At 39.3% G+C, this 1,030,048-nt stretch overlaps 2 protein-coding genes and 3 long non-coding RNA genes across 21 annotated transcripts; 3 read left to right on the forward strand and 2 right to left on the reverse strand.

Moving 5' to 3' along the window:
• Positions 1-606: 606 nt before the first annotated feature.
• FHIT (fragile histidine triad diadenosine triphosphatase) lies at positions 607-561,806 on the reverse strand. 13 transcript variants are annotated; one of them, XM_083796282.1, is made up of 10 exons: positions 491,848-492,333; positions 491,623-491,747; positions 490,339-490,401; positions 468,109-468,189; positions 399,179-399,300; positions 139,383-139,528; positions 138,413-138,442; positions 87,239-87,307; positions 77,433-77,612; positions 57,024-57,634 (listed from the first exon to the last, which is right to left on the reverse strand). In XM_083796282.1, coding segments are annotated over exons 2-10 (756 nt in total). In that variant the 5' UTR covers positions 491,625-491,747; positions 491,848-492,333; the 3' UTR covers positions 57,024-57,571. The 13 variants fall into 13 exon arrangements, 12 of the variants coding, with proteins under 12 accessions (XP_083652411.1, XP_083652415.1, XP_083652412.1 ...); XM_083796285.1 differs by lacking the exons at positions 57,024-57,634; positions 77,433-77,612; positions 491,623-491,747; positions 491,848-492,333 and adding exons at positions 607-1,178; positions 8,771-8,874; positions 524,233-524,387; XM_083796286.1 differs by lacking the exons at positions 57,024-57,634; positions 77,433-77,612; positions 491,623-491,747; positions 491,848-492,333 and adding exons at positions 2,689-3,398; positions 8,771-8,874; positions 524,233-524,477.
• Positions 561,807-563,199: 1,393 nt separating this feature from the next.
• LOC310880460 lies at positions 563,200-573,426 on the forward strand. 2 transcript variants are annotated; one of them, XR_014571706.1, is made up of 4 exons: positions 563,200-563,335; positions 564,520-564,567; positions 567,227-567,284; positions 572,309-573,426. It is a non-coding gene; the product is annotated as an uncharacterized lncRNA (long non-coding RNA). The 2 variants fall into 2 exon arrangements; XR_014571705.1 differs by having other exon boundaries at positions 563,200-564,567.
• A 28,037-nt stretch (positions 573,427-601,463) lies between these two features.
• LOC310880192 lies at positions 601,464-604,691 on the reverse strand. Its single transcript, XR_014571524.1, has 3 exons — positions 602,410-604,691; positions 602,074-602,182; positions 601,464-601,873 (listed from the first exon to the last, which is right to left on the reverse strand). It is a non-coding gene; the product is annotated as an uncharacterized lncRNA (long non-coding RNA).
• A 14,896-nt stretch (positions 604,692-619,587) lies between these two features.
• Positions 619,588-1,026,634, forward strand: PTPRG (protein tyrosine phosphatase receptor type G). 4 transcript variants are annotated; one of them, XM_083795084.1, is made up of 29 exons: positions 619,588-620,172; positions 708,409-708,513; positions 836,457-836,636; positions 841,628-841,776; positions 883,612-883,707; positions 908,837-908,903; positions 920,827-920,984; positions 925,747-925,939; positions 941,647-941,831; positions 943,837-943,945; positions 945,724-945,773; positions 947,774-948,569; positions 956,734-956,866; positions 983,021-983,112; positions 995,295-995,386; positions 1,005,446-1,005,542; positions 1,007,217-1,007,299; positions 1,007,527-1,007,661; positions 1,007,890-1,008,024; positions 1,008,425-1,008,597; positions 1,009,626-1,009,761; positions 1,010,096-1,010,242; positions 1,012,053-1,012,146; positions 1,013,420-1,013,496; positions 1,013,922-1,014,050; positions 1,016,028-1,016,174; positions 1,016,960-1,017,102; positions 1,019,990-1,020,125; positions 1,021,363-1,026,634. In XM_083795084.1, the coding sequence occupies exons 1-29, from the start codon at positions 620,088-620,090 to the stop codon at positions 1,021,507-1,021,509; spliced, it is 4,269 nt and encodes a 1,422-aa protein (XP_083651210.1). In that variant the 5' UTR covers positions 619,588-620,087; the 3' UTR covers positions 1,021,510-1,026,634. The 4 variants fall into 4 exon arrangements, with proteins under 4 accessions (XP_083651210.1, XP_083651211.1, XP_083651212.1 ...); XM_083795085.1 differs by lacking the exon at positions 619,588-620,172 and adding an exon at positions 703,482-703,767; XM_083795086.1 differs by lacking the exons at positions 619,588-620,172; positions 708,409-708,513 and adding an exon at positions 776,716-778,682.
• Positions 778,690-806,827, forward strand: LOC310879984. Its single transcript, XR_014571300.1, has 3 exons — positions 778,690-780,204; positions 781,397-781,465; positions 781,582-806,827. It is a non-coding gene; the product is annotated as an uncharacterized lncRNA (long non-coding RNA).
• Positions 1,026,635-1,030,048: the final 3,414 nt, after the last annotated feature.

Here is a 1,030,048-nt window from a genome sequence, read left to right on the forward strand (position 1 = left end):
TTGTCATAATTCTCAAGTCAGGGTATGACCCTGCAGGACAGACTGTTTTGAAACATTTTTATATGTTCTGTACAGTGAGCACGTGGCACTGCCAGGCATGCAAAGCACTGCCTGAATCTGGGTTGGACCTGACCCCAAAGTCCTCCAGTGCTCAGGTAAGCCCTGCAGCCCATGCCCCCCCCTCTGCACAGCTCTTATTGAAGGACTTTGCGCACGTGATTTTCCATCCCGGTTCAGGGGATATAGAAAACCTCATCTGTAGCTTTCCCATAATTCAAGAGCAAGATTATTGGTGCTCTTTTCATGCATATCTTGCAGACTCATTTCTTCTCCCTTCCATCTGTTGTTTGACGTCTTTTTTTATTATATGTTAGCAATCAACAGCTAACCCATGGTGGGTTCCTTCTTTTGCGGGGCTCTGAGCACAGCATTCCTTGCTGAGGGAGCATTCCACATGGGTGGCTCCCACTCACATTGTCTATTGCTGCAAGCAGGACTTTCATACCGGTCTAACCCTAATGCGACGACTATGGCATGAGCAGCTTTACATATTCGTTGATCTGCAGAAGTGTTTTCTATTACCTTAAGGTCCAGAAACTTTCTGACAATGCCTTAGAAGCAATGGAGAAAGGAGAGATCTTAAGAAGCTGTACATATTTCTTGTTTTACTATCTTATCTGGCAAAAGGGTAGATCTCCAAGTTTATCTTGTCTAGTCTATAACAAAGACTTTTTTTTTTATGAAATGTCACGTTGCTAAAAGATCTAATTTTTCTTTGATATGATAGCCCACACGCAATAACTGAATCTCAAAAAGCACAACATAGAGTAAACGGTTTGTAATGTATCTAAATGCAGCAGCTACCCAGTTTTGCTAGCACTTTATTTCAATTTAGACCAAGGGACAATTTTAAATGATTTGTTCCCAAGTATACAATTCAGAAAAATATGAGTTACTACTCAGAGCAGTATTTTGAATCAGTGCTGTTAGTTGTCTTAGCTGAAAATTCAACCTTGACGATATCCAAAGGTCCAATAAAATTTTTCATAGAAGAATCCCCTATTTGTAGAACATAATAAAATTGTTCAGCTGCAGCTCCAGGGCCAGTGAGAACAAGAGAACGAGGTCTTTCCGGGGAGTTTCTTATGTCACAGGATGTTTTTCAAACACTTTGTTACCTGAGAAATATCAAACATAACAGTTAAACATAATAGTATCTTTGATCTGTATTAGTAAGACAAAATGTAAGGCTGTTTATTGCTAACAAGTTATGTGCTCATTAGTGTGTTCCATCAGGAAACACTGACAGTGATAGGCAAAAGGAAACATTCAGTGTTAAATCCACACACAGCACATTTCATCTTCTATTATAGCCTGTGGTATAGGAAAAGGAAAAAAATGTTGCACACAACTACTTTAAAAACACATACCAGAGCAAGAAAGGGAAGCATTTGTTTGATTTATTATATACTTTTTTTTTTTCAATAAAGTTCACTTCCAAATAATACTAATGTCTTTCATATTGTGCTTTTCATTCCTAACTCACAAAGCACCCACCAAAGGAGGTCAGGATCATTTTACAAAAAACAAACATGAAGTGAAGCCACCTCTCTGTTGTCACCGAGTAAGACAGCACAGTCCCCAGCTCTGTTGACCGCTAGTCATAGGAACAAAGGATTAGAAAGGGCATTTTGTGTCATCAAATACAGCTTCTTACTCTTCAAATGAATTTTGCTATAATAATGTCATGCAAGAGTCTTTGGGGTGCCTGATCTCTCATATAAACTCCAACAAATGTTCTTTCAAAGTCATCATCTCTTGTATGTCTTCACCCATCCTGACCCTATTGTGGGACTCTACCCAAGGCCAAGGCATTACACGTCAGGAATTTGGGACCATTGCTCTGAAAAGATGACCTATCTCAGACACTGGAGAATGAGTTGGGAATCTCTTCCCACGTCTGTCTGCACCAATTTCATACATTTCTTGGTGTTCCTTCCTAGTAAAGGAGCTTTACTAGGTGCCATGACAGACCTGGAGAGCATTCTTGAGGCAGAGTAATAGATATATTGAGAGCCTGACAACTGCAGCTGACTACAGCTGTAAAAGCCACATCCTAATTCCCTGCACAAACTCACGGCACAGTTGTTACTGCGGCATTAACTGGAGGCTTCCAGCAGCCCCAGAAGCTAACACAAATCAGGCATTTGGGTTTACCCATCCGCACGCCTGTCCTTTCATGTACAGGCTGATATCCTGGCTAATAACGGAGCCTCAAATACACTCAGTCCAACGTATTTCAAATGTCCATCACACCTCTCCTTTTTCAAATAACTACTTAACAGAGGAGTTATTAATGCCTTTCCACCTACACAGCCTAGATGCTGAAACTCACACAAAGGGAGCTCTTAAGCTTCAAGGTCACGTTCGAGTTGCTGGTATGAGTGTCTCTCTGGGCAGTTCTATTATGCAGCAGCTACAGTAATAGGATAACACGATACAAACCTCCGCTAATAATTCAACATGTAGTGGGCTTTTTGCTTGGTACCTTCAGCTTTGTACCTTCACTTCAGACCACGCTTAGAGCTGGCTTCACTACTCAGCAAATTATTTCAGCTTATTAAACACAAAGCTGTTACCCAACTGTTAGACGGGGGCGCAGCCCTCGAACTTGTTTACCGGGGCTGCGTGCAAGGCTTGGATCCTTGCTGCTGTTGTGGCTGCAACTCCCCAGCCGCCCACTTCTTTGTTTGATTGTCTTTTCTCACTGAAACATATGTTTCCCCGTTCGATGGCATTTTGAGCAACAGTTTCCATTGTATGCCCCTCTTGACAGACAGCTTGATGGCAGCCTGTAAATTACTTGGCACGTGTTTTATGAATCTGTTTGAAGGAGGGTCTGGCTGCTTAGTGAATGCATCTTTTCACAGCTTTGGGGGCAAGGGATTAGCACCATTTGAGCACAGGTTTAGACATGAAAGTCCTTGACCACAGTTCATATCCTTATTTGAAGCTCAGCACTATCCTGTACCTTGAGTCTTTTATTTGAGGTCCTGCAATACAGTGCCCATCAGTAGTGCTTGGCGTTCCCCATTTTCCTCACAGACAATGTGATGCATACAAAGTTTACGACGAATCAAGACAGGATCGTACTGAAAATACTTGGTATTTGACAGACAGCTCAAGTAAGCATTCAGGCTTCTGGATGTGCAAGTTAAGAGAACATCCGTCCCTGTTTCAGCTTCCATTGCTAACAGTAACACATTTGCTGCTTTGCTTTTATGCGGCACAATCTTGTCTGTCTCTGGCCGTGACATTTCTACTGTAGCTATAATTACAGGATCCAAGCAGTGCAGTATGGAATTCATGTACCCTTTACAGCTGAATTAAATGGCCACCTATGGGGAAATGGAAGTCCGGAGAATGAGATACATAACTTTTAGCACAGTAGCACTTAAAACCTCAAAATAGAGCCCTGAAACAGCTGTGAGAGTGACATTATGTTTATGCCGGCCTCCTGCAAGAGGAAGACATTTCACTGATAGCCACAGCTAATTGTATTGCATCTTTGTTTTCATAAGAATAATGCTACACTTCAACCAGAAGAATAATCAGCCTCGATGCTGAGGATGCTGTGCATTAACACACCACATTTACCTGGGGAAATCCTTTTGCTCTAAGCCATCTAGGGTGGGCATTACTGTGAAGACACAGTCACTGTGCTTCTCCTGGCTGGTTACATCTTCCCTTGAAGAGATAATTTAACTGCTGTGCATAAACCTCCCTACTGCAGAGGTGGTGGCTCTGGACGTTTTACACTTCAAAAATACCAGCAAGGGCCAGATTATGTTTGTCTGTGGAATTTCTGTTGATATTAACTTTCCTTCCATTCCATTGAAATGACAAAAAGATTACTTTATATGTACTCACTGCAGGGAAAAAAAAAAAAAGAATTTTGGGTGAAAAAGCATAGACCCTATGATCCAATTCATCTTCTCTTTGCTGTTTCCAACTACTTAAAGCATAATGTCACACTGAAACACACATTTGGAGTTCAGCATTCTCTTCTGACAGATTGTTATGATGTTTGCCAAGGTGACCTTCATAAAACATGTTTCTTTTGAAGCTTATATTTCACTCTCAGGTCATAATAGTTTCACACAGACAAGCAAACCATCAGCTCCTGCTCTCTAATTAATGGTTCTTGGAGGCTGCTGAGTAGGGGATATAATTAATAGCACTTAAGTCTGGAGTGCAGAGAAATCTATGGCTGATTACTAGGGTATGTATTTACTTCAGGATTATATGCAAACAGCTCCTAAATGCAGGCATGAGCAGCTCTCAACGATGCTCTTGGGGAAGTCCCCAGGAGCAGGCACCCCCTCAAGCCTTACTCCAGCGTAAGCATTCAGAAACCTGCCCTGTGTGTGAAGCAAGGCTCACACGGCTGGTGGGTCCCTGCCGGTGGTACCTATCTCCACTGCTTCCATTCCCTACAGCAGAGCTCACAGTACGTTGTATTTCCTACAGTTGCACGGTGAATGTTCTTGCCAAGGGCTGCCTACAGTGGAGAAATATCTTGTAGAAAATAGCTCTGGCCATGCCTGTGTTCTTGCTGTAGCAACCACCCAGGAGATGACCTGTACCTTGTCCCACACAGCCCAGGTACAGCATCTTCTGAGGGTAGGCTGGCTGTGTACACACAGCACATGTCCCACATCCACTCTGTGGATCCATTCCAAGGCATAATCATCATTTTGTGTTTTTATTCAGCTCAAAGTGCTAGAAATAATGGGAGGGCTTTCCTTAGAGTAGAGCAACCAAGGAAAGGTGTTGAGAATCATCTTGTCACACTTGCCTAAATTTAAGGAAAGCGATGTGATAGCTCTTGTGCTCGCCCTCACACGTGCAGCGTGAAAGATCAGAGGTGCTGGAGCAAGACCAGATGCATACCAAATTGCTAGTTTAAATTCCCTTGGGTCATCTGCTGTTAACAGTGGTAATTCCCCTGCTGAAGTCAACAGAAAAGCATCTTTTCACACACGCTGATACCTCAATACAGAAAAGGCAGACGTGAGGTAGGAAGAGTGCTCTCAAAGAATGAGATCATCTCCTTCACAGTGGGGTGAAAAAATGAATAAAATTCATATTCTCTGACAAAGTTTAAAAGACTAACTTTTCCAGAAACGTTGCCAGACTAGGGATGAAGTAGAGAACTGACATTAGAAATCCTGCACCACTGTGCGGCCCAAATTATTTTCAGAGATTTTAAAATGAATTTTGCATGTTGAATGACACAAAATATTCAGATGATTAAGCAATTAAAAGCTTTGGGATATTTGCAGCTCAAAAAGCACTAGGCAACAGAGTATCACTGCCAATCTCCTTTATGCAAAGGGACATTTTGACATCATACTTCAGACTGACTACTTCTCTAATGGCATAAAAGTATTACTTTAGCTGTGTGTAAAATAGGAAAACTTCTACTGAAACTTGTGCAGCCTCGTTCTTTTCGCAGAAAACACAAACTGAAGTTGCCTTTGAAGAGAAACATTCTTCAAATCTTATCTGAAGGTTAGTAACTCTTTTAATCTTTAGCCTTTTTGATGGCATGTGTACCATAATTTAAAATGCACAAAACAGACTATCAAAACACCCAGCTATAGTTAGTTAGAAAAATTTAAAAGGCACATCTGAAAACAGACAGAAATTAAGATACTGCATCCAATCTTGCTGAGTAAGGACTCTTTCCCCGTGGTTCTGCCTCAAAGAGCAACCAGTTAGCAAACACAACTAGCCATATGACAGCAAATGCGTGACTGGGAATGGCTCCTGAAGATATCAAATCTTGGTATTATTAAGCAAGAGCAATGACATTTTAAATATCCTTTCCACAGAATGTTTTTCTTTCCTTTTCTTGTCCTTCTTCAGATTAACATGAAGTTCTACTGAACTTCGCTGAACTTAAGCTCTGTAAAGGCACTGCTGTGAGCAGCCCTGCAGAGCCCACCCATGCTGGGGGTGTTCAGGAAGCAACAAGTCTTTCTAAGGAGATGGGATGCAGTGGGGTTGGGAGATAAAGGGAAAGACCAGGAACACATGGAAAACCCAAATTAATTCCCTGATCTCAGTTTTGTCTGCTCCAGACAATTGTACACCCAAGTTAATTATTTTAAGACAAGTATTTTCTTAAAGCTTTAAGCTTAGCAAGGCTAAATGGGGTTTGTTTCTTTAATCAGGTGGTTGGATATCTCCAGCCATTGGGGGACTGGTGTAGAAGCACTCAGCAATAGCTACCCAACCCACCAAGAGTGATCAGCACCAATGTATGTAGTAGAAAGAGAATTGATATCTTCTTGCCTTATTTAAGTGTTTCCTTCAAGTGTTTCTTAGCAAAAAGAAAGTCATCTAAAATTGATCAGAATCTATAAATACAGAAAAAGGTGCTCCTGTACCTAACAAGTCACACAGAAGTTGTGACAGTTGAAGGACTTGTGATTAATGCAAGGGTAGCTAGGAAAGCTGAGACACTGCTCAGTCTCCAGGCTAATCTAGCTGAGCAGGGCTTCTTTGAACAAAACAGTTAAGTAGAAAAATAATGCATGAGGCCTTAAAAGTGCCATATATTGGCTGCAGAACACCCACATTCAGCTCTTTCTGACTTTCACTGTGCTGCATGAAAAAACTCAAGTCAAATAGTGTCCAGGTAAACTTATAAATGACAAAATAAATCCTTTGTAGGTGAAAAAAAGGAAGAAATAGCTTTCAAGGAGAATGCATATAACCTTGTTAATTTGCCAAGAGTTTTCAATCTTCATCGTTTTAGAAGCAAGGTTAAGTGAGTAGGTAAAGGCTGAGAAATTCAGAAGATGCTCAGATATACCTTCGTCAGAGGTTCAGAGCCTTAAGCCTCAGAAACAAAACAATGTCAGGGAGAAGAGATTGGCAGTGATGCCTTGCATTGGAAACCAAGGGTTGGAAGGACTGCTTGTACCAGACAAAAATACTCTCATGATAATGATGATGCTGAGATTTAATTTACCAGCCTGTTCTAGGAGAGGTAATGACCTTAATATCATGGAGAACTTATCAAGAGGTCATCCATATAGAGACACACTGATTTATTTTCGTAATAAATGGAAATAAAAGTCAAGCCACATGTATAAATTCATTTCTGCAAGCCAATTTCATCTATCCAGCTTTGTGTTTAGTATCAGAAGAGCCTAAGAACACCTTATTGATATGTGGGAACCCAATTCCAACTCCTTTACAAATCTCTCTGCAAATGTACTTCAGATTCTTTTCTAATCAGACAAAAAATAATCCCAGACCTAGCAAATATATAATGGGGAACATCACTACATTAGAGTAGGGATAGTGCATTTTATTCTAAATACTATTCATTCGCTGCTGTGGCATAGATGGAGCACTACATAATGCCTCTGTTAGTAGAGAAGAGAGCTCACATGTGTCTTACCTAAAGATATGGTATTTCTGGCTGAGTTACCCAGTTTTTCCATATCTCAGAAACGTGCATCTACAAGCAAATCCAGCAGCCACTGTGGAAACTTGACTGTGTAGCCCAAACGTTCATGCTTCTCCTTTATGTCCGTAGGTCCCCAATGGGATCAGTCCCAGAAGCCAAAGACAATCTTCCTCCACCCACATGAATGACATGCATTTCACAGCTTTCTCTGTGCCAGTCTGCAGAGGCATTGGCACAGCTAATTTGTCTGGAGAAGCTGGTGTTTTTGCTGCAAAGTATGTTCATCACGCAGGAAAAAAAATGGAAAGAAGAGTCCAATAAACCAGCCCAAATGTTGAGGACAGAATGGCACAGGAGACAGGGCTGTAATGCATTCATGCCACATGTGTGTCATGTAGTTTAGCTCAAGATTTGTCAAGCTGGGCTGTGAGCAATGAGTCACAGGCAGATAGGAGGGATATTTATGGGATTTGGGTTCTTCAGAGGAAAAAAATGTGAAAAAAATTACAGAAATGAGACTGCTAGATGATGGCAAACAACATATGGGGAACAGGGGAGAGGGAGCTTTTGGCATCATCACTGCAGCATACATCCCAGTGTAACTCACATCAGTCTCTGGGGGCCAGTTCATTTCTATTGGAAGAACCTGGCTTCTGGGACTTCAGGTACAAAATGAAAACCTCTCAGTTTCTAGTGCACCAATGTTAAAACTTGCCAAGTGTTTCCTCTTTTCTGTTCTTCCTACATATTTTTTGCTTCTTTTAGGGCCAGGGGAAAATCTAGCGGAACAGGCTGTTTTCCAGTAGGCTTAATTTTGAAGTTGAATTGACCAGATTATTTAAGATTTGCAGGAAGAAGTTAGCATTTGCTTATCCCACTCTAGAGTCTGCATTCTGCTGGGATTTTGTACATGTAGGTACATGTGTATGTTTGGCTGTACACAGCAGTTTTTAACTCGTGCCATGGCTATTTTCTGTTCTAAAAACACAAGGAGGATATGTTAGGGCAGGCATTCCTCTGAAGTAACTTCAGATGATTCTGATTTCCAGGTGTGTTATTTTTCACTCTCTGGGAACTAAAAGCTTTAAGATGGTGCTTATTTGTTCAAGGAAGATGTTATTTCAGCCACTGTTAGAGTGCTGTGTCCTTTTAGGAAACGACACAAACCTAAAAAGCTCTATTTTTTTTTGTTCATTCTACATATTCTCATGTGTCCTTAAGCCGCCTATGGAACACCAAAGAATTCTGGGTGTTGGAAGAATAACTTAATGTGCAAACCATTACCTCTAATTTTCTTGAAAATACTTCTTCAGAATTGCTGCTTCAGCTGCCATTTCTTCCTCTGTTCTCCACTTGTCAGGGGAATCCTCTTTGTCATGTCGTTGCAACTTTTTTGAGGAAGGAAGAAGAAAAAGGTTGTTATTTTTTTGGTTTTTCTTTCCCCAATTTTATTGTCAAAATCAAGACCTGCCTCTCCAACTAATCAAGATATTCCATGTATTTATGGGATGGAGGGACCTGGTGGTAGAAAGATGAAGGGTAAAGTTTACTGGTTTAGGGTGGAGACAACAGTAGGATTAGTTAACTGGCTCTGATGGATTCACAAAGAAAATGCAAGGTGCAAGGGTGAATGCTAGGCAGTGACAAAGTTCACCTTTGTGAGCTGATGGTCAGATACCTTGGGAGTCTTTGATGCAAAGCTGGTAGGTAACAGGATGACAAATGCTCTGGTAGTTTGAAGTGCCCATTACATCAGTGGAGTGGTCTAGGCAGAAGCCGCCTGGACACCAGTAATTCATGTAAAATGTTCTTTTTTCCTCTTCCCATGGTGCCAGCTTTCTCATCAAAGACCTATTGTGATAACAAGACCCTACTGCAGCTGTTTCCCATCAGCAGTTTATACCAGCAGTTTTCAGAAGAGATGCATTCCCTCCCTGCATGCAAGTTATTAGTTCTTCCTTGCCCTTGTTGAAAGTGAGATACGTCCCTACTCTCAAAAGAAAACTTCTTTTAAGCGCACTGTTTCACCAGTGATTTAGTGGGGAAAAAAGATCAGAAGTATGTGAAACACTTAATTTTTGAATCTAGCTTGCATAATATGCCAACAAAAATAAGATCTATCCCATATGAAGTATTAAGTGATATTATCCAAGACCTGAAATACTTCAAACACATCCTTTGCTTCTCTAGAAGGGAGAGTCCTGTTTTATAGCAAATATAAAGTTGTAGCACTTGAGTGTCTATTTGTACACATGTATATTGAAAGAATCCCTGCAACTCATCAAGGGAAGACTACATTAACAACAGGCAGCAGAAACATTTACATTAATTGCTGAAGTATTGAGAATTCCAGTGTGTCTCTAGGTACAGAGACAAGTACAGATTGAATTAACAGCGTCAGTGCTTCTGAAGAACATTATAACATCAACTCTTTGTTAATGTCACAAAAAAAGTTGGAAGCTAAATGAATTTACACCTTTTATTCCCCGACAAGTTTTAGTACAGAAGATGAAGCAGTTAAAAACAGATGAAACAACATCGTACCTGCCAAGCAAACTTCATTACTGTATATGGCATGTTTAGCAATAAACTAGGATTGTTAGCATATATCCAACTCACAAATACTTTTATTTGTGCTGTTTCTCCTACTCTAAATTTTGCTGCCAGCTATAGCTCTGTGCAGTTTTACTCTCTGCAACAGATTTCTTTCTGCTCAGCAGATGAAGCTGCATTAGAAAGCTATTTCCTTTCATGCCAATATGATACAATAGCTGTAGGCAAATTAAAGTGCGCTACTGTTTGACTAGTATAGAACTAATCTTCATCGTTACATTAGCTCTAGGTATGTCATAAATCCATCTTGTAATAACGCTATAGAATTATGGAGAAAGATTTACAAACCAGGAGCAGGTACACTGGATACATGGCCAACATCCACCCTTTGTGCCACTGTACACACCTCCGTGGCATATAGGTACTGCAGCTAAGCAGGCAATGAGAGAGTTATGGGAAGCAGCACACATCACCTTATACTTCTCATGGACTATAAGTGCTCACACTTCACAAGACGATGCACTAGGATGAGCCAAGTGGTGGTAAATCAATCATCTGTCAGAGGGGTGAGCTGATTTTCTAAAAAAGCAATATCTTGCTCATTCAACCTGGCATCAGCAGGAGATACAAAAAGTGCTAGAAGGCAAGGGAGGGCAGCCCCTGTTCCTCAAGACCTCCCTGCTTAACCTGCAAGAAATACTTTTTAGGGATGTGCTTTTGCTGCTGTTCTCCCTCACCATCCCATTTCTGTGCAATCCAGATGAGAGCCAACTAATTTAAATAATTTATTTAAATAATTTATGTAAACTAAAAAACCAACAAACCAATTTCCCTCTTTTTCGTCTCCGGTCAGACAGAAAAGCTGGAGAACTTGAGCTGACATCCCTACTCAGAGATATTCAAACAGACTAGCTTGAAGTCTGTAATAGTTTCTGTAGGACCATTCTACTTTTGCAAACTCTGAAAAAAGATAAAAAACAACCAACCAAAAAAGCAATAAAACCTTACCCAGAGTCCCACATCTTCTGCCTGACATGATTTTCTGTGAGTCATTTTGCCCAGATTTCCCTGGAAAGCTGGAGTAGAGGTGGAGATGGACTGAACCACATCCTCTCAAAACCACTCCCAATACCTTCAGTAGGGCTCCCAGTGCTCTTTGGTGGGTAACGGAAGACTTAACGGCCCTGAAGCCCAGCCCCCTTAAGATGTGGAGCAGAAGAGTGGGGTAGCACAGCATGTCCTCAGCAGTATTATGGTAACGTTGGCCAAAGTTGGCCAATTAAAGACTAAAATATATAAACTCTATACGAAGTGCAAGACAGAAAAATTTGGATGAAGGAAGTGACAAAGAAAAATAGCTTTGGGTGAGCCTGGCAGGACAGAGACAATGCGTACTAAATTGCAAGGAATTACTCTCCATGGTATTTTACACCAAAATGAGCTTCATCATCTAGTTATAATCAAATCCTTCCCGTCCATGCTGTACCCCAGGAAGGAATCAGCATTTTTTGGTACCTGTGCAGCAATTCCTGCAAGACATGGCAGAGGCACTGGGAGTGGAGTTTGCCTACAGGCAGCCTTACATCCATGCGGGTTGGGGAGCACACCAAGGTGTGTTCCACAGGGCAGTTGCAATCTACTAGTCATTTTCTGTAGAGATCCAAGCTAGTTACCATTTGAAAAACTACTGGTACATAACGGAACAGAAAAACATAAGAGAAAGGTAATGCAAAAGAACCACAACAGACAGACAAGATGCTCTGCTGCAAAACTCTGGAAGCCCCAAATTCTCTGAAACCAAATGCAAACCTATTGTGGCATTACAGGAGCACCTCAAAAATGCAACTAACAACAACATAAGCAACAAGATTAGCGCAGCTCAAATAACTCTGAAAGTACAGGCTAAGGTATGAATGTTTCTTTTAGACAGTTTTTATTATGCTATTAACTTTTTCTTGTAATATTCTGGGCAAACACTGAGATGCCCATTAGTCAATTCCCTAATTGCCATTACCCAAATCACATGCTGTATCTGGTTCAACATTCTTCAAGCACTAAGACTCTTGGTTATAACTTAGCACATCTTCTTGCCTCGCAGTACAAATACATGCACTATTTTTAAGAGAAGCCCTTCTTCAAGCAGATCATTACTGATGTCTGACTTCTTGGGCTTCCTGATAAATTATCCTCTTCTTTCACCTCAAGCAGAAAATGCTCTTCCACCAATAATCTATGACTGTCAGTCTTGATTACTTGTAAACAGTGAAGCTCTTTGAATATTTCTGCTTGTGAAAAGCGTTCATTTTCTCACTCATGTCTCCCAGTGTGAGATGCTGGCAGACCTGACAGCTGTGCTTTATGTTATTTTATTAAAGTTGTTAGTGCTGCAGAATGGTCTACATTTTTATCACTGCAATTCTTAAGGGAAACACAATATTGTTTTATAACACATTCGCACTGGGGAACCTTTGATTCTTGCCCTTTGTGGAGGAGCCCAGAATTCACAATGCAACAAGCTATTGTGAACCCAGGTCCAGGACTGACTGTTGCTTGAAATGACATCTATATTATGGTTTATTATACTTATGCCATAACATAGGTGGCTTTTCTGCTGGTGTTAACATAGAGCACTAGCTAGAAGTATTGTAAAAAAAGCTCTTATGCTAATTAACATTGTCAGTCTCAATGAATATTTACTGTTGATACTTAAGAGTTTACTATCCTCTGATACATATAACTAAAAGAAAAATCATAGTGGTGGAGAGTAATTACACCAAACTACTGCAATACAACAAAACTCAACTGCTTCATCAATTACACAATATAACATTGTCAAAACCAGCAGGAAAAACAAAACAAAACACACCAATCTTTGCTAGTCGTTTGGATCAGATGTTAGGCATTACCTAGCTGGTATTGTTTGTTATTACAAATATACCTCAGGTTACTTAGTTATTTTTCCCCACTAACCTCCCCCACTTCAGTGAAATCTGCAGAGTAATATTTCGGCACTGGATTAACACGTGAACCGTGATGAGGATAGAAGTTTCATCTCTTTTGTGGCAACCCATTTCCAGAGACTTGTGAAAAAACTGGTGACAAAAACTGCTGTACACACCTTGTCCTCCAGCTCCCTTGTGGACTCAGAGCTGTGTGATGAAAACACCACCACAGCACATCCCTGTCCCTTTTCTCATGCTGCAGCAAGCAGCTGCAGTGGGGCTTGATCCTGGGCATCTTACCAGAGGAAAAAACCTGTAGGACTGAGCAGGCTATACCTCCTCAGCTATTTGGTGATACTAAGGACCTCCTAGTCCTGGTACTGACTTCCTCACGTGCTACCTCTACATTAATTTCTCATTTGCCTTCTTGTCCTGGTTCCAGTTAGGACAGAGTTAAGTAGCTCATAGTAGCTGGTAGGGTGCTATGTTTTGGATTAGGATGAGAAGAGCGCTGATAACATGCTGATGTTTTAATTGTTGCAGAGCAGTGTTTACACCAGGCCAAGGACTTTTCGGCTTCTTGCTCTGTCCTGCCAGCGAGCAGGCTGGGGGTGCAGCAGGAGCTGGGAGGGGACAGACCCAGGACAGCTGACCCAAACTGGCCAAAGGGGTATTCCATACCATCTGACGTCATGCTAAACAATATATAGGGGTGGCTGGCCGGGGTGGGGGGCCGGCTGCTCGGGAATAGGCTGGGCATCGGTCAGCGGGTGGTGAGCAATTGCATTGTGCATCGCTTGTTTTCTTACACATTATTATTGTTAATACTATTACCATTATCACTATTATTATTATTATTGTTATTATTATTTTCCTGTCTTAATAAACTGTCTTTATCTCAACTCACAGGCTTCACTTTCCCGTTTCTCTCCCCCATCCCAGAGAGGGAGGGGGGAGGGTGAGCGAACGGCTGTGTGGTGTTTAGCTGCCAGCCGGGTTAAACCACAACACTTCTTCACCCTTTTCTCCTTGGACTTGTCCTTCTTCTCCCCTCATTTTTTTTTCTTATTTAGCTTACATCCTCCTAGTAAGGCTTCATTTTCACCCCTCCCCATAATGTAATTAACTGTGACATTTACTGCTATCATCTGTACCTCCTGCTACACTCTACCCTTTTCCTCAGCCTCTGCTGTCTGCCTAAAGGAAGTGTAAGCTTTTTCATGGGCAGCCTCCTTTGTGCCTCTTGTCATGCTTTGAGTCTTGTCTGAACTAACAACGTAAAACAAAAGAATGACAGGCAGTGGTTTCACAAAGCAGCTTCTCAGGTACGCTGTGATTGCTTTGTGTCATTTCTTGAACACAACTGGCCCTAAATCCTATTTTACCTACCTGTGGGTAAGTCACAGGAGCTCCCAGCCCTGGGCATGCTCCACCTGGGTATCTCCCCATGCACCTGCTCCAGGCAGGGTCTCAGAAAGGGCAAAAACAGGCAGAGAACAAACATAACACATTCACCCTCGAACATGAGATGACCCACAAAATATTGTGTTAATGCTACGTGAGAGCCCTGGCTGCCCCTCAGCACCCACTACCAAATCAGGCCCTGTTTCTAAGCTGCCCTTGCCACAGTTCCCATTCCCCGACTGAGCAGCCCAGGCACTTCAGAGCTTTCTGCATCTCTGGGCCTGCCTCCATACTTAATTACCGCTACAAGACTGCTGTAATTTAATTGCTTTAATTTACAGTAAACACAGCAGAAAAAAACACATCCTATTACTTCCTCATTTGCTGACTTTGCTTGGGATTCTATTTTATATCAATATCTCCATGAAACAAATACCTGATTGTGGTATTTTTTACTTGCTGCATTAAATCCTCATTATTTAATGAGATAGAGAGGAAATCCAAATTACCTGTAATGTAGATGACAATTTTTAAAACTAGCTACTGGAAAAAAAAATAATCCTTTGCCAATTTTTTCACCACTTTTGTTCAATATATTGCTACCACAACTACTGGTATTATCCCTACAAAGCACACATTTCATTGGAAAACTCAGTCTATCAAAGCTGTATGTTAAAGAGGGTGTTTAATTTTTTCTTCCCATTGAGTCTTTCATAATATTTTTTCAAATTGCAAATATTTTTTCAGTTTTATTGTCACGCTTTGGGGAAAGACTTGAACCTCATACTTCAGCATGGACACAAGTAACTGCACCCTTTTTAGCAAAGCACTTAAATGTAAAATTTTGTGGAAACACACAAAGGTTAAGTAAAAACTCCTAAGCATATTGTTTAAGTGCTTTGCTAAAATAAAAACTGCAAAAACTAGTTTCTAACAACTCTGCATATAAAAATAAAAAAATAAATACAAGAGGTATCCTAAGCAATTTGCTTTTGAAAGAATACAAGACAAGACCATAAACAGAATGATGGTTATATAGAAAACACATCCACCGATCAGTGAAATATGTAGATTGCACTCGGAAGAGCTCAAACCTTGACAGACTTCCAGTTTGGCTCCAACGGAGATAAAATTCTTGGAAAGTGAGCATGTTACAAAGGAGATGCTTGAAGGAATATCTACTAGCATATGAAGTTCTGCCAAAAACTTGGAAAACTGCTATTTACGGTCTGATAGAAATCCAAGCAAGAATCTATAAACATGTTTGGATACATTTTCCACCATGCTTTAAAGTAGACAAAGTTGCCCATTATCCTTTCAGTTAACAGATAATGTTACAAGCACCTCTGCAGGTTCCCTCACCTGGGAAGACTAAATGGAGGGATGCGGGGAACTTGCTAAAGGCATTTCCTAGTGAGAACTGCCTACATGAGGGAGGTGTGTTGCATAGTCCTGAGTAAGAAATGGCAATGTCATCAACGTGATAATGCTGGAGGAAGCGTTATACTGTGTGCACAGCCTGCCACGCAACATCACTCATTTGGAAAAAGGCTATTTTTAATCAAGAAAAAGCACTTTAATCAAGTATGGAGCCAGTGATTCAAAAACTTCATGCAGGTGCATGTATTACTTGACTGAAAGCATTTTCCCCAAAGGTCAGAGCCACAGAGCAATGTGTCGGTCCCACCCTGGTAGCAGAGATAACCTCGGGATGCCCGTATCAGGCTGATGGATTCTGGCTCTCAGCACAGGGAGTCTCAAAGTCAGAACTTCCCCCGCTAATCTTCTTAACTTCAGACAAATATTTACCCTACCCTAGGCACACTCAAGATTCATGACATGCCAAGGAAGACACATTTGTATTAGGGTGGTTGATTCAGTTTGTTTGCTATGTATTCTTTTTCACCAGCACAAAGAAAATCAGCTGCAGGTCTCACGGTATCAGCACAGAGCTGGTTCAGCATGCTGGGGGGACACAAGCGTGCCCAAACTCCTGGGGAGATCTTCCCTCCTCACCACACCTCTGGGAAGAGCCTGCAATGACCAGAGCAAAGAGCAGCTTTCTTCTCTTTTGGGGAATAAGCATACGCCAACTAAACAGCTCCTATTAAACAAACTCCCCCTGCCTCCCTACCCCCTGAACGCTTCTGAAATTAAGAAAACATTCACTTAATGTGTCTTGGAGTAACTTATATTCTGAGTCACTCTCTCTGCCAACGATAGGAATATTTTAAGATTTCAAATGTCAGAAATGACACATGCTGCATGCTGGAAGAAAACCCCATGCGGTTTCAAAGCCTGCTCTTCTCTGTGCTTCCAGGACCACTATCTCAGGGGACCTCTCGCCCCCAACAGACTTCTCCAGGACTGTCCTGTCTGCTTTCCCTGATGGGATCACATCACTGTGATGGGATCACAGCTACATCCTCAGGATGATCCATTCTTCCAACCATCCCCCAGGTACTTCTTTAGCTTCCAGCCTTCCACATGCAAAGCTACCTTGCCTCTGAGATGGCCTCCCCAGGATTTACGTGGCCAATACCATCCAGTAAGCAGGTACTAAAATAGGTTGAGGAATAAATTGCTCTCATTTAACATTCACTCAGAAAAATATGGCTGCATTTATTATGCCGCATATTGTTTTATATACTGTTTTGTTATAATAAGTCATGTTTAAAATGTCATGACATTTAAATCAACAGCAATAAGAGGGAAATAGCAAAAAAAAGAACAAGATGATCAAAAAGGATCTGAAAAAAATCCTTGCGAAGTATTATGGGGGCAAACACCATAGATATAGTGAAAATAAAATCACAAAGGAGCATAAAACTTACATATGAGAAAGCCACCCCGACCCTCCTGTGAGCCCTACAAGCTCTGTCAGGTCTGTGACCCTGTGGTTGTCCCCAGGTCCCGTGGCAGATGGAGGGATGCCACCACCAGCTGGGTGGTTGGGGCTGGCTGTGATCAAGGCACTCGGGCACCTGAGACAAAACCATCACGGTGCTCTGCATCACCTTGTAGGTGTAGCCTTTCTTAGTGCTGTCCTTTGCCACCAAGCCACCACAATACCCTGGAAAATTCAGCTGAATGTGTCCCTGGAATTTGATAATGCCATTTGTCTCAGTGAGGAGCTTATTTCAATGCCTGGGCTAAGTTATATGAGTGAACTTTGCATAAAATATAAAAGCTTACTTTAATGCAGCTTCATAGCCTTTGAGGAAACACAGAGGCTGTCTACCACTGATGATCTACATGCATAATAGCAGATTTTCACCACAAAGACTTTTGATGTTAAAAAGAAAATAACTGATCAGAGGATCTAGGCTGTTACTGCAGATTCAGTGCTCATCTTTTATACCAGGTCTGGACCCGCATGCCAGCATCCCTCACCGCAGCCTCCGTGCTTCCTCACCCCCCGCCAAGGGAAAAAAGCAACATCAACTGCAAGAACAAAACAGATGGCAAGGCAACGAAACATTAAACCCAATCCCAATACCTGAGCTGTACCATGAATATTTCACTGAGGCATGGGGTAGAAAAGACAACAAAATGACCTTTTCTGGCATCTTAAGGGATATCTAACCTTGTAATTGCTACAGACAGAGGACACACAAGATGGAGACCAAGACTATTTAACAGCTGTGTATATTTTTTTTCAAAATTAGTATCTCAATGTTCCCATTATAACCTGCCAATAGGAATGACATTTACTCTTGCTCTGAGAAATGAAAGAAACTCTAAAAGACAGACTGCATTAAGAATCTATTGATATTCCACTGACCTAGTGACATACGAACCAGACAAGCTTTGTCAAGGGCAAATGCCCTAGAGTCTGAAAATTCATCTCTTAAAGTAGCAGCGAAGAAAAATATGCTTCTTCAACATCTAGAATACTTGTGGAGGTTTATGCTTTCTTGATGTTATAATGGTAGTATACAGCACTAGACCCAGACACAGGAGCGGAATTGGAGATTTCAGACAGTCATTAGCCTCTTCCAGTTTTGCTAATCAGTTTTTGCCATTGAATTTAAATAGGATGTTCTCTTCAGAGACATCATATAGGCTTTTGCCCAGTTTATTTTTTCTTATTGTAAAATCATCAGAAAGGTAAGCTATCCATAACAGAATATGATCTAAGACTCCCTTTTGCGAGAGATGGATGCAGAGGCTGTGAGCTGTGCGAGAGGTCCCCATGCTGCCTTGTACTGGTGGGAAGACCCTGACAAGGGAAGGGGAAGGAGAACTAGGAACAACTTGATATTGTTCAAGCATGCTCCTTCATTCCTCAAGATGAACCTCAACTTCCACACAAAATCAAATGAGAACAAAGTCACAGACAAGGGCCCAAAACAGGGGCGACACAGAGCCCTTATTTTTTTTGGTGAAGCTCAGACTGGGAGAGCAGTGGCTTCTTCAGGGGGTGGAGTGGCACAGGCTGCCTTCACTTTTGAGAAGGAGGAATATATTTGCTCCTCTTCTAAGCTGCAATGTTGGCCTTCTGTTCAAATTCTTTTTCTGGGGAGTAAAACCACAGTCGTACCCACACTGAAAAGCAGGGATAGTATCATAGCCTAGGAATATAATCTTCTGCAATAGATTTCAGCGAAGGGACTGTGAATTTGGGTATAATTAATTTTAGCTGGATGCATGGTGCAGTTAAGGCTGATAGCTTCCACTAGCAGGAAGGTCTATATGATGAAAATACTCTGAAAATCAACTAGAAAAAGTCAGTTGCCATAGCCCATGCTACATCTTCCCAGACACCCCCATGTTTCTATATAGAATTCCTGTCCCGATATAATTTACGTATTAAATATTAATTGTTGTGCAGATTTCAGTATCATTGCTTTTGGACAGAGTTCATATTCAAACCTTTGAGCGCACACATTTTAGAAATATTCATCTGGAAAACTCACTGGAACTTTGCAGCATTTTGTGCCAGTTCTGCTCCTGTAACGTTACGCTGGCAGCCAGTCCCAGGCCTTCTCACCGTAACTTGGAGGACATGCTTCAGGGGTATAGAAAATCCCACACCTCACGGATGGGGAGATCACAAACATAGCAGGGGTGGAGGGTAGAAAGGGTATGAAGATAGGAAAAGCAACCGAAACCTTCCCAGTTTCCAGAGAAAGCAATTTTATTTGCTTTCATTTCAGTTTGTTCATGCCTTAGGAAACGAGATCAACAGAAATGAAAGCAATTTCCAGCTGATATGAATAAAGCACATGGCTCCATTGAGAAGAGGTTGTACATTATTCCAGAAGCTCAGCTCAAGTACTTGGGAATTAAATGCTGTGAGAACAGATCTAGTCTGCGTTTGCATCATCTCAGTTTGCCGAATTGGGAATTTGCAGGTTTCCTACCTACTCTTGAGGAGGAGGTTGACTGGGAACTATGTTGTATTGTCATACTGTTGTGGACTGGCAAAATCATTTTATTCATTTAAATAAAGTCAACTTAAAGTCAGAGTAGGGTACCTTGATAGCAAAATTTCTCTACAAGGTCTCCTGATACATTTTTTCCTCTCGTCTTTTATTTCTTTTAACTAGCCTTAAACAAGATTCACAAAAAGATCGTGTTCTCAGTTTGTTTCCAGGGCTCACTCTGTGCATGTACTGAGGTGCAGAAAGGTGCACGAGCTCTCCTCATTCAGACCTGTAAGCATTATTACATTATATTTAATTGCAGAAGACACTGTCTCCACGGCTTTATTTCTTATATGACATCTTGTGAATTGCTTTTAAGAAAAGCCATTTACACGACCTCTATATATATGTAAACTAGTACTCTAATGTCACTTTCTTGTTTGCACATAACCTTGTAGTCATGTCAGCTAATCCTAATGCAAAAAGTAAGTGGCCCCTTCGCATATTTCAGTTAGGAAACAGGAGCATGGGTTTTCCTAAAACAAAGTATTTGACTGATACTGTGTAAAATCTGTTCCACTGGAAAACCAGCATCTTGCCCATCATCTTCTACAAAGTTCAGTATCTTTGTCAGTGCTCATCTACTTGACTTCTTAATTGTCTATGTTCACTGGCTGTATCAAATGGAGTTTTCCTTTGCCTTTGCTCACTGTGTATTACATCTTTTAATCGGTATATATAATTACTTACCACAATCTGCCATGCCAGATTTTCTAAGCATTAGTCTAATTAACTTAAGCTTGATAATTATGTTTCAGATATCATAACTGTACACACAGAACTTGCAGATTATGCTGTTGGCTTAGCTGTTTCTGATAACATTTTTCTCCTATTCTTACTTTTCACTTCTCTTTATCTTTTTGTACAGGGCGGGAGCACAAGAGGAGTTGCTATTCTGTTTAAATGACTGGAGGTTTCCGTAAAAGCAAGAACAGGTTGTTTATAATAACAAGTTCTCAAATAAGGCAACACAAATGAGAACAGATCCAAAATGGAAGGATTTCCATCTACTTATAAAAGATAAATGTCAGTGGAAGAAGAAACTTGAGCTTCCAACAGCAGAAATTGCAGAGGATTCAAGCACAACCTACAGCATTTACTGGCCAATTACAAAAGTACTCAGACTTTCCACAGGTCTCCAGCCTCAGCTATTCTAATTATACGCCTGTTGGCGACAGCATGCCACCAGGGAGGCAATAAATAAGTGATAACGTGGATGGGACCTGGCATGCATACCTTTCCAGCACAGAAAGATCATCCCTCACAAAGTGATGCAGGCCATCTGGGCATATGAAATATGCAAGCCTGAGACCCTGAGTAAGAGTAAATAGATGCAGAGAACACTTATGTCACAGTAATAAATAAAGGAAAGCAAAAGAAATCTGTAACAGGCTATGGATTTTTATTTGGCTTTCTGACATAAAACATTTCTTCTCACTTCTGTCCAATTCACTTTGGTATTCTGCCTTTACAATGGGGAACTTACGCTGAGTTGTTTCCTTTGTTGGTTTTCCTTTGTCCTGGATAAGGGCAGGAACATCACATCCCACCAAACCCAACTGCAAAACCACAGGAGTGTGGATCCATCTTATGGACTGGAGCCCAACAAGCCACGTTTGCATCCCAAAGGTGCTTAGACCACAATTTGGGTATTTAGGCTGCAAACCCACTGATATTCCATCTGTGGTAAAAGCCCATTTGCTTGAACATCAAATGCAGTGGTACATAAATGTTGTCAAGCCCACTCAAAGAACCATGCTGATGTTGCATTTACTCCCAAGTAATTGGCAGGTATTTAATCAGCTATGAAACACTGAGACACTACTCAATCACTCCTATTTTTAACACAGACTTAATAGATATGGAGACAAGGACAGGAACAGGCAGTTCCTCTTGCTGAAATTCCTCTCATTCAAGGCCTTATTTTCAGGTGACTGAAGGGCTGTTACCCTTGACAGAAAAGATTACCAGCAGTCAAGGAAGTAATCAGAGCAGCCAGTACGTAAATAAGCATAGCATAAATCTGAATATTAGTAATTAGCATTTGATTCAATCAGACTGAAAGTGTCAGACCACTGTAGCAGCAATTCCTTATAGGAAACTATTTAACATTCCAATTATCTTTAATGAATTAACCTTAAAGTATGGCTGAGGTGCAACATCCTAAGAATCCCTTTGCTCATCTACAGTCCACTTGCAACTAATTTCACTTCACAAGCCTACCTCAATTAACATTTTTCTGTATTTCACACATGAGTAACTGCAGTACTGAAATATGCAATCCTTTCCCAAATTCAATAGCTGAGATACCTTTTTTTTTTTTGATTCTACAAATGAAGGAAAATCATTTCCTGCTATCTCAAACCAATTACAATTATTTTTGCACTAGCTTTGCATCTTCGATATATGTATGAACTAAGAAAGTCCAACATTTTTCACATAATAATTGCTTGGAAATGATCTGTTATGCAGTACCCCAAAACCAAAAGGAACTCACAACCAACACATTTCAAAATTGTTTTACATTTTCCATCACTAGAACTTTTAAAGAATGTTTTAATGTTTTGTATTAAGAAAACTAAATATTTCTAAACTATATGAACTTAAAAGTCTTGGAAAATGTGATAGTTAATTGATAATCCTGGAAGAAAATGAGAATACACACATACTGGCCAACATACAATTACAGCAATGCAATTAATCACTGTAAAATAAAGAACAGCTTCATATAATTCCGGGTGCATTATGCAGCAGGGGTAGAATAAGATATCTAACTGCATGAACTCAGAGTTATCAAAATTCTCTAAGACAGAGAAACCAGTGGCCAGCCTCAAAACGTCTGCAGAGCAGGGCAACAGCTGGACCTCATGACTCTCTCCTTCTGCTTTCCCTAGTTTTGTCTGTGGTTTGTATAAAGAGACACAATGTCATTTAATATTCTTGCTTTAACAGGAACACATGGTGAGGAAGCTCTTCCTTTGTGCCACGGTTGTGGTAAAAGGAGCAGCATTTTCAAACAGATTATAGATCTGACGTTATTTTCCTTTTCACTGTATGTTTGCAGCATTATTTTAGCATTAAGAAAAATGAACACACATGTAGATAACAGCATCCACGCAGCAATATGGCATAGCTGTTTTTCTTACAAGCATCCAATTTAATTTTATCATCAAATACCACACAGTACAAATTCTTACGTTCTATTCCTTACTGATTTTAACCTCAGTTTAGAAGTAGGCATTGTGTGCCATGCATATCATCTAGTGCTCACTGTGGAGGAGAGCGTTAACAGTAAAAAGACACAGCGATACGGTACATGGGTCCTTTTCACTTCGGGACTGTTGCATTTTCTTCCCCATCTGAAACACCCACATGATGCCATAGAACTTCACTGTCACTTCTGAGCTACTAAGTAATGTTATGATGAAGTTATATAGATAGGGATGCAGACATAATATTACTTGTCCATATAGCTACATAAACAGTTTATTTTGTATATTAATTTTTATAACAAATAGGAATATGCATGGCCTATTTGGTTACATGAACAAATCCGTGCCCTGAAAGATGATGTTCTCATTAAATGAAACTGCATGCCCAAATCTTCTAAGTGCTGTTTACTTTGCTGGCAGCACAGCCAGCATGCTACAGAGCATAAATCTTTCACTATTGCCACTCAAACTGAGGGCACCCCATAGTGAATTCTGAAAGCTTAAAAAAATTAAATAAGCCACTAAGAAAAGAATATTTATTAATAATCAATAACTGCTTAATTTAGCTAACATTGTAAACTAACATTGCTAGACAGAATGAGTTTTTCCTCTTCACGCCATTTCTTTCTAATACTTCACCTGCTCACAGAGAATACTACATATTGTAATGTTTTACACTTGGGGGTTTTGTTTTAGTTTATTTTTTTTAACTAGCATTTGGTTTTTATAGCACTTTTTTTTTTCCTTATTCCAAAAGCCTGTTTCAGGTCCAATTCCACCTATGCTGTTTGTAATATATTCATTTCTTATCATGGCTTCAGTCCACTCACCAGGCTAGAGAAAAATTCTTTACATCTAGCGGGCACTTTTTTTCCCTTGGGAACTGGCCAGGGCCAGACCTTTGCCTGGTGCTCACCCCAGGCTGGTGCACCCTACAGACCTCTCTGCACCTTAATCGCAACACCAGGGCCCAGGCAGGACAGACCTGCTTCCAGGAAAGCACTTTAAGGCTACCAGATGTCTTATACATCAACTGAACCCACAGGGCACCAAATTGCTACCTCCTATCACACTTTACTGGCACTGCTATCTTTATTTAAAAAAAACAAACAGTTGGGCTCTAGATGACAGAGCCAAGCACCTGGGGACATTTCAGGAGATAGCCCTGAGAAGACTAGGAAAGCTATAAATATTGTGTTATAGATCATCTGACATGGAACAAGTCAAGGGCTTCCATCATTCCACCTCAGCTGAGATTTTGGGGCACCAGTAAAAATTTGGATAATTTTATTGCAAAAAAATATTTATCCAAGTTCATGGCTGAAAATTGTGAAATATCCTGAACTGATTTTTTTATAAAGAGACAGAAATGCTGAAAATTAGCTAAGTAATACAAAATAGTTTTTACCAGCATGCTACACTAAGCCTTTGCTTATCACATGAACACAGATTTTGTGTTGATTTTAGTACCAGTAGGAAAAGACCATTATCCTCAATTCCTCTAATGAGATCCTAGGAAAAAAAAGCACATTTTGTAGATAGCAACAATTTTGTCACTAAATCTGAAACTGCCATGTCCAAATTCAGAAAGACATTTAAGCTCTCCCTCAACACTGACTGTACATGCAAGATCTATTTGAACTCACTTAAGCTGATCACTCATTTAAATGCTAAAATGGGATTGCACTTAATACCAGTGGACACACAACTTAAAAAAGACTGAGCATGACGAGAATAGCTAGCTGTGTTACTCATTGTCCATGTTTGAGGGTAAGAACTCTTGCTTTAATTAAAGAAAGTGAAGATGTCTGGATGCTCACATATTATGGCAGAGAGCACAGTACAGGAAGAGAGATTAAGTCATAGCATGAGTCAGAAAACTATGCAGAGCCAGATTAAAACCAGGGAAATAATTATGACAAATCAGTTGAAATTCTAGATGAAAATGTTATCTTCTGGCTCAAAACTGAACATTTGACAAATTTTAGGAAGATGTTTTTCCTTCATTCTTGGCATCTCCTGGTGCATCTTCAGAAATTTACTGTTGTAATTTTCCACTGCCATTTTTCAATTATGTCTACTGAACTTTTGGTATTATTTTCAGTACTCTTGTGCCTCAACCCAGAAAACATGCATGGCACTTAAAGGGTGAAAAGCAACCTAGCTAGGGAGGACCACATCTTGTAGTGTTTGCTCCTAAGTATCATTCTTATCCACTAGCACTGTCCCCTGCCTCACTGTGATAATTGGGGTCTGCAGGTCTTCTGTAATTGTAACTCAGCATGAAAAATGTGAGGTTTCACACAATAGCCTGAAAACCTGTAATGATGTTTGTTGATAAAAACAGTGCAGAAAGGGAGGAGCCTGCATTCATCCAAACAAGGTCGCTTTGTAAACTCAGAATCACAATTAACACAATAAAGTAAGAATAGATGATAACTAGCACATCAGCCATTACATTGAATTGGTGAAAATAATAATAAAAGGAGTAATAGATATTCTAATACTTCTGTCTTACTTTGGAGCTTCAAAAGTGAGACACACCAGGAACAAAAAGGGTGGAATAGGCTCCAGTGAAAGTGTGGAAAGGGCTCCATTTTGTTCCAGGTACTCAGTTTCAGTCACAGCCATACTGAGCCCAAGATACTTGGCAGAACTGTTGTTTGCTGCTACTGAAGGAGTTACCACCATCCTGTCCATCCTTCCCCTCCTTTGTGCTTTTCCATCCTCCATTACGTTCTCTCTTTTTCACTTAGTCTGTTGCCCAACCAAGTGCCTCACAGCACCTAACACAACCGAAGGCGATACCTAATCCAGGAATGGTCTGAGCCCTAACCTAGCTCATGCTCAAAACCTGGAGAAGGCCCCAGAGTGCTTTTACTCATGACCTGCCAAGGTAGAGCAAAGGCTGTGGGTGTGCTTTCTCTCCACATAACATTAACCAAATGAATATAATCCTTAGCTTCTGCCATGCCAGCTCTACAACTGTTTTGTCAAAAACTCAGCAATATATTGTTACCATCAACACCACCTCAGCAACACTATGTTGGCAACAACCTTGTCTTTCCAAAAAAGAGGAATGATTTGCTGCAATACAAGATTTTACCTTCCTATCCTCTCTAGGACTTGTTTTCCCAGATATTTTGATTAAGCTTGTTTTGTGCAACTCTTCAATTTGTTTGCTATATGTTGATTTTCAGCTTCTTTTCTCAAATATCCTAATGAATATATTTCCACAGCTTGCTGGCACCATAGCTGACTAATCTGTAAGGACAAACCATGGCCAGAGAGCATGGAAGGACAGCACGGACACCGTTACAGTGACTGTAATAGAAAGTGTTTTGTAGTAAACTTTACCATATCCTGCCATGAAATCAGAAAAGAAAAACAGAATGGCAGGCAAGGAAGAATGATGGGAGGACAACTGTAAGAAGGGTCTGGAAAGTCCAATGAAGGAAATGAATTGAGTAGAACCAACTCAATCAATTCATAGTGTCTGCAGCACCGTTTCTTCTAACAGACTGTTTCAAAAGCATATTCAAATTGAAACTCTACACGCCACTTAACATTGATGTCAGAAGTGACACGTGGAGCTAATTAGATGCATTTATCTGCAAAAGATATGTTGTTTCCATTTCTGCCTACCGCACAAAATAAGATGAAGATTCCTGTTGTTTCTGCCTGTCAACAAAGGCAGTATCCTCTTGCAATATCCATAGGCCTTTTCTTTAAGGACTTATTTGTAATACAGCTTGAATTAAAAAAAATAAATGTATTTGCATACATCCCCCAGCAACCACTTCTGCATTAGAGCAGCCCCTGGCTGTCTCAGCAAAGAATGAAATCATGATGGGGCTCAGCGCAGAGCTGTGGATAAAGCAAACAGCCCCATGCTGCCAGGCAGCCACCACTGCATGCATTTGAGCCACTGGTAACAGGAGACGGGGGCACATCTTGCTGTTGGCTGCTCTGCATTATCCGGGATAACCCCTGGAGCCGGTGCGGTAACTCCGGATTTGCAGAGCTGGAACGAGGCTTTGATCTAATGTCACAACAGGGAAAGGCAGTGAGTCAGACCCTATCAGCAGCAGAATTCGACCCAGCCGGGGTCTGCTGCATTCAGTGGAAAAACACTCATTGGCTTCAGTGGAAGCAAGTTCAGCATCTCAGAGCCAGCAGGGGAAAAAAAAAAAAGCTCGAAAGGTCACACAGAGAAAACAAAGGGGAAATTGTTCCAAGGCACAAGGAGCTGCTTCATTTTTTGTTGTTGTTCAGGATAGCCTATTGGTTTGTATTTCAGCACAGCAATGCATCCTGCCACACAGCTTCCCCTAACTAACTAGGCAGGAGCATGAATGGTTTTAAAGAAAATCATCGGTTTGTCTGCAGACAACTCAATATTTCATTGCATCAGGCCCTATTCTCTCATACTATTTTTTATTGATCAGAATACCTCGGGCTATTAAATTTATTAATTAAACGATAATTTTTTTTTCCTGGTGAGTATACAAGGAGATAAATGTCTTACAAATAAACTCAGAGCTTCCAGGCTGAGTCATGTGGTGATTTAGAAGTCATTTATCTTTTTCTCTACCCCTCAGCAAAAAGTAATCATTGCCACAATGCTCTGTGAGTCTAATGTGACTGAAATGTGCAACATAAAGAGATATTTTTCATTTCCTGCACAATTATACCAAGCTTTTATGTTATACTAATTTGTAATTGCAGTGCTAACAAGAGGATATGGATAGCTGCTAATCCATTTAAGCACAAGCTGTCACCCTTCTGAAGCAGGGAGTGGTCTGACCCATCAGCTGAAGACAACCTTTACTGAAGCTAAACTCACACTCAAATGGCTGTATTCTTCAAAGATGCACAAGTTTGCATATGCCTGAATTTTTCAGTGCTTCATTTCTGTTCTGAGCCAGGCACGGGGTTGATAGGTGATGCTCTAAAGCTGAGAGACAGACGCTCTTTGAAGAACTTTCCCTCGGTGCTGTTTTTCCCATGCTGAGCTGCTGGAGAGCACTTCAGTGGGGGGACAAGTGCCTTCGACTCCATCGCCTACCCCAGAGGAAGCAAAGGAGATGGTCAGGTGTCCTGCCATGCACGTAGGGAAAATATCACATTTCTTTGATCAGAGAGACAAGCAAACTGTGGGTGCCAGCTGACACCAGGTAGAAGGGCTCAGTAAATAGATGAAACTTGAAAAGCAAGCGTTCCAGATGGTCAGAAATATAAAGGGAACAGGTCCTCCCTAGAAAAGTGTGTGTTCCTGGCAGCCCTCCTCAATGACATGCTCAGATACAGCTGTATGTCAGCACCCGCGTGTGTGCTACAGACAACAGGCCAGTTGCAGTCTAACAAAGCCTCTAGACCGCAAAGGCTGTGTGCAGTTTCCACTTGCAAGTACTTTTAATACGTGGGAGCATAGCTATTGCTTTCAGTGTTTGTAACACCGAATGCACAGTGAAGCAGAATGCATTTCAGAATCCTGTATTTTCTTCTTGCTTCATCAAAAGTACTTTGACTTAAAAAAAGCTATCATCAGCACAAGCACATGGTACAGGGTAACAGCCAAAAGATCAGGAGGACACTGGAATACAGGGAGATGTTTGAATGGAGAACAGCCTAAATAATTCAAAATTCATCTGAAACAGGACTTCTGCATCCTACCATGAGACAAACCAGCAGCAGTTGACATCTGTATGCAACTTGGCATTAACTTCACCAGCACACAAAGCATCCAGAGCACAGGACAGCAGGAGAGCTGGGCCCACAAAGGTGCTCTTCACTATTCCCAGTGACAGACGGTAAGAATGCAAATAATAGACCTTTATTTTTGTCCTAAAAATTGCAGTATTGTTTCTTCAATAAGAATATGCTACCATATTCTTAGAGAGTGAGGTGTATTGTACAGCACAAAAAGACAGCAGCATATGGGACCAGAATAGTAGCCTCCCACGTAAAATTCTGACCCCACACTGCATTCTTATCCAGGTCTTCTCCTCAAATACAGTTTTGCTCAGACAGACTAAAAAGCTTTCAAAATCTGGCCTGTACGCATCATATCCTTAGGTCATCAGCACTTTGAATACAAAATACCACAAACTAGTTACTTTAGCATTTACTAGTTTCTTAAAACACTCCAGAAAACTGGCAGCGTTACTTCCCATGGATGTTACCCACAGTTTTGGGCAGACTGAACTAGTTTAGTTTAAGACAGGCCAATGTGCAATGTCTCAGTTAAAACTAACAAAGAACAGCAGCGCAAAAGTCACATTCTCCTATGCTTGCACAGTGATGCTCTACTGGTCTGACACCAGAAGAGGGGCTTAGCAGTAGGAATCAGAGGCACAAACAGCAAAGGCAGTGTTTGCAGAAACGCTTTAGGAAAAATAATGGCACGTAACTATAGGCTAAGGCCTCTAATTTTTCATCCCCTTTTCTGGAAGCAAACAGCTGCCACAGCATCAGCCTACAGGTGGTTAAGGGACATCTGCACTTCCTTGGAGTGACCTTGGATGTTGCTCCAGTAACATAGCTGACAGTAAGCTCAAGAGACCTCGCTGACATCGTCACTAGAAAGTAGGGCATGCCATTAGCAGCATGCACATGTACGCTACACAAGTCCTTTAGCCTTGAGCACAGAGACCCCATTCTCCACAAACCCACAACCATTGTGCCTCTGCTGGCAGCACACAGGATGTCAGAAAGCTCCATGCACTTTAAACCAGGCTCTTTCCATCAAAGCAGCTCAGGGCTATTTCTACAATACCCCATCCTGCTCTCCAGAGCTGTTTACTTACTGCTCAAAATCAACATCTGATACAGAATCAAAAAACTATAAAGTGTTTAAGGAAATCAAGACCAAGAATATCCTGTGACAGCTACACTAAGAAGCAGTGATACTGCACTGAGTGATAGTTCATCAACCTTCACTACTTAAGCAATTCACAGACAATTTAATTAAAAATATATCTGAGAGCTGCTAAAATGCTTGCAATGACTATCAGTCATTTGGTAATGATATGAAAGAGCCATTAGAGGTAAAATGAAAGCAAACTTTTTAAAGATTGAAAAACAGGGGCATTACAGTTCCATTAATGCCATTGTTCTTAAAAAAAAGAAAAGAAAAAAGGCTGTCCATCTCAACCTAAAAACTAAGCATTTTTATCTCACTCATTTACAGTCAAAATATGCTTAGAAAATGTACGGTAAATTTCATTGTTATGAACTGCACACTTGGCATTCTGAACACTAAAACAGTCTCTGCTGGCTCACTCTGTCATTTAGTTGATTTAATAAAAAAACTTTTTTCCTCCTCTTTTTTCTGCATGTTGCTAAGATGAATACTCTCTATTCATTAGTAATCAAATACAATAGCGTTTGTAATACTGTTGCACAGCTGAACTCTTCATTATCAACACCCTCATGTCTAAATTATTTCCTTTAAATAGTTGTCTCTTGTTACTCTAGTTCAGCTCATGAAGGAAGTTCTGACAGTGACAGCTTGGGTGAAGGATGCCAAATTAAATAAGTGATCAAACCCAGAATCAACAGATATTGGTTTCAACATTGAATAGAATTGCATTTAGCCACATCCACAGGACTTTGGGATTGCCATCAGGGAACGCTGAAGGGAAAAATTCCTGCTGCAGTCCTCAGCACAAACCATGCTCAAGTGCTTGTGACAGCTGAACACTTAAATATCAATTATCTCAACTTTGGGTAATGGATTGATCCCAGAAAGTCCATACAGCCCTCCAGGTCTTCCTGCTAGCAGAAGGTACCCACTAGATCAGTGTTAAGCATTCGCAATATATCATGGTAACCGTGCAATTCTGCAGGTGTTGGAAGACCTCTGAGCTTTCAGCGAGGTTTGGAAAAGTGAAAACTTTCAGTCCCCAAAACATACAACTTGGAGGCCAGAAGAGTACTGACAGGGCTATTCGATCAGAATTCCGCAGAATACATTTTGAATTTAATTTGTACTTGAACAACCCAAGCCACACACATTGAGATCAATTTCTCAAATCTACCTTCTAACTTGAGGACTTCAGATGGCCTGCGAGGAAGGAGAGAGCCAAGTAACTTTGCTTCAGAGTGGCTCAGGTGGTGTGCCCGCACCAAGCTGCCAGCACAGAAGCGCAGATGTGAAGAGGAAACCTGCATACCCACGGGCTGGGAAAAACGGGCTGCAGCAAAGCTCCCCTGTTGAGATCTCAAACTTAAAAATTTCTCTAAAACATCAAAAAAAAAGAAAAAAGTAGAGGCTTCCTTTGATCATGTAACTCCAACAACAGATTTGTAACAATACTGTATTATATGCTAGTGTACATACACATGTACCCCCAGACACACAAAAACATATTTATATGAAAACAAGAGTTAATAAGCCTTGTGTTGGTGATTAACCCCCACACATAAAGTTCCTAAGCTGTTTTGGAATTAATTTAATACATTTTATCACATAGAATATTTTTCCTATTTAATAAAAAAGTAATTTGGGCTAGTTCTAAAGTGTTGCAAAATTAGAATATTTTTATATATAGCAGCAGATGCTGCTCTGCATCTCTGTACAATAGAATACAACTTTATATCATATACTGCCTTTCATACCAACTGCATTCCCAGAATTAAGTACAAGGAAACAGTGGATGCAGGCAGTACACAATATAAATTATAGAAACCAGTGGTGTAAAGACACTGTATGATGAATAAATTAAGGCACTGAGCCATAAGACCAATAAAAAAGTGAGAAAAAATTAAGAAGCATATGCAGATGAGAAAATCTACTTTAAAAAAAAGACAAAAGTTGAAGAGATGGAGAGTTGATGAGGCAGAAAGATACACGGAGGCTGCTCCAGATGGTGGAAACAACAGCAAAGGTTCTTATACCAAGAGTGGCAAGTCTATGTGCAAAGCAGCACAGGGCGTTTGCAGAGTCTGCAAAAAAAGAGAGCAAGCGAAAAAGGAGATGTCTGCATTGCTGAGATTAGTCACTGATTATGGAAACAGGGAGGGACCCTGAAAAGACCAAGGAACTTGTTTGAGCATAGCCATAATGCTTAAAATACACACAAAGGCACCCAAGCCTATGGCTGTGAAAGGATCCTTCAGCAATAGCACTTGAGGAGACTTTCGCCCTGCTGGGGTGATTTGGAGATGTGAAGGTCAGAAGGGAACATATTACCACCTAGTCTGATAAATGCTGATTCACAGCTGGGATACAGACATCTATATGAACCCATGCAATGAATGCCCATGCATATAAGAAATTACTTACCTACATCACAAATATGGAGACAAAAACATTTGCCCAAATATATGGTTGACTTGACATCCCCATCACAGATCATACACAAGATCCTCCTTTCTGGCTCCACATATTTTATGTACAGGGTATAGAAACTGATCCCTAAAACACCCTGGTACCTGAATAGTTGTGAGCACGGACTGAAATGAAGCACTAACAGCACCATATTGTTTAATATTTTTGAAAAGTCAAACATGACTGTGCTATGCTAAACTGTTTTTAAAATATTAATAAACAAACATTAAACAAACTCATATTTAGCTCTTGGGCCTGAAGCTATGATACACAAGTGGCAAATCAGCGTATATGTGTTGGCCAGACTTTATTCAGCTCTGAACTAAGAGGCAAAAGTTATGCTAGTGCTACTTGAAGTCACCAAGCATATACATTTGTGGATCCCTTTCACTCTGAAGTTGTCAGTGTGAGAACAGTGCTGAAAATAAACATCCCTCTGTCGACCTCCACCAACAAGCCAGCACAACCTTTAGGCTTTCAGACTAGCAAGGTCTAGTGCTCACACAGAGCTTCTGCATTGGCATTTTCAAAAGCAGAGAATGACAGCAGTGACACATTTAAAGCTTGTTCATCTTTCCATATCCAGCTTTACTTCCTTACCCGTCATCTGCAGTCTCTGCCAGTCTAGTCCCAAGACAAGCCCAGTATATCAAACCAGAATATAGTCCCGATGCTTGTACGTGTGGTCTTACACACCTTGGAAGACCAAAATATATAAATGCGGTGCTTAGCATCTGTCAGACAGATCCAATATAGCTGTAAATGAAAAGGAATTAAAGAGACAGTGTCTAGGAATAAAGCTAAATAAAGTAGCAACTGTTTATAAGATCAAGACCTGAACCACTAACTCCTACTACTTAGAATCAGTCACTCTGGCACATCTAGGCACTCAGCGTGCAGAAATGAGCTCAATTCTTATGCAGAAGCCTGGTAAATAACCTACTGGTAATTTAAAAGCCCTCAAGAGGGCACCTAGGAAAAGCCTGAGCTACTTATTGAATTAGTAGTGGGACTCTGTATGGTGGGTAAACATCCATCTCTCTGGTATCAGCTATACAAGGCAGCAAACATAAGCAGCGCTCCCAAGCAAAACAGCACAGAAAGAATTGGTAGCAGATTACATTCACTTTTCCAACTACCTCTTTTAGCTTTCAGACTCAGGCATTTCATTTTAACAAATGATGCTTTAGAAAGCTTGGTATTATCGCCTATTTGTAGCCAACTCAGATAAGTAAATAAATTTTATGTCAACTATTTTATGCTCAGCTTTGAGGATGTGCCATTACAAAGTCCTTGCACTACAAAAGTGCTACATGATGTGCTGCTTGGTCCTATTCATACCAACCTGACAGTCTAGAACACAAAATGCAATATGAGCAGATGCATTAAGAAAAACAACACATCAGACATAAACAAACAGTCTTCAGGTTGAATACAGAACAGTGCTGGTTTATATGAAATAGCTGTTGGAAAAAAAAAGTTACATTAATCATCTATAACCTAACTTGACATTTAAATAAATTTCAGTTAAATATTAACACACTCAGATATCCTTAATTTGTTTTACTTTAACTTTTCAAACAAAATTCTTGTACATGGACCATTGGATTGACTATTTAATGGACTAATGGCTATTCTAGTGCTTTAAAGAGCATGCAAATGTCATGCACGTCCAACAACTCTGCAACACAAATACAAAATAATCCCATGACCTGAAGAATTGTATGTTTTCACAATTAATTTAGGACGCTGTCAGTCACAATCCTTTGCTTGGAATATCATGCTGAGATGCTGTCTGAGAACCCCAAACTGAACAGGAGCTTTGCCTGTCAGAGCAGTCCAGATTTGAACTCTCTGAAAAGGATTTGGTCTTCCTCTGAGTCAGGTGCAGAAGCACAGTGCAGTTCCTTATGAAACTCTGTAGCCTCTGTGCAAAACTACAGGAAAACTATAGTATTTGTCGAATTGAGAAACAAGATACAAATGGTCAGGTCTGGGTGCATTCATGATTTGGAAAAAGATCATCATCCACAAATAATGCACTTCGGGTAACCTAGTTGCATTTATTCAATCTGATTGAGCAGAAAAAGCGTTATTAAAAGAATTAACACATCTCATCCTGAGATTTATTTGTATGGAACCAGCTGGTGGGTGAGATCATGTAAGAATTGATTTTTATGTCTTACAGAAAAAAATAAGGTTAGGTAGAGACTAAAAATCATTATCTGAGGTGCCCAGAAAGTTTTAAGCAAAACTAAATTATACCTACTATTCTCTCAGTGCACACATACACCTGATCAATGTATGGTAAAAGTTAGGTTGTTGTAATGAAGAAACTACCAAATATACTTTAAAAAATAATTGTACCACATTCTGAAGATGTTGGGGCTAGCATTAATTCATTTACAAACTAGGTCAATAAAAATGGCTGTAGCCAAGAGCTCTATTAAAAGTCCATAATGTTACCTTAATGGAGGAAAAGTAATAGAGTTCTTCTGGAAGTTGTCCATAAAATTAATATTGTAGAATTTTAGTGGATGGCTTAGTTTAAATAGACATTTTTATTAACAGACCTAATAATAGAATTAAAACAAATTAAAATCATTACTTTCTGTAAGAGGAAGTATTTACATTGAGAATCTTAATGGAGCTTATTCTTCAGAGAATTTAGGAACAATGCTCATTATTCAACATTGTGAAGCGGGAATTGGCTAGCTGGCATCCATGCACAGAAGACCTGCCAATTTGCAGCTACTGTAGCACTCACTCGGAGCCTCTCTGTCTAACCCACTTTGCATGGCAGCCATCCAGGACCTCAACCTGCAATACAATCCACCTCCTTGACAAGAGCTGTCCTTGTTGGAAGGCATTAAGCTCACCCAGCAACCAAGTAGCAATAAATAAATAAAAATCCGAGTAATCCAGAAAGCAGACGACTAGGAACAGTCTTATATCTAATACCTGCTGATAGCACATTTCAGAGAGCGTTTCACCACTTGCAGTGGCATACCTGGCTTGTTCCAAGGTTATGCTGTGTTCCTTATTTCTGTGACTAACTGCTTACTGACAGTCTATGTGCATTTGCAGCCGAATGAAACCTTTATATTTCGACTAAACCGATTACTTGCTTTTAGGGTTACAATATCCACCAGGCAACACAGATGAGCTCAGTGGGAGCCTTAGAAGATTGTCATGGTTTAGAGCAGACAGCATTCGAGGTGTTGCAGCAGGTGCATCCTGTAAAATGAGGCATAGCACTGGAGGCGAGCTTTTGGCAAAATCTTTTGGCTCACAGGGCAGTAAGGGATGGTGCTGTGCACTTTGCACAGCTGGAGGAAACCCAGACTCAGAGGCACACTTGTTCTAGTTACAATATTCAGGTCTTTTCACTGAAAGCAGATTACGATACAGCTACCATGGCTAAGGCAGCCACAGAACATGACTGGAATCGAAACCCACAAATTCACAGACAAAAGTTCTGATCTGAGCTCACACACGGGCATTTCTCAGGGGGGTTATGGAGTAAAGGGAAGTTGCAACCAGACAGAAGGGTACTGAAATAAGTTTACTTTCCTGTTGAACTTGGTAGGCTTCAGATTCAGCCTGTAAATGTATGAGCTGATGAATTTCTGATGAAACCACTGTATATTTAATATCCAATTACTGTACCTGGACAATTGAAATTAATGCTTTTGGAGTTTTATTGCCCTGTGACATTATCACTGGTCTTTGCATAGAAGAGCGATTTTTCCTGCCATGTCAGACTTGATAAGAGGCATTATACCAGCACCAATTTTGTACACCGGGGTAATGCATGCACAAGCCTTCCAAAGCAATTAGAAATTCACATTACACCCACACCTTTGCTACTGCATCAAGGCGAGGGGAAGGTTTCTCCAAGAGCGCTTTCAGTGTAAACACAACCGGCCACGACGCCCAGCACAGCTCCCAAACTGGGCACCACTGCTTGAGGGTTTTACTGAGGACACGGCTTCTTTGGGCAAGTCATGATCATAGAGCACTGACTTACTGCAAATAAAACACATTACCCAAAAGTTATTTATTATTCAGTAATCAATATCAATAACCAGATTTTACCTCTTGTTATCAACATTAGGTTGGAATAGACATTGGCAGGTGTATGATATCTCATAATAATTGCTGCCAACGCTGGAAGGTTTTCTTCCCCCCTGAAATGGCTTGCCAGGGAGTTAAAGCCCTTCCAAAGAAACTGGCAGCAATACAGCATTCAGAGAGCAGACTAAAGCATCAGAAACTATTTCAACCATCACATTACTGGACACATTAAAGGACCAGATCCAAAGGCCATAAAAGCTCCAGGAAACTTATCATAGTCTATAATGAGGTTTGTATCAGGCTCCAGGTCCCAAATGGACATCTAGTTTTAGTATTCATGTTTGCTAAAATTACAAAATGTCCTTTCATTCCAGAGAATCTTATCAGAAAATTGATCTCTTAATATATAAAGTCTTCAGCCAAGGTAAAGTCCTTTCAGGAGTTTTATGGTTTCCTATCATTCTTTTCAAAACCCTCTGGAAACTGGAAAATATGCTGATACTGTTTCTTTGTTAGAAAAAACACTTAAATAAAAGAAAAATATAGTTCTCCAGTGTTTGTGAATATCCAGCCTTTTCTAGTTTCTTTAGCGAAGGTAGCAAAGGTTAATAACAAACAGGTAAAAAAAATCATCCAGGATTACAGGATTGTTTACAGAAGAACCTATCTGAAAATTATCTCACTCAGTTTCTTATAAAACCAACAAATTATCTCACTCAATTTCTTATTTGTAAGACCTACAACTCTTTTCTGTCTGTGTATTTAAATTGAATTATCTAACGGTGATGTTATATATAAATAGCTCAGCAAGACACTGTATTGAAACAACCCACCATATTCCACGTAAAAGCAGATTGCTAGTTCTGGGCCTGTAAATGTGTCAGACAATAATTTTACTGCTTTGCAGGTAGCAGAACACCCAAGGTTCTTGTTCCCAAATGGTGATTGAGTGATAGCATTTAATATTGCCTAATGATCACAAACATGTGGAGTCTTGTATTAACATCTGGTTTATGGGTAAAGTCGCACACAAACTACTCACAAAACAAATAACCCCCTGCCCCCCAAAAGCTAGAATTAATAGAACAAGCACATGCTCTTTTATTACTGAAGAAAAAGTAGCAGGGGATGCTGTAAATATTTCTAGGTACATTTTATGTAGTGTGACTAACTGAACAGATCACTTTGTTCAAAAAGTTGTTAGGAGTCATGAGCTGTAAAGAGGGAAAAACAGTTTGTCAGAAACATTGGAGGAAACCACTAAAAAAAATAAATCCTTCATTGCAGACAAGAGCTTTGCTTGAGGACAGCCTTGGCTTGCCATGCAATGTCTAGGTAAGCTCAAGAACTTCTAGAGGTAAAAATGCTGTGTTGGTCATTCCATCCTTACGGTTCATTTTTGAACAACGGGCACCACCAGGTAACAAATTAACCCCCATGGATTAACAAGAACTCTCCTTACTTGCCAGAGCTACACTTTATTTATAAAGCTCCTTCTACGAAACTGTATTAAACAAGTTCCACTGTGAGCTTTTCAGCCTTTTCACATTTATTCCAGTATCCTAGAAACTGCACTAACATACATTTTTCTTTAAAACTTTCTTCTATCCCTACTACTTCTGCAGGGCTGGAATATTTTCTAGATGTCCAGATCTCTGCAGAGGTGTGCTTAGTCCAGAGGCCGGTTACTGGTATGACTTCCACAGAAGTTATTGCCTTTTCAACTGTCAGCTGGGGTCATGAAAGGGAACTTTGCTGCCCTTACATACATGACCTAAAACGCATCATCTAGGCAGACAATTTCCCATTCCCTCTGATACTTAAGCGTCTGCAGTTGGCTTTTGTCAGTCTCCTGGAGCTGGTCTGTGCATGGGAAGGCACAGGAACACTTTGTAGGGTACAGCAGCAGCTCTGCTCAGATCTGAGTGCATGAAAACAAGACCCTGCATCCCCAGTATATCCTGTCATATACCTCAGGCCAACTTGCCCCTCTTGCCAGGCCATTCTAGGAGTAACAGGAAATACCTAAGCTCCTCAGAAAGTGCTGTGCTGCACAGCAGAGGATGGAGAGGAATTTATTGCAGTTGTTTAATAGAGCATCAAGAGTGTTACAGATATTTTGCAGGCATTTAGAGGGGAATCATTTCACGTCCAAGCAGCTTGTGAAATCCAGATGATTGATGAGACTGCAAATCTACTAACTTACTACCTATAACACAGATACAGGAAAGGAAGTTCTTTAGGCAGATGATGTACAGAAGGCCTGTTCATTGCCCAGACCCCATACTCACTAAAGATATCAAGTCATCAACATTCTTGCACCTGTGGCAAAAAGACATATTATACTATAATATGATACATTGTAATATATTATAAAGACCCACTAAAGCAAGCAAATTTAAGCGCATCAGTATGACTTGGTTAAGAGCTCTGTGAGCCATCCCCAGTCCTCAAAAACATACCTGTCAGGCAGATGAAGAGAAACAAAGTGCAAGTAATGACATGAATAATATGGAGACCAAACTTTAGCATCATTAAAAGTACCACAAGTCTACCTCTACCTGAAATAGCTGGGCACACACAGCCTATGCTTCAGCAGCAAGAAGCTCTTACTATTTATTGCTTTTCTGCAGAGAGCACATTTCTCAAAATCCCCAAACGCAATAGCTGAGATATGGATGAGATTCAGCATCTCTGTCCCCTAGACCCTAACATATGCATATATTCCCTTTCACTCTCTTATCCCTGCAATTAATTGAAGAGACATATTTTAACAAACAGGCTAATTGAACAGAGCTAAGTTGCAAAATTTAAGAAATTTGCCACATTTATATACATAGTAACGAGATCAATTACTTTCAGCTCATGAAGACGTATTGAGAACTAATGAGGTACTTAAAACATGCACGGAGAAGGTCTACTTTCTATTTCCATGCTGAAACTTAGAGCTTGTTAGGGATTTAGCTCTTTATCAGTTTGAGCTATAGCACTTACATTGATAGAAGGCCTGTTAGCTGTGGCTCCCGACTGCATTAAAAAGTCTTTTAATGCAGTTTTGTAGTGGCATACATCTCATTATAGTGCAAAAATGGGCAAACACTGAAGACCACGTTGTCGGAAAATACTTTGTCTGAGAACACAGCAAGCAGAAAGCTTGTCCTTTGAAGGATAACATCCACCTCACTCATAATTTAGATAAGTAATCCAGAGACCCTTATAATAAGAAAACCTTTATCATTTTTAAAGCTATTAAAAAAGACCTGCAAAGGCAAAGTGCCGAATTCTAGAACTGTTATCTTTATGGGTCACTTTAGACAACAAAACACTCTTTCTCCCGATACAAAACACAGTGGTAATTTATTTCTTCAAAGAAATTGCACTGAGAGAACATCTACAACACGCTACACTTCATACACCAAGCCAATTTTACCTGGGAAGCCAATTTTCAGGCAGTCATTTCAACATCTGAGCACAGCCCTGGATACAGCTCCAGGCACATCCAAAGTTTCTCATTAAGTTAGACATGCAATGAAAATGTTGAAAGTTGTTCAAGGGTGAGGAGGAAGGGATACAGATACTGTAAAGGTACAAGAAAGAACACAAAGGTGTGAAGAGAGCTTTGGCTCTGGCTTGGAGATCTGCAAGTGAGGCGAGTCCAAGTCAGTCTCATTTTATAGCACATCTCTATGCACACTTTCAACAAAAGCATGCTGGCCAATTCACAAAGCTTTAAATCTTGCTATTTAGCAGATAAAAACAACTTTTTTTTTTTCTTTTTAAACTATAGTTCTGACCATTCTTTCTGCCTATTGTGCTCACTAGATACTTCCTTTCCCTAGTCCAGATGTTAAATGACACCCCATGAATGCAATAGCACTCAGTCACCAGGATGTTTTCTAGGTCAGCACAACAACCTTCACTGATCAGGGCTCCTTTTCCAAGAGGAAATGCTGCTGCTTATATACCCCAGCTTGGCTTCCAGGGGCCATGCAAATTATCGAGGACATCTCCTCAGCATGACCTGGAGATTTTAGCATCCAAGATGCAAAAACCATCTTTTTACAGCCCTATAAATCTAATGCCTACCTTTTCCTGCTTCATTTAAGATTGCTCAACAACTTAATTTTAGTTATGCATTTGCTGTTCTCTTTGGAAACGTCCATTTACAATGGAACACCATCTATCAGTACAGCACCTTTTGGAATACCAAAACAAGCCTGAACATGAGGCTGGAGCCATAGGGACCACCTCTACTTACAGAAGAGACTTTCAGATCTAATCTTCAGCTACTATGAGATGGGAAGAATGACTTACCAGCCATAGGCTGAGTGAAACAGACTCCATCCACTGTGAAATCAATAGAAAAAGTCAAGCTGCCTAAAGGAGGATTTAAATAGGTGGCTCCAGCTGTGATCCTGCTGGGTTCACCTGCCTCCTGTACAGCCTTGATTACCCAGCCTGGGTGAAGACATGACCCTATGGAAGCACAGCAAAGCAGCTTTTTCCCCCCGATTCACTCCAGCCATGGGTACTATCCCAGGGCCGATACTCACCACCTGTGCCAGAGTTGCATTTATGTTTCATCAGTCACTTAAAAGAGGAACAGACTCTGCCCCTAACTATCAGGCCAAATCTTTTCTGTGGGACTAGAACAGACGTCAGAGCTCACAAAAAATAATAATATATATATATACACACATATATATACATACATAAAATGAGAACTGGGAGCAGATACGCATGTCTCCTAGCCCTTCTTCCCTGCACTAGAAGACAACCTGCAGAATGGGGAAGAAGGAGACATCTATGGCTCTGATTTCTTTATGCTCAGTATGCATATGCTCATATGCAGTATATTCAGCCTGAATATATTGCTTTCTGTAGCTCTGATCATACATTTGCTTGTCATTACAGTGCCCATAAGTAAATACTGAGAAATAAATAAGAATACTTAGCACTTTAAGCCCATTAAAGAATTGGCAAAGTTTCACATGAGATGGTCTTTAAAACTTGATGTACAGCAATAAAATTAGTTCAGAAAGAGACAGCTGCATAAAAACAATGTATGTCTTTGCATAAAACTGCGAAAAATATTTTGAGTGGCACAGATTTTAAGGTAGGCTTATTTATTGGAGCTATGCTTCAGTAACTTACAAAATAAAGAATCTGATAAACTGGAGCATCAGGCACTCACAAAGGGGAAGATCAAGGTGCACTGATTTCGACTGACAAGTTTGAAATCACATTAGGTTCATATCAACATTTATACCCAATTTTGAGAATGATCACACTTTACAGAAACTGACAACTAGTGAAGTAAAATTAAAAATAAGTGGAGTAGTGGTCAGAAAAGATTAAAAATATAATATAAAAGGAATATCTAATACCTAAAGATTAATTCTTCCTAAAAGTCTAGAAGCATCATACTTGAGTTAAAACTAATATATATATATGTTAATCGTGCTTTTGGACCACCTGTATCAGAAAAAAACAAGCAAACAAAAAAAAACCCTCATCCAGTCTTAGTCTTTGATTCAGTTAGCAGTAATAGAAAAAAATTTCCTGGACATTAATGCAAAAGAAAAACAGATTCACAAGAGCCTCCACTCTTTATTTATACCTTTATGCAATTTTTATCTCATATCCTTCTTCCTGTCCTTTAATTTGAAAGCAAAATTTATACCTAAGAGCAACAGGGCAATGGGAGATGATGCCTGTAGATTGGATCTGAGTCTCTAAAGTGAAATGCATCACATGAATGATGCAGTATTCCAGTTTTGGTGTGCTCCTTGCTTTGTGGTTAATAATATTGTGAGACAAAGGCTCAGGACCAGCAGCAAGAGGCTTAGCTAGCTCTTACCCTGTTTCTAAAGTGATGACTGTAGCAGACTTAATTCATGGAGGCCATAGAATAGTTTCCTCTCCCTGGAAATTGTAAAATGAGACAGAAATTTGGTATTTTTAAACAAATATTTAAGGGTTAGGGTATGTGCTTTAAAAGCATTGATGAGACTTTGGGCTTATGAAAGTATATTGGTTTACTTTTATCAGATAAAAAGATTCAAATAGTTGACAATTCATATGACAATTCATACACATTCTCCATTTACAGCTGGACTACCACTGAGCCTGTCTTGTGTGAGGCAAGTCCTATTCATGCATTCTCTTAGTTGTCTGTATAATGAATTCTCATTACAAATTGAAGTCTGAGCTGTTATATTAAAGTCCATTTAGGTTCTGGTATGTACATACATGTTAATCAGATTATATTCCTCTAATTGTTCAAATTAATTGCTCTCAGATGAATTTTACACCTCTTTTATAAGGGTTTCTCCTGAAAGTACACTGAAAAGGTCAACAACACTACAAATGCTACACTCTTCAACATACTTTGAAGAAGAAAATTATGGGTAATTAGAAGTTTTTTGCAATTAGCGCATATTGTAAGTTTCCCATTCTAGGAATTAATAAGATCCTTTTGTATTTATTTACCCTGCCAAACATTTCTGCGTATACCACCCAATTGCTATTGTTAATAGAATATTTCAGCTCAGCGAGGACAAATGGATGTCACCGTTATTTGCTATTTTCCTCAGGCAAAGCTCTTCTGCCTGAAAGATTCCACCCAGAGTGTGTGGCCCGACCACGACTCTTGGGTTGGAAAAAGAATACCAATGAGCTGATACTTAATGTCACATATATTGGTAGTGCTCCATGCTGTTGTGAAATTTTGCCATGCAAAAATGCTGATGTGAGGAGAAACTACTGAGGTACTGGGCAATCTGGTGGCTGCTGTACGTAGCCACTAAGCAAAGGAGAAATTTGAAACCAACGTGTTTCTGAGTCTGCCACAAGGCACAATTTTCCCATTCAGAAGTGTACAGATAACGGATTAGTATTCCAGGTATTGGCTGATTTTCATCTCTTCTCTGAAAGCTACACAGGCACTTGTACCCCAGAGAGCAATATAAGAGCAAGACTGTCAAGCTTCATCTTTGCTTTAGACTAATTACAAAACCTAGGAGTCTAGTTTGCAAAACTAGGCTTCCTTTGCCACCTATCCACTTATTTTATGCATTGAAACAACATGGGGGATATTTTATTATGATAACAGATAAACTCAGTTTCTGTGTCACTTTGAAACAGCAAAATGGGACTGTGACTGTATTTGCACACCATCAGTAGGAAAAGCTGGCAATGTACTAAGTTTACCTCAAATTAATTGCCTGCTGAAATTGCATCAACAATTAGTTTGTTGATTTGATTTTACCTTGGATACAAACATGTAAAAATAAGAATAGAAGAAACAGAAAAGCAGTAATGGTGAAACTGAGGTCTGGTTGTCATCTCCTGGGATAGGATCTAACTCTAGCATTCCAACACAAACGTACATGGCTTTGATTGAACGCCTGTTGCTCTCAGGAAGACCTGATTACTTTCCAAACACAAGAAGGAAGCATCATTCCTCAAAAAACTGTCTTCCAGAGTATACCTGGAGCTTTCACATCACCATTCATTTAGGGTAGCAACTTACAACATTGCTGGTCCCACAGCAACATCATATCAAACTTCATTTAGAAAATGGCTCATCTGTAAGTCTGTCTGCTGCCTGAGCACACTGAAAACTGCCAGGAGAACTAATGATGTGGTGTTTTAACACCCGATGGGCAGCTAAGCACCACCATGCCTACTGGGTATTAAACCACCGCAAATGACTAGTTTAATGATCAGATTTTAATGTTATTGGGCTGCCACCACATCGACCCTTTCACTAGATTGGCTTTGTGCATAGCCTACAGAGCCATTTGTGTATCTACTTGTATATCCTCAGGCTTGTTTTGTGCTGATTTGCTCACTGTCTCAGATGCTTTATCTCTTTGGAACACAAAGAGCTAATTATAAATATAAATAACAATAAAAAGCTTTTTATCCTTCAAGGCAAATTCTCTCTGAACCTACGTATACTTAGCATATACGTGGCTTCCATATATCATTCTGAAGAAGTACAAATACATTATTCAGCATTAGCCAAATTCTTCAGATTTGTTAATATTCCCTATATTCACATGCAACTGAACCAAATCTCCTGTTGTAGGATCTGTCTTTGTCCATCAGTGATGTAAATATGAGAATGCATTGCCATCAAGTGAAACATGAGTCAGGTATCTCATTAGAATAGTTCCATTAAATACTTCTTAAATGCTCCATAAAACTCAAGAAAAAGTGAAGTTTCATTCATTGCTCAGGTACAACCAACTGTGACACAACTTCTGATTGACCTTGACATTTGAGAACTTCACAAGACAGCAAATTAGTAAGAGGACCTATAAGTCAGCCAGGTTAGGAGAAGTCAAATAGTGAATATCAAGAAGGACAACACAGCCAACACTATGTAAATTAGGAATTGTATTTAAGCCAACATATTGCATTATGCATGAAAAGGTGAATAATAGCAAATAGTTTAAGAAATCTGTCTACAATTAATGAATCCTAAATAGCTTTATTAATGTAGGTCAAATTCCATCTTCTTGTGGGAATCTGACATTTACTAATATGCCCATGTATGAATTATTCAAGGAAGATATATTTAATATATATACAAAATTGTTTTGAGTGTGCTCTTCACAAAGGCTGCATTAAAATTGTATTACAAAATCTACAGGGCCTACTTAATTTCTAATCCAATAATCATTAATTAAATAATATTTAAATCATACTGTAATATATCTAAATCCAAATGTTATGCAGCAGTCTGCCAAATATTGTTTTATTTGTAGCCTGTAGCACAATGCCATCACCCATCACAGAGCAGGTATTCAAATTGTGCCTTTTGTTCTTGTAAAATATAAACCTGATATCAATTCCCACTGTGAAGAAAAACTATGATTAGTAATTAAATTATAGTGCATTAAACTTACTTAACTTAAGTTCACCAGCTGGGAAAATTCTATGCCTCTGGGCTTAACAATAACTCTTAATCTTACTGTAGCCTGTACCTATTTTTTTATGTTGTATTATAATTTACTGGAATTTCATTAAAAATGGTAATATCATTACTCCTGTTAATACTTAAAACCAACACCATAATCCTGAATTTTAATTAGTAGTTATAATTAATCATTATTTCATTAATGAAATGTTTAGTTGGTAATTGTCTTTGAGCACCCCAGTCCCTAGGCTTATAAGCATTTCACAACATTTAGTTTCTCACAGTTTCTGATTAAGTGGAACCATCAACCTTATTCACTTTAACACTTTCATGTGGTGCAGTACTTCGGGCCTTTTATTTACTATTTACACCTGTTCAAATGGATAGCTTCAAGTCGTGATTTTTTTTTTGTTTGTTTTTCATTAATGGAGAAGCAAATCTCTTAGGTAAGCACCAGACAACACAAAGATATCTGGGAGGTAATAAAACTTCCAAGGCTCTTTCCACTCACTTTGCTGTAACTGTACCTGCATATCTTGATTTTCCACTCTCTTAACATCATCCAGATCTGGGATCTTCCACTTGACATTTGGCAACACAACAATTGGACAAAATTTTTCCTCTTGCTCCCTACAGAGGAAGAGTGGGCACTGGAGCATCCCTCTCATCCTCATCTCCACAGGCATGGGCAACTCCCCTCTCCTCCACAGGCATGGGCAACTGCACCCCAACTACAACAGTCAGGGTGCTTAAAATCAGGTGGGATGATCCTGGGCCAAGCTGATTAGGTGCAAAGACAAGTAGGGGGGGTAAAGATGTAATGTTCTTTTAGAAAGCATGGCTCAACCCTTGAAGGACTGTAAGGAGAAATATGCCAGTGCAACAGCTGGGATCTGTATGCCATAAATTTTGGAAGATGGAATACAATGCACAAAATTTTGCAGTATGTAACTTACTGAACTATTATAAAAAATTTCTTGAACAAGGCTCCTTGTGTTAGTTACAATAGTCTAAAAGTGATTAATAGTTATTATACGTATACTACAGACATGAGTATTATGCATTAGGCATGGTTCTAAACACAACAAAAGAAAGCTTTAGAGATGATTGCAAGTCACGGTGATAATTGTTTTTTGAAGCTGTGGGGCTGTATAACAATTGGTTCACTGATTGAGCAAATATATCACTGGTAACACTAACATATTAACCTTTAATTTGTAAATGGAACTCAGTGTGGAGTGTAGCCAATTTGATCTGCAAAAGGGGCTGTGAATCTTGCAATAAATGACTGATAATTCTGCATCACCATTTCCTGAGTTAAGGTTCACAGGTTACTGACAGCCTGCCTAACACTTGCTGGAATCCTTATCTGGTCCACAGAGACATAACGTCCTTTGAGTATTTTTAATTTAATGCTTCTAGATAAGGCTGCATGCTGTCCCTAAGAAATTAGGACTCACAAGAGGATGCAGGACGAAAGGCTGGAAAGCCAGAGTTCTGGTTTTATGCTGGCATCACTGGTAAGCTGAGCCAGCATTCAGAGCTGAAATCTTGGAATTCCAAAATAAGAATTAACCTGGAGTTTTGCTGAAAATCCCATATTTTTACTTCTGCATGTATCTTCTTATTTCAGGGGAAGTAGAACAACAGCAAATCCTACCATTTTTAAAACCACATATCTTTTGGTACAACAATAAAATAGCATTCATACAGTTACACAATTTAAGCATCTGTTTACCCTGTGAAAGTTACACACACACACACACGCCATTCTTTGGGGGGAGGAGGAGGGGCAGTGGGGGGGAGTGTGTTTCTGCAAATGATTTGTGCTTATTTTAGACTGACTATTCTTTGATATGCCTAATTATATCCACTCTGTTACAAAGAGGTATAAAAGACTTATTTTCTTCTCCTTTTCAGAAAACAAATCTAATGGATACCCAAGAATGGATCAGTGAAAATTGTCTAGAAATATGGTAGAATTTGCTCATAAAGAAGGTGTCAAGGTCCTGGGTCCCATTGCATCAAGAAGATCTGAAGGGGTTTTGAAGGAATGCATGCTGTGCTCAGGGAGGCAGTGCCTTCAGTCCGTGCTCAAGTCCATTGGCACAAGCTGAAGTATTTGTCTTGAACTGAAAGCTCAGAGTATAGATCTCAGCCCCATTGAACTCAGGGACAAGAACTGCATAAACTACACTAACAGAAAACAGATTTCCTCATGGTTGACCATCTGGATATTATCTAATTATTAATTAGGAGACAGAAGATACAAAGGATACCCCTCTGCAAGGTATGGTCTACCCCCAGGAATATCTGAGCATGCACGCATCCAAACCCATGATATCTGCAGACAAGGCCATTTAATTGAGATTTATATCATGTTTTCTTGGCTACACAGGAAATAAACATGCATAAAGCCAAAAGCATTTTTCTGTTATGGTGGCTGAAGGATGATAGCAGTACGTTTCTACTTACTGCATCTCTAAGAGCAACTGGGATGCTGTGCTCCATATAATGTTATGTTACTAATGTAGTACTTGATTCAGTGAGAGAAATTCTTAAAAGATCATTTTGAAGCAGATGGGGGATCAATAGTTTCCTGTACAGTCTGTACTCTCTATAGACCAAATAGTATTCATACATCTGAAGTTTAGCAGATGGTGTTTTTGCATTAATTTTCTAAACTACCAACTGTAGGATACTCTGTTTTCAGAAAACCAGTTGCCTTAAGGCTTGAATTTTTAAAAGCATTTCAGATGTTTTCATGTGTTGTAAGCACACCTCATTCTCAGGTTTTCTCTCCCAAAGGTGCCGTTCTGATTTTGGATCTCAAAAAAACAAATTGGCAACAGACTCAGATGTGCAGGTTCATACTATGTTTATAACAGAAGGGTGGAATGTGGCAGCAGTATTTTTCTGGAGGGCATTTGTTCCTCTCTGTCTGGCCACAAAGCCACCCCCTCTGCCATCACAACACTTTGCTGCTTAGAAGGAAACTAAATTGGTGGATAGAAAGTACAATAAAATCATTCAACGTACTCGCAAGATGCTGAAGACCATTTGCTTCTGTTTCAGATCAGTCTCCAAAGCCCACTCCACACTTGGAGCACCTGGTTTCATCTATCTGTACTTCTTGTCTTATTTAAATTATTAATTTAAACAAAAGAAAAGAGTATATATAAGAAGACAATGTGCCTTCAAATATTTGAAAGATATGGATTCTTCTTCTTTGGCCAGTATCATAAGCAATATTTGAAAATTTGACTATAGGTATATTTATTCCAGGGCAGAAATATTTGTATGAAGGTCACTGTCTTACAAATTCTATGAGTTCCTAAAGGACCCCCCAAAACTGAGAAGTCTTTGATCCACACCAAAGGGGGAGAAAAAGAAAACTTCAAAGAATAATAAAAGTCCTCCTACTTTGCACCTGACTTAACTGCAGTCAGTGTGTATTATTTATCATCCTCACCTCACTTCTGCATTGCTCTAAGCATGCCGAAGTCATTCAATTTAGCTTTTCAGTTTGGTCAACTTGCCAGGAAGGAGTAATTTCGCCTTCACCTTCTCTAGCCCTCTTCTGAACGTAAATATAGTGTGACTGCTAATTTGTTGATTTATACAAGGTTTAATCCACTAGAGTCATAAAATATTAAAGGAATCTTTCTTCAGTAAATTTACAGCTAAATAAAATCTTACCTCTCAAGATTTGCTGGAAACCAGAGTGACATTTTATTTGCTTGAAATGCATTTTCTGATTCAGTGAGGTGGACTGACATGGGCAGTTTGCTTATTTAAACCAGAGTGTATGCAGTGTGCTTGGATGGTATCTTCTTGAGAGAGAAAATTTGTTTCTGTATTTCACAGAATAGTACAGCTAATACCTTCATCTCATCCTTTATTGTTACTACTAAATAATTGTAATGAGAAAGCACATAGTTCCCACTATAATTAATGCATTTACAAAGTGGAGATACAGAGAAACTGCTGTCATTTATAATGTCACTTGCCACATTGGGATCCTCGGAAAGAGAAAACCCTGAATTACTGCAAGATGGAAGTCTTGCTGAGTTTGGTTGAAAATACATCCTCAGGTGTCCTGATAAAGCTTGAAATAAGATCTCTACTTCCTTCTCCTACTTAACGGGTAATGAAGCTGGTATCCATGTGTACTGCAAAGTGAAGACTATGGTGTAAATTCCCAAAAGACTAGTTTTAGTTCCCTACAACATCTCTCTAAATGCTGTTCACTGTGTACACTTTTGCAACCACTAGCAGGCTAAGTAGCATATAAAAAATAAAAAAATAAAATAAATTTGAATTCCAGACTGAAGGGAGGTCAGGGCATAGGGAAAATAATTTGATTTTAAATTCATTAATTTCATTCCAGGTGTGATCCTGTTCATTTTCATATCCATGCTTAATTTTATTTCTTCTCAGGAGTCAGGCTATTCCAGTTTGTGTTCTTGAGTAAGTATTGCAAGTGTTAAATTGTTAAAGTGGTGGGTTTTAGCTGTGTAAATCTAGCAATGAATTTCCATCACACAGGTTTATACACAGACACAGTTAAAAAAAAAAAAAAGGGAAATAAGCAGGGAGCTACTTTTTTTTTTTTTTTTTTGAGCAAGAGAGTCTGAGGGAACTGGCCTATAGATCTTAACTTCTCACTAACAAGAATGGACCCTAGAATGTTGTTTGTGAGCTCCAAAAATTCCTCTACATAGATGCTCTGCATGGTTTTGAAAATTCCATGACTGTACCTCCAGACAGATTCGTTTAGATGCTTGGTGTGGTTTCTATAAGGCAATGAAAGTGCTTTATAATCAGTACTTTTGAAGATTCAGCCTCTTATATTAGTGCCTTAAAAACAAGATTAAAGAATGAGTTCAGTACCTGTATTAGTTTTGTTGTGACAGATTATTCAAGTGCATCGGAAAAATATTAGGGAGCATAAGGTCAATGAATGTCGCAATATTTAGACTATCAGCGGGAAACCTAACAGCTTCCATCTTCAAAATCTTCACTGTGTACTTTTAAAAATAGTTATTTTCAATAAAATATGTTATTTCTATTGGAATAGAGCCTTTTAATAGCAAATATATGTTAGCCTGAAACCAGTGTTATTTCTTAGCATGGTTTGGATGCCCTTCTTGACAAAGCTAAAAACAATTAAAGATTTTAAATATCCACGTGTAGTTTTGTAGATGGAATAATAACATGGCTTTGCTGACTTTTAGCTAAAAAGACAGAACATCCAGTCCTTGAAGAAGCCCAATTAACAATCAAGCCTACAAATCTTATGTTTTCTACTTAGTTTTCAGAATCTGGTTGTTTCTGAATCCCCAAACTTTACAGCATTTCCAAGAATCCATTCAAAGTACATCTGCGTTGCAAGGGATAATCTCTTTGATGTAATAAAACCAAACCACAAAACAAAAATAAATGTCTGTTCTCTCTGATGTTTTTTAAAAAGGGGATTAAAAAATTACCTTCTTTAGCTGCTCTCCTACTAGCAAGCCTGCATCAGAAGGAATGCATGTGTATGCACACACAGAGCATGTTCTCTATAAATCGGTCCCATACTTAAGGCCATCTCAGGTGCTGACCTCCTAGTGAAATTTATATGAAATTGATGACAGTGATGGACAATCTGATGGGAGTATTGTGTAACAACACTGTGTGAGGATGCAAACTTGGGTATGTCAGACACTGTAGCTAACTACAGGGGTCTGGCACACGGTGATGAAATTGCCAACGTATATTTTACAGTCCAGTTCTCAGCTAATGAGGATCCTGAAATTCATCAAAATTTTCAGGAATTCAGTTGCAAAGCACTGAAAATGATAGCTTCTGCTATCATCGGTTTCATTGTACTTTCCTCAACCAGTGAAATAATTTATTTTTCTTTTTCTATTTTTTTTTTCTTTTTCTCTCTAAGCCTACTTTTCCTACTACTAGAGTTGTAGCTTGATCTGACACCATTTCCATCACACTTCCCACCACCTATTTACATACAATATTGCAGCAAAGCTGGTTAGAACATCCAGCATTTGGGGATTCTTTGAATGAGATTTATCCACTGAGACAAACATGATTTATATGTTGCAGGCTTTACACCTTCTGCTCTGTTTTGGCATACACCTTCCACATTGAATATTAATTCCTTTCACTCTTATATTTGCAGTTGTTGAGTTTATAAATCCTAATCTGTCTCTCTGGGATGGTGATATTGTATTGCGCCTTGTGTGATTCTCTGGCTCTCCTGAGATTCATATTGTTTATTAACCTTTTGCAAAAACATGAGATTGGAAAAAAAGTTTAATGCAGGACCACCGATTAATCATAGTTTTCAAAGCTCCTTTTTAAAATGTGTATGCAACAAAGCATACAGACACAGTGAAGGTAAAATTTAAATTGCAGCAGACATTACTTTTTCCATATGTATATAAACTATGCATTTCAACAGAAATGTTAATAATTTAAGTTATTAAGCTGCTCAGCTAACATCAGACCTTAATTAGTCTTTAGTAATATCTGTAAAGTGTAAATAAGTTGATTAGAACTTGTAAATTTATTGTATGTCTTTTCAGCTCTTGGCACAACATGAAAGTTTGTTTTTTGTTTGGGGAGTTTCTATGTCCCAACCACCATGCATACTTGAGATTTTGTTGTTATTTTTCTTGTAAGCAACGAACAGGAAAGAACACAGAGAGAGATTTCAACAAATTCAGGTGCTAGCAGCAAGGGAATATTCTGGGGCAAAACAGTGTATCACAGTGGAATCAGAAGCAAGACCCTAGGTTGAATGACATCGAGGAAATAATGACAATGAGAAAAAGTGACTGAGCTAAACACTGAAAAGTGTTATGTATGTTACTTCCTTTGCCTTCACAAATATCATTAACCCAATAGTCATATGTTCCGTCTTTGCTTCTTGACCAACAAGAAATGCCATCCATTTGGCTGCTTGCAATGGAGCTCCTTTATTTGCATCTCACATATTTCTAATTGGTCCTTATTCAGGTTTGAGTTTTCTTTGGGGACAGAGAGGGCTTTAATTTACATAATAGTGCACAAATATTACATTTTGGAAAAACAAACAAACAAACAAAAAAGGAGAGGTTACTAAGAAAAGTTGAGAATGGGCCTGATCTTACGGCTAGAAACTCGAGCAAGGGTGTAGTGTACAGGTGTGTAGGCACACGTGTAACTCAGCATCGCACTGCCCCATCCTCAGCACCTCCAGCCACACACACTGCAGACCAGCTACTGCAACTCAAAGGGACCAGCAGGGCCCTGGAGACGCCTGGAAAGGATGAAGCCCTGCAATGGTGTTTTGAATGAGCACAGCTGATGCTGCCATGCTCTGTCACACTGCCAGCTACTGGGAATGAAACCCCTAAGCTGTGATAATGGTGATGTTAAGCAGTCTCTAATGTTAATGGCTCAGCTGGCTGATGTACCTGGGTCTCATCTTGTGTCCCAGCAGCCAGGCCAGAGTCCTGGATCCCATTCTGCAGTTTTGTGTTTTGTCATCTGGCCCAGGTCCTTCTCCAGGCAGGACTGTAGTTCTGAGAGACTCAGGCCAGTTTTCTGGGTTTTGTCTTTGCAGTCAGTCAGGAGGGTTTGCCACCTTTGGAAGTAGCTTCTCTCACAAAAATGTTTTTTGTTTTTGTGTGTGTTTGTTTCTGTTTTTTTTGTTTTGTTTTTGTTTTCCCCCCTCCCCCTTTCTACATCTAAGACATTTCCTTGGACTTATGAGTTATACTTTCAGTACAAAGTCCTTCTCTGTGAACTGTAAGAGCTTTTCTCTCTCAGACCCGCTTCACCTGGTGCTGGTACTGCTGCAATTTCAGAGATTCATTTTTCATCTTCTGCCTTCAGTACATTTTTTTTTCCAGCAATTTTGAAGAGACATGACTATGGAAGGTTTCTAGATACTGCTCTCCCAGTTTAAAAGTACATTTCATCTCTTTAGAGCTTGATTTTCTATCGAAGATGTGAGAATTATACAAAAAAACAAGCAAACAAACAAAAAACAAAAAAAACACCCTAATAAAAAACACTCTGTGTTCCTCTCCTGAGGAATATGTACGTGTACACCCAGAAGTACATCCGTAAATGAAGAGATGAACTGCACTGATAGTGTGTGAGGATGGAGATTTCTAAACTAAATTCTCTTTGACAGGAGAAGTCCAGCTTCAGGGAAAAAAAAAAGTAACAGTAACCGCTAACTCAAAGCAATCAGAATTTCCATGCAAATTATGAGGAGAAAGAGCGATTTACACTATCCAAGCTAGAGAAAACCGCCAGCCTTCATTATATATAAAAACATGTTTTAATTTGCAAGTTTTGCTAGGAAATTTGCAAACATATATGTCCCTTTATCAATATCTACCTTCATTCATGGTGTGCAGCTTCATATGTAAACCTTCTGAAGCCCTGAGCTACCAAATACCCAGTGAGCAGGCCTGTCTCCTTGCTGCGCTACAGTGTTAGAGTAAATTCAGATGCAGTCCAACGCTAGAGAACCTCAGCCCTCATGTAAAAACAATGTACATGTCTCTTCCTAAATTACAAGGAAGATGTGATCTGTCTCTCATCAAACAATACGGAGCTCCTACAAGCTGAGCTATTACAGTTAATGAGGCAGTCCCAGACCCGGTACCCTAACCTAAGAGGTCAGAAACGGAAAATGTGCCCATAATTTGCAAACTTTTCAATTTAATATTTCAATTAAAAACCTACCCTCACAGGTCTCTTGCACTTTGAACCAATCAGGGAAGGGTATCTGTTGTGCCTCTGTCATTCATTAGAGCCTCCTGTAGCAGCTGTACTGATCAAAAGGCCCAGCTATGCCAACGCCGCCCAGGCCAGCAGTGTTAGGGCGTACAGCAGTGCGGGAACTGGCTTCTGGTTAAAACTCAGCTAGGGACATTTCTTGAAGAAAGAGTGAGTCCATCCTTGCCAGTGTTGACAAATGTCTGACTCAAAAGGTTCCTCTCTGGGAGATTGCTTTGCTTCCTCTCCCAGACTTAATGGAGGTTATTAAGGAAAAGTGCTTCTGTTGCTTTTTTTTTCTCCCCAAATTTAACCCCATGCTTGCTAGACAGCACTCATTATCCAAGGTCAGGGATTTTGCACTCAAGCTCACTCACCAAGTCTCTGCTATAAAAGAATCCTAAAGCAGCACACATTAACTTGAGCCTCAGTCTGTAATTCAGTGGGACACATCTTCCCATCCCCCAGACCTGACAGATGGTGCAACCCCAGAACGAATGCCCTTGGGCTCTGCCAAAGTCACTCAGTGCTGTTTCTCCATGGGACAAGAAACGTGAGACCTCACCTACACCAGTCACAGCCTTCCACCACCTCTGTTTCCAAATGGCAGGAGACCCAGCATGGCTACAAGGCTGCTTCCAACCTCCACAGTTTAATTATGCATCCTCTATTTCTGTTGTTTGTCTCAAAGTTATTGCTTCAAAACTGCACTACGTGTCCCCTCCAGTTCTTTCTGGAGCAGCAAATAACTATCTACTAGTAACCCTCTCCACATTATCATATGATCTCAGAGATCTCTGTCTTTCATCCCTTTTTTGAGATCCTAGTCTTTTCCAGCTGGAGACTCTCAATCTGTTTAGTCTGCCTTCCCAGGGAAGTCATGTGGATTTTGCTGAAGCGGTTTGCTTGAATAGGTTTCACTGAAATTTCCCTACATCCAAAAAAAAAATTAAAAAAAAAAATCAATTCTGTACTGAACTCAAACATAATAAACGCAATATGCCCGAGATGAGGTTTTGTTTATAGAAAGCAGTGAATTGCTAGGAAGAAAAGGGAAGGCAGATTTTAATGGATGCTGCATTTCAACATTAATTACATCAAAAATATTTCTGGTTTCTTCTGCAATTCCATATCTTTGTTGTGTGTCCTAATAACAACAGAGTAATTTTCATTTATTCTGTAGTTAAAATTTACATCTCTCTCCACAGTCTTTTTTTTTAATTAGCAACAATATTTTTTGAAAAGCTGTTATATCTCATGAAGTTACAGTGAGCTTGACACTTGTGCAACTGCTGTCTCAGCAAATAAATAATCAGATCAGAAACTGTTCTTTAGCTAAAGAATCTCACTTGCAATCCTGGTTTGGGACAGAATAGTTATATTTTAAACTATTTTAGATTAATTCTTGGTAACCTTAGATGGTGAGAAAATCATACATTTTTTAAAATGAATTTGAAGGGATGGAAACAGCTTGAAGATTCAAATTAAGGGTTACACAACAGACACACCTGTATGACTGATTCTAATTTACACCTCCAAATTGTTTTAATAAATATGTAATGCTGACAGAGGGATACCATCAACACAAGCAATGAATATTAACTTTTGCTGGGCATTTATTTTTTTATATTGAATAAGTTATTTAAATTATTTATTTAAACTTCTGGCAATTGAGCCATACCTTGCTCACGTACTTCACGCTTTCAAGACCCAACCTTTCACAAGGGAAATTGTGTCTAAGCATCCTGGTCACTTCCATGTAAAAATCAGAGCCAGGCCAGTATGGAGGTGTGAGGACAGTGAGTGAGACATCAGATTTCAGGCATCTAATTCTAGTGACATGGCCAAGCATTCCTCTCCCTGCAATCAGTGCAAGCCAGGTCCTTGCTGTCAAGCAAGGCACTTACTCACCTTGAACAGATTTGTGGTATAAGACATCACCCAGCCCAATGAAACACTTTGAGAGGAATAAATGAGAAGTAAGTATTGGGAGAAAACTGAGTCCCTTGCTTATTTGCCCTTCATTTTGTTAATTAATCTTTATCTTTGCAGTCACGCTGGCTGCTCCTTCCCAAAAGAAGCATGAGAGCTTGGCATGGCAGCGAGCGCATCCCAAGCCATACTCCAGCAACCGCAGAGAGAGCAGACCTCGCAGCAAGGTCCTGCGGGCAGGTCGCCTTCACCGCTGCCGTGGGACTTACTGCAACTTCAAAATGATTTCAGAAGTGCATTAACGGAGCTCATTTTACCTCAGAGCACTATTAGGAGGTTACTGTGCCATTGACTTCGTTCGCTGGGGTAGTGGATTAATTGCCTTTGTTAAGTTATCATTACTGAAGAAAAAAATTACTTTCACTGGGAGTATCTCCTCCCGGCACTACCAAGTTATCTTGCAATCTCCTAATTTGTTCATTTACTGCTAGAAACTTCATCATTTTCTCTTAATTTATATACACTTATATATATTATATACATTCCAGACCAGTGACAGATATCTTGTCCAATATCTTGCAGCCCATCAGGTTTAGTAACAGGAGCTTTAAGCCATGGAAAACTACAAATCTCATTTTCCCAGTGGAATATGGCTTTATTTCTAGCCTTGAAAGGCCATGAAATGATAGGCTATAAATTGCAAGTTTTAATATCTATTTATAGGCACTTCTATGGTGCACATCTATGTATAAAAAAACTTTCTGATCTCTAAAGTTCTAAAATATATTACTGCCCTCAACTTCCAAGGTCTTTTTGGTGGAAGTCACAGATCTGAAGGAGCTAGGGTTGCAAGTGGTAGGGATCCGTGAGATAAATTCACGCCAAAGTACCAAACCGCTGCCTCCCTGGGTACTATGCTCCAGTAGTGACATTGTCTATGAAAAGGAAACACAAAGCAGGTAACCAGGAAAGTCGATGCAATGAGGGTAGAAGTTGATTCCTTCTCGCCTCCATCTCCTGTGACCCACACAACTCCTTTGTCTCTTCTGCCGCTCGTGGCTGATGCAGTAACAAACAGTGAGGTGTTTCCTGCCACCTTTCTTCCACAGAGGGGCACAAATGCGTAACGTGTGTAAAGGAGTTATGCTGAAAACTATTTGCAGGAAACAATCATGGGCTTCTGCACAGCTGTGCTCTGCCCCTCCATGGCTCTGTTTCTTTTCCTGCCAATACTTAGGCTAAGCCCCAGGAGTTTCTTTTGGACTGGGTGCCACGCAAGACAAAGCAAAATTAAAATAAAGGCAGAATTTGTGTAGGTACAGTCAGAGCTGTTAGGAGCAGGCCACTCTTTCTGGCAGGACCAGCCTCCAAGCACTTCCTCAACTGGCCTGCAGTCCTGCCGCCCATGAAGATGGCTTTTCTTGGGGTTTTAGGCTGACATGTTACGCGTGAGCAATGGGGATGCTGCTCAACCGTGCAGGAGCCTGGCGCATCACCTCACTGGGATGCTGCTCCACGCTGCAGGCTTCCACCTCCATTTCTCTTGTGCAGCAACCTCAGGGAAAGGGAAAAGCAACTTTATAGCAGAAACCAATGCATTACGCAGATGCAGGGGTTTCAGCGGGCCACTTCAGCCTCTGTAGGAAATCCAAAAGGCATCAGAAACAAAACCTGACTCTAATACCACCTAATAAATGCTCCGGACTGCACTTATCCCCCTCTGCCTCAAGGAAACCAAGGGACTTGTTCCAGGTTTGTATCCGTGCCCTGAAGTGAGGGGCCAGCCAGCAGCTTGCTTTGCTGGACCGCTGCAGCAGTGCACAGAAGACAACGACAGCTGCAGACTTGATTTGCGAACTTGAAATGACTTTTTTTCCCCCTTTTTTTTATGTCAACTACAGGCCTGACCAGAATGCTTAATGCCGGCACAAAGCTACCACAGCATAAGATTTATGATTATTTTCATAACATAGGCCTTGTCAGGGATTTTTGATTTGATTTTGGTTGGATTATCTATTGCAATGCCAATAACATGTTTCTTTTTTTTTTTTCTTTTTTCTTTCTTTATTTTTTATAAGATGTAATGCAGTCAAGGCTGGTGGAAAGCAGGGACAGACCCACTTAAACGTGATTTGTTGGTGTCCTCAATTCTAGGAGCTGCTCCCTAGGGGCTGCAAAGTTTGCGATGCTCTACAAAGGAATTTCTTAATATCTTTTTTTTTTTTTTTTCCTAGACAACTATTTTCATTAATTATTTGAATAAGATTTAACTGAGATGAAAGGTTCTGGTCTGCCTTTGATGTGAACGCATAACTATCATTAACATTTTAGTATTAACAGGAGTTGTGCACATACAGAGAGAAGAATAGATCCCTTCTTATTTAAGCTAAAGCTTTGTCTCTCTTTTTTTCATTTTTTTCAATTTTTTTTTTTTTTTAGGCATGAATTTGGTGGTTATTTTTTGAGTTCCAGAACAATAAAAAGGGCATTAAACCCCACACTTTTCCCCCGGAGACCTATTTGTTAAAGTTAAGTGCAAGCTGTCATCTGAACCTTAGAAAACATTTATCCCATGCAAAGACCTTGCCTACGTAAGAAGACTGGACTACAACCAGGATACTGACTTTCTCTGCATGAGAAGACTGCTTCAGAAAAAATACTGAGACTAGAAGTTGCTACAGCGTAATGGTATAACTATAGCAATGTGAATATTTTAGAGAATGCTGCTGACCTATCTACAAGTGTGGACAGGCTTTGGATCTGAGACATTCATAAGGTTTTAGGAAAAATCTTAAGGGTATAAGCTCTGAAAAAAATTGTACTATGGCAGAAGTATAGTTAACACCTCTTAGGAGTTTAGTCAAGCCTTAAGCAAGACCCAGCTTCCTGCTAACAAAAAGGCGTATTCTGCCTGCATATCTATTCTCTGGGTTTAGATGAGAAGATTGTTGCTTCTTTCACAGAAATACAATGTGAGCAAATTAATGAAGCTAAGAGAAACTTAACTTTTTCATTTCCAGACTATATCATTTTAACTGTTCTAGTTTTATGGTGCATTAATGTTGCTGTTGGCATTTATATGGCATATTAATTACATTGCACTCAGTTATTTCCTCTGCTAAACTTAAAAGGTCATATCCTTTGTGTATACTTTTCTGTATGGAAATTTGATTTCTCTAGCATACCAAATAGAAACTAAATCAACAAAATAATGCATTTCCTATGAAATGAGTAAACACTATTCAGTGAAAAGACAGTTAATCTTCAGGCTTGTTGCGAATTTCTAAGAAATAGAATTAATGTTTTCTTCCATTTCCTGCAGAAGAGGAACAGTGCTGCTCCCGTAGGGCACTACATACATCCTGCCAGTGCCAAAAATGCTTACACCTGAGAGAAAAAATGAGGGAGTGTATATAGTTTTCTATGTGCATAGGTTTATACATTGTATAGAAATTCTTTTCCCAAGAAGATGGCAGCATAGAAGACATCTGATATACTACAAGCTATTAAGTTGTCACTAAGCCTACACTATATATCTTCCCTCGAGTGTAATTCCGGGATGTTTACCTTTTTAAAAAAAAAGTGGTTATATTTTACCCCCAAAAAATTCCCTGCAAAAATGAAGATCAATCGGGTGAGTGGAGAAGTGTAAATATTGTCTAGTGGAAAAAGCAGTCAATGCATAAAAGTTATTGACAACAGCTGGGGCAATACAAAGATTTTTCCACAGAGATGAGACCATTTCATCATGAAAAGTTCGTATAACAGGAAAATATTCATTCTGCTAGGGATCTGCCACACAATATTTTTCTCAGATTTCCTTTGTACCACAAGCTGACACACAGGACACTAGTATGGATTGCAATGATAATGTCCTTCTTGATTCTCAAATTTCAGAAGTACACACGATTGACAGCTCTCTGCTCCTGTGCTTGGGCTTACATAGGAAGCTCTCAAGAACACAGAGGCTCTGTGGTCTGGGCACTTGGTCCTTGGAGAAACAACCCCCTGAAATCCCCACAGATTTAACCTGGGGAAAGCAGCAGGACGCAACTTGCTGGCAGCTCCTATGAGATGCCACACCTGTGGGCTCAGAAGCTCAGTCTGGAGTCACAGGTTGTCCCCACACCCTTAGCTACAGAAATGACACAGAAGGACATCGTGTCTGATCCTTCAAATGGGAAAGAGCATGAGAGAAATGCACGGGGCAGCAGCTGTGCTGACAGGGGACAGGACACAGCCAGTGTCTCCCTGAGCCAGGCTGCCTCCGCTGCCGGCCTTTTGGTATGGCCACCAACATCCTCGTCCGCTCCAGGGCCTGGGGGAGCTGCCCTACTGCAAACAAGCAACAGTGTAATATCTAATAATTACATTACACTGTAATAACACTATTGATGCTCTGCTGGAAACCAGGCTAAACAGCTAAATAAAGGTACCGAGAGACCTGATCAACCAACCGCAACGAGTCTTTGGACCATTTAGGTGTCTGACTTCAGACAACATTGTCTGAAAACCACTTTGGCCTCTCAGTGCCTGAATTTCTATCACTTATGAAATATCACACTGTTGTCTGGCGCTTTGTAAAAGGCATTATGCAGCTGCAGAACACGACTGCCATTACGGTACAGCCTGACGCGGCTGCAGGGTCTCATCAGGACGTGCTCAGTATGAGAGTGCCGAAGGGAGGAGCTCAAGTGTCCTTTGTGCACCCCTGAGCCAGGGCTGTCCATCCGACAGCCACAGCCCACCAGATATTCCGGTATATTCCAAGCAGCTCCTGCTAAGAGCCCCCAGCATCACCACGTCACACGGGCAGGCACGCCCGTTGGCACCATAGCTCTTAACTACATGAGTTTCTTTAAGCAAAGGAATGACGTCTAAGCGTTCTTGGGCTCACCGAACAAAGCCCTGGTGAATTAAAGTATTCACTTTTGGGCATTTTAATTTCTTTTTTGAGGGATGAAAAATTCCTTCCTGTCAAAATATCCCCATCCTGCAAGGCAGCAAACTGCTCCTTTTCACCCCAGAAAATGCAGGAAAGAATAGATGGATGTAATGACCACATACTTTCCTTGGGCCATATCTGTTTTCCTTGTTATAACCAGAGTGATTTTTTTTATATTTCTGCTAAAATACAGAAATAGTAAAAGCTGTAATTAATAAAATAAATATGAGTTAGAAAAGCAGACAGAAATTAACAACATATACACAAAAACTCAGACAAGCACGCTGAGCTACAGCATTTCTTCAGCTGCTTGGGCTTTTTAAACACATTTCCTTTAGAGAGGGAGGTTCCCTCCTATCACAACAAATATCTTGAAGGGCAGGAAACTGCCAGCAGAGGCAACAGCAATATACGAAATTGCTTCTTGATTCTTCATATCTCCAGTATGCCAGCAACTGTAAGTCTAGCAATGTAAAAGCAGCCTGAACCCGCTGGGCTCCAGTTGTGCTTATTGCAGTGCAGAATGGAAAGAAACTAAAAATAAATATATAACCTACTGACCACGCTTGTGCCAGGCTCCCCTGCTCTGAGTAACTGCTGCCCCCCAAAAGAAAAAACAAACAAACAAACAAAAAACAACAACAACAAAAACTTACAAAAATATCATGGCGCATACCAAAGCTGCTCGTTTTCATTCATTTTGCACCAGGCCTTTGCTTTGTTGCAAGCCTGCCTGTTCCTCCATGGCTACATGGAGTGGGAGGAGAGGTGTAAAGCCTCCTGATGCTGAGGACGAGGGTGCGTGATGGGATTTTGGAGGAGCCAGCACTCCCCCTACATGTTATTGCTGTGCAGGTTTAAAATCGGGCAGGGATGTTTAGGGGGGGAGCAAGACGGGAAGGAGGCTGCAGTGGCACAGCCTGTGCCTCGGGGGGCTGTGAGCTTCCTTGGGGCTTAATACCATCTAGCAAGCAATGCCAGGCTGTAAACACACTGGGACCAAGTGAGCAAGGCTCATGCTCATGCTCACACGTATTTAGGAACATACCGAAGCAGTGAGACAAGCACAGGGCTAAAAGCTTTGCCGCATCAGGAAAGAAAGGCAGGCTTAGGGCAGGGGTCTCTCCCATGCACCCACTCTGCTCCCAGGCAGCTCTGTCCAGAGCCATCAAGCACCATTGCCAGAATCTCAACTTTTTTAAAAAAAGTGAAGAAGAGACCCTGAAATTAGAATGGACATCTCCCTTTATACATCTAGTGGGTTATCAACATTAGAAACACAAGATAAATTAACGATACCAGATTAGTACTACAATGGAAAATTAATTAAATCTTTATTTTAAATAAAACTCCATTTATTCTGTTGATGTCACTGTGATGTTAACAGTGCTGAAGCATAACTCCTTCCCTCTGTGAAGCCAGCATAATTGCGCACTGCGTGCTAGCTATTCTATTCACATCGGAAATGCATCCTTAAAACATTTCAGCTTAAGCCTTGTCAGTACTAATCCTAATGCCTGATGCTGAGATGTGTATTTTATTACTGTGTATAAATGAAAACGGAAAACCTTTGTGGAGGATTACAGGGTGTAGTAATGACCTCCACAGCGTTACGGCATGAAGATGTTCCCAGGCGCCAAATGGGATTCTGGGATAAAAGTGACATGTGTCTACATAACCTTGGCACCCTCTCCCGGTACACATGTACCTACCAGCTGTGGGATTGTAAACATATGTCCCTTCTAGTGAACTGAGTTTTCATTTATGAGGAGGCTAAAAACAGGGAGCAAGCAGGGGAGACGGGTTTTGTCTGAGGCAGCTAATGGGCTCCTACTTGCTGGGAAAACGACTGCAGTTGTTTCGTGCTGTCATGAGAGCATGGGCTGAGGGATGGCAGGGAAAACAAGAAGAAATGGCCGGAGAAAGAACAAAGCTGGAGTGGAGGGGAGAGAGAAGGGAAGAAGCCGGAGGAGGAGAGGAGGAAGCAAAGGGCTGGGGCTAGGGGACGTGTCCCCCTGCTTTCATGTCCCTCCCATCCCTGAGCACGGCCTTTCCTGTGCAGTTTTTGGGATGCTTCAGAGCGGAGCTGAGGGGTTGATCCACTCTGTGTTGGCTTGCTCCAGCCATGCTTGAGATTTCTCCAAAAGAAGAGGGAAGAAACTCTTAGGAAGGGGAGATGGGGGAAGGAGGCAAGGTTTCTATCATCCATGCTCCCTAAAACTAGCCCTCACTGTCTTTTTCAATAGCAGAGAAATAAAAGTGAGACACTTTGAAGCCTCATTTTATTTGGCCCAGTTTTACTCTAATCTACCCCGGGCCCAGAAACACAGCTTTTCAATCTGTCAGAAAGTTGTTCTGCTGACCCTGAAATGTCAAACTGCTAGAGAGGGCTGAATCCAAAATTGATTACTTCAGAGGTCAGACAATAGCCAGTTTTATACTGATTTTTTTAAAGTCTTTCCTATGAACTAAAAAAAAAAGAAAAAAAAAAAACCACCACCTTTGAAATAAGAGCAAGTAGCCACAAGCACAGAGCTTTCCGAGATGCTGGCGGCTCTCTGGGGGATGAGATGCAGAACGATGCTGGACATGCTGCCCCTGGCTCCAAGCCTCCTGTGCTGTGCTGGGGTGAGAGTGATACTCGGGGAACCAGCATGCAAGGCTGGTTTTTAGCCCCGTACCGGTAAAAACAGATTTGGGGCTGGCTGGCTGCCTTAACTGGCTCCCAGTTCACCTCGACCACGAGCGCACCCCTTGCAGGTTTGCACAGACCCGTTGGCCTTTCCCCTTTGAACCCCAGCAGTGTCAGGGTTTGTCCTGCAGGACCTGAAGCTACAGCTGCCGTCATGGAGTCGCTCCACTCACTGCGAGGGGAGAGACAGCCCCCTCCTACCTACATCCGAAATTCCCTCTGCCAAAGCCCCTTGTTCCAGTTCCCCTCGAGCAATGAGAAATGCCCATAGGAAGTGTTGGGATTACTGTCCCTGGCTATTAGCCCATCACCAATACTATAAGCTATATGTTTATTCTCTGTAGTAAATATGTGGTCTTGCTAAATTTCTGCAATTATAAGTGCTTCATCCTTTTCTTTAGCCAGCCAGCAATATAAATACATTTAATTAGTTAACACCCCCTGCCAATTACAACATCTGAGGAAAGTATTGCTGAGATTGTTGGTCCTAATTATTTTAATATTCAGGAGAACCACTTTAACATAACAAGATAATTACTCACGGGTAAGGGTTTATGAGAGCTGCAATCCTTTTCTTTATTTTCGACAGTGCAAGCTTGGGCCTAGTTAAATTTCTGGACACATTTTCAATTTAAGATTAAAAATTGTAATTTGTGAGAAATCATCAAAGCACCACATGTTGGAAGAAAAATAACTATATGCAATCTCTGTTAACACTATAGCAAAATAAATTCACTGTGTACTACATGCAATTAAGTGAAGAGTGGAATCTAAGGGAATCAGTTTATCTCTTCTTAAAAAGATCATTTTACATGTACTGAATTGATCAGCTATGAAAAACACCCTGACTGTTCCTCATTTTAGCCAGAATGTGAATTGCCCTTTATTAATCAAGCCTGTATCCTTCTGTAACAACGTAAATCCTATTTCCCTACTAACAGTCAATGGAAAATACAAGCTACCTTTTCTACTGCATATCTGAGAAACTCTTAACTCAGATTTCTGTTGTTTGCAGCAGGACCATCAACGGAAAAGCTATTCAGATGAGAAAAGGTTGGTCTCAGTATCTGTTGTATGTTAACGTGATATCATGCCCACACAGTTATCCCACAAGGGCTTTTCACATGCTGAATCCCAGAAATATATCCATGTATTCATTTTAAAAGAGTTTGGCCAGAGCTGTTGAACAATAAATTGTGTGCTGTTCCCTTCATGTGCATTCAGAAGGATGCTTCTGTTACCACGTCCCTAAAGACAACCTTAATATATATCCAGTGAAATATTTCAATGTTTCTGTTTCTCTTGCTGCATTTGTACTTATGGAAGTACAGCCTGTTTACAGCGGAAGCCCTTTCTTGCAGTAAATTTTCCTTTAAGCAAGTCATTTGCCCATAACTCCTGTATTACGAACGTGCTTGGTCTCTGTACAAAGCACCGGTGGGAAAACACAAAGATGAAAGATCAGCGCCACCGTTAAATGTCTACATCTGCTCTGTGGGTACAGAAGGCATCTGATGACGCAGCCCTTGCTCAGGAGGACAGACTGCATGGGCTTTTGGGTCATCCCTACCCGACCATTTGACTTCAGACTCAGGAGATGGATAGGCCAGACACCTACTAGAAATACGAGCTAATCCCCGCTTCCAGTACTTTTACTACTGCCACAGACAAATTTTAAAGCTAACCTTTGGTGAAAGAGGTTGGATGCTAATTAGGTGCTTAAATGCAGAGGAATAATTTAGAATTAAAAAAAAAAAAGCCAGCATTATCCATTACTTTTACTTTATAATTAAAATAATTTGAATTTATTTACCAGAATATTTGCCATTTTTTAAAGCAGACTAACAGAGTGCACTGGAAAAATCCTATGTAAATATCTAGTAACAGAGAAGGAAAAGAAAGCTGCTTGATTTAGTGAAGCAAACTTTGCCTTTAGCCCAACCAGTGTGCTTTAATTCAGTTGCAAGTGTTATAAAGACAATGCATATCTAAACAGTGGTGATAAATTAGTGAAATTAATCCAAATAATAGGCAAATGTTAAGAGCAACATATGCAGAATGATTGCAAAGTTAGATTAATCTAAAATAAAACCCTGGAGTTATGTAACCAATTATGAAAATTGCATTTAGCAGTAAAAGAGCAATTAAAAACAAAAAAAGCCCTAACCCCAGCCATTATGTGCTGGGGACAGGGACAGGGCTCAGAGAGAACTTGGAGATGAGCTGGAAAAGCAATTGAACAGCAAGTTTGTCTGGTTTTACTATGTTATGGAATCAAAGTGCTCAGATATGGCCTCATAATACACAGATGAAAGGATCGTTTCTCCCCAGATGGGGCTCAGTAATCAGATATAGAAACAGCTATTTTTAATGAAGACCTGCAAAATCATCAAGGCTTAGATGTTGCTGGCTGGGATAAAGCAACGGGAGGCAGACGAAACAATTTGCTAATCTGCCTGGTGGCACAAAGTCAAGCCTGATCAACACATTTTTCATAGCAAATCACATTCCTTTGGTAGGGCTGGCCCAGGAAGGCAGCCACCCCAAGCAAGGGGGGAGCCTAGTGCCAAGTGGCACTCGTGCCCCTCAGCTGGGAGAGTCCAGGCTGCATCACACAACCGTATATGTTGAAAGACAGCAAGTACCTGCTGTATTTTTCAGTCCATCATCCTGACAAAATGCTCCCATCAATTTGTTTTCTTTCCATGTCTCCAGTCCAGTCTATTTGCAATCTTTCCAACTGGGGGTATTCATTTGGTGTGCAGGCACACATCCCAGTAATGACAGCAAGAACGAACAACTCTCCCTTAACCCCTTATCTTCCATTACACACGCTACCTACCTTTTAAAGTCAACATGCTCTGCTATGCAAAGCCAGCACCAGTTTCTAAAATGAAGTGCTATATTTTGAAAAGTGAATATTTTGAAGATTGGTGGCAAAGAAGATGTACTTATCTTTGGAATATGCCAGAATGCTAACCCTAAAGAGGAAAGACACCAAAGAAATGAACACCAAATCCCTAATAAAATTCTTAGTGGAACAAACACCGTCTCAAGCAAGTCAAATCATTCAGTTTCTGATGGGACTAATTCATGTGTTTCCACACCAACCAAACACATGGCTGAATTGCTATCCAAACCAAGCCAAAGTTTTATATGAAAAGGTGTGTGGCATGCAGGTTCTCTGCAGTACATCCAGACGCAATCTGTGCTCTGGGCACCTGAGATTCACCATCATTTCCCACCTCTTGTAAAAAAAAAAAAATAAAAACCCATAGATAACGACTTCTCAAGAAAGAAATGCTGTCAGATTTCTGGCAGAAGAGACATACATTATTCTTGGCAAAACAGAGTTAGGTTGGTCCTGCCAGAACAGAAGAGGAAGCACGAGATCCTGGCAAAGCAAAGATAGTAGTAGAACTCCTTTTCTGAAAACAAAAATTAATAAAACAAACCAAAAAGAACTTTACATAATTCTTGGCAATGAAAGTGTATTGTGTGGGTTTGATTTCCTGACAAGACAATCTGGCATTTGCAGACAAATAATACCACACAGATACGGGCAACCATTCAGCTCGCTCTACACAGAACTGCCATCCTGCCACAAAAGCAAAAAAGCACTCATAAAACCCACAGTATTTCCGCAAAGGCATTTTTGTTTCTTTGTGAATCCTGGCCAAGCTATATATCTCATGCCCACAATAAAGTAAGTCCACCTTTCCCATGAGAAGGTTTTCTTAGGAATGGAAAATGTTTGGACAAAAAATGCATTACATCCTAATTTCAGCAGTGTTGTGGCTGTAATTTTTCTATAAAAAAGAAATGAAGAAACACAGCAAAGTTTCATAGAAATGTTAAGCACTACTAGCAAGAAGTCAATGTATGGACTTCTCAGCCACAGTAACCTCAAATCCATTAAAAAATAAAGTCATGGCTATTACAGATACAGGACATTACCAAATATCCATTAGTAAAGGCCAGTGAACTGCTGTAAGTGGGTTGTCAAGGTTGCAATGAAGAAAACTCAATATTTATCTATAACCTTGTTTGAGTTCAGTGTTCTTCTCACTCACCTGTGCAACAGCCTGGTTTTCAAACACCCTGCTCAGGCTTTTTCTGCTTCAGATTAAAATCTCCCTGCTGATGTTGGATGCCAGAGAAAAAGCAAAAGCGCACATAAACAATTTTTGATGATGGTTTACCTTACTGTTGGCAAGATGCACTGCTTTCACACATGATATTACTTCCTTGTCAGGTATCTAAGAATAAGGTTGAGGATGTGTGATGGACAAGAAATTACAGAAATCTAGCAGCTTACAGTTTTGTACTGAAATAATGCTTATTTTTCAATTCTTTGTACAACAAATAAATTAAAAGGGAGGTAATAGCATTTCTAGCATACTCACAATTAGGTAAAACCAGCCTTTACTATGAAATAGATACCGAATAGCCTGAGCAGAGAAGAAGCCCTGCCAGCCAGGGACCTCAGCAAACTGTGCCTGAGAGCTAAAGTTGAGGAACTGCATCTTGGCTCTTTTGACCTGTGCTGCCTTGATAGAGCCACCGTGGGTACTTGCCAAGTGCCCCCAGCTCACTCCTGTGTTTTGTACACAACTCCAAGGTGGGAGGGTGAGGAGAAATACCAGCACTACAGACACAAGTCTGACCCAAGAAACTGAGAGGCATTCAGCCAGATTTTTAGAACCGTCTTCAACCTAAGGAAAACTCTCTGTAGATGCACAGATGTTAGCAAGGAGCGTCCTTACTGGTTCTTGAGGTCTCTGAGATTTCAATCTCTGCTGCCCTGAGATGGATTGCAGAGATGGAGGACCTGCTCCAAACAGTCTCAAGACCAGCCCTGTGAGGACAAAACGCTTTTGATGTCAATCTGGGTTTAAATCTGCTTAGCTTTATAAATATCAAAACTGCTAGTCAATATAACTGCTACTTCTGATCATCACAGGATCAAGCCCTCTCTGCAGTTTGTTGCCAGGTTATCCAGCCCAATAGAAACAAGTTACCCACAGACATCAGAAGCCACAGACATTCACTAAATGACACTTTCTTTCAAGATGTGTGCAGTTGTTTTTTTTTTCCTGTTTGTTTTGTTTCATTTTATGGCAGCTAAATGAATTGCAACAGCAATGAAATTTTGTCATCTAAGCCTTTAATTACCTGAAAGCCTTCCTTCATGGAAATTTTTGGACAAATATGTTTATTCATTCCTTAAACACTCAAACAAATTGATCTGTGTTAAAAGTTAGATTCTTTTGAAGCAATATGTAAAATGTAAATGACTGAACAAAACTCCTAGAAGAGAGAGGGGTTGCAATTTGCCAGCACGCAGCACACAGTCTGATAACACACTCCTGCCAAGAATTAGCAAAACCCTGTCTGATAAAACAGGGTGCACAAGAGAGTCGAGTCAGTCCCAGAAAATTCCTCCATATCAATGACAGCAAAAGAGTTATCAACAGCCCAAGAGGAACAGTGGCATCACTCAGATGAAGAGGGAAGAGAGGTTTCACCTATGTCACGAGTACTTGCTGCAGAATTTTTAATTCAAGAGCCCAGTTTAATGCTAATCAAGCTTAATATATCTTCACACTGGTTTAAATAGGAATGGGACTGGACTCTACAGAGCCTACATGAGGACAGATGTCTTCAGCTCCCACTGCACCGAACAGAAGCTGGTGGTCTGCATTCCCACAATCAGGCACTAACCACCCCCATCTGCTATCTCAGTGAAAAGTGTTAACCACCTTCAGAGTTTAACATTAACTCCTGATACAGCCATAAATGAGATCCCAGCAATAATCTGCTTTGCCTTTCTTTCTTTTTTCTTTTTTTTTCTTTTTTTTTCATCTTGCTCTAATTATTAAGGAGCAAAGCGCTGATGAACAACACTGATTGCATATTCTAAAAAAATGTACCACCCTCCAGCTGCTCTGCTGGTGAATCCCCTGCTTGCTGCTTGTTGGGATTTACTCTCAGCCCATTGCATCTGAAACTAATTACTACAACACCATCCTCAACATTAATTCCCTTCTCCTCTCTGGAATCAGAAGCAATATGGTACATTCAGAAGATAATTTTTCATCTCTCTTCCTAAAGGAAAGATCTCAGCTGTTTGATGAAGATAATGGTAATGAGTCACCAATTTCAGAAGGTGAAGCTTTCCGATGTCCCTTTATCAGAAACCACTGTCCAAAATTTCAGCTGGTGATTTAGGGAACTTTTTTTATATGAATGTCACCAAGACCTAGAGAAATCTGTCAGCTCTCTGTGTGATCTCAAAGATAAATTGCAGCAATATCTTGTCAACCAGCTCTCTTAAACTTACTTCACTGTCTATTCTCATTGCACCTGTTTCACTATTACTTTTTTCTCCTGCAAAATATTTTCCCCAACTTCCTTCCTTTGCTCTTTCCTGCAAATGAACTATTTTTCTCTGTTTTAACTGTCCCTTTGTTTTTGGTCAGAAGAAGCATTTTTTAAGTGACCAGAATTATCATGCAGTTTTATTTATGGTGTGACTATTAAAAGGAAAGATTGTGCAGTCAGGCCCCAATACATCAGTGAGATGTCGTACTGCAATTGGTTTCAGGAATGAGGGCCACCTCTTGTCACCTGCTGGAGTTCACTCCTGTCACCTCATCAGCCTGATTCCTACGTCTGTCTGGTCTCTGTGTTCTGGTGCAGATGCACCTCTGATGCACCTAAAACGTCCCCCCAGGTTAGAGGTCCTCAGCTCACACTTCAATGAGCAGCAAATGTGCTGCTGTCCACCAGCACAAGGGATACTCCCTTGGACCAGGCATCTCAAGTGGCTTTTTGAAAGGCAGAGCCTTTAGCCCCAGAGATATTATAGCAAACACGTACTCATATATTTTTGGCTATTGAACAGGATGCTAAAAATAAAAGGAAATGAAAATCAGTAATTCATTCAATTCAGCAAGCAGATGTAACTTGTGCCCTTCCATATAGACTTCCCTATGCTAAATATTAATCATAACAATTAGACCTTATAGTAGATGACATTGTGCTTTCTCAAATTGCTGCAGAGCATTAAGACACCGCTCGAGTTCTCTGGCGCCTGAACTATTGCATTGCTATGCATAACATTAGGAGAATTAACAATTCAAAGCTGTACTGTTATGACCAAAGTGACACAACTGAAGCAGTATTCAGTTTCTGTGTGCGTTCTATGAATACAATCTGAGCCTTTCCAATAATATGTTCAAAACATTTATATTCTGACAGTGCATTACAAAGAACGTTAGAAAAACAGCAAGAAGATAAAACCCAGCTGAGGATCAGATTTTCCTGGTCATTTAGGAGACAACGAGAATGAAAAGCTCTATCATTTCAATAAAACTCTAGTCCAAGCACTCTCAAGATCTACTCCTCTGCCATATATAGCCAGTATTTTTTTTTAATCTATCAGATTAAAATGAAGAACTGGGTGCTGCCTGGTTTGTTTGGCCCTGTTTTCTCCTTTCTTTTGATTGAAAGATTACATTTGGTATTTGTCATCTGTGCATACTAATATGTGAAATGGTGCAGGCAAGACATTTTCTTGAGAAAAGAAGAAAAGAGAAAAACTGAATGAAAGTAGCTTCTAGCTACTGAATTCATGTAGGTCCTAGAAGAAGGGCTTTTTCTCTTATTTTTACCCTGTTTTGGTGCTGACCCTAAGCTTGGACACGCATCCTCTGTCCAGGCTGATGTTGTGTCATAGAGACAGCTCTATTACTTTAGGAGCTACAACTGCCCCCTGTGTTGTCCACTCTTGCTTTGAGCACAGTTTTCATGGCCAAGCTTTGGAACGGGTGAGCTGCAAAGTCGACAGCTGAGCTGCGAGTGAGCTTCAGCTGAGGATTACAAGAAATTTGCAACATCATGTTTGCAGTATTTTGTACTCTGTTTTTTCCCAGAGATAATGCCTTCACTTTTACTTGCTAGATCTTTTGTGTTCCCCACTACAGTCAAGGAGAGAAAATCTGCCTGTAAACCTTTTTGTTCTATATTATCATTTCATGTTGGTTTGGTGTGTTAATCAAAGTGTCAGTAATGGCTGCAGAGAGAACTCATTCAATCCTTCAAATGAAGAGAAATCTAAGCTTTCTAACACTGGCACATTTTCCAGCGGATAAGCTTTTTCACAAAGTAATTATTTCATTTTCTAGAAAGATTACTGATTACATCACACTGGGAAAAACTAAGAGAGGACCCTTTATCTTCCCCATGTTTCTGCAATTCTTGTACAAACTTATACTTGTTACCATGAAAAATGACAAATTTGCCATCTGATCAAAATGTTAACAAGGTAAGTGTCAGTGAGATGGATCACTGACTGTCACTGCAAGCCAGAACATGAGGATACATTGATATTTCTCAATATATTCACTGCTTCCCCAATGTTCGCTAACAACATTTCTACTGTGAGTGTAATAAATCACGCAGAAATAACAAGCTGCATAGGATCTCCAGGATATGATAGATTTGTCGTAATAGCGATATCTGCAAGGTAGAAAACAATTGGTAATGATCTATAGAAAGACCTAATCAACTGTCATTTGCTATAATGTGGCAGATGAAGCAAAGATATGAAATCTATAACACTTCCTTAGCCACTACCCTCCCCCTACACATACACATGCATCAAGTGGGAAATAGTAAAAAGAATGAATGAGGTTTGGGGTCGCAGAAGTAGAAAAGAAAGTTAATAGCATGCCCTGGATGCAATCATTAAATTATACACTGCTGAACAAGGCAAGGGATAATCACAGAAGCTGCACAGTCCTGTAACAATGATAAAGGCTTCTGCCAAGCCCGTTCCTCCCCCTTTGCTTTATTTCTTTTTCATCGATTTCAGTGTTTTAAAAACTACTTACACTGAAGTGCAACCAAATGCTAATGAGGCTGGATAACCAATGGAAATGCTCACCCTCATTTTGCAGGGGATCTCAGAGGACTGAAGACAAGATGTTCCAAGGCTCTTTAGGTATTTTGTGCAGCTTCACAAATCAAAACCAAATGTTTTGAATTGGGCTGTGCCAGATCCCCAACTTGCTGCTGGGACTTTCATATTCCTTTGCCTTTGCCTTCTCCTACATGGGAGTCAAATACTCCAACTTCCAGCAGACTTCCAGAAAGACAAGAAGTTTTAGTTTGCTGAAGTACAAAAGTTTAACTTTCCATGGAGATAATGCACTGCCTAGGGTTAAAGCCTCAAGTCCTCCATTTTTAAATACTCATATACCTCTACTAATCATATTCTCCATTGCCACCTGCCTGCAACAACATCCCGGTCAAGAACTAACACTCATCTACTAAATCATAAGCTTCCCAGGTTGCAGAGACTGTTCAGTACAGATTATTCTTCCCTACCCACTTTAGGGATGCCTTTCTGGACAAGGAGGCAGTGCAGTGCATGCAATGAGAACCTTGGTCTTAAAATTTCAAAAAAACAAAAACAAAACAAAAAAGCCCCTAATTTTTATAAAGTATAAATAAATTATTATTATTATTATTATTATATATTTTTTTTCCCAGAAGGATGGTGGAAGAGTAATGGCTGCTTTGCATTACTTTGTTTGCAAATCACATCTCGCTTAAGTGAATGCATTTTTGGGAACACAGGAATTGCCATGCTGCCTCAGCACAGCAGTGCTCTGCTCCAGCATCCTGTCTGGCAGCTGCTGCAGGGGAATGTGCAGAAAACCTCCTAGTGGGCAGTTACAGGAAAAAACTGTTCAGATCCAACATTTTCTCCCAGCCCCTCCATCAGTCAGTAAAAATTGGCTTGTCTTGAAACATGGAGGTTTACCTCTTCTCAAACATTTTTTCAAGCCCTTCCGGAGTTTGTAGCTTAGTGTTTTCCACATCAGAGAGTTTACGAAGAGCCGTATTTTCAAAAGCCCTCATCTTCTGGCATGGCACTAAAAAAAGCTGGACAGATTTTGGAAAGGGCTCAGCTCCTTGGTGAAAGGGAACTGCTGAGTTCTTTTGCATATCTATCCTTAAAGGGTCACAACAGGAACTGCTCTGTGCTCAGCAGTTTTGAAAATCTGTCCTCAGTGGGAGGTGCTAAATCTTTGGAAAGCTGGTGCTCAACACTTTTGATAATCTGGCCCAAAGTTAAGTATCAGGGGCCAAATTACGTGATTTAGAGACAGAAATTCCCTACTGACAGCAGTGCAGATTTCTGCTCTACATGAATAGCTCAATAGGATTCTGGAATAATAGAGCCATGAAAAGTGGATAATGCAACAAATAAACATCAAAGGGTAGGACTTTCCTTTTCAATCATGTTCCCTTGTGCTCTACATGAAAGGACTGAAATATCCTGAGATGAAAGAGGGAGAAGTAATGGTTAACTATACAGTCCTGCATTTCCTTCTACGATGAAAATACAAAGCATTTTTCAGGAACAGAGTATTCATGCAACATACAATTGGTAGTTTGCCTGATATACAAGACATCGGTGGTACTAGGACTAGCCTCCTCTTCATATGCACGTGTGTGCACCAAAGAGTGAAGAGCCTTATATTTCTTCAATTCTTTTCCACACTGGGAGCAAAGTTATCTCAGTCAAGCTCATCTTTATTTTTTCTTATGAACAAATGACGTCCATTTCTCTCCCTTGGATATTTTCAAGATTCAGCCACTTCTATCCACAATTCTGATCTAAATTTAGGTTTACATGCAATTATTTTATGATTGCTTGTGGCATATTAGAGAATTTCAGGGAAACTTACTGGTACTCAGATGATGGGCTCCATGGATTTTGACCCTCATGTAATTTCCCCAGATTCCCATGACAGCTTTGGCCCGCATGCTGCCATTATTAACACTTCTGTCCTTCACTTCTGCTGGAATATCCTTACCTGTGTATTTATAGAGGGTTAGACTTCAGCACAGAACTAAGGAGAGTACGGATGTGGTCAGCTGAATGGGAGTACATCAAGGTTTCTTGAGGTCTTTAGGTGTCTTCCAAAGCCCTTGACAAAAGATTGTTATTTACAGGTCCCTGTAACCCAGGCCTGATGCAGGGACGCACAAGTTTCCTGGGCCCATAGGAACAGGCTTCTCGTGCAAGCTGAAGATAGTGTATTAAGAGGACAGTGGGAAGAGATCAGCATTGTACCCTGGGGAGAAGAGTTGGCACTAGCATCGTTCATGGGACAAGATTATTTACCATGTGTTCATGCCAGCTTTCTGCTCCAGAAGTCATTTTTCTTGGTGAAACCGTGGACTAAGATGGGAGAGCCTGAGACATGGAAAATACCACACACTCCTTCCCCCAGAGGAGGGGAACAATGCAGAGGATGAACATTTTCATTTCACCAGAGGAAAACTGGTTATCAAGATGCAATTTGCTAATAAATGCTGTTCTATGTAATTAAAAGAAACCAACAACAAACAAAATGACTGTGGACCAGCAGGAAACAAGAAACTCTCCATGGAGAGTGTTAATTTAGAGAACACCCACCATGCAGCCCACCTTCCCTATTCTCCCTCTAGAAAGAGATCCATTTTATACATGGTGATTAGGGCACTGACGAAAAAAGTATTAACATGATTCACACGTAGAAAACAAGGTTATTAGGAGTAGGGATCATTTCAGCACATTGTTCTCCTTAATAAGCAGAGCAACGAGTAATTGAGTTTCAGGCAATCTCCAAGGTGGCGCTTTGTAGAGAAAGCAGAACTTGGCATGATGTCTACTTTTCCTTTAATTACATTGCCCTAATGAGCAACTTTCTTTACTCTCAGCAAATTTATTTCTTGAGAAGAAGCAACAGTAATAAATGAGTAAAAGGGATCAGCAGGTAGTACCAGAGAAGAAATATCAGGAGCTTAAAATGACAAGAGGTTGCTAAAAGTGTTGGAAAAACACCAGATTGTTCTCAGCTTCATTGTTTACTGCACTTAACTGCAGAGTAAAGGATGCTAATCAATGGAGCATGCTACCTAACCTGGGAACTGCCCTTGTTCTACTGCTATTTCCCTTCTACACATGTTCATGAAAGCGACCCAGAAACACAAAGTGCTGATGCATCAATCCGAAGCTCCCCTGCTCGCATGCAGCAGAGGGCAATTCTGCTTCATGCCCTTGTGCAAACCATACGAAGAGACTACCACATGCCAATAACAGCATACCGACTGTCAATACTGCTCAATGCAGTCTAATACGCAAGGATAAAGGGCTGGCTTTTCAGAAGTCTCTAAAGCATTTAGACTCTGACTCTTGTTGAAAGTCAATGACAGAGAGGGCCCTAGCTATCTTACAGCAAAGAATTTCCTGGATGCACCTTTCTGGAGTAAAAAGAAAAATAAAAAAAAAAAGCTCCACACTTGTGCTCCTTCTAGTTTTTCCCTAAGTGTTTGCTAGGAGACAACACACCAGTGGAGGGAGACCCCCTAGACCTAGTAAAACCACTGTTATCTGCAGGTGAGTGAACATATCACCTGTTATTAAAATACTTGAGGTGTTCACCTTTGGAGAATTGCAATTGCTATTGCTTACAGACTTTGGTAGAATTAAGCCAGGGTATTTCCAAGTGATAATCTGACTTTTTTAATACCAACAATATTATTCTCCAGAAAAACACTGAAGCAAAGTTCCTGAGAAACATCTAAGGTTTCAATGTTGCTCAAAGCTGGGGAGCATATCCCAGTATATTTATTGACTTCTTTGGGTCACAGCTCCTACAAGGAAGCATGATCCTCGTACCCTGGAGTATTCCATGTAGCTGTAGAGATGTGATCAATCCACCTCTCTCCTTTTGGTTGTTCAGAGAGTTATGAATGTGTCTGCAGTCAATAGCAGATCTCACTCACTCACTCTAACTTCACAATCTCCCCTTACCTCTCTGCATCACACCTTTAAGTGCTACTACTTAATGCACTCACAGAGCTGGTAGGAAATTTAATTAACGTGTAAAAATACTCTGAGGTCTCCAAAAACAGGTACTTCAGATGTAAAAGTGTGAAATGAAATTATCTACAAATGGAAAATTTGAAAGTGCCTGTGGAAGCAGACACCTAAGACCTTAAGTGTTTATGCAGCTTTATGTATTGTTATTTCTTCGGTAAGACTGCCACAGAAATGGCAGGGGTATGGGAAGAAAGTATGTTAGCACTTAGACTCTACTCATAAGTGCATTAAGTGCAACTATTTTTCTGAGGAAAAAAAACACAGAAGGAGAGCAAAGTCCCTTCTCCTGGGAAGCTAATCTCAATTACTGTTCACAATCACACTTCAGCTGAAGAAAACCCTGCATAACTCCCATGCTGTATGTGATCTGGCAGTTGTGTGCATTTGCCACTTCAAAGACACTAATGTAATGACCAAGAATAGATTTTCTTCTTACAAAAAGAAAGCAAAAAGTGATCCTTAAAGAAAAAAGTATCTAAAAATAGGCCTTCCATTAAGGACTATTTATGGCTATACATTCCCTCTTCCACAGAGATTGCAATCCCTAGAAGCAGGTTACCAACAGACAGAAGTAATTTACATTGGTAAAAATGGGGATACAAATGTTTGGTAGGATTTGCTTTTATGTTTACTACAAACATATGACCAACTGCTGCAATTAAATGTAGGAAGCAGTTCTTAGCCAGCCCAGTTGCACGATGCTGCAACCCTCCAGGGAATGTGAGACAAAGACTGCCTTATTTCCCTGCTTTCCCTCGTTGTTGGAATACCTGTGCTTGGATGGCTGTAATTAGGTTGCAACTCAGCCAAGTGGGAGCATTTTCTTGCAGCAATAAATGCAGTTTCTTGATGTGGGCACCAATAAACACTTCCTCCATTTTGCAGAGTGCAAAAGCTGAAATTTGGGAACAATGCTGCACTGCGCTCCTGGAAACACATTGAATGGCTCCCTGCAACATGGAGAGGCATTTTCATACAAACAAAGTCATTAGCACACAAGGCAGTAGTCAGAAAGGTGAAAGTTTTCAATACAAGGCAAATAGCAACAAATCTGTTTTTGAAAACAAATCATATACTTCCTGTAATTAATTAAATTTTGGAGATATTTCCTTTTTGACCCCAAGTTAACACTGCTAGTTCTTCTCTTCTTTTGAACATCCTGTATGTTTTAAAATGCACGCTTCATTCCAGACAGAATTAGCAGTTCTGAAGATTTTGCAGTAATATGGCTACTCGAAAGCTCCCGGCAATGAGCCATCACCCCAGTGGGGGAGTTGAAGCTCTTGACTCCCACCCTGCAGGGTGTCTTGGGGTTCAGAGCAGGGAAGTGTGGTCGCTGGTGTGAGAAGGACCCACCAACTTTGCTCTTGGCACCGAAGAAGGCCACCTGCCCCTGCAGTGCCATGTAACCTGGGTGCAGGGTTATAAACACCGTTTAATAAATTTGAGGGCCGGAGAACAGTAGGAGAGAGGGGAGCAGATTCTCACATCATCAGGAGGGAAATAGACTTTTAAAAAGCCAGTTGTGTCTGTGCACAACAATGAAGCTTTATGTCTATACAAACTGACAAGTCAAATTGTACTCCTGGGCCCAATTCTCAACAGCAGTGCCATTTGATGGTGATAGCTCACCTCCTGCCTCTGCAGCCTTAATGGCTCTGTCTGCCAGGAAGGGCAGGCAGGATGATTAAAATAAGCATTAACAGAATGGTTTGGTGATTAGCTTCTCTCTCTCTCTCTCTCTCTCTCTCTCTCTCTTTCACTTTTTTATTTTTATTTTTTGATCTGCCAAAGATTGGTAAAGCCTTTTGTTCATTAGCAGTGTACTTAACTAGTGCACATTTAAAGTATTCATTTTCTTAAGAACAAGGATTAAAGCAATTAAGGAAAGCCACTGCAAAACCTAGCACTCAAGTCAATCCATAACATGTAAAAGAAACAATAGTGCTTAATATATTTAAACAAAACCAAATTATATATAATTATCCTGACACTCTGTCAAACTACGTTTTCACTCTAGTGCAATGATTAGTTAAAATCTCCTTTCTGAAACTGAAATGAACATTTTCTTTCTCAGTATGGAAAAAGCTCTGCAATCTCTCTAGACTTCCCTCATGGCAAAAGCATCACAACAAAACCTAACATCCACTCTCACTGTGTACTCCTTTTGCCATCCGCCTTCTTCCTCCTATTTCAATGGCATAATTCATCGCTGGGTCTACCCAAAGGAGACCTGAGCCCTTGCCATCCCAGCAACTGCCCCACATACTTGCATTATCAGGGCCTAAAAGCGCAGAAAATAATTTTGAGCAAATGCTTCTAGAAAAGCAAGCCATATTCCTGCAATATTTTGCCCAAGATAATTTTGTACCTCTGCCTTTTAGGCATTTTAAGCCTTTCCTGACATATGGCAATAATGGTATAGAACACGGCCTGAGCTATCTTTGGCAATGAATTTTTTAACTAGTGTTTTAAATGCATGAAACTGAGATTTGCCTACGATAAACTCTGTAGCATTTTTGCCAGACCACAAGCTGTAATGTAAAGTGTTGTCTTCTACAAAAAGAGGTGAGGTGTTAACTGTGAAACCGCAGTGAGCTGGTAACAGAAAGGTGTTAACTTTGGAGCCTGAAGGATGGCAGTTTATATTTCAATGCTGTTAACTGTTTCACTGATGATTATTGTAGCAGAAATACCGCGCAAAGGCACGACACAATCAGATCTTGCTTAGGCAATTTAGCTATTGAAATCCCATACATTTTGGTGCAAAAGAGAAGGCCCAGGAGTGTTAGAAGGGACCAAAACAAATACTGCATGTGTTTCTGAGCCCTTCACTCTTTCCACATCTACAAACACAAGTCCGCGTGTGTGTGTATATATATATACACATATATATAAATACACAAACATATAAGCACGTGTATTAATACCTGTTTATTAAAAAAAGTATTTTTCTTCAGACTTTATAGTTTTCACTTTCATTTTAATAAACCTTTTTTTTTTTTTTTTAAATAATCTAAAAGTGCCTAAATAAGAAGTTTGGGGAATTTTGTTTCAACTCACACTGTCAGCATGTCATTTTGGTTTTGGAAACAAAAAACATTCAATTCTCTGTTTATTATTTTAGGACTGTTGGCAGTATTTCCTAGCTCCCTTTCAGTTCAGCTTCCTTCTACACCTTTATTCCCCCAGAAGAAAAAAAAAAAAAATGGAAAACAGTGGGCAAATACATAAAGGAAAAAGAAAGCATGCTTTTTTTTTTTTTTCCTTCTTCTTTTTCCCCACAAAACAAATGAAAACAGAACACAGGCACATATCTGGAAAGCTTATTTCTCATATCTATGCATTTTTCACTTTTTTGACTCATAAGATAAATTAACTTGACCTTGCAGATATTGGTAAACTCATCCCATCAGACTTTTATTTACTTCCCAACCAAGGAAGAACACTTGGCTCCATTAATATACCTCCACCTTCATTTAGAAAAATCACATTTAGAAAGTGAGGGATAGCATCACATACATATCACTGAATCTACTGATTCAATGCTGGGCAAGCCAATGACACTGCCGGCAACAACCAGCTCAGATGGCATCTCCTATGGGTTGGTCACTTCCCAGGTACTTGGTGCTTGAACCTCCACTAGACAAAGCCGATCCCTCAAAACAGTGATCTGCATTTGCAAGGGAGCAGATAAAGAAACTGCCCCCAGCTACAGGGTCCAAACAGATCGTTTCTGTGGAGGGTCACATCCTAAAACCGTAGCAGCTTTACGTACCTGCATGGGGGTCAGAAGGTTGGATCACTGTGAGCTACTGGCCATAACAGAGCCAATCCTACCACTGGAAGGTGTTCTGATGATCTTTAAGGTCCTGTCCAACCCAAACCATTCTATGATTCTGTGATTCTATGGCTGGGAAGGGACTCTCCAAATTTTACTCTTGGCAGAACAAACTGCAAAGGTAATCTGATGTACAGTGCCCTGCATTTCTTTGTGATTAGGTTTGGGGATTACCAACTGGCTGCTCTCATACCTCAACCCTTAAACAGAATGTAAGGGAGTATTTTATTCTAAGTTTATGGCAACTTTTCAGTCCAGAGAAGAAAAATCTCTTTTTGGAAACCACCAACTCCCTGATAGTTCTGTTTACTTTCCATCTCATCAATTCCAAAAAGACGAGTATCTAGGATACTAATGGGGCATGTTCTCCCCACCAGCAAGAATTCAGCTTACATTGTGCATCAGAGGATAAGCAGAGGTCTAGAGACAGTTTTACCTCAGGGACTGGGAATACACAAGAAGCACCTGAGCAGCTAAGCAAGTCCAAGCGCTGACATAGCAAATGGGCCTGAGACACCATGTTCACTTTAATTCCCTTATCAACAACTTGTCTTTGGTTGGAGCCTCTTTGTCACTAAGTCACTTGCCAACGAAGGACACAAAAGAGCAAATGTTTCATGAGCTAAACACAGTAAATATCCTACAGTAGGAGCCAAAAGCCCTTTTGTAATTGTCGCAATAATTTGTCTGTGCTATATTTTAGACTAAATGCTGGTGATTTCTGGAAGCTGGTATTTTTTACCTGTGAGGAAAATGCTTGTAGGAACCTTGAGGCAGGAAAGGGTAAGAACCAGCAAGAGCAGTGATGGAATGCAGAGAGACAGCTAGGCTATAGGGCAATGAGACTACACAACGATATGTGTAATGCCAAATGTACATTACCTTCCAGACAAAGTCTAGGTGTAAAGGGCATTGATATGATCATGAGGAATGGCTGCCCTTAACGGGAACTCTTCAAACCACTTCTGATTTGTTCCTATAGCTGGGCTGATCCCATTTCTCTAGATCCAAAGGAAGATATTAGAGAACGAAATGGTTCTTAATCAGATCTGATTATGATATCTTCCTATCTTAAGATGAGTGCAGCAATGTACACAGTCTACAGGAAGATCTCAGAGATTTCAGATATCAAATTAAGAAATGCTTTGCAGGGTTAGAAGAGGTAGAAAATACCACAAACAATGGGGTTTCCATCTAGGGAGATATACATGATGGTAGGATGTCTCCCAGTATTCTTGTTACATCCTGCTGGTAGATTTGTCATTTTTGCCTTACGTAGCTTGGGTGCATGCAGGGAGTACCAGCAGTTTCCAGGGGATTTCAAATTTTAATCATATAAAATATCATGGTCCACAAAACAAATCATCTTGTTTGACTCAAAAAGAAATTCATTTGTTGGAAAAAAAAAATGTTTCAGGTCAACTCAAGATGACTTTTTGTCAGTTTATTTGCCAAAAGTCCAAAACATAATTATTTGTACAGTTCTAGCTTCTACTGCAATACTCGCAGCAGGAAATATTCATGTACAGTTAGTCTGACTTGCCCGGCTGGAGTCACTATAATATCACAAGACACACGAAACAACTGGGAAATGCTTATGCTCCTTGGCTACTAGAAACCTCCTCTGATGCTTCATCAGTCAGAAAAAACAACATTGGCAAGACCAGGATAAAATCCACAGCCTACTAAGATGAATTTATTTGCTGCTGCATCAGAAGAAGATAGGGAAATAGACTTGTACCTGGGGAAAACATTTTTTGTTGTTTTATTTTTCTTCTATAAATCCAATTTAGATTCTGTGTTGCTTCCTTCCCTTTCCATGGGTTTACCCATGCAGGGTTCAAAGGAAGCAGAGTCTGGCCCCAAGGGAGTTCAGATGCAGCAGACTGATCTACCAGCAGGCTACAATATGTTCCCAGAAGGTGCAATATAATTCTGAGGCCAAGGAACAGCCTATTAGCTCTGCATGCTATTAATTTTCATGAACAGTTCAATCCAATGCTCACAGAAGCTGTTGGGCATCTTTCCATTTTGTCTAGCAGGACGTGGATTAAGGCTTATTTATCTTTTCATTATATACCTTATCTTTAAGGAGGAAGCAGCCCAAGCAGTTTAGTGCAGCTGTGCACGTTTCAAGCCCTCTACCAGGCTCTGTGCCCGGCAGTATGCAAGACGCTGTCTGCAGGTCAGGGTGAAGGCATGTCACAGTCAAAGCCACTCACGGAGAATTAAACTTCAGGCTTGTTTGACTAAACTTCTAAATTCACCACTGTTCCCCAGTTTTGTCAGTGTGAAAAAGCAGCCCAGCAGGCTCTTGAGTCACGTGCCAAAATGCCTCCTCCATCCTCCCTGGAATTGGAAACGATTACTAATAGGTATTCTTGCTGAAATGATTTAACATAATGTGCTGAATGAGATCACTAAGTCAAAATATCTTTCCCTAAGTGATTCTCTTACTGTGTGCCTGAATGCTAGAGGGGAAGGAGGACAGCATGAACTGAGGTCTTTTGCTGGCTTCTGCACTTTACAAAATCTCTAAGTTACTGAAGAATTCACATTAGGAAGTTTCACCCAGACTCATTACCAGAGGTCCACGAGGCAGGTCTGGCAGGTAGTGAGGGGATGGAGACATGAGAATTTGGGTCAGCCTCTCTTATTCACACTTTCCCTCTCTAGAGTATTTTTAATGCTCTCCAGCCTAGGTTGGGAACTGAAAATGGGTGAGGAGCTCAGGTGGGCATGAAAGCAAAGCCGGTGTGAAGATGGCACTCTTTGCCCTGGACAAAACGTACGTCACTGCTGTAACTGCATGCATTACAACAGGCTGCAACCACCAACTGAAACACAGGATTTGGGGAGAAATGAGGCTTGGCACCACAAAACGCAGTACTGCAAGCCAGGGGTGCTCCTGTTTTTATTGACTAGTCGGGCTGCCCTCACCCCTCCAAGTATGTCAGCCTCCAAATTCACTTACTGGGGTCAGTACTCATAACAGCCGCATTACAGACTTTTGATTCAGCCTTCCTTTCTAAGAAATCCCCGCACTCTCTGGCCCAGTACGGCTATTACCTACCAACCTAAAGGATGATAAATGTTATTTATATTGCGGTAATGGCTAACCACTCAGTGGAGACCTGGGACAGGCTGTGCTATGGACTTTTTCAAACACACACTGAATGAGGACTGCCCACAGATGGCTGAGTGTATGAAACTGCTGAGACATTTCAGGATAATGTTCTTGGATGCCTTGGACACGATGACCTCCAACAACTCTGCAGCGCTTGTGCTGACTGCAACAACACAGGTGCTGTCCTACAGTAAAGACATTCATTAACACCACACTTACCAGTTACTGTGACGTGCCCTTACAATAGCAAAAAAAATCATTTACTTCAACGCATGAAACTGCTTGATAGGAAGGCCTTTAAATTCCTTGATTAATAACTCAAAAAAAAAAAATCTATTCCAGACCAAACAGAAAGAGAGAAATAAGAGGTACATTTCCTAATATTTAGCTGCTATAGTTTTGTTGTCCAAGAAATAAAGTGAATCAATAAATAAGATATAGAAGAAAAAAGTGATCCAGCAAGACTAAAATATGAAGAACCTGATCCTATAAAAAACCTGCAAGACCAATTTAACTCTGACTTGTGCATACTTGCAGGATTAGGCTTCAAATAATTGCAGAAAAATGTAAGAACTGAAAAACTATGCCTTTAGCTTTTCACTGTGCTGAGCCCCGAGGGTGGATAGCTAACACTCCATGGGAAACAACCTCTCAAGAAATACCCCTGCAAAGATGCAAATGAAATATATCTTCATATCACTATTAATCACTCTTTCTATATCTTAGAAAAATCATTCAGTGACTTTTTTCATATGCACCGAGGTAAAGAAAGCTAAAAGATTAAGTGACATATTCCAAGAATTGTCTCAGAGAAGGTGCTGTGGAATAGGTGTCAGCCCCTCTTTCATTTCTTTTACAATTAATGTTCCAGTATTGAAGTTCTAAAAATATACCCAGAAACTAGCTGGCATTAGTGTCCATCAGCAACCTTATTAAAAACCAAGTGCTAAAGGTATACTTTACCTTTAAGAATACCCTTTTCACTTAAAAGTGGCTCTAGATGAGGCTATCTCAGAGCTTCATAGCCAAAAGCCTGAAGACACCAGAGCCTAGTGAACAGACTTTACTAAGCATGGATCAACCTGCTAGTTTTTTTCTGTCTTTTCAATCAGAAGGGTGGTCAGTCCCAAACCAAACAGGAGAAATAAAGCACACAGGAAGAGGCTGTGAATGCTTTCCAGCTGTCTCATCTCTAGAAGTCTCCTAAGAGGACTGATGTCTCAACATCTGGGCGTTCTCCTTCCTGTCAAACACTCACTGAGCAATGGGATTTGTCAACAATCTACTGAGCATATACGGATGACAACTGTGGAGTTTGGAGAGCTCAACGGCATTTACAGATAGGTAGGATTTTGAGATATATGTGTTGAATCAGGGATGAGACCCAGAATCTGCAAAAATTATACACAGTAGCTGTACAGTTTTTACCTGCAGTTATTAAATCAGGCACCACAATATGCAAAAAGTAGCCCGGGTGTACTTTACAATTACAAAAATTGTTTAAGGGAGGCTGATCAGCCTGTTTCACACACTACAAGGAAAAGGCTATTAGGATGATACTGGAAGGAGGCCTGCTGACTAAAGTACAACTCTGCCTATCACTCAACTATATGGAAATAAAGCTACACTTATAAACAGGTTATGGATTGCCCTAAGCACAAATTTCATGGACAATGGATTTGTAGCTCTCTCCAGCACCTACACCTCACCTAATAGTACTCTATCCCCTGTAGATTTTCAGACTGTTGCTTCACCATGATCAACAGATCTTCCTAAGTCTTTTAAAAAATCTTTTTGACAAAGGGATAAGTCTAGTTGGTACAACACAAAGATGCATGATATCAAAAGATTTTTGCTTTACTGAAATAAGCTCCAAATAATTTCTCAAATCAGCTGTATTTTCAACAGTTTGCCCCCCCCCCCCCTTTTTTTAAAAGTATATATTTATCCACTTTCCTCCTGATAGCATACTGCTTAAGCCCCTCTGCCCCACAGTCCAGAAAGTGCTAGAACGTGGCACCAAACTTTTTATAACATCAGATGTTGTAGGCTTTTTCCCTGGCAATTTAATTGTACAATGAAATCTTTGGTAAGCTACAGTCTGTATAAAGACTTATGTTTGCTCTTTGGTATTCAAGAGTGACTGTTTAGACTCTGAGGCTGTACGTTCTTCCACTAAAAGACATATTATCACATCAGTGTCTAAATATTTTTGTTTCCTATGTCTGCTATAAGCAACACCTACAATTGCTATAACTGAAAATGACAAGATAAAAATAATTTTCACCAATTTGTTGTGCCTTTTACATTTAACACTAAAAGTAAAGTCTATTTCATTAACAGAGTTTTGCTTTTTTGTATTTACATATAACAAGAGAGAAATAAGCGTGCTAAAAAAAAGTAAATGGCATTGTAAATATGACAAAAATGGAAACAGAGTTTGTGGGTTGGTACAGCACTGAAAACCACTTAACACATTTGAAGAGAAAAAATGTTAACTTCCAAGTTGCCTCACTTTACTGCTTTTAAGTACAGCAGTATATAAGATGGCCGTCATGTATTGTCATTTGATGTCCGTGCTCAATGGTCTCATTATAAGGTTATATCTTTGTGAGACGAGTTCTCAGTCTTTACTTCTCATGTTCACAACTTCTGAATTAAGTCATTAGAAAACTTTAAAATATGCTATCATTTTTTGAGAGTGGGGAGTTGTCATCATGTATATATCACAAAGGAAAAAATACAAAAGCATAAAACGTCATGAATTTTTCTTCAAGCAGATAGTACTGCAGTAGCGCTGAACAAGTTTGTATTAATTACTTTCAGAAAGAAAAGGAGATGTCATATTTGAGATAGAGGATCCTACCAAACCCACTAAGAACAATCCGTAAATCTAACAATAGTGAGAATTTTTTTGTTAACTCATTGTGACAGCTGTCAAGCTGGGGAAAACTTTTTGTTAATGCCAATACAATTGTTCATTTAAACCAGAGCCAGTAATTCAGTCACATTGGAACAGCTTATGTCCCCAGCTCTGCAGTATAATCTGCACACATGCATATATTACATCTATATAGTTGCTCTTTAATTTTTATCTTTGGGGCTACAAAGTCATTTGCCCAGAGCCTGAGCAGAGTTATGCAGAAAGCAAGCCAGAAGGCAATTTGTGATGAAGTTGTACTGAGCCTCCTGTGTTTTCCGTGCTGGGAGGGAGAGGTTTGTCACCCCAGCCTGGCAGCTCTCTGCCTTGCAGGCTAACTGTATGGTTTGGTGAGTGGGTATCCCTCACTCACCCTTTTCCACAGCACCCACAAAATAAGAGAGCACAGCTCTTGGTAGAGATACCACCTCACGCTGTGCGTGGTAACAAACAGAAGTACCAAAAATGTTGACTGCATCCTCCACTGAGACCCTGTGCAACCACAACTTGACCCACAGCTTACAAGGAAATCTCAGTACAGGTCTTGGTGCTTATCACAGGCTTTTTGCAACCAATAAAAATGCAGAGAACTCACTAAATAATTCCACTCAAGGCAGGTCCTATATCATCAAGGTGATTTTCTAACTGTGAAAACAACTCTGAACAAGAAATGGAGTGCAGCCCCTACCTCCTCATAGACATCGTCATTCCTGCTGAAGTCTCCTACCCTCCTTGGAAGGACATGGACGTGGACATGCTGGAAATATGAAAGCAAATAACAGTGATTATCAAGATCATGCCATTCTTTTCTGGATTGTCAGCATTATTCTCCACACATACAAGTAACCAATGCATGGGCTTGGAAAGTGAGGGGCAATGTATTTTGTCACAAATGCTGATGAGATATGGGGAAAAGGAACAAAAATAAGAAGAAAGTCATTATGACATGTCACTTTGATGCTCTATTATTACTATTTTTTCTGTTAAGAGATTATGACAGTCTCTTCATGCCATATAGGAAGGACAATTCAAGATTCTTATGCCTCAAAATCTACTAAGAATTTTTAAAAGAATGCCTGAGAAATCAATCAAACACTCATCTATCTGCTTTTTTGCAGTGAGCTCAGCTACAAAACTGCAAACATTCTTTGATCACACGTATATACACAAAATACACAGGATTTAGATAGCTTGCACCTGATTCAATTTGATGAGATGGAAATCAGTTGAAATTCAGGCACCTTGCTAAAACATGCTTAAAACATGGCTCGAGTCTATAATGAAAATTAAAAATAAAAAAAAGATTTTCTTACGCTAATTGTAAGAAAATTCAAATACACCTACATCATGTTAGCTTTGATCCATAAAAGCATTTGCTCAGTGAATAAAATGAAATCACAAGGATGTTTCAGTTAGTGAAATATTCTGAATTCCACAGTTGTGGGTTTTTTATTTTTTCTTAATTTACCCTAGAGAAACCAATTTTGCTTACTCGTATCGTTATCCACAGCTTTCAGTGTTTTCAGCCTAGATATGAGGATGTTTCTTGAGGGTTAAAAACCATGGTTTTGAGTAATACATCAGTGATAGTGTTCTGATAGTGTATTATACTAATATATCATGGGAGCGATAGTGTTCTTGTGAGGTATTAGTGCAATGTATCATCTGAACATCACTGCTCTCATGATGTATTGCTCAAAATCACAAAGCAAGTTTAAAGATGGTCTTCAGTAGTCCTAGGCCTGAAACATTGCTTTTGGACAAAGACAGACTTCCAAGAAAAATATGAGTGAACATGAAAGTTTGTACCAATACTGCAAAATTTCAATAGTGTCCCACCTGTGATTCTCCTTAGAATTAAAGTTTATTCATAAAACTATAGAATAATCTGTCAGTTTCTTTCTCTTCTGGTACAAGGAGTGATACCTTCGCTACAAATACCAATTTTCAGGAATTTCTCTTGATGATATATATATAAAATATAGCCTAATATATAATATATATGAAGCCTAATGACAGCTGTCAACAACCATATCTCCCCCAGATTCCACTCATTTTAAGAGCAATTTTTACCTTTGTGGAAAAATGTTCCAGGATGCACACAGGAAAAGATCTGTATGCCCAGGACAATTTGGAATATCAGTGAGCACACAAGATGTAGTCCAAAGCTCAGTGCAGAGATGCTGCACTGCAGATGCACAGACCAGCATAGCAGGTAATGAATGAGCCTAATGTGAGCTTCTGGCCAAAATGGGTTCACATGTTCAGCATTGAAAAAGAAGTATTTATGACAGCATATGGGCCACTTGGCATCAGTAGAGACATTCTCAGGGGTTAGTCACCTTTACTATGTGCATTACGTTCTTATACCAGGCCATGTAGCAAAATCTGTCACCTGTATCAGAAATCAAATGGGTACTTCCATGTCTGAGGTAACTAGAATCAATTAGAGAGAGAACTTTATTATTTTTTTCCAAGACATTCCAATTATTATTATTTTTAATTCTGTGCGTGGAACATACATAGATATCTGAACTCTTCCCACTGCTTGTGAAATAGAAAGAAAAAGGATCAGAAATTATGGCTCAAGTAGATTCCTTCTCTTCAGTTTTACCAAGAAAGTAGAGGGAAAAAACAAACACAGAGCGGTGGTTACCATGTGGGAGAGAAACCAAAGAAGGGGATTTCACATTTTATGGTCTTCCCAACTTGGGGTGCTGGTATTTTGATTCATTGAGAGTTCTTTAATTGATCATTTTTGCTCTTTAGTGTTATTTGTTATTGCTAAAGCCTCAATCCACCAAGGCACTAAAACACCAGCTTAATTTCCAAGCTGTGAAATGGTTCAGTTTGAGTATTTGCATCACAGGTATAATGTATATATCTCTGTGTTTTGCATCCATTGCTGGATGCAGGAAGATCTCCCCACCTGGGGGTGGAGGAAATTACTTCAAGTTACCAATACATTAAAGTTGTTTCCTTTCATTTTTTTTTCCAGACAAAACAAAAACCTGTATGTCCAAAAAGCCATTTGCAGTTGACTGAAATGTGTCAGTAAATACAAACAAAACATTTGGCTGCATTTTTTTTTTAAACCAAACAAACAGATTTAGGCAAATCTTCTCTCAAAACATTGTTTGGAAAGGAGAAATCCAAACATTGTGTATACAACATGTCAAAATAAAGCGTTTCAACTCTTCCCAGTTATTGTGGGTACCCTCATGTCTGGGCGAGTAGCAGACAGCACTGTTGAATTCCAGGCAGGCTGTATTCAATCACTGCTGATTGCGTTTCATTTTTCTCCTAAAAATTACTTTCCCCTCGTTTTGCATTATTTTGATTAATAAGCAAGAAAAGCAACATACAACAACCGAGACATTTACATTAATGGACCAATCAATATTATCCGCATCAGGGTATAAAAAATGCATACACACGCTTGCATTGCCTAGTGTGTTAGCTACCATTCCTTCTTCTTGTCAGACACTGATGGAGAAAGCTGCATGTGATCACAGGCATGCTGGGTCCAACACCATAGGGACATGGCAATATGTACCCAGCCTGGGGGACATCCTGTGGTCAAAAATGCTTGAGCATCACCAGTTGCTTCTGATATCTGGAAGGAGGATGTAGGATCTGTGACGAAAAACGTTTACCTAGCCACAAAGAACCAGGACTGGATATTATAGGGCCTTCAAAATTGAAATTTTTAGACTGACAGTTTTCTAGGGTCAGGACTTATACCTTCCTCTGTTTTCAGAGCAGCTACCATGTTACAAATGAAATCTCAGTTTGAGAAGATTCTAAAGGTGAGATTTACCAACTGACACAAAAGCACCCCTAAGAGAAGTATTTTCAAGATCTTTAAACCCAGAGTGGACAGAGAATTAGAAAAGTACTGCGAGGAGCAAAATCTGCACTGCCAAGAGGGGTTTGTGAGCCAGAGCCAGCAGGAGCCACCTCTGACCTCCCCCTGCAGTGAGGGGACCCCCTGCTCGAGCCCCACGACATTCCCAGCATGACTGTGGGAGCCTGGGGCCCACTCATCCCATCACTGCTGAAATCTGGCAGCAGCACAAGCATTCATGGGATTGTGCATCTAAAAACATTTTCCTATGAGCCAGGATTGCAAAATGCTCACAAAAATCTCAGCCAAAAAACCTGCAGCCTGTTTTGTTGGGGGAAAAAAAACACACATTCAGGTCAGGTGAGTTTTGCTTCAGCACTCAAGGCCATGCAGAAAGCAATGTTCCTAGTTATGGCTGTTTTTATATACTGAATTATAGTCGAATAGCTGATGTGTCACCACCACACTGGATGTAAAGTGAAAATACCAGGCAAAAACAGACACTGAAAGAGATTTCCTGGGTAGACCAGAACAGTGAAGATCAGATGACCCTGCCACACAGCACTGGGGAGGACACGGACATTGCCTGTAATAATTCATGAACATTATGTTGTGTTCACTCAGCTGCTGGGCTGGTTAGCAGAGCAACAAAACTCTGCTTCCAACAGAAATGGAGATAATAGCCTGTACAAGAGCTCCTCGGCACTCACCCGGGGTTTATTAGCAATACACATTGCAATAGGATGAATACATAAAAACTGGCAATGGGTCACGTGCCCCTGAGGGCTGCCAAAAGGGTGGTAGAGGAAGGGCTGATCCCCCCACACCTGCAAGGGCAGTACGTGCCTGAGCTGTGCCTTCACACAGCAAAACCAGATGCCTTTCATCAGCCTAATCCTTCCCTTGTTATGTTCCTTGTTAATACAGAGACAAAGCTTTCACATGTGGGTTCCCGCAGTCTCGTGGTGCAGCAGGATCAGGTAAGGGAGCAATGTGGGGAACAGAGGGAGATCAGGGTGAGGAAGAACAAGCCCCGATGCCCCTGCCACTGCTGCTCTCAGGCAGGAGGAAGGACAGGAAGGACAGTGGGGGCTGCAAATTGCAAGATGTGCTGGCCAGGAGACCCCCATCAGCTAGTTCACTGGGAAAAAGGATGGAGGTTTGCAGATAACACCTTGCCAGCTGCAGAAAGTCTCATGTCCATTACAGAGACATGGGCTTCATACAGTAGCCTGTGATAATGCTTCTTCTAAAGTACCAGATTAACTGTAGAAATTCCAGACTAATAACCATTCTCCAAGTAAGACTGTCAGCGGGTGATAAAGAAAATCAACCATAATACTGAGATAGCCACATGAAAAATAGGGCAATTTTGTCCTCTCTGTAAACTGGGCTTCCATGGAGCCCTTGTTTGCTATTCTTGATTAACTGCTCAATTATCCCTGTTACAAAATTATTCCGCAGAAAGCCCTGCCTGTATATCCATAGCTCATTAACAGAAAGCACTCCCTCTGCTGTCCCAGAAAATATATCGCATTACCCAGATGCTTGCAAAGTTGGTACAATTGTTCTTTCTAGGCATTGCAAGCTAATTTCTAGGGCCCTTGACTTGCAGGCTCTCGCAGATATTCTCGTGGGAAAGAAATTTCTGTTCAGTGAGTATTTATGAGTTCTTGACATTTTTCCTAGTCTTGAATTAGGTTGGGATGGAGAAACACATTAAAAAAAAAAGTCCTATCCGACATTAAAAAAAAGTAGTTAGGGTCAATCAAAATATTCATTTTTCCCAGCCTTCAAAATTATTGCCAGTATTATTTTTCTCTACTTATCCAGCCATTATAAATTACACAAAGTAAGACCACTTTGAAAGACCTCAGTTTTATAAAAATTAAAACAAGACAGGAAACTACTTGAAACGCTTCCTTTCCTAGAAGAATGCCCATTTTCTAGGAATGAGCATTTTCCTTTCCAGCATCACTAAAACCTCACGGCCTCAGCTGCACACAAGATGCAGACACTTGGTGTCTTTTCCCCAGATGGCAGCTAAAGCATTTTGGTGGTAAGGATTACTCCAAAACCAAGAAGACTACACTGACTCGTGCGCTCTCATGACACTTCTTCTAGTTTATTAAAGCAGAGAAACAAATCCTGCTTGACTACCAGCACGAGAAATATATGAATATGATACAGTTGGAAAGGGGTGATACAGACAGGTGGACATGAGAGCAGCACATGCAGGGGGACAGAGAGATGCTTTGTAAGGGAAGGACAGGGAAAATGGCCGAGATGCAGGCGGGAATGGACTAGAGGAGACATCAAAGACCAGGAAGGGTGTGAGTTACCAGTGGAATGGAGATGGTGGCTTTTGTTTTGTGAATCAAAAACATCATGCGGAGAGTGCAGAGAGAAAACAGAAGAAAGAGGGGAACAGTCCTGGGAGAGGAGGCCATGCAGGCTGACCTGATGCTACCAAGTGAGTAGCCTTTCAGGAGCCACATGTGTACCCCTGCATGGCACTGCACTGTACACATACCCTGGCAGGGAATAAAGGAAGTTTGCAATGGTCCTTGACAATGACTATGCCATGGATTTGCCTCTGGAAGAATGTCAAGATACTTGCTCAGCACAGAGAACACATACTTGGGAAAGCAACAAAATGGAGAGAATTTGTGAATACATCAGAAACCTAACCGAGTGGGTGACTTGCAACAGAGTACATCTTCAAACACGTAGACTGAGAAATGTGCAGATTCAGCATCCTTAATAAATAATGTATCTGTCAACTACTATAAAGTTTTGAAGGAATGAGCTTGTAGAGAGACCTAGACCTAATGGAAACATGCAGAATGATTTTTAAAGCCACTTGAGATCTGAGGTTATAACTTCCCCTGCTGAAGGCAACTTTAGCATTTACATGAGAACTGTCAGCCTCTCCCTCCAGCCCCTAGCCCCAAAAAAATGGCAAAATAATGAGGATAATTAGCCTTTTCATCAGAAGTGGTGATCCAAATGATTTAGTTGACATCTTCTATAAGATCTCCTGAAAGGCAGTAAATAATGAAACGGAAATAAGTATGGTATGATGCTTCTGGACTGATATTTCCTGGCAGCCCCTGAAGAAAATATCACTTCCATTTTCCGGATGGGAAGGCTGAGGCACATACCAGCGAAGGTGCCACAGGCTTAGGGACAGCTGATGAGCACCTGCCTCACAATCCTGCTCCTTCATCTTCCTTCAGGGTCACTTTGCCCAGGTGTTTTTCTGCAAATTTGGTGTTGTTGAGATGCAAATGAAACAGGAATTGCATTTCCCCTCACCTCTGATATTTAGTTAAGTCTTGATAAATGCATATTGTTTTAACACTTGTGATACATATAATTACGGTTTTTTATGTTTCAATAAAATGGCCTATAATAAACATTTACTGCTCTGTGAATAAACATTTAAATGAAGCTCCTAATGGGGGTTACATGTTTTGAAGCAGTTCATGGCTTTGCCGAAGTCTCTTCCTATACTTAATGAGAGTCATTTCCATAATCTGTGCATTATTGCTTAAGCCTCCCTTTAGGAATATTTTACAAAGTAAAATTCTGTGAAATATTATCATCCAAAAGAGAAAATGTTAAGAGGATTATCAAATTGTCCCGTTAAAGGGACAGCAAAGCTTTCATTTTCCCCCTGAGATGCTAACATTGTAATCACATAGAACGTACTTACTAATTATCACACCGGTCCACTGCATTATTACCGTGTTTTTCCCTTGGACACCCAGTCTAAATGAAAAGGTTGGGAGACCCCTGAAAGGTCCGATATGAAGGGTAATATAACGCTAATTTTTCTCAAATTAATAATAGCGAGGCTCAGAACACCCCAGCCAGATCTTGTAGATGTCAAGAAAGGTCCAGCCCCTCGGAGGGGGGGCAGAGTAGTGCACACAACTGTGCATGCAGCTCTGTACAGTTTGCCCAAAAATGTCAGTCCTACAGCCGCATGATTAACACCCAGGGTCTCTTCCCAGTTTTGCAGAAACTTCCACCCATTTTCTCACTGACTCCAGTAACTGCAGGACTCGGTGCCCCGGGTGAGATATAAACTACGCCGAGGTCTAGGGAAATATTATTGTTGGAATACAGAGGGTTTTCAATTCTCCAGAGTATCTGCAATGATACAAACACCTGTAAGATATTTCTTCCACGCGCCTGAGTACATTTGAGGAGACCATAAAACTGAAATATATCTTCTCTCCACTAGCAGGGAATAAGAGCATTACAGCAGTAATGGCCTGCTCCCCCCTGAACGCAGGGGGTAGGGGAGATGGAGGAAAATGAGAGCAGATAAATCAGGAATGGATGTGGCAGGGGGAAGCAGGCGAAGGCAAACCTTACATATCAGTTACTCTTATTCTGAGTGGGAATTCATTATCTCTAATTTGTGTGGTTATTGCCTTTTTAGATAACTGTTGCAACCAACTCCTGGGACAAGGTTCCCGCAGAATTAACATACTGTCCCTGTCTCCTCTTCCATTAGTTAAAGATGGAAGAGAGGTGCTACTGCAAGGAGAAAGAGGAGGTTTCCAACGACAGTAACAAGACTGAGCCCCATAACATTCTCCGGAGGACGAAATGCATTCAGGCCATGGTGCTTTCCATCGCAGTATCTATCAGTGCTCGGGGACATTTCCAAAGCTCTGTGTCAGTACTGAAGCATTTTATATCCTTAAGGATACATTTCCCAAGAGTTAGTATATATCTCCGTGCCTGCATATAGCACTCACTAGACTGTATTTAGTTATTTATAATATTAAAATTATACATAGCAGCTATGTGTTCCAAAACATGGGCTGTTTTCCTATTTTATTGCCGAATGTGCACATTCATCTCTAAGGTTTAGCTGCTTCAGTTAAACCTTTTAAATGTAAATTATTTTATGTTATAAAAAGCTGATTGTGGGAGTTTTAGTATTTCAAAGATGGTAATTTATGTGACTGGAACAAAATAAAACATTCAACAGAAACAGAATTTTTCTTGATCAGAAACACTTTTATGTTTCAGTATAGCTTTCTTTTCATATTCTCCTCCTGCAGCAGTGGCCTCTGTCTTTCAATTAGCTTAAAACAGAAGATCTTAGATAAGCCCATAATTTAACGCTATTTGCATATGTGTCATCCCACAACTTCGTCACCCCACATTTGACGTATTTTTAAGTTGTTGTGAACCAAAGCCTGAAATCCCTAATGCAGATTCTCAGCTGCTCACCCCTCAACAGTCCACCCACCAAAGTCTCTGGGATGACAGGGGAAGCAGGACCAGTCTCCAAATGACCCACAAAGCAAGTCTCACCTCTTGTAACCTCAAAAACTGTTGACAGCATATACAATAAGGGAGCAGAATATTCAAGAAAGCAGATTTTTGGGATGGCCTAAATGACCCCTGGACAATTCCTTTTTTTTTTTTTTTTTCATTTTTTTTTCTGTTGATCTACTTCCTCTTAGCACTGTTGAATTTGGGATACAAGATAGTTTTGTGGAAGTAAATGGCCTCCTTGAATAATCAGACTTCATAGGTCACCTACTCCATCACCCAAAGGAGACTGAAATCCCTGTAATGACTCCTCGGTCTCAGAAGCTATTGGATCAACCCTTGTAGAGTAACACAGTATCAGCATCAACGCAAGTCACCTTTAAATATTTTGACAACAACCTATGCAAACTAATATACAGTGCAAAAGTACTTTCATTCTTGATTTCCCAGGCAACTAGGTCATTTCTTGCCACCTTTTAAAATATGCAGCCCTGCTCCATTTCTCTTTCTTTCTGCTCAAGCCAGTGACGACACTGCTACTTAGCTTAAGGCTAAGTCCTTCATCATTTGAAGAAATCTGGCAAACAGACACGCTAGAAATGACAAAGGACATACAATGCTATGTTACCAAGCCTCAAAATGAAATAAAGTACATTCCACTGTGCGTATTATTTTGAAATTAGATTAGAAAAGGTGTCAAGGTGTTAGTGCCCATCTCAAACTTTTTTTTCCCTTTTAAAATACTTCTTCTGTAAGCCCTTGCATGGCATGCAGCATCTGCACATCTCCCTCCTTACTCTAGTGAATGGCAACAAGGGCAACACTGATAAACACACAGAAATGCATCTTCCATTGACTGTTTGCTAAAACAAGAACTGAAGCATTTTAACTTAGCAATTTAATTACAGAAATGTATATTGATTCAATCTTTCTTCACGTTCAGGAGCTGGCTAGAGAGAATGGTGAGCTGTTCTGCTTAATACACTTTCACCTTGATAAGCATGAATAACCCTCTTTGGAAAAGGAGTTCTTTCAAAACTGTTTAAATCCACAAATTCCTTTCAAGCAGGGAACTTTGGTAGATTTATAATACATACTGGCAGTTGCCAGGAACCCAGCTGAAACCACCAGACTTGCTGTCCTGGAGACCTTTCAACAGACAGTTTGTCCAAATGGACTTTGACTGTGTCTATCAGGGCCATATGGGCAGAAGGGTAGCAGAGGTGAACAGTTTGTGATTACGTCCCTAAGTCATTTAACCTTCAGAATTACAATTCTGCACACTGTACCACGCAACAGGAGGTTGTACAAGCAGGTGAAAAGATAGATGTCTATTCTTAATGACTGTTTAGGAGACTGCTGAGCTCTGGTCTGTGCCCATGTTGGTTCAGTTCATTAATGTAATTAAACAACAATCAATCTTTTTAAATTAGTTACACAAAAACAGTTACTGCCAGATCAACTGACATGAAAGTTAGGTCATGCTCCATTTCTGCACGATTTAACATCCACACTGGAACAGAATACAGGGAATGGAAGCATCAGAAACTGGAGCCAAATTCATTTGAAGCCCTACAACTTAATTAAAGTGTGCAAAATCTGTGCAGCTGGCTTGGTCTTATTTGCATGGCCTTTCGTGTTTGCAGCTGAACACCTTGGCAATCGAAAAAGTGCTCAGAAAACAAAAGAAAGAAAAAAAAGGTGTGCTTGCAGGATACAGTAGTGAAGGAATGTAAATAATTTTAAACAGTGTAACTTTATGTGGGGCTTGAAATTGGACCTTAACAGCAGCTTTCACAGTTCACCGGTGGCTCTAGTCACACACAAAAAATTAGATGGCATATGAAAGCAGGAGGAGCCAAAGCTGCTGTTGGTGCCTGTTCCCTTTCTCTGGGCTAAGAAAAGACCAGCACGGCAATCTCATTTTTCACCAGCCACAGAGGTTATCTGCAAAGGGTTACAGCAGCTTCATCATCAGCCTCCACAGGCTGACCTGCTGTCCCGGGATCAGAGCTGAAAGCGGCTCTTAACAGGCTCACAGCTGCCTCCCTCCTTCCCCTTCCTCTGGGGACTGGGAAAGAGATTTGGTCAGCCTAAACCTGCTGCAATGTGTCCTCCAGAAGTGCTGGCTGAGGGCTTGCTAAGGTGACCAAATCCTGCCCCTGCTGCTTTCCAGCCCAGTGCCAGAGGGATGGGGTACAAACAGCATCCCCGCCGCCTGGTTTGGGCCACCCAGACCTCACATTGCCATGTCCCTTGTGAGCTGGTCTGAGAGCTGGCCCCAGGGGAAGAGTTTTGGTGACCTCAGGGTTGTTGCTTGAGCCTCTCTTTGAGCCTGAGCATGGCTGCGAGTAGAAGCCTGTGTCCCTGCGCCGCCAGGGGGGCAACGCGTGGCTCTGCCTGGAGGGTGCGGAGCATCTGTGAGCTCGGTGTGGATGCACTGTCAGCCTGGTTTGAGACTAATAGACAATTTCCTTCTCAACCCTCTGAGCCGAACCTGAATTAAACTGCTTTCAATTTTCCCAAAAGGACAGGTTTGCAACTTTGCCTTGTGCTTGTCCATTAAGGCAGCATCTGGCTTCTTTTAATCCCTTGCACTGACTGAGCTCTCCAATTGCTTCCACTGGGCCTAATGCAGGCAGTGTTGCTGAATGACTGCCATGAAAGTAGGTTCATTCTCCTCAAACCACCACAAAAGGGATGGGCAAGGGCCTTCCTGTGATGTGGTGGTGCAGGGGAGTAGGGCAATGGCCAGGCTGTGAGTCTGCAGGTGGCTGAGCACACCCCTTCAAGTGCTGAGCCCCTTCCCTCCCGGTCACCAGAACGGGTGTTTCATGGTGCAGGATCAGGCCCTCAAGTCAGAGCTACAAATTCCCCTTAGGGAAGGGTAATTGAAACGCTTACCTAGGTGTTCACTTTTGTGAAGCCAGGCAATCAGGCTGCATTTCGACAGGGTGCAACAGAAAGGAGGAGTGGGAAATGAGGCAGATGGGGAAGGAGACGGAAGATGCCTGCTTAAGCTTCTTTTTGTAAACTGCGTGACTGGAGGGGAAAAAAAAAAAGCATTTTCCAGGAGACTGAGGAGGAATGTGCACCCTGTCTCTTAACGCTCCCCACCCTCTGCAGCACTGCTGCCAGAAAACCACCAGAGCAGGTGCCTCTGGAAACGAGACTGAAGCAGACGTAAGTGAATTTAAAACTAATAATAGCAAGGAACTTTAATGAAACTCTCCCTGACTAGTTAAAGCAGCCTTTCTCATATAGGATTTTTTGAGCTTTCATAACTCTGCACTCAAAAAGCATCCTAAAAAGTTACAGGCAGCAGATTATCACTCTGTGCCTCTCTCTGAACACACGTGTCTCTCCTGCAGCATACGTGTAACAGTAAAATGCAAGGAGCCCACCTTGGGAAATTGCTTATTCATTACCACCGTGATCTGCCTATTTTCTTGCTATCTGCAATTCTGTGTCACTGCTGTACGATATACATGCTGCTAATTGCCAATGGGCTGCTTCGTTAGCTGGAGGACTGAGTTATGGGAGCTGGAAGAGCAGAGCCCAGGGGAAGCTCTCAGGCTGGTTTGGATCTACCTCACTCCACGAGCTAAGCAGGGAGCGTGAGCCGTTCATGGGTTTAGTATCCAACACTGCTGCCAGAGTCAAGAGCATGCTGCAATGCATAAGGAATACAAAACAGAGACCTAGAGGGCAGGCAAAACTTTCATAAATTCAGCTCATCTACCAACATTGAAAGAATTACTAATCAGAGAAAGAAAGCTACGGAAGTGTTAACATTAATTCTACTTTGCTACAAGCCACGTGGCTAACACCCTGACACCTTGCCATTTACAGAGGGAGAGCTATTTATTTATGTAACCTATAGCTCACATTTAAATAATTAGTCTGCCTGATAAATTTCAGAACTTGCAGTCTGTGTGCCATGTTTGTGTAAGCACAGCATATTTAATGCAGGTAGAATTGCTTAACATCTCCAGCATCGTATTAAAGAGTTTCAAGTAATTAGCAGAGTTAGCCACTCAAACTTTAGGCCAGTTACACATTTAAAAAAAAATATGTGTTAGTTGTACATAATGAAATGTGTGCTCCAGAAACGTTGCCTGCACTCCTAACAAGGGATATTCAGAGAGAGACATGTGCTGTATGGGAATGAGCAAATCAAGTCAGATAAAAGAGGACTTGGTCCAAACTTTCCCTTTTCCATGATCTCCAAGAATCTGAGCCCTCCTCAGATCAATCTATCATCTTTGGTTTGCTTTCAGCCCACCAGGCATAAAGGACTGAATTTAAGAAGGGGTTAACTACTCGTGACTCTCTTTAGAGTTAGAAACTCAGTGCTTCCTTGTAGCCAGATGCCAGAATAACACCTGCAAGACTGTGGATCAGAGCTGAGCAGCTTTTACACCACAATGTTTGTGCTTTAGGCCATGTTTCTAGAAAGTAGAGTAACACTCCTGGGATGCTATTCTGGATGCAGAAGTTTTGACTCGTCTGTAAGCAGGAGCTGCATAGGGATACAACAAATGAGCTCCTCAGAAGAGTGGTCCTCACTTCCAGGAGAAGCATCAGGGATGTGCTTGATCTTTTTTGCTATTATTTTGACATAGTCAAGTGAGCTGAAAGCCACTTCTGTGAATCAGATCGTGGCAGTCTCCTGGCATCTCAGCTGAATCAAAATGCAATAAATACAACACCTTGTAGTTCAGGCTGTAAACATAAAAGAAACCTGAATTTTAGCTTAAAATTTGAATCAGTGGAGGAACCTGAGGCGAAAGCCATGATCATAGAAAGTAGAGGCTGCTGGCATTCCTACTACATAAGAATTTGCAAAGTGACGTGAACCAAACTAGCTTGTATCTTAGATCCTTTGGGTGTGCACAGTGACAATTAGAAAGCAAGAAGATTTTCTGAAAATCCAAGTACAAATTAAAATATTAGAAATGCTTACTTAAGAGCTTTACTTTAGCCACTTTGTCTGAAAAAAAAAAATCAAAATAAGTTTTAGCACCTTATCTGAAAAGAAGTTCAAAATAAGATTGTTTACTTACTTCTTTGGTAACTGTTGCTCTCAGGCCAGATCTATAAATACCTAGATTTAAAGCCAAATTTCTGAAGTCATTCTGCAACCAGCACCAACTGTGACATTGACACTTCTTGTCAGATTTTCAAAGCACTTCAACATTCAGTACACTTCAGAAAATTTAGCCACCTACATTACTGCCAACCAGTTTTGAAAATTATGTTTCATCTGTGTTAAGCTCTCATGAAAACTTCTACCAACATGTCTTTTCTAAATAATGCTTAGGCACTTCAGAAGCTATTCTAAGTTTAATTATTTTGTAGACATGTCAAGGTCCTTTGCACAGAGAATGATTTTCTTCAATCCATACAAAACTCAGATCAATCCTACCATGCCTGTTTATCACAAAATCTTGTATCATCACATGGCATTCATCCTAGAAAAGCAAAACAAAGCCAAACTTAAGCTTAAAAATAGCACTATGCAGACTTCTACTTTGGTAACTTAGCTGCTAGGCGTGTTTACCTCCATTTTTTACCAAACTCAGTCAAGCAAATAAACACCCTCTTGTTACTGCAAGAGAGAAGAAGAAGAGACCAATATATATCAAAAGAATCTTGATATCTCTTGTCAAATAAGTTCTTACCAGGTGAGGTTTTAAGGATAGAAATGTATTCTCCAAGGAGAACTGCCATAGCAACCATGTCTATTGGCAGGAGGTGTCGGGGGGGAGCACCGCATGATACTGTAAGGGACATAAAAGACTTATACTGGCACAAGAAGAACATATGTAGAAGAAGAAAGGGATGAAATACTCCATATTCTCATGCACGAGAAAGGAAGCAGCTCATATTCAGAAGTCCATGGAAAGAAGCTGCCTGTTCTTTGTGTGAAACAGCACACAAACCTGGAATAAAGAGCCACTCTTGCTCCACAAAGAAAACACACTGCAGCAAACTGAGTCACACCCAAATCCTCAGCTGAACAGGCATTTTACGAGGAGAGTTTTACACAAATTTTCTCAACAACTTGAAAATATTTTAAAGAAATTTTCTCGCTTCTGCCGTTTCTGTGAAGAAGCAAACTCTCTCCATTTCCTACTTCTCCAAGCACAAAACCTGACCCCTGCCCTCTCCACGAAAGAGAAGAGGTGGAGAGGTACACCAGGGAGACAAATCTCCACTTTGCTTCTTTAGAGAGGTGGTTCACCCAAACAGACAAAGAAGCACTCTCCTGCCGAGGAAGGAAGACATTGGGATTGGGTTGATGTTGGTACTGCAGCAGGGTGATCTTAGGCTGAAACCATCCAACCACTGGCAGTGCAACTATGTGATGTCTATCCATATGGTGCATTTCAATGTCATGAATGATTCCTCATGTTGAATCAAAGCCAGAATGAATATAACGGAGTAGATTGGGAAATCATCCTTTGTAATCTGCAGCTCACAAAAACCAGGCACCCAAAGGGATATTCCAAAGCAGCTTCTGAGGCTGTGCTTGACAAAACCTGTGCATTTCTGAAATGCTAATCAGGTCCAAATTAGCTGATCAGGGAAATGGCAAGTTAGATTAGGACAGGAGACCGGCAGCAGATTACAGTATGAACAGGTTTAAAAAGATTTATTAAGATCTGCTTAGGGTGCAGCTATAACGAAGCGATCTCCTTGCGCTGTTTGGGGGTTTGAGATTTTTGTTTGCGTTTTTGTATTTGATAATTTTCTGCCTTCCCAGTTCTGACAATGAATTTTCTGTAAGGACCTTGGGGAAATAGAGCAGACTTTCAGCATTCACAATGAGAAGTAGAAGATCATGGCAATGGAAAGGCTGTTTAGCCCCTGAGTTGTACATTATTTCAGAATCTTTTCATTTATGAATACAAATCTCTATAAATTCCCTTTGCTCTTGGATTTACTTATTTGGGCAGTCGTTTCAGTAAACAACTAAGTCTGCACAAGCCACTGTTGCTTATTTGTCTATGCTCATTCTGCAACCTCACTTTGTCAGAAAACCAGTCAAAGAAACCAATTCATTCCATGTGTTCGGGCAGTTAAAAGCAGCTGCCCAAATTACATAATCCACGCATGATTCCACATCTCCTTCAAAAGTACGGATTCTCAAAATTGACGAGTAGAGTAATAGCTTTCATACAGTGTCCAACAATATATCAAGTTTTCTTAGATTCCTATCCTACTCCTGTTGCTTTAAAAACAAACAAACCAACAACACTTTAATTTGTAAGAGTGACTCTTCAAAGCCATTCAAAAGTGATATTTCTTACCAGGTGCTTTATATTACTTTGACTTTTTTTTTTTTTTTCAGTGCCAGTTGCTTCATAAAACTTCTTCTGCAGAAAAAGATGTAATGCCTGGATGAAGCAAATCTGACCTTAGGAGGCTACACAAGCCAGGGGGACTGCTTTCATACCCATGTCCCTTTGGGTCCCTTTCAGAGTGGAACTGCAAAGATTTCAAAGCAGATTTATTTATTTTTTATTACCATCCTGACCAGAGAACATGCTTTGGCCAAGGTCAGAAAACATACCTTGGAGTGACAGTGACTAAAACCAGCAAAATAGGCCACAGGCTCACCCAGACAATGGAAGACTAGCATTTGGCTATTTTAAGTTAATGTTAACCTTTCAAAGCAATTTTTTCAGTGCCTACTTTCACTTTAGAGTGCTAAACCTAACAGGTGCTTTCAGCACAAGGGTTGGGAAGGATTCATTTGTCACGGAACAGCTCGTTGGGGTCAAGAGGACATTGTAACATGGAGATCTAAACACAAACTTCAACCCTACCCTGGTAGGAAAACAAAACAGAAGAACCAAACCATCCAGAGTAAAGCTACAGGACTTGGTGATTAAACTGGGCTTGCACAAACAAGGTACCTGCATCTAAATTTAGCTACCTAAATGATTGATTTGATCTTCAGTGGTGATGAATTCCTGCAGCTCCTGTTGACCTCAGGTGCCCAAATTTGAAACATTTGGTCTTTAGTCTCCAAACTCAGGCTAATTGAAGGATTTCACATCTCAAAGCTAAGTGGTTATCCAATCCAAAGTGCCATAAAACCACAGTTCCTAGGGATGAGAGATATGACACACGAGTAACTCAAAAGGCAAAGCAGGAGAAGAAAGATGATTATTCCCCAAAGTGCATACACTTGAAAGACAGGCTAATGAGTTCTTAAATGACATAATTCAATCCCAAGATTTCTCTAATACAATGCTGAAGTTTTCCCTTCCTCAGTCATTACAGAGTGCACTAGGAAATTTTAACTGTATTCCTGCTGGCCTTTGAAATACAGAAAAAAAATGCATACCTCGATAGATTAAATTAACCAACAACAGTCTATAATCACAGCTAAGCAGGGAAATAAACCAGAGGAATCTTGCCCTCCCAAAGAGCACAACATTTTTATAGGTACACAAGGTCCATCAACCTCTTGAAAAGAGCTTGCAAAAGAGCCAGTGGGTGCAAGAGGCTCAGAGACACCTTGCAGAGAGCCCTTTGGAGAAGGGATACTGGTGCTGATGGTCCTACAGAGTATTAAGTCCTCAAGGTGCTTATGCAAGTGATGAACAACTTTTCAAGAAAGCCCTGTAGGCCATTTAGCACCCAGTTCAACAGCTTTAGCACAGGCTGTGGGGGTTTTGTAACAGGGCTATTCCTAGGAGCCTCTGCCTACCAGAAGCCCCACATGCTTTTGCACCAGCTTTACCTTGGAGGATGAAAGTTTCATTGGTCTATTTGATGATAAGAAATACAGTATGGGCACTTAATTACAGATTAAAATATATAGTCAAAAGCAAGAATAGTGAAAAAAAATCTTTTAAGAAAAGTGGTAATACACAAAACTCAAGAGAGAATTCTAGGAGTAGACTGAGGTTAAGTGAGGCTTCCTGATATATGGTCCCTGCTCTGTCTCATTGAGACTTTGAGAATGCAGAGTAAATTATGTATAAGACTGTTAGACAAAAAATGATTAAGGATAAACCCATGGATAAGGTAATCAAACACCACCTTACCGAACTTAGCCTACCCTTTTTTCTGCCACAGTTCCGTACTGTTAGGAAAGTCACCTCAGCCAGAACATCTCACAGCTGGTCATTTTCTGGGCATCCATACGAAACATGCTGGCCTGGTCTGCAGAAATCTTGAGCAATGACAAGTGTAACTGTACTCCCTAAGAGCCATGAGCTGAAGCTGTCATTTAAGTTGTTAAGTACACACACACACAAAATAATAAATCAAGTTCTAAAGCTAGAGTCATCACCCAAGAGAATGAGCATTGCTTAAAATATGCGTATTAATGCTTCGGAGACTTTCAGATACTCTGTAGAGAGGAAAGCTTAGAGGACATTAATAACCTTGTATTCAGGGCAGGGTTTGGATGGCATCTAAGCACTGAAATTGCACACTGAATGATGCAGATAAAAATAAACACTTGATCTGTCCACCCTGTGCACAGAATAAAGTAGCAGCTTGTGTTCAAGTCTTTAAGATTGTATCACATCTACATCAAAGCTATATAGGCAGTCTTAATTCTGCCTTTTCCTAATCCTTCAGAGTTTAATTTTATATCCTAAACTTTCCTTAAACAGAACTTTTTGCGCATCAGTAATAGTTTATCCATCTCTGACAAGAATGATAGCACAGTAAACTATAACAAAATGTTCCCATGAATTATAACACAGCATTCAATTTAATTGCTATATTCATTAAATAAGAACATTGGAAAATTTTGTAAAATTAGAAATTTTAAGGTGCTATCAAGTAAGATTAAACTAATGAGATAAGATTTAACTGAATACGTAACTTGTACAAATAAGATTTTATGCTGTGCTAGATTCTAGCTCAATTTTAATTTGATTTAGGACATCAACATCAAACTGAGCTTTCAGATTTGTTTCAGTTAATTTCATGCTAGCTTTAAGAAGCTAAGTCTACTAATGATTGCATTGATAGCAATAGCATTGATTTCTTATTACAGGTGAAGTTCTGAGCAACACGACTGTCATTACAATATCACAGAGAAAAAAAAAGAGGTGGGCAGGATTTGTTTAGGGGCGGTGGAGTTGTTTGTTCATACAGATGGCACTGGAGAGGAAGATGTAGAGAGTGTAAGATTAACTTTGTTCAACACTGGAGATGTTTTTGAGGCATGTAATTGCAATTCTTACCTAAGCACAAAGCTGCTATAGAATGGAGGGCCCTACAGCAACAGCAAGAGTCTGGAATGCAGACGAGGTTGTTCCTGGTGCATATTTGCACAAAACAATCTCTGTGCTTCTCACTTCTGTTAAATAGTGCTAAGAAATGTTCACGAGGAGAACTCCTTCAACAAGCATTCAGGAAGCGCAAGAGACCTTCACAGTATTCAGAAAGCTGAAGAGGAAACCATCATCAAATTCTCAGAGACAGGGCTACATGCCACCACTGAGTTATCCCAGAAGCCCACCAGGCAGGCTGCAGGATTAAATGTCTTGAAAACCTTCACCTGGGCATTGGGGGATGGAAAGGCTTTTTTCTTGGGAGCAGAGTTTGTTTTGGTGACTGGCTGACAAAATTGTAAAGTAGAAAAATCTGGGCATCTGGTGAAGAGACAGCTCTCCTTCCTGCTCAGCCCTGCTTCCCATAACACAAAAAAAGCAACCTGGAAGCTTAATATCAGTGCCAACTACCAAGTTTTCATGTGTTCCTCTGAAAAATGCAAATGTACCTTTGGCCACCACATACTTAACAACTATTATAAATTATTACTTTATACGGTGATTCACAGAAACACTGCAGCTTCCACCCACATCTGTACTACAGATGTCCACTGGGGAAAAAAAAATAATAAAGGGGATGCAGGGACCAGTAACAAACTGTCACACAAATAGAACAAATATACGAAAATGCCCAGAAGTGAGAATGCAAAAGTAGGGTGTTTCCATTATCTATTGGGTATTAAAAATCAGCTGCAGACTGTTGAAATTAGATTGAAGTTATATGGACAGAGTAATGGGATAACATCTGATCGTGTGAGCAGCAGGAAAATCAGCAGTGTAAGCTGAGCAACCCATGTGTGCAGGCTTCAGAAAAAACAGGGGGGCTTTTGAGAAGGGAATTGCAATAGCCCAAGTGTGAAGCAATCTTCGACAGAATTAACTACAGAGTTGCAGGCAGAGACACTTGACAGAGGACTTCAGAAGCATTAAGCAAATGTTACCTCTGAGTGTGAAGAATGAAGAAGGCACCAAACACTAGCAAAAAGTCACCACTGAAAATGCTTTTAAGATCTTCACCAACATGACAGGAACCAAACAGCCTCATAAAGAGAAAGAACCAGACATTTTGGTAGCTGAAAAAATAACTGCATAGTTTCATGTCGACTTAGATTTTGCAATGCATGTCAGAAAAAGGATGTGGCTTGTAGTAATGCTAAGCAATCAAAAGCAAGATCAAGGACACATTCCTACGAAACCTCACTTTTTTTACACACTCCTTGCAGGCATAGCCTGAAAAACAGCATACATGGTTGGGTCTACTGACTTCATAATTCATTGAATTTTTGAAAAGGTGAGCTTCTTGATTTCGGCAATTCTTGGGCTATTCCACACTGCTTGAGTTGCATAGTCAGGCCCAGACTTTTTTAAGTTCAGTAGATACACCTGCACTTCTACTTCTCTGTGTTCTCTCCACAATGCCCAACTATGCCATTATGCATTCTTAAAAAATAAAAAGAAACAAGAAAAAACACTACACTACACTAAAACAAAACAAAAAAACAAAACACCACCACCACCAAAAAAAAAAGAAGCCCCCACAAAGAAAACCCACCACTAATCATTTTCAATTTTCACGTCTTTCTTTATATATCATCAAGATATAAACGTAAAATCTGAACAAATCCAAGAGTGCTAGTTCTGTTTCTTCAATGTTAGGATCCTTGTATTCCTGCCATATTACTGACTGACAGGTGGAGAGTATCAAAGGCATATCCGAGTGCTTTTTATGGTTGTCTCTCTTACTCCTAAAACATATAGCAACACAGCTCCACACTAACACTCACTCTTATTACCATGCTCCATAGCCTACAGACCCACCTACAGAAAAAGAGCTCTTTGAAAATGGCCCCATTTCAAAGGGGAGGAAATACATCCCCTCCAACCACGAAAGTGACAAAGCAGAGCACACCATTAGATATTGTTGTATTGGAGCTTTGGATCAGACATGGTAACATTAATGTCTTTTGGTTTGGCAAGTAAAAATCACACCCATATTAATATTCTGGAAAGAGTAAACACAAAGGGCCTGTAAAAACATGATCCACCTAAAATCTATCAAGCTATAGTATTTGCAAATATGTTTTCCAAGGTCTTTTTTCCATTAACCCTGCATATTTTGTTGGAAGAAATAATTCCTAATAAAATGGGAACTTTTCGCATTTGCGCATAACTCATCCTTCTACGTGAAGCTCCTCCAGAGAATAATAGTATGTGCAGAATACAGACAATAAAATTGTTTGGCAATCTGACATACAGGGGTATCTTATCATAGAAGAGATGTACGTGCTTTTGATAAGTGTATACAGTAGGTCATATTGATATTGAAGGGTTGATAACTCCCACAGTACAGAGCTGTCACTTAGGCACTCCACACAACAGTGACTTGTTTATGTCGGCTACACAGTGATTTACTTCTGTGAGACAATTCAACAGAACTAACGGCCAGAGGTTTCTTTTACCATTGGTTACACCAGTTTTACTGCTTGAGAAGAAGCTATTAGCTAATGACAAACATTTCCTTTGTAGTCTTCCCTTCATCTTTGGAAAGAAAATAATAATCGGGTTTTGAGCATTTCAGCATTGCTCAGTTCATTATTTCTGGTTGATTCTACATTTTGCCTAGGTTTCTAAGAAAGCCCAGAATGCACGTTTTAGTTGGCTAAGGAATAAACCATTAAACAACAACAACAACAAAATGTTTATCTTAACTCTTGTATGGAGTTAACATTTATCCTCATCTGAATTCTGAATTCTGGATAAGAACGTTATCTTGTTTGCTCGCTACTGCCACGGTTATGTCTGTGCAGGTCATGAAGGGCTGTACTTGCATAATCTCCTTTGAAGTAGCAGGAATTCTTCATCTGTTTTGTGTAATATGAGAATATTGCCAACTCCATTTACAGCACTTCTGTTCATTTTTTTATATTTCTAACCTCATTGGGGGCATTTTGTTCTTTCATGAATATCTTTATGGAGGTGGTGTTCTGTCTCATTGACATTCAGTTTAGCCTGCTCTTTCAGTTTATGCATAGGATTAAATTGAACAGAATTGTTTATTTAAAGGAGACCAGCCTGCTGTTCATCCAGGCCACTCTAAAACCAAATAGTACCTCACTCTACAATAGGACAATTCGTAGAATAAAGAAGCACTCAGTGTTACTTAGGTAGAGTAGAATCCAGACCTTTACACTGCAGGTTTGTAATGCAGCTATTTATGATCAATCCAAGCAAAATGAAAAGGTAAGTGCTTCATTTTTTACAAAGTAAAAACAGCTTCAACACAACCATGGCTCAAGTAATTTGCTACTTGGTACATTCCATTCAGGTGTAGGTAGAAAGAACAAAATCACTCAGTCAAAGGTGGCAGAATTCAGAACACAAAAAATTCTGTAAAAGTAAAGGAGGAAGATAATTACAATCTTTCCAGTGCAGAACCATTTTAGTGTGTGCAGAACAGCTTTACCTAGTCTCAATCCACATTTATTTTCATTTAAATACAGTCCTTTGCTAATTCTACCACTCTCTAGTTTACTGCAGGGAGCATGAAAAAGATGGTCTTTATGAACAGATGGTCTTTTCAAGGAAATGTAGTTACATTTAAATACAGACAAATGTACTGCAAACTAATGGTCCTGTTAGAATGCAAGGTCTGAAAAGTGAAAATATGGGACCACATAATATGCTAGCCCTTAATTATGGGGGGTTTTTTCCCCTCCTGAAGACAAACTAATCACTAATGATACTTAATTAGCAGTAAACAGGTACCCGTGCACCGTCATTCATGTACAAACAGATGTCTATTGATTGTATTTGACTGAATATGAATGTGAGTAACTGTTGTTCAGGTATTATTAGTAATAGGATGGGAAACTGCAACACAACTGCTACTGACTCTATGACAAGTGAACAAATTCACTCTGTCATTTACAGCTGCACTCTTCCTTTTAAAGGTTTGGCTTACGGCTGAGCACTTGGTAGCAACTTAGCTGCTTCTTTCCAGCATGATATCCAGTGAACCTAGGTATATTTGAGTGAAGGTGGAGAGATTTTACCAATCTACAGTCCAAATGAGCAAGATTATATTTTTTGTTTTCCACATTTGTGCAGAGATACTGCATTCTTGTGCACACTGCCTGGTCCAGATATAATGTGGAGTGAACAAAGGGCCAACTGCGACATAAGAGTCTGTGTTTTTTCCTTTTTCGTTCTCTCTCTCTCTTTTTTTTTTTTTTTTTCAAAAGGAGCCTCTCTCTCTTGTGTTCATCAGGGTTCATTTATCAAGTCTATCAGACCTAATTCTGTGAAAGGCCACTTCAACATGAGAAGGACAGATGACTTTCAGAGGAGTAGAATATTTGGGGAGTAAACACTATCAGCTGGGGAGCACAATCACACTAGGGCAAAGATACAAAGAAACCTAGAAATTGAGAAGAAATCCTAACCTTTAAACTATATTGCTTTTTTTTGTGTGTGTGTTTGTTTTCTTTGAAAGGCTCCAAGAGCTCACTATGTGAAGTTTAGGGCAATGCCTTTCAATCCTCAGCAGCCAGAATCCACTTTCAAGTCTACAAATACAATAAAATTAAATTATGGAAGATAAAGGCCCTCTGAATTCATATTTCTACTGGCAGTTTCATGTTGGGTATAATGTTTTTTTGAAAAACATTTGAACCAAAGTAGACGAAGTTACAGTCTTTCTTTTTTACCCTCTAATGAGAATGGTGAACCTTTCACCTTCCTGAGATAAGCCCCTCGGCCTTCCCTATGGGTCTGTGGAAAAGAACAAATGCTGTCAGTGCTAACTACAGCCAAGACTATCTCCCTACTGTGTTTGCAATAGGAGCACAGCACAAACAATATATTGCACTCGGCAGTGCTGCCCACTGCAGGGCTCCAATTTCTAGAGATAAAAATCAGCACAGCTTGGAGCTGCAGTACCTCCCCAAGAGTCTCCGCTTGCAGTCTACAGCAGCACAGATGCACCAGGGTCTAACTAAGGGCAACAACAGCCCTGATGTGATGAGGTGGGATAGGTATCAAGAGCTATTCCTACTCCTATGGTTACACAGTTGGGAGGCTCTCAAAGTCAACAAAAGACACGAAGAGAAGGCAGTACTACAGAAGTCCACACAACGGATCTTACCAACTTATTATGGTCTTTTCTAATTGGTTTTCAAAGTGAAAGAGGCAGTGCATCTGGAAAGGATGACAAGACTTGCAGCGTATAGCACTGGACAAGGACTTCGGGATATCAAGTTGTTTCAAGTTTTGCCTGAGGCTCCATCTTTAAACTTCAGCATGTCACTTCTCTCCCAGTGTCCCTCCATAAGGCAAGTTATCAATGCCTGTTTTGTCTGCTTGTGCTCAATTCTAACACTTAGTATAGCTATATTTCATCAAAGTTCTTCCCAATATAGGAGTGGAGCACTCAAATAATTGAGGTTGTGCCTGTACAGCACATGCAGCGATTTCAACTGCCACTGCAATATTAATATAAAAATATTAATACTTTATTTAATAATAAAGTAGGTTGTATTTGAAGATGCTAACAAAAATATTAATAATGATCAGGTTTCCACTTATTACTTTTTCTAGTAATATAAGAGTAAAACATTCATTTTAAAGTCACTTAATGGTGAAGATTGAAAGAAAAAAAATCCGTGACGAATATATACTGTTAATTTCTTTAGAAAATAAGACAGTGCCACATAATGTCACAGCTGAGAGAAATTATCTCCCAGAGACAACTATTCTGTCATGGTATCTTGTTTCTCTCCTTCTTTGGAATAAAGAAACTCAGATAACAAACAGAAATGCTACATTCTTTATGGCCTTTAATTCTGTGGAGACAGGACTGAACTCTATGGCATCTTTTAAGGAAATAATCAGTAATGAACTAATTTAGCTTGTGCAGTTATTGCTGAAAATTTGATTGTAGAAGACAGCTTAATGGACAAAAGATGATGATAAACACTTGAAAAAATTCTTATTTTATTTAAAAAATGCAACAATATCAATGCTTCGACAGCAGTCCTGTGATGAACTTTAATTTTCTCTCTTAATTTGAAAGTAATCGAGTAGAAAGTTGACAATGTCTTCTGAGTTTTTTTATTTCTAGCTTAAGAAACAGTACAGAACAAATAGGTTAGGGAATATTTAAGAGCCTCTAGTAATGTTCCACACGTTTCCCCTCAGACTTGACTTTGATTCACAAAAACCATCATTTGCACTGTTTCTGAAATGTGACATGTTGGAGTCCTGCACAATTTTAGGTTTAGAGATTCAAGACACATTTGTAACTGAATCTGTAGCATAGCCACAGATCAAAGTGATGATTAAAATCTAAGTTCTGGTGGGAGTTCAATCACTTCAAAGGCTGTACATAGCAACATTAACATCCAGCCATGCATTAAAGACTCTGTGGCTGGTATCAGAAGTCCCAGAGGGAAACACGGCAGTCTTTCTGTGCAAGTAGATAGCACTCACAATACTCAAAAGTTTAAATCTCAACTGCTGCCAAACCCTCTTGGACAGCGAGAAGTTTTCTTGTGTTTATCTCAAGAAGAGTAGCTTTTTTTTTTCCTTGCTAAAATAGTAACAACAGAATTTCCATATATGAGATTAGACGCACTGCTGTTACCACACAAATGCAGTGTGAAGAGCAATCTCTACATCAATTGCACACAGACATCTGCTCCATAAATCAAAAAAAAAGTTATATTAAAATCATCATTTTCTACTGCAACACTCAGGAACACTTGTGCTGTATTCCTTTGTTGTCTTATTCAATAATACCTCTGCACATAAATGGTACAAACACAATCAGTTTACCTCTGCTATTATTTATTATTCATGTTGTGGGAGCACATAGAAACCCCAGCCATGGGGCCTTGATCTTATTTGTACTTGCTGAACAAATACATCCTAAAAGACAAGTCACTGTCCTGAAGAAACATTTTATTTACTACCTAAACAGAAAAGACAGACAAAGGGTGGGAGAGGAAATAACAAGGTGAAATGTCCTGCCCACAGTCACACAGCTAACCACTGACATATTGAGGACACGCAGCAAGCCACTGTTAAGTCCAATAATAGAAATCTGGTCAATGGGATCACTTCAAAGAGCTGAACTCCCCAGCTTGGCCTCTGGAGTACAGAGTGTTTTGACTACAACCACCTTTTCATAGAAACTGCCCCAAATGATCTTATAAAGTGGTTGTACATCTCAGATGTAATGAGACCTCACAAAGAAGCTAACGGATTTGAGGGGTTGTATGGGATATACGCCACTGTTGGGGATCAGCAGCACAAGTTCCCTCTGTGAGATGCCCAGTACGTCAAGATTTCTTACATGCCACACCATGCAGGACATGTTTCTTGTGGTCTCTCACAGGGCTACTATATTGCAAGTTTGCCTGGGCAGGGCTAAAAATACATTTATTTACTCATGCCTGTCTCAGTAGCATAAGGAGCAATTACTGCTTATGGGGATTGAACGTGGAAGTCTGCAGTGATTAAAGAACTGAGCATGGAAAACAGCTCGATCACCTTCACCACTCCTGAAAGACTCAGGCTTATTAGGTTCATCTATGCATGCAGAACAATGTTAATTCACCCAAAAAAGGATGGCGGGAGAGGTGAAAGTTTGCTACACATCCCCAGAGCTTACATATGGCACTGATGAGCTACAAGGGATTAAAAAAAAAAAAAAAAAGGAAGTGGTCCTTCGATTGCAGCGTGACTGGAGGAGGTGAAACGTGTCATGTCTGGCTTTCTACAGAAACAGAAAGACTCATTTATTATCCAGCTCTCCACCCAGAGATTTATATGCACAGACACATCTAAAAGGTGAACAATGTAAAACTTCATAGTTGCATCTAAAAAGGTAGAGAAACTTAGGAAACACTAAGACTGACTTGCTGACTCCTGGTCATCTCAGATGAGATCCCAGGACACGTTTCTGTGTAAACAGACAGGTCAGCACCAATGTTCAGCGCAAAGCACAACGGAAGTAACAATATCCCACCTAAATTAATTCCCCTCCTGCCTTTAATAAGACATCAGATTTTTCTTACCACATTTTCACGTGCTGTCTTAAATAATGACACTGACTTTTTCTGAAGATGTGGCTGCATTTTCTGACAGATGGAATAATTTTATGTATTGTTTTACCTACCTCACTGGGGAGCTTTGCAGCATAATTAAAAAACAGGACAGATGAAAAGGCTTACAGCACAACTACATCACTGCAATATAAGAATCACTTGAGCGTCACTTATTGCTTCCTGGTTCCCAAGGATGAAGCAGACATTGTAATGCTTGCTGTATGCCAGGCTGTTTGACTCCTCCTGGTAAGTGACTGGAGGGCAAAACAAATGCAGAAATCCTGCCCCATAATTGCTTGCCACCAGCACAGCATCTAGACCTCTCTTGACATCCGTATCCTAAAATATTACCTATATCAGAAAAATCTACTCTATCAGAGGAAAGATCAAATGAGTAACAGGACCTCACAAGGTTAAGCATGAAACAGGGAAGAAAGAAATTCAAACACTCCACAAGCAGTGTATGAACATGAGCTACTCTAGCTGATCACTCTCTGGCCACAATCCAAGCATGCAGCGAAAAAATCAACACAGGAAAGACAGACATTGTCTTTTTTTTTTTTTTCCTGAACAAAGGAAAGAGTGGAAATGTTTAGTTTTGTGTTTGTTTGTTTAAAAAGTTTTTGACTGCCTTGGAATGGAAACTAGTTATAAGGCCTCCCATGAAGTCAGAAAATCACCAGGAACTGGGTACTTGCATAAAGCTTGTGTGAGATGTGTGGTTAAATGGATGCAAATAGATGACATTAACTTCCATAACATAAAAATCCATAAAGCAAGAAAACAGTAGATCACAGCTGAACCACAAAGGCCTTGTACACAGATGTTGTTACTAAGGTCAAAAACACTTTATCCTGGCATGCAGTAATATCCCACAAGGTTTGTAGGTATCTGTTCTGTAGTGTGAAGTATTTGCAAGATCAGCAAAACAAAAAAAAGTTATTGATTACTCTACCATTAAAAATCAGTTGACACAAAGTCCTCTGTGAATTGGCAGCGCTTAGTACCAGAGATATACTCATTGCAGATCTTTCTAGTGACAAGATGAAACAACAAATTGACTATGCAGGCACACTTCTTTTCTCACATTTGCCTTGGAAATATTGGTGTGAAGGAAAAAAAAAAAGACAACCAGGAATATTCGTTGTTAGACAACCTACAGCATATTATTTATTTCACTTGAATTTTGCATTTCTACATTAGTAATCTAAAAAGAAAATATTGGTAGAGAAAAGTTCAAAAGTTCTACATGCTACTGTAAAAAGGGGCAATGTATAAAGGAAAACCAACATCAGGCAAAGAGCTCTTTGCAGTGCAACAGCTAGAGGAAGCAGACTGAAAGAGTTTGGACTATTTATATTTGCTAACAAATTAAGCTAGCTGTGTTGTCAAATATATATATATTTGCTACAATGTTATTTTTAAATAATTTGTGTTTTTTGTTTGTTTTTGCTCCTTCTTTTACTAACAGGCTTATGTTTCCTGATCAGGTTCAGCAAAAACAAGAAACATATTTTCTTATGTAAAGCTAAAAACATTCCGATACGGTTGGTTTTCTGACATGCATCATGACACTTCCTCTACAGAAAGCGTTTAAGATACCAAGGGAGAAATGCAACACTCAGGGATATGTTCCTGTTTAGCTATCTGCAAAAATCAGATCTTGGCAAACCTACAAGGCAACAGGATATCTAACAAGCCCTTCTGGCCATAAACACAGTTTATTGTTATATAAATACGATAATGTGAAAACTTCTTGGACAAGAAATTGTAAGCCTTGTATTTCTAGCCATCTTTTACTAATAAAATCTCTGTCCCAGTCTGTATCTCCTTGAAATCCTGTCCTTACATTGGTACTCCAAGTCAGCCTTGTCTTTGTTTGCTTTCCACTCTCTGATCTCTCAGCAATTCTTCAGAAAACTTTCATTTTCCCTGTCATTTCTCTTCTTGGTGGCTGTCAGTACAATGGCTCCTTTCCTTTCCCCGGCAAGAACACATGCACACTGGCTCAGCTCCGCGCTCTCGCAGACAGCACACCAGGATGCACCCTGCCGCAACAGACCGTGACTGCTGCCTGTCTTGTTGGCTCAGGGCTATCGTCTGACATTGTGACAAATCTCATCTCTTCCGCTTACACCTATCCCCGAAGTTCTGAAAAAATTCTTAGCCTGTTATTTTGGTGATCCTCCCTCCCTCTTTGCATCCCTGCACTAACTCACTCCATCTTCTTTATTCCACGTGAAACTGGTCTTCCTTTCAAGGCCCACTACAACCTCACCTCTCAAGATCAATATCAAGATATAGACCTCCATCACCAGCTGGACTTCCCTGTCTGATTCTGTTCTGCTGTAAAATATTTTATTTTAAGATAAGATGACATTTGTTTAATTGCAAGCATGATCGTAAGACTTCTGCTACAACAGGCAATGCCTGGTAATAGTTTTGTTTCGCTTTTTAAATAAAGCAAACTGATGTACTTATGCTTTTTAGTCAAAAATCAATTCCTGCCAACATTTTCAAAAAGGCAAAATTACATGAGCTAGGCATATAGAAATCTCAAATAGGCAGAAGATGAAATATTGTCAATCTTCATCCACTGAATTTGTATTATGGAATACATTTTGTGCATAGAGGATAACTGTGCATTACTTCTTTTTACATATGGCAGATGTTTATTCCTCATTCTTGTTATACAGTATAACTTAGTGGGAATTACCACACATTTCCTTAAAGAGCAGAATTTAACCCCGGATTTTGCCTTGTAAAATTACAGTGTGGCTTTTATCCTAATTTATTCTAAAAATACACTAATCCACTGTTCTCTATCAGTTTAGGAGTGTGGTTACAAGCAATCTGTTGCAGTTGGTTCTCTGTTTGCTGGGTGGCTACACAGACATCACCTGCGAGCAGCCACAACGTAAGCGAAACTACTCATCAGTTTCCACTCATCTGTCATGTAGACAAAACCAGCTAGTGCAGAACTGGTACAGCCTGATGCCAGACTTATCAGATATTATTTTAACATTTATCACTAAATTGGGTAAGTCCAGGTACTGTCTTGCCACCAATCTCTCTGTCCTACCTTGTGCAGGGAACAATGTTAAACCCAAACCAGTGCTGTGTAATCCTGCCCATGTGCCCGACCCAACCAAATCTCAGCAGATGTAACGGTATGTGATTGCATGGAAAAAATTGGATGCCTTAAATGAAAAGCTGCTAAGTGATTTTCAAGAGATGTAAAACAAACAGAACAAGTGCTGTGTTATGGCAAGAATTCTCCTTTTGATCATACACCTTCCTCTTTTTTATCTGAGATGCAGCTCTGACTTCTATCACTTTGAACACCTGGGCCCATAGGAAAAAGATGAGGAGCACCACTTAAGCATTGCAGCCCGCACCATGCCTCACCTAAATCATTTATACAGAGATGAACACATGCAAATCCTACAGAGATTTTGCCTTGTAGTAAGTGTTGGGCTATGGACTGCAGACAGGAATCTAATTGAATTTCTCTGTGAGCATGTGGAAGCACTTTCAGTGTCTCTCTTGCTTGGGGTGCTAAGCGCAAGCATCATTAAATTGACATAACTGCAATAGACTTCAACTAGGCAAGCTCAAGCATTAGACTAAGACTTTTGTCCTAGCTCTATCTTGTCCAGGCCCCTTCCCCTCCAGGACTGCTCCTCGTGTTACGCTCTGAAGTGCTGTTTCACCTAGTCCTGTTTTTTTTTTTTTTAAATTCTTGTATGCCATCAGTGTGATTACCACCTTATTAACATTCAAGCAAAACTATATTCAAGGCCAATATTTAGTGCATTAACAGCACCCTGTCCCAAGATGCAAACCTGTTTGGAGACATTTGTAAACCTAAGCCTTTGTATTCAGTTTTTAATTAATGAAGAAAGCTTAATATGCAATTTTGTTTTTCCATCCATCTGGCACTAGAATTGCTGAGTTGCTTCCACTGCGTTTTCAGGAAGAGTTTGGGGCTATTAGAAGAAAATTACAGTACTCTTTTCTTTCTATGGTCTACTTACCTATTTCAAAGCCAAAAGGTGTTTGGAATCGAGAAGAAAGTATTAGAGAAGATATTTATATTTTTATGCATTCTTTTTACCGGTAGTCACAGGACGTTTTAAATACAAGCAGAAATACAGGACCTTTTCTCTTTATTTGCCTTTTTGTATGTTTTTGCTTTTCTGTGTCAGGTCTCTGCATTTTTTTTCCAATTCAATCTTAACACATACACACACAAAACTGCAATTAACACACTGTCCATAGTTTGAAAAAGGCTCAACCTTACTGTTTCAACTCAAAGACACTGCTGTAGTATGATTATTAAAAGTGGAATATTTTTACATTGCAATCTAGCACTTGTTCTATCGAGCAATTACTTATCCTCTTGGGATAATCTTCAGGGCAGTATAGTAAGTTTTTAAATGAAAATCTCTGAGTCTTTTCCTTCTGATACGTACACACTTTTTACTGAAGGAAATGTTTGTGAGCTCTGCAGAGTGTTCTGTAGTATTCCTCTATAGACATTCCTCATTGCCTGTTACAACTTTACCAATTACCATATTATAAAGAAACACAGAGAAACTAGAAACAACTCCCCCCGTCCCCCCCAGCTAAAATCAGAGAAGGGAGAACATACAAGGAGCTGCTCTTTTTCTGACAAAGTTTCATTAGATATCCTGGTGGAAACGTAACACGGAACATATGTTCATAAAGTGAACATCTGATTAATTCTATGTTTTTAATTGATCCATTTCTCAATACATAATGTATGAATTATCATATCTAGGTTGCACTGGAAAGCTCACTTGAAACCCTAGAATATGCAGTAGAATAGGCTTTTGGGGATTTTTAGCAGAAGATAAGCTTTAACTCAGGTCATTTTTCCTTGACGTTTCTGAAAGGCATCCAGCACACCCTGCTTCACAATGGCTCCCTGAGAGGCATTGCCTGTGACACCCTCAACACCAGAAGTACCACTGCCCGCCCAAGCTGGCCAAGTAATCCATCAGGGCCAATCTCTTGCTGTGGGATTGGCAACAACCAGATGCCACACCAGAAGTTGAATGTCTCTTAACAGTATATCTAATTATCTATATTATCCAGGGGAGGAAAAGAGATTTCTTTATATCTCCATGTCGCAATCAATAAGTGCAGAACTTGGATTTATAATCTGATTTAACTATAATTCGTAACTTGTCTAAGGCAACCACATATGTTATTCTTCAAACAGCAGCTACCAAACACTAGATACAAACTCCTGAGCTCATTACTGCAAACATCAACAAAACCATCAATATTTTCCTTCTGTGGAAAACAAGGGCGTGTCTACACGCCTATCATAGCCATCTATCAAAAGCTTCATGTTAATTATCTTCCCTACACAAACATTTACCACAAGACCATATATAGCTTCTTCTATAAGAAGAATCAGAGAAAGATGAAAAATACAGAGTTTTAACTCAAGGAATTTTTCTAGATACATTTTGTTTCATCAGATTCCAGTGCAAAGGAAAAACACTTCAAAGCTATGGGCCCCAAGGGTGTCAAGAAAACTCCAGGATTTTTAGGATGTCCTTGGATAAGAGGGAAATTTTCATGGAGACTGATTTCTCTAACAAGAATCTGCATGCCTATGTTGACTCCCAATATACTGTGCTTATTTATATAACCCTCAACTTTCACCATTTACAAAAGAAATCAGTAAGTTTTGAAATGATAGGAAAGCGAGGATCTTTGTCTTCTAGCCTAAGATGCTAAAAGCCAAGAAGCTACATATCTAGGCCTACTCCAGTTTGCTATATCCAGTATGAAAAAGGACACAAACTGGCACAGTTTATTCCCCTTGAAACAGGAATTTGAATTTACATTCATTTCTTCTAAACACATCAAAAGGAACATGTTAAAGCAGAATGATACTCCATGGTTCACATGGCGATTACTGCGTGGTCATGTTGTCCATTTCTGTGGCTCTTCTCCTGCACTGTATGTTTTCATTGCTTAGTAATTACAGGAATGCAGAATCAATTAAGAGAAAATAATGAAAGAGAATATATAATTTCCATAAATAAAAAGAGCCACTTTCTTTAGAAATATTATATAAGCAAATGAAGGAAATCAGCTTTAATTTAACAGATGGCAATCCATTTGAAGACACTGCTCACCACTAAGCCATACTTCCTAATTAGAGAATTTGGTCTCTGTGAACCTTTACTTATTACTGAATCATGATCTTTCCTGCCTAAGCTGCTATGAAAGGCTAATTAATAATAATCCGCACTAGCCAATGTGGATAGACTAAAGTGAAAAGAAATTAGATATACATTATCTGGAAATAATGCTCACTCTCTGAAAAATAACTAAAGGACTTTATTGACTTAACTTGTTTAACAAATGACACTTAAGTAATTCATTGACAAGCCAGAACAATGGCGGGACTGAAAGCCTATTAAGCCATTTTTTAGCGGACAGCACACAGCATTGGGTGTAAATTTCTGGTGAATTAATTAAGACTTAAATATTTCAGTGATTAATTTTTATGAAAAAATCATAAAATATAATGATGATCAGGGTAAGAGATTGAGGTTACTCGTATTTATTGACTGGGCTATACCAAAAAATCCATTTAGAAAAAAAATGTTTCCCAGTTCAACCTCAGAATGCCCAAAGCATTCATTGCAAACACTGTGAAAACAAAGTGCTGATACTGCTCTTACTTTTGGTGCATTTTCATCTGTCATGTGATGACTGCTTTTAGCAGACTTTGTTTAGGGAAGAATATTCAACTCAACTTAGAGATACGCAGCATTTCCAAGTCCTATCACCCCAGGCCTGTTTACCTAAGGATATTGCTTAAAACGTTACTGTACCTTGCCCAAAGACCACAGCTTTATCTCCTCTCTTCCCTGCTGAGATTGTGCCATATCCAACCCAACTTGCAGACATGCAAGCCAGCCTTTCCCACCTACCCCAGCTCTGCACCCCTCTTCAGGCTGTCTAACATACTCCACCAGAATCTTACTTCATACAGTGCCTGCCTGCTGCAAGAGGAAGAGGTCCTCATTTATTATTTTATTTTTTGGCTTTACCACTTTAGAGCAAACCACTCAGCTCAGCCTGCCCTGCTAGGACCAAAAACGATTTGCATCTATCCTTCTTCCACATCCAAGTCCCAGTCTCACACAGGACCCATACACCTACACAAAGAAGCAGCGAAGCCATGGATGTGCACAGTGCATACCCAGAAAAAATCTCTCTCCAATCCACAGGAGACACTCAGTTTTTAAAACGTGTGGGGGACACTAGATCACCCACACTGACCTCCATTTTATGGCACATTAGACTTCTCCAAATTACCATTCCAGTGAGATCTGGTTTAGGGCAACCAGCTGACTTTGCAAGATCAGGGCTAACCTCTTCTATCCCATAGGAAGTAATAACAAGGAAAAGAAACTCAGGAGAAAATCAAAAGAAAATAATTTCCTGGCATTCTAGCCTTAGCTGTTATCAATGCATATTGCATTTCACTTCATCTTCTATACAACTCCTAGCATATTCAGCACCTCTGATGGAAATCAGTGTGGTAAGATGACAACAAACATACCCAAGGCTCTTCAGCCCTCTTGGCTGTATCACTTCTATTTATCTGTTGTCTGCATAAGTCCCTTTATTATAAACTCTTTCTGGAGGCTAAACATTAATGAGAAATATTGAAAGCGCAAAGCTCAGATTTCTGCAAGCTCAATAGAATTTATAATCATTGCAAATGCTTTTCATATAAAAAGCTAATATTTTTAATCTTTTTTTCTTTTTTGAATTAAAAGCCTCTTTCATATTTGATGTATTAACTGTATTAGCATTTGTTCTCTACGGATATCAAATCTTGATTATAATTATTTGCATGTTAATGCTTATTAGTACATCCAACTGGATGTGAACAATAAATAGAAAAAAGTGTAAAGTGCACAACACTTCATGTTATATATTTCTGGAAAAGGATGGGAAACTGCCAGTGATTGCAGCCAAGCCTATAATAATTGGAGTGAAATCTAAGGTGAAACTAATATGAAAACTGTAATTTGGTTTAACATAAGTTAGAGGGCTAGATTAGTTTATTAAATTTGGCTAGAAAATAAAATAAATTGTGTTTCTTCACATTTCCTCAGGTATGGCATTCTGAGTAATGCAAGCAGCTAAATAATGTTGTCCCCATAGTCCTCCTTAATTCACTCAATAAAGTTCACCTGATCTGCAAAGCACAGAGAAATGCCAACACCCCAGGAGCTGGAGAGCCATGTGGTGAACACGGCTCCAACGAGAGCCGAGAGCTGTGCTGGTGGGCATGATGTGTGACTGCACAAGCTGGGTCCCACTGGTCATACTTCAGCTCCTCATCTCTTTGGTATATCAGCACCTGTTTACCCTCAACTGCTTTTAAGCCAGTATCATTGTGGTGACGTTGAGGTTTTGATCTGGTTTTATTTAAAGAAAAAATTGTTTGGGGTCAAATTAAAGGTTTGGCAAGTACAGGAGAATCCTGCTCAGCTTGTTCTTTGGGGTCATTGCCTACCCGTCCCTTTCTCTCAGTTTTTCTCCTCAAGACAGGACAATTATCTCCCCACTCTCACAGGATTCCCTTTTCCTCCTTCAAGCCCAGGACCTTACCACCCTTCTGCACACTGTGCTGAGGGACCACTGTCACGAGGAGGATGGAGAGATGCCCAGAACGACTCCCTGTGGCAGTTTTTGAGAAGAACAGAGGTGGGCTCTGTTACCACTCTCCCAATTTGCTGTGAAATTATCAGTTCTTTGGGACAAAACCTCAGATGAGAGGTCGGCTCTGGATCCCATGGCATTCCGGAGAGCTGCCAGTGTCAGGGAACAGACCACCCCATGTCTGCTGCATGGTGAAGCACCACCAGCTGCTTGTGTTTGCTCTGTGTGGGAAGGGGTAATCTCTGCTTAGGTTATCCCTTGCCAATTTTTTGAACAAGAACTGCTACAAGACATTGAACAATCACTTGGATCGCTACCAATGTGATCTGGACTCTGATTCTTGAGGGCACTTGAAAGTCTCTAAGCACATTCCTAGTCAAATACTGCACTTCAGTCTGATGTAGGACTTGACCCTAATACAATCTTGGCCTGAAGGCAGAAGTACCAGCTAAGCAAGGCACACTAACACCTACGTTGTGACAAGATAACCTCTTCTTTTTTTGTAAAAACTGAGTTTAATTGCAGTTTCATTCATGATAATGACCTACATAATTTCCAATAATTGGATACAATTTATCTTTTCTTAATGAAAAAAGGAAATTAGCAGAGAGAGGATACTGAAAATGCTTCATTTGAAACCTCTTCATTAATTATCAGGATGTCTAAACACCATTTTGAGAACTGTACTTACAGTCTAGCTAATAATTTTTTTTTGATTCTTCTGTAGACCTTACCATAACATTATACTTGAAAAATAGCACCTACTTGTAGGAGGTACCCATTTTACTTGGATACCATTAGCTCCACTTCTGAAGTGAGTGATAACTCCACATACACTTACATACATGCACACTTGGTTATTCCCACAGTTTTCAGTGGGCTTTGTATCAATTGCAGCCTTTTAAAATAGTTATTTTAAAACTAATTAATTATTATAGTTGACCACATGTTCCTCATCACTAGCTCTGATGTCAGCATTCAAAAGATGAAACAAAACAAGCTGGACTTTGAATAGGCTGGTATATCTGCTATGTTCTTGCAGATGACAATGACTAATAAAACTCTGTATAACACACTATATTTACCAAGTCTCATTTTACATTTGTTGACTTACTAAATTACTTTGACATATCTCCAGTTTATGTTCTATTACTGAAGAATAACTACACAACAGATGGCAGTGTGTTTGCATAACAATTTTTTTCAGCAGGTCAAACTACAAGGTGGTTATAGGGATTGATATACATTAGTAAGCATGGGGACTTTTTTGGTAATATCAATCAGCATCAGCAAAGTAACTTCTACACTGGGAAGGAGATATATATCATGCCAGACAATGCTTTAAACAGCAAAGCTGTAGTACCAAGGACTAAGATTAGAGTACAGCCTATATACAGAAACAGAGACTGCTAGATAGAATCTTTTTTTTTTTTTTTTACAAAGAGGAACTTGAGACCTTTAAATCTTCCAAAAATATTAACAGAGAATTGCTATTAAATCACATTGGAATTAATTTGGTATATAGTTAAGTATCTATATCTGTACCTACTGCACTTTTCTGCAACAAGCAATAGATAATTATGGACTACGTCATGTCATCTTAAAATAATATCTTTCAAATTTTGCAAATAATGAAAATTATTGCAAAGGAAAGCTATGCTCCTCTGAGAATCATGCTAGCTCTTTATTAAAAAAAAAAAGGCAAAAACAAAAAAGCAAATTAAAACAAAACCCAGAATCTTTGCTTCATAGAATGGAGCCAAAGATATCTGAATGAAAAGTTACACTTCCCCCTGCACTGCAGACTGAATCAAACTTATTAAACTAATGGGAATACCTTACCTCAGCCACCACTCTGCAATGCTACACAACTTGGCAGTACAAAACAGTCTGATCCTGCGTTCAGACCAAATAACTAGAGAGAGGAGGTAGAAAAAGGCAAACTGCATCTCAGGATGCCTGACTTCAGCTCCTACTGCCACCCCTGTGTGTTGCCTTACCGTGGACAAGTCATTTCAACTATTTGCATTTTAGTAATGAGGACAACAATTCTGAAACCTATAAACATGAGACATTATATCAAAATGAAGTACAGTTATTACTTATAGTTGATATGTGTTATAATAAGAGGTCCTTTCTATTTTGTCGGGTTGGTAAGAACAGATATGTGACATTCCAATTCGTTTGCAAAGAGACAGCTAATATTAAACACTCTCTGTCAATGTCAGGAAAAGAAATAATAAAGAAAGAGTTAACAAGCCACTAATATTGTGTGTTCTTCCTAGAAAAAATATAAAGACAAAGTTCTGATTAAATGGTGCATTTTTTAAAAAAAGAACATCTCTTTTGGCATCCTTTTCCAATGTATGACTGCCATTGGGGAGGGCAGGGAACAGCTGTTTTCAATGAGAAATTCTAGCTTGTCTCTGTGGGTGAGTATTTCTATTTGTGATGTATCCTGCTTAGTGCCAGACCACTAATTTTTAGTAATGCAGACTCTGTCTTTGAGGCACAAAAAGGGTGAAGTGGTGTAATAATTTGGAGGTTGAAAATTCACTGCTTGATGCCTCCCACAGTAAATTTGGCCCAGGAATATTAAGGGGAGTTAAATAAATTGGACAAAGAGGTGTATGGGGAGTAAAAGTGCCAGACACGCTGCCATGAATGAGCAATTAGATGTTCACGAACCAGCTTATCACAAATTACATGCCTACAATATCTATTACTGTAATGACCTTGAGAGTTGACTCATATTCTCCCTTAACCTAATGAGCATGCTGAGTATAATCAATTACGTCTGCAATTAAAATTATAATTTGTCTAACAAACTCTTCTTCGCTTTCAGACATTTCTTAACAAAGCCTGTTACATACTGGTAAAATATAAATATTAATTTTCTGTTGTGTTCTCATTTCTTTTCACTTACTCTATGGCTAATATATTAAATCACATTACCTCTCTCCATTATTTTTTTTCTAAGTTTTCAGCAAAATTTAGCCTAGTTTCAGTCCTGAATGTCACGGGATAATTATAACATTTAACAGCAATTTATCATTTCCCAATAGGATTTGCAACCTGTCTTTGCTTGCCTATTGAAATTTGTTTGCATGTTCCGCTCAACAGTTACTGCAAATATTCTGCCTTTCACTTCTATAAACACACACTTGTCCTGTTTTACTGGAGTGACCAGAAGGTGTTCTGCTAAACAGAGCTGACATCTGTTTGCCAGCCTGGACCTGCTGAGGTCAACTCAACCCAACATAAGCTAAACACAGCCCTAAACGTTAAGAAACAGGATGTCATTCATTGCAATCTGCTGCTAATTATAGAGTCAACCAGGCACACAACGACAGAACAACTTTTCTGCTTATATATCCACGTGATTAAAAAATGCTTGGAAACATTAATAAGGAAATTCAATGTAACCATCAGAAAATGGAAAGAACTCGGAGAGGTGTTTTAAAAGTTGCTCCACACATTTTGTGGAAGGAACAAGTGAAGGACACCTTTCCAGCTCTCAAGAAAAGACAACAACAAATTTAATATATGACTGTTTCAAAACCCCCAAAGTGCCAAAACCCCGCAGTAAGTTCAAAGAACTTGAAGTGAAGCCATGTTTCTCTTAAGTGGGCTTTGCTTAGGTGCTCCTCTCTGTCAGTGACATTAATGCACATGCTGCCAGTGATCAGCACCCATCGGCACGCAGTCACCGCAGCCAGGGGAGCCCTACAACAGCAGCTTGGCTTCAGTCAAGCAAAGGCCAGGATTCACAACAGCAAGCAAAACTCTTCAGGGTATGACACACAGATGCTCCAGGAAGTAGAGCCACCCTAGAACAGTGCTCTGCCCAAGGCAAAACTGTACTAAATCCCTTCTCTAGCCTAGCTGCAACAAGCTAGCTCAGCAATAACGTGCTGCCCACAACTAGATGCATGCCCGGGTCCGTACAGATATGCAGTCTCCCATGTAGGTAGACTCAGTGCTTTCTTACAACAGAAAGCCAGCAATCTGCCTCCCAGCTTCAATCTGCTGCCGGGCAAGCCCAGCAGATACAAGCAAAACACAGCCCTAACTGCTAGCTCGTCTTGCAATCTGCTGTTAATTATACAGCCAACCAGGTCGGCAACACCTGAGGCACAGATGCCATCGGGGAGCTGCTGTGGCACAGCACTGTGCTGAGGAATTGCACCCAAGGAGTTTCCTCGCCTGGGACAGCAGTGTTTTGGCACCTGGCATTTTTCATGCAGAAGGGAATTAGCTGAAAGACTCATTTCATGCTCCTACGGTCTGCTCTTAAAACTCCCAATTACGTGGAAGTGTGTCAAACAGAAGAGCTTTATTTGCATGCTTTCCTTCTGCAACGTGCCTACTTCCCAAGACCATCACATGTTTATTAGTCTTAATGCTTTCTATGAAATATTGATGTCTACCTCAGAAATGAGGAATGATGAAGCTGTGTTATTTATAAGAAGAAAAAAAATCTCACAGAAATGAGTTTTGTTTCCTCCAGATTTTGGATCTTTGTCATTCACTGGACTGGGGCCTGGAGAATGACTGACAGCTGTGGAGCACAGCAGAAAGTGCAGGAAATGGGGAAAAAAAAAGGCTACTTCAGGTACAGAAATAGCCTTTCTGAGGGAGTCACTCTTCTCAACATGGTACAGATACTTAATAAACTATCCCATATTTTGTATTTATTTTTGTCAACAAAAGCTAATCAAAGGTTGCTTATAGTTTGTTTTTTTTTTTTTGAAACTCAATTGTTACACTAAACTGGATTACACAGAAAATTAAATCATAAATCCATGTGACTAGGCCCTGCCTCTGTTGCTCCTAATCACAACTTTGCTCTCTTGAGCACCTCATTTAAGTCAAAGTCAGAGCTTCAAAACTAGTTATGGATTCAATCATTTAATAACATGAAACAGGTAATTGTGTGGGAAAAAAAATTATTATTTAATTAGGCCCTACTGTTAATCAATAGTAATCTATTAATTCATTAATTTGCATATCCCTTTTTTATGTGTGCCCACAAATTCTATTAGATTTTTTTTAATTTATTAACTTTCTACTTTCACCATGCAAAAGGAAGTGCTCAAACTATATATATTAAATAGAGCAAATAACTGAGCAGCAGGAATGCATGTATGCCCTATAGAACTGACTGCAGGATAAGATTTAATACTGAAAACAAGGAAAAGAAATAAAAGAGAAATAACAGAGCCTGGTCTCCCCAGGATACATGCATAATTCTCATTAACGTTAATGAAAGATACTAAGTGTATGTGCACTGAGGGGGAGTTTATTAGAACCTAATAAATTCTGGGAGTTTTCCTTTTTTTTTTAAAAAAAAAAAAAACTTGATAGTTACTGTAACAGTGAACTTCTTTAGGTGAAGTAGAAGATATCTAAAGAAGAAATAAAAACACTACATTAAAACTTGCTTCATAGGTTACTCTCTTACAATGCAACTTAACATACAAAATTATTAGATTTACACGACTAACAATTGTAGGTTCAAATTATAAACTGTATGAATTCGAAGAATTACTTGCACAAGTAGGGTCAAAAGTGTTTGTATGGAAACGGCAGAAGCTCCACTGATTTAGCTCATATATTTTCACAAGTGAACTAAATAATTTATATCAGAGAATAATCTGTCCTTCGACATCAAGGTTATTCTATTTATATGGGACTCAGAGAATTGAACACAGGTTACAGATACATTTCTGCTATGCCACAATCCTGAATCTATCCCATTGTGACTTCACCAAAAGGTCCCAGTTGAAATAATGGCTTCGGTTCTGTTCAAAGATGACTTATTTGTAGAAAAAAAGCATCCATTAAATATGGTCTCAACCGATCCATTCTTTAGTCTGGACAGAAATGCCACCCTGTAATGAAAACTCCTCTCCAAAAGAGTTGAGGCATGCTAGAAGGCTGCATAAGAAAATATCACGGTCTAAATGGCCTCATTGCCTCTTCTACACCTTCTCAACAGAAAACTAATAAAGCTCATTCACGGATCAGTTTCTTTTGTTTAAAAAAAGGAAAAAAAAAAAACAGAAAGAAAAAGACAGAAAGAGTGCTACCTCTGGGCATTATCTCTATTTCAAATACTAAGAACTAGACTCAGCATTCAAGAAATCAAGTAAAGAAATTCACCGTTTCAGATTTTTGACATCTTTAGCAGCAAGATCAAGACAATCATTCACATGAGCACTTTCCATCTGGTCTGGTTTATTTTCTTCCAGCCTCTCACAGAGAGAATTTGGATCAGTGATGTCAGGCAAGAAACTTCATTTTATGTTCTCTAAGGTAGCAGTGGAGGAGGTAAGTCACAGAAAGTATAAAGAAAGAGAAAAGAAAATGGTTTGATTTTTCAGAGGTAATAACCTAGGAGATTGCCAAAAGAGAAACCATTTTTCTCCTTCAAAAGACCTGAGCAATCTGGCAAATACAGGATGGCTTTCCAATCTTCTGCCTTTGCTACAGGGTATAGATATCCTTGCCCCTGGCTGCACAGTCTTGCTCTGAAGCGCTACTGGGCAGGATTTGTTTAGAGGAGACGTGTACATGCACACACCTCACTTAGCACTGGTACAGCACACAGGTACAGGCAGAAACAAATTTGTTTGGACTTTGTGTTAGTCCCAGTCCAGAAACAGGAGCAGCCTATTAGCCCGGACCTGAGCCCATGCTAACAAGTACAGCAGAGAGAAACCATTTGGTTGTTTGCATCTGACCATTTAGACATAACCCGAATATGTTTCATCCATGATGAAAACCAAACTAGTTTCTCAGGGTCCTCCACTTGGTCATGCTGTCCTTTTTCCCTGGAACTGCCATAGCAAAGGATTCCCTCTTTACAGAGTGAGCACTGACCCTATCTCTGAGATGTTGCCAGAGTGCATTGAAGCAGCTTTCAGGAGGGAAAAGGGAAATGAGCCTTGAGAGAGGGGTTTTGCTTTGTTTCGTTGGACATTCTTGGCTTTTCCAGTCTGGCTTGCAATGAGCATGATAAAAAACCCATTGAAGTGTCCAGAACTCCTGACATTATTTTTATTTCAGCTGCAAAAATATTACATACTCTTCACCCTGTCATCCTGTCTGGAGCTTACTGAGCAAGTTTTATTCTATTATTTTAACCCTGGTTTTCCATTTCTAAATTATTTCAAGGAGAGGCTTTTCTTTCTCACAAATAAATCCTACATGGGCTAATAGGGTGCTGCCAGAACAGATGAAAATGTGTGGACTAGATCAAATGTACTTATATCTCACATGTGCTTAGATTTTCAGTAGGTTACAGGACAGTGTAACCACCTACTCTTTCATGTGATAAAACCTTTCTAGGGGCATTGAGCTGGCAAAGACCTCCATTCCCCTGCTACTAGGTGCAAAAACATTACATACACTCTCCATATTTGCTAAGTTTTGGTAACAAACTTTCAATCTGTGCAGACTCTCTGGGGAACTGCAGGGACCGTTTTAGGTAGAGAGCTCTTTATTTTTTTGAAGGGGAGGTGACTTTAAGGGACAAATGGTCCAGCTTAATATTTTTATTATTGGATTAATAAGACAGCCAGGGCTCTAATAAATGGATTCCCTTTGTCTGGCTGAAAATGGGTCATTAGCACGAGCAAAGCACTGACTCTGTCCTTCCTAGGAGACTCAGATGTTACAGCATCCAGTCTCACAGCTAAGGCACCGAAGTTTAACACAGATCAGTCAGCTGAAAATGCCTTTGGGCAAGAACACCCAATAACCTCAACCACAAAGCAGTTTAAAAGTGGGTAAGTGCCTGCTTATAGAAGTGCTGCATCAGTATGAAGAAAAGCATTCCATTTCACTCCTGACCCCTTGGCGTGGTGGATCTTTGGAGAAGTAAAAGCAGTTCCTGGTAGGTAAGAATGCAAAGACAAAGAGAAGTTGCTGCCCAGAGTTGTTGTAGATGCACCATCCCTGGAAGTGTTCAAGGCCAGGCTGGATGGGGCTTTGGACAACCTCTACTAGTGGGAGGTGTCCCCGCCCATGCTCGGGGTTGGAACTGGGTCATCTTTCAGTTTCTTTCCAACCCAAACCATTCTGTGAATCTACAAAAAGTGCAAACCACATGAGGCCAGAACACTGGGACACAGTATTCTGCTATAAAGCACTGTATTAATTTTTAGAAAGAGTTATTCAGAAACCTATTAAACTGAAATATAGCTTTGCAACACTTGCTTAATAAACAATTTTCACCTAATACAAAACACAACAGCATCAAGTTACATGTCTGAATTAAATAGGAATACTTTCATAGATTTTGCACATTTCTTGGAGAGTTACATTCTAGTTGAAAGCAATCTTTTGTAACCAAAAATATGAAAAAGAAACAAAAAAGAAAGCAAGCATGCCCCCTGTAAAATGAAGAGGTTTATAAGATATGAGCTTGACAAAGAGAAGTATTATAGATGAGATGGAGCATGGAAAGAAATTCATACACTAACCACACAAAAATTAATCAGACATTCTTGACTATGCTATTAATGATTTTAGACCTCATGCATTGTCTGGGATTTCAAGAGGTTTTGCATTTGCAGTACAATAGGGTATTTGTAGGACCTGTACTCAAGAGTGGCATTTGATTGATTGTACATACTCTAGGACAGAGAATGATTTAAATGCAAAACATATTGCTGTAACATGGGAACAAAGAAGTGAAAGACACTTTCTAATTAAAACATAGGATTTTTGATCCTAATCTCAGTTATTGTGGGGCAAATGAAGAGCAGCAATTCATGAATTTCTCAACATCCCTCCCCATCTTCTGTTTGTATTTTTTTTGTCAGAAAATACCAATTCAGTGAAACAGAGAGTTTGCAAAAGAGGTTTTGTTTCCATGAAGAAAAAGTTTTGTTTTCAAAATACCCTGTTATAACATTTGCAGAGGAAAATTTTTCCACCTTTCAGCTAGAAATACTTTCTCTTTTTGAAATGAAACTGTTCATAGACAAAAAAAAAAAAGAAAAAGAAAAAAGAAGAGCCTTCAACCTCCCAAATAAACCTTTCCGAATGACTGATTTGTTCAAGATTCTTCTGTCATGAAAATTGTAAATATCTGAAGACGCTCCAGAAAAAATAATTAAAATAAAAAAGAAAGAAGGAAAAAAAGAAAGGAAGTATATTTAAAGCATTTTTTTCAAGCCAGGCATGGGCTGTCCTGGAGCTGCAAGGAGAAGGGTAGAGCATGGGGAGCCCTGAGCAGAGTTTAACCCTTCCCTGCAGTAATCAGCCAGGTCGCTGTGGGCAGCATGATGCAGTGTCCCAGCACAAGCAGGGCTCTGCAGAGCAAGTGCTTGCTTTCCACGTGGACAGGCTGCAGGCACAGCCACCCGCAGCCCCAGCCTCTCTCCAGGCACATGGGGCTCTGCTGATGCCTGATGTGGCTCTGCTGAGGACTGGGAGAGGCACTTCTGTGCTCCCACAGCCATTCCTGAATGGCACACATACTTCATGTTATGCACATGCAAGTACTCTTGCAGGTCTGCATGCATTCCCTGTGATTTAGCTCTCACCCATTATCTCTTGGGGAAAAAAAAAAAAAAAAAAAAAAGCCAGCAAACTGCACCCTGCAGGTCTCCTGCAGAAGGTGAAGGTGGTCATGCCGAGCAAGTGATGAGCTAGATGCTGGATGTAGCCAAGAGAGCTGCATGACTTTTAATATCTGAGTGTACACTAAGGCAAATTAAACAAGCATTTGAGCCCACTTACTTGCTTATTATAGTTTAATTTAGACAGTGTCAATAACTCTGAATAGCTCAGGGGGTATTTTTGGAATTAAACTACATAAAGAGAATATTCATCTAAGAAATCCATATGGTAAGAAAGGAGAGGAGAATTGCTAGCACAGAATAGTAAAATCTTCCTTCTCATTACCATTCTTCAATATAAATCTTCTGAAATTTCTCTTTTACCTTCCTCATTTCTAGTTGCACTTTTTAAATCTTATGGGTTTGGTTTTCTTTTTTTTTGTTTTCTTTACAGACTAGTCCACACAGATATTCTGTGATTGCTGGTCAGGGGTACAGCATGACATTGGCTGCTGGAAATTAAAAATCATCCAGATTCAGAAGTATCTGGATGTTTGGTTGAATGGTGAACTTAGCAGTAATTCACTGCCAAAGAGAATTTTTTGAAAACTTGTCTCCATCCCTTCGGGTAACCTCACAGCCTGATATTTCTAGCTCAGACTTCATTATCCAGGTCTTCATTTCCATTTATCAGTGCCTTGGAGCCTTTGGTATTCTCAGTTAAGATGGTGTCATGTCCATCAATCACTGGGCTATTTCCAAATTCCCAATTTTCTTTGATCTCTTTCAGCCTTCAAAAAACCTCTGCAGCTTTACATGGGTGTATACTAGACACAGACGCCTCTTTTGTCAGCCACTACAATTTTTTAAGAACAGGAATGGACCAGTACAAATTAAGTGGATCTTAAGAAATGTTTTTATTCTAGGTCCTGCATATTATTATATGTATTAAGGAAGGGTCTAAAGACCCATCTGGGACCAGTGCTTTTTGGGGGCCTATGAGCATGGAAAACAAAAAGCAATACAATGTATGCAGTGAACAGGAGTAAGGTCCTGACAATAAACAAACAAACAAACAAATAAATAAATAAATGAGATTTTGTGGCTATATCCATTAATTTTGCTATAGAAAACATAGGTCTGGCTATTAGACCAACACAAGGCCAATTTTGGAAAGGGCCTTGAAGGAAAGGGCAAGAATTATTTAGAGTGAGCAGAAAACTAAAAGCCAGCAAAAGACCTTACATGGTGGTTGGCATAAGGCAAACAATTTGGATGCCCCAGCTGCTTCCCTGTGGCTGTAAGGGCCAGTATAGTCCTAGCTTTGAAAATATACACCATTAACATCCCACAAAAATCTCTCCAGTCTATGTATAGTACCATAATAGAAAGAAAATTATGAGCTGAAAACAGACATACCAGCCCTAAAACTGCTGAATTTGCTGCATTGATTACCCATCTGCAATATTACATATACTCCAACAAAATATTTTTAGTGTGGTTCTCAACACACTTTGAAGAGACTCCTGTACTTAATCAAGTCATTTCTGGACATCCCACAAGCTTTCAAGAGAATCATGGCTCCGAAGAGTAAAGCAAACAAGACCATTTATTCATGTTTCAGTACAATCTGGTTTTCAAAATCTTGCTTTTTCCGTGTTTTTTTTTTTTTTTCTACTTGAAACTTTTAAATCATTTAGAGGTAAAAAGTTTTTACATTTCTCAAATGCCAGCTTATTATTATTATTACTATAATTATTATTAATTATTGTTTTAAGAGAGCAAAAGATGACCTCTAATACTCCATTGAGCAAAGACTCATATCTGCCAGTCTGCAAGGAAAGCAGGCTGAGGCATCAGAAGTGTTGCAGTTAGTGAATTTAATCCTTCTTATGCAATCAGGCTGCAATGTGATCTGATTAAATTTAAAGACTCAGACCTGAAGTCCAGTACTCTAGGTCCAGGGACAGGTAGACAAATAGTGTGAAAGAGCAGTCTCCTGTGGGCTTACATAAACCCTAGAATCTACAGTTCAGGTTAAGATTTCTAAGGAATGCAAGCCAGGTGGATTCATTTAACATAGCATTAAAAACACATCTGGAAAAGAAAAACATGTACATCAGAAATAACGGTAAGGCAATCTTCTCAGTGTAAAATAATTAGTGCAATATGTGACATACAAAATAAATTTCTGCACATATACCTACACTGCCACCATCAGCCTCAATTTCTCCTTTATTTAGGTGAACCTGTAACTGGCAAGCAGGCACTTTGTCATGGATAACAGTGGAGGTGCTGAGCTGCCGGAGACTTCAACACTGCTGCAAAATAGAGTGTGTGTTCATATGTGTTTGCACAATGGACACTTGCTGTGCAATATTATCTTGTCTCTACAGATAAATTAGTTGCATCCTGCTCCTGCCAGCTTGATTTGTTTAGCCTTTACAGAGTACAGAGTGCATGGAGTTTCTTGTGATTGAATCTCACATAAAAGGTAAACCTGAGAGTTTATTCTACACTATGCCATACATCCACCAAGGCAGCTAGAGCATTTGCTGACTTGATGTTGGAAAGAAAGCTATAAAATATACTGGGGAAAATCTTGAAACGTCACTCACTTGACATGGCAATAAGAGCTCTGCATTAAGATGCAGAGCTGATTTCCCTGATCCATGAAATTGCCTGGATATTTAAGGCATTCTCAAATAGAACCAGTGTGAAACTCACTCTCCATTCCTGACACAAGGACGCTGTAGGTTTTGTTTCAGTAAGAAAAACAGAGCTCAAAATTGCGGATATAAATATTCTTTAAGAGAGAACCTAAATACAATTTCCTCCCCCCCAGGTAGTATGAAATAAGAATTCAAAATATGTTTAATGCTGGAAGATGGTTATGCTTGCTCACACATTGCTTAGAGAAGCTCAGGTTCTCTGTTGTGAGTTGGTGCAAGAAGCTCTTACAGTAAAACACAAAGTGTGCGAGTCTGTGACCACCTTTGGAGAGGGATATTTCTCCCTGTCATGAATAGGTGACAGGGCTGGAATGTATGCAATCTATGGGCAGCTGTGGAAAAGATTATGAAGGAATACTTTGTACTACTTTAAGGTCTGAGACCTGGGATGTGATTCAGAATTCCTCAGCAAATGTATTCTTTCCTGCTGCTAAAGGCTGAGAAAAGAGCCATCTATACTTCAAAACTACTGGTGAACTGAGGATCAGATATGTTTCTTCCAAAGACAAACATACAGACCTCATTAATGGGAGAATTTGAAAGGACCAGGAGCTTCCCTAAAATGCCATCCTGCAGGCTCCAATAGTTTAGATTCACAGGAGGACAGTATAAACAAGGAAAGGAGTACAGTAATATTGGAGCTATGTGTTAGATTCTATAAACAGCTTCCAATTAGATAACTAGTATGGTTTCAGTACAGGCACCACTGAAGTATCCTGACATTGCAGTACTGAAACATGCACGCACCAGCAGGTTTCATGCCAACACAACGAACATGTAACATTAGCAAACAATATCTTACCGTGGATTTCTATCCAAAATTGCTCTAAGAGAGCGATCTCCTTTAAACCTGGTGCACGCACTGCACATATCTCAGGCATCTCCATAGCAAAGAAAGACCTGAGACATAATCAAACTCAAGTCCAAGATTTTTCTTGGACATGGATTACTATTTCTCCTTGTTGAAAAATAGAGAATTTCCTAATCTTTTTTCAGATAAAATTTCTCAGTTTTTATTTTCCACCAAGCTGATTGCTTTTCCCATTTTGTAGTGAGGTTTTGCACTCATCAGTTTAACAGCCAGTATGCGTCCCCTGTTTCCTGTAATTCTTTTCCCGTGTAGTGCATGTAGTAGCTTATATCTATACAGGTATTCAGAATTATACAAAATACAAATAGAAAAGACTCTTGAAGCCATCTGGTGTGTGCCCCCATTCAGAGCTAGATCAGCTACACCTAATTAGCTCCTGACATATGCTTGCCTACCCTATTGAAACAGAGACTCCACAAACTCCCTTGGATATTTATTGTGATGCTTTGCTATTCTTACTATTAGAATGTTTTCCTAATGTTAAATCTGTTCCAGAAATTTTAATTACAAGTTCCCTTAGAGGAAAACTGTGTTATTGTGCATTTTTATACATTTAAAAAACACATACAGAAACACATGACATTGAATGCAAAGTTCATAAATTATTTGTAGATCACGTGGTTTTACAAACTTTCTGATTCAAAGGAATTTAAGTGGAACCAGCTATTTATGTACCCTCCCTATTGTTCACTTTAAAGAAGATCTTGATCATAGTAATTTCTTCCCCAATTCCAGTTTTGAAAGCTCTAAGTTCTCTGAAGAAAATAGTTGTTGGCATTTTCAGATGATAAACATCCTAAAGTGATGATGATAAATTACAGTGCAGCCCAATGAAGCAGAAAAGTAGAGAAATGCAAACTGCTAACCTCCAATTTATGAATACACACTCTTTATTATGGAGTCTAGGGGTTCACAGCTGTAAGAGTGGGTCATTTTCATCTCATTGCTCATTAAAAGTATAAGATGGAAGCACTAAGGGTGGCTACCATTTGCAATGTACCGGATAGATTAATGCTTAATGTTCTTTGTCTCCGGTATGAATACAAAACGATACAGATTTTTTTCCCCCTTTAAGGCCTACGTAAGCATCTGTTATTGTTCATAATCACACAAGATGGGGATTTTTACATCTGGTTTTGCTCATTCATACTAGAAAATTTTCTCACATTTTAATTTAATCGTCCCTATAAAGCCCTTTTTTATGCAGGAAAAAAATACTTGTTCAAGATAGTAAAAGAAATCCTGTGATCCACTTGCTAAGACATGTCCATGTTTAATGATGAAATTTATTCAGGAATGTATTTAAACTGTAAGACTTTCACCCAACTATAGGCATTCCCAGTGAAACCCACCCAATGAACTATAAGTCATGACCTGAGGAATCAGTTTTATTGCAGTATGGCAGTAAATTGTATTACATTCCTTCATCACTGCTCAGCTTCCCAAAGCTTGGGGATTTTCTAATTTCTTCTTCTCTCTCCCTTTCACCTCCCTGCTAAATATTCAAAGCAGGCAACAAAAAGGCACAGGAAAAATAAGGTCAATACAAGCAAATTGGAAAGAAGTAAAATGTTTCTATATGCTATCATTTGGTTGTTAGAGTTATCTTAATCAACCCAAACAGCTTCTTTGAGCCACCTAATCTGATTTTACAAAGTGCTAACCCATAGCCATATTTGACTTTCCTTTGATTCCAAATGTAAAAAATAGCCTTTATCTAATGTTCAGGCATATAATCTAACTACACATGCATTTGCATTTGCATTACGAGGCAGTGAAACATGGCTGGAGAGCCATCTTGGATGTTATCTATGTTATTACTCAAGTGGAGAGTATAATCATAAATCCTTTTCCCTTCCACCCCCCGCCTTTTTTTTCAGAAGTACACTTAAAATCTGTTTTTAAGCTTCACTGGCTCCATTACATGTGAACTTCAGTAACAAGAATGTGATATGAATATGTAGAGAGCAAGCAGAGACAAAAGGTATATTTTCATAATGTGGTTCAGTTTAACTGTTCCTATAATTATCTACAACTCATTAGGCAATAAAAAGACAAACAAAGAGATTAAGAATGGAAGGGCAATATTTTCTCCATAAAACAAACACAAAAACCTTAAACAGATGCCTCTTTTCTATGGCTTCCCTTGCATAAATATACCCAGCAGCTTGGAAAAGATATTTTCATGATTGAAAACTTTAGTCTAGAAAAAAAACTGTAAACATTATCCAGTACAATTTCAATAAAAAGTATTTACAGCTATTGTACACTTGGGATTTTTTGATCTCAAGGATAACATAACGATACAGCAATGGTCTGCAGATGACTAGCTTTGATCTTTTATTAGTTCTTATAATTGTCTCTTAATTTGAATTCTGCATAATAAGCACTCACCTTCACAGTTTGTCCAGCTTCAGGGCCATCCTGTAAGCAAAGGGAGAAGTCTCAGGTTAGAGGAACTAACAAGGATCACACACAGGGATTCAGAAATATCACTCATTAATCATTTACATCCAATTTCATTGTATGCTAATTTAGCATATTCTCCTGGGGTCCCTTCAACACAGTTTTTAGACTAGGTGCCTTTCCACATCAGGCCATGGCAGAGTGAGAAGCGATATCTTAGACCACAAAACCCACAGTTGTTAATTTTCATGCTTTCAGATTGTATTTTTGAATAGCTAGCAATAGGTTTCTGATCCTTGTGAATATAAAATCAGACAAGTGAGAATTTTATCAAAGCATGATTTCTTAAAGTCTTATTCTAAGGAAATAGGCTTAGTCTCCTGATTTGCTTTAAAAAAAAACTCTTTTTTTGGCACAGAACCCCAGCACAAATAACTGAAAACAACTGATAACATATTTACATGGCCACATCTCTCTGCCTGCATATAGATGTGCGTGAGTAGGAGAGCAGGAATTACTCCTTTCCATTCCAAGCTGTGGGTTACCTGTTGAAGACAGAGATGAGGCTGCCTCCTCTAGAAGTTCAATCCTGCAAACACCTCCTTGGGAAAGGAGTACTTGCTGAAACACTCATGAGTAAGTATTGCATTTAAGAGTGTTCCCAGGCTTAGCCCAAAGTATGGCAGTTAGTAATTATCCAAACTTTTCTCTTTTTCCTCTTAGCAATGAGAATTTCTCTTTCAATGGCAAATCTGGCATATTGCCATCCACTGTGCAAAATATTAATATGCTTTTAAATTTTTTCCTTAATTGTTACTTTGCATTTATCGCCCCTTAAAATTTGAATGCCCTTTTGTCATTGGCCTAGGAAAGATGGCAGGAAGCTTGCTAAAATAAATCATGAAACCTTTTAATTAATTAATTTATTTATTTATTTTTATTTGACTGATTTACAAACCTGAATTGAAATGGTGAGTGAAGTGGCACCAAAGTGTTTCTCCACCACGTTGCCAACCCTTTGCGCCATACGAAACAGATCAGCCACCTCCTCGGGACACAGGTCGCGGAAACGCTCCACCGGACGCAGCGGGCAAACAAGGACATCTGAAGGTTGGATTGTCAAGGCACAAATGCAAATCTGATTGCCCAGAAAGACCAGTGTCTCACCCCCTGCGTGTAACCTGTTTCTGATCACCCTGATTTGCCTAAACTCCTCCTGCTCTGAGGGTTACTAAAACATGAGGCTAAACATAGTCAATCATTTGATGCTTTGTTCAGAAGTTTCCTGAAGCCCTTCAGATACCAACCAAATGATTAAAATACAGTTCATATGCTACTATGAAGACATCTAAAGGAAAAGAAAGTTTTCACAAACTCAAAGTTACCATTTTGAACTACACAGCTGCTGGTATTTAGCATCTTCGGAAGTTAGAGACATTTACGTTTGTGATTAAAAAAAATGGGTGAAAACCAACAGATTTGAAGGTGGATTTGGGTGTGTGATCCAAGACAACAGTTTTACAGTGCTTTTCCACATACATAGTACGTATTTTTTAAAATCTTGATCTTACACCTCTAATTTTAGGTACCTAAATGTGAAAACCTGACACTATGCTGTTAAAAGCAGCTCACTTACTTATACATCACACTAATTACCATTCACAAGGAATGCTCACCTGTTATAAACATTATATATTTTTAGAAATATGGTAAGATACTTCAGAGTTTTCGCTTTTAAGCGCTGTGTTCACAACACTGCAAATACACTGATTTTATTCTACCTTGGTAACAGCGCTTCATGAGTCGGTGAAATGAAGCTATAAAGTAAACAATGGAAGTACACAAACACTATGCACAGTCACCTGATCTGCTGTGTTCACAGAAATTAATAATTTCTATGACTCCTCACTTGAAAGTCAATTTTGTAACATTATTAATAGTGTCCAGAATTCTTAGCAGAGTTTCAGTTGTGTAAATCCAACAAGAAAGCACTTGGGACTTGCTTCTCATTTCAGTTCCCTGCAGACGGGATTTTTTTTTCTGACTTACAGTATTGTGTTTGCAGAATAAAGACCTTAAAATCACCTTTAACACCGCCTGAGTTTCCCTGACCAAAGGCTGTGAAAATTAACAACTTCAGTATTTTTTCCGTATTAAAATGAGTGCTATCTTCAAAGGACTATTTGAAGAAAATTAAGCTCCATGCCATTGCGTTCCAGTAATATTTATTTTTACTGCATCTTGAAGCCTGCAGGTGTTCAGGAATATTCTCTATATTCCAGGAAATGTAACTGGGAGATGTTCTGTAGTTAACAGGTTCACACCAAGGTTACGCTGACATGATTTAAGAAGCTTCAGGAACCTCATGAAACATTTGAAATAAAAAATGATTAACACATGCGAAAGATGTTTTATTTCCATAAACAGAGAGACATGCTTACATTCATCAAGCTTCTCATAGGAATGACATTTATAATTCTGATAAGAGGAAAAAACAGATAATTTCTGGTAATAAAGAAGTAGGAGCAGATTCTGACAATTTTTCTGAGTCCAGATGAGGACAGACAATATTGTAATGGATATTTGCTTAACTCGGAGCAGATTTTTCCAGCAAGCTCCACAGCTTTGCTCCCAACAGAACAGGAGAAGCCTGACCCCAGCTGCGGGCATTAATCTGCTTTGAAAATCTGGCCCTTCTTTGTTTGGTACAACAACAGCTATGCCACCACTATTTTCTCTTTTTCCCTTGTTGTAGCTCACAATATTAAAAATATTTTAAGGAAGGAGAAATATCTATTTAGCAAATGGGTACTTGGAAATAAACCATTCCTGAACGGGGAAAAAAAATCTGGTTTTGTGGGTTTTTAGCTCTAAAAGGCTGTGCCTCTTGGCAAGCTACTGGGCATAATAAAGCTCCTGTAATTTATTTGTGCCTTCCCAGCACACTGTACAAAGCACCTCCATAAAGGATGCTATTGGCTGAACTCAGGGCCCAAGGGATGAGCTGGAAACTTGCTTGGCAGACCTGATTTCCATACCAGGAATAAAGGAATAGAAAAACTAATTAATTTTACTCATAAAGAGGAAATCCACGTCAAGAGTAAAACAGGAAAAAGGACATTTGTTTAATCTGAGTTCATTTTTCAAAAGGAGAGAAGGGAAGCTTTTACCCTTAGGGCATCTGATACTTAAGTAGATAATTATCCTTCTTCTGCAGCACTGCTTTATTATCATGGGTCAACGAACCATTTATAAACGAAGAATTTCCCCTCACTTACCTCTAGCAAAACTGCTGCTTACATTAAGACAATTTCCTTTCCTCCTCTAGAATTTTTTTCCTAAGGTTTCATTCCCTCTCAGCCTTGCATACGTCTCACCAGCAACTGTTTGTTCTCTACCTAGCTCAGGGCCACAGCCACAAGTATGAAGTTTTGCATTAATCATAGTTTCTACAACCTTATATTAGCACTGTACTACTTGTCACTGTGATGAATTGCGAAAAACAAGGGCTAAATACTGCTTGTGAGAGCTCTCCTTTCCACAGCACACAGGAGAGGGAGAGAGGGTGGTGTGAGTGCTGCTGCTGACCAAGGCAGGACATCTGTTTCCCCTGCTTAATTCTGTCACTAATCTGTTCTGTCATTCGTGCAAGTTGTCTCTGTTCCTCTCTCTCTCTCCTCTTCAACTCCTTATCTGCCTTATCTGCTCAGATAGCCCTTGCCAGTTGGTGCGATGGAGGTTTTCTTATTAAGCCATGAGGCTCTCTGCTCATGTGGGACCACGAGGTGCTCCTCCGCTATCAGACAATGTGCCCATAAACCACGTCCTTCTGCAAAAAGAATGTTCACTTCCTCCTCATGATACCAAGACTCATTTACAACTCAAACTAGATTTTAGCCATATTTCTGTCTTTGAATGTGATAAATAATTCAAAGGCACAATCACACACTGGAGCATCTTTACTGAACTTTGCATCATTTCAAAATAATTCTACAAAGAATAATGATAGAAATTCTGAATCAGAGCTAAATTAACATGAGAATGTAATTAGGACAACATTCAAGTTATATTTAACTATGAATATATAAAAAGGCAAATGTTAGAATGAATTCATGGATTTGAGGTCATTAAGAAAACAACCAGCCACTGCAACTTTAAATCATAGTTTTTAACTACACTTTTTAACACTTGGATAGCTTTTAACATTATGTCCTGGTTAGATTTTAATCTGGATAAATGTTCTATTCATCTCAAAAGTCCTCCTAAGTCTCAAATCAGATAAACTGTTCATTGCTTTCTGCAATTACCCACTGCAAACACTGCTGTGAACTACTGATGTGCTTCAGGTGACTGCGTATTAATGATGCGAGTGAAAGTGAGTCTGTACTTCTGTGTATGTGCGATCGCTCCTTAGGCAGCAGCGCTACTGCCATCTGAGATGCCTCGGGGCACCCAGCTGCCACTCCAGAAGGGCAGGAGTCTGCCATATGCCCTGTGTCATATCTGCTAGCCAGGTGGGATGTCTGAGTCACCTTAGGGTATCTGAAACAGCAGCAGGTGCCTATGCTTGGGCAACAGCTCCCACCTTTACACAAGGGCTCGGCAGGACAAGGGGCTGATTTTTGGCAGGCATGCTGCAAGGCTGAAGGCAGCATTCTGCCTTTGGAGAGTTTGAACTTTATGTTTCCTTTCTCTAACCACCATAATTAATAATTTCATGATTTCTTCATTCATTCTAAACCGCTACTGACTGATGAAGCATCTATTTTTAAGCTTTGATGTGCACAGCTGTGATTTCCTTCAAACTCTGAGTCAGACCACATCATTACAGTACGTGCCATTTAATATGTCAACTTCTCCATTCTAACGAGTGGAAAACCTTTACACCTAATTATAATTTGTGATTGGATATTCCTCTCTCCAGATCTTGCAGGAGTCTCAACAGCCTTACTTTCTTTTCCTAATACCTAAATATGCATACACAAATCAATATGCACACCCTCACACACACTAAAAGCTCCATTAATGATTTATTAAACAATTAGGAATGTCAGTATTTTTCCAAAGACTACCAGTAGACAGTAGGCTAAAACTCCAGCTATATTAGTGGCAGTGCGGAACCATAAAGTAGCAGTAAAACAACACTGGGTCAGACCCACTACCCTCAAACCACTAATCTCAAATGGAGCTGAAACCTACGGATGACCTATGATTTCAACAAAATTACTTGTCCTTACATACTGGGCACAGCAGCCCACTCCCTGCATAACCTTGGGGAGGTTGTTTAATGCACCAAAGTCTGTAAACCTCCTCCATAACTCAAATTAACAGACTGCCTTTCTCCCAGTGTTGGTGTAATTACGACTGTAACCTGTAAGGAAAAGCTCAGACTTGTGGCCAAGCAAGCACCGTTCAAGAAGTTTCTACACAGAGCCAGAGCCAGGATGCTGAAAGACGTTAGCTCTCAGCACGAAAAGTCAAGGCTGCACACATTTCTGTAAAACTCTTTCACGCCTTCATTGACATTTTAGACCATAGTAACTGGAGCCCTTTGAGACTGGCATTCAGAGGGACACACTGCAACGGGTACCCGGGCACTGCCAAAGCTACGCTCAGCTTTGCCAAGCACAAGTACAAACTCGCCGTGTGCATCTATGCATCTAAGGATACGCTCACATAAAAGATGATGGGTCACTAATGAAAAGTGATCATTTGTTAAGTGCATAATGACTTTAAGTTGATCACACAGGAGGCTTCAGCTTCTACAAGAGATGCAAAACATATGGCCAACATCTGCATGCTGACCACTTCAAATGCAATTTTCCTTTTGCTAATACACAGGCTGGAGACCAAAATTCAAAGGCACAGTAGTCATTTCCAGTGGCTTGGTCTGAATTCTAGCTTTGAAGCCCAAATTATTGCAATTCTGTATCTAAGGTCTAGTTCTGACTCCGTGTTCCCTTTAGTGGGGTTCTGATCAGCCCCATAAGGCACCTATGATAAATTTCCATATACAACTATTTGGGTACACACATTCTCTAATTCTGATATCTTGGAAAAATGGTTTTTGGCCATGGGGGTCAAAAAAAAGAAAGAAAAGAAAGAAAGAAACAAACAAAACAACAACAGCAACAACAGCTAAAATTCCTTTTATATGACACGCTTTAAAACTAAACACAGCTTTTTCCTTGTTAAGTCCACTAGTTTGCTATATAAAAACACACTTTCCATTTTAACTTTTATTTCTGAATTTGAACTTCATACAGAACAATTCAAACAATTCAAAGCTTTATAAAGGAAAAAATATAAAGGTTCTGCAGGTACTGACATTCTAACGATAGGAATAAAGTTCTTTTTTTTCCTTTTTTTTAATAAGAACCAGTTAAAACATTAAAATTGACAGGTTTTCTTAATACGTTAAGGCTTTAAAAGAACAAAATACATGGGGAAAAAGGCAGAATATCTAAAAGTGAAAGGGTAATTGCGTCTTTATGAAGCACTGGGTTTGACCAATATTGTTTGTTTTCTAAACCATTTGTTACAAAAGGTTTTAACTTAGTAAAATGGCGTATTTTCAGCATAGTCAGGAATCCATCACTGGCATTGGGATGGAAATACTATTCCTGTTCCAGAAACTTTAAAAAAGATTAAAAACAAAACAAAAGAAAACAAACACAAAAAATCTTCCCTTTACACAAGACTCAAAGATCTCAAATATGTATATATATTTTAAAGGTGAAAGTAGGAAAAATATTCAAGTTAACTTGAATATTTTGAAAATTAAGAACATTTCAAAAAGTTTCAAACTCTTGAAATATCTATTCTAGCATTCAAAAAAATGTTGACATAAAAGACAGTTCACAGTTAATAAGAAAACAATTTGTCATTAATACTTTAAGTTTGGGAAACTCATCAGAACTTATCCTGTCATTGTTATTTTGGTTTTGACTAAACTGTTTGCACTAAAAAAATAAAAATAGGAGAGAGAGAGAGAGAAGAAAAGAAAGACAGAAAGAAAAAATAAAGGTCGCAAACTATGGTACCTACGGAGACTTATTACTGCTTCATGTACTTCGTAAGCTTGTGTGAACGCTGTGAAAGCACAGCAGCCTCTCCCTCCCAGCCGAATTCACCCCCCTCATTTATGGAGCAACTCTCAGCAAAAGCTCCTGCCTTGGAGACAGGGGCTTTGGCCATTTCAGGATTAATGCAGACAGTACCACCGTGGATATTGTTACCATCTCTTCCTAACAGGAGGAAGCATTTGGGAGTGGTGTAGAAATGGTGTCCTTTGAGCAAGAGGCTGCTCAATAGCCAGTCCAGCCCTCAGCAGGATGGGAAAATGAGGCCTTGGCGTGGCTGCTGGGAGCTCCGAAGCCAGAAGAACCAGCTGGAGATGATTGCAACAAATGATTATTTATAACCATCTCATGCATCTGTATGAAATACCCCTTCTGCGCATCCATCAGTTAGCTGATGGGAATGTAGTAATAATGCGCTGTGGGGAGCTGGGTGAGGGATTATTCTTTTCTTATGCTCTGTTTTACATGAATTTGCATCAAGTGCCCCAAGCACAGAGAATCAGTCAGACAAAGCTTCAGGTATTAAAACTCACCACAATGTTGTCCCCAGACAGGCAGGGGTATTGAATTCATCACTGCATCTAAGCACAAGTTTTCTTTGTTCAAAAACTTTAATTGCTAACAGAAAGAAGTCCCATAGCTCAGAAAAAAATAATAAAAAATATATCAGGAGAATGCATGACTAATAAAATTAATATAGTTGAAAAACAACCGCTAGTCACTTATCTTTCTTCTGCCCTGCCCTTGAACAATTCTCCACATTTAGAAGGCTACAGGAGCAAGTTCTCTCTGTGAAGGAAACAGTACTGGTTCCACAGACCACGATAGGAGGAGGAGTGATGAAGAAAGTGAAGACAACTGGAACAGCACATGCATGTACACCTACACTTACACACGTGCACAAGCTGTATCATATAGGCATCCAGAAAGCCCTTAAAATGAACCAAACACACATAATCCTGCATTAGAACAACAATAGGTCAAGGCATCACTTCAGTCCCCACTTCACCCACCGAATTAGGATGTATGCAAGACCACAGCAGTGCAAGAACCGACGCCCTTCCCCAGGAGTAAATCTTGCTCAGCAGAACAAGCGTGACTCACTTTTGGAAGGAAATCTGTAGAGGCTATTTGGATTAAAATTGAACATTTCATAGTAGGAAAAGGTGAAGGAACACTTTAGCATGTTTTATATGTAGAACTGGATTTAAATATATTTAAGAAAGCTGTTCTGGTTATGGTACATCATAGAACTTGCTAGTTTGGGAGAAAACATAGCTGTGAACAATAAAGATGATTAAGAACAAATAAAAATGCAATAAAATTACAATAAAAACTCAAAAATTGTTTCATTCTATTAAAACCACACACAATGCATTTTTTCTGATCTTGATATGCCACTTCGTAGCATTAATAAGAAAACGTCATTAAGATAAGACAAATTATCTAAACATAGCTGATCTTGATAAGGCAGCTCAGTACACATTTACATTAATACAGAAGACCAGATTTAAGCAGTAAAACAGAGAATTAGTGGTTCCAGTGGAACCAAAAGCAATCAGTGTAAATCTTTGACACGGATCTCTGTGCACTATGATAAGAGCACTGTTTTAAGACCACACTGCAGCTTTTACAGATATATATATTTTTTCAACTTGGCCTCATCTTCTCACCCCAATGAAGCTATTTGAAATAATTCATGTCAATGAAAGGTGCACTAGTTCCAAGAAATTAACAATAAATATTATTTTATTTTTTCTGTAGAAAGAAGTCAGTATATCTCATTTCAATACAGATGGCTTATAGACCAAGTCATGCCAGATAGCACACCAAAGTACAAAGGACTGCTACTCAAAGTACAGTGACTCCACGAGACAGAGGGCCGCAGCAGGGAAATGTGAGATTCAGAACTGTTAACTTTTCATTTTAAACAAGCCTTTCGTTTATTTGATATTCCCTTTAAATGCCTTTAGGGTATGTCAAGTAGGTCACTAAGAGCTCAGTTCTTCATAGCGAGTGGTATCTTACTGTAGGATTCCTCCTTTTCTGCTAATGACTGACCTCAAGGGCAGCCTCGGGCAATAGCAGGTGCCTAAGTGGAACCACAGTGAGAATAGCCGTAGGAGAGTTTGTGGCTCAGAAACATGCTTCTGATCCAAGTTTCACTTGGTGGAAATTTACTGCAGACCCAAACTTAGATTTGTACTGGGAATGACAACCACATTCTAGAATAACATGAAACTTTTGATCTTTGAAGTCCCCAAAGCAACAACCAATGGCCAAATTGGAAAAGTAGAAGCCAATACGAAGCCACTTCATGTTCAACTGCTATAATGCTCTGAGAAGATCCTGTAATGATACGCTCTTGTACAACCCATTTCAGCTAATGACTACATGTATGTTGCTCTTGGCTGATATACCCTATTTCTAAATAAATAACAAAAGTATTCATAGTTACACAAAGCTATCCATGCATGTTTATCAGGTATAAATGTACAAGACCACTGGAAAAATACCCATATCTGAAGCTGACAGAAGAAACCAAACAACACGCCGAGTACAATGCTCTAAGAGTGTGTTTTTAGCATGAACATCGGAGCAGTGACATTTGCCAGTGAAACTGATATGTTCCCGCAAAGCAGCTCAGCATCGACAAGTCTTGTCCAAATGACCTGCATCACCAGAAAACTGCACTGAATTCAGTTTATCAAACTTCACCCTGCTGGAATGGCAACATGTAATTGCAAAGCCTCATTTAAAATGGGGGAAGTCAGCTCATCATTCAACCTCTCCACCTGAGAGTAAGAAACAACTTGTGAAAAATGTTTCAGAATTGAGTCTTAATTAAAGTTGTGGCACCATCATCTTAAAAAAAAAATAATGTGATCATTGTGAAGTTACATTCTAGAACTCATGATTCAGGAATTGTAATAATAATAATAATTAACTACTAAATATTAGTTACGACAAAGTTATTTACTTGGAAGTTGGATGCTGTATTCCAAACATAAAGTTTTAATAGATACAAGCTTTGACTTGGTAGAAATACACCACAGATATGTTGGGAATTAAGGTTCTGTAAAAACTGTAAGCATTATTGACACTGTTGTCTGCGGGACATGAAAATACGTTCTCTCTTTCCGATCTGGGCTTCTGTGGTTCAAGACAGCAATAAAATAAATGGTGAATATTTGGTGAATCTGTCTGGGATTTATCTTGCCTAATTTTGAAGATAAATTGGTATAACCTATAAAGCAAAACACTGTATTTGGACCTGTGTAAAGACAGTGCTTTGTGGTAGATTTATACTCCAGAATTAAGTTACCTTAAGCAAGGCTGTTTTGGATCTGCTGCTGGAGAAGCTGGTTACGGAGCCACTTTGTTTGATTACCTATCGATGGCAGATGATCAAGAGCTTTACACATACTCTTTACAGCTCTGCACTAAGTCTGTGCTGAACAGCACATAGAAAGACGTGCTTCTGATAGCACACGCCAGACAATGGTACCTTCATTTCACAACCAGTGAAGCATCAGCTGGAGGAATGCGGTACAAGACCAATTACCAGAGTACCACAGGGGACGAAGAATGGGCTTGGATAATCAAGGTTTCAAATAATGAAGGTAATTTTGAATGTAATTGGTAGATAATGAGGAACATGAATAACAGGGAGTTTTGGAAAACTGAATTTGGATAATTCTGACTGTCTTACAGTAAACATATTCCTCAAAGAATATCGTAATATATGCTGGGATTTTCAAAGTTTCAAATGGAGTAAGACAACTGATTCCCATTAATTTCTCAGAAGTGGTTTTCTACCTAGTTCTGTTATGGCATTCAGAAAGCTGCTCCAATTAAGTCAATGGAGAGTTATGCTTGTCTTCTTAGACTGGAAGCTCTCAAAGCATATTTTATGTGCTCACTTACTGATATCGTTACTAGAACAACAGGATGGGCTATTCTGTTCCAGGTAATTACATGAGATTAGAATGATCCTAAATTATAAAGGAGAGAAACAAACTCTCCTAGAACAAACAAACAAACAAAGAAGCTCTCTACACCCCTTGCAGGAATGTCTTAGCCCTCCTTAAGAACATCAGCACCTGCAGAAGCAGTCTGAAAAACAAGAACTTTCTATCTGCCTTATGAAAGAGCTGTTTAGCACACTTGCAAGTCAGAAAGGCAAACCACGGTACCTTTGTCCTCCAAGATCATTGTTCACTGTTGCTGCTGCACCTAAAAATAACTCTGCCACTGCATTTCCATCAGTTCCTTTGAATGTTAAAAATTACATAGGTCTTGATAAAGAACATAGACGAGTACCTCTATTGCATAGGTTAACATGCAGCTGAAGTGGGAATGTAGCAAAGAAATGACTTTGCAAGTGAAATAGTCTATTATTGTTTTGCAAATGTTAATTCTTTGCAGCTTAGTAGGATCTACTGAAAAGTATTTTTGTCATCCCAAGGATTTTCACATTATACCCCACTGAAGCACAGGAGCATGTACGCACTCCTCTCTGCTGTCAGGAGACAGAAGCTCACCCTTGGAAATGTTAATAGGTGGGGAACATTGAAATGGTAAGCAAGGGAAGTGTAACTAGGGGCTGATGGAGATATTTCAAAACTAAGAAGAATATAACAATAGCCCCTTCTGAAGTTTATATAGCTAGGTTACAGATATACCTGATTACAACTAGCAAAGCAGAGCAGGGACTCAGCCTTCACTCTGCTGCAGGAGAGGAAAAGGTGAGGCGAAAATACCAAAGACCCCGTGTAGCGTTTAAGCAGAGACTCAGAGGCAGTCCAACATGAAAAGAAATTATTTTAAGCCACAAATCCTTAGCTACTTAATTTTGACAATTTATTTCATATCTACTTGATATGAACTCAAAAAGCTTGATATCTACAAAAATGTTCATAGAAAGTGCATTTGTCAGGGCAAAACACTCCCAAAGATAAATTTTCCCTCACCTGCCAGGGGAGTCAGTTTTGGATAAGTCATACATTAAAGCTGAGAAAATGTAAAACAGATGTAGAGCGTGTCTTCAACACAGAGCTACCCACACAAAGCATTCCTTTTAAATACAAAATAAAACTTGAGCAGAGATGGTAAAACACCTGCTGACGAAAGCTATAAAGGGAGAGGGAATCAGAACGTACATTTCCCCCTTGGTTTTCACTTGCATAATAAGCCCTCTTGGATAAGGACAACATGGCCCTGCTTCATGATTGCCTCAGTAGATGTTTTTCTAATACTATTATTGTCATTAATGCTCATTGTTCTCAGCTCTGCGCATCATAGCTAGGCATTTCAGCATGCACAATACATAAATTTATGCTCTCATCCAGGACTCCTGCAATATTCAAGCACATGAGAACGAAGAAGACAAACTAGCAGTTTAACTCTGAATAACCTTATTTTGTGTGAGTGTCATCTGAAACCATTACTTTAATGTGATTATCTGTTTTTATTATTTCCTTTCTGTGGACTTGGAATAAAGACACAACTGAGACTCTCTCAGACACGGTCATTGGCATCATTATGGTCTTTCCACTGTCATCAGCAGAGATCTGATCTGTAAATCAAGTTAGACTGTAAGGGCTACCGAAGAGCAAGCTCTCTTTATCTTGTCATTACATACCAAAGCTACCAATTCCTCTGGCTCACTCAGAAAAACAGACTGTTTTAGTTCCTTTACATAACCAGAGGAGCTCTTAATGCACAGATTATTGACTTAGTGGGGTTTTATCATTTCCCAGAGTACCAGGGGATTCCTTAATCCAGGACTTCTTTACGTGATCTATTTTCATGGCTCTTTTTATTGTCACGGTCTGTCATTGTAATGATTTGCAAATCCAGAACCAGAATATGCTCAGCTCAAGGAAGACGGGGAGAAGGCATGCCCTTCTTGTCTGCCCTCTCACACTCCACAAGCATCGAACACCATCAGACACAGCGTGACAAAATCCCTGCAGGACTCAGTGCAGCAGGGAATTGCACGGCACAAGGTTGGTTTTCTGTCCATGGGAGCATTTCCACATCAGCCCGTGAGCTCCACAAAAGCATCAGGACAGAGTTCTTCCTCTGCTGCTCTCCGCAGAGCTCAGCTGGGTGAAAGGTGCAGAATGTGCTCACCTTCTCAAGGGGCACTGCCATGACACCAGTGCACTGCAAAAAACAGGAGGCTCCATGAGCAAATACAAGTTTCAAAATGATCAGATGCTTTGTTGACACAACTGAAAGTACTTGAAGATGTTCATCCCTAAGAGAGGGTCAATGCCAGCACCTGTCTTTGTTGCCCTTACACCTTTACATCTCGCCTCATCCTCATTAACAGATATTTCCCCTGCCAGTGTTGGAACCACTGCAGGAATCTGCAAGACCGCTGTGAACTTCAGACTAATCACAGGCCTAAAAGTATCACTGGAGCAAGGCCTGTTAACACTTCACAGCATGCCTTCATACCCCTCCAAGACTTGGGCTACGATCTCTGGTTTGGACCTCTCAATGTTACCATAATACAAGCTGATCACAACAGTATGTCACTAGCATATGTTGCTAGCAGACTGTTCCTTGGAGTGAAGAAAAAATATCTTAAATCTGACATGGTATCAATGTTTAAAAATAAAAATAAAAAAAGGAAGGAAATGATGTAAAACAAACAAACACAAAATAGCAAAGAAAGGTGACTGCTCCAGACTCATCCTGGGTGTGAGGGGGAAAACTGGTGCTGAACTGCAAACTTTGTTTCAGCAAATAAATTTCCAAATCTCTGTGTTTCGTCCCTAAATTAGAAGCACACAGCACTTATGGGGGGTTATGATCACCATCAAAGTGGTCTTGCTGAGAAAAGTGGATGTCTTTCTTTCTCTTTCCAAAGGTCACAAAGTAGATATTCCATGTCTAGGGGCTTAAAGAGCAGGAACATTTGGTACTCCTCCACACGAAAGCATCTCCACTGTCATTTGTTCAGCTTCCTCTTGTTAAGCTGCTGGATGTGAATCACCCAGTGACCTCCCCACGTCAGTGATGGCTGTGTATACTGGTACAAAACTGTCTTACAAAAGCGATGCACATGCTGGTTGTTCTGGAAATTAAACACATGATCCCTACAGAGCTCACTTGAATTTGCCTATGATTCACATGCAACCCTGTGCTGATACTTACCACTGGTGTGAAAAACACTTGCAAATCATTTTTTTCCTGGGCTTTGCATGACTCTCTTAGGCTTCTCATCAGGCCAGGCAGACATTGGTAACACAGTCATTCCTGGATGTCACTGACACAGAGCAGAAGCCACAAGAGATGCCTAAGCAGAAGCAAGCAAACTAACGGCACTCTTGCTAAGAAAGGCAGGAAACACTGCTTTTTGGTTGTTTATAGAAACTTCAAAGTTCTCCTCAGTTATAAATGATTCTGAGCTGCCAGTCGGCCTAAGGATGGCTGTGCTTTTGAAGGTGAAAGCTTGAAGATCAGACCATGGGTGATAAAAAGAACGTTGGTTCCACTACAGACAAAGTCGATTGCAGAGGAGATAAAATGGTGTCCAAGAATACGACAGATCAGGCTGAGATTTTTTTTTGCCATGCAACTAGTCACCAAGAGATAAAAGTGCTTGCATAGGATAGATTTACAGTAAGAGAGAATTAAGCTCTTTTAAGCCAGATTTTCCATACAAAGGAGAAAGATAGAATAAAATTTCCATTTTACTAAAACTTTCTTAAGACATTTGGTTAGAATAGAAAGTTACTAACAAAAAAAAACCAACCTTTTAAACGAAATTAAAAAAAAAATCTTAAACCAACAGTGAACAATTAAAAAAAAAGTCTTGCAGTCATGATGCCAGACGCAATTATATCTATACTACTTACTCATAAGTGCAGGATAAGCAAAATTATCAAAGGAGAAAAGAAGCCAAAAAAATATAACAGGGAAGTGGAATTGTTCTGTAGCAAAACACACTCAGGATGTTCTCAAAAGAGGAACCAAAAGGCAATTTAATGTTGTTTCAATCTCTTCTCTTCCAGAAGAAGCTCATCAGACTGAGTATGAAAACAAAGAACTGGCTCATAAAACTTTCAGACAAACTATATTTAGAAAGCATTAAAAAAAATAAAATAAAATAAGAATCAGACTTTTCCTGGAAGAATGTGATTTGTATGCAAATATATCCCAACATTTGTCACCAAATCTAAAGGATTTTGAAGTGAGAGAAGTTTTTTGAATATAAAGTTTATCACTGCTTTGATGAAATGAGATGCCAGCTGTGAGGCTGCTGCTGTCTCCTTTAATACCAATTAAAAGGATGGAAGATGGAGCTGCAGCCTATGCTCATAGGAAGAGAGCTGACACCACACATGTAGCACAACTTTCACACCTAAACTTCCAGTGGCAGCAGCTAAGACATCCAGAGGCCTAAATTTAAAAGTAAAACACTAGACTTACCAGCAACCTTTATGACCCAACATATTACAAAATGCATGGAACACTCACGTATTACTTAGAATAATTTAATGGTTTCTAATGAGAGGAATGGATTGTTTTACATGTTTTGGCCTTCTTTCAGTTTTTTCAAGAGTATGTTTGTCCTTGGGCATCTTGGGCGGTTTCACCTGAACCTTCTAGCCAGCAAGGACCAGGCAGAAAAGTATCACCAGAAATTTCACGCAGCAGCCATACCCCCCTCCCCAAGCCTCAGGCAAGGGATGAGTCTTCCAGCACACTTTAAAGGTCAACAGGAGAGGACAGAGCCCAAAGGCATGGGGCCCACTTAGAGGATGCCTTGTCAGCAGCTCTGCTTTTCACGGATCTTAGATTTGGAAACATTCAATAAACCCTCTGCTCCTTTTAATTACATACTCTGCATTTTTATCTGCATGTACAGAAATCCTGAAATAATGAAATCCTGTAAGCAGGATCCTCCTCCCCTCCCAGTGATTTTGACCTCAACAAGTACTGGAAAATGCAAAAGATTTCCTCAGACTTTGAAAACTATCTACACTTCTAGATGCTATCACCATTGCTCTGCAATAGTCAATTGCTAATTGATTTTTTTAAAACTTGTGTAAGCTATAGATATATAGATGTGTACGTGCATTGAAACTCAATGTGTACTTCTTTGTTCAGAACTCAGATATCAAAACATCTACAATCTCCCAAATGTGCTCTAGGACAACATACAGGACAAAAGTAAATCAGCTTTAACAAAGCAGGAGAGATTACTGGAGAAGAGAACATCTCTTCAAAATACCATTTTAAAAATTATTTTCCTGCCTTAATTCCTGTGGCCACACAATCGTGCTCTTGGGAAGACATTTCCAAGACTGACACTGACCTATCAAAAAACTTACCAATAACAGGAGAACCCTGACTTGGAGGTTTAACTCGCAAGTCTGTACATATACACCTGCTTCCCCAGTTTGCATGCTTTAAATATTTTCCAGAAACATGAGTCCCAATAGGTGAAGGCTAAATTCATTAAATGCTGTTTTGAATACATCAGAGAACAAAATGTTTCCACAATGGCAAGCATAATGCAGAAGAATAAATCTGCACATAATGGCAAGTAAAACCTTGTGGGAGCAGATGTCAGGAAAAGAGTTTTACCTCGATTCATTTTCTTCAAGGAGAAGACTCTCCAAGTGTTTTTCCAAAACACAGCTTAACATGAACGGGCAAGATGCTGGGCTGGGCAGCTGGGGCATTTGCAGCCCCCTTCTCCCATAGCACATCTGGATCGCTCGCCCTGCCTTGGGCACACGCAGGGAAAACACCAAGCAAGGCTGGCGTGCTGCTGGTGCACGGAGGCCATACCCAGCGAGGAGAGGTGCAGGTGGCCTGTGATGCCCACCAGCTCTGTGACAGGCAGGACGAAGCAGCGACGAGGGGATGCTGCCCTCTCCTTGTGGGTTATGCCACACCAGTGCCCAAATGCATCCTCCCAGTGCTCAGGAAGCATCCTACAGTACAAGCCTTGATGTGGGGAAAACTCAACTAAAAATCTAATATAATACATTACATATCTTTAATGAAAGAAGTAGATACTTGCATGGATCAAGCCCTTCCATAGCTGTCAAACAGGATTTGAAATTCAGTTTCTTTGCCATAGGGCACACAAATCTTCAGCAACACCTGAGAGACCCTGACTAATGGCAGGAGAAGCATACTATTGTTCGCTTTGCAAACGAACCCATGCAAAGCAGAAATGGTGTTGGTACCTCACCTTTATAAAATAGTTTTATAATTCAGAAACACTAACCCTTGAGATAAAAAAAGAAAAAAAAAGAAAAAAAAGTTCCCAAAAAAGTAAGATGCCAAAAGTAAGATGCAAACTTTTTCTTTAGCTAAAAGGATGCCTAAAAGAAAACAACAAAAAGTAGAGAACAAAGGACCCTGGATTCCATCCATCCCTGCTCCATATAATCCCCAGACTGTATGCAATACGGAATAGATTATTATTTCATATTTTTGCCTTACATAATTCAGTACAGCACTGGATGTTGCAAAACCTTTTAACCCCTGCATTTTCTCACTCTTAATTCCCCCACCCCCCCCAAAAATATGGTGACTTTTCTCTAAGGAAGTAGAGTATACAACGTCTACAAGATAATAAACTGAGTAGCATTTCATCCTCACATAATAAAAATTCATATTTTTTTTTTTTTTTAAAAGAAACCAGGAGAAATCCCGAGCAGAAGAAAATCATTAGTGCTACACTTTCGACAGAGGGCAACAGAGATAGCCTCCTTGGAGCACAGTCCCTCACTCAAAAGGAAAATGAAGGGTATCTATTGCATCTTTTACAAGAGCAGTTTGGAAGGCACAGAAAAGCAGTTGTAACACCATGTCAGGCAATGTAAATATGCAGGTAGGTGTCCAATTACTTCAGCTTTAAAGACTGGTGCAGCCTGTGCACATAGGTTTTGATACGTATTCTTGATGTATTTACCTTTGAAATCTGGCACTGTTGGTGACTGTTGTTGTTCAACCAAAGTGTACATATGCAAAAGCTAGATCATTTTCATCATGCTGTGCAGGGTATAGCTGCGCCTTTCAGACTAAATATCTATACTGCTGAAGAAAATGCCCTTTTTCTTTTGAAGTAGAAGAGTACAAACCTCAAAGCTTCATTTCTTTGCAATGACTAAGGCTCTAATGAGCATAAGCTAACCAACACACTATTACAGCAACACCAGCTCCAGAGTTAAATGCAAATATATCTAAGGCAGAGCTTTGTCAATACACCTCACAGCACAAATCCACACTGCAGAGAATAAAGTTGGCATAAACTATGTTTTCATATATTACTTTGTATTGAAAGAAATATTGGTGACCTTATCCAGCATGACTGTTATAATAGTAATAAAACTGAATCTTGGAAGATTACACTTCTGGTCAAAGTAGTAAAATGTGACCTTATTCTATTCATCACTGGCATTTATTATATTAATTCAGACACAAAAACTGCATTAAAATGATGTTAAGTGTCTGGCTTTCAAGCACAACAGATAAGAAATTTGATCTGCAAGTAAGACTTCTTCACCATTGTGCATTTCATCATTGCAACATATATGACACAATATTCTTAGAGTTGCCTGGAGCATCTCAAATCTGGTAGTTTGGGATCCTTAAATAAAAAATCTGTTTGTACTGCAGCCACAGGGATCATGGCAGGGGAGGCACAATGTATCACATCTTCATTTTTCATACTTGGTGGTCCTCAATATAAAAACAAAAGAGCAAGAAAAACCCCATGAGAATCAGGAGTTCATCACTTGTCAAGAGGCAATAAAGAGGGCCAAATGCAAAACGCCGACCACCAGACTGCAACACAAGAATACTTTTTTTTTTTTCTCCATAGAAATTTTAATATTGCAGCAGCATGTCCATTTCAAACAGAAAAAATATCCAAGTCTCAGATCAGCAAGGAAGATCAAGGATTCTGCACAGTCCCACATACTCTGAACTCCCACTGATTTCACTAAAAATACAGGACATACAGAGAGAGCAGCATATCAGAGCAGAGATGTGCACTGCAGATCTCAGAACAGAATGAGGTCTGGAGCTATTTTGGGATATAGCAAAAGTTGAAAAGTAGAGCTATCTGGCATTCTTTTTTATTTTCCTTCTGTAGTTAGTGTTCATTCACAGGCAAATATTGCTTTACTCCCCCCAGAAAATAATAATAATAAAAATCAGGGCTATAATACAATTCCTGGTTTAAAATAAATACATAAATACGTTTTAAAACGACTTTAGAGTTTAAATGCTGATCTTAGACCAGGCAGCAATATGGGGATTAGAGCATTCATTTGGAGTGTGCTAATTCTGCACAGAGACCTCTCTCCTGTTATAAGTATCCTGACGGTTCTGTTCTTGAAAACATACTCACAGTGATTTTTAATGAGAAATTCAACACCCGTTTCAGTAACAACAAATGGCAGGACATCAACTTTTTTTTCTTTTTTTTTTTTTTTTTTTCCCAGAACAGAACTCTTATTTTATGGCCAGCCTAAATTTGTAAATATGTCTAATTATAGCAATTCCGAGAATTAAACGAGACCACCAATGCCTCCCATTATGTTGGAAAGTTGCAAACTTCTGGTCTAAATTTCAACCAGAAAGAAATAAATGTTGGATTTTTATAATCAAGTTGCATAATCTGTCAAGAACAATGATTTGCATCTGGCAAATGCTGATACACGTTTTTAGCAGAGCTAAGCAACATCAGCTCAGGGAAGAGAGCAGAAAAATTCCTGCATGTGGGCCAGACATGACAAAATGAAGCTTTAAAAGAAAAAAAAAAAACAACACAGGGGTTTGTCATCAGGGTGGCAGACAACCTCATCTATTTCATTTCAGTAACCTAGAATACCGACTTTGTTTTTTCGGGCTATGACTGACGGAGCTGTAGCTCTCCTGTGGCAAGGGTGACATCTCATTTCAACAGCAGCTTCACTCCAAGACAGTTTTTGGGTACGCGCACCAAGCACATTCTCTTCCCAGCCCCTCCAGCTTTGCTGGAGCAGCTCTACAGTGCATTTGTGCAGGAGCAGATCTGCTCTTCTCCTGCCTCAGCAGGAGCTATTGCCCAAGGGATGGGCTGCCAGTGCAGCGCTCAGTGGCCACGCAGATCCCTCGATTCGGTTCCCATCCCCTCTCAGGGGTACAATTGTGTCAGGCTTTTTTGAAATCTCCTTTTTGCCATTTTTCAGCCTTTTGTCTCCTAATCCACCTACGTCGATGCCTCATCTCCATATAACGTGCTCTTCTAACAATGAGTAATGCACAGCAGGCCCCAACACCTGGATGTAAAAGCCTTCTTTCTTTGCTCTTTACCTCTTCTGCTACATTATTTGCATCCCACTATGATCCATCTCTTCTGATTTAAGCAGACAGAAACGTGACTAGTAAGGCATGTTATGAACTACAGTATTTCAGAAAAAAATTCTGCCAAGCCCTCCATGGCCAAACTAATTATAACTGTACACTCTCTGGCTTGATGAAGCTAAATTGGAGACATACAAACTGTCTTTGAAAAATAGAAAAACATGCAAGTGAAAAACGTTCCTATGGAGAAATATGCATAGAGCATCGAGGCTTCAGGAGAAGCAGTTTATAGACCCAGTTACTACTACATGCATTTTAAATTTGAATGCCTCCTCAGTATTCATGAAGTGTACCACAGTTCAATAGTTGTTTTCATGAGTTGTGCCTTCATTAGGTGAACAACATTAAACACCTGGGATACTGTTCAAACTAGTCCTAAGGGGCAAATTTTCATGACAAATGAGCTGAGATAAATTTTACAACTGAAAAAAAAATCTCAATTTTGCAATGGTAAATTTACTACTTGTTTCAAAGAAATAAAGAAACAAAGACACAAAGTTAATATTAATATTACTTCTACAACAACACCACAGCAAGCTTTCGGTTGGCTGTGCAAATAAGAGCATATTCAAATATAAGAAGGAGAGTAAATATTTATTGACATGTGCTCCCCCCGCCCCAGGTTAATGGGGTTAATTCCCCAGCATTTTTGGAAATTTCTGAATGTTCATTATCAGGGTGACTTCGCATGCCTTTATGTCTCTTATGGACTCTATTCAAATCTGATTTTTTTTCTAAGGCTTGCTGCATGCCCATTTTTATTCTTATTTGGGTAGGTAACATCTCCAAAGGAGCGTTAATGCACATTTTCATCTGCCCACTCCCTTACTGGGAGCCTTCCTGGTTCAGCGCTGAGCATGCAGTGCCTCAGCACATGCCCAGCCCTCTGGCTCAGAGTCAGCCACAGGTGATTTCCTACCCAAAAGCTGTGGGAAGGAACAGAGACGGCTAATTGTGGGGAAGTCCTTTTTCCTTGCACGCTTGCCACAACTTCCCATAGCTCTGGCATCCCTGCTGGATATGTGGAAAAGGGTGGAGAGGAAGATGGGACAGGAAGGACATGCCCGCTATTCCTAATGCTGCCAGAAGCATATGCAAGAAAATTCAGTTTGCAATCCTTGCACCTGGCATCTTTTCCTCAGCAGCACTGTTGCAAATTTGGAAAAGCAGCTGTATTTTGAGATAATTCTAGTAATGGTTACTATTTCAATAAGCTTTTCTTCTAGACTTCTAAAGTGACTGTTGCCACCTCCTCCAACGACACCATCCCAGTAAGATAATACCGTCTAGCTGAGTAATATATTTATATGCCTAAATGCTCAGTGTGATAGAAACTCTCAAGACATTTTATTCTGTCTCTCTCTTTTTTTTTTTTTCCTGGCTTCTTATACCCTAAACAACCCTTCCTTCAGGAGGCCCTCAAGCTCTCTTCCAAGCAGCCACTGAGCCTTTCATACTTAATAAAACAAAAATTAAAGCAATGAATATTAGAAATATCCATATTACTCGATTGGCTACTCTATAGTGGACTGTAGCCCTTTGAATGTGGTTGGCTAATCCCATTAGCTTGTCAAGCAATTTTCTCTACTGCTTTTAAGAGGACAGAGCTCACTAGAAAATACATGTAGGACCATGCTCACCCTTTAGATTACATTAAGCTGCCTATACAACTCCAAAGTATTTCCCCTAAGGTTTAAGACCTATACAGTAATCCCTGTATTTTCACAATTCAGTGGGTATGCCCCGCTCCTAAAATTTATTATAGGCTTGGTTTCACTCAGAGGTTTGATCCTCCAAAGTATTGATTATCACGGAATTACGGGATGAGGTAACAAGGACTTTCTTTAAAGATTACTAAAATGATCTTTTTCCTTATAGTAAATAAGAATTTCATAGAATCATAGAATGGCTCGGGTTGGAAGGTACCTTAAAGATCATCTAGTTCCAACACCCCTGCCATGCTCAGGGATGCCACCACTAGATCCGGTTGCTCAGGGCCTCATCTAACCTGGTCTTGAACACCTCCAGGGATGGGGCATCCACAACCTCTCTGGGCAACCTGTTCCAGCACTTCACCACCCAAAAATTCCCAAAATTTTGTTAGCAAGTTGGAGGAAGGCCTGGACTTGAGCATGCTGGCTCCTCTGGAATGCATTTCAATGGCCTTTGCTGTGCTGCACACTCTGACTCAAGTCTCCCTTGTGCTGGTCCTCATTCCTGAGGACTCCAGAGTTTACTGGTGTAAGCCCAAGCTCCAAGCCCTCCTTAGGAGAACAGAGGAAATGACAGAGGACAGTCAGAGTCTGACTCCTGCACCCAAAAGTTTCCATCCAATTACCAGGGAACCTCTGACAACCCGTTCCCATGCCTTCTCACTGCTTGAAACCACTTCTCTATCAGTGTTGGCTAACAGTGTCAAAGCAAGGGCAGGCTCCAGGGGATGCTTGGATCTGAATTCAGTTTTGCTCTCAGCTCAAAGGTGGACAAAATGGTTCATCAGCAACATCAATTATTTTTCACCTGCACTAGAAAATACCGATCTCTTCAGGCTGCACAAGCAAACCTAGAGGCAAGGTGCTCCAACCTGCACAGACAAAATAAGAAACAGTCCCTGCTCCTGTGGCAGACAGGGGACAGGAATAGGGAAAGAGGCAAAATAAAACACATGTTCAAAACAGAGTTATACAGAAAAGCGTATAAATACCATTTCCTAAGGAAACTCTGCTAAAAATCTGTCATAATCTAATTCAGCAAAACAGGTTGCAGACAACTGAAAAAGACTAGTGGTGCTTGCAATGTAAATCCTATCCATGTGGACTCATTTTAAAAGTGCAAGAAAGAAAATCAGTACCAAAATTTGGCTATTTACATTGGATAATAGTGCCAGAAACATGTTATGTCTTTCTGTATTCTATGCTTAAACAAAGGCTGCTAGAAAAGCAGAGGGAAGATATTTGAAATCAGTAACTAGAAAGGCAAATCATATTAATTTTAAAACACTTGCATCTTGAAATGTGTTTTCATGAAAGGTTCATAAATTGTCCTGTATTAAAGATGAGTTTAGCTCAGAATATTCTTCATAGGTGAACTATGCAAACAACATGGGGCTACTGAGAAAATATTCTCTGAGCCGAACCCTAATTATAACAGCGTAAAACATACCGTTTTACTAATAGAACATGGCTTTCAGTGATAGATGTTTCAGAAAATACTACTTTTTATAATATGTGTGAATTCTTTACATTTTCCAAGAAGCAGCAGAGTAACAGTAAATATTTGGTTGGCACAGCTTCAGCACACAGATCACATACTATGAGATTTAAGGGCTCAGAACCAAGAAAATGCTTCAGTGAATGCTTAAGTTTGAATATTTACACATTCTTTCCCCACAGTTGCTCCCCGCAAGGCCCCTGTGTGACAGCACAACCCAGCAGATTAGACAGCCTCTGCTCCAGCTAAATCAAAAGCAGGCGGTGCTGTGAATCCGGGAATATCTGCAGAACAATGTCTGCCCTAAACCGGGGATGTAAGGACCTTATTTTCATAAATGAAACATTTTTGTGATACATGAGTGAGGACTTGAGCAGAAAAAGGGCAGACAGCAGAAAATACGCCACATCACAGGTATACAGAAAAATCAACTGTAACATTTGCCCAAGAAAGGAGATAAACAGGTCTTTGATAGGTAGGTTTTTAAATAATCCCCATGGAGAACTTTAATAGCAAATACATTTAGAAACACATTTGTCTGCTTTGAATAACAAGGCCCACATCTTCACAAAGCGAGGCACGCTGAGCAAAGCGCACACAACAAGGAGGAAAGCACACAGACATGGATCACAGGCGCTCGCTCAGGCCTGGCGCGAGCCTGACGGGGAACAAGCAAAGCCCAGCATGGCTCCTCGAGAGCTCTGAGCCCTGTGTGGCTGCGGGAGGCTCAGGCACAGGAGCAGAGAGGGGGCCTTGCCCCAGAGGCCTACCCAGACCGAGCCACGCCATGTCACGCCGATGGGGCTGCGCGCTCCCGAGGCCAGGTCACAGCAGGGAGGGCAGCAGCACCGCGCGGCCAGTGGGAGCTGGCGCCTGATGCTGCTGCAGTGAATTCCTGCGTGGCTGAGGTCTGCTCCCATCACCTCTGCCTGGGGCCCCAGGAGCTTCACACAGCTCCCGAGAAATGCCAAATCCCAGCTTGCACGTGTACATCATATACACCAAAACTTAGATTCTGTACAGTTCAAACACAAGCATAAAGAATAGGGTCTCACGGCACTTCATACATACTTACCATGCTATGCGTAATGTCTTAATATTGTGTCTCATAACCCAATCTTTCACTGTATGGGTTTTTCAAGACCAAGTTACTCTTAAGGGACCGGAGTCTGACTTGCCAAATCTGCCTGGGCCACTTGGTGTCAGAGCTGCAGCTCTAACCCCACCCCCCCCCCCACCCCGGGCAGTGGCACGGGAAGCTTGGAGCATTATGGAAGCAGCAGAGGTCTGTCTCTAAAGGCTGCCCTTGGGTACGTGCCTTGCGGTGCTGTTGCTTAGCCATCACTAAGTACAGACAGGTTCACTGAAGATGTGTAATCTGGAGGAGTCTGGGGAGCCAAAGCACCACCACAGCCTGGAGACAAGCAGAAGAGGAATAAGTCATGTTCAAACTTGTACCTGGGTCACCTCTGGCCTTCAAAGAGCCAAGCAGAGCTCTGGCACCACCGAGGTGTGAATCGCGAGGGATCACTTGGTATTGGAAACGCTGGACACTGAAAGAACTGAGTCCATAAACGGGGTGCTATGAGTAGATCCATCTCTTTGCAGGCACCCCTTTTATCTACTTAGCAGCATTTGACATGTTAAGGGAGCCAACATGCGTGGAAGAGAGAATGCATTTCAGTCGGTGACATTTTCACTACAATACTCAGAGTTAAAAATGCATTAGCAGTAACTTTCCATCTATCAAAAGCATGAGGCAGGAAGAAACACTTGCCTGGCAAAGTCTAAGAATGCTATTAAATGCGCCAGAGGCCAGACTCTGTCCTTTTTTATGATCCATTTGCATAAGTAGGACATTTTCACATAAGTCTACATGGCTCTAGGGCAGCATAACTTGCTACCTCTCTACTTGACTGCTACTTGGATTGCCCAACTACCAAGAATCAAGGACTGACAAAATACAGATTTTTAAAAGCATTTATACCTCGCCCCACATAATATTTGCTCATCATTCAAGTGCCTCTAACACACAAATAGCAAGTAATTAAAATCTCATATGGCTGGAATGACTGCTGGGGGTAAGAATTTAACACACACCAGCTGATTTGCAGTACCTGTACACACACTATCCACACTCAGTGAATACAAGGGACTTAGCTTGGCTCAGTAAAAAAAAAAATATATATATATATATATATATAAAAATAAATCACTGTTTAGCAACAAGGCCTGGAAACCCCACACGTGCTGTGAAGTCCTCGGTCCTCCTTGCTCTTTTCTTGTTACAAAGAAGCAGAGGTCCCTTGCTGTCCCGCAACAGCAGTTCATACTTGCAGCTCCCCGCTAATCCAAGAAACGCAGCTCACGTTAGACCTGCAGAAAGCTGAGGACTAGCAGACAGAGGAATGAAACCATCACTCCCCTGCACCTCCTTGTAGTGAAGTGCCCCATTCAGACAGGCTGCAGGGCTTGTTATAAAAAGGTAGCAGCCAAAAGTTGCCCAAAGCCTGCCGTGTTAGAGGCTGTGCATCCATCCAGCATGGCCCAACAGTGCCTGCAAGAGCGGGCCAGTGCTTTCCTGACTTAGCTGTCAGTGCTCCACCTGCATTAGCTGCTACTTCCCAGGGGCTTCTGTGTTTATAAAATAAACACTTACCAGAGTCCAGTGTCACACAGTGCACTCAGTTAACTTTTATCTGCATATTTAGCTCTCTACAGAAGACTCATGTAAGAGACTTTCAAAGGATCTTCTTTGAAGTGGTGTAAGGTAGGAACCAGCCACAGGCATGCTTGCTCCTGCTCTCCATGGGAGGAAAGCAGGAGGGCAGGCAAATACCCTCGGTGTCACCACTCCTCCTGCTATTCTAATGAGTGCTCCTCACAGCTGCCTTTCTGACAGAAAGCCTGCAGTTTCTTTACATAATGACTTCAGAATAAATTGCATGGGGATCAGAACAGAGAGAAAATTATAACTCACAAGTACAGTTTCTCACCAAAAGCTTCTTAGCTACTACTTTATTTGTATCACACTCACTACGTTTGATGATAAAAACAAATTAGATGTGCAGGGCCTTTACCAAGGCAAGCCATCACTCTGGAGTAAAGCTGTGTGTGCGGGCAGGCATTTGAAGTAGCCAGGCACCTCACCATGATTAGAATAAAAAAAGGTTTCCCTGACTTATCTTCAGGGTCCCAATAGTTAATCCTAAAGCCTGTTACCTGCCAGTGAATTTTAGACACTACTTGAAAGCAACCCACAACTTGAGGAGCGGGCAAACTATTTTTTATGTCTTCTTTAGACGTCCCTGTTGAGTAATATTCTTTAGGAATTGCTATGGGCATCTAAGGATTTGGGCAATGTAGATTCCTCTCAGATAATGTTGTTCTCACAGTCAGTGAGACAGTCAAGAGCTATTGCTACTAGGCTACGTCTTGCCTGCTAGCACATGGAATGGAAAACCTACTTCTATTAGTGAGGGAAGAAACAGAGAGCAGTTGTTTCAAAATGTAGTAACCAGCCCAGGCGGCTTCCTGCAGACAAAAGTTCTCAAGATGCTGAAAAGAAAATTTTCTTCTGTTTGTGAAATCACAGAGACGCTGTAGGGTGAGTCAAGGGAAAACTCCCTAGGTTTTAAATGTGAGAGCAGGAGAGTCATAAACTCCCACACACATTTCTTGCTATTCCATAGGTTCACTTCACCTAACTTTAGCCAACTAAATATTAGGGTAGCTTAAATGTGTTTAAATCTAGTTTAAATCTGTCCCCAGGGGAAAGATAGAGACTTCTTCAGAATGCAATTTTCCTGTCCTATGGCAGCTGTCTCAGGTAACCAGGATAAATTGCCTCCTGAAATTATGCATTTCTTCTCAGCCTAGATGACTGCCAGAGACCAGGGGTGACCCACGTGAAATGAAGGGATGGGTAACTACAGGGGTGAGGGCACGATATAGTTAGGTTTCCAGCAAAGCACAGAACAAAGATTTTGGCTTACCTCAGGAAACACATGGTTATGAGGGTACCCTGCATGGTTCTGGGCGTTATTGCTAGGGCTGCTTTCTGATCAAGGAAGGAAAGGCAGCCTCTGGCTTTTAAAGACCCACAGATCCAGAGCTGACAGACTCCAGGTAAATGCAAAGCCATCAATCCCTGTCTTCTGCAAACTGCAGTGGGGCAACAGAGGAAAGCAGAAAGCAAAAAAGTGCCAAGGAACTCGTGCTGAATTACAATCTAGAGTAACAGGACAGCAGCCAGGCAGGCAGCGCAAGCTACGGAAGCAGTGCCAATTCCAGGAGTCAGTCCTAATTTCTAACACTTGGATTAGGCATTGTGTCCAGGGTGCTCAGTTTTAGCAAGCTGTCCTCTCTGTCTCCTTCCAGCATCGTCTGCAAAGCTGATTAGTAACAGTCCAGAGCTTTCATCCTGACCACTGATAACAATACTAAAAGTGACGTGATACCAAGGTGAAGGATACACAGAAATCTTACACCAGTATTATCAGCTTTACCAGCTTTTCAAATTAAAGTCCAGCCAGCCAGTCTCATAAGAACCATTTTTGCAAACTTACAGTGATAGGCATTACTTTTAATTCCATAAGTAATATAAATTAGGTCTTATATCAGTTGCTCTTGTTATTTTATCAGATAAGTTAAAGTGACAGTTTTTAACTAATGACATTAGTTTTGCCCTAGTCTTCTAGAAATTGCTCAGTCTTTTGACCATTAATGTTGATTATTAATATAACTTAGTTCTTAAAAACCCAAGAATATAATAGTCAAAAACAAACAAAAAAGTCTGCTTTTCCTCATGTACAAAATTATTTTGCAATATTTTAATTTTCTAAACTATAATTCCTTTCCAACCATTTTCATGCAGATTTTCACTAATAACGCTACAAAGCTTCCTTTTTGTCCCTGTCCTTCCCACTGCACATTTCTGCAAGTCACAGCTTCTGATTTACACCAAGATACTGAGCATTTGGGACATCATTTAAAGTTTCATGAAATTTTAAAACAGGTTGTGAATTTGGTTGCAACTTTCGTCCCCAATTATTTTGTAATAGACTATAATTTTGTCTAATTAAATTTTAGAACTTAATTACATTCAAAAAATCCAAAATGTTAAGGTTACAAAGATCACCATAGATTCCTATCTACATTTTGGATTACTAGGATACATAGTTTAGCAGCTAGAGAGAGCATGAGAGCAAAGAGAATGACAGACGTATTTGTAGGAACCACAAATAGGTCTAGATTGATAAATATATCTGTCGGCATAGGCATTTATCTAACAAAAAGAAACAGAGATAAAATGTGCAAAGAGAAACAGTAATTGTAAATAACAGTCTCTGTTTCTCTCCTTTCTTCTACAATTAGACAATTTGATTGCTGAGGTCTTGATCTACATTTTCTATAGCAGACTATTCATTGCAAACATAAGAAGTCAAAGCATCTACAGAACTTCAGACTATTATTAACCTTGGGACTGGCAGCTTATTAAAAGTCATAGGCTGAGTATTCCAATTATCATCTAAGGAGATGGATAGAAACAGATTAAACAGTGGCAGACAACGAGGGTCTTGTGGCCCACTGCATTCAGTAAAATCTTGTTTTGTCTACGGCCTATTATTTGGGAATGGAGTTCTCAGAGGGATGGAGATTGGGGATATTGTGCTCTTATTCAGACATTCTCGTACGTTTGTCTCAGTTATGTAAATCCCTACACTCATGAGGGATGAGCGCTATTAATAGAGATCACAAGGACTCAGAAAAAAAAGCAGATTTCTTACTTCTCTTCCTGTACTACTTTGGACTTTTATCCCTTTGATCACTTAGGTACATTAAATAATAATAATAATAATAATAATAATAATAATAAAGTAATCACCTGAAGTACTTAAATGTGAAGTGTCCATGCCAATATGTATGCTGTATTTACCTCCTGACTTGTTACCTGCTCATGAAGTTACTTCTTCATTTTAAACATCGTACTTTTGTACTATACCATGGAAATTCCTGCACACAAAATCTTCCAGTTACACAGGCAGCGTCATTTGCAAGCTTAAAACCCATGTGTAAGAATGTACCCCCTTCTGGTAGCCTGATAAACTCTTGAGTATTGGCTATTTAGTGCCAAATAGAGATCACAGCTTATGTGACAAAATCTCTGGGTTTGGGACCGACCCTATGCGTGTACGAGAGAGGGCACTTGTAGGAGCTCCATGTTTTCCAGCCCCTGATCTCCTGTTTTATCTTCCTTATTTCTGTCATCTACAGAACTTTTGTACCCACAATCACACCTTTTAAATTTGCCCTGCTTTCATCCAAATAGCTCACCGGTGGGATGATACATACAGTTTTCTCTGCAGAAAAGAAGAGGAGGCATGGAGAAACCGAAGGTACTATTTCTGCCTTTGCCAGCCTTTGCTCAACGACATGCATTGCAGCCTTTGACCCTTTATGGCAAATTCATTAAGCTCTTGCAATATGGAGAGTGTTTCATTTTCTCTTCCAGTGAAGGAAATTGTGTCTAAGACTAATTACTATTCATTCACCAGCGCTGCTAACAGACTTGCAGTGTGGTCATGTTTTCTACCTGGTATCACATAGCAGGTTTGTAGAAGATAGCACTGCTACAAATGCTGATAAAGGCATTAGAGAGAAACATTAGAGGTATGTTTTTCCCCTTAAGGACTGTTCAAAGAACCTAAATCAGTCATCTCCATAGGCTGTTATGTATTTTTTGTATTGACTTGGCAGTGCACTATAGCTAAAATGTATTTCTCCAAATCTCTACTCATGTATACAGTGGGTAATCATGGTATCAGATTGAAAAGGAACAAATATCCTTAAGACAAAATGGAAAACAGGGAGCTTTCTACAGAAAAAACTGTCCTTAAAACTGTCCAAAAAAATGTCCTTAATGTTGGAAGCCACAATTGCCATCATACAATTGTACAGAGGCAGTTTCTGTGCCCCATTTGGAACCCAAGTCCTCCAAAGAGATAACAGTTAGGAAGACGCAGGAAGAATTATTTGTATACTGCATACTTTTCCAAACAAGCTGTGGAAAACATTTATATTTTCCTGAAGTATCATAATTAAAATGAAGACTGATATGACAACATAGGAAGAATCCTATAAATGTGTGGTACATTGGCGCTCTGAATGAAATATTGTATTTACTTATTTAAGATAGCTCTTACTTCTACTATTTTTGCATTGATTTGGTTATTAATTTCCTATATTCAAGCATATTGTTTAGTGGTGCAGCAAGACTTAATGTATTTTTCTGGAACAGCAAAAACCCCCAAGAAACCACAAGCTTTCTTCTCTCACCACACCCTAAAACTATGAATAAATACTAAAAAAGGGATTGCTCTGTTAAGCAAAAGGAGAAGCCCCCTAATGCAGAACAGCTGCATAGCACAACAGTAACAATAAGAGTAATAAGAACTGAATGTCATATTTTAATATGATTTTCTACAGAAACAAAATACTTTATGAATAATAGAACACTCCCATTCAGAATTAGAGTCTCATTCTTTTGTGTTTTTAACCTCTCTTTTTATGTGATAAGGAAGGTACCCTTGACTGCTTTGTATTTCTATCCTCTTGAAACTGAAATGCACTGGCATATCATCTACGAGGCACAGAAGGGACTTCATTACCAATTCCAGGTTCAGGATGCTATGAACTGACATCTCTAGTGTGCATCTCCTTGTCACTTTACCCTTCCTTAGCACAAAAAGAAGGAAAAAAAAAAAGAAAAAAAGAAAAAAAAAAGCCTGTCAAACACTCTTCTAGACGCATGAGTCTCTAGATGGAAAAGAACATTTTAAAACCAAATCCTCTAACCAGAGAAGGCGGTGAGATACCTGGTTGGTAATGCACAGTGATAATATCCCACGCTGATTATGAATCTTCAAACCCAGAGGTATTACACTGAAGGCTTCATTTCTTCCTTAGAGATAATAAAAGTGGCTGCTTAAGTATGAAGAAATCTACCCACAGAGCAACTGGGACATTTGTCAACAAGTAAAACTTGGTGAAAGTACTCAAGGATAGACCTACACATCACTGACGTCCATAACGCCCAGGAAATACATCATGATGACCATGGAATAAGCTTTTTGTTCCTTAAATCCTAGAGCAAAGCTCATGGAAAAAAAGCTGCTAGTTGTTTATTGAATCTCTCTCTCTCTGGTAAAGAGAAGGCTTATGTTACCCAATCAGTTCTTGCAGCTTTAAAATATCTTACAGCCAGCACATAAACAAGAAGCTGCTTCCAATGCCAGCTGGCTTCCTTCCACCCCGAGCAATATTGGTAGCAGCCCACCTTGGTTCTCAAAAAGCAATCCTTCATGGGCACTGTGCCTACAGGTACAGGTAACAGCTGTCAGTCAAAGGGAGAAAGGACACCTCTGCTGTCACAATTATTTAAACGTTTTTTAAAAATTGGAGAGGGTTTCAAAATATTTTCCTTGTAGGGGAAATTCTAGAGGTTTAACACTTGTTTTCACATGAATAGAAAAAAAAAGTAAAGCTCTCTCCAAAAATAAAATGCCAAAGTTTTGACAATGCTTCTTACATTTTAAAATAAAAATACAAACTTGATGGAAAACTGAAAAATGTACTCAAGCAAGATATTACATGATTGGAAACACATTTTTAAACATAAAGGATTTGCAGCGTGACATGGTAAGAAGACCTGTGCTTTTTAAATTAAAAAGAAAAGAAAACCAGGAGAAAAATCCATACACAGACCATTTTATTTTTGTGAATTAAAATGTTAAGACTAGGGATAATACCAAACATGTAACAGCATTTTTACACTTCAGGTTTATATATTGCTGCTAACAGTTTCATCTAGAAGATAGATGGCACTTTGCATTCACAAAATACCATGTGAAACATTAATCACATAATCCTCACTGTCTACTCTGTAATATATATTAGTAAACCCATTTCACAAAGAAAGAAACTGAGAAGCTGACAGGTCAACCACAGGCAAAGCTGCCATTTATGCTTAAGCCTCTCTAATGCCACTCTCGACCCAGCTTTGTGCACCCCGCTGTGCCGCCTGGACTCTCCACTAAACACAGCTGCAACTTCCCCATGCTCACAAGCCGTCTCATTTATAGGTACTTCTTGTTATTCAAGAAGGAAATGAAACCCTCGAGAACAGAAACTCAGCCGATCAGAGATATTTTGATGACGTGACAGAAAAGTGCTCTGCCCAGCCCAGAAGGAGCACTGGACATGCCTGGCCAGCCAGCTAACCACACGGATATTTCGGATATCCAGCCAAAGGTGTAACCCAGGGCTGGGGTTAAACACCTGTGGCCCAAGGAGTACGTTGGTGCAACACCTCTGGGTGACCTTGGTGTAGCATTACTGAGAAAACTGTTGTTGAGCGGTGACAGAGACCACAAGCTGAAGCCCTGCAAGATAAGAAGAGTAAAAAAAAAAAACAACAACAAAGTGTAATTGTCGAGTCGATAATCGTTAGCTGCTCAAGGACTTGAGAAAATTACTGACATGAAGAAGTATAAAAACCTAAGAAAAAGAGAACAGCGAAAAAGCAAAAAAACGACAGCAAGATTGAGGGTCAGCCTGCTCCAAGAGGCTCCAGAGCCCGATGCTGTCCTTCCCTCCTGCCCAGCCAGCAGAGAGACTCTGTGCGTCCCTGGCAGTGAGGAGCATGCTAATGCTAAAGACTAAGGCCAAGCAGCACATTTGTCCTAGCTGTCGTGTATCTGCATTATGCACTAAATAGCTGATGTGTCCTCATGCTGCATCTATCCTGCCTGCTGTCCCTTTGGGCATGGTAAAAGATGCTCAGAAAAAAAGGGACCTCCAAAAAGGGAGGGTGACGAACATAAATTGGAACTTCACTAGTAAATCCTACCTTAGGATTCAAGGAGCTCAGTCACACCGAATGGCAAGCTGGAGACGGATAGAATAACAACATGGCTATAAATATCGGTTAGCAAATTGACTGAGAAAGTCAGTCAAAGACAGCTTCAGGCATGAGATGTGCATGTCACACAGAAAGTCTGGGGGATTTACAGAATTGTCCGCTTGGACTTCCATTGCCTACATTTTTAATGTCCTGTACTACCCCCAGCAAGGAAGTGCTGTACCCAAATGCAGCATGTTGTTGGGCAGCCAAGCACCATACAGCTGCCTGCTCGCACCCCACCAGCAGGATGGGGGAGAGAATCGGAAAGGTAAAAGTGCCAGAACTCATGGGTTGAGCTAAGGGTAGTTTTCTAGGTAAAGCCGAAGCTGTGAGCACAAGCAAAGCAGACTACTAAATAATGTGCTGCTGCCCCAGGGAAGGAACAACTGCCAGTGACCCATTATGAAATACTGAGAGGACATTTGTGCTGGTGTGCTGGGGAACCATGTGGATGCAGCATCGGTGATAAGCAACCTTATCTTTTGCCCATCTCTAAAAGGTCAGTGATGAAGATAACTTCCCCATTGCTTCACCACCTGTGAATCTGGCCTCTGACTGGGAGCAGCATTCCTCCTTCCTCGGTCAGAGGTTCAGAGCTGCCACGTTTCATGTCACCATCCCAGTACCATCGTTTGTAAGGTAGAAGTGAAGTAGAAGCTCTAAAATCCAAATTAAAGTCCACAAGCAAACCCAGAAAATATTACATTTTACATGGTGAAAAAAAAAAAATAGCAGAACAAAAAAAAAAAAAAAAGCGGAACATTAGCACCTGCCAGGAACATTTGGGATTCAAACACGGTTACAGTCTGCAATGAATAGAGCAGAACAGAGAGATATCCTCCCATAACATACACACTGACAGGCAGGTGTCCCTGAACATGCCCTGTTCCCCATTCCTCTTCAAGCCAGCACAAAATTGCCTCTGGTGACTGAGAAAATACACTCTAGGCTCAATCATCTGTAACTCCATGAAGTGCTGAATTATGTTTGGCTTCAGGTGTGAAAGCAAAGTGAGATATTTTAGTAATGGATTTCAGTAGGTTCAAAGAATTTGCAAAAAAATCTACTTGGTGAGATAGTGAGACTGCCAGAGTATTAGAGGTCTGCACAACATCTAAAAAACAGAGTGTGATCTCCATCTCTTCAAATCCAGACGTGATTTGAAAGGCAATTCATTTCATTACTGTTCTCCTTGGCATGCAGTGATTTGTTTTTATGCCAAGACATCAGACCAGAGCTAAGGTAAACAGGATGCTCTTGCAGTCAGGTACAGGTGACATCACATTTTCTCCAGCAAACTCAGACATGGGTTTCTCAAGATCAGACATCAATTACCTAAACATTTTTTCTTTATTTCCTTTTCAAAAACCAATTTGGTGAAAACTCAGCTGGACCAACAGAATACGAACTGATAACACATGACGTTGATTTGAACTTACAGCCTAAGGTGCTGCATTTCTAGAAACCATTCGCAATGAAATGTAATTTCACTTCACTTTCTGTGGTGCTCTTCCAGCAACAATATTCAATAGCTTACCATACTTCCCTAGTCGGAGTATTGGGACACAAAGCTGACTTCAAAGAGCCAGGGGATTACTACACAAAAATGGGAAGTGGCCCCCAAAGTATTTTTTTTTCCCTAACATTTCATTATATTTACACAGATATGAAAATGTGTAGCTAAATATCATTCCAAGGTTTTCACTAATCAGATTAAACAAGCAATGTTCATCAGATGCTTAGTGGGCAATGGTCAGTGCAATATCATGTCTTGGACTATTCTGGCTTTCCTGACTGCCCCAGGCCATTTGATTTCTCTTACTACTCTTTCATTCCCAACAGTGGGATCCTGGCACACATAAATAAGTACAAGTCTTTGAAAAGGCTTCTTAACTGGCACTGGATTCTGATAGCCCAGACTGAGCTTGACTATGTGTTGTTTTGTTTTGCATGTTTGTTTGTTTTCAACTGTTGTTTGGTTGTTTTGTTTTGTTTTTCCCAATTTGTGTCTTTTCTACTGTGTTTAGTATTTTCTGAGAGTTCTGTAAAGTCAATGGAAAGGTTTTCAAGGAATTGCCTGAGTTTTTGGCCAGATCCTCTGGAGCTTTTTCAAAAAAAGCATAGCCCAGTTCCAGGCTCCAAGCAGCAGAGAAAGAACAGGCAGTGATAGATTCACTCCAGGCAACTGTTCCTACTGACTTTCAGGGGCAGGGGAGAGAGTGTCTTAAATGATTCTTGGAATCCTGTAACTTTACATGATCAAGCAGAAAATGCAGCACAAGATGAGAGTATAAATAATATACACATAAACAACAGCTCGGCTGCTTATAACCTCTGCCTCAAGAAAAACAGTCCAATACGAATAACAATCTTGGATATCATGTTAAATATAAATTAGACAAACTATTTTTAAAGAGTACATTTCACATTTCAAAGGTATATTCAAGTAACCTATTTCCTCACTTGTACCTAACAATTCATTAACTGCCACAGCAGCAACAACTATACCGATAAATTCTGTAAATGCAGTTTCCAGAAAATAAATAAATTATTATTAATAATAATAGTTAAATATATATATATTGTGTGCAGAAAGATGCTCATTTAAAATTAAAAATAAATTTTTAAATAAATCTTTTGCCTGTATAGTACAGTGAGCAAAGTTTAAATAGCTTTAAGTGGGAAAATGCCTGAAAGTAGGAACTTCATATTCCTTTACTGGTCCATTAGTCTTGACACACTGCTCAAAATCACTACCACAGATACCGCCCACAAAGGAAAGTCTGAGGATTTAAAACATGCTTGGCCAAGAATCTCTAGTTGGTTTTATTAAATTCCACTCAAGTGGGGAGATAAACCATATCCACTTAATGCCAAGGTTAGACTGGATCCAACGTGTACACATAATAGGGCATCAGCTGTAAGGATGAAGAATTCTTCTCATCTGCACCATGAGGTACTTACTATGACTAAGGAAATGCCTAATGAAATCTAATTATATAATATCTTAAAGACAAGTAGAGCAAAATATTTGTTTATTTTTCTTTGCCTGTTCTAATGACCTAAGTCGAGCAGGTGATTTATACACTGTACTCACCACTAACATACAGTAACGCACTGCTATGAACAAGAGATATTGGCTTCAGTGTACCTGACCATAGCAGCACAGAAAGTCACAGTGATGATCACGAGAGCTATTCTGAGAAGCACTTGTATATTTTATAGGGCCTATTTCAAGACATGTCAGAGACTTTCATTTTGTAAAGAATCTCCTGGAAGTTAGCACCCAACTTTCCTTCCTCCTGTTTCCCTGAAACCTGATCAGTTTTTGTTTTCATCTGAGCCAGTATTTTTTTCCATTGTAAAACACTTTGATTATTACACATTCTGAGATCCCATACTCCCTTTTTTTAAAAAAACATTTCATTCGTACTTAATTGCTTTTAGGCAGACTTTAGAAGGAATTCAAGAACTTTCACTGTTTTTGTGGGAACAGTTGACTGGATCTGCCTCAAACCTCATTTCAGTCAAAGCCACTAAGCATATGAAAACCTCTGCTCTGTTAAAAAACAACAACAAAAAGTAACGCAACCGTTTCATTTTGTACCCCACTGACCAATACACAGAAGCTGCATTTAAGAAATTCACCTTCTAACAAACACCCTTTTTGAACTTAGCTTCCCTTTGGCATCTCCTGAGTGATAATTAGATAATAGCTCAAGACATACTTCACAATACTGCCCTAAATAGTGTTAAATTGGTATTCTCTGCTCCACTGGGCAACCTATCTAGACGTGTAAAGAAAAATCAAGACAGTCACAATTATTTACGGTTTACAGACATTGGCAACAAGAAATTGCGACATAACTCTTGAAGCATCTATACCTTGTTTGAACCATAAAAAGATGAACCTTCTTAGCAAATTCATTATTATGATTAGAAGGAAAAAATAACCACTGCAAGCCAAACAACCACAGGTATCTAAAGTCACTTAAATTGCTTGATTTATTTGACGTACCTTTAATGCAGAAGTTATTAAAATAACAAATGAAGAGTACAGCCCAGATTTCAGAAGACTGCACTCCAGTACAGCCTGAGAAAAATCAGCTTAAACTGAATTTAGATCACAGAATCAATATTTAGAGATTAACTAAGGATCACTGAATCCTTCATTATTGATCCACCAAAATACTGTTCTTTTACTATGCAGTACACAATTGCTGGTTATTTTTACAAATTCACACAATAAGAATCAACAAACTGTGTACTGATTAAAATTCAGTGCTGAATAAATTACATGAGGAATTAAAGTTGTCTTAGAAATAAGAGCATGTTGTTACAAAATTCACAGGCTTCATGCTCTTAACTGGAAAAGAAATGCATGCTTGATTCTTTGTCATCTCATTTCAGTCTGTCTGTGGGTTTGAAGCTAACTAGTCCTCTACACCTTTTCCTAACACAGACGTATATTTTAAAATGAAAATCAGCCAAAGAAACTCTATGGAAATTTTTCACTATATCTTTCTACTTCGTAAAGACAATTCTCTTGACTGCGTTTTCTGCTAAAAACCCTGTAAACAGACTACACGGTATTTGTGCATTCCAGTGTCTTATTTTATCAGTGACTAACCACTACACACACACAAAGCAGAACAAAACAAAACCAACACTGCAACTCAACTCATGTTACTAAAGTGTATCATGCTAGAAAATATTTCTTCTCTCAATGTTGCACCGTAACTTTTAAAATATTAAAAGGGGTGAGTCTGGTAAGCAAGAAGAAGCTTTTTTGATAAGAACATTAAAATTAAACAAGCTGCGCTCTCCATAAGCTAGCTACATCTTTGCAGAGCACACAGGTTTTCATTACCAAAGCAAGGTCCAGTCTTACCTTAGGTCTGAAAGGCCCTGGGTGAAAAAGCCAGGGTACAAGTAAGTTAAATCCACCTGAGAGCTTTCAGGTAACAGAAGCTTCTTTAATTAGTTACACACCGAGAAAAAGATGATAAAAGCTATTCAGCTAAAAACCTACACGTTTGTAGAAATAGCAAGTGCTTTATAAAGATACATCGAACTGCTTTTGAACAGGACTTCAAAATCCCTCCATCACTTGTTATGTGTTATTTTCCCTGAGATAATAATTATTGTTATTTTATTCCGTATCAGAACCACAGGGGGATATTGTTAATGAGTTAGCATGTTTTAATCTTCCATTTGGCATCAGTCAGAACAGTGAAAGTCAAGACCACGCCACAGTTACGATTATTACAATAATCTCAACCAGGAATAGAGAGGACATTTTATGTGTATACCATATTTGTCCGTGTTTGTGTGCACAAACAGAAATCTGTTGATATATAACAAATTCCAGACAAAATTGCATTGAGACCCATTAGTACGAAGTCTGTGCAAACAAAAACATTTGCACCACAAGAATCTAATGTTAAAAGAAGCAGAACAACAAACAAATGTTTACCACATGAATAGTTTTGCACAGCCATACAAGTTTCACATGTCTAAGTGCATGCAGTCCCATAGCATAGAGGCAGACAAGAGAATGTGCACCAAAAAAAAAAAAAAGAAAAAAAAACATTCACAAAGAGTCGAAGAACTCAGAACAATTTTTAGATAGTAGAATTTTGAAAAATATTGTTTATTTGCTAATATAAAGAATTAGGAAGTTTCTAAGTGTCCAAAACAATGACTTCCCACAACATATAAATCATATAAAACATAAAATAAAAGTGCTTTATAGCTAATTTTTAAAAATGGTAAATTAAATTAGGCAATTCAGGGAGGCAAATACTCCCACTACCCTGCTAAATTATCCTGCCTTATATCCAGAAATCAGCCTCCAAAGCTTCTCAAATCTCACCTTGCGAGACACGGCTCCCAAAGGATGCCTATAAATACAGCCCTGCTTGACAAGCTTTCCGCTCAAATAAAAAAGCTGTTGCATTGCAAGTAAATTTAATTTCTAAAATTTAATTCCCTAGCACAATCCCTCTATCTTTTCAACTTCGAAAGTAAGACCAAGAAAAAATAAATAATTATGTGGAGGCAGTAAAACAATATGGTTTATAATTTTTCCTTTTTCTGACCTTTGAATGTGTGCAGTTCTCTCTGAACTTACATCAGTGAGCTGTTCAGTGGTTGGCATTTTTCAATTTGAAGCGGTAATGAAGGAGTGTAACTATGACTAATGTGCCATAGTTGCTTTGCTCCATTCTGTCATTTCCTTCCATCCTAAACAGTAATATCTACCATGCATTTTAAAAGTACCCAGTGAAGCTTTTCAGCACTCTCTCCATACTACAAGGCTGCGATTTCAGGCCTGTTGGAAACAACCTGCAATGATATTCACCATGGAAAAGGGCTTCTACTGTAGGCCAAGGAAAGCAACAGCCACTGACAGGAGCAAATGCAGACAGATCTAAAGGACAGACAACAAAAGCCGTTAACATTATTTCTGTTTGGTCTTATTTACTTTTATTTGCTTTTCATTTTTTCCATAATGCATCTTTAATGCATCACAAAAGGTATGATGTATTCCGTGTCGGTTTATTTGGGACACAAAGGGCTGGATCCTTTGCAAAGAGTAACTGCAAACTGAAAATAAAGTAATATTTGGTTTTTTCTTAGCACAGAAAAAAATCTCTCTTAAAACTAACAACATATCTATTCTCACAGTGGTAAAGCAATCCTAATTCAGGACTTTGTATGTTAGCTCCAACTTTCACTGAAATCAATTGAAAAAGTATCATAGAAAATAAGAATTTCTTAGATTCAAGAGGACAGTAAATGGGCTGCATTTCAAGACAGACCAAATGCATTTTTAGAATGATGTGGCCATTGAAATGTTTATTTTCTAAACAATAACCTTAAGTACTGTTAAACTGTGGTGCAATAGAATCCAAAATTCTTTTCTGTATGATTAGGGAACTGAATTCCTTTTAGATTGTTCGCAACATCAAGAAACATGAAAAAGGAGTTAATATTCTTAACATACTGCAAATACGTTTTACAGAAGAATTGACTTCCAAAGGAAAAATCCTCATACCCTCCTCATACCCGGAGCAGTGTTAGATTTACCACTTTTAGCAAATTAAAACTGGGAAAACTTTAACAGGTCTCTAGAAATGAAGCCCTGCCTACTAAAAGAGTTACTCTGAAGGAGTTTGTTTTCCTGAAAAAGCTCTGTAGAAGATCTGAGCGCTGCCTTTTAGTATTTCACACCTCACAAGAGAAACACGAATAAAAGCCTGCATCTCGTTAGAATTGGGTCCTTTTCCCTTCCCAAATTACCGGGTCCCTTTCTTTTGCTTAAGAGAAAAGCAAAACATAAATGTCTTTCCCTTAAACTGTAAGTTTTATCTGATTTTTTTTTAACATGATCTAACAGCTAAGTGCATGCTCCAGACAACCATTAGTCTCCTGGCCTCTTAAGGAGAGGAAGCGTGGACATTAAAGCTGCTCTCTGTCCCTTGCTCTGGGCAACAGCCTCTCTTCCCTTTGCCTTTCCCATCCCCAAGTGGTTTGACCTTGAGCAATGGGTTTTGATGATCCTTAGTTGGGAACAGTCCTGACAGAAAAAAATATAGATATTTCAGGGGAATTGGCAGGTGGGAGGAAAGGAAAGAGCCGGAGATAACACCACACCATGAGAAAGGCTGGGGATATTCAGCAGTTGTAGACATTGGACTTCATGACTTTCAGGCACATTTGGCATGTCAGAAGACATATGATGGGATGTGTGCACCATGTATTATTCCATTCATAAATGGATGGCTGCTCTGAGAAGCACACAGTTTAGGGGTCAGCCCGAACCAGAGGTTAGTGGAGTTGCAAATGAGTACAAAGGACCTCCTCAACCCCCCCCTCACAAGTTCTGACTATGGAAGAAGCCAACACACATCTCTAGAGAGCTGCCAGTAACCTGGAAAGCCTGAAGATGTACAGAGAAATGCCCAACACCACTGGAAAAAGGGGACATCCAAATTCTCCGGGCATACAGACGGTGTGTGAGTAGGCGATGTGCTGCAGTACTCCTTAGAAAGAGGCATACATCTTCCCCCAAGCACTGGAAGCAACAGTCACTCTCTAATTAGGAGTGTCAGAAAAATAAAGAACCGCTCTCATTCGCTCTATGATTTCCCTAGAAATGACATGACTAAAAGAAACATCTAAAACTGGAACCATTAATCATAGTTGCCAGGTAGCCTGCAGTGTGAAATAAACATCTGGCTGTTTGTTCACTGATACTTGTTTGCCTGTCTCGAAGGCTGGCGTATAAAGGTGATGATATGGTTCTTGAAAATCTATCTTTTCACCACTGGATTTCGTACAGTACTGCATCTTCTAGTTTCCTTCATACTGTCAAAAAAGAGTGCTGCACTTGAACAAGTACCTCAGAGCAGACCAGACATGCTCTGTCCTACCAGCGGTGCTGGTCAGAGGAGCTTGCGCAGTCACATCAGCTTTTCAAGACACGTCAGTCAAAAACAAGGAAGTTTACTTCAGCAGGGAGTATATTAGAGTCTCTAATACTATTACCCAAAAGAGGTTTACTAGTGGGAATCAACACATTGCTGTATTTGCAGAGGCTTTTCTCAACCCCTATCTCATTTCCCTTGAGGCTCTCATAAAATTAATATATTAACTCAGTGTAGTATCAGTGGTACTGAAAATAACCCAGGAACGTAACCTATTAATGTTACAGTGCATTTTGGGGAACCTTGCTGAGACAAATGACCATAATAGCTGCTCTTCATTTGGGATAGTTGTGGGAGATCACTGAGCTCACTTACAGACTTGGGAGGAAAAACTGTAGCAGGTTCCAGCCCTTGAACACAGCTATGCCTCAGCCCAAATTAAAAAAGTTTTCTGAATATCATTTAAGTTAAGTTTGTGGTCATGCACCTAAGAAAGGTCAGAAATGGATTAAAAGGAAAGCACAACCCAACCCAGCTTCAGTGATCCTGAAGCAAAAAGAAAAATTTGGTGTCATGTTGGCAGTAGCAGCAAAATTATTTCTAGCGGATTCATTCAGTGCAGAATGGCATATTTTTTTCTGCAAGTAATCTGTAATTGATCAAAGGATCTACAGGATCAAGCACCAGTGTTCCATTCTAAATAAAATAACCCCTGGAGATCCTAAATAGTGAGAAAAAAAAAAAATGACTCGGGAGACAAAAGAATTGCTTTACTTGCACACTCTTTCATTTATATGGCAATTCTGGGGCAATGCATTTACTGGCAGAATTATCATATCTGCATCTAGAGAAGTAACTGGCAAGAAAAGCTTTCGATTTTCCTCCAGGTGCTCTAGATTCTGTATGCAGAAGTTCAAGTCTGCAAGAGTACTTTTTGATTATCTTTTCTCAATAGAAAGTCCAGATGTTTTTTGGATTGGTTATTATCTTCCTAATATAAAAGAAATATCTTCCAAACATGTAGTAATCCAACCTTAGTAATGGAGTAGCATGGTAAGGGCAGAGGGAAGGGAGAAAGTCTCTTGGTTGAAGCGCTAAGCAGAAACAGGAGATGATCACTAAATACCCCACCACACTTCGTATTTGTCCTACAAACAGTGCCCTCAGGCTCTATGGGTAGTTAGTTTCCAGCTCCAGAGATATGTTGTGATGAGACCTTTAGTAGTATCTACGAAGCGTGAAGATGCTGCACTAATTTAGGCAACTGGTTTTCTGGCCAGTTCAGCCAGCAACATTGGTCATCCCTTAGGGTCCACACAACATCCTGCTTATCCATGATGTTATGATACACCTCCTTTGTGTTTCTCCCTAACAGGCAGAGGAATATTGTTGACTAGTCTTTTTGAGCAGTGAAGTACGCTGTTTCATACTGAAATCCTTTATTATTTTTTCCAACATTCAAAGTAGCCTGCCAGGAGATATTTAGAAGAATAATAAATCTTATTGGTGCCAGCGATGTGGTAGAAGGGCTCAGGACTAATGCAAAAACCTATTTTATGAGTGTCATCTGTTCCTTTTCTGCCAAAGAAAGAATGGCATATTGAAATTACTCTGCTGTAGGCAAAAACAGCAAGGACAGCACATTATCCCCTCTTGGCACTCAGGGATAAAAAAGAAGGGGGGAGGGGGTGTGGAAAGGAAAAACACTTTGATGCTAGTATTAAGAAATACAGCAGATGATGTGGTACAAATTAAAATATTAACTTACTCTGTTACTGAAACAGCAAGAGTACGAGGGAGTCCTATACAACAGGCTGGTATTCCTGCTTTTTGAGGTAGGAAAGATTTTCAGTGACATTATAGATACAATCATGATATCCTGTAAGCAGAAGAGAGAAGACACACACTGTTGAAAGCAAAATGAGCCTCTTAATTCACACATCTGCTAATGGAGGCAAAGGAGCCTGGCACAGTTGAAGCAACCAACACGTATCAACTGTCCACAAAAGGACATAATGAGCTCGGAAAGATTTTATTGCAAAATTAAAGACATCTTGCATGTCTTTAATCTCACTTGGCAAGGAAACTGCAATGAGGGCAGCTACTTCTTTCATGCCGTACGAAATAAGGTCTAGATGTGAATATTTAAATCATTAATGGGGGGAGAAGGTTGTAATAAATAAAGTCAAGAATAAAGGGATTTTTCTTCTCCTTTTTATCAGGTTTTGGTCAGCATGTACAACATGTAGATTGATGATGTTCATTTATGATGAGCAGCTACACATCAGTGACCACTGAACTCTTTAAAATGTCTTCTGCCTGAGGAAGGTGCTGGAGGTTTAGATAAAAATCTTAAAGGACATCACCATTAATGGGCTACAGAAACCTACAGAAGAAAATATCAGAACATAACAATTTTGAAATACATACATATCTTTTGCAAAAAGGAGACTCTTTGTTCTCCCTGTGTCTAATGGCCAGAAAACAGAACCAGTTTAAATTGTAGCAAAAAGGGGGCAGTGCAAAAAGGAGTATCTTTCTATTGTGGGATGCTAAGTAAGGCTCTGGGGTAGATGTGTCCAAAAAGCCTGTGGGACATCAGGCTGAAGACAAAGGCATGGGTGATTCTGCCCTGGGACAGGGAATGGATTAAGCAACATCTGAAAGTCTCTTTCTGAATCACATGCAGAATTTTATGTAATTCTAACACAAGAACATGTTGCAGTCATCATGATGTGGAAGCTGCAATATTTGTTAAAGTGGTAGTGAGCTGTTCCCATTCAAAATCAGGGAGTAGATGAGCTCTAGATAGCAGCTGCTGAGGAGAAGCAGAATTCAGAGGAATGGTGTTCCATTTTCCCTGAAACAATGATCATAATTTGGAGAAACTGGCTATAAAAATTGGTACCTGTGGCACTGAGGCCCAGGTAGGGTCTCGTCACTGGGCACACGGTGCACACAGAGCTGCTACAACAGGCAATATTGTTGTGCCAAGTGAAGAGGATATGCTACAGACTGGCACTCCTGAGACTTCCGCATGATTTTACCTGAGATGTTCGTCTTTTATTTCTACCCCCGCCCCCTCCCCGAGGCCCAGAAAAGCTTAAAATAGCAGGCTGTTTTCTTCCAACTGCAAAATTTAGTACACATATTGACACACTTTTCAAACTTCCAAAAGGAATAATTTTAGCCTGTAGCACAGGCTTGGTTGGTTCTTAGGGTATCCATACCAAGTGACCCATCAGCAGCAGAAACTCATTTTCAGAGGCATAGCATTCAAGCATGACTTTCATCTCCTGGGGAGAAGAAGAAAGAGCTGCCTTTAAAGATCCAAACCCCAGTGCCAATTACTTATACAGAATCAGTCAGAATCTCTTCAAACATAAGCATGGACACACAACAGGTGGCATTTCAAGTCAAAATGCCTCCTGTTTTCCTCAAGAAGCCCTGGTAATTGAAGAGGAGAGCTCCGTATGGGAATGTATCCCAGGCAGTGAAAGACCCCCGACTCACAGCCCTCCTCCCCATTGCTGGTGCTCCGCGCACAGCACCAGCTTTGCTGGGCACCACAGAGTGCTGCAAGCGCTCCTTGTACAAACTCCTCTCATGGAGCACTGCGTTGAGAAAAACCCTGCAGTATCAAGGCTTACGTGCAACAAAGTAAGAAAAGAAAACAGCAAGGCAGAGACAGGTGTCACAAAGCCACATTCTTTTAAAACAACAATGACAAAAAAAGTGTATTTTTTTCAGCATGTCAAGTAACTGATGTTTCCACTGACTGAAATGGGATCAAATCCTCAGACAATACAGCGCAGGAAAGCAGGCACCCTCACTGAACCGTTCTCATTAAAGCACTCTCCCCTGACAATGCTAACATTACTCTTTTTTAAAAAGGAAAAAAATAAAAATAAAAAAGAAAACAGCCTTCATTTTCAACTGACCTTTTAAAAAAATCCTTCCTATAAAATATTAAAAGCATTGTGGAAAAAAATAATCTCCTATTTCTTCACTGATAAAAATGCAGGTTGATTATAAACCTTTGTGTTTTTTCATGTATTAAATTAACATTGTGCAATCACTGCTGACCTGGGATGAAAGGAAACAAAACCAAAAGAAACAAACCAAAACAAGCATAAACACACAACTATCATTAGCTGTGTAGTCTCACTACACAGACGCGGGGATATTAGCTTGAATTGTGCAAGTACGAGAGAGGAAGAGACTGTGATAGATGGGGAGATAATATCACACAATGTCACCTAGCAAATGGTGATCACTGTGCTCATAGGCAGCCGAACAGCCACGCTGATATCCCGCAGCAACATAATTATATTTTGAATTAGTTTTCTGCGATGCAAAAGGGAAAATAAGAAAGACCGTCTGATGCGATCAAGCTACAGAAAAAGACCTGGGTGATATATTTGGGTTTCTGGCCCATTATTACATACAGAAAATGAGGCTGTACAATTCCAGCTCATTTCTAAAGGGTCAGGGTCATCTTATTAGGAACAACATATTTACTGTGAACGTGAAGAGCCAGTATTGATTTGAATATAAGTGTTTATGCCTGGTTCTAGGATCCCTCTTTTCCTGTGCTGTCCTAATGAGCCATGAAAATAACCTCAGCTAAATCAGAAATGCCCAACCATGGCTGAAAAAGGCCTTGTAGCTGGGCTATAATCTTGACACCAGTAACGTGGAAGGAACAAATTTCCAGCTCAGCAGTTTCCAGGAGATACAGGAATACAGCAAGAGGGATATGGGAATAACAGGATTGATTTGCTGAGGTGAAGAGCTTAACAGAGGCACAGTCCAGGCCCGTAACTACAGCACCAGCCAATTTTTGTGCACTGTCTCATCTCCTGCGTTGTCTGAAAATGTACTGTCTGAACAGGAGAAGTGTTGTCAAAACCAGAGTTTTCTACCAGCTCATACATGCATCAAGCAAAATCACAGTGTAGCAGAGCAGTAGTTGAACTAACATGGTTTTGTTTTCTAAGCTCCATGCTAGGAAGGCATAGGCAGGCTTCTGAAGGACAGAAATAACCATCAACTAACCACAGCACCATCCTGGTGGGGTTTTTCTTGGTGGTGGTTGTTTGCTTGCTTGCTTTTTATTGGATTCATTGAAAAAGCAGAGCCATTTGGAGTAGTGTTTTTAAGTAATACACTTTGAAATTAACATTTTTATATTTCTTTTTTTAATTTAATGCATTTCCTACTTATTTGGCATTTTGCTGGAAAGAAAATGCCTGCCTCTACACAACAACCCTAGGAATTGGGTCAACAAGCTGCTATTGTGGGAGAAATCTGTTTGATACAGAGAGGTTTGTCAGCTCCATTACATTCAGAATAAATGTAGGAAAAAGAATAATTGAGACAATACCTATTCATCCACCCAAACACAAACCTCAGGAAAGGTTATTTAGGAATAGGACTATTTGGACAGGAACTTTTGCCTAGATATTACAGTCATGAAGGGTGGATGTATGTAGAAAACAAAGAGAACAGAAACACCTTAAACCTTCTGAGTATTACAGACAGAAAAAAAAAAACATCCCCAAAGTTACACAATAAGAACAGAACTGGAAAAGTTGCCCTGCGAGAGTGGAAAGGAAGCCTTGGAGCAAAGCAAGCACTAACCAAGAAAGAGGCATGGCCTCACAGACAAAGAAAAGGAGTCTTGTTATCTGCTGCCTAACGTGTCTGGGGAAACAGGTCACGGGGTGCTTTCTTAGTGAATAAACTTAACGGTAACAAAGAAGTATCAGACTGCATCATCGGTTTCTCTTCCCCGAGGAAACAATCTGCTAGACTCCAAGCACTGGCTACCTCGTCCAGCCAAGAGACGCAGTGGTACTGATTTATGCCTATAGCTACACCTTTAAGCCCAGGCATTGTGTTCAGGTAACTCACTGCATAATGACAGCTGCACAAAATAAACGAAATAAAATGTATTTTTGCAAGTAATTTCCTTCTGTTTCTGTAGCAAGTTGTTATTTACACTAGGAGTGAAAAATGTCACTTTTGTGCATAAATGCAAGCTGCGAGGTGATGGTGCCTTTTAAAATGTAGTTTCTTTATCCGCCATCCAGGCAAGCACTGATCCTACTAAGCTCACTGGCAAATCTGCTGCTTCCTGTAGGACGAGGGTCTGACCCGTGCTTGTGAATCCTGTCACACAAATAAGCTCTGTAAAATCACAACACAAGGCTGGCAGCTCAGGGGCACCATGAGGCTGATGGGGGCAGAAGGCCTTATTTCATTTCATTTTTGAAGCTTCTGAAGACATCATCCTGTCTCCTTTTCTTCTGCTTCCATTCGTTTTCTTTCTTCCATATCTGACTGCCCAGCACCTTTCTGTCCATTCATTCTCCTTTACTCCATCCCTCATCTATTTCTCTGCTGTCATCTGTCAATTTTGTCTTGTCCCAGACTCCCACACTCTCACCTCACTATTGCTTTTTTTTTTGAATAATTGCTAATTCAAGGGTGAAAACACAGGCAAGGAAAAGGGAAAGACGTGGAAAAAAAAAGCCGAATATTGCTGCTGCTGCAGTTTATAACTCATTTCCATGGTTCCCCCTGAATCCTGCAGCATTTTCAAGCTATCAAGGAGTCAGTAAAATATAACCCCTGATTATGAGGGTGGGAAAAGCAAGTGCCACAGAAAACTTGATAATTCTCATCTACGGGCTGCAACTATCTACTGGCAGCAGGGCAGCAGTGACAGTCTGTGATTTAGGGTCCTTACTAGAATGTATGCTGGTGTTATACCAACTAATAAAGAGTTGCAGTAGAGATGTGCTAATTATATTTTTCTACTTCAGTGTGTTGAACATTGTAAACTATCATTTAGTGTCATTATTTTAATGATATATTATGTTGATAATACAATCTGGGTTAATTCCCAAATGTGAAATCTAGGGAGAAAATGCTACTCTGATATTTTTTAAATGCATTTTCTCATTAACCCTAAAATAGAAAATACTGTAGTCACAGCTTCAGAAAAAGCATTAATTTACCAGCAAAGGTAGCAACTATAATTATTCTGGAAACGGTTGTCCCAACCCAATTGTAATCTTTGTTATTTCAGTAGGGAGAAAAAACCAAAGAAGAGATAAAAACAGTATTTTGTATAGTAAGGGATATGATTAAGTGCTTTCTTTTAAGGCAACTCTAATCTTTTGCTGAGAGAGGGCAAACAGCAATGTATTCAGCACAGGCACAGAAGGAGAAAATAAACATACTTCTGGATGCCTGTCTCAAAGGTGTGAGGACATCAAAGTGGAACAAAGTGGAGGCAAAATACATAATTCTAATCACACACGTTCTCCATAATTTTAAGCAGTATTAGATATTTGATACTTTAAACAGCTTTTCTTCTCCCCCCCAGGATATTGGCCTGCCATCCACAAGTAATTGTTATCTCTGAAATTCCACCTGAATCAAAAGGTTTTCTTATATACTTAGGCAATGACTCCAACACAACCCAAAAACGTGACGACAGCTCACGTTAAGTATTTGTTTACTGCTTTATACTCCCTCATTGGGTATCTCTGGATCACTGCAGAAGCAAGGAGCCCTCTGTGGGCTCACTGACCACAAATTATTTAACTAATTGCTCAACGGCAAGATGGAAGTGTTCATTAGCTTGACTATCATAATTACTTTGTCTTCAGATAGGTAGTTTTACCTGCTTCAGTCTTATGTTTTCATGGTTAATATCCACATATATATCTAAAAAGTTTAAATGCATGCCACAGTTAAAACATGGTATCGTGTGTAACCAGGAAAGGAATTCACATACGGAGACATACAAGCAGGCAATATTACAAAATTTATACTTCTTTACACACTGGAGAGCTGCTGAACTTTCCTTGGAAAGACTTGATGAATTACTTCCATAACATGCATATTCAGTATAGGCTCTTGATAAACACAATATACCCCTGAATTCTCTTCTCTTCCTCCCCCATCCATTGTTGACTTCACAGGACTGTATGTAATATCTAAGATTTAAGCAAGCTCGAATGTCACTAAAAAAATAATAATCCAAAATATCTAAATGTTTGTGTGGTCCTCTAGATGTATCCACCCTGCCAAGAGTCTGACTCCCTTGTCCCTAACACTCAACAAGCCAGAAATAACCACCTTGAATAAAACAGAGGTCTGCTAATATGGAATATGCCATAGGGATAGATGGATCAAGTTTGCTGTTTAACAAACCACAGAAAAAAATGACTTGTTTTCCCCAGATACAGAGAGGCAGAAGAATTCCAAAGGACTCACAAAGCATTTACATTAGCTACTGCTAACAGCAGCTCACTTTGTTTGGGACAGAGGGGAGGAAGGGCAGCTCCCAGCAGTTACAAGCCTGAAAGCAGCACTGGGTTTTAGACGTTCAGAGAATACATCAGAAAGTCATTAAGGCTTTTCACCAGTCAAAGGCAAGGGTTTAAGCCTCACTTCTGACTGCCGTCAGTTCACTACAGCACAAAGAGAGGCTTGGTAGAGATATAAGTGATCCAAACTCCCTTCATTTTATCTGATGCTGTCCTATTTTTACCCAAAAACTACCCCAGCATAGGGGGAGATGTGAAAACTTGCAGGTTACACAACCCTGCATTTTCACAGCGTTGTTTAGCACTGCAATGGCTATAATTGTGATACACTGAGAACATTTGCAACCTTCTGCAGATCTCACACTCGCACTTCTGCCCAACTGGTGTGATGTGCTTGTGTTATAACAGTTCAATGTGTTGCAACTAAAAGCTGTCAAGAATGTTGGCTCAAATGATTTTCTCCATACATTGTCCTTTGTTTAGGCCTTTACATCTAACAGTCAGAGCAGAGGACGGGGACTCAGTGCTACTCACAACCTTTACCATTCCTTATTGTGACACTGGGAGAACCATTTAATCTCTGTGTCTCAGCATCCGTAGTTGTCAGCCTGATAAACTAACACCCCCCTCCCAAAGACAAGTGATCAGGGACTTTGGAAATGAAGGACCAGGTGGGTGGCACCTCCCTACAGATAAATGAATTATGTACATCAGATAGAGGTTTACGACAGATTAGGTATTCCAGTCTATCTAATGATCTTGGTGATCCCGGTCATATTGCGGAGCAGTCAGCTGCATTTTCCATCAGCTTACTAATGCCTTGAGGCAAGAATAAGAAGAAATGTTTCCCAGCAGCTGCACTCAGACAGAACAGCAAACGTTTTTAGTAAAAGATCCTGACTGTAGTGTTCAAACCTTGCCGAGTCTGGAAAAGGACTAACAACAAAAATTTCTCAAAGCTAGCCACCCCTTTCCCTTCTTTCATCCCAGAGCACTGCTGACATTTTTTGCGCAGGTGGTGGGATGAATTGTTTGAAGCTCTCTGGCTTGTCTGTTTTTTTGGGTTTTTTTTTTCCTCCATTAGAGTTCTTGACCCCTTGGGAAGGTTCTGCTCTGTCAGGTGCATAATCAAGCCCAAGGGAAGATCAGATGAGCTTGGTCACACAGTCATTATTGGTCTCTACAAAGCCCAAGGGGCTCCTTTTCTCATGCTTTGAGATTGTACAATAAATCAGAAGAGAGCTGTAAAATAAAGGCAATGAAGAGAGGAGAAAAGTTGGAACATATGATTGAGGAGGTCTACTGGAGGCACCCCATTTTTTTGCATCAAATCCAGTAACCTCTGCTGAGGTTTGTTTCAAGAACAGAGGCAGCAGATCTGAACATTCACTAGTCTTTTGCAAAGATTTTTCAACCTGCACCACATGTGTCACCTGAATTTTCTAGCTGGGGACAACTCAGGTGTCTTCTTTTCAACAAACAGATCGTCTGAAGAGTGTCAGGAGAACAGCCATATCCTATTAGGAAGAGCTGACAATAAATCCCCTATCTTTATAAAGATCCAAATCTTGCTCCACCCCACACTTATTGAATCTATTGATTTCAAAACAAAACTTTGTATAGATTGGCTGTACGGTGGATCTTCAGTGTCATCTAAGCGTGCAGGTACCATGACTTAAGTAATAGAAAATTGTAATGTCACAGGCTAGGAAAGCAACTTGAGAAATTTGCATTCAAACAAAATGTACACTATGTATATTATTTGCTGTATGGTGTCCTTGTATTATTTCTGTAAATTAATTTTAACCCCTCACCAGTCACACAACTAGACAACAGTGAAACATTTGTACAAAAGCATCTAGGAAAAAAAGCCTGATGAGTTGATCTGCAATTTGTTTTGGGGAAAAAAAATGTTATCCACTTCATATCATCACTGGAGAAATTGCTTTTCAATTTCTTACATCTCGGGCATACTAAGTACACTCTAATGAGTTCAAAAATATGTAATGACACTGTTAATTCCATGGCTAGCTTGGAATCAAGACTGTTTCTTTTCTTCAAAGGAAAATAGGATTATCAAGTGCACCAGGAGAATTTTCTTAACATGATTGATAGGAAGAAAGAGTAATCACCTTTGAAGTGCCACTACATATAATACCTCTCTAGTGTTCTCTTTTTCCTCCTGACATCCATGAGTAATTGAAAGTAAAGAAGCTGCTTAGTGTGATCAATGAAGCCCAGATGACAGCCCCTTCTACAACATCTACCAACACTGTTGGGTGACAACATCATCATCTTTGATATTCTAGAGTTGACGCAGGGCAATATCTTTTTGAAGTGCCCGACTTCGGTTTGGCAGGTATCACATTTTCAGGAACACTAATGACTTGTACTAGGTGCTCCCCCATCAGCACAGAGGGCCTTCAGCTTTATGGGCAGTAATGCTGGAAGCTGGGCTGGAAATCTGAAGCAGACACTTGGCTTTGGATTCGGTCTCAAATCACCAAGCTTCTGCTATGGAAAAGCCTCTGGACCCCAGTTTTGTGGCTGCTGAATGTATGGCCACTTTCCTGATCAGGTCTGAAAAGGAGGGTGCTGAGCCCTTCCTAAATACTATCTCTCATGCGTTGCACAGGCAGTTCTGCACAGTACCTTAGCCAGATCTCCAGAGACAAGGAGGTCAGGCACTACCATGCTCTCCAGTGTGCGATAAACAGACCAAGATTTATATGCTTTGTTAGCATCAAATACTATAGTTAGACACAAAAAAATAAAAGTTGCAGGGCCCAAGTAGACTACAGTGAGTCACTGCATATTTCTGAGGGATTGTGTTGTCTTAAAACAAACAAACAAGAACAAAACAGTCAAAAAAATACGTTTGGATTGCTTCATATTTATCCATGTACCTTCCCTAAAATTGTCTTGATATTAACAGCTTAGATATTTATAATGAATTAAATTACCATTACATAAGGAAGCAACAAAACAACTGTAACTCTTAGACTGAAATCTTTGCAAGATGTCAGGCTGGTCTGAACTAGCTTTTATGAGAATATTTCTCAGAAAAGATAACCTACTAATCAAGCAACTGTGAACAAATTGTGCCTCCATCCTGAGCACCAGCAAAAAACGCTCCTATGCAGAGAGACCTTTTTTTTTTTAAAAAAAAAAAAAAGCAACTTTATTGAAGCTTCAGCTGCTCAGATCTATTGTTTCACAGTCCTAGGCACTAAAATTGGAGGTGGCACACCAAGGTTAAATCACAGTATTGACAGCTTCTTGTGTCAGACACCTGTCAAAATGTAATAAGGAACCTGTGAAAAGAAATAAGATGCCAAAAGCACATCACACAGAGTTTTTCATTTTCATACATCATGATTCATAAGTCAGAGAAACTATATACCTATGAAAACAAGGTGGCAGCTACATGCCAACATGTCTTTTTGGCAGAAAATTAGACTGTAAAGTCCTGCTCGCACACGCCCTAGAAAGCTGTGAACTCCCATGGTTAGGAATAACCTAAATAGGGCAGATTTCTGCTTCACCTGATAGCTTTGGCAGAGGCAGAAGTCTGGCCAAATCAGCACCCTGGCTCAGCACCCCATACCTGCTGGTGCCTTTGCAGCTACTCCACGGGCTCCCCTTCACACCTATTTTCCAGGCCTCCTAGTAGGCACCACAAATCCTAGCTCCCTTTTGTTTAAAAAGAACCTAGTGAGTATCAGATACATTGATCCAAAACAACAAAATTGTTTAAAAAAACAAAAAGGCATCAACAGAGCCAAGTCAATATGCTTAAAACTATATTTGGTTAATGTATTTATAGGAGTCTGATCGATATAGTAACTGATCTAGGGCACTGGGGCTGGGGAAAAGGAGAAGACAGAGAGTTTCTAAACTGCAGAGAGGTCCACAAGCACAGGATGAAAATAAGTTCAGCACTGTAGTGCTGATGCCCTTTTACTAAACGGGATTATTGCACTATCTGTTCTTTGTAATTAAAGTGAAGTGACTTTCATGCAGATGGGCTTGCTGAATGTTATTCAAGTTACCAAATGATGCAGTCACAGAATAACTTAAGTACCACGCACACCTCTTGGCTTGCAAGCCTGCTTTAATGAATTCTAACTTTACGGCAATAAGTAACCTCTGGTAAACCCCCTTCTCACTCCTACAAAAGCTATATTTATATAAGAAGAATAACAAAAACAATGGCCACAAGATGTAAATGCATTCTGTAGAAGAAACTCTCGTTTCCATGTGGACAGAGACGACTTTCCTTTCAGAGCCCGGTCAGATTTTTCTGGTTTGTTTTTAAATAGCCTTATCCTGCAATATAGGACAGTGCTGTATTTGCTTGAAAGTCTGCTTCTTGAAGTTGATTTCTTTACAGCTCTGAGTGATACTGTCAGAAATACCTATGCAGTGCTTTGGCAATGACACTCCTACTGGCAGGAAGGGGCGTTTATAGCTGCAGCTTTGCTAGAAACAAATAACATTTTCCTGCGATTATTGATTGCCATCTATTTTTACGACACATCTGTGACTTTCAGTGACTTACACAATAAGTGTTCTGCATTAATAATATATCTGCCCCAGTTATTTATTTATTTACTTGATAAATTAAAATTCACACAAATAAAACAAGTCTGAGATTTTCCACAGAAAGGAAAATATGAAATGAATACTTTTAAACGAAAGGCCACAGAGCAACCTCCAACAGGAGACCAATTTGTTGTCTGTGTGTACACGTGCATACATAACACCTGTCTGCATGTGTCAGTGTATATACAGCATGTTTCTTCCTTTCCTCCCTCCCCTGTTAAGAGGTTCCTGCTCCTTCTCTCTTGCCAGAGAGGTCAGCAGTGGGGCTCAGCACCGCCGGCTCCTGCAGGGGAGCTCAGAAGATAAGATTCAGTACCTCAGGTTTGACCCATAGCACAAGCAATTTGAAAGGGACAAAGTTATCAACAGTGGTCAATTCCCAAAGGCTCATCATACCTCTACTACTGACAGGGCTTAGGAGATCAGGAGAAAAATAAGAATTGCCATTTATTTATTTATTTATTTTTCCTGGCAACTTCTAAACAGACCAAAAAAAAAAAAAAAGAAAGGGGGTGGGGTGGAGTGGCGTTCGGTCTCTTCTCCCAAGCAACAAGCAATAGGACAAGAAGAAATGGCCTCAAGTTGCACCAGGGGAGGTTTAGGTTGGATATTAGGAAAAAAATATTCACTGTAAGGGTTGTGAAGCATTGGAACAGGCTGCCCAGGGAAGAGGTTGAGTCACCATCCCTGGAGGTGACGTGGACGTGGTGCTTAGGGACACAGTTCAATGGTAGACTTGACAGTGCTAGGTTAATGGTTGGATTTGATGATCTTAGAGGGCTTTTCCAACCAAAGTGATTTAATGATTCTACACTCACGCTGTCCTCCGTGTATCTTCAACCCCTCCTGCTCCCCAGGAGTTGATGCTCCCAGCAGTGCTGCCTCTGGCCTTCTCGCACTTGCAGTGCTCCGATGCTACTAAACAGTAGCTCACTTAAGAACCGATCTTTTATCAAAAGGTTCAGAAAAAGGCACTTGGGTGTTGGCTCTTGCATTTAGAATTGCAAGAGGTCAAACCTTACATGACCTTTTATATCTACACAAGCGATCATTTCAGATGAAATGCAAAAGGATACGACACTCCAAAACTGTGTCCTGTTGCTCATCTAATGGTAGCTATAGCACACAGAAATATCCTTTAATCAGAGTTATCCTAAACCATCTTCCACTGCTCTGCCTCTTATAATTAAAACACGCTAGCCAGAAGGAAATGTGAGATTAACTAGCATTCGCAACATGCCTTTGAGCAGAGATTTACAGAGAACAACTCATTTGAAATTGAAAAGATATTCCAGGCCTTTCTTAAAGTTCTGAAGAACATGAGCAGAAGTGCAAAGAGAGTAACCAGAACTACTCATGCAGACTGCTAATGTCAAAGATGATGAAAATACAATGTTGTGCATTCCTGGTACAGGAGGAGGAAAAGCTTTGCCTGGCACTGAGCTCTGCCTCCAGCCTGTCAGCTAACCCTGGAAATCCATTTCTCCACTTGTCCACCTGTTTCTTCCAATGCAGAGAGGTTCCTCATCCCCCCACTTTGCTGACATAATTGTCCTTTAAAAACGTGCTTTCAATCCTCCCAGGTGTTTTGAGCCTGCATTTGAAGGGCTGCTCTGTGCCAGAGAAGTCCCCTGATGCAGGTCACCACCGTGCTGTGCTGCTGCAACACGACGGGTGCCATGGACAGCAGGAGACAGGGTAACATCAGTGCCAGGAACCATTAAGCAACCACTAAATGTGAAACCACAGCCCAAGGGAAATGGACTGGGCATGGTTTCAGAAAACCACAAAGCAAAGGAGTTCAAGAGCCAGGCTGCCATGGGGAAGGAGCATGAATAAAACACGCTGTAGCATTACATGTCTGGCTGGTTTTTTGTTTGTTTGTCTGTTTTAACGCGCCCATAAAACTGCACAATCCTTTCTCCCACTAACATTAGGTACCTAAGAGAGAAGCCTTTTCATATGGAAGCTCCTCAACAGTCAACAGAGAGATCATTTCACCCTGTGGAAGTGCCTCTGTTTCTCCATTGGTTAGGTGGAAAGCATTCTGGAGCGAGATGCTTTCATGCTGCGTCTGCTGCTAAGCCTGACAAACCCTAAGCCTAGAGTTAAACGCAGTTAAACATCTTTTTCTGTATTTAAATAGGCAGTCCTGGTGATGATATGGAAACTATTGCTTTTCCCTACAGAGACTGAAAACTGTATTAAACACTCTCTCAAACAAGCTAAACTTTTTTCTCTCCAGTGTTGGTACCATTATGAAAATGGATGCTGACAGGGTTTGCTCTTGACCTTAGTTCAGGCTCCCTTTGTTTCTCTATTTAGCCCAAACAGAGAGGTAAATACTAAAGGTGGCTTATGAACACCAACGTCTGGGGAAAGGGTGAGGAAAAATGCTTATACAATCACACCGGTGCTGTGTAAACAGTTAAAGCAAGGGACTAAGCTAGATGCTGCATTTAGCATGTGATAAATCTGGAGGTTCCAGTCTTAAATCTCAAGGCAAATGTTGTTCAGCTAACCTTTCTCTTTCCAGTTTTAACAGCTGCAGCTCATCCTCAGTCCTTGATAATATGCAGTGATGCAAAAGCAGAAGGTGCTACAACTCAATCATAGAACCCTTTCTCAAGAGACAGGATTTCTTTTATGCAGCACACTGCAAAAATGTATAACATTATACAGCCGAGAAAAGGAGTGGAGGTCATTACCCCTTAGGTCCCTTGGTTTAAGCTTCTGGTTTTGAAATACATCTGCCTCTCTGGTTGGACAATGATTCTCTTGCTGTTTTCTTAAATCGTACCACATGTATCTATTTGCTCTATAAAACGTATTAAGATGAGAAAATGGGTTACACCTACAACTGCAGAATAGATATTATCTACCAAAGTGTTATTTGCATGCATACTGTGCTGTCACAAATATTAAAATAAAATGAGTGTTCCACCAGCATGTAAACGAAATCACAAGAGAAGAAAAAGGAGCTAATTAAAATACAAAGGTGAAAGACAAAATAAACAGAACAAGCAATGAGCCAGATGACAGCATTCTTTAGGCCTTTACAAGGAGGCAATTTCTCCATACTTATTTGGCAGAAGCATCCATCACTGATAGGGAGATTTCTCTTGTCCCCTGTAAAGGTTTTTCTTTTATTGGCACCGATCTTGCTTTTCAAATGTACATTATGTGAGTCAAATCCATTTGGGACCACTCATATAGCACGTCTCAAGGAATATTATGGTCAGAAAGCAAACCAGAATGGTTGCAAGCTTGACCTTCCCGGAGTGCTACTTACTGCTGCAATAGCTGGACTTCCCCTTGACTGCTGGGAGCAAGGGCTTTCAGGAACATTCCTGCTTTTACCGAAAACAAAGAGCAGTTTTTAATCTTCCTGATGGATGAAAAAAGCCTGAAAATGTATCTGAATGCACCCCAAATTTTCGGAAACCAAAGGGCAAACAAAAATAAATCCAAGGTTAGTCTTTCTCTTGCCTGTTAATCTCTTATTTTATTAAGCCAGTTTTGTAATTTTAGGAGGCCAACCCATGCTTCCTGAAAACCTGAAGGCCATAATACCCACTACTAAGCCAGTTTAACAGCAGCTTAAGGGAACTCCTCTTTTGCAGAGTGATTATCCCATCCTGAGCTAAGGACTATGCTGACCAAGAAGGCGCAGTTCTCCACTTAACTAGAGGCCCAAACAATTTCATTATACTGAATGCACCCTCTCTGTTATTTCTAGGGCTCTGCTGAAGAATTACAAACTGACTGCACGTGTAGGTGCCTTGAGAGACCATTACATGGCTGTCTTCAGTGTCCCTTACACACAGGGTCACTCCAGCCATGGGAAATCTCCCCCATCCCCTCCCCAGCCCATTGGTGTGTTCACAGCGCTGAGCAGAGCCCAGTCCCCAGCTGGGGTCTGTACAGTAGCACTGCAGCTCAGACATCCAGCCAAATTCTCTTCTACGCTGAATTAAGGAAGCCCCGGATTTTTGACCACGTAGATGAGTCATGGGAAACCTTGCATTACAAACCTCAGAGACAAAACCACTGGAGTTTGTCTTCCCTCGTATTACCCATATGCCTGCAGCCAAGCAGAGAGGAGACTAAAGATACAGTTTGTCTCTTAACTCTTTAATATTTAATCAATACCTCCTACATAATATTCTAGCTCCTAGATATACTCCTGTAAATCACTGAATGCCTATAAGTAGTTCCCCTGTTCCAGATTTTGTATATTCCAGTCTGTGGCATATACACATATGATGTGAAGGCTGATTGAGTTATGCCTTTACATATTATGACAAGGTCTTCCCACAGTGCTCAGGAATATTCCAGGCAAGAAAAGGAAATGGTATTGAAATACAGAAACTTGCCAGCTCTCACCCTCACAAATAATTTGCCTCGAGTCCATCCTGAATGCTAAATACTGCAAAAAACAGATGTAGTGTGTAAGAAATAGTTCGAGTGACATAGTTGAGAAAAAAAAAAAAAAGAGTACTTCATGCCAAGTGGTAGCTTGTGTTTCTTGCAAATACACAACTGAAATTAAACATCATCTTTCCCAAAAGAAAGATACAATGATAAATTAAGTAAATTAGTAAAAAGACCTTACCCTAAGGAACCTGAACTATCCTTGCTGACTTCTACCAGGAGGACATAGCTGTGTCATTTTGTAAATGACACTTTGTTGTCACTGCATTTCACATAGAAGAATAATAAGGGATATATGAATTGTGGGCACTGTGGGAAAGTCAACAGGATTTTAAGTAACAGGTGCAATGTGCATCTAGCCACCCACAGAATGAAGGATCGATGTCCATTTTGACTTCAACCTACAGGTAGAATGTACTATTTTGATAATGCAAACCCAGGAGTGTGTCCTGAGCAGCACTCTTGCCTTAAAAACCATGAAGGGGCAGGATTATGCCTTATCAGCAGGACAAAGTACAGCTCAGTGACTGCTCAAGAATTTAAGTAATTTCCAGAAGAGTCCTTACTGGAAGATAGGTACCTACATCATTTTCTTTTTTATTATGAAACAAATAATCATTTTCCTCCATCATTTATAGGAATTAAATGCCATTATTCCTAGGTAGAACACCATCCATGGAGCATGTTTTTGCTGTTGTCGTTCGTTTGTTTTCCCCAAGCAGGAAAGGCACTAACTGCCAAATGAATATGTAACTAAGCTAAGGGTTGAAGAAAGGCTTTTAATAACTTTAGTAGTCAGTTTTTTCACCTTTATAATACCCTTTAATAGGGTTTCAGGATAAGTTTGTTTATTAATTAAGTCTGTCACCCCAGGGACAGGAGCAGTATTCAAATTATTTTGCAGAAGGACAAAATAAACCAATGTCACCTGGTGGCTGTTGAAAGAACAGAGCCTGGAAATCTCTCCTTAAACATTATCTGTCTCCATTAGACCACTTCACATCACAGAAATTTGCTTCCACACATTAAAATGTCACCAGCAACAACCACTACCCAATGTACTAGAGAGCCTGTGAATTACAGGATTGGTTCAAAGACAGGAAACAGATTAGATAATTTCAAGTATATGTTATATTTTACTTATTTCTGCTCTCCTAGAGGGGATCTACTACCTCCCAAGTCCTTAAATTAAAAAGTCAGGAAAAGGATGTGCTAAATCCCAGATGTTAATTGCCCAGACTCATTGAATTAGAACTGCAGATAATTAATTGCCAATTTTTAATACATGCTAAAATAAATGGATGATAGAACTTCCAGTGGGTGGTTCTGAGGTCCAGAAGGGGAAGATTATTTCTTAAAATATGAGAGCCCTGGAGGCCAAAGTCATCTACAGCATCTGATTTCAGGAAGTTGGAGAAGCTGGGGAGACCAGTGGAAGGGCCAAGTGGGAAGCTCTAATGCTTGGGTACACAGGGGAGCAACTTAAGGGGCCTCATATGCTGCTAAGCTCGTTTTGGTAAGAAAGCAGCAGCTTTTCAGCTTTTAGAAATAGGCTGTTATTGTTCACCATGTCTCCTGTAAGGTCAGGTATAGACAAAATGCTCCATTAGATTTTGCTTTAAAAAAATAAAAAACACAGCATTTACTGCTATGATACCATAATCACATTCTCCCAGTTCTTAGGCAATCAGTTTGTCAGTTAAAACTCAGAGTAAAATAATGTAATGACAGTAGAACTAAGATAAACACCTTTTTAAGGGAGAAATGCCTACCTTTGTGAAGACTTTTTTTTTTTTTTTTTTTAATTTCTGGAAAGTACATAAAGCTAAAACAACACGACTAACGCGTCGAAAATAGGAATTATTTTTATCACTTATACAATAGCAGATCCGGAAGGTCTCAGCCATGACAAAAGTCACACTGTACCTGGTGTTACCTGCTCATTAAAATCTGAATTGAAAAGGAAGAGCAAAAGTGAAGAGTGGCAGAGGGTTTAAGACACGTACCCTGGCCTCAAGTCCCCTCACCAGTTTCTTACCCTCGCCACTCCTTTCTAACGTCATGCACTACCAGACTACCCTTTTGCACACTGCCTACCCGCTGTTTTCACTAGTACAGGTGAAATAAAATATATATTTTTTTCCTCCAGAAATGTGCTGGGGAGACTCTCAGACCTAAATTCACAGGTGTCTGCTGTGTGCTCCTAAGGTTTTATTAGGAAGTATGACTGAAAGGCATAATTTGAAACTATTGTTATACTGATAATGCCACAGCTTATTTTCCTATTACAGGTGACCCAAGGGAAGTAATTTCCTGTTTGATGAGACACCTAAATGACGTTTAGCTGTGAGTATCAGAAAAACATGCCCTGCAATTAGATTTAAAGAATGTTGAGCTTATATTGGCTGGTGCCTGATACCTTTTGAATTGCGCTTCATCCTTTGCAGCTCCTGTTAAAGGAAGTTTTAGAGTGTCTGGTTTGAAGGTTCATGACCTTGAGGTCATCTTTGATATCAGCCTATCTTTTGATTATCAGTTTAGCTACATGATAAAAACTTCTACATCTGCAGAGGCTAGTAAGTAAGGCTACAACCAAGGCTGTCTCAGGAGGGTGCTAGGCTGTCATTCATGCTTTCATTACATCTCAGCTGGATTATCGAAACGCGTTGTTCATAGGCCTTCCAGACCAGACACTTCAGAAACTGCAACATCGCAAAAATATTGAAGCTGGAGGGATAAGTAGCTGTCAGCGAGCACAGCCCACTGCACCCATGCTGAGAGTTTAACAAGAACCTCAGGTAAGGCAGCAAACTGCACTTCTGGTCTCCCAACCCCACTTTTAATAATACCTCACCACACCTGCACCAGGGACGTGCCCAAGAAATAGATGTATCCCCTCTGTGTTATTTGGTTATTAGTGACTGGGCAGACAAAGGCTGAGGACTTGCTGAGCTCTTTGTGGTGCTCTATATATCAGGCACCCGGATGGACAACAAATTTGTTTTCCCACTGTCCCAGAGCCCAGGGATTCTCCTGCCAAATGTAACCAGTGGACCCACTCTTAACTATTATTTACTTTATGAAAAGAAATATTCCCCAGCCCATCTGGGCTTTTCCAATTCTCCTGGATGTCACACAGTTCACCTGGGTTCCCAAACTTCCTAGTCCAGGATTAGAACTTTTTATTAAAAAAAAAAAGTTACAAATTTGACATTAAACCCAACTTATTTAATGTAATGTGAGGCAATACACTAACCAAGCAAGAGCTTAAAACACTACTCAGCTGTGAAGTTATAACACAGTGCAGAATAGTTGCTTCATTAGCAGATGGCTGCAGCTATTCCTCCCGACTGAACAAAGCCGTGGAGGGGGGCTCACAGCAGAGCCTTGCTTCAGACGGGCTTGAGGCAAAGCAGCTCCAGCTGCACTCCCACCTCCTGGCACTGTGCTTACAAAGTGACTACACCGCTACTTTCAGTCTGTATAGAAATACAATGCAGCGTTACACTGAATTCTCACGGAGAGCAAAAATTAGGATGGGCCAAATAAGACACCGATACAATGAGGACTTCTCAACAGAGCCATGATAACTACAATATGCAAAGCTTATGTTTAACATAAAGGTTTTGCATTAGAGAGCTGAGCCACAACACCAAACTACAATCTTTGGCTACTTTGGAGCATAGATGAAAAACATTTGTTTAGCTGCACATAGTCTCAGTAGCATCTCAATATCCCTTTCCTTTAAATACTTTCTCAGCTCTCATTCTGTAGTTTGTTACTTCTATGATTCTCCTACATATGAAGGGCATTCAGAAATGTACTGTATGTTGTAATGTATTGGTATAATTACAAAATCTCATTAAGGAGGACTTTATTATTGATTTACTGGTTTTCTATTCATTAAATTTCACTATAAAAAGCATTATTACTTTTAAACTCAGCATGCTTAAACACAAATGGAATTATCATAAGAGAAACAACATAAAATGGAGCTATTAATATTAAAACAGTTATAGTTTGAAGATTATTCATTTAATAAATCTTTGTGATATTAGCAAGATTGATGAGCAGTAGTACAAATGAGGGGAACACAGGAGAGATGATCATTTATTATCATTACAGAGATATAAAGTATGATTCAGTGTTTCATAATGGATGTTAAATTTGATTTAACATATGGCTGACTCATTCTCTGAAAACTGTTCTTAAAGACAAACTCATTGAAAAGTCAAATCCATTGTCTTAATAATACACTTGAATTATCTTTTGATAAGAAAATAACTACCACGTCCTCAGACAAATCAGGCAGAGTGTGGCAGAGCTGCCATGCTGTATGCCAGCAGTACAGAAAATGCACGCTATACGTAGAAATAATGCCTCAAGCATGCCTGGGTGCGAACAGAAAACGAACACCTTTTGTACCAAACCCCATGTGCGCACAGGGATACCTGCTTTTCGCCCTATGAATGTATGCTGGATACTGCTTCTACTCATGCAAAACACAGAGGTCTGTATCTGATTGTGAACAGGGGTGAGACTTCCTCATTCACACACTGCACAAACCGAGACAGAAACACATAGTCCTAAGTTAGAAAATCTGCACAATTTGAATATTACAGCCTCCGTGTGAATGATGAGCAGCAGAAACTGAATTTTGTTACCCTGATGACACTACTTAATATCTTACTAATAGAAAGTCAAATGTATTTTTAAGAGTGGGTCATTAATCGCTTGATCATCTAGGAAACAGTATTGCTTTAAATAGCCTAGCAGATTAAAATTAACATTTAACAAACAAGTCATCTTTAAAGAGTGACTGGTATTACTTGGTGAGTAAGGACCTGGCAGACATTTTCTGAGCGTGCATCTGTAAGAACTGCCATCCAAATTAACAGCATGTTCACAACAATCTTGGTGTCGTGGTGGTGTTTCTGCTGAGCAGTCTTGGCTACAAAGACTTGTGAAAAATACTTTTGTAGGCCCATCATTATTTTACTGTGAAATAAGAGCAAACAAAATTTATTTTCCCCTACCCTGTCCCCAAAACCATCACCCCCATATGAACAGGACACTTATAAGAGACTGAATGGATGCCCTGTAGCATCCTTGGTACATTCAACGTACATTCATGTACATTGTCATGTGTGAAGTGTCACTGCTGTCCACAGAGGACACTTCTCCATCCTCTGTGTTTGCTGCATCTTTCCTTGGCTGTAGTTATTTGCAATAATTTTTGTTTAATTGGGAAACTAATTGAATCGATACCTCACCACTTCACTGCTCCTCTCCCCTGGGATGCAGCACTAACGGGATATTTATTTATTTATTCACCCTATTGTGAGCCTAGCCCTTGTTAAAATATTGGCAGTACAAGTCCCAGCAGTATGGTTTACTGGAAGGTTTACTGTTCTGGCCTACCAGGTTCCTGCTTAGAAATCATCCTCATAAATAGACTCCAGTAAAGGTCTGATGTTTTAATTTCCCACCTCTACAGAGTTTTACTTGTTTCTACCCTCTGTCATATGCTATAACTAATCCAGACTTGTACTTAATGGAAAAGGATTGCTGAGCTGCTTTGTTACCCCTTCTTATGGAACAATTTACATTTCTAAAGGAAAGGCTTTGTCATGTTCGAACAAATTACAGGCCTAATCCGGAGCCTGCTGCAGGATCTGGCCTTTAATAACTGACATATTTCTATACATGCATCTTCCCAAATACCTTCTCATTTAAGTGAAATGTGACAGAATTGAATGTGCAAAAGAGTAATAGAGTATTAGTCTTTATTCTTCACATATTATAATCATGTAATCACCTGCTCAAATGTCCTATTCACTTCCTCTATTCACCCATTTGTTTAGTTAGGCAGGAATTGAATCTGCACATCAACATTATGTACATCTCAGAGGCACTGTCCTTAGCTGTTTCACCTTTTCTCCATCTCTTCTGTGAGAATTTACTCTCTCTTACATAGCACTGTTCAGGCAAATTTCCCAGTTGTTAAATGCTCTAAAGGATGAGAAGAAACTTGCGACAGGATGAAGTAGTTTCAGAACATTTGGCAACGGATGGATATGCAGATAGTCTGCTGAAGCAGAGATGATTTGCAACAGGAAAATTCTAGCATCTACGTAGGTTTTAACTCCCTCTTCTTTCTGATTTTACAGACTGACAATGGATTCAAAAAATCCCAGGAGAAAGTGAGCATGGCTGAAATGTAGGAGGTCTAGTACAAAGATGAACGAGGCTTGTTAAGTGAAACCTTTGAATATATATTCCCTTTTTGATTTGCTGCAGTGAGTTTCCCTACTGCTAGTAATTCACTTCTGCTTGTTTACAATTAGAGAATAGTATTTATATTAGAATGAAAAAGTGGCTTCTGCAAATGATTAAATGTTACGGAAAGATAAGGATGCAAGCTAACTGTGAGCTGCTAATTGCACACACACCCCAACATCAGCAGCACTGTCCCTCTTACACTCTCCATCCTTGCAAACCACACAAGAAAGAGGACATGTGCAAGACATGGAGGCACGGATATGTTTTCCTAATGCTTCGCTGGACTGTCTACCGATGCTCGTTCTGTGAAGCTTCTCACAGGTGAATAAACCGTCCAAAGGTAAAGCCTTGAATATTCAGCACAGTGCTGAGGAGACAGAATTATAATTAATAAATAAATCTAATTGCTTTTACTTAGTATTTAATTAATCAAAATCATGTCTCTTCTCAGGATGACATAGTGGCTATTTGCAAAAATGTTGCATTTTAATGAAATACATATACATCTTGGGCCAAATTAATCAGTGATGAAATAACAGATCAACCAGATTCAACCAGCAATGAGATTTTCCTAAGTGTACAGAAGCAGTAAACATATCCACAAGATTTGCACTAAGTGGCAATTTGTTGTTTATATAAAAATCATAAAGACACTAATCATGCAAACTGTGGCTTCTAGCACACTTTATCCCAGCATCAGTCATTCCAGTATTGGACCCATCCAAGGTCATTATCAGTATACCTAGTGGCTCTTTGTTAAAGTAAGCATGTCCTGCAAGATTTGCGGTGTTTCAGAGCCCTCTTGCACTGTACAGACAAACTCTGTGAGGTGCAGGTCCACCTTCTGCTGCTTTTACTTCAGTTTCTTTTTACTGCTGCCTTTACGATGGTTGGGTTAGTCTCTGTTGCAGCCAACAGACACAAATCCCCTTCTTTTCACGTGACAGGGATATTTTCTTCTATAACTTCAATCTTTTATTTAATCTCCTTGAGCATTTCTAGATGGAATAGGTGTAAAGTGAATATTTGAAGCAAAGAAAGACTGTTTCATCATAGCGTTCAGATATTTAAATTATGTCGATCCATCTTTGATGCCTGTCTTTGGCCTAGTTGTCATAAACTTCCTCAATAGCATCCAGTTCCTTTACAGCCACTGCAGTTCTTTCCTACCTCCTGGTACGGCGCATATGTATAACTATGAATTTCTGAACTGCAAGATTCATCATTCACTTTAAATTATCTGATTATAGCTCCATTGTTTTTATGAGCTTTTGAGGATGAAGACATCTGAAGACAGTTAGTGGCTGAAATGCATTAAATGCCAAGGATATAAATTTATAATCTTGACAGCTGCTGTGTCTCTTCAGCAGGACTGCCTTCATCTCTACACACCCAGTCGTCACTAAGCATCTGTAGCAATAGGACCTAACATTTCCAAGGATACTCAGGGCTACCATCTTGGACAAAAAGCTGCAGAGCTGAGCATGTTTGCACCACTGGTAAATTACTACCAGCCTATAAAAATGCTCATAACCCCCAAAATGTAAAGTAGTGAGGTGTGAAAATGCTAAGCACAGATATTGTTAATTATGTCTCGTTCTTCTCATGGTCGTAGTTCCTAAAAAGTCCCTCCAAATAGGAGGTGAAGATGTAAATGGCAAAGCCTTTTTCCATGTAGCTCCCTGCTTTACCTGGATCTTTTCATCGCCTCCTAGCCAAGCTTGAATGCCACACAGATGATTTTCACAATATCTGATTTTCCTGTTCTTTTTTCTTCTTGGGCTTCCAACACTGATGCTATTGTTGAGCACTCAAAGGCTCTTTGTAGCCCTAAATAGCTGTACCAAAGACTTTGTCGTATTCAATCATTTTACCCAGAACCTGATTCTTATTCTGTGGAGTAGCAACGAGTCTTTTAAACCCTGCATGCTTTTGCAGGCGTTTAAGGTTCTAAAGTCCCTGATGCCTAGTTAATCAATACTTTAGGAAGATCTTGTGTAATGCTCATTAAAGCCTAATGCATTGTATTTCTTCAGCTCCTCTAGCTCTGTACTCAGAACACCCTGCAGCTTCTGCCCAGTGAAATGGCCTTCAAGTTCCTCACACAGCTTGCTGAGGTGTTTTCCTGCCCGTTTTTCACAGCTTAACATCTCAAATAAATGCTTTGTCTTAAATCCTCCCTCCCACATAGACAACCTGACAAGAAAATGGGGTGGAGTTGGGGACAGGTGAGGAAAACCAACTTCTCGAGTATTAATTCCTGGAGCTGCTGCTGCAATTTTTGCTCTGAAGTGAAAATCCCTGCAGGCTGTCAGAGACAGCTGAGCACACAGCAAGGACACCCTCACACCGTCCCAGTCAGCATGGATGAATGGCCAGGTGGCTTTGAATGACAGTTATTTTCTCCATCTCGTTCTTTGAACTCAACTGTGGGCAAAGCTGACAAGGACTGTATTGCCTCCTCTTCTGTCTGCTGCCTCCGACACCAGCAAAAAGACTCCAGGTGGTGCTAGTCTAAACAACACTGTCAGCCAGCCATTAAGCAGGCCTCAATGCGGTCTGAAAGAAAAAAAGCTCATACACTCCCTATTTACCATTTCTGGCCTATTCAAAATGTTTAAGTTGTTCACACATATAGCGATCTATCTACCCAGGCATACAGCTGCTGGATACTTGCTCAGGACTATATTTCACCCCAAATGAATTCCCCCAGGTCTGAACATGTAGCCTGAGCTGCCCACACCTGGCCGTCCTTAGTGGGTGCCCATTTCTCTGTATAAGAACCCTTTATATTTATTTATTTATTTATTTTTATTGCAGGATACTAGCCACCTATTAAGGACAGCCAGAGTCAGATCTCCTCTCCTACTCAAGTAAGAGGACAGTTGTGGGGGTTTTGTCCATCTTTGAATCAGCTTTTGAATACTGAAAAAAAAACCCCAACACTAAGATACACATCTGGGTAGGGTATTTGCTCTTCTTTTCTCGCTCCAGAACACCCAACCATGATTAAAATTCACGGAAAACAAAAACATTTTGCTTCCAATAGAACAGGTTACTTTGCAAAATTTTACCTCCGTAATAATGATCCTGGCAGATTAACCAGCAATAGCCATGCTGGGGAGAAGGAGCAGGCTGCTGTGAAGAAGCATTATACTACATAGCTGCCACTTGGGAAGCATTTGGCATAATACTGGCTTCTGACCAGAGGCACACACCAAACCTTTACTTTACCCAAGAGAAATATGAAATAGTACAGCACACAAAATCCCTATTTCACTACTTCTAGCTGTAAATCCAACTCATCTTCCATTCCAATATGCTGGGATGACGTTCAAATGAACGTGCTGCTTAGATTTTCTCTTAAGCTACGTTACTATAAATCAACTGAAATCATCTTACTTGAAGTAAACAACACCTGACAAGAAATGTAGAAACAAAAGCCCAAATCACTTCTGAAAATAACGTGACGGTCTCCTAATTGAGTAGAAAGGGTTATATTATGACCAAACCAACCTCTGTCTAATAGCTATTTTGAAAAGTTAATATGGGATCTTCTAAACACAGAGATAGGCTGCTCTCTCCAAGGCAGGCCAGCGTTTAACCTCAGCATCTGGTTGTTTGTCATGCATAATTTGGAACATCCCCAGTGACCTGAACTGCAAGCTACTGTCACTCTCATTTGTAGTTGTGATACTTAAAATAGCAGCTCAGGTGACAAATACACCTTTTGCCATGTTATCTAGCTAGCACTGTAAAATGACCACCGGTCGATCTCCAATCAGAGCTCCTAACAACTGAGAATCATACGTCTGTATTACCAGCATAATATTACATTTAATTGATTTTTTAAAGCAGATTTTACAGAAATCAAGCAGCAATATAATCATGAAGGTAACAGCTTCACAACATAAGCCAGGATGCTTCTTGGTGTGTAAAGACACTCAATTAAAAGACCGGATGAAAAACACAATTCAGAAGCAGATAAATCTATTTTCAGATATTGAGTTCACGCGCCTGCCCCACAAGCTTGGCAAAAATCTTAGTTTGATAAGGCAGTCATGGATTTAAGAGCATGAAATACACAAGTGCAATCTATACTCCCGCACACACATCCAAAGCATTTCCCCAAAGACTGCAGAATGATCTCCATTCCACATTATATGGATTTACATTCTTTTGTTATGAATGATGTTAATAGCCTGATGTGACAAATCATCAGACAGCAGAAACACAAACTAAAGCAAGCTTTACTGAAGATGCCTTAGTACCCAAACCTACAGTGAAACACTTGTACTCACCCCACCTTAGCCCCGCTCTGATTAAGCAAGGTCAATACTAACACTGAAAGGAAGCACCTCCACAAAAAGGTCAATTAAAATCACGGAGTAATATTGCTGGCTATGGTGCAGGGCACTGCTTCCTAATGACAGCTGCTATTGCAAGCTACCTACGAGATGCTGGCTTTAGACACTGGCCGACCTGAGCTAGTTAATGCTGTCAGAACTAGCTCTCTCACCAAATTAAATCACCGTTCTCCTCTGGAGGGTGACTGGCATTTCCAGAGCAAGTTTGCTCAGTTTTCTGCAAACTCAACCTCAGACATATGAAAGTCAAGCTGTGCTCTTTCTGGTTCATGCCACAGAGGCGGCAGCAGGAACAAGATTCTCCTGACCAAATCTTGCCCTCAATTATGCTTGTGCAATCCTGGCTCCATGAGGCTAACTGGAATACAAAGCAAGTACAAATGTGACAAAGGCAGCACACGTGGCTCAGAATATACACAAGAGTGGTTTGTTGCCAAAGAAGGTGACATTGTTAGGTAATTTTTCTGATCTACCCTAACTTTAAAGCAAGGTCTGTAAGCAAGCTATTTGTAGCAATAGGAGGAAAAAATTGCTGCAATTTGAAGAGAGTCTAAGTAGGGATTTTTAGATGAAGTCCATACCAAGCTCCACAAAACTCCTCTGGGAACATATTTGAACATGTTTACTCATGCCTGTGAACAGTGAGAAGGGACTATTTGTTTTTTCAGGATGCAGCACAGAGGAACCAACTATACCCTAAAGAGTGCACTGTGTTGATTTACTTGTTCAGTAAGTGACACAGGAACGATTTCAGTGCTTTAATTCCCCTTTAATTTTCATTTCAGAATATCTTAGTCATGGACTGCTAGTGTTCATGGAAGCAATAGATGCCAGCTGTTCAATTCCTTTTCTCCCAAATGATGCCTACACTTTCCACTGCAACCCAGGTCAAGTAGAGTGTGTATACAAATCTGCGACCTACGTAGTAAGTTCCCAACCATTCCAGAATTCAGCTTTGGAGCATCATAATGGTTTCCTAAGGCAATGCTTCGAAAGGAAATGCTTAGATTTGATTTTGTTTTCTACTAGAGAATGAAACAATAAGCCTAATAATTTTTAAGTGCTTTGGAAGTAATTTCTCTTTTACTTAGATGATGTTTCTTGCTGTCAGTCACATGGAGGTAAATCCTAAGCAACCGCTTGAAATCAGTGGAATAACCCCTCCAATTTGACCTTTTGTTTTCATAACCTTATATAGAATTACTTGGCTAACAAAAGCTACAAATTATAAATAATAATAATAAACTACAATTATCATTTGAGAGGAAAGAATTACCCTAGTATTACTTTAAAGCTTAAATCTGTTCCCAGTGTTGCCAAAAATTAATGGAACTGCACAGCAATAATTACCGTAGGAGCAGCAAAATAAGAGTAGCCTTAGTCCTGACCACAGACACAAGCCTTTTCTGAAGTCCAACTGCTGGCTTCCTACACGACTCTGCAGGATGTGCGCTGCTCTCTGAACAAAGAGCTTCCTAATACCTTATAAAGCAAAGAACAGTATTTTACCATGACAGAAGCAGTATCCTGTCACCAGCCAGGTGGAATAATCCCAGGCTCTCTGTTCAATAGGATCATACCTATAACCATTGGTTTATTATAATGCTGAGCTTTTCCCTTGCCTGTTTCCATGACCTTCACATTTCCATAAGACAAGACTAAGTACTGTCTGCCTACTCACTTTCAATTATTGCTCTGATATTTTGTTGCTCAAAGCTATCAAATTCAGTGTGATTCCAGTCGTGCAGAAAGAAGAAACGGGAATGTGATTACTGGGAGAAGTTTTGAACCATCTGCAAAAACCAGTAATAATAATGAAACACTCTTCCCAGAGATGCTGTATATCACCTTTGTTTAATATTTTGTCAGTTCCACTTAGAAAAATTAATGCCTTGGGAAAAAATAATTGAAAGCGTCTTTCTAGAGCACTGTTAGCATCCCCTTGGGGTCTTTATTATTCTAACAATTTCCCATTTTAAAATACACAGGTACTAACAACCAACAAATTATTACATTTCCTTTAAATGAACTGAAACAACAAAGATAATTAACTAAGAACATAAGCCTGCTTTCCATATGGTAATACACATCCCAAGGGCAAAGTACTTCTCTTTTAAGGAATTCCCCATGGATTTCTTATCCACCTTGTAAGGGTAATTAACAACTGCAAAACACAACTGAACTTGCCTAATGACACAATATTCTGCAATACGTTACTTTTTCATGGAAAATCAATGTGATCTGTTTAAAAACAAACAAACGAACAACACAATGTAGGACCTTGGAAGAATACGGCCATATTTTCTGTGATGGAGCATGCTGCTGTAACTAGTAGTACAATTTAATCTCTAAAAAGCTGTTTAGAACAACATTTACATTGAGGGTTATATCAAAAAGAAAGCTAAAATAGAACACATGGTTTCCTGTTGAGCTAAGTGGTAGCTTGTGAAAAAGGAACACGTTCATTTATAGGTATAAAATATGTTAAAATTCAGGTTAGGTAAGGAAAACTATGGTTTTAATATAATTTCAATAATTTTAATATAATTACTTGAAGCAGACAGTACACAGAATATTAAAGCTTTTTCGGGTACACACTGTATATTAAAATTCAAAAGCATCTTATCTACATTACCTTCTCAGTTTGTTGCCCAGTACAGCTTCAAAGTTTATTGTTACTACGACTAATATAAAGACAAATGTGGTAACAGTAATGAAATTAAAACACAAGAGCTAACAACAGGTAAAGTTCTTGCAAACATGAAGTGTACAGATGTGTTTGGTTTGGCTTTTTTTTGTTTGTTTTGTTTTATGGAGATGCAGGTAAGGAGACAAAATCTAATTCAAAGGAATCCCACAGGTGAAAGATATGCCCAAAAGTAGATCAAACAACAACAGAAGAAGTTATCACATATTCTGTGTTCCTACAGTAATGACTTGTTCAGTTTTCCAAGAGAATGTATCCATGGTTGTATAATCCCTCCACACCAATGGTGTCTTTCATTACAGGAGACCAGACTAGAAATTCACTATTACCGTTCTGGTGTGAGAGTCTGCAGACAAAATCCTGGGCAGATTAAGTCAAAGCAAACTCTGCAGTCAACTTCAGTAGCACTACTATTATTTATTTATAAGATATATACTAAGATATAAAACACAGACACACACATCCTTCAGTATTTTCCTAAGAAATATTCAAAGTAGTACCTCATCGAGAGGTATTCTTAACGCCTGCTGATAATTCCAGGAAGGCAAGCAGGCCATGCAGTGATGAGCATCCCGATGGTGGTTAATGTTCAAGTTTTCATATTTTATGCTATTTCTTTTGTGAGGGATTTGACAGCTTACCATTGGTGCAGGGTGGACCAGTTTTTTAAATACAAGAACATTTTACATGGGATAAATCACTGAGCTGGAAGAAAGTGAATGATTGGCACAGGGCAGAAGTACTTTTTGCTTCAAGGCACTGGCCTGTCATTTGCTGGAAAATCTGTTTTATTAAATGCCATTCACACTTCCCAGATAAGTCACTGAGGGATATGCCAGATTCTTTCCCAAATACTGCTTGATACTCAGTGCAGATCACTGATGCGAACACAACATCTCTTTTGATGTTCCTAAGCACTGAAGTGTATACATTTCCCAACACATCGAATGTTTATAAGGCTAAAAGAGGGAAAGATATCAACTCTTTGGACAGAAAAGAAAGCCACTATTTTTCTGCCCTTTATAAGTATCTAATAAGTTCATTTGAATAGTTCAGGAAAAATGAAAGCAGGTATCAAGACCCTGGTTAGAGCAAGTTTCACTTAAGTGTAGTTTCAGTTAAAGAAGTAAACATTTATTATTGGGAGACAGAGAGGAAGAGAGCAAGTAGTAAGGTCTGCTGTGCAACAGTGATGCACCAAGAGTCCTCACTGTGGCTTCTGATTTGCCCCTTTAAAATTTCTCTTTAATCTAACCACACAGAAATCTAACTGCAATCTAACCACAAAGAAAGGATGCAGGATCACGGCTTAAATTTGCAGATGACAGGGGGCAGTGAAGGCTGAAGGAGATGGTGGAAGTTGAGCTATACACGCATTTGACTGCAGATGCGCACAGATGCATTTAGTCTAACTAAGGCCCTTCATTTGACTTGGCTGGTTTTTGTCAGGTGTGACAGCTGAACACACTGATACCATCCACATCAATGGTTGCTTTTCACTTCTGCTGTACATGTCAAAAGAAAATAAATGTATTCCACTGACACCCAGCTATCAGGCAGATTATTAGCATGAGTATAATAGCACTATTCAGGGACTATAAAGAATGCTTTCCTGCTTAGTCCCCCTTCAATCATACAAAACACCTGAAGTCATTTTTCAAAAAACTTGTGGGCTCAGATCACCTTTAAGAGTTGCGAAGTGCTCTTACATTGGAAGCCCACTAACACCAATCACTTAGCAAACAAAACAGTAACAAATGAAGTAGGTCTGCCATCAAAGCTGTGAGTCTATCACCAGCACTCATTTCAAATGGCCTTTTTGTGCAGTTTAGGCTTGTATAAAAGTTTCTTAAATCAGGCAGTGCACAGCTTTCAGAGTGATACATAATAGACTAGCTTTACCTAGCACACTTTACAGCACTGTTTAAAAATAATAATTTGAAAATTCAACCAACTAAGCCTTGTTGAGTATTTTTGCCTATAGCATCAGCATTACTGTTTCAACCTCCCATTTTCCTTCATATCAAAACCCATGACAAACTACACACCCACAGACGCATTATTGAGAAGACTTGTAAGTAACCCTAATACATTATTCTAATTATTTTCTACAAAGGAACACATTATACATGATAATAACCAGCAGCAGATCATTATAAATTAAATTTACAAACAGCAGAGGCAGGATATAAACATTTATAATGCAAGCAAACAACACTTTACCTCAGATGTATCTCAGATTATAAAATGAAAGATCACCAGCATTTCTACCTATTCTCAGCAAATAGAGTACATCCCATGTAGCAAATATGGTCACACAGAATACTAATTATCACTTAATATCCAAGTGAAAATAACATAACACCTTTATTCAGCAGAAGGTTCTGAATCCTGGCACCTGCTATATGGGATTTTCCTTGTCTGCAAATGCAATCCACAGCACGCCCTTTCCAGGCAAGCTCCTGCTCCCATTTGAAAAGGCTTCTACAGCCAAGATGTCAGGGGAAGTACTGACAGATACACCTCACAACCTGGAATTTCCTGTGCTGCACAATTGAGTCACAAGCCCCTGGTATCAACATACGTTAAAAACAAACAAGAAACAAAAAGACACCCCACACACATCACAGAAGTCTACATAGCAGGATTTTTCCTACACCAATTTGGGCACGCACTGCCAGAGCAGCTGGGCTCCTCCCAGCACAGGAAATCAGCCCTGCCCAGGACCACAGAGGCTGTAATCCACCTGCTGGCCACAGCTTCCCAGATTCCTCTAACAGCACTGCACTTGCTTTATTAAGCATTTTGATCACTATTTAGGTCAGGTTTTGTTGCTCATAACTCTGCCTGCTGAACACAGCTATCTGTGGGAGACGGTACCGCTCGATACAAGGATGTGCCAGCATGGACCTTAGGTAGACGCAAAAACCAATAGCAAAACTGACAGAAAAATTATTGGCCTCATGTTTGAGGCCCCTTCCAAAATACTCATTGTTGGGATTGGAAATTTCTATTCTTTGTCCTATTCTCCTCAGTTTTTGTCCCTCCCATGCCCACCAGAGCTTGGAGCAGGCCTCGCTGAGGCCTTTTTCCCCTGTGGCTGCCTCAGGCCTACCAGGACTGCTCTGGGCAGCCAAAACAACTTGGTCTCAGGGCAAGATTCATTATAAGAACTGACAAATTCCAGTAGCTCTGAAGTTTTATCTGAAGCCTCAATTGTTTTTTGTTGCTCCTCCACCTTTCAGAAACAGGCCTTGTCAAACACGTTAGCTGAAGTAACAGCATGCTGCCTCAGTACATCATAAAATATGTAAGAGTATACAGGCCAGCAAAGGGATCAGCTCCGGAAGGAGTGAGGCCCTTGGTATTTCTTGACTTCGGGGTACTTTTCATTCTTAGTGCTGCATTAGTGTTATTTTGAAGTGTTTGATGCAGTATTAACTAGTGTCATGTTTTGAGGAATAGAGCAGTACAACACTGCCTGAAGGAAAGAGAAAATACCTTGAAATGAATTGTGTGATCATTTACAATGCCGAAAGCTTTTTAGCTATGGGCATTATTTCACAGCCAAGGTAAGCACTCTCTCCTATGGGTACAACTACACAGCTGCTCTTTAAAAAGCAGATAGAGTTTCTGTTTCCAGCCTGTCCTTCCTTATTAAGTTCACACTGATGAGAACTGATCTCCCAGCACTAGAGGTGACAGATCTGCCCTTAAACCAAGCCAGGAACAGTCACAATTGGGGTCTCCCTCTGGGGCAGCCCCTCCAGCCTTCTGCAGCATGTCCCCCGTACACTGAAGCAAGCACAGCGGTAGGAAAACCCACGGACGTACCTGACCTGCAGAGAGGGATACAAAACCTGGAACTGCCACGATATTGCTTGAAGGCCATAAGGTGCCATTGGCAAGTCACTGGTGCTGAGACCAGATTACACCTTCACAGTTGGGCCAAAGACCAATTAGGAAGCAGGGCCGGAGACGCATACACCCACAACACAGCTCAGGCTTGGGTTTAAACAGAGCCCTTAGAGCTACAAGGTGAGGGTGTGTGGGGTGGAGAACCCAGGTGAGGCTGGTCAGGGCAGTTAAGCACAATCAGACAATGGCTGCCCATGGATGCATGAGGCCTGGCAGGGACAGCTGTGTATCCAACTCAGCAACTGGTAGGAGGTAGTGGCTTTCATCCCCCCCACTCCCAGCGCAGCAATAAAACAAAGGCTCTCCTGCCTTTGGGCTCTCCAAATCCACCCTAGTATGTAGAAGGCACAGCATGAGTGAACACATGCAACCCCCTCTGCATAAACAGGAGCACAGAATCACACTGAAAAAATGAGTTAACGTTTGAATTAAAGTCACTAAATGCATATTGAATTCCTAGATAGACACTTTATTTAATTTCTCACCTTCCTTATCCCTGAAGAAGAAATTAAGTTTCATCTTGTGAAGACGTGAAAGCTGGACAATCTCTGAAAAAATCTGCCTTTCAAGAATGTTAGAAATTGGAAAAATATATTCTATGCAGCATAAATAAAACTCAGCCTACAAAAAGGCTACCTTCAGCTATACATATATGAATGTGCAAACATATAATTGATGCATAAATTTATTAATGCAAACTCAGAAGCTTTACACCTCGTGGTCAAGTTGACATATGATCTTTTATTTTCCAATAGAAAAAAAAAAAGTAGCGCAAAACTGATAAAACTGTTTGAGATTAAATTGGATTTTCCACTACAGAAATCTGTTTGGAGACAGGTATTCCAACAGCGAGACACAGTACAAAAAGAGTCTCTCAGAGCCTTAATGAGAGTGACAAGGGGAAAAAAGTGTTTCTGCTTTTCTAGAATGTTACTCCAAATTCTGCTTTTGTCATAAAATACTTTTGCATCTTTGCAGAAACTATTTTCTTCCTGTCATTATTTTGCAGTATTTAGCTGAAAGGTTGGAACAAGAAAGCTGCATTATGTAAAAATGTTTTATGTGCTATTCGAGCAAAATATGACACCAACTTTGGATGAAATGAGTAATAAATGTATTCAAAGATCTAAATTCAATATAACAAATACGGTACACTGGAGTTCACCTGACAGTACCTACGGATTGGCATTATTGGTAAAGTTATCATATGAAATAAGGATTGCAATGGTTCTTGGCTCCAAAGGATGAGTTCACTGCAGAAGCCAAGAGCTTCCTCCATGCTTCCATCCCTTCGTCCCTACTGACCTCCTAGCTAGTCACTTCTTCCTTCCCCACAACTTTAGGGCTGCCCGAAGGCCACAATACCTCCTCCACAGCTGGGACACAGCTTGTCTCTCATTCTCCTCTCCTTCCTAGGACGCAGGCAGCTAATCATGTCCCTAACACCCTCTTACCCCTTCTCTATTTTCAGTTGTCATCCTCCTTCCAACAACTTCCAAGTTTCACCTTCGTGTTTCTGCCACCAGAAAGGGTTTCACATTCTCTCCCCCAGTCGAAGACAGCATTCATTCCTCAACGCACATCAGCTTCCAGCCTGTCCCAGGATCTCTCAGTCCGTGACTCCACCTTATCTCTGGGTACATGTGTATTTCCTCCTCCTTCAGGAAAACTCCACTATGCTTGGCGTTTCTGGGAGGTTTCAGCTGTAATATAATGAAGTTTATCTTAGGTGACTAGTAAAATCTCATCTTAGAACTGCCATTTTCTGCACAATAATGCAAATCTTCATATACTTCGTCAAAAAAATTAAATTTGACTTTTTTTTTTTTTTTTACTTTCCAAATAGCAGTCATTACACTTTTTGCTTTACAGTCTACATGTCATACACAGACATTTGTCCTCCTCTGGACTCCTCAGTGCAGCATTAAGTGTGATGTTCTTTTTGTGTCAGCAACAGCTACAACACTGCTGTGAAAAATGCAAACCAGCATCCGGTATAGTTCATGTCACTAGAATCTAGACTTCAGTTTGCCCTGCTCATAAATTTTTCTGTTTCACCTCTATGAAGTGAAAAATATTAGGCACAGGTAATTACTCATGACAGTGGTTACTGGTAATTACCAACAGTCTGCACATACGTTATCATTTACAGAAATTATTGCATTTTTCTAGACATTTAACAGTTATTTACTCGAAGTGTCTTCAATTAACTATTTTTAAAAAAAGGAATTCTCAAAATTCAGTGAAACAACTTCTATGAATTTCAACTTCCAAGAGAAAGATACACTTCTGAAAACAAAATAAAGAGTTGGCAATCATTTATGGCAAATTTCACCTTGACTTCTTGTCAGCTTGCATTCAATAACTGCTCTGAACAGTACTAACACATTTTTCAAGGTTGTCTTGGCCCTACTAATCTTCAGTATTTCATGAGCTCTGAGTTGGTATTATTACTGAGAGATGGATGATACTAATAACTGACTACTTTGGAGAATGTATTTTAGGGATTTCATTTCTACTTTCTAATATCATTTATTCATATGTTCTAAGGAAAATATTGATATTGAAATTAAACCCCATCAGTAAGCTCAATCAGATCATTCTATAGCATACAGATAGTGATCAGGAATTGATCTGACTCAAACTGAAGTCATTGGAAGGATGGTCAAAAACCTTTAGGTCATGCTCTCTAGAGAGTGAAAGTGCTTCTTAACAAAACTACAGTAAAAAAAAATACAGTGCATTAATATCCATATCTATCTGTGTCTGCATAGGTCCATGGTGCACACTGTGCATATTGTAAGTGTGTGGAACCTTAAATTACTCCAGGAAACTTCAGAGATTACCTTGAAGCAATTCTCTGCTGTCTGCACAGACTGACTGTCTTCTACTAGGGCAAAAAGGAAGGTCAGTCTAACCTCCTTTATAGCAGGAGCTGGAAACCGTAGGAGCTACCGCATACACCACAGTATCATCTGATAAGTTTTTGGAAATCCTAATTCATAGCAAGAACAAGAAACATTTCTTGGAGATTGGATGAAAACTCAGAAATTGTCGTAATACTTAATGAAAGTAGCAGAGGAAAACAGTTGTGGGTATGGCTCCAAGAGCAAGAAGAAACCTGCTAGAAAAAACTAATTGGAAAAGCCAGCTCAGGGATCACTGAACAACTAAACCGCTCTTTTTAGTTGAATGCCATTCTGTGTTAAAACAAACAAACAAACAAACAAAACCAAAAAAAATGAAAGGAACTCTCAACTTACTACTTCCACTGAGCAGAAAAAGCAGTCAGCATTCAGGGCTGCAGATGGTTTGGAAGCAGTTCATAGTGAGTGTTCAGAACCTGAAATTTGGGCTCAGTTTGTTGTAATTGGTCATTTAACTGAAGACCATCTGACGATTTTGTTTCTTTAACTGAGATGTGTGTGTATTGTAATCCAGCACGAAGTTTGAATGGTCACAATTAAGAATATAGATTTCCCTCTCTCTGAATATTGTGCCTTAGCTAGTAAATATTTGCTTTTCCTACGGCTAGCCTGACTAGCACATGCGTTTGTTAAAATAATCACAAAGAAAGTTAACAAGCAAACAGGAAGGTAGGTGAAGCAAACTTGGCTAAAAATGGAAGAAAAAAATGGCAGAATTTGTGGAGCACAACGGAGCAAGCTGTAGTACAAGGGCAGTACTGTTGAACCTATGAGTATCACAAAAATGATAAATTAGAGAAAGGCTTTCAGCATTCAGGTGAAACTCTGATTATTTGTCTATTCTATGTCAATATCAATTTATAATAAAGTTTAACACATTTATATTACCTGTGATTGCTGCAGATTAAGTCATTTTAATAGGTAGATTTCAGAATATAAACTACATGTGTCAAGCTCATGAGGCACGTGTCTTTTTTGCTATCACCACATACACAAAAAGAACCCAGTAAATTATTTCTTGAAGTAAGCAAGGGTAAGCTGAACATATTTGATGTAATACACAGTACTTAAAAGCTGTAGAGGTAGCATTTTTAATTGTTGCCTAGTAACAGTCACAATATTGAAATTGACCTTCAGCTAAAAATAAGAAAATATTAAAAAAAGAGGAAGAGACTATTGCTATATTAAAAATATAAAATTATTTTAAATTTACCATGCTACCATTTGTAAAGGTGCATTTTAACTTCTTCTAATGTCTGGAAGGGTTAAATAATCCCCCCATTAAGCCATTCCCCATTTCACAATCCAAACTGAGATTTTATGAAGTGTTGCTAAAACATGACACAAAAGATGAGTTTGTCACCTTGACAGCAAAAGCCAAATTGAAATCTAATATGAGTGAACTTCAGATGTCTGAGTAACTTCAAAGAAACATAAAAAATGGACTGTGTGCTGGCTTTGCTAAATGCATATTACCTTTTGTTTTCACCATAAATCAAGTAGGTGTGAAATTTGCACTCACCAAAAGAAACATGCAGATTTTGGGGAAGTTCTTATTTGTTAACAAGCTCTTGTATGCAACTCTGATCGGAAATCCTCTTTTATGCAACTAGAGAAAATGCAGACATTTTTATAAGCACAAATATTTTTACGTATGTTAAAATCTGATGCATATAACATCCCAGGCTATAGCTCCACTTAGCTACTGAACTACTGAGTAAAAATATTACATTTATTTTAATAAACAGGTCACAATAATGCTAGAACATCATAGCTCTGTATACATGGTAATGGTAAGGTCTTTCTACAGCTGTTGAGTATTTATGCGTTCAAAAGGATCCTTAAAAAAATCAGAGATAACAATTCTGGGGTCCCTTGCTATCAGCCATATGTATGGAGAACATATTGCCCCCAAAAGAAATTTCATGGGTGTGAAGGTAATCTTTCTGTTAACCAGATATATATCTGAAGGGTATTCCTAAAACTGTTTTCAGGTCAGTTCCCTTGTTTAGAAGGCTCAGCTTTAATTGAAGCAGTAAGTTAGCTGATTTTACACATTTGGATGGAAGAGGAAAATGGCTTTTGTGATGAGCATCTGCTGTTTTGTTAAAAATGTGGTTAAAGACATTAACAAAAGTGACATTACCAGCTGTTCTAATGTCAAACAGCTTAGTAAAACTGTTTTTTGTCAAATGACAACATATGACACCAAAATCAATTCCAAACCAATAACACTCTCTTAGTTGCAAAACAGGATGCAATCTAGAAAAAAATGTTAATTAAAGTACAAATTATACTTTTTTCCCCTGAAAGACTAGAATGCCAGATTTACTGACAAAACTCAGCCTCTTTACTAAAACCATAAACGGCAAAATGTAATCTATGATAAGTTCTGTGATGTATAAATAACACCTTATTCCCATAATATACTCATAATAGCAATGGAACATGACAGGCTGTGCCTCTCAGGGCAATTAAAGCATGCCTCAGGTGGTTAAAGTACCTTGGCCTTTGGACTTGCAGCTCACAAACCCCCACCCTTTTGTGCTGTAATCATCAGGCAGGCTATGCTTGTTGTGTGCTGCTGTTCAACTATCCCACACTTCTGTTGCCATCATTTATAATTATCTGATTATTAGAAGGTGACACACTAGCAGCCTTGTCAGCTAGTGTTCTTCTAAGGAGAAGATTATAGTCACAGCTAAGCTGAGGCTTTGGGCCAATACCCTTAACATTCTTTACTATATATAAAATAATAAAAAAAAAAAAATCCTTGAATGAAGCAGGAAAATAAATTACTAAAATATGAATGGCATCATTTAGACCTTAAGTTCAGGCTCCAAGTCAAAAGTGGACAAATTTGCCTTCAACAGCTTAATTGACCTGGAAAGTTCGGATGCTATGAAATGGCAAATGCTTGAATATCTTATTGAAGGAGTATACCCTGCTTTTCAAAATTAGGAGAAAGATGCATGTCAGAAATGTTTGGGAAAATTCCTTCCCGAAACATACGGTGAATTACATGAGTCGAGACTCTCAAGGTAAGCCTAGTCCTCTGAGACAGTCATACTGCAAAAGAGATTGGTGGGAGAAGCAAGCAAACAGCTGTGCCTTCTTGTTAACTAAATAAAGGACAAATGCTTTAAATCATGATCGATGTATGCAAACTCACAAACCTTGAAAAACATGGAAACTGGAATAATGGCTTCCAGGTGGAATTGGCAGCAGTGCTTAGGTGACCAAGGTACAGAAGTCTGGTGGCATCCCCTGGTTTTTATGCTTGAGTATAAATCCAGCTCATACAGTACACATCACAACATTTTTCAGTTCCATATTAAACTCATTCCACTAAAATGATTATTTTTGTTAAAATATTTTTGAGTGAATGTTATTTTCTATAAAGAACTCAAACACATTTTGATGAGCATTTTTATCCAGCTTCAGCAAAGAAATAGGATATGTAACATCAGTGTTTGTTGCTGTCCCCTCACACCACAGCATATGGTAGGTGAGTTACAGACACTTGTGTTGCCGCTGCAACTCTTCAAAGCTAAATTGTTGCATTAAAATCTTAGGCATATGCTATTTTCAAGCTGTGAAATACCTGCTTACTTAAACACACAGATGCCAATAATTCCCATATGTCTTGAGAAGATTTTGAGCCACTTTTAATAATTTATTAGCTCTGCACAACAGAAATTTGAAAATGTAATAAGGGGAAGGAAAAAATCTTGCATTTGTCAAAAATAACTGAAGTACAGAATCTAGCCCCAGTCGCAGGCTGAATACACGTCCAGCACACTTGACTGGATCCTTCCAGGCTTTGCCATATACTGAGAGTAGCACCTTCCCTGCTATAGGTACCATCCGTCTTCCTAGCAGCTGGTTAAATCCTAACCTGGAAATGATGCATGTTGCAGAGTATGGGGAGGGAGGAGTTGTGGAATGCAACCATTGCACCAGTACAGGAAACCCGAAAAGCACTTGCCTAAGATCCCCCTCTGAGTGGTCCCTCCTGATCTCCTGGAAACTGCAGGAAAAGGGAGAGTTGCCTGGTAGAAACCACAATTATCTGGATGCACTGTCTCTGCAGGCCTCTTCACAAAGCCTCACTCACACATAAGCACATCATTATGTACAGTAAATGTAAGGGACTGAACTCAGACAGTGCAACCATTAATCTAATGCTCCCCTTACATCCACCTAACTAATAAGATGCTTCTCTTTCCAGCCATCTGCAGAGCTATGGATTCCCTTCCCTCAACTTCTTGTTTTAGTTTGCGCTAAAACATCAGACAAACGGAGATATCAAGGAAACCAAGTAGATATATATAACCTGCAGTAATTCATTAGGAAGTCCTAGCTGCTATTGTTATTAATTGCTATTTGTTTGCTACAAGTGCAATTTATACTCCATGGGTTAAAATCAGGCACCATCAAATCAAATAAAAAACCAAAAGGCTGGCTGTACATATCAAACAATCAAAACTAAGCACACAAAAAGACAGCAGAAGACTACGGTTAAAGCACAGAATCAGCCTGTAAATTTAACCATTTTGCATGCTCAGATCAGGACACAGTCTTATAGTACAGTAAAATAGACAACAACGGCGGGCTGTGCTCACAGGTCTGCCATTTCTCCCCAGCTGTGCAGTGGCATGTTACACTGGTGAAAATTAGAAAGCAACATAACCTCAGCTGACAGGTTTATTAAGACACAGAAGACATTACACAAGGCCCTTTGACATTATAATCACTAACTCAGTCAGGAGTAGAAAACTACTTGCTATCATTATTGGAAGTAATTGGTAAAAAAAAAAAAAAGAAGAATAGAGGAAAGAGTAAGCAAACAGTCTTGTAAATGTCACGTTAATTATTTAGGATACAGGTGCTTTCAGCCACATATATTGTATCCCATCTGTACTTCTGTAGTTTTCAGCGATCAAAAGTAAAGACCCAGAAAAAGTCTACTTCGACCTTGCTCCATTGGTTCAACTGCTTTGCCTTCCATTAATGAAACTGTTCATGCTTCTGTTCCACAGTTAAGGCTTTTCATTGCTGCTAACATAAGTCCCAATTTACAATGATATATAATTAAACTATACAAATTTGTTCCAGGCTGGAGCTGATACAGTCCCAATGCAAGTCCTTTCTATTGTTCTCTCTCTCTTTTTTTTTTTTTCTTAACCAAGTTTGATTTTAATGGATTTGTCTGATTTTATTGTATAAGTGTTAGGGAAGGAGAAGAGTTTAGTGGTCTGTATGACTTCATGTGCTCTCCTACATGAACTTCAACCTTTAAATATGTCAAAAAATAATGAATGCCAGAGTGCCAATGTTTCTGGGAAACATGTAAGTGCTTGACAGCTCTTCACCTGGTGGGACGTAATCTAGTGCAGGTCAGAAGCAAATAAAACCCGTTGCCATCCCATGTGTAAAGCCCTGCCATCCCCGTGCTGTTTGTGCTGAGGCATCAGGCACTGAACAACAGAAAAACACAATTCCTGCTTTTAGAGTCTGTGATCTACATACCAAGCCAAGATCACTGGGAAGTACAAACTACAATGGAGATGACATCATTCCTCTAGCAAGAAGAAACCTAATCATCATTTTTATTGACAGACTGCAGAAGTTGTGCAGCCCCTCTTAGAGCTTGGACTGGGATTCCTCATGCCCCTTTCTGTCTGAAGAGTGGGGTGGAAGATTGTCTAATACCTTCTCTTTCTCTACTCCATGATTTAGGTGACTCAGACTCTCTTCACCCAACTATTTCCACAGCTCTAGAAAACTCTTGAAAACAAGACTAAGAGTCATAGTTTTGAGAGTGCTCAGAGACTCTGCTTCTCACTGTGACGTCTGTATGTGAGCTTGTGGCAAAGCTACCCTTAACACACAATGCCATCTACTCCAAATAAAAGTACAAAAAAAAATTAAGGTTGTGGCTGAATGAAATGGAAACCAAACTGCTAAAAAACTAGTGCTTCAGAGAGATAACATGGAAAACCAAATATATCAGAGTAGATAGCTTCTTCACAAAACCTGCCTGTATTCTTGCCCGTTTATTTGATAAAACATGCAACAGAGCAATAACCAAATAATGGAAAAACACAAGGCTTTTTTTTTTTCCATTCTCTCTCTCTCTATATATATATATTAAACAGAGTAACGTTTCAAACCTGATGACTTCTTTAAGGAATTAAACAATTTCTGTCTCAACACGTGTTTCAGCTTCTGCTTTGGTAAGCTTTGTTCTGTTTCTCCAGTAAAGACCTCTTTTGCTCCCTGTGTCCTGAGACAGCCTTAAGCTGCAGGCATGTCCTGCACAGACCTACAGAAACTGCCTCTGGCCTGATTGTTCCCCTTTGCCTTCAGGCACAACACAAGCATCTGTCACAAGCTGCAAAGGACAGTAGTCTTCTTATAAAGGCGCAAGAAGTACAGATCTCTGTAGATCTCTATAGGACCCCAAACCACGTTCTATAGGACCACTAACCACCTTCTTCTAGTTCCACAAACCACAGAAATCAGACATTAGCAACTGCAGGTAATTGCTTGTGAGTTAATGAACCCAGAGCAACTCTATTAGCTACAAAGCCAGTCCCGTCTTCAGAAAAACACTGTGCGAGCGTGCTGCAGGTGTGTGCACAGAGAAAAGGAGATAGAAAAGTTCAGAGCAGTGTTCTCTATTTATTTTATCTTCAGAGTTTTCTGAGATAACAAATGCAAAGCCAACAAACATTTACAATGTTGGATTTCCTGATTTCTGCTAGACTGTGCCGCTAGGGTCCATTTAATACACAGGAATTGCTAAAAGACTTGAATATGCAGCCTTTTGATGCTAAGCAGCCATTACAAGTATTAAGTGTTCAATGTACCTACAAATATGCTTAAAATATGTTTACAAACACACCTGATGACATGATTCAGCTAGCTTTAGTTTAAGAAGAGACCATACAAAGGTCTTAGATACTCCTGTTTGATAGACATGATAATGTATACCAACACTTGTGCCCTGGAGGGATGTAGCTGATGATTTAGTGGGTATGGAAATGCTTATGTTAGGGGATTCCTTTATTTATTTTGCCTTTAGAGGCTTATACTGAAGAGTACTCTGTGAAGATGTCTCTGGGAAGGTCATATTGCTTGGATTTTTACACCTCGTACAGAAAGTCCTCCAGAGAGCGAACTGCAAGCCAGCAGTGAACAAACATTCTTTAGTGATGTTTGCTCCTTACTTACCTCTCCAGCTTGTGAGGCGAGAGCAGAACTCTGCTTTCCCTTGCAGGATGCGTGTCTTTCATTTTAATGCCTGTGAGCTGAGACAAGATCTGCTTTTTGTTTCCTCTCATTTCCAGCTGCCTTTTTCCTTTGTCAGAACTGACAACTTAGAGGACAATCAAAACACAGAGAAAGAAACCTTGTTTGACCTTACTGCTGAGAGTCTTAAAAAATTAATGTTAGCAGCTATTTATATGCATCAGGAAATCACTCTTTTGCCTTTGAGTTTAGCTGTTTCAAAATGTCTTTTTCAAGCTCTCTGGACATGACCTAACTTTATGAACATTTCACAATTCATGATCTTCACTAGAAAAACACACAAGGACTGATAAGAAACTGATACTCAGAAAGAGACCTACTCAACCGCTGTCCAATGGGTAGATTCTCTAACACAATTCCAAGCATAAAGCGTTTTCCAAGCACACAGTGTCCAAAAACACTTGTATTACACAAAGTAATTTCTACTAAAGATATATTCCAATGGCATTCATTAATGCAACAAAACTTTCTCCATATCCAAATGAAGGGGCATCATCTTGTTTATCTTTTTAAGAGTTCCAGCTGATCACTGTACTAATCAAATCACTTGGAGCATTTTACAGCCCCAGCTTATTTGAGTACAGTGCATTTTCCTAATAAAAGATATTCTGTTAGTAGTAATTATAACTATTGACTGTTCAGTTTTAAAAAAGCAAGAATAACATGGGAAAATAAAATAATTGCAAATGTTATTGTGTTCCCCACTGAAAGAAGTACTGTTCAACTTGTGTACATGTGTACTCTTTAGCTTTTCACTGGAATTAGACACAATGTCATTTGAAGCCTAAAGGTCAGAGGGTACTTTTTCAACAATTGATACTATTCTGTAGGAACACTCTTGAGTTTGAACAGTTTTGTTCTCTCACTCCTTAAAAAAATAAAAATAAATAATCAGTGCTGTCTTAAAACTCCCAAGGAACAGGACCGAAAGCCCTGCAGAAATCAAACTAGAAAGACCAACTTGACACATTGGGGAAAACTTCAAGCCCTCGGGTAGTGCTTGGAGCTGTGTGCCAGGATGCTTTGTAGCACCAGGTGAAAGCATGTATATAACCTAAACAGCAAAGAGTCCTAGAGGCCATATGTGAAAAACAGCTTTAACCATTGCACATGCCGATGTTAGATATTGCATTTATACAGAAAGGGGAAAGAGATAAGAAAGGGAATGTACAGACTTAATAAGGAACAGATGTCATTTTCTCTGTAGTAGGAGGCTAGCATCAGGGAGATGTTTGAAAATTTGTTAAATCAACTGTTGTGGCAGCTGAACATCCTTGAGTTTAGCCAATGTGATCTAAGCGTTCACTACGTGATTTGAAGATCCCACAAAGCAACCTGGATTGAAAATTGCAGTCAGGGTGAAAACATAGCTTCTAGGTCTTTAAGTGCCAGGTAGAGATTGTTCTTTACAATTGCTTCCTCACGGAGGAGGAGTGGGAAACATAGGGATTGTGAAAGGAAGCTCTGTCAATCAAATTTTACAATTTACTTTTTCAATGGTTTATTTTCACCCCAAAGCAATGCAATTCACCTGAGTGGGAAAAATGGTTGAAAACCTTTAGAAATGTCAAAGACCACTTCTGTACAAGAAAGCTTGGGAACATGCCTACCGTATGCCATTAGGCTGGTAGTCAAGACTGCACCAGTATGAGGTGGACGATGGCAAGGTTGTTTCTGTTTTTTCTTTTTTTTTTTTTTCCCCAGCAGAAAAGAGCCATTAATGAGAAATATAGGTGGAGTAAAAATACCCAGTATCAATTAATTTAAAAATAAAAACTGTAGTAATTTTAGAGGCATGCTTAGATTTGAGTAGAATATTACATTTCCATAACGCCTTTAATTTCAAGTGTTCTGCAGACTGTGCACAGAGGAATCACAATACGGTCAGCTAAAATGCAGCCAGCTCTAGGGTCAGAGAGAGTAACTATTAGAGCTTACAGAATCTCACTGAGGGTGGCTGCACATGTTCAGTACCAGGACCAAAGAGACACTGCATATATTCTCAGGAGGGAAGCAAAGAAAAATATGGTAATTACAGTGCGGGAGGAGGAATATAGATAAAATAGAATGTAATCCTGAAGCTTGTAATTTAGCCAGGATATCAGATTTAATTTGTAATGTTCAGCAGGCTTAGAAAAGAGCAATGCAATTTCCATGAATTAGAGGAATCCAAGAGGTCTTCATTTAGTCTCTATTAGACTGAAAACCCCGGACAAGCTTTGAGTCCTCAGCATTCTGCAACAGTCGCCACACATATGAAAAACTGCAAAGGTGCTTTCTGAGAAAACAAATGGCAAAGAAACTTAGTGATGTTTAGACCTGAAAGTGAAACCCCAGGCACATTTATCTATTCCTCTTACATCCTGCTGTCTAACAATACCCATGCATCCCCCCCATAGACTGGACTCCACTAGGCTGTTGCTGCAAAGGAGGGAGATTTACTACTTTGCTCTGAACAGCAATATCACAGGATAATTGTTGTTCCATTGGATTTGGGCTAAATATTTACCAGCACTTTCAAAGCACATCCTGAACAGGAGTCTTGGCAGAGGCACCCACTCTGCAATTCTTTTAACTGGCAAAAAGAGTGCCAGTATGTGACACAAGGCTTAAGATTTCTCTTGCTGCCCTCCCCTTAACAGACGGGAAGAAATCTTCCTGGTTGTCTCCTCAGCTTTTCTGCTGCACTCTTCCAAAGCAGCATTTACACTTGTCAGAAAGCTGTGCTATTACTACACTCTCAAATTTTATCTTGCATAGCCAAAATGCTATGTTATGCCTATCTACAAATTTCAGCACAGTGCATTGCAGCATGTTCATAAAACAAAAGTTCATACACACAAAGACAATATTAATATGCAGCAGTTGAAAATGGATAATCTCAGTACACTGAATGCCAATGTTGTAAAACTGTGAGATACACTAAACTTAGATACACTGTCATATTAAATACAAAACTAATGTTACTTTAGTGGTGAAAGGGAGCACTGGAATTACCAAAAGTGTGTTCCTACTGTCACAATGGGAATAATTACAGGGTATTGAATACGTTATAGAGGGAATTGGAAGATGTGAAGCAATGATGTAACAAGGGAAGTGTTTCCATACAGTTTCTGCTCTAAATTCCTTCGGGTATCCACGATAGAAAAAATAAAGAGGGTGAGAGACACAGAAAGAACACTAAACTATTTCTAATCACCTTAAGTGTACATTAGAGAATCTGACTGCAACATTAGTGAAATTACACAGCATAGATCAGATCAGGGGGGCTGGATTTAATATACAGAAGCCCTTTCATAGGCTGTGCTGAGGATAATATGGTAAGGAACATTGGGCTGGAAATTTGCAGGGTGAAAAAACCCACACTGTACAGTCTCATTAAAAGTTTGAGAGCAGTTGACATTCTCAGTAACAAATCTTTCAAGAAGCTGCAGCAGCAAGACACATACTAGCATAGCCTTAAGCTGCTAGCAATTGCACAACAGTTTAAATACAATACATGCCTGGCCAGCACAGTGATTACTGTATTCAGAGGCAGTCTGCACAGCCTATCCAGAAGACACAAGGACTAGTTTATGACAGAAATTATTAGAGAACCCAGAGATGATCCTTGACAAAACCAACCTAGAATGAACAAAAGTGCTAAAAATTGCCCAAAGCATAATAGCAGAACAGAAAATAATGCTGACTTACACTGAAGTCCCAAGGCTCAGACAGCCACTTGACAATCAGCAGTGTGCACATGCTTTCAGTGCTTTCAGAAAAGAAGAAACATCTGGGAAGGCAGAGGGAGCTGCCTAGGGCCATATTGGACAATGTGTGTTTGTGGGCAAGAGATGGGGAATGCAGAGTGTGGAGGACATGTATATGTGTAATACAGACTCATGCTGTAATATATGCTGTAAGCTGTAAGGTGAGGCCTTTGCTAGTCAGAAATTTAGCTATCTGGAAGAGGTGTACCATGACATAACTTGAACTATGGAAAGAAAGTGTGTGTTAAAGGAGTCGTATTTATTTAGGTTGGCACCAAGGCTACCAGACCAGGAGGTTACTATTTGACCAGCCAAAGATCAGCAGATCAAGCCCAGCAAGGAGGATCCCCAAATTTGTTGTCTCATCTCTCCATAGCTTTCGCCCCTTTTCACAATTATCATAGGAAAAGAAGCACTAAATTTTTCATTGCACAGATTAGAGATGCATAAAAGGGTACATCACAATGATAAACATGTGGAGAGGTACAGACTGATGGGCAACAGAAAGGAGCAAAACGTCAGTGGAAGGAGAGATTTGCAGGGAAATGGAGGATTCACAAAGATGTCTGTTCAAGAGCTAGATGCTGTCACAAGTAGAAAGAGAAAAACCCAAAGACCTAAGGAGGAGACATTCACCAGGAATATCAGAACAGGCACTGAGACATGTAGCAGAAACACGGAGAGAGAAGAGGGGCTGGAAGAGGAAGTGTTTGCACATTTTTTCTGGAGGGTGAAGAAAGTTTGGCAGTATACATGGAGGTCTGCAGTAAAGGACAGAAGGCTGAAACCCACTCCTTCACCCAAACCCTAGGACCACATCAACTGACTTAAGGAATGCTATATGGCTGGTCTGTACCGCTGTAGTTTTAGGTGAAGGCTGTGAAATAAGGAGGAGAGTTGATGGTTCAGATGGAATGGTATTTTATACTGTGTGGGAGGGTGTTGATCCGGTATGATGCACTGTGTAGTGTTTACATTTACAGGAACACCAATAGCATAGACAGATGCTTTATAAAAACAAACTACGCACATTTTAAAAGTCAAAGATACATGGGTATGCCAACACAAGGCAAAAGCTACCCTTGTCTTTTCTAAGAGCAATAAACAGCCCATTCACACAGATCAAATGTGGTTAAGACAAATAAAGCTAAACTAAGCCAAGATTAAGATTGACACAGTGTCTATTTAAGCACTTGCAGAAGAAATGCTGCGCTTTATTCTCAAAAGCTAGTGCTCGCAACCTGGTCACTCCTCAGGACTGGTAACCTGTATTTTATCCCTGATTGAAAGAAGGCATTTATACAATCCACCTCTGTAGCTCTCAGCTGTCTGTCTATATCTCACCCTTGTTTGGGACCACAGCCTATCCAGCATATAACCAGTGATGCTAGTAGTATCTTCTTTTTCTCTGGCAGTAAAAACAGTGGTAAGCTACACTATGCTCAGGTTCTTGCATAGCTATTGTACATCCTCAGTCCTCCAACGCAGGCTGTGGGTGACTGGGATGACCAAAGATAAAGCTGGCTAAAGGACAGTTTCTGAACACTGGTGGAAATACAGGTTTAGTAACACAAATACTTGAAAAAGTGGTAGCAAGCAACTCACATCAGAAAGGGTCAAAGATCCAGGAAAGAATCAAGAGGGAGGTGCACATCTGTCCTCTGGCCTATGCAGTCAGAGGGATCTACGCTGTGAGGATGAGGACAGCAGCCAGAGCTTTGAAGCTTTTCCTCTATGTCATAAGCTAGGGAACAGCTCATGCAAAACAAAAGAGGATTTCAAATAGGTGGCACTGCTACTTGAGAAAGGAAATTATTTCTGTGTATGATCAGCCAGAATCCTTTCCTGCATAGCTTGGAGAAGGGTCATGGGCCTGAGCAGTCACCCACTATCTCCTGCAGAACAAAAAATGACCCGAGCAACTGAGGTTGGGAAGAGCAGAGACAGGTAGGGAAGATCACAGAGCATCATCTCAAAAGGTAACAGCTAGGAAAGATAACACAGCGATTTAACCAGGTGTTGTCATATCAAATCAGAAATGCTGCTGCTACCCAGCTTTGAGTTAATGTAGGTCAAGGCACTCCACTCCTCTCTTCTATATAATCTCCCACACTTGTTATGTAGATAAATGCAAAACAAACAGCACGCTAAAAATAGGCTGAAAAGCCCAAAAGATTACTCAGATTATGTCGTGAGCATGTAAGACAGCAAGGGAGCAACTGCTCTCAGATTTGGGAGATGAGGTATATTAATGTTTAAAATTATTTGTTCTGTTTTCAGGGTACAATTTAATTGCTCTTAGCTGATGGGTTAGAAAGCAATACCACAGTGTACACTGTACCCACAATAAATATAGGTATATGACCAATGCAAAGCCTTGTAGTAGAATTTACAGAGGTGATAAAATGGGTCATACCAGAAACATGGTGACTGAATCAAATTACCAGGCTTCTCTTGATAGAGCATACACTCAGATACATATAAATTAAGCCACTCAGAAACAAACCCTTTTTAATACAAGCATGAGCAAAAAGCAGCAGGAGAAGCTTAACTGCAGCTCTGTTACATTGTTATCAGTTAAAAGGCTTAATTCAAAAAGATTAATTCTAATTTTTAATTAAAGATAGAGAACATTGCTATTCCAGTTAAGGAACAGTGCAAGGAACTGTTGCATATGGTAAAGTTTGGAGGGGAGGGGGTTGATCCTTTAAAATAAAATAAAATAAAGTCAAATAAATAACCTTCTGCCTTGTACCTGCTTTGGAATTACCACAAAATGATACCAGAGCTTTTAGTATGCCTGCGTTAAGAAGCCATTTGCTCCAATCCCCATTCTCTCTGCATCATGTGACTTGAGGAAACGTGGAAGAAAGATTTGCAAGTGCTGCAAAACAGGTTACTGATCGGGCTTGTAAGAATTTCTGCTACTCTGTAAATTGTCATTGCAAGCATTGGATTACATTGCTTCCAAGTATATTTACATAGGAACTTTTAAAATAATGATATTTCTTAAGTCACATCTTCAGCATTATCCAGATTGTTGGCAGAATCATTTTAGTGGTGGAGTAGACATGGAAAGTAATCTAAGACTATGTAAGTAAAGAAACTGTAAAATATTTTAAAGAGGAAAATAAGTAGCCTTACAGCTGTCTTCTGCAAGACATAAAATATTAGTATTAGCTTACAAAGCACTAAGTAGAATTTAAATGCTTTTGATGCATGTAGGATAAAAAGAAAAAATGAGTTCAGAAATTAGTCAGGTGGGTGGTTTTGAAGTACTCTGTAAATGCCAGGAATAACCCATAGCGATATAACTGAGGTATTACAGCAAAAAGCCATCTCCATCTTAGCATATTATTTTTCAGTTAAACCAATTACAAAAAAATCCACTTTTGATGGGTATCAGGAGCTGGCAAAAATATTCCATAAAGGGATATAAAGGCTACATTCTAAAGTAAAAACAAACAAACAAAATACACCACCCACACTACACAATTTTGTCATTTATTTTCAAGTAAACATCCCATGAATTTGAAATGCATAGCCTGGGCTGGAAGTTGACAGGTACCACCAAATTATGAGGTACTAAAATTTTTAATTCCCCATTTTTAATCAAATTTTCTACCCCAAACATCAAACAGATTTTATGTCTAAAATACCATGTAAAAATGACACTCTTCCCTAGGAGATTTATTACTTCAGAGCACAAACACAAAATCTGATCCTGCAAATGCTCCCACATGAGCAACCTCTCTGATACAGACTAGGGCTTGAATAACTTAATGACATGAGTCTATCTATTTACCATGAGTCAAAGGTGGTGAATGCTGGCACTATTGCAATTTACACCACTTGATCATTTATCTCAATTTCTGCAGAATTAGACCCATGAACATGGGTCCATAACATAGCTACTATTTATTGCTGATGCTGATGGCAGCAGCAATCTCTCACTCAGAAGGAGAGCCCTACTGAAAAGGCTTGCCCACACAGTCTCTTTAATCCCATATACAAGCATAATGGTTTTCCAGTATAATCTGTGGAAAAGGCAAGTAATTCCTCCAGTATGGTATGACTGATATGTCTAGGGAAAATTTATTAAGCTACCTTGCTGCAGGAAATATGGGGGAAGACCCAAACTTGCCTATGTTAAATACTCTACAGACTCAAATTCTTTCAGTAATCATGATTTCAAAATGGTCCCTGACTATCTCATGAAAACAAGCCATCAGAGAACTGATTAAAACTGGAAACAGCAAATAAAAATGAACAAAAACAGTCTAAAATTACACCTTTTAAATTATTTCATACAACATCTTGAGAACGGGTTGCTGCTTTGGGATATGGAGTGGGAGGCAGAAGACAAAATCAGCCCTGCCTTCACCAATAACTCCAGAGCACCCCATCCCAAAATTAAGAGTCCTGCAACGTGCACCTCCCCACACACAGTGCTGCGCTGGCCACCAACAGCCAATGCTGCAAGACACCATTTCACTTGGTCTTCACTCTCATGTACAAACCTTTCAGTATTTCAAGTTATCTCACCAATACAAGTGCCAGAGCGAAAAGAAATGAAGGCTAGTTAGTGGAAGAAAGCCTTTAAAGTGCAAAACAGCGTGGTCTGAAAGTCCTGTTCCCAGCTCTCTGTTACCTTGCTCGGGACATGGGGCTCTGCTCCTTCTCAGGTCATCACTACCCTGTTCAGCTAACCTTCGCGTGTCTGCCCATTTCCCCCCTCTTCTCATACATGTAGAAAACAATTTTATAATGACTGTATTCACAAAGACTAAAACTTGGCCATTCAGCTAGGAAAGATTTAGCTGTAAAGACTGATATCTTGGCACATCAGAGAGATCACCAACAGATCTACATGATGAGCGCCTTCAGAACAAATCTCAACAGGAAGAGATGTTGGAGCTACCATTGTCCTTGCCTCACTGACATTATTGTAAAGGAGAAGACTTTAAAGCAGCATGCCTTTTCAACATAATTCTCAGCAACAGCATTCATAAGCACAATGACAAGAAGACAGTAGCACTTCCGATGACAATCCAATTCCAATTTCAAGCCTCACAGGGTGCTATTATAAACAGCAGGGAAAATTACAGAAGATATTTTGGCACCTTTAACTTTTAATAGCCATTTTAATGCAGATGATCCTGACATAATTTTACTGTCTATTTGGTAATCTTATTTGGAAAACGGAATGAACACAAGATCATCTTGCAATATACAGTCACATTTATTTTTTTCAGTATCTGTTTTCCTGAGCATCCTTCTCAGGGATCTTATCATAAATCAGTATACCCTGACTTTCTGGAATTTATTTGACTGTGTTGGTACAGCTGGTGCTGATAAATACAAACGTGAGTCACAGAACTGTAAATCAGAATATAGCACATCAATGGATTTCTTTAGGTGGAGACTTTGTAATAGCATCAGAAGAGTGACTGCATTTATGGCTCAAGTGGTAACCTGAATTCTTTTTCAGCTTAACTTGTGAAGTCAATTGACTGGCAACGGGACTTCAGCAAATATCCTCCCTAAAATGTCTGTCTATAAAAGCCCACAAAAGAAAACCAAAAAAATAGAAAAAAAAGTTTCAGAATACTCACTGGAACCCCTTTAGGATACAAGCAGCTGAGAAAGGAATCTCTTATTTCTTACTAATCTTCTTTTGGGGGAAATGGTATATATGAAAACGCAATAACCAAACCAAACCTCTTCACCGAGCACAGATCAGTGATATGTCCACACAGGCTAAAGTCTTTATGAAGACTTAACATAAATTCATGTGTCTGTCTCCCTTAGCACTTCAAGCATAAAGATGATGAAAGTATAAATAAAACTTGTGTGTACAACTTTACCAATAAAAATACTCAGAACAAGTAATGAAGCTTTAGCTAAAGATGCAACGCAAAATCCCAAGGATGATTTGACATCCCACACATTTCTCTCTCTGCCTTCTGGAGATACTGATGGGCCAAATGGTATGTTTTATATTTACCAATGTTTTTCCCATGACAGCAGGACCTCAGAACCAGGCTCCCACAGGGTCTATGTTTACATATGCCCTAGAAGGAAAAATTTTTCTCTTAAAGCTATCGAGAGACACCTAATTAGAATGAATATCCTTTGCATGTATACTAAATTAAACTCTTACACATTAGAAATCAGAGGGAAAAACAAGCAGATAGTTGCATCACACAAAATGAAAAGACAAAAATTAGTTCCAGCTGAAAATGAATACAATAATTAAAATTTATTTACAGATCACAAACAGGAAAAGAAATGGGTTTCTCTTTGACAATTTTATGTTTCAGCCTGGAACTTAAAAAAAATAATAATAATTTAAGTAACTTTTTAAAGCAAATTGTTTGAAAAAAAATCTTATTCTGAAAAAATGTTATATTTTAGAAAAATGAAAATGTTTTAATGTTTCAAAATTCAGTGTTTTATTTTAAATGACAAAATTGAAAAATTCACTAATTGGCATTTGTGCCAAATTAAGTTCTTCTCTATTCCATTTGGTATGTGTTTCAGGTAGCCCAACTGTTTCTACATTTACAAGGATCACAATGTGCGCTAACAGTTTGCATTACCAGCAGAACTCATTTCTGTGAACACATAGAGAATTGGCTGGGATGTGAGGAAAATACATCAAAAAAAGTGATTCAGTTTTACTTTCACAATGAAAGTAAAGAAAGTAAAGATTTTCTTTGTGAAAGAAAATCATATCATTACATTTGCTGTCCTTATTTTTAATTTGTATTTTGAAACTTGAAATATAGTTTGAAAGTAGGAGAACAAAGTAAGTACTCACAAACTTGCAAGAAGTATGAGTCAAAATCTGTTATATTAGATCCCCTAAATAGAACCCAATGTATTGTGTACTTTCTCGAGGACCTAATTTTCCTCAGATGTCCTGCTCTTTTGTGATGGATTACCATGTGGAAAACTACCAATGCAGTGCTGAAGATAACTGAAGGAGTCCAATCTGCTAACCAGGGCAGACAGGGTTAAAGTCAGGCAGTGTAAATATTTGTTAGATGCCTCCACTGCTGGACTAGTTCCTATTACACCTCTGAATTAAAAAAATAAAATAAATAAAAAAAATAAAATAGAACACAATAAAATAAAATTCTGAATGCAGAAACCATTATTTTTTTTCCCCACAAGGTCACAGGTGTCTAAAAAAGCAGAAAATAAGAGTACCATTGTTCTTGCTGTTTTTCAAATCATTACTCTATCTGGAGGAAGGTTAGTGTATCCAGTGGTGCTAAAGATAGGGAAGAAATTTTGTATATATTATTATTTGGCAATATAGAGATAGTAATGACAAAAAAAATGGTACATCATATTCAGAACACAATGATTTAAGGAAAATTACATTTCATCACACATTGGTAAGATGTCTTTAACAAAAATACCAACGTAAGTAAAGGCTGTCTGAAACTACTCCAGAGGTGGTAGGTATTTAATTCATATTTTCAGCTAATTTATGAAATTCTAAGATCAAAACTTCTCTTATTCAAGCTATGTGATCATTTTGCATTTCATTGGTCTATATCTGCCCAAGAGCTCTGGCATTTTTTTCTTTTTTCTTTAATAAAAAAAATGAAAGTGATCATAATTAGAGTCTGCTGGAAGCAAGTAAATCCAAGGCAAGGTCAAAGAAATGTTTTTCTGTCCTGAGGGCACCACTGGGAACGAAGTGGTGAGAATGCTGAACTGCTTCCCTCTCCACTCTATGCCTGTTTACAAATGATAAAAAAGATTTCCCAGTCGCTCACACACATGCAGAAATCACTCTAGAGTAAATCCATCAATGATAAGGCCCTTAATACAGTCACACTGGACTCAACAAATTATACATTTAGCCCCTGTTTCCCATGCTTTGTAAAAGAAAGAAAGAAAGATGGATAAAATTACAGAGATAACGCAAAAAGAAAACCTAAAGATGCTGAAGTTCTGCTAAAAGGCTGTCCTTTGAGAACTGAAGTGTATAACTTTGTAATTAGACTTTGGATGAGAGGACTACCATGTCTTAGTCTATTGTTGTTCTTATCAGAGGTCTCTAGAGACTGTGGACAACATCCAGTAATGATTGCTGAATTTGATCATGTTTCTAAATTAATTGCACTTTGGCCTGTTGGGAGTATGCAGTCATATCCAGGGAAGAGGAAGGGAATAATACTGTATTATGCCAAATAAACCCAAATAGTCATTGTACTCAGCTGAGGCTATGATCTAAATCAACTCAATTTACATAATCAAGTTGAATGTATTAATTCAACATAACCAAGTCTAAGTACAGTAAAGGTATGCATCTGCAGCACACACATATTTCTTATTCAGAATTTGCAGTCTACTACTTGTATTCAAAATGACTTGGAGTTTTAAAACTTCCTCTGCAGTGTTAATGTAGCAAAATAGAGATTTATTGTGCTGAATAAAGGGGGTGTGGGTGGAAGATTAGAGAGAACCAAACATTCTAATTTTTTACTTTCTATTTCTTTTATATTCCTTTGTGTCCAACCGGACATTTCCTAATGAAAATGCATCTCAGTATATATGACCGCTCTGAAGTGGATTCTCACCAGGAAGTAAGCTGCTGTAAAACCCCAAACACAAACCAAATCAATATTGCAGTACTTTGAGGAAAAAATAGGGAAGGACTTTAGAGTTGTTGCATTATTGAGCAACCTCAATGTTTATACCCATCTGAGTCTTGTAGATTTCTAGCTAAAGGACAAACTTTGTTTTTCAGAAAGTGAAAAAGCCATAGATGTTTTTAGCAGAATATGTCCTTTAGAACATACCCTTGAGGATACTGTAAACTCATGTTCTCAAAAGCCACCCAAAAATCACATCAGCATTCTAACAGGCCACTATAGGTGGCTGTCCTTGGTTGAAGATGACAGCCGTGGGGCATCGAGGAGCTGCTCAGGCACAGAGTGTGCCTGGCCAAGGGCTGCTCTGCACAAGAGGATAGAAGAGCGTAGGGAAGCCCAAGTGAGCTGACAGCTGAGGTTCCTGCAAGCCACTGAGTCTCTAGCCCAAATGCTGTCTACCTCCTGTGCTTGAACTTTGTTGGCTCCCATAACACGCAACACCAGTCTCTGCATTGCACTTTCCTTCCTTACAGTTCTTGGGTTGGGGAGCTTCTACGTGTGCCTGTTGGCTCATCCTTGTTCAAAAAGGGCCAGCATCATCTCCCACAAAGTCTCAGAATTCCCTTCACCCCGCTAACTCGTTTATCTCTCCTCTTTTTAAGCTTCAAAACCACCAGGATTAGCTTTACCTAGGCTCCCTACTACAATTTCTCACCAAAACCTCCCATTGCCAAACTGATAACCTTATTTACTCCAAGTACTACTTCAGAGAAGCCCTGAAATTCTTCCTTTGGCAGCCATGCCTCCTCTTGCCAAGCACGAGCCCATGGTAGGGCAGTGTGTCCCAGCAAATTCTGTATTTCTGGGCTCCTTCTCATGGTAGCCTCAGTGTACCCCAGGAGATGGTAAAATCTGATTACACTTCTCATCATTTCTGGAAGAAACACTACCATTTAAAATGTGAGTGCTTCCATTCTGCAAGTGTTCCATTAAGGGAAAAGTAAATCAGAAGTAAAACCAAACAGAAATCTGCAGCCCTGTGAATAAAACCTGATACAGTTACAGAGTTTCTAACATTCCCATCCTGGCAGTGCCTTTGAAAGCCAGTTTGAAACAACCCCTGCCTACCAAATTGCAGAGGAATTATTCTCAATTACAGCCCTCCATCTGTTAAAAAGTATAGTCACTGATCAGTGCTGACCTTTCCTGTGACAGGTCAAACAAATGAAAAATTCTGACAGCCACTCAATTTTGAAGCTCCAGGGAGAGGGAGACAGAGAGAGAAGGAAAGAAATAAGGTTCCTTTGCTCAATTTGATTTCACTGTCTTTTGTGTTACTAGTAAAACCGCATTTGCTTTCTCTCTGCTGAATAAATTGCACACGACAACATAATTTTCTTTAAAGTCATTAGCTTAATGTTTTAATTTTGGTATAATTTGTGAAAATCTTCACACAATCAATCACTTTTGCTTTTGTTTCCTAGTTCTGGACAGTTTTGCTGAGCAGCGCAACTTTGCTTCCCTCTCTGTTCCAGTGCCTATATAACCACGCTGCACATAAATCTGATCAGATTCAGCAATGTCACACTACTGGGAGAGACCTATTGCTAGGGACACCTTGCCAAATTACTGAGTAATCACTGAAAGCACTCTTTCAAAGCAGATTCAGGTTAATTAAATTTAACTACATTGAGAGAGTTTTTCTTAAAAAAAAAAAAATCAGCTGACATTTACCTGTGACTGTTTCCTTAAAGAAAAGAATTTCTGTGAAAGAGTTTCTCTGACACTGACCTAATGAAAGGTAAACACAAAACAGTCTCACTTAAGACTGACTTAGTAAAGTCTATACACTCCTGCATCCACAAGGCAGAATTGTTAATTAGGAGTGAGAACTATTTATATAGTGAGGCTGCCACTTCTAAGGACTTCAAGAAGATCAAAAGGACCAAAGTAAGAAGTGTCCCCTCAGGAGCACTTCTAACCCATATATAGGTTAGCTTATAACTGATCCTTCAGCTACACCAGATGTGCTTTATTAGAGAATATTGTGTTCTGCTGCAAAAGAAATGCAGTTACTTAATCTCACTGGAAAGAGCACAACCCAGCTGGCACAGCCTGGGCAGGCCAAAGGAAACAGGAAGACAACATTTCAGCATTTTGCTTATAAATGACAGAGACAGTCATAGAGAAAATTTTGATATTCATATTCATCTCCTGCTCTGATGTTTTTTCCTCAATGAAAATAAACAGGAAAGGGTGGTCTAGAGCTGTCAAATAGTTGCTTTTTTAGAGCACTGGCTAAGCAGTGGGAGGAAAAAAAAAAAAAAAGAAAACCTATCACTTCACAACAAGCCAAAATGTTTTCGTTTTTCTTTTAAAGTTTTGTTTATTTAAATTTAAATCAATCAAACAAACAAAAACCCACACCAGCCAAACTGTCTGATATGACACCACATCTTTATTCCAGGTTAACCAGAACCATCCCTTGAATCTATAATAAATAATTTCCAGGTTGGGATGCTGCATAGAACTTGTTTAATTAGATCAGCCTGATTTCAGAAGAAAATGTTATTCTGGAACAAAAATCAAAATGATTTATTTTTAACTTGTCAAATAGAATATTCTCCTACAGCTGTGCACGCCAAGCACAGTAGCTTTTTTCATTGACTATTTTAAGCAGATAAGTTATTTGTGTGTAAAAAAAAAAAAAAAAAAAAGTGAAGCTGGTCCTCTGGTTTCCATTCCAGTAAATGTTTTGCCTTATTCTGTTAGTCTAAGAAGCCCATTAGCACCCACTATTTTCTCCTCATGACAGTGTTTACACCCAGTAGCCATGGTCTTTCTTAGCCTTCTTTTTGATTAAATGACCAGGCTGAACTACAGCTTCTCCACTCTTACGCATTTTTTCTATGTCTTGACTCATTGTCACTGTTCTTTTCTGCAGTCTCAATATTTTTCGTCATCCTGTGAGAACCAGAGCTGAGCATGGCACTGTAGCACTGGCCTCACTGATGAGGTGCCTGAGGAAGTGATAGGCTTCGGAAAAGATCATATCAGCAGCTCCACTGTTAGCAGAATGCTCCAAATTCATCAAAACAAAACATGCTATAATCTTGCAAACCGCTGGTATGTCCCCCAGAATTACCAGGCTGTTAATATTTTCAAACTCTTTCAATTCTAGATATCTATTTCTCAGCAATCTGAGGGGGAAAAAAATATCTTATTCCACTTTGAAATGAAATGGATATGTAGGAATGGGAGAAATCCCAAGACATGTTTCCAGCTCAGTGGTACCAGGGTTGGCAAAACACTAGTAATGTGATTCAACCCCAGTGATTCAGTAGGTGACTGTTTTTCCCTCCAATATAATACAGAGGTAGGATCTCACTGCAAAGAAAGGTTATGTTGAAGAGTCATTCTCAGGAGCAAGATTTGGAATAAAGACATGGGGCCCTGACCGGACCTTCTTGTTCTTAATTCCCATAGTAATTTATATAATATCTGGGAAGGTGATCCTGGCACACTAAGCAACTTAGAATTGCATTTTGACCAGAATTACAGAATTTTGTGTGTAAAAGCTTTTTTTTTTTTTTTTCTTCCCAATTCTTACATAGCATTGGGCACTGCTCAAAGTTTTCCACCTCTTTTTCTAGGAAGGATGAGCAAAACAACTATTAAACTTCTGGCCTGTCCCACACCCAACCTTCATCTGCTGAGAGGCTGTCCTGACAGGCAGAAAATGACCTGCGCTTCATCCAGTCCTTGAAAACAAAAGAAAAAACCCTAAAAATAACTATCTTGATTATTATTGTAATTTTAATAATCTGACAAGCAACATAGCTCTCAAAAGATACTCTGGAGAGTTTTATCAATTAAACTCACCTCCTCTGCTACTATTGCTGCTCCAACAGGGTCTACAGCACTTTTTAGGTTTGTTGACCTGGGTAGAGATAAGTATCCTTTTATGACTTTCCAGATGTTAATGTACAAAGTCTCTTTCATTATTCATGGTCCATAAACCCATACAAAGAGCTGGGCACAGATCAAGTACATAGGAAACTTAATTCCAAATATCTCACCATATTTTAGAAGTAATTTAGCAACAGCAAGCTCAGTGCCCTTATTTATGAAGGTTACCTGCTTCAGAAATATATAACAGCTCTACTTGTCCTTTGACTGAAGTTTTTCAGTACTGAAGCTTGTAATACGTCGTGATAGCATTGTCACGCATACAGTCAGCAAGGAATAATGCCTGTTATGCAACAAAGGGTATGATTTAAACTGACAATCTCTGTTCTGAAGGTAACACTTCTCAAGGAGGTTAGGGGTATAAGTTGACCTGAAGGCTTATCTACCATAACTTCATGATATCAGACACAAAAGAGTTGAAGACAAGGAATCCAAGAAGAGTCAATGCAACCACGGTTCTTTCTGAACCATTGCAGTTCCCTTTTTTTCTACAGGATTTCTGAAATGTAATTTTGCATTTTAGCAGACTGAGATCTTAATTTAAACCAGTTCTCAGCTACCTGGTTGACCACATTACATCATGGGTCTTCAAAATGGAAAACTAGGTTTTTGTTAGTCAATTAAAAATATTACCAAAAGCTCTATTTTATATTGTTGCTTGTAAAAGATTAAAATACATCACAAGATGAAACCTGCATTTACATTTTACATGTTTAGCTGCAGAGCCTAATTTATGAAGGTCTGTCCCAAACTCCAGGATCAGAACTCCCCAAACCAGTAGTGAGCAGCAAGCAGAAGGGTGCAGAGATCTTCAGATTCAGACTAGTCTCCCTCCTACTAAAAGATCAAAGGGAAAACGGTACCTGTAGTTACTCTGACACCTCCCTCATAAGCAGCACATGTGAAGGCAAAAATATGTAAGTCACGGTCAAACATGATACTGGGCATCCAAACTGCACAGTGGAATGAGTGACGCTATAAGAGAGTCAGTGACTTCTGAAGATTAGGACTAGGACTACACCAACAAGGATGACGTTTATCTGGTAGTTTTCTCACTCCACAAGATGCTACCAAGCAAATCAAGGGACACAAGGCCTTTGGCAGGCTTAGAAATCTGAGAACTCTTCCAGAAAAATATTATTTCTTTGCTCCATGAAGGCTGGGGGCAACAGTATCATGTGTTTTAAAAATTCCTCCAGTTTAATTCATAATCTGCCTTTCTCTCTATGCAGAAATAAAGAGTGCAGGGACAATTATGCCGTAAGTAGGAGAAAATGAACCAAAACCCTGTACCACATGTATTTGTATGTAGGTGGATGCTACCTTTTTTAATGTGCAGTGTTTCATTGCCAAGAGATCAGTGAGAACATATGTATCAAATCATCACTTTCACAGAACCAACTGTGAAGAAAAGAAAAAAATTGTTCTCATTCCTTTAGGGGACACAACCAGAAAAAAAAATAAAAAGAAATAAAATTTTTCAATCCTATTCCCAGACTAAGCACCCTTCCAAATCACCTCTCACCACAGTTTGAATAGTCCAACTCAAAGGAGCACGCCCCTCTCAACTTTCTGGACCCAAAACCTCAAAATGAGCAAATCCACAGCCATAGCCAGCGTGAGCTCTGTCTCTCAGTCCTCAGCTCAGTGAGAATATAGATGTGAATTCATGATTTCTGTCCTCTCTTTATTGCTGACATAGTCCCTATGCCATGCAAAGGAAATGAGATCTGGGCTCTCTGGGACACACCATAATGTTCTGCACACTCTGCAGAAGTGTAACAAGGTCACTCATCCCATAATCGGAGTGGTCTGGAGTAGAGGGCTAGATTTGCATCAACAAATGAATAATCTTAATGTTACATGAAAGCACTCTGGCTTTTAAATAAAACCAAGGTAAATGGGTTTTCATTTACCCCAGACATCCCTCTAGCTTGCTCAGATAAACACTAAACAACCAGCTATCTTCTGACCACATCGCATTAATTACAGTGCTGTAGAAATGAAAACGATAAGCCAAAGATAAGACAAACCAAAAAGTTTAGATTATTTCAAGGGTTTTAGTTATTCTGAAGACCTTCTGACTCCATTTATGACATACACAAATTTCATAATTGTTTCACTGAAATTCGGATCAGTCCAAAAGTTTAAGGAACTGTTGAGGAACCATCAGATAATTGTATGTTCATATTTCTCATGTATAAACTCAGTTCTGTTTTTATGAAGTCTTGCTTACCTTTTCTGATGGTGGACATAACAATCTACCTCAGAGGCAAAGCAAAAATCAAAGTAAAAAAAAAGGCATTAATTCATGCAAAGTGAGATCTGGGATATGGCCATTTTGTTTTGTTGTACAACTTAAAACAAAGAAAGTTTAAACAAGATAAAAATACTGTATGAAACATGGTCCTGAAACTCCTAGGGTACACTGCAATGCTTGGACAAAAATCAAATACATTTTATCCAAAGTATGGCACCAGCTTCTGTCAAAAAATTATATGTTCAGTCACAAATGGTTATTGTAAAATCTTTATTAACCTAAGTGCATATAAAAATTGTGAATTCTTAATACAAAGCAGTATTTGACTTTTAAATTTCATTTTAAGCTCGCCCTGTTCACTTGGAATGTGATTACAGAGTAAATTAAAAAGTAATCACATGTGAATTACATTTCCTCATGAATGTAATGACTTCAGGAGGCTGATTAATGTTAAGCAGTGCCTGTCCTACCTTATGCATACCTTCCCAGGTGAGATGTGCAAGATAGCTGTCGTGAGTTGATTTAATTTCCTTTCTCTGGTAGTCCAGTGAGAAATGCTGAACAGAAACCAATTCAGCACGTTCATTAGATCTGTATATGTTCACTTCTTTTGTCCATCCAAGCACCATCTGCAAAATGCTATCAGTGTCAGCTTATGATTGTGAGCAAGACCCAAGAGACTTAGCTCATCCTGTACACTGTATTCTAGCCAGGAAAACTCTTTACATTTAGATAGAACAACTCAGCTGGTGCATAGAGCAAGAGATACATATGTGTCAGCATATTAGAGGCTGATGAAAAAGAATGCCTTTGTCAATAAACTAGGAAATATGCCTGTCTAGAAATAAGCACACACAAAAATATACAAATGTACAGTATTTATTTTTTTTATTATTTTTATTTTTTTAAAAAAAGCTCTACAAAACTCAAAACATCTAAAAATTTGGGGGGAATATACTATTATTTGAATGTATGCGTTAAACTTAAACTCACAATGTTACTGGAATAGTTTACTATTTATGAGTAAAACAGATGCCACGCAATTCTGTCTAACACAACAATCACACAGTGGACCAGTTCAAACTTGGTTTCTTGAGCATTATTTTTAGTTTAAATATGAACCTGAAAGAACATCAGCCTAACCCTATTGTTTGTTCCAACCGGTTCTCCTTATACCTCCTCCTCCTTCCCAGAGGAGGACTCATATCTCTCTTTCATTCTTGACTGTAAAAATAAATAAGAATCCACTTAATTTCATGGCTCAGTTGAGTCATGAGAAATAAATCTGCATTTCCACATGGGTTTGTGTATATTATTGCTATTCAGACAAACATATTTCTGGACACTTTGTAAGCAAAACTTTCCACAAGATAGAGAATTAGAAGGGCATGTAATGTTTATGAGAATAAGAGGTGAACGCAGAATCATCTCTGATGACTGGAAAGAAGGTGTCCCAACAGGAACCAACCCTGCATGACCCATCAGTTGTCTCACTTGATGATGCTAATATTTTTCCAGTTTTAGACATCTTGATGGGCAATAGCATGAAAGAGTTTGTGAGCTGCATATGTGGAGACTAGCATTTACAAAGCAAACCTTTCACTTCATATTTACCCAAACAAAACTAAAATAAAAGTAGAAAACCAGCAATGATTTTAGACCAACCATCCAGGAAGTAAAAGGCTAAAATGTTGTTGGTTTTTTTTGCAGCATCATTCAGCCTTGTAAATACTAAACACAAAAGCATGGTGTGATTGTTCTAGAAAACAGTTAATTTCTGCTGGCAAAAAGACCATTTTGAATTTTAAGTGTGCTTTTTAGTGGCAGCATGACAATAAATTCCAGCATCTTTAATGAGGCTTTTTACAACGGTGTGTATATATATATATATATATATACACATACATGAGTATATATAGTACTTTTCATTACCTTGTATTGTCACTTTCTATTATTTCTGCATCTCTTTAAAGCTCAGCAGTAAGGCTTTGTTCCTTATCGATTTTCCTCCCATTCCAAGCCCCTTCCATTCCGTCCTGTGTTAGCATTCCTAACACAGCCCAGCCCAACATGACTCTCCTCCTTTTGCTGTCCTGGCTGTGTCCCAGGTAGAGCAATCCTGTCACAGCCCCATTTGTTGGCTGGCTCTGCAGCAGCACATCCTCTTCCAAAAGCCAGCTGTGCCAGAACAGGTCACATTTTGGACTTATTAGGTAACAACTGCCCCATTTAAAACTCCATAGCTATTTTGAATCAGCAACAATTAACTCTGCAAATGGAACTATCTTCTGATAAGAAAACAAACAAATAAACAAAAATAAACAATTAATCAACTAATAATCTATTTTTGTATGTGAAAGCTTAAAACATGTAAAATATCTGGCTAAGCAGAGATCACCTGTAACAAGGGACAGCATCATTAGCAAATATTAATACAACCATTATCTAAAAGGAAAGCCTTTTCATGCTGTGTAACATCACACTTATTTTCCAGCTCATGGGATTATTGCTTTAAACTCTTCTCCTGATATCCCACACTACAGTTTTCCTTCCTGAGAAAAGCACACAATTACAAGCCACCATTTTTCAGATAGCATGTGACAGTGTGCTCTTCCTATCTGCTTTTTTATTTCCTTGGACATTAAGAATCTCAAGAGACTATTCATAAAGACAGAGATACTGCTGCCCAACTATCATTCTGTCTCCTAAATATCAAAAATGGAAATTAATTGTCATTAATTCACTTGGTCAGAATTGTACAGGATAGGTTGCTTACAAACAGCAGCCATGGTTGACTTATTACAAATATGTACTTAATTCAGAAAAAGGATATTGTAAAATAAGAATCCAATACAATCTCAGCAGCTGTCACTATAGTCAGAGTAACATATCTGAGAAAGAATGCTGAGTATTTAGACCGCACTGGCATCACCTGTCCTGCACAAAGGAAATGTCTTTTCTATTTACCTGGCCTCTTCCATTTGTGAACATGTTTGTAATGACAAATATTCAATTCAGAGCTTGACTTAAGTTAGTGGCTTACTGGAATAAAGATCCACATTGCAAGAACAGTATTTCTCTGCCCAGAATGAGAATCCTACAGTATTACCATCACTGAGACATTTTTCTGCAAAACATGTTTCCTGAATTATAAATGAAAATGAAATGAAACATCTAGCTTGGCACAGGATACTTCAGTATGCACCTACAGCCATTTTTCAGGACAGGATATTTTCAGAAGCAATGCAGTGAAGGGACAGGATGTTAGTGTGGCTGTCAGGATGCCCAAGTCTATTTGAGCTCTGCCATTCACATGCCATAGCTTTTTTCCAAATGACATCTTATCTCTGCACCCTGTTCTCCTGCCATATTTGCTACCCTATACTTGCTTAGTTTTCGATCTCTTATAAATCACTTATGTTAAGTGTAGCTAGCAGGTCAAGGGAGGTGTTTCTGCCCCTCTATTTCACTCTTGCAAGACTCTACCTGGAACACTGCGTTCAGCTCAGGGGCCCCGAGCATAAGAAAGATATGGACCTCTTGGAGCAAGTCCAGAGGAGGACCATGAAGGTGATTAGAGGACTGATCAAACCAAAATCCAAAAACAAAAAAACAACCAAAAAAAAAAAAAACCAAAAAAAACACTTGAAGCTTAGCATTTCTCTACTATCAGCACTTTATATACAAAACACAAAACTACTAGGAGTTTAATATTAACTGATGTGGCATAGCTGTGAGATAGCAGCTAAGGGCCATTCCCATATGAATTTCTCCAGCCATATAATAGATTTTCTCTGTTATCAGTTAGGCACTGCAAAACTGGTAGTATAATCAACCACTGAACTATTCCACTTAAGAAATTATAATGCAGCCTGAGGAAAGCTTTAGGACTAGAAAGCGTAAAATTCAATCAAGTGTTCTACTGACCACTTTCCATCTTTTTGAAAGGGACCAAACAAGATGAAGGATTTTAAAACTTATATTTACAACAGACATATTGCTGGAACCATCTTCTCTCACATAAGGCAGTACCACAAAGAAAGGGAAAAACACACACAAACACAACCCAACAACCTAACTCATCACATTTCTGAGTTACCACTACCACCTGCGAAAATTTAGCTCAGAGAGATTTTCTGAGGAAGCTGAAGGAGCTAACGGGAATCGGTATCTCCTCAGCAAAGCCAGTGTATTGTTACAGAGCTCCATAAGCTCCATTATAGTGAACAAGTCTATAACATGGCAGGGCTGCAGTTATAGCCTCCTAAACAAACTAAGTTTGAAAAGCTCTCAAAGAGTGGGCAACCCCCAAATCCTCCATCTAAAGGCATTTCAGTTTGAAAGCTTATTTTACTTTTACTGAAGGACAACAAGAAACCATTACTTCTTTAATTACTTATACTCAGCATGCAGAAAAATACTTTTATTAAGCAGATGACAACCTCGGGGGAGGAAGGGGAGACCAATATACTTTTTAAAGCTAAAAACGCTCATCTGGGATGCACAAAACCCAGATTCAAATCACTGCTCTACTTCTTTCAGCAGCTTGCATCTGGTTCATGCCAAATGAACGCCCTGAGCCCTTAGTAACTTTGAAGTGCAGCAGGTTACTTGCTCATATATTTTTGTAAAACCTTTCAAAAGGCCTTCTTTTCATTCCAATGAAAATGAAACTGATTTCACAGTATCAGGTTTCTGTGCATCTTGGAACTGATGGCTTCCAGCCAGCCATTATTATTATTATTCAAAATTTCATTCAAAAATAAGAGAAATTGCCTTCAATCTTCTCAAAAACCTCAAAGGCAATTTGGGATTAATCGTCTCAAAAAGTACATATTCTAAAATATTCAAATATGGATTCATTCATTAAGGTGCTAAGTAAATATTTTTTAACAAGTGATTTTATCTTGCTATTCTACCTTTACCACCTATTGTAAGAAGTTGACCTAATACAGAAAACCAAGGATTTTCAACAAGGAAATGAAAGCCTGTGGTTATTCACTTTGGCCCAATGTCTTGTAAAGTAAATACAGCAGTTAAATCCCTAGTTGTTACAACTGAAGAAATAGATTATTTAATGTGCTGATATTTTTCTGACTTTTGCAGTTAGGCCTCTTGCTACACCAATGCTAAAGGACAGCAGTGAGAGACACAACTGTAATTGCTTCAAGTGGCACCACAACTTTAGGCATCATTAAGAATTCCAGTTAGCTTTTTGAAGGTAACAATTATACCCTTAGTCTATGTGATTTTAAGACAATTGGCTGAAATAACAATTCACATCTTGTGTTTTGTCTTCCTAATAAAATAAATAAAATATACTCCACTAGTAAGAGAATTAAGAGGTACATTTTCCTTTTGACAGAGATATAAAACTGTCATTAATGTGTTATAAGAGAAGATTATAGCCTTAAATGTAGCTATCTTTTCCACTTGTGATATGTCAAATTAATCTTTGGTTACACCATTACATGAACTAGACAAAGGATGAAAATTCATGCCTCTGTAAAAAGACATTGCAAGACCTCTGCAATACTCAATTTCCATTGTAAGTGCTAAGTGAGAACATGGACTTCACTGCAGCTATGAATCTCATGTGAGAGACTCAGATATTTCTACAACAATTGACAATATATCCTCCTAAAACTGCTAGGAAAATGGACAAAGCAGTGCAAGCACTACATGCGTTTGTTAAATTTTATCTACCAAGAACAAATTACATATTTACTACATATTATATATATGTCTAGAGTTGTTCATCCACGATCCAGATAAAGAAACCCTGTGGTTAATAACCACACAGAACCTGAACTGTCTTACAAGCCACACAACATTTTATAAACCAATTTGACTAACCTTGACGTAGACTTAATTTTCACTTCTCCATGAGAATTGTTTCAGTTAAAGTTAGACCCTCTCATTTTAACATTTAAAGTGAAATAAAGGCCAAGATTAAGAACATTCATGGAATAACACAATGTTTAAGCAAAGATTGCCAGTTTGCATCTTTTATGGAAAAGGTCCAAATGAGTTCTGTCAGCTTCCTTTTGCACAATTATTTGTTAAACCAATTAGAGGGGTGACAGTTGTGTTTTCAAAGTAGACTAAAGATACAAAAGGCTCCAAAGGAAAGTAAATAGAGAGACTGCTCGTCACAATGCCCAGAGTTTCCAGCCATGGCAATGTAGCCTTTTTCAAGAAGCAAGTAAAGGAAGATGAATTGAGAATGCTTTATCACCAAAAGTTTGAAATGACTGCATTACTCAATTAGGCCTTGCTTAACACAAGAAATTCAAACTGTTCTGACTGTGCACTGGTAACTAAGAAAAAGTGAGTGAGACTGCACCATGTCTCTATGGCAGGTGTTTAAAAATAATTGCATGTCTCCATATAAGGAGGAGAATAACAGTATCAAACAAACAAACAAACAATTTAAATTAGCATAAATGCATCCAAAGGAGGAGTGCACGAGAACGGAAAATGGTACATACTTTTTCTGTGTGTGTACGCGTGCGGGAGTCTGCCTTTACTATCGCTTTGCTTGGGATACCAAATGACATGGTAAGCATACATGAAAGCTTTAACATCACTGAAATCTGAGTGAGTTTTTATAAAATGGAATTTCCTGCTACAGTGCTGGCTAGACAGTTTGGCAGAAGCTTCTGAAACGCGTAGCCCACAAAACCTTTCAGCTACTCTTTTATGTTCACTTTGTGTTCTGCACTCTTGAATTTGCAAAACTAGTGCCGCTGAGAAATCTTCTTATGCTGATTTTGGTATGGTTGATCTGACGTTCATCCAGAGCCACAGTGGGCCATTCATGTTGAAACTGGAACCTTTAGGAAAATGGCCCTTTTCAGTATTCTTTTCTCAACATGCCTGGTTGTGAAGTAAGGACTCAAAGTAATCTCTTTATATTGAGGTATAAAAAGAAGAAAGCACCTTCTCTCCAAACCTGCTACACCCAGAAAAGGCTGTCAGAAATCTCTGCTACCAGTGCTGAAAAGCTCAAGCTAAAGATTTGGTGCGTTGGAAAACACTAATTTGGTCCCTGACTTAATATTCAATATTATCTTTGGACAGCGAAATCCCTCATTTGGATGCAGAAAAATGACATCTCTTTGGCATGCAAATGTTTTAAAGAGCGACCTGAAAGAGTCTGTTACGAGGCAGAAATTTGGGGTGTATCCAGTGCGTCCAGATACACAATCACATGGGCATTCAGACTACATGTAGAAAAGCACAGGTACATGCTATCTACAAATACCTAAATGTGTACTGACATACACATGTGCATGCTGCAGAACTATAGCTATAAAATTATACATTTGAAGAGTGTAGATTACCTCTGATGAATCATTCAAGATGTATTTACATTGAATCTGTACAATGGCTATGATGAGGACACCCAACATTTACTTACTGTGGAGATGTGGTAAGTCAAAGAAACTCAGAATGCTTTGAGCAAAAGCCTAACCTTATTAAACATTTTAATTACATTTTTATAGGAGCAGGCATATAAAGGTATGTCATTGCTGGAAACCTTTCAATTTTTTTTGATGGCTTGCCAAACGTGACGTAAGCCAAGGGTACCCTGGAACTGCCTAACTGTATCTGTAAACTCACTTTTAAAAAACAGATATTGGCTTAGAGTGAAAGTAAAAATCTGAAAGAGAAAACTTTTAAAATCTACTAAGCCCATTCAAATAATAAGTTATCTAAAGTAGTAAGAACACAGCAACTACAATCTGCTTATACGGCATCTTTCAACCTGAGCCACTATAGACCACTATTTATGCATTACAAAGGGCCTGGAAAACAGAAATAGAGTCTTAAAATTTGCAGGAGGGAGGGGGATTTCTTTAGGAGAGGCACAGCAAAAGCCAACCATAAAACCACCTCCGGGACACATGTACACTATTTTAAATTAGAAATTGGGAAAGGCCAACATGAACAACAACATGTAAAATAGCACAGGAAGCTACTTTCACCTTGTTTAACACCCCCTCATCTCCCACCCCTCTGGTTCAGTTATTCTGAGACAATATTGTCCCTAAATTTGCAGGGTCAGGATGTTAAAAAGAAGCCAGCATGCCTTCCTTTTGCCTGAACAGGCAAAGATTTTATACATGGAATCACACTAATTTCCATTCACAGCAATTTCCTGCAATAGGCAGGTTGGTAAGATATTGGAAGACCAAAAAAAAAAAAAAAGAGGTAATTAGGCCATCAGAAAATCCATTTGCACCTTGCTACCTGCAAGAAGTGAGAGGCCTCAGAACAAGAAGTGAGATAACAATAGGATGTGTGTGTGTAAGAGAGAGAGAGAGAATGTGTATATATACACACCAAGTAATGGAAATTATCAATTTCAATCCATGACATGGATTATAAATACAAAAATAATAAAGCAACAAAATGCAATCGATTTTCACTCAGCAGAGCTCAGCTCTGTTGCCCACAAAAAAAAAAAAAAAGTGATTAAGTAGCCTTTCTGCAAAGTCCTGGGGAGTTTTTTGAATGGAGGCTGACATGCAGTTCCTGAAAATCAAAAGAATTGGGTTTGCATGTTTATGTCCAAACAAGTTCTGTGTCAATTGTATGTTTTGGTATTAGGCTGTGTCTCACTGATGATGCAAAAGAACTGCCTGAGTGCTTTTAGTCTTGTCCTTTCAAAAATAAGGACTGTTTTGTGTCTAATGGGCTATAAGTCAATACCTAAAAATGTTAATTCAACATGTGCTGTTTCACTTCCCAAAAGAAAAGAGATAATCCTGTGATTAAGATATTTGGCAGGAAATTAAGTACTCTTATTTCAACTTCTTTCTCTGTCATAAACTTAGGTGTGTGACACTAAGTAAATAACTCCATTTCTCTTTGCCTTCATTAACCTTTCCTGTTACAAGAATTTCATGCTGTTTGGTGTTATACATAGCTTCGTGACCACTGTTAACACAGTTACCCTTTTGTTCATAAGAATATATATACTGTTTCTGAAATTGGGAAGGAGAAAAAAAGCCTTTAAAAACTCTGGAAGTTTAGAGATGCAGAATGCATTGTACAGAGGATAATGTTTTCCATATTCTAATAGGACTCTTTGTTCTACTGCTAACAAGAGGAGCGCTTTCTCTAGCATTTTGTAATTGTAATATGAACATTTGCCAGGTGAATACTGGCACCAACCTGTTTGTTTTGATCAAGAGGCTGGAAACCTAGATGTAATTGTTCTATTAAAATAGAAAATTAAAGTTGGATAGTCTTATTCTCTTTTTTCCCATTTTTTAATCCTGCAATAACTTCTTTCAAAGATCTTAGTACTTACATGACAAAGTCATCCTAGATACTTAATTACTACACAATGTGTTATTGTACATAAAGACCTGAAAATACATTAAAAATGAATACTGAGTTTATTGCACATTAAAACGTTTTGTGCAGAGCTTTCAGTAAATCTTCTGCAACATGGCAGAAAAACAGCCTATTGATGGATAGCAATTCATCTAGGAAAAATATGATTTCATCCACATGACTGTGTAGATTACCAGAAGACCATAGGTAATTTCATAGCATTACTTCCAAGAAAATAAGAGCAATCTTAGCATATTGCTATAGGGAGGGGTCCTGATTTTAAGGGGAAGGTAATGACCTTGAAATATAAATGGGAAAAAAGAGATGAAAGGAAAATTGTCTGTAATTTTTGTTATCAAGGACTGGTAATTCTAAAGAATCCCTAGGTGAGCTCCATGCCTTATGCTTCTGACAGAAGCAAAGTATGCTGAGTTACTTAAATACCTTACTAGTGATAGATACCTGCTTATCCCATTGCCATGATCTTTATAGGAAATTTCAACCAGTAAGTTGCTCTGTTCTGCTCACCGTCATGCAGAAAGCCTGTAAGAGCAGCAGGTAAATTTCAGTTGTTTCACTGAGAAACTTCTCTTATTTATTTTCTTTGGGCAATACAGTTACTGTTTAAACAAACAACATTTTATCAAGAGTTATCAGACTCAGTTAACTGCAATTGTTTCTTCCTTGAAATAAAAAGGAATATTTACATTGGTATTGAGAGTTAATGTTTATTTTTAAATAGTAACAGAATATTTTATCTTTCTAGCTGTGTCAGTTCATGTATTAAAACTACTTACACTGAAATGCCAAATTCTGTTTTTCATCGATCAGTGTTGAGCATCTTCCTTGTGATACTGTTACTATGCAACTTGCTGCCCTTTTTGATCAAAATGGTGCCACCTTCTCTAATGAAGTAGAAAGAACAACTTAGCTTAAATCTCTGGATTAGGCAGAACATGTAGCATTCATAGCAGAACAGAAAGCATTGTATATTCCCTGAAAAAGTCTAGGGAAGAGTAACTCCCCTAGTTTAAAGAGCAGTGTCAAAATTAAATTCCAGCAATAACTCATTGCACACACTACTATAGAAGAAACCAAGAAGTAGAGGAAGATGTAGAATCTGTTTAGGAGACGACTACAGGAGATGAGAAGGTAGACAACGCAGTCAACAACCTTGCTCCAGTTACTCTCTTATTATTAGAACTAAAATGAAGAAGTTCATTAATGAGCAAAAGCCACACTGAGAAATGGAGCCAAACAGCCTATTGTTTTGTATTTTGGCATAGGCCTTGACAGTATGGATAGGATGAGATCAATCACTTTCCTGTAGATTTTGTAGCATATACTCTTCAGGTTGCACAGTTGGTTCAGTCTAAATTCTGAGCCAATAAAATCCTCAAGAGTAATTAAGAAACAGCAGCGTATCAGACACATGCACACACACAGCAGAGTTTTCCTGAAATATACAATGATACATGGAGAAGAGGGGAGAGTGTGAGTAACATTCATGCAATGTATATAGAGTAGGCCAAAATGTACAGAGTATGTTGCATCTAATTAGCCAAATTACATATACAGTATTCTAGCCAAATTAATGATGAACTGAACTCAAGGGCACCTCATCTAAATTTGAAATGGAAATATGCATCTTCCATGTTTATTTCATTATTATTTCATGAACAGCCTATGCTTGTTTATGAATTCTTAAAGTATATTTAAGCAATCAAGCATAATAGTGGTGTAATTATCTCAAACCTATCGCAGTTCCAGGACTTTATGAGAAACATAAGTGCATTTCATGTAGCTAGCTCCTAAGGTGTCTCACCCATGAGCTTACTCCCTGTTGTGTCTCATTGAAAAAAGAGGCACTGATAATCTCTGGACAAGGAGAAAAACAAAATAAAAACAAACAAAAAAGAATGAAAAAACAAACAACAACAAAAAATAACCCTACGCATACACACAACAAAAAACAAACCAAACAAACAAACCCACACACCTCCTTTTTCCTCTGAATTGGGAAGAGGATCCAGAAGAAATGTGAGCTGACACCAGTCCTATAAACTGGGTGCACATCCTTCATTGCACCAGCCTAAAGCCTGTAGCAGAGATCTTACAAGATCGCATTTTTATTGGGTTCAAAGCTAAATCTGTAATGCATTTCTGAACCTGGCATCTGTGCCCTGCAGCCAGCTTGCAGTACAGTTTCCACCTTTAGGGGAAAAGAATACTGTTGGGTAGTTGGTATATAATGAAAATGATTGAAAAGAGGCTTTGCACTTAATAACACTGCTGCCATGGTGATCCCTTTCCCATTCTTCTGCTCGCTGGGTAGAAACCACTTGCCTGCTCCCCTTCACATGTGATATCAGCTCTTTTTTTAGAGACAGAGGTGGTAATGCTTGGCAGCTTGCATATCAGCAGGGCAGCATAAAGCATAAAAGCTCCACTGGTCCATCAGAGAAAGGACAAACAAAATAGCTAGACTTTTTTTTTTTTTTTTTAAATTGGGGGAGGGGAGGAGGAGGAGTACGTGAAGAAGAAGCCCTGCTTTGTGGATTTTCCCCAACACAGAAGCAAAAAGGTAATTTTTTGTTTGAACGAAGGATTGCTTAATGTTCATGGAAGACGTTTTTTTGTCAATAATCTCAATATATGGTCCTATCCAAAAGTTAAAAAATTGTAGGAGAAGAGACAAGATACACAATGGAAAGTGATAACAGTAGCCAGGCATCATTAGAGACTGGCAAATACCTTTTCCCCTCTTTTCAAACTGAAGCCAGTATCAGAGCTTGGAAACTAGTTTGTTCAAGGTAGGCAAAATTCTTGTCCAGGCTTGCTATCAAGGCATACACAAACACATTCTCAGCAGATATGGACCTTTTTTTTTTTTTTTCCCCTCTCTGTGAAATTAAATATAGGGATAGGTAGTTTATATCTTCAGAGTAAGATTCTGAAAATGACAACCTGGATTGGGCTCAGGCTCCAGCACAAATTATCTTTAGTCTGCCTAAAACTGATCCAGCTAACAGAATTCTTTCCAATGAGTAAAAGCACAAAGGCATCAACATCAGGAAAGATCACCTGGCGCACAAATAATTCTCAAACTAAGCTTTTTACAGACATTTTAAATCACTAATAATTAGATGAGTATGAAAACAAGAGCTCCAGGAAAACATGTTTGTAAATCCTGCCTGCAGCTCTACCTTAAATTCAACTCTAAGAATCGCCACTGCTCTAAATTCTGATGCACACCTTAGAACTTTCAGTCTTGCTGTGGTACAATCAAGACAAACGGGAGGTGACAGCTAAGTAGCAATGGTTCTTTAGTATAAAATCAGATACATTAGATGAACTTTCAAAGAGTCTATACACTGTTTCATACAGAAAGAACAGCTTTTCTAAGGCCTGGTTCAAGACACCCAAGACTATCTTGCTCCAAGACAAGTCTGGCTGCAAGTGAGTTCATCAAAAAATTCTGAACCAATACAATAACTGGGTACAGAGTCATTGACAAGGATTAGGAGGTTTCCTTTATGGTGCTACTATAAAAGAACTACTTTTGTTTTATTTTCAGTAAAGAAAAAAAACACTAAAGGGAGATTAAAAGTAGGACTACAAAAATATCACAATATTTCTTTGTAAGATACGAACTTACTGCAATTTTTAAAACACTCATCTTTATTGCTGTATTCCAATAGATAAACATTTCCCATGCAATGCTGTTTTTAAAACTCACCTTTGCTTTATTAGCTTTGTTCTTTTTATCCCTATTTCTGCTTTTCAGGTGATATTTGATTAATTTGTGATCACTGCTTCTGGGCATCATGTTCTTTAAAATACACTATTGTGCAGAGGATTATACGAGGGAAATAACACCTTTTGTATTTACCCTGTTTATTAACCTTTCTCATTGTTCACTGTCCATTTTTCCGTTTGTGCCATAGATACTGTATCTGACTTCATCCTAGCCACCAAGTTTTGGTCTCTAGTAATTGAAAAATTCTTTATCCAGTGTTACTGCATTTATTGAGGTCAAAAGCTTTGGACATCTCGCATTCTTGAAATGCATTGAATTACATGAGCAAGTAGGTATTCAGCCATTTAAAGGAATCATACTGAACTGCTTTTTTAATCAGCAAAGTCTCTTCAAAGTAATTAACAGCGTTGTACTACCAGAAACTGCTGTTTAGATGCTTGTATTAAAAGCACAAAGATTATTCAATCCGCTTTAACCTAAAATAAACTTATATTACCAGACAACAAAGCAATATGTATACACATAATATAGTCCATACACTAGCAGTACTCATAATTTCTTTTCTACTAATATTGCAGAAATAAAAATTACAATGGGTCCCACTGAGACAGGAAAATCACAGATACACTCTTGGATCTGATGTTGCTTTATGTTAAAGGACTTATTAGAATTTAAATGACTTTTGTGTATTGTTTTAATATGCCTTCACAGCATGCAACATAACAGTTATTATACTGTACGCTGGCTACATCAATTAACAGAAATGCATGTTATATATTATGGACCTATATAATACCTAATACATTTTTCCACAGTCTACTTATTCTTCCTAATGTACATTCAGAAAACATAGTATCAGTTTTCCTAAGAACAGCATGCATCTGTGCACTTATTCCAATAATACTCTGTATATATACAAATATCTGTACTAATGGTTTCTTTAAAAAAATCTTATTATTTTGTTTCCTTTTGCCATTGTACTAAGAATCCAACTGTCTTAGTTTAGAAAATGTATTTCTTAAAAGAAAGGCAGAAAACTAGTGCTTACAACTTAATTAGAGACAAACCTTCATTAATTGTCACCAAGCACTGCAGCAAAAAAAAAAACTTCATAAAGTTATTTGAACTTGCATAATATAAAAGGTGTCAAATCTAATTCAACATGGTTAGATGTAATTTGGTATGTAATATCACAATAAACAGACTAAAACATCTAAATAACATTCACTGAATTAAGACAAAATGTTGAAGCTGGCTTTCTTATAGAACACTGTTTTTAGAATCAAGGTTTTAATATTAAAGTTGTTTGTTTTTTTGGCTTTCCCTCAGAAACAAGAAATTAAAATATTTAAAGCAGTGCTGAAAATTTATATATTAAACTTTGACAGTTCCCCAAAAAATTAAATATTTCTATGAATTTTAGTTATGTAAATGAGAAGACAGTTTATACATAACATACGAAACGTACTGTTTCTTTGCTGGCCTATTGGTATTGTATTGCCAAACCGAAATCACTGTTAAGTTGCTCACTGTGACTAAACCATGTGATGGTTTAAGCTAAAAACAAAAAAAGTGTATATGTGTATACATATAGACACACACACAAAGCCACTGCATGTAAAAGCATTAAACATTTCCAGGTTTGAAGTGTACATTTATGAGGGGAACAAAAAAGAAACAGGGGAAAAAAATCACCCTCTTTTCTAAGATTTTTGCAGACAGTTAAACAGATCTGGCTGTCCACAATAAAATCAAATAGTTTTTGTTTCAAGACTGCTGATTTAAATTCAGCCTGTGTTGGAAATGACCAAAAGCTACTTAAATCTGACTTGGTCTGCATGGAACAAATTGGTGACTTTGCAGTAGTGGGTAAGGACTCTCACATCAGAAAACTTTCTCTCCAGGCTGGAAGTCAGGGCCAGCTGTCAGGGAGAGAGGCACGCGTCCTTTCTCTGGGCTATAACATGCTGCTGGCACAGTCTGGGGTGCTTGATCCTGACATATTTTTTTTTTCAGACAGTAAAGAGAGGACATATTTTTCTCCCTCTGAGTTTTGGATGTTCAAATTTGTATCATATGTGCTTCTGTAAGAACTGGATACCAATTTCAAGCCCCAATCCCATCAATTAAGAAACAGTGAGATTCAATCAGTTTTTTCTTCATCTTTTTGTCTCAGTGCCACATGGCCTCTGCTAGGAGGCCAGAGCTGGACATATTCTGTGACTTGCAGAGAAACAGAAATGAGCCTTATCATGCTTTAATGTTCCATTCTATTCCCTCATCACCTTTTTTTTCTAATTGCTGTTCAACTCTTACTTTACAAACAGAAACAGGGACCATCTTGGTTCAGTTTGTATAGCATCTGTAATGAGACCCAGAATGGCCTTGCTGGCTCTACAGGAATATTATGATAGTGGTATAAACATAGTCAGCTCCAGAAAGGATGTCAAAGTAAAAAAAAAAAAAAAAAAAAAAACAGGCTTTTTCTCCCTCTCAAATGCCCTGCCCCACAACATGTTGAGTAGTTGGTGCATCACTTGCTCTGTATTGACCAGAAGACATTCCCCAAAGCCATGCTCGTCAGCTCCAGGACTAAATAGATGTTTTAGCAAAATGCAAAATGTCTGGGCTCCAGACCCACAGCTTCTGGTCAGTCTAAAGTCTAATGGCAGCTCATAAATCCCACAACATGTGGGTGAAACCATTCAAAGGTTCAGTACCGAGGGCAGTTCTTCAGAGGTCTCCAGTAGAGACTTCAACGCAGATGACAACACAAAGTCCTCTTCTGCCCTGTCCAAAGGACATCCTAGGAGCCTGATATATGGATTTAATGTGGATTGAGGAGAGCGCAAAGAAAAAAAGGAGTGGGTTCATAGCACTTTCACAAATCCTACTTTTTTTTTATTTGTCTTGTCAACCTCCTTTAATCTCTCCTTTCATGTTTCTTTTCTTTTCTTCTTCGTGCCAGAGCAGTGGTGCTGAATGCTAACAAGGAAATTTAAGATCTGACCCAGTCAGTTAGTCACTCTGGATAATTTCTTAGGGTATGAGCCATGTGATTCATTCTTTGTGTACTCCACCCAGATACCACAAGGTTAGACCTTTCATTGAAAGTAGTGTTTCTGGTATCCAATTTTCAAAACCTGCCTACCTGATAGCAATCTTCTGATTCCATGTCTATTGTAGCTTTGGTTCTCTTTCAGAGAGGCTTTTTCATTTTCTCTTCATGAAAGTGCTTCAATCTATCTTACATTTTAATTGAATCAAATTTAATTTAAACCAAATCAAAGGTCCTTTCAATACATCTACATAAGAAAGCACTTAATCTTAATAAACTACCATTTAAGATGGAGAGGGAATCTAGTAGCAGTGAAATATATAGCAAATCAAAATTCTCTCTGTTCATATAAAGAAATGAAGCCAAAATAAGCTCACTCTACTGTTTAAACTGTGCTGCATGTAATGTGTAAGGAAGAGAAATGTGCTGCTAAAGTAATGCACTGTGACTGCGAACTATTCGCTGAAATCTGAAAAGAATCCCATTTCCCAAAGCAGCTTAGAAAATGACATTTTCTGGGACCCTGTATTAATGAGATGAAGATCCTTACCCCCTTCAGATTTTATTACATTTCAGAAGACATTTCAAAAAGTCAAATAATTTACTTTGCTTAGGTGAGGAGGAGTTAACCCTCTGGGATTCTCTGTCTCTTCAGCTCTACAGTTGTCTAGCATATGAATTTTACTAGAGCTGTAACTTTTATTTCCTGCAATGCATAGATATGAAATACTAACTGCACTTCCCTCCTCCTTTAAGCATTTGCATTGGGAAGTATGTACAATTCTTCAAAACCAAACACTGTATAGTCCTACATTAGCTGGCATATACATTCATATATTATTTACTACAGTTTACATAAGAACTAGCTCATGCTGAATAAAGATTTGTGGTCTTTCCACAGGGGTGAATAAGAAACATTAGTTTAGGGTAGACAACTCAATTATCTTTCAAAGTCCTGCAATAAGATTATTAGACTTTTCTTTAAAAACAAAACATTTCTATGGATGCTTAGTGAAGAAAGGAGCATTAGGTACAACTCCTAGGAGTCAACGCATCTTCAGAATCTGAAACCCCAAACCCAAACCTGAAACCCAAAGAACCATCTGAAGTGGGAAGTTATAGGGAACAAGGAGCACAAAAATACCTGCAAAATACATATTGGTTTCATTTCCCAAATTCCTTTTCTGGGTGCTTTCCATCCACTATGACTGCAGGAAGTGTATCTAGCCCCAGTGCAGTTCTACAAACACACAGCAACCTCCACTGTTTCTAAAATAAACTCAATCTCTGTGCAAGTAGTTTAAAAAAAAAAAAAATGAAATGCACCTTCACCCCTTTTTCCAAAATCCATCTGGCTGGATGGATATTTTCAACTGGCTTTGTTCGCTGTACCTAAGAGTACACTGGATTGCATTATACTTGCGTGGTTTGAGGCATATGACTATACTCAATAAAATAACTAAATATCTCAAATAAAGCTAAGGAGTAAATACTCATCCTACATAAGTTTTATTAAATGTATGCCTGAATACCATACCAGTGTGATACATTTTGGTAGGATAAGGTCAACCTGTTCAAGAAAATAACTTGGCAACAGCCAGCTGTCTACTGTTGAGACTCTTGCCAACATTTTCAGATGCATAGGAAGCACCAAGTTGGCTGAACGGAGGGGACACAAATACATACCTCAGGAATATATCGTTAATGAAGAGGTTGAGAAGACAGAAATCAGAACAATACGCTGAAACATGCAACAGAACTGGCAACAGACAGCGTGAGAACAAATATCACTATAACTTGAGCAAGAATAAAAGTGAGACACATACTTAACACCAGAAGTGTGACACTTTGCCTTCACTTATCAGAGGGAAGGAAAAGCAAACTGGCAGGAGAATGAGGAGAAACACAGATGAGCACTGGAGTTTTCAATACATCGTGGAAGTGGAAAACCAGTACTCAAACTTCTCCCATGTTAAACATATGCTCAAATCACTATGATACCTCCAAAGAAACAGAATGGGCACATTGAACTCCAAGAACTCACGATATTTTCTAGCTAAGCTGCTCATACCACATACATTTCTGAGAGCAAATACATATGCCCAGAGCCTTTCCTAATGTAACTTCATTCTGGCACAGAGCTACCCAGGCAATATGCAGTACATCAACCTGGCTCTTTTTCCTCTTGTTCTTTTCATTATCATTCAGTCACTGAAACAGACAATTTTATAGGTGCTTCATCTGGCAGTTCCACTCCTTTTATGAGATTCAGAATGCCCAGTATCACAACAACAGACCACTGACAGTGCTCAACTCAAAGGAGTGATTATTCTTGATAACTCCTCAGTGGCAACTAGACAAACACAGTCATATGTGCAGAATTATGCAGATCATGATGATTTAAGATAAAATATAATGGAAATTGAAAGTTTGGTTCCTAAACACAGATTCTGGTGCCTGCCTGATTTTCAGGAGCACAAAGCAGTTATTAGCACACATTTATATCCAAACAACATTTAGTTCCCTATTCCTGAAAATCTTGGGTTTGTTATATATTCCTTTTGTGATCTAACTGGTTTTTAAATCCAGCAGGTACAATACATTGCACATTACTCATATATCAACCATTCTCTTTTTCTTCCTTGCCCTTTTATTGTTGTCTTAAAGATTAGTCTTTTTCTGGGAAGCTAACACTATATTTTCTGGAGATATTTTATGTGGCAGCTAGAGATGAATTATTGTCTTGCATTCTTTGATAGGGTTACAGGTGAACAGAAAGGCATAACTTTTCCCCCTTTGTTACACGTGCTAATGGACAAATGCCTTATTTTGCTTTTGTTTAACTCTTTCTTAATCTAATTTATTTGAGGACATGTATGCCATTAGAAACAAAGACTAAATGCATCATTTTAATATTAACTGTTTCTTGACAAACATGGTGTTTCTGTTTCAAGATTATGAAAGTTCTGGCAACCTCCATTGCTCCCATGGGTTTGACTCCACTAGACACACTCTTTAATAAATTGGCATGTGAAAAAATGGAGTTACCTCATTCCCCCGAAGCTATCATTCAGCTGAGGCATTTTTTAGCTGAAGAGAGCAGGAGAACACGCATCAACAGAGTCACTATTGTTTCTGAACTTCCCATTCCTAAAGGTGCTGCTGACACTGCATTTCATTAACCTCTCAACAGCTTTGACACTTGGGCAAGCAAACAGTAAAACATTCTTTCAGGAGCAAACTCCCCACTCTTGCGTGGCTCAAACATAAAGCTAGAATATGAGTAAAAAGAAGCCTCCTGCCTAGACATCCCTGTTTCTGAACACATACTCTAGAAGGAAACACTCTACATGGCACAACATGAACTCGTCTGTCTCTGCAGGCACCTGCTTTCCCCATCAACAGGAAGGAGACTTGGCACAGCTTTGCTGAGCAGCACAGCTCTGCCACTGGCATAGCCAAGCTGCACTGGCTTTGCTGCCCCACTGTGAAAAGCCAGGCTATACTTTCAGCAGGCATTTTCTAAAAAAAGTAATTTAATCATAGTCCCAGAGGGCATAGATTAACTATATGGCAAACAGGGACAGCCAAAAGAGTTAATGGTAACAGAAAATTTCAGACTCATTTAAAATATCATGGATTGTGAAAGAAGCCTATTAGGGATTACATTAAGGCAACTCTTACTGCACCATTCTCTGAAACAATTCCGGGATGCCCAGAATCAGATGTGAGATACTGCATTGACTGGACCTGAGACAATTTATTCTGATAGTTCTGGAAAAAGGAGTTATCTAAAATGTTATGAGGTTTGGCTCAAGTAAAGCAAGAGGGAGCAAGTTCTGAAAAACTAGGAAACCATAAGGACAATATCCGATTCTGTTCCTCCTCTTTGCATTTCCAGCTGGAATTCAAGTGCAATGATAAGGCAACTCACTAATTGCTCTCACTTTCAGTTTTAAAATGTTTATGTTTGGGGCCAAACCAGAGTTTTTATACAAGGTAGTTTCTACTGCTTAAGAAAAGCATATACAATATTGCAAAGCAATATTAAGCTTATGCTTAATATTATTATTATTATTTTTAATGACTGGTCCTATTCTAACTGTAAATTACCCATATTCAAACAGTTTGTATTGATGAATAGAGGCTTAGTGTCTAGACAGATGCAAAGAGAAAGACTATTCTTCCTTCCAGTGATTCTCTACAGTCTGTATTAAAGTATCTTGCTATATCCAATATTTGTTATTGTACTTTCAACTACCTGCGTTATTCACAAGAACACAAGTTCCAATATCTCCCCTAATGATAACCAGTTCTATGCTCCTTTTGTGACTTTGGATCAAAGTACAGCACCTACATCAAAAATCTTCAGTATATGGCAGATACCTAGTAAAGAGAAATCCCTTAAAGATAAATAATATGCTATAAACTAGGTCAGTTTTTCCTATTTAAGCTGAAAGATTCCCCAGAACCTTAGAGCCATCACGGGGAAGACAAAAATAAATAAATAATAAAAGAATAAATATCTCTATTCTGCCTGACCAAAATATGGATAAAGATTAAAATAAGCTAGAGAAGATCTGAGCCAGAGAAAGAGCAGGTATATTTGAAAGCATTCATTTGCAGACAGTTATAATGACTGTGTCTGGTTTCACTCTAATCAGAAAGATGAAGAAGAATTCATAGGCTCCCTTCAGCAGTACTGAGGACATTATGTGGCAGCTGTTTGTTCATATGGTAAATGTATAACATCATGTCTTGGTTATTAAATATGTATTTGCAGGTTTACAGGAATATTCCTCTGTCAGACTTCAGCATACTTTACATTCAGGTGCAACAGCCTTGTCAAGTGCTAAGCAACCTCAGCATATTAAGTACGCTTTGATTTTCTTTCAGTTATTCCATGTTGCTCAAAAAATTGATTTTTAAGATTCTTATCAATGACCTTTAAGGATGTTTTGGGTCTGAGTCTCTGCTATCATGAGGATTCATGATGGACTTACATGCCTGGTTGTTGTCCACCACTCGTTTGTAGTATTCACTTCTTTATATGCAGTATCTTTTGAGAAATACTTAATTCTTTGTACTAGATTAGTTGCAGGTACTTTTAAGCTTGTCTTGAGATTGCTCTTGTATGCATCTTCCTGAACTACGATTTTTCCATCTGAAATGTTAAAACTAATGACCAGAAGGTAGCAGTACCTGATTACACTGCATGATAACGAAGTTCCTCCTTTAATGTAATTTTATGTTACTGTTACAATTACATGGGTATAGTGTACAGATTTCTAGTTGCACGCTTAATTTCTTTCACAAAAGTTTAAATACAAATTGCCCAAAGCCTTCTTTAGAGATGCTTTATACCATGCTCCAGACTAGAAAACAAACACAGATCAAGCAAATTCTCTTTGAAGGGGCTCCCACTGGCAGCACACTGATCTATCCATTCCCTCTGTTACACAAAAAGCCAGACTACCTTAAAGGTCCTTTCTAGTCTGAAAAACTAAGAATTGGCTATAGTAACCATCTACTCTCATCATTATAAAAGGATGCTCAGCTCAGAGGCAATAGTCCAGAATTTCTTGTCTTAGCTGGTCAAAAACATTCCAGCAAATTATTCTGACTGTGGGTTCAACAGAAAACTCTCTGGAGTAGAATCTTTTTCACAGTCCTGTACTCTGAGAAAAGAAAGAGTATTAACTCTCATTTTCCTTATAGTTAGCCTATATCTATTCCTCTAAAAATCAGATGTGTGTGCATACAAATTAAACGTGTAAGCACAACTTCCATCTACCTTTCCCACAAGAACCCTAGGTGTAACAGCATTCTCAGTATATTTGTCATCTCAGCCATGAGCGAGCTGAATCTGGCACCTGAACTCCTTTTTCACTCAAGCAAACGCCTATATAGATCAAAGGAAAATTGCTTTTGTAAAGACTGAAAATTGAGCAAGGAACATAGGGCCTGGTATACAAGTAACAGGATGCAGTATGCTATGGGGAGATTACACATTTTAGCTATCTGTTTCCACAGTGCTTGGATTTCTCTTAGCAAAAGATGCTGCAGCAGAAGCATAAAATACAACCTACACATATTGTACATTTGAAATGTAGGAGAAAGTGTCAAAAGCAACTAAGTGAAAACAGTGTCTAATACAGAGACATGTGGAAACACCATGTCTCCCATCAAGACAGTGGAGCTAAATTAAACATACAATCAGTGAGTTTGGTTAGGCATGTCCCACTGTGAACATGTGTGATTTTCACTTTTTTGCAGAGGTAGGATATATGGCCCTTATTGTTCTCTCCTTCAACAACATAAATAACTCAGCAACTATACTAAGGAAAGACCCATGCTGGAAGCTGAAAAAGTATTGTTGGGAAACCTATTTACTTGCCCTGTTTTGTTGGCCCCTTTCAGAAACAAGGCCACATGGACCTGTGAATGCTGTACTAGGTCATTTATACTCTCTTAGGCATAAAAGAGCCTAAAATGAGCTTCTGTGGGTCCTGGAAACACGAAAAAAGAGAACAACCAAAACTTAATAATAGGACATTACCTTTGAAACATCTGTACAGCTTGTACTTTACACAATTTCTAAGAAATTTGATTAAATATATTTACAGGGCCTTAATGATACCTTAAAAGTAATTGCAAATGGGCTTTCACTTCTAAGGTCTGGTAATAAAGGAGTAAGGAAAAACATAAAGATCTTTTTAGATTTATTTTTCCCGGACATTAAAAGCACCGAAATGGAAACATTTTAGAGTGACTCATTTGTAACCTCACAATCGAAAAAATTATTTAAAAATCCCCCAAACTTGACAGCCTACAATCAAATGAATCAACCAGGAACAGAACCCAGCCAGAAGCCCCTACCACTTATTGACGTCTGGAAAATGTGACTCTGGGAAGCCATCATTCTCAAAGTACAATGGCCTGAAATTATTTGGTAAACAACATGACTGCAATGTAAAGGTACAATAAACAGAGCAATATTAAAAATTCAAGAATGACTGCAGGGACTGAGGAAATTATTACTCTGGTTTTTTTTTTTTGTTATTCAAGTGCCAACAATATTTAGTCATCTTTCTTGTTTTTCTTTCTTGCATTCCGTTCAAAATATGCTTGTTGTGGTAATGCACTGTGTTAACCCTAGCGGCATTATTGAATAGCCAGCTTGAGCATAAGCTGCTGTAGTCTTTACAGTGCTGAGGAAGGCCTCAACACTTTTTTTTTTTAATACATGTCAAAAAGGCAGAAAAAAAAACAACGAAACAATTTACAGACACTGTCCATTTATTGTATTCTACAGGGACTCTTACCCCAAAACACTGACACAAACACCCCTGCTACATTTTTTGGTATTCAGCAGAAAACATTACATTTGGAGAAACTACTGTTCTACCTTCCCAAAGCCTAAACAAGCTGCTCAGCCAAAACACACACCAAAACTGTATGCAGAGCCCAAACTGAAGAATACTGCTGCCCCAAACATTTTTTTATGCCACAACAGCAGATTTCCAACTTGGATTCCAACAGTGTAACTGAGGCACATGTTCTCTGGCAAAAACTGAATAAACATAAAAAGTTCATTTAATGAAGTGCTCTCTCTGATGGAGATGTCCCCTGAAGTACAAGAGATGCAACTGGTTCACATCCATGCAGCGCTGCACACACACGCAGCTTCACTGACACCACTGAAACCAGGCTGAAGTGAAAAATCAGCTGAATTTAGTCAAAAACAAAACAAAACAACAACAAAAATCAGCTAATAAATATAAGCATGGCATGTTGATACCAAGCTGGAAAAGTTCAAGAAGTCATAGGATATAAATTCCTCCATAGGCACTCTGAATGAAGAACACACCTCAGATGTTGATGGTAATGTACATAATAAAGGTGTGTTACATTTGGGTGTAATGGTGTTAACCACATTTTTTCAATAGTATTTTCCTGTGGTTCACATGGATCAAAGAGATTCCCGCTTATGATCACTGTTATTACTACTACCTGAAAGGTAGACATTTTTGCTTTTAATGGAAGAATCTTCCTAGACATCTACAACAAGGTGTGTTTGTATTGTCATGTGTGTCTTTCTATTCCCTGTGCTGTTTGCCATTTGTGTGAATGGCAAATAACAAATGCTAAGATACATGCACCAACACAGGAATTTCTACACCAACATTTTATCTGCTGGATTACTATTCATACGATATATTTTCTTCAAGACATTCACCCACGAACATCTTTTACACCACTTAGTGTCTTAATAAATTAAAGACAGATGTACAATCTGTAGAATAAGGTTACACAATGGAAGGGAAAACAAGAGTTTTTGTATAATTGCTTTTAGAATCTTTTTAGTATATAGTGTTCACAGATACTCTGAGTTATTTAGCCATGTTATTCCAAAAAAAGGGAAAAACTGAGCAGTGGCTTAGATATAAACCTTAACCATGCATAAGAATTACTTCAGTCATACAGGTTAATTATTGTTGATAACAAAGACTGATTATATTTAATTATAAGTGATAAAGAAATAGTCTGTGCATTCACTGGAGTGATTCTTACTCAGCAAAACTTCTAAATGTACATTCTTCTTGACTCTTAAGTTAAATTCCCAGTATCATAATGTTTTGATTGGAGCTTTGATGATCATTAATATAGCACAATTACCACCTTTTTAACATTACTGCACTGTTTACACTTGGATATAATGTGACACTTGTAGTAAATTGGACTCTGCACTGAGCACTGGGGCAACAGAATACTTTTAAAAACAAAACAAAACCAACATTTTGTCAAAAACCAAAAAGTATGTTTAGATGATGTAGACATTTTCCTAGATAGGCTTGGCTTTTAATTTACTTTTTTTTTTTCATGCTCTGTTAAAATGCACTAGCCTTCTAAAAAGGATACATTATTAGTGGCTGTTGATTGATCTGACTAAAGCCTTCATCATAAAAAATGTATAGCTTCATATAATTAAAAATCCAAGTACTGCGAGTTGACTAAAATACTGTGGACTCTTAAATAATTCAAATTTGTGTTTAGTTACAGCAGCTGTTTAATTAAAAGGTAGAAACTGCAACTAATCCACTATGGTTGAATGAAATATAATCTATAACAGAATTTAATCCCCCTAAGACAGAGAACAGTGATATGGATTCTAGAAGTCAGGGTCTCTATTTAATGAATCTCACAAAGGAATCATAATACATCTGAGCCAGCACATCTTTGTTTCTCTGATTATCCAAATAATGAATCTTTTCCCAGCTTGATCCTGAAATTATAATTTTATATTTTAATATTAAGAAGGAAGGTCTTTCACATGCATTATGTAAACTCTTCTATCAGAATTTGTCCTCAAAGCTTTATGAGAATGGGAAATCAGATGCACTAAAATAGAAAAAAAAAATGCATTTTTTGACTCTTAGCTAACTACTTAATTGTTCATAATTAAAACATTTTGTAACAAAATTATTGCACGAATGGCCTGGAAGTATCTTTCCCAACTTAAAAGTCAGCTAAGGAAAGTGCTGCACACAGAAGTTCTGCAGTTGCTTGCTGTAGCTCAGCTGCAATGATTTAGGCATGATTTCAACTTCAGATCAGTTCCCAGAAGTATACTTCACAGCAGAAGCAGAACAAAACATTTTCCCCCCCCTTACTTCTGTATTTTTAATTACAAAACAGAATGAACAAAGCGAAAAATCACCACATTTGCCTTCTTAGATCCAGAAAGTGTTCATGAGTTAGGGATGTTTGTAATCATACTGAATTTTGTTTATACCAGGGCAGAGTGGCTATGAAAGCAGAAAATGGTAGTCCTTAATCAGAGAGGCCAGGTGGCATGCAGAGTCACAGCACAAATGCCTCTCCACATCCCTGCCAATGATTGAAGACTTGACCTCAGCAACCATTCTTCAGGGGTAGAAAAATAATACAGTCACCAGGTGGCCATCTCCTCAACATAGACAGCCATCTGCACCAAAATGTGCTAAATTATGTTTAGATCTTTTTAATGTGAACTGTTATCCATTAGAATCACAGCACGAAACCATGAGGTCCTGTTAATTGAAACTTCAACTGTGACTTAAACCTCTGTCCCAGACAGTAGACTGACACTTTACCTGCTGAGTCCTTCAGTCTAATATGGTTAACATTTTTTCCTAGGTGTCTGAACAGATAAAACAGTAAAGGCCTGATCTGAAAAACAGCCACAGTTTTGGGGAAGGAGTCATTCTCTGGAGGATTTTTTATAGGTTTTTCAGTGGCTGCATGTCAGCCCAAAAATCAGTTTGATTTTGCACACTGTTGTTCATTTTACTAATGGGCTGAAACACAGTTGTACTTATTCCTTGTTAACAAGTGGCTACTAAACACTTCTAAGGAATGCCCTGAGATTATAGGGCAATGCACACAGCTTGCTAGGGCCAAGATATGCACAGAAAGAGGGAAAAAAATTTTGTCAAGAGAACTCAAAACTTCTGTCCTCTCTCAGTAAGCAGGAGATAGTCACACAGTTTGCTTGCTCACCCATTCTTCGAGTATGGGGAGTCTGAAAAAATACACCAAAATGCAGAGAATTAACGTATCAGGGAAAAAAGCAAGAGAGGAGTTTACACCCTTCCCGAAGATACTCTCCTCTCCCTCCAACACCCAGCTATCCCCAAACACCACAGCACAGCTACTGCAACCAGAAGGTAACAGGAACCTCCACCTCCACCAAGACACACGTGTCCTTTATTTACATGCCTCAATGCTTGGCAAAAAGTCCCCTTCCTTATTTCCTCTAAACTTGAAAGAGATTCAGTGCTGAACCCCTATTGAGAAAGACCACTTCAAGGACCCTGATCAAAGGCGCACCAGTGAGGCAAGGAAACAACTGATGGAGCTGGAAGCTTGGGACACATCCATGCACCACATACTGCATCTGCAGGAGTGGGAATTGCATGAAATAAGTCACCTGTCATATCAGCTAAGGCAATTAATTTCCAAAGAGGCTAAATTAAAAGTTCATGTGCACCTCACTGGTTTGTAAAATACAGATGGGATCATCAGGTCATCTGCGGTTCATGCATTAGAAGCGCCATGCTAAGAGTCGCTACGCTGTACTGTCATCACCTCAGAGTGCCCAGGCAATCCTCGGCAACACAGGCTGGCAGAGAAGGACACAATCATGGATCTTCACTCAAAGAGACATTTCTATTCAAACAAATAAAATAGCAAAGATACAGAGTGTTATGACTCCAAGCTCGCACATTAGCAGAATCATGGTTCATCAATTTTTAAATCCACATTTAGAGCTTCCTCCTAAAAGCCAAAAAGTAGCTACACAATAGATAGTCTCTCAAAACACAGCATCTGTTCTCTTTCATTCCATGGTTACAGATAACCTTCATAAGCTGATTTGCTCATGACAATAAATTTATTTTCAGAAATTATACTCCTGATCTAATATGAAACAATAAATAATTCAGAAGTTTCACATTATTACAGGGAATTATATTTAGGAGATCAACTAGGGATCTCTGTAATGAGAAACATTCACCTTGCTAGAGGAATGCTACTCTGCATTTAATCTTATAATATTCCCTTCAGGGTGTACAAGACAGCTTGCTGGAAAATATAATGACTCCTTGACTGTTTTCTGATGAAAAAAAAGAGTAAAAAAAACAGTGATATGGAAATGAGATCTACATTTCATTTGAAATTCCATACGCACTATTTTAAAGCCACCTTGTTTCAATATGGAGAATATCAAAAGATTTTGATGGGCCTGATAATGTTATTTAAAAAAAGAAAGATTAAAACCACAAAGAAAGATGTGGCACACGTGATCACATTAATAATAAGTGACTTTTATTGCACAAACAGAAAAGATCTGCTTTAGCTGTTTTTACTTTATTATTTGTTACTGGAAAGAGAAAAGCTGGTTCACAAGGTTCCCACTGGCCAAAAGGTAAACGCATCTGTTGAAGTCACGAGTGACTTGTTAACCAAGCACTGCAGCAATGATGCTTACAGCAGTACAGCTCCATTCTCACCAGTAGGCTTTTAGGCAGTTAGCACCAGATACAGCTGAGAATTTGTGAAACACAGGAATACATTTCAGAGTATTGCCATGTTTGGGCACTCATCTCGGAGTAACTGCATTGTAACTAAGTATTTTTCCCTCCTCACTGTCCCCTCCAACCACTCTATTGTAATTTATGTTGGTCAAAAGAAAAACTTTTTTTTTTTTCCCAACAAAAGCTAATGTTGGGTGTCTGCTGCATGCGAGATAATGAATATTGATGTATGCAGCCATCTTCCAAATGAGGTAACTAAACAATATGTACATAGTTTCCACCAGTCTGGAGTCTTCAAGAAAAATCATTAAATTGTCAGTACGTATGATCAAACTCTGAAAAATAAATATTATTGATGATGACAGCATGCTATTGTATCTCTGCATTGTTATGCCAGAGGTGTATATTTTAAAAGCATCCCTTGAGAAGTAGGCAGACAATACCATTAATTGCCTGTGGGCTTTAGTCATGTCACTTAGATGCAACAGTCTGAAAATGTCTAAATCTTCTAAATGATTTATTGTTTTTTAAGTATGGTACATTCTTCCTCAGAGTATTTCAAATTAAATTCTTCAGTATAATTAAAAAATCTACTTACAATTAACTCAGTTTCTGTCAAAAAGAAAAAAAAATGCAATAACTAAAGCTAGGTTATCTAAAAGATCAACTTTGATACTTTAGAAAGTACAGTGACACACAATTTTGATACTTTGGGAATACAATGACACATGCTATACAACATGAAATAGTTCCAGGAACATGGATCTCAAAAATTTCCATTCTGGTTTCTAACCATGCTATTATTACACATCAGATATCTATAGGAAATCGCCATCACAAAAATTCTTAGGCTAAAAATTTCTATTGAGGCACTAATTTCAGGATTTTACTTTGGAATAGGGGTTTAAATGCTCTTACTGTGATTTTTACTCTATTAAGTCTCAAAAACCAAGGCCCTACGATATATTTCAACAATATATCAAGGCAAAAACCTACAGAGAGATGACCACAATTCAAACAAGCTTCCAGTCCTTGTATCATAAGCTTCCACAACAGTAATGCTAAGACGTTGGCCCCTACGAACCATCTTTATTTATATTTTCTTCATTTTTAACACTTTTCCGACAGCACCAGCTTTGTCAAATATAATCAAATTACTGACCTGCTGTTTTTATTCTAGCTAATTGAAGAACAGGTTTACTGCATAAAAATACTATTCTGTATGTAGATGGTCTAGCAATATATGCGGTACAATCCATGTGAAAAGAGATACCGGGAATATGTAGCATGCACATGTAATTCAATCAATAGGAAGTCACAAAAAAAAAAAAAAACTCATTCGCTGCAAATCCTATGCAAAATAAGAAAGAAAGCTCTTTACTATTATCATGACAACATCATTTCTGTTACCCTGGGAAATGCAGCTAAACTGTTTGTTTCGGGTATTGGTTAACAGAATTCACTACAAATATGTTAAAATGGCATATATTTCAATTAATTAGATTTCCAGAGGGGTAATGTGGTATTTGGACTTTGACATTAAATCAATTCAAGCTTTACAGATACTCTTGACAACACCCCTGTAAAATCAATAGTAAAACCTTGTATCGCTTGGAAAGGACAATGATATCTATGTGAAAATAGGAATTTAAATAAAATTGGAATTGTCTGTAGCAGATAGCTTTGGGATTATTCTAGCAATTGCACAGTATTTAACATGACTTCTGAGTTACTCTTAATCTTATATTCTCAAGCACAATACGGAAGTTCTTTAAAGTTGTAATAGACTATTGTGAATATTTTCCATATGATATCATGTACTTGACACTTTTTTTTCTTCCATTATCAAAGGAAAGTTAAACAGTTTTAGTATTAATTTGAGATACAATGAGTATCTTCTGCTAGCTCTTTCTCTGCCAAAGTGACTTCAAACTGCACACTGATGGCAAGATTCCAACTGACCCTTGTGGTACAAGGAAGCTGTGTAAATCATTACGGGAAGGTTGGTAGGAGGTGGATATATCCTTCGCACAGAACTAACCTTTTTCTTTTTTTTTGTGCTACACAACAAATTACTTTTTAAGATGTCATTTGTTGTTGTCACTGCTCATCTTTCAGCTTCTCATTATGTTGAGCAACAACATCAAAGAAGCGCATTTTTCCAGGAAGGTACCATAAGCACAGTCCAGGAACCAAGACCTGATAGTGACAGAAGGAACCGGTAAGAGGCATTTTCACAGACACTTAAAATATTAAGGTTTGAAATGGGAAACAAAAGGAAAGAGTCCTGAACGATGCAGCTACCACAAAACAACTCTGAATCTCCCAGAAAAGAATGGAAGAATATAAATATTCATTGTGTTCAACAGAGAAGAGCACATTGCATGCTCACTGCAAAAAGAGACACTTTCGCATATACTGAGGCCTCATAACAATGGGATTTGCCAATTAAATCTGAGGGGTGTGATCGGTTCTGTTGTGATATGGTGAATAACATGCTGAGAGACACTCAGATGAAAGGGTTTTGAATTACTGCAATATTCTGTTTTAGTGTTTTGGTTTTTTTTTCCATCCTATGTAAATATGAAAATGAAATGTGGTAGACAAGTCTGGGGAGACTTAAAGGAAGGTTATTTTGAGGTTGTTTTTCTTTACTTAAGTCAGCTAAATGCTGAACTAATACCAGCTATATTTACTTCTCTTTTAAAGCTTGTAAATTGCACCTAATTAATATAGACCCTGATGAAGTAAAATATCCGTGGTTTAGATCTAGTGATTTTTTTCTGTCAAGTCTCTTGATTAAATCTTGAGATTATACTGTGCATATCTAAAGAAAAAAAAAAGCATTTTTTTCTTGCACAAAGTAAATGCAAAAGATGGGTGATGGCCACCTTGCCACTACCGCAACGTTTAATCATTTCCTTGCAAGCAGCAAAAAACCTTCACTGTGACTCACTGAGGCTAAGGGGGAAAAAGGAGCTCCTAATGCAAACTGACAGCGTTCCCAGAGAGCAGCACTGAAGAGTTCCTGCATTCAGGAACATTCCTGCAGGACTCACTGCTAATAATCCTCACCAGGAGGTTAGCTGGTTCCCTACCCCACACTTTTCAAAAGCTAGGAGATAGGTAAGGCACTGAAGTGACAGACCCAATACCACCACCACCATCATTCACATGGGAGCCCAGGTCATGGACCACAACCCCCTGGACTACGCGCAGGAGGGGACATTTTGATTGAAAATCTTGTGATACAGTAGAAGACAAGGAACCCTAAGAGCTGGGAACAAAACAAAAAAGTGCCACCCAATGTCTACAACAGTAGCCTCTAGTCATTAACAACCCCTCCCGATAACATTAAACTGTTAAAAGCATTAAGCTTTCCATGTATGTATCACGGAAAGAGAGGTCTTTAAGGAGAGTTCTGAGGAAGAACCAACACCACTTTGGGGAAGTATATTGGGAATTCTTCTGCCTGAGGGAATAGGAGGAGATGCTGGACGCACTGCTGACAATGTGGTCCACTGCACTCTGCACTCACTGCTTTTCCTGAATTCATTTCAGGGTCACATTTCCAGCATGGTCATGGTTTCTGTTAAACTGGCAGGCATGAAGATTAAAGAAATCTAAAGGGAAAGGTCCTTCATGTATCTCTATATTTAAATACGGTATCAGATGCCTTGTATAAGCCCCATCCCTACTAGTGACTAGTGGAGTATGTCAGCCATCAGCAGATTCTGCCAGACACTCTGACATTTTAATATAGCATACTTTTATTTATGTAGAAAACGAAGCCACCAAATCCCCAAACACTACCAAAAGGCCATACTAATGATCATATGTGGCTCTGTCTGCATGATCATTTAGCAGAACTGAACCAAATATGCCTAGCTAATATATTCAATACAGAACTTTTTGCCTGTTGACATGGCACCTTGCATTAAAGTGACAATTAGCAAAGAGTTTTCACTGAGCATGAAGTATCTTATGTCAGGCTATATTCTACAGTACATGTTTTAATGCCAATCACCATTATGTCTGTAAAGATTGTATAATAATCATGCAGCAACATAAATTAGAGCTGTGTTCATTTTTCTTGCCAATCTCATCTAGCCTCCTCCAGTAGCCATCAGCTTCCAGCGTGTATGTGGCTATATGCTAAACCACTTTTTCATCTCCAAAAACCAGTTTCACAATATCCTTTGACTTCAGCAAAACCTGGATTTGGCCCGGGGAATTTATCCCATTTATTTGCAAAACTTTTGCTAAATTTGTAAATCCCTGTAGTAATGTTCATATTGCAGGAAGAGAAAATGCTTAAATGTGACAGAATTGATAAATTTCTCAGGCATAGAAAAGTTTGGAAGATGTTATTGCTATAATCTAAGTAGTCACCTGGCACACTGGGTGTCAGTGAGCTGGTTAATCCAAACGGTTTCATGAAAATTTTTTAAAACAATTTTTCCTCCATGCTTTTGAAAGGCCAGCACAACTCCTGTCAGATTCTGTATTAATATCCACTATAGGGACCAAGATGTGAGTAAGTTAAGCAGCAGTCTCCTTTTAGGCACTTACTGCTGATCCATAAGCCTTATGATGTGTAGAATAATTTTGGAGGTCATACACTCAAGAAATTTAATTTTGCTTAGTTACGATTGCTGCAAAACAATTAAAATTCACCAATCAAGACTTAGCTCTGGACTCTTCTTGTCAAGAGTAATCCAGAAAGAAAGTCAGGAGAATAAAACAAACGAAGGTAATGACAGTTTTCATAAGCAAACTAGGAACAGCTGCTCCAAGGTCAGTAACTGGAAAAACTATGTTAATGATTCTGCATTAGCTGTGTAAAGTATCACTGCTAAAACAAATCAGCCCAGATTCGAGCCATTGTGTGGCTCTACATCAGTACCAATTAAGGTGGCAGATGATATATAAAGAGCCAGGACAAAGGATATTATTATGTTATGAGCTATATTGATTTTAACAAGGATTTTTGATTGACTGACTGATACTATCAAATAATTAGCTTTAATCTTGGGTTACAATGACCAGAAGAAATCCTGAATCAGGCTGTATCTGATCTTTGATGATACTTTACTGATAGGAAAGAGCTTAAATAAGGTGGAACCCTACTTTCCTCTGTAAAGCCAGCGTTGAACAAATAGTCTGTGCAGAACTTGGCAAGGAGGTGCCAGGGCTATGTACAAATTCTGGTCACATAGATGGTGGTCAGCAAAAGAGAACAAGCCCATAAGTCATTCCACCACAGAAGTTCTTTGTAATTGGTTTAACATTTTTGCATATTCAGTATTGCAAAATAGTATGCAAATCTAGAAAAGTTTTCTTTTTAAAGGTGCACATTTCTTTTTCCTAAAAGAAAGCCACAGGGGATAAAGAGGGGGATGATGGCAAGCTCACTTGCCCACCATGGTCAGTTCTGCCACTGGGAAATCCAGGATATTGACAAGAGCATTTCGAATTTGGAAGCTCATTACCCATAAGAATACAGGGCTGATGTGTCAGGAAACTGGCATTAAAAGGGAGCCCCTCAGGTCCATCTCTGATCCCAAATCCCAAGCTGACACTTTGTTACCTAAAACGAACTTCCATGGTGGCAGAAAACCAGGTTACAAACACCTGCAATACTTCTAGGACAAATAACAGCAAAACGTCTTGGTTTTGTCTTCATCAGCCCCAGCCTCTTGTAAACTCCGCTTCAGAACAATTGCATAAGAAACATTACATATTTCAGTGTCTGAGCTCCCAAATATACCTGCTGGCTTCCACACACACAACTTCCCCTCCATTCAAAGCTCAGTCACCAAACATTTCATTTGCTCAGTGTGGTGAGCCACTCTGCTTCCTCAATATCACCTCCCTCTTTTCACATGTCCTCTCACAAGCGTGTCCTCCTGATCCCAGATAGTTCATCTCCGTACTCATGAAGGTCTCTACTTTCTCCCATTCACACCTCATCTTTTTTTCTCTATATACAGAAACTCCACATTTGTCCAGAAGCTTTCCCCCCTCATTCTGAGCAAAGCTCCTCCTATGTAAAGGTATCTAGCTAGACCTCTTCCCCACTTCAAGTAATAAACCCACCAAATTGCTGGGTCTAAGAAACCACTACTGAATTTACATGCTCTGGTTTCTTCATCTCCCTTCAGTGTATCAGCTTTCTGTGTGATAAGCTACTCATGGCTGCAGCCACATCAACATACTTGTTTGTAAAGCATCTGTCAAATCTTCAATTTCATGCAAATTATAAATAATACCATTGGAGATCATGACAGCAGATGCACCATGATTTTATAAGAGGCAGCCCAACCGAATTAAAACCTGGTATAGCGCTGAATGTACCTGTCTGCAGGAGAAACACAACGTTATTTTACTACCGTGCTAGTTACTGACTTGCAACATTTCCAGGCTCAAAGATCATTTTCTTTCAATAGGATGATTTTATATGCATAAAATTTTAACAGTTTGAAAAACAGAGGCAGCTTGGCCAAGTTACAGCTCAACTTACCTCTATAGTGCTTTAAATGTAAAACCCAGTTAACCCAGTTCTTGGTTATCATGGGAGTTCGGGGCGAGGCAGGGAGGGGGGTTGAAATACTGTCAGTTTAATGTTGACACCTCCCCCCCCTTTTTTTTTTCCTCATTGATTTGCAGATCTTTGCTCCCAGAATGAATTCTCAGTTCCTTTTCTGGTGACACACTTTGTGCATTGATATTTATTGTGTTTTTGGGCTATATATATATATGTATGCCCCAGGGCTTAAGCTCTCATCAAGAGAGAGATTGAGTTTCTCAAAGCTGCAGGTCTGGTTTTTTTTTCTGGTTCAACACATCCTCACTCTGGAAGTTTCTGGGGTTTGCTTGCCTCCTGAGAATTTACAAACTAAGTCAAAGTTCCAGAGTAAAGATAAATTTCTGTATATGCTACAGAAAATAAATAAATAAATAAATTGCAGCTACTGTGATCAAATAACACAATTCATTTCAAAAACAGACTAATTTAGATTGAAACAGCACAAGCTGATGCAGGCTGGCAGTCATTTACAACCTCCCTGATCCCCAAACCAAAGCTTCCACCCCCATGAACCAGGTGACCTTCAGAGTCAGGAACAAAATTTGGTTCAGCCTTACTGCAGTCCAGCCCATGCTCTCCTGAGAGCAAATGGGAGATTTGCTATTCACATATTTGAGTTAAAAGTGTGACAGGCACCACTGATTGCATGCATAAGTGGGCAAATGGCACATTTTCATACACAAATAGCCTCTGTGAGTGTGAATTACACGCACACAAAAAATAGTAATCAGGTTTGGGAAACTTGACTCCGTATGAAGAAATAAAATAAGCTTCTTTGAAAAGGAAATTATATAACCTGTTACTGTTTTTCTACAAACAGTCTTAGAGGGTGGGGCATATTAAAAACAAACTTTAGGAGAACGATAAAACAACCTTTTTTTTATTGTAAGCTGTAAATGCCAAAGCAGCGCTGCCTGGGAAAACACCTACAGTGATGGAGATCAGTGAATGAGGAGGACAAGACAGAAGGCATCGGATACGAAAATAAGCACATACAACTGAGATTTCTGTGTCTCTTGTGAAATCATCTGTCTGCTTTGAAACATGTCAAGCTGGTGACACAAGTAATTACTGAATTCCTTCATAAGGTAAACACGGCCTCCAGGAGAGAGTTAAAAGGACCTGAAACAGAGAAAGGCTTCCGCCCCTGGGGACAGCATACAGAAATGGCTGCTGTGTGTTCTCAGGGATTTCCCTCCCATTATCACTCAATACTGCTTTCTTGGCTAAAGTGAGATAAAGCATCTGTGTAGCTTCTTACAATAACTGCCCTTCTTTTCCTTCCGATGGGATAACAGTTAAGCTAATGGGATAACCTTAGGAAGCAGAAATTCTGCACAAACCAGACAGCAGGTACTTACCAAGCAGATTGCTCTCAAACAGAAATAATGTCACATATTTCCCAGAACATCATAAGCCTCCATCCAAAGCACTAAAAAACTATCTAAGTCCCTAGTCCCTAAAACAGGCTTTAGCCTGAAAATAGAGGTTACAAATTCTGCATGAACTCTAAGGACATGCTGCTTTGTCTTTTCTATGAAATATTTTCAAATAATACTAATATATGGCAATATTAAACCTTCAAACAAATTAGTTTAAAATAAGCCCAGAAAAGACAAGGTTAAATACATACAAAATTAACACATTACATACTCCACAGGAAAATGTCACATGTTCATGCCATTCTGAGAACAATTGCCAAATTATTCTTGGAGTAAAAACCTAGTCCCACTGAAATCACTAAGAGCATTATCAGAACTTCCCTATCATCTCAGTCTTTACAACTGCCAGTTCTTTGGCCAATGAAACAAAATTTCAAAGAAAGAATACTATCTTCAAAGAATCTTTATTCACTATAATATACTGGCATGTGTACCGAGTTGGTTTTGGGTGGTTTTTTTTTTTTTTTGGTCATATAAAAACAGCAGATGCCTTACTAGGCAAAATGGGAAATACAAAAGAATACAGGAAGGATAATGATAGCCTAACAACATTGTTTAGGATTGGAAAATGGATTCTAGTGGGCTTGGGGAGTTTTCTTTTATTTACTTTGCTGGAAAGAATTGTATCTTTGTGAAACAGCCAATATTCAATAGCTGTGGTTGTTCTTTTTTTCATTCTAAAATAACTAATAGAAACTATAGATAAATTGAAGATTTTAGATTTACTCTTAAATTCCAACTGTTGGACTGGCACTGAATTTAGAAACAATTGTGACTCAATACCACTACAAGAGCTCCCCCCATCCACAGTATAGCAGTATCCAGAGAAACTGTATTGCTCTTAGGCCAGAAAACCATGAATTTTTCCTATTTCAGTCACTATTGTCTCATTCCTTCAGTCAAGATTCAGTAACAAAGCTGTTCTTCGCAACATTTGTTTTAACAATAGATAACAAAAAAAGATCAGCAACATTTCATATTCTTAACATCTTGAAAAAGCACAAAGCCCTCTGAACACAACAGCAAACCTAAGAAGCTACCAAAAAGGCTTCCCCACATACGATATGTGTTGAAGAACATAGCTATCTGTTTCCAGCTTTATCTGGATCTGATACAGATATTTTTATCATAGAAAATCTACTAGTAATTTTCTTTTTATCGTTATTTTCTTTTTAAACAAACCTTAGCATTAAAAAGCATTTTAGTGAATTAGAGCTGAAATGCCTTTGTTTAAGCAACAAAAAACCTGCTCTCTGATGATTCAAATAGTACTACGAATCCAGTCAACATTAATAATGATGACAGTCAGCATCCATTCAAGGCAGCAATTAAAATAATGTTATCTCCTGAGTTTTAAGAGCCACTTACTTAACAGGAAGGGACTTTTATATACACTGATACACAGATGGCACTTTAGTTCTGATGAAAGAAACAGACTCATATACCTTTCAGAATATTCAGAGCCCAACTGGCAGTTTTATATCTCTATTCCCAAGAGAATTGTCTGCGTCTGAAGATCAATTATCAAAACACACAACTATCAGAACATGATTACATCTATACTACACAGTAATAAAATCAATCTACTTCTTTAACAAATTCTCCACAGGTCCAAGGAAGGTTTTGAATCACAAGACTGTGGCCTGTGGCCCTGTACCTCCAATGCAAAGAGTACAGAAAGGGACACGCTGAGGTGCTGCCACTGGCATGAAGAGGAGGGTGATGACGCTCCTACTCTCCCTCACTTTTGCTAGCCAGAAGCACAAGGTGCCTCAGCAACAGGGAAACAGGAGGTGACGGACATGAGCTGGGCTCCCCAGTCCAAGGCAGTGCGAGAGGGCACGAGGACACTGCCTCTGGACCAGCCATGGAGGGCAGGCTGGGAAACAAAGAAGTCTGTAAGAGTTACCAGCATAAGAACAGTTTAAGAGCTGATGCAGGAGGTTGGGTCACATTTAATTATATACACTAAAGTTTTAGATTGGTGGTAATTTATTGTCCTAAGCAAAATCAGCAGAGAGAGAAGATGAGATGTAAGATTACTTCAGGAACTTGAATATAAGTCCATTATATTTTAATACTAAAGCTGCAATTCCAGTTATAAAAGGCAACCTATTCTCAACATGCAATCTAAAGGAAATATTTACATTTACTGTATGCATCTGTGCATGAGCAGAAATCAAGTGCTTGTTACGTAAACGCTTCCATCCTCGTCCTTGGTTCAAATCCAGGAGTGACTGAGGGTTGTGACCACCTGAATGATCCCTGTTAAGTTTACTTCCAGTTTCACCCTGTGCTCTCATAGACAACTGTCTACAGTACAGATGCAATTGCTGGCCATTTTGACAGTTTCACAGCTAAGCAAGACTCATGGAAACTGACTCTGGAAAGAAAATGAAGGGTGCTTGGAGAGAGTCAGCAGTTGTGCTGCCTGGTTTTGTAGTTGCACAGAGAATTCCTCCTCTGAAACTGCTCATCCTCGTCTTTTAAAAGTGCTAAATCTACACTTGTACAGGTAGAACATAGATACAGTGCGAGTGGGAAGTAGCATTCTTTATGGCACAAAGAAGAAGTTACATACTTTAAGTTAAAATACCACTTAAAAAAAATAACACGCTCATTTATTGCTGGCAAATGTAGTGAGTTTCCAGACAGAACAAAATAACTTTATGAATAAATATTTATAAATACTTATTTACTCAGGGTTTCTCTGCCAGCACAGCTGCAGAACTATGATTAACTTAGAAATGTGTAACTTTGCCTCTTCTACCGCCCAGTTTCACCACAGTGTCACATCTTCCAGTTACATAGTGGACATGAAGAAAACATCAGTGAGAAAGCCAAGCAATTAGAAACACCAAGACTTCTATGAATCTGCCAGGAAGTTAGTTTAGTAATTCTCAGTTCTGGAAAAAAGTTGAGAATAAAAAGAGCTTGGGTACCCAGTGTTCACAGGACATTTTAAAAATTTCTTCACATCCCTCTGCCATTTACTGCTCTTCCTTAGCTGCAAGGTATTAGGCACGAAACGTGCAGATTTTCAACTAAATAATGGAAATGTGGTTAAGACATGGCATACTACAGGAGAGTAAAAGAGAATCTGGGATTATGCATATGCAATAAGGAATATTAAAAGTTTCTTGGGCACTGCAGTATGACAATGCACTCTGATGATTATCTTTATTAGATAGCACTGGATAAAGAGCCAATTCATTAAAAATTAATGGGACAGTACTGCCATCCATACATTATACATACCCATAAAGTGGATGTGGACAGCTAAATGTTAAATCTGTCGGAAATAACTGCAAAGTGAAGTAGAAGAGTGTGTCATAAGATAATGGAAACTATGTAATAGGAAGGACATACAACAAAGTGGGGAGGAAAAAAAAAAGCCGATCTCATTGTATGAGTCTGTAGAATCATATGAGGAGATTAAAAAACTACAATAAACCAAAACTTTTCCCTGAAATGGAAAAATTACTCCCAGAAAGTGTACAACAGCAAATAAAAGAACCTTATTAAAGAGTGACACTGGAAAGTGGTGAATACAATGACAAATGGCAGATAGAGGTTTGATTGCAAAACAGAAGATCTATTCATGAAAAGAAAACAATTTTATTGTGTCTTTTGATGAGAGCTCAACAATGTGGGGCATTAATATCACTGAGGCAGAATCAGTAATAGGTTTTAAAATACATAGATAAACCCTTTATTCAATCACAAGATGAAAATGCCATTTATACCATGATTTCTAATTAAACAAGGTTCGTTTTAGAGCAATTTAAAAATATATGTTTCATTATTCTAAAATTTCTTAAAGTTGTTTTTATTAGCAAATGAATATATGGCAAATTCCATGGTTTTGGATCTCAGACACTAACCAGAATGCTCACATATTCTAGATTGATTATTTCTGAGGTTTTCATAAAGCTTTAGTGTGGACTTCAACTATCAGAAATAAACAACAGACATACTATTTGATATTTGCAGCCCTAAAGAGATACATAAGAACATTTACCATTCCACATATTTATAAAGCGAGATATTTAGTAGCAAAACCATTTCAGAAAGTAAGTCCTCCACAGTGCTATGGGAATTAATATTGCTTCATGGTGCCAATGAAGACGAAGAAATGAAACTTCAAAGAAAAAACTGTTTCAACTCCAATACTGATGTATTTTCATAAACGCTGTCTTAAATCCTAATATTCCCAAGACTTATTCACAAGGCACAAAGTTAAGCACATTCAAACATCTCTATATTTGCAAATTAAATTTCAACACGCAAACTGTTTATAGAGAACCTATCTGCTTACCTGTGAAAGGTGATTCCTAACAGCCTGTTTTAGGACTGCAACAAATACACATCAGTGCAATTTAAGAGCATGCACAAAAATCAGAAGAAATACAATAGCTAGCATGAAGTTAATTTCAAATTTTGATCTGGCTAGGGTAAAGGAACAGCATTACTCATGTTGAGAATGACATTACAAAAATACACCTAAAACAGGTAAGGCTCCACTCATTTCTACTGGACTGAAGTGAAATTCTGAACCTGCAGCTCTAAACTACCAGCCTGGCAGTGACAGCAGAAACAACATCCCACATTATCTACCAAGGACAGACACTGGCATTTATGAGTCTGCGAGAGACTTCATGCTTTTTGTGTTTCCAGAACATATTTGGCTTTAAATTATCACATTGCACTGCAATAGCTGCTACCCTAAAACCATATGGGTGCATCTTAGTGGAGTGAGACTCCCTGGACTGCACCTGAACCACAGATCCCTCCATTTTGCTGTTTGTAGACTTCTCGATTATTAGCTGTGTATTACACATTTGGTCTTAAGATGTACTTATCCTCATGGTTAGTATGATACTTTGATATTTCATATATAGTTCCCTCAGACAACTGACTTTTTCAATTCAGCGTCTTCTAATGACAGTTCTTTAGATGAAGCTAGGCACAAAGACAGACAGAGAAATACAAAGAGAACTTGAAAAGCAAGTTTTGAGTTTGGGGTAGGAAAGACCCCTAACATTCATTTCTAGGTCTGGGAAGCATCCATTCCATGCCTCAGAGATCCTTGTGGATTATAAAAGTGGAAACTACTAACAGAAAAAGAATTATTCACCACATTATTAAACATGACAAAAAGCTTCTGAATTGAAGCTTAAAACAGGCTATTTAAGTTTCCAGCAATCCCTGGGACTTTGGCAACAAAAATGTTCAAAAGCCTTTTATAGTTGCTGTCAGATTTATGTAAAGCATTTGAGATTCCTGTGAACTTATTTATATAACAACCTAAAACTTGAAGCCAACTTGAAAGTATTTCTATTCTAATTATTCAGAATTGGAGGTGCTGTACAAAAGATAGTGTTCTTTCTTGAACATCTTCTAAAATGGTGGCTAGCAAAACGCAGACTTTAGGTGAACATTTTATGGAATGGTTGTTATGGTTGATGAGCTGCCTCATTTGATACGAAATCTATTTGGTGAGATGTTTTCCTCTTTTCTGTTCAGAGGTGACAGGGAAGATATCACCTTATGCTACATTCAACTCTAATTGACTGCTCACATTCTGCCCCACTCATCTCACACAATTATTTTTAAGAAAATGTTGCAGTGTATTAAAATAAAATGTTTCCCTATCTTTTCGGAATTATAGCACTGGAATACTCCCTGGAGTTGGGCTTAGGATGGACACCAGGATTTTATTGGGAACTGAGGCTTAGCTGACCTGGATGCAAGGCACTGTCATTTGAAACTATTTTGTTTATATCCCATATGAACACTGGCACAGTGAGCAGCGCAGCCCTCTGCCATCAGTCAGGGTCATTCCTTCAGCTCCAAAATGGAAAGCAGCATCTGCTGCAAACACATCTAGCATCTCCAGCAGCATCCACGTTGCAGTTAAGGGCCCCCATGGGAGTTGCAGCAGGACATGACCTAACTGGGTCTGTATGACGTGGTAAGTGGTGCTACACAGTAAAACAGTCCCCACCTCAAGAAGCCATTTCAGCTTTATCTTTTAAGACAATTTGAACATGATATTGCTTGCATCTTCCTCTAACCAAAAGCTCTGAATACCATTTCTTTTCTTCCCAGCTCCCAGTTTTCGTATCTCTACCATTTTGCTCTTTCATTGAAGCTGCTCAATTCTCTCCTGGTCAGCTGTTTCCCTCTTCCATTATCCTTCATGGCAGCACTTCTCAAGTGTCCAGGGTGTGCAACCTTTCAAACACAGATTTTGTAGACTTTTTAGCTCAAATCTCTTAATATAGACATATCACCAAGGTGTGTGCAGTTTCAGAAAACCACATGTCTAAGAAGAAATAAATACAAATCCCAGAAGAGTGATGTTCCCTATAGACATTGTTGTGAATTACAGACACAATGAAAGGGCATTTGCATGTATTAACTGTGACATGACTTACCTTTTCAAACTATTGGGAAACCTGGTAAAAAATGTTTTATTCTTGCATCTCTATAGCCACTTAATGCCTGAATGATGGAACTTTCATAGAAATGCAGAACCTCTTTACAAAAAAAATACCGTTTCTCATTGTTATTATTTCCTTCATTACTACACTACTCATTTAACACTACCTAAAATGTATTATTCAAAGCAGGAGAAAAATTTGTAACTCAAATCTGATCGGTATAGGAGTTCACAAATCTTTTCATTTATCTGAATTTTGCCATGTCAATCAAGAGCCAGAAACGCAGTTACATACACCTAAGAAGAAATCCACCTATACAGTACTGCAAGCAATAAGTCTGCTAACCTGTGTGTGTTTTTTTTTGTTTGTTTTTTGGTTTGGGGGGGGGGGGGGGAGAAGGGGAAGCAGGTGTATTTTTATAATGCTGACGATCATAGCTTAACACTCATGGATTGTTATAAGCCAAATGTGGCTTCTCTGTCTTCCTATGTTTCTTTCATATAGGATTATTCCATATAGATTCCAGCTACGGGATTTTTATGGATTAAGACAGAAGCCAGCAGTATTCTTTAGTCACTGCTTTTGGCATTAAAACACCACTTTGATTGCTTTCCTTTTTTTCTACTTAATCATATTTTAAACAGACAGCATCCAGATTTAACTCATCCAGGCTCTGCTTTGCCATTTCCCCTTCAGCCATTAGAGCTAGAGACAGAGGTTACAAAGACCAAGGAAAAGGTAATTTCGTATTTAGTTCAATGACGCCTGTGGAAGAATCCTGTGAACCTATGTTGAGATCTCAGTGAATCAGCAGTGACTTATGATGCAAAAACAGTGACATAAAGAAGTAAAATGTTCACGAAGTCTTTAAGAGTCCATTACCTACTAGAAATAAAACATTAATGCCTCTAATACAAGTATCCATGCAGGATAGGGATTAGGACATGCAAAGTGTATTGCAAGCCTTGGGTCAATCTCATCCACCATATGCCAATGCAGATCCTGCTGAACATGAGAAGGGTGAAAAACCTGTCCAGGCTGGAAGCATAATAGAAATGAACACCAGTAATTTCCCTTGTGTTGTTTGGATCAGTTAAGGTAAGCAAAGTGAAGCCTCAACATCCTGCGATGCATATATTCTATTGGCAGAAGAATATTAAAGCTTTGAGAAAACATCTGAAGACAAAACAAAATGGCAGGAGTACGTGCATCTTACTGTTCCTTGCAAAAGACATGTTTTTAGTTCTGGCAGAGGAAAATATCCAGCAGTACTCGCTACCCAAGACAGGCAGGCATGACCTTCCAAGGCATGCTGATCCACAGAATAAGTCTGCACTCGCTTTTACGGGTTGTTTTCATGCTTTTTTTTTTTTTTATCAGGAACGATACTTACTTTGGGTGATTGTATGACACTAAGATTGCTAATAGGATACAGAGCCTTTCACCTGTAGGTCAGTGCCTTCAATTTCACCCCAGTTTATGAAGCTTGATCTTGCAACATGCTGAGTGCTCTGCAGCAACTGCCCTTGGCTCCCGCAGACACCAGGACCTGCTCAGGCCACTCAGCAGGGGACAAGAGCTCTCAGCTCTTGGGAGAAGCCAGCTCCTGCTGACAAAAAAGCCAAGATGAGTTGTACAGAGACCTATGCGAAACAGTGTTGTTCGCAGGTTTATTCCTGTTATGTTAAAACCAGAAAACCTCAGCGCTATCCCATTTGTTGCATGAGATTATTGTGACAGGTGCAGTTTCATCAGGTATGCACAGGGCCTTAATCACTTTCGCAGCCCAGGAGAATGCGTTCACACGCAGCATGCTCCAGAGGAAGGCAGAAGATGCCGACTGACCAGCCACAAAGTAACTAAACACAGTGGTTCTCCAGTAGTAAATCCAGGGCTTTTTCAAACAATTATGTTTTCATATAAAAATAAGAATAATGTCCTCTGAATAAAATAATGGCATTCAGTAGTTAAGAAACAGTTACTTGAAATGCAGGCATTAGTCAGACTAATCTTTTCCCCTGGAAATAATGAGCTGAGTAAGACCCTAACAATTCCAGACTAAGGCACAGTGGTCAAAAGAGCCACCTCCTCATTTGGATTTAACTGTTTAACACATTTCTGAGAGTCTTCATTCCCAGTTTGGAAATATACCGCAAGACCCCCGGATATAAATTAACATTTATGTAACTTTGTTACTTATATAAAGCCATAAAGGCTGCACCGCTCAGTTGCAGATTGTGCTTCTAGCTTTAGAAATCATTAGAATCAGCTAGAAAAAAATATGACTTTTCCCTAGAAGAAGCTTTATGTGGGAAAACAAATAAGAGATTTGTCCATTGGAACTATTTAATTAATCTGTAAAGTTAATATGTTTACTTTTGACTAACTGAAGTCAAAATTGCATAGCCAGAATTGCAATTGTGACTATAAAATGTGATCTCATTTCAAATTGGAATTAAAGTACACTAAGAAATTAGTTTAAAATACTCTCCTGTATTTATTATAAAAAGAAGTATTTTGACCAAATAAGTATTTTTCATTAAATGGATTTTTTTCAACAAAATTTTATTTTTGCGTGAAAAACATCTTCCACTAGTAATTCAACCTACTCCAAAACTGGGTGTTTTCACTTTTTTTTTTTTCAGCATGAAAGAAGAGGATGCTCTTCAATCTTTATATTTTGCTGACTTCTCCTCTAACATATAAATTCACCGTTAGAGATGTCATCACTGAACCATCAAAGGGCAGTTGGCATTCACCAACCCAGCAGTTCCATTCAACAAAGATGTGTAGTCCTGAATTTGGGCAGGATTTGACTGAAAAAGAGACTCAGTGTCCGGAAATAAAAATGTAGGTGAAAACCTGATGTCATAATTGCATTTTGAAATGGAGAAGTGTACAATAAACTTATGGACCTACAAACATCGGAAAACACAAAAATAAATAAAAAATGCATACTACTTTATAAATTCTATAGGCCCAGGACTGCGATATTTAAGAGCTTTCTGCTTTCTGATATATATTCTGCTAGCTGTCACATTGCATTTCTAAATTGTTAGGGGAAAAAAAAAAACACCTTACCTAGTGGCCCCTAAGGCATTCTTTTTCCCTGGACTTTATAAAAACTAGAGCATGTTTCCGTGATATTTCTTTTACAATAGGAGGCCTGTTAAAAACAGCATCATGAATATTCTAGCTATGACAGATATGAAAGGACATAATATCCAGGAAACAGTTCTTTCTTAACATATTCATGAAGAGGTCCTTGTCAATCACAGCTAGTGAATTCTAGTGAATTGACTAAAAAAATAATACTCAGAGTCTTAGGAGGATACAACTGAGTTTTACATGCTGGAGATATAAAGACTGAAGTGAGACCGGGTTCCACTAACAAGATTCCTGGCCTGAAGTGCCTTTGTGAAATTATTCAGGAACCTGCCAATAACGACATTTCAGGCTGCTGCTATCTCCTCCATGGCTGTGCTCTGTGTGGGCCCACGCGTTATTGCCACACAGTTAATGGAGTCTCTCAGTTGGTGCTTTAAAGGAACAACATCTCCCACTGTCCATTCATCTTGAAGCTCCAAGACAATGTGTTTTACACACTAGCTTATCTGGAATATTAAAAAATTTACATCTTGAAATATTCTGGAAATAAGAAATAAACTGCCAAATGCCACGAGCAGGAGAAACACAAGACTATTTATATTTATTTCAAAGTGCACAAGCAACATTATTTACTATTTATGCTGTGTTGTCAACCTGGTCATCGCACACTGAATTAAAAAAATTTTTATATTAAAATAGTTTTCCCTGACTTAGCTACTTTTAAAGCAGATACAAAGTATAATATTAAAGAGAAACTACTCAAAAATATACAAGATATATTCAAACTTTTAAATTGATTTTTAAATTTTTTTAAAACATATATTGAAAGCTAATTCCAAGTGTTCTTAATATACACACCAGTCCGTAAAAAGCTAGTTTACTAAGATTATCAAACAAGTGCACTTCTAAAACCATGCATCATTTTCCTAAGTAAAGCCTATAGCAGTGCACTTACAGCAATAATGTTAAAGCCAGTTTAAAAGGCTGAGTCCATTTTTTCCAGGTGCCATTTTTACCTATAATCATGTATCATTGGAAGTTATTTTGCATCAAAATAGTAAACACCCCCAAAATCAAGTGAAACAGATATATATCTACTATTTAAATGAGTGAAATTAAAATAAAACTGCAATTAGAATGGGTTGATAGAATGTCACACCCTGAGTTTCATGGCTGGCCGCTGTCTCCACAGCTAGTGAACACTGTTACTATAACTCCTGCAATGTGTTTTCATGCCAGACTAAGTTTCCAGGATGCTGAAATTATCAAAAAAATTTGCGCAGGAAATGTACATGGTTTCTCCTTGCACAGCTTCCTACAGGCACTTCAGGAACTTGCTCCATGATCTATTTTATTTACTTGTCTGACTGAAGACATGGCACTTTGTTTCTCTTAAATTTAAAGCAAACCAGATGAGATGCATCCTGAATTTTAAAAAAGAATATCCCCCAATCAAATAACACCAAAGTCAAAGGGGAAACACAGGTAGAAAAGATGCATGAAGTTGCAGCAGCAGGACTACAAAGATTTTGGTATGGAGATCCATTTTATAAGCTTGCTGTGGATACAATTAACCTATAAGCCCACCAGCCTGAATCCAAAAATGAAGCAAAAACAAAACCAAGAAATGCTATGGCATTTTGAACATACAAGTCACCTAAATTTGAAACACTGAGGTAAATTTATAACAGCTCTCAAATTTAAACTGACTCTAAACTGAACATGGATTAATCCACACACGTGGCATTTCACAGCCTTGCTGCCCTCATAGCGATGGAAAATGTTGTGCACTGGTGGACGCCCCAGCCCAGAGGGCAATATACAGTGTTGGTAGCCGTCATAGATTCAGCATCCCTTTCACAGTGAAGAGCTGAGATTTGCCAACTCTTACTGCAAAGATACCTTTGAGTGTCACAAGACTGTGATTTTTTTTTTAAAAGAAACAAAAATAACATGAAATAACAACACAGAGCACATATCAATCCAAAATGCAGGTTATTGAAGTCGAGACAATGCCAAATTTTCAAGAGACTTTGCTAAATGGGAGCATCTTGGACTTTTTTCTGCACCTGCTTGTGGCAGGGTACACTGGATTGCAAACAGAAATATCCAGGTACACTTCAGACTGTTTGCAAGATACCAGTGAAATGCCAAATTAAAACAACAACAACAACAACAAAAAAAACCTCTCTGGCACACCTATGGCACCATTACCTGCTACAGTTAATGCCTGACAAAGCACCATGTTGCCTATGTGACTCATTCTATTGGAAACAAAAATGACAATTCATTTGACTAATATTAAAAACATTGCTGAATGAAGCCCAGCCCTGATTTCAGATCCTTCTCATATTTCCAGTTAAATAAACACACAGACTTTCTGTGCCACAGAGGTATGATTTAATCATGTTTTGATAGTTTAAACACTTGCAAATACAGCATCAGCATGTACTAAAGTGAAAACCGCAAGTGAGGAACCATGGCTTGAAAACAAAACAAAACAGATCTGAAATGTAAAAGGACGAATTTTCTGTGCACAGAAGCTACACATTTAATACTTTTCCACTGGGAGTCTAAGTTGCTTAACCTTTGGCAAACTTCATTCATTAGTGTATTAATTGACAGTTGTTTCCTGTTCTAAGTGATTGTTTTGTGGTTCTATTATGTACTGTCAGACAACAGCACATGATTAATTACAAATAAGCAGAGAATTAACTTTGCTAACAATGGGATGTTTCAAAGCCTTCTACCTTCACGATAGGAAGTCTGCTACTAATGCAACCGCAACGTTTTTTGGAGCTTCCTTCACACCATTTTAAGCATGTTCAGCTGCACTGCTCTCTCAAGAGATTTTGGCTGACATGAGAGGTTGAAATAAATAGGCTTTATTTATTTATTTGTGTGTGTGTGCCTTACAAACTGACCCCTTAAATGCACAAAGTCACACACCATCATTGGTCCCTACACAAACCAGCTATCAAATGAGAAATTAGATCACAGACAGAGGCCAACAAAAGGCTAACAGTTAGCCCCTCTACAGACCTTCAGATGAAGCCCAGGTCCAACAGAAAGCTATCTCAGCCGTGTAGCCTTCCAAATAACTCTCTGATCAATAGCGTGAAATTAAGATACTTGATTTTGCTGTCAATATAATTAGTATGAACTCCACTTAAGAGAACAGATTATTTACGGTCTCATTGCTCACCAGAAAGAAATGGAAACTTAACATGTTGCAATACCAAAGATAAAAAAGGGAGAAGGCTGGACAGAGACCTCTGAGAGGCTATTTATCACCTACTTCAGCACTAATGGCAGGAGTTCAGAGTGATTAAGAAGATACATTCTGTCTGAGGTTCAAATGGAGGTTGTTTAACTTTCCCTTTCAAATCTGTTTGCAATGGATTTTCCAGAGCTCTTACATGAATAGTTATGCAAACTGCAGGCCAAATAAAAGTCCCTTAATCAAAATCTGAACGTGTATTCCTTTTAAAGTGTTCATACTAGCCGGTTGCCCAGTTTCCGGGATGAACTGTAAACATTTTTTTTTCTTTTAATAAGTTAGACAGCTTCCCTCTGTCTATATTTCTTCTGGGTTTATCTGAAAATTAATTTCAGTAACTGATATTCCTGAAATTACAGCAATAACTCCAGTGTTCACTGTTGCTCTCTTTTAGAGCCTATCAAGGCACTGGAATTACCTGTATTGGAATAGCTTGCTACGTCTACTGCACAATTTTAAAATACGTTTCCAAAAGAACAGAGTTATTATTACTTAGGAAAAGTGCACCTTCATGATCAAAATATTTCTCATCAATTCCAATAACATTAAAAGAAAATAATTATTACCTCCATATAATGGAATCTTGGAAAACCGTTACTGTCTTCATATTGTGTAGCAACAGATCCAAGATAGCTACACATTGCAGAAAATGAGACCAATAAATATTTATTCTAAAATATTGGGACACAGGAATAACATTTATTCCTCTAAAAATTCAGGTGAATAGCTCTGGTATATCCATAGTTGCAGAGTTGATATTTTTGGATAGACTTAATATGGCCACTGTTAGAAACCAAGATTATTATTTTTTTCTTTTAAAAATGGTAGATTGCAGATATGAGAAGATGATTCATCTTGGCAAGTCGTATCATAAAAACAGATGCAGTTAAGTGGACCCTTCCTCTAAAGCCATTAAAATACACATCAGTCATCATTTGAGGGCAGTCAATATAAGAGCAAAGAAAAACGGTACTTTGATATTTTGCACAGATTTTTTTTTTCTTAAAAAAAAAAGGAAAGTAAATAAAGCCATCCACATGCATAATGAAAAGTCTACTGGAAAGTCGAAATGAGTCATCTGCCAAGAACTACAAATTTTCAAATAGTAAATGGCAATGATTCAGATGGCTTCTTTTACTTCCAGAAAGATCATTTCTTTATTTAAAGCAGTTTTATTCAAAAGTAAGCCCAGTTTATCGCTGCCAAAACTGCAAAAACAAAAGAACCTAAATCTTTTTAACACTCATACAAGGTTTATTTATTTCATCTATTGTTCAGATGTAAAGATGAGGCATTTTGCTGGCTGTATTTTTCATTAATGTATACCATCAAATATTTTTTACTAAACTAGTGAGAAAATAAGCTGCATTAAAAAAATAAATAAATTCCAAGTCCTGTGATCATCTCTGTAACCCTTATTCAGATTTTGGATAAAACAACATCAGACAATGCCATTGCTGAGACCAGTTTCATAACTATACAAATGGAAAAAAATAAATTAATTAAGAAATCACATGTAAAAGCTTTCCTGGTACCACAATATCCTTTTTCTGACAGGATTTTCTCAACTAAGTAATGATTTATTGCCACAAAAAAAAAAAAATGAAAAATGCTCATTAAAAAGAAAATATCTATTCACTATTGAGAAGAACATTGTCAGTTTTATCAAAAATATTAATCTAAAAATGTTATTGTCAGTATTCTGAAAAACACTCTACTTACACCCTTGCCTAATCCATTCCTGCATATGCTTTTTCTAATTCAGAGATTATCCTGCTTTTCGGATAATTCCCTGCAATCTCATCGCACTTCCATATATCATCTCACCGCTGACCTACTTAGGGTCAAATGCTAAACCCAATAAAGTTAAACAGACACCTTTCATCTATATAAGGTATATGTGAGCTTCAATAAACCTTAAAACTTGCTAACTTTTTTTTTTTTTCCCGCAGCAGTCCTGTCCCCTCCATACTGCCACATAGTCTTTCACACTTACAGACGCAGCCCTATATGAATCCACCAGCAGGAGACCATTAATCATGTAAGAAAGAAAGTTTTCCTATCTTGCTATGCAAGGAAGAACTCTCACTCATAAGGATGCTATTTATGTATGACATCATGTATATCATGTATGTCGACATTATGTATGACATGATGCTACTTAATGTGTGACATCTACATTTTAAATGGAGGAGAGGATGTATTATATTAAAAAAAAAAGTAAACAACACTCAAAAATATGCAGCTTAGTCCAAGGTTTCAGCTGCTTCTGCACCTACTTGCTGTGCATTCTTCGACAAGTCATTTGCAGCATCCCTTTGGGCTAAATGAAATGAAGATCTCAATACTGAAGAGCTTTGATGTCTATGGAGATTAAACTATACAGGAAGAATTGATAATATAAAAACTACCACCAATAAAAGCAATTCTATATTTTTCTACTAGAAGGCAGGTATCATCCTTGACAGTATTTCAGTGCCAGAAGACTGCAAGCAAGCAGGGACTACGCACTCAACTAAACGCTTCACCAAAAGAAGTCAGAGTACCCACTGGCTTCAAACCCATACCAAATTAATGTTTTCTACAGCAACACATCCTCACTGCTACACTTACAAATATTTAGGTAAAATGTACTTTAGGGAAATATCTAGTTTTCTGCTCATTCTAGAACAGAAGTGGTTTTTTTTTGTTTGTTTTTAAATACTAAATACTGGAGTAAACCAACTTGAAGTTGTTTGACAAATTTATGCTTTAGCTGCTGCACTGCACATTTTCTCTGGGTAAATGGAGGCTACAAACATGAGTAGAAAAACCTGATAATACGGTTCTCTTTATTTTAACTACTTATTTAAAAATAAATAACTAAATACATACAGATAGCTTCTGGAGATTTGACAAGACTGGTTAGACACAAGAAAAAGACTCCTCCCAACATGACCCCAAATAAATAGAAATAGATTTACCTAGAGATGCTTTGGAGCCTTCATAACCAGAGGTCTGTGAAAATAGGTTAAACAAACATCTGAGAGGCAGAGCATCAGCATAACTCAACACATGCTGATACTGCCCTGGGACAGCAGGGCACATTACACTACCTCTTGAGACACCCTCAAGCCTATTTTTCCATGATTCTAAATTGTATTTGTGTGTGTTCTTCTCCACAAAAGGCAAACCTACATAGCCCAAGAGAAAGTCAGTGTTTTGATTTCAAGATATAAAAGAAAGCATGTCTCTGGGTGGGTGGAAGTGGGAAAGGTTAAGAACTTCAAATATAACCAAGAGGATAGTCAGATCTTCCAGCACTGGTCTGAACACGTTTCACATGACTGCTGCACTAATAGAAGTTGAAGTAATTCACAAAAAAGCATTTTGCTTATGGTTTATCCCATACACAAGATCTTATATGTTACAGGACGATTTTTTTTTTATGTGAAGTTACTTCTGTCAGAAGAATGAAGCAGAACAAAAAAGCATTGGTTCTTTCAAGCAGTCACATTTCAACTAGTCAGTGCATCAGTACATCCAGTTATGAGCAAACCACATGTAAGCAAAAGATTTCACCTCATTTGGCTTCATGAGAGCCTCCATATCACGGCTGCTGATGCACAAAACACAGCTGCATGTATTGCAAGTAGCCTCTCCTCACCACCTATTAATATTCATGCACAAAAGTTTGGTAGAATAATTCTGAAAGTTTCCCCAAGCAAAGAAGGAAAGAGGTATAACAGAAATTCTCCAAAAGGTAAGGAGGTATGCATGAGATCTTTGCATCTCTGCCTTTAAGGTGTCCACCAAACACACCTGGAGACCAGAGGGGAATTTTCTCTGTGCACTGCAGTAAGTGAGGCACATGGGGCAGCAACCCCAGGCTCGACAGACAAGCCTTCACTGTGGCAGAGCAATTCCAGCATTGAAGTCTCTCAGGCTAGTAACAATTTAAGATATTATTCCTGTATGATTTCTAGAGCCAGAGACTTTTATAAATTAGACATGTCATGAAAAATCTGAATTATGTGTTGCATAGTACAGCAGAGGGTAATATACAGACCTTTATTATGTAATAAAACAATTGTGTGCTGGGAAGATATTTATGGCATAATTCTGTATGTCCTCATAGTACTCTTTAGAAACATATAATTTAATACACACTGTATATTTTGTCTGCATGTGTTTACATTTAAAGTAATGCAAACTTTATTCTCTAAAATCCCAGTAATATATCTGGATAGGTTATTGCATGGCATACTGGTAAACACTACCGGAAGACATACACTCTTGAAAAAGGCCACTTACCACTAGTGACTCATTCTGCATATTTCTTTAATCTTTTGCTTTTAAGTTAGAGCAAGCTTCCCAAATGCTTAATGAGCAGCCTCTATGGCTTTAATTTTCAGCCAATCCTAACTTTATTACAAAAGTTTATCAAGCTATAAACACACTACTTCACTACGCTGTCATGTTTTTATAAAGTAGTTTATAAAAGGTGACATCTGGCAAAGAGGCAGATCTATAAAAATCATGCTGGTGGATGTAGTGTCATTTTTTCTGCCATCCTCCCAGAAAGAGTAATATTATTTTGACACACACATTCATCCCCACTGTCAAGCTTCTATTTTTATAGTTAGCTTACTGCACATATCCTTAAGCTATACAAAACCTTTGGGCTAATGTAAAGAATGACATTTCTGCATATTTATTATAACACTTATTTTAGGGGTTGACTTTGCCTGATAGGTTTTTTCCAAGTACAATGTCATTTTCATGGCAATACACTTGATTCAGAAACAATAAATAAAGATGCACAATAAGTCATGAAAGGCCAAATATGCATGGACAAGTTTACAGTACCTCAGCTTGGCAAGCCCTACATTTGCCCTTCTTTAATATTTTATCAGATGTGTGAACCTTACATTGGAGTTTGGTACAAACTTCAGTGTACAAAACATAATGAAATCTCTCTAGGACATTATAGACTCCAGCAGAGTATAATTCTAACGCTGTGTAGTTTTTCTGCTCTGACATGTTGGGAGATATTTTCATTTGAAGAGTTCATCTTTTTCTGCATTGGTGCTGGCTAAAGCACAGCCAAAATACAAGCAAGTGGAAGACCACTGAAATCAGGAGGCCAACTAAGCACTTTCTGTGATTTAATTACAGCAAATAACTGCTGCTATATGTTAGGTTAAGGCTGAAATAGATATTATGAAACCGAACATAGCACAGAAATGCTGTTTTATCTGATTTTGCATAATAACTTGTTCTTTGCAGTCTTATTTAAATACAATGGATATTTTTTTTTTTTTTTTAAATTTGGTGTCTACCATTATTCAGCTCTGTTGAAAGCTATAACTCTAAAATGCCGATGTTTAAAGCACATTCACTACTCATGAAAGGATGTTCGAATGTTCTTTCCCAGTATCTAAATAAGGTACAGAAGTATATATTCACACCAACAACCCCTGAAATTGGGATTATTTAACAGCTTTTGAACATGACACTGATGTAGACAAAACCAAAAATAGGAGCACGAGTCTACTAATAGCAGTATTATTCTGCCATCAAAAGGGTTCAATATGAGAACATTCCTGAGCAGATAGTTAAATGATAATCTGGGTTAGAAGCGGCATTCTGATCCTTAAAACAGAACACTATCCTTTAAAAAATTTGATGCAAAACATTTTATACTGTATTTTTCATGCTGTAGTCAAACCAGAGAATCTCAAAGATATGCTAACAAACCAACATCACCCTCTGAACTAAGTACTGTAATTATGCAAAAGATCAAGACTTGTTTAACTTGATTGTTTTAGGTCAGAAATAAGGATTCAATACAGTTTTTATTATTGTTGCCATTGCCCTTTTGCAGATACTATTTCCAGATGCAATTAACCATAATATCCCACTTTCTAAGATTCCAGTTCTACAGCTGCACATGAATAGTAGAATTTTTACATCGGTATGATGCCCCTATAATCTTCAATTACAGAACCAGGGACTATTTTGCTCTCTAAATAAAATAGCTTCACTTAGAACCACAGAAGAGAAAAACTTCAAGTGCACTAAGGCTAGAGATTCATAGGACTTTTATGTCACAAGACAGGGCAAGAGACAGTAAAGCAAGAAGAATACAGCTAAGGGGGTAGAAGTAACAAAATTCTCCCATGAATCCATCCTCACATCTGCTGTTTTAATTTTTTTTTCCTCTTTACATATAGTCAGCACCTAAAAAACAGGTCTTCAGAAATATCAGAATAAATGCCTAATCGTACTGATACATACATTCACATGTTGATGTCTTTTCAGTCTTGCCAGATGACTTTCACAAAGTACAGTCAGTGTCTACAAATTCACACTTTGACCACCACATTATATTTAGTACAGAAATCATAACTCTGAAATGTTATTTACTGTCTTCACTGCATGTGTGTTTACTGGGTACTTGGAACAATCCACCACTAGAGATTATTCTGGCACGACCAAGGGAATCATCTCCTTTAAGCAAAAGCCTTGGACAGCATCTCTATCTTTCAGTATCACCAAATGCAAATCAGGATGTTATGTTTGGATGGTATGGAAAAAGAACTGCATGAACCTAAATGTGAAAAACATTACATAGCGCATTCTGAAAAGACTAGATTAAAAAATACTTTGCTGAAAAGTCATGTAAATATAATGCACTGACAATGCTCTTTATAGATCTGATCTATTTTTGATTACTTTTCTGGTATTTTGCAAGGCAATACATTGCAGTGTCATGGTAATCAAGGACTGGAAGTATTATTACCTAGAGTCAGCAATAATGAGAACAGAACCTTTAATTTCAAACTATAAGATAACACATTGATTAATAACCATGGGATGATTAGTCAATTCAAGACCTTAATGCACAATAGAGGAATTCATCTATTATCTGTTCAATGTAATTCTTCTTTCATCTTGGTGACTTTAAAAACAACCAAGGAAAATTACTGTCCCTCAGTAAAGGCTTTTGAATTTCATATGCATTTAATTAGATAACTGCCAGCCCAAGGACAGGAACCATGACAAATAGTTGTTCTTTTCAAATTAGAAGAATAGACTGTTCAATGAGCAATATTGATGTTCTCTTGTACTGAGTTATACAAGAGTTCTGCTACTACTTCCTTTAATTTATCTAGCCTTCTTTAACATTTAATGAGTTTTTTAACATGGTTTAGTCACACATGATAGTTGGTCATTTAAAAAAAAAAACACATTGCTAATACCTGCATAGACATAAACGTATACCCCACCACAATTTTCTTGTAATTGTGTGTGAAAGCACAATTTACATAGGAGAAAGAGCATTTGAAATTAAGAGGCCATCTTTATGTTAGTAGAAAAACAACAGTTAATCCTGTTTAATCTGTTTAATTGCTTCAATGCCATAATAATAAAGATTAGCTATCTGTGAAATACTAACTATAAAACAAAGGAGAATATCCCTGCCTTATGGGGTTGGATTTTTTTTTTCTCATTTCTGGTCCTGAGATGTTGTTTCTTGCTTTTGGGGAATTGGGCTGGAAAGGGAGGAAAGGGTTTTTAGAGGTTTTATTTGGTTCTACTTTTTTTTTTTTCCCTAAAACACTTACAAGTGTTTTACTTCTTTCCTGAAACATACATATGTAATCTAAAGACTGCCTAGCAGATGAGGGATACTTTATTAAGACGATCATCTAGTGGCCTCATGTCTCACCAGCCACATAGTATAGCACACGTTTGGTGGTGAAAGGAAGGAAGCTGAATCTCCCACCCAACCAGTCACCAACATCCATCTCTATTGCCCCCTTTATCAGAGGGGTTCTGAGTTACTGTATCTCTACAGAATCCTACTGCTCAAGACATTAAGACATAACCATCTTGAGTTTGGTATGACAAAAGCACATTAGAGGTAAATGGCCAATAACAAAAAAGAGCACAGAAGATAACAACTGAAAAAATTTCCCCTGCTTTTCAAAGACAAGTCACAAAGAATATATGCTGCTAGGCTTATCCTACACGGGCACAGCAGGGAGGCAGTTTAGAGACAGACAACGAAGAAAGTAATTCAGATTTAAAAAAACAAAACAAAACAAAAACTTAAAAACTCCACTATATAAACACATAAAAAGAAGTTTAAAACATTACCTGAAAAAGTCACAGAGACTTGCAACACCCATCCAGCCTGGCGTCCTAGTTCCTGGCCAGCTGCTAGTGGTTAGTTAAACGCTAACTCTTAATGTTGTTAATGCAAGAATCATTTTCACTTGTCATTTGCCTTTGCTGGTTAGTAACAACACAGTAGTTCCCAGCATAAATACTTAAGGGGTATAGCACCTGCAGTGAGGTCACTGTGGAGCTAGTATATGCCATTCTGGTTTTATTGATGACTCAAAAGAAGACTACAACAGCTATCTCAGCCTACAACACTCTTCTGAACAGGCTCTTCCAATATCTCTCACTACAGAGCCAGGATTCCAGCTCTACTCTTGCAGTGGAGTTACAAAACCATATGATTAGAAAAATTACAAAGGCCATGGCAGTACAGGCCATGGGTCCTGCCATCCCCATCAGCCTGGCTTTAGCTTACAGCTGCCCAACAGGCAACCAGCACCTTGCAACAAGCTTGGGCCCATATCTTGCTGTGGGTTGCCACGGAGGGGTGCTGACAACTCCCAGAAGTGAATTTGGCCTGAGATTTCCCAAGTGCTCTGGGCACAGGTTGTCTGCTCACAGAGAAATTAATTGCGTTCTGTAATCACCTATCAGATGAGTTTGTTTCAAAAGGAACTTTTCATACATTGAATGCCAGATCTGAATTAACTTATTCCTGAACGGGTTAAACTCACTGTACATCTTATTTGACAAGTAAAACAGTGTGCTCTTTAAACATGACATACCGACACCCAGTGATAAAATATTTCCCAATCTTTATACCATTTTGATAATTCACTGTATTACATGCAATCAAGCTGTACAGGTTTCAGAGGGATTCTGAGCACATCGCTTAGACTGACAGAGCAAGTATTCCAGACAATTGGCTCCCCGAGGGTCAAGACAGTGATGCTCAATCAGGATTCAAACGGGTCATAAACCCTTCATGGATCTCGCTCAAGTGGGTGGTGATGTCTCCCTGGGGCAGCTCATCATTTTCTGCTACAGTCAAGCACTTGTCATTACAGACAAACTCCCCGTCAGTCTTAGGCACTCATTTAATCGAGTCTTAGTGAGAACAGCAAATATTATCAGTGCCAAAAAAACCCTAAAGAGACAAATATATTAATCATAACTGCTGCGATGGTAATTTAAGACTTTCTCAAAACTCTGCAGGTGGTCCTTATACTGTGATTGCTTTGCAGTGTAGACTTAGACTTTTAAACCTGGGTGCTGAAGTCACCACTGGGGTCTAAGCTCCTCAAGACAAGTGAACTTGAAGATACGTGAGAAGAAAGGGGTGCCAGAGTACCCGGTTGCTGAGCATAGGAACTGAGAGGGTAGCAGAGTACTCCTGAACGTTGAATATCTTTCATTAAAAACCCAGGTCAGGATTCAGAGGCCTCATTTTAAGCACACAAAAAGGAAACTAGTCTTCAAACATCCAGAAGTGTTCAGAATAACTCAAAACATTTGCTTTTGCAACTGTTCAAATAACCTGGCATATAACCAAAGCAGCTATAATATACTGCAGGCTTGAAATAAAAACCTAACACAATCCTGGCAGCTTGGGACACAATGTTTTTATTGTACTGTTTTCATATCTAATTATGTTCTTATGCAAAGGAAAAAAAAAACAACAAAAAACAAACAAACAAACAAACAAACAAAAAAAGCACAAAAAACCAAACGTTGTGCATTAGAAAAGGATCTTGATAATCTAACGTTAGGCTTGACTGGTTTTATAAAACCTTCCACCCAAAGGTTAGTGGAGGCAAAGAAAGGAAGTGCTCCCTTTCCCTGCACCATCCTACAACCACACAGTTCCACACCTGTAGAGTCCCAGGATCCATTTCTCCCATTTCCCCGCTCTTGCTTAGGACCATGAGCTATCTGCTAGTTTTCTCTTGGCTTCCTGGCAGATTTCAGTGCCAACATATCCAGAGACCCAGTGGTGCAAACCAATGAATAAGCCAGGCTCTGCCTTTGGACCTAGTCTCTGTGAAGCCCAGTTAATCTACACAGCCCCGAACCTCCTGCAATTACCAGGGGTCTAGCGGCTCGATTGATCCATCTGTTGTCTACAGGTATGTTCCCCACAGAAACGCTTAAACATCATTTCTGGCTGGCCTCCCTCAGGGACAGCTGGCACTCCCATGAGCTTAAAACTGCTTACACATCAGAGAGCTGTGTTTAGCACCCAACAGTTCCTTTCACACACTGACAGTCACACACATGCATTTTAGAGGCCTCAATCTTCTCTCTGTCTGGGCAAAGGCAAGTTATTCTTATCGCTTCAATTCTAAACCAAACTTCCCTCATATTGCACATTTATCAGAAAATTCAGGAATACATAGAATACATTTATTTATTTATACATAGTAGGTGGATAAAATATATTTTATTAATGTAAAACTTTTAAGTTGAAAATCTTATGACTATATTCCATAACATTAAAGCATAAATCAAAGTAGCATTTAGCAGGATAAACCAAATCAGTAGCTGTATTTCAATAATGGGGTTTTATAAGCTACTTGAGCTCAGTTTTCACCACTAATATCAGCAGTACAATAAAGAGAAATGAGGCTCACATGGCCATTGCTGTTATTATAAAAGTCCCCTGTTCCTAAAATTCTTGACAACTTTCTTTGAAGACCTTGAATCTGATCAATACCCATAACTAAGTAGGACTGAAAATCAATCTATTTTTTTCTAATCCCACATATTTTATGAAAAAAAAAAGTATGTGAAACAAAACAGATAACCCCAAATCAATCTGAAACCTTTTTACCGTACTCAAGACAGATTACTACGAACAGATTCTGTGACCTTGTTTAATAATAGATAATAATGTGTTACATAAACAGTGACCATGACAGAAAGCTCTGAAAATAACATACAGCTAATCATATACAACTAAAAATTTAAAAATTGGAAAGAATTGCGATATTAGTTATTAAAGCCCTGTCCAGCAAATACATAAGTTTGGGGTTGACTTAACTGTTCAAAGTATTTTTTTAACCTGATTTACTGAAAAAGAACTACTAAGAATAAATTGGAGCATGCAGTTCCCTTTCAGTTTGAAAGGGAACTTCATTTCCTAAACCAGTACAGGTAGGAGGAGAAAGATTATCCTTATAATAAAAGTCTCCACCAAAATGCAGAAGAAATAAAAAATTAAAAAATACCCTCAGATTTGTAAAGACTTATAATTGTCCTTTGATAAGAAGCCTAGAAACTCTGCAGAAGTTTAAGCTGGACACATATCTATCTATAACTTCGGCTCAGCTGAGCATCCCTTTGGCAGAGGGATAAACTGGATAAATTCTCAAGGTCTCTTCCAGCGTATTAATTTTGTGAAGTGATTTGGGTTCTATAAAGACAAAAACCATCATATAAACATAAAAGGGCAAAATTCTGCTCTTTCTCTAGTGTGTGCAAGGCCCCAAACATGGTTGGAAAAACAAGCTTTCACTTCAAAAGCAGGAAAAGCTTTAGTGCAAAGCCCACTACTATGATCAAAAGGAGGCCTGAGGTCTTGGATCAGGTGGGTGAGAAGGGAGCTGCTGCTGCAAAGCGAAACCAAGGAGGGATGAAGGGACAATAGTTACTCTTGCAATATACCTTGTTATCAGTTCACGGGACGTATATTCTCTTGAATTCTTGCACATAACAAGCAAAAGCAACTTGCTACCCAGATCTATGCCAGCTGAACACATCTGTGAACAACCGGGAAGGTACAAAGCATAGGCTCATAAAACTCTGGCAAAATGCTAGAAGAGTTTTGCACGTGTAACCAAGACAGAACATACAGTGTTGGCTATTACAGTCATTTTAAAATGAGGAAATATCTTTTCTATCCAGGCTTTTTTTTGCTGACACCAATCATTTATGATATGAAACCACATTAGTGGGTCTTTATTTCCTGTGTATTTGAATTCCTGGTGTCTTTAGGGTCGTGGAAAAAAAAAAAAAAAAAAAAAAAACCACTGACTTGACATTTTAGTGAAACACTAAGAATGAACATGCACTTCATTGTGTCACCAGGGAATATTTAAGTAAACTTACAGTTGAATAGAAAAATATCAGATTAAGTTTACAAGTTCCTTTTTGTAAAAATGTTACATTTATCTTGGCCAACAAAAATATTTTAGACTGATCTATGTGTAGCAGGATGTTGCTGTGTTGCAAAAAACACACACACACAAAGATTTAAAAATGTAAACTCCAAAATAAGTACGGGAGCAAAGCAGCTATTCCAAACCATCCATTTATTTAAATGTTAAGTCCACTAGTTTTGTGTTTTTGGTGCAATGCAATGATGTTTTTTTTTAAGAAACTTGCTTTTTGCTTGGTATCAACTCCTGTAGGCTTCTTTTTGGAGTTCACAGAAATAATTCCATGACTATAGGATGGTTTAGCACAGTACAGATCATGTAAGTGGTGCTGTGAATTCGGCCCCCTTCCAATGAGTGGAGATCAAAACCGGTGACAAGCACAATGGCAGCAATATCTTGGGCCAATCTTGTTGGACTAGAGCAGCTCTTTTTGTCCGAGGGGTTGCACAGGTTCACCACGACTTGATGTCTAGCAATTAAGATTATGCTCCTGTAAAAATGTGTACGAAGGGCACTGAAAAGTGTCACGAAAAGGCACATGAATGAATAAAACCAGAACAATAGAGGTGAGTACTCCTGACCCAAGTACTGCTTAAATGGATCAGAATTCATACTGATAATTTTTCCTCCTCTTTCAAACCATTTCCAAGCAGATCCGTAGTGTCTCTGAGGATAAACTATACATGGTAAAAAATACCTAATGCAAAATTATCAATTAGCTCAATATTCAGTTTCACTTAAAAAATTTCCAGTTAGTGGAGCAAGGGTGAGGCGACAGTTATATTTGCAAACTATCCAGCTTCAAAATTAAAGCCATCATAGCAACAGAATGCCAAATGTTTTTAGTAGAGCAGAAAGCTATTCATCTTTACAAAGAAACACTTACTAAAATAAAAGAAAAATCTTTGTGAACTGCACTTCTTGAATGGGTGCATCTGTCTTCAATATTAAGGACATATTCAAGAGTTCTTCCATTTTGTATCATAAAAATACCTTTCCTTTCCTGGCTGCACTGGGGAATTAAGGATAGTTGACAGTCTTGTGACATGCCAGTTCTTCAATTTTCTGCCACTGTCCTATTTTTTTGCTGCCTGTATGAAAACTACCAGTGGATAGCTACTGCTACTTTATTGAATGAACCCAAACTACGTGTGCATGGAAAGTTTTACTAGTGTCTGGAAAGGTGATTTTTCTATAGGATTTTTACTAAAGCAGCTAACTAAACTAGAACAATAACATATGCTGGAGCACGTCCATGTAAATCCTGATTTTTTCTATTTGAATTGAGCTTACTGTACTCTTCTTTGATATGAAATATTCATGGCAAAAATGCAACCTCTTTAGTATGGGGTTAAGCTTTTAAATAGTGGGAAGAAGAAGAGCTTTAAAAATGTCATGGCAATGCGAAAGCAAGCTATATAAATATGAGTTTTCATAAGTCAAATCTTTGGATTTTCTGGTAGTAACAGATTACATTCAATATCATTTACACATTAAGGTTTTTGCTTCAGGTAAATTCTATAGGTCTTTCTGAGTTCAGAATTAGTGTACTACTCATTAGGCCTCTCTTTTCACAAAATCTTCAGAAGTTTCCAGTAGGAACAGGATGTGGAAAATGTCCAAGGAGAAGGCATCAGATCCAGTAAATGGAACTTTATTTGCCTGCTTCCTTTCATGACACAAAGATGCCCATAACAGTGGGAAGTTTCGGGTCATCATGGAGCTACTCAAATTCCAGTTCATGAGATTAAGAGAGCTCGAATTCAGAAACTAACAAACAAAAAAAATCCTCCTGGATACAACAAAATCTCTTTATTTGGAATATTAAACCTCCGCCATTTGACAAAGCAACATGAGTAGGAACTACTTATAACATTATCAGTCACTGCTCTGATCATTTTGCATTCACACTCTACTCTCTCTTCACCCATCCTCTGGTTGCTGGAATTCTACAGGGGACAGAACTGTCCATTGGTGGGTTGTCTACTAACATATCATCAAGAGAGAAGACAGAAAATAAACTACTTTTTCCCTATCAGACCTCTGCCTCTAGCACTGAGACGATGCAAAGATCAACTGTCTATTTACTGCAGACAGAAATAATGAACATCCAACAAGTATCTAGATCCTCAAATAGTGAGATTACATGTTCATTTAAAGACTTCATTGATCTTTCTCCTCGCTTGCTTAAGAGGTCTGAAGAGGTACAGAGGAGCAAAAAGAAATCCACCTTTTGTAATCAAGCTGTTTTGCACTTCAATACTTTCATATTCACTGTAGTTTAAAGATGTTCAAATCAGCACTTATTACCAACCTGACTTGGTTATGCATAATTTTAATTCTTGCAATTTGTCACTTGCTTACTTGCTTTGCAGAGAATAATGTCATGTTGTTTCCAAACACGCATCATAGTGACTTTCTCACGTTATGCGTCCTGCAAATTGCTTTGTTTTACACAGCCATACTCTGTTATATTTTAAATTAAAGTCACATTTTATAACTTTGACAATCTTAAAAGTATTATATGTTAATATATTAATTTAAGGAATGTCAGATGAAGTGTGTAGACTTTGCACAGAACATATTCTGACAGACCTGACAGAAAACATGAAAAATGTGTGCTTTCTATCATAATGATTATTTTTCAGATAACACCAGCTGTGCAACTATTAAACCAAGTGACTGCTTTTCCACATAATACCAAGTATCAGCATTCAATCATGAAAGAAATATAAATCTCCACGGGCTTTTTCCACATGCTTTAAATCAGCAGCAATCTGTCCATTTGTATCTGCACTAAAAACATGTTAAAACCTGGGAATATCTTCCAGCTGGAAACTCTTTGGCATCTTTATTGATAGAGAATCTGAATAAAGTATGTAGCGCGATGTGTATAAGGATGTAGTTCGGTTTTAATTTAAGTTCCAGGTTAAATACCACACACACACACACACAAACATTTCACTGGTAACTAAATGACATAAGAAACTCCAGGAATTATTAAATCTTTCATATCACCCTTCCCATTTTTTATTAATATTTTTTTTTTATTCCAGGAGGCTTGGATTTCTCCTCAACTCTATGTTAAAATTGTTCAAATTGAATGTACAACAAAAGGTGTCATTCTCCTTATGAAACTCAGAGCTTTGAAACGGGGCTTTAGTAATTCTTGGGTATTACAAGATTCTGTCTACAAGCTGCATGCTCAAGAATAGCCTTTCCTGACAGCTATCTAATTGGATAATGCCATCCTATAAATCCCTAACACCAGATGTTGCAAGGCAAAAACAATCTTCTGGCTTTTTTCCTTCCTACTCAGTAGAGTTCAGATGTGCTTATTAAACATATCTAATTGTCTTTTATGTTCATTTCGGGCTCAGAATTGCACACCATCACCGTATCTCGGATCCAGAAGAGATGAAAAGGAAAGTGCATTTTTCTGGAATCACAGTTTGCATATGTGGTGATCTATGAATTCTCCAGGGCAACATACTTTTCAAATGATGAAGTTTTGAACTGGTCTGTGACCTCATAATATGATAAATGGAACAGTTTAAAAATGTAATAATTATGCTAAAATATCTGCTTCAGACTATGACAGTTCTGGGCTCAAAACATGCATAAAATGTTTTCTACTTATTGAAAAAAATAGCATCTATCAGGTTTAGCTTGGTACTGCACATGCATGTAGGGTATATAACTCTGGTTTGTGAATAATATTGCTCATAAAAGGTCTGATCACATTGAGTGACAAACAGTTGCTTAGGGCCAGCATGAATTAACCAAAAAAAGGAAACTTATGTCAAGGGAAAGCAAGAGCAACCTTGTACAGTGGAATGAAAGATGAGCAAAACCCTTCCCTGGAGCTTCTGCTGGCTCTCTCCCAGACCTGCCAGATTCTGTCGCATTTCTCTCCTTTGTGACTACAGAAGAGAAAAATGTAAGATATTTTACAAAAGTTTTTAAACTTAGCTGGGTGGAGCTGGCAGCAAGCCACATATTGCTTCCTTCTGGTAACTCACATAAATATTGTGTTAGAACAAAACAGAAAAGAGGAAACAATACAGGAAAAAACCACAGTTCTCTTAAATCGTTACTTCCCAACTAACAGCTCAGGCAGCTGCAGGGAAACTATGTCCCAGAAGAGTAAATAGTCCACATATAGGTACTGGAATATAGGTCACTGGAAAATCAGAGAATTAAGTCAGTATAAAATTTGGGAGATACTAAAAAAATACTAAAGCAAATATTCTACTGGGTCATTATATTTGGACAGAAAATTTAGGTGTGTTTAAGATTACTGCATATTTTCAATGCCCCTGCCCTTTAGTAGGAGAGAAAATAATACTCATGACCTGCCTATCAGGCATTCAATACACTAAATTACAAGCCCCGATAGGTCTGTTGCTCCACCTGTATTCTGTAACTTCCAAACTCCTTTAGCACATGCATTACAGTTATGCACCTCCTCTCCAAGTGCAGCTTGTCTTGCAAGCATTTGATCTCTAACAGCTCTGCGGCTCCTTCAACATTCAACTCTACTCAGGCATCACAGCACAACAAACTCTCTTAATAGCCCACATCACATCTCCATAGTTCCTTAGATTGTCCTTTTCTATCTTTAGGTCTCACAGTAAGAAGAAACATCCTATCACCGTGAGAAAACAAACAACGAAAAAAAAACAAGCCATCAAAAAACACTATCTGTAAACAACACAGCAAAAGATGATTCAGTTTCTTAACATCTGTAAATCAAAACATGAATAAGTGAAACTAACTGCACTGCTGAACAGATGTGCCTAGAAAGGCTCCTGGATCTTTACTACCATCCACTGATAACTTCCCCAAGAAGATAAGGATGTCTCATCTTCTCATCTTTTTATTACTCATCATTGCTCGTAACTTTAATGAATTGTTCTTCCTTTTGGGATGCCTAAGAACCTTGATTTCACTATGATTAACACATATTTTTCCCATTAAGAAAAGGCAGAGCAGTGCACTGCCAATCAGCAAGTGTAGTCTAACCAGATGGGTTATGCTTCTTGGGGTGATTTTTCAAACAAATATTTCAATCCCATTTGAAGCATGATTTCACTTGTTTCAAAATCTTTTTAGCTTTGGCTTACTGGACCTAGGCATATTTATCCTAAACAATTACAGATCCACAGACACAACATGGGTCTTTACTTGTTTGTCACTGAATCTATTAAGGAGTGTATTGGTATGTAAGGCTATAAAAGGGAGTGAATACACTTGAAAATCTCAGCAGAAGAAATGCTGGCAATTCTCAGTCGTTTCTGTTTAGCCAAGAAAATAAATACAGAGAAGTACCTCATAGACTAAGTTGACTTGTTAACTGCTATCTTTCCAAGCTGTCTATCCTACCTACCAGTCAGGTCTTGTCAAAACTAGAGACAGAGAGAATTAGTTTTGCTGAGTTCACTAAACGATGTAGTTTGAATCACTGCCACACCTTTTGCACATACAGATAAAGCATCTCTAATAATATCACCTGCAGAAAGAATTTTCAAAGGTAAAAAATCACAAAACTGCTAAAGGACCAACTTGTGATTTCTTTCACTGAACAGCCCAGTAGTCTGGATATACAGCTTGGACAAGGTCATCCAGGTTCAATTCCCTCCTCAGTGGGTGAGAGCTCAAAACAATTTCCAGTCTCTTACAGGAGGTTTCCAAGTCATCACGATCTGAAGTTTTCTGACAGAGTGAAGCTCTCAGGACTGCCCATGAAGGCTGCTCACTGTGTAAGAAACTGAAATATCAGTGGATACAACCATCAGGAACCAAGCATATCCCGAGCCAAATGAGTCAAGTTCAAGCAAATGTTGCTTCTAATGCCTTTGATTTGCAAGGAAACCAAATAGATTCACTGTGTTCAAGCCTTTCAAGAAGAACTTTAATGTAACTTAAGTCACAAAGGTCATGAATCTGCTCTTTAACCTTGACCAAGTCTGTTCACCCTTCAGATCTCCCTTTTCCTCTCACAGTCTTCATGAATTTTGCCTTTCTAGATGGTAAGATTTTCAGAGCAGGAGCTAATCTCCTTTCAGGTACTTAAATGTGATGAAATTCAAACATCTGGTTTGGATCATTACACTTTGTCATTGATACAAATAATAATAGGTATTTCTGTGGGTGGCTTCTTCATTTTGTAACTGGGCTAAAGAGGGAGGCAGAGAGAATATGCCCTGCTGGTATAATACAAAATTGAAAAAATAAATGCTGAATGTTACACAGTTTTTTAATCCATAGTGTGGAATGACAAGCATCCAAATGCATGGAACATGAGTGTGCACACACGGGGTTTTCTGGTTTCATGCATTTGTATTCCCTTTTAACAGTAACGTTAGCTGTAGACCTGTTAAGACCTATTACAGAAACAGATATAGCTACAGCTTTTAGGGGCAAGTAGCACGCTGAAGTAGAGCAGTGTCTGTTCTTGCCAAGCAAACACAGGAGCCATTATGTACTCAGCAACCTGACCTACAACTGTGAAAGTCAGCATTGCTGGTTTATCAGAGTATTAAGTGATAGAGAGGCTGTTAGCCAGAACTTCTTTATCTGCTCTTGTTCTGAACCCTGTCACGTTATCTTTCAAATTTATCTAAACTACCATGACAAACAAGCAGACAGGCTCTCAGTTTTCAGCTGCACTTCAAGCAGCTTAATCCAGAGTATTGCACTGTTCATTGCCAGACATGAGATGAAGGGTATGTGTGGCTGGGTCATCTGCAAGCACACAAGGCAGGTTAGGAACAGCAAAGCACAATTATTATTATTTTTTTTTTTTATGACATGCCGTGTTACACACCCCAGATTTTAAGTACACTTCGAGCACAAGCAATCATGCTGACCAATGCTCTCCCATTGGTCTTGGTACTTTGTAAATTTATGTTTAGCTGTTCCCTCTTGCATTGTGTATTCCCGAGCAGCTGGTGGTGGTAGGAAATACCTGTAATTTTGCAGCACATAGCACAATGTATGGTCTGTAACATGCAATCCCACCTAGTACAGCAAGAACTATAATTATATCCGACTAATTTTTCATATCTAGCAGAAAATCAACATCAGGATAGGGTGTATCAAGTACTACATGCTATTTGGTCCTCTTTTGGGTATGGATTTCCCACTTCAATTCATATCCAGGTTAGCTGAGAAGCAACAATATTTTTTCACAATCAACTGTATAATATATGAGTCTTCTGTGTAAAACATCCAAAAACAGTTCTAGATATTGAACATCAATCCATTTTTCTGATGGATGCTTTAAGGAGAATGGAACAGGATACACTTTCATATTCATAGATATATATATTAACATATTTTCCCATAAATTTCTTTGTCCGGGTTCAACACACTGAATTACTTTTTCCTGTATCAGAAATGGCAGTCTCAGAAGTGCAATATTACATGTTTCTCCTACCAGCATGCCTGGCAGATTGGCCTAACAGACTGTTAATACAATACATCATTTTTTGTAATGGGTGGAATTCTCTTTTACTGTCTTCTGTCTACAAGCATGACAAAACCCTAACTTTACTTCACCTTTTTAAAAGAAATTCAATCATTTTTGCAAACCAGTAAACCAGTAAAACCACTTGCAATATTTCTGTGTTTTCAAACAGTATTATGCTTAACTTTGCTGCACAAAAAAAATAAAAAAAAAAAATGAAGTGATTCAGGGCTCTGTGCAGACCTCAGCCCTCTTTAGAAAACTTGTGCTGTTGACTGCAATAGATTTTTCAACAGAACAGTCAAACAACACAAGTGATTTGCAACATTGCAGAACCCAGTAATTCCCACTATTCATCTTTTCAGAAGAGCTATGAATCCAATAAAGATTTATAAGCAGAAAGTCACTTTCATTCTCAAATAATGTACAACTGGCAATATAATGCATGCACTTTTAGCAGGCTCTGTTTATAACATGCTGCATCACTTTGTGTTATGACGTGCCGTAAAGTCTGACCTAATTTGACACGACAGCTAAAATTTAAAGGACAACATTTCCCACTTCGCTTCCAAATGGGATAACTGCAATGTTCCAACAAAAGCTGGCCAGCAGAAGAAGGGCAGACGGCAAAGTGTCCATGGTCTGCCAATTTCTAATCACTGCTGAGTCGTTCAGCATGTCTCTAGAAAAAATCCCTTAAAAGAGTAATTAATCATCATTTAGGAAAGGTCTTCAGTGAAGCATTTATTGTCTTCAGTTCATGCGTACCACTTTATTAGCAAACACTGAGCTTCTGCATTCATGTACCTGTATTTACGTCAATTCAGAAGAATATTGTCGTTATAAAAACCAAAGCAAAATGTGCTTAGTGGCATCTTTTTATTCTCCAATTCATACTTTGTTACAGAGATGTTTGAATCTAGAGCGATTCCAGTGTCTAGTGATTCAGACACTTCTCCACTATCAGTGCAGCACCTGCGATAGTATCACTTTCAAAGTGAACATTAAAGTCTCTTTGAAACTGTATGTCCTGTATTTATTGTATTGTATTGAACCGATATACTGTATTTAGACATAAATAAAAACTCTGATCTTAATGGATTGCGAGAAAACAGCTTACTGATTCAGAACTTCAGAAGAATAAAATAAGGAAAAACATATATTATACACACACACACACACACTAACCAGTCAAAATCTTCCACAGTATGAGCATAATCTGTACCTGTGTACCACAAGCAAGATACTGAGTGATTTCTCCTTCCTACCAGGACATGCCCAGGACCCAACATCTCCTTGCTGTATGCAAGAAAACTATCAAATCTGCTTTAACTTGTTAAATCCACTTTAATTTCTTTCTCTACTGAAATATTCACACTTTGGAATAACTTATCAATCCAATTTGGATCAACTCATAGAAAATAAATGAAAATGACACCTCAAACCTCTATTTAGCTTTATTAAGACAATATACAAACCCTTGCATTGTAGAAGTTAAAGAATATTAAATAAATAAATAAATAAATAAATAACTCTGTAAACCAAAAACTTCAACCCAGCAACTGCAGCCTGCACTGTACTTCAGTCCCCAGTCAAGCAGACATCAGAGTTCAGAACACAGTCAAAGCCTAAGAAAAATGCCATTCAATCAAAGCAAATCCTAATCTTTTGTGCATTTCATGATGGTGGGACATTTAGAAAATGGGATAATTTTCCCAAATCATCTTAATGTGTGGAAGCCATATGAAAATCTCCATTTGCCATCACCTCTGTACTTCCTTACCTGAATAACTGCCTGAGGCAATCATTTTAAAATGCTAGGAAAAAAAGAAAAAAAAAAAAGAAAGAAAAAAAGCTGGGGCAGTAGAAGCCTGTTTGCTTGCAATGGTTGCCTTTGTCTGCTTCAGAATTAGTAGTGATTGTGGAAAACCTTATAAAACACTGGTAAATTCATTTTTGCTCCTTAGTGGCAGGTTTCTTCAAATTCTTGGGGGAAGCGAACTCTTGCTTGTGCTATCTAGCGTACGTCTTAATGAACAACGTAGAGCAGTGTAAAGGCACTACTTTCTCTGAGAGAGATAAAATAATAATTTTTATAGTAACTCTCATTTCTTCAGTGAATTAATAACATTTCAGAGAAGACTTCTGACCTATCCCTTCAACCTAAATTATCTACTTATAATTACCTGGTAAAATATTATGGCATTTCCATATGCGTGGCTAAACCTGGCCTTCTCATGACTAGGTTTGATTATATTCCAGAAATGTAAGTTACACATTTCTGATATCTTTGGAGAATTAATATATATTAAAAATAAATCAAGACGTGAATCAAATTAGAGAATCATCTGTAGTAGTTCAAGCAAATGTCTCATTTATAAGTTATAACCAGCTTGATTTTTTATGCCATTGGCACAACCCTAGAAGTTTTGCACAATGACATTTCCTATTGATCTCTTGTGAATTTAGAAAAAAGCTTCTCTTCATTAAAAAAAATCTCCATTTAGGATGGCAGAGGCTATGGCTCTATTCTAATTATCCATCTCTACCTTCCATCTTGATTTATTCTTATAAGCTCTCATCTTAGAAATACTAAAATAAAGCAAAGGAAAGTGAGAATCATTTGAATGATTTTGCAGCTAACTTGCTATCATTTGTTTGTTTGTTTTAAATAGAGGTACCTAAAGCTGTAATGCTAACTCTTGTGTGTCAACAGAAATGGCATTACTTATACCCATTTATAAGGTGTGGGATGAAAATGTGCCAGGTTGGCTCTGTTCCACCATCTATCTGTCCAGGATGTAATTTGTATTGATGACCCTCACCAGATGTTTCACAGGGAAGAGTAAGAACTAGTGCCACCTGCTGAAATAAGAGAGCTGACATCCTCCAGTGAAGACATCAGACATTCTCAGCAGTTCAAGATGGGGTTTAAGCACTGAAATGGGAGCCTTTTTCTTTCTTGCAGTCTCCTCCTTGAGTTATAAATAACTCTGACTACACTTGTTATTCTTCTAAATTTACAGTCTTCCTAAGTAATTTGCTTTAACAACATTTTTTGTAAAGTCCATATTCATCATGTGACAGAATTAATGAAATAATCTCCAAACACTTGTGAGACAAAAAAAGCACCACCACTATTTTCAGTTGGAAAACATGGGTGTAGGCTTGCCCAGCTGTGGCCTGTGGCAAATAAGACAAGTTTCTCATTGCACATATTGCAGCTCCCTCTCACAAGATCCTTCTTGTTCTCTCAGGGAAATGCTTCCCACATTTCAGAGCCCTCAGATTCAGCAGCTGGAATACCTCATTCAGAGATGACTTCAAACAACATAAGATTTTATATATATATATATATATAAATAAAATTCAGTTCCACTATTTCCATCAAAGACCAGGCAAAGTGAGGCCTAAACCAACCATGTTGCTTTAGAATATACTACTGAAGTTAAATATATATATTATACTGCAACCAGATTAAAAATTTTAAATTCTAGTGTATATAATTTATAGTTCATGATGTTCTTTGAAGCTCTTTGACTGAATCTAAATCTAAATGATTCCCAGTCTGCCTACAAAGTGAACTATTTTGGTCATGAAACATTACCTTCCCAGCATGTGGTATGCCTATCAGCAGAAAAGTGGTAAAAAAAGAACTGACTAACTTTATTTATTACATTTGTATTGCTTACAAAACCATTTACTTAATGGATGAGTATCATTAGCAGTCCAACCACAAAAAAAGAATACAATGATGTGTTTCATAGGTTCATTAAAATAATATTTCAAAGCAATCATTAGAACAAGAAGCTAAAGATCCAAGAGACAGTAAGTTATCTGCAAATAAATGAGGCAGAACAAACATGTTTTGAAGTTAAGAAACATGTTTACAAATATATTACACCCATAACAAAAGCAGGACATGAAGCTTAGAGAATGCCGCTCATGCAACTTATCAAAAAGAAAAAAAAGCAGCTGTAACTAGCTTTGATTCAAGGGTCCTCAGACTTGTGGTCGGCATGCTGTTCTAAAGGATATATGCCTGAGCACATGGCATACAGAACATGGTAACAAAGTAAAGATAACACTATGCTTAAGAGTGCCTAAGACTAAGTGTAGAATCCTATGGACATTTCCATCCCCTATTGTGAAAAGAAAACAGAAAAAAAAAGAAAAGAGAAAAAGAAGAAAACAAACAAAAACCAACAAATCATTGCAGGAGCAAACAGCATCCTTCTGCTCACAGACTTCCATGGTGGAATAGAAGTGTTTCCAATAGGCCAAGGAAAGGCTGCAGGAACATTTTGCTGTGACACCTGCAGAGTGGTAAGTCTCCCTTTACGGTAAAATCAATCATAGAAACATGGGTGAAGGTTCTTGAGCTTTATACTTACTTTCTGCAATGGCTGCTAACAGAAAAGTGGAGAACAGGAATAAAGGAAAAATTGATTTATCCAAGCATAAAGGTGAAAGGATGGTACTGAAATTATGTTGGACAAGGCAACCAAGATAGAGTTAAACTGGAGAAAGTTTAGAGATGGACAAATCACAAAGGTATAAAATCTTTTTCTTATGAACAATGATTAAATAAGATTAGAACTCTTCAGCTTAGAAAAAGACAACTGGGGGAGGATACATAAGGCATCTATGAACTCAAGTGGTGTGGAAAAAGTGAGTAATAATCAACTGTTCACCATATCTTCCAGCACAAGAGCTGGGGAGATGCCAGCCTAAACTATCAGGTAGCATTTTTACAAAGGAGACACATCATCGTGCAGTGCACGGTTGAGCTGTGGGTTGCCTTGTCACGCAAAATGGACAATTGTAAAAGTTATTGTGTGTTAAAGGAGTGGCTGAACGCAGGAGAGAAATTCATCATCAACTTTAACATATACAGACCTATTCAGGCTCGGAAAGCAGAAAGTCCCTACACTGCAAATTGTGGGGTGTTAGGAGAGCACTGCAAGTGAAGTACCACCAGGTTTTCCATCTGTTATAGCTTCACCCTTCCACATACATCTGTTCTGGCAGTTGTCAAAGACAGTTTCCTGGCCTGGATTGACACAAGATCTCAGCTGTTTTAGCTATCCTTATATTCAGAGATGGAAATAATGTATCAGAAATCAGACCTAAACAACGTGACCAGGAAATGAGCCGCTTCACTCCTCAGATGGGCCATTCTGAGATCTCTAAACTGTCTTTTGTGGACCAGTGGAGAACCGGAAGACTAAAAAAAAAAAGGTATGCTCTATTGTCCTGGCTGTTTGTTCTACTTTGGATGGCATCACTAGGTCTACTAGGTCTTCACCATCCTAGTATTTACAGGTGTCCTGGCCACTTCTACCTGTTTCAGATAAATCCTAGGTCTAACCATAGTGGAAACCATAGGTTTCTGTTGTGACTTCCCTTCCCCGTTGCATCCCTTGCTACCTTCCTTTTCCAAGATCTGTTTTTTTGTCCCATGTTTAAGCAGCCAAAAGAACATCTTTTGCAAGCTCTATTAACAAAACAAAAAAAAAAAAAAAAGAGAGAGAGAGAGAGAGAGAGAGAGAGGCAGCTAAAAGCAGTGCCTTAATTAGTCCAAGTTCTATACACATTCATCAGGTCTCAGAGTGGCTGATCAGACAGTGCCTCTCCATCAGTAAGACAACAAGAAATAATCAGTACATGAGCCTGTCCTTCTGGTGTCTGCTGGTCCTTTCTGCTCTCTTGTATTTGCTTGCCTTCAAAGAAGCAGAATCAGATGTGCAAAACATACTGCTAATAGCTCTGCTCCATCTTGACATATTCCTTCTCTCTCAAAGAAGGGACTGCAAATATTGCTTTGGGTGATGATTTTTAAACATAATTTAGTCTAACTAGAGAGAAAGGAATAAAGAATGCTATTAGCATAAAATCTTTCCCCATTTTATTATCTATTAAATGCTCTACCTGGGTTTTCATTGTTTTTCTAAATCTTTAATCTTTAAAAAATGTAAACAATTGTTGCTGTCATGAAACTACAAGAACTAATAACTCTAGCCTATAATCAGCTGCTTAGAATTGTCAGCACCTTTAATTTTCTGGACCATCTCCTATCCAACGAAATTAAGAAAGCTGCCTTCCAGACATCAAAACATAGAGCAGCTGACTGTCTGAGAGGAACTCTTGTGCTCTCCAAACCACCCGTGCCACAACTGTTTTGGTATGGGCCAGCAGTTGTTCACCTGTGCCTGTGTCAAATAAAGAGCACGATAGAATGATCTAATAAAGAGTATACTGAAGGAAGGAGCAAAGAACATTAGGGAGAGGAAGTAACAGCTCTGGAGTTAAAGCCACAATCAGTTCCTATTACAAAGTTCTCTTTTAGTAGTTGTATAATCAGAGCTAGAGTGGAAAAGGTGTTCAGCTCCAAAATTGTCAGGTTCACTCTGAAAGCAAAAGGGAAAATTTAAATAGCTTTCAATTTCATCCTGTTAAAATATCGCCGTGACTCAAAAATGTTTGTCATATTTCTTAGTCCCATTCTCTCTTTAAAAATATCTGATCTTTCTCCTACACCTTCACAACTTCACACAATACCTAGCATTCCTTGAGCAGATGAGTACTCATTATATAGTGTAATGAGTGTATAATGTCCAATTAAAGCCATAACAATTAATAGGAAGTCTATATATTATTGCTGTGGATAGTTTTGGTCAAATCTGATACAGCTGGGAGCCTTGCCATTTATTTTGGTAAGATTTTTTGCATGCCTGAGTATACACCAACTAGTTAAAATGGAAGAGGGAGAAAAATGGGAAAGAGAGAGAGAAATGAAAACAAACAAACAAACAAAACACCCAAACCAGAAAAACACTTCAACAAGTGATGGAGACCTTCCTGCAGAGTAAGCCTAGAAATCCATTTGGAGAGGTAGATTGAGTGTTCCCAAGACATAGCTGTGTACTGTTGTAGGGGATTAAGTGACAGGTTTTTCTGCAAGAAGCAGAACAATCTGGATTCACTTAAAAATAATAATAATAATAAATATTATATGAGTTCATAGAATTGATGTTTTCAAGTTTAAACAAGAAATTTCCAGAGTGGAAAAGTCTTGTAGCTAAATTCAAGCAACTAGAATGCTTTCCAAGCAGTGTATGGAAAGATGAAGCTTGAGTTTAAGACATGAAAATTCACCACTTTCTGAAATTTTCATGACATGTATAAAAGTTCCTTATGAACCTACATTAGCCCAGTAAATCAAACACTGATTTCAACACCAGTCAAGGAACAGACAGTTTTTTTGTGTCCAGATACAACATATTGCCTTGATTTCAAATCAAGGCACATTTGCACACCTTCAGGGCAGATGCAAGCACGCCATCAAATTGTATGACAAGCACTGCAGTGGACAATGCTGATGCACATACAAAAAAGCCAGATTTTATTCTCCACCCAGTGAATCGCAGAATGGTTGAGGTTGGAAAGGATCTCTAGAGGTCATCTTATCCATCCCTTCTCAGTTCAGGCAGGTTCATATACCACAGGTAACACAGGATCACTTTCAGGCAGTTTTTTAATATCTCCATGGATGGAGATTCCACAGCCAATCTGGGTAGCTTGCTCCAGTGCTCATTCCCCCTGAAAAGTCTTTCTTCTAAGAAATGAATATTCTAATGAATTCTCTTTCTTCTAAGAAATAAACTTTCTTCTAAGAAACAAAAGAATTCTAAGAACTCAACAAAGAAATAAAAACAAAGCAGGTTGACCCTGAAGTTACCTTCTATCATCAGCTTCTAAACTAGGGTAGAACCTTACCCAAAAAATTCCACAACTTGGAAACTTGTGTTTCCATTTTATTGCATACCAAAACATCTGCTTAATGAACTAAGCAATGTTGTCTCTCTTTTAAGAGAAGAAAGCAATGAAGGAATATGTTACAGCATTAAAATTTAGGATTTAAGTGAGTTTAAGTGACTTAACAACATTTATGCAGGGCAATATTAAATGTGGACTAGAGAAAAGCAATCCTGATTTTTTTAGATATATTGCCATATACTTATAAATATATTGCCTATTGCATTATATATAATTATATATAATATAATTATATATCAATATATATCATATATTTATATACAATAATATATATAATATATACAATTATATATAATTATATATATTGCCTTATAAATATATTGCATGTTACTTATAAACATATTCAATATGTATGTACACTTTCCAAACTCTGCTAGAAAAAAATGAAATATCACTTTAGAGAGATTTGTTTATACTTTTTTCTTTTTTTTTTTCTTGATGATAAATATGAAGAATTATGAAGGGTACAAAATATGACTATTGCCAGTTTTGCAGGATTGCCTGGAGGTGTCAGGTATATATCCCACTCTGCTATGGATTATGTAACCCTATTCTCTTCACCCCCCATCTTGTCATAAACCCAAAGAGTATGAAGTGGGTTTTTTTGTTTGTTTGTTTAGTATTAAGGTATAAGAAATAAATCCAGCCATGAATACGCCATCTTCAGAAAACAGTCATACCCAGGAAAATAGAAGAAAATGCTACCTCATGATGCAACTGCTTGGCTAGGTGAGGGCAGGATCTGCCTGGGGCGAAGAAAGTCCTGCTCAGAGCATCCAGGTTTGTGTGCAGCTGCCTGAGGCAATCCCTGTCAGGTTTTGGTCCTGATGTTCCTTGTCTTAGGACAACTTGTGGGTACAGCTGGGTCCTCAGCCTGTGCAAGAACTCCCAAGGGTCTTTGGACCCTAGAATAAACTAGGAAAGTATCAAAGAAGCAAGCAAGTGACCCATTTTGATCACACCATTTTCAGTGAGTTTGCCTCAGGCCAACTCAGATTAATCTTTTCCTCTGAATAACATCATTAAAGAAAAAGTTCTCAAGGATGTGTGGCGTGTCAGCAGCTGCATACGTGCACAAATGTCACCCTCTAGAGTGAGCAGATCCAGGGTAGGATGCAGAGTGACGTCTGGGCACATCTCTGCCACAAAAAGGATTGCACACACATTGAAAAAGTGAACCGACAGACTGCAGAGCACCATGAAAATTTGTAGAAAACAGATGAGTAGTGTTAAATTGTTTCATTAGAGCTACAGGCTCATGGCTGGAGAACAAATACATATTCTTGCATTAATTTACACATCACCAAAACAATTAATTAGAATATAATAAGCTTCATATTGCAAAAATAATACCAGCTGTGAAATAGTAAGCGATACTTTAACTTTTATTTGGGTTCATAAATGCCAGAGGATTACCTATCAGACAAGAATCAGACAGCTTTGGCTCTTGCACTTCCAAGATCTACCATACCAAAAGTACAAGCTTCTGTCAGCTTGTAAGTATCTAGGAGAAGCTAATGAAAATCACATCACACAAAATATTAGAAACTTCTGTGTATGACCTGAGATAACAGTCTGAGTACTGTCTGCTGGTGCCAGCAAATACTACCTCCATTTTTAGTACCATGAATATGGCTGGATATAACTAAGCAACACTAAAATAAATAATAATAATGTGTTGGAACCCACCAGTATTATATAAATTAATTTATGGGTCATACAGATTTTGAATTCAGACCAGATTATCAAATTGGGTCAATCAATCAAGCTTATTAATTCTATCACTGATAGGATGCAGATTTCTCAAGAAATAAAATGCATTTTTTGTTGTTGTTTGTTTTTGTTTTGTTTTAAAACACAGTTGTCATCTTGAAAAATTCATTATACACTCAAATATGCTTTAGGTAATAGGTGAATCTAGCTTACAAAACATCAAAAAAGAAATATAAAAGTCATTTCTCTCACAGCCATTGCTAAAGTTTAGGCATGAATGGAAAGAAAAAAAAAAAACACTTTTACTGAGTACCCAAATTGAAGACATGTATATAAATTAAATTTATAATTCTGTAATTCTTTTAAAAGTATATTTCAAATGATGCAAAGTCCGAAGTTCTTCATCACTAAACAAAATTAGTCAATTAATTTTATCTTGGAAAACTATTGAACAAATTTGTTGAAAGTTGACAGAGATTCCTGGAAACAATACCTAAACACTTTAGACTTCTGTCTTCAATGTAATGGCAGTTACTTTGTTTTTAGCATAAAATAACATTGTTTATCAGTTTGTTTTTTGTCATTGGAGTTTTGGAGAGAAAACACAACAGAGAAAAGGAAAATACCAATATGGTGGAAGTTACAAAAAGATTTACTCTGACTTATCCAAGTGGCATAGAATTACAAACAGGATTATACAAAATTGTTTAAATTTAAGATTGAGTAAATTAGGTATTTCTTCAAAGGACAGAATATCACAGGAACTTGCGAAACTTCTTCAACTCAGATGAAAAAAAAGTGATATGACATTCTCATATATCTCAAGCCACATATTTGTAAGTGCTATAAATGCTCTTACCCTAGGCAGAGACTGTACACAATACCATAACATAGGTAAGGGCAACCAATTTCATCACCCCTACCATGGGAAGTAACTGGAATTCAGCTGTGCTTATCTGTACAACAGAGTGTGTCTTATAACCTATTAAAAGTCTGATATATAAAAGTGAAACTACTAAAAATCACAGCATCACTGACTCTAAAAGTGTCAATAAGACAAGAGGACTGTGACACTGCAGAAAACCAATTTGAAGAAGTGAAACATTCGATTTCCAGTTTAAGGGGTTTTACTTGGTTGTGCATGGAACAGAAAACATAAAAAGCACAAAGAAAAAGTCTATTCTCCTTGAAGACTCTGCCCTCTGCCCCACCAAATGAATCAAGGTTTGCTTTCTTTATATTGTAGGGCTAGAACTATTTGATCTGAGGTATTTTTCTTTTATTAAGCTTATATCCCATAAAGAGGGGTGTTGCTTAATCAACTGAAATGGACTTCTGACCTGCATAAATTACAGCTTCGTGGTTTGGTACAACTGCAGTCTTTGAGAAATATCAAGGAACTTTATTTCAGAAGTAAAGAGTACGCTCAATATCGGGAAAGGACAGGGTGAAGTACTTTTTCACATAAAAACATACATGCACACCCATATATACACAGGCATACACATGCTTTAGGTATTCACTATTTTTTCCAAGATTCACCTCTGCTTTAAAGTTGAGAATGAAGTAAAAAAAGAACTTTTTAGTCAAGAATTATTAAACATGAACACTCTGCTTGTTCTTTAATATAAACAGTAAGCCTCTTTCACAATAGAAAGAGAACCTTCAAAGGCCCTATGCATCCTTTCCTTTCTATACACTTTGGCATCTTTAGGCTATTTTGTTTGAAAAACAGGGGTGTGCTAGAGACCAGGACAAACAAGTAGGATCTGATTAGCTGTACCACTTAGTTGTGATGCTAACTCATTCTTTCGGAAGTCAGGCAAAAGTTTTGACTACAGCCTTCCTTGTGTACACTACATGCGATTAATGAAGTCCACTGCTCCTTGGCACAGCCCTCCAGTTCCATAGCCTCAAAGCTCTTCAACAAGGAGAAAAAGCCCAGGAGGAAAAAATAATAATAATTTTTAAAAAGAGTGAGAGGAAAGAAAAAAAAAAAGAAAAAACTTTCAAGGAGCTCTTTTAGCATTGCTGACTCTCCGAGACCCGTCTCAGGGCATACAAAGAATTAATTACTCCATGAGGTACACAACTACAACATCACTTGAAACTATGTGACATTTTTGGATAGTTCCCAGGCATTTGTAGCCAACAGGTGCCTAGTAGTTGCACAGTTTTCTAATTAGTTCATGTGCTATACTTCAAAACTAATTACTAAAATGGCTGGATTATGTTGTTGCAGAGAGTCATTCATGTGCCACCTACCATTAAGGGGAGGGAAGTTTTGTGAAGGTTAATTAGCATTTTTAAGTACTTTGGAGATGAAAAGCTTAACTATATGCCTAATAAAAGAAGTAAAGGTAATAGTTTCCATTCAGTGAATTTTTATTTTTTTTTTGCATTGAAAGAGAATTGTAAGGGTTGCTTTAACTCTAAGAACATAAATTTTCATCTACAAGGAATGAAATCAACTCCCAACAGGATCAATCAAACCCAAGTGAAATGCAAATCAACCACGGTGACCTCCCCATCCTGGTGCAAGAGGGGCCGGTGGGGGCCCCCAGGCAAAGGTTCTGTGCAACTGAAAGTAGATGTTCCTTGTGCCCTTGAAGAGATCAAATAATCAAACCTTTATGTATGATACCCTTTTAATTAAAGTAGCACACAGATATTTGTCTCTTGGGTTATCTGCTGGCCATTCTCTGTTCAGACAATACCCACTGGCCTCTCTGAGAAGGGATCTTTTTGCATCTGAATCTCTACCTGAAATTGTGCCCTCAGCATTCTGGAGTCTGCTTGCCTACTGTTAAGATTTTCAGAGTAACAAGGAGCATTAAGCACATTCTCTATAAACATTAAATTATTTTCCCCAGACTTAGAGTTACATATCATTTTTTAATGAACTTTTTGTGGGCTTGGGAGATAGTATGCAAGTGAATTTTAAATACCCACACATATATATTTCTGTAAATTCTGTTTCTTCACAAAGGTAATAGAGGAAAAAAGAGTACTCACTAATTACAAAAAATACATTTTAATTATTTGGCTCATGTGATTACTATTTATGCTGTAAATCCAGAATTGTCACTGACAGAAATTTATTACTGTCATCAATAGAAAGATTATTTTAGTGCTGCAGATGGTTGTCCTTTTATAGGCCATTTTAATGACTTGTTCTTATCTAATCTGTCATGCGTTATTTTGTTGTCGTTATGAACTTTCTAAGTTTCATATCAATCAATTTCTGATGTTTACTAAACAGATGGTGTTATATAAGAAAAAAAGGGAAAGCATAATAATGACATTTAGTTCTCAAAAATACTCCAACAACTACACATTTTGTCAAATATGAAAACTATATAATTTGTTTTAAAAAAAAAAATTGCATCCAAAACAAAACTATTCATAAGTTATAAACTCAAAGAGCTTACGAAGCAGAGTATGAAATCACCACGTTTCTGAAAGGAGGTTATTGAACTTCAGGAATGTTTGTCAATTAAGATACATTAGGAACCTATTTGCTGTAGTTCTCAGCATTCCTTTTCTTTGTACAAAGCACTATCAGCAAATAGTTGCAGTAATTGCTAAGTGATGTAGATAATTATTTAATACGTAGGTGTGACTCATGTCTGTTGCTTGAAATCTGCTTGTGAGTTGTGGTAATTATTTGTGCACCTCAATTTACTGAAAATTTTGCCTCACCTTTGTAATCTTTATTATTCTTTTGTTTAATCATTGAACTATCATCAAATAGGCACAAAGACTTGGAGAGACAAGCTTTACAATAAATGAAATTACACATAAATGAATTAGAGTGTTGAAAAAATTGTAAATAACATTCTACATCAGAACAATTACACATGTTTTTCAGCTTATACTGGTAAAATAAGATTGAACTTTCCCACCATAACTTCTAAGAATATACAGAAAACTACCTCAAAGCATGAGGAAGACAAAGTGAAACACTCTTAGATGGGGAAATAACAGAGTTTAAGATCTCTTTACTGCGCAACTTCCATACATACATTGTAAGACAGGCTTCAATTACAGGATTACCTTCCCCACATAAAGAATACTTACATTCCTCCTAATTTCATACATTAACTAAAAATGTTCATGGAGTTCAACTGATTAATCTGTTTCTAGCAAATATTACAGTGGCTAAAAGGGAAACATAAATACTAGATCAAGGCTCAGAGATTTCCCAAGTATTGAATATCTACAAGGATGGAGATATCTAAGGACTATCTCTAAGCTCCAGTTCCAGTTCATAACCACTGCTACTGAGAAGGATGTCCCCCCCCCCCCCCCCCCTTCAAATCAAATTTTAGTTTACTTCAACTTCTGCCTTTTGCCCCTTGTGTCCTTTCACTCTGCTCCTCCGAGAAGAATGTGACTCCACCTTCTCTTGAGCCCCATACAGACAGGGGAGGAAAGCAACTGGATACCCATCTTAAACTGCTTCACTCCTCCAGGCTGAACAAACCCCATCTCCATCTCTCCTTCATTCAATATATTATTTCTAGAGAGTTCAGACAGTGATGTATCAGATATCTAATATGTGTATTCAGTCCCGCTCTTCCCCACCAGGGATCAATCATCTTCAGGTGACAATAATTATTTGATGGAACTAGAGCAGTAATACCACAACAGCCAGTTCCAGCTGGTGAATCTTACCTTGCTTCTAGATGGCCAAGGAAATATTTTCTTCCTGTTTCACAGAGCAGGAAATGGAGGAAGAAATTTTTTTTGTTTTGTTTAAAGATATTCTTTGTTCCAAGCATTCTCTCTTAATAAGCTAGTTACTGAGCTTTTGATAATTTTGTTTTTTTATGCTTTGTGATAACATATCATGAGTTAGATGCAACTAATTAGCCTTTGTTAGTTGTTATCTGTTTACAGTATGCTGCAGTAGAATAGGTAGCACTGTATATCTGCTTTCTTATTTACCCAACAGATGTGTCCCCAGCAGGACATTCTTAGCATGGTGATGGTTCCTGCAAAATGCAGATTTCTCCTGGTATAAGCAAAACACTTAAAAGGAGGTAAAAGGGGCATGTTCCTGATGTACTACTTTTTTTTCCAGGGAAATTAGTAAAACTTGACAATTTGTCCAATTGTTTCTAAGAGAAAAAGAACAAAGCTACAAAAATCCCATTGCTCTAACAAGAATAAACATCTGTTAGTGCAGACAGCGGCTCAATGGACATGACATGGGTGTCAGTGTCTGTATTCCTGATATACAAACTGGGCAGAATTTATCTGGTATGGCTCTATATAAGTCACTGAAATTCCAGCAATAAAGAGATGTTAGCAAGGCCAATATCCTTGCCTTTCATCAGTCTTCTACAGGGAGAAATTAAAGCTGACTTGAACTCAGGGTGGATTCAGAAAAAAAAAAAAAATATATATATATATAAGTTAAAAATAAACAACAACAACAACAACAAAAGGAACAGCAAAATAGCAGTTTCTCATTAAACTAAACTCATTCAAGTCAGTGATTGCAGTGAATAAAAATAATTTGAAAGACTTCCACCTTCATTGAATGTGTATTTTTAAAGCAGTGAAGACAATCTCAGCCATTACAGAATCACAGCTCCAAGACATCTGCAAGCACACTTGTATAGAAATGAATGGAAGACACAGTACCTGTGGCTATAGCCTTGTGTTTAGTGAATAGAATGTAGTTTCTTAAATGGACAAAATCGATTTCTTTTAACTGATCGGCTACTCCCTATTTCATCTCCAAAGTTTTGCTCCATTTGCATGTCTGGTGTGCCAACTGCTGTTCTTTAAATTAAGGCAATCATCTGTTTGCCAGGAAAAAAAAAAAAAAAGAAAGAAAAAAAAAAGAAAACACTGAACTATATTTAACAAGATGAAAGGGCTGGATAAAAGATATCTCAGAGGCAAGCTTTATCTCATGTCAATGACAAGTTTCACCTCAAATAATACTGGCTGTAAACATATTTGTTTTAAAATGTACTCACTATTCTTATATTTTATCTGGGCTGCAATGAGCGGCATGGCACAGTGCACTGTACTTTGAGCCACAGTGGGAGACTAGAACGAGACTTATATTCCCCTGTCTACAGGCTGGCAGAGGCTGAATATGTCACAGTCAAAGAAATACAAATGCTGTTTATCAGAATAGACACATCTTTAGGCTGCCACATGCAATACTTATCTCTTGAAAACTAGCCAAGCAGCAGTCAAAAATCACATCCCCAGCGTTAGACTAGATGCTTATGAGAAGCAAAGGCTTACTGTATACTAAAAACCCATTACTTTTTCACAAGTCAAGCCAGAGGCTTGAGAAATGCCTCAACCATAAAAGTAGTCACATTCCCAGCCTTTGATTCTGCTTTTTAGTTTGAGTTTTCACCTTTACACCATGCATTTCACTACAGGTGGAGCTCTCCCTAAGGCTCTGAGTCTGGCCTTCTCCACCACCCTGGATTCTCAGGACCGACTGTCCCTAAACCCCTGAAGATGATCATTAGAGACAAGCATACATTACCAGGAAGAGCAGAAGTGATGCAAACGCATGCAGAAACAGATCCCAAGCACAGATGCTTGCAAATAGTTGTTTCAAGGTGGGCCTTCTAAATCTTATGCTCTGCCTTTTGTCAAAAATAAAAAATAAAAGAAAAAGGACACAGACCCAGGAGCTCGCCAGGTCTTCCCAGAGAGCCTGCAGGTTTCCTGGCTTCAGCTTAAAAACAACTGAAGTCCAGAAAAGATGGCACCTACCTATTTCTCCCTAAAAACAGGCAGAATGGCTTTCTGCTCAGGGCTGCTCCTAATTTCAAGGTCTGCATCTCCTCTTCTCCTTCCAAGGAGATGGTACAGCTTGACTCTGACCAGGCTCCCCAGCAAGACAAAGCTAGTCACGGATAATGATTCTCCCATGAACTGGGAACTGACTTACAAAAGTTGTGCTGCACCAAAAAGGAACCATCCACTAGCTAACTGCCTTCTTTTCTCTGTTCCTCTGCAAAAAGAATGCATGCTCAGTTGCAGTACTAAGGAGATACTTTCTGTATCAGTAGGTCTCACATAATCAAAATAGGAAGAGAAAGTTTAATGCAGATTTTTATACATGTTGGTAGTTCATTTAAATAATAGTATTTCCAGCCTGCATGAAACTTCACCAATATCTTGGTGAAATAGGTAATAAAAAACAGGGTCTGAAGAGTTGTTGCTGCTGTCTGAAGCAATTCAGTATGATTTCATGGAAAAGTTAAACAAATTTTGCCGGATTTAATTCTGTACCAAAGATAATGAGACTGCCTTGCTGTCTGTAATTTTCCATTATTATTTAACAAATTCTCTGGCAGGTCTGACTATAAATATTCCTGTTTTCCATAATTCTGTGACTTTCACAGCCAAATCCATTAACCAGCTTTTATTTATTTATTTTTTTTTTAAACCTCTGTCTCTTTAATGACTGTACATAGAAGCATCACTTTGGTTCTGAAATTTAGTTCAGAAGGAGATGTTAAAAACAAACAGAAAGTGCAGAGAAATACAAAAGAGAAGAAACAAAACCAAAAACCTAGGACAGCCTGAAAACTCAAACAGCTTTCTGATCTGCTTTTTGCTACGCTAGCACTTCCATCAGTAAAAAAAAAAGCTCCTTTGGCCTACAAGACCAAAGGCACGGTGTCAAGCACAGACTGTGTTTTCAATTCCTCTTGCACATCATGGTTTCAGTGCTCTTTTTCTCCCTCTTTTTGTATCTTTAATTTCAAACAGAATGAGGGGTGCGAATGTTTGAAGTTAAGACTGGTCTGAAACACTGGTCCTTTAGGAGATGTTGATATGGCTCAGTAACAGAATTCCACCAAGCCTAGAAAAAATTTCCAAAGGAAAGGTCACTTGAACATTTTCAAAAGAAAAAAATAAATCACTAAATTTTGCAATCTAATCAACCAAAAGGCCAAAAATACAACGAAACAATTCAGCCTTCATCTTGCGTGTCTTCATCGTACCTGAAAGAATCTAGCTCTGAAGATGCTATCCTGACAATCTACGAGCAAAAGAAAACAAGATGTCTGAATGGGATGTTTTGGATATCTCAACATTGCTGCCATGTATAAAAATGGCACTTTGTAATTTTAGAACAATTCTGAATTATATTTGCAGAGCTGGGAACCCATCATGTGAAGCTGCCCACAAGTATCTGTTTAATAAACATTGAGCTCCTACTCCATGTGGATTTTGCTACCTCAAAGCAATTTTAAAATACATCAAGCAAATCTCTGTGAATCAGCAAAATCAAATGCTGCTAACTGTTACAGGCAACATCACTTGAAGTTTCATTTTCTGCAATGCCTATTTAATGGAAAATGCATATAGAGTCCTTGGAGAGGAGACTGGATCCTGGGCCTACAACTATAACCCAAATCTCCTGATTACAGTGTCAGGCTCCCCTTTTCTCTCTCTAGTTTACCTAAGCTTGCAGATATTCATAAATGTATAAACACATCCTTGCTTCTTTTTTTTTTTTTTTTGTTCCTTTGCAGAAGAGACACATTCACCTGAAAGGGTGAAGCATGCCTTCGAGGCAGAACAGGGGCTGTCCTAGTAGACAAAGAACTTTCCTGAGAGCTGGGATCAGATCAGCTTGACAAAACCTGACATCCCCAGAGAGACCCTTCCTCATCATCTATGGTGTGGAGGAGGCACCATCACCATCTCCTTCAAGTTACCTTCTAAGAAAGGAACATTTCCATTTCTGCTTTTGATGATATGGGAACCTAACTTCAAGAGGTTTGGTCTGTGACTCTCTGTCAGAAATACTGCATGCCTGAGAAAATGTATAAGCTCCCAGAGCAGGATTTAAACAGCACTTTTCTTCCGTGTTCAGTATGAATAAGCTCTGGTCATGAAGGCGGTGGCTGTTATATCCCACTCTCCCACACATTACACTGTAGAGGCCCAAACATTAGCTTAGCATCAAGTACAAAGGCCAATTAGGCACTGTGACCACTCAGCATCACAAGGTCCAGGTCATTCTGTAGATTTGGTCAACAGGGCACTATAAGAGCAGCTATTCTGCTTTCCTGCATGTTTTGAAGACCTATTATGTGAAAGAAATGAATAACGTATGTACTATGAATATGTAAATTAAATGTTAAGTGGCAGAATTATATTGTGCCTTTAAGGCACAAAATAACTATGGGCCATAAACCGCTGTTGGCTCACACACAGATCTCCCACTGCTGTCAGTGGGAATCTCAAATGCAGACTGAGATCTGTACATGCCCCCAAGTGTCTTTATTCAAATAAAAAATCTAAATGACTGGTAGGGCTAGAGAAAAAAAAAAAAAAAGTCTGAACCAAATCCTACTGCCTTTAAAACTGGTGAATGAAAATCATATTTTGTGCCAATTTTACCCCATATTTCTTTTTTGATTTCATGAAAACACAGGCTAATTGTTTCCAGCTTCCCTTTCTCTCCCCTAGAAGCCATGCTCTGGCTGTGAAAGTGATGAAGAGTCTCCCTGAAAACAGCAAAATTCTACTTTGGGCCAAGTGTCTGATTTTGCCTACAGTGGAACTTTGCTTCTTATTCAGCACTACGAACAATGTTCATTGGCAGATTTGGCTACTTTTTAAATCATATATATAAATCAAATAAATTTTAATCAAATCTTAAATTTTAAATCAAATAAAGCCCAATAAATTTTATCAATTCTTAGTATTGTCGGGAAGAATTGTTTTACTCCGCAATGAAGGAAAAAAAGAAAGGAAAAAAAAAAAAGAAGAAAAAAATCAAAACAAAACAAAAAGTACCAAAAACTGTAGCAGATATATCTCCTATTAAAGTCAGTTTTGCATGTTTCACAGTTAAGAATTTTACTCTCATCAAGGGCAGCTTTCTCTTTCATGCAATGGAAATTAAGCAATTTGCCAGCTAGTACTGCCACCTAGAAAAGTGAACGATTTCTACCAGGATAAAACCCTCTACAATGTAGACTTGGGGACTATGAGCCAATCAATTAGACCTTAGTGGGGAATTACTGAGATAGTAATAAGTATTTGCTTTCTGTAAGAAAGTCTTTAAAAGTAGATGTGATCCAGAAAATGTAAGCCAACAGCAAACTAATTACTCTGTGTGTGTATGTGTGTCTAAGTAAAATGTGGATAAACCTAAAGCTAATGGGTATTTAAGAAACTCCAACTCTGTGTTGCCAAGACAAATCCACCCTATTCTTCAATAGCAGGTCAAGGATTAATTCTGGGAATTCAAAATCTCTCTCAGCTAAATGACTTGAGTCAATAGGAGTGAATGTAGAAACAAGTTAAGTACTGACCACAGCATGCTCAGTAAGTAGTAAGAATTCGGTCTACTAAATTCTAGCTTTAATTTATACAAGGTATTAGGAAATTTGCTGTGAGCCTGATCAATGTGATCCATAATAGCAAAAACTACACATGAAAACACATCATTATATTACCTTCAAAATATTGTTCCTCTGTTTATATTAGTGTAGTGGGTTTTGTCTATCCTACATCTGTCACTTTGAGGAGGAAGGATATAATTCCATCAAAGAAATAATATTTGAGTAAGAAAAATTTTTCAAAAACACACAAAAAATACAAAAGCCTAACTTATTCTATTAACTGCTGAAATTACTTCCAGAATATTTATATATATATACACATATATGTGTTTTGTTTTTTTTTTCTTCACGTCTAAAATGCATACACAGAAAGAATGATCTAGTGTTAGAAACATCTGGTCAGCCAGCAGTCATGTCAAATACTCTGACAGTGATGGAAAAGCTTATATTGAAAGCTAGGCCCATATTATAGATTTATGAAACACGGAAATTTATAATCCATATTTTGAACCTGAAAATAAGTTCCGTTTCCAGCAGTTTCAGTTTGGACTTATTCTTACCCCCTTATTTTGTGCACGTCACTGAAGAGATAAAAAGGTAACAACATTCTTCCACCCCTATTTCTACAGTTAACTTCAGAGACCTGAAAACCTAGGGTGTTATCTTTTATCCCAGGATCAATTTTTGCCTTTCAATTTAGGAGTTAGAGACTGCTTCAGAAGGCAGAGAATTTGAAGGAAAAGCCTGTTCTTCCTTGCAACAATTGAGGAAGTACTGCATAAAACAGGCAAACAAAAGCCTGAGTGGAACAAGTCATAATTTAAAATTTATATTTATGAAAGTCGTACTATGGAGGCAATCACATCCATTTATCAACTTACAGTTAGTCCCATGTTAGAAAAAAAAAAACTTCTAAGAAACGTACTACTAGCATGCTGTCTTTAAAAGATAGCTACTAGCATGAAGCAACATGGATTGAAATAATTGTTAGAAAATATATTTGTTCCTCAAAGTGCCATATAAATGACTATTAAGGACAATAAGTACTGAGATATGAGAAGTAAAGTGTGATCTTTGGTCAAAATTGTCGAAAATAGGACAGACTTCAATTAAGATAGCACTAATTAAGATGAAAGTAAGAGGTAATAAAATGTACCTCAAATAATGTTAGTGCATTCTTCTTACTAAAAAATAATTTTAAATTTGTTAGAAGATAACTTCCCCAGACCCTGACTCCCTCTCCCCATGGCATCAGAAGCCCATAGAAAACACTCTCAAAATGTTGACACAGCACCTTGATAAGATAAAAACTGGACAAGATATTTCTAAAGCACACACAAAAAGACAGTAAGAAGGTGAACTGTATGCACACACATTTTAATGGTATTAGCCAGCAACAATGTTAGAATTTTTCTTGCCAAGCTCTACCAAGGAGCATGTTATTCTGTAATACTAAAGTAAGCAGATTGTTTCATTTTCTTTTCAGCATTTGATTTTAAGCACTGGCATAGAAACAGGATAATGGACAAGACAGATCACTAGCGTGATACTGTAAAGCAATTCCAACCTTCCCAAGATATATTGAAAGGATCTGTTAGTTCTTCACTGAAACAATAAAAGTGTAATTTGTTTATCAGACTTCATACTACTGTTTCCGATAAACAATTAACGCATACAAGAGAAATGAGACAACACTACACACAGGAAAGCTGTTTCTGATACCAGTTTCGCATCTTGGTATCTTTCATTTCTAAAAGGTAGAGAGAAATATGATAATCATTCAGAATTGAGGATATATTATTTTAGGACCAGAAACTTTTTAAAAGAAATAAAAATGCTTAAATTTAATTTATATAGGAAGAGGCTTAACTGAGAGTTTTCCCCAATAGGAATTAATGTTGTTGTCGGGATTTATCACTGAGGTGACAGGCACATTGGCACATCCATCAAACTAGGTCAGTATATTGCAACACGGCATCAACTGCATTAAATCTGCAGAGTTCCCAAAATTTTAAACACATGAACATCATGCAAGTGTTGTACCACATTGCATTGTACTTTGTGACATACATTGTCATTACATTGTACTGTATTGTATTACACACAGCATCTTTCAGCCTTGATGAAAAACACTAAAAATCATTTAGGGTTCCTTAACAAAGTTCAGTCTTTGCACATTGCCAACCTTTTACAGTGAAGTTGAGTTGAACACCAGCAGAAAATTATTACCCTGGATGGCAGGTGGGAGAAAGAGAAAAGAATGGAAAATGAAGTGGCCATCTAACTTTTCTATGCCTATACGCATCTACTATTAATGGAAAAATAAAATAAAATTGCATCAAAAAAGTGAACATAAAAATAGTTCAAACTTTTCAGCTTTTCCTGTGAGGGTCTTCATGAATATAAATCCGTCTATTACCTCCCGCAGACAAGGCTCTTAAAATGCTGAAGTCAACAAAGCAAAATATGTTTAAATTCTTTATATATATATTAATTTTCATATCTGAGACTCCTAGAACACTGTGAAATGTTACATGTCCAGTGATTTCATGAGCCCTGGACATGCCTCCAAGTATTTACATTTCACAGAAAGTCCTCTCTGAGTACAAGGATAATTTGAAGTGTCTATCAAAGGAAGATAAAACATATTGACTGCTTTTCATTGATACTTGTTGCTTCACATAAACCCTTCTTTTCTTGAGACTCTTTGTACTAGTCCAACTACATTTCTTACTTCCACACTTTTTCCAGAAAATAAAATAATATAAAAAAGAATAAAACAAAACAAGAAAAGAAAGACAGAAGATGCCTCTGACAAAAGATGCCTCTGAAAGACAAAAGATGCAAATAGGTTGCAATAACTACTTTGGCCATAGGAAATGTAATTTATGCAAAACGACATGTTGTTTGAAAGTCCTTATATTTTTCATGACTTAACCATGTCTTCAGTTAGAATAGTATTTATAAACAGAAACAAAACAATCATGCTAAAAGCATGAAAGAGTTCCAAGTACAAACCACTGGAACCATCAAAAGTAAACAAGTAAGACAGAATCGCAAGTGACCTACCAGTTCACCTACAAGAGCAAATTAATTACCGCTTGGCATAAGTATCATTTTTATGTACATAGTCTGGATTGTAATGAGGTCTTTACTATGCAACCGTATTTCATGTAATTGTCATCTTAAGTAAACATGTTTTAATTACTGTCACTTTTTTCATTATTCATTCTCAAGCCTACAATACCTGTCAGGATTTAATGGATTGTCATCTCCTGCTACTTTCCTGTGGCAACATATGTCCCCATTTATTTCACCAGCAAACTAATTAAAATATCTAGAATATACAATGAATTCAGGGTGATTTTGATGGTGATGGTGTCATAGTTGTCCATCGTAACAAGTCTTCAGAGCTTTTTATCTGCTTCTCTGAACACTTTCACAGTGCTTTTTAACTGGAAATATGGTGCTGTGTGACTGTTGTTGATAAAGTGACATTTGCCACAAGCATTGTCACTTTGAAGAATATTCAACAAAAATAAAATCAATATAATTGCAAGTTATCAAATTTAAATTTTCACTCAATTACATGATATAGAACATCAAATTGAAAATAATTTCAATTTACCTGGAGCAGGGAAGTAAATATACATTCTAGAAAAATAAATAAATAAATACTGCCTTCCTTTATTTCATATCTAATTCTTAATATCCTTAAAAGTAATGTAAACAAATAACTTCTTCAGCTAATTATAATGCAAGCCATTTACTTACATGTTGAGACATTTTAATTTTATTGGTTTTCATCTTCAGCGTTGGTCTACTGAGAACCTGAAGGCCAGTTCATTCTGCCACTTGAGGATGCTCCTATAGTGTTCACTGCTTGTATTACAAATGAGGTGTCTCAAATGTTAGACTAGCATATTCTTACCAAATGCTTGTTGGATCTACTTGGTCCAACCATTCTTCATCAAAAGTCAATTCCTTACAGATACTTTTTCTGGAGCTCTGAAGCAACTGGGGACTGGTATTCAGTCTTGTGCCAGACCTCAAGGCTTTGTATAAACAGAGAAATAATTCCTAAGAAAGCAGCTTCAGAACATATGTAAAACGCATGTTAAAACAAACTGTAAAAGGAAGAGTAGCAGGAGTGAGAGAAGGAAAAGAGGAAAAAGATGCAGCAGCCTGGATTATGTGTACTTTAACTCCACTGCCTATAGTGTCTTTACATAGAAGGTGATACCAGATAGCACTAATGGCTCTGGGAGCAGGATGTATTTCAAAGATAGTCATGTGTACAGTGAATCACATTTGACTCATTTCCAGTATTTCTGTTCTGAAGGGAGACAGTAAAATGGCTATGCCTGCAAAAAATAAATGCACGTGCTTTATAGGTAGAAACTCTGACCAGCACTATGAAGTGAAAGATTAATTTAATCCTTTTAATCACATAAAAACTCAGTGACTTGTTCCTGTAAACCACATACAGCTTTCATTTCCTTAATCTGACATATAGAGAACTGTCTACTTGAAAGCCAAGTTTTGAAATTAGCATCTGTCTGTTTTTACCTATCAAACACAATCACACTGGGTATGGCTGAAACTTTTATTGCTCTCCTGACAGACACCTGGAGCCAGTGCTGTCATTGCTCCTTTTTGTAAGCTGCAAGAAAGTGAATGAGACGGGCAGTTCTTCAAAGAAATGTTTAACAAAAAGCAGACTGAAGCCTTTTACAAGGATGTCACCTTTTGCAATTCAAAAAGGTTCTTTTTGTTTGACTTTCTAGCACTGTCATATTTAGCCATTTGCCTTCTCTCTTCTCAGGCAGTTTTTCCCTCTGATGAACCTACATTGTGAAGGAGACTAAGATAATCACCAAAAAGCAGACAGAGGAATTCAGGTCGGACTGTGAAGGAGAGGTATGGAAAAGACTGTGATTCAAGCAGAGCCCTGCACAAGCATTAACAGGTCCTGGAGCAGGAGCAGAAACCCTGCTGTACTTCGGAGGAGTGCACATGAGCTTCTCCTTCAGTTCCAGGGTCACTGGGGCAGGCTGTGGCATTGGTCAAGGCTCCCACTTCACCTTTTGCTCTTTGTGGGACAAGAACTAGCCAAGAATGACTCTGAGCAAGTCGTGTGTGAGTAGAGAAAGCTCTTAAAATATTCCTCTTTGTCCTTCTGACCCTATAGAAACTGGACTCTATTCATTCTTGATAAAAGCACGCTGATACCACTTCTTGGCTAGTGGGCAGCTATATGAGCTGGGGAGTTAATACTAATTCTGCTCCTGTTTGGATGCCCTTCCTCTGTGTCAAATATATTACACTGACTGCTGTGGTGATGCTGCAAACATGCCTGTAGCACCTCAGAACCCTTTAAAAGGGTTCATTCGAGCCTCTATTAGTTGATGCATTTGAGAGCTACTGCCAGAAATGTCCCAGCACAAGGAGGTTCATGATGCCTTAGTAAAATATCAGCACACTACCAAATAAATAGAAAAATAGACATTAATATTTTGAAGCTGCCCAGAAGGAAGAATACTTGATTCCTAACTGTAGCCTCTTTCTAATTATTGCTGCCTCTCCAAGTGATATTTGCTTTTCTTCATCAGAAAGCAAAAGTAGTTGCTGGAGCCATGGTGAATTATTTCTTTCATATCCTTGGAAACATATTTTACAGCCTTAATTAAAAGAGATTTCTGAAAGAAAAGCAAAATACTCTTAATGGAAGAAGGACATTCTGGCTATCAATAGCAAGGAAAAGAGAACACATTTGCTCACTTCCATCAATATTTTATAAGCCAGGAAAGTCCTTCACTCCATATCTCATCTCCCAAAGCTTTGTTTTGGTCTATTCTGCACTATTTCGTTTCCAGCAAAGATCAGGGGCTACAATGGGCCAGATTACTCTTCTAACAATTTTATTTCTCCTCTGTACCTACATTTAATATGAGGCATTATTTAGAGAGAAGAAGAAAAAAATATCAAGAAAATGGCCCTAGGATCCAGAACAGTATCAAATCTCCTTCAGGAGACCAAGAACGTGCTTGTGATTGCATGTCATACACTAATTTCAAAAACTCTAACAAGTCCTTTGGGAAGCCTCCAAGCAGAGGAGGCAGAAGCAAGGTATAGAATGGTGCAAGTTACACATCACTGGATAAGTCAACAAAGTGGCATTCAAAAATATTCATATCTGGGTGAGAAGGGAGGTAAGAAATCATTATGAATACAGTGCCAATAAAGCAAGAAAGCTGACAATTAGAAGTAGTTAGGAGGAAAAGCTGACAATTAGAAGCAATTACTCAAACAAGGCTCATGGATCAGCCATGTATCAAACAAAAGAAGCAACTAGACAGCCTGTAGTCTGTGATCTTTGTCAGGCAAAGGTTTTAAGAGAGAGAAACAATTCCTTCAAGTGTAAAATTAATTGATCCTAGCTCAGCCAAGAGAACTGTCCAGCATTTCATTGTTCTGAGAGTACACTGTCTTCTCCTTTAAAATTGCAATTTCCAAAGATCTTTTATTTTGATTAGTAAAAAAAACTTTGAACAAACACTTAGGAAAACTGTATGAGACTTAATTTTATTCTACTATTCAAATGATACAGCTCAGAATTAGAACAAAGTTACATTTCTTCCATTGCCTAATGGAAGAACTTTCCAGCATCAAAGATCATCTCTTCACTTAGTACATGGACAAAATACACGTGTGAAAAAAAGCGATTTGCAGAGAAATAGGGTAAGGACATTACATTGTCATCAATGCTTTGCTTAATCTGAGAAACGCAGTGATCACCCTCTCCTCCATCCTTCCATTTCAATCTGAAACGTACTTGCCTCAAAAAATTAGTAAGCAAACTCTTCAAGATAACTACCTCCAGTGAAGCAAGTCTATCAAATCTTGCTTTTTATTTTTTTCTAACATATTTAGAGACTTAGCCTCCACTCAGTATTCTCCTTCAAAGCAAATCCACACATACCTCCCAATATCTTACCATATATCCATAAGATCTCATTAGAAACTTATTTCTATCTTTTTCCTACATTTGACTGAATTTCTGCTGAAAACTGAATAAAGGACAAATACAATGAGCCACCTTGTGAGGAACTCACAGTAATGGAAAAATGCAGCTGGTCCTCTTAATGCCAAGATACAAATCCCAGGATGATGATGACGATGATTATTCAAACAAACAAGAAAATGTAGCCACTGGACAGTAGGAATAGGGTTTCCTGAAACCCATTCCAATTGCTATAATTAAATGTGGCATATAAACCACAAACACAGAATTAGTTACATTATCATTATACTTCACAGACATTAAGAAACTTAACCTTAAAAACATTTAGAAGAAATTATTCCTTTGCATAATCAAGATTGGCGAGGTTAGACAATTTCTGCTGTGAATGTGCTTTCTTTAAAAATGTATCACAGGTGGAATCCTTTGCAGTTTTTTTTTTCTTTTTTTTTTTTTTCTCTACCAAGTGCTTTGAAGGATATTGCCAGAAAGGAAAACACACACACTTGTGTAATGCTGTACAAATTTCTCAATGTGGAAATTGTATGTCTTGAATTTTCGCAACAGGGTGTATCCTCCCCAGTAATCAACGGTGAGACAGTAGTCATGCAGTGTTCACATCTCTACCTGAAACCAATATTTTAGCTCATGTGGAGCTGTCCCTCCATTACCATTCACCTGAATGTAATTTTTTAACAATTTATCTGAAACTACTATGTTCACCTTATCGTTCCTCTGAGTCATTCATTCTGCCTCCTAATGCATGTAAAGCATAGAAATGCAGCCTCATGAAAACACAATTGTTTTATTCTAAAGCTGAAGTATTGACAAACAGAGAAGAAAAGGTTAATCCTCTCTTCTCCAGACCTGTACACAAGTAGGAACAGTGGTCCAAACACTTTTCCTGATCTTTACATGTACAGAAAGTGACAGTATTACAGAAAAAGAGCTTTTATGTCAAGTGGAAAATTTTTCAAACAACATGTAATTAGGTTGTAGAATACACCTCTACTGAACAGCATACAGGATAAGTGCATATATGGATTCAAAGAGAAATTAAACAAGATTCATGAAGAGCAAGTAATCTGTGATTACTAACAATGATGTAGTTATTCACACGCTCATGAAGTCTGTAAACCACTGGTTGTTCAAGATGGAATATACACTAAGGAGAAAACATCGCCCCCTTGACCTCTTGTAGCCACGCCAAGTATTGATCTCTTGTAGCCCACCCAAGAGCAACCACTACTGGGTACTACATTCTTACATTCTGTTTCAAGTATGCATGCATATTTTGAACCGCATCACTGCAGTTGACAAATAAATATATATCCCAAAAGACTTTTTAGTGTTTCCAGCAAAACACTGTACGAACTCAAATGAAAATATGACATGGGAGCACTTTAACTTTTGGCCTTGAGTGTTTCCTGCTGTAATTAAATATTTGAGGATAATTCCAAGAAAGGTGGGTGCAATTGTCCAAGTCCACAAGAACTGTATCCATAAACATAGCCAAGCCCACCAAATAAGTATTTCATGCTGAAAATATTTACTGTATGTCAGCAAAGCAACAGAGCTCTTAAGAAATGTGTTTGGGACAAATAGCTCTTCAGGCCACAGACTTCAGAACAGACTCTTGCTCTCTGCTATATTGCCTCAGCATTTGCAGTAAAGAAGATAAAACTAAAGAGATGTTAACTAGCATGTGCTGCAGAAAAACAACACTGCTTGTGCTTACTACAAATATGCTGAAACTACTGCAAACAGAGAGACTTGTTAATTCTAATTCAGAAACATCCTCCTTCCTTGTGGGGTTGCTCTCAGGAGCTAAGCATTATTGTAGCAAAGACAAAGCTTATTCCATTCTTTCCCCAGACATGCAATCAAACAGGGACTTTCTGAAACATATTATAGCTTGTCTCTCAGACATCTGGAGCCGGAGCTGCCACAGACTCTCAGATATTCAGAACAAAAGTGAAAAAGACAGACAGCACTTCAAATAAATCAGTGGCATTTATTAGCCCCTATTGCTGATGTTTTGGGGAGGGAAGGAAGGAAAGAAGAAAGGAAGGGAAAGAAGAAAACAAGCAGAGGTTTTCAGCATTAAAGGTCTTATTTTCCTTGCTATTTAAAACTCCTTTTAGTTCTAGTCAGATCAATGGCATTTTCCAATAATTTGTCTGAGATAAAACTAGAGCTATAAAAGCTTCAGGATTTACCGAGGTCATCTGTTTCTGTTCTAAAAGCTAAATAAAACCGGAAAGAGAAATAGATCAATTTGAGCCCAACATAGTAGAATAAATACTTCCATTTCCACATACAGAAACGTTGTATGACTCCCAAATTTGCCTTGAAGAAGTTCAAAAGTCAAAAATTCTGCTTGCACAGATTTTAAGTTTATTTGTAAGAGTTCACACATTGCTCCATACTGTCACCTTAGAAGCACAACTGATATTCACACATCTTAGGAAACCTACTACAGCAGCTGCAACATGCTAGAAAGCGGATTTTCTCCATTTAAAACCAAAACATGAGTGTTTTATGAAGTCCATAAGGAGTTGGCCACCAAAGAGTACAAATACAAAATGGGGATTAAACTCAAATATTACTACTTTCTGGAGCCTATATTCTTTCCAGTATCATTGCATACAGTGCCATCTAAATTTAAAGAAACCGTATGTTTTCTGTATGAAATAATATGGAAAATATACACTGACTCTCGTTCCAAAAGCAATTTCAATATGCAGACACAGAAAGACAAAGTCACATAATCCTCTGCCACTATCTGTTATTAAAGCACTCAGAGAACAACAGAAATCTGAAGTGCAACAAAAATGAAAAGCAAAAGAAAATGACATCGGTGACTAATCATTTAAGAATAGCTAAAGAATCACAGATCTTTTAATTGCTAAAACCTACTTTACTTAACAAAAGCACTTGTACAAATACATTGCTGTGGGGAAAAATAAAATAAAATGAAATATAAATTCAAAACCTTTTTAGTCATTTACCAGGAAGTGATTTATCTGTTGGAGCAAAGGTTAAAGTCTCAGAAGAGTAGCCAACTTAATTTTGAATGCGGGAAAGAAGTCTGCAGAGCCAGTAGTATATATGTACATAAAAATAACATCAAGAAAAATAGATCCCATGTTTTGACATCTATTCAAAAATTTTTTATTCAGACGAGAGACAAAATGCAAAAATTTTTGTTTTTCCTGACAGTTAAAGGTGCCTGGGTCTTACTAGCGAAATGAAAGGAATGCATGGTTATCCAGAAGGTTTAAGATGGCAAAGAGTTATTCAGAACCATAATCTTCCCTGACCCTAAACAGGGCAATGCAGAAGAGAGGAACTAGGTGTCTAGATAAAATAGAAAAAAGGAGGGGGAAAAAAAATAAAAAATAACATCTAGCAGCTCTAGAAATTGTTACTTGCAATAATGACACAGGTTAATAACACACCTGTCATGAGATTACACGCAATTTCCCACAGGGTCCTGTAGTAGATCATGGCATTGAAAACTAGGATTTTTTAAATGAAATTTGGCAAGCGGTAAGTCCGTAATAACATCTAATCACTTTTCATAGTTTTGAGGGCAGGTGAGAAAAAAATCTCCAACATCCATCTTTGAGTTATGGCTACTTCGACTTATGGCTAGTTTGCATGTATATTAGGAACTTTCCCAAGGAATTTTACCATACCTTTTAATATAAATAATAGAAATGGTTCCCATTAGGAAAAATTATATGTCCTTAATAAAAATATATAGCAAGGTAACAGCCAAGTATCACTCGATATTGCAGCCTTTCAGAAGATAATAGTACACATCAGGTATCATGCAAACCTGCAATGCAAACTGGAAGGAAAGCAGCAAACTGTAGATTCGCTTGCTTTTTGGCTCTGCTGCTGCATCTCCATCACCCCCACTGGGAATGCCTTCTCACCACCACAGGTTACGAGCTGGTCTACATTCCTTCCCCAGGCTCTGCTTGCCTACAGTTTGCAATCTGTGTGATCCTCCTTCTGTTCCTCACAATTTCTGATTGTACCCAATTTTCTTCCTACTCTCACTGTACCTGTGAGATATCTTCATCTTCTTCATTCTGAATTCTCACATACTTATTCTGGGCTTTTTTTTTTTTTTTTCTATCCTCATTCATTTTTTTATATTATATAAATTAGTTTCTGAGTTCTGAGTTTTTCCTTGCTTTCTGGGAGATATCCTACATCTTCTAAGGTCAGTGGGAACTGGCTGCTGACTCCACTGGGTCAAAACTTTACTTTCTGTGTAAGGAAACATTGCAGAGGGTTGTCTAATCCCTGTGATCCCATCAGGGATCTGTGAACAATAGCTCAGAGTTTAAGCCCTATATAATTGAGGACACTAATCTTTCACACTAACCAAAGATACTTGCCAACCACCAACAGTCTTCTTCCAGGAATACTGGCTACACAGCTTGAATCATCCAGCTGCAATACGCATACTTATTCTTTGCATAATGCTAATTATTATTGGATAAACAAGTCCATCTTCTGCTAACAAATGAATAGCTGTAAATGCTTCCAGCATTTGATCACATAACCTCAACAATAAAACATCTTATAGAAGACCCCTAGAGCAAAATAGCCACAGGCACAACCTCACTTAATGGACAAAAAATAATATTTAAAAAAATACATAAAAGCCTTAGACTGTTAGAATTGTAGAACTGCAATATCCACAACATGATCCAGATTTAACTCCTGCTTGGAGCATCTCTGATTAAGCTAAGTATAAGAAATGAAATGAAAGTTTTTGTTAAGTTCTCCTTTTGGGCAGAGGTTGGAAATGATGCAAAGGCTACATCAACTACATCTGAAAGAAGTGCTATCAAAACATGAAACCATGGGAATTCATTCCCTATTCAGACAGCACACACATCTCATTCACGTGTATGGCAGCCCTTGTCAGTGCTTGTCCAGGAAGGACACTGGGGCTTCTTGTCTCTCTCAGGTCAGTCATGAGACAATTGTAAGGGCAGAGGCAGATATGACAGAGTATCAGGTCACACACACATGCAGACAGGCACCTTGGTCAGACACAGCATGCCGGGACCTATCCATATTGCACGTTTCTCTCAGAGCACACTCAGCAGCACTGGATCCCTCTCCTCTGTAAACTGATTGACCCAAGCGAGTCCCCAGAGGGTATTCTGACAAGCAATCCTGTTAGTCAGCACAAACCTGGCATCAAGCTCAGAGTTAGATCTATCTTTAAGAACTCACACCACCCATTTTGCTAACAGATTGTTGGGAAAACCATGCAGCATAACACTCAAGGTAACCAACTGAGTTTTATACAATGGTGAAAGTGCTGAAGCTGTTACTTGGTGACAATGAATTGTAAGGCCTGGATCTCTTAGGTAAAAACATTTAACATAGAACATATGAAATTACAAAGTTCTGATTGCAACGGGTCTTGGAAATTACATACTAAATGTAGCTTTACATACCATTTTCGCAAATGTATTCTATACAAGATTCTGGTTATGTGGTACTCAAAAAAAGGTAATGAAATACATTTTAAAGGCAAATGAATATTAACATGGACAAAAGTCCATTCAACCAAAGGAAATCTATTAAATCTGAGACCTTCATAGAGTCTTCTAAGAAGAAGCTTCATAGAACATGTATTCATTAATAGCTTCCACTTTCGGAATTTTGGACTGATTCTGTATGTATTCTTGTTGCAAATGTCACCCTTCTTCGATGATCACAAGACTGATGAAAGCATCAGGAAAATGCACTGTTGGATCTCACTGTAAAGTATTCCGGGCTCCAACTGGCATTGGGTTCCCTAACCAGATTAGAGTGAGAGGCCAGTCACAGCAGATGCCCTGTCTCAGTTCATTACTCAACACCTGCTAAACTTGATTAACAGCCCCAGCTAATTATCTCTTAAGAGTAACTCATGCTGTAACAGATCCCAGAGGTCTGAGAAGTTGACTTCATTTACATGTTTGTCTCTTTTCACAAGGTCTCACTTTAGCATTACCAAAAATGCCTTCCAGGAAATAATAAACCCCCTTCAACTAAAATAACATTGGCACCCATTTGACCTACTTCATAGTTTCAGATGTACACCTGCTTGGAATGCTTTACAACAGGACTTGAAATGCACAGAATACACACCTGCCCTGCAATTTCAAATCGTCTCCAAACAACATGCAATAAAGTATTGCCATGTGCACTTCAGTAGCTGAAACAGATGTCATGGCAGCCAAACAAACAAACAATAAATGTTCTAATTTCAATATCAAAATTCTGTGCTTGGGCAAGGACCATTTCCCCAGTAGAATCCAAAACAAGTGATATTTCTAGGTGCTGAATGCAGTAGAGATATCTATTATAAATTCTTCTGCTTAGCAAGGTAGAGTCTATCATTCTATTTAGACTAATGTTTTCTGCACCTGTTTTATACTTCCTTAAAACTAAAAATAATCCTATATTAGGCACTGCTACCAATAACTCCTACAATCCATGAATTAAGCAATTCAGTTTTTAGTAGTTTCAATATTTTGTAGGACACCAGTATATAACAAAAAAAAAAAAAAAGATGATTTCCATTCCACTGTCTAAGTAGGTTGGAGATTTGATCACATGATATTCACTACAGATTGCTTTGTAACTTTTGTTAGTCTGTTTGGTAGAAGCAAATCATGCTGTGGCAGTCATTTTAGTCCACTTTGCAGACGTGTAACAACACATGATACAGGAAGTTATATCTTCCTCTTCTTCATTAAATATGTATTGCTTCCACGAAACAGTAAAAGTATAGAATATATTAGCAGTTTCCTTTCTCTCCTAAGCAGGACTCTCCTTTCTGTCCGAAGGCTAATTCCCTTTGTCCTGGGAACAGTGCCAGCATGCTCCTCTTGGCTGCTGTCACTTGCTCCTTACATGTTTCCCATCTTTTAAGCACCCAAGGTGACTGGGTGACTTTAGAGTAAGAGCATCAAGTCTTTTGCCTGGTATTGGTGTCCCCAGCACACAGACTGGTGTGCACCCTTGCTGTTTTGCAAACGTCTCAATCCCAGGGCACCCCCTCAGCTGTGCACGTGCAGTTGTACAGTGAGATCCACTGATGTTATTTACATCATTCTACTATATTTTGTAAATGTTGAATGAGAGCACCTCAAAGGCATATGCCTCCTCACAGCATGCATAAATGCTTGTATCTGTCAAACCGCAGAGTGATTTTGCTTAAAGTTTAGAACAAAAATCAAAAAAGGTATCTGGATACTCGATGTATACATGTAGATGCCTGATTTCATATGCAAGTCTACTGTGGCTGCATTTTAGGAAACAGGGGGTCACTATGCTCTAAAATCACTGGAGACAGACTAAGTATAAAGCTGTCTAACAGCAATGTGCATCTTTCTCTTTTTGGCAACTTAATGACACTCTTCAAATAAAACCCCTGCAAATAGATTAGATTATCTTGACCTGCTGCATCTCTTGCAACTTTTCCCTTATAACTGTACTAAACCTTACAGTGACTTGGCAGGAGTGCTGTTTAGTGCATTCTCTTTATTCAGTCCATCAGCACGGAAAACATTATTTTTTTAGTCATTTTATCATCTATACAGTTCACTAACTGAAAGTAGATATGGCAATTTTAGATCATACTCACAAAAGTGAAAAAAGCAGTAATTTTCAGAAGTTCCAATATTCCCCCATGCTGTTTAACAGTCGCTGTCTTTTAGAGAAACCAACACGCTGCAGTACTGATGTCACAGTAGCATGCTCTACAACTTTACCTCATATGGAAATGAGAGGTTTAAAACTACATTACTAATATCATTTAGGTTTAAATGGCCACAAAATCTCCAAAGAGAAGACACCTTAGCTCATCCTAATGAGGAATTAAATTTCTGCATGTATCTTCTCAATCTGTTGATGTGAATTTTCAGACAAGACAGGCAAAGTTTATTGAAAAAAAAAAAATTACGAAATCCGGTACCAAGAAGCTACTTCAGTTTGTAATTAGATATTTATTCCAAGCAGCCAAAACATTTCCAAAGACTGAATTCAAAGAAAAGTCTCCAGCAAAACTAAAAGATGAAAGATACTGTGCAAAATATTATGGAGAAGAACAAACTTAGTAGATCAGGACATATATATAGTAAGTAGACCACAACTAAAGAGTGGAAAGAATGTTTTTGTCTCAAAATATATCTGTTGTTCTTTTTCCCTCAGCAATACCAGCTGATCTAATGAAAGACCTTACTTCTTCCTACCATTATATTGCTTATGATTATCCTAGTATTTCTTTAGTATCCTAAATGTCACATCCAATCACTTTTATCTGTTCTTACTCCTTTTATGTATTCCATCCCCCTCATGCTATTGGAATCGACCCAGCTACAATCAGGACTCTTCTGTTCTTCCTTTCTTTGTGCCTTGTGTGCAGTTTTCAAGGCATGAAATAACTGGTTAAGATGGTTTGTAGAAAGGGGAAAAAAAAACATAGCTATATGTAGAATTATTTTTTTGTATTAAAGAAAAATATTATGATTTTCTGAAATTATATATATATATTGTTGTTGTTGTCTTTGGTTTTTGCTTTTTAAATACTGGCTAAGTTGATTGAGAATTGTTAAAGAAACAGGATTTTTTTCTATAATTGAAAACCATTGTTTCTTTAGCAGTAGATTTTTTTTTTTCTTTTCTGAAAGAACTGCATATGAAAGGACATAACACAGGAAACAAAATAAATGATACTACTATCAGAAAGCCACATATTTTTGTATTTATTGTAGATTTATTAAAAGCAGCCACTATTAAAGTCACTGAAATATTTTTCTCTTTTTCTTCAGACTATCATTTTCGGTTTATTTTTTTTTCCATAGCACCTTATATACAAATAAATTTACTGAAACTCTTTGAAATCAATTCTGTCCCTCACTGTCTGTAATTATCCTCTTACTTTATAAGCAGCATCTTTACTTCAGTACATTTCTTATTTTCCCTTTCTTGTACCACATCAAGATGTAGAATGGTGATTTAATGTTTCAACCCAGATTTTGTCAAATATTATCTATCTCAATTATAGAATATTTGCTGCCCCTTCAGAAACTAAGCAATTTTTCTACTGCTTCCAGCCTGCAGTTAGAAAAGGATCATTTTATAGCCCCTCTGTAAATACAGATAACACACATGCATTTCACACCTACAGCAAGATTTTCCTGACAGAGTATGATACTCCAAGACATGTGTTTATTTCAGAAATATCGGATCATAGATACATAAAAGAATGCAACTTCAACCTCTAGAAGCAGGAGTGTAATTATCATGTCACCATTCTAAATGTCACCTTTTATTTTACCTCCTACGACCAGGTTCACTTTCAAAATGCATGTGTTAGCTACTTTGACAAAGACATTATCACATTCATTATCTTCTTTCCTTCATTTGTTTCTTTAAAAGTAAACAAATAAATATTAAAAAAAAAAAAAAGTTGCCAGACATTCAGTTATTATCCTTGCTTCTGAATCATGGCAAACACTTCTATTACCCTCATGTTTATGGAAACATCTATTGTTGCACAGCACACATATCTCTATAAATGCAGAGGTGTGAAATAGTCTATATTAGTGAAAATCAAAAGAGCTCTTTCTGCTCATTAGAACATCTCCGTGAAAATAAATAAATAAATAAATAAATAAGGCAGAGACCAATTTTATGGTCAATCTCCTACCTGAATCCATAGCAAAAACGAGTGAGATTTGGTCACAGCATAAAAGTTGTCTTGTAACCCTCGAGTTTACCTTACCAATTTACATGAGATGGAGATATTTTGATTTTTTTTTTTAAAAAAGAGAGAAAGGGAGAGAAATTTATCTCCCGCCAAATGAAAAATGTTTTAAATTTGCTTTTGATTAGGGAACACAAGAAGTTTCTGCACTTATAGATGTGACACAACAAAGGGAATATAGGAAACTGGAGTAAAGATGTTGCTTTTAAAAAAATGATAAAGACCATGATGATTTAGTTGGAGGACAGAACTAGCAGAATGAAAAAAAACAGTTCATTAGTAAATGCATATATTCATAAAGCAGGATGACAATAGAAAAAAAAAGTTATATATATATACATTTTAACTGACAAGGATGGTCTGAAAAATAATTTAATCATAGAATGATTAAAATTTATTTATTTATTTTCCCCTCCAGAAAAAGAGCTCTCGTTTCCTTTCACAACTTTGAAAATAATCATTTATGGAGTATCAGATCTATCACTTTGGCAGGAAAAGGAACACCAACAGTTGTTCAGAGCACAGTTCATCTAACATCTCAGCTTTGCAATGGGATGGGAACCCTGAAGTTCTAGGGTAACATATTGGAGAGACTGATTCAGCCTTACAGGAAATAGAACAAAGAAAAAGTGGAAGAAAAATAAGAATAAAATGGGCTGCAAGCAACACTGTAGGGAAAGAAATGGAAACCGAATGGATTATACAGTTAGACGAATCACAGACAGAACAAAGGTGGCAGAACTGCATATGAAGATAAAAGAAAAGAGAAAACAAGTAACTAAGGTATGAAATAAGGTAAGAAACACAAAATCTGATTACCCCATTGCAGTTATCTCCAAAATAGGACCAAAATAATCAACTAATGCATATAATCCAGCCTGCTCACTTAAAACTTTTAGCACTTTTTGAAGATGTACCTGCTCATCTTAACAGCATCTTCATTTTTCAGTTGCAATTTATACTACACAAGCAACAAGAGAGAAATCAAGCTGAAAAATACAAAATGTTCTTTTTGCCCACAAGCATCCATAGGACATGAAAACAAGTAATTTATAGCTACTCCTAACCTCTGAGCGTACTCTTAATCAATGGCATTTCTGCAAAAGTGTAATGATTAGAAATATCACCACTTATCACTTGTTTTCTGTATGGAGAAACTGCTTGTGCAGACAGAGGCATTTTTGTTTAATTTTGATTCTATCACTTCCATTGAAGTTCAGGATGCATCAGCTTGAATGTGGCTTCTTGCCAGGCCCACAAGAGATTGACACATAAACCACAAACACCTTCTGCTACTTAACACCAAGCTTAACATACAGAATATAAAAATGTGTCCAAAAGAATTGAAAACCCTTTCCTTACATTTTGATGGATGTTAGGGTAAGACTGGTAGGTTAAACAATTTCAGGAAAACTGCACTCATACTTAACATTCTGCATAGCTCCAGAGATCATCTCCAGTACATCCAGTCTTGCTTTGAAAAACTTTCTGCTTGAGACCAGCTCTTTTCTTTCACAACTAAAGTGTCAGATGACATAAATACTTCAAGGTTAATGGAAGCACAATTATTTATACCTGCTGGGACTCTGGATACTGATTTTACTAAAAATACTTTCTTAAATTGTGCAAATTATTTAAAAGCTATCTATGCATCCTTTTCTACTGCTGCACTCTTGTGCACAGAGGCACAGAGCACTGCTATTCAGTATTTAATGTGCAATATGTGATTTTTTCCCCTTTACCCCAGTCTTTTCATACAAAACTTTCATTTATGCTTGATGCATTTTATTTTTAGTTTAAAAAACTGCACCCATATTTTGTCACTTAAACTTTTATGAAGAATAATGCACATGTACAACTCAAAATATCAAAGTAAACAAACATTTTAATTTACATGGGTAAGGATGCATGAAGGCAAATGCCTTTTGTAACTTGATAAAGGTAAATTCACTCTTTTGGAAATGCTTTATAATGATGATAAATGAAGATGTAGAGAACAGTTTTGAAGTACATTGGGTAACTACATCCTCATACATTGAAGTAATTATGTTTTCTTTTCATTTTTCCGATAGCAACAGATTCTATTATGGTCAACGTACAAGTCCCACCTCCCACCCACCACCTTTTTTTTTGTTAGTTTGTTTGATGTCTTCAATATCATCTGGTATGCAGTCTCAAAAAAAGTAGTTATGAACTGGTTCTGATACCATCTTTGATTTTAGTATTGCAACTTACAGGTTTGAATAAGCACAAACAGGGTACTACTATTTTGCTTGCTTTAAAAAGAGGGGAAGGGGAAGATTCCCTGTTCCCCTCACAAAATATACAAACACTACATTAAATTAAAGACAAGAATTATGTGTGGTCTGTTTTCTCTCCCATACTGTTACTTATGGCACAATCAATCCACAGGAGGTTGCTGTGCAGCATACCGCTGTGAATGGATTCCTCATAAGCAAGGTGGGTCATGAACCACTTCCTGATTTGATAATAAGAGGAATAGCGTGAATAGATTATCTGGTTGAACACTGAATCTAGGAAAGAAAAAACAAAACAAACAAACAAGATAAAGAATCCCAAACTGGTTTTGATTAAGCTATTCCATTATTTATCTTGTTTTTCCCTATCAGACGGCAATGAAACAGCACAAGATTTTCTCAGTTCAGCACAAGGTGGTTAATTCAACCTGGCATAAAATATTTACTGTGGGTAAGAAAAGCAAAGGGAAAACAAGAGCATGCTTCATAAAACTTGAAGGTAAAGCCAGTTCCCTTTTAATGGTACAGTTCATAACTTGAAATGCCCTTCCACGAGCCTAGAGATCTATGCTCATTTTCTTCCTATTTTTGTGTGTTACAATCCACATATCACACTTCACCTCCCTGGAGATGTATTATGGACTACTCTGCTGGTAGAGTATTTTCAGCCTCACAGTTAATGCTGTTCTACTGTGTTCACTGAAGCAGAACCTGGTACTCCAGGAATCCTCCGCAGATTAAGGATTTATTCTTTCTTCTTAAATTACAACTTCGGTATTTCATGCCAAAGAAAACACTTCCAGAAGGAACCAAAGATGCTCAAATAGTTAGTGTTTACCTAAGCAGAAGAAAATTTTAGCTTAATCATTATTGTACTCAGACCAAGGAAGGGACTTGGGTTCTTCCAGGAGTCTTTAGAAGTGTTCTCTGAAACGATCTGAAACACTTGCAGCTACACAACACTCCAAATTTATCCTATAGGGATTTTCAAAAAGACTGTATACTATCTTATTAAAGCAAATGAAGAAAGTAAAACATTGTTTTCTATTGATTTATTTAGTAGTAATGTTTTTCTGCAAAAATTGAAGAACTTGAGAACCAACAAGATCTTATAAATATGTATCTTCATACACACAAAACAAGTAATGAGAAAAATATACATATTTATATGGACTGAGAAGACCAAACTCAGAAAACATAGGGAAGAAAAATGTTACAGCATATAGACACCATTTAACTGCTTTGTTTTTTTTTGGTTTGGTTTGTTTTTTTGTTGTTGTTTTGCTTGTTTTTTTGTTTTGCTAAATCAAGTTCTAGAACTAGGAGACTAATGTCTGACTTGCATCTATTCATTTGTTAAAATGAAGGTAAATTTAATAACTGACCATTTTTAAAATTAATATTTTAATGCATAGCAGTTCAGAGTTTTGGGCACTCAGAAACAGCAGAACTTTAAAATACTCCTGCAACAATTTTGCACATACAGTTAAGACTGTCTCTTAACATTCCTTAAGACAGAGTAATTTTATTTAGCTTGTCCTGTTTGAACCTCACAAAAAACATAACAATACAGCTTGACAAGTAGCATCATATGTTATTGTATTTTTAGAGGGAAAAAAAAACAAGTTGTTTATATGCAAAAACTATAGCAGTAGATAAAATTTGTGAACAGCAATTTGTAGGAAATAAATGCAGAAGCTCTTCTCACAGACAATCTCATCTGCAGGAACAGTAAAAACAATCCTACTTCATTTAAAGATAAAAAAGGCACACAGAATCACTTAGAACAATGGTCTAGAGGACACAATATGAGCATTCAACTAATTTATCATCTAAATTTGCTCCCCCCAATGCTGCTACTCCTTCAATATTCCCACCATGGAGAACAGTCAATTGCAAAAATATTTGATTAATGTTCCATTAGTTGTACCAGATATAACACAGATACTTGTACAAATACAACACAGACTACAACAATGTCCCAGTTACTGCCTAATGAAATAGTCTCTAGATGAGTCCTTTGGTCAGTTGTTTTAAAAATAGGTAGGAACATGAGAAACAGGACAGATTGAAATGCAGAACACTGGTTTTTGAGTAAAAATGTCTTTGCATTGTCAATGAAGCTATAAACTTTATATCTTGCTTACACAGTATCGCCTTGTAACTTAACTTATTTTTACTAGGTATTTTGCACTCAAGATTCTTGATTGCACTACACCACTGTTTTTTTAAGCAAGGAAAGATGAGGCAAATATACAAAACTTATTCCTATATTACAAATAGGAAAAAGCTAAGCACGAAAAATTAAGTGAAATAATCCAAGGTCACACAAGTGTACAACCAAACCAAATATTGTTCTGGTATTTTTCCAGATTTTTTTTTCCCTCCCTCAAAATAGTACTGCTCATTTGCTGTATGGTGTTTTGAAAATTTGCTGCACATGTGCTCTCTTCCTCTACCCGCCCCTTTTTTTTTCTCCCACATACATACACGCAGATGTCTATGAACACATAAGCTTGCACTGAAGCTCACAGAGGGCTACAGGGGAAGTTAGCAGATGCCCAAATCTGATTACTCTGGCTGTCTGCTTTCCCCACATTGAGTGTTAAATATCACAGTGATGGCAGGAACTTACTGGAGAAAAACGTCCTAAGCAGATCTTTGCTGAAGATTGATTTACTGTCCAATATGTACAGACAAACTAGAACGTGCTTTCTGCAACAAATAGATTAAAGTTGTTTCATTGTTGCATATACTCTATTTTGCAAAATGGACTATTTTTATACATTCACTAACTGAATTCATGTTATTCCACTAGTAAATATGATTCACATAGCAATTTTAAAGGAGCATGTACAATTACTGTATTACACAATGCACTCAGCAGAACTGCTTACAAAAAAAAGCTATCACCTTTTAATAATTAATGTTTGTAATAGCAAACCTACACATAAAAAAAAAAGTTCAAGATTTAGTCACATTCCTTGAACTACCAGTTCCTAGATTTTACACTACAATAAAATATGTAACTGTAGAATTCTAATACCTCACCAGAAGAACAGGCATTTAGGCATTTGTGATTTGATAAGTCCCAGAATTAGTTGCGCCAGATGTTTCCAGTCTCATCCCCAAAGGAGTTGGCCATCCCCTCCAGCCCCACAGTGAAAAAAGGAGTTTAAAAGCATCTAAGCATTTGCTCTTCAGTGAAGGGCTATTAGAAACATGCTGCACTTTTGCATGGGAACCATTGTCCAGCTAAATTCTTATTTAGTTCCTAACCCCATTGTTTCCAAGAAGCTGGCATTTAACCAACCTTTTCAGCTATTTTGGTGAATAAGCTTTGTGGTGGATAAGTTTATTTTACCTACTATAAGTTTGGTGACCTTTTCCTTGATCAGCCTCCTGCACTTTCTGTGTAAGTAGTGGGAAGTAGTGGGAAGGAACAGCCCATTAGGTATCTTTGTCCCTCTACATTAGGATGTACAATAAAGCCAGCTGAAGTGAATTTTCAACATTCTCAAACAAATAACTAATATCACCATACAGCCCCCCATACATTGAGATTTGAGGCTTCCAGAGCTCCTAGTGCTAACGGGAAAGGGCCCGGTGCTCTGTTCTTATAAACCACCCATAGGTGTTTTTTTACCCAACACATCTCTCATGAGACACAAACATTCATACACTACCCTGACCATACATCCTCCCAGGATGGGAACTCCGAAGTACTACTGCTGCTGCTAACAACCAGCCTAAAACAGGGGAGGGGAATTAGAAGTGTACCTAATGGTAAGGACTGCAGTGCAAAAAATAAAACATTTCAGCTCTTTGTCTTGCTAAGAGCTCAAAGATGAATTCAGTGGTGGAGAAAAAGGAAAAGAGGGACTATAAAGTGGTTAAGCATGAAGATTTTCATAGGCATTGAGTGAGGAAAACAGATTTGGTCAGGGAGCCATCTGGCCACAAAAGAAAAGGATGGAGATTATCTAAAGTGAGTGGAACAGGAGGACTGTGGATTATCTAGAAAGGGGCAATGGAAATTGGACCCACAGAGTGTGATGCAAAGTAAGTTTCTTCGTTTTTTTGCTCGTTCAATATCCCTCAGTTTGGTGGATGTCCAATCTGAGGTCCTGATTTGCAAAACTATTTCTTTCTCATAGCTGCAAATAAAAGAAGAGGTAAACTTTACATGTTACAAGGCTATGTTAAGCAGAGCTCAGAAAAATCACATCCCAGTCAGCTCACATTGGACTCCCCAAATTAGCAGATGCTTACTCTCACAGTTCCTCTGTTCCACCTGCATAAATGAGGATAAATACCGTTACATCAGCTCCCAGTAGAGATAGTACAAACAGAAGTTCACTACCTTTGTGAAGTTCATACATACAGCTGTTATGTCACAGGGAAGACCATAAAGGAAGAAAATCTCGAGCTAGTCCAGCATAAGGAACAACATATAAAAACTGGGCCATACACTAAACCACACAAAGAAGAAAAGCTCTCAACAGCTGCTCCTGAAGCTAGCACCACTCTTTGTGCATTCTGAATGATGCAGAGATCTTAAGGAAAAAAAGTGTGATCATGTAATTAGAAATGGCATGTTTTCTAATCATGCAGGAAAAAAAAAAAAAAGTACATTCATGTTAATTATGGTATTTCCTAGCTCCTGGCTGGCTTTGTAACATCTTGTACATCTGTTTTCTGTATTTATAAAGATGATATTGAAGGAGAAAATTCCTCTCCCTTGCAGACTTCCAGTTGTGGTTGGATTTCACACAGTATGACAAGCTGTATCCAGCAAATGAGAGCTGTGTTATTTTTCTGGCAATAACAATGGCCTTGCTTATTCTAAACAACAAAAAAAAGCCACTGTTACTGAAGTTATTTACAGGACGATAGACATGCTTGCATTGACTGTATTGGAATAAGATTTTTGCTGCTGAAATTAAAGCTTTCAAAGTTGTCTTGAGAGTAAGAGGAATTTTAAGCAGGTGTGGTTTTGGGAAAATAATGATAGGATTGTCATATTTAAATAAAACACTTTTAAATACTAGAGTGATTGCTGGGAACAGTGCATGTGCGTGTTACATTTTAAAGTATTTCCTTTAAGTATTTCATGTGAAGTAGAAATAACAATGGTGAGAAAGGAAAAAAAGTTGAAAACAAACTCAGACACACACAAGTGGATTGCAACTGACCCTGAGGGAAGGCATTTGAGTGATATGGCACATGCTTTTTGAGCATGTGCTGTCTGTGGCTAGAAAACTAACAAAGCAAGGGAATGTTGGTACCTGACAGCAAGCTTGCTGCTCTTGGTAAGTTTTGCAGAGAGCAACTGCTGGGAGGATGGGGAAACTAGCACTGGAACTATATCATATTGGACCTTTTGTAAAAGATTTTGCCATTGGCGTTACCTGGAAGAACAGAAGTAAAAGGGTAATGAGGAGGGAGGAAAAAATAGAGGGGAAAAAAAAAAAAAAGATACTGTAGATTTATTTATGATCTGAAATGCTGTGTAGGGATAACTTTCAGGAACACCATATAATAGCATTCAGGTTCAGTTCTAGAGGAAAGGCTGTGCATGTAGGTATTCTGCAAGAAGTGAACTGAACAGAATCTGTACTTTTTTCCTTTTTTTTTTTTTGTGTGCATAAGAAGCACTGCAACTGCTGTGCTTCTTATGAACTTTGTAAATCATCACGTTCCCCTCAGCTGCCTCCTCTCCAGGATGCAATGTCCCATCCTTTTTGGACTCTCAGTGCTAGGCAGCTCTGTTACCGTCCTGATCATTTCAGTCACCCTTCTCAATTTTAAATGAATGTTTACATTTTGACAGTTGAAAAAATAAATTGGAAAAAGACTACAAAACACTAAAACTATCAGATCGGTATGTTAGCTTGTGTGAACTGTACCACACAACTGAAACTACATGCTTACAATTCTTCACATCTTCCCACAGCCATGTAAGAAAATTCTTGACATTATGAATAGCAATGTAAATCTTGGCTTTGAGGTCAAAGCCCTAATATATATTTGGATGCATCACACCAGAATCTGTTTCTGGAAGTGGCACAGGGGGATTGGAATTGCGTTTGTATTGTTAACTTGTTCTTCAAGCAAATAATGAGCTTCTGTATGAGAGAACTGACAGTATGTATTTCATTAAGTACAGTTTGAAAAGCATAAAGTTGTCATCGTCCTCCCCCCCTTCCTGTACTCTGTGGCTACCAGGTAATATTGCTGTAAACAGTCTCTCCTCTTACAGACAATTTCCACGTTTTACAAAGTGCATTTTTGAAGTAACTGCATACGATTATGGTGTTTGTCTAACCACAAAATTCTCTCTCTCCATACATACAGTATCAGCATCCTGAAGAATTTGTCTGTTGAAATACGTAATTCCTAATGAGTGGCACCTTTGTGTATGAATTTATCTTTGATTCTTCTGCCAGTGAGATACGGTTTCTGTTTGTTCGGAACAGAACACCACACACTGCCTGGATACAAGCTGCTGCTTAAGATAAGCTGACTGTAATTTCAGTATACAGTGGTGTATTGCTTGCCCTAGAATAACCTGACTTTATAGCAGCTGGATGTATGCCCATTTCTAATTGTTTGTCTTTCAACTGATGGCTTTCTTCTAATTATTCTCATCCTGGGATACTTGGCTCATCTACTCCACATTTTCTGCTAAATATTCCTTATAAAGTCTTTATAAGCTTCCATACCTTCTTGTATGACTAGTATTTTCACTGTGAAATAGTCTTTGATTATTCTAAGCCTGGTAGTCAAAACCTTCCAAGTTTTAAAAGCCCGTGCTATCTCATTTTCCTTCCTTTTAGCCAATAGTCATTTCAGTGACTTCTTGGCATTTGAAACCTGCAGTCCTCTCTCATCTAACAACTTACCAGGACATTTTACACTATGTTTACCAGGAATGTTACCAGGAATCTGGAAAGCCTTGCTTTTCCTGTAGTATTTCTTGTCTATTTTGATGCCATCTGCTAGTAAATGTAGTTATCTTCCTGGCACTTAGATTATAAATTGTCCTTCCATAAGCACTGGTCTGTCTCTACTTTTCAAATCTGGTAGTATAAAGCCATGTTCTTTTCACCCCTTTCTTTATATGTATAAAGCTCTATATATAGAAAGGTCAAGGGACAATAGGAATTTACTGTCCATCTGCACCACTATTAAAGGAACTACATATAATTTGCAAATAATTTGCACTCTCATTTTCTTGGGGCAGTAACTTCTTTTATTACGTGCTTACATTGTAACTACTGTAATAACACTCCTGATTTCGAGGCTGGATCCCTAGGAGCTAACATACAACGAACACATTCTATTATTAAGAATGTGAAAAGGATCAAGCTTTTTTTAAAATGCTATTAGTCTGTTGACTGTCTCCGCTTGTTGATACTTTGTCAGCATGTTCCCATTGTCCACTACAGAAACAACAAAAAAGAAATCCCAAGAGGTCAATTATAGACAGTTATGGCTAGCTACCAGTATTCTTGAACGAATCAACTAATAAGCCAAAGTACCAGTTAGCTTTAACTTTTCTTTTTGGTGAAATAACTGCAACCAATATTTTATGCACTTCAAAACATAAAACCTTTGTATACAAATTTTAAACCATCTCTCTGGCTTCCAGAGTAAGCATGAGTCTGCTAAAGAAATTAACAAGTTTTATCCATCTTTTAAAACCAGATTATTTATTTGTACTAAAAATAGCTCCTTGAGGATGCCTTTGTGTTTCATGCGTAATAAGGGGGAATCTGTCTCAAAAAGGTTACAATTTAATGAGTACATTCTTAAAAAACATGGGAGGGAAGCAAAACAATTATTCTGCCCTGGTATATGGAGAAACCAAGACACAGAGGTTTAGATTCAGCCTAATTAGCAATCCTGCTGGTTTGCGCTCACTCTATCATCCATGGAAAAACTGGCACTTTTTCCACTGCATCATTTCAGAACCTAAGTGAAATTGGAGTTCTTGGAACTTCTACCAACTATGATTCTAGTTTCGCTATTGATAAAACAGAGAAAATGAGGCAGGAAGAGGCGAAAACCTTTTCAAGGTCAAAGACTGTTGGTAGAAGACCTCATACTCTACTTTGTGTATGGTATGAAGCTTTTAAACCTGTTTTAAATCCCAGTTCAAGGCCTACTGAATGCAATGGCCAGAGTCTTGTGAGTAACAAAGATGAAATCTGCTATTAGAAAAAAAAAAAAAAAGCAAACATGTATGGTTACTCATGTAATATGACATACAACTATAAGAAACAGTATCTTTAAATATCTTAAGATTCAATGATAGCACAGCAGTAGTTAATCACAAACCTTCAGAATTATCATCCCAGGAATATAATTACTTTTAAAAACATTCCTACAAAATGAAAAAAACATATGAGGAAGAACCCATATGTATATTCACAGATCCTAAGGTACATCATCATTTTTCTTAAAATACCCCCAGGTGTGCTTTTTTGTTTATTTTTGTTTGTTTTTTTTGTTGTTGTTATTGTTTTAAATCTGAACAAACAAAAGCACAGCATGGACAATAAAAACCACATTAGACTGTTTTACAGACTTAAATAGTCAAATGGCACTTCCCAGAATGTATTTCAAAGAAAAACCTCACACCAACACATAAAATTTCTGCGTACTCACTACAAATTATAAGAGTCAAAGCACGTATTCATGGGAAAAAACTTCATCCCATATTTAGTTTCCTAAGTGTACTAAGAAAATCTAAAAGAACTAGGTTAACTGTAACTCCTGCATGTTTTTTTAGAATCAAAGAGAGAGATAAGAAGGAAAGGCAAACTAATGATTGCATTATCAAACTCATTTAGAATGGTTGTAACTTACATAGTTCTCCCAAACTTCAAGAGATTTTCTAAGTTTTGTGGTCTGAAAATGAACTCAAAACAATTCCTCTAGGAAATGTTAAAATGGAATTAAACATCATTACAGAGATTTTGACACTTTGCCCTCCAATGATCCAAATTACAGAAACAGGACTGTGTACATAATGATGTAATTACATGCAGTCATGAACAGTTTAATTACTGTATGCCTAAGCAAGCTATTTTTGTTTATTTTTTTAATCTGAGGGCATTGTTGGAATTTTCTTACTTTTATACCTGGCTGATTTTAAGTACACTATAGTCCTAGATTACAATGTCAGCATATAGAAATTAATTCCCCTTCTAAGAAGTACAATTCCCAAAAGACAAGTACACATCAGTAAATTTAAATGTCAATAATAGGCATTAAATGATACTTAACACTTCTTTTTCTTCTTAGAAGATATTGCCTGTGGTCAAACCAAATTATGAATGATCTTCATTAAAAATTAATGGAGACCAAAGTAATTGGTCAAACGAGAAGAAAAGTTCTTGTTGGACAGCTGCATATTTAGTTCCTAAACAATTCTTAAAGCCTACCCTTAGCACCTGTATTGCTTTACAGAAAAAATAAAAATAATAAAAAAATGTTTCTGACACACAAAACATGCTTCCTTGTGGACTGCACAATAGTGCAAAGAACGCTTCCCATCTCCATTTTGAGACACACTGATGCAGTACTGCTTGTTGAATGACTAAACTGTAAAATCATTTACACTAAAGAAAAATGCGAATCATTCACTAGAGGGCTCCACACAGCATCATGTGGTGGTTCTGTTGACAAGCTAGGGGTTGTTTTAAGTGTACAATTCTAAAGGTTTATAATCTGGACCTCATTTTTAGAGTAGGGCATTAACAGTTTTTTCCTAGAATTTGCCTGCATTTCAGTAGTCACACTTGATCTATAAATGACCTTGAGAGAAAGATTAAAAGAAGACAAAAAACAAATGAAATAAATAAATAAAAAAAAAATCTCATTAGTGCTTCTACTGGATTAACCAAGCCCAGTGAGGGACACATTTCATAAAATTGCCTAAGTACATGAGACAGCAAGGAACCAACTGTATGACATTGTGTAGCTGGGAGGGAGCACTAAACTGGCTGTCCTTTACGATGAAAAGCCAGTGGGGTCTGTTGATGAGAACTGGAAACAAAAAACTCTCTTCAGTTTTCTATTAAAAAGAAAGCAAACAGAATGCCTTAATATGTTTGTACCATGAAATTCCGCATTAAAAAGGTATCATGACAAGTGTTGTTCCTCCTAAATATTTTCCAGCACTGCACGCTACAATTAAGTTAAATCTCCAGTATGCGTAACTTGTTAATTCATTAGAATTCAAAACAATGTTTCATACACTAAAAATAAATCTTTGCTCATCTAACTGTCTAAAAATCTCTCATAAATATGTTAACAATTTACAAATATAGTGGGGATCCCATGTTTCTCCACCTACAGAGTTTTAAAATCTACTCCTTTGGCAGTGAACTGTCTCACCCACTAGGTTGGCAATTGCAGCCACACACAACCCCCCTCTGTTCACATGAACTCTACTGGCTTGACAGTAGCTATCCCAAATCCTACAGGTGACAGCAGGAGGACAAACAAAATGAGAAGACATGCATTGGAACAGAGATAGAGAGCAGGTAGAGGACAATTTAAACTCTAACTCAATAAGACATTTTTTTATTATTATTATTCTAAATTTGGCTTTGCCTCAAGCCAATTCTCATTATTAAATGAAATCCTTTCATCATTCCATAAGTGGGAATGTATTGCCAAAAGGGAAAGTGCCCAACTTTGCTGAGCAGTAAATTGCTCAAGAACTTTTACAGTTTTACAGAACTTTTTTTTTTGTAAAAACAGCATTAATTTTCTGATCTTGATTAAAACCTTATACCTCCATTGCTAAAGCCATGTGTACTAATATTAGTACCAAAAGTAAACTATCTTAAAAATGAAAGGAAGGCAATTCTGTATACTGTGAGAAGCACAACAACATTAAAATTCAGAAACATTTCTCAAGCTGGAATTGCTTCAGACTTACACAGTTAAGAGTACTTTCTGTTTAACTTAAGTCCTTTTTCCTCCATATCATCAGTTATCAGTTCTTTACATACCACTAATTATTTAAGCATTGCCCTGTCCAGTAATTAGATTTAAATGTAATTAAAAGTGCAGCAGCACATTGAAGATACATTATTGGGCAGAAAAATATCTCAAAACTCAAATTATAATTTTAAAGGAGAAGGATGGCAGCAGCAAGGCAGGCGATGGAATGACCATTTTCAACCCCATGCACTTGTGACACAAGTTTTCCCCCAGCATTCCCTTTGGTAGTTTCAGCCCATTCACTGGAGTTACTGCAGGATATGTTGGAATAACTAGTGGTACATTACATGGAAATGCAGATGATAACTCATGTCAGCTCCACTGGGGTCTGCTTTTAAAACGTATTTTAAGACAACACTAATTGCGGAGAAAACCCTGTTTGCCTTAGTTTTTTTTTCCAAGGGTTCAGCTGTTTATCTCCCTGCAGATCCAAACATTTACTGTACTCTGAGAGTTCACTGTACTCTAGCAATTAAATTAATGGCTGCAGCAACAGCAAGAAATCCTTTAAACCCCTGTGGGCTTGTTCCTTTGATTAGACTAGATCAGTGAAGCTACAGCTATTTGCAGGCAGATTAGATAGGCTAGGTTTTTATTGCCATTTGCACTAGAGATTGAAAGGTCATGTTTGTTGACATCTTACCAAAACCCATCTGTGAAAGTTTACTTTAAAAGTTATTCTTCAGGAATATTTTTAATATTTAAAGAGTACCATATGGATCTAAGAATAAGAGATGACCTAACCATACCAACAGAAAGCTGAGCACTCCAGTTTTCCAGTGAACAACAGAACATATCTAACACCCGCACACATAATTCCTCTTCTCTCAAAGCAAACTCTGAACGAATTGCAAAACATAGGCACTACCAAAGTTAGACTTTGGGGATGATTCATAAGGTAGTTCATGCTCTGATTCCTTCTCTGATTTTGTTTTGGCTAAAAAAAATTTGGATTCAAGGAATGTTCATTTTTCCTGTTTAACTGTGCCATGTTATTTTTAAATGGATAGCCTTTTTTTTTTTTCCACAGTAATGAAGAATACTTATAACAGTAGTGTCATAGGTAAGGAAGAGCATCTCAGAACATCTAATAAAACATTAACATTTCTATGTTATTTGAGATATCAAATGATAAACATTCTGGCATCAGAAAATATCTGCACAACCTTGTGAGAACAGCACTGCAATTCCTGGTTTCCTGAGACAAAGATAAAACAACATGAAAGTTAGTGGTAGAGCCAGGAAGTGAATCTAGCCTTCTGAAGACCTTATCGTTTGCCTTAGTAATGAGACCATCACTTTCTCCAATGATTTGTTTCTCTGCAGTAATGCAACAGTTGTGCTTTGAATGGTAATAATGCTTTAAGAACTTCCCCAACAAATAGCAAGATGACAACAGAAGCTAAACAGTAATCTATAAAAAAAGTGAGATCGTCATATTTCCCCTGTAGGGAAACTAATTACTAGTAAACTAATGGTGTTTTTACAAAAATGTGCTACCTTCCATACAATTAACCAAACCAACACTTTTCCCAATACCTATTCATTCTATAAGCATTACAATTCACAGGCCAACTAAGCATTAATGCTCAAATTGCTAATCTGTTTGTTTGCTTTAATTCCAGTACTAAAGACAATAATATTTATCAAAAAGGACATGGATGAAAAATGAAGTGCTGGATATTTTGATAACAGATTATTTATATCACTAAAATATTTATTTTCTTTCCATCAGTTCTAAGCTCATATCCAAAGCAATGCATCAAAATAAGCATTGTAAGATACGGGATTACCATCCCCCAAATGAGATACTCATAATTTGTGGTTTGCTTCATTTGTTATTGTTGTTTTAAAGAGATTTGGTACACTTAAAGATCTTATGAGTTCCCAATATTTATTCATTATTAAGGTCATATTTGTTCAAATGTAAAAAGAAAAACTCACCCAATTATATTTTTTTGAAGTAAATTCTTGTGTACTTTGTAACATACAAGTTTCATACCAACTTACTCTATTCCTACTGTTGTTCTGCCAGTAGTACAAGTCTCTCAAGGAAATAAAACTTTTAAAGAAACACTTATGAGAAGATTAAAAGAAATTACAATTTAGTGTTCTTTATTTTTAGCAATATTACAATAGTTCTCATAGTCCACTGTATTATAACGCTGTAATCTGACTCACTGTTTGTGCTTCTAGAGAGGGAAGCAGATGTCTTCAACTTTTCTCATAGACGGACTACTTTTTGTACAGAATTACATCTCCCTTAGGAGATAAAAAGTTTCTACATTTAATTTTGAAGTACATTAATTCACCTTAAATTTTTTAATTTAAGACTACTTGTAAATGCAAGGTATTTGTTCCTCCTTGCAAATTATAGTCATTTTCTCCTCTTTTAATTGATAGCACATGGAATTAAACTAGTGCCACAGACTAAAAAATTGAAAGAAAAAAGACTCAAAAAAGATAAAAAATCTTGTATGTGGATGACTAAATAAATACATAACCATTTTCCAATAGTTTGAAAATTATTTAGAAGATTGGTCTTAGAAGACCATTGTATCAAAATGTAACTGTAAACAACATCTCTTCTTTGGCCGGTTAGCTTCTGAAAAATTCAATTTTTGCTGATAAAAATATATTTTGCTGCTTAAAAAAACTTGGGGGGACGGAATGTTAGAGAACTCCATTAAGAATGAAGATCACACACTTAAATCAAAAAACGAAGATCCCAAGTCATGCAAATCAAAAAAAAAATAATTCTAAAATATCTTTCAAAACCTCCAATGGCTAGATTTCCAGACTGTTCCCTACATACAGCTATAACAGCCCACTTTGTGGATATATGTGAAAACTGTAATCCATGAAAGTAATGTGAAAGATTAAGGCAAATTAAAATATGAATATATTTACAATAATTCAATAATTCTTTTTTGTGTGTTTTTCATTTAAAAAAAAAAAAAAAGTAGAACACTTGAAATAGCCGGGAAAGAAACTGGACAGGGGATGCATCAGTTTCCTGAGAGCAGGAATCAACATGAGACCATGAATAAGTCTGAGACCACAAGCTGTTTCGTATTATCTTGCCTCCCCCTTAATGAACACTGTGAATTCCAATGCAGAGCTTCAGGGACTAATTCTCACACTGAATTTGGCATAAGTCTTCCATTCAGTCACAGCCCACACACCCTTACTTCCAAATGCATGGTTAGGAACCCAGGATTTTGGAGGAACATAATTCAGTTCATAATCTAGAACAGTTACTTTCAACTTCTAGAAACTACATTGTATTAAAATCAAGTACAAGTACGTCTTTGTTTGTACATGATATTCTTCACATATTTATATGGGACTACAGAAACGTGTTCTAACTGAAAAGCAGAACACAATAAAACTGGTTTTTCTTACTTCATATAAATGTTTTTCTATTTCAAAAACTACACAAATTATGATACAGTTTTTCAGTTCAATATCTGTGCAGGAATGCACTGACAATAAGCATGCAAGAAAGCTACCAGGCAGTGAGAAATCTAGGTTGCAACTTACGTCCAGATATCATCACTCCTTCATTTCTTCACACCCTGCAGCACAGCCTCTACTTGATCACACATTTGTTAAAGAGCCTTAGGAAAGGTGTTATTTCATATTTTTGTTGTTACTGCCTATATGTCTTCTGGACTTAATTTTTGTACTTTATAGCTGTGCATTCTTAAGGGGGACAGAAAGCAAGAAACCTACTGGGTAAAGTTTCTGGGTTGTTTTTTAAAGAATTGCTGTCCTATAACAGAGAATAAAAATCTTTGCATTCAAGTGGAAAACTTCAACCATTTCCAAAATTCTCCACTACAACAGTAAAGAAAAAATCCTTGTTTTTCTACCTCGACAATAGAGTTCACAACAGACAGAAATGAGGACATAAACTCTTTGATATCTTTAGTTTTTTAATTGTCATATTACCTTTATGCCATGCTCTGGTAATAAAAAAGAGTAGTAAATCCCTCAGTGAACTGATACAATTCAGCGAACTATGGAACTTGGCCACTTATCTTGGGTAATAGCAGTTTACTAGTTGCATGTTCTGCATGGTTCTTTGGAGGGAATCCAGTTATCAGAACCAGATTTTCTCTGCCTTTCTTCTAGTCTCTATTCTCACTCACGGCTGATTTTATAGTAAAAAACACCATCAACTACAGAACAAGTTGATTTATTTTTAGAGACAGTGACGTATGAATAAAAGTCAGCCATATGTACCCCTGTTAACTCAGAGTGACTAAGGAAACATGGACGAGTAACTTTAGTTTAAAAAACATAAATATGATGGATGCATGAAATAAATATGACATACAGAAGAGGAATAAAAATATGTTCTTGAAATCGTTGCATGTGCTCCAGAAAAAAAAAAAAAAAAGGTATTATATACCAGCAACAATACCTAGATGCATTTTGTGGAAAGTTAAACTATTCCTTCCTCTGAGTTTCTACACTGACCAAATTTTAAACCCTGCCAGTTGTTCTTTTTTCCTCAGTTTGGCGTGCAAGGTTTTATCCCAGGCTGGAAAGGAAGTTCTTACACCTAGAAATGCCCATTTGTCATTGCTTTGCAGTGACACAGCTCCCTAGAAAATTCATCAAAAACATGACACCTACCAGATGTTGCTTCTCTGTAGGAAGCCTCTCCAATTGCTTAGCAAATATGTTTCCCTTCCTCCCTTCCTTCTTTTTTTTTTTTGGTTGTTTGTTTTTCCAGGACCTTCTCCCTTGATTTTATGGTATCAAAAGATGCTTCAATTAGCTGCAGAAAGTAAAACCATGCATAGTAAAATATTTTGGTGCCAGTTCATAAAATTATTGAGCTCCCATGCTATAATTAGTCTGGGAGGCAAATTTTTGTGATGTTTTCTGTCCCAATCTAGCCCTGGTTAAATTTTCTAATGCTATTCAGCCTAGAAGACCTTTTCATGTTTTATCATCACTAATTAAGGACTCTTTTCACAGGAAAGATGAATGGCATCTGAATTCTGTATTCTTCCTGCTTAAGGACACCAGAAAATTACAGTAAAGTTTCACACAATTGATGTTTTAATATACTGGCAAATAGGCATATGGGAATGAGGTAATACTCTGGAAAATTTGTAGTTAACTGCAATCAACAAATGGGTTATAAATTTAGGTTGCTAATTTATCATGTTTGAACTTGCTCAGTTTGTGAACTACTGCAGTATCAGCTAAAGAAGCATTCCTGCAGGAGGACTTGGATGCACAAGCTTTCACTCTTGTCTGATTATAGCTTATTGTTTTAATCTATAATCTAGTTGTGCTGAGTAGAGCTCATTTTCTAGATATTTAATCATGATCAAGCACTAACAGGCATAGCATCTAGGAAAACAGCCTATGGACCTAATCCATAATGAAATCACTTCCTAGGGGAAGCATTATCAACTGTCCATTGCTTAACCTCAGTGATTTTTGTTGGATATTAAAAAAAAAAATGTAAGGAAAAAAAAGTAGATACATAAGATCATACGCATTAAAACCTTACCACATGACTGTGTTGAACATAGGACAAAGTATATGGTCCACAACAGCCTGAAGCATGGAGCCCAGCCCTGACCATATCACCTCAGCAAGTCTGAGTCTTTCACTGGTCATACTACAGAAATTTCCATTTCACCCAGTAGCTGTACAAATCCTTTGGAAGGTGCCAGGAAGTCACACAATGCTGATCAAGATATGCACCCTAAAGGGTCTGTTTGCTTTGTCCTAATAGTACGACTGAGGAACAGATCTCATGGCAAGCTACTACCAAAGAGGAGAAGGGATCAATCACAGAATAAAATTTCTTTCAGGAAGGATATGAAGGAGGATGCACTGAGCAGCTAGCAATAAGTAAGCTGTCCTGAGCCACAAGTCACAGCTTGATAAAACTTCAGAACCAGCTAGAGTAGGAAGCATTTTTCACTGTTATTGTCACCAAACCAGACAGTCTAAGTGTGACCAGCATGCCCTCATCCAGTCTCCCTACGTGGCCTTACAAGGAACAGCAACTTACCCAGGGAAAGGCTGCAAACACTTCTCCAGTGCTGCAGAAAAAACATCATGCCTTCTCTGCCTTGCAGGATATAGCAACAGGATGTCTGTATGACACTTGCAATGAAGAGGCATTTTAAAAAGCACATTCTTGAAAACATGAAGATTAAAGTACAGCCCTACTGCTGACTCCATTTATTTCTAGTTCATGGATACCACTTTAGGAATATTCTTTTCATACTTTTTTTTTTTTTTTCCAGTTTCAATGAAGCAGCATTACCAGCATGTTAAAGAGTTCATTCATTAGAATTAGAAACTTTCTTTTCATATTATTATCATAGGTTTTTTTTATAATAGCTTTTTTAATCTCTAAATTTAAATATATATACATATTTGTAAATGTATACATATCCTCTACATTTTAGAGGCATTATATTGAAATTCAGCACATAGGTATTTTTATTCCAGTATGGCAATTGATGGATTTCCAGTGTGTTGATTCTCCCCTACTGACTAAACTCTCCATGATATTCATTTCACACAGAGAACCGTCATATTTCATGCACTCCTTCAAACATTTAACAAAAAATGGGGACTTTTTTAAGCCTTTGTACATTTTGGATTAATAGAATGTCCCAAAATCCCAAAAGACATTAGTGTTCAAATGAATAGGAATGGCTTTTTGATCTTCAAATTGCAGCAATTATTGTAATCCATAAACTGCAGGAAAATCAAGTGGTCTGAATAAAAATTATTTGCTTCAAAAAGAAAAAAAAACACTAGGTAACATTTAGCACCTGTCTCACTGAATGCTACAGTATACATGAGAAAAGGCTGTTTTCTTTTTTCTTTAATGTTACCTTATGTAGATCAAGTATCATTAATAATATGTGCATATTACAAAAAACCTCAGTCAACAGTCTTGCATTTTGAAGAAAAGTAGATAAACCAGGATTATTAATTCTAATTCTTTTTTTTTTCTTTTTTCTTTCTTTTTTTTTTTTTTTTTTAATCATAGGCCAAATAAAAAATGCTGTATAGAAGCTGAATACTTCTTAGAATTGAAGATTTCAGGAATGAAATCCTTCAGCCTTTAATTTCCCAGATGTCAAAGACTCTCAGGAATTTTAAAAGTGCTTATTAAATCATCTAATATAACTTCTCCACAAGTGCAGAACTCTTTTCCTATTACGTCTCAGTGGTGTTTTTAACCCCTAACTTTGAAACCTAAAAAGCACAACAGACTATAATGACATCTTACACTCAGAAAATTTTCTGATATTCTAGGTTTCTGCTTATTCTTTTTCTTCCTTCTCATTGTGTCTTATTTTTAACTGCCATATTGCTTTTTATGTTTTGATGAAACTCTCTTTTTTTTCAAACCTTCTCAGTCAGGAGGGTTGTAATATACACCGTCCTTCAAAGAAAAACTTCATTGCCTTCTTGGCCACTGGCTTTCACTTTGACATTCTTCATGACAGGATTTATGACAACGAAGCATCTAAACCTGAACAGCATTCTCCTACGAAATGAATGCTGCAGTAGAAGAAGTTACACACTGGAGATTAAGTTGAGTCAATATGCCAGGTATTCTCAAAAAAGCACCAACTATAGATTGTTGTTGGCTTGGTGTCACTGCACTATGCTGTCCAAAACCATAATTAGTTGATCAAATCACATGACAAGTTTGTTTATTAACCACCTGTAATTACCTCTAGGTGGTCACCTTCTTCCAGAAGAACATCTATGCCTGTATCCTTGCTTTCCCAGATGTTATGGTGATTTTTCCTACCTGTATCCTATCCATCAAAGCCATGTAACAACCTGCTGGAAGCATACACAGCAATGTTGGACAAATTTACTGCAAAGCCTTTTCCTCTCTGCCGGGAGACAACAACAGATTTAGCACAATTCAGCTTAATGATACTCAAACATGCTCCTCCAGCTGGAAGGCTGAAAGATGCACTCTGAAAATTATGAATTGGTTGAGAAGGCTGAAAACAACTTTAAGATTCTCATTCCTGGAATTCTGCTGTTCTAGAGACAAACTGCCCTTCCAATGTCTAGAAAACACGTCTCTCTTCCATTTATGAGCTTGAAAATAGATAATGGAGAATATGGCTCCTGTGTGGGAAAAGAAAGCTCTTATTCCCCTCCATTCCAAAAGGACAAATGTATAGGATTTTATTTTTCTTTTCCCCTCCTGTATTTATGGATGTACATGGACAAATGTTCTTACAGGTCCTCCAGAACAGATGCAACAGCAATGAGAACGAAGACAGATGTTTATAGACAAGAATGCTAAAAACAACACAGATTTGAACAGAAATTCATCCCAGATGAATGGCTGGAGAAGTATGTCAACAAAGGAGAGAGGTGAAAACTTTCCCTTGAAAAAGGAAAACTTCTCAAGGAAAATCAGTTCCTAAGCTAAAATCAGCATTCCTAAAATAAATAAATAAATAAATAGATATACTAAAATATTGTTTACAGATAAAACAAAGTATTTCTGAATTTTCAGAAATAGTTGTTTTGATGACTGTTTTTTAAATTTTTAATTTAAATTTAATTTAAATTTTAAATTATATTTTTGTTAATCCTTTAAACATTCTTTTATGTTCAAGAATATAACAAACCTTTTTGATGAGACAGAAACAAAGATGTTTGGAAAATACTGCCTTATGAAAAATTTAAACTTACATTTATTAGTTTTCATTCTGTTCTCAACAGGAAACAAATTCAATTAAATATGAAAAGGAAAATGTGGTTTCTAGCCAACTATTTTAAGCTGTTCTGGACAGCTACAATTGTTAAACCGCTATCCAATACTACTTTCTACAGTTTGACCAGGATTTTTTGCTAGTATTTGCCAAGGTATTTTACTACGCCCCTTTCATGTTCAACATCTCCTGGCTTTCTGGTCTTAGCTTACTAAATGGCTACACAGAGTGTCAAAGGGCTGGCTGAACTAGCAAAAATAATCAAGCAGGTGAATATACCACCTAAGCGACAGGATACCAAATATTTTCATGCATTCATATTTAGATTTGCAATTAAAGATTTTGAAGAAAAAAAAAGTTATCAATTGAAAAAAAATTGAACATTTACTTTGTGACAACAATATGGTTTGTTTATAATAAAAAATTGAAGGCAAGCATCAATCTGATTTACAAAAGTGTCATTTCTTATTAACTAGTTAGCTCTGTTCTTGTTTTTAAGAGGGTATAAAAAGTTATTTTGAATTAAAATTCAGTGTTTCTACTTGCAAAGTTCAACACAAATGAAAAGATTAGGCCAAAGACTAGTATCAGTTCAATACATCAAGGGTAACTTGTATGGCAGGAAGCATTCTGATACATCAAAGAGGAATGAAAAGTTAAAGGCCTCTTGTAATATTTATCAACTTAATCTGATGTACTCAATACATACATATCTCCTGCAGTATTTGGAAACCTTCATGATCCACCCATTCCTTGCTTAACATTCAGCAATGCAAAAAGGAGAGTGAATGTGATTCACACCCCAGGCACACCTGGATAACTTACCCTGCACTATTCATGCACCACTCCAAAGCACACCTTTCGACATTGCTGCGCTTAGCTCTCTTAGTCATTAAAATAAAGGGAGATAGAAAAGCAAAACAGGTCTGAAAACTGTATTTTTGTCTGATTACAATCGAAGTAGCATAATTTAAACCCCTCCTTTTTAGTGAAGCTGCTACAACAAACATGCACACCAACCCTGGCAAAAATATCTATATTATGCACAGCACTTTTCTCAAGGACTGACTAACCTCATTGTGTTCAATGGGACTTACATGTACAACATTTGTGAAATACGTGTTTGTTTCTTTACAGGAAACAGAAGCAACAGGAAAGGTATGAAAGAAAGACTACAGCTGAGGGAAAGAAAACTGCAACACCCAACCAAGGTTTATTAGGACAAGGCAGTTTTTTCTTATATTCATATTGTTAAAAGTTACTAAAATTTTCCTCTTTTTATTTGTACCACTTACTATAGTAGATCTCTAGATGTTTTAGTTTGATAAAAACTCCCAAGTCTCAGTTGCTTAGCCCACTTCTTAGTTTTAGAACACCAGAAGTAGCAAGTCTTCATCAAAAAGCAAGAAATATTCCTAGGGCAAATTTTAAAAATCCCTGCCTATTGTAGAACCCTATTGCTGAATAAACACAGCCCTTTGAGATTTCTGTCTGCATCCATCCTCCCTGCAAACCTGGAAATACTGCCAATTCCAACACTTATATTTTCAAAGTTCATTTACTCTAATGCCAGGACTACCAGAGAAACACAGACCAGACCCTCTGGAAAGCACAGTATTCTTGTATGCTACTCACACTAGAGTACAAAACAGCTCCAGCACCATACTTCTTCCATCAATATGCAAGAAAGACATGCTTTAGCAATGGTCATATAATCAACAATGAAATAACTTAACCTTAGCAAGCTGAGGCAGCGTCCGTCAGATGGAAAATGTATAGAAGCATATGAGTGGGGGGAACAGGTTCCCAAGCATTTTTGATGTACTTGCTTTTGTCAGTATGGATAAGTGTTTGGGTCTTATGTTTTCATTTTTTTATCTTTAAGCACTTTTCATTGACTTCCAGCTACATTTTGTTTGCTGAAATATGAATTCAAATAGTCTCTTAGTTTCTTATCTACAACTCACTAAATCATTGCAATTTAATGTATTTTTAATTAAAAATCAGAAGGTACACAAATAACTCAGAGTCCAACAGATTCTTACATCATCACTATGACACAAATTACCTGTGAAACATATGCTTTGAGAGAAATTGCCTTTTACTTAACAATTTATTTATTGCTAATACTACTGTGAAAGAGCTGGATAGAAAAGCGGCATCAAGTCAGTTGAGAGGTGACTTCAGGGTTGCCATGGCAATTTGCCTGTGAGCGTTCCTCTGCATGTACTTGGGTGTCAGGAAATTCTGTATTGAGCAAAGCAAGCGGATAAGGAGGTTTAGGCTATTCTAGGCTAAAGAAGCTTGGAGAAAAAGCCTGCAGCCCACAGTCAAATTATGCAAGGCAGTTTGGTACTGGTGATTTTTTTTTTTTTTAAATTTTTGTAAGCATCTTATGACTATGAATAATTGATGTATAAAGTCAAGAGCACCGTATCACCCCCATTCAGTCACAGCACCCAATGATGCCTTCAGCCTCTAGCTGAGTTGCATCTGCTAAGTACCCACCAATACATTCAAAGTGGTGCTACAGTGATCAGATCAGTCATTGGCAACACAGAGATCAGTCTTTAATATTAATGCAAGAAGTCTAAAACTGAAAAATAACTAAAAACTACTACTTTTAAATACCTTACATGTATAAAGTTTCCCTTTTTATATTACTGCAATTTTTGTTTACATCCTTAAAAATGGCCCTGTTTTGTATCATAATTCTGAGTAAAAATACGCATTTACATATAACCTGTGAGTCTGGATAAGGAAACACCGCCCTCCAACTTACAAGTTTTTCCTGTAACAAGCCTCTACTTCTAAATAATTCAGAATTTTAGACAAACATCTGATAAAAAATTTCCAAACATACACATTGAACAAATGGCCTTTTGACAAAGACTGGAGCTTCCTCGCCAACTTTCAGGCAACCTGCTATTTCTAAGCAAACCTGGGCAATTTTATTTTTCTGAAAAAAACGTATTTTCCATTTAAAAAAAAAAAAAAAAAAAGAAGGAGCTGTATTAAAATGGAAACATATTCCATTAAAAAAAAAAAGGGGAGCTGTATTAAAATGTAAACATTTTACAGGAACAGGTTGGTTTGAGTAACATTTCCTATAACTTAAAGTTCAAATGAATTCTTACCTTATTATAAGCTTTACACTCTTCAGCTTTATCATTTTGATTCCTTTTATTTTGGTTCTTCTAAAAACTAAACCATATTACTGCTGAACAACATTGATACTTTATATGAAGGATGAACTTCATCACCAGAAGATATTTTCATAACAGGAAAACTAGAGTTTCTGTTGCAGCCATTTCAGATTTGTGTTTTTCATTCTGATTTATTTCCTACTAACTTGTTGTTATTAAATAAGGAGCAGAGCTTTCTATAGCATAGTGTTTCTACCTCCCTTGAAGATTTCTCTCCAAGCTGTGTTAATAGCATTCTACACTGATATTATCATACTGTAAAGACACTTCCTATTTTATAAATCAATATATTTGCTTTAAATCCTATGTAAGCAAATAGTGTCACTGAAGACCTGACTACACTGCGTAAAACAAGTTCTCTGAATAATAAGGATGTGTTCTTTTGTATCTGTATGTGCATGAGCTCACACGTGCATGTGTATATAATTTTTTTCAAGTAAAGAATTATTTTAGATATTGGGCTTTTTGTTTGAGAACATATCCAACAATTTGAAACAAACAAACAAACAAACTGAAGAAAAGGTTCACATATACTTTTCCTAAATAAATAAATAAAATTTGTCAGAGTAAACCCACTGCTGACAACTACACTACTGAAAAACCCACCTTGTCTACAACGTAGCTTTGAAAGGACTCAGAGCCAGGTAGAACAGAAGGTGCACCAAAAATAAAATTTCTGCATGTCTGCCAAGAAGGTAAAACATACAATCATGACCACGAAAAGGGTACAATTTTCTTTCACGTGTTTCATTCTTCTGTTCACATAGGAAAAGTTCCATCTTCTTTCTTGATGTTTCTGCTTGAGATAACTTTTTAACAAATGCCTTTCTCTTATACCACTAAGTGGTATAACATGTCCTTTTCAGATCTATGCTTTCTGGAACATAATGTTTCCTGTCTAATTACAAAATTCATAGGAAATCCTGATACTACCTAGGGCAATAAAGTCCTGGTTAATAGAAATGGCTTCTCTATTTATTTTCAGAGCGTGAGAGTCAATAATTAAAGCCTGGAGCTTACCCACTTCTCTGAGCAGCTGTAATAACCAAAGGAAAGCTCATTTTGTTGGAAGCAGCATGGTGAGATAGGCGTTTTAACAATAGGCAGAAAAAAGAAGTGGGTATGGTAGTCCTATTTTCAGCTTTTAATTCATATTTCTCTTGTGAAAAGGTCAAGCATGGGCAGCAGCATGCAACTCTTTAATGAACAAAGCCCTTAGTGTTTTCTCAGCTTTCTTTTTATTCCAAAATGTGAAACATCCTTACTTTTATCTACCTGAAGTCTAAAACATATGCTGTGTTCCAAAAGTCTCTCAATTTCTTTCCCAAACTTGCTGATCTCATTATCTCAAAACCACTGATATGAATTACGGTTAAAATTTTCATAATTAATTATGCCATAGCAAAGCTGCTTTGTACATATTATTAAAGAAAGCTAAATCGCACCCTCAGAATAAACGTTGACAAATCACTTTTCATTATATTACATTCAATATTGTACTTCTAGTTAAAAGTCTAAATAATTCACTTTGAAAAACTTACAAGTTTCCTTGTTAATGGATAATGAATGTTTTATAATTTTCAGTTTGTATCAAAACACAAGAACTCCCACCAAAAGCAAAATATACCTAACAATAATGTTAATAATAAGCTGGCATAGAATATATATTTTCAGATGCATTTTTATCCAACCTTTGTCATACTCCAGTTTCTCAAATAAATAGATTTTTGCAATAAATCTATGGAATTATTAGTTTGCTGAAAATGCATTTACCATTATCACAGAAGGACCTGTTTGGACATACATTAAGTCATGGTTAAGCTTACAGGCCTATCTTTTTACAAAGATAATTCAACTGCAGTTATAAACAGACAAGCACCAGAAATTACCTTTTTGCTAGTAAAAATCAAGCATTTATGGTTGCAGATATCGTTACTATAATTCCAATTTTAAGGCATATTTTTAGGAGATTTAAGCCTTAACACTTTAGAAAGGAAACCTCTTGCACTTTTACTTACAAGGACATCCTTTACATTTCTATTATCTAAATGGCAACCAGAATAGAAAGGTTCATATGATAATTACTTCATTTAAATAACACTGATTATATTTATATTTGAATGTAAATGATGATCAAATAAAGACGTCAGGCTTAAGCTCATAAAAGACTTTAGTATCTAAGATGTTCTGTAGATTAAAAATGAATACAGGGGATTCTGGTTAGACATTAAAAAGGTTTTTACCTTAGGAAATAAAGAGTTATCTTTAGACTGACAAGATTCTGAAGTCACATGGCACTAAAATTTTTAAGTCCATTCCAAACAACAGGTAAAAAAAAATGCAGATGTTTAAGAGACCATTTCAGTATTTACTCATACACCATATAGCACAATATTAAGTAGTTCTCAAGAATAATTCATTAGGGACTTAAAAACTGAGCTACACACCATCTAAGTATACAAATAATTTTATCTAAGACTGGGGACTTGCTTGTGTACTTCCATTTTTTTTTTGGACCAGAGATTCCTAAATTGTGAACTGCCAACTAATAACTCTCTACCTCTCATCTCTCTAGCTACCTTGACTTTCTAGAGTTTTCTATTAAAAATTAGATGATTTGGTACACTAAGCACTGAGCATTTGTATAAAAAAGTCACGGAACCTACACTATGCCCATTTGCTTTATTCCCCTCGACTCCCCCTTAGTCAAATTACAAGAACACAAGATTTCTCAAGTTTTATATCCACAGTCATACTCCACTTTTGTCAGCCTGCCCAAGTTATTTCCTTAAGTAATTAATCCCTATAAAATCTGACTTGTTTTCTCATGCTTTTCCCTAGAACATATCAGCTATTAAGTAGTAATACACAGGAGAGCGATGTTCTAAAATGCTAGGATTTTAGTTTTATACTTTACCAATAAAGGGGCTGATAGGTTAATGATTTAATTAATAAATAATATGTACAGAATGAAATCCTATATTTCAATGAGAAAAGGAAAGAGTGGAGAGAAGGAAGATTAATTACCAGGAATTACCAGGTTAAAAACATTATAACAGTAATTGTTAGGTCTGAGCACATTTTTATGTCCAAGTTATAATCCTTGGAAAAAAGGAGTTTGTGACAAAAATGCTGACATAAGACTATGTACATTCCAAACACAACACTGTAATTGTATTTTTTGATTGCTGACTAGTTGAAAGAATTGCCATCCAGAACAAAAATGTAATTTCTAGCTAGAAACAGTCAATCAGAATTCCCAGATTATAGTAAACTCATACAAGACACTATTATCTATACAGCCACAGCCAGAAGATGTCAGGGAATCAATCCATACAACATGCCAGCTTAATAAAATCTGCATACAAAATTTATGAATACAGTAATATTCCTTTATATCACAAGTTATTAATGGTCAATTTAATGAATATCTACAGCTGAAGTGCTTTGGTCCTGTATGATATTTCAATCATCTGTAGCAATGTATTTAAATGCATTTCATTTTATAGCCATCAGCTCCTTACTGATAAGACAGCCTTTACATTCGCATGGAGACATTTGAGGTAGCTACTAATTCTGTCTTTATGCTGTTATTGATTTCCTTAAAATTTACTACATCAGGAACAGAACTGCATGTGCCATTATAGCAGTATTTCCTTTCAAGCTGAAACTAGACAAAAAAAGGTGTTTATAAGAAGTACTACGTGCATATTTTTTTCTAACACTTCTTTATGATTACAATGCACAGCCCTACATTGCTGGAAATTCAACATTCCCTTAATACAAAAAAAAAAAAAAAGTTACATTCAAACATCAGTATCCTTAAGACGAAGCAGTGTTCTTGTTATCCCACAATTACATCGAAACAATGAACTACTGAACTCACTTAAATTTTATTTTTACTCTATTTGACTGAAGTTATTATTCAAAAGTTCATTTGACATGATATGACAAATTCAGGTTCTAGAAAAGTCTGGATCCAGATGAACATAGGAGTCACAGCCTTACAAAAAGATCCAACTGCTGAAACATAACAGCCTTAAGGACAAAGGCTCATTGAATATGCCACCCAAAAGTGACATCAAGACATACTGGTCCCCACCAATCCTCTTTTAAACATACACATCTGGATTGTCTTTGTGCAACAAGAGCTCTTTTGAAACAGGGTACTATTGTGAAACCAAACAACAATTGCGTTTCCGTGATAGATAACGAATCTCATTCTAATAAAGTTGCTTTACTGACCTTAGAAAGAGCATTTCATCCATAAACACATTTTTCTGATAAACATATGTTGTGGCATTGTAGTGGGAAATACATGTCCTACTCATAAGCATATATAACCTGAAAACTTTCTAATTTCTACAGTTGCTAAGAATTGAAGTACAAAATACATGCTGAACACATGGTCTGACTCCAATTACATCTGGAAAAAATGATGAGATGCCATTTCCATTCTCTTATTTTTGAGGAAAGCACGTCATCATAAGGCAATTCCTTTTTTTTCTTTTTTTTTTTTTTTTCCCTGTGTCAATTTAATGCACGTATAGCCAAAGGAAAAGAAAACCACCAGGCAAAAAAGAAATAAAGGACACCAAGTAAAACACTTGGGCACGATTCATTTTCTTCCAGGTAAAGTCCGCAGGAAATGCATGCCCATATGAAAAACCTGAGTCACTTGCACTTGAAAGCATAAAAGACTAAACCAAATCTCATTCTTATTTGCCATATCACCACACAGTTCCTCTTATCATTCAGCTTGAGCTAAATATAGATCTTTGCACTCTTATAAAATTCAGATCTGCTAATATTAACTCTAATGGCTCACAAAGCTATTTCTATTTCAATATATGTTATGAATACAGGTAATTATAATTCATTAAAATTCATTTTAATCCATTTCAATTTTCTTCATCTCATCAAGCAAAATAACATATGCACAAGCTATTGGACTACAGAAACAAACTAACCTGAGAATAGAATCAGCTAAATTAAATTATATGAAAGCATTTGTTCTATTTCTGATAATCTGCAGCAGTAATATATGTTCCTGATAAGCAATACCAGGACTATATGAATGTATGAATCACACTGTCATACATGTATATTTTAATATACATATATTTAATATACATATAATGCAATGATAATATTATATACATATTATTAAAGCATTTCAAAAACTTAAGAGAAATATTATTCTTAAATGGGAACACACTTCATTTCCATAGCACTAAGGATCCTATAAACATAGTTGTATTAGCAGTGAAAACAAAACAACAACAAAAAACAAAACAACAACAACAACAACAAACCTACTGATTTGTTCTTCAAGGAGTCTGTTTATTAAGGTTTCTCTGCTGCCTAATAAAAGTAAGACCCTGTAAAATCTTCACATTGATTGGGTCACCATGAGTATCTCTCCTCCAGTCTACTACCTACTTATATTTGACATACACTCTGCCCCATGCCAGATTTGATTAAAACCGAGGAGGGAACTGTCCCAGACTGAAGATAAATGACAACATTTAAGTACTATCACAACGCATGATAAATACTTACTGTTGTTCACACATATACACATACAAACACAAAATCCTTTCTTCTACTTTACTTGCAAATTCAGTCCAAACTGATAATCTCACTTAGGAAAGACAGTTGAATCTCTGAGCCAGTAACATATTGACCCCACACATATATCACTCCTGTTATTTAGAATAAATTATATACATGTAACCAAATACAGTATTATATAATCGGGCTTCGGTTGTTCTATCAAGATTTCATAAAACTTTTAAATGGTATTCTTGTTGTACAAATTTAACATCTGCTCCTACAAAGTCTTGTTCAAAGCTAGTTTTATTAAAGTATCTTTTTTTTCCTTTCTGCTATTAAAAAAGTCACACAGAAAACAGACTTGATATATCCTTATGCTGCAAATCCCTGCAATCTAAAGATGTTTCCAATATTTAGCAGAAGTAAAAGTAGAATTAAAGTTGAAATATTATCACTAGTAGTTACTCTTAGGCATTTAATACATGACCTGACCTACTGAAAATACTTTTCTGATATTATTGACATTTGTTTAACCTATGACATTAATTCTTTGTAGCTCAATAAATCTGAGTATCTTCCCCCTGTATCATCAAGAGACTGGCACTGACAAAGAAAGTCAATCTGCAGCCCACACGCAAATAATAGCTTTCCATTATATTTGCCATTTCACCTGAATAATTCCTGATAATCATGAATAATGATGTTATTTGACATTCTAATGATATCATGCTATGCAACTTCAATCCATCAGTCACTGTCAAGAAGGTCAAATATTTGTATTCTATTACATTATGCAGAGTTCATTAAACAGTTAAATGACATTATACACCTTAATTATACTTCCAAATGAAACTAGCACATATCATTTAGATATTAGAGTCTATGTGATGCGTCTCCATTTAAAAGAAGGATCATGATTTTGAATATTCATTGGTGACAATGAAATATACTGAAACTTCTAACAATCATTTTTAAGCGCTATCAAATCCTGATGTAATGATGAATTTACTTGATACACCTAAACACAACGTTCTTCACAGTCTAAGAAAATTTATCATACTTCCTACTATGTTACTTGTTGCGATCCTAACAAGAGTCATAACTGATATAGGAAAATGATTACTGACTAGAGCTAACTGTAAACAGATGATAATATATGTATGTAAAATATACAGGCAGGAAAAAATGAAGGGAAATTTTTTGACAGCTATCTTCCACATTAAGTTTGGAAGTATATCTCAACACAACTCAAAACCTACTGTGGTAACCAAAACCATCATAAGAAAAAAGAAAGGAACATATGCGCCTGTTGCTGTAAAGAGTGCTGTTTTAATAATACTTAATATTCAAAACCACTAAGCTCATAAAAAGTTATGTGTAATTATTTACTAACAAACTATTATCACAAGTAATCTAAAAGACTTATTTTGCATGAATCCATTTTCCTCTTCCCCATCAAAACCATTTTCCTTGACAAGAAAAACAAAAAGCGGCTCCAAGACAGTCATTTACTAGCCATCAGAAGCTGTGTATTGATTTAAGTATACTTTTAAAGAAATCATAGCATTTGTGATTGTACTGAGCATCTCTAGTCTCCAACAATCTTCTAAACAAGATACACACAACAGCTACAGAAATGGGAAGATTAATACAAGGAAAAATACGTTTAAAATCCACAAAAAATACAAGTAGGGACAAGACCTTCATTACTGTAGTTTACAAGCTTACAAAAAGCTTATTAAAGTGCTGCTTTCCTCTTAGCTACAAAACTGTTGCAGCCTAAGCCATCATAAGTATTTGAGTCTAATAATAATAGAACAAATCAAGCTCTTAAACAGATTTTCTTTAATTCATTATCTTATTTTACATATGCAAAAAAAAAAAAAAGCAAGTTTGTTAGATTACAGCAGACACTAGTTGAGATCTTCAGTTCTTTATCTGCCTTGAACCACTGATAGGCAATGTGATTTTAAACAATCGGAATTAACTCAGTCATGTATGAAACTCAAAAAAAGTGACCACATGCTACAGGAAGAGAAAATTTTCACCACTACCACGCCTTCCTCCACACAGTACATTCATGACCTAAGTCTGATGGCTACAGAGATGAAAATCAGGTTAGAAAGTCTGTTCAAAAAAGCAATTAATTCTTGCTTATTCTTAAAAAATGGTTTTGCTTGAATCATTAGTTCAGCAGGAGTTCAAGAATTCTCTTGAACAGAGCCTAAGGAAATAATAAGGTTTGCTTTTTAATAATGTCTTAGCCTTGCTTATAGAGCAATATATTTATGTTGGCACCTCTAATTTACAGAAATATAGTTGAAACAACCTAACTAATACAGTTTTGGAGAACAAATTCAGGCATGCTAATTGGTAAGTAAGTGCTGTCATATGGACCTAGATGATTTTAGGAATAATGGGAATTAAAATTATCTTTCTTTCATTAAGCTATCTTTCTTTCTTTGCTTTCTGAAGAACTGGGGAAAATATTGCTTTCACTTAGGTTATCTTTCACTATTCTACATCTCTTGTAGCTGCCAAGCTACATTGGAAGGAACTGAGAAATAAGCAATAACACCCCTCTAGTTTTGGAGTTATTCCTTACCGCTTCAATAAAAGACATTTTCAAGTTATTGGAAACTACTTCCAGATGTCCATCATTTGTGGTATTTTTATATTCTGAAGTGAGCTGAGATACGCTGTCATCTGCAGAGTCAAACCCAATTAATTACTTTTCTACTTCTTTTTGTCAGTGTCAAATGCACTATCACAACCTTATTACCAAATACTGCACAGTGGTGAAAAACAGGCCTTGGGCATTGTTTTTTAACGGAGAAGATTCAAGACACTGTAGTCTGCAGACGTCTCTAAAGGAGAAAACTGCACGCAATGTTACAGCTCCAGTTTTCACTGTAGCTGGCACAACTATTTTCAATAAGCATGACGGAAAGATAATATGACTGCCTTTTTCTTTTTTATTGGTTGGATATCTTAAACTTATTTTTCAACTGAATCTGCATAGAAAGTTTTGGAATTCAATTAAGCCTCAATAATATAAAAAGGAAAAACATTTTTTACATCAAGAAGCACAAAACAACTAACAGCATAAGATAAAACATACCTCTGAAATCAATCTTAAAATTTGGTAATTGGGCAAATTAAATTGCTTTCAGTATATGTGATACACTTATGCTTCCCTGTACTTAGGAGGCAAAATACAGAGAATCCAGTAGCAACTAAAGGTAATGATATTTAATTACTCAGTGTGAATGGCAATTTTTCAAGGTTTATCACTCTGTTGCATATATTTTGTTTCTATTAACACTAAATTTGAAAGTTTTCCATTTCATTGTTATTCCAAAGAAAGCAGGACTGTCATGAAATATAATTAGCAAGTCACAAAGGATCTTCTTAAACAGATACTCAGAATTCGGTGGCTCTGACAGCAAATACTTTGCAGAGTGCAGCAGCTCAACTGACAATGAACAGAAATTAAATTCAAGATGTGGAATAACATTAGATTTATATGAGTCTGCTGGCTTTCATTGCACTCCAATGCTGTGGGACCAGGAAACCACAGGGAACATTCTCAGCCCTACAATATCAACAACAGTGCTCCTACTGCTTTGGCTTCTTCTATCTTAACTCTTCAGGCACATTTTAATGATGGCTCATTAATGGAAAACCATCACTGTCATGATCTAGGAAGGTTGCCCAAGAGCCTTCCAAAAAGAAAATGAAAGACAGGTCAGAAATTCTACCATTTTTCTCCAGGTTCTGGAAATATTTCCTGTCAAGCTGAAAGTTTCAAATCTACGGCAAAAGGTGTGGTCCATCATTGCCAAAACAGTGCGCTTAATTAAAATGAAAATGCAATCACTCTGTACATAACTACCTAGTTCCATTATGAACAGTGCATTGCAGTTGATGGAGAGTACATTAGCATTATAGTTAGTTCTGCTGTCCTCTTCAGAATGAACCAAATGTTTTATATTTTAAAGTATATTTTTTCTTTCATCAGTTTATTATTTTATAAAGAAAAGAATAACGTTCAACGTTCAGTTTTTATAAGGATACGCACAATTCAATTTGCAACTATGAGCTATTCAATAAAAAACATATGTTTTTAAGTATTCCGCTTCCATTTTGTGCATAAGATGATACCAAACAGTTGTCTTCAAGTTATTTCTGTTCAAAGAATAGTATTTTGTAACCTTCAACACACAGAATCATGTATATGGAAAACAAAAGACACCAGCAGATGTTAATTTGGCTTCTCAATTCAGAATTACTTTTCATTCTTTCTTCAGGGATGGTATTCACAAATTAAAGTAATTTGAAACTATCAGCACAGAGCACTGTGATCCAAAGTCATTAAAAACAGGTAGACTTTCTTCCAGTGTGCATCTCACACTCATCCAGCTCTGAAGATAGTTTTGATACATGGATAATAATATAATGCAGCATTATTTTGTAAAAATTGTTATTTTTTCAGTCCTTCTTTTCCTCAACAATTAAGCTGTGAGATTTTTAAGTGATTTAATAATTTGATGAGAGTCAAGCAGCTCTCTCACATGAGAAAAAAAAAATATTAAACCATTATACCGCTGTTTCTCTTCCTTTTCTGTCCAGTATTTGTATTGATATTTTTAGTTTTTAAATTAAGCATTTTTAAATACATGTCCTTAAAAGTCATCTGTTCTGAAATATCTGTTTAAAAACCTTAGCAATCGTTTTAAACAACCACATGAACTAAAAACATAATTAGATTGTCACCTTCTCCTCAAACCTCCAGAGGTAAGCAACATAGTATGTCTCTATGACAATTGTGAATGATATAATCTCCTCATAAACTTCACCAATTCAGTGAGAGATTTTAAAAGCAGGCATGTATCCCGAAGTTGTGCAGTAAATATGCACCACAGCTGACTATTGTTCATGCAAAAATTAAAAAGTTTCAAAAGGGACAGGGAAGTAATAAGATGAAAGATAGTTATTGCTGTTGAATCCTCTGACAGATCAGATTCAACTTTTATTATTTAAAAAGACAAATAGAGCATCTGTGTTTTTTCAATTGTAATAAAACACAATCATCAAATCACATTATATTCTTTATTCTGAAATCTTGTAAGTAATTTAAAATGATCCCTTTTTACCAGCACTTAGATGTGGTACAAAGTTCATTTCATTCAGGTACTATCAATGTTATTGTTTAAGATCAAGGAAGGTGTGAGAAAATACACAAAGCTGGACTGCATGTTGTCTTACCCCTGAGCATACATGTGATGTTGGGAAAAGTGGAAGAACAAAAGCAGTAGTTTTTTGGAATGTATAGGCACATCACCAATCCAACCACTGCATGGAAGGATCCTTACATTTTTACTGGTTGGTTAAATTATGAATTTATTCACTTTTGTTTATCAGTGCCAGACTCTTTGCATTCATTTCATGTCAAAATACTCAGTGTTATGCAACCTGTTATTTAATTTAGGAGGATTAAAAATCATTACATTTCCAAATACATCCTACATATAATTCTCCTAATTCTGAACAAAGGTGGCTACCTAAGTATCATCAATTTGATTTGCACATGAGAACCTCTAGTTCTAGCAGTCAATTTAACTTCTCCGTGCACTGTAATATATACAAATGAGCAGATAAATCTGTGGGCTTTTAGTAGACCAGTGAATGTTGAAGAAAAATGCAGTCATCCACTAGAAAAAAGAATCCACACTAAGAATCAGGGTTAGGCCAAAACAAACAATGGTGCTGTGAATGCCATGTAAGTGGATCTGATGTTTCTTGTTTAAAGGGCGAATAAAGCCTGACCTGGACCCTCACTAGAGCTTTGTATTAAGTACGTAACTCACATATACAGAAAAAAAAAAAAAAAAATCTCATCTTGACATCTTGTATCCCCATAGTTTAAAAATGGGTCAAACAAGTTTAATGTTTGTATAGAAAGACTTTTGTTGTAATAAATGCTATGAAAACAATCATCACATGAGAGAATTCTGTATGAAGTTGAAGGAGCACAGCACAAGTACATGTCTGTACACAGCATTACAGCCCCTCAGTCTCTACATAATACTCATTATTTCCTTATAAAGCATCTTCAGAGACTAACCTGATTCTGATAGGCTTTCTAACAGTCTAATTTGTTCTCTGTCTAGTGCCCAGGTTTGAATAAAATCTGCACCAACTTCATTGTTATTAACAACTAGCCATTATAACCAAAATAAAACATTTCTTCCAATTTTCTACTGTGTTAAAAACAAGAAAATTATACAATGGGTGACTACCCAATCACAATGGGTGATCTACATGACAAAAACTAAGATAGATATTGCAAGCATTAAGGGAAGCAGTTCAGTTTAGTTGAAAATGTCTCCCTTTTTTTTTTTAACTGAACATATAAATGCTAGTGTAAGCTGTTTCTGAGGTTTTGCTTTCTACAAACATCTGTTTTTATCAGATCCTTTCAGTTCACCTTCATGTAAAAAGTGTGTTTCTCTACATGCAAAAAAGATGATTCAATACCACTGAAATTATGTGTATATATATGTATTTATAAGCAAGTTACAATCAATATTAAATGAATTTAGTTTTATTTTTTTAAGGAACTGGAGGGGAAAAAGGGATATTTTCATTGTTTTCTAAATGAAAGAAAACTCGGCACAATATTATGCTCAGTCAGCAGCGTTCCATTAATGCTGCTGCTTTCTGATTAAGATAAAAATAGAATTATCCAACTCCACAATATTTTTATGATGAACTCTCTCTTGGTCAAGTTCTCTCTCTCTCTCTTTTTTTTTTTTTTTTTTTTTTTTTTTAAAGACAAGAAAGTGCAAGTTAGTTCCTTAATATCGATAGGGTCATAGTAGGGAAACATTAATTGAGCAAAGATGCCATTAGCAGCCTTTCACATGACTAGATACTAATTAGGTATGGTTTTTTTGTTTGTTTTGGTTTTTAAGCCTTCCTGCTAACTAAGAGTGGCAAATCCATGTTTTATATGCATTCAAAATGAACAAAGTGAAAAAAAAAATTTAAATCAGTCAATCCTTCTTTAAGTACTCTAGTTCTTTGGCAACTCAGCAGAAGCAGCCATGTCTGAAGTCTCCCACTAAAATTTTTAAGGAGATTCATTTGACAAATACATTAATCTTATTTCAAAGTGCTTTTGTTTTGTTTTCATTTTTTCTTGTATTTGTGCTAGGTGGACTTTCTGCTAATAATTTCAATAGAACACTGAAACACACAGCTTTTGGCTCTGGTTAGAAAGTGTTAGACTGCTTTCAATGTCAGTGGCAGTCCCTGAACCTGAACGTTCTCAGTTAGGGAGCGGTTGGCAGAGGTATCCTGCTAAATCCTAACGAATAGGCAAAACGAAAATCTTAAAACATCAGCATTTTTCAGATGCAGTTCAAAATAATTCAGTTTTACTATACATTGAATGCAATTCACAGACTTTAAATGTTTAGACTTAAAGAAATCAATCAATCAATAATACCTAAGTTAAATAGTATTTTAACAAATTCTAAATTAGCTATTAATAGATGCTTAGCAATGGGGTGACTTTATGGTCCCTTTCAAGCTCCTTGCAGGAATATCAAATCATAGGTTAATAATGCTCCTTTGTATAAAATTCTCCATTACTATTTTCAAAGTTTAATGACATTCCCTTTGAAAATAAGACCCCCCTCCTTCTGTTTTGAAAGGTTATGCAATTATCTTGACCTTACTTCCTAAAGTACATTTATTCCTTCCTTTTTGTATCAATCTTCCTTCTAAAGATTATTTCATTCTGCAGACTTAGGAGCAGCAAAAAATGTCACAGCTAATTGTTGTCCCACTGACAGTCCTTATCATTCAGACAGTAAAAGAAAAGATCAACTATTCTGATTTGCTCCATGCAAACCAACAGATACCATCATTACCACTCCTCCATCAAAACAGTAACTTCCTACTCAAAGAGAAGTCAGTCTTGATTTCAAGGTACCAAATAATGCCAAATGCTCCTAGAAATTTGCTTCAGTCACTAAGTTGCTCTCAATATGAAAAAATAAACAGATAAACAAAAAACACACCACCAACAACAACAAAAAATATTTTTACAATTCATGGATCTCCAGCTTCAAATTTACAGCTACTACTCTTATTAAAATCTTCATTAGTCTAATATTTTTATTCCTGGAAACTGTGTTTCCATATAGGCAGGTATGGAAACCTTTTTTCAGGTAGGAACCTTTTTTCAACTTTCTCTGGCAAAATCTTACACTCTGGCAACTTCTTTTATATTCGTGCAATGTTATCACAAGTCTCACTAAATTTTGACCTCTTAGAGTTTCTTCAAGGCACTACATGAAGTACTTAAACTCCACCCCCAGCCTCCTGCCCTAAAAAAAAAAAAAAAAAAAAAAAAGGAAAATAATAAGTGTGCTGCAAAAGAACTATATCCTGGCAATGCTTTTTCTCAACTCTGTCTTTGGAGTACGAATGTAGTAAAGTGGCCTACATGTCAAATAAGGAAGGTTCTATTAAGATCAAATCATCATTAACAAAACTGAGTCTAAGAAAGCATTGCTGAAAGGTATGCTTTCAGTGACCAGACTGCAGTGGATGAATTCTGGCAACATTAATTTCTATGGCATAATATAAATACGTAACATGTCATAAAACATGTCAGGGCAACCTGATCTAGTGGGTGGCATCCTCGCCCATGGCAGGGGGCTGAAACTAGGTAATTTTCCAGATCCCCTCCAACCCAAGCTGTTCTATGATTCTGTGATATCTTTCCTTGCAACCAGGCACATTTTACCTGGGCACAACAGAAAAAGAAATACAGAACCACACAATGACACATTTGTAAAACTATGTTTATAGTTACATCTTTACTTGCACATCAAAGCAAAACCTTGTATTCATCTATGTTGAGTCCATCAGCCCAGACTGCATAAAAAAGTAGTATTTTCAAATTCACCTATTTAAACTCAAACTTGTTACACACAATTTTCATTTTTATGATGCAAACAGCAATGTCATCTCAATGCACTTTCAATTATTAACAGGTAAAGATAACAAATCCTGAACTAAAACCTTGAAACTTAAAGATGTCCTGATAACCACAACCATGCCAAAATGTATCGTTATATTAAAAAAAAAAAAAGGGGGTGGGGGGGGGAAGTGTGTGAGAGAAAAAATGAGTATTGATGGAAAATTAACTGCTCTTAGGTAGTTTCTGTAGAGGTCACTCCTCTGAATGCAGTATGTTGTTAAAATGAAGACTATCAATAGGGGAATTTTCAACTTCTATTGCATTATATGAACATCTGCTATAGCTATCTAACTGGGAGAGTGCTAAGGTTTATATATTTTGATCATAAACCTATTAGAAGTCAGCAGGTTATAAGGAACCAAAAAATACATATAAAATAATAATAAAATACATTAGCAAACAAATAGCAGTCTACATACTTGTGCAACTTTGGAAACCTAGACATGGTATGAGTGACAGAGTGAAATACATCCATATCAATGAATCAGGCACTCAATTTTCTACTGTAACCTCATGTTACAGCAAAGCCTCCGTTGTGTGTTATGTTCATACCAAACTTTGTACAACTTATTAAAGCATAATTTACCCAATTATCTTGCTCGGAGAAGGTGCTTGACCTGCAGCTGAAGCTCTGTGAAGCAATTATAGGGCCATTTGGAATCACTGTTTTGATAGTCTCACCTGCCAGTTCAAACCAACAGAAGAAAGCATTTCCTAAACTAACAAAGCAGCACGACTGAGCAGCTTTGGGCACACAGTAAAGCAGGAGAGACCATCTGTGCTGCCTTCCTGAGCAGGCAGCAGGGGAAAGCACACAGCTGGGCAGGAGTTAACTGTGCTACAGGGGTGGCAAGGCAGAAGAGAGAGAGGAAATGACTATGTCCTACCCAAGAAACAACAGGTGCCAGATGGGGCTGAAGCCCAGCGGAGCTGGGCCCTTGCATCTCAAAAGTCATTTATTTTGCACAGGTATCCAGAAGTCTAGTACTGCTTTACAGTAAAGCAATTGTGCTCAAAATACTCATTTTGTAAACTGTATTCCTTGAATTGCCTCTAAAGAAATCAGGATATAAATCCCACAGTAAGTGGGATTTACCCTCAAAGGACTGACATCTACACCAGGTAGTCCAAATAGATTAGGCTATGGCATTATTTATTGCTCTTTTTGCCCTGGAGAAAGTACTGGGATCTCACACCACAAAGCACTACTCCTTCTTTTCTGCCTGTTTAGAGAATATTCCTGACCATTTTTCTTGTACATGGCACGCCTTTTTTTCCCCTTCCTCACTGTTGGAGGTCCCTAAATATATGTACAAGATTATTACTGGTGATTTTATGAACTATCTACTTTAGGTTGTAATTGTGGTCCATCAAATAATATTTCACAGCAAAAATTCTAGCTTTGGAGCAGAAAAGGGATGACAGTTTAGCATGTATCGCTAGATCTCCTCTTAGGAGTTGCAACAGGAAATTCATGTCAGATGCCTCTCAAAAAGATCATCAAAAAGATGTACTCAAGGAAAACACTGAGTGTTGTATCACACTGAATAGCACAAAGTATTCCAATATGCTAGAAACAATAAGGAATAAATGAAATTTTCAATTGACTCTCCAGCAAATCTATTTTCATTACAAATGGAGATTTTGCACGTATTGCATTATTTATGGTAATTGTGTGACATCTATTATGAATAACCATGTATTCCAATCATCTCTTTTAATTCTATTCCACTACAAGAGCAAGCTATGCAATACCTTGCCCAGACTCAGTTAACTGTGTGTGTGCTGCATATCACATTCTGATGGCTACGTTGAGGACTAAAAGTGCTAGATGTGCACTGACTGTAACAGGAACAGTTTTCTGTCATCACCTTCATTATTCAGAAACTACTTTAAAAAAATAAAATAAAATAAAGTTGAATTTAAGTCCAGCCATGTGACAAGGAAAAAAAAAATCTTTTATTCCTGTCTTTTATAAAGTTTCTGGTAATTGGTACCCAAATGTAAAGCACATGGATATCTGCTATTGATGCAGGGACATAAGTTTCTGTAGTGACAAAATTGCAATGACAGCACACTAACATTTTTTGTTTGTTATCTATTGTCCATTTATGGCTGTTGAATTTGTTTGGGTTTACTGATGTGATAAAAAGTATAAAATTACAGGTTTGTTCAATAACCACTCCAATTACAAATTTGCTCTCTACTAGACTAGAAAATAACTGCTGGGCTAAAAGTATTCATTATCTATGAACAGAACTTCTCAGCTTCTTCAATACAAGGAATGCCAATTATGGGTTAAAGGAAATACTCAAAATTTACCTTTTCTGAATCCAACGTCAGTTTCCCTGCCATTTTTCATATAAAACTTTTCTACCTCTTAATTATACTTCCTTTTGTATAGCTTTGCTTCTCTTTTAAACTTGATGTCTTACAGCTCCTTAGAAGGAGGTTTTTCTCACTCAACATTTAGCCTGGTTTCTTGCTATACTAAAATAGGAGTGGGTAAACTTTTTTTTTTTCCCCAGATGATCTCTGCTACCCCAGTGACAGGAGTCTCACAGTACATCTACAGATATAAGTTGATGTGAAAATGTTAACGTGCTCTGCAAACTGTGAATGATGTTAAAGACAAGAAAATGTGAAGCTGGAACTAAACTAAAAGTGAAATAATTTTACATATGAATGTGAATTCAATTAAATACTTTCAACCCTCAAAAATACATGCCTTCATATAAAATTAGCTCTTAAAAATTATGTAAAAATTAAAAAAAAATAAAAAAATAAAAATCACAACATGGGGAAGACACTAGGTAGCAGCTATGAAATGTGACCTTCCATAGCAATCAGCAGCCAACTGATCTTAAATGTAGAAGTTTTACATTTTTTCATGATAAGAACAGGCTTTTCACACTGTTCTTTACTTTATTGGCATGGTGTAAGTATGCATATTAGGTACCACAGTGGTGAGGACTCATGGACTATGCTTTAGAAATTCTTCTGCACGTCCCTGGAGCTTATAAGGACAAACAATTCCACTTTTAGCGGACATACATTAATAACACACCTTCAAAACTATACAGTGAGTGCCACTGAAACACATAAAGCAGGTTCATGCATAACGTGGTGGTGGGTTTGTTTTTTGTTGCTGTTTTGTTTTTAATTCATTTATAAGTTTCAAACAACAACGATAATGAACAGGCGAATAAGAAATTAGATGGGAATGGTACTTTTTTAGTTGGATATCAGCATATGTTACCAATGTAGCCAAGAAATTTAATTGCACAGATCCAACCTATTATGACACACAGCTAATTTATTATTTTTTTTCTGAGATACATCACACTTCATATAGTGAGATTTGAAGGTCAGTTGAACACATCACTAATAAGAGACTGCCAATCCCTCTATGGCATTTGGTAAGACGGATTTTACATGAAGCACCAGGTTCTACCCTGGGAGCTACTGCCTTTCCCAGATGTGGCCTTAAAACAGCTTTGTTAATAAATCTTCCAAAGTAGGTTGTGCTACATCCTGAGAAATTCTTATCATTATTCTGCTGAATGCACATAAATGAGTAATTTAGTTAGTAACTTACTCCATTTGCAAATTAGCAAAAAAAAAAAAAAAAAGTTTGATTTCATTACTTTCAGTTTTTCTTCCTGAAATGCTGGCACAAAGCATTTAGAATGGGATATTCATCAACACCATCATATTAATGCTACCTTAACCATGCAAACAGAATAGATAAATCCTTATCATGAAGTATGTCTCCTTCAACAATGAGCACCTTTCAAGTGAGGCAAGATTTGAAGGGAGAGAAAGTGTTTATTAGACCAAATGATACAGTTGAAAAATAATCAAAAATACAAAGAGAAAGAGACAGACAGACTGACAGACAAGCTTTTGTGCATACAACCCTGAATCTATTATCTTCTGAAGCAACATTTCCTAATGCGAGTCAAACAGTATTGCTTTGTTTGTAGACTGCAAACAAAACAACTCCAGCCCTGAAATAATTAACTGGCCTCTCTATCACCACTAAATTCAAGTGGTTTGCATACACAGAGCTGCGCAGTCATTCTTTGGGCTGTCTGAGCTGAACATTTTTTTCCCAGAAGGTAGCTTGAGAATACAATGAAGCTGACCTACTGGTTTGCTGCTGCCAGGGGTGCACTCTCACTTCTTACCGTCTGTGCAAGGTAGTTCAACTTAGCTAAAAAAAATACTAAGGATAGGAATCGTTTTTCCTACTCTCATTTGTGCATGCAAACATTACAGCATTAGTAAGTCCTACGTAAGGGATCAAGGCTGCTCATGGAACAGCTTTATCTGGGATTTGACAGGGAAAAAAACAGTCATTTTGTACTGATGCTGAACAGCTTCAGCCTGGGATCTCAAAAACAAATTATCAAACACTGAAAATATAGAAAGTAAGTCTCAATCTCTTCTGCATCCCTGATGAAGAAATATACTATTTCCCCCACATTTTCACACCAGATCCATCATATATCTATTCTCACTCTGAAAGTTTTTTCTACACCAGCAAAGCTACTGAATCCCTGTTTCTTGTGCTCTCTTCTTCCAGCATGCCTAGAAAATTTGAGAAATTCAAGTAAAAAGTTCAGTTCTCATTGTACCAAGCAACATTTTCTATCTTTATGTGATTCCATTGCTATCCCCAATGCCTTATTTAGGTTACAAAGTCTTCACAGAAAACAGCTATTTTTAGCTCTTTACTTGAAAGGCAACTGACACACCATGGCACTGCTTCACAACTGCTCCTTAGCATTGCGCTAATGCAAACTAATAACAAAAGTAATGTATATGAAGCTCCAGCAACCAGCACTAAAGAATACTTTCCCACAGGGCTGGATATGTATAATGTGTAGTTGTAACAGTGCAGCGTATATTATTGCAATATGTAAATGCAATTATTTACATTCTGCAATAACTGAATTTTATTTTCTAAAGCCTCATTTTATGGCAAATATTAACACTTGTTTGGGCTTAAATACATAAAGTTCATAATTATGTAACATAAATATTGATGTGATATATGTTCAATGTACGAGCTAACTAAATCAAAATAAACAGCAGCTCAGTAACTTTAGGAAGGATTAAAACTTTATATTCATGCTAAGCACCGTCTTTTTCAACCAAACTTGTGAGAGAACCTGTCTTTCCAGAACCAATGTCCTATCTTCAATGGAAAAATCTATCAGGACTGTAACTAAATTAATTACTTTCAATATATATTAACACAACATGCGGATTAAAATGATTTGTTTAACTGCAAATATTTTGTCACAATAAAGACTATGTCAGTCTCAAGTAATGCAACAATTCTGATAATATTTGAGAGCTCACAGACAGATACAGCAAACCAGATGCTATTCTTGTATTGGATGACCTAGATTGCATCCCCTCCATGCAACAGATCCAGAACAATTACACTGCAGCTTAGGGTGTTATCTAATCTTTGAAGGAGCATCTGGTCCAACTAATGTTTTCTCTACTCATTAAGAAAGGAACAAGTCACGGTCACTCACAAAACAGCACAATGCAATGCCTCAGCAACAAAGAATGACCACTAACTTTATATAGTGGTGAAATTGACAGAAAAAAAAAATCCTACACTTTTGGGTTTTATATATACTCTATTCCCTATAATCAGAATACTTTGTGGTGGAAGACAGCGGACCTCTATGGAATAGAGTAATACCAAATAGTCCAGCAGCACTTAATATATAACAGCTGAAAAGTGAGGTTTTTTTGTTTTTTTTTTTTTTAAGTGGAACACCCTTTTTATAATCAATCTTAGATGATTTTTTTTTATAAAGCATTTATTCTAATTTATTATATGCACATATGTGTGTGCTTATTGAAGGTGCTGCGCTGTCTACCATGAATTACTATAAAATTGCTTAGTCCTGATAGCCCTCAGCTCATCATTCCGGGATGGAAAACATGTTTTTGTTTTTTTTCTTTTAATAACCAATTCACTAAACTGTTGAAAAATGCTTTGTATAGTATAGTATTGCCATAGATCTGATGTTTGTCTCTGTCATTATTGCATTCAATCAATTTACAAATGTGGCTGTGTTCCTGTTGTGCTAGTTCTCCTTATGGCATCCTGAACAGAAATCCAAAGATCAATACCTTGTCTGCTGAAAAAAAAAAAAAAAAAAAAAAAGTAGGACATAACAAATGAATAATTTTATTTACAAAAAAAAAAGTTCTAGTTCCCAAATGGATTCTACTAATGTTCAAATTCATTTTTCATGTTTAACACCAGATGAAAGCAAATATCCTGCACAATACAGTGAGAAAGTGATAAAAAACACAGTTCATATTTATTGAAGATGTGAGCAAAACCATGTAAAGCATGGCGTATGGCTAGGAAAACATCAATAAAATGGTAGGTCATTCACAAAGTATTTGTAGTCATATTAAAGAGCACAAAGTCCACGTCAAAGAGCAGATGGATTTTCTTAAAAACACACTACAGTTCTGCTGTGAACTATGGAAGCAGCAAGACTGTGAATGAAATGAACTGAGAAGACAAGCAGAAACATAGCTCTTAGAGCTGATTCACTTCTTGTCTTGTGCATTCTGAGCGAAGGAAGGGCTGCATCCAGTGACTATCAACACCCCTGGCACTATTGCAGCTAGTGAATAGCTACCTTCTCTAATACACCTAGTTCATGACAGCAACAGACTACTTTCACAATCTCCCTTCACAGAGCAGCAAGTTAACAGCACTTATAGGAAACAGGGACTCTACTTTCCATGGAAAATGGTATTGGTACCTGTGTAAGCTTGCTGGGAAATGTACAGTGTGTGGCTCACCTCCTCCCTGTTCCCAAACTACTAACTGCTAAGATTTTCACTGCATACAGTATTCCCATCTAGACTCTTGTCTCCATAAGAATACACAGGGATTACTGAAACAATATTGCAGCATTTCTGTACAAAATGGTGGGTGGGGGGGGGGAACACCCCCCAAAACAATGTGTCATTAATCAAGACCTCTTAAGCTCCCTTGGGGGGGGGGGGGGGGGGCGTCAATCACTAATTCTGCACACTGACCGTGCATAGCTCTGCGTCTCAGTTTGGTTGTGCCAAAAGAAGTGAATGAGTTTGCTACTAGCGTCAACCAAATGAGCACATTTTTGCTTGGACAGCAGAGATTCCAGTTTAACGTCACATACCACCTGCTCCATACTAAGGTACCAGCTACTTCTTATTCCACAACCTGCAATAACCACTACATCTTCCCTCAAGGGGCTCCAGTTGCAAACAAGTTCATCACCCATTAGACAGAAGTCTAATGCTGAGTCAGATAAGGCGTTCTCTCCGGGAACAGGACCGCTCTTCCCTTACCAGGAATACTATGTTCTTGCTATTCCTACTCTTGGTTACTACAAGCACAGTTTGACTTTCAAGTGTCAAGCTGAATTCACAGGACCGACAGATAGAAATAAACAAAACAAAACTTTTAATGTGTTAACTGAGAAAACATGCTTTAGGATTGCTCAAATCACAAAACAGTGATTTCCACGAGACCATTTTTACTGAAATTTCTCAGAGCACAGCTGTATTTTAAAACTATTACAACAAATTCACAACTCCAATCCTATGTTCTGTTTCAAGACGAAATTTCAACCTTACAAGTTAATTAAAGCCACCACCTGGAGTGAGCTGGCTTTCAAACTGATTTCCTTCGTCTCTCTAATTCACATGCATTAATATTTTATTTTCTACAGGAAAAAAAAAAAAAAAGAATGTCATAAGTGTGCCAAAGACAAGGCAGATAAAATTATTGCAATAAAACAAAGAAAATACACTTGTTACTGCCAGGTCTCGAGACAAATGCTGCATTATACAGACGTTTTAAAAGCTTACAACTGCAAATTGCTCTATTTTACATACTGTGTTCCAGCCTTTGCATTAAGATCTTTTCTAATTTTTTTCTTAGTGTAATGAGAGAGGGAAAGTGTTGGAGTTTTATTACTTGAACATTTATTCAACAGAGAAACAAAGACTATATTATATATTACAACACATGAGCTATTAAAACAATGTGACACTATAAAATATGCTGCAATACTCATTACAGGGATAACAAAGCTAAACCTGAGCAAATAAATGTATCTGCCAAACAGTCAGCAATAACTATGCAACTAGAGTTTATAATCTTTAATTATTTAAGAAGGAAAGAAGCTTGTAATAATTAAGTTTTATATGCTCCTTAAACTGTCACTTCTAGATGCTAACAAAACTTTAAAACAACTCTCTTTCATCTGAAATACCTCTTCATTGTTTAATAACAGATGCGGTTGTTCACTTAACTAACCAACAGAATTGTTAACTATTGTTTTAAAAACTTCCACATACAGAAAACATTTTGTTTACTCTCTGACGTGGACAATGCATAAACCTACATACTGGTCAAGAATTTACAGGCTCTTCAACTCACAATGACTAACGTGATAGTGTCTTTAGATATCTTTGAACATATTTTGACATATTTTGCCTAAAAATATGATGACACTGTAAACCACGTTGATTTACATCAGATAACTTAGAAACTTTTACTGGAGAAGGATAATTAGTTTAATTCATTGAAACGTATTGGTGAGATAGTAATGTGTTTAGTTTCTATAAAGTCTGTGCATATTTGTCATACATTTATAACCAAATGATCTGACTTCTGGAATGAATAGAAACATTCAAAACAGGTACACCAAGTTCTACATTGAACAATTATAATATACAGAAGTAATGAGAGGAGAGGGACATTCAAAATTTCAGAGGAATAAAATACATTTATAGATATAAAATGATACTAAAAGCTACTAAATTTAAAATTATATATTAAGTTATGAGAAACAACGGAAAAGTACAGAAAAACAAGAAAGCTTTCAGTGAACTCCAGACTTTTTTTTTTTTTTTCCCAAACATGCATTCCGCCATTTCTTAACAGTTCCTACTAAAATTTTACCATAAACCTCTGTGGAAATGATCAGTCTTGAGTATTTCTGAAAAGTTCGACCTCCAGCCACTGAAATCAGCACAAAGTTACACAGCACCAGAGTTCTGACTATGAAATAATACACAACATTATAAAATAAACTAACTAAATAAATGCATTTAGCATCTTGCACAATCAAGTTCCTGTAAAGTTTCTAAAAACTAAGTTTTGCTTACAACGTGGATTCATTTTTCCTCAGGAAGCGTGTTTGCTATACAGATGGTTTATTTAATCCATTCCTACCTAAATTAATCAAAGCAATCTGTTCCCCCCCCAAAAAATAATAGTCTTCATAGAGAATTCTGCTGCCATTTGACAAATCGTGTACATTTAGCTACAAGAAGTTGAAAATCCTCCATAAAGAAGTTACCACATCTAAAAATAAGCGACGTTATTAAAAGGGAAGCAGGATGTGTTATTTAGCATAATATGAAATTTAAACAGTATCATCTCAGATACACTTTAAAATGCTTTTAGTAGCACCTGGTTGTTTATACATCTTCTGTGGTGAAAAGGTCAATAGAAATTCACCTGTAAGGTCACAGTTGCTAAGCAACCCTTTTTGGCAGTTCTGCAACACCAATCAAGTGTATTATGTTCCACCGCCTGGTTTCAGAATAAATCCGCGCAGATCCTACCTGGCCTTCAGAGCACGCGCCAACCTTCCTCAGCTTCTCCACAGAGCACGAGCACCCATGGCCAAGGCACTGCTCAAAAGGATACGGCCTGGGACCACTGGCTTGCGGTTCACAAGAGCAAAGGAGAGCTCAGTCTTCAGGAAGACCACGGAGGGCTTGATGATGTGCTGCCCAAATCTCAGCATGATGAATGTTAATCTCTGGGCTCTGAAAGAGACAACAGTTAAGATAATTATGAGACTGACTTTGTTTTTCTTAGCAACAGGAATAAGACAGCCAGGTTGTCTGGGTTGCTTCTGAAAGAAAGTGCCTCCTGGGCTCACCAAGGTATCACCAACCTTTCCAAAAATATCACTTGTGGAGGGGTGACTTCCTTCCAAAGCATGATTTTTACATTGATTTCTAAAACCAATCATCTTGGTTGGGCTACAAAATTTGGGACAGAGTTAATTTCTTCCTCCCATTTTCATGCCTTGTGTATTATATACATTTTGAGTCATATGTGCTTAGAAATGCACAAATAATATTTCACATGCCCTTTGTGAATCAATGCACACAGAGGCTTCCAAAATAAAGAAACTACATTTTCTAAATCAACCTGTCCACTAAATACCTTAACTGAAGAAATACCAGTGAACTAAGAAAAACAAATTAGTTGGTCATTTTCTGTCCATGCTTTCCAATTTGAGCAACTGACAGGAAGATCAATAACTGTATGCAATGTTTTCTCTTAAACAGAGAACCAAAGATTCCGACTTTCATTCACTAAAATTTTCTCGTCTTTTGGAGAGAATGAAAATCTTGCTTAAATAACTAAGGCACAATCCTAACAGTATCTATTTTAGGTCTTTAAGCCCTAAATTATTTAACGTATTTAATTCAATCAGAAATATCCAAGATGCTGCAGAGTAAAATACGAAGTTATGAAAAATTTCATGTGACACAATACTTCAGACACATCAAAAGCATTACAATAGTATTACCTTGCTTGAACCAAGTGACTCATCAGAAAATTCAGTTTTATAAGTTACTTTGATGGAGGAAAAGACACTATTAGAGTCAAATGGGGTCTTTTGCTCCAGTTTTTTTCTTGCAAGCCTACAGTGTTTACTAAGACTCAATCGCCTGGATACATACATTTCAAGTCCTTGGCACAGATTCCATTTTCACGTGGTTCTTGATCTAAACGTTTTCTTGTAATTTAGTGTCCCACTCCTTCTATCTGCTTAAGCAAAAGGTACAGGTATATACACCAAACCCATCAAAGTGCACGCACTTTGAAAGTGTATTTGGGAAGTGAAACATACTTGTTCTTGGAAGGAAGACCCAGCTTTTTCAGCTGATTCCACAGAAGTACTCAACTAAATTATATACTTGTTATTTATACATATTAGAAATATTATATATACATTAATATCCTGTGGTGGTTTTACTCAGGTGGGCAGCCGAGTTCCACCATGGCTGCTCTCTCACTCCCCATTCCTCTTTGAGGAGGGGAAGAAAATATGACACAAAGAGCTCAAGGTTTGAGATAAGGACAGGGAGATCACTCAACAATTATCATGATGGGCAAAGCAGACTCAGAGTAGGGAGCCAGTAAGATTTATTGCCTATTACTAACAATCTAGAGAAGTGAGAAACAAAGGAAAGAAACCAAAAGCGCTTCATCTCTGCCACTCCTTCTTGGTCACTCTCGTCCCCTGTGCCGTGGGGTCCCTCCCACGGGATGCCATCCTCCCTGAACTGATCCTGCTTGGGCTTCCAACAGGCAGCAGCTCTTCAAGAACTGCTCCAGATATGGGTCTGTACCACGGGGTCCATCCATCAGGAGCAAACTGCTCCAACCTGGGTCCCCCACAGGCAGCAGCTCCTGCCAGGTCACCTGCTCCTGCGTGGGCTCCTCTCCACAGGCTACACGTCTGGCCTGGGGCCTGCTCCAGCAGTGGCCCTCCACAGGCCGCAGCCTCTGTCAGTGCAGGTCCACCTGCTCCACTGTGGTCTCCTCCATGGGCTGCAGCGTGGAACCCTGCTCCACCATGGTACTCCACGGGCTGCAGGGGGACAGCCTGCTTCACCATGGTCCTCACCACAGGCTGCCAGAGACTTCTGCTCCGGCACCTGGAGCATCACTCCCCCTCCTTCTTCACTGACCTTGGCACCTGCAAGGCTGTTTCTCACTCTCCCAGCTGCTGTGAAGCAGTGTTTTTTTTTGTTGTTGTTGTTTTGTTTGTTTTTGTTTTGTTTTGTTTTCTTTCCCTTTCTTAAATATGCTCTCACAGAGGTGCAAACAACATCGCTTATTGGCTCGGCTCTGGTCAGCAGTGGGGCCCTTATCTAACATGGGGCAGCTTCTAGATTCTTCTCACAGAAGCCACCTCTATGGCCCCCTGCTACCAAAACCTTGCCACGTAAACCCACTACATATCCATACAATAAAAATGTATTTCTCTCTCCCTCTCTAACTCTGAGGATTAGGAATTGTATTTGTATTTAATAGTGGGCAACTAATTAGACCTTAAGGCCTCTATTTAACACCTCCACTCAAAAGACGTTAAATTCATGGGAAATCTTAAGTGTTCAATATCTAAAAATGGAAACAGCTAGTACCACAAGGGATTAGGTAGAATGTACCACTATGATGGAATGCAGCCCAAATTCCGAAACTGAAATTTGGGTTTACCTGAAGTCAAATGATGTACTGCCAGCAGCTGGTACTGCTCCAGCAGCCAACCTGTGCCAGGCAGGGAGGAGGCAGAGTTTCCTTCTTCCTACACTGGGCCTACAAAGACCGGTCACCACAGGAAACCAAGGCCATAATTATGCAGCTCTCCACATTGTCACAGGCAGTTTGTGCAGCCTGAAGTGATCATCTGGAGGTTATGTCTGCAATACACAGCAAAACTGTAAAGGAAAAAAGTCTCTTCAGGGCCTATCAGATACTGACCATAATTTCAATGCTGGAATGTTTTTTTTTTATTAAAATTAACCAGAAGCTGTATTAGGAGAAATAAACATCCAAAGGTAATATTATATATATATATATATATATATATAATATATATATATATATAAAATATATACTTCTTTATTTATATACTTCTTTATTTTTGGAGAGATATTCAAAAAAGATTTTATCAGCTGAGCTGACAGCCTGCATAAATACACTCAACACATTTGCCAAAATAAACATACGCAGCACTATTTGGCATAGAGTTTGGGTCACCACTGCTCTTTTTCTAATCTTAATGAATATTTTCAATTCTTTCAAAGCAATAAAAATGCATTTTCTGAAAATTCTAGATGGATCCACACACAGTAACCGCAGCCAGCAGAATTTAGATCAACCATAACACATGGTCTTGATATACCTACTGCATGCATCCAGGAAGGGTGAGTGCAATAAAAACACTGGCCTCACACCTCCCTAAGCAAGAGTCTGAAAAGTCGGGTTACAGCACAACTGGTCTGACCCAGAACCTAGAGCTGAAATAATCATTAGAACATTTTGAAATTTCACGCATAAAATGAATGTATTAAATGCTTTTATATTTGCTTACTCTATAATAATATACCTGATTAGTGTATTTCTTTCTCTTGATTCAGACTAAACAAATACCGCATGTGTTTCAAATGTGGAATGGTTTTATTGGTTGCACTATGTAATACTGCAGACCCCCCAGTGCTCTCCTCTCCAATTATTAAAGGGGATTATGAGATTTTTTTCTTAAACAATTACTCATTATCTATTAGATATTATTTAAGCTGTTTTCTTCCCTAGTGATCCTTTGTATTTTTTCCGTAAAGCCTGATCATCTATGCTTAGTACCAATACAAATGCTAAAAAAACATTAGGGAAATGAGTAATGGTTGTAACTGAAAAACCCGTGGCTGTGTAGCAGCACGCTGCAGCAAGGCTGGAATATTCCAGAGTGCAGTGAGGCAGGAAACTGCTACCAGCAGAGCAGGTTCTCAGTCATCTGAATTCTACCTGCTTATTGCTTGAATGACCTGTAAACAAGCAGAAATTGATACAGTACAGGTGTATGCATGCAGATCATGAGATGCAAACAGTGTGTGCACAAGGCTTCCCAGCTGATTGGAATCACCTCACTAAGTCTGTTCCCCTGGGGATTTCCATTTTTCACATAATGAGAAGGTCATTGCCAGCTAAAACCATAATCTAAATATAATTTGTGAAAGATTTTTCTTCTTTAATGACAGTAGTCTTTCTAATCCCAGTAATAAGGAGGACAATTAGGTAGTAATGTTAGAAAATGAAAGAAATCCATTTCTAATAAAAGAAAATTTTGGCTCAGTTTAACATAGTTTCTATTCTGACTATTCAGATGGAAAGTGTATTTACTCTTCTTCATATTGCGCTTATATATTACATTGCCTTTTTCATCTCCCTCATTTTCCTAATTAAATTTCCTTCAAGCTGTGTTCCTGTAGTTGTAAGTGGGAATATAGTGTTAAAGGCTAATATAGCAAGTGGACTAATTTTACAGCCACGACAGATCTCAAATCTGTATATCCTCTACTAGAGGGGAAGAAACAAACAAACGAACAAAAACAAAACAAAACAAACCCTTACATTGGCACTCTACACTACACCCTGAAAAAAAAGAGTGCTAAAATTAAGAAAAATGTTGAGATGCACTGACATATTTTCAAATATTACTAGTTTGGTAAAATTTCAAGAACGGTCATATTATATTTGCCCAGCCTCTACAAATGCTACTCATACATTTAATGTAATTTTTAGAAGATATCTAAACGTAGGTGTCAATTCTTCCAATGTATTTGGTTTGGGGGGCTGGGGGTTTAGTTTTGTGCTTTATTTTTTTTAGATCATAGAACGGTTTGAGTTAGAAGGGACCTTTAAAGATCACCTAGTTCAAACACCCTGCTGTGATACCTTCCACTGGATCAGTTTTCTTGAGGTCCAATCCAACCTAGCCTCGAAATAGCAGAGGGTGTAGAAATGTTGGTGTCAAATACACAAAATAGATGTATACTTGTCACGTGGCATCGCCATAGTCAAAAACCAACAGCCTGGAATACCTTTGGAAATGACTTTCTTTGTAGTGCCCATAACGAGTGATGGCACTAATTCTTTAGGCTATCTTCCTTCCTCTACAGACCTCCCACCTGGATGCTTACTTGAGGCAGTGCTGGTACTCCATAATGCCCTTTTATTTTATCGTACAGTTAACTGTCCTTAGCTAGGAGGTGTTGAGGTCACCACCTGCTGAGAACCAAGCTCAAGGCTTGTGCTGAACACTTGCATTAGCAGTGTTCTAGAGAAGCTACAAATTTGCTTGTAAGGACAGAACATAAGATAATGCAAAATGGCTGCTCACTTAAAATGTGTATATTGAAAAAAGCCAATTATAATACCATTATCTCTCTGTTCTAATGTATATGAATATTTCAGAAACAAGGTGAGGAGTATTTTTTAATTTAAAGTTTTCCATTTTACTATATTAATGTGACGTGTTCATGAATTTTGACAATCCTTATTCTGTTACTCAATTTCAATGTTAAAACACAGCAAAATGGCAAAACTAGTTGTTGATTAAAAAAAAAGTTTTACATAAGTCATTTTGGTTTTGTGTGTTGTTTTTTTTTTTCTTAATCTACAAGATAAGACAACTTATGGAACACAATGTGGTTAAATGATGCATATCATCTACAGTTAATGATGCTTGTGGCTAACTTCAGATTTTCCTATGGCATTTCCTAAGCTGCCCTTTATCCCCCACAATTATATCCTTAATGTATATTTGGAATTTTTCCCTCTAAAAGGTGTGATTGTGTGGAGAGAGATATTTCTACTTAGACGTCTGAATTCTTCATCACATTCAACGAATGTCATACAATGAAGAACTGCCCTGCATGCTATCTCCTCTCTTGTCGTGCTTTACCGTTTTTTAAATTATTCCCTCCCATTGCTGCTACTTTGTGAAGATGAAATCCACACAGTTCAGACTATTACTTATTTAACCCAAGCACATAGCAATGAATTTTCTTGTTCCTAGTAGTGAGAATTTGCCACTTTGATCAAAGAGTACTTAAAAACAGTAATTTAAAAAAAATGTTATTTTAAAATTTGTCATTTTTTCTACTATCCCTTTGTCCCTACAGTGGGTATGTCTCAGCATCCTCCACTCCTACCCTTGTACAAGATTTAACTATATATTTTGAATTCTTCCAACTCCAGAAAAAGGCCTCTAATTAAAATAAAACAACGAAAAAAGACTATGTCTCTGCCAGACAAAATATAGTATCCCATTGCTATTTCTGTTCTGAAAAAAAGCCAAGAATTATTATAAAACTAGGAAAGGTGCTCAAGCATCTGACAGCCAAAGCTTAGTTTCTCTCAATGGGGTTAGTATTTAATGCTCTACATAGCATTGAAGGGAGAAGCTTGTGTAGATTGTTTTCCATTTTCACCACCCACAGAAGCTACTGAACAGAAAGCCCATTAAATGTGATGCATGCAACCAGTCCTGGCGGTGTTGACAGGGAGTGATTTCTTACATCATACACAGATTATGGTGGACTTGAATCCACTACAAGTGGCTTCACCTGCTTAATCTAGCAGCAAAGAAAACATCAAAATTATTACTATTTAAACATCGTATTGTTTTCTTAGCATAGTCAAACAAGCTAAATTATCTGATCCCTTTCACCCGCGCTGCAGCAGTACTGTTTCCCAGCCCCCCCGGGGCTGTGTTTTTCCATTCTGCTCTCACACTGTTGTCCTCACAGTCTTACACCTGCAAGCTCCAGTACTGCTGCTACAGCAGATTTGCCTGGGGAGGGACCATGACAAGAATGGCCCCTTTCTCCTCTTCTTCTCCAACTGCTTATCTGTAGCTCTTGGTTTACACCAGGAGACCCAAGAACATGTCTACACAAGGTTTGCTGACCAAGCACCACCCTGCCCTGAGCACAGCACAATCCAGGTAACAGTAATAGCGTCATGAACAGGAACCTGATGGAGGTGTGATGAATGGATCCTGATGAAAACTACCTATTTTCTAATTATACTGATCTGACTGGGATACGGTTAACTTTCTTCATAGTAGCTTGCATGGCACTGTGTTTTAAATTTGTGACTGAAACAATACTGGTGACAGATGTTTTAGCTATAGCTGAACAAGGCTTTCTCTTTTTCTCCCATTCTGCCTACTCCTAGTGAGTAGCCTGGGGGTGGGCAAGAAACTGGGAGTGGACAAGAAACTGGGAGTGGACACATTCAGGACAGATAACCTTAACTGGCCAAGGAGACATTCCATACCACGTAACATCATGCTCAGCAGAAAAAGAAGATGGAACAATTTTTCAAATTTGTTCCTCTTCAGGCATTAAACTGCTTGTCTATGGCCCACACCTCCCTCTCAGTTATCTGGTCTGTCATTCCTATGACATTTACAGTCTTCATTAAGTAAATAAATAAATAAATAAGAAATTCAAACTTCCAGACACACACATCTTTGTTGACTGAGAAGGATACAGACACCTAAAAGGAAGCAAACAGCTCTGTAGCAACATTGTACAGCAATCACAACATTGACAGGGTAATCAACAAACACAGAATCAAGCTAGACAGCAAGAGCAATATACCACCTATAATATGCATAGAGGGCATAAATATTTTTAAATTATGTAGAATTATTTGTCAAATTCATTTCTACAACAAGCATTTTGGAATACAAAATAGGACTTGTTTGTTCCTTATAATTCAGGTAACGAGTGCAAAGTTATACACAATAAATGAAAAGATTTGTGGAGCCAAAAGAACTGTATAATCCATTAAACAAAGAAAAATGAGATCTGAGAAGAGTCATGAAAAAGCTAAGCACGCTTTACATACTTCAACTGTCTATTTGTATATTGTGTTCATTAGAAGATGACTCATACAGCATCTAACCATCCTGAGAAAATAATTCTGGCAGTGGAAGCTCAATGTCTGTCTGTGTGATCACATAACAGCTTGATTTTTTTCTTACATTAGGACTTGTTTCTAAATATCACATTAAAACACCCTTGCTATTTTGACTCCCTAGAAATACATGAAACTTTGCTTTTTCCAAACAAACATTTATTATGACTAACATGAAATAAAATTCCTGTCTTGCATTATACCAGAGTGGGTTTACGTCCATTTTATGCCAAAACACACAGCCATGAACTCAACACACAGCGATGTTCCAAGCGATAATCTTTTAAACAGAATCCCATTGCAAGACTGTTGATCTAGATCTTCACAAACTTCTTCACCAGACATTTCTACTTTTATCAGGGAAAAATATTAATACCAATCATGCCGTTTTCTAAAGCAGAAAGTTGAAAGGCAGAAAAGGAAAAATTCAAGGAAAGTCTACACACTATGCAACAACTGGCAGAAATTATACTGTGAAAATCCCTTCTTCCAGGGTGGCTACCTAGGGCTACTTTACATGCTAGAGGAACAATAGAAGATTGTGACATTTCTTGAGACATGTAAGTGTAAGGAACTCTCTACCCTAGGGAAGGTAGAGATGGGGGAAGAAGGTTGCTATTGAGACTAGCACACTGCACACTGAAAAATACAAGTTTAAGCTCATCTCTTTTGAGGCTGCAAACTAAGAGCTAACGTGATGGAACAGCTAGGAATATTCTTTTGCTATACCCTTTAGTGGAAAAAGGTGGCTTTAAAAATGCAGAGAGAAGAAAAGCTGTCATGTTTTAGCATTCTTATTTATTACTTATATAGCACTACATAAAGTCACTTTATAGGCTTTAGAAACACATACCAAGACTAAGTCTTCCCCTGAAGTGTCTTACTGTTTCCTTTGAGTGAATGTGATTTAGACATCTATAGTATTGGATAGAAGAGATGCGGTAAATAGAGTTGCAGAAGACAAGCTGCTTGGAGCTAAGTGAAAAGAGTCCATGGGGAGGAGAGAGAAATGGCTCTTACCAAAATTCTACGATGGTATTAAACGAAGAACAATCAGAAAGAGGGAATCAGATAAAATTTGTGCCATGGCAAAAGGCACACAACTCAGGGCCAGTACAAGAAATAGCATGAATACAAAAATCATGACAAAAGTAAGTGTGCAATGAGCAATAGATGTTGCATTGTAAGTTTCCAGTCACACTCAAGACTTTTTTTTTTTTTTAAACCTAAAACATCCTGCTACATGATCTCATGTGGCTCCAGGGATGGGCAAATTTAAGATAGGTCAACATGTTCACTGAGAGCATTAAAAAAATGTTACAGAGGTTTTCCCAGCAGCGTGATTTTTTTTAAAGCTTTCCAATATGTGGTATTAGAGCTTTAACTATACTGTATTTCTGAACATTCATCAGAAGCAGCAAGAGACAGGAATGATGCACTGTCACAATGCACATTATGGCACTAAGAAACCAGTAGTGTCACTTCCAAAAAAAAAAAAAAAAAGAAATGTTGGATTCAGTACATACCTTAAAGATTGATCTACTGTATTATATTCTTTTGTCCTGATTGTATTTTGTACTTTAAACTTTTTGATACTTACCACCAGAGAAACTGAAAGATTCCAAAAGTTTCACTCTCTTCAGGTGAAACTACTTTAACTAAAGGACTGCAGAGTCAAAGTAAATCCAGCCTTACTAAAAAGAAAATTATCAACAGAAAGAATGAAACAGCTGGGACTTCTGGAAATCCAAAAAAAAAAAAAGAAAACGTCCACACACATAATGGCTCCAGACCACACTTTTTCCCCATGTAAAGAAAAAATAATACATGAATAATAAAATAATAAAAAAATGATTCAAATTAAATCACATTTAATTTCATTCTGAATGCAACATGTTAATATTAGAGCATGTTTTTGCCTCTGTAATACTATGGATTTGCTATATTTGGAGCAATTCTTTCAATATTCAAGTTTCTCCACAAGCATTTGATCTTACTGAGTTAATAAATGTTTACACAAATATTTAAAGGAAAAGGCAGGCACTGTACTTTACCTAACAATTCCTACAGCATATAGGTTAAAAGAGTCATTTAATGAAAATGTATTTACATTTTCAGTTTTACATTTATATATAGCTAATACTAGGTAGTGGGCTCTTTGCATTTATGTAAGGTTCATTTATGTTTAATGCTATATGTTGGAACCATTAAGACATCCCATTAGCCTTCATTTTACCACCTTATACATGTATGTGCACTCCAAAATAAAGCCATTTAAACCAGGTTTTTTTCATGGGTCCTGGAATTAAGGAAGTCTTGTTTCAAATGATGTATATTCCCATGTTTCCCATACCTCTTTTTGTTCCCCCCACAAGAATAAGTTCTCCCCCATGATCCTTATAGCATCCCAGTCAGGTGAGTGACAGCAGTGCTGTAGTTAATTCAGACTTCTGCAGGTGACGAGCAGCCAGCCCAGAAGCACACACTGGCTGCTGCCAAACTGTATATATAACAGCTGGGAAGAAAAATACACTCCCATCTTGGTGAGCAGGATCAAGGCTGCTGCACGAAAAAAAAAAAAAAAAAGACCATTATAACTATACAGTCTAATTATATAACTACCACCATGGTGGGCATACATACCTAATTATATACTACACAATTAAAGATGAACTACTGTCCAATTCTGACATTTATTTCTTTAAGAGGTTTATACAATAGTCACAGGCAAAATGTAAATGGGCATGACTTCCGTACAACTTCTGCTTCAATTAAACCAGTCGGACTGCAAACTGCATGAAAACAACAATAGAAAGAGAATAAATAGCTGTAAACAGAAATGGCTTGCATATCTTTCAGAAAATACAGACTGCACTTTCTGGTGAATAAGTAAAGAAAGGCGGTCATGAGTAAAGAAACCAGTCTGAGAAAAAGGCTGTACACTGCTCTAGGTTTTACTTTCCCTCTCTGCACATTCCCTCTGATTTTCAACAACTCATGTTCCCTATATACATAGTAACTATAGGTAATATACACGTAAGTAACCAACTGTAGGTTATAGTATGGTGTCCTGATACAGCAACTGTGAAACTAAGGCTCTTAAATTGGAATAACAGAGAATGGAGAAATAGGATAGGATAGATGCACAACACCTTCATGCAACAGTAAGCTTTATCTAGAGTAAAATGATGAACACTACACTACCTGCTGAAATAGCAATCACTGCTGCGTGCATCTCCCAAGACACTTTCTATTTCAATACTTCCACCTGAAATTACTTTATTATGAGCCTTTTTCCACAGTAGATGTGAGATCTTAGTAAGTTAACCACTAAAAGGTATCATTCAGTTTTCTAGCTTCAGCAGGTGACTCTGAGATGTCAGGAAGTATAACCAGGATGTAGCAACTCCAGTATTTACTATTTGTTTAATTTTCACAAGAAAGAGAAGTCAAAGACAGTCTTGTCCATAATTTTTAAGTCAAATTTCAAAAGTATGCACGTAGGAAGGTATTTCCTCCTAACATTGTGCAGCATAAATACTGCAGGTAAGTCAAGATCAGAGAGGAATGTATTGCAGTAAATAGCCTAGACCTGCATTTTCAAAATGCTGGCCTGCGCTTTTGGTAAGGTTGAAGAATTCTTAAAATGTTCTTTTAAACATAGGAAAAGTTTTAAGTATGCATGATTTCTACAAGTGTATGATGGCAATGGTCTTATGACATAAGTATGTCATAGCATTTACTAATTATAATTGTAACTGTATATGCACACCATTCTCCAGCTTGCTTTTTACTTTATTTTTGCCAAATGTCCTGAAAAGCATGCAATTTAATCTGTCTGTGACTACCGCAAGGTTCCTGAATTTGTTTCCTTTTAGGCAGTTTCAATGATTATCCCTGGACCTAGTCTCACCGTATAGAATTGCATGAGTCACATAATCAAGCTATAAACCAAGCAAATAATTCTGTATGTTTCTGCTGCATTTCTGGCTTCCTTTCCAACTCCACATCACTTCAGGCATCAACAAAAATGTTTTAGTGTTACTCTTTTTAACTTTTCAAGATTAAAAAAAAAAAAACATTTATGGTCACATGGTGAATTGCAGTAACTGAGACAGTATTATGTTCTCATTTGTCAGTAAACTTGATAACATTTTAAACAAGAATTGGGTGCCAGATGACTGCTCTGCAACTAATTCTGGAACAAATTTCTGTATAATTTACTGAAAGTGCTTTGGAGTTCCTTGCCAGCAAGGCTTTCTAATAAGATATTCATGAGTAATTAGAAATCTATAGACATGATTAAATCTTAATCTACAATCTGCAGGATGAATGTTTAGGCTGAAGCTCAGCAAACTGGCAGAGAACTAAGCTGGAGGTCCCTCTGTAGGTTCAAGAATTTGGCTGGCATTTGTCAAAGCTGAAACTCTGATTTTTTTGTGAATTCCTCAGACTGCGCTGGTTTCCACTGGACAGATAACTTGTAAATCAGATCGCTAGCTCATTTCCACAACCATCCACTACAGCCTTGACTACTTGAGTACCAGGATCAAATATTTTACAGAAAGTGGGAATAAATCAGTTATTTCAAATTAAAAATTTGGACTACCATTGCAGCTGTTAAATAATGGATTTAATTTGCCTTCTCTTTATTATTTAGAAGAATATTTCCATGATCCATATGTACTACACAAGCTACCCAGTTGGTAATTCTACTTAGTCAAGCAAAGTCCTCACTAACTTTCATTTTTCCCCAGAAGCAAGGAGTTGTTCTGTAATAATGTCACAGCAATACCATAAAGCTCTGGGAATAACTGGTTCAGAGCAGCCCGGAAATGGTTACAGCTGTTAGCACAAGGGACCCTGACTGAAGCTACTGAAAATTTCATTTTCTCTTGTTATAAGAAATTTATTTGCTTATGCAAGTGCATTTCATAGCCAGGACAAAGCCTCCCAACTTTCTACACCTAGAGTAGCCTTCCAGTTCCACAAAATCTATGCACTTGGCACAACAGCGGGAATGTAGTCTAATAACAAGCTACATGTAGGTTAACACTAAAAAAGCATTTAGAGAAACTGCTTCTGTAAATAGCTAGGCAATTGCAACACACATGGCCACTGCTCTGATAAGCAGAGCCACACTGAAAAGGAAACATTTCACTTCTCTAATAATTGTCAGCTAAAGATTTCAGAGAGCTTTGGGAAAATATATAAATATACCCATCTTTAATGGAGAGAACTCCCAGTCACTGTATTTATCACAGAATCACATCGGTTGGAAAAGCCCCTTCAGACCATCAAATCCAACCATTAATCTAGCACTGCCAAGTCTACCATTAAACCGTGTCCCTAAGTACCACATCCACACATATTTTAAATAACTCCAGGGATGGTGACTCAACTACTTCCCTGGATAGCCTGTTCCAATGCTTCACAATCCCTTCAATGAATAATTTTTTCCTGATATCCAACCTAAACCTCCCCTTGCACAACTTTAGGTCATTTCCTCGTCCTATCGCTTGTTGCATGGGAGAAGAGACTGACCCCCATGCTGCTACAGCCTCTTTTGGGGTAGTTGTAGAGAGCAATAAGGTAGCCCCTGCCCACCTTATATATTTACTATATAAAATGTGGACACAACACATATAAACAGACAACTAAAGTTTTCCTAAACAAAGGAAAATTATTTTGCTAGATTCACACATGAATCTTTTGGGATGTAGAATGTCTTCACAGAGGAAATAAATCTGAATATACTAAGAAAGTAAATGAAAGTAAATTTGGGAAGATGCTGCTAATACATATAATAGAAAAAATAGCCAGCAAATTTTAAGCAACATGGTTTCTCAATTAATATTCATTCCCCAAATTAACTGGATCACAAATTTCAGTATTCCCAATTAATCTTCGTTGCAAAAGTCGAGCAATCAAAAATTGACAAATATGAGAATTCAGATGGATTGTGTACCCCCAATTTATGTACAAACATTAAGAAACAGTCTAATAATAAAATCATACAGTAGAGCTTTCAACAGGAACCACTGTCTCTTCGGCTCTGCAAGTGACTCACTGAAACTCTACCTCTTTTAGAGAAAGCTCAGAGGTCCTCTGTGATGCTACACAAGGTAGGCAACATGAACTTCTTGTTAGCGATGAGTAATGCCATGTAAATTTCCAGTTTATACACTGGGGATGCGGGGGTACATTTCTAGACATGAGGAAAGCACACCTGAAGCTGAAGTAATAAGTGCAGTTTTCTGAACACAATAAGCACTACACGATCTGAAGTGCACTATAAACCCAAACTTAAGTCTTAAAATGTGCATCCAAATTTGGTGATTTTTTTCTGACCTTAATCTCTGTCAGTTCCCCATCTGTAAAACAGAGATAATACCACTTCCCTCACTGGGGCTTTGTGGAGATAAATTTAATTTAAAACCTGTGAAGCACTTGGATACTGTAGTGATGAGCAGCATAGAAAATCCTATGAGGAAATTAATAATTCTGACTTCTGAGCCGGGTCTGAGTGACGTGCTGTAAATAATGCTTGAGGCCACACATCAAACAGTAATGATAAAACAACATCTTAAATAGCCGCTCATTAATTGAGTACTGTCCATGTCGTGTACTGAGTAAGGAATAAGTCTCCTGGAAAAGTACTATAAGTTTTGCAGTTAAGGACTTTATCATAATGCATATGCATAACAGAAGCTGAATTTAGGTTGCAATGCCAACTTTAATGCTAACACCCTCTTCTCTCAACTACTTGCTTTTGCATTCTTAATCATATTCTTTCTGTGCAGTTTGTATGTGTAACATTTATATACAAAGAAAGAATTATGATCTCATTGTGAATCTCTCTGATTTACATGCAGAAGTGGTAATGAACAAAGCTTGGTTAAAAACATTTCCATTAGAAAAATAAAATACTGCGCTTGCCTAGGCTTGGTAAATTCAGCAAGGCTTCTACTGAGCTTTCTGTTGAATTGCTTGAAATTGCCCAAGTACTACTTCTGTTAACACTTATTATGTATTAGCATAAGAGACTGAGGAGAGGAAAACATGTTGGGGGACTGTCCTTTCAATTTTTGTCAAAGGCATTCCATTTTTAATCTCAACAATAACAGTAACTGACATGTTCCCTTTGCTAGTTCCCATGAACATAGACAGAAATTAAGCCAGAAGCATACATGGGAGTCGAGGAGAAACAGTATTGCTCCAGTATGCTCTCCAGTGCCTTCTTTCTCCCTCCAGAAAGCCCCTTGCACCTTGCAGGAGAAGGGTGATAAAGCCTTTTAAGATGTATATGCAAGTTGGATGGTTGGACCAGATGATCTTGAAGGTATTTTCCAGCCTTAATGATTCTATGATTCTAAGTCCCTTTCCAGTGGCAACCCTCTTTCAGTGCCTCCCTCTCCAGACTGCACATGCATGCTCTCATGGCATCAAAAAGAATTGCAACAGCGCCCTGACATCACTTGTGTGGAACTTAAAGAAAGAGTTCCACACAAACAGTCGTGTCATCTGACTCATAACAGTAGACTCTAGAAAGCTGGAGAGTTTCCAATCTTAATTTCTTTTAAATGACATGCAAGTTGCACATCAAAAGCAAGAAGAGTTACACCCAGCAATAGAAGACCAGAACCAGATTCTACATCAACTCAAGGAATACTCGAGCTCTAAGACACAATAATGTGCTTCAAATTGTGATGAAATTTGTGGAAATTTAATAATTTGAAAGTCATCACATATTTAATGATCATTTGACAAGAAAAATAAAATGTGCAAAAAATAGATTTCTCAGAGACTATTTGTCCAAATATTTAAGAAAATAATTAAGAAAATAGCATTCTCATTTACTAATCTCATGTGTAAAACTATCAGTGGTCTTGAATATCTGCTGGACCAAGGAAGCTATTATATTCCAGCTAGAATATGTCTTCAAAGAATACTTGGAAGACATTCTTTGTTCAAATCAACTATGTTTTACTACACTTTGTCAACAGATCTTACATATATAAAACAATGTTTATAGTAATATCAAACCATAAGATGTTGTACCTAGAATATTCCATCTTCTCAAAGGCCAGCAGAAAGCTAAGTTTTTTTAAAATATTTAATTATGAGTAAAATCAAATTTACATAGTGATATGCCACATTTTCAGCTAGTGATGAAGACAAACATCTCTGCATATTATCAGTACTTGAAAGAGTAGTCATTTCTATTTCACTTTGCTTACAGAATGTCTCAAGAGATTTTCACACTATTGTGCGTCATTTCAGATGCTTCTGTTAGTTTTTTTTTTTTTTATTTAACTGGTTCATTGTTGATATAAGTTGGGACATTACAGTTTCAGCAGTAAAATATTTGGTACTTGACCAAAGTTTGAGATATGCTCTAAAATAATTGTATTTGCCTTTAGCAAACATTTTATTTGAGTTTTGAACAAAACTGCTGATGGTAGCTGATGAAAATTACTCCAGCTTGAAATGCACTGACAGATGTGCTATCTAGCAAGGGATTTCCCTGGAAATTTTCTAATTTTCTTTCACTAATTTAGAAAAGGTTCATTTAAAATCTGTTAGAATATACTGAAGTACAGGGTCACACAATATCGAGTCATGGGAAGAGAGATAAAATGTAGCTAAGAAAACTAAGCTCCAGCAGCTTGAAATTCATCCAGAAACCAGGAGTCTTTTTAATGATTTTACATTTTCTAGCAAACAAACTGTAAAACCTACAATTTAATCACAGAATTAATAAAATGCACATGCATTCCTCACTTTATGAGCTTCTGGGAAGCAAAAGAAAGGAAAAAAATCCACAGAAAGCTTTCTCATTTTCCCCCTCTGTTGAAGATGTACTTAATTGCTAAGAAACAAATTAAAGCAAACGGCAACAAAAACACAAGCACACAAACACTGCATAAAAAAAGCACTATAAAGATATTAACATCTCCAATCTGTTATATTAAATCAAACAACATATTTCAAGGTTATAACTTGCAGGAACTTTAAAAGTTCCCATGCCGATGTAGTTGCTTGTCAGGAATTCTGGTTTCTGTAAAGTCAAAATGGTATCAGATAAAGATATATATATATATATATTTTTTTTTTTTTGAATTATGAAAACCAATTTGATGTCATGGGAAAGAAAAAAGAAAAGACAAGAAAAAAGACAAGAAAGAAAAGCCACCAAAAATCCCTTTCACCTTCAATGTTCAGTCAGCTACTAATTTTTACTTTCCCAACATCAATATAACCAACTAGCCTGTGCATTTCTTTCTGCCTCCCCAGCATTAGAAGATCAGCAAGTCAAAAGTGCAGAGGGAAGTAATAATTATTTTTATGAGACCAACTGCTATAAAAATTTTAAATGCAGGCTGGAGAGGATCCTTGCAAGTGCCCTGTCCAGCCTCAGGACAAAAGTGACACTTGAACATGCCAGCCATGACTTTGGACAGCTGAATCTCCAGGGATGACAATTCCACAACCAGTCCTGGCAATCTGTTCTTCAGCAGGAAAAAAGGTAGATTATGAGCGAGAAAAAAAAATCATTAGGTTTCTACCAATAACATCACGAGCCTTATGGAGCCACAGGCTCTTACATGAGGTAAGTGTTACTCCCTCAACTTGTTAGATGGCATCTTGCCACAGAATGGCTTCCTAAGAATCATCAGAAACATGGAAGGCTGCATTTTTACCATCCTCCTCCCATCTCTTTGCATTGCTTCAATGCATGATCAGCACAAGCAAAAGCACATTCCAACTCAGAATATTCCAACAAGTGTGCTGAAGAAAGTTCCTTTCATAAAGCTGTACTAAACTTCTCCCAGCTTCCCTGTTATAATAATATTAGAAACCTTTCTTTGAAGTAGAAACAGGTAAACTAGCTCATATTTTACTATTTGAGTAAACTAGATGCTTGTACACATGGACACATATCAACATATGCTGATTTCCAGACACATCATTCTGTTTCCTATTTCAGTTATATCTTCAAAATTTTAAGCTTTCCAAATTAATGAAGTTTAATAAGTGATCACTTCCAAGGAAAGATTTTCTTTGATAAGGTAAGTTTTAACAAACAATTCTTATTCTTGTGCTATCTGAAGCAATTCTACTAACTATCAAGCATGAGTTAATCCAGGTTATTTAGTATTAATCTTGATAATTGATTTTTATTTTTAATATATGCTCATTAACTTTGCATTGCAAAAGTTGAGTGAAGCTTCTACCTTCTAGCAACCCAACATGCTCTCTATACAATCCCTTTTGATCGTTCAACAGCCCTCAAATGAATGATACAACATATGAATTCGGTTTCCAGTATCTTACTGGAATAGCATCAAAGCACAGAAACCCACATCCACAAAACTGAATATTTCCAGAATACAATAGAAACAGTGATTGAAACACTTGGAGATTTTGCTTTGCTGTTCTTGTTTGCACATAAAATCCTCTTTTAATACATCTCAGTAAATGGAAAGAGAAACAAATACTACATAGCAACATGCAGCAAAAGATCCTCAGTCTACATGCAGCAGGTACGTTCCAAACTGTGACTGACCTATATGGTAACTTTAAAGAATGAACCTTTGGTCTTTATCCTTTAAGATGTAGGACTGATATTTTGTAATTCCTTGTTTTAACTGAAGAGAATATACAGGTTGCTATAGCAATGGCTAATCTGTATTCCTGCATTTGAATATTTTACTCAGAATGCTCACTTCTGCAAAGTACTTTTATATTCATCTCTGCAGAACGTAGAGCACAGGATACTACATCTCTAGATTTGCTCAGATGCAGCTCCCCAGTTTGCTCCTGTGCCCTCACATTTGCAGGGAAGTATGCTTTTGGAATCTTTGCGTTACAGATAAAGAAGCTACTCTGCAGAATTAGCAATTTGGGATGAGAAAGATAAGATGAAAGAGTCACATCATCTCACAAGAAGTCCCTGAAGCTATTGCATCTCTTGAAATGTGATTTGAAATCAAAATCAGTGCAGGGAGCAGCTACTTCTGCTGTGCAGCCACATCCCCCTGCTCGCAGTTCTGTGCATAGGGGCAAACAGGACCAAAGAGCACAATACCTCCTCATGGGGGGAGTTCATTCTGAAAGGCACAGTGAAGGAACCATGACAGAGGCTGCTCTCTTCAGTTGGATGGGGAGGTTAATATTGGGCATGGTATTTTTTTTTCCCCACTTGCTACATGTCCATAAAGAAAGTCTGGCTAAAATTTGCAAAACAGCTTTTTATTTAAAGAAGTAGTATGTATGATGAATTATCTGGAGAACAGTACTTTATGGGAGAATTCTGAAGACAGAAACCAGAGCACATTATTAGTATGGCATTCATTTCGCTAACATTAGATGCATATATATATATATATACACATATGCCTATAACCTGCTCAACAACAGAAAGAAGTAGTTTTATTGCCCAGATTTTGCCATTCTTTCTATGTTGGAGGAAAAATCAGCAGAGCTTGTCTCCCCTGCTAGTTACACTCCCCCTTATCTTTTCCATACATTTATATTCCCTATCCCTACTGAACATAAACACACAAATACTCAAACATTTATTGGGTACATAGGAAGCAAGCCAAGGCACCAGAAGCCAGAGCTATTATTTTCTCAAGTTCAGAATGTAGAATTTACCCACCCTGATGCAGGGTGTTCAGGGAAAAGACAGGAGAGAACAGGATGATAGATGAATCTGGACTGAGCAATCCTTTATTCTGCAAATAGATCTTGCTAATACAGTAGCGTATGAACGATCAGCTCTTCCCCAGGGGCAACCCTGTCCCTCAATGGGTATGGAGTCTGACATGACAAATATTGATTTCTCCAGAGGAATTTATTTTCCAAACACAAGTGAACTATTATCTCAAATCAACAATCAAACCTCAGCAGCAGTTTGCATTTAAAGACATTTAAAATATAACTGTAGTGTACATAATATAACCAGGTACGCCTAAATGCAATATGCATTTGCATACAATTCTTGTAAATATAAGAGATAAGTATTGCAATACTTAATTATTTGTGAATCAACACTGTTTTTAAATTAACGTCTAGGTGTATTTTGGTGTCATTTATTAAGGGCACAATCCAATGCCCTTTCAACATGAGGGAAAATTCCAATCACACTGGAATCAACAGCCATGTTCTAAGAAATCCCATTTATCCACCAATATAGTAGATCTAGTCTCTTCTGCTGTGGTTTAGTGCCATTTCAGTTATACAAATTTAAACTAGGTAAATTATCCATAATTTATATTACTATTTGAGATAATTTATAGCCTCTCTGCAGTCATTGGTATGGCTTCACTGGACGTGAGACTATTATTTGACTCCTATTTAACTGATCTTTGTAACATAAATTTCCCCAAACTTCAAGAGGAAAATAGTGGAACATAAGTGGATATACTTATTCCATTCAAGAATACCTACTTGAGATTTATCTTATTCTTTTATCATGAGTATATCAACACAATAACATGAAAGGACATGGAAACTGGAAAATTTAATTCTTATGTGGTGTATATAGCTTTCTCACATTCCTCATATGAATAAAGGGCATCAATTAATAATCCTCTTTTAATTTAGTCCATTAACTCATTGTCTATTTGCACAGGTTTTTTTGAACTGCCTATTCAGGAGCACCCCTAAGATGATACCAATTAATTTTCTATATCATCTGATGCACCTTCAGCAATATATACACTACATGTTCACTGCTGGAGCTATCACATTTTATATTAGTTTTATAGCAGAAATTATATAAGAAAACCAAGACCAAACCAAAGCATATTTTTTCTGTTCATAAGTATCAGCTGGAAAAAACAACAACAACCTGAAAAAAAAGCTTAGCATCATCGGATGTCCTTTTGTACCATGAGGACCCAAGAACAGTTTCTTCACAGGCAATTCAAGTAAGATTAGTATGATGATGATGTCATGCTTATCAAGTTTACATCAAACTCACAATCTGGGGATAGTACTATTTCAATATTTAACCTGTCAAATTCTACCTCAAAATTGCTATTCCAGACTGAATTTTTATCTAACAAACACAAGGTACTTCAATGTTATGTAGTGTTTATCACATGAATCAGGTATTACATTCTTCTGTCTTCTGAAAAATTATAAATAAATTTCTAGATTTATCTACAGTGTCAAAAATACTTAGGACAAATTATTAATACTTTCATTAAACTATACATCCCCAAAGAAAACTCCATTCATCTATCATAATCAAATATACTCTAAAGCAGAAACAAGATAGACTAATTTCCCTGGCCAATAAGATCTGCTTTTCCTGTGGAATATACACAAATATTTTCTCTAAGCATTGGAAAATCTTTCCACCAGGACAAATATAGGAATTTTTGTATGGTTGTTTCTGAACTATGAACAGGAAACTGTGCCCTTCATGCCATCCATGCCAGCTCCACTGAACATAATTTCTGTTTCAAAGACTGAAACCATCTATGGGATTCTATGATCTTCTAGCACTTGACAATACCAACATGTATCAATCCCAGTGGAGAAAAGAACAAAGACAGGAAGAAGACAGGAAGACAAGAAAAAGGAATAAAAAGAAAATGAGAGGAGAAAAGAGAGAAGGAAAAGAAATAACAACAACAACAAAAAAAGGAATAGGATGGCACAGTTCTTGAAAGATCATTTAGAAAACATTGCCTATTATTCCTTTCCCAGCACTCTAAGTAAAAGTTCAGATGCTAGAAACAGAACTACCCGTGATAGAAAAGAAGAAAAACTGAGAATAAGTCACTAAATTAAACTATTATGTAAACTTGAATAATTAAAGTGTGAATTGTTCATCACAAAAGTCAGTTGAGAACAGGTGATTCAGGGAGTTTAAAGCTGGAGATTATTTAAGAATATCTTGCAAGCTAACGAAGTCATAACTCAGCATACGGAAATTAGGCCAAACTGATTAAAATAAATAAATAAATAAATAAATAAATAATCTAACTTGGTTTAGATGAGTAGTGAAAGATACATAATGAATGGAAGAAAGTAAAGCATTTCCAGCAATATCAGGACTGCATAGCTGATCAGGGAAAAAATGAAAATTTAGAGAAAAAGAATGTCTAGCAGATTTATGGACTAAGAAAGATCACATTAAAAACACAGAATTTATAAGTATGCTGTGTATATCTACACAGTTTATGGAAAATGTATTAACAGCAATAATAATATAGAAAAAGCAGAAACATTGGAAAAGTATTAGTCTTCAGGAAAAAGCTAGACGATAGAGTGTGAAGTGCTTTCTACAACAACAATAATTAGAGAGGGACGATTAAACAACAGCTGCTGAAATTAAACAGATCTGGTTAACTTGCACCCTAGAATTTTAAGACAAAAATTGGTCTCAAATTGGTGGTGCTTGGTGCTAGCCAAGCAGCATCAAAACTGTCCAAAATAAAATTACACTGCTAAGCTTTGAAAAACAAACAAACTAATAAAATCCACAAAGTGGAAGTCAGGTAATGGTACTCTGGTACAGGTGATGGTGCTCTTGTTGGCCCGACGTCAACTAATGGCAAAATACTTAAATCACTAACATAAGACTTAGCTAATTTTATTTCCCATAAATTAATATTGACCAGTATTAATTGTACTTTATTTTAATTTCTTATTAGCAATCTGGAACCTAGCTTTCATTTCGTTTGTTTGTTTTTGTTGTTTTAAATGCATTTGAAAGCTTGACTGATTAAAAGGCTGCATCTTCAAAATAATACATTTCCACAGAACAACATAACAGCCCTCAAAATTTTCAATGAGAAACTAGAATTAAATGAAGTTACCATGAAATTTCCAGAATTAACTGGAAAAAAAAAAAAAAAAACAGTAATAGACATCATTAAATAATGGTAAATAAGAAACATCTGGTTTTAGCTGAACAGTGAAAATCTTGGCTCTTAACCCCATAATTAACATTCCTACTGGTAATTTGAAATAAAATTTAAATAATTACAGAATTACAGATAAGGTTTGTACACAACAGACTGAAGAATGCTCTAAAACACAGGAAGACACTGATATTAAGTGGGGTCCACTGGGAACGCTGAGGAAAGAGGAATAGAGGCTGTTCTCAGCATCACGTTTAACAGAAGTATGTTGTTGTGTTCATGTATTAGGAAACTGCTGAGAATCAGTAGCTTAGAAGAAACCTAGAGTCACAAGAATTAATCACACAGATGTTGCAGCAAAGGTCAACATCATCACTGGATGTACACACAGGGAAATCCCAAGCAAACAATCAGATGTTAAACTGCTTTCTGTACTTGGCTCTGGTACAGCAACAGCTGGAGCAGTGCCCCATTCCAAGATTTATAATTTTTTTAATCAGGTGGATATGTTAGAAAACATTCAGGGCAGAGACAAATACAACCAATCAATTAGAAAACATTACATTGCAAAAGGCCACAGAACTCCATCTATCTTGCTTATTGAAGAGAAACTTGAGGAGTGACTTGAGTGTAAAAGCTGCTACAAGCTGCATACATTTCCTAATAGAGAACTCCAAAATCTAGGAAGACTTATGTATAAAAACTTCTAATGATGGAATTCTATTAATAAAATCAGATTAGAAATTAGGTACATTTTGTTTGTTGTTCCTTAAGAATCATTTATTACTTGAATAAATTAATAAGACCAGTAGCTTTTCTATCAAGAGTCACTTTTAACAAATCAAGATGTTCTTCTGAAAGATGTAATTCGACTGAATTAATTTGAGGAAGTCATTTGGCCTTGTCCCATGACTGTGGAAGCCAGGCTAGGCTGACCAAACTGGTGCCAGCCTCTCTGAACTGGAAAACAGTGCCTTTAAGCACTCTTTCAGCTGTATATGCCAGGTACACCAATATTTTTTTGCTTTTTATAGCATGTTAATGATCATTGGGCAAACAGGTATGGTAAGGGACTATGATTAAATGAAGTAATTTGTAATTAAAATTAAATGCAAGTTTAATTTCTGTTACAGCTTTGATTCTGTTATGAATGCTAGTCCAGTGTTTCCATAATAACTCAAATTAATCAACATTATCTCTGCACCTTTTTAAAATCTTGGTATGCAGCCTCTTTTCTCAGTACAAAAAGCCCACCACCACAAGGAGAAAAACAACAATGTATATTTACTTATAAAATATAACTTAAAGAGCTTAGAATGACTGTTGGAAGGTTGGTTGGTTGTAATTATACATATGTCTTAATTTGTAATAGGGTATGAAAGTGAATTTAAAAAGCTGATTACAGTGTAAACAGTACTTAAAAGTAACTATTTTGTTTTGTAAATAAGAAAACAAAAGTTTGGCTTTTTCTCTCTTCAGTCTCTTCTTCCAACATTATTTTTTGGAACTGGGCAGAGCATATACAAGAGAAAATAAACAAGGCAGATGGTTAAACGTCTGTATTGTCTGGAATTCCATCAATTTACCAGCTACCGAATTATTGCTAGGTACATTACTCACAAACAGTACCAAAAAATTAATTAATCCTTGGAGAGTTGTATAAGCTAGCACATGAAGTAGTGGTCTTTCATCCCTAATGAAATCCATACAACATAGTTCTTCTAAATTTTGCAAAGATTCAGCTGCCGCTACCACTGCCATATGTCATGGTATCTCTCTGGGCAGAGCAAAGGGGTGTTTCTTGAGTACAGAGATTGATTCAGAAAAGAACTTACACACCTTTTTACACACAAGATTTGTGCTCCCGTAAGTAAGGGGAAGTAGACAACACTAACACTGGGAAGTCCTAGCTTCCTCTGTGATCTATTAAAAATAATAATAAAATTGAAGATTAAACCTCCTATATACTCTTACAAGCAGAACGTAATTTTCAGCAGTGTTCAGTATCCAGTAATTCTCATTAATGATCATACAGGTATCCCCCCCCCCCCCAAAAAAAAAGAGCATGGGAATATGATCTGTATTCGGGAGTAGAGCAAGCTAGCAACATAATAGATTTTTAGCATGTTCTTTATGGAAGAGATACGTTTGCTTTATCAAAATAAGAAAAACAGAAGCATAAATAGAGGCATGGCTCTTAAAAGAAATCACAGGTCTGCCCGATAATAAAGAACGGCTGAAGAGCAGTTCATCCTTGGCAAACAATTTACCTCTGTCATCCAACCAAGGTCAGTGGCACATCCAGTTAATAGCTACATCAAAGACAGAAGCATAAATTAAGGGAATACTACAACTTCAAGTCAGTTTGGGCAGAAAATGGATGAAGTTTGGAATTTGTAAGAGTCTCCCTCAGACTTTTCAGTTTTTGCATAAAGTTATGTGGTCTTTCAATGTGATAATTTTCACTTTTAGTAACAATTCTCTCAGATTGCTACCAGGAGAGCCCAGGAAATTTTTCTTTCAATTGGATTTTGTTAATCCCAAAATACTGTAGCCAGTAGACCAAGATCTGTTTGCCTGAACACAGTTAGTATGTTTAACTTTAAGGCTGGAAGTATTCCCACTGAAGTTAATTTGACTACTAATAGTTGTCACTAAATAATATAGGAATTCCTGTTTTTTGTCCTCACAAGCAGATCATTTCCACTGCTGGAAACACGTGCGTGCCCACACACACCCTGGCAGTTTGACTCTTACAACTAGTGCTACCAAACCCAATGTTTATACATACATGAAAGTGGTAATTTTATTTGTGTCTTAAATACAAACATTTTTTAAAGCCTCTAGTTTTCTTGGTGGTAGCTGAGCAATGGAAAACTCATTTAGGAGAGAAGTTCTTCTGAAATTAAATATAAACTTAAAGGATTTAAATGATCCCTTCTGCTTTTGTGCCCCCTGCCCAATGGTCAACCTGAAAGCCTTAGCACTGAGTTTCTGGCAGCTTGATTTATACATTAGAAGTATTTCTTCTTGGTGGCTTTTGCTGACTTTAAGGAGCCTAACATATGAACCTTAAAACTATACACTATGGTTCTATACTGTTACATTGGTGAACAATTGGCTGAGACAAGGTAATATGATTTTAAAGCTGTTTGCTCTTGCCTACTTTAATAAAATGAAACGTAGTGACAGAATAACGTGAGTGGAATAATACTGAGTGATCCTATGGCAAGATGATACTCTTGCCACATGACAAACCTTGTTGCACATCACTTTAGACTATTGGGTATGCTCTTTCTGTCTGTAGACTTTTAAAGAAAATAATAAACGATTATGGTGACTTAATGTTTGGCGTTCCCTTCCACATGCCTTTATGCATTTCTCTTGCCTATCTATTCAGATTGGAGACTGACTGGGGCAAAGATCACGCTGCTTTTTCTGTCTGTTTGGGTGAAATGTTGTGACTGTAGGCACCTGTTCAAGTACTTACTACAAGAAAGGTACTTTAAGTAATGTTTGATAGACAACACAGACAAGGGCTTCTTCCTAGATGTAGACCCATCCAATTTCTGTAGCTTGACTTGCAGAGAATAAAGTTTTTGGTGTAGTTTCTAGTTACCAAAATACATGTCACTTTCCACAAATGGGTGTTTTTTAGAAGTTCTGTGAACTGTATGAAACTGAGGTTTTATTTATTTATTTATTTAAATTACAATGGATATGATATACGAACAGGAAGAAAATGTTGCTACGTTAATCAAAGTTGTCAGCTCTCGTTACTGGAGCACTCTTTGTATCAATTTTTAAAGCGCTTAATAAAACATGGGGACTGTTTCTCCTTTTTCTAGTCTGTAGTCATCTGGCTTCACTGAAGTTAAGGAAGCTACTTTGCATGTACACTACTATAATGAGAAGAGAACTACAGATTCTCTTCTGCTGAAGGCTTCAGTATCTGGTAAGCCATTTTTTTCCTGGGTTGAAAAAAGAAAACAGCAGTAGGTAACAGCCTCTGCTTAAACTTCTTGATGCACCCTTTGCAGCTTTTACTGACTACAGGGCAGTGGTTATCTTCAATATGAATTTTGGGCCAAATTCCATGTTCATTTATTTTTGTGGATCAGATACAGCTCTAATCTGATTTGCTTGCTTAAGGACCAAGAGGCTAATTTAGCTCTTGGGTTATTACATACTTTCATTTTGCAATTCTGTACATGCATATTAAAAACAAGACTGATTTTTCATGAGGCTAAGAAATGCAGTGCCATTTCAAACCTCTTTCAAACCTCTGAAGTTTATGTTGTGTACTAAACACATAAGTAGTTCTGCTGGGTTTCCAAGATGCAGTCCTTTCTGGGGTAGACTTTGGTAACTGCATAATTAAGACAGCCACACAGTGCAGCAGTTGAGCTTGGGAAACAAGCAAGAGTATTGCACTGAATTGAAATGGAAATGATGAAGGTCTACCTTAGCCAACTCAGGCTGTCTGACTACTGTAACTTCAATAAGGAAGGGAGCTCAGCAGTTGCCATGGATGAAAACTAAAACTTGTTTTGCTGTGCTTCTATAAGGGAAGATGTTGAATACAGTCAACCCTGTAAAAATTAGTGCTGACAACTTTGCAGGAAGAAATAGAAAAGTGTTTACAAGAAACATTTTAAAACTAATTAGAATGGAAAGCAGTTTCTAGGTCTGACACAGAAAAGTGGTCTGCTGGACTTTTTTTTTTCCCTTTTCCCATTTATCAAAGAGATTTTTCATCATATTGCACATCTGCAGCCTTCAGAACAAATTCTGGCAAGAGTACTCAGCGTCACCATGAGAAAGAGCCTTAGATATTTCCCCAGGACAGAAAAAAGCCAACCCCTATCAATTCCCATTTCTCAGACAGAATGATGCCTTTAACACTCTGTAATGAAAGTTTTTATTTGTGAGAGGGATTACCAACATCAGCCTGTATTGTTCTTTGATGTGCCCCAGAAATATTACAGCAGAAGTTACTAAAGAATAAATTGGAGGAACTGAGTAGCCCCACCAGCACAGTTTGTCTCTTCACCATTAGCCAGTTTGTATCAGGGTGAATTCCTTCCTTCAGTGGGCTTGTTGAGTTTCTTTATGCTTTTCTGTGTTGTCTTTAAATTTCATATGTTAGTCTCGTGTACATTGGTGACTTTTTGTTTTACATTCATGTTTATTATTTCACAATATAATGGTAAGTAAACCAGTAACAAACCTTTATCAAATGCCTCTGTACTGTGGAAGAAAACCTTCTCAGTCCTTTAGATGCAAAGGGATGGAGGCTGCATTTCTGAATGCCTCAGAACTGGTAATTGTACAAAAACCACTAGGTCTAAACCTTTTGGTAGCACCTATTGCCAGTTTCCAGGAACATTTGCTATGAATTATGGTTAGATCAGGTACAAGAAAGCCAAGAATTGCACACATCTCAGTGCACATCACTCCCCTATCCACAGAATTATATATCCATATATACCTACATTTAAAAAAAAAAAATGTGCTGTGTGTTCAGAGTGTTGTAGTCAGCCTGTGTTCCCCACATATTGGGACGAACATACAGATTTGTAATTTCCCTGATTTACTTTTAGCAACTTACATCTCAGGACTGATACATCTAGACCCTTACTCTGATAAAATAATTATTAACTTGTTCTTTCTTGTTCATCAACCAGCATGCTACTTTTCAATATCACTGTAAAGGTCCCGAGTGGTTCTATGTGAAATTTCTGAAATCCAGACCTGTTCCTTGCATTGCTTACTTTTTACCACCTACTCTGTTCTTGTATTGGAAAATACTGCCATGTTGGTTGACATACATTTTACAAATCTGCTTACCTGCAATGTAGCAAATCCTATTACTGCATATGAGCATAAATTAAATCTGCTACTCCATGCACTGTGACTTCACATACATCAAATATCCTTTCTTTCAAGGGACAATATTGCCCTAGGTCTTTTGCACACCTGAGGTTAAAAATAACAGCCTCCCCCTCCGCCCCCCCCCTCAAAAAAAAACCACCAAACAACCAAACAGTAAACCAACAAACAAACAAACAAGAACAAACACTTTTTAGCTATTAGCTACTATTTAGCTAGTAACTACTTTAGCTATTATCTCTAAGGAGTCATTCACCAATGCCCTTAAGAAGAATATTAGTCTTACAGGACAGTTTTCTAATCTGGGTGAAGCACATCTTTTATATAAGGACCCCAAGACATTCTCTCCCAATTCAAGATAACAGGATTTCAGGGAGGAATCTGGACTTCTATTTATTCACTCTTCATCAGATTTTCACTCCGCATCCTTACTTGCCTCCTTCGATGTACAATTTAAAAAAAAATAAAAACCTTTTAAAGCAGCACAGTTGTTCTAATTTATCTGTTGCCATCTCTCCTTTTTAGGATCCAACCTGCTTTTTTCCTATCCCTATTATTTTATTTCCACCCCCCCACCCCCCACCCATTATTTAGTATTATCAAGGCAGGGGAGAAATACCTTATATTACCCTTCTGAATTCTAGTACAAAAGTTGCTCAATAATATATGCAAATACTTCATAATGTATCTATATATTTCCTTTCAAGCTCCCTAGTCTCAGAGGGGGCAAGGCAAGAGGTTCTTTAAAAACAGTGACTGATACATTGCCATTTCTTGGTATTCCAAGTAAAACAATGTAAAGGAGAAAGATTTTTACCGTTGTTCATTTTACTGCAAGATATTTACCCATTAGCTCTCAACAGGCTCATCACTTACAACAAAGCAGAGCTCCATGCATTTACACCCCTTCTCTCCATAGGGCACACTCCCCCTTCCCCACCTCTCCATCCTGTCTCCAGACATCTCTGCACTCCAGCCAGGAGACTATCCCACTACCTCTCTTCTCTTACACTGAGACCAAAATCCTGCCAGTCTGTGCGAATCACCCATTCTTCTGGTTTGCTTCCTTTGCTGTCCGCTTTCATGTATCAGTAATTAGAACGAAGCAAGTCGAGCCAGAATTGTTATTGACAGCTGCTTTAAAACATGTAGTGGCTCAGGCATCCACATCAAACTTCCTGAGCCAAAAGTTACTTAGTTTAAAACTGGAAGATTCTTATTCCGTAAACTTGTAGTGTCATGGTCAATTGATGACTATTGTAGAACATTACAGTAAAGCATTTATTTTATAAGACAACACCTGCTACACAGATAGCTTGATAGTGCCTAATACAAGAAGCAATAATCAAGAACACGAATAGGCAATTTATTTTAAATTGTCATTACTTAAACAGTAGACACAGTTCTCCGTTGTATATAAAAACTTGCAAGCACAACTGGTTGTATTAGAGTAATTTTAGGAGGATATTGGATGCAATTTGTCCATCTTTTAATGAAATTTAACTGCTTGAAATAAAGCCATACAAGCTGACTCAAGGTTTCTACAAAGCCCAAGCCTGCACACCCCAGTTCACATCAGCTGCTCTGTGATACACGGTTACCACTGAGGCACCAAAACGTACAGGGAGGAAAGGGAGGGAACTGACCCCTTAGCAGTGAATCATTTTCAGACCTGAGAGTCTCTAAGAATCAGAATTTACCTCCATGACAAACAATTTCTGTTACTGTAAACTCCCAAGCCAGGAAGATACCAATCTTGATTATAAGCTTGCTTGTTTGGGGAAAAAGAAAAGTTACTATCACCCCCTCTTTAGAAATGGATGAGAAAAAAACAAAGAATCAAGAAAACAAAGACTAGCAGGAAGTCCTTGCCACATTTTAGAAGTATTCAGATTTTTTTCTTTTTCTAAAGAAATCCAATTCTTCAGAGTGAGGATTCCATATTAAATCATTACCAGTATTTTGTAACTGGGGCTACAATTTTTGCTGTAAATAAAGCAGATTGCTTCAACTTCCCCTGTTTTCTGAGACTATAATTTAAGAATAAAGTCATTACTTAGAGTGCATTATGAGTTAAATTTTTTAAACTTCAACTCAGAGAGGAACAGACGTTCAGCACTTTATTAATATGGATTAAATGTTTTCCCTTCTAAGTTAGCTTAGGGTTACTCTTCTGCTCAGCCCCATAACAGAATTGGGTCACCTACTGCATCACCAAATTTCTTGTTTCCGGAAATATGACAGTCTAACCAATGTGAGTAGGCTTGGGCACCGCAAAAAGTCTTTTATATTTCACTGTGTGTGTGATGGCCAAGTCATATTAATGTGAAGATAAAATATCACGTGACTATGTGGGGCACAAAACAAACAAACAAACAAAAACCAGCAAATGGGAATGTTAGTTAAGAATATTAACCTGCCTTTTACAAATTATATATGTTTTCAAGACTGAAGAAAAACTGCAATAGAATTCTCTAGAAATACATTTTTAGAGGACATTATAGATGCTAGATTTTAACACATAGGGTAAAACTCTTTGAAAAATTAAGAGCAAGTTAAAAGATTAAAAATAATTCTAGAACATTTACTTTAATGGCAACTTTCATCCACATTACAATGTCAAAACCATTCTCTGGAATTGAAGTTAAATCTCAGAGATTTACTGTGAGCAGCCCAAGTAAAAATACCAGACTATCTGGATATTGGAGTACTTCAGTTAATAAATGTTTAATATTAATAATTTCTGGTGTGTCCATTTTAAACTTATATTTCAAAATTTCATTTCTTAAAGATGGCCTAATGCAGAACAGCTCTGATGAAACTCAAAAAGCTCTTACATTACAAGTTGGTCATGTCTATTTCCAAATCAAATCCTCAAAAAAAAAATTAAAAAAAAAAAGTTAGGTAGTTAGGTAAAATTGCCTTTGATGTCTGCTGAAGGAAAAGTAAGTTTTGTCTGAGTAATTATCATGGTACCAATATACCATGACCCTTTCAGGGACCCTGAAAGGAATTAGTCCCCAGGAAAAGCAGTTTCTAAGCTCTCCAGAGAACAGAACTACTGAACCAGGAGTCTTTCAACATGAAGGTTCATATTCCCTAGGAAACCAAGTGCAAAACCATACAATGTTAATGAAATGCTAAAATGGAATACCAAGTAGTCAGATGTAACTACTATTAATCTTTCTCCTATATCAAATATGGTCATGTTGTTCCAAAACAGTACTTCCCAAGTCCTTCTTCTTAAATACAAATATTAGTGTTTGATTTGCAAAGTGAAAAAAATAATGTTATACAAGCAATCTAAGTAGTTAACACTCATGTTGTTGCAACCTCAAGCTAAAAATAAAAAAACCTCCCATCTCACCCCAGGCCCTATTCAGAAAAAGGGACTGTGTAGATGCTGTATCATTCATTCATGGAAGCCAGCAGGAAGTATGGATGAAGCAATTTTGCTTTCCACTACAATCTGCTTGAAAATTAGGAAAACGATTTCCTAAAATTGAAATGTGCACTTCTGGAAACAGGGAAAAAAATAAAACTGTGAAGCCTAACTTGCTATAGGAAAACAACGATTTATCAATTTAAATATGAATAGTTGCATTTGCAGAAAACAGCTTACACCATGAATGCTAAGAGGCAGCAGCTAATTGAGTGTATACGTTTGTGGAGGTGAATGTCTAAATTGAACTTGTAAACCACCAAGCAGAAATGTGCTACTTCCTGGTGGCAACTAGTATGAACCGGTGCAAATGTTGGTAAGACCCAGACTAAACCCTGGCATCCAGATCCAGCACAGGGCACGCTGTCTGGACCATGACAGGAACTTCTCCTTCAAGAGAAACCTTTCACCACAAAATGTTAATCATACCACTATTTTTTGAGCAAAATACAGGCACACCAGGAAAACAAACAAACAAAACAATACACCAACAGAGTAACTAAGGCAAAGGAATAAAACGATACAATCAAATCTTTGCTGAAGGTAACAGAATCAAATTATGACTTCTGAAAAACCTATTAGGATTCCACACCAGGTTTCTTCTTTGAATGGTGAGAACAATACATTATTATTTTTATGATGTATTTGCAAGCATATGTATATATACACTTATATGTACACTCCTATATATATTTGGGTCAAGCAGAAGATACATGATGGACTGAAAATAAGATATTAGTTCTGCTAAGAGAAAGACATGAAAACATTTATAGCAACATTTTAGAAAATCCAGATTAAACTAGTAAACTGAAAACAGACCATTTTCTTGGCTAATGCATATATCCTGTGAGTCTACAGCTACAGTTGATAAAAACTAATTGCAGCACCTATTTCCAAAGAAGCAGACAGGAAACCTAATAAGCCTAACCATGAAACTGAATTGGATAAACTTTCTGTTGATCAGCCAGTACCTTCTTTCTGATTTCCCTCAATGTCTGGCTTCTCAAATCTTAGCAAAAATATTTGTGGGTTCATGTGGCTTAACAGAAAGTGCACGTATTTCAACAACATCACTTTTCATTTTTGCTTATTGGAATGAAAGAAGCAGGGTGGAACAATTTCTGCCAAGTTAACTAAATTCTGAGTCAACTGAACTACAGTTTCAGCACAATTACATGTGAGATTTGATAAGAATCAGGGACAAAGTGGAGAGACAGTTTTCAGCATCTTGTTCACCTCCCCCTCAAATATATGTTTTCATGTGTAGAAATTAAAATCCCCAAGCCACTGCTACTCTTTTTTTAAGATGACAAACAAGGAGAAAAATGATCAGTAAATGAGCAAGGAGCAAGAAGGCAGACAAACAATCAAAATGCCTGATGTCATTGCTTACTAAATCCATTCAGAGGGAGCCAAGTCCAGGAACAAACTGATGACTGATGCTAGGGAAAGGACTTTTAAGATTAAGGGTTCTTTCCTGTACTGCTGCATACTTTTCATTACAGAGGTAAGCCTTTATGGACAGTTTATGTATTATGACTCCAAGCAAAACATGGGTGCAAACTGTCATCTATTAGCTTACAAAAATTTAAGGCATAACATTTAGGATCATTGACTGATAATCTTTAAGATCTCCAACCAAAAATACAATTTAGTACAAAACAAAGGAAAGGAGAATCATTAGATCGGAAAAGTTGTTCAATTTTAGAATAGCTCAAGTGCAGGTAGCAATAGCTAAGGTAATCTGCACTTGTCCCTTGAGAGGAAGTTGATGCATGCTGGCTTTTTATCTACAATTTTTTCCTCTTATTTCCACTGCCTGGTTATGTGGTTTTTTGTTGTTCTTGGTGGGGGTGGAGGTGTTTTTTTTTGTTGTTTGTTTGTTTTTCTACTCTCTTTTCTAGCTATTAAAAGAGAAAACGGTTGTGAGCAATTCCCCATCAGGCCAGTTAAGTAATCTAAATTCTGAATTCTAATTCTAAAATTCCTGTACCCCTAGGAGCTGCCACAACACAAGAATCAAACAATACCTCTTGAGGCCAGAACAGGTAGAAATGGAAGACTTACCTACTGCAACTGTTCAATACAGGGAAAAGAGGAGTGAAAGAAATGCAAGTAGCCCAGACATACACCATGAAACTTCAGAAGTCTGGTACTTAGTGAGCAATGAAGAGACAGACGTGTAAGCAGCTAGATAGTTTAGGCACTCAGATTCTTCTAAGCAAGCTGTTATTTGGGTTATCAACTTATCGTCAACACAATCTAGTTTTACAATAGTAAGATACAGAGCCACTTAAAGGTAAAAGATGAGAAGAAAATTCCTTGTTGCACTTACAGTCTTACTGGAGCTTACTGAAGATGACCATCAGCATGCTTAATAAAAAAAATTACAACAATGGCAATTTTGAGGTTACAGTGAAAGTGATGTCTACTCAAATAGAGGCAAAAGCATGTTTTAGAGAGATGATTTACCATTTGTTTTCAAGAGACACATCTGAATTTCAGCCTTAAGAGTATCTTCTTTTTTTTCCCCTACGGTTAGCAACAAATTTTTCCTTTGCTACAAAGACCTAATAAGTGATGCTCTTCCTTAACACAATAACATCTGGCAATAACAATTATATTGATTATGTGATTTCAGCTACATTTGCAGAACAAAGTCATGGCATGAGTGAATAATTCTCACCTCTCTCTACCATGGTTTATTACGTACTAAGACAATGACCAAATTGAGGGAGGAAGCTTTTTGCTGCTAGTCTTTCAGGTATATTTAAATACCACCTAGCTGCTTTTTCTAATAAATGCAGAGTGACTGGATAATTAAGCCTCTCGTTAAATCTGCCTACTGTTTGGGATTTCAGGGCCCATTTCCATTTTGCCCCTCCCACAAAAGCAGACATAAAAACAAGCCTACTTGAGTAAACTGCTGAATTGCTGCACTGCCAGAAACACCGTGCCTTTTATGACAGCAAAATTCTTCTTAAGGAGACACAAGAGAAATGAGCTTTGATAAATCACCATATTTCAGACCTAATCTGTTTTATAGCTAGAAAGTAGATGAAAAAATGTTTCCAGTGCATGAGAAAAAGCAACCTCCCATTTTTGCTCTTCCACCTTCTTCTCTCTTCTTACACGTTAGGAAAAAAAAAAAAAAAAAGAAAGAAAGAAATAGAAAAGAAACACACAGAGAAATATCTGTAACACCTCCACCTCTCTATAGTTTAGTGCAGGCTCCCAAAGAAAGCAGATCTTTCAGCCAAAATCTAGATAGTTTGACAGTAGCCTACTGGCATGTCGCACTCTAAGAAATTCTACACAAGAAAATTATAATCAATGTCAACAAATAAATTCAGCAGCCACATAGGAAAATATGCAAATTATGTTTGTAATTAACCACTTTTTCTGAAAATACTAACATCATTCTATTTTGTAGATTCATTAATGGCAAATTAAACAGATTATTTTTATTACTGTACCAGAGTCTGGGCTGTGTGCATTATGCAGCTAAATAACATTGACAAAACTACTACACTGTTAAACAGAAATGCAGAATGTAATTAGTATTCCACTTAGCATATGTAATTACTGGCATACTATAACAAAGAATGAACTGATAAACAAGATTCGGGATATCACCATTTGCCTTCATTTCAATCATTATATTTCCTAAAGAAATGGCATCGCTCAAACCAGTTTCTAAGTATCTTAACAGAGAATAATAAACTTGAGATGTTCTGGAAAGAAGGCCAGGGAATGTCACGTTGATAACAGCATTGTGTTCCCATGACGTAAATGAATTATTAAAATCTAGGACATGAGAATATTCAACGTGTGATGAGGATAGTATTGTGCTTCTAGTAAATTAAGTTGGTTTGTTCTCCTTTTTGTGCATGTGCCTGTTGCTTTCAATACATTGTAGCTGAGTATTTAGGTTTTACTTAATTGTTCCACAATGTCATAAAGTGAGGAAAAACAACAAACCTGAACTGTACTGAAAAACAACTCATGACTGAGTTTCTGTTTTATAATATTCTTACTGACTCTAATAATGTTTTGCCTTGTCTGGCTTTGAAGACAAGTACAAATACTGTACAACACTGAAGTTTGCAAAACTTTGGTATTTGGACACAACTCCATTTTTAGTACAACAACAACAACAAAAGTACAAACTAGGAGGGACAGCTCTGGAGATGTCCATGGCCTCTTATGTCCCAGTCTTGGAGAATGCCCAGTTGAAAATTAAGTTATAATACTGAAGTTAGTAGCATGAAGTATAAAACAAAACAGGTTACTCAGAGGATACGCTGTCCAAAATAGTGCCACATGAATTCTGCTGTCTTAAATAATGAATTAAAAAAAAATAATTAAATCACTACATCAGTACACTTACTTGGATTCCATTTTTACCATTTTGGGAATATAAAAAAGTGCTACACCACATCCACTGCCCTCTCACAGCCAAGTATTAATATATAGTAAATGAAAATATCATTTTGTAGTGGCTATGTCTTTTCTTTAAAACAAAAACAAACAAACAAAATGACATTTTTGTAGTTGTTCTGATAATGTTAGAGACGACATTTTACAGAATTATGCTAATGCTACCATGACACACACCAAATATTTTTATGTTTCCTGGTTCTATTTCATTCTCTGCTAAAAGTATTTTCTCTAAGCAACACATGACAGAAAAGACAAGTAACTGAACACTTGAACAAATGAGTACTTGAATGGCTGAAAGACTGCAAATGCACACAGAGTTCTGCTATCTTATGTCATATAACTGTCTTCAACACAACTCCAAAGGTCAGAATATCAGAATCCAGAAAACCAACGAGCAAGCACTTCAGTATTTTTTTTAATGGAATCAAACCATATATATTCAGATGTTGCTGTTAAATTGGAACTAACAGTTATTATGGATAAGTACTATCTACCCAATCTCTTCTCTTCATGGGTAAAGCATTTCTCTAAACACGTGTGTAAACACATCCCTGAAATGGAGTGACACCCCATTTCCAGAATGCACCACTTAGCATTAAAAATAAAAGCTTTTATCGCTGAATAGGAAGCAGAATAAGGTATCACTGAATGAGGAAGCAAAATGGTATAGACAAATACAAGCTAGGCAGTAACCACAAACATCTACCTTCAGCTACATTCAAATTGCTTTATTTTCTCCTTAAACAAACTGAAGCCCTACACAATGAATTAATGCCTTGTTTTCCAATTTGAATAACTCAACGTAAAATTAGTTAGAATTTTAGAATCTTTAACACATCACTAAAAAACTTTGTATGCAGAATACAGATTTGGGAATGTTCTCTTCCAAAAGGTCAAAGTTGTTTTCAGAACCGAAGTTTACCAGTAACACATTTAGAAAAGTGGTGGCACCACATTATTAAGCATCTTTCATCTTAAAAACACTTTACAATACTAAAGAGGTGTCATGATCCCTTTTTACTGAACAAGGCACAAAAGGATAAATAACATGTCAAAAGTCTTAACAGTGACAAAGCTGGAGACAAAATTTAGATATGACACCCTGTTCCTTACCTACTTCTAAGGCAACGCAGTTTCACTTTTATCCTATTTATTTACACAAAAATACAAAGCCTTATGTTATCTTTGTGCCAAGGAAAATTAAAATATATTAGGAGTATTATGACAGCAGTCTGAAAAATCTTCATCAAGCTGGCCCGTGAAACTAACACTTTGTTCTTCTTACACAAATGTATGTGGAAGCAGAGCTCAGATTATTATATTTGAGGGGGAAAAGAGGAATTGCAGTGTCCTATTTTATATTTCATCCAACACCCACTTTGTGCTGGATATAAACCTCAAATATTGTCTAGGTCCCGGTGTGGAAGTTTGTAACACCTAAATACTAAATGCCTTTGAAACATTCCAGAAGGAAAACAGATGTATTTTCCAAGAGAAGTGGAACAGCAATTGTTTTTCCTAGAACTTTCATTTTACATCAGGATAGATTAATCTCTGGAGTAATTTCACTCATTAAAGTGGTTTTACATAAATTATGGATTTGTCTGATTACGTTTCACCCAAGCTCTATGACTACCACAATAGTGCTTGTTGACATTTTAATTAAAAATGCAGGTCCATCAAGCTAGTCAGAAAATGGAAAACCTCCTCAGAAACAGTAGTCTCTACAGCTGCTATTTCTTGCATGCCTAAAGCCCGTTTACTACACAGGAGAGCAAACTATAAAAGATTTTTTTTTTCTTTATGCAAGAGCAATGAACAACGAGTAATAAAAGGTATCAATTATTCACATTGCTTCTCAGCAGTTTAGAATTTCAAGAGGCAAAAAAAAAAACTAGACTGCTTTTGAGTGAAGAGTAAAAATTATTTGGTGAAATGCAGACATCTCTGAACAGAAAAATTGCATACATATATGATTATTGATTTGGAACCAATTAAAACATACCCAGCTTGTTTTTTTCTAAACTTAAAAATACAGAATTTTTGACAAATTGTAATTTCCACAATTTAAAACTAAGACCAGAGAAGCCACTAAATAGTTCATTTTTGGTGTTACCAAACAAAAAACAATTGCCTTGCAAGACACGATGCTTCTGGTAATGTTAAGAAACCAAAATTGGCCCTTTGCCTCTTTGGCTTGAATTAGATGTACTTATGCACCAACAGCTAAATATTTGAAGAAGGATTGCTTCCACAGACTCATGGAATAACTTGGCTTATCTCTAGTTTACTGAAGTTGTAAAACAATCCTGTTCATTGTATATATTGGACAGTCAACCTTTTCCCCTACCACCTTAAAAAAAAAAAAAAAAGGAACAGGAATGAAAGAAAGATGAAATCTGAAAGTGTCAAAGATGTTTCAAAATGTTTATTGACTCGTGAGGTAGTAAATATCATCTACCAATGAAGAAAAGTTTTCCACAAGAATGTAGATTAAGCATAATACATTTTTTACCTTGGTGTATCCAAAGATAAAATAGAAATTAAATAGAACATTTGTTCCTGCCATTTTGTCTTATTTGAGTATTCACCCATTCCTTCCCACTTATCTGCATTCAAAAAGGATTTATTTAGATTTAAGTTTGGTGGCCATACTTGAATTCCATTGCATTATTTACTAGAAAGAGTAAGCACCCTAGAAGTAAGCAGAGAGCATAGTCTGATAACATAGAGAACAGAAGAGTTGCGTGCTGTCATTGAGAAGATATAGCACCATACTATGAACTGGAAAAAGTGATGGTGTCTTGAAATGTTGAATATCACAACAAAGAAACAACTAACAAAAACAAGGGCATGGAGAGGGAAACCACTGCTCTGGAAATTGAACAGAATGCTAGTGAATCCAATGATACAGGATCACACAAATATCTCCTAAGACAACAGCTGATGGCAGGATACAAGGACAGACCTAACTGTCCAACCCAAAACACTGAAATCACATTTCACATTACATATTTTAGAATCAGCACTGAAACTAAACAATCTGGGAAAGAAATCAGAGAATAAAAATAGTGGGTGCCGTCTATTACATTCAAGCAACTGCCATGCCCATGGTAACAGTAGTACACAGATCCCAAATAGGAAAGATGCATTAGCTTTCTAAGCTTCAAAAAGGTAGCCACCCTACCCATCAGGCATTTGATGGATTTCTGTCCATTTTATCTCTTCTTAATAGAATGGACTGAAAAAACTAACCTCCGTTTTCTTCTCTCCCCAAAGTCCTTAAGTTATTAAATTACAGTGGTTTAGAATATTAACATAACAATGCATTTTCCTAAATAATAAAATATGAAGAAAAGAGAATGTAAGCTTTTCTTTATGGTATTTTCTTAATGAATTCAAGAGGGGAGAAGAGGATATCAAGAGTTTATGAACTGTTTAAATGTAAAGCCAAAGAATTATAGATAAAGTTCCAAACCATTAATCCATTATATACTGTGAATTGGACAACCCCAGTGAGATATCATTTCCAAAAATGAATCAAGCAAAGCCATCAGCAAATAGTTAACACTCTGAACCTCTGAAACTCTCTTTGATTCAATTCAGGCTGCAAACCTCTATGTTTAGAAGCTAATTTACACTGGAATCTGGAATTTAATCATCTCTTCTCATGCATTTGAAAATGGATGACTTTACATCACATAGTCTAAATTAACTTTGAAATTTTGCTACACATAGTAATATAATACCTAGTCAGATATGCTGATCTTACCTTGAAATAAATTAATTGCTTGATTCTTCCTCTTAATATTATCCTGATGCTGATAAAATTTCCCTAGGCAGTGCTAAGAGATGCTCTGGACTTTGCCCAAATAGGGCAGGACATATATAAAATCATAGAATGATCATAAAGAATGGAGGAAAGAAACAATTTTTGAACAGGAAAAAAAGATGACATGGAAAGGAAATAATGTTTTGTTTGAATTCAAGTCTACTGATTTCAAAATAAATCAACTAAAGGCCACTGAAATAAAAAAAAAGTTGCATTTGGGAAGAGAATGTAATGTTGAATATTCTTTTTTTTTAATTACTTTTAAGTCAATAAAATTTCTACCTGTGCCATTATTCACATCATACTTACTGCAAGAACACTACCAAAGTGCTTAGTTATAGATTTCCAAAAGCAGTCTGAAGAATCATCTGGAAGGGGAAATTCTGAGAAATTTAGATGTCTGGGTGGTAAACAAAGGGGAAAGTTTATGATTTTCTCTTCCTCAAGGAAAAAAAGTCCACAATCAGTAACAAACAAAAAAAAAAAACTAATCAATATGAAGAGAGTATTCCCATGTTTCAGACTGTACGAAGGCAGATGTCGTTTCTGATAAGAGTCCTCTACTCAGGAAAAAAAGCGTCAAGTATTAGACACGATCTAGTGGGTTTATTCTTGTTCAGCTTTTGAAGAGAACAGCAAGTTCCTTCTAAGCCACAGTCCTGTCTTTCACAAAATCACAATCCCGTCAGTAGCTCTCTTAATAAAGTTAATGTTTGATATTAAAATGTTATTACTAATTAACATATTAATCATTTAAACTGGCTTATTATCCCCATGTACAGCTTTCCTCCTCACAGGAGTGAATACCAATGGTCTTTCCACAGATTAGGATCTCACAGCAGCCATTTTTAAGGAGAAGTTCCCCCCCAAAAAAATTCTATAGATTTTTAAAAAATCTAACATTTTTAAATAGATTTTTAAAAAAATGCTGTATATGGATGGAACTGTTGATTTAATTCTTTGTGACTCTAAAGTGAGAATTTTTCCATGTAGTAGAATTACTTGAAATGAGAAAGCAGCTTTCCATAATTTTTTGGCATGCTGGAATAACTAAGATGCAGTATCTCCATAAAACACACTGGTCCATAGACTGAAGTAAAGCTTTTCTAACTATTTCTACAGGATAATGGCTTTTTCATCTAAAAAGTAAGGAAATACATTGAGGCAAATGCAATGAGCATTTATTTACAGCATATTCATATTAATATTATCCCCTTCTCACATATTTCCCAGAAATTTGTAATTGAAATGCTAAAGTCTGATAGTGGATTCTTAAATATACATCCCACAAATCACAGCTATGCGTTCATACTGTCTCCATATAATTTTGATCAATTTTAAGCAAAATAACATCTTCACTTTCTCCCTTTCACAAAAAGAACATACTGTTATTTATAGTTCTATAATATTTCTTACTCTTCACAATGCAAAGTACATTAGGCATAACGTGCCTTTATTTACAATGGAATACAAAATGGTAACTAAGCATATCAGATTCTTTGTGATGCGGTTATGTACTTAATAAATGAAACAGTAATACCATCTGCACTTGAAGAAAACTGCCTAATATTATCATCTTTACAACACAAATTAGTGATTATCTACTACATTAAGATGCTAATCCACTCAAAAACAAAGCACTGAAGAGTATTCCATACACCTTCATCTTTTGTTTAAATTGCCACAATAAATTGCCATTGCTTACCTATACGACCACTTCTCTTCTGCCTCTTGTGTTTGGCAAACTTGTAGTCAGCACTCAGTTGTTAATAGGTCTTGAAAAAAGTGTATTAGGACTTTTTCACAAGCAATTAAGGTCAATTAATGTGCAATACATTACTCTATATTTGGTAGCTCAAACTATAGCAAATATTTATCTCATAACCACTTACTACATTTCCTGCTTACTAAGCTAGACTGAAGACTTCCAGCTGACTATTTGTGTGTTGGGATTTTTATTTTTAAAGTTATAGGAAAAAAAAAATGTAATCCCTTATTCTCGTGGATGTATTTATTTAACACGTGCAAACATTTATTTAAAAACAACCTTCCCCTTTTTTGGCCCCAAGCTGCTGTCAAACTGCAAGGTATCAACTTTTCTACTCAAAGAAGAGTTAATGGTTCTGAGAAGACAGCCTCACACACATCCCTCCTGAGTTCCAGCACTGAGATAAATAGAAAGGTTCAGTCCTCCACAGGAGCAATGCTCCAAGTTGACAACCAAACAGCTGTGCTGATTAAACGTCTGCTCTTCACTCAAAACATTCCTATTGCATCATCATTATTCTGCTAACAAGGAAATTACAATCAATTCACTTTGAGGCACGGCCACCAGCAGTTAAGCAGGACAATAAATAACTGAACAAAAAGTCAGGTTAACCTGTATCATAGAACCATAGAATCATCTCAGTTGGAAAAGACCTTCAAGATTATTAAATCCAGCTATGAAACTGACCTACCAAGTCCCATCACTAAATCACATCCCTTAGTGTCACATCCTATAACAGCAGCATGTAGGAGGAATCCACAGCACCTCGTTCCAGCCAACATCAGATGCATTAAAGATCACCCTGAACCTTTCTCAAGAAAAGCAGAGTTAATTAGCTTTAACGTCACTCAAAACATCAAAATCTATAACCATTCATGCCATTGACAAATTGACCTCTGATTTTGTTATTATTAATAATACAGTAATTATGGTTTTCATGCATACAGCTCTTTTTAGCCATTAACTAAGTAATGTCTAACTGCATTTTAGTACAAATACATTCCTGCCTTCACCAAAAAAAATAGCAATCTAATGAATCCAAATAACCCGGTATATGCATATCTAGTTTACAATTAAGCAAGAAATGCTTTTAAGGTAATTCTCCAGGAAAAGATTTGCAAACAGAAAACTAAAGAAAGAAAAGTTTAAAGGAACGAAGATTGAGAAAAAAAAAAAAGAATATAATTTGTGGAAAAAGTTAATGACAACATAAGTTGTCAAAAAAAAAAACCAACTATGAATATCAAATGCAAAAAAATCAAATATGTGAACTACCTTGGCTTGGCATTTTTTTCAATTTGTAGTTGGCAACTCACATAAAATGAAAGGGTAATCTGAAAGATTTATTTCCAAAATGGATTCCTACCCCACAGCCTCTTCAGTATGCAGAAACTGAGCTTTGTAAGTATAACAACAAAAATGATTAATGACCCTTGACATTAGAATTTAAAATGTCCTTCATGCAAATACACTGGTTCCTCAATTCTTTCGTAACACAATAGCAAGGAGATATTAGAATTGCAAAATTGTACCAAAAAAAAAAAAAAAAGAAGATGCACCGAAGTTGCACAATGAAGTAGTTTCATTGTGGTACTGAGAGGATTATGAAATGAATACAAGATAACACTGATAGACAAGTCTAGCAAGCCTTTTCCCTTCAAAGTATCCATTCACTTAAATTGCCCTCACTGGAAAAAAATAAAAATAAAAATTAAAAAAAAAACCATGAAATTATTTTATCTGGTCAGTAACAGCTTAAATAGCATGAAATAAACATTAATTTTATTGAGCAAATTAGAGGTTTCTTCTTAAAGGGACAGTGTCAAAGGAAATTGACTTAACTTTCATAAATCCAATTAGCTTTTTGAAAAACTGAGCAACAGAATTTCCATATTAAAAAAAAAAAAAGATGCAAACATTCAATCTGAAAAGTTCTTTGCCCTTCAGTATTTTTAGATAAAATGTGGCTGTACTCCATTACTATAGCGCAAATGAAAGAAAGTTGAAAATAATTAACTAGAGATATAAACATAAAACAAGTATTCCCTTTTGCTTCATTTCCACAAAGAAAAAGGAAGCTGAGCTTAAGAATTAGACAACGATATGTCTCATACTTAAAGCTATATACATACTGAGAACTAGCCCAAAATTAGCTAGTATATCTAAACCATGAAATAGGCTGCATAGGGGAAGAACAAATGACCCTTAAACTTCAGTTTAACTATGTCTTACACAAAACAAATGGCAAAAGCAAAACAATTTGCTTTGTAGAATTCGCACAAGGCAATTCTATTTGCATAAGGATAAAATGTGGTCTCATAATACTTTGTGGTATTTGTGTTAACTATTATATCAAGAGGCCAAAAAGAAAGAAAAAAAAAAAAACATCTTGAAGATCAGGACCTCTTGTCACGAAAAAGAGTTTTCTGAAGAAAAATAAAAGAGGTTCCAAATTGAACTTCATCAAAAAACAATGCAATTCTTAATTGCTCTAGTGCCAAAATGTAAATGGCCAAAGAAATGCGAGACATAAAGCTTCTGAGATTACTCCTTGTAAATCAGAGAGATAACCTTTAATGGGTTCTTTGCTGAATATTTGTCTACAGCAAGTACCAGAACACCAGTCATCTTCTAATATAGGGTTTGGAAAATACTGTTAAAATTCCTAGCTATGATCTGTGATTCCCTTTGAACAGAAAAAGAAATCTGCTGAAGAAATTAAGAACTGGATAAAACAAAGTCAATATTGAAAAGCCTGGAAGCTGCAAAAGAAGAAGAAAATGCCAGACAGGGATATTCTCAATATAAATACTCTAAAGTGAAACAAATACCAGGAAGAGGTAAAAAAAAGTTCACAGATAAAGCTTTCACAGTTCTCACAACAAAATTTTCATAGTCAAAGCCTGCTGTCATATTTCTGGACTATGTTCAGAAAGCTTTAAGGTCTGAAAATGCTCAGACCTCAGAAATATATTCCTTTGCATAGGACAGAAAAGGTACTTCGAGAGAAGACAACCTGAAGAAGCTATGGGCCAGCTACATTCCACATTCCCATCTCTTACTGACTTTTCACTAATATGCAATCAAAACTGATGCAAAAAATAGGAATAGCACAAGAGACTTCCCCTCTGCCAGAAGAGGTGTCTTCAGTTGATGCTTACCTCAGTTCGTTTATATATTACTACTGAAATGGATGTAGAAAATCATGGAATTCAGTGCCCAGAGCCCATCAAGTTCTAGATGAGATAGTTTTGTTGTTGTTCAAAAATTCCAGGCAAAAATCCAAGCTAAAGGTCCCAAGCATGCTGTCTTGCTGTACAGCTGCTCTCTGTATCAGCCAGAGTATTCTAAAAATCTATTGAAAAGGGACAGAAATGCCAGTACAAAAGAAGTTTACAGACAAATATCACTTCGTATGGATTTGTTAATTTATAGCAACCTGAAGATCACTCTTTGATTAAGACTGCTTCAAATGTTTGTCTGCCTTCCCCTTGTCCCCATATTCCTTTGCTCCTTGTCATGGTTTGGGCTTGGTTATCCAACAGCACTGTTCATCTCACGTGCCAGAATTTAACCAGACATAATCTTCAATACACTTATTTACTATACTCCTCTTTGTTGATCCTCTGAGACAGCACAAGTCAGGCAGAACACTTTACAGAGTCTTGAGCCCTTTGTTTCAAAAGCTCACAGGGAGCACAGATACTTCATTTACTAGATGACTGGAGAGAGCAGTGAACCCATCATTGAACAGCTAACATGAATGTCAAGAGACCATACCACTAAAAGCCTAGTTGAGGAAAAAGGATGCAATCTCTCCTTTTCTCCAAAAGGAAAAATGTATTTCCTACTTTATTTGTGTATTATTATTGTAATAAGATGCAACTTCAGCCATCAAAATTATAGTAGGGAGAGTGATCATCTAACTGCCTTTATAGAAAGGGCCCCAATTCTCCTTATAACACCACATAACTCTAATAAAACATGAGTGCACTAACACAGCACATAAAACTTGTCTAACTGGAACATCTTTTATGAAGGCAAGTCCAGTTATCTCAGTTATCTGTTTGGTGGGCAGTAAGTCATGCCGTCCTGAATGAACACAACACAGTCACGGAAAAATCTGTCTCCACAGCACTGAAAAGTTAATGCAGCCCTTTCCTGGCCTGCAACACTGAGGGTATCTTTACAGTAGTCTTTTTAAGAAAAAATGGAAAGGAGCAGAGAACATAATCTCACTCGCTCCTTTACATGCCATTTTTTCCCTCTAATGTTTACATCCTGTTCAAGAATACTTCAGCCCTAATACAGCTATCAAACCCTCTCCTTGACACGTGAATTCACAGGCTTTCCAAGGTGTGTCCACTGAATCATGTCAGAGTTAAGTCATTGAGTGCCAGTTGCATCACTTTTTGTTAATCCCTTTGTTCCTTTAGCCCAAGGCTAGTATTTCTTTTGATCAATATAAATCTTTTCTGTCATCTTATTTTTGCTGTCATTCCATGAAGTATTATCTCGCTTAACCAAGATCTTCATTTATTCCTGGTACTGCAGTCCTGTCCCTCATGACAGTTACCCTGTGAATATATCATTATCAATCTCCTTGATCCTCCCAGGTTTGTACATAAATTCATCTCTCAGGTATTGACTTCCATAAAGTCGTAAGTCCCACCCCATTAAATGACACCTGCTGCAGCAGAGGCTTAACTTAAAGTAGCTCTGTTGAGAGAGATGTTTGTTGTTTACTGTGGTGAAGAGAGTCATCAAGCAACAGTCAAGTGGGGATGCAATGAATTCAAATCATGGATCCTGGAAGCTCCAGCTAATATTTCATATGTATTCAAAGTTCTAATACCTAGTTCAGCATCATTCTACCCTGGAACGCCTCTTACACTTAAATAGAGATATCAATTAAATTTTTGAAGAAAAACAGATTAAGTTCTTAATTTTATATACCTAGCACACAGTAAACACAGCAGATGAATTTGTATGTACAACTGTTAAACATTACATGCTTTTGTATGCACACAAACATGAAGCTGAATCATTTCAATCTGAAACATCTGAAAACTCAAGTCTTTTCTCTGCACTAGTACCCAATATCAACGTTCTTCAAAATTTTTTGCATCAGCTGAACAGAACCCCAGTCCAGGGCTTTGGGAGAGTAATGGACATGGCTTTCTGCAAGGGTGTAGTCACTGGGACAGACTCTTTGCAGTAATAAACTATAGCAAGGCGATAAGCAAGTTTTATCACTCTTAATAGTGCATGTATTTTTCACTAATTCAAAAACACACTCAACATTTGATGACTTTGTGCTTTTCCTTCATTTTTCTCACATACACTCCAGGAGGTGACAAAAGGACCTGAGGGAACAGCATGGAGCTGCAACAGGGTAGGGTCAGGCTGGATGTCAGGAAAAGGTTCTTCAGCAAGAGGGTGGTCAGGCACTGGAACAGGCTCCCCAGGGCAGTGGTCATGGCATTGAGCCTGCCAGAGTTCAAGAAACATTTGGACAATGTTCTCAGACGTAGGGTTTGATTTTTGGTGGTCCTGTGTGGAGCCAGCATTTGGACACGTGGGTCCCTTCCAACTCAGGATGTTCTATCATTCTTATTTACCACTCAGTTACCAAGACAGGGGAAATAGATAATGAGGGTATTTAAATACTAACACTAACCAAAGCTTTCTTTTCTCATCTTACTTTTATTCACTTGTTAATACCACTACTCTTGCATTCTGTTGTCTGCATAACAGAAGCATATATATAAATACATAACCATATTTATGTCTGTATTTACACCAGTGCAAGACAAACTGAAGTATTTATTTCCTTTCATCTCTACCCCAAAGCTGACGTTCTGTAACAGTAAAAAACATCCTACTCCTTATCATATCACGCTGTGATAACAGCAAAGCAAAGTAACCTCTACAAGGACACCACCTTCTGGGTTTAGTAATGAAATCCAATACTACCATTTCAAGCTTTCATGAGTACCTTCAAACCCAGAATATTCAGAATTATCAATCTCACATTAGACGGCTCAGTTCTTGGCCTTGGCTCAGCAATAAACACCACATTGTTGGCATGTGCAGCTAATTTTTGGTAGCTTTTCCTACATTTATTCCTTTAATTACCCAATTATCTCTAATTTTTAAGCAGATAACTGTATTGCCATGCCAAATAAGGGTAATCACATGCATAAGCAAACTATACAAGGATACTTATGTATGCCCTTATGCATGTGATTTGAACAGCTACAGCCATTCAGTCCAGCTCTTCCTCAGGCCTTCAAGACAACATCAGATAATTGGGACCTCCTCCCACCATCTATATTTTTTTTTCCCCTACATTTTGAATATACATACCTGTTCAACCTTAATCCAATTTATTTTTTTCATTATATTATCATTATATTATCATCTTTTTTCATTATTATTATATAATACAAAACCCTTTTTGATCCTTATATGCAGAGGTAACTCTTATTAACTCCAGGTAATTAAGTGCTTAGTCACTGTTTCAGAAGGAAAAGAAACTGTCTGCACCCAGTAGTGATTTAGAGTTTATTAAGAAAGCTCCACAGTTTGATTTAGGATATCTATAACAACTTATAGCTAAAATAGCAGGTAAGTGGATAACTGAACTATTAAACCTCACTTTTGGAAGTATCTCCTTCACAGTATCAATATTTCTTGTGTGTTTTCATCATATCTCCCATAATTACACTAACTTGTACTGAATTACTCTGCATTTAAAACTACACCAGGTCATCAAATGTTACAACAATTTATAATCTCCTGCAAATAATGATTGCTAGGTGGTTTTCTTAATTTCCCCCCCAACAAATGACAAAACACCACTTCTGATTCTATCATGTTCTCATTCTTCTGAAATCTCCTTAGTCAAAAGAGATTAGACAGGCCTGTCCTCCCACAAAGACCATTAAGACTAATTTATCCTGACATGACTGAAAAAATGTGATATAGACACAGACCATACTCTCCCCTCTTTTTTGCTTCTATTACTACAGATTTGTGCATATTTTTCTCATCTTGGCAAAGTGTTACTCCTTTATTATAATTCACAGTGTAAAGTATTTTATGCCTTATATGAAGCATACAACACAAAAATAATCTTTGCTTATTGTATAATAATAATGTAAAAATGCACTGTCTGGTACGCTTCATTGCCTAAATGGATTTTAAAAGGCAGATTTTGTTTTTCCCTAGTACAAAAAAAAGTCATCATAACTAAACTAGAAATATCTAATGAGAATATCACATCGTTTGTCATCTCATTGATGAACATGGAAGTACCTAACAACCTTTAACACTAAATATTTGTACTGTTTCTTCTGAAGCTTTAACTGTAAAAAAAAAAAAGTGAAGTTGACTTGTAAAGAGAGACAAAAATGGGATTTATTTTATTCAATATTATATATTAGCAACAAGAAACTGCTGCAATTCAACAGAATTAGTATGCAACTTCCCAGTAATAACCTGCCACACTGAAAAAACAGTGAATTATGCTGTCCTCCAAGCCACGTGATTCTTCAATCTTTGCAGCAAAATTTACACTACAACAGATGTTCAAGAGATACTTTCAGGACAGTGAACGGACAAAAATATAATTTTATAATTCCTAACATATTAAAATTCCATTTTGTCCACTATCTTGTGAAAAGGCAATATTTCACCTTTATTAAAGGAAATGCTAAAGTCAAACAGTATATTTGTTCTATCAACTGTTGTGGTGACATGATATTCTGGACAATAATAAATATTGAATATTTTTTGAAATTTACAGTTTATGGAGACTGTCACTTATAAGCTAAATTATCCTACTATTTGTTATGCAAATGGCATAATCAGGAGATACCTTAATTATGTTTGACATCTAAACTAAGCAAGAAACCCAATATAAAGTAATCACTGGTTTAAATGGGAGTTATTTTAACTATAACAGTAACCAAGACAGTTATAGTGTTAATAATTCAATGTTGTTTGAAAACCACTCACTTATGGCTGATTTATACAGACTGAAGTAGGAATATGCTATGCTACAGGTGGATGTGAGGTCATAAGAAACCACTTTACAGTCTCCCCAGAAGTACAGTGTCAAAAAGGTCACCTGTGGTAAAGGATCTTTTGGATTAGTCTTTCAAATCAACGCATGAATTAAAGGCAATTTACATATAAATGGGCTAATACTCTGGCTTTGAAATTAGATGAATTTTAAAGAGATTTAAGAAACAGCAGAAAAGGTCAGTTAGGCATTAAGTATACATAATGTGATTTTTTAAAATTGCTTGTCTTGGAACTATATGTTTCTGGTTTATTAATATTTTGTATGCACAGGCTGTTCAGCTCAGAAAGGCTACCAGCTAGCTATCTGCGAGCAAACACAGAAAAGTGATCCAATGCTAGGGACTTCAGAATTGACTAAATTGTGGTCTAAGACCTAGAAAGTGAGATTTTCTGCATATTAACACATTTTAATGTGTTAATTTTGTTTTTATAAGGCAAAACTAGGAAGTTTTATTCAGTGAAAACTATTACAGACTCATAACAACAGAATCTTAAGGGACTTTTCACTAGCTCTCTCAAACAAATCAAGGTTCCAGTATGGCTCAATTCCTCCCTCTTTAGACCCTTAAGACAAGAATGTTTTACTCATCCGTATATGGGGGATCGGATCCTGCACTGGATTTTAGTGTGCCGAACAGCCCAACCACATGCCGCAGACAAAAGCAGGGCCTACGAATTAGCCTTTGTTTTAGTGTGAGCATGCCTTTGTGTGTAAACATTTTTTCAGAGTCAGGAATTCTTTTTCCTCATCTTCGGAGAAAATCCTTAAATCTACTGTATTATTTAACAAGGACTCTTTATCCTGAGATATTTCTTTATCCTACTGTCTCTTTCTGCAAATAAGTCATTACTAACCCCTACTTACTGCTGTTTTCTCACCACAGTACACCTTGGTGATGATCCTTTACTTTGCAGAACCAGGAAATGACAGTGATATGGGATCCAATGTTACATAAAATAAATAATAACATCAACAACAACCACCTCACTTTTGGATGCATCTGTACAGTTGAACAGTGTGTTCAACTTTGAATTTTTGGGATGGCACAGAACTCAAATATATAGCTAAAAAATAGATGCTGAAATAAAGTACCTCCAAGACTCGGGCTAGATAGACAAATCATTGCCCTAAAACCCAGAACCATACAGATAGAAACAAACAATGTGGTTCAGTCCTGAAGCCCTTTTACTAAAGGGGAACTTCTTCATTCTCATTATCCATGCCACAGACCTGATATTTTGCACAACTGGGCTTGAGATAGAAAAGGGAAGGATTATTACCAGGATTAAAAAAAAAAAAAAAAAGGGTCCAGTAAAAGAAGTAGTTAAAAGTGAGATATCACATGACACTGCTGTCCAGGACGGGCTTTTGATGGGACTTGAAAAATAGCCAAAGTACTTCCCTATAACAAAAAGTAAAATAACAACAACAAAAACAAGGATTTCTTGGTATTAAAAAGAAAAAAGAAAAAAAAAAGGGAAACTGAAGGATTATAACTTCTGTTGCGCCACAATAATATTCCTTTAGATAATATCTTATAGTCCCTAACAGAGATAAAACCAGCGTGTGTAACAAACACCACAGTGTTGTATCATTCTAAGGAAAGCTTCAAATCCATTTATAGTAAAATTCATAATCCTTCTATACAGTTAAAGAACCACAGAATTCTAAAGAGAATATGATTATCTAACTAACCTTTAGGACAGTTTCCTTACAATGCCTGTTTTCTATCATTCTGTGCAGCAAAAAAAAAAAAATGAACTTTATGTGATATTTATTAAATTGGCCCCTTCCTTTACAGGAAGGAAGGAAAAGGAAGTCAACAGAAGCTTCAACAAAAGAGCCTTGCAGCATGGAGCAATCAAAACCAAGAAAATTTTGTAGTTTGAGTTAATTTCAGAAGATAAACAATAAAGTTGTATAGATAGAAACAGAATTCTCAGGCGCATAAAAGGAATAATAAAGTAAGGTTTGGAAAATGGCACAAAAAGGTATCCACAGATCACTAATTGTAGTGTAAGCGGTAATAGAGCTACTAGGTTAATTACTTAGTTAAGTGTCCAAGGAGCCAGTAAAGCGGGTGTCAGATGACTCACGTCCTACACATCTACTTCACCAGAATCAGATCTGTTTTAGCTTATACCACAGAACACTGCCTTCTCAAGACTCCAAGGCAGCAAGGCAGCTTAGCTTTGGGGGAAGAAAAAAAAAAAAAAGTAAAGATTTTATTAAAAGATACTCAAGGGACTCAGAATGGAAAAGCATTTACTAATAATTTGGTAAACAATTCTGATATTACAGAAAGCACTGACCATAAAGGAACACGGGACACTATTTATCTTTACTTCTAGTTCTTATGAATGTAGTATTGTAAGAGGCACTCCTTATCAGCTAACTCTCAAATATAAAAGACAATTTAGATAAAATGGTATTTAGCAACAGTTCTAACAAAGAATTTAAAGATTTTTTCCATATTATAAATGTATTCCTACAGAACCAAAAATAGCTTAAATCACTACTGCAAAGTTGAGAGAAAATTCTCACGGATTAAGCTTGATAAATTACCATTCTGTGCAGATGCTTTACAAGCAGGTAGATGAACTTGTACAGAAATTGATTTGATAAAAAAGAGATTGCTTCTGGTACCTGAACTGACTTTTTAAAGTGCAGATTATGCCAATAAATGAGATCATTTCTTTAGTTGCCAATTATAAAGAAACATATTTTAAATAAAAGCTACAGGGAAAAAAAAAATCTACTAAAAGTTTAATCCTATGGTACTGCTGATTCAAATGCAATAACTACTACTTATTTACATATTTTTGAATAGCTGGATGTATGAACATATTGTAAGTTAGAAGAACGTTATCTATTGCATACATGAGGCTCAGAGCATATTTGGAACACTGTTTGTATTTCCTAACACTGCTTTGGGAAAAGTATGCAAAAATAAAGATACAAAGAAATCACTCAGTCATACAGGTACTGAAAAATCTGGGATATTAACTTAAAAAAAATAGAGAAATGAGGTCTAGCCTTTGGGAAAATAAATTAACAATACCAAGTTATATGAGAATTTTGAATTATAGTTTATGCCAAGTTATATAAGAATTTTAAATATATAAAAAACAGTTATGGTTTATAAGGCTGTAGGATCCTGTGTCAAATATAACAATAAATTTAATGAACTTAGACATGAATTTAAGGTAAGGAAAGGCCAGCGTTATCTGAACATCATCTTGAACCCCATGACATTACGTATCAGAACTTTCATTTATTTATTTATTTTACCAGAAGTTCTGACCAACTGCAGAATAGGAAAGAGAAACCATCATAATGCAGAAAAGACTAAGAAAGTTCAAATTACATTAGAATCCTAACCTTGGGAAGGTTCAAAAAGAAGCTTGATGTCATCGTTGTTCCCCATTCATGTATATATATGATTTCAAAAGTGAAAAATAACTCTCACCATAAGAAGTCTTATTGAAACAAGTGAAATGAAGTCAAGACAGCTTCAGATAACTGGTACTTCAGTGAAGGAATCACAATAAAACAGTTTAAATTACAGGATGCCAAGAAAAATCAACCCCATTGTATCCTATCATATGCAACACGGAAAAACTCTTCTAACCACAGCCACCTGCATGCTTAAGAGAGAAGGTACTTGTGGAGAAAAACATCTGTTATCAGTGCTAACATATTCTTCTAAAATGTTGGTCTTGGGTTATCACCTTTCAATCATGTTGCTAAAAAGAACAAATTTTACCATAATTAGTGTTCTTTAGAAAGCATGCAGAAGTTGAATGGCTCTCAAATTGTTTAATCTTTCAGCATAAAGTTGACAGTACATTTGTTTATTTCACTGTCAAATGTCATATAGTAAAGACAAAAATGTTCATTTATAACTTGTATGAAACATTGTACACTATCCTGCAAAGATCTAAAATGATACAATCACTATTTTAAAAGATTTCAGAAAATTAATAGCTTATTAGAAGAAACATTTTAAATGTATTTCACTGAACAATTAAGTGGGAAAAAAATGATGTTACACATCTATTCCAATTGTTCTTCAGAGGTGATCTGATTGTAAGATGTGGAACAGCACATTTCTTATCCATAAAGAGTACTCTTAAGATAAGACAGTTGAAGTAATTTGAATAGATTAACAACTAAGTCACTGCATTTGAACAACCGTATCTACACAGATGAAATAGAGACTAAAAACAATATACTTGGCTGTCTGGAATTTGTTGGGTATTTTATGCAAGACAATATTGATGCTCCCTGGCGATCAGCATCTGCTCATTTTCGTGATAAGCACCTGTCCCTTGTACATCTCCAACATTAGTGCAGAACTAGTGGTTATCAGTTGCACATGTTTTCACCAGCTAAACAAAGCAAAAGTGTCACCTTCCGTCCCCTTTCCAAGCTAAAGGGAAAGGGAAAAGAGGAGGACATAAAAACAAGTCTCAGCATTCAAATCTCTCTTTTTATCTCCTTTGGGGAGCTAGCTAAGTCCAACAGACTCAGTTTCTAGCATGTGTCTGTTTCTCACCGTAATTGTAAATCTGGGACTGGGGAAGACACGCTTGTTTGCTCCTCTGTCAGCAAAATGAAAAGGCCTGTTACTTTGTCACCTTTGGGTATCCCTCCACTATACAAGACCTCACTTCTCTAGAGCAACGTCTAGCTTATGGGAGGAAAACAAGAAGAAATTACAATTAACAATAAGGGGTACGACTTTAGATTTAGTTTCACCTTTGCAAGTGACCTTAAAAAAAAAAAAAAGGCAACAATTTTCAGTCACATTTAATCAAGGAGAAAATCCTCGAATAAAGCACAAAATGAAAAAGAAACTTCTCCCAACACCAAAAAACAGTAGTTACTTCCAAGAAGTGTTGATAACAGATTATCTTCTGCATTATACAAAGAAAAGGGATAAATATCAACATATGTGATAACTGCTGGTAATCAAAGTGAATAATTTAGAACTCATTTGCTAGGTATGTATCTGCCAATACATCAACTGCTTGAGTTGTGCATTCCACAGCTAAACTGCTGCACAAGAAGCAATTTTAAAAAGAATTTTTATGTAATGCTTAACAATTAATCAAAGTGTATCCACTGCTTTACAAATAAACCATTTTTCCTTTCACGTTACACGTTTAATAATGGGTTTATTCTTAACGTGGTTGATGATAATTCTTTGTCTTCACAAAAATACAAATGAGAGAGAGGGGTTTTATAACCCACTCTACTGCAACATGTTCTTGTTATGCCATTCAGTGAACAAAAGGGCAAGCAGATATCTCAGGATATTATCTAGTTCATATTTCCACCCTAAGGCAGGATAAATCCATTTCTGTGTTAGTTAATTCACTCATCCAGGATGATCAAAGAACCTGAGAGGTAACCTGACAAATGTTTTATCTTTACCTGTTCGTATTCATAATGGGAAGATTTTTAAATTTCTGAAACATTTGCATGCTTAACAAGCCTTAATGTGTTTCTTATATAGCTTGAAACTTTGTGTAAGTTTCAGTCTATCCTCTTCTGGCTGATGTGCCTACAAAACAGAGCATTTTACCACTTTGGAACTGTTCTGTCTCCCTCATGCCCTCTTTCATTCCCCTTTCAGCTGAGCTATCGCAATTCTTATGACTTCAGAGCCTGAGAAGTACTCCAGAAATGACAAATCAACTGACTAGATAAGTTCTGTATTAACCAAGAAATTTGTTTAAAGAATGGAAGTATAGTCCACTTCCCCATTCCCGATAGTTGAGACCATTAATAATTGATCATATACCCAAGGCTTTGACACTCCAAAAAGTCACTGCCAACCACATACTCTAACTCTTGGATCATTTGCATTGTACTCTACTGCAATTTACCAACGCAGGCCCACAACCCTATCAAGGATGTAAAACATCGATGAAACCCAAATGTAAGAACTTTCTTTGCTTCCCAAATCAGGGAAGATGAACTGTTCATTACTGAAAGGTCTTGATTTCACAATGCAACTTCTTTAAGGAGTTACCAGTTACATAATGGGATTACTTCAGGTCCCGTTATGGCCACACACATTTGAATGAAAAAAGCTGAAGGCTTTAATGTCTTGAAATTCTCTGTTTTGTCTAAATATCAATTTTAGAAAATACATAGATACATCAACCACACAGTTCAGCTGACCATTAAATAACATTAGCTTGGTGGAGAATTAGAAGATGCAGAAGACTACAGACGGAGTAGCAGGGAAAGAACAGAAGAAAATTTGGAAAGATTTAGGAAAATTTGGTGGGAGGTATTTTTGTCCCTTTAGTGTATAAAATATTGAAGCACATATTAGCACACTTTCACACTGCAAGGTTATATACCCTAAGGTCTATTTCATATCAGGATAAGCAGAAGAGAGTGGCAGGAGGTTTGAGTTTGAGCGCACCTCACAATAGATTTTACCAGAAAGGCAATCTCTCTTCAGAGGTTAGGGTGTGCAGCTGGGTACACTGTTTTTACCAATGCCAAGCCTCTTGGCTTCATATAATCTGCTGTTGTGATCGGATTAAAATGTTTTTGGAAGAGACAGGGGAATAAGCTCTATCACAGATCACAAAATAACCCTCACCCCAGATCTGTCCACTGGGGGTTGGACTCTCAAGCTTAATCGCTTCTTCAAACACAGAGTCTTATATACAGCCAGTGTCCTGAGTACCTAAAGCTGGTTTGCATTACTGGCTCTATTGTAATCCCTTTGTTTCTTTTTAAGACATTCTGATGCACACGATTGTGCTCCCGGTTCAAAGGGGAAATTTACAGATTTAGAAATACATAGAGGTTCCTGTTACGTGACTTAACTGTTTTATTTTTCAAGGCGTTTCCAAACACTGCTTAACTAGGTACTGAAAATGGATACATTAGCCATGTGGATTTTGTTATTAATTTATTTTTTCATTGCTGTCAGGACCACGTGAAGAAATCACTGATGGGTCTCATGTCTCAGTGAACAGAGAAGTATGTTCACATGAGAAATAGAAACTTTCATTAGGGGTTTGCAGGCTCGCTTCTGTGTGTTACTCAGTCTTTTATCTGGAAGAAGAAAATGCACCTTAGATGTATTTAATAGAGAGGGTCACAAATTATTTGACAGAAAAATTCATCCATAAATGCTCATTGGGTGGGAAAATATGTGTTCTCCGTGAGAATCTTACTGAACTCATCAGAATAGAGAGGTTTAGTTTGGGGAACCTTTTTTTTTCCTCCTACATGCAGTTACAAAAGTATATATTGCTTTATAGTGGAAATATAAACTATATCAAGTCATCAAAAACAAATTTTTAATGATTTAGAGCATCAATTATTAGCTACCTGCCAAAGTACCAGTTGCTAAAATCTCTATTTAGTAAACAATACGATTGGAAAGCATTACCATCAATACTGTGTATTTAGGATAATCACTAAACACAGATGTTGCTATAAAGCAATACCTTCACAGATCTAATATTTCTTTGGTGAGAAACTTCAACATTACAATTTTTCATTCAGATTTTCTTTTAAACTTCAGAATATCCTAAAGATCATGAGTTTTAATCAGACCTGTTCTTTCGAACAGGTCACAATTCTTTATGCTTACAGATAGCAGAGCTTGAGATAATCAAACTTCTGAAATAGTTACATGAAATTAAAACATTAACTTCCAACTACTACACAGTAAATCACCGCATTGTCCAAAGAATACATGAAAGCAAAATTATATCTCACTTTTACATACTGATAGAAGCTCCCTGTTAAGACCTATTTTAACTACACAAATATTTTAGTTACAAGGACATGGAAAAAAAATATAAACCATATAGTTCACGGTGAGGATGATTAGGGTGATTTCATAGTGTGCAGGGAAGGGACAATATGACCCTATGCATTTCACTCACATTACACTAGCATATTACTGGAGAATGGCGATTAAACATTCCTGTCATGCATAAGATGGATGCAGCAGCCTCTTGTTGTTTGGTGAAGGTCATGAGTAATACCAAACCTATGACTGCATTCTTACCTAAGTAATTCCAAATGTGATTTGATAATGAGTTATTGGGAAAAATGAACCCTATGTAAAAAATCTACCAATACTTAGGAAACAAGTATATGCGATAATCCACGTTACTATGAAAATTAGTGACATCATTTCTCTAAGCATACATACAAAAATCACCATGAAGAGACTTTATATAATGTGGCATTTTGTCAGTCCACAGAGTATTTAACAACACTGAAAAGGACTCTAAAGAGGTAGTTGATTCTATTAAATCCCTCGACCAAGGTGCACATTTTGTGTGACAGTTTTTTCTGTCAGTACTTTTTCTATTGTTCTGTTGACATCAATATGATTTACTGTCCTCCAATAAAACCCTTCTGGTTTCACACAAGTAACATACACAGGTACAAAGAGGATTTTTTTTATTTTTTTTTTAAACAGAAAACTAATTCCAGTGCACCAGATAGACAACTAATAAATCAGAAGAAAGGGGAAATACATACTTTACTTGATTTTGTATTCTGTCAAAACACCTTTCTCAAATGCATAAAATTTTAACAAAAATGTATACTAAATTAAGTGTCATCAAAAATTTAATTAATGGGGAAGAAAGTTTTGAAAAAATAAAAAGCTCTGGTTGGTAGTGACACAGTATTTTAAAATATAGGACTGCAGAAAGGTATACTTTACTGCTAATGATGATCCTAGGATTTTCATTCTCGTACTTATATCTGCATAAGAATTGGTAGATGGCGGTGTTGACACCTAGGAGTATGTGTTTGGAGACCTAAATGAAAATGCCTCCAGAAGAACCTCAGTACACTAAAAGTAAGACCACTTGGGACAGCTCTAATTTCAGCTGCTGAGAGCATTGCCTGAGCATCATAGTCAGGATCTGCACTAAATCTCCCTGAGACTGAGAAGGTAATGAAAGTACCTCCAAGAAAAAATGGGAATAAACTAATTCATGGGTAATTGAATTGTAATCACTAAAATTCTGTAAAACCAAGTCTGGAGCAAAGCAGCAATAACCAATCATTCCAGTAGCAGCCCTTGCAGGAAGGCTATACCACAGGGACAGACTCCTTGAGACTGAGAGCAGTTGCTCAGGAGCTCAGCTTTAACATTACCTCAGGTAACATTAACAGTTCGAGTAATTGTTTGCTTGCCTTTGACTCCTACTGCTGTTTTTTAGTAATTAATGCTGTTTATTATATTAGTGCCTATGGATCAAGTGAGAATGAATCCTCCTGTCTCAAATATTCCATAAGCATAAAACAGTCCATATTCCCTGTCCTAAAAGTCCACAGCCCAACACTAGGGACCAATGCTGAGTCTCATGTAGCTTTTAGTATACACATAACCAAGAACACAGAAAAGAAAATAAGCAAAGACTACCTTTACTAAAAAATTTAGAGCCCCTAGCTGATAGAACTGGGAAGGATAAAATACATGGCCACAAACATCCAGAACAACTTCACTTGAGCAATGAAGCATCCATCGGTGCTTTCACTAGTGTTCCAGGAATTAATAGTTTGCTTTTTTTTCCTTCCCATTCACAGCTAGCTCATTTAATACTGCCCTTTTGAAAGCCATTATAATCACAGAACCCAAACTGTTAAAAGAAATTTTAATAAAAAAATAAATCCTCGTCAGCACATAAAAAGAAACATCAAAATATTTCATCTTCCTTATTAATCCCATTAAAAACTTCTATTTGTTATCCTGCAAAAAAGCACTCCCATATTTTTCCAGCTAAGCAATTTGACAGCATATAGGTAACTTTATAGACCTGCCATTTTATATATATATATATACATATATAAATACATACACATATATATAAGAACATATATATATACACATACACTAGCTTTCAAGCCAACACTTTGAAGAGATTGTTAGAAACGTATATTAACAAAAAGCCTACCCATCTATTAATTACAAAGCTTTATACTAGAACATATTTCAGGTGTGTTTTAGAGCAATACCGATATTTCTTTCTATTTGGAATTCTTTGACATCATATATATTTGCTCCTCAGTATAAGTCTCAGAATCATTATTTAAAACATAGATGCATGAAAGGTACTTAAAAATACTGTCAGAGGTAACAGGCAGACTTTCAGTTCATGATATTAAAACTCCGTTCTCAGTTTCATGCATTTTTATTCTGTGGTGTAGCTTCAAGGTACAGCATTTTGATTTTTTGGAGTAAAGAACACAGAATACAAAACCCAGTCAAAGATATAGACTCAGGTTGGTTTGGTCCCTCTGCAGAACAAACCCAGGACATCCTTATTTATAAGGAGCACTAAGAAACTTGTTTCATTTTGGTGTGTTCTTACTTATAACCTAAAGCAATAAATTACTAATTTTTATTAATTACTGTGTCTCTTTGAGAGAAGGAACAGGCTCAAAGAAAAAAAAATACAGAAAACCAAAGCAGAAAGTAAAATTTTATGCATCTATCAAGAGATTTTCACATGGATGTGACATTTGAAATGTTAAAGAGAGAAGGATAAATTCATTTATTAGGGCTTATATTTTTTTCCTAAATTTGTCATCTCAGCAAGTTACTAAAACACTGGAATAAAGACTGTATCTTCTCTAAGGAGGGTTTCATATATATTTATAATCTGTTACATAAGCACATCCACATAATGGGACTAATCATTTTCCATCTATTTTTTTAAAAAAACGAATAACAAGAAGGATTTTTTTTTTGTACAAAGCACTGTACATTTGAAAAATTAACATCTGTATTTTCATCCTTGGTCATATCTTTAACATACTACTGCCAGTGATTTATAGTAAGATACATGAAATAGCTAGGGTATCTGAATTTCAGTGTGGACTAATTTTCATTATTATTGATGTGGGGCATCCTTTTTCATTAAGTCCCAGAAGGAATGAATGAAGCAGCTCCACAACACTAAGAAACATGTGCAAAAGTATCTGAGACAAGAGCCTAAAGGCTAAAGCCATTCTGAAAGCCTTCATGCTTCTTTCCATAGGTGATTTTTTTTTCTGATTTATGAAGCATTTCATAACACATACCTGTCTTTTGAACTTGTCACTAATTTAGCACTACACATTGCATCAAAAATCTCAACCAACGTACTGCCAGTAACTAGAACATAACCTTCTCCCCACCCCAGTCATACATTCCCAGCTGGGGCAGTGGGGGGCAAATATAACTTATCAAACTCTTCTGGGATGTGTATTCAGTTCATCGACTATATGCACAGCATAGATGTCATCCAGAAGGTTTCAATTTAGCCACGGAGATATTCCAGTTTTTCATTCCTGAGAAAGGGCTGACAATTGTAGCTTACTCTACAAAAAACAAAATCCAAATGTGACTTGCAGAGGCAGTTTTACTGTATGCTTTACTCATTCTATTAATCACAGGGTTTGCTTTTTTATAGATATGCAAAACTAGACTCTTCTAACAAAACACTAGCAGGCAGACAACTCTTGAAAGACACCTTAAATTGCTTTTATTCTGTAAAGTCAAATGGGACTATTTAACATTTTTCTGTAATCACTAAACTGAAGGCTAATCATAGAAAGCTGTGACAGCTAATGGGTCTGTATTAGTTAAGCTAGTCAGAATGGATTTAACTTTCATTTCTGCTCAGGTGATGTCCACAAGTCATTAAAGGAGAGAATTAGCTGTCCAGTGTCCAAGCAATACAGTGCAGTTCAGGGATGAGAGCTGCTTAATAGCAGCTGAACAAAAAAGAAAAAGCATGCCAGCCAACACCTATTTCTGTGTTTTTATACTCCCACTTATTTGTCTATACTGACTGTTTGCAGCCTTCCACTTAGAGCTCTCAAGCATTCTGGATCAGGGAATTTTGTCCCCTCTGGATTTTTAAGGCAGTTTTCAAAGTGGGTCCTGTTTTGCAGCTTGGTTTCTCAGCACTGCATTTCTTCAATTTGTAAGAATGAGGCTATCATACTGTTACATCCACCACATTTTTCAAAATGAAAATATGTTCGGAAGCTCAAATATTTTTAAAGTTTCTACCATCGAGTGGGAGTGAGATGACCTTATTCTGAATTAAAAGCACAGAGCAATTGTTTAAAAACTGAAATTCTTAGTTATTTGAAATATTTATTCACTGATCTTAAATTGGCAGTGGCTAATAGAAGACAATTAAATGCAGCTTCTAATAGAGCATTTAGGACAGATACTTTATTGAACAGCTATTGACATGGTTTGGTGACATTAAAAAACTATAACACAATCAAGTGAGAAGATCATAAATAAAATGGCAATTAATTTTAATAATATTAAAAGTTTCTAGTGCACTGATTGAGATTTTTTTTTAAAAACAGTATCACATGCAGCTAATTCCAGCCCACTAGTAAATGGGAGTCACTGGGGTAGCAAAGTCTGATGATTCTACAGGAGGAGAAAAAGTGCCAAAAGAATACTTAAACACACAGAGTACAATTTACATTCTGCTGAATTTAATGCCTGCAAAGCCCAGGATACTGCTTGATATGTTTATCAGACAGTGGGGTAAAATTCAGGAAAGGTGAGAGAGAAGTTTCAAAACCATTTGGAAGACTGTAATAATAGTTTATTGTTGTGCTTCAAGATAGGTCTGTTTATAACTTGCTCACTGTATCGTCACTATGAAACTCTCCTGAAATTCTGATTTATGCAGATAATACTAAAAACTTTTGGAACACACTGTTTAGGGAGGGTGAAAAAGATGGGAATATCAAAATATTATGAAGTTTTAGAAGCCAATGTGTCCAGAACCTTTACACTAAAGATTCATAGATGTCTACAGGTCAAAAGCTAAAAATGTATCTTCTGTGGTTTTTTTGTTTGTTTGTTTTCCCCAATATTGACAATTTTTTGAGCAATTCTTAAGTCTTCCACAGGAAGGATGATAAAGATTTCATGAAAAACATTAAGAAAAATTTGGGAGTTGTTGCAATATCCAACAGTGCACTGTTTGAGGTACTCAGCTGGTGCTGTACAGTGCAGAAACACTGAACAAGAACACAGCAAATTTGGAAAACTGTCACCATAAATTAGAAGGACATTGAACTGGTCTAATTCTTCTCTTGATCATGGCACATCTAAAATTCTTCTATTTCAAAAGTTTCAGTAAAGAAAACCAGCAACACTAAGTAAAGGAAAAAAAAGCCCATTGAATTTTTAACATTTGTTTATAAGAAAAATGCAAAGCTAGACCTTTAAAAAGACTCAGAACTTCCCTCTTGTTTATAGGAAGGTAGGACTAAGAGCTGACACTTCCCAAACCATTATTTTCCTAGTAGGCAGGATATCAAACCACAGGATTTGCAAGAAGACTGTACTTGGGAAGAATATTTTCTCCAGAAAACAGATAGATAACAAAATGTGACATATGTACTTGGTATTCCCAGATTTGCTGCAAGGCAAATAACCAGGGAACATATTAAACAAACAAACACCCAAAAAAAAAAAACACCACCACCACCCCCCCCCCAAAAAAAAAAAAAAAGACAAAACTGAAAAGTTCATCACCTTGAGAATATTCATGCCCCATTTGCTAATCTACCCCAGTTTGGGGGGCATGCCTCACTTCTGATGTGAAAGGCCTAGAATTACATTCATCCTCTTTAAAACAGTTCCTCTGCCAGTTCTCTCAGCAACATACATGCCGCCCCCCCCCCCCCTTTTTTTTTAAATATATATTGACAAAAAACAGCAACAAAAAAAAGAAAAACACGTAATACATCCCTGAGCATACGATGTCAGCTCAGGAATCAGCTTCCAGCCCACAACTCTGTAGGCTGAAATTTGAATCTGTAGCTCCCAACAGCCCTGCCAAGTCTCTCAGAAGGATGAATGAGTACCTCCTATACTTCAACTAGCAGAGAAAAATGGGTGTTTTGAACAAGATTAATGCTCTGAATCCTGGTCAAATAAGGCAAAACCTTTAACAAGTCACTTTCTCCTGTATCTAGGATGGTTGCCAGTAACTCCAGATGCGCAGATAAAAACACCTGAAAATGTTGTTGACTTGCAGTCCTTGGAAGAGAAACGGGGATTACAAACAGCTAAAAGGAACCAGACTAAGTCCAACAAAAGCTCTGAATTTGAATAAATATTTGCCCAAAGACTACAACTGAAGTGTCCAATTAAGTAATTGGGTTGATCATTTCAGACATATAGCTTATGTCAGCATGTGCTCCCACATCCATTACTCTAACTCCACTCCTGGAACTGGATTTTGACTTCCTTGCCTTTTTTTGTTTGTTTCTCCTGAATACACTTTTCTCTCGCTAAGAGCATGTTTTCACCACACTGTAGATTTCAACTTGTGTTTTGCTGCATGCTATAAAGTAGTAAACACTCTTTTGGCCTGTATGTGAAATTTAAGGCTGCACAGAAACCCTAAGGTCTCAAATACATCGCTCAGACAAGTTGCTTTCCAGAGCAGGCTGCTGCCACCCTGATGGTTCTCAATGTCACTTGGGAATAAGTAATAAAATGTTCAGGAAAGAAACATCTAGACACATCTATTATATTTTTCATGCTTATCTGGGGAGGTTTCTTCTCTAGTTAAGAGAATATTTTCAAGCAAAGGTTAATTATGCACTAGCTTTCTAAGAGCCTATAAAGGATTTACAACAGGTTGTTGGCAGCATGTGGTAGTACTGATCACCTCCCTGCACGCCTGCAGAAACCAGATTGATAGCTGCCTTATGCAGAATTGGTTTAACTACTTTTTCTTTAGTCCCCTTATAATTGGAAAAAAAAAAAAAAAAAAAGGAAGAAAGAAAGAAAAGACTGTTCTGCAATCTAAATTCATGAACTAAACCATACATAGCAATGAATTGCAGATCTCCTAGAATCACTGACAAAGCTGCCGTTAACTTCAAAGCAGCCCAAATTTGTCTAAAAGGAATGGAATAAAAGAATGACATCTGAGGTTCTCAAGGTTAGGCAGAAAATATGAACAAAGGGGAAAGTTCTTTTACCAGCAGCTCTCTGCAGCTTTCCTTCAGAACTGTTGTTAAAGCTCTTGTTCATCCACTGAAGGAGCCTGAGGCAGTGACCTGCTGGCAGCCATACACAGAATTAACTTCGATCCTAGAAGCAACTTCACCAAACTTGACTAGTCATTACCCCTATAAGTTACTGATGTATACAGGTATATACCTTTTTTTTCTTCATAATAAATTTATGAATTTTGGGGATTTTAGAACAAATATTACCTAAAGGTTGTCAAAAGGCTGCTTCATTATTGAAAACAGGCTAAATTTTTTCAAGGAATAAATTATTCTTGTTTACGAATAGTAACAGCAACAGAAGAAGCAGACAAAAATAAGTCACTGACAAACTGAATACACCAAGGGTATCTTCCAGGTACCATATGCGCGATGTATATATTTCAAAATGTCATACATATATAATTATGTTAAAAACAGCAATGGCACTAAAGAAGCAGTTACATAAATACCACAGATAAAACCCTTGTTTAAAACTGCATCAATACATGTATTGCTCCAGCAGAGCTCACAGTAACTTCTACATAAAAGAGAAGGTCAGAACAGAGTAAGAAGGTAAATATCGGCATGTGTACTAAAAATCTGTAACATTACTTAAGCATTTATGAGCTAAACAAACAGGTCCATGTTTTGGGTTCGGATTGACATTTAACAATAAAGCGAACCAAATGCAAAATAAACATTACCAAAAAAGCAGCCAATGTAAAATTCCTGTTTTGTCATCTTGCCAGATGATAAAAATGATGCCCCACATGGAAATTAGATTTTTCAAAGCTACCATACTGAATCATTTAATTTGTTTAAGTACTCTTAATGCAGTTGCACACTGCAACAAGCATTTGAATTTTAGATTAAGCAAATGAAGGCCAAGGTATTTCTTCATGCACACAGTTACAAAGAATACTTAATAGCAGGATGCCACGTAGCTTATAGAGACAGACAGTAACCCAGTGCCATTTCATCTAGCCATCAGAAGGATGGATGCATCTTTTACCAATATTATTTTTGCTTAATATTGAAATTACATCCCTTTCCATCCCTCCTATATGTAACTGTGTCTCATCGGTAATCCATGGAACTAAACTGGTGTAGGATAACTACAGTTCCTATTCACTGACATTACCACCCTACAATTTAGCACCCTACAACTTTCAAAAGTGTTTAAATAAAATTGTTTTGTTGATCAGTCAGGGTGGGCATTCAAACTGGAAAGTCCAAAGTTTGAACACAGAGTGTTCAGAGAGGTTAAGCCATCTTAAAGTCTCTTTGTGCTCTCTCTACTGATCACGCCTGCCAACCCTTTTCTGTCTCCCTCAACAACCTCTCGCAAACCCAGTAAAGGTAATCCAGATCTTCTCACGTTGCCAGCACAAAACTCTAAGCTATTTCTTTCATATTTTCTCAGCCTAGACAGCTCAGACCTAGCTGAAATATTTACCTATACCTTGTGATCCATTAACAATAAATAAATAAATAAATAGAATAGATGAAGTAAAGTCTAGGGAAAAGGTTTCTAAATTATAACAAAGCATTTATTAATAGTTCGAGTTCTCATTACCCTTTTTTGCCAACAATTGAAATAGAGCCCATTAATGCTACGAATCATAGATCAGGCAGGCTCTCATCTCAGACCTAGAGACATAATAATACTACAAAAAAGTAGTGCCACCTTCAGTACTCCATGTAATTAAGAGTGAATGAAGTCATCAGTTACTGTGAGAAATGAGTACTCCATCTCTTCCTGGGGAAAAAGAGATCACCTATCAGATTTACATGGCCAGAAATACTGTGTCAGCAGAAGGAAACAGATTGAAAACATCATCAGATTGTTGAAAGGGCGATATGAGGGGGAAGAATATATTATCAATTGCTCTGTTTCATGTGGTTTTAACATATATTGGTCATGCTCATGTTGCCATAAGCATGATCTTACTAATTTTAAGCAAAGAACTCAGTCCTGGGTTAATTATTTGCAGCCTCACAGTCTGTAGGCACCTTGTGATCCTTGCATAACAACATACAATTATGTGTTCAGTAATGTCAGACCAATTATTAGGCAGATGTGTGGCATCGGAAGCATGCATCTTGTTATTACAGAGATCCAACTCTACAGTCCCGCAGCAAAGAGTAGAACGGCTCTAATCCATGGAAAGGATGGGAAACAACTAAACAGAGATTAAACATCTGCACACTGTCCAAGTGCATTTTCTCCCTGGTGCAATTACATGCCTTGTGAAGACCCAGTAGATAGACTTAGCTAGCATTAACTATTTCAGTACTAATTCTTTCAGAAGTGGTTGACTGTTTGACTGTGTTTCTTGCCCTACTGCCCTATTTTAAAACTGTGTAGGCCAAATCATCAAATTGATTGGTTTCCTGACAACTAACACAGAACAGTTAACTGCCACTATAAATATTGTATGGGAGAGAATTTTTAAGAATCTTCAATATACCTGAGGAGTCCAAACCCATCTAATAATAAAAGGCTTCAAATTTTTAATACCAGTAAGCCTCAAGCAGAGAAAACTGAAGTTATATTTGGCTAGCAGTGTAAGATAAGCTGTCACTTTGTCAAATGATTTCTTACTAAACCTGACTGCAAGCATAAAGCATTAGCATAATTTATTAGAACAATTAGAATGCATCCTTGTTGTCTTCTAATTAGATTATTTCTTGTACTGGTAATTACATTAGACAAGAAAAGAATAATAGTTTCAGATTTCTAAAATCATCTGTAGAGTATGTGAGGAGAGGATGATCAATAATGCTAATCTACTGGAACACAAATTCCCAGAAGGAGATATTTTATCATGAGTGATTCTTTAAATAATCAGCGTTCTTTCTCAAAGTCCATGTTAATCTCACTCACACTAAAAAAAAAAAAAAAAAAAAAAAGCATAGAGGATTTCTAGGGGAATGTTGCATTGTCATTTTTCTCACTGACCACAAACCCAGAAAACCCAGAAATAAGAGCTGGCATTATCCTTATGAAGATGACTGGAATAAGAAACTTAGGCAGAGCATCCCCCCCACATACTTGCCATACCTTCTGACACCAGAGATATTCCAAAACATCTGATTACCTGTAATACCTAAAAAGAGTTAATAACACATACTTCAAAATATCTTTTTCATTGGGGAATGCCATCAATTGCTATTTTGTGGCAGACTAGCTAAAGAAATCTCAGATTAAAAATCAGTCCCTAAAACCAAAATTATCAAAATATCATTGTTTATTATCAAAAATAAATGCCTTCAGCAGCTCTCATTAACATTTCAGCAAAGGAGATCTAGGGAGAAATATACAACTTTTTTTTTCAGTGCTCACTCTGGAACAACTGCAGCTGTTAAATTCAAGTAGAAAGTTCAGCCTAGTGCACTCTTTACTGTCAAGGACACCTCAGATGAGAAAAGACCTGACTTATCTATTGATAGCTCAGCCAGCTTCCTTAAACGGACTGCAAATAATTTTCTGAAAGCTTTGTAAAAGTACAGATAATTTTCAACGAAGCAAAAAGACAACAATCTTGAATTTCTTTTCCATCATACATTTCCACATCAGTGCAACTGTGCAGCAATAGGCAAATAGGAGATGATATGCTGCAGGTGATTGCACATATCTTCAAAAGAAGGTACTGAAAGTAAGTTCTTACATTGTATGATTCTTCAATTCCAAAGTAATGTTATCTTCTAGAGAGTTTAGAGTCTGTTTTGGGTGGTTTTCAGAATGGGGACTGGAAAAGAGAAAGGGGAGTTACACGTATTTCAGAAAGCAACCAAAAAATAGTCATACAGCTAATTTAATCCTAGGCATTTAACAGAGATGTGAAATTAAATACAGGAATAAGCTGCAATGAGTTACTAACCATTTAGAAAATAGACCTAAATCTAATCCTAATAAACTCTTCCCAACCTGCTAACAGGAAAGCACCCCACAGTGATCCAGCATGGTTAATTGCTGAGGAAGAGTTCACATTTTATAAATCCAATGGATCTGTAACTGAAGCAAATAAATACACTGGAATTTATAACAAAACAAAAAAAAAAGGACTTAGCGGTTTAGCAGTTTGCTCAATGGTGGGAAAGATCTAAACATTATTCTAGTAAGTTGCAGTACAGAAAAAGAACTGAAGGTACAGAATTCCACAAATGGGTGAGACCATAAAGATACAAATTCCTCTTCTTACACAAAAAAGATACAAATTCTTCTTCTTTCATACACAAAACAGAACAATAAACTAACTTAATAGTCCACCTACAAAGATGACACCATTGCTGCAGGAGCAGAGTAGCACCATGACCCTCTTGAGGCACAGTGTTAAAAGAAAACGTTATCTCTGTTAGTATGAATTGGGCTTAAAGGACAAAATTAAAAGAAATAAAATACGCATCAGAAACAAATAAGCCGCTTTACATTTAAGAGAAAGCAAAATGCAACTTTCTGGCTACCGCTCATTTTTTTTCCCATCCTAATACTTTATTCCCCTTCTTCAATATAAGAGCTATTAAAACTGAACCCTGAGTCTAAAGACTGTTTTAAATGTACATCTTAATTTCTAGACTTACATAGTAGTGACAATTTTAGCTTGCTTGTCACTTACATACTAATCCTCCAAAATCTTTCAAGTTTCCCCTGTTACAGTCCTCAAAAGCTGTTAAACTAAGTTTCCTGATTATGAGCCACATGTAGCTCTCAGATGGTCTCCACCACCTAATCAAAAAGTACAGGAATTTCCAGTTTGAGTATAAATTTTCAGTGAATGAAATTCACTTGGCAAGAACTGACTTAAAAAGAAGAAAAAAAAAAAAGAATATCCTGGGAATCTGGAGGTGCTTGTCACATAATGCATTTCCCATGCCTTTTGTGCAAAGCTTCCCACTGAAAATGCACCCACAGGAGTATACAAATATAGTTTAGAGACAGAAGTATGAAAGAACTTTGTTGCACACATTTTAATTAACGATTGGTTTCAAGTATTCAAAGTTTACAAAGTCAGTATGTTCTTATAGGCCCGACTGCTAACTAAGCAGAGATACAGGTATGCCATTTGGTTTGTTCATAAATTATTTATAAATAGCTTTAAAACTCTTGTATTAAAGGCTACAACCAATAAACTCGATGAAGTAGCTGTCATCAGCAGTCAGTAGGTAGTCTGAGAAAACAAGCAGTGGCAAGTAATCTTTTAAAAACTCTTTTACCGCCTTCCACAATTATCTTAAATGTAAATGACAGCCTCCCCAGTGACTGTTACTAGGCTTTTATAATTCTTGTATGTAATGCCAAAAAGTAAAGATCCAGATTTTCCAAAAACAGGATAGAGAGGAGGGAAAAAAAAAAACACACAAACTTCATGTTTCTGTAAGAGTAGCCCTGGAGAGGTTGCTTCTTTACTTGTCCTCTTTTATACAAGATAGTTCAAACAATACTGAATCTACGTTAGCTTTAAATAATGGCGAAATTGCTCATAAATAAATAAATTGATAAAATATAGAAAATTTTATTTACTCTTCACATACAAATACCTTCCAGACCTTATTCAGAGAGCATAATTTTTTCACTAGATTTAGTCACTAGATTGAGATTCATGTTACCTGAGTTCAGTATTTTGCTCTATCTCAGGCTCCAAGACTAGTTTTTAACACATCACTTGATTTTCTGTGGCTCTATGAGGGCCAGTTAATTGATGTCTATGGAACATTTAGATGTCAGGTTTAGAAAAGAAGGAAAAAATCATAAACCTTGGAATGTTCCCACTTCACTCGTATTTGGGGACATTTCAGTAGTTTGCAAACTCAGACCGTGATTGCAAATGATCAATCACAAACACAAAGCAAAATATTAATTTGCAGTATGAATACAGGCTTAGAGATTTCCAAAAAATAAGGTTTGAATAAATGCTTGAGAACATACATAGGGAAAAAAAAAAAAAAACATTATTTGTAATATTAAAGACAGGCAAAAGCCCATGCATTCAAATAGTTTTGTGACTACTGAAGTGGGAACTCACTCATTCCAATGCATCAAAAGCTGAATTTTAATATTTCACTGGAGTAATCTGAAACAAATTTTATAGAAGAAAAAACAATACCACAGTTTAAATCGCACAGATTATATGAAAAAGAGATTTATTAGCGTTTGTTGTGTATGTCATGACAAAACAGAAGCACAAATTTAAATGAAATCCAACTTCTGCATGCATTTTTAAGCTGGTCATTGTTGTGAATCAATGTTGTAGAAATTGTAAGCTTCTTTTATTTTATAAGATACATTACGTGAACAAGTACCAATGTTAAAAAATAATCTCATTATGGCCATTATATTATGCATTAAAAAATAAGCATCCATTGTCAGAACAATGTGTTGAGAACTCATGTGAAGGTCACTAATTTATGTATTTAGTTTTTTAATCATTATAGCAACAATAGTTGGGGTTTACATGCAGCAAAAAATATCAGTGAGCAAAAAGCAGTATTATCACCTACTGAGCATGACAATATTTGCACACAGAAAAGGCATTCTACTCAACTACTTCAACTACATTAACACCACCTCTGAATTATTTGTCACTTATTTTAGAAATAGATTCAGAAGTGTCCAGTGGTAAAATACCTCTGAATCAGTACTTTGAGTATCTGGAGCAGAACATCATATCAGTTATACTTTTTCCCACATGAAAACACGTAGTCACAGAGAAGAGCAGGTCCATTTACCTCACTGTCCAAGACGAGCTTGAGTTCCAACCTTCCTTTTAATAAATACCTCACACAGAGACAAACTTGCCACAATAAAACCAGACAAATACTAAAAAAAAAAATAAAAATATATGTCTATAAAAAGAAGATTTTCCAAATCTGTCATAAGGGTCAGGACAATGGTCTGATGCCAGCAGTCTTCACAGATACAAATGATGTACCTGAGCAGCTACTGAAAACAGAATTTAGCTTTCAGGACCCTTCGTACATTTTTCCCCCTCAACCCAGATGTGTTGTAGTTTACTACTAGTTACCGCATCCATTCTCTGCATAGATCAGAGGCTGCTGGCTTCTTTCCCCACCCATGGAAGGGTTTCTAACTCCTCACACCCCTTTCTCCGCCACATCAACTAAAGCCACCACTCTTCCTCACAACAGGCTTCCACAGTAGCCAGCACCGCAGCCACCCTTAAACACCACACTAACTTTATCCAGAGACCTGATGGTTATTTCTGCATCACGTATCTGCCAGTTATCCCATTCCAGTAGGGGGGAGTGGGTGCATCTCATTACCTCTGCACAAAGGCAGCGCAGAACTGGCCATCCTTTTTCATTAGGTCCTCGCTCTGGGTCTCGCTTATAAAACACTCCTGCCTTTGTAGCATGGCATATCTCACCAGCCGAAGAACAAAACCTTTCCTACCTTACAAATTGAAGATCAACACATGATTAAAAATACCAAAATATTTCCGAAGTCTGTTACTCACGAGCAACAGAATGAAAATGAGCACATTAAAAGCTTGTTCCTAAGGCAGACATCCTGTGAAGGACTGAGCTCCTTCACCAACAGCACAGTGTATAAAAGGGGTCATTTCGTGGCAAAGCCATGGTGAGACACATTAAATACAGAGCATATTAATTAAAATACAGAAGAAAAATTTGTAATTTACTCAAGACTCCTAGCTAGTTTTAGATGAAAATGACATCCTGTGGGTAGCAAGTCAGCAGGATCTGGTATTATGAATTTTCAAACTATTTAATGAGCCTTTTTGTTGCTGTTATTTGTAGTTTGAAAAATAATTCAAAAAGAAATAAGTGTTTGAAAGCATGATATTTAGCCAAAATAAGCATAAAGCCTGGCAATAACTCTGAACTCCTTGCACATCCATCACACCAGTCATCCCAAAGATGAGTAACAGCAGAGATCTTATGATAAGCAAAGATGAGCTGGAAGAAGATTGGGGAGGCAGGAATGACATGGGATTAAAGTTGCACATTTTTCCTATAAATTGCTAGCAAAGTGCTGTAGGTTAAAGAAACAGCTGCGCTTTAGTAACTGGATTCTATGCAGTGCACTACAAACTGTTTGAACTTCCTGATTTATATATATATTTTTATATATATATATATATGAAACTTTACTGAGCTCTGCCTTACTCTTACACCAGAGATGCTTACATTAAGAATGTTGAACAAAGGGGAAATAGAGATCCTACAGTTCACGTAATCAAGCTTATGAGCCAGAAGAACATGCCATGAAGAAGTGATAGCTATTTTAAGTCTTCTACATGAACTGGCTTTTGGAAGCCAACAGGAGGTCAAGAAATCAACTGAACTTTCCTGATGCAGGTTTGAATCAGGACCTTCCTTAGGAGCACCACTCCACACCAAAACTGAAGGAAACCAAAACCACTCTTCAAACAGCTGAATCTCTTCATTTGCAGAGGTACATCACCTAAAATTCAAACCTCATGATTTTCCTCTGTAAAACATCTAATTAGCTTTTCTCTGAAACTGTGCAAGACTTAGTGTCAAGGTTGAAGGAATGTTGATTTTGCCTTTATTTTGTTGACCTCTACTAACTAATTTGTATTTTCCACAAAATATGCCAAAGTGAAGATCAGACACTTAAATGACATTTTTTGAAGAGAAGTATGAATATTCTATAATGTTTCAAATGTGAATTCATAGCAAAAACTTGAGAAACCTGTGCGAATCAGTTTTGTGAGATCAATATGACTGACACCTAGAACACCACATGGTATACAACACCATTAAACACACAAATGTCTAAATTATATATCAGAAGTACACTCTAAAGAGCAGCATGCTCATTTGAAAAAATTGGATGATTGATAATTCTCCAAAGCTAACCCGTTTGGGTTGGCACTCAAAAAAAAAAAAAGGCACAAAAAAATTCAATTCTTTGAAAGTCTGCTTTCAAAATTTCTCTCTCAAGTTGGTAAGAAGGAAATATGCTACTGTTAATTAAGATGAGACAAAAATATTTTATCCATTTGGCATGGAAGTATCCACACTGACAGATGTTCAGTGAAATGTTACACCATCTATGTCATTTACTATAGTTTGCTGTCAAGATCTTCAGCAAACCTCATTACCTCTTCTGGCAGTTCTGCTACTGTACTGAAAGCTTATCCAAACAGCACATAACATCATCTTCTGCAGTACGGCTGGGTGATGTAAGGCCAGCACTGAAGCCTTCGTGTTCTTTTTCTGTGCTTTAATTAGCATGCCTCTCAGTTCAAATGATTCAGAGATGATTATTACATAATTATTACATCATGGTTTTTAAGCAGATACTTAAGCACTTAAACAGTTTTACAGGTCTATGGCTGGTATGCTTACAACAGTCCTGGGAAAATTATCCTGGGTTGATCTCAGTTTTTCCTGGAAAACAATAGACGCCTGTCTTAGTACTCCTCCATCTCTTAAAAGATCCTGTCAAAAATAGCATCCTGACCTTCAGAACCTTGGAGCAAATGCTCCTATAACCTTTTCATATGACTTCCCATAAATTCCAATAATTTTTCACAAAATCCGCAATCCACATTAGGCATTAATATATTATTATAGGAATAATACATGCAGACTTGTCAGATCCCAAGCCAAGCCAAGCAAGAATGAAATAACAGGCATTTCACACAAGCTAGAATGACTTCACAGATCTTAATAAATAAAAAAAAAAAAAAAAGAAACGCCTTTTTATACCTTTTCATACTGCACAGTGCATGGATAAAGAAAACTTTTAAGCACCTTCCCAAAATTAATCTAACTCATCCAATGCTGAGTGTGAGTTTTCCGAAATACTTATTAACTTTCAGGGCCAAATTCAGTTTCCCTCTTTTACCTCAAATACTTTCCTTTATCATTAAAGATGTGATACTAGCATTACTAGGTTTAGAAGCCTAGCTTAAGAAGATGAGTTGATTTCAACTGCAGTTTTGGCCAGAATTCAATGTTCAGATAATTCATACAATCTCCACGTACATAGAACAAGGCCTACAGTGGCCCAACCACATCAGCCTTGTGAGAAACAGGGTGCAAACAATAATCATAGTTCTGAGCACAGAGAGCATTTTTTACAGGTAAAATTATCTTTACACAAACAGCAGACTTTACAAGCAGTGGCTAGAATAAACTGCAGAAACAACAGAATGGTTCTCAGGTGCATTCATTCTAACAGTACTACTACAGCAAACTTCCCCTTACTCAGAACTGCCAAAAGATTTTCAAACACTTTAAATTTATTTTTTTACACTGAATTATGTCACCTAGTGCTGTCGTATTAATTTGAAACTACCAATAAAAATAGAGTTTTTTTTACCGATATAAATCAGTCTTACACAAAAGTAATTCCTGAGGAGGAATAATTATGCCAATGCAAGAACTTTCAGTGGTGTAGCTGCATTTAGAAGAAGCAAGCAAAACATTTTTCTAATATAAATATGCTGTCATAAGAAAAGCAGAAGTAGTAAAAATGTGCATTTCAATACAGTGGAAGTAATTCCCCATATAATTCCATGCTTTAGGTTTCTCAAAGGGAGTTGTTTACCTGTACACAAAATGCTACGGCTTTGTGTTTCCATGATGTCATACATCAGATGTCTTTCAGAAATAATTCTGTTTTGCAAATATCTATTTTATTGCTCAGTGAATTTTCATTATACATTCCGTTATGTTGCTATTCTTCCCTAGTACACTTATCACTTCTTACATTTTTTGCATCTTCTAAAGATGGTATGTATTTAAATTCACAAACAAAATAATTCCATAGCTGGCCATCTTGCCTGGTGAGCCTTTTCACCAATAATTAGCATTTACCTTGTTCAAGGATAAACGAATTATTCACAAATCAAATTACATCTACATTGGTAGGTTTTGTTTTTTTTTTTTAAAGAACTCATAGATAGTTTTTATTTTTCTGAAAGGATTATAAAAATTTTTAGCCCAGGGCATGGCAATGGAAATCAGCCAAACTCTTAACCTGGAATCACTTACACGCCTTCACCCAAAGCATTGCAATCGATTTACCAAATAGGATTTTAACATATTTGTAGCCATAGGCAGAGTCTAGAAGTTATTTCCATCCATTTTAAAAAACAAACCTCCAAGCCAGTAATCTTATGAGATACATAAACCCACTACATTAAAATTCAAAGGTGCATCTTTTAGGCCTTTAGAATACGTCTTATTTCTTAGCTTTGGATAGCTTTTGCTCCTGTACACATTTCAAATTGTTATATATGGAAGAAACAGTTTGAATTTCTTTAAATATTGCTCTGCTTTTCAAACCCCTATAGTGATCTAGTTCAAGCTAATGCTGGAAATTTAGAATTGAAAACCAGTCCTGAAACCATCACAACAGTGCCTCACATCACATCTTTGGTCTAGGGAAAAGTTTCTTGAGAGGAAAAACAGCAATGGACTAAATCCATCTCTCAAATGGGAACGATTTCTTTACCATTTGAAATTCTGACAATGAGCATTTCACAGAAATATTAGCCTAAAAGCATTTTATGTGTTCTTTTAGGAAGGCAAAGAGAAGGTCTCAAAAATAAGCTTCAAATAGCTTCTGCTCATTCTCTTGTGGAACAAGGCAAAACAACATAAAATATTGTATAGACTAATGTATTTTTCAATACTATTCAAGAACATCCTGTATCACAAGGGCCTCAGAACCACAATAAAATAATTTGTTGATACAAAACGTAAAGTTTATTACCAATGTTTTTAATGTCTTTAGACCTTTTGAATCACGATTTTCCCATTCTTTTTCACATACACACAACTATTGATAAAACTCATCAAATCCTTCCTGATGGCCTTTCAAGGGGAGACTAATTTTAAAAGTAATATGTATAAGGAAGTCAATCTTCCTTTAAATAATATATATAAGACTAGTCTAAGCAGCATTACCTTCTCATTTATCTGAAAAATGCAGTAGGTCTGTCGTTACTGCTGCTGACATTCCCATCACCTTGTTAAAATTATGTCAAAGAAAATCTTTCACAAAGACTCCAATGAAGGTTTCTCAAGGTGACATCACAAAGGTCAAGAACAACTCATTTCTATAAAATCTGGAAGACTATTTCAGATTAATACGCTTAGTATTCGATCACTTAGTAAGTGATCAGATTTCAGGAGATTAATTTTATATGTAAAAGTTTGTCAAGACTTTTGTCTTACTTGATAAATATCTACTGTTTATAAAAGAGATGCTTGTAAGAGTCCATGCATTATTACAAGAGGCTGTATTTAGTTCTGTTCTATGTTCCTCCTTTCAAGCCTGCTTAAGTATGGAAGCCTTGAGAGAATACTTTTTTTTGTTTCTGTTGGAAAAAGTAGCAATACTGACACTCTTTCTAATTCCATACAAAATAAACCAAGTAGAAGTGTCACAAAAGAAAAAGAGAAATATTCCTTCAAGGAATCACTTTAACCAAGAAAAATACAAATACGTGGATCCTTTGCACAGAACATAGGGAGTTGCATGAAGAAAATACACAAAGAACTTAAAAGTTTAGTGGTATTCTGTGTCCTATCAGAAAATGGCTGCTATGTTGCTATGTATATATATCCAGGCTGATAGATGGAGCTTGTACGTTGGTTAGAATTAATTAGCAGAACTCATCTGCCCACATATTGTAAACTTCTACTTAGAGGCTAACATGCTCTTATCATCAATTAAAAACATCTGTTTTAACTGACATACCAGACTGTTCGTGTGCTCACTTCAGATTAAGAAAGAAAATAAGAATCACAGAAATCACACAGCAAATCAAGATTGCTTATAGCTTAGTAAACAAGATACTCAAAGTATTCCAAAATGATGCAAAAATCACAACAGAAAGGCAAGGGGAGAAAAGGCACATACTGCTGAGGATATATACCAAACAATGCGGGATTCAGACACAATCAGAGCAAAAGTTCATACCCACAGAGGTCTAAGGAAAAGCCCATTAAAATCAAAGAAAAGATAAATCTAGGCCTGAATGCTACGTCAGATACTGAGAAATTGCTCAAGAGTTACACAGTATGATTTCAAGTACAAATTCAAGCTCAAGAAGAAGTGAGACTAAGAGCAGCTCTAGACAGCAAGTGCGAACAACCGGTAACCACCAGCAGCAGAGCAGAGGCCAGCAGCCTCTCCCACCAGTCAGCCCTAAAAGAGGGCTTCAGTCCACAGCCCCCACAATCACCTGTTTTCCATAACATTTCAGTGCAAACCACTGCAACAGAAGACGTTCTCTTTCCAGCTTAGAGTTGAAGGTCTCCCTTCCTCCCATTTGATGAAGCCTACCGCATTATTTCTGAACAGCACAAAGAGATCACTCTCTCTAGCCATGCATGACGTGCAGCATTAAGCATGTTTTTTTTCTGAATGGTCTTTTTTCTTCAATATCTTTTTCAAGAAACAAGCTCTGCCAAGTTTTTTAGTTACTGGATCAGCAGATAATACAGAAAATTTCTGGTTAGGGTAAGAAACTAAAGGAGAGAAGGTTAGGATAGGGATTTAATTAGAAGTCATCATTATATCACGTTGCTGGTATGTTTAATAATACCTGTTACTTGTGGTGAATGAAGTGATTTTTCTGCAGGGAAAAAAAGGTTTAAGTTCTTTATCACAGAGTATTTAATACTGAATGTATATAGCAAGAAGAAGAGACTACAGAGTTCAGTTAGGAGAAACAGAGTAATTTTGACAATTTGTGGCAGGTATGAACTGCACTTCTGAGCTGTTTATAGCAGGTACATATTTACTTCGGTAGAAATTGGATGCACATTTGTTTTATTTGCAAGCATCTGCTGTGCAACAGTGCTACTTCTGCTAAATATCATCAGAAGTTACACTTTTAGTAAGTTTTTCATGTTTGAATTCTCACTTAGTTTGCTTTTATAGCAATAGTTTCTGGTTTTGCAACTTTGCTAGCCAACACTGCAAATGCCTTAAGAAAATTCCATGCAAATTGTTAGTATATGCAATCAATTAGTATTAGATGTACTAAAATTCTTACTCCAGTGAAAGTACTCAAAATTGACACAAGGAGAAAAGGAAAAATCAGTAACAGAAAAGAGAGTAATGATACACTGAAAACAGTAGGTGAGGCAACTACACTGGCATCAAAGCAATATCAAGAGAAGCTGAAGATTTTATTGCACAGTACAAGATAAGGAAAGTCTTAAATGCTTTGGCATTGTTACTAGCAAGACATAGAAAAGTTACTCTGACCATTTCTTCCTGTGCAACTGACAGAACTGTATCTGAAAGAAAAACAAGTCAATGAAAAAGAATATGCTTGAAACTATTTTACTATAATGATCAAAGTATGATATAAACAAGAGAACAGCAGTTTTGAAAGAAAAAATAATCTATATTTGATCTAGCTCAGGCTTCCTTCGTGTCAGCACTTTAACACAGCAAAGGTGCTGACAATAGTTCTGTTAACTGTGAAAGCTACTAAAACTAAATGAGGTTTTAAAGACTGCTTACCTTTAACTGATGGACTGAATTTCAAACCTCCAAACAAGACAAAACCCAAAATATCCCAATTTTCAGTGTATTTTGCATATGTAGAAACAAAGCAAACTAAACCGAAACAATGTCGATTCTTGATGGAAGAAAAAGAAAAAAAAACAGCAATTTCCAATCCTGCCTAGTTTCTCATTCTAAATTATATTCAGACTATCCCTGATTTACCATCAATGCAATCAAATTGCAGCTATTAAGATTTCAAACACTTTTTCTTCTTCATAAATACTAAAGTTTCTTTAGTATGGCATGGCGCAATCTGTATTATCGTAACTGTTATAAAAGCAAATAGCTGATGAAAATATCCTTCCAGAAGTTATTGTTAATGTACTTACAAAACAAAGTGAACAAAAAAATTATTTTCATAACCAGACTGAAAACAGTAATCGTAAATAAAACATCCGGCAAACTAAAAATACTGAACTGTGTAAACAACAGTCATGTGCAAATTAACTCTTGCAGCCTTGTGGATTCATTTCTTTTCCACTTAACTTCACTTGCAACCACTGCAGTGGAAAATATGGCTCCCACTACTCCCGCTGAATTACAGACTTAGTCCAGAAGGCCTGAGAAAAGTCTCAGAAGTCTAGATCTCATTTCAAAGTACAAGAAATAATTGACACAAGAAATAGAATATATGGCATCCTTAGCATAACATTTCAATACACATATCAACAGCTAGAGTACCTAAACCATCAAATAAACCCCAGTAATGCCACCCATTTTCATGTCTTCTACCATGACTTTTCCTACAAGGTGCATTTATAATACATTCTCTACATCATCACAGTCAGAAATGTTGGACTGCACTCACTGTATAAGACATCTACTAACATACACACTCCTGTAAGGCAAAAATGGTGTCATAGCCTTTATTGCCAACAGCCACATCCAAATTTCACAATTCATTATGAAGAAACCGGCACTTCAGATGGTATTAAGCAGTAATTTATAAACTTTACTTTAACTTAGAAAATGAAAAGCACAGAGAAGCAACATCTAGCAGTAACTTGTAAATCTAATCCTCTGGTCTAGGAAAATTATCTCTGATTACCGTACATAGTTCATACAATCTGTCAAATACCTGTTTTATAATACCTGAAGATATGCTGGAGATGCTTTCCTTATACAGAAAAAAAAAATACAAGATGTTTCTTAATGTTACCTTTAGGTACTATCTCTTATAAAGGGCTGAGAAATTTACACTGTGTTTCTGAATGCTAACACTTCTAATTCTATATTGGAAGGCAAAACATCTCTAAGTTTACCCATAGGTTTCATGGTATGGTACATGATCTTGTCTGCTTCTGTAAGATTATTTTCCCCTCTAGAATGCTTCAGTGTGTTTTTCTTTCTTCTGAACATTTAATCTGACATTTTCTGCTTTCTGTTGACAAAATAAAGAGCTTGAGTACTAGAAACCCTGGTATTTTCATTCACCGTAATTAATCAAAATTCAGACCAAGCGAGTGTAACATGTAACAAAATGCAGTAAAGTTACTGCTTTTGAAATACCCTGAAGGCCAATGATTGGATAAAACTAGCACAAAACCCAAATGGTGATACTTTCTTTGAACCAGAAGAAACTTTTTAATTTTAAAAATGCTAAATAAGACATTGTAGTATCTCAGTAAAATGCAGACAGCTAAAAAAAAGTCATAAAATAAGAAGCATAAAACACTCATCTTTCAATACCAGAGAAAGCAAGTCAGAAATAACAGCTACAACACAGTGAAAGATGAACTTTTAACCAGGAAATAAAGCACATCTTTAGCTTCTTTTCCTCCTAGAAGGAATTCTTAAGCATTAAATACTTATTATCTGGAAATAACGCACACAAGAAAACTCCACCCAGCAGTCACATGAATATGACTAAAATCACCAAAATACTTTCTCTTAACCACAAGCAGATTATAATTGACAGTGCAGGAGATTAAAGACAACTTCATTAGTTCTCAGTGCCACTCTGTCCTTACAATGCCATAATTATGACTGGTCAAGTAGATCTTTAATTTGAACACCTCTTCAGAATACTGATTGTGTGTTCTGCAGACACCAGCAAATACATACATCAAAGCTGCAAATACATACATCAAAGCTGCATACATTCTCAGAATATTAACCAGGATCCATTGTTCTTATATACTTTTTAGAGTTGCAACTGAATGCAGTAGGACAATAAACAAGTCCACTTCGTCATTTTCTTACAAGCTATTAATGTAGAAACTATAACATTCTGTTCCTCCCAGGAAACTTAATACATCATATGAATAAAAGAATTAGAAAAGATTAAGCATGAAATACATGAAACGCCCATAATATTCAAAGTATACATGGGTCATCACTAGAGAAATTCCATTATTTCTGTGAGAGTAGATAGTAATGTATGGAAAACAAACAAACAAAACAAAATCAAAAAACAATGCAAGTTTTAAAGAACAGACACGTGGAAGCACTGTGCAAGCATATAGCCTTCTCCACTGGGCACTTAAAAGATATATTTTTTAAAATCATTCCATAAAAATATTTTTGTATGTCAGAGAATTTTTTATTCACAAATAAATCCAGTTTACTACTCATAAATGGTATTACTTCAAATAAACACACGCTAAGACAGATAAAGGGAAGAACAATATCTCTATTTGCTGAATACAAAGCAACATTTCTACATATCAAAAAAAATTTGTTTAAGCATTTGAAATACATGAACCGACCTCAGATACAAACAGTATGACACAAAGAATTAAACACAAACTACAGTAGAGTTTGACTCATATAGAACTAATAAATCATCAAACTCAACATAAGTCTCCCAGTGCAAAGCACTCATGCAATGAAAGCATTTGGAGAAGAATTCCCCAGCTGGTGAGATAGAGTTCAGTATTTTGTTTCTGCACCAGCTTTGCACCCTGAAACTAGGAAGTCCTTTTCTAACAACTAGGATATTCAATAACTAGAACATATTTTCCAAGAGGTGGAAAAATTTCCCAAGCAACATGGGAATTTCATCACTGGAGGGCTGTTTTTTTTTTTGTTTTGTTTTGTTTTTTTATCTTGGGAAACTTCAGCTGGGCATTAATAGTGGCAGCATATCACCCTTTTCAGAATTTAACTAAACAAATATGTGTTTGACTGGATCAAACAGTAGTTGGCAGTAGCTGGCAACTAGTCTAGTTGTGGACTAGATTACCTCAAAAATCCCCTCCAAGCAACAAGCTGCCTACCCAGGCTGCAGAATATCTCAGTCCTAGAGATTTAAAGTCAAACTCATAGAATTGTAACTAAGGTTTGGGTTGGAAGGGACCTTAAAAATCAGCTAATTCCACCCTCCCTGCCATGGGCAGGGACACCTTCCACTAGACCAGGTTGCTCAAAGCCCCATCCAACCCGGCTCCATCCAACCTGGCCATCCATTTCTCTAGATGACTACCTATACTCTATCTTGAACAGAAGTTGGACTAAGATCACACAGAGACCCTTCCAACCTTAATTGTGCTATAATTTTGCTTTAAGTATAAAATGAATCTCATCAGTTATAATCTTCACTATACCTGCTTTGTCTCTGGCTATGCCTGTGGTTAACCCAGTTCAATAACTATTATTCATACAAATGGCCAAGTTTGATGTCAGAGATGAGGTCTGGCATATAGACAGTGTGAACTTTATGCCCGAAGTTACACAGCACTTTAGTGTTGAAGCTCAGAAACAAGACATCTTCCAATGCCCTAAATCTACTTTATTATATAGCATACTAATATAAATATAGTAAATATAATATTGAAGTATTAATTTGTTACTTCGTTAGTTCAGAAAATGTAGTAAAAGATCATAGCAACTTTTAAAATTTCTGTGATCACTTTGTAAAATGAAAAATTGGAAAAATAAAATTTCACATTATTTATATCACAGAAGACAGAACTTCAGGCAGTTCAGAACTTTTTTTTTTTTTTTTTTTTTTTACTTCAGAACTCACTCTTTAAGCAAGCAGGGATTAGTAGAAATACAATGACTTATACTTGCAATTAACCCTAATATCTTGCCAATTAACTAAACAGAGTTACATTGGTGCCAGTATCTAAAGAGAAAGCATTCTCATTGATCAACACCTCTGACAGAGCTTCTCATCATGCCAGGATACTGAGCAATAACTGTAATTTAATAATGCTGTCTGCAGTGCCCAGCCAGCAGCTGCAAGCATAGGAGAATAAATAAGAGTTTCAATACAATCAAAATGACAACATTTCTGGTACAGTAGGAAGGGTTGATGTCAAGGCACCCATAGATAAGACAACCTGGCTATAAATCCTTGAAAGAGAGCTATACAATTAAAAACACTAAGCACAAAAATTTTTTACTTTCTGTTCACCTGGCTTTTTTAAATAAATCAGTTCAACACTCATGAAAAAACACATGCAGGTCACTTCACGCAGCAAGTTAACGAGAAATTGAACATGACTCCTTTTAGTACAGAGAAAAAAAAAATAAAAGTACTCGTAAGCTGTCAATACACAAATAAACATTGCTCAAACAACTGAGTATAGAATTCACTTCATCCGAAATGTGAAAAAAAAAATGAGAAAATGGTTACAGAGAAAATACATGCCTCCTTTTCATTTTTTTTATATACACCCTATGCTCCACATGCAGTGTATAATCTTTAAAAAAAAAAATGTGTTCTTTTAATATAAGAAATAATGTTAAAGGTTCCATTAAAGTGGATCTTATTGTCTTCATTGGAAAACATCAACATCATGCTAAATCAAACCTCTAAAATTTCTGAACTTTCTGTATCTGCGTAAGTAATGACACAGACATTAAACCTGTTCAATTAACTGTACCATAACAGGAGATAGTTTTCTAAAATTGGTACTGAATTTTTGTATATGTAATTGTTTTAGATGAGCAAATGTATTTTAAAGAAATTACCTCTTTTCCAATCAAGTTACCTATTATCTCTTCTGACACCCATTTAATTGGCAAGGATTCAGCCACTCTTTCTAAATAATTCCATTTCCTAAGTACTAATCATTTAAATAGTTTTTGCTGTCTCCTATCTGAGCATCTCCAGGATAACTTCAGTTGTTTTTCCTATTTATACCTGATTTACAAAAAAAAAATATATATATATGTTAGATGAATGAAGGACCTCATAGCTTCCGTCCTCAAAGCACAAAGCAGAAGCAATTAGTTTATACACAAATGCTTTATCAAAAATATATTAATATTTGAATCAGAGGTAATCTCTAGTTTTACAACACCTAGTACAGGTTATAGTTCTCAGTTTAAGGTGAACTATATACATATAAAAAGCAACCAACGAACTAGTATACATTGCTTAAGTATATTTTTTGCTTGTTTGTGTCTTTCCCCCTCCTCCCCATTTTCTTTCTTTTTCCGTAGTGGGGATTGGCAAACAGAGCTTCCACTTTCATCAGTTTTCTTGGTAATTTATAACCCAGAAGTAACATGTTATCATAGAAGTTTCCACACATTATTTCCTCTATTAAAATCAATCTGCATTATGTTTCATTACCTTGGTTTTGCTAATGCAAAATACTTAGGTAGTTAAGAGTACTGCTGATGGTGGGGATAATCATTTTGCAAAAAAAATAATCTCAAGGGTCCTCAGAGTGCTGCAGATTTACCAGAGAAAACACCTATCCTATTACACTTAGCAGTGTTAATTTAAACACTTGGAGACATAAAAAATTTTGCTTGTGACAGGTATTTTAAGTTTGGCATCTTTTCAGAAATTAGAAGAAATCACACTCAAGCACTGTTTTCAAGTAAAGATAACAGCACAAAGCTTAATTATCTATTTATTTGATAGCTTTGTAAGTATTTAGAGTTCATATGGTATGAGTTGGACAGTGCAAAAGTAAAACATCCTTTAGAAGTGTTTCTTTTTATAAAGAAAGTAGTTCTCACAGAATTACAGAATGGTTGAGGTTAGAAGGGATCTCTGTTGGTCCTCTTTTTCCAATGCCCCTTGCTCAAACGGGGTTTTGAGTCATTCTTTTACATGCCTTCTATTTATTATTTTTTTTCCAGCACTCAGATTCAGCCTTGGCTTCTTCAATGTGATCTAGCAATCTAATGTGTTTGTGTTATGACCTCTAGGTTCTAGCCATTACAGTAGGCACAACCAACTGTATTGGTATATGAGAGACAACCTGTTTGACAGAAGACTTTTGTTTAAAGTAAAGCATACTTAACTTGACAAAAAGAATTTCTTGCACTCCGTCCTACCTACAGTTACAGATTTGCCTAAACCCTTGAGCAATTTTGTTCTCATCTTCTGTGTTCCACCAGTACCAAGTCTCAACTATATTGCTTGAGAATATAGATACTGCCAGAAAGATATAATATCGATAATACTAGTTCTTGGTTACTTGCTAGACCCCATAACCTGACCTTCACCTTTTTCAAGGAGATAATACTAATGATTTCAACCTCTCTTTGAAAAAGCTCAAAATTATTTTTGAAACACCTCAACTCATGCTGCAAAAGAAATAGATTGTTCCTTCCTTAATATGCAATGAAGTTAAGAGTCTTTTCTACTTTGTCAGAGTTATTCCTGTTTTCCTTTGTTATTCTCCAAATTATTAGAAAAAAAAATTATCACTTCAGGATCTAGCCGGTGGCACTGTGATATTTTAACTATCACCCTTGCTGTTATAGCTGAGCGTGTTCCATGTTAAAATCAATAGCAGTAGTCAAGCCACTAATGTGAAAATGCAACTTCTGTTTTCAGTTAAAATCATGAATCCCCATTTTCCATAGCAGTTCCAGAATCTGCAGTTGCCATTCTTATCACTTTTACAAAGCTTTTAAACATTAACTGCATTAAATAATTGATTTGACATTAGCTAAGTAATCCACTGACCAAAGAGAGAGAAACTGGAACTGGAAAATGATTCATTTGGAGGTTAAATTAATTAAAAATAGTACAGTAGTGACACAATTTAATCTCATACTTCTCATGAGAGTGTGGAATCACTCACAGCTGCAGCAATTTGTGATAAATCCATGGAGAAATTTCACGATAGAAGAGGAATTAATTTGAGTCACCCCTAAGAGTATGTGTTCACTCAACAGTACCTACATTAAACAATATTAAAAATACACAAATTGAATAAACCAAAAGAATCTATCATTTGAGCTAGCATGTGATACATACCATCCAATATAAAGATGGATGGTATGTATGGAATTATTTGCATCAATAAAATTTAGAGGATCACAGCAGTGACTGGGTGGACCAGAATATTCTTTACTGTCTTTATCTGTGTATCTGCTTCGTTGAACAGATGAAGCTTAACCTTTATATTCTATTTTTATCAGGATACCTCTTACTTCAAAAACTTGAAAAAAAAAAAAAAAGTGGGGGGAATGACTTAAAAACATGTCCCAGGCAAAAATCTGTATGTGTTTTAGGGTCAGGTGGAAAAAGAGAGAAAGATACAGAGCTCGGGACAAGCAGAAAGAAACAGGCTACTGTGCTAAGTAATCTCAAAAATACAACTACTAAGCAGCAGAGCCTTACCCAACTCAACAAGGAAGATGTACATCGGAAGATCATGCTTACTATGTATGCATGTATGTTTGCATACAATGAAGCACATAAGCTATACATGTTATACTCATTCCAAACTATTTCTGACGCTGATGAATGAAAAAGCCAGTCAAATATTTTCTGATTAATGAAGGAGCTCTTATATTAACAGACTGATTATCCTTTGATAGGAGCTTGATCATATTAAAAAACTCCCATTATATTACCTGAATAGTTATAGCTTGAGCTCTAGCCCCCTGATGAATGGGTATAAGAAATATTCAATATCCAATCTTCAAAAACAATTTAAAAAAATCTTAAAGACTGCTTTATGTGATTCAGCTGCAACCACCACTCAGACAAGAGCAGAAGCAAAGCAGGCTGAACTGGAATAATCTTGCCAGGTTCTAGGCTGCTCGTGGGATGGCTCAATGAGGAAAAACTGCCTTTTGTAGGAAGAAAGAAAGAAACAAACCAGTTCCACAAAGACAAGTCCAAAATATGTTTAAAATGGAACTCCATTTGCTATCTTTAGACTTGTCCAAGCAAGCCTATGTGAAATTGCAAGAATGAATGAGATAGAATGGTAGAACGCTGCTCATATACTGAATACTGATATATATATATATATCATATGTATATATACATATTCATATACTGAAATTACTACCAGCTCACAAGTCTAAAAGAATAGAGAGCGATCTCTGGGCCTGAATTAAAAGAGGAGCAACTGGATTCACAAACAAATTCAGTAGTAAAGAAACATAAGAAATAAGCACAAGAGGGAAATACGAGATACTCCAACTACCAGGAGTGAGGCTTCTGCTGTAGTTATTGATCTCTCCACTCAGTTCTTCTCTGCAGTTTAACACAAGTGCTCCTGAATACATGAACCTTCTAAAGTAAGGCTCTAACTATCCAAGTACATGGTGTATTTTGAGTGGAGAGTTGAGCAGAAAAAAGAAATAAATATAACTTGGAAGATTCTTTCCTCCTGACCTCTTAATAACACAAGGCTGATGACAGAACCTGTTATACCTTAGAGGCACATTGTAATAGAATACATCTACAACTGAAAGCCAAAGACGTTTTTGCAGCTTGCACATATATAATCTAAATGGCTCCAAATTTACTAATGCAAGTCCTAGGGACAATGTAGCTGTGGCAGCATAGGTTGCAGCATGAATTGTACAATTCTGCCCAGAAGCCAAGGTAAATACTCATGTTAAGCATGCCATCTGTAGAAAAGAGATAATATTTTGTCCTGCTGTTGGTATTACTGGCAGAGTATGTTACATGTGTGAGCAGAAACTGAGACTACGGCTTATGGCAACAGCCACATTCGCTAGGTGGTACTGTCAGACAAATAATAGTAATGCTAATAACTAGAAGGAACTATTAAGATGAATCAATATATAATGAAATTATAATGCATATGTAAAACATTTTTGTCTCTTCATTGAAAAATTATGAACCACAGAATACAACTGATCTGGCAACACAGCTAAATTGTTATTGATTTGCACTGACATTTTTTTCTCCCCTCTCCTTGACAACATTTCTGGAATTTTTAGCTAACCAGATATTATGGCTCATAGTGAAGATGAAATCTATTATAAATTCTGCACATCTGCTGAGATATGCCATTCTGAAATTAACTGTCTTGAAACCTACATTTGAAGCACATGAAAGGCATTCAATTTCCTGATATGAACTCCTCTTACATCAATACCTAAATTTAAGATAGTTTGCACTCTTCTTCATGCTGCAGAACAAAAAAAAAAAGACTCTCTTTCCTTTGGGATCACAAGAAATCAAGACTAGTATTTTTGAACAGTTGCTCAAAGAGGAAGTCTTCATCTGAGAAGACTGACATTTAAGTGTCCGAATAAATCAGTGACTTAAGTTCTAAATAAACATATGACACAATCAAGGCTTTTGAAGTCTAAGTCATGGAAATCCAACAATTAAATCTAAGTTTTATTAGTGTTAACGTCATTTCCCTTGTTTTTTAATAAGGGATTTAAATCTGCTTTAACAAGGATTTTGGCATACATTATAGACTTCTAACAACTAGTATAGGCTAGTGAGCTTAGGCATAGATACTCGGGAACCACAAGTACTGCAGTTACTGATTAGAGATGCAGGCTAGCATCTCTGAAAATATTTCTAACACGGATTTCAAGCATGTAAACAGGCAAATACACACTGACAAAGTTATAGTAACAAGGAGAATCTGGTGAATTATCCATGCACCCAGTTATGACACAGATATTATCAATTATAATTTGCTTCAAACAACATTCATTCTAGGATGTTAAAACCTCTCTTCCCCCCCGCTCCCCCCTATGCTGTTGGAGGTTCCTGTTGGGAAAAAACATTGCATTTGTCTCCCAGGCACTGAATTTAGCTCTATGTTAACTATTCTCAAACTCAGAGATCTAGTGATATCAGATACAAGCATCACAACTACTAGTTTTGATGAGGGATGTAACATTTAAACTTCTCAAAGTGGCATACTACTGCCTGATTAGTCTCCCTCAATCCTTATCACTAAACTAACTTATTTTTGTCCTCTGCTGTTAAACCCATACTCCCGAATTTATCAGTCAACAATAAACCAATACCTATGTTATCTGATATCCTTAATGACACATTTCCTCATTAACTAGAAAAATCTACTTATCAAAGTTCCAGTCTCAGGCTTTGGCAAGATTTACACACAGCTAATAGACAGGACAGTACTGGGTCCCACTTCAAAAACAAAACCACAATAACAGGGTTCAGAAAAATGTTTCCTTTGACCATCATCTGGCTCATCTGGAGAATTTTAGCCTTGGACTACCGCCAGTTTTGCCTGGCCACCTGCTCATTTAATACTCCCCCCTTCTGTAAAACTTACATGTTCAGGTGTTGAAGCTGGAAACATCTGACTAGAAAACACCCAACACAATGAAAAGTTGAGTTAATATGCACTACACAAGCACAGAGGCAGAGGTCTATAGTGCAGACAGGCCAAGACAGAAGTATGAGATTAACGTTACAGAACAGAGTACAACATAGGTCAAAGCCAGCAGTGAGTCATTCAGGGGACAGAATTAATTTTAGGGGGGGGGGGAAGCAGTTGGACTTTGCTGAGAACGTTGTTTTGTTTTTCCCTAAATCAGTATTTTTTGTTAAAATTAGAAAGTCTTTTCCTCCAAATTGTTTTTAACATGAAAGTCAAGTAATAGCATACTAGAAAATTATTTTTTCTGGTACCCACCTCTGCAACTACCTAAAGTTAAAAGATAGAAATAATTGATTTTAATATGCTGCAAAGGACTTACATTTTTATCTGATACTTCACTTGATACTCAGGAAGAAAAGTATGTGTTACATTGAAGATGCTCCTAAATTAAGTTTCCTTGTACAAATTAGAAACTTTGACATTTAAAATGAATTTTAATAGGGTAATAAACTCAGAAAATTTCATAACTCCATCCAAGATACGAGGCATCTCTGACCTACCAACAGCTTACACTGAATGAAAATCATCATTAAATTCTCATGAGGCAGCAAACCAATAGATATTTTAGAGTTACTTATTTGAGTGATAAAAACAAATATGAAGAAAAACCATATCATCTATTTTTCACACTGTCTTTGCAAGGACTTCAGAAGAACTTCACAATATTGTGAGTATTTGCATTAAAAAAAAATCTACTTTTTATCCTCTTTATTCCAAGGTAAAACCTTAAAGTTGAAACCTACCACATTAAGTGCTCAGAACAGGAAGTAAATAACAAGAATGTCAATACTTACGTATTTCCTCCTAACGGTTCCTTGGAGTTTAACTTCTTAAAATGTGTTATTTGTATAGGTAACCTGTAAAATAGGAAACACCATACTCAGTACTTCTTGGCAACCAATACAACATAAATATAAAGCTTTAACATTATTTCTAAAAAAAAATAAAAAATAAAAACAGCTATAATCTGATATTCCATTAATGATGCTCTGAATATACATATTTATATGAAATTCCCTTTTTAGTTCATCTTTTCCTCAATTACTTGACTTATCCATCTAATTTTAGCAATCACTCTGCTCCTTTTATTGTAGTAACAGTTACACCTACAGTGATGACTAGGTTTATATTTTTGCAGTTTTAAGAAATGTTAAAAATTGGTCCAAAACAACAAATAATTCTGATTTACTGGCTATGAAGAACACGTTCATTTAAAGAGTTCCTCCCAGAAATAAGACAAACCTATAGAAGAGAACTAGACTTGTTACAACAGGTAAGTACAAAAAAGGGTAAGAAAAAAATATATATTTTTTTTTTGCTACGAGAAATTTAAAAGTTCCTCTTCTAAAAACTGGTAGACAAATTGGAGTTTATTACACTGAAAGATGGAAAATATGAATTGTGGAACAGAATATTGGCGGTTTGCATCTGCAAACAGCTTTATAGAGGATGCCTCAACACCTTTCCAAAAACAGTGATTTAAAAAAAAAAAATTAAAAAAAGGTAAGGGTGGAGTAAGTGAATGAACATTATTAGAAGAATAAAACATTCTTTATGTGACCAGAACAGACCTTCATTAGTAACAGGTTTCCTTTGCAAAAAAGCTCAAAGCAACAACAGACTATGTAAATCTGACTCCATACCTTGACAAGAATAGATATCAATTTAACATTACCAATGCCACACAAGGAAGTGAGACATGTACCCAGTGCATAATGCACACTATATTTAACAATAAGACATAAAAGGATAGATTTTCATTTATAAAAATTATTCAATACTGTTTAAAACTGATTCACCCTGTATGCCTTAATCCATATTATGAAAGAAAACGGATGGAGTATTTACACAAAAGGAAAAAAAGTCATTTGTCATATAACAACTTTTTTCACTCGTTTGGCCACCAAGCCAAAACGTTCACTGCTTATTCTGCCGTCATGGAAGCAAATCCTGCAGAAACTTGTATGTAAGGATTTTCAGGGAAGAGGCAGTATTACTACCTTTTATCTTTGTGAAATTGAAAGGCTAGTCAAACTTCTGCTGCAGGATTCTGTAAGTTCATTAACAGCATTACTCACATGATCAGTAATATGAAGAGCCCTTAAAAGATGCAAGAGAAATTCAGGTACATTTTAAGTTATTCCACAATTCCACACACACCCTTGGACACAGACTGATTTTTGCCATATTTCCTTGCAACAGACTGGTATAAAAATAAATAAATAAATTTTAAAAATGTGTTATAAAACTCTGCTGAAGAAAGGGCTTCCTAAAAGGCAGTCAAATGAGTTGCACATAACCACCTTGAATAGAGCCTAAAAAGTCAGAGCTGGGTGAGGAGTAAACACGCTATTTTCAATCAAGTAATTTTCACTATTCATTAAGGCCTCAGTGATAGGGTTCCCACTCTCCTCCCCATTAAGAACCATCAGGTACATCATTAATTAGCATGGGGTTTTTTTGTTCCCTCTCCCTCCCCACAGGTGCTATTTTTAGCATTTTCCCCAAGTCTCCTTGGACTTCTTTCCCAACTTATTCAAAATCACTTAGATGAGCTCAGAATGAAAACGTTTTCTTTTTTTCCTTATTTTTAAGTATATATGTCATCTGACCATCTATGTTTTGTAGCAGGCTAATGACCAAATTTTCTCATATTTATTCTGCATAAAATGTCAGGCATCATCCTCCTTCATGTTGTATATATTGAATAAAATTAGAAATGCAGTTTTGAAAATTGTTCCACATCCTCACACTTCATTATTTCACTGCTCTCACTCATCTTATTAAAAGATTGCTTTATAGATGTCTTATAATCAGTGTTTGTAGCTTGCTTTTTTTTTTTTTAGTATTATCAAAGGGTAAGGTTTATTAAAAAAAATAATTTACTTTACTACCTGCCAGATAGGCTTTGCTTGCAATTAAACACCTGTTAATCCATCAAATATCCAGTAGGAAGCACAGAAATATTAGGAGACACACTACTCATTTTGAACGTGAAATCAGACAGAAATTTGGAGCATGATACTGGTGCAACGATAATAAATATTATTCACAGAATCAGAGCCTTTCCCAAATTTTACATTGCATAAGTGAAATATGCTTTTAATGTAAAGTTATTTCTCAATTTTTCATCTTTAACTGATCATTAACACTCCTAAGATATTGATAATGATGACACTGCGGTGTAGCTTTTTTCTCTTCATTTGACAACAAAGCAGAACAATATGAAAAGAGATATACATGAATACAAAATAAATATCTAAAAATAGCATTAAGAAGTTCTAGGATTAATGCCCTCAATTCTTGCACATCATGGAAGTTGATTTTAAGCAAATTACATTGATTTGAAGAGACAAAGAGCAGTAATAAAGCTGCAAGTTTCCTGCTGCACTAAACAATGATAATGACCCAGGGAGCAGAACACCATAACCACACTTGGGTAAGGTCTTTCAAAAGAAACAGGATGATTCAAAATTTAAGATTACAATATGCTCCTTCCACAAAGGAAACAAGCTCCAGTATTTATTCTTAAAATGAGGAAACAGCAACCAAAAATTCTGTACACTTACTCAAGAAAATGAAATTAGAATATTTATATTCATAGCTGTTAAACTGGGAAAAAAACAAGTAAAGACATGACCCCTGATATTTGTTTCTGCTCAATTTATCCACCCATTTTGACAAGCATCTAATTGAAAGCTGAAATATGAAGGAGACAAAAGTAGCACTGGCTACTTTAGGTGTAGAGAAAAGCAGCACATATATACAGTATTATTTTACAAGATCTTTCTCTTGTTTTGATGTATATAGGGAAAGTATGATATTTATCCTTGGTACTTCCATTGGTTATTGTCAAATACTGTCTGAATTTCAAGAAGTAAACTAAAATAAATGCTTTTTATTAACCATGAGGGGAAAACAAAAACTAAAATTCTAGATTTTCATAATTCTCAGCTTTTTTTTCTCTTATTGTTTTTCACATTCCTTGAAAACAGTCTTCTAATAAGAAAAACTGTCAATTAAGGAAACTGTCATTTTGGCTAAAGCTTACCTTTGGGGTGCCATATTATCATTTTTAGTATTCTAAGCCTAATCAGGGACTAAAGCTGCTATGCCAGATTCTTTGTAAACAGGTAGCAAAACAGGGTAGCTTAGTCAAGAGACAGCAAAAGGCAGATGAGAAGTTTAATAGAAACTGAAAAGACATCCTTACTACAGACACGCAGTAGTTTTTGCGAAGCTGAAGCCGACACAGTGTTAAGACCTCCAAGATACCACCGTTAAAGAGATACAGACAAATTTCAATACAGACAGTTCCGTAACTGTAGATGCATTTAATGGGAACCACTCCGAAGTATAAATGGCAGCATGGCAGAAATCACAAAAGGTGCTTACTAGTATATTTAATTCTATACTACCATATACATTTCAGTAATACTAGTGGATGTAAGAGCTGAGCTGACATCTAAGACCAATGAATTATGTACCTTTTGTATAGACTGAGTTACGGGTCACCACCCATTACCCACACTTGCACCTCAGGATCATAAAGCCGCTATACCACCAACATTCATACCATTTCTTGGGGATGTCAGTAGGTGCAAGTATAGTTATTATTTATTGAGTCATGTTCAAGTTTATGTTTCAATGAAAGAAAAACACACACTTGACAAAACCCAAGAACAGAACCAGAATAAGTGCCGAAAGGAGCATTCTGAGAGCAGTTAATTGATGGGTTTTCAGACTAAGAGGTGACTAGAGAGAGTTGTTCGCAGCTGAGTGAAAATCAAAGTCCTTTGTTCAGTTCCTAGTGCATTAAGAGAAACAAATTTCTTTAGTCTTGCAAATAAATATACTCCTAATAACTGTAACATCCACTTCTTCTGGTAACTTCTGAACTGGATAATTGGTTAGGTTAAAAGAATAGTATTAAGCAAGTGCAGGATAGAAGTTGGCATCATCAGGGACAACATTAGCATAGAAAATGACATATGGGAAGTAATATATAGACAAATAAGAGATCCTAATATTTAATGCAGTTTTCAAGGACAAGGCTAGCTCTCTAGTGGAACAGAAGTTCAAGGGACTTTTGTGAAAAGACAAGTTTTTCTTAAAAGGAAAACTTTTATCGTATTATTAAATCTGTTACTGCCTTTGATCTCAACAGTTCCAGGAATTTTATCATTAATAAACTGGTTAGTGGGAACTGTACAGAGAAGTTCATGTGTGAGAAACAGTTTGCTCCTATGCTTGCTGTATCTTATTTTTGCCCTCTGATCCACAGTGCATTCTCCTGTCATACTCTTGTTGAAAAAGTAGGTATAGTATCTGCACTTAATCTATGACAAGAGAATTGCACAACATCAGCAACTCTATATGATGGGAGATGGGCTCATTAGTAGCATTCGGTAGCATGATTCCTGTTAGGACAGCATCATCTTATTCTACCACTAAAATGCATGCATCGCCTTATCCTGTTCTGGATCAAAATACTTGTTAATACACAGAACAGGATTCAGACACATGAAAGAAAACACAAGATTTCTGCCTTTTCACAAAAGTGTAAAAATAAACAATTTCCTTCCTCTTTCCTCAGAATAAAGGATAAAAAGAATTTGATAATAACCTAGTGATAAAGAGCTCAGTATAAAATCTGATTTTTTTCCTCCTTTCCCTTCAGTGCTAAATTAAGCCTTTTAATTACATCCAAATTCCACTGTAAAGATATTCAAAACTATCATGTTGTTCAATTTGCTCTTTTTTTTCCATGCCTTTCAGATTGGAAGTACTAATATCTTCATTGTAGGAATGGTCCTAATATCTTCATTGTAGAAATGGTCCTTTAGGTGTAGCTCCGGTGTGACTCTTATTTTTACCTTTTTTCCTCATTCCTCTTTCTCACAGATATTCTCCATTACTTAAACTGGAACCTTTCTCCCTGACTTCTTTGCCTTTTAGAGTAACAATGAATTAAGAGGCTGTCAGAAGGATTTGATGGTCAGGGACCAACAAAGACATGAAGACAAAAATAACAGAGGAAGGGATGATGTGGGAATCATGGCAGACAACCAAGCTAGCTTTAGGGCAAGGAGATGTGAGGAAGAGGTTGCAGCAGAGGGATAAGGTCAAGAAACAACTGAAATGCAAGGACAAAGATCATAGAAAAAAAACATATTAGGAACACGACTATAAACAAACTTTCATAGCTATGACCCTTGCTGTATGATGATGAGCCATTGTGAGGCCAGGTCCCATTTATTTTGTGATTATGGGGACTTGCTGGACTGTTACGGGTTTGTTTTTAATTTAAAAAAATATATAACAGAAAGCTTATTCTTAAAAAGTGAAATGTGTTCAGAGATTTTAAATGGGTGATAGAGAACAAATAATTCATTTCTGAACATGGTTCTACTTGCAGTAAAACAATCAATACTTACTAGAATTTAATAAGGAACTTTTTAAAATACTTTTTTTCATTGCAGTATTACAGAATGAAATGGACAGAAGTCGCACGAACATTAAGTGATCTCCATTTAACTGATCAGTCCTTGTTACAAGGCAGCCTGGTTTAGAATGGAGAAAAGAGCATTAGTTACTCTGGACAAATAACAGCATAGTATTAGAGCATTTTGAGGATTCTAAAGCTTTTAGCGATGTTATAATTATTTGGAAATTTTCCAGTAAGCACTAAATATCCAAAATAGCACCTGCAGTCAGCTAAGTTGAATTATCTCTTTACCACTTCTGAAAGTTAAAATATTATGTAAAGTTCACTGAAAAAAATTAACACGAGAGACCAAACATCCACAGACCTTTTATATTTTTAATAAGTATTAATCTGATACACACAGTGTTGAGAAAAAGGGTTAAAAAAAGATGCAGATAGTTCTATCAGATGGGAAAAGAAGTTTGTGTTAAATTTTTACTGAAGGAATTAGACTTTAATGGCCAACCTATGTAATATTCCATAAATCAGCAGCAGAGTCTGGCCAAAAGAGCATAATAGTGAGGGATTTAACACCATCGTCTTGCTAATTGAAAGGACCTGACCTCACCAGGGTCAAGCACTGCAAGTGAGAATGATAACACTGCAAATTATCACTGCTTTGCAAATGCCAGCATATTCTACCTGTAAAGGGAATATGGCCAAGCACATTGAATTCTATTGATTAAAATTTAGTTGTCCGTCGTGTGTCGTTCCCCCTCCCCCCCCCCAGCATACATGGTTTGTAGAAGGCTTAGAAACAGGGGGCAAAAAATAAATAATAATAAAAAAAGGTAAGAATGTTGGCATGCACCATCTTTTTCCCCCAAAATTAGAATCACAGAATGGTTGGGTTGGAAGGGACCTTAAAGATCACCAAGTTCCACCTCCCAGCCACGGGCAGGGATACCAACCACCAGATCAGGTTGCCTCACAGTAAAGAATTTCTTCTTAATATCTAAATTAAACCTACCCTCTTCTAGTTCAAAACTATTACCCCTTATCTACATCACTACACTCCCTGACAAAGAGTCCCCTCCCCAGCTTCCCTTTAGGTACTGGCAGGCTGCTGCTATAAGGTCTCCCCAGAGCCTCCTCCAGGCTGAACAACCCCAACTCTCTCAGCCTGTCTTCACAGGAGAGGTGCTCCAGCCCCTTGATCATCCTCATAGCCCTCCCCAGGATCTGCTCTAACAGGTCCATGTTCTGGGGGCCCGAGGGCTGAATAAACACAGTGCTCCAGGTGGGGTCTCACAAGAGCAGAGGAAAGGGGGAGAATCACCTCCCTCAAACTGCCAGCTACACTTCTTCAGATGTCTCAGTCATTTAGAAAAATGAATAAGCTGTTCCACATAGCATTCATATTGATATTCAAGTTAGTCCTATAGTGTTCTGGGAGATGACAAATGTGAGGTTTGTAAGCAGTGATGTATATACACAGTATCGACCCAACCTTACAAACTGTACTCTTGGAGTTTTCCTTTACTTATACAAATAGTACCACTGAAGTGAATAAGACAACTTAAGCTAAAAACCTGAGTCATACAAGAAAGAGAAAACAATCACATGGACTTCACAGTGTAGTTTTAAGGAGACTCAGTTGCCAAGATTTCTTCCAATATTTTTGAAGAACAACATTCCAAATACACACAAGCAAGAGGATGCAACTGCTGGAAACAAGTTTCAGTTCCCTATGGGTGTTTTTTCCTTCGATAAAGGTATATTCAAACATATGCATACACGGAGAATTCCACGTTGCTGTTCTTGGCATTTAATTAGGGGGTAAAGGAAAACGTGCAGGACTAGAATTTTAAGTGTTGGTTTAATAACCTTTATCCAGCTCATTTCTGAATGATTTTCTTCCCCTCTAGAGAGGCTTCTAATGTCAAACACTGGTATTAAGGTAAGTCATGGTTACTGAAGAGGCACACAGAAGGCACATGACAAAATTATTAATTATGGGAAGGGAAGGAATCAGAGCATTCATTTCACTCCATAAATGTTCTTCTAAAACAGAATATTTAATATTGAACTCAAATACTCTTTCAGTAGCCAATAACCTTACTGGTGTCAATAAAACTTGGGGATTCAGAATGTCACTTAAAAACTGTTGCAAATGAGATTTTTAGAAGGTACTAGATTAAGAAGGCACAAAGATTATTTTCTTTTAAGTACAACAAAATAAATTGGGCATTTTTGTATCTAAAATAATAAGTTAAACCACCTCAATACAGTAATTTTAAATATACTCATTCATACGAGTTTGCTAATGTTCATTTTTCAGATTCCTCACTTTCACATCAAATATTAAGAATTGGTCAATATTTTCTGCTGATATCTGATATCCAGCACCACATATTCTTACACCAAAAGTTATATTAGAATACATGATGTACTTAAAAGCAACACTAAAGGTGTGGTTTCCTTTTTTGTTGTTGTTGGGTTTTTTGATTTGTTTTGTTTTTGTAGTTTTTTAATACAATAAAGTAGAAAAACAGTATGGAATATATAGGAAGAAAATCTTTGAATTATACCCATCTATAACTTTACATAAAATTAAGTCACAGTTAATTATTTTCAAGATCTCACATAAAAGTAGTCTAAGGCAATACAGCAGTAATTTGAAATCCAATGAATCCTGTAGACTTGGCCTGAAAATCTGAGACAATAACACAGTGTATATATCAATAAGCACATTACCAAATCAAAAGACAGTTTTCCTAAGCATTCTAGTTGAGAGAAATTTAGGAGAAGCTGAACAGACAAGAACCCTTCCAGTCAAAACATCCCATGAAAATGAATTCGGTAATCTAAATAAATAAAATGTATAAAGCCTGTGGAATTCAGTGCCATTGGCTGATATTTCTTTCAAATACATCTTTTCATATAGTTGTACATTATTTGGAGCCCAAACACCTCATTGAATTCAACATGAAACTGTGGAAACAAGTAAAACCTTTCCCAGGTATAAGTCTTATTTCTGGAAGCTACTACTAACAACACAGCATAATCACGAGTACATGCTATTAATCAAAAGTTTATATGTAAATACCAATTATAGTGTAGGGTAAGCAGATGCTTGATTTGTTTTGCCCCGAAGGCATCTATTGTAACATACTACTTGTCAGTAAGTTTGTGAGCACAAAACCTGCTTCTGACTGCTTTCTGCTTCCACTAAAGCTAGGCATCAGCTCAGAAAAATAAACCTCAGCAGTTGGCAATTAAAGAAATTTATATTAATATATTCTGGAGCCACTATCTTGTGAAATAAAACTCCCAGTTTCTGTCAAATCACAATTTTCATGAGATTTGTGTTCTTACTTTAAACCATTTCATTTCTAATAAACTACCAATTATTGAAACTTAGAAATACTTGTTTTATGTTCTGTATCTTGTCCACAACTCACTTCCCATATGAGAAAATAAGCACAAAGCAACTCCTCTATAAAGGTGCATGTGACATTAAATTATTATGCAGTAGCTTATAATGACTACACTATACAGGTAAACAAAGTTAATACAAATAACAGCTGTTAAAGAACATCAAATCCATAAGCACCATCTAGGCTAAAGACATTGCAGCCATTTCCTTCCCATAAAAGCTTTTTAATATTGAGCAGTCTATGTTTGTGTTTATAAAGCCAGTAGAACATGAGCAGAAGGAAAAGTGATTAAAATAATGACCTTTGCAAAAATTCTAATACTTTTACATCCCAGAACAACAGCTATAATCACACCAATCATCTGCTTTAACTCAAATAAAAATAATAATAATAATAATAATTTCAAAGTTGAAAGATTCCTAAAGGAACATTGAAAACCCTTTCCACCCTTTTCTTCTCCATTCTCCTTCCCAAAGATTAAGAAAGTCTGACACTTATCTCAATGCTATCTCATGTACGTACCACTATTTAGCAGGAGAAGCAGGATTTCAAAAGTAAATGAAAGTAAATGGAAAAAAAAAAGTTTAAAAAAAGATGAAAATACATCAGCAGATTTGGTGCTTGATTTGTTTTTCTTAAAGCTGCAATACCTGTGTTTTTAGTAATCAGAGAAAAAACAAAGCCTTTGGTCCTATAAAGCTTTCCAAAAAAGGGAGAAAGTTTTCTACAAAACCTACCTGTAATGTAGTTTCATTAAATGTAATTTCATGAAGCTATCACACTGCCATAATTAACAAAATGTGAACTAGAACAAAGCAACAAACAAGTACAGACTTTAGCCAAGGACTTGTTCTTACATTTCCTTTATATTTACGTATACAAAAAGAAAAAAAAAAAATCACAGAATCACAGACTTGTATGTCAACATTTACTATCACCAAAATTTTAATTAACCCTTTAGATAGAATAAATTGCAATCATGCAGTGAAACCTAGAACAGAATTCCAATACAAAATTTAATTAATTAACATTACACAACAATCTAAAAAAAATCTAATTATATGACCTCGCACAACATTTAATCATATTGTATGCTTTGTGTACTTCATAACAAGCAGTGCATACTAAATCAAAAACAAGATCTTATTTCATAAGTTACCTTACTACATGTTGCAGGAAGGCATACACGGTCATTATTCTTAGATTATATTTCTATCTTAGTGTGAAAGTTCTTTGACAAAAAAAATGTTTGACTTCTTGACTACTGAATTGTATCACTGCAAAACTTCTGTTTTAAAACTGGGCCTGCCTTTAGTTCATAAAATGTACAAGAGTAAGCTGTGCTACCAGTCACACAATTGCTAATCATTATAATCAAAACAAGCATCTCCTATCCTATAGCAGCCTGTACCTGCAGTCCACACCTGTAATTTCATCCTGCCTGCCCTCCTGCTTGGTATTTCCTCATCTTTCCTCTTCCCTGTCCTGTGTGCCTTCTGTTCTCCAACTGTTTTTGATCATCCATGTGTTTTTTCTTTGTTTTGCAGTTCCTTTCCTTGGAACAGACCTGGCTGTGCCTTCTCTTCTCTAATTCTCAAAGGTATCAAACAAACTCTTGAGCATCACCTTATCTGTCACTTGTCACAGTTACACATCAAGCATTTGATTCTTCTCACCTGGCGAAAACACATGTGCAGACCACTGATTTTATTATTTAAATCCTGAGAGAAATCAATGTTCTCCACACTACTGGAATTTCACCCCAAAAAAAGTTAAGTGTCCCCTATTTTATGCAACCTAATCAGCAGGGACAACAATCTCCCCCTAGACTACAGAATGATAACTTGCAAGGCAATGTTTTATATCTCATGTAGAATATTTAACAGGATTCAAAAAATCACACTGAGTCAAGAAAGAAGCATAACCATTTTTAATTAGAAATAAGTTCTCTAAAATATCCCCGTGGATATCTCCTGCTTCCCTCACCCATGGTCACAGAGGAAACACACCATAAGGAACTCTATTTTCCACTGCCCTTTCTGCATTATTCCAATAACGTAAAATACATTCTTTTCAATGTTCAGATCTCAAGTTCACTATGACAGATATCTAATGTTTCATTGGAAAGCCCATATTGCCAATATTTACTTTAAACTTGATTGCAGACCTACACAAAATACAGATTCTTAAACATGACACATATGGTGGCCCTTGATTTCAATATCTTCGATGAGAGCAATGAAAGCTATATACTAACTCTAATCTAAAGATGCTGGTGGCAATGAATAATAGCCACAGTGTCTCTTACAGTTGCTCGTATATTATTAGTGAAAAAAGCACATGCATATAATATATTCCTGTGGAATAATTTATGACCATATCCTATGGTAATTTAATAAATTTTTAGAAAGCTTTAACAATGTATTTATAATTAATCTGTTATAGTCTGTAAGTACCTAAATCTGTGTAATAATTTCTTACAAATATCAGTTACTGCAGTTTAAAACCAAACCAAGTCTTTTGCTGAATTAAAGCCAAGGTGCATTTTAGACTTCCAAATATGCTGAGCAGGCTTCATTATGAATTGCACCTTTGAACTAACGCCTTAATCACAATTTCAGCAGGAAACTCATGTAGAAGAAAGCACAAAATAATGCTAGCCTATCAAATATAATTTAGACTTCCAAAATGAAATATTTCCATTGTCAGATTTTTTTCTGACTTTCAATGTTTTTGTCTAGAAAACACTATTTATATTACAGAAAGTCTGTAGTATTCTGTGTTCAAGTCGTCCTTCAAGTTAGTTTGCCCAGTACCGTCCCACTTCTCACAAAGATCAGAACATTTAATTTTGCCAATGAATTGCATTCATGGAAAGCACAAGTTGTGAATGCCAAAGGCGGTGTTTGTCAAAAATAAGACAAACAATACATTCTTTAAAACATGACAAGTAGTTTTTATGAAAGCCATTCGTGCTCTTTCCATTACAGGAAAAGAAATCACAGTGGGAATACTAAGCTCAGCACATATTTGGCAGTTCGCTGACCAGACATGCCATTAACTATAGAAAAGGCTATTTCTGAATTTTTTCTGTTAAAGAAAATTTTGATTTTTTTTTGAAGATTACAGATCCAATGATGAATGCAAGTGCAAGCTACTTATTAGAAATAACATGAGTATATTGTCATCCCTGCACTCTATTATTTTATCGTATCATTTTATCATCAAATGTATACTTACAAATTTGTATACTTACAAATGTATACATCAAATGAAATACTTCCGTAGCTTCCCATATGTTTCTTTAGCATAGAACTTACTCTATATTATCCCTCTTTCTCATTTTCTACAGATTCCCTTCACCTAGCTAACTACCCTTCTTCTAGGTTTATCTTTAAGAACCTTTTCTTTGATCCCAAAAAACTTGGCAGATCTCCTTCTTTGCCCCCCTTTATAAGCAAAATTAGAACTTGCAGAATCATTACCTAAGTTCTTTTTCTGGCTCCCTTCAACAGTATTCAAGCTCTTCCTTTGTGTGATAACAATCATTTCTGACCTTATCACCATGAGCCAGACAGTTGATTTTTTTTAATACAAATAAAAAATATGAGAGTGAGAAAGGTTTTGTAAAAATAACAGGAAAAAAAAATTGCCTTGGTATTTATGGTGAACTACTACTGGTCGATGGCCAGCAGAAAAAGGTGTCAATAAAGATCATAATTTTGGACATAAAGTCTTTTGAATATTAAAATCCAGACTCACACATGAGACTACAAAACAGGACACGCAGTAAAATATTCTTAGAGGAAGCAGAGAAGAAAAATGCTGATTGAGGTTTCATGTACCTAATAATCTCTGCTGTTGAGACAGCTGGTTGCTGTGTTCAGCACTTTGCAGGACTTTCCTTCACACCTAAGTACAAAAATTTACGAAACCAAAGACCAGATGTTACAAGGTTAGGGATCACAACCAGATCTGAGTGTACAGTATTTGCATATTATCTCATGGTCGCATACAAATGACAGTGAGTATTTCTCTTGAGTTTGAATTTCCAAGCAAGTGTAGAATGAAGAATAATGCTCGCCTGCAGGTCATTTTACCAATCCAGTAACAGATTTTAAGATGTATGAGGAGGTTGTTCTGAGAGTATTTTAAAAAGGGATGACAGAAAAATATGCTGTAAAATATTCTGTATTTTAGCTGAATTTGTCCACATAATAGGTTTAAAGACAACTACTTGATTTTTATTTAAGCATGCTTTTACTGCTGAAAGAACACATCACAAGTCAAGTACCAGCATTTAAGCTTTCCTTAAGTAAAATGTCCATGAGTTCAGAAAACGGGAAGGATGATATAGTCTCCAGATAAAGTCTCACATTCCTCACCCTGTTTCAGTATAATTCTTTACACATTTATTATGTAGTCCCTGGTCAAAATAAATTTGAAACAAAGGAGGTGCCCTCCAGCAAAGCAGAGAATGATTAGTGTTTAGCTAAGCCAGAAAGAATTAGAGGTCACCGCTACTTTAAATGAGACAGCCGAGGCAATATGGTGGCCTCGGCCTTCCTCTTCTCCTATTACCCTTTGTACCATACACTCTCTTCAGCTAGAATAAAGAAAGAAAAAGTATACAACCTATTTCTGTTAGCAGACTGTTTTGCCTCATAGGGAACTCAACATTTTTAAAGCATTAATTACTGATCAATTTTTACATGTTTTTATCATAACTTTGCAGGTTACTTAATTACATAACTCTCTCCCAGATTCTGTAGGAAGAATAGGCTTTGGAGGACACAAGGAAAAAACTAGGATTAGAGATGTAGGCAAAATAAAAACGTTGACCTTGTTGTAATACAAAACTGATCTGAGCAAAAGTGAGCTATCCACACCAAGCAAGGTGGAGAGGAAACGAGGGATAAGAGAGAGAACAAACAATGACTTCACCAGCAGTGTTCAGATCGCCTGGACTTCAGGTATTCCATCCATTATGTTTATCACAATAAAAGTAACGCAAAAGAACAGTTCTACATATGAGATGTTTCTAATGAACGGTGAAACTTGATAAAAATAATCATCTCAACTTTTTAATACTCTCATAGTAATTCCCAACACTGAGTCATGTTTGATAGCACTTGGAAGGGCTTACTGAACTGAAGAGATAAACACAAATTCCAAATGACAGAAAAGAGCACTGTGCATGACTTAGTTATAAAAGTTTAACATTTCAAAAAAGTCACCCTAGTTTGTCAGAACACACATATCCAATATAAAAGCTCACCTAAAATCTGGATTTTTAAGAGTTTGTCTTTTATTATTTAACTCTAATTAATTTGCTATTTGTTTTGCAGGGATGGGGAAGGGGACTAGGGGGGTCTTCACTATTTCACTAAATAAAATCTCATTTGTAATTTCTTTCTCTTGCACTATTTCTTCTTGCTTTTTGTGTTGTGTTCAGGCAGTCAAGGGACTGAACTAGCACTTTCACTGAAGAGAGAAAGAACTGATAAAACAGCAGATCCTTTATGTTCTCCTCACCCATCTCTATCTCTCCACAATCGCATTAGTGAAAGCTTAGTCCACTCCACTCTGCTCAACACTGTCACCGATAACAATGAATAGCTATGCTATTTTAACCTCTTAGAACCCTGCCGTGACACCATCACTGAATGCAAATGTTAAAAAATGTTATTTAAAACCTGGTATCCATCTCCTTTCTAAAAATATAGTTATAACCACAGTATTATCATTTTATAGATTTCATAAATAAGCAGTACTTTAACATATCTTAAATGGAAATACAGAGGCAATCCTGAAGAAGCTACCACTGTTCATAAATATATTTCTTTATATTGGTGACCAAGAGAAAGCAGCCTCTTGGGTTTGTTTGGTTTGCGTAGGTAAAAAGGACACCACCAGACACTCCACTTAATGAAGTGTTTCCACTAATTATGATTACTGTCCAAAGCAATTTGCTTCAGAAGTGGAACTTTCATCAGTAATTAAAAGATAATTGGAGTCTGATAAACTCCACCCACAAAAAAAAAGAACAGCTTGACTAATTCGAAGCTTCTTCCACTTCATACTGCCATAATATTGGGTTTTAGTCTCAAAATATATGTCAGCATCCATAGTATTTAAGAAATTAAAAGCAAGAGTAAACCTTTCTATCACAACATCCTTTTTTAAAAGGATCTGTCATACTGAATGTAAGTCTCTGTGTGGAGTGATACTACACAAGTGATAATATATTTGAATTATAACAAAACTAATGGAAGATATTGTTGTTCTATATTTTATTGCTTTTGATATTTCTTTAGCAATCATCATTGCAGTCTGTCTAAACAATTCTCTGTGCACTGACATTCACAATAATGTGTTTTCACCAGAAAGTTAGACACTGTCATTAGATTTAGCAAAAGGCTATACTTTACAGTTCCTAGCCATTTTTTTACACCTCACTACTCCATTGGGATGTGAACGCAACAGTTTTTACATCTGTCATCTCTAGTTATATTTACGTGAATACACGTATTAATAACAGATTACTGGAAATCAGTAGAGAGGTGATGAATTAGTTATGTTCTTCTTGTCCCCACACTGGAATGTGACCAAGAGAGAAGTGTTTATCACATTCTCTACTAAGAAAAAAAAAAAAAAAAAAACACCTATCCACAGCCCATCTTTTAAACTCTTTTACACTTGGAAGCTGTTGTCTATTCCAGAAACTTCTTACTAGAGGAAAGCCACCAAACCATGAGACATTCAGTGCAGCTTAACTTTCTCGTGAGAATGCAGAAAAGTAACTTGATCAATATAAAACATTAGAAATGAGTACTTGGAGTGCACAGAAAACAAAGATCAACCTTCGGTGAAGGAACACCATAAAGACTAGGTTTGATTGTCTTTCAAAATCATTTCCTTTCTCAATAAGTTAACATCCATACAGTGAGGAGGAAAATTGTATGCTGACTATTCAGAAAAATCAACCCAGAATATATCAAAATGACATATAAAGTGAAGCAAAATACATTTCAGCCCAAAAAACTGCACCAGGCCCTCCCCACCATTCGCTGTCCCCATCCTCCCCCCCAAAAAAAAAGATGATTTATGAGGGTCTTTTCCTCATAAAGCTCTATATAGAGGAAGTGGCATCACCAGAGAATACCTGACCTGCAAGCAAAACAAATCTCCCAAGGCTCCAGTAAAGAGTGGGAAAAAAAAAAAGGCATGTTCTAACAGACTGGTATAGTCCCAGCTATGAAAAATAAAAAATAAAATAAAATAAAAACCATATACATACGTAGAAGGGAAAATTAAAAATATATATATTAAAAATGTATGCAGAAGATTGGCAGTTATGACTATGAGAGATAATAGCCTCTGAATTCTACAGTTCAGCTGGACTCAAGCCCTCAGTTGCCCCCTTCTAAAACCTCAAAAGATGCGTATTTTTGAACTTAATTCTCTCCATTTTGTTAGATTTCATTAACACAAGCAATTTTTTTGCTTGTTTTCTTGTATACACATACACACACCCATGTATTTCAGAACATTAGTTTGTTAATGCCAGAACTCCCAGGTAAGAAAAAATGGGGAAGAAAAACCTCGAATAAATGTTGTCTTAAGGTTCTTTAAATCTCAACCAATTAAGCATCGATTGTCAGGGAGTGCAAACTGCTTTGTAAGCTTCTCACAGATATGAAAAGCCTCCTCCTTTATTCATGTCCTTGGTGAGTTCTACTCCAGGGATGGCTGCAGTGAGGTACCCCCACCTTCAGCAGCTAGTGTCATTTCTATGTAGCCTAATTCCTGAAATGTTCAAAAGAACAAAGGAAGATTTTGACCCAATGAGAAAAAAGGCATGACAAGTTGAACATCAAACCAAGAAACATTTCTTTAATGTCTACCTGATAGCTGTGGCTTTTTCCTCTGCAGTTACACTGCTGATTGGAATAGCAAAAGAAATGGTTATCGTTTAGTCTACACAGACAGTAATAAGGCAAATCAAAACCAAGCATGAATATACCTGACTGACAAAGGTTTTAAAGCCATAAAACTAAACCATTTGAAAGATCAAAACTGTGATAATTGCATTCTACACACAGCCTGAACAGTATCATGAGAAAAGACAGCTTCCTTCTTCAAATTTATCTTTCAGTTCAGCCTTACAATACGAACACCTCCCATACTGCTGCTGAACTTTGCAAGACCATGTTCTTTCCCAAGAAATCCCTGCTGGGACTGCAGCACAAGGTTCTCTCTAAGACAGGCTCACTGCCCACCCAGGAGCAGAGAACAACAATCTATAAAGAAGGAAGGACAGACAGCATAAAGACCTGCCATCGTACTCCTGATATCAGAAAGGAACTTTGCGCACATCAGAGAGCCATCAGAACCGACATTCTGCCTCACTTGCCCAAGCGAGCTATGAGAAGAAAAGCATCTCCATAAGAGATATCTGCACGGAACGTGCTTCTTATTTGCATCATCTGTCCATTTGAGAATTGGGCAATATTCAAGAGGAATGTGATCTTACTCCAGGCTAGTTAAAAATCAATCCAAAGGAGCAATTAGCACAGGTTGTCTGTAACTGAGATCCTAATCAAACCATTCAAAGCTTTTAATCTGAAAGCTTCTCTTTATACAAAGATGATACCTCTTTGAAAACAGACTCAAGGAAACAGACATTATATCTGCTATGGCACTGATAACATCAGGTGCTTTCTGCAAGGCCGTACAAAGTAATAGTTCTGTGAAGAAAGGTCCCAATTCAGGACCAGGCTCAAACAGTTGCTAACCCTCCATCTAGCAAAGACCTCTAGATGCAAGGTAAATCCTGCATCGGAAGTACGTTAACCTGTACGAAGGGAATCCTTGAACAATTTATGTTTCAGAGACGAGGAATATGGGAGAAAACTCATGACATAGATCAGATATATAGTGTCTTCCTTCATAAGTATAAACGTGCTATCAAGACAAATTTATTGGCTAATTAAATTCAGTGCTCTATACAACTAAATTCTTAGTCACGTTTACTAGACATATCACTATCAGTGCAACAGAAACCACATCAGTTCCAGCTCTAGAACAGCAGTGATATATGGTATCTGACAACCTGAAGTAATACTGCAACAATAGCTAAGAGTTAGTTTTATTAATAGTTCAATAGAGGGGCTTAAGAAATACATTTCCTAGCATTCACATTTCCTCATCAGCACTACACACACATCATTTAACATGGAACTTCATAAACCTGTAACTCACAGACTAAATACTGCTGTATATTTTTAAACATGCAGATCAGACATTGCACATTTTACTCTATGATCTTGCAAGTGTTTTTGTATATACTTACACAATTAACAGTAGGCATTTCTAGTCAAGTGCATAAGGTGAAAACTGGAACTTGAAGTGTCTTTCAAAGATTGAATTGAAGACAGTTAAATAAAGACCACGCTTGAGGTCTTCATTATTTTACTTGATATTGCTCATGTTATTCTGAATGCAAAAAGATTAGATATTGTTTTTTGCTTCCCAACGTAAAGAAAAAAAATGTTTTTTGAATCAGTGAAATTTGTTCATTTCTTAATGCCATTCTAAATGCAAAGGTCTAGATCATTCATATTCAGAAAGTTAAATGGAGACAACTGTTGCTACATTAAATGAAGTTTCTGTAATTATGTCACACTGTCTTCAGAGATCTGGTATTTCTTCCATCTGCAAAATTAGAATACCTCATAGTAAATGAACAGACAATTTTTAACTGAACATTTCAGCATTGGTACATCTCGTCTTTTCTCCATGCTTCAGAAACTCTTCGTACAACTATGCTCTACCCAGACAAGAGTCATCCTATATGCTTTATCCTATATGTTTTACACAACTAATCTCTTCTGTTAACATGGAAACAGTCAGTTAAAATGTGTGAGTGAAACAGAATAGAGAGAGAAGAAAAAACAGAAACAACTTTATTTTTAAATCTAGAGATAAGATGTGTTAGTCTTGCTATTTTCAAGCATCTCTTTTTCCTGGGAAGTATATACCTATTTATTCCTCTATCTTGGAGAGGAAAGAAGAAAAAAAAAGAAAAAGGAAAAAAAAAGAAAAAAAAGAATCTTTAGGGACATGCTGCCAAGAAGCTGAGAATCTCAAAGGCTACATTAATCAAGGAAAATCTATGCTTTCAACACTTCAGAACTTTCACACAGAAAGAAAAAATGTCAAGAGAATGGCAAAAAAGCACTCTTCCCAAGAATCTCGAAGCCTGTTAAAGCATATTTTTAAGAACAAAAAATCTGCAAGGAATAATATTCACAGATAAACCATTTTTCTCATGTCACATTCACTCTAAGAACAAAATAGTTCTGAGAAGAGTGACTTGGTGGTCAGCTGTCAAAATGAAATTTAATTTAGCAGTAACAATAGACAAGGTATGTCAGTCTAAGCGTTCAATAAAAACCATGAAGAACTCCTTGAATGAAATGCTTTTAACATAAGTTGTATCCATAATAAGGTTTTAGATCTTCACCTCTGCAAAAATGAAACTACTATAGAATAATTTATTCTTAGTATGAATTTTAAAATAAATTATGAAAATTACCATTTTGATTTCCTGCTGAAAATCATGTTTTCTTCCTCTCTCTCTCCATATAACTTTGTAAAAGGCAGAGATGTTTTTTCCAAAAATAGACCAATTGCCTAGACAGTCCTGAGCACGTTAACTTCTCTGAAGCCAGCAACTCCTTTGTTTCTATTTGCAAAAGTGCAGCATAAAAAGGTGCTAGCTAGACTCTCAAAATAGCTCATGTAATTCGCTGACTTAAACTTGATTATTTTTATATTAATTTACTAAACCACCTTTTTTGGCTAAAAGGTATAAGCACTTAAGCGCCTTAATACACTCATGTAGCTGAAACAGCAGAAGCTGCTTAGCAAGTCACTGAATCATTTATAAAAGCCTATGGTAGAAGTTACTCATGGAAAATACTTAAGATTTAAATGACAGAATTTATGTATTTATTAAAACCTGGGGCATTTTACTAGTTTAGCAACCCTCTCTACCCCCTTTATGCAGGTGACAGAGGCAGAAAGCTCAAAAAGGCCAGAAAGGAATTATGAGTTTCATCCTGAGAGAGCAGAAAACAGGACCTAAAGAGCAGGCCTGGAGACGGTGAGCAAGGACTTCCTTATTGAAGCTCTTGCAACTCATGGCTAAAGAAGGAAAAATACATATTTTATTAGAAAGAGACCAGAACCAAAGAGCGAGCTGACTTGTGTCATCACCTTCTCCAGGTGATGTATTCTCCAGAATACTTCCAGGCCAGAACATCAGCTACCTGAGGGGTCAGCAGAAAGTACACTACATTCAGAACACCACAACTCCTCACCCAGGAGTATCTAAGGATTTCTAGAAGCTGAACAGTAACCTTCCCGAGAGGAAAAGCGAGATCTCTCTCATTCTGGTCCTTATTGCTCATGCAGTACAAAAACACGTTGTTGTTTTTAAACAAAATACACATCTCCTGCGGTAAGCAGTACTTATAAGATCTAAAAAAAACTCTGTCAGGAGTTAAAGAAGTTTTACTTGACATGTTATTTAAGATGCTATTATAGTCTAAAGAATTTCAGATTTAAGGGAATAGTGAGACAAGGATAACAGCTTGTCAAACATGCTTCCTCTTCAATTAAACTAGAGAAGACAACATACCTCACCTGAACAAGATACAGCTCTCATGCCTACTTTTTGCCATGTTTCCACAGGCTTGTTTTCAGTTAACTGTAAGTAATTCAAACTTACTGGAGCATTTCAGAACTTCTAAAAGCATTCATTTGAAAATATATTATATTAACTAAGGTGACTACTCTCCACACTGTAACGTATTAACATAAGGACTAAACAATTTGATGGACCAAAATCGTTTAGTTGCTTTCTCTCTAAGTTTGGAAGAGACCCCAGTGTCACAGCAATAAGTGCAATAAAAACTTTAAAAAAAAAATAGAACAACAACAAAATATTTTCCAGAAATTACAAAATGTCTATGAATAACATCAGCAACTTGCTGGGGGGAAAAAAAAAAAAAATCAATCAAAATTTTGTAGCAATGCAAATCATACCAAAAACATTTTTCCACCAATAAATTTTCCATGCTATCTTTTGTCATTTTTAAAATCATCAGGGAAAAGCCTCCAAATTTTACATTACAAGCCTCTTATCCTTCACTTCCACGAAAGGAGACATCTTGCATTGTTAGAAACATTCTGCCTTCCACTTTATTCACAACTTTCACTACAGCAGCTGCTTTTGTTCTGACTCCAAAAACCTAATTTGTTAATTGATTCAAGACCAGCACTGTTTTATGACAGATATTTGAAGAACCAGACTATTGATTTATGGCAAGTAACCACTGACTACTTCCGCAACACCATCTACAGAAAAGAACTTAGAAATGATTGAACTGATGAAATCACCAAATGCAAGAGGTAGCACACTTCATTTACTACAGTTGAGCATAAGTATTAACGTAGTATTTAAAAGTCTCTCATAGCATCATCCATTTAAACAGTCACATAATCTAAACCTATATGATTTTGTTTCATATAAACAAATGCAGAGCTTCAATGTCACATTTTTTAAAAACTACACTTATAAATATTGGCATATTATTTATTCAGTAATCTTAGACATACAGGGAAGATAGGAGACTGCAAGATGAATAAATGATTGTTGCCCCATTTATTTTAAATTATACAACTCACTATTTTTAAAGTGAATATTATTTCAGTGTTACCCACTCAGTTGTTTCTAGAACATACATCCTCTGAGACAGCCCCACGTTTCCAGACTTAGCAACGGATGCAAGATCCCATTCCAATCCACAGTTGTCTTCATATTGCACTTGCAATCACATAGGTAAGATAGATGAGATTTAGCCAAGATACAGCTGAGTGTACAGGTAGTAGAAAAAAACACTTCAAGAGTCAACTTGCTGGCTGTTCTAAACAATCATTTGGAATTTTCTTTGTGTGGCAAAGAAGAAAATCCAGGAGATGGGAAATCTTTTGGCTTGAGGAATTTCCATAATATTGAAGAAGTTGCTGCTGCTAAGAAAAGCTGTATCCATTGTTTGAAAGAAATACGATGAAGAGTGTAATTTTGCAAAGGTTCATAGTTCCACAGTCTATCTTTTACTTCTCTCTCCTAAGGTCACTTCCATTCCTTACAGTCATTTCTATTTTAGGTGGATTTGCAGGAGATTAAACCCTATTTACAGCTGTTCATGTGAACTTGCACTATAAACCTTATTCTTCACAGGAAAAGAAAAAAAAATCTGTAGTACTCTATAGGTTGAGGAGCAGGCAGACATCATGAATAATCTTCTCAGGAACTGAAAATTGGATAACGTTTCCTATTCACTCCCATTTTAAATATTAGCACAAACTTTAAAAACACAATACAAATTAACAAAACACAATACAAAAAAAAATTTACACAGATGACAGAGCTCACCTAGAGATGGCCTATACTAATGAAGAGCTAATACCATAAAACTGCTGCACATAGAAGTGCAAGCAAAACTTTAAGCTCAAGAGAATAATTGTTGCTTGTTTGTTTTTGTGTGTTTGTTTGTTTGTTTTTCTACAGGTGGATTTTGTGGGTACAACATGCACAGCAACTCTCCATAACTTTACCTATGGTATTTTCCATTGTTTCTTGGGCATTTTTGGCAAGACACACATATAAGCACTATAAAAACAGAGTTCTCCAGAAGTTAGAGTAAAGATGCTTTTACACTTCATTTTTTCACTTGAAGATGTCTATTTGCAATAAGACAAAAATCTACTTAAACATATCACTAAGTAAACAAAAGCAGCTCCCCAAATTTTCCATAATGCCTAAATCTATTAATGCAGGGGTCTTAATGTTATGACATACACAAAAATTTGTTTTTATTTAAGGAGAAAACAAAGAGCTGAAGTCATTATGAATAGAAAAAGACGATCTTTTCTCTAACAGGTTTATTTTGTCTGAGTTTTGATACCGCCAGATGTTTCCTAATGCTGTACAAACATCGTTAAAATTTATTGCTATGAAAACCAGATACCTTTCCAGAATGCTTACTAATATGCAAAGACACAATATACAACTTGTGTCTAAACATCAAATTATAGTCAAACTTCTACAGGAAAACTGAAATATGTCAATTAGATTGAATTTGAACACAAAATTAGAGCTGAACATAGAAAAAAATTACTGCTATTCTCTGGCATCTTGCTTGGAAACAAAAAACAGAGGCAGAATAATAATATTATTTCACGCTAGATGTCTAGATTTATTTTTGGAAGTTAGTAATATGAGAAAAAGCAACTCAGAGTTTTACTGTTTAAGACTTCCCAAGTAAGACAGACTTCTTAAGACCTGCAAGTTCCAGGAAGGACAAAAAAAACCTAGAGCTAGACTAATGATCTGCCCAGATGAAAGTCATATCAGTCATCATTTTTCTTTAACATTCTTTCATATGACAGATAGGCAGAGGACAAAAAGAGAAAAGCCTTTTCCTCTTTGACTAAGAAATGACTAAGTTTTCCATTGCTTGGGAAGGCATCTGGACAGGTCAGTTCCCAGGACTTCCAAGAGTCTGACTGGCAAAACTACAGACTGCAAACGCAACTATCGCCCCAAAATTAAATAAGGGAAAAGGCACAGACACCTCTAACAATCTCTACTCCTGTGTTCAAAGGGCTCACTTGCAGCACTATGGGAACTATCCAGAGGGTCAGTTCTTTCTTAAATTTACCCATAATGCATTCAAAGAGAATGCCTCTTGCAAGTCATCATTCCTCCATAATATTTCTCCTGAGAGAATAGGTTTCATATTATCTATTCATCAAAGCTATGAATATATATCAAAAACTAATTTCTCTGTAGGTCAGAGACTCAAAGAAACACCCGTATTACAACACTGCCTCGCTGCCCTGCATCCTCACCAACTTGCAGTCCAAAAGGTTTTTGTACTGTGCTAAAGCAGCTGTTAACTAAGATGAGCACTTTAGGCATAATGGGAAAAAATACTGTTGAAAAATAAGAACTTAGTCAAGTCCCTAAAATGAGTGACTCTGAATAGCAAGTGACAATAGTTCCAAGTCAGGTACATAAATGTTCAAAAAAACGGTCATATAATGTCATGTGAGTACAATTTTCATGTCTATTTTACCATGGGAATTTCCAACAGAACTGTGGCTAATCAGACCCAACAAAGTTTTCCTCTCTGTAGTGAAACACGAAAAGGTCACCTTTAGTGAATTAAATTAAGAGAGCAATAAATCAGGCAGCAAAGCTGCACATCTCCTGCAACTTGTTTAACTGTCCATTGTATATACAATTAAGGGTTGGGCGAGCGAGGGAATCTATGTGCAGTATTTCAGCAGAATTCTAGGCTAGTCACACACCCACACACAACACACACACCAGCCTCCAGTTTCTTTATGAGTCATACAGGAGCATTTTGATTTGAACCTATCAGTCTTCTGAAGACACCAAATACATTTCCATATGACTGTAGGAGTCATGATGTCTCAGGGAAGCACACTATTTCCTGGAATTCTTGACATACCAAGGAAACAGGGTTATTAGTCTTATTGTACCTTGCTGAGGGCTTTTATTATCAGTTCTGCCATTAATTTAGACTGAAATCCAGTTCTGGCTAGCTTCTTGACAGAACATTTACGACAACCAAGCACTTACAAAAACTCCTCTTTGAACTTTGTGCATCCACAGTTGAGTTCTTGTTGCTGGTTTGTACTTTGTTGTTTTAATTTTCTACTAAACAGCTAAAACAAAACCTTCCTCCTTGAAATTTTCACATAGAGACTGCAGTTACCAGGAAAAACTAAATAGATTGCACGGAAAATCTGAGTAAAAATATATATACTCATCAAAATCTTTATTACATTTTTGTTGGTGGTATGGTTTTTTGTTTGATTGCTTTTTCCAACTAGACTATTATTCAGGATACCCTTAAGAACCCTGCTGACCATTTTTACTACACATCTGTACCAATATACTTAATAACAATAATAATCCAATGCCTTTCATTTGCAGTTTTCAAGATCTCAAAACAGTTTTTAGTGTAACAGTGAACTTCCTGTTTCCCATGATTCAATCCCTTATAGTCTTCTCTGAGTTCTGTAAGTTTCAAACTATCAAAGCACAATAGCCACTGCTCACGCGCAACAGTAGTGTTCTTCTCTACAGTTAGCATAATGTAAATTAAAAAAGGAGGTCATGGAATTAGCATCATCTGTCTCACAAAAGGGAACTCAGAATGAAAGGTAAATTTTTCAGTCTACTTCCACGTCCAAATTCCTTTGACTTTGAAAGTAGCACGAACAGTATGAACATAAAATCCTCAAAATACTGGACAAAACTGAAATGATTTTTTCAGTGCCAAGCAGGAAGTCAATAAGGAACAGGAGCCAGGAACTGAGCTCATATCTGCTGAACTTAAATCTATTACTTTCACCCCAACCTTTCCTTTATTCTTCAGCACCACAGAGGTATTTGCAGCTCCAGGGCTACTTTAAAGTCTAGAAATAATCCTAATTCTAAAACAGCTGTCTGTCACATTTGATTAGAGAAATGCACTATAGAATACAGGTTAGACTTAATCAAAGAAGAAATTTCTCTACAGCTGAGTTAAAACCTCTATGAAAAGACTTATAGCGGAAAAAAATAACTTCAATATCCAATAATGCTAATGGGCAAGCCATACTATGAAAGACACTTGTTAATTTACAGCAGTACTGTTTAAATCTCTCTGAGCGGCTTTCACTCTTTCCTTCTCACACTGGACACAAAGTTTACCAATTTAAACTTGGGATGTTAGATATCTTTAAACCTTACTGTGCCAGAAACAGAGAGGAAAGTACAACAGTTACAAGCTGTAACTCAGTGCCTGAATATTCCATTTTAAAATCATGCATCTGTTTTCAAGGTAATGGTTGAAAATTCTGTCTGAGCAAGGAGGTTCCTTACCCACAAAACAAGGCTATCAAAATCAAAAAATCCATTCAACCAAGACACCTAGAATAAAGATAGCACGAAATAAGGAAAAAAAAATAGCAAACTGTGCTTAACATAAACCAGATTTGTACAAACTAACATTTTTATTCCAAACTGTATACATAGTATACATGTATATATCTCAAATACATACGGAACATATATATACAAAGTATGACAAATTTCTGCTACTTAATACACATAAATTTAATTATCTGTAAATAATGCACTAGTATATTACTAATAAGTAACTATAGCACTAGTAAGTGCTTACATCTAGTATGACTCGTGGTGATATAACTCTAGGAAGAACAGAAATATGCATGATTTTTTTTCTAGCAGGTAGTTTCTTAGACAATACATTTTTTCAAAGACAAAAGTTTCTATACAAGTACAAATAAGGTGATTCTGGTTGAACCAAAGTGCAGCATTGAAAATGAAAAAGCCTACGCATATATACATCCTCACACCTTTTAAAACTGTTTTCATGCATTTATCTTCCATATATAAGTCTGTTTTCTAGAACACTGTACTGCATATTCTTTGATGCTATTAATATATATATATTTGCAATTCCTAAAATGCATTAAAAATACATTCTCTGTTTTGGTCAAAGTTTCTTTCATGGTCTATACAGCATGGTATACCTTGCATATTATGATATTCTTGTTGAAAAACAAAGTCAAAATTTCTATGTATAATTCAGAATAACAAATAAATTAGAAATAAACCAATGAAAAACAAAATGAAAACAAATACTTTAACTGCATAAACAAAAAGAAAAGAAATTAGAGAGATTGGTGGAAAGCAGTTTGTTTAACTTTGGGGACAGGGTGATAAGAAAAGAAGTATCCAGAACAAAACATAACTGAAAGTTCCTCCAGGGAAAAAAACTGCATAAATCTGTCCAGAGGAGTGAGGGTCTGTTAGACTGAAAATGAGAACAGCATGCAAGGGGATTCAGATGTGAAGTGACATACAGAATAATTCCATCTGGCATAGATACCAAAGACGTTTAAAACACGTCACACCCACATTATAGCTATGTAGACTAAGATGTAAAAAAAATTGTAAAAAGAATAAAACTGCCAGTAACAGAAAAGTAGTTTTGAAATGTTTGAAGTATGAAAGACAGAAGTCAGTTGGTAGGACAAAAACTAGGACTGATCAAATACACAGCCTCTCCCACCACTCAGGGAAATTGGCAAAATACAGCAAAGAACAGCACAGTCTGAAGGGTAAGAATTGCCAGAATGGAGTCAGCAGTCTGAACAAATGCTGTTTGAAAGAAACAGTTAGAAACTGGCATACCTCCCAAATCAATAAATGCAGGTAACTCTAGGGCAGAGTATAATGGTCACGTAAAAGAATCTAAAATGCAGGTAATTTAGAACTGAAAACATACCACTGAATGCACAGATGTTTTAGATGCTCTACAGCTTTAGAAATTCTACCCACCAAATGCCTTGGCATACATTTTAATCTATTATCACTCTTCCAATAAAGTACATACCCAACCACCCAACTACATTACCCTTTCAAGAAAAAAGAAAAAAGAAAAGAAAAGAAAAGAAAAGAAAAGAAAAGAAAAGAAAAGAAAAGAAAAGAAAAGAAAAGAAAAGAAAAGAAAAGAAAAGAAAAGAAAAGAAAAGAAAAGAAAAGAAAAGAAAAGAAAAGAAAAGAAAAGAAAAGAAAAGAAAAGAAAAGAAAAGAAAAGAAAAGAAAAGAAAAGAAAAGAAAAGAAAAGAAAAGAAAAGAAAAGAAAAAAAGAAATTTCATGTTGTTATATATATAAAAAAAAATTAGAATAAATAATAAAGCCAGTAGAATTTGATGTAAAGACACTGTTGCCTTTGAGACGATTTCGGCTCAGACCTATAACAGTAGTTCTCTGTATACGAAGTTTAACCAAGTCTGAACAATTCATTTCTTTAAATACTCACCAGTCTCCTTTCTTCTGAGCTGCTGACGTTGAATAACTTTAGAAATAAAATAAAATAAAAAAACTTATCCATAATCAGTGACATAGGATGTGTATTGAACATACAATTCTCATTAAGGGAGTGTTAGGACCATATTTTGAACACATCACCAGGAGGCTGATTAATAACAATTAATGCAAAACTTAAAAGCATCAATAGATATTTGATCCTTGTCCATAATGCCACTGTCTTCTAGATCACCTTTTTCTAGGCATCTTTTCTCCCCCTACGTACTATTGCAGACTAAGTAGTTTCAGGGCGGGGGGGCACTTTATTATAAACTGTTTCCCATTACATTAAAAGTATACTGTTTCCAGATATCAAGTACAACATCCACCTCTTGTTAAGTAAGATGTCTGTTAATCAGGAAAGCTTTTTTTTTTTTTTTTTTTTAAATCGATAGATAAATTCTAAACTAAAGAGTATTTTGAAGTTTATCCTAGTTCCCCCCTTCCTCCCTTATTGTCAGTTTGTCACTTAATAAACATATGCCTGGAAGACCCAAGGCACTATTCCTTTTATACCTAAGCATGCAAAGATGCGGTGGCAGTGAACAAGAGCACAGAGGAGGGAACAATGTGTCACCTTGTTCGACGGTGAGCAGAGTACTACAGTGAGGTGCCAAATCAGGTGAGCACTCTACAGAGAAATGTTTTGAGGTAACTTTGAATAACTCATTAATTCATTCAATTTTTTTTCCCCATTGATGCTTTGAAGTCATCCAGTTGTTGCTTTGCAATTTAATGATTTCTTTTTTAATATAAAAGACTTTAGTAACAATGGTTTCTAAGGCAGTATTGATTTATCAATATGCTACCTCAATATATTAACACTCAACTCTTTTTGCACAATTTTATACTATTACAGGCAAGTCCCCTTGAAGGGGACTAAAAGCAATCAAGACCTAGAATGATAAGCACAAAATAGAACTAAAAGGTTGGTCTCTCAAATCCCTATGCAAGTGAGAAGAGCTGCAGGACTTCTGCTGTGAGGCTGCCAACAAAGAGGGCAGATAAGGATGGTTCAAAATCTTCACTTGTAGCTTCATTACTGAGCTGTAGACCTCAGCTGGTTGCACAGACAACTGCACCATTGTTGGGATAAAAACATTTATTATGATTTTAAGTAGAAGATGCTTGGTCAGTGCATACCCTGAGAAATTCACAGGACCTCACTTATCTGAGATTTATATTCTTTCAAATTTTACTTTTATCTGTGAGTTTGAACAGAGGACTTACAGAAACAGAGTATGATTACATAAGGTATTTGATTTAGGAAAGGATGCCAAAACAGGTTAACACAATAAAAGGGGAGGGAGGGACCAATTTACACAGTTCAATACCATAAAGGACCTCCTGGAGAGCTGAACAAAGTCCAGTCTCTTTAACACCTATTTATATAATCTCTTTTATTCATGTAAAAAGTGCTACCTAAATGAAGACCTGTCCCATGGCTTTTAGTGAAAGATTCTTCTAGAATTTCACAAATTGTAATTTAACCAAAAAAAGGTAACTAATAAGAAAAAGGGCAATACAGTACGCTGGAGGCAGTTACTTGATTTAACTAACTAATGTTCTAGGTCTTTTCCAAGACAGATATACAGCTATGCCATTTATGTCAAATTTAACGGTATATTGAAAAATTAATGCAGAGACAAGCTTGTGGATGACCACACAGAGTCATGCCCTCAAAAGAATGCTGAGCTGGGAAATCAGAGAGGAAGTAACACTTTCATTTTACAATCATATTTTGCTCACACCTGAACTAAACCAAATCATAAAAGAGGATGATTTTTATGGGAAATCCAAGCAAGACAGAATATTGAATCTTGTATTAATCAAATAACAAATGCTATCTTACAGTCATTTTTACATATGGGAAGTCCAGGTTCAGAAAAGCAGCAAGTTGTTTCTTGAAAATAAAACATAAAGAATTGTTATAACAGCTATGGGGCTTCAAAAAATTAATTAGGGCAGTAAAATGCTATAACCCAGGACTGAGTCCATCTCTTCACTGTCTCCTTGTAGCCCAACTGCACAGAGAAACTGCTGCAATTCAGACACCTACCTCTTTATTGAAGTTTTGCGACTATATGTAGTAATTTTAACATGCACACACTTTAAAACAATATTAAAGGGCATATTGAAAAGCATTTTAAATATATTTTAGTTTTAGTTATAAGACTGATACCACTTTATTCTATTTTGCAGTTAGCACTTTCTCCTAGGAAACTACACAGAATACCCCAGATGTAGTATCATCACCATTATTTCTACTGCAAAGGCAAAAAAGTAAAATAAAATAAAAAGATCTAAGCAAAAGAGGAAGATTCAAAAATTTACATGAATGTTTCATCTCAAAAAGCACATCTATTTCTATTTCCAGAACTTCATTTCAGCTTTTTTTAATCACTGTACTCTTCATTTCATTTATACTTTAGTAAATTAATAACCTAAAATATCTATTACCACATATTAAATGGCATAGAAATAGATGGATTTGGCCTCTATGTCAAGGTTACATGAAACATGAACACTGAATTCAGTTCCTGGTTGTGGTTTAATTCTGTGTTGCTGAAGAAAGCTTGATTCTTGTTTTGCGAAGAGAATGGACATTTCAAGCCATTTCAGATATTATTTGCTACAAAGGTTTCTCTTTTTTCCTTTATAAATCTAAGCCTGTGTACCCTAAAAAGAGATGAAGTATCCAGACTGGCCCTCTTCATTTGTATCATGCTACTGCACTTCCAGATAGCAGTGTAAATCTAACGAGCAACTTAAATAAAAGAGATTGAAGTAAAAGAAGTTCAAAGGATACAAGGTAGAAATTGCCACAGTTTACCTTAAATGAGATGAATTGCACTACATACTTCAACTGTTACTTTACTTCAATTAAAAAAAAAGTAAAAAAATAAAAATAAACAAAAAAGCTGCAATTCCAAGACTTCCAACTTATTCCAGTACTTGCATTCCAGTACTTGCATAACTGCAAGATAGATTTTAGAAGTTAGGATGCATTTAATAAACTGAAGTTTCAGAAAAATATGGAAAAAGTTTCCGTAGCCAATATACCTATTGCAATTGTAAATTGTAACTCTAGATATATTTGCCTATGCAATGATATGGTAAGTAACAAATAAAGGCCTCAATGTTTACAGATATAGCATATTTACAGTGATTTCAAATCCTGAATTTGTTTTCCACTTGTAGATTTTTATTTTCTGATATCAGATTAGAATGAGATCATAACACTAGTCACAATTGTGGTCCCCCTCTCCATTGTTTCCTTAAAGTAATCCCTGTAAGCGCCAACAACAAAATAGCAAAAATAGCCCACGGTAGATCAACAACAACAACAAAAAAACTAGGTACAAGCCAGCTCCAAGCTCAGTTCAAACCCCTGCACACTAATTTTCTATACAGAAGACAGCAAAGCTTCCTGCTAGCTGTGATTACATACATTTAATCCTATCAAACCACCGCTGATGACTATCTCAGTATCTCACACACACATTTCTAAAGAGGACGAATACAGCTGAACAATTAAAATTAAAAAAAAATAAAAAAATAAATAAAAATTAAAAAGCTGGAAGAGACAGTCCCATTTATATTGATATCTTAAAACATTAAAGAAACACTTTTGTAGCAGACATTCATTCTTTTACTGGATATCTACTCCAGAACATTAATATTGTACAAACAAATTCAATATCCTAGAGTTGCAAGAATCAAAAGTTCCTATAAAACAGCTAGGTTATGGATACCATTTGTACACAGTTTTACATCCTGAACTACTCAGACATGTCCACGCTTTACTTAAAAAATAAATAAATAAAAATTAAAATTAAAAAAAATACTACAGCAGAATAATAGTAAAAGCAAGTACTGCTATTTCTGTACAACCATTTCTCTAAAACCATATCCATGAAATAATTACAAATGAACAAAATGAACTTCATATATTATATGCCAGGTACAGATTTCCAAGTATACAGAGATTTTATTGTAGAAGCAGCAACAAAAAAATAACATCTAAAATGAAGGTAAGGAGCAAATTAATTACAACAGTGCAGCATCACATAAAATATCATATTTGCCACTTAGCTGCCAGTTCTGCAAATACTAATGCACAGGTTACCTTTAGATACCCAAGTAGTTCCCTTGGGTTCAGTCAAAAAATTCTGTGGTACCAGCACCTGGGGCATATACTTTCCATCCTCTGCATGTCAATATACAATGCTCCTCTCTCTGCGCTAGCCTTACTTAGAAAAAAATAAAATAAAATCTTCCTTATATTGCTTTCTATACAAGTAAGATTTAAATAAGAAACAGAAATAATATCACATTTAAAGAAAAATTACATTAAAAAAATTTTAAAAGTATCAAAAATGGCATTTTGTGCTCTGAAAAATTCAAATTTTCCCAGGGCCAAAATAGGAGTTCAATATGACTGTGCACTAATGAGTTCATTTACATACGTCTTCAAAAATTTATTGTACCACAACTTTAAGTAAAAATTAGCCCCAACAGATTTTAATGAAAACAATTTTCCTTTATCAAAATAAATAGTTAGTGGATTCTGTCATCTGTAATCCATTCATTGCACAAGGAAGTCATAAAATTTAGACTTGCATTTAAAAAAAAAAAAGTTATGATAGATCAAAGTATTTCCCACCAATCAAAAGAATCACTATCTAATATCATTTATTCGATTTAAGGTTTGGAGAAGCTTTATCTTTGCTTTGGACCAACAACTCCAGTGACAGAAGAGATGCTTTGCCATTTGCCACTATTCTTAGGGGGTAACTGGTCTGTCTGAGCAGACTACTGTCTTTCAACATGATCAGATAAAATGCTGAACTATGCAACACTTAAAAAAAAAAAAAAAATCAATTTTTTGACATTCTCAGGTATACAGAACTTGATACAATTCAATTCTTACATTGTGAATATGTAAAACTGGGACATGCTTGAAATCTGGGCCCAGATTAAACTCAAACACCAAAGCTGTTTCTCTAAACAGAGAAAACATTTTAAAAAACACCTATCAACTCACTTCAAAAACCTCTAGGAGTTTGTTTGAGTCTGGTCCTAAAAATCTCACTTGACTTGCTTTCTAACAAAAAACTAAATTTGAGACAATAATGAATGTCTCAAATAAAACTACCGTTTAAGCACTCTCTTATGTGCCATTTGAAGGCAGCAGAGACAGGCCAGAAACAGATTTACTAAAACAAAGTAGTTGCGTAGCTCATCTGAGCACTTGGGCTTGGAAAAGCCAATACCAAGGGAGCAAGCATCAGAAGAGACCATTGATTAATGCTGGCTCTGAATTATTTTTAATCTTTTCTTCAGCTAATCTTATTTTGTAACACATGCCAGTGGATCGTCAATAGCTTAAGAATTCTTTTCTTCAAAATCTTCACATATAATATAGGGATTTGTTTTATTAACGCTCAAATTTGCTGTGGTTCTTCTATATAAGACCCAAATGATTTTGTGGCAGAAATTGTAAAACAAAAGTCTACTCAAAAACAGATCTACACAACTGAAAATTTTGGAGGAAAATCGAGTTTCTTTATAAATTAAAAAGGACTAGGGAAAACAGCCGAGCTAGTCCTGTAACTTACGGGAGAAGCTTCTCTAAAGGCATGATTGCTCAAATGGCTCTTGAAAATAAGAATTTTATGAACATACATGTTTAGAAGATATTTCTCTAGCTTCCTTTGAACATAATTTGTTATTGAAAACCATGATATAGAAGGGAGAACATTTTATTACCTGAATTTAGCATGGAAAAGAAAAAAAAATGTAGCAAAAGGGTTTTTTTGTTCCCCTTTTTCTTTGTCCTTCCTCACTTCTCTGATATGCATTCCCACTAGCACTTGAGTGATGTGCTGAGAGCTAAAGGGAAAAACCATAGAGCAAGAACTAAAATAATGAATATAAGTACTGAGAAACATCTGATTCCTATTTATGTTTATTGTTGGATGATAAGAATCAAGCACATCAGTGACAAATCTCAAAAGTAAAAATGAAGAAAAAAGGTTCATTTCTTTGGTTTGGCAGCGCATCAAATAACTTAGGAGCTATTTTGTGTTAATAAGAATGTATTTCACGCCTAAAACTGATGTTAAACACAAATGAAAATCCTTTCTAAATACTATAACAACCATGTACTTCAAATTAATGTTGCCTTATACCAGCTGTTACTGCCTCTGCATAACAGCCTTCACCATGGAATTCTTCACCTGTATCAAGTTAAGTATTTGCATAAATCTTTGCAAGACTGGAGCTGTAGCCTTCATTAAATGCAAAATGGTAAACTTTTATACACCTACACTTAATGTTTTTGTAAACTAATCTATAAATTCATTATAGAGAGGAGAAATTGTCTGAGCTTTATAATAAAATGACTAACAATGACATTTTCTAAATCTTTTTGAAGAGCGGAGATAAAATAAATTGAGCTTTCGCTAGTATTGAACTGTACCTGTTGTGGTGTGGGTTTTTTGTTTGTTTTAAACAGAGTTGGGTATATTCTTGCACACCTTATAATATGGGAATGTTTGTTTTATAAGGATCTTGTGCTTTTTGTTGCTTTCTGCTCCCTTTGTTTCTAGTTCAAATGAGAAAAGCTTTTCTTCCCTATGCTGTTGCCTTTTTGCTACTTGGTCTTGGTGAAAAACAGTAATTACACGTTTCCTATCACTGTTCTTATCTTGTTTGCAATATGGCTGTTTTGGTAGTCTCATCTGTCATGTCTCCTCTTCCAACCAATGTTTTCTCCTCTTTCTAAGCACATAACATTAGCAGGTGAGTTGAGTAATTGGCCTTGGCTCCCTTCACAGTGAGAGGAAGGCAAAAACTGCTGCAGTGTGTGACTTGGTTATAGTATACACAGCAGCAGAGACAGGCAAGCTCTGGAGCTGCTCTATCTGTAGTAGTATTGCTCCCTAAATTCAGCTATGCTGTTGTTCTGTCTTCATGAAGTTTAGCACTATTTTGAAAACACCAAAATCCTACAGGTTAAGAAAAAAAAGTCACTTTTACCTAATTCACAAACTGCAACAAATGAAGGTACTGTCTTGATTGATATCAATGTCATTTGAACTTTCTACTACTTATTGACTTTTATTAATAATTTTTATGGTATAATAAAGGAAAGTTGTTAAAGCTCTCTAGACGTTTAGATATAGACAAGTAAATAGCATGTTGAGCATACCACAGTATGCAGTTCATACCAAGAAAGATGAGGTTAGAGATAAAACCTGAATGGATGAGGTAACTGGCAGTAACCACAAGAGGTTACCAAAGTCACTCAGAAAGAATGGGGATCTTGGAAAATCCAGGAAGCGTTACCAGGACCAGCATTCTTTCTTCCAACGACCATGGTTGGCTAATTCTTGGCAGCATGCTTGAACTTTCAGCAGTAAGGTATCTCAGATGGAGATTAGTTTTATATCATAAAAAATTATGCAAAACACTAAAAGAAAGTTCCAAGGTTTTTCTTCAACTCCACCCCACCATCCCCCCAAAGAAACTGTACATCATTCCATTTAGTCTGCTTGCTCTCTTTAATAGAAACATGCTCTTGTACTTTTGAAGTCATTAATGCCTGCACTTTCAATTTGGTTTGTTTCTTTTTATAATCCCAGTAAGTACAATGATATTTATCTCCTTTATTGCGTAACAACAAGCTGCTGCTGCATAACAGTTTACATCCCAACAACTTCAGTGTTCTGCTGAGCCTTCACAATCTCTAGCATAGTTAAGGCCTGGAAAAATATCTATAATGCACATAGTATGCCTTTTTTTTTTCCCCCTGAACAGAGTTGCTAATACAAATATTGCACGTGAATCGTTCAGTGCATCTTTAATACTTAATCTGACATCCTTACCAGAGCTAATTTAATGGAAGATGGTTTCACCTAAAGAAGAGAACACCTAGAATGATTCACTATTTAATTTGGAAAAAAAAAAAAAAATCTTTCCATAAGGAGACTCTATGGGAACTTCATGATTTAGCCTCTGCTAACAATTTAAGTCTTATAATAATTCCATCTACTAAAAGTTTCATTGACAACAATAATATTGCTCATAGCAGTACTTTGCCACGTGTATGTGGACAAATTTGTTACCCAAATTACGAGTAACAACGTTCCAATAAAATGTTACAACTGCTGTGCTATGGTTTAAATAAAGCTCTTGAAGGTCTTCAGTCTTGCAGAAAATAGGTACAAAAAACACAGATGCAACACTTCTGGTAAAAATAGGAATATTTAACAAACATTGCTAATATCGCATTTTCAGTTTAAGGCTCTAGCTAATACATTTCATACAGTTATCCTTTACACTACAGTATATACTGTTTTTTTCCTAGTGCTTTTCAGCAAGTTTTCTTTAAGGTATTTTAAATCAGCTCTTGAATGCGTGTATTCTCATTCGGGAACACTTTCAACCATTTTTGTGATGTCTTCCAGCAAGTGTTTTACTGCTTATGTTTCAGCTGCTATAACAGAAAGCCTGAGACTAAATAACTGAGGCCACAGAAGCATTAGGAAATTCTTCTAACTCACGGATGTCCAACTGTAGGATTTGTATCCAAAAACGGCAGATATATGAATTGTTTGTTCCAACACCCTTAGGCCCAATCACTAAGACCACAATAGAAGATTAATAAATAAATTATCAAAGAAGCAGATATAACTTTACTACAAGGAGGAGTGGTACTATAAGGAGTACATGTTCTTAAATACTAAGTAGCAGCTTGGCTTTATAGATAGGCCTGATAGATATTTGGTCTACTATTTAGTATTGCAAAGCTCATCTTAGCAAATATATTTTCTATATAACATATATTTTAATATATTTTTATTATACTTTAATGGGACTGTTATAGGAAATGGCACTAGCATCTTAAAAGTTATGGTTTATAAATAATTCATGCTATATAAATCAAAAGGTAAAACTGCAGAAAACCAAATGGCTGCAACAATGGTGTTACTTCAGTTTAAATTTCTCTTTGGTGGTATGTACTTGGCATACATACATCAGGAACATTTCCAAATACATGGAAAAGCATCTTCTTTTCTATTTTGGTAAAATTTACATAAAATATCATTATAACATAATGTACAGATTATGATAAACTACACTGCTCTGCAGTTCCTTCAAAATGTCACAAGCATCCGTTACTGAACATATCTTCATAACGTTTAAGAGGTTAAAACATTTAGATAAAAGTATTAATCTTAGAAGAAAAGTGCAAGAATTTCACTTCTGATTTTTTTTGTGCATGTCTTTTCCTGAAGAACATTATCCTTCAGAACTATTTTCTTTATAGTAAGTGCTTATATTATATATATTAACTATGCTGATGATAACCTCCTTTCCTTACCTACCCCCCTCCCCCCCAAGTGTGGAAGACAACAAATCACTTTGTATAACTCATATGCTCAATAAAAATCATCTAGTACCAATTTTCAGCCATTAACTCCCCCCGCCTCTCCCCCAGCGCACACATGGAGTGTACCTGGATACCTGGACGTATTGTTTTCTGCAACTACTTTCAAGCAAGTTTAAACAGTAATTGAAGAAGATGTTAGGAGAAACTAACTACTCATTTCAGTAATTTAATAAACTTCTGGTATAAAGTCAGAACAGCTATGTTAGCATAAATCCAATTGATTAGTACCATACTACTTCTTAAGTGATCTAAAATTAATCTGACTTCCTTAAAGTCAAGTAATATAATATTAAAATCCTCGGATTAATAAACATAACAACATTTGTCATTTTCACTGTACTCTACAATTTTCTTGTACTCTTGACCAACATTTAAACAACTCTCAGTATAAAAAGTAGGATTTCAAACTCCAAAACCCGTTAGTACTAGTAAATGAAGCATATGTTTAGCTATGAAAAAAATTACTCTGCTAGAATTACCTTTCTGAAATAAGTCAAATAAAAACATAACAAAAAGTGGATTTTGACATTTTATATTTTGTTGAATACCATTACTGCACAGGCAATCACTGTCTCTTACATATAAATTAACAGCCTACCATCTGTCAAGTGTTCAGATAATCACAGGGTTTAATGCACAATATGGTTATTAGAATGTGACCTGACAAAAGAAGGAGAATGCAACCTAATTTGGACAACGAAATCTATGATCTCACTTGCAAATGACAGTTTGACAAGCTATTATTCTGCATTTTGGCTTCTACAGTAAAAGCAATTTTACGCATACGTAATTCTATTAGTCATACAGCCAACTGCCTGTGGAAGATTACTTCAAACTATAAAATTTGCTTGGTCATTCAGGATTTTGAACTTAATTCTTACACAAATATTTGCAACATGAATACGAGTTTAATGATCTGTACATACACACCTAGGAATAAAATACAAATCACTAGGCAAAAATAATCCTCTGTGATGCTACCATTAACTGTAACTACAGACATCCCCTGTGAATTTTCAAGTAAGCATGCAAAATCATTAAATCCATTAATTACCTATATATCAACTGATGTCTGCTTTTTCAAGAGTATAAGTGTACAGGACAGCTCTGTATGGAATCTGTTTCCCATCTTTGGTATCTGCTAATGAGCACCATTAATGATTATTTTTATTCAGAATAATACTTACATGCCACTTTTATGGCATATTCCACGTGCAATACCTTGTTTTTGCCAAGGTAAAGATTAATGACAGTTGTCTCTACTCAAGACTACTAAAAAATCCTATTATTCTCTACTAAAAGAAAACTGTAACCTGGCAAGCCTCACGCGCCCACGGCTCCCACATTTTTCAAAGCCTCAACTGCATTGTTAATGCTCCAATAAAATATATTTCCAAAGGATATACTCTAAAGATTACTTCAAAGTGTAAAATAAATGCTTGAGAAAGATGAAGTTATGTCTTCAGAAAAAAAGAAGCATTCTAAGACGGTGACAAAACAAAAGAGTTCGACATAAGCAGTTATATTACCTGGAGGACTTCAGTAGGATAATAACTATGTAATTAGTAAAACCAACAAGTGAGGAAATCTTATTTCTTTATTTTTGATTCCACTGAGCCTCTGTTCTTTTAACTTTCATGTTTTCTTTAGTTATGACAAATTCTATGTTTTCGTACCACGTTGGCTTGGTACATTTGTGAGTCTGTGGACTGAACCTCTGCAGCAGAGAATCATGGGATCAGCTTTACACCATCAAACACACGGACACGAAATTTAAGAATAATGTGAGGGAACGATCACAAAAATCTCCAGAAGGTGGGGGAAAAAAAAAATTAAATCAGATCATGGTTTATGCAAGGCCTATCAGCACTTCAGAGTGCTTACAGCTGTACAAAACAGCGCTTACCAGACAAGAGTCTGCTATTCAGATTACCAGATTTACTAAAAGAGAAATAAGAAAAATAAGAGCAAACCACAAGGAAGAAACATTTAGGAACTGAATCATTTAGGTTCAGTTTTACATATAGTAAAAAAAAATCCCTATTAAATGACAGAAGATTTCAGTTGTACAACATAAGCGTCACAAACTAGTATTTTCCAAAGCACCTGAGTGACCTATGAGCCTTATCCTTGTTTTGAAGATCCCACAATCTAATTAACATGCAGGACACCAGGCTCTCAAATGCCTTATAATGCACATAGTAGGATTTATAAAACATACTTAGCTGCGTCATCAGAATCTGTAATTGCTTTGTGAAACTGGCTTCTGAGTACTGATGAGCCTTCACGTAGCTCACGGGGAAGTTACTCTGTGATAAAGGTAAGAATAATCATTACACAGACTACTAATTCTCTGGATGTCTCAGTGTGTAGTAAGCGCAAGGTGGTACATCAAACAAAAGCATCTTAGATTAGTGTGAACTACAAATGTTTACGTAGGGAATGACTGTAGAGAAACCACTAAGCAGTAAATTCAGTGGAATTCAAATTCATTGAATTCACCAGGTAAAAAAAGCATTAACCTTACTGAAAGTCAAACCTCTTGCAAAACTGGGGTTTAGGTTCTCCAGTCAGTTGGGTACATCTGAAAAAAATTACCCTTAAATTTAACCACTCAGAACATTATCCCTTACAGTAACCGACAACTTCTAGCTGACTTCAGGCTTTGCCTAGGAAACATTGCATGTCAAATCCAGATTACGAAAATTAGAGAATTACACAGAATTGTATTTGCCTAGTTAATAGCTATTAAGGGCTATACTCAGGGCAGGCTTGCAGTGAGACTAACAGAGAAGTTAACCTTCTGTGATGGCTGCTTATTGCTGGCTACTCCAGTGACTGGGGAAGCAGATCTCTGTGACCACAGCTGCTAAGTGACACCCGGTCAGCTTTACTGCAGTACATGGCACTTCAAACAGAACGGAGTTGGTCAGCCTTAAATAACGGTGCCAGTGATGATTTCAACTTACAATATTTGTAGCAAGCTGTGAAAATAACTTGGCCCCAACAGGATGTTCTAGAGGCTCCACATCTCACTTTGGGCAAAACGCTTCTGGAATACAGCCTCTGCTGCACTTTTAGAATTTACAGCTTGTGCTGGCAGAAGTGGGGCTGGAAAACAAAGACTTCTGGGTCAAAGCCTGCCTGAGTGGTGAAAGGAAAGCTTCCCACAGGTGGTGTGGATCTCAGGTGGAAGAACAGAACAGCAGGGCTTGCCAAAGGTGGTTTACAGCAGACAGGTAATTTGCCTGGCTCTGGCACAGTCAGTTCTACTGAACTGCAAGGGACCTCCTCCAGCACCACCGCCAGACCAGCTGGTTAAGAAAGCACCAGCATGGGACAGGCTGCACACTTCAACAGGGACCGGCACAAAATCTGAAAGCATGCTGGTGATACAGTAAGAGTAACACCTTCCAGCATCCTCTGCTTGGAGTTGGCAAGAATCTCTCTATGTATACTAAACATATCACCTTTTCTTTTCTGCATAAAGACAGAACTATTAACAGAGTTCTGTGCACGAAATTCTGTGGATAAAGCCTAGGCATTTATTTTCTTGTATTTGTACATCCCCATGAAGAAATTATAAAAAGGAAAGGGGGAAAAATGTATGAAAACACCTTAAAATCCACTGTTTTCAGGATGTAATTTTTACTCCTTAAACCCTGAAAATAAGGCTAAGAAAAAAAAATAAAAAAAAGTATAGGCTTCTAGAACACTTTTCACAAACTTTTTTTTCCTCTCCCCAAGACAAAACACGTTTACAGATGTTGCGTGTTAGGTTTCCCACTTCTTTTCTAAACAAGTAGCACATCAAAATACATTTTGTTTACCTATAGAAAAGTTTCATTCTGAAGATTCAGTGCATCATATTTTGAATTTCTTTTGGTCAGGGAGGAAAAAGTGACTTCATGGGAAGCTAATCAAAGTTTTGCATTTTAGGGCAAATTTGCAAGTTCTCTGGCCTATGCTGTTCGAGAAGGTGTTTATATAACCATGTCTCACCCCCCTCACCTGTCTTCCTTTTTCTCTCATGGGAACATGCAATTAAATACATTAGTATCAGCTTTTAAATAGTCAGAAAGACAATGCGACTTTTCTCACCAAAACATTTAAAATCATTTCTCACCAAGTCAAGGGAAGGGAAGGATGAAGATTGACGTCTGATTATTCCAAATCAGCCAAAATGCAAGAGTAGGAGCTGACCTAAAGCAGCCTATTACAGTTACCAAAACAAATGGCAGTGAGAATAGCTTCATACATTGTGTAAGGAATACACTGTAGGTGAAAGGGGAAAAAAAAAAAAAAAAAAAACCACAACTCTTTAAAAAGAGTAACTTTGGTAATCAAAGAAGCTCATACTTTGCACTTTCTTTTAGAATATTCTGGCATTAGCACTGCCTGATCATTTGCTTCTCTATAATAATTTCATTGCTAACAAGATCAGAGGAAATGATTTATTCCACCCCCAGTCTTCCTACATTTGTACGTCATCCTATGGGACATTGGCTTTCTGAATTGCTTTTGGCCATCTGATATTATATTACTGCAGCCTTCCTCAGAAGGAGCCAGAAAAAAAAATCAAAATAATTACATTAATTCTGGGAATCAAAGCTTATTGACTTTCCCTTGAGCTATAATACCAAAAAGCCAGTTACAGAAGTTGCCAACTTATTTAATGATACCACCAACTCCTCCCTGAACTCATCAAAATATCTCTGAAAACATTCTCAAAAACATTTTTGATGTATAGCAATACATTATTAACTCTAATTCATCTCAACGCTGAAGATAGTAATTTCATCTGCCTCTGTTCCTTCCACCTGTTTGTGCCTAGCATAACACTGAAAAACATTGTCATTGCAAGGAAAATACCTTCAGGAGTGCTCTGAGTTGCCACATTCACAAGCAAACCAACATCTCATTTTCACATTCCAAGTATGTCTTATTTATTCTACAAAACTCATGAAATGCTTTTATTAGAATACAGTTCTAATAAAAATAAACATCCTCTACCCACCCAGTAGTTTATTCTGAGAACATAAATTCATAACATATTGCCCGGTATGTATGCTGCACTGGACAGAGTACCTATGTACCATTGTCATTTTTTAGGGATCAGTCTGAGTGAGCACTACCACACACACAAAAAGGCTACTTACACATGTATTTGTCCCAAAAATTCTCTTTGAAATTGTTGATACTTCTTTCCCAGATGTCCTCCTTTAGAGAGGAGACTTCCTTCCCCAACCCTTTTTCTCCTACAGCCATAGTGTCGATAGCATCAGTTTAGAATCAGGTATTCAGCACTAAGCTTTTGTTGTTGTTACTAGTCTTCAAAAAGATAAGAAAAGGCCAAATCCTTTTCAGGTTCTTTCAGTGGTGCCCAGACTTGGAAGTCAGCAAAGACTTTCCTGCAAGAAATCTAGCTTGTAAAACTAGCACAAATAGATAAATAAATAAATCCAAAGTACCAATGTAATAAAAAATAGTAAAAATGGAAGTGAGATTTTGTTTGCACCCTGACTCCTAAATAGCACAAAAATTTTAATGGACCTTCAGAGTGTATTCAATACTATCTATTATAGACCTGAATTCTTACCAATCTTTCAAACAAAAGATATTTACCTTCAGTTAGTATTGACTTGCAGTTTCATTTCAAGAAGTACAAATAAACCTGAAGTGAAAATAAAAACTATAAACAAGTTAAGATAGAAATGCTGCTTTATGTTGAAGGAATTTAAGTGTATTCTAAAAAATACTGAAATAGTCTGGCATGACTTACTGATTTAAGAGTAAAAAGAAAAAAAAAAAAACCAACTCCTCCAAAACCCAAATAAAAGAACGTTGGACTTGATTTGTTTGTACAAATTCATGTCTGCAATTTTGCATATTTAACTAAAATAAATGTTTCTAAAACCTGACTTAAGCTAAATAAAATATATTAATAGGCTGAGTAAAATAGTGGTAATATAAACCTGCTTATTTTTATTACCCTAAAATGACATATTTACCTATATTTCAAATCACGTGTGAATTAGTGTAGGAATTTATACTCCCTCATGCAGGGTACCGAACACTGAGATTAGGAAAAAAAAGACTCAATTAGCTACCGCAGCTTCCTAGTTCTAACCATTAGAAACAGAACATTTGAGAGGTAAAAGACTATGACATTTCAAAACAAGGACATGGCCAAAAGCCATCCTCTCCTTTTAGCACTGAATCCAAGTTGGAGTTTCTCAGCAATGAGGCCACTCCTAAACGCTCAGCCTCACTGAAACCTCACAGCTCAGTTTGCCTCCGGTAGCTCCTCTGGGCAGGGAGGGACAGCTACCAGACAGTGTCTTCTGGGAGAGCAGCTGGAACAAACTGTTTAGCTTCTATTTTCTTTGCTGGTCTGTCTATTGAGAAAATTAGCATAGATTCCATCAAACTCTCCATTCATTTGAAAACATAGGGGCAGGACAGTAGTTTGAGACACAAAAATGTGGTGTAGGCTTAACGACGCTAATAGGAGATTTTCAGAAAACTGTTTAATGAAAAATAATTTATTAGAGAGCTGCATTGCAGTAGAGTTATAGAGCAGTCACTGAATTATTAGGGATAACAAAATACTGCAACTTTGATCTAAACGGTTATAATTTTCTATTTTTAAACTGAAATACTATAAGTTGCAGCAGTATGATTATTTAGATATTAAAATTGTCATCGTACAAAAATGGCATTACTCATAGCTAGAATGGATAAGCAGGAATAATGGTGAAGCAGCACAGAAGTAATGAAAATTACAATTTATATATAAATTGGAATTCTCATTGAATTAAGTCAGTTTTTTATGTTGACAGTATATAGCATAAGAGACAAAATTAGAATCTTTATTTAATTTCTACTAAGAGTTCAAAACTGCAATTTCAGAAGTGCTTGATAAAGAATGTCCTTTTTGAAAATTGATTTGCATTAACCTTTTGACAGTCTACCTAACTGAATTAGTTTAAAGGGTGTCTAACATCTGCAGTGACATGTGCTATCTCTGTTCCATTCCTAACAGAATTCCCTTGCCGGGCTGATGATGTATTTCTGCGGCTATTCCTTCAGGAATATTTTAAATGTAAAAAAATAAAAGCAAACAATAATAATTTTGAAAGTTAAAAAAAAATAGCAAAAAAAAAAAAATCATGCCGGGGAGGGGAAGCATAGTTGAAGGAAATAAGTCCCTCCTTAAATGTAAAGTTTATTTTCTCATACTAAATGGCAAATACCGGCCCTGCAATGCCCAGGATTTTGACTCCAGATTTGGATTTGCATCTGCTTCAATGACAGTTGAATGGTTTCACACATCACCTTCGTCTTTATCCTGTGGGTACTACGTAGGGAGGGGCTTGAATGTGTCAGGTTTCCCTATTAAATATTCAAAGCCTTTTGCTAAACCTTAGCATCAGAACAGGTTACTGGTGACTTCAATACTCTCCAACTGGCTTTGTGAGCCCATAAATAAGCAATTTCCTAATAACATATTTCAGTCTTGCTGCTATCACACAGTATTACCTAAGTTACATTAATACACTTACCTTTTTAATAGTAAAATGTGTACAGCAGTTTCTACTGGATGAAGCCTTGATAATACAGGTTTCATAAGTGGACACAAAATTACAACTACTGTGCAATTTCTTCAACTACCTTATTAAACACAAACAATTCATTTACAAAATGTTCAATATGCTGGTGCTAAGAGCATAGTCTTTTGCAGTGTCAGCAGTACAACCTAATCAGACCAAGGTGTTTTGCTCCTGATCTTTAAGAGTTTAAGAAAAAAAAAAAAAAAAGCTAAAAGATGTAACTGAGTGATTAAAGTTTTATCTCTTACCAACTATGATGAAGAGGAATCCCTTTAATTGTAATCTGAACATCTTTTTGCCATTTCTGCCCAGAAGCTAGACCTTCAAGAGATATAAAGAGTTCTGTGGCACATGATACTTTCTCCAGAAAATCAGGCATGACTGACGGACTGTCAACTGAAATGGTTTTGGTTTGAGTTTTCTTTTTTTGTTTTTGAGCACGGTTTTTGTTTTGTTTTGTTTTTCTTTCTTAAGAATTGAGAACATTTTAAAGGATAGTGATTTTAACTTAAGAATTACCTGACTTATTTCAGTCACCTTTCAAAACAGAATGATTCAACATCTGTTAGATGCAGAATTTCAACTTTACAAATAAATAGTTGTAAATTAAATTTTTAATTAGGAAATAAAGCGAGACTTGTTAATAAAACACAAGATACTAGTTACACATCTTTAAAACTTGAGGAACGCATTATTATTTAATTTCTGTTTGTAGATTAACCTGATTACAGGTAACAGTTCATAGCATCAGTAAGCCACCTTCAGGAAAATAAACCTAAGATGTTTCCAACAAATAACAGTTTATGAAGGTTAACTGCTTTATTTCACTTAGAAAAAACACCCCTGATTACAACAAATTTCCATTTTACCCAAGAAATATTGGTATAACAATGACTAATAACTAATCCTGAGACAATTGCAAATTTCTAATATCCTTTGAACCTCCTATACCATAAAGAAGCGTTATGGAATCAAAGTCTTAGTAAAAGTTCACATTTCAGGTTGTATAAAGCCACCGCATCTTAGTCATACCATGATATACAGAATTTTAACACCATATGATGCAGTCACCTGGAAAACACATTACCACTGCTGTTACCTCACTCTCCATCCATACTTAAATTCTAACATAAATTTGGCAGCTACTACATAGAAAACTTTTCAAGTTAGAAATCAACGTGTCATACATGCTGAAAGGTATAATCCTAATTTTCAAGGTGTGGAAAACAGTCTTCAGAAGCTTGAAGGACAATGCCTGCTAAGCTCATGCAGTAAATACACTGACAAAGATGAGGAATCAGAAAATCCTTCCAAGCACTGTTTCTGTACCAACATTCAGAAATAAGGAAAAAAAAAATCCTTCATATAAGAGGATAAAACCCAGCAGTTTGCATGGATTTTTTTTTTTAATCACACTATGTATTTAAAATCCCTATGACGTATGTGAAATATAAAGAAATATTTGTACAAATTATATACACCTATATTCCATACTTGGTAAAGATCCTTTTTCTGTTCAGTAAAGGAACAACATTCATAATATTACTATTGTCCTTGACAAAAAGACATTTTTCCATGCTATCTGCAACTGAGGAAGTGACTCAGAACTCACCAGTCCTGATCTGTGAACAAGGAATTAAAATTTATGTGACTGCAATATCACCTTGACTGTACCTGAAATCTTTAAGACAACGTGACATAGGAGAACAATTATAAAAACTAGTAACAAGAAAAATTACTCCATTCAGCTGTTCAATTTACACAGACAAAAAGATGTGGTATCAACACATGCACTAAACTTTACCCACTTCATTTTTACTTCCTTTCTCAACAATCCATCCTACTGATGTTCAGAAAAACACCCACTGCAAAGTGGCTGCTGCTAAGATAGTTTGTTTTGAGCTACAAAGCCATGACAAAAACTTTGTGATAGAAACATCATGGCACAATGTTGTTTTTTTTTCCTCTGAAGGGTCCTGTTTACAGTGTGAAAACCTCCTTCTCTGTCAAGTGCTCTATTTTAGAATAATCTGTTTACTTCCTGTCCAAGTTATTTAAAACTACATACTTGTCATCAATGCATAACAAAACTCCCATTGATGCCATTTCTAATGCTTTTGTAAACTAGTTACCATATTGAGGCTTTATATGAAGCATTCCTTTGTTTCATCTACTAAATGCTGTACTACCAATTGAATACTTTATCCTGAAAACCAAAAGCTTCAGAACAGTCGTTTAACAGCCACTACATAAACAAGTACAAAAAAAAAAAAAAAAGTGAAGAAATTTGAATGCAGCATGCTACTCTAATTCAATACAGTAAAAGAAAGATTCTTTTACTGACTCATTTCAGAGACAATACATCAAAGGCAGCAAATGTTTTTATAGCCACTGAAAATATGAAAGACAATTCTTGATTCTAAGCATAACATCCAATCCTCATATTTACTGAGACTTGAGAAATAAAAAAGAATAAAAAGATTTTCCCCCCTTCCCAGAAAATAGATTAGGTAGGCATGACATTTTTCTACTTCACTGTTGCATGCATTTATAAGCTTTCCTTTTGTAGCATTTATGAATTCAAATGGTGCTAGGGTTAAGTTGGAGGAAAGCAATTTGGCATGCATGCATTGAATTTTATCAAAGAAAGCAAAAGCAGTCCATGAGGTCTGGACTGACCTTAAAGCAGAAGTATTTATTTGGAGATTCTAAGGGCTTATCAATTGTGTCTGGTAAGAAGGAACCTAAATTCAATCACACTTGCACGCAATGTCACCTTAATTCAAGGAATCACCTTTCAGTTCTATTGGTGTGTCAATAATATAGTTGTTATTCTATTACTATAAATATTATCCAAATAAATAAATTCTATGTATAAGTAAAAAGGATATATTAGGCCTACATTTTTACAGGATTTTATGGGATATAGAAGCAGGTTTCCAAAGTCAGCTACTTCCAAATCCAGATAATTTATTAAAAAAAAATCAACCTATGCTGTTCAATGCAGTTATATTTTCAAAGTGTGTGTATATATAACAGTGATGCCTTCTGTAAATAGCTATCCCACAGAAAATATTAAAATAATCTTACAAGCAAATAAATACCACAGAAAATTGTCTTAGAAATTTCAGGTACACAAAGGAGGTAATTTGGAAAAAAAAATCTTTAAAGTACTGCTGTTTTCACTAAGTCAGCCATTCGTAAATTATTCTGCTGAAATACAAATGCATTCCTGTTCTCCAGAAACAGGACACTACTATATTATTTCAAGGTAGGATTCCTTCCATTTGTCTGTGGAAGTTGAGCAGTCAGTGTTTCCAACTCTCAAGTCCTCAATAAATTAAAGAAATGCATTAGAAACAATTAGTGGGGAAACGTTTACAAGAAATGTGCCTCTTAATGACAAAGGCACTTGACCAAATGCAGAGCTACTGCAGCACGAGCACTGAAACAACGTGCAAGTGGACTGCATTTCCTGAACACTTCCATCTTTCTGCCAATTAAGCATTGCAATTATTTCCAGGTACCGATGTGCCAGTGATTAAGATTCTATTATTATTTTTTCTACTTTAATCACTCTCCCTCCATCCTTTTTTGTCCTTCCCTAGTTATTTCCTTTAATTGTTGGAAAATCTGAGACTGTTTTAAAACCAGCAGCACACAGAAGTGATCATGTCACTGACACTGAGTTCAAGTCCCATGTTTCATACATTCCAGGTATGCCTACATCCTTTATTCTAATACAATGTGGTGTCCTGCAGCCCTGATTAATATTGCCTTTTTTTCTTTCCCTACTAGAGTAATAAATAATATTCAGTATTAAATAATATTCATAATATTTATTGCCAGATATAGCCAGCATCTGAAACACCTTACCCCACTTTGTCAGTGGGGTTGTTCCTCACCTTTGATTCCCTCTGTCCTTTCTAACTAGGCTAGAACCAATTATTTTAACGTTCCATGACAAAAGGCAGACTTCTTCCCCCCTCCTGTTGGATGTGGGTCAATATGCCACAAAACAAACTCCTTCACATCACTCATTTTCACTAATAGTCTAGTCACAGAGTGGGTTTTTTTGTTTGTTTGTTTGTATAAATGGTCTGAGGGGACCAGCTGGACGTTAATCTCTCAACATCTCTAAGAAATTAAAAGTCATCTGCAGTACAATGGCACCAGTTATGTACTGTTACATTCTTTCTTTGCTGGTATTTCAGTAGTATATTCAAACTTAAATGTGTTATTTTTAGGTTTCAAAGGTTGGGATGAGCAGCTATCCGAGCTTACATCTTTGTCAACTTACATGTCACAGACATAATACAAGAGAATATGTTCTTGAAATGTCTACACCTAGTGGTCTCAGGATGCCAACTTGTTTCCCGAATTCAGGATGACAACTGGTTGATGGATACCTAGTGTCAAGTCTACTCTTTCCCTTCTGTCTACATGATGAATTCCTTTTTTGGGTCAGATATGCAGATGTTTCTTAGTTCTGGCTGTACAAAACAAAATCTCTGATTTTTCTGCATCTCTAATCTGTTTCTTGAAACTATTGATCCCCCTGCATATTAACACACACTTTATATAAAGAAAATGACCACTGAACTCCAACAGGAAAGAGAACTGTTGCAGCTCTTAACCCAAATAAAAACAGGAGAAAGGGAACTGGGGTCAAGAGAAATGTAAGCCAAAACTCTCTGTTGAAGATTAATACAGTAAGGATTAGAGCATGCATATTTGACTCACTGGTCACCTATCACATACAACAGGAACCAAAATAACTACAGTCAAATAGAAGATAAAGCAGGTACAAACAACTATAAAAGTACAAATCACTGTTGCCATGTTTAAGTGAACTTTCTTGCTTCTCAAGTTTTCCTTTAAAAATCCTTTTACGCACCAGAAGTATTTGTTCCACTTTCCTTTTTTGTTTGTGTTCACCTAACTATAAACAGCTTAACTGCGCATATAAACATTAAAAATCAATTTACTATGTCATAAAACACAAATATCCACCAAAAAAAAAAAAAATCAAGTCCACACCACACATTCATCTCTTCTGCATTACACAAATCTGTTGTTTAACAAATGTTTCAACAATTGATCACAATGAGCTAGAACTGATGACACACAAATCTATGCTGGTTTAAATTTCACTGCATAATGTGACAATCTTGAATTTCTAAATCTTCCTTTTACGTTGCATGCTGCTTTAATTATCACAATTATTTTCTGTGATATCAGAATTGATATCCCTGAACTACGATATCAAAGTTCAGCTTTTCCAAAACAGATAGCAGAAAATCTCAAAATGAAGAGAAAGAATTTGTTGAAATAAAAAGTAAGATTATGGGATGAAAATGAGTCTTTTTCATGGTACCTGATGCATTATCCAATCTCTTTTTAGGGAAAAAAATTAAAATGAAAATAAAAAACACCCCCCATATTTCAACTTTAAATATGAATCAAAGAACAAGCGTGTTCTTTGCAGAATGCTGAATTACTTTCAAAGGCTAAAGTTACTGTGACACTTGATACACATTCACTGAAATTTCATTCATTTCACTGAAATTATCCAATACACAGTGGGAGGAAAAATTACCAGATCTCTGCAACATTACATATCTTATTTCATTGTTTCTGTACAACTGGTTGATGCATACTACTACATAAGAGAGCCTCATGTAAATTCAGAAGAAACGTAAAAAAATACCACTAGTAACATTTTTCCCCACCTCGCATTATTGAGCTAGTGACCAGAAGCAATACCTGTGCATTTATTTTTAAATACACCTAGCATTAATCTTTGCAAACATAACTGCACCAGAATAACTTAACCATTGTGAACAAAGCAGAAGTCAGCAATCATTCTATAAAATTTGGCCACCCTCAGCATATCAACTTTCTTTACATTTTCCCTCTAACTAACGCTCAGCATTTCTGTGTGATAGAAAAGCCAGGTGGCTAAAGAAGTTGTCCTGTCAGCTTTATCTTTAATCCATGAATTTAGATCTTGAGTATAACAGCAAAGGATGGGTGGCAATGTTTGTCAATGCAGTGTAATAAATACCCTTAACTTTACAGTATCTTCTTCTTCCTGTACTTCAAGGCAACAAAGGGATAATAAATAAATATAGCAAGTAATGACCTACGTACCAGTAAAAAGAGAAGGTTTGGCCTATATATTAATAATCATGTTTACTTTGTTCAGCTACTACTGTATGAAAGAAGACTGTAGTAGAAAGATATTGCCTCTCTCTACTGCTTTAATGGCACCATAGTTTAGCCTATAGCACTGAAGTCACACACCAGATGTGATACAAAGAGAAGGCAGAAATGATTTTGGCTGGTACTTATTTCCTCTGAAGTTACAGGGGAACTACCCTGCATGTTTAATAAATCAGGCCCTTGGTCTTACCTTACACGCAATGAGCCTGAAGTACAGACAGGTTGATGCAAGCTTCACTGAAATGACAGCTTTCTGAGCATTACTGCACCACTGAGAACAGACATTTACATCCTCTTTCTTAGGACATACTTTTAATTTTACAATTGCATCTAAATGATGATTCTTCCAATTATTTAGACTGGCATGATGTGGCTAACTATGGAGCAAGAAACCCACTCCAACAAAAACAGATCCGTCAGGGGACAAAGTTGCACACATATCAATTAGCATATCCTAAATCCCTATTTAGGAAATAGAACCTAATTTTAGCATGTGTATCTTTACTATTACTGAAAAGACTGGAAAGACTACGTGTGCACATATAAATTGCGCGGCTGAGGGGGAACCTCATCGCAGTCTACAACTTCCTCGCAAGGGGGAGTGGAGAGGCAGGCGACCTATTCTCCATTATCACCAGTGACAGGACCCGCGGGAACGGTGTCAAGCTGAGGCACGGGAAGTTTAGGCTGGACATCAGGAAGAGGTTCTTCACCAGAAGGGTGGTCGCACACTGGAACAGGCTCCCCAGTGAAGTAGTCACTGCACCAAGCCTGTCTGAATTTACGAAGCGATAGGACTGTGCACTTAGTCACATGGTCTAAACTTTTGGGCAGACCTGTGCGGTGCCAGGAGTTGGACTTGATGATCCTTATGGGTCCCTTCCAACTCGGGATATTCCATGATTCTATGAAATTGTATATCCATGTTATTAACGTGCATTTGGTTTATCCACTCATAAAACTCTGGTTCTTATTCACAGAAAAAATGATTCAGGTTTCACTAGCTTTTACTGAAAGAACTCACAAAATACATTTTTGCCATTGTATGTTGTAGATTACACTATTAAGGAAGCTGCCTTTTGCTGGCTTTTAAAAATCTACCTGTTAGCTTACATTTTAAACTGGTTTTGAATATTCTATATATATCTGTGACAATGTCATTGATTCATAATAGCTTTTGCTACTTCTGAGAAAATCAGTAGGCCTTCAAAATATATATATATAATTTTATTTATTTATTTTTAAGTAGGCTAACAACTGACAGTTTCACCAATAAACTGCACCATGGGTAGTTCATTACATTCTCAGTCTTCAAGATCACCAAAAGTCATTCTGGTTCTTTGTTAGGCTCTCACTTGTGTGAGTGAGTGCAGATGCTGTCTGTAATGACGAGGTGAACAAAAATCAGTTGAATGCCTTCATCTCATTTTTCAAACCTAGAACATTATGTCCCATTTCATTTTTATGAGCCCTATTTCCAACATTTTCCACACAGGTCCTGGGTACAAAAAAAGGTATTTTTCTTGGTGTTTTATCATAGCTCTCTCTAAGCCATCCACAGAACTCATCAGCTGAATTGTCATCAGAGCTGTTGAGCTCTATGATAGTCATATTGATTGGTATCTCCCAAAGGCATATTGTAATCGTTTTATCACTGATAGGGTTATAGGCAGACACACACTTTGACATTCCCCTTAGATATGATAAATGCAATCCTCATTTTCTCAGATCTTGTGCAATTCACCACATATCCATCTATCACCACAGAATGACCCTTTCTATTCCTCTAAAGTTATAAAGCCCAGATATTTATATCTTGCTAATTCATACATATGCCATACATTCCATAGTCCTATTTTTTTTATTAGTTTGTGATGCTTCAGCTCATTATTTCCTCAAAAAGATATCAGCTGATGTATTCCTTTCGAATGATTTTGTACAGCATCACTCTGAATACAGCTCAATAGTAAAAAGAGGCTTCTTCCCCCAGTGTAATCTATCACATTCTTAAATAGCAGAGGGTATTTCTGACATGTGCCACATACAGATTATTTAGGTTGCGGTCTAAATTCCTACTAGGGGAAGAAAAAAAAAAAAGTTTGTGCTTGCTCCTAGCTAAAGTTAGAATTCGATCAGTCTGCATCCACCACCAATGAAGCTTGTAACTGCTGTGACAGAGGAAGCTTGTTTCTTCCCACTTAGGGACGTTTTAAGACGTGCACAATGTCTTACATGGCTAAGGTACTACGTTAACAGCAGCAATAGATAAGCATGTAATCAGCATAATCTTTAAATAGTGTTCATAAAACAATTCCAATAGTTCTTTGACTAAATTCATGTTGTGCATCTGTAAATATTACATCCGGTAACAGCACATCATATAGCTAGTTTTGTGAGAAAACTGACCCAAAGAAACTTAACTCTCTTTAAGAGGAAAAAAAATAATCCATGCCAGTATAGAAAGATTACTTTTCCGTATTAAAATTGCAGTCAGCTTTGCAGTTAAACTAATATAAATTATTTTTAAATACCAGGCAAGTGCACATGCAATTAGATGCAAGTTTATATAAATTTGAATGGGTAATTCGGTGGTATTAAAAAAAGAAATGTAAAATAACCTAAGGACACATTTCTCTTTAAGAATTCACAATCTTGCAAGCCTACTGTCAAATGTGCGCATTCTTGTTGCAGTTACCAATATTAGCAGTACTGAGGAGCTACATATTTTTGTACGCATTAGCAGGAATGATGCCTTAATACAGGAGAAAACTAGGCCAAACCAGAAAGTTTTATTATTAAAAAGAAAAAAAAAAAAGTGACTGTGAATCATCTCATTACTGAAAGATCTGTAATGATTAAAAAAAAAAAAAAAGTTAAGTATTACAATATTTGTAAGTATTACAAGCCTATTACACCTTGGTTCAGTGTATTTTAAAATTTGACCCATAATAATTATCCACGAAGACTTAACTTCATCAATTAACTTAATCAATTACTACTACTTTTTATATATATGAGAGCTATAAAATAGTTCATAAAGATATAAATATTTATATATTTAAAGTAATTTATAGTTTACCTTCAGTGTTCTTATAGGAAAAAGTACTGTCAAAACAGCAGACAGTACTTTAAATATTAAAAAAAAAAAATCTATCAAGTCAGGACCAAAAAACATGTTTAGATAAATATTAAGTGGTCACTGCAGATAAAATCAAGGATGAATGAAACACTCACTTTTCAAATTTTACACAGATAAGAGTTAAATGGTGTGGTATTGTAAAAAGAAATATTTGGGTAAATGGAATTTCCATCAAAGCTTAATAACCAAATTCAAGTGAACACAAATTGAAGTGTTCTGTACTTTCTGTGGTCCCTATAATGTTTAATTCAATTACCCTAAATGGAGCGTTACTACTGATTACTGTCTCTCAGGCTGGATAAGACAATTTGACAGTTACTATACTTTGAAATTTTACTCTACTAAAAGCATTTAAAAAACTAGATGTATCATAACTTGAAGGGCTACAAAAACTTTTTCCTTTGTTTGATGTTGGGAAAAACTCTCATCAACATTTACTAAGCATCATGCTTAGTGTTTCTTTTGGTAATAATACCCTAAAAATGAAGAAATAATTATCAGTCACTACAAGAGTACAGCAGTCAGGCTGTAAAAAGCCTCAGCATATAAACTTCAAAGAGCAGCCTGCACAAATTCAGTGCCATAACATTGCTCTCATATGAGAACTTCAAAGAGGTTTGTGTTGAGATTATGGCAAGATTTTTTGGCCTACAGTGTACAAAACTCCCAGCTGCACTATTTTGGAAAAATATAATAAAATCACCACAGAAGTTCACACATTTCAAACGCTAAGAAAGCGCTCAACATGAAGATTTTAAAGATACAACTCAAAGCATTTCAGTTTTGTTTTCAGATAAGGTAACCACAAGCCTCCTTTGGAAATTAACTTTCCATGTAATCCAAGTCGTTCTATCTAGTACCGGAGTTTATTTCTGTTTTTTAAATCACAAACCTTTTAATGTGGCTTATATTTGCATCTCTGGAAATAGCTGAACCCCTATTCCTCCAGCATTTTACTTCGCTCTGTTAGTGGGGTGTGAGTGGCTGCCCAGGATGTGGATAAGCGGGGAGTGGGGGGAGAACTCTCTCCACATTTCATTCAGATAATAGAAATCTGCGAGCTGCTCAGTGTGACAGATGAGCTGGGTGAGCTAAAGCAACTTGTTCCGCTTGTCAGCCTCCAAGAGCCTACAGCAGTGAGATACAATTGTGATGACACCACGATCGCAGAACTGGGTCAAACATACGGTCACTTTAAAACAGAATGTCAAACGTTCTTTCTACTTGAGAAATTTGATTCAGTGACACTAAAAGCTGTTAGAAACCATTAGCTTTATATCTAGGTCCAAAATGAAACTGTTACTTTGACAGTATTTGAAGAAGCCTCTTGTGAGCCCTATGTTGCCATTAAAGTTTGTAGGAATCACAAACTGTCAAATAACGTCACTATTGCCCATAGGGACTGAGTACTTTACGGCCTGAACACTTTCCTGTGTTGCATCAGGAGATTTGTGCCTTTGGAGTAATATTTTCATTACGACTTAGTGGATTAAATGGATTAAAATCCTCACTGAATTTTCAAGAAGATTACGCAGAGATAGAAAAAAAAATAATAATCCAGAAGTAAAATATAAAAAGTATCTTAACCCATGCCTAGACCTATTATTTTGTTCAAGTCATCTCACACAGAACAGAATAGATATTTGTTTTGTTTTATTTAGTTCAGTGGAATAGAAGATTATCTAATTAAACAATAGTAGACATTTAAAGAGAACTGACAAGTAGTACTTAATCTATTAAAATTGCTTCCCTAAATATTTTAACTCAAATTTGAATTATGTTGTGATGATGAAATATTTACTCCATGCAGTACTACTAGCATGCACAGTTCAAAATATGGAGATCATGCCACACGGTACACACTTGGAAAAGTAAATGTTAAGATGAAGATAGTTCTGGATATTATCTTCCATGTGATCATCAGATTCTCTAAGAATTCACAAACAAATGGTTTTCTTTAACTGAAACACCTACATATTGTGACCTTTGTCCAAAACCACTAAACTGTAGAAGGGAACAGCAGGAGTCTGAGACAACAGAAGTAATTTCCTTCTTGATATTTCACAAATTTGTGTTGGCAGCCTAAGTCAAGCTCAAGTGATGGATTCTGGTCAAGCTCATATTCCCAGCCTAATAAGTCTACAGCTGAATTCATAGTTGTTTAAATATACTATATTCAAAACATATTTTTATATATTTTGGATTATGATGTAGATACTTTTGGTTTGTTTACATTACATAATTGCCCTGCAGCATAAAAAATTTTCAGGAAAAATATTTTCAAGAAAAACTTCTCATAAAGCTATTCAGTTAAGATGATGCATATTTCTGTGTAGTTAAAAACTTACATAATTCTTAAAAATAATTGTTGTTTACTTGCTTTGATTTTTAAATATGTCTTTGATCTCGTTCATTAATATTCATTAGTCTTCTGATGTTGGACTAATGAGAATCTTATGCATTTATGAGAAGCTATTTAAACAAAGCTATCAGATAGATTTTCTTCTGATTTACATTTTTCATCAATGCTGACAATACTTAATTCTTTGTATTCTCCAGCCTTTTCTTCAAGCTTCCTGAAATCATGGTCTACATACTTCAAAACAAAGTGGAGCTCAATAAATGTGTAAGTATTTCAGTCAATTATAAGCATGGAATCCTAAATGTATAACAGCATAAACACATAATACATATGGACAGAATGAATAATGCTCATACTCAGCATCTAATTTACTTCCATGTTTTACATGTATTATTTATATTTACGATAGAACATCTCTGAAGCAAAAAAAAAAGAAAAAAAAAAAAAGAAAAACATTGCCATGACTTTTCAGCTCTAAGAATTTGCATGAAAGTGGGCACAAAACCAGCAGAAAAGTACTGTTGCCAGAACACAATACCAGCCACTGATATTCAGCATCATGGGTGCACACACAATAACATGCACAAACAGTAATTTGTATTCTTTGCAGTTAAAAAAAAAAAAAAAAGTGTTTTCCCATTTAGTTTCCCCTGTTAGCACTGAATATCCACCCGAAGTTGCAAGCAGAAGTGCCCCAGCATATGCTGTACAACCGACCTGTAGTAGATACACTGCCTGTTAGAAGTACCCAGGGAAACTAATACAAGTTTACGGGCTGCAGCAATCAGTCACAACACGCCAACAAATAGTTCCAAGTTAAACATCCACTGCTCATTAAACGTACTTCTACATTGTTAGAGTTTTGCCAATTATTTCCCAATCAAATGCTGATTTACACTAGAAGTAACTTCAGCAAAGCAGTCCTACCCTACCACATCTAATATGTATGCAAAGATAATTAACATATGCAATAACTTCCAAAGAAATATTACTACTTCAGAAGTAAGCATCTATGAAGTCAGCTCCACTGACTCTTATTTCTCTGAGGAACTGAAAAGCTCTTTTGCTGAAATCTCATTGTGGTTAAAGCATAGAAATGACCTGGCATAAACCACAGTGCTAATCAAGCAACATTCACATTTGCTTCACTGGCATCTGGATTTATCTTCTAGTAAGACCAGTTGATTACTGTGTCTGTCACTATTCTTACATGCTGGGTTCACTGCTATTTCCAACTTAAATCTTAAAGATCAATTACAACATATCAAACTTTTTTTTTTTTAATTTTTAGATAAAGCAACACCAATTTGAAACCATATACTAGAAATTTTCATATGCAGAGAAAGCAGTTGCTCTAGTGTCAGTATCAAATATCAAAAAAAAAAAAAATCAAAGGTCTAAGTATCCATAATTACAGAACTTCTAGTATGTCTCCCAGGATGCTCAGAGCCTGATAGCACTGGAATCCACCACCAAGCCCAAATATTTCAATGGAGTTGTTTTATGTATATCAAAGTTCAAAAATTTTTCACTAATAATGTTTGATTATCTGTAAAGCTATACATGTTAATATGAATTGAGTTCTACATTACAGTAGAACTCTGAAAAAGATAATGAAGTATTCAATTTCAGAGGCTCTAAGAGTTATTCACGGTATTTCTCTAAACAAGATGCTGTGGATTAGCATCCATTTCTAATTCTATGTGCAACATCAGGCCTTATATATCATGCTCATCGAAGGTATTATTAATCTCCTTCCAAAGAAAAATATTTTCTCACTCTACCTTTTCTCAATTTCTATTCCTTTTCTTTCACTTGAATTAGCACAAGACTCAGTTGAGACTCATACCCAGTCCTTAATTCTGATACTTAAAGTTACTGCTCAGAGATGCACCATTACAGCATGCATCATATAGAGATTTTATCCTAGCTAATCAAGCCTTTAAAAATAAGTCACACATCAGAATTAATGCAACATAAAAAGTACTAATGTCACAATACGAGAACAGAAGTGGTTTTCTGATACCTAGGAGAATGAGTAACAGGACAGAATTTCATTCAAATAGAAGTTGTCTTCAGTAGTCATATATACAAAATAGCTTTTTGTGGTTTATGTGTAAACGTGTATTCTAAGTTGTACTTCAAATATCTGAGAAGTTTCCAGGTTGTTTTTGTTTGTTTGATTTATAAGTTTTCTTAAATCACACTGTCAGTTACAGCTTCAGATGCAGCACTGTGAAGGTATAAACATTAGAGCTTTTTAATGGACTAGGATTCAAACAACAAAATCAGGGAAAAGCTGACACAGAAATCTCTCTCACTGAAGACACTTAGGTTAAAAAAAAAAAAAAAAAGACAGTGAGACAGTGCCTGCTACTAGCAGTAATGAATCAGTGAGGGAAAGCTTACAAATTAGACTAGTAAAAAGCAGGCAAGAAATTTGAGAACCTCCAAACAGGAGCAGCATCTTGGCAAAGCTCCCACAAGCAAAAGCACTGCCAGGCTAGGCCTCCCCTTCTGTGTCTCTAAAAGCACATGTACGTAGCAGTCTGCCATCTGAAATTAGTCAGCCCGGTACAGAAGCCAAAGCAGCACCTGGCCAATTACCCAAACCACCAAAGCATCTTTATTTATTCATAACTTAAATATATCTATATCTATATATCTGTGCAACAATCAATCTGTTGCTACTAATACCCAAGCTTGGTTCCATCCACATGAGCTGTAAGCTGAGCAACTGCAGATTAAGCACATGCTGAACTGATCTTTGGGAAGGTAAATTAGCCCTCTACTGTTTACTACTTGAAGACCTGCAACTTCCGAGATGACATTTCTGTTCCTTTACCCATAAAAAGAGACTCAGAACAGTTTTCTAAACATTCATATAATTGGACAATATGTCCATCCTTCCCATAAAATGTGCACAAGAACACAGCATTCGCTTAAGTTTTGCTATTATGTTCATTCTATAAGCAAGTTCTGCCTTATTTTATCTCCCAAAGTCAGAAAAGAAAATGTCAGAATAATTTTCACAGAGAAAAATTTGATTTGGTTAAACAGCTCAAGACTTTCAAAGTGAATGTGAAGTTTGACACAGGTGCTCATGTTTGGGTGCAAAATCATTATTACCATTTCATAAAACTTTGTCTTTCTATGAGTTATTGTTAAGGAAGTCACCAAAAATATTTCTACATTCCACATTTCTACCCTTCTACAGTCAAAACAACATTGTAGGAGAATTTACATTAGAGAGGACAAAATTTAGGCACCTTACAAATACATTTTCTTTCTCCTCTAAATATCATATATATATGATATAAATATATATCATATAAATAGAAATACATATTTAATAGAGGCCCACTTCCTTACTGACTTTTATTGGTTCTCTGACTGAAAACTGCAATTAGTTATGTATTGCTGACTCATATATGAATCCTTCTGTCATTATATTATTCAACATGACCGTTAATAAGCAGGACATACGAAGTCTAAGGAACTGCACCATCACCCTGTTTTATTAAACCATTTGTAGCAAGAGACAGTTAAATATTGTATATCCTATAAATATATTAGTCCAGCAAGGACAATGCTAGTTTGTCACATGAAATAAGCCAAGAAAGCAAAACCAAATAGAAATACAGTTTAATTAATACAAACAGTATTTAATTTTTAGGTTTAAAATATGATAAAATAAATGCATGACAAATAGTTTTATTTTTAAATGGACCTCACTTACAAGTGAGCTTTGCTGGAGATATAAAACTGACAGAAAAAAAGAAACAAAGGAAAACAATATTCATTAGTTCAAGTGAAACTAACAAGGGTTACCAGCATTAAAAAACTTCTTTAAATTCCAAAATGAATCTCTTGTCCTGACCTTTATAGAGCTCAAGATGCATACGTACACAGAATAAACAAAATAATTTGAAAGCAAATTCACTGAGTGCACCTGACCTTTGAAACAGCACAGATAATTTTAGTCCGATTTGCACAATGGTAGTCTCAGTTTTTATGTAGCAACACAGATATGACAAAACTACTTAAGGAAAAAAGACGACATTTTACCAAAATAAAAATATCTTTCAATATTTTTGGAGATAGACAAAAGTCCTAGGAATCTCAGGTTTAGGAAAGATTCCTCTGCACTTCCCTTAGTGTCCAGCTAAAGACAGTTCAGCTCTAGAGAGAAAAGCCCATTCTGCCAGTTATGTTGACAAACTGACAAATAATTCACATGTAAAAGAAAAAAATTAAGTTATACAATCACATAAAAAATGGTTTTGAAAGGAGTGACCATTAGTTTTCTCCTTGCTCATCTAGTATACAGTAGGCTATTTAAAGCATCTCTGGCTGATTAGCTTCGATTTTCAGAGCTGAGGAGCAAAATGAAGACCCGCAGCATAAATAATCTGGCAAGCAGTGCTGACAAGTAAAAAAAGCTCTGGTTACAAAGACCAGATGTTCTCAAAACTAAGCACATATTAGCTTTAGCTAGAACTAGTTGACTATACCTTCCTTTTGTGAAGGACAGATGCCACAAGAGTTAAAATGACTAACTTAGCATCACTTGGGAAAAAAAAAAAAAAAAAAAAAAGGCACTACAATTTATTTAAACCCCAAACCAGTTTAAACCCCAAACCAGTTTACTGCAAGTTAGTTGTATTACTTCTGCCTGATGAAATCCAAATTATCATGGAGGGCTTAGTAGCTCTGCTTAGATTCAGAATGTCTCTAGCTCCATCAGCTTCATCATTCCACACTGATGGTGACAACATGGTTCTGCCTCTGCTGGAAAACAGTTTTGTTTTTTTTACAATACCTATGGGAGAACTGACTGAAGAAATCCCAGCCTTGATCTGATTAGTGTTAATAGTAGTTAAAATTCTTTCCTCCACCCTCCAATTACAGCTTTCAAGATTTTTCGTAACATACTTAAAAATAAATATGGACAATCACATATATGTCATTGTTTTCAATAGGAAGCAACACTGACAGTAATATCTGTTAAGCTATAACACCTGTCGTAAGGAAGAAAAAAAAGGATAGGCATACAGGGAAAAATAATTCAGAAAGTATATCCAAGAAAAACTGTTGATTCGCTAACAGTTTAGGCCATGGATCTCTCCATGTTCTATTTAACTAGTTAAATTCACATTGCAAAAATTGTAAGGCATATTGGTAATAAACATTAATAAAATATTTTTACTCTGAACTTCAATATTTGCAAATATCAGTGCTTAGTCATTCTTATAGCAAGCATCAAGCAGTACCAACCTTAGTTGTTGGCTAGCGCATAACCACTGTGAGTAGATTGCTTTTTCAGGTCAATAAGCACTCTTCTAGTACATGGACAAACAACTGAAGGCTGAGATCTTACCAGGCCACAAATTTTCTGGTAAACGCTTTTACCAAATAAATAGGAATGTTGATTGTGCTTCTTCTCCTCCATTTTAAAGATGTGTTATTCTGAACCTTTCAGGACTGAAAACATTGATAGGATCAGAACTGCAAAGGGCAGGGAAGTGTTACACTGTCCCATATCAGCGGGAAGTGTAAGCCAATGCATAGTAAAGCAAGATAACTGTTGATCCTTTACAACGTGACCAGATCTTAGTTTGATGCTAGTATTGAATAAATCCAGTTTTGATGCAGTACCCATATGGTGGTAAGTCTCTACAAGTATCTACAAAGAAATCACAGCATTTCAGCTTATCTCCAAATCGGACTGCAAGCATTGTATCTGTCATTAAGAGCTAAGAAGCTGCCACCTCTCAACAAAGCAGACCATGATTAGATTGAATTAGTATCTAGTCCACTTTGAATCACAGTTATATAAATGAACCCGCTGAACTTCCAGATATGTACAGATATGGTTAGAACTAAAAGGCTGTTTAGAAGTTGTTCCTTACCACCTCAGCTGGAACAATGCCTGAGCAAAGCAGAACTTTTTTACTACTACTACTACCACTTGCAGTGGAAATCCAATTCAGAGGTTAAGAAGCGCTCATGGTTATCTCATGTTTCCAAGAACAATTTTCTGAGTTGCAAGGCTATCAATTCTTCCACCTAAAGCAAATCCCACTTCTCTCTCCAGTTCTTGTAAAAGCTCATGCGAGCAACTGTCTATAGCTGTACAATAAATTCAAACAATGAACTTTTCAGGATTATCAAGGATGAAAACAACCCTTTTCTGTATAGTCAACTCACTCGGGTGACTCTACTGCTGTGATTCACATAATCCCAGAAAAAGCTGTAACAGGATAACACATCGGAAAGGGAACCAGCAGCTGAAATGGAGTTACTTGATCTGGAATTCCCTGAGATGGTTATCCCATTAAAAAAAAAAAAAAAAAGAGGAATGAAATTTATATTATTAACTCCTAATATTTCTAGTGGCTGAATCTTATCAGATAGGCACTGTCCTAAAAACAAACAAATAACAACAAAAGAAAAACAGTGCTTAAACTGTCAGTAGGCAGTTCAGACACTGGCTTTTTATTCACTTCTCAATTAAATGATTACAAGTATCTCTAGATCCTCGTATCCAGACTCAAAACACTAGCTCAGTATTTCTGTGGCTACGTACTAAGAAATCAATCTTATGAATACAGATGTAGTTCACTCCCACTATCAAGCTATTTTTCTCACTCTTGACTTCAAACATTTCCACAGTGGTTTCTGCGTGGACTCAGCCCACAGCTTTGAAACCACCAGTCACTTCAGTTGCCTGCATGGCTATTCCCTTCCAGATGTTATTAAGATAACTGCAACACATTTGGTCTGGCAACTGTTAAGCATGCATGTGTTTTTGACCTCTGCTGTTTACAGGAAAAGGAAACAATGTCATCTGGTCACCATTAGAACCAAACTACCCGAGTTTCCATCATATGCTTTAAAACAGTATAGTACAAAAATATTTCTGAATTAGAAGCTCTCCAATACATGTTCTCTTAAAAACACTGGAAAATTATTGGCAGTTGCATCATACAGTCTCAATATACACAACTGAAAACTAGTTAAAATATGGGTCTCATAATAAACAGAAAACATTCAAGGATTAATACAGGGTGCTTTTATCTTTTCTAATGCTGTCTTCACATTTATATTTTCAATGTACTGACAAAGAATGCTTACATACATGCTAAGTGCATCTCAAAAACAAACATTACACTAGAAAAATACCGGAAAAACAGCTGCCAAATTCATAGAATAAAACCTCTTTCTACTTTAATATTTTATTTTCCAATTTTAAAACACCTGTCTACATCTTTCGGCATACAAGTGCTTTAAAAATACTTGTTTTCCTAAGAAAGCTCTTTCCCTTTATTTGACTACTCACATAAAAATATCTATACTAAAACGCACTACTTAGTCTAATGTTAGAGTACAGTGACTTGTATCTTGACTTCAGAAGAGAAAACATGGGAAGATTATTTGCACTGTGCTGCATGAACATTCAACCACAGTTAAATGTTTCCTGTTTTAAATCCAGCATCTGGTATCCTCTTACGTAACAACTGAAAAGACTTATCTTGACTTTTGTTACATAGGTACAAACCAGTAACTACTTCCCAGCACACAACTAACAATTTAACTGCAACAATCCAATTGCCAAAAAAACTCCTCCTTTCCAAATTCAGCACTTAGCAAGACAACTTACAACACATTTATATTTGTTATATAAATACTAGTTAATATTTAATATATAATACAGTTAATATTTGTTATAATACTTGATAGGCTTCTTAGATTTATTAGTTTTATTATAAATATAGTTTTTAATAACCAAATGGCTACTCTTACACAAATCTTTAATGATAACTGAACCAAAAATATTAGTCAATGATCAGCATGCAACAACACTCAAAAAAAAAGCAATTAGTTCACAAAATAATATCACTGTAGTTTCAGGATAAATTAAGTAGCTCTTCTATGAAAGCTCGCATAGCAACAGAGGCTGAAGTCCAGGGTCATAACATTTTCTAGTGAAATAATGTGTAGGCTATTAGCTCTTCATCGATTTGAGATGTGCTCATCTGTATTTTGATTTCCCCGTAAACACATGCACCTAATCACGTTTCAAACACGCGTACACAGTTTCCTCAGCAAAGCACCTGCCTAAACAAAAATGATGGAAGAGATTTATAAACCTTACATACAGGCAAGCTCCCTTCTGTCCTCTCCCCCTCCCCTCATTTCTTTCCAAAATTGAATGTTGTAAAGTCAAACTTGACCTGAAAACTTCTCTGTAATGAATAAAATTCTGCTATTCTGAAACAGTACTCATCAGAACCATATAATTCTTAAATATTTAATAACAAAACATACACTAAAAAGAGACTGAAAGCCTGAAATCATTAGGAGATGTCCTAGTACAAGAAATAAAAAGGAGACATACATTTCTCTGCAAGTGTAATTTCAAAGTCCTTTCACATCGGGATCTAAAGACTGTCAGCTTGGTTGCTCTGCTACTGTATATTAAATAAGCATGTAATGAAGCTACTGGTTTTGATTCATTGAGATGCCAAAGATCATGGGTAAAGTATATAAAATTAATGAATGTTTTTGAAAGTGGAATATCAAGAAGTTGGTAAGAATCAGGTACGGCATCAAAAAGAACAAGATACTGACAGAAAGAAACCACAGAAAATCCAACACCACTTCATTTTAGTGACCATTCAGAACAATAATAAAGCATGAATGCCATTTCAAACTCATTTGCACATCCAAACAGACTATGCAATATTTTACATACCATCAGTTCAGGGAATCACTATACTGTTATTAACAGAACACTGATTTCCAGTCTTAATACAACCTGAATGCAAATTTGAGCCTTGTATATTACCTACTGCTTTCTAACATGCCTTCATTATCTCTTAGTTTTCAGCTAAGACTTGCACACAAATCCACCAGAACAGTTTAGAAGGTGCTTAATTTTCAGTATTTGCATAATTCCACTGAAGTGAACAGGACAAATAATATGCATACTTAGTGGCAAATGTCAGCACTATGCCAACTTTAAGCCTTACTCCTTCAACATTTCAGAAACAATTTTGAAAACTAATTAAATGACATATGTAAACTATTCTAACAAGTCAGTGTGCAATGACTGCCTAACAACAGGATACATTCCGAGGCTAATATCTATCAGATTTTTAGAAACTTAAAACCTTGCCAAATTTGAGCAAATGCTAATGCTAAAAAAAAATATTTATCTTCAGAAGAATTCATTTAAATGCTTTTGACTATTGACGCATTAAGCCACAGTATTATTTTGATGAAGTAACAGCATTAGAGTGCCAATACAGAAAATCTGTACTTTGGTGCATCTATAAACAAGAAGCTCATAAATATAGTTCCTGAGTTAGCTGCATTAAACTGCAAGTCTGATGAGCTATACTGGGAATATTAGGTAGTGTTCTGAAAATTGATGGGAGAGAAATGCACGTTCTGATTAAAATCAAAAGGTTTATTTATACCTTGCAATTAGAACATTTTCTTTAATTTTGCCCACAAGGTTATAAACAGCTCTTTCACCTAATTGTTGGTTGGGTTTTTTTTAATAACTTTTCAAGCTTACTACTTGAATAACCATACCACTTCTAAAAAACAGAACACCTTTAAAAGCATTACACCATTTTGAAATTTTCTATGATGCTTTTGCAAGTTTGAGAATGAAGGTTCATTTTTGAAGGTGCTGGAATGAAATGTGAAATCACCCAAACCTCTCTACCATCCAAGGATACTCGTTTCTCACAGCATAAAGGAATAACACCGCTCATCCAATAAGAAATACAATATACAGCATACCTGTTTTTTAACATAGGAAAACCAGATAGTAGTTGTTAGATTTGGGAAGAAGTAGGACAGGAAAGGTCCAGTATCAGCAGTTGACTTTATGAAGGTGGTAACTGTTTTGTCTGTTCATCATGAAAGCTTGCTTTTTTGAACTCTATTTGGTCATGACACCACTCGGTACGTAAGAAAGAAGATAGGAAGGAAAAAAAATTTACTGCAGTAAATAAGAGTCTGGTTAACAAAGCATTTCTTTAGAAATGTCAGTAGCATCCTGCCCATCATTATAAAAATGTGATTATCACAAGATGAGCCTCTAGAATGGCAGTTTTCCTGTATTTGAATAATTTCTATGCTGATCAAGCTCCTCTTCAGCACCACCTCAAGTTCATCTTTAACTACACTAAGAATCAAGGATTACTCCTTAACGTTTCATTTGCCGATCAAAGCAAATTCTCTGAGTATAGATAAATTGTGTTAAAAAGTAACTAACAATTAAATTGGTGTCCCACTCCTCGAAATGCAGCACACATCTCCACTTTTGGTGGAGTAGCATAATAGTAATAAACAATCAGTGTAGGTAAAATTGAATGTCTGTTTTACCAGAACCATCTGCAGGAACCTACCTATATACCACGTTCTTTCTGAAGGTAACCTCAGCCCTCCTGGTTTGATACACCTCCCTGAAGGTTTACATTTTACTGAGCATGGATTTGGGGTCCTTTTATAACATTGGATTAATTTTCATAATTCAAGCACTTGTAGAAGAGCCCTCTTTTTAGCAGAAACTCTCCAAACTGTTCTTTGTAGGCGTACAGTCAACATCATCTGTTGTCAAGAAATTTAAGATGAATGCACCCCACCCCACCCCCCTCAATTAATGATTTCTGCAAAAACTCTTTCAGCAGCTGAGTCATTAATTTATTGGCTTCTGAGACAGCAAGCAAACCGCTATTACTCACCAGTAGGACCACACCTGGAAAGTCATAAACAGGACTAGATCCAACTTACAGAGACAACCAGTAAAAAGCACGGGAATCAAGTTCAACTAATGCAACTTTCATTTTTACTAATAAAACTTCTAAACGTTGAACGTTATGAAGCTGCTTCTTAAATATCCCAATTTTATCTTTATTTTGTGTGTTCTACTCTGCAAAGAGGTAACTGCCTCACTATATAAAATTACGAACATTCAGAATTGAAAGGCATTAAATTTTGATAATAAGTATTTATGAAGGATGTTCAGAATTACACTGGAGTTTTAGAGACAAGCATATTTCCCTCATGTAACCTGTAGCACCCAAAGAAACTCAGTAAGCTTTTTAACACCAAATAAATCAAACCCAGATTTGGTTGGGCCCTTTGGTGGGTTGTGGTTTTGTTGTTGTTGTTTTTTTAAGAAATCTCATTAAATATTAATTTTAATGTTGCACTCAGAAAAAACAGGCATTGTAAAATACAAGGATGCACTAACACATTGCACCAAACAAATTTAACACTTATTTGATAGATTAGTGATGCAATGGAAAAAGACAAGAATGAACATAATTTGTTAAGACTTTCTTTAAAGCATCCATCTTCTCCTAGAGTTTATGGAAATAACAAAACAACAAAAATATTCAGCCCTGTAAGAATAACTGAAACTTAAGTGCAGAGAATCCATAGTAAGGCAAACAAGACATTTAAGCTACTATTTAAAAAAAGAGAGAAAATATGGATAATACAGGGCAATGCAAGTTCCACACAATAGTAATTAATCATAATGCACAAAATAAAAACACTGCTTAAATAGCACCAAATTCTTTGCGAATAATAAGCTTGTGTTTCAGAATAATTGTAATACTAGAGTTTGAGCTGTAGAAGTCAACAACAGTTTTGTTTCAGACTTAAGAGATCAATATCTGGGCCAGTGAATAGTAAACATTACTGATTTGTTTAAAGCTGTTTATATACACCCATTCTATACACAAATCAGATGACAAAGTTGGAGTGGCGTTATTTTTTACTTTATAAGAAAGTCAAAATTACAAACATAGAATTATATGAATAAATGTAATTAACATAAATGAAGCTGCAGTCACACCAGAGAATGACATTTGTAAAAATAATTCTATTTACTCCACATTCACAAAAGGATTCGCGTGACAGATGACAAAATGAATATGAGAGGATTATACATTGTAACTATGAAATTGCAAATCCTATAAAGTACGTACACAGTTGTAATATGCAAGACAAGAGGATAATCCTAGTCTCACCCTGAAGTTACAAGAGGTGACCCAAACGACTGTTTCCTGTATCACTCCTACATCCTCCAGTTTTCCCCAAACATAAAAATATTAACTTGGTCACTAATAGTCACGTAAAACTGCAAGCATACAATTCAAAGGCTATCAAACTAAATATATAAATTTGACTATCATTACGGCCTTAGTTTTACGCATTCTTCTCACATATTTCTCAATACTATAATACCAGTTAAAATAGCATTGTTACAAACAGCATGTTTTGAAGAGATTTAATTAGAACTTGCATCAGAAGTGCTATACTTGGAAACGTAACAGCTCACGTTAAATGAAACTAAAAACATTTTTGGCCAATTGTTACCAAGTGATCTTACATTGCGGGGGGGGGGGGGGGGGGGGGAATATGTAAACTGAAAGAAACGAAAGAAACGCAACTGAAGGTTTCATAGTAAGTAGCAGAATTGACAAGTGAACTAAATTCCGCTTTTAGGAGTACTCCACACCTAGCACTCAAAGGGAAAAAGCAATACGTGTGCAGAATTTCTTTTCAGCACATAGAATGTAACTTTTAAAGACAGGAATGGTTCTCTGCTGTCATTCAAAGATTTAAGGCTACTCAGAATATCTAAAAATGCATTTGAGGGGAAATATGAAAGCAGGTTATGAAATCAAGGCACCTACTATTTTTTGGAGATAACAGACATCCTGCCCTGAGGAAAAAAGGTTAAGTATTTCATGCACTTTTTCCATTAGACATTTCCATGACTCAATTTAAAATTAAGTAGCCAAGATCTTAGCACGTGTTCTGGAATGTCTTATTTGAATCACCAACAACCAGTATTTGAAAATAAATTATTCTGAAACCTGCCTACAGATGACATATTGTGTGCAATTATTCTTTGAATTCAATTTTGTATTCTCCTCTTGTTAAGAATGTTATCATTTAAGATTTTTAATTCATTAAACCCCAGAAAAATAATTTAAACCGTTTTTTAAAAGCAACTGCAAATTTCGCCTGAACGTCTCAGAGCTAACACAACGGTGCTTTTTCCTTCCTTTCCCCACCTTGATTTTACTCGTTTCTTAAGTGATTAATTAAGAACTTGCAAAATGAATCTGCACCTCCGACACGTGTCTTCCGTACGAGAACCCAACTGCCTTTGCTTTAGCCACTTTATTGTCATTTAGGCTACCCGGGTTCAGCTACAGTTCTTTATTAACTGATGTAAAAGGAGCTGACTGATCACTTGGATAAAGTGTAAGAAGCACCTGAAATTATTTGAAGCGTTATCACCCCAAACAGAAAGTTAAATTCAAGGGGCTGGCCAGACTCTGATTCTAACATAACCAAGCTGCTGCAGTGACGGGTTTTGTTTTGCTGGGGAGCGAAGACGCATTAGGTCTGCTTCAGCCCACTGAATTTCTGTCAGAAAGCAGACTTCCTCTCGCGGCGGTCAAAAGCAAGCAGGGGAGGAGAGGAGAGGAGGCGGGCTGCCACTGCCGGCACCCCCCACAGACAGTGAGGGGAGATGCCCAGGCTGTGTCCAGCATGTAGAAGCCGTGCCAAGGGCTTCCGAAGGGGCTCCCTGAGCATCCCGCCTGAGGGCAGAGGGAGGGGGTCGGGCTGCGAGGCAGCCGAGCGCTGAGGGGATGGGGACAGGGAGAGGCGAGGGCGGCGGCAGCCACCTCAGGGAGCACGAGGCCGAAGGCAAGGCTCTGCCCGCTCCACCACCAGCAGCAGCAGCCGCCGCCTCCTCCCCGCTGGAAGCAGCGCAGGGAAGGTGAGGGAAGGAAATCGACACAAAATGGAGACTTACGCTCCCCCTCCTACAACACATGCGCAGGACCGGCAGTGAGAGAGGAGGCGGGCTGGGCGCTCAGCGAATGGCGGCCCGCAGGGGTAAAGGGGGGGGGGGGGGGGAGCAGCGCGCATGCGTGCTCCGTTCGCGCCGGGCGGTAACGGCCGCTGCCTGAGGAGCCTCCGGGCGCTCCAGCCTTTCCCTCACCTGAGGCGAAGGGCGGTGGCCGCCACCCTCAGCCTGCCCCGGGGGCAGCCTCTAGCTGAGGAGGGGACTGGAAAAGCTGTGCCCGAAGCAGCTGGTGTAGAGAAGTCTTAAAAATTGTGCGGACGCAGCTCTGAGCGCTCACGTTGCAAGCAGGGAAAAGTAGTGTCATGGTGCGTGTCTTGTGTTTGTAAGGCACCTGCTTTTGGCCCACACTGGAGACAGATTATATCACATCGAAACGCTCTCGTCAACTTTCCTCTCACAGCTTCAATTACTAGTTTCTCAATAGTGAGGCAGTGGTGATGTGCCTATTGAATTCTGTTGGTACAGTTGTGGCTGCCATTGCTCCTGCGCTGTGTATCAGAGCCACAAAAGGCACTCTGCAGCAAGAGGCAGCCTCCAGAGCAGACCGTACGGCGCCCCAGTTGACTTCTGCCATGAAGGAGTTCTCCCTCCACCTTTTTCCTAAAGGGAAAAAGCCTGCTTAGTAGGTTGCTTCAGTTCACTTGGATGGCTTTTTTTAGTGAAGACAAGGCCTTATAACATAAAGGAAGGTTTGCAGTGACCTTTGGTTTGTAGGAAAATTTGTTTTCAGCCTAGTATCTAAGAAAGCTCTCTTTCTTACAAAGATACTGCAACATATATGCATTGTAGACGAATGAAGATGCTGAACATTACTGTCAAGTCACAATGCTATAGGTAGTCAGATGTGCTGCTCTCAAACCCAAAGCCTTGACCTTCCTACTCATTTCCTTTACAATATAAAATAACCAATGGAAGACAAGTGAGATGTATTTGCTGGAGACTACTGTATTAATCAACGCTGCCACAAAGACTGATATTCCAATTCGTATACTTGCGTTGAAGACGTTGTCACCTACCCATAAAGGTGATACCAAGTATCCTTATTACTTAATGTAAACAGATAGTCAAGATTCCCCTTTGATGGCACTGCCATGGAGGATGCTTCAGTATCTATACATCCAAATGGCAAAGAGTCCTCTGCCGGATCCCTAAAATCACTTCGTACAGAAATGACAATATTAATTCCCCTGCTGTTACATATTTTGCTAGTCCTTCATGAACTGCACAGCAACAACTCCCTTGCATCAACTGCCTGCAAATCTACCCCAAATATGCCCCTATTATAGTGCATACACCTGTCCTCTAGGATTATGCAGCTAATAATCCACTACTGGCAGCATTTCCTGATATACCCACCCAATTCTGAGAAACTTAGTAAGTACTCATGTTGTTTACAAAAGCAAATATTGTGTATACAATTCCAGTAACTAGTACAGTTAAAATATTTTATCATTACAGTGTTGCTTTTCAATAATTCTCAGTGATTAACTATCTTTTGCATTGGCAGCCTGGATGGCACACAGTTGTTTCCTCCAAATTACCAGGTTATCATGAATTCTAATTGCTGTGTAGTAACTTTTGATTCGGGAAAGATTACTCTATACTTTCCAGAAGTCCTAGCATGGGTTCCTAGTGTTTCTAATGACGTTACAGTTGTGCACTGATTTTATTACCTTGCACCAATTTGGAAGTTTTCCTCATGTCTTACTGATCTCACTGAACTAAGTTAATATATAATAGTACAGAAAGCAAATAGTAGTGGTTCTGTTTCCCCCAAATTGACTCAATTTGTAATCAAGGAACATAAAGACAGTGAAGTCAGTCTCTTCACTTCAACAGCTTAATCTGAATCACCTCACTGCCCTTAAGTTATTTGAATTTTCTGGTCGTCCCACCCTGCTTAAGTTTCTCTTGATGATATCCTTTACTGCCATTAATTGTTAAGGAGACTGTATCATTGGTAAAAGCAAACACCATCAGATTTAACCTCTGTGTAGATGGTTTCACTGCCATCACCAGGTGGAACTCCATTCAAATAAAAGGATAGTGTGTGGTGAGCTGATGGGCTCATCACACCCCAATGAAAATATGCTCGTTTATACTTCTGTATGTGTAGCTTCTCATTTTCTACTCAGAGTCTTTTGAGCACTGCAATCAGGTAAATGTAAAAATTTAAGACTGTTTTGTTGTCCCAGGCATACACTTGTGATACTGTGGGGAAAAAAAAAAAAAAACTGTACTGAAGTATATGCTGAAAAGAGTTTAAACTTCAGTAAAGCAGCACATCAGAAAATCAGATTAAACATGTCAGAAAGTTTTAAAACTAACAAAAGAAAAAAAAAAAACCCTGAATATTTTCAACAATGTTGAAAACAAACTATAAATCCTAATCTCTTCAAAGAGCTCTAGTCATAATTCTCCATTTCTACCACTGCAATCTCTGTCTGTAACCAGAGATTATGTGTTACATAAATACATGCAACTGCTAAAATATGTAAAAAGCAGATGAAGAGGTGGGTTACTGCTAAAGCAGAAGCTTTTGCTTACTAAAAAAGTAGCTTTAATATTCTGCTATTAACAGAAAAAAACAAATGCAAAACATAAGCAAAGGTGAAGTGTGTTTCTAGATAATCTGCTTCTAACATTCAGTGGAGCATGAAATCGCCTCTTGAATAAAAAACAAGTTTTATACATGCTTTATGCTTATGCAGAAACGAAACTTTTTCTCCTTTTAATCCTTAGCAGGAGCCCGGAATATCTCCTCCTTGCCAATCTCACAGTTTCAGTAAATCAAGTTCTTATAAAAGCTGTTTTACCTGCAAAGTGATACATGAGGGTCTACCTGGTTCTGTACTGCACAGAAATTGTAGTTTATTTTTCAGTGAATTAGGTGGTTTCCACTATGAAACCGTTTTTATCTTAAACTACAAGTCCTAGAGCTATGTTGTTATGTATCATGTATTTTCAAACAAACTTTCTTATGTCTTTTGCCTGGATATTTGTTGTGTATCCAAGCAGCAGGAACATGGTAGTTCTGAAGAAGTAACAATGTCATTAGTAATTAAAATTAGTAAAGCAAAATCCTGCAGTTTTGTCATCCTTTGTGTGATAAAGTGATTCTTTTTTAGGGCCTGTTTTTGTTGAGTTTGGAAATTTACAGTGTTTGTCTAGTTATCCTTTTTACGTGAAATTACATTATTCACCATCCTCAAGTATCTGTGAGAAGAGTCAGAGTATAGACATCCAAAAAGCAGTAAAGCATCACAGGACTTTTTAAGAAGTTTATGTTGTTTTCTTTCTTAGTACTCAAACATAAAAGTATATTTTGTTGGTTTTATTTAGATGGCATCCACAAAATATTCTGCGCTGGATTACAGATATTTTAAGGAGGTGGGTTTTAAGCATTAATACAGTATCACTCTGCTGGCTACTTTATTGCTGTGATGCAGGTTTGCTCTCCGTATTTTCTTGAAGCCAGAATGCGTTATCCAGTGGTCAACTCAACAGCTACTTCTTTAAGACCATTTGGCCATTTCTTCTAACTCATTGTTAGTCATTTCTCTTTTACTCAAAAATGGGAGCAGTATTCATGTTTTTGGCAGAGTAACAATGATACTGCATCTAACCAAAACAGCCCCTTCTGTGAAACCAGTCATTAATTCCTCTGTGGTAGCTTGTCATCACCAGATGTCTGCTGAGTTTACACCCTGTGCATTTCCCGTGACTGCACCCACAAGGCATCTACAAATGATTCTGTATTTTCAATAGGAGCACCACATCCTTTCATGAACTTTCCTCTTTACTACCTCAGCAGCTGCAGCTGCTGACCACACAGAACTGCAACCTCTCTTTAAGTTACATCTTTCACCTCTCTCTTGACAAAAAGAGTCTACAAACAGCATAAGAATATAATGCCACTTTTATTTAAAGGTTAGAATTTCATCACTTAAGATTTCAGCAAATGGGTTTTGTACAAAATGTAATGAGAAGTATTCTGCATCCAACACAGAAAAAACATTTCCAGGCTCATATCAACAAGTAGAGTACAAAATGTTTTTGTTTCTCATAAGAAATGCTGGCAATGAAGTCTAACCCTGCCAATAATAAAGCATATCCGAAGGAGGACTCACAGTTATATCTAAGCATGAGGAGAAGCGTAGGCACATTTCCCTCCAGAAATCTGCACTCACTGAACATGATCACCAGCAGTAGATGCAATTAGCTATGTCCAATTTACATTTTGAGCACAAGGGACAAGCTTTCACAGCATGCGTAATACTGTGAACACAACAAACTGTTTTTCTGTGAACACAATGCACAGTTTCTCAGTTCAATGGGAAACTTTACAAAATATACATTCAAGGTATAATTACAGCGTGCCACATATAAAATTTCAATAGGATAATTGAAACAACACTCATATCTTGAAAAAGAAACTGGTTTATTGATGCAGGGTCGTAGACACATGTCATAGTATATAATACAGTAAATAAAATGTAAACACCAATTTTCAAATCAACGCAGCTGGATAACTTGAATTCAAATTTTAGGAACAACAAAAAATGAATACCACAAAATAAGCTCTAAATTGCAATCACTCAGGTAACTGGTAAAGAAAAAGGAGAAAAATAGGGAACTGTTGATATTTTTCTAATTCATAAGAGGTCTTTCTTTCATCTTTCTTCTTGTTCTCTGTGGCCATTGAGGCTAGTAGGAAACCAGGCAGTTTAGTCAGAAAACTTTGCCGCATAGCAGGGAATCTAGTTTGTCATCACATGCAGTAGCAGCTGCCTGCATCAAGAATGAAGTTAATCAGTACAGACTAAATAAAGTATGTAATTCTTTGGATGGCTAGCAGTGGATTTTGAATAAGCAAAGACCAATTCTTGCTTCCTGATACTTGGAAAGTTCTCTTTCAAATATGCCAGTTTTGTGGTTTGAAACTAAAGAACAATGAAGTTCCTTAATGTATGATTGATTGTTTTACACAAAAGATCTGGATTTGGGTGAATTTGGTACTGTGAAAATATGTGATATTCATAAAGAGCTGACGTGTATCAGTGTTCAATTTTGAGAAGAAAGCACACCTCAGAAAGCTAACTGGTCTGTAATTCCAAAGATCATACAAAAAATGGGGGAAAAAATTATTCACTAGCTTAAGAGAAAACCTATCAATTGTTCATATTATCATATGACCTTACTAACTATATGACTCTGCCTATGTTGCAAATATGTGCTACTGGAAATGGACACACTGAGTGACCTAAATCATGAGTGTATGCAGTATTTATGCTGTGGGCATGATGGTTCCTCAGAATGCTACTTGCCTGAGTTTACAGAGGGGCTAATTCAAAGATAACATATATGTGGTATCACAGATGTGTGATTAATACCCTCAGTGACTGCTAACAGATGATATATAGAATATCAGTGTAAAAAGCAGAAAAAGAAAGAGGTTTGTACATAAATAATTCGGTCTTTACCTTACTCTTGTGGTAATAGTTCATGATCACTTCTTGAAAGCAACAGTGAAGATTTTCTGTTTATTTCAGGTTTTATTTTAATTCTGTCTGCAAGGCTTGATAAAGAAATAAAAATGTACATAGTGCCCGTGAAAGTCATGGGGCAACTGCAAATTTAAGCAAGATCATTTTAATACAAAACAAACTGGAACCTTATCACAAAAAGGAAAGCAAGGAAGCTCTCATATGCTACAGAAAACTCATTTAACCTTCAAAATCTGCTAGACGGTTTTGTAAGGAACCACAGCAACTAAAACACATATTAGGATAATTAAATATAGAAGTAAAGGCTGTGCAGCACATATGTTAACTTCAAAAAGTTGGTAAACAATAGATGGGAATATTAATGCAAAGATTATTCATATTTTGATGCTATCCGGGGCATACACCAAAGTAGAGTACTTGTTGCAAAATGAGGGAATTACTTTTGTTTTGGCACATGGCATGATATGGCATGTCAAAAGAATTTAGATAATGTTTTTAAAATTTATAAAGTATATTATTAATGAAGTTCTGTACTTTACTAGGAAGGAAGAAATGACAGGCAGAAAAGTTGTAGGATACTGAGCACTTAAAGCAGCCTAGGTAAGGATTGTTACAGTCTTTGCTCTTTTGCACAGTAGCTCTAGTCTTCACACACAAGCTTTATGTGAGGAATATGGCTCATATGGACTTCGATAAAATCTAATGTTTCTTGTATGGTTTCATCTTGACATGCTTTAAATTATTTTTTCTTCTTGAAGGTTCCAGAAGGTAAATTGGCTTATATCTGTTTTACATAGAAAAAATGCACAAAATTTGTCTTGTAAACATCTCACTGGAAGAGACAAAATTGATCACAGGTTTGTTTAAATTGGCTGGTGAACTAATGTCACAGGACTACTTATTGGTACAGATTCACTTTCAGTGAGCTGTTTTTATTAAATTTCCATATGTCAGCTACACAATCTCATTTAAGGACCTTTTTTCTAAATAATGTAAAACTGATTTAAATCTTTTTTTTTTTTAATCACATTCTTTTTTTTTAATCACATTCATTGTCCTTTGAATCTGTAAGTGACTTGAAAGAGATTTATCTTGAGAACAGTATGACAAAATATCAGCAAACATATAATTCAGTCTTTGACAATTCTCAGTGCTTGTGAAGAAATGTCTGTGGTGAAAACAGCTGTACCAGCAGCTGCTTAAATGCAGTTTCACTGATTTGACCATAGCACAGAAAACTCAGAAAGCTGGAGAATTTCCACACCCCTAATAGCTTAAATGTTTTGTCTTTCCCTATTTTATGTTGCAGTTCTAGTAGATAAGGGATATTCCAATATTTTTAGATTTCTTTTTCCTTTGCTTCCTCTGGTAATTTATTTTTGCATGGGAGGAGGGGATTTGGAAACAACCGTAGGTTTTGTAAACTATACATGCATGTACTTCTGTGAGCACCTACGCAGTCAACAAAGGAAAGATCCTAGGGAAAAAAAAAAGAAAAAAAAAACAGTAACAGGTTTTAAACAGTACTAAAACACTATCTCATAGTCATTTTTATTACAGCATGTTCCGACCTTTAAAGTCTTAAGGAACTGATATTATTACTTTAATTTTTGGTAAACGGGAATCATCAAACTACTCTTTCTCAAGATTGTTCCGAGCAGTTGAAAGATAGTTGTATCTATGGGGTGGATGGTGGGGACAAGGGAGTCTGCACAGTAGTACAGCCTCTTCCCATCATACTATTTGTACTAGATAAGACAATGTCAAACTGGGAGCAGTAATGCTCCCCTTTTCATCGACAAAATTGTTTCTGTAATCTGCATCACAGGATCACTGCTGGGAGGGAAGAGTAAGCCTCCACAGTAAAAGTACCACAGTACAGATACACGGTATGAGTACAAACTTAGTACAAGCTCGATTCTACAAGAGGAAGCTTTACATCTGGTGTCAGGATTATGATTCAGACATTAAGAAACTTGAGTTTGGTGCCATTCCTTAACCAGTACAAATCACGGATATGACTCACCTGGTAAATTATTTATTTGGCATCTATAATGAAACAGTCATCTTTCTCTAACTCCTGTTCAGGATGTATAAGACTTAAGCATTTTAAGCACTTTAAGCATTAATTAACTGAGTAATTGAACTCCAGCCCAACAGTCATTTGTTGAGTGGTTGCTTTGATATCAGTTTGCGTTTGATTTGATTATTAAGATTTCAGTTAGTTTTAATGATATTAAAAATAGTTTTTTGTTAATAGTTTTGGTAATATGTCATCTTGTATATGCTTCTGTGTTTTAACAAGGCACATAAGACTGTCTTACTTTTTTTTTCAATAAGAAACCTGTGAAGTTCAGAATAGATGTTCTGTGATTAACAGAAGACCATGATGAGTTTTCTCTAGTGTATTGTTCTTACATCTGGCATTAATCTGGGAGTATAGTCTGCAAAAAGGAAGGTAGTGTTAGAAGAAGCATGGCCCTGTGCAAAGAGTGAACTCCATAAAAATTTGCAGCACTCAATGTCTTGTCACACTGTTCCCACCCACATAACTCCTTTGGAACTCAAACTGGGATATCAGCAGAAGTTGTCCCTGCTGCTAAAGGTACATTGTTTTATGGATGATTTACAGTAATTAACCATAGCTGCCACTGTGCTCTTGTCTTCATCAGTACTCTTTGCCTCTGTATTCTATGTGCATCTTAGCAATTGTGCAGAAGTAAGCCAAACCAAATGAAAATTAACATTAGTAAAAATACAATCTGCATAAATGAATCAAAACCTATATTGCGGAGTTCAAGAGGAAGGACACAAAGTGTAAGGCTTAGATCTAGTCTTTTAGAAACCTCCCAACAGGATCCACTGGGAAGTCACTCACCTTCTAGAATACAGTGATTAAGTAGAGAAATTAACAAGTCTTTAATATAAATTGTGCATTTGCTTTCATATATTTTGTGCCAAAAAAAAAGGTTAGACTACAAAGCAAAACTGCCTATCTTTCACAAGAAGCTTCTAAGCAAAGCAAATTTATCATGGGATGCAAGTAGAGAATTACAGAGAAAAATGGTACTACTCAAGAAACAGATAGGACTTTTAAGATCACTTACTTGGCAAGACAGCAAGACTTGCTAGACTGGTTGCCAACAGAATGGCAACAAAAACATTCAGATAAATTTGAGTTTCACAAACATTAGGCCACATAGGAACTTTTAAATACAATGTAGTATGCTGGCCTAAATAGGATTTGCAAAACACTGTTTCTGTTTATTTGTGGGATTTTTTTTTTTGGTTGGTTGGTTAGTTGTTTTTTTGTTTTGTTTTGTTTTGTTTTTTTGTCTGTTTGTTTTTTAGTAGAATACTGTCCAGTCTGCCACTAGAAAAATGACTAAAAGCTAAAGGCAGACTTTTAGCCTGAAATGGAATTCCATTCAGGTAGTGAGCAAGCAGGCAGAAATCTTTCCTAGCTGATATATTTTATGATTCTTGTAAGATGGTGAAGGATTCTCTATTCCTCACTAAATCTCTAAAATGCACAGATAGTTAGTTTTTACTTCAAAGAGAAGGAGCTTGCAGCTTGATCTGGTAACACCATAACATAACACATAGGATAGCCGGGCAGTAGGACTGAGAGAATCTCAACACAGTAAAAGACTATTTATTCTGTTTTGAAGCTACAGAGCTCAAATGAGTGTATCCCTATCCTTGGGCACCGAGGAGGAATCATAACCAACTTCTTGTGCTGAAAAAGAAAGTCCCTGTGTTTTTGCCTGATGCCTACTTTCTCACATCTACCTTTCATTATGATCTTTCTCTACAAAGAGTACAATCTAACCCTAACTGCTCTAAATTTTTGTGGGATGTTTAATAAACTGCTCCGGGTTTCAGTCTCTTTCCCCCAAGCTGTAAAAATTCAGATGAATTTTAATATATTTAGCATAAAATGTAAGGCCTATCTATGTGCAGGTATTTTCCCCATAACAAAAACCTCAGACATTCTACTTGGATGCTATGAATGATTATACCTGAAGAATAACAAGGAATATAAACATCTATTTTTAAATTATAGCATTTTAAAATGAAGTTGGAATGACCAATGCTGATTTTTATGAAAGGATTCCTTATTTAATTTTTTTTTATATTGATTGTGTACCACTTCCCCCATGCAAAAGTACACAAGAGCAAGATTAGAATGATTGGTTAGAAAAGACTAGCTGTGCTGGACATTCTTTCTACAATGTGAATCCCTATGCAGTAGCTGAGTTGATCGTTTTATGTTTTGTATTTAATGGTTGGAACGAATCAAATTTGTTTTTATTTTTATTTTCTTTTAGTATGGCTTTGGACTGAGTGTCATGCCTTGGGAATAATGGCATTCATTTATGATTATAAATCAATTGAAAAAATTGCTCTGCAGAAAACAAAAAATCTACTTATTGACAAGTTATCCATCACAAGAAGTTTTGACTTAAAACAAATACTAGTTGTGTTTCACCACTCTCCTTTCCAAATAATATGCTTATCATAGACACCTTTACCAAAATAGCAGCATAAGTCTGCAGAGTGCTGTTTATTATGTGTTACTAAACTCAGAGCAGTTCTTGTTTTCTAGTTAAATTGATTGAGGTGTATATTCAAAGATTGTAGAAAATAAAAAAGATACAGCAAATATATAGAAAAATATATAGAAAAATCATAATTGAGCCCTATACACTGACATCAGCTTTATTCCCCAGAATGACAACAGTTCTCTCACAAACTTGGTACCAAGCAGTGCATGGCAGACTTGATGAAGTCAAATAGAATCTGATGAAAAAATTTAAGATTCAGCTTAAGTTCAATTACTTGTACCCCATCTCCAGAAGAGCAGTTCAGTGAAAAAGATATCACTAGAGGCTGAGTGATAAATTTAACCTAAGATCTTCAGGTTAGATTTCGGTTTATTTTTTTTAGATTTGTTTCGTACTTAGAATATCTTGGAGCCTTTTAAAGTATAAATTACGACTCACTTTGGATAATCTTCTTTCTCTGAAATATCCAATGAGATCACCCATGACTTAGAAAAACCTGAAGAATTTCATGAAGAAAAGGAGATTTTCATAATCTTGCACAGCAGGAAGTGTGTTGCATATGGTAACGCTGTAATGAGCTGGGCATAACAACCCAAATGCAGAGGGGTTTTTAACTCTGAAGTCAATACACTGTTTCTGTAATCAAACACAAATGGTATTAAATAATAGAGAACTGTTATCGTGGTGAAATATTCCATTTCCAAACAAACATAAAACAAATTTTATGTCCGTTACGGTGGGTGGTGCATTTTTGCAGCACAACATAAATTGTATCTGCTTTGTATTTAATATTCAGTAAGATACAATATGGGTCTGCAAGAGATGATTTGTAAGAATTAACCTACATCAGGTTCTTCCCTCTTTGCATAACAATGAGCCATCCCACTTTCCAGAAATGTGGAGGGAAATACAGTGAAGAAACAATGGCCCAGAACAAGAACACAGCATTTGATTGGAAGTTTTAAATGTTGTGCTCTAACAAAGAAGCTGGGGTAGAGGCAGAATGGCACCCAGTAATTACAAGCATCATTCACTTTCCACTCCCTACTTTTGTAGCAGCAGAGAACCTCTGGCAGCTGGTGGGCTTGAACTTCCATCTCACTCTACCTTGCACAGATTATTTTTCTCTCAGTGGAGTTGCACTAGCATAAAAACAGTGAAAGGAAGCTGTGAAGCAAGCTTTTTATGGTATGATAGCAGGTGTAATATATGACCTTTAGCTGATACATTCCTATGGTCAATGGTATTTGGTGACTGTGTCATGTAAAAATCTGGTAGAAGGATCTACATAATAAGCTCTAAGCCATTATTGTATTTACTTCAGTATTATACCATGTAGGTTGCAATAAGGCTTTGCTGTAGTAGAGACATTGCTGAAGTTACAGCTGCACAACAGTGGAGGAATAGTGGTGACTGTTCATTTTTCATGTGGTTATTTGTTAATGGTGGCAGCCATATTTGTTGATTTACTTAAATATCACTGGAATTTTGCAACAATCCTTTCATAAATATTTAGGAATCTTCATTTTATATTTAGTTAGGCCCCAATAATCTGTCTATTACTTTAATTGTTCTTGGTACATAAGGGCTTTTATGTACTTAAGAAAGACGACAAGCAAATTGGAAAGTGTCCTGCTGGCACACCAACATTTGGGAAAGGATACAGACAGTACATCCACAGACATTTATATTTATTTCCATGCTGCAGACTGGCTAAGATATTTTATTCTATGCAAACACTGGCAAGAGATCAATATAAACAAAATGATCCCAGATGAACAGCTCCAGCTCATTGTTATGGCCATTTCTCATATAACTGCCTGTTTTAGCTATTGAACAATTGCTGATATTCCTGGCTTGAAAGTATCAGTTACTTCTCCGTGAAGAATCTCACAAGTGAGGAGTAAGTGACAGTGGAAAATTGTATACTATGATGATATAAACTATATAAAAAATCATAGTTTTGATGATAAATCTTTTATTCATAAGCATAATTTTCATGCTATTGCATCTCTACTTATCAGCCTTCATAGAATGTCAGTTTTCACATTCTTTTGGCACTACAGCTTCTGGCAGCTTAGCCAGTAAGACAGATATTGAAGATCTCTCTTGAAACATGCATTTTCTAGAACATAAGGTAAATACAGATGGAAACTGCATTACAAAAGTACAGTAATAGCAATCCATATCAATAACCTGTAAGAGTAGACTGAGTCTTTGAAATGTAGTCTACATACAGTCCTTTTATGTAGTGTCTGAAGGTCTTGTTTCATTTATCATTATTGATTCTGAATGAAATAGTTAAGAAGATAGTTTTTATAATAAAAAAGCTACAGCTGAACCCATGATATTTACAAAAAAATTTTGGCTTCTGTGCCATATCGTGTCTGTTTTTTCCGTGTTAACTTTAAAATTTTTAGGAAATTCAAAATTCTGTTATTTATTGAGTTGGCAATAAGAAACGGTTCAAAGGACTTGAAAGAATAAGTCCCTTTTTGTCATCTGTACAGAGAGACTTCTAGTCGCACAACATAAGAAAACAACTTACTTAAAAACTCAGGATGAAGTTCAAAGAACTACTCCAAACCACAAAATTTGTCATACCAGAAAAAGAAGCTGTGTTGTTGGACTAGCCTTAACTGACAAGTCTGCAGACAGATAATGTGGCATCGTTCCACCTTAGCTTTAAGCCATGCTTGTAGAGAAATATGAGCATCTATTGCATGACTTTCTGAAGAATGCCTTATAATCAGCAAATCTCTCTGGATCCTACATTTAGATGACACTCTCCTAAGTTCATGGGTCTAGTTCTGGACTGAAGGTTAAATCAACCTATGTAGAATCAGAAAAAAATCCTAACCCAAGTGAAGCCAATTGCAAAATTCTCATAGGCTTCAGTGATACCAGCATTTAATCGCACAGTGTTTACATTCAAACACCTGCATCTAACAACCCTCCTTAAATTACTCTTTCAAATTCCATTATTTTAGATTAGCCAAATCAAACAGACTTTATTCTTATATAGCTGTACATATGAAAAATATATCAAGTACATACATTAATATTTTTATGAAACCAACACATTTTAATATATATAAGTTCCACATATAAATGCCGCTTAGTTATAAATATGGCAACACAGTCTGTTTTCAAAAAAAAAAAAAAGATGAAAAGAACACACGGTAGATGAGAACTAAAAGTGCAAGCAGCTACTTCTGTAATACAGAACAATAAAAATAATAAGGAATAAAGAGGGCAAAATAAAATTTAAGTTAAGGGCATAAACTGGGAGAAAAGATGAAGAAAATAAATACACTGTGGATAAAAGAAAGCAAAGATTATCCTAAATCAAAAGAAAGGTCAACTGATACTGGCCAGAGAGAAAAAAAGAATTGCTCAACATCTACATTTTTTTCAGTCTTTAATATAAAAGAAGAAGGAAGCATGGAGTTCAGTGAGATAAATATTAATGGGGCTTTGGGAATATCTACCAGAAGAATTAATAAAAAGCAGGTAAAAGAATATTTAGATAATTTAAATATTTATGATTCAGAAGGTCCAAATCATATTCAGCCAAAGGATCTGAAGGAATTGGCTGCAAAGGTTCTGACAGACATCTTTCAGACCTCATGGAAAAGGTTAGGTACCAAAGGATTGAAGAGGGATGAATCTTAGGAAGGAGAAAAAGGTAAAAAAAATGGAGAATTTCAAGCAAGGTAATACTATTTCCTACCATGCAAAATACAACAGTAAATATATAATTAATAGTGTATCGTTTAATGCATAGTAGCAATAAAATATCATTTTAAGACTGTAAATTCTCTGTCTCTGTCCATCTCTCTTTTTCAGTAATGTCATTCAATCTTAATCATTTCTGAATAATTTTGCTAGCTAAACATGTCAAATTCTTTACATTTTCTCTAATCATGTTAGTAATCATGTTCTTTCAGGCTATGTCACTATGAATTAATCTTTCTTGGTGCCCAGAATTGTCTACCATACTAAAGATCCAGTTTTACAGCACTGTCTAAATGCAGTCCTATTTCCCTCGCTCTGCCCATACCTTTCTGATACACCCAAACATGATGTGTTCCTCTCTCACTACTATTTTACATTTCTCCTTAGAGTTATCTTGAAGTTGATTAAGACTCCTGGATCTCCTTTTGTGGGCTTCTACAAGCTAAAAGTAAAAATTCTTCTGTTTGTCTTTGAACCCATGACTTTGCAGTGTGCAATATTAAATGCCATTCTATTTGTATTTCTGAGATCATCAAATTGTCTAAATTGTCCCACATGATGTTCCGGTCCTATTCTGTATTGATATCTCCCAATTTTCTGTTTTCAGGAAATTTCATTACCACATTTTTCCTTTCTATGTCATGCTCATTAATGAAAATATTAAATCAGTCTTTGAAGAACTCCATTAGCATGCTCCTTCCATTGCAATATTTTCCCTTTAAATTGTAATGTCTTCTTTAGATATTTCCTTGCCTACTTTAGATTTCTTGTACTATTCCACAACTTCTATTGCTTAACCAGTAATTTCCCAAATGGTATTATATCAAAAACCTTTATGTCCAGATAAATGAGACCTACTTCATTTCCTTTTTCAAAAATCAGTTATGTTATCTGAGAAAAAATATTGGGTGGTACTAAAGTTATGTCTTACCGGTGGATATATTTTAGTTTAATTTTTCTTCTGCATTTTGATGAAATTTAGCACTGTGTTCTCAATTTTAAAGACAACTACATGGTGCACTTACCCACTATCTACATGTTGTTAAAATTTTCATGAGGATTTTTAGTATGCAGAGACAGTACTCAAGCTCATCGGCTACATTAACACAATGGCTCTTTTGGAGCCATTACAGTTGATCGTGCCAATGATCCATGGATTATATACTTTTACAAGGTCTGATGCATTTGCAAACAAAAGATTCTTTTTCCTTTGCATCTCTGTTTCTCAAGAGACATTCCTTCTCCTCTCCCAAAACCATCCTTTAATATTAATGCAATGCAACCAAACAAAGGAAACCAAGCCACAAAAATTCTAGCTATGATGACGTGATGAATACACTTAATCCTGGAACAGAAAAGTAATTTCTGTCTCTTTTGTAGGCTCTTTGTGGCTGCTTTTCTCTTCAGTGCTTCTGTAGTACAGAAAGGCCCTGAGCCACTCTCGGGATCATAAGCACACACGCAAATTTAGTCCCATTTTTAACCATGACTCGAGGACAAAAAACATTCCCTGAGAAGAGCACAGCTGCAAGTACTTTTGTGTCTTTCCTATCATGTGTTGCCACATATCTTTGCTTCTCACCATTCCCAAATAAAATTGTGCTCTGAATCAGGTCCATCCAACTATGCCGCTAAACCATCCTGGTAGTCATGGTTTCTGGAATCCCAGGAGACTTAGATGATATCCAACAATGCAAATTGTCTAAGTCACCATATTCCCTGAATGTTTGTTTGTTTTTTTTGTTTGTTTGTTTGTTTGTTTGTTTGTTTTTTGTCCTGCCTAATGGTAGTATTCAGGCCATGCTCTGAAGCTGGGGCAGATCAAGACGGGAATACAGGAGGAATGGTTCCATCAGACAGGTTTCTATGCTTGTCCTCTACTTAACCTTTCTGCTGACAAGATGTCTGTGAGGATCTAAGGGCCGTGATAGAATCAACCATAAGTAATCCCTGTGCTGAGTGGAAAGACTCAGTGAGTGTAGCTCATTGCTACACATCTGTGTTGATTAACTTATTTCTCTCTAGGCCAAAGCCTCCCAGTTGTCCCTACTGTATACATGCTAGTTTCTTGCCTGACCCCATTCTGGGCTAAACCAACATATTCCCTGGACAGAGAGACCCCACGATATATAAAAGGGTAGTGTTACACTCTATAGACACAATACAGCCTGAGACAAGTTTTTATCCTTCTACATGAGTTCCAGTGGTAACGCAGCAAGCTTCACACTCTATCCCAGATTTAGTGAAGATACAACCAGTCTGCACCAGAAGCCAAGCTGGTTACTTGTCCCAGACACCTGCTGCTCATGTAAAAAAGATGGTATTAGTGTAACCAATATTGGATATTGGCCAGCAAGTGGGGGACAGTGAAATTTGATGTAAACAAAACAAAGAACCTGGTGGAATCTGGGTAGGGTTTCATCATACACAAAAACAAAAGAACCAACCGAATTCCAGCTCCATGAAAATCCAGGTGCTGAATCTGCAGTGATATGTCTGAAGATGATTAGTTAGAACATCACAGAAGATTCCCGTAGAAAGCCCTGCTGTAAATTGCTTGAAAGAGGAAAAAAAAAAAAAAAAATTATCTCTTGCATCTCGCAGTTCACAGAGTCCTCACCAAAGAGTGAAGGCTTTGTTTGGAACACGCATGTGCCAAAGACCTCGTGTGTGACCACAGGAGTGTATCTTCCTTTCCCTTTACTTGTGTTACTCATCTATAAAACAGGTAATATATTCTTCCTTTCTCCATACTTTATCTCGTCTGTTTAGATGTTAGTTTCTTTAAAGGAAAAGTCGCCTCTCACAACAAGGGAAAAAGAGTGGAGGCTCAGTAATAATAACACTGAGACCTAGACGTTGTCTTACAAAGAAAGATGATTTCCTCTTTGTCTCCTTGCTCGTCAACCAGGGGTGGTATCAGGATGTGATTCTTATGAGTCAGTGGGTGTATAATGGAAGGCTACATATCTGGGTAACCACGGGGGCATTCTGTGGCTTTTACTAAGGGATATAAACTGTATTTGAATTAGGAGCAACTGATATTCAGGGTCTCCAAAAATACAAGTAATTTGGGTTTGTGTAAGGGAGTAGGAAATACTTATTAAATAGAAAAGTTGCGTGGAGTACTAAGAGAAAAAGAATATATCAGGGCTATTGTCAATAAGTCCTTGAAGTCATCATCCTAGTGAATTGGGAAAAAAAATACAGGCTTTCTGAAATGTATCAACAGAAAGAGGAAAATGTGGAGACAGAGAATACTAATGAAAAGATGTAGTGTTGTTAAAGTATAAAATCTAGTTCCAGCTGTCGTATTGAAGTCGGCTTTGATTACCATATCATATATGGAATGCCATCAGTCCTGGAAGAGTGCAGTGCAGGGAGACAGGGTGGTTCCAGCTTCTGAGAGTCTTTGACACAAAGCAATTATGAGGAGTTAGGCTTCTTTTCTCTGGGAGATTTCAAGGACACTCTAATAGAATAGAACTCAAGGTGACACAGAAGTATTGAAGTTACCTATGTAGTCAGCTAGAGAGAACCAGATGCCTCAGGGAAGCACATAGCTAAAGATCACTGTCCAAAAGAAGGACTGAAGGGGAAATAAACTTATTCAGGAGAGCAACTTACTCATTTGCACAGGAAATCTTCCTCAGTTTTGGGGATCCAGGTTTTTGTTTGGTCTTCCTTTTGCCACGTAGCTCTGTTTGCCAGTCTCCTGATGAAAGGAGCTCTTAAAGAGCATTAAAGTCACTCAGAAGTAATTCCCATTGTAGGAAGAGCACACTGTTAAGATATAAACTTCTATATTACCTTTTTTCATTGGGAATCCCATATAGAAGCAAGTCTGGGTGATAGAAATGTCATAGAGGGATATATATATAAATATATATACATATATATATAAAAATATATATACATAATATATATATTAAAAAAAAAAAAAAAGAGGGTTATCTGAGCAATAAGCAAGAGTTCTTTTCCTCTGCTAAACAAATAGATTCTTCCTTTGTCTAAGTAAACAGGTTGTGGTAGGGCAATCTTCTAGTTTGAATGTTAAACCATCCCTGTTGGCCTATTTTTATATCTTTACAACATCCCTCAGCCCAGTAGTTTTTTTGTGCAGTCATTTCCCAAGCTAACAAATTTTTAATTTACTGTTCCAGTCCTCCTTGGCTACATATGCAACTTGTCTTGTACAGTTCTGCAATCTGGTCTCAATTTCCTAATTATGGGTCATTTAGTGATGTAATGACACGAGTCTCCTCAATCCAAAGACCAGCCATACTCTTATCTATCTTTAAATACAGTAGATTGCTACATCCGGTGCACTATGGAAATACAATAACAAGATTCAGAAATGTGCATTTTAAACATCTGATTTCAGTTACCTGGAGATATAAAAGCTGTTCCTCTGGGCATAATGGCAGACAGGGAATTACAAGTAGAGAGTAGACCATTTTATGTTCTGACACTGTCCTGCATTAAAAAAAAAAAAAAAAAAAAAAAAAAAAGTGGCACTTGAAAAAGCTATTAACACAGAAATTCCTATTAGAGGAGGTATTCTACTAAGGTCCATTGTTCCTAATTTTTCAGGAGGTCACTTTTTTGCACTACAATGATAGCACTCTCAGTTTAACTCCTCTTTGCTCAGTCACCTCAGGAGATAATATTTTAAACAAGTAGTTATAAAGTGAGCAAATAGATAGTTGTTTTCCGCTAGAAATAAGCACAGTGACTAACACAAAGGGTCTTCTTTGAGAACTAAAATATGAGTCTCTCCATTCTAGATATTGAGAAAGGAGCAGGCTTGTTTTATGTGGCTTCATGAGTCCTCCCAAATATGCAACCACGCCATTTCATGTATTCAATGGTCATCATGAGATTGGTAATAGTAGAAAAAATATGTATTGCATCTTTATAGACTTTTAGAGGCTGTGGAAATGAACATGTTTTATTCAGACTGATTTGTCTGGCAGTCTGAAAACTGTTCTGGCATGCTCAAAGCCAGCACTTACACAGTTGCTTAGCCACTATTTTACCGGTAAACCAAAAAAATTACTAATTTCAAACCTCTTGGAAGGAGGTATACACTTCAGTGTTACTTATGGCTGCAAAGAACTATAGTGGAAACTTATATTTTATGGAATGAAAAAAAAGGTAAAATGCTGCAGGACTAGATTTGCCAATCAATACCTTAGCATTCCAGTTGTATGACTGTTTTTACTTGGACAGATATAAAAGAAAGAATTTTGTGTAGTTAGTTGTAACAGACTCCAGAATTTCACTGTTCATTAAAAAGATTATATTTTTTCTGTCATTGTTATAATCATAATATAAAATATTTAAAAAGTTAATAGATTATCATTCACATGCTGTAGAGCTGAAATGAAGGTGTCCCTCTTTTGTCAACTGGTACAACCAAAATTACTGAAGTTACTTGTAGACAAGAGTATGAAAAGCACAGAATTACACCTTTTTACAGCCTTCATTATTCACCTTATTCAATAAAAGCAAGATCTTCTGAAGCACTTACCTGGACTGCGGTATCTAATAGCAACTTTAGACACTCATACCATATTTAATCCTCAGAATCACTGTTCAGTTACCATCTGAAGTCTATAAATATAAAACTTGTCCACCAATAATCAGTCATGATAAGAAATACATTTTGCCAGTGATGAATAGTTCAGTGTCAGTCTCAAGTTTACTGAAATTTAAAACTGAAATGTTTGAATGCACAAATTGATATGGCTGATGCACACTGATTTTCTTAAGATCTTGACCCCGCAAATTCCATCACGTTGTCCTCAAAACCCAATTATTGATTATTCTAAGAGAGATTACTCATCTCTTGAAACTGTAGCACTTTGCATGACAAAACTGAATATTAATGAAAAATGCAAAATATATATAAAGAGAGAGTGTGAAATACTGAGTCCAACTAAAATATCTTTCTTCACTTGGGAAGAGAGGAGTCCTGGGTTCTTCCTCCAGTTACTGTTTATATTTTTGAATTAAGTATTATTTCAGATGGGTCATTTCAAATGAAGATGATAGCAGTTAAAACTGAGAGCACTTCTCAAAATCAACCAACCTGATGGCAAAAAGATTTTTCTGGAAGGATAAAGGTGTATCTGGAAATACACTGCATCTAAAAAGAGATTTGAGTCTGGAATTTTCATATCCTGAGAACTCTAACCCATGAGCACCTAACTAAAAGGTGGTGGCAACACCACCACTTCTTCTGGCTGTATTTTATCAAAAGGGGTCTGAAGTAGAAATTCAACCCTTTACATCTGTAAATTTCTGAGGGACAAATATGCCAGAAAAGAGTGGAGATTAGGAAATAACTTTTTGTCTCTTTGGGATTAACTATCAGTAGTGTTAGCCAGCATCTTATTCAAAAACCTAGCTTTGAAAGATACCTAGTTCTTCCCTGGCATTGGCACAGGGAGACTAGTTACCTGTTCTAGTAGGGAACAGGGAACTCCAGTGCTAAGCCAAAAAATAGGTATTGCATGCTGAGCCTAGGTCACCTTTGTGGAAGAGTTATTAATTATTTAGTGATTCTGAGGGATTCTGCCAGCTTCAGTTGTTCTGATGAATTTTTAATAAATCACTATTAACATAAATGGGAAGTATAAATTGCTTGCATTACGCTGTATGCAGTAGTAGCAAAGAAAGACTTCTGCTCCAAGGTCCTAGATCTGCTGCTTGCCTAACAGAAACTGACAGCTGAATGATCCATTTCTCCTGGGAATGTCCTGAAAAAATAAAATCTTTTCACCATAAAGGAGTTTTATTTTGCAGTTGCCAAAAAGCACCTGAAGCAGTTGGTCTGTTTCTGAGGAACTGACAGAAATAAACACTATTCTAGTGATCTGCTCCAAAGACTTACCTGGAGATGAAACTATGCACTAAGAGAAAATTCAATTAAGCCGAAGGGACTTGTCTTCCTAAAAACATCTAGCAAAAATAAACCCCTATTAGGAGAGTTTAAGTCTTCCTGAAGCACAATACTTACTGAAGATACTTTTCTAAATAAAATCTGTGGTTCCTGAACAACAGTTTAAGGACCAAAATAATAGTTTATGGATTCATTACCACTAGAGGAATTCCAGTACTTTCTGTTTTTACAGAAAGTTAGAAAATATTTAATACGTTTTTGCATTAAATTAGATTGTTAACATTTTTATATTTTGACTTCTGACAGGACAGTGAATCAACTGCAGCACTGAGTTTGATGTGCCTCACCCTTAGCAAACAGAAAGGTTTTCAATTCAGGGGGGGAAAAACAAACAAACAAAACCCACACACTTTGAATAAAAACTTGAAGTGAAACTTTTAAAATAAATGCAACTTAAAACAGCTGGGGAGGATAGAACTGCATTTTAATGTTTTGTATACAGCTATCCCATGTTCCCTCTGTCATTGCAGGATTGCTTCAAGCCAATTCAATGATGTCCTAAATCACTGAGAAAAATTCTTTTCTCCTTTTGTCCCTGGGAAGGTCTCTTCATTTTTCCTGAGATTTGCCCAACTGTGCACTTCCAATCCCTGCTGTGTCTTTGCGTGAACTTCAAGCCATCATCTTCATTCTGTGTCTCTCCTGCCTACCTCGTGAAGCCTGGAATCATTTCTGCCTGAACATACTCAACAGCTTCCCGAGGAAGGAGTCTCCTCACCCTCTCTGCAAGGCTCCACCCAGACAGGCTTCTTAAAAGAACACAAACACAGTTGTGAAGACATAAATAAAACAAATACCATCTGCCATGCTAGCATTGGTCCATATGTGTAACCACCTTTTCTAAGTCCTTTCAACTGATATTCCACCATACCCAAATACACATTTGGCTTATTAAAAAATTTTAACACCTTATGGATGCCATTCCCAAACATTTTAAGTGCAATCCATGCAAGTACCCAAATAAGTCTGGATTTTTCTCATCCAACTACAGCCATTTCTACTTCTTAATCAGCTGTAGACCAGCAGTACCAGCTCAATTCCTTTTATCTGAATTATCTGTGTTTGTTTCCTTTCAGTCTGTCTTATTCTGAACACTCCTACCTCTCACATAAAGAAAAATTGGTTGAATGGTTGGAATGGTTCAAATTTATTTGGAACAATGTGCCTGAAATCAGTGGTGTTATAGCATACTTGGCTTTATGGATATCTTTGTGTTTAATCAAGCTGAAAGGATTGCTGATTTCTGTTGAATGGCAGTGGAATCACAGAAATGACACATTTGCACCGATAGGTTGAAAAGCCAGGGAGAATGCAAGAATAAGATGCTCAGGGGGTAAACTGATGTACCACCATTTCGCTGCAGCTCAGGTGAACACAATTATGATGGACCCTGAATCAGAAAACCAAGTTGCTCAGTATTTCCCAAGTTTGAGAAGTATTCTAAAAGCCATCTAACTTCCTCACTGTTGAATTTTTCTGTTGCAAGCTGGCTTTATTGTTGATCCAAAAGAGACATAATCACTGAGCAAGGTAAACTTGTTCTACTTACTGAGATTAAATGAAGCATCAAGTTAGCACTGGCATTTCACATAGTGCAGAACATTTCATTTCGTATAACTTATTAGCATATGTGATACAGGCTGCTGGAGAGTCATGCTGTTGCTTTGAGACTGACAGCTGGAAACCAAGTGTGCAATAGCTGTCCAGTTGTCCCATGATGGAGGGAAAAAAAATTCTGACCATAGATGCCAATTTGAACTTAAAATTAACCATGCATATATAATGATATGGATCTCAGCTAATGAATTCACTTTTAAAAAGATTCATTCTTCAGTTAAAGCTGTATTGTTAAAAAACAGGGGAAATGTAGCATAGACCGTATATATAAAAAAGCTGTGGAAATTTGACTATTTGTTGTTTAAAGATCAAACTTTATTGAGACTAAAGAGATTCTGACAACCGGTCTCATTTTAGAGAACACTTAAAATTATTTTCGTGAATAGAACAGGAATTAAAGAAGAATTTGTTATATGCTAAATCCATCCAAAAGAATGACAATGGCTATATATAATGCTAAGGACTTCTTTAAATTTCTGCTTGCTTGTAGTCTTGGCTTTATTTGGAACCATACGATCACAGTAGGAAAGACAGGTCAGAAGGCAACTTGAAAATGTGCTGACTGCATAGCACAGAAGTTTACAAAAGGCTGTATGAAATATGGAAAATTGGCACTGCCACAGACTGTTTGTGTGGCATTAGGCAGATCATTTACTCTCACAGGGACCCAGAGGGTCTATCTGTGAGGAACTATAATTCTGCTTTTTCCTATCTTTTGTCTGTCCTGCCTATTTAGATTGCAAGCTGTTCTGCTGAGGAGTACAGTAGAGTCTCTCAGCAGTGATGTAATACAAATCCATGAATAAATAAATAAGAGGAAAGCTGCGCTGACTAACAGCATGGGTCCCATGGCGTTAGAATTTGTCATGCCTAGATAACATTTTTCTTACCATAATCTTATTAACATGATAAACTTCTGATTCTCATGATAGAAAACTGCAAGTGAAAATGGTAAAATGCAATCTCTCTGCATTTTGGCCCTATGGGACCATAACCGGGACAATATCACTCTTGAAACTGACTAACAGCTGTAACTGCAAGATCAACAGCAACCTCACATGGAGTGTTCTGCCCGAGAAGGACAAGGAGCCTCCTAAAAATTCTCTGGCCACAGGCAGAGGAGAGCTAGGGACTGTGAGGAAAAGAAGTTGATCTGGATGATATGTAGTCAGAAGAGGCTTAATTTTTCCCTCACTTGTACCGGTGTCAGTTAGCCATAATTCCACTGCGTAGCTGTATCAGTGTTAAACCATCCAAGTGATGGAAAAATGAAGTTCAGAGTCAGTTGCCACAGGCAGGCATATGATCAAGAGAAGTGCTCACCTCAGCCCCAATTACCATTTAGCAGATATGAAATAGTTCCCTTTCTGCCATCACTCTTGTGGTTGTTTTTTTTTCCTATCATATACTGATATCTTGTATTATAGGCACTTAATTTTCTCATTTGTTATTGCAATATCAGAACACATTACAGTGTCAGATCGTAACGTGAGCGAATGTTTATGTCTCTCTGCAAGCACAGCTGTATTAGTTGCTTGGTACTTTGTGGGTGGGAGGGGGGATGACAGTAAATAATAAGTAAGGAAAATAAAAACAGATTTAAAAGAACATAACATTTTGGTGAGGATTTTCTTTTTTTTTCTTTTATAGTCATGGCTTTGGGGAAAATTACTTTTATGGCCAGATTTTCAACAGGCCTGAACAAATGTGCCTATAGTGTTTGCAGGTGCAACCATTTGTATGCAAGGCATGACTGTCTGAAGAAAAAGCTTTCAGCAAGCTGAGGGAGTTTCTTTTTCTTCCCACTTGCTTTTAAAACACAGGTCTTCTAGGTAAGAAATAACAGCCTCCAGCTGAGCTCCTTAAGCTATGTGGTTGGAAAGAGTAGGAAAGGCTCAGCATCTCGGGTGTTAAACTTTCCTGAGAAATCCAGTGCTGAAATCTTGTGAATGTCACAGTGGATGCAACTGGGTGCAGATGCTTGAAAAATATAGCCCTAACATCTTGATGATTCCGTCTAACTTGGCTTTGTTTTTTCTATCCCTTGCTCCTTTCCTACTTCTTTCCACCACCTCCACCACCCCCCACCCCATTTTCAGACATGTACACACATCCACACACATATAAATGTGTGTACGTGTGTATGGGTGCATGTATGTACATAGACTCACCTTCAGAACAAGAAACACAGACTGTAATTCAGAAAACATGAATCTTTCCTACTCAGTCACAATCTGCCTGCAAGCACTAGGTTTAATCATGTTAGAAAAGATACAAGTTGATACTTTTATTCAAATAAAGGAATTGAACAGAATTTGGAGGTTAGAAATCCTGAAAGCTGATTGCTAGGACTGAGAGCATATATTTATAAGCAATTAATGGCATGCTTGTTTTTGTGTTTTTTTTTTCTTTTTCTTTTTTCTCCTACACATTCTTTGCCAGTGTTAAAGTACTCCCTGTATGGTATCCACCAGCTGTATTATCAAATAGAAAGAAATAGATGAAAGGAAAAGCCACAAAATCCTGGAATATACTTATTCTCTGCCTACACACAGCTATTCTCTCCTCCTTTTCTCAGTTGGCTGTAATTTCTTCTTGCCCTTTGAAAGAAAGTAGAATTATGAAGAAAATTGTAAACATGTTTAAGAATTGGTCACAAAATGCTAATATATTACAGTCCTGTTGTGTCACAACCTGTATGTGGTGAATACATACACATATGCAGTAGCACTAATTATCAGGAACGTTGACTGAAAGTGGAGGTAAGCAAGAGCAAATACTATTTTCATTGAGAATTAGACACATCTTTAAGAAAGGACAGATAAGGAGAATAAATATATTTTTAATCAAGGTTTTAATGTGTTACATTCAAATTGAATCCATAGTTCTTTTTAGTGCCACAAAGAAAACCAGCTGTTGATTAGAAAAGATTTGAAAACAAAACAGTGTTTCTTGGAAAACCGTGCTTTGTCAAAAGTGTGCTTTGTCAAAAGTTTTCACAGGAATGTACCGTATTTATTGACAAACGAAACAAACTGTCTTGGGCTCACAAATTTTTAGGAAAAAGATGGAGGGAAGGAAAGAGACCGTGAGTGACTGCACAGTATCTTGGAGGTAGGATGCTTGAACAGGTGTAGGAGACCAATCCAAGCTTTTGCTTAAAGGACCAATTAATTACTTCTAGATTATTCCACCATGATAGACCCTTCTCATTACGTTGTGGTGTTGAGCCCTGTTTTGTGATATGGGATTATTGACTAATTCTTTGATCATCCTTTGGGAGTGAAGGATTAACATAACTAAATATTGTATTAATCCAAACTCAAGGACTACAAAAATTTAAGAAAGAAAACAGGATTGGAAATGACCTCAGCAGAGGTCTACGTTCCACCCCATGGACTGAGCACACAGTGAGGAGACTGGATTACAGCAGTTCAGAAAATGGACCTGTTCATGTGGTTGCTCTCTCCTTTCTCTTGTTGAAAACTGCCACCACTTATTTTGGAAGAACGGAGTAACTTGGAATGGGGAAAAAGAAAAGGAAGAAAGACATTTAACTGGATAAACTCTGCAAAAATTACATTCATGACATTGAACCCATGGATTTTTTCCTTTCACCTTCTTTATTTCTCCTCAGGCAACTGACAGAAGTTAAGTATTTTATCAAAAGCACTAAGCGTGTCAAGAAGTGTGCATGAAATAATGGCAGAATAATTGTTTTCCATTCAAAAGCATCCATCAGTAACAGAGTTCTTTATTCTTTCGGTATGTAGACAAGAAGTCTACTGTATCATTAGAGTCTCCAGAACTGCAATGAGAAAAGACTTATTAAACTAGCACATCGTAAGTCATTTTATCTTATCACATCATTTCTTCTCATATTAATTACCTTCCTTAGTCATATGGATTTGGTAGACATGTTTGTGTTTTGGCATTGAGAGCTGCTAGCCATCACACTCTCATACTTGCCACTTTATTTATACAAACATAAGGAATTGCCAGATGCAGAGCTTTCAGTCGTGCATGAGGCTTTTCGTCCTGCTCAGCAGCACAGAATTCTTACAGCTCAAGCCAGTTCCTTCTCAAGCCAATTCCTTCTCAAGTTTACATTGGATGATGAAGTCTAAAGACTCTGTAGGACATAGAAATGTCATGTCTTCTCTTCTTGCTATGGGGCTAATCCTAAAATTCCTGAAACCTGTTTCACCAGGAATTCTTAACCCATAGCAAAATACTGGATTCTTTATAGATGTGTGTTGCTGTGCTGTCATCTAGTGGCAAGGATGAATTACATGTCATTCAGTGTCATTCAGGGAAAGTGGCTGACAAGGTGCCCCTTGGCTGGAAATAGACACATGCTGTTCAAAAGCGCACAACTTTGCTTCACACAGCATCACCATGAAGGTCTCTCTGCAGAAAGCCACTCTTGCTTGGACCCAATGGAATGGGGAACTCTGGCTGCAAACAACAAGCTCTACAGGACTGCGGCACTTCTGCCACGTGGTCTTCCTCTCCATCTTCTGTCATCCATCTTGTCTGTTAAGTATTTACAGAAAAATACTCGCAGCTGGATTTTAAACAGGGATTGATATCTTCTCAACTACTGCCATTCAGAACAATGTCAACTAATGAAATGGGTAATTAAATCTATAAACATCTAAGATCAAGAAGATACTTTTCTCTCCATGTAAAGCTTTGAGCAAAAAGTCCTTCCTCCTGCATTCATTTTTAATTGACCTTTGGGGAAAAATTAAAAGTGCCACAAGACAATTTCCAGCAGAAAATGGACAAAAGTACTTTCCAGACTAAATGCATTTGTTCAATATGCAGCAAAATTGACAGACGTCAGTGAACAGACTTACTGCCATTGATTTCTAAGGACTTTGGCCCATAGCTGTAATGCCATACGCAGGTAACATTACACTTGTTTGTCCTTAGTTTACATTGGAGACTATTTTATTAATACATATAAACTTTTACAGTCCTGAGTCTATGTTCAATTTGCAAGGGCAGTGCTTGAATTAGTCTTGTGTTGCTTTTCATAAACTCTAAATTATGTAGAAAGTAATAGAGCCCTAACAATTAAACTGGTCACACCTCTTTGGTTTCACCTACTGAACAGTGCTGGGCTTGGCTGGATTAGATAATTTGTACCATATCCTTTGTTCTTTGAAATACTGAACTCATTACTGTTTGGTAAGAATCCTGGCAGCTACTTTCCAAAATTCACTTTTAAAAATTTCAGCTTTATGAATGGAGCTTCCCATACGAACGGAGTGTCTGGAGCACAGTCATCAGACAAAGGTGGACATTTCATAGTTGTCAGACTCTGAAAAGGAAACATCGGTGAGCAATCCTCACTGCAAAGCATCACCATTAAAGAAGCATTTTGCAAATTTGTATAAATGTTTTTATTTTCATCCCTGCTAAATGAAGTCAACAAATAACTAATAAGTATCCTTTTTTGAGGAAACTAGAATTTATGTTTATATTTCTCTTTTCTTACATTACAAATTGCACTCTCTCTCTGAATTTAGAAAGACTCCTCAGTTCAACCAGGCATAGTAAAAAGATACATAAATATCCAAGCAAAGAGAAGAATGTGCTGAGTTGCTTCCTGACAGGGAGACATTTAAGCACATTCTTAAATACCTTATCTCTCTGAGGACTTCAGTAGATTTTCAAACGAGAAAAGGAATGATGCTCTACATTTATGACCTTTCTTGTTTTGTCCAAGTGGCAGACCTATATCCCTACAGTAATAGAAAATATTAATGAGGGTAAGAAAAATTCTGTTTCCCAAATTAATTATAATTAATCAGAGGCAGTGAATCAATGACCTTTCACACTAGAATATGATAAGAGATTTGTTTTTAAATAATTTCCATGAGAGATTTAGTTTATTTTTGGCTCAGAATTTCATCTTCCTTAGGTGCTTTATAGAAACAAAATTGCATCTTTTTAATTAAGAAATTGAAAGACAAGCTGTAACAAGGTCAATCAGGTTGAAATAGCTGCATCCTCATTATAATTTAAATGTTTCTTCTATTAACTTATAATATCTTGATAGAGTAAATGCCTATGCATAAGTAAAGTGTTAAATAAAAATAGAAAGGTTTTGTTCAAACACTATGAGTAAAGGTATATATGCCTTTATTTAAAAAAAAAAAAAAAGAGAGAGAGAGAAATCTAAGCTTTTATGCAGGAATACAAAGATACAAGTTCTTTGTCAGCAAGAGTTAAGAATGATTTAACATGCATACTTAAAGAAGAGGTGGATAAGATAGCCAAAGTGTTCCAGTGTGACCTACAAATATTTGGTCAGGGCTTTACTGGGAACTGGTATTTGAAACAAAGATTGGGTTAAAGCAGTATTTTGAAGAAAGGTGAAAGTTGCAATGTTCACTGTCACAGTAACTACAATGCTATTTTCATCACTGAACGTTGCCTTCATGAATGACCATTGGTACATATGTTTTATCCTTTTTGCAGCCGTTCTTTATATATTCTCCTTTCTTGAAGTAGAGGTTCTTTATGTCTGCTCGCAAATACAGACTCTGCACAGGATCCTTGCTCCAAATGTTCACAAAACCTGCATAAATAAACAGTATAGCCTTTCTGTGTAGCAGTTCTGACACTGAATTCAAAAATAACTCATGAATTATTATTTTAATCATTTTTAAATTTGTAATTTCCTCATCAGAGCAACAGACAAAAGGAAAAAGAAGCAAGGATTTCTTGAGTTTGACTTGATTCTGTTTCTCCGTTTGATTACATGTGGAAATAAAAGCATAATTATTCCATTTAGTGTCATCATCTTCTCTTAGCCTCCCACTTAGAAGTTTATTTGCCTTTGTCTAGGCATGGAAGGAGGCCCGTGAAACTCTGTCCTCACTGATGATTCTTTTGTATTATTAATCCTTGTTTTGACTTGATTCTTTCTGAAGATGCTCTTACAATGTAGATCACAGCTAGTGTTACTGAGCATACAGGAGGTTTTTCCAATTCTTATTTCATCTCCAGGGGAGACATTAAAATGTTCCTCTGTTTCATTATCATGTTCAGTTTTGGCATTTGGTTTTTTGTCATACGAGGACAACGCCACCCAGTTTTTCATACAAGTTATGCATTTTTGCTACTATTTAACTCATATAATGGAGCTCTTAAGATGGGCTTCTGAAAAGGTTTGATAATTTTTGTACTTGGAAGGAAAAAAAATCATAAATATATATATATATGAAAATACTGTCTACTTCACAGAGACCAATTTGGCTAAATTCCAAGTAAACAGAATTTGAATGTGTATAGTTTCCTTTATTAGATGAGTGTGTAACTCCTGTGCCCACAGAGTCTGTATAAATTCATCTTACTTCCCTTGAGTGTGCAACCAAAAATGGTCGAAGTTAGCATATTTTATATAAAACACATTTGCATTTGCTGTGTACAGCTTCCTAAGCAATTCATCTTTAATTTACAGAGGGTTGGCTGATGAAGAAATTGAATCTTAGGAATGTGCTCAGGTCAGGGTCTAAAGCTTTATACTCCATCCAAATACTGTTTAGGCTTGGCCCTTTTTACTGAGATGCAATCCACCATGATACGGAAGATTTAAGTGGGCACCACCAGTAAATCAAACATAAATGAATGTTCTACTACAATTTATATTTTTTTTTCAGTCAGCTGCAAATGCTACATGACCAACTTTTTTCTAAGTATGAGACCAAATCATTAGATTAAGGTCTGAGCTAAGATTTGTGGCTGGAGAAAGGAATCCAGAAATAACTTGGATTTTATTCCTTGGGAAGGCTGATGGAGTTATAGACCAAGATTTTTCCTCGGAGAAGTTAACTGTAGCAATACTGACTTTAGGAAAGCTATTCTGAGCTACCACAGATAGAAGTATCCCCAGCTTTCCATCACATTGTTTTTAGATTCAGATTAGTGAATTTTTAGAGTCTATGGAGAAAGGTGAAAGTATCTAGCATTTCTTATGAAAGCCCTTAAGGTTAGACAGTGAAAATGTCTCCCAGAGCATCAAAAAGCCCAGGCAGACATAATGAATTTAAACAAACACCTAATTTACTCCAGAGTGGCCTTAGGATGCTAATTCCTCCTGGAGTTTTTATTGGGATACAGGATTTTTCCCATCTCCCCTCTCAAGTCACGAAGCTGAAAGTAGGGATTTCCACTGCTGCAGCAATAAACAAACAAAGAAAAAAAAAAGTACAAAGGGATTCCAGCCCCTTATATTAAGTTACCTGGTGCAGGCGGTATGTTCACTGTCAAATGACCATGGCTCTATATCATCAACTGGGAGTCATGAATCACTACTATAGGGAACCTCATGGCATGACAAGAAGCGGAGTTGAAGACTGTAAACAGGACAATAAGTTGTTCCACTTTTAAATTTTCAACACAGACATCCTAACTCGGGAAAACACTTAAGTTTGGAACTTGGAGGTGTGTGCTTGAAGATAAAGAGGACGTAATATTAGAAATATAAGTCCTTTCAACATTTCCCCTTTGGACATGAAATTACTACAAGAAAATTTATTCTTTCTCCCAGCATTTTTGTTTGTTTGTTCATTTTGTTTTGTTTTGTTTTGTTTTCCTAATAGGAATTACAACTCAAAATGGGGTGTAAAACCACATATTGAAGTGCAGGTCAGTGGATTAGGTAACCAGGTTGTAAAAACAGAAATAAGATATGGAAAAGATAAACCCACAAACTACTCAGAATTAGATCAGCTAGAACTGTACCATTTGTCTGTTAAGACATAGTAGTGAATTTCAACATTAGTCAAAATTTGCATTTTTCTGCACTGCAACAGACAACCACTTAGTAGATATTTGCTACCAAGTGTGATTTGCAAATGTGAAATTCCTATATTAATTTAATGGGAATGTAATTGTGTTGTAAAATACATAATCTCAGATAACCTACTATGGCATTTACATTTGATTACCATATCAATGGCTATTCCTTTGCATTACAGATACCTTTGCTGGTGTTCTTTTAAAAGTGCAGAGATATAATGCACTACACAGTATTTCAAACGAAAAAAAAAATCCATTAGGAAGGAGTTATGGTGGTAAATGTCTCTCCAGTACCTCAGCACCTTAATTGGGTTGCTTCACTATTTTTCTTTTCCTTTCTTAAATGAAGAATACAGATAATGCTTCACAAATAATTGTACTTGTTTTCTGCTGCTAATGTCACAGAAATCAGAGAGAAGTGCCGGAGCAGGCAGCCAGGCTGTTCCGTGCTAACAGGGTTCCACCAGTTTGTAAGTGCATTATGACCCTGTAGCATGTATTTTTAATATTCTTATGGCTTGTGCCATGAGAAACACAGTAAGAAAAAAGAACCCAGCAGGCAATGTGCAGCTGCAAGGGAATGCTTTTCATTAACCTAGAACACTAGTAATAAAGCTAAATTAGACTTAAATATTTCCTGAAGCACCCTGTAATCATTATTTTGAGGAACAATTTCATTAAGAGACAGATGTTTCATATCAAATACATCAAGTGAATCATCAGAGAAGATATCACTTGCCATGTTTCCTATAAACTACACATTTTATCCTTCACCTTAATATTGTCCAGAAAGAGCTTCCAGAAATCTTCAAATCAATCAGTTCACTTTAATTAAATAGTTCATTTTTCCTCAGTCGAACAGTGCACTGAATGTAGTGATATTTCCTGTTCTTCTTTTCCAAATGATGTTTTGTTGTTTTTTCAGTCAGAAATGCAGTGTGCAACATTGGGATGTATTGTCTGCAAATTTGCTGTAAATATATTTGCAATACTTAGCCATTTCAATAATATTTTAACTCTGAGTCTTTTATTTCATTGTTAGAGTTCAGAATACCTTGAGTCTCTGAACTGCTTCATGTATAAAACTTTAATAATATATCTCTGTCAGTGGCAATAACATTGAATGCCACCTTGAAGTGACAGATGTGCTAAAGAACAACCTACTAGTGTTATGAGCAACCTCAGGTTACCCTCTAGCAAGTTGCAGTTCCCCTGGCTGCAGGGCTTAGTCTTTTCCTAGCCAAGGATTTCAGAGGGATTTTGTGTTACTTGCTGAAATAGGAACAATTGCCCGTTTTTATTACAAGCTTCTTGGGATCACAAAAATACGACAAAAAATGTCGTTGAAGTTCTGTTGTTGAAGGTATTCTAAGTGATGCAGGAGACCTAATAAGTGCTGTAAAACGTTTTTTGTTTCTGTTTGTTTGTTTGTTTTTGTGGAGGATTTCTCCCAGTCCAGGCAGACCCACATAAACCCATTAAACTAAAGTCTAATACTTTGAAAGACGTGAACAATGAAGATTGGCTCACATCTGACTTTCCTAATACATCAGCTTCTTCAGAGAGATCTCTTTCTCTTATAAAAAACAAACAAGACTGTTGAGTGGATGAATCCCATTGGCAGAGAAGTGCCCACCTTGATCTTTCTGTGCTTTCCAAACACTTCCTGTAGGCACACAGCCAACACAGGCTTGTTACTTGCCTCACCAAGGCTTTGAAGATCCCAGGCATTTAATCTAACTGACCTGAACTACAAGTCCACCGCAGTGTAACCACAAAGCATCTCGTAGATATCTTGTGTCTGCAGGATTTGTCCCAAACAGCCAGGAAGCTTCATTAGCTCTGGCTCTACTTCTGTTTCTCTCTTTCTTTTTGTTATCTCAGAGTGACTGTTACTCAAAATCACCATCGCTCTGCATTTACGCAATAGTATTTCTGCATCTCTCAAGACTCAAGGGACTGAGTCTGTGAAAACATTCACCTAATACGGAACAACAACAACAAAAAAAGGTAGCGAACGGTCCTTGGAAGACATGATGAATGTCTTGGTTTACGCTATGAATTTCTTCACTGGGATTTGTAGTTATGTAGTACTCTGGAAGATAATTTTGGACATCTGATATTTAAATGAATTGGTATGACATTTTTAGTGCCTCTTTTCCAGGGTTTTCACCTGAATTTTTACCAAGTGAACAGACTAAGAACTCAGAAATACAAAGTCGTTTTAATGAGTTTTCTAAATAAATGATCTTTGCATTTAAAATTAATTTCATGTAATGAAGATTTTTCTTTTTCAAAGTGAATTGAAATTAGTTTCCAGCCCAAATGGTACTTTTTTTAGGCAAGCAGTTATGCAATTAAATGCATTTAACCTCTGGTGTTACCGACTTGCATCTTTCCCTATACCCAAATTGCCATTAAGACTTAAAGTCGGTCACATAAATTTTGTTGCAAATGCATATTAGTAGAGAAGGAAGAAATCAGCTTTGCAAAGACTAAGACTGCAGGGCTGTCAGAAGAACCAGTGTACTACATGGTTAATTATTACTTCAGAGCTGAAACACTTTAACCAGCTATAATTACCCAATTCTAAAACTGGAGCAATTAAATCTCTTTAGATTTCTAGCTGTGGAAGCATGATATCTGATTGCAGTTCTGTGGTTTGGAGGGACAGTTATGTGTGATACCTTTGTACAGTTATGTGTGGTCAGCCTCGCTCACCAGCATGGTCCTGTCTCCCTCCGCTCCATGCATGCTCTGCCCAGCATAAGGTCCCTTGACTGGAACTCCCCTGCGGCTCATGCTGCCCCCAGCCAGGCTGCATCTTGTATGCAGGCCCCCATTCCCTGTCCACAGTGCTTTATTAATATTAAGCCTTGCCATTAATGCAGAGTTTTACTATATGTGTAGTTACTTTCATCCAAGCATATAAAAGTACTTACAAATATTTATGCATTAAACCTACTAACACTCCTAGGAGGTAGATAAGAATTTCAGCATATACATTACTGATACGTAAATATATAAAGAATCAACTTCAGACAGTAGTAAAAGGCTAAGATGTTGAACAGAGTACCATTAGGAGTGAGTCTGGATCAGAGAGGCTAAACAGCTTGCCTGTATCTTACACCAGGCTGATAACTAGAGCTAAAAGCAAAATCCAGGAGAATTAGTTTCTACCAGTCATTATTTCTATTTCTTTTTTACAATTATAACAGTACAGACATTACAATTAAAATTCAAGCCCCGTAGTTTTAGTTACTGCACTGGTCCATGGTAGAACCCATATCCTAAAGAACTTAAAGCCTAAGTAGATGAGATAGAGAAAGCTTAGAAGAGAAAACAGAGCAGAATTTCACACAGTGGAGACAGGAAGACAATCCCCGAGTCCCAGTCCAGGGACCTTGCCTCTAAACATAATTCTTTTCCTTTGTGTTAGTCAGCTGATAACTTCCCCGCCTTCAAATTAAACACTTCCATTACTCAGGCAGACAACTCTCCTGATATCTTGTAACATTAGGAAAAGGTTACTTTTAATGTTTTCTGAATTCCAACATGACAAGGAGCAACGCAGAAGAATAAAAGGCAAAGTTGAAAGCAATAGTTGAAAGGTAAGAATTACATGAAATCACTTAAACTTAATTCCAAAAATTCAGAAGTGTTTCTTGCTTATGAAGCAGATACTTTCTGAAATTATTATCTTTGAGATTAATAGCTAAGATTTTGCTATATCCAGAGTACAGCTATGTGAAATGAGAAGAAACTGATGACAACCTCTGTCATCAGCTGGTGGATGAACACGGTGGGGACCATTACGAATAAAAGTGTGCATGGCATGCAGCTGGCCTGGAGGACAGCAGGTGATCACAGCCTTCAAGCTCACCCTGCCTGGACAGGGTGAAAAGTCTTCAATGTCTTTAATGAAAAGTCTTTAATGTCTCTTCAGCACTTGCTACCCATTGCACAGAGAATCAGGGGCAAATCTACTACACTCCCATGATGGGAAGAGGCACAGCATGGCACGGGTGAAGGTAGCTGGTACAGGCATGTGCTAGGAATAATTAGGCACACTGTAGGGCAGCCCAAACAAAACCTGTAGAGGTCACAATCATTAGGATGCCTGAGCAATAGCATTTCCCAGTCTGCACCCAACAACTCATATGTCTGTGATGCACAAGGAGTCAAACACGCTCTCCCTTTTGCACCAGCGTATTCCACTGCACAGCTGGAAGAATGGCTGCAGCCCAGCTACCACTTAGCACAACTCATCCATATAACGTTCACACATGAATCAAGACCTGTGAAGCAGATGCCTGGTAAATAAGAGAGGGAGACCCCACCATTGATGTGGTTGGGGTTTGGATGCAACCCAGAGGAAAGCTTCTGTTACCCTTTTACCTTTTGATTGATGGCTTTTGGGTTAGAAATATCACCACAGAGGAGAAGTGGAGGCCAACTGCACCTGCCATCTGAGTGCTGCTGAGCCATTCCCCAGCTTCAGTCTATGCGCAGATGTACAGCGGTAACAAGACAGCACTCTGGAGCCTAATGGGCTTGTTTCTTCCAGGATAAGAACAATTAATAATAATTGAGAAGTCCTGTATTAAGGGAATTTATAACCAATTAATACAAAATTGGCTATTGCAGTTAAACACAATAAAAATTACTCTTTACACACCAAAGGAAAGACACATACACTTACATAATCGTGTCCCTGTCATCACTGTTTAATGTATAAACAGCTTTGTGTATATGTAGCTACATTTACTGATAAAGAAGTAATTAATAATCAGGCTTTGTATGGCATTACACTAAGTATAAAATGCACTGATCTTTTATTGAAGAATGGGCTTTTATGATGCTCAAAATCAAACCTTAGGAAAGCTGCTGAGTTGTAGCTGTGTCATGGATATCTGCCTGGGGTGGCTGCCAGCCCTCACCTGTCCAGCTCACTCAGGCTTGTAAGCCTGAATGAATCCATTAGTTCTGTGATGAGAAGTGAACCTAAACTAAACTACAAATAATGAGATGTAGTACCTTTGTCAAAATGAAAGACTTCAGACAGCTGATACCAAAGCAAAAGGATACGATGTGGCATCAGTTTATATTATTTCATTATTTTGGTGGTGAAATAACTAACCTCCAAGAATCTAAAATATATGGACTAGCAGAAATCTCTTGGGAGACCCTCTAGTGGCACATTATCGGAAACAAGAGAAATATCTTTACTTTCCACTTTATCCAGAGGATTCTATCCATCTTCTTCATCTGCATCTGTATTTCTTAACAAATAGAGGCCATTTTTCTCATCTAAAACCTGATCCGTTTCTTAGCACATCAGCATCTTTACAGATTTAGTATGATTTTCACTTGGAGTTATCTGATTTCTTTCCAATAGTCAGAAAAGCAGGTTTGCTTGCATGCTCACAGTAACATCACAGAAATAAAGCACCTGGTGCTACAAACCTGCAGTTATTAAACACTGGGCATAACTCTGAAAACCAAAAGTTCATTTCTGATTTGCATGCTATTAGATTACAAATACAGCACTTGCAGAAGATGATTCCTGGCAGAGAAGCAATAGATTGAACAGTGGGAAGTCTGTGGTTAGCTTTTAGCTTAAATTTGAATAGGAAAGAAAATAGAAAATCAGTACAGCATAAGAAGAGCTTGTTGGCATTGTCTTTTAAGGGTAATAGTAAAATAATCTATGGAAATGATGCTTAAAGTACAGATAATATGAATTTCAGTTTAGTTTGGGTAAATATAGAATTTTTAGAATAGCAATTTATGAGGAACCACCTCATCTTGCATTTCTTTTCTTTGAGTGTCAGGGAAGGAAGTCTCAAAAGTAGAATCCTAATATTTTAATCTGATTGCTGTCAGAGAGCAGACGATTCAAATCATGACAAAGCCTGAGCAATCAGAATGAAAGGGGGTTAGAGGAATGTTAAGAAAGGTTTTGAAAAGACAATGCTTCAGTCTGATGGCACCAGGAAAAAAGCTCTGGTTTCTCAGCAGTGTAAGCAAAACTGAGTTTTACTCTTCTGAGGAAAACAGCTAGGACCAAGGAGCAGGGAGAGATTTATGGAGAGGAAAGCTGCAACTTCTGCTTTTGTGGGAGGAGCAGGGTGCATGGTGAAGCCTTTAAATAGGGAAAGTTAAATTCTCAGTTCCATATTCATAGCAAATAGTTCTTTGAGCAGCTGGAAATAACATCTCCTGGTTTTCTGTGGATTACACTCATATCACCTCTTTGTAGTTCCCAATATCTAATCGGGGTGGAATATCAAGAAAAGGATAATATTTCAGAGAAATCCGTCATCACACTTCAGAATCTACAGGAAATTCATTTTGCTTTTTGGTATGCCCATCTTTTTCTATTTTATTTTTCTAAATGTTTTCACGGATTTCTTTTTCATTTTATGCACAAACTGAACACAGCTAATGAGTAGATACAGAATGAGTCCTGCAATGTTGCCAGTAGCCTAACATAAGGGGATTCAATTGCTGAATTGTCCTAAGATTAGGCCTAAGCCACAGTATAAGCTTCATTGATCCAAGCACAGCAAGGTATCCATTCAATAATATGTGTTTCAGCAAGGTTTTCCACTTGTAAAGACTTCCTGAAAATTAGGGCTCATCCAATATGTGATATAAACACAGTGGATCAAATTTTGCATCAGTTTAAGAAAGCCATCTCACTCCTTAGGAAAGAAGCAGTGTAACTGGGTGTATTGTGTAAGCAGAGACACACGTGTAATGAAGTTAGCTATCAAGAGAGCCATAGCTGTAGAGCTGCACGTTTATAGACACTTTGCTTCCTGACAAGCTGTCTCTAAAAAGGCAAAGAAAGAAAGAACAGGTGATGTGCTGGTGTTCATAAATGCATATGTTCAGTAAAGCTGTTTTGTTACCAGATAAGCAGTTTGCGAATGTAACCGCTTGCAAAGGAGAGGTTACAAACATGTGCCTGTCTCTGTTCTTCGTGCAGTCCCGTCCCTGTAGCATCGCACAGTCTCAGAGTGCAGTATGTCCCCTCACACCACCCTGCAGTGGGGCAATGCAGCTGCCCCACTGAGCAGAGGGGAGCTGTGACAGCCAGAAGCCAGGGGACTGTTCCAGCCCTCACAGCCTCCTCTGCAACCCTGCCTGTCTCTCCTCTCAACCTTGGTCCCCACCTGTTGAGAAGATCATGAGATTTCAGTGGCAGACAAGGTATAACACCACAAGAGGGAAATAACTGGGGGTTCCAAGTTGTGCTGGGGGAAGAACAGGGCTCTGGGGCACTGAGCAGTGTCAATAGCTGATATCACTGGCACCCATCTGTGAATGCTAATGACTCACGTGGCCTTCAGGATGCGGACTGGCTGATTAGCTTTGGTCTGGAGCAGAGACAGGTGCCAACGGATGATTAGTCTGGAAGAAACCCATCCTGGCATTTAAAGTTCAGAATTGAGTTCCTCTATACAGAGATCTCTCTGTCAGCAAGATAGGCAAAAGCCCAAATGGCAGAGGTGATCTTGACACATCCCAAGGGTTGTATGGCCACTTACAATGTTCCTGACCTAGTACACTGCATGCAATGACATGGCTGTGATTAGACCTCAGATTCAAACCATGACACCTCTGCCAGGAAGATAATGATTTTATAGCACTTGAGGCCACTTTTCCTTTAGAAGGTTTTCTTTCTTGGGTTTTGCCCAAATCACAACTCTTGTCTGGTCGTCATTACATACCTAAGTGTAGATTTTTTTTTCCTTTATTCATCCTAAAATCAACCTAAAAAAAATATGTGCAAACTTTAACATTATAAAGGACATAATGGTTTTACAAATATGTGAGGCTTAAAATTACCACCAGTATGGTCTTATTCACTGGATGCTGCTCTTGAAAATAAATTTGAGCACTGGTAAACATATTCCTGAATACAGTCGCAGCTGGTACTAATACCTTATCATCTTTCCACGCAGACTAAGAAAGTTCTTTATTATATAAATGTCCCCATTTTTTCCAATTGGGAACTGATAGCTTATGTATACTTAATTGTTAGTGTTGCTTGAGGAATGAGTCATCCTTATTTCCACTGAGAATTTCCCTCAACTACTTTAGTTCCATGTAGGGAGCTGTATTATTTTGCTTAATTATATAAAGATTTCAGATCACTAAGATTTTACGTTATTAACACAAATGTCAAATGATTTAAGCAAGTTCCTAGAATACCTAAATGGAAAAATCAAAACAAGTGCCCTAGAGGTATTGCTTCTTAAGTTTTGAAAGGGTGGGCAAATGAAAAAAATGAGTTAGTCAAATATTTTGCTCACAGGGAAAATTAATAAACAGAAAGGCAAGGATATCTCCCTTTGAAGGTGAAACCTCCTGTGGCTAATGTTCCACCTTCTTTTATTTAGCCTAAAACTCCACCCTGCAAAAGCATAAACAGATCTTAAAATTTATGAGCTTGAGAAGTCTACCCACATGAGCTTTTGCAGGATCAAGACCTGAGAGAATGATTTCTGTTCATAAAGCACTTTTAAAGTTTTATGTGCCAAATTTTGAGAACAATCTATTTTCACCCACCCACTCTGACCTTATTTGCTCAGCAGGCACTATTTCTAGAACTGCCAGAAACTTCAACGTGGCCATACATTTTGCTGTCGACTCTTGAGGAGATAAGGCTAGTGTTTTCAAATGCTTTATGCACTTAGTCAGCTGGTTGAATGGTTCCTTGTAGACGTGCTGGGTATGGGATTTCTCTGTGAATGCAGATTCTGGGAGGCCCTGCAAAGGTCTATTTATGCTGTGATTACAGTCCTGGGACGAGTTTTCTTTGAACATAAAGTATGACTTGCACAGAGTCAAAATGGGAAAAAATGGCCTTAGATAATCTTTAGTAGAGCAGAAACAGATGAAGAGCTCAGCTCTTTACTCAGCTAAGAAGGAGTCTGGTTCATCCTCTCTGTCCTCTCTCCTGCAGAACCAGGTGGCTTTTGTCACAGCAAAAATCAATCACACTGCTCCCTGCTCCCATCTAGTCACTGTGTGTGAAATAACTCTATTTCTAGGGTGTAAGTGGGATGCTGGGGGAAAATGTAGTTCTCTTCAGCCTATGGATAAGAATACACAAGGTAATAATCTAGTGTGAGATCTGGATTTAAGGGATAGATCCTAAATATATGTTTGCCCAAAGCTTCCTCCTTTTTCTAGGAGTTCCAAGTGTGTGAGACAAGACACTGCCCTTACGCCTGTTTAAGTTCTTCTATGACTCCAAAGGGATCAGTTATGCTTTGCTCTTCAGTATCTTTGAATTTTATTAAATACTACCTTGCGCTACATGATTAAAAATAATAGGAGATGAATAACTCTGTAAATGGTAATAGAGCTTCCAAGAATGTAGCTTTCTCCCCCACTGTTTTCTTCTCTGCTTCCTCTTCTGAAAGATCCACTCACTGTACAAGCTGCTAGGCACATGGATAGGTTCACTGAAAAAGACCGAAGTGTCTGTCAGTTTGAAATTCAGACTAGTAGCTAGTTATTAAATATAATAGCTTGTCTGAGCTTTTTGAGAAAAGAAAAACTTCCTAAAAAGTAAGTGATAAACATAACAGTTTCCATTACCTTCTACACCCAGGGCCTCTGAGTTGTCTTCTGTAGCAATTACACTTTAAACGGGTTTACTTACTTTTTCTAAAATTCTCGGAGATTTCAACTGTTGCCTTGGTTATTCCCTGATGAACAGCCTGCAAAATCATTTCAATCCATCCAGAATCTTCCATGGAGGCTACCCAAGACTGTAGTAAAATGAAATATCACACTCATAAGTGATAAAATTCAGTTCTTAAATTTCCCTTTATATATATCTGATGCCAAATAAAATTTAAGTTTGAGCATGCAGTGTGTGGGATTATTCCTACAAGAAGTCACTACAGGACTTAACACATTTGCAGGGCATAATGGCAATTGCCACGACATATCTATGATATGTAACATTTTGGAAACATCTTTTTTAGACACTGACCTGGTCACTGGATGCAGGATGGAAGGGAATGTCTTCTAAAAATTCACTGGATCCTTCTGTTGTTTAAGCAGAGTTTAGGAAATACAGGGAGTGCTGCATGGGACACAGCACATAATGTGACTACAGGACGTATCACAACAGATTCCCATTTTACAGATGAATCCCAATTGTACATGTCAAAATCTACGAGGCTCAGGAAGATCCCCTGTGTTGCCCACCCATCCAAATTCCCACTGTGTTTAGCAGCCTGGATTCTCAGAAGCAACTCAGCCCAGTTTTAGTTAGCTGAAATCATTGCAAGAAGACACAAAACACTGCTGACTAACCTGAAAAAAAAATTATATCAAACCATTCATATGTTACAAGTAAAATTATCTCCCATTGGATTATTCTGCAGAAAGTGTGAGAGTTTGGGCTACAGCACAAACCTGAAAAAGGCAGCACAGAGAAGGATTAGACAAGCTCAGTTTCAAATTCCTGGCTATCTAATTCACCAGCCCCAATTAATTTAAATATTTTAAAACCTGATTTTAAAGTAATATAAAATATTTATAGGCTGTAATTGCAAATGACAGTGAAAAGAAGAGTTGGCTAGTTCAGACAAAAGTATCAACAGACTGAACTGGGGAGCAAACACCTCCTCCGGGGTTGTATAGCTTGCTAAAATATTTATATTGAAAACCCAGGAGCCTTCCCTTGTAAGTCCTAGGAAAAGGCTTTTTCCCAGGTGTATCCTACTAGAGGGATAGGGCACTACCTTAATGCATAAGTAGCTCATCAGTAGACGCTGTGCTGGAAATAGAAATATGGTTACACTCTAGCTGTAAGGCATGACAAAATAAAAGGTTCTAGGAGGTGTTGGATCTATCACCTCCTGCCAGTCTAATCACTAAGACAACTTGTGTTTTTCTCACGTGCATGCTTAGCCATCAGCACTGAGCTATTGTCACAGGGCTGGCAGCAGAGAGGCAAAGGGTAGCAATTGCTGGCCTGATGTCATGGTGTGCTGCTCTGAGTCTCAGCATGGATGGCATATGGAAGGATCTTACTAGTTAAGGCCAAGATACAGTGAGAAAGAAAAGGAGAGCAATAGCTTTCTCTTCATCATTCCTCAGCTGAGGAATATATATATATATATATATCTTTTTTGTAATCAGAGATTTAATACATAGGAATCACTGCTGTCTAAAAAGAATCTGCAACCCTCCCATGTAGTTGAGCATGTACAATATGATGCAGGCTCTATCTTTGATGTTTCTCTGGATAGGACCTACAAAACTATGATGGCCTAAAAGTAAACACCTACTCAATGAGTTTTTAAAATGAAAATGCATCATTCAGAAAAGCTGAGATTAAACTTCAGTCTTCACCAGATACTACTGAAAACTCACTCAAGAAATGGATGTCTTCTGCTGTTGCATGAAGCTGCAAGAATGCCACTGGGAGTATGCTGGAATACCAACAATTTAAAACTGCATGCTGAAAGCTTGTATCATAAAGGTGGGAATGGTGAACAAATTCTTAGCAGCAGCAACCAGTAGTTGTCCAAGTATCGAATGGTGGGCACCATATAAGAACATGGAAGAGAGGAATGTCTTTAATGGAGATATAAATAATGCAGACAGGCACAAACACATAGGCTCTGTGAGCTGAGACAGACTGCCTTTCAGGGCAAAACAGAAGTTATTTGCAAAAGGGCAGAGGGCTATGCATTATAAACTAAGTGTTGAAAAGCTGGTACCCCATAAATACAGTAAAAGTAATTTACCTGCAAGAGGATTCAAAGACCAAAGAGAATTTCATGTGCTTAGATGAATGTATTCCTGAAATTCTGCAACTCAACCGCATGTGCAAATGGAAAGCAGAGACTTGATTTATTGATAAACAAATTCACAGCATAATTGAACACACAGAAGAAAACAGTGCCTGAAGATAGTTGAAGCAATATTGAACTACCCCTCAATGTTTGCTGAATCTGCCACTTTTGTCCCTGCAAATTTTACTTTGTTAGGACACCACTGCATGGGGAATGGATTCTCTCAGTGCAGGGGAGAAATTGGCCTAAGACACTCTCTAGTTTTCCTCTGTTGCTACTCTACAGTCTCCTTGAGCCCCTTGTTGTGGATCCTCTGTCTTGAACCATAGACTGTGGTGCTGGAGAAGAACACGGGCTTGATGACCATAATGTTCAGACAGACCCCTCTGTGTGCCCCTTCCAGCTCCAACGAAGCTCTTGCTCAGGCACATAATGATGCCTGATCCCTTCCTTGACTCTCCCTGGTCCCCACGTATATTGAAAGGCAAAAGCAGAGACAAGAAGAAGCAGAACTGAGAGCTTCCCAGCTTGTCCAGGAGACAAAGATACAGGGCAGGCTCTTGGAAGGTGGGTAGCAGAACAGGTATTGCTTATTCCCCAGTTCTGCCTTCCCCACCTTCAGCACCTTTACTCCTTCTTTGTGTAAGTCCTATACACTGTTAAGACAGCGTACTCTGGAATCATCAGTCAGCAAAAAGACCCAGACTGCTTTTTGCTCCGATCTTCGAAATGCTAGGATCCACTTTTTCAGGTTTCTGTTTGTTTGTTTGTTTGTTTTTTCCTTCAGCTTGTGTGTTTGTTTTTGATGAAAATTAGGGTGTATATGCTACTACAAACCTATGCAAGTATAACATGTCAGGGGCTGAAGGTAGGGCTGGCAGGGAGCTAAAAAGATGTCCAGTGTAATTCCACCTCTGCTGAGGTATGCTGATCAACTGCACCCAACAAGCTTGACAGCTGTTTTATCTAATCTTTTCTTTAAAAGACCAAGTAATGGAGATTCTACAGCCACTCTAGCAGCCTGTTCCCGTGCTTACCTAGGCTTATAGTTAGAAAGATAACCTAAATCTCCTTTGTTGGAAATTAAAGCAATTTTTCCTGCCCTGTCCTCAACGGGTAATGGATTACTATGTTCTTTTAATAGCTTCTTACATGCTGGAAGTCTGTTATCATGCTCCCTTCAATCGTGTAAATGAAACAACCTCAGTTTCTCCAAACTTTTCTCATAGTTTATGCTTTTATAGGTTTCTATTTATTCCTGCTCCTGTATGCTGCAACCAGTGGACCTGAAGCTTTTATTTAAAAACATAGTACTTAAACCAGACTCAGTGTAAACCAAAAGACATATAATAGTTCTGAGCACAGCAGAGTAACAATATTTGTCATGTTACAAGCAGTTGTACTGGTAGTATATTTTCCAAGATTTGTTTTCTTAGAAGAACAGACCACTTCTTATTTGCTGTGGATGTCACCACCTGCAGATCTTCCAGGCTTCTGCTCCCTTTGTGGTACACGGAGGTTTGACTTCTCTTACCTATGTGTAGTTCATTTTATTTCACTTAAGTGAACATGACCTTGCTGAATTGGGACCTTTCTCTGGTTTAGCATTAGCTCTAATCATGGTCTTATAGTGTTTCCAGTCCCTTCCAAAACGATATCATTCTCAAATGTTATAATCACTAATTTATTCTTACCAGTTAAGTTACAGATTGCTTAAAGTTAGGCTGAGAAAGCCATGGTTTCTTAAGAGTTCCTTTTTTTTTTTTTTTTTTAAGCAGGTACTATATTTGCCCTCTTCCAGTTTTCTGGAACCTGACTCATCCACCACTGGTTTTCAGAGATGGTCACTAATAATTATGAAATTACATGGTTAATTCCTTAACTGCTGTAGGGGTGGGTCTTGCTGTTTAGAATATATGCAACTTAGTTAAATCATGTGTAACTTCTTCTCCATTCTGGTTCACACTCCTTAAAAGCTTCCTAAAGCAAGTTGTTATAAGGATCCAGTTACCATTAACCTTTGTTGAGGTAAGACCCTGAGACAGCTTTTCAAGAGTGAGCAACATCACTATTGCACCCTCCTGGCTCCCTTGCCATCTCCAAAGAAAATCCTATGAACTTGTGAGAAGAACTAGACAAAAGCAGAGTAAGGGAATAGCAAAAGCTGTTATGGCAACTTGAACACTTCCTTATTTATCTCTTTGTGTTGTCTGCTAGACTTCCCTCTTTGTTCTAATTAATTGGCAAACTACTGCCGGAGATCATTCATTTCTCAAAACTTATTTATTTTTGCCTCACAACATTTATTTGCACAGCACTACTGTTGTGTACAAAGATTACTCGTTAATGGAGTTCAGAACACCCTTTCACAGCATGCAATTCTGTTCAGTCCAAAGAATACAATACACCATATACGTAAGTCTCTCACTTAAACTAACCTTATTTGATTTTACCCTGCTTGATTACTCCTTATGTGCTTTCTTAAAGTCATGCAATTTATACTCATTATTTTGGCTATTTTAATTACTTGTTTTCACAATATATTTAAAAGAATATTCTGCAGCTCTTCTAAAAATTATATTATCTAATGGAAATTGGTTTATTTTAACAAGAACATATTTAAAAGAATAAAATCTGTTTATAGCTCAGGTGTATATTTAACTAAAAATATGTCAAAACGAGTAATTTCATCCTGAACTCTTTAAAATTTGGGACACTGGAGAAAATGCTGGCACTGCTTCAGCATGTCTGGATGTGAGCATACCCCATGTGAAGGTCTGTTTTTAAGGCTGGTTTGGCTGCAGCCATGCAAATCACAGCAGGAAGACACATCTGCAAGAGGGTGGATACTTCTGGAGATCAAAGAAAGCTGTCTATTGGCACTGTTGATCTGAACCTCCACCCAGTTTTGATCTTCAGTACTGGCATATAGACACAACAGGAAAAAACGCATGTGTGAGAGAAAGGGCTTTAATACAAAGGAGCATCACTTGCAGTAGGGCTGAAATTTCTAATCTTTGCAGAGGAAGAGGACAGCAATACCAAGCCACTCAGACCTGGTGCAGTCAGCCTTGGGAAGTCATGGAGGCAACACCCAGACCGATCTGTCTTGTTCGGTGTGAAATAACTATGAAGATGGCCCCATGCTGGGACTGTAGAGCCTCCAACTGATCCTGACATTCATTTTAAGTCAGCTGCTACGCTATCAATACTTGAACTAGATAGATAAAGCAAGAGAAAACATCTGCTTGCGAGGCAGGCCCATTTCCAGATAGGGAGTCTCAGGGTAGCTCTGTACGGCAGCCCACAGCCACAAACTGTAAGCATTGACTCGGCAAACTGCAACTGCCTGAGAAGCTGGCCCAGCCCTTCGGAAGTTCGTTGGTTTGAGCTCTGATTGCACTCATAATGGCACCAACACCAGGGAGTTCGAGGGCAGTGTGGGAGCTGTGAATGCTCTATGGGCTGTTGCCAGCCAGGAGAAACACACTGCCTATGCTCTGACTATGCTGGTCGTTCCCCTGAGGACCAAGAGGAACAGGCCTGGACGGAGGAAATACCTGCTAAGAGCAGTCAGAAGGGGGAAGAAAGATGAAGCTGTTTTTTGTACCTTATCATGGTTATTTAAGTGACCAGTTAAGCCAAAGTCTGTAAGTGATAGATAGGCATAACACCCACCTGATCTGAAAACAGGAGCCTCGCTGACTTTCACTTGTAGTGCAGATAAGTAATATCTTGTCTGGTCATAGATGCATGTATAACGCTGCTATTACTGCCAGTGCCTAAGAGGGCAGCTGCCCCCAGCTGCACATCCCACAGGCGCTCCTGGTACCTACCCTTGCTAGATAAACTGAGCCAGTAATATCAGCAAACGCCAAGCTAGCTTTATCTCACTAGCATGGATACGAGTGACATGTGAGGGGCATGCGCGCCTCAAGAGCTGCCCTCACAGATACTGGCAGTAGGCCTGTCACGGGCCCAGTTAGGGGTGGAGATGGCTGCTGCCAAAGATTTTAAATGCAGAAAGAAAGCCAAGTTATTTATCTCATTTTATTTACAGTAATAGGGGACTGTTGAACAGCATGTAAGTGCACTACAATAAAATCAATACAGAATATTAAAAGCAGAAATAAAGATCAGCCAACCTGAGGAAACTACTAACTTGAATGAAAGGATCTAACAGGAGGGCAAATCAAACATCTCAGGGAAACCAACCCACTGAAACTAAGGGGGATGATTCCCAGGTTTGATTAGATAAATCCTGAGCCTTTCACTGAAGCAAACTGTCCTTGACATGATGGTTTCACTGAAGCCTTTAAAGACAAATTTGCTCAGCTAGTACTGAGATGGGACTTCAGGATTTAGCTCCCAAAACACAGAAGAAGTTATATATTGAAGAAGATATATTGAAGTATGCCAATGCACAACTACCAAAAGGATGAAGAGAAATTCTTGTGAAATTAATTAACTGTAAGCTATGCCCTAAAAGACTGAGCCTTACATTCGCAAAAGTTTCATAATTAAGGACCTGAAAGAATGTAATTTCCACTTGGTCAGATCTCAGATGAATATAATTTCAGGAGCTGATTCACCTACACTGGCACTGCAGGACTAGAAGCCAAGGAGAGCATCTAACAAGTCAGCAAGAAATTCTCTCTCCTCTGAAGCCAACATGAGTTTTGCCGTTGGCTTTAAAATGGCAGCAGAAATTCCTCCCCCACCCCCTACGTCCAGGGATGTTGGATCTCTGAGTATAGACTAAAACTCTCCTTTCAGATGTAACCAATGGATGGCTGGTACTGTAAGTCAGCATGACTGAAAGTTTGCTCTGTGGCAAAGATATTCACATTTGGAGACAAAGTTTAGTGGGCGAAGCTCAAGTCTGACTAGATAAGCTGTTATCTGGATCGCTGGCCTACGTTAGTCCAGTTTGTGAATGATTTATGACAACATACCAAGAAATCTGTTTTTAAAATGACTAAACTGTGTATCCTGTGAGGCTGATTTCGGACTAGTTTAACTGAACTGTAAATGAGCTATCAAAGATAGCTACCCATTAGTGGGGGTTATGGCAAAAACCACTTCTGTACTTCGCTTAATGCCCTTAAATGGATGATCTGAGGGTTACATTTTTTACTTTTCAATTTTGCTGTTTCTCTATTATATTTTTTTGTTGTTCTGCAGCTTTTGAAAACTTTAATGTCTCTGGAAAAGTTACAGAATAGAAAGAAACTAAAACAAAGAACACTGTCAGTCTCATGTCCAGTAGCTGGAAGGTCCCAAAAACTTTTCAGCTGCACATCCCAGTTCCACTGATCCCAAATCATTGTCCAGATAATTGCACTGGAAGTGGCTCACATTCCTATTCAGAACTGCCTTATGCAAGGAAAACAGCGGGTAACATAAAAGAACTGCAGGCACTGCTCACACTGAGAGTGGTCTGTACAGTGGAGAAAGAAGAGGAGTTGGAAGGGGGAAAGGTTCAATGGGGAAAAATTAATTGTCAACTTCAAAGAGTTTACATGAAGGCTGTATACTACTGTTTGAATGAAGGCGTGAAAGTTTTCAACTGTGAACACACACAAACACACGCACTTATGCATTTAAAGGAGATGCCTATTCCAGATTTTATTTTGGCTAAAAACTCGGTGCCACAGAAAGCAGTAATTATTCCAGCTTTGCATATTGTAAACCTGGTCACTGTCATTCTTCCTTTGCCTCCACATGCCTCAGTGCCACATTTTCTACAATCATGGGGAGATTGCCTTGGCTCTCACTCAGCTGGCTCAGCTAATGCAATTCACAGGCCTTCAAATGTAAGCTTGTAAACTATTTAGTTCTTTTTCTCTATAACAGCTTGTCTATTAACAGCTCATTCAATGGAAGAGGGAGAAGAAGCTAGTGAGACCTCTTTTGGTATTGTTCAGCAGTGACCCTGGCTTTCTCAGAATGGTAGCCAATACACTAAACAGTGTTTGTCAGTACACGTTGTTTTGGTGGATAATAGTATATTGTACTAGCAGCAGTCTATATTAGTAGCAGGTAACAATGAGCTGGCAAAGTAAGTCTTCTGTGTGGCATTGTAAGGACATAAGAATGAGGTATGAAAATCCAGGAGAAAGCTCGTTAAGACGGTATAATGCAGTCAAAGGTCACACTGCACCTCACAGTGAAAAATGGCCTAATCCTGCTCCCGCATTGCTGTTCCATTTTCGCTGTGCTGAGATAAGGTGTTGCCATGCCTTGCAATGAACCCGCCACACCCTCTGCTTTCCTAAAAGGTTAAATAAAATCTGGAGAATTTTCTTCACTGATGGCTGAGGTATCTTAATCTTTTCTTCGTCTTCTATACAGAAATACCTGGCAAGCTGGCAAGAATTATGCTTGACACACTTTTCCCCACCAACAAAATCCTATTCACCCTTACTGACAAGGAATTCATTTACAGAAACACGGTGGTTTGGGCTTTGTTTTACCCTGCCAAGCGTTGCAGATCTTGCGTTTTCTCTCAGACAAACTGACAAAGCTGCAGCACAGAGAAATCAGGTTTCAAAGCGAGTGATTTATGAAGCAGATGAACTTTTCTGTGCATGCAGAGCGACTCCCCCGTGTGGTACGACTGCTTTGGCCAATGCCACTGACAGCGGCTCAACCAGCGGGGGCTGCCGGAGCTGGGCACGCTGACATGTCGGCAGTTAATATAATTAAATGTGGCCCAGCGAAGACTCCCATGTTCAGAAGTGGCCATCAGTTTGCAATTAATGTTGACCGCTAGAGAATAATGTTGTTCTGTTGTGTTTCTGCTGGAGGAAAAAAAGTGTAATATTTTACTAACTATGATGCTTTGGGAAGAATTATGAAGTCCCATATTTCTTTACCATGAATTAATCTTACAACTTTATTCTCAGTTTCCTTTTTCCCCAGCAACTTATGTTAAGATGATACCTTTAATATATGCTAAAATCTATTTGTACATCATTAGCTATTTTAAAACCTGGAATTATAAGTTCATTTTGATTAACAGAACAGTTCAAGTTTCTAAACACCTTTTAATTGTACTCCTTTAAGGCATTTATGATAAACATTCCCCTTTTTGGCTCAGAGCTGAGAGCCTAGTTTTCAGCCCTGAATGGAATAGTTTAAAAGCAATACCCACGTTAAAAACAAAAAAGTTAATTAAAATTTCTTCTACTATCTATTGTATATTTTAAATATATTTTCTTGGGCTTGAGCCAGAGGAAGCAATTGTGTTCTTCCATATTAAAGGGCTTGACTCTACCCTTTATCATACTGGCTTAAATCTACCTGTCAGCTGGATGAAGAGACGTTAGATTTACACCAGCTTAAATGAGGGGAGAATTTGGTCCAAAGTGTTTACTGTTCTCTGGAACTTGGCACCCTCTTCTGCCATTCTCCTCCTGAAATCAGTATAAAACAGATGCTGAAATTCTAAAATGTTTTAAACCCTCCTATACAGTAGCTGTGAGCACAGTGCATTGTAACCACCAGACCTTGATGGCACAAAGATATGCGTCATGAACATGAAATCTGGGTAGAAAAGATAAGAGTACATTCTTGCAACACTTCCAAAGTAGCAAAACACTGTAGAAAGTAACATCGACAACTGCATTTTTGGGGTATTTGATCATATCCCCCCTTGCACTCGCAAAACTTCAACTCAGATCCAAATAGGTGTAGTTCCAACAAAGTGAATGCCCGGTCATTTACGTCGGTGGAGTTGAGCCCAACTACAGTGGATATGTATTTGACAACAACTGAAAAGATGAATGAAAATCATTTCAGTTGCATTAGGGATGTAAGCTGGCAGGGGTCTGGATTATTGCTTATTCAGCTTTTCGGACAGCATCTTTTCACTTCCAAGAAACCCTTTTTAGATGCACCAAGAGGAGACAGGACGAACTCCGGCAAAAAGCTGTTTGCAGACATGCTCATGACACTCATCTTTGGCAGGAGACTGAGGGAATGGAAAGCCATCTAGAGAAAACAAAAGATACTTTATTGGTGTGCTGTACTGCCAAATCTCAGTGGCCTAGATACGTTTTTGTTGTTTAGCTATTTCCATCAGTGCTTATTGGTATGTATTGATCTGACCAGCACTGATGTCTATGGGGTCACTGTGGGTATTTGATTTTATCCCTTTCTTTGGAAGGTTTATTAATATTGACTCTTCTTCATTTAATTGGGGCACTAGCTATGGAATCCCTTTTTAATGGAATCATATTAGCTAATGTACTGCCTGTCCACACTCAAATCCAGAGTGCTTCACACAAGCCCATATTTGAGTAACTGATAATGTTGTACAAAAACAAAAAAATGAAAAAAAATCTGTGAAGCCAGAGAAGAATGGCAAAGACAGAACTGAGCTGCAATCTGCAACCTGAATTTCTCAACACACAAGGCCCAAAATGTAGTAAGAATTACTTGTCCCTGTAACACAGAAATGTTATTTCTTTCCTTGTCCTGTCAAGGCCTCCCCCACTACACCCTCCAGGTGCTGCATTCATTTCTGCAGTGTAATTATTCACATCTGCACAACCTGTTGTAAGTTACCAGCTAAAAAAGGCAGCCAGGTCTTACAAGCTTGCACATTTTCTTACAGCTGCACACAGAACAGTGTATCTCCCAAAGAATAAAGGCGTGGCAAATGTTGCTCTTTAACTTTCACTTCTTCTCTTAAATAGATTTGAAGACTAATTCTACCATTTATAGAACAGATTTATTTTATTTTATTTTATTTTATTTTATTTTATTTTATTTTATTTTATTTTATTTTATTTTATTTTATTTTATTTTTGCCTTAAAGTACTCTCCTGGGGTTGTCTAGAAAAGTATTTTTGCTTGATTGGTCTTCATTGTAGAGCAATTTCAGAGGCCTGGCTTTGGACACCATTTGCAATGGGTTCATATTAGAAGGTCATGTCTTGCTACAGGGCCATTATTGCCTCTCCCCCTTGGGACTGTTGCAGGCCTATGATTTTCCCCTTCACAAGTAGATTCTGACACATTTTTTTTGACATCCATGTAGCATTAACTCTTTTGACAGAACGCAGCACTGAAATGAAAGAGGGGAAAGGAACAGCAGAAATTCCCCCCTCACCAAATGTATTCATTCTCACGGATTTACCTATGGGGAAAAGTTGAAGTCTGATATTTTGGTTGCAACGCAGGAGACCTTTAAAAGAGTAGATATCCTGTCATGATTTTGGCATTCTGGAGTCCTCAGAAACACAAGCGATCTGGAAGTTGAGGTTATTAGGGACAAGAAGATTGCTCATATTAACTGTGTCTACAGTACGTCTAGAACCAGCAACCTGCAGCCACACCATTCCTTACTGCAGCTGCTGTTCAGTCGGAGCTCCGGCTGCCTGCAGACACTGCCTGTCCTCGAGTCAACTTTCAAGGAAGTTCCTTGGGTCCCTATTAAATTTAAATGATGAAAATAGCCAAGCAGGGAAAATTAGAGGCCACACAGAGTGCATCCATTGTACTTAGTAAGATAATTTTATATTTACTGTGTAAACATATTTAGGCCATTTTAAGAAATATAGATCCAACCAAACACTTTTTAAAGAGTGCTTTGATGATGGGAGATGAACATATTGTCCAGACTCGAAGTAAGTGATGTCTTCACATCATGCCCTTAGGTTTTAAGTTGCTACACAGCTCTTTAAACAAACAGTGAAAATTGGCCATTTCTGGAAACTATATGTGTATATATAATTATTTTTTGTGGACAGTTCTATCTCTGTCTGCTGTAGCTTCAGGGCCCTCAGGACACTTCTGCGTGTGCACGGTACACAAGCCAAGACCACATCCAAATTCCTGCACACACCAAACTCTGCTGCTTATTGCCCTGGCAGAATTCTGACACATCCCATGTCAAAGCTACCGTGTAGGAAAAAAACTGACGGTTGCAGTTATCTCACTGGCAAGCTGCATGATTGTGTTAAAAACATCCAGGCTGGCTAAAAGCCTTCCCAGTCAAAAGGATTTTCGCTTTCCTACAACTGATGTTCAGAACACTTACATTGAACCCAAGTATGATTGAAACCTTTAAACATTCGTATGTATTTTTTATCAATAAGAAAAGTTATTAAGTCTGTTGTCTCATTAGTTTCCACCTTAAATTCTGATGTAAGACAATGTATTCCTGGCGTGCTACTTACACGGTAAGGGACGAGCAGGACAGCAGCTGGGTCTGCCATGCTCATCCCTCAGCTCCACTCATTAACATGCTTGCTCTGCTCACCGCTACACTGGTAGTAGATTTTTTTTTCTTCTTCTTTTTCTTTGAACAAGAGAGGATTTGTGAATTAAACACACTTACAGCCCTAGCAAGGTCATACCGTAGGACTCTGAACTACAGTTGCTTTTCAAAGAAAGAAACTCATTGCCGATCAGCCTGGCCCTCTGCTGCGCCAGTCGCACGCTTGTACCCAATGCAGTCATTCCGAGGCCATTTCAGGAGACAAAAGAGCTGTACGACATCAGGACTAGTATGCAGCTTTCAAGCAGGTATTTCAGCATGTGGCTAACTGCCTGGTCTGAATGATTTAGCCTAAGCGTACCCGGAGGTGGGGGTTCCTTTCATAAATTACAAGAAAATTAATGTATCGGTCTTCCAAAGAAACTTGTGCAAACCCTGTGGAACGCTGCCCAGCCCGGACATCCCAGAGCATCACTCAAGCCAGCGCTCAGATACTCTCATTCATATAACGCTGGTTGTGCCACTAATGTGCAGCCTGAAAACACTTGCAGTAATCTCTGACCTACAGTGTACGTTTTTACCTAAAGTCTGCATCGCCCGCCAACATTTTTCATAGGTTCTGCTTTATCTGCCTCCCTGGGTTAATCTGTTTTTATGTCTGTATAAATCAAACAACACAGATGCTGTTATGCTTATATTGAAATAAAGCCCCCTTTTCCCTCGCAGATACTTTGCTCGCCCTCCACCTCTGTTTCTCAGCAGGTTCTCAGGTACCATATAAGACTTTCAAAGCCTCACTGCACACTCTAAGAAGAATGCATCTGCCTTGAGGCTATGATAAAGTAACTCTGCAATAATATAATTTATGAAACTACAAGCTCAGCATCTTCTTTTTCCTTCCTATGCAAAGCCAGGTAGGAACCAGGACTGCTGAATTAACCTGGAAGTTTATGCCTCACATGACTTGTGATCTGTACAGTAGTTGCTTTTCAGATAATTCACGCTGATTTATCCTTTCAGGGCCAGATCCTTACCTGGTATTTTCCTCACAGGTTAACTATTCCAGTCAGGCTGGATGGATCAGTGATAACTTATCCCCTTTTTTTAAACATGGTGTAACTTTCTATATCTGATTTTTTTCTTTCATTTTTACTTCCCCAATCTTTTACATAGTCATCATACACATTAAGAAGCCCGGTTTGGAAAAGATTAATGCTATTAATACTTTTCTAATTCAATAAACCCTCTCATCTTTGAACTTCTTGCAGTATTTTTCTGCTTTCTCCAGCTTTCTGCTAATTCAAACACATGACAAATGTGAGTCTTCATTTCAGTTTTCTATTATTTCTCTTGTCTGATCAAATAAATTAACAGACTTTCATTCCTTTCCCAGGAGTGATGCCCATATGTTGATGAAAGCAGCATAAAAATATTACCTGTTCAAACAGGAGGAAAAAAAAAAAAAGATAAAAGTTATCTTACGCTATTCACTGTTCCATGCAAACCAGGCAGACATGCTGATCCCATTCCTTTCACCTTGACGGCACCCACCATGTTTTGTTTAACGGTAAATATTGCAAGATTTGCAGAAGACCCATCAGTCTGGTTTAACTGCAACTGTATTATAATGTCCCTTTACAATCTCTTCACACAGTAGCAGTTATTTTAATCACATCACAGTACTTTAGGCACTGGGAAAGAATCAGCTGTCCTATCTAATGTACACTCTCCCCAGTCACGTGGCACCAGGCCGGCAGAGCAGCATGCTGCTGCTAATGCAGTTTTCTCTGTTTGGATAGTTAAAGCTACATCTCCAGGCCAATTTGTACCTGTGTATTGTTGATAGACACTGTGCCACGGGCAAAGAGATACTGCAGGAAATGGATTCTCATTTGACCGTGTTTAATTTTGTTCTCTGGATCTCCACCATACATCTTTCCATTTCTCTGCCCACCCCAATTGCCAATGTGAAACAAAGGGACTTCCGTCACTGCAGCTCCTAAACTGATGTGTGACGATGCAGTGATTGATTTGCCAATCCAGGAAAAGTGGGTCATTGTACAAGTTGTACCACAGCGTGCTGAACCAAGCTGTTCGTGCCGACATCTGGGTTTTACAGATTTATTTTTAAAAGTTCGGACCTGAAGGGACTACTGTGGATATCCATCCTGAACACTTCTGGTTTTTGATGGGAACACTGCTGTTCTAAAATCTTTCTTAGCAGCTTAGAGGGGTCTGAAGTCATCTGTGCTCCTCAGGAGACAGCCTCCTGCTTATGTATTCTATACCTTACTTGTATGTTTGCTCTGAGAATGGAAAACATATAATTCCTCCAATTCTAAGATACGGGGGCAGTTTCAGATTTGTAACTTTTTAGGACAGGAAACTGTAAATGAATGTAAAATTATATTTGAAATATAAAATGGTATAATTAATAGCTTTCACAAAGGATGTTAAATCAAGGAGAAAAATACTGATGCAAATTGCTCTTTGAAAAAAAAAAATCCATTACTTTTTTCTTCTTTTGTGAGATTGCAATGTTTAATAACTTTTCACATTTAATGACACCTGTTGAAACTCACTGTAAGATTGCCTCTTACATGCCAGGCAGACATCAGTTGAAGAGCTAAGTCTCAGTACCGGAGGGGAGCTGCCTACTTAACTTGTATTCTATCAGTAAAGTCAGGAATAGATTGCTGAATGGGGAATATTTTGCAGGTTTTTCTAGAGCAGCCCAATGAGTAAATTGATGTTCCTGGTGAGACTTTGCTTGTTTGTTTGTTTTTGGTTTTGCTTGTTTGTTTCATTTTGTTTCTCAGAGGAACAAAAATCCAGGGAAATTTAGCTCTTTAAATTTTATCTTTGCTTTTATTAGAATTGAAGCCAACCTTGAAACTCCACCTGTTTTGGGAAATGATTTAATGAACAATGAGTTGGATAGGAACTTTCTTCAGGGCCTATAAATCTTTTGTTTTCGATAAACCCTTAAGCAAGCACATTCCCTCTTTGCATTCCCCAAAGCGTGGTGCCTTCATGGGCAGAAAACATCTACTCAGGTCCTTAAATCCTTACACTGTTAAAATCCTTATTGGGATAAACACAGTTTTTCTTAGCAAGGACTGCATTCTTAACTTCCAACTGTGATTTTTGGCAGGCACAACCTTGGATGTGGAGAGAAGGCAAAAGAAAGCCTATCAAAATGCAGTGCCTGCTAATTGGGGGCTCTTGGGCTGCAGTGTAATCCACTGACTTGGCATCCTGTTCTGCGTGGGGCAAACCTGGACGGATACAAAGCCACCGCTCGCTCCAGAAAACGCAGGGCAAAGCAGTGGTAAGTGCTTGAGCCTTGGAGGGCTCTGCTCCAGTGATCCCTTATGTTGGGGCAGGGGGAGGGAAAATCATTGCCATTCCATTGAATAAATCTGCATTCCCTTCTGAATTCCCTTACTCGGTTCCTCCTCCTGCCCCCATCTCCTCTCCTTTGGAAACACCACGGATGTGGAAGGCTTTCAGGTAAGCAGAGAGGAGACGATCACAGCAAATGACAGAGCCAGAGCTGAGCGCAGCACGCACTGATAAACCCCTGCCAAACCCTTTCCATTCTGAAACAGAATCTCCGTAATGGAAATAATTACCAATGAAACAGACAAAAACTACTTCTGAATGAAATTTAAGCTTCAGCAGACCACAGCACAGCCAGGAAATGCCAAGTACAAGTAGCCATCCCTTCATCCTGAATTCACACCATTTTCTGTTTCTGTTTCCTGTGCAAAGTTATCAATCACTCAGAAACCGCTGCTGGGGGTGGGCTGCAGATCAAGCTTTGGATGCAGAGTGCCTTGGGACAGGCTTCACCTGACTGCAAAAAAATCAGACAACTGCCTCCTTTTGAGGGGGCCTCTGGAAATACCTAGCACGCTGTGTGGTACTGGGAGGAAAAACGGTGATTTTGGGGGGGAACCTCTGACAGTTGTCAGAATGATGCATGTTGCTGGGAGAAAAAGAAAAGCGATTGTGGGGGGAGAAGTGGGCTCTGGCAATACCCAGCACAGTACTGGGGGGAAAAAAAAAAAGCTGTATGATTTTGTGGCTGGCCTCTGGCAATACCCAGAATGAGGCATAGTGCTGAAGGAGAAAAAACAAGCTGTGTGATTTTGGTGAATATTCCTGGCAATACACAGCACAGCATTAGATGACAAAAGCTGTATGATTTTTGGGGGGGCCTCTGGCAATACGCAGTATGATATGCAGTACCGAGGGGGATGCGGGGAAACCATCTGATTTTGGGGGAGCCAGATACCCTTGGCAATACTCGGATTAATGGTGCTAGGGGGGTGTCACGGGAAAGGTGGGGGGTGCTGGCCAGGACACCCAACACCAAGCCCCAGCCTCCTGCAGCGAGGGCAGTGTTAACGACACAAGTGACTTCCAAGCAGCCTCCGTCTGCACAAGATCTGAAATTACAAAGGGCAGAGCCCCTCAGCTCCGTTCCAAGTGCCCCCTGCCCTCCACACTCACAGACGCATACATACACACATATACACCCACATATATAAACATACATACACGTATAGGCACGCATACATACACATATACATTCATATATATACATACACACACACATTTATATGCACACATGTACATAGTGTGGTTGTTGGACCAGACGATCTTGAAGGTCTTTTCTAACCTTAATGATTCTATACATACACACACAGAGACATATGCACACATATATATACACATACAGACATACACATACAGACACACATCTATTCACACACACATATAGACACACACATATACATACATATAGGCACACATGCACACATACATATACAGACACGCATGTACATATACATACACACACACATACAGACACACGTACATACAAATACCTACATTCTCTCACACACACACACACACACACACACACACACACATATTCACACCGGCACAGCCACACTCAGAGACCCAAGGCAGCCGGCGCCGCCCGGCAGTCCCAGCCCGGGCCGCGTGCGCGCACCCACGCGGGCCCCCGCGGCACAAGCGCGCCCCCGCCCCACCACCGCGGCCGCTTTAAGGGCGGCGGGGGCGCGCCTCCGGGGCGCCCGGCGCGCCGCCGCCGCCTCCTCTCCTCTCTCTCGTCTCTCCTCCTCTCCCCGCTCCTCTCCTCCTCTCTCCTCGCCGCCGCGCCGCGCTCCCTCTCCCTCGCCCCGCTTTAAAGTGCGGGCCAGGATCCGGGCTCGGCCGGCACTTCCTGTGGGGCGGGATGGAGCGCGCCGGGGCCCCGGCTGACCGCCGCCCGCCCGCCCGTGCGCGGAGGCGGCTCTGAGCGCCCGCTCCGCGGCATGCCCCGCGCCCCGCCGCCCGCCTGAGCCGCCCCGCGCCGCCCCGCGCCCCAGCCGAGCGGTCCCCCCCGCCCCCCCCCCCCCCCCACCGCCCCGTTTTTCTCCGGGGGCGCGGGGAGAAACTTGTTTTCAACAAGTTTTTTTTTTTTTTTTAAATTTTTAATTTTTCTTTTTTTTTTTTTTTTCCTCCTCTCTTCCCCCCCCCCCCCTCCCCTTCCCTCTCCGTTCTCTCCGCGCGTGAATTGTTTTAGCCCCCTCTCCCCCCTTTCGATGTGCGGCTTTGGACATGCGGAGGCTACTGCAACCGTGTTGGTGGATCTTTTTCTTGAAAATCACCAGCTCCGTGCTGCATGATGTGGTGTGCTTCCCCGGTGAGTGTGCCGCGGGGGGAGCCGGGGGGTGGGGGGGGTACGGGAGGGAGCCGGGGGCCGCCGCCACGCGTGTCCGCGCCCCCCGTGGGGCTCCGGGGGTCCCGAGTGCCCCCTTCCCACGCGTGGCCCCCACGCCGCTTCCCTGCCGGCTGCCGCGAGTGCGGCTCCGCCGTGTGTTCCCCCCCGGTGCCTCGCAGCCCCCCACCCCCGGCGTGGGGCGGCCAAAGGGGGGTCCCCAGCCCGCTGCCTTGGGGGGCTCCCGTTGTGCCGCGGGACCGGCGCCCCCATAGGAGCGCGGCTCCGCGCCCTGGCCCCTTCCTTGCAGCCCCCCCTTTAAATCAAACTTACTTGTGCGCCGTGCTCAGCCCCCCCGCCCCCCCAGCCCACTCGTGACCTTGCCGGGGCCGCTCCGCACCCGGGGGCCGGCCGGGTGCAGCCCCCCAGCACCCAAAGGAAGGGGGGCGCGCCCAGAGCCCACCTCGCCGCCCCCCCTTCCCACCCCATAACTCGTCTCAGCCCCCCGCCATCCCCGCACCCCCACCCCAAAACGCCGCGGCCGCTCGCCCCGCACCGGGACCCGCGGCCCCAGCAGCGCCCCCGGCCCGGGGGAGCCCGCGGGGCTCCGGCCGCCCACCAGGGGCGCTGTGGTGCTGTGCGGACCCCCCCCGGGTCCCCCCCCGGCTCCGCGCCCCTCCGCTGCAAGCGGGCACGAAGCACGCCCGGCTGCTGGGGACCCCCCCCCCCCAAGTCGGGGGCTCCCTGAAAATGGCTTAACAGTCCCCCCTGCTTGAACATCCCCCTGCCCCGAAAGCGGTGGGTTTGTTGGTTTATCTGGTCCCCGCTTCGGGCGCCCGCCCTGCAGGGGGGAGTTTTGGGGGTCCTGGCCAGGTCGAGCCCCCTGCGCTGTGGCATCTCTGCCCTGGGTCTCCTGCTGGGGGTCCCAGCGCTGCCCCACTCGTGGGCTGTGTCCAGGTGTGCAGGCGTGCAAAAGAAGTAAATTCTGGAAGCTTTATAGGAACTTCCACTTTTTTTTTTTAAATGCACTTAATTTTTTTTTCCCTAACCCCGAGCACGGAGATGAGTAGGTAGACCTGTCACATCCCAGTCTTTCCAGCAGCTTCTGGGATGGTAAAATGATTTGAAGCAAAAAGAAAATAAGCTGGAGAGAGGGTTAATACATCTGCAGCTCTTGAAGAAACGTTTATCTTCTTTGTATTGATTTCTTCTCAATTTCAGCCCTCAGAGTGAAGCCTTTCTCTCTGGTTCTGATATATATTGTATAGTAATTACATCTAGAAGGCAGGCTGTAGGAACGCTTCAGGAAAACAAGCTATGATGTAGGTTTAATATGACAGTATTGTAAGGCGTGCTGATTTAGATCAGTGGTGTTTGAACCAGATAATATTTGCATTATGGTTTGAATATAAAGACGAATGCGAGCAGAGAGCAGTAGGTCTGTGGACATTTCCGCGTGTAGGTAAACTCTTTAATGCTGGAAGTAGGAGCTGTAAAACAGCTGGGTAATACTTTGCCACGAACAGCCCTGAAACATGCCTAAAGGTTCGCTCGGGAAGCGAAGTGTTTTCCAGGAGGGCTTTTACGCATTTAGTCTCTGTACTGAGCTACCATGTTAGACCTCAGTGACTTCCTTACTCTTTTATGCCTTCTTCAGAAAAGCGGTGATGTCTGGTGTGGTGTGCGTGCGGGGGGCGGTAAGTGAGACGTCGTGATAAACAGGGACGCTCAGACTCTGATCTGGTACATCAGAGATGCCCGAGGCAGGAAAGCTGCAGGGAGGATCTCAGTGGACTGTAACAGGACATTGGTGCTGACAACATCCAATGGCAGATCATTGGAATTTGTGTTGGCGGGGAATCCCGGCCGGTTATTAACCGTTTAGTATCTACTGCAAGTATTTCAGTTCCTTTAATGCTATTTTCTGGAGGGAGGGTTAGAGAACTAAGGTATCTGTTTGTGTGTTAAATAACAAGCATCGTTCCTCCCTCCACTTCATATCCACTTTTCTTTCAATGAAAGAGGTCACTATTTATTTTCTCTCCAGCAAGTCACCTTACTTTGTTTTGTCTCCAGCAAGTCACCTTACTTTGTAAAGAAACATAAAGGCTATTTTTCCTTTGTTCAGCAACAATAAATGAACCATGCTGAAAATAAGTCTTTGTAGTTTTCTTTTGTTAGGAGGATTGTAACAGATTCTCACTGTTTAAGTAGGTATTTGTGTTGCCATTCTTTTGGTTGCAATAAGAGGAAGGAGTCGTTCTCGCATTAAAAAAAAATACGTGGGTAAGGTTTTGCTCTTTCTGAAGTGTTAAGTTTAGTGTATTTCTCCGTGGGCTTGTCATTGGTAATTGCATTGCTTAGTAAATCAAACTAAGACAAGGTAAAAGAGGATGTTTCCACTGGGTCTGTTTGTTCATTTATCTAAATACACAGTACTAAAAATCAGCAAGACACAAACATTAATGTTACTGTGCTATCTTTGCTACATAGTTTCTCAGTGCTCTGTCCAGAGAGAAATGTTTGTTTGTTTTTAAAGGAAAAAGCACACCTTTGTGCACTTTCCAGCTGTTGCTGTCCCTCTCCTGTCATGTAGGGAGTGGTAATTGTTCACATTTTCGTAGGCTAGATGCATAAATGAAAGTAATTTTCTTAAATCTAGATTAGCTCTCTTTTAATGAATCAAATTGTTGCCAATCTGGCATCTGCCTGTAAATAGGTCTTGGATTTTGAGTCTTCACAGTTCTGAGCTGAGGGTTAATTGTGCAAGTAACTGTTTTCTGCTTGGAGGAAAAAATATCCAAGGAGCTTTTCCCTATAAACTAATCAAATGCCGCTCTGGATATTTTTAAAGGTACCAAAAAGGCTAGCTTTGTTTATTCGAGGTTTTACAGAGGAAGGTGTGTTGTGCACGTAGAGAAATACGGAATGTACAGGAGAGGGCCCTCCAAGACTTTATTTAGTCCTGTGGCTTTTATGAAGATGACACTTCTTACATTTTAATTATCTCTTATTTTCAATGCCTTTTTAAAATACAATTTACATTCCGGGAAGTCGCTAATGGTGTCCTTGCAGATAAAGAATGTTGAATGAGCTTTCCTAGGCTGTATGAGCTGAGCTTGCTAGTATGCTTCTTGGGGGGGAAACTCGGGGAGAGCTTTGCTATCTGTTAGCAGCTTTACAGGAGCTGATTCGTGGTTAGCAGAGCCAGGACACAGCTTTCAAAAGCCTTCAAGCAGCCCCAGGAGCTGTCTGCGCCAGAGGAAGAGGTTACCTAAGTTAGGGAGGGAGGGAGGAGGTGTCATGGAGGGTAGGGACATAGAAAAGGACAACAACAAAAAAAGAAAACCATCTGAGGGTAGCTGGAAATTCCCTCAGTCGCATTAGGGCATTGAAGAGAGTGAGGTTTGTGATGTCTGCAAAGCCTGTGCTCGGCCTGGGGGTGACTGTCTGCTTGGGGGAGCAAGGGGAACTGATACCTGTGTTCTCGTGCTTATCTCTCATCCTACAATTCCTCTCCTTTTTCATTAGGAAATGGGGATGAAAGGGTTTTGAGCCTATTTAAAAAAATGGATGTCTTCCTCAGAGTGGTGAGGAACTTAATGTGAGTCTAGCACAGGTGTCGTATCGCTCACCTGCCCTCCTGCATCCGCACTGGGAACCTCTGCTGAACAAATGGGTCCTGCCGAGCCCTGCCGTTGGGTTCCCCTTCCCGCCTCTGCTCCCCTGCCTGATCCCTGTCACAGGTGAGCACTGGGAAACATCCATTGTAGGGCAGCATAAAGGAGAGAACGGTGTCAAGCTCATTATTAGCCCTGTAAACTTCCAGCTGGAAGCATGGAGAGATCTTGGTACAATAAAAACCACTGAAAAACACCTATTGATTTCAGTAGCGTGATGGCTTCCCTCACAGTGTTTTTTTTTTTTTGCCAGGGGAAGTGGTTTGTCTGTAGTTACGTATGTGCGCTTAAAGCTGTTCTGTTATCAAAATGCTCAAGTTTAATAGTTGGGGTTTATATCCAATTATAAGAAATACAGATAACAGTGGAGACCCTATCCAGCTTTTGATCAATGCTCAAGGACTAACCTAGAGTTTTCTGAAACAGTGTTGTTAAAAAGTTGGCTCTAGTTTCAGCATTTGAGTGTCATGGTTGAATTAAAGAAATGGCTTCAAACTATTAATCTCAACTATCCTCAGAAAAAATGCTAATCATTTGATTGCTGCTTTTTAGCAGCCAAATGAACATGTGGAATGATGTGCTCTAAAGCCTAAGGGTGTAGTAATAACACTGTGCTTTAGCTAAAATGTAACTTTAATCTGAGAAATCATGAAAAAATTAGGCTCGTTTCTGTTTGCCTGAGTTTCTGTCCTTCCGTTTTTAAAGATCATGGTTGCTTCTGTGTGTTGACCAAGCTGTAACTATTTGCGCTTGCATGCTATGCTGCTTAGTTTGGTTCTAGCCAACAGTTTTAAAGTATTTTAGGAAGTGGAATTTCACCAGTAGAGAAAAGAGTGCTTGAAAGACGGTCAGCCATCTCCGGATGCAGATGTGCTCCGAAGAGGTTAATTTATGCTTTTATACATCCCTTCTGGGGACTGCTTGCTTCTTTAGGTATCTAAATATCTTGACAATTTTCTTTCCCTTCTTCATGAGGTGTTTAAACTACTGTCAATGTTTCTTCCAAGTGAAAATTGTAGACCTGCAACTTCTTGTACCAGGCTGGTGGGAATGTCACTTCATCGATTGCCAGAGTAACTCCTGGGAAGAATCAGCCTGTATCAGCTTTGCAGAGACATGCAGGGTTTGGAAGCAAAACAGAGAAGGAAGATGTAAATGAACATACGCTGCCATACTGAGCAGGGGAGCCTGGGGTGGGGCCAACTGGAGAATAACTTCTGATGAAAACAGCTAATTTTTACATTTCTGTGTCGAAAAACATTTAGAGGGGAAAAACCAAACCCAAACCAGAAAAGCCCTCCTTGGATATAATTAACTTTTCTATTACTCGGTATCTTGCGGTAATGCTGCTGATCCTGTTGTCCATGTTGCAGGCGAGACATCTGCATTATGTGACCTGTGGTAAGTCAGACTGCCTGCTTCTAATGCTGCTACCACACGATAGAGCACTGCAAAGCAATGTAACACTGCTGCAGGGAGGACAGAGGTACTCGTAGATGCAACAGGGCTACAGTGGTCATGCCTTGAAATGCTTCCCTTTCAGTGAACAGTCCTCTAGGTACTGCTGCCAGGATGCAGTGGGTTCCTGGTTTGTGCCTTGAGCTGTCACGTACTTGTAGCCTAAGCAGAGGCTCTTCCAACCCAGAAAATGAACAGATGAACGAGGGTGCAGAATGCAAGCAAAACAAGGAAGAAATATACTCTGTGGGTATTACTATTTTGTTTTTTTTGCCTTTTATTTGGTTCTTCACAGTAGTACTGGGAAGCTGAGGGAAGTAGTGGTAGTGAATAAAATCTGTACCTGATTGAGGGAGGACACAGGGCAGTAAAAAACGAAATAAAGATGTTCATGCAATCACTGTAAGATATGCTTTTATTACACTGAATGGGCTCACCTTTTGGCAATTTAAATTATCTTTGAGAGAACTATGGTTAAGGTAAAATCAGTTAGTACATGGCCTTGTTTTTTTAATGTGGTTTTATTATGCATCTCGAAGTTTGCTTGGGAGTTGAAGTACTAGCGTTCTTAATTATCAAGTCATTTGAATAATGATGAACCATTTTCTAGAACTTAAAACTTGACCGCATCGTGCACCTGCCAGCAGAACTGACACGTAAAATCTCAATTGACGTGGGTGTTGGAGTTTTTCTATGCATAAATGCTGCAGTGATGCCTGAATGTGTTTATCCTGTGCCAGTGTCTGCTTTGAGGGACTTTGCATTCATAGCATGGAGGCCTTTCTAAAGAAAATCTAGGTGTTTTGAGATTTGGATGCTTAGTGTAGGAAAGCTGATTTGAAAAATCCTTGCCTTTGCTTGCAGATACGTAATGAATGAGACCTTGAGCCCTGAAGAGCTGCATTGGTGTTTAGGAGCAAAATGTGAGATGTTATTTGGTCTTGTGGCAGCTGTTCTCTCTTTTTGGGAATAAAATGTGCCTGTCTCCCTGACAGAGTGCTGTTAAAGTTCTTCTGCTGGGAGTCGGTTTATTCTGCTGACAGTAAAAGAAAGCTATCTGATAACTCTTTGCAGGCAAAGTGGGCAGTTGTTCAGTTTTCCCACACTTCACTTTTTCCGTCCTTTGTCCTTGCGGGAGGCTGGTGGGAGACATTGGAAATGCTATAATGCCTGCTTTAGTCTAAGCAGTGCCTTGCCCTTTCTTTACTACTACAAAAGCACCTACAATTTGGATTATTGTTTTTAGCAGTCTCAAGTCTTAGACCTGGAGCTCGGTGCTTGGTTTATGTGAGACGTGTTGAAAAGCAGTGTCGGTGGCTGCGAAGTGGCAGAGGCCTTCACTGTACGAAGTGGTGAGCAGTAAGCAAGCAAGATATGAAGGCAAAAGCAATTGTGCCCTACGTACACGATGAGCCATTTTTCTACTGAAGGAAGTGGAAATGCTGCTTCTGCCCTGACACTTGCTGATCCTAAATGGTAAGCAAACTACTTTCTCTGGGCCTCATTCAATTTCTTAAACAAGGATGCCTGTGAAGAAACCCCCGCACTGAGGACCAGTACCCTACTTTGTGGCACAGTTTGGTATCCCTGGAAATGCTTCTGTTAAATCTTTTCTGTTTTCATCCTGTATTTTCAAGTAACTGATTTGGTAACCTAAGGTGTAGTGAAGTTAGGGATACACATCTCATTTTAGACCAAGTTTAGCGATTGATTTGTTTATTTTAATGGCTGGATGTCTATATAAGCCTCAGCTTTATGGACCTCAGCATGCAACTGTTCCCTCCAATCAACCTCATGCATCTCCATGCTCTGCGGATTGGATACCTTTAATATCCCCCCTAGCTCCCGTGGAAAACCTCAAGTTGAGACAACAAAGACACACAGTAGCTTTCAAATAATTAAGTACAGATCCACATTGCTGTCTCAAGTGAGTTTAGGGATTAATTTTTTAATTGACCTTCATTGGGATTTAGATTCCTAAGGTACTTTGGCTCCTGGAGATTATGGATCCAGTCAAAGTAGGAACGAGGACCTGTGTGGCATAACTGTCCCTTAAAAGTTGCATCCATTTAGCAGGTGGAGTTAGCAGAAATGGTGGAATGTTTCTTCTTGTTGACCTCTGTGCTACTAGTAACTAGTTTGCTTATTATTCTTACACTGCTGGAGCTTGTGTGTTTTGTATTTAAATCCGTGTTTAAAATACAACTAAAATTTGCCTGTTGACAGCAGTTGCATCATCTTTTAATTGGTGAGAATGGCTAATGGAGTATTCAGGTTCTAAAATTAGTTGTTTATTTTTCTTTTCTTCTTTGCCCAAGGGTTTTGCATCAGATTATATGGCTTCTGCATAACTGTTTGTGTTCCAAAGCAACACCTTTGTGCAGTTTTAGCTATTTAAGTAAGTGTTAAAAATACGGGCTCGGTGACAGCAGTTTCAGAAACTGTGACTTTTTAAATTGTTTCTTACAAATTTGTTTATTCATTGTAAAGTGCTCCTCTTTTGTTTACTGTGAATTAATTCATTGTTATCTTTGTAAACTTGGGGCGCAAAATGTGCAAGCTTACAATGTTTTATCTTAGCATAATGACAGGTCCTCAGCTTTTGCAAATAGTCATAGCACCGTTGATGCTACTGTTACTGTGGCAGTCTCCACCAGGTGAAGATTTGTACCATAAATTCCCATCCTGTGATCCTTCTGAAAAATGACTGTGTATCTTTCCAGTATTTCCATTTTTGTCAGAGGTGCACTGTTTTGGTACCCTCTCTGTGGTTCTTGGACAGTTTTTCTTTTGCTGTGTGAGTCTGCTTGCTGTGGAGCAGGGATGTCTACTGTTAAAATGCTGGCTCTCTGGAGGGGTGCTTGTCATGTGTATCCGTCTCTGGAAATCATTCTGGTGGGCTGTGCTTAGTTTTTTGACCAAAGCCGTGGCTGTTGCAAAGGAAGTTGTTAGGTTTTCTGTCAACAGTTGAGTTGTTTTTTAAACAAGCAATTATTTGGTTGCATATTTTGAAGCAAGGCCCAACTCTTCTCTGAATAAAGCAGCTACCAAAATAAATAAACCAGAAAAGTTACTGCAAATATTCTATGATTACTTTTCTGCAATGATTCTGTAGTTACTAGCTGCAAAGCTCATACTGCAAATATACAGCTGTAGTAACAGCTGTCCTGTATCTTTCACTTTTCTCTACTAGTTTAAAGAGCCCTCTGATATTTTCTTCCCGTGACAGTACTTGTAATTTGCAATCAATCCATATCATGGTGTCCTTCTGATTAACTCAGTGACCTGAGCTGCACAAGCCTCTTGCTATCAGATTTTATCCAGTCCTTGAATAATTTTTGTAGCAATCTTTTTTGCCTTTTCTCCAATTTTTATGCAACTTATTTTTAGAAAGGTGCACACCAGAACTAAACGCTGGCTTTATTCATATTGTATATGGACAATGCTATTGCCCTTTCTGTTTGTCTGAGGATTTTCAGTGACCTATTTTTCTGCTACAGCAAAAAAGCTCATGTTGATTATTTGCCTAGCAAGACTTCGAGATTGTTATTGGAGTTGGTGCTGAACACGATACTCTGCTCTTCAGTGGATGTGGCCTGTATCATTAATTCTTACTGTTTTTAACTTTATTTTAATAAATTGTTTGAGTAGATTTCTTTTAAGTGACTTGACTAAAGCTGGGATGGCAACTTTACCAATATAAAGGCAGGCCTCTGCAATTGTAGTGTCTTTCCATGTGTCTCTTGCTCTGTTTTTTTTCTGCCACCCCTGCCCAGTGATTGCAGCACTGTGCAGTTTGTAAGGGAGTAGCAGTTAGTGCGTCCAGTGCATCCCATGGTGGTCCAGGTGCACAGTGCATGCAATTGGGGAATTACTTGAAACAGTTAACTCAGGTTTGACTTCTGTATTACAGTGTTGTGAGCTGTGAAATCTTCACAGCTCCAGAACAAGACCACGGCCTTCTGGTTGGTACTGAGCCCTCGTGCTTGTCCGTGACTTGGCTAACAGTTGAGCCTCACCTGAAACTCCGAGACTGGATTGCAATTTGGATGTAAACCAAAGGAGGCAATAGATTCTTTTTTTAGAAGTGTTAAATGTTTTTTTTCTTTGTTACCCCATCCATTCTCTCGCCCCCTTACTGTTACTCATGCTGCTATTTTTGGTAGAAACAGCATTTCTTGTAGTGTCCTCATTTTCTCCTGCTGGATGCAGGTAGGAGGGAGTAGATACTGAGCAAACTGTAGGAGTTCAGAAGATCTGCTCTGCTGCTGTGACTGGTTCCATTAGGATGTCCTCCCTTGGAGGCTTTTTAGCTCTCACCTCTGACTGTTCTGGGTGAGTTTGTACCGTGCAACAAATGAGGACAAATGATCCACTCTCCCCCTGCTTATGTGACCCTGTCTGGGATGAGGCTTTGTCTGTGAAGGTGGAGAGATGCTTCCTTATGACTAAAGTAGAGAGGAAGTCTGATATTCCAAATGTGAGAGCCTTCAGCAAAAAGCACGCAGAAGATCTGATCCATTGCTGTAAGCTAATATTGGATCAAGTTCTGGCATGCTGAAAGGATCATAAACTTAATTGTGCTTGATTGTAGCTGATATGTCTCGTCTGCTTCAGGAGGACAGAGTGCAGGATGAGCCAGGCGGGTCCTGGCAGTGGGTGCTGCCTGAAGAGCTGGGAGGAGCTGCTAGGCAGCCTGCCAGGAAGGTTTTAACTAACGCTAAAAGTGATGGACTGGGTGGTCATCACCAGAAGGCCCTTCCAGCATCCTTCCTGTGCACCCGAAGTGCCTGGTTGCTGCTGCTTGGTGTCCCTACTTGCCCTGGAGGACTGCAGGAGCATCGTGTACCTGCAGCTGCTGCAGCCTGGGAGAGGCTCGTGGCCAGAGGCTCTGCTGTGCACGGAGGGGGAGCGTGGTGCTGCCCGGTGCTGTTACTTGCTAAAGCGTGAAGCCTGCAAGTAGTGGTAATACAAATGTATTTCAATTTGTAACCTGGCCTTCTGTATCAAGATTGGACTACTTCTATTCTGTTGCACATGTGCATCACTTGGGGGAACATGCTGATAGTACTTAACATTTAATTGCTTTTCTTGATTTTATTTGTAAATTAGAATCTAGATGTTCTGTAAGAGGAAAAAAATACAGCTTAATTGAACAACATTTTAATTTTTTTGAAAAAAGACACAGCTGTCCAGCATTTGGTGCTGAGACATATGCAAACTTATTTATCCATACATATGATATCATATTTTAACTGCTGTCTAAACTGGAGGTCATCTCTAAACTAGATTACTTAAGAATCTGTCTATCTTATCGCATCTTGTACTCATTTATAGTTGTTTCCATTTCTGGCTTTGTCGGAGAGACAGCTAGTGTTTCAACCTAAATTAAAATCAATAAGAAGCAATTTCATTTGTTTTTTAACTACTAGAGCAGGCTTTTTTTTTCCTCTAGCAAAAGTCTGTATGTTCAACTAAGTCACTTGGTTCGTTCCATCAAGATAATTGCCAGACCTCATTAATTCCTACTTTTTGCATATGTAGGAATGGGTTTGTTTTCCAGTGTACCTAATAAAATGTCAAATATGATTTAAAAATAAACATTTATTTTAAATCGTCGTTGGGAAGTAAATGCAGTAAAGAATACTTGGCAGTTAGAAGTAGTTTAAAAACAGTTTGAGAGGAAGCATATGCTTGGGGAGCTGTGAACGGGTAGCTGTTGATGCAGGAGCCCCGCACTGGCAGGGCAGCGCAGGCTTCCCCTGGCGCGTTTGGGCAGGGAGGACTTGCAGTGGAAAAGCCGGAGTCTAGGTCTCTGTGCCTTCAGCCCTTGGCGTAGGTATGTCTGCATTTCACTAATTCATGTAAGAAGCTGCTGTCGTGTTGTCAGCTGGCACTTTTACACACAGCCAGCAGATTGCCAGCAATAACAATTAACCTGGGTCAAATTCAACATGGAATTCAGACTGAAGCAATGTTGGTGCTTCCCAGATAAGGCAATGGTGAACCAGAACATAGAGTAAATATCTGCAGGTAATGCTGTGATGGAGTGTCCAAAATAGGATGCGTTGCTGCTCTGGTGAGTTGATCACAGGGTGCACAAAATCATCCTCTTTAATTTGCAGTACAGGTTGCCCGAAATGGACAGAAACAGACATGTTACTGAGTAATGGTTGTCCTCTGTGTCACTTTATGAAGGTTCACTTTTCACTGGCAAGGCTTGCTGTCACTGATGGTGATAACCTAGCTGGAATTAGTTTGTCTTCAGAAACAGCATCTCCAAAAAGGGTAGACCAGCTGCTGTGGAGAAGAACCTGGCTTTTACGTGGGAGCTTTTGGTAAGGTGTTTGCTCTACCTCTTCTGTGTGAAGTTTGGCATCCAGCCTTATTGGGCCTGTGTCTATGGAGCATTTTTTTCTCTGCATCTTGTATTTTAAATTGTGCAAGGTGAAACTTTAATCCTTCCAGAAATTCATGGTTTTTTTTCCTTAAGATGGATGTTTGGCTGCTGTAATACTGCTCACTGCTTCTCATAACTTCAGAAAAGTTGAAGAATTCTTGAAATTCTTAATTCTGAATACCAGAACCTTTCGGATGTTCTAAATCTCATTTCTTGTTTAACTACCCTTCTTTGAAGCTCCCAAGTATTATGAGCTACCAGTTATTTTAATCTGTTGTGTTCAGTTTTCTCTCACCTTTTCCTTTGCTTCCTCATCCTTTGATTGAGATACGTTAATGAATCAAGGAAGAGGGCAAACAAAAGGCATAGAGGCAGATCTGGTTACCCTGGTAATCAAAGCAAATGTCTATTCCTTGAAGTTGCTGCTAAAGCAATGCTTTATAGGAACAAAACATAATTAATAACTAGATGATACTGATGAAGAGCAAGCTTCCTTCATCCTTGAAGACAACTTCAGGTTAGTGCATGAACTGTTTAAATATGATATCACAACAGCAAATGAATTCTTTTTAAATAATCACTTAAAACCACACAGGAATTTGTGCTTACGTGGCAAGAAGCCAGCTGTGTTTAAAGTGTGAGCAGACCTGGTACACACTGATCCAGGAAAGCAAGGTAAAAGTGAGTTGCCCCACGCTAGTGATGCCTATAATAAGTGAATCCCAAGCAAAAGTTTATTACAAGGAATAATGCACAAACAGATTCTCTGTCAAAAAGGTAATTAATACCTTGTGTCAAGCACTATCTGTATGTACTGCTTTCTCTATTTCAGGCTATTAAGTAGTGTGACCTTTTCTCTTTCAACAATTAGCTTTCAAGGTGAAAACCAACTTAGGAAGTAAATTAACTTTTTTTTTTCACTGGGTCTGAGGAGCTTTCTGGTTTCCCAGCAGTCCTGATTACACCTTCATGCTTTACAGTTTTGATAGCTATCTTGATCAATTACTCTTCATTTCTGTAGTTTGAGATTGCATTTCCCTATTTGCTTCTGTACTTGGGAGCCATCATCTGGCTTTCTGGGTGTAGGCTGTGTCTGCAGAGCCAGACACAGGTGAGGCTTGTAAGATGTGCGCTGTCAATGGATGACAACTCTAGCTTGTCTCATTTGCACTCTATTAGTAACAAGTTCACTTGCTAAATAATTCTGTTCTGATCTTTGGTTTTTAATTTATCTGACAGTTGTGCTTTCTGCTGAACTGATGAGGCTATGAGCCCCCTCTGTAATAAAGGAATGCTCGTTTTCTTTGCAAAGCTGGATGCTTTTATATATACTGAGTATGAAAGACAGGGATTACATTTTGATTTGCCTTTTTGCTTTTATTTGTGAAATAGTGGCTATCCTGGAGTTTGCTACATTTGATTACATTCCTTGGAAATAATGTCAAAGCTCATGGGCCTTATTCAGAGTAGTCTGTCCTGATGAGTTGAAAATAAAATGCATTGTTTTTGTGAACACAGCTTCTGTTCTCACTGACTGCCTGGGCCATGTAATACTGAGCAAAATGAAGGATCAAAGCCAGTAGCACTGTCCTGTCTGCAAGGGAAAGCTGATGAATTGTTCGGTGCTTTCCTTGGTTCCTTTCAGTGACTTCTGCTCTGATTGATGTAAGCAGCATCAACAAAAATTGGACCCTTCTGCTAGCTCTCGTGCTTGCAAGTGAAGTGAGGAGAGCTCAATTTCTTTTCTTGCTTAAGCCCTTGCTGTCCTTTCACATGTGCTATACGAGAGGCCTGCTTACCTGTTTGCACTTTACTACATGACTCTGTTGTCCTACCTTCCAGGATGACAAGCTGGTTGGGAAGGCGTTAATGCTGTAGTTCTGTGTATGTCAAAAGAAAAGCTTGAAAGGTCTTTCAGCTGGACTGCACGGACAGTATGCTTTTTGAGTGTTTTTAATATTTGCAGTCTCTCTTCAGAAAGAACTTAGGCTGAAGAAGTGGCTATTATTTAGAACTGTCAATACCTTTAGAAAGCTGCTTTGCTGCCCCTTTGCTCATTCATCTTGACTATCTTCCATGGATAAATTGTTCTGATGGTCATGTCCTTTGTGGTTATTCTGGTAGTCTTTGCCGTGGGGCTTGCACAGCCATCTTCCTTGCTGCAAAAGCAAAATCCACCAAGAGCTGAGGTGCTGCCTTCCTGAGAACTCTCTTGTCCTTGCTGTAGGTGTTTGCCTCTCATCTGCATGCATGCTCCCATCTGCGGGCTCCTTTCCCTACACCATCCCTCTCGGGAGTAACGGGACCCCTTATGGTTATGCAGTGTTTCCTATCCAGGGCTTGCTCGTGCTTCAAGCTGGGATCACCAGTGCCTGAATGCCCGAGCATTCTTCTGAACATTGGGATTTCAGGTATTTTGCATCTCCTGTTGCTCTAGGAGCAGTCTCCTGCTTGCTCTGGTCTGTGGAGCACTTCTGAGCACTTCTGCTTTTTTGTATTCAAGTTACAGTGTACTGCTCCGTAGAATCATAGAACGGCTTGGGTTGGGAGGGATCTTAAAGATTGCCAAGTCCTACTCCCCAGCCATGGGCAGGGACACCTCCCGCTAGATGTGTTTGCCCAAAGCCCCATCCATTCTGGCCTTGACCACCTCCAGGGATGGGGCATCCACAGGTCTCTGGGAAGCCTGTGCCAGTGCCTCACCACCCTCAGTGAAGAATTTCCTCCTAATGTCTAATTCTAATATTTATGTATGAATACTACTGCTTTTAAAAACCTGGCATAATAACAATTAAGCTTAGGAATCCTATACCTGAATAGGTTTCTTCCATTTGCAAAGCAGTTAGTGGGTGTATCAGAAGGAATGTTCAGCAGATGCTCTAGTAATAGAGTAGAACTGACTTTGAGCAGGGGATTCATAATGAATGTCTGAATCTATACTTAGAGACAAAATTGCAAGATGAGAGTTTTTTTTGGGGGGGGAAGAACAGTTCTGTCTGAAGAACACGTAAGGCTACTTTATAGGGTAGTAAAATTCTTTGGTAGTGATACTGACGTCAAGTGGCCTTGTGATTCCTTTGGCTGAAGTGTATTTAGCTAATGCTTTTATTGTAAACTTTGAAGGCAGCGTTGTGTGTAGGTGTATTAAAGCTGCCAGTGCCTGTTAATTTTGCACCAGAGTTTAACTAGTATGGAGAAAAGCAGTTACATGCTACTATATAATGTAGCCTATGGAGGACTGTTGGTTTCGGTCTGGAAAGAACCTTCCCTGTTAAATTCGTTGGGGACTTCTACCTTGAGTGTGATGGTGCAACGTCAGATAAAATCTGATTAGTGAGTGATTTATTGCAATGTTGACAAGGAAAAGCTATCGAGTACAGGATATGTTGATAAAGGGCAATGGTACTTCATTGCAGTTTCTTCCCTGAAAAGCTACAGTGGCATTCACGTTTGATTGTTTACACGTTGTTTCATCAGTTTGGGCAGTGTGTGTCATTGAGGGAAAGTGTGTGGAGATTGCTTGTTTTCAAACACTAATGCCTATAGACACATTTTTTTTCAATGAGTAAAACCAGTGAAGAAGCAAGCTATTTGTGCGGTTGGGTTTGCAGTCAGATTGCTCTCTCTTCCTGTCTATGCTGTGTTTTACCAACTATATATTTTCTTTAGTGTTTTAAGAATAAGACTGAAAAAGCAATAGAAACTGTGGCAACAGAGTCTATAAAATACATACTGGTGTTCTAAAAATCAATTTAATTTTAGCATGCATTTTAACATAAACTTCAGCTATAATTTCCTTTGCCACTTCTTCCCCATTTCAACTGTTTTCCATTCTGTGCCAGGAGTGTTTGTGAAGCCCAGAATTTTCACCATGCATCATGTGAGGAATCTGCAAGTGACGATTAGAAGGTAATGGCACGGTATGATATAACAGATCAGAGGTGATGTGCCAAAGGCATGAAATAAAAATAATTGAGGGAATCTGATGATAATCTTCAAGTAGAAGGAAAAAAAATACACAACAAAACAACTGATTTTCTGGGGGACTGTGGTATAGGATTTCAGATGTGCTTCTTTCTGATGTCCTGGTTTGAACCTTATTCTGAAGAAATGTAGGACTCCTAAGAGCTATGGGGTATGTTGCCCCTACAGACCCTGATGTCTCCTGATGTTCCAGTATCCCTGAGAAGGGCAGCGATGGACTGGGCCACAGCTATTTCTGAAATGACGAAGCTGGACAAACACACTAAAAATACCCTCTTAAGTTGGCTTGTGTGTAACCAGCACTTCTCAGCTGACAGTCTGCATTTTCATCACTTCCAGGATGTTGAACCAGGTTGAATTGCTCTAGCTTTTGTTATTGGAGTTGGATCTGACAGTTACAGAAAGGCTGAACCTGATACCCTGTCTGCCTCACAATGAAGGCCGGGGTGAACACATTGCACCTGTGACTGGCGAACTGAACTCCTTTGTTTTCCTTAGACCAAAGTTATTCTTGATTGAGAAGCATTTAAATCTAATTAGACTTGAACAGTTTGGACCACTTTGGTCACAATGTACTCATACATGGTCTGTCCTGGCTCCTTATGTTTCTGTATTGTGTGATACTTAACACTGCAGTGAAAGGAGACTCTAAGGAAGGCAGCCTGTTGTTTCCTTACATTCAGAGACCCTGCTCTGGTCAGAAGCATGTTGTGAGATTCCTCACTGAGTTCTTCCAGCAGTGTGAGTGTGGCTTGCGGGTTTGGGTTTGGTTAATGTGGGAGCTTTGATAACTGAAGATGCACGCCTGGATTAGAAGCCCTGAGGCGGAGGCTGTACTTTCTCCTTCCCAGACCCTGACTGGTGCTAGCAGAAGTACTGATGGTGCCTTGGCGAGTTGCTACACAAGGGTGAGGGGTTGCATGCCCTGGCATAGGTGGTCAACACTGAAGCAGCTTGCTGAAGCCAGGAGGCTCCTCTCCCTGTTGTGGCTAAGGGGAAGGTAAACTCCTGTGCTGCGGTTCGTTGGGCTCAGCTGAATTTGGGTGTGAAACAGTAAGGCTTCCTCCTGCTTTAAGTAATCTGTAAGGAGACAAAGGGTGAGAGGGCCATTGGGGTACTGTGGAGCTCTTTGTATCTTGGGAGAGAGGAACATGTTTTTGGTAGGGAACTCTAGATACTGGTGCATTGGCATGCCATCAGTGAGATTTGGCTGCCGGACAGCCTTCTTGGCCTACCTGCTGTATGTGCAGGTACCAGCAGTACTTACTGTGCTTTCCTTAGGAATGAAGACAAGGCAAAGTGTACATTGCACTGGAGAAGATTGATCTGTCTGAGGGGGGTCCAGGATGTTCTTGAGGCCTCCATGGTATCTGTGTGGGCAGATACTGCTGGTCCCAGTGACAGTGCTGATTCTGAGAACCTTGACAATGGGGAAGAGTCTGTATGTATTCCCCAGATACACTAGTTTTTCCTTCAGTGGCTTGAATTCTTTTTGGACGCACCTGTCTACAAGCCCATCCTGCACTTCAGAAAAAAGTCTTTCCTCAGGGTTATCTTAATTTTGATGTCTTTCTGACCTAGAAGGCATTACAGCTCCCTTTGAGCTTCTGCAGGGCTAGCTTCAGGATAAATTTGCCTTGCTCTTGAACTTCATAATCATGAAGTCAGTGTTGATACTGAGCTGGAAGAATTTTTGTAGCCTTCAAAGAGGACAAAGAGCATTAGTCTTTCCATTTTGCTTTAATTAGATAGTTCTTTTCTGTGAGAGGCTAGGAGCTGATAAACTAGTGTGCAGTAGCAGAGACAGATAAAAAAAAAATGATACATCCACTAATTACCAAATAGTTTCTGAAAAAGCAATTCTTTTTGGTGTGTAAAACATGGTCTCTGATGGTGTAGATATGCTGTTGATCACGCAACAACCATCTTTGCAAGCTTGAGTTTTAATTTAGAAAGGCATAATTGTTAAATATTTGGGCATTCATACTCCCCCTGGGTTGATCAACTATTTGAAATGAATTATCTTAGTGCTGTCACAATTAGAGAAAGGCAGGCTCAGGTGAAAGGGTTTGTCAGTTTCGTAGACTGGAGAGAGATGCTTTGTGAAAATGAACATCCTCCCAAGGTTAAATTATCTATTTAAAGCTCCTCCACTTACAATGCTGGATAGAAGGATTTTTTCTTTGCTTTCTTTTTTTTTTATGTGCATAAGAGTTAGCAGAAGACAAATGACATAATTGGAGGGGAGAGAGACTTTATATGTGCTTGCTTCTAAAAGAATGAGAAGGATAAGAAGATGACAATGCCGGGGAACAGTCTTCAGACATCCTAGTCCTTTTTGGTTGCCTTAATCTCAAGGAGTCTTTGCAGGATGGGAAAGAAAGAAGGAGTTAGCTTACCTGAGAGAATTCACAGGAAGCTTTTACACAAATACTATGTGAGGCTTGCTGCCATCTGGCCTATTCTGTAAGAAAAGGTAAAAAAGCAACCGTCGTATCAGGATGTATAAGCAGTCTAGTTTTTGCTCCTGTATAGCATAAGAGTGCATTACTGGTGAGCTGAACTGACATACTTCTCTGTGCACAAGATATAGCAACTTAAATGAAAATTACACTCCTAGCAAGAGAATGCACTCTTTAAATTAGGTAAGGAGATTATGACAGAAAAAGATTATTGAATAAGGAGGTTTTAAACTAGCCAGTGAAATAAATGCATGAATTGAAACTTTGTCTTGCCAGGATTTATTAATAAAACACTATGACGTTTTTGGAATACAATGAAGACCTCTTCCTTTGAAGGTTAAAGTGTAATTTATGTAATTGTGTTTGTGTAATTTGACTTCAAGATATGTCCTTGTAATTTAGTAAACTGCAGATCTTGTTCTGATATAGTGTATTTTTCTTGTGCCTCATATTGACACATCTTATTGCCTTATAAGTATATATTTGGTTTAAAGCCATTGCACTGCACTCTGGACCTTGAGAAATTCTCTTTCCGGTTCATAATGATGATTTCTGTATGGATCTTATCTGTGAAGCAGCTGGCCACCTTTGCTTATTTCCTTAGAAGCATACACATCTAATTGCCATAACATAACCTCGTCTTGCTATCACAGAGCAGAAGAAATGGTACTGTGTGTTGCCTTAACTTTTCCCAGCTGCAGGATGCCCTCTTTTGGCAGGGAGACCAGAACACAGCAGTCACAGGCATCTCCTTGTCAGGGGCCGGCTGGGGCTTCCACCAGACGGTTCGTGGCATGTGCGTGTACACTGCTTCAGCTGGTCCTTTACTGAAAGCCTGGTTCCTGCTGGACTGGGATAGATAAGTAGATCTGGGCAAGGCAGCAGTCATCTTTGGTAAGATGTCTATGCAATTATGAATATATTACTCTAATAATGCTTGCTTATTAGATGGGGTTTTAAACTCTTGAGTTTTCTCAGTACAAAGCTGGAGCTGAAACTGTACTGCTGGAGGTGGACTAGGGAAAAATTACAATTTAGCACTATGATGTTGCTAAATTCCTTTGAAATCCCCAGAAAAAGTGGGGCAAGCAATGATGCATATTTTTAAGGCATTAATGCTACGAGCTGAGTTTGTTCACCTAGAGAATCTGAGAAGAGACTGCTCTTGGCTGATGAAGCAGGAAGAGATCTTTAAATCTGGGAAGAAAGCTCCAAACATTGCAGAGAGAGGTAAATACATTGGTAAGAGATTCCCATGTGGGGCTGAGGGTACAGTGTCACACTGGAGAGTCAGGTCACCAGAAATCTAGGTGTCATCAGAGCAGACTTGAAGTTGAGTTATTATCGTGCTGCATTAACTTCTCCATTGTCAGGGCCTGAAGAAATGGTTGTTAAAAACACTTTACACTTCCAATGGTTTTAAGTCTTAAAATTGCACAGACTTCAAAATTATTTTTGAAATATACCTCTTCACAAAGGTATTGATTCTTAAATGAATGCTATGAGGTTTGAAAAGAAATTGCACCATTTACAACGTATTTCTTTGTCCTTGGATTGAAATATTATATAGAGAGTTCAGAGCAGAAGACGTTGAGTGAAGTTATACAAGCTTAATAAAAATAAACCTCCGCATGACTTTGCATAAAAGGGGGAGAAAATCAAAGGACTAACAAATTTGCATAGATAACATTTGAATTTTTAATTCATATTGCACTTCATTGCAAGGATGTCATTTTTAATTAAGAATAAAATGTGATAGATATTTTAAATGGGAAATGATTATAATTGCAGATGGAAATTGAGCTAAACTGCTTTAATTAATTGTTAAAACTTAACATTTTTCTTTGTTTCTTGTTTATAAACTTGTGGTCTGTGGACACAGATTTGTTTTGTGGATGCATGTATTTAAGCATAAAATGTTTAAGGCGTGAAACATCGGGAGCAAGCAGTTTGAGTCTTTGTCGTGTCAGTTACTTGAGACTGTATGGATGGACTTTTGAGCATCTTTGGTAGACAGACTTTGCTGTTTGTAGGATTGGTGTGAAATTGCAGTGTAAAAACTGCTCTCAAAACATCTTTTTTTAACCATATTTGTCTTTCACTGCGGGTTTCACAGATGGTGGAAATACTTCACTGGAGGAAAATGAGGCGTTGTTTGTACCCAATGACAGTTGCCTTTGAGTTCTCCATTGATGAATATGACAATACTGTATTGATCCGAATTTAACTCTGCAGGATTTCGTTGATCTGTTGTGCTCTGGGTCCGCGTTTAGCCGACGTGGCCCCTCAGGATGCCGCGGGCAGCTCAGCAGGCCCCTGCTTGCGGAGGGAAGGGGGAGCCGGGGGGCTCAGCTTCTGTCAACAAAACCCTACGGCAGCAAAAGCCTGCCAGGGTGGAAGGTGTTGGTGTTGGAGAGAAACGGCTCCAGGCCTGTGCAGAAGCCCTGCTGTTTTGCTCTGCCCCAAGGGTCTTCCGGGCACAGCTGGTTCGAATGCTGCCCTGCTGGAGGACCAGGCCTTTGGCCCTGCATGAAGCACCACAGTGGACTTTGGAAGTGGGGAGCTGTGGGATTGCACGTAACTTTTCGCTACACACTTTGCAGTTTTTTCTTGATAAAACTTTGTTGAGGTCTCTTAAGACTGTACATCACCTTGTATGTAGGGAAATGCAGCAGGAAACAAAACAAGTGTCTCCTGTCTGGATAGGTATGGCACCTGAGGTAAAGTAAAACGTTTTGAGAGAATTCTTAAAAATGGAGAATCCTGCTGCCACTTGAAAACATGGAAGAGTTATTTACCGAGCTTAGAGCTTTGTGTCCAGGAAGGATTTTGAAGTGAACAAAATTAGCGTTGCCACTTATGTTAAGAGCCGTGTATGAAGTCTGTCATCTCTGGCTGCAGAGGGACTTGGAAAGAAGTACAATTAGCGCTAATTGGAGTTGTCTGAATCTGTCTGTTGGTGTGAGAATGGCCCCTCGAAGTGATTGGCAGGAATTACCTGTCTGCTCTAATTCCCTGTAGAGCTGGTCTATTGCATTGCAGCACATCACCAATGAAATGAGTGTTTACCAGAAGAGACCAGCTAGCAGCCGAGTTATCCATGCAGCACAGATGCTGAGATTTAACGCCAGTTACGCAGGCTGCTGGCTAGCTCGTACACGGGTTGTAATAAAGATGTACTAGAATTTTCTTCTGAGAAGACAAGAGTTTTGATTCCAGCAAGTTTCATTGCTCTGTGGTGCTCTGCTGAATGGGCAGAAAAGGAGGTTTGGCATACCAAAGAGCTGTGTAACCTTTTCAACATGTGTGGGATTCCTTTAATTTATTTTTCCTTGTCGTTTGGAAAGCAGCACTTCAGCTGAAATCTTGCTTGTGATACCCATTTTGTTCTTTGGAAAAATTTTGCCCAAGTAGATAAAAACTATATATGTGGAAAGAAACATCTCTGGTTGGTTTTGTTGCCCCATGGGCAAATAAAATAGAAACCTGAGAAGTAAACTAACATTCGGTAAAATGACAAAAGAACTTACTTGAATGACAATGTGGTGTTTTTTCCTCTAAAGTACCCAGCCAGAGATATGAAGTATGGTAATGTCACTAGGGTAATACATAGCTGATAGCAGTGCATTCATTTGCATTTCTTCCCCTTACCTTGTGTTTCTTTTTTCCCTGAAGCACATGTGTTGGGAATTGAAAATGCAGTTTGCCTATTATACGCTGGCAGTAATCTTTCAATTTTTTTAATGTAAAAAATGAGGCCACAAACATGAGCAGCCACTGATGTATGGGGCTATTGATGGGAATTGAATTTGCAAAGGGAAAATGGGATTTGGTTGTAGTCTGAAATGATAATGATGTAGCCCAAATGGATTTGTAATGGTCATTCATTCATTTTTTTTTTCTGCAATTTTGTGGCTTGACAAAACATATTTATGCAGGTGACTATGGAACTAGCATAGGTTCACTCTGAGTAGGAGTTAATAGCTAATGGCAAATAATAAGTATGCAAAGTCTGAGCTTGAGCCTGTTCCCACAGACTTCATTAGGTGAAGGAAGAGATGCTGTGATTTATTTCCCAAAGAGGGGAAAAATGGTCAGGGGTAGTGAGTGCTTATTTTGTGAGATTTAGGGAATAATAAAAAAGAAAATCTACCTTGACAGGGATTCTTAGAAATACATGGATTTGTTGTTTCAATCTTGCGAATACTTCATGCAGTGCAACAAACGTACGAGACACTTAGCACAATGTCTAGGTAAAGAAAGACCTTGCCCTGAAGTGTTAGCAGTCTGAGATCAAACTGATGTGTGGTCCATTGAGATGTTGTGTTCCGTATCTCTGTTCCTGTAAGCTGTAGGTGTACCTCTTCTCCCTCAGGGGCTTCCCAAAACCTATAGCCTGAATTTATAATTTGGGCTGCCAGGGGACTGCAGAACTTGCAATAAATCCTGGGTGCGGTTTTATGTGCCTGTGACTTCTGTCTTGGTCCGATTCCAGGGGAGCCTGTCCTTCTCTTCCATCCTGTGAAAGTGAGGGAAGGAAGACTTTGGTGGTGGTTGTGTGGTCATAGCAAACTGGTGACAGCAAAATGATGGATGGATGAATGATTGGCTGTTTTGTTGTTGTTTTTTTTTTTTTTACCAATGAATGTAACACTCAAAGTGCCTTACATTTTAACTGGGGTATGATCCTTGTTAAACTTGGTATAATTCAAAAGTATGAACAGGAGTAATTACAGAGCATAGGGGAAAAATGATTCAGGCTTTATAAATATAACTTTTTCCATTTAAAATCCATACAGCCAGTGGTTCAGATGCAAAAGCTGAAACACGGGCCCATGTAAAGGAATCCGACCTCCAGCTGCAGAAGAGAAATTGTGGGGAGAGAAACAGCACTGATTTACCTGCAGTTAATACTGCCCCTATTTTCTTCTTGCCACTGATGAAAGCACGAGCTTTCTGGGAGAGGGGGGAAAAAAAAAAGAAAAAGAAGAGCTTGGCTTCATGCTCTGAAGCCAAACTGTGGTGCAGTCCTTGGGGGGCCTCCCCCGGGAGAATAGGCACCTAGAGGAATGCTAATGCTGGGCAGGAAACCGCCTATTGTGAGCAGAATAGCTTAAGTATTTCCTGCAATGTAACTTCAGCTATTTTGGCTACGGGCCTTACTGCTTCTGTGTTTTTTTTAAGCGTTCCATGAATGGTCTTGATGCAGAAAGGCTGTGAGCATCATAAGTCTGTTTATTTTAATTGGCTTTGCTATCCTGATAAGCTAAAGGCAGAAAGTCGGGCGGCTCGGAGGGCTGCGGGTGGGGCTTCATTTGTTTAAATATCGGCATTTGGAAGCTCAGGGCTGTCAGATAACTGAGAGAGACATGGGCTGAGTTACTGACATCCCATTTGTGTGAACCGTTCTGGGCAGAGACTTTCCCTGTACGGTGCTGAGCGTGCTGCAGACCTCTGCAGAGCTTTCTAGCGCCCCATCCGTGTAAGCAGCACGAAGGGACGGGGCTCTTCTGTCTCCTTCCGTTGTGAAGGATGGCACTTTCCTCTCCTGTTCCATTTTTTTCTGGTCTGCTTTGTACAGTGATGAACAAAAAGCTGCAAATACCAATACATGTTGCTCACTTCTTAACAGTCACGTTTGGTGGTAGGAAACCTGTGCTGGGTCTGTCCTTGTAAGAGTGCTGAAAGACTCGGCGAACTTTGTTTTGGCTATGAAGTGGCAAAACGTTGCCCCTAAATTTTCAAATGTTGAAGTAAAGCTTGATTTGCCACTGATAACTCTTTTATTTATATATATATATAAAATATATATAAAATATATATAAAATGTTATTTTTTATCAGTTCTAATGGAGTATATTTTCTATGAGAGATTTAATCTTATTTTTTTTTCCATCTATGAAACTTACTGATTCTTTAAGCATTCTTCTTGGTGATTTTTTCCTAGTCATTCACTTCAGGATTTATCTTATGAATTTGTATGGTGGTTTCAGGAATTCATGGATACTTTTGGGGTGTGAAAGCTTAGGCTGTTGACTTCCTTAGTCTAGATATCATGTCAGTGGTTTCCATGCCTGGAATCACCCAAGTGAAACACAATAGATTAAACCTAATCCCAACTGTTTTGCATATAAGACTTATTTCAGTCCTGTGCCCTATGAAGCCTGAAGATCGTTCATCTTACTTAAGAACTGCTATCAAATGGGTATGCTAGATGAGATGTAACTGGATGTACGTTTAGCCTTCCTTCTGTGCAGGGCTCTCTTGTGTGTCAGAAGCTTGTATGTGATATAGGGCCAGCTTAGTTTCTCTTATCCTTTACAGAGCAACTGCAACCAAGTACTTAATTCTGAAGAAACCTTAATGGGACTAAAAGTTTCAGAGCTATTTAGGATTGGCTGTTAAACAAGGCAGCTTCTCATGATATAGTAATTAATGTTTGTGAAGTGTTGTTCTGGAATTATCAGGGCTGTCATGTAATTTGCACTTTAAACGAATGTAAGCTCTGGGGAAGGCGTGCACTAAAGTTATTTCTGAATTTTACCCCAGTGCAGTAAGTGTTGTAAAAAGCTTTTTACAGCTGCTGGCACCTGACCTGTCTGACACATGGTTCATGGGCCTCTTGAGGAGCAGTGTAGTTGCAGGCATTGATGGAAAGAAACCATAAGAGCTGTCAGATAACACAAACCCACAGGTAGGCAATGTGACGTTCTGGCTTCGTACTCAAGGCACAGCCAAATAAAGGTGGATGGGACCATTACGTTGTTGACCGTTGGAGCAGGAGCTCTTAGCTAATGTAGTTGAGCCTTGTACCTCGTGACTTCAAGCCTTGGGCTCGTATTCTATCACATCTAGGTGTGTTACATTGCAACTGTCAGTGCCCTTGGTTTTGATGCTATGTTCTGCCCTTGTGCATTGGCTACACAGCCTTTTTTCACCTCTTGGTTTCTACTCAGGAACATGCTTAAACATGAGCTTAACTCTTGAGGTTTTTTCAAGTACGATACTGCATTGATGCCAGAATAATGAAAATGACTTGCTTCTCACTAAACAAGTAGATTATTATTCTTTTTTTAAATCATTCTGAAGCCCTGTAGTAAATTCTTCCAGAAACCCTGTAGTTCGTTGTGCTACTTGGTGTTTCCTTTTTATTTTGGCAAAACATGCATTTGTTGCTGTAATAATGTGCTGCTTGTACATCAGATTGTTCTTTGCATGCTGCAAAGGCCGGGGGAGGGAATCGGCGTGTCATTTAAACCACATTTGTTTGAGTAAAGCTCTTGTGAAGTTTTTCTGTTTTAATATGGGCTTTCTTCTGTCTTCAGTGTTTCGCAGTGCAATGCGGGTCCACAGTGCTGCAGCTCAAGTGTGAAGTGTTTTGATAAAGTTGTATTAATAAAACTGAATTCTCAAGTGTAGCCCAGCAATGTTCTGGTTGATTGGTGAAACTTTTAAAAAGTGTATCTGTATATGTGCAGACATTTGTTCTGAGCACTTTTATTCAGCAGCTCAGGGTTCAGTTATTTTACTGGAAGTAGCAAGTATTTTTTGTCTTTTCCTTACTTAGCACCCGCATAAAACATTATGCTCATGAAACATTTATGGTAGCAATCCATTAACAGGAAGACAAAGGTTTTCCTCTAAAGAGGATCGCCAAAATGTCTTGCTGAAATGAAACCTGTTCTCCAGCTGTTTTGTATGCATTATTGCTGCCTCTTACTGAAAGTTTAAAAGGTCCGTGTGATGTAATGCAGTGATACCTTTGTGTGCAAAGCTGCTTGGAAGCAATCTGAGTCAACAGGAAAAGCAATATCTTCTTAAAGCTTGTGACTTATATTAGTTTTGTGATCTCAGGTATGAAGGAGATAAAAAGGGCAAGGGTTTACTGTAGATTCTCTTGAAGGCATGTAGAGTTCTTGAAGTAGTAATAAATGGCAGATTAAAATTGATCTTAGTGAGACTTCCAATGTTAACCAGTGTTATGAAAGTAAATGACTTCAGCTTTTTGGCTGCTTCATCAAAGGGCTGTGTTGTATTGTGCTGTCAAGAAACTGCTTTACCTGAAAATTTCAGCTTTGTAAAGAGCCTTTCTGGAGCATCTGTAGAATAATAAGCTTAAAACTATAATGAATGATTGAACGACTATTTGTGTGTATATACACACACATCATTTTAATGGAAGAGATAATGTTCTTGAAGATGAGATTAAGGATTCAGAGGAGCATTAAAAGCAGAAATATTATTTCTAAGTGATGGGGAGATGAGAATTTATTATTAAAATATGTTAAAATAGTAATTAATACTGCTAGGAAATGGTAGAAGGAAAAGCTGTCTGGTTCAGCTGGTATAGATGAGCGGTTTTAAAACTACTGTATTCCATGAATCACTTCCTCGAAGTGACAGGATCGCTTGGCGTGTTACTTCTCACCAGCAATGACTCTGGCTTGGGTGCATTAAGTAGAAGAAAGGGAGAAATATGTCTATAGGTTCCCTTACAGTGACAGACAACTGACTTCCAGCTGCTGGGTGAATGTGGTGATAGACCTAAAACTTGCAGCTGTTCAAATACAGAGCCTGCATACAGAGCACTGATCAAATCCACCCCCAGCCAAAGCAGGCACGCTTCTGCTGAAGGTGCTGCAGTTATACCTCTCTTCACTGCCTGTGGAGATGGTGGATGGTTTTCTCTTGATGTGAAGGTACGAGCCCACAGTGCTGAGTGTCTGGCTTTATGTGGAGAGTATGGGGGAGCACTCATGGTATTTTCTACTGCAGAAAAAAGCCCTTCAGTTGCACCGTGGATTTGAGTAAACCCATACATACTACAGTAGTTCAACAGTGAAGGGAAGTTTTTACGAAATAAACTGAGGATTTTTTCTTTTTTTAATTGCAGTTGTTTTTAGTTCCTTATGGACATGTGGGGACCAAAGAAGACTGTCTATGAGTCTGGCACTATTACTAGAATCCCAGAATGGTTTGGGTTGGAAGGGACCTTAAAGACCATCTGGTTCCAACCCCCTGCTATAGGCAGGGATGCCACCCACCAGATCAGGTTGTCCATCCTGGCCTTGAACATCTCCAGGGATGGGGCACCCACAGCTTCTCTGGGCAACCTCTGCCAGTGCCTCACCACCCTCTGAGTGAAGAATTTCCTCCTACCATCTAACGTAAATCTCCCCTCTTTTAGCTTACCTCAAGATCTCTTTCCAACACTTCTATTCTTGGAGGGATGCTCAGAAGTTTAATCCTGTTATCCTGGCAATTGCTCAGAGAGCTCTGAAAGAAAGTTGTTTTTTTTTTTTTTTAATGAAAAGTATGATACATTATGTAGGCTATGTATCTTGGTGGGCTCCCTCATTTCCAGAGGAAGGAATTGCAATTCTGCGATTTTCCAAGCGCTTAAAATGTCCAAAATCTGATAGAGAAGTGGTAGGTTTTGTAGTGAAGGTTTAGTATATTTTCTTGCATGGGAGAATAAAGCTATTCTATTTTTGTTCTGCCACACTAGTGTTAAATTCATGAAATGCAAATCTGAAGTCTACATCCTGTGCATATTTGCCTTAACTCTGGAAAGAAATAGAAGTTTATTATTACTAAGCACAGAACAATTTTTCAAGGTGTCGGTTTACATTCCTTTTGCTTACTAATGAACTATGAAAATTGATTACTAATGAGGTATAGAAATGGAGATTTTGCCTTTTCCCAAGTACAAGAGTGTTCCCTACACAGTAAGTAAAATGACTTCTTGCACCTTGTGGAGAATATGGCTGTTCAAGATACTGCTTTTACTTTCTGTGGGACCACAGCTTCATCAGCTCCCAATTTTGTTATTCGTGCCTGCAGTTTTCTTCCGATAACTCTGAAAAGAAAGGTTTGTCACTAATTCGTAACCCTCCAACACTCTAAGCAGATTGAGTATCTCTTGGCTTATTAATTTTATATGCAAGAATCAGAACTGAGCTGAGAGGTGATTTAGGTTTGTGTGGTAATGCTGTATTTCTGGATGTTGAATGCTGGGTATTGATCCTTATGTGCTGTATGGTGTTTGAGAGCAGCTGAGGTACTCTGTCTAGTTTCTTTTTTCAGTACGTGAGCACAAAGACATGGGAGACAGGATCTGTGAAATCAGTAGAAGGAGGCAGAATGCAGACTTCCAGCTATTTGAGTATTTTGCGAATAACGTGTAAAGGCTTTGGAATGGTCCTTAGAGCTAAAGAGTCACGAAGGGCTGACTGATTGGGAAGAAAATAATTGTAAACAGATAGTTGAAAATTATTTCAAAGGCCTCTCTGGAAAGAACATTTGCTTTTGGAAGGTGTCTAACAAAGCAATATGTTTCAAAGCCCTGGTTAGATGGATTAGAAAGTACAAATGATTTAGAAAAAAAAAAGGAAAAAAGGTAACTTATGGAAAAACCTATAAACAGAGCTATAACAGTAAAAGCAACTGATAAAGGAAGGTATCAATGAGGAATTATTGGTCAATTGATTTATGCTCCATGAGAAGAAATATTTTGAATGAAATGGGACAAACCAAATGTGAAGCTGTGCGAACAATAGTGTGAGTAAAGACAGTAGCACAATTCATACTAAGGATTGCTGGTTTATGGGATACAGTTAAGCTTTCTGCAATGGAGCTTCAAGTTTGATTGAAACACAATGGTATGATGTGCTTTGATTTCTGTAAGACACTTGATTTAGTTGTGCGTGACAGTTTAACTTGGAGGATGGGGTGGAAAGGGAGCAGTAGCTAAAACTGGGCAAATTCAGTCCTGAAATAAAGCAAAAATGCTTAACCTGTGTGTCCCCAGTGGGTTGTAACAGAGTTTGGGTGCTGGCCCAACAGCACTCTGTAGTATTCCTGTGACAGTACAATCACATTCTCTCTGTAGAAATGGCAATTGAACAGATGCTTTTTTCCTCTTAAATGAGTAGAAAGAGCTAGTGCCACGGGAAGCTATGTCCGATGCGAATACCATCGGTTTGTTTGTTTTGCCAGTGTAATACTGTCAAAGCTTTATTGAATGAGCTGACTTCAAGCTGTTGATATAGTTCAGACCTTGGCAGCTCTCTAATCTCCTTGAAGCTTTAGTGTTTGATTGCATTCGTTTGCCCTGCAAATAGTCAACTGTGTAAGTTATCTCGAAGTGAGAATATTTCTAAAGCCTGTATTTATAATGGACAAGGTTCATAGGAGTGCAGAGACCTTGTAAAGCACACATGGACTCCTTTTTGAACATGCAGTGCGATCTTGAGTTCTGCTTCCTGAAACCTGTCAAACTGAATCTTTACAAGAGTCCTGTGGACACTTAGCTTTAATTATTTAATGGTATGTGAAATCACCGGCAGCCTGCTGTTTGCAGGTCACTGCTGGGGTTTTATGTTGATTTTACATAACAGGTTGGATGCCGCCATTTATATGGAAAACAACACTTTTCCTCGTTATTGGAGGAAGGAGTGTTATGCGAAATGATACTTTTTCTTTTTTGGCAGTAGAGGGTTGATAGAATTTCGTTGTGATCACATTTTGTCATCTGTGTCCAACAAGCATTCCTTCCCATGTTTTGTTAAGGTAACGAGTTCAGGAAAAGAAATGCTTGTGGTCTGTTCCTTGTTGATAAACTGTTTGCTTTTATACCTGGCATGATAGTCCAGGTGTAAGACAACTACTACTGTCAAGGCTCTGTAAATAGTTTCCTTCTAAAATGATTTAAAAACAAACAAACCAAAGCCTCCCCATAGATGTAGACTGTCTTCACGTCCTGAATTTGATTACCCAGCTAATGATCAATACAGCCTCCAGTAGTTATGGCTGCAAATTGATTGTCTTGTGTCGTGAAGGAAAGAAGTGAATGGATGGATGGTCTTTCTGTAGTGGCTGTCAGCCTGTACGTCTGTGGTTTTGCTGGAGGCATTGCTGCTGTGACTAGCACTGGCTATTTGCTCTTAGTTTCACGTGGAGTCTTCTGTGGTGCCTTAGCACAAGTAGTCTCCGTGTCAGGGCGCACTGATCGGCTTTTGGAAGGAAATGCCAAAATCTCCAGAAATACAGCCTTTTCCAGATGGATCTGTTCCTATCTGTCTGGTACATTGCACAGCTGTTCAAACTGCTGTGCTAGAGCAGTGGGAACAGTAACTACTGGAGAGGCGGGGGAGGATGTCTGCTTCCAAAAGCCTAAATGTAGCTTGTAGGTGTTAAATTTCCGGGGTTGTTTCTCATTCAGCTGTAGTATGTTGTAGAAGTTGCTGATCAATAGTACAAGCAGGTGATTAGCAATTTGGTTTCTGAATGCTTCTCTTAATCTGGCTGATTCAGTGTGCTGGAAATGGAAGGATGTGGTGAAAAGCTAGTGATGGAATGAACAAGGAAAGTAGGATTCAGGGTGTTCTCGTGAACTGAGGGTAATGCCAATGGCTTACAAGTCATCAGATCAGGACTTCCGTTTTAGAACCAAAAGAAAATCACGTGGTTACTCAAGGTCATTGGATCTGCTAAGATCACTCAATGAGGCATAGAAGGAAACATTTGGTGTTTAAAGAGAGGTTCACTGCATCTGATTGTACAAAGGAATCATTTTCCAGACACAGTGCTCATCAAACAGTGGGCTTTTAAATTCCTCCTTCATGCCTCCTGATATATCCTTTAGAAATTTTGCCTTTTCAAGCAATATGCAAGTATGTCAAAATTCAACTGATAAGGTCATAAAACTAACTTGAAAAGCAGGAACTTGAGATCTGTCAAGCATGAGCTTTCTAAAATGCAGCACAACTTGAAAAAGCGTTGGAGTGCTCTGCTCAGAGTGTAGAATATTTGTTCCTACAGGTATAAAACCTGTAGGTAGTCTAGGGCGTGGTGGTGGTATGTGCTTCCATTCCTCTTGTGCATTGGTTGGTGCATGAATCTTCTGAAAATACAGCATTTGAGCATTCATTTAAAGACTACAGTATCATGCAAATATAGCAGGCTAAAAAGTCCCTTTTGTCCAAATTGGTTTAATGTTGCCACTTGAACGCTTCCATCTACAGCCCTAAAATAGCTTTCAAATACGGCTTTCTGAATGGAACATATAAATAAATGCACTCTTCCTTTCCCAGAGAGGCAGGAAGGGTGTGTATGAGTTTAACTATTTCATAAATCTTTCTCATATGAGCTACTAACACAAGACAATACTTTTTTTTTTTTCCCCTCCCAAGTACCAGGTTTGAAAGCAAACACTTATTTCTTGGTGGAACCTGTGGTGGTATCCTGATATGATTAAGGACTTATTTCAAAACTCCTGTTTTTCCCTCAAGCAAGTAGAAGTTCAAATTAACACAAAGTTTGAATAGCAAGTATAGAAATGCAGAAAGCCCTTAGGACATGTGTTATATATCTTAATCTAGTTCAGAATTGCAGTCCTGTCTTTAAGAGTTTTCAGTCAGCAACTTGTGAGGCTTATATGCAGTCCCTTCTGCTGCATGACTTCTCTTCTCTCACTGCATTTTCAGTACTTAACATCTGCTGCAGCAAGTTGGCTTCAGAACGTGTGAATTTCTATTGCTTAGAAATAAGCTAAGCAAACACGAAACCTTGATTTCAGTTTTGCAACCCAAATTTACCTGGTAACTTTCTCCTTTCTTCCTTTCTTTTTTTTCGTAGAGTATTCAAGGTTTGTTATTACAGACAATTTAAATTCCTTTTCCTCCTAATCATCTCTTGCTTGCACATACAAGATAAGTCGTATATATGGCCCTGCTGGATTACTAAATTGACAAAGCACCAGAATAAACAGCAGTGTGTTGTGAGTAGAATTAGCTGATGTTTAACCTCCTTTTTAATTTATTCAGGTTCTCTAACTCAGCTTGGCTTCTAGTAAAAGCTGCCCGATTGCTTGCTTCAGAGCTTTTTGTGGCATGCAAACTGATTACACTAACCTATCAAGATGAATGCTGGGTGTAACCGAGAGAGCCTAGGGCCAGAACATTTGCAGGATTTTTTTGGGCAGACATCCAGGAGGAACCTGCTCAATAATCTGTAAATGTGTAATCCTTTTAATGCGTCAACTTTGTTAGAACACATTAGTGTCAAATGTTAAGTGTAATATTTTAGTCTGTGAAGCAGATTGTTGAACAAAAATTAAACTGGAATTGTAATGTGGTGGTGGAGGGGGAGGAAACCTCTGACATCTCTTGGAGATGAACCTGGAATAGCTTCATTTAGGTGTTCCCTGTTGGTTTCCAGGTGCTGGTGGCATTACACGTTGTGTTTGGTTTGAAGGTTCCAGGTCAAACACCTAACGATTGCATCGTCTGGTCTGAAATAACTGAAGACAAGACAGGAAGCGTTGCCATCTAAATTACTATGATGGATGTTCATGTAAAACCATTAATTCATACTTGCACTGTATCCTGATATGTCTAGTGGAAATTTGACCAGATCGTGGAGGTGCTTTGTTGCCCAAGGCTTCAGTTAGAGGAACGTCCCTTTCCAGTGGGTTGAAAGGAAGCTTGTGGAGTTCAAGCTGTTATGAAACTTTTGAACTGTATACTTTCTTCTTTGTGTGTGTTTTTTTTAGAAGGGGAAAAAAACTGTTCTCAGTCTGCAGACCTTTCCTTCCTCTGTAATTTTAAACCCATTTCCTCCCCTTTCTCCAAGGACAATCCAACATGCAGATTTTTTTTTTTCTGTCTGGGGAGGGGGTGGAAAGCATGTGTGAAGCATCAATGTAAGACTAGTGCAACCGTAACCACCTGGGTAATTGTTGTTCTGCACTTCTGTTGTCCTTGTGTCTTTCTGCCCCTTCATTGCTTTAGTTGCCCAACTTGTATTTGGGCTGGTTTATTAACAGGTTTCCTAAGCTTTGTGTAGGTTGAGGATAACTGGCCCCACCATGACATCTTCCCAGTTTGTAGTGTACCCCCGGTGAGTCAGCCAGTTAGTGCACTGACAGGCATTAGGCGGGCACAGAACCTTTAAAATCAGAAGGAATTAATAAAAATCAAAGCTTTCTTGAATTTAAGTACCACATTGGATTCATCCTACTTATTGTTAATGCCACGTCCTCCAGCTCTGTCCAGACACTGTAAATCTGTAACTTGCTCCGGCTGCTTTATGCAGATACTGAAACATCCCAACCTCTTTTTCTTAAATTTATCAGTGTCTTGACATTAAATATTTCAAGTGAGTTTTGTTGAACAGTGTGGCTTTTCGTGGTGTTCTTAAAGGTTACTTCTTGTTGGAATGAAATCGAAGGTTGGGAGTTCTTAGCAGATGTTATGATTAAATCTGACTGGTTGTAGGCTCCTTCCTCCCCCAACTCCCAAATGTAGCATTTAGGATGATGAATAGCAGAATTTATAAGTGATGTCAGTAACTCTAATTGTTCAGGTTTTTGTATGTGCGTGTGTGTATGTGCGAAGTCTTTTCTGTGAGCAAAAAATGTGCCGCAGAACTGACGTTTCTTATCTGGCTTTGTTACCATATTAAATATGTCACTAAGTCCCCTTCATATGGAGCTTCCTGAAGTTGTGAATGAATGGCTTGATGCATGACTTTGGTAGCCTCAGTTAAAGATAAATCACATAAAGGACTTGATGTGTGTTAAGTCTTTTCCTTTCTGTGTGTCTGGTAGACAAATTTTATGTGCTTGCACTCCTCAGAACAATTTTGTTCTTTTTAAGTGCAGGATCCAGATGTTACTAAATCTTACCTCCAAAACAGCCCTCCCTATTTCTTTTTCTTACAGTGAAATTGCCCACTATCAGGCTAGCGTTGACCCAGTCGTCTAATATGTGCCTCTCTTGCCTCCAGCTCTTCAGTCTCCGATTTGTAAAAGCATTGTTAAATCGAGCTCACGCTGTTCATTCAGTTTTTCTCATTGTGCAGTTTGTCAGTTCTGTGCTTGTTGCCCTTGTGTAAGGACCTTTCTCAGCTTACCCCAAGGGAGGCTGTATGTTTTCCACAGATGCCTTTTGGGGATTATGTTGGGATTGTCTGGCAGAGAAAGGCCAGGCAGAGGAGTCCCTCGCAATCAGAGCACCAGAATTGAGTGCTGTTGTGGAGCAGGCTGAGTACAAAGCCCTTGTTTTTCCGACTTGTTATTCAGGTGCTGAGTGGCAGCTCTTCTGCCAACAGCAGAGGGATGCACCTCTAGCAGCTGAGCTGACCAAGAAACACCTTTACCAGTGTTAGCCTTCTGCACCAGAGGGATAAAATAAACCATGCACGTTATTCAGAACATTTTCTTTTTGCTACTAGTTACTTAATATCCTTTATTTTTGTCTTTGATATGGAATACCAGCGCTACTGCAGCATACTCAAACAGTTGCTTTATTTCCATAGCAAAGAGAACTGCCTGGTAACTGAGCAAAATCCCCCTCCTGCTTCAGCTTTTCCTTCCCCGCTCAAGGAATCTGTATCATGACGACACTGGGATGAAGGCAATGAAAGCAGATCGCTGCGCTAATAGTGTTGGTATGGAGGAGTCTGTTTTCTCACCCTCTGAATATCAAACCAGGATTTAGCTACTGGAGATGTGAGTACTGGAGATGTACAGAGGTAGAGCAACTAAGAACAGCCCAAAAGTGTTTCATTGCATCATAATTCATAGATGCTTCATGAAAGTTTGTGTAGCCCACCAACTGATAATGAATTTGATCTTGCATGTATGTAAACATGTCTAAACTCCACAGGATATTGTGGAAAATATTTATCTTCTCTGTTAACATAGTTAACTTCAGATTTTGGTGGCAGTGCAGTATAATGAAAATGAGATCAATGCCCCCATGTCTGAGCCCTAGAAGTAAATGTGCTAATATACTTGAAAACAGGACTTCGTGCAATTAAACATCTATGTAGAGAAGTTGACACATTCAAATTGGGTGAAAACTGGGTTGTTCTTCCAAGGAAAGTCCAGAACTTCCAAATTCAGATTCTCAAAACTGAGTCACTTGGCCCTGTGTTCATAGTATATAAACCTAAGAAGGTTTATTTGCCTCGAATATTTTTGTGCTTTTTGTTCTTCTAAGATTTGTCTTCAGTGATGATTGCATTTCTTGTGTGATACGAGATCTTCCCAGTACCTCCTGTATATGCGAGCGTGGTGTTTAGAGATTTGGAGAGATGTGGAGCAGTCACAGAAGGTAGTGAGCAAAGCGTTTCTTCCTTCATGAGTTTGCTGACCTCCTCCTGCCATACACATTGGGGAGGTGAGCAGGGTGACAAGTATAATTATTATACCTCATCACAATTCTTTATTGATTTTTTTTCTTTTATGTAGAACTAGCTAAGCTGTTTGCAGCAGCTGCAATGAGTTTCTAGTGCCAGCAGAGATTTCTTGTGTGATCTCTAACCCTTAGTTATGTTATATGTACAATACTGTACCCTCTCAGTGAAAGGAATGATCTGGGGCAGAAGTCCATTATTTCTGGACCAGCTTCATTTAAAGTTACTAGCTCACCTTTGAACTGCTGTTCGTTCTCTGGTGGCTTTACAAAGGAGCAGCTAAGGCTTATTGAAACTTACAAATCAATTAAAAAAGAAAAATCTGCATATCTATATCCATTTGTGACCTCAGTGTGGAGAAGACCCAGAGATGCCAGATGGATTCCATTTTCATCTTGGATAAATATTGATACTGAAGTATGTTTTACCAAGATCTGCTGAAATTCCTGGAAATATCTACCTACGAGGGATTGTAAGTGTCCTGACCTAGCTGAAGATAAAGTATATTAAAATATTATTAACATAGAAAAAATTAACTGGCTGAGTACAGTGGGTTCCAATGCCGTTTTGTCTGGAGGAACTCTGAGAAGGCTGCTAATGTGACTTAAATATTTGCTGTTGAGCTTTGGCTGTGTACAGCTCTACAGTTCTGGGTCTGACAGAGCTAAGCAGGATGTTTTCAGTTGTCACAATGACGGTAGACTCAACATTTCATTGTCTCTGTGTACTAAATATAGGCTGCTCTATAATCTGGGATTCTAGCTAACAAGCAATACTCTTTAAAAGAAGAAACAAACAAACAAAACCAAGTCAGAATGCAATAGGACGTATTCCCACTGTCCTTTACTGAACTCTGGGACAAGGCAGGTAGAGATGGAGCAGGTTGTAGAGATGGAGCAGGTTACAGACCTGGTGGTCTGCTGTTTAGAGTTGAGATGAAATGGGGAACAAAAGACCTTGAATAATAAAGCAGAATTCCCTACTAGGGTTGATCATACTGCATACTGTTACCTTTAATTATCACTCAGGTATTTGTCTTGCTTCTGATTATAAGGGTTATAGTAAAGTTTTGTATTACTCTTAGTCATGAAGAGTTTATTAGGTGGTAGATGTAACATTAAAAGGAGTTTTTGTTACTGCATTAATGTATCCAGGATTTCATTTGTTTCTTGGCACTTTACTTTGTTAAAAAGCTGTAAAGAAAAAAGAATAGTCCTTTGCTTATAGGTGTGAATCTCTCTCAAATCAGGCTACCATTTTTGTGAGAAAACCATTTGGTTCTTGGTAGGAGTATGACCAGGACCCCTCTACGTTAATGCTTCAGTGGGTGCTGCATAAAAAGGTTGTGTTCTTTAGGATGCAAAGGATGTGCTTCTGGGAACATCTGTCTCTTTAGAAGACGCCGGTTATCTAAAAATTTGAATGAGATGTCCTTTTGGGTAAATCTGTACTCACTATTTCTTTAATATTAATAGAATGAGACAATGCATGAAATTCTGGCCCCGTCAGACTGGATGGCAGAACTCCCACAGATTTCAGTATGGCTCGGCTTGTTCCTTCTGTCTGGGTTGCTATTCCTTTTTTTTTCTCCTTCCTATCAACGTTGTAAGGAACTGTTCAAGGAAAGGAGAAGAGCAAACTAACGTCACATAATTTAAACTGTCACCCAGCAATCGTCCTGCACAGAAGTTGAAGGAGTGTGACATTCCGGTAGTCATGGGCCTTGACGGTGAACTCAGACCCAGAGAGACCTCTCCAAGAATACACTTAATCAGTGCTCCTCCCGAGAGTTTTGACATTCTCATTTGCCTTGTTGCTTATGCCACTCTGAATTAGAAGATAAACCCTACTGAAGTTGGAGTAACTTCTTCATCACCGTTACGTGAGAATAGAATTAGGCTTGTGACTTTTGATTTAAAAATAAATAAAAATGGGAAAGCTTTTTGCTCTGTGATTCCTGGTGAAACCGATGGAAAAATCTGTGGGTTCAGTCAGGACAGGGACTTCAGCAGGAGACCTTCTAGGGAACTCCGTGAGCATCCTTACTCCACCTTGTTAAGCATTCTGCAAGTGGATGTTGGCCGGCTGTCCACTGTAGACCTTACTTTTGGAAATTTACAATTTTCCAATATCTTGCAATGGAGAGTATATAGAGGCTGCATTAATGACAAAATATGGTCAGTGTTTTTTGTTTTTTTTCTGTGATGGCCACATGTGAAATATCTGTCCACACTTGTATCCATAGCTGTAGTTCTCAAAACTATATAGTTTGAGGTCTTTGGTTTCATCTGTTGTGCTATTGAGTTAATGTAGTCTTGGCTAGATGTGCAGGGCTTTCTACTGGTGTGCTCTTGTTGGAATTGCTTGAAGCTACATACAGTAAATGTAAGCAGGCTTAAAATGAAAAAGTAAAAATATCATTCACTTAGCACTGTTGGAAAATAACACAAGGTACAAAAATAGTTTGACCCCTGATTTCTCTTGGAGAATAAATTCAGAAACCTGTACCATCTGCTGCTTTGTTCTTTGTGTAGGAACTTCAGACACTTAGATGTGCAATCTTAGCTGTAAACTATATTAAAATACCAGTATAAATGTTTAAAAACCCTATTCACATAAGAGCAGTGATTCAGCAGTCTGAAGTTTCTGTATGTGTGTATAACGTGGTTGCAATCACTCAATGGTAACACTAATGATGCAGATAAATTGTACTTGCTCATCTCTCTGTATATACATTTATATTTCTTCTCTGCTGTGCACAATTTTAGCGCCCAATTTATCAACCTCAATTACAGGGGTAGAACTTGATCTTTTCCTGCATCACTTCTGTATGCAGGCAGATGGGTGCATTGGCTGCCATGTTTTTTAAAAACTAAAAACACTCAGCAGCCCATCTGGAATCTTGGTTGGCGTTAGCTAAAGCCAGCATCGAGCAGAGATTCCAGATATGTGCCAGCAGCAACACATTTCCCACTTTGAATTTAAAAAAAAAAATAATTTTAAGTTCTTGAGTTAAAAGTTAAGACTGAATCAAAAACTGTTAGTTCCAGAAATACAAATGCTTTCTGAAATATCTGAGGACTTGCTTCAAATGTGCCGAAAACCCTGCAGCTACCACTGTTCTGAAGGTGTGCTTGCACTGCACTTGAACTGGGTTGCAAAGTATGCAGGCATTTCACTTTGTAGCTCTCACATAGCTGGCACATGTGCCATGAAGCATGAGCCTTGGTAGTTTGGGCTCCCACATGGAACATATTAACCCGACAGGAAGTCTGGCTACAACTTTGGGTAGCCTTACCAAAGCAAAAAAGATTATTTTCAAGTGAGGTGGAGTGTGCTTGAGAAATCTGACCTGCTCACATTACTGGTAGCACATGCAGGAGTTGAGTTGATGCAGTGTGTGCATGGAGAGTAAAAGTATAGGGGGTGCAGGTGGGAATCCTCCCCCAATCAACCCCCATCTCCCCAAACCATCATCTTGCATTTAGGATTGGTGTTACGTGATGATCTTGGACTCTGCCTGTATGAATGGGGAAAAAAATAACTCATACCTGGATTTAAAAAAAAAAAGTAAGGAATGCTATTTGGTTATAGTTAATTGCTGTAGAAAGACATGTGGCACTAGTGGGAAACACTCCAGAATCTAGTTCTAAATTTTTTTCTGCAGGTCTTACTCTTGCTTCTTGTGAGAAATAAAATGGGAAGCTTTATTTTGAGACTCAGTGGAACAAAAGTGATCCACATAAGAAGGAACTCAAGTGACAGAGGAGTAATAGAGCAAGGAGATTCTGTCCTATCCAAAGTGCATTTACTCTTACTTCTCTTAGCCTTCAGCAGGCTCTCGTTGTACCTCAGCATGATTGCACGATAGGCAATTCAGATTCTTTAGTGTAGTTCTACCTTTAAAAGCCACTGTTTTCTTTACTTGGAACTTAACCTTTGCTTTTGGATGTTAATGCTTACCTTTCAAACAAGCAAAAAAAAATATGCAAACAAGAATGATGGTTGAATGATGGTTTTCATTCCTCCTTAAAACTTGATGCTTAATTCTAAGTTCCAGCTTTATAAGCTTTTTTTTTTTGACAAAGAGCTCAAATCTGAGTACATATTCTGGGAGTACGCCGCAAAGACTTGTTATCATGTGCATGGGATTTTTAAGTTGTTTCCATTTTCGTCCATGATGAAGTATTCAGAGACTATATGCTAACACAAGAGCCAAAATAAAGTTAGCTTTATTTACATGCAAGTTATAGGGTATAAAATCTAACTTAATTCCTACTGTTTTGGTGCATTAACTTCTCTTCTTCCTTTTTAGAATACAAGAGCGGTTTTGTTTTCTTTAGTAGTTTTCAAGTCTAAGCACAGCATGTTGAAACTGCGGCTTTTCAGGTGGCAGGGAGTAGATGGAATTGGAGCAAAGCACTTAGTCGGCTTCGTCTGTGCACAGAGCCATGCTGACACCAGTGTTACATAACCTCGCCGGTAACTTTTTCTGTAAGCGATGGCTTCCAGTGTATCAACTCTGAATGCTCCCCAGGGTGTTCTTTTACACGCTGCTCAATGAAAAGACATGCGTCTGGATGAAAACACAACTACCTTGTAACTTGGTTCTGCGGACCAGACTCCTGTATTTAGTGGGGTGGCTGGCAGAGATGAATGGAGTACGTCCTGCTCTGCTGTGGGACACCTTGCCTCATACTGGGGAGCAGTGGGTATCCTTGGCAGGTCAAGGAATGCCTCCCATGAGTGCTTTCTCACCTGCACTTTCTTTCCTCTCCTGTCCCTGTGTAAAGGGAACACAACACATCATTTGAGTACATAAGGCCCTCACTAAGGGTGGAGGGGCTCACTGTAGGATGGGAAGAGGGGATTTGATGCTCGGGAAGTTGAGATGCTGTGGACAGACAAGGGGGTCTTGTCTTCTGTTACCAGCTGCTTTTGAAAATGTTATGCTCTAGCAGAGAGATGTGAGATGTGACACTTAAAAGTTCTGGTGTCCTGTGATCTGTGAAATAGGCTGGGCTGCTGGGCCAATTTGTAGTACAAGTGGTTGCTGCCCGGTTATTGCAAGAAGGTAAAGCTCGGAGGATTATAGGCTGAACTTTTGAAACCTGTCTGGCTTGCTACCAAAGGGTGCCACTGCCATTAGCTTGTTCCTTAGTCACAAAACATCGTTTTTATTTTTATCGTTATTATGGTTAAAACAGTACTATGAAATGCAAGAGTCCTATATGACTATGATAAATGAGTGCTCTCTTTCATTTAATGTTCTTCATAGACGGTCCATTTAGAGCAGTATTTGCATCTTGTCCAGCAGTGGCCGTCTGAAATTAGGGTGACATAACTATGAAACATGAGGACTGGCTGGGGCTGCAAAAACACAAATAGCAGAGGAATCTTCCATCTTGTGTTGAATTTTCCAGGTTGTGTTTCTTTAAAACTGGAATGACTTTGAGCAGCCAGAAAATGCTAAAACTTTCACATAATGATGTGTGGGTGTGGTGTCAGGAACTGTTATTTCCCTTGAGAATATTTGTCATGCTTTGAATAAGATCAGAAATAGATTTGAACGCTCACTACTATGAGTTTTTCTTCTTGGTATTTATTTTTTTTTCCTTTTGTTAGATGCTGTTCACCTTATTGTTTCCTCCTCCTCCCAATACCTCTTAACCCGTCTGCATGTTTAGTCTCCAGCTTGTCCTGTCCGCCTTGCGGGTTACGACCTGCCTTGGCCGGGAGTCAGTGGATTCCTGGAGGGGAAGTGGTGTCGCTTGTTGTTTCTCCTGCACCTGGCACAGCAGGGCTCTGGTTTGCGAGTGTGCTCCAAGGTAATCCTCTAATGCAAAGGTAAATATTCCTGCCTATTCTTGTAGTGTACTTCCGATCTTCCAAAGATAATTCTAGCTAAAAAGAAAGAAAAGCAAACACCAGAATCCCCATATGCTGAAAGTAGTAAATATTCCCCCCTAGCCTTGCTGAACGTTGATCAAGCCCATTCAGCTGAGAAGCATCCTGAGGAGCAAACTAGCTAACATTGGCTTCAGCATACAGAGATGTGGAGGGTGCAGTCTCAGCTGGGAATCTGTGTCTTGACCTCTGAAACCTCCTCACCACCTGGGCTTGGCTCCCAACTTCTTGCTGAATTTTTGGCTGGAAGGAAAAACGAGAGGGGCTGCTCTCAAATTTCTTTAAACTTGCTCTGGAAGGCTAGTCTTGAACTGTGTGTTCACTGTTTAATCAGCGTTCTGGGCATGATTCTGCTGCAGAAGTAAGGATATGCATTTATTACCCTTTGAAATGCTGTAGGGTATTTGAAGGAACAGCATGGGGTCAGCAGATCTGGCACAGGACCCATGGGATACCCAGGTCCTTCTGGAGTAGCCTTTAGAGCCCTGTTGAGTTATCTTAGAGCATTTCAGATGGCCTGTGAATGAGGAGCTACATAGTTTCATGTGTTTTCTGCCCACATTAGACATGCAGGGTCTGGATTATGTGCTGATGGAGACAGGAAATGTCTTCATCTGTATTTTAGAATGAACCTGGCACAGCTTGGGTACCACATAAGCAAAATTGGATATCATCATCCATAGCTCATTTTTATTAACTTTCATACTGATATCAGCATTTCATAAATGAGAACAGCATCTTGTACCGAGCCAGCTTGCTTCTCTGATTCTCAGCTGATGGGTTCTGGGTGGCAACGGGCCACTAACTCAAGGCATAATTTTGGTTAAGACCAGCTATTTTCCCCTATTCAGGAAGTGCTGTCAACATACATGTTTTTACTGGCCTTTTTTGTTTACATGGGTGCTTGATTCTTGCCTGTGGCAGGCTGCTCTTGGAACTTTCTGAAGTTATCTGTGCTTTCAGTGTCTCTTTGAACTTTTCCTTATTTTTCAGTTGTGGGGGAAGAATATTCTTTGTCCTTTATTTCAAGTAGTGATTGTTAAAAGGGGCTGTGAGCTTAATATCTTGCTGGTAGTCACTTTGTTGCTTTCCACCAGGGAAGAATTCCTTGTTCTTGCGCATATCTTGTTTGCTCAGTGTCCCCAAGGAATTTAGAATATGCAGCAGTTCATTATATCCTCTTTTTCTATGCAATTGCAATGCTGCAACTTGTCAATTTCTTTGTGCATGTAGGCTCCCGATACATCTTTGTGTTGGTATTTTTAGAGAGGGCGTGTGTGTGTGCTCATATTCAGCAGCAGGGATTTACAAGGCCTTATAAGAGGCTGTTTGATACATCTCCTTTTCATGTTGGAGTGGGAATGATTCCTTGCAGTAGGATGATTCCTTGCCTGAAGAAAACCTGGGGCCGTGGTGATAACTGTCATCCATAATGTATGGACAGGATCATGTGCTTTTGCTTAGAAATGTCCTCTGTTGTCTGCTCAATAATTAGGACATGGAAGAACAGCTCTAAAAGAGTTTTATTTAAATGTAAGAACTTGCAACAATCGATAGACACACTTCAGCACGAAAGTCAGATCTGCAATACACAGCAGATGTAGTCGTGTCCCAAGTAGGATAAAGATGCCTGATAAATAAGCTCAAATCCCCGAGAAAATTATGCTGTGTTTCAGGGGATGTGTGTTATCTCCCTTTATCAGGCTCTGAGCTGTTGTTGTTGTGCTCTCTACATGGGATCAGTAATAGTGGGATTAGTAATGACATACTGTAACTAGGCAAAGGGAAGGGAGAATCACATTATAAAGCTGGATGGTGCCTCCAGGAGGAAGGGTGCTTTCAGTGCTTAGAGGTCAGCTGTTTATGCTGTGTTTGGCGTGGGGATTTTTTTGAGGGCAGAGAGGACAGTTTTAGTCATGTTCTGTTGTGCTTGACGGTACTAAGGATCTAATTCTGCTAGTTAAATGTGTTTCAATAGAAGTGGTCTCTTTTTTGAATGGCTGAGTGTTTGGTCCTTGATGCTTTTCATTTTGTAAGCTGTGAGATGCTGCCATTTTCAGTTGGTACTTTCACCACTGGTTTTGAGAGGGAAGAGGTTGTTCCTTAAGGCTTGGTTCTTGAGCGCTTTGCTCTTCACCGTGATCTTCAGGTAACTTTGTTGTTTCATTACTGCATCAATGATAGCTGAAGCTGGAATATCTTTGCAGATGATTTGTAGAAGTCTTTGTCCTCTGCTGAGCTGCTTTTCACTGTTGCACATTGCTTTGTTTCTGTAAAATGCCTTAGAAGTGCTTTCTCAGTGGAAGTGGAGTATTAGCCTTACAGGACTCTCACCACCTCCTTTGGCTCAGGACCAAACCAGGCAGGTTATTCTGAATCTTCTCCATTTCTCCGGGGTATTATCTTGTTGAGGCTTTTCTCAGCTAACCCGTTCTGATTAATGTTTATTAAATAAATGTCTTCTCAGTCCTACTCATTGTTCCTGTTGTTCCATTTAAAACACTTCCGCTAACCTACTTGTCTAGGAAACTTTCTCAGAACCCCCTTGTAAAGTTCTCATTGAGTTGTATCTGATGGATACCTTTTGTCACTCTTGAAAGCTGTACATAACTCTGGCCCTCTCCATCTAGCTTCCCTTGCCAGGCTTTCCAAGGTCTCTTGTCACTTCTGCTCTGCTACTTGCTTGTCAGATGTCCCATGATCCATCTTTGCAAATTCTTCTCTGTGGTTCCCTATACATTAACCTGTGACTTCCCTGCCCGGCTCTGCGCAGGTCTCTATCCTGTCTGCTTCGTCAGTCCCTCCTGAAGACCCATGTGTGCTGTGCTGCTCACTGAACTGAGCTGACAGGCGCACAAATTTTTCACTGTTCCCTGAATCAAGGTTCAGAAAAGTTTTTGGGGAAATGCCTCGCATCTATATTTGCTGGCAGCACCCACCAAGCAATAATACTTGAAGTGGAAATCAGTCTGACTTCCTGGTGCAACTTCTCCACTTGTAACTCCTGGCATGGATGGCTGAATCATCATCGTCTAAATAGACAGTACTCTGAACAGATGGTAAATAATTTACAAAAAGTGAAGCTCTGAGTAGGCCTAAGATTGAACTTCATGTCATATCTTTCTTACTGTCATAGAAGTAGACTTGCAGCTCTGAATCACAGAAGACTATACTCCATTTATAAGATGAATTTTAAATCATTTAAGAGTAAATGAGACAAAGCTGAATTTCTTGAATTAGGCTAATAACAGGCAATGATCCCCCAGAACAAAGGGCTGTGAAAAGACTGAGAAGCATTGCCAGAAATTCATCTTCTGCCTTTACCCAGAAGTCCTGGTCCAAAGTAATGCCAGAGCCACTTGTCACTTTCACTTCAGCTGCTCCTCTGATGTGTTCGAGCCTAGCACTAGATGCTCTGTCAAAAAGTTTTTGATGTTTGAAGAAACAGTGTTAACTGTGAATTTGGACAGGTACTACAGGAGGAACCTATTCAATCCCTTACAAGCGAGAGGCTGTGCTGGTAGCTGTGTGCTTTGGGAATGTTTGCTGCCAGCGATACCTCCACAAAGGTGGAGTGATTTCGATAGCAGTTCCCGCTGTGGTCCAAGACCCCAGCAGCTGCCAGCAGTCCAGTGAGAAATGCAGGGGTCTGCAGGCCCTGAGCAGGTTATAGACTTGTTCCTCGTGCTAGTAAAGGACTGACAGTGCTGAACAACTTTCTCAATTTATTACAGCTAATTCTGTTTACGTGTACGTGTGTTTTTATTATTTTTCCTGTTGCCGGTGTACAGAACTGTGGCTCTCTCCAAACTGTCTTAGGGGAAACGGAATATTAGCACTCGTTTGATGTCATACTCCAGTATATAGAGCGCTAATTATCTTTCAGGCTTCATGTGATTGCTTTGAAAGCAGAACCAAGATAAAAATGAAGGGGTGCTTTGACAGTCAGCGACGCACATGTGCAAATACCCAATTGAAGGCTGCATTGTCTCAGTGCTTTATTCTCCCTGTGCAGAACAGGCACTAGCTCTTGCAGGGGGGGAAATGATCTGGGCCAGTGTAACAGACCTTGGAGAAAAACGAAGGAAAACAAAGAGGTACAGTATGTTTTCCGCTGTCTTTTTAATCAGTCAAGTCTGTCCAGATGTTTTGTATCTCCCACAGCAGTTAAGGCATTGGCTGGGAATTGTTGCCCAGTTGCTCCCTGCAGCAGCTGTCTGTCAAAGGCTGCGTTGGCTGCGGACTGCCTGATCTCTTCGTGTAAAAATGAGTATCTCTTTGCTAAGTCAGCGGGCTGAGTATTGACTCTTACGGCTTGAAGAAGTAGTCACTGTTCTTTTGAGTAACTCCCTGTTCTAGAAGAGACCATTATTGATTTTTGGATGATTCTGCCATTGCCTTTCTTCTGATGAAGACGCTTTTTCCAGCTAAGGATCTCATTTTTGGCAATGCCTGTGGATCTATTGACAAGACTCTGGAACCACTGCTTAATTCAGTGGCTTGTAGTGCACAGGCTAGCCATGCTGTCACTGTACCAGTACCTGCACCTGCCCGAAGTAACTGCAGTCTTCCTGACCTTGGGGTATGTGCACAACAGAGGCTGTGTAACCCCTTCAACAAGTGCTTTCTTATTTACAGAGGCACCAGAACTCCAGACAAAAATAACATGTAATCTTTGCTAGAAGTAAACTTAGCCCAAATGTTGTCTGACTTGCTATAGTCAGCAGCATCTCTAAGATGTAAAAAAGGGAGTTTAATGAGGATCAATATGTGAGAAGTCTCAAATTTAGTTTTAGATTATACTTTAAAAAAATATTTCCTAAATAAACTATGAACTTGTGTTCCTTAATCAAAAAAAAGTCTCTAGTAAGGGTGTTTGCTGTAGTAACAACAGTATCCCTTGATAGTCATGAAGACAGGCTTAGATTTCAGTCAAATTGATGGGTGGAAATTTTCTTGGGAGCAGTGATAATGTAGAAGTTATATCACTGCAACAGGTGATTTTTTTTCCTCCCTCTTTCATCAGCCTTGTGTCTAATAGTACAATTTAGATTATGGTTCCTGCACAAAGAGAAGGAGGGTGTAATTCTGCCAAATGAGAAGTTACATGATTCATTACAAGGACCCTTAATTTGCCTTATTAATTTTTTAGGAGTAATTTGTGAAATCTATTAAGCATGGTAGTCTTGCTCAAAATGTAGTGTGATCTCAAAATCGCAAAAATTCTCAGAATTATTTTTGAGATGAGTGGTATCCTGTGCTAAAAATATGTTGCGGTACTGCAATCATTTCTTAGCTGGATTCACTCCATCACACAAGCTCTTTATCTGAAATTGCTATAAGCCATAACATAAAGCTTTTTACTTGCACACATCTAATTGAGGGAATATTTATTTGGTGCATATTAAATTCAAACTGGCCTACTTCTGAAGGAATATATATATTACTTTAAATCTCAGTACTTTGAAGAGAGAAGTTTTAAAACAACTCTTACTCATATGACAAAGTTAATTAGAAACTTGGTTTTTAGTTCCTATAATATTTGAAAGGGAGTAGTATAATATGTTTGACAGATACAGTAAATCATGATTTGTTAACAACATTAAACTGTAAACGAAAATTAAACTTTTATTGGGCACGTTTTGAAACTGTTTACAGCATATGCATGGAAGTTCACAGACAAATTGGCGTGTTACAGTTTAGAGCTCCTAACGCAATGTCTATTCCAGCTTTTAGAACCAGATCATGCCTTATGGATGCGGTGCAAAACGGGGGCATGTTCCTGCTGTTGGGCTGGGGAAGCGGTGTGACTAACAATCCCAATGTCTTTTTATAAACTCTTGTTTTTACACATATGAAACAATGTAAAGAAACCAAACTGGCAGAGCTATATCTGAGGTCTGTATTGGAAGCCAAGCTGTAGCTCTTGCTATCGCCATGTAGTTGTGCCTGTGAATGTCAGTAGATGCTGTAGCACAATACCTGGCTCGCTTCATCGAGAATTGCCAGCGTGGTGCTGTCACAGCCACTCCTCTCCTCCCCCAGACAGCCCTCTGGGGCAGAACCGTGTGTGTGTTTCGAGAGGAATCCATCCCCCGGTAAACTCTGTTCTCCTGTTGGTAATAAAGATCAAACTTCTGTTCATTACTGCTGATTTCTAGCACAGCAATTATTGGGGTGAGGCAGCTGTAGTTACACGAAGCTCACGTTTGAAAGTAGGTGAGAGAAATAATTGACTGTGGCATAACGTGGCAAAATCTTTGATGTTGCAGGTCTCCTGCATCTGTGCAGTCTTGTTGTAGTGAGCTATATATATTGGTGCATTAGACAGGGCTCTGCTTCTTAAAGCTATTTGCTCTCTAATTACAGCTCCTTTCCACCCACCTAAAAAAGCTTTCAGCCTGAAACACGTTCAGTCCCGAATGTTGTCCTTGGGATGTTACATGCTCATGGCAGAATGGACTTAAACTATGTAGTCATAGCAGTAATGGATCTGCTGGTGAAATGGATAACCAACCGCACGTTCAAGGTGCCATTGGCTTTTGGCTATCTATCATAATGTCATAGTTGAATTCAACTTCAGAATGTTATGGCGAAGGCGCAGTAAGTATGGTTCAGTGATCTCTTCAGGAGGGGAGAATAACTCAATGTATGGCCAGAGTAATAATGCAAGACGGTCAGCCTAAGCTGAGGAGTGAGCGAGTCAAGAAAGACCCTAACTGTTGCTATAAAGTGAATACTAGATGATAGGTACACACTTTGATACAGTTTTCCAGAACAGGAGACGTGTATCTTCTCTTTGAGTAAGCGTTGGCCATTAGCTAGATGGGAAGGAAACTCAGGAAGAGCAGGCCTGCTATGAAAGGATAGAAGTAACATGGAGTTTCAGCTTAAGCAAAAAGAACCGCTGATATTCCTGAGAAAGTTAGAGACTGAAGATGCTGAGTGCACGGAGTTCACTGACCTTGTACTTTAACTACTTCATGTTTTTCACTTTGTTGGAACGCGACCAGCTTTTTGTATGACTGGGTCCTTAAAGTTAACCGTAAACTCAAGTTTGGTTTAAAAAAAAAAAAAAAGGTAGTGAAAACACTTCTGATTCCAAATAAAGATCTGTCGCTGCTCGAAACAGTACGGGACTTCCAAGTGTGGCTGTGTGCCTGGGGCACTATGAAAAGAAATGTGATTGGGGTTCTGAAGTCAGTCATGTGGGGACTGTTCAATATTCTGCCTACAGGGGTAGTTATTTATTCTTCTAAACATTAGTGCCACTTGCAGAGAATTTTCTTCTCTACCAAGTTACAGAAGATAATTGAGGTGAAGGGAATGTTATACTGGATGTTACACCGATGTTATAACACATTATGATTTTCAGCTATCTTTTTTTATTTACTCCATAGCAGTCATACCAAGGGCATGGTTCAGTCATCCCCTTGAGAAAATTGGGACATTTGAAAAAAACGAAACCTCTCTACATCTGCTTGCTTCTCATGAAGCAGCTCTGTTTCTAGAAATTATTTCAGCTGTGGACTGAGAGAGTGTTTGCAGGCAGATGTGAATTCACGCTCTGCTTCAAACAGATGTAGCTACACAATGAGCTCTAAGAGGTAGCTGTGAACATGCAGTTAACACAGCCGATTATTGGCCAAAGTGAATAAGCCCAGTTTGGCCAAAGTGACTGCACAGCCTCTGGCCTGGCCAAGCTTGTATGTGCCTGCGAAAGACTATGTGAGCAACCGGTGGGGAAAAACGAACTTCCCTGCTGCTGCTTCATCGCCCTTCCTAAGGACCTGGTGCCTGTACCACTGCACGATGAAACCCAGCAACAGCACAGCAGGTCTTCCTGGGGCTGCACACTTGTTTGCACAAAGAGAAAGAGCTCGGGAGGCTGTGTACTGGGACCTCTGCAGATTCAGAGGCAGTCTGCACTGGTAACAGCCAGCTTGAGATCTTGACTCTCCCAGAAGTATATTGTGCTCCAGAAATCTTGCCGCGTTCAGTGGGATTATTTGTGATGTAAGGTACTATGTAACACAAGCAACGGACATTGCAATCTGTCTCTCTAAATTAGCAATCTGCTCCAAAGATCGAATTAAAATTAAGGTCGGATTTCCATTCTCCCGTGCACGTATTTGGCTGACATGAAAGTCAACAAGAGTTCTGTGTGCGACTCAAGATGCAATTTGGCCCTAAATTAATTTCATTAGTAAAACTGAAACTCAAACATGGTGTGAATGAGACATCTGTTAGTCTGCTGATTCATGTCTAAAGAGAAATGTCATAAGGATTTTTAGGATGCAATACTGCATATGAGGCAGCTGCACTGACGTTGCAGATCAGTCTGCTTCAAATGAAGCCTTAAACAATAAACCCCTCTGCAGTTCTTTTTGTTGTAAATGTACGTCTTTGAAAATGCGGAGAAATTAATGTGTAAAGGGAGTGATAACGAGATAGGAATGTATTGAAAATGCAAGGAAGCTTCCCGTTAGTGCTGACCCGCCACACTTAGGTAAATTATCGCTGTCCTCTTTAACTCCTCTTAAATCCTCCTGGTGCTTTCATTCTCTCCCCCCGTGAAGCTAGGACTTCTGTGTGGCAGCACACAGTAGTAAAGAAATGATATGCATGGGAGGTAGTAGCTTTAAATGGCGGTCTGGTACCCTCCTGTCTGAGCTGGCATTTCATCTGCCTTTCCAATTTCGTTTCATTGGATGTATTTTGTGTTGGTGCTTTTTTTCTTGTTAGAAATGTATCTGCTCCTGTTGAGTTACTCACGTAATCACAAGCCTTCATGAATGGTGACAAAATGTTATTTATTTATGTTTATTTGTTTTTATTAGCTTTTGTAGCATCTGTTTCCTTTGGCACATGAGCTTCCCTGCTACTAAAACCATGGTTTCAGGAACATGAGCTGCAATGGGATGGCACCTAAAACCCCTTTTTTGTGGGGATAGAGTGGGGGTGAGGCTGGGTATGCAGGGTTGGCAGGGCTGATTCCCCAGGGTGGGTAGCGTGCCTCTACCAGTGTGAAATAAGCAAGAGGAACACCAGAACTTCAGAGCAATAACAATCCTGTTCTCATGCAAATTTCCCAGGAGTAAGAGAGGCATATTGTGGATGACACATTAACAGGCTTGTCTTTAAATAGAATGTTTTTTCAAAGTCTTCCTTGGGGCACCAGTGACTGTTCAATGCAACATTAATGGACGCATTCTCTTGATAGAATAACAAGAATTTGGAGACTGAAAGAAAGACATGCTAAATGTGTCTTCTGCCAGATTTTGTTATCTTTTGCTTTTCTTTATGTACCTGGATTGAGGGCTACCTGTATCATACCAAGGGAAAATCCCGTCATCTGCAGTGCCAGTGACCTCTTTTGGAAGAGTCTTCTCCGGTGTAAGCTTGAGAGATTGTGAGTAACCAGAGCACTAAGTGCAGCTGCTCCCAACAGTTTAGTACAAGAGATGTCTGCTCCAGCAGCTGGAGTGCTCGGGGAATGTAGAGTGTCTTCTGAACATGGCTCTGGTGATGTACACCTTGGGATTACGGTGTAATAAATAATAAAGTGCTTGTATAATAATAAAATAATAGTGCTGACAGTGTCTGTAAACCAATGCAAGTCCTCGTACCCACTGGTACGGTCTGTTGCACCTCACGCAGAAGCCGTGTAGCTGCCTGAGTATTCAAGGGGCAGTGAGCAGCTGCTCACAGCTACCACGAGTAGAGACGGAAACAAAAAGTGAACTCAAAGTACAGTTTAGCCCTAATTTGAAGTGAGAAGTATATTTCCCTGCCTGCCTAGTCCCCAAGGAAGTTGCCTCCTCTTTCATATGACTTGACAAGCCGAATAATTTAATTCTTTCCAAAATATTTTGTTAGTTGCTATCTGCTGAAGTTCTGCTTAATTCTGCGTAATTCCAAAGTTTCTGCTTAATTCTCCTCTGCTTAATTTAGGTACTCATTTTAGCAGAACCTGGAACTTGAGTTCCTTCCTCTTCCCCATTTTCTGCCCCTGGCAAATTCTCTGAGCCACCAAGCAATTGAGCCTTTTTCTGATCCAATGAATATTTAAATATTTTATACAAATGTTTATTATGTAGTAATTGAGAAGAAGTGAGCAAACAAGAATAACTCTGTATGTTGATGCTTACTGTAGTTTTCTGGTCGTGGTGAAACAGGGTGATGTTGGAGCTCGAGCACATGCTTTTGCAAGCACTCATTAGGCAAAGTGAATAGCTTTGATGTGACAGGCTACCTTTTCAATATTCTGTGGCTCAGGAGTATAAGGGCAATTGCTTGGTGAGTAGGAGATCCAGATCTGCCAGAAACCAGTTTTGAACTGGTAGTCTCCAGGTGAATGTTATAATTGCTTACATAAATTTGAGTTAAGTTCATTCACCATCTTTCTTCCTTAAAACTGCATCTTTGTATGCTTGGTTCTTGGAGGGAGGAGGAAGCATGGCTCCAGTGCCAAAAAGTACCATGTTGGACCTTGCCAACTTATGCTACAAGTCAGCTGTGCACCTGAGGCCTTCCTCACTTTACATAAGCAGGGAAGCAAAAGCAAAAAAATTACAGGATTATAATGTTCCAATACACTCCAAGTGCTTCTTTTGAAGAAAATGAAAAACGGAGTGGGCTTTGTATGATAACTGAAGTTATGTTGCTTAATTCATGAATTGTAGTTTCTAATATTCTAGAAAACCTGTGCAGAGTCAAATGTCACCTCTTGGCCATAACACCTTTCTTTCTGAAGTATAAGTAGTAAGAGGGGAAATAAAAGAACCTAAATTTAAAAAGAATGCTTAATCTTTTTCTATTGTTTTATATTTTTAGCTGATGCAAAAAATAATTAACGTTATTGCTTTATGTTCTACTGTGTAGGTGTGTTTTAATGTCAGCCTTTTGTTAAGCAACCACTTCTGGCTAGTAATGAACTGTTAACTTAGAGTGAACAAAAAGACTTGGAGAAAAAGCAAGGAACAAAGTTGGTGTTTTTTCTTTTTTTTTTTTCTGTGGGATTTGGTTTTACTTGTTTTTTTCTGTAAAGCCCTAAGATACCTGATGAAAGAGAACACATGGCAGGAGCACACTGCAATAGGCCACAGGCCTGGAAAAATATCTGGGTTATATAAGAAAATTGCTTGTCTTTGTTGCTAGCCGTAATTATTCTTCATTGGACGACAGGGTAGAGTCTTCTAATATTTTTTCGCTCTACTCCTGGACTTCCAGGATTGAAACTGGTTGTATTACCACCTATTAATTATTCCTGTTAATGGAGGTGAATATAGACAATTATCAACAAATAAGTGCATGCTGCCATGAACAAACAAGTTTTGGCAGTCATCTCGCTAACAATGCTGCAGGAAACAATAAAATGTACCAGTAAGCATATTACTTTCTGCATACCCTTGAACTGAAATCAGCAGCTCAGACACATCAGTCATAGCAAGAAGGTGCTGATACAATGCATATATCTTCTGTTAGATCAAAAAGACTTGAAAACTTTTTTCCTCCTGAAGACCATCTATTTGTCTTGGCTGAAACTAATAGAAATTCTGGATTGTTTGAGGGTTGGGTGTGGTGGTAGTGACAGCGGCAGGTACAGACAAAAAAAAGCAAGTCTCTAGTTCTGTAGATTTGGTTAAACTGGACAAGATGTCAAAGCGGGCAAGTTTTGAAACACTGTCTTTTGAATTTAAACTAGTTTGCTTTAAAAGTAAATACTTATTCCCAAATCTGAAGTTGAACCTTGTCCTGAGCCAAAACCAGGATTCCAATAACGTGCCTGTACAGGGCTGAAACAGCTGCCGTGGTAGAGGAGTGGCGGTTTAGTCCTTTATTTTCTCAAACTCCAACATCCTCCAGGAAAGTAGCCCAGAACATTCATTGTATTCTACCTCCCTTAGATCACCAGTTAATTAGAGAGCCTATCCAGTAGGTAACCAATTTGTGGTGCAGTGTATTGTTAACCACTGTAGTTTCTCAGAGGATAATCACAGGGCTCCCCAATAGAAGTGGAAAGTGTTGCTTTTCTCTTCTCTTTTTTTTTATTTTTATTTTTTCAGATCCCTGATAGTGTTGCTATGACCTTAATGAATTTAAGTGAGTTTAATCAAGAACTGTTTAGCATCTGTAAATGTTGAGCAACTTAGATTCAAGTGGTAAGGCTTTTTCATTTGAATAAAAAAATTAAAAATGGGTAATTTTTCAGTAGTTTATTTTAACAGAAGAGTGAAGAATTTTTATGCCAATGCTTGTAGGAAAACTTGCTCAGCACAGAGGACTAGTAAGCAATAAGAATACTTAGACTGCTTTTTCCCTACATTTAGCAGACTTATACAACAAATGAGAGTATTACAGAAACCATTTTGAGGTATTATGTTAATATTCAGCAGTATATCATGTACTCCCACGAATAAATTGATAAAATGGCTCTGCAAATAAGAAAGCTTTAACTTTCTCATCTCTGGTAACAGCCTTGAAGTTGCTGGCTCAACTCAACATCGGAGTGGGAACTGGGCTATGAAATGTCTAGTGATACAGAGCAAGAATAGGAACCTTCAGCCTGTGGTTCAGATTTGTCTCAATTTTTTAATTAACGTTTGACAGTCCATCAGAAGCAGCTTTCTAGTGAGTTCTCATGTTCCCAGCTTTGCTTCATTTTTTTTATTTTATTTTTTTAATTTGTTAAAAGCAATGGGAAAGCTAGTTGCCAAGAAGCTCATGTCTTCTGGAAGGTGAGGATTTGGCTTTGCTCAGGACCTTGCCAGCTGTACGAGGCCAGCAGCACCTCAGGCTCCTCGGGTCCTGTGCCCACCCGGCCCCGAGGCAGGGCTGCTCCCAGCTGCTCGCTTCTCCTGCAGCCCCGGTGGATTTGTGCTGCCGGCTGCTAGTGCTCTGTGCTGCTGGTTAGAATTAGCCCAGAAAACCATGACGCTGAAGGGACTTTTTGAAGGGAATTTAAGCATAATTTTGAATTTGAGTAACCCAAGTGTTTGCTGGAGCAGTGATATAGCTAGCATACGCTTAGCTGATGGTCTTTGTACAGCTTATGGCTGATCCTCTTACCAAACTGGAGGAAGAAAGCAGAAGAGCCTTTGTATAGCAGGAGAGCTTAGTTTATTACCCAGTAGGTGCAATTTAAAAAGATCTGAGGGAGCGATGACAGATGTGAGGAGAACTTATGTCCAAGTTGGGTCAGTTATATTTAGATGCCTTGGTATATTTGTGTTTTGAAATGGCTTTTTGAGAAATTGCAGTCCTAAAAAGCAGACCAAAGCAAAGCCAAACAACATGCTGTTTGATTTCACATCAAACCTTTAAGACAGGATAATATTCACTCCAGGGAGAAAGAATGGCTGAATAAATATGTAGAAACTTAAAGGTACTGAGATTTTGAGCAGTCAGTGTGCACTGTCCAGCGACATGTACTGAAATTTTATGAAACAGCCCTGTAAACTTAGAGTGGAATTTATCCTACACTGTAATTATGGAGCTGGGGTTTTTGCAGAAGCCGATGCCTCAAACAGGTTTACACCAAAATATGTTGAGTGGTTTTTTTTTTTGTGACCTATGACTCTGCCCTTTATAATCTATCAGCTCTTGAATCTGAATCTTAATCTCCAGCCAACACTGCCCAAAATTTTCAGCAAGTCTTTACCTTCTCCTCCTCCTTCCCTTCCCTTGACCAACACTGAACATTTAAATAACTGTATGATGTCTGTTCCTGCTCCCCTCTAGCATCCTCATGTATTACCTTTCTTTTTGAAGTAACTTAATAGCTCCTTGGGCATCTGAATGTCCCCATGGCCATGCAAAACCAAACCTGGTGGATTTCTGGTCTGGGGGCAGCGCCTGAGAGCTTTGATATTAAAAATGTTTTATCCACTAATGAAATTACTAGTAGGAAACTGCTAGAACAAAAATTAGTGGCAAAGTCTTAGAAAAATACTGCTAGGAGAGAAAACAGATAATCATCTGTGGTTTTTCATTGCAAACTTAATACTTTTCCATAGAATTTTTCCCCCATGATGAGGAATTCTTGGTGGTTGTATAATCAAGCATTATTTTAATGGTGTGTTTTTTTGCTTGTTTCACTACTTCTCCCAGTGTAGGGTTGATCTATATATTTTTTCCTTTTTAAGTACTATGCATCCTAAATTAGACCTCAAGGGACTTAAATTTCAAGAACCGTTCCCTCCACTCTCACCACTCTGGTACATCCTTACCTGCTGCCTAAGGTCTCTGGCTTGGTGGAAGCCATTGCTGTTGGCTTTCTTTCTCTCCTTTTGTCCACCCCATCAATACTCCCCCAACTGCCTCTTTCATTTCGAGAAAAGGCCTGGTGTGCAAGCAGCCAGCTGTGGGCAGAAGTAAATGAAGCTTTCCATCTTTTCTAGTGTAAGCCACCAGCAGGGAATCAATGCATTTCTGTTTTCCCCTGCACCACCCTCCTAAGTCCAACTAAGTCTCTGCTGGTTTTGTGTTTAGTTTTATTTAGCACGTGTTGTTGCTGCTGCTTTGCTTTCAGTCAAGGAAACAAGTTTGGGCCACCCTTGGTACCAAAACTGTTGCATGCTCTCCTGGGAGTCATGTTTATGGTGCCTCGCTGCGCTTCTTCCGTGGGTCAGTACAGAACAGTTCCCTGTAGGTGGACAGAGGGACATGCAGGAAGCTGTTCCAGGTTTTAACGACCTACTGAGACTTGATTTTTTTTGTACTGCTTGTGCCAATTCTTGTGACATTTAATCAGAATCCTATAGTACTGCTTCTCTGCTTCTGTGAAAGCCTTAGTTCCTGGAGACATGGGATTATATGAGAAGCTTTTCTGGGTCTTTTGTATTTGTGTGGGGTTTTTCTTTTTTACTTTTTTTTTTTCCCTGATCATTTGAGCTTTGGAGAAAAGCTTAAAAAATGTCACTCAGTAAGGTTCAAAACCTGAAGGGAAAAAAATAAATAAAAATAGTGTATTATTTCTGTATAAAAATACACACCAACAAAAAATCCTCTTGTGACTGTTCTGCAGTGTTTGTGAAAAGTCCGGGCTGTCCTGTACAATGGGAGGTAAGTGTGGAGCAGACCCTGCGGATTTGCCAATCTTTCTGTATTGCTTTATTCCTTTTCAGAAAAGAAAAAGGAGGGGAGAATAACAAAGAAACCTTTGAGGTGTAGTGTTGCTGAGGGGGGCACTGTGCACATCTTACGAAAAAAACCAAAACACTCCCCCCCCAATTCCTCTGTAAACAGCTGCTGCTTCTCTTTTTTAAGTAGCTTTAAAATCATGAGCTAGATAGGGAGGAGGGTGGAATCTTTGCCTGCCTCTAGCTCCGAAACGAATATTTAGTCATGTAGAAAGGGTTTATGAAAGCAGATTCCCTTTTCAAAGATGATTGTCACAGTAGCTTAAATTGTCTGCCAAGCATCGTAATGGAGTTTTACTTCTGTAGGGAAACAAAAGCAAAAGATAAGCTTAACTCACTGAAACAAAAAGAGAACAAAGGGGGAAAAACATCAGAACAGCGAAGAGTCTCACTGATGACAAGGGAGCGCAGTGATTTCCATGCAAGTAACGACTTGAAAAGGGCTCCTGAAATAAGGTTAACACACTGAACAGATTCAGAGGTTTTTCCATTCTGCAACAAGGCACTGATCCTGTGGTAGCAAGCACAGGGGGACAGGTTTGTGGACTCCAGAGCAAAACCAGCCTCCATTCCCCAGGCAGGGGCTCTGAAGGCAGCATCTGGGGCTAAGTGCCCATCCAAAAATTTGACTGGGCAGAGAAGGAAAGAGATTCCCAAGTGGAAGAGAAATCATGCTGTGATTCGGACATAATCCAAACCAATTTGGGGGTACTTAATTTCTTGCTATTGTTCTTCTGCTGGAAACGGGATCAATTGGCTTATTGTGCTATTTCCCTGTTTTCAGTTTGTACTAAAGGCATGCCTTAGGCCAAAAGACAAGACAAGATGACTTGGTAAAGCAATAGTATTAGAAACTGTTCCTTTCAAGGAGAGAGGAGATGTTTGCATTTGAGATAAGCAGTTATGAGGCACTAGTGCTGTCAAGAAACCAGAGCTCGCCACCAACCTGCAAATGTCACGTTTAGCCTCTGTTTAGCCCATGCAGTCTGTAAGAATTAGTATTTTGTTTCAAATTCTTAAATTGTTTGTACATATTTATTATTGAATATGAAAGAAGAAGATTATCCCTGTTTTATATGAAGTAATGAGTGAATATCAACCCGGTGAATAGTCCCTAGGATTGTAGGAAATTCTGTCTATTGGGACATAGCAAGCTATCTGAATTTCCAGAAATTCATCTCTGAACCTGCATATGCTTAGATGTTTAGGCTTCCTCCATTGAATGTTTGTGCATTTAGACGTGAATGCAGGACATGAATCTGTATGTTTACCATATTATGCTGAAATAGGGAAAGACCTGCCAGGACCTAACTTCAGTATTCCATTAAAACCCTGTGAGCTCCACTTTCCTTATGAAGTGGAAAAGAATATATCACATGAAACTTTAGAAGTAGGTTGCTGACACCATTTTTCTTTAAATACTTCTTGTGGTGTTTTTTGTTTTTTATTTTTTTGGTCTTAACTTTAAGTTCAAGTTCACAAGTTACTTATAGAAAGAAATGATGAGCAGCATCACAAATGTGTGACTGAGGCTTGCATCAAGCTTTTCTGCCCCTGGAGTCAGGGGTCATGTTGCAGGTACAGGGATTAGATGGTTGAACTTCAGGTTTAGATTTACATAATGACTTCATCGTTTCCCTTGAAAAGGGACCCTGACATTTATTCCAATCAGTGACAGTAAACCTTTTGGTACAGTCCTTCTCTGCCACTTGGTTGAAGAGCAGAAGATGAGAGGGTTGATCAGATGGCATCTCTATACAGCAAGGCAACAGGGTGAGCTGAAGTGGCTGCACATGTCCCAGGCTGCTTGTGGGAGACTTCAGGATATGCTGTGAGCTGGTTTGGGCTGGTGTGCCTTATTTTGGCCATTTGTCTCCCCTAAATTTTCAGCTTATGAAGTTAGCTTCATAACCAACTTACAGTCATCATAGTGCAATAGTACAGCCTTACGTCAAGCCAGTCTAATTTGTTTTTTTTTACAGTTGGGTAATATCCTTTATGATTAAAGGAGAGAACTGTTACACATCTCGACTCTAGTGTCTTGCTGTGGAACTACTGGTGAGTGTCGGATGCAAACCTGGCTGGATAGTGGTGTTGAGGGATTACTTATCAGTCCTTCATTTTCAAAAACATACAGGATAATGTTCTGGGTGCAGCTTGGAAAAGGTCTGTTCTGATAGCATTTCTGTTCAGTATTTTTGTTTTCATGATGATCTGGATGATGCGGTAGGGAGAGTACTTATTAAGCTTGCGGATGACGTGAAGCTGGGACAAGTTATAAATATGTTGGAGGGCACATCAGAGAAATAATCTAAAAAAAAAATTGATGTGATTCATTGAAGATAAACGTAGGGACAATCACTTGGATTTGTGTGAAAGGATTGCGAAAAAGGATCTGGATTTGTAGTGTGTGTCACAAGCTGAACGTGAGTCAGCAATGCAGTTCTTGAGAACGCTGTTTTCACAGAAATCAAAACTCCCTGTTGTGAGGAAAAACAGCAGTCACCTTGGTGGCACTGCCTGTGGGTCACCTGGCATCATCCTTCTGCTTTGTGCTGCACCTGAGACCTGAGCTTGGTTTTTGTGGTTGGTGTGGGGCTCTGTGCCTTCAAGGCAGGGTGACTAAGACTACCTTGGGGCTGCTTAGTCTGAAGAAGGTGCCAGGAGGTGCAATAATAGGCATCAAGAGAGAAATCTGTCCTCTGTACCCGCTACAAAGAACTTAAATTTAATCAAGTGTCAGGTATGACGAGAAGCCAAACAGTAAGGCTTGGAAGATGAGCTAGATAATCTGAGAGGCCATGGCGTCTCTTTGACAGCCTTTAACACCAGCCTGGTAAGGTCTGTTAGGTTTTATGGTGAGCTTGGTGCCCCGTGTCCCTTGGAGTGTTTCCTGTGAGTTATAGTCAGTGTTACAGCCCCTCTGAATCACTGCCTGTCTGTGAATGAAAGCCACCCGCTAGCAGCGTGTGGTGAATCATAGGCCTCCGAGACAAACGATCGCTCGGCCTACTCCCTTGGGAGCCCAAGGACTGAAACTGAACCTGAGGTAGACTGAGGTGTTGTGGTGCATGTTTTACTTGTCTACATGCATATTTTTCTCCAATCCAAATACAAACAGTTGTGCTGAAAGCCTTTATAAATCTTGGTGTTTGTGCCCACTGTTAGACGTATGCAAGGACATCACGGCGAGTCCGTGACGTTCTGGAGCGCTGATAAAGTGCATCTGTGGGGTTTTGTGAGGGCCGCTCCTCACCTGGGGACTTGTCATGGGTGGGAATGGTGCTACGAAGGCGTAGGAGGGAGCTCTTGTCTGCTCTGAGGAAGCGTGCCAAGAGGAAAGGCAGGCATCGTGTACCTGCCTGCTCAGGGCATGGTTTGCTGCATCCTTGGTATGGCAGCAGTGCACACTCGCCTCCTCGGCTGCCCCCTCTTGGGTTGTGTTGGCACCGCTTCACGAACCGCCTTGTTTGCAGGCCTGTATGATGACCTGAGTCAAGGAAGTGATCTAAACTAGATGGAACCATTAAAGAAAAATATTTTTTGCTGAATTTTTTCTTGGCTTAAATGTGGCTTCCTACTTGAACCCACAGACAGCTGTACCAACCCAACTGGGTTTTTTGAGCAGGGATAGGAATGAGTGGAATTGGAGGGTTTGAAGGATGCCTGAACTTTTACTTGTGCCAGAAAAAACATGCCTAATTACAGCCCAAATGCTCCCATAGCCAGAGCAAATGGCTGTAGCACAACAGCCTGGTAAGTTCCCACCTTCAGGTGTGCAGCCGAGGCTATATGTAGCATGCAGCTACATTGTCTGTCAAGCACCAAACATGTAATTTGTATTCTGTTGCTTATGTAAGCATTAAATTACATGCTGTTATAGTCTTGAAGGAAGATATTTAAAGTCATCTAAACTTTAATGGAAACAAAGATTTCAATTATTCTTCTAATGATAAGGATGAAAGTTTTCCAGTTTATCTAGAAAAAGGCCTGTTCTTTAATGAACCTCAGTAATTAGAAATGCACTAGTCTATAACTGAATTTCTAATGAATAATCTATAGATTTAGCAGCTTCTGTCGTCTTTCCCTTTGTCCTTTATACAGTTCCCAGTTGGCTACATATTTCCTGCTGTGCACTCATTGAGCACGCTACTGTCTTGCCATATGGTTGCCTTCCTCTAGCGATTAATAGGATTGTATGCAAAGGCCCCTGAACCTTTGGGGACTATATATTTGCTTGTGGTCTTGTCAGAACATGCAGCATTTCGACACACAATTTCTCACATTTATGTCCACTGAATAACAAGTTGCCCAAAAGATAGCATAGTAACATAACTGCGCAGAACATGAACACAGCAGTTAGGCTTATACAATTTTTAAATGTATATATTTTAGAATTGTTTATCTTTTCAAGCTTCTTGGATCATTTTCTAGAACTAGTTTTTATGGCTGGATGCATGTTGCATGGATGCATGTAATCAGTTTCTTGGCAAATATATTTACAAGGTCATTATTTATAGTCATTTTTCCCCTGCATTATTTAAAAACTAATGTGACCACAAATAAGTAAACTTGAAGGGATCAGCTACTGTGGATAGAGAAATCGTAAGGTAAGAGAAGGAGGAAAAAGACTGCAGAAACAATAGTCAAAGGTGTCTATTTAAATTAAATTAAAAAAAAAAAAGGAAAAGGTATTAAGTAGCAGTGTACTGATGTTGCTAAGCAGTGCACCTTTTGCCCCATTTACACGAGCACTGAAGCGTTTGAGAAGTATTTTAGGTAATTTTTACACAGGTTTTTCTTCAAAGCTGAAAACTATAGGCACCTTTTTAGAAGAAATTTTCTCTAAATTATCTTTTCTTTGTGCTACTGGAGCCTACTTGCGTGACATCTGAAAGTGGCTGTGCATGATTTCCCCTTCGTTATACCTCTCATTACGTGACACGGGGGAGGCAGTTCTGCACCGAGCCCCACAGCCTTCAGGAGTCTGAGCCGTTCTGTGTTGGAGCATCACCTCTGCAGTGTCTGTGCCACTGCAATATGTGTTTCATTGGGATACGGAGCTTTTTTTAGGGATGTCTGGGAAATGATTGACATGCGAATCTGACCTTGGTTCAGTAAGAGAAATGTTGTATGCTTGTGCTATGAATCTTGAGGTGCTCTTGAGGAGGGAGGAACTTCAAGGGTGAAAATGTGCCTCACGTACTTTAATAAATGTTGAAGAACCTGAACCAGTTCCTGGGTTTTGGGTGTCTCTGAACAAGCCTCTTCCTTCAGGATTATTTAGACTGTAAACTTGTGGGAGGTGGGACATATCCCATTTTGTACATTGTACAGTGTCTAGTAAAAAAAAAAATACATATTTCTGCATACATCTTGAGAGTAGTAGTAAGGATTATTGATTAGGCATATATTTTTGGGTGAAGCTTAGTCCTGCCAAAAGAAATGAGGTGGTGGTGGTGGTGTGTGCGGGGGAATAGATTTCTTCCTCTGCACTGAAATTTTAGCAACATTGGGGACATAGTGGGTTGATAAAGCTGACACTGAGGAAGTTGGTAGGTATTTTAGTGCACCAATATTATGGTGACTTCAGGGCTTGCTTAGCTGCTGGGGAATTCAGGAGATCTTTCAGATCTTATTTTTCTTCAGTATATCAGGAAGGGGAAGCGGAGAGAGGATGATGGCAACTAATCCTCTTGTGATGCTGGAGATGATGATTTTACTAAACCTGTTAAGTTTCTGTGGGTCTGCCTGGAAACTGGCTTAGGGTAAGGGATTACAGAGCTTGTCACAACTATCAGATGCACAGTTGCAATGGAATGCCACTGGGTCCTTGCCTTAGCTTCTTCTATAAGGTCATGTCAGCTCGTGTCTGCTTTATGTGTCTGCCGTTATGATTCTAGCATCTTGGGGAAAACTCCCCACACCTCCAGCTAACTCCCAAAAAGGTCAGTATCATTTCTTTTTCTTAAACACTCTTCCCCCCTCCTTCTTTTCTTTCACCCTGGAAATATGAGAATGTCACTCTCAACTATGCGCCATGAACGTCAGATAGTTTTGAACAGGTACAAAACAGCATGCCAGGTTCATGTCTGTCTACAAACCTGTTGAATCTACATCAAAAAACCTCGTCAATGATTTTTAATATAGACAATGCAGCATCATTCAGTTGTTGTTGTTAAAGATGCTTATTTGACCTGACAGTGTTAATGAGTCTGTAACATCGGCTAAATCTAAAAAACTGCTGCATCCCTTCAGTTTCAGGGCCCTGGACACATTTTTTGTTTTTAGCTATCCTGACGAGGAAAGAAACTAATTTATTGCAGATTAACTTTAACAAATTTGGAACAGTTGATCAGCTTGTGTCCTTTCACCATTAAGTTAAGTGTCTTTAGGTAAAATGAACAGTGACTGTACCTGAACTGGAAGTAACTGGAATGCTGCAGTGCTCCAGGAAAGGCTGATATGTTTATAAATGTCTACAAGAATATCAAACAGCAAATGAGCGAATAGGAGCTGTATTAATCAATTTGGGACTTGGCTGTTTGGCATGTGAGGAAGTGGGGAGGTATTGGCCCCCCTTCTATAGTGGTTAATTACGTTTCCCACATGACATTTCTCTCTCCTTGACACATCCCATCATTCGCATCAGTGGTGATTGTCACCAGCCCCCCTGGCATCTCCTGTGCTTGTTTGAAAGATGGAGCCATTTGTTTAGGGGAAAAAAAAAAAACACAGTTTTTTTCTGCTGTCCTAATTTTCTCTCCAACTTAGTTGAGATACTCGGTGAGATTTTTATTCTTATAAACAAGCTTATTCTCCAGATAGGCTTTTCCCAGATGTCCCAGCCCTATTAGATACCTTGGTTTCCATGTGTTTTGTTACCTGTGAGAGATGTGTGTTTGACACAGTATTTTCTTAACTAGAAAAACATATTTATATTCTATACTTAATAGAATACAGCTGTTCTGTGTATTGAGTTTGAGCTGGTGAAGCTTTTTTCAAGTAGGTATTCTCTACATGTCTAAGTGTCCAAACAGAAATATTCTGTGTACATAATGTATTAAAAAATGACACTAGCTTCTTGTCTTCTGGAGGACAAGAAGGCTTTTATCATTTTAAAGGCCTCTCAAGGAAATGAAACAATACAGTTGTACTGGTTTATTTATGTTGCTGTTGTTGTACCAGTATCCCATTTGAATGGTTTTATTCCAGAATAAGAATTTGCATGGGAGGTAACAGCAGTCCTCGTAACTATTCCAGGAGCTGTTCCAACATAAATGAGCCCAGAGCAGCTTCCTGGGAAGATGCTGACCTTTCAGTCTGGTGCAGGGGAGCCCTTCTGCCCACTCTTCCTCTGTGCAAGATCTTGCAGGAATGGGATTGACACCGTGACTTACAGGAGAGTGCTGCATACTTTCTGTGACTTAAGCATGAACCTAACATGCCCAGAAACTATGAAAAAGCTGGAAGTCTGGCTTTATTAATGAAAATAATTTTCCCCATGATGTTGCCAAACTCTGTTGAAAAGTTGTTTCATCTTTACTTAGGCACTGCTGTGCCAGCAGATGTCCAGTTTATGCCTCTAATCACTTTTTAAACTCTTCCACAATAACTAACTCCCACCTTGTTATATATTCTGGGAGATTTGAAGCTTCATGGTGTTTTTACCTCGCAGCTCAGGACTGAAACCTGGCCAAGCAACAGAAAATTAGATTTAGATCTGGGAAAAGGCTAATAGTGGGGATCCCTGTGGTCCTTAAGACAGCGCTTTCTATTTTCACATATGCGCTGATAAAGGGGAAAGGAAACGATGCAGAATTACTTAGAGGAGTCGACACTGAGGGGCGGTAAGGGGAATGTCAGGGAGACCGAGTAGGGAGGGCAGCAGGGTGGTGGGTGCAATATGGAGCACTCAGCACAGGGGAAGAATCATTAGACCTGTGGCTGAACCTCGCTGACTTCTGAATTAGCGGTAGTCTCTTGGGGACAGAAGTCTTGGGCATTAAGGTGAGCTTCTCAGTGCAACGTGGTACTGAATGCTTGATGGCAATTATTGATTGGAGACTCAGAATGTGGTGTATGTATTGGATTTCAGAGGTGATGTGCTGGGCTGTCAGAGAAGAGCAGACAGTTTCTGCTCTCTCTCCCTGACAAGTAGATTCAGTCATAAGACCAACAATTGCAAGGCATTAAGCTTGAATGGATCTAGCTGCCTGGGGGGCAATTAGGGTGGTGCTCTTCCAGAGGGTCTGTTTGTGTAGGGAAAAACTCTCCTGAGGATAAAAAAGTAAAATAAAGCAGAACTTAAAAGTGTTGAAGTCTTTGTCCTTTGCCAAAGTCATTGCTGAAGAGCATAGTAAAGGAAGATGAGGGAATGTCATATACGTATGATATGCCCATATTAATGCGGGGGGGTGGCAGAGGGGAACTTGTGGAAGCTCTTGAAAGCTGGTAACAGATAATATATGATCCCATCCCTTGGGCATGTAAACTGATAGCAGGTGGGATCCCAGCACATTACTGAAGAACATAATTCTGAAAAAGCCTGTCAACCTTCTCTTCTACTGGAGCGTAAGATACATGAGACGCTGGGTATTGGTCTTTAATCTTTTTTTTTTTTTTAATTCTTAGTTAAACAGAAATGTTCCGAGAGTGCTTTTAGTTTGTCTGACCTTGGGCTCAGGATCCCAAAGGGTCTGTGTAGCTACTCAGAGCTGTGTTGGACCTACGTGGTGGTTGAAAATACATCAGGGTAGCATAGTTCAAACATGTTCTGAAAATGTGTTACAGTTAACTGGAGCTCTGCGAGCAGGTATGGGGAGAGCAACGTTGTCCCTGGCTGTGGTATATTGGTGGCCTCAGGGACACAAGATATTAGTTAACGAAAAGCTGATGCTGCTCTCCCCCACTTCCTCAACTGCACTGAATGCAAAATCATCCAAGATCATTGAAAAGAACTTGCAAAGCTTGGTAGATGCGAAGGCAGAGGGGCTGGAGGTATGAGGAACCCCCAGCTGCACTTGGAATCTATGACATTTCCCATAATAAGTCATAACAGTGAAATATCATTCAACTGTAATGTAATAAACTTTAACTGAGGTATAACAATGGTTTGGGGAATTCCACTCTTACTAGTATAAATCTGTAGATTTCAGCAAGGTTATTCTGATCCAAAATTGTGCATTTTAGAAATGCTGTGGTCCTCTATTTCTTCAAAGCTCAGCTTATCGGAGCATTTAGGATGAAATCACATCCTTGTTGAAGTCAATGGCAAAGCTCCCACTTATTTTGATAGTGTCAGATTTCACCCATTGCAAATTGCCGAACATTATAGAATTCAGTCAGATGTAATCAAAACATAAATGCAAATTGGTATCATCTCATAATGGAGCAAATACAGGGGGAGTATCTTGCTAGTGGTGGTGTGAAAGGCACATCTGTGCATATTTTTAATGCACCTATGCAGTGATGAACAGATTTAGATACTATGTCATTATGATCACAGGGGAGATAAATTTGCACTGTCATTGACTGATTACCTCTGCTTATTCCTTGTTCTTCCCTAGTAAGAAATCTAGGGATTATGATGGACAAGGCAGAAAAAATGTCAGTTTGTACCTTGGCTTCAGATGCCAGTGACCACCCCTCCACTGCATGGGTGTCAGGTACGATACTGAATGCTGAGGGGCAGTGGAGTCTCATTCTCTGAGAAACAAACGAGGGGAGAAGTACCTACCTGTTATCAGGGAGTCTCTGTGGTAGCAAAATTACTGAGTTCTGATTAAGTACTGGCTGCTTCAGTGCCCTCTGTAGATCTTCTCGAATCAGCATTATATTGGATAGTGTTTTGAGGTTACTTCTTCCAATATAGGAAATACTTCCCAGATGCTTTTGAAAACCTGCTCTGATTTTTCACAATATTTTCTAGGGGAAAAAAAAAACACCACCACCGCCAACAAACAGGGAAAAAAAACAACAAACCATCACCACCTTCTTCGTATAGTGAGAGTGATGATGATAAGAATTAGGTGATTTACTTGGTACAGTCAGTCACCAGGTTAAAGTGTTCTTGAACCTTTAGGATAATCATAAGTTAAAAAACAGAACTTCTATTTTAAAACTCAGCCTTTAAAAATATTGAGGGGGAAGACTACCTCTTCCAAATTATCTGAGTCAGCCCGGGAACCTTTGTTATTCAACATGATTCATTTTAGGGAATGCAGCTTGTGAATCAGAATGGGGCTGGAATGTTGAAGAGGAGGAGAGGTATCTTAATGTGTCTTCCAAGCAACAATTTTCACTTGAAAGCTAGTTCTTTCCTCTCCTTGCCTGCTATTATGATGGTACATAGCAGCGGACGAAAATATGAATAAGCTAGCTGGCCAAGTTGGAGACAAGTTGGACAGTGATGAGAGAGCTTTGGAAGTGGCTGTGCAGAGTTGCGTAACTGTCAAGTATTGTACAAAATGGGACCAGCATGTTTCTTCAGTGTATAATCAGGCCTTTCGAGGAGGAACGCAGGTGGGTTTTGCAGGCAGCTCTGGATAAAACGAGCCATGTGTTTGTGGTCTGTTGTTTAGCAAACTTTGATTAACAGCTCTCCATGAGCATGTTCAGCATTTCTGTCCCCAAGTACTGTCAGAGTGAGGAGAATTAGCCCAGTCTTACTGCAGCCATGGACCCATATGTAAATATTTTTGTTAGCATGGTGAATCTCATTCCCCAGGGCTTTGAATGAAAATTTCTCCATGAATGTGTACTGTGGTCAAAGGAGAAGAGTCTTAAGATTTTTGAGAAAGTGCTAATACATCATGCTGATGCCTATTGTAATGTGACATGAGATTCCTTTTATGCTGCATCGCCATGACTAGAGGTGTTTCCTTCCTTTGTGCCGGTGGTTGGAAGCCACCCAGGAGATAGGAGCTTATGTCTCATTTCTGTAATGTAAATCATAGGTACTACTGTGGGGATTTTAATAGTTAACTGCTTTGACGTCAACATATTAAGCTCCAGAGTGTCCCCTAGGTATAGTAAATCATCCTAATGATAAAATTTAAAAATATTTCATAGGAATATACCTACACCAGCAGGACGGAGAATGGGGAGGGAGGAGGAAAAGGGGAAGGCAGTATTTTTTTTTTCTTTTTGCCTGGGCTTCTCATAAAACTTGTGTAATTGAATGTATCCTAATGCGAGCAATCCCTAACAAGAGCAGATGAGCAGAATGAGAATCAAAGCTCGGCACTTCAAGCTTAAAACTGGGAACAAGGGCAGTAAACATACCTGGTATTAGGTAGCCAGATAACAGAAAGTTTAAGACATAATAAAAATGAGTAATGTTCTTTCTTGGAGAACACAAAAAAGAACTGTCTTGATTCCTGTAGCATCGTATCATGTCCTTTCTTTGTCCTTAATCAGCTGCAGCAGAGGCTCGGAGTTCAATACATATTGACTTAGAGCATATGCTGAAGTCTGAACTACTTGGGTTTCAAAACTTCAGTTGTCAGGAGCAGCATACAAATCTGGGTTAAGCTATCTGCTCTTTTAAAGTTACTTCTGCAGTGTAGTCACACTTACAATTATAGTATATTAAACTTGGAGGTGTTTAAAAATCCATGCATCCCTGCCTCTGAGCAGCTTGTTGGAAGAGCAGGCATGTAACTTATTACAGACCTCTGATTGCCTTTAGAAAGGCACTGCCTATGTCCATTAATCTCAGTAACATTATATACACATAATATATTGATAAAATGTTAATGACCTAACTTAATGCCAATAAAACCAGGAAATGAGGGTGTAGGAGTTCAAAGTGTAGCACTCTTTAGCCTTCGCTCCTGCTGGTTGGTTTATTTGTTTGCTTGCTGACTTTTATTTTTACTTTTTCCCCTACGCATTGCACCAGACCGTGCGCAAAAGCACACGTTGTGCCCAGATTCTAAACCAGCTATTCACTGACCAGTGTGTGTTAAACATCCTCAGACTGGCCAGAGCACAAGGGTTTTGATATTCTGATCTCCCTGGCCAATTTGTGCTGTTTCTTGGGCACCTTCTGTGCATGCTGCCGTTGCACCGCTGCTCCAGCCAGCAGTCAGCGCCTGCCCTGCCCTTACTGGCAATCAGCAGCTGAGTTGTCTCATAGCATGCCAATCTCTCATTCCTTGATTTAAATGGCAGCTGGTAGCTTAACAAGTTTCCCGCTGGGAGAAAGAGCACACCAAGTTCAATGGTCTTGTTTGGAGCCTCTTAGAATATGTATACTTAGCATCAGTAAAAACAACAGCAAACACTTTCAAATTGCTGCTGAGCCAAATTCTGCTGCTGGTACCTGCGCAGCACTGTAAACCTGATGGATATTCGTTGCTGGAACTCAGGGAAAAATGCAGCCTGGTAAGGTATGCTGGCTTCCAAGTATTTCAATTAAAACTTAACTCTGAACTCTGCAACTCATCAAGTGGACAGAGGAGAAATAGAGCAACAAAAATCAATACAAAAAATAGTTCATGCTAATGACATTTAACAGTCCTGCCCTGCAGTGTGTTCTCGTTCTGGGAGAAGGGAAGTGTATTGGCTATTGAAATCTTACATAAGTGTGAAGTGAAGAATGTGTGCTGGAGGGCATCAATATAAATCTCATAACGTATTTTAAATTTTTCCCCTCCTAATTAAACCAAACGAAGCTTATGGTGATCCTCGTGAGATTTTCTTGAGAAGAGGAAAAATGAACTGAATCTGGGTTCTGTATATTGAAGGTTAACGCTAATAAATCAAAAAGCAAAGATCTTTTAACAGGAAAGTATTTTCTGCACTCACCCAATTAAATGTTAGAAGCTGGATAATAGAATAATTGTAGTTAGTCAATTGCTACAAAGGCATAATAGCTTGAGTACAACTAAGACTTCAAGGCAGTAAAATGCCGGTGGTAAAATAATAAAACCATTATTTCAATAATAATCTCAAGTTAATTAGAATAAGGCAGTGCAGCATATTTTTAATACTAGACAAAAACAATTAGCATAGTACTTAGTAACAACAATATCCTTATCTGAAAGACAGAATAGGATTAATACAGCAGTGGAGTATTGAAACGGTGTCAACAAAAACAGAGGAAAAATAACTGTCAATAGCCTATGCTCCAGCAAAAATGGTGGAAACTTCCACCTTGAAGGAAAGGAATACTTGGTTGTAGCAGATATACAGTTGAGGTTTTCTTGATACAAATGGGGTCTTTTCCCTATGCCAAATGGTTGTGTGGATTCATTCTTCACAAAATGTCTTGAGTCTATTCTGATTATTTTTCCCTTTTTTTCTGACAAGATTGAGACGTGATATATCCCCCCCATGTCCACCTGAGTACAAAATAACTGGAAGTTAAGGCTAGAGGGGTTATTTAAATGATAGTCTGACCTCCTCCAAAGCACAGACCAGAGGATTCTGCCCAGTTGCTCCTGTGTTACGAAGCTGACGTTGGAAGTCAGATATCCATCGCTGATGTTTCAAGTTTCAGGACTGCTTTGCAGGATGCAGCAGTTGGTATTCTGACCCGGTCACTTCTTAACGACAGGGCGAAAACCTGCAGTATGTTCTGTTGCAATTTCCCTGATGGAGAGCTGGAGGACTGAGAATGCATTTAGCATTCGAACCAAGCCTTCTCCTACAGCTACAGCAGGCTGTCCGTGGGGATGTGTGAGCGCGTTTTCTTGCTTGCAGAGAACAGTCGAGAACAAAATGCTGATTTTTGTTCTATGAATCTTTATAGTTGGTTCCAAGCCGCTCCACTGAATGTTAGGGCCTTCTCGCTTTGGTGCTGTTGTCCGCTGTGGGCTCTTGGGCAGCTGTTATGTTTTCAGGGTTTGAGGTGGAGCGAACAATCTCTTGCTCACCTTCAGCGGCACTGTTACTCCTGAGGAAAATGAGATTCTCCTTCTCCGTGAGGGAAAACAAAGATGAGCAGTGATTATTTTTTAATTCATTCAAGTTCTCTAGACTTCATTTTGTCCCTGCCTCTAGCCTGCATTCAGTTTCAGACTAACCTCAGATCAAGAGGCTGGTTGGCTGTGTTCTCACCCTCCCGCTGAAATTTTAGGAAGGGTGCAGAGTATGCTTAATTACGTCCAAGACGATTCCTTTCTGTTGAAATCTGTATGTTACTTCGCTATTCTGGAAGAGCCCCCGAGAGGGACTTTCTCCTTGTGTTGCTGGACCTTCCACTTGGCAAAGACAATGCCGAAGGACCTACTGACACCAAGGGGTGGAAGCATGCCTGGCTTTGCTGCTGAGACACCCAACGAGTGAAATCAACGCTGTCCATTACCAAATGTTGTAATGCAGCCTTCCAGTACTAAAGGCTGTCGGCTGTGCAGATCTGAGCTGAGTGTGAAATGGTGACCTGAATGGGAAAATCCTTGACTTGTGGTGCGGAGACAGGATGGGGAATGGGAGGAGGGAAGCTGAAAACATGAAGATTTTGTAACTTGGGATTTGTTACGTGTTGTATGGGTCGGGAGTGCTGGATGTCTGTGACCTAGCTACAATTCTTTTGAAAATTAGCTCTTCCTTGAAAATCTTTGTATTTTTGCTATCTGTGTATGTTTTATGGAAAAATACATATTATACCCGCATGCATTCTGGCAAATTTGCTCATGAGTGTTGGTAAAAGAAAGGCAGTGGTTTTGGAGAAACTTGGCTGTTCAGAGAAATACCAAGCATTCCTGCCTAGCTACCAATATCTGGATTATAATATCTGCCACATTGCAATAATATTTTTGCAATTTAAGCCCCAAGACATAAATTCAGGAACTGCAGCGTAGTCAATAAACTAAAAAATTGCTTGGTGTGGATAATTATGGCACTGATCTTACATTATATTTTAACCTACATGAGACCCTGCTGACTTGACAGTGTTAGTTATTTCCTTTTCTTGTAATGCATGTTACACTGTCTTGGTCTAGCATACTGGCCAAAAAAATGGGCCATGGATCTGTTCCACTATGTCTATTCCTGTTTTACAGTACAGCTATTTCATAACCACCAACTATTTTGTGTTCTGAAAAATCTAGGAAATGCACGATAGGAGAAAGTGCTCTAAAAGCATAACTTCAGTTCATTAGAATGAGATCTTAGCATTTTATTTCTTTTTTGATTATCGTTTATGATTTTGCTGTGAGTTGTGCATTCCTCTTGGGTTCTATCACTGGGACTAATGGTTGACATTTGGTTGGGGAGCGTGGGGTAGCGGAGAAGGTTAGGAAGCTTCTCCATTCTCTGTCATGACAGTTTCTTCTTTAATCTAGATAAAATAAGAATCCTAATGAGATGTGTCCTATGATTAATTTGTAGCATTTTATCTCCTGTTAATTATAACGTACTGTCTGGGGAATCGGTAAGAGAGGGCAAAGTCTCGCATACAATCAAGCATTTGAAAGAATCAAAATATATAAGATAATTCCCAGAAACCTGTCTCGAAGAGAGAGGCATCTCCCTAAGGCCCTTTACACGATGGGAAAGCTCTTATTTTCAGCAACATCCTAATGTCTGTGTGTTACTTGAGATTTTCATGATGCTGTCAGCCGCTGCAGACATATGGCTCCAATTGATTTGTCCTGACAATAACAGTTACCAGCACTCATTTCTCCACACTCAGAATGAGGCGCATCTGTTATAAATTTGTTGACCGTCAAGGCCCAATAAAGACCTATCTGAAAGACATCCTTATTTTGTCTTGCTCTCCCTCACTCCCCAGATTAAGCCTGGTTGTGGCCTGCTGTCCAAGACATGGCTCTTTAAGGGTCCATTTGCATGGTGTGGTGTATGTCATGGGCATCGATTTTTACCAAGAATATATGCTGAGATTAAATAATTCTTGAGCATGGTTGCTCGCTTTCTTCTGGGAATTGCTCTCAATTCTTCAGAAGGGATTTTTGGGAGCTTTTTTTATTTTTTCCCCTCCCCTCAGAGACCACCATACTCTGCTCCTTAGTCCTGTTTTAGGCCATAGATGATAACTCTTATTGTGTACTTCTGCCCTTGAATGGCAAACAGAGGTTCATTTTAGTTTGAGTCTGGGCTAGAAGATTTCACTGGAAACTATAGTGGGACCTTAGAGAAGAAAACAAAAGTCACCTTCTACAGTACAGCAAGTAGACCTAGAAATGCTTCACCTGCTTGTAGGCACGTGTTACCCAGGCATGTGCAGCAGGAGGTTATCCCTCTGCCACCCAGCCCCTTGGTTTCGTGCACTGTTTTCTACCTGTTTCTTCTGTAGTTGAATACCTGGATGCTCTTTCTGAACTAGTGCAGCCTGAACTTCTGGCATCGCCCTGTGTTTAACTTTTGAAGGACAAATCGGCCCAACTGCCTGGATGAAATATTCCACTGGCGTTCAGGTCTGATCCTGCATTTTAATCCTGATCTGGCTGATAGCCCTCAGCTGATACTGAGTAATGACTTATCTTCTTTGCACCTCTGTTTTTCCAGCGCTAACCACCTTTAGAAAGTGCTCTGATACTGAACATTTTACTGGACTATGTAAGAGCAATTTAATTTAGTTATGATAGAAAACCTCCATGGCTTGGTAGGAGCATGGGAGCGAGTCTTTCCACAGTGTGCAGTGTGAGCTGAGTGAATGGAGCGATGCTTATTCATCTTAATCACTTCAGCAGAAGCGTGGGCCCCCTTTTGGGGCGCTCCGTGGGCTGCTTCTGGTTTTGCTTAGTTCTGGGAAACAAATGAGTCGAACGGACTCTGTGGCCTTCTGCTTCTAGTTCCCAGTAGCATTCAAGGTGTTCCTATTGATTTTATCCATCCCAATCAGAAAAGGGAAGTATCTGATGGGTATGAGAGGTTTCCCTCTGATGGCACTGCAGCCGAGACATCTTCCAGGTGGAAGAGGGAGCAGGAGGGATAAGACAAGCACTGCAGGTATTTTGCTTCTCCTTGGACTGCCTTGACTCATTTGAGGATGACTTTTGTTCCCTGGCTCTGCACTTCACCTGGCGTGTACAGATTGCTCTGATAATACGGAGTCATAGTCATTTTTACTCTGTTCTTCTGCTTCAGCAGGAGGAATGTGCATCCTGGTTTAGGAGTTTTGCCCTTAGACTATGCAAAGATGCAAGTCTTGGCTTTCTGGTGTCTATGGGGCTTACTGAAGTTTAGTTTTGCGTTTTCTTTGAGTTTGTGTAAAAGTAGTAAAACTTCTGCTCCTGCTTCTAACTCAATAGTTGAAGATGGGATTCATAACACTGTAAGGGAAATATTAATTTAAAAGAAAAATCCTTTTCCTCTACTTTAAATTAAATTTAAAATGAAGTAAGACACCTCTATTCCTCCTGTGGTAATCTTTCTTTTGTTTTTAATACATTGTGTTATAACATCATAAATAGAAATGTAATCTTATTAAAAGACACGCAGCAAGTGCTACTTTATTAGAAACTTTTTTAAAAGAATAATTTACCAAATTGAAATATTAATATAGCTGGCTTGAAACTAGATTTTTACTAGATTATAGTAATTTTTTAAAAAGGAAATTAAAGTAGATATATTTTGAAGAAGTCCAATTTCTGATAGTGCCAAGCTTTTACTAGCATATCCTGGCACCACTATGTATTTTTAAAATATTTTAAAAGGTCTTTAATACAAAATTTATTCAGATGTTTAAAAAAAAAGTCCACCTTCCCCACCACCCTGTAATTGTGATGTTTTATATAATAGGAAGAAAATTATTTCAAAAAGTCTCAATGTGACTGTTTCTTGAATTTCATATAGTGCAAATAAACATGCACCTTCCGAGGGCCCTTATTTATGAACGACACAGTGCAACACCTTCTCACTTATCTAATTTGAAGGGGCATGAATGCAGAGAGTACTGATAAATCTCAGCTGCGTTAGACCTCAGTGGCAATTAAGAACCTGCAGCTTTTTTCAAGGATTTCTTTCCTCCTGACTTGATGTATTCCATACAGTGACCTGAGAAGCACCTTTTTCCTTTCCCTACCCATACAGAAAATAATGAGTAGTTATTGATTACTTGTTGCTTAATCTGGGGCTTGGTTCATTTGCAGTTAACACAGCTCTGCTGCAGCAAACGGGCTGAAAATTGCAAAAGCAGCCTGCTCTGCCTTTTTTTTTTTTTAATTATTGATGCTATTTAAACTTGGAGAAGTTGATTACTGATAAGAAAGTAATCAGTGCCATCATATTTGTGAAGAGTTCTCAGCAACAAATTTGGCAGTCCCTGATCCTAAGTGGAATAATTCTAAGTGATGGGCAGCTCTGTTGGGCTTGAGGTAGGGCAACCCTCCACAGTTCCCATTTCATCTGGGGAGAGGTGAGCTGCTAGCACTTCTGACGATTACAGACCAGATAACTTCTGGGTCCCTCGCTGACCTTTCCTCTGCTTTCTGCCGGTATTTGACTTGTCTCACATTTGGGCTCCTTCCTCCTTGTCCTGTCTCCCATCTGCTGTGGCAGTGCCTCTCTGCAGTCACTGCTTCGTCCTCTCTGTCCTTCTGCTCCAGGTAACTGGGGCTAGAAGGGGCTATTGTGTTCCTGTCCCAAACCATTGGGTTTTTTGGTAGTTATGACTAGTGCTTTTGCCATGCTCAGCTGTCACGCTTGCCACCTGCGTGTATTCTTCAAGCCAGACCTTTGTCAGCATAGCCATACCGTTGTCTGAGCATTTTGTGTTCTTTCTGCATTGCTTCTCCAAGAAATAGTCCTCCTCCTCCGTCCACCCAGCTAAACACCTCTCCAGGGTTTTGTCACTGAGCAGCTTGGTTATTAAAATACATCCTCTGCTGTTGTTTTTTTTTTTTTTTGTACAAGTTGTTGAGAAGACTAGTTTTCAAGTCTGTCATTTGGATTCTGGGACCTTTTTCTCTTTTAAACTAACTTTCTTCATTCTGACTGTGGCTTGCTCTTGTCCCACGTGTCCTCATCCTCTGAGACTGACTCTGGCCCATGCTGCAGTTCAGTTTCCACCTCTCAGCCTCTGTGCCCTTTTTCCGTGCTCTTTTTTTTTTTTTTTTGAGGTCATCATTTGCCAGGGTTTTTGGAGGTCTTGGATGGTTTTCTTTTGGATTTCCAAAATCCTAGCGTGTCCTCGTATCCATCTTAAAAGGATGGTGTCTCGAGCCAGCTTTGCGAGAAGCTTAGCTTAGTATTTCAGATCTGCTTAAACTAACTTCTTATCTCGTGTTTGTATCTTTTTAGTTCCTTTCAGAGCAGTGCAGTAATGAGGGATGTACTCCATGGGGGCAAAGATGGTCTTTGTACATGCTGTGTTAACATGGATACTATCAGCTGCCAAATGTGCTTTACTTCGTGTTTCAGTATCAGTCTTTATTTTCCTGCTGCTTTAAATCTAATCGCACACAGTAGATGATATTTTGCTAATCATTCCTAACTTATTGTATAGCTATTTAAAGTCCTGTGTTCAAATTGGATTTGGTTGTCAGTTGGCAAGTAGCTTGAGTAAATAGATGCCTCTTTGTAATACATCAGTTCGTTCATCAGAGAAAACTGCAATGTCAAGAGTCCTCATCCCCCGCCTCCCTCTGAAGTTTTGATGCGTGGTTTTTGAAGAAGTCATGAAAGGATTTAAATCCAAAGCTGAGAAGTCTGACTGGAACTGATTGCTTTGAGCTTCTTGTTTACAAAATAAGAATCGGGGGTTAAAAAAGACAGGCAACAACTTGAGGTTTTCTTACGAATCATCTTACTTTTGATTTCTCTGGCAAAGACTATAGTGTATATGGAGAATGTTTAAAAAAAAAAAAAAGAGCAACAATAAAAGCATATTTAATGGTGAACTTTTTTTTTTTATTTTAGAGAAAACTCACTTTTGGTAGTCTGCAGAATTGATAGAAGTTCTTTATAGCTGTAAGATACAGCTGTGCAGATCTCTGTAATGAATAGGACTAGCGCTGTCACGGAGCAAGCACTGATCTGCTGTCTGTGTTTAATGCATTGGTTATTTAAAAAGTCATTTCCTTATTGTAATGTATTTTTAAATTGTTTAGAGTAAGACTGAATACCTGTTGTGATATTAATATCTCCTTTTTGTGGACAAACTGGAACATAGGACATTACCATAAAGAAACTTCTCAAGCATTGTATAAAAGGATGAATTTGTTTTTAACGTTCATACCGGCTACATGGGAAGAGATATTGTTAAGAGTTCACAATGAAGGCATAAAAGAAGCATAAAATACGGAAATAGCAACTGTGAAACACATGCACCCACTTTGGACTTAACTCACCTGGGGGCAGTTACTTTTGGAGCGTTCAACTTCCTGTGGGTAGGGAGCACCATTCTAGGGCTGAGTCTAAGTACAAAGTCGTATTGTAATTAAATAGCCAACCCAATCTGCTTGGGAAGTGAGAAACCTGCAGCAGTCAACAAATTTACTGTGCAGGTTGGCTGAAGTCGTTGTGAGGATTCTTACAATCCTTAAAAAAGAACAAACAATTGTGTTTGTCAGGCCGTGAACCGTTCACTGGAATGGTGCTCCCTGGGCACAGCGCTTTTGTTGTGAATTTTAATAATTAAAATTTTTGTAATAACTGTAGGGTTAGTAACACTGGAAACCGAGGAATGTTGCAGAGTGGTTGAGGCGTGAATAGGAAGGGGGCAAAGCTTTGTGCCCCAGAAAGTTTGGGTGTCGAGCCTGCATCTCTCCAGCCGCCTTCTCCCCCAGCTGCAGCTGACTTCCTCCATGCCGGTGCGGCACTGTGGGCCCTGAGGGAAGCAGCTGCGAAGGCCGGGTGCCTCTGCTGCTGATCCCTCATGTTGTGGCCACCACCCTCAGCCGACATGCCCTGGTGCTCAAGCTCACAGCATTACCAGGACGTGTGTGCGCTGAGCATTTCCTCTCAGGCCCATCCGTGCATCAGAGGTGGTGCGCGTTGGAGTCCCGCTGCGCCCACCTCGGGGTGAAAGCGTCCCTTTGTTCCTCACGAAGCTCTTCATCTCCTCTTTCACTCTTGTGCTGCGAGAGCACTTCTCGCCTGAAGATCAACACTTCGGAGTGCTCTAAAATCTAACTATGAGGCTTGTTATGAAAATTGATGGATGAAACAAGGAGGTGGGGAGTGGAGTGGCGCCTTCGAGGCCTGAGAGGATGTGAGCGTGAACCAAGGCAGGGCTGAGCCGCCTGTGGCGGGGCTGTCCAGGCCCGCTCAGCGTGGGGCTCAGGGCTGCTATTGAAGCTGCTCTGATGCATCCCCTTCCCTCCCTGCCCCACGAAGCACTGTCTTAGATTGTGGTTTTAAAAGAGGAAGGGGGGAGCCTTTTTTTTTTTTCCTCCTTTTTTTCTTTTTTGAGTAATGGGCCTCAAACAGCATGTGGCACTGCAGTGACAGTCTTGCCAAAGACTGTCTAAATCTGAGTTATTGCTTCCAGTATCTCTGTGCATGTGCCCCAGGATAGCAATTGCCTTTTTCTGCAGTGGTATTGCAGCATGAACTTTCATCTAATTCATTATCCACCCTAATGCTCAAGTCTTTCTGCATTACTGCTTTCTAAACAGCAGTCTCTCACTTCATTCCTGCACTGATTATTATTTCTCCCCAACTGCATTGCCTTACATCTATCTTCTGTAGGATGTCTCACTTACATCAGCCTATTTCGCTGAGCTTGCCAGATAGTTGAATGTTTTTGAGGTATTTTCTGCTTGCTTTTCCTTCGTTTGGTTTAGCATCATTTACATTTACTGAGTGCGGTATTAGCAGTGTCCTCCAGATGGTTAAATTGGTTGTATAGGGAAGAACAGTGACCCCTTGCCTTTTCAGACTGTGCTGCGTACTGTCTCTGTATGGTTATAAAATGTGCATCATTGCTAGCAATTTTTATCTATTTGCTTCATCTGAGCTCTGTTAGTGCTTTTCTGTTCTTGCTGCCAAGGCCTTAGTACTCCTGCTCTCAGCAGAACGGGGGGGTTGCGCCGAGCTCTTTATTGCGTTCTCTGGGGACAAATGACCAAGGAACCAAGTATTAGTTTTGGAGCCTATACAGCGCCAGGCCTTCCTGCTGGGAAACTTCCAGAAAACTTTTTGTCTGGGTGAAATACTTACCGATGGTGCACTGCAAAGTAAATAGGAAGTTTGAATCATTTCACAGATCGGCTCCGTAGCGTTTGTAGAGTCTTTTCCCTTTGAGCAATGAGGCTTACTTGGAAGAAAATGAGAGCTCTCAAAATGGTAGGTCATGTTTTTGGGGCATATATCCCTGACTAGGAACTTGTTCGGTCAGCACAAAAATCTCCATTTATCTCAGTTTCCACTTCAGATTTGTATTTTGGGAAATAAATGTGGATGAAACCCTCTGCTACAAAATCTGTTTGTAATGCAAGCTGTCAGCATAAAAAGATGAAAAAAAGAAACCAAACAACACTATTTTGTAGACCATAAGCTAAATTAAATACATTTTTACACAAATAAATATGAATGGTTGTTTGCTTGGCTCTACTCAGTTTTTAAGTTTGATCCTAAAATAATTTTTGTGGATCTGGCTGGATTTGCTGTCACATGCTGGAGGCACTAAATCTGGCTACCTGAGCGCTGCAGATCTGTTTCAGTGAAGAGTGATACAAATCTAAAATTATTTCTGCTCGATCCAGGGGAGCATGCTCATTTATGCCCTTCCATCTTTTCTCCAGGAGATTGTGCAGCCGTAGATGGAGAGACCTGACTGCAAACTGAGAGGACGATATCTCACAGTGGGACTGGAGCATTTCTCTTTCTTTTCTTAAATAGTTCTTTATTGAGCTTTCCACCTTCTGCATTAATTTGAGAGCCTGAACCAAATAACCAGGAAGAGATTGATGTGGCCTCACATTATTTCACACAGTCAATAAATTGTTAAATGGGCCAAAGGACACGGGTTAAAAAAATCATTTTGTATAAAGAATGAGGAATTTTTATTAGCTGACAGAGCCCCCGTCTCTGAAGACTTTATAATGGGGCGGGTTTGATCTCGTGCCATGCAGTGGGAGCAGCTCTGTTGGCTTCATAAAGTGCCTCGCTGTTCTCAGTGTGAATGAAATCAGTATTGTGCCCTGTATTTTCTGCTGAATGAACGCTGAGCTTGCTGCTCCCTGGGTGTTAGAGGCAGGTGAGTTTGGAGGGCAGCCTCGGAGGGAGGACTCCTTGCAGCGTCAATGCTGAATTCTCCACCAGGAGAGATCTGGTGTGCTCTTATGCAAGAATGCAGTCTGAGCTAGGAGGCTTTTGATATCACTTGTACTTGGTGGTATTGCCCTTATGTAAATGTTAGGAAGGAAAGGAGCAGAGGATGCTATTTGAAGTGCTCAAGGATTACAGTAGTAGTCTCGTACCGTTGGTCAGGAGAGCCGCGAAGGCCGTGATGGTTATATATGTGCTTGTCTTCACTGTAACACCTTTGTGGCTTTAATGGGATGATGAGTAAATGAAATTGTAGGCTACCTGCAGGGAAGCGTGACTGTGTCTGGCAAGACTGCAGCCCAGGTGGACAGAAGTCAGGCGCAGAGCAGGTCTGCATCACAAAGCCTGTGCTATGTTTATTTTGAATATTCTGGCCTTTTTTGTTATCAAGATACTTCTGGTATGTGACTTATGGGAATATGTTTTGAAAACATAATGAGGCTGTACTGTGATAAATGCCAGCAGTGGATACAAGCAAATTGTTTCCTGAGCAGAGAGGTGAAACTGGTGATGTTGTATGAGTCTGTGTGTTTTGGGGAGCGTTGCTAGCTTTAGTGAAATGAAAATCTTTGTGATTCTGCGTTAAACAAGGAAGTGAAGCTACAAAATGCTCCATTAAGGTCACATTTATCTGCTGTTCAGAGGTTGCTCTTCTAACACTGTGCATGCTGCACCACCTAATCATGTGAGAAAGAGTGAGACAGGTGGTTACTGCCATGGTGGTTTCTGTTGTAAAACCCTTAAGGTTTAGGTACTTGCACTAAAAGGAGAAATGAAATAAAGCCCCCCTTTTGCCATTGTTAATTGACCCTGCAAACAGCCTGCCGTTATATATGTGTGGCTTACACATTTCCCAGATGAACTGTGCCATGAATAACGAGACCCAGATGGCCCCTTCTCAATTTGCCTGTGCTGATGGACTCGAGTCCCTTCGGCACAAGGACAACGAGCTGCCTCTGGGTTCCAACTGGCTCCAAGCTTGACTTCAAGCTTGTCCCTGGGGAAACAGTGCAGAGATGCTGGAGTTGGCTCGAGTAGTTATTTTGCCCTGATACTTGGGTTTTCATTGTCTTGGTTCAGCCTGACCCCGCTATCCTACCTAGATGCTGGAGAACTGAGTTTATCCATTTCTCTCCTTCGTATCTGCTCTGATTCAGTCAGTACTGGCTGAGGGAGCATCAGCTTTCCTGTGGAGGTCAGCATTGCATATGAACCTCTGCTCTGAAGTTTTATTTCTGTGTTTGCCTTATGCATGGTTATGGGTAAAATTCAGCGGTGACATGACCCCTCTGAGGTACCATATGGAGGGGTGATGAACAAGGAAGAGGATTCCTCCTTTTAAGAAATGCAGATAATGATGGTTAGCAGAAGTCTGAGGGACTGTGCAGGATGCACAGGCCAAGAGTTTTCAAGGTTACAGGGTTGTCAGGTGCATCCAATTATTTTTTGTCTGACTGCCCAAATCAGAAGAGCCTAAAAGGAGTTCAATTTTCAGGATGTAACGTGCCTTAGTCTTCTTTAAAGTATCTCATATTAGATACCTAGAATATCTGACTGTTTGAAAAACTTAGTCTTAAAGGTAAATGGAGTATATCTCTACGTGGGGGGAAGTGTCAGAGAATGGTTCAATGAGACAAAGGTTTTATTCCAGGTTTGGGTATGGTGATGTGGGATGAGTGGTTCCAAAGTGGGGCCCTCACCTACCACCATCACACGCCATCTGCAGTCTGAACAGAAGCCCCTCCATCCTGGAGGAGGAGTGCAGTTGCCTGAGCTACGTTTTCTGCTCAGCGTTTCTACGTCTTCTCAGGGGAAAAGATAGCAGACTGTTTCTTTTTCCTGCTGTGTTGCTCACACACAGGTAGCTTTGAGCTCACGTATTGCAGTCAGAGAAGTCTTAGACTATATTCCACAAGCGCTCTGGCAGAAACTGTGCTGCAGTACACTGTCCTTGTGGAAAGGGTGATGTTGCAGTTAGTTTAATTTGTGTTTTTATCTTGAGAAGGAGGTTGTTGGCACTGCTGGTTGTCTGGCTGACTTTGCTTCTTCCTAGCAGAAGTGCTGCAGGTGATGCCAGTTGCGATCTGTGGTCCGAGTTCACCAGCCATGTCATGTCTTGCACAGCTGATGCCAGCAGAGCGTATAAGCCATGAAAATGCAAAACCAAGCCCTTTCTAATCATCCGGCAGCATCTGTCTCTTCCTGGCCTCCCAAGCTTCTTTTTCTGAGTCTTCTTAATGGGGCGTCGTTAATGCAACTCGAAGCTGCCTGGCTGCCTTGCTAATGAGCTTTGCTGTAAAGCTGAGAGAGGAGGGTCTGGGGGAACTGGCCATGACTGGGGAGCCTTTGGTTTGCTCTTCCCTGGGAGGGCGTCTGCCCTGCCACGAGCATCTGGCAGCACTTGGCATGTGGGGCATTGCGTGTCCTCGTTCTGGTTTGGCTAAGTAGGAGACTTCCATGTCACCCTTGAACTGCATCCCTTGTAATTTAAAGAAAAGGCTGCACTAAAAATCTGTTTTCTGTTACTTATCTACATCAGCTCTGATGCTTTGGGACTGCTATTATATACATTATGTACATTATATACATTGGAGTAATGCAGAATACAGATCGCTGGCTTTGAACTCAGTGGGTTACTGAGGGTTAATGCACCTAGTGAATTTTTGGGATAAGGGACTTTAATCCCACTAGTTAATTTAATCCCCCCAGTTTGACAGTGTGTTCCCTGGACTATCTTCCATCTTCAAACTGCAGCCTGCTGGTTGGTTCCTGTACAGGCCTGCCAGTTGTGTTCTTGTTCTTAGGCTCTGCGCTGCTGCCACATCATCTATCGGACACGTGAACAACAGAAGGAATGGTGTGAAGAGTCCCGTGTCCCTTTTAAGAATAGATCTGTAGATTGTGCTCACACAGGAACCGAGAGGCTGTTTGGGTGACTGTCATCTGGGAAAGGGATATGCATCTCTTGGCAGATTCTGCATTCGGATGTCTGTTATTTCACTCAGTCATGAGAAACTCGTGATTGTAACTCCCTTATTTCATTAATGGGAAGCTGTTTGTGAAAATGTGTATGCATTCATGGGAGAATAGACCGTGTCTTTTATCTGATAGTCAGAAGAAAACTCCGCAGCAGAATCAAAGGAAAAAGTCTCATTCAGAATAGAATTTGTTGATGTTGTCTGACCACCATATGTTGTTTTAAATTTCATCCTTTTTTGGCAAAATAGAAAATAATCTCCCCAAAATATGGGAATCCAGGGCTGAGGAGTCCGTTTGAAAGTAATGCGCTATCAGAATGGATTAGCTGTGCCTGAAATATTTTCAGATTTATTTGCTGTCAAAGGACGGTAAAATATTTGAGACAAATAGCCTAGTTTTGTTTAGGAAGTTGTCCATAAAAGAGCCTAGAGAAATGGATTTAACCATTATTAATTTTAATTATAGAGAAAAAAATGATAGGAAATAAATTTATAATACTAAACTTTTTTCTTTTTTTTTTCTTTTTCCCTGCTGGCCCATTTCACAACATTTATTGTAAGAAATTGCTGGGAAGCCTAAACCATTGTCAGCAGGGCACGTGTTACAATGCATAACACTGCAGTGTCTTCACCTTACCTGCTTCACTTTAGCACAGTCCAATTAAAAATACAATAAATATGCCTAGATGGAGATACTGCCTTTTTTTTTTTTTTTTCCCTCCCTGTGAGATTTGCTTGAAGCTTCAGGCTTGCAGATGGCTAAGTGTCTTGGCTCAGTGATCTCTGAAACTCCCAATGATGCAAAAGCCCTTCAGGTAATGTTCCTGTGCCCCCACCCCTTTTAAAAGAAAAAGGCCTTGTTGCATCATCTTCTAAAAAAAATAGTGGTTTCCTTGTTTTGAAAAAGCTTGCTTTTTACAGGCATCAGTTTGATAAAGAACTAATTGCCGGTGTTCCATATGATTTAGTGCTTTTTGGTTAAATACTACCAAGATTTGATTTCTCCCTATTTGAGTTTTCATGGTGTAACACCGTTCCAGATTCCAGTAGCCAAGGCTCTGTCTCCAAAGGCTGCCTTGTTTTCCAGCAGTAGCACCAGGCTGAACTGCATCAGTCGAGAAGTGTGTCTGCATCAGGGACTGGGACTAAAACTGACTCAACTGCCACAGTGGCAAGTTACTGAGTGAGTATGAGCTGGGCTACGCGTGTGCCATTGTCTCTGTACCATTTTAATCGGAAACAAATTAGTGTGCGACCTTCCTCTTCGGAGAAGGCTTAAAAGAGTCTGAGTTTGGCACACCATCTAGTTAATCTACCATCATAACTAATGATTTCACCATTCAGACGTAAAGTACTGACCTTAAAGGATTTTTTCTGACACAGCGGATGGCTTGATACCATTTAAACACTAATGCCCAGGGTATAATCTCTCTGAACAGTATGATAGTTTTATATTTAAGGTAGATTGGGGATAAAATTTTGCGTTTTCATGTGAACTGTGAATACCAGTAAGGTATTCAGGCTGGAATTACCTTATCATACCTTTGAGGGCACTTATCAAATAATTTTTATTGGAAACTTAATATATTGAGGCAGAGTAAATGGAAAGCTGATCAGAATGCTAAGGAGTATCCCAGCATCGCGTTGCATTTGCTGTCTGCAGATATGCGGCATGGGTTGATTAATTTAGCACATCATCTAAAATCATGTAGCGTTCAGTACCGATTAAAATTATATGAAATTGTGTGTAAGAGATTTCTCCGTGTTAGCTTTGAAGGATCCTCTGTTCCCTGCAGAAGTGGTCGTGATAGGCACCGGCACAACTCCACCGACTGCAGGTGTTACGCTTCGCAGGCACCGGCACTGCACCAGCAGCCAGAGGAGTTGCTCAGGATTTAATTTCATGCTTGTGTATCTGAGTGTCAGATTGGTCGCCGTCTTTTTTTCAGTCGTGTATTTGCAAGTCTCTGAACATATATTGTGGTATTCATTGCTCCTCTGCCATCAGCACTGGCGTGATGTATCAAATCTAGCCTTGCAGGGCAAGGTCTTCTGCTCTCCTTTCTCTTCCTCTCTGTCTCCTGCTGTGCGCGCGTATTTCCCCCCCACCCCTCTATTTTGGCTGGTCCATTTTGAGCCTTCCTGGAGCATGTTCCTGCCCCTCCTATTGTCCCGATTTCCACTTCCCCCACTTTTCCAGGGTTCCCAGAAGAGCGGAGCCTCCCCATGTTTGCTCCGTGCCGGACCAGCCCGTCTAATTGCTGGCTTTCCTCCAGCATCCAATTCTGTGGGAGTGGAGCAGGAAATCACTTGGCTGCTCTCTGTTCTCGAGCTGTTAACTGTCTCCCAGCTGAGAAAGACTTGTGGAAGCCCGTTGTGATTGGTGTTAATAACTTAACTCTCGTAAATATTTTCTCCAAAACTTGTTCTCCTATTAGAAACACGAGAAGATGTCAGTTGAGTTTGTCACTTATTCGCATGTATAGCTTCTGGAACCGTGGAATTGTAGCACTGCACAAAAAATGGATAAATGTGCTCTAATGGCTGGAGCTGAATGAAATCTTTTAGCTGTGTGCTTTTCCACTGAAAGAGGCAGGCTCAGCAACACTGAGATGCCTGTTAAATTTCCACTAGTGTCATCAAGTTGATTTGGTAGAAAGGCACATCCCTGGTCCTTCCCAAAATCTGAAAAAAAGTAAGCTCTCTGAAATGTAGCAAGGTTTTGATACATTTAAAGCTCTTTCTTTTTTGAAATAATTTGACTTTGATACTTTGGCTCTTCCAGACCTTGATCTGTGGAAGGTAGAAATGAAAGTCGAGTTTTGGGTTGGACAAAATGTATTTTCAGCTTTTCCGGAAGACAGGCAAACCTGAAAATGCACCGCGTGCTCTGTCCTGTACCTCACACCTCTCAGTACAGGAGACTCGACTGACCCCAGCTGACACTGCAGAACAAAAGCACCTTGAGATTGACTCTGTGGCTTCCTGATGACTTTACCGGTGTAAGATACCGCCAGCAATAGCTGCTTGTTCCCACAGTGGTTTCTCCTGGCGTGTGTGCAGCGCTGTGCAGAATGCCTGGCCCCACCGTCAGCAGGCTGGGGAGCTGAGCCAGCCCGGCAAGAAGGCGGTGTCATGTTTTTTGGTGGAGACAGACCATTGCCTTCCCAGTTTGCAGCACAGCCAGAGATCTTAACCTGTCATCCTTTTTCCAGAGTTTTTGCAGTTATCCAGTAAACATATACCTTCTCAAAATTGCTAATGACTGCGGAATTACCGCACGTCTGTAAGGGGACTACTGTCATTAACGTTGGGCTGCCTAACAGTCACTCGGGATTTTATTTAGTACGTACCAATTTGTTTCTCTTTCAGTCCTACAGAAAATGTTTAGCAGCATAACTGGAAAGTTCCCTTCCACAGTTCTCTCGACAAATACTTGAGCTCCCCTCTCGGTTTGTAACATTCTTTTGGTGGAATTAAATTTGTGTATAACATGGCTCTTCATTATTTATAAGTATAGATAAATGTACAAATCTGTAAGTGTCCATACCAAAAACTTAAACTGTAAATATTCACCAGAACGCCAGGTTTTTAATTGCATAAATAAGATGCTGACTAAAGCAAATGTTCAATTTCACATTGAAGTTAGGCATTCATAAAGGCCTGGATTTGCATAATTTAATTTTCTGCACAGAGGATACTGAAAATCAATAGTATGATTCATAGCCATACCATGGCTGCCATGTGGCTCTTCGGTTCAAGCTAGGATTACAAAGGGCTTTACAGTTTCAGATGTTCTTTACTGACTCAGATCCTTTTTCCCTTCAATAAATACAGGCTATCTGGACATAGTTTCCTTCTTCCGATGGCAGGGCACAAGGAAAGGCTCACTGAGCACGTACCCACCTGCAGGAGTACCTTATTCCTTGGAGGTACCAGGGTGAAATCTTCCTTCTGCCTGCAGGAATCGTAGCTTTTCTGGGGTGAATAAATAAATAAATAAATAAATTGCTTCCTCTCTGTAGAGCGAGCTCAGAAAAGAGGTGCTGCTCTCTTTCATTTTGTAGTAATGGGGGGCTTCAGGTACATTTCCCAGGACACAAGTGTTTGTTTGTTGGTTTTTGAGTAATTAGGCTGCTTTATCTGAAGGCCTTTCCAGTCACCCAGCTAGGTTAGATCTGTTTTCTCTTCCTTGGATTTTTGTGGTCTCTCATCTTTGCTCAGTGTTTTCGCCAAGGTGTTTTGGGTTTCCTCATCCCCTACCTGTTCTTTCCTGTTGATACAAATGTCTTTTGCCTCTGAACCAGGTAGACACATGAGGGTAAATCAGAAGAGAGACTAAGGTACATGTTGTAATGTTGCCTACAAATCCTGATATGTTCCGGTGTTTCTAGTTCAGCCTGCAGTCAATTAGTATTTAGAAAGTTGCCAAGAAATCTGGAAAACTCATTCAAATCAGAGGCTCGTAATAAATTGCACAATTAGTACCTTTGCTCGCACAAGAGAAAAAATTGGCAGGGGCAAACCTGCAGTGCCTTTCCCGAGGTTGCATGACTTTTCCTACCATTTCAGGATTCCAAAAATCTGCAGAAATCCATTACCCATTTGCAGATAGAAGGCTGTCTACAGAGGTGTTCAGCCGTGCAGTGACTACATATGGGTAGAGGTACTTTGGGGGATTTTTTAATGCTTTAATTTGAATTATTCAGCTAGTTACGTATCAAATAAGCAATTTGAGATCAGTTGGACTTGAATTGCCATAGAGTCAGTTAGTGCATGCTTGTTTTTCACGTTCTTTGTATGCAGATCTAAGGGTTTTTGTCTGTGTGCGTTTACTATAGCACAAAAGTTTTCAACTATGGTGGTCTGAGGAAGGTGGTTGAATTTATTATAGACTTGTTATTGGAATTTGTGAAGTCACACACCTCCAGTTCGATTCAGTCAGATGCATAGAAACACTGAACAAAATTTACATGTAAAAAGATGAACAAACAAACAAAAACCCTACTTCCTCATGAAATCTGTGTGATCCTTTACAAGAAAAAAATGTTTGGGCGTATTAAAAGAAAAAAGCTGGGATGCAATGTAGGATGCGTTATTTTCTATTTTAGTTGATGAATTTAATTCCTCCTAGCTTGTGGTCCCTCTCTTTCATGTCATAAAGCATAGGTATTGCACACTGGATAGTTGTCTGACATGCAACCTTCCTCTGTCTTATGTCTGCTTTGCTTCAATTAATCACGGGAGATGATGTTACTTGAGCCTTGCTCTCGTTGAGACTGTTACCCCCTGCGCTGTGGGCTCGGGTCTGCAGGCTGTGTGTGGAGGAGATTCATTCTGTCCTGAATGAAGCTGTTCTACATGGGATTTTAAGACGTGGTTTAAAATAGATGTAGTTGTGGTAACAAGGATAACGTGAACTCTTGCATCTGTACTCTTTTAAGGACCTTGATAATTTGTGTGTAGATTTACAATTATTAGTTTGGTAGCTTGTTTCTCTAATGACCATCTTTAAGGTCTAGACAGAGGAAGATGAGTTGTCATAGCTTACATTTGTTTGCTTGTATATATCAGAAAATCCTTATGGAAATTACTGGAGTGTAGGCTGGCATGGCCGGATCAGAATAACGGTATGAGTGAGTCCTGGCTTTTCAGAATCATCTTTGGATGGTGGGTTTCCATGGATGAGGAACTTGCCTATTTTATTTTTTTTTAAGCAATGCCAACTTTGTAGTCTCTGCTCAGCAAAGATTTAAGCTTTACAGTGTAAACTCCAGGGAGTAAATACCAGTTTCCTAACAATTCCTGCTTCTTCTCTTCGCAGCTCTGACTGAAGGTTATGTTGGCTCTCTGCATGAAAACAGACATGGTAGTTCTGTGCAGATACGGAGGCGAAAGGCTTCGGGGGATCCTTACTGGGCATACTCGGGTGAGTTGAATTCTTCAGAACAGTGAAACATGAAACATCTCCAAAATAAAAATGTTTCTTTGCTCTATGTTATTACTATGCTCAGAAATTGGAGTTTAAATTAATTTTACAATGTATTTTCTGACTTTCTTGTGGCTTCCTATACACAAATCCAGTCCTTTCTTGCATTCCTGCCACTTACCTGGAGGGTTCTCCTTATTACTCTGCACCTTCTCTCAATCCTGCGTTAGTCTCTTAACACACCCCTAAAATGGCATATTCCCACAAACTTTTCTTTACTCTCCCTGTCTGGACAGCATTATTTCCAAGTTTACCACTTGCTTACTCTGTTCAGTATTCTGTGAAGATTGTAAGAATCCATACATATGTCCAGATGACAAAATACTAGAAATTTTGATAATTACCATTTCGCGTGTGTGTGTTTTTGCAGTAGGGTATAGTGTCGACAATGACACCTGTCAGTTCAGTATCACACCAGGATGAGTGCTGCTGAGAAGGTAGGGTGTGGAGGGTGTTTCTTTATTTGTCACATTGCTCTTAGAAGTCTTAAGAAAAACCTGATGTGTGCACAATTTTGTAATGCCACAAATCAAAATATGCTTCAGAATGGCATCGTAGACATACGGTTTGCGGGTTGGTTCAGGTATAGAAAATTACAAATCTGTATTTGAAGTTGTCAAAAAAAAAAAAGGAAATCATGTTAGTAGCTATATTGGCTCTCTGTGGAAAATTGCTGAATATCTAAAAAGTATTTATGAGGGTTTCAAGTATCATAATGAACTTGTGCATGCTTTTTTGGGGGGGAATATCTGAGGTGCATTTCAAACATATGGTGCTTGTCTAAGAGGAATGTTGTTCAGGCCTACCTAGTTTTAGCTGAAAGAAAAATACTGTTTCCTTAGAAGTCTGAATACTGATACTGGATAAACAAGCAAATGTTAATTTTTGACTGCCAACTCCTCTCTTTTATGCAGACCATGAATTTCATTGGAAGTGAATAATTTTAGGTAAGGTTAGAGGTTTTTTCCATTAATACACAAAATACCAGATGTCGCAAATTTTCTTTATTAGATCTCAAAATTACAAGCTGCCTCATTTGCAAGCAAAGTATTGTATTTTTATGAGTAAAATACATCTATGCATTTTAGAAATGTAGGACAAACGACTGCTTTTTGTTGAACTTTGAGGTTATCATCAGATGGACAAATCCTGTCATGAGATTTATTTCCATGCTTCAGCTTAAAATAACTCATTTAGATTTTAAGCCCCCAAACTCATAAACAGTGGAAATAAATAGAGGAAAGATTTTTATGCTGGAATGAATGGCCTATTCTTATCTGTTGTCTTGTATAAAATATTGCAAGTTAAGTGCCACTTGGCAGGTTTATTTTGTTTCTGTTACTGAAAAATGTATTTAGAATATTCATTGCTGGTAGTTAAATCAGAATGTTTGAAAAGGACAAAACTACTGGAATTAGTCAGTTGTCATATATGTCAAAACTTTTCATTGGAATTAGTACGCTTTTTTAACTAGTCCTTTGCCTTAAAAAAAAAAAAAACACACCACAAAACCCAGGAAAAAAAACAACAACCCCTCCTCCCCCAAAATCTCATTTATTTTTTTTCTTAATTCTATTTTTGAGCTCATGTAGTTCTTCCTTTATGAGTAATATTGGTTGTTCACCCCTCCAAAAGAGCTTTTACCACCCACTAATCCTTTTAGGTTTATGTCAAAATAAAATGTATAGTCCTGATGTGTAATTATACCGTATCTGTTGGGTTTTGCATCCTTTTGTCTATTGATAAATCTCCTGCTTGTCTGAGAAAAATAGCCAATCTTTTTTTCGGAGAACAGATAGTGACTTCTCAGTCGTCAATCACATGCCATTCTACCTGATTAGCACTACCTAATTAGAACCTTTTTGTAACTATTGCTGATAAAAGGAGTAAATTAGGAGACGGAAAAGGTGGAAATGATATATTTACCAGTACTTGTCAAGAAACCGGGAGAGGATATAACATTTTCTCAGGATGCTTTGTCAGGCTACTGTTTGATCAAAGAAACTTGAAATGCCATTCCAGGGGAGAAGTGGTTTGGCACCGACTATTCCAGCTGCAGAACGTGGGTCTTTGCCAAAGCTTTCGTGACATGAGATACAGGTGTGAGCAAACAGTGTAGGTACGGCATGTCCTGACTGTATGGACTCTGTGCGTACTGCATCACAGCAAGCCCACCCTGGAAGTAGCTGGAGGTCTGGTGTTCTCCTGAACCGTATTGTGGCCTCTGACTGCAAGGAGGAGCAGCTCCGGTGCTTCAGCTTGTGCTGAAGACGCAGTTATTTCTGAAGGAATTTTCCAGGGTTGATGTGGTGTACTGCAGGAGTCTCAGTGTTGCCAGCATCTCCCTGAGAAAAGGAGGAAGCGAAGGCGAGCAATTAGGTGGGGAAAGGAGCTTCTGCTCTGTTTGGAGTGGATGTTTCCACAGGCTGCTGCTTTGTCACGTCTTCCTGTGTGGGAGTTCTTCTCTTCCGTCCCCTCGCTTGGTTCCTTCCAGCTCTATGTGGGACATTCAGCCAATTCAGTCTCTAATCAGATGCTTTTTGCCCACATTTGTTCATTGAGGTGGGCAGGGGTAATGAAGATGCCTAGCTTTCTGTGTTAGGTTGAAGATAGGGATAAATGGTGGGTGGCTGAGCCCAGATGTCAGACAGATGTTTCTTTCTACACAGGCGCAGTGAGGAGGATGCTCATGTTATCTGATTATTTTTCCTTGCCTCCCCATTCCCTGGAGTATTTCCTAGGAACCCTGAGCAGGGCTTGGCCAAGCAAGTTATATACTAGTGAGTGTCCTGTGGGAAGGGTTTTGGACATAGCAAGGAAGTTTACATCAAACTTCACTGAGCCTACAGAGTGAGAAACCTGCTCTGCAATAAGCAATTAGTCTGTGTCAGTGGTTTCCAAGCTCTTTTATAGGTGTTACCTGGTAGGCTGCTTTCCTTCCATGTCCTCAAATGTGCAGGCCAGCTCTCCTCCACTTAGTTGTACAGCAGCTGCTGGCCCAGCCCCAGCAATTACAGGCAGGGAAAAAAGCTGTGCTGGACTGTATGATGCTGAATTTGAAGTCTCCTCTAAGGGAATTTGCCAACTAGAGTAAATAAGCCCGGGACAGCTTCTGCCAGCCATCAATGGACAAGCGTGGGCAGAGCTCAGTGCTGACCAGTAGGCCCGCATCTCCGCTGGGCCTACATTAGGCTGAACTGTGGCTTTATATTGATTTCAATTGAGCTTTACTGATTTATAGCCACTGAGGCCTCTTTACATTTATGGCTGTGCTTCCCTGTTTGCAGAGCTTTTGTATTTTCAGGCTTAAATGTTCTGTAATAAATCTTGAGGTAGGATGGGAGAGGTCTGAAAGCAACCAGCCGGTTGTGGTTTTCCTGCCTGGGGGCGGAAAAAGGGCACAGCCATATAGCAGAGAGCCCTCAGGTCTTTATCTTCCACAGGATATATCTGTCCTATACAGTGCTTATCAAGTGACTCCTCTGTAGCCTGTAGAAAACACTACTGCTTCTCCATGTCCCTTTTGTGCAGGAAGAGTGGCCTAGGAGCTGCTTTGAAACTCTGGAGATCAGGAATTTTCCTGGTTTCACGAGGTATGTGTGGCATTACCACGTGTTGCTTGTAACATTGCTCCTCTCAGGCGTGAGAGTTGGGAGAGGATAAACCTTCAACCACTAATGAGGAGTCAAATGAGCCTCGGGTCAAACATGCACCCATGAACCCAAATGTCCCCACAGAGAGGACCCTGTGAACCTCTGTGCCCTGTGCACATACTGCACATGTACTGTACACAGAGCTCTCCCTTCACTGTCCAATTGTAAAGGATGGGATTTTAAACCTTATAAAATAAGCCTGTTGTCTACAGACACAATTCTGACTGTAACATTCACTCCAGTTGAGAAATAAAACTCGCAAAAATAAAGAGCAGATAATTAAATGAAGGCCTGTTTTAAATGGGTTTTGTCAAAAAGACAGAAGGAAACACAATTGGCTTTTCAGAAGAAACTTCATTAAGTCTGTGCTAGTAGCTCCTTAAACCAAATTCAGGAGTGAGCAAACACTGACAACAGAAGACAGTAACTTGTCCTTAAATAGGAGCTGCAAGAGTGAACAGAGACTGAGATCTCCTAGATGTTCTTTTTAGGAGTTTGCAGGAAACTCTAACTACATTTCTAGGCGGGTTTCTCTGTACGCTTGTATTTGTGTATATATTGGCAAAGCATTTATTCCATGAGCGTGTCTTATGGCTTGCCAGAGACTTCCTAAATTGCAACTGGCCACGTTACTTGCAGCGTAATGGGAATGTGAAATGGGCGCAGTGCAGCCAAAGCAAGAAGTAGGTGTGGATCCTGAATGTGCTTCAGGGCAGGCCTGCTGGATTTCTTTTCACCATAATCTTTTCTGTTAGGCTAACCACTGAATGAAGGACAAGTCTGGAATGATTTTTAGCACATTGTTTAATTGCCACAGAATTCAGCACAATTCTAATATCTGTAATAGCAACAGATAGCAGTGCAGGTACCTTGTCATCAGTGTGGAGACATTTTTGTAAATATAAACTATTTATTAAAAAAATTGAAAAGAAATCCTATGGAAACAAGCTGTTGAAACATCTACCAGATTCAGGGCTTTCTGACTGGCCCTCCCTTGTACATTGTGTGCTATTTCACAGTGTAATATTCCAGACATTTGAAGATGACTCTCAGCTGTCAAGTGTTGTATCTGTCAGGGCTGAAAATGCTTTGCCAGTGGCCTGACTAGATCCTGTTTTGCCATGCAGTAGCCCAAAAAAGGCTAGCGAGAGGGTCAGGACATTGGGATGAGATTCTCTTATGAGGTACTGACTCAGATGCTTGTATCTTAAGTGGTAGTGGATCTGAAAGGCCTACCTGTTGCCACTCTAGAAATACGAACTTTCATATACATTCTTCTGAAAAACTTTTATGCAAAATTAATGTAACAGTTGTTGCAATGAGATTATACAAATCCAGGAGTAGCTGTGGGGAAATAGCACTCTTTTCTCTATTATTCAAATCAGGAGACTCCTTGTGGAGTCTTTAGATGTAAGTGAAGATGTAATGTCAAACCATGCCCAGTATTAATGCGTGTGATCAAAGGCTGTGAAATGGGGGGCCGCGCTGTCCTTCAGCAGGGGATGCTGTAGACAGGCGATGGTGCTTTTGTCACTGGGGTTTCCTGGATGAGTTGTGGTGTGGGTGCTGGCAGGGCTGGTGTACCCTGCTCTCTTGGTGGCTGTTCTGCTGCTCAGCCCTAGTGCTGCAAGCTGACTCATTCAAGGAATACTCCCTTTGAAGTAATCAAAAACATTTGGACGTCTCAGAGAACAAAAAAGCAGACTCTGGCCAATGATGTGTACATGCTCTTTTTACTTGTTTATGTAACTGTGGCTTTGTAAAGAGAACCCTGCGTAGAAAATGCATACTGTTGTTTTTTTCTTTTTAATCTTATGGTATTTTCAAGGCATCTTTTTCCTCTTTGTACCTTTGATAGCTCTCATTTTCTGTGTGAAATTATTAGCACTATTTATAATGCTTCTGTCTTTCATGCTTATTATTACTGATGTGGTTTTTTTTCTGTCTAAAATGTTGAATCCCTTCTCCCTGCCACTACCATGAACATAAGTAGAATTTAATAGAAGAAAAACAGGATTCACAAGGGTAGAGATGACCTTGCAAGTGGGGAAAAAAATGTCCATTAAGAATAGGATTTTTGGTCACCCTGTCATGCTGGTGTCCACTGTCAGTGTGTGAATGCTTTGTTCTACAACACTTAAGTAGTTATTGCTGTCCTTTAAGATGCTGTTATTTAAAATATAACCAGTGGTGAATATAAGAGCTAAGTGGTGTTCTCAAAAGCAATTGCTGGCATTAAAACAGGAAAGATCAGTAAAGGTTATTTCCTGAAATAATAGCAAATGGTGTTAACTGTGATGAAATGTAACTTGGTGATGTCTTCTGTAAAAGTGTGAATTTTTCTCTCTTTGCTTAGATTGTTCTCATTAAATAAGCTGCTAATGTGAATTGGACAGGAAATAATCAGCACATAGTAAGGAAAGCATCAAGACTTATTGAACTGAGAGGTAACTAATGGACTATTTGCTGTGGTCAGTATTTCACTCTTTCTGTCCCTCAGAATAATAAATCTTAATATTGACCAAAACTCTGGCATGCTGCGTACATGGTTATCGTCCCACTCTGAGTGTACTCACCTCCTTTAAATGCAGAATAGTTGAAAAGAGCAGGTTCTGGCTCTCCCTTTTTTGCTCTTTAAAGCTGACTGTCTAAAGGGGGAGAAACCTGAGAGATCCAGAAAAAATATTCCCTTTAATATCTGCTCTGATCAGTAAACTGAGCTTTGAATATTTTATCTGCGTTCATCAGAGATGAATGGTAGTCTTCACTGAACTCTGCTGAAACCAGCTGTGTTGCATTCATTTCCATGTGCAGTCTTATTAGAGTAACAGTTGTTCCAGAAATCAGTGCTACACGCTTTCATAAAAGAAACATGGAAAACCATAGTTTGAGAATTTACTGTTACTGCCTAAGCATGAGACCAGATTTCTAATGCGCACAGCTAAAGCAAGTGGCACACTGCTGTGTGGTTTATCAAATAAACAGGAAATACCATCTGTACATTTTGACTGTTTGCATTCTGATGGTACTTGGTCATAGGTCTTCGCGTCCATGAGCTAGGCACTGCGCAGTGTGCACTAGACATATGTTGTCTGAGGTATCTGTATCAAAACATGCATTCGCCAGGAGGGTGTCAAAGAGAATGCTTTTTGATTCTTCCGTAGCTATTCAGAGTTTTGAAGTAACAAATATGAAATAGTATCTTTTTTTTTTTTTTGGGTCATAGGAATGAATAAATAAATTTCCAAGTTCCTATTCCTGAGAATAGGATACGTCTTCCTAACCATAACCTAGTGTAAATCAGGAATTCACAATCACATGGCTGTATTGAGTATTTAACACTAGCAGCACTCAAAGAAGTGCCTGCCTCGCCAGAAGCAGTCCAAGTGTAGTCTGTGGTATCATTTCTGCTAATCCATATTGCTGGGGAACACAAGCTCTGATTGAGAGTATTGTCATTTACTGTGTTTGTCTATTGGCAAGTTTCTATGTAATCTGCTAAGAAAACCTCAGATAGTAATTTAGTTTCTACTTAGACACAGACACAACTGCTTTATTGAATACCAGTAATACTGTTTTCTGTCTCTTCTTGCCACCTTTTCTTGTATGCAACGCTTACATTTCATTCCAAGTACTGTCATAGTCAATCCTGGTATCCAGTCTATAATGAAATGGTTGGCTGAATTTTTAAATGTTGGACACGGTTATGGTAAAATTGCCTTTTTTCTTTTTTGGCAAGGTTCTTTCTGTAAGTTGATTGTTTTTCATGACTTAAATGCATTAAAGCAAATCCCTGATTTCTGAGTGCTCTGATTTTTTTCTTTACTGTTTTTGAGGAGATAGGCCATTGGCAGCTGAACAGCTTTGAGAAGCTTAAATACGAGGTGCAAATAACCAGATGTTCCTTCAACTTCAGTTCTTTCATGAAGTTTTTCCCTACCACAGCACAAAAGTATTAAATAATTGTAACAGATGCTAGATGATATCTTCAGAGTTTCAGATGCAGTTGTTCCAACGGAACATCAAAGTATATCAAAGTATCTTTACGTTGTGCTGCTGCAGTCACAGCTCTTGCTATCTACGATGAAATGAAGACACACAAAGAGCTGTTTTTGGTGGGGAGGGGGAACCCCTCACTTTCTTAAGCACGTACTGTTCTTTTTGTTGCATTTTCTTTGAATGTGAACACTGGGACATTTGTAGAAAACCTTTGGAATGACAACAACTGTTGCAGTGTTTTACAAAACTGAAAATGTGCTGAAGTGCAGCAAAAAGTTGCGTCTACTGAACTGATTTCTAGGCTTTGAAATAGGAAAGAGTATGAAATACTTCAAGCTCTTCTTTAGACAAAAACAATTGAAAGGCATATATTTTAAACATAGAGAAGAAAGATGGAGTATTTGGGTAGCAGCTGTGATACAAGCTCAGCAAATGGGCTGGAGAATACACAGAAGGTTGGAGTCTGCTGTTGCCTTGACGTTCTTGAATGACTACAATAATACATTGAAATTCCAGTCCTGGTTTAATATGTAACTGAACACATATAGAAGAATAACAGTGGGAGAAAAAAGTATGCAAACAGCAAGGATACTGCAGTGAGAAACAAACCAAATGGAGGAGCTCTGAATAGCCTTGTAGTGTGGATTTTTTTTTTAAAAAAAAGGGGGGGGGGGGGGGGGGGAAGAAAAAAGCTTGGCACAAACATTTTTGCAATAATCCAAGTATGAAATAATCAAGGCATGAATCAGAATTTTTGTTGCAGGATGTAAGTGGAGCCTTTGTATGAAAGAGCTGAGCAAGGCCAGTAGTGCTGTTGATGCAATAGTTGTAGAATTATTTCTATTATTTTTTGAGATGGCTGCTTTGTGTCATTCCAGTCACTGTCCAGAAGATAATCTTCCTTTCAGTATCACTGCCTCAGGAATTACCCCATCTCTTCTCTACCCTTCCCCAGAAAGTATATCTGTCTTGCAGGATGCAACATCGAAGACTTGCAGTTTTTGTCATGGTCTTTGAAAAAGCAGCTCCTGCCCCCAAAAGGAGTACATCTGCCGCTGGATTGCCCCGCAAAGAGAAGAGTGAACAAAGGCAGTGCTGCAGCAGGCTGCTGGCAGGGTATTCCCATCCAGCTCCTCATCGGCTGCCGGTGGTGTAGTGTCTGCCAGAGGTGGCAGAGGTGTCCTGCGTGTCTTCTAGGTTAAATGTCACATCTCCATTAGAGAAAGGTAGGGTTGGAGAGTCTCATCTGTATAGGTTCTTTGGTGTCCTTTAGTACTGCAGTGTGAGTGCTTAGCAGTTGGTAGTTTTAATTCTTGTAACATCTCTGAGGTCGATGTGTATACGTGGTGGGAACTGAAGGACGGGGCAGTTGAACTCCTCTGATATACCTGATGCACCCCATGCAGTGTCAGAAATTCACCAAAGTCCCAGTGCTGTGCTGTTTCTTAGGCCAGGCATCCAGCCTTATCAGGTGCTAATTGAAGAGATCTTGGTTGCTGTGGAGACCCACTCGTCCTGTGGGAGACCTGTCAACAGTTCCGGCTGTTGTGAAGTTCCGAGCTAACATGAGGCCTTCCCTGAGGTCATCCCACCACCAGCATCATCCCATCATCCCATCCCCAGCAAACTGGGCTGTGCTGGCCGCTGTGCTGACACTCACGGTCCTCTTGGTGCTCTCAGGTTTTTCCGGTGGCATCAGGACAGTGTTGGGCTCAAGCAAGAAGTTATTATTTTCCTATTCAGTGCACTGAACATTTGGGTCTAAGTTCCAAAAGTTTCTATTAAAGACTGCGTGCGCCCAGGGAGTTGGATGGGCACACTTTTAACCATCGAATTAAATAAATATGAAATCCTGCAATGGAGTGCAGAGCTGTGCATATAAATTACATCTTTAAGCAGCACTTGAATGAGTTTCTGGAAATGTTTTTAACTCTCTCCACTGAACTCACAAGGGTCATCTCTGTAGCCTTCCAAACCAAGGAAAGTGTATTGGCACTGGAATGATTTATTGAAGGGGTGTGTTACTTTGTGGTGTAAAAAGTAATGTCAAGTCTTGCTGAGCACCCAAGTACCCAGCTTCTGTTTCTGGAGAGCTGGGAAGGCCAAGTGGGTTTAATCCAATCGAACCCTGAATGAATGTGTCCTGAGTAGCCTTTCCCACCCCCTCCTGTCTCTCACCGCTGCACAGTTGTGAGGTGAGTTAGACTGTGGGCCGATAATGTTTGCAGGACAGCTGGTAACGTGGCTCATTTCATTCATGAGGAATTAGGAGCCCCACGTCCTGTTGCAGAGATGAAGGTTGCAACTTGAGCTGTCGCAGTAAGGAGTGGTGGGCATTGCTGGCTTGTGTAGGCCTTTGGTTGAATCCTCAGTAGGGTGAGAGACTTTTGAGACACGTAGTTGCTTTAAAATCCTTAAGTGGGCTGAGCTGAACAGCAAGCAGCTCTTCCACCAGCAGTCTTCACTGCCTTGAGTATTAGGCTGTCTGTCTTTTCTCTGTCACAAAGCTGCCTGTCATCTCCTGAGCAGTACTGCAATTTCACTTAAGGCAGTCTGCCCTACCCACGACTGAAGTAAACCTTTCCTCCCCTGCATTTCTCTCTGAATGCTGTCTTAATGTGTGTTTGCTCCACACTGCTATAGGATTGCAGCCTTGCAGGTACACACAGGCACATCTGTGCTAGTAGAGCTGCTGTCAGGTAGGGTCACGTTGTGATCGTAGAGACCGGGGGACACAGAGGGGCTGGGTGCTGGGCCTTGGATCACCCATGTGTGCCTGAGCAGAGGGCTGAAGCTGCCTGGTGGTCCACAAAGCTGGCTGGTGCTGCTTTTACCCTGCTATAACTAGAGCATTCAGAGCAATGTCTAAGTTGTCCAGCTGCCAGAAAGCTCAGGAGGAGCTGTTTCACCTGGGGTTCATTATTTCTGACTCACTTTGGAGACTTTCTCAACTGTCTTCGTGTATAAATTTCCTCAGAGTCTAACAAAGGAAATGTCCCGCAATTGACTGCCTGAAGGTGATCAGTATTGACATGTGGACTGCAGTTTCTGTTGCTTTTCCTACGTGGATTAGTGAAACAAATGTCTCCTGTCTCCTTCCCAACTGACCTGTAATAAAGTTACAGCTAGAGACGAGGTGACAGAGGTCCCTTAAGTGCTGCTGATCACGTGCATTTGCACCGTGCTGCACCAGGACCTCACAGGACTCCTTGGCTGTATTTCACATCACCAGGGCCTCGAGCACTGCTCAGTCCCAGGTGTCGAGCTCCTGCACAGCAACGCAGCAAGTGGACGCGCTCAGAATGAGGAACTCAGCGGTAGGTGCTTTGCTTTGCATCTGTGTGAATGTGTTTCTCAAGTACAGAAATAAGATCTACCCCGAGGTAACGACAACAGCGAAGTCATGGAGAGTTTAGGTCACTTCACGTTCAGTCTCACATGCTGCCTTTACCCCAGAGGTGTGGCGGTGTGTCTCGGGCTGCTGCTGGAGCCTTCTGCCCCTTTGGGGTATGAAAAGCCATTTTGCATGCCAGATGCTAATCTGCTGCTAACCAGAGGGGACGTGAACTTTTCAGATAGACTACAACTTGCAAGCTTCTGTGGCACTTCAGATCATGTTTTTAATTTGTATTTCTGTTGTTGGAGACTCGTAATTGAGACACTTATCTGCATGACACAGTATTGTCATGTGTTGATCTCTAAGGAACAGGATTTACTGTATGAAGTCAAATTCACAGAGAGAATTTGATGCAACTTTTGGAAAGAAGGGTTTGGGTGTATGTAGTCCAGATGCTGTTTATGTTGCACAAGGGCCCCCCAGGTGTCCTCGGGACTTAATTGCTCTCAGTGCAAACACAAAAAAGTCACTTCAGCCCAAAATTCCTACAGAAAATGTGCAGTCTGAGAGGTGGCTTGGTGCTAAACGCATTAATGGCTGAAGCATAATGGTAATGAAATGAGGACTATGAGCTGGAGCAGGTACTGAGAACCTTTGCTTTCTGTGTGAGCAGGGAAATACTTCATATTCCTGTGAAAAATGTCTGATGCCTAAGAAGCTTTGAGCCACTTTTGTGAGCTTTGTTAGTGTTCTCTGCCACAGTTCCCTGCATTGGTGCTTGCCCTTCACAAACCCCATAGCAATGCTGTATCTCTAAGATCACCAGCTGCTCTCCAATTTGGTGAAAATTCGCCCTCAGGTTCAAAAATGGTGCAGAAGGGAAGGGGATGGACCACAGGTGCACATTGAAGGCTCAAATATATAAGCCTGTTTCCTTAGGAAATTAGGCTAATCCATGTGGGCCCCTATTCAAAATTGCAGGCTCCTGTGAGTAGCTTTTCAGAGCTTGTGCCAGTTAGGTGCTGTGTTTCCATGAGGAAGTCCCTGCAATTTCAACAGATGGGTTCTTAAGACCCGGGGAAGGTCTGGGTAGTTCAAGTGATCAGGACACTGGTGACAATCCTGTTCCACTGTGCTAAATGAAGTACAGCTGCTCAGAGGAAACTGTTCAAGCCCCTGCACTTTCCATTTGAGTCCGTGGTCCTGATCAGGTGTGCCAGGGAAGGTCACCTGCACAGGAACCCTTGGAAGAGTGTGTGCTGGACAACCATCTGCTTGTCATTAACAGACCTTAAATTAGGGAAGGTGCATGGTTCGGGGTTCATTTCATGGCTTCTGTATGAACTGGAGTGCAAAGTACAATAAACATTTCCAGCTTTTTTCCCAAAGTACTGTTGGAAAGTATGATAAAAAGTAACTGCTGGGAAAGTAGTTTTGCTGAGTTATGCTAATTTTGAAAATGCATAATACTCCATAGGCTTTTAAGAAGTGATACTGGGCATATTTAACATTCTTTCATGTTAATTTCCTGGCATATGGACATCTCAACTTATTAAAATAAATAAGTACTTTCAAATTTAATGAAATGATGGAGGAAATGGCCTTTTTTCACATTCACGTCCGCTTCGCTGGATAATTTAATGTTTTAAAATGTAAGTTCATATTAAAGTTTAAAATTCAAGTATTGGTTTTTGAAATTCTGTAATAAAAAGGTTTTGCTGTAGGAGAGATGTATGAATTAGTGCGCATGATAACACGATTTAAAAAGTGTAGCTGGTGATTTCCTCTGGACAAAATGCTAGCTGTAAATCCTCCCACTACAACTCTCAGAGCTGGGACAGTGCTGCGATGCCCTGGAGTAGCTGTTTTTTTTTCAGGAGCATTGCCGCACAGCCCGGGTCGGACTCATTCCCGAGTGCAGTGCTACCTGTGGAGGAGGTCTTCCTCCATTGTTCACCCTTTTTTCATCCAGTGTTGCATCTCACTGTCCCTTGGAGCTTAGACTATAAGCTCCTTGGGACAGAGAAGGTCATTTGTTTATGTTGGCTGGCAAAAGGATCTTTATATCTTCCTTTATACTAGATTTGTATATTTGCTTCCATGGTCTTTGTATCTAGTTGGAAAGATTTCTTTATAGCCTTAGGTGTTGCTGAGTTGTTAATAAGTATGGGAAATGCACTTTGGTGCTCTCTTCTATATTGAGGGAGAGGAAGAATTCCCTGGAGGATAAGTAGTGCTTAATTTAATTGACTGGAAATAAATATTTGAATCCTACATATTTAATGGAAACCATTGTGTTTGAATGTAGGGATGTGCAGCTGATAGAAGTGTGCTGTCTTGCATTTCTTGAGAGGCTGCTTACCTGCTGTGTTGGAGCCAAGGATGGCTTTATTTCATTTGAAGGCAGACTGGAAACTGAAGAACTTATTTTCAGGGAGAAAAATGGCAAGGGACCCAAATGAAAAACCTACTCGGCTGAGGCAGAGGTGACAAAGTTCACTGTGATTATATTGATTTTAAATTACTGTGTAGAGCTGGGACTAGCCTATGTCTGGTCCTGCTCATGATGAGAGGAAGAAAGGAAGAAGGCGTGAATATTCCTCTCCCCTCCTTTTCCAAATATTTTGTTACCAGAATGATAACCGAGAGCAGTCTCTCTGTCCTGATGATCCCACCATGCAAAGGCAAGGGCATTCTGTCATCCTCAGCGGAGCCGAAAGGGGCGAAGAGGCACCGTGAGACTGAAATCTGTTTTTTCTTTGGCAGCCCAGCCCTGCACGCTGCCTGCCTGCGCCGGGGAAGCGTGCGGTGCCCTGTGCAGCGCGTAGCAGATGCCTCCGGTCTGTGTGCGCCCCCAGCTCTACGAGAGATGACATTAATGGGAAACAGAGCATGTCCGAGTTAGATGCATTTTTCGTAAAAAGTACCGTGATATCCTATACCACAAATTATAACTAAGCTAGAATTAATAGCAATTAACAGCACCGATATTCATTTACCAGAAGTTTTGCAGAAAAGTCATTACTGCTTAACTTCGTGCAGTTTGCATTCATTTCGCTCTCAATGAGAAAATTATTCAGTCAATAAGAGTTAATGTTTTATTTTAGACCAGTCTTGACTATTTTAGTATCTAGTGTGCCTTTTGGGAACAAGAACTAAGAGCAAATAAAGCTAATTGTGATAGAAATTTGATACATTATCGTAACAAAACTATTAGTTGCTGTATGACTGAAAGAGTGCAGAAAAATGTCTTGTACCTGCACTAAATCTAGGGAAGTTGTGACGGGAGATGTTCTGACTCCTTGTTTTGGTGTGATGAAGAGAATGCCTGAGGCACCCGGGTAGGGAAGATGATTATTTCTGTGTCTTCTCCATGGTTTTTTTCAGCCATCTGACATAGCGTGCATGCCTGGGTCTATGCCAAGCAGCGATGCAGCCTCCAAGTGAGACTTTATTACTACAGTCCTAGCTGATTAATTTTGTACCAAATTGTATGGGCCTGATTAGCCTGGAACACAGTAATGCTGTTTTAAAGATCTCTAGTGCATCCATTACTTCTGTTTCCCGTGTGCTTCTTCACAAGGAAAACATTTATTTATTACCATCGCATCTTCAGGTATGGTCTGGACCATAGGAATCACCCTGAGCTCACTTTGGCTCATGTATATGTTACCTTCAACTTTGACTTCCTGGAGGGAATCTCTAAGATATACTTACCTTGTAGCACTTCTGTGACCTCAGAGATTTTTTCCCCCCATCATGTTAAGGGTGGGAAAAGGAAAGCAGTTCCCTGTCCTGAGCCATCCAGAAGACCGAGACAGCAGAGAGTGGAACTGAAATCAGCCTTCGTAGATGTGCTTCATCCCTTTCAAGGCACAGGCTACTTCTGTAAGTGGTCGCACACCCATCTCATCCAGCCAGCATGGCAGGTGCTTGGTGTGTTTTCCCATCAGGGAGGCCCCAGCAAGCTGGAGCAGGAGCTGTTGGGTTTAGTGAGCCTGCAGGGCTGACGGTCCCTGCCTGTTAGCGCTGGCTCTGCGCAAGTGGGAAGAGCTGGGTGGCTCTGCAGCAGGGCAGGGCTGCTCTTGCCTTCCCAGCTCTTCAGCATCTTTAATAAGATGTTGCAATAGCTTTGGGGTGTTCTTGTCATTTTTTGTTTTTAATTTTAAGTTCCAAAGTACATTGTAACTCCCCCGTAGAAGTGCAGGTTAGAATAATCTATCTGTGTTTTGCTGATTGCAGAATTTTAATACCTTTATCTAAAAAGCATTTCTCAGGCTCTGCTTGCCTCTTAGAAATCCCTCTGTTCATTAAATCACTCCTGAGGTTTTGCGTAGTTCAAGTCTTAAATAAATGAAAAGAAAATAAAATAAAGCAATCTTCCTACTGTCCCTGGAAAAGCCTTGTGCCCTTATCAGCATCCTCCGACTTTTCCGTGGAAAGCAAATACACCCCCTCATGCCAGTGCCCATATACGAACAGAGTCTCAGTATTTCTGCAGGATCGTGACTTTTGTGACCTCTTGCAGTGAAGTGTTTGCATGAATAAATAATACAGCATGCTGTTGGCTGGCCTTCTCCATACTGAGAACAGCGGTGGTGTGAAGCAGACACCACTCAGACAATTGCGCGTTTGAAATGAAGCACGTTTGTTGAGTTGGGAGGAAATAGAAATGGGCATGGGAATCTTCTCTGCATGCAACGTGCAGTCAAGTGTCACCTGCATAGCCCCATCAGAAGGCCCCTGTCCTAATCAGAGGTTTCATATCTGGTGGAGAGACAGGTCAGACTTCTGGAGGCCTCCCGGGGCTTACTGATGTCTTCCGAGATGAGGGCGCTTAGCAGAATCAGCTGAGGTGACCTCTGTTTCCCAGCACGTGGCAGTTGTGGTTTCTGCTGCTTTTCAGCTTAGGTCAGACGCCAGCTAGAGGTGATAGGCTTGGGTCTCATTATCTCTTCTTTTCAGTCCTCGATTTCCTTGCCTCCACACATTTTGCAGGGCAAGCAGGCGATCAGGCCCAGTCAGCATGGGTTTATGAAAGGCAGGTCCTGCTTGACGAACCTGATCTCCTTCTATGACCAAGTGACGCGCTTGGTGGATGAGGGAAAGGCTGTGGACGTGGTCTACCTTGACCTCAGTAAGGCTTTTGACACCGTTCCCCACAACATTCTCCTCGAGAAACTGGCTGCTCGGGGCTTGGACTGGCGTACGCTTCGCTGGGTTAGAAACTGGCTGGATGGCCGGGCCCAGAGAGTTGTGGTGAATGGAGTCAAATCTGGCTGGAGGCCGGTCACTAGTGGAGTCCCCCAGGGCTCGGTACTGGGGCCGGTCCTCTTTAATATCTTTATTGATGATCTGGATGAGGGCGTCCAGTGCACCCTCAGTAAGTTTGCAGACGACACCAAGCTAAGTGCGTGTGTCGATCTGCTCGAGGGCAGGAAGGCTCTGCAGGAGGATCTGCATAGGCTGGAGCGATGGGCTGAGGTCAACTGCATGAAGTTCAACAAGGCCAAGTGCCGGGTCCTGCACCTGGGCTGCAACAACCCCAAGCAGAGCTACAGGCTGGGAGATGAGTGGCTGGAAAGCTGCCTGGCCGAGAAGGACCTGGGAGTATTGGTGGATAGTCGGCTGAATATGAGCCAGCAGTGTGCCCAGGTGGCCAAGAAGGCCAACGGCATCCTGGCCTGTATAAGAAGCAGTGTGGCCAGCAGGTCGAGGGAAGTGATTGTGCCCCTGTACTCGGCTCTGGTGAGGCCGCACCTCGAGTACTGTGTTCAGTTTTGGGCCCCTCGCTACAGGAAGGACATGGACGTGCTCGAGCGAGTCCAGAGAAGGGCGACCAAGCTGGTGAGGGGTCTGGAGAACAAGTCTTACGAGGAGCGGCTGAGGGAGCTGGGCTTGTTCAGCCTGGAGAAGAGGAGGCTCAGGGGCGACCTCATCGCTCTCTACAGTTACCTGAAAGGAGGCTGTAGAGAGGTGGGGGTTGGTCTATTCTCCCACGTGCCTGGTGACAGGACGAGGGGGAATGGGCTAAAGTTGCGACAGGGGAGTTTTAGGTTGGATGTTAGGAAGTACTTCTTTACCGAAAGGGTTATTAAGCATTGGAACGGGCTGCCCAGGGAGGTGGTGGAGTCACCATCCCTGGAGGTCTTTAAAAGACGTTTAGATGTAGAGCTTGGGGATATGGTTTAGTGGAGTACTTAGTGTTAGGTCGGAGGTTGGACTCGATGATCTTGAGGTCTCTTCCAACCTAGAAAAATCTGTGAATCTGTGAATCTTTCTTCCTTGAATATCCATAACAAGGCAGAGCTCTCCAGCCAGCTCCGCTGTTCAGTCTCTCTTGCAAACACTTTTTTGAATAATTGTGCCCTTTCTCCCCAAGACTCGCTTTCACAAAAGGATGTATCGCTGACTTTTTAGACACTAGATCCCATTATCTTGATGCAAAGACATTGTCTTCCTAAATGAAGGGCAAATTATTTTTAATCAATGACACTCTAAATGCCATTCGTGCATGGTTTTTAAACCAAAGTACTGGAAATGCCTGACAGTGTCCTGCCAGCCAGTGCCTCTGAGAGGTGTTTTTCAAGCGAACTATGCTCCTGGAGACTGTCAGGGAAAGCTTACTTCTTAAACAAAATCAGTTCCAAAAAATAAGGTTTTGGCTCCCTAGAAACCTATATTTTTTGCAGCCACCTGTCCTGACTGCTTCCTGTTGTGATTTAAACCTGTGCCGTCTGCCAACGTATGCTGATAGAGATTGTTTTACGGTAGGCTGGGCTGTGGGGCTGTGTCAAGATGCGCTCTAAAAGAATTTCACTCCTTCCACTGCGTGCATGTGGGCAAAAACCCAAAACCCTGAGCTGAAACCCCGCATGGTTCATGTGAAACTGTTGGAGTGCAGACTTAAACAGCACACAGATTGAACTGTCAGAAACCCGGTCCGTCTTCGCTTACAAAAAGGACAGATAAAGGAAGAAGCATCTCCCGCAGGCAACTTCTATAAGTGGAGTTTTATTACACACGGACCTCCAGGACAATCAGACAAGGATTTTGATTTATGAGATAACGTTTACCTTTAAAATATTGAAGGGAGGATCCAGGAAAAGGTTACTTCTAGATTAATTAGTGTTGATAGAATTGACACGGGTGTAATGTAACGTTGCCACCGTGGATGGAAGTCACTGAGCAGCCAGCCAGTGAAAGCATGTTTGTTTAGGTTTGAGCTCACCTTATCTCGTTTCTTGTTGCACAGGTGATTCATGAACAAAACTGTGTGAATATGAAATGAGGTTTTGTATTTAATGCACTGATAAGGAATTAAATGTTTTCATATAGGAAATACATTATAAACAAATTTTAAATAAAGTTCCTTTTCTGATAATCAGTTTCTCTTCTAATATTCTGTGATCCTTGTTTTTTTTTTAACTGAATATGGGTATTAAAGTAAAGCCAATTGATTGAAAAGAGGAATATGTTTTCCACAGCACAAAAGTAGATTGAGAGTTTTGTCTTTAATGGCTTGAGGAGGTGATTTCAAGACCTTACAGTATAAATAAATTTTGCAGACTTAGAGCGTTTTTGCTTACTTAATCCAAAATAGTAGTATCTCCTACAGAAATTGGTAATACAGAGAAAGCGTAGGACTTCATTTGCAGGAAGATGAATTTGGATGAATAAATGCTACTGGAAGGGAGAACTTAGGAGAAATCTTAATAGAAATCTCCAATTAGTTGAATGGCTGGTTATCTGTGACAAGACATAATATTTACTAGACACTGGAAGCTGCATGAGTACTTACAAAGAGAAAGGTAAAATAAGATTAAGGTCTGTGTACTGTGTTGTAAAATGTGGGCAATCTTTGCAAGGCTTTTTGGCTTAGATAAGTTTTTGAGAAAATATTGGGAGAAAGGTATTAGTGGAACATAATACTATGAAAATGACAGTGTTTGTGTACCTTGTTGAAATCATTGTCCAGCAGACCATTTTATTACATTTGACTCTAATTTGATAAGTAAAGCTGGCAGAGTTGGGATTGTACGTTTTTGTTAATAAAGGCTGCTCTGTGAAAATAAGAAGGAAAAAAAAATCTGTCCTTCAGCAATAAAACAAATAGAAACAAACTGAAAGCTGCATTGTAAATTGTATGAAGTGACCACTAAACTCCTTTCATCAGATACTTTAAATTTAAACAACAAAAAAAAATCCTATGGGAAGTAATTTTATGAAAATTGCAAATTCTATTCTTAGCCCTAGAGATGGTTTGAGCCTTGTATGATTAGTCATAGGTGTGAGGATCAGGCAAAGTGACATTAGCTCATTTGTAATTGCAGAGGGAATTTTGTACTGTAAAATACCTACACATGGTTAAAAGTGTAAGAGAAAAGGTAGCTTTTGAAATTGGATGCTACATGGAAAATATGCTAATATAGATGTTCTTTACCTATGGTTGACAGTTTTCCAGGCGATCTGCAAAAGCTGCTTTCATGACAGCAGTGAAATGTCTGTCAGTCCTCGTGCAGTGACATTTCCTCCTGTTCATTTTGTAATGCAAGCTTGATTTGGGGTTTCAATACCTTTTCTGGAGCCAATTAACTTCAGAAAGAAGCGCACACCTGTGTGTAGCGGGTACCCCAGCTTTTGCATCTCAGATTTTATTTTTTAATAGTGTCTGGAGATCTGTGATAACTTAAGTTCAACATCAGTTCATTGATAATATTTTAATCTGCAGAAAACAGAGGAGATCCAGACTGCTGAGGTACCGGTAGCATGCCTGGGAACTGAAGCAGCAGAGAGGCTTTTAAGACTGGTAAATGCTGTAGGGCTAGGGATATGAGATAATGGGCAACTGCAACGAGATTTGGGGTGGAAGTAAACCAGAAGTGCATCTTCTTTTACTGAATTTGGTTTCTTTCATCACCAAATCATTAACGGCCCTGCTCCACGTAGCAGTTGGGAAGGAAGAGTCCTGGGAGATGATCCTTTAAAGGCCTCCGGTGCGTGCTGCCTGTACCACTGCATCTGCTTTACAAACCCAGAGAGGGGGGAAAGGGCTGAGACTTTTTTCTCTTCATCTGGAAGCGTCAGAGAAGAAAACAAGAGGCCGTTGACATGGTGGCCAGTGACTAATCATCACCTGGTGCTTCCACAAGTGCTGAACTGGATTAGCATTCCCACTGCTCCCCTTGCTACTTCTGCCCTCAATCTCAATTTTTTTCCAACCCTGTTTGAGATGAAAATGCAATAGTCTGGCATGAATGAACACTGATACAGATCTGTCTAAGCTCCTTTCTCACTTCAAACTCAGTGATAGTTAAGACAGGATTATAAAGAAGCAAGGAAATGCAGCTCAGAAGTCTTGAAATCAAAGCAGTTGGGTAAAACTAAGGTAGTCTCAAACCTTTGTGCCAATTAACACCGGGCTGTGACAGCAGAGTTTCTTTACCTCATAAAAATTCTAACTTGTGCTTATTCGGGTGGGTGGATTTAAGTAGGGGGAACCTATAAGGCTTCCTTTTGATTAGCTTTCCCCAGGCGTTACGTCAGATCAAGCAGTGCTTGACAGTTGGATTTTTATCACTTCAAAGAAGAAAATATTTAACATGATATAGAGATTAGATGCCCAAGCTGATGCTGTTAACTGTGCAGAGGACACTTTTTTTTTTTCCAGCCCGACATGTTGCTCAGGGGAGGTGTGTTTCTTGCTACACAATAAAAGCTTTTAAATTTGGAAAAATTTCCGCCAACTTTGGTTCAAATCCTGTTTACATGGAACAAATTTGTAAGCTCAGATTTTGCAGCCATTTAAGCAATCATGAAATTTAATTTACACCAATTCTTGTATAAAAACTATTCATTTGGATTGTATTACATATGTGTCCTTAATAGTATCAGGGCACTGGCATCCAAATGTGCGTGAAATAAATAAGAATAGTGTTGCAGTCCTCTTCAAGCTTGTTTAAAAATTAGTGATGCATCCAAGTATTGTCATGACTGATACAGTGTGTCTTTTTTTTTTTTATAGGGGACCTTTCCCATTTTAAAGTTCAATTAAACACTGCATGGCATAATTAATTTTTATTTTATTGTACTCCTTCCAGGGAGAGAAAAAAAATAAAATTGGCTGCTCTTAAAAAATGCAGTTGCTTTGAAAAAAAAATAAAAATAAAAAAATAAAATAATATTTTTCAATGCTGTAATCCTCTGGAACTACTGACGCTACACTACACCGAGTTCAGTCCATGCACAACTGCAATTTGGTCAGCCAGCTCCCCAGTGAAATGAAGCAACTGTTCAACAACAGTTAGGAACAGCATAAAAGCAGATCAGGTTGTGGAATGAGGAATGCTAAATTTCTTTAAAAGTTTTGGGTGAACAGAATGTCATTATTGAAATTGAAATTGTCAGGATCTTGAGATTAATATCCCTGTACTTACAAAAATTGCTGTAACGTCAATGACCACAAATAGTCACGACCTCAGTTCTATTTGGAGAGCTTTTAAAGGTCTCCTACTGACCTTAAAGAGCCAATTTCCAATATTGTAGATAAGCCCTTTATTGCAAAGATAGAAACGCAGGAAGATCCATACTGGAGCAACGATTAGGTGCCTTAGTTCAAGGTTACATCGCTGGCCGTGGTCAGTAGTTAGTGCTTGTGAATTTTTTATTAAATGAAAGTAACACTACCTGAATACAGGCTTCAGATCTCCTCTGTAGGCTGCTACTTTGTTCAGCGCTCAGGCTGCCAGCGGAGTCAGGGTTTGCAGGGAGAAGGAGCTGTTGCCATGGGAATTTTGAAAGATGTCGTTGTTTCACCCTTTGCTAGCAATTGTGGAGAAACGTGACTCACTGGAGCGAGTTCCTCCCGAGGTGCAGCTCTGCTCAGTCCCGCCGAGATGCCAAGCAGATGCGGAGATGGGAGCAGGTGGACAAGAAGGGGGAGGCTTGCTTCTCCCCTGCCCAGGTCGCTGGCAGGGTCTGCGAGTAACCGGACTGGTAGGCAAATCGGTGACTGCTGGAGTTGCTAGGCCATCGAAGTCTTTTCGCCTGGTTATGCTTCTCCAGCAGTCTCCGGGAGAGGAGACTTTCAAAGGAGATCTCTATTCCTACGGAAAGCGGTTGTGAAAATGAAAAACTCGTTTGGAAAGGTCAGCCTAAGCAGGGTGCGGGATTGACATTTGTGTCTTTCAGAAGTTCCTCTGAGTTGTTGCTTTGTTATGCACGATGGAGAAACTTTATTTGCATGGCACAAAGTCATTTTTTTTATATTTTTTTGTTAACTTTTTTTTTCTTCTTCCCTGGTTATAGCATCTGTTTGATACCTCTCTGGGCAGAGCTGTTATAGCCAGCTATTCTAGTGGTTCAAAAGCAGATTTGAAGTTTCCTGGCAGAATCCTCCTTCAGTCTGACACTTCACATGCTTTTCCCAAGCCAGAGATGAATGAATACTCTTGGAAAGTCTGCTTAGATTCTTTACCCTGCTATTTTCTGTGCTGTCTAAGAATTTAATCCAATAACCATTTCTAGTGACTGTGTCAGGCTTTTGGATCAGCCCCAAAGTCTGAAAAAAAAAAGAAAAAAAGTTTAGATGTATTGAGAAACATTCTTCCTTGGCAGCCAACTATTACAGATAAGTTTGGGTCTATTCCCCTAAATGTGTGCCCCTATGCACAGAAGAGGTAGAAAGAGAATTATTTCGTTTTCTTCCTTGCCTGTCACCTCCAGGCTCCTAAGAAAGTAATGATTCAACTTCAAACTGTTCCTTCCTCTGTGCTCCTGCTTTTCACTTCTTCCCTTTCCCAGTTTGATCACTGGCACCGAATGTATAATAGAGTGACACACACGAGTGACTCTCCAGTTATTTTTACTTAAAACCTGAAAACTTCTTGCAGATCTTCATGGGCCCTTGTCGACAGACTGCAAATGGACATCGTCACGAGGCTGTTTGCTAGGTGTCTGATACCTGGCTGTTGTCCTCTTTCTGTGGCTGTGTGAGCTGGATGGAAATTTTGAGCTTGCTGTCAATACGTCCTTCATCAGAATACAGAAACTAAAAGAAATCGAAATGTGTGCATTTTCTCATTTTGTTGCCTCTTTCTTGGTGTGTAGAGTATCAAGGGTAATGAAATGGAGCAGGTGAAGAGCCTTATCTTATGTTTATCCGTGAGAAAAGATAGAGCTCTGCTTGTGAAAACATCTGCTGGGATATCCACCTTGAGACCACACGCACGTTGGTGAAGAAATCAGTGCCTGATCTGCTAATTTTATTCATGTACTTGTTACTTGCCCATTTACTTTCCCCCCAGCGAAGGATGACTTCTTCATTGAGGGCTGTTTTTCCTTAGTTATCAGAGCACAAAATAAAGCAGCTGTTTATACCAATTTCTTCAGAACTGTAAGGATCATTTAGTATGCAGGAGACCAAAAACTTCACATGTACCACAAGAATTCATGTGAGTCTAATGATGCCATTTAACAGGCAATGTTTTACTTGGCATAAATTAAGACCCCTTAGAAAAAGGTTATAAAAATTGGAAGAAGCTCTGTTGTCTGAGGAAGATGCTAAAAAAGAGAGGAGTGAATTGAGGAGAGCAATTTTGTGGTTTTAGGACTGGATAAATCTTCAGCTGAGGAAGAAATTTATGTTGCTGTACACTGAAGTTCAAGAATCACTGTTGTTTTCTGACTTGAAATGAAGATCCTGTGCTTACGGAAAGGCATTAAATATAAGTTTGTGATTTTTTTAGCTTAGATTCCTGTAATTCTAGGGCACTGACTTTTGACTCTTGAGAGGAGACATTGCAGAGGGGACAGTCTCTGCATTAAAAGGACTTTTCAGAAAGCAGTTAAGAAGAATTCAGACTTCTAATGCAGATATGCAAAAAAAATATGCTAAGTGGGTTGATTAAAATGGCCACCCACCTAAACCTGACAGCTAGAGCTCTCTCTCTCTAAAACCTGAATGCATAAAGAGAAATCCCTCTCTCGAGTTCCTGTTCGCTCGCTCTCTCTAATTACAAAAAGATACCCTGAAAGATACCGTGACTTTTCCTTTTTTTTTTTTTTTTGGTTCTTTTCTTTTCACTGGGCTGACAGGGATTTCATAAGGTTTTCCACTGCTGTGGTATATGATACCTTCCTTACAGGGCAATGCTGAAAGTCTCTCTTCTTTTATTCAGAACAAAGTTAGACTGACTGATTCGGTTTTAACCGTACCATCCGAGAATCCCATTGCCTATCTTTCTTACATCAATTAGCTCTGTGTTAACCAGGGAGTGCTATTACTTTCAGTACGTCTTCAGAACTTGTAAAAAGATAATTGTTAACCTAGATGCCAATAGAACTTTAGTGAAGACTTGTTTAGAGCTCACAGGTTTCAGCAGTAATCGATTTGGTAAAATAATGGCTTCTGTCCCCACGTGGATGTATTTCTGTCTTTTCAAGCACTGTTTGTTAAACGGAGGGAAGTAGTCATCAGATCTATGGCCCTTAGTAGAAGACTGCTGAAAGCAGCTGGGGCTTGTTCCCTGTAACTCACATCTTTTAAGTCCTTTTGAGTCTGGAGGTGAACCGAAAGCAAAAAAAAAAAAATAATGTTTGGTCTCTCGGTACTTTTCTGATACTTGTCAGAGCATTTTATGCCACACCTTCCATCCAGTCTCTTGCATTATTCATACATTTTTGGACTACATTTTCCTTGTTTAAGCTTTTGATGGGTGAAGGTGCTGGCTCTTTTAGGCACATTAAAAAAACTGGCAAAAAGCCTCCATAAAGGACACCTAAGTATTCTTACAAAGCTCCCACGTGGCTTTTTAGGGATGTCTGCATACTGCTGTGGCAGCCCCTTATTACTAAACACCTTGCTTTGGTGGCCTGCATAGGTAGGAGAGCTTGAGAAGCCAAAGGGATGGGGAGCTGCATTTAAGTGCTGTATTGGCAGCATCCCCCTGCATTAAGTGGTGATGCTGCTGCTCCTTTCCTTTGTAACTCTTACATTGCTGGTGACCGGGTGGAGCTTCCCTGCTGCTTGCTTGCGAGCAGTTTGTGTTGTTCTGAGGGAGACCTTGCATTGTTTTGGCTCTTTTATTTTTAAAACTTGCATTGTAATTTGAAAAGGCAAAATAGGTGCTTACAGCTAAATGCTAGAGGAACGTATCAGTTTCTGTAAGAAATAACTTCTCTGCCTTTTAATTTGTCTTGGGGGAAAATGAATATGTGGAGACATGCTACCAGGTTGGGAACTTGCTGGGAAATTTGAGTCCAGCAGACTGGCAAAGAAGGCTTTTCGCAGCTCCTGATCTGTTTGCCAGTAACGTGATTGGAAAAAGTTTCATTTAACCTTTTCCCTATGCCCTGTTCTTAATCTAGTTTGCTCTTTTTTGGGGGGGACTTGCTCCTGAGAACAGGTCATATCTCTACACGAGAGAATTTTCAGTGAGAAGCAGGGAATGGTAATGGGATCCACAGTTATTTGTGGGGTCGGAAGAACAGGAATCTGTCACACTATAACCACAGGCTATAGAGTCCTTCCAGATTTTAATAGTGCAAACTTTTTTTTTTTTTTTTTAAACACAGTCTTCTAATATATCATAACTTTGTTTTGATTTAAACATTGTCAGGAAAACTTACCTTCGTACTGTCAATTTCTGTGATGTGATAGAGAACAGTTTAATAGTTTGAAAATAAATGAATTTGAAATTGGATAGTTCAAGGTCAGAACCCTATAGTGATAACTCAGCTAATGTAATATTTATACCTTGTTCCCAGGTAGTGCTGTATATCAATGTGTTGTCACTGTCTGCCATCATTGTATAGGGTAGAAATGCATTTGTGCACTGACAGATATTTAAGAGAGAAAGAGACAGGGTATTACATACAGACAATGTATAGTAAAATTCACGAGTGAGGCACCTGAAAGAATTGATAGCCCATGAATCATGATTCTGTTCTGACTAAAGCTAGCTGTATTGTTTAAGCATTAACCACTGACAATACTTGCCACAGTAGAATTGCTTGGACCATCTCCTTCACTTGGTTCAGTACACCACGTTAATGCCTCTTTTTTAAGAAAAAAAAAAAAAAAAAAAAGCAACAGTGAACTAAGAAGGGGGAAGATACTTCATTTCTGGGCTTAGTTCTTGAGTCAATAATGTATCCTGCTCCAGAAGGAGGACTTAGTCCTGTGCTGTGTATCACAAGCGAGGGCCAGAACTGGAGAGGTGAAATCTCCTGAGACAGGAGCCGTAGTGGTTCGCTGGGTCTTGCTGTGGTGGGATCAGGTTTTGTTATCCCATTTTTGGTCTGCTTCTTCATGGCAAAGGGTGAATTTCTGTTGAGTACTACTAAGGCTGTTTTTTAATTTACTTACTTATTTTAAAACTGTTGTGAATTTGGCAGTGAACTTGGGAGGTCTTGAGGCTCCTTCAGAATCCCTTGTCTTTATATGCCATTCCCACAGATGTATTGCAATCCATGTTAATGTGGTCATTGCCATGCTAAAAACATGACATCAGCCTGCTATTTTGACAAAAATAAAGTAAAATAAAAAAATAGTAGTCCGTAAGAGTTAATCCACTGCCTGAATAGGAGATGATTTATTTTTACTGGCTTTCAAAAGAACACCTTTTACAGGAACATATGGCAGAAGATCTTTTGCAAAGAAAAAGGAATGCTAATATGCAAAATGAGAGTAGAAAAAAAGAAAATCTTCAAACTTGTTAGACAAACCAATTTATAAATACGTGTTCTTCCTCTGTTCCTGTTACCAGATTTTTCAACAGTCAAGAAAATTAATCAAAAGTAAGCTTCCTTAAGAGGTTATCTAAATCGATATTGATTTTTTCCCATGCACTTTGTATTTTGCACAGTTTTGTAGTTTATAAGCCCTTTTAACTCATGAAATAGGGGGAAACTCATTGTGATATTTGACAGGTAGCTGGAATAATCATCAGATGCCTGTCACTCGTAATTGTGCAGCTGTAAGAAGGGGGGAAAGTTTTTATGCTTTCTTGCCATTACTGGCACTAGTATGGAATTACCTTATTTGCATGAATATGTTGAAAAAATTATTTGAATGTCCTATATTTCATGTACAGCTAGAGGAAGATGGTGTTTTCTTTTCAAAAAGGATGCAGTCAGCTACTTTAAATACAACACTTGAAATTATAGTAATCTCTGGGGGTTTATCTTCTGGATTTATATAAACAGACCTTTCTCTTTTCAAAAGCTATTTTCTTATACAGCAAATACTGAATTCAAATGAAACTAAGAATGTCAGGTTTGTTAAAATGTCCTTTTGAGCTTCTGGGTGACCTGTAGAGAAGGAAGAAAGGAAGGTTTGCTCCAGGCTCCTTGGTTTGCCAGCTTAGCCATGGCCCTAGCAATGACATACTCGCTTTTGCTCTAAGCCCCAGGAAAACTCTGTATGCGATTTTGGATGGCTTGATGTTTTTGTTGCCTTGGTGAAACCTCAGATGTAAGGGATTGTCATCTTTCTGTTTGCTTCTTTGGTTTTAGATGGTTAACAGATGTCCATCCTGACTAACCCGATCCCCTTCTATGATAAATTGACCTGCTCAGTGGACAAGGGAAACACTCTGGATGTTGTTCACTTGAACTTTAGCAAAGCATTTGATACTGTTTCCCACAGCCTTCTCCTGGAGAAACTGGCTGCTCATGGCTTGGACAGATACGCTGTTTGCTGGGTAAAAAACTGGCTGGGTGGCAGGGCCCAAAAGGTCCTGGTGAAGGGGGCTAAGTCTGACTGGGGGCCGCTCACACACAAGTGGTGTCCCCCAGGGCTCAGAACTGGGGCCAGATCTCTATAAAATCTTTATCAATGATCTGGATGAGGGGATCGAGTGCACCCTCAGCGAGTTTGTGGGCACCACCAAGCTGGGCAGGAGTGTTGATCTACTTGAGGGTAGGAAGGCTTTGCAGAGGGAAGTGTGAGCACAGCCCGGGGAGAGGGCTGATCCGCTGTTGGGAGCCAGGCATTCGGCGTGGTTGGCCTGAGGGTGCTCTCATAGCACTTCTCTGGAGGATGGATGAGGATCCCTGTGGTGGTGGCGATCTCTTGTCTCAGCAGGAGAAGTTCACGTCCCATCCGGCATTGCTGTGCAATCTTTACATCCCCGTAGCGGAGGCTGAGTGGACTGCCTCTGAAAATGGGCTGTCTGCAGCTGGTGGGGCAGCTCCGAACTCCTGCAGCATCACGTTGTGTGAGAAACGTTAGAAACACGGTATGGTGGATGGGTTGGTTGATGCTTTTTGTCTCTATCACCAACACAGTAAAATAAATAAATAAAACCCTGAAAACAAATTTGTGAATTTTTGTTGGCAGTTTCAACAGGGAGAGCGTAGCAAAGTGGTAGATAATACTTTAAGTTCCTAATGGATTTTAAAAGGAATTTTTTTTAAAGCAGGCTGAAAAGTCACTGCTGTAAATGTATTTGAGAGCCAAGAGAGATAACAGATAATTTTCTTTCACATAAAGCTTTAATGTTTTCTTTTTCCTTAAGTAAATAACACCTTGCTGAGCTGTATTTAAATGTGCCAATTTCTCCCTGGTAAGAAGGCTGCGAAGGTGTTAATTACAGTGAGCGAAGTAGTTATTAATGGTATTTTTACATTCTTGTCATCTGTTGGTGGCTAAAGGAGAAGCGGGGGAAAGGGGTGCTCCCTTTGTAACAGAGGTACCTTTCTACCAGCAGAAAATAGATAGGAAGAACAGGGAGGATTAAAAAATTTCTCTAAGGGTTAAAGGAGTTGGCATCCTTGCATGGCTGGCTGGTTGAAGGAAGTTCAGAAGAGTTGCCTTTACTGCCTTTCACTTAAGTGATCCGTGAACTAAAGTGTCCCCAAGTAGGATATGACACAACAACCTGTGACTCGCTCATTAAAGGCTCGTATTAAGGCCTGTCTGGGAACTCTCTAATGCCAGATCACCGAGACCATGGACCGTAACAGCGCCTTTAGAGCTCCTGCGATCCTTAATGGTAATGCCTCAATATCTGGCTCATGGGCAGAATATACAGCATCGCTGTCCTGTGGGACTGCTAAACGCTGTTCTCAGAGGCCCCTTAAGATGAAGTTTATTGATAGAGTGGGCATAAAGTGGTTACTGTTCTTTGTGCCAGTCATCTTCATCAGGCGGCAGTAGAGTCAGGAGTAGATGGACATTATTGGTGCATAGTAATGCTATATATATAATTATAATCTCATGACACTGGAGTATGGCCATCTTAGGAAGTCTTGGAAAGACTTAACTCTATGTAGATTCAATACTGCTGCTACATAAAACCATGGTGTGCCTATGTCAGGAGTGGTCTGTGCGGTTCTGGTCTCTGCACCTCAAGAAAGGTACCTTAGTACAAGGAAGGGTAAGATAACAGCTGTAAACAGGAGCTAATGGGAATTGCCAGAGATGTACATTTTAATATTCCCAATCCAACATGCCTTGGTGCACTTCCTGAACAGCTCCTCCAGTTGCTGCTGATGGAGACAACAGCGGGCTGGCTGGGCACCGGGCTGACCCAGCCGGACATCTCCTCTGTCCACATACCCGGTAAAGTGCATGGTGTCATGCTGGAACCCAGTCACAGTAAAATTTGACCAAAGCCAAATGAGAAGTAACAGCAGGTAGTGGCTTACGTTTGAACATTGGGCGGCTTTGATCATCTATTTCATCTCTGTATTTTTGAAGATACAGTTGTATGGTCAGCAGAAGTGTCTGGCGATGTCATTTCATGCTGACGGAGCATAGAATACAGGCTGATTTTACTGATAGGCCTTCTTCTGTGAGTAGATATGACAGAACTTGGTACAATGTTATTCAGCTCAGAACAAAGATATATGGCATTGTCTTTATAGAAATGATTTTGTGTACAGATGCATTTTAAAGAGCTCTATTGTATTAAGGAGAGATTAAATGCAAATAGCGTGTAGATAGTGGGGTTTTTTTTGTTCTTTTTTTGTTTTTGAACAGGATAACAGCATGGATTGTAGCATTTATATGTGAGCAGGAGCAAGGACAATTATTTACATGTAGGTGTGAGGCTGCATTCCTGTCACATCTACGCATGACCAGCATTCCCATACTACCGGTGTGTGTTTGTGAATGTAAGCTGTCTGTATGTATAAGAAAAACTCTCCAAGTTACTTCATATTCAGCAACTCATCAGGCCACAGTTAGGCACTGGTAGTGAAGTAACAGCTATGTTAAAACCTTAGCTGTTGTTGCAAAGTGAGTGCTGAGAGTCTTGAACCTGGCTTAGACAAGTCCTGAGCATTGGTGTGGGTGAAGCCCTGACGAAGTAGGCTGTGCTGGGGACAGTGGCAGACGTGGGCAGTGAGGCTACAGTGGTGCTAAAGCCCTAGAAGGGCATGGACATGTCTGTAAACTATAAGGGCTGATACTCAAACTGGTAAAAAGTCTGATAGATGGAAAGTAATTTGGGGATTTAAAATATGTATCATAAGGGATTGTAAAGACCATAATCCTTAGTCTTTATTTCCTGGTTTGAATGAGAAACTTAATGAGGATGTATGTTATACTTCAGTATTAGATGAAATAGTGTTGGTTCAGGATCAGTATTAGACAGCCATTTGCTTCTCTTCATGTGTTTTTTTTTCTTCTCTCATCTCTCAGAGTTTTCTGATGTTTTCTCTGCATATTGTGTTTTCTTCTCCGCTTTGATCTTTTCTGGTTTGGGTCTCTGTATGGTTCAGGCATGCGTATTTTCTATTCCTTTGCTGCTGTTATTGCATTGTCATTGTTTTTGATCCCTCTATATTTCCTTAAAGGTAGTTATTGCTTCGATAGTTACTGTTTGGTTTTAGTTAGTTAGAGGTTGCATAGCTCTACCTATTCTTCAGAGACCGAGGGCCAAACCTTCAGATGTGTAAAATCAATGTAATCAATAGAGCTCTGCTGATACACATCAGCACAGATGAGCCCTTGTGTAACATCAGCTCAGGAGAATCCTACTCGAATCTTTGCTTTATTTCCCAGTTCAGCTTTTGGAAGGCATTTATAGTCACAGAACACTTGTTTTCTTTCTGCAGACCCTGTCGTTTTCAAGGGATAGAGCAAACAGAACTCAATTAAGAATGATAGCTTCTCATTAGGCATGTCAGAAATGTACCCTTTTTTCTGTACAAATAAATTGAAGCTTGGAATGTTTTAGAGGAAGAATTGTAATCTTTTCCCCAGTGACTGAATATATTAGTTCACAAGTCCCATATTCCAGGCGTTAGCCATTTGGCATTTCAGGACACTCTTTCAAACAATAGTAGCTGTTTATGTGGAGTATAATTAGGAAAATATCTGATGTCTTTTTGCCTTTGCCTTGGCAATAAATCCCGTGTACATATGTGAGAACAAGAAGAGCCAGCAGTACTCGGCCAGCCAATTTCTCAGAACATCAACCAGCAAATGTTCCTTCTGCGATCGGTGCTGCACCGACCACAATTTAACACCACTGGTTTAAATACCTAAACCAGCCACCACTACAGAGGCAGGGGTAAAGCTGCCGGTGGAGCTCAGCAGCGGTGACTTTCAGTCTCCTTCTCTAACCTTTATATATGCTGCCTCTGTGTGTCAAGAGATAGTAATACATCTTCCTAAAATAGGTGACTGCGGGTGCTGGTAAACTGGTTGACTGGCAACATGAGAAAAGTCTTCAAGAGATAAGTGGTAAAAAGCAGCAGAATCATACGCCCTAGCCCTGAGCATCTGCATGGGCAGCTAAAGCCCTGGCTGTTTTCAATGAGCTTGAGAGATGCATCTTTTTTAAATGCCCATTGTCTGCAAAGGAAGCTGTTAGGGTGGAAAGGGAGGATCTTTCAAAATATGACAGTAATTACAATTTGTTCGTGATGAAAAGCCTCTTCACTAATGGGTGGATACCCAGCATAGCTCCTATGCGTAGCACACCCACTACCTGTCCCTGTTTCAAATAGGAAAGGCTTAAAACAAAGAAGGGAAGAGCACTGATTACCAGGAAATTACAACATAAAATCAAGAAAGAGCAGAAAAGAGTTATGGAAACGGGCCACTCTTTCTGACCTGAGATGAATTGTGGGTCACACCACAGAACCAAGTCCTCCACCTTATAGGTGCTGCTGGCGTAGGCTGAAGGCGAGTTTAGAAGGTTTCTTCTGTGAGGTCATCTGTCATGGGGTGAACTTGGCATGAAAGAAGCAAAAAAGCCAAGTTTGATGGGTGTGAAAGATAGAGACATTCATGTTAAATGTTCGTTTTGGCTCAGTAAACTCTGGGTTTTTCCCCTTGCAGTATCCTCTGAAGTCCTTCCAAGAAGCAGGGCCGTTATTTTTTCCCCAAATACTACAGTCTTTTTGAGCACCTCTTGATATGCTTTTCACATGCAGATGGAAATCTGAGCAGTGAAGTTGCATCTCTGTTACATGACCTCTCCTTCTGTCTCAGACTGGTCTGTTGTCAGGTTTCTCCAACATTATTTAGAAATCCTGCAGTGTCTGTTGGATTCTTATGACCAGTAGCAAAGGCTATGTTGTCACCTGTGAGGGAGCACGGTTACACCATTCACTTGATAATTAAGAAGTAAAGATTTGTTCACAAGTTAGGATTTATTAAAAAAAAAAAAAAGGAAGAAAAAAGAAGAAAGGCAGCTCACTCTAATCCGTAATTGTACAAAACTTGATGCAGTGCTTCCCTTGTGTGTTCACAAAGATGCTGTATTCATTAGAGGTTGCTTCTGACTCTGTGTTGGAAATTCAGCTGGTAGCCTTTCCTAGCTGTTCCCTGAAATCTAAATCCTTTGTGTATTTCAGCAAATAGTATGTAAATAAGAATTAGGTGTTTCAATACCTTCACAGATGTAAGCCTTGAGGGTGTTTTTTTGGTTGTGGTTTTTTTTTTTTTGGGGGGGAGATTTTTCTTTTCCTTGGTTCAGCTGGAAAGTTGGTTATAAGTGGTGCCACACATTAAAGATGAACTTCTCAGCTTCAGAGGAATCATGTCTTTCAATCTGAAAAACAGTATTCTGGCTCATATCTCAGACCTGTCTTTGAAGATACCCTTAATTTAATTCATCAGTACCTTTAAGGAAATAGGAAGGAGACTGCTCTCAGTAAATACCAGAAAAAAAAAATCATTACCCAGTCATATAGGCACGACATAGGAAAATTTCAGAACGTTCAGGATGTTTAACAGTATGATATGTAATACTTGGCAATTACTGTAGACATATGGGCCTGACTCTAAGGAGCTTCTGTAACAATTTGTAAGCAAAAAAGAATAAATAAAAGGAGTCAAAATTTTATTATTTTTGAAAAAGTCATATCTGAAGAGAAACAGATTCGTTTACAGATTTAAAAATTCTTTTCAGACTTCTTTCTTGTGCCTGAGTGTGTATTACAGACCTGCCAAGGTTCTTCCTGCAGTTATGCATTCTCTTGTTAATGACTTTGTCTTAATCAATACTTTCTCAAATGGAGACACTCAGATATTCCAAGAGTCACCTTAAAAGACCTCTGACAGATAAATAATTAAATGACCTGCTGGCTGCCTTCCTGTGTGCAAAGAACTTCTGGTAGAAACCTAATTGCTTGATTTTAAAAATCAAAACCTGTCAACCTCTTGAAAAAGGCAGCTTTAGCTGTTTGAAGAATCTCATTTCTTATAGCAGGTCATTGTAGTGATGTGCTGTTGAGTGAAAGAAGAGACACTTCTATTCTTTAAATACTGTGAAAATGTGTAGTTATAGAAGTAGAATGGAGAGGGGAAACGAGAATTATTAGAGAAAATCCCAATTTGCCAGATTGCTGACTGGGAGCATGATCCCAGAATTGCTTAAGTTTGCACAATTTACCAGTCTGAGTTGTGTTGACTGTATTATGCACATGTATACGATGTATACGTGTTTGAAAGACGAGACACATAAAATGTGAATCTGCTTCCTTTATTGCCCTGACATTAGCTTCAGTGGTAAGAGGGGAGTCTGAGCGTTGGGGCTAGTTGTCCCTCCCCTGTGTGTCCTTTTGACCTGTGGATCCTGTGGTCTGACTGTTACGAAATGCCAGAAATAACTTGGACACGATGACAGGATGTGCATTAAGGTTCACAAATGTGTGCATTAATTTGGTAATGAAGCAAGTGAGTATTTCTCATTGTTGCTTATTGGATTGATGCGTTATCTATATAAACAGAGGTTTGCATCTTTTGAAGGCAATGCTAGAGGATGGTAGCTGCCAGCTCAAGAGGAGGGATGGAAACCAGGGTCTCAAATCCTTACCTTAAGGTAAAAATGTTTGCCAGAACAGATCTGTTAGTAGCTTCCACTGGAGGCGTGTGCTGTAGTTTGTAAACTATTGCGGGCTTCAGCAGATGAGCTTGGTCACCCCAGAGAGTAGAGATGGGAATTCAATTACTTTATGTGTATTGGATTGAATATTAAGGTGGACTGGCAGATAATTTGGAAGATGTGGCTGCTGGTTCCTTGAGGAAGCAGGATGTGCAGTTTTTGTGGGTTGTTTTTTTAATTCTTGGATACCTGTTTTAAGCTTCTTCATTCATGTGTGTTTGTATCATATAGAAATTAGTACAGACACTGTCTTTACTTTGAGTGAAGACATTTACATTGAAAATCAAAATAAAAGTGTCTCAGATTTCTCAGGGAATTAAAATAATAATATAGCATAATATCTGGAAATCAATGTGACAGTCAGGAAAAATAAAGGTAATAAGTGAGAATGAATAAAGGATTATGTAAGTGTGAGGAGGGGGGCAGAATGTGGTTGATGAGCAAACTCTGCTGAAGTTCATCAGGATCCTATGGCAAAGAATAATTCAGCTCTTGTACTTTCTGTATTGTTTAATCATGGGTCATGCTGCTTAAGACAGTGCGTGGTCGTCTTCCTTCTGACCCATCCTCTGTCCTATCCACCTCAAAAAAGGGGTGAGGTTGCTTTCTTTGCTCACTTGCCAAGTACCAAGTTTCTCAGATAAACTGTAATTTTATTTAAGTAGTGTAAACCTTGATGTGTTTAGCTCCCTGCAGTTATCTGGTGAGTGGCTTGGTTATAGCAGCTGAATATGTAACATGATACTTAAAAACTCATGGAGGACTGAGAAACCTGAAGTCCAGGATATTCTGTAAAGCTCTCCATTCAAGTAAGTCTGTCGTTACCAAGAAAGCAAGTGTATCAGACCTTTCCTTCTTTTTTAGCCAATAAGACTCTACTTTAGATAGAGCTGAAACTTGAAAAGGGAGAAGGTTCTTCGTAGTCTCCTGTGCGATTGTCTGCAGCAGGTTTTTTTCGTGCGGAAAGCTCCAAGATGCTACAGTGATGAGCTGCAGGAGCAAAGCCTGTGACAGGGATAGGTAAATAGATGTTACTTTGTTCTGCCACTTTTAGCAAAGAGATTTGGCACTTAATGTTTAAATTACAGAAGTTCACTTTGTATGAGCTTGATTTTGAACCTTGCTGTCTGTCATATGCAGAAATGTAGTTCAGTTAGAACGGTTTTGCAGGTACAAGTTTGCATTTTATGCACCTCTAAAGCTTCCCAGAGCAGTACTTCCATTCAAAATTTAGCAAATAATGCTCAAAAGAGCCCCTTAGAACATGCCTTAGGGAACTTCTTATTTAAAGCTGATGTCAGGTTTGTTTCACAGCCTTTGAATGTGATATTTGATCCTCATGAGCATATTTGTCACTTGTCATTGCTTGTAGGAGCATCATGCTTTGTCCCATTCTATTGTATAATGGGCCTGCAAATGACTGTTTTCCCCTAAATCCTGCTATTCTGGCTTCAAAAAAATGCTGTCTTTGAGGCTGCAGGTGTAGTCAAGCATAATTAGTGCACAGGTTTGAGCCCTCAGTGGGCTTCCTTAGTGACCTTCACTGCTGCTTTAGGACTAAGTTTCTTATCTTGCCCCTTCTGAGACAATATAGGTGGCACAAAATCCTTCTGCCCTGTCCATAGCTCGTTTTTTTCCTTAGCTACTCTTTAGATCTTTAGAGACTTGATAAGCCCATAATAAAGGGGAAATATGCCTGAAAACATTCCCTCCTCCTCCTGGTATCTTGCCCATCTCTCCAGTGAGGCTGAAAGTATTCAGATTCTGCAAGTTCTCTCAGCCCTAATCCGTGAAAAGCTCAATCTATCAGGAGGCTGGTATTAAAAATCATTATATTGAGAGGAAGGAAGAAAAAATAATCCTCTGATTTTTCTTTTGATTTTTTTTTCCCTAGTTCTTTTTGGGTGGTATGTCTTTAGCTCTTCTGTCAAGCCTGAAAGGATTGACTTTTATCTCCCACTCCCTATTTTTTTGTCTGGAAGTTAATAAGATCCTGCCACAATCACAAGATCCCAGGAGCTGGCAGAAGTGTGCCAACTGCACTTCCAAAACGTGGTAGGAAATACTTTCTGTTAGTTTCATTTGACTGTCACTGACTTGAAGAGGAGGTGCGAAAGTCCTCGTCTCTCATACAGTGGTCACCTCACAGCCGTGACTGCTGTCTGTCACACATTTGGGCAAACGGTGGCAAATCAAACCGCCTCTGCTTGGGAAGCTCCATTATGTGACGCTCTCCTGGATGCATCCCCGGGAGGAAGAGGGTCAGTATTTTGTGAGGGGAGAGCCCAAGTGAGCTGGTGGTTTGCTCTGCTCCCTCCATGGCTGCGAGGGGCCTGGGTGGGCCTGTGGGGCCTCCAGAGCCGGGGTGGTGACGCAGCCACAAGGGCTGGTCTCTTGCTGCAGGGCCACGCAGAAGAAATGGATGATCAGTTGATCAGATAATCAGTTGATGAAGATCATCTGCCTACGTGTGTGGTGGCTTTCTCGGAGAAATAGGTGGAGAGGTCTTATTTGTGGTGTGAAGGAACAGTTAGGTCTGGCAGGCTCTGGTTACGTGGTTCCCTGCTGGTTGTCCCCCTCACGGTACGTTCAGGGTGTTTTGCCACTTCCTAAGCAGATTTTCCTCTTTTTTTGGAAGCCTTCCAGGAAAAAATGCAAATAGAGCAGTGCGATGGAGCGCATGGTAACACTGATTAGTTTTATTCTGGAAATGCCATACATACAATCTCAGCTAATCATGCTGTATATATATATATATACACACACGCACACACACATATATATGTATGTATTAATATATATATATGTGCAGTTTGTGAGGAGAAGGGGTTCTTCCTATAGAAAATTAATTTTTAATTCCTTATGCTTACTGACAAAGGTGGCGTACAGTCACAGATTTAATTAAAGGTATAGCAGGCTTTGTCAATCAAGTGAGGCAGAATTATACTTTGTCTACCTTCCAGAATTGCAGGGGCTTAATACCAAAAGCAAAAAGCTTTCCCCAAAGTGTGTTCACACACCTTGACCATTATTACAGCTCATGTTTGTGGGTTTTGTTTGTTTGTTTTGTTTTGTTTTGTTTTCCTTGTGCCAACAGGAGATTATCGTTATACCGAAAACCAGATCTAACAGTTTCTAGCCATCACTGTCTTGGAGCTTTAGATCTTTTTTTGGCCACTCTGTGTAGCTTTAATTAAGCATTAGGTCAAACCTTGGAGGGGGGAAAGCCTTTCATAAAGTAATATGTAGGGAACCATATTATAATATTTCCTTCAGTTCAGTACAGATTGTTTTTGTTGTCAGGGCAAGAGATGCATAAAAATACTGGCAGCTCTGCAAGGAAGTACATATCTTGCTATTATGATAACGGAGCTTTGTTTACCTGACCTTCCAATTAGTCAGATGTGGTTCTTGTTTGCATCCTGATTACCTGATCTCAGTGGGTATGGCTGGTTCAGGTACAGATGCAGTTAAAAAAATAAAGCAAAATAAAAAGAATGCCACAGCCACCCTCGAAGTTGCTTTCCCTCCCCCCAGCCACCCCTCAAAGCTTGTAAAGGCAAATAAGATTTCAGCGTGATATTAATGAATAGTAACAGAGAGTCAGAATAATTGGTACCTTCCTGGTTGTGATTAGGATTCGGAGGAGTTACTTAACAACCACTGTTTCTTAAATATGAATTCTGATTAATAACAGAGACCTTTTTGTAATATCTAACTGTTTGTTACTAATGCTTTGCAGTTGCAATACTTTGAAATTATGTATTTCTTTTTACGCACCGTCATGTCTTGAATAGTAATAATCGCAGTGGGAATTTTTGAGCGGTACATGTCAATGTGCCGTTGATTTTGATTTTTATTTTTTAATTATTTTACTTTTGTGCTTTTGCCATTATGCTTGTGGATTATGCTGGTACTGTTTAAATCTGCTGCCTCTTGTTGCAAGAGATACTGAGAGAAAGGTTCTTGGTTACCTCTGGCAATAAACCTGCTTTCAAGAGTGACTGTTATGTAAACACATAGATGCTATAAGTGATTTCGTTGTACTCAGTGAGTCATTAAACATAACTGTTAATGTCACAACAATAACTTCGGAAATAAACTTTATTGTGGCGTGGTGGTTTATTTTTTGTTTGTTTTTTTTTTTTTTTTTATGGAAGTCGTATCGCTCAGGAAAAGTATTGGAGCTTAGATTAGCGGTCCTAGACATATGTGATGCATGAATCCCCAGCTAGCTGCCATATTCACCGCTCTCCTTGCTGTTACAGTTTGGTGCGTGTCAGTCTTCATTAACTGACTATTTTGGGAATCTCCAGACATTCCCAGGCTGCAGCTAATTAAGAGCATTCTAGTGGTAGGAGTGCAGGAGGTCAGATGCTATTTTATGAAGTGCAGTTATGTTTCCAGCAACCCTCCAGCTGCATCTCAAATTTGTTGTGCTGTTCTGCACATCTACGTGAAGTGAGGGGAACAAAGGACTCTGCTGGTGTGCTTCACCTGCTGTACTTGCAGAACATCACGGCATGCAGGACACAGGGAGCGGTGCCGACAGATTTGGCCGTTCGTCAAAGAAGTTGGTGGGCTGGAGGACCAGACCTGCTACTGCGTTTTTGGTTTTCAGGATTGCCTTTGAGGGTGTTGAGAAAGTGTAGCATGGAAAATGTGTGGGTTTGGGTTTTGCATCAGTATAGTAAAAAACTGCTGTAAAAAGAGCAAAGCAGTGAATTTTTCGTACCTTTTGAACTTGCTAACAGGTTTTAATATAAATTTAAAAATTTCCCCACTGATGTCAGCAGCAGATATTTCAGAACTTACTAGGTCAGTTACAAGCAAGAAGTACTTACTTAATAATAAAGTATTAATATTTATGAGAATTGCATATTTATTCAGGGCTCTCAAATTGTATTACAGATTAAATGAATTACTGCATACACCACAGACTGAGGTACAGAGAAGTTAAATCAACTGCAGGTCATCCCGGCTTGGAACCAGTGAGCCTCTTTAGGGAGTGCAATAATTTCATCCGCATCCTGAGCGTTTGCAAGTGCTTTGTGGGATCAGGTTTAGTGAGTCATTGGCAAGGCTGGGAATTGAGCCTGTCTCCCAGGCCTGTGCTTTAACCAGTAGACCATACTTCTGCACCTTACTTCAGCTTCTTTGAGTGCTAATTTGAACTTTGAGTTACCCCAAGCAGAAAGTCAATTTGCCATTGTCAGGCCTCCCTATTCTACATCTCCCGTTGATCAAACAGTGAATTCCACTCCAGATGTAACCACGTTCCGCGAGGGAGTTTTTATTTCTAAAAAGGACTGGAAATGAAAGACTCACTCACCCAAATCATGTAGAGATGACTCAGATAGCAAACTTTTTAAATCCTCAGGCATTTTTAAAAGAAATCTGTGAACAAACTCCAAAAGGAGTATCAAGAGACTTGGACTGAAAGGCAAGTGTGTTAGCCATTCAGACTACCATTAAAAGCTGGTGGTATGCCAGCTCGTGGTCAGGCAGTGTTCTTCACAGTGTAATTTATTTTACTCTTAAAACAAACCACCCCCACTAATGGCAAATGAAAAAAGCTTCTTTGTTCCAGTTTTTGATTGTTGAATGAAAGAGGATTCAGGAGTAAGCATTCCTAACCTATTTAAATTTCATGTCATGCACCTTCTTTGGAGAAAACTGGTTTTGGATGATTTGGGATTTTTTTTATCTAACTTTTTGACTATATGCTCGTGTTGGCGTAACTGTCATTACGATCAGACTAACAACACGGAACCTAATTCCAGTGTATTATCTACACCTCGCTTGGGCGTTCGGCCCTGGCTTTTGAAGTAGGTGAATTGACTCGTCTTCAACTGAGTGAGTAAGTATTCCGTGATGATGTGAAATCCTGTTAAACTAAGGGGGCTGCTGGTAAACTTACAGGCGAGGCGCATACATAAGGATTTCTCTGAATCAGAGGCCAGAGGAAGCAGTCCTCAGCTTGCTCATGTAAACTAAAAGCTGAGTTGCTGAATAAATTAATTTAATTAGGATTCATGTTAACAGTTTAGTTTAGTTTAAAGCAGAGCATGGGTGAGACATTCAAGCTCTTGCAAATACAGGTTTGCGAAACAAGTGTGAAAGCTTGGAAGCTTTGCAAGGCTTTAAGTATATAGAACTCCGGTATGAAATTACGGGTGTATTTTGGAATCTGAAAACATGCTTCCGACCGCGTTGCCCAGAAAAAAGGTGATTGAACTGAAGTTTTCTAGAATAGCCTTGTTTTGTTCCACAGAACCATAAGAAACTTTCTATGGATATTTCAGCTCCCATCTTTTAGCAAAGATTTGAAAACCAAGTGAATACGCTTGTTAAATAAGGGTTTGTGCAGAAATATGTCTACAGCTCTTTTGAAAAAAAAAAAGAGGCCTATTATGAGGAATTTTAAGCAAGGTAGAGATTAAAGTCATTTCAAATCCTGAATAAAAAGTCTGTTGCTTTGTATGCATGGTGTTGGCATTGTTTTGATCCTTTGTACGCATGTAATTTACGCCCACATAGAAGCCATTTACGCTGCTCTTTGCCCCTTGGGAGTGGTTTTAAATGATCTTAATGTAAATGAGAGCCATACCCTAAGGTCCGCACTTCACCAGCTACTCCCTGCATCACTCCCTGAGGCTTATTGCAATCAGTGTGATTGCAAAGCGTGAATCAGGTCTGCAGCTCTGACCCTTAAAACCGTACCTGTAAGAGTCGTCCACAAAGAAACTCTCAGAACTGCATCTCATTACTTGTGTAATTTATCTTTTAAGCAAATGAAAGGAGGATCCTTTGTAGCCTCCAAGAATCTTTCCATGGACCAACCAGACAAGAAATATAAATCAGGCCTTTACGGGAAAGGAGAAATATTCTTAAAGGTATTCTGTGTTGTACGAGTGCCATTAGAGCTAATGGTCCAGAGATTCGTTACTCTTAAATTATGTGGAAGAGCATTTTCCAAACTTTCAAAGTTTGGGTGTTCTTGATTTGATGGCGCTTTTTTTTATTGTATTTTATTTTTTTGGTATCATTAAATCCGCTGGCAGGTAAAGTACTTTCTGGCTGACCTTCCACATGAAAAATAATTTAGCGCCTGTGCTTGTTGCTTTTCCCCTGATACTTTTACAGCTTGTTTAAAAAAAAGGGAGGGAGGGGGAGGCCATTTTTAGAACTGCTTTTACTGCAGTAATGCATTTATCCTACAAAATATTTTGTTTTGATAAATGTTTTTTTATCAGTGCACATTGAGCACGGTTTCTCATTTGAGGGTCTGAACTACAGTGATCCGCAATTGCTTGTATCTACTGAAATGGTCAGGTTGTGTTACCTGGAAAAACAAAGTTTCCTGAAATACAGTTCTCATTAAAGGAATCTGAGTTTCAAGGGGAGGCTTTTGAAAGTACCAATTCTTTCTTTTTTTCAGTGCCTACAGCTTGGGGGGTTGTTTTTAGGTAGAAGCTAAGGAGATTGTGTCAGTGACTTCCTCCTGTTGCATCTGTGGAGCCATTTGTTGGCTTCTGCTCCTCTGCTGGTGCGATTTGTCCTGCAAAAAGGGATGGCTGCACTGGTAACAGCTTGTCTCGTAGCTGGATCCAGCCTATTCTTCCTGACTTTCCGTTTATCTGACTTAGATGCTCTAGGGTAAGTGCCACATGTTTATTTGCTTGTCAGTAAGAAGCGTAGAAGTAGAAGTATTGGGGCTAAGGTGTCAGGGAAGAGGTAACAACCCCTTGTGATAACTAGGTGTTTTTTGCCTTTTGACTCTGCTGTAGGCGTTGCAGACGGTGAGCTGTGAAAGAGTCGAGAGCATCTGAGCTGCTGCAAAGCCTGGGCAGATACAGAGGAAGCTCTTGCAAGTGCAGCCATCCCATTTTGCAGAACAAATTGTACTGATGCTCAGGTGTTTTAAAGATGGGTGTTGTGATAGCTTCCTGCTGTGCAGCAGGGCTGGGCTTTAGGGGCAGAATGCAAAGCTGGAAGCCTAGCCAGCTTCTCACATGTTGGGCAAATTTTCCTGTTCCTTTGAATGTCCCATTACATCACCACTTGGAGAAAGATACAGAAGGAACTCCAGGAGGAACAGTTTTTTAAAGTCTTTCTGCTATTTACACATCAAAAAACATATATATATTTTAAAAGGGGGGCTATGAAAGTAAACTAGTTATGTACACTTGAGTGTGTATGCACACACATACTCAGAGATGCTATATACATACATCTACCATATATTTACTGCATACGGATAAAATTGTTACATATAGCTATCAAAATTTCGTAATTGCATATTGTTACTGAAATTTTTATACCATTTTCATGGAGAACTGGAAGAATATATACCTAACAAAGTAAGCAGCTCTAGTTTTCTTTGTGCATTAAGAGTTTTTTATAGAACTTGCTTTGCCTTTGGCTGTAAAGCCTAAAATTTAAATTGCTGCAGGCTTCCTTGATTTCCATGGCTGAAATAAATGCTCTGTATCATTTTGCTATTCATGTCATTACTCCCAGTAATCACCACACTCATCCTAGCACACTGTGTAGTATGCTCAGTTGAATATCTCTGACTTTCAGGAGGCTTCGTTGCTGGCTGCTGTTTGTTTCCGAAGCTGCACAATGACATACTCTATTGGGCTAATTTGATAGTTTGCACTCCAGTTGCTGTGAGTTACGACCTGTGTTTTCTGTTTGCCATGTAAATGAAGAATTGAAATTTACAGGAAATCATTTGCTGCTTTGGTCTCTTCATCTGAATTTACAGATTGTGATTAATGGTATAAGTTTGGTGAAAGTTCAAAACTTTCACCCTTTTCTCCTCCCTCCGCCCTCCCCACCTCTGTAAAAGTTAATTGCTACTGCTGCATATTCAGCAGAGACCTGGGATGGAAGTGCAGGAGAGTTAATTTCCTGCTGAATATTGTAGCACATAGCTGCTTGGACTGTCTTCCTGTGATCAGATTCGTGCACTCAAGCGTTCATGCCCTTGCATTCACGCAGTGACCAGTTAATTTCCCTCGTAGGCGTGTGGCTGGAGGTGCTCCTCATGAGCAGGTCGAATCGTCCTCAGCTGAACACAAACAGAAGCACAGGGCTGGAAGCCAGCAGAGATTGCACGAGTATAAATAATGCTTGTTTAAGAACAAGCAGGATTGTGAGAATGAACATGTGCAACTAGGTGTGCTGATGACAGAAAATAATTCAGTCCTAGAAATCCTTCCAAAATTATAATATGCTTTGGAAAAAGTTGGTTGTCCAGCTACACTATACTCTTGTATTGCCAGGGAAGTCTCAAATTGTGGCATAGATACCTGAGGCTCAGCCAGGCTGGGGGCTGGGGGCCAACAGAGCTAGCAGATTTGTAGATGAAATTGATAAAATTTGGGGAAATTTCCTCCTTCGTGCCCCGACAGGGGAGAAGGGGCAGCAGGCACTGCAGATGCTTCTGGCTTCTTCATATTGAACAAAGGTATATGAAAAAAAAAACATATTTTAATATACTAACTTACCATGGTGGTGATTTACTTCACAAAAAAAAAGATCCCAGATAATTCCTTTATTATACTAGGAATACTAGGGAATACAATGTTTCTCAGTGTGATTAAACGTCTTAGACTATGGCTTTTGTAGTTGCTCATTTTTTATAATTATGACGATTCATCCGTTGTCAGCATCAGATCAACTCTTTGCGCCTGCAGTGCCTATCAGGTTTGAATGAATATTAAAGCCTTCCCTACTTTTAAGAAATGATGTTTTATTTAGAAGACTGATAAGCAAGTGGAAACCGTGCTGCCATAACCTGCCCTGCTGGTCATGGTGGCTGGGAAAGAAAGCCTTGTGCTGGTTGTTTGCTTGCTCGATGGGGTTATTAAAGCAACCACGGCAAAGTGACGTTTTAGGAGTTTCTTATCAGAGGTTGGCTTACTAATTACTGTTTCTATTAACAATCCTGAGATCCCCATCATGAGTGATGAAGGAAGTGAAAATAAAGACAAATACGCCTCATGTATCTTGCTTATTTTCTGGTAGATGAGACAAATGAGTTTATGCCCCACTTGCCGTAACCAAATGAATGGTTTAAAAGATTTACGTGTCTATGTGTATATTTATACCTAGGTTTATGAGTTTAATCCATAAAGGTATGGGGATCTTTATCAAGGAAGCAGATTTTAAATAATTAATATTTGAAGAGCAATACAGTGGAAGTCATGTGCAGCTATGGAGCAGAAAGCCTCAGTGTGTTTTGTAGCTCTGTGATAGCTATTATTTATCACAAATGTGCCGTCTGTTTGTTCACACTGAGTAATGAATGACCTTTCTGTTTCCACAGCCAGACCTGTGCAGACTTCAGCTGATGGGGGTGTAGTGCAGTAGCTATTTATCATGCTTCACTTATACTGATCGCTGGTTTAAGCTGCACCACCAGGGAAATATCTTGGACTTGTGTTCTGGTTCAAAAAGGGAGCTTTTATGGGGTTAACAACTAAGAAAAGCAGATATTTTCTGTCCGTGGCTGCTGTAATTCAAAATCAACTTTGCCGGAATTTGAATCAAATTACTGCCAATATTGTCATAAGCAAATTTATCAGCCAAGGGCTTGTTTGCTGTGTCTTAGCAATGCCGGGCCTGTTTTGTTGTCTTTTTTGGTGATTCCTACGTAAAGCCTCAATTTCTTACATTGATAAATGGGACAGAATATATGAATGAGAACAAGGTAGCTCAGAAGAGGCAATGCATATAGTTTTCAGCACAGAAAATGTATATGAATAAGTTATATTTTTAGCTGCTCTTACTGTTCAGAAATGAATAGTGTAAGGAACCAAAAAGATGGTAATTGGGAGGCCAGGGGAAGAGGTTAGGAGGGGGTGGGAAAGCGAAGTAACTGAACTGTTGTTAGAAACAATCAAGGTCTCCTGTTTTGTTCTTGCAGATTGCACCAATTAGTTATGTTTTACTGATGCAATCCCTGGATGTCAGAAGTCAGTCTTTTCCCCTATGGCATGTTAAAAAGCAAAATGCATTATTAATGCTTGAGGTGGGACCTCTGGAACTGTGGTATAAAGCGTTAAATGACATTAATTTAGACAATAATACTATCATCACACTGTTTTACAAGCCAATAACCCAGCTCTTGTTCCCCCTAGTAGTTTATCTCAAGGAGGGAAGTGGATTATTGCCTTGTAAAAGAGGCACAATGGTGCTGGTGCTGTTATGCTGCTATTATTATAAATGTTTCAGAAATACTAAACAAGAAAGGTAGCTGAACAAAAGTAGAGAGAGATGGAAGACAGCCCAAGGAAAGCTGTAACAGAACAGCATTTACCTTGTGTGTCATGTAAAAAGCTGAAAACTGCAGAAAACATTTCAGCTGTATAAAGACATGGATTGGGAATGTTTTCTCCACTCTAAGAGTGTGACGCAGGAGGCACTCGTGCTTCTTTTAACACAGACCATCGGATTGGAGAGATTACTGAGGGAATTTTGGTCTCGAGGCCCCGCTTGCTGGTACAGCAGCACACGTGTACAGGTCGGATTTGTGCACAGTCAGAGCAAACACTAAGGAAACCTGACCGCCTGTCTGCTGGCAAAGCTGTATCCCCCATCTTGTTCCTGGAAAGCTGTTCCTCTGAATAACACTCGCAGCTCTGGAAAAGCAAATTCCAGACTCTGCGGGGTGTTTCTGAAGGACAGGAGGAGGCTGAGACCAGCAAGTTCTGCACTTGCAGTTTTGATGATGTGGTAAGGCTTGGTTCTGGAGATGAAAAGGAAAGCTGGGAGGCTCTTACCCTCACACCTTGCTCCAGGACTCAGGGAGCCGGGTGATGCTGCTGCTGCAGGGATGAGCTGCAGGATAAATTCTTCAGAGGGAGGAGTTCACTTTTCAAGATACAAACCGCTTTCCTGTTGTCTGGCAGACAAGCAGTATGTGGTTTGGCACAAAATACCTTGTAGCAGTGCTTTTTGCATGTGAAATTAATGGTCTCTGTGCTCATTTGATCTTGAACTCCTTTTCAGTAAAAGCTTTTCAATAAAAACCTTTACAGTATTCAGTAAGATAAGTGGTAAGACAGCAGCATTCGATTATCTAACCTTCCCTGTTATTTGGAACGCGGTCATGTCCCCTGACATTAGTTAATTACTCTGAAAATTACCTCGGTTATCCAAAACCTCAACTCTCCACACACATCCTGTGTCTCTGTGACATTCAGATACCCAAGGTTGTTCTGTATTAGCATAAATATCTGACCAGCCCCCTGGAACTAAACAGACAGATTTTGGCTCTTATTATATGCATGCGTATTTCTGCCAACCTCAACAAGTCTATTCATCTGTTTAAACTGGTGATTTTTGTATTATACTTATAACCTCTCTGTGCTGAATATTACAGAAAACCATAGTATTACGCTGTCATCACCTCAGTTTGTGTATTATCTTCTACGGAGCCCTTTTCCCTATATTTGTCCCTCCCCCAAAATAAATTTGCCACACGTAAAGTTAAATTGTATTGCTGCTAGTAGTCCAAAAATACCCAGCAGAGCTGGCCCAAGAAAGACAAACTTTAAGTATTTGGTATTGTAAGTATACCTATAATGTGTCATTTATTTTCCTTTTGAGTAACTGTTTTTTGTAATTCGTTTTTGCCTTGCTTTTCAGTAAATGCACTAGAGAATGCTACTAGTCTCCATTTTCAACATTCTGTGTGTTTGCATACAAAACCACTAAATAATGTGAACTCCTTCAAGCTGTTTGGAATATGTGGAGAGTAAAGGAAAGTATGTGCCTCGTACCACTTCATTCCCTCTGCTTTGGGGTCAGAGTCATGAGGATTTAAAAAGGCACAAGACTGTTCTATTACTATCAGGAGGGCTGTGAATGTTGTAGTTTACTAAGACATTACTCAGAGTATGTAAGGTAGTTTGCATGAAGCCAAATACTTGGTATATTTTTGAGGTTTCATCATAAATTATGCAAGAGAAGGTAACATGCAGGATTTGTGGGAGAGAAACAAAGCATTATCTGGGGTTGCAAGAGGACAGAGATGGTTTAGAATGATACAGATTAAATGTGAATTTTAAACCCCAGTATGATCTGAGTCGAATACTTTTATTTCATTTCTTGTAAGTGATCATAAATTATTATTTGCTAGGGGGGCGTCCTGCTGCCGGTTGTTTAGATTATTGGGATGTTTTGGTTTTATATAATCTGTTCCCTGCTCACACCCAAACCACCCGGAGTTAAAGGTGCCTCTCATTGTGAAGGTCACACCCTATGTGTGTAATTATGCTTTGAATAAATGTATCTTGATTGTTAAATGCTTCCTGATTGTTATTTTTCTCATGCTGGAATAAATAATGACCTGGTAATCTATAAATCTGTTGATTTAATAGCAGTTAAGTGTTTAATGTGGATGAAGTGGGTTGTCCTATATGTGATCCATAAATACGTAACTCTGGAAGTGGTTTTGTTTCAAATGAATGAAAGAAAGCAGGGCCGTTGTGTCCCTTTTAATGTTGACTCCTTGTAATGTCTACATAAAAGAGCTGAATTCTCGGGGAAGACATACATGTGTGTTGAAAGAGGGACAAGCATCTAATTACGTTCAGTACTGCACTTCCATATTCTTGATCATAGTCATTTGAAAATTGTTTAAAATCAGGGGAGCTTGTAAATAAGGGAGTGTAGCAGAAAGAAAGGAGTTAGGGCTGTCAGTTTAGGTAGGCCAAGTGGGACATGCTGGGGTTTAAATTGTAATTTGGGAAGCAGGGTGGTGTTACCAGGGTGGTGTTCGTCAGAATATGGAGAATATATGCACCTCTGGATCATGTCTCCAGAGAGCTGTTTGCTGCCAGCATGCTGCTCGCTGCCCTGTACTTCCGTCTGCCTTCTCGCAGCCAGGCCTACGGGTGGTGAAACCACGGCCCTCACTGCTCTGCTCTGTGGGGTAGCACACAGATATCCTCCCCAGAAGTGGAGCTGGCAGCTGGAAGCATGGTTGTCCATGTCTCTCCTCTCTTGGAGGCGGCCAGTGCTGTCCCAGAGCTGGTAGAAGGGAGCGGGTCTGGTCCTCAGCTGCCTCATGGCTCACGGCCTTGGGCTGGCAGCAGCGGTGTGCGTCTGCCATTAGCCAGCCCCACACGAACGTGAGCACTGAGGCTCGGGCCCCTCTCCTGTCCTGCCATTTCATCTTACCTCCAGCTGAGGGGCAGTGCAGCAGCATCTTAAACCTTGCAGAAGGACAACAGAGCGCTGCTCTCAATTTTTCATTGCAGTTTGGTGCCAAAGGTACTCTGGTCCCCTGCCTGCTTCAGAGCAAAGAACCTCCGGCTTGCTCATGCCTGAGCTGAGCTCCCAAGTTGAGTTATTCACTGCTGAACAGTGGGACAGGAGGCATGAAATATGTCATGCTTTCCACTGTTCCCACCTGGCCTGTAGAGTGAAAGGTGAGAAGGTGGTAGGGACTGGAAGTTTCTTCACAGAGCTATCAGAATAGTTGAGAAACAAAGTGAATTCCTGCTGAGGTTCTCTTTGGGAAATAACAGTTATAAACAGCTTAGTCTTGGTCATAAGCACCATAGCATGGGATCTGTTACCATGGTGGAACCAGAAAGGATTCCCATACCAAAACCAATGGGAAAAACAGTGCTTGTCTTGTATCTGAGAGCAATGTAATGAAGCTGCCGTATAAGAATTCAAATAACAAAATGTGGTAACTTCTACTATCTAGTAAAAACACTACAGAAAAAGATATTCTCCTAACATAAGTGATACGTTTTGTTGTTGTTTATTTATGTTTCTCTCAAAGTGACTACAGTTTGAGACTCTCTTTCTGGGTAGGTGATGTCTGTTAATATCTTCATCAGGGTAAGCTTTAACTCCAGCCAACAATGTTATTGATAGCTAAAGCACGCATGACCGAATAGGTGGGGTCCAGGAGGACAAGCGATACTCCCTCACCCTCTGTGCTTTTCTTTACACGGACTTGGGGACACCCATACAAGAGCTTGCAGATGAGAAGCCATTAGATGGGCTAATGGGGCATTGAACTAACCTGAGGCAATGTGTGTAGGAAACTGCTTCTTTCTTAACATCTTATTAGAACTCCCTCAAGTATAACAGGAGGCTAGAGGTAATTAAGCTAAAAATGCAAATAAACATGGTGTGATCATTTTTATGCCAAGTGACCAGCTAAAAATAAGTATCTGCTTGGTGTATGTCGTTTCCATGGAGCAGGGTAAATACACGTTTGCTGCTTGTGGCAGGGTCATGGTCTCCTGCTGTGGCCCAGATTGAAAGGTGAAGATTCACAATATTTATCCTTTTAGCAAGTGTCTGGGGTCCTGTTACACAGGAAAGAGAAAAGGATGGACTATTTGGTAGGTTGCTCAAGTAGTCTTCCCACGTTCGGCCACTAGTTCACCTGCAGCAGAAGGGGGACAGCCGTTATCAGTGCTGGCTCTGTGGGGACAGTAAAAATGAATTAATGGCTCTACTCCAGCTCCTAATAGAGCAACTTGCTCTAATTGCACCTTTCTGAAGACTCTATAGAGAAGCAAAGTTTGGCAGAACATAGAGGATTAACTGTTCTCTTGCCACTGGAAGTGACTGATGCCGAAGAGAGCACGAGCATGTTGGAGGACAGACCGCCACTCAACAGCTTGTTTTCTAAGCTCGGCATCACCTGCGAGTGAAATCAATCCATTGCTTTTTACAGGCAATATAGCACTTTCTTTAAAGGCTTTTCTGATAGCCCCCTGAGTTGTACTGGTCCTCTGTACACCAGTGGAAGTTTTGCCACCAGCATCCACGCATCTGGAATTCAATATCTGTCATTTTAGTCATCAAACAGATGTTGATAGAGCTGAATGATGCTCAGCTTGGGAGCTCCTTTTGGCAGTGACTTCATATAATGCATGTGTTCACCAGACTCATATCTTCTCACTGGGGTCTTTAATGATTACAGTGCAAAGCTAATGGTGTGCTAGTTTCTTACTGCATCAGTTTTGTAGAGCAGCAGTCTTACTGGTAGCTTGGATCTTGCCTCAAGAAGTAAAAATCTGTGCAGTTTTTCTTGAACACAAGCTTTTTATCAAGCTTGCTACCTTGTGATTTGGTCAAGTTGTGTTTACATTAATTTTTATTCTCAAGAGGTTTTTCATTCAGCAACCAAGTAGCACAAACTCACAGTAGAAATTTGCTTGATGCCGAGTGCCCTTTACTCTTGCTGGCTTTAAAACGACTTACGGGTCCTAAGCTTCTTGCAGGATCACGCACCATCATTTATTTTACACAACAGGCTGTTTTACATAATAAGATTTACAACATCAAAGACAGCAAGAATGTTCTTTTTAAGAAAGAGTGTGTGAACCCTTTACACGCTTAGGAGAAACATTCATATCCTGTATGTATTTTTTACATACTGGAATGCCTGCTATTTAATGCTGTCTAGGGATTTAAATGAAGGCTGACAACAGAAATATCCCAGACATACCTCTTTTGTAAATACCTTTAACTTCTTTTAGCTGCCTGTCTTCTAGCTTTTCTTTGTCACAGTAAACCCCGAAATGTTAGAACTGTGTTGTTTACAGGATTGCCAGAATATGCCAAATCATTTCTCTGTGTGGTGGAAAACTGATGAAGACGTATCAGAGCGCTGTCACAAACGCACTGATGAGAAGGTACCCAGCATTGTCTTTTCCCTCTCAGTGACGCAGTTGCATTTCCTATTCACTCAGATTCGGGCAGGACCGGGCACTTCCCTTTGCAGCTTTTGCTTAAGGAAAGAGCTGTGGACTGCAGACCACATTTCATTAATCTCACAGGTCCTGCTGAAAGGGCAGGACCCCAAAGAACCCTAGGGAAGTAGCACAAAGGCTAGTGAGTCTCATGTCTTTGGTGAGTATGGTGGAGGCATCTTCTGTGCATCACACTAGTGAACAGAAACCTCGTCCGATCCATTTGTTAGATAATGTTTTTTCACATAGCAGTGCTGGGGAGGCTGAAGCAATGCAAGGAAGATCAGTAAGATGCTCATAGGTGAGGTAATTAAACACACTCACTGTTAGATCCTTGGCTTGTTCCCCAAAATAACACAGTGACATACAAGGGGTGGAAGAATAGAAAACCAGGGGTCTAGAGGTGGACTTGTCACCTCTGCAGACCAGGAGGCCAGGAAGGGCCATTGCACAATGCAGGGATTTTTATAGGTTGTCTAGACTTGTTTGGTGAGTAGAATACCTCCTAGGAGTAATGGGTTAGATGCAGCCATCTGACCATTTGATTAAAATGATTAATTTTCAATAAATTGCTTTCTGAGAATTTTAGATGTAGCATTCACTGGAGTCCTTTAAAGTCCTTTGCTGTCTTGATGTCCTCTGTCATGCTTCTCGTAACCTTGTGAAACGGGCTGGCTCTGTAACCTGAACAGACTTTCTGGCAGCTGCGGTGTCTCAGAATTGTGCATTTTGGGATTTCCTAGCAAAAAGAGATCAATGGCAAGCAATATCTTTACCTTTTTTCTTTTTTTTTTTTTTTTTCCCTGAATGGTTAAACTATTTCTGTGCAAAGAGACCATTTATTCTTGCTATGTCACTCACAGTCGCAGGGTTAACTAATTTTGTTAAGATCTAGAATGTGCTTTTGAATACACCCCGGAGAAAAATTTTGCCATAGCAGGAAATGAAGATGATGAACTAATCGGTTGTCTTTGTCACCAGTTTTACAATTCATTTTTATGGTGCCGTTTTCTTTATGAAATCATATGAAATGTACGGAATTGTCCTTGTTTGTAAGACTCTTTTTATATGTTCTGGAATTCTTATTTGCAAGCCATGTTTCAGCTATAAATACATCAGCAGATTAGAATTTCATTGCAGCCGTTTTTCATAACTGCTTCAAACACAGTCTTCATGAAAATGGAGTAATCCCTTTGCTTTGCAGTCTCTAGGTCAATACTGGAAGAATATTTGCATGGACCTGAGTGCCTTTTTTAGCTGGCTTCTATAGAAGAACAGACAGACAGTCACTGAAACGGCTCCTGACATATGTTTGGCAGTAGAAGTACCCCTGATTCCAAGTTCCAGATTATACTTCTCAGCTATGGCTGGCCCTCTTCCTGGGCACTCATTAGCTTTTCTTTTAGTCATTTTACACCCTACAGAGGTAGTCTCCTTCTCCTGAGATTTGTCTCTTTTTTTTTTTCCTTTCTTTTTGTTTGTTTAATTGCAAAAGACCTGGTCTCTCTATTCAGTGCTATGAATGTGTTGGGGTTTCCTTTGTCCCTTGGGTGAGATGGTGACTAGCAGAAAATGTGTACTTTTTTCTTTCTTCATGTAGAGGGAAGCATGAACTGGGAGAGGACAGTTCATGAGAAACCTGAAGTGCGTTGTGAATCTCATCTTGCACCACATAGCCCTTAGGTATACGTGCTTCTGTGAAAGGCAAAACCTTTTCAGCCTGTGCGCAGAAACTGTGAACTTGGATGCTTTGCAAATCTAGAGCTTGTACTTAGAGGTGAAATCCTACAATTCTGTCCCCGTCCCCATTGGGAAGGTTCTTTAAGGCATTTCGTCCCTTCTCAGACACCTACGTACATGGACCAATCCTTCTGTGCTTGAGTAGCAGGTTCCTCGAGGACCATAGGGGTGGCGGCTGCTTCTCAGGCTTGGGGCTGTCTTCCATTCTGGGTGGCAGCGTTGTTCTTTCTGAAGAGCAGCATCAGAGTGATGAAAACTACCTACAGCGTTTAAAATGAAAACAAATAGCAACACAAGAAACCTCGGAATGCAGAGAGGTGACTGGCTAGGGTAATTTAAAATAAAAAATGGCTCTTGTCTAGCAGCTCCTTTATAACATGTAGTTACCATCCAGAATATCTCAGGAAACCATTTTGTATTCTGCTACTGTGAACCTAAATAGCAGTTTTATCTTTAAAGATTAGGAGTTATTTGGGAAAGTTTCATTTCATTGTTGTATTTAAAACAGAACATTCCTGCTGTTCTGCCATCTAAATGTGCTGTATATTAAACTAATTACTTTAGTGAAGCTCTGAGTTAAACAAATATTAGTCAGACTGCATATTTAAGTCTACTTATGGCATCAAGATAAAAACCCAGTCATCTCACGAGCACTTCCCTTCTCTTCCCTGACTCCCCCCAGAAAGGTTGAAGTTGTTTAGTTGTTTGTATTCTTTGAAGAATATAAAGATTTTGCACTTTAGACAAGCCTGTTTCCTTTTTTAATGGGAAAAGCTCCAAGTGTTTCTTTTCAAACAGAACTAGAAAGATTACTTTTGCAGACCTCTATTGAGCAGTTTTGGACACCACCCTACAACAGGAAACCATGGCTTCTAAATTTCTTCAGGATGAAAATAGATAACATTCCTGTTACTAGCCACAATTAATGATTTGAGATTATGATAGTAATTTGTAAGTTGTTTTACACTTTTACCATTTTTTTAGATGAATGAGTTTAGTTCATTGTCTAACGTGAAGTTTGTTATTGAGCATATGGTATTTGAACTTCACGTTTTTTTGGGACAATGAATGGCTAAGACAACCAACTCCTTACGTAAAAACAACATTCCTAAGAAAAAGGTTTGGGAGTAGATCTAGTGTTTACTCAGCGTTGAGAGTAATGGGTTTAACCATTGGTTAGAAAGAAGGTAAGATCTTCAGATAGGGACGATATTAGGGGCTCTAAGGGAAAGAAGGGATGGAATTAAAGAAACAATTATTCACAATTGTGCTGTGCAAAAAATTTTGAACTTTCTACTGAATCTTTTAATTTTGTATCTGCATCTGAGGAACCAAAGTAACCTAAGAACATGTAATGCACACTGATGTGGGCTGATATTCAACCGATACTGTATGTGCTCGGAGGACCTTGTGTTTCTTCTTGCTGTTCTGGGAGTTGAGGACTGCAGGTGACTAGACAGGAGCCAAGACTGAAACTTCCCTCTTTGTTCAATAGATAATAAATAATTTTGCTATGCCTTTTTTCTCGGCCCATACAGTAGAATAGCATGATTGAGTACTGGAGCCAAATCCCTACTATCTGCCAAGTTTAGACTAGCAATTTTAGTCAAAGTGGATGCCCTTGATGATGAAGTGTGAGGTCAGGATTGGAGGACATGTACTGAATGATTTGAAGAGAAAAGTGCTGTTATTGAAGGTCTTCAGGATTGCAGAGTTGGGAGAAATTGTAGTTTTATTAAAGAGGCTGTTAGCTGAATCTAACTGGGGGCCAAGACTTACTGAGAACCAGTTCCAGGGGAAGCGGAGTGTAATCTTTTGAGCTTTGCCTCCAGTGTGTTCTTGGTTCATTATATTCCATGGGCGGCTCATCAAGGAGAGTCCCTGCTTTCTGTTAATTGCAAACCAAACAAACTCAAACAAACAAAACCAACCAGACAACAACAACAACAAGAAAAACCCCACCAACCACTAAAATGTGTTATGATTTTTAGATAAGCATGTTTGAAGAAATAGCCCATCATTTTCTTGCTGGTTTCTGAAGTTCCAGAACCTTATGCTAACCTCTTTATTTCTTCTTTTCTTTTCCTCCTCTCTTGTTTATTTGAACGATGAGTGCAAAGCAGAAAATAGCTCTCTGGCAGTAAATGCTCTCTGGCATTGGAAAGTATTTGATGGTTAAGTTAAGAATGAAAAATAATGGGCTTGGAATACATGGTGGTTGAGCCGCTGTGCTGGCTGAGCTCTTTCCTGGACCGTGAGACGTGTCTTGCTCCCCTAGATTTATACTATGGCATTTCTGCAAGAGGGAGAAGAGACTTTCTAAATAGGGAAGGGAAAGGCTTTGGAACAGAGATTCTGTTTTTGCTTTGTTTTTTAGATACTTCATGAAGTCAGCATTCATTTCTTGCCTTCTAAAAGACAAACACCACTAAATAAAGCCGTAATACCTTACAGAGTGCATCACGCTTGCGCTTCCTTCTGCAGAGTTTGCTTTTGTACCAGAGTTTACCTTCTGTGTGCTTTTCGAGCACCAAACCCATGGAAGCCCAGTGCTGATGGAGGTGTGTAGGTCACACTATACTGATAATATTAATGCCATGCAATTTTGCTACCACATCCACGTTACGTTTTTCTGTACTATGGAATTACCCTCTTAGCCAGATAAGTGACTTAAATGCCTGCTTTCTGCTTTCCATTCCCTGCAAAAGTGAGGCTTGTTTCACTGCTCACTAGCTCAGGAAAAGGGCTTGAACATGAATTTCTTTTGCAATCGTCACAGTGGGACAGTGCTCGCATACTGGTGTAATTTGCATTGCTGTCTGAGGACACTTCCGTGGTTTAAGCACTTCAGGAGCCACCAAAGCAATTTATGCACTGGGCAGACAAACACATCCTTTCCTGCACCCTGCTGTGTAGTAGTTCTCCCTGCAAAACAGAAATCCTGGGTATTGCCCCGGCTTTCTCCCATGATCTTCTCCGCAGCTACACTCATCATTTATGAAACCAGCTTTTGATCTTTGTTCGTGATGGAATTTGCTTTGCCCCTTTCGCACCGCTCCTCCCCGTTGCGGTTGGTGGTGCTCTGTGCTGCTGCACCTGCAGGATTTGGATAGCGTGGTGCCGCGGGGTGCAGAGCGAGCAGGGGGAGCCACTTGGTTACCTCTCCGTTGTGATTAATCTAGTGAGCTCTGGGAGCTGTAAAATGATGATGGTGATGATCTTGTGCTTCCATACAGGCAGCCTGACCCAGAATATGTCCCATGGAAGAAACTCGTACTTAATTACCACTGCTAATTTAGGAAAACACTTCTGTTTATTTGTTATTAAATACAGTGTTTAATTGCCATTGTAAACTGGTTATGTGTTCTGGTAGTAAAATGCAGCTTATTTTTAAACTGAAACTGACTTTGGTGAATAAAAGCCTTCCTTCAGCCTGTTTGCAGTGCTGTGGCTGAGCAGCTGGAGGAAAAAGGGAAGAATGTGCTATTTCCCATAAATAACCACTGTGCCAACAGGAGCCTTGCTAACAAGCAAGATACAGTGGGACAAACAATAGTATGGATGCTTATGCATTGATTTTTTTGTTTGAAAGGAAGAAAGTAACAGTGACATTAAAAGATTTAGGAAAAGGAAAAGGAAAATAAAAATAAAGGTAGCAATTGGTTTGCATGGACATAGTGTCTTCTTAGGGCAGGGACACTTGGTACTTTATAGCAGTAGATGACAAACTAGTACTTAAAGCTTGTGTAGCATGATTTAAATTCAAGGTCCCAGTGATTGGTACTGTTTTAGGAAGAAACGGCATATGGTTTTAATATGTTAAAATCTGTCTTCCACTGCAGAATGGTTTAAAATACTTTTGCTTTTCCCTTTCTGTACACTCATTCTGTGCACTCTCATTTCTCATTTCCCAAATTCCACAAGATTCAGCCATCTGGCTTTTTCATTATCTGGCCCATTGTATATTGTTAGTCCACCTTTCTCCAAAGACAAGGAAACAAAGAAATTCCATATTAAATTTTGCATAGTTTCATATTCATTCCTTATTTGGAGTCCGATTTTAGTTTAATTCTTTTCATCATGTGTTTCTTGGTCCTTGCCTGCTTGCACTCTGTGTTAGCATCTGCTGATGGTTGCTCAGATGTGTGCTGCATGGTGTAGGTTTTTTTGTTTGTTTGTTTGTTTGTTTTCTGGCCAAACTTTTGTTTTGTTTTGTTTTTTAACCCTTTGCTGTTTCTGTGGGTTGAGGACTAGTTTAAGAGCTGCAGCCTGTAGCCTGGCCAGCCTTGGCACAGAGCTCTGTGCAGAGCAGTCAGCTGGCTTCCAGGAGCAGTGGCCTCAAAAACTGGCCTAGAAGCTTCCCTGTGGCTCCCCTCTGCAAGGAAAAGGCATTGACAGCAATGACCAGTGCTGAAGGCTGTAGTAACCCCCTTCAGTCTCCTGTAGTGCAGGGAGAGGAAGAGCAACGGTTGGGATATAACCCCTTGGAGCAGAGCGTGTTGTGTGGAAGCGGTCCTGGACTGAGCCCCGCAGTGACAGGGAGCAGCAGGGGGGATCCAGGTTGAGGGTTTATAGAGAAATCTAGAGGTCTCCTCTGCTTCATTCCGCCTGAATATCTTGAAAATTCAGGCACTGCTTAAAGTCTGTGTGGAAGGCCTGGCTGGGCAGGGCCGGGAGAGCAGTACAGCGTGTAGCAAAGGCAGAGTCGTTTCCATCCCTGCGTATCCGGGCTCTGTTCCCCATGAGCTGAAAAGGCCTACATGGCCTCGGGGAAGCATGAGAGTCAAGGATTGGGAGAAGGAAGCAAAATCCATTGACATTAATCCAAATTAACCTTTGAACACCTCACGTTTTCTGAATGCAGTTCTTTAAATGGCAGCAGACAGCGGTAAATGATCTTGTTTAATATCTCTGGGCTTCAGTGAATGTGAAACATTAGTATGAAATCTCCTTATTGTTATAATAAATATCTGGTTTAGCCTGATAAGAGGTGAGATGGTTCATAAAATGCTGGATGAGTAAGCCTAAAGAATCTGTTTAATTGAATCTTCTTAGTTATAACGTCACAGTAGTCGAAAATAGAGGCCTGGGGAATTGTGGTAAAATGCTGCTTTGGCATTTTCTCATTGGCGGGCAGGGCTGGTTATGATCCTGCTTCGGGTCCCGATGAAACCAATTGTAGGCAAGTCGTTCCTAACAGCAGACGAGGCATTTTTGTATAAACCATGACTGTATGGAAATGTGCGTGTGTGGGTTGGAATGCACATAGCTTAATTTCGTAGGTCAAATAAGGAAGCAAGGCTGATTTTAACCACAGCGTTTGAAGTAGCAGGAAATGTGTTTCTTAATGTCACCGTTTTTCCTTTTCTTTTAGAAATGCTATGCGCTATATTGCATAGGGAACACTTAACAGTTGTGTCTCTGGGTCCCTGTTGTTTACCGATGTGACCTTTTATATAGCTCTGAAATGTTGTGTTGTGTTTTTCTTCTCCCATGTAAAATGAAGCTTAAATTTAAATTTCCTGTACCACTCAAATTGGCGTGGCTTGGTTTTATACAAGCTGAACAAGTTTCTCTTCCTTGGGTGAGTAATCTGCTGGAGCTGGTTATATAAGAAAAGGCTGTAAGAAAGGTTATTATGTGCTACTTTAAAAGATCCTTACTGCAAATACAAGACCTTTGTTTTAGGTGACAGAAAAGAAGATAGAAGCACCAGAAAAGTGATTAGCTATCACGCCATTTATAAAACCTAAGCATGTCCAAGTAAGTTAACAAGTAGTTAAGGGGATCATAAATCTTATGCTTAGGTAATAAATACCTACATTATACTTGCCGAATACGAAGAAATGCCAATTTCATCACACACAGGTCTGAGCTCTGACCTACAGATTTCAGAGACTTCTTAGAAGTTTCTTCTCATTTTATATCATGGCTGTACTATTTCCTGCCATACTGCAGCCTTCTCATCATCTGGGAAGAATCAATGTCAAGTTGTCAAACAGACTAATTGGTTTAATATTTTATAATTCTTTTACTTAAACTGATTCTTAGCCAGTGATAAAATCACTTCTGTTTTAAATGTTAGTGTCTCTGGCAGATAGAAGTATTAGATACTTGGATAGGATTTTCAGAATTGCCCATGGCTTTTGGACATTTAATTCCCATTAATTTCTGAGAGGTTCTTTGCTTCCCTCAGGACACTTTTGAAATCTCAGCCTTTGTAAACCTTTTGGTAATGGCTGGTTTTAAAATCTTTTCAGTGTCAACTTAATGGGAAATCTGTTTCTCACCCTGTTTCTACAACCATAAAAGGTACGTAGGACTTTTCCTTCGACTTCCTGGCAAGAGAGGCAGCCAAAACAAGCACAAATAGGATCACAGCGACAACCTTGCTGCTGAGATCTGGCCACCTCTTCGGGAGGGAGCTCTGTTTTTGCAGCGCTGCAGGCAGAGTGCACGTCCTCTCTGCTGCATGAGCTGCTTCCCACCGGGACCAAGGGGAGGGAGAGGGCTTGCAGGCGCAGAAATAACCTGGTGCTCGTGAACCAGCAAGGACTGCTGTTGCTCCCACTGGTGGACTGTACCTTCACGTCTCCTCGTGCAGGGAGCCATGCAGCAACTCCTGTTAGTGCTGCTAAAATGTGGTGGTGAAAGAACTGGGGTAGTTCTCGTCTCCTTTGAATTGTTGTATTTTATATCCTAGAGCACAAGCCTATATAATAGAAGGACACTCAGCTGGAAGGCTGCACTGCTCTGAAGAGATTAGAGAAAGGCTGGTATTAGCTGCAAAACCTTTCTTGCGGGTTTGTTCAGAAACATACAGCTTAAGGAGCTTAGTAAATTCTGGGTTAAAACTAGTAAGTGAATTCAGAGCAAGACAATATGGCCTGTGAAATCTGGGCTGATGAGAGAAGGCTCAATGTGTAAAACAATGGGGCTGGGAGCTGGGAACGCTGGGAGCCAAGCTGCTCAGCCTTAGGCTAGCCTGGGAGTTGCGATACACGTGATAAAAGCAGCCTGGTCCAACAGGGAAATTCTGCCTGAAAACTTCACTTCTGCCCTGAAATCATCAGCCTTCATCTCCATCTTGCTGACATTTCTTGGCTCAACCGTTTGACTCATCAGTAGCAAAAGACAATGTGAGAAAAAACATTTTGCAATTCATGTTGTTCCTTTGCGTGTGTTCAAAATGGCTGCTGGGCAAGGGAAAGAAAGTCTTTTCCCAAAGTTTAAGAAAGGAAAACACAGCAGAGTGGCTCTGGGTCATGCTGTGTAGTCTGGCTGTGTCAAGCATTAGCAGTCATCCTCCAGGAGTCACTCTTGAATGCCTGAAGCTCCTGAATGCTTTTCTAAATGGGACTTTACTCCCTCCCAAAGAAGGGAGGGAAGACAGTAGCGACCTTTGAAGCGATCTTGTCAAAACAGGGATTGCAAAAAATGCCATTGCTTTTGATCAGAGACACCACTGTAAAAATAAAGGGCATTCAGTATCCTATCTTAATTTTTCTGACTTGCGTTTGTCTGTAAAGTCTTGTCCTTTGTCTTCAAAAGCACCGTAGAGATGTGCAACATAAAAGGAACGATCATGGGGCCACCAAAGAGCCCCGTCTTTGTTGTTGTTTATACTGAAGTATTATGTTATGCTATTGGCAAAGTAATTTTCAGCTCCAAGTGAGACAAGATCAGTCACAGTGGTTTTCACAAGATTGATGTGAAGAGCTAGAGTGGTGCTAATTAATCAGAGATGGGGAGAGCGTGTGCCTGCATACTCAATTAGTGTAACATTTCCTAAATCGGAAAGGAGCTCTGCCATACAATAATACTACAGCAGAGCCTGAAGGGTGCAGGGATACAATTCATAATGAACTACCTGAACTCATTACTCGAGCACTTGCACCCCTATTGGATGGTGAGCCCAAAGTGGATTTCTAGTGTGGGTACTGCAGCGTTGGGAATAACCACCAATGCTTGAAAGTCAACATTTCCTTTTATTTAGAAGATGTTACATTACTAAGGCTCCTTTATTATTATTATTATTATTATTATTATTATTATTATTATTAATTATTATTATTATTATTTACTTAAGCAGAAAGAAGAATAGGTGTTTGCTACAGTTAAAGCATCTTTGCCATAAGCAATGTTAGTTACAGCTACTTTTCACTTTTCTTTGAAATCTAGTGTTTTTTAAGAGAAACTACAGGTTGTCATAGCTGCTACAACACTATAAATAAAAATAAAGTGGTAGTTCCAGTTGTGTTGCAATGCTGCACATGGAAGCTTAAAAATGAATACTGATCTCCACCTAAAAATGGAATAGTAGGACAGAGTACTTCCTGTACTTGGTACCAAATTAAATTCGCTCTTAAACTCTAGTATTCGGGCTTGTTTGTTCTTCCCTTACAAAAAAAAGATACTTTTTCTTGCCTATAGGTAGAATAACCTGTAACTATGATTTAAAACAGCAGAAGATTTTGTTTAAGTCTTTGAAAATAAAGTGATTTAATGGTATAGCAGCTTTAATTTTATCCAGATTTGTAGTTTACATCAGGCACAGCTGTTGAGGAAACCTGCAGAATGAATTAGAAATGGATTAATGAAGCTGTAAGACAAATACATTAGAATATTTTAAACAGCTCTCAAGGAAACCGTTTTATTTAATTTTAGTCATGTAATGGCTTTATACTCTGAGCAAAACAAAGTAAAACAATAGACTCACATTCTAAATTGACAGCAAACGTATCATTTTTTCCACAGGCTTTTGAAGTATGCAAACCCATATAATTATTTTCTGACTAGTGAAATTGGTTCATATGGTTTATGAGGGGAAATAAGCCCTCCCTAACAAATACGGTCTGTGGCAGCTGGCCCTGTACCTGCTACACCACTCTCTGGCTATAAAACCAGAGATAACGGTCCAATTTCATTTGTAGTTATGCTGCTATAAATCTGGAGTAAGTTCATTGGTCTGATTCCAGCATTAGAAACCTAAGTTATGTTTCCTTTCCCAATCTCTGTCATTTCGGACTATGTTCTATGTGATATGGCGTGGATGAAATGTGTCTAGTATCTCTGGTATCTTAAGTCAGAAATAGGTCACTGGTGTTTGGCTCTCCATGAGGAAAATGCTCTGTTCAGGAGCCAGATAAGGGGGGAGAAGGGGATGATAGCTTCTGGTCAACTTACTCAAGAAATCCTTATGCCGATTATGTGCCTCGCTCAAGTTTCTGCTTAAACAGTCCCTGAAAATACAAACTTCTGATGCCTCTGGGTTTGCTGAAGGAACCTGGTAACTAGTTACTGTGTTATTCTGCACGTGGTTGTGGTCATCCTTCGAGCATGTGTTACTCCTGGGGCATGGGAGTGGGACAGAAGCTGCCTAGCAAAATTACGAATGTAGGTTTACTGGTCTTAATCATGCTGCTGTAGTTAAACTGCCATAAGTCTCTTATAATGCAGAACATCCTCCTTTTTCTTCTATTTAGCTGAAGTGTTACTATCTGAGAATTTACACTGTCAGAAGGAAGATTATACCTGTGTGGAAGGACTCCCCCCAGTGATAGACAGGTCTCGCTGAGTTGCTCTGTAGCTGTTTGAAGCTGGCTAGAGACAGGTTTATTCTCTGTTCTGCTTAACTGTGGGTTTTGATTGCTTGTCTAACAAAAGTGCGGATTCTTGGGAATCTGGATAGAAACAGTGCTCATAAGAAATAATTATCCTTGCCTTACGCTCAAGACATACAAGTTACTCTCTTGACCTAACCAAACATAGGTCAAACTGAGCTTAGCCCGTTCTAGAGAGATTTGAAAGACCTGTGTATGTAGTTAAATTCCTGTACAGTAGAATAAGTCCTTTAGTTGATATCATAGGGTAGATAGTTATTCTAAAAATGGTACTGAAATTAGAGAGCACGTGCAGGAGTTTGTCCTGGCCCGCTCTTTCTTGCATTGTTTGATACCTTCCTTTGGCCATTGAGCATGGCTGATACGCTTAAATGTTACCTGTTCTTTACCCTGGAGAACCACCTGGAGCAGCATATACATATATATTTTTTTCTCACTGCAGTGACTTGGCTGTGCTTAAAGTCTGTGTGGGTAAAAATAAATAACATTCAAGTCAATAAAATATAATAAATAGCACCCCTGTTACAGGTACAAAATGATACTGCTGTACCTCAGAGAGAGTCGTGCAATTGTAGCAGCAGAAAATGCTTCTTAGACAAAAATGTGATCTTTCACAACCCAGAATATATTTTTTCCTCTTCTGTCTGCCTTCATAGCCTAGTCAGAAAAAGCTCTTTTTTTTTTCTTTCTTTCCTCTTTGACCATACTTTGTTCATATTTTGTTGAGTACTGTAATCAATCCCAATTATCTCTAGGTCTCTACGTCTGATTTCGATGAATGGTATCATGCCATACCCCAAACCATTGGGGTTACCAATTGCATAACATATTGCAGAGTGGGTTAACATATTAACAACCTTTGCTCAGAGTATTTTTGCAAAGATAATCTGAGGCATTAACTAGTAGAACAGGGACACAAGTTTTGTTCCTAAATGCAGCTGACTGAAAATTGAGTTAAGTTTTCTAATTATATGGACAAACAGCCCTGGAAGATGTTTCTGTTGAAGCCATTGTTCTCTGATCAAAAGAGGTTTGTGACAGAATCGTCGTCTTATGAGATGAGAAATATGAGTTGTATGAAATGTGCTACCATAACGTGATCTGTTATGTATTGATAAGGTGTTTTCAAACTTCTTGCAATTAAATGTATGATTCTAGTAGGCTGTGATAATATTTTTTCCTTTGTATGGACAGCATGTATTTCTTGTCTTTTTGTCAGTGGTTTAATTTTAGCCTTGATGTTAGATGTTTTCATTTACGTGTGCGAATAGGGTGCTGTTCTAGCCCCCTTTCCAAAGGAGCAGACGTTAACTTTCCGTGAATGCGGCTCAGGTAGGAAAAGCAGCAGGTATTTTAACCTGTAGGAGGCACAGTGAAAACTAGTGCTCAGAAGCTGAAGTTTCACAACTAAAAAAGGTGCAGAGTCATGGACTGTTGGTCGGACCCAAAGGGACATTTCTCATGTTCCCAAGTCCTTAGGTTGTCTCTCCATGAGCAATGGTGCCTGGGTTCTGGATGTGCTTTTTGCTAATGGATGCACCGAAGGATGGCTGTGTGCCTGGCACAGAAGAATTAGGGAACACTTTGAGACATTACCTCAGCTAATTCAATGCAGAACGGAGCTAGGTATCCCTTCCCAACTCCTTTCCGTCTTGGGGAGTGAGTTCCCATTTAGGACCACTTGTTTGTGAAGTCCTTGGGCTCGTGAGCCTCCTCATTAACCCGTAGCTCTGGGTTATCTAATCCAGACACACACGCTGGCTGCCTGGTGGGACTGCTCAGGTCCTGAACCAGTGGTAGTGTGGGGGATTTTCTTTGTCTGTTTGCCGGCTTGTGAGAAGCTTGACTGAAAGGCACAAATTAAAACCTAAAGAGAGCCTTACTGGAAGGGCCAAGCAGATGGAGGTCAGCACGGAGACTGGTAAATGCCGTAGTAAGACGGAAGACAACTTGTACTGTTGCCCTCAGGCTGCATCTGTTACTGGAAATAAAACTTGGGGTTATCATTATTTTAATTTACCAAATATATACGGGCTGGCAAAAAGCGATTTTGATGTCTCTGAACATTTTCATGAAAGCACATCTTATGTTTCTGCAATAGGACACAACACTATTGCTCTGACTTCACCTTCATGTAGACACTGAACACAAGAAGTAATTGCCTGTATTTCCACCCATATTCCACATCAAGCATTTGCTGTTGAATCACTGATAAATTATATGCCAGGCTGCCTGTACAGCTTAATCTCTGCCCTCTGTCTGTTTGCAAATAGCATGACTTTGCATATTGAATCATATTCCAGATACTTTATTGACAGTAACTTTTTATAACCTTATACCCATGGCTATATTTAAGCGGTTTATCGTTGCCTGTATATCTACCAAATAAATTAAACACAGTTATTTATAACAAAATGACTCTAAAGCTGTGAAGTGATTATGGTATTTTTAATAAGCAAAGGATTTGGAAACCACTATGATTTCCATTTTTGCAAGTAAATTAGTATAATTATGTGTTTTAGTTACTAAAATAAAAAACAAATTGCAAAGCATGTTTTTATTCTATTAATAAACTTGGCTAAAATGCTGATTCTTCAAATACATTCTACGAGGTAGGAAAGGATGAGGTTAATGATAAGATAGCTGCCTTTTGTCACCTCTGTAGTTAGAAAGCCTTGTTGTTTTTATCTTTTTTGGTGTGTTGTTGGTTTTGTTTTTTAGGTTTTTAGTTCCTGGAACAGTGAGTATATATATATGTTTTTTCAAAAGTGAAGATTATGTTGAGAAAGTACCATGAAGATGTAGCCATACCAGAATAGTCCTGTTGCGAACTGAGTGAAGGTTTCTAACTTGAATGCTTTAGGTTACAGGTTATCCCTGTTCATTCATTGGTGATACATATTACAGATCACCTATATACTGTTCTAAACCGGCAACTTTAAGAGCAATGACTTGAAAATATTTTTCCAATCTCCTTACATAATTTTTTTTTGCTCATGCTTTTCTATTTTAAAAGTATAATAGAAGAGTGTTTAATCGGAGTCAATGGATCGAGGACCAGGCTTTGGTGCCCTGTGCTCGGCCCTGTTTCAGTGGAGGCGCAGTTGCCCGTAGGGGTAAGGTTCCTTCCCGCGCTGGGACCTGGACCTCGAGTCTCTTCCCTGCTCCCTGTCTTGGTTCTCCTATCAGTAAAATGGATTCTCACTTATCTCTGAGAAGTCCTCTGAGCTTGTCAGGGGAAAAGCGGTGGATATTTTATAAGTGAAGTATGTAAGGATAAGACACATGGGAAGTGATACAGTGTCTGCTGAAATTGATGGGTATCTCATTTTAGTTAAATAGAGGCTGAACCAGAAGCTAAGACAGCCGGCAGCGCTTGGGTAGGAGCCCTGCACTGCGCAGTGTGTGCGGGTATACTGACGAGCTGATTGGGAACGTGTAAAAGAAAAAAAAGTTTTTCTTATGAGCTGTGGTTTACAAAATGTTTATAATGATTTGATTTTCATTACATAAACTCTCATCTGTTTTTGATTAGTGTCTGGGTGTAAAGACTTTATTTTGTATGTCCTTTTATAATTTTATACAGGAACAATCAAAACCTGAAGGGATTCTGCACTGTTTGTATATTAAATCAGTCCTGATGGTCTTAATCTCATCAGTAATTAAAAACAAAGTTAACTTGGTACTTGATTGAGATGTAAGGATGTTGGTAATTCACTGTTTCCCTCTCTAGAACAGCAATGTTTTGGAGGTTTGGTTTACATCAGAATTCTGCAGTGCTTCCAAGAAGTTCAATCTTATATCCATGGTGGGTGTTTTTGTTTGTTGGTTTGTTGGTTTGTTTGTTGGTTTGCTTTGTTGTTGCCATTGTTTTGTTTGTTTTTTCTTTAGATAAAATAATTTTGACTTAAGCATACTTTTGACTTGGGTATAGGTGGCAGGATCCACATAGGTACGAATGCCAAGCCGTAAGCTGTGTCGCTTTTTTTTTTTAAAAAAAGCTTTCTTTTTGGTGGCAGGTTAGTTAATCCTGAGTAGATGGTTCCATGTGGTTGTTGCACAAGGGGCTGGATGCCTGTATCTGCACAATCTTACTATTTACTGGCACAGGCTGCCTGGAGAGGCTGTGGATGCCCCATCCCTGGAAGCATTTAAGGCCAGGCAGGATGGGGCTCTGGGATCCTGCTCTGGTGGGTGGCATCCCTGCCCACGGCAGGGGTTGGGAACAGGGTGCTCTTTATGGTTCCTTCCAACCCGAGCCGTGATTCTGTGATCTTCCTGTTAGTATAAATTCTAGGGATACTGGAAGCATTGCGCAGTCTGATTCACTTTGTAGGATAGGCATTACCCGGTGATTTCTGAGCCAAGAATTCATTTCTGACGTTTGTCCTTTGCATAAACACAGTTTTTTATCTGCAGACTGACTTCACAATAGCTCCATGTTAGCCTTGTATGTGATGTTGCAGTGGTTCATTCCCCTTCTGCTAGGTCAGTGCTGGTTTCTGCCCCTAAATGATACAACTTCACATTCCAGCCGCTGGATTTGATGTCTTTGCTAGGCTGCAGCTGTCTCCGCCCTGTGTTCTTAGCATTGATCCTAGATGAATCGAGTTAAACCAAAAAATGACTCAGCAAGTCTAGGATAGAAATTAGAAGATAATTAGGATCCTGGAAGGCAACAGGGGCAAAGTCCTACCTGCTTTGTAAGAAATCTGTATTTTCTTGACCCCAATTCATTAATGCAATGCTGCTTTTTCTGAAATGTCTTCTTTTTCAATTTCCTTTTTAAAAAAGGTTTGAATAGCGGGATAGTAACAATAGCCTGGCAATAATCTCATACATATGTTGAACGGTCAAAACACTGTTTTCATCCTAAATGATAGCTGGCTGCTTATATCTCCAAAGAATTTGTCAGTGTCTGGCTACAGCATCGTGCTGGGAATTCATGTGACCCGAAGTCTCTGTCAAAACCACTGCTTTTCAAAGAGGTCTCTCGTTCTTTAAGTTTGACCTGCATGTATATATTATGTTCCAAAATGCATCAAAATGATTCGGGTTAGAACAGTTCTCCAGGAAAAACTTACCACTTCATAGAGCATTTGTTCCTGAGAGAACATTTTTAGTCTTTTTAGATAGCAGTTTTGCCTGCAAAATACCCATTTCCAGCAGTGGTGGTTTTTCTGTGTTTATTAAATTTGCTTCTTTAGATAGTTTTCTAGGTGTTAATTGCCTGCAAATTTAGTAATTTGACAATGTACAAAACTAACAGTTTGCAGGAGATGTTTTCTAGCATAGTCCTTTTTTTCCCCAAGAAATCAGCAGTTTGCTTTTGCTCGGGGAATGAAGAGTCCTCGAAATAGAGGCCAAAGCTGTGACCTTTGTGTCTCTGAAGACCTTTGCAAGTCTGAGGGAACCAGAAAGCTCTGGAAAGACATTTGAGCAGATGCCTGATTACTTCCACGTGAACACTGGTTGTGCTTGCATTTGGCTGAATCAGAGCTCATGGTACCTGTCCGTGCCCCTAACCTCGATGTGCTCAATGCCTGCCTTGTCAGGCGTCCCCGGGCTGAGCAAGGCAGCGATTCTTTCCACCCTGAAAAGAATACTGCAGCTTGGGTATAGTTTAGGACACCTATGTGCTGATTCTAACAATTATTTTTTGAAACAGTATACAACTTTCCTTTTTTTTAAAAAAAAAAAAAGAAAGTGGCACGTGAAATTGTTGTCCTTGAACATTGTTCTGCATTGGTGAAGCTCCAGTATAAATGCAGGTTCGTGCTGACGTTAATGGCTCTCTGTTCATCTGATAAGCCCCCAGATGCTGTGATATTTGCGGGTTGAAGACGGTGAGTGTGGCTCGAGCAGAAGCTGGGCACCCGTTGTGTTTGGGAGCTGTACACCAGTGGAGAAGCACTAGAACCAGGGCTCGGGTGGGCTGAAGGAAGACGTCTTCCAGGAGCTCCTCCAGCCCCCTGGCCAGCTATCGCTCAAGGAGCCTGTACAGCTGGCAAATTAATTTCTGCCCTATTGAAATTAAAAACAAATAAATAATTGCTACAGTGTGATGGTGCATTTTAATATAAGTAATAAATTCATGGTAAATTATATTTATACTGAAACAGGGAGGCACCATGTATCTTTGGTGATTTATACACACAATCTGCCAAGTTACTGAGCTAATATTAATTTGTGGGAGACATCAACCTCGCTCTGCAAGATAATTTAGATTATTCCTCATACAATTCCAGTGCATTCATGTGAAGCTATGGGAACAAGAAAAATATTAATAAAGGACTTAAAACTGGAAAAGCTTATGGGAAGGAAAAAGCCCCATACGTCTCTGAATAAATCTTGTTCCTTATGTGCAGATTTATTTCTTAATTCTTATTCTGTTCTAGTATATTTTCTGTAGTTTTCTAGCCTATGTTCATCACCATGGTATTTGAATACTTTGAAGTAGTCCATTAAGTAGCATGTTCATCAGATCATTATACCCTGTCACCGAGGAGAGGATTAAATAGTGATATTGCATCTATTAATCTGGGAAACTGTGCTTCAATTACAGCAGACTGGAGAATGGATGGAGAGATGAGTTTTATTGGCTTATGGTTTTGATAGCACATAGATGTTTTACTTTATTTTTTTTCAAAGACAGACGCGTTAGAAAAAAAACACCAAAATAAATTATTTGAAAATCCACATAATGATATAGGAGAATTACTTATATTTTACTAGGTAATTATCAAATAACATAGCTTAGTCATTTGAAGAAAAGAATGTTACAATCTGTCTGTCTATCCTAGTAGCAAAAATAAAATGTTATTATTTTAAAACTACCATGCAAGAAGGCTATCAGTTTCCTAGGGAAAGGATGGGGAATAGAAAAATTATTGGCATATATTTAGAAAAGAATATATCAGCTGCAGAGGAAAATAAGCCAGAAAATTACATCTCCTGGTAACTGAAAAGTTAAAATTTCCATGTGCCAACACCTGGGATTGGAGGGGACAAGCAAACACCAACCAAAGCCATGATGAAATATTAAATAAAAATTTAAAACTATCCCCATGCAGCTTTCACAGTTCTCCACAAGTATGTGCACTGGGACATAGAAGACTATGTGGATAGATTATATCAGTTCACTGGAGCTAAATGGAAAAATTCAGAAGTTATGTAAAGGTTTTCAAACATAGATATTGTATCCCAGCAGGAGAAACAACTGTACAGAACGGTGACATGTAAGAGTTCTATAAATTTTTAATTAACCAAATTAATTCTTTTTTTTTCTTTTTGAAAGCTTTTGACTGCCTGATTGAGAGGAAAGTTCTTCAGACTTGTTTTTCTGCAGTCGTTGCCTTTTTTAAATGTAACAAAGGTTGCGTGAGACTAACCAGAAGATACTTGTCTTCATCAAGTTTATTCATTTTTCATTTATTTTTATTTTGAAAGCAATCATTTAAAAGCTTGGAGAGGGGAAACGAGCAAAACCTGTGCGTTCAGCTGAGACAGCTTTGTGGCCAGAGCTTTTCAGGTGGTATTAATAAGATCCTGGTTACAACAGCAACCAAACTGTCTGAAAGTGTAGTCTGAGAAGGCTGTTGACAGAGCAGAAGGGGTATTAGTGGTGGCTCTACACCCACTTGGATGTGGCTCTTCTGAGAATTAAAAAGGTATGAGCTTAATATATGAAGTTGTCCTTTAGCATAGTAGGCTCCGTGGTGCTTGTGTGATTCCTGATCCCCCTGTAGCAGAGCCCCAGAATGGGAAATGTACCACGCTTAGGGCTGTGCTGCCTGGGTTTGGCTGTCCCTGCCCTGTGCCCAGTGCCTCACATCAGCAGAAATGTGGGAACTGGGGCCGAGGGTTAGCGGGAGGTGATGTGAGAAAAGCACCAGTAAACGGCCTTTGGTTACAATACCACCACAGGGAAAACGTAGAGACTGCTTCCTGAAAGGTTGTGTGTGTGAATGTTTCTCATAAATGGAATGAGATTTGGTGACTGCATTACGTCCGCTTGCTTTGCAAGAGAAACAGAGCTGCATAAGGAGCAAAGTGCAAGCTTAGAAGTTACATTCAGTCAATATATTGCTGTGCTCTCTACTTCTTGACTCTTGTAATTTGTTTATCTTCTTTTTTTTTTTTTTTACTAAAACAATTAGCTCACCCCCACTCTCCTCTCTTAAAGTGTTGGTGATAAGCAATTAATTATGAAATCACTTTATCACAGTTTCTTAAATGCAGTTTGTTGATTGACCAATGACAACATACTAATAATTACCTGTAACTGTCTTTCTGATTTATCTGGTTTTACAGTAAGCTACATTTAATAATAGCAACCTTGCTTTGCCTCCAACTCTCTAGAGACTTGCCTAAGTAATAATTACTTGCAGATGCAGCTCATTTATGCCCTGATTCACACCCATTTGGTCCCAGTGAGGTCAGACCTTTCACATTTATGCTTTCCATCTTTAAGCAAAACAATACATTGATAGAGAAAAAATACAAAAATACAAAAAAAAAAAACACCACCAACTGCAGGATTTATGGATGAATGCCCCCCATCTCCTAGGAGCAAGGGCTTTGCCTCAAAACTTTTGGAGAGGTTTCCTCAAGGTACCCCTGCTGTCTTGTTTTTTTTTTTTTCTGCAAACTTGAAAAATTGCTTTTAACCAATTTCCCAACCTGGAGCACGGATCAGGTGGCTTAATTTTTCAGGCTGGTATTTCTGTCCAGCTGTCTGTCCTCCCAGAAATCTTTGTGTCTGCTGGCAAGTCTCCTGAATGCGATGGGACAGGGAAAGCGGGGTTAGGAGGTGGGTGGACATCAGTGTGATGAGTCTCGTGAAAACAGGGGCCGTGATAGAGAGAAGTGACTCTGTTAATGCCTGTCCCAGAAAGGCCGCAGGGATTGTGTTCTCATTAGACATCAGAGAATCCCCTGGAGAAGCAGCTGTTGTGAGTGCCTTGGCTCTGGGGGGAGGAACCTTAAATCAGATTACCCACATCGCTAGATACCAGTGAGGCTAACTGCAAGGTGCAAAGTCCACTGGCAATCCAACTTCTGTTAGTTTTGCTGCCCAGTTTCCAATTCTATGTGGCAGGGTCTGTTCCTGTGAGACACTCAACAGCTCTGGCTATAAAGCAGTCTGATCATTGCTATTCGCTTGTCTTCAGCCTCCCCTGGCTCTTACGGGTATTTAAAGGGTTTTATGGTGCATAATCAAACCTCTTCTGAGTAGGCGATAGTGAAGGGGACATGGGAAATCATCCCGTGACAGATTTTAGTCGTGAAATTTCAGAAGTGCTTTTGCCTCTGTATGCCAAGTAAGGAGAGCCCCATATATTGGCATGCATTGTCACTGCAGTCTGTGGGTGGCAATGAAAAAGATAACTGACCACGAGGCTTTCTGGGAAAGAACGGGGCATTATCAGTGAAGATACTGGAAAAGTTGATTAGAATACTAAATGAGCAAATATTTTACTGTCATTACTTAAGGCTTCCTAGGAAAGGAGATAACTTAACATTAATTGCCTATCAGAGAAATGGTGGAAGATTATGACCAATGAATATGTGGGATACAGGATGAACGTTCAGATGTAGGAGAAAGAGGGTAAAACAAATAATAATTTTGTGAATGTATATGTGATGGAAGCAGTTGAAAAATGTTTTTAAAATTAAATTAATCTTGTATGTGTGTGCGTGTACATGCAATTTTTTTATTGGATTAGCAGGGACATCTTTCAGAATTATGAAATACAAGCTGTATTCTCCAATACCGAGAGCTCTTATAATTGCTAGAAGTACAGTAAATGTCCCTATCATTCTCTGGGTTTAATCTCAGCATAATTAGCTCCTTGCACAATGGAGTGTTTAATTTGAATGGCTGCCAAGGCTCATTAAGTTAGAGAAGTAGTTCCTGAGATCTCTGTTCTTAAAATTGGGACTCTTGTATGAGAGAATTTTCACTGAAGGTGTCAGAGTTCTTTTTGATGTTCCAGTATTAATTTTAGGCAGGAAACTAAATATTTAAAGACATACTGATGCATCTTTCTACCAGATACTAGGAGCTGGACTTCACACCTTGCTCAGAAATGTATCTGCAATCTAGCAGATCTTTCAGAGCAAACTGGGATAGAAGCAGTGTGCAGTTAGTACTGCCTTGAGAATGTAAGAGAATATTTTTCTATGGGTGTGTATTTGCTTTTGCTGGTAATAGTTGCAAAATAATTATTCCTTTTAATTAGGAGAATAGGAACCTCGATAGTGAATATTATTGTGATTTATTTGTAATATTTAAATCCTTTCATCAAATATTTTCCCCAATATTAAATGGACGTTTATTATGAATTCTTAACTCTGATTATCTCTGTTCTGCTTCTCTGAGTCCTTCCACCACTGCAGAAACTGTTTCTGATGTACGTGGCTGGCAGCGGGACTGTGCTGTTGACTGAGGGTAATTGTATTCCTCGTGTTACCTGGCAATTACCTGTGACTCATTCATATTGTCACCTAAATTAAAGCAATACTAGACTGCATCATCCTGACGGATCTCATATTTCTCCTTTTCAGATTGGAATACTAACAGTGCTGCTTCATATCACTTGCAGACTGAAACTAGATGTCAAAGGCTGTAACAAAAATGTTTGAAACATATCAAAAGCCAACCATCTTGTTTGCAGAGTTTGAGGCTGGTTCTTGGCAGAATCACATGCTCCTTTACACCATTGGGACCTCACGTGCGTTGCCCGCTGCTTAAGGTGTAGGACGGCTATGTAAATAGCAAGCTGACGTGAAGGAAAAAAGCCCATTGAAAAATGACAACTGACGTTGCTGGGAACCCTATCATTTTTCTTTGTGCTTTCTGAAACCTGATCTTTTTAGATTTATAGAGCAGACAGTGTCTCTTCCATTGTCATGTGCTGCGTAATGGTCTCCGGACGGTAGAGATTGTATGATAAGAACGGTGAAGAATCAGACCCCTTGAGTGCAGAAACGTACTGTGTTCACTGCCAACAGTGCTGAAGTCTGAAATTTCAGAAAGCTGTACCAGATGTCTTTACGTATACATCTTGTACTTCTTCGTACCGACTTGTGTTTCCTATCTCTTGAGATTTCACAGTGCTAGCCCAAGACTAGTGGACATGGTTTCCATTTAAATTGCCTGAAATATATGTGAGGGTTTCTGTTGGGGTCCGCCATGGTTTATACATATGTGAAATTAATAAAAATGTTTCTGTGGATCAAATTTCTTCAGACGTGGCACATTATCTACATGAAATTCTCAAATGCATCTCCACGGTAGTTAGTATGCCTATATGGAAAAATGCTTAGCTCCTGTTCTGTTGCTTTTTGAGACAGCCTGGGAGAAATGTATGGACATCAACTTCAAAACAAAAAATATAAAACCAAACCAACTAAACAAAAACCACCTGAACTCCGTTCCCGATTCTCTGATTTAGAGGAGGGAGAGCTGCCTCGTCTCTGTTTCCAGTCTCTCTGTGATCCTCCTAATACAGTTTTTCATACTGCTTGCAGACTGTGAGGCAAGAACTGTCTCTTCCTGTATTTGCACAGGACACAGTGGAACCCTGGGCTCAGCTGGGCCTCTGACTTGTACCAGAATGTCAACATAATTAGTACTAGCTTCAGACTGCAGAAGGATGTGGAGGATGAATTATTTGTTTATTTAAGAAAAGCCTAAAAAGCTTAGATGGCAAGATTTGCATGAATTATACATTACCTGAAAGTGGCTTTTTACATTTTCTGCTTTTTCCAAAGCAGGTGATGAAGCTATGCATGTAAGTATATTTGGTATGTGATCCCATTGCACAACAATGAAATAAGTCTTAGCTTCATCTTTAGGAAAATATTAAAATGGCCATACAGGTCAAGCTGAAGGTCTGATTAGCCCAGTATTTTGCATCTTTTGGTGACCCAATAGGACAGACTACTGATGAAGGAAAGCATAAGAAGGCGGCGATGCTCCTGCAGCCTGCCCTGCCAGACAGCAGTGGTCTGTGTAAGGGGCTTCTTGAACCAGAAGTTGTTTCTGCATAATTGTTTTTAATAGCTTGCGACTGAATTTTCTTCCATACATTTGTCTAATTGTTTTTTTCCCCAAAGTTTTAATATTTTTGGCTTCTTCAATGTCCTGTGGCATTAAACAAAAGGAAGAAGCGCCTGTTGTCTCTTTTAAACCCAGTGACTCATAATTCCACCTGGTACTCTATAGCTCTTGCATTGGCAGAAAGCATGAATGGTAGCTCTGTTCATCTTCCCTGTGCAATTCCAGGTTTTTAAGGACTGGTAGTATATTCTTCTCTCTCCACCCTGAATCATCTCTTTTACAGGTCTGGACTTTTTTTTTCTTCTTTGAAACAGAATCCATTGCTTATCTGTGGTCACCCTTGCTGCCTTTTCTGTTAACTGTTCTATGTCCTTTCAGAGACAAGTGAACAGAAGGGCTCCCAGTTCTGGGACACGAGTTTCCAAGACAATTACAAAGTGTTTTGCTCTTCCCTAATACTTTTGTGGCAATTCCTTGGGCTTTGTTTGCCTTAGAACTGCTGTGGAGCACAGAGGTGACACGCAGAGAGCTGCCAGCATGAGTGATTACTCTGAAGTCTTCCCTGAATGTTACTAGCTAATTTCAAGTCCATCGTTGTATATATAATTAGGGTTGATTCGGCATTGATTGTCATTGAATTTCATCTGCTATTTATTGCACAGTGTTGTGAGAACCTTGTATAACTCTTATTTTTGGTGCAATAGAGGTGGCATGATCTGCTGATCATGAGTTGTTTATTTTTAAATGGTCCACAGATAATTTTAATAATATATATCTATATATTTACTCCTTTTCCCAGTTAAATTAAGATTTGAGCATCTGTCTTGATTGAGAATCCCTTCAGTGTCAGCTTCCTTCCATGGGAAAAACTGACCATTTACTGCTACTTTTTTTTCCTATTTTAACCACTGTTGCATCAACTCAAAATGCCACATGAACGTTTGTTTATTTTGATAAATTAATGCTGCCCTACCTAGGGTGTGCTTATTTTAATTAAAAGTAGGTTATAATGTTGCAACTTACACTAAGTGGGAACAGATTTAAGTTCATTCACCGTAAGACTTTCCCCACCAGGGTTTGTACCAATTTAATGCAAATAGATTAGAATTTAAGTTGATATCATAGTTCATAAGAAACCTTTACAGAGATGAGCATATGTGGAGCTGACAGTAACATTTAATTCCAAAATGTGCAAAAAAAATCAATAAAATCTATTTTTAAATAAATTGGAGCCTTAAGGCAGCTGTTTAATATATAAAGTTACTGCTCTGAATTTATATTCTCTAGATTTGTCTGAGTCACTGAATTCAACTAAATATTTCAGCGTTTAATAAAACCCTATCGTATATTATTTGTTAAGGATCTTGGTAACAGCCATTTAGAGATCTCTTCCTCCTCATCAAATAATTAAGAGCAATGAAGTACAGCAGCCAGTTTGAAGTCAGGATAATGCTGGTCACTCTATGTTGTTATTTTAAAGGCAAAACAAAAAGTAGAGGCACAGATAATTAAAATCTTCATTTCTACCTGCTTATGGCCTCTGATTTAGTCAGTGAAGCACACTGAATCTAAAAAGGCTGGTGGGAGAAGTGCAAGGTCCTCAGAGAAATTAGAGAAGGAAATTGCAAAGTTAAGTTGGAAGCTACGGTGAGCTGAGGAGCTGTGAAGAAGATAAGGCTTTCCTCCTAAGTGGGTATTTAAAACCAGGGATCGTCACACACTTTGTGGAAGTGGCACACTCAGCTTCCCCCCCTCGGTCTGGCTCGGTGCGCGTTGTCTGCTGAGCAGGCCCCGGAGAAGCCCAGGGCCAAGGGCAGGGCCGAGCACCCAGAGTGCTTGTCCCATGAGGCTATCCACCTCCAGTCGAGATCCCAGTGAGGAATTTCTATTCCTGTGGGAAGGAAATATTTTTCAGTAGCTTGCATCTAGGCATGCCCACCTGAAAGGGCCTGCTGTGGGCCGGCAGTGGAACAGGTCTGAGCGCAGGCCTGGCTTCCACAAGAGTGGGAAGTTGCGGGATCGTGTGATTAAATTGTACTTGTCCCCCAAATGTTGTGATGTTGTGTAGCAATAAAGCTTATTTTGGGTTATAGTGTTTTTTTGTCTGGGATTTTTCATGTTTAGATACGAGAAGTTGCCTGCAGCATGGCAGAAGTATGAGAATCCCAAGGTGTAGGTAGAGCTGTTCTTATCAGTACAATCTTTTTTTTTTTTTATGTATCGTATGATCTTTTTGGATTGTTGTAAAGAGAAGATGGGGTTGAATATGGCAGAGAGATTGTAGCAGAAAAACAGAGGTGGGCTGAGGTTTATGATGGGATGGTCTACGAGGAGGCTCTAGTATTTTGCCTTCTGCTAGAGCTGTTTGTAAAGCCAGTGCTGCGGCCGCTCTTCCATTAGCCCAGTGAGACATCTGCAAAATATAATATTGATTAGACATAAAAGGGAGAGCATGGCCCATAGTCCTGTGGTTCTGGGTAGACGAATCCTGCCGTTCCTAGTGCTAATGGCTAAATTATGACCTCAGCCCTGTCAGCCCGAATCTGGCCCTGCTGGAATCAATAATGCAGTTGGAGCTGAGCTATATTTTGCCTTTCATCTCCATTAGGTCTGGGGGTTGACAGTAGAGAGTAGGAGCTGGCGGTTTGCCTCGGACTACAGAGATGGCCAAAAGTATGAAAGTACGATCTTGTTGTTAGCTCAAACAAATGTCTGCCACAGGCTGCTGAATCTTATCGCACTTGTTTTGCTTGCGAAATGCTGTTTGAACTGCTGTGATTACTCAGCCACTCTTATTTCCATTCATATTTTATCTATATCCTTCCTAAAGGAGGAGAGGAGTTATTTTATGCTTAATTAAGTGTAAATAAGTGATTGTCTGTTTTTGTTTGTTTGTTTGTTTTCTTCATTTGAGTTTCCTGGGCTTTTATTTGTTCGTTTACGTGCAGAGTTTTGGTCCGTCCTAGAAAACTGATCTATGGAGGGGCTGGCCTTTTTTAAGTAAGTGGAAGCTCGATCAAAGCACCAGTCAATAAACGCATGCAGTTCCTGGGTGCTAAGTAAACTAATGAAGTACTTTGTGTACCCTGCCAATAAAAGGTGAAATATGGTTCCTATTTTCCTAATATTACTCTTGGAGCTTTGCAGCTGGAACTAAATTGCCACTTTTCTTGTAAATTGAGTTGTAAAGTGCTTGTGCCAAAATGACAAGGAGTTGCTTGAGAAGTTGGATGAATGCAAGCCTTCCTTTGGCCAAATTACTGGGAGCCCAAGTTTAAGTGTATTGTGAGGGTGAAGAATGTGTCTGTTGTCGTACTCGCTGGGTAATGTGGCCTGTGTTGGCCATGAGCCACTGAACTCCAAAAGGGATTACATTTGTTTGAGATTTATACAGGAGCTGGAGTCTGCGGAGAGGTTGACTGAGAAGGTACAGCAGAAATTAGAGACCTCTTCACTGTTCTTTTCTGACACTTTTTAATCATTTTGTTTCTAGCAAAGAGATTTTGAATACTGAAGGTTGCAGTCTTAGAGAATCATGGAAGACAGCCACAGACTGTTTGAAAATAGCTGTGTGCTGGAAGAAGTAATATGGTATTAAATACAAAGCCCTTTTATCTCCTTACTGATTATCCCTGATAGTACTGAAATCAAAACAAAACAAAGAAATCCTACTTGTGCTCTCCTCAATTATTCCCAAATTGTTCACAATAAATATTTTTATTTTTGTTTCATATCAAGAAGCCCAGCAGATGATCCCCTCTTGCCCCTTTCTAGCATGTTTGTCTCTTTCAGTAAAAGCACTTCACTTGCATGAAGTTTTTGATCCTTGTTTTATGTAGCCTCTCACTTCTGTATAGTCAAGGGGCTGCACAAGAACGTTAGCTTTCATTTCTGCTACAGGAGTAGGAGTTGCCTGGCCCTTTGCTCGGAAACATGACTGCAGTGCACATTTAAATTATGTCCTTTGATAATTTCACAGTAATATTCCTTCTCATTTTAGCTTTGATGAAAAGTCTATATCGTTCTAGGGACGAGTGTTGCTGTATTTGGTGATTGAAATTTAGCAGTAATGCTCTAACATTTAGAAATGTACATTTCTGCTGTTGCAACTGCTGTGAGTTTTTTGGTAAAGTGAAAACTAATGGTTATGGCTTTCATAGTGGTTTTTTTTTTGCGTTAATAAAAGCCATTTCATATACATTCAGAATATTTCATATTTACAGTGTTGAGGCTTGTCTTGCTGCACAGTTCGTGGTAGGTCCTTTTGGTGGATGTGGGCTCTGTGCTCCCTGCGGTGTAGCAATCCTTTCAGCAGCTTTTGTGGAAGATGTTTCCTTTGTGCATTCCCTGGCTGGTGTGTGATAACAGTGGAATGCAGTTTTTTTTTTCCTTCATGAAATCACTGGGGGATTAGGTGCTTGGGATAAGGTTTAGAATGTACTTGCTTTTTGTCAAATGGCAAGGAGCTATCAATAGACTGAATTGCTGTGCACAGAAAAGAGGGTAGGAAGAGTGTTGTCACCACCTTTTTTTGTACATGGAAAATGAATATAATTATTGATCGTTTCAACTTTTATGTTGATTTTTCATATGCATCAAGGAGCTTAAGACTGACAAAGGTTAAATCTGTCCCATGTAAGATCTTGGACATAATCAGAGTTTGAAATAGCCGACTGCAGTACCTAGAGCTGACTGCCATGTGGTTGTGTTACCATGTGGTACTATTAGGAGGAAATGATGGAAACGCTATTTATTTTTTTTCTTCGTTTTTGTATCTAAGGTGACCAGAGTTGATATTCTCTAGGTTCCCTGGGCTGTTTGGGAAGAAGCCTAGCTGGTCGATGTCGATGCCTCTCTGAGGTAGCTTGGGTCAGGTAAAGCTGGGCTGGAGCCCAGTTTGCTGTCGGTGAAATGAGGCGGAGGCAGCATCATTGCACCTGGTTGTGGGGTACCCTTACTGTTTGGGCTTCAAGAGAGTAGGGGCTTGATTTCCCTCAGTGGCCAGTTCCCCATTCAACAGAGTAACTCATGCCCAATTATTATTACAGCACTAACGTGCTGGCAAATGTCTGGCACTTCATCATGGAAAATGCTTCATTTGTGGGAAGTATTTGTCGTTATAAGTCTTTTTCTTAGAACATTTTTAAGCCTTAAATTTAAACATTAGTGTGCCTCTGCAAGTCTTGTCTATCTAATTATTTCAAAAAGACGTGCATATGGTGATGTGGTGAAAAAATAAGCTGTACTATGCTATCTTCTCAGGCTAGTGTATGTGCTCTCGGTAACAGCAAGCCTGAGTCATAACTCTTTGGTAAAAGTCACACGGTTTGGGACACATGAGCACGGGGTTGAACAGAGTGCTAGAAGAGAATGGTTCCCTCTTGGGAGGCGTGTGAAGCGAATGGCATAGCAAATCTTTTTTTCTCATAGTGCTATAGAACATCGTATTGTTGAAATACATGTTTGGGCTTTTAAAGTTATTCTTAAGGCATTGCTTTCTCCTGACCTGTTTGTGGAACATTACTTTGTTTGAGCAGGTATTGGAAGGAGAAGGAAAGCTCTTTGTGTATTCTTCAGTTACTGTGATTGTGACTGGAGAACTCAGATTGAACAAAGAGAATGGGAATAATGTAGGCCATGATTTTAATACCCTGCTTCTTAATTTGTGTATATAGTTATCTGCTTGCTGAATGTGTTTCTAAAAGGTGTCATATTAAAGAAGATAACTTGTGCTATTTAAGTTAAGCAGAAGTCATAACTTGATTCAAAAGCTGTAAAACAAAAATTTTATATGAAAAAAATTTTGTTCATGTGGAAATATTACAGGGCTTAGTTTTATATTAATATTTTAAATGGCCTTCCATTGTGTTAATGCTGATTAATAAGTGAACAGGAAGTGTAAAAGGGTAATTAAAAGTCAAATTCGTTGTGTTCAAAAACTGTGTTACCGGCTTCGTAACAAAGGAATGTAACAGATGCTATTGCATGCAGACTTTTATCTTGATAGGTGATGCATCATTATCAACAACTGTTGATAAAGAGCATCTTAATCCCCTACGGACATGATGTTGTAGAGGGGAAGAAGCCCTTACTGGAACATGCTTATGTCCATGTGTGTGTTTAAAAAAATTAAAAGCTGTTATCTGAGTTATTAGGATTGTATTTTTTAGGAAAAGTGTATGCATCCGGGTGCATGAAGTAAAATCAGCACTGGAAAATATTACATAAAGTCAAGTCATCTTGGCAAGTCTGGTAAAGTTAAATGTCTCATTTAATTTCCCACACCGTCCCCAAGTCTTTCGTGTTTGCAAGTTATCAGGACCTTGGAAAGTTATCAGAAGTTTGTGTATTTTGTTACTTTTTTGTAGATGTTAAAGTATTTTCTATGGCTTCCTCTTCCTTTCAGATTCATAGGTGCGAGTCATCAAATAGTCTGAATCTCAATACAGTGTATATAAACAACGATCAGCAGCTAATTTTGTAAATCGAACCACGGTACATAACCTTGCATTTTCTCAAGGAAAGTCCGAAGCCTAGAAAATGTAAAATGTGTTTCAAAAGCTGACCTCATCTTGGTAGAGGAATTAACGTGTTGGTGTTGCCTTGTTGGCAGAAAATCACACAGTACATTTCTTAACTTTTAAGTTCTGGAATCTGTGACGCTTTCAGTTCTTTCTAGTGGCAGGTCCGTAATGAGCATGGGGTTACACAGCAAGGTAGAGGGATGGCCAAACACTGCTTTGGGAGAAATACAGCAGTTTGGGGAATTGGTATAGTCGGTTTTGATCATGTTCAGTTATTGGGGGGGGGGAGGGCGGAGATGAAGTGTATTTTATTTTAAAAACTTCTTTTTAAAAAGATGCTTTATAAAATTATTGCTTTTTATGAAGCATTGGTTCACTATTATGCTGAACTCCTCATGTCTCAGTTACGCATTTTTGCTTATATAAGGCATTTAAGAAAGCAATATATGACTTGGTTGCTGCCTATAAATTCAAATAAATCCTCAGCTGAACTATTTAGGGGCAATAGACACAGACTTCTGGGGGAAGTGGGACTTCATTACATTCCTGAATGCATTTAGATACATTCAAACCACGTTAAAAGTTTGGCTTAAATTGAAAAATGCTGGAGTCTCTCCGAGTCAGAGCTGCAATTAGGGCAAATAGACTGTGCAGGTATAGATGGAAATCCCTGCAGATTCAGATAAAAACCCAATTTTATAACCCCACATAGGGGCATGCTACCTTCCGGCCTTGCGTAGATGGCAAATGATGCCTGAAGGTGAGTTCGGCCACCCCAGAGCCACCTTCCTCCCCACGGGGCAGGCTTGAAGGCCGCCTGCGCTAGGCCGGACAGGCGCATGGAGGGGCCGTGGGCCTGATTTGGGGTGTGACTGTTGGGATTGGTAATGGGGTGATGGCTAGCTTGGCACTGGCGAGAGGGGAGCGAAGGGAATTGCCCAAATCATCGGTGGCTTTGCCCTGCTCTTCACTTGGCACCAGAGTGCACCTATGGCTACAGCAGTGAAGGAGGAGCAGGAGGTGGATGTTCCTCCTCCATAAAGGGGCAGGATGCCATAAAGCCACCTGTTACATCCCTATCTTTCCTCCTCTAATGTTTAGAGATATCAACATGATGCTATCTTCCCAGCTGAGGAGACTGAATCCTGCCCAGGCTTTATACAACACTATTTTTTTATTTTTTTTATTAATTCCCAGCCAATGGCTTGGGAAATGTCGTGATGGTTTGTTAAGGGGCTGTACAGGTATGGTCAGGGTCAGAGTGGACGGACTGTCTCTACACCCTGCCTTTGAAGAGTTTCTGCCCAGCTGTGTCTGCCTATTTGTCTGTTCGTTGCCAAATCTTGCTCCACTGAGGCTGACTGTGTGATTGGCGTGTCAGATTCACCCAGGAAAAAAAAAAATCAAGATTTTTCATCTTGACCTAAGGGGCTGACAGAGTCCGTAATCAAAGGAAATTGCTTCTGCCTTAGTGGAGAGGGAACTAAAAGCTTTTGGATCTGGCATCATCTCACAGCAAGGACTCTTTGGAAATTCTGTTTCAGCATCCCTTAATTGTGCCTTCAGACTTTCCTCCTGAAGTGCTTACCTGGAAGAGTTAAATTAATCACCAAGTCCCAGTGCTGTAGCTGTTTTCCTGTTGTTTTTCTTGTGCTGTGAGATGATTAGCTGACTGGACAAGCTTGGCATCTTGAAATCTTAAACTGTCTCTTGGCATTTTTTTATTGCTTTTAAATGTTGGTTAACATTTAGTACATAGTATTAAATATTACTATACCCTGGGTGTTCTAAAAATTGATAAACCCATTAAGAGAAACGCAGGGCAGGTGAGCTTTTAGATGATGGTTTCTCAGAAACATTAAGTATATTTTATACGTATTGGAGACTATATTTTCTTCACGTGGTAAAACTGACGGAGAGTGATTTGGTTGATGTACCAGTTTAAATGAAAGTCTTTGCTAATAATACATCTTCAGGTAAGTTTAAGTTAAAAATGTTTTCAGATTTGACTTAAGATTAATCAGCACAAAAGGCAAACCTCCACTCCCAACGTTGATGTACAAGAAATGCGCATCTTCCCTTCTTTCCATAATCAAGAGATTACAGAGAGCAGCAGTTGGAAATACAATTCCAAAATTTCCATGTCATGTATATCTATTTGTTCATTTTGTTCCAGTCTGTCACACTAAACCTCTCTGCAACAAGTAGTAAATTAGTTGGCTCTGTTAAATATTATTTCTTCCTAAAAATACTGAATAGGCTTCTTACATAGTTAAATGTGAACATTAAGAACTTAGCCATTAAATATTTACCCACTACTAAGAGCATTGTACTAACATCTTTGTTTAAAAAATAAATGTATTGTTTTTCATCTCAAGCTTTTGCTTTTTTTAAGAGATGAGCTGAATATCCAATTAACTTCAGTGATGTGAAGTTAATATCTTGTTTGTTAGTAGTGAAATATTTTTGGAAGGTTCTACTTCCAGCAGATTGCATTAATATACAGTACAATTATCTTATTTACTAATAGTTACAGAAGGGCTGAATTCTATACATAGCCTTGAGTAATTAAGGAATCAAAGGCATGTGCAACTGTTGTATTCTTTCAGAGAAAGCGCACAAAATTTATACCTGTTTCTATAGGTCTTTTCATCACAGGTCACAGTCAGTCTGTGATCCCAGTAATGCAAATAATCTCCTTCAGCTTTGCCTAAGTCAGAGTAGTTTTTGAGATCTACCCATTCCTGCATTGCTCATTTTGTGACACTTGAGTTGACCCAGAATCTGAACATCTGCCTGAAAAACCCCGGTGTGGAAGGAGGGACTTCAGTAATGCAGTCAGCATGAATCCGGTCCTGAGGTTCGTTCGTGCACATCATCTTCCTGATGCTTTTCAGTGCAGGTCCGTGCGCTGAAGGTCCATGTAAGGCAGCAGTCATTATTCTTCTGTTCATAATTGAACGTGGAGCTTTTCAGAGACTGAGAACACAGCTGAGTCTACACAGCCCCCTGTAGCAAGGGGCATGGTAAGGTGAGAGAGCTACCTCCCTCTCCCTTCCCAGCAATCTCCCAAAACGCTGGGGGAAACGTGCTCCAAGAAAGGAGTTCTTTCAGCAGAATATTGTACTAATACAACTTTTATTTATGTAGCGTGGGAAGTCCAGTTCTAGTGCTTGTGCCTTGAAGATGCAAGTTAGTCAATTGTAAAGACTTTTAGGCTTCTTGGATGGGATTTTTGAGTTAATAAACACCAGTATATTTTCTGTGTTCTCCATAAGTGCATAGACGCACATTTATGCAGACAATTGAAGCTACGTAGTATGTGAACTGTTCTATTTATCCTACCCAGAGATGGTCCTTTCCTGCCTAGTCTTTTTTTTCCTAACACAGTTCAGCAGTGAGCCCTAAGCATTGATCAGATACAGCAAATAGGAATCAATTATGTTTTATGAGGTTAAATGGACCATAATGAAAAGTCTGTTGATATAGCACTTATTTGTTATAATTAATCTACCTAAAAATGAATGATACTGATATAAAATAACGTTAGCAATATCGGTGTGACCTGAATACTAAACTCCTTTTGAGGTCATACCATTGTATCTGCTTACCTCGGGCCGGGGAGGTAGTTGTGTAGTGTGTGCACACGGTCTAACTAGGATTTTTGCATATCTCTGGCTGTTCACTAGAAATCTCTCCAGGAACTGCTCTTCTTTTTTTTCTTTTTGGCAAGGGTTTTATGAATTGTGCAACATCTTCTGTTCACAAAATAATATGCAAAAAAGCTCATCAGGAAATTTGTTAAATAATTTAAATGCTCTGGTAAGTAAGAGATACTCATTCTGTAACAGTTCCAACGCTTTGAATCTATTTCCCTTTTTTTGTCCAACACCCCCAAGTTACTTTAAGGTTCCAAGTTTCTTGCACAGCTGTAGCTTAGCTTTGAAATACATTGAGGCCTTCTCTCTTTTGCTCTCTTCAATCAGATTTAGAGGTGATAGGAACATTTGGAAATAAGACGCACATTTGCCAGCCTCCAGGTTTTTCCTGACCTTAAGTCACGCTAGAGGCCACCTGGAACTGTGCACTTAGCAGAAGAGCAAACTAATGTGATTTCAAACGCTGCAGAAATGCAAACCAAGCATAGCTATAATGATAATAATGCGAAGTGTAACAGTAATATTGTATTACACTAAGCCTTTGACCCAATGGCATATAAATCTTATATATTTGTATATGAATGTTCTTCGAGAGGTTTCCTTCAATATTGGAAAGCAACATATGCAGGGGAGGAATGTGAAGATGTTTTCATCTTAAGTGAGGAGAAACATTAACTGCAGAATGTCATGCTGCTTCTACCTACCTCCCAGACAATGATTGTATTCAAGTGTTGATGCCATTGAACTGCCAAGAAAATAAATATTCACTCTTATTTTCTTAAAAACAGTATTTTTCCGTAGGGCAAATTGATACTTTTTAGATCTTTCTTCTAGTTTTTAATTAAACTTTAATTACAGATTCTCATTCTAGAGTTTGCCGTCTTTCAGAATTAGTTTGTACTTATGTAAAATTTATGCTTACACTTTAATAAGTTAAAAACAATTGCCCTTTAATTTCAGATTACAGATTTTTGTCCTTGTGATTGACCAGCGTGTACTAAAAGCCAGTGAGATTTGAAGACACTTGGATGTTTGTCTTTTTAGAAAGGCACATAAAACAAAGATGACTATTTTTACTCCTTTGTTCATATTCTTAATGTTAAATCAAGACTAGAAGCTCTAAAGACAAGCATTCGCTCTTTTTCTGTTTAAGAAATCAGCATAGACCTGTGAAGGTCTGAATCTTTACGGAAGTTGGCAGAGAACATATATTCAGAATTACTTCTGCAAATATAGAGCACAATGGAGATTCTTAAACAAAATGCATAAAGACAGGGGAGTCCCACATTGATCTGATTTTTCTTGAAATTATGTTTAGCTAAGCTCTCAGTCACTTTATCATTTATTCAATAAATACCATTATTTTTAGCATTGGTTTTTCAGTTATTCTGCCTTTCTGTGCTGTTACAGTTTCTCTTTAATCTAGGTGAGATCTTTCTCAGTGTCAACAGGATCACCTTGACAAAAGGTCAAGCCCATTTGGTCCCCACCGGTCTGTAATAAAAGGGCTCCTTGGAAACTCAGGGCGTAAATGCATGGGGGAAACCCAGGTACCAAGTGGCTACAAGCCAGCTGCTCTCTGGTTTTATTATGTACAGCCCTTAGAGTACCCACAAGGCGTGTTTAGGGAGCAGTGAAGGAGCACCTGTTTGCTTTACACTTGGTCTCTGAAAAGATTGCAAGCACTGGCACCTGATGTTTTCCAAGTTTGTACCATCACTTACCTTTGGTTGGCTTTTTGTGTGTCCCTGCCTGAGATACACTTTGGGTGGACTCCTGCTCTGACCTTTTGCTAACTCTTCTCTTTCCTTTCGTGCCTTGTTGCCTAAAGCAAGTCTTGGATTCTGCCATAGCTAATTTGGGCACATATTGCAGAGTAGTTGCCCACTTGAAGCACTGTTCCTGCTTTGCCAAATGCTATTTCTGATGCCTGGTGGACACACTTCTTTTGGAGCCATATATGTATATATATGTAAAACCCTTGTAGCATACAGAGAAGAGGTCCGCATGGAAGGACACAGTGCAGCTTCTAACCAGCAGCTTTGCGTTATCTGCTGGATGTATTGTTGGAATTGAAGTGTTGTGTGGAGCAGTGACCTAACTGCACGGCGGATGTTTTTATTTAAAGATGCGACTCTTCTCCTAGTCTGATGATAAGCAGGCTCTTACAAGGTAGCTTATTCATATAGTGTAATAAGTAAATCTTGTTAGCCTGAGTTTTATCCAGATGCATAATTATTGAATTTGGTGATTTCCTCTTGTTCCTTTTTCCCCTGTTCTCTTCATGGGCTGCAATAATGTTCCCTGCGTTCAGGGCAGAGCTGCAAGATAGTGAACAGATGTAGTCCCTTTCTGCATAATTCAGAGCTGCAGAAGTCTGTAGGGAGAATTCAGGACTCTAGTCCTGAAATGGGCCATGCCCTGTGAGCTTTTAATGACACGGAAGATAGTGCTTTTAGTTAGTTATTTATTTTTTGCAGTGTGGAGGTGTCTAGTCCTTACAGCTGGGTTCACGATGCCTCGTTGCCACCATCATATGAACCTGGGCACAGAGCGCAGCCGTGGCTCCTGTCCGGCAGCAGGGCCTCCACCTCGATACAGGAGAAGCAGGCCTTGTGCTTCCCTTCCACTCAGGCTGCAGCCCCTTTCAAACCTCAATCTTTGGCTTCTTTTTCTTTTTTCTTTTTTAAGCTTTAAGTAAAAAGCAGCCTGGGTAGCAATGAAATTTTATTGAAAGCATTAGCTTTCCCTGCATTACAGCAGTGCAAAATAACTACCAAGAAGATCAGACCAGGCAGCCAGGCCATGATTCTCAATTGCAATGTATGGCTTTTCATCTTCAATTTAAAAAGCTAGAATGATCCATTAAAATGTATATTTTAATTTTATCAAGAGTGCTAGTCACAATTAAAGAGCCACTGAAGGTCAGTAGTAAAAGCCTGAGGAGGGTGGGAGCCGACACCTGAGAACGTCAAGATTATAGCTTCCTGCAGTAAAACCGTGGACATGTAAAATGAATGTAAATAAAAACTTATTCTTGGCGGACCTCTTTCAAGCTAGCATGCTCAATTCCTCCCTGGGGAGCTCATTATCTCTTGAGTGTGCTCTTCTTTACATGGGTTTCTTTTTGACATTGGGGATGCATCTCGGGCTGTTCGCAGCTGCCTTGCAGTGCTCAGCCAGCGTGTGAAGGGCTGTGCGTACGGTGTGCTGTACAAAATTTTGGCAGTCTCTTCCTACTCCCGCTAATCTGATAGGAACCTGTGGCAGTGACAGTCTTTAGGAGGTGGTGAAGAGCGAGCTCCCAGCTGGGAGCTTTAATAACCATTGCCAGGAGCATCCCGGCGGAGGGAAGATAGATGGATTTTGTTTGTTTATATCTTTATTTCTTTGGGAAGGGCAAGCAGTGAAAGCCATTTTAATCTCATCATTTCATCCTTTAATTTTCCCCCAGCATTTAAAGCAAGCAAACAGAAATGAGTAAAAGATGGCTGGCTGCCCTCAGGGGTGTTGTGGTAACGTCCCTCTTTGGGCTACTGCAGCTACGGAGGAGCTTTGTTTGGGAAGATAATTGGTATTTTCAATTGTGGTTACATCTACAGCAGAGAGGACCGACCTGTAATATCTGTTCAGTCCCTGTGCTGTCCCACACAGCTTGCTCCTTGGAGAAGAGGCTTTTGTGTGATAAACAGCAATAATATTGATCTGCAGATAATCTACCCCCATAAAGGCACCAGTAGCAGTGTGTCATCTGCATTTCTTTTAAAAGACAAAACAATGATGTTGAACGAGCACACACACAAAAGGAGAGGCTGCCTTTGCTCGCTTTTTGTTGCCCTCAGCATTTCCAAAGAGCAAGAGCATTTCCTGATGATCGGTTTGAGAACCTGGAGAACAGAGCTGAAACCCTGATTAATGCACAAGATTTTCAAGCCTCTCCAGTGCTTTCAGTGTGAAAGGAATTGGCATTTGCAAGAGAAAGAATCATTGTTTAAATAGCAATGTGAAATCTCTTATTTATCTTATCATTTTTCACTGCCTTCATGATTAAGTTGAATGCACGAAGCTTTCAGTCTTCGTTTTGTGGTGTACCGTGAGCTTTATATTGAAAACGAGCAGCTGAGGCATTCCTTCCTTTTAAAATTTTGCTGATGGAAGAAGTGGTCTTAATTCTGTAATCCTATGATTGTTTTTAGGTAAAAGGAAATTAATTTTCCAGCAAGAAAGCTGAACCTACTGGGAACCCATTAGAAAGTGCATAGGACAACACCGCTGCTATTTTGATTTAGCGTTATATACCCTAACATCTGCATCTAAGGGAACAATAGAGCAAATCTTACGCAATGACATTGTACTGCAGCCAATTCTGTTTGCATTTACTGCCCCTAGCTGAATAGCAAAAAAATAATTGCAGCCAATTCCTGAATTAATGTTCCTGTGCCTCTGTGGATTAGAAAATATGTGAGAAAATAAAATACAGTAAACTGCTCATCTACTGGTGTTAATTCTAATAAATCCAGAAGCCAAGAAGCAAAGTCAAGTTAGGGCAGAATTTTTTAATAAATACTTCTGTTCGCTGGATCAGATGATGTATTCATATTAGATGGTGATTTAACTATGTACCATCACACTGACAACTAGGCATGATACTGGAGAGAAGGTATTAAATTCAATCATTTTTATATCAGTGGGGACAGATAACTTGTATCCAAGGGTTCTTGTAGAGCTGAGGAGTTGATTTCCACTGAGGATGAGTGCTGCTAAATTCTCTTGAAGGAGATGCATACACAGATGAGAAGCAAGGTGCACGACCCCTCTCTCCTGTCCTGAGGCTCCTGTCCCTCCTGCTCCACGGGACTGGCAGCCGGGAGTTTCAGGTTCAGAGCCGAGGTTACCAGAAGTTAGGAGCAAGGCTCCCAACCTCATAAGCGCCTACATTGTTGTTTGAGCCTGGACCTTAACTGCAACTGAATTGCCTCAAGCCTGGGGTGTTCTGGACTGCCTCTTGGGGTGGTCATGAAGGAGGCTGATAGTGTTGTTTTAAAAGCTGGGAGCATTGTTCACAGATTACTTTTTTCTTTGTCCCCTGTTTTGGGAATCATTGACATAATCTGAATTTTCAAATCAGAAGGGAATCCTCTTGTTCCTTTTTTCTTCCTTGCTAACAGAACAACAGAGTTTTAATGAACATTACAGCAAAACTGTATGTTGAGTATCACTTTACACACAATGATGAAAAGTACTTCTTTTCTGAACTGTGCCTTACGTGCAGGACTGAGAGGTAACACAGGAGTCCTTCGTTTGCATTTGCAATTCATGATGCCGTAATTACACCCGGATAAAACCTAAAGCTTTAAATACCTCTCTCTTCCTGCCCCTTAAATCCTTGCAAGTAAGTGTGACGTTCTCACTCTGATGACCAAGATACAGACTCAGTTGGTTAAATATTTTAAAGCTTGTGGTTAGATCAATGTTTCACAGCTCTGCATAGCATACATAGGACATCTCGGGTACTTAGTCCCTTTGAAAGCCAGCAGTGAGGGTGATACGGACTGTAAGGGGGTGTTCAGAAGAATCATCTTCTAATCAGGTGCACTGGCTGACAGTGGTTACGTTCTAGGTCAAAGCATTAGTTAATGCTTAGTGGGCACACTGCAGCTGTGGAAACAATACAAATTTGGTCAGTGGAGACAAGCCAAGTAAGACTTGCATCTCCTTATTATGCTTCAGGAACTGTAGCTTTCAACAAGCCTCCTGCCCTGCAGTGGCTCAGATCATTGCACTGCTATGTCATGCTGAATAATTCGCAGCATTTAGCACTTAAATTGGCTCATTGCAGACAATCCAATTAGAATAAAGTCTATTATCGTTTTGGAACCTTGGGATGAAATAGAATGTTTAAGCGATGAGCGTGCCGTACAGCCGCCCGTGCTTCCTGTAGCTTCCCCCTGGCCTTGCAGGTTTCTGGCGCCGTGCTGCAGCGGTTCCTGGTGTGGACGGAGGCAGCTCCTGCTCAGCCTTTGGTTACGAGCTGCTGCTTCATCCCGAGATGTACGGCAAACCCGTAGTCTCAAGAGAGAGCCGAGGTGCTTCATCTTTTTGTCTGCTCACACGTAAAACTCGCTAAGCATTTCTCTTTTTGTCAAGACAGACAAAAGAGCTGGAGCTGTGGCGTGAGCTCTGAGACCAAGTCTCTGCGAGCTTTGGTTGGGCTTTGCTGGCTTTGGCCAGGCTGGGCTGCGTCACGTCCCGGGCTCTGGAAGCCACACGCCGTGCTGTGAATTGTGCTGTTGACCTTTTGCTCAGACTCTGAAGTTGACAAGGGCCAGGTTTAAAAGAGGTTCACTAAGGTATGTAGGGAAATTCATTAACTGCCAGAGTGACTGAAGCAATTAAATCCCATGGACTTGTTGGAAACAGCACCTGAGCTACAGAGATGCACATGAAATCCCAGCTGAAGATTTGTCTCTAGGATTACTAGACTGAGATTACTGGGCCTTTGGTTACTCTGTGCTTTAGGACGTGGTTTTTTTGGTCGTATTTATTGGTGGCAAATGGAGTATCAGTAGTTCTTACCCCTACTCCCCCAGCTTGTTCCCAGCCACGTGCAGTTTTTGTGCTCTCATGCCAGTTTTTGAGCTATGCGCTGATTTGGGAACTGTACCAGGTTAAAAATAACTCTTTTCTTCCCCAAACCGTCCGCCGATGACGTAGCTAATGCAGATATTTTTGCTTTTATTCAGTAGGAAAAGTGTAATAAAGATAAATGAAAAAAGAAGCGTGGTATGAGTGAGTGTCCATGTTGAAGTGTTGTATATAAGCTAAAATACTGATGAGAGAATAATACATGAATATTGCATTATAATATTAATGTTGATTCCTAATGCTCAGATAAGTCTCTTGGCGCTCAGGATGCTTTAGCAACAGAAGATAAGGACCAAATCCATTAGCTGTGGTGAGATTTTGATCTGCTTACCTTTGGATTTCATGAAGTCAGGCACTTGCATCCTGAGCAGCCGTTGCGCTGGGTTGAATACCGCCGCGCAGAGCAGGCAGGGAGCAGTGACATGAGCAGCTCGTAATAAACAGAGAAGGGAGCTGAGCAGCGAGAGCATTTTTCAAGCAGGGAGATCAGATGTGTATTCCATGTATCATTCATCTTGTTGAAAGGTTTTTCTTTACGTGCGTTAGATCTGTGTATCTAAACATACATGCATGTAATAACATTTTCTCAGCCCTGAAAAATGTAGACTGAGATGGATTTTTGTGGTGCTTAGTGTTTAAGTATTTGCAGTATTCCTCAGTGACATCAAAGCAATTGTCCGCAGAATAGCAGTAAGCACGTTAATCTCCCTATCCAAGATGTAGGTATTTCATGCATGGTGTTTGGCATGCAATAGCTGCATATTACTAGAATCCCTTTGATAATAAAATCCTTTTTCTATTAAAAATAAAAAATAAAAAGCCCAGGGCTAAGTATTTACTGCATGGCATTTGTACACCATCATGTATTTAAAAGTAGTGTTTTAATACACTAATAAAAAAGATGTCAACTTTACATGTTGGAGTAACCCCGAACCTTGTAGATTAAGCAGCTCAAGATTTGTGACTTTTTGGACAAATTCATTTTGCTGCAGAAGTTGGACTGCTTTTCATGCCCAGTCTCATGGTATATGTGGTACCTGAGATTAAATGCTTTAGCTTTTAAACCCTAAACACCTAAGTGTCAAACATGTCTGCTTATTCTCTGTTGGCTCATCTGTTGCAAAGGAGGATTCCATTGCACGCAAGAGCTTTTTTGTTCGGTGGGAAGAGTTCAAAACAGAATTGCCGTAGAGTCACGGCTTCCCAGTGCGCCTGAGCCAGCTGCAGTGCCTGCCACCCCTGCAAGGTGGCGTGCTGCAAGGTCAGTTTCTCTGACTGCCTGGTAGCATCTTCAGGGAAGAATTGAGAGGAAAACAACCAATTAAAAAAAAAAATCAGGCCCCTGTGGGATCAGTCCTGCCAGCAGCCAGGGTGGTGGAGAGGGAGGCAGGTACGTGGGATGGGAGCGTCCAGCCCTGTCAGCAGCAGCCCCAGGCTCAGCCCTACGCGTGGGTCTCACCCTTGGGTACCACGATGTCTTGGGGTTTTGTTGTGGCCAGCATTTTGTCACTGCAGAGTTGAAAGAAAGGGGAGTTTTTATGGCGTAAACTCCACATTTGTGTTTGGGTCAGAACAGTGCTTTTAGAGGAGTGGGTAGCAGCAAGGAATGGCATTTCCATAGTACGGCCGTTTCTTCACTATTTACCTGCAGCACGCTTCTGGGAAACGAAGGAAAATGGTTGTCAGATTGCATGGGCGCTGGGTTGAACAGGAGCTCAGCACCTGCTGCTTTCTTCCCTGCTTATCAGTGTGCTGGACAAGAAGAGCCTGTTGGATGTGAGATTATTTCAGATATATATATATATGTGTGTATGTACGTGCACAAGTCTTCTGCTGAGGTGGTATGGTTGGTTACTTTCAGTACACCTGTTGGTGAGCACTGTCAAAAACACTGTGTGTCTGCTGGGTATTCACGGCTGTAAAATGCAGGGAAGAAGTGAAGTTTATGTTGATTAAAAAGCCTCTCTGTTTATTCAGTGGTGATTAGCTTCAGAGCAGTGGCTGGTTTTTGTTTTTAATTTGTACGTTCAGAGTTTCTCATAGAATAGCCAATTAAAGAAAACATACATAACGAACGCTTCCTTTTAAATGTCCTAAAAATAGAGTTTTAGATTGGAAGTGTTATCTCAACTTTAACTACACAGTAGCATAAGCTATAATAATGTGGTAATAGCTGGAGTTGACACAGCAGGTAATGAATCTTCAGCTGGATATGAACTTTATTATCAAATGTATGGTTTCAGCTTGAGTATGTCTCTTGTTGTCACAAGAGTAACATTTGCATAATTAAATAAATGATCCTAAAACTGTCTGCTCCTGTGTGGCTGTGAAATACAGCGCTTCTTTCTGTCAGTGCTCAGGCTCATACTCATGGATTATTGGAAAATGCATCACAGAAAATTAACATCAAACCTTTGGTCTTTATGAAATAAACAGTAAGCAGACGACTTACAGAACCAACAGCCTGGGTTTTGTTTCTTGTCTCCCTTAATTGAGCTTATCACCAAGTTTTCATTGAAGAGAAGAATTGAAAAGGGTGTTTGAGGGTCTCTTTGCAATGGCTAAAAGAAAAAAAATCGTGGTAAGGGAGGCTGAAGGCGTTAGGTGTTCTTGAAAGCTGGGGGGAGATAAGCTTGTGTTCCTGGGCTTTGTTTACTTTCGGTATTTCATGAAGCAGATTACGCTAAGACTCGTTGCAGCACATTAACATCAAAAGGCATTTCAAGGGTGTAGCTTCCACTTTCTTCCTCTGCGTGCTGTTTGTTTGTTTTCCCATCCTCTGCCTGTTGTTGCTGATGGCTGCCTTTCTGTATTTTTAATTGAAAATTGCAGTGCAACCCCTGCACTGGTGTGTTCCTGGTGCCTTGGCCTGTGCTCCTTAGGCCTTCAGCGCAGGTGGCAAACCTGCGGTCCTTTTGGTTCAGGAAGGCACAAGTTCAATCCCTGATTTCAGCCAAAGCAACACTGGAAGCAAAATAGCATCATAACATCGCTTATTTGTTCAGCTTCCCTTCATTGGAAGGGTGGCTGTGGGCAGCTGCAGCGAGGTATTCGCCCAGGGCCTTCACCTTCGGTGTGCGTTTCTCGCTCTGCAGGCCCTTGGGGGTCTCACAGCCGGTGGAGAGAGCTGAGCTCGCTAGCTTTAATTGCTAATGAAGCTGGCAAAGCACAGGGCGTGGTGACTAAAAGCAGGCCTATTACTAAACTGGAAGAGAATGTATGACCCAGAACACGCTTGGAATATAATAAAAGACTTTTTCACTCAGAGACCTTCCTAAGGAAGGAGACTGGGATCACATTTTGTACCTCGATGCGAGATATGGATGAATGGATTCATGCTGAATTTCATGAGTTTTCTTAATGGCTAGAAACAGCCATTCAGGGCCCTAAAAAGAGGAAAAGAACTGGCCAGCAAAGGGATGTCAGTGGCATTGATATTCTCCTCCTGTCCTCATCCAGCACCCACCAAAGCCCAGGGAGAAGTTGAGCAGGCTGTGTCGGGGCTGGTGTCACTTGTGAGTTGTTACTCTGGCATTGACGCTTCCCTGGGAGAAATAAAAAGAGAAGGCAGCATTGCTAAAATGCCATATATGTTTCCAAGCAGTGCGTTTCCTTAAACGTATCAACTCTACCATGATATTTTCCAGACATAATAGAATGTCATAGTTCTACCAAAAATCTGTGATTGATTGCCACTATAATGAAAGCCAGTGTACATTGATGTACACATTTTAAACTATTTTTGCCTTTATGCTTTTCTTGTTTAACCTGACATTTCTGATTACTGTATCTAGGTACCTAAATATGTCAAATGTTTATAGTGCATAAAGAACTTTTTTTTTAAATAGCACAAATCCCATTTAAACCTGGAATTTCTCAAAGATTTTTCTCCATTGTTGGGCATGTTCTGTTCAAAAAAAAGTAAGAAATAGTGCTGTGTGGCTTTTGAAAGGAGGACTGATTTATAACAGTAGTCCAATCCTCTTTTTAATCCATTGGCTGAATTCAGTTTGTTCATCCTAAATTTATTTCCCAAGACATGGAGCAAACATTTAGTTGAAAAGTGAGTAGCTTATTCCATTTCCATATGTTTTTAATTGTCCAGTTCCTCTGAGAAAAGACCATTAACTGAACCAAATTGCAGTTTGGATGTGAATTTTTCAGCATGGATCCCTGCCCAAAAGGTGATAAATTAGATGCTAAACTGTCTTTGATAGTGACCTGAGAGATTAACACAAAACTATTTTGAAAACAGAAGGAAAGATTTGTTAGCCAGTCAGCGACTGTCAGTTTTGGGCGTCATAAATTCCTTCAGTACTCGCCTTATGTGAAGCGAATGATGAGAAATGGGAGAATTTCAAGCAAAGTTAACCCTTTGGCATCCCCATAAAACTTAGCATTAAACTTAAGCAGCAGTTATTGGAATCGTAAGGAAGCCATAAAGCTTCTCTAGCCTGCTGTTTGCTGTTTAGCTTTTTGGTAGCTGTGGTTGGAGCGGGAGCACATGGGGGGCTGGTGGGAATCCGTAAGAGTGCAAGAGCTCCCGTCCTGCGGGGGCTTCAGGTTTCAGATAAAGCAATAACAGAATACAATGGAACAATTAAATCTCAGGTCCTCTGTGGGGCTTGGTTCTTGCGTTCTGATTTTATGCATCAACACAAGTACAGAGAGTTTGCTTTTCTTCCACCATTTTTAACAGCCCTCGAGTTAAATGAGAAGCATTTGGAGTGTTTTGTGCAGCTGCGCTGGATACATTAAATGCACAGACATGCTGGCTGTATTGACCTGAAAAAGGAGAAGATATGCATTCCTGTAATTTCAGCTGCTTTGTGGTCATTAGGCAAATGTCATCGTTTTTATGCTTGCATCTGCCATTTGACGGTGACCTTTGGTGAACGCTGCCGGTACCTCTCAGCCGGTTAACGCGTGCTGCCATGGAGCGCAGCACTTCGCTGCCGCATGGCCCCATCACAGCTCCTTTCCCTGTCGCTCATGGGCAGGCTAGCTGTGTCTAGCGCGGGGCCTCCTCATTTCCACTTCTGCTAAATATGCTTTGGAAGATGCTTGCTTAAAAGGAGCTGGATCTTCCAGGATGAACCTGGGAAGAAGCCTGTTTTGAAGGACACTTGTTCTCCACTGTTAAACATTTTTCCCTTTAGCGAAATGTCTCCGCCTTCAAGGGATTTGAAGAGAGCCTGGGCATGACATCGGAGTGGATAATCTTTGCAGCTGCCTTTTTCAGCAAACCTCCGGGGAGAGGGGGGTAGAAGCAAGCGTCTGGGAAGCCAGAAGACAGGATATTTCTTCAGACAAGTTGAGAAATAATCAGGGGCTATGGGAGGCTTCTCGGGATGAGAATGAGAAGGAACAGATGGATTCTGGAGATTACCCAGCGGGATTTAGTGACCACGTCAACGTGGAGGGTGGGGGGGAGGTTATTCAGTTTTACGAAGTGCTCCGTTGCTTTTATTTAAGGCAACCCTAAAACCAGTGACAAGGCTGGTGCTGGGTGATACTTGGGTGCTACCGATGGTTTATGAGGTTTTGACTAGGTCAGTCTCAAATAACTGTGAAAGCAGTAAAGAAAGGGAAGCTGCTGGCAAGGAAATAGTACCTCTTTAAAACCAACCAACCAACCCACCACACAACAACGACAACTCTCCACTTGAAATGATCACGAGGCAGTTGGGAACTTGCATTTGCTGAATTAAAAACAGAAGATATTTCTTTTTTTTATTGGGAGATTGTTGGGATTCAAGGCCATTTGTCTTGCAGCTTTTTTTCGGAGTCCCCTTTGTCTGGGCTTACCTCGTTAAAATCACTCTTTTTGTATTTCAGTGTCACGGTCAGGTGTGAGAGCAGCAGGTCTGGAGCAGTGCCCCTCACCACGGGTTACCTTATGTCCCGTGCCACCTTATCTGCTAAAGCAAAGGAAGGAGATCACAGCTTTCAGATTCCTGAATAGGGCAAAATTTTAATACTTTTATGCATGAGGCACTATTTTTGCATTGACACGGTTTTGTTCTTTTTTTTACTTGAAAGAAATAGCTAAATTGAGTTGGGCGTATAAACTTGCTTCTGCAACAGAAGGACCATAAAAAAGAAAAAGAACCAACTAGCCAGATTATTTCTGGCCTCCCAAAAAGAATTGAAAATGCTGAATTTTAAGATAGATTTTTTTGGGAAATATGTTTTAGCTGCAATATAGAGCCATATCTATCAAACATTGAACAGAACTATTTTTAGGCTGTCAGCAAAGACATGAAGGACATGGGAAGACACATTTATCCTCTGCTTGCTTCCTGATGACCCTATTCAATATAGTGGGATTCCTACATTTTTTCCTACCTATTTTTAGACGTGTTTTTTTTCGTTTGTTTCTTGTTGCTTGGCAAAGGCACTTGAATGAAGAAAATCTCTGCAGAAAAATGATTATAATTACATAGAAGCAAGTGCCTACGGGGTGATGCTAGGAAATGACTTGAAATGCTTGCAAAATAGTTTGAATTGATTGGCTGGATTGGTAAGTTACTCTAAAAGCAAAATGAAGAGCAAATGTAAATAAAATAGGAAAGAGTATTCTCAAAAGGCAGGTAGCATTGATGTCCATTCTGCTCAAAATGGGCTGTAAAAGGCTTGTGGCTCTTTGTATAAATCATGCTCCCTTCAGCTTTGAGAAAGCTTTCAGTGGAGCTTTTGAATCTTAAGCAGGCAAAGCAGTCATATCAGATGTAGACTTTCCTTTTTTTCTTCCTTCTCCATAGGGCAAATAACACTAACCAGATGTAGTAGCACAGGCTGAGCAGACAGCTGTAATCCCCACTGGCTGTGTCACCACTGTTGATCTTTTTTATTGCATGGCTCATTCTTGTATTTTTCGCAGTTCTTAACGACCCATCTTCTCTGTTGCTGAATGTCATTTTTAATCTACAGGAGCCTCCTTTTGGGTTGTCCGCATATATTTCTGCTTTCAGCTTAGGTGAGAATGCCACATAATAGATGCAACTCATGAGCGTTGTGAATTACAGCTCCTCTTGAGACTACAGCTGGATTTATGCTGGATGTGTTTATCAGGTTGACTTTTGCAGTAGGATCAGACAAAATTTTGTGCAGTTGTGATATGGGAACAATGAAACGTTTAGATTTGTTACTTAAATCCCATCTTGCCTCTAGACACTCTTGCTTTGCAAGCCTCCAGTTGCAGTTGGATTTTATTTATTTATTTTTAATTTCAGCACATGGCATTTTTTGTGTAGAATTGATTTGGAGCAGGTCTCTTTGGTCATATGGCTGACAACTATGTGTGGGATCACTTTTTGTGGCTGCAGTGGCTTTGAGTGAGTGTTCCTCTTCCCAACTTCCTTGTGTGTTTATTAGCAGTTCCTGAACCCATTGCAATTGCCTATTAAACACTATTCTTCATCTTTACAAACTGCTGGTGCTGCTAAGAAGCTTTCAGGCAATGTAATGAAAGAAAAAGGATTCCTCTGTTTTAACTTTGAGGATGAACAGATTCTTTGCAACAAGTACTTAATGATAACCTGGAGGACAACACCAATTTGTTCCTACTTGCTATCCCATATTGGTTTCCTGTTCAAATCAAGATTAATTTTGATGCCGTGTCTATTACTGTGTTCTGTTTCCTTCCTCGGCAGTTGAGTTCATATTATCTGTGTCCTTACATTAACCGTTAGGTTCTTATATTGTAGAGTTGACTGGATTTTATGGTGGATTTGGAAACAGTTATGAGTTTCACTGGAAATGTTGCCAGAATTCCTACTTCACAGATATTGAGCAGAGATGTGAGCACCGTGAGTGATGGACAGATTGTGGAAACTTTGATTTGGGCTGCAGTGCCTGGGACAAACTAAAACTCTGGCTTCAGTATTGGTTTATGATTTTATTATGCTTTTGTAATTGAAATGTGATTTCCACCTGAGATATTGAAATGCCTTGATTTTGAAAAATGTTGAAATCAACAGATTCTACCTGGGGGGGGGGGGGGGGGGGAAGGGGGAGCTTTATTCCGCTCCAACCTCTCCCTTCCTGCTTCCCAGTTGAGATACCTGCCAGATCCCTCTCGGACTGTGGGCACGGAGCCCCCGGCAGCAGTGCAGGAGGCAGCTGGCTGCAGCTGTACGGGGCCTGGCCTGGCCGCGGTGTGGAGACCAGCCCAGCGTCCCCTTTGTCTCCTGGGATGAGGCACGGTACTGCTGCTGATCTGTCACGGTCTTCGTAGTTCTGGGGCTGGCTGGCAAGACCGCAGCTGTGGCCAAGAGCTGTCGGGATGGAGGAGATCCACGGGAGGCCCCTCTCTGGTCCGAGGGGAGGGGGTCTGCTCGCTCAGGCAGCCTTAGCTCGGAATCGGCTTCCCCTGGTGCCTTGTCAGCTGGTATCTGCTGCCATTCGGGGGCTGTGGCAGACTCATCCATCACCTGTGCTTTTTCTCACTGAGGTGATTGCAGAGATTGTGATAAACTTAATCCAGGGTGGGAAGTCTATTTTGCCTGACATTAGTCAATAAGCCATACGTATTCGTGTACAGAGGCCTACAGGCTACAGGGGATGATGCATTAACAAATCCCCAAGTAGGTGGCTAGCCTTAACACTAGCGCGTACTTCTTAAACGCCTGGGGAATGCAGCCCCAGACCTCTTCAGTGTGGTCAGCTTCTGCCTTCTTCTGTATGGCCCTCGCCAGCTGACGCATTTCTTAGGCCTGCTTTGGGATGGTGCTGTCAGAAGCATGCAGCCCCAAAATACCTCGACTCAAACCCTGCCTCCGTCTTCCTTTACTGTTTCCTGCTGTGATTCCCGTAATTGTAGGGACTGACGTGCTGACCCCTCGTGCGGGGATGTCTGTTTTGTCAGGGGATGCCTCACGGTGCCAGGAGCTGGGGTATCGCAGGGGGCTCGCCCGAGGTCACATCTGCTGGCGCGGCCCCTCCAGGATCTGTGCGTCCAGCAGGGCTGGAGGGAGGCTGAGGAGGTTTCCTGCATCTTATCTCGTAGAAACCTCAGCAGAGCTGAGTTCCTGCCTCTCTGGAAGTGATGGTGGGCAGCAGAGGAGGAGGTGGTGAAGGTATTTTGTAGGGACAAACAGGTGTTCCTGCGCCAGGTGACTGCAGCCCGAGGGGACAGAGCATGCCAGGGAAAAGGGAGGGATCACCGGTAACATATTTGTGTATCAAGGAGTTGCCTGAATGTATGAGCTGTCTGCCATGTTGCAAGAGTTTGCTTAAGAAGCCTCTCCTTTCACTAGCTGCTTTGTAAATGCATAAAACAGCAATGTTTGCAAACCAAATGCTTGCAGTTTGCGCAGATCCATATCACACATTAAGCATTCGCCAGGACCACTGACACATGGCTCTCCCAGCAGCCAGCTGGCCACTGCCATATATAAAAGTTTTGGCAAAATTGTAGAAACAGATTTCACTCCGGAAAGAAAGATGCGCTGGCTTGAATGCGTCTGATGAACAAGGTGGAGTCACAGAAACAACACCCAGCGATCATGTCCCCATCTTTCTCCTCTCCTGCATCTCTAGCATTTTTTTAATTATTTTTGAAGATATGGTTGTTAGAGTTATTCTGCAAACTTACTTCTACATGTAAGTATGAGCTTGATGTGTATTTGTTCTGAGGGTTTTTGAAGGTATGAGCCTTAATGCTACATGCTGCTGTGTCTGCACCCTTTTGGTCCCATATGGCACTGAAAATAAGTCAGATACGACCTTCAATGAGAAAAAAACCTAGCTCTCAAAGGGATTGCTTGCGTGAATTTGTGTGGATGTTTTATGTGAGCCTTTGGACCTCTGAAATATGAGTGCTGTTCTGAGATATTGGACTGTGTGCTTTTCTTCTGCTCTGAGCCTGTCTCTGGTGGAGGTAACAGTTGTTCCTACCAGTATATACTGGTATTGTTGGCGTGAGCAGTTATTACTTGGAAAATTGTAAGCCAAAAATAGATAACGCTTGTGTCTGCAAGGGGATTTCTTTCTCTTTCCTACTAATATGTGCAAACACAAGCTGCGTTGTTGTCAGGTAACCTTTTTTCTTTGCGCTGTAGAGAGAATTCATCTCAGGCGCTTCTCAGTGAGCTTTCCGTGTGGCATTTGTGTAGTGAAAAACAGGCCACATCTCACGTCCTCTAAGGCAAACCTGACAGCCTTCTGCCACCGATGTGGGGCTGAAAATGTAACCCCTAATTTGAGTGAGGTGATCGCTGCTCGAGAGCAGGCAAGAGGAGGAGAAGGTTGGGGAAAGCTCAGGTGATAATGCAGCTCCCAAGGGAACAAGCCCAAATGTCCCCTCCGTGGCTCCGTGTTTGGGGACGGATGTGTTTGGGGGTGAGGCAGGGAGGTGGAAGCAGAGCTGTGTGTGTGAATGTTTCTGGTTGTGTTTCCCCCCTCTGTAGCCTGCAAGGTAGAGAAAAATCTCCTTCAGGGTCACAGATTCGTTCCTTCTGAGCTTCAGCATCCTCCCCTGTTCTTGGTGGTGCCTCTTCCCCCGCCAACACAGACCTCACCCTGTCCGTCCACTGCTCTGGTAGCACCACAGTTCCAGGTGCCCCTTCCCAGCTGTGAAAAGGACTTTGTGCCGCAGTGTTCCTGCTCTCTCCCTCATCACCTACCAGCTGCACAGCCTGCTGCTGGCCCTGCACCCCCTGCGCCTTTTTGTTCTTTCTCCCTTAGAGAGGAGGACGGCGGCACATCGCGGCTGCCCAAAGAGCAGCGCTGCTCTCGCGGCCTCGGGCTGACTGGGGAATTTTAAGCAGGGCTCCTCGGGCAGGCAGCAGACCTGGGCTGACCGTGGGCTGCGTGCTTGGTTGTGCTCTGCCGGGCCGGCTGCCTTGGCAAAGCGCCCCGGGAAGTACCTGGGATTAAAAGATCAAGGAAACTTATTCCATTTCAATTAATCTGCAAAAATACTCCAGGAGCTTAAGTGAGAGGCAGAATCTGATGTCGTAAAAGGATTTCAGGTGATGAGATTCATGGTGCGACAATGTCAGGAGCGTTCCCTGGTACTGGGGAATGTGGGAGCCTCTGTGAAACTGGGAGGGCAGGAGACACGTGGGGGTTCTGCAGTTGTGGGAGCAAGCATCCAGGGACGGGGAGGAGGGAGGAATGGGAGCGTCTCTTCTGCCAGTACCCGCGTGTCAGATGAGCTCTGCTGAATCGTTTAACTGCCCTCTGAGCACTCCTGGGGGAATTCAGCATCCCACTTGGGTGTAATAGCGTTTAGAATTGTTTAAAGAGAGGTTTTTCTGGGTGTGGGATCAGATTCATCTCGTTTCCCCAACAGTGTCTTAATATTTTCCTCTAGTTAATATTTAAATAGCCTGCTGATTATTTCTAAGGAAATGAAATTAAACTATTGGTAACGTTGCTGAGGAACAGAGAGAAAGACAGTGTGAGCCAGAATAACTTTTTTTTTTTTTTAAGGCTGGAAACTGTGATTTAAGTTTCACTGGAAAGCCAACATAGAGGGAACTTTGCAGCTAGCGTCAATTTTGTGATCGTTACTTAACATCGATCTGATATATCTGTTTGTTGCTTGACACCCTCATCTGCTAGGGAGCTGTCTCAGTAGAAACCCGTACGTGTTTTGTGCAGGAACTCATTTATCGGGATGAGGGGAAAAGGCACCGGCTCTCATGTAACCGGTAGGGAAGGCTGCGGCCGGAGGGCAACCAAGTGTGCTCTCCTGCTCGGCTTCCCTCTTCTGGAATCCCTGACTTTAACGAACGGTTGCCCTGTGATTTATTTATTTATTTATTTTCAAACATTAAGGAGGTTTAAAATGAATCTGTTGTAATCCGTGTAGCAAAGCCATTGGGTTGTGTTTTGAATGAAGATCGCTAATCTTTTATCTGTCTGTGCCTTTAGACTACATTTTTACAGCTGGGATTATCTCCTGGCTGGGTAGCCGGGTCAGTAGTTCATTTCTTGAATCAGTGGCCAAACAGAAAAATAAAGGCAAGGAGGTGGGAGATGGGAATTATATTGGCTCGATCCTACAAGAAGAATACAGTTTATTCACGGTGAAATGTAAAGCAAACCAAACGCATTGCAGCTGAAAGGAATATTTTTTTAGAGGGCGGTGGTAATCTTTTTCCAAAGCAAAAAGAATTTTTTCTTCAGAACAAATACTGAAGCATTTAACTTAAGGCTGGTCAAATTGAACATGTGAGCTTTTCAATTTTATTTTTTTTATCTGAAGAAAGCAGATTAGACTAATTTGAATCAGTTTTATTGGACTCCATTTCAAACTGGCCTTTTTAGGCAAGTACACTCTATGTGAACAAAGCCCATGGAGTAACTTGTGCACACCCAGGGCCCAGCCCAGCCTAATGGCAAATCCTGCTACTTTCGTCTTCTGCTGAGAATAGACCAACACTTAAAATGGAAGAAAAGTTCCAAGTGAAGGCTACAGTGTGGGATAGAGGGATTCAGCAATCCCGTGTTTCTAATTGCAGATCAGATGGAGGTGGTTTTGGTAGCAGGGTGGAAATATTACAGTTAAAGGGAACCATCTGTTCCCCCATTAGAAGCAGGGTTGCAAGAAACGCCTGAAATAAGGCATCCGTCACTGTCTGCCAGTGGCTTAACGCAGGCAGTGGACAGTGATGAGAGCCAGCCGTGGAGAAGCCCCGCAGAATTTGCTGGCATTTCTTCCACCTATGAATATGCCTGTTCACAGCGAGGTCAGGGAATAACAGCGCTGTGTTTAGGAAAAGATCACGTATGGGAGGAAATTCTTCTATTAATTGCCATTGAGGTTTTAAAAAACTTGTATCACCTTGATCCAGGAAACCGAGTGGTATTCAATAATTGTAGACTGTGCCCTGGAGAGATGTCTCCAAGAACAGAAGCCAGAAATAATTAAATTTATGGATGACTTTTTTCTTTTTGGTTATGCTACAAGCACAGTAAAAGTTTTATAGTCTTCATAAAGCTGACTGGCACATACCTTTCTTCAAATCTGAAGGATCAGTATATATTACGGTGCTGTGCAGTGATCAATAGTACAATAACACCAGTTATGAAAGGCTGAAGACCCTAAAGATGCACTAATGAGAAAGCACATTTTGCATCTTAAATGTGAGTTACGCTCCTGCAGCCGGAGTGCTGGTGAAGGGGAACTTTTTTCTCTGCAGTCGGTCTCGCATCACGTCAGACACTAACGCTGAAGACTGAAGCTAAGACCTTAAGTGAAAGGCTGCCGACAGGCTGCTTTTCAGGATGTTCTCAGCATCGTGGGATTCAGTCGAGGGGGTTGGGGTGAGGCAGTATTTGGTCCCCAGTTCAAGTATTTGGCAAAGCTTTCAGAAGTTGCGTCTCCAAGACATCCCCTGTCCTTGCTGTAGATGCTTGGTCAGAGATGAAGGTTTGCATCTCCATTGAATAGAGCCGTCCAGGTGGCTAGATCCAAGCTTTCAGTGTGTACAAATAGTGGCAGCCCCTTTCAGCAGGACTCGGACCTGTTCTGACCGTAGGTGTGTGGAATGACGTTGGTCGAATTTCAGGAAACTTCTGGAGTGTCAAGATATATGCTTCGAAGAGGGTTAAACAAAAACAGAAAGCAGTAATCCAACCCCTGGAAGAGGCGCACAAGTGAATTTAACAGTCAGGTTGTCCGTGCTGGCTTGTGTTAAAAATATCGTTTAGAAATTATAATCCTATTAAAACATTTTTAGCAGTTGTCAAGATAAGAATTTGCTTTGTTGCAGGCAAACTGTTTTATAAAACATTTAAAGATTCGGAAAAATGTTAGCTAGCAGGATGTTTCTATCTTATCTTATTCCATACCAGGAGGGGACAGTTTCACAGACATCTCGCGTGTGTTGTTTTGATTTGTTTGTTTTAATTGAAATGTTGCATTCTGCCTCTTTATTTTCTATTTTTCTTGCTGAAAAATATTAAACTGAATGATAAGAATAACACACTGCTCATTTCCCTAAATTCTCTAACTGAAGCAGTTGCTCAAATGTGAGCTTATTTCTATTCATGAGCAATATCAATTTTCCTTTGGTGTTTGAATGTACAGTTTGGAGAAAGCTGAGGCTTGCTCGCAGCATATTGCTGCCTTATGAGCCAGCAAACTGTTAGCAGAACAGGTAGTTATTTACTCTTGTGCTCTTTAGGTACTGTGCAGTCCTTTGATGGTAAAATAGGGAGGTAACAGAAAGTTACTTGGTGACTCTACCAGCCGCGAAGATTTTTGTTTTTTTTACTTCTTTCTTTAGTTGAAGTTTTAAAATCTAAATATAAAATAGCTTTAAAAAAAAAGTTCTTAATGGGGAAGCGCTGGTTCCAGATGTACTCAGAGGAGATGACAATTCTCCCTGCTGCTAAAGCTGGAGCGAGCATGGGACAGACTTTCAAGTGTCCTCTTCCCACTCTTATCCCTTACAGACTTCCCTGAAGGGAGAGCATCAACTTCTCTGTGATGGTGAACTATTTCTCGTAAAGCTACTGACTTAAATTTAATAGTCCAGCCTATCCTGATGTTAACAGAATTTTGTGGATTTTATGGCAATTAAGTTGTGTTATCTGCAAAAGGGGTAGATGTAGAGTAACTGGCTTTCTGTGTAGCTCTACTTCTCATGTATTTTTAAGAAGCGTTGTTTATACGGCTAGCATATGAGGCCTATGCATGTGAATACCAACAGGCCGGATGGAGATCTAAGATTTAAATAATTTTCTAAACATGTGCTAGGAAAGAAAGTGAAAACACCAAATTTGCTTGGATCCTTCGTGGAGCTGTTAAGAAAACACTTTGTCTCCGAAACTGAGAGTTAAATGGGTTTGCTATCTTCCTAGCCCCATTTGGCTTATGTGATATACAGATGGGTATAGATGTAAAATAGGCCTATACACTGCATGCATACATGCACAATAGATACACATGCACATAAACATTTACAATGTGCGTTAAACTTCAGATTGATTTAGGCTTAGAGAGAAACCAGGGATATGGATTTTTCGATGCTTTTCGCAGTAGTATTTCTCTATTTGTGTGGAAGCAAATAGCCACTGTAAAAGCAGACTCCACTGGAATAATTAAAAGCAATTAGGTCAGTATGTTTATAAGTAGTCTAACAAAGTGTCTACTGAAAAATAATCAGTGAAATCATGGTAGTCCTGCAGGGGAAACTGTAAAGCGAATGAATACCCAGGGGAGCACCAGTCAGCGAGATGTGCAGTCCTCTAGCACTTAACAAATCAGCTGACAAAGGGGGCTTTGAAAAGAAAATCAATTTAGGTGAAAAGAATATGTTTATCAGAATTTGATTAAATAATGCAAATATATCACAGGGAAAACGGAGGTTTTCATACAGCTGTTTTAAAAGCACCATACATGCCAGTGTCTGTGTAATGGTTGTTCTGAAACACTGGACACACACAGGTATACGCCTGCTGTAATACATCCCAGGTTTTGGCTTGTGAATCCCCGAGGATCCAGGGTTGCTTTCTTGTTGTTGTTGTTTTTGGTGAGGAGTCCATGCATGGTGTCTGAGAAAAGAAAACCAATTATCAGTGGGCTTAAATTCAGTTACTGGGGTCTGCACTCCCCAAGGAGACTGTTCTGCCATGTACAAATCAAAAAGGCTGAAAACCCCAGGCATTACAGATTTGCAGAGGTAGGAAAATCAGTAGCTGCAGGATTAGGCACATAACCCGTATAAGAGCTCCTGTATATATTTACAGCCTTCTTCAGTACCTCATTAGTCTTCAGAAGTTTATTTTTTTTTATACCTGGTTCTCATGAGTTTTGTGACCCAGAGAGTTTATTGTAGCAAGGAAATGATGCTCTTTTTTGTTTTATGAGAAGTAAATGTTAAATAAATTGAATTTTAATGTTTACTGTGGTCCCGAAGGAAAATAAAGCCATTAGCTAATGACCATAATGATGAACAGATTTTATTTAAATTTGGAATAATATCTGATATGCTATGCTATTAATGATGATTCTGTTAAAAAAAGAAGTCTGTATAAAGGAATAAGTGTGATTTATGCAAGCAATATGAATTTGAAAGTGGTGTAAAGAATCTGTTCAGACTGGTGTTCATTTATATGCAAGTATAGATGCTGAATACAGCTAGCAATGCTTCCTGCTTTGTAAAAACAGAATAGCAAACTACCCTACAGTTATCCATTCCTTTGGCATATCTTTCCCTTAAGTTTACCTGAGCAACAGAAAGGAATTAGTAATCATCAAAATGAGCTTCCAGGAATTAAATACATACTATATATAGACTTTCATCACAGAGTAAATCTCCAGTGTTTAATTTTTCTTAAATATTGTTTTCAATTGATAAAAAATATGTGCAAGGTTTTTAAAAATAAAAAATACAAGCTGATAGCAAAAAGAAGGCACCTGCATGGTGTCAGTTACCAAAAACCACTCAAAACTGTTTTCACGTGAGTTCTCTTCCCAGACTTCCCCCCCACCCCCCCCCCCCAAAAAAAAAAAAAAAGTATTTACACATTTCCATGGCCGTCAGGGCCTTGAGCCATTACTGTAAGGTGATTCTGGCTATGCTCACTGAAGAAAGAGCTGCAGATCTGGGCTTGGTGCTCCAGCCTTTCGATGGCCTTGCCCCGGTCCCTCAGGCTCAAAACACAAAAATGAGAGCAGATAAGATTAGCAGCATCAAGCGAGGGTTTGCAAAAGTCCTCCTGTGCTGCTCCAGTCCTATTTAAATCTTCGCAGTTGCTCTTGGGGCTTTACGCAGCCTTCATCGCTGTTGTAGGCCTCACCTGCGCCGTCAGGGGAGCGAGAACAAGGAACCCGGGTCGTGGGGGCCTCCCAGGGTCCTGGTTAACATCTGGAGCTGCACGTGGAAGGAAATTGCAAGCCATAGAGGCTCTGGAGAGCAGATGGAGCGTGTTTCCCATAGTCTAAGGGGTATCATTATCTTGAAATACAATCAAATTAAATAAAAATTGGCCTACGAGTCTTTTATTGTTTCTAACTTTGGCTGTCCCACCAGTATTTTGTTCTATAACCACGATTTATGAGAGAATGAGGTGATAGATATATCACCAAACGGGTTGTACTTCATCTTGGTGCTGCTGATCCCAGCCAGATACTGACGATAAATCCCCCCCAAAATTCCCTTTTATGTTTTTTAGCACCAGTGAGGTTGGATGCTCTTTGGAACAAAGCTGGATTGGGGCATGCTTTTTAAGCCTTGTGCCCTCGTAACAGCTGGGAGGTAAACCTGCAGCTTCTGCTGGAGCCTCCTGTGCACCGCAGGGAGCGAGCCTGGCTTCCCGAAATGCTGCACGTCTGGAAGGAAGGGCCTACCTGTGCCTGCCTTGTTAAGTGCAGGCCATGGGCTGCTGCTAAGCACTGCCATATTCAACACTTAGAAATCTCCTTGGTAAGGCCCACTGCTTAACTAGAGCTGTTCTTCTCATGCCTGCTGACACAGCCCTCTGGCGAGGGCAGTGGTGCAGGAAAATGTGTTCTCTGACACGGGTGATGTAGCTGGCTGTGGGATACCGTGTCTCTGGAGTAACAGCCCCATCCCCAAGGGATGGCGGGCTTCTCTTCCTCGCCCTGAGCTTTGGTGGTGCTCCCCGTGGGAGCGCTGCGGGGTGAAGCCTCTCCTGGCTCAGCACTTGCATGGAGAATTAATTTTGTGTATCAGTTAAGAAGCTATCTTTTAAGTGACACCCCTGTAAAGAATTACCCTACCCCTGTAGGGGTTGAAAATGTTGCTGTGGTCACTGGTATCCTCTCTAATGTCACCAACATGTCCTAGACTGTCAGCTGTCCTAGAGGAACTGGCGAACCGCAGCAGGGCTCCCTGCCTCATCCCCTGCGCCGTGTCAGGGAGGCAGCCGCCTGAGCAGGGACCCTGCCTTTCTGCAAGCGTTTGCATGCATAACCTGGCAAAGAAGGTTCAGCTGTAAGGACTTGTGTTTTAAAAACGAATTAAAATATTGTCATACAGATTAGAATGGAAAAACACACAACTAGATCTCTAATGTTTTCTCGTTGCTGTGTACATTGAATAATTATTATTTTATGAAGATAGTGCATGGTAAATATTTATAAACAAAGCAGGCAAACAGTGAGACCGCAGTGAATAAATAACTATAAATGTATCGAAGTCCCGTTTCAGAACAAACAGAAATCGCATTCCTTGCTATAATCAATCTCTCTTTTTTCCTTGCATGGAGAGTTATATGGTTGTCCGTGTTCGGTTCCCAAGGGATGACATTGGATATATTCTGGCGGTATTCTCGTTCCATGCATAAAAACAAATAATCTCTAAATACAGATCTTTTTTTGGTATAGTAATTACTGCTTCTTCACCAACTATAAGAGCAATTAAGCCTCAACTAATGAGCAGTTTTCTACATTATAGTTATTCTGCTCTATCTTAATAACACTTATCTCATTAAATAGCTTTCTTCCTCCTTCAGAAAAGAAATGTCTAAATCTATTGCGTGTTTTACAGCTACTGGTCAGCAGAGCTTAATCGTTTTATCTTTTGAGGCAATTTTAGTTGCTTTTCTTTTTCTCAGGTGCATCTGGTTCTGTTTACATTTTTTACCCATTTTAATTTGTCTTCTCCAGCTCGCTTGAGAGCATAAAGCCCTTTACCTGCAGGCCCCGGTGGTGCTTTCATCTGAAACAATGGGACTTACAGCTGCAAGGAAGGCGTTCTGCTCTCAGAGCAGATGCGTGTTAAGTGTGAATTTCATTCTCTGCCTTTTTATCTAACGAATTTAGAGAGCTGGTGTTTCAGAAGGTTTGCTTGGCAGCCTCTTTTTTTTTCTTTTTTTTTTTTTTTTTGGCATGCCTCCTTCTAATAATTTAAAACACGGTATTTTGAAATATCTGAAGCAGTAGCTACCAAACTAGTGAGGAGCCATGCATTGTGTGGGTCAGTGGGGAGCCACTCGGAATGGAAATGGCCCAAAGGGGTAAGGCAGCACTGCCAGGTCTGCTGGTTTTATTGTTAATCTCACACAATTTGGTGTTTTTCTTAAAGCCACAGCTGCTGGAGCCTTGGAATGAGAGGAAAATTCATCAGCTTCCACGTAAAAATGTAGCAATGGTTATGGGAGAGGAACTTGTAAATCTGTCCCAAGTATTCCCTTCAGCCTGAAAAAAAACATAACAAACTCCTATGACAAGACCCTCCAGAACTCTCTAGTCATTTTTGGGATCAAGTATCGTGATTTTGAGACTAAAATTCATGGTGGGACTTGGGATACAGTAAATGGGGGAGAGAAGTTTCTCCGGAGAGGCCCCTTCCTCTTTGGAAGTAGCGCTGGCTCTGTGGGACCCGTGGCCATGGGGAAAACCCTCTGAAGCGGTGGTTTTCATGTAGGAGATGTTTGGTTTGGTTTGCTGAAGGAGCAAACACGCCTCCAAAGAAGAGTGGAGGGGGAATCCTAGTGCTTTGTATTGACCCATGTTGCCACATTGGTAGTCGGTGCTAAATCAACGTGAAAGAAAATGTGGTAAATCCTATTGTTATTTAGTTCTCCTTGTTAAAATGCTTCACAGTTTAGAACTGGATTTGTAGAAGCGTTATTAAATAAACTGGCTGTGGCATATTTGCTTTTTGGACCCTGTTTAGCAAAGCACTTAAGTAAATGTGTAATGTGAAGCCCATGAATAATATTATATCTGTGCAATGAATAGAGCGCATAAGTGAGCGCTCAATGTCCGAGGCATGAGGAGCCCTTGAACTGGAACTATTCACACAATTCAAGTTAAACATTTGCTAAAAAGACACTGGATTATTCAGCTATTTAAAGTAAAGCATGTGCTTAAGTACTTTGCTGACTCAGAACCTATAAAAAGAAATGTTCACAAAAAACATGCGAATGCTGAAAATGGAAACTCCTCGCCAGCTAACTGATATTGTGTCAGAAACGCAAGCAAGCTGAAGCTGGCTACGAGGCTGTCATCAAATGAGTTAGCGCCGTGCATCTCGCGGCGAAGCTCGGGACTGGGCTTAGCTCTCGAGTGCTTGCGCTGGCTGCCCTGGGTGAGTAGAGCTGGAGCCTCTTGCAGGGTGATAAATCCACCGCTTGGTTTGCAAGCCATCATACCACGAGCATTACGCTACATGATGTGCATACTATAAAACGCAAAGCTTCTCTTGGCCACTTAATCGAGGCATGAACTGGAGCTGTGAGGTAAACTGTAGAGGCAGAGTGTGAGTAAGAAAGATCAATAAGATCTGTCTCAGTAACTACTAAATTAATAAACTTCTGTTACTGATTTACTAGCTTCTTTGTATAAGTGGTTACATCCAAAATTTACTTCAAAGTGAGCCCAGCTTGCTTTTTTTGCTGCTGTGAAAACTTGGCAAGACCAGCAAGACCAGAAGATGTGTTATGTGGGCATGTCAGCTAGTATCGGTCACTGGTAGTTTAAAACAAAAAGCAAACAAACAAAACCTCTTTTCATGCTCAATAGTACGAAGTATGTAGGTGTCGTCTAGAGTAAAAGCATCCTGAGGCAAAAAGCAATCTACATGGTCACCATTTAGCTTACAAAGCTAATGGAAGTGGGTCTGAGCTGAGCACGGGAGGGTGCTTGGCATTTGGGCACCTCTGTGGGCCCCTTTTATTAGCCCAGCTTTTGGTATTGATGGCTTTGGATTCTTTCTGTTATTTCCCCTGGCCGTTAGATTGTTTGGTATTTGTCAATAAACTCAGGTACACTGGAGTATTGCCAGGGTCAGTTGCTCAGAAGTAATGAGACCGACCAAAAGAAATCTGGGGGGATTGAAAAAAGGTAGTAATTTTAAGGTTCTGTGCCTTCTGGCTCCTGGACCTTTTTTCTTCTCTGTTTTCAAACTTTGCTCTGAAGACAAGGAGCCTGGAAACTTTCTAGTTTAAAAAGCTGGACATAATTCACTCTCATGAGACCAAGAGTGCAATCTCTCAAGTCTACTGGCTACAGCTTTAATAAAGGCATTAAATTGCCTAAGACATGCTCTATAATTAGGAGGGTTGTATCTAATTACTTATTTTGGTCCATGGTCCCAAACAGGGCTTCTGTAATTACCTTATCACACTCAGGATACTCTAACTCATTCCTATGGATTTGCACTGGCAAGAAATTCCAGTCATGGATTGAAATCTATTTTAAATTTTCCTCAGAACGAAACAAGAACAGAAGGATAGGCTGCTCCTCAAAAAGCTCTCGACTTGTGTAAGATAATAAATAGTGCAGGGATACAGACAAGTGCAACGGTGCGGTGGGGCAGCACTGCTTAGCGTAGTAGGAATTGATCTCAACACAACAGCAAGCTTAATTGGCAGCCAGATTTTTGTAGGTGAAGCTATTAAGGATTGACCTAAAGGAAAAAAGAATTTCTGTGAATATGTGTTAGTGGTTCTCAGCCAGGGAGAATGATAACATGGAAGAAAACACTGAGCTGTGTGCTTTGAGTAACCCTTGGATGGGGAAACTGAAGGCTGACACCATAAGCCAGATGGAAGCTAAAGAAGACATGAAAACAATAATGGGCCACGTAGGGGCTAGAAAAATGATTATATGTGTTTAATGCGGCTTGAATGGAGAAAGCATTCAGGACAGGTCGGAAAAGATGGGACCAGCAAGAGCTGCAGAAGAGGCAGGACTTGGCCACAGCAGTGTTTAAAACGTCTGAATGCTGGAGAAAAGGGCCACGCAAATCTCCACTCTCCAGACAGTCTCTCATTCTAGAGGAAACATTCTTCTGTAAGATGAAGTTACACAAAGTATGGTCCAATGATATTCTTCAGACCTGTTTATCTGTCTTTTTGCCTGATCGCCTTTTTTGTTGCTTCAAGTCCGTTGGTAGGTTCCATCGGAGCCAAAGGAAGAAATCTAGGCTTTGGGAAAATATCCCATTTAGGAGGGGACAGTACTCATTTACTCATCTTCGATACAAGGAATGCTCCCTAAAGCAGCAGAGGGATCAGCTTAGGTCTGTTCAGTGTTTTGGGTGGAGTGAAGAGCAATTTCCAGCCCAGTTGACTTCCTCACTGGAAGATGGTTTTGGGCAGTGCGCAACCCTTTACCCCCCGGAGGAAAGCTGTCCAGCCCCAACAGCATTTACCTAGACTTACATATGGGTAAGTCGCTTGAGAAGCATTCATGTCCATAAAGAGAAAATGCTGTCTACTGAAGACCTCTTGTATAAGCTACTGTTAGAAGGCGAAATAAACCCTGGGCTGGAAACACGATGAGCGTTAGAAGTAAGCTGCAGGTTGAGACTTAGACAGCGATAAAACACTGAAACAATCTTTAAAACAGAAAACAAATAGTGACTTCTTAAGTCTTGATTTCTTCAATGCTGAATAGTTTTCTGAAAGAGGTGAAGACTGTTTTTAAGGCTCTGTGGAGAGGTAGCGTTCTGAAGTAATGACTTGTGCTCATCATGTCAGTATGTGCTATCCAACTGTTTCTTCTGGCATGAAAACCTGTTACTTTTTACTGACACTGTGAGTGGGGAAAAGCAAACAAAACCTGAGATCCCATCCTTGCAACACAGCAAGTTTCAGCAGCCTTTTGGAGATGTCGTAAAGGTTTTCCTTGATATAGTGAACTCTTTACAGACCTGAGTAACTCTCAAAGATACAGGGAGCTATTGAGCTAGGTAGTTCATTTTTGCTGAAAATTAGAAATAACAAAAACTGGTTTCTATTCCGTGCATTAATATTCCTGTCAAGCAAATGGAAATAGTGTTTGAGGAATAGATTGTAACTGAATAAGAAGTTAAGGCTCAGAGTAGAGTTAAAGAATGTGTATAAACTATACAGCCAAGAAAAAGATTGGCTCTGTTGGAGGTGGAGTGTGTGGTTCTGCATAACAGGTGAACTGAAAATGATGGGTATGACAGGAGCTATATTTAAATGAGCTGTTGAAAGCAGTGTAAGAATAGAGGAAAATGATATACACAAATCTCAGTGAATTCTGTCCTCCGCAGATCTAGTTCTTCTGCCACAAGCAAAAATTGTTGCAACGGAACATGAGGAGCTAACTTCTGTGACTGAGTGAGTAGGAACAACAGTCAGAGTTGGCAGAGGTACATGCCTTCAGGCACGTGAAAGGAGAAGGAACAAATGTCTTCTGGACAAAACTGAGCAGAAGACAACTGTTATTTTCTAGGACTTCAGAAAGATTTTTTCCTTGTGTAGAAGGAAACTTAGAGATCACAATTTCCCGTGTTCTAGGTCAGTGCAGTTGTAGAACTTCTGAGCAAGAATTTGTCAAAGAAGGTCAAAGTTGTGATTAATAATACTGTGAAGGGGTCTTTACTGGAGCCATGTTCCTGCTTTTTCTCAAGTATTTGTTACGTACGTTTTGGTGATCCGGGTACTTTTGGTTTAAAGGAAGGCCTCGGACAGTGTAGAGCAGGTGACTAATTGTTTGGTATGACACTGTCCAGACTGCGCTAGCGTGGCGTGAAGCTCACATGATTCCCAGTCTCTGGTGCTGAGCAAATGTTAAGGTAATTAAGTCTTAGTTTAGAGTGTGTTCAGATCAGAGGAGACTTCCACAAAGTCTCTGGTATCTTTATATTCTCCAGGGAGAATCCTGGTGTTAGCAAAGTCAGTGACAGGCACTGCGCTGTCACTTTGACACTTCATCTCGCCCTGCACTGCGGTGGTACTAAGTCAGTTCGTGCCGTAACCTCTCATCCTGCAAATAGGTAAGTTCATGAGTAACTTCACTCCAGTTTTACAGCTTGATATTACTGAGAATAGTCAAATATTTTAAGTCATGTTTCTGAGTGGAGTCTTTTCGGTGGAGTGTATAAGTTTCATGTTTTTATTTAGGGGGGTTTCACTGTCGTTGAACTCTAGGCATAAAATATCAAATTTCCTCTCTTTATTTCATGTAAGAGTGGAAATGCACTGTTCTTCTGTACATCCAGACACTGGTAATCTCACTAATGCGGTACTGAAGTGCATCTCCTCTTTACTTTGTCTTCCCTCCCTCCTTTTTTTTTGTTCTATACTTTATGTATCTTGTTCCAGTCCTTGTTATGTCATACTTTCACAAGGGCCGATCAGGTTCATCTCCATGCTCATCCTTTCAGTGATCACCCTTTACTGTCTGCCAGCTTAAATCCCTAAAGAAGCTTCCTACATGTTGAACAAAACTGGAAAAAGTGATATATTTTTATCTTGCCACTCAAGAAGTTCCTGTCGGTACGGGCGGCATGGTGCATGTTAGTGCTGTATCAGAAAGAGCCACATTTTTCCTAAGTAGTGCTTTGTTATGAAGTTCATTTGACTGAAAATATTTTGCATGCTTAACTACCTGCTGGTGAATTTTTCTATGCCAAGTAATGTGTCAGGAGCTAGCGGAGCATAGTAAGTTAATTACTTGTGTGCACACTGTGAAGGAAAAGCAAACAGCAAGGCACCAGTGATACGAAGAATGAGACTTCATTTCAGTCGCCAGAGATTGTGTTGTTAATGAATCCGCTCAATCAGCAGGGAATTGGTAATGTAGATAAGACCAGGTATGGCTGTGTACTGAGATGAAGATTAGTCTCTCAACCAAAACATTGTTTTTACTGAGGGTTTGCTAATATTAAATAGTTTTTCAAAAGCACCAGTGAGATAGAATAACAGCCTGAATAATTATGGCTGTCTTGAAAAGACATGATGATGATGATCTTCTAATGTGCTCTGCGAACACCATATAAATCCAATATCTTACAGATTTCACAGTTAAGCGATGCACTCCAGATTCCATTTTATGGTATATGTCGCCATGGGCTGCCCAAACGCTGCCGTGAATAAACGGCACGGGGAAGCGTGTTCAGAGCTGGCTGCATCAGGCTGAGCGGGGCAGGGAGGGAGGGCCGTGTGAAAGCACCTGCTTCACGCGCCAGCATCCTCGGTGGCAGTACGTGAAGACTCTGTCGTGAAGGGGCAGGTGATGCTTGTATGTGGCTCTGGGGAAGATCCCTTCTGGTGACAAGCTCATAGCCTGCGAGCTGCCCTCTGGGGTGATCTTCCCTAAAGAGATGCTGCAAAGAACGCGGTCATGCTATGCTGGAGGAAAGTGCATTTATCCCAGCCTTATATTTTATGCAATGTTTGCCTGTGCCCCATCAGTACTGCGTCCAGCAGTGCTCACCCCGACTCCGTCCATCAGCACAGTCGCTTTGCTGCCAGCTCCCCGTGGCAGCTGGCTTCTCCCCGCAGCAGCTGCTCGGCTGCTCGCATGCGGGTCATGCGCCGCAGGCAGCGCCGGCGGGAGGGAAGGGGCTCTGCTGCTGCGGGGCCAGGGGGCGGCTGCTGCTGCTCTCCTCCAGCACTAGTGTGCTTCCACCCAGAGCTCATCCAGGGGTGGTGTGATGGTCTGAGATCCATCTTAGGGAAATCAGGTCCTTTTGGTGATTCTTTCCCTCTTTCCCTCTTTCCCTCTTTCCCTCTTTCCCTCTTTCCCTCTTTCCCTCTTTCCCTCTTTCCCTCTTTCCCTCTTTCCCTCTTTCCCTCTTTCCCTCTTTCCCTCTTTCCCTCTTTCCCTCTTTCCCTCTTTCCCTCTTTCCCTCTTTCCCTCTTTCCCTCTTTCCCTCTTTCCCTCTTTCCCTCTTTCCCTCTTTCCCTCTTTCCCTCTTTCCCTCTTTCCCTCTTTCCCTCTTTCCCTCTTTCCCTCTTTCCCTCTTTCCCTCTTTCCCTCTTTCCCTCTTTCCCTCTTTCCCTCTTTCCCTCTTTCCCTCTTTCCCTCTTTCCCTCTTTCCCTCTTTCCCTCTTTCCCTCTTTCCCTCTTTCCCTCTTTCCCTCTTTCCCTCTTTCCCTCTTTCCCTCTTTCCCTCTTTCCCTCTTTCCCTCTTTCCCTCTTTCCCTCTTTCCCTCTTTCCCTCTTTCCCTCTTTCCCTCTTTCCCTCTTCTTTCCCGTCACCTAATTGAAAAACTAAAGCTGGCTCTGAAGAGTTTAAGCTATTTAATGTAACATATGGGAAATGGCAGGTATGGAACAAAAATGAGAAAAATGGTTGTAAACTGTTCTGTGCCGTAGCAGATAGCCCTGCTTCTGCAGCTAGAGTACCTCAAGCTGGATGTTACGGCTGCTTATTGTCTTCCTATTTATTCTTACTCCTGATGCTCTTAAATTAATGGCAGAAACATAGACTGAATGTTAATGGTAGTTGAGGCTAGGGTTCATGGTGTGTCGTTAAGTAAAAGCTGGCTATCTCCCAGAAACTCTCCCGGGAGCTATTTTACTGGTGCATATTAGTGAAAAGGACAGCTGGATTGAGAGGTCTGTTCTAACAGGGATGCCATTAACAACTTAGTTGGTCAAAAGTTGATTTTCACCTTTAAAAAAAAAAAAAAAAAGAGATGTATCGTAGCAAAGCCAGTGTTCGTCAAAGTGTAATGAATGATTTCAGGGGCTGCAGCGCTGCCCGTGATGCACTTAAACAATACAGTCCGTATCGTATCGTGGCTGTCGTTGGGTCAGGTTAGGACCAACAACGGATATTGGAAAGCTGAAGGTGACACGTGTTTTAGCAGCAGATGATTTTATCTTCCTGGCTTTTTTTTATTAGGACACTTTTGTGGTTTTTTTTTTGTGAATTTTAAACGTGAGCCAAAGCAACGAGTGAAAATCACTTTAGTAGCAGGTTTCTCTTGAAACCAAGAGTACGTTCACTCCACCAGTGCCTCTGGATAGGCTTTATTGATATCAGCCCTCCCTCCCTTTATTCCCTTTCTATATTGCTCTGTGCTCTCTGTGGGTGTTTTATTAACCAGCATCCTGCAAAAATTCAATAAAAATATACAATTTTTTCCTTACTTTCTTCTTCCTTTTCTTTTCTTTTTTCTTTTTTTTTCATGCTGGCTCTCAGAGACAGAGCTCTGGGGAAGGCTCCTTTGGTTAGTTATGAGGAACAGATGGGAATCAAGAAAAGGTACTTTCTGTTCCCATACCCACCTAAATTGGAGGTAATTAAGTTACAGTGAGGCATCATTTACGTTAGCAGTTTCTTTGGTGAGATCAAGGCTATTAAGGGTACATGTGAGAAGTAGTAGGATTTCAAGTGTGCGGTGCTTTGAGAACTAATTGGAACTGTGTCTTTCCTAAATGCATTTACAGGCAGCCTGGCACTGAGGTCTGCAGCGGGACAGCTGAGGCTTGCACAGTTACTGTGCTTTTCTCTTCTTTTTTTTTTTTCTTTTTAAATCTCTGCAGCTCTTCTCAAGTTTTGAGCAATCCTTGCAGATGCTCTGATGAGACAGGTGAACTTGTCCCTTTATAAAGCAGGGGAATGAAATGGAGCGTGTTGCTCCTGGTGGTAGGAAGGAGCCAGAGAAGCAAGATGGGAATTTGAGACTTCCTGACTTAAATGTCACGGCTTATTACTGTCACCGTCGTTCAGCATTCATCTCTGGAGCCGCTGGGCTGGTTCAGCAGCGCGGGAGCCTTGATGCTTCAGCCTGGTCTAAGTCAAACTCTCAAACTAGCCAAGATCTCTGGTTCGAAGAAAAAAATGCTGCCATACAGTGGTTCCTTAGCCCACCGTGGCTGTTCTAGGTTTTCCTCTCGCCTCGCTCCTCCTGCAGCCTGAGGTCTCCCTGCCATGCCACAGCTTTGGCACACAGCCGCTGCCCGCTTCAGCTGGGCCTTGGTCCTGTGGGGGCTGTCACCACAGCACGGCCGCTGCCTGCTCGGCCCCTCGCCTCTCCTGGCCTTGGCAAGGGATGCCGTAATTAGCAGCACGCCGAATTCACATCCTCTTCCCTCCTCTTCTTTCCACAAAGTCTTCTTGAAGCCCCCCGGGCCTCTGTCTGCATCAAAAAGCTCCTGGGTGGGAAAGTTTCCTGCCCAGTTTCTTCCTCTTGTTTCCTCTGTTTTATTTTCTGAGAGCTTTTTTCATGCTGTGCTTTCTTCTTGGAGTAGCCCAGATGGGACCGTGATTTACATCGGCATTATATGTGCTCAGGCTCATTCTTCATCTGTTTAATTCCGTGAAACACCAGGCTCATTTCTCCTTTTATCTTCGCTATCTGGAAGAATTGGCGGCGTTTCTCTCCTGTCCTGTGGGACGGATGATTGCGTTTCTGATACAGAGGATGTGCGGGGGGGTTCCAGCTGAGGGAGATGCCTTCAGAGGAGCGAGGTTGTTACAGGAGGGGGCAGGTCAGCCCAGGAGGGGCTGTTCTCAGGGGTGAGGTGCCGCATTTGGGTCGCTGCGTCCTTGCCTTACGTGGCTCGGTTATGAGTTTCCGAGCTGTTTGCTGCCCTGTCTGTGGAAGGATGAAGGCCTTCGTCCTTCCTCGCTGCAGTGTTGGGCAGTACAGCGATACAAGTGCTTCTGCTGCCCAGGTCCGTCGTTGTCCAGCTGTTGCCTGTGAAGGGAAAGGAGGATGGTGACAGGGGGGCCGCTCTGCCAGGGAGGTGGCCTCAGACGGGCCCTGTCCCAGGCACCCCCTGCTGACACCCTGCCTTCCACCCAGCGACATCAGGTGCTGTCATCAGCTACTGCATTGATTCACGGTACATCTTCATCCAGTAATCTCCATTAGGATTTATACTTTTTTAAATTATATTTAAGAAAAAATCTATTTTTATGTCTCTCCCTCGCCTTCATGGAGTTTTACTCAACTGGTATAGGAAGAGGAGAAAGTTAATTTACAACGTCTTCATATAAATTAATCTTCTGTTTTCTCCTTATAACGTAAGTTATCACCTCGTTTATTATATGCAGCTCAGGGTGAGCGGTTCTAAAAAGGCCACAGACAGTTATGAAATGAATGGTGTGAGATGTCAGATACATTTATTAAAAATGAAAATTATGAAAAACAGAGGATGTAGATGTATATTGTCTCAGTCACTTGCCACCAGCACGCACCTTGTATACCGCAATTCATCCTCCCACTCAGTGAGTTCTGCATATTAATCTCATTGATATTGTTATGCTGTGTTCAATATAATGTAAACATTTTTGAAATATTGGAGTTAAAAAAACTCAGCAGCTCATTAGCTGTGTCTATCAAGAGTATGTTGTGTCACACTCCTGAAGAAACCCCGAAATATTTTGCTAGCACAGCTGAAGCTAGTCCCATTTTCACTTTTGTGTGGTGGTACATTATTCAGGTCACAGATGCAAACCTTGAAATGTTTATGGAAAAAGCTTGTTTTAGTAATTGCACTTGCTCCAATTTGTTGTGAACTTCCTGCAACATTTGTCTTAAGGTGCTGAGGTTTCCTGATGTTGCGTATTTATCATACGTTTGTGCTGCTGGCAGGTTGATAGGTACAGCGGGAGCTTCATACAAGATTCATGGCAGCTTCATACTTTTTTGAGGAACAAAATAAGGATCCAGAAAGTGTTTGTACAGATGCGTGGGGATACACACACACACACAAAAAAAAAAAAAAGTGTTTGTGACTGTGTAATACAGATGTTCACGTACCTTCTGAAGAATACAAAGCTTTTGAAAACGTACGTTGGAACTGTTTGCAAAAGATAATTAATAGAAGGCTTAATTAAAGAATCCAGCAAGAAACGTGGTATCTGTAGAGACTTAGAAGATGGTGCACCTCACTCTTTTTGGGTTTAAAAGCTGCAGATGTTGTAGGACAATTTATTTTTAGGAGCGTAGTTTAAAGCCTTTCTTTTTATTTGCATCAGCCGCGTTTTGGCAGTGAGATGGTATCACTGGTGAAATCAGTTCTGAAGATCAGCTCTGCTTTTAAGGCCCCATGGCTGGACGTTTCTCTAGGTGTGGTGGCACTGGTGCAGAAAGGAGAAGCGGGGCTGGTGCTTCTGATGTTGCTGCTAGCAATTGCTCAAAGGTTATCTAAATCCAAACCCTTTTTGTTCTGTCTTCCTGTATTTGTGTATGTTCCAACAACTGCCGGTTAAGATATCCCTTATCAGAAACTGTTCTTGGGAAAAATTTCTTTCAGCGTCTTTCAGCTCTCCAAAAACCTGTCCGGGGCTGTTTATGACTCTGACATGTCTTAGGCACTTTTTTCTGCACAGAGTTTGCAGACTGGATGATGCTTATATCTGTTTGGGTCTCAGCGAGCTCTTCAGGACCTTGCTCTTGGTATTCAGTCTCATTTTTCAAGCAGTAATTGGAATTTTCTGCAAGCATGAGTGTCTCATGTTAAACAGAGTGATGACAGAGAATAATAAAATGAAAAGCCCTTTTCCCTCAGGGTAGGAAATCCTGGAATCTTTGTTCAGAACAGCACCGTGAACTCTTAACTACGGGCTCTCTTTCTCCATCTCTTTGAATTTGGTATGCCATCGTTTTAGAGCAAGACAGTATAATTTCAGCAACTTTTCCCCTAATATAATGATTCAACAACTTGATTGCTTTCTCTGCAATGGGAAGGCCCCTGAAAGATGCCACTGATTTTTATCAGGGCTTTCGGGGATTTTTATACCTTTACCCCTGCTGGCGCATGGTAAATTACTCAGCAAGAGATCAGTCAGTCATTCGAATCATTCTTTCCTGCCTTGTACCTAAATGCAGCCTTTAGCCTTCATCCTGCAGGGTTCACTTCATTTCATCTTCCTAGGAGGAAGCCGGAGGTTAGAGAGTGAAGGGAGGCTGACGGTTCAGCTGGGCTGGAGCTGCAGCACACGCCTTGCCTGCTGTCCTCACTCGCATGGCGTAAGCACCTTCCTCGGGTGCCTTCCAGGACTTGCTTTTAAACGGCAAAAATGATAAAGTCTTGGTTAATGGCATCAAGTACCAGGTTTGATCTTTTTGTCCCAGATAACAGAGAGAAACCCCAGACCTCAAACTTCTGAAGAATCTTGAAATACTTTCAGTTCCGCAGTGAATTTCCTTGATGTTTGATTACTTTAAACCATTTTTTCCTGTTTGAAAATTCAGCCTGCAAGAGAAGCTCACTGCTTTGTAGTTGAGCAAGGGCGCCACTTCCTTGCTCTTTCTCAGTGTTAAAAAGGAGATGTTTTTGTTTACTGGTGTTTCTTTTCAGTGTTTCTTGAGATTTGGCTCGTGAGGGAGCAGCTCAAGTACGACAGAGGCGGAAATTCTGAGATTCACATCTTCAGCATTACTAAAGTAAATGCTCAGTCGGCTGGGCAGGTCAGACCTACCCATCTGTACAAAGAAAAGCATTCCTGTTTATCCAGAATCTTGCTGAGAATCCTTCCCATAAAACTTGCAGAAAAGATGCTGGAGGCAACCTGCTTGGGTGGCATCACTAACACAACTGAATACCACTGCCATCCGAGGAGTAACCAAGCCACTGCTTAGCGTGCCTTTAGCCTTATTTTGGGTGAGCTTCCAAACATAATCCCCAATGTCCCACATCCTTCTGACCCAGCAAGAGGAGAGCCCTGCCACTTTGTGTGAAACGTGGGCATCCTGCCCCTGATAGAGATTCCCTTCTCTTAGGAGGGTAGCTTCCTTCTGTCAGCGTTAGAAAACAGCCTGCAAGAGAGCAGCAAGAGCCATTTGCATGTGGAGGGAGGACAAAGCAGGGCTAGAAGGGGTGATGGATGTAAGCCTTTCTGCAGCGCCTGTTTCCTTACAGTTCTGTGAATATCTGCCTTGCAGATAATCGTGGATTAATGATCTTGTGCATTAAGATGATGGGATAGGATGTCCTTGTGAAGTGGCCAAGCTAATTTGTTTTAATTGCAGAAGTGTGAGTGGTTTGGGTTGCCGTTGCAATCATGACTGCCATTTTCATTCAGAAATAAAAAGTTTAGAGTCATCAGATACATTTAGATTTGTCTGAGATAATGTTGTTTAAAAAATGTTAAAGAATAAAGCACACACAAGTTACGTATATATAAAATTTTTTTTAAAAATCTAAACTAGCTCTTTGCATGATAGACTGGGATTTTAAAGTCAAATTTTTGTGCAAATGTTAAAACCATGTAAAATTAAGAAAAACAAATGTTGGCTTTTCTGCTTCTTTCCCATCTTGTAAATGAGTGATCATAATCAGATTGTTCATAAATTGCTGATGTGTGTCACGCTACATCTGGATGTTGTGTAAAAGCGTGCGGTATACATCAGTCTGTATCAGAGGAGCTGATCCATTAATTGGGAAATGATTTAAAATCACGAATATTGCAGTGGTTTTGATAGAAGAAAGTTTAAACAAAAGGTTTGTGGAAGAAAAATATATTTGATTTTTCTTTTTTAAGTTTTTATGCAAGCTTTAATTAGATTTAGTGGAAATGTTTTTTTGTTAATGAAGGCTTCTCATTGTTTAGGTTGTACATAACTAGAAGGAGAAAGGTAATTTTGGATTCTATTTAAAGAGCAGCTTGTGCATTAAAAAAACACATATATATTAAAGATTCTGCAGTCATTGACTGAAAGATTTTGCATGAGAAAAGATTGCAGAGTCTTTGGAAGCATCAAGTAAGTTCGGATGAGGATGGATGACAACATCTCTGGCGCTTTGTGGTGCTGAACGTCCTGGTGTGAGAAGCAGGTGGTCTTGCTGAGGACGGACCCCAGATGCGCTTTCACCCCTCAGAAGCAGGGACCTCTCTCGCCCCTGGTTTCAGCAGAGGTAGGGTCAGGTCCCTGGCTGCAGACCTGGCTGCAGACCAAAATGAGCTTGTGGGGCTGCCAGCCTCAGGAGATGAGCGAGCTCCGCAGCAGCAGGGCAGGATCTCATCTCGGTGGGACTGGAGTTACTGGGGCTTTAGAGGGTGACCTCCTCCCCGCAGCGTTCCCAGCACGTCCCGTTTCGGTGCCGCGCTTGCATCGAGTACTCCAGCTCCAGGACGGGGTGTCGGATGCTCGCCTTCACTTGCGGGTCATCCCACCGTTGTGGTGGAAATGTGTTAGTTGTTAGCACAGGTGTGAGGTCTCTTAGCTTGTTTGGGTTTTGAAAACTGAATTATTTGTCAACCCTTAAAAGGTCAATTCAAATTCATTCCAAATTTTATTTGATGAAAGCCGTAATGCTCGCCGTTGGAAAAATGAAGTACAAACAGCCATAAGTTATCTGTCTCAGATGGGTAAATGTTACACACAGAACGGAGGGATTTTTTTGCTAGGCTTAAGTGAAACAGAGTCTTTATTTAGTGTCATGTTTTTATTTAAAAGCATTTATTTAAAGTTCTAAAAAACAAAGAATTCAATAAAGCAAGACAGGTGCAACTGCAAATGATTAATGATATAATTCTCGGTACTTTATAAAGTGTCTAACACTGAAGAGATTTATACAGTGCAGAATGGCAATTGTGCTTTGATGGAAGGAATAGGTAATCAATACCTGCAAGCTTAGAAAAAGTGTTCTATTTCCTCCTCTAATGATATAGGGTTTTTTGCAAGGCAAGGATGTCTGGAGCATGAGACACTTGGAAGAAGAATTAATTTGAAATCTGTAGTGGAAGATCAGTTTCAATTAAAACTGCACTTGAATGTCCATGGAAAAAAGCAGGCAGTTAGACTTAAACCTTCTGATGGCTACCAGGGAATAAATGAATCCCACTGCACTGGTCTTGATTACAATTTGTTGAGCTTGTTTTTCCTGCGTTGGAGAGAGAGTTGATTTACTTTGGTCTCAAACTCAAAAATTAAAATTTCCTTCTTTCCTGCCTCCCCCCAGCCGCGCCTTATCACACTAATTGTTAAAGCTGGGATGGCCCCAGCCCCGCGCGGCTGGGATGGCGGTGTTGAGGTTGTGGCCTCTATTTCTGTCTAGAATTGCTGCCATAATGGTGTAGGTCATATTGCATGTAACACTTTGCATATCAAAAAGTTCGGAAAGGAATTAATGAAAAGCTCAGCCGTTTATAAAATCCTGTGCTGATTTTAACTAGCAGGTCTCGAACCTTTAAATCAGAGCTTAGCCTTCTGGCTGTAATTTGGGATGTCAGGGCTTGGAGTCACAGCACCGGCACTGAATTGGGGTTTTGAATTGCTGAGAGAGTTTCACTGCATTATATTTTCCTTTAGCTAATTCAGCACACGGAAACATTTTCTGTATGAAAACTAACACTATCACATGAAGATAACAGCTAGTATTAGGCTTTTTTTTTTTCTTTTTTTGGTAAATTATAGATTTAGAACCAGGTGAAGCTACTGTGTTTTTAAAAAGAGATGTATTGCTATATTAAATTAATTCAAACAAGTTAAATTAAAAAAAAAAAAGACTTTTTTTTTTTAATAAGCTTGTTTAAGTGACACAAAGGCCTAAAAGCCTTTTGAAGTCTGGGCAGTGAAAAACTGTATTTCAGCAAGAGTCAATCCAGGTACCTAAGTCACTTGAGGTTTTAACTCAACAAGATGTTTTGCTTGCTCGTTTACCCTTATGGCTTATTTTATTCATTTCGACAAGACAATTTTCACTGCAAATTGGTTGAGAGCTGGCTACACTTAAAAATAACAATGATAATGATAAGAATCATCATAAAAAAAAGCCTTTGTGATAGGATGCATGGAGGTAACCCTGCAATGCCTGTTAAAATAAATCAGCTTATTCAAAAATAAGATCTCCCCATTGGTTGAGAGGTCACCAAAATACTAAAAAAATAATAATAAAAAAAATTGAGTGCACAGCTTTTGAAACCACAGCTGAAACCATTGCGATAGCCTCTGTGAGCAGAGTGCTTTTGAAAAGCTCACCATATGTTTATAACAAAGCCAAAAAATGAGAGCTGGCAGGTTTGATGATTGTGTGCAGGACTAAACATTCTAAAACAAATTCCTAAATTTCATGGAGTAAATGCAAGGTTATACGGTAAGTAAATCTGAATTGCCAGTTAATTCACTGCAAAACAATTAATAAGAGCATCCTGATTCAGGGAAAAAAAAAACTCTACAAGTGGAACACGTTTAGGTTTCCCAATGTAGGGCTTTTTTAATAATTTTGTTCTCCTTAGTTGTGGTACATTGGGAAATTAACTAAAAGTGGCTTTTGCTGACAATACAAGTTGAACAATGAGATAAACAAAACTGATTCTTTAACCTGGGCAGGTGATGTAAATGACTTTTAAAGGATGGTGCAATTTTGCTTAATTGTAGATTAAAATAAAACACTTTGATGTTGTTTTCCTTACCATAGAGCATTTGCATATGATGGGTAATGCACAAAATCTTGCTGCTGATTAAGTGTCCTGCATCAGCCCAAGGGAAGATAGGAAAAATGCATTTTGCAACTAGACACGTTAAAACCCAGGGGCCAAAGAAACGGGCCTTCCCAACTGCTGTGTTTGGATGGCACTAATTGAATTTACATATGTTTCTCAGATGCAAGGGGAATAAATGCATATGGGCGCATCATTTGCTGCTGTATGCTACAAAGCAGACATGCTGACTGTGTAGTTCAGAGGTACAGAACAGGTGTGACATCAGAGGTCTCAGGAGACTGGAGTTTGGCTCCGGGTTGTAACTTGGTTTGGTGGAAGAGCTCGGGCAAATTGCTTCCCTCGGCTCATCACTTTCCCTGTCTTTACATGAGAATAAGGGTGCTGATCCCTGCTGTAAAGCACTTAAAGAACTGTGAGGGAAAAGTGCTTTGCAAGAACTCTGTGCTGTTACTTCAGGAGCGTGGACAACTATTTGCACTCACAGGAACACAATCTCTTAGTCTCTGTTAATGCAATTTAAGAGTTGGAGAGGGAGGTTGTAAGAAAAATTTGAAACTCACTGGAGATCCTCCTCTGCGTGCTGTTGAGGCCCCTGGTGTTGTATTGCTTCTAGAGGTGGTCCGTGGTGGGGACAGCAAGGGCTTTGTCTGAAACCTTTTATTTCCACGTGCTATTTTTATTGACTGTTCTCGCTGGAGAGCCTTGTAGAATGGGCAGGGTGGGTTCGGGCTGCAGCAGCTTGAGCTGTGGTCTGCAATACCACCTCTCGCAGCTCCACCACCACACCATGACAGACCATGACCTTCAGCTTTACTGCTAACACTTGACTTGTTTTGAGAGAGTAGCTTAGATCAGGTGAGAACAGACTGTGCTAATAAGCAAAACAGAAAACTCATGTAAGAACAACAAAAGAAAGAGTATTTTCCTGATCAATTATTGTTGTCTTTATTTCCTCCATCAAGAGTTTGCGTTTTATATTTTCTTGCTTTCTTCGAATTTACTAATATCCCCTTTGGTTTAAATCTTTATTTTCATCTTTTCTGATTTCAAAACCGCCCAAATAAATGAGATCATTAATAAAGATCATACTATCTAAGCAGAGTATTGCACAAATGCAAGTTAATGCATAGCCAGTACATTATGTATCTCATGTAAAAAGGTAAATATATACTGATATATTATGGCTGAAGCTTTAGGAAAGTTCCTGTAAAACCATGCTAATTCATAACATATGCATGAAGAACTTGGGAATTGCAGATAGTTTTATAGAACAGTAATTAAAAAAAAAAAGGCCATTGTTCTTTACTGCTAGAGGCAAAGTTTGAGTACGGCATGAAGCTAATGGATTTCGATCTCTTCATAAGTTTACAAGTCTTAACCTTTTTCAAATGTGGAAGCGTAACAGCAGTGGTGTTACCTGGGGAGCTTAAGTGCTTCATCCTCTTTCTTAAGCATTATCCAGAACTGCTGAGCCACTGGAATATTAATTTACATTGGTATTTTTTAACAGGTACCTATGGTCCCGAGCACTGGGTTACTTCTAGTGAGAAGTGTGGAGGGTCTCACCAGTCTCCCATAGACATCGTAGACCATCAGGCTCACGTCGGAGATGAGTACCAAGAACTGCAGCTTGATGGTTTTGACAATGAATCTTCTAACAAGACTTGGATGAAAAACACAGGAAAAACGGGTATGTTCTTTTCTGTTTGTCTCCATAGCGTGCCTGCAGTCAATTAAAAATTCAAGCCATGTTTCACCCTGCTCCTTTTTCATTTGTTGAAATGTTGTTCTGTTGTTTGGGGTTTGCTTTTTTTTTTTTTTTTAATATAATTTTCCAGCAGCAGCCTCCTATCTCTGCCTTTGCATTCTGTGCAAAGCTAGTTCTGCAGATTTTAAGGTTTGTTTTTTTTTTTATTTTTTTTTTAGGCTCTCAATATAAAATAATTCTCTTGGTAGTCAGTTGTTCCTCAGAATAAAAGGCTGTATAAGAGTTTCAAGGTGTAACCTTGAATTATCAGCTTTGGGGAGGCTGTAACATCTAATCCAGAAGAATGCTGAGATGCAAGGCTCAGACTTTTGTAGGAAAGGAGAAGTCTTAGAAATCGGGATGTTTTAGAGAAGAAAGAGCAATAACTGCTCAAAGTAGTGGGAGCTTATTAATGTGTTTCTGATATGATTATAGCACTGTGTTCTTCACTGAACTGAATCCTCTTCTCCTCTGTCTGCTCTGGCTTTCAGAGAAAAGAACAGTCAGAGTACTGCTTATTTTTACCAAAACAGTTCACCAAAAGGTCAAGGTTGATTTATATGCAAAGCTGCATGCATTTGATTACTCTTTAATTCTAAAAACGTAAAAAGCAGAAATTACAAGGCCACCCTCTTCATATGACAAGGTCAAATATTTTTAGGGAATTGGATTAAACTGCTAATTAATTCAATTTTATTTATTGGAAGTATATTTTTATCTTTATTAACATTCGACATGTGTGTCTATAGTGCTTTAGGTAACAGGTTCCTAGGCAGAAGGTCTGCTAGCAAAACCCAGGGCACGTACCTGCTCCGGGAGTGTGCAACGCAGTTGTGCACGGAGCCTGACCTCGGATACGCCCATGGCTTCCAGGGGACTTTGGGTGCGAGCCACAACCTGGAGTCCACAAGATGCCTTAGATCCTGTTCCAGCGATTCAGGGATGTAGTGGGAGTTGGGAGTTATTGCTCCTCAGATGAGATGGAGTGACAGGCTGTGATCCTGTTTTCCTTTACCACAAAGCAAATCTAGTTAATGTAAACCACCATCAAGCATAGCTTGGGTTTTTGATGCATTACTGAGGTTTTTTTCAGCTTCACTAAGAAATGCTCCTGTTTGCTTTGAAATTCTGAGTTTGTTGCCCTTCGTAACAAAATGAGGTTCGGGGAAGGCTGAATGCTATGGAAATTTGGTGCTTAATTAATCTATTCATGTTATGCACCCTGCTCTTTTGGTCACAAAGGAGTGTTTGTAGTAACCAGCAATAAATATAATTAGAAATACCAAGAAAAAAGGATGGTGCTCTTCTTCTAAGAAAGATGCTAATGCTATACTGCATGTATAATAGGAACATATTGCTGCACATATAATAGGAAACCATGTTGAACCGAAACGTGCCAGCGAATTTTCCAGTCTCCACGCAGTTGGCAGTGAAAGCTGTATCTTTGGTCTCCTCTGCTGGGTGATTTTAGCACTGCTGCTCTACTTGATTTCTTCACCCATTGGGGTATGGATTTTTGCTGACAAGTTATTGCTTCTCAGGGCAACGGTAACTGTCATTTTTCTTGGGTAACTTACAATCTTTTACTGGTAACACGAAGACTCTCTTTGCCTTGCTGTCATCTGTGATTTCTTCTGCTAAGCGCTTAACTCCTCCCTTATTTTATCAAGTTCCATTCCCTTTCTTGGTTTTCTGACCTTTCGAAGAAACTTGTCTGGGATTAATTTTTTAAAGTGGTAAGTGGCAGAGCAGCAAACCAAGTAGGATGTTTTGGCTTATGGGTAGAAAGTAGAGGCAGGTTGTGCCATAAATTGCGATGCATTTTGGCAGCAAAGTCTTGGAGCAGATGGCCACGTGAGACCTTCATATTGCAGACTGACAGAGATAGTAAACTAAATAACTGTTTAAGCAATAGTGATGGATGTAGAGGGCATTTCTCAGCAATTAATGACTGGTTAAAAGACACCAGGGTCCACGGGAAAGCCAAAGGCCCTTAACCTTGATGCTCATTATCTGGCAGGAAATGTGTCGCTTGGGTTATTGTTATTGCTATTGGACTAGTATTTTTTTAATATTTTTTTTAGGACAGAACAATTACTTATTTTTATGCTGTGAAATGTTAAAAGGCAAAGAGGTTACTGCTCTTTAGAACTGTTGTACTCTTTCTTTTCCCCCCATATCAGGTAAAGGACAGACAATGTACAGAAAACAGAGCTTCATTCAGAAAATGAAAATGGATTCATTATGCCTCTGCCTTAACTAGAAATGCTTTTGTGCATGATTACGCTGGCAAAGGCACTAATGTGGATTTGATTTCATCCCTGAAGTAGCTGGTTCCCAAGTGGTAAGGATCACTTGGATAGTATAAGCACATTTCCTAGTTATTTTTGCTTGTGCCACCTTATAATTAAGTGCTAGCTGGCCTCAGCCAGGCCTGAGGCTGACAGGGATTCCACAGGCCCAACCTGCCCTGAGGCCGCAGAGCACCTGTGGGAGCAGGCCTCTCGCCAGCGTTACACGGACACTGCCGCTTTACCCCTCCTTAGATCACTTCAAAAAACACTGGCCACTTAAAAAAAAACAAAAAAAGAACTACCAAAACTTCTGCCAGAGGTGTGTTTCTGTTAAGTACTCTGCAGGTGTGGTGTGTATATCTGTCCAGCTGCCCTGCTTAGGAAGGGGGAAGAGCTGCTTTGTATCCAGGACGGGTTTTTCCCTCAGGAAGGTGACAGGCACACAGCTCCAGGCCTGATCCTGCAAATGGCATCACACAATTGTGATCCTGGTAGTTGTGCGCCACCTCCTTTGGTTTTGAAATCTAAATTATATGGTGTTTAAACTGAGTAGGTGTGGGGGATTGATTCTTTGGTGTGCACTCTGAGTAAATTACTGGATAAACGCGGTGGCTCCCGAAGCCCGCCGACATGGTGTTTGGTTGTTCCAGCCCTGAAAACCAGAAGTCGTGTGCAGGGGAGGGAAGGGAAGCCCCCAGATCACTGGAAATAAGGACATGCTGCTAAAATAGGAAGGTGATGGGAACATGTGTTGTACAGCTCAGCAGTGTAAGAAATACTGTAAAATGAACAATTAGATGAACATTTCAGATTGTACATCCTCCTAATTATCCTTTTAATTATTCATCTAAAACAAGTAAAATGACCCCTGACAGAGCCATAAATGATTTAGGAACTATCAAATATTTATTAGATGCAACTGAATCCCCACAGAGATTTTTAACAGATGCACACAAATCTGCTTTCGTGTATTCCTCATCTCCTAGAATTTTGTCTATGGAATTTCTAACCAGTTGGGTGAGATTTTTGGTATCTAAAACACTGCCGAGCTCACTGAGAATTTCGTAAGAGAAGAGAGCAGTGGAGCTTCTAATCACTTGTGTTCCAGTAAGGATACATTGGTATCCTGGCTGACACAAACAGCAACCTACAGCCAGTCCCACACCACCGGTCTTCCTACACAAATACTTTGATGCAGAGGAACCAGAAATCATGGAAGAGAAGAGCCCCGTGATGTCACTGGCACAGTTTAGAAACATCTGAACATCTCATGCAACTCAACATTTAGGTGGTTTTAACATAAACAATTTAATGTTTAGATGTCTCTTAATTGCACGCTTGCACCTGAGATGAGGCTGCTTTAGCCAACTGCCTGTACTCACATCGAGAGCAGCCCTGGTGTGGCAGAAAGCCTAGCCTGGAGCAACAGCCTGCCAGTGATTCACCAACAGAGGAATAACTTCTATTTCACAACTACCCTTTTAGTTTTCTCAGCAGTGAATAAAATCCTCCCTGTTACATAATAAAAATGGATTTATATTAATGTTCCTGTTGTGATGACACAGTTGGATTGAGAACAGAGAGAAATCCTTGTGTGTTAAGCTTTTCCCATTGAAAAAAAAAATAAAAAACCACAAAACTTTAATCACAGGATTCTGGGCACAGCAAGTGGTGGTCTGCAATCGCTTTTACAAGAACAAAATGCTAATTTTAGTTTTGTTTTTAAGCGCTAGTTTTGCAAGGGATGAGAAGAAATGATTTTATAAGGAGTCATTATTAGGAATTGTGAATGTTAAAAATGGGAAATGCTAGAAAGGAAGGTGGTCTTGTAGTGAGAGCAACTGACATGGATGTTGGAAAGCTGGATTTAGTTGATAGTGGGACCACCCCTGTAACATGTACTGTCTTCCACCATATGACTTTGCCCTCTGTTTGGACATCAAACTTTTATTGTTATAAAGGCTTTTGGAAATGAAAAGAAAATACAAAGAAGATCCTTTTGACCCTTAACTGAATCACATGATAATAATGTCAGAGTTACTGTAATAAAACCCAGTTCTTATGGAGGGCTTTGCATGAGTGGGTCTCAAAAAAAGTTATTGTCACTCTCCCAGTTTTACAGAAGGGAGAAGCAGGGAGCTTAAGGAACGTACCTGACATATCCAGCAGTAGAGGTGGGAGAGGGCACAGGGGCACAGGCTTTTTTTTTTTTTTTTTCCCCTGATAACATAGAGGGAATCCAACAAACAGAGGATTGAACTGGTGATCCGCAGACTTTAGTGAATCGCAAGGCCAAGAAACATGGTTGGTCGTTAGTCCCTGCAACCACATTAAATAGTTCTTAATGAAGTTTGCCATTTAAATTTTAATCAATGTCCAATGAGGAGGCCAAAAAGTCCTTGAGAAATTTGGCCTTTGTGATTTTCTGTAGACTATGTAGTTTCATAATCACTTCCTTAATTAGCCAGTATTACTTGGAGCCTTTCTTTTTTTAAAAAAAAACCAATCCCTGTAAAGAGAAAAATGATGACCTCACTTTTTATTTGCATCAGAAGAAGTATTGTAGTATAATGAGTAAAAACCGTAAATGCTTCAAAAAATTGTGCTAAGAACATCCTTCTCCTTGTTCTGTGTGTGCAGTTGCTATCCTGCTGAAGGACGATTATTTTGTCAGTGGTGCCGGGCTGCCGGGCAGATTCAAGGCAGAGAAGGTGGAGTTCCACTGGGGTCAAAGCAATGGATCAGCAGGCTCTGAGCACAGCATCAATGGCAAGAGGTTCCCTGTTGAGGTGAGTGGAAAGACATGTGCTTATGTTCTCGAAAAAATAAAATCAGAATGTATTGCAGTAGTTTGAGATGACTGTGAAATAGGGCAATGTTTCCTTCAGTGAACATATCACTTTCAAGGCCCTTCCGGCCCTCGCAGCACTCTATCTATCATCTCTTATGTGCTTTTGCAATGTCAGCTCTGAGCTCTGCTTTGCTAGCATTGCCAGCTTTTGCGTCCCATGGGCTAAGTTTCAAACAGTCACTTTTCTGGCTTCTCCCATAAGCTTTTCATGTGTGGGAGGATCTTCTTGCAAATATCCGCAAAGTGACCTCGTTGTCCTTCAAATCTTTTCTTTCCCATGATGCTTACAAACAAATAGCTAGCAGCGGTTTGGGAGCCATCGTGCTGAGACTGCCGTCTTTCATCGGCATTGCTTCCTTCCGTGCGTACGGCCCTCTGCCTACCCGTGTTCAGCTGCAGCCCCTTGCCTTGTGCTAGCAGGGCATCTCAAGGAGCTGCACAAACAGCTGTGGGTTCACTTTGCTTGTGCAGGAGCCAGCCAGACCTGAGCCAGCTGCACAGCTAGCACGGCAGAACGCTGTGCCACAGCAGGAGCAAGATATCAGCTCGGGCACAGCACCCTGTGAAAGCAGCCGTGTTCAGGGCACGGGGCTGGGCAGCCATCAGCAGCTGAGCGCAAAGATGTGTCTTCAGACGGCAGGGAGAGTCCTTGGGCTGCTGGGGAGTACAGTGCAGTTGGGTCTGATAGTCCCAGGTCTGTCAGTGGGCAGTGCAATGTCTTCTTTGTCAACGGAGTTTGTCAATGCTTTTCACTTTATATTCAAGGGTTTTGCATGGTGAAATAAAACAGGTGTTACCTGGAATTACCTTTTCTTGTTGGTAATCAGATACATGCTTTCAAATCAGGTTGCGTCCTGGTGTGGCGTATGGATGGGAGCAGCTTGTGGGGTCCTGTGCTTGCCCAGAAAGCTCACGTGTGGACAGAAGTGGTTTTCTTGTCAACTGGGTCTTTCAGGAACTTAATTCAGGCCCTAACTTGCCATAATGAATCACATGTCACTTTAGCCAAGTCACTTTTTCAGAGGGTGGGAATGGGCTCCCAAAGTGCAAAGGAAGGTTGTAATAGACCGGACCAAAAAAAAAAAAAATAAATCATTGTTTGCATCTGTCTGCTCCAACTGCCCCGCCAAATGAATTAGAAAAATTGTTTTACCTCCCAGTAATACCTGAAGCTATAGGTTGGATGGTCAGAGGCAGAGATTTGTTTATTTATTAATTTATTGCAAACTTTTTCCAACAGCTTCTGGTTTGATGAAGCTGCGATTTCTCACGACGGGCCACCCTGAACACACAGAGCAAAGGCCTGTCACGCTTCCCTCTCTGTCTCAATTGTCAGTGCTGGTATTCATTAGGACTGTTTTGGGGAGGCAGAAGGAACACTCAGGAAGTCTGCAAAGCCAGTCAATGCCTCTTTTGAAATTTTAGGGAGGGGAGATGGTAAAGGATCCTTGGTCTTCTTGGTAGTGTCAGAAATAGTATTTCGACTTCACAAACCCTTGCTTATGATGCCAAGGTTATTTGGTACTGGCTTGATAAATGGATGTTATTTTACTTTGGAAAAAAAAGAAAATTCTTAAGAAATATTTTTCCTTTTCTTTAAATATTCTTTATTTTCTTTTCAACTGGTTGGAATACTAATTTTGTCATCTTTAAATATTTTTTTTTTGAAAAAGAAGAATCTGCCTTTCTGAATTTCATTACTGTTTATGAATGCTGTGCAAAATAATTTGCTATATCGAATAGGTTTAGTGTTAATCCTAATAATGAAAATGTAATTTTCCAAGTGATTTGTATTCATTGCAATGACATGAGCCTCTGATCTCTGACCTTTCTGAATATGAATGTATTAGCAGAATTCCCACAGTCTTTCCTTTACTATTTTTTAAAAGAAGAGCAGTTTCCAAAACAAGTCTGTCCCCGTTGTTTTGCTATGTACCACCTACCCAAGATTTCCAAATGTTGATCCACTTTATTAAATCATGTGCTGAAAAGGATTTTCATGGGTGGATTTTAAAGGATGCTCAAAATAACCAGAATTTCTAAGGTGATGAAACTGTGTTCCTCTTGCCGATACATGCAAAAGCAGTCCATACAATTGAGATTTTACATCTCAAAGAGTAACTGTACATGTATGCGTGGTGGAGCTTTTAATTTGTAATGCTAATTGTAGTTCAGCATGCAACTGTCTGATGCAACCCTTACAGCCTGATTCTGGGAGGTCTGTGCCAGAAATACCGTACTTCCTTTGAGAAATGACATTCTGAGACATTTTGAAGGAAGGCTGGAGAAAGGATAAATAAATAAATCCCATCCTACAGAAACCGAAGCCCAAATCTCTCTGATTGTTCTGGGTCCCTGGACACAGGTAAAGGTTTTAAGGAGCGCGTGCAGGTATTGGCACTCCAGGCCTGCAGCAGTTGCAGTGGTGATACAGTTGAAAGCAAACATTTTCAGAGTCTAATTGGGAAACCAGATGTGGACTATGCAAAGCGCATTAGTTCCAAAGCACATCCCACGGGAACGCAGATAGATCAGCGTCATCCATAGACTTTGCTCTGTACACATGAAGTTTAGATGTTTTTTTCCTCTGGGAAACAAACTGCTTGCTGGTAGTCTTTTTTCTTGAAGAGGATGCAGAAACTAATTAGAAATGTCAGATATAATACAGAGCATTATTGTTTGACCATGTTGTTTGGTTTTTATTATTACAACTAATGTGTCAGATGGTAAGGCTGTCTACGTTAATTGGTTTCCTTCATTGAAGCCCATCTGGATCATATTTTTTTGTGATTTATATGTTAAATTAGTTGGTAAGATATATGAGAATGTCCTTTTTGTTTCCTACTTTAAAGGCATGTTGGATCAAAGGCATATTATCTTGCAGTACTTTTATGCATATGCAGCATATTGTGATTCCTTTTCAAACCATGGCATATGTAATGGTATTCTAAATGGTTTCCTTCATTATGTGGTCTCACTTATTTATTGATCAGATTTTCCTTGATGATCCTTATGAAGCCATTATAAGTTTGGCTTTCTCTGAAGTATCATTCAGGAACAGAGATGTCCATGTGTCTCAAGCTTTTGTCCACGGCCAGGTGCCAGTTCATGATACCATCGCTGGTCAGCATTGGCCTGAAGCTTCCTTTTTCCTCCTTCTTGCCATTTCAGCATCATCATTGGTGAGCACCGTAAAGCTAGTGCTGCGATGCTGAAGATTAAAGCGATACCATTAGCGCATTGCTGGGCGAGTGGAGCGCAAATCCTAATGAGGATGTGGGCTCTGTGCCAGTTTAGAAAAAGTCTCTCTCCTTTTTTCTTGAAGTCAAGAAAAGTTTTTGACATTGCAGTTTCTAAATTTTAATGAATTGCTGACTCCTTTGTATTTTGTTATTGTTCTTCTCCATTATAATTGCTCAGGTTTTCTTTTTCTTTCTGAAGTCGAAGCAGTATAAATGAACATGCAAACGCTAGAAACCATTTAAATGGCGAAGTGACAGAATTACAATAAAGAAGAAGAGCTTCCCTCAGGCCAGGAGAGAACCCAGGTTCCCCTCATTAGAGCCAAGAGGAGTAATTGCAGACTTTAATCTCCAGCGTCACCGTGCCGGTTACCAGCCCTGCCTGCGCCGAGCTTGCGGCGGGCAGGGCTCGCCGTGCGGGCTCCCTGCCGGGAGGGAAACCCAGCGCTCAGAGCTGCACAGGCAGGCAAACAGCTGACGTGGCAGTGCTGTGCTGGCGGAGTTCACTACCACCATCCCAGCATAACTGTGATTTTGAGCTGCTTCGCACTCATTTTTATGCAAAATGCTGATTATTTCTGTGAAGAGCAGAAATCAGAAGAGTGATTTTAATCATGACTGTGTTAATTTGATGTGAGCTTTGGCTGTTTATGAGCTTTCTCTTTAATGGCGCTAATTGTCAGTTATAATGTGAACACCATTATACAGTAATATACAGTAATTTATTTAGTAAATGAGAATCTTATTCCAAGGACCATACTGCAATATGCCATAGAGACCTCATCCCTTTAATCTTACATGAACAAACTTGCACTGTCTAGGCCAAATTGGTAATAGGAGCATCAACTTGGCTTCTGAAATAGCGATGTGATTTTGTACCCACAAGCACCAGCATGCATGTTTTTGGAGAACTCTAGTTCTCCATTTAAAACAAAAAGCAACAAAAAACAAACAAACAAAAACAAACAAAACAAAATCAAAAAAGTAATCTTTTTTACTACCAAAAATAAAAAACAACCCACAAAGCATTCCAGTAGAAAATGAGGAGCTAGCACCCTTTCATGTTGATTAATGAGCTCTTATGTTATGTTGATTGATTCATTTCATGAAATTATTATAAACAATCTTCTGCATTAACAATTCTTGCTGCTCTTTAAGCATGTTCCTTAGAAGAATTTCCATGTTCTAGTGGTATCTTTGTTCTCACTCCTTCTTTGATTTTCTTCCTTTTCCCTTTGAGTTATACATACTAACTTCAGCATTGTCTGGATCTACAGCTACTTGCTCTAATTTGAATGCTCAGATCTACTTGCCAAAGGTTATCACCGTTCATTATCCTACCTCTTATTGTAACACTTAAATTCTCATGTTTGATTGTCTGCTGTCTGTGATAATGTAAATGTCGTTAATGTAGAAGAAAAGTCATGAGTGGTTGAGGCTGGAAGGGAACCTGTGGAGATCATCTGGTCCAACCCTCCTGTTCAAGCAGGGTCACCCAGAGCACGTTGCACAGGATCGCGTCCGGGCAGGTTTTGAATATCCCCGGAGAAGGAGACTGCGCACCCTCTTTGGGCAACCTGTTCCAGCTGTCACCTTCACAGTAAAGACTGGACCCAGTACTGACCTCTGGGGGACACTGAGCCACAGGCCTCCAACTAGATTCTGCACCACCGACCACAACCCTCCGAGCTCTGCCCTTCAGCCAATTCTCAGCCCACCTCACTGTCCACTCATCTATATCACGCTCCCTGAGCTTGCCAATGAGGATGTTGTGGGGGACAGTGTCAAATGTCTTGCTGAAGTCAAGGTAGACAACATCTACTGCTCTCTCCTCATCTACCCATGTAGATGATACCCAGTGCCCAAAAGCCTTTATTACAGGGTATAAACCGAGACTAGCTCATATTTTTGGGGTGTATCCTGGCTGCTAGGTCTTCGTATCATCCCTGGAGTGTCATCTACAGTATTTGTCTGGGCTTTTGTCCATCTGAGGATGGCAGGGGATATTTACTATTTAATGTTAGGATTTGGGCTTTTTTCATTAAGTTTTAACAAAGTTTTAAGTTTTACCTTGCTGCATTTTAAGTCCTTAGGTTTGTGTGTGCACTTTTTTTTTCCCACATGTTAAAAGAAGAACAGACCACAGTATGTTTTCTTGATTTCCAGGAGAGAATTAGCACCCTATGTTGCTGTGTTGCAGTTAGGTTTATTATTTCTGGCATCCAGCATATCTGGTAATTGTAATTTTGCAAAGATCTCTGGTGTTGGCTTCAAGCACAAGTAAAGACTAATTGTGAAACAGGGAGCCAGTGCTGGGTTTATTTCCTTATATTCCGTTTACTAGTTGCTCTTCAAATTTCCTTGCTTCCATCTGGCAGGATGTAGCAAAGTAGAAGTCAATAAATGATGGAAGGACCCAAAGAGGGCCATTGGGAATATATCACAGGGAGAGAGTTAGACTGTCTGAAGTAATTTTACTGTAATATTCTCTCTGAGGACCAAATCCGCAGTTATATGGGGATACTTAGAGCTCCCAGTGACTTTGATGGGGGATGTGCTGGTGAAACTGAGTGAGGATTTGGCTCCAAACCCGTGCTGTCTGTGCTGTAGAGTGCTCGGGGAATTTAGCACACACTGCTTATTCTGTCTTCATCTCTTACAGTACCCCAACTTAATCATTCAGACATGGAGGTGGCTTGAGGATTTTCAAATTTAATTATTTTGTCTTTTCTTTCTTTTTTTTTTTTTTTTTTTTGTTTCAAACTGTCATTTTGCAGGATTTTTAAGTCTTTTCTTACAATCTTCTGTCCCCTCTTTCTCCACAATCCCCTATGGTCTAGATAGCCACAAAATACTCGAAATATACAAGATACTAAAAAACCCAAAATGTTGCTCAGCCTTACCTTCCACCAGACTTTACCCCTCTGTGCTTTTCATCACTTTTAAAACTAGTTCAGGTTTCTCATCATGAGGAAATTGGTGTGCTGTAAGTTTAAGACAAGAAGTACATGGATGTTGGCTGAGCACCTGGCCGAGTTTCCGTCATGTTGTACTGTAAAGACTGTGAGCTGGGCAAGTCAAGCATTATCTTCTAACAGTTTTACTGTTTTATCTTCCTTAGAGTAACTGTTGCACTGGCTCCCCACACTTGTCTTCAGTTCCTCCCATATACTGACAGGAGAATCAGCTGAGACTTAAATTAATGACTTTATTGCAATCAGGGTTCCATTTTAGTGCAGAATGCTTCATCTTGTAATAGTGAAATATTTAGTCTCCATCTGGCTGATCTTTTCTGTGAATGCCCTCTGATAATTAAGAAGAAACATGAGAGGATGGTCTGAAATTAAAATATGTTTAGTGGAGGGGTTAGCCTGTGGGACTGTTCGTGTAGAGACCCAGACAAAATTTAGGGACATAACAGCAGTTTGGTTTTATGGCTGCATCTTCCTGCTGCTTGCCAGGCCCCAGTAATTTCTAGAGTCGTTGTAAATGCTACGATGCATCCAGAGTTTTATTTTGAAATAACTATCCAGTAACACCATCTAGATATTCTTTTCATGTTTGATGGGAATGTCCTGCTTTCCACAAAGGATTTCCACTGCCTTGTTGAAAAGGTCTGAGTCAGTAGCACTACACTGCAATTACAGTATGCTAATGATGAGCTAAGAGTTGTACGTTCTTCTTAACATAAATCCCTGATTTTCGACATGATTAATTGGAATCTGGCAAGACTGACAAGGAGAAGGAGGATCAGATGGGGTGAAAATAAGAGATAAGAGGCTGGCAGCCAGCTCTTGTTGTAAAGGAGAGTTATTTTGAATAGGAGAAAAATCAATACAAAGGTTGGAGAATTTGACAGAGTTATAAGAGCTACTTTAATGAAAGGTAGCAGATTCAATAGGATTGTTACTTGAAATGTGGGATTGTCTAAGTTAGAAAAATGGGACTGTCTCTCCCCAGCTGTAAAGGTGAGCTTTACGTGCTGAACTTACCGGGTACTTAGGCCACTGAGTTTAACATCATTCACTGTGGGCACCTGATGTGGTGAGAATAGGGAAAAAGTATGTGTGGGAGCTTGCTAAATTCTGGTCTTCTGGAAGAGTTACTTGATTACGGGAGGGGAAGGAGGAAGGCAGCAGGTGATAGCTATTTCTGCTGCTTCACCGTGTCAGGTGGCTACCAGAGGATATCTGGCAGGCCTCTGTGAGGCAAAGCACGACATTGTGAGGAGATCTGCTTTTCTGTGACTTTGTGTGGCCCTGGGTGTAAGGGGCAGGCAGACTTCGATAGACTCGGGGGGCATTCAGCAGGAACTCTCCTTGGTATGTTCATGTCAAGACTCCTTACCTCAACGGTGATGGTGTTATGTGAAAACACGAGAGGTTCAGTAAGTGCTTGGTGTTGCCTCTTTCCTTGAGGCAAGTCTGACAGTCCTGGGACTTTGGAACATCTTCCCCTAGAGGTGTGAGATCCTTCACAGCTATTCCAGTAGGACCTCTGGAAATAGCAAAGATAGGTAACGTGGGAAAAGAACAAAAAAAAAAAACACCAAATGTGTTAAGAAGTGATAATGTTTCCTTGGTGCACACACGCGCAAAACAAACAAACAAGAAAACCCTTAATGTGGTTAGCAGACTTGTTGGTAGCTTGTCTGCTAATGTTTCCCATGGAAGCCTTTTCACTGGGTCTCGAACAGTGGGAATAGATTTCACCAATGTTAATCATGATTTCAGGAAGCAAGCAGGAAATGATTTAAATTGTCTATTATACTGGTGCTTTGCTGATTGCATTTTTGTGTGTGTTGTTTTTTTTTCTGTAGAATTCTAAGCAGTTGCTGTAATTTTGTACCAAGAGAATAAATTGCATCAGATTTTTTTTTTCCAGTTAGAAGACTTGGAACATTTATTCTTTTCTGTTTTACCATGTTCAAGAAGTATTTTCTAAGGGGTGATCAAAAGCTTGCATTAACCATAAAGAAAGACACATCTTGCTGCCTGTTACTCATAGGTCCAAAAAAAATTTTATTAAAAAGAGATTTTAAAAGGGTCGCTGAAAGGGTTTTTAATTCTGGGGTGAGGCAGGCTGTGAAGTGCATTCACTGCAGACTGTGCTAATCAGTATTATTGTATTTACTTTCTATCTTGCCTTCCTACCTGAATCCCTCTGCTGTCTCTTATATTGTTTAAAAGCTCTTAGAGTGTCTCTTCACTGGGTTTGTGTAGCGCCTGCCCCAGTGGAGTTCCTGCTCTGGGATGCAACAGTGCTGCTGCTGCTATAACCGCAGGCTTTGCAGGGATGAATTGCTTTGTTTTTTCTATGATAAAGCTTCACATGATGTAAGAGATCAGGCAGCAATATGAATGTAGCCCTTGTTATTTCCCCAGTTCACAGGCATTGTATTTTCCAGACAGGATGGGAAGGTTAACAAAAGTTGAAAAAGGATCTAAAACACTGCAAGTGTTTACTGTCTGGTAGAAATGAAATAACAATCAAGTGGTTGAAAAAGGTATGTGTTTGCTCATGCTTCGAGACACACAGCACTCATCTTTCTGTAAAGAAAAAGCAATTTGGGGAAAACAGTCATATCCCAGAATACGTGTCTTCTCTCTCCCTACTTTTCTATCCAGCTTAATAAGCAAAAATCTTTGTTCTCTAATTAGCTGGGCTTTTCAGTACATGCCTCAAAAGGCCTATAATGTCCTTTTCTGTCACCATCCCATCCAGGCTGCCTGTCCTCAGAGGGGACTTTGCTTTACGCTCTCTCCTTGGAGAGCAGGCAGAGCAGGCTCGTATTTCCAGGAAATCAGCAGCCCTTTCTGTTTCCTGCTCACACTGCCTTCAGCTTGCTCGCTCCCTCCGCAGGAAAACCTTTGTTATAGTATCCCTTAAAGAGGGCTTGGGTATCGTTGTCCATTGACTATTCAGGAGTTCTTATTAAAACATAGTTCCTGATATACACATTTGTAAGAAATATGAATTTTGGCTTCCCACCAGAATTAGAAATAGCATTACCAGGTGGGAAAGAGCTTTTCCCCCTGCAGTGGGCTAACAGTTTGTTAATAGTTTATTCAAGCACAGAAAATGGGACCTGGTCTGCCAAAAGACTGTTAGTAACTCCACAGGGGGCTGTTAATTGTCCGGGAAAAGAAGATGGAAACTGTCTCCTGAATAAGTTAAGGATGAATTAGTCTTCTCTGGGACAGGGGGCAAATTTGAGTTTTGAACAAACTCTTAGACATGGGATAAAATATGGAGAGACAAGAGGTACCTTCCTTACTTAACCCTGGGTGGTGATGCAACTTGAGAATTAAAAATACGCATCAGCACAAGATGTATCACACATCTCGCTATGGATGGGAGAGAGTGCTTCGGGATTAGATCGTGGCAGGGATAGGTCAAATTACTCGAGTTTTGTCATTTTTGTCTTTATAGATGTTTTAACTGAATTCTGTGTTTTGAAGTTCATGCTTGCAGTACCACCTGCATTTGCTTTTCAACTTAACTGGACTGCTGAAAGGGTGATTTCAGTTGATTTCAGATGATTTTTATTTCTACGTCAAGCCCTGCCATTCCTGCAGGGTGGCAATCTCTACAACTAAGATGATAAATTCAGAGATCAAAGCCTGCATGCAGTGCTCAAGGGTTCCCAGAGAGTGACAGATTTAACTTTTTAAAATGCAAAACTAGCCATGGATGAGTAGCCAGAATGACAGAAATCATCCAAAAAGAAGAGGAAGCCTCTTTTCTTTAGTTTATCGCCTTGGTTGAGGAGGAAATTCTCTTCTCCTTTCTCTGAGGTCCAGAGCTTCGTAGGTAGCTTAGTGCTACCGTAGCTAGTGCTCTTGAGGAAAGGGTGGCTTCCTGAGTGTTGAGTGACACATTTAATCTTCTGGTGGCACATACCAGGCAGAACCATAATATCCCTTAAGAAAAAGAAATGTCATTACATCCAGTTCAGAACACGAGATTGGAGATAGCAGGAAGGTTTTAAAAAAAGATTCATTTGAAATTCTTTGCTTGAGAGGTCTCATTCTGTTTGGGAGGCAGGAATGTGAGCACTCGCTTAATGAGCTACATTCAAAAGATGAAATTTCAAGAGAGTAAAAATAAAACCCATTATTTCCTGAACATAAATGGAGTCACCCGTCCTCAAATCCTCAGTTGTGTCTTTCTCCTCAACCTTGTCTATTATTTCTCTTGCTCCCAGTTTAACTAGGAAAATTTTTAGGGGCCTTTGCCTGGAGGAAATACCCAAAGTAGATACCCTCAGTCATACCAGTCACTGATGTTAAACCACATGCTGTTTACTAAGTAATGCTGAAAGCTACATGCTGTTGTTGCTGGCATACCATTTATGAAAGGCCTGTTAGCCCTCCCACTGAACCATATGGTGATTTATCAGTCAGTTTAGTAGTAGCAAGACCGAGACCCAAATTGGTCAAAACTGAAAATGGATATTCCTCGTGTTGTTTTCTAACAAAATGTTCTCATTCCTATTCTTTTTGTAGTATAGGGATAGCCAAACACCCAAATGTGATCCCTGCATTATTAGCAGTAAGTTCAGGTGTTTTCCCATTGTGATTAAGTAAGATGGAAGTGGAAAGCATTTCTGGTTGTGCTAACGCTGCAAGGAATAATTTGGCAGAAGGTGGAAGTGGAAAGGGCAGAAGAAGGGAAATAATTAGCAAGAATAATTTTTGGGCCTTGACAACTTGGTATGTTTTTCTAGCAGTGAATGAATTCACCTAACACCAAGAGATAGCCATCTGATAATAGCACTCATAAGATCAATACATCGATACCTTATCCTTGAAACAGTATTTTAAGTCTATTCTTAGGTTCATCTTTACTTCTGTAAAGTTATAGCAATCTGGGATTTGAGATAATGCATTCATTACCGTCTTATCAGCTCTTCATTTACTGTATTTTAATGTATCTACCATGATTTCTGAAGAAGGATGCTCAGTAAGCTTAATCTGCTTACGCTTTAAAAAGATAGGATGCTCAAAAGATTAAACTCAAGCCTCATACAGAACAGGTTTGAGAGCTTGCAGTGCTTACATGGCAAGGAGTTTTGTACATGAGGTACTTCAAAACACACTTCCATGGTGCTGGCTCTGCAGACCTCGTGGTGGGGAAAGGTGGAGAGCTGGGTACAGCAGAGATTTTGCTTTTGTAGATTGCTATTCTGCCGAGGCTCTTGTGCAGCTAATAATGCCAAAATGTCACTGGGTTAAACCTAATGCTGCTTCTTTCCATTAGTGTATCTTCCTGTTCCACATCTTTTTAGATCCTGGGGAATTATTTGTGGGATTGTGATGCATGCCCCAGGACACAGAAATATAGTGTGTGCATGCTTGAAATAATACTCATGAAGATAAGCAGCATCTGTGAATATATGTAAATACAGAGGGATATTTAGATCTATGTTTCCTCTGTATAGACTCACCAGATTGCCCCAGATGTGTGTGTTTTGAAAGAATTTAAACTGTACTGGAAATTTCATTGTTAATGAGCGCTGCTGTGAAGGACAGGAGATGTACAGCAGGACAGCGTTGTTTCCCTGATTGTACAGTGTAAGTGTTCCGTCTCTAGCAAGGGTGGAGATCAAGTTGAAAACAGACCTATTTACCTAACAGCAGTGACAACAAAAATTCCAGTTTCTGATAAACGCTAGAAAGATGTGCAGCGGCTGCCCTGTGAACACCCCGGAGGGATGTCCCCTGCCCCATCTCCTGGTGTTGCCGAGTGCTTGACTGAGGCAGCCCGAGGGGCCCGGTGCCATCCCTGTCACACCACCACCGGGTTCACTGCTGGGGGGGAAGCTCGGCACTCTAAAAACTTGTAGGTTCTGTTCATTTTAAGCAGTTTGTGGCATGAAAGATGGAAGAGGAGATCAGAACTGGCAGGAAGCTGTGATTTGAATAGGACCTTCAGTTTGACACATGTAGTGTCCTTAAGAGTGGAGCTGGAGCCTGGTTTCTGCTGACAGGTGTGGCGACAGCCCTGACCAATGACGGGCACTTCGGTGAATCACTAAATTGATTTGATAATCACTAAGTGAATTCGCTAAGAGCGGGTACTACGCGCCTTCTTTGGGGCTTGGTTAACCTAGTGACAGCTTGTTTTAAATGTACTTGGAGGTTTTAGTTTATTTTTCCTTTGCTTTTCCCAGCGGAAGCTCTGTGCAGACTTACTGCCAAATAAAAGCAGCAGTTTCTCCTCTTCAGCTGTAAAACTAACCTGAAGACAGCCAGACCTCACTTGTACAATATAACCAGATAAAGGTGATCATCATTGTCAGGCTTATAACGTTTATTTCCCCTTGACAGGGCTATAGTATTTCATCACCATTGCCCTCTCTAGGTGGAAAGCATCAGCGCTGCCGGCAGCCTTTGACTCAACAGGAGCCTTTTCTGACTGACTTGCTCTGGTTTCCAGCTGCTCTTTCCCAGCTGCTTGCGTGCCCTGTTGACTTTCCCTGCGCTTAAGGCACAAAGAGGAGATTTTTCTTTCTCCGGTGGCCCAGATGACCGGTGCTGCAGCACGAGGCCCGCAGAGCGGCTGTGGCAGCCCTGTCAGGAAGGGCGGGAAGTGCCCGGCGGCCATTTTCATCCTCGGCGTTTCTGCCTAACCTCTAGGCGATTTCCGCGGCTCCTGGTCGGATTTGCCGTTATCTCCCCCAGTAGCCCTACTATTTACTGAACTAGTGGAAGCTTGACATAGGACAAGTCTGTCAAATTAAAAAGCACGGCCTCCAGCATCAGGAATACTTATTAAAGCTTATGCTAGTTTATGTTGGAGCTATTCAGAAGGGGGGATTTTGCTTCAGGCAGTCATGAAAGGAGATATAATTTGTAGAGGTTTAATATGTATTTATTTTCTGGTTCCTCGGCAATTGTCTGTATTGTTTGTGTGGGTTCAGATTACAAACATTTATATTTTTTTGGGTAGCACTTGCTTGCCCAACTATTAAAAATAAGATTTTTTTTTTTGCTCATATGCATTCATAATTGCCCTCTGTTCTTAATACATAAATTGAAATTGTGTCCTTCATACCATGATGCTCAAACGATTTCCTTTTCAACAAAGAGTATGTAATAAAGGTTAAAAATGATTTTTGCAATCCATGCATTTAAGTATACATTACTATCTGTTTTAAGGATGGATAATCAATGTAAAAAATGATACTTCCGTGTATTCCTAATAGGTCACTGTGTAAATATCCATAATGGAATCGATCCCTTAGGTTATGGCAACCATTAGTACAGAAAAGGGTTTCACAAGTAATGTATTAGACATTTGCCTTTCATACTTACACGTAAAATGATTATTTATTGATTATTTTCAATCCAGGTTAATGATGTTGAAGAGGTTTCGGTATCTCAATTTAAAGTACTTAAAGTGCGGTTCAAACAGAAATATCTTATCCCTTTCAAGAAGTTCTGACTAATATTTGATAAGTGATCTTTCTCTACATTGTCTCATTAATATATGCATACATATACATTATGTATAAATTAAGGTTGTTTTGTTCACCTAGAAAATCTTGGTGACACAGTGTCAGCCTGGGGTGATCAGTTTTACTGTTTCTATAGTTTTGTGTTTCTGTACAATAGGCTATTGCTCTACTCAAACACTCAGGGGTTCTTCACCCTGCTCAAAGCATGTGTGAGTCTCATTAGTGTTAATGGGAGTTGTGCATTTGCCACAACAGAGAGGAGGATTTTCTTGCTGAGTGTAATTTTACTTTTTTTTAAACTGGAAGTGTTTCCACAAGTTGACTAATGGATACAGCTACTCCCTTCAGAAATACCCACATAAGCATGGGCATTATTATCTCAGGTAACTAGCTGAGGGAGTGGGAGCAGAGATGTGGCTTCTGAAAACAAGCTTATTCCCCCAGTATCTGCCAAGCGCCTTTTCTCACAGACCTCTGCTGAATGCGTGGGGCCAGCAGGCAGGAGAGGAGAGCACCTGCCAAGCCTGGCACCCCAACGTGCTCCAGGTTCTGAAGCGCACCTCCTTGGGGGTATGCAGGACCTCCACTGACTGAGGGACGATACGACAACCGAGCATCATTGCTTACTGTTGTGAGGTGCAGGTGCAGCACGTACCTGTGCTGATGCTGTTTCGGTAGTGAAATACCACCGCCCTAGGAGGCTGCTTTGGGTGTGCGAGGTGAAAGGCTGGCTGGGCTTGGCTGCGGCACCCCTGGGTGCGAGGATGTAAAGGTAGCTCTGAGTAGGCAATGCCTGAGAGAGTACTTAGCTGTGGGAGCATAATTGTGAGGAAGGGAAAATACTGTATTTCATCCGAGTTCAGCAGAACGGGGGTTGCCTAGCTGTCAGTTGAATTCGTTTTCTTTAGTGATCAGCTATTGGGTCAGGAAAAATGATTATATTTTTACTGTTACCTACTGTTTTATCTGGAAAAAACTAATTGCTGCCTAGAGCTGTTTAAAACTATGAGTATGAAAAGCACGTATAAAACCAAATTGTATGCTATGACTTGCTTGATTATCGTAGAACATTTTGCATTTATAGTGCTTTCCAACTGAATATTACAGAGCGCTTTGGCAATATTAATGAGCAGCGGGAAGAACGTACAAAGGTGTGTAAGTGACTTAGGATCTTGCATGCCATTTGCAAAGTGACTTGTCATGTGGATCTAATACTTGGTACGTGGTGGTTGATACATGGTGGCTTCCTCGGTTTCTGAAAGACAAGTAGTCCACAAGCACCAACACATGTATTGGTCCAGAAAGAGCCTTCTCCATTTCTGGCATTGCATACCCTTTTGGTATGTACGTGTGTTCATAGCCTAGCTCTCCTACATGAGGAAGTAACTACAAAGAGGAAGGTCTCTCCCAGGCAGCTTGTCCCACCACAGTCCAAAGGTACAAAGGATGGGTGAGATGAGACAAGGACAGAATCTGGTTTTATTAAAAGTATAGAACATTTTCTTCTTCCAGTACTTAACTCCAAAGAAACCGAGATCCAGAAAGTAACTCAGTTCCAACTCAATAGGATGTTTAGTTGGTAAATTTTCCCCTGCTTGACTGCAAGGCACTGTAAGCAGGAGACAGAGCGCTCTGCGATGGCTTGGGGAGGTGGAGACCTTGGTGTTTGAGGAGTGTATATGGTGCAAATACACCAGTCCTTTTAGAAGCAGGCATCTGACGGCCGCTGGCATGTAAGCTCTGAGCCTATGAGGTTGCCATCTGCTTTTGAATAAACTCTTCATTGGAAGCTGGTATCAACCCTCTGTGCTGCTTTAAATTCATGTTCTTCTTGGTGAGAGGAGAAAAAAAAAAAGGTAATATTATGCCATTGTAGTATTTAAGCTTTTTTTTTTTTTGGTGAGTCTCCTAAACACTTTCCTGCTGAAATGCAGGCCCGTTTCCAGTGAGTTCAAGCCTGCTGACAGGAGACTGACTCTTCTTAATTATCTTCTCCAGACCCCTTTAAATTAGTCCCCCAGGGGTCTGTGAACCTCATATTGAAAATGACAGCTTTAATATTTCCTTACTAAATACTTACAGGGAGTTGTCCAGGGATGCTGACTCACATAAGATTACGAATTCCTACTGAAAAACAAAAGTGCCTGATTTTAGGTGGTAATACGCGCGAGGGGATGGTGCACAGTATGAAGGAAGAGGAGAATGGCCATCAAATATGGCCATGTCTTTATGTGTATAGCAAACAGGAGGGTGTGGGAAGGGAAAATCATTTGAAACCATTGAACTCATGCATAAATGTATAGCTTTCAAATAGCTAATTTTTTTATGTCATAAAAGAAAACTGGCTAAGGCTGGTTCCTTTTTTATAGCCCTGTCATAAACTCTGAAAAATGGGGTTTATAATTTATGGTCTGAAACCACCTTAACTATTGCAATACAAACAGCATCACTGTACTGCAGTTTTTCTAAAATGCCTCCGGTGAAAATATTGCAGTGCCATAATTAACTAATACCAAGATCCTGTTTGTGGCGCTTTGTGCTGCTTTCTCCAGAAATATGCAGTTAGCATAAATCCTGCAGGCTCGGAAGATGGTGGTGCTTCAGAATAATCTCACATCACCATGTCAGTGAAGACAGTCACTAATATTGCCTCTGTGACTCTCAGAATCTGTCCCATCGCTGGTTGGGTTTATAAGAGTTGCTTTAATGTAGAAATTTATATGAAACAGATACATGTGTGTAAAGAAATAATGCAGAGGAAAATAGTGTGCATGCTGCCTCCTAATTACTCTGTTTTCAGATATCTCAGCGACGTTGATCTTTCAAAATGATCTCTTGCTGGTGGCATCAGTTTTATGTTGGAAAATATTCGTACAATTCTGGCAATGATAAACTAATTACAGACTATACATTTTTAATGATTTAATCTCTTGTCATATTCCTAGAGCGAAGTGATCCTGATCCTAAACAAATCTCCCATGCATGACCAAACACTCATCATGAAATGTATGGTTTTCATTAAACCCTGTTGTTAATACAGGCTTAGGATTGTTTTGTTAAAATGGGGAGAGGTTGGGGAGTAAAAGCACGCTGAAAGATTACTGTAATAATGCTGCAGTAAGCGTTTTGAATCACACAGAGCTCCCAGCAACATTCCACTGACATGTGCCTCCCATTACGGAGGGCTCTTGACAAGCCATATGTAATGCCGGAGCCACATGTGTCAAAGGGGCTTGCAATGGGTGGCAATTAGGAAGACACATTCGTGTTCCTGATCCTTTGCTAGAAATCCAGGTTTGTGTCACTCACCCCATCTGCATTTGTCTTTAGGTTTAGGAATAATGGTTAGTGGGTCAAAAAAGCGCTTCAAGTGATGTCATGATGTCTTTTTTTTGTTTTTTTTTGGTATGCGCTGAGATTTCTGCTCCGTGAACTGCTGTTGCGTGAATGCAATTAATACTCTTGTTGCCAACCCCGTCTCATTGCTGTGTGCCTCAGTGGGGGGTCCGCTTTATAATCTTGCATATAAGTATTACAGCAACGCTAGAGTCTGAGGGTGGTGCTGCAATGGGGAAACGAACGATATCTCCTTTGCTTTTGCTGGAGGGACTGGGTCTGTAATCCTCATCAGTCGCAGCTCGTATAATTGTGTATCAGATCCAGAAGTAGAAGAGGGACTTGGTTCTCTTGAGAGAGCAGATGTCAGAGGTGTTGGAAAGATGACAGGGAAAAACAATTGTTAGAAATTTCTTGTACTTAGGGGAGAAATATCAGGTAATTTCAGCGAGCTGTAAACATTCCTGCCATTTCGCTTGCATTCAGGTGCCTTCGCCCCTTCCCTGAGAGCTGTTTTGTTGTTTTAATGCCTCCAATCTTCAGGAAGTCTGAAGATAAGAATGGCATTTAGAGGAGACATTTAAAAAAAAAAAAAAACACCTTGGTATATCTGGATCGACTGAGCGCATGCTGAACACTTGTAAGAATTTGAGTCAGATGCATGCACATTCACATCTCTAATAAAAACCGGGGCTCATAATTGCTTAACCCAGAGAGGTGCATATGTGGAGGGTGAACTTGTTGTGGTTTTGCTGGCACGCTAAGGATGAAACTATTATTATGAACTCCAATTTTATTAATGTCCTGAAGTATGGAAGGAAGCAACAAATCTGATTTAAGTGAAGACATTTGTCTTGGCAGTGTGATTTACTCCAGGGTTGTAAATTTGACATGATGGAGACTAAAATGTACTGAAACTTAAATTTCTCCCATATCTCACTCAAAGTCAAATGATTTAAATAGCAGGATCTGAGAAATGACATGTATTCTTGGATGCAAATATATTTTGGTGCTGAATATTTTAATTTCACATCTGAGGAAATTTATCAATTTGAGGACTGAACTTTTAGGAAAACGGGGCAGTCTCAGGGCATTGTGTGGGGACGCAGCAGTAATGAGCACATTGCCATACGCTGCGGTGAGGATTTCCAGGGTCCACTAATGATTAAAAATAGGCGTTATCAAAGATGAAGTCTGCTTTGCTGAGACAGATCCAGGTAGTGCTTCTTCCCTGCAGTGCTCACCATGCTTCTCCCTGGCACTGTGCTTCCTCCATCTCATGTGCTATATGAATCTGTTCAGGACAAAATATTAGTACATGTTAAAGACCCAAAACAGAACTTGAGAGGGGAAGACTCGGTTTTTTTGCAGGCAGGAAGCCCCCAGCACATTCTAACACCAAGACTCCTGCTTGCTCTCAGTTTGGGGGAGATTTTGTGGCATGTTTGTTTGTTTTGTCAAGTTAGGACCAGCTCAGGTAAGTGAACCAAGCCAAAGTCCCTAACTTAGGACCCTTGACCCTGGGTTTCCTCTCCATCCAGTGGTGACTTGCACCTTCCTGAAGTCACCAAGCCCTTGATCGTTTGCCCTGTGAAGGATTCTTCTCCTTCCACGAAGGAAATTTACAGGAACATCACCTTTTTCTTGCACACGTCAAAGATGTCTGAAGTTAATTTTCAGGCTTTGACTTTTTAGTTATCAGTAGGGAGACTCCTTTCTTCTGATAAAGAATTGAGCCCAGTGGGTATATGGCGTAACTGTAATTCTCCAATTTATTTCCAGAGTAGTGTCTTTTAAAAAAACCTCCATATTCTGGAAGTAAAAATGAGAGCTTGAGTTTAAATTCTTTTTATTATATTTTAAGATAAACCAGTGACTTTTACAGCCTCGCTCTGTGATTCCATGAAATGGGATTAATTCCGTAGTAGCACTGGACCTGCTCTGTCAATTCAATAAAAGTAATGTGGACAATTTCAGTCTATTACTTTTAAATTAACTCAGCCCATATGACTCTTCCTAATACACTGCCACCTTGTGAAAAACAGGGTTGCGTTTTATTGATTCATGTGATAGATGAGAATATTAAGTGTTCCCTGGCAAACAGCACCCCAAACAACACAAGGCTCTTAGGCATGCCAGGACTGGGGAACTAATTATGCTGAGACAGGAGAGGTTATTTTACTCATAAGTTGTAAAATGGAAAAATATTAAAGCAAGTTTAGAGCTTAACCAAAAAAAAAAAAGAAAACCCACACCTCTCCTCCTTCCCCCGCAGCCTGGCTGATATATTTTGTCTTGCCGTATTTTAAGTTGGCTTCTGAAAATGCAGAGTTTAAGAAGGCCATTGAGGAATGAAGAAGAAAGAAAGCAAAGCAGAGAAAACCTCAAGCCAGTGAAAATGCAAGGAAATGCAGAGAGGCCCTTGTAGCATAACACGCCAGGTATTTCAGTGCATCTAGTAGCCCTGTTTCCCACAAAGGAGAGGGGTGAACAGGTATTGCCCCTTCAGAGAGAAAAACTTCTCAGAAAGGTTGCTTGTTAAAATTTCACTCAGTGAAAAATGAAGTCTGAAAAAGCTGGTGTGATGAGCCTTTGAGGACGTCAGAATAATTGTAACAATAATGCATTAAAATGTCACCGGGGAAATGATTAATTGGAATTGCCTTCATTTTTCTCCTCTGCTTGCATTCCTGTCCTTAGTTTCCCATAGAAAAAAAAAAAAGTAACATGCAGTCCTAGCACTATATATGAAGTCTTTTATTACTGCAGAGTGACATACGTGAAACCTTGCTACTGATGTTCATGGACTTATATGCCGACTACTTCACTTGCTTTATTAATGTTTTGGCTTTCAGCATAAAAGTTAAAATGCTGAAAACCACCAGAAAATTCAGATTATGGCAGTGACGTTTATCATTCTCTAACAAAACGCATGGTAGCTTGTGTGCTGGCTGTTGGTTTGCTCTTTCCAACATGGAGAACCTAATTTTCAATTACTTTTCTCTTAACTCTTGTCCTAATCTTAACGAGGCCTAATCCAAGCAGGCACACCATACAAAACAAAGATCAGCCGTAGAGGTGTCTTGTCTTCATGTAGCTGTAAAACAAAAGCAAAGTGGGACTAAATGACAGACAGGTGTAAAAGGAGTAAGAGAAAGTGGGAGCAGGAAGTTTATTTTCATGAGCTCTTGCCTTTGCTTGCTGGCTGACTCCTCCAGATGCCGAGCTTTAAAAGAGGTTGCTGGGCCAGCATCAGAAACCTAATCTTGTGTGGATGCGTCTTCCCTCTGTGTGTTACCCTTTATAAAAACTATATGGCATTCAGGATTGGAAACTCATCCCAATATAAAAAAAAAAAAAAAAAAGAAGCTTCTGTATTTCATCAGAAGAATGAGAGGAGAGGAAAAAAGAAAGCAACATTACAAATAAGTAAAATAAGTAATCTGCTGTTGCTTTAGGCATGTTTCTGCTCATTTTAGTTCGTTGTCATTCAGTTTGATTCACTGAACTGATTCAATTTTAATGGTTCACTTATGCATGCAACTACCTGGAAAAAAGATTTCAAAAAAAAAAAAAGTCCCTAAAGCAAATCTTATTGAGGTTTTGGTCGAAAAAGATCATAAATAAGCAGAAGTAAGAGCAAAAGCTAAAGCAATATGGCACGCATCAAGTAAAAAGGAAGTACAATATGTGAACTGAGGAGCGGGAAACAAACATGAGCAACAAAATAAAGCTGAAAAATAGTACCTAAGGTAAAAAATCAAATTCAATATGTTTTACAATTACACAGGAGAATGAGTTTTTTCAACCTTTAGATTCTTTCTTTATTCAGCTAATTTAAAGACGACAAGTCTGGAAGGGTATCTCTTCCAAGGCACCAGCAGTTTCTCAGAGCCCTTGCTGAATGCAGGAAAATTTAGCAATGGGGAAAATTGCATATGCTAAGAATATAACATGATGAATATGTTGTGTCACATACATACCATCTGCGAGTTATTCTGATAGACAGAACAGCTTGTCTGCCAAATCCTGAAACATGGCTTTGATTAGTGCATACATTGTAGAATAATCGTCTTGGGGACTTTGGGGGGGAATTAAAGTGTGACCTTGAACTCGTGCTTTGAAGGTCATGCCATCTGGGGCTGCGAGGGTAGCTCCCTACCTCTGTAATTAGGTCTTTCGGTAATGAGGGCCGCAGAACAGAAGTTTTCACAAATGAGGCTGACAGCGGTTACCTGGGAGAGGAGAAGGGCAGCAGGACGTGACTCCTGGAGACAGGCCCGTGTTTTTTTCCGTGTGGACTTCACAGTGGCTGTAAAACATGAGGTTTTGTACCCGGTGCTTGATAACCGAGGGACAGCATCGGGGAGGGGACTTTTGGACTCAGCAGGGCTGCAGCTGCTGGCGGAGGGGTGTCCTGTGGGCCATGATTTGTAGCTGCCCCACAGCTTTGCAGATCGCCTGCGTTTGTGGTGGTCACGATGTTCCCTGCTTCTTGACCCTATCGTGAGCACTTACACATGGGAGGATGATCGGCCCCTCACAGATTTGGTCCTTTTTCTTCTGTCTGTTAGTACTGTTGGAAGTTAATTTCGTGTGTTAACATTTGCTTAAAGTTGTTAAACGTTAGCCTGGGTTTAGAGAAACCCTCACTTTTGTGCAAAAACATGATTCAGCTGCGATGGCTGTTACAGTAAATGTGTCTTATAAAAGAGGTCCCTTCCTGAGCTCCACTGCCCATAAATATTAGCTTTATTTTTATAAGTAGTTGCTTTTTCAGCAGCATAGTAGCTGTAACCATAAAAATGCTTAATAAGAAATTCCATCTTAGTTGCTGTTTATATGGTTAAATATTAAAAAAAAAAAAAAAAAAAAAGAAAAGGAAAAAAAAAAAATGCATTTCCTGAATAGCCCTTAACATTAAAAGTAAGTTCTAAGCAATTGTTTTTCTCTGGTCTGGGGAGAGAGTCATTCTGCAGAATGAGACTGAGTGTGGAGTGCTTCCTTTTTTCTTCTTTTTCCCCTTCTTCTATTCCTCTTTCCCTCTTTTTATCCCCTCTCTTCCCCTGCCCTGAGTAAACTCTGCCTTTTGAGTCCAGTCCCAAGGTACTTTGATTTCTGCTGCAGAAAAAGCAAACAATTTGACTGAGTCCTATACCAAAAGTATATCCCACCCTGTGCTGCAAGTGGGGTTGTTTGTCAACTTTTGCGAAGAGAGAAGAAAATGTATTTTTAAAACTTTCCCTCTGTGTGTTGGAATTGTTTATTTTGGAGTCTGCATTAAAAGAGAAAAAAATGGTCATCAGCAAGGAACTTTATCACTTGATAACCAGAAGGCATAGTGAAACTGCAAAACTCATTTCCATTGTCTGTTTGATTTGATCCTATAAAAATTGTGATGATGAACATAAGCAAGCATAATATATTCTTTCATTATGCATCCATATTTATTTTGTGTAATAGGCAGAAAAAAGCATGTATGTCTCTAGCAGCTTTCGTTTTCAAGAATATTTTTGTTGATTTTAATATATGCATATATGAAGTTATGTATAGATACTGTGCTCTCACTTAAGAGGGTTTTGTTTCATACTGTTAGGGTTTAACTCCAGTAGGCAGCTGCCTACGCAGTGTCCATCAGGGGCTATTGAGCTTTCCTGACTGAGACCTCTAAAGAAGAACTTCTAGTGGCTTGCACAACTGTCTAAGTTTCCTTCAAGTACATGGGGAAAGTCAGCAGCTGGCCTTGGATAAGAGATGTGATCAGAGCAAAATGGCTTGCGATGTGCTATTAGGCTTCATTTGCAGAACACCCCTGAAGATCACCCCATGGAAGCTATGGTTGGTTATGTTCTCTGTGGTGAAGTTTATAGCATCAAGTCAAAAAGTGCAAATGAGTTTTGCAGTTTCACTGCTTCCATATGTGTGTGTCTCCCCCCCCCCTTTTTTTTTTCTTTTGGCGTGGGGTGCAGTAGATACCACAAATTGTGCAGAGAATTTGCTGGTAGGTACGTATTGGGACCCACCAAGAATGCCTTTGCCAAAAATAGATCATGGCCTCAAGTCACAAGTGGTAAATGCAAATGTAAGAGCATTAGGGTCATAATACCATAATCCAGTATGAAAGAGTACCATTTCTACCTTCAAATGTCTTTTAGGTGCTTCCTTGGTCACAGCATGGTGTATATGGAAAGAGAGGGAAATGTTTTTACATATTCTGGTTAGGACAGCATGGGAAAAGTGAGTTTTCCCAGATAGATCAAGGTACTAAAGTTGGATCCAGCATCGGCAGAGACCCATTCTGTGGAAGACCTTGTGTTAGGAGAAAGCGTTCCAGTCCTGAATCAGAATAGCTTGGTAAAACCGGGTCTTAAAATATGCACTCAGCTCTAGAATAGCAGATGCTCTCCACTCTAGATGCAGTGTATTGGAAGAAGTCTGCATTTTTTTTTTTTTAGCTGCTGCTAAAATAACATGTATTGCATTTCAGTTTGGAGACTCTTTTCAATTCAGGAAGAAGTTCCCCAGATGGAAGGATGTGAATTATTTATGCAATGTTTATCTCAGGGTTTACTTCCCATCACAACCAATTAAGGCTATTTCATTTCATTAGAACTAACACTTTCACACTGGTGAAATAATTTATCTAAGGAAAACGTTATAGTATCCACTACTTAAAAGCTTGGAAGCTTCCATCAATCATAGAGTCCTAACATTTTTCTAAAAACTTACAAGATAGAAAAGGAAAGAAATTTTCCGATGTTAGGGCTTGCCAAATTGAATTGTAATTAATTGGATTTTAACAAATTAATGTTTTCATTCTTTTCTTCCTACTTAGTAGGAAATGATGGGAAACAGAAATGGTGCCCTGTGACCTCAGTCTTACAGTCCCTTAAGTCTCAACTCATTTTTATCTTTATACGTAGAGCAGAAAATGAACCTTTGCTACCACTGAATTGTTTTAAGATGTTTTTGCATGAGCAAAGACTGAGATCAAGCATCACAAAAGCAGATTGAATTGTGAAATAAAATTGGCCGCTTGGTATGTAACTCTGCATTTAAAGCGGCTGTGTTTGCAGGGCAGTGACGACTCCGCTTTAATTCCTGTCTTTGTTCCACTTCTGCTGCCCGTGTCTCAGTGTGATTTGTGCAAAGTGCATCATTATGGACCTGTGATAGCCAAGGCATTAAACTGAAAGGTCTTATTATTATTAATTTTAGGACTATTTTCCAGCTGAGATGTTGCCAGGTCTTGCTGAGGTTTGAGCAGATTAGATTAGGTGTTCTCGTGTAGACCTGCTCTAAGTGAATAGCGTCAGTCCTGGGGAAGAGGGGAAGTGAAAAAGAGCTGTCACTTGACAACTTCTCTTCAGATCTTGCTTTAATTAATTATGATTGCTAGAAAAGCCAAATTTTGGAATCTGAGAACATAAGGTCTGGTCAAACAAATCCCTGCCCGTCACTGTTTTTTTTTGTTGTTGTTTTTTTTTCCCTGGAGTCACAAGGATGCCAATCTTGAATACTAAGAAAATAAAGGCAAAAATAACCAAAGCTCCAGGTATACACCTTTATCTTGGTCTGTTATCGGCTTAAAATTGTGTAGCTAACTTTTCTGGTGGCTCTCTGTGAAGTCTGCATGAACAGTATGGCAGCCTGAGTGTTAAAATATCGACTTGCTCTTGTGACAGGCAGAGTTCTTGCATTATCCCCATCTTCTCTGGGGATGGGTATTAACAAAGGCCTTCAGAAGGCATTCAAGACTAGTTTGCAAACAGCTAAAATTTCGCAGAGTTTTACAAGTAGACTGTCGTGGTCTAACAATCAGTGATTGTAATTTCATGCATTTAAGGGGAAATAAACATTGTTTTTCACAGCATCCTGCTGAAAAAGCATCTATTGTTTCGCTAAGCTTGTGGGCGTTTGTGTGTGTTTATTTATGTGGAAGCTCTGAAACTTTTAAAACTATTTGCACATAACTACTGTTTCTTGGTGAAATGCGACAAAATTCTGCCTGTGATAGGGAGGATCTAACAGTGGGTGAGATTCCTTTATATCACGGATTTAGTAAAATGCCTGACATTATTACTGTGGAGGAAAGTTCATCCTTATTTATGCCTTGCTGCTGTTAACATGGAAAAGAGCAAGATGATAGTGATTACAAACTCCGATCTGTGACTGTAATTGGGATGTGATGTGGAAGGAGGGAGGAGGAAATGTCACCTGAGTTAAGTCAGCTCCAATAGTTTGTTACATTATGCATTAAGTCTTTAAACCGTCTTCTCCCCAGATAAGTTTGCGTATCTGGTTAGGCCAAAGAAAATCCAACACAAGAAGTAATTCTTGCCTCTTTTTCAAAGTTCTTTCATCTGAGCTGAAAATACTGTGCAGAAGTCGTGTGGTTTGGTGGCTTCTGTGGTTGTAGCATCTTTTGAACCAGGCTCTGTGTCCGTAGCGCTGGATACTGTACAAATACCAGGCACGGAGGCTGTCTCAGGTCTGAGTGCTTTACACTTGGGTGGGTTCAAACTGAGCCTCCTGCAATGAGCCTCACTCGCACCGACTGCGTATTTTCAGCATCCAGCTTTCTGAGGTTTGATCCACGTCAAACATAGCATTTTTTTAAACGTGTTTTATCTGTGTGGCTGCAAAAAACAAATGTCTAGGTGATATAATTAAGACGGCACACCTCAGCCTATTGGTTGTGCTGAGTAATTGTTTAGAATTTATTGCATTCATCTGGGATTTGTCAGGTTGTACACGTTCAAACGCTTTATGTTCTGCAAAGGTAATTTAATAGAGGAAAGACTCCGTGTACGTGTCCATGAACATTTGTGCACTTGTCTAGCAGATTAAGTTTGATATCACATAGTAAAAGCGGCGTGATCTTTGTGTGTGTGGAGGCTGGTAGTGTTACCAGCTTTTGAACATCTACAGATGGAAGCGTGGCTTTCCGAGGAACATGTAATACAGAAATCTCAAGTCTTAAACTTCACGTGGCGGGTCCAGACATCCGAAAAATGAAGCCACTGTAATTGTAAGACAGGGTTGAAAGGAGAGTTATCTGTACACCAGAGCTTTGTTCCAGCTGGTCTCACCACCATGTTGAGATACAACAGCACCAGAGGAGGCCTCTTGCATATGAGGCTCAGAAACTTATCTTACTAATTTATTGAATCTGAATTAATTTCAGGGTAGGAGGGAGCTTCTGCTTCTGTTTCTTTTGATGACTTAACGATCCACAGAAACTGAAGCTAGGTATAATATAGCTGTTTGGAGAGAAATCCTTCACAAGTCAAGGTCAAGGCCAGACTGAAGGCCAAGCCACGTGATTACATCGTGCTGTGGGAGTGTGCTCCTGGGTGGCCGTATTCAGCTCAGTTCCGATAGCGACCACCGAAGAAGTATTCATGGCCGAACCTCACACGCAGACTGTTTTTCCTGTGTTTTTCAGACCTTCTTTGGCACAACGGGGCTTAGCAGAACAGCCACGCAACTTTATTTAGTATTCAGCCAGGCTTCAATTGTCAGTGAGGTACTAATGGAAATTTATCGCACGCTGAACCCAAAGTGACATATATATATGTTAAAATGCTGTGTTTTATTGCACACCTAAAAATACTTCACTGTCCTTACTTTTTGAGCTTTTTTTTTATGTAAAGCCCTCAATCATTGCTTAAAATCTGGCACTTCCATATTAATCTTTCTCTTTTTTAATGTAACTTTTTCTAACGAGGAAGAAAGTACAATGGAAATTTTTGATCACCAAGTTATCAAATCATTCATCTTATTTTCATTCGTCATTCAAAGCAGAATTAAGTAGAGGAGCTTTTCATGATGCACTGTCAAATGATGATGAAATTACTTCACATTAGGGGGGTCAGATAGTCAGCTGCTACAAATTGGCTTTCCTGCAGTAATTTTGACTTCTCTGTATAAAGAGATGGCCTCTTCTATGTCTTATTGATGGCTGCTGTTGAAATGAAGCTGGGACATTGAGTGAACTTAGCATGAAGGTAAACACCATCTGATACGGTTTGCTTTGGAGAACTTGTAATCTCTAAAGACTTCTGAACGCCCCTGAGAGGTGAAGTGATGTCAGGGTGAGGAGACAAGTATTTTCATGCCCTTTGCTTCCACCCTATTGCTTTTGACTGTGAAATGGCAACCCTCTCCTCTGTGGAGCAACATTCTGAATTGCTGTGTTCACAGACCTCTGGAGACCAGAAAATGCAAATTTCTTTCTCCAGTTTTTTTTATTAGCAGTAAGTAATACGCAGGCAGGCAAGGTTTTAGGGAAAATATCTTTAGGGACCATGAATAAAGGCCAACATTTTATACAAACAGGAGATCTGCATTTTCCTGATATTCTAGACCTTTGTGTGTTACAAAAGGCAGGTTCACCTGAAAACTCTTTCCCCAGCCATGCCTCGATTCACTGGTGCGAGTTGGGATTTAATACTCTTTCTGTTCCCTGTATTTTTCTCCTAGGCAATTCGTCCCTAAAATGACAGAGGGACGTTCTGGAGGGACAGAGCAATTATTCCTCGCCAGTTAATCTGCGAGGATTATGGCATTTCCAGGAGTTCCTGCCCAGTGTTATTTGTCCCACCCAGTTATTCTTCCTTTTTTATGTTTTCCTAATATAGCTTTCCCTGTGAGTCTGAGTATTAATTTTTCTCTTAAGTAACCTCTGCTAATGTTTGGAGGAATAAATTTCCATACCTGCCGTATTAGAGCAAGTAGGAGGGCTACCCCCGGATTTTCCAAGGAGTTGTCTTTTAAGCCCAGCTAACAGGTGAGAAAAAATCTGCCTATTCCTCATCTGCACAAGGGCTAAAATGGAGTATAACATATTTATCACTATCTTTGTTAAGTTTCTGAAAGATTTAATAGTCCCTAGAATTGTTCATTTCTTAAGAGCTATGTGCTATTAAACTGAGGCATTATTTAGCAATTGGTGCTGTCTCAAGAGGATAATTACTCAGAAGTATCTATTTGAAAATTCATCTACAGCTAGTTGTATAAATGTCTACAGTGCCTGAAGTATTTAAATAGTAAGAGGGTTTATGATTAAAGTTTCCACATTACAATATTTAACAGAATGGTGGATTTCCATTAATATTGTGTGTGCTTAGATCCCAATGCTGGTATTTTCTCAGTGACTCTTGGGAATTCGTACCTTCTGATATCAATCCCATGGAGTAAACGAACGTAGGTATGTTGTGTGTCCCGGTGCACCCTTGGGTGCAGGAATTAACTCAGTACAACTCTCAAGTCAAAAAGTCTCAGCTCACCTGTGTGCGGCACTGCTGGCTTTGGAGGGACCTCAGCAGCTGCTGAAATGGTGGCTGCCCCTGCTGGAGCTGGTGATTGAGTGCTTTGAGAAGGAGGATGGGGAGAGTCCGCAGTATTTGAACAATACCAACAAAATTAATAGGGTCTGTCTTTTACTTGGCTGCTAAATTGCAAAAGAAGCTGTATGGGTGGATGTGAAATCTTGGAGAACTCGAGTGAGGGTCAGGTTTTTATGGAATTGGTCAGAGTGCTCTGTACTTATTATAGGGACTGACATGTCATACCACACAAAGAAGGATCATGTAAGTCTCATTTTCTAGTTTAGTCGGGTTAAAATAAGCCTGAGTATGCATATATAGTAACACATTAAATTAGTTAACAGAAATTAGTCAGTGTTCCTGGAGTCCTTTCAGACAGCTCCCTGTGCACAAACTCAGCGGTAGCAGAGTGGCAAATAGGAAGATTAGAAATTATTGTGAAAAGAATGAGAGCAACAGGAAAAAATCTTTACTCTTCGCTTGATCTCCTGGGATCTCAGGACCCTGTAATACCAGCACACCGACCACTGGCTGTCCTGGGAACGATCATGTTCCTGAGTGTGTTGTGAGCTGCTCAGAGCAGTGGCACGGGAAGCTACCAGAGCCCCCTTGGACAACACCAAAATCCTCAGCAGCCCTTTGGGGTGAGAGTTTCAGAAGCTGTCTCTTCTTTGTCTGTCTTTTCCTCCCCCCACCTCACTTCCTTTCCTGTCTCTTTCTTCCTTCAGTTTAATGCAAGTCTGGCACAGTGGGCCCAGACACGCTCCCTTCCCAGCACTGCTGTGATCCCCTGACCAGCGAGGCAGGGAAAAGCTGTGCCCTGTGCCACCTGGCAGAAGCGTGCCAGGTGCTGTCGTGGTTGATAACAGCCGCATCTTTGCCTGTTTTCCACAGTAATGAAGTTGCACGTATCAGTCGCAGAAGCTACGTTATCTGTCTGTGCACTTCTTTTCTTTTCGCCGTTACATTTTATCTGCAGAAATGAGGACTTGTCTCCACAGCTCTCAATAATCTCACCTGTTTTTCCAAAGAAGAATGGTTGTCACCACGTTCAATACCAGCCAAAGATTGTCCGTGTAAGAAAAATCCGTTCCCTAACAGAGACGGGGGATAAGGCATACGGTGAAACTCAAAGAGTTAATTGGTTATAGCTGAAATTCTGTATTTTTCTATACTGTTCTTGTGTTTTATCCTATAGCTTTAATGAAAGGCTAGAGAGATGTTTGAATTATTAGTGTTGCCATGGAGTTGAGCAGGCTGGGTTTGTGCTCTCAACTCAAACCAAGTTTGTCTGTTCAGTATTGCAGAAAGACAGGGTCATGTTAACACCTTAGCCCATGACTCTACTTACTCTGTTTTATTAACATGAGGGAGCCAAAACGTTGGATGCCTTTTCCCCTTGACTCACAGGCTGTGTTGCTGGAGGGCAAAATGAGGCTGTGGGTCACTGGTGAATACTGCTGTATGAACAGGGAAGTTCAACTCCCTCGAGATCAAGTAGATGACATTACAGCTGTTGGATTCGGGTCATACTCACCACCTTTTCTCTACAGCTATGTGAGCAAGATGCATGCTTTTATTAAGTGAATATGGGGATTATTGGGTAAACACAGGAGTTTCTTATCTAGGCTCTAATTACAAGCCTGCAATATTTCTGTCATAAATTGACCTGGAAGACTTCTCTTAGTGAAGCATTAGCATTAGTTACTGACAGTGTTTGGAGTGTGCGTGACAGGGGATGCTGTGGAAGGAAACCAGGAACGCTGGATTATGGAATGAAGCTAGCCAGGGTAGATGAGGAAAGCTTAAAAAAAATCAAAACACAAAAACAAAACAACAACAACAACAAACACAACTTGCAGTAGGACTTGAGCAGTCTGTCAGACAGAAGACCCTCACCTTCTGCTTTTTGAGGCGTTCTGTACAGGAATCCAGAGGTGATGCCAGGACCCAGTTTAAGAGAAAATGCAATAGGAGTACGCCCTTCAGAACATGCCCCACGCTGTGCTTATTTTGTGCATCTGGTGAGGAGGATCCTATCACTGTGGTTTTGTTGTGTTTGTTTTGAAATGCCCCCAGTATCAAACAATAGCATATCAGTGACTTTCACTAGTTAAGTGAGGAAATTGTTGTTTCCTTAAAACAGGACGTTTTGGAATATCTTCTGGCTATGCACTGTTAGCTGGCTGGTCATGGTCAAGGGTGCGTGGTTAGGGCACCGTTTGTCCCATGGCTTGTTATTGCACAGTAAGGTAACTTCAAAGTTCTCTTTGAGATACCTTTCCGGATGTAATCTCCTTTCAATATCTGAGCGCTCACCTTCTTAACCGTTATTACAATAGTATGAAAGTTTAAAATTTAAATCGAGGCTTTAACTTTAATTCTGTTTTTTGAGCCATGGTGTATTATAAGTAGGCGGTGTTATATTTGAACAGTCTGTTTGGCAGTACCTTGCTGACCAAGGCGGAGGTTTATGCAAGTAGACTTATCTCAGATTTGTCATTCACAATGCACGTTGTTACAAAAAGGTTAAATACAAGAAATATAACTTTTATAGAACATAGGCTATAAACAGACTCTTAAATGAATCAGTGATTTGTAGGTTAATATTTGAATTTTTACCTTCAGTGCCACACTTTTAATATATTTCAGGCTTCTTGATCCAAAGCTTACTTTATATTCTGAAGGCGTGCAATTGTTTGCTGTAATCTCAAGAGAAGATAAGCATGACATCTGGTTCACACCTGTGGTTTTAGGGATAAGAGCATAGCTGCTTTATGTATTATTCAGGGCACTCTGTTGAAACTGCAAGGAATTTGACTCTTTGAGGCCCTTTGTCCCCAGCTTTTTATACTTGCTAAAAGTAAACATGAAATATAGGAGTCTTCTCTCAGTGGGTGTTGAATAGACTATTTATTCCAACCTATGCCTGCTGCCAGAAGGGAAATTAGTTATGCAGGTTAATTATCAGATTTATGATAAAGACTTCACTTGTGCAACTCCCGTATTTCAAAAGTTCCACTGAGGCATTTCGTGCTGCCGCAGAACAACGCCAGATGAAGTGAGGGTAATGGTGACACTCGTAGCGGTGTGCCTTTGGAGCACAGGTCGTACCTGTGCTGGTCCCAGGCAGCGGGGCACACTCTGCGTGTTGTGGGATAAGGGAAAGGCTGCCACCATCTTGCATTTTCAGTTTCCATTCATGGTTGCAGGCACAAACCAGCTGTCTGGGCTGCTGAAGACAGCAGTGGCATGAGCAAGAATTAATTTGGTTGGGTGCTTCTAAAGCCAAAGACACCCAAAGTATGGAAAAATGCCAGTAATACTGAAACCAGTAATGCTGTAATACTGAAAGCAGAACTTACATGTTGCCCTTACCAAGGTGAATTGTTTAAATGTGAGATGCTGAGGCTGAAGAGGTGCTTTCTTGAAATACACGTGTGAAGCAGGATGGAAATGTGACTTCTTGGCTTTAGACTCGTGTTTATCATTAAAATGATGAGTAGCGGGAAGGGACGAAGCTGGCACAGAGCCGTGCGAGCAGGGACACGACTGTGCATACCTCCCACAAGGAGTATATACTGGCAACCGTACTGAACATACACCTGTAAAATGTGAACTCAAATACTCACCAGTAGTGCTGTTGTGTTCATCAGGAGTCTGAAGAACTTGGAGGTGCTTTTCTTTCAAGATCAATGGGCCTTAAAAAATTGGAAGTGTTAAAGCAAAGAGGTCGTTTTGTTCGCATGACGTAAGGTGATGCCACAAGTGAGCAGCAGGTTCAGATGCACCAGGGGAGTCTCAACGTGGCGTCTGCAGGCAGGTACCAGTGTGCGAGTGTGGGAGGTGGTGAGAGCTGGATTTGTGTTTCTGCTTCATAGGCATGGAAGAATAACTCTGACATTTAGCAAAGAATGTGTTTGCAAATGGGTTTGCAGATGTGACAGTGGACAAGGTTTTAAGTTAAAAAGGTTATGCAATTTCTAGAGCTTTAACCTTTCTGTCAGTTTTGCTGCTTGCTTGAATATTTTGCTTCTTTCCTTGCTGAGGTCCAGTTCTTTTTGATTTGCTGCAGTTAATACAGAATCATGTCCTCAACGAGCTGGTGCTAGTCGGATGGTGTACTCCGCTCCTGTGTGCATGTCTGTACACAGTTACCAAGTCAAGGAGCTTGCAAATTTCTTGACACTGCTGTTCAGGAGGTGCAGACTTCACTTTTTACGCAGGTGAAACAGTCAAAGGGGTAAGAAAACAAGCACAAAAACCTGTGCAGCACACAACAAGATTTTAGACTGTGAATACAGAGTTATTACATGCAGGGGTTTCAAAGAGACTGGTGTGTTTAGGTAGGCAGCCTTGAGGGCTGGGAGGGATGGTTAAATTTTAATTCCTCAAGAGATCCTGCATTTTTGAAAGGCTGTAGTGTACCCACTCCTTGTATGTTAAACCCATTTGAGGAACCTGAAGTAAAACACCCCTATTAAAAGCAGTTGCATAGAAAAAATCCCTCTCATGTTAAAACTGGAGGTCCGTGGCAGAGCTAGAGGCATCCCCGCAGCGAGGGGCTGTTCCACCTTCCTCCAGAAATCTGCAAGTCTGCACTGAGACCTCTGATGCTGAGCACCCAGCTTGCTTTGTCAGAAGAAAGCTGTCTTTGGGATTACGATGCTGCCTTAAATAGATGCACATTCCCCAAAATACGGGAAAACCCGTATTATTTTTACCCTCTGTTATGAAGCCCTCCAAGTAAGCCCTTCTCATGAGCTGGTTCTGATGTGATTGCCCATACAGTTCACAGCTCATAAACAAAAATAGCTCTGCGAGTGTGCAGCCCGAAGGATTTCACATCCCCTTGGAGATAGGAATGGCCTTTCGCCCAGCAAAATGCTTCTGAAAACGTGCCCCATCTGCTGCATGGCTTTGAATCCAGAGATGCAACAAAACTATAAATATCTCAAAATTTGTTCTGAGGCATTTTGAAGATCATTAAACCTCATGGAAGAGCTTGCCTTCTCCCATTTAAAAAAAAAAATAAAAAGAAAGAAACAAAAACAAAAACAAAACCAAGACCAGCTAAACCACACAGGATGTTCTGAATTCCACAGTACAAAAGGAATAATTCGCGCTAAGATGTGAGCTCTCAGAGGATTGAATACTCACGCTGGTGCATCTTTAAAGTGAATGCTATATGAAATTGTATTGATGACAATTGCTAGGAAGAGCATGCTTTTGTAGGGTTTATTTTTAAAGTGCAGCTCCTTTCTTTTCCCCGACGAGCACCGGAGTGTTTCTGCTGGGAAGTCCCAGCAGTTCTCTCCATTCAGGCAACGCTTCTTTATGTTTAAGAAAGTAAATGGATTCCTTAAAGACAAGCTGAAGTATGGACAGTCTGGGTATTTTGGAGCTTAAAACTGTTTCTTCAGTAGTTTTAGTTCTCTTTATAGGAAGAACATGGGAAACAGATGAAGAGATCTTTAACAGTCTCTGCGGGGTTGAGTTCAGAGCTATTCCGTTCATGCAGTCAGTCCGTCCAGCTTGTTTTTAGTTGCTGTGGCATTTGGTGTTTAGCCACTTCCTAAATTGCCTGTTTCATTTTTTCACCCCCGCCAGCGGCTAAGTACTAGTTCTAATTTTTCCACTCGGACAGTTTTAGAAAGCAGAGTTTGTCTCTCTCTGGAACCGCGGTCTCAGCGTTGCGAGCTCCCGCATTTGGAACCTGCCGCCTTCGTGTTGCGGCTTGACAAAGCTCCTGTGGGTGAGACCCAGAAATCCTCAATAAATAAATCAGAAAGTCTCTGGCGGAGTCGGAGCATGGCACCAGAGCTAAAGACCAGGGAAAGACCCCAGCAGATCTCCCAGAGCCTGGGGAGAGGCACTGAGGCTCCTTGCAATAAATGTCTGGACTGAACTCCAGCAATGTCAGCTCTGCGTCAGATACGAGCTGTGAAGAAGTTGGTATTGGTTTCCAGAGGCAACATGCTGTCTCCATGAGGTATGCATTTGACCCTCCCTTACTGCAATACCAAGCAAATGAACAACAGCCCCAGAGTTTTCCATCTCCAACACCGCTCTGAACTGGCAGTTGATGCCGTGTGTTTTCCACTTTTTTTGTAATTCTTCCCGTTTATTTCCAGTCTTTCGTATTTTTGTCGATAAAACATCCAGTTAAAGGAGGGATGAGCAATGACCACGGGTTACACATGATGAAGAGGCCCAGAAATGGGCACTGATTTATTTATCCAAGACAGCAGGAACTCTGTAGTAGTGCGGGAACGTGACCCTTTGCAATCCAAGGACTAACCAGTAGGTTACTGCTGCTTCTTGAGGCGCTAAAAGACGCAGATAGTAGGAAATATTCATACTTCTGCCCAAAGATCAGAATCCTGAGCTGTTTGTCTCTCACGTGTTTTTTATGGGTTGCTTAAACTTTCCAGGAGGGAAGCAGCTTTGCATTTCCAAGGTTTTTCTCACAAGCATGATAGCAACAGCCATAGTGATTGTAAATCACTGTGAAGGTCCTCCTGGAGTCGCTAGATTCCAGATCTCTGAACTTTAAGCAAAATACCATATGCCAGGAACCCCCCAGGAGATGTAAGAAGGAGCAGTACTGGGTAGTGTAATCTTTTTATCCTTTTTTTTTTTTTTACGTTTACCTAATTTCCTTGGTTCCCTTCCATCCCTAGGACATGTTGTTTGCGTCCGTTTTACAAGCTGAGCGCCCTGTCGTGCCCTCATCACGCGCGTTTCCAGAAAAAGAACCCCCCTAAATCTTGTGACCCTAGCGAGACGCTGTGACGTAGCTCGATACACAGGAATACTTGCACAGGATGGGGATTCTTAAACACATTCGGAACATGAGAAAAGGAAGAAAGGTTTGAAAAAGCTTACTGCTCATTATGCTTCGGTTCTTGTTTACATCTTAGTATTAAAGTGTTAGTATTATAATTTCCTGTGTTTGGAAGGAGGTAAGATAGGAAACGAGGAAGAGGAGCAGAAGTGAGAGGCACTGCATGGTGAGGTAATAACCGCAGCTCTATAATTCAGGGGTCTTGTGTGTTGTGAAAGAGAAGACTTACTGCTGATTTCTTGTTGGTTTTGAATGATTTATAACATTTTACTTGTGGCAGAGTGTTGCAATCTATGTTGTCATGGAAATTCTATTGAATTTATAGTTCCATTTATCCAAAACGATTTTCCAGACTTCATTTCATGGTGAATCACATGGCTGTTACTGGGAGTACAAAGCAATTGCAAAAAAGTTTCATGTTATGGAAAGCATAAACACCGAAACCGTTATTTTCATATTATGGAAATACAAATGAATGCAACATACAGCTTTTTAGCATCAAATATGCCTTCATTGTGTAATGACTCAGTGTACATACGTGAGAGTGGATTTTCTTGTTTCGGACAGAAACGGGCCTAAGGGGTATTTATTTCTGGAAGGAGAAATCAGGGAAGTTTCTGGCTTGCCAGCGTACTCCTCTCTTAACATGCAGAGCCCAACACGCAGGATACTGAGTCATATGGCCGTGATCCAGCGCTGCATTTAAGCACATGGCAATCCCACCAGCACCGTGCTGATGGGCCCGTCCTGCTGGGCTGCTGCTGGACCCCTCCCAGGTTTAAATGCTGCTCGGAGCGAGGGGCAGTGTGTGCAACAAGTGCCCACTTCCAGGATGAAAAAGACTGTGAAATCGCTTAATCTCAACTTTTTACGTAACATAGATGCACCTCCTGTGTTGTTTGTGCATAATGAAGCAATAATTAATGCTTAATGTTGAAAAAGATTGAATGGAAATGTATCATACTTCTAAGGCATGCAAATGTCTAAATGGAGTTAAATTCTGTTATTTCACTGGTATGATCTTTGCTCTTCCTGTTGTTTCAACTCCTTTCATTTTTTCAGCCCAGCATTGTATTCATTATCAAGCTGCAATTATTTTAGGGCAAAGACCTTGTCTGACTCTTTGTTTTGCAATTTACCCAGCACGCTTTTAGACACTGTAAAATACTAAGTTATGACATTCAAAATACATCTCTGTACCTGCCTAACTGTAGTTAAAAATTCACTGATGAATAATAGACTAGGCAGGAAAAACATGCCATTATCTGCTCCTGTTCAACTTTATCTTTTAAAAAGAATGCAGTATACTCTATTTTATTACATCAAACTCTAGTAGGAGAACTGGAAAACATCACGATTTGCTTTCCCTCCATCCCTCTGCCTTTTCTAAGCAGATTTAGAATATGTTATAAATGATAAGTTTTGTATTTTTTTTAAAGAGAATATAATGAGAAGCCAAACATCAGACTTTATTGCTCCAGCGTACATCTCATACTCTAGTAAACATGCTGACTGCAGGACAGTTATTCTGAATTTTCAGTGCTGCACTGAAGATTACATTATATCTGTAGAAATTTTTTATTCCAGTCAAATGGATCACGTCATCTACTTCGCTAGAAATCTATGCACATATTTAAAGCAGAAGTAAGTTACATACAGGCTTTCAATTAAGAAAAATCATGTATGATTCATAATCCTAGCACAGGATTTGTTTTTGTGTAAGAGGTTTTAAATCCAGCTGTAGAAGTGGCTGAGAATAATTTATTCTTACAATATAAGCAGCAGAGGTACTAATTAACAATTAGTATATTCAGTGATTAACTCCATCGTTTAAAGCAAACATTTCAAAATTTTTGTTTCACCACTCTGCGAAGATTTGCAGTCTACCTGCTATGCCTGTGTGTTTTCTTTTCTGAAAATACTCTGCCTCTAAAGCAGTACATAGTAAACCACATAGCTGTTGCCTCTGTGTCTTGCTGCCTGATTCATCAAAAAATTGGCTGGCCTATAAAACCTTTTTTTTTTTTTTTTTTTTTTTTTTTAGCTTTAAATTGCATGGTAGTCCTTGGATAGCTGGAAGGAAATGAGCGGAAAGCTAATTCTGATGATCTTTTCCCTTCCACCAGAATTCCTGATACTATTGAATATTCTGTACTCCACATCTGTGACAGCACAATGAGCCTTTGTTCATTTTTTAATCTAAAGAGAAATCTGCTGTGGGAGGTTGCACAGGGTGATAGCAGCCCAATTTAAAAGTCTCAATTATTTATTTTTAAAATACTTGGCATCTGTCTATGGAAAATGTACTTGCTTGGTTTCCAGTCTCTTAGAATTGCTTTGAACTCGCTCAGATCTTCTGGGATCTATCAAATGCTCATTGTGGCTTTTCTCTCATAAGTGCTGAATGAGTTTACCCATGATAGCCTGTATTGGATGTAAACTTTTTGTCTTTGTAATGGGGTAATAAGAGCAACAAGATGTCATGCACGGGAATGGTGATTTCTGTCTGGAGGCCTGTCCTGCCAAGCAGAGAAGGAGCATCTGAGCAGCGAGCCAGAGCTTTTCTTTCTTTTCTTTTTTTTTGTGGATAGGTCGTGGGGAGAAGTCATTCGTTGGAGTGTGCTCGGTTTTTGCAAGCCAGTGGTGGCTGATAGAGGGCGTTTAGTTATTCGGAAGCAATTGCACTTCAGAAATCAGAACCGCTCTCTGGTGGGCAACATTCCTCAGTAACACACGTGCGTTTTGGACAGCCTGTCCTTACGAGATCGGGGTGGTGGCAGTCCAGTTTCTCATCCAAATCTCTTAACCAGAGCAGGGCCTGACTTTTAGCCAGGTAGTTACCTGGGGAACAGCAGATTTCTGCAGAGTTTGGAAGAACGGGGCTGAAGAGAGGTGTTTCTGCAGAGAGTGGGTTGACCCAAGCAGGAGAGGATTGCCTGCCCCATGGCACGGTGCAGGGGTGGAGGTAGTTGATAGGGGCATGGTGGCAAAGATGCTCCAGGCTGGGAAACTATTCAAGAGTTGGATGTATGGTTTATATACATCTGTGAAAGAGTTATCACCCTGCACAAAAGCCTGCAGTGCTTGGAAACAGAAACAGCTGAGCATCTTTCTGGACAGAGGAGAGTAGAAAACAAGACATGGTTTTATAGGGTGACTGCAATTATTTGCTGGGTTATGGCAAAGTGAGGGTTTTCTCTCTAATCCTCTGTTTTAAGGCACTTGTGACGTTCTGAAGATTTTCCCCTTCAGTGAGATTTTTTCAGGCTCAAGTTTGAGTGAAAACAATTCTACTCTTCTAAAGTGTGAAGAGTGTCAAAGCATAACGTTTTTCCATTAAAAGCACACTCTTGCCCTCTCCTTCCTTGCCTTGGTGAAGCTCTGGAGCTGCAGTCGTTGGTAAAATTTCAGGATTGCAAGAGTCATCCTGCAACAAAAGCGCCTTTGTGTCTCTGGTGAAGGTTTGTTTCAGGTTAGCCTTATCACAATGCTGAAAATTTCAGGTTGCTTGGACACTACATTTTTTCTTCTAATAGATCTTTACAAGGTACATGCAAGCACACCGCTGGGTTGCACATCTGAGATTAAGAAAGTCCATGTAAGCCTTTCCTGGCCTCGTTAGGTGTAGCAGGGTGGATGTGAAAGACTTATAAATCTAATATATTGTGCCATAGAGAACAGGGCTCTTTGCCCTCTGGGACCCATGCCACTGGGAAGGCTATTTGGAGCACCAGCAGCAGAGATGTGGGGAACAGAACGTTCTCATTGCAGACAGTTAGTGTCACACTATAGAAACTACAAAGGCTTTTTCAGACTTTCCCGTGGCTAAGGGATTCAGAGCCTTTAAAATATATATATATATATAATTTTGGAAAATAGAAGCTATTGTAAAATCACACGCAGAAATGTACAAAACAATGGTTTATGGTGCTGAAGTCAGGCAGTGACAGAATTTGAGTTGGATATGCAAGCTTGGATGGTCCTCCATTGTGTGTTTCACAAATAACATATCATAATAAGCTCCAAATTTTCTTTAGCTTGAATGCCCCTTTGTTGCATTCTATACTGCTGCTTTTTATGTACCAAGCAGAGACAGTAGAAGTAATTTATATGCAAAGTGCACCATACATTGTATATACTAATTATATAATAAGGAGTAATAATGAAAATTCTGCGGCATGTTTAGGCCACTTAAGTAAGCAGTGAAATTAATTTTATGGCTAACTGTCTTATTCCTGATTTGTACTTAAAGAACATTATGCCATCCACAGAAAATGCTAACCAAAATGTCAGCCTATAAATGAATGCAAGATGATACGTATTATGTAGAAAAGAACAAAAATAAGCTTACGTTTTATTGTAAATTGTGGGAAAACAGATGAGACAGTGTTATCGCAGAAAACAATATGTGATCACATAATTAGAAAATTGTCATAATACTAATGCTCAATGGTGTCCAGGTATGGTTTCACGAGCAGTCTGAATCAGGCAGCTTTGAGGATGTAACTTTACCATCTTCTTAACATTGTTTTTGCAGTGTATGCGTGTGTAAATTATATAATAGCAATTCCTGGGAGATTCCACTCCTAAAATGTTCCTTCCAGCTGTATGAACACATAAGGAAGCTACTGTATGACAGATGATGATAATTTTTCATACAAGACAGTTCCCCTTGACTTGATGGATGCAGAGAGAGGAACCACGCTCTCTGGAAAAACACCAGGGAGCGGTGGGAAAATGTTTCAATGTGTATGGTAATCAAGGCAGAGTATGGTTCTTGATTAGTCTCTGAAATTGCACTGCTGAGACGACGGATCTGAATTAAGCGCTTTTTTACCAAAGCCCTTTGCACTGCTATCCAAAAGTGTATTGTAAAAATTAATTTCCTTAAAATGCCGTGAGCAAAATTGATCCAAAATGATTTTGGCATATGCTGAACTCACTCAGTGATACCTTTCTTCATAAACTCCTGTGAGGACTATATATTGAAGTATTTTATATAAGGTATACCTAATTTTAGACTTTATTTTAAAGGGGAGTAAAATGCAATTTGCAAGTGTTTTGTGAGCTTTTGTCTGTGCTGGCTAAATTGACGTTTAAGCAATTCCACCTGAAACAAACTGTTTCTAATTTCTACATCAATGAATGACTGTACCTCAGCCTACATTTGTTCAAAGCACGCGTTAGAACCTGGAGGCACCACCAACTTTGTGAGATATTGCCAGCATCTCTGTGTGTGCTGCAAATACGCTGGGAATAGGAAGGCCAAAATAGGGGGGAGAAAATTGCTTTCCAATTTTATGAAGCTAGAGTGAATGCCAGACTCTTTTTTGTGTGTGTGTGAGCTATTTGGAATGTAGTCTTATTTTATCCTTCTGCTGGAAAAGTACCTCCACTTCTGAAGAGCCTGATCTTCATTTTGGCCATTTCTCCATATGACGATGTTTTATTAGATATATAGGTACTTTGCCAGTATTGTACATTACAGCCAATATATAGGGCCAGGAGCCTGGGATTCAGTAAAAATTAGTAGGAGCATATTTGAGAGAGATGCAAGGGTATTATCTCGTCTTCCCATACACAACATTTCAGAATATGGGAAAAATACTTGTTTCTTTGGGAATGGAGAGATTGATCTACTCTGAGAAGAAGCACTGTGTTGGGATGGGAAACAGAAGTGGGAGCTCAACTCCTGTGGTAAATGGATTGAGAACCATAAAGGAAAATATGAGCAGCAGTGCACATGGCCTCTTTAAGTTGCACTATTCATGGCATGTCTGTAGTAAAGTGGAATTGCTCAGCAGCAGAGGGTACGAAGGAAGCTATTTCTTGGTCCTTCTATATTTACGTACCTAGCACATCTGCTGTTTTGGGGTGATCATTGTTCTCATCTATGTGTAACACGGGTGTTTCACTTTGTGTTTGCTTAATAATTAATATTTATTATTTGTCCTAAAATGACATCAAAACAGCCATATTTTTTCTCACTTATACTTTTCACCAAGCGCTAAAGCTTTGGAAATAAAAGTCATGAAATTTAACTGAAGTCAGGAAGAAGTCTGACCCTAACTGATAGTCCTGAATATCAGAGGCTCATGAAAATGCATTGCTACAGAAACACGCTTTTATCTTACAAATTGCTTTAGGAGTAAAGGAATAACTCTAAACATTGAAATTGCTTTCAGAAATTCTCTATGTTTTCTGAGATAAATATGTCTAGTACATGTTGCAGAGCAGGAGATGAGCCTGCAATGAACAAAAAATGAAGAGATCCTGGCAAAAAAGCACAAAGTTTACCATCTAAACAGACTGGTCATACTGTTTATCCTTCGGTTTGCTATTAAAATGCATTGCGTTGACTCTGTTCCCTGGTTACTGTCCCAGTAGGACAGTCATGCCATTAATCAAGATCCTAGTTAAACAATATTGTTCAGCAGAATTCCTTTACCTTAGGTTCATAACACTGGATTTGAATACAGTGTGTATGCACTACCTCACTTGAAAGCTGTGTGAATCAACACTTATGTGATTGTGTTGTTGTTTTTAATTTTTACAGATGCAGATTTACTTCTACAATCCTGATGACTTTGACAGTTTTGGAACAGCAGTTCTAGAAAACAGGGTAGTAGGAGCCATGGCCGTGTTTTTTCAAGTAAGTTTAAACAAGGTCTACATACATAAACCAAAGCTTTCACCAAGTACTAATTATTTCATTGAATTGTTTCAAGCTTAATGGATGCATCTGTTTTCTTGTTCCCACCTGTCTAAGTGAATAATATTTCATATTGTCTATGTGTGATTTAAAATGTAAATAAGTATATTTAGAAATGTAATGAAAAATTTTGCCTCAATTGTTTTGATGTGATAGCTGCTTTACAGATGTGGATTGGAGAAAACATTTATCATGGAACTTCACCGCTGAAGTACGTTGCTTGGGTCCCCGGAATACTAACAGGGATGTGAACTGGTTCTGCTTAGAGAAAACTTAAAATTCAAACATAGCTTGGGAGAAAATTAATCAATAAGTTTCATCAATCTTATCTGTAGCAGCTTCTTCTAAATTGTCATAGTAACAAGTTCTTGAGCATACCAGGTTTCCAAATGAGTGAATTTATGCATTCACTTTTTTAAAATGCTTCCTCACGAGTGTGAACGCTCAGCTAGCTCATTTGTTGGTTCAGCACGCTCGAGGACTGCAGCACGGGTTAGAGACTGCTGTTCGCGACGGCTGGCAGGTCAAGTCACGTGGCAGTGGTGTTCAGCAGCGTGGGCTTTTTGTCATGTTTTATCAGAAATGGAGTTTTTCCTTACTGACTCGAGGGTGAACAGAATGGAGTGAGAGCAGCTCCATCCCACCAAGCTGTCAGAAACTGTGAGAGGTAGCTAATGAAGATTTTGAAGTAACTCAAGGTGTTGCTTTTTCAAAAGAGGGGAGGGAAGAACAAGGAAAAACGCTGGTCCTCTGTGAGGTTTAGCAAGAGATTTTACTGTGGAAGAAAATGATCTCACCGTTATCTTTGTGAAGGCAGATAAAAAAGAATATACAAGTACCCATATGTAAATACCTCCCTCTTTTCCTTATGATGTTAGAGTGACAAGCCTGACTCTCCTGCTTAAATTAAATAAGGTTGTCTTTTTCTATGTCACTGATTTTGATCAAATGCTTTGATAAGGAGAAAAGGACAGATCCTTGTATTGCATAAATTGCTGTAACTCTGCTGACATCAGGCTAGTGGAAGTAGGCATGTTAAATTCATCATTGCTGAATTCCGCGCAGTTCTGTGGCGTTTCGTGTTAGAGTAAAGTTGGTGGAGCTGCGATAATTTGCAGTGGCATAGCAGGATGTTTCTCCAGACTTCCTAATCTTGCTGTGCTGTGGGAAGGATTGGGCAATTGAATTTGGCCTTACGTGACAGAAGTTTAGAAGTAGAACAACCAGAGTCACCGTTAGGTGATTTATGCCATGATGGAAAGCTGCACGTTGTATGTGCGCAGTGTCAGAAGGAGCATGTGTTATGTCATGGTGTGCAATGCACGTTGTGGGATAGCGTGTCTGGAATTTAACTGCCCAAATTTAATTGCAATTTGTTGCCCGAATAAGCTTCACATAAGCTATTTGAAGCACGGCCCCATGTCACACCATTTCCTAGTCCATATGTAACATGCCAAAAAAAACAGGTTTTAGAGGATCTTAAAATTGTAGTGAGAATGTTATATATTCCCCACGTGCAAATCCAGGTGCTGTGCTTACGAGTCCCACTTTGCACAACTCCAAGGGAGCCATTAAACTCACTAAAAATAACCTAAAATAGTCAGTAATGCTGTAAAAAAACATCTTTGATTATAAGAGACCTCAAACTCTTTAAGACAACAACTGAGTGCTGTGGTCTCCTGAAGGACACAGAAATCTATACTTTTCATCACTTCTAGCCCTGCAGGCCACAGGACATTAGTCTGTAAAGTCCAGAGGATGGTGCAGCTGGGCTCCTCTGCTCCAGGAGCCATGAAATCTGAAGGCATTATTTGATAAAGAGTCACTGATCTCTTCCAGAGTGATGGGGGTAAGGTAATCCTTGGCAAAGTGACCCAGTGACAACCTGTTTTGGGGCTGAAAGGAAATGGTTTTCTTTCTCTTTTTTTTTTTCCCTTGTCTCTGGGCTGAAATGATAAATCAGCAATGTGCCATTAAACTTCTGAGTGTATCGGGTCTTCCCTTTGGGTAGCTCTGCTCTGAGACAGAAAGCTGCCAGGGAAGATTTGTAGAGCCCAAAGTCCCCATCCTGGAGGGGCATGCGCTGAATTCTGGCCCATGTGAGCAAATGCTAAGGAAGTCGGTGTAATCACTGCTATTCTGGCCATCAGGAGGGCTTTCCTGTTTGTCCCATGGAGGTACAGCTTCTGTACTGAGGATTAGTAACTGATGGTGATAATCCTTTGCAGATCCATACCGTGTTTGCCGGAGGTGCTGCTGTAGTTCCCTCTCCTGTGTATCGTGTGATGGAGTTGGTGACCCATGACTTGGAAAACATTTACGTAAAATTTCGTTCAGAAATACCTGGTGTGCCTTTAGCCTAGCTCCCCGGGGCACCACGTGGATAGGCTACTATTTCATGCAACTAATTTTAAAATTAACTCTTAGTAACTGTTAAATTAAATGACCCTAAGGTGTCCATGTCCACATTTTGATTGGTAGCTTTAACTATTCAAATACTAATTTCATAGTCTGCTTAATCTGCTGTTTTCTGAGCTCTAGTCCCATCTCGAACAGTTATTTACAACCAACGTTAAAAAATTGCAGTGATGCAGGGCCTACTGTTTGTTTGTTTACAAACACATGAGAAGACTGAATTATGCATGCTTTTCTATGTAAATATTTTAAGGTAAAAATTATTGGCTAGGTTTGCCATTAAGTCAAGACTTGGATTTTTGCTAATGTGTTAATGCTGTGTTGGAATGAATGTGTGCCACGCTGACTGAATTTATGGTCTGGCAGGTGTGTTTTGTTTGACTGAAGTTCACAAATGTTCCCTTGAAAATCAGGTTCTCCAGTGAGCGAACATTATACTGAACTGTATAATTATTGGTGAAACATTAAGTAATTAAGAACCCTCTTTCCTCGTTTTTAAATAATTTAACTTACACTATGTAAGAATTTTACTTATTGAATTCATTCTTTCAAGGGCAATTTCCAGGTAAAGTACGTTGGTTCTGAACTTGGATAATTGAAGCTCTTGGAACTTTATTGTAATTGCTGCTAATTACATCTCTGCTTTTCTCATTGCTTTCATTGTAAGCACTGTTGATAAATTCTCTTTTTGTTTGCATGCTGCAGGTCAGTTGACCTGACAAATGAAGAAAATTACTAGTTGAAGTCAGGAAACAATTCTTGCGTATACAACCTGCTATAAGTGCTCGTCTCCATAGTTCATTGTGGGTAGATGCTCAGAGGGTGTCACATGAAATAGCTGCAGGGGACTCTACAGCAGCTATTCTCAGTTTGCAAATACGATGATCTGGTCTGAGATCTCTACCTGGGCTGTGAAAGCGGTGTTTTGCATTGGCATGCAAGCTGTAAAGCCGTCAGGTATGCTGAGGAAAAGGGTCCCTGTTCCGTGTGACAAAGGAGCAAGGTGACTTAGTGACCTTTCATCTCTCTTGGTCAAATTATTTTAAAAGCTATTCAGGTGGAACGAGCTGAAATGGGTAAAAGGCAGCTCCACATGCTGGTGCCAGAAGGTAGAATGGTCATTAAAGCCCAGAAACAGGCTTCACTGCGGGCAGGGGAATCGGTGGGAGAAAGGGCAGTTTTCTTCAAGTGGGAATTTCTGTGGAAAATGCTTCGTGTATTTCAAGAGGAAGTGGGAATCCCAGCATATAACAGCAATGTGAGCCAAAAAGCTCTTGTGTGTGTTTTGTTGCTGTTATTGAAAAAAACTTGCTTGTTGGTTTTTTTTCGTTTTTTTTTTGTTGTTGGTTGGTTGGGTTTTGACCATACCTGTCAGTGTTGGGGTTACTTGGTGTATCTCAAAGTGAAACTAGTGCTAGCAGGAGATTTACAACTTCTCATGTCCATTTCTTCCAGCCAGCAGCATCCTTGTAGTCTTTAGTAAAAGCTTCTGGGTTTGCAGACACGATGACAGCACAGGGACGGGACCCGTGTTGTCTACAGCGCGTGCTGAGCCCCCCTCATCTGCTGAGATGCGTTTTAGGTCCCAGTCCAGCAGGATACTTAAGTCTTGATTTAAAAGGTCCTAAACTTGAATAGTTTGTGTACGTGCTTAATTTCAGCCCTTGTAAGGTTCAGCTTGTATTTAATGATATTCTGGCTCTAGGCCTCAGTTAATTGTCAGGCTGAGCCAGTTTTGAAGCAAGCCAGGAGTAGAAGGGAAGGCCCAGATTTCTCACTGGCTCCTGAATCATCCATTCGTATACATCCGTGTAATACATATTTACAAGTCATATTTAAAATGAATAGTTATTTGGATTAAATGCATTCAGACATATTGCACAGCTCTGTTTTAACCATCTAACAATATAATTCATTGCACACTTCACTACTTGCTTTATTAAAGCCAAACTTAAATATGTTCAAGACAAACATATTGCTTTTGCATTTGAAATATTCATCTTTTGGGCCTGCGGTAGATTCATTACAGGAAAGAATACTTCATTCTTTGATTACTGCTATGAAAAGACACAATACTGATTCCCTAAGCGCTCATCAAATACTCGATAGCTCAGAAATTCAGGAGGAGGTGATGGAATTCTTGTTCCTACAGGGAGGGCCTATAAATCTATTTTAGTATTTGCAAAGAAAACCATCAGTGATTAGTTACTGGAGCTCAGGTACTCAAACAAATCATCTCTAAAGAAGTTAAAATAAAAATGAATTTTAAAATAACTTTTAGCAATGCTTTCATCGTTAAAATTGTCTTCATAATTGTAAGTGATGTTGGTACCTCGATTACTCGTGAGCTTTAGCATTACAGGGCTAGATTTTTAAAGATAATTAGCTACTTGGGAGCAAATATGCAACTAATGGGATGTTCAAAGTACATGTTAAAAATCAAGAGTTTGCTGGTCTTTTTCTGGGCTGCCATTTCACATCAGTGAAAGTAATCGTGGCTTTGCTTTTGTAAGATTTTTGGTGGTAGTACGTGGTGTGCTTTGTAAAGGTGATCAATAACTCACTTTTCACAGGGGCCTAAATGAGCTAAACACAATAAACAGTGGAACACCACTGAAGTTATTGAATATTTGGCACAAATATGCCCTTTTTAATGCATGCTTCTCAAATAATACAATTCAGCTTTTAACGTCCCTAGAAACCCCTTCTTCCCTGTCATTAACTGTTCCATGTGTTTCGTATCATATCCAAATAAATTCAGTGAATAACTGCTTTAAATACAGTTCCTATTTAGATAACCATATCTGGTTATCCAGGTAGGAGACCAGGATCCCAGCTCCCTGCCTCAGTTTTTGGCAAATTCCCTAATTCAACCTCTCCCGTACCAGGATGCTTGTAGGAAGACTGAGCAAAACTGGCTTGATAATAAAAATGAAGATGAAGGTGTACCCTTTTCCTGAAACATGATTATGTCCGCCTACATGAAGGATCATCAGTGCTACAGTGTTTAGGCAGTATCTTAAAGGTGATTTGCAGTAGCTCAGATAACACGGAGGATCATTAACATGCAGGGCATCATCCAGAGTTATTGAGAGGCTTTTCATTTATTTTAATAGACTTCAGATACATGTAAGGGCCTTAAAATTAAATTACAGTATTAATTCTTTTAATGGTTACATTAGAGCCCACGGTGTTTTATTAATAGTAGCTTATGAATAATAAAACAATTATTATTGATTAGCAGTATTATTTAGTAATTAGTGCAGTTTTTCTATTATCTTCATAACATGAAAATGTGTGCAGCTAGAGCTACTTATTCAGTGCCTTTCAAAAGTATAATTTATATTTGTCGAAGTGAATGCATGTGTATTAGTAACCCTCCGTGCAATAGAAGACAAGCGAAACAATTTGAAATGTTTTCGTGCTCACTGAAGTACATTTTCCTAGTATTTTTAACTCATTGCAGCTATTTTAAAACTTCTAGTCATTACTAATAAAAGCAGTAGTAGGGCCTTTAAATAGCAATACAAGGTAGCTACCTCAAGCTGTAAGGGATGAGCAAATCAGAGCAGGTAGATTGCATTTGTACAGCTGTGAGAACACATTTTTCTGAGAAACACCTTGTACAATACAAGTAATGATGTACAGTGATATGAAGCATCTCTGGAGTAGAGAAGATTCACGTAACTTTCCAGTAAATAGATGGAAATAAACTTATCAAAGGACAAAAGTGATTTTGTGTCATGGCGAATTTAAATACAAAATTATGAGAACTTCTTAAAACCTGCTAGATTTGGGTTGAATTCAGTATGTGAATGGCGCTGAACAGCCTCCAAAGCTGGTCTTCTTTAGCCAAACCATGCAAGTTTGGGTGCCTAACAATCAGTGGTCGTCCTGATCAAAAACCTTGCACTGAAACCCTTTGCATTGGGAGCTGGGTTTGGGTAGAAGACACCAAAAAAAAAAATCATGGAAAGTGTTTCTGGAAAGTTTTACCTTTTAATTTAAGAAAACAAAAAGAATTTCTTAAAACTGTTCAGATTTTTATTTCATTTCAACTTCTCTTGAAAGTTTCTGAGAAATTTGAATACTTTTGAATATTTTATGTAAAGGAAGAAAGTAACGGGAGAACAGATGGGGAAATAGCTCTGTGAGTAAAAAAAAAATAAGTATATACCCAGTTTCAGTTTTGGTGCTTACTGACTTTAAAGTGCTTTAACAATGAGGCTTTATTCTTACTCTGAATCAAACCTTTGTACAGTTCTGTTATGCTTCACGTGTTTTTTAAGAGTAAAATTGCTGTTAAGGTAAGGGAGCAGCAGGCTGCGGGGATGAGCTCGGGGACTCTGCCGAGCAAAATCTCAGAGCGCCGGTGGGAGCACGGTGAGCCAGGAAGGGGTCAGGGCTGTGAGCCCGGTGCTGTTCATCGCTCACGTGCTGCTGGGCTCAAGGAACGAGGACTTCGTTAGGGAGCTGAATTGCGCAGGAGAAATGCTGGTGCTTTCACCTGGTGTTTTTTGTGTGTGTGTTGTTCCAGCAATGAGTGATCTGCAGTACTCCCAATTTTCCATCAGTGGACAGCAGCACTGAAAAGTGCCTCTGCTTCCTGGGGTCACTGTGCGGAGCCTGGGTTCCTGGTAATCCCCCAGCTCAAACCCCGTACAAACACGAGCAAAGTTTCCCTTGGTTTGCAGAGTACTGTGTAGCCAGGCTTGCTCATTCACATGGCTCTGCATTTGCCGCAGCTTACTCATGAGAAGGAGCCCATGTGGCTAAGTCGAAGGCTGCTAAGAGCAGAGGTGTTCACACAGCAGCCCGAACATCCGAGCAAGCGTGCTTGGAGGAATGAAGTACAAGTGCGTGAGCGAAAGGGGGGCTGGATTTGGAGGCAGACAGACTGACAGGGCGGCTGAAACAGATCGTTCTTGGAAGCAAACACATCGTTCTGCTTCTGCTTGCCTGTGTTCTGCCAAGAGGCATTTGCAGTCTCTAGATCATGATGGCTGCAACCTGCTGTGTTGAAACTTTTCTATCCACAGGCTGACTGTGCAGCATAGAAAGATAATCTACCTTCTGTGCACTTATCTTCTTCAGTGCCCAAGCAATCGTCTTCCTTTCCCTTCTTCTCTTCAGCTTTATGAACTCATTCATGGTGTTTTCCAATAAGGCAGAAGAGCAGGAAGCCAGATTTTATGTTAGATGACCTCCAAAATGCAATACTTTCAATTAAAGCCTTTTTGTTAGGTTGAGTTTTAAAGGATATGGTCTGTACAGAGCACGGTGTCATGCAGCCCTTTTTGCAGTGCAGAGTGAAATACCAGAGGGCGTAGAGTCTTTGACTTCTATATTGTTTTTAATTTCAGATATTTCTAGAGAAATGCAACTTCTCAAGCGTCTGCAGAAGCCTCTAACTAAAGATAAAAATTAGATATATTTTTCTCCCATAAGTGCACTGTAAATGCCTTAACTGCCGAGGCTTTTAACTTGTGTTGATGCTTCCCTGGTTTTGAAGGAGCAGTGGGGAGGGTGGCTGGCAGTGGTGATGCCGTATTCAGTGACTTTTGCTTTTTGTGATGAAACACACTCCATTTGTATCTCTTCGCCCCCCCCCCCCCCCCCTTTGTTTTTAATGGAAACATGACAATTGCTGATGTTAGGAAGTAACTGTAAACTTTTTTGCTGTTGAGAGGACTTGAACTCCAAAGTTGTGCAAATTTACAGATATGAAAAAACCCTTTCTGTATGCTTTATGGGGTCTCTTCTAAATGTCTCCAACGATCTGTTGTAACCGTTAATGTGAGCTGGTCGTTGCATTGTATGGGGAATAGATCTCTTCGCTCTTCCAGTTTAACGTTCATTTGAATGTCAGGATCATTATCTTTCGGTTTACAGCATTGTAAACGCTTTTGATGTGCAGCTTTTTTGCTTCTCAATGATTATTAATTGATTAATGTGTTACGATTAATCCCAAGTGGGATGCTATTAACCAATATGTTATTAACTTGCTTCATTAAATTACATATCAATTCGTTAGCCTTAATTCTCATAATTGTCCCCTTATAGTTTACTGTTTTTGTTTGAATAACTTGCCCTGAGAACTTGAGCAGCATGCATCTACATATTCTTTTGCTTCTTTTTCCTTCCCCTCGCCCTTCATGTTCAAAAGTGGAGTCAGTTTAGGAATATTTAGTGTCTAATGTCAGCATCTTAAACACAATAATTTACTTCTCTGTGATTTAAAAATATACTGCCTTAAGAAAATAAATCATTTTGGAGTCATGCAGTAAAAAATCTTTAAATTGATAGAAAAATATCTTGTGGAGTTTTCATTACCAGACTCCTGAAAATGACACTTGGATGTCTAATATGTAAGAATTACAGTCGTCAGTCTATAATCTCACCCCCTCTGTGGTTCAGGAAGATTGATACTCAGGAAGTCTGCTGATTATAACCATTAGACTAAAAAACAAATTAGTTCCCTAACTACAGTGATGCTTTTTGCATTTTACTCTCTGGTGTGTTTTGTTGATGTGTCACTTTGTCATTTCACCAAACAGACCTGGAGCTGGATGCCATGAGAGCTGGGCCAAAGTAGAAGGCCCCCAGGCTTCGTGCGGGCTCCCATCACTCGCCTCTTGTCTGCTTTAGGGACACCAGCCCCGTGTAGAGCCTGTCTTTGTGTCTTTGAGCATGGAGAAGTCATTGAACTTGACTTGTTTTCTTTGCTGCAAGTACCTGTTCTCATCGCTGCGATAGCAACGATTGCTTCATCCCCCACCCTTCTTACTTGTTTCGAGCCTGGTGCATTTTGACTTGACCTTTTTTGTTTAAGAGAAGGAGAGAGAGGCTGGAATAAAGTGCTGTTTTTTGCTATCCAAGTCTTCGGAGAGTTTTGCTAGAACTGGTCTTGGTTACAGAATCAAAGGAGACGTAAAGCTGTGTGCTCATCTCCTTCCCTTTCTCCTCTCTCCCAGACACCGCAGCTGCCTCTGAATGACTCCGTTTTCTCCCTGTTGTTAAACGTTCAGCCTGGATACCAGGAAGATCATTTTTTATGTCTCGCTGCCTACCTTTTTTAAAATTTAATTTGATTTATTTTTCTGCAAAGACTGTCCTCAGTAGCCATCCAGGACTGATATCCCATTTGTCTCTCGGAGGACTAATCAAGTGTATGCGGTTTTACATTCACGGGACATAGGTGGAGATCTGACATTTCCATCAGGAAACTCCAGCTCTCAGGTCCACGTGAGGCACAATCCTACTTAGAAGCTGCACAGGATTTGTCTAGCCCTTAGAAAAACGGCACTGGTTTTCATCCTCTGTATCTGCAGGTGTCTCTGGTTACCAGTTAGCGTTATGGCACATTTTAAGTGCAGGTGAGTGCAGGATCCATTCATAAATGATTGCCTAGTTTCACTTTGTACCATAAAAGAGAGATTGGTTGTAAAGTCTGAATATATAAAATAGATGGGTAAAATTGGGACTTCCTTTGCCTTTAGATCTTCTGGCTCAGAAGGAAAAGTTATTCTTATTAAATTTAAGCTGTTCTGCCTGAAGAATTATTGCTGTAGTTCTCAGATATAACAGTGCCAAGTTTCTCCTAGTATTGGCAATAATAAACAATGCAAGCTTCAGACAGAATTTCCTGGGTAGCATACCAAATGTTCTAGAAAACCTGCTCGGACAGCAGCTAATACATTTTTAATACAAATAAAACATAATTCTTTAGTCTTGTTTCAGTTTGATCCCTAAGGTGGAAAAAGTATACCGACTATGCATAATTTATATATTTGTTTGAAGTGTTTACCCAGATACTCCATTCACAAAGTCTCTTTTTCTTAATAGGTTGCTGCAAGATGTAAGAATCACTTAGGGCTCGCGTTGTGCAAATAAATGGGACATGTCGTTTTTGTACAATCAGCAAGGGGGTTACCTCCTCATCGCAATTCTGCTTTCGCCTGTGCTGCCAGCAAGAGCAGTGGGCCCACCCCGTCAGCCCTTAGCCAAGTCACAGAGCAGGTCCAACTGCGAAGTCAGTGTGTTTTTCCCAGGCCGTGTGCGCTGTGAAAGCACGTGAGCGTGCAAGGGAGGGAAAAGGGGAGGTTGGGAGCAGAAGGTGCTGCCCACCCCTCCCAGGGGCAGCGTCAGGTTGGTGTGTCCATGTAAGTACCACCCCGGTTATTACCGATGACACATGTGGCTTCCTCTATAATTCCTATACATTGCACATAATGCAGATCAAACATGCAGGAAAATATCCCTCAATAATGTAATATAATCTCTTCTAAATGACTGCAAATCCAGTGTTCCAGGTTACTGCCGGAGGGTCGAACTGTTGCTGGTTTTTATCATCTGTAGTGTCTGTGCTGCAGGACAACTGTGGGAGAGACGAGTATCAAGGGTTTTCTGAGCCGGTGGTTTTCTTTCCAGGGGTCAAAGAAAGGCAATGAAAGTAAATCAGAGGCTGGACTGGTCCCTTTTTTTTTATATCTTTTTACAGAGGTAGACATTTATATGTATGGCTGATGGCTTAACTGATAATGCTGATGGCATATCACCCCCCAAAATAATTCTGCAGCCAAGATGGCAGCTTGCCCAGAGCAATCCGTGTATCTGATGTTTTACCTCCTGTGAATCTAAATCAGAAATCCTCTAGTTCATAGGGTGGAGATGAGGGGGTGTAAACCTGGGAATCCTTTTACAGTATAATTTTAGTAGCTTTCAGATGTCTTCTACATCTGAGGTTCACTGAAAAGCACGCTAATCCAGCTGCGGTAGTGAGTTTGAGAAGAGCTAAATGGTCCCAGTTTGAGTAATATTAAACCCTCCTTTGTTTTAAGTTCAGGTGTGCTTGCATCAGAGTTCTCTGAACAAAACCAGCAAAGTAGCTGGGATGAGTAGCTTTTATGAGCATTAAACTCTACTGGAGATAGATGAGAGTCAAGAATGCCGATCACAATCTTATCCTGTGCTCAAAATTGAAATGTGTGTTAAATAAAGACTGCTTAAATCTGTTTGCAGCACCTCTGAGCAGTAAGTTTTCAGAGGCTTGCAAGATGGAGCAGGATTTTTCCTGTGAGCTTACAGTGTCTGCAACTGCTTTGCAGCTCTGAGAGGACTGAGAAGCCAAACGCTGCCTGGCTGATACCATCAAAAAAGTATTTAGCTGCTGATTGTAACTGTACAATTTCTGTGAATCAAAAATGCATTGTAATGGAGTCATTATCGAGAGTAAAGAGACTCTCTGAAAGAAGGTATTGGCTTTTGCAACATGTATACTGTATCAAATGAAGCCTAACTGGAGATTTGGCAAACTGTTCTTTATGAGTAACGTAAAATGATGTACCACATTAGAAAGTAGCTTGGTTATTACAAAGCTCAGTCTTGCTTCTGAGAGAATGGATTTTTTCAGCGGAAAATTCATCTTTACTTGCTGCAAGAATATTGCTAAAACAGATTAACTTTGAATCTCAGTGTATTTTATAGTGTGTCTCATGTTATTTTAAGGCTGTAAATATATTAGCTGATCTGTAAGCTTTGCTTAAGTTACTGCTTTCTGGGTTTTAGGAGAAATAGGATCCCATTATGCAGGAATCAGGATGATTGAATTAAATCACCCCTTTTGATATATGATTTTCCCTCAGGATCATACCACCAGATCAATATTTAAAAACAGCTATGTGGGTAAGTGTTGATTAGAAAGCAAAGCACCATAACCCTAACCAGCTAAGCTAGTATTTCTGTGTGTATTTTATCAGTGATCTGTATGGTATTATCTACGTGCCTGTATAGTAGAAGCAGTCAAGAGAAAATTTTCTTACTTCTTCCCCCCTGCCTACCTTGCCACCTGGCAAACCTTCTTTATCATATCTGGATCCTATAAAACACGTAATGTAATTTGAAATACTCTTGTGTGAAACATGATTAGACTGCATCAATCACTTTTCAAATATTTTTTTCTGCATTTCATATTCGAAACTGCTAAAAGCACATGCTTTTATATCCTTCTGCGTTTCAGGGGAGGCATGAGCAGACAGCTAGTTCCCCATCTTGGGTAAAGCAGGATTGTTAGGAACTCTCCCCAAACGCATACCAGTCAGATTAAACTTTAGGTTAGCGTGTCGGAATGCTCTTCTTTTGCCAGCTCATTACGAGTGATACAGCTAAGCAAACTGTTGCCTTCTGCTACCCCAGATATCTACGGAGATTTATCATATTTCAGCTAATAAGCTTACCTTCTCTAACAGCACATGGGCCTCCCCACCTTATGGCCAGACTTGTCTCTTCTTATAACTCGAGCAGAGGATTAAAGACCAGAGCAAAGCTGGCTTTTAAACCTAAGGCAGAGCTGCCTGGTAGTCTCCGTGTTGGGGATGAAGACATCCATCATTTCGGAGTCTGAACTCGCTTGTTACCTAGACCTGCTCCACGCTGCTCCTTGAGTAGATGTCGATACCTCTCTGTGGACAGATGGTGGGAGAAGGGGGTGACGGCTGGGAAGGTGGCACCGCCTCGGTGTGCGGCAGGGCCATATGGGCACTCAGGCTTAGGGAAACTTGGTCTGTGCCTGCGGCACAGCTGGCTGCTACCACACCTGTCTAATAGAGTTGCTGAAAGGCTGTATAAATTCATGCTGAGCTGTGGAGATTATCTCTGTCAGCTGTTCTCGTGTCAGAAGCAATTTTTTTAATGTTGCATTTATGTCATGAGTGCCCAGCCTATGTCTGCCTGTCAGGACGTACCCTCTTTGTTCCTCCATTACTGCTTGTGTTGCAGCTGAGGCATATAGCCAGGGTTTACTGCTAAAAATAGAAGATTTTTTTATGCCTTTCTTAGCATACCTTATATTAAAATGCTTGCTGCCTTCCCCTATAAATCCAGGTGTAGAAAGAGTGCAAATGCAGGTGTGCCCTCCCATTGTGCTGGGATTAGAGGCCAGTCCGCAGGGAACATGGTATGTTCCAGGACCAGGCTCTGGAAGCCCTCTCGTCCTCACAGCAGCCACTGGTGCAGTGCTCCTTGTGTGCGTGTTACAGCTGAGATGGAGTTTAAACCGTGTTGGGTCCTCATGTGGTTTGGAGAGAGTTCTCTGTGCACTGACTTTCGTAAGCTTGCTCCGTACCAGCTCAAGTGTTTGGCAGGGGAAAGTCTGACACAGGCTGTAGTGTCTGCAGTAGGTGGTCAAATGATGGTGGTGCCAGGCTTTGAGAAGAAAGATGAGAAGTTTCTCTAGAGGTGGGTACTGCAGATGGGTCAGGCGCAAAGCACGTGCCAGCAGCCCGGACGGCCCAGCAGACTGGTCACACCATTGGTGGTAGGATCATAAGCAGCGGGTGTGATCTGTGAACACCCAGGAATTAAAGCACCGGGGAGTGAACAGACGAGGTTATAAAGAAGGAAGTAAACTTCTGTAAATCATAGGTAGGTTCTCTGGCAGGCAGATTCAGAGAGTTTGTGAGAGGAGAGGAGATGGAAGACTCTTCCTGAGAGCATTCCCGTGTGCACCCACCTGCAGGAAGCTTCTCTACTGCTCTGGGTCAGACTGGACTTGTAAAAAGAGCACCTTTCATTCTAACCGTGTTTTAGTTTTGTTTAAAATCATATTCAGTTGCATTTCATTTCTTCACTCAATCCTTTTCCTGAGATTTTGAGATTCTGGCAATTTTGAAGTTACATCCTCTGTCGGAAGAGGGCTTCCTGACCAGATCCAGAGCTTGAAACTCCCCTCCGTAGATGGGTCACACTCGGCAGGAGCACCGGAAAGCTGTAAGAAGCCCACGGAGCGGAGGCATGAAGGGTAAAGCATCCTGAGGAGTTCTGTGGCTTTAAGACTATCACCTACTCACGATGATTGAATAGCATTCACTTTGCCACTGCTGAAATGTAGAACATCTTGAAACAAGCGTACATGTCATGTTAGTTTTTGGGATTCTTTGTATTTCAAGAGGAAGAAACTGCTGCCACAAACTCAATGTTTCCCAGGCTTTTAATGCACTTGTATTCTAAGTGCTTTTTTCTGCACAATAATTTCCCCATTTCCTCTGAACGCAAGCCATGATACTTGTTGAAATGTTTTTGTAAGGAACTGAGTGAGTTGTTGGGTCATTCTAACCAAGTGAAAAACAAACAGCTTGACATATGATCCTCACTGTTGTGTGTAGTGTTCCACCGGGTGAAATAGGGTGGGTTTTTTTGAGCTGTGCTTTTGTTGCTGCAGGAGCTTGAGCAGCACAGAAGCGGCTGAGAAGAAAATTGTGGGCCACATCCTGCCATTCTTAATTCAGCGGCTTAAAGAAGGTTTAGATGAGGACTGCCTCATCTCACCTGCCTCTCGGAGTTCTGCTGCTGTGACAGCTCCGCTGCTGGTACCTGCCCTGGCCCAAGGATGTCCCTCTTGGTGCATCTCCTGCCCACCAGCAGTGGGAGTCCTCGACAGTCCCGCAGCTGAGCTCTGCACCCTTTCTGCTGGATTCAGTTTCCCCGGGCTAGCCCATTTGCTGCCTTCCATGGCCCAGGCTAATTTTTGTCCCTGTCTCCATGGGAAGACATCCAGGTAGGGGTGGAAGGAGACAGGGACCTCTCGGTGGTGCGGAACGCAGGGGAATGAGAGGAGGAGGTGACACAACCGTGCAAGGGTTCTCGAGGGGGTGATGTGGAACGATTTGGGAAGAGAAGATGCTGTAGCGTTGGAGGAGACAGAAACAGCTCGCTGGGTGGGAAGAAAGAGTGAGGAGGATGTGGCAGGTGGGCGATGGAAGAGGGAGGTGGCTCAGAAATGAGAGCGGAGGCACAAGTGAAGAAACTGAGGATTAGCGGGTGCTTTCTTACCATAGGTACCGTGAGCACTGCACTGTGCAAGGACGTGGCACTTTGAAAAGGTGCACACATCTGCAGGAAATTAAATTACATTGAGAATTTTTATAAGTTGAGAAAAAATCAAGAACTTGCTTGAGAGAGAACCATAAATACCAAAAAAACTGTATTATGGTTGACCGACTTGCTTGTCCTATTGTGCCACGAAGCTATTAATGAACACCACTGGTCTAAAATTGGGTTCTCGTACCACAAAGACGCCCGGAAACCCAAGCGCCCTCCCAGCCCACGGCTTCGTTAGGCACGGGAAATGTGCTGTGGCTGCTGCAGCGGTTTCAGGAGATGAGTTCACACCAACCTACCTAAAAACGAGGCAAAACGAACAAGCAAACTACGTTGGAGTTTGATGTTTCAAAGCAGGAGATAAAAATTCTGCCCTACAACAATTCATTTTCATTGGATTTCTAATTTAATTGTGAACTGAGGTGTGGTTGTCATTGGGGAAGTGGCTGTGTAACTTAATTGACATTTCTGCATCCTTTGTGTTTGTGACTCATAGATGCCGGCTTGAGTCATCTTGTACTGGCGGGCTGGAGAGAGCCGCTGCTGCAGTCGTGGGGAAATGAGCTGAGGGCAATGCTGAGAGAGAGAGAAAAATGAGGACTTTTCATGTAGAATGAGTGAAAGATGCTGGGAAGCTGAGACGAATCCTTTTCTTCATTTTAAAGGGGCGATTGTTGTGACCTCTGTCACCAAAATCCTTTGTGTTGTCTGCAAGAGAGGAAAAAGGCCGGAAATCTCTGCTGCATCCTAGGCAAGCTTAGCTGGAGCAATTAAATTACAAACCTCCTGCAAAACGCTGGGGTTCCAGATGCCCATCTGAGCTGTTCTCTTCCACCCTTCACATTTTGCTCAGCGCATTTTATTTTGTTGTTTAGCCACCAGGAAAAAAAAAATAGCTGAAGGTATTTTTTGTTTTTTTTCTCAGTTGCATATGTTTCTACCAGATTCAAGCCAGGAGCAGAAGAAAATGAAAACTAATTTCCATTCTTGGTTTCACAGTTTTGAGTTCAGCCTCTCCAAACATGTGAAGCTGTGTACCAAAGAGTGGGTGCTGTGTGACGATCTGGCTGTAGTGCTCCTGATGGTTTTTTTCATTATACCATTTCATTTCCCTCCTTACTTAGGTCAAAATGGTTATTTTTGCCTACAAACTCACATAAATTGGGCAGATTATGGAAACTCTAAACCAGGCCCAACTCTATTTTTTTTCTTTTAAACTCAGATGGTGAGAGCAGTTTATAACTGATGGCAGTTTTTATAAAATAGGCTCCATCCTGATAAAATGTTACCCCCTGGTGTGTCATTTTTCCAGCTGAACTGCTGGTAGGATTGAGAGATCTTGCACACTGCTGCTTAAATAAGTAGACTACATGCTCTATGAAGAAATCATATTATTTTCTCAAAGGAGAACAAGTAGGCTCAGTGCACCAAAATTGCTTTAAATAAACTTGCAGCTACTCTTTCCCTTTTTTGCGCAGCTGCAGATGGTACAGTCTATCAATCAAGCTTTCTTGGCTTTGAGAATCTGCTGCTGAAGTTGTCTTGCCTCTGTGTTGCAATTACATTTTTGTCTTTTACAGAGCTTTGCATCTTAAACACTCTATTGCCTCTAATCAGATTGTGCTTTTGAGCTTGCACATATCTTTTGTTTTTCCTTAGATAAATGCTTATTAAGGCCTTTCAGTAATTTGTTAATTGAATGTGCTAGTCACTTACAGTAAACCAGCAGTGTCGTGCTTTCGAAGCGCAAGAATACTTTGGTGAAATTAATGCCTATGAGGCTACCTTATCAATGGTGTGAGTCAAAGTTTACAAATGAGGGGCTTACAAAAAGAAAGAAAAATGCATTGCTGGCTGTTTGTTTATTTATTTATGTTTACCATTCTGGAGTTGCAAATCTGGTGGTAGTGAATGGAGGCGATGCTCGGGGAGGAAGCTGTGAAGTATTGCTCAGCCTGCTGAGCTGATCAGTCAGCTGCCAGCACGTGTACAATACCTGGTCAATGTTTCCGTCTGCTAACAAAGAAACTCAATGTGCACAAACAGAACAGAGCAATACTTAGCTCTACCTTTCTGTTTCATGCTCTTGTTTTGTTCTTTTTTTATTGAGACAGTCTTACAGCTTTTGTGAAGTCCTTGGTAAACATTCTCCTGAGTGTTTTTCTGAGGAAGTCCTTTTGCACTTAGGACACTGATATTTCAGCCGACCTTTGGTGTAGAAGTGACTATTTGCGCATCTTGCATTTTCAGGCTTCCCTACTGGGCACAGTGAAAATGTATATTGCTGATCCGTATCTGAGTTTGTCCCATCCTTGTCCGAGGATGTCTGCAACTAACTCAGGCTGAGATGCAGCTGGTACAAAGTGAGGGAGGATGCAAGCTAAGGTCGAGAGGAGCTGTGGTTGCCTCCATTGCAAGTGGCTGCTGTGCACTCAAAGATAAGGGGCAGCCAGAACACCTGACCCCAAAGTCAGTTCAGTAGCTTTTAAAACCATTTGGGACTTTTTTTTTTTTTAAATGCATTTTTCTCCTTGGTACCGCTAGTTAATATCTCACTGTAGACACCCTCCAAAGCTGTGATGAAATATGAAGTTAATACATCACTAGCAAGCTTTCAGTCAGAATGATATATTATTCAAATTGGAATTAGCTAGAGGGATCAATGCACACCCATTATTCTATTTAAAATAATCATTGGAAGACTCATTAACTTTTTTCCCCCCCTTTTCAAACAACATAGTGAATGAAACATCTAAGAACATCTCCTCTGCCAGCGTATGCACCTCTATGTCTTCAGTATGTGTTCATTCATAGCAAGATTATTAACACCTGAAAGCCAAAACCCAGACTGAACCCAACAGAATTTGCTTTCAAGTCACTGAACCTGAAACCAGTTGCTGTAGGCAAAGGTGAGCTTAGCTCTAATGCACATTTTTAAAAAAAATCAAAGGTCACGGCAGTATCTGTGTGAAATAGTGCATGCGCCAGCAGAAGGTTCGGTGTCACATCTTGCCTGGGTACGGTACCTGTTATTCTCTCTGATTTTACACATGAGCAGCAGCTTGAAGTATTAAGGGAGCTGTTTCCATTTCTTGTTTTCCCTTACAAATATGTTCTGCAGGACACTTTGGGCAGTTCATTCATTACACGGCAAATGCTTTCCATCTCCCAGCTCACCTCCGCGAGGCTGCAGGCTTTTGGCCAGCTTTGTCCTTTTGCGTGAACTCCCGTGGGAGATGTGCAATTATGAGCGTGTGGAGAGAAGGCGGGCAAATGGAAGAAATTATCATCTGTGGAGGAACAGGAATGTATCATTCCTGGATCATTTGGTGCTTGTGAAGGTGAAAAATATGCAGAGCACCAAATCTGGCTTATCGTTGTGTTGGGAGCTCTGTAGGCATTTTTTGCCTTCATAGATAACTCAGTATGCTGCAGCTTTGTCCACTGTCCCTTTTCACCCATCAATTCTCCTGAAAAAAAAAAAAAATATATCCTACTGTATTTCAAACCAAAACACGTGTAAACTTTCTGTATCTGTTCATCACATTCCAGGTCTGGCTGAAATCTTTCATTTCCTTTTGTTCAGAAGTGTTTAAGAAAATGAGATATTTATCCACAACCAGATTTTACAATGTGGGCTTCAAAAGGGAGAGAGGAGAAACAATGGATTTTGTGCAGAGCAAAAGGGTATGCAAAGCCAGGATGTGTTTCCTTTCTTACTGCTGCCGACCCGTGCAAGGTTGGAGTGGGATTGTTCAGAAGGGTTAGGAGTAGCACCTACCCAAGCTGTTAGCGAGCTTTAAAATAAATGGGCCCCAAAGACAAGAATTTGAGGTTTCACTAGCAATTTGCCAAGTGCCTTCCCTCTGAGAAAAGTATGTTTCTTTTGACTGTATCTTGAATTCTTTGAAATCCTGTTGCTGTGAGGTTAAAATATATGTATTGTGTGGCAGAATGTTTGCATTAATGGGATTCTTCTCATTTCTGTTCTAAAACAGTGAAAATCTTTGCCATGGAGCTTGAGGACTGGCATCTGTCCAACGGTACTGCTCTGATAAGAGAATAAATTGTTTAACCACGTTGATTGTCCTGAAACCCTACAGGACAATTTAATCTCTGCAACCTAGTTAATTTATAACAGTTTTCTTTTTTCTTGGTTGTTTGTACGGCGTGTTCAGAGACTCGAGTATTTGGCCGGCGAGCTGTAGATCTTAGCCGCGAGCTGAATGGGAGCTGAAGGCATGCAGTTAGGGGGAATATTACCCCTGACTTTCACCATTGAAATTGAAAGTAGAATTTGACACATTGGCTTCTCTCTGTGTCAGCCATTGTCACTGGCTTCAGCTGCCACGGTTAAGTATGTAGTCATTCATCCTTGGCAGACACCATCCTTTACAGCACAAGAGGATGGTCTCTGGATGTTAATGCCACAGCGCTCTGGGAGCAGCTGGCTATATCGAATTCAAGGCATGCAGATTGTCTTGGCCATTTTACTTAGCAGATGGGTAAGGCTTGATAGATTGAAGATTTAGTTTCCAAGTCAAGGGCCAAATGTTGCAGTGGGAGAGAAAAGTAAATTATATCACTATTCTGAGGGGAAAGGCTCAGGTAGTGTATCACAAAATTGTTGCCATTCATTTTCCCCTGACTTGCACAAAATGCATGTCATTTCACCTTTCAATATAGCTGGCTATGGCATTCTCCTTGGTTGTGAGATGCTTTGCAGTACTGTCTGTGAGCCATTTAATGAGCTTGAAAGCAGTTGCTGCAAATTTATGACAGTTTAATAAGTCTAAATGCCAGATTTTTTGTAGTTGGAAATGAGAGAGAAATTTGTATTTCATATCACTCAGACTGGAAGGGTTTTCTTCTGTTCTTTTTTCCCCACACCCTTTTCTTCAATGCAGTAGATCTATTTAAACATATTTTTAAAAGAAAAGCATATTCCTTACTTTGGAGCTGTTCAAGCTATTAATATTCACCTACTTTTTGCAGGGTGACTGGTACCAGTGATGATTAGAGGGCTTTGTGGTGCATCCCCCAGCCTTTCTCATGTTGCTTGGAGGGAGGAGGATAACCTGGTTTTGGAGAGGCACCCAACGCAATGGAAACGGGGGAGAGAGGGTGGGGGGAGTCTTGCCCTCTGGGCAGGGGTCTTTGAATTACATCTGGTGTAGCTGTGTGGCCTTCCAGCTGCCTCAGTGCTTACCTGGGGTTCCTGTGGTTTTTATTTATTCATTATTTTTTGTAAAAAATCAAACTCGAAAATTTTGCCTGAGACTCATTTTTTTTGTGCTTTATAGAACTGTTTCCAGCAGAAAGACAGGTCATGGTTTACTTATACAAATTAACATATGGTTTAAATTATATAGCATGTGGTATAAATTTGAACACTTTACAATTCTGCTGATTTTTGTGAAATCAGACACTTAAGAGGTTCTGGGTTTGTTCCATAAAATAATCAGACAAGCGGAGAGCTTCGGCTACTTAACAGATAGCGAATGACAGAAAACGAGGGCTGTCTTTTGTTGTTGCTTGCTTGTTTGTTTGCTTGTTTTTAACTCATTAGCACATGCTGAGCTTAGTACTGTGGTAACATAGAGGCTTTCTGTAGGGTAATGTCCATAAAGTTTGTCTTCACCACTGTGGCTTGGTGCTGTACGTAGCAGCCCAGCTCTGGGGCTCTCTGACCCCATCACACTCTTGCACCTCCTCTGGAACTTTCCTCTCTGGAGCATCGCTGTCGTTATCCCCAGGAAGAGCTTGGCTCCCTGGTGTCCCTCCTGCCCTGTTAACTCTGAGGGCAGGGCTGCAGGAACAGCGCTTGCAAGCAAAGGTACAACAGGTTGTGCTGCTGAAAGGTGTTAACGCTCTTGTCAATAGAGTTCATGACTGATCAACCTTGCTGTTAACTGCAGAATGAATCATTTTTCAGTCCCCGCATTAGATGCAGGAGCCGTAAGTAAATGCAACCTGTCTAGGGTAATGATTTCCACCGTGACTTCACTTGAAGAACGTCCCTGTTTTATGACTGCAGAATGGGGTCGCTTGTGCATGACCTTTTCCTACATTGCAAATGCCTCTTTTATTCACGGCATTAATGGCAAGCTCTTCGTGCTACCCAGAACTGCCTGTGCACCAGGTATCGAAGTCACCCAAAGGGTATGACGAGTAAGTTTTTGCTTCCCCGTGTCATCTTCATTCTATATTTACCCTATGGTGAGACCTCTCAGCACAGGAAACTGCTTAATGATATTCCTGTGTTTATTTTTCCCTTGCACTTAGCACAATAGCTACCTGTTTGTACTGAAGAGGATTACAGACATTGTTCAATTATAAATGATGCAAGCAATCGTTATTTATCTTGTTTCCTGCAGACCTATAGAGTGTTAGTCAGTCTTGAGGGAGTGCATCATCTTCAGGAAACAGCATTTGTCGTGGTGGTGCTGCGAGTATTTTAGGGCAATTTCAGGATGGTTTTCCATCTGTCCCATTAATCCGTGCTGCGCAGAGCACTCATGACTGGCGGCACAACAGGTTTGTGTTTGTCTGTGAAATTCCTGTGCTTGAGAAATTTTCATTGGTGACATTTCTTCTGTGTTAGCCTCCAGAAGGAGGAGGGGGAATCTCACTGCTCTTGTCTCACAGGTAAAGAAAAGCTTTAGCCAGCGGAAGGCCTGTGCTGGGTGAAGCCAAAGTGTCACAACCAAGTCGCAGGTGTATGGTCGTTCTCTCATCATGAGAAATGTGGCATGTAAAGTCAACCTGAAGAATTCGTTTCTGTTGTCCTTTAGAATATATCTATAACATAATACAAAATACTCTTCTGTAAGTCAGATTATATAACAGGAAAAAAAACAGTTTGTGGTAGATTTTGTCTTCCCCTGGCCCAGCCTTTCTTTTGAGCATCAGCTGTTTTCAGAGACAGGATTCTTGTATGGGTGAATCTCTGCTCTCAACCAGCCTGGTAGCTCCAGGCCAGTTAAACCAGAGACATACAGCACTGGGGATAGAACTTGACATTCTGGGTTTCAGAAACCTGCTTTTTTCTATGAACGGCAGCAGAAAAAAGAGAGAGAGCTGGGGAGGGGGGAAAAAAAATCAAGGATTTTTTATTTTTTTTTAAAGAACTTGAGGGAAAAAAAGATGTAAGAAAAGTTTTGCTCTGAATTCTGAAGCATTCCACAAAATGAGAAAACTTTTTGGCACTTTTCTATTGGTCTTGCCAAGATCCTGAAAAGGGTATAGCGAGATGTGGGAGAACAGCGTGCGAGTATAAGGAAAAAAGGGGGGAAGCATCTGGAAGGAAAGTAAGACTATATCCCAAGCAGGTCTGAACTGACATCTCCACGAGTGGTACTTGTTTGCCTGAGATTTTTGAGAGAAACATGAGATCCCACTCCCGATACCCTCGGAGAAAACATGATTACAGATGCATGGAGCATATGCTTTCCCACCCCCAAAGAAGTAACATGACTCTTGATTTCATGCTATTGGAGAACACAACATTTTCGCAGAATATGTTATCAAAAAGATTGCTTAGATGGATCTATATAGGCATACCACCTCAGCAGATTAAGGGGCGCTGCCAAGGCTGAGGTTAAGAATTGATCTACTTTGACAGAAAATCCCAAAAGGAAGAGTTTTAACCTTTAGGTTTCTTTCCATCTATTTGCTTTCTTTGGACTGATTGTAGCTGTCACCAGAGATAAAAACAAAGCAAACAAAATAGAATTCTATACAACTTACAGTTAAATAGCAATAAATAAAACATTGTTTGAGTCCAGTGTAAGTTTTTCTTACAGAATTGTACTAAATAACTAGTAGCTTTTTTAATGATTTTTCTTTAGTGGTGGCCATGGCTTGGAGAAACCTGAATAAATGGAAAAGATGCAGGAACGTGTCTTCCAACAGCTCTGCATTTTTAAAGTGTTTACTGTTGATTTGCCAGAAGCCAGGCAGAACTTACAAAGTGGGTCATTGGGTTCAGTATACTGTGCTTATTATTTATACAGAGTCCAAAATGTACAGAGCACCCCTTTGGGCACATAAAAGTTCATGCTTCAAAGAGCTTACAGCCTTCAGGCCTAATAATATTATTGCCAGTATCATCTAAGCTATATATATTTCAAAGCTGCTTCTGCTGCTTTCATAATTTTATTGCAAATCTTGCCCTACCTGATCGTTGCGAGTCCTGGAGTACTGTGTTGAGAAAAGAATCTTCAATTTCCATTTAAAACACCAAACCAAACCTTTTTTTTTTTTTTTTCCTGGAGACAAGAGCGTGTGAATGTTTCCTGAACGCAGCAGCTTAGTTCAAAGGCCAAATAAACAGGAAAAAAAGAAAGTTGCCTTTCTTGTTTTTTCCGCCTCAATGCAGTTGTCTAGAAAAATAATAATGAGGTTTCAAAGATTTATTATTAGTAAAGGGGAAGAAGGATGGGAAGAGGTGTGAAACTTGGGCCAGTGGATGCCAGTTTTCTCCTCCACCGGGCAGGTAGAATTTGTGAATTTATTTTATTTTTTACAGTAATGCAGTTTTGGATGTGCTGCAGTCAGTGATGCAGTCGCTCTTCCTAAGAGCGAGCTCCAAGCCAGTTCCGCACTTCACGCGACAGTGTGCTCCCTGCTGGGCATTAGTTCTTCTCTCATGTTTTCTTCTTTTATCTCCACCACTTCTTTGCTCAATGTTAAATTGTGAACAGAAAGTGTTTAAGCTCTGTTTTTCCTCACAACGTGAGATCGTGGGCAGGCAGGAGTACAGGAGCTCTTCTGCAGTCAACATGTTTCCGTACTGGGAGCAGTCAATCCAAAAATGACCAACAGGATTCAGGTTTCTGATACTGACTTGTGGCCAAAAAAAAAAAAAAAGAAAAAAAGTACTACATGAATGAGGCACATACCAATATTTATTTCCCCAAAGTAAATTGCATGTATTTTAGGTAATGGGACATGTTCACAAAAATTGTATGTTTTCCTTCAATATCTCTGAAGATGCAAAATGTTAAAAATAATTCTAAAAAAAACATTATTGGTTGTAAATTCCTTGGCTGTGTTGCAAGTAGGTGACTGAGGTAATGGGTTTAATTTGAAATTATGGAGCTCAACGAGGTTTGTACTCCCACTGCCTTTCCCTCCTTTCTGTGGTGCTGGGGCTCCTTGTTGCAGAGGGCGTGGATGTTAGCCAACCATGGAAGAAATACTGTGGAAGTACCGGTTTTGGTAGTACAGGCAATTGCATTTTCAAAAATCAGAGATTTCTTGATCCTCTCTTGTAGCTCTTTTTCTTCTCTCTTGTCCAAGCGGCACTAAATTAAATAAATGTAAAAAGATGAATAGATGAATAGCAACGAGAAGTCGGCCCAACTGCATTATGGCTGAAAGGGGTCCAGCTCTACTGGGTGCAGTGGCAGCACCAGATTTATTCCTGTATCAGTAAGGGATGGACTGTTCTGAGATAACTTCTGTTTATCACAGCAGTTTTCCTCTATGAAAGGAGAAGTAGCTGGAGAAAAATTGGCTCTGTTTTTAGGTTTTGTTGGGTGATAGTATTGCTAGTGTTTTAATGAATTCAGAGAATGCTTTCTTTTAATTTAACCTTCCTTACTTTATTTCATTACACCATGTATCTTTGGCATTTGGTGAAGAGCCATTGTAAATGTGAGAACTAAGCAGCTTGTTAGATAACATCTTTTTTTTTCTCTTTAGAAGATTAAACTGAGGCTGTTCTGTCTGATGCCAGAATAGATGTAACCAATCCTGTATCCTTTGCATGTAGGTCAGTCAGAGGGACAATCCAGCACTGGATTCCATTATCCATGGGTTGAAGGGCGTCGTACATCACGGTAAGTAGCTGCTTAAACTTTCTTCTTGCTGGGAAGGGGAGAAGGGCAGGAATGTTGTCCTTAGAGGATCAAGTCACCCCTGGAAGGATGCAGAGCCTGCACATTCCTCATTCACGATGTCTAAGGGCATTACAGCCATTATTTGATTGGTAAAGACCGTCGTCATTTGTTACCTGAAAATGGGTTGGGGTTAACAGTAAACAATTTATTTCTTTTCAGTCGGTGCTCTAGAATGCGTAAGTTATCAATCAAAACCTACTACAATACATCATTCGTATTAGTACTTCGAAGGCAGCATTGATGCTTCACTCCTGCTATTTATCTTCTGTTTGCTCTAAAAATACTCCTCTCTGAAGTTTCTATTTGTTTATAAATTATTTGTCTTTCAAATTTAGGGAGCTGATAATGAAACAGAAAATTAACTATCTGTGAAAATTAATTAAACTTTGCAGCAGATGAACATCTTTCTAATGCTGACATAAATAGGATCATTCGACTGTTCTGATGCATATAAAGCTATTATCCTTGAACTTAAAGCAGGTACTGAAATAAATATTAATATATTTTATACTTTTAGAAGCAGTTTTTACTTAGGAATTTTACTGAAGCCTTATCACGGGTAATGCATCATTAGCAATGACATCAAGATGCTCCGGTTCCAGAAGTACTCATGTCAGGTTTTAATATAATGATTTGTAAAGTTTTAATAATCTCATTATAATTCAAAAGGCGTCTGCTGGAATGGTGTTAGGTACTCTAATAAATCTCCGTCCCATCTATAGTGCTGCGATAAAACATCTTTGTACCTTTTCAGAGGATTGTCTTTAGACATTAGCTAGTGCTGTAGAGCTTAACAAACATTTTTTTCTCTTGACTGCAAACCTAAAACTAGTTGACAGTGTTAGATTAAAACAAATAGGATTTTGGATTAATTGCTCTACTTTCAGAGTCATTTAACATTGCAACTGGGAACACTAATAAATCCAATGGAAGTGAAAAATAGGGGTTAAATGATAACATACCATAAAGTCCTTCATTTAGAGAATTTTCCATAGGTTTTGCTGTTTATAAATTGCAGTGTTCTGCTGTGAGATAAAAACAACACACACAGCTGAAAAACTGTTGCTTTCCACAAAAATAGATGTTATTATCTAGCTCCCACTGGGTAGCAAAACAGGCTAGCAAAAATAAAGTGAGGACCAGTTGGGCTGCAAAGATTTTTCAGCGGCTGCGTAATTTGACACTGAAGTCAAGCTGCCATTTAACTGGACCAAGATCTCTTTTTAGCTTTGTTTTCTACCTGCCTTCTATTTCAAGACACTACCCCCTGCAAGCTCTATGCTATTTTAGCCATCTCATCATATTTTTTTCTGCTCCGTCTCTTGCTCCTCTCCGCTGCAGCTGTAATAGCCAGTAGCGGATAATCACACCAATGCCTCCTAAGAGTATTATTCCATTCCCAAAAATAATTGTTTGGGTAGGATGTGACACGGTCCCGAGGTTGTGATTTCTCTGACCACATAATGATTAGTCCGACTTGGCACTGCCTACCCACAGCAAAATCTGGGTGGATAAAAGGCGTTTATTTTTGTTTTGCTCACAATGCACAGAAGGGTACTAGTGTTTCAAGTAAAGGAATTCGCTTGATATATTTCAATAGCTAGTTTCCTTTTAAAAACATTAAGGAAGAAAAAGAGGAAAATCTTGCTTTCCTTCCTGTTTCAAAGGCCCTGATTAAAGGCCTTTTCTAAGGCTCTTTTGGTGGGTAACATAAGGGAATTTCCTCCTACAAAGTAGTCGTTCAAAGAAATTGTTCTCTTTAACTTAAATATTGGTGGAACGCTTCAGTGAAGAATTCTTATATCCTATCTCTCTTCTAATGTTATTATGTAGAATAATAGTAAAGATGTGAGCTTTAATTCCAGCCACCCTCATTTCTTTTCTTGATGTAATTTACTTATATCTTATATGAGCACATTTTTATGAATTTATCTTAAAAGACTCTTCCAACCTTCCATTTGGCTGCATTCAGCTGGGACCCTAAGGCAACAACGAACTTTTTGGCTGAAATAGACTGGAGAACTCATGTGGGTTTTGGACAGTGTGGCTGGATCAAGCAAAGATCCAACAAAAGAAGCTGGAGAAAAGCAAAATGGAAACCTTAAGTTTCTTTGCATATTATAATACTTCCACACCCACGTTACTCTTAGGTGGTCATGACAATACAGAGGCACTGTAGAAATCAAGAGTTATAATTACCTTGATTTTAAATGTTCGTGTGCCCTCTTGCTGGAGAGAACATCAGCCCCTTGGCACTGCTCCTGCCATGCACCTCATTTCAACATTCCTATTTATGTAAGATTTCCTTCTTTTTCCATCTCTGTCTCCTTCTGACCAGCAACGCATCCTTGCTGATTTGGGCTGCATGGTCACTCCTCCTTCCCAGTCATTCCGTTTTCAAGAAGGAAATAGTACACACACACGCTATCCTCATTTCTTCACTTGCCATACTAGAAGGCTTGTCCCCATATGGGGACTCGGTTCTGCACCATGCAGGGCAGAGCACCCACGGTGCCCTGTCCCTGTGATGGCAGCAGCTCGAACGCCCCTCAGTTACAAGTAAGGGTGCTACTGATGAGTGGGGATCGCACTTTTCATTTTTCTTGCGTAGCATTTCAGTTTTCTGTGGAATTCTTACATGTTTACAGTGCACTTCTTAAGGGTAGGCAAACAATTCAAGCGTCAGGAGGACTTTCTGCAGAAGTGAAAGCAATTTTTGCTTGAGATTTTGTCAGGGATTTGAATTACTTACTAATTTGATGGAACATAAATAATTGTGCCCTTCACAGTGTCACCAGCTTAGTAACAATGACAGAGAAACGTACGCATAAAAATCAATACAGGCTTAGTTACTACTCAGAGTTCACTTTATTTCCTCATCTCCAGGCATAATTTTCTAGAATCTTAATGTCACATTAAGCTTAATTTTACATGAGCAACCGTTTAAAGTTTCTTGGCTGGAAGGAAAACCGGTGAGGTCCCAAACACGCTGACGAAGTTTGGATCGACGATAACGCCTTTGGGTTTGCCCCGCAGCTTCCTGCTGAACAGTACGTTCCCGTCACGCCGCTGCTCCCAAACTCCCGCGGCCGCCCGCGCAGAGCATTGTAAAGGCACACGAACGACGAGGAGGCTCTTTTCAGAGCTGTCAGCTGCCTGTTGCTGATTTTAAAATTGCTTTCGGTTCTGTGCTCTGCCAAGGATTTGTCACACCTCCCGCCAGCGAGGTGCCTGCTATTCTCACTCCTGCTTTCCCTGCCGCGAAGCGCGCGGCGAGCACGCGTCTGCCGCGGAGCCGCTGGAGACTGACAGCTGGGAGCACGCAGTCCTCCCTCCGCAGAAGGGATGGAGCACAGGCGGGCGTGATGTGCTTTTTCTGACGCCGACTTGCCGGTGTCTTTCAGCTCTAACCACTGGGGGTCTTTTTTAGCTCCTCTTCGAACGCTGTTTTCCTCGCGGAAGCTGGCAGCAGAGCCCCCAGTTGCGCTGGTGGGATGATGCATGTCCTCCGTTGAAGGTGCATGGTTGAGTAACGAACGACATGGGGCCTAGTCACGGTGCTAGAAATCAGACTTTTCTGCCTCTGTTTTGCTGCTGATGTGTTCACCTGAGTGCCCTGAGCCTCTTTCTGCTCCTCGCAATGCTGAGGAGCGTGGGGCAGGACAGAGCTGTGTGCAAGGACTGAGCAGGCTCCCAGGGCTTCAGGGAGGGCAATCGTACCCCCGGGGGAACTGGGGAGACGTGAAATGCCAGGTTATGTCTTATGCAGTTGATTTGCATTAAAATGGCCACAAAAGCTTTTGTCTGTCTCATGCTTCAGCAAGATCTCAGAGGAGCACCTAACAGGGTGGAGCTATTACACAGAAACATTGCTTTTCTTCACCTCCGCTGTCTTTGGCTCACCCCTTTTAGTACCATTTTGTGCGTAAGCCTCTTAGAGATAGTTTTTCCTTGTTCTTACCAGCTGCCTGAAAAGCACTAAAAGGTGTTTCCTTCCCTGATTTCAATCCCGAAGGCAGTGCCTGGAGCTGGAGGCTGTGCAGCATTTGCTTCTCCCAGGCTGGGCATGGATGCTCTGCTTGGTCCCCTTTCATCCCACAGGCAAGGAGTTATCAGAGGAGCAGGACCCCGTGCTACCCCAGGCTCGTGGAAAACCTTTCACTGTGATGGAAACCTTGTTTTGTCACTTGTCCTGTTCTCTGTGACTGTCACGAGAACCTACACAGATCAGCAGAAAGTTATTAGCGAAGCACAAATAAATTACCGTGACAGAAGAGCCTCTATTAATGTCACAGAGATGGGGCTCTTATTCCCTTCCTTGTCAAAAGCGAGCAGTGAAAATCAAGGTGCAGCCAGATCAAAAGCGTAGGTACAAAGTGAATCGATGGCATCTGTTGCTTGTTTGTGAGCATGGGGTGGGGTGCTGGGTAGAGGGATGCCTTTGTCTATTTAAAAGGGAGTTTAGGAACATTCTTGTTTTTTTTTCCTCTGCCTTTCAATCACCAGAGTGCCTTAACTTAAGCTCAGCATGGGGCAGAGTGAGCTCTTGGGTCTCCCGCAAGGTGGGCAAGAGGTGTTGAGGCGTATTGGGGGCGACCACCAAAGCTTCAGGGGCTGCTGGGGAGACCATACCGAAATACAGTAGAAACAGAATTGCTTTAGCAACAGAAAAAGGAGTGAATAAATATGTTACACATCTCTCCAGTTGTCCTAGGCAAAAGGCAGTGAATAACCTGTTAAAATAAATCAGCACTAAAAAGGAAGCAATCCAGACAGTGTTAGTTACCCTGTGGATCTATCACACCAGAAGGCATAATAACAAGAAAACACCATTAGCAGCATGACAGGTTTTTTCTTTTGTTTTTAACTTTAACCATAATGCCACCTGACAAGCTGTTTGCTTTCTGCACCAAATATCAGGGGTTGCAGAGAAGAAAGGCAGGGGAGAGGGGTGAGGGCGAGGCGTGCTGCTGTGGGACCTTGCCTTTTAAAGCAAAACTTTGAAGAAAGCACAAACCCAATTTGGAACAAGGAAGCCCATCAAAGGAAGAGCAGCGCGATGTGTTGAACTGAGAACGAAATGTGGAAGAGTTTTTTTTTTTTTTTTTTTCCTCTGGGATGATCTGGGTATATTCTTTTGTTTTCTGATCTGTTCTTGTGTTCACAGTCAGAGTAGCCGTGTGAAAGGGGCCAGGACACGGTTGCTGTGGAGCAAAGGCAAGGAGGAGGGAAGTGGGAAATGAAGATGAGAGCAGAGGTGATAAGTTCACACCTTTATATAGGGCAGCTGTGTGCATAGCTGCAGGGGTCTGGATCATTTAAAAGAATAAATGATGGAAGTCTTAGAAATCTCTGGACCTTCACCTGTCTGCTCTGTGGAAAGCAGTGCTGGTCATGGCTGACCACAGACCAGCAAGCTGACATATAATTAATACGTTGCACAGAAAAACTAAGTCAAGCTAACAAAAAGAAGATTGCAGCAATAAGAACTCAAAATTTAAGATGTGGCTGAATTTAGGTTGATGATGAGCGTGAGCAAAGCACGGGGGACGGGGAGGAGTTGTGTGCTTCGCTGGTGGGTTTTGAGGCAATTTGCTGAGAAGAGAGGGGCGTCAAAGTCCGAGAAGGTGCAGTTGTGCTGTGGCTCCACTGAAGGATGTGAAAAGGACACGCTCCTCTGGCCAGCTCTGCCTCACTTCACCCTGCCTGTGCTAGGGTTCAGCTTGCTCCAGGGATCCTCTTCCCCTCTGAAGGTCTCCTCTCAGTTTCTTTTTCCTCCAGTCAGTGATGCCTACTCTGTATTTCTCAGTTTCCATGTCCCCTCTCAGTTTGACTTCATATGTACCTCTGCCTTGGGTTAGATGTTGTGAAACCTGGAGAAGCCTCATCGCAATCCAGAATGGTAACCAGCCGTTAGGCCCAAGCCCTGCATCAGCAGTATTTAAGCATTAGAGGTTCCGATTTTATTTTTTACTTCCTTGCAGGCTTAAGACTCCTCCTCCCCAGCTAAACCTTTTCTTCTTAAACTCTTTAAAGAGAGGGAGGGAGAAAAATAAAGCCTGAGACTGGCACCTGCCATGGAAATGTTCAACTTTCTTTTTTTTTCCATGGGAGACTCTCCTTTTTTTCTTTCCTCTCTTCATTGTGCCACTCACCAGTTGTCTCAGGTTAAATGAGACTGCAGGCTCCCTGAGTAAGGCCTGTTATTCTCATTCCCCTCCTCTCTGCCATGCTGTGCTGTGGTTTTTTGCATTGTTCAGCAGAGGATGTAGCCTTTAAAAAAATAAAATAAAAATTGGAGTAATAGTTGTACAGTAAGTGACAAGAATTAGACTGGGTCCAGAGGTCTGTCAGAAACTGCTCTTCATACTGGATATACACAGCGAGTACTCATGTGAAGATCTCTTCAATTAAAGTAACATATATTTGTAATCTCATCTTTAACATCACCACAGCGAGTCTGGTCCCTGTCTCTGGTGTGCAGCCTGCTTTATCTTGGAAGTTCTGGCTCAGTGGGCGTGTGGCATGGTGTCCTTTTGATTATTTTTGTGTGTTTGTTTTTTAATGTTTGAATGCAGAAGCTTTAGAATGGCTTGGCTCATTGTGAAAATGAAATTGGCAGTAACATTGTTTAACAAATTTGGGAGACTTTCAAAGCTCTTCGTATTGGTATTGCAGATTTCAGTTATTCAAAGTGTAGCTGGGTAACGTTTCCACCTATCAGGCATTGCACATACGTTAATTTTGGAAATAAGCTCATTTTAAGATATTGTTTTCAATGCAGCCAAGTTCCTGTTTTCTTACAGAAAAGCACGATGAAAGTCCAGAGCATTCCATGAGATATAAATGGACTTGGCATATAGTTATTTTCTTGTGATCTCCGATCCAAGTTCCTGTTAGATTTGAAAAGGGGTTTGATCACAGATAGTTGTGATGCTGTTTACCTGAATATCTCAAGAACCCTCCTATTCCACAGTGATTCGGTTAAAATTCAGGGCTATCTTCTTCCAGCATTTCACAGAATTTATTTTTAGCAAGTCAGTCCTTGAAGTCGAAATATCCAACTGATAGCTCCTGCAATATAATATTTGTTGGCATCAACTTCTGAAAACTGCAGTACTTGGTGGAGATCTGCCACCGGTATCTGTTTCAAGATCTGATTTTTCCTCTGCTGGGAAAACTATTGTGCACAGCTCGGTATTAGCTCACATGTGGTGATGCTTTAACAAATACAGAGTGTAAATAGGTCAGCTCTTTAAAGCGTGCCTGCGATTGCTGTGACTTTGGGTTGGGTTACGCAAAGAATGGCCCTTGGTTCCATGCAAAGCAGTGGGGAGATTTACCAGCCCAAACAAAGAATATACTGAGCATTACTGGCTGATGAGGAAAAAAAAAAAAAAAGTATTTCTTTGTCTAGTAAACCAAAATAATGTTGGGAGACTACACCTGATGTTGTCGAAACAGGTACTTGGTCATTCAGATGTTATCATAGGTTGCTTGGTCCTACATTTTTGTGTTCTGTTTCTGCACCTAAATTGGCAAAAGAGAGTTTGCATGTGTCACGTAAATACGTTTCCTACCGCATTAGTAGGAATGTAAGTTTTTCTGTAGGTTTGCAGGCAAATCTGGAACCAGAATGTGTGGTCTGCCCATGTGTACTTGTTTCAGTTTCATTGCTATTCAGGGACAAAGACTAAGAGATAGACATGACTGTTGTGTCAGAAAGTCAGATGCATTACCAGCTGACGGTTAATTCCTTTTCGTGGATGCGAGTTAAAATACCATATTGTGCTTTTATGCCGGGGAATACTCAGTAGTTTAAATGTCACATTCATTGTCTTAATTGTCAACAATGAATCTGTGGCACCTGATAATTTTTCCTGTGGAAATATTAGAGTGAATGCGTTTCTACGAGCCTTGGTGCTGTAAACAAAGGATCCCTGTTTGCTGACTGTCAATAAAAGTGGCTGTACGGCATTAGAGGGGCATCTCGGCGGACGTCCCAGGTGCCGCTCTTGTCCGCATTGCCTGGACGTGGCAGCCACAGCAATGCCTACCTCGTTGCTTTCTCAGAGGAATGCTCTGTGGTTCGAGGTCTGTCACTAGGGTCCTGATCTCTGTGGCTCCGATTTCCTGCTTGTTTATTTTTCTGCTTGGGTGCACGCCTGTGCTCTTGCACCGATGGAGTAGGGCAAGGAGCAGCAGAAGAGCCCACACAGGTGTGAGGCTGGTTCACACGTAAGAGCGAGTAGGTGGCTCGTGGGTGGCTTTTGCAGCAGTCATTGCAGTGGTTCACAGGTATTTGCAGGTCAACACAGATGTTATCGCTGATGTTTTATTGCTTTTGTCTGCCAGTTCTCTTCTTAGTACCTGTCAGCAAATGCTCTCTTGTTATTTTTTATTTTGGTTTTCGTTCTCGCACGGAAGATCATATAGTTCCCAGCCTTGTCTGGTTTCTCCCTCCTGTAAACTCCTCATCCTGCTCAGTCTGTCCCCAGTCTTCCGGGCAAAACTCATTCCAGCCCCAAGCAGGGAAAATGGGAAATAGGAGCTGGCTTTGGAAGACAGGGAAGAAAGGTTTGATGTTTTTTCTAGCTTCGCTCTTTACAATTTAGTAGGAATGTTAGTGTGAATACACACACGCTCTTATGTATATATACGTATATATATACACATATGTATATATACATATACAAAATATTTCCTCCATATTCAGTCAATACTGTTGCTTAGCTTGCAAATGATTCTTTTTACAGATTCACCACCAATAATAGCAATTTAAGGATGAAATTTTAAGTGACTTGATTTTCAAATCCTATTTTCAAAACCGTCTCAAGCTCTTAGGAACATAATTTCATGTCACTTACTGTTTCTATATGATATTGAAGAGATATATTGGAGATAGACTCCTGAATTTCTAAGTCACTTTTTCTTTAAGCTTTTCATGAAGCTGTTTGTGACTCCAGTTGCTAAAACTGCACCATGCATCTAGATGGAAGTGATATAAATGAATAATCCTTTTTCAAAAGTACTAGGTTATTAAACCATAATCAATTGATTATCATCTATTTTAATAGTCATTTTAATCCAATTATAGGTAGTTTTTATTTTAATCTTTGGAATTCATTAACAAAAACTTACAGCGTTGCTTGTAGCCGTGAAAAATTAGATAGAGTACACCCTGTCCCACTTAAACTGTGTATTAGCAAAGCTAGTTTTTCCTCAATAAATAGTCTTTTTCATATATCTGACTATGACTTTCCAAACGCTTAGGAAAGAAACCTTCCTAATTGATAACCAAAATTTAATCATAGTTGGATACTTCCAGTTTGCATTCAAATAAGGTATTTCTCTGTCTAAATAAGCTTCCCTTGGTTGATTATTCATATTGTAGTTCAGAATGTTTAAAAATGAAAGACAGAGTTGGATGAAATGTAGACTACTTAATACAGTGTGTGTTTAATATAAAAGTCATGCATTATTCATTTTCGCAATTTGAATAACTTTGAATTTAGCATCCCTGTTCTTCATCTTTTCCTTTGATGAACAATTAATTATTAAAATATAATATTGTCAGCATATGGCACAAAAATCCTTGAAAGTGTAAAATGAGCTTCTTTCTCCTGTCATTCCTTGATAAAGGGATACTCTGTATTCTAGGATTTCCAGGGAATGTTTGGCCAGCATCTTAAGTGTTTCCATCATTCTAAATAAAAGGTTATAAAAGTTAAAAATAGCTAAATTAATTGTAACTGAAGCCTTATTTCATAAATGTTTCAATAAAAATGGATACAAGGGGAAAGCTCTTTTCAAAATGTCCTGTACCTCCCATCTATCTCATTTATAGTCATCGGCTGTTAACGTGAAGAGGATGTTTGCATGTTCAAATACTCTTTCAGATTCATAGCAGTCCGCTCTGTGCTCGACTTCCACGGAGAGAGAGTTTCTTAAATAGAAACACGTCATTTTGCTCTGGAGCTGTATGCCTGCTAAATTTCAAAAATCAACTCCTCTGACTGAGTTTGCAATTTTTCTAACCAATTTTTCCTGTGTAAAAATAAGGCAATGAGTTTTTAATTGGAAATCAAATTAAATACGACCTTTTGCTGTGATTATGATTTCTTGATTAGTTCTCTTTGAACTTTGGCCAATCATATATATTTTACTATTTATTATCTAAGCACACTTTTTTCTGAAGATAGGCTATGAAGGGAAAATGTGTTTTACTCTTTGTTTTCTTCTTGTGGGTTGAGAAGCCCTTCATACCTGCTTGGAATAGGAGGAGAGAAATTGTTAATGAAGAAATTACAGTATTCTGTTGCAATGTGGAGTACTTTGACTTTAATAGAATTACTCATATTTTGGAACACCAAAGGCTACAAAAACTTTCCACACCTGCCAATAACGTGCAGAAGAACAGAAGACGTCTGGAGAGCATCATATATTTGCACCTTGCAGCAGCAGTGGAGGAAAACAATCCCCTTGTTTACCAGGCTGCTGTTCAGAGCTATAGGCAAACCTCTTGATTTGATCGAGACTTCTAGAAAACTGTGGGATCTGTGGAAGCTGATTTTGCAGACCTCATCCATATTCATTTCCTTCTGACTTCGTGACGATGCGTGTGCTGGTCATCAACCTGCCCACTTCACCAGCCTGTGGGGGGGGGAGCAGACTTGCTTAGCAGCTCTGGTGAGACAGAGAGAAAAGAGTTTCTGCTACGTGAAGGCAGACTTTTGTTTGGAGCAAGAAGAATAAGAAGAATATAGAAAGTGAGGAATTGTGATGTATGGAAGAGCCTCGCGTGTCAGCATGCCCTGAGGCAGTGAGCACCTTTGCACAGATTGAGAGGGAGCTTCGGCCTGTGAGTCAACATAAATTGCAGAGGATAAATACTCAGGGATGGCAGGGAAATTGTCTTGCCTGCAGCTGTTTCCTCCTTTCATTTATTTATTTTTCTTCACAGTGTTAAATATTACCAGCTTGTCACTGTTACTTGAAGCTAAACGCTTTCAGTGTGTAGGTTTGCGTTTCAGGCTGTTCAAGGAGCCTTCTTGGAGGAAAGACTTCATCCCCCAGCCTGCAGGACCACAGGAAGGAGTTTCTTGGATGCAAGGGGAAGAGTGTTTTTACCACTGAGACATGTTTGCGGTGCTGTGCCGACTGCATCCAGCAGCAGCCCCGTCATTGCCCGTATGGCTGGGTGCAGACAATCCCATACGGGCACCGTCTGGATGCTGCTCTGAGCACCACGTTGAGCTGGAGCTTGGCTTTAGAGATGCCCTGCTGCCTTGCTGCGCTTCCCCTCAGTTCAACCTGGTGGCTCCTGGAGATGTTTGGCTGGCCACTGCCTTGGCCATCTTGGCAGCCCACAGAGGGACTGACTGCGTTTCTGTGTCCCTTTTCCCTGCTGGTGGGGACAGGACAGGCACACGACCCGGCGCTCTTTGGTCACGCAGCAACAAGCGGGACTGCTGGGACCGAGCTTTGTTCCTTCGAGGCTCTGACAAACACTCACTGCCATCAAGCTGAAGAGCAATTTACTGAGTGCTGAAGCCACTGAATACGGTGTTATTTCTGTGCTAGCATAAAGCAGTGGGATAACAAGGGCATTTCACACCTGCACGCCTTCTAAATAGGAGCAGTATAGGACTGACTAGCATTTTGGCTGCTCTTATAATAATCAACACATCAACTCTTACAGAGACTTCCTGATAGGGTGTTTCCATCCTTCATTATATATATATATATGATAAAATATGTTGTTGCCATTACACCTTGCTAGGCTGCCTATCAATGTGATGTCTGTTTTAAAGACACGTAAAAAAAATAAAGTGTAATTTTACTTGTCAATCTTCCCCCGCAGAGAAGGAGACCTTTCTGGATCCCTTTGTGCTGAGGGACCTTCTGCCGGCATCGCTGGGGAGTTACTACCGCTACGCGGGTTCCCTGACGACTCCTCCGTGCAGCGAGATCGTGGAGTGGATTGTTTTTCGGAAGCCTGTTCCCATTTCTTACCATCAGGTGTGTTTAGTTTGTCCATGAAATCTCTTGATTTGCTCTCTTTCAGACAGTGTTTTCAAAACCCAATGTTTCAATTTTGAGAACAAAAAAGTTTCTGTTGACAAAAAAGGAAGTGTTGGTGATTTTTTTTTCTTCAGTAATATTGTTTCTGAGCAAGAGCCATCAGTCTTAAGAAGACAGTACAACATGAAACCTAGTTTCCTTTCAATGATTTATTTGGTATTGTTTTTGTTAAGATTAAATTAAGCTGTGGTGTAAATATTTACATGGAGTTCCCTTTTATTCTTTTTAATTGAAACTTTCTTTTCAAAGTAAAGTGAGTGATTTCAGTTCTGCTCAGATTTAGTAATTTGAACTAATTACATTAGAAAAGATGTGTTTCCATTAATTCTCCATGGTTAACTGTTTTTGTAACACAGTAAAGCTGCCATTATGTGCTTAGAGAGCTGGTACACAAATCTTTAAAATTAGCACATAGCAGCTTTTAATGCAAATAGATGCAATGTCTGGGATTTGTCTGGAGAAGAATGTTCCCAATAAAGTAATGGATAAATGCAGTCAAATGTTTACCAGTTAAGAGTATTTTTGACATTTTAAGATTGTCATCTTTAGAAAACCATCCTGCTGAAATTAGTCTTTCCTTTATTCATCTGTCTTGAGTTACCCAAGCAAAGTTCTTAAATACATTAACTCTGTAAACTCTAAGGGAGTAGTTCACAGGGTGGTCGTGACTGACAGATGTTGGTTCTCAAGGATTTCAAAAGGGCGGAAGGCAATTGCTGTGTCCCCACTCCAGGCTTGTTTTCACTTTTTCTGGATCCCATTGCTTCTCCTGTGGAACCCTTTCATGTTTTTTTTTGAAGTGCCTTGTTCAAACGCTCAGGTCTCAGCACTTTCAGCTGGGCTCCCCTGAGGCTCGGGGACATGGCAGGATGCATGTGTCGAGCCACCTGTGCTGGTATTACTTCACCTTTTTCACAAAAGCGCGATGTTATTACCCGTGTTCAGCTGGTGGCCAGCAGGAACTCTTTTGCTAGATGCTCTCTCCAGAGCACTCTCTAGCAGTGCTGCTGAACATCAGTGTTCACGCAGGCGACGATTCTGGCTGAAGCGTGGGACTTTTTGCACATGGTCGCAGTTGAATCGGACCCTTTGTTTTTTTCAGGCTGTTTCTCTGATTGTCAAGATCATTTTGAATTCTGTCCTTGCCTGCAGGATACTTGCAAGCCCTTGTAGCTTTTCACTACATCAATAACTTTACTGTTTACTCCTGGGTGACTGTGAGGCCTGACCCACACTCAGTTTTATACCCTGCATACCACCCTGTATACACATCGAGTGGGTCATGGACTTTTTTCTTCTTTTTCTGTTTTAACAAATGCAAATGAACTGCTAAATACCAATTATGGCTATCACTATTGTGGTATAAAGGTACTTTATCCTGGCAGAGCGTCTTTCCTGTGCTGTAGAGCGGTAACTGTGCCAAGCCAAGCCTTTAAAATTTGGCATTGTGCTGCTTTATGAATGTGTGTGTGGTTGAAGAGCTGGGTATTCTGTATGTAGACAGACTTTCATTGATACTACAACACATGTGGAATAAATAATAGTATTCTTCCCCTTGGCAGTTCTAGATGGGTGTATTTTAAGAGCCTGCCACCCTGCCATTGCTATGATTATTATTTGTTCCTCTAACAGAAACAGTGCAGTATAATCCATTGCCACAGTTTAACCTTCTTTATCACAAACCCCATGAAGCAGTCTGTAATCCCAGAGGAGGAAAGTGATATTGTTTAAGCTTTGTTGCTGTTCCAATTAAATCCTTGCTTTTGTGCAAAATACCTTGCTGTAAAAAGGACAGTACTGAAGTGGTCCATTTGTGGAGGCTTCTCTGTTTTATTCTCAGTGCTCCATCATCATCATCTCTCCCGATAATTAGACAACAAAACAGGACAAGCCGTGTCACCCTGCAGATGCATTGTCAAGCTAAGTGCGTTCAATGACCCAAAGCATGGCATTATCTCTCATAATGCATACCTCAGAGTATCTCATTGTGCTTATAACAGTTTTAGTATTTTTAATTGCCATTTATATATCCAGTCCTTAGAAAACTGGGCGCATCAGGCTTTAATGGTTTGTAATTACATGACTTGGAATTTTAGATCAGGTTTCTCTCTGTCTACAACAGTCTTAAAACAGCTTTTCATTTGTTCTTCTGAACAGGAGCTCTTGTACTCCTTGAAGAGCATGAACGTAGCTCCTTGACTGTGACTCTTCTTTTTTTTCCTGCCAGCTATAGATCAATTAATTTCTCATTTGTGGTAGATAATATTTTTATAGTAAAAATGAAGTCAAAATGACTTATATATCCTTCAACACATAAAAAGGGGAAGGTTAAAAATCATATTTGAATTGGCAATTGTTAAAATGCAATTATCCCTCCCCAAGGTAGCACAGCAGAAGAAAATATTTTAAAAGTTCTCACTGAAAGTTTAAAAATTCAATTAATGTCATGGAAGTGTAAGCTTAGAGACTTGACTTGATAAGGAGCAGTTGGTACCCAGTTCATGGAGTAACTTTAAGGCCTGTTAGTTGGCTTCATCAAAACTGGTTCTAGAGCATGAAGGGAAAAAGGTAGGTAAATATTTACAGAGTTGCGGTCAGTGCCTACATGGAATGTCATGGGAAAGCATAGGGCTTAGCAGGATCATCTGGTTTCTTTGTTAAGAAAAAAGTATAAGATGATAGTCCCTTTACCCACTTTTTTTTTTAGCCTATCTATCATTGCTTCTGACTGCCTTATGCTAATTAGGAAATAGTTTTCAAGATTTTTCAAGATCTTTCTCTGAAGAATCAGAGAGAAGATTACAGCTGAGAACCAGAGAATGGGGCATTCATCTAAGATGCAGAAAAAGTCTAATCCAAATCCCACCATCAGTGCACACAAGGCTGGAAGCAGCACCTGGGTACCCTGCCTGTGATGGGAACCAGTCACCAGCTGTCAGCCCTCCCTGCTGGTCGCCTCCCCTCGCTCTGCATCAGCTTCCTGCTTGTACAGTAAGGGTAGGGAGGGGGGAGGCTGCTACTGAAAACGTACAAGCCTGAGTTGTGCTGTTACCTTGGAAGTGATTGCCTGTTATGAGACCCAGTTCCCTCGTCTTTGTGTTTGAGCACAGATCTGCCAAACTCAGGATCTGCGCTGCGAGGTCCGTCCCTTCTCCCTCCTGTTGTCCATGTGCTGCTCACAGTGATAATGTTCCCATACATTTCCCCATTAGCCAGCCCAGCACACCTCCCCGCTCCAGGGAGACTGACTTTTGAAATGAGAAGTGTAGAAATTGACTCTCTCGTGCCTTGGGGGTTGGAGAAGTTTTACCAATTTCAACCCAGTAACGAGAATCGTCAAGCCCAGCAGAACAGGCAAGCTGGATGGCAGCAGCAGCAGAAGGGAGTTTCTGTTTACTGGTTTGAAGGGAAATTAAATATCGATAGCGAGTGTCTCTTGGTTCAGGAGAGGATGCTTAGCTGCTCCATTGCAGCTTCCTTTGATTATTGTTATCAGCACTATCAACTGAGGCTACAATGATAATTTTTCCCAGTTGCAAGTTTCAGGACTCGCATTCATTTCCATAGCTTTTAGAGCAGATGCACTTAATGAAAAGTATGTAGCTTTCAGAGTGACCTATTAAACTATGAGTGTTGTGTAAGTCCCTTTTTAAAGTCATGGGCCATTCTGTATTCCCCAAATCCATACTATCAATATTATGTAATTGCTGTAAACAATATCAGCAGTGAGTCCTTCTTTGCTCTGTCTTCTTCAACCTTTCCAGCAGCGACATAACTGATTCTAGTTCTTGACCTGGACGATAACAAGCTATTTGTAAATGCTATGCTGACCTTGATAGCTGTGAGAACAACATTAGCTGAAAATACTTTCACCTTAGTTTGCTAGAAATTTCCTTCTAGGAAATGCTGAGATACAAACTAATGGAAAAGTTTTCCAATTACAGTTCTTTCTCACAGGTTAATACATTTTATTAAAAATAGCTCAGATCCGAACACAACTGAGGAAACATATTCCCAGAGGAATATGTGCTCACTGTGACCATTTTGTGTTATTTTTTTCTCACCCCGTAGTTAGGTGTCAGAGGGAGCAGTGGCTGGTAGGGAGGTCAGGGTGCTTGGAGCAGGGAGCCCTCAGATTGTGCTGCTCTGCTACTGACCTGCTCCTGGGCAAGTCAGCTCTGGGGTTTGGGTGCCGGTTCCATAAAACTGGGACAACCGCAGTGACATTTGTGCAACAGTGCTGCAAGAGCTGGCCATGGAGCTCACTCAGCCTGGCAGCTAGGCATCATGATTCAGAGCTAAGGTAACGTCACCCTCTCCTGGAGAGGGCTCTTGGGGTGGAAACATTTTTTGGCATGATACTACGAAATAAAATGGTGCCAGCAATGAGGAGGGTTTGGCGTGGCTGTCACACATGAAATCCGTCCAGACGGAGGGTCTAAAGGGCAAACATTTCCTTGCCCATGACAGACAACAGTGAGTTGCTCGAAGGTCTTCTCTTCTGCTGGGCAGGATAAGCCCTGTGCTGAGATAAGACGGTTGGCAGTGATTTCAGTGGGCAGCCCGACTTCCCGCATGGTTTATCAGTCTTGGCATCAACACTTCCTGCTATTTTACTTTCTTATCAGCCACCCGGATTTCACCACATTGTTTTCTAATTAATGTCCTTTCTCTTCCCTGCCATGATGACTGTGGTCAGCTGGAGGCTTTCTACTCCATATTCACCACTGAGCAACAAGACCATGTCAAGTCCGTGGAGTACCTGAGGAATAACTTCCGACCACAGCAAAGCCTGAACAACAGGAAGGTGTCTAAGTCCGCTGTGAAGGATGCTTGGAGCCAAGATATGACAGACATCTTGGAAAATCCACTCGGCACAGAAGCTTCCAAAGGTAGATTATGCTTATGAATTTTGCACTTGACTAATGAGAGATTTTTTTGTCTGCTTTCTCATTAAGTCGTGCTGAGGATAGCTGCGAGCTGGCAAAGAAATAGTGCGGTGTATGCAGGTATGCTTTGTTGGTATCTGTTAATAAATTAACCAATCCTGTGTGTGCCTACAGTTACCTGTCAAACTCACTGTCGTGAGGTACCATGGTGATAAAGCCCCAGAATCTGCAAGTCCCAAACTGCTGATGTCCCTGTTTCTGCCAACTGGCTGTAGGACCTTAGAGATGCCTGACAAATAGGAAATGCTAACGAAAAGGGTCAGCAGTAAAATTTTGGCCCCGTTAGCAGTGACTCATTGGGTGTTTGAATGGAAATAGGGTATCCAGATGTGGTCATGGTTTTCATTTTTTACAAGTAACAGGAGTTCTGAAGAACTGCCGACCTTTTAATTAAAAGTTTGTCTCAATCTTTTGGTAATGGTGACTGGGAAAAAAACCCTCTTCCTTATAGACAGGTGATTTTATAATGTCTTGCTGAAGTGTTTCATGTGCCTTTTTGTAGAGCAGCTGGTGCTCGCTTCTGTCAGACACTGGATAATGAGCTGGATGGAGGGGGGTGGGAGGGAGGCTGCAGTTGTTGCGTTGGCACAGACAGCCCTGGCTAGAGGAGCACATCAAAAATTCTGAGAGAAATGTGTACTGGTTAAAATAAGACTAGAAATAAATATCATTTACTACCTTTATTTGCCTTTATTTTATTGACTGGTGTTATTTATAGGTAGGAGGAATGACATGTAGTTCCCAGTCTTCAGTCTTGAAAAGTGCTTGGTGCTTAACCAGTCCTGAGTAAAGGTAAAAGAAGAGGAGGCAGTTTGCCAGAAGGAAACAACTAAGCAGATTTACAATCTGCCCTTGCGTACCTGGCATTTTCACCTGGCCAGGCACATAGAGCGTAGTTTGAGATGTGAATCATGAAAACAGCTGCGTTCAGCAGCCTCACCCTCCCACGAGAGTGCTGAAAGAGTGTATTTCTCAGGGCTCATTATTCTGTGAGCGTGCTTACTTTTATATATATAATATACACGTACACAAACCTCGTGTACATTAAAGGCAGCCTTGGGACAGAAAATTTACATCAGAAGTGAGAAGGAGATCTTGGGAATGAAGAGACCCTGCTATGCTCTGATGCTCTGGTCTACAGTTTTCAATCAGTGTTTTAACAGCAACACGTGTCAATATTTATTTCTTCAGTTATATCCTGTGTACTTGTTACCTACCCAGAACAGTGATGAAAGTTAATAGGTTACGTTATGTTAAAAGTGACAAAACTCTCTAGTTATTATTTTGAGTGCAGCCAAGGTACCCTCTGGTACACGTGGTATAATCAAGGTTTTACTGTTTTGGCCACATGCCGCTGAATATTCCTCACTTCACTGGAAGGTTTTTAAGATTATAAAAATGTTCTGGGTGATTTTCACCCCACAGTAAAGATCTCAAACCCACAATTAAGGGCATTACAAACACTAAGTTCTGTAGATAATGGGCTGATCTTGAGCTTGGAAAGGTTGATATTGAAGGGGCACTGGAAATAACTGGAAAGATTCTCACTAACTTTGCTCCTTATGGACTCTTAAGACCCAGATTCAGGCAAGTACACATGGTTTAGTTAACATGATGTGAGCCAACCCACTGGATCAAGAGAGCTTCATAAACACTAGTCCACGTTTGGATAGCTTCGAACCTGGGTGTTTAACATCTTACACGCTTGTGGACGGGTTTCCACAGAAAGTTCTCTCTGGGTCCTCTCCCAACATGTCCAGGTACTGTAATGCTCTGTGCTCATGCGCGCCTGTGAGTTTGAGCTTGCAACGTGCTCATCAGTGACTTTTAGGTAGGGGCCGTGTGTATCCCCTCTTCCAGTGATGTGACAGCGTTCAGCGTGCCATCTAATGGCAGGGACGATGCTGAAGTCAGTGATTTTTTTTTTTTCCCCTCGAGCTTTTGCTATAGGAGGCTAATGGCTGGGCAGCCAGTCTTTTTGTACCAGCTCTGTCAACCTGTCACTTTTTGGGTTGTGTGCACACCAGGGGACACTGAAAATAGGTGCATTTTTTTCACGAACTTAAAAATAAATAGGTTGCTGCAGTGTTACTAACACAAAATGGATTGTAGCGTATCCTCCAAAGGTTACAGGGATCAGTTATAGCTGTTCTAGAGGTATAACAACGTGGATGTTTCTGGCCCCTTCTTTGACAAAGGTGAACAGTGATGATGTGCCTGGTCTACTGCACATTCTGAACTACTGACATATAAATAAAATGAGTTGAAGTCATAATACTTGAGTGAAAGCAAAACCTATTGTTTATTCAGCTAGTAAATACAGTACCTCTTTATATAGTGTCATTCATGCAAACGTACTGAGAAGCTGGATGCACAGAGTGCCTCTCAGCCAGACAGTCTAGCATACAAATATAAGAGCGTAGGGTTAGCATAACAAATTTATTTTATGCAGATTCTTCTGCACACCTCATGGTTGCGTCTCAGTGCTTTCTTTCCATGGCATTAAGCAATGTGACCAATGGCTGTCACATGTTGGCTCCTGTACGCTCTCCCTGTGCTTCAATCTGTGTGTTGTGGAAGAAGGCAAGGTCATGAAAACGTCTTTTACTTGCTGCAAGGTGGTGTGGTTTGTGATGGTCTTCAGCTCTGGAGGGGAAGTTTGGATTTGTTTGTCGGTGTGAATTTTTGCAATTTGTTTCTTCTGTCACACACTATTAAGTCTGTGGGCAGTATTGCTAATCTAGAAAACGGCGTAGTGTTTGTTATGTAAGCCTTCCTTAGTTTGGAGGAAAATGTGCCCAGAACAATTTGCATAATGTTCAGCATAATTTTCAGAATTCCCCGGTGAATGGCGAGTTTCAGCTCAGCACAAAGCGATGCAGCTCTGCGGCTGTCCATTGAGAAGCGTGGTATCTGAACGTTTTGGCAGCAAACGGGAACGGCTTTTCTCCGAGCTATCAAAGCTATCTCAGGTCACAGAACCGTGACCAGTGGCATAACCTGTAGATACACTGGAGGAAAACTATTTCTCACTTTATGCAAGTCCTCGGAGTATTTCCTTAGAAAAGCCCTGTAAGTGGTAGCATTTGGTAAATAAAATGTCTTCTGGGAAAAGTTGTTTTAAGTCAACCAAAAACTGTCAGTGAATTTCGATCCTGTTTGTTAGCCAATGTGAATGTTATGTCTTTTCTTTTGTGGTTACTCTCCTCTGTTTCCTTTTTTTTTTTTTTTTTTTAATTTTAAAGAGGCAATAAGGGGAAGTGGCAGTGTTTACAATAACCAGAATACAAGATGGGGAAAATGTTTTAGTTGATTTTAAATGCTGTAGAGGACTTATTTTTCACTTGAGGGTGGAAACTCCAGTTTTCCTTTTGTGTTAGTACTTAGCAAGAAGAGTTTTCTTTGGTTCCTTTATCTCATTCCTTCCTCCTATTGGCAAAAGCCAATTTAAAACAGTTCTCTTGAGGACTGCTGGTATGCCTGGACTAAAAGCATATGTGTAAGACCTTTGCTGAATCAGAGCCTAGGAACTGTTCTTAATTCTGAAGTTGACCCTGGAGCTGTTTCAAGGAACCATACGGATCACCTTTAAATATATTATTTCTGAAATGTACCTTTCAGGATGTGCACAGTTCAGCTATATAACAGTAGCAGTTGGTGGATCGATAATAAACCACCATGCAACAATGTCTTTTAAGAAGGTTAAACTTTTAGAGCTTCAAGACATACCGTGGACCATGCTGTTAAATAATGCAGATCATCAGGCCTGTAAAATTTAACAGGAGGACTCACCGGTGTTACAGTGCCATTTTATATAAAGTTTTGCCAATTTGTGGGTTCTCTGTACTTCTCCGTACAGACTTATTAAACCAGGAGTGTGTATGTAAAATACTCGCCAATACTGCGAGTAACAGGCAGTGGCAGTGTTGGGGTTTTTGCACATGACCTTCTCTGTTAAAATTGTCTCCTTTCTTACCTGGCCTGTCTTCTGTGGCTTAGGACTGTGTTGCTCTGTCCTGTCACGTATTGTGTTCCTGGCTTTTCACAGGCAGCGTTCAAGCAGCTCTGCTAGAGTTATTGCTAATTAGTTATCAGTTTAATAGTGTACATCGCTCTTAGGAGACACATAAACAGAATTCTTACATAAAAGTCTATCCAGTTCAAGGACCTGACTCTGCATGTTCTTTACTACTTTCATATGTTGTCCCGTCAAGGAGAGAGATATTTACAAAACATTACCTGCTTCGGTGAGAGTGTAGGCATGGGAGCTCAGGAAGAAAAGGTGTTTCATTTCCTTGCTTCAGGATGTACTCCAAGTGCAACAATATTTGCCCATTTTATTTTGCTCCTGATTAGGATTATCAAATGTTTCTTTATGTTTTTTTAACTCTGAAAGAAAAAACCTTTAACCTTTCTGCCTCATTAAACGTGCTGCAAGCCTCACAACACTTAAACAAGCATCCCATGTGAGGGGCTCTTGACATCAGAGTTTTCTTTCACAGATGCCTGATTACTTCCCCAAAGGTGTCTGATTACTCTTTGCTGGAGTCTCAAATGATGCCGTTTCCCATCAGTGGGAATTCGCCTTAGAGTACCATCTTTAATTATGATCCTAGACGAAGTTAAATAATAAGCAGTCATAAATTCACTCTAGTAAAACTTCGAACTCTAACCGAACAGCTGGGACATTTCTCTAGTAGTGTACAGGTGATCCTTTTCCTTTTTCCTCTTTGTCAAGCCATAGTGATACACAGTTTGGAGGTCATTGTAACTTAGTGCCACTAAAACTACCCAAAAGGTACTTGGATTTTCCTTCCCGCATGGCTCCAGCTAGCAACCTGCACTCAAAGGTAGAGCACCGCTCAAGCAAAGCACTTTAGTTCACATTCACTACTTCACAGCACCTGACAACAGGAAAGAAAGCTAGGCTTTCTGCAAAGAAGGTGTTGTCTTTTCTGCATGGCATAGCATGGCGTGGCACGGCATCGCTGTGCTGGAGTGCGTCGCCGCTGCGGCGTTGTCTGAAGTTTTGCTGGAGATTCAGCGCGGTGCAGTGACAACGTCACTCTGAGGCAGATAGTTCAGAGCACTGACAGCAGTTTTTCTCAATGAGAATAAGTTGTTTGCCTCAATTAGAGCCTTTGTTATTACTCCCAGTAATTTGTTTTCCTTTCTAAATGCCCATGTTTTATGAGAACTCTCTCAAAACAACTTCACGGTCTCTTCATGCCCTTAGGTTCTCTCTGGGAGGCCAAAAAGGGGGGTAAGGCAGACAAATTCTGCTCTTACAGAATGCCATGCATATATTTTATGCAGACTTAAATGACCCCAAAATGTTGTATAGCAATAAGTGTAATCTCCTACCTGAAGCAGCATCTAAATTTACAACATTGTAAACATAAATTTAAAATTGCACATTATTGACATCTTAATTTGGAATTGCTAAAGCAAAATGATACTCTTTATTTTCCTTAAATATCTTAGGGAAAAAATGAATGAGAACCTTTTTAGTTAATTTATGATATATTTACCACTTGATTGTTCTCATGCTTTGGAAGAATCTGTTTTACAGGTTGATTTCCTCATAGAGTAACAACTACTTCCCCGTTTCCTTGGATGACCGGACTTTTCCTCCTTTCCTTTCTGATTTCATGTTGTTATGAAGATTGTCCTTTTCCGATTCCATTCCCCTTTCATGGGCTGTGTACTTTAATCAGGTCAGTGCCCTACTACTGTGTGCTGGTGCAGATGAATCCATGTATCATTATTAGGATTTCAGCTGGCGCAGCAGGCTGACTCGGTGCAAAAGGTTGCACTTGAGGGTGGTAACGCCGTGCTGCTAATTGCTTGCCCTGCATCTTCTCTGCACTGTGGACTTGCCCAGCTGCCACTACGCCTCAGTGCTCCTAGTAAATGTACTCCCTTACTGCTGTGATAGTCTCTTCTGACATGAACCTTGGGTACCTGCTGTAATCTCTTCAGGCAGAAATCAGTCTGCTCCTTGGGTATTTCTCATCCTTTCCACCTCAGATTTGCTTTCCTTGGACACGCAGTTGTCTTGGAGCACAGTGTGCAAAAGCAGGAGAGAACAGGCTTCTTCCAAAGGCTCTTGCATTAGTCAGGTAGAAGACAAAGCATTACAGCAAAAGGCCTGACCCATTTTAAAAGGGAGTCAGGTACAAAAAGGTGAGGTGCATGTACTTGACCTCATGTCTCCCCTCGCAGCGGCTCTGTTCTGCAGGCTTCTCTTTTCACCTGTCGTAACCTTGGTGAGGTTGTCATGTGAGCACGGCGTGTGTCCACACCTGAATGTAGTGGGCAGCGTGCCAGTAGGTTTATTAATAAACAGTAATTCTTGCACTTGTTTAGATATTATGAAAGGCCCGAACCAAAAGAGCAAGAGGAATTTGGTGTGAAAGCTGAAACGTGGTTTGGGTTTGTAGCTGCCACTAAAGCTAGCAGAGCTGAGTACTTGTAAGGGAGCTTGATGATTTATTCCACTTAAACCCTCCAGGGAATTCATTTCTGCGCTGCCTACCTACTGGTCTAGCTGTATGGCCCACAGAAGTACTGATTTTAATTTCAGTGTTGACTGTACTTTGTACCATGAATGCCTGCAGCAAATCCCTAGCATAGGAAAAAGCCTCCAAAATCTGCAAAAGGGAAGCCACTTTCCCACCCTGATTTTGGACATCCCTGAGGCACATACCAGGACGCTCTGCCTGCCCTGTTGGTTTGTCCCTCCTATGCCTCGTGGTGCAAGCCACCCTCACCCAGACACGGCAGTTTGGCAAACGCAGCAGAGACGCGTCCTTCCAGCAGGAATTCCCTCTTGCTCCCCACACCGATGAGCACGTGCCTCTGAACGTGATCACACGTGGTGTATCAGGTGCACTGTACGGATAAGGAGGCGGGTGTACACTTTAAACACAGGGCACCCTCTGTGTGTGCAGGCATGTGTAATATAAACACAAAGCTTGCAGGGCAGATCCTCGGCAGGCATCAGCTTAGCCCAGCATGGAGCAAGGTTGATCTGCGCCTGCTGAGGATTCAGGCCGTAGCTGTAGAAGTGGTGGTTGTGAAACCTATGAAATATTTGGGCTCAACCACAACGTAGTAAAACACATAGCCCATGCCTTTCAGTAAAACAGGGTCCGTCGCTGTGATGCCATGGAAACTCAAATGCTACAAAGAAAGCCATACAGGAAGGAATCAAATGCACTCCGAACGCTGGCTGTACATTCACCTCAGGAAACGGGCAGGCAGCAGAGGGGCAAAGCCCGCCTGCCCAGAGCCCCTGTGTCAGAAGTGCCCCCCACGCTGGTTAGCTCGGGAGGTTGCTTCATGGTGCTCATAAAACAAGTGCGGGGTCTGTCAATGTCCCTTACACCTTAAGAAACAACCTTGTTTGAAGCACAGTGAAAGGTAAGAGCAGGGAAGATAAATAGTCTGTCTCCTAGCTACATTCTGTCTGTGGATTGAAGTAGATCAACACAAATATTTGCGTGTACAGCATGCTCTGGAGCCTGCAAATGCCTGCTGGCAAAGTACAGGCAAAGGTAAAGGAAAAATACATGCTTCTCTTTAAAGCAATTATCCTTATATACTAATAATGTCATTTATAAGCACTGTGAGAAGTTAACAGCATACAGGAAAGCAAAGCAAAGAAATGCAAACGTTTAGTAAAAGGAGAAGGGCAAAAATGTTGTAAGTATGCCTCTCAGCACTTCTCTATGTATTAGAGCATGTGTTGTCTCTGCATATGATCCTCGTAGTCTATTTGTTATCCTTTGGGAACACAGCCCTCGCTGAACTCCAAGATTGAATCAGACAGCCAAAAGAATGCTGTTGTTTGTCACGGGTCGCATTCTCTTCTCAGGCATTTCCACCGTGCCACACCAAAGCAAGGTAGCTGAAGCTGGCACTGCATCACCTCCATTACCACAATGCTGTTGGCATGGCACTTAAAGCAAGTGTGAGTTTTCTCATTGGTGTATAACCCATATTTCTGCATTTCGGGGCTTATTTGAAGTTTTAAGGGTCTAATAATGAGCAAGGGTATATAAGTGTGTATATATAGGTACATACTGTTGAAAGTATTTTTCTTCCCTTCCTTGTTAGTGGCATGGCTTCTGTCTTGACTGCAGTCAGGTTTGTGCAGGCTGAGTGAATGTGGTGCAGTATTTTGCCAATAGCACAGGCATCGATGATGCTGTTTTCAGGCTTCTCTGAAATCAGCTAGTGGAACTTGGGGCTGAGTCGGGCATCGTGGCAGCAAGTGGTCCATCAGTCCTGCAGACCAGCTCTTCCAGCTCCTTCCCAGTGCTGAGGCAGAGGGGAAATAAGCACCCTCTCTGCCCCGAGAGCTTGGCCACCAACTTGATTGCCCTTATGGGGAAGAAAGGAAGGGTTGCAACCCCTGTATTGGCCTCTCAGTTTCTCCTCTCCTGACCTTGTGGGAAGAAATCCCCTATCTAGCATGTGCTTCACTCCTTCATTGCAAGGAAGGAACAGGATTTCTTGCCACCAGTCCCTGTGCATTTCCAGAACAGGTGAGAAAAAGGAGAAGTGAAGCCCCTCTCACTTACGGCCAGCAGCTGCAGACCTGAGCAATACAAGCCCCTCATCCCTGTAATTTAGCTACCTCTGAGCACTCCTGAGCCAGCAACATGCTGGGGGCACATCCCGGTGCAGATGTTTCCTCGCTCCGTGTATGAGTGGCTTCAGAAGACCCCTGCCCAGCTCACCACAAGGGATTGAGGACTGCACTGGCACAGTGCTTTTCTGTGCAAGAAAAATGTCACAGCTCTACCACACAATGCATATCCCACGGCATCAGCGAGAGGAACAGCAGTTTTGTATTGCTGAGACATGAGGGAGAGAGTGGGATTTTCCAAAAGAGGGAAAAAGAACATAGCTAGAAATAACTGCCTTTAAAGTGGTGACATTTCTATGCACAGAAGAGCTAACTTGGAACATTTTTAGAGGATTTTATAAATCCCTCTGAGCCCAGTACCACTGGATTCATCACATGAGGCACCTGCGGTACAGGGAGAAGATATACAAGAAATAATCCAAAATACAGTTCCTGTGCTCTGTCAAACTTTCCCTAAATAGTTCTTTTTATAACCATAGGTAGCATATGCAAAAAGCATAATGAAACCCAGGAAGTTTGGCTGGTTTTGCTTTTCCCTCTGAAAAACAAATGTAGGCTGCTTTTTTGTTAAATAAAAAATAATAATAATAAAAAAAAGCTGTTCTAATCTCTTACATGCCCTTTCCGCAGTCATGGGTGTATCTGAATATCAGTGGTTAATTTTTGCAAAACAATAAGCCCCCTTTTTGTCTTTCATCTCTCTGAAATGGAGCTGCCAGGAGCTTTTGGATTAAGCTTTATCGGGCTTCAGTTAGGAAAGCCTTGTGGAGGTTACGTAGCCAAATACAACATACAAATCAAATTATGGAAGAGATGAATGTGGAGTTGTTAAATTAATTTTGTTTGTTCCAGCCCATTGGAATGTTTTTAACATGAAGAAAATAATTCTCTGCTGTATGGCTGGCCTGGCCAACGTTTAGGACCGTATTAGCATGCTGCATTTGTCCACAAGTGGCAAACAGGTTTGCTCTAGGCTTGAGTGAGCCCTGGAGGACAAGGCTGGCCAAGATGCTGGCTTGCCCCCGGCCTTCCTGGGCAGGCTGATCTGCAGTGAAGCGACACAGCCAGGCTGCCAGGCAGCCCCCCATATGGCCGACAGCTGGGAACGCCGCTACAGTCAGGTCAGAGGGCTTCCCTCCGGATGCACCCATGCAGCCCTCCTTTTTCTGCAGGACTTCTCCGAAAAGCAAGAGCCAGCGTGCCTGCCAGCTTCCCAGTTTGGGTTATCTCCAACAGGACTGACTGTAAGCTGGTGAGCTTTGGGGTTTTTATTCGGAGAGGTCCAGGACATGCTCCACACAAAGCCTGCTGCATGGCATGGCCCTGGTGCTGCGAATGTCCCTGCCAGTGAGTGCCCCTCAGGTGCAGCCCTGTGGCCCCCGCGAGGCTGTTCTGCCTCCAGGAGGCCAGCAGTGCCCAGTGGCTCGGGCATCACACCGCACCTATGCAGAGCCGGTTCAGGTGTCTCTGCTCTGGATTGCATTATAGCACAGAAAGTCGTCCTGAAATCCCCCTCGATATTTTTATTATCCTGAAGGATCTGAATTTAAAATAGAGCGTTAGTAATATTTTACCTAAAAATAGCTGAGATTTGCTATTTCAGTGTGAAATGTTGCCGGTTGTTGGGTTTGCTTCTTTTTTTTTTTTTTTCTCTCAAGCAGTCATGAATTCACTGGATTCTTTGCTTATGTAGCCCAGTTTAAAAACACAAAACCAAAATAACAAAAAAAAAAAACCCACTCGAGTTTCTCTTCAGTGCAATCTTATTCAATCCAGAGGAACATGCAGGCTTCCCAACCTCTTTCTGCATCTGTTTGTTCTTCAGCTGCACATTTTGTAAAATCAGTAGACGCTCTTTAGCATTAAAAAAAAAAAAAAAGAGAAGCCTGCAATTCTTTTAATCTTCTACAGAAAATCCAAGGCATACAGAATATTGAAAGGAAAATTAGGTCTGTGGAAAATGCCAGTTGTTTTATAAATGGTCAATTCATTGCACTTCTTTCTTGCTTTTCAGACATTTGCTACGTTATTATGTATCTCTTTAATTAAATCATCAAATTGAATTATTGGATCAAGTTTTTTTTTTATTATTATTCCACTGTGTCCTGAGCAGGTTTGGTTAAATTAATAAAACCATATGTTTCATTTTATAAAAAAAGATTTCTTTTTTTTGCCCATTCATAAACTGTAAAAAGAAAAAAAAAAGAAGTGGCTGAGCAGAAAATGCTGGTTATTACTTAATTACATCAGGTTCTTCTACGTGCCTTGGAGTTACTGAAACGAAGTCGTACTGAGTCATAAAAAGTTTGTAACCTTATTTACTGTGAAATAGCAGGTATCGTAAATTCAATCTCCTTGTAGCTGGCTGTGAAGGCAGCTTGCCCCAGTCATGCAGTGGCCCCAGTCAAAACCCGTTAGCGTGTGTCTCGGTGAAGTTACTGGAGTCACCCAGCTGCCTAGAGTGCTCGTATCCCTCTTGGATCAGGATGCACAGTCATGGAGGGCGTCTTAACTTCGAGCCTGTGAGTCTCCATTTATTTACCCTTCGGATATACCTGCTTCTTTCTCCTGATTGGTATGAGCTGTTCTGCATTGCATTGATGCTGGCTGCGAAGGGTGATGTGGAATCGAGAACGTGGCAGTCTCCTCTCTCTAGGGTGGCTTGGGGTCATTGTCTGAAGAACAGCTCGCTAGGGATGGTTCCGGGGGGGTACTGCAATTCAGGTAGATCTCTGTCTGTCCTGAAGGGTATCTGGTTGAATTATTTCTAAAACAATTTGATGCATGATTACTTTAACTATATAAATCTCTGAATATCCCCACGGAGGAGGACTGGATAGGACTTTTAGGTCTGGGTAGTCCTTCACTATGGGCTTCTGTCTCCCATCGGATTTGACTAGGTGGAACAGTAAAGGCTGGCGTAGCATTTTGAGGAGTAATTCTGTGATGAAAAGGGCTTCAAAGGGAGCAGCTATGATTTATTGGTGCAGTTATCAATAAACGGTGATGTAAGTGAGAACTCAGAGGAAAGAGGTGAGCGTGGAGAGGCACACCGAGGCTCACGAAGCTCTGTAAATCCTTGTGACTGCTTTCAGCTGTGCCCCCTCAGCTGTGCTCCGCAGCACCCGAGCTGGGTTGCCAGCAGAATGAAGTTTTGGTCCCTTCTACTCAACATAAATAGAAACTTTTACTCATTTGGTCAACAAGCAAGTGATATGAGATACTGCAGGGTTTGTTTGCTTTGCTGGATCTTTCTGTGCTAAGCAGAAGGATCTGCTGCAAAACTGCAAGATCGTCACCGCTCATGATAGGAGCAAACACCGAAGCCTGCCCAAGCATATTTCTGCAATATACAGATTCACAGATTCACAGATTCACAGATTTTTCTAGGTTGGAAGAGACCTCAAGATCATCGAGTCCAACCTCCGACCTAACACTAAGTACTCCACTAAACCATATCCCCAAGCTCTACATCTAAACGTCTTTTAAAGACCTCCAGGGATGGTGACTCCACCACCTCCCTGGGCAGCCCGTTCCAATGCTTAATAACCCTTTCGGTAAAGAAGTACTTCCTAACATCCAACCTAAAACTCCCCTGTCGCAACTTTAGCCCATTCCCCCTCGTCCTGTCACCAGGCATGTGGGAGAATAGACCAACCCCCACCTCTCTACAGCCTCCTTTCAGGTAACTGTAGAGAGCGATGAGGTCGCCCCTGAGCCTCCTCTTCTCCAGGCTGAACAAGCCCAGCTCCCTCAGCCGCTCCTCGTAAGACTTGTTCTCCAGACCCCTCACCAGCTTGGTCGCCCTTCTCTGGACTCGCTCGAGCACGTCCATGTCCTTCCTGTAGCGAGGGGCCCAAAACTGAACACAGTACTCGAGGTGCGGCCTCACCAGAGCCGAGTACAGGGGCACAATCACTTCCCTCGACCTGCTGGCCACACTGCTTCTTATACAGGCCAGGATGCCGTTGGCCTTCTTGGCCACCTGGGCACACTGCTGGCTCATATTCAGCCGACTATCCACCAATACTCCCAGGTCCTTCTCGGCCAGGCAGCTTTCCAGCCACTCATCTCCCAGCCTGTAGCTCTGCTTGGGGTTGTTGCAGCCCAGGTGCAGGACCCGGCACTTGGCCTTGTTGAACTTCATGCAGTTGACCTCAGCCCATCGCTCCAGCCTATGCAGATCCTCCTGCAGAGCCTTCCTGCCCTCGAGCAGATCGACACACGCACTTAGCTTGGTGTCATCTGCAAACTTACTGAGGGTGCACTGGACGCCCTCATCCAGATCATCAATAAAGATATTAAAGAGGACCGGCCCCAGTACCGAGCCCTGGGGGACTCCACTAGTGACCGGCCTCCAGCCAGATTTGACTCCATTCACCACAACTCTCTGGGCCCGGCCATCCAGCCAGTTTCTAACCCAGCGAAGCGTACGCCAGTCCAAGCCCCGAGCAGCCAGTTTCTTGAGGAGAATGTTGTGGGGAACGGTGTCAAAAGCCTTACTGAGGTCAAGGTAGACCACGTCCACAGCCTTTCCCTCATCCACCAAGCGCGTCACTTGGTCATAGAAGGAGATCAGGTTCGTCAAGCAGGACCTGCCTTTCATAAACCCATGCTGACTGGGCCTGATCGCCTGCTTGCCCTGCAAGTGCCGCGTGATGACCCTCAAGATAATCTGCTCCATGAGCTTCCCCGGCACTGAGGTCAAACTGACAGGCCTATAGTTCCCCGGGTCTGCCCTGCGGCCCTTCTTATAGATAGGCGTCACATTGGCTAGCCGCCAGTCAACCGGGACCTCCCCCGATAGCCAGGACTGCCGATAAATGATGGAAAGCGGCTCGGCCAGCTCCTCCGCCAGTTCTCTCAGTACCCTCGGGTGGATCCCATCCGGCCCCATCGACTTGCGCACATCCAAGCTCCGTAGCAGGTCGCCAACCATTTCCTCATGGATAGCGAAGGCCACATCCAGCTCCCCATCCCCTTCCACCAGCTCAGGGCACCGGGTGTCCGGAGAACAACCGGTATTGCCGCTAAAGACTGAGGCAAAGGCGGCATTAAGCACCTCAGCCTTTTCCTCATCCTTAGTAACTAGGTTTCCCCTCGCATCCAGTAAAGGATGGAGATTCTCCCTAGTCCTCCGTTTCGCGTTGATGTATTTGTAAAAGGATTTTTTGTTGTCTTTAACGGCAGTAGCCAGGTTGAGCTCCAGATGAGCTTTGGCCTTTCTAATTTTCTCCCTGCACAGCCTCGCTACATCCTTGTAGTCCTCCTCAGTGGCCCGCCCTTTTTTCCAAAGATTATAAACCCTCTTTTTTCTGCTAAGCTCCAGCCGCAACTCTCTGTTGAGCCAGGCCGGTCTTCTTCCACGCCGGCTCATCTTTGGGCACGTGGGGACGGACCGCTCCTGTGCCATCACGATTTCCTTCTTGAGGAGCGCCCAGCCTTCCTGGACTCCTCTGCCCTTCAGAACCGCCTCCCAAGGGAAATACGTTCTTTTGTTCAGACTGCCTACACAATGTGAATTGTAACTGCACAAATACATTTGTCAGGTGTTTTTCTGTTGCAATGGTAATATTGTTGTTTACGACATTTATTCATTTTTATTTAGGAACCCTAACTATTTGAGTATTTCAGAGCTACAAGACCAACCTGGAACTCCAGGCCTAGAAACAGACATTTCTCCCCTTCAGTACAGCCAGGACTCCCTAGAAGCGAAATAATGTCCAAATACATAGCTGCAGAGTTCGTGTAACCTGACTGTGCTGACTTTAAATGGAAAAGTCATATTGGGAAAAATAATTTTGAAAACAGTATCAGCACGATGGGCTAGGTGACACTTTGACTTTCCCTGGCAGAAGTGGCCATCTCCTTTGCCACAGCACATGTGTTTAGGTATCATTTCAAGTCATTTTTCGTGGTTCAGAGTTTATGTTTGGAAAGCGAATGTAAGAGTCTGTCCTGAATTGTGTATTTTAAACACGATTTTTAAAGCTTGGAAAAAATCTAAACTCTATAGTTGGAAAGTGCATGATGGACTTTATAGATAGCATATGAGTGCCATCTAGCGTTCTTCATTAGTACCTTGACCTTCACATTTCAATTGCTTGAAAAGTATTTTCTGCAGCGGCTGGGAGCGGGCTGTGCTCTGCATCGCATGAAGCGTTCGTGCTGGTTTTGTGCCAGGGCTTGGTCTTCCCTGGAGAAGTTTGGGTCTGGGCATCTCCAGTAAGCAGAAGCTGTAGTTTCACCACCTAGTTAAGCTGTTCTGTGCTGACCTCCCCACCGACTTCAGCTGAGGCGAGAAGTAACTTGTGCCTCTCTGCTATGGATGTGGTTAGGAAGCTGTGGATTTCGGAGGCTGGCTGGAGGGTTTCCCTGCCTAATAAGAGAAGGAAATGGCTAAGGGCCATCAAGGCTGTCTTCCCTGTGCTGGTGATATTTTAATGACAAACAATTCAGAGACTGTGAAGGAAAACATGTAGAAAAAGGAATGAAAAGTAATTGCTTCTCATGTACAAAAATGTACTGTGTTAAGAGGAGAATGCTTACTGAACTAATAGTGTCACATTTTCAGAGGTTACTATTTCCAGAGCCTGCAGAGCACACCAGACTATTTACCCCCTTCATACGGCAGGAGACTGTGTGCCAGGAAAGGTGGGGTTCAGATTTAAGTGAACTTGTGAATGTTGAAATGCACAGCTCTTAAGTAATCAAGTTAAAATATATATGCAAATGCCAGGACTAAAGTTAAGTCAAAGAACTAAGCAACTTGCCTGCAGAGAATGGTTTCTCTCTCTACCTTTACTCTGGAGAGCAGAAAGCAGCTGCAGGTGGTATTAAATCCCATTGGTCTCAGTGGATTGCAGCCTAAGCTGTTACTGTAGGCAAGGACATTAAAGAAAAAAACACTGGCTCTTAGAGTGAGGCACAGTTCTCCCTGTTTGTTTTCTCTCAGTTATTTAGGAGAGCTTCATATATTTTTCTTCTTTTTTAGCTTGCAGCACTCCCCCGGTCAACATGAAAGTGCAGCCTGTGAACAGGACAGCGTTGCTTGTAACCTGGAACCAACCAGAGACCATCTACCACCCTCCAATCATGAACTACATGATCTCTTACAGCTGGACTAAAAATGAAGACGAAAAGGAGAAGACTTTCACCAAGGACAGTGACAAGGACCTGGTAAAACCACAGCATCAACCCCAGACATATGTGTTGAGCTATCCTTATATCGTGTCCTCAGTAGAAGTAGAGGAGGAAGGCTGTTGTTACATTACAGACCGGCTAGCATTTGACTTGCTGTGAATTGCTATTAAAATGTTACGCATTAGTTGAACATTGCCTAACAGACTACCCAAAACACTGGAGTGTGAATTTATAGTTTATGTGAGCGCATAAAGGACTAAATCTGCAGACACATTTTCATGTACTGTTGCTGAGAAGCAGCTGGCTCAGGAAATAGTTAGACTATGAATACCTTTTGGCTTCTGTTCAGCTCACAGATTTTCACATTAAAATCCTCGATCCCCAAAACCTTCTCCTGGGTTCAGGCTTTTCCCTGTGTGTAGCCCCTTGCAGTCTTTGGAGTCGTTTCTGATCAGTAGGCGCTGCCTGCAGTACTTGTCATCAGGGCTAGAGGATTATTGCAGAGTGGCCCTGTACAAGCCCTGCCTCAGTCTGGCTGTAAGAGAAAGAGGGAAGAGCAAGACAGTTCCAGCACAGATGCAAACACTGATCTATCTCCTCCATTTAGGATTTGATCTGCTTGTCATTCCTGTCTAAGTGGAAGCAAGTATTGTACCGGTCTTTAACGTTCTCTGCATATGAAATCAAAGTGACATATTCAGGTTTGAAAGGCCTCCGTTTATTGTTAATCAAAGAAAGCCTCTAGAATAATGAAATCAGTAATTGTATACGCACATAAAAAATGCAGCAGCACAGAGTGTTATTCCTAATGACTGTTATCGTTGGCGTTTTTTTTTTTCAAATACACAGTCCTCCGGGCCCATTCAATCAGTTATACAATAATACTTCTCTTATTCCCTTAGATGAAGATTCTTTTACTTCATTTCCATTTATATTTTCAATTTCCCCACTAGACATTGTTATCTGGGTCACATTAGGGAATGATGTGCCTCACAAAGTCAGAAAGGAATCTATTGAAAGGCACCCAAGGTTATGATGTATTGTAACCTCTCTCTTGTCATAACTTCACATTCTTAAGGGAGATTTTATTTTAATCGTGTATAAGGAGGAGAGCCTTAATCAGCAAAAATGAGGTGGGCACGGAGACGGCATCCTGTTTGAAGTAAAAGAAATAATTAAAAATGCAGGGGATGTGATGGAGTGATAGCTTGGAAATAAATTGCAGTGAGACCCTGTGCTGTGGAGCAGAGCTTGGAGGTTAGGAAGGCAATGACAGCTTAGTCTATTTTAGGGGCAAGAGAAGAAAGAAACTCTTTTTAAAAGGAAAGTGGAATTTGCCTTTAGTGCTCTGGCAGAGACAGCTGGGCTGTCCCATCTTGAAACAGAGCTAGACAGTGTTTTGCTAAAGAGATCACGGGTATTTCAAGTGATCTATGCAGCTACTGGTGCTGTCTGCTTGAAGCCATGAACTGACGTGATTGTGGTCTAAGGCAACACAGAGAAATCGCTGGAAGGCAGCAAGGCAGTGTCTCGAGTGTAAGAGTATATAGGGACATCCCAGCCCAGGGTGCTGAGCAGTCGTGCTATATAGGCCACCAGCATCAAATTGCCCTAGCCAGTTAGTTGCAAAATAGTCAGTCTGAACATACAGTGACTCTCTGGGCTTATACCAGGTTCAGAACTTGCATCTCCAGAAACCTTGTTTCGGTTCCTGTAAGGTCAAATAATTTGTGGTGTAGGTATTTCTGGGGAGAGCAGACTCTCAAACATAAAGACTGTCATGAGAGCACGTGGGACACGTTCACGTCTTTTTCATGGACAGAGTCAGCAGGGTCTGGGTGCATCACCTTTATCCCAGGGAAGTCATTTGACTTTTGTTTTGCCCTCTCCCAGGGGACTAGTGAAAATCTCCATTTAGATAAGGGTTTGTCTTACGTGGCACAAATGTCCTGTGTTAGCACAATGCTTTATATATTTCAAACTGATCGTGGACAGTACTGTGGGGGTAAAAAACTGAATAATATCTATTTTTTTTAAACAGAAGGCCATCATTAGCCATGTCTCACCTGACATCCTTTATCTGTTCAGAGTTCAAGCAGTTTGCCGAAATGAAATGCGTAGTGACTTTAGCCAGACTATGCTCTTTCAAGGTAAAAAAACAAACATGCATACATATTTTTACATTAAGTGACTATTTGTGTGTTTAACATTTCCTTTGCAGAGTGCAATATGGTGTGGAATGATTTCAGATGATGTTTGAATGCATGCAGATGATGCTCGTTTCATATTGTGACCAGTGACTTTATTAGAGTCCTATTTCCAATGATGAGGCTTTGCCTACACCCTTCTGCTGGCAGGGGTTCATCAGATTTTAGGAGAATGCAGAGATTTTCTTGGTATTAGTTTTCTAAAACAAGTTCATTGAAGACTGTTTATGAATCAGGGGCACAGCTATAGCAGAATATGAGTCTGTGGTGTCTGCTTTATGTAAAGAGAAAAGGAGATCAGCCTCATGTTGAGAACCAAATGTGGAGAGGTTTTACCATGCTCACAACATCACTGATTTCCAAAACAATTTAAGTTCATAGGAGATAGAACCAAGATATGGCAGGAGATTTTTTTCCCCCCAAGGGCTAAAGTTTTGCTTCTACCTTGGAATTTATTGCTAATGTTTTTATTAAGTAGGGCAAAATTCGTCTCTGCTGAGAGCACTGCATCCCACTCCAGTTTACAAATGTGTAAACCTTGGGATGGGTAACAGAAAGCAAAACAAGCAGAGAGTTAAAAATTCAAATTCTTAAGGTGAAGCAAAGAGTTACGTTAGTTAGGTCTGATGCTGTATATATAATAGAGGCTTTTTTAATTTTGTTTTTGGAAAACGGGGGTTTAATCCTAAGCTTCTAGACCTTAGCATCTGAAATATATCAAACTGTGGACACGATTTAGTTGTATGCCAGTGCCCATGGCATGTGCCGTTGTGTTAGCAGCATTGCAGGGAGAGCAGGGATCTGACAAGAAATGTCCCGTCTAAACAATATCTCCTATGTAGTTCACAGTTTCTTAGTTACTTATCTATTATCTCAGCATAGTGTTCCGGAGTTTAAGTGCCAGGCAGAAGTCAGAAGCCAGTGTATTACTGATTATGGCCTCTTTAAGCAGATGATAGAATGGAAAGATTCTTTGAAATTTGAGCATGATGCCTATTTAATTACAGTTAAAGGAGTAAATCCTTATTGACAGTTTTGACAGATACTGTCTGGGAACTCTAGCCCAGTGTTCAAAACAGTGGAAATGATACACACATCTGCAGTGCAAGTAAATGTTACGTTTCCTTCCATGTCTACCCATAAAGAATTTATTTTCCAAATCTTTGGCTGTACACAAGATCTAACCTAAAAATAGCATCCACTTGAGCTTTCAAAACATTCTTCAGAGTCTGATTATAGTTGTACTTCAGGTAAATAGTGATAAAGATAATATTATCATAAGGACATAAAGAAACTGTTATTATCAGCTGCTCTGGCTTCCTGTGTAAGTCAGGACATTTCTTTCAACTTGGGTCTGAAGGAGAGCATGTGTTTTCTGGCAGTGTACTTAACATCAGCATTACCAGGCCTGAATAAAGGCAAACAAATCTGTAGTCAAAAGTGCAAAGTTAGGTGAGTAATACCAAGGTTGCCTTAACTCCAGACTGAGACCAGCATACATGTTTTGGACTTTATTGCATGCAACAGGTCTTCTCTGACATTTTCCTGCCAAGTCTTTGATTAGTTACCAGTTCATTCACAGGCCTCAATTTCTTTACCCTCCTGACAGGTTTAATAGTAGCAATTCAGCAATTGTTTAGCAAGAATTGTATAGTGATACAGCTGTCAATTCCTGAATCCCTTCCTTATCCGCTGAAACGCTGTTATTCTTTGTTTCTCAGCTAACACTACTCGAATTTTCGAGGGGACCAGAATTGTGAAAACAGGAGTGGTAAGTTGTGGTCATAAATCACTGCAGTGAGCTGATGGGCATTGGTAATTTGGGGCAGCGTTCCCACCAGGTGGCAGCACGATGTTGTGAATCTGCAGCAGGCCTTTGCTTTCTTGGGAAGGTGGTTGTTCAAACCTGCCACAGAAGGTTTCATAACCTACCTAAAATATTGAAGGGATTTTGGCTTTCTAACTTCACATTCCGAGAGCCTCAACCACTGGGGAATCAAGTGTTAAAAAATCTTCCAAACTATATATTGAGTTCATTTAATGGGGTTACGTAATGTTAATGATGACTGTGGAAATAAATTTAACTGCTGTTATTAACTATATAACCAAAAGTCTATGCGACAGGCATCAGGCTTCATGCACAGCATCTTCATTCATCCAGTGCTTTAAGGTTATCTGCTACTGTGTGAATAAAACCTTAACAAACTTTTTGTTTTAATTTTAATTCAGGTGAGACTCTTACAAGTCACTGAAAAAGGCTTTTGTATTCCAGAATCAGAAATGTTGATACATTTATAGTAAAAATGGAATACGTTCTTTCAGTTTTGAAAGCACCTGATGAGGTTACTTAAACTATCCGTAACCTAAAATTCTCGTATTCAGTGCACCGAACTGTTCAATCAAATTTATGGACTGAATTCATGCTATTGAATTTGCTATAAGTACGTTGCTTCTATTTTTATTCTGTTCCAGTTTGATATACTCCCTTGTAAGCAAGTAACGCATAAAAAGCTTGAATTTGAATGATTAATGTTTGTTTAATGATGTATAGAGGTATTCTAGACTTATAAAATCTGCTGTCAAATTTTAATACTCAGTCCAGCTTTGAGACCATACATGCCAGCAACAAGCAAATCTCACAACGCCTTAGGGATTTATGCTGATACGTATCCGAAAGTTTAGATGCTTATTTAAAGTTTTGGCTTGAAATCTTTAAAGCACAGGTTTTCTTTTGAGATCTCTGTTTCTCTGAGATTGCAGCTGGTCAAAAATAACGTGATAAAGCCTTTCTTGTTTTGCTGCAATATTTCAACTACATGGCCTGATTGAAACTGGGAATTGCAGAGAGATGCAGATATACTGTTAAGTTACAGATTTCAGTTCCAGAAATGCATAGACATTTTATGGTCTTGTTCGAGGTTTAGCAGGACCTATTTAACTCTTGTGTGCCCATGTGTGATGTGTGCATTTCCACCTAATGGTCTTCTTGCTGATGAATTCAGTAACGTGAGACATTTTTGAATAAGTTGGAGCGGGAACATAGTAAAGTGGTCTGAGCAGAAATGTTGATCCTGGCTCTTGCACAGAATTACTCCTTGGCCTTAGACAACTGACTGAATTTCATTGTTTTTTTCCACATGTAATTTAAGGAGGTGGATTACTTGTCTAGTTCTTCAAATATATACCAAGGTTCTGATAGGTAAATTTAGGAAATAAAAATAGTACCGTCCAAGGCGTGTGGGAAGAGCCAGAGTTCCCTGTCAGAGCAGACCCACCAGCCATGGATGCACACGTTGGCAGCACTGCTCTTATTCTGGGACAGCCATTATGTAATACTGTATTTTTAAACTTACGTATTCTGAGGATTAAAGAGATGTGAGCAATGCAGCTAAACTCGTTAAACTTCTTTAAATCTTTTCCCACCCCGAGAGGAAACTTTACACACAAGTCACCAGTGACATGGGTGGAGAAGGTCCCACTGTAAAATAAAGATAACAATAAAGAGGCTTTTGATGATAATGATTGTTCAGAAATGGCAAACACAAGCGTCCTCTCAGCGTTGTTTGCCATAGCGTGGCTCTGTTGCTTGTGCTGTTCCTGGCTTGGCCTTGCATCTAGGTGGTTTAGGTCTTTTGTTTTTAAAAGCGGAATTGCATTTGTGTAGAAAGGGAGGGAAAGCAAAAGAAAATTGATCCCAGGTAGTATACTGGGGCCCCTGCTGATGCTCTCTGCTGTGTTTTCTTCCTCTCTGCTGCCGTTGACCTCCTCAAGCCCACGGCCTCTCCTGCCTCCTCAGCCGACATGGCTCCCATCAGTTCTGGCTCCTCCACATGGACCTCCTCGGGGCTCCCCTTCTCCTTTGTGTCCATGGCCACGGGGATGGGGCCTTCCTCCAGCGGCAGCCAGGCCACCGTGGCCTCGGTGGTGACCAGCACCTTGCTGGCGGGGCTGGGCTTCAGCGGTGGCGGCATCTCCTCCTTCCCCAGCAGCGTGTGGCCCACCCGCCTCCCCGCGGCGGCCGCCCCCAGCAAGCAGGCCGGCCGGCCAGTGGTAGCTACCACAGAGGCCCCGGCCGCCGCCTCCCCAGGGCCAGAGCGGGACTCGGCGCTGACGAAGGACAGCGAGGGAGCCGAGGAGGGGGAAAAGGATGAAAAGAGTGAAAGTGAGGACGGAGAGAGGGAGCATGAGGAAGAAGATGAAAAGGATGCCGAGAAGAAGGAGAAAAGCAGGGCGACGGCAGCCGCGGAGGCGCGCAATAGCACAGAGCCCAGTGTGGCCACGGCTTCCCCCAACCGGACTGCTGAGGAGGAAGGAAATAAAACCATATCGGGTGAAGAGCCAAACCAAAACGTTGCCCCCAAGGCTGGACACCCTGAGGAGAGTTTTACCGAAGCAGATGCTCAGCCCCAGCCTCTCCCTTCCACCCAAGTGCCGCCAACATTCACCAACGAACTTTACCCAGGGAAGATCCCAAGAAGACCAGAGACAACAAGAAAACCTCCTCCAAAGGATGACAGGTTTCCAGAGGAATACCCCTCAGATAACAAATTCATCACCATTAACCCAGGTGAGTGGCCTTGTTTTTACCAGCACAAGACTGTTGGAAAATTGCACAAACCAAATTCCTTACTGATTTCAAATTGATAGATTTTTGTGGTGCCTGGATTCCACGATAGACAGGTCATTACAGGACCAAACCAACAAATTATTACTGGGGGAAATAGAGAGGAAAGAATCATATTTTTATTTTATTAGGACAGACTCGTGCTGCTTGTTCTTCTTACTAGAAGAGGAAATTTGGAAAAAAAATGTTTTGGAAAAGGCTGCGTGAAGTGTTTGTTGTTGTTTTTAAGGGGGGGAAATGCAGTGAACTATGGTTTTGAAATTAATTTGGAAGATTGGTTGCTCTGCAGAGCTAGTGTTTCATGGGAAGCTTGCTCTGTATGCTGTAAGCTAATTTTGTTTATCTGCAGGATTCTCCCTGATTGATTTTGAGACATTCTCCCAAATATGGGATTGTTGGTGGTTTATTTCTCACCACAAAATCTACATGCTCTGATCTTTTAAGACCAGGCACCTTTTGCACTATGCTTACCTCCTTTTTTTTTTTTCCCTGTGAAAAAAATTTAGCCAGGCAGAGCTCACAGATTTGCTATATTTGTCTTGATGAGAATTAATGATGCTCCTGTACACATCAGCTCTGGATATATGTACCTACTCCACAGTATGTGCACAGCAAGTATAACCTTTGGAGGCATGCCCTGGTGATCTTGTACACCAAGTCTTGTGTGGTCAGAATTTGCTGCACGAGCCTGTGCAAACAGATGCCTGTGGTGCTCCCAACTCACTGTGCAGCAGGTCCATGCACATATTCCTGCTTGGGAAACTCTACGCACTGGTGAGGAAAAATTTGCAAGGAGCAAACGGAGTACTTTCATACAGATCTATTTGCAGACTAAGGACTGGGATTTAGATATGGCAATGAGTTTGTCTGAGTGATTGTGTATATTACAACAGCATTTATAAGATAGCGCATGTTTTTCTTGTTTGTTTGTTTTTTATTGTTTATTTTGCTAATCTATTGACTGTTTTCTAATTTTGTTTTTTCATCAAAGCAGCTCTAGAGGTAGAATACTTTGGAAAAAAAATAAATATTTATTTTTCCCTACATTTACAAACACAAAAATGCAGACATTGTGCACTCAGTTATAGCTCAGAACCAATTTAGAAAACAAAGCTAAATCCAATCTTTAATAATATTTGTTACAGAAATGCTGACCTGACTGTAATGCTGTGAATCATAACTTCTCTGTAAGAGAACAGATTAATGAAGAAGCCAAGAAACCTGCACCAGATTTTGCAGATTGTATATGTATATTTTTTAATACACTGCTGTTTTTCTTATTCCTTACCCGACTATCTTCTTCAAAGTCCGGTGCTCCCACTAAGTGTACTGTGAGATGCCTGTCAGGCAGCTTTCAACACGCCACTTGCCCTAAAAACCTTTTAGCAGGAAGAAGGGAACTTGTCCTCACCGCACTTTGCAATGCTGGGAGTAAGCATTCAGCACCATTTAGGTTTGAACCCCAACTGTTTGATCTGCCTGGGTGAACCTGCCCCTGGAGTGGCTGTCTTTAGTTGGTCTTTTTGCTTCCTGGTTTCTCATGCACCAGATTCTTGAATGGCCCAAATATGACATCCCTAATATAAGCCCTAGCAAAAGCCCTCATGGCTTATTCTCAGCCTAATGTAAATTGAAGGAAAGGTGGGTAGCTGGTCATGCTTCTTAGCTCCTGACAGAGGGATTGTTGTTAGATTGGTTTTTATTCCATGAAGAAGATAAAAATCAATGAAGAGTTGGGGAAATATTGTTCATATTGCTAAGAAGTACTTGCTGGTTGTATCCTTCTAGTCTGTAGTGATTTCTGTCTCTTTTTAGCATGCAGAGAGCTATTGCTGGAAGTGGTTCAATACAGCTTTGCCTCCTACCAGACAGGCTCTTTTAAGAGCTCTGCTCACTTGCAGGCTTGGAGGCTTGAAGTGACCCTACCTGAAGACTGCACACAAAGATGGATCGGTCTTGAAAGGACTCTGCATATTAGATTTTTTCATGCTTATATGGGGGGAGAATAACTTCTGAAGATCCTTGTATCTTACACATCTGGCTTCCATGTGTAAAAAATAAAATCTGAAATAACCACCATTAGCTGGGGGAAAAGATATGAGAAAAAGTCATCTGTTTCACCCAAGCTGACCTTGGTTGAATCTTTGTTAAACTTCTGGTTACGTACCTGCCCACAAGGGAAGGAGCTGTACCATATTTTCAGCTTCCCAGACAAGCCTCTCCCAGATCCTTCAGGGAACCGAGGAGGCTACTTGGTGGCAAAAGGGCAGGAATGGCTCTTCAGAGAAGAAGGTTGCATTTGTGCTACTTTCCCTGAGGTAGCGGTTCATTCCCTGTCCTTGACTTCAAGGGGGAGAAGCTAGGCTGCTCACAAGTGTGGCAACTCCTTGCCTAGAAGTTGGGTAAAGCTAACGCTTCTCAGCTCTGAGAAGATTTTGAGATGGGGACAGAGGTTTTCACTCTGAATCTCTCTGCACCAGTTGTGAGGATCTTGTCCTTCAAAGTCTCTTTAGGTGAGTTTTTCCTCCTTTTCTTTGCATCTTTTGTCCCCAGGCTGCTGCAATGAATAGCTGAGGTCTACTTTACCAGGAATTTGCCCAAATATTTCACTAAATGTGTCCGAGTAAGGCCTGGCTGACCTTTTGGGATTGTTAGCCCTGTGAGAAGACTTAGGAACGCAGACAGAGGAACTTTCCCCCAGGCTGGATCTGGGTTACCAAAGATTCCTGCCAGCAAAACCCACACCTGGGAAATTGGCCCATAAGTCAAACACAACCATGAAGCCTGAAACTGGTTTCTTCAGGTTATTTTTTTTCCATAGCAATATGGAAATCTGTAATTCATACAAACAGACCAGACCTAGCTCACGCAAGAAGTTGAGTTCAGTGAAACTCCAGGCATAAGCAAGACCTCTTCCTGTGAGAAAAGGACTTAAAGATTTTCCACAACCAGGTGAACCTGAGATCAGGGCAACAACTAGCAAAGTCAAGAGGATATTGCCAGAATTGTCTGAAATAATTTCTGAGGATCAGGACAGTTAAACGAAGGTGCAGCTCACTTCTGAAATGAGCTGAGACAACGCCGCTGCAGTTTACTGTGTCCCGCAGAGGGCAGAAACTTTTTTGGATGCATCTTTTCGCCAGGAAATCAGTTCTTAAAAAGCTGTCAGGGTTTCCAAAATGTTTTTGTGAGTGGAAAGTTTAATCATTTTAAGGAGTAGAAAATTGTTTCATAACAATGTACACTTGTAAAATTAATTATATAGCATCAAATTAGCAGTTGTAAGGAGATAACTGAATGGGGAAGTACTCACGAGTGTGGATGATTAGAGGAGAGCAGGGAACACATGAGAAATTACAGGGAAAGTGCGAGGCCAATTAGTACAGCAAGGCTCATTTTCTTTTAGTGCTTATTTCACACACACATACACACACCTCTCCTGAGGCCATGTCATTATTTTCCAAATGGCATTGGCCTCTTCTTGTCTGGTGGTATTGGCCAACGCTAATGATTTTCTTCTGTCACTGAGCGCTTGCTTGCATTCTCCTCTTTCATTTTCCTGATCGTCCCTGTCTCTGTTTTGTTGCCCACATTAGACTAATTGTACCTTTGATCTGCAACTGTTACACACGCAGCTGCTCAGCATTGTCCATGACTCTGAAACCTGAAAATTAGAAAAACAGCAATTAGAATGATGCTCTCTCCTCCTCCCTCCCCTCAAAAAAAAGGAAATAAAAAAGGAAATAGGATGATTCAGTTTAATCAAGCTAGACAGACACAACCTAACAGAATTCTGGTTTGTTGTGCCAGACAGTTAAACAGATCCTTTGTACATGATAGGAGGTAAAGAGATGGCTGTTGTGAGCAAAGAATATATGTCTGGCTGGGGCTTTTGCCTGAGTCATGAGCAGAGCCTAAGAACAGAGACCTGTGTTTGGACCTTGATCGAAACTTCATCCGGGTCCTCCCATCCTCAGTGCCCACCCATTTATTTTGAGTTCCTCCCATGAGAGGGCTGTGTAGAGCGATCATGATGTGCAGGCTAAATGTCATGCTAGGCATATACTTTTAACAGAGTGAATTTTAGTTTTTAGAACAGTCTTTGCCAGGTCTGAGGTTACAAAAGCCTTTCGGGGGTAACCTCATTAAGATAATTAAACATCTGTGTAATTCTTTCTTTCTCCATACACAGCAAGGATTATTAAGCTGTATTTTCATGTGGCACATGAGCCATTTTGTATGGCAGTTTATGGAAGCAAGCAGTAAAATGGCTTGTGTATAAAAGAATTGGATTACTGAAAAAATTTGATGTGTGCAAACAGTATGAATCTCAGTTATCCAACATCAGGTTTAAACATGATTGGCATCCGTTTACAAAGCAGTGAAAATCCATGCTTAGTTGTGTGCAGCTTCTAAGTCTGAATACTGCATAAATGCCTTTAAAAAAAATAGGTAGAAAATTGCTGTCCAATGATACGAGCTTGTGTGAAAGTGATCTTTTTTAAAAGAACATACCTTTTTGCCTTTTCATAGTTGAATAACATGGCCAATATTATTTTCTAGAATTAACTAGTAGTTTTATATAAGTCTGTAATTTTGTTTACTCAAAGGAGGGGTGAGCAGGTGACTATCTTTTAAGTAACCATAGGGACAGAGACAACTCTGCAGTGGAGGTTTTCTTTGGGCATGCAGAACGTGTATTGTTGTAGTTATCGGTATCTGCAACAGTACAACAAACAGAACTTTGTACTGGTGGCTTGTGCAGGGTCAAGGGATGATAAAGGGAAGTTTCAAAAGAAAAAGGCAGATCCGTTATATATTAGGGCTGTGGTTGCTTATTATAGCAAGCAGCGTAACGTAAGGGAAATAAACACATTTCTATTCTCAGTAACGAATTACCAAGAATATCCAGAAAAACAGTACATTTCGCAGACTGTAGAATGCCTCGACCTTTGTGCAGGAGTTTCACTGCCAAAGCACCCCTCGCTGCCCAGTGCTCTCTGATACTCGCCATGCCAGGGCCTCATCCATCCAGGACCTGGATGGCACTGCTGAACGGGTGGTTCACAGGAAAGCAAGCATTACGGATTTTATAGACGTAGAAGTTTATTTAGCAATGCTGGGCTGGTGTCATGTGGGACCTCCTGAAACAGATATGCTGTAATAATTTTTATTCCTTCCTACCGGGATGTATTCCAAGCCAGTAAAAGGCAAACTGAATTAATTCAACGAAGGCATATGCCACTGGAAACTGTTTACATTTCTTAGAAAAAATGGAGTTTCCTGGTCCATTTTTAAGCTTTTTTTTTTTTTTTCGTGAAGTAGTTACATGGGCACAGTTACAAGGATATGCTGTTGGTGCTACCATGCCTCAACATTCTCACTTCAGAAAAGAAAGAGTAAAATGCTGAGCATTTTTTATTGTATACTATTTTGTTATGAGAAAAATGGGAAGATATAAGGGCCCAGATCTGTCCTTTGTGTGTGTATTTTCTTCAGTTTTTTTCCAAGTTACCCAGTGTGCTTTTTTTAGGCTCTTTTGCAATGACACTCAAGAGACACCTGCCAGCACTCCAGCTGTACTGCTGTGCTTCTGGCCCCAGCTGTCATTCTAGAGCAACTTTTATTGGTGTTGGTTTGTTTAACCTCTCTCAACACTTTACTTCAGCAGTGGAAAACACCTAAGACTTTCTCTTCAAAGACAGTACAGGAATGGTTTATGTTTTTCCTCAGCACATCACTGCTTGGGCATGCCCAACTGGAAGCCAGGGCCAGCCGTCAGCGTGCAGGAATGGCATTTGCAATTCTGGCACTCAGCATACTGAGCACTTACTGATCCTCACATCTGTGGCATACAGAGTTGGCAGGGTCAGATAAGTGTGTTCTCCACAGTAGACTGAGTAAGAGGAGCATCATGAGCATTGCAGAATTTAATAGCGTGCATTGGGACTCTAGCCCATGCTGTGCTTACAATGGAATTTAATTTTCTTTCCATGCAAACAAAAACATACGTTTTTGGGTTGAAATATGTGGAGGTAAAACTGAATAGAATATTGTCCTTGGTGTGAAATGAAGTAATACCCATACAGATGTAAAGTGGTAGGACCATTTGGCTCCTTACTAAGATTTATTACGTTGCATGGTTTTTACTTTGTCTTTTTTGCCATTCTGATTAGCAACACCTCACAGACTTAATTTTTTCATGATGTTAAACGATTTGAAATGCACTGATAAAGACCAGTGCCTCAAGGCTTATTTCTGCAGGTTTTGTAAATACAGAGAATAAGCCTTTGCTTTAATTGTAGGGTTGTTCTTTTCCTTACTCCTTGCCGATCAAGGAAATCAAAAACCTATCTCGAAAATGGTATGGAGCATATTATTAGTATGCTGTGAAGACTAACACTCACCACGTGCTCTAAGTACAACGTCGTGTGCATATTCTGCAGAGTGGTTCTGTTGGTAACCTCAGTAGCCGTTCTTACTGAAGTTGGAGACCAGTGGCTACTCATCTCTCTTTTGATCAGTTCTACACTCAGTGCACGTTCACTTCCACCAAACATCCCTCTGATTAGCACCTCATTTAGGTTGCTTGCTAAAGGGCATTACCTCCATCAGCCTAGTTCTTAAAACTAGAAAGATTTCTTGCTGGGCTTGCAGCAGCCTGCAGCCTTGCTCTGTTTTCAGCAGTCAGGCGAAAGCATTTACAATTAACCTTTACTTCCATGTTAGTTGAATTTTACTCCTGCCTATGGAGGAATATAATCTAAATGCTATTAAAATAGAGTATGACTTCATATTATGTGACATCTGGTGACTTCCAATTATCTGTGTTTTGCCTGCCTACGGTGAAAAGGCAATTATGTTCTTCTGGTAGGATTTGCAGCAGTTTCAGAAGATATGATAATACAATAGCGAACGAGGGCAAGGAAGCACATTGGTGAGGAAGGACCTGATGGTCTAATAAGTAGAATTCAAGTGTGTATGTTTCGATCCTCGTTCAAATCAGAAGCTATTTACACTAATCCTTTCCCATTACGTCCTGTTGACAGGTATTAATCAATTACAGTCTGTTTTTTTAGGAAACATGGATGAAATACAGAATCCGCTTCTGTACTTTTTGTTTATAATCAAATTATTATAATCAAATATTTCACTACCATGTTATCAGAATCATGGAATATCCGAAGTTGGAAGGGACTCACAGGGATCTTTGAGTCCACACAGGATTACCTGAAAATCTTATCTAAAAACCCTGTTCATCAAGTCTACTTGAATTTGCACAGTTTTGGTGTTTTTTGACATACAGTGTAGGGGCAGGGTCTATTCTTATGAGCTCTAGTACCCGAAGAACTCCTAGATATTTATCTTATATATGATACAGTAATTTTGGCATGGTGTTAGAGACATGCAAAAAGTGAAAATGAAGTTACTCGGCCAGCTCTCATATATTGACCAACTTTCATTTTGTTCAAAAGCTGCCGCATAACAATTTCTTCTGTCAGTTACAACACACACCATCCATTCATTCATCCATCCATCTTGACAATCCATATGCTAAAAAGTGCTTTCGTATGCAGTAACTCACCAGATTGTGACAATTCAGCAAATGATGTGACATGACACCCAGCATGTTGAGGATTTTTTATTTGAAGATAGTTACCAAGAAATTTATTTCTGAAGCAAAGTATTATGCTGAGCTTTGCAAACAGAGCTGTCCTGCAGTGTTGAGAAACAGGGTGCGTTTACCTGTGAACACTGATGACGGAGCAAAACATTTACTTTGTTGCTGTGGTGGAATGACTTGGCAGGGTCCTCCACATTTGATAATAGGTGCTTAAGTGATAGAGTCCTAAAATTGTGTATGAGACTGTAATTACAGGCAGCAGTAAAATCCAAGCCATATGAGGCAATAAACACCATACTTCTGTGCTCTAATGTTTCAGACTAAAGACAAATGGAATCCCACCCTGCAATTAGAAGATCTTTGCTCTGAGTGTTTGCTCATATCATGTAAAATGCACAAGCTATTTGTTTTGCTTATACATATTTCCATACAGTAACTCTGTTTACACTTAATGATTGTCTTTATTATGTGTTTAATACACAGCTGACAAGAACAGCTCCAGCATGGCCACGAGACCTTCTCCTGGTAAAATGGAATGGATCATCCCACTTATTGTGGTCTCAGCACTGACCTTCGTGTGCCTCATTCTTCTCATTGCTGTGCTTGTCTACTGGAGGTGAGCCTGTTTTCTTTAGATTGGGAAACCGATCATGATTTAAAACACATTTTGGATGGTATTTTTTAATGCGGTCCCATGTTTTTTATTTTATTGGATGTTATGGTGATAGATGCATTAGATATCTCTCCAGATGCTAAAACAGCTCTGTTGGTTAACTATTCAGCTGTCTCAAATATTAAATTTTTGTGTCATGAAAATGAAGTTACTAGTAGCAGTGGTAGAACCAGCTGTAATGTCAACAAATATTTTCACAATTAGTTCATTTTAGATAGCTGTTAAAAGCCTAGTGAGACTGTACTAGCTACCACATGTGACTTTGCCACTGACTTTCTGTGTGATCTTCAGGTGTTCATTCTTTTCCTTTGACTTCTACAAAAGGGAGATAAAGTTGTTGCACGTTACATAGCAATGCTCTACATAGGAGCTCCTTAGCACTGGTGAAGCATTCACAAGTACAGACTGCAAGAACTTGCAAGTAAAGATTGCCTCTTAAAAAGAGATAGCATCCTTTACACCAACCAGGCTCAGTGGTGGAAATCAGGTTTAGCATCAACAAATCCAACTCCAGGTGATTTAGAGTAAAACAAACCCGTAGTGCCTTCTTATGCCAGAACCAGAACTCCAAGATACTTCATTTTTCTTGTAGTGAAAATTAGCCAGACATTAGCCTTATAGAAGGCATTTTGGAATTATTTCAAAATCTGCTTAGATGGGACACAGAGAAGTAGCTTTGGTGTGAAATAACGGTCTATTGATCATTATATCTGCAGAATCAATTACAAAAATACCAATCTGTTTTTCAATGCACCCATTTTACTGGCAATTAATTGGCCAAATCATTGAGACTGGAAACATTCTAAAGTATATTAACAAGTAGAAGATGATATTCTTGTGAAATTCATTTCTATTAACAGTTGCAAGTAATTAATGTGATTACAGTAAAACAGTGAATAAAAGAGCAGTGATATGTGCGCAAATGCTAAAGTTGCAAAGGTTCTGAACATTTCCATTTAGTGTCCCATCCTTCAGTATACCACTTTTCCAAAATCTCTCTTTTTTTTTTTTTCATTTGAAGAACTAAGCTTGGTCATATTCATACCAGACAAGCCCTTTAAGTATATGGTGTATTGCATTGATACAAAATGCTCTTCTAAGGAAGAAGGGTTTAGAAATAAAATGCTCACAGCAGTTATCAAGAAGGGTGTTGGTACCTCTCATTGTTGATCCTGCCTGGCAGGAGGGTTGGATTAGATGATGTTCAGAGGTCCCTTCCACCCTCAACCATTCTGTGATTCTGTAGTGGATGGAGAGAAATACTTGCAAATTTAGTAACAGTACTCTCCCTGAGAGAATATTAAAGTTGGAAAGTACTGGCTTAGTGACCAATTGTTAGAGACTAATTTTTGGTAAATACTGTTTTTTATAGATCATAATATTAGTCAAGTCTCAAATTAAGATACGTTACTTAAAATGCCTTTTATCTTTCAAATTCCAAACCATCTACCTCATAACGTTTTTATTTGCTTAGCAATAACAAACAGGCACATAAATCAAGGAAGTGAACAAAAGCTTTAACTGAAACCAAATTATTTTTCCAGTAATGTTATTTGTTGTTTTGCATAACAAAACATTTTTGTTGCAGCAATTGGTTTTTATCTGCTCTCCATAATTTACATGAGTAGTTAACATTCATCAATAGCTTTGGTAGAATTATGAACACGTAATACGTTAATACTCTTGACAGTAGTGGATCAATTTTTTGTGTATAATTGATGCTAAAAAGAATGTCGAGATTTAAAATTAACGTAGATATGGAAGGTATGTCACATAACAGTCAAAAGTTTTGGATAAATATGAAGCAACAAATTGAAGAACAATAAGCAAACTTGAAGGCACATGTTCTCAATTCAAAATAAGCTTGTGTTCCTAACTTCATAGTTCTGAGGATTTTTTTTAACAAATAGAGGACAAGTACAAAAGAAGTAAATGCGTGTTTTAGAATAAATCAACAAGGAACTAGAACACAAACTGTCTCCAGTAACATTTCACGTTGTGCAGACCATGTCATTGAAGTGGTAACACAACATTTTGTGTGCCCTTTTCAGCGTGATTACCATTCTTTAGGAAAAATAAAATGTTTATCTTTGTAAGTGCTTCAAAGAAAGGGAAAAACAGAACCTCAGACACCTCAGAGCCTAATTTACGAGTTTGAAAGGAACAGTGATCTGGATTTTCAGGAAGAAATACTTAGCTTAAAATGTAATAGGCAACATATGGAATAATTTGCTAATTAACACCATCAAAGCAAATGGCATGAAAATGAGTTTGAGACAGATTTTTCAGTAAGGGAAACATGGTATTGAAGTGCACAGCAGAGAAACACTTGCTATGAAAGGATAACCCTCGAGGGGACAGGCATGCTGGACCAAGGGGTCTTCTCTTGCGCAGAAATTCTTTGTTCTGGTGTGAGAAAAAGCATTACAAAATACAACCCAGGGAACTAGAAAATGCAGAAGAGACATGGTTACCCTTTGGCAATACATTTTAAGGGTAAAACAAATGATATTTTCCTTTTTTCATTTTTGAGCATTAGTGGGAATAAGAAGATTGGAGAACAGAGGTGACATAAGTAGAACAATGAAGCAGAGCAAAGCCTTCTGCTTCTTTGCATTGCATCAGTGCCCTGTTATCCAGGGACCAAAATAAGGAGTTAAGGGGTTGCTTAGGAAGGTTTGGCAAAACGTTTATCTCTGTTCTGCTCCTTTGTATCGCATTCTGTGATACAGAACTGAAGTAAGTTTAGTGATGATGTCTTGTTGGAAAGAAGCTTTGTTTTTTGTTCCCTTTATGTGAAAAGGTGAGTGAAAGGAAGCAGTCAGTGTTTGATGAATCTTTCCCTATGTCTGTGGAACTTCCACGCTGTGTTCATTAGAGACCTCTTGTAATTTAATATATTTGGGAATGATTTGTCCCATTTCTGAACAAGACTCCCTTATTTGCAGAGGTAATTTGCTGTTCTCAGTTCCTTTTCCATGTGGATCCTGGACAAATGGCGAAAGAATATGATTGATGTTGAAGAGAAAGGGTCACTTCCTTCTTTTTAGCACAATGGCCATCTCAGTAATGAAAAGGGATGGGAACTTAGAGGCAAGCAGCCGCTCTGAATTACCTTTCTACTAAAGTTTCCTGAATTCAGTACTTTTAATGGCACCGCTGTGCAAAGAGGGCTATGTGATTTTAAGTTGGTAGAATGGAAAATAAACTAGGTCAGCATAATGAAGCTGCAAAGATTGCCCTGCCTCGCACCCCAGGACAATGAAGGGAGCGGCACCACGGGATGACCAGGAGCCAGGGAGGTGCACTGGGGCTGGTTGGGAGTTTGGCTTCGCAGCAGGAGGGTTATAGTTCAACAGTTTGCTTCTGTGCATCTTTGATTCCTCTTACAGAAAAGCTGGCCTGGCTGGTCCTTGAGCTGTCATGGGCATGACAAAGGAAGCTGCTGCTCCCAGTTCTAGCACCTGAAACTGATTTCTTGTAGTGCAGAGAATTAGAGTCTTAGCGGATAGAAAATATGAGGAGGCCAGATCCATGTAGTACTCAACATTCAGCATTCGCTTCCGCAGTGGCACAATGGTATTTCTTTTTTCTGCTTTCATTCCCTCTGTACTAGTTCCTGAAATTGGTTTCTGTTTGGACAACCACTGCGTATTTCGGAGAACTATTCACTCTGATTTTATGATCTTTCGTTGGAGCACTACCAGCTCATCTAGAGCCCTTTCGAGCGTGTGCATCGTAAGCTGCAGTTTCCCAAGCACATTATTTTTGTGTTTCTGGGCATTTGTTTTGCATCTGTGATTTTATACCCAGACTCAGTATCATGAGATCCTTCTGCAGTACTTCAAGGTCAGTTTAAAATTTGACTTGGATTTTCTGCCATCTTTGCCACTGTTACTCTCAAAGCCTTTTCTACAAGGCTTTGAGAATTGCAGCGTGTGTTGGCAGTGACCTCCAAACTATTTAGGGATTGTGTGTGACTTCAGTTTTTTTGCAACAAGGCAAGTTCCTACAGCATGCTGAGCCATACTATGCCTGGAAACTTTCACTGTATTCCTGTCACAACTTGAAGAAGTCCTGAATATTGACACTGTAAGGGATACCCAGGGTCAGTGTCACTTTCTTTCTCACAGAGGTTCAGGAGTATAAGTAGGGTTGGGAAATCAACTAAAATACTAAGATGCATGTTACGTTCTGTCACTTTAGAAAAAAGAAAGGAGTTTTAGGAGTGACTGGTGACCTTCCCCTGATTGTTTTCCATTCTGATTTTTAATATAAATACTACAATACCATAGACTATGGTTTCAAAGGGGAAAATAAGCAGAGAATATTAAGAAGCAATTAAGATTTTAGAGTTTAGCCAACAGCAAGTTTTAAATGGGAACTAAATTATAGCCATTTCTCATTTTCAGCTAAGAGGAAGAAATTAATTCACAACTATAGCTGGAGAGTTTTCTGTTTCTTTCTTTTCTGCAGATACCATAATTCACCTCTGAATTATTGCCACTATCAACATTGTGATCCCAAAGACAAAGCAGGAATGTTGTATTGCATTTCTTATTAAATCAAGCTGTTTATACAGTGCTAATATGTTTACATTCAGGAGGGATTTTTGGAACAACACAGCTGCTGCCTTTCAAAGAGCAAGCAAGCTTACATTGCTTGTTTATAGTCATGTGTGTATATGAGACAGCTTGGGAAAAAGAGGCCTTTAAATTTCCTTAGGCAAAACTGTACAGAATTTAAAAGAAGAGTTTTCTTAGGTTCTGGTAAGCATCCTACTGAATTGAACAGAGGCCCTGGAACAGGTCCTGTGACAGAGCCTCACACTTCAGCAGTGCCTTTCTGTGCAGAGGAAATGACATTGAGCACCAGGAGATGTGGGTTCTTTCTCTGACTGTCATTGATTTTCTGTGTGACCCGGGGCCAAGTCACTTACGGTTTGACTGCATTGTTGTTGAACTCGGTGGCAAAGACCTCACTGGGAGCAAGCTCGGGTGTTCAATATTTCAGCACCTGAACTCAGTCACTGGTGAAATAGCACCAAAGAAGGTCAGTTAGCTGTATTTGTAAATCAGTTTGTAATTTAGAACTATAAGCTGCAACATGAGACCAAGGACAGTTGTAGTTATCATGTCCAATAACCGTGCCTTGGAAAACCGCCATTTGGTGTTCAGTTCTGGGTAACTTGTGCTGCCGCATAGCTAAGTGTTAAAACTTCATTGGGAAAAAAATGTGAACTTCTGCCTGTAGGAGGTTGTAAAAAGTGCTGAAATTGTTATTTGAACCTATCTTTAGATTTTATTTTATGAGTACACAGTGTGTTGTTCATCTACTGTACTGATTGAAAAAGGAACATTGCAAATTTACAGACCTTTGTAAAATTGCTTGCTTACAATGATAAAAGCTGCTTTCAGCTTACTCTAAAATACTTGTGATTCTGCTCGCTTTCTCACTCTTGGAGGATGCTAGGTAACACTTTCTGAGTCTGTGTGTTGATTTTAAGAATGACTTGGGTGCAGTTGCTAGTGTATTTATTTCAGCAGCAGTGAATCAAGCACCCTCCTCTGTTCCTGCCCTTGCACTGCCCTCTGTGATACCAAAGCAAATGTTTGTACAACCACGTGGTGAGCTGGATTGAGAAATAATCCATGTGTTGTTTTTTTGGTTTTGATTTTGCTGTTTTTGTTTTAAAAAAGAGGGGGTCTTTCATGCCCTGATTTAAACCAGATTAACTCCCAGTCTGGTCCATGCAGTAACCAGAGAGAGTTGCATCGGCATAACCGAGGGAGCAGCAAGAGGCAGGAAGGAGCAGGATGCTCGCGCTGACGCTGCCCCAGTGGTGCCAGAGGACCATGTCCTCTTGGCTTGAGGACAGCAGTGCCCCAGGGTGCAAGCCGTGTTGTCACAAGCAGTGGGGAGAGTTAACCAAGGGGAGAGATTTCCTGAGCTGGGAGACGGGCAGCACTACAGGCAGATGAGGAGAAACACGGAGGTGAGCTGTGTGCCTGAAACCTCTCCCTGTGACCATCCTAGTTCGGAGGTTCAGTAACCAGCCATGCCCTGCTCACACCGAGCAGGACGTGCCTGCGTTTTGCTCTGGAATTGGCTGCACGTAGTTTTGTGTGATGGAAAGCAGCGTCAGAGGGTAACTGCCCAGCAAGCAGCGTGCAGCCCAGCCTGGGTTCGGAGCCCTCTGATCTCCCTGCCTCAACCTAGGCAATGCAGGGAAAGCACTCCAGCCTTTATGGCAGAAGACCCAGGCTGTATTTGATTTTGCCAGTGCTGGAGGTGAAGGTACTGAAGCGGTGGGCCCTTCTGTGTGCTGTATCTCAAAGCGCTGCTCATTTTCATTGAAGGGGAGCAGGCCTGTGATCGTCTCCCTCTTATCCCGCGTGGGGAGCCGAGCTCAGCCTTTGTGCCGACGGCAGGCAGCTTGCTTTCCAGCCTGAAGCTCAGGGCAGCCGCTCGTTGCTTGTTCTAGCTGTTGGCACCGTTCTTTGAGCGCTTGTCAGGGAAAACCGATAGGAAAAATTCTCCGACTGCATCCCCGCTCTCATCTGGCGATGTGCAGCTTGGGGTGAGGGGGGAGAGCCCATGAGGAGAAACGCTAAGGCCAAAATGTAGCGCGGTGCTGCTCTTCCTCCCGTCGTGGGCCTGTGGGGTTTTATCCTCTCTTCTCACTGGGACTTGGGAAGGATCCAGCCTGGCTGCCCTGTGAGGGTGGTGGGGTGCTGGGGCCTACTCTGCACAGGCACGGCCGACATGGGCGAGCGCAGGGGAGGCCTTGACACCCCGTCCTGCACCACCCGTCCTTCCCAACCTCTTCCTCAGTACCCGTTTCCCAAACGGCTACTTGAGGCCTTTCAGAAATCACAGGAGTTGTCAGTTGTTATAGTAACGGACCCCCTGCTGCTGAATTGGCCCTGAGATGCCCATTTGGGCTTTTGAACAGACTAACTCATGCTCATTAGACAAAAAAGAGAGAGAGACAGATTTGCAGATGGAAAGTTGCTTTTTAAGCATGCTGGATGATCTGTTAAGAGCTAGATTGTGGAAGGGGGCATGTTATCTAATTATATGCCTGTTACTTTTACTCTTCTTTAATTAACACTAGTTTTACTTTTTCTTGCAAAGCAAAACACTGCAAGATTTTGGATTCCTCCCTGGTGAGGTCGGTAGCGAGCTGCTGCTTTACAAACAAACAATTGTTGTCTTAAGAAAGGAGAAAGAAAAGAAGTCAGAGGGAAATTAAAAGAAGTGAAACGCATGTCACTGGTGATTTCCAGAACCATAATGATACCTACAAAACTCAGAAAAGAGCATTTCTGATCCTCATTGTGCAACATCAGGAGCAACACCAAAAATTAATGAGCAGATTTTGACCCAGGGATGTCCCATTTCAAGGAAACAGCACGGTCTAGATCTTGCTTCACGTTTAAATCTGAGCAGCACCATTGATATTAATAGAGTGACTGAATAACTGCTATCGGTTAAATCAGACCTTGCTCTCATAAATTTGAGTCCACATAACTGTAGAACCTGTGTCACCTTAAACAGGTTCTCAGGAGCACGAAAGTGCAATAACAAGTTACTTCTTGCCAGGTATTTGAAGCCAGCTTCTTCCTATGTCACGCATGGCCAGCCTTCATCTGAATTTCATGAAGCAGCGTTCTTCTCTCAGCTGCCCTGTAAATGAAAAGAAAACCAAATCTACAGCAGGCTGGTGTATCTCCAGGTGTAAAGAGGACTGTGGCTGTGAGAGGTGAGGTATATCTCACAAGATACACCTTTTCTTTGAGGAAGCTGGGAAGACCATACGGGCAGGCAGGATTGTTAGCTGAGAGGGGACGCAAGTGTTCCAGTACATGAAAGGGATCTGCAAGGAATAAATGATCTTCTGCATCCATTGTGCTTAGGATGAGGAGTCTTAGGTTTAAATTGCAGCGGGGGAGGAATTTAGGTCTGACATTAGAAAAAAGCTTTATGATAGGAACGACAATAAAGCAGCGGACTACAGAATTTCCATCATTTCTACGTTCCAAAAAAAGGTTAAGCAGCCATTTGTCAGGCACAGCACAGGAGACATCGATCCTGCATGGGAGCTCAGAGGCTCGTTCTCCACAGCGCTGCCATGCAGGCTTTAAGGCACACATGCAAGTACAGGAAAAGAGGGGGAATGGAGTAGTGTGATAAATCGTCCTGTGAATCACAGACTAGAAGGCTGAAAAAGTGTTTAGAAGAAACTGTTCAAATGCATCACGTTTAAAGTGAGTAACGTGAAGCCAGTAAAAGAGCACATCTAAGAAGTGGGGTAAGGACAGAGGGGGGGCTGTAGCTTTGGGTAGGGAGAGGAAAATACAAACGGGCAGGAAAGAAACGGCACGGGCAGCTTGCAGAGGACAGCTGTGTCAGGAGACCGCAGGTTGGTGGAAAGAAATCTGTTTGGAGCTTCATTCCGTCTGTTCTCCTGCAGCGGTGGGCCTAAAATTAGGGAAGAAACAAGAGTACAACAATGATAGGAAGATTGGAAAAAGAAGAGCAGGGGCGAGCCTAGTTGAGGTTTGTTACCCCCGTTGGGTGTTATTCGAGGCATCCATCTGTATTGCACGTGTCAATACTGCCGTTAGCAGCAGCGAGTGCCAGCGTGAGGCCATCCCTCATGTCAAGGGAAAGGACCCTGCAAGCCAGCACCCAGGGTGGCTGAATCAAGCCATCCACAGAGAGCTTGTTATGGGGAAGTATTTTCTTGCAGAGCAGACGGGGAACAGCGATGGCTTAAAGAGCTAAATTCTCAGAGCTATGAAGCCTCGCACAAATCATCCGTCCCAGCCCAGGCAGTCCTGGTGCCTGCTGGATTGTGGTTATTTTTAACAGTACATTTAAATGAGAGCTCTTAGTTGAAACTGTGCTTGTTCCACAGCTCCTGGGATGTTTGTACTGTGCGGGTCAGTTGTGTGAATGTCTTTTCTGCAGGCACTTTTATGAACTCAGTGGGAGCCCTGATCTGCATCACCTCGTTTTTAAAAAGATAATGTCAAGCATGCAATCATAAGTCAAACAACAGCAAAATACGTGCTTCAGTTGTGGAAGACTAGAATTCAAAATATCATGGTGGTGACCTTGAAAACAATGAAACAACAACAACAAAAAAGTTTTTATTTTAATCTTTAATTTGCTGTGAAGCATGTCCCATAAGAGCTGAGACATTTAGGGTATGCTAATTCACTAAAGAGGATAAGGTGTTGGCAGCAGGATGGAAAACTGCTATTGACACGCTCGTCACCGCTTTGTGTAGATGTGGAGCAGCATTTCCCCAATATTTGCAGAAATACCTTCCTCTGGGGAGAGAGCAAAGGGGAACAGGCAGGGACAGTTGAGGTCAGGCAATGAGGAGTCTGTGGCGCAGCTGCAATTGATCTTTGTTTTGTTTCCCTGGAACTAATTAAATGGATTAATTCCAGACACTTTCTCTGGAAATGCCTTCCCCAGTGCTGCTGTAGTGATGAGGTCTTGAAAAAAAGAGCAAGGTTTTATTTGTGCAGTAACTGGATTAAAGGCGGTATTTTTACAATGCATAGTTTTGAACCAATATTTTTAAATATTCAAATATTCTAGTTAGGCTCCATTAAGAAATGGTTTGTAATTGCTGAGAAATAGTATGCCATGAGGAGTACAGGTTTTAGATGAGCACAGCAGTAGAGGATGTTACTGCTGCCTTCTCCTACTCAGCTGTTAGTTCATTGTAAGCTATTTTACAAGAAACTTTAATACAACTTTAAAACTTTTGAACTCTGGATTTTAGAATTATGATCAGCTATTAAAAAAAAGAGAAATCAGTCTTAGCAATCATGCTTCCTGTGAAATTAACTTGGGAAAAAAAGGTCAAAAATATAAATATTTCTTAAGAAGCTGGGTGCATTTTTTGTTCCCTTTCTTAGCTGCAAGAAACAATTTATTAACTCATCGTTGTTTGATTTGTTGCTAGTTTATGTTCTTTATTGATCTGTTGCTAATGCCTATGTTTTATATAATATTTTTAGTATGTATATGTTAAATCGTATACGGTATCTCTAGTATTCTCACATAAATTGGTAGGCTCAGAGTTAGAGGAATGTCTCGGATGAACTGTGAATGAAATATCCTATAATACAAGTAGATGTACCCAGAGGGAACAGTATACCTCTGCTGTGAAACTGTGAATTAACCACAGCAACCAGATAAATTATATTTTTTCGCTCTCCTTGTAACCATAAAATACAGCTATTGAAGTGCCCTGTGCTGTCCTAAGTCCCACAGCAGCATTTGGACTAACATTAGCACTAGCTATTTCACAGCGGGATGTGGTCTGAGTGTAAAATTATAGGGTAAGAATATTAAATCAATTCAGCAATCTTAACTGGTTGGATAAATACCAGGAATCAGCAGCCTAGTAAAACAATAACAAGCAGGGGTGGGTTTTTATTTTTACTTTTCTTAAAATAAAGTGCCAACCTATGCAACTTAGGTAACAAATGCCTTGGGATGCTCGATGTGTATTGTGCTGCTATTACAAATGTTGCAAGTATGCGAATTCATTCAGGTTCTTGTACAACGCTCAGTCCGTTAAGAAGAAAACATCTCTTCTATCACTGTGGATGGCACGTACTTCACTCTGCCAATCTACAGGTCAGAATCCATTTCTTTTCTAAATTTCAAGCCGAAATGGGAGCAGGTAGCATGCCTGGTTGTCATTTCAAGGATTGTTTCATGTGTTGGAAATCCTGTTTTTTCCAAAACAGAACAAAAACATTTGAAGTATCATACAAAGAGACATTTATAAAGCAATATATTAAAAAAAAAAATACAGGTTGGTGTTGACTAAAATTTTTTCTCCAGTTTTGAATGTTAAAATTATTGTTAGTGTAAAAACAGCAGTGGTTACAGTTGAGGATTGCAACAATTGTGCAGTGCTGAGGGCAAGGAGGACTTCAAACCACATCATAACTCAAAATGATGATCATTTACTCTTCGGTCTTCTAAGTTTCCTGAATTTCAGTGTTCATTGCTCATAGCAACTGGCATTGCAGACATGAGGTGAAAGCTCTGGAGGTGCAGTCCTCATCCCTGTCATTTTTTTGGTTATTTGTTCATTTTGAATAAAAGCCTAGGATGTAAACCTACCAGAATGGTTAGTCTCTTCCCATTCATACAGCTCCTTATTTTTGAAGCATTCAGGGTGCTCTTTCAGTCAGAGAGAAAATGGGTTTGCTTTGCAGTTCACTTTCCACAGCCTGCAGATGTTGGTTTTGTGAGTTAATGCGGAATCCAGGCGTCTTCATCCACATAACCAACGTTTATTCAACATACACGAAATAAGATTCCTGGCCATGATATTTTTACAGGCTTCACATTCATTTCAATGAACTGTTTTTCACCACTTTCCTCACTGCTAAAGGTACAAACAGGCCTTTTAACTTAACAGTGCTTTTCCTACAATCTGTTTATTCTTCAGCAAGCTTTTCTGTAAGCTTTGGAAGTCAGAAGTCATAGTCATGTTTTCTGCTAATGCTTAGTCTCCCTACAGCTACCCACTTGTCCTGTGCCCTTGTACTGTCTAATTTGGGGGAGCAGAGAAAGAAGGGAGAGAGAGATTAACAGCCCATCAAACACCAAGGGCATTTGGTTTATATCTGCCAGAGTTGTTCCGAACGTACTTTGTGGTATTGAGGGGGGAGAGTGTTACCTTATATTTATTGACAGCAATTCCTTTTCCAGAAACCTCTGATAATAATTAAGTAATGCCATTTGCATGCACAAATCACCATAGTTTGACTTGGGTGACATTTAATATTGAATCTGTCTAGGCAAAGCAATTGTAGGAATTGTATTTCCTTGGAGATCAGTCCTAAAGAATGAAAAAAGTTGAAAAGATTTTTAAAATCATTTCAGCAAAGAAATTATTCTCTTTTTTTCCAGTGACTGTGAAAATAAAGTTTCTGCTTTACAAAGGAAAATACAGTAATTAGGAAATTTGCAAATGTAAATTAGCCTGTGTTGGTCTTCGTCTTTATTTATGTCATTAAATGGAGTATTTAATTAGCATATATATTATTCAAGTTTCAATATAATCCATTTTGTAAGTCCAAGTTCAAATATAAAAATCAAAATGGGCTTGATGCCTATTGTTCACATGCAGAGCAGCTAACATAGATGTGAAGATATGATGTGAATTGAAACATTCATATTTCACAAGGAAACATCTACATTTTCTGAAATTACGGGTTGAACTCTTATTTCTAACTTTTTCTAATTTGCATACATATTAGTCCCTGTTTAAATGATGTGTTAATTCTATTCATTAGACTTCAGTGAATGCTTCTAACTCTCCTGATAATCAAGCATAGGTCCCTGGAAAGCAAATTATGGACTTCCATGTTGCAAAACACATCGTAAACGTGACATTTACCACTGCTAAGCCAACTTATGTGGAGCACTTGGCTACAGTCAGTAGGGCAGAACCCTTTTTCTTATGCTCACGGTAATAATTGTCATCTCTGAACAAGGACCTGGCTCCAGGTCCCCAAAGTCTCTTCAGAGGTGGTTGGGCACTTCACAACCACTCTGCCCTCTTGAAGTTAAAAACGCCAGTTCAGCTCTTTGGGAGAGAAAGAGTAACTTGACTCAGATCCTCATGCAAATGGCTTCAAGAAAATGGATGATCAAGAGTTTTCTGTTCCACATAATTGGATGGTGGAGACGAGAATTTGGGAGCCTATGGGGGCTCTGCAGTTCTCTTAAGAGTATTTGCCTGCTAGAGCAGGAGCCTGCAGGCTTTGTTTTGCTGCAGTTCAAGACAAGTTTGTGCTTCAAAATGTGCAAAACGGTAGCCCTGCAAGCAAAAGCATGAAGGTGGCAGAGTGCAACAGGAGCCCTTCCTTCCTTCTGAGCCAGATCCTGTAGTGAATCGCAGAAACAGTCCCTGGGAAGACAAGGGACAGCAGAACGGTGTTGGAATTTGGTGTCTGCTGTTGTGTGTTGATCTATAAATCTGTGACAATTCATCTTTTTAACTCTGGGTATAAAAGCGTTGTTATCCCAGTGGTAAACCTGAGGTGATAATTTCCCAAGGTTTTATGTTGATGGGGTGAGCCCCGAGTGGTGCCACACAGGGAGTTGCCATGTGTGCTCTGATTAATAAAAAAATTGATGGGAAGAAGAAAGATTCTTATGCCATCATTGCAAGGAAATGCTTGACATCTTTAAAGGCCTATAAGTTTAGTTTCCATCTGTTTTTTGCAGTGTCTGGGCCTTTTCAAAAGCAGCACTGATGTGCTGCAGGGAATTAATTTAGCTCTTTGTGGTAGCGGAAGGTTAGAGTTCAACATCACTGTTTTTGTTATCCACAGAGCTACACTGAGCAAGTTCCCTGTTGTATAGTTTAAAGGAATAGGTGGAGACTACTACAAAGAGACTTGTTGTCCCTGCAGCATAGTTTTATTCAAGATGCACAGAATAAGCGAGCAGAAGAGAAGAAATCACAGTATTTGATATACATTCACAGCAGCTGCTTCATCTCACCATGTCTGAATGTGTAATCTCACTCTCAGGAGCATTCTGCAAGAGAAGCAGCTGGGCGCTTCTGAACACAGAAGAAATGCTCCCATTTCACCAGCATTTGTAATAATACAAGCTGCACTTAGGCCTGTGGGGAAATGAAAAGTCCACGTTTTACTGGGAGTCTGAGATTTTGGTGTGTTTCAGTGCTGTCTGCGGGGTTTGAACTTTCACTCGGATGTCCAGTCTGTCCCTGGCAGTGCTTCCTCGCACTGAAAGAGCTTTATACCAGCTTTCTTGAGACATTCAAACCATCTGCAGCCCACTCCTTAGCTGACAAGTATGGGGTCCTGTTGACTTCGACAATATCAAGCTGGAACAGCCTGTGTTGTAATTCCCTGTGTGTTCAGCACAGAAAAGGATGCTGAAGAAAGGATGCTTTAAACCATGTTTGTGCTCCCTGTATTCCCCTAGCCCAGAGTTTAAGGTTCACTGGGGTGGAGGACAGTGGGGGAACATTCCCCTCCCACACCTCCTTCCAGCATCTTTTTTTCTTGGTGCTCCAGACTGCTCCCCACCCCAGGGAGATGTGCTGGCAACCTCACACATCATTTCTCTGGTGACTGATTGAGCTTTCCCATTGTCATTGCCCTCCACCAACCTCACTGTATTTACTAGGCTTTCTGTGCAGAAGGAGTTAAATTCATATGGGTTGGATGTTTGCTATTACAGCTCGTGTTCTGTTTTGACTTTTTTTGGTTTCATGTATTTTCCTCTTTTAAAGTTACCAGTTGTATCTGAGACCTTAACATCAGTGGACCGCTTTGTGAAAATAAATATTAATGGGATGGCTGCTGATAGCATCATATGGGTCGAAACAAATGCTCTTATAATAAATGGAATGGATTATTAATTGAGTGGTTTGGAGATAAAGTGGGATCTAAAGTGACAAGCTCATGGCACAGCAAACTGCCCTTTGCAGGAATCCAATTAGAAGTGTGAGCAGCAAATTGTAAGCAAACTTGCTATAATCATATGGGGGCAATACAAGAGTGGAGCATAATTTGGAGCCTGGGACCTGTCCCCTTGAACGTCCCCTAATTCCCTTGAATCAACATTTAGTTACTGTCATGCCAAGTTTGCTTTCTTCAGCTCTTTCCTGGATTTGCTGCATCCCATTGGTCTAGTCCAACCAGAGGGAGACAGCATGTTTTGAAATAAAAGGGCATATCAATTAAAGGCACTGGATTCTGCTGCACGCCTGTCTGAGAAAAGTGGCTCATTTGTTAGCCTGCTGAAATTACTTTGCATTGAATAACTTGTGCTGATGTTACAGGGTTTTGCCTCATCACTTGAAGCTGTTACATTTGCCATTTCCTCAATGAGAATGTTCAGGAATTGTTTCCTTTCCAAATTGCAATGTTTGTTCATGACTTGGAAAAATAGATGGTTTGCTGCGATGTGTCATAGATAATGGTTAAATACTGCCTGCAGTAACCAAGTGCAATTGTCACAGATATATTTGAGCATCCGTGCCAGCAGATATGTCTGGTGTCCTAGCGAGTGATGTAAATTGTTCATTGGGTATGAATGGTTCAAAAAGAGTTTTTCTAAATATTATGTATCATTTTCGTCTGGCAGATGGAGTTGTGGAAGCTGCTATAGCGAGAGTTTGTGAAATTTCAGACATCCTGGGCATTGTGTGAAATAGGCTTAGCAAGCCTCAGAAATGAGGGTGCAGGATGTAAAATGAGGGTGCAGGAGCGATGAAGACCTAAGCACAGCATCTGGGAAGTTGGGGCGGTATTTTCAGGCTGGTGGAGGAGCATGTGAAAAAACAACACAGAGCAAATCAATTTGTCTGTTCTGTCAAAATGGCTATGATCAGCCAGGAGGCAAATGAATAAACGGATCAACAAGTATTTCACACTTGTGTGTTCTCGACAGGAAATCACAGATCTGAAACCAAATGTCTGGGACAAAACTACCAGAAATAGTGGCAAAATACTCTGCTGTTTAGTCTGCATTTTAAGCATTTTTAGCTCACAAAACTCCTTGAATTAAAATACAGGAATAAAATAGGAAGGCTTGTTACTACCGTTCCCAATTACCAACAAAGATGGAAATTGTTGGAGTGGGTCTAAAGGCAGGACCCCTGTCGGGGCTGGAAGCTCCCTTTGCCCACGTACCCGAATGCGTGGTGCTGGCCATGGTGGGTGCTGCTCTGTTTTCCCCTCCTGAGCTTCCTGTCTAATCGCTGCACTAATTGAAGCAGAAGCAGCACCGCGGATCACTTAAGAGCATGGAAATGAAATGCATAAATACAGTAGGCGGAAAATGAATCTGAATTGTTGGAGGTGTCAGCACTGAACAATTCACCTAGGTGCAGACATCTCCTACGTTCCTCACGGATAGCATGCCTGCCTTTGCAGCTGTGTCACTTCGTGTGCTGTGAAAGAAAAGAAAATACTGAGACAAGAGCTTGCCTTTAATTTACATGTCTGCTTCCAAGCAAGTGCCTGACGTACCCAGACACATTTCTTCATACATTAAGGAGCATTCACGTGTTTTTCCTAGATGCAAACTCCTGTTCTTGTGTTTTTTTTTTTCTTTTTTTCCTCAGTCCCACATTTGTCAATACTGAAAGGTTATAAGGAGCTTAATAAAAGGTAGATTAAAGCTTTGGAAATCATGCAAAAAGGAGAACAGTCTATAAATAGAAAATATATTAAACAGTATCTGGCGTTAAGGAATCTACTAATTAACATAGGTCGACTGAATTTCCTGTTTTTCTTATTTGCAATGAACTTTTATCTTGAATCAAGATGTTCTCCTCACTGTGATTAGCTTTGTTATTAGATGTTTCTACAGACTGATTAAGACAATGGGAAAGCAATAGTTTATTTGCCCAAGTGTATTCTTACTGAAAAAGAGTTTGTCATGAGGATGAAAGCATTCTGAGTTTTCAGAATAATTTAGAATGATTCCTTAAAGGCAAAGTCTCTTCTACATCTGTTGCTTTGTGATTTTTCAGTTCTTGACTCTTCTGTATAATTGGGGGCCTGTCAATATACTTCATGATGACTTTGCTGATACGCCTCATGCTTTGAGTCCCCATGTGATATAAAAGTGCATTTCCTTGACACTGAAATTTAAGGGGCTTTGAATGAGCCATAGGCTTGAAGCTTCAAAGATGTCCTTGTTCTTAATAAATACTTTGAAAGGGGAACTCTTTCTCGCTTTATTTCAAGTTCTTTCAGGATGATCCTTGTAGTTCCCTCTGCCTCGTGTTATAGTGGATATAGTGGTCTTCGTTACTTGCTTATAATATTTCTAGATTTTTTTATCATGGCTTATTTTGTCTGCGGAGATGGTAATTTGAAATAAGCATGGTTTTTACTTTACGTGCTCATTTATTATGCCTAAGTATGCTTAATACTGCTTACCACTTTTTGGTATTAATCAGATTTTTCTTACAATATCAGTTATCTTGGGATTTGTTTGATGTTACTGCTATTGCTGATACTGTTTACTTTTTAGAAACATTCTGGCAGAAAACACTGCAGTGTTTAATGCAGATACTACTGGACTGATCCTACTGATGCAGGGATGGTTTGTGCTTATCTATGAATTGATGTGGGTCTGTTGTCTTTAGTGAAGGGAGCCCAGGGGCTATGTTTATACCCCACTGATTGTCCTGTTTGACCAGAACTCCACTTCAGCTCATACAACTTGCTTCTCTGCAAGATAGCTCTATGAGGGCAGAGCTATGCCCGAGATACTTAGCCCGGCAGATAAGGAGTATTGGAGCAGGCAGAGCTCACACTAGCATGGCTGCATCTCTCCTGGCATCCCAGATAGGTCGCTGGGGTCTGACTCGAGTATTTTTACAGAGCTTGTTAGAGATGTGTTCAGCATACTAGAGCAGAATACACAGTGCAGCATTTCTCAGTGCTTTGATTCAATGGACATCATCTTATTGTCTCTGATATTTGTGCTTCCTTGTCACATTTGTTAACCTATGAATGCAAGAAACTCATTAAAGCAATGCTTCACACGCATACGCCAGGCTTCCACGGAGCTCTTGAGTCACTACCGCATTAGTACCAACAGCAGCAAGAAGCGAGTCGCCAAGTGGGTTGATTGATAGCAAGATTAATGATCCTCAAGACTTCTGTCCAGGTTTATTATTTGGCGGCTTACAAATCTTTGCTTTCAGGGAGATGGGTGGGGAAGGAGGACCAGCTGGCTGCCACCCGGTCTGTCTGTATTAGCGTGATGAGGTGACGTACGCAGCCCTGTCGGAGCGCTACCATTAAGCAGTGTATTCTCAGTGTTCTCATTATCCTGCAGGTACTAAATAATTTGCTTCTCTGCTCTTGGTGCCAGCTGCTCTTTTCTTTTCCTTTGTGCTATGCTTCTAAGGGTGTCGTTTTGTTCCATGACTAATTGTGTTCTAAACAGAGTTAAGAGAAGATAAAAAATTAAAAATTAAAAAAATAAGTAGCAGTTTCTTTCTGAAGTGGCCAGTGGAAAAGGCCCACCTTCTAAATACACAGTAATGAAAAGAGGAAGGAAATAATTACATTTTTAATATTTTATCCTGGCCCCAATACAGTGAACATGAAATATGGCCAGCAACGTTGGGCAATCTTCCTAGTTTCTCCCATGCAGTTTTAATCCAGGCACAAGTGGACATGTCTGATGAGGAAGAGTCCACTTCCCATCAAGCAGTTCATTATATTTAATAAACTGTGGCATTTCGGCCTGAAGTGGTCAGGGCCTTCAAAACAGAAAAGTTGTGCCTGATGTGTTAGCACATTCTTGTATTCCGTTTAGGTCCTTGTCTGTAGCTTGGGATACCTAAAATAATCGTCAGTTGAATGTCCTGATTCAGAGAAGGAACATTTTAGCAACAAGAACAGTAGAGCTCTTCTATTTTGAGAGCTGAGGTAGGATTAATTAGGGACATTTAGGTGAATGTTCCAAGCAGAAGCCAAATCTCTCCTGTCCTCTCTTAGCTGGGATCTTTTCTGTATCGTGCTTCTTACAACACAACTTTGATCCATGAATTACACTTTGCATTTAAAAATACCTGCATCTTAACTTCCTGGTGTGCTACCCTCGCTCTTTTTTTCCTTCTTTCCTCTTCTGAGATTCATTCCCAAAGGGAATTCATGTCCCGAAATGATAATATCAAGTGTGCCCAATTTTGAGTTCTTAAAGGTGCTACTAAAAGCTCCTTTCTAGTAAGAGGCAATCTTCATTGATTGCTGCAGTTCTCGTGATTACAGAACAACTCTTCACTTGGCTACATTTAGCTTCCTTCTGTGAGAAAGTTTTCGCTTCCCTTTTAATATTATGTTACGTTTGGGGCATTGGAAGTGCACGTTTTGTAGGAATTGCCTGGGGTATTATTTAATTGGAAAAGGCATGCGTTTGTTTTCCTCTGATTTTCTAGTCTTTGTGGTATGAATGTTGCACTAAATAAATAGTTGGCTCAGGGAAAGGAAAATGAGTGCATCAAGCTTCCCTTTGCTTTTAAAACTATGCCTAATTTTTAAACCATTTTAAGATACCGCCCATAGCTTTTTCTACCCCATTTTTGCCCGAAGACATTAAAAATTTGAGCGGTAATGCATACGCTAAGAAGCTTGTTCTCTTGCAGCAGCAAATACTGATGAGTAAAGTAAGCCCGTTCAGTCATCTGTAAAATTGCTGAGTGTATCCAGCACAGCTGTTGTGAGTATTGATTAAAGCAGGAGGGGAAGGCCTGATGCTGCTGGCCCTGTCAGAGGTCACCGGGAGAGTAATTAGCTACCAAGTGGTACAGGGCCAAGTGTCATCACAAATAAGGGTTCACGATCGTCTTTGCCATTCTCCAGGGACCACAGCAAGATGGGATAAGGAAGCGTGGAAAATGTTTGTGCTGAGTTAAACTACAATTTATCCACTTACAATTTGCAGTTAGAGAGCTTTCTGAGTGCATTTCTCCGTTGGCCACCTGGGCGCTTTCTGGTCGCACAGCTGATGAAGGGGGGGATGACTTGAAAGCAGCTCGTCTTGGTGTGTGCTGTTAGCCATTTCAATACCCTTCTAAAAATGATTATTTCTTGTCTAATGTCTGAGTTCAGTACCATACGTGATTTAAATGGGTGTGTAGTCTGGTGCAGGAAGATGCCGTCTAAATCCAGGATCTCAGAGGATAGGAAGAAGAGGATTTTTAATTTTGTGGAGAGCTGTGTAGTCAGCTGGCAAATTTAGGCCATCAATATTAAATTAGCTGTCTTTCTGTGTCAAAAATCCCTTGCCTTGTTTGCAGATTAGTTTTTCAGATGGAGAATTTTTCTAGTTGTTTGTTCTTCATCACAAATACTGCCTCAGATTTTTACACACCTTTTTTTTTTTTTTCCATCTGCCTTTTCTCAGCATTTTTCCTGTCTTTCTCTGCAATTTAGTAGTATGTGTAGTTCTAAGTATGTGTGGTTGGACTGGTGATTAGCACTTGGATCCTTTTAGCATCTATGGGACTGTGTTGGTGCACAAGTGACTGGAGTGGAAAAGCATTTCTCCTTGCCCGGAGGAAGTCCTCTGAAAGGGACAGCCTACTTTTCACCATTCTGCCTGCCAAACACTTGGCAGCTGTGAACTCCTGAAATCTATCCATGTACTGTCTAGACCTCTCCAGTTATCATATCTGTACGATGCTTAACACTGCTCAGGAAGATTACAGGCAGAAATTGCTTTGTGGGGAGAAGGTGAATCGTCTTCAGGAGGGATATGCAGGAGAATCAGCATTATAACAGGGAAATTTTCCTCCTTTTTCAGCTCTCCTTCACCATCTTGGTTTTTGTGCGTTCCTACTTTGTATATCCTCCCATAGCTCAACTTCAGTAAGCCTTCACGGCGTTACTGTTCCAGCACAGCATAGGTTCTTTTGTAGCTCAGCTTTTGGATTCTGATCTTTAAGCATTAAGACCTGAGAAGGAAAATAATTGAAGAAAATTGGGGCAATATAAGCCATTTTATGGCTAAAAAAGAGAAAATGCAGATGCCCTTCTGATACAATGAATGGAATATCACTGCTCCATGCTGGTCACTTATTCATATTCATAAGATCAGCTTTTTCCATGTGTTTTTTTCTTCTCTTTTTCTTCTTAACGCTTGAGTCAGTTTTATTGCTCACAGAAATCAGTGACTGATGACCCCAGCTAGAGCAGTGCAGACTGCAGACAGCTGCTGTCCAGGCTCCCATCCACTGCTCTGCTGGTGACACGGTCATGATTTGCAGCACTTCTGTTGTTCCGTAGTCTGCGGCTCTTTTCTGAGGAGTCATTGCCAATTCTGACAGTGACAAATGCTTGCCAAGGAATAGTGAAGCTAGTTTAAAGTGCAGAGCCATGTGTTACTAGTACACTTGACTGCATACATACTCTGCTTTTGGTGCCAGCAGAAGCCAATCTTAATTGTGTCTCCTGGAAAACATGCAAAACAGTTCAGTGAGAATCTGAAGCATCTTTTCTTCTATTGAAAGTGAAAACGATTGTGCAGAGGTAGTGAAAGGGATAATTTCCTGTCTTTGTGGCCTTATTCGGTAGTTATTTGCAGACCCCCCCATGATGGAGGAGCATGATGAATGAACGCCCGTATCCAGGTTGCGTTCGATAAAGAATAAGCCGTGTCCTGAGCAGCCTGGTATAAAGGTCTGTTACAGATCCTGGTTTGACTTCTGTTCAGTCTTGCCTGTGCTGCCTACCAGCCAAGGACTGTGTGTGAAAGTAGGGTGGCTGCAGCACCTCTTCATCAATAAATGTACGTTCTGCAGAGTTCCTGTCTGTGAGAGGCTGTTTCTGGAGGAAGGGTACCCAGAGGACAAGGTTTGCCCTGCACTGATGATAGCGAATAGGCCTCCAGGACCCTTTCAAGCCATCTGCCCTAAATTGGTCATGCTTTAGGAGGTAATGACCCAAGAAGAGAGTAGCTGCAAAGAAACCAGGAGTCTAGAGCTCCTCAGTGCTATTACAGAAATAAAGAAGAGTAAATCTGCCTAGCCTCAGAGAGGGAATACATGCTGGCTCCAGCCAACAGAAGCTGCTGTGGAAAGAAAGAGTAGATCCCTGATGGACAAGGGATCAGTGACCATGCCAGGCACTTCAGCGTGTAAGGCAGGACACGGCCCTTGGGTGTCCCCAGGAAGCGAAGCATTCTCCTTTGGTATTTCCCGTGTTCGGCCGCTGTTCTGGCGGAGTCAGCCAGCCACTGCAGGGGCGATCATTTGCCCTGCTGCAATAATCCCCTGCTCCTTCTCTTCCTGCCTCAGCTGCTCCTGAGCAGTGCAGATCCCTCGCCTGTCAGCGCAGATCAGGGGATGCTGCCTGTGCGAGACGGAGCACAAAGGAGTAAAGGCCAAACGCTGCCCTCAGAGCGGGTCCCAGCACTGCCATCGGCTGCAGCACACGCTGTGTGTTTGTATTGGCAGCAGAATTAACTAAACACTGAGGCATTATCTTCTAGGCAAAAATAAAATGCATCCATGCTTCCAGGCCGTCGTGTGATCTGGTTCTCCCTCTTGCTTTTAGATGAGTATGAAGGAGAAGCTGCTTGAGGTTTATTAACTAATAACCAAGGAAACCTGTTTTGAGTGTCAAAATCTCACGAGGCATCTCTTCTTTTGCAGAAGCTAATCTGGTGTTTTGCTCAGCGGAGATGGAACAAGCATTTAACCTAGCTAATCAGGACCATCTCTTGGCATATTTTTTTTGCTTGCAGTGTGATAATGAGGTGCTGCTGCTCTGGACTTTGCATTCTGTTAGCTTCCTTTAATAAAGCGCTGTTGGTATCTCTGCAAAAAGATTCTGGGCAGGGGGATGCTCTCCCTAACGTCATCTTTGCATTCCAGACCCTGCCTCTGCTCCTTCTCTCGGGAGATGCTAATCTCGTAGTCTTTTACTTTCTGCATTTCGGTCCATATGTGACAATTGTGTATCTGATCACCACAATCTCGCACAGTTATTGTACCCCAGGGAAAGGGAGCCAAAAAACATATGGGGCTAGAGAAAATTGTGTGCTTCGCTGCACACAAGCCTATTTCAGAGACAGCAGACTCTTTGGTATACTGCAGAAAAGACATGGGCTCTCTGAAATCTTTTGGAATTGAAATCAGGGCTGTGATTTGCTTTTGCTCAGCCTCTGCTGAGTACAAGAATTACTCTAAAATTAGTGTTTCAATTGCTAAAATTTTAATAAAATCATTTATGCCATTGACAAATTCAGATTGCTCATTCACTAAGGACTGCTTCTGTCGGAAGAAAAAGCTCATATTTTTTTCCTGCTGACAGTGTCGGTTTTCTGAGCAAATGGACACACGGGCACAAATACCTGAACGTGTATACACCCTGGGGTCAAAAGTTACAGGCTGAAGTGCTCATCATGAAAACAGTTGTAGACTTGCAGCTTGTCAAGCCCTGCATCCATTCCCACCTCTCTCCATGGCTGCTTGTCCAATGACTTGAAATAAGCAATTTTCTGCTCTCACCCCTTCCCTTTATCCAGCCCTCCCAATATACACAGATTCACTGCAGCCTTTTTTAGCTGTAGCAACTGCTGCCAGTTAAGGTTTGTATACCGACGGGAAGGTAACGGGCAGAAGAACATGCCAGGGAAGAGATAGGAGCACCCTAAAGTAGGGAAGAAGACAGTTACTGAAATGGCTTCCCATAGCCTCAATTCCAACTATCAGTACGTATTACAACAAGCTAGATGCGTTTGCAGAAGGCTCTTCTTGGGTCCAGACAGCTCCTTACCTGGTCAGTCCCAGGCTAAAAAATGGCTGTTATCCAAACTGGGCGGCTTGTGGGCATCTGTCTGGTGCCCCAAGGTGTATGCTCCCTCCTGGAGCTGCACAGAGGAGAGGCACAAGAGTAAGCAGAGGCCCAGTAAGCAGATCTTGCTGGAAAATTCATGGAGTGAGTTTGTGAAACCCATTGTAAAAGGCCTTTTGAAGATCAGTCTGCTTTATCCTGCTCTCGAGTTTGAGCCTATTGCCATCAGTGCTGTCTTACCCTGTCACCAGGAGCCCCTGAGAGATGGGGGAGTCACCAGGACGTGGGTGTAGCGAGCTCAGATGTAGAGGATAAACTTGGATAACTTGGAAAACAGCAATTGTGAGCAGGTTAAAAAACCTTTGAGAGGTATGTCTTCACGTAACGTGCCAGTATCTAGCATTGTAAAGTGATGAGCACGCTGTATTATGTACAAGTGAACATAAGACAAGGGTGTATTTTATGTGATGTTTGTAACTGAGAAAACCTTTATTCGGATTGTGTGGTTGCCTTTTCAAAAACAGCTGCAGAAGGTCTACCAGGAATAAAATACAGAATTGTTAATGACATTAATGATTGCAGCGAACTTTGCTATGTGAAATACTCATTTAAAACGTTGTTATTCCGCCGTTGTGCTCAGCAGAGATACGCTGCACTGGGTGCTCAGCTATTGCCATCGCGGGCCTTGCAGTATCACACGGTGTGATTATGCAATACAATTACATGTTTTGAGGCTATTAAGGAAAAGCTATCTTACGGCTGCACTAAAAAAAAAAAAAAAGCGTAATGCCAGCCTAACAGAGTCTCTCGGAGTCTAAAATAACAAATTACAAAAAATAATTGCTTTTCTTAAGTATCGTCAGCTTAAAAAAATCCTGTAAATCCCTATGTAAAGGTCTGTCCTTTTATCAAACACCTTCTTAAGGCCTTCATTACCAGGAGAAGCAGTTCAAGGATTTCTGTAGTATTGACTCAAGGGAAAGAGCCCCAAATATATCAAAATCAGGAACATTTTGCCTGTTTCATATTCATAGTTTCTTCTTTATGTGTGACTGATTTATTCTGCTCTGTGCCCCCAGGGTGTGCATTGTCCAAAATAAAGGCTGCCAAAAAAAATGAGACCGGGGAGCGAGTAGGGTGGGGGGAGTTTAACTGATGCTTTTAAATGCTGAGGCTATTGCGCATCTTGCGTCCTCGTGTGTGAACTCACCTTATGGTGTTTCTTAACAAAAACATACCGACTAAATAAATAACTTCAGCACAATGCAAGACATGGTGTCTGAAAATAGAAAGCTGCTATGAGACAGTTGCTCCGTGCTGCGCAATATGCCCTTTCCTGCTTCTGTATTGTCTTAAGTTGTACTTGTGCTGCTACAGCATGTGCTTGCATTACAAAGCGCTCTGATTGTGGGCTAGAAAGTACAAATGCATAGAAAGCAAGTGCCTGTGATTATTTTTGGTTCTGGTTTTGCCTAGGAGAGTGGTTTGCTTTTCAGCGACTTTTTTGCTCTCTGGCACATATGGATGTTGAAAACAAAGCGAGCACAAATTACTTTGACCGTGTCAGCAAAGCCGGCTCAGCAGAGTGGGCTCTCTATGCAGAGCACAATGCCCAAATTACAGAGGAGCAGACTGCAAGGCAGAAACTTAGAAGCCACTCCATGCAAATATGTTTCAGCAAGGAAAACGGCAACTTGACAAAAGGCGCAGCTCGGAAGGCCGCCTGCAAACTTTGCCCAGGTGTTGAGCAGTTCATTAAGGGCTGCAGCGAAGGGCATCTTTCTGCAATGGGAAGCTATTGTTAAGTGCCCCTGACAGATGAGAGCAGACCCTTCTCGTGTCACAATAGCTGCTCAGACCAAGCAAGACTCATTAAATATTCAGTTCCAGCCTCAAGCAGCTCATTAAGTCAGCAATGAGCAGTGACGCTGGTGTTGGAAAACCCTGCCTCGGTTAACATCACCATGCAGAGTCTCCTCGGATCTCTTCATGTTGTTCTGCTCAGTACCTTTTCTGTGATGACCAGCTTGTGCTCTCTCCTTTGCCTTAAATACAGGTAAAAAAAAAAAAAAAAGTCAGGTGGATTTAAGTTCTCCTATTCTTTATAGGCCTTTTCAGAGCTGAGTCCTGGGGCCCAAGCTAAGTGTCTATTGCATTTTTCTGTAGCAGCATATGTAATACAAGTTTGCAGGAGGAGGATGGGATGAGGGTTATATGGCTCTGGTGTTTAAAAAAATATAGAAATGTTTGAAGGATAGCTTCTGTAGCAGAACATCGTGACATGCAGCAGTTACAGATGCTATATTACTGTCTGTCCGCTGATACATGGCATAAACCTTTACGGTAAGTATGTGTTCCCTAGAAATGTTAGTGTCTTGGGTGGATTTGGCTTGAACTGTATGCTGAATATGTTTCTTGTGTGCAGTTTCTTTCTGGATGATGTATGTGAAACCTGTTTTGCAACCACTGACTTTTGCGAGGATAATTCCATATTCAGTGGTACTTAGGAATAATGTGCAGAGGCATTTATGATGGGTGGATGTCAGATGTCAGTGAATTAGAGCACACCAGAATCTGGAATTAGGATTGAAATGTTGAAAACTCAAGTATGTTTTCACTTACTGATTTTTTTTAAACTTTAATATCTGAAATTGTGGAGCAGAAATGGAGAAGCCAAAGATGCGCAGAAGTTTGGGGCTTTTTCACACCCTGAACCTTTTTTTTATTTTCCCTTTAACAGAAAGTGTTTTCAGACTGCCCATTTCTATGTGGAGGACAGCAGCTCACCCCGTGTGGTCCCCAATGAAAGTATTCCCATTATACCTATTCCAGGTAAGACGGGCATTATCTCCTGTGTTTGTGCTATTTGGAGTCTGGTTTAATTACGTAAAGAGAACGTTTTATTAAATCACGTGAATTTTTATAGAAATTTGTGTTATCAATGCTGCTTCATTTATTTTAAGATGCTTTGCAGTGGGGCTCTGAGTCCCAATGCTGTACTTTTGCAGAGGCATCTCTCCCACATTGTTTTAATTGGAATTTCAGAGTAACCTTTGTCAAATGTCAAGACCACAAGCCACACTTCTTAAAAACACTAACGCATTGCATCCAAGGCGAAACAAACTGCTCTGTCGGGGTGGGTTGTGGACAAGGGACACACAGCTCTACTGCTCTCTCAAGACCAGGGGGTTTGTCCCCGCTTTCGGCGTGTGCAGAGGTGATGTTTGCTGGGTCTCAGGGAGGAAAGCAAGACAGAAAGGGTAAGCAAACAATCTCGGAAAGTCCAAAACCATCTGTTAATTTGGTATTAATCAAATTACCAAAGGTCAAATTCTTCTCTCATCTATGTTGAGAGCAAAGCTGGAAGCGGGGTTTAGCACTAGTCTCTTCGTGAGGCATTTCCCCTAGGAAATATGAAGTGCAGGATCCAGATCCCTTTAAGTAGTAATGGCAGAGAACAGCTTGGTGTTACAGTGGCCTTTGCAGCCTCTGACTTCTTTGATGTTGCTCGGTTTCTCAAGCAGAGCCAAAATTCCCAAAATGCTGTACTGACCTCAGCCTGTCAGATACTTGTACTTGTCACTTCCAGGTGGTGTTTTAAGTTTCCTTGTCGTATTCTGTAATTTGTATTGCTGGTATGGGATTCAGTTTGCAGCTATTAGGTTCATTTTAACAAAAAAAAAAAAATCAAAGCCATTTCTGAGACATTGAAGAAACATCCATCCTAGAAAAGTGAGAGAGTCCATTTACATTTCCGTTGATTTTCTTCAGCAGACATGTATGACTGTTCTTTCTAGGAAGAGTTTCTAAAAGTCCCCATGGGAACTAATATGAAAGGTTAGATATTACATTCCTGTAGAAAATGATAGGCATTTTGCCTTGCAGTCTGATTCTGTGCCACCAAAGAGGAAAGAAAACATGCTATCATCCCGTCTCCTTTCTGTGGCAGACTTTGTCTTGGCCACCTCACCTCCTTAGCAAGGAGCCACCTTTCCTCTCTTTCTCCGTCAGAGTAACAGGAGGCAGGAAACCAGTCTTAGACCACCTGTGATGATCTTTCACAGAAGAGCCTGAATAGGTGGAGAACTCCATTTTTCCTACTCTAAAACTGGGTGCAGCACTTTGCTGATGGGGCCGCCTTTGGCAATGAGTGTCACGGTTCCACGTTGTCTGCTGCCATGTGATGCCTGCTTAGAGCCTGAGAGGAAGGGGAGGGTGGGCTAGCCTGGACTGTGCAGAGCAATGTCAAAACCTGGGGGATTATGAGCACAAGGTAGTGGGAAGAGAGAAATTCTCCCCTCAAAGGGCATTCTCTTTGGTCAATTGTGTTTTTATTTTTTGTAATTGAGGCAAATTTTTCTTAGACAAAGAAACCAGCAGAAAGCTCCATCTTTTCATGCTCTGCTATCTGTTGAGTTGAGACAATGGTTCTTCCCCGTTTCACAGGGATGTTTTGATGGTCAGTCCATTAAAGACTGGAATGTACTTGTATAAATTGTAGTATAGACTGAAGAAGTTCCACTAAAACAATGCAGGTGGCACGTATCATAAGGCCAGTACGTACACTAGTGCTTCTCAGCAGTCATTCTTGCATGTAAACACCAAGTCACTGAGAAATGAAGAAAATTAGATTTTGGGTGCATCTACCCATGATTATAGCAAGCCAAGCTGATGGACCATGGCACCTTAAGGACTGGTGTGATGCTGCTGTCACAGCAGTGCACACCGTGGTCTATTCAGACTCAGTACTGCTAAGAAATTGCTGCTCACTTCTGATAATGGGCACTGCAGATTAAAACACCTGCAGATCAAGTGCTATAGGACACCTCGAGAAGCTCTGTAGTAAAAAATTTGCAAGGACTGCTGATCAGCTCTAAGGCATTTGAAGAGCTGGGCCAACAGGACTGGACTAAACAGAGGTTTAGTCTAGTTGGATGCGAAGGTGAATCTAACCCTCAAATTTCCATTCTAATAAGATTTTTGTGGATATGATAGATATTTAGACACCTGCATATAGACAACTAAATGGAGGTGCCTTAATCTGAGGCTGAATCATACCCAGAAGGTCTTAACAGGGAATGCACTGATGAACTTGAAGATCTTGGCAGTGACAGTAAAGCTGTTCAGGCCATCAAAAATCAAATCACTCTCTGGAAGTGCCTCCCTCTGTGCGTATTAACTGTTACCTGAACAGGGAGTCTGTAATCAGGCTCTAAGTTAGTAGAGAGAAATTCCAGCTATGTCGCCTTTTTCCAAAGATGGAGGATATTGCTTGAAAAGATCCTGAAGCTCTCCTAAACATTTTCCTGGTTTGGAAATACAGAAAAGGCCTGTTTCCCCCTATAGACCTGTTCCTAAATGATCTTCTCTGACATCAGCTGCTGGTCCCAAGTAGGCAGCCCACTGAAGTTCCTTCAAGACATTAAATAACAAAATTCTTCTTTGAACTAACAGCAACTGGTGAAGTGATAAGCCTCTGAACTTCTCCAGTGGAAGCTGTCAGAGTGTCTGAGAAAGTCTTATTTTGGTATGTTAATCACAGAATTAAAATATAAGCCGCATTTTTGCAAAAGCAAGTTTTTCTGAATTTATCTTGTTAGCTTGTGAAACCCCAGACGGTACATCCTTAAAAAAGATATTTGGATAGATCCCCGTGGAACCATGCATCTACCTCCTACAACCTGCTGGACCAACTTCTACTCTCAATTGTATGCAAGCAGCCACACTGGCGGCAATTCGGAGCAGTGTGTCTGAAAGATACGTAACAGACTGGCCAGGGCCCAGCTACAGCGTGCAGAAAGCTGCTGGTGGGAGAAGGCTGAGCGAATTTAGGCTGGCTGGTCCTGGCCCAGGTGCGGAGTGGCTGTGCCAGGTGCCTGGGAGCCAGGCACAGCGATGGCCTGACGCAGCTCGAGAGCTCTCACAGCGCTGGTGTCTCTGCGTGCCACTGCTCTGCTCTGCGGATGTTGCCGGCATGCTCAGAGATAGCTTTCTTATTTATTTCTGTGCTACACTCTGCTCTTGGTTACACACACCGTGTGTTTCCTTGGTTCTATGAACCCTAAAGTCAGTCTCCCAGCTACCTCCAGTTGGTACGCGGTACAGCTTTTCGGGGCCAAAAATCTGAAAAATCTTTTTGTAAAGGAATGATTTTACCCATTTTCTACTTCACTTCCCGTAGCATACATGCTTAATTATTGTGCATGAAGCCACGTCACCCGTAGGCATGTGGTTATCTGTGCAAATTTGCTCTGAGACCCAAATCATTATCATTATTCATAATTATCTGCACTGCTTGATCTAGAGAAACACAGGACAAAGGAGATATTAACTGAGTCAGCCACTGGATATTACAACTGAGGTATAAATCTAAACTCTCAGCTCTGTGCCTGACTAGCACATCTGTTATCAGTGTCAGAACTCTGAAATCACCTCCATTCAGCCAAACAAAATTATTTCTCCATATCCTTTCTCTTTGCCGCTGTACTCAGTTAATTTTGGCCATGCCTACATCATCTTTGAATGGATATCTTCACTATAATGGCAACATCTCTGCCAGCAAACCAGCTCCTGTACCCATTTGTTTGTTTTTGTTGTTGGGTTAGCATCTGTTTAAAAAGTTTCTGGACTTGATCCATTTCATTGGAATCAGATATGTAGGAATAAGAGCAGCAGTTCTGCAAAGCTGTATATTTTGCATACCACAAAACAAAAGGCATCTCCATCAGTCTTCCTTTGCTCTGGTCGCAAGACTCGCTCCATGAAAGCAGCGCAGAAGTGTCTGTCTGTCTAACTGAGATGGTATCAAACAGCGGAATTAGCACAAATTCCACTTCTTCCATCTTCCTCCTATCATTTGTTTGAGAGCTTTCTTGCTTTGGGTTGGTGCGTTGTTCTGGAGCTTCCTGTGGTTTTCCTGGTTCTTTGCCCAGCCCAAGGGCACAACAGGCATTGTGGCACCGATGCCAGCAGGACTTGTGAGATCAGCACAGAGATAGCCGAGGCTTGACCCTATGGCAAAATTCAAAATTCTGCATAGTCTTGACCACAGTCCAGAGAAACACAGCTCGTAAAGAACAGAACAGCTGGCCAACACAGCTGGTTCATTTAGCATATTATTCCAGCTGTCTTTCACCATTTTCAGTAGAAGTAAAATGTCTCGGATGTGATACCAGTCCTTTCAGCTGTGTCTAGACTGCAAGACTCAGGAGCACTTCCTAGCACACCTAGGTCATGGTGCATGCAGTTTTAGGTTTAAATGGCAGTAAATTAATATTTTGTAACTATCGCTGGAGTTTCTGAATAGTGTATTTAAAGTAACCAGTGGTAGAATCTGGGACAAACACTGCCATACTTCTTCAAGAATGACACAGGGTGACTGCATGAGCCCAGGAAATTGTGGAATAGCCAAGTGCACTGCACTGAAAAGGTGGCTTGGCCACCTCATGCTGTCATGCAAGGGTGTGGAGGCCAGCACAGCCATCACCCACTGTCATATCCCTCTGTCTTATGGTTACAAGAAGTCATCCTGTCAAGAGTCCATCTTCTTAACTCTTAGCTTCTTTTGGATCTTCTGCAGACTTTTGAAAGCTGCTTTCTTATTTTTTCAGTAACCATAATTCCCTTCAACTTTTCCTGACAAACGTATCAGTGGTTAGACTTGGGGTGTTTTCTACAAGCCTACCTCCTGCATTTCTGTTATTTTGTGGTGGCAACCACCCTATGATGAACTGTTTCTATTAAAAGACTGTAGCGAGGTACCTCACTTGACAAGGAAACTGCAGGTTCCCAACTGAGGTTGGTTCCTTACTGTTTTCTGCTGAGATGCAGCTGTCTCATTGCATGTCTCGGTTGCATCCCAGGCCAGAAGAGTGGAGCACCAGGACACGTCCGTGGCAAGGTGAGTGGCCACTGAGCGACAGTGTGCTGAACACAGTGCTCTGCTGTGCTAGGGACTGGTGAGGGACAGGGAGAAGTGCTAACTGCAGCTGAGGACTTATTTCTCAAGGGCACGGAGTTTTTCACTGAGCACCGAAGTAGCGCTCTTCAGCTGTTTAAGACTTCATGTCTGCTTTCTGCTCCCTGTGGATTTATGTTCCAGCACCATATTGTGAATCGTACCTATCTTCAGCTTCAATTAAATTCATGAACGCAATATTGCAAACGCAGTCATCCTCTGAAGCCAAGAAAATATCAAGGTATTTTAGGGAACATCCACCTTCTGTTTTCAATTTGACCAGCCCTGCTCCTGCAGCACACCGAAGAATTTATGGTGGATATCTAATTATGGTATTGTAATGGAGGCTTCAGGAGTGGACTCAGTCACCCAAAAATGTTTTCATGGTGGCCATGTAGAATGTGGGCAGATTCTTTCTTTTCAGAAAGCCTTCGCACTGGACTGCAGATTGCTTCAGAGTTGCACCTCCATGTGCTTAAGCCTTAAGTGTAAGGTGTGTGTGTAACGAATGGCACAACTGGACCAGAGGATGGAAATGTGTGACATTGAAGTCATCCTCCTTAGCAGACAATACCAAATAAGATCATGTTTAATGTCTGTGCTACGGGAAAATTCATATTATTTCATTCTCTTGGACTGAAAATTATATTTTTTGCTTAAAGGGAAGAAGTATATTGCTATTACATTTATAATTAATGATAACCTAATCTAAGATTTGTACAAGCAGATTTAAACTGAGCTCTTATTTTGACACATATAAAATTTTATCATTAAGATCTTTATATTCCTGACTGACACATGGCTAATAGCATTGTAGTAGATTAAATCTCGAAGCAAGAGAGATGAATGTAGCTACAGTATTACACAGGTGATTTTTCATATTCTGCTTTTTCATGTGTCTCTCCTTTATCAGAAACTCGTCCTTGTATTCATTTGACTTGATTATAACAAATAGATAGTAATTATCTTGAAGAAAAGGTTTCTGGTTTTTTTTTTCTTTCAACGTTTCCACCTATGCAGGTCTCTCAAATGTATTCACAGTTTTACGCGCCTTTTCACACTGAAAGACATTTTTATTAAAAAATGTATTTGATAAACACATAATTACAAAGATGTGATAATTAATGAGGAATGGTATCCCCAGTAATCAACTCTCAGTCATTTATTATTTATCTCCATTTCTTCTAATTTATAATTTCACGGAGGTCAGTGAATTCAGGAGGATGCCAGCTATAATGGACTTTCAGCATGTAGTTGGAGCTCCTAGAACGAAACCTACTATGTTGCCTTTTTAGTATTTATGCAGAAATGATCTCCTCAGAAAAGACCTTCTCAATATTAAGGAGTTTTTAATGGCTTTTGTTTTATCATAAATTAATTAATACTCATGTTATACAAATAAAACTATTCTTATATTTCTGACTATTTTTTATACAGCAAGCAATATGATCAGTCAGAAAAATTAATTATTCCAAATTAAGTACAATGGCTTCAGCTGCATCCTTATTTTAAATAGTTAAGCAAGGAAAGCCAGTATACTGCAGAATTAAAGGCTTTGCCTATATAAGTGTGTATAATTCAAATGTATTAAATCTAAAATCCTTTGAAGAAAGCAGGGCACTGCCCATTTTTACACGTGGAATTATTTGTGGAGTCAAGTACTGACATGAGTTAGGGCAGGATCTGGCTGTGGAGTTGTCAGCTCAAACATTTCCATTTCAATCAGTGCCAAAATTTGAGCTGCATGTGAAGTTTTTGGCCCCTGTAAGTGTGTGTACTTCAGAGTATGCTCATAGTCTGTAGGCTTAGAGGTTTTTTTCTAAGCTTCTCTCTAGACCATAATGAATTTGATAGGAGTTTTTCAATAACCTCCGCTGGGGCAGAATTTCACCCAAGGGTGTGCTATTAATCCTTGCAATATTCTTTGTGATTAGCTGCTGTTCTAGAGACAGAGCGGATACAGACATCTGGGGCTTTACGTCCCCACTATGTGTTGTGTGTCGTGTGCGCTCATCCTGCGTTGTACAGCTGCATAGATCCTGTTTAAGTGTGGGCTGCGAGGGCCCCGCTGCTGGCACGTGCACTTCTGCTGCAGTGCTGCATGTACGGGCAGGCTCTTGCTGGAGCTCTGCAGCCTTCGCTCACCTGGCACATATCGTAACTTATGGAATGGCTGTTAGGCTGAGTTTTAAGTAATATGCATCCTAAATATTGGTGCCAGGTTTTTCAGCTGCATGCAGGATTTTTCCAAAGCTATTTTGCTGGAGATGAGAAACATGAGGATACATTATTGAGAGGTGGATGCTCCAGGATTAACGTCAATAGTGACATCACTGGTTTCGTGATTGTCATGAGCCTGTTCGGGTTTGTGCTGTCTTCAGAAAGAGCAGTTTCCCTTTCTGGGAATAGTCACTTATTCCCCATGGCACTGAGTAGGATCAACCCGTTTACCCCACTGACAACTAATCCTTTTTCCCCTCCCCACAAATCCATTAATCCTTTCTTATATTCATCAGACAGATTAGCAGGCTGTTTCAGTTCACTGCTCAGCCCTGTAGGCAGGGAGAAGGGAGTGGGCCAATCCTTTTGTCCTTTGGCTGGAGTGATCTGTGGCTAGCACACTGAGAATTGATGGGGGTGCTTCTGAGATGCAAAGGGTGGCACAGGTTTGCTGAGCGGTGCAGTACGTGGCTGCTGTTCGAGCAGATGGGCCAAGCCACGTGGCAGCTATGGCACATAAATCCAGGTGGCCTTACAGATGAGAGGCTAAAGTGCAGTGACTAGGGATTGGAATAAGCCTTCACATTTAAAGTAAGGCATAAGATACAGGGGATATATTGGATTTAGTAGAGTGAGTGAGATGATAGATGAAAAACTAAAAGCATTTACACACACAGTGAAAGACATGGGAGAATCTTCTTACCAAGACTTCTTCATGTGTGTCGAATGTCTGGTCTTCAAAAATGCCAAAACTCCAAACTAGACAAAGGTAAAATGAAGAAGCATTTTGCTTTTGACCTTCTGGATTAATTCATGACCCAAACCCATCTATTCCAATCCAACACCACTAAACCATCCAGTGAGCTCCCGGGCTGTAAATGAATCAAAATGAGTCCCAGATCTTATTATGTGGAAATGCCATCTCTGATATGATATCCCATTTTTCTTTTGCAGTTGGCCTCTATTGCTTTAACTTTGCAAAGGCAGCTTATCAAGTGGGAGGTGGAGGAAAATCCATCCTGGCAGGATTACTAATTGCCCAAATTTTAAATGTAACCCTTTACTAACTTTATTACTTCTGTACACTTCGGGCTTCTTTTGAAGGTGGTTGTCTTCTAAGAGAATGTGTTACGTATATGCAAGTAAAGGTTTTCCTCTTCTACCCTTTTTTAAATGTGTCTTTCTTCTTGGCATTCTCCTTTTGTGGCAGAAAGTGAGCTGTGTTAGGCTCCCCTTCAGTTTTGTTTGCGATACTCCTCTCAGATACTTGTCTTGGACCAGCGAGTGAAGATGGGAACTCCACAAAAGTTAATTGTCTAGCATTGTAATGAAACATACCCTCACCTATCAGCTTCAGTGGTATCTGCTTATAAATATTATTATTATAAATTATGTTGTTTATAATAATAAATACAAATATGTATAATTATTTAAGCCCTGGAGACTTCTGCCTCTTTCCATCTAAGATTATTTCTTTCTCTGTATAACACAAAGGGTTAATACGTTGGTAAGGTGCCAGATTCAGCTTATATTTTGTAATGGTGTAAATCCAGAATCACTTTATTTGCACTGATAAAACAGATGGCTAAACCCAAGCTAGACGGAACTGTAATTATATCTTTGGTGTTGGAGGTGAAGGTATGTTATTAAAACATTTCCTTATTCTCTTTGAAGAATGTGTAGGTCTTGCAAAATGTAAGCATCACACTGACGATATCAAACGTCACTCTGGTTTCTGGATGGGAAAAAGTATATGGTGCAAAAGGGAATATGCGCAGAACAGCTATTAGGGCTCTTAATTAGCCATTATAGGATTCCATTAATCTCTTCAATCGACTAAAAGAATTATAGTCATTGAAGTCTATTTGTCTTCAAGATGGAAAGAAGGCTTAATCAAAGCTTTTGGACTGAAGACAGTGCAAGGAAAAGCATATTATGTGCATCTAGCTACATCTGTTGGTTTTCTTAGAGAAGATCTCAGCTGTCTTCAGGTAACATCAGAGCAGATACCGTTCAGGAGCACTGAGTATATTGCTACATACTTTGCCAGAGGTCTGACAAGCTGCCCAAGGCTAAATATGCATGTATACCCCACCTGGGGTAACATCTGCTCCTAGCTGAGGGTTTGGTGTTAGAGGGCATGAATCAAAAAATACAGGCTGCGAGCATTCCTGCAGGGGTGGCCTCCTCCTAGGTGCTGCACAGTGTCTGCCAGATCTTTCATGGTCAGTAGGACCAAATTATCCCAGCAGTTTAGAAGTTGGAAATCATAAGTGTCCATTAAGTTACTAATGTTTGTGTTTCTGATGTTAATCTTCAAACAATTACCTTTGTTCCAACATGGTTTTCCTGGGTGAATGGGCACCTTCAGTAGCCTAAGATCCCTTTCTCCCAGTGAGCTCGTATGTCAGCAGTATTTACTATTTATTTGCTGTTTAATTGTTGCCCATGTTATCAAATGGGGTAAGAAACAGGATTGGGTTATGGCTTCTGAAGGGAATCAGAAGGGGCTGTACAAGAGAAAATGCAGAAAAGAAAAAAGGGAGGAGAAAAATAACGGATAGTGAACAACAGAGCAGTGAATTAACAGTGGCTCTAAAGGTGGAGAGATACTGCCACCATGCAGTGATGATGATAAAAGAAGCCTAACCATATTTTGCCATGGATCTCTGGTGCAGACCCATCCTTGAAATTGGTGGGAATTCAATGGACTGGAGAGCACGTTATCTCTAATGTATTTTTTGGCTCACAGATCACAATTAAAATTAAATTCTGCCTTCTGCAAAATTAAATTGGACACTGGTGTGCTACAGTGAATCCTTGATCTTGGTTGGTTGCAGCTGAGCTAAACTACTCAAGAAAAAAACAAACAAATAATACATATGGAACTCTTCTTGTGACAGTTTGTGAAATTGCTATGATAGCACAAGTTATTTTCAAAGAAATTAAGGATGTATGGGTTACTTTTCCGGAGATGAAAGATTGTTTTACAGGCTCTTGCTATTGACTGCTGTTCCTATAGATCATTCCACTCAAGTGTCTTGGCAGCAAAAATATTAATACAAATGTTGTTATGAGATGGTGATGTTCTCAATATTACGCAGAATAAATGTTAGCACTTAAATATTGTAAAGTGCCAGCATTTCTACATGCTGCAGCTTTTTGCTAAGATGAGCATACACTTGTCAAATGTTTTGAATTCTTTATTATTCAGTAAATGAGCATGTGGTTAATTAAAGTAGCATTACTATACGGGGAGGTGATCAGATTGCAAACATATCTTTAACAATTGGCTCTTGTAAATAAAATAGAAGAGAGCTGATTGAAATCTGAAAATGTCAATAGATGCAAAAACCACCCTAGAGCGCTACCTGATAAAATAAGAGTAGAGAAGTAATGACATGGTCAATATGAACTGCCATCAGCTGGAGAGCAATCAGATTGTCAGGGCTGGATCTATAAAATTCTTGCCAAAGAAGAACCTCATTTACACATACAGATCTTCATACCCTTCGCTAAGAAAAGCATATGTGACAGCTTAGGGGTTTTAGCTGCCAAAGATCTTTCACTCTGAATACAGTAAATGTCACATCTATTTATTTATCGTTAAATTTTGCTAAGTATCTGTAGAAATATTTGGATTTTTTCTATCATAATGTAGATGTTTAAAAGGAAAGGAATCCAGATTATAATGCAGCTGTAGCACCAAACCATATGGCTGCTAAATGGGAGCAAAAATACACCACAGAATTACTGGGAGTAAACATAAACTGGATGCGATCTTCAGAAGAATATTAAATGGGATACTTAAATACCGGAGTATTGCCATAAAATCATGCAATCAGACAATAGTAGCCATCAGGCAATAGATTATTTCACATGCTGAAAGTAATCACAGTTGTATAGCAATTTACATTTTCCAAATGCCAGACTGAAAATATTAACTAATGAATCTTGGCAAGCGCAGTGTTTCTACCAACTGCAGCGGTGGTTATAACAACATCTAGGCTTTTCTTGAGAGAGAGGAAGAGAGAAAAATTAGGCAACCATCCTACACCCCAGTTTTATTAGCATCTGTCCAGAGGTGGAGTGCTAGAAATAGTCTTAGTTCTTAGTTTGTCTTTAGTTCTGTTCCAGCATTTGATGTCTTACTTCTAAGAAAATGTTTGTGGGTGATTTATTGGTATATTGGGTAGCAATTGCACTATGCTGAGCATAAATGGAAGGTCCAGCAGAATACATATTCAGTGTTATGAATAGTGTCTGGCATGAGAGAAAGCTGAAATTACTGTGGCTGTTGGGTTGCCTGTTCTTTTGCTCAGAGACGGCATCATGCTACATTCTTTTCGATACTACATTTTTGTGTAAAAGGAAAAAGTTAATAACTTCTCCATTGCGGAAGAAAAGCTTGTGTTTCTGCTCAGTCTGATAAAAACTTACTGGGTGAAAATGTGTACTATGCCTTCCTATTTGGAGTCTGTTCTGTTCTTTGGCATCTTCATCCCCTTTACAGCTATCTTCAAAGTGCATAAAAGAACAAAAAGATGCTTGAACTTCAATTGGACTTTGCAAATAAGCATCACAGGGAATAGACTCTCAATATTCATATTTGCAGTGGTTAGAATTACAAGTATAATATGAAGAATTTGCCTCAAAATTGGCCAGATTCATCAAGATTTCTTATTACTGTATATTGAACTAACTATGGTCCTGGGAACTCAGATCTACGTGATATGGAGTGAATGCTTTCTTTCCCAAGTTTGCAGTTGAGAAAGTAAATGTTGAAGTTTTACATGTAAGACAAAGAGCAACCCTGACTATCTCTTTCTTTCTACAGATGATATGGAAGCGATTCCAGTCAAGCAGTTCGTTAAACACATCAGTGAGCTCTATTCTAATAACCAGCATGGGTTCTCAGAAGACTTTGAGGTATGATTTAATGATCCACTAATAAAATGTCGTTTTCCTAAAGTTAATTGCAGATTAATAGTAAAGGGCTGTGTGACATCTGTGCGATGTTGTCATGTCAGGTCAATGCAATGCTCAAATGTATAAGAAGAAATAGGGAAATACCAATTTGCCACCGGTTATGAGTAAACTGGGACTGGATGTTTACAGATGGTTTCAAGCCACAGAGCAAGGGTCTGAGGCAGCCTTCTACTGGAATTAGTGCCTTTAAGGGCAACCTTACTGCGTTTTTATTAAATAGAAAAGCTGCCTGCAACATGAAGGCACAAGCAGGTGTTTTTAAGTCCGTGTTTCTCTTACAATCCGCAGCTTACTTTACTCTTGTTGGTCCGGTATTTGCTTTTCTCCATCACACTGAGAAGTCACCCTTTGCTCAAGAAGAGCAATTTATTGCTCTCACTGTGAGTGAGACTAATAGAGTTTGGTCTTTTATAAAAACCCCAAACTGTGGCTGTTCCTCTCATTTGCACCGTGTCAGTTGCTGGAGTCCTTGTTGATCGTCTGTTCAGGCAGGAAAGATCGCTGTTGAAGTGATTAGTTATTTTGCTCCAGTACTTGTTTGGTAGTATTTACGTAATGTTACATATTGTTAGCTGCTTAGGACAGGTTCTGACTTAGAAACATGCTGTAAATTTGAGGTAGTTCCAATGAAATGAAAGCAGTTTGCCACGACTGAGTTACCCATGCTGCCCAAACACAGTAAACATCCCATAGTACGAGGATGGACCAATCGGGCCCAGTAAGTAGTCGTCAGTATTCTCTGGGTAGTTTTTAGGCATTGCTTTCAGTCTAATCACAGTCACAGCTGAACTTTTAGAAGCATTTAGAAGCAGGAGGAGCCCCGGGAAATTGCAATGGAGCTGTGGTGCTGGCTTCCCTATCAGCAGAAAGAGGTGTGTTTGTGCGATGCATGTGAATCACACGGGTAGCTCTGCTTACAAACAGAGCAACGAAACAAAATAGGTGGTCTAATATCTACAGCTTCCTTACTTACTGCAGTAAAGATGAGACTGTATGCAGGAATTGTTTTTAATGGGATCATTTAAAACATTTATTGTTGCTGTTTGGTTACTGTCTATAAAGAGAGGCTGCTTTGTCTGATGCCCCAAAAGCATTGTGCAAGTTAGAAACGTTTTGTATTCATGAGGAAGGCAAATGTGTAAGGTGTTAAAGTGATTTAGTTCAATTGACTGCTGGCTGGATGGCTGAGCAGGAATATTGAGGCATTTAACAATGTTGATGGTATTCAGGACAAACATTTATTCTCCAGAGAGCAGAATTTGATCAGGATGATCAAATGCGACTCACTCTTCTCAATTATTTATGAATTGCGACCCCAGTGCTATTCATCACAGCTGGGTTTTACACCATTTAATTATTCAAAATAATCAGCAACACATCTGTAAACTTGGTCTGGCTTTAAGCTGGCTTTGCTTCAGCTGTCACAAAATCACTGCTATTAACAAATGTTGGACACCTTCCGCCCATGTTTTAGCAAAGGAAAACACTGCTCTAATAGCCCTATTTTTCCTTTCCTCCTGGAGCTCCCTGCTGCGAGTGCCACGCCGTGGCAGCCAGTCAGGAGAGATGGCTTTAGCCAATTAGTCCTGTGCTGGGGACTGTGGGGTCCCCTCTGAAGGAAGTTAGACTCCTCCGACTACACTGCACACACCAAATCACACACTTGCTCAAAATTTGGAGCCTCTCCTTTGAAGTCTGTATAGCTACTTCAGATGTATTTCTCTGTAGCTGAGGTCTCCACTTGCTAAAGACTAAATGAAATGTTCTCCTAGAGTAAGGAGAGGGAATAGGAACGAGACGACTGCTGTCTGGCATAAACCATCCATCTCGCTTTTGGGGCTTACGTTCTGCGCTGCTGACACCTCGTGGGCCTGATTCTCTCCCTTACGCTTCACAGTGATGGGATGGAAGAGTGAACCCAGAATTTTTCACAGATCCTGTAGGTGAAGTGATACCTGATCTAGATCACAGACGTACTGCTGAAGGATTGGGCAGTATGCACACACAGTACACGTGTGCGGTATTAATTATGTACCTCCAACCTCCATGCCTAGGGAACTTCTGAAAGGGGCTATCAGGTTCTGCAGTCATACGGGCCTTTTACAAAAATCTGTTTTTTTACGTCTAAAGGGAAGAGAGAAGAGTGGCGAGGAGATGCTGGGAAAAAACAAACTGATCAATACTACAGAATAAATAAATCTTCCCAAAGATAGCCGTGGTAGTACATGGAATTATTTAGATGAGAAAAGGATCAAAAATATTCTCAGAAGTTTCCATGGCAAGAGGTTTTATGGTGAAACCTGAGAAAGGAAAGGCTAACCTAGGCACAAACATAACCTGCCCTATGCAGAAGGTAAACGTTCTCCAGCTGTTTGTTGCTAGTTTTTGGTGTACGTCTCTTCCTGTGTTTTTGGCAGCATGTTGTGGGTTGTATTGAGTTGTTTTTTACATGAAGAAGATTCCCGTGGAAGTAAATTGTATGAATACTCCCCCCTTCCTCCTCTTAAAATGAGTGTAATTGCAGCTAAATATTTTGTGAATGTGCTTAGGAAGCGGTTTATGTGGAGAGTTAAAAAGGACTTTGAACTACAAATCTTTTGATGGAAAGTACATCCACAACAATTCCTTGTTCCCTGGGGGTAATCACAGTGCCAGTAGCCAGCTTTATTGTCTGGTGATAGCTGAGCTTTCTTGTGTATACAGAATTGTTAAGATTTCCTTTGAGTCCCATGAATTTTCAATTTTTGATATAAACTAGAAATATAAGGCCTGATTTAATACTCAGCAACGAACAGCTTTTGGAACTGAAGTCCACACTCCTGTGTTGTCAGTGCTGGTTTCTTAGGTAACTCTTTGTAGAGTTCACCTTGGAATTTGTTCAACCTAAAACTGAGAAAAGCTCAAGGAGCTTTTGGGGCTTGCTCTCAGGCAGCTCCAGCACCCTTCTGCCATGGCATACAGGGTGAGGTACTACACTTTTACAGGGCAGCACTGGGGCAGAGTTTGGTGCCTGTTTCCTTGTGTGCTCTGGGACAAGACTGAGCAGAGATTGAGAGGCTTCCTGAGCCAGAGATTACATCTACTCATTGTCTAGCCAGAGATTTTCTTGGCATCATTATATTTAATGGTCTTTGATAGACCTTTTTTCCCACAAATTTCTAATTACCTCTTGAACCCTTTTAGACTTCTGGTGCCCAAAGCATCCCATGGCAATGAATTCTACAATTTGTTCCACAAGAACAGACTTCCTTTGGTTTTAACTCATGGCTAATAACTTCTCTTGGCACCTCCTAGTTTTTGCATTACAAAAACTTGTTCGCTTAAATGCCTCATGTAATTCTGTGTACTTCCCTCAAATCATCTTTTTTTCAGATCTGAAGAATTCAGTCTGTTTTTTTGAGGAAGCCATTCTAGATTTATGACGACGTGTTCTCTCTGTACCTTTTTCTTTCCTTATCATATCCTTCTCAAGGTGGGAAGGCCAAAGCTGTGCACAGTATGTAATGAGTGGGTTTACTGCAGAGTTCTGCAGGAGCACAGTGATGTTTTCCGTTTGGTTTTCCATTACTTTCATCCTTCCTAATATACTATTTGTTTTTTAACAACCATTGAGCACTGAGCTGACACCTCCAGAAAACTATCAGCTCTGACCCCAGGGTCTCGTCACTGAATAGCGAGAGCAAATTGGGAACCTGTCAGGGTGTGTGTATAGTTAGGGTTGTTTTTCCCAAGTACATCACTTTGCATTTATCAACATTGAATTTCATTTGCCATTTTATCATTCAGCCACTCAGTATTGTGAGATCATTCTGCTTCCCTTAACAAACAGCTTTTTTTTTTTCTAATTGTCCTGAATAATTTTTCATCATAAACACGCTTTGTCTGCTTTGCAGTCCATTTATGAATAGATTAGGTCCCTGTAAGGTCCCACTGGTGAAACGTGAACACTGACAATTCCTGTGTGGTGAATGCCTTAGTATACAGGGGCAATTTTCCTTCTGCTTCACGAAAGATCAGTTTTTTAAGTAATGTTTTCTGAGAGACCTTTTCAAAACCATTTTGGAAAACTAAATATGCAGTTCTCTTCTAGACTGTCCTTACCTATGGGCTTCCTCAGGGACCTCTCCACAGCGTGTTCGAGGCACTCACTGACTGCTATTTATTATAGCGTCTAGCAGTTTGCCCTGTAGACAAGTCAGACGCAGTGGGCTGTAGTGCCTGAAATCCCTTCTGATTCTCTTGTTAAAAACTGATGTCACATCTTCTATTCCCCTGATACTCAGCCTGATTATATAGGGCATGTGCCCTCCAAATTCTTGTATCAAAGAAGGGTGTGAAGTGCCGCCTCCCACGGTGAAGCTTTTCACTCCCTCTCCCTGGCCTGTTATTGGCATAACACAGTAAGTTTTCTCAGAGTCGTCATGTCCTTGTGCTCTAAGAAAGGAACATTAAGCCAAGAAATGACCCTCCGTCCCCAAAGCTAACTATGCATTTTTATAATACGACGCCCTAGTTGGATTTCTGAGATCAGACAATTTTATTTACCTCCTCCCTAATTCTGGAGTGAGTTGGTCAGTGCTGCTGCGGGAGCGATTAGAGTGGGTGAATGCAATCTCCGCAGACCTCTCCTCCTGCCAGTGCCTGTGTGAGGGTAATGAATCATTGCCAATTTGGAGTCTGAACAGGCTTGCTGAACTCGGAGGCAGGCTGTCTAGCTCCCTCATCACATAAATTGAAAATATCTTTATACTCCAGTGGCACCTTCTTCTAAATGTCCTGAAATGTAAGAAAATAACATAAATCCATATCTTCAGCGATGGGGCAGGGATTTGCTAACGCTGTTCTCACAGTTGCTGCTGTCTGGGGCAGGGGTCACTAGCTGTCTTTAACCAGTGACCTCAGAACGGTATTCTCTAGTGAAAGGTGGCATTGAAGACTGAGATAATGCTGCGCTTTGCACATTTCTCGAGGCACTAAAATCACTGTGTAGTTACACTGGCATCTTTTACAGATTAGACATAGCTTACACCAGACTCATAACTGCATCTACACCAAGGAATTTGGCAGTAGAAGGATGCCATTTCAAAAGCGTGTTGCTAGCAGACATTGCTGCACTGGGAAATGTTTTATAACCCTGGCCCAAAACTGCCGTAATTAGAGGTATTCTCAGGCTGTGCATTGCTGTAGTGAAGGCAAAGGGAAGCAGCACTGTGAAGCTGGAGGATGAAGGATCGCTGCAGGAGAGGTCTTCCTGGAGTCTCTGTCTCACTGCCCGACCCACCCTAAGAAACCGGTATGAATTAAGAGAAAAAGTAGAAGAGAAACTCTAAAAGAAATCCAGATATCATAGAATTATTGAAGTTGGAAAAGACTTTCAGATCATCGGGTCCAGCTGTCAACCCGGCCTACCGAGTCACATCACTAAGCCATGTCCCTTAGTGCCACATCCGCACGTCTCTTAAACACCTCCAGGCTGTCTGTTAATTACGGCCCAGCAGCATCCACAAAGTTTCTGCCTGGAAGTCCTCAGAGGAGGACTCAGAGCAGCCGCAGCTTCACACGGGGAATGCGAGGTTTCGGTCAGACTCAAGCCGGACCGTAACGAAGGGCAGGATACAGCGAGCAAACAGTCCTCCACCATCCTCTGCTCTCCCACATCTGCAGGCATCGCTCGGGTATACAGCTTAGCAGCATGCCCAGCTCAGTGGTCCTGACATGCTCACACTTGCATGAATTTTTAATGATCTATTCATGATTCCTCCACTGTTATTCCTGGGTTCGGTCCTTTTGGTTTATTTATTTTCCTCTTCTGCCTAGGCTGTCCCCAGCTCACCCCTCTCTTGAGTGCCATCAGAGAGTTTCTACTAGTGCTAAGTTATTGCAAAAATCTACACTGTTCCTGTGGGAGATCTTCAAATGCTATTTGCTGTCTCTATTGGTGTGCCATCTTCGTGTTTGCTGTGATAAAAGAAACAGCAAGAGCACTACCAGAGAATTCTCTAATTTGGGATTAAAATAATAGATCAAAAATGATCTTGGGGGTGGATGAACTAGCTGCCTTTACGCTGAAAAATATCACAATAATATCAAAAAATAGCCACGGATCTTCTCTAATTTAGTCCTTCAGGTTAGGATCCTTTCCTTTGTTCCTGATTCCTCCTCATTGCTATTCATAGGCTTTTACAGTTCAGCCCCTGCTAGGACATCTCTTTACTGAAGTAATAGGAAACAACAGCAGCACTGCATAAGGCCAAATCAAAGGCGCGAGTTCCTGCTCAGTCACTGTAGCAAAAATTCTTGCTCAGAACCTTATATTGCCAGCGTGATGCTGAAGCGGTTTGATTTTACACTTAAATGGAAATTCTTTGAAGTTTAGAAGAAACTAATCTTTAACTTGTTTCAGAAAGGCAATGAAAATGGGTCGTTAAACCTGGGTATATCAAATTCCAATTAGCATTAGCATGGACAATATAATTAAAAGGTAAATTAGCCATAATAGCATAGACTAGAACACTTTTTACAGTAACTAACGGTCAATTGAAACCATGTACTTCGGTTTCTTGGGTTGTCAATGATAAGTTGAAAGGACAGAATAAGAGCCTGTATGCATTCATCTTTGGACAGCAAAGTGTTCTGCAGAGTTAAACATGAAGAGCAGCGGTGCGCTAGCCAGCCGCCGTTAAAATCAGGGGAAGAGGCTAAGCAGGATTAAGGAAGGCGAAGAAAAGACTCTGGACCTGAACGTTTGTTTGATATGAGAGGGCGAATAATGGATGCGGTGGTAGGAGCAGTGGCTGTACTACTCCGAGGTGCCAGAAGCAGTTATGTGCTAATTGCAGAGGAGTTTGTTTAGCTGCAGTGAGCAGCCTGGGATCAGACCAGCCCTGGTGGGCTGCCTGCAAACTTAAGTTGAAATAATAATATAATCATGGGGATGTTTTTAATGCAAATGAATGACTTCGTAGCCAGTACGACTTAGAAATCCCAGGGCGTTAATTGCATAACCAATAGAAAATGCTGAGAAAATAAATATGTAATATACATAAACTGTGGTAAAATAGCGTAATTAGAATAGTGACTTTTTGGAACTTCCTCCAGAGTGATATTTATTAACACCAGGCCATCCCCTTCTGCCAAAGGGCAAATAATATTCTGAGCTGAGGCATAGATAACAGGCTGCAACTAGTCTTGCCTTCTTGAAGCACTTTGTGCTTTGATGAAAGGAACCACGTTGACTTTAATAACAAAGGAATGTTAACTTATGCCTTGCTGTCTGTTGCAGTGCGCCTGTGGTTTAGTCATTTGCTGTTAGAATTTGGAGAGGTGAACCCAGGAGGGCAGACCATGGATAACCAACCTGTGCTCTCAATCTTACCTGTCCGTGCAGCACAGCCAAGTGTTGTCAGTGGCCAACACGAAGCTGGAGGATGTTCTCAGGCCCCTTCTTGCAGGACAGCCTCAGCATCCCAATGCTTTGTGTGCCCTGGACTGGGGAAAGGGGGCTGGAGTTGAAATAGCCTTTTATTGTTCTACACTGACGTTAAAAAAGGCCAAAAAAAAAAAAAAAAAAAGGTATATTGGCAAGGGAGAAGCTTTTCTTGAACAATCTCCTTTTCACAGTCTCCTGTGGAACAGAAATCCAGCATTATAGCAGTTTTCCAGAGTATTAAAATTCACTTAGAATGTTATGTGGTAGGAAAAGCCATTTTCAGATGATCAGCTCTCACAGCATAAGACCATCTTTTCCACGGCTGTGTTTTTCACCATCTTAGCTTAATCTTCCTCTTCTATTAACTTTATATTGGCCAGCTGGGAACATGCACAGTTGAGAAAACAGTCAGCATCAACATAAAAAGGTTAATTAAAGTGATTAACCTCACCAACAATTCCCTTATGGAAAAGTCCTATAGAATTTAATAGAAAGTGATACATTTACTATGTAGTATTTAAACTGTCAGAGAAAATTCCTTAGCAGGGATGTAATTCCCTATTACATTCTATAACTTTCTAGAGTATTCTCCACAGAACCTTTTTGGATTCATCTGTGTTAAATTCTGCAGCATTTGGCATAAATGTTTCAATACTAATAACTTGTAAAAAGAATTTTGTAGTGGTGCAGGGATGTAGGGGTTGACGTAAGGCTTTTCAGAAGTGGGAGGGTATTTTTTAGGAGTGAACTCAAAGAGTACAGCAGCGCTGTTATATGATTTCTAAATGCAAAAAGAGGTAACACAAAATTACATTAAATCGAGCTAACATATAAGTAATGCTGCTTTTCCATTTATGACTTAGGCTGAGCTGATCCTGCCCAGTGTATAATCAGAAGTCCCTTGTTTACTGGAGCTGACAAGCAGAATTAGGGGAAGTGCACATTTTAATGTGGGTTTTCATCCGTGATAGAAACGGAACTATTCTGTGAGGATCAGCTGAGAGTTTTGCCCGATTCCTCTTTGTCTTTGCTCAGCTCACCTCCTTGAATGCAGTGTATTCCTCCCTGTGGAGAGGGGGAAGAGAAAAAGAGAAGCAATTGTTATTTGGGAGTGTCTTGGGGATATAAAAGCTATAAAATGTTCAAGGTTTTAGTACACTTTGCACTTTTAAAATGTAAATGCTGGGGAAGATATCAAAATTGTAATGCAACTCCTTTGTGAAATGTCTGCATAATGCTGAACTCTGTTACATCTGCTGTTTGTATAGCATTTCTCTTGATAATTTTTCTCTGTCACTTAGCTTGTGATCTTTGTAGCAGCTGTGAGCTCCTAATGACTTTCCCTCTTAGGCAGGTTCTGTACTGTTATTTTTAAAGCCTGGAGTACAAAGCGATTTGGCACTTCTCCATATATCCTTGGGCTAAATTGGTTCTATTTGGTGTGATTTCTGGGACTCACAAAAGATTTAAATAACTAGTTTCTTCCACAACTTTGTGAGCTCCAAACATTGATATATTTTTCAAAAACGTGTTTTAAAACTACAAATATTTATGCTAGTGATAAAAAGAGTTTTAGCATTTTCAAGACGATTGTAATTAACTAAACGAAAAAAATCTGTCTTGGAGGTGGCATCATACATGAGTTGAGGAATTGTAGTGGTTTAGTTTGCAAGACAATCTCTGACACGTGTGAATCTCAAGGGCAGCCTGGCCAAGTGGAATAGCTGTTTCTCAAGGGGCTAAGAAGAGATCCTCCACCGCCCCATTTCAGTAGCCCTGTATTCTGATGTCCAATGGTGTAAGGGGTAGGTTCAGAGCTGAAAAGTCAATGGCAGTTTGGTATCTAACCTGACTAGACAGACACCTGCATCTCGAGCTTCAAGACAGACTCATTCTGCTTTCTGAATGTCTGAATAGACATCGCTCCAGTATATATACGTGGATGCAACCTTTTATCTCTTTCACTATATCATTGGCTGTTCATCAGTGTCCAAGAAGTGGTATTTAAAGCACTAGCTGTTACCTTCAGAGATCTATTTTATTTATATTTTATAAAAGGCATCTCTCTGCAGAGAACTAACAAAAGGTCAGTGCCAAACTGAAATGTCAGAAACCCTGTTTTGAGAGGTTATAAGCAAATTAGTTGTCCTGCGGTCAAAAGACTGCCGTTGAAATGTTCTTTGTGCTTCATTTCTTACCCTGCATTGCGGCCACTCTTGCCTTTGAAGGGACTCTTCTTCCTTTCCCAAGGGGGGAGACAGTGGGGTGCCACAGGAGATGCAGTCCCGAAGATGGATGGACTGCTGGTCAGAGGGGACAGCTGACCCTTGGGGTGCCCAGACTGGATCTGTCACCAGGTCTGCAGAGAGGAGCATAAGCCAGGGAGCAGCGAACGCCTCCTCAGTTTAAGCAGACCATGTCCTACAGGAAAATGCTGAATGACTGTGTGTTTAATCCAGCAATTAAGATATCGATATTTTGAACATGGTTTCTATGAGCTGTTGCAAAAGGAAATAAAGCTTAATTTTGGGGGCTGACGCATTTTGCATCTGAATAATTTTTGTGCCTAGGAAGTGCAACGCTGTACAGCCGACATGAACATCACTGCAGAGCACTCCAACCACCCCGACAACAAGCACAAGAACAGATACATCAACATCCTAGCATGTAAGTAAGCACCAGCAGCGAGCACCTTTAATCAAACAGAAAAAACACTCTCCTCTCACACTGTGTCTGTGTGACTGGAAAAGGCAGGTGGGTTAAAGTTATGTTATTAAACGATAATTAATAAATACATGCCAGTGTGACTGGGAGATCGTTTTCCTTCTAAAGGCAGTGGACATTTTAACTTCTCTGAGGCTAGGATCTCACTCCAGCTTTTGTTTTAGAATAGTTTCCAGTTTGATGGTCTAAGCGTAGGTTTAGAAATACCAGTTTGCTATGAAACTTTGTGGAGGAATAACTGGAATAAATTGATGATCAGAGCTCTTCTGCCTGCTAACATCTGAAAACTGGCCTAAGGGAAGTGCAAGTTAGAGGAAAGAGTTTTACTGATGATCCCTGAGATTTCCTTATAATCCCAAAGGTGCTAAATCTTACAGAATGTATCTGCTGTATTTCAAACTGCTTCAACCTTGTGTACAACTTGGACAAGCAGTGATCTTTGTAGCACAGTGCAGGCTTTGCCTGTATTCCTCTGAGAACTGAAAATCTGGACTAGAGTGCAAATTATTACAGGCCTGGGATGTAAATGCAGTAACTTTTTTCCATGTTGTTCTCTGATGTGAGGTGCAGCAGTTACTGTGGTTTAGGATCAAAGATGGAAAGTCGCTGATACGGAGTCCCCAGAGTTCTTTAAATTTACAATAAATCTTGAAGGTTTTTGATGGTGTAGGAAGGAAATGCATGTCTCTGATTATCAGAATCTATCAAGGTGCAGGCTGAGGACCAGGAACACACTCACTACGTGTCCTTGGGCAAGGGGATTCACTGCAGATGTCCCAGCTCTGATTTTAGACATAGGTGTCTGGTCCCTCTAAGCACAGAGAGAGATGTACCACTAGAGGAGAATTGAAGCAGGAACTTCGGTGCTCCAAATTGCACCTGAAGGAACCTCTTTCTCCCTTGGTGCCTTGGAAGGCCAACAAAACCAGATTCTTCCTGCTTAAAGTTAGCCCACATGTCTCTTTCCTGCATGTGTTGGAAGCCCCTCCCAGGCCCATACTGCTGCTTAGAAGCAGAAGAGCTGCAATTTCTTCCGATTTAAGCAGGAAGTCAGGCATTTGAGTGCAAGAAAAACGGGAGCTAAAGAGTGGAAAAGCACGATCTAAAGTCTGTCTTCTTGGTATGATGAGGGTGGTGAAGGAGTGGGGACATTCACTCTCCCAGACCCAGTAGAGCTGTCGGAGCACAGCAGAGTGGAGGATAATGAGCTCAGACACTGAGCCAAGCAAAGGCAGCTCTACTGCCTGCGAGAGCTGAGCTGGTGCCTCTGCACGTTACACAGCCCTGTGTGGTGCCGTGGCTCTTTGAATCACATTACACTGTGCGATGCAGATGATCCTAGAGATCTTTCTACAGTGTCTTTTAAAGAGAAGCTGTCCCAGCATGAGCCGTGTGATTTAAGGGATGTGAAGCCTTGAGGACCTGCTACCATGATCAGATGGCGAAGAACAGACAGTTCATTCAGGTGACCAAGAACAGACACCTTCCACTTCCAGTCCAAAGCCAGTTTCTGCAGGGTATTAATAAGGGCTGCTCCAATACCTAGGAAAAGGGACATTTACCTGCAATTCTGCATCATGTTTCCTTAATGCTTCTGCTCTGTTTTCTGTCCTGCAGATGATCACAGTAGGGTGAAGCTAAGGCCTTTACCGGGAAAGGATTCTAAGCACAGTGACTACATTAATGCTAATTATGTTGATGTAAGTTCTTTGAATTGTTTTTTCTTCTCTAACTCTAAATCCCTCCACAAGGAGGAAGTATTGCTACTTGTGAAGTGTTTGTGTTTTCCAATTTCACATGATCATTTTGCTACAAATTCCTCACTATTCTGAATGAGAAAGGCACCTTTCGTTGTTCTCTTTAAATTATTAACATCTCTGCCATGATATTGCTTTCATCTCACTTGGTATTATGGTTTTCTTTGAAGGGTTACAACAAAGCAAAAGCCTACATTGCTACCCAGGGACCTTTAAAGTCTACCTTTGAAGATTTCTGGAGGATGATTTGGGAACAAAATACCGGAATCATTGTCATGATCACAAACCTTGTCGAAAAAGGAAGAGTAAGAGATTTTCTAGTTTATTAGCAAATGCTCCTTACTATCTCTCCAAATCGTGTGGGCAGAATTTGTTTTAAATGGTCTGGGATGACACATGTTGATGTCTAAACTCTAGCTAACATAGAGGGTTGTGTAGCTAGCCAGGATTTTACTGTTTATAAAAAAATTTAAACACAAATGTAAAGAAAGTTCAAACCTTCAGCCAACCCATCCAACTATGTCTTTGTTCAGAGAAAATGCGACCAGTACTGGCCGTCAGAGAATAGTGAGGAGTATGGCAACATAATAGTGACGCTGAAGAGCACAAACATTCACGCCTGCTACACTGTGCGCCGCTTCACAGTCAGGAACACGAAGATGAAAAAGGTGGGTGAAGCCTTCACTCTTTTCATCCAGATGCCTTCTAGCTTGTGTAAAGGATGCAAGCCATGCAGGAGAAAATTCAGCTGCTGCATAGGCAACTTGCAGCAGCAGGTGGATGGGAAATAAGTAAACAAAACCAGGATTACAAGGAACCTGGTGAAAGGATTAACCTATATTTATTTCTCTCAAATTTGCTGCTGGTTAGGTATCACAGCTGCTGCTGTTATTCCCATGTGTATTTTTTCTTGAACTCTGTCTCCACCTAGCAGAAGGCAGAGCTGCAGAAGATTTCTTCTGTAAGAGTCCAGCACTTTTTCATCCGAGCAAGCCAGTAGGATTAAATATATTTGCATGCTTCTCTTTCAAAATCTTTCTTTTTTCACTGCTCCTACTTTGCATGCAGGGTCAGAAAGGAAACCCAAAAGGGCGCCAGAATGAGAGAACGGTTATTCAGTATCACTACACTCAGTGGCCTGACATGGGTGTGCCGGAGTATGCCCTGCCTGTGCTAACCTTCGTTAGGAGATCCTCTGCAGCCAGAACCCCAGACATGGGACCAGTGGTTGTGCACTGCAGGTATGATGGGTGTGATTAATTACTTCATGGTACAAATGCCTATTTTGCAGTGTGTGCTCTTTTAAACACCAGTGAAGGCAAACACCATGAGTTATTAGCACAGGAGTGTGCCTGCCCTGTGGAGTGCAGGGAGACATGAATTAGCTTTGCCTACATTTTAAGCCATCTCCAAGGCAAAAGCATCCCAGTTGCGTTAGCAAAGCCCTGCATCATGATGGTGAGCTGCTGAGCATTGCACTGATGTGGCTGTGCAGTTTCTGGTTCAAAGCCTGTTTTCCACCTGCCCACACTTCCCTTAAATGAGCTGAAGGATGCGTTCTCCATTGCTGTGTGCAAGGGGGCTGTACAACGCCATAGCAAAGAGGAGAAGATGGTGGGGTTAGAGCTTATTGAGCAACTCTGAACAGTTCCCCTCTCCTTCCTCTGTGCTGGGCCTAGGACTGCCCTCTTCCCCTTCCAGAAGTCCTGCCTTCATGGGGTTAGCCCCACCCCTAGGCCTTGCCATAGTGCTGGTACCACCTGCATTTGCAGAGCACCGTTACAGCTCCACCATGAAGCTTCAGCCTTACTTCATGGCTGAAGCCAACCAGGACAGCCCACAGCCTGGAGCAACCTCGCCAGTTTGGCACAGGGTGGATTGCCACGTGGCTTCCTCTGGCCAACACCAGTAACAACAGCAATGGAGGCAGCACATCCAAGTCAGCTCGTGCAAACAGCCAGGCTGTGAAATCCAGGACCGCGGCAGCCCCATCCTTGCTGCCCGGGCCTGCAAGCCAAGCCAGCTCCAGTGGCACAGGCACGATGGCTTGTGTAACACTCATCTTTCTCTTACACACAAGTTACCACAAATGGGAGGAAATACATGCCCAATAAAATTCCCAGAAAACCAAAATATTCTATTTAGTAACTTTCGTGGTTAAGGCTAGCAGGGACACGAGAGTCTGGGAACAGGTGCATTTGTTCTCCTGTTGTGAACATTTACTTTGGTCCATCTGTATTACATGGAGTTTCTCTCATGTTTCCCATAGTGCTGGTGTTGGCAGAACTGGTACCTACATTGTGATAGACAGTATGCTGCAACAGATAAAAGACAAAAGCACAGTTAATGTCCTGGGTTTCCTGAAACATATCAGGACACAGCGCAACTACCTCGTCCAGACAGAGGTAACAATTGCAGTGGGGTTCAATTTAAAGCCATGTTCGTTATTATGTTGCAATCAAAAAGCAAATAGATTTTTTATTTACACCTCTGTAAGTATTGAATATATCACATCTATTGCACAGGAATGTCTCTCTTTGTCTAGACCAGAAACTTCAGATTTTGCATATGACTTCTTCGGAGTTGTATTTGTTACACTTGTAAATGTTTATTCTGGATTTGGCAGTATTTGCATGGGTGGCTTGTTTTGTATGCCCTCCTGTAGTGCCCTACCCCTCAGTTAAAGCCAGCTGTTCAGTTTATTCCAAGTGCCTACGTGACATGCTGTTGTTTATCTAGGAGCAGTACATTTTTATTCATGATGCCTTGTTGGAAGCCATCCTTGGGAAAGAGACTGAAGTATCTGCAAACCAGCTGCACAGTTATGTTAACAGCATCCTCATACCCGGCATAGGAGGGAAGACACGACTAGAGAAACAGTTCAAGGTAAGGCTTATCACTCCCATCCAGAGGGACTTGATTTCTCCACTCTGTGTTGCATGGCATGTCTTCACCGTCTATTGTCATAGATAATGAACCAAACCAGAACACTTGATTAGCACAGCACTTCATCTTGGGAAGCTCAGTGTCCAACAAGCCTTAGCTGCACTGCTGGAAATCAGTACTAATAGCCTTGGAGTCAAAGGTGAGAAGAGGAACATGGATACTGCTTTGAACTGTGCTGCTCGTCTCCCCATTCCGAAGGGAGCTGGGGCGTTCCTGAGTGTGTGGGTAACTTGGCTGGAGGTCTTCCTCTAAACTGTGATTCTCATGCATATATATAGAGCACAAAATGAAATGAGGTTCTTGGTACCACTTATTACTTCAGTGTTGTAGAATTAAAAATGTTTTAAGACCAGGAAAAACAATATGCCTTTCTCATTGCTAACTATGCTTGCTGCTTTTCCTTGCTATATTACAGCTGCTTTCATCATGGCCAAAGTAAAATTGTTTGCCTGGATCTAGTTGAAACCTAAGATTTTCTGATTGCATTTTATTTGAATGCATTTAAAACTATTTTGTGAGACTGTGTATCATAGGAAGATTATACATGATGTCTGTTTTCACAGATAAACTCAGTTTAATAACTACCTGAGGAATTGAAACTGTTAAATTTTAACAGATGCAAAGCTATTCAACAAATGAACAAGATATTTTCAGAATTCATTTGTAGAAATTACAGATGCTTAATTATTAAATTAAAGAAACAAGTACAAACATACACACATAAAACGCAACAGAAGAAAAACATCCGTTATTAAAAAAATAAGTGTTCCACTTTTATTAAAAATATTAAATTATAAGTATAAAGATGTTTTCTCATGACTCGTGGCAAAATTTCAAAAAATTTAAGTGCCATTTTCAGAAATGGCTTCCTCTGCTAGAGTTGCACAGATATTTAGAAACTCTGTAACTTCCAACAGGCCTACTGCGAGTACAGAGGTGAGTTAAGCACTATCTTGTTTAGAGTGGATATGAAACCAGGACTAAGAAAGCAGCAATCATTAAATTTTTCCCCGATTTCTGCTGCTACCACAGAGCTGGCAGAAAATAACTTGTGCTCATGCCTTGGGACAGTAGTTCACATTCAACTGTCTTCGAGTAAAATTACGTTGAGTAATGAGTTGCTAGTGCAGGAGATGGAAAAGCCACCTTCACCCTCCTTGCTCTGTTAGAGATTCCCCATACACTGGCAGAATATCCAAATACAAATCTGCCTCCCTGACTTTTCATTGTGTCCAGAACAAATTTAGCAGACCAGATAATGTAACCCATGGCCTCAGATCTCTGCCGCTGGCGTGGTGGGTTCACAAAAGGCCTGGCAGGAAAAAGTCATTCTGCAGGAATGATCTCACTTTTATGTTGAAAGAAAATGTAAAAGTTTTTTGCCTTTTTTTTTTTTGTCACTGTTTTATTTTGCTAGCTTTTCTTCCTTGAGACCTGCTTCTGACTGAAAATGTCTGCAAGTCTTTGAAATATATTCTCAAAGATAACTAAATGTAGTGTTCTGTGAAAATACATTTTGATGGAACTTCATTTTCAGGATGTTTCGAAGCTGAGAGCTGCAAGGATCTTTTTATCCATTAAACATATTGTATGAAAAGGATGATTTCCATTGGCATCTTGAGTATTTTAAACAAGTTTAACAATGCAGTTTATTCTTCTACTGATGCGTCTTCCCAGGAGTTGGCAAAGAAACCACCTCTCTTCATTTAGATTGCTATGAGGAGTGACTTACTACTTTATTCTCTTTCAGCTGGTTACGCAGTGTAATGCAAAATACGTGGAATGCTTCAGTGCTCAGAAAGACTGCAACAAAGAGAAGAACAGGAACTCATCAGTCGTGCCGTGTAAGATCACATCTTCAGTTTGATTACTGCCTAGCATAACTTTTTGTAGCGAATTCTCCCCGTGTTATGCATGAAAAGGCATAGCCACTAGGAAGGAGAACTGTAATCTTCAATTCAGACCAAGCTGTCTTTCATAATTACTCTGATGAAACTGAACAAAAGAAAATAGTTATGGTGTCAGCCAGATATACTGTCCAAGTGAAGTGTTAATTTGAAGTGCTTAAGAATTTGAATAATTAGGTAGGGGATAATCTATGGAATACTGTGATAATTACTTTGATACAGCTCCCAGCTCAGGTGAGATCTCCCAGGGTGATTGGCACAAGTTTTTTATAATTCAGCTAGTACACTCAATTGTTCTGTGCAAACCCTCTGTAGATTTGAGGGTATTTAGTGCCCAAGGCCACAGTTTCACAGTTATTAATATGGAATCTGTGCCCGATTGCTGAACAGTACGAACCTGCACCAAACCAAGCAGAAGCACAGCGTAGTTCCCATCACTTTCCCCCCGAGCACAGAATGTACAGGACAGGCAGTAGCCAAACTAGTGCAAAGTCATAATGGCAGATTTGGTCCATCATGAAGGTTGGTCATAAAAAGGGAAATCATAAGGATATACGCCAAAAACAAAGGTGGATGGACTGAAATAGCCTGTGCGCCTTTAGAGTTGGTGTCATGTAGCTGCAGTGATTGCAGTGGTTTCAGCTGGGCAGTAGGAGCCTGTCAGTTGGCTTCAGGATGTTGTTGAACCCAACCCTCAAACACGGAGCAGTGCAGACCTCCTGAAGAACACGTAGCCACTTCTGCGGGGCTACCTGTTAGGGAAGGGCTTTGTCTGAGGAGGTTATCTCACCCTCCAGCTGGGAGGAGTGAGTGATGGTCGTGCTACGGAGTGGTGGGGAAAACAAAATAAATCAGCTGGGTTTGTGTGCTGCTGGAGACAAATGGAACGCTGCAGTCAAGAATTACCTTAAATCCCCTGTTATCACTGCATATACTGTTATTTGGTAATTCAGCCTGCTGTGAAAATCTTTGCTATAGTAAAATTTGATTCCTGAAATTACTTTGTCCTTGTGGGAATATTGTGCAACATTCTCTTTTATATCCTGTGTTAGCAGGCAATGCTTTAACACGGTTAAAGTGCTGGCCTACTCCCGGGGGGAGATGGGAGCTGCACAGTATTTGGTTTGTTAACGTCTGAGAAATTCTTGCTTTCTGCAATGTGCCATGACCAGACTTTGATATTTTTTTTCTTCTTTTCTTTATCTTATAGCTGAGCGTGCTAGAGTGGGCTTGGCACCACTGCCTGGAATGAAGGGAACTGATTACATTAATGCCTCTTATATCATGGTGAGGAAGCCAACACCTAATTACAAAGTAAAATCAATTCTAAGGTGCTAAATACCAGATGCCTGTAATTGTCTTAATTCTGTATGTAATGGCTGTGTATTAACAGATGAGATTTTAACACCTTCCCCATAATGTAAAGCTATTAACTGTGTTTTATTAAAGATTGTTGCCTAAAAAAATTAAATACAAGATGCATTTAGGTGGAATGTGTATTTCCATGAGATACAGTCAAATAAATACTGGGATTTAGAGTAAATGAAAACAACGGAGACTCTGCAGGATGGAAATGGAGTTACAAAATTATAGTCTGTGTGAAAATATTGTGGAATAAAATGAAATAGGGTCATTATGTGTCCCCAAAGATAAAATTAATGCTCTAAAAGTGTTGAAGGCAGTAATAACTGCGGTTTGTTTTCCTGCAAAAGGGCTACTACAGGAGTAACGAGTTCATCATAACCCAACATCCGCTGCCACATACAACTAAAGATTTCTGGCGAATGATCTGGGATCACAATGCACAGATCATCGTCATGCTGCCGGACAACCAGAGCCTGGTGAGTGAGACGCTTCCCTCCCTGCACTGTTACTCAGCCCAGCAGGCCGCTCATGTAGATATGTGCTATGGCTATTTTCTGGTGGAAAGAAAAGCCAGTTTTGGGGCCACCTTCTCAAACTTTGCCCTAAGCTTGTCACAAATAGATAAGTTCCTAGGTGTGGGGCCTGTTTAATACTCTTTCTTTCTGCCCTCACCCTTGGGAAAGACAGCATAAACTGCAGTGAGCTGGAGCAGGCCACAGTGCTCCCAGGCAGCATGCTGGCGATGACAGCCTCTGCCAAGCTCCTGTGGGTTACCTGGCTGGCAGGATGTAAGGCAGTGACGTTACTGTCTGGCCAGGGCCATGGGTGAGGACTTTGACAGGAGCAGAAATACGAAGCAGGGACATTAAGATAAGTCGTTTCCAGGGGGTTTAAGACTAAAGCCATGCAAGACTTAAGGCTGGGAAAGGTTACAAAAGTTATTTTTGATGTAAGCAAAAAGCAAACATGTATGTTAATTTAAGCGGAAATAACGAGACAGAGAGAAGCAAGTGACACAGGTGAAGTGCTAATCACTGCTTCCAGATTTACTGGCATGTCTCAAGAGGGCACGATGAAAAGGATTAGGAACTAAATGGTTCATTTTTTCTTGCATGCGTAACTGAGATGCAGAGACAATTGTAGCTGAGAATGGTAGAGAAACCACCTCCACTACAGCAGGAAAATAGCAGTTGTGAGGCGCTGCTAAAGAGGCAGCAGTAGATATGCTCCCTGTGTGCAGTATGATGAAAGGGATTGCAGGCACTGCAAGGCAAAGAGCGTTCAGAGAAATACGATTGAATCAGAAAGTACTAACAAAATGAAAACACGTCAGGTAGAAATGAAGAGGCTGCTCTTGTCTTTACAACTCTGTGGACTGGCTCAGCAGAACATTAGCGATATAAAGGGCAAAGGAGGAGCACCGGCCACGACCATATCCCTTGTAAGGATGTCAGGATGTCTGGTGCCCGCTTTCATCTTCATGGTGCCCAGCGTGGAGGTTGGCTAGCAGAGCATTAGCACCCTTATGTTGGCTCAGTGTTTGGTTTGAGTTGTCTTGGCTGCTAAGGAGGGGTGGAACAGAAATGGGACAGCATCAAGGTGACAAATGTTTAATGCCAAAGGATGGGACCATAATGCCTGCTGTGAGAACCTGTTGCATTGAAGAACAGGTCACTTCCACAGCGTTCAGCAATGTTACACGGGTTGCTGGTGCCTCTGCACGCTGAGGGTGGAATTTGCAGAGCACTCGGAGCACATAGGATCCGAGGTCCTGTTTTCGGGACTGTTTTCCTGGGGACAAGTCCCAACGGTGTCTTGCAGATCATGTGCATGAAGGCTCCAGGCCCACAGAAATAGGCCTGTATTTAGAGACACGTTCGTGGCTGCAGAGGGATGAAGTGGGTTCGTAGCTCCTGTTTTCTCATGAGTTTGGGTGTCTTCTTTCTTCCTCATTCTTCCCCCCACCTGTAAAAATTCCATTCCTAAGTATACATCACTCTTCTACCCAGACCTGATCCACAGACCTTCCACTAATACCCTTGAGTTTTGGATTAGGCCACAAAAATATAAATTAAAATAATAAGCAATTAATTATTAAAGGTTAATGATTTTTTTCTAAACAGGTGTCTGCCTTTCATGCAAAACTGTCTAGGCAGGAGGTAATAAAGCCTGGGATATAATACAAAGGTTAAGTACGAGTGAGGTAAGATAACCATTTCCCTATGAAACCAATTAAAAGCAGACGTTACCTGTTTGGACACACAAAGGAGGGATCTGGCAGGCTTACTGACTACTAGTAGCCTAATAGTAGGTTTGTTTTAGACAAAAAGGGCTTGTAAAGGTCAGCTCCTGATCATCTCTATTTATCAAACCAATTTTTTGATCCGCTGGATTTCTCAGTCACACACAAGTTATGTGAAAGACTGCAGTAGTGTGTTGTTTCATTCCTCCAGGCAGAAGATGAGTTTGTGTACTGGCCAAGTCGCGAGGAATCCATGAACTGTGAGGCCTTTACTGTGACCCTTATCAGCAAAGACAGACTGTGCCTCTCTAATGAAGAGCAAATTATCATCCATGACTTTATCCTTGAAGCTACCCAGGTAAAATAAACCTCCAAACGTGGGTCTTGGCTCTTCTCCAAAATGTTGTTGATATCATTTAAATATGGCAAATGACGAGTTCACAATTTTGGAAACTATTTACTTGTAAATGCCTGTGAATGCATGTTGCTCACTGGGGAAACGTGTTTTTGTTGGCTCCTTCCCCCTCTCACATTTTCTCCTTCAGGTAGATCCTTCTAGCTAGTGAGGCTGTCGTATTTAATGTGTGAATATTTGAAAGTGAAGACATTGTTTTTCATTCAGAAATTGCAAAAGTAGATGGAATTATTCTTTGTAAACTACACCGAGGTTTATTGTCCTATTTGTGCTTATAAATGTCAATATTATAGTGTAATTATTCGGGGAGTTAAGGGAGTTTGTTTATTAAGCACATTTCTTTTGAGCTACAAGCCTATCTCTAGTTTGGTATTGGAATTGCAGCTGGATTTTGCTGCAAAACATTGGTTTGCAAGCCCTGGTAAATTTAGATTCCTTGGTTACTCTTCTCATGTTTGACTTTTGAGCTATTGGCTCTGAGAGAAGGTGTATATGGATATAGGCTCTAAAATGAAATATAAAATCTTCATCAACTAAACATTTTGTTTAAGTTGTATTATTTTAGGGTGTTCACGGAGCTGCTATAGAGCTATGCATCTTTCTTTTTCGTATATACACTGTGTGGAAGAAGAAGGCATCCCTTCCAGTTGGTAGAGAAGCTCTTTCTACGTGGAGTGGATAAATGTGGAATTAAAGTAGCTAACGCCTAGGCTGTTTTTTCATTTCAGGATGACTACGTTCTGGAAGTCCGCCACTTTCAGTGTCCTAAATGGCCAAACCCAGATGCTCCCATAAGCAGTACCTTTGAACTTATCAATGTAATCAAGGAAGAGGCCTTAACAAGGGATGGCCCCACCATAGTTCATGATGAGTATGTCATCTTTTTTTCTTGCTTTGTATGCATTTTGGGTTCTTTTGTACATGGAGATATCCCGTACAGATTCTACAACAGGTTTCAGAAGCCAGCAGAGCCCTGGTTTAGGTAAGGCTTTGAGCAGCCTGGTAAGGGCTTATGGAAACCACTTTCAAAACAGCCCTGAGCTCCTGTCTGATAACTGAGGTTTAACATGCCAGGTGAGGCATAGAACAAGCTCAGCTCAGCCGTGTCTCAGTATGAGCAGCAGTGTCTTGTGAGAAGGAGCCTAGGTTATCTGAGAGCAGATTTATTTTCCTTCCTTCTGCTTCCCCCAAAACACTCCAAGGGGCCCATATGGTGCCAAATGGAAGGAGCCTGCTAACACAGGGCCAGCATCCCCCAACACTCGTCTCTTTTGTCGTGTAATGGTGAGCATTTTCTTGCCAGCTATGCTTGAATGCCCAGTTATATAAGATACTAAATATTGCATTGAATGTTATTTCTTTGCACACATCATGGAGCTGCAAAATACTGTTACTATGAAGCCGAAGCCTGGGTCTAACAGGCCTGGTTTTGGAAGGAGCTGTTTCCTGGTGGGCACAGTGCTTCGTGGAGTCATTCTGCCATTAAAATCCCAAGGAAGCCTGATTTCTGACACTGCTTGAGTCGCCCTTACAGCAAACACCAAGCCAGCGTAAACAACTGCTACCCCTTCAAGCCTCCTGCACTCAAGTCTGTTAAACCTTCTGCCATTGCTACAAAGCAGAGTTAGTGGAAAAGTCATAGAAATCTTCACCTTCTGTGCAAAAATGTTATTAGCATACTCTGGTATTTCAGAGGTCAGATCAGCCTTTGTGCTGATGTGTGATTGCGTGCTGATATCTGCTGTTGCTGAAAGAGCTTTCACTTCACATCAGCGTGTGCTGCTGCAACAGGTTTTTCCCAGCAGACTCTGCAAATGGTGCCTTGGGCTGCAGGAAGTGGTTTTTCTCCCACTGTTTCCTGCCTTGCTAATGCACAGTGAGAGCTCTGTTGGCTTTTGCCAGCACTTATTAATTCCAGGCTAGTTTTTAATATTCATGCTTTGGGTAGTCTGAAGTGAGGTTTTGCTGCTCTTGCAGTACTTAAGATTATGTTTTACAAAATTGGAACCATTATTGATTTGGGCATTTTATGCTAGACCAAAAAAAAAAAAAATTATTCAAAATCACATTTCTAACAAGTTGCTGAGTCATTCTTTCTGTAAATTGCTTTTTTGGTTTATTTGTCATATTCAATGATTTTACTTTTATGCCTAATACATAATGTGGATTCTGCTTTTTACTGAAGCCTGAGCAAATGTAGCTGAAAACAAAAATTTCCATTTACTACATGCAACTACTGTATCACGTAATCCACTAGTAATTACAACTGCAGATTAATTCCAAATCTATGAATTTGCAGATACTAAATGCATGTGGTATTTAGGAAGTACATGGTGGGATGAACTCGATAACAGCATTTCAAAGTAGTTCAGAAATTCCAACTGGAGACAGTTGTCAAGAACTTTAAATATAACTGCCCATATGTAGGCAACTAGATGAAAATTTGTTGCATAATTTTCAGAGAGAAAAGCCTTCAGATTGTTGGGAGCTGGCGGTAATCAACTCGAGTAGAAACAGAGCCATTAGGCCCCAAGAGGCCTTTAGTTGTGTCCCACCAGGCCCACGCACTGGGCGCTTTGTCCTCTGTCCCTGCAGATGATCACTCGCAGCCATCTCTATAGTTCTGCAGAAGCCCTGCTTCTTCTGGAGACTTTTCATCAAAAATAGCAGGTCTATTGTGATCTGATTTCTGCTTCCAATTTCTAGGCAAATTGAGTTTGCAAAAATCGTATGAAATTAAGTCAGCATATGTCTTGATTTCCACAGGAATGTTGTAAAAAATCCTAGTGGTAATCTTATTGTACCAGATGGCAGCGCAGTACTTGCCGATTATTGAAGTTTTCATGTACAGTTCTACAAACAGTTTGCAGAGTAAGTCAGCACCAATGTCCACCTTTTACAGGTTGGGACATTTAGACGCAGACTTTCTCAAAGTCACAGAGCAGACTTCACAAAACCAGGACAGAATTTCAGTCTCCTGAATATCGGGAGAGCAGAGCTCAGCTGAGGCTCCTCGGAAGCAGTTATGAGCCCCTGTTGCATAAGATCCTTCATCCCCTACCCCACAACTGCACACCCACAGACTTAGCAGCAGTAAGGTTTCCACCTGCCCAGTTGTCTCGAGGACACATTCCGAGTCATTCTCCTGACGAATAGCCATTGCTCAGGTTCTTATTAAATGACAGCCCAGCTCAGTTTGTCAGAATCCGTAATGTCTCTTGAGTGCCCAACGTGGGAATGTTGCATTTTGCTTATGAATCGGACCTAAGGAGGACTTCAAGGTGCCCCATTTCCTTGTGAGCACCTCATATCCCTGTTAGTTTTATATAATTGTCTGATGCAAAGGAAGAGGCAAGTTGCATTTCTTTCTAATCATTTATGTTTTGCTTGAGCTCCCACTAATGAATTTAAAATACACTCGGCTACAATGCAGATGCTTTCAGTACATGTGGCATGTGAGAACTGATTTCATTTTTATACTCTGCAAGCTGGGTATTTTTAAATGGCTCACATTCTTCTGCTGATACGGTTCTTCGTATTGAATACTGCAGATATCCTGAAATGACTAGTGTACCATCAAATGTCTTTTTTTTTTTTAATTAAAATGACTAAAAAATAGCCAGTGTAAAGCAAGCATTTACTAGATATAAAGACGAACTATGGCAACCAAGTAAGACTATACTGACGTTTTCCTAGCTCTTTGTCAACGTGCCCTGTTATTTTTCTGAGTATCTTATCCTTTTGGCGTGGTTTTTCAGGTATGGAGCTGTGTCAGCGGGAACGCTATGTGCCCTTACCACTCTGTCCCAGCAGCTGGAGAATGAAAATGCTGTCGATGTTTTCCAGGTGGCAAAGATGATAAATCTTATGCGGCCTGGAGTATTTACAGACATTGTAAGTTTTTAAATGGGATATAAATGGAGAGTTTACAAGGTTTTCATTTGAGACCAAAAGCATGAACTGAAACATGTATTGTGTATATTATCAAGTCTATTGCTTCTGCTACCAAGCAGAAGTTGCATTTGGGCTTTTTTTCTATTATTGTCATTTTTTATAAACCTCAAACCTGCAGTCTCTGATTTGCAATTAAGCTTATTTCTCACACAGCAAGGGGGTCGCTGTTCAGGCAGGCCTTTCAGCTTGTCAGCACCCGCCTGCCAGCCCTGTAAATTGCGATCCAAAGGGTGCAGCAGGGCAGGGAATGCTGAGGGGAGGAAAACCTTCAGCAGAGGAGCTCTTCAGTCTGCATGCACCAAGAGCCCTTGGCAGGGCGTGCGTGGCTCTGCCTGTACGAGGGAACAGCCTGAGGCTGAGCTGTGGGCTCAGATACTGTCCTGCACTCCTGTATTGTTTGAGCATTAGTCCCACCTCTAGCACAGTTTTGCCCCAGATAGTGTTCGCCCAGGTAAGGTCTGGATGGATGGAGGTGTGGGGCCTTACCTCGTTCTGTTTGCTATATTCCCAGCCTGTTGGGCCTTCCCAGAGATAACCCCAAAGGTGAGTTTGGCCATAACTCAGTGCCTGGGGTACACTGCTCTGCTGATGCCTTGGAACTGAGTAGCTGTGAATGCCTCCTTGCTCTGTCCTCATTCCTCCTCTTGGAATTTAAGCCAACCGCTGATCTAACACATTTATGTATTTAGAACTTGTGTGTGGAACAATTATCAAGGAATTGACACATTGAATTCATCATATGAAATCATATAATGTACATTAATTGTATGTTGTTTTTTAAAATCAGCATGGTAATGGAATAAAGAGGAAAATAAGGGAACTGGATGCATGCCCTGGTTGCTGGAAAAATAGTAATGATACTGTGTAGGGGTCTTGCAACATGCTGTTTGGTTTGTTATATTATTCTGGACCTTCTGCAGTGTCCTTATAGTATCTGTGGAAAGACTTCTTTTCTCTTCAGTGTGCAGTAGATCAGGAATAATACAATCTACTCAAAACTGAGATCTTGAGGTGACAAGGTTAAGATAGATTAACACAGATAATTAAGTATTTTTCTTCTCTTTTACATATGCTTCTAGTAACAAATAGCTGTGTCCTTCCCCAGAAATGCCCAATTTAACTGCCTCTCACTTACGTAGGCTGGAAGGATTGAAATAACTTGTCCTTTCTTTTCCAGGAGCAGTACCAGTTTCTTTACAAGGCGATGCTAAGCTTGGTCAGCACTAAGGAAAATGGAAACGGTCCCATGACACTGGACAAAAACGGTGCTGTGATGGCCAGTGATGAGTCAGATCCCGCAGAAAGCATGGAGTCTCTTGTCTAATTGGAAACCTGAAAAGGCACTTAATTTGTAGAACTTCTGAAGACTGAGCGAACTTTTTTGAGGCCTTTTTTGCCAGACTCTAGGTTATACAATAACCCAATTACTTTTTTACACTGATAAAAGTTTTGATATTTATTTTTTGCCATTTTATGTCTTAATGGTATCCTACTGAGCATTTGCACCTCTGTTTATTTCACACAGTGAAACGCAATTTTATCTAGTTTGCACTATATGATCAGTGTTACTGCCTATAATATTCTAATACAAAACAAGCCCTGATGTGACATTCCATGACAACAAACATGCTTTTTCTGTTTCGTTTAAATGCAGTGAAGTTTTGCTAACTACAGTGACCCTCGAATCTTAAATCTTGAATGCTAGGCCAGGTGGATTCTTTCTACGACAGATACTGTACCCCTTCATACCATATTTATTATTTTAATTATCATGTCACAGTTTTGTGATGGTATTCTGCATTCCAGTGGAGTGGATGAGCAGTGTTCATCCTTTCTTGACAAAATGTGGCAGGTGATTATTAGCTACAGTGAAGGTGTAATAGCCTTGTGGAGCGGAAACAATTATTTCTGTATTGTTTCACATTGCTGTTTGTACACTCACGGACATAAGACTTGCTTCACATGGAATATACAAATTACGTACAATATAATTATAAATTAGATGCGATTCATATGTGGGACACAGTGATAGGTTTTGAACTTACAGTTTCAAAGTTTCCCCATTTACTCAGAAAAATGTCAATTTTAGTTTTTTAACTGGCCCCGTGTTGGGAAAGTATTTTGTTTTTATTTTCATCAGAGCCAATACAGTAAGAAATCTACTATAACCCAAAATCAGACCTGTTTTCAGATATATCGAAGGTAGCAATATTTTACATTACTAAGCTATTCAATATTTTAAACACATTAATTTCCTTACTATTTCTTGAATATGACCTCACACCTAATGGTATGTTACATGATGACAGGCGTTTCTTAATTTCATAACTGTTAGATGCCATTTTTACAGGTGTGTAATTTTCATACTTTAGTGCTAAAACATAAAGTACTGATCCATATTTACTGGTGAAGCAAACTAATAAAAAAAACTACCTATAAAGTTCCATTCTCCCTCTTTTTTTTTGCCAGACTAATTCTTTAGCACAAACCTAGTTTATTGTGTTTTCCCTCCCACACCACTGAAGTGTTTTTCCCCCAGATTATATAAATAATTTGAATTATTGTTTGGAGCATTTAATTATACATTCTTATTGGCTCCCTTTTGTATTTGGTTGCAATTCAACAAGGCTCATCCTTATTTAACAAAAGAAGTAAGCACATACTTAATTCTCCTGCGAGTTAAAGCTAATCATGTCCTTCATAGCTCTGCTGAGTAGGGAGGGGTTATTGAATCTGCCTTGAGAACGAACTGTGTCGTTTCAACCACCCTGACATTTGGTGTACAGTTACAGGCACTATCCCATATTTATGGCATTAATTTCTTCTAAATTTCAGCTGCACAAAACCTGCATTGTATTTTTCAGGACTTGTCAAAATACTACGGCATATATTTCATTTAATGTAAAACCATCAATTTCTGCCAGTCCGGCCTTGCTAGGATACAGAAATGTGGCAAGGAAAAACCCGCTTCTTCTGTTGGAGGGGAGGGCGAGGAGGAAGCTTAGCTAAGAGGAAGGTTCTGTGGATTTTTTACACAGAAGGAAGCTGAAAGTGGAATTTATATCGAGAGCAGGCAATTTTGGTTGAGAACCTCATGAGGTACAAACTGAGAGCAGAGGAGCTACACGAACCAGTATGTGCTAACATCTGGCCTTTTATTTTTAATAAGGGAAAGATTTCCTATTATGGATGCACTTGATTAATTCCAGCACCAATATATTTAAGAGTTCATCAGCAACCTTTTACATAGTTACCTTTTACTTAATCAATTTGTTGAATTCCCTCGATACAAGTGGTCCGAATAACTGCTAATGCTGAACAGTGGAATATATCCATGGTTTCTCTAAGGAAATCCCATGTCCAGCACCAGCTAGTCCAAATAAAACGTGCAAAATTTTCCAAATGTAGTTTGCATCCCCTTGCCCTGGGACAGCCCCGCACCGAGTGAGTCAGTTTACGTGTGGCAGGAGTTGAGTCGGGCTCCCTGGTTGCTACAGCCCAGTGAGGAGAAGGAATTGTTGCAGTAAGTTTTCAGGCATCGCTGCCTGCCAGGAAGGTTTTGCCGAGGGTGTGCTGAGCAGTGCGTGCTGGCACGAGGCTGCCGAGCCCCCCTTGCACCCCCAGCCGTGATCCCAGCCCCAGGCAATTCCAGCCGGTACGGGGGATTTTGCTCAGTTCAGCCTGAAGTGTTTGAGTTCCTGGGGAGGTGTAGAGAGAAGGAACGAGTTCAGACCCTGACAAGAGCAAAGTGACACAAAGATTACTGCAGGCATCGAGAGGGTTGGATTTGCTCAGTACTTTTAGCTGATTACTTTTCATTTCAGTGGCATGATGGAAGATAACTGTGGTTCATGACACGCTGTCTGAATACCCCTGGTTTAATCCCTTACCTTCTCACGAGTTTTAAAAATCAATGAAGGAAGGCTGTGGGGTTGAACTTTGGTAGACGCTTTGGAAATTCATGTATTTGCATTGGCATTTTCCCACATCTGAAACACTTGCTTGGGGCTTAATCCATGAGGAAGTAATTTACACTGATGTTGTATGACTTCTCCATGGATTTTTTCTTAGGGGGGGATTAAGCTGTGTGTTAAGAGCTGTGTTAACAGTCAGATAACCAATAGATGATGCATTAGGCTTGAAGTGGATGAAGCTAGGAATTGCTTGTAAAGGTCAGGATTAGGAGCGCGTTGAGCCAAATCTGTCCTGCTGTAAGCAGCTGCAGTCCTGCTCTCCTCCATAGACTTGCCCCTCTTTCCCTGGGACTGCAGGAGGACCGAATGTGTTGTGTTCAGAGGTCTGCGCTTGCAGCGCCCCGCCGAGATGCTCTCGGGTCTGTCTGGCCAAGCCCCACGCTGCGCATCGCAGCCTTGCTTTCGCCACGCCAGCCCTCGCGCTGTAACCACGTCTTGGCATTTGCTCGGGACATTTTTCAAGCATCAGAAGCTCCCAGGCAATGTGCAGGCCTGCAAATTAGGAGCGCGTAAGTGTATCCCCATAAAATGTCCTCAGCAACAGCCCTGAGGAACAAGAAAGCCCTGGATGGAAGCGTGTGCATGTGTGTCTTCATTTCTAAGATATGATTTCTCCATCTCTTGCATGTGTTTGCACCTGCAGACCATGTGAAAGACGTAAAAGACTTCTACGTGTCGAGCCCATAAAAATAGACAAGCTTTCCAAGAGGGAATGCTTGGAAAGCCGCTGTGTCATTGTAACATCTGAAACTGGTGACGCCCCTGGACGTGAGTGACGTGGCATTGACTTGGCATGGGCAGGAGGCACTGGAAGGGCCGGTAGGACTGCCCCCACACGCAGGTTAGCAGGCTGATTCTTCAGCAAGACCAAGCTCTAAAATCTTTCACTTCAAAGCCGCATTTGTCCGTAGTATTTCAAAGTGTCCGTTCCCAAATCTGCATTTAGGAACAGGAAAAAAAAAAATCCCGAACCCTTGACCTACTTCCCGTGTGCGACTGTTTCCGTGCTGTGGGTCTGTTCAAGGTTAGTGGAATCCTTCACAGGATCTGCAACTTTTCCGTTGTTTTTCCAGTTTCTGACTGCTTGAATTGCTTGAACCCCGAGTGATGTATTGGAACATTAGGAGAAGACTCTTTGTGAAACAGCACAACTGCCTTCTTAGTAATCTTTTTTTTTTTAAGCTGATATATTTTATTTAAAAGCTAAAAATATAGATATCAATTCTACCAAAGATACATACTACTAATTCTCAGCAAAACAAAACCGACTTAATTTTAAAAAAATAAAACGTAGTTGTCTTAAAGATTTAGCCATCTTTCTCAAATTCATGTCTTTGGACATCAAATCCTGAGTTCTGAAGTTTATGTTCAAATGGTGCCAGTGAATTTTTATATGAAGGGAAAATGCCGATTTGTTAATCCACTGCATTGCTGTTCTTTTCTTTTCTCTTTTTTTTTTTTCTTTTTTTAATTTTTGGCAGACGTAATTCAACTCTTATTGTTACCCCTTTGCTTTTCTTCTCTTTGTTGCCATTTTAACAATGTGAACTGCATTGGCTTTACTTATCAAAGGAGAAGGAATGCAAAGATAGAGAAAGAGAAGGAACTGTAATGACGAGATTTGGCCTCTACTTTGTCTTAGCTGTTAAACTGTTTTTAGTGTTTTTGTTAACTATTTGCAAAGGGAAGCATTTTCTACAGAGGATAATTAATTTCAAGAAAAATATCTTGAGTTTTAAGAATAAACGTCTCCAAAAGAGGAGATAGTCAATTTTATACAATGTCACAACTCTCCAACATTTGGGGTAGTGACTTTTTTTCTTGTGTTAGAACATTTGAAACTAGCAAGCAGCCATTGTTTCTAAAGACCTAAGCATTCGTGTCTACTCATATTTTCTTTTCCTTCATTTTTAAATAGCGAAACCATTAAAACTGTAAATATTTTGTTGCTTGGATAAGCATCTTCTGGGAACTTTGTATCTATGGTATATAATCATAGAATTTTATATTTTCATATAAAGCTAATTTTTTTCTAGTTTCACCTCCTTCCTAGTTCTGTGGTGGCTATGTGAATACATACCTTCTGTGTATCAAGGTAGTGAGACACCATCATCACACTCCAAAAAGATTTCCACACATGTCATTTCTTTGGGGCAGTGATTGTGAAAGTTGGATTTTTTTTTTGATTCCATTGTCAGTGTGTGCAATAGGAATTAGACTTAGCCAGTCACTGGATACGTTTGTCTCATTGATCCATTCAGAAAAAAAAAAATGTGGTGTTTGCTTTTGGGACAGGGTGGGAGGGAGTATTTTGAGGGAGATTTTTTGTTTTGTTTTGTTTGTTTTGGGTTTTTTTGTAACTTGAAGGATCTTCTTTTTGTTATGTTTAAAACTATATCAAATCATTCTATTATAGTGTTATTTAATATGTAAATTGTATTGCTATACATAAAATAAAGTATGGTTTTTGATGTATTTACAGACTTCTTTCTTATTTGCATCAAATACACATAGAGAACAGATGCGCAAGTCAGTATTTCATTGTCCCAGGCGTGCAGGAAGAATGATGAGATCCGAGGCCTGCTTTAATTAGGTCTCAAATTTCCAAGGAGGACTCATTTGGGAGCTGTCTCTCAGTCACTTGTCAGTGCAGATCGCCGCCCCTGTCCTAATTGTCTCAGGCTATCAGAGAGTATCAGAGCACTTCCCTTTCCTCTCCATGACTGGTCCCTCCACCCGTCACTGCTGTGACCCCATCAAAGTCCCTTTTGGAAGGCGGATTGTCCCCATTCAGAGCTGGAGCCTTGCCCCCAGCTCCTTGGGCTGTGCCGCTCCCCGGTTCTAATTCTGCTTTACCAGCAGATGGCTGCCCGGAGGAAGAGGGGCTTCCACCGAGCCTCTTCACCGCGTTCGTTGCGGTCACCTGCACCTCCTGGTGCCGTGGTAGGGAAGGCAAAAGTGTTCGTCCCCGTCACAGCCAGACAGGGAGGGAGGGACAGATGTTCCAAATCCTAGAGATGAAGCAGCAAGTGTTCCCTGTGGAGCGTGTTAGAAGTCATGCCCAGCCGCTGCATCCAGCCGGGAGCTCTCTCTGGAACGGGTGCGTTGTGCCGGCAGCGCTCAGAGTTTTGCAACAAGAACTCGACAGCTCCGCGTGCCGCCTCCTGTGTTGATCCTGACTGCGTGCGTTACTTATTTTGTTATTCTTGTGGGAAAGCCACTTGGGTTTGTGGATCTCGTCCTGGCGCCAGCAGCCAGCGGTGCAGGAGCCTGCCTGTGGCGGGCACCACAGCTCCGGGGCAGCCACCTCTGCGGCACCACGGCAGTACTTGGGTACAGCACCCGTAACTGGCGTTGCTTGGTGGCATGAAATGGATGGCTAAACTCAGTCCCCTGTACCTCTGCCTTCTTTTGTGTTGCTCCATTCCCACCTCTCAGACACGCTGTGGATGTCGGGGTGAAAGCAGGGGCCTGGGACGCCGGACAGGGCCTGCGACTCGCGTGACGTGGCAGCACCCGCAGACACAGCCCGCTGCCTCCTGCAGCCCCCTGACTTCCCACTGCCTGCCCCAACCCTTGCTACAGGGCCTGGCCCCACACCACAGCCAAATAACGGCCCCGAACCCACAGCCCCATACTGCAAGCCCTGGAGCAGTCCTGGCCGGGGAGGCCCCAAGCTCCTGAGCTGTCCTGCTGGGCCGCGCAGGTGGGACGGGAGGGCAGGGGGGAGGCAAAGCCTTACAGAAAGTCTCTGCTTGGGCTGGGGAAGGTGCTGGCTGGGACCCACATCCCATGGAAGCATACAGTAAGTAGTTCATTAATACTTTGGCACCAAAGATAGGATTTACTAGCACTTTCCACCCCTATCAATACGTGTGAATTAATTGGTGGTATCAGGAGATCCCAACTCCTTCTGTAATAAATAGCTAATGAGTTTAGCCTTTAAGGCCTCTAGAGGCTGCTAGCAGTCATGCTAAGCAGGCACAAATAATAGCAGCATTTTATAAAATGGATTCAAATACCAGAAGGTGTACTTTCAAGACCTTTTGCAAAAAATAAAAATAATTTTGATCAATGGTTCGGTCCCAATCCTGTTACCATGGCCACTTGAAGCGCCACGCAGGGCTCCGTGCACTGGCGTGTCACCACCACCTGCTGGCAGTTGCCTTATTGATCGCTTGTGGATTCTGTTTCCCCTCTGCTGCCAATCAATGGTTTTGATGTCTTTCTGACTCTGTAATGCTTTAAGAAGCAACACTTCACAAAGAAATCTTTCCTGACACTGTGTTCAATTAATGTGACAGTCACTGGGCTCGCTTTTCTTTTCTAAAGTTGTTATCTTCCTTATGTCTTGAAATCCTTGTTTAGGAGTTGACATCTGCTTTGCTGGTGTTTTATGTTGTTTTTGAATTTTGAAAAGATTTTGCATTTCAGTTCTCTGTCTCTTGTAGGAGCAGCTTCCAGTACTTCATATTTCACTATCTGTGAGCGTTCTGTATGGCTCGTAATTTCTGTCACACCTAAATTAAAATCCTGTTGGTCTTACATCCCGTACCGCAGGCTATTCTTATACAATAGCTAATCATAAATACTTTGTTCCTATATCTAAGGAACTGCTGAAAGAGAAAGCTTCTGAGTCAACATCAAAAGAAAGCCAGAAGGTACGTGTGTGTTGTCTTGGAAGGATAGCATTACTGGCTAGCAGCCTAAGGCTTGATGGAAGGGAATGTGGCACAACCCTCCACCAGCAATTTTTTACTGCTTTTATGCTCCAGAAGCACGCCCCAGCTGATAGGTGAGGGCAGCGGGCTCTGCCTGCACAGGCCCCTGTGTAAAGGAGGTGTTTTTCTGCACCATTTAGGCACTAAGGGACCCAGCTTTCCCTGGGTCACTCGGGGGCTGACCCCAGCAGCCAGGAGGGAGCAGAACTAAAGCTTTTCCTACTGAGGAATCTGGCCTGAGGTGGGTTCGATAGGTGGCTGGTGGCTACTCTTAGTACTGCTCCACAAACCGCGTTGCTGCTCTGACTGTAGATCCCAGGCACGTAGCGAAGGCAACGCGCAGTCCTGTTAGCTGCGGCCACACCGGCTCTCGTCAGCCAGACCTGCAGGAATGAGACACTGAGGCAAGAGGGAACATCCAAATAAAATGCAGACACTGCAAGAAGTCCCGTATAGACTCTTTAAAAGTATTTCTGCGTCCTAATAGAGGAACCGTGGCTTCTCAGGCCCGCAGGCCCTCCCTGCACCACCTCCATGCTCTGTTATGCTTCAGTGGCATAGCAGCAACGCCGACCTGCCCAGCCTCTGCTGGCTCACGCCGACCCCTCACTGGGCAACCAGCAGGCTGTGGGACAAGGATGAAGACTTCAGTCTGCTCGAGTACGAAATCCACATGCCGCAGTCACTTAGGAGGGCCAGTGTGTTGTCATCTCTTGGTTGAGGCGCTTCCTTCCTTCAGACAGACATTCAGCAGGACAGGAAAACCTGGTGGTAATGACAATTGTCATGAATTTTGTAGCATGAGACTTGGGGGGAGAGAACTATTTCAAATAATATCCATTTGGCGTATGGCGTAGCAAATTCTGTAGTTCAGCACCAGAGCTCTGCGATGCTGCGTGTCCTTTCCGCAGGAGATGAAGAGTGCAAGGCTCCTCGTTTCCTTGCTGGGAAGAAAAGCAAGGGGAGACCTGACAAGCTTGATTGCAGGATAAAATGAGATCTGTAGCGTTCTCTCAGCTAATGCATAGGAGGAAAATGATGACCTCTTGGATAAAGCCTCGTGGTTTTCTCTCTGCAAAGCTGTTTCTCCCTGGTACACCAGAGGGACGAAATAGGGCTGTCCTGGATGTACCAGATAAATGAGCAATTTCTTGTAACAAGGTAACAA

The sequence above is a fragment of the Anser anser genome (assembly GCF_964211835.1).
Source record: "Anser anser genome assembly, chromosome: 12".
Classification (NCBI taxonomy): Eukaryota; Metazoa; Chordata; class Aves; order Anseriformes; family Anatidae; genus Anser; species Anser anser.

Excerpts from the sequence above, each read along its gene's own strand:
- FHIT (XM_083796280.1), bottom strand. The coding sequence starts at position 524,525 with ATGCGCTGCCAAACCAAAGAAATGAACCTTTTTTCTTCATTTTTACTT. Across the intron at positions 490,402-524,232 it reads CTTTTCCATGCTAAATTCAG|GTTACCTATACAAATAACAC; the intron begins GTAATAAAATGT and ends CCTATTTTACAG. Across the intron at positions 468,190-490,338 it reads GAACCGTTAGGAGGAAATAC|TCCCCATTCTGAAAACCACC; the intron begins GTAAGTATTGAC and ends TCTCTTTTCCAG.
- PTPRG (XM_083795084.1), top strand. The coding sequence starts at position 620,088 with ATGCGGAGGCTACTGCAACCGTGTTGGTGGATCTTTTTCTTGAAAATC. Across the intron at positions 908,904-920,826 it reads GAAGGGCGTCGTACATCACG|AGAAGGAGACCTTTCTGGAT; the intron begins GTAAGTAGCTGC and ends CTTCCCCCGCAG. Across the intron at positions 941,832-943,836 it reads AGGACAGTGACAAGGACCTG|AAGGCCATCATTAGCCATGT; the intron begins GTAAAACCACAG and ends TTTTTTAAACAG.